The following is a 1,105,294-nucleotide window of genomic DNA, read 5'->3' on the forward strand; positions in this document are numbered from 1 at the left end:
TCTTTTCTTCTTGGATAGTGACCAGCAACATCTGCAGTGACAGTTGCTCCATCAGCTTGAGTGTTATGAGCAGACCAGTCCAGTAGCCCTGCAATGGATATGTAGCATGAATGAGAAATAAATGTTTGTATTTAAGCAATTGAGATGTGAGTGCGATTTGTTCCTGAAGAAGAACATAAACTAACTTGACTGGCTCTCAGCCTCAGTTGCACACTGGACTCACCAAAGGAGCTTTGAAAAGATGCCTATGTCTGTGTTTGGCTGCAAATCAGCTGGATTAGAATCCAAAGGTGTGAGTCCTGAATATTATTATTTTTGAAGTTGAATTTTAAAAATTCAACTATGGAATGACTAGAATGTAAGCTTCATGAGGGCAAGGATGTGGTGTTAATTACTGCTCTATACTTTCATGGCATACGCTAAATAAATATTTGTTAAATGAGTGAATCAACACTATCATGCCTAGTTTATTGAGTTTCCTACACTAGGATTTGTATCCTGCTTCCTATGTCACATACTCAAACCATACCCATTACCTGGGGTCGTCTTCTTAAAGAATGCTTGAGAAGAGGACCCCAGGTTGCTTTGTCTACCTTCCAGTACCTCGACTTCTGTATATGTGTCAGCCCACCTCTGTTTTGAGTCTGTCTGTTGTAACTCCTGAAACACTGATCATTAATATGTCCAAAGGTGTCCACAAAGGCCATTAGTCATTTCCTTAGCCCCATTGCCTATATCCTGCATGCTCCTGGCTTCTCTCTCTTCCCATAGACTCAGATCATACATTGTTTCTTAGTTATAATTCAAGGAACTTGCATAGTTATATTCTTGTCTTTAATACTCATTATTGTGATAATACTTTGTATTTCTTTAGTAGTCATTTTTATATAGTTATTTACATATCATTTAAAGCTTTCATAAAGCTATTATTCTGCTACATAAATGTGCATTACCAGTTAAAGATTCACAACAGACTTGAAATACCCTTGCTATTGAATTTCAGAACCATGTTCTTGGAATCTAAAAGAAAGCCATAGCAAAACTTGTTTATATTGCAGGCCAAATGAAAGAAAAGCTCTTTTACCCCATTTTTACTTCTTCCAACATCTTATTCATCTTGATTGATATTCCATTTATGATCATAGATATGAAAAGAGAAAATGATATTCATACTGTAATGATCTCCAAGGCCTAGCTGAGTACCTGCTCTTCCACCAAACCTTTCTCTAGGCTTCCCAAACCACAGTGATCTTTTTATTCTCTGAGCTCCAAAGAAATTCTGTGGACTGAACTAATCATCTTGGCACTTGGATTGTGTTTAATTGTGTGTCTGCTTGTGTGGATATTAAGTTCATTGAAAAATTATGAGTTATCTAGTAATTATTGTATATTCTCTGTAGTGCTTAACAGTGAAAGAGAGTTGATGTTCAATACATTTACTCAGTAAATACTTAAACAAGTATATTTATTCAAATATTATATATATGATCCTTGACTGAATAGGAAAATTTATATGTACACATATATATTATATATATAATTATATATATATAATTATATATGTATATAATTATATATATATAGTTATATATGTATATAATTTATTATATTAATCAAATGGAAATTTATGGTTTATATCAAGACCATAATTACAGTGAAATGATTCTAAATCTTGAAGCTCTTGTTATTTAATTCCTTAAAAAATTAAGAGTTTTTAAATTCAGACATCCATTGTGTTCTGTAGCATATCACCATCATTGTGGCTCTTGGCTATGACTTTTGAGCAATGCTTCCAGCAAGATAATGCCTGAAGTATCAAACATAATCAAATATTGACTAGTTGTACAACCCTGCTAAACACTGATAGAAAAAGCTGGAGGTGCAATTCTATTAGCAAATGGTTAGTGTAAATGAATTTTTTTTTTTTTGAGACAGACTCTTGCTCTGTCGCCCAGGTTGGAGCACAGTGGTGCGATCTCAGCTCACTGCTACCTCCGCCTCCCGGGTTCAAGCGATCCTCCTGCCTCAGCCTCCTGAGTAGCTGGGATTACAGGTGCATGCCACCATGCCCAGCTAATTTTTTTTTTTATTTTTAGTAGAGATGGGGTTTTGCCATGTTAGCCAGAATGGTCTTGACCTCCTGACCTCATGATCTGCCCGCCTTTGCCTCCCAAAGTGCTGGGATTACAGGCGTGAGCCACCATGCCTGGCCACTAATGAATTTTTCATCAGATATATAAATGCATAAATCTGGCACTCAGCCAATCATTTCTTTCATTCCAGTAAGGAATGAATGTATTTAAACCAATTGAGGGAATCTGTATATGATCATTGGTTTCAAGATCTTTCTTATAACCTTATTTTTAGCCATTTAATAATAGTGCTTGTATTTAATGAATTTTTTTATTTAAAGAATATTGTCTTTCTGAATCAATTACACGCTTCTTGTGAAGAAGAATGAAGTTGTCTTGGTCACCACCTGCAACAATGTTCATTAACTGTTCATTGACCTGATTACTTATTAAGTTGAATGAAATAATTGAATACAGTTAAATGTGCATGCAATATTGATTATATATTATTTATTATAAAATACAGTTTCATCAAATCAGGCTGGTTTTTCTTGTATTGTGGACTTCTTTAGCAGTCTGGTGAAATCTGTGGCCTCCTTCTCAGAATGATGTTTTTAGATGTATAAAATAAAATGCATAGAATTAGGAGGTATCAACTTCATGAATGCCTTGAATTCTGTCCATGGTACTCCTAGTCCATGATCTCCAAGTTATGAATCTTTGGGCTAGGGGCATGAAAGCCTTATAGAATGAGTAAATCACAATTGATAAACAACTCTTGTTACTATATGCACACATTCCGTGAAAAAATTCCATGTGTTTTACTTGTGATAAAAATCTTATAGTGGAATTAGCTTTTCTAAAAGTGTCAGCAATATTGTTGGTAACTTTGTGTTGTGAAATATACATTTTTTGACATAAGTAAATGAGAATATGAAGTATGAATGATTTGCATAGATTCTTGTGAGAAAAGGAAAATTTACCACATTTCTCTTTGAAGACACATTCAATTTTTCTATGTGTCACATACAAAATAAACAGAAAACATAAAGATGTATTAATAAACACTGATACGTGATTGATATTTTTATTGTATTGGGTTTGTATTTGTCTATGTGTTTAAATATTCCCTGCTAACTCAGTTGAATATATTGTCATGACGCAAACTAAAAACTGATAATAACCAGTTTTCCATGATTTTTAATTTGTTAGTCATTATTTATAGTAATCATCTATTAAGAGTATGTGGCATGATATACATATGGTGTGCGTATACATACATGCAGACACAAACACACACACACGTACACACTGGAGGCTGTGTTGCATAACAGAATGAAGTTGGGTTTGAAATCAGATGGATATGGTTTTGAATCCTGTCTCTTCCTCTTAGAACTTTTGTGACCTTAGGTGTCTCCTTTTCTCCCTTTCTTCCTCTTTTGCTTCATTCGGAAATATTCATACTGTGCTTAGCAAGGTATATGGGGATAAATAAACTGATGTGAAATCTGTGTCTCTAAGCCTCAGTCTTTTCATTTGTAAAACAGGGAGCATCATATCGACCTTATTGGATGCAGTACGAAATGGCTTTTCTAGAACATTTTGTTGTCTTTTGATTATGTTTACCCAGGAGAAGAGTTCAAGACATACTCACTCTACCCGATACTTGTATCTTTCTTACAGCAGTGAAGCTCACTTAGAACTCATGAGAATATGCAACTAGCAATGATTTAAAGTAATGAAGACTAAGATAAATAACACATATCAGAAATATAAGTCTAGATCAGTGTTTCCCTAATTTAAGAATAAATCACCTCAAGGACCACAAATTTCTGAGCCATATCCCTGGAATTTCTGATTCAGAAGTTCTAAGTGGGACCCAAGAATTTGCATTTCTAACAAGTTCCAGGTGATGCTGATATGCTTTTCCACACTGAAGATCACTGGTCAAGACTTCACCATACTACAAATGTAACGTAGCAGAAGATCTACTAGAGCTCAGAGCATCTTGCAGTTTGCTAGTGGGCCACAGAACGTCACTTGAGAGCTCCAATTTTAAATAAAAAAAGGAAGACAGGAAGAAAATACAGTACACAGAATAATGGCCCTCAAAAATGTCCATTTCCGAATCCCTGAAACCTATAAATATATTAGCTTACATGGCAATAGGGACTTTGCAGATGTGATAAAATTAAGGACCTGGAGATGGGGAGATCAACATGGATTATCTGGGTTGGCCTAATGCAATCATACAAGTTCTTATAAGGAAAAGAGGGAGGCAGGAGAGTCACAGACAGGGAAGGAGGTGTGATGACAGAAGCAGATAAGGAGAAGGAGATGTGACAATGGATACAGAGGTTGGAGTGATGCAAGGTAGGGGCAATGATCCAAGAGACGGAGGTGCCGTCCAGACACTGGAAAAGGCAAAGAAAATGGATGTTTCCTAGAGTCTCCAAAAGGAATGCAGCCCTGCCAACCCTTTATTTTAGCTCAATCAGACAAGTTTCTAACTTCTGATCCCCAAAACTGTAAGATCATAAAATTGTGTTGTTTTTAAGCCATGAAATTTGTGGTAATTCTTTATAGCAGTAATAGGAAACTAATATATCAAGTAAGGATAGGTAAGAGACAAATTAGCACCTTACTCAATTTACCCAAGCAAGAGATTATCAATGCTTCAGAATGCAATTATTTATCCTTTCCCTTAAGGAGGTTGGTTAAAACAGTTAAAAATGAATTTTCTAAGCTATTTAATGGGTCTGTAGATATGGTATCAGTCATTACTCTATTCAACAGCAACCCTCAATATCCTCATCACCCTTAATTCATCCACTGCTACACCAAGTCAGCTGACCCTAGACTGTTGGTTCAAATGTAGCCACATGAGTCTGAATGTAAAATCTGGTCTGGTCTGATTCACCTATAAGAACTTCAGGTGTGTTGGTCTTACTACTCTGAAACTGTGAAGATAAATAAAACCCAAATGTGCTGTGTGCACCCAGCCAAAGAAATTGCGTACACTTCTTTCTTAAGTTTAGAGACTTCTCTTACCCCTTCTCAAACATAGATTGTACAAATTGTCATGAAAGCTAAGGAAATATAAACACTCATACACACATATTTCTTAAAGAATGTCTCTCTAATCATCATTTGGCTCATCTTAATGCATCTGCATATCTGGACCAGTGCAATGCATATTTTCATAACTTTTGTATGGTACCTACATTCTTTATATTTACAAATGTTGGCAGGTATCTCCTTATTTTAGTAAATCCCAAATGAATTAGGACATTGCCTCAATACTAATGCATATTCCTCTCTCATATTTTGATGTTTCTGATATAATTATATATACAATCAATATGGTAGTCTATTTTTTCTTCTCAACAGCCATTATTAATCTGATGGTAATTTTTACAGTTCTTGGTGTGCTGGATAAGCACAAGTATAGGAGTATTATTGTTGTTGTTTGGCTTGGCAAAAATATTTATATTGAATTTTAAACATGCATTTTGAATTTCCTGTAAACATTTAGAATGCTAGGGATAATTAAGAAGGGTTAAAGTTACAGTTTACAAAATCCTTTCATAATAAAGCCACAGTTTACAAAATTTTTTCAAAATACTTTCAAAGTTTCATAGTTGAGCTTCATGACAAATCCATGTTGTGGAAATTATTGTCCTCATATAAAACTAAACTAATAAAATATATATGTGGATTTGATTATCAAAGAATACAGCTATTACCCATAGTGAAGACACACTTTCTAAATAGGCAAAAGCTTTCCCTGAGTCATGAAAGAGTTGGAGACGATCTGGAGGTCTTTATTTCAGGAGTCATTACTAATCTAGAATGACAAGCGTGCCTGCAGTCAAAAGCAGAAGTAGGAATCTGAGTGAGTTGCTTATGGAAACAAGATTTTTCTTTAGGGAGTGAGAATGCTGCTTGTAAAGCAGAAGTGATTATATATATATATATATATATATATATATACATACACACACACACACACACACACACACACACACACACACACATACATATGTAATTTCAAAAAATCCTGTATATTGATTCTGTAGGATTTTCTCTGTCAGGACTCATAAGAACAAATGACCTCATTGATTTTGCAAGTATGCAATCCTCACATGGTGTATAGCTGCACCAATGATTGAGAATAAATTAGAGTTATCTAAGTTCCTCAGGCTAAGCTTTGGTAGGAATAGAGTGGGGTTCATTGGTTTCAATGTTAAGATACTGAGGACATGACTTTTGAAGCCTCTAGCATTCAAGGGGATGTGATATGGTATAATGTTTTCTCCCACTCATTTGACATCAGCTGTCATTGTATTTATTCTAAGAATTAGGGTAAATCAATGTCATATATTTGTTTTATTACTACCTTTCAATGCATGAACAAGTATGAGTAATATATGCAAATTAATTTAATACTCCCTATTTTGTGTCCCTTTCTAATGCAGCAGAGAGAAGAGTTTTCATTTGGTATTGTAAGGAAGAGAAAGAAAATTCACTAAAATTAATAGGTAAGTTGGTGATACCATTAAGTTAGAGATAATGTTGATTTCACCATTAATTTACAATTTATTTGCAAACGTATTTCTAATGGAATAGCAATTTAGGTCAACAAATAATTTACATTCAATGAATGTTTGTTGAAAGAATGGTTATGACAAAAACATATAATTGGACTGTTCCTCATTGAAGATTTATTCATTTACATATGTTTATAATTGACATACAGTTGGCCTGAGGGGCTCATAAAGGCAAGATTTGTATATGTGATTTTGGAATTTTGGAAAATTATATTTTGCTTCACATATTTTCCCTTCAATGACTTTAGAATGATTTTCTCCTACTGCATGAATGACACTTCAAAAATGTTTCATTCCTTGCACCTGTGTTGATGTACAAGCCTCCTTTCATGAGATCTACATTTTCCTTCTATTTTCAGATTTTCTGTCTTTATTGGTAAGCCTATTACAGATCTGTTCTGACACAAAGATCTTCTTGTTTTTCCACTGTAATGTCAGCATCAACCCCTAACTCTTCATGTCCCTTTGTTGTCAGATTTTTGAGGACCATAATTAACTAGATGCATGCATTGTTGATGTTTACATGCAACAGATGGCTTAGCTGGAAGAGGTAGATAAATTTAGCTTCTGTTGGGCATGTATGACTAATATAGTAGAACAAAAAATATGTAGAAAAATGACTTGGATTCTTCTGTATTTTGAAACCTTTGTAAATTCAGCGTTGGGAAAGTATATCTTTTTATAAAACTGAAGTTCCTTGAAGGCAGAGGTCTGGCATATGTTTGCCTTGGTAAAGAACTGGCATGAGCAAAGGGAAGTTTATGGCTTTGGATGTTGGAGCAGAACCCTTGGCTAATCATAGTCACTCAGAGAAGAGGCAGGTGGCTGATCCTCAAGGACAAAACTATTTTTCATTGTATTTAGAATAGTGTTAAGTTCTCAATAAATAATTGCTGGTAGATAAATGAGTGAGTGAATGAATGCATGTATGGATAAATGCATGAATGGCTGCTAGGGATAATTAAGAAGGGTTAAAGTTACAGTTTACAAAATCCTTTCATAATAAAGCCACAGTTTACAAAATTTTTTCAAAATACTTTCAAAGTTTCATAGTTGAGCTTCACGACAAATCCATGTTGTGGAAATTATTGTCCTCATTTTACAGCTAAGAAAGCCAAGGTTAAGAAAGATACAGTGACTTGTCCAAAGTCGCTAGCTGGTAAATGGTGAAGGCATAATTTAACCAGAATTTCAGGCTCCAAGTTCTCTATTCCTTTGGTTATATACTGCCATGTCCTATTTTCCCTGCTCAAAGGGAACTTGGGTGTCTAGGAAGATAATGGAAGGATTTCTGGTGTGCTGGATATTTATAGAGCTACAGATTTCTTTGAGGCCCTAACGTAGATCTCCCTTTATTCATGGCTTACTAGAGAGACCCGATGATCCCTGCCCTTGGGGAACTACACCTGACCTCTTTGATAGCAACAGATTTCAACATTGAAGCCAGCAGCCATTTAAAATAATCACACTTGAATAGAGTCAGATAATGTGATATATTACTTTTCTACTTTTCCAAAAAGAAGCAAAACTGTTTTTTGAAACCCTAGAAATAAATTTAATATAAACCCTTAAATGCATGCCCATACACATTTTCAGAAGAATTCCTAAACTTTTGGGCCTGAGATTTTTCCTGAGTAGCTAATGCTAATAAATATAATGATTTCCCACACTCAGACTTGCTAATTTTTAAAATCTGTTTTTGAAGATTTCTTAACACACAGACTTTTGAAAACAAATAAATACAGGCCAATTCTGTGGTTCTCAAAACATAGTCCCCAGACCGGTAGTATATCGCCAGGGAGCTTGCTAGAAATACAAATGACTGGGTCCCACCCAAGGCCTGCTGAATCGGACACTCTGGGGGTGGAGTCCAGCAATTTGTGTTTTAACATACCATCCAGGAAATTCTGATTCTGATGCGTGCTGAGGTTTGGGAACCACTAAGGTATATTAAGAGTGCAAAGACCTATGCAAACACCTGCCTTCAAGTCCACTTTCTAGTCTGGAAAGCTGAGACTGATCTTAAGTTTCTGCATTATCTTTCCTGTGTATGTGTTTCCCATACCCAGAAGAGTAGCCAGCATGGAGTTGATACTGTGTGAATATCGGTTGAATGAATGAATAGTTGCATAGAGTGTTATTTATTTCAGACTTACGGTGGACCTATTAAAATGTGTTTAATTATTGTTCACCAGCTTCAAAATTTTAAATGTGTTTTGAATATAACACGAGCATAATTTAGTTAAGGAATTGATAGATATTAAAACTGGAAGTGAATTTTAAAAGATTTTGGAATGAACAAAGCGAGAAGAAAGTTGTCATCATAACATCCTGCAATCTACAGTTTGGCAAAAATGAGTATTCAATCCTTCTCAGTTTTCCACTCTCCTAAGTTTGTTTCTTGATTTAAAAACTTTAAGTTTTGCTTTTAAATGTTGACTTTCATGAATAACACAACCTGTAAGTTATATACGTGATAAAATGGATTATGAATGATCTAAGCATTCCAGAGCAGGTTATCAGGTCACATTTTGAAGTTTCCATCTACAGTTTTGTCCAGTGGAGCTCGCTGAGAGATAGATGACGGAAATGTTCTATTATCTGTGCTGTCCCATATAGTAGCCACTTACCACACGCGACCATTGAGTACTTGAAATGTAGCTAGTGCAAGTGAGGAAATAAGTTTTTTATTTTAATTAACTTAAATTTCAAATTAAATAGCCACATGTGACAAGTGGCTACCATATTGGACAGTGCTGTTCCAGAGGAATTTACAAATCTATTTGGGATGGTTTTGTATATAGTTCTTTCTGGAGGCAAGGTATAAAGTATTTTGGAACCCTATAACTTGAAGAAATGTATGACATTATCTGTCCACTCTCTGCTTTCTCCACGCCTTGACAAATAAGGACACTGGAACCTGGAAAAGTGAAATTGTTTGCCTGAGGTCATATAATTTGCCAGTGATAGGACAGTAACTAGAAACTAGGTTTTCTAATACGCAGACCAGTAGACAGAATTGACTTTTCAAAGTAAGTATTTAAAATATACAGAAAAGTAAAAAAGATAATTTAACAAACGTTCATACTCACTACCCAGTGTTAATCAAGGCCAACATTGATTTATTTGCATAGAGTAAAAGCCTTTTTGTGACCCAGCCCCATTCTCTTCTACTCCCTTCCCCATTTAGAAGTAGGTGTGATTAATACACTTTTAGTATGTGTATGTTTCTGTAAATAATTTATAGTGTTGCATATTTAAATTTTTTAAATAAATGGTATTAAGCTAGATGTGTCTGTGCAATTTTTTTCTCAGCAATATTTATCTCAATATTACTAATGTTGACACATATAACTCTAGTTTATTAAATTTAACTGCTTAATAGTATTTTATGGTATGTTTTATGCCACAATTTGTTTATCCAGTCTTGGAAAGTCTGGTTTTATCATTCTAAGATTTCTATTTCCCTTTTCACGATTTCTTTCTTTCTTTCTTTTTTGTAAAATTTTACTTTAAGTTCTGGGATACATGTGCAGAATGCGCAGGTTTGTTACATAGGTATACACGTGCCAAGGTGGTTTGCTGCACCCATCAACCCGTCATCTACATTAGGTATTTCTCCTAATGCTATCCCTCCCCTAGCCCCCCACCCCCCGACAGGCCCCGGTGTGTGATGTTCCCCTCCCTGTGTCCATGTGTTCTCATTGTTCAACTCCCACTTATGAGTGAGAACATGCGGTGTTTTGTTTTCTTTCCTGTGTTAGTTTGCTGAGAATGATGGTTTCCAGCTTCATCCGTGTCCCTGCAAAGGACATGAACTCATCCTTTTTTATGACTGCATAGCATTCCACAGTGTATATGTGCCACATTTTCTTAATCCAGTCTAACATTGATGGGCATTTGGGTTGGTTCCAAGTCTTTGCTATTGTGAATAGTGCTGCAATAAACATAGGTGTGCATGTGTCTTTATAGTAGAATGATTTATAATCCTTTGGCTGTATACCCAGTAATGGGATTGCTGGGTCAAATGGTGTTTCTGGTTCTAGATCCTTGAGGAATTACCACGCCATCTTCCACAATGGTTGAACTAGTTTACACTCCCACCAACAGCGTAAAAGCATTCCTACTTCTCCACATCCTCTCCGGCATCTGTTGTTTCATGACTTTTTAATGATCACCATTCTAACTGGTGTGAGATGGTATCTCATTGTGGTTTTGATTTGCATTTCTCTAATGACCAGCGATGATGAGCTTTTTTTCATATGGTTTGTTGGCCACATAAATGTCTTCTTTTGAGAAGTGTCTGTTCATATACGTCACCCACTTTTTGATGGGCTTGTTTGTTTTTTTCTTGCAAATTTGTTGAAGTTCCTTGTAGATTCTGGATATTAGCCCTTTGTCAGATGGATAGATTGCAAAATTTTTCTCCCATTCTGCAGGTTGCCTGTTCACTCTGATGACAGTTTCTTTTGCTGTGCAGAAGCTCTTTAGTTTAATTAGATCCTGTTTGTCAATTTTGGCTTTTGTTGCCATTGCTTTTGGTGTTTTAGTCATGAAGTCTTTGCCCATGCCTATGTCCTGAATGGTATTGCCTAGGTTTTCTTCTAGGGTTTTTATGGTTTTAGTTCTTACATTTAAGTCTTTAATCCATCTTGAGTTAATTTTTGTATAAGGTATAAGGAAGGGGTCCAATTTCCATTTTCTGCATATGGCTAGACAGTTTTCCCAACACTACATAGGCCCAGAAATACAGAAGATTGAAAGAGCAGCCAAACTGTCTTGGTAACATTACATGGATGACATTATTCAAATTGAATGGACTAAGGAATACATACTGTCTGTCTTAAGTAGGTAGATTGATACCTGAGTAAACAGAACTTGAAGATTAACTCTATATGAAGTGGGGGCCAGCCACTGAAGTATAGTTTTTGGAAACCATGTTGGTTGATGTCCAAAAACAATCCATGAATTTGTTCAAGAAAAACTGACAGACTAAAAGCCTCCAGGAAATCATATTTTGCACCACTTATGATAAACTTGTTTAGTATAGGTGTACTTTATACCTCACATAGGGATCTTGCTCAGACCATTGTACAACTTATCTTTAAGTACATCTAATTTGACCATCAACCTATCTTAGAAACTCTCTAGGCAGCTATGTAAGTCCACTTTTCTACTCAGATCATTCTTTATGCAGTATTTTTAAGAAAGTTGTCAGTGAATGATACTGATACAGACTGGAGCCTGAAGCAAAAAATGTGGCCATTAGAAAGTAGAACCTTTTGAGTTTTGTTCTTCATGTATGATTGAAACCACTACCTCATGTGCCCCATTTGAGAGATTTGTTAGTGGGTGTTATTGTACATTGAGCAAGTAATGAAGCAAGATCAGGTGTAATATGACTTGAGTTTTCTATCACACAAGGGTACCATATGTGAACACCAACAAAGTAGATATTACCCAAGGAATATCCATTTGTAAGTGAAAGTGGCCTATCAAAGGAATGCATAAACAAGGCATTAATGATTTCTCAGAGGCATAAGAAAAAACGTCCATTTGCTCTCCAGATGTGGCTGTCTCAGATACAAGAACTTTGCCCAGCACCTTGGCTTTCTTGGTGGCTTTGGTACACCCAGTGTCCCAAGGATGCCTGGGTGTGATTTGTGGACTTATCAGCTAAGTTTAAGACAGAAGGATTTGTGAGTTGTGGAAGCTCTACAACCCCCAAGAAAACTGCTTACATCTATGTGTGGAAAGGGACATTCTTCTCAGTAGTTGGAGTTACAGGCTGTGGTGCTTGCCCTGGAAATTAGTTCTCAAAATGCACCTTCTTACCTTTCGATTAATTCCCAGGCATGTGTCCATTTGGTGAAAGTGTGGACTGTTGCTTGGATGCAGGAAGCCTGATCAAGACTCAGGCTTAGAAAATATTATCAACCAATATCATAAGACGCACAACTTCTACTCATTCACCATGTGATGTGCATGGATAAGGAGCTTTTGAGGATGAAATCCAAAGGAATCAGCAAGCTGATCAGACATGTTCTGGCCAGGTTAGTACCAAACAATCTGGATAAAGTATGCAACAAAGCATGAGAATCCAACTTCAATTCAGGATCTGGCACCAAAACAACACCTACTGATTCCATCCCATGAGGCCAAGGAAACCTGGAGATGCTGGCTATATATCTAGTGGAGGGTGGAATCTCCTCTTCGGATAAGCAAAAATACCAGACTTGGTACCCTAACCTTCTTTCAAGGATACTGCTGGCCAAGGATGCAGTAGATACCTTTATAAAGAATAGTATTGACATCCTCATTTCCATAGCAAGTGGAAGCAACATACCAGAACTCTTATTTGGACTGTGTCTTATATTTCTATTCAGCAACCACATTCAGTGAGACAATGATGACACTTTCACAGGAAGAGTTATCCAGTAGTGAGAGGCTTCATGGGACTTCTGGTGGATGCAACCATGTGCCACATCAGTCACCAACATCAGGGACCATTGAGAAATGGCCTGGATTGTTAGAGAAGAGACTGAATAAAATAGGAGAACAAACCAGACTAACGTCCCAGTGGAGCATAGGCTAAGAAGGCAAATTTGGGCGCTAAATGTGGCATTTCCCCAGCCAGTACTTTCCATTTAAATAGAATGTTTTATTGTGAGGCAGAGGAGGGGTTGAGGATGCCCAGAGTCAGGATGGGATGGAAATGCATATCTCATTGACATATCCCTTCAAAATCTCCCTCTTCCTTCTTCTACCCAAATGTTTTATAACCCAGAGGTGGGTGATGGGCTAATGTCTGCTTAACCATTTTTGGTCAAGGTTTTGAGAAGATAGCTGAGAACCACGCTTTAAAATTTGGGGTACTGGGAATGTATTATTTTGTCTTTTGTACCCTCTGGCCAAAGTCTTATATTCTAAGATATATTGCTTTCAGTATCCTGTTTAAAGAAGGCTTCCAGGGATGTGTCTGATCCACAGCATCTTTACTCTCTACACTCTTTTTTTTTTTTTTTTGAGATGGAATCTTGCTCTGTTGTGCATGCTGAAGTGCAGTGACATGATCTTGGCTCATTACAACCTCCTCCTCCCAGGTTCAAGTGATTCTCCTGCCTCAGCCTCCTGAGTAGCTAGGACTAAAGCACTAGCATATCCACCTGTAGTGGGTATGCTAATCCTGGCTAATTTTTGTATTTTCAGTAGAGATGGGGATTCACCACATTGGCCAGTCTGGTCTCAAACTCCTGGCCTCAGATGATTTGCCTGCCTTGGTCTCCCAAAGTGCTGGGATTACAGGCATAAGCCACCGCACCCAGCCTACTGTCTATGCTCTTGTTAGGTAAGCGTTTATTATTTTACCCTTTAGAGTTTCTGCCATAGCTCTTACATGAAACACATGTAACTTTCAATATCATGTTCAGTGCAGACTTTTAGGTATGTGGCTGACTCACAGACTCATCACTAGCTGCACCCTTAATAGTAGGTATTATGGTAGTTTGATGGGGATAGCATTGAATCTATAAGTTACTTTGGGCAGTATGGCCAATTTCACGATATTGATTCTTCCTATCCATGAGCATGGAATGTTTTTCCATTTGTTTGTGTCCTCTCTTAATTCCTTGAGCAGTGGTTTGTAATTCTTCTTGAAGAGTTCCTTCACATCCCTTGTAAGTTGTATTCCTAGGTATTTTATTTTCTTTGTAGCAATTGTGAATGGGAGTTCACTCATGATTTGGCTCTCTGTTTGTCTATTATTGGAATATTATTGTCTATATAGGAATGCCTGTGATTTTTGCACATTGATTTTGTATCCTGAGACTTTGCTGAAGTTGCTTATCAGCTTAAGGAGATTTTGGGCTGAGACAATGGGATTTTCTAAATATGCAATTATGTCATCTGCAAACAGAGACAATTTGACTTCCTCTCTTCCTATTTGAATATCCTTTATTGCTTTCTCTTTCCTGATTGCCCTGGCCAGAACTTCCAACACTATGTTGAATAGGAGTGGTGAGAGAGGGCATCCTTTTCTTGTGCTGGTTTTCAAAGGGGCTGCTTCTAGTTTTTGCCCATTCGGTATGATATTGGCTGTGGGTTTGTCATAAATAGCTCTTATTATTTTCAGATACGTTCCATCAATTCCTAGTTTATTGAGAGTTTTTAGCATGAAGGGGTGTTGAATTTTATCAGAGGCCTTTTCTGCATCTATTGAGATAAGCATGTGGTTTTTGTCATTGGTTCTGTTTATGTGATGGCTTGCTTTTATTGATTTGCATATGTTGAACCAGCCTTGCATCCCAGGGATGAAGCCCACTTGATCGTGGTGGATAAGCTTTTTGATGTGCTGCTGGATTCAGTTTGCCAGTATTTTATTGAGGATTTTCACATTGATGTTCATCAGGGATATTGGCCTGAAATTTTCTTTTTTTGTTGTGTCTCTGCCAGATTTTGGTATCAGGATGATGCTGGCTTCATAAAATGAGTTAGGGAGGAGCCCCTCTTTTTCTATTGTTTGGAATCATTTCAGAAGGAATGGTACCAGCTCCTCTTTGTACCTCTGGTGGAATTCGGCTATGAACCCGTGTGGTCCTGGGCTTTTTTTGATTGGTAGGCTATTAATTACTGCCTCAATTTCAGGACTTGTTATTGGTCTATTCAGAGATTTGACTTCTTCCTGGTTTAGTCTTGAGAGGGTGTACGTGTCCAGGAATTTATCCATTTCTTCCAGATTTGCTAGTTTATTGGGGTAGAGGTGTTTATAGTATTCTCTGATGGTAGTTTGTATTTCTGTGAGATCAGTGGTGATCTCCCCTTTATCATTTTTTATTGTGTCTACTTGATTCTTCTCTCTTTTCTTCTTTATTAGTCTGGCTAGCGTTCTATGTATTTTGTTAATCTTTTCCAAAAACCAGCTCCTCGATTCATTGATATTTTTGAAGGGGTTTTCTTGTTTCTATCTCCTTCAGTTCTGCTCTGACCTTAGTTATTTCTTGTTTTCTGCTAGCTTTTGAATTTGTTTGTCTACTAGCTTTTGAATTTGTTTGCTCTTGCTTCTTTAGTTCTTTTAATTGTGATGTTAGGGTGTCGATTTTAGATCTTTCCCACTCTCTCCTGTGGGCATTTAGTGCTATAAATTTCCCTCTAAACACTGCTTTAGCTGTGTCCCAGAGATTCTGGTATGTTGTGTTTTTGTTCCCACTGGTTTCAAATGACTTATTTATTTGTGCCTTATTTTCCTTATTCACCCAGTAGTCATTCAGGGGTAGGTTGTTCCGTTTCCACGTAGTTGTGTGGTTTTGAGTGAGTTTCTTAATACTGAGTTCTAATTTGATTGCACTGTGGCCTGAGAGACTGTTTGTTATGATTTCCATTCTTTTGCATTTGCTGGGGAGTGTTTTACTTCCAATTATGTGGTCAATTTTAGAATAAGTGCAATGTAGTGCTGAGAAGAATATATATTCTGTTGATTTGGGGTGGAGAGTTCTGTAGATGTCTATTAGGTCTGCTTGGTCCAGAGCTGAGTTCAAGTCCTGAATATCCTTGTTAATTTTCTGTCTCATTGATCTGTCTAATATTGACAGTGGGCTGTTAAAGTCTCCCATTATTATTGTGTCAGAGTCTATGAATTATTTCATTTTTGGAGGAAAGGTTAAGTGAATAATTAACTGGTGGCATTCGAGTGCAAAATTATGGCCCCATAGCTTTGTTATTTGATGACTGACAGAATAAATGTGCTGCCAGACCAACTACTAAAGTCATTTTAATGACTTTGGATTGATAAAAATAATAACAGTATTTATAATAGCTGACATGTATTCAGTGATTACTAAGATATAGGCTATGTTCTAAGTGTTTTATTCATATCAATTTATCTAATTCTCACAGCAAGCCTATGTGGATTTTTTCTGTTTTTTTTTTACATATGAAGAGATAATAAATCATTTTCCTAATATACTAGTTTTCTGTTGCTGCTTAACAAATTACTACAAACTTAGCAGTTAAATGCAACACATTTTCTATCTCGTAGTTTCTGTGGGGCAGGAGATCTGGCATAGCTTAACTAGTTTCTCTGCTCAGGGTCTCAGAAGGCTGCAATCAAGGTGTTGGCCAGCTGCATTCTCATCTAGAGGCTCAACTAGGGAAAGATTCACCTCCAAGTTCACTAGTGTTGCTTGCCAAATTCATCATTTTGCAGTTGTAGGACTGAAGTTCACGTTTTACTTGCTGGCTGTTGCTTGGGGTCTGCTCTCAGCTCATAAAGGCCACCTGCAATGCCTTGTCATGTAGTCCTCCCACAACATGGCAGCTTATTTCTTCAAAGCTAGCAAGACAGCCTCTTCAGCTTGTGAAGATGGAGTCTTATATAATATAGCCTAAGGAACAGAGTGACATTCCATCAAGGTTGACACATTCCACTGGCCAGAAGCAGATCACAGGATCTATCCACACTCAAGGTGAGGGGATTACACAAGGGCATAACTAATTGGTGGTTACTTTAGGGTGTTTGCCACACCAGAGGACACAGCTAGTAAGTGTCTGAGCTAAGATTCAAATTGATATAGTCTACTTCCAGTATCTAGGCTGTTTACTCTTATGCCATGCTACTTGGAAAATATCGTTGCGATATGTGTAGCAATGATAACATCTGTAATGATTATTTACTGAGTCTCCATTTGCATATCTATTGCTGACAAATTGCTGTGTAACAAATGACTACAAAACTTGGAGGCATGCAATAATAAATATATTTCACATGTCTACTGTATTTATTTCAATCTAAGCTATGCTGTGTTTGATGATTATTCTGATCTCCGCTGACTCTACCATGAATCTGTGGATTGACTAGGGGTGACTTTATGTAGGTTGGGCTCAAGTAGGGTGACTTGGCTTTGTTCCAAGTGTTTCTTGTCCACTTTCTGGAACAGTTGGCTAGTCTGTGCCTGCTGTTTGCCTGGCAATAGCAAAAGCAAGAGAGAGGAAGCAGACAAACTCAAAGCCTCTTGAAATCTAGGCTTGGAACTTACACATTGTCATATCTACCTAATTCTTTTCACCCAAACTAGACACATGGCTGAGCCTGGATCCAATAGGTAGGAAAATAGACTTGGTCTCTTTAGAGAGAACTTCAGAGTCACCTGGGCAAAGGGCATGTATATAGAAGGAGGGTAGTGGAAAAATGATGTCATTAATGCAATCTACACACCTAGATATAATAAAAAATGTCTAGAAGATGCTGAATTTTGTGTAGTTGCTTAGGGTGGATGGATCCAGAAAAAGTATAAAAACACGTATTTATTATTTTTCAGTAGCAGTTGGCACACTGGTTTTCTAAGCAAACAGAAAATTTATTATTTAGGTAAGACTGTCTTTAGATGTGGAGCAACTCGTATCTGTCCTCAGACTGTATTTTGGTGCAAGAATTTTCTATCACTTCTTTGCATGCTATTTAACTTTTATCCTGGAAATTTCAATTTGCTAAATTAGATCTAACTGACTCCAGTTTCTAGGTCCTTATTGCCAACTGTGTACTGAAATTATATTAACTATTCTTATTTCCTAGTTCCAATAGCTAGAAGAGAGAGAGAAATGTTTGCTCATTACTTTCCATCTATCTCCCTGTAGTAGAGCAAATCTTTACAGCCAATAAACCTGAAGGGTTGAGCAATAAACTTTAGTGCTCAGACCTCTCATTTTATGGTCTTGTGGGTAATGCCACTGTCAAAGACCTTTGGACACTATTTTCTCTTTTTCCAAGTACCTGGGTTTAGAAAAATGTGATATTCAGCATCTGCTCACAGAAAGAAAAAAGTTTATCACCATCAAAATCTCTTGTCAATTTAACATTTAGCAATGTAAGGTGATCCTGAGGGTTGTACAATGTGAGTTTGAGGTTGAGCAAAGAAAACATATACAGAAAAATACCCTGATTATTGGAAAAAGAACTAAACCAGAATATCTGGTTTCTTTTGTAACTACCCATGTGGCTGGTTTGGGTGAAAAGAATTAGGTAGATATGACAATGTATAAGTATTTTACACCCAGCTGTGGATGTAAATAGCTATATGATTTTTGGCAAGTCACTCCTTTTTTCAAACCTCAGTTCCTTCAACTGTGAAAATAGCAGGTTAGAAATGAAGATCTCACTTGTTGACTGATGGGCACTTGGGCTGGTTCCATATTTTTTGCAATTGCGAATTGTGCTGCTATAAACACGCATGTGCCAGTATCTTTTTAGTATAATGATTTCCTTTTCTCTGGGTAGATACTCAATACTGGGATTACTGGATCAAATGGTAGTTCTACTTTCAGTTCTTTAAGGAATCTCCACAGAAATTGTGGTGCATATATATAGAATGGACTACTACTCAAACATAAAAAGGAATGAATTAATGGCATTTACAGCAACCTGGATGGAACTGGAAACTATTATTCTAAGTGAAATAACTCAGGAATGGAAAACCAAACATTGTGTGCTCTCACTCATAAGTAGGAGCTAAGCTATGAGGATGCAAAGACATAAGAATGATACAGTGGACTTTGGGGACTTGGGGAAAAGGGTGGGAGCGGGGTGAGGGATAAAAGACTACAAATTGGGTGCAGCGTATACTGTTGAGGTGATGCATGCACCAAAATCTCACCAATCACCACTAAAGAACTTATTCAGGTAACCAAATACCACCTGCTCCCCAAAAACCCAGGGAAATAAAAAAATTTTTAAAAAAGAAATAAAGATCTCAAAGTCCCTTCAAGGACTTAAAGATAAGCTAAATTATTTTCCTCATTTTTTCTGCTCCCCAAAATGACTTCTTATTTACCTACACATTAATATTATCTTGGAGTAACTCTCCTTTCTCTCCTCTGTGAAGACTCTCTTCCTTCCAACACATGTATATTACTGGGTTGTAAATTTGATTAATACTATAGACACAGGGTCAGCAAACTACAGCCCAGAGGCCAAATCCAGCAGCCATCTGCTTGTGTAAAGTTTGTTGGAACACAGCCATGCCCATTAATTTATGTACTAAATATGACTACTTTCATGCCACCATGGCAGAGTTGAATGGCTAGCTGTGACAGAGACTGGCCCACAAAGCCTAAAATATCTGACCCCTTACATGAAAAGATTGTGGATCCCTGGCATAGACAAAAAATTTGACGATGAGGGGAAAAAACACTATTATACAAGACCTTCTTCAGGATTATGCCAGTCCGTTTATTAGCAGTTGATTGGTTTAGTTGTATTATCCTTTTACTGGAATGGCCATTTAATTCATTATTTTTCATCTCTGTACAAAGATAAACATGATTACCAAGGGGTTGCTTTGAAGCCAGCAGCCTTTCCCTGATCTTGTCCAGCATCCCACCTCTATAGCACAAGGTAACTTTGGCATTCTTATTGAATATCTTTTCATCCCTATAGACATACAAGGGTCATGCTTTTTTTCTTAAACCTGAGGATTAACAGAAAGGCAACTAGAAATACATTAATTGACTGTACCAGTCAGAGACACCTATAAATCTGTGAAAGAGCTATGATTGAGAAACTTCCTATCTGCCTCAAATTACCCAGGAAGGCAGCTTGGATAATACATTATTACTTTTTGAGAGCAATAATGGGCCAGAGGTGTAGTTTGAGATGTGCATCTCATTTCATCCCTTCCCTGTGGCTGACGGATTCCCAGAAATTCTCCAGAGCAGCATACGCAATGGGGCATATTTTTCCATCCATGCTTCAGCTGACTGAGACAGGTGTTAGCCTTCATTGCCATGTCTCTCCCAACAACAGTGAGCATGTAGCTCTTTTCCCTCCTTGCCATGCCCTTCTGACTGTGAGTCTGAGATGCCAGAACATGATATGGACTGCTCTGACAAGCCCCTGTGCAGCCAATATCAGGACTGCAAATGTCTGATGGCTTTAGGCTTTAAACTTCAAACAGGAGCTTCAAAGCAAGGGTTTTGGGGCCATGAATCCACAAAAGGTGATGAGTAAATTTTAAGTATTATGAGTATTATGACTGTTGAACATTAAACATTATTTTTTATTTTTATTTTTTTAATTGAGATGGAGTCTTGCTCTGTCGCCCAGGCTGGAGTGCAGTGGTGCAATCTCGGCTCACTCCCTCCGCCTCCTGGGTTCACGCCATTCTCCTGCCTCAGCCTCCCGAGTAGCTGGGACTACAGGCGCCCACCACCATGCCCGGCTAATTTTTTGTATTTTTAGTAGAGACGGGGTTTCACCGTGTTAGCCAGGATGGTCTCGATCTCCTGACCTCATGATCCGCCTGCTTCGGCCTCCCAAAATGCTGGCATTACAGGCGTGAGCCACCACACCCAGCCTGAACATTATTTCCTTAAGGGGCAACTATGCCTTTAAGGCAACCTTAGAAGCTCATTGACTCAGGTTTCTAAGATAAATACCTATTAGAAAACCCCAGGCAGGGGCAGATCCTAATAACTTTAAAGAGTTCAGAATCTTGGGATAACTTTACCCTGAATTTGGCTTCATGAATTCACTAATTTAATGAGAAAACATCTTCAGAGAATACAGATCTTAATTAACTCTGGGCAGATATACTATATCTCTGGAAAACAGAAAATGATTTCAACCATCTTCCCAGCTTGACTGTAAACACCCAGAAGGCAGGGACCACACCATTCTTTTCCACAAACTTTCCTTCAGTGTATACCATGATTTCCAAAACATAGTAGTTCCTCAGTAAATACACTTAACTTTCACATATTGACTTTAAATTATACCCCCAAACCTCGCTTCAAAGTAAAAAGTCTTTAAATGAGAAAACATTTCCACTAATATTAATGTGAAAAACTATGCTGCATCCCATCCCAATTGGAGGAAGCAATTAATGTTTTACAAATAGTAGAATATTTCAACTGAACAATAAAAATAAGCTCTTATAAGTAACAAACGACAATCTGAAAGTTAACAAATACTGTTTGACATGAAATATAATAAAAATATATTACATTTGACTAGGAAGAAGATAAGTCTTGAGAGTGAGTTGGGGAGGTGGGCAGTGGAGAAGATACATGAGGTTGCTATGCTTTAGATGTTTGTCCCCTCCAAACCAGGTGTTAAAATTTGATTCCCAACATTGGATGCAGTGCCTAATGGGAGGTATTTGGGTCATGGGGGTAGATCTCTCATGAATAGATTAATGTCCTCTCTTGAGGATGAGTGAGTTATCACTCTATTAGTTCCTACAAGAGCTGGTAGTTAAAAAGACCCTGGCCCTTCCACCTCACTCTCTTGATTCCTTTCTTGGCATGTGATCTCTGCACAAACTGGCACCCCGTTGGAGTTCCCCCATGAGTGAAAGCAGCCTGAGGCCCTCATCAGATGCAGATACTCAATCTTGAACTTTCAAGACATCAGAATCATGAGCCAAATAAACCTTTCTTTCTTTACAAATTACTCAGTCCCAGGTATTCCCTTATAGCAACACAAAACAGACTAAGACGGAGGAAGTCATTCTTTATAAGTTGTATTTTTCTTTCTGCCTAGTTTTCTCCACTAATTTTTCAAACTTTTGGGAGGTCATGGTTATCTTGCACTCAAACCATCCTTAAAAATGTTACAGCGTAGAAAACCACCTAAAGGTCAAAATAAGGCTAATTTATGAAAGGAGTTTGAAACATGTGGAAATAACTCGTGCACCCAACAGATTGAAGGAAGGCCTGTGTGAACAAACAGGTTCCCCTACTGGGGGTATATATGCAAAGCAAAGCATTTGAGTTTATCTCAATAAGTTCCATATTGATTTTTATGATGAGGAAACAATTGTTTTGAGTAAATTGTGGAATGTGTATTTTTTCTGAAATGGAATGTTGATATATTATTTCTTTAGTGTATTTGCTTAGTGGGCTTTGGGGTGAAAAAGCAGTTACATGAAAGCAAAAAAACAAAACAGAGTTATCTAAAAAGTGGAATAACTTTCAAGAACCCTTACGAAGATTATTAACTGATTAACTGACAGTCACTATGTGAGGTAAGTCTGTATTTGATGATCGATTTAATCCTAATTCTGAACAAACCAGAAGCTCCAAATTGGTCTGAAACTTGAATGGCACTGACCTCTGTTGATGAACATGCATAGCTCTGTCAAAAACTCACTAACTTCACTTTTGCTGGAACAAAGCCTGAAACCAGTCGATCTGCTGCTTGAGGAGGGAAATGAGGGCACGGTAGGGAGAAGGGTTGGCTCCAAAGACCCCCACAGCCTAGTCTTTCTACCCTCAGGTCCCATCTGTCTACCCAGATGCCTTTCTCCTTACTTCCTTCCACTCCTGTGATTCATAGAATTTTTAGTTTTGAAAGCCTCAAAACAGTTTGAAAAAGCAACTTGAATTCTAAAACTTAGTTTAGATATCTTTAAGAAAATCGTTCTGTTGGTAAAAAAAATGTATTCAACTTTTGGATTAGAATTTGAAGGTAGATAGATACTCTTACAGGACTTTAACTCTATTTTTACCTTACATCATAGCTACTAGTTTCAGTATCTTTTCTCCCAAAGTAAATTCAACTCCTTGTGAGAGAAATCCTATTCTTTTTCATTGCACTATCTCCTATGCTTCACATTTATAAGGCATTAAGTGTCTCCTGAAAATATGAATACATAGATGTCACAAAGAGACTGAGAGAAGGCTGATTTTAAAGGTCTTTTACATATTAATACATAAACTCATGTACTTATATGCATGTTGATCTCCCAAAGAATCCAAGAAGTATGTAATCAGTACCCTAAATCATCTGGTTGAGGTGTGTGCTAAAATTAATGTCAGCTTTTAATTTTAATCATAGACCATTTTTCTGGTCTCATGACTGTAAGATACATTCCATGGCTGTGATTACTGGTACTCTAATGAAATGATTTTGCAATCTCTGCATTCACTTCTGTATATGTGTATTTGAAACTCTTTGTGGAATCTCATGTAGATATATTTGTTTTCAGGATCCCTTACCTTTACTTTGGGTGATGACAGCTCATCCTGGGATTCTAGCACTTCTGTCATCTGGAATTATTCTTTAACATAGTTTGTAATTAGCCTTTAGTTTCCAGTCTTTCTGTGGCATTGAAATAGACTCAATCATGTCCTTTGCTTCAACTCTTACCCACTTATTAGACTCCATCCTGTAACATTAGAACTGTGCATTAAATGTGGTAATATATAAAATTTTAGCAATCTGAAATTTGCAATATGCTAACCCAAGATCTGCATTCTTAAATGTTTCTTGAATGTTTGGAAGTTATAGGACGCATTTAACTTTCATGTTTGTTTTGTTTTTAAAAAGAAAAAGTTATTTTTGTCACACAAATAGTAATAGATTATATGAACAGACAAACCACGGAGAATCTGAAGTTATAACAAGAATCTTCAGGAAACAGAAAGATATATTGATATCTAAATAAAAACATAACATCCTTTGGTATTCAAAAGGAAGTTGGAATTCCAGAGTTTTTTTTCCTCTTCAAATGAGAGCTAATAAGAACTGATGACTGAGACAGGTGGTAAAATTAACTAGGCCAACCATCCAATCATACAAGCTGACACAAATCACTTGAATGTACTTTTCAGGCTCAAAACATGGGCTCTGAAACCCATCAAAATACATTTTACAGATGGTTTGACAGAATGTCATCATGTAGGATGCAAATAGTTTTCTACACTCTTTCAATACATATTTGGCTTTTGTTTTTTAATTTCATCCTAGATATTCTCTTAGCTTTTAACTCTACTAACAGGAGGTATAAAAATATATCTGTCTTATATATTCCACAGTAGTACCTGGAAAACACACATGCATGTGCGTACACACACACACACACACACACACACTTTTTCTCTTGTTAGAAAGCAGGTATATTAATGACATTGTGTTTTAAAGTATTTTAATATTGTAATGTTTTTATGAAAGATGTTAGGGAAGCTCTCTCTTGGGGCGAGGAGGGACATGAGAGAATATTGATTTTACCTTAACATTGCTGGGTCTGATCTAGGCCATTGTCCCCCTCGTAACTAGGGTATGATAGCATTCCTGATTGTTCCCATATACTACCGTGGAGAAGGTTAGGTGTTGACTCTGGAAGGATCAAAAATCCCATCTTATCTCATACTCGTTACAACTCAAATGTATTTGGGCTGCGTTAGGTACAGCCTGGTCAACTGTCCCACACTTAGGCAGGGTAATCCTCAAAAGATTAAGATTGGATTCCCGTGGGACTATGTGAGTAGAGTTCTCAACATACAGCATCCTTGGAGAGGGATATCCATATGCTCTTTTGCAGGGACTCATAAGACATTAAGGGACCTGCTTAAGGTTGCTCTGTCAGTAAGGAATGGAATTGGGACTCCAACCTAATGATTTAATCCACGATATTTTGCCTTTTCCATGACATTACACATGCCTGACAGCAGTGGTACACTGGTAGATGTTTAACAACTGGCTCTTCAAGAGAAAATAAAAATGCTCTGATTTGTAGTAAATCCTCTCATGATGGCCAACTTTAAACCACCAATATGGCATTATTGTACACAGAATTGGGATGCCCTGCAAAGTAACATACCATTATATGGTATTTCTACCATACAGATGCAATAGACACAAATAACTTCAAGAACATGGGTAATAGTAAAATAATTAGGAAGTGATGCTTTGAGTATTACCTTTGTTTTTGATAACTTACTTGGTGTTAAGTTTATATAACTTAATTTTTAATAATAGCTATGTTTAACCAGTGGCTTGCAAAATTTCTGAAAATTAAACAGTCAGTTCTTGTGAGCCAGTATGAGCCAGTTCCAGTATAGTATGGCCTGATATTTGCATGAAGACCAGGGATAATGAATATCAGCATTTTAAAGATTTCATGTTAAGACTACAACTTACTCACTATATCTTACTTATCTATTTCTGTGCCTGCAAGAGGAAAACTTAAACTATGAAAAAAAAGAAGAATGTAAGCTTCTTTGTGAAACTCTATGAAGGGAAAAATTTGGAAAACTGAGCCAGGTTTTGAAGCCAGGGCTGGAGAGAGAAACTAGGCAGAAACTGGGAGCTGCCCCAAAATTAGGAAAGAGGTTTAGAGCCTGAAGCAACAAGAAAGAAGGATTTGTGTTCCTGGACAGATTCCCAGAAGAATTTTTTCTCATTGCTGATCACCAATGTGTTTTTCCTAGACAACTCACAGATATATATATGCCATTTTAATTTTAGTGCTATAAATTGCTACAGGCCTATTAAAACTTCACTTCCTCTTTTCCCACTTCCCAAGATGACTCGGAATATTTAATTTCCACAATGTAAAATCTTTTTAGCTTCATTTTTGGATGACACCCAACTTATCTGTCTAGCATGCCACTCTTTCCTGATTCAAGTCCTGAATTTCCAAATGCCTGTAATAACATCTCCATCAGTATGGTCCTAAACCTCAGTTTGGTCTTTGGCCACAACAACCTCATCATCGTCTCCCCAAACAATCTGAGCCTGCCTAATTTTCTGGATTCTGTTGGTGGCCCTACTGTTCATCTAGTCTGAGTCATACTTGACTCTTTTCCTTCACCTCAGTGGCCAAGTCTGTCAATTGTATCATCAAAAGGCCTTCCTCATATGCTTCTTCCTTTCTATGGCAACTGCCCCACTCTAACTCTACATATTGGAATGTAAGAAAGCAAACACAATTTTATTGCAGGGATAACTGTATATTCTTTCTAATTTATAGCAAAGGGGAAAATTATTATAAACTCTAGAAATAAGGTGGCAAAATAGATTATGTCTTGATTCTAAAGGAACTTTACATGATTCATAGTGACAAAATACTTGTAACATATCCACAGTTAATAAGGATTATCAATATATCATGATAGTAAACTAACAGCTACTGAATCAGAGCTTGGCTCTAATATAGGATATTAATCTGAAATCTCCTAATAAGGTCTTACCTTACAATCAGACATTGCAATGATCTCCCCACTGGCTTTTTAGGTTCTGATTGCTCCAATATGCTCATTTTGGTTAGGTTTATCTTGCTCAAGTATCTACCTAAAATCTATTATTGCCTCCTGAATCTAGTCCAGATGCCTTTCCCTGGCTTCACAGTTTTACATTCCAGCTTTTTTTTTTCTGTGACTCCAATTCCTACTCTACACTAGTCAAACTCATTGTTTCCTGAGAAAGCCTTTCCCTTTTTCAACTCGCAAACTTTATGCATTCTGCTATTTCTATCTGGAGTTACCTTCTCTCAAATTATATCACATCTTTCCTGACCTCAGCTTTTCATAGAGATTCCATCCTTCCTCTCTGCAAACCTGTATTTGTTCTTTTTGTCATCAGCATCTTCTACCTTTTATGAGGGTCTTTTTGGGCAATTGTTTTATCCTTCCTGCTAGAAAAAGAAAACCGTGTCTTACATTTATTTTGTATATTTGCAGTGCTCAGAATAGAGGTATTTGATGACTTATTGAGATGGGTGGTCAGCTGGATTTTGGCAAGTTTCTTCCAGACTAACTTTGTTAGGGCTGTGAGGAAAAAAAAATGCTGTGGCATGTTGATCGTTGTGGGAAAAATCAACAATAACAATAATGCAACAATATTAATAGTTATCATTTGTAAGGGTCTGCTAAATTGTTGGATACTTTCTAGGTGATTTTATATATATAACCACCTAGAAATACACACACACACACACACACACTGATCCTTACTGCACGGCAAGGGATGCATTATATAAAGTAAACTGCACCTCAGTCAAGAAGATCCCACCTCTCTCTGCCTTCTGCCAACCCTTTCTACAAACTTTAAAAGTTTGCCCAAATTTTACACCTGCATATCACTTGGTTTCAAGGATGATACACTCTTGGTCTACTATTATGCAAGGTCTGAAACCCTCTAGTTGTGCCTAAAGTTGGTTCTTCCAGCTTGACCCTTTTCACATCCTCTTCATGGGTACATGTTACTGGTCTCAACTTTTTTATACTCAGAAATGTGATAAAAGATTAATGTTAAAGATCAAGAGATATGTAAATATCAAGTATAATAAAATCAAGCAATCTACATGTGAAAAATTCTACTGGAGTGAAGAACATGGATAAATGTCAGTAAATAAAATTCCAAAATGTAACACCAAAGAGTGCTCTTCAGAAGATTTTTTACTAGATGTACAGTTGGATCACAAGCTTCCGGGCTAGAATGAGGTGATTGGGGCTCAAATGACAGCATTCTCAGTGTTGGCTACTGAGCAGTATTATTGGACTTCTGCTCAGGGGTTTTGGAAGTCACGTAGAAGTTGGGATCTAAACTTTCTATTTATTTATGTGCATTTTACTTTATGAATGTTGTGATATAGGAGAAAAGAAGCCCTTAGGATTAGGCATGGTTTGATTCCTGTTTCCACCTCTTGCTAGCTGCGTATTCTAGGGCAAGTTACCTAGCCTCTCTGAACCTGAGTTTCTTCATCAATACAAAGAAGTTAACAATACCTACCTGATGGCACTGTTGCCAGAGTAATGAAATATATAACCATTGTCTATGGCTGTGTGACTCACTGTCTTAAAAAATCACCATTCAACAAAAACCATATGATTATTCCAGTAGGCACAGAAAAAGCTTTCATAAAATTCAACATTCTCTTGTGATTAAAAACTTTCAACAACAAGGCAGAAAAATAACATACCACAATATAATAAAGGCCATATATGACAAATCCACTGCCAACATCATACTGAACAGGGAAAAGTTGAAAGCCTTTCCTCTAATAACGGGAACAAGACAAAGATGCCAACTATCAACCACTCTTATTCAACATAGAACTGGAAGTCCTAGCCAGAACAATCAGATAAGAGAAATAAAGAAAAGGCATCCAAACTGGGAAAGAGGAAGACAAATTTTCCCTCTTTGCTGACAATATGATATTGTATCTAGAAAAAACTGAAGACTCCACCACAAAACTCTTACATGTGACAAGTAAATTCAGTAAAATTGTAGGATAAAAAAAAATCAATGTACAAAAAATAAATAGTGTTTGTATACACCAATAATGATCTAGTTGAGAAAGAATCAAGAAGGCAATCCCACTTACAATAGCTACAAACGAGAAAATACCCAGGAATAAATTTAACCAAGGAGGTGAAAGATCTCTGAAGGAAAATTACAAAACACCAATGAAAGAAGTTGAAGATGACACAAACAAATGGAAAAACATCCCATGCTGATCAGAAGAATTAACACTGTTAAAATGACCATATTGCCCAAAGCAATCTACAGATTCAATGCAATCTCTATCAAACTACAAACGTTATTCCTCACAGAATTAGAAAGCAATCCTAAAATTCATATGGAACAAAAAAAAGAGCCAGAATACCCAAAGCAACACTGAACAAAGAGAACGAGGCTGGAGACATCACGTTACTTGACTTCAAAATATATTACAAGGCTATAGTAAGCAAAACAGTATGGTATTGATGTAAAAGTAGACATACAGACCAATGGAACATAATAGAGAACCCATAAATAAAACCACATATTTACAGCTAACTAATTTTTGATGAAGCCAACGTGAACTTACATTGGGGAAAGGACATTCTCTTTAATAAATAGTGTTGGGAAAACAGGATATCCACATACAGAAGAATGAAACTGGACTCCTATCTCTCACCATATATAAAAATCAACTCAAAATGGGTTAAAAACTTAAACACAAGCCCTGAAACTATAAAAACACTAGAAGAAAATCTAGGGAAAACATTCCTGGACATTCGTCCAAGCAAAGAATTTATGACTAAGACCTCAAAAGCACTGGCAACAAAAGCAAAAATAGAAAAATGGGACTACATTAAACTATAGTATAGCAAAGAAGAAAATCAACAAAGTGAAGAGACAACCTATTGAATGGGAGAAAATATTTGTAAACTATTCATCTGACAGGTGACTAATATCCAGAATGTACAAGGAAATCAAACCAACAGGAACAAAACCAAAAAAATCCTATTTAAAAGTGGGCAAAGGACGTGAATAGAAATTTCTCAAAAGAAGATGTACAGATGACCAACAGGTATATGAAAAAATTCTCAACGTCACTAGTCATCAGAGAAATGCAAATCAAAACCACAATGATAGGTCATCTTATCTCAGAATGGCTATCATCAAAATGACAAAATGACAAATGCTGGCCAGAATGTGCAGAAAAGGCAAGTCTTATACATTGTTGGTGGGAATGTAAATTAGCATAGCCATTATGAAAAACAGTATGAAGTTTCCTCAAAAAACTAAAAATAGTACTGCTAGATGATCTAGCAATCCCCCTATTGGGTATTCATCCAAAGGAAAGGAAATCATTATATCAAAGAGATATCTGTACCCCCACGTTTACTGCAGCACTATTCCCAATAGCAAGAATGTAGCATCAACCTAAGTGTTCATCAATGGATGAATGGATAAAGAAAATGTGGTATATATACACAATTGGATACTATTTGGCCATAAAAAAGAACAAAATACTGTCATTTGCAGCAACATGGATGGAACTGGAGGTCATTATGTTAACTGAAATAAGCCAGGCACAAAAAGACAAATATTGCGTGTTCTAATTTATGTGAGAACTAACAAATTTGATCACATGGAAATAGAGTGGAGAGATAGATAACAGAAATTGGGAAGGGTGAGAGCAGGGGAGGGGAGGTATGAAGAGAACTGAGTTAAATTGTACAAACCTAGATAGAAGGAATAAATCCAATATTTGATAGCAGAGCCGAGTGTCTATACTTAACAAAAATGTAGTGTAGTCAGGTGATAGACACCCTAAATACCCTGACTTGATCACTACACATTTTATACAAGTAACAAAATTTCTCATGTACCTCATAAATTTGCACAAATAAGAAACACAAGTTAAAAATCATCGTTTATTATTATTCACAAGTCTAAGGTTAGTCAAGTAGTTCTACTGATTTGGACCAGGCTTGGCTGATGTTGACTGGACTCACTTGTGCATCTGCTATTGGCTGGCAGGTCAGCTGGGGCAGGCTTGTCTAGGATGGCCTAATTCACATGTCTGGTGGCTAGCCAGCTGTTGGTTGAGATAAGAGAGTTGGCCCAGTCACATGCTTCTTGCCATCCAGCATCCTAGCTTGAGCTTGTTTATATGGAGGTGGAATAGGATACCAAGAGGGCTAGCTAGAGCAAGTCAGAATGCCAGTCTAGGTTCAAGGGTGAGGGATATAGACTACATCTCTGTTTTGTTTGTTTGTTTGAGAATCCACTTTAATCAAAACCTTTTATTTATTTATTTGTTTTTAACTTTTAGGTTCAGGGTTGTAGGTTTGATGTATAGGTAAATTATATGTCACAAGAGTTTAGCATACAGATTATTTTGTCACCCAGGTAATAAGCATAGTACCCCATAGGTAGTTTTTAGATCTTCACCTTCCTCCCGCACTCTACCCTCAAGTACACCCCAGTGTCTTTTCCCTGCTTTGTGTTCACGTGTACTCAATGTTTAGCTTCCATTTATAAGTGAGAACATGTGGTATTTGGTTTTCTGTCCCTGTGTTAGTTTGCTCAGGATAATGGCCTCCAGCTTCACCCATGTTGTTGCAGAGGACATGATTTCATTATTTTTATGGCTGTGTAGTATTCCGTGGTGTATATGTACCACATTCTCTTTATCCAGTCTACCTTTGATGGGCATTTAGGTTGGTTCCATGTCTTTGGTATTGTAAATAGTGCTGTGATTAACATACACATGCATGTGTCTTTATGGTAGAATGATTTCTTTTCTATTGGGTATATACCCAATAATGGGATTGCTGGGTTGAGTGATAATTCTGCTTTAAGTTCTTTGAGAAATTGCCAAACTGCTTTCCACAATGGCTGAACTAATTTACAGTCCCACTAGCAGTGTATAAGCATTTGATACCAAAATGTAATAAAACACATTTAGCTATTTTCTTGTTTGCCATGGATATGTTTTTGATATTTGTGGTTAATTTTTTTTTCAGTGGCTTCTGGGGAACAAGTGGGTTTTTGTTACATGGATGAATGGTACACTGGTGAAGTCTGAGATTTTAGTGCACCCATCACCCGAGTAGTGTACGTTGTACCCAATATGTAGTATTTTTCTATCACTCACTCCCCTCCCAACATCCCCTCTTCTGCATCTCCAAAGTCCATTATATTTCTCCATATGCCTCCGCATACCCATAGCTTAGCTCCCACTTACAAATGAGAACATACACTATTTGATTTTCCATTATATTATATATATGCCAATATATATTCCATTATATAATATTGTATAAGCGAGTTACCTCACTCATAATAATGGCCACCAACTCCATCCAAGTTGCTGCAAAAAACGTTATTTTATTCCTTTTTATGGCTGAGAGTATTCCATGGTGTATATATACCACATTTTCTTTATCCACTCACGCTCATTGATTGATGGGCACTTAAGCTGGTTCCCTATCTTTGCAATTGTGAATCGTGCTGTGATAAATATATGTGTGCAGGTGTCTTGATGATATAATGACTTCTTTTCCTTTGGGTAGATGCCCAGTAGTGGGATTACTGGATCGAATGATAGATCTACTTTTAGTTCTTTGAGAAATATCCATACAGTTTTCCACAGAGGTTGTACTAATTTACCTTCCCACCAACAGTGTATAAGCATTCCCTTTTTACCACATCTGCACCAACATCAATTGTTTTCTGACTTTATAATAATGGCCATTGTGTCTGGGGTAAGGTGGTATCTCATGGTGGTTTTAATTTTTTATTTATCTGACCATTAGTAATGCTGAGCATTTTTTTGTATGTTTGTTGGCCATTTGTATATCTTCTTTTGAGAACTGTCTATTCATGTCATTTGCCCACTTTTTGATGAAATTATTTGGGTTTCTTCCTGCTGCTTTGTTTGAGTTCCTTGTAGGTTCTGGATATTAGTCCTTTGTTGATGCATAATTTGCAAATATTTTCTCCTATTCTATGGGTTGCATGTTTACTCTGATGATTATTTCCTTTGTTGTGTATAAGCTTTTGCATTTAATTAGGTCCCATTTATTTATTTTTGTTTTTGTTGTATTTGCTTTTGGGGTCTTAGTCACAAATTATTTTCCTAGGCCAATGTCCAGAATAGTTTTTTTCTAGGCTTTCTTCTAGAATTTTTATAGTTTCAAGTCTTAGCTTTAAGTCTTTAATACATCTTGAGTTGATTTTCATATATGGTGAGAGATAGGGATCCAGTTTCATTCTTCTACATGTGGCTTTCCAGTTTTCTCAGCACCATTTATTGAATAGTGTATCCTTTCCCAAATTTGTGTTTTTGTGTGCTTTGTCTAAGGTCAGTTGGTTGTAACTATTTGGATTTATTTCTGGATTCTCTATTCTGTTCCATTGGTTAGTGTGTCTACTTTTATACAAATACCATGCTGTTTTGGTTAGTATAGACTTGTAGTATAATTTCAAGTCAGGTAATGTGATGCCTCTAGATTTGTTCTTTTTTGCTCAGTATTGCTTTGGTTATTCTGGCTCTTCTTAAATTCCACATGAATTTTAGGATTTCTTTTCTAATTCTATGAAAAATTGTGTTGGTATTTTGATAGGGATTGCACTAAATCTGTAGATTTCTTTGAGCAGCATGGACATTTTCATGACATTGATTCTTTCAATCCATGAGTATGGGATATATTTCCATTTGTTTGTGTCATAGACTCCACTTCTTGATGGAAGGAACTACAGTCACATTGTAAAGGTGTATGGATACAGAAGGGGTGGAAAACTGTGGCTATTTTTGCAATCTATCCCATGACTGCCTTGAAAAATTGTTTATCAGTATTTTCTAAAACTGAGCACATGCATTCCCTTTGACCCAGCAACAGCATTGCTAGATATATACCAAAAAGATGCATTCCTATGTGATAAAAATATATAGTATGAAAAATACGCAGTATTTTTGTATCACTCACTCCCCTCCCAACATCCCCTCTTCTGAATCTCCAGAGTCCATTATATTTCTCCATATGCCATTCCCTTTGATCCATATTTGGGACTGTTCATAATAGTCCCAAATCGCAAACTACCCAAATGCCCATTAACGTCCCTATTTTGGACAGATAAATACATTGTAGTATTTTCACACAATGGAATACCATGTGCAATGAGAATGAACAATCTACAACTATGTCCAACAATATGGATGACTCTTACAAGCATAATAAAGAAACAGACACAGAGGAGTACATATTTTCTAAATTAATTTACATAAACGTTTAAAACAGGCAAAATAAACCTATTCTATTAGAAACCAGGATAGTGATTACCCTTGGGATGAAAGGGATTGGAAATGGTTACAAGGCCAAGGGAGGATTTCAAGGGGGCTGTTCATGTTCTGTTTCTTGATCTGGGCGCTTATTGCACAGACATGTTCAGTTTGTGGAAATTCATTGAGCTATACTCTCATTAGTTAAGCAATCTTCCATATGCATGTTTTATACCAATTAAAACATTTGTGAAATACAGCACATTTGAAAGTACTTATTCATAGCAGCCTCTCAAATATTTATCTTTCCCCTTCACATTCCCAAAGGAGAGTATATGTATACTAACAATTTCCATTGTTATAGTTGAGCAGGAAACAATGTATCCTTCATGTGAATAGGATACCCAAAGATAATTTAAAATGGACACCACATCAGCTAAAATCTTGTATTTTTAAAGTACCCAGCAGGCCTGAGACATGATTTTGGCATTCAAAGGACTGAATCTGGTATAACAGCTGGGTTGTATACCATCTGGACAGAGTGTCTCAGCTGTCTTTAATCTTTTTTTCCACCTGTTTAGATCAAAGAACTTAAGGTTATATCCAATTTTCAGGTCAATAGCTTTATCTTCATTACTTTTTCTTCACTCAGAAAAACCGATTGGAATGTAAAAAAGCAACCATAACTTTATTGTAAGGGTAACTGTGTATTCTCTCTAATTTATAGCAAAGGGGAAAGTTATTACAAACTCCGGAGATAAATAGTGAAACAGACCGATTATGTCTCAATTCTAAAGGAAATTTACATCATTCATAGTGACTAAATACTTGTAACATATCCACAGTTAAGAAGGATAACCAGTGTATTATGACAGTAAGCGAACAACTGCTAAATCAGAGCATGGCACTAATATAGTTTGTTAATCTATATAGGGCTGAGTTTTGCTGTGTTAAAAATTATTCTCCAAATTCAGAGGCATAAAGCAACGAAGGTTTGTTTCCTGTTTTTGCTGCATGTTGACTGAGAGTGAGCTGGGAATTTTGTTTAACCTTACCTTCAATCTCGGGCCAACTTCAATCTGGAAAGTTTTGTATCATCACGGTAGAGGGACAGAAAACATGGCAGACCACACACTCACTCTTAAAGTTTCCACCTGAAAGTGACACATGTAATTGCTGCTCATTTTTCACTGGCCAAAGCTAGTTGTGTGGCCACACCTAGCTTCAGGTGGGTAGTGTAGTTATATCTTACCATGTGTCCAGAAGAAGAGAGAGCCAGACTAATGATGAACAGCCTTAGTGACTACCATATATCGTCAATTTGCAGGTCTTAAAATAGCTTTATTTAGTTTTTGGTCATAAGGTATACCTTGATTCCTACCCTAGCTACCCTGAAGTATGTATTGATAATCACAAGAAAGCCTGAAAACTAGAACATAAATTAGTATAAATCTATCTCTGTATTATTTGTAAGACTTTAGAACTGGAAAAGACCTTCCATAACTATCTAGTTTAAGCCCCTTATATTAAAGTTAGAGAAATTGTAACTCATAGGTGATGTGCTTCAAGTCAAAGTGGTATTTATGATAAAACCAGAAATAAGTTCAATATTTTAAATTCAAAGTAACAGCCTTGTATGTAAATGAAAGAAACTGCATATTGTAATAGTGTCTCAAGCATCTATAATTTGGGGCAATATTCAGTCTTTGTTCACTCAGTAAATATTTGTTCAACACTTACAGGCACTGAATTAGATCCTGTAAAAAAATAAAAGATGAAATAGCTATAGAATCTTTACTCAAAGAGAGGCAGAGTCTGGTAGAATCAGCCAAGGAATGGGACACACACACACACACACACACACACACACACACACACACAGACAGAGAGAGAGAGAGAGAGAGAGAGAGAGAGAGACAGACAAAGGAAATAGCAAAGGAATCATTTTCCCCTCCACAAGATGAACTGTAAATGATAACTGATCAAGAGTTGATATGCAATGAAATCTAGAAATACTAGCTAGTATTGGTTGATTTCCTTCTGTGCACCAAGCACTGTGAAGACTTCGTAGTTCCACTTTACAGAGTGATTTAGAAAGCATTGACATTTTTATTATATCGATCTCCCATCCATTTTTAAGGGTTTTTTTTGCCATTGTATGGTATTTTCTAAATTTATCCAAAAGGGGCCTGAATATGCATCACTAAATTTATTCCCAGGCATCTTACAGCATTTTGTTTTTGAACAAAACATGTATATACATTCTCTAATTGATTACTGCTAATGTGTAGCAAATATGTTGATTTTGATATGATGTTTTTGTATCTAGCAATCTTGCTTAATTTCTATATTAGTTCTAATAACGGCTTGTTGATTATTCTGGATTTTTCAGAATGATCATATCATCTACAAATTAGAATCAGTTATCTCCTCCTTTCTAATTCTCACAGCTAATTTTTTTCCCCTTTTCTAATATTATTTCATTGGCTAGGACCCCGATCAAATGCTTAGTAACAGTGAGAACAGAGTTACTAGTTTTGTTCTTGACTTTAATGGATAATTAAGATTTCACCATGAAATATTATTTAATATAGGCTTTTTAGAAGATTATTTTTGATGTCAGTGAAGGTTCTCTTTTTTCAAATTTTTTAATAATTTTATCTTGGATGGGTGTTGAATTTTTTCAAGTGTTTTCTTTTTGTTTCTGTCCGGAGAGTCAAATGTTTTCTCTCACATAAGTTGCTTATGTGATTATTAGATCAGTGTACTTTTCTGTCATTTTATTAGTCTTGCATTCCCGAGTGTAAACAAACTCTACTAAAGTTGATGTATTAATTTTGAATGTCACTGTTGGATTTGATATATGGATATTTTATTTAGAACTCTTCTTTAAAAAAATCTATGTGCATCTGCATTTGTACTTTTTTTTTCTTGTGTTATCTTTGGTTTCAATGTCAAGTTAATATCAACTTTGTAAAATGAGTTTGACAGCTTTCTCTTCTTACTAGCATCTGAAGCACTCTCTCTCTCCCCTCCTCTCTCGACAGATAGATAGATAGATAGATAGATGGGATCTATTCTTTGAAAATTTTGTAAATTTGGCCTATAACAGTCATTTCACCTAACATCTATTAAGGTAAGAGGGATATTTTTAAACACTTAACTGATTTCTTCAATGGTTATTGTTTATCCAGGTTTTATATTTCTTCTTGAGTCAATTTTATTTAATGTAGTAGCCAAAGTAGACTAACTTCTGTGCCAACTAATTTTCCAATCCCAGTTGCTTAATACAATAAAAGTTTATTTTTCATGCACGTTACAGTCCAACGTGGGTAGGTATAATAGTATCAATGGGTTGAAGGTTATCTCTGTAACCATGATCACTCAGGGACTGAGAATTCTTTTATATTGTACCTTCATCTAGTTCCAGGCCCATGGATGATAAAGGAGTGTGACAATCATCTTTGGAAGAATTTTTTTTAATTATATTATTATTATACTTTAAGTTTTAGGGTACATGCGCACAATGTGCAGGTTAGTTACATATGTATACATGTGCCATGCTGGTGTGCTGCACCCATTAACTCATCATTTAGCATTAGGTATATCTCCTAAAGCTATCCCTCCCCCCTCCCCCCACCCCACAACAGTCCCCAGAGTGTGATGTTCCCCTTCCTGTGTCCATGTGTTCTCATTGTTCAATTCCCACCTATGAGTGAGAATATGCGGTGTTTGGTTTTTTGTTCTTGCGATAGTTTACTGAGAATGATGATTTCCAATTTCATCCATGTCCCTACAAAGGACATGAACTCATCCTTTTTTATGGCTGCATAGTATTCCATGGGGTATATGTGCCACATTTCTTAATCCAGTCTATCATTGTTGGACATTTGGGTTGGTTCCAAGTCTTTGCTATTGTGAATAGTGCCGCAATAAACATACGTGTGCATGTGTCTTTATAGCAGCATGATTTATAGTCCTTTGGGTATATACCCAGTAATGGGATGGCTGGGTCAAATGGTATTTCTAGTTCTAGATCCCTGAGGAATCGCCACACTGACTTCCACAATGGTTGAACTAGTTTACAGTCCCACCAACAGTGTAAAAGTGTTCCTATTTCTCCACATCCTCTCCAGCACCTGTTGTTTCCTGACTTTTGAATGATTGCCATTCTAACTGGTGTGAGATGGTATCTCATTGTGGTTTTGATTTGCATTTCTCTGATGGCCAGTGATGATGAGCATTTTTTCATGTGTTTTTTGGCTGCATAAATGTCTTTTTTTGAGAAGTGTCTGTTCATGTCCTTCACCCACTTTTTGATGGGGTTGTTTGTTTTTTTCTTGTAAATTTGTTTGAGTTCATTGTAGATTCTGGATATTAGCCCTTTGTCAGATGAGTAGGTTGTGAAAATTTTCTCCCATTTTGTAGGTTGCCTGTTCACTCTGATGGTAGTTTCTTTTGCTGTGCAGAAGCTCTTTAGTTTAATTAGATCCCATTTGTCAATTTTGGCTTTTGTTGCCATTGCTTTTGGTGTTTTAGACATGAAGTCCTTGCCCATGCCTATGTCCTGAATGGTAATGCCTAGGTTTTCTTCTAGGGTTTTTATGGTTTTAGGTCTAACGTTTAAGTCTTTAATCCATCTTGAATTAATTTTTGTATAAGGTGTAAGGAAGGGATCCAGTTTCAGCTTTCTACATATGGCTAGCCAGTTTTCCCAGCACCATTTATTAAACAGGGAATCCTTTCCCCGTTGCTCGTTTTTCTCAGGTTTGTCAAAGATCAGATAGTTGTAGATATGCGGCGTTATTTCTGAGGGCTCTGTTCTGTTCCATTGGTCAATATCTCTGTTTTGGTACCAGTACCATGCTGTTTTGGTTACTGTAGCCTTGTAGTATAGTTTGAAGTCAGGTAGTGTGATGCCTCCAGCTTTGTTCTTTTGGCTTAGGATTGACTTGGCGATGCGGGCTCTTTTTTGGTGCCATATGAACTTTCAAGTAGTTTTTTCCAATTCTGTGAAGAAAGTCATTGATAGCTTGATGGGGATGGCATTGAATCTATCAATTACCTTGGGCAGTATGGCCATTTTCACGATATTGATTCTTCCTACCCATGAGCATGGAATGTTCTTCCATTTCTTTGTATCCTCTTTTATTTCATTGAGCAGTGGTTTGTAGTTCTTCTTGAAGAGGTCCTTCACATCCCTTGTAAGTTGGATTCCTAGGTATTCTATTCTCTTTGAAGCAATTGTGAATGGGAGTTCACTCATGATTTGGCTCTCTGTTTGTCTGTTATTGGTGTATAAGAATGCTTGTGATTTTTTGTACATTGATTTTGTATCCTGAGACTTTGCTGAAGTTGCTTATCAGCTTAAGGAGATTTTGGGCTGAGACAATGGGGTTTTCTAGATATACAATCATGTCGTCTGCAAACAGGGACAATTTGACTTCTTCTTTTCCTAATTGAATACCCTTTATTTCCTTCTCCTGCCTAATTGCCCTGGACAGAACTTCCAACACTATGTTGAATAGCAGTGGTGAGAGAGGGCATCCCTGTCTTGTGCCAGTTTTCCAAGGGAATGCTTCCAGTTTTTGCCCATTCAGTATGATATTGGCTGTGGGTTTGTCATAGATAGCTCTTATTATTTTGAGATACATCCCATCAATACCTAATTTATTGAGTTTTTAGCATGAATGGTGGTTGAATTTTGTCAAAGGCCTTTTCTGCATCTATTGAGATAATCATGTGGTTTTTGTCTTTGGTTCTGTGTATATGCTGGATTACATTTATTGATTTGCGTATATTGAACCAGCCTTGCATCCCAGGGATGAAGCCCACTTGATCATGGTGGATAAGCTTTTTGATGTGCTGCTGGATTTGGTTTGCCAGTATTTTATTGAGGATTTTTGCATCAATGTTCATCAGGGATATTGGTCTAAAATTCTCTTTTTTGGTTGTGTCTCTGCCCGGCTTTGGTATCAGGATGATGCTGGCCTCATAAAATGAGTTAGGGAGGATTCCCTCTTTTTCTATTGATTGGAATAGTTCCAGAAGGAATGGTACCAGTTCCTCCTTGTACCTCTGGTAGAATTCAGCTGTGAATCCATCTGGTCCTGGACTCTTTTTGGTTGGTAAGCTATTGATTATTGCCACAATTTCTGAGCCTGTTATTGGTCTATTCAGAGATTCAACTTCTTCCTGGTTTAGTCTTGGGAGGCTGTATGTGTCGAGGAATTTATCCATTTCTTCTAGATTTTCTAGTTTATTTGCGTAGAGGTGTTTGTAGTATTCTCTGATGGTAGTTTGTATTTCTGTGGGATCAGTGGTGATATCCCCTTTATCATTTTTGATTGCATCTATTTGATTCTTCTCTCTTTCCTTCTTTATTAGTCTTGCTAGTGGTCTATCGATTTTGTTGATCTTTTCAAAAAACCAGCTCCTGGACTCATTAATTTTTTGAAGGGTTTTTTTGTGTCTCTATTTCCTTCAGTTTGGCTCTGATTTTAGTTATTTCTTGCCTTCTGCTAGCTTTTGAATGTGTTTGCTCTTGCTTTTCTAGTTCTTTTAATTGTGATGTTAGGGTGTCAATTTTGGATCTTTCCTGCTTTCTCTTGTGGGCATTTAGTGCTATAAATTTCCCTCTAGACACTGCTTTGAATGTGTCCCAGAGATTCTGGTATGTTCTGTTTTTGTTCTCGTTGGTTTCAAAGAACATCTTTATTTCTGCGTTCATTTCATTATGTACCCAGTAGTCATTCAGGAGCAGGTTGTTCAGTTTCCATGTAGTTGAGCGGTTTTGAGTGAGTTTCTTAATCCTGAGTTCTAGTTTGATTGCACTGTGGTCTGAGAGATAGTTTGTTATAATGTCTGATCTTTTACATCTGCTGAGGAGAGCTTTACTTCCAACTATGTGGTCAATTTTGGAAGAATTTTATGAGCCACTTCATTGACCAGATTAAATCACTGGTCACATCTAACTGCAAGAGAGTCTTGGAAATTGAGTCTAGTTGTGTGCCCAGGAAGAAGAGAAGAACACAGATATTGATAAGCACTAGCAGTCTGTTCTACAATAATTATATTTTTCTAGACAATTTCCATTACATCTACATTTATTGGCATGAATTCATTCATTGAGTTCTTTGATTTTTATAAATATCGTATTTTTGGTTATGTGATTATAATAGAATTTATTAGTATAGTCTCTATTTTTCAGTCTTGCTAGAGGCTTGTTTGTTCTGTCAATTTCTTTCATAAAACTAAGCTTTTGTTTGGTTGAATCTTTCTATTGTTTATTTTCTATTCTGAATTTCTACACTATCTTTGTTATTTTTGTTTCTGTTTTCCTGGGTTTACTCTATTGTTCATTTTCTAGTTTCCGAGGGTCTTTTGTTGATTTTGAATCCTCAGTGTTTCAAAAAGCTCTCTTTTTTTTCATAATTTCCATTACACTTTTTTTCTCATTTGTACCACTAGTAGTACTAAAGAAAGCTCCCAAACTTTCTCAACAGGGAGATATCCTTGCCTAACACAAGGAAGATAAACTGTGGAGCAACTTGTGCTAACAATAATAGCAAAAGGCCTATGATTCCCAAACAAACTTACTGTACCTTAATCCCAGGAATTTATCAGTGTGGATAGCAAAAACAGTAAAATTAAACCAGAAATTAAAAGTAACCCAAAGCACACAATCTTAATGACATCACACGTTTCCTTTACTATACTCAATAGGAGCATCACGCAAGACACTCATTTCTAAGCAGTTATTTCTTCTTGTTTACATGAACATCAAACATAAAATAACTGCATCTAAATTATACTTTAGTTTTTTTGTTTACAACTAGGTTGCGCATATAGCATGTCCACATTCACAGAAATTTAGAAGCACTGTTTAAATTGTTTTGCCAAAAGCACAAGATACAAAAACAACACATTCAAGAACAACTCTAGTTGTATAGAAATATACAATAAATGTGCTGAGTCATTACATAGAGAAGAAGGTAGGGCAGTTGAAAAATATAGCATAGAAATGGAATTAGTCTTGGGAGGGCTTCACGGAAGAGAGAATCTGGAGGACAAGAATGTGCATGTTGGCAAGGGGTATGTAGGAGTGAATAGTTGGAAGTTGGAGATGCTTTGTGAAAACTTTGGCAGTAGAGGCCATGATCTTACTCATATTTGCATTTATTCATAGTGGTCTTGGCTCTTAGAAGATGTTTTGAGTGTTAATGGTGTTTAATAAAAAAAATTTAGAACTGAGGAACGTAAAGCATCTGTGTGGTCAATTCTGAAATAATTTTTAAAGTTAACATATATGGTCAGAACTTTGACATCATAGAATTTTGAGAAGTTATACATGTTAGACCCGGAAAAGAATCTAGGAGTAGTAGAGTCCAGCCCCTTATTTCACAATTGAGGAAACTGAGGCTTCTAAATGCAAAATGTAGTTTTCATGGTACCTTAAATATACCAATTAAAATCAGTAGCTACTAATTAGTAGCTTTTAGACCTCTTGGGCCATTTTGTAGTTATGATAATTTTGTATAGATCCATATTTGATGTATATTTGGAAAGCCTACTCAAGGTTAGGGGTTGACAAATGATGGCCCACAAACCAGATCCAATTGGACGCATGTTTTTGTAAGTGAAGTTTTACTGGAACATGGGCCGTACCTGTACATTTTGTCTATGGCTGCTTTCACACTATGGCAACAGAGTTGAATAGTGACAGAAACCATATGCCCCATAAGGACTAAACTATTTGCTACCTGGTTATTTACAGAAAAGTTTGATGACCCCTGCTCTAGGGGGTTGTATTATCCAAGGTATCTTTTATTCTGCAGCATGTCAAGGGGTTTGTATTTTTGCTTTTCTAGAGTTAAAGTTAATTTTGACAATGATCATAATTTAAAGAGTGGTACCATGTGTTAATTTTGAGACTTAAGGGCACTGATGCAAAACTTAAGAGCTGCCAAATAAACTGTTAGCAAGAAAACATTCTTTCATGGATTGGGGCTTGCAGGTTTTCCTCCGGGTAAGAGAGATGGATGTTGGGAAATGGCCTGAACCAGTAAAAGTCATTATGAAAGTAATTCCCAGCGATCCTGTAACATTTAGAGTTCATTACCTCAAATGCTACATTGCCTCGGTACATCTTTAGATGCTGCTCATTCAGCCGATCACCCTTTTGAAAGGCAATGGAATTTGCCCTTCTTAACACAACTCTCAGCAGCTGGGGAAGTGGAGCTTGTTATGGGTGAGGGCTCGCTAGAAGCTTTACTTGCAATCCAGTGGCAGGAATGCTGCTTGGAGGAAAGGGGACAGAAAGCTCAAGACCACAGCCAGTTTAAAATGCAACCTCATTAGTAGCAATTAGCACTCATTCATGCCTGGGAGATTGTCCCCATAAAGCAGATCAAATCAATTACTGCCTGCCTCTTAGACAAAGGAGGCTATTGCAGATCACTATGGCTAGTTCTGATCTTTTGTGTCTGAGACTAGGAACAGATCTGATTATATTTTAAGACCTTCTCCCCAGAGGAGGGCTTCCCTCTTTTCCTTCCTTTGTGTGCACAAAGAAATATAGCTCCTGTCAAGAAAATGCCTGCTGGTGTCTTCAAGGTTTTGGTTGCAGAAGAATTGGGCAAATTTCAAGGATGCTGGAAACTTTGTGACTTTGTGAATGGATATGGGGACCTGGAGGGGTTTGCTCATAGTGAAACAGATTGAAGGAGAATGAGGTTCACACGTGATGTGGATGCTAATTCCTCTCATGACACATACAAACCAGCTCTAAAGAACATCAAAAAATTGATTGTGTTCCTGCTAACGGCTAAGCTAGTGACAGCGTTTTTGTCTTTTTAGGAGATGATGGAGAAGGGTCAGCTAAGGTGCTTTATGAGCTTCTTGGGAAAGAGAAATGTAAGCACTGGACAGGGCCCTGGTATGGATTCTTAACAGCTGGCAAATGTGCTTAACAGCTGGCACTTTCTGTCCTCCTGCACTGCCGGAGCCCAGAGAATAGTAGAGCACATTCCTTGGGAAAGAGCTAAAGATTTCTGCTTTTTATGCAGCATTTTGTGTCAATAACAGTTTGTGTAATTTTCACTTGGTGTTCACAATAAGATGCTCTCAGTTAATATTACTTTGCATTTATATGGTTCATTTTATCTCATACAAAACACACTTTACACATGCCAGGAGCTGCTTTTCTGGGGTATGACTATGTCCTGATACGATAAAGCTTCTCTTCGCCTGGCCTGTATCATCAACAAAGAGAATTCCCCAGGCCCCTCCACAGAGTGCCCCTCAGAGGCATCATTAGCTATAATAAGTGGGGTAGGTTACAGCATACGAGTAAACTCATGCACAGAGATACCCTGCAGTGTGGCTGGGGTTCTGCATCTGCTTCCTCAATCTCATCACACCAAGTACCCTCTAAAAAACATACTGTCCCAGGAAAAATTCCAGGGTTCTTGCTATGCTAACTGAGCTTTATAACAAGTCCCTCCTGGGCCAGGCTGCTGTCCCTAAGTGTCTTCAATACTAAAATCCATTGGCAAAAAGCTTAGGGTGGCATTTCTCAAAATATCTGAAACCACCTGCATGACAGTCACTAAGGGTGCTTGTTAAAAATGCAGATGACCAGGCTCTTCCACATCCCACTGAATTGGATTCTGAGGGTTGGGTATTTACATAATTTGTATATATATTAAAGTCTGAGAAGTGCTTGTTGATTTCCTAATGGCATGAAGTTTCACTTATGGGAAGTAATACTGGAGTATGTTTACATAATTTGTATATATATTAAAGTCTGAGAAGTGCTTGTTGATTTCCTAATGGCATGAAGTTTCACTTATGGGAAGTAATACTGGAGTATGAGACTTGATATGTGCTGTGTGTGATCCCCCAATTTATGGTTTGCTCATCAGTGTTTATTCCAGGTCTCTGCTATTAAGCCTGAACCTTTCTCTGATTCAACTTATTTTTGTTTGGTCAGTGTTCCCAGGATGGAAGAGTTGCTGGCCTAGGGCAGGGCTTGCGGCAGCCAAGAGAGCGTTATAGTTCTTCAGGCTATAGGGTCACCATAAGTCATATAGGTTTTCATGGGAAGAAGAACAGAAATTAAGACAGGCAAGGTATGGGGAACTGGGCTAGGAGTTGCATGCAGAATCCATTTGATTAAGTCAAGACACCAGCATTCAGAAGGTACTGATATGAAAATGACTCTGAGCTTTTCTTTTTTCTTTCTTTCTTTCTTTCTTTTTTTTTTTTTATTTTTTAGACAGAGTTTCACTCTTGTTGCCCAGGCTGGAGTGCAATAGCATGATCTCGGCTTACTGCAACCTCTGCCTCCTGGGTTCAAGCGATTCTCCTGCCTCAGCCTCCAGGTGGCTGGGATTACAGGCATGCACCACCATGCCTGGCTAATTTCGTATTTTTAGTAGAGATGGGGTTTTTCCATGTTGGTCAGGCTGGTGTCGAACTCCCGACGTCAGGTGATCCGCCCGCCTCAGCCTCCTAAAGTTCTGGGATTACAGGTGTGAGCCACCGCGCCCGGCCCGACTCTGAGCTTTTCAAAATGGCTCTCCAAATGAAGATTTTACAACTTGTATAGGGCTAGATGTACTTCATCAGTCACTTTTGCACAGGGCCCTGTGTTTGCCTTCACCACTCTCCTGTCAACACTCTGGGCAACTTTAATCCCTGCATTGTTACTTGTTTATCCCTGCAGCCTCTGATCCATTCACGTTTCACATACTCTGACTGTCCCACTATGTTCTAGGTATAGGGCTTTGAGTTGAGGGCTCACAGATGAAGAGACAGAGTTCCTGCACTTGAAGTACATAGAGAATAGATGAATATATGAGGATCCAAGAAAATTTGCAAGCTACTGCTTCATCTCTTTCACTTTCCTTCCATTACAGCCATTCTCAAGTGTATTCCCATTATGGATTTCATCGTCAATCAGAAAAGCCCCATATTCATGACCTTGAACCCACACCTTGTCTTCTGAGACCCCAATATCTTTATCAGCCGTATCTCTAAATTTCTCTCACTTATTCCCCACATTCATGCTAGCATTTGATTTCTTTCCCTTCTTTATTCTTCATGACAGATTTGGAACCAACTTGTCTTTTTACTTATTTTTAATCTGGGTGCACCCATTCAATGCTTCCTTCTTGAGCTTTAGAATTTCTTTTCTCCTTGAACTTATGTGGACTTTGTTGGGTCAATTCAAGCCCCTGGGTTACCATTTTTATTTTCTTTCTCCATTCATGTGCAGTGGTCTTTGGGATAGAGAAAGTCATGAAATAATGTTGATTGGAATTGTACTAAATCCATTTGATGTGGCTTCTGCTTGGCCCTTGCTGTGGCTCTACTGTTCTTTTATTTAAATCTCTTTTCTTGCTTTTGCAGACGTTATTCCAACCTCTCAAGGTCTCAGTATCATTCCTGTCTCTCTCAATATGAGTAGCCAAACTTGTCTCTTACATTCTGTAGAATACCCAGAACACTTAGCTGAACTTTCTAATTCTCCATCTTCCCAGTCAGTTTAGTCTTTTCACTGCTCCAAATTTACATTTTTAGTTAACTCACCTATTTTGTTTTAGGAACTCATCTCTGTCCTTCAAGGCAAACTCTTCTGTCTGGGTTCAATAGAAGAGAAAACTTCATAATCAAATGAATTTTGGAAGTCCAGTATAGCAAGTGTGTGGTGGTTTCAAAAAATTTCCACAAATTCTTTCAAATCCTCTCTTTAAGAGATGAGGCTTACTTCCCATCTCCATGAGTATGGGCTGACCTAGTGACTCACTTCTTACAAAGAGTAGATGATAGAAATGATGGTGCATGCTTTCTGAGATTAGGTCGTAAATGGCATTGAAACTTTCTCCTTGACTTCTTTCTTGGATCACTCACTGTGGAGAAAGCCAACTGCCATGTTGTAAGGACACTCAAGCAGCCTAATGGTAATATTTATCTCATTCTCATCTGGCTTGACTTATGTATGATCTTGAGCAAACTGAGGTTAGTTCGTCCTTCCAAATTCCACTGGATTGGCACAATCTTTTTTGAGTCTACTTCAGTCTGTGAAATAAAACCACCCCAAATCCAAAGTCCTTTCAAAGCTAAGGAGATAAATCTGTGTGGTGTTGGCAGAGTCTGAATTGAAGGGCAAGCAAATAGCAGCAAGGATTATAAATCCCTGCTTCTTACAACTATAAACCAATCTGTCCATAGTGAGAAAGCATTTAATAAAGGGTTTCATTGTACTAGAGGAAATGGAAAATTATACTCCATGAGCAAATGGTCTGCCAGCAACAGCCTGGAACCAGCAGCAAGGGTGCCTTTTAATGGTTTTTTAAAAAATCAATAACTTCAGACTTTTTAATTAAATTAGTATAAGTGGGAAGAACACTTAATTACAGCCTCTATTCCTTCATAAAATGTTCTCTGTGAAGAACTAGTAAAATCAGATTTGGATTCTTCCCAGTCAACATACATATATTTTTTTCATTGTGTTAGTGGGCTGATTTCTTGGTTTTTGGTTGCCCAGAAATAAAAGTAAGAATAAATGGGGGAAAAAGTAACAAAATAGAAGCCTACCTAAACAGCACTGGAGACATCATAAATCCCGACCTGGGCTTTATGGAAAGGATGAAAAAGAATCGAGATTTCAAACAGCAGACACAGCACATCCTGTTCCTATTATAAACAAGAGCAGGAGAGGATTGGCCAATGTCCAATTTTGAGAAGGTACCTAGAGATTTGTAATATATTGGTGAGAGCACTGGATGTTTTTAGGAATAAAATGCTAGCATGGTGCTTCTAAAAATATCCTTAATGCAATGGAATTTATGTCTTCAGTTACTCTATTTTAATTAAATTCTTTCCTCCACTTGTTTGCGCTGCTTCGTTTTTATTTTTCTTGTCCTCCTTCTGTCCTGGGGGCTCTTCCACATTAGCACAGACGGTGATGCTCAGTGGTACTGACAGGCTGCCAGGCCGATGCTGCTTGTCTCCCCAGGAGCCCAGCTTACACCAGCCCCTTGCTCTGATTCATGATCTGGAAAATTCTCTATGCCCAGGTATGACAGAATTCACCCTGCACAGACAGTGGCCACAGCTTAAAGACCCCTCACTTTTCCTATTCCCTGCCACCCATTTTCTGAAGCTACAGACCTGAAGGTAAACCAATATAAAAACCTTTGAACTTAAAAATAAAACAATATTTATGTGTTAGCAAAATCAATTTAAAAGTCACCTTGGCATACTATAGGCCGTGAAATAACTTACACGGTGGGAAGTTGTCCCTTTCTTTGATTGCTATGCAAAGTGATGTGACTCTGTGACGTGTGGTGTGAGAAGCCCAGGAAGCTAACTCAGGTTCAACATGCTCAGTAAGTAACTTTAGACACACTCTGGCAGTTTTATATAAAATGAAATAGTGTTGTAGATGAGCTGAAAAACATAAATTGAGTGTCTATCTGTCTATCTATAAAGCTGCAGCATCATCAGCCAGAAATAGCACATAGGACATGGCAGCTAACCCTCGCCACAACCTCAGCACTGTTCATTCCAGAAGATGTGCTTAATCTCACAAAAGGCAGGGCCGACTCTCTTGTCTCATTTTGCTATTTTAGGGCCAGTCTTCCCAGCCTAAAAGCCCATAAGAAGGCTCACAGGAAAGACACCAAGATGAGCAGATCACAAAATGAGTTCTAGAAAGAACACTCACAGAAATAAAGATTCTGGTTTGGAAAAGAGCAACCTCATAACACTATGAGGGCTTATTTTTCTCACCTCTAAAGTATAAAAGCAAAGTTGTTTGAGTGACAATAAAGGATTGGTGCATGCAATGGAGACCTCCTCTGAATGTGTCTACAGTTTGCAGCTGGGGGATGGTCCTGTTTGTCAGCAAAGCTCCTCTCTCAGCAAATGATCAGAAGAGGTCTGGCCTTGCCTGATACTTCCTTCTGTTTGCAACCTTCTGTAGCTCCCAGTTTCACCATATTGGGGTTGAGTTGGAATCAAGCCCTTGCTTTTGTATGTCTTTTGAAAGAATCATTATTTATAATAAAAAAGAGAATTTTTTGTGATAAGATTTGGGTTTTCTTTACTGGCACTTCTCTGTCAGTCTTTCTTAGAAGGTTCCCAGAGAGAAAGACCATACACCCCTTACTTGGTGACTTTCTCAAAGGGAATGATCTGGGTGAAAGGTCACTATTGTTATCTAATTGCAATTGATGTTTGTCAAAATCTGGATTAGACAGACTCCTGAAGGAGTGATATGCTAGAATTTCCCCGACTGAAATATTGGCAACTATCAATTACCATTGACCCAATGGAAAAGAAGGGGCTCAATTTCCCAGAGCACGGGCTAATGGAAGTCAGTCTAGTTGTGATGGCAGATTTCATTTTCTAGTTAAGAGAAGACAGCACACACTCAGGAACAAGATCATACTTGAAAAAGTCAGAGGAAGAAGAAAATATGAAATGTATGGGCACTTCCAAGAAATTGTACATGATAAAATTCAGAATATGCCATCTGATACAAATCTATTTTAGATGCCTTCTGTGCTTCTGTAGTAGGTAATTGGTTCTGGAGCCAACGTTGCCATTGCTAAAATGCATGCACTGCTCCTCTTCCCAGATCTTCACATCAAACACACACCCCTGAGAGCAGCAGTTAGGGTGACGAACTTTTCCTGGTCTGCCTAGGACTTTCCTGCTTCTAGCACTAGAAGTCGCACACTTCAGGAACCACCTCAGTTCCAGGACCCCTCTCAGTCCTGGGCAAACTGGGACGGTTGATCCCCCTGTTTGGCTGCACAATAGAGTCATCTGGGGAAATTTCAAAAATTGTGATGCTTAGGCCACACTCCAGACCAATGACACCAGAATCTCTGGAGGTGTGATTCACATGATTCCAATGTGGAGCCAAGGTTGAGAGCAGAAGCTGAGAACTCATGCAAACTTTCTATGCTGAAGCCAGAGCTTCCAAAGGCAAAATGACACAGCTATGCTTCTCTTTTGTATCCAATTTGTGATGAATAGTGCCTGCAGTTTAACCAGATTAACTTATCAGAAGCATTTCCTTTGTCCCCAAGATTGAAGACCATTTTGGATCACAAAGCCAGCCTTTGAAGCAACCCTTTTTGATTGTAAAAATGGGTAGCTCTCTAATGGCAAGCAAAATTTGTACAGAACTTTGGAATTACACCCTCCCTTCCTGGCCTTGTTTTGTTTTAGCTCACTGGGATAGGAGGTTAGAAGTGGCCATTTGGAGTTTCTCGTTTCAAGTGCTGGTCACCATTCATGGGGATCTCAGCAGCTTGCTATCTTCCCTTGTCTTTGGGGCTATCACCAGTGAAAGATGTCACTCGCCCCACTTGGGCTACTTCGTTTTTTAAAGGTCTGTTCACCTATACTTATTCTGAAAAATCTCTCAGAGAAGATGATGATATAATTTCCATTAATAGCAAGAAGACCAGGTGTATAGGTGTCCTCAGCAGCTCTATACCCCTTTCCTTTCTTGGTTTTTAGAATAACCAGATAGGTCCTTTAGGGATAAAAGTAATCTGAAAGACTCACTCATTCTGAAGGGCTAAGAAGCTCATGAGTTGATGTCCCCCAAAATTTGCATGTAGAAGGCAATGCTTTCCATTAATTTATACAGCAAATAGTTGAGTCCCTTTATGCCAGGCACTGTGCCAATGACTGTGAATATAATGGTGAACAAGGCATTGTATGGTCCCTGAAGTCATCGAAGTGGCATACTGATGGACCTTGTGTTATCAAAAAGGACTGAATCATCAGTCTTAGAATTTTAGGCGTTTGTAGAGAAATTTTTGGGTTACCTTGGAATTCTTTATGTTATGGTATATATAGGATACCAAATACTCTGTTGACAGAAAGCTTGGCCCTAGAAATTGGAGTGTTATTTATCTAAGTATATATATATATATACACACACACACATATATGTATATATATGTGTGTGTATATATATATGTGTGTGTGTATATATATATATACACACATCTATTTGAATATTATTTAATTTGTAGGCTACATACTTACTGAAATCTTATTACAAACTGGCTACTACTTAAACAGACATGATGAAATTACTTTTAAGACAAAAAACATCTAATTTTAAAAATTACTATCAATACGTTCAGCTCTCATTGCCTTATTTTTCTGTCACTTTAGTATTTAGTTGAGGCTGTAAGTAAAAGAATCATAGAGACTCCTGTCTATATTTGTCTTCACAGGAGCCTTAGGCATTGAACCTCTTTGACCCAAGAGATATTTGATAAGATTTTGAAGAAAACAAATCTTAGCAGTTACAGAAGGGGAAAAATAAGAGACAAAAATGAAGCCTCAGTGGAGTGGCATGGCATATCAAGGGCTGCTGCTCCAGCCAATTGAATTAATAATTTAAAGAATCCCTCATCTTTATCATTTAGTGGCATTATTTCTTGGAATTTCAAGACTCTCTCTGCTTGAAAAATTGCATAAATTGTATTTTTCCCTTTTTCTGTCCTGCATTGCTTATTTTCCTTAATCTTTGAGAAGATGAGGTTTTACTAAATACATTTTGTATGTTGTGCTTGGTTTTAACTCTCAGCATTAATGCTATTTGAAATGGTAGCACTTAAGATAGTTTATATTGTGTTAATAAGAATAAAATTATTAATAAAATAGAAATTATCTGGGAGTAGTGAAACAGTCCTCAGGCTGTTTTAGGACCTTTAACCTGGCTATCTATCTATCATCTATCAATCTAGTTTATTTATTTCAGCATACATACCTTTATGCGTAATATAACTGGGTGTTATGTAAAAATATGAGGGTTACAAAGATAAATAGTCTCCTTCTTTGGTCTTCATTTTATGTAGTTCAATCTTTTGTCTAATAATTACCATGTCTATTTTGGAAACAATAGCTTGAAGGCAGTTTCTAACAAATAAGACACACAATAGCAGGCAATGAAAACTCAAGTGCTCTCTACTAAACAAATGCATTGGTGCCTGGGACAGCTCTTATGAGTTCCTCTGGATAGTGTTGATGAATAAAATTATAATTACTAATTAGCTTCTCTGTGCAAGGTCCTTGCCAAGTGCAGTCAAGGGATGGACAAATAATATGCCTCTCTACTTCTAAAAGAGCCTAAGATACACTTGGAAACAAACTGGCAGTAGAAGAGAGAGACATGATTTCTACCACAGTTAGTAAGGAGAGTTTGAATGACACAGAGGGGTTGTATACAGGATCTTAGATGCTGAATAAGGAACTGATAGGTGCAGAAGAACTGGCAGGGTGTTCTAACTTGAGCATGTAGTTAGTTGCCATGGGAAAGCTTGAGAATCATAGCTTCCCCCAGGCTCTGTGACTAACATCATAATAAATGGCACCACACCACACTGTAATGACAGTCACCTGCTCTTCCTATGTCAGGGGTCAGTAGACTTTTGTAAAGGGCCAAAAAGTCAGTATTTCCAGCTTTGTGGGCCGTGCAGTCTATGCTTCAAATACTCAATTCTGCTGTTGTCATGAAAGCAGCCGTAGACAATACCTAAACAAATGGGCATGGCTGTGTGCCAATAAAATTTTATTTACAAAAACAGATGGCAAGTCAGATTTGGTCCATTGACTGTCATTTGCTAACTCCTTCTCTATTCTACAAATCCAGTGTTTAATTGTCCTTTTTCCTTTGTGCTCGATGGTGGTAAGAAAGTCATATTCTAAAAGAAGCATTGACTAAGAAATGAAAGCACACTAGTTCATATAAATCAGCTGAAAAGATGAATGTTAGAGAGCAAATCGTTAACCAAATAGAAGCTATAGATAGAGACATAATTGTCTCTAGTTCATTTGTCCTTTTTCTTGGTTCTAACTCCATAATAACAAACTCCAGTTTTTAGTTTATTTATTTATGAAATGACCTGTTACATTTTGGGTTCAGTAAGTTAGTAGAAGTTGTCTGATTTACCCATGTGTTGTCTGACCCTCATCTTTTGGAGATGACCAGGCTTGAGTGGGATGCTCCAAATTGTATTTTTGCAGCATTTACTATTGGAAACATGCAATGAATTTTTATTCATTAATTCTCAACAAGAATAAACAAGGCATTTCCTCAGAAATCACAATCCATATTAGGCACAGTGACAAAGTCCATTCTTTTATATAGTGCATAAATAAGGCATTATTAATGAATATGTAGGTAGATTATATTAGGCTGAGCATAATGTCTTCAAATTTAGCATTCCATTTCCCACACAACAGTTTGAATCTATCAATCTTTATGGAATATAGGGTTCCATGATAATTTATTATTCCTAAGCCCAATAACTTTCTCATACAGGAGATAGAAACCACACCAGTAATATTAACAGAGATAATTTAATATAAATAATATTCATAGGCATTAGAAAGCTAAATAGGAAAAAATGGAAACATTAAGATATCATGGAGGTAGCAACTGCAGGAAGCACTATCATCTTTACAGCTTGGAACGAAGGAAAAAAAATTGACATTAAAATGTAGAAGCTTAAAGGAAGGGGCCTCTCTGGGGGGGCGGCAATATTTGGCTTGTGCTGTTATCTCTAAACTCAAAGAAGAAACCCATGGAGCTGGGACCTAGACCTCTAAGAAAAGGACTTGGCCAGTGAGAGATGACATCTCTGAGGGTATGCTATGAGGCTGGTTCTGAGAGTGTCAGCAAGACTGCAAACTGGACTCAATTGCTGCCAGAATGAATTACCACTGCTAGGGCAAAGCAGCAAATAGGAAGAAGCAAATTGGGTCCTCCTCCAGGCTTCCAATGTTTTTCTAGCGTCCCCCTATTGGCAGAGTCTAATGAAGACCAGCTGGCCAAGCAGAAATGTGGTTTGCAGACTTCCAGCCCCAATATCACAAAGCTGACTATGGTCAGAGTGGGTTTGAAGCAGTGAGTCAAGGGCTTAACAACTGGTGCACCACATAAGAGCACGATTCTGCAAAGTTGCATGTAAATAAAATTTTATTAAATAGAATAAATTTTTTTTTAATCAACTGTAAGAATAATTTCAAGAGTTCCTTTATATTTCCGAAAAAAGCTGTAGATAATTGCTGAACATTTTAGGTTTTCAGTGTTTCTCCTTTCTTCAAATCACGGGTTGGTACTTTTTTTTTTTTTTTTTTTTGTAAAGGGCCAGATAGTAAATATTTTAGCTCTGTAGGCCATATGGTCTTTGTCACATCACTCAACTTAGCCACCACTAGTCAATCCTGTATTTGTCCCAACTACTCAATTCTGCCATTGTTGTGTGAAAGCCATCATAAACAATATGTATAGGCATGACCGTGTTCCAACAGTACTATATTTACAAAAACAATTGGGAGGTCAGATTGGGACCATGGGCCATAGTTTGCCAACCCTCACTCTAGTGCAGTGATTCTCAACCCTGGATTCACATTTAGATTAATCCTGGAAATCTTTAAAAATACTAATGCCAGCCGGGACACAGGGGCTCACACCTGTAATCCCAGCACTTTGGGAGGCCAAGGCAGGATGATCACTTGAGCCCAGGAGTTCAAGACCAGCCCGGGCAACATAGTGAGACCCTCGTCTCTACAAAAAATAAATAAATAAATAAAAATTAGCCGGGCATTGTTGCACATGCCTGTATTCCCAGCTACCCCAGAGGCTGAGGTAGGAGGATTGCTTGAGCCTGGGAGGCCAAGGCTGCAGTGAGCTATGATCACACCATTGCCCTCCAGCCAGGGTGAGAGAGTGAGATCCTGTCTCAAAAAAAAAAAAAAAAAAACATAAATACTAATGCCCAATTCCTACTTTCAGAGATTGTAAGTCAATTGGTTTAAAACAGGGCCCGGATATTAGTATGTTTTAAAGGTTCCATAAGCAATGTGAATGTGCAAGCAGAGTTGGGAGCCATTGCTTTAGACTCCCTCTAATCCCTTAATCAAGTAATCATCAATAATTCTTAAATGCACTAAGAGCATTCACGATTTGAAATAACCCAGAGGTTCTTTCATGAATTATTTCATGACAGTTTTTTTGGAAACCAGCAACATCATTTCCTCATTTATCTTTTATAAGTTTAGATATTCACATATCAATTTTTTAAAAGTAGGACTCAAATGTACATATACAAATAAGTCCCTTATGCATTTGTTGATTTGGTGGAACATGTTCTGTACCAAGACACTGTTGTCTTTTCATATTTGCATGTCAAGAATCTAGTATATGTGTAACACACAGTGATGGTCAACAAATACTTGTTGAAGGAATAAATGAACAAGGGAATGAAGAAGGAATTACTTAGAAATCTTAACCATCATTTATGTCAAGGCTTAAATGATGATTACTATAAGGCTACCATTGATAATTTGTCATGGATCGAATAAGTCTTTATTTTTGTACAAGGATTAATTTCTTTCAGCATACTGGTAAAAGCAAGTTATATGACACTCTTAAGTCAGGGAAGAACCCAGTGGTCATTTCATTTCCTTAGGCCACACTTGTAAAATTTTCACTGTTTTTATTTACAGTCACACATGTACAGTCCTCAGAAACTCAACAGTGTTTTTTGTATGGTGCTAGGTTTCCATGGCAATTGTGTTTACATTACTGTTATTAGTAGGGGGAAAAGGGGAGATAGAGACACTAACGATGGTAATGTTATTTCACTGTGTCTTACTGGACTGCTCCAGGAATGAGACTGATGGCTCAAGTATAATGGAGAACAGAAACTGTGACTGCAGCAGGGATTCCACCTGGATTTCATGATTGAAAAATCGGCACTGCCAAAGCTTTATAATCCAAGGCTTCCCTATTAGTTTACATTGAAAGTCTTAATGACCAACAAACTCCCCTCTTTTAGAAATTCTCGGCTGTTTAGCCTTACTTTTGAATAACAAGATTTTAGAAATATCTTGAAATGGTTTCGATATTTTAAAACTGAAATCAAAATAGCAAGAAACCATTGTGACTTCCTGTTGTATTTTCCCCACTGCAACGATTCAGTAGGTATTATCGGATCACAGAACAGCTGACAAATAACATGTCAATTTCTGTCAACACTGTATATTTTACACATGCATCACGTGCATACATTTGCACAGCCAAGTAAGGATTACTAGTAGCTAAAGACTTAAAAATTCTCCTGTGGATCTCCAGACCTCCAGTCTCTAGGCCAGTCCCGACTTCAGTTATAAATATCAAAGATACACCGTTGCTCGGCCGGGCACGCTGGCTCACGCCTGTAATCCCAGCACTTTGGGAGGCCGAGGTGGGCGGATCACGAGGTCAGGAGATCCAGACCACGGTGAAACCCCGTCTCTACTAAAAATACAAAAAATTAGCCAGGTGCGGTGGCAGATGCCTGTAGTCCCAGCTACTCAGGAGGCTGAGGCAGGAGAATGGCATGAACCCGGGAGGCGGAGCTTGCAGTGAGCCGAGATCGCGCCACTGCACTCCAGCCTGGGCGACAGAGCGAGACTCTGTCTCAAAAAAAAAAAAAAAAAAAAAAAAGATGTATCATTGCTCATCTGCTTGTAGGTTATCAGCCTTGATTAAATATTAGAAACACCTAGGGAGTTTGAAAAATCACTTATGACTGGAAGCCCCTCCTAGGTGATTTAATTTGTTGTAGGGTTGTCCTCCAATAATTATCCAAGCTGATTCCATTGTGTGGTCAATGTTGAAAGCTTTTACTTTATGTCCTGTGCTGATACTCTGGCTTTCTAATCCAAACCCATTTGCTTTTGTCCCTACTTCAAAGGTCTTTCTAGCACTGGCACCTTGCCTTGCATTAATACTGGAGACCTAACTTTGAGTGGTCTTGTGGGTGAGGTTGTTCACTTGATTGTTTACCTTCGTGCCATCTGCCTACAATTTGAATTTGGGCTCCTTGTGGAGTCTTTGCTGGACCAGCTTGTCAATATATACTCTACTTGACCACCAAGTGGTGCATGCCTGCCCGGGTGGCATCTGTTATTTTGTCTATTATCCCATATGTAGGCTATCACATTTTGCCTCCTAGCCTTTGCCTACCTTCCCAGAACCTTTTGCTCCACAGAGGGTAGGTCTCCTTCTAGGCACCTTCCTTTCTCAGCCTATTTCATTATGTTGCTGTTTCCTGGGCCGTGTCTGGTTGTGTTCAAAGATATGAAAAACCACAAATAATTTACATAAGCTCATATATTTTATGTAGAAAATGCTTTTGCTCAAATAACCCAGGCATTTATAAACGGTGTCAGAATTCTTAAGACTCTTTAAGTCACATGGTTTGAAAAGGAAGTAAAAGTTTTCTTAAAGATCTTTGGAAAGGAGAAAGGGAATTCACTTGAAAGAAATACAAGGCTCAATTCCAAAACCAAAGCTATCTTTAACTTCATAAAGAAATTTATTTTGTTGACACACTTCTTTTTCTTACTCTCCACTCCTGTAGCAGAAACAAAGCTCTCTGGTCACCAAACTGTCTTGTTTTCCTTTTCCTGGGCAGACAGGGAGACTCATTTCCTTGGCCTTTTCGTAGTTGAGACCACATAGCAGGGTCCTTCCCAGTGGGATACTGGTGGGAGCTATTGAAGCCATTCCCTAACCAAGTCCTTAAAAGCACCCATCTAGTCGCCTAGCTGCCCAGTCTTCTCTTTTCCTGCTGCCACACCCTTGGGAGCCATGTGTTCCAAATGGTGCAGCTACAAGATGGCAGAGTCTCCATCACCATGGAGAACATAGGATGGAGGCCAGTGTGGTTGGAGTTGAATACAGGGGTAGAGTTGTAGATTCTCCTGTAGATTCTTCTCCTTTGTAGGGAAGATCCTCATCGACTATCTCCATTGGATTTTTGATGTGAGGGAGAAATATACCTTGGTGAAACCATTGGAGTTTTTTGGTCACCGCAGAATAAGTTAGCTATCTAATCAACACATCTCATTTCTATTTTTAAAATATTTTGCTCCGAGATATAATTGCGAAAGCAATACAAAGTTTGATGTAGAACTACTTGATGAAGATAAGTGACCAAAACCTTTTACCATAGCAGGATTAAAGTATAATAAACTCTGAAATATTCCTATGATATTATTCTAGTTTATTATATTCATGTCTGTACAGGAAATGAGAAATTGAGCTATTTTATGTTATATATACATGCAGCAAATTCTTTTTTTTTTTTTTTTTTTTTTTTTTTTTGATGGGGTTTCGCTCTTGTTGCCCAGGCTGGAGTGCAATGGTGTGATCTCGGCTCACTGTAACCTCCGCCTCCCGAGTTCAAGTAATTCTCCTGCCTCAGCCTCCGGAGTAGCTGGGATTACAGGCATGCACCACCACGCCCAGCTAATTTTGTATTTTTAGTAGAGATGGGGTTTCTCCATGTTGGTCAGGCTGGTCTTGAACTCCGGACCTCAGGTGATCCACCCGCCTCAGCCTCCCAAAGTGCTGGGATTACAGCTGTGAGCCACCGCACCCAGCACAAATTCTTACAAACAAAAATCACGGAACAGAATCTAACTGTTTCATGTATGTTTTATATCTCTATAATGTTATAAGGTCCTGGGATGGAAATTATCACAATATTAATCACACCTTTCTCCTTGATACTTGTTTTCGCTTAGTTTCTAGAACACCACCTTCTTCTGATTTTCCTCCAATCTCAGCAGTCACTAATTCTTTTTTAAAATTATTTTTTATTTTACTTTAAGGTCTGGGATACAAGTGCAGAACGTGTAGGTTTGTTGTTGTAGGTAAACGTGTGCCATGGTGGTTTGCTGTACTTATCAACCCGTCATCTAGGTTTTAAGCCCTGCATGCATTAGCTATTTGTCTTAATGCTTTCCCTTCCCTTGCCCCCAACCCCCAACTGGCCCCAGTGTGTGTTGTTCCCCTCCCTGTGTCCGTGTGTTCTGATTGTTCAACTCCCACTTATGAGTGAGAACATGCAGTGTTTGGTTTTCTGCTGCTGTGTTAATTTGCTGAGAATGATGGCTTCCAGCTTCATCCATGTCCCTGCAAAGGATATGATCTCATTTCTTTTTATGGAACAGCCACTAATTCTAAGTCCCTTTTGCTGATTTCTTCTAATCTCCTTAAATTCTGAAGGTCTGGCCGCTCCAGGCCTCAGTCCTTGGACCTATTCTCTTTTCTACATAAAATCCTCACTTGATCTTATCATTTATTTTCAGGACTATAAATACCATGTATACATCAAGAACTCCAAATTCATATCTCCAGTTGTGATTCTCCCCTGAACTCCAGATTTGTATATCTAGCTGACTTCTTGACATCTCCATTTGGATGTCTAACAGGCACATCAAACTTAGCATAAGCAAAACTAAATTCATGATCTTTCTCCTGGAGACCTCTTCCTTCCACAGTCTTTCTTGTCTCAGTAATAGGCAATTCCATTTTTCCAGTTGCTTAGGCTGAAATTCTTGGAGTCAGTTTTGGCTCCTCTCTTTCATTTCATACATTCAATCTGTCAGCAAATTCAGAATCCAACTATGTATTTCCCCACTGCTTTCACAATGTTCTTTATTTGGATTATTGCCTTCTAACTGCACTACCACAATCTATTTTCAACACTGAAGCTAGAGTAATCTTGTTAAAATATAAAAGTCAGGTTATGCCATTCTTCTGTTTAAAACCTTCCATTGGCTGCCTATCATTCTCTTAATAAAGTCCAAGTCCTTATAATGACCTACAGAGCCGCACAAGATTGATCCTCCATGGTCTCCTTAACCTTCTTTTGCTCTCTCCTTGGATTCAAGTTCAACCACACCGGTCTCCATCCTATGCTTTTTTTTTTTTTTTTTTTTTTTTTTTTTTGAGACAGGGTCTTGCTCTATAACCTGAGCTGGAGGGTAGTAGCTAGTGGCATGATCATGGCTGACTGCAGCCTCAACCTCCTGGGCTCAAGCAATCCTCCCACCTCAGCCTCCCAAGTATCTGGGACTACAGGCATATGGCACACCATACCCAACTAGTTGTTTAATTATTTATTTATTTTTTTTAGAGATGGGGTCTCACTATGTTTCCCACAATGGTCTTGAACTCCTGGGCTCAAGTGATCTTCCTACCTTAGCCTCCCAAAGTGCTGGGATTACAGGCACAAACCGCCACACCCAGACTCCATCCTATTCTTTAAACAAACTAGGCATCCTCCCAACACAAGTCCTTGAGAAGAAAACCTTACTGTTTTCTCTGCCTGGAACACTCTTTTTCCCAGGTATCCACAGGCCTTCTCCTTCATCTCTTCTGGAAGTTTGCTTGAATGTTAACTTCACAGTGAAACTTCTTCTTACCAGCCCATTTAAAAATGTACTCCCCCAAACTCAGCCCTTCCCATCTTTCTTCCATTCTTTAAATTTCTTCATATTGCTCTTCACCATCTTACATGTCATACTTACTTGTTTACCATCTCTCTCTCTCTTCCACTAAAATATAAACTTTATGATTATTCATATTTTGTGTATTTTATTCACTGCTATATCACCAGCACCTAGAACAGTGCCTGGCACAAAGTAATTGATAAATAATTATCAAACAAATTAATGAGTGAAGAAAGAAATGAAGGAATGAATTTTACTACAGGATATAAGAGATATTGACCTTAAACTATTTCAGATGGATGCTTAAAATATTATCTCATGGTGGCCACCCATTCAGTGGATTACAGTTGAATCCTGTTACTGACTAACAGCATATATGCCAAGGTTTAACAGCCTTCATTGTGTGAGAGTTATTTCTATCTGACTTGCAGAGGTTTAAAGAGATTTCTGTTCCTTGCTCAGTAAAAGTGGATAAAACTAGTTAGAATGCATCATATGATTATATTATCCAGGGTCTAGTTAGAAATACAGAAACCATACTAGGTACTTCAACTGAAGAAACTTAATACAGGCAACTGACCACACAATCATTGGAGGGTAGAACGATCAAAAAGGGAAGATTGAGGCAATCCATGGATTATAACTATAAGAAGGAGCTGCTACTGCTGGGGTTGGGAGAATAAAATACAGAGAGGGATGATCAAAACTAAGAAGCTTGAAAAGTATCATATAACCCAATAATTCCACTTTTATGTACATACTCAAGAGAAATGAAAACATATGTCTACACAAAACTTGTGCACAAATGTTCATAGTAGAAGTATTCATAATATCCAAAAAAGTAGAAACAACTCAAATATCCATTAACTGACGAAAAAACAAAATTGGTATATCCATATGATGGAATACTACTCAGCCATGAAAAGGAATGATGTACTCATACATGTTACAACACAGATAAACCTTGAAAGCATCATGTAAAGTGAAAGAAGCCAGACACAAAAGCCAAAAATTGTATGGTTTTACTTATATGAAGTGTCTAAAATAGGCAATCAGTAGAGACATAAAAGCAGGTTAGTGGTTGCTTAGGGCTGGGGGAGAGGTGGAAAATGGGAAGTGACTACTGATTGGCACTGGATTTCTTTTGGGGATGGCAAAAATGTTCTAAAATTGGGTTGTGTTGACAGTTGGACAACTCTGGAGTATACTAAAAACCGCTAAATTGTTCACTTTAAATGGATGAATTTAGTATGTAAATTATAACTCAACAAAGCTGCTTAAAATAAAAGAATATTGGAAGAGGGGCTCTGTGGATCTAGGGTGCAGACCACTGATGAAGGGCCCAAACTGGCTACTTCTGGTACCTCTGAGGAGCCATGATAAAGCTAATTTGGGGAAGGAAAAAATGTTGGCAGCTGGAACCAACTGTACTGCTGGGATAAAGGGATATCGCTGTTAGGACGATACAGTGACAGCAAGTTAACAGGAGAAATTCTCTTTTCTTCCCCCTCTCCCCAAACTTTTAATCTCTGTCTAGCACCCCCTACCATCAGAACTTCTCAGGAAGCCAGATGGCAAAGGAGAAATATAGTTTGCTGAGTTCCAGTCTCAAAACAGAGTACAGAAGGGTGGGTTTGAGTTATTAATGGCCTAAAAATGTATAGGATACAGACCTGTGGCACCTCAGGGTCCATGCATACCTGTTTACACATATGTTAAATTACATTCAACCAAAGATTATTCTGCTTAATGATATACAGTTATCCTCTGCATAAACAAACATACTCTCATCTTCTCTTCAAAAAAGAGAAAGATGAAGTCTCAACAATCATAGTAGTCATCTCTGGTTGGCAGTTACTCTCTTTCTGGAGAAATTTTATTTTTCCCTTAGTTTGGTTACACTTGTACCTGAATCTTCTGTAAGCCATGCAATTTCTGAATCTAAAATTATTTCAAAGTATAACAAAGACTAAATTTTGAGGTTAACTACTACCACCAATACTTACATAAAATAAGATAAAATACTTAAATAATACTTATGTAAAAGAAGGGAAAAGAAGATAGAAAAATGGAGTTAATATTACACACACACACACACACACACACATAGAGGCATATATAGATACAAATGTACAAAACAGGAGGCAAGGAAGGAAATATAACTGAAGATTTCATTTCTATAACTGAAGGCCTGTAACTATTCACAGTGCCTTCATTGATATTTATAAATTTCTTCTTCCATTGGTTATTCTGTATTTCTTTTCCCTGAGACAGTTGGTTGCTATTATTTTACCTGGTTGGATGGTTCTACCTATTTTTTGTTTTGTTTCGTTTCTTGGTGAGGCGGGGCTTACTGTTAACTTTCACTGTCAAAAATAGAAAGTAACAGAGAGATCCTCAGAGAATCCTTTGGATTCCAGATGTAATCTACCCCGACCCTATTGAATAGAAGCAACTCAGTCTTCTCTTAGTAATCCAAATCAATCATCTCAATTAGGACAGGACTTTATCCTTCTTCGCCTTTGGAGTCAGGGGCATCAGGAGTCCAAAACAGCCAGTGCTAGTCTCAGCTTCCAATTCAGTGAAGCCATATCGTGTCCTCTGCTTGGAACCAAAGCCCCCAAAGGAGCAGAACCCCGTTAATTAGTTTAAATGCAGACATTCTGTGAGCAGGATATTAGGTGTGATGGTGAGAGGATTCACTTCCACTTTCATCCCTTTATTCTTGGGCCCAGGATTTCTGCCTATGGGAGCTAGATATGGATATTGCTTGCTGATTCAAAGTGTTTTTCTATCTCCTGTGAGATAGAGCTCAGTATTTTTATATTGTTTATCTCCCAACTGGACATAATTAAACCTTTAGTTGGGCTTTTCTTCCTCCTATAAGGTGATGCTTCTGGGTGATGGAGTATAAGGTAAAGTCAATGAATTCCACGGGTGTGCATTCATTGCCACACATTTTTTCCTGTGAACTGAGTTTTTGGTTAGAAGCAATGATCTGTGGGACATAGTGATGGTGAATAAAGCATTCTGTGTGTGCACAGATGGTGGTGCTGGAAGAAACATTATTGACAGGGAAGGCAAATCAATATCTTGAAGACCTGTCTACTCGTGAAGAGAAAACGCTACTCTGTTGGTGACAGACGGGATCGGTATAATTAACCTGCCTGCCACCAGGTTGCTGGCTGGTCTTCTGGGACAATGGTGCCATACTGGTGACTTAGTATTTGGTTTCTGCCATTAGTAGTTTAGGCACTCAGCAGTAGCAGTTGCTATTTCAGCTGTGGTGACAGACACGGCTAGCATACAGGAAAAGGAAAGTCCCCTTTTCCTGCCTGCTAATCTTCCTTTAGTGCTTCTATTGGCAAAACCAAATAGGAAGATAACTGTTAAGGGAGAAATGTAGTTTAACTGAAGCCATAGCTTCACAAAGCGGAATAAAGACTGGTGACTTTAGTTCCACAAGACAATAGCTTACTAACCGTCTGTACCTGGTAAGTATAATTCTCCTCTTTTGGGGCAGAAGAAACTGCATGAAGCTAGGCCTTTTACTTGAACTGAGAGTCATGAGGGCAAAACAGGACCAGCGTGGGCTTTGTTGTTAAATGTCCATCCCATCACAGAACAGTTATGTGTGAAATGGGGCAAATCACCCGATTCCTATGATCCTCTGTTTTTCTATCCATGAATGGTGAATAAAACCATCTCATACACCTGATGTGAAAATTACACGAAATACATGAGGTAACATCTGTCAAAGCACTTGTTACTGAATAAATATTGTTTCTTATCATCCAAATATTTCTAGTTTGAATCAATGATCACTGATTTGAGTTTGGAATGACTTATTACCTTTTAACAATGGTTCTCAATGGGGTTATTTTGACCCCCAGGAGACACTTGGAAATGTCTGGAGACATTTTTGGATGTCACAACTGGGTTGGGGATGTTAATGGCATCTAGAGCATAAAGGCTAGAGGTACTTCTAAATATCATACAATGCACAGCCCTCCCCCCCACCCAAACCCCAACAACAAATAGATAAAGCCCATATATTAATAGTGCCAAGGTTGAGAAGCCCTGTCTTATAATCAGGGCCAGTATGAGTACTTATACACTAAAGCTACTTTCTCAGATGGGAAGGCCAAAGGAAAATAACTTCAAAAGTGGTTGAACTGTGTTTACTGACTCCTTGACACATTGCCTTGGTTCAGCTCCTAGCCATGCCTCTCATATGGGTTCATATGGTGCTTTTAGATTATATTACAATAGCATAGCACAAGAGCACTTACAGAAGATAAATAGCTGCCAAACTGGCCCAGAGACCAGCCATCTTCCTTTCTAAATTTATAGCAGTCTGATCTTTTGTCTCACAGAGCAAGGAATGAGCCAGCCGCATATTCTCTTCCCCGGTTAAACACAGAGATATCTTAGACAGCTTCAGCAGCAGCAAGAGGTAAAACTTACTTAAGACAGTGTTCACTGAGTACCAGGCACTATGCTAAACACTTTGCATGCATTATCTCATTTAACTTTTCTTCAGAGGCTTAACTTTTTTTCTTTTCTTATATTCAGCCATCATATCAGATTGTATTGAAGTGGTAACTCTTTAAATGGTACTGCAGGGGCATTCAGAGGATGTGGGTATTAATGATTGAGAATGGTGAGTGCCATGCAAGTATTATGCTTTGTGTGTTCTCCTTCCTTGGAAAACAAACTATCTGAAGAGAGAAATTAATCATTGACTTTCTGTCATTCAGTTTGATGCATGTTGTCTATATATGACTGAATGAAAACCAATAGCAACATCTCAACTTTTCAGTTTAGGAAATTATTTTGCACTTGTCTTTTGGTCTTTATATTATAATAATCCAAAAGAAAATTACATCACAAGTCCTGCAGAGATATGGCCAAAGTCATTGTGATTGTCTGTATGATGAAGGACTTTTCCATAAATTTTGATCACTAAATATTTGACTTTGTTATTCCATAACAAAATACTATTTCTGAAAATGTGACTCTATAGGCTTCTACCTTAAGGAAAATAAAATGGAGAATCAAATTCTAGAGTAGCAATGCACACTCACATGCACTTGGATTTTCTTTAATTGTTCCCTATATTGAAGAAATGCTTATCCTATGCTCCAGAAAGCCCTGGCTTTAGAGTCAGACATATCTTTTATGACTTTGGGTAAGCTATATAATTTTTAAGAAACTCAATAAAATGGGGATAACAAGACCTACTTCACAGAGTCTTTAGGAGGATTATAGAAAAACAAAGGCAGCGTGTGTAGTATATAGTTGATGCTCTATAAATGCTATTTGTATTTTCCTTCTGTAGCATTAAAATGGCATTTCCAAGGGACTACAGTAAATACCATTATTAATAAGATATATCACTATCATGAGTCCTTTGATATGATGCGTTCTGCCAAAAATACATAACTTAACTTCAACTGTTAGAAACATCAGATAAACCCCAAATGGGCAGCATTTTACAAAGTATCCAATCAATGCTTTTCAAAAGTATTAACATCATTAAAGATGGAAAAACTAAAGAACTATTACACATGGAGGAGACGAGAGAGACATAACCACACACAAAGTGGGATTTTTGATAAGACATTGCAATAGAAAAAGGACATTAGGGAAAAAATTGGTGAAGCTTGAATAAATTTTTCCATTTAGTTAATAATATTCCAACATTAATTTCCTGTTCTTCATAATTGTGCTATTGTTGGGTAAGATGTAAACATTAGGAAGAGCAGGCGAGTTATATAAGGGAACTCTTTATACTATTTTCGCAACTTTTCTATTAGCCTAAAATTAGCTTAGAGTAAAAAAAGATCTAATAAGTTGTGAAAGATAAATACATGTATGCTTCCTGTTAGTTGTATTTCATTAATTCTCCCAAATAGTGAAACCAAGTTTCCAAAAAGCAATACTTTCCTTCTGTAGGGACTAAAACTCTCTTACTCACATAAACGTATACACATGCACATGTAACTGCAAGACAGTTTAGAAATATATATCAAATGCCTTAAAATATGCATACATTTTAACTGTGCTGTTCCAAATCTAGAAATTTATTCCAAGAATGGTTTTCTTGGAATAAATTTCAGTATTCTTTCCTAAGATGTTCAATATGTATTAGTTAAATACACAGAAATTTAGGCTGGGCGTGGTGGCTCACGCCTGAAATCCCAACGTTTTGGGTGGCCGAGGTGGGCAGATCACCTGAGGTCAGGAGTTCGAGACCAGCCTGGCTAACATGGTGAAACCCCATCTCTACTAAAAATACAAAAAATTAGCTGGGCTTGGTGGCGGGTGCCTGTAATCCCAGCTACTTGCGAGGCTGAGGCAGGAGAATTGCTTGAACCTGGGAGGCGGAGGTTGCAGTGAGCCGAGATTGCACTACTGAACTCCAGCCTGGGTGACAGAGTGAGACTTCATTTCAAAAAAATAAAAAATAAGAGTAAATACACAGAATTTTTTAAAATCCTAAAATTCATGCGGAGCCACAAAAATCCCTGAATAACCAAAGCAATCCTGAGCAAAAAGAATAAAGCTGGAAGCATCACACTACTTGACTTTAAAGTACATTACAATGCTATAGTGATCAAAACAGCATGGTACTTGCATAAAAACAGATACGTAGACCAATGGAAAAGGACAGAGAACCCAGAAATAAAGCCACATATTTAGAGCCAACTGATTTTCAACAAAGGTGCCAAGAGCATACACTGGGGAAAGGACAGTCTCTTCAATAAATGGTGCTGGGGAAACTGGATATTCACATGCAGAAGAATGAAACTAGGACCCTATATCTCACCGTATATAAAAATCACCTCAAAATAGACTAAAGACTTAAATATAAGACCAGAAACTATAAAATTACTGGCAGATAATGTGGTGAAACATTTTAGGACATTGGTCTGGGCAAAGATTTTGTGAATAATACTTCAAAAGCACAGGGAACAAATGCAAGTTGGATTATATCAAACTAAAAACATTCCACACAGCAAATGAAACACCACAGTGAAGCGACAATCTGTAGAACGGGAGAAAATATTTGTAAACTGTTCATCTGACAATGGATCAGTATCTAGAATGAACAAGGAACTCAAACAACTCAGTAACATTAAACAATCTGATTTTAAAATGGGTAAAAGGATCTGAATAGACATTTCTCAAAAGAAGACATACAAATGGCCAAGAACATGAAAAAATGCTCAACATTACTAATCATCAGGGAAATGCAAATCAAAACCACAATGATATATAATCTCACCCCAGTTAGAATGTCTATTATCAAAAAGACAAAAAAATAACAAATGCTGGCAAGGATGCAAAGAAAAGGCAACTGTTATACACCGTTCATGGGAATGTAAAGTAGCACAGCCAGTATGAAAACCAGTATGGATTTTCTTAAAAAAACTAAAAATAGAACTACCATATGATCCAGCAATCCCACTACTGGGTATGTATCCAAAGGAAAGAAAATCAGTAGATAGAAGAGATGTCTATACCCATACATTTATTGCAGTACTATTCCCTACAGCAAAGTTATGAAATCAACCTAAGTGTCCATCAGTTAATGAAAGGTTAAAGAAACTGTGGTATATATACACAATGGAATACTATTCAGCCATAAAAGGGAATGAGACACTGCCATTTGCAGCAACATAAATGAGCCTGGAGGACATTATGTTCAGTGAAATAAGCCAGGCACAGAAAGACAAATACCACATGTTCTCACTCATATTTGGGAGCTAAAAAAGTTTAGCTTGTAGAAGTAGAGTAAAATTGTGGTTGTCAGAGCCTGGGAAGGGTAGGAGGAGGGGAGGATAGGTAAAGGTCACTTAATAGATACAAAATTACAGCCAAATAGGAGGAATAAATTATGTTACATAGCACTAGGTGAATATGGTTAACAATGTATTGCGTATTTCCAAATAGCTAGAAAAGAGGTTTTGAATGTTCTCATTGCAAAGAAATACTAATTGTTTGAGGTGATGGATATGCAAATTAACATGATTTGATCAGTACACATTGTGTATATATCAAAATATCACTCCATACCCCATTAATATGTGCAATTATTACATGTCAACTAAATTTAAAATTTAAAGATATTGGCTAAATAATTGAATATTTTGAAGTTTCTCAATAAAGATGTCTTTCACAGGATAATTTTTCATAAAGGAAAGAAGAAACAGCCTAAATCTGTGCCAAACAAAAAAATTGAATTAAAAAAATGGAATAGCTTCAACTATTAAAAATGTTGATGTAGAGATTTATTGACATGGAAAGGTGCTCAGAATACACTGCTAATTGAAAAACATCAGGTTATGAAATCTCAGTTTTGTTAAAACTATATTCTTAAAAATATAAAAGGATCTATTCAAATGTTCTCACTGATTATCTCTGAATGATGGGATTTTGCATGCAGAAAGAACTATGTTAAGATTGAACTTTCAGGCGAGACAAGAAATTGCAATGGATAAGAGAGTTTAAAATGAGTCAGCTAAATCACCATAAGTGATTTGAAATGAAATGAGAACACAATCTTGTTCAAGGACTCCTGGACCCCTCAGCCATATCAAGGCTATAAAAAAGCATCAGAGACAGGACTTTGTAAAGGAGATTGCTGAAGAAATTTTATTGGAGAGAGCTGCTGCAGGGTTGTGGGTCCTCACTTCCTTTAGAGGTAGAGTGGGAAGGGGTTACCTTCTAACTCCATCCCAGTCAGGGGACCTTAAAGGAAAGCACTGATAGAGTTTGAAATGTGTTTCCTGCTGTTGGGAGATGTGGAGACTGGTGTCTGACTCTTGCCTGCGAAAGCTGCAGAGGAGTGAGGACTGAAGCCAGATTACTGCCCAGAAATGAAAACGAAGGTGAAGCAAGGGGTGAGAAACTGGGCTGTTTCCATAGCTAAGAGAGGGCTTCTGTATTTGGATAACCTGAATTTCCAGTTTGTGATGTAGCACATGCAAATAGGGGTGTTTCTTCTGGTCTCGATTTGGGCCACAAGAGATTGAGCAGCCACTTTGGGAGTGTTACGGGGCCTCTCCAATATGGTGGCTCAAGAGATCTGAGCAAAAAGAGGTTGGAGGTTTGCCACAAAATGCCCAGCATCTAAGGGAGAAATAAGATGTATCCTTTACTCAAAGGACTCAAGACACAGTGAACCAGCAGGGAAACACTGAAGAGGACTTTGCATGTCCCAGGAGATAGTTTGAAACATCTTTGAAGCTCAGTGAGTATAATGACTACTTAAGGTATTACAAGATTAAATATGAGCATTTTTCGCTTCTCCTCTCTCCCCACATCCACCTGTTTCTAAAGGAGTCACAGGTTTTAGTATGGCCCATGTGTGTTATAATAAGCATTTATCTACACTTGGTTTTAACCAAAAGGTGGAGAAGCAATAACGTGCATTTATCTAAAGAGTGACAATATACTAAAGCTCAAATTTAAAATCAGAATTGAGGCCCCAGATAGAAGCTTGGGTGTTCGAGTATTTGTTGTTTTCTTGTAAGTCACCTCAGGTTACATTAGTACTAAGGATAGTACGAATTAGGATGATCCCTTCAGGTAAGTGTGGACGTAGCATCCATTAGAGCAGTTAAGTTTCAGCAGGAATATATGACATGCTCTGAAATGGAGGCTAAAAGCGACTTGCACTTTTATTTCCTGACAATAGAATAAATATTAATTACAAAGGAGGTTCATATTCTACTGAGGAGATCTGAAAATATATGTATAAAGAATTCAAATACATGAATTAGTTAGTTTTTTTTTTTTCTCCCAAGACCATGCTCGCTAGAGAAGATTAGAGTATTGGAATTGAATTGCTAAAAAAAAGTTGCCTTTCTTTTGGAAAATGTGGAAAATCTTTTTTTGGGGCCATCCTTGTTTCTCTTCTCCTTTAATTCCCGTTTGACTCATTCTACTACATCTTGACTATGTCTCCATGATGATTATGCTCCAATCAGCATGACATTACTTCAACAGCTGTACTAATTTTCATTCATAGAACCCACTCCCACTGCTATTCCAAGCAGAGCATGCCCATGACTCTGGTGGAGCACTGATGTCTCCTGGGAAGATTCAATATACACTTCCTGTATCATGGGCTAACTCATTTGAATTGGTCTTTCATTTTTGTTGAGGAAGAAAATGACAACTGCTTTTTTTTTTGAGGGGAGCTAGGCATGCTCTTGCTTTAAATACTAGGAAATGCAATGCCTCTAACTTATTTCAATAAAGAGATGTAACATCATTGTACTATCTTCCGTCCCCACATGCAACTTGAAGCGTGTTCAGAGAGCAGGATACTGCTCAACTGACTGCTAGATTTACTGATGCTACCTTCATTCTATAGAAGGCAGTGACTGATGCCCGCTGCCTGCTGAATGCCTGTGCCAGAAACGCTGGCTTTATTACACCCTCTCAATATACATATGCCGGTTCCTATTGAGTTTTGTGCTTATCAAGTGTCATTGCATTTGCTTTTGCACCTGTTTATGCCACTTCTGTTTGTCATAGTAATTTCATAATTTAATAAAGAAAATTGCTTTATTAAGAAACTGAGCTGGGTACTTTGGAAGGAGTCTTGAAAAGACAAGTTGCTCAGTCATTGCTGTCAAAAAGTGTGGGAGAGGATCAGTTGAGGCCAGGAATTTGAGGCTGCAGTGAGATAGGTGACAGAGCACGACCTTGTCTGTAAAACTAAAAAAAAAAAAAAAAAAAAAAAAAGTGTGGTGGACACAACTATAAAACATTAAGGGGATTTGTAAAAACTAGAAACATTCTGCACCTTGAATAAATTTGCAAGCAGCTTCAAATTGTCACCCCACTTAAGACTAAACTAAACAAGAAACTTTAGTAAAAGTACTAAGCAAAACCATTTGAACTTTGGCAGACTTCTGCTAAAATAAAAAGTCATAGCCTCACAAGGAAAGAATGGGTAAGTGTATATACATTGATGTGCTGTTATTTAAAGTAGTTTATTAAAATGGGTATTATTTTTATAATTCCTTACTTTAAATGACTTTTTCAATTTAAGAACCAGCTTCCAGTCCTGAGTGAATTGAAGAGAACTTCCACCCTCTGACCTAGAGCAGGGATTAGCAAACAACAGCCTGGGGATCAAATCGAGCCCGTCCCCTGTTTTTGTATGACCCATGGGCAAAGAATATTTTTACATTTCTAAATATTTGAAAAACAATCAAAAGAATATTTTGAGATATATAAAAGTTATACAAAATTCAAATTTCTATGTCTATGAATAAAGTTTTATTGAAATACAGCCACGTCCATTCTTTTAAGTATTGCCTATGGTTGTTTTCAAAACTACAATAGCAGAGTGAGCAGTTGTGACAGAGATTATATGACCACAAAGACAAAAATATTTACTGTCTGGTGCTTTACAGAAAAAGAGTTTGCTGACCTCTGACCTACAGCATTATGGAGAACTTTCTTCCCTCCCTTCTATTTTCCTTCGGTTTGATGGTGGGAGGTGTTTAAGGTCACCTTCTCCCCTCCAGGTCAACTGGATAAATATTGCCTTCCTGTGGGCTAGGAGTCACATGAGGATGACATGCTTTTCTCAGCAATCAAACATTTTCTATGTCAGGACCAAGTGAAAAGAATCAAGAGTGACTTTTTAATGCACATTATTTACTCACAGGAAAGCTTTATTTAAGTATAGACAACTCTGAGTTCATCTTTTTTCTTCTGCTTCTTTTCGGGCCAGGTTGTCTCAAAGAACACAGCAATTCTTTTGCTTTGTTTCTATTCTGAAAGAATGATGTGGGTGAATGAGCTGGAGAAAAATGATTTTTTTTTTCCTGCTTGTGCATCTTGGTTTGATTTTCCTTTTGGAGTTGACAGATAATCCTCCTTTCTGATTTACTGGAAAATACTAGCATTCAGAGTTAGGTGTTGGACAGTCAAATATATGATATTAAAAAGGAGAAAACAATAAAAACCACATCCATTGCTGTTTTTTTTTTTTTGGCAGGACAGAGTCAGAGGCACAAAAGAGAAAATAGAGAGAATCTAGAATAGAATTGTAAATTTCTTCTTTGAGCCAAAGCCATACTTTATTGACTATTAGAAAGTGTTCCAGGGGACTTTTTATTGTTCCGTTGGAAGAGGACTAGGATAATATATGATAATTAGCTTCTGGTGTAACAAGGTGTTAACTAAAAGTTTTGACTGAGGAACCAAAGTACAACATGCACTGTCTGAAATCGGGTTCCTTAGAAATACAGCCCAAGACAGAGATTTTTACACGAGTAATTTGTTAAGAGAGTGCTTTCAGGAAAAGCCTGTAAGGGAGTGGAGAAAGTAAGATAGGGAAAGAGAGAGGCTAAACAAAAATGGTTTCAGGTGTAGTCTAGCCTCAGCTTGAAGCTTTGGGGAACTCTGGAGCATGAATGGCACCACAGAATCTGCCCACCATGAGGCAAGGAGGCAAGGCTTTTGTTCCTTCACATCAGACAGTCCTGACTCACCCTGGGCAGGGGAGTGAATTCCCAGGCACCTCCTAGCAAGGCCACTCCAATTGCCAAGGGCAATCCTCCAGAGATGGAGAAGGTTGCAGGTGACCGAACTATGCATTCACAGCAGCTGGTCAAGGGACCCTTGAGACCAATAACATCAGCAACGGGATTAGATTATAAATCAGGTTGTGAGGTAGACCATCACACAGCATTTGAAAAGAGTAAACAACTCTTAAACTTCTCAGACTCATCAAGGGGTTAAGGGTGTTAGAGCAAATCTTCACTTGTAGAAGAAAGCCAGAAAGACAGTGTCTCCTGTTGTGTTGTACAGCAGGTCAGACCCAGGGGAGGGAAATAAGAACCTTTAAATGAAGACTGAAGAGTTCATTATTATATGGGACTGGACACTCTGACTGGAGACTGTGTTTGGAGATTTAAAGTGACTGTAGACTTTGTACTACTTGAATGTAAACATCAAAGTAATTGCATTTCTGAATTCTAACCCATGGGCCGGGGAAAAGGTAGCCCGACCTGAGGGAATTTTAAGAGAGCAATGGGAGACAAAATGTACATGCTTTGTGATGGTATCCAGCTAGTTTTGCAGAGCAGCGTTCTCTCTCTACATAGAAGACAAATTATTCATGTACTTAAAATTTGTGGCCACTATTTCTAGACTTGATCAGAACTGTCAAATTCAAGGTGAACATTTTTTATGTGTATATTTTAAAATTTTTGCTCTGTAATCTGCTTTTTATTTTAAAACGTCAAACTTGAAAATGCATTTGTGGAGAGGAGTAGAGGGAAGAACTGAGACTGGCCCTCCTGGGTTGCTGATGGTTTTCCAGCTCCCAATTTTTATCTTCCTTGAACTCCGAGAGATCTACTAGTATCCTTCTAATACACTTTTGCTTACTTAGCTTGAAAGAACTTCTGTAACTTACCACCAAAATTTTTTAACTAAGGCTTGTTATATGGGAGTGTCTTAGAAGCAGTTATATAATTCCATGAATACTGTATGGAGGAAATGAAAAGGAGGAAGAGTTTAAGGACTTACCTTGAAGCTTTGTCTTCAGGGCAATCATAGTATTTTTACCTAATTTATCTTAACCTGTAGTACCTCTACGGATGAGTGGCTAATGGAAATTATGCAGGCCCTAAGGGTACACTTCCCAAGTCATCCCTGGGAGGTTAGCATTGTAAGACAGTGTCATTCTCCCCCATTTCACAGATGAGGAAGAAGAGACTCAGAAACTCAAGTAAATCGACCAAGATTATATAGTGGCCAAGTGGCAAGGTCTGGAAGCCTAGCCTGTCTGACTCAAATGACCTTCCTTGTTCCTTCAGTCCTCCTTCTCAGCATGCTGGAAAAACCCAGCTTTGGGGAGAAGTCACTTTCAATATGGCTGTTGTGTGCATCATGGAACAAAGCTTTTGTTTGGAAAGATTTGAGTCTTTGGAGGAAGGTTATTTGTTTCTGTTCATGTAATGCAGTTAGTCTGTTAAATGTAAGATGAGAATAAAATGTTTTTCTTTCTGTTCAGTCTATAAGCACACAGAGAACCAAGTCTACCAATGCTGACCCTACTGTGCATGGGGAAGCTCACCAGAAATAAAAACACTAATTTATTTCAGTCTAGTGATTACTTTGGCTCTTCCCTTCTCTCTTAGAGTAAGTTGCTAAGAATGTAACATTGTGTCCTGACTGGAGGTTTGTTATCATTTTGCTTAATTAAATAACATTCTCCAAGGCATAGGGTTGTAATTGTTTCCTCCCTTTCTTATGCCCATTAGTTCAAATCCTCACCTTTATTTATAAAACATGATAGATTTTTTCCCCCTCTTACTGCTGCTGCCACCATGGAAGATATTTCTTGTTCTTTGGTTTTCATCATATTAGAACAGATTCTCATTAAACTTTATGGCAATTACTTGTACAGCATTTTCAGGACTCATCTTTTCTCTTTAGCTGGCAAGATTCTTATCTTGGGCAATTTTCTCTGGAAGAGATTTTGATCATGTAATTTTAAAATTCCATAAAATGAAGAGGGAGAAAATTATTATTATAAAGTTTTTCTTTTTAAACCAAGCAGCTGGCTTCATTATCATTTTTCCCTTGAGTGTATGTTGATGTAAATAGTAAGGTTTTGCATTCAAGAAAGTAATAGTTTTATATACAAGGTTCATCAGAGAAATAAAGGATAATAGTATCACTATCATGGGCATATTCATCTATAAATCCATGAGTGAGGGTGGGGACCCCAAATCTGACCTATATAAGTGTTTTATTCCACTTGGGATGAATTTCTTTGAACAAATTAAAAATCAAAATCTTGGGGAATGAAATTTTATTTATTAAGTTTTATATAAAACAGAAGAGTTATTTTGTTCAAGGTAGAAGGTACAAAGATAATACCTAATAATAACAGTAAATATTTATGTGTCTGACCCTGTGCCCACTGTTTTATATGCACTATTCTAAAATCTCCATGATTCAGATATTATTGTTATGATCTCCTTTTTACAGTTGAGGTGACCAAAACTTGTAGATTGCTGAAAGCCCCATGCCTTTTAGTAGGCAGAATTGGGACTGCAACCTTTAACTGTCCAACCATTAGATCTTAACTACCTGTCTACCCAGATTTAGAGAGGGGATTCTAGGGAGCCAACAAAGTTGGGAACTAGAAACCTTCTCTATGGTGTTATCCAATTAGAGAATGAGCTGAAAGGGGGTTGCCAAAGAATCAGTTTGAGTTATTTTATTTGGGGAAGAGTCTAGAGATAGTAGTTATTTCATAAGGGGTAAGCACTCTAGGTTAAATTTTTCTAATCCAGGAATCTTTCACAAATAGTAACACCATGCATATTGCTACCTCAGGGCCTTTGCACTAGCTGTAACCTGTGCTTGAATGTTCTTCACTAAGATATCAACATGGCAGACTCCTTTACCTCCTGGAAGTCTGGTCAAATGTCAACTCCTCAATAATCCTAACCTGACCATTTAAAGATTGGAAACTCCTAAACTTAGAACTTCTAATCCCCCTTGCTTTGCTTTTTTTTTTTTCATAGCACTTAACACTTTTTAACACCCTTCTTAATTGACAACTATTATATCTATTGTTTACTGTTTTTCCCCACTATAATATAAGCATTCCAAGGGAAGGGATATTTGTCTGTTTTGTTCACTGATGGAACCCAAGGTCCTAGAAGTGTTCCTGGCACATAGTAGACACTCAATAAATTTAGTCTGATAAATAAATCGGAAAGATGCGTTCCCAGGAATTATAAAGAAGCAACTGGGAAATAGGGGAAGTCAAGCTTAGATCTTGACCTGAGAAGCTCAGAGCTTTCAAGAATGTCACAGCAAAAAGCCTTTCCTTGGTTGGATTCTTCACTACCCACGCACCACACCTGTAGAAACAAACATATACATTCCTTCCCTTGCAAGGCAAGGACATTAAGGTATATTAGAGGAAACAATTCATTTTGGAGAAATTGTATCTATGTTTCTCTGGGAAAATGAACATAAAAGTTGTCTTCTCTGCTCTATAACTTAATTGTAACATGCGTAGTTGCTCTGGTAATCCATGTTGGCCTGCACACCAAATGAACTAAGTGGGGAGAGATGGAGAACAAAGAACTAGAAATAGTGTTCTTATCAGGAAAGCACCATCACTGTGAATTCATTGGCTCTTCCAGAGCAAAGTGTAATTTCTTTCACTCTCCATAGCTCTGAATGACTCTTCCAGCCAATACCATTGATTGCACCTTAATGCACAATGTAGAGCATCTGATAAAGACATCTGGGAGCTAACTGGGTTATAAGAAGGTATTCAGAGTTTGAAAGCAAAGTAAACCCAAGAGCTTTGGCCAGCAGGTGGTGAAAGACAAATGAGAAAAAGGTTAGAAGGGAAACAGGGTTCATCATGTTAGTTTTCAAACCGGATTTTGAGATTAGCATTAACAGAAAGCAGATACCCCGGTGAAAATAGAGCACCACCTACAGCAGGTGCAAGAGCATCTGAAAAATCTTAATTGAAAGTTACCAGCAACAGGTTTTCAACCACTTAGAACGGGGATCAACAAACCGTAGCCTCTAGGCCAAATCTGGTTCGCCATATGTTTGTGTATGGTCCATGAGCTAAGAATGTTTTTAATATTTTTAACTGGTTAAATAACAAAAGAAGATTAATATTTTGTAACACATGAAAATTACATGAAATTCAGATTTTAGTGTCCATAAGTAAAGTTTTGCTGTAACACAGCTACACTCATTCATTCCTGTATTGTCTATGACTACTTTTGTGCTACATTAATACAGTTGACCCTTAAGGAACATAGGTTTGAACTGTTCTGGACCACCTATGTGCAGATTTTTTTTTCAACCAAATGCCAAATGAAAATATAGTATTCTTGGGATGTGAAACCCAGTTATATGGAGGGCCAACTTTTCATACAGGCAGGTTCTGCAGGGTCAACTGCAGGACTTGAGTAGGCATGGGTTTTGTATAGCTGGAGATCTAGACCCAATCCCTCATGGATTTTGAGGGATGACTGTAGAGTGGAGTATTCATGAGACCGTATGGGCCACAAAGTCTAAAATATTTAATAAAATAGTAATATCTGCCCTTTACCAAAAATGTTTACCTACTCCTGACTTAGAACTTAAGTTACTTTGCTGTTTTTGTAGTAGAGATGCAATATGGTTTCTTTCCTCCAGATAATTTTTTAAATAAAATAAATCTTACTATAATATATTTATACCATAATAACACAATACATCTTACATTTTTCTAATTTCACTGCTGCACAGCCTTGTTAAATGTCTCTCATCTTGAAAACAGCTCATCAGCTGGGAGCCACATATCTGGTGATGAATAATAAGCATTATTCATTAACTTAAGTAAGATTCCAATTTTATTGAGTTTTCCTTCAAATTGTTTTCAATTTAATAAAACTGAACTACACCTAATAGAGAATTAAATGTCTGCAGTTGCTGAAAAGTCAAAGCTGCTTTTTCTTCTAGACTTTCATTAGATTGTGCTGGAATATTTTTTAAGGCAGCAAGGGGTATATGTGCTATAAGACCTCTTTCAAATGAATTTAAACTTCTTGCATCATTACGGTGGGAGCAGAAGAAAGTGGTAATGAGGATGCAGCAATCAAAGGAGTTCAGCCTTGTTTGTGGCTGTAAGTACACCTGAATGTTTCCATCTCTACCAGCTTGTGAGGACAAATATGGTTCTATTAATATTGAGTACAAATATGGTTCTATTAATACTGGATTCCCCTTAGCTCCCAGCTTCCATGTGCTTATAAGGAAATGTCAGTGCCTTGCACATTTCCCCTCTCCAGGCACTTTGGGGGTCCTCAGGGATATCTTGCTGGTGCCCATTTATCAGGCTCAGTCTTGGCTTGCTGTGGCTTCCAGACAAATGGGGTCTCACAATGCACATGTCCTAAATCTCCTACGAGGGCTGTGCAGTGATGTTATTACACCAGGTGTAGCTGTCTCTGTCACCTCAGTGTTGCTAAGCTAGAGATTTGCTGTCCCTCTGGAACTTTCCATGACCGTGCCAGCCCTGACAGCCCTGCAGAGGTGTGTCATTGCTGCTCTCATGAGACAGATTTGCAGCTGCTGCTTCCAAAGGCTCATACCTGTGGAACACTTAATGTCAGTATCTAAGATGAAAAGGAGACTCAATCTGGGGCTGTCCCATAGCAAGCCTTCTTACAAACTAATGTGCCACAGGGTTTATGGAACCAGCATGTTCCACTCACACTCATGGCCCTTCCGCCTTTCCAGGTTCATCATACTACAAGTGTGGATGAGTTCCCCCAGAAAGCTAAAACTATTCTCTTCTCCCACCCTCAGGCCAAGTTCTTGAATCTGGCTGTTTGTTCTAGAGTTCATCCCTATCTTCATTTCCTGGAAACTGGTCAGCCCTCCCTGCAATCCAGCCTTCTCTTAAGCCTCTGCAGTGTGTTGAATTCATCTATCTATCTATCTATCTATCTATCTATCTATCTATCTATCTATCTCTCTATCTATCTAAACTCAAGTTGCAGTTAAGGTTAAGTATTCCTCCCTCCCACTTCCTAGTCCTCAAGTAAATATGAAAATACAAATGAATGAACATGGTGCACGTTGGGGGGTCCAGGGACACATTCTAGTTTCCATACTCTGGTATACAAAACTTTGAAAGCTGGCCCAGTCAGGGACCCACGTTACAGAAAATTAAAAGATTTTTTATGAATTGAAATCTTGATCATGGTCTACTATGAGTAAAATTATACATAATTTTTATAAAAGTCCTATATTTTAAGAAAATGATATGGATAATAGATGCCTTTATGATGCTTTTGATAGTTGTTTTCAAGTGGATGAAAATGATGTATTTAGTATGGTATTATTTTCATTCACTCATTGAAAAAATACTGGTTGTACATCTACTCAGTTTCAGGCACTGAGGATACTGGGAATACAAGAGGTCTCTGCCCAGATGGATCTCAAATTCCAGTGGGGGTAATGAACGAGTAAACAAATACATATATAATTTTCAGTTTAAGATTTTCATAAAGCAAATTAAAGCAGGGTAAAGGGATAGAGAGTGACAGCTGGAGAACGCTGTTATAAAGGTTGGAGAAGGAAGGCTTCAGTAAGGAACTAACTTTGGAGCCAAGACTTAAAGGAAGAAAAAAAAATGAGCCTTTTGCTGGCCTTAGAGAAGACATACAGAAGGAAAGTGTGTGAAAAGGCACTAGGAATAGGTTAGGAAAGAAGATGAATGGAGTTTCTAGGCCAGCACAGATGATCATTCCTTCAGGTCAACCTTCAATCTCAATCACACCCTCCTCCCTCTTTCCCTTTCAGAGAGTTTAAGCATGCTGCCTGAAACTAATCCAAGTGGTTCCTGCTACCCGACCCCCAGACACATACAAATAACCATTTATGAAGTTGTACTATGTTCCAGGTATTTGTACATAAGACAGTCACAATATTTAAAATGATTCTTTGGAGGTGGGCATTTCTATCCCCATTTTAGGGAAATCAAGTGACTTGTCCAAGACCACACAACTAGTAAGTAGCAAAATAGGGGGTTGAATTCAAGTATGTTGAGCTCCAAAGTCTGGGCTATTTCCACCATTTTACAAAGTTTTCAGTCTTGTCCTACCTCACCCTCTTTCCTCATATTACCTGTCTTCTACTAGATGTGTTCTGAGGCTTAAATAAAGACCCCTTTGACAGGAATAAGGAGGATGAGAAGAGAAGGCTTCTGAGGCAAGGAGCTGGGAAGGTTCCAGGCAGTTGTATTGATTCCACGAGTTTCTGGAAACCCCATTCCAGGCCCTAAGGGTGATCACATAGTGGGGAACCTTGCAGGAAGAAGCAAGGAAGGTCATCTGCCTCACTGGCCTCTTGGTATACTGGAGTTTGAGGGTCTGGAGAGTGGATATCTTATGTCCCACAAAGAAAATTTCTCTGGGGCAGGCAAGTTATGATGGAGTAGGGCCTGTGCAGTTGAATACCCTATAGACTTCCCACCTCTGCAGATCAGGTTCTTTATGACATTGATTCTATCATCCTCACTGCAGCACTTACAGGGGTCAATAGCTGAGAGTGTTCCATCTGCTGCAGTGAGTCCGCCAGGACCAGTGAATTCAGTGCCCTGAGCTTGGACCAGCAACTCTTCTACACAGGCAGAGGAGTGATCCTCCCACATAAAGTGTCATAGACATAGCAGGAGTAAGGGGCCTTTTCTTTCAGATTCTCAACAGGGAGATTTTATGGTTATGCAGGTCCAGACTCCTCAGGGATTGTGGTTGTTGGATAGAATCCAATATTCTCTTATGTGAATCCCCTTTAGGCCAATGGGCGGCACTTTCCCTATTACCTTCCTGAAAACAGGAATCCATTTTATGTTTGTGAAATACCAATCATGCTCTTGAAGTCTCTCATGTCTTCTGCCTCCATATGGGAATCCTAATTAGTTATGTACTCATTATTCAACGAATGTAATTGTTCACAAATCCAATTGTTTACTCATTACTCCTTTTATTCCCATGTCCTTTGGGCCATCCCATTTAACTATCTAGCACAGAGAATGTAATTCAACAGTTCTTATCATTTGCACAGGGATGTTCAGTACTATAGGGGAAAAAAAAATCACACATTTGTGAAGATGAATGCAAGGGTAAGGTAACTGCTATGATGAAACACTCCCAAATTTTAACAGCTTACCATAATAAAAATTAGTGTCTCATTCATACTAGAGAACAAAATGTATATTATCACTCAGATGACTCTCCTAGGAGTTTCCACTCCAAATGTTAACTCAGAAACCCAGGCTCCTGCTGTGTTGTGGCTCCTCCTTCTTCTAAGTCCTTGGAGTCATCTCTATTCAACCATTGAATGGAGAGAGAAAAGCCATATTTGTGAGGATTGTGGACGCAGAATCAGGAAATGTGGTTATATCCCTTCTGTATATTCTTTTTGGTCTACACACAATCATTTGGCTGCATTATAGGCTGGAAAATTCAGCCCAGCTGGCTACCCTATAGGAAAAGAAAGTGACTTGGTGTACAACTGGCCATCAACCATAAATCTGTGGTCTCCTAAGTCAACTGAGATGTTACCTTCCCAGCATTCTATGTTACCCTAGCCAGCTCTTTCTCTTACTTAAGTTATTTCCAGTCTTAGTGTTTCCCAAATTTCTGACACTACCATATTTCCCATTATTCTTTTTAAACTAAAATATTTCAGACTACGAAAAAAAGTCTTTTAGAAAATACTCAGAAAAAAGCAATAAAGATACAACAATAAAATAATAAAAACACAGTATAACAGTGACATAGCATTTACATTGTATTAAGTATTATAAGCAATCTAGCAATGATTTAAAGTATATGGGAGGATGTGCATAGGTTATTTGCAAACATTGTGCCATTTTCTATAAGGAACTTGAGCTTCCTCGGATTTTGGTATCTATGGAGATCTTAAAACCAGTCCCTCTCAGATACCAAGGAATGACTGTAATACAAAGACAAGGGAATATTTTCAGATATCTTTCCCTGATTCACCTTTCTTTCTTAGGAAATGATCTTGTCTCTTATTTAACAACAAATAAATAAATGAAAGCCCACCATATTGTAATACCCCAATGTTCTGCAAACAATAATACAAGTTTCCCACTTCCATCACCATTCCTCCTGTTTTCTGTTGCCACCAACAAGCAATGTCTCCCTTCTCCTTAGCCTACTCCCACCACTTGCTCTCTTTCTTCCCTATGATCAGAGACTTCACTCTTATCCCCTCTCTCTGTATATTCACTCTCTTCCTTCTATTTAACATTTAATTATCTTCAAGTCTCTTCCAACTTCCTACAAATACAAAAGCAAAACCCCATGGCTCTATTTGATCTCTTTTCTATCTGCAGGCTCACTTTCCCCTTCATAAAAACTCTTCGTGAAATGGCTGTCCACACTTACTGCCTCCATATCCTCACCTACCTCTTATACTTTAACCCACTGTAATTTGGAGTTCATCCCACTGCTCCAGGAAACCAATTCTATCCCAGGCTATTGTGACCATCAGCTCAAGTAAATGGCTGTTTCTCAGTTCTTATCCTCTTTGTATGCTCAGCACATTTGATCCCATAGACCTCCCTGTTCTTCTTGAAACACTGTCTTTCCATGGCTTTCATGAAACTGTGTTCTGCTTTTTCTCCTATCAATGTCCAGATCTTTTTCAGTATCCTTGTCTTCTATAACTCCATAAGTGACAATATTTCTTAATTGTTGTTTTCTAGATCATCTTCTCTTCTCCTTTTATATATTTTTCTTCAGTAACCTTATACACTTCTTTGGATTCTTCCTTTTCCCCCCAAATGTCATTTTCTACTGGATCTTTGTCAGCACCGAGCTCAAATCTCTCCTACAAAAACCAAACAAAAAAAATGAACAACACCATCCACAACAAAAAAATCTCTGTCCACCCTTGCTGTGCCATCCATCTCCTTTGCCATCCCTTCTCCTTAGCCAAATGTCTTGTTAATTGTCTATACATGTACCTCCACTTCTTTACCTGCCACTTTTTCCTCAGCCCATTCTACCATACTGGCTCCTGCTCTCATCACTTCAACATCCCTCTCATATCTCTGATTGTTCCATCTATGTTCCTTTCTGGGCTCATCTCAAATTATCTACTCTTTAAACATTGGGTTCTTAGAGGTTTGGTTCCAGGAATCCCTTTTTTTTCTATCAAGCTCTTCCTGCCCTTGGCTTCAGTTACTGTTTATATCCTGATGATATACAAGTTTATTAAATGTCCAGTAATATATCTTTTTTAGCCCCAAACTTGTATATCCAATTTCCCCCTCAGCTCTTCCACCTGGATATTTTAAATATTCTCCAATTCAATATTTGAAATTCTCATATTTTGTGTTTTTCTTTCTAAATCTGTGTTTAGTTCCTTGGTGTTTCCTCTTTCAATGAATGGAATTATTCATTGATTCAAATATGCAAACCAATCCCTCTTCCCAAATTATTCTCAATAATGTCTCATCCATTTCTCTTTCCCTCTAATCTGTCTTGTGGTCTTGTCAGTTTTGCCTTCCAAATATCTTCCAGATCTTCATATCTATAACACTCCTCTATATATAGCTCATAACAGTTTTCCTTCCCTTGCTGCGATCCCTCCAAAATGAGTCCCATGCGAGACTGACTTTAGAGACCTTTAAACTAGATGCACCATTCCTATCCCTATTCCTGGAACATTCTCTGTTTCTACCTCATCCCTCACTTATGACCTTGAAAACTTTCTCATAATCCTGATCTCAGCTTTAGCATCCTTTTTTTTTTCAGGGAATACTTCCTTGATTACTTAGACTGGATCAAATCTCTTTGTTACATACTCTTATGGCCTACTGCAATTTCTTTTGCAGTACTTAAGACAGTATATTTTTATTTGTGTGATTAGTTGACCAATGTTGCATTTTCTCCACCAAATTATACAGCCTGGTCTGTATTACTAACCGCCATATTCTTGGCATGTAGTACAACACATGACACATATCAGGTACTCAGTAAATGTTCAAGTACCAACTGTATGCTGTCAATTCCCAAAACTATCTCTGACCCAAGTCATTCTCCTAAGCTTCAGATCAGTATGACAAAAACTCTTTACAGGGCATCTTTTACTATATATCTCACTGGCATCTCAAACTTAAGAAATATCAGACCGTGCTTATCATCTCCTCCACCCCATCCAAATCTCATTTTCCTCTTGGGTTTCTGTCCTCTAAATCTTTCATTTGCCCAAATCAGACATCAACTATCACCTCTGGCCTTTTCTCCATCATATCTCACTTCTGATAAGGACCAAGTCCTACTCATTCTGTCTCCCAAAAATGTTTCCAATCTGTTCATTTCTACTCAACCTTATGGTCCCTAATATACTCTAGTTCAGGATATTATCATTGCTTACCTGGATGATAACAAAAGCTACATTACTGACCTTCCTCCTTCTGGCCTTGTGTTCCTCATAGACATTAACTTCCATAAACAGTAATCTGCCTAAAATACAAATCTGATCATACATCTACTTTAAAACCCTAGATAGTTCCCTATCATGTAATAAGACTTATAACTCTGAAGGATCCAGTTCTTGCTTGGCTCTCCATTATCACCTTTCATCCCTTCTTCCTTTATACTCTATTCTTCATTCATCTTAAACCACTTCATTTTATTGAATGTTCCCTGCTCTCTTATAGCTCCAGATCTTCTGCATTGTACTGCCGCATAACAAATCATTCCAAAGCTTAGTGTCTGTATTAGTCTGTTCTCATACTGCTATGAAGAAATACCCAAGACTGGGTAATCTATAAAGAAAAATAGGTTTAATGGACTCACAGTTCCACATGGCTGGGGAGGCCTCACAATCATGGTGGAAGGTGAAGGAGGAGCAAAAGCACGTCTTACGTGGTAGCAGGCAAGAGAATGTGTGCAGAGGAACAGCCCTTTATAAAACAATCAGATCTTGTAAGACTTATTCACTATCACAAGAACAGCATGGGAAAACATGTCCGCATGATTCAATTACCTCCCACCAGGTCCCTCCCACAACACATGGGGATTATGGGAACTACGATTCAAAATAAGATTTAGGCGGGGACATACCATCATGGAGTGGGATGGACAGTCAAACCATACCATCCCACTCCATGACCCCTCCCAAATCTCATGTCCTCACATTTGAAAACATAATAATGTCTTCCCAACAGTCCCCCAACATCTTAACTCATTCCATCATTAACGGCAAAGTCCAAGTCCAAAGTCTCATCTGAAATAAGGCAGGTCCCTTCCACCTATGAGCCTGTAAAATCAAAAGCAAGTTAGTTACTTCCTAGATACAATGGGGGTACAAGCATTGAATAAATTCACCCATTGCAAGTGGGAGAAATTGACCAAAACAAAGGGGCTACCAGCCCCGTCCAAGTCTGAAATACAATAGGGCAATCATTAAACCTTAAAGTTACAAGATGATCTTCTTTGACTCCATGTCTCACATCGAGGGCATGCTGATGCAAGGGGTGGGCTCCCATGGCCTTGGGCAGCTCCCCTCTGTGGCTTTGCAGGGTACAGCTCCCCTTCTGGCTGTTTTCTTGGGCTGGCATTAAGTGTCTGTGGTTTTTCAAGATGCATGGTGCACGCTGTCAGTGGGTCTACCATTCTGAGGTCTGGAGGACAGTGCCTCTCTTCTCACAGCTCCACTAGGCAGTGCCCCAGTGGGGACTCTGTGTGGGGGCTCCAACCCCACATTTTTCTTCTGCACTGCCCTAGCAGAGGTTCTCTGTGAGGGCTGTGCTCCTGCAGCTAACTTTTGTCTGGACATCCAGGTGTTTCCATACATCCTCTGAAATCTAGGTGGAGGTTCCCAAACCTCAATTCTCGATTTGTGCACCTGTAGGACCAACACCATGTGTAAACTGCCAAAGCTTGGGGCTTGCACCCTCTGAAGCAATGGCCTGAGCTGTACGTTGGCCTCTTTTAGCCATGGCTGGGATTCAGGGCACTAAGTCCTGAGCCTTTACAAAGCAACAAGGCCCTGGGCCTGGCCCACAAAACCATTTTTTCCTCCTAGGCCTCCCAGCTTGTGATGGGAGGGGCTGCCATGAAGACCTCTTGACATGCCCTGGAGATATTTTCCCCACTGTCTTGGCAATTATCATTTGGCTTATGCAAATTTATTTATGCAAATTTCTGCAGCCAGATTGAATTTCTCCTTAGAAAATGGATTTTTCTTTTCTATAGCATCATCAGGTTGCAAATTTTCTGAGCTTTTATGCTCTGCTTCCCTTTTAAACATAACTTACAATGCCAAACCATATCTTTGGAAAGAATAAAACTGAAGGCTTTTAAGAGCACCCAAGTCACGTCTTGAAGGCCTTGCTGTTTAGGAATTTCTTTTGCCAGATACCCTAAATCATCTCTCTCAAGTTCAAAGTTCCACAGATCTCTATGGCAGAGACAAAATGCCACCAGTCTCTTTGCTAAAGCATAGCAAGAATCACCTTTGCTCCAGTTCCCAAGAAGTTCATCATCTCCACCTGAGATCACCTCAGGCTGGACTTCATTCCACAAGTCTCTAGGAAGCTCCAAACTTTCCCACATCTTCTCGTTTTCTTCTGAGCCCTCCAAACAGAATCCTCTGTGTGTTACTGAGTACCAAAGTCGCTTCCATATTTTTGGGTATCTTAATAGCCATACCCTACTCTACCAGTACCAATTTACTGTATTAGTCCATTTTCTTACTGCTATGAAGAAATACCTGAGACTGGATAATTTATAAAGAAAAAGAGGTTTAATGGATTCACAGTTATGCATGGCTGGGGAGGCCTCACAATTGGGGCAGAAGGTGAAGGAAGAACAAAGGCATGTCTTACATGGTGGCAGGCAAGAGAGCGTGTGCAGGGAAACTGCCCTTTTTATAAAACCATCAGATCTCATGAGACTTATTCACTATCACGAGAACAGCATGGGAAAAACCCGCCCCCATGATTCAATTACCTCCCACTGGAGGTTTTAAATCCCCATGACACGTGGGAATTATAGGAACTACAATTCAAAATGAAATTTGGGTGGGGACACAGTCAAACAATATCAGTGTCTTATGATAACAATTATTTATTACTTCCTATAAACCTATGGGTCAGCTGAGAGATTCTGCTGATATGGGCCAGATTCATCCAATCTCCATTAGACTAGCCCATATACCTTTACTCAGTTGGCAGGCCATTTGGGGTCTGGCTGGTCTAGCATGGTCTAACATGGCCTCACTGGGCATGATATGGCTGTCCTCCACATGGTCTCTCATCCTGCAATAGGTAGGCCCTGGCTTATTTTCATGGTGGTGATAGAGTTCAAAGAAAGAGAGTGGAAGCGTGGAAAATCTCTTGATGCCTAAGCATGGAACTGACATAGGATCACTTCTGTAGCATTCTATAGGCCAGAGCAAATCAGAAAATCAGCCCAGGACCAAGGAATTGGAAAAGGACCCCACTGCTTTATGAAAGGAAATACAAATTCACATTGTAGAGGCATGGACACATAAATAGATGGAGAACTGGGACCTTTTGCAATCAGTTTACCATGCCATCTCTTATATTCCTTTTGTATAGAATATCTGTAGCCCAATCCTTTTTTTAAAATAATTGATAATCACCCTTCTGGTCTCAATTTAGATGTTACTTCTGGGCAATCTTAGACTCATCTCGTTATCTCCCCTTTGACTCTGTTCATTATAACACATACATTAAATACCTGACTACTTATCTTATTCTTCAATTCAAACAGGTCCTTGAAGACAGAGACTATGTCTTATTTGGGTATCTCCTAGAACAGTACCTGGCAACAACAGAGGCTCTTTTAAGGAAAATTTAAATTTAAAATTCATAATAAAAATCGATCAAGCAGGGGTTCAATAAGTAAGCATAAATCTAAAATGCACAATAAAATCAATCAATATCAATATATACTTCCCCTGTCACTTAAATCCCTGATTAAGGATAAAACAGCAGCAAATATCTCCACCAACTCTCTTTTCTCCATATGTTTTCCTCTCTTTTTTCTTCAGTAGAATCAAGGGAGAAAGATTTGAACTTTACTGTGTGATTCTATTCATATAGAGTGGTCATAAAAATGTAAATACAAGAATAATGGGCACAAATCTACCTTATTTTCTTAGTGGGGCAGAAGTATTTATTTCAAGCTCCTTTTTTACTACACTGTTCTCTACTCATCACCTATCTGATAAGAAGCATCTCATGGTTTTATCTATAAATTACTTTTTCCCAGGGCCCAGTAATTTTCATCACTAGTCTCATGTCTTCTACAAATCCTCGATGTCTCATGACGGAGCTAAATTTGGTATTCATGGTACAGTCTCTAGAGCAGTAAGGCACAAGATGACTCCAACTTCCCTCACTCGACTGGCTTCCTTTCTGCCATCTTATCACATTTATTTCCAAGATATTATTGACTTTTCTTAATCTCCTCTCTCATGTTTCAATTTACTTTCCTCTTACTTGCCATAGCTGCTTCCTTAACCACATCACACCTCACTCCATACAGATTCTTACCTTTCACTGTTTTCTGCTGTTAGGACATGGAAATTGACAATGTTCTAGTCATATTTCTTTTGCTCTTCCATCCGCATTTTTTTTATCTTGCAAATTATCATTATTTTAATTATTGGATTCAATAGGAGATGCTAATTTCCCATCCCCCTATAATTCATTTTAATAGCAAGTTGTGATGACATGGTCACTTTTCTCTTTCACATCTTTAAGCCCATCATTAAACCCTTTAAATCCAAGGCCAAACCCATGATATTAACATTTAAGGTGAATATCATCCTTTCCCAACATGTACCCACTTCTGTGGCTTCTATCATTGTCATTGTAACACATTTTCTTGACCTTTTTCAAACTTCCCCTGAAGTTAACTACCATTTATTACAAAAGAGGGAATTAGTAATGAGGATAAGCCATACAAAAAATATTCCTTGGAGACTCCTTATGAAGAATATTAGAGTTAGGCAACTAGGGCTGTGATTCAGCAAGATAACCCTTGGTTTCTCAAAGTGACAAGCTCTAAATGAACCCCAATTGCCAGACAGTAGCAGATTCAGTATGCATAAGTCATGACAAAGTAACCCTATTTACATTTTTGACAGGTTTCTGAGTCCAGGACTTCGGTGAGACATTTACAAAGCTTTTGGGGTAGGCTTGTGAACCATGTATGAGGAAGAATGTGGATGGAATGATCTTATGGCTGCATGAATATGTGGATGGCTAATCATTACTACACAAAGAACCTTGATTAATAGGGCTAACAAACTTTTTATATAAAGGACCAGGTAGTAAATATTTTAGGCTTTGTGGGTAGAACTACTCAAGTCTGCCATTATAACCCAAAAGCAGCCATAGACAATATATATAGGAATGAATTTAACAGTGTTCTAATATAATTTTATTTATAAAAATAGGCAGTGGGCTGGATTTGGCCCATGGGCCATAGTTTGTTGACCTTTGTCTTAGGGTCTAAGCTACCAGGGGATATGGCTATCTCATGTAACTTTTAGTCACCTGTACAGCATACAAATTCAAAACCTCCAAACTGCAACTTCATTGTTGTCTTTAATATCTGGAACCCACTGCACTGTGTTAGTGTTCACAACTGCTGACACACCTATGTTCACATGCAGAAACTAAATCACCATGGAGAAGTTTTCTTATATTCTAACTAGTATCATATATCCTCAGAGAGAGAAGAAGCATTGAGTCCTTTTACTACGGAAATCAGTGCAGATTAAGAATTAATGTACACATAGATGAGCTCATAAAAACATAAGAAAATAGCAGTTAATTAGAAATTAATGCTAAAATTCTTAGATTGAAGCAACTACATCACACTTGAATTGTTAATATAGCAATTAAGTTGGCCACCTATGAAGTACTTGTTAATAAATACTTCATGAAGACTTCTGTTAAAGGAGAGTACAGCAGGTTTGTTAAATCTAAGTTTATATGGTCTTGAAAAATGTACTCAATGTGTTCTTTTTGGAAGCTTTAGTCATGGTGGCTTCTTGAAAGAATTCTTGCTACAGATTAATTTCTTTTTTTATTTTTTATTTTTTTACCCTTTACCCAGTTTTTGCCAATGGTAACACCTTGTGAAACTATAGAATGACAGCACTCCCGGGATATTGGCATTGATATTACAAGATGCAGAATATGTAAATCAACACAACAATCAGTCATGTTACTCTTTCTAGCCACACACACTTCCCTCCCACCTCCACACCCTCGTTAACTTCTGGAAATCACTAATTTGTTCTTCATTTTGTTATTTTTTAAAGAATGTTACATATATGGAATTGTACAGCATATAACTTTCGATGGTTAGCTTTTTTTTACCAGCATAATTCTCCAGCAGTTCCTCTGGGTTGTTGGTGTATAAATAACTCATTCATTATGTTTTCCTAAATTATAATTTTTTGTATACATATGTAACAAACCTGCATGTTGTTCACAGGTACCCTAGAACTTAAAGTGTAATAAATAATAATAATAATAAAAAGATTAATTTCAAATATGTTTTCTTTTCTGAAACTAAGGCTCAATACAAAAAGATTCTCAAAATGTAGTTTGAGGAATAGCAGCATCAACATTATCAGGGAACTTGTTAGAAATGTCAGTTCTTATGCTTCATTCCAGACTTACTGAATCAGACACCCTAAGGTAAGGCCCAGAAATCTGTGTTTTAACAGCTTTTCCAGTTATTCTGATGCAGCTCAAGTTTGAGAATAACTGACTTACAACACTGAGGATTAATTGCAAGCAAGGTTCAGCTGTGTGTGTCCTAGATCGTGTGCATGGAATCTGCACATTGGAATTATATGGGGTGATTCATAAATACTGATGCCTGTATTCCATTCCAGAGACTTTGATTTAATTGTTCATGGGTTTGGCCTGGGATTTAAAATGTCTAGAAATTTCGCAGGTGATTCTAGCCTGCAGACAACATTTAGTAAACACTGCGGTAGAGGAAGCCATACTCCAACCGAAACATGGTAGGAAAAACCCTATGTTTGATGACATAGGAATGAACGTCTGCTTCTTAGTTCCCTTTCAGGTTACATTTAGCTCTATTTTGGTTGAAAAGTGGTTTGTTTGTTGTATTGGCCTTTGTAAAAATCTTAAGGTCTTAATAGTAACAGCTTAGATGTGCTCTTTGTGATACCGAAGAGCGATACATAATTGTATGGATACGTGTAATGTTTTGGCTACATTAAATGTAGATTCTTTACACACACACACACACACACACTTATCTGTTGTGCTGAAAGCCCACAGTGGCATGTGCACCATGCCGTTCGCATTAGTAGATGAAATCCTATAGATGTAAAGATGGTCCATTCTATATATTGAAAGATAAGGTTATGAAATGAAAAATAAAGAACGAAATGATAAACAAACACATCAACATCTTAAAGGATTTTGAAACTATACTAAAACAACTTGGGTCAAAGAAAAGAAAATCAGCAACTGTAGAACATCTAAAAATAATGATAATGTGAATTATCTACATGGGATATGGGTATTGTTTCCAGATAATAAGTCATTTATTAAACCAACAAAAATAAAATTAACAAATTTAGCAGTTAACTTAGGAAGTAAATAACAAGAAATATAAGCCCAAGGGAAGCAGAATAAATATATTACTTAAATAAAAAGACATGAATAAATAAAATTCAGAAAAAAATGTGTTTTCTTTAAACATTAGGAAAATATAGAAGAACCCCTAACTAGTCTAGTTATGAAAAAGATAAATCTCAGCAAACAAAATTAGGAATAATATAAGACCATCATATACACAGAGGAAATAGAAAAAAATTATAAAAATACTCTACATACTTCCATGGTAGCAATTTTTAAAACTTGGATAAAGTGAAAGGATTTCTAGGAATACATATTTAAAAATATATCCAGAAAGAAGCAGAAAACTTAAACAGACCAATAACTATAGAAGAAAAAAACGCTTTACAGGTACATTTTTCCGAGTCTTCAAATTTGAGATATTCCTAAACAATTAAGACAGTTCCAGGGAATAGAGAAAAAAAGGAACTTTTTTTTTGTTTTTTGTTTTGTTTTGTTTGTTTGTTTGTTTTTTATTATACTTTAAGTTCTAGGGTACATGTGCACAATGTGCAGGTTTGTTACATAGGTATACATGTGCTATGTTGGTTTGTTGCACCCATCAACTCGTCATTTACATTAGGTATTTCTCCTAATGCTATCCCTCCCCCAGTCCCCCACCTCCTGACAGGCCCCGGTGTGTGATGTTCCCCGCCCCATGTCCAAGCGTTCTCATTAGGAACGTTTTATTTTTTTACAAAGTCAGAAGCTAGAGTAATGCTGACAAGCATACCTGACTTTCAGAAAGATTTTCATTGACTGGGATGAGAAAGAGCAAAAGGGAGAGGAATGAGAGAGGGAGACAAACTGATGATTTCACAAGGACTTCACAAAATTGATCTTAGGAAAGGTAAATTTTATTGGCTCAAATGTGAGGCCGGGAAACATCCTTGAGCCTTCTGGAGCTTTCCATTATCCAGGGATGAATGGCCTCACAGAATTATTTCCCTGATTCTAAATCTCCATTGACTATATGTTTTAGTCCATTCTGCACTGCTATAACAGAATACCTGAGAGTGGATAATTTATAATCAATAGCAATTTGTTTGGCTCATGGTTGTAGAGGTTGGGAAGGCCAACATACTGAGGAAATGCATCTGATGAGGGCCTTCTTGCTGATCCATAACATGGTGGAAGGTATCATATAACACATGCACGAGAGAGAGAGAGAGAGAGAGAGAGAGAAGAAGAGAAGAGAAAGGAAGGGAACGGGGGGGCGAACTCATCCTTTTATCAGGAACACACTCCTGTGATAATGGTACTAGTTCCTTCATGATGGTAGAGCCCTCATGACCTGATCGCCTCTTAAAGATCCCACCTCTCAACACTGTTGCCAACACATAAACTTTGGGAGACACATCAAAACCATCACACTATATAACCATCAATTTAACTATAGATACTATAAAAGTAAATCAAACTATATTTGATGTGCCTAAAACAAAAAACACACATTCATATACTTATGTGTAATTTTCTTTTCAGTATCACAAGATTGTGTCAAGCCTTTTTCACACTGCAGAGTCAAAAAATTCCTGGGACTCACTGTCATGGGTGATGGGCTGCATTTCAAAATTTGAGCTGCTGAACCTGACTTCTCCACTAGCTTTAGGATGACAGTACGTTAGGAGGAATATCTAAGAAAACCAGGGCTGTACCTGTGTTTTTTATTTGGTAAACCATGGTGATATGGTTTGGCTGTGTCCCCACTCCAACCTCATCTTGAATTCCCACGTGTTGTGGGAGGGACCTGGTGGGATGTGATTAAATCATGGGGGCAGGTCTTTCCTGTGCTGTTCTTGTGATAGTGAATAGGTCTCACGAGATCTGATGGCTTTAGAAAGGGGAAGTTCCCTGCACAAGCTCTCTTTGCCTGCTGCCATCCACGTAAGATGTGACTTGCTCCCCCTTGCTTTCTGCCATGATTGTGAGGCCTCCCCAGCCATGTGGAACTGTAAGTTCAATAAACCTATTTCTTTTGTAAATTGCCCAGTCTTGGGTACCTCAGCCATAAGTCATGTTGATAGCCTATACTCTTGATATGATGTAATGGGAATGGCATCTCTGTGGTATTCCTCCCCAAAACTCATAACCCTTGTCTAATCATGAGCATGAACATGGACTAATACACCTAGTTTGATTTTTTGATCAAATCACGTATTGCTGGAAGAGATTCATCTTCCCTTGAAAGTCAGCCAGAGTCTTTGGACGAATGGCTTTTTGGTGCCTGGGTAATAGTCCCTTGTCATATGTGTGTTAACCACACCAACCAGTCCTGGATTTCAGAATCTTCTGGCCTTTTCCAAGATATCTGATTTATACTGCCTTTGATTGCATGTCTTGATATTTCACCAGAAATCTTATATTTGAACAATGACTTCTTTTTCCAATGCAGAATAAGAGTGGAATATTTTTAAAAACCATTTTAAAAGACAATTGCCAAAATCTTGGTTTGTATTACCATTCAAAAGGAACTAGGGCTCCTTGGTGAAATGATTGATTCTGGGCCTGTGGCTATAAATATACAAGGCATGCCTGGAGCATCTTGTAGTGACAGAAAGAAAGAAAATGCTCAAAACAATTTAAAAAACCCACAACTATTGGGGTATGTCAAGGGACATAAGAGTCAACTGAAAGACCCCCCCAGTGGACAAAGCTGGAAAATTTGAGCAATAAAATAAAGTAGTATAGGAGTATAACCCAGTACATAAAATAAATATCCAGGAGTCAATATATATATAAATAAATGATTAAATAACGAATTAATGACATAAATAGAGAAGAGATAAATCTACTGTGCTGACAAATTTCAAATAATTTATGTAGATACTCTTCCCTCATGGAGGTGGAGCATTACTCCCCACTTTTAATGTGTGGAATGTGCATAGTGACTTCGTTTCAAAGAGTACAGTACAAAAAAGGTGGAGTAAGTAACTTTATGGTGGAGACATCTGACAAACACTACCTCAGTCAGGTAATTAAGGTTAACCTCAGCCATAAGTCATGTTGATAGCCTGTACTCTTGATATGATGTGATGAGAATGGCATCTCTGTGGTATGCCTTCCCAAAACTCATAACGCTTGTCTCATCATGAGACAAACATCAGACAAATTCCAATAGAGGGTCATTCTACAAATAGCTGACCAGTCTTCCTTAAAACTGTCAAGATCATCAAAAACAATGAAAATCTGAGAAACTGTCAAAATCAAGAAGAATCTAAAAATATATGACAACTAAATATAATGTGGTATTCTGGATGGGATTCTGGAAAAGAAAAAAGAACATTAGGAAAACTAAGAAAATATGAATAAAATATTAACTTCAGTAATAATAATATATCAATATTCATTAATTAATTGTGACAAATATACCAAACCACTGCCAGATATTAATAATAGGGGAAACTTGGTCTGGAGTAGACAGAAACTTTGTATTATATTTACAACTTTTCTATAAATGTAAAATAATTTTAAAACAAAACATTTAAAAGAAAGAAATAAAAGATAAGAAAGTAAACATAAATTGAAATGTAATTGTGGGTAGCACTTTTAAAGCAAATATCTCAATGAAGGTGGCAATCAGATAAATAGATTTCTTTAATACATATCTACATTTAAATAGTAAGACAATAACAACTCAGTATTTTTTCTCTCTTCTAATATAAATTTTTAAAATGCATATTTCAGAAATATTAAAATCTGAAAAAGTCTAGTTAGAATATCAGATAATTGATTTATTTTAGTGCTTATGTTGAATTATAGTTTATAATAGAAAAACATCTATTTATATTGCCTCCAAAGCTGTGACCTCCTCAAGAGTAGAAATTAGTCTTATTTGTCTGTCTTCACAACACCCAGAAACAAACGTGCTTGACTGTGTTTGAAGTACGGTATGTGTGGTTGGATGCATGTTCAAATTAATTCATTGATTGATTAATAAGCGTTCAACTCTGTCAACCAGGGTGATTACAAAGATGGAGAGGGAGCACTAAAGGGAACAAACACACAAACTCACAAACACACAGTAGAAATTCTGCCTCAGCCAGCTATTTTCTCAGAGCCCTTTATTCATGTAAGTGGTTTTAGCTAGGTCTTATAGGTGTGTTGTTTAAGTTGAAGCATCCTGATGTCAAATTGACTATCATATGATTATTCTTTTGAGTGATTTTTTATTGACACATAATATTTTACATATTTATGGATTACATGCATAGAGTGTGCAAGTCAGATATTTTTGGTATCCATCAGCTTGAGTATGTATCATTTCTTTTTTTTAAATTTTTTTTATTATACTTTAAGTTCTAGGATACATGTGCACAACGTGCAGGTTTGTTACATATGTATACATGTGTCATGTTGGTGTGCTGTACCCATTAACTCATCATTTACATTAGGTATATCTCCTAATGCTATCCCTCCCCCCTCCCCCGACCCCACGACAGGCCCCGGTGTGTGATGTTCCCCTTCCTGTGTCCAAGTGTCCTCATTGTTCAATTCCCAACTATGAGTGAGAACATGTGGTGTTTGGTTTTTTGACCTTGCGATAGTTTTCTGAGAATGATGGTTTCCAGCTTCATCCATGTCCCTACAAAGGACGTGAACTCATCCTTTTTTATGGCTGCATAGTATTCCATGGTGTATATGTGCCACATTTTCTTAATCTAGTCTATCATTGATGGACATTTGGGTTGGTTCCAAGTCTTTGCTATCATCACCTTGAGTATGTATCATTTCTATGTGTTGGGAACAATTCAAAGTCCTCTCTTCTAGCTACTTTGAAATATAAAATACATCATTGTTAACTATAGTCACCCTACTCTGCTGTTGAACATTAGAACTTATGCCTTCTATCTAAATGTATGTTTGTACCCATTAACCAACTTCTCTACATCCTCCCTCCTCTCACATACCTTCCCTAGCCTCTGATATCTGTCATTCTACTCTCTGCCTCCATGAGATCAACTTTTTAGCTTCCATATATGAGTGAGAACATTTGATATTTATCTTTCTGTGCCTGGCCTATTTCACTTAACATAATAACCCCCAGTTCCATCCATGTTTTACAAATGACATGATTTCATTCCTTTTTATAGCTGAATAGTATTCCATGTGTGTATATACCACTTTTTCTTTATCCATTCATCCACTGATTGACACTTGATTCCACATCTTTGCTATTTTGAACCATGCTACAATAAACATGAAAGTGCACATATTCCTTTAATAAACTGATTTCTTTTCATTTTGATGAATACCACGTAGTAGCATTGTTGGGTCATATTGTAGTTTTATTTTTAGTTTGTTTTTTTGTTTTGTTTTGTTTTTTTGAGATGGAGTCTTGCACTGTCACCCAGGCTGGAGTGCAGTGGCGCGATCTCGACTCACTGCAAGCTCCGCCTCCTGGGTTCATGCCATTCTCCTGCCTCAGCCTCCCAAGTAGCTGGGACTACAGGCACCCACCACCATGCCCAGCTAATTTTTTTGTACTTTTAGTAGAGACAGGGTTTCACCATGTTAGCCAGGATGGTCTCGATCTCCTGACCTCGTGATCCGCCCCCCTCGGCCTCCCAAAGTGCTGGGATTACAGGCGTGAGCTACTGCACCCAGCCTCATTTTTAGTTTTTTGAGAAATCTTCATACTGTTTTTCCATGGTGTTTGTACTGATTTATATTTCCACCAACAGTGTGTAGGAGTTCTTTTTATCTGCATCCTCACTGAATTCTGTTATTTTTTGTCTTTTTAATAATAGCCATTCTCAGATAAGATGATATCTCATTGTGGTTTTGATTTGCAATTTCCTGATTATTAGTGATGTTGAGCATTTTTTCATATAACTGTTGGCCATTTGTGTGTCTTCTTTTGAGAAATGTCTATTCTTGTCCTTTGCCCACTTTTAAATAGAATAATTTGTTTTGTTCCTGTTGAGTTGAGTTACTTTTATAGTTTAGATATTAGTTGTTTGTCAGTTGAATAGTTTGCAAAAATGTTCTCTCATTCAACAGGTTGTCTCCTCACTTTGCTGATTGTTTCCTTTGCTGTGTAAAATCATTTTAGTTTAATATAGTCTCATTTGTGTATTTTAGTTTTTCTTGCCAGTGCTTTTGAGGTCTTAGCCATAAAATATTTGCTTAGACCAATGTCCTGAAGTATTTTTCCTGTAATTTTTTCTATTAATTTTATAGGTTTGGACCTCACATTTAAGTATTTAATCCATCTTGAGTTGGTTTTTTTATAGGGTGAGTGATAGGGGGCCTGTTTCATTCTTATGCATGTGGGTATCCAGTTTTCCCAGCGCCATTCATTGAAGAGGCTGTCCTTTCTCCAGCGTATGTTCTTGGCACCATTGTCAAAAATCAGTTGGCTGTAAGTATGTACATTTATTTTGGGGTTCTTTATTTTCTTCCATTGATCTATATATCTGCTTTTATACCAATACCATGCTGTCGTGGCCATGATAGCCTTTTAATATATTTTGAAGTTGGGTAGTGTGATGCTTCCAGCTTTGTCTTTTTTGCTCAGGATTGTTTTGCTTATTTGGGCTTTTTTTTTTCATTCCATACACGTTTTTGGAATTTTTTTCTATTTCTGTGAAAAATGATGTTGATATTTTAATGGAGATTGCATTGAATTTGTAGATTGCTTTAGGCAGTATGGTCATTTTAACAACATTATTTCTTCCTATCCATGAGCACAAAATGTTTTTCTATTTGTTTGTGTCCTCTTCAGTTTATTTCATCAGTGTTTTGTAGTTTTCCTTGTAGAAGCCTTTCACCTCCTTAGTTAAATGGGATTAACTTCTTGATTTCTTTCTCAGCTAATTCATTATTGGTGTATAGAAAATCTACTAATTTTTGTATGTTGATTTTGAATCCTGCAACTTCACTAAATTTATTTATCAGCTCTAAGAGTTTTTTGGTCAAATATTTAGGCCTTTCTAGATATAAGATTGTATCACCTGCAAAGAGGGACAATTTGACTTCTTTTCCAACTTGTATGCCTATTATTTCTTTCTCTTGCCTGAATACTCTGGCCAGGACTTCCAGTACTATGCTGAATAGGAGTGGTGAAAGTGGATACCTTTGTCTTGTTTTAGTTCTTAGAAGACAAAGCTTTAGCTTTTCCCCATTTAGTATGATGTTAGCTGTGGGTCTGTTGTATATAGACTTTATTTGTTTTGAGGCATGTTCCATCTATCACTACTTTGTTGAGAGTTTTTATCATGAAAGAATGTGAAATTTTATTGAATGCTTTTTCTATGTCTATTAAGCTACTTTCACCACTGTTATTCAACATAGTACTGGAAGTCCTAGTTACAGCAATCAGACAAAAGAAAGAAATATAAAGCATCCAAATTAGAAAAGAGGAAGTCAAATTATCCTTGTTTGAAGAAGATAAGATCTTAAGTTTAGAAAAACCTAAAGTCTACACCAAAAAAACTATTAGAACTGATAAACAAATTCAGTAAAGTTGCAGGATACAAAATCAACATACAAAAATCAATAATATTTCTATATGCCAATGTGAACAATCTGAAAAAGAAATCAAGAAAGCAATCCCATTTACAATAGCTACAAATAAAATAAAATGTCAATTAACTCAATCAAAGAAATGAAAGTTCTTTACAATAAAAACTGTAAAACATTGATGCAATAAATTGAAGAAGTCACAAAAATATGGAAAGATATACCATGGTCACGTATTAGAATAATCAATATTGTTAAAACATCCGTACTATCTAAATCAATCTACAGATTAAATGCAATCCCTATGAAAATACCAATGTCATTATTCACAGAAATAGAAAAAAAAATGCTAAAATGTATATGGAGCCAGAAAATACCCACAATGCCCAAAGCTACCCTAAGCAAAAAGAACAAAACTGGAGTAATCACATTACCAGACTTCAAATTATACTACAATGTTATAATAATCAAAACAGCATGGTACTGACATAAAAACAGACACATGGATCAGTGGAACAGAAAAAAGAATGCAGAGATAAAGCCATATATCTACAGTGAACTCATTTTGACAAAGTTCACAAGAACATATGTTGGGTAAAGGACAGTATCTTCAATAAATAGTGCTGGGAAAACTGGATATTTATATGCAAAGGGATGAAACTAGACCCCCTATCTCTGCCATATACAAAAACCAAACCAAAATTGATTAAAGGCTTAAATCTCAGGCCTCAATCTATGAAACTACTACTAGAAAACATTGGGGGAAATCTCTAGGACATTGGTTTGGGCAAATATTTCTTGAGTAATACCCCACAAGCACAAGCAACCAAAGAAAAAATGGACAAATGGGATCACATCAAATTAAAAAGCTTCTGCACAGCAGAGGAAACAATCAACAAAGTAAAAAGACAGCTCACAGAATGGGAGAAAATATTTGCAAAGTACTCATCAGACAAGGGATTAATAACCAGAATATATAAGAAGCTCAAACAACTCTATAGGAAAAAGTCTGATAACCCCATCAAAATGGGCAAAAGACCTTGACTAGACATTTCTCAAAAGAAGACATGCAAATGGCAAGCAGGCATATGAAAAGGTGCTCAACATCATTGATCATCAGTGAAATACAAATCAAAACTACAATAAGATATAATTTCACCCAAATTAAAATGGCTTTTATCCAAAAGTCAGGCAATAACAAATGCTGGTGAGGATGTGGAGAAAAGAGAACCCTGGTATACTATTAGTAGGAATGTAAATATTGCAACCACTCTGAAGAGCAGTTTGGAAGTTCCTCAAAAAATTAAAAATAAAGCTACCATATGATCCAGCAATCCCACTCCTGGAAATATACCCCAAAGGAAGGAAATCAGTATGTTGAAGAGATATCTGCACTCCCATGTTTGTTGCAGCACTGTTCACAATAGCCAAGATTTGGAAGCAACCTAAGTGTCCATCGACTGATCAATGGATCAAGAAAATGTGGTACATATACACAAGGGAGTAGTATTCATCCATAAAAAAGAACAAGATTCAGTCATTTGCAACAACATGGTTGGAACTGGAGATAACTATGTTAAGTGAAATAAGCCAGGCACAGAAAGACAAACATTGCATATTCTCACTTGTTTGTGGGATCTAAGAATCAAAACAGTTGAACTCATGGACATAGAGAGTAGAAGGATGGTTATCAGAGACTGGGAAGGATAGTGGAGGGGCTGGTGGGAAGGTGGGGATGGTTAGTGGGTATAAAAAAATAGAAAGAATGAATAAAACCTGCTATTTGATAGTACAGCAGGGTGACTATATAGTCAATAATAACTTAATTGTATGTTTTAACATAAAATAAAAGGAAATGCATTATAGAGTAGAGATTCTCAAACTTTAATATGGCTATGAATCATATTGATCTTACTAACATGCATATTTGGATTTTCTGAGATTCTGCACTGAAAATATTAGCTCCCAGTTGATGCTGATGTTACCAATCTGTGGACAATAGTATTAATATTCTATAAATTCTTACAGTACACGTGAATTCTGTACAGCTTCACTAGTTTCAAGGCAGCAGCATAGAATTATGGATCGAAGACTCTGAAGTCGCACAAATATGCTTCAAGTCTTAGCTCTGGGCTTCTCAATATGACCTTGGCCAAGGTTTTCTGTCCCAGCTTCAGTTTTCTTATTTATAAAATTGGGCAAAATGGTGCCAACTCTGGGATATTATTGTGGGGACTGAATGATATAACAAAAGCAGCGTACTTACCACAGTACCTGGCACATAACCCTCAAAAATGGTCAGCTTCATGTTATAACTGCAAATCAGCATTCTATGTGGGAACATGAAGAGTGTCATTATGGATGGCTCACTTGTGTCACAGCTAGACACTCAGATGGTCACTGCCAGTAGGCATTACTTCTGAGCTACAAGTGGTACAGAGATGTTGAGAAGAAATCAGGACAGACCTGACAGTTTAGGCACAAAGATGAAGTGGGCCTCTGTCAAACAGAAGAGCAAAAGCTAGGAAGAGGGGACTGGCATGGCTTTGTAGTGTCTTGCATGCCATTTTGCAAGTAAAGAAAGGCACATGACTCCCAGCTGCTCGCTGTTTTGCGGTCTGTGGGCTGTGTAACATAGGAAATGGGGAACAGAATCACTGCAGAAGCAGAATGTGCTTAGAGGTGGAAAATGTGGAAATGCAGAAGCAGAAGGGAACCCATCCTGTTACTACTCTTCTCTGTCCCCTTTGTGCTTAGTAACCACTCCCAAGAATGCACCCTTAAGACTCATGCTGGATGTAATCCTGGCAAGTGTATGATCAAAAAACCCCACAGTCCCCAGAGACAGCATTAAAAAGGACCCCGTGGCCTTAACATGTCTCCTTTGATTCCAAACAAAGAGCCATATCAACAGGAAACGCTATTGTTTTCTCTCAGTAGGGATGGCTGAAAGTAGCAGCTGTTGTATAAGCCAGCATGCCAACAAAGGGACACAGGGACACATCTTGGAGCTACGAAAGACAGGAAAACAGCAAATGGCATTAATTCTATTTCATCCAAGAGCAAGTGCAGATGGCCTGGAGAGGCAAGGTGACACTCTGGGCAGCAGAATGGAGATGGAGGGGTTGGGGAGAAAGCCATCTATCAAAAACATTGCACCCGTAAGTCCTTTGTGGCCTCCAATAAGAGCAAAGACATTGTCAGAGGAGGGGTAAAGCTAAAGCAGACCTGAGTAAAATGAGTTTGTTTTTAACTTGTGAAAGAAACTTGACATAGAGAAGGACACATTTTGCAAATTAGCTACAACAGCTCTCACAACACAAAGGCAGAAGGGAACATGAAATTTAGTTCAGCTGGTTATAACTCAGTCCCATTTGCTTTTTAACAAATTCCATTGAGATCAATGTTTTAATCATCTAAGAACAATGTGTGTGCTGCTGTCTTCAAATGAAATTTGTGTATACTTACAACTTATTCATTCATTCAACCAACCTCATTTCCAGCTTCCTTTACTGTTACATGTGGACAAAGAATGTGGTTCTTGCCAAAGGAACTTGAGCAGAAGGAATGTGCTCCAGGCCTGGCCCATAAAATCCTCCCTTGCAGTTCTGCTCTCTTCATTTGACTACAGAACAGAATATATTAGTAGGACCTTCTAGAAGTCTGAGCTATAAGACAGGAGACTGAGCCCTTAAATGGTTGAATGGAGAAAGCCCAAATGCCCACCTGACCCCATGGCCCCATTATATGTGTGAGAAATAAATATTTACTGTGTTAAGCCATTTAAACTGGAGTGCCGTGTGCTACAACAGCCAGTCTACCCAGATTAACATGTATGTATAATGCAATGGGAGCATAGAGGATGGACTACCTTAGTCTGCCTTAGTCCCAGGGAATATGGGAAGGCATTGCAGATGTGAAAACACTCAGCAAAGTAGAAGAAGGACTGCAAGTTTACCTACCAGACAAGGGCAGGAGAAAATTTTTGGATGAGGCAAAAGCAAAATCAAGGCTAAGAGCTCACTAACAGAGTGGGTTATTTGGGAAACCATGTTTCAGTATGGTTGGAGTCTTAAATGTTAGGGAGGACTGGAGGGGCATGTATACCATTTATTAGAACAGTGTGGGGAACTATGGCCTGTGGGCCAAATCTGGCCTACTGCTTGTTTTTGCACAGCTGGAAATTAATAATAGTTTTATACTTTTAAAAGGCTGAAAAAGATCAAAAGAAAAATATTTTGTGGCACATGAATATTATATGAAATTCAAATTTCACTGCCAGTAAATTAAGTTTTATTGGAATACAGCCATGTTCATTCATTTACATACTTTCTATGGCTGCTTTTGCACTACAATGGTAGAGATGAGTAGTTGTGGCAGAGACCTTATGGCCTACAAAGCCTAAATATTTACTATCTCTCTCTTTCCAAAAATGTTTGCCAACCTCTGCTTTAGAGCCCTAACTTTATCCCATGTGATAAACTCCATTATTATTCCCATTCTTCACTTCTTGAATCCGTACTCAGTCATGTGACTTTAAATTTCATACCACTGGGTGAAGTGTATTCTTCTGCTTCATTCATGTTGGGCTTGGCCATGCCACTTGTTTTGGTCAATGGAGTAAGGGAGAAAGTGATAGTGCACTGATTCCAAGCTTTTCCAATAAAAGAGATCACATGTTTTGCTTTTCCCATTTGTTTTTCTATCAATCTTATGAGAAGGACATGTCCTTCATATCATCAGAAAGAAAGGAATGTGGAGCAGAGCTACCGCAACTGAACTGCAGACCTAAAGTCTGAAGCAGAGCCACCTCAGCTAATTCTCAGACCTATTAGACTATTAATAGTTAATGCTTATTATATGCCAGTGAGCTTTGAAATTGTTTGTTAAGCAGCGATAGCTGAGTGACACATCATGTAGCTACTGAGGAGAGGAAATTACCAGATGCAAGTCCAGACACACTCCCTTATAACTAAATGTTAAAGAATATTAGCGAGTTAAAGTTGCCAAGACCTAATGCTAAAGGCATTTATATTAAGCATATAGAAGCCTAGTTTGAAAACAAAATTAGAGTGAACTCAGAAAGAAAATTCTTGGTTCTTTCTCCTTTTTCTGAAATCTGAATAAAGCCTCTGACATTCCCTCCCCAAAGTTAAGTGGTCCTATGTTCACATGGAAAGTTTCCTTTTCTTTCTTTTATTGTAGCTCATCTTTGTTTTGGCATACCTCTGCTATGTCTTCAATTTTTATGACCTTCAATAGCCCTCTATAGTAGGATATGCCTCTCTCCATAGTCTGACCTGTATAATTTGGAAGCTTGAGGATCTCTAATTCACCCATCCCAGGGAATTCCGGAATACAAATCATTTTATCAAATGTCTGAGAAAGGAGCTGAGGTAAAACACAAAAAATGTCCTTTTCAGGTTTCTTGGTTAAAGCCTGTGTGAGTTGTCATGGTGACTGGGGAAGGGATGGAGATCAGAGAAGAGATTAGAGAATATATTGTCATATTGGGACCTATAAAGACTTGTGAACATTTGCTTCTTGGAAATTAACTCAGGAAATTGCATCATTCACTGACGTGGTTCTCTGAATATCACAAGGTCAATAAAATCTCAACATTCTATGAACTGGGATGATTTCTTCTTTTTCTTATTCCAGAGTCTTAGAGTTCATGGCTAGGAGAAAAAGCATCCTGGGCATGGTAACATTAAAATGTAAACATTTGAAATGTGCGTATTCGTTTATTAAATTGAAGCCTCCCACTTCCCTCTTCCAGTTGCCACCCGTGTTCTCACCACCAAAATAAAACAAGTAAGAGAAGTAGACACACAAAGCCCCAGTAATTCTCAGAGCAATTAATCACAATCTCTGGGGGAGTGAGATACAGGCATCAATATCATTTGAAGTTCCTAGATTATTCCAATGTGCAGACAAGTTTAAGAACCACTGTTCTAAACCTCATTCTTGGTAAACTTGCATTCTGCACATTACAGGGGCACCAAGAGGCAAATAATCACCCCATTGTAAGAGGGTAGGGGCATTTAGTCCAAATTGGCAAGTGTATCCGTTAAGATATTTTCAGTTTCAAAGTAACAGAAAATCCAACTCAAACCTTTTCACATGACAAAAAATGTTTAGAGTCTCATATAAATGAAAAGTTCAATGGTAGTATTCTTTTTGTCTCTCTACGCTTCCACCCGTGGCATTATCGCTGGTGCTTCTAGGGGAGATTTCCATAAGCATCTGGTGCTATATGCTTTCCCTTCACGTTCAGCCCCAAGAGAGAAAGCTTTCTTTCCCTCAACTGCTAGACAATGTCTGGCCTATGCTTTGATTGAATCAATATAGGCTGTCCCATTTACATATTAACCAATTACTAGCCAACTAGCTAGGAAACTCTTTTTTACTCTTGACTTAGAGGTACATTACAACATATTTCTGAACCAGTTACTGGGACAAGCATTGGTTTAGGCCAATTAGGATTCACCACTAGAGCTGAGAGGCAGGATAATTCCACCCACAAAGCAGGCAACCCCATAATGGGATAGGAGTAGGTCCTGTTAGAAAGGGAGAAGTATGTAATAGCTACTGATTAGGCAATCAACAAATATCCAGGAAACAACAATGGAGATAAAGCAGAAGATACTTTAGATAATTTTGTGGTTCCTCATTAGTAGCAGAGTAGAACTGGATTCCTCCTAGGAAGAGAAGGTCCTTCATACTTTCTTTTCCCCAAGTCATGAGCCATGCAAACAAGATGATAAATATCACCAATGTCTGATCATTCTCAAAGTTTTGAATGTCTTCTGTCTTCTATACCATTCTAGAAAAGGAGGAGCAACCCAGGTGCTTTCTACCTAGTCATCCAGGATGTTCTAAGAAGTCAGGAACTCCTCATTCATGGGCTCAAAGGGGCAGATTCCACTTTCTAAACTTAAAAGAAATGGCTAGCTACTCTTTAGCCCATTAGGAAGACATCAAGTTGCTCTCTAAATGCACTCAGCAATTCCCAAGTCTCAATAGGAGAAGATAGCAGCTACTCTCATTGTTTGATTAGAGTCGCCCCCTGAAGAGTATGAAATTCAAAATCATGAGATATTAGTCTCTTGGTTGAGGTAGACACCAGTCAAAATGCCAATACTCTTTGAATTTATCAGGTAAATAATTAACATCTATTCATCCTTTAGCGTTAACTTGTAAATCAGAAAGTCAATCCAGGAGCCTCCTAAAGGGGTTAAAGAGGAGGTGGTGAAGGAGGGGTTTGGTAGGATACTGAAGACAACCTGTACCAAGAGAACAAAAATCTCCATCTTCACATCTTGGTCTATTTATAGTCTCTTTCTGATGAAATGATGTGTCAGATCCTCTGGTATGCTGTTCTTAGACTTTAATGTTCTACAAATCCCTGGGGGCTTTGTAAAAATTCAGAATCTGATTCAGCAGGTCAGGAGTCAGTTCTGAGATTCTGCTTTTCTAAGAAGCTCTGAGGTTATGCTGCTGCTGCTGTTTTGCAAATGACACTTTGAGTAGGAGTCCAGAATATACCACTGTGCTATAAAGATATTTTGAGCAAAAGACATTTGAGCTCCTGAAATCTCTTATCTGCCTAAAAGCAGAACCTCTTGAACTCAAAAGAACTCAATTTTCGTAAATACCCTCCTTGGGAGCAACAGGGAAGATTGACTCATCACCTGAGAGAAGTCAGCACCACACCTAAGCAGATATTGTCACAAAATTATATCTCCCATCTATTCTCCTAAAAGTCCATTTACCTTTCCTGAAAGTCATTTTCCTGTATATGCCCTTCTCCCCTCCCTTTTCCCTGTTAAAAGGAGGTAGTGTGGAGTTGGGTATGAGATGGTACATAAGCCCCAAATTACAAATGCCTCCTTGAGTCACATTTTTCTGTGGACTCCCATATGTACATATGTGAATAAAATCTGTCTTTTCTCTTGCTAATCTATTTCTTACCAGTTTAATTTGCAGACCCCCAGTCAAAAAAATCTAAGAAGGTGGAGAAATATTTTTAACTCCCTGGCAGTTTGGTGACAAAGATGGGATGGATGGTTGGGACTCTGCTGTCTCTGGAGACTACAGCTGAGATTTCGGGATCTCTGGCCAAGCTAGTGAAAGTAAACTTTTATGTTTATGTTAATTAACTTATTTTTAACCAGTCAGACTCCCTGATCTCTGCTTAGTGTTGGGTGGAATGAAGGTGGTAAGAGCCTCTTCTTGTCTTTTCTTTCTCAGTATAGATTGGAAGGAGAAAACACTTGAAAGAACTAGTTCTTTGGTTATTATGACTCTTGGGTGACTCAGTTTTGAGTATTTTCCCTCCCATTGGATAGTCATTTCTTTCCTGATTGTCTTGTTTTGTGTCCTGAGAGCTTGGTTTGGATCTAGTGAGAGTGTTCTCTCTCTGGTTTTCTTCCCTGTGGGTGTGGGAGGGCATAGGTTGTCAGGCCTGCACCTGCAGGTGACCAGCTGTCAGGTTGGGTGGCCATGAGAATTAGTAGTCAGTTGTGCAGATACATGGAAGTCTAGGCACTCCATTTGCTGCTGATGTTCTAGCGACCCATTGCCACCTTTCAGGGAGCTCATCTCTCTTTCCTTATTGCCTTGACTGCCTGTGGCAATGAGGGTTTTTGCTTTCTTTCTTTTTGACTATCTTTGGGAGTGAGTTTGGATCATAGGGACTGCATGTTCTTCAACTTCCTTGGGTACACCTCTTGCATCCATTGCTAAGCCATTTAAAAGGCTTATTGGTTTTGAGTTGAGAAAGGAGAAAAAACCTTTTATCCAAAAAACATGAGCCCATTTCAATTAGCAGGCCCAGAAAGGCATGTACAATGTAATAGCAGTCAAGTCTCACCACCCCTTGAGCTAAATAATCACTTCTTGAAGCCACTTGCTATGTAGACTCTAGAATGACTTCCACGAGCCATAAAATGCCATATGCCCTATAGTTCAACAATGTATAGCCAATCAGGAACTAATGGTATTTCTGTAAACCAATGAACATTTTTTGATAAAGAACTTTTGTAATTGCTCCCTCCTCAGATTCATCATTTTTTAATTTAAAAACTTGAGCCTCTCTTTTGTTCTCTGGAGTACTCCCCAAGGCAAGCTGGAAGTGTGTCCCAGGCTGTAGTCCTCCACATTTGTGTTTGAATAAACTCTGTTTAAACTGCATTCTGACCCTTTTGATTATTTTAGGTTGACAGAGCCATATGTCAAAAGACAAAATTGCAACAAATTTAGTTTAAAAATCTTTATTTGCTTTTATTTGTGATTCTAGACTTGGATAACACCTCATTCTATAAAACAGAATGAGTATTCTGATGAGCTGAGCAGAGGAGTTTGACTTTATAGGTAGAAAGCTGAAGAAAGCAGAAACTGTAACTGCAGGACCAGCCCAAACGGGGCTTATTGTATTGATAACAAAATGTCAAGTTACCTTGTAGGCATAACAGAGCTGAAAACTGCATGCCATGTAGCCCAGGTATATGCAATGACCTCTAACTGTGCCAGGAACCGATTAATCCTCCCCTAAGCACCAAGAATACTGAGACATGACAGGAACCTGAATGCCTAAACTCTTTCAGAAGTGAGGAGTACATTGGGCCAGAAAATCTGGGGCTAAAATCCTCAACACACCTTTCTGTAAATGGTCAAATTTAAAGCCCTTGGCCAGGCGTGGTGGCTCATGCCTGTAATCCCAGCACTTTGGGAGGCCGAGGCAGCTGGATCACTTGAGGTCAGGAGTTTCGAGACCAGCCTGGCCAACATGGCAAAATCCCGTCTCTACTAAAAATACAAAAATTAGCTGGATGTGGTGGCACGCACCTGAAGTCCCAGCTACTTGGAGGCTGAGGTAGGAGAATCCCTTGAACCTGGGAGCCAGAGGTTGCAGTCAGCCGAGATGGTCCCACTGCACTCCACCCTGGGTGACAGAGTGAAACTCCATCTCAAAACGAACAAAAAAAACCCCACAAAATTTAAAGCCCTCCAATTAGACTTGCCAAGACAACATTCCTAACTCCTTTCCCTTGCCCTCTGAACCCATAAATTTGCCCCAGACCCCAAACTGGAGAGACTGCTATTTCCTTCCTGACCAGTTTTGTAAATAAAGCCTTTCTTTTCTCAAAAGCCAATGCCACATAATATTGGCTTCTGTGAGCATCAAGAAACAAGCCCTTCTGCTTGATAATAAAACAGAGAACAAAAAACAGATTGGTCATTTCAAAGTTATTTTTCTTACAGGGTTAAAACAGCAAAGACTTCCTAAAGACTTCCTTATTAGGGTGACTCAGGTTGACTAGAATCTTTTGTGTTCAGGGGGGAAATCTATCCTGTTTCAAAGTTCACTTTGATTACATGGCACTTAGTGATACAGGAGATAGAAAGAAATTGCTTAGACAGATAGTAAGGGCAATAGAGTCCTTGTTGGAATTTCCCTTCTAACAAAAAGCAGCCCTGAAATCCTTTCTTTTCTAACAAAGACCAGCCTGAAAAATCGAGCTGCAGACATAGATAAGCAAGGTGGAAGCTTGCACGGGTGAATGTTGGCAGCTGTGTCAATAGAAAAGGGCTACCTGAGGGCCAGGAATGTTCAACATGGAGGCTCCATCTTCCCTTTTCTTTGTCACCACGTGTATAGTGTATAGCAAAGAACCAAGTAACATGGCACCAGCCAGGTAGAGAACTCATGTGCATAATAAAGGATTAGGGTGGGGGATGCCAGAAATTCGCACCCTATGCAAATGGAACACCTAGTCCTAACCAGTTTTTCATGCCTTATGCAGATAGCACACCTGGTCCAACCAATCTTTTGTGCCCTATGTAAATCAGACACTGCCTCCTCAAGCTCATCTATAAAACCCGCCGCATTTCACTGCAGAAGCAGAAGACCCACTCTGAGGAGCCCTTCTCTCTGCAGGAGAGAGGGTTTTCCTTTCTTTTGCCTGTTAAACCTCCACTTTTTATTTTATTTTTTATTTATTTTATTTTTTGAGACAGACTCTCACTTTGTTGCCAGGTTGGAGTGCAGTGGCGCGATCTTGGCTCACTGCAACCTCCACCTCCCGGGTTCAAGCGATTCCCCTGCCTCAGCCTCCTGAATAGCTGGGACTACAGGTGCGCACCACCACGCCCAGCTAATTTTTGTATGTTTAGTAGAGACGGGGTTTCACCATGTTGGCCAGGATGGTCTCAATCTCTTGACCTCATGATCCACCCACCTTGGCCTCCCAAAGTGTTGGGATTACAGGCATGAGCCACCATGCCCGGCCTAAACCTCCACTCTTAATCTCACTCCTTGTGTGTCTGTGTCCTTGATTTCCTCAATATGAGACAACAAACCTCAAGTATTACATGACGCCACTTCATTAGCACAGGTGACTCCATCCTGATTTGGTCTAGTCTGCTGGGGCCTAGTGCAGGAGGCTTGTCCAAAACAACGGCCTTCCATAAACTTTGTTTCACACATATAAAAGCTTCTTTGGTTTTGAGTCACATTTGAGAATAGGTACACCTTTAGAGACCCTAAATATTTGGACTCTTGCTTTAAAACAAAAAATCAATAGTGCCAGGAGTATTTTGTTTGTCCCAGCCAAAACCTGATGAGAAGATATTCGAAAGGATTTTCAGAGAGCTCTCACCCTAAAACAAATGTCCTGTTTTATTTTGCTGTAGAATACTCGCTTAATTTTCCTGGGTTACTAGGGTTGGAGGTTAACCCGAGGGAAATTAGGAAATGGAGGTTAACTTATAAATCAAATAAGACATTGAAATTCAATAAATGTTATGTTTATTAAAGTTTGAACATGACCAGCTGACACATTTCCTTCTGTCCCATTATCTGGCCGGACATGTCCATCCACAATGAAATTTCGGAGTTTGTCTTGTACCCTCTAAGCCGTGTTACACTGTTAAATTTTTTAATTTAGTAATGTGGAGTTCCTGAATGTTCCTTTTTACTAACTGGAGCCCTAAAGTTGAGAAAGAATAGCCAGCGGCTCAGTAAACTCTTTTACTAGGGTATCACATCCCCCCTTGGAATAAATGATCCATGCAATAAAAAGAAATGGACTGGGGGCATGGTGGATTGAGGTCAAGTACCTTACAGACTCCAGTGAAAGGAAAATGCATTGTAGAAACCTGAATTACCCCAAAAATTAACAGCAGGACTTCTAGTTTGCATAGCAAAATGGACATTCTGAATTAAACATTAACATCAAATTGATCCGGTGCTGGTGATGTAATATTCAAATAAATGAGTTTTAAATAAATCATGTTCTTCTTTAGAATGTTGCCTCCTTACTGCCACAGGCATTTTAGTCCAACTTGTCCTCTGTCTGGATCAAAAAGAACATTCGCATTTTTTAGATAGCACAACAGAGGCTTCAGATTTCTCCAAGGGCCATTTCTAACAATAAGCACAGTTTAGTGGCTTCCTCTTATTCAGAGACTATAATCTGAATTTGAATTGGATTTCAATAAAGCAGCATTTGGAATGCAAATAGGAAAGTAATTAGGGTAACAAAAAAGGGTGTAAAAGTATATGATTCTTTAAATGCATCCTAAAACCCTTTGGTTTCAGGACCACTCCCTCCTTCCCCAAGCTGGAGCCTGTGCAGAATAAGTTGTGCTAATACAGAAAGCAAGAAAGTGATTAGTTGTTTTTAAAAAATACATCAGTTCCTCTAATGTTCTCTCAAAATAGCATGCTGATAATGCACAGATCTTTGCAATTAAATGGAAGGATAAAAGCAATGCACACATATTCATTCTAGAGAAACTTTTCCTGGGTGAATTAGCTGTCTTAGTCAATAAGCGTGAAATGTGGTAACACCACCGGATAGTTCGCTGTGGGGTAGCTGATAACAGGATTCGGCCTTGCAATCTTCAAACACATAGAGAAGATGTGGTCTATTGTATTACTGTTCACAACTATTTACATATCTTTCTCCTCCATTGATTCTGGACTTGGCCAAATAACTTACTTTGGCCAATGGAATATGAGATAACTTGATGCAGACCAAGTTCAAGCAAAAGCTTTAAACATGATTGTGTGGTTCAGCTTGGCCTCTTTCTCTTTCTCTCTGCCAGAAAATGGGCAGATCCTACCTTATGTGCTCCTTAAGCTAGGGTACTAAAATGAGAAGACATGTGAGGCGAAGCAGAGCTGATCAGAGCTGAGCAATGCCACAATAGATGCAGCTGACCCCCAGTTAATTGGGAACTTCCAACATACAACCTGAGTGAGACACAATGTTTGTGGGTATGAGCCATTAAGCGCTTTGTGACTGTAACTACAAGCCAAACAATTTAACACAGAAATTGACGTATAGAAAAGGCATGGTGCCACTGATTTTTCAAATCATTGCTCATATTTGGCAATTATATTCAGGATTCTACCTTTGGGCTCACAGAGAGATGGAGAAAAATGCCTTTTTCATAATGCTGTAAATCGAGCCTCTTACATGACTTCTTTAACCCACTGGACATCTGTAATAAGAGGTTCTTGGATTGTGATATATATTATCCCAACTCTGAAAGTTCTGGAGACCTTTCTTAGGTTTGGGTTTTTTTTTTTTTTCCCCACATCAGGACATAAGTGCTTTTGAAGCTACTTGAAGAAAGAATGTCAGGAGAAGAATTACTGAGGAAAATTACTGTGTCTAATGTTTCTGGAATGTATTTACTGAGAAGAGCTACTTAAATAGAAAAACTTCGTTGTCTAACTCATGCTTGGAGCTAGTTGGCAGAACATAAGTGTTGTAGGAGCGAGATGTAGGAATGTGAAAAAGGGGCTAACGGGCTAACAACCTCAGGACAAATGCCACACAAAGGCAGCATGAAGACCTGTGAGATTTGCAGGATTGAATGAACCACTGGAAAAGTAATCACTGCCTTGAAAAGTAGTGCAATCTGTTTACATATTTGCAACTTCCATGATATGAGCTACAGTTTAAGTAAACTATTCCTCAGAAGTGCAAAGAAAATATAGCTTTACTTTTTGTCATTAATTTTTATTTAAACATATTTATGAATATACCATACATACATGTAATTTTTCCTATATGCATGACTGTGAATATAAACATATTTTTTAGGCCATAGTCAGCCAACTTTTTCTATAAAGGGTCAAAATATTTCCAGTTCTGCGGACCATAAGGTCTCTGTTGCAACTACTTAACTCTGCCATTGTAGTGCCAAAGTAGCTGTAGACAAACATAAATGAATGAGCATGGCTGTGTTTCAACAAAACTTTATTTGTAAAAACGGATGGTAGACTGGATTTGGCCTACAAGCGGCGGTTTTTCAGCACCTGTTTTATGTCTTATTTTCATTAGCTTTCACTGTTTACTTCTCCTCTCTCCCTCTCCTGCCCTTATAAGGGTCAGCTTCCTCTAATTCCACCCCACACACACAACCCATATTAATAGCATGTGTGTCCTTCCATATTTTTCTTCATAAAACAGCTTACATTTTCTTTCTAAAATTCATAAACCCTTGATCCACTGGGCAATAGGGAGATAAGAACTTAAGTTGTAAATGAATGATTTTTTATTACTTAGCGTAAAAAGAAATCCTAGTTACTGTAACAAATTCCCTAATCTTGGTAGCTTTACCTAATAAAATGTTTAGCTCTTATTTATATGAAGTATGATGTAGGTGTTTATGACTAGTGGGCAGCCTTCCTAGGGTGACTCAGAGATCCAGGCTTCCTTCAACTGTGGCTCTGTCATCGCTTGCATCTTCAGAGTCCTAGCCTCTCTTGGATCTTCTGCACCCCACTGATAGGTAAGGGAAGAGATAATGTAAAGGATCGCATGGCAGCTTTTTATGAGCCAGGGCTAGAAATGGAGTACACTTCTGTCCACATTCAATTAGTCATATGGCTACATGTAACTATTAGGGATGTGGGAAATGTATCCATGTTGTGTGCCCAGTGATACATTCCAAGCTCTTAATATAGATAGTTTGACAGACTGTTTTCCCTTCCAGTTTGACAAGTGGTTTGAACACTAGAATTCCACCCTCTCATGTAAGTCCTTCATGTCTTACCCATTCTTAAGAACCAGCTCAAATGTTACCTCTCTTCTATAGCCTTGCCACATGCTCCCCACAGAATTTATAGTTTTATTAATTCACTGCAGTATTAGCTTCTTCATCTTTAGTCCTCACAACCTTCACATATGTCTCTTTATTTTAGACCTGGTTACAATATTTTACATCATTTTGCTCAGCTTTTAAGTTCTAGCTCCATGCTGATCTGTGCACTTAGTGAGGTCATTGTTAACGATTTTGTTAAAGTAATTCGATCTTACCCAGTCCTAACATACTGGCTGGTACAAAGCCTGGGCTTTGGGGCCACCTCTTTTGGTTGAATTGCTGGCTGTTCTTTAAAAAATTGCTCATATTCTTTGTGCCTTAGTTTCCTAGACTATAAAATGGAGATAATTAAATGAGCACTTACCTCATAGGGTTGTAAAGATCAAATGAGATGATATTTGTAAAGTCTTAGAACAGTGCCTAAAGTATAGTAAGCCCTAAAGTAAGTGCTTAATAAAATAAATATTGGTAATAAATGTATTTTACCTAAGCAGATGAAGTCAGCCAGGATTCTGCCCTCTCTGGTAGTAAGTATTTCACTATGTGGACCTGATCTTGAGAGAAGGCTTTCCCAGCTGCATTGCTCCCACCTATGGCCACTGCTCAATTGTTTCCTGCAGATCTAGTTCTACATATGGTGTCAAGATAAGCTGCAGTGTCGTTGTCAAGCTTTCTAAAAGGCAAATGGCCTACAAACTAAATATCCTCTTAACTGAGTCTCACTTACTGAGAACAAATACAGTAAAAGACTAGTCCTGCATAGATAAGCTGATATACTCCATGCTGGTTGCCATAAGAAATGCTTCAGGTGATTAGATGTGTAAGAATTATTAAAATTTGGTGTGTGTGTGTGTGTGTGTGTGTGTATATATGTGTATGGAAAAGGAAGAAATCATATATGTGTACCCATGGAGGACATGTGACTGATTGTTCAGATGGCATAAATATTGATGCAAAGGCCAAGGCAATGGTAGAACTTAGTGCTAACAGGAAGGTAGAGAAGAGGGCTCAGAAACAGGAACAGTTCCTGTTGCATAAAGGCAAAAGGCATAAAATGGACACTCCATAATATAAAGCCTCTTCCTACATTACTTAACTACGTATCTCCCCCAACTAAATTCCCTACCTTCTAGTCAACAGAACATAGCCTGCCTTTGAATTTGCCCTCAACAGCCAGATAACTCATGGTCATGTGATTTAAACTGCAAATATATTTATCCTTTCTCACAATGAGATGTCAGAATTATGTGGTGAGTTTGAAATAAACTCACCCTCAGGCAAGAATTCATATTACTCTTCCAGAAATCTTTTATAATGATGTAATAAATGATCAATATTCTGATTTATTTGTAATAATATTAATTGTAGCCTTAAAGTAAATAAATAGAAAAGAAAACACTCAAATTAGGGAACATTCATATTATAGGATTTTATGTAGCCATATAATTCCTATTTTTAAAGCTCATTAAATGACAAAGAAATATATGATTATAATATATGTTGGGTTTTGTTATAAGGTTACAAAATGACTTGCATAATATAATCTTGATTTTATTGAAAATTATATATATCCATTGACACAAAGGTAAAAACTGAAAGGAAAAATATCAAAAAGTTAATATTATCTCTAGGTGTTATATTTACAGGTCACTTGCATTATCTTCTTACATTTGTTATGGTTTCTAAATGTTCTTAAATAAGCATATATTGCCTTTATATGCAGAAAAAAATACATTATAGCTAACATAATTTTGATTTTGACAAATCATGTCAAAACTATTAGGTTAGGAAATAGTGCTTTTGGGCAGCATTTCCCAGAGTGAGTTCCAGGATTCAGTTCCAAAGGATGCAGAGCTCATCAGAGCTACAGCAGCCACAGCCAACCCACAGTTAGTGACTTGTAAGGCGAACAGGAAATAAAGGTTTGTTCCTGTAAACCACTGTAAACTCAGGAGGTGCTTGTTACTACAAACAAAGGTAAGTCAGAAGACAACCTCAACAGTTCTGTGACCCTGTTAGTTCTGCTCTTTATTGTGAATTTTCTTTGAACACAATTTCTGTAATGTTAGACTGAAAGACTTTGAAGATTACCCTTCATTTCATTTTTCAGATGGTAAACTGAGGCTCAAAGAGGTAAAGTAGCCTAAAGATAGAATGATTTAATTACAAAACCAAGATTGGAGTTCTTTTTGTCTAGAGCTCCTTCACTAGTTTTTTAGTGGATGGGGTAACTGAGAAACTATTGGGAAGACCTTGTATGTTGGTGCCCAAAGCACTGCCCACCTAGATGCAGGTTTTTGTTTTTGTTTTTCATAGTATTGCCAAGCAGCCCAACTTCTGGTCTCCCTGATGTAGGTGACAGACCTGGAATCAGAAGCATGTCATGATGTCTAAACATAAATGTTTATGAAAAAAATTGGGGAACTTATTAAAAATCATTAAGTAACACCCAAACAAATGTTTATGGTTAGAAAGTCAAAATAATGTAAATATACCATTTCTATCCAAATTGATCTGTAGAATCAATGCAAGTTCAATAACTATCTTGACAGAGTTTTTAAAGAATTCAAAAATGTATATGGAAGAGAAAAGAGTCAGACTTGTCTATAAATTCATGAGGAAATGATAGGGCGGGCTTATTTGCTAAGGGAGATATCACTATATAATAAAGTCAAAGGTATAATAATTAGAACAATGAGGAATTCATGCAGAGATAGAAAAAAACAGACCAATGAAACAGGAGAGTCCAGAAAGAGATACAGAGACACCATTTCAAATCAGTGGAGAATGAATGAACTTCTTGATAAACAGTGCTCTGATAATTAATTATTCCATGAAAATGAATTTAGATCCTAATCACAGATCATCCAACAATCAGTTTTTATGTAGCTTTAAAACTTAACCAAAGAAAGCAAAATTTTGACATTTCTAGAAGAAAAGAGGTTAATATTTTTATGAGTTTTGAGTAGAAAAGAATTTTATAAACTATGCATACAAACTATTAATGAAATAAACAATTGATAAATGTGACTACATTAAAAATTGTTTTTAAAAACTTCTGGTCTTTACAATATGATATGAAGAAATTGAAAAAGTAAGCCATAAACTATGAGGAAATATTTGCAACTTACATGACCAACAGAATATTAGTATCCAAAATACAGTAAGAAATTAAAATCCATGTAAAAAATAGAAGCAAACCAAGGAAAAATGGCCAAAAACATTTATAGAAATAAGAAACCTCCATGACCAATAAACGTATGAAAACATGCTTGATGTCATTACATGTCAGAGAAATTTAAAGAAAAAAATACAATATGTCTCTTTATTCCACCAATGCTATTGACTGAATTGTGCCTCTTCCCTCCCAAATTGATATGTTGAAGCCCTAAATCTCAGTGTGATTGTATTTGAAGTAAGAAAGTAATTAAGGTTAAATTAATTCATAATGTTAGGATCCTAATCCAATAGGATTTGTTTCCTTACAAGAAGAGATATAAGAGAGCTGGCACTCTCTTTCACTCTGCCATGTTAGGACACAGCAAGAAGGTGGCCACCTGCCATCCAAGAAGAGAGCCCTCACTAGAACCTGACCATGCCAGCAGCTTGACCTCAGACTTGTAGCCTCCAGAATAGTGAGAAAATAAATTTTTGTTGTTTAAGCCACCTAGTCTATGATATTTTGTCATGGCAGCCCAAGGTAATTAAAACAACCAGATAGGCAAAAATTTTTAAGTCTGACAATACCAGGTGATGTGAATATGAGTCAAGGGAAAGCTTACACATTACTAGTGGAATTAAGAATCAGTACTTTGTTTTTTTAAGCTGTATATATTTAAGGTATGGAACATGATGTCTGATAGAAATATACATAATGAAATGATAAGTCAATACTTTAGAAAACAATTTGGCATTACTTATTTTAAAGATAGTCTAACCTGCAACCCAGATATTCTACTTTTTGCTATTATCCTAGAGAATTTCTTCCATCTGCACACAGGAAACATAAAAATGTGTTTTGCCACATTTTTGTAATAGAAAAAATACAAACAAAACCAAGAATGGCAAAAACAACAAAATAATACAAATGCCTAGTATGGGAGAATGGTTAAGAGGATTCTGGAATAATAATAGACTGGAACATTAACAAGAGTGAAAATGAACAACCTGCTACTAAATGAATCAACATGGATTAATCATAAAAACATAACATTGAATAAGAAAGCAAATTGTAGAATAATAGCTGTAATATGATACCAATTTTAAGAACTTCAAAACCCAGCTTAATTGACCATTTGCATTTTATAAATCCATGTGTATGTTCACATGTGCCACAAAATTTTAAAGAGAAACAACATAATAATACAAACACTAAATTTGGATAATGATTACCTTAGGAGAAAAAGGAAGTAAGGGTCAGGATGGTTTAAACAGAGGACTTCAAATTACGGGCAATGTTAAATTTCTCAGCTTGATAGTACACAAAAACTTATTCATATTTTATATGATACACATACTGCTTTGTATTCACTAAATATTTTTAAATAAATGACAAGATTATAATTATTGGGAAGTGTATACTGGTAATTAAATATGATTTTCTTAATTAACTGGTATGTGTTCTTAAGCTCTTCAGACCACACTGGAGGGATATAACTAAAGAAACAAGGTACATGACTCATGATAGAATTTGAATCCAGCTAATTGGAACTAATTGGTAAGAGGTACCCTGTGAATTGTCCAATTTTATCATTAAGTTCAGGGAATGAGAAACCACCATGAAAAATCAATGAAACAACATCTCAAAATGTACCTTGCCTGATTATGTAATAATTATGTTCAGCTTCAATTAATTATAACAAGTAGTGCTTACTGTACTGGTAGCATTAACTCATTACATTAAATTATTAGCAACAAAAATTAACTTGTGACCCAAAAGGGGAATGACTTTCTTGTGACATATTAGCATTTGAGAAAATGATTAATATGCCTTTTTTGAAGACACAGATACAAAGATTCCTTTTAAAAAACAGTTTCTATTAAGTGATTCTTACTCCCACATCAGTTAATATTATACAATATTAAATGTTATATGGCATAAGTATATTAACACTGGAGGGAAAAAAGGGATTAAGAATTTTTTTCAAAACTCAGCCTGGGCAACATTGCAAAACCCCGTCTCTACTAAAAATACAAAAATTAGCCGGGTGTGGTGGTGCATGCCTGTCATCCCACCTACTTGGGAGGCTGAGGAAGGAGAACTGCTTGAACCTGGGAGGCAGAGGTTGCAGTGAGTTGAGATAGCGCCACTGTGCTCTAGCATGGGTGACAGAGCAAGACCCAGTCTCAAAAAAGGAAAAAAAAAAAAGAATTTTGGAAAGAGAGGCAGCAGCCCCAGTCAGGGGCTTATAGATAAAACTCCCATCCCCCTGGGACAGAGCACCTGGGGAACGGGGCTGCTATGAGCGCAGCTTCAGCAGACTTAAACATTCCTGCCTGCCAGCAGATCTCCAAGCATAGCACTCGAGCTCTGCTAAGGGACAGACTGCCTCCTCAAGTGGGTCCCTGACTCCTGTGCCTCCTGACTGGGAGACAACTCCCAGCAGGGGTCGACAGAAACCTCATACAGAAGAGCTCCGGCTGGCATCTGGTGGGTGCCCCCTGGGACATAGTTTCCAGAGGAAGGAACAGGCAGCAATCCTTGCTGTTCTGCACCCTTCGCTGGTGATACCCAGGCAAATAGTGTCTGGAGTGGACTTCCAGCAAACACCAGCAGACCTGCAGCAGAGGGGCCTGACTATTAGAAGGAAAACTAACAAACAGAAAGGAATAGCATCAACATCAACAAAAAGGACGTCCACACAAAAACCCCATCCGAACGTCACCAACATCAAAGACTAAAGGTAGATAAATCCACAAAGATGAGGAAAAACCAGCACAAAAAGGCTGAAAATTCCAAAAACCAGAATGCCTCTTCTCCTCCAAAGGATCAATACTCCTCGCCAGCAAGGGAGCAAAACTGGATGGATAATGAGTTTGAACAGAAGTAGGATTCAGAAGGTGGGTAATAACAAACTCCTCCGAGCTAAAGAAGCATGTTCTAACCCAATGCAAGGAAGCTAAGAACCTTGAAAAAAGGTTAGAGGAATTGCTAACTAGAATAACCAGTTTAGAGAAAAACATAAATGATCTGATGGAGCTGAAAAACACAGCACAAGAACTTCATGAAGCATTCACAAGTATCAATAGCCAAATCGATGAAGCAGACGAAAGGATATCAGAGATTGAAGGTCAACTTAATGAAATAAAGTGTAAAGACAAGATCAAAGAAAAAAGAATGAAAAGAAATGAACAAAGCCCCCAAGAAATATGGGACTATGTGAAAAGACCAAATCTACATTTGATTGGTGTACCTGAAAGTGATGGGGAGAATAAAACCAAGTTGGAAAGCACTCTTCAGGATATTAAGCAGGAGAACTTCGCCAACCTAGCAAGACAGGCCAACATTCAAATTCAGGAAATACAGAGAACACCACAAAGATACTACTTGATAAGAGCAACCCCAAGACACAAGGTTGAAATGAAGGAAAACATGTTAAGGGCAACCAGAGAGAAAGGTCATGTTATCCACAAAGGGAAGCCCATCAGACTAACAGAGGATCTCTCTGCAGAAACCCTACAAGCCAGAAGATAGTAGGGGGCCAATATTCAACATTCTTAAAGAAAAGAATTTTCAACCCAGAATTTCATATCCAGCCAAACTAAGCTTCATAAATGAAGGAAAAATAAAATCCTTTACAGACAAGCAAGTGCTGAGAGATTTTGTCACCACCAGGCCTGCCTTACAAGAGCTCCTGAAGGAAGCACTAAATATGGAAAGGAACAACTGGTACCAGCCACTGCAAAAACATACCAAATTGTAAAGACCATCGACACTATGAAGAAACTGCATCAACTAATAGGCAAAATAATCAACTAGTATCATAATGACAGGATCAAATTCACACATAAAAATATTAACCTTAAATGTAAACAGGGTGAAGGCCCCAATTAAAAGACACAGACTGGCAAATTGGATAAAGAGTCAAAACCCATCAGTGTGCTGTATTCAGGAGACCTATCTCATGTGCAAAGACACACATAGGCTCAAAATGAAGGGATGGAGGAAGATTTACCGAGCAAATGGAAGGCAAAAAATAGCAGGGGTTGCAATCGTAGTCTCTGATAAAACAGACTTTAAACCAACAAAGATAAAAAAACACAAAGAAGGGCATTACATAATGGTAAAGTGATCAATGCAACAAGAAGAGCTAACTATTCTAAATATATATATATATATGCACCCAAAACGGGAGCACCTAGATTCATAAAGCAAGTTCTTAGAGACCTACAAAGAAACTCAGACTCCCACACAATAATAGTAGGAGACTTTAACACCCCACTGTGAACATTAGACAGATCAACAAGATAGAAAATTAACAAGGACATTCAGGACTTGAATTCAGCTCTGGACCAAGTGGACCTAATAGACATCTAAAGAACTCACCACCCCAAAACAACAGAATATACATTCTTCTCAGCACCACATCACACTTACTCTAAAACTGACCATATAATTGAAAGTAAAACACTCCTCAGCAAATGCAAAAGAATGGAAATCATAACAAACAGTCTCTCAGACCACAGTGCAATCAAATTAGAACTCAGGATTAAGAAACTCACTCAAAACTGCACAACTACAATGTACCAGAATCGCTGGGACACAGCTAAAGCAGTGTTTAGAGGGAAATTTATAGCACTAAATGCCCACAAGAGAAGGCAGGAAAGATCTAAAATTGACACCCTTACATCACAATTAAAAGAACTAGAGAAGCAAGAGCAAACAAATTCAAAAGGTAGCAGAAGACAAGAAATAACTAAGATCAGAGTAGAACTGAAGGAGATAGATACACAAGAAACCCTTAAAAAAAATCAGTGAATCCAGGAACTGGTTTTTGGAAAATATTACAAAATAGATAGACTGCTAACCAGATTAATAAAGAAGAAAAGAGAGAAGAATCAAACAGACACAATAAAAAATGATAAAGGGGAGATCACCACTGATCCCACAGAAATACAAACTACCATCAGAGAATACTATAAACACCTCCACACAAATAAACTAGAAAATCTAGAAGAAATGGATAAATTCCTGGAAACATACACCCTCTTAAGACTAAACCAGGGAGAAGTCAAATCTCTGAATACACCAATAACAAGTTCTGAAATTGAGGCAGTAATTAATAGCCTACCAACCAAAAAACGCCCAGGACCAGATGGATTCATGGCCGAATTCTACCAGAGGTACAAAGAGGAGCTGGTACCGTTCCTTCTGAATTGATTCCAAACAATATATAAAAAGGGACTCCTCCTTAACTCATTTGATGAGGTCAGCATCATCTTGATACCAAAACCTGGCAGAGACACAACAAAAAAAGACAATTTCAGGCCAATATCCCTGATGAACATCGTTTCAAAAATCCTCAGTGAAATACTGGTAAACTGAATCCAGCAGCACATCAAAAAGCTTATCCACCATGATCAAGTCAGCTTCATCCCTGGGATGCAATGCTGGTTCAACATATGCAAATCAATAAATGTAATCCATCACATAAACAGAACCAATGACAAAAACCACATGATTATCTCAATAGATGCAGAAAAGGCCTTCAATAAAATTCAACACCCCTTCATGCTAAAAACTGTCAATAAACTAGGTATTGATGGAACATCTCTCAAAATAATAAGAGCTATTTATGACAAACCCATAGCCAATATCATACTGAATGGGCAAAAGCTGGAAGCATTCCCTTTGAAAACTGCCAGAAGACAAGGATGCCCTCTCTCACCACTCCTATTCAACATAGTATTGGAAGTTCTGGCCAGGGCAATCAGGCAAGAGAAAGAAGTAACACATATTCAAATAGGAAGAGAGGAAGTCAAATTGTCTCTGTTTGCAGATGACATGACTGTGTATTTAGAAAACCCCATCATCTCAACCCAAAATCTCCTTAAGCTGATAAGCAACCTCAGCAAAGTCTCAGGATACAAAATCAATGTGCAAAAATCACAAGCATTCCTACACACCAATAATAGACCAACAGAGAGCCAAATCATGAGTGAACTCTCATTCACAATTGCTACAAAGAGAATAAAATACCTAGGAATACAACTTAAAAGGGATGTGAAGGACCTCTTCAAGGAGAACTAGAAACCACTGCTCAAGGAAATAAGAGAGAACACAAACAAATGGAAAAACATTCCATGCTCATGGATAGGAAGAATGAATATTGTGAAAATGGCCATACTGCCCAAAGTAATTTATAGATTCAATGCTATCCCCATCAAGCTACCATTGACTTTCTTCACAGAATTAGAAAAAAACTAAATTTCATATGGAACCAAAAAAGAGCCCGTATAGCCTAGACAATCCTAAGCAAAAAGAACAAAGCTGGAAGCATCACGCTACCTGACTTCAAACTATACTACAAGGCTACAGTAACCAAAACCGCATGGTACTGGTACCAAAACAGATAACTAGACCAATGGAACAGAACAGAACAGAGGCATCAGAAATAACACCATACATCTACAACCATCTGATCTTTGACAAACCTGACAAAAACAAGCAATGGGGAAAGGATTCCCTATTAAATAAATGGTGTTGGGAAAACTGGCTAGCTATTTGTAGAAAACTGAAACTGGACCCCTTCCTTACACCTTATACACAAATTAACTCAAGATGGATTAAAGACTTGAAAGTAAGACCTAAAACCCTTAAAACCCTGGAAGAAAACCTAGGCAATACCATTCAGGACATAGGCATGGGCAAAGACTTCATAACTAAAACACCAAAAGCAATGGCAACAAAAGCTAAAATTGACAAATGGGATCTAATTAAACTAAAGAGCTTCTGCACAGCAAAAGAACCTATTATCAGAGTGAACAGGCAACCTACAGAATGGGAGAAAATTTTTGCAATCTATTCATGTTACAAAGGGCCAATATCCAGAATCTACAAGGAACTTAAACAAATTTACAAGGCAAAAAAAAAACCCATCAAAAAGTGGGCAAAGGATATGAACAGATGCTTCTCAGAATATATTTATGCAGCCAAAAAACATATGAAAAAAACCTCATCATCACTGGTCATTAGAGAAATACAAATCAAAACCACAATGAGATACCATCTCATGCCAGTTAGAATGGTGATCATTAAAAAGTCAGGAAACATGCTGGAGAGGATGTGGAGAAATAGGAATGCTTTCACACTGTTGGTGGGAGTGTAAATTAGTTCAACTATTGTGGAAAACAGTGTGGTGATTCATTAAGGATCTAGAACCAGAAATACCATTTGACCCAGCAGTCCCATTACTGGGCATTTACCCAAAGGATAATAATCATTCTGCTATAAAGACACATGCACACGTATGTTTATTGTGGCACTATTCACAATAGCAAAGACTTGGAACCAACCCAAATGTCCATCAATGATAGACTGGATTAAGAAAATGTGGCACATATACACCATGGAATACTACGCAGCCATATAAAAGGATGAGCTCATGTCCTTTGCAGGGACATGGATGAAGCTGGCAACCATCATTCTCAGCAAACTAAAACAGGAACAGAAAACCAAACACCACATGTTCTCACTCATAAGTGGGAGTTGTACAATGAGAACACATGGACCCAAGGAGAGGAACATCACACACCGGGGCCTGTTGGGGGCTGGGGGGCTAGGGGAGGGATAGCATTAGGAGAAATACCTAATGTAGATGACGGGCTGATGGGTGCAGCAACCACCAGGACACTTGTATACCATACCTATGTAACAAACCTGCACATTCTGCACATGTATCCCCAAACTTAAAGTATAATAATAATAAAAAAAGAAAATGGAGTCCATATACACAGTGGAGTACTGTTCTGCCATAAAAAAGAATGAGATCCAGTCATTTGCAACAACGTGTGTGCAACTGGAGGTCATTATGTTAAGTGAAATAAGCCAGCTACAGAAAGGCAAGCTTCACATGTTGTCACTTATTTGTGCAAGCTAAAAATTAAAACAAATGAACTCATAGAAACAGGAGTAGAATGATGATTACCAGAGGCTGGAAAGGGTGGTGGGGTGATGGTACGGGGGAAGTGGAGATGGTTAATGGCTACAAAAAATAGAATGAGTAAGATCTAGTATTTGATAGCACAGCAGGGTGACTGTAGTCAATAATAATGTAATTGTACATTTAAAAATAACTGAATGAATATAATTGTTTGTGACACAGAGCATAAATGCTTGAGGGAGATGGCCACTCCATGTACCCTGATGTGATCATTACACATTGTATGCCTGTATCAAAATATCTTCTACACCTCATAAATATATGGACCTACTATGTACCCACAAAAATTTAAAATTTAATAATAAATAGGAAGTGTATATCTACATACTAGCAATGAACACTTGGACACCAAAAAAAAACACAGGTGTCAATCTAAGAAAACATATATTGAATTTTATATGCTGTAAACTATAAAATGCTAATGAAAGAGGTCAAAGTAGTTACTTACAAATGGAAAGATATACTCTATTCATGGACAGACAGGAAGACTCAGAATTGATAGAGATGTCAGTACTCCCCAAATGGATTTAAAAAACAAAAAAATTTTTTTCAATACTCCATACTGAACACATAACCTCCCTCACCTTAATGGAATCGCTATAAATGATTTTTTAAAAAATATAAATTAATAAATGCATGATCAAGCGTAAAAACAAAAAGGGAAAGCTTGGCAAACTAGAAACTCTGAGAAAGTTCTGAAAGATGGAAAACTCAGGCAATTTTATTGAAAAAGGAAACAATACATCCGAATGCTTGGAACTGAGGCCTATATCAAAAGGGGAAAACAATACTAAGAGCTTTTTATTTTCAGATGTCTTTGATACCTGGAGCAGAAAGGAGTTGGTACTGGCAGGGCAGTTAGTGAGGTCCAACAGCAAGATTAGTCAGTGTTATGCCTGCATATTTCTCACCCCCATGAACTGGGCCACACATTAGTAAGGGGAAGTATCTGTCAGTCTCTTGGCAGGATTAATGAGAATGGTAGCTTGAATAAAAGAATAAAATGGTGCCCCTGAGAGGAACAGGGAAACCAATCACGGAAGAAAAGCTGCTGAGGCTGAGTGCCTGGCAGTTCACCTATCCATCCTCCAGTCTTACTTAAAATGCATTGAAAATACTATCCAGTGCTTGTCAAGAGATTTGGATTACAAAGTTGAGTATACAAGCCCAAATTTCTGCAAATTGAATAAAAGCCAATTATGAATGGGAGATAACAAACCCAGTAAATGAAAGAATTTATACCCAAGAAAACATAATTAAAAGACCAAATAGGACAAGGTTTTAAAACTTAATTTGTGTCCTTAGAGAGTAAAAAAGGACTTGTACCTATGAAGAGAAAGAATGTTACCAAAAAGAAACAAACTGCAGGCCAGGCGCGGTGGCTCACGCCTGTAATCCTAGGACTTTGGGAGGCCGAGGCGGGCGGATCACAAGGTCAGGAGATCAAGACCATCCTGGCCAACATGGTGAAACCCCGTCTCTACTAAAAATACAAAAAATTAGACAGGTGTGGTGGCAGGCGCCTGTAGTCTCAGCTACTCGGGAGGCTGAGGCAGGAGAATGGCGTGAACCCGGGAGGCGGAGCTTGCAGTGAGCCGAGATCGCGCCACTGCACTCCAGCCTGGGCGACAGAGTGAGACTCCGCCTCAAAAAAAAAAAAAAAACAAACTGCAATCTTAGATATTAAAAGTAATGATTATAGAAAAAACTCCACAGAAGAGCTGCATAGCAGATCTAGATATTCATAAGTATTCATACATATTTCTAGAAGGAGGCATTAGAGATAATGGAAATATGATTCAGTATGTGAGGATTTTCCTATGGTAAATAAAGAATGGTCTACAGATTAAACGGCCCAACCAACTACTGAGCCAAAAAAAAAAAATTTGAATGATACTTTTCCCACCCTTGCAAATACACACGTGCACACATACATACATGTTTAGACATGACATACTGAATTTTCAGGACATCACTATTAAGGAGAAAAGCCTAGAAGATTGAGTGGGTATAAAATACATAAAAAAACAAAAATTATCTTGATAATTAGAATATGCATCAGAAACTGTGAATTCAAGATAGCTGAGCAGTATCTTCAAAGTTCAAAGAAAAGTCAATTTGACAGTAGAAATTTTCATCAAGTTAAAATATCAATCACATGTGACAACAATATTAATATTGTGACTCAGGAGTGCTACTGACAATGAATCCATTCTGAAACAATAGAAAATGTATTCTGGCAAGAAGAAAAATTAATACAGGAAGAGATAGTGGGGTCCAAGAAGCAATGCTGAGCAGGGCAATTACTAAGAATTCTTCAGTCAAAATAAGCATTAATTACGAGTTTCAAAAGTATAGTTCTTGCATCAAAGGACAGAGAGAGAAGATAAACCTGAACATTTTACTTTGTTAGGGGAAGGATATGTATACTTGTTTATTTTAGTTCAGAGTAGGGCAAATAAAATGTAAACCATCTAAAAATCCAGAAAGAAAGGAGGAGCTATATTTTTTAAAAAGCAAAAATTAAGACATAAGACATATAATAGATCGAAATAATTAGTATTGGAAATAAATGTATCTATAAAATAAAATCCAGATAAATAAACACATGAATAAATTATGTCAAGCAAATGCCACAAAATGAAAGGATTTGAAAAATGCTATAAAAACAAAAGGGTTCTGTTCAGTCAATGGCAGTATCACTTGTATCCAACTACTAATCCCATAGATAACAATGAAAAACTGGAAATATATATTTTAAAAAGTATTTCAAAGGCATGTAAAATTTTTAAAAAGTAGGAAGAAAGTAGACAGACGTTTACCCTTGAAAGGCAAATACTGCATTTGGTTACGTTTGCATTTATAAGACATTTTGCCTGAGGGCAGTCCTCAGTCTGTCCATTATTAGGCTGCTAAAACTCAAGCAGAAAAACCACAATCTCATCTGCTTGAGGAGTTTAAGGATGGAGTTTTGTACTACTTGACCAGTGGGAAACTGGGAGGGCTTATCCTAAAGAAGAAAGCCACAGAAGAGAGAGATGAAATCTGCATATAAGCTCTGTCCAAATACTGCATGTAAGTGAGATTCCAGGATTCCTAGGAACAGGCAATACCTGAGAGATTCAGCTGCTGCTCATTGACAGAAAGTGTTTTGAATTTGAGTCCAGCCCGCTAGAATAAAAGTGATCACTTTTCAAAGAAGGTGATATGATCCAGAATCTCTATAACATTTTTCCTAAATTTGGTGAAATATTTAAACCCATGCATCTAAGCTCAATGAACCCTAGAAAGAATAAATACAAAGAAAACCACACCCAGGCATATTATAGCCAAACTGCTGAAAACCAAAGATTAAAAAAAAAAGAGAATGTGGAAGACAGCCAGACAGAAAAGACACATTTAACACATTACAATAATTCAAGTAATGCCTGATCTCTCATTAGAAACATAGAAGACATAGAGTCGAAATCTTAAAGTGCTAAGAGAAGAAATAAATCAATGCAGAATTCTATTAAAAATCCATGAAAAAAATGAACCCTTCCTCCCTCCCTCCCTCCCACCAAAAGTCTTCTGCAAAGGTAGTGTTGGAAGCTTTAGGGATAAGAGGGGTAATCATATGGAGGAGTAGTGCCAGCTCAGAATGAGGTATCAGACTCTGAGTAAGTTAAGAAGGGTATTTGGGTGGGGGCAGAGGTTTTGATGGTAAGATTGGTTATATACTAGGGAATTGATCCTTTAAGTAAATATATTGAAGATAATTGGAGCTAGGTTTCTCACTGGTGGATAAAGGAGGTATTAATTCATAGGGAGAAATCTATAACGGACTTTATTGTAATGGATTGGAATTAAAGATATCAGTGTGAATTCAAATGTGCATAATCAATAGAAATAATCCCACCTAGTGCCTAGATCTTGACTTTTAAATACCATTCTCCAGTAAAATGAACAAGGACTCCTTGGAAAAAAGAAAAAAAAAAAAGCTTGATTCAAGGTCAGGAGCAGAAAATGCAAGTGTCCTCTAGCCTGAGACTGGTCTTTTCTTTGGTGAACTGACACCACACTAGGAAAGGAGCTTACCTGAGAATGTGTAACTTGCATTTCAGATGGTATCACGATTTAGAAAGCAAAATCTGGGTTCTTTCTGTTTGGGGCATTAAAAAAGTTGTTAATCAATCCTTTAACAATGTAAAAGTGCACACTGACAACGCTTGCTGGCTCTCAAAAGGCCCCAAATATATTAGTACACAGTGTGTATATTTTCCACACACACACATTTTCGCTTAATTATTATAAATATATGTTCAGATTCACCATACAACATTCCCTAGCCTACAAATATTATAGTCATGCTCTAAAAGAGCATTTCCTAAGCAGTTTGAAATTGCAAGGTACTAATATACAGTTGTCCCTCAGTACCAGTGGAGGATTGGTTCCAGGACCCTCTCGGGATACCAAAATCCAAGGATGCTCAAGTCCGTTATATAAAATGGTATAGTATTTGCATATAACCTACTCACATCCTCCATTATACTTTAAATAATCTTGATATTACTTATAATACCTGATACAATGTAAATGCTATGCAAATAGTTATACTGTATTGTTTAGGGAATAATGACAAGAAAAAGTCTATACATGTTGAGTCCAGATACAACCATGTTTTTTATTTCTGAATATTTTCATTCCATGGTTGGTTGTATCCACAGATGTAAAACCCACATAGACAGAGGCCCGATATTTATTGATGACATCATTCTTCTCCCCTGAAAATGTCATATGACTTTATATGTTAAAACTCACATGATTTTGTCAGTTCTTTATTTCTTCTCAAGATAAATGGAGGCATCCTGTGGTACTACAAAGCCAGGGTGGAAAGCACAAAAGAAGTTGCAAAAACTAAATCCTAGGGTGTATTCAGTTAGCAAGAAGAGAATAGAGTTGAACATTAAGCTTTGTCTTATCTCTTGGACATAGTGATAGGGTGGGAAGTACCAAACTCTCCCCAGGGGAGGCCCTTCTGATAGAGAAAACTAGAAACCTAAAGACCCAGATCTAAGCTAAATAAGAAGGAAGTGAACATGACCATATATCATAGACAAGAATAGGGGATAGGGGAGAGGGTGGCTCAGGATATTTTACTAAATGATTTGCATGCCACCTTGGCTGGCCTTTATTAAATGAGTCCAGCAGTCCATATGGCATTTATTACTTCTGGGACATCTTGAAAGTTCCACGTGGCCTTTGAAACATAAGCTATTCATCAATAATTGTATGCAGTGAGCTTGAATCATCTTTGGTACTGGAAAGTGCTGTTCTTGACCATCGTTCCATAAATAAAGCAGGTTGATAAGAATAGAAGAAAAAAGTGGAAATGAAGAGACAGATGAGAGAGAAGTGGGAGAGAACTAAGGTAGAGTACTGAGTGGTGAGGCAGGAGAGAAGCGGTGAAGTAGAGGAGAGTAAGGGTGAGACAACAAAGGAATGGCTGACATAGAAAAGGGGGCTGGATCATGAAGGGTATCTACATACCGGTTTTCCTCTCATTTCCCCTTAGAACAAGTTCCTGATGCACAAGTAGGTATTCCTTCAAGAAATGTGACGAGGGCTGACCAAAGAGGTGCCACGGTAGATACCTATATGGAGGTCAAGTAATACAAAGTCATGTATCTTCCTACTGCTGCCTTGGTGCTGATCCTAGCAATAGACAGAATCTCTGTCATTCACTGGATGTGTTATTTGGGCAAATCACTGCATCTCTGTGAATCTTAGTTTCTATATCTGTTTAAAATTTGAAAACAATAATGTTTGCTTGACCTATTTCATTGTTTGGATGTGTTCCCCTCCAAAATTCTTGTTAGAATTTAATCCCCATTGTGGGGGTATTAAGAGGTGGGGTCTTTTGGGAAGTGATTAAGTCATGAGGGCTCCGCCTTTGTGAATGGGAGTAACGCCCTTATAAAAGAGGTTTCAGAGAGGTGTCTGGCCCTTCCATTTTTTTCTGCCATGTGAAAATATAGTGTTCATCCCCGCTCTGGAGGACGCTGCAGCAAGGTGTAATCTTGGACGCTGAGAGTGAGTCTTCACCAGACACCACATCTGCGGATGCCCTGATCTTGGGAAGCCTTAACTGTGAGAAATAAGTGTCTATTATTTATAAATGACCCAGTCTGTAGTATTTTGTTATAGCAGCATGAATAGAATGAGACAAATGGGTACGCAAATAAATAAAATATGACAAAGCACTTGGCTACCTGTCAAGTTCTAGAAAACGAATTATTAGTTGATATTTTGTAGGATGTTTTTGGGGGTAAGATTGACATGCTTCCCAAGAACTCAGGAAGAATGTGTCTCTGTGAACATTAGTAAGATACACACACACACACACACACACACACACACACACACACGATGTGCAGGGATAAAGCTAGAGGTAAAACTGCATCTAAAATGTCAGATTGCAGACTTCCAACACACAGCTTCAATTACAGGGACCTGGGTGTACAAGGAGACTGAGTGGGAAAGTGAGTACAAATTAGGTAAAAGAAACCTAATCCACTGCCATTTAATCTGTTTGGAGAAAGGCTGTGAACATATGATTGTCATACTTGATCATAGTGCTTCTCAGACATTTATAAAATGAAATAAAATATAAAATATCAGAGAGTATTGTACATTGCAAGGGTGAGAAGTGTTTAGTCAAACTTTCCTTTGGGTTGCATGAGAGAAAAGGTGGTGTCTGTGTGTATGTGCATGCACCCCTGCACTTTTTTCTCTGTTTCAGCTGACTGTCATGGATCATAAAGTTTAGACAGACCCCTTGTTCTGATTCCCTGCTAGCCTGAAAACTTTCTGCCAATATTTTGTTTTTGCATGAAGCTTCCCTGTGAGGAGAGAATGCCCTGATCTCCTGATCTGCTGTAGCCAGTCCTCCGGTGGTATTTAACTTTATGTGTAAATTAGTCACAGTGGTACTTGCCTTTATGCATCAGTTTCAACGAACAGAGATGCTGTGAGTCTTCCTTTCAGATGGATCTACTTTCAGTGTAGAGAGTGAACATCTTATTTCTAAGCTGGGACTGGGGTGAATTCATCAACTGAAATGACACTGTGGGAAACCTTTTGGTGGCATACAGCCTTCCCTTGTGACCTCCAACCTTGGCCAGCACTTAGGGTGACCAATTTTCTCTAACAGGTCTAGGACTGAGAGGGGTTCCTGGGCCATGTGACAGTTAGTACTAAAACTGAGATAGTCTCAGGCAAACTACAATGAGTTGATCACCCTACCAGCCCCTTTATATTTGAACTACAGCAGAAAGTCTGGCACAGGTATCATGAAGAGGTAGTGATGTGAGGGGTAGGAGGAAAACTGAAACACTTATTGCCACAAATGGGCACAGAGAACAGAGGACTTAGCAGCCATCCAGGCAAAGGAGCAAGGTTCCCATGACCTACAAATCGCCAGCAAGATCCCCCACTTGAGATTAAATGCCTTCAGGGCCTTCAAGAGCTTCCCTTTCTCATTTTCCCAGCTATTCTGGAGCCTCTGACTATATGTCTGCCTAAGCACTGGTGCAAATAATTGGTTAACACAACCAACATACTGATACTGAGGCAAGCCTATATGAATTGAAGGTAAATTTCTCAGGTCAGTTTCATGAGCAAACTGCCGCCTTTAGTAGTCCCAAACTTGAAGCTCACCAGACATCTATTTTTGTAGTCGTCATGAAAGGTTGCTGACATTTGGTTGCATATTCACATTGTTGTGTCCTGTGGTTTGATTCCAGGGCTACCTTACCATTTTACTTGGAGGGTGCCACCCTGTAGGGTGTAACTCATTGAGGCAATTTTTTTGGCCGTGGGACAGGTACTCTACTAAGCGTCACAATATCTATGTTGTAGACCCCATTCTGTCTCTAACGTGCTTTTTTATTTTTTTGGCTGTTGGTGGTGGCATACAAATAGGATGCTTACTGGTTCTAAGAAACCAAGTCAGAGGAAAATATCATTTTATAAACAGGTTTATAAAATATTTCAAGTCCAAATGTTGGAGCAATAGTTTGCTGCAAACATTTGCTGTTTTGCCATCATTTCTTTTTTTATTGAGAAAAATGCATACAGTTGGATAAGACTGAAAAACTTACACAACCTCATAACCACAATCTAATCAAGATATAGGATATTTTCATGAATGATTGTAAAGGTGACAATCAGGGTTTTGTTTTTTTTGAACCATGCCTTTTTAAAAAAAATTAAACTTTTAATTTTGAAATAATTACATATTCACATTTGGTTTCCAGAAATAATACAGAAAATTTCCACATACCCTCTATATATGTTTCTCCCATGAGTAATATCTTTCAAAACTGTAGTACAGTATCACAACTAGGATATTGATATCGGCATAGTCAAGATACAGAACATCTTGATTACCACAAAAATTTATCTTGTTGCCCTTTGATAGAGACACCTACCTACCTCTCTCAAACCCTGGAACCACTAATCTGTTCTCTATTTCTATAATCATTTCAACAAAGTTGTTTAAATGAAATCATAGGGTATGTAGCATTTTGGGACTGGCTTTTTTCACTCAGCATAATTCCTTGGAAATCTGTTCACATTGTTGTGGTGCCCGTTATTCCTTCTTTTTATTTCTCAGTAGCAGTCCATCTAACCAGCTTTTTTTATCTTAGGCCAGTCGCTCTTCTCCCCTTGACTTTGATTTTCTCATCTGTAAAATGCAGAAGTTGGAGTGGATGACACTAAGATCTTTTTTATTGTAAAATTTTTATTTTACGAGCTCTCATCTCCTGTAAAGATTTTTTATAATTTTAAACCAAAATTTTTATAATTATAAAACACAACTTAATCTATTCTGTTATCCAATGTGCTCTCAGGCTAAATGCAGGAATAGCAAGCCTTGTAAGAGAGGAGGATAGGGCAGGACGTGAGAGGCTGGCCAGCATCAGGTGTGAGTTGAGCATCTGATTATGTTTTTCCTGGATTTTATATCTAGCAAATGACCATTGGGGCTAGCCATAGGTTTGAGTTATGGTGCCCTTTCCTTTCTCCCTTAGCATCAAAGTTAGCTTTATTGCCTGACTTGTATTACTTGATTTTTGGCCTAGACTGAAAATCTGGTGGGCAAATACAAGGTTGAGGTCATAACAAAAGAAAGCCCTCGAAACAATCTAAATTGTTAGAATTGTGTGACATTTGCCAGAAGCCATAAAAAAAAAAAGTGTACAGCTTTGCAAATCATGCTCCAGTTTAACAATTATTCATTCTGTGTGGGGTTCTGGCTGGCGCCATGGTGGAGGCATGAGGAGTGAAATATAAGCCCTAATGGACTGCCATGAATAATGGAGATCCATATTTACATTTGAGAAAAAGTGAAGCAGCACTAGGTTAATAATAACTATCTTTCCATCATCTCTGCCAGAAAAGTAGGGTCCTTCCCTACTATGCCTCCGAAACACTTATATATTCAGGGCAAATTGACTGCCTAATACCTCCTAGAGCCAGTCTCTGTAAGTTCTCTCTGGAACAAGGTCAGTCCATATACAACTCTGAGACCTGAGCCTGCATCTTAAGTTGTTCAGATGACCAAAAGAACTGGGTTCTGATAATTCTGTATCATTAATTATTTGTGCTTTCACTCTTAGCTTTTCAACATATACTTTTTTTTCCCCAGTTGCCTAAGACACCATATGTCATTTATTTTTCTTATGTCAATTTTCTCAGTTTTCAGATGAAAATATCTCAAGAGATTCCTGACTCTGGTTCTGCAACTCCCCAGGATGTCTCCAATTATCACAAGAGGTGTCACAACATTCTCCCAAACAAAATTCTAATTAATTCATTAATGAAAACAGGAGTTTTGGATATAGTAGGGCTAAAGGTGGGACTGAGTTGTCATAAAATCTACCAATGGGGAGCATTCGATTCCCAGAAGGTGAGGAGTTGCAGGGAATGTCTTTCCCCTAAAGCCATGACCCTCCTGTCTGCAGTGAATATGTGCCCTCTAAGAATGAGTGACAGCTATATAAGGAATAAGCTGCAAGAGATATTGAAGGAGCCCAACCAATTTGAAAATTAAACTAAACAGCTTAATTGGGGACAAGTGAGCTTTTAAAAGTGAAACAGCTCTGTGTATTCAAGTGACTTGGGCACTGTTTGGAATTATCCGTAGAAACAATATTAGAAGTAACTATTGGTTTCTTAGGAGACCAAAAATCCTCAGAAAATGAACTAATGGTATTACTGTGAATTCCAGAAAGCTGATGGGGCAGAAGTCCATGGTCTGCAGAGATGAGGTATGAGACAGGGAGATGTTCTTGTTTCAGAGCAGTGTTTAAAATGGTTGAAGCTTGTCTTTTGTGCTCTTTTATCTTTGCTTCCTTGTCTTTCTCTTTAGGTCTCTGTGTCTTAGTGAAACTCAGCCCATCTTCAGCAGCTTATTCAAATCTGTCATACCCCATCCCCCAAATACTTCATGTTCTACCAGTTTGCTAATATATAAGAAAAAAAAATAAACCTTTCCCCATTGTTTTCTGGCTATCCTGCCAGTCTTTAAGATTATACATATTTTTAAAATTACTGTTGCTTTCATTTTCTTTTTCTTTAATTTCAACTTTTATTTCAGTTACAGGGGGTACATGTACAAGTTTGTTACATAGGAATATTGCATGATGCTGAGGTTTGGGGTGCAGATCCCATTACTCAGATAGTGATCATAGTACCTGATAGGTAATTTTTTCAACCCATAGCTCCTTCCCTCCCTCCAGCCTCTAGTAGTCTGCAGTGTCTGTTGTTGTCAGGTTTGTGTCCATGTGTGCTCAATGTTTAGCTCCCACTTATCAGTCAAAACATGTGATATTTGGTTTTCTGCTCCTGTGTTAATTTGCTTAGGATTATGGCCTCCAACTGCAACCATGTTGCTGCAAAGGACATGATTTCATTCTTTTTTATGGTTGCATAGTATTCCGTGGTGTATATTACCACATTTTCTTTATCCAATCTACCATTGATTGGCATCTGGGTTGATTCCATGTTTTTGCTATTGTGAATAGTGCAATGGTGAACATACAAGTACATGGATCTTTTTTGTAGCATGATTTACTTTCCTTTGGGTATATATCCAGTAATTGGATTCCTAGGTCAAATGGTAGCTCTGTTTTAAGTTCTTTTAGAAATCTTTTGACTCCTTTCCACAGTGGCTGAACTAATTTAAATTTCCACCATCAGTGTATAAGCATTCCCTTTTCTCTGCAGCCTTGCCAGCATCTGTTGTTTTTAACTTTGATAATAGACATACTGACTGGTGTGAGATGGTATCTCATTTCGATTTTGATTTGCATTTATCTAATGATTCGTGATATTGAGCATATCTTCATATGTTTGTTGGCCACGTGTATGTCTTCTTGTGAGAGGTGTCTGTTCATGTCATTGGCTCATTTTTCAATGGGGTTATTTATTTTTTGCTTATTAAGTTCCCTATAGATTCTGGATATTAGGCCTTTGTCAGATGCATAGTTTGCGAATATCTTCTCCTGTTCTGTAGGTTGTCTGTTTACTCTATTGATAGTTTCTTTTGCTCTGCAGAAGCTCTCTCGTTTAATTAGGTCCCACTTGTCTATTTTTATTTTTGTTGCAATTGCTTTTGGGGACTTAGCCAAAAATTCCTTGCCAAGGCTGATGTCGAGAAGAGTATTTCCTAGCTTTCTCTTCCAAAAATGTCTACTTGGTATGTGACTAACATCTCAAATTCTACTTGTACAAAACTGGATTCCAGATACTTTTCCCGATACCTTCTCTTACCTCATCTCAGATAATAGCAACTCAATTGTTTCAGTTTCTCAGACCAAGAATCTTGGTATTATTGTTGACTCTTCTTTGTCTCACATCTCACATTTCATTCTTCAGCAAATCTAACCACCCTGACCTACAAACTACTTGTACTTTGGAAGAACCATCAGCATTTCCTATTAGAAACTAAGAAAATAACAATTTAAAATGAAAAAAATAAATAAAAACAAAATAATGCAATGTGAGGGCACAACCGAGGACTCTGTAATAGTATTATTTGATGCCTTTATGAAATCCCCATTGGCAGACATAAAACTGTGAAAGGCCATTTCGTGCCTTCATTAATAAATGTTGCAATTATGTTCTAAAAATACAGTCATGTTTACCAATTAATTGTAGTAGACAAGTCACAGGTTAGCATTCACTAAGCAATATGTTGCTGATTAAAACCAGAGCATTATTCACATATGGTGAAGTAAATCATCCTGTAGGTATTTATGGAGAAGAGCATATTTTAACTCTTAATTTGTTAAATTTGGCATCAGTGATTTTTAGAAGTTTTCTTCCCATGGCTTAACTTATACAGTCTGAAACCATAACAAGCACGAATTTACCAACACTGTATTTGGTCCTAAATATTCCCCACTCACAGATTTCCCCCACTTCTCAAGCTTATACCTTTTGTTTTATTCTATATAAGGAGCACGGGGGTGGGTTAATTACAGCTTTGCTTCTAACTGGCTGTGTGACCCTGGACAAACCCCTGTTCTTTCTGCTTCAATTCCCTCAATTGTAACGGGAGAACTACAATGATTCTCTCATTTCCTCCTTCACAACTGTGTCCTTCATCACAGATACATATAAACTCTCTCTCAGAGACAGACTCTCTCTGTCTCTTACTCATGCATAGATACAAGTATTTAAAATATTTTTTAGATTTGTATAAGAGTTGCAAGATAGTACAGAAGGTTGCTGTTTACTCTTCACTCAGCTTCCTCTAATGGTAACATCTCATATAACAATGGTACACTCATCAAAACTAAGAAATACTCATCTCATTTGAAATCACTGTTTTCTTTCACCTCCAGAATTTTGTCCATCTTATTCCTGCTGTATGGAATATTTCTCTACTTAGTGAAGTCATCCGTCTTTGCAGAGGAAGCCATCACAGACCACTTTAAGCCACTGGGCCTGCTTCTTCCTTTGCAGTCTCTGAGATCTCAACATCATGAGGTAGCTCACGTATTTATTGGACATTTTTTATTGTCATGCCTCCTCTTTCCTACAACATTGGAAGCTCCTAGCAAGAAAGAACTATACCTAGTAGTTCAGTGGTTCACAAATTGGTATGCACACCTACATTACCTGAGAATCATATATCTACACCCTGTGCTGGACCACGTAAATCAGGGTCTACTTTTTAAAGCCCTTCAGATGCTTTAATCTAGTGAGTTCAAATATCCTGTTCAGTGGAAGTCACTACCCTTCAGCATCTACTATAGCCTCTGTCCTGGGTCCTCATCTTGTGTTTTTCTTCCTCCTTCACTGTTGCCCATTGATGATCTCCATCTTTTGGTCTTAATCTCTCTAAGCTTCAGTGTGCTTACCTACAAAATAGGGATAAAATAGTACCTTCCTCATACTGCTGCTATAAGCATTATAATTCAGGCACATACCTTAATGTATGCCAAGTGTGTCTGTCCTATAATAGCCCTGAAAAATGTTATACTTGGTTTTAGGCAAGACATTTTACTACTTTGTTTCCCTATCTGAAGATGAGAAAACTGAATACTGTACTCTCTTGAAGGGCCACCACTCAATGATTCTATTAATACCATCAATGTCATTTATGCATTTATAAGAGATGATTCACTTAACCTAACCAACTCTGTCCCCACCTCTGTTGTCACACTTGTTAGATTATGAATCCCTCATACTCGGGTTTATCTTGTTCATCTTCAATTCCCCACAGAGTTTCAGACACAGCGGCTGGGATGACAGTGAGGAAAGAAGATGAAGAAATAACTTATATTGGTTGTCCAGTCTGCCCTATGAGGGCTTAATGGCTGTTATTTCATTTCATCCTCAATATAGATCTTTTAAGTAGATCTTATCACCAAGATTTACTGATGAAGAAACCGAGGCTAAGGTGGATATTTTGCTAAAATTCCCATAGGAATAAGGGAATCAGAATTTTATTCAAGTATTGAATTGATTCAAAATCCCCATTCTGTCTTCTTTCCCTTGCTGACTCACCAAAACAGTTCTCAACAAACAGGATTGAGTTGAATCAAGTTGAAAATGGAGGAGCTAAAAAAGAAAAACAAAAAAAGGAAGATTAAATACTTCTATAGGAATTATTTTTATCACTCAATCAAATACTTAGAGCAGACAGCACTAGAGCTCACCGTTATATGCCTTTCTCTTCTTCTTCCTGGGTGTACAACTAAACTCTATTTTCCCACCTCCCTTACCTTTCAATAGGGCCATGTAACTAAGCTGTGGCCAAAGGAATGTGATCAAAACTAATGTGTACCACTATTTGTGTGTTCACTCATAGCAAACTTGAAGAACGCTTGTGGGAGATGATGCAATCTCAAGATAAAAATATCCTGGGTTCCAGAATGAACAAATGGACCATAACTTCCCCATACACCCTCCATTCTCCTTGAGAAGTGAAAAACAGGATGAATTTATGGCTTTATTGGAGATCAAAACTATATGACCTATATTGAGGCTGTGACTGGGCATCAACCTCCTTAGATCTATGTTGTATCTAGCTTTCTGCTATTACTATACCCTCAATCTCATGAGTGCTTTTCTTGCCCCTTTTCCATTTGATTCTCACAATCCTAGGAGGTTTGCAGAATAAGAAATGTTAATCTTACTTTTCAGATGAAGAAACCAGAGGTCAGAGCTGTTACCTGAATTGCCCAATGTGACATAGTTAACAGGTTGGAACAATCTTGCTTGTCAAGTCTCTATATCCTTTAACTACCTGCTTTGCAACTTTGTAATGTGGCAATATGAGCTTCTATTCCCTTCAGTACAAAGTAAAGTTGTTCATCTTTGTGGTTTTATTCATACTGTTCTGACCCTAATGTCTTTGCTTTTACTTTTGGCCACTACCACTTCCCTGATATGAAAATTTCTCTCCCTCCTTCTGCAGGCATACACACTGACATACAGTTTTACCTGGTTACGGAAATGTAAAATGGTACAGCTGCTGTAGAAAACAGTTTGGCAGTTCTTCAAAATGTTAAACAGTTACCATATGACCCAACAACTCAACTCATAGATATATACTCAAAAAATTGAAAACATATGTTCACATAAAACTGTACACAAATGTTTATGGTAGCATTATTCATAATACCCAAACAATGGAAACAACTTAAATGTTCATCAACTGATGAATGGATAAACAAAATGTGGCATACCCTTATATGAAGTATCACTTAGCAATAAAATGGAGTGAAACACTGATACATGCTACAACATGGATGAGTCTTGAAGTACTATAATGAGTGAAAGAAGCCAGACACAAAAGGCCACATGTTGTGTAATTCCACTTATATGAAATGTCCAAAATAGACAAATCCATAGAGACGGAAAATAGCTTTGTGGTTGCCAGGAACTGGGGAGAGGGGAAATTGAGGAGTCACTGCTAATGGGTACGTAATTTCTTTTTGGAATGACGAAAATATTCTGGAGTTAGATGATGTTTAGTTAGATAATGATGATAGTTTTATAACCTTGTGAATATACTAAAAACCACTGACTTGTACACTTTATATTGGTGAATTTCATGGCATGTGAATTATATTGCAATTTTTTAAAAGGCAAAAAAGAATCTTGCCTGGCTAACACCTATTTGAAGTTTACTATTTCACACATGCATCAACTCCTTCAGGAAGTTTTTCTTCATACCTCCCTCATGTGCTCCCATAACATCTGTGAGATTGTTCCTACGTGTATTGTGATGACACATGTTTTTGCTTTGCTTCCTCTCAGATATTATGTAAGAATATAATATCTGAGCTCACCAATATATGCATTTCTCTTCTGTTGAGTTTGTTGACTCCTGTTTTGTGGCACATTTTGTTTAATTTTTGTAAATATTCCCTGCATACTAGAAAAACATACATGTTCCCTAGATGCCAAGTAAAGGGTTCTTTAGGACTATCCAATAAACAGTGTTGCTCAAAACTTCTACATTCTACATTTTTTCATTCTGCTTTATCTGTCAGTTATTGAGAAAATATATTAAAATATTCCATTGATTATGAAATTAAAAATTCACAGTAGTTTGAAGACACATTGTAACATCTATACAGGTGTTTCATTCTACTGAAGTTTCTTTTTAATACTATAAAATATTTCCCAAACCTAAAAATATTTATTTTCTTGGAGCTCCATTTTGATTAATATTGAATATAGCTATAATTTGCCTTGTTTGGTTAGTATTTGCCTTCTATATTTTTATTCCTCCACTATTTTTTCATATAAAGTAGACTTTAATATTCATATTGAGGTTTGGTTCCAAGATAGCCGAATAGGAACAGCTCCAGTCTACAGCTCCCAGCGTGAGCGACGCAGAAGATGGGTGCTTTCTGCATTTCCAACTGAGGAACGCAGCTCCTCACCAGCAACGGAACAAAGCTGGATGGAGAATGACTTTGACGAGCTGAGAGAAGAAGGCTTCAGACGATCAAACTTCTCCGAGCTAAAGGAGGAAGTTCGAACGCATCACAAAGAAGTTAAAAACCTTGAAAAAAGATTAGACTAATGGCTAACTAGAATAACCACTGCAGAGAAGTCCTTAAAGGACCTGATGGAGCTGAAAACCATGGCACAAGAACTACGTGATGAATGTACAAGCTTCAGTAGCTGATTCGATCAACTGGAAGAAAGGGTATCAGTGATTGAAGATCAAATGAATGAAATGAAGCTAGAAGAGAAGTTTAGAGAAAAAAGAATAAAAAGAAATGAACAAAGCCTCCAAGAAATATGGGACTATGTGAAAAGACCAAATCTACGTGTCTCATTGGTGTACCTGAAAGTGACGGGGAGAATGGAACCAAGTTGGAAAACACTCTGCAGGATATTATTCAGGAGAACTTCCCCAACCTAGCAAGGCAAGCCAACATTCAAATTCAGGAAATACAGAGAACGCCACAAAGATACTCCTCAAGAAGAGCAACTCCAAGAGACATAATTGTCAGATTCACCAAAGTTGAAATGAAGGAAAAAATGTTAAGGGCAGCCGGAGAGAAAGGTCGAGTTACCCACAAAGGGAAGCCCACCAGACTAACAGCTGATCTCTCAGCAGAAACTCTACAAGCCAGAAGAGAGTGGGGTCCAATATTCAACATTCTTAAAGAAAAGAATTTTCAACCCAGAATTTCATATCCAGCCAAACTAAGCTTCATAAGTGAAGGAGAAATAAAATACTTTACAGACAAGCAAATGCTGAGAGATTTTTTCACCACCAGGCCTGCCCTAAAAGAGCTCCTGAAGGAAGCACTAAACATGGAAAGGAATGACTTGTACCAGCCACTGCAAAAACATGTCAAATTGTAAAGACCATCGATGCTAGGAAGAAACTGCATCAACTAATGAGCAAAATAACCAGCTAGCATCATAATGACAGGATCAAATTCACACATAACAATATTAACCTTAAATGTAAATGGGCTAAATCCTCCAATTAAAAGACACAGACTGGCAAATTGGATAAAGAGTCAAGACCCATCAGTGTGCTGTATTCAGGAAACCCATCTCATGTGCAGAGACACACATAGGCTCAAAATAAAGGGATGGAGAAAGATCTACCAAGCAAATGGAAAACAAAAAAAGGAGTTGCAATCCTAGTCTCTGATAAAACAGACTTTAAACCAACAAAGATCAAAAGAGACAAAGAAGGCCATTACATAATGGTAAAGGGATCAATTCAACAAGAAGATCTAACTATCCTAAATATATATGCACCTGATATAGGAGCACCCAGATTCATAAAGCAAGTTCTTAGAGACCTACAAAGAGACTTAGACTCCCACACAATACTAATGAGAGACTTTAACACCCCACTGTCAACATTAGACAGATCAATGAGACAGAAAGTTACCAAGGATATCCAGGAACTGAACTCAGCTCTGCACCAAGCAGACCTAATAGACGTATACAGAATTCTCCACCCCAAATCAACAGAATAGACATTCTTCTCAGCGCCACACCACACTTATTCCAAAATTGACCACATAGTTGGAAGTAAAGCACTCCTCAGCAAATGTAAAAGAACAGCAATTATAACAAACTGTCTGTCAGATCATGGTGCAATGAAACTAGAACTCAGGATTAAGAAACTCACTTAAAACCACTCAACCACATGGAAACTAAACAATTTGCTTCTGAATGACTACTGGGTACATAACGAAATGAAGGCAGAAATAAAGATGTTCTTTGAAACCAACGAGAACAAAGACAGAACATACCAGAATCTCTGGGACACATTTAAAGCAGTGTGTAGAGGGAAATTTATAGCACTAAATGCCCACAAGAGAAAGTAGGAAAGATCTAAAATTGACACCCTAACATCACAATTAAAAGAACTAGAGAAGCAAGAGCAAACACATTCAAAAGCTAGCAGAAGGCAAGAAATAACTAAGATCAGAGCAGAACTGAAGGAGATAGAGTCATAAAAAACCCTTCAAAAAATCAATGAATCCAGGAGCTGGTTTTTTGAAAAGATCAACAAAATTGATAGACCGCTAGCAAGACTAATAAAGAAGAAAAGAGGGAAGAATCAAATAGACGCAATAAAAAATGATAAAGGGGATATCACCAACGATCCCACAGAAATACAAGCTACCATCAGAGAATACTATAAACACCTCTATGCAAATAAACTAGAAAATCTAGAAGAAATGGATAAATTCCTCGACACATTCACCCTCCCAAGACTAAACCAGGAAGAAGTTAAATCTCTGAATAGACCAATAACAGGCTCTGAAATTGAGGCAATAATTAATAGCTTACCAACCAAAAAAAGTCCAGGACCAGATGGATTCAGAGCTGAATTCTACCAGAGGTACAAGGAGGAGCTGATACCATTCCTTCTGAAACTATTCCCATTAACAGAAAAAGAGGGAATCCTCCCTAACTCATTTTATGAGGCCAGCATCATCCTGATACCAAAGCCTGGCAGAGACACAACAAAAAAAGAGAATTTTAGACCAATATCCCTGATGAACATTGATGCAAAAATCCTCAATAAAATACTGGCAAACTGAATCCAGCAGCACATCAAAAAGCTTATCCACCGTGATCAAGTGGGCTTCATCCCTGGGATGCAAGGCTGGTTCAATATACGCAAATCAATAAATGTAATCCATCATATAAACAGAACCAACGACAAAAACCACACGATTATCTCAATAGATGCAGAAAAGGCCTTTGACAAAATTCAACAGCCCTTCAAGCTAAAAACTCTCAATAAATTAGGTATTGATGGGACGTATCTCAAAATAATAAGAGCTAACTATGACAAAGCCACAGCCAATATCATACTGAATGGGCAAAAACTGGAAGCATTCCCTTTGAAAACTGGCACAAGACAGGGATGCCCTCTCTCACCACTCCTATTCAACATAGTGTTGGAAGTTCTGGCCAGGGCAATCAGGCAGGAGAAAGAAATAAAGGGTATTCAATTAGGAAAAGAGGAAGTCAAATTGTCCCTGTTTGCAGATGATATGATTGTATGTCTAGAAAACCCCATGGTCTCAGCCCAAAATCTCCTTAAGCTGATAAGCAACCTCAGCAAAGTCTCAGGATACAAAATCAATGTGCAAAAATCACAAGCATTCCTATACACCAATAACAGACAAACAGAGAGCCAAATCATGGGTGAGCTCCCATTCACAATTGCTTCAAAGAGAATAAAATACCTAGGAATCCAACTTACAAGGGATGCGAAGGACCTCTTCAAGGAGAACTACAAACCACTGCTCAATGAAATAAAAGAGGATACAAACAAATGGAAGAACATTCCATGCTCATGGATAGGAAGAATCAATATCGTGAAAATGGCCATACTGCCCAAGGTAATTTATAGATTCAGTGCTATCCCCATCAAGCTACCAATGACTTTCTTCACAGAATTGGAAAAAACTACTTTAAAGTTCATATGGAACCAAAAAAGAGCCCGCATTGCCAAGACAATCCTAAGCCAAAAGAACAAAGCTGGAGGCATCACGCTACCTGACTTCAAACTATACTACAAGGCTACAGTAACCAAAACAGCATGGTACTGGTACCAAAACAGAGTTATAGACCAATAGAACAGAACAGAGCCCTCAGAAATAATGCCGCACATCTATAACTATCTGTTGACAAACCTGACAAAAACAAGAAATGGGGAAAGGATTCCCTATTCAACAAATGGTTAGCCTAAACCTAGGCAATACCATTCAGGACATAGGCATGGGCAAGGACTCCATGACTAAAACACCAAAAGCAATGGCAACAAAAGCCAAAATTGACAAATGGGATTGAATTAAACTAAAGAGCTTCTGCACAGCAAAAGAAACTACCATCAGAGTGAACAGGCAACCTACAGAATGAGAGAAAATTTTTGCAGTCTACTCATCTGACAAAGGGTTAATATCCAGAATCTACAAAGAACTCAAACAAATTTACAAGATAAAAACAACCCCATCAACAAGTGGGCGAAGGATATGAACAGACACTTCTCAAAAGAAGACATTTATGCAGCCACCAGACACATGAAAAAATGCTCATCATCACTGGCCATCAGAGAAATGCAAATCAAAACCACAATGAGATACCATCTGACACCAGTTAGAATGGCGATCATTAAAAAGTAAGGAAACAATAGGTGCTGGAGAGGATGTGGAGAAATAGGAACACTTTTACACTGTTGGTGGGGCTGTAAACTAGTTCAACCATTGTGGAAGACAGTGTGGCGATTCCTCAGGGATCTAGAAGTAGAAATACCATTTGACCCAGCAATCCCATTACTGGGCATATACCAAAAGGATTATAAATCATTCTATGATAAAGACATATGCACATGTATATTTATTGCTGCACTATTCACAATAGCAAATACTTGGAACCAACCCAAATGCCCATCAATGATAGACTGGATTAAGAAAATGTGGCACATATACACCATGGAATACTATGCAGCCATAAAAAATGATGAGTTCATGTCCTTTGTAGGGACATGGATGAAGCTGGAAACCATCATTCTCAGCAAACTATCGCAAGGACAAAAAAGCAAACACCACATGTTCTCACTCATAGGTGGGGATTGAACAATGAGAACACTTGGACACAGGAAGGGGAACATCACACACCAGGGCCTGTTGTGGGGTGGGGTGAGGGGGAGGGATAGCATTAGGAGATATACCTAATGTAAATGACAAGTTAATGGGTGCAGCACACCAACATGGCACATGTATACATATGTAACAAAGCTGCATGTTGTGCACATGTACCCTAGAACTTAAAGTATAATAAAAATATATATGTATATAAAAAAATAAAAAGATAAAAAAATCTTTAAAAATCAAATTGGGCTAGTCTTAACATGTCAGTCAAATTTGAAAAGGTTCATTTTTATGGAAATAAACTATCAATCTACTAATAAATGGTAAAAAAAATTCAAATTGACATTCTCTGCCTTTAACTAGTCAATTTAGTCTTTTTACATTTTTGATGATTTCTGATTTATTTAGGTTTATTCAAACTATCTTATTTTGTGCTTTATGTTTTGCTTTTTTGTGCATATTTTTCTTTTTCTGTTTTTATTAAATTGTTTTGGTTCTTTATCTTCTAAATAATACAAGGGCTAAGACTACTTAAACTATATTCAGTCTTTTAATTTCCATTTTGCATATCATTTTCAGAATTTAGTACAACTTGCTTTTGATATTTCCCAAATTTTTCAATTGCAATTACTATTGTGTTAAAGCCAATATGTTTATATTTTTATATTCATACTTCCTGGCATCACTATTAATTTTTGTATCTCAGTTCTTGTATGTTCAATTTCCTCCTTATACAAACACATCTTAATATATATATATAATATACGTGTATATATATATACACACACATTATATATACACTTATATGTGTGTATATATATATATATATATATATTTTTTTTTTTTTTTGAGACAGAGTTTCACTTTTGTTGCCCAGGCTGGAGTGCATTGGTGCTATCTCGGCTCACTGCAACCTCTGCCTCCTGGGTTCAAGCGATTCTCCTGCCTCAGTCTCCCAAGTAGCTGGGATTACAGGCATGTGCCACCACCACGCCCAGCTAATTTTGTATTTTTGGTAGAGATGGGGTTTCTCCATATTGGTCAGGCTGGTCTCGAATTCACGACCTCAGGTGATCTGCCCACCTCAGCCTCCCGAAGTGCTGGAATTACAGGCATGAGCCACCGCGCCCGGCCACACTTTCTGGCTTCTGTGGGGTTGTAGCTCTATCTTCATTTCTGTCATCTGTCTTTCTTATGACCACACATACTTCCTTACACTATTTTTTTGTTTTTTTTTTTTTACAGAATGTCTAAATATTTTTAGGAAGATTTTTTTTTCTGCTACCTTAGTCTGTCATGTTGCTGGAACCAGAGGTTTGTAACAACTTCATAATTGCATTCCTTACAGCCAGTCTTGCAAATCTCAAATCTAGTTTTACAATTACAGCCAGAAAGATAGTTTTTAAATGCAAATGTCACTCCCCAACTTAAAAATATGTCATGGCCTGTAGGAAAAAGACCAAATCTTTGGCATGACTATAAGCTTTTCCTGTGATACGAATCATGCCTATATCTAAAGCCTTATCCCTTAGCAGTTACTGGCTATAAGGAACTGTTTTTCTGCAAATAAGTCATGTTTGCTCTCATCTCACAGCATTCATATAAGCTGTTCTTTCTGTATAACCCCTCCTTTCAACATTTGGAAACGTTTAACATTTCCAGTTCTTATTAAACCTTCTGATTTCTGCTTAAATGTTACTTCTTCCAAAGGCCTTCACTGGTCACCTGTGTATACCCTGTGTACACCTTTATAACATCCTCAATCTTGTAATTATCATTCAAGTCTGTCTTTCTGTCTTGGTGCTGAGCTTCATAAAAAGTGAGACTTTGTCTCTCTTGTTCACTATTTTTGCCCTAGCAATTAATCTAGTGCTTGGTATATACTAGGGGCTTAATAAATCCCTGTGAACAAATGCATGAACAAGTTATGCATTCCATTTGTGATTGGAGTTCACTGACCAGAGCTTTGTTTAATATCAGATTGCTGCTATAAGTTTTAAGAACAGAACAGCTCCTTAAGGAAAAGTCTCTTTTAAAACATAAATGATGGGTTGGGAGAATTCTGTTCCTTGAGAAGTGAAGATAAAAGTGAAGTAAAACCCCACATTCCTCTTCAATTCAGCCAAACAGGTCAGAAGGGAGAAAGACAGGCATGGTTTACAGGACATCAGTGCAGGCATAGCAATGAGAATTACTCATTCAATCAGTGAGAATGCTTGGGTAAGACAAAGGAATCTTTAAAAGTTGAGCAAGAATAATTTTCTATTTCTTCTGGATCTGTGACCTCCAGCAGGACTTAAAGTAGTGTTAGGACATGCTTCACGGTATTGCAAAAGAGCAGGCCGTCTTGTCATCAGGCACAGAGTAAACAAGGAATCACTGGACTATGAATCAATAATGCAATTTAGATTTTATAACAATTGTTCATAACCACACACTGCTATCCTTAAAACTATGTCAAGAATCAGGTGTTCATTGACTAGAAGACCAGAATCTGTAATTGTGTCTGATATGTTTTTATGACCACAAGGAACTTAATTCTATTATCTTTTAACTTTAACGTTAATCTTTCACTGCTTTTGCAGATAACGTTCTTTCATGCTAGTATTCACTTTTACTGCAGGATATAGCAGCAAGCCTTGTTTAAAATATTTTCTTCTATGTCATGATCCAGAATGAATAATTACTTTCAATATGTAAGTTGTCTTTGCTTGCTTTCTTTTATCCTCCTCTTCCTGTTTATTTATTTATTTATTTATCTATTTATTTATTGGTGGAGACAGAATGAGAGAAAGCATAGAGAATGAAGTGTTTTCTTTTCAGGGTCTACTAATTATTGTTTCCCCATCAAGTCCATCACAAAGATAAAAAACAAAGTCAGAAAGAATAATTGCAAGAGATAAAAATAAAACACAAACATTTCAAAAATGATTATTCTTATCTTCTAAAGGAAGCCCTGACATACTAGTTTTTGGTATAAAAATATGCCCGTTTACACAGCTCTCTGTAGATAGAGCCACTACTGCATGGGAAGTAGATGTCAGAGAATTTTAAAGTCTGTTAGCAGGAGGGAATAGATTATGAAAAGCAATTCCCAAGGCAGTGATGACGCTAAATATTCACCCTTCACTTCAAATAGCTCACCAAATATTGATTGAATTTTCTTAGTTAAATTTTCTACTTAGTGCCTGAATTATGATAATGAAGATTTAATTAGGTTATGAAAGCTATGTTTTAAGAATTCAAATTCCTTTGGGAGGATTAAGAAATCATTCTCACGTTAGTGTGAATTAGTTCAGACTGCTTTTAACTGAACTATTATCTCAACTTCACAGAGCTTTGATGGGGAAGGGGTGAAGCATTTGGGACAGCATGAAGACATGGATATTCTTAAGAAAGGGGAATAAACGGCAAAACAAAGTTCACAAAGGGAAATGAAAGAGTACTAAAAGTAAAGGCATTTTCTTCTTCCTTCTAACACCTAAACTGATCCAGCCTTCAGACACGTATTATTCATATTAGCGTCTAGCTAAATCATGGTTTATGTAGTCTTTTAGAACTGCCTAGATGAGCTAACTGCCATTTAAATATATATTATTAGAAAGATATTCTGAGATTCAAATCTTGATGTATAACTATACTTTTGACATTATAGGTTTTTCATATGTTGTTATGTACATCATTTTACATCAGTTTGGAATAAAAATTTTGAGACAACATACAATAAGATACCTAGATGCTATAAATATTATTAAAAATCTTAATATATTGACTTCTTGGCTTATTGGGAAGAAAAAACCTCTCTCCAGTACTTTTCCAGACTAATGCTTATTTTTGGAGAGTATGCTGTTAGAGTCTACTGACATTTATAAGAAAGAAAAAAAATCCTATATTTCTCAGTTTTTAAGTTGTCACCTATCAGACACATAGCCAGGAACAAAATATAAGTTATAAAAATGGCTCTGAATGACCACAGTATCAATATTTCTGCCCTTTGCTCATAGGAAAGCTACTCCGAGTAACCTCAACACTTATTTACTCTTACTTTACATACACTTCTAATAAGATGGATTTTCTGGCTTTCAAGTCCAAAATAGCTTGGAGGTAGTGAATTAAGGTTGGGGGTGGGGGTGGTATGGGAAGAGGTCCTTATTTAACCTCATAGAACTCTGTAAGTGGCATATTACTTTCAGAGAAATTATCTTTATTTTCCTTAAAATTATTTTTGAAGCTTACCTATCTTGAGTGAATTCTCTTTTGCAACCTCAGGGCTGAACACTTTATATGTTACTTAATTACATCTCGGTCAGTTCAATGAGTTAGAAATTACTGTCTGCATATTCTCTCCTACTTCCTCTCCCTGTATCCTCATAGAACTAAGTGGTAGGCTAGGGATATTTATTGCATCAGTGTAATATTTGAAGGGTAAGGCTATAGTTCAAATAACATCCAGGGTATCATTTTTGGAAAATTTTTATGTCATGATTGCTGCTAAGAGCATATATATAGGTATCACATATATATGTATCACATGTATGTATCACATGTATGTATCACATGTATGTATCATATGCATGCATCACATGTATGTATCATATGTATGCATCATATGTATGCATCATGTGTGTATCATATGTATGCATCATATGTGTGTATCATATATGTATGCATCATATGTGTATCATACATGTATGCATCATATGCATGTATCATATATGTATGCATCACATGTATGTAACATATATGTATGCATCATATATGTATCATATGTATCATATGTGTATCATATGTATGTATCATATATATCATATGTATGTATCATATATATCATATGTGTATATGTATGTATCATATACATGTATCATATATATGTATATGTATGTATCATATACATGTATCATATATATGTATATGTATGTATCATATATATGTATCATATATGTATCATATGTATGTATCATATGTATGTATCATATGTATGTATCATATGTATGTATCATATGTATGTATCATATGTATGTATCATATATGTATCATATATATCTCTCTCTCTCTCATGACACCTCCCCTGCACCAACCCCATGGCAGATGGCTTTGCCTCTCATAAGAGAGGGGTCCAGAACATGGGCAGATCTCCTCTCTGCCCCATAGTAGCAGCTAATCACCACCTTGTGCTTATGCAATTTGTTCTACCCTCAAACTTAGGCAGAACTCGCAAGCCTGCACCATGGATAAGTGGCTCTCTTGAGTTTCATAACCTCATATAAATTAATTAAGAGAAACAATGCCATAGAAAAATAGGGAAAATATATGAACAAGCAATTCTCAAAATAGGAAATATAAATGTTTTATATATATCGAATTTTCTCAAGTTTGCTGGTAATCAAGCAAATGCCAATTAAAATGTATTCACATTATTTGTGGTGAGGGTACACTGATGTTAGGAGTATACATTTGTATAAAAATTTGGAGATCAATTTGGCAATGCATATTAATGTAATACACATCTTATTGCTCAGACATTCTATTCCTAGGTCTAGATCCTGGAGAAACTCTCACACATGCACATACAAACACTAATACAATAGAAGGAATTTAATGATAGCAAAAATTAGAAAGAACCCAAATGTCAATCATGAAGAGAATGTTTCCGTTATTGCTTATCCATCCATCAGAAGAATCTACAGCAGTGGAAAAATCCACTACACCTATCCATGTGGATGAAAATCTACGTTTAATAGTAAATGAGGAAAGCAAGTTTCAGAAGTATATGAACAGTATACCACTTATATAAAATTTAAAACATTAGATAATATTCAAACAAATATACATAAATAAGAAAATCTAGAGAAATCCATCAAATCCTAGGCTATGTTTACCTATGGAAGGGGGTGTGAAGTTTCTTCAAGGAGACATCAAGTGGGGGCATGAATTTTTTGGGTATATATCATTTCCTAAGTTGGGTGAGATGTACATATGTGTTTGTTATATTATTTCAATACCTTTCATATAATTGAAATATTTCAAAATAAATTTAAAGCTTATAAAACATTGGTTACTGCTAAGTCACAAAAATTCACACATCAAAGCCAAAATTATCTTTAATGAATATCATCAAGATGACAAAAAAGTTGCATTTCACTAGCATTCAATTACTTGCTAACTTCAACTGATAAAGCTGAATTTCAAGAAATGGAAAATGCATACATTCAGACACAAAAGGGCACACATACACAGATACACAGATAGTCACCTGTACACTCAGGAGTAGATAAGGTCATACATTTTGTGTATGAAAAGCATGTACATTACTCTTTGAAAAATACTGTATATAGGTAGGCATCTTAATGGCTATTAAAAGTGACAATCAGCCCCAAGGAAGAGGACAAAATAATACATTAACCAGAAACAAAGGGTAAAAACTCAGGAGCATGGAGTCATTTAATGTAAGACCAAATGTTTATGATAATAACATTATTATAGTCACCACTTTTATTGTCAATAAATCTGTCCATTTGTTGCCCATCTTTCTATTCCCCTAACACTACATTTTAACCAATCAAGCAATGTTACATTCTTCACTTAATTACTTCTGGAAGCCAGACCATCAATATCATACCCTTCTTGTTCATGCAGATGCATTGATTATTCTTAAGTGAGCCGATAAAGAAGGGTGAGGAGAGAATTCTACACCTTAAACTTTCATCTCTCATCCCTTCTGTCCATGTGAGCAAGGAGAAATGGCTAAAAAAATGAATTCCACAGTCTTTTTACTGACCTCATCATAGGAAGAATCTATAGAAGCATTTTTCTATAGCAGAGGATTAAGTTATTTGTATAGATTGTTTTTTTCAAAGAGAAGTTTTTTTAGGGAACTAAAATAACTCACAATTTGTGCTTAAGATCATCAAGATTTCCTACTGTAGAAATTTCTTAGTTTTTTGCATGTCTGATATTACATCTTCTCTTACTCATATATAAACTTCTAGGTTCAGCCCACCAACTTTATGTAATTAGCCAGGTTAAATTCATTTAGTGTCAAGTTTTAGTTTCTTTTGACTTCTGGAGGCTGTGATTCTAGTTTTCAGCAGCAATGGGCCCTAGGATATCAGGTCTGGGAATAAAATTGTTTAGTTTTCATTGTCAATACTTGTCTTTTAGGTGGATATAATGAGTAAAGCTAGTGGTTGTGTCCACCCACACAGGGTCTTTCCAAGGAATACACGTCCTGTGGATCTTTGCCCTGAAATAAGGGAATAACTGGTTATAGTACCAGCTGAAGCCTTCGATTAACACCTCTACTTTATAATGTATCACTGACAAAACTGGTGATTGTAGGTTTTTATTTGCATGCTTGAGCTTTGTAAATAGCCCTTGAGAATACCATACTATTTAACGTATTTTGTTAGTGATAGCCTAGATATCAAAGAAAGAATCCCTGGGCAGAAGTAGGAGTGGATGAGAGAATAGTGCTAGTTTGAATTTTAATGAAAACAGCCAATAGAATGCAAGTTGATTTTATCCATTAATACCCAAAAAAGAAAACCCAAAAGATGCATGTGTAAAATTTTAACACATCTTTACACTGTTTGGAAATACCATGCATTCCTTTAGAGATAAATTAGACTCACACAAATTGGATAGTCAATAATTTTTGGAGAGAGAGGGCAGTGGGTCTATGGTTGTGTTTGAGGCTTAGCTGGAAGCTGTCCCTTTTTATAAGAAGGTGACGCAGAAGAAGGCTAAGTGAAGTGCTGTAGAAGACAGTCTTCCTTGTAGGCCATATATGATGCTACCTGAATGGGGAGCTGCTTGGCTGATGGATTGGTTATAGCTGGCCTCTGGTAGACTTGGGCAGCCTTTGGACTTCTGTAAATGTAATGCCTCCTTTATTCTGAAGCTGTTTTCCTGATGCTCTGGAAATTTCTACCTGTCCCCCTATTTATTAACAGTCCAAAATCTAGCCAACTCTTTACCTTTATTCAAACCATGATCAGGGTTGGTGAATGTTTTCCTTATTAACACTACACTTATCCTCTTAGTAAGGGTGACTACATTTTTTTTTTCATTTTGAAAGTTCCATAGGTAGGGTAAGACTTAATCATCTGGTCGTTGTAAAAGAGTAATAGAAAATCACCAATAAAATACTAATGACACATTCAGAGGGAAGGTAGGAGGGAAGAGAGTGAAGAGGGAGGGCGAGAAAGAAAGGCTATTGGTAATAGAAGAGCAAAAGTATGGACTCCAGTCCCTCTCTATCTTTCATCATTTGGAACATCATTACTATACATGTGAATATCATTTTATCAGAAAAAAATCTCTGTGGGTTTTTCTCTACCATGTGATTTTGACCACAGAGGTTTTCCATTTGCTTCTCAAATGGAAATATTCAAAGCATAGCTGTCCAAGACAATGCCTTATTGAATCCTATTTTAATAATGCCAATAAGATTTTTACCCAAAATGAAAGGTTCAGAGAAACAGCATTTCCTTGTCTGACAAGCCCAACTAAGCCCTCTACTCTCCTGCATGCTATTTATAGCCATGTTCCCTAAGGGCCCTGGTTCTTGAGCACTTTTTGGCTAGAGTTTTTCATATCCTCCCAGCCCACCTCTGATTTCAGCCCCAGCTGAATCAGATGGACAGTTCTATACAAGCCTAGTTACAACTGTGTTGATAATGCCCCACCCAAAATGCGGATTACATATCTTCCTGATTTTTATGAGGATATGACCTGACCCTGTGGTTGCCCATACGGCCCGTTGGTTCAGGAGAGTCAACATCCGAGGGGGCAACCTTTCTAACATAAGTGGACAATTCTTAGAGGCATTTATATGCTTCTCAGAAAATCCCAGTGAAATCAAGCTTCAATGCTTATAGCAGTAACTTGGGCAACTTATTGTTATATTGGTTTTCTTCTTTCCTTGTCCCACTCCCACTTCCTTGTTCTTGCTTTCTGGGATCATTTCCACACCCAAATCCTTGCTTCAGTCTTTTCTTGGGGAAAACCTAAAGTACAATAGGACCTTGAAAAAATGTGTATTATATGCAATGTAGTTCAAAGGCCTGCTATAGGAAAATTAATAAATGTTTTCAACCAAGCCTTTCCTGCAATTATCTACTGACATAACCATCGTTGGTAAAAACAAGATTGCTGATATTCTAGATTGCAATGTATAGTCTGTCTAATTCATCAGGAAACTCAAAAGGAGGCTAAGCTTGACCATATCTAGATAGAGGGTAATTATCTTCTTTTGGAAATACAATATGCAAAGTCCAAAGTCTTTAAAGCCCAGAGTAAGCAGGGAAGATTGTTTTCAAAAGACAGGAATGGGAACAATTGAAGACTTCAGGACCAAGAAACCACCCTCAGTGAAGTTTTGTCCTTGACATCCCGGCCTTCCATTGTATGCTCCTTTCATACTTCTCTTCTCAAGGCAGTTCCACCATTGTCTTCCTCACTTTTTCTACCATGGAGGAAAATGATCTAATAAAATAACTGAAAACAAATGCTTTAGTGAATCACCCTTTTTATGTTAGCCATAAATTTCAATAGATATTTATGTTTTCAGGCTTACATTTTTAAGAGATATTTCATTATTTAAAAAAAGACGCAAACCTGCTGCACTTATTTGTATGTGTTGCTACCATGCAGGGGTGGTAATATACTAATAATCTATTGCTTATGCTATCCTAGGACTTATACAAAATGAAGAGATTCTTCTTTCTTTCACAAAACATATAACTGACTGGTGACCACCTAAAAAAGCTAGTTAAAACTATGTTATTACAAGTTGAATTTTTAAAATATTGGTAGTGTTTAATTGAAAAGTACACATTCTTCTTTTCTTACTAAAATTTTTTGGTTTATATTTGTCCTTAATCTTACTGCCATATTTTACTGAGAGTTACTTTATAACCAACTCATCCAAAAATTCCAGGCCAACTTCGTGTCAAAAGCTTCCTAACATAATTTTGTATTATGTTAACATTAGGGGAAGCTGAGTGAAAGACATTTGGGAACTCTCTGTACTATCTTTGCAACTATTCTGTAAATCTAAAATTATTTCAAAACAAAGCATTCCTTTTGTGCATTGTTGTTTTTAAGGCTTCTTCAGCGATCTTCATTTGTCAAGGTCTTGACAATGGATTGAATGTTCTATCTGAACTTTATTACCTTACCTTTCTTCTCTCTTCCTTTCTGAGACAAAAGACATGAGCCAAAGATTATATAGTCAAGTAGGTGTACTTTTTATGTCAATAGTATGTATTCTTGTGAGAGGTTCCCTTTTCATTAAGAAGGGGAAAATGGCCACTCCTCTAAAACAGAGAGCATGAGATGGCTTGTACTCCTCAGTAGAAATCTAGCTGCTGCTTGAGATACGTGTACAATATTTTTTCTCTCCCCCTCATATTGAACAACAAGTTCAAACTGAAGATTAATAATCAGATATAACTTTTTTTATTATAAGGATTCTTTAGAACTGATTTCTTCAAAGCCTTTCATTGTTATCAGAAAAAAATAAGGAAAAAAATGTACTCAGAGTTTAGGCATAAGTGCAAATTAGTTCCAGCATTTGCTTTCCAATCATGTTTCCATTTTGTAAACAGAACTACTGAGAGTAAAATTTGGCATAAATGGGTGAATTTCAAGTTTTGTTAAAGTGATATCTAAATTCAGGTAACAGGATGGAGATCTTCTAGGCATTTGATATATACAATATTAATTACTACACGGGTAATATAAAAGCCTGGCTCTTGTACCAAAACGGGTCTGCAATTGGCCATTTTTCTTTCTTTTTTCCCCTTGGCATAGGCCTCTTATTAATCACATATATTATTCATTCAAGAGAAGGACCATTTTAGTACTGCCTTCCGAATATTATACAATGTGTTTCTAGGAAACATCAACATATATGGGATCTTGTTTTATAAAGCTTCATTTTGCACTAGGAATTTGAGGGCAGTTTGTTGTCAGAGTCTCTGTTTCTCTTTGGCTTAAAGGCTCAATGAACTATTCCTGGATAGTGTCCCCTTTGGTAGACTTTCCAGTAATATCTAAGTAAGAAGAGAAGATAATTCTCACTGCCTTCTGGAGTGCACTATGACTCATGTTATTGGGCAGACTAAAGGTGTTCTTGTAAAGCTTTTCTTAATTGAGCTCTCTTTTTTGGTACTCCTTCAGTAGCTTCTAGATTTTGGATTCCGTTAAGGTTTCTCTTCAACTTGAATTGCTTCTAGGTTCAAGGTTTGTGGTTTATTTCCTACCAACTTCTAGAGCACAGAGTGCATTGGCAAACGACCTTTTCGAGACCTTTCATCTCTTCTTTTCTCTTTTTTAGAGTTTGATTTTTTTAATTAACAGATAAAATTTTGTGTATTTATCATGTACAACATGATATTAAGTGGCGTCATCACAAAAATGACAATGTGTGATAATACATATGTTAATTAGTTATATTTAGTTATTCCACAATATATATATATATTCTTCTTTCGTCTCTGTATGGGGCTAATTTATTAACTGCTTAAGAATGCTGTTGAACCTTGGATCTGCCGATGCCACTGGGCAACTTATTGAGGTTTCTGTCCTCTATAAAAGTCACAACATAATTCTTATCTCTCAGAAATTTAACATAAAAATACATAAATACACATATATTAGAAATGTATTATATATATATTTCCCACATCACATGGCTGGTGCTCTATAATCTTCAGTTTTCTTGCCCTTCTGAATAGGCTCCTGCTTCTTTTAAAAAAAATCATTTTAGCTTAAAATTTTTTTAATTAAAAAATATTTTGGTTACATCATAGTTGTACATGTTTATGGGGTACATGTGATATTTTGATATAAGCATACAATGTGTAATGATCAAATCTGGATAACTGAGATATCTGTAACCTCAAATATTTATCATTTCTTTGTGTTAGAGACATTGCAAATCATCTCTTGTAGCCATTTTGAAATATACAACAATTCACTGTTAACTATAGTCACCCTACTGTGCTACCGAACATTAGATCTTATTCCTACTATCTAACTGTAGTAGTGGGGGCTCCTCTTGGTCCCTTGGTAGCTCCAGGCAGTGTCCCTGAAGAGCCCTTGAGCTTGACCCACTGTGTGGCAAATTTTTGCCCAGATGTCTCACTTTTAAGCAACAAATGCAAAAACCGTTTAGAGGACTAGTGGAGCAAGCCTAGATAATGCCAGGCAGTGTTTCTCCAAAGCTGATACTTCATCTGATATACCTGGAAAACTAGTCCTACAATTGCCCAAGGGAGTCTGCTAAGTAGGCAGCAACAGTTGTCATTTCCTCTGCAGTATTGAACTTTGTTACCAGAGGAACTTGGCAACAATCCGAATCCCATCTTCCAATGCTTCCCTTTAGGCCTCGGGTTACAAAGTTCAAAATGAGTCACAGATATTCTCTATTTACTCAAGACTAAAAGTCCAAATTAAGCCTAATAATGATGCTGGTTTGTTTGGCATAAAGACATTTTCTATTATGGGTCATGTAGTCTACGTTGTAGCTCTATCCAACCCTATCTGCCCTTCCTTTCATTGTTCTTTACTTGAATTCTATTCACCTTTCAAATTATAGCTTAAAATTTATCTGCTCCACCAAACCTCTCTAGATCACTTATCCCAGCCTGACATTATGTGTTCCTTCTCTGAATTGCTGTTGGTATAAACATGCATTAGCTTGTGACTGTCATCATCCTCTCAAAGGGCCACTTGAAATTATCATTGTTATTTAATGAGAAACATGTATACTGCTTATTTTCTCTTCAAAAGATGATGAACTCTTTGAGAGAATGCATTATGCTTTTTTGTGTTTGCCATAATGCCTACAACAAATATCTGAGTGAACGTGATGTTTTAATTTATATAATGGCTTCTTCAAATACCTGCACACCATCAACTCTAAAAGACTTCTGCCGCTGGAGAAGGTCAAGTGGATATGAATAATCAAACATTTGAATTTTTCAAAAATCATTTATATTGAATTTTAGAAGATATTACTGGAAGTTGCATTCTTTCTCTAATAAATGATTTATTTAGAAAATCGTAGACTATAGACTTAGACTATATTTTTCACAGCTTAGCTCAAACTAATACTGATTCACCTATATTCACTAAGTGCCTACAACAGAAGGCAGGAAGATGGGTCCCAGTCAAGGACCAGTTATAAGAAGCGTCTAGAGATCCTGATTTACTTGATAATCCATATGATATCAACAACCATATTGGTTTATATACTTACACATTGGCCATATTTCCCTTGTATTTCTCACTGACATCAATTGGTAGTGACTAAGAGTAGCACATAGCCTACATTCATATTCTGGCTCTCCGATTTTCTAGTGTAATAATGGACAAGGTACCTCGGTATACTTAAAGGTCCTTTTGAGCTAAATGGGTATAATGATAGCACATATTTCATGAGATTATTTGTATGAGAGTTAGATATGTAAAATTCTTAGCACAATGTCTGATATATAGTAAATTATCAAATGTTAGGGAATAAGCAAGTGCAAGTACACAAGAGAGGAAGAGAGTCATTGGAAGTTCTATTCTTTGTCTTTGTTCTAGAATCAAAAGTATAAAGAAAACCAGAAGAGGAGGAGTGGCCAAGTGTAAAGAGCACCCAAGCTATCTTCTCCTCTTGGAAAAGAATGAGGGGAAAGAAAAGCAGTGCAAAGCATGGGCAAGAGCAAGTCACATATGGATACAAAATTCCCAGGGGTAAGCCATTGCTTCAGGGAGGGAGCTGTCAGCTCTTGGAGGCTACATGTAAACTTTGTAGAGTGGCTCAACCAACAGGGAATGTTTGACTTCCAGAGGCTTCCAGAGGGTGGATTAAGTTGGTTCATAGACTAACTGATGACACCATTGAACTCCTGCTATGAGGCTGGGGCCAGCAACCCAAAGAACATTTAAGGGAACAAAGGTTTGGGTGGGGAGATGGGACACAGACACAAACAGACTCAATAGTAACTTGAGGTAAGAGGAATGTGAAAAGAAAGGAAGAAAGAATTCAAGCTATGATTTAAACAGTACAAAATCAGGGCTACAGGGAGAAGATATCACCAAGGTCACTGAGAGGAAGCTGCTTAGTAAAGGAATGATTTGAACTGGGCATTGAAGGTTGAGTAAGAGGTTAATTTAAGCATACCGTAGCAGTGTGTTATAGTAGAAGGAAACTTGCTCTAGTTTCAAATAGGCCTGGGATAGAAGCCAGGCTCCACCCCTCACCAGCTGCATTTCCTGAATAATACATACTTTTAAGACTATTATAGAGATATTTATTAAGTACCTAGTACAGTGTCTGACTTACAGTAGAGACCCAATATAGCTACTATTGGTAACAATAGAGTGTTGGAGTATTTTTTATAAGGATGTAGCCTTGAGCACTGGTCAGCACAGCTGTTTCACGTTTCTTCTGTGTCACTCTGGGTAGCAGTGGTAAATTTCTGCAGGAGTTTCAGTGCTCACCTCCCTGGAAATCCCATAGAGAAAGGACACAGACCTCATTCAGAGTATCCAGAGGCCCATGACAGAAGCAATTGAACAGGCTCGAACCAGTGGCTACAGCAAACTTGAAAGATAGTCAGTGTCTTTGGAAGGGCTGATCTATGTCAAATTATACATATGGGGCACTTTGCCTTCATTTTTCGCTCCTTATTCTCCTTCAATCCCTTTCTTCCTTCCTTTGTTCCAAGGTGCAATGTAGACCTCAAACTGGTTTGCCCTTCCTATGAATAGGTAAAGGCAACAGTCTGATCAGACTCCCAAACACCAATATTTAAGTGGTTTATTAATTAACTCCTCTCACAGATATTGGTATTTAAAATATTTCAAGCAATGGGCAATGTTCAATCTAAATCATGCATATCTGAGAGTAAGAATTTGGGTATCAGCAACCAGTAAATGGATGAGGTTGGGAGCAGGGTGGTTATAACCAGAGCTACTGAATTCATTTCATGTAGAGAAAAGCATGGTGGAAAGAAATGTTTGACATTTAGAATTGTGGGAACTACCTTAAAATTTCAACTCTGGTACTTTTTAGATACTGATTATTTTCAAGTAATTTTACTTGCCTATTCTCATTTTCTCAAATGAGTAATAGGAATAATAATCATTATCTTATACAGGATATAAGACAGTGAGACAAGCACTTCTTGAATTGAATGTGCATACAAACTACTTGGGCATCTTGTTAAAATACAGATTCTGATTTAAGAAGTATGGAGTGGGGCCAAAGGTTCTGAATTTCTAACAAGCTCTCAGGTGGTGACAATGCTGCTGGTCTGGGGACCACATTTTGAGTAGCAAGGGGCCATTAGATAATGTGATTAATGCACCCTTGGAGGGATCATTTATACCAGCCCTAGCCAGAGGGGAATTGCCCATCCCAGCAGTTGGAACTTCAGTTTCAGTAAGCCTTGCCACGGTGGGCTAAAATGCTCTGGGGTTCTAAAAAAACTTGAAAGGCTATCTAAGCCACAAGGACTGCCATTCCTAGACAAACCCTAGTGCTGTGCTGGGCTCAAGCCAGTGGACTTGGGGAGCACACAAACTACTGAGTCACCAGCCTGGGTGACTAAGGGAATGCTTGCATCACACCTCAACCTCAGGCAGTGCAGCTCACAGCTCCAAAAGTGACCTTCTCCTTCCACTTGAGGAGACGAGAGGGAAGAGTAAAGAGGACTTGGTCTTGCAACATAAATACCAGCTCAGTGATGTGAAGTTAAAATCGGGTACTGTGATTGCTCACCTGATTTTTGGTTCTTCTGAAGGTGCTTTCTTGTGTAGATAGTTGTTACACTTAGCGTTCCTGCAGGGAGGACAACTGATGGAGGTTTCTATTCCGCCGTCTTGCTCCCCCTCCCAACAGTATGCACTAATTTTGACTGACTTCTTTCACTCAACATACTTGTTTTGTGATTTATCCATGGTGTTATGTGTTTAGTGTTTTATTGCTGAGTCCCTTTTATGAGTATATCATAGTTTATTTATGAACCAATGAAAAACATTTTGGTTTATGTCAATTTTGGGCTATCACAAATAAAAGTCCCATGATAGTCTTTGTATAGACATGTATTTTTTTTATTGGATAAATATGTAGGAGTAGAATGGCCAGATCATATGGTAGGTTTCTGTTTAACTTGTTAAGAAATTGTGAAATTGCTCTCCATTCACATCCTTGCCAATACTTGGTATGTTCAGTCTTTGTTACTTTAGATCTTTGAATAAGTGCGTGGTAGTATTTCAGTGTGGTTTTAATTTTTGTGTCCTTGATGATCAATGATATTGAGCATCTGTTTATTGCTTAGTTGTTACCTGTATATCTTCTTTGATGAAGAGTCTGTTCAATCTTTTGCCCGTTTTATATTGGGATTTATGTTTACCTCTTACTGAGTTTGGGAGTTCTTTATATATTCTGGATAAAAGTATTTTATTGGAGAAATTATTTGTAAATATACAGCAAAAATTTCAGTAGATCTGGAGGTGAATAAGAACTAGACTCTGTTTATAGGAGCTGATAGGCCAATGAAGGGGTCAATACAATAAAACATAATCACTGAAGACTTTGGAGGCTGTATTAGTTCCTTCTCACAGTGCTATGAAGAAATACCCAAGACTGGGTAATTTATAAAGGAAAGAGGTTTGACTCACAGTTCCACGTAGCTGGGAAGACCTCAGGAAACTTACAATCATGGCAGAAGGAGAAGCAAATACGTCCTTCTTCACAAGGCAGCAGGAGAGAGAAGTGCCAAGCAAACGGGGAAAAGCCCCTTATAAAACCATGAGATCTTGTGAAAACCCACTCCAGTATCTTGAGAACAGCATGAGGGTAACCAACCCCATGATTCAACTACCTCCCATTTGGTCCCTTCCACAACACGTGGGGATTATGGGAACTGCAGTTCAAGATGAGATTTGGGTGGGGAAATAGCCAAACTATATCAGAAGCTATAATTAAGGCTCTTGTAGAGTGCCATGGGAGTATAAAGGAGAGTATAATAGATTTTTTTCTAGGAGAGTTTGGAAAGATTTCTCAGAGGAGGTGGCCTTAAAGCTTTGTTTTGAAGGGTGAAGAGTTGGGTAGGTGGAGAACCTCTGCTAAAAATTAAAAAAAAAAATTTATTCTGGGCAAGGAGAATCTGTGCAAAGGCAAGAAGGTGGATTTGGCAACCATGAGTTCTGAATGACCAAGGGGGAATGGGGGTTGGGAGTGGCAGGGACAATGAAAAGAGGTAATGAGAAGAAGGAAGGCTGAGTTTAGATTGTCAGATTATGGAGTGCTTAGTAGATCAGGCTTAAGAATCTGAGCTTCATCTTTAAAGCAATAGGGTTCTTGTTGAAGGGTTTTATGCAGCAGAACAAAATGGTCATATTTGCATTTTAAGAAAATGCCCTGCAGTGATGGCAAAGGATTAGAAGAAGATGAAAAATTCAGAAAAAAGGACAAGAACCCAAACAAAGTAGGAATAGTAGGGACAGAGAGAAGAAGGAGTAGATTCTCAAAACATTTAAGAGGAATACTAGATGTTGGTGAGTGTTTAGATATTAGAAATGAGGCATATGGTAGTATATAGGAAGGCTCCTAGATTTTAGTGGAGATAATGGGGTGATTTGGGACCACATCAGTCATGCCCAGGAATAGAAATAGGAGAGGTGGGTAGTATTATTAGTTTAGCTTGTATGATTCATTTATTTATTCAACACATTTTTACTGACTGTCCACTGGGAATATAGAGATCAAGACAGATACTGTGCTAGCCTTCGTGGAGTAAAAAGTTTAGCATGGAGGAGAGAAAATAAAATAATCTCATAAATATAAAATATAAAACAATGGGCTCTGAATTGCTTAAGGTAAAATAATAGGAGTTTGGATAGTGCACCAAGGTAGACCTAATGTAGTCTGAGTCTCAAGAAACACTATATTGAAGAAGTAAAGCTTAAGAGATCTGAAGAAAGTACACTGGCGAAGATGAAAGAAAAACATTTCAGATAGAATGAAGAAGACATGGTAAATATTGTAAGACATCCGGGTAGAAGTTTCCAATAGGCAGATGGAAATGTGCACCTAGAAACAAGGTCTCAGATGAAGAAGTAAAACTATGGCAGAGAATGAGAAACTTTGAGGGAGGGTTCGTAGGATGCGGAGAGAATAAGGCTGATGGTTCGCCTGTAGAATATCAATCTTTAAAGGACAGACAGAGAAGGAAAGCAAGTCAGCTAAAGAACAAGGAGGAACAGTCAAGCATCTAAGAAGAGAGGAAAGTAGGAAAGATGGAACCAAGGAAAAGGAAATACATGGCCACCAGTGCCCAATGTATTGTTATGACTGTTCTAGTTTGTTGAATTCCCTTCCCCTCACCATGAATAGAAATATTTGCATGGTGTTAACTAATTCTGTTGAGTGTCTTTTGCTAGGCTAAACTAGGTCCCTCCTTCATTAAGTCTCAAGGAAGGTATGCACATAAAGGAAAAATATATTTTATATTGATTCTATATGCTCTCGAAGAAATGTGTTTTGTCATCCCTCATCCCTGCCTGCCATTCTGAAGAGTGATTAGTTAATTTTGGATTTATGAAACCACTTTTCAGCATATTTTAAATGTAATCACTTTTCATATTCTGTGCTCCTTGTTCTGTGAAATGAGTCAGAATACTGTGACCATTTCTTCTCTTCTGGGAAGAAAAATCAAGACCCAAAAGAATCATAGAGTGTGGAATAATAGACATTGAAGTCTCTGAAGGTTGGGAGGGTGGGAGGAGCTGTGAAATTAGAAATTACATAATGGATAAAATGTACATTATTTGGGTCATGGTTACACTAAAAACCCAGACTTCAGCACTATGCAACATACCCATAACAAAACTGCACTTGTACCTTTAAAATTTATACAAAAAGGACGCCAGAGAAGGTCTTCCCACCCTGTAATAATGGCATGCAGATACACACCAACAGAAATGTTTGCTAAGGAGGCTTGCTGCAAGGCCCAAACTAACTACCCAAAGAAAATCCATGACCCGTCTCCCTGCCTCCCTGCTTCTATGGCTTGGTCCTTCAAAGACTGGCTTATCACCTTCTGCATAAAGTTAACTCCAATATTATAGTCCTCAACTCCTTGCCTGTCTGTAAAAACACCATCATTTCTTAAGAACCTGTTAGGTACCACACACTGCACTAAGCATTATAGAATAATCTAGTGTCTTGCTTAACTTCAAGCAATTGTGTAAGGTAGATTTATGACACCCATATAATAGAAGAGGCAGCTGAGGCTTAGAGATGCAAAGTTATTTGTCAGGTCTGTTGAAATCTAATATCTAAGCATCAAGTAGCACACAAATCATAGTAAGATCATTTTATTACTCAGGTTATGCCCAGTTATGCTGCAGTAACAAACCACCACCATCTCTTAACAGCAAATGTTTGTTTCTCACTCACACAGCATATATATTACAGGTCATTTCTGCTAAATGTCCCTTCATCCCATGACCCAGGCTATCAAAGCTACCACTGTTTTGGAAGTTGTTGGTTGGCACATGTATACATATGTAACAAACCTGCACGTTGTGCACATGTACCCTAGAACTTAAAGTATAATTTTAAAAAAGGAGCTCTGGAGGGTCTTGTACTAGCAATTAAATGCTTTGGCGTAGAAATGACAACATTGCTTCCATTCATGACACATTGGCCAGAGGTAGTCACTTGGCCGTATCTAACCACAAGCCATTCAGGAAATGCAATCTAACTTAGGATGCAGAAGGGAGAAGAGCCAAAAGCGAGATGCACTAATGATCACACAAAGTTAAAGAGGTTCTATGTATTATATTTCTGCATCCATTCCAGTGCCCTTCATTCTAGATTTTAACCCATAAGCACACTAAAACTATTGTGGAATCAAAACCACAATGAAATATTATTTTCATATCTATTAGGCCACAAGAGAAAAATAACAAGTATTGCCAGGATGTAAAGAAATTGGAATTTTCATACATTGCTGGTGGGAGTGTAAAATGGTGCAGCCACTTTGGAAAACAATTTGGCAGTTTTTCAAAATGATAAATATAGAGTTTCCATATGATTCAGCAATTCCACTCTTAGGTATATACCCACAAGAAATGAAAACATATGTCCACATACAAACTTGTACACAAATGTTTATAATCACATTATTTATAATAGTCAAAAATGGAAACAACCCAGTTGTCCATCAACTGATAAAAAGATAAATAAAATGTGGTGTATTTGTATATATAATGAAATATTACCCAGCAATAAAAATAAATAACTGATACATGCTACAACTTGCATGAACCTTGGAAACATTATGCTAAGTGAAGGAATCCAATCACAGAAGACCACATATTATGTGATTCCACTTACATGAAATGTCCAGAATTGGCTAATCCATAGACGCAGACAGGTTACTGGTTGCCCAGGGCTGGGGGTGTTGGGAGGAAATAGGAGTGACTGTTAATGTGTACAGTGTTTCTTTCTGAGGTGATAAAATAGTCTAAAATTATATTGTGATGGTGATTGCACAATCCTGCAAATATTGAATTGTATATTTTAAATGAGTGAATTGTACAGTAAGAAAATGTCTCCACGAAGTTTAAAAAAGTTATATTGCAGAATCCATCTTTAGGACATATTTTAATGGTTTTAAATGGAAGTAGCAGAAAAGCAGGATGCCTAAATCTCATCATTGTAATATTAGTTAGACTTGAATTTCTCCCATTTAGGCATCACACTGTTCTTTATCATTTTCTCCATCTTTTAGCACATGGCCATTGTCACAGAGTGACAGTGTTCCTTTTTTATTATTATACTTTAAGTTCTAGGGTACATGTGCACAACGTGCAGGTTTGTTACATATGTATACATGTGCCATGTTGGTGTGCTGCACCCATTAACTTGTCATTTACATTAGGCATATCTCCTAATGCTATCCCTCCCCCCTCCGCCCTCCCCACAACAGGCCCCGGTGTGTGATGTTCCCCTTCCTGTGTCCAAGTGTTCTCATTGTTTAATTCCCACCTATGAATGAGAACAAATGTCCCAATAGCAATGACCTCTAACACCTTAGTAGGAAGACATAGGCAGCATAAGGAAGCTATTGTTAAGAGTAAGAGCCTCTCTCATTTTGCTAAGCATATTTTTCTTTTGATAAAACATGTATGAATGTTGCTTTTTGAAATGCGTCTTATAATTTAATATCATTTTTCCTAGGCTTTTAGAAATTTTATATCCAAATTCAATGCTAAAACATCACACCTATATTAATTCCTATTGTGAGTGTGATGACAACTTTATTTCCTTGATCTTGATTTTTAAAATTCTATATTCTTCCTTTAAGTCTATCTCATATCACCTCTTACTCTCTCTAGCTTTATTTCAATCCTTTAGTTCTTCACTGTCTTCCCCCATTGTCCTTCTCCCTCATGCTCGTGATGGTTTCTACTATCCACCTTATCAGCTCCCAGAAGCCTGAAAGCTATTAAAGAAAAAAAAAAATCAGTGGTGCAGATTGGGGACTACTGATCCTGCTAGATTACTAACACCTACAGAGCTAGCCTATCTGAGGATCAATTCTCATATAATTACCCAGTCAGCTGTTCATTATTTTAATCCTCCTTTCTTCTCAAGCCATCAAATCCTACCCCTTCTCCCTCACTTTCAACAAATGTTCACACATACTATTTCTTATGCAAAACTGAAACCTTCAGGTGAAACTCCAACCTCCAGCCACATATCCTACAAACTGTCCATTCTATTGTAATGAAATAAATGCCCCTACAATTGGTGACCAATACCCCTATTTCTGCTCAAATGTCTTCATCTGATTTTTATTCTTTCTCTCGCTGTCCTCATTCTTCTTATCTCCATTGCTTATTTCTTATGAGAATTCAAATAGCTGAAGTCTCTTCCATCTTAAGGATATCTGTCCTTGACTTCAAGCATTTGTGCAGCCAGGGTCCTATCTCTCCAATCCCTTCCCAGGCAAGATTTTAAAAGACGTGTGTTTCCCAGTGTTTCATTTCCTTGCCTTTCCCTCAGTCTTCTGACTATTCAATTAGGTTCCTTTTTTCATCACTCTGGTGAACTGCATCACTCTGTCTGTACTAGTAATCTCCATGCCATTAGTCTGGTGAATTATTTTCAGTCCTTTTATTTTACTTGACCTTTTGGTTATATTTGACTCAGTTGATTACTTTTTCTCAAAAATTTATTTTCTCTTGAGCCCGGTGACCCCACATGTTCTTGCTTCTTGTTCTGCCAGTTGAGTCCTTCTCAGTCTCCTCTCTATACTTCTTTTCTTCCATTCATCCCTTTGTGTTGATGTTCCTTCTAACTCTGGCCTAGGCCTTATTTATTTTCATTCTAAATGATATACCTGGATGATCTTGTACCATATCATGTTCAAGAGCAAGCAATTTGGACCAAACAATTCCTGTTCATTTTTCAGTGTTTACTGTGAGATCACCCCTTAGGTCTAGGTCTTTATGTGTAAAGAAGCTCTGTTTCCTTGGAGGAATTTTTGGGAAGGAGGGAATCTTATTCCCGTATCTGGGAGTTTCTCATACTATCTCTTGATTTGTATAGTTATTTCTAAAGAGCTATATCTTCATATCATTTTCTACAAAATAAAATTTGTATCATTTAACTGGATTTGTTGGTGTCTTTCCATAGTTCATATTATAGCCCCATTATAACATTAATATCAATCAGTGTCAGAAGTATAATTGATATAAAGGCCTCAGATCCTAATGATCAAAGTTATTAGGGGAAGATATTGCAGCAAGGCATACTGATACCAAAAGAACTGGTTGATGGATTGACCATTCTTCACATCAGAATGAATACCTCTGTAGTGGGTAATAAAAAAGGAATTATTCCAAGAGAGAAGGTTTGCCCCTCTCTTAACTCTGAGTTTCTTGTCACTGTGGACTGAACATGAATTACAATCCCAAATTTTACCAAATTACAATTTCTTGGTTTCTTTCATTGGCTGTAGCCAAGGTCTTCAACTGACACTGAAACCATGACACTATGCTAGGATAGATCCATCAGGAATGGCAGCATCTGAAATAAGGAAAGTACGTCTCAACCAAGTGTTCTACAGACGGATGAAAGGCTATTTATTAGGCAAAATTAGGTTTAAGTGTGAGAAGGAAAGAAAGGAGTTTAGATGTGCTTATTCTCACTAACCCAGGGACACAGCTCTCAAAGGGGAAAAAAGGGAAGTCTTGTGATTATTTTAAGCTATATTAAATTTATTATGTATAGAAACTAATCTATGTTTTCTTTATTTTAACTCCTCTTCTGAAAAAGTGCTATGAACATGGAGCTCTTTGATTTGGGCATCCCAAAAACAGTTTTAATGGCATACAGAAGTTTGGGTCTCAGAAATAATTTTCCATGTGAACTAGACACATTCTAGGAGGAAAATAAAAATATTTAATTGACATATGAAACTTCCATTTAAGAAAACTTAATTTCTTTTTGAAAGTTATGCTTAAGAGATGCGCATGAACCCAGCGAAATACACTACTAAGAATGTCTAAGAAGTTGCAAAATATATTCGTGATTATGTCCAGAGTGGGCCATGGTTGCTAAGCATACTGATTTAAAATTGTCTCAAGACAATGAAACTAAAGTGTTAAATAACTGATATTTGCAGACACAACTTTGGGAAAAGATGAGCTAGGGACAGAGCCAACTAAGATAAAGAAGGAGACATTGGCACGAAGCCCAGATCATCTCAAACCTTGGAAAAAGACCAACTACTTTTTCCAGTCTGGAGCCTGTAGAATTTGACTTGAAACTCTAAGAAGTTGTATGGAGGGTGGGCAAGGGCTTCCTTCCACTCCCCTACTCTTTCGATGAAAGTGATTCAAAATTGGGAAGTTCCCCCAAGAGAAGGTTAGCTAAATGAGATTTTATTTTAAAATAGAAAGAAAAAGAAATCCTCTAGCTTCTTTCGTAAATTAAAAAACATCCTGAGAGAGAGAAGGAAGGACAAGCAGGGGGAAAGATAGCTCAAATAAGAAATTTTTGATCAAGTTGGATCCTACAAAGGGAAGATAGATTAAGCCCTTCTGCAAGATAGATTGAAGATGGGGACACCTGGCTTTAGCAGAGCAGCAGCCATTAGCAGAAATAATATCACAGGGCATCCATCAGTGAAACTATGTGGCTCTCAAGTATTGGTGTTGCCTCTACCTGAATGTAGATGCTAATTAAACATAGGATGAGAATCTCAACTGGACTACAAGCAAGTAAAATCCAAACCAATAAATTATTAGGGAGTATAAGGTTTGGACCACAAGAACTACCAAGTTGTTAAAAAATAAATTACTTGCTCCTAGCCCTTTCTAGTTCCAGGTGGAATCCCAACATGCAATAGGCCCCATTTAGGTTTGGCCAAAGCTATATCTAACATTTGATAATCTTATTATGCCCTGTTTACCAAGTTATATAAGAAGAAAGTGACTGATTATTTCCTGTCTGTAGTAGTTGTACATCTACACAGAATTAAATATTAGAGAGGCTAAATCCTTGCAAAATGTTGGATAACTGCATCAAAATATTCTATAGCTACTGTTATTATTATCATATTAATAAATTATTAATATCTGTTTTATGTGGAGATTAAAACTTCTGGGATAGGGCTGAAAATGTTGGAGAATTACTTGTATGGGGATTTTAGGATATGCAAATATAATGTGATTACAGAATTGCAAATGAAATGTGTTATAATCCAAATGTGCTGGTATCTTCTGATTTGGCCCTTGTGGAAGTCAAACAATTCATAGATATTTATTTGAGCTCTTGAGGTTAAGTTTTATAAGTGTCTCAGATTTCTTAGTATCAATTTGGTTATATTTTCTAACATTCTTAGTTTTTGAAAAGATAGACTGGCACAGGACTAAGTCATTTAAATATATTTTGTGTCAGCTCTTCATTGCCAGAATAATGCTTTATGACAAACAAACCCTTCAGTAGCATAAAACATCAAGTGTTTATTGTTCACACATCTAGAGTGGTTGGTTGAGGCATCTCTGCTGTTCTTGGCTGAGCTTATTAACGTGTGGATATTGCTCACTCTTGGTTGATCTTGGCTGAGTGTGGCTTGGGTAAGTGGGGCAACTCAAATATCTTACATGTGTCTTTTATCTTCCTGAGTATATTTTACGGCAGAGGAAGCAATACAAGGGAAAGAGCAGAAAAGTAAAAGGCCTCTGCAGAACCGCAGAAGTAGCATGCCATCACCTTCACCGCATTCTACTGGCTGGAGCATGTTGCAGTCAACACAGATAAAAGAGATGGGAAAATACAGTCTCTTTAGTGAGAGAAACTGCAAAGTCACATGGTAAAAGACATGGACACAAGGGAGGTTGCAGATGAAGAACTGGAAATAGAATCAATCATATATATGATTGATTCTCTTAATAGTATTAATAATATATATAATATGTAATAGTATTTTATTTAGATGTGTGTGTGTGTGTATGTATATATATATATATATATATATATATATATATATATATATATACACACACACATATGCCTTTAAAAAGTTGCAGTTTAACATTAAGATGCCCGTGATAAATAATAAGTTATGATGCTAGGACTCATAACAATAAAAAGTTAAAAAAGAGCTTTGGGAGAAACCCTTCAAAGTTTACAATTATCTGTATTGTCCCATTCCTTGACATTGCTGGCAGATTTATGGGAATCTTGCTGAAATATTGGGTAGCCTGTGTCTCTGCATTCCTTGGTGTTCCCTTGGAAGAATGTTGGGATTTCCTTTTCTCTTTCAGACAATTGGGTATTGACAGGTACAGACAAGGGAGATCATTCCGATCAAAGAGTGGCATTTTGTTTTTTCTGTAAAGGGCCAGACAGTAAACATTTTAGGCTTTGTAGGTCATGCAGCCTCTATCACAACCACTCTGGCATTATAGTGCCAAAGCAGCAATAGACAGTATACAAACAAATACACATGTTTGTGTTCCAATAAAATTGTATTTAAAAATCATAGAATTGGCTGGATTTTGCTAACAGGCAGTGGTTTGCTTACCTTTGATCTAAACTTTAACACGTTGCTGCCAATTCCATGATGCTTGAGCAAGAGGAAGAAAAAATAGACTTCTAAAAACGGAGCAATAATATAAATTGAGAGCATTGTTTGTTGTGACAAAATATGGCACGATACACCAGAAGGTACTGGAAGGAATACTTAAAATAGATTAATAAACATATTAGAGCAAAGTAAAAAAGGAACCTGAATACTTGGACTTTGGAGAAAAGGTACTTTTTCTGCCCCATGTCAGTGGTTTGAAGTTCCTATGTTACCTCCCTCTGCTTTGAGTTCTCTTGTGAAATAATACAATGTGCTATCTCTGGTACCCAGATGTTGATTTCTATGGGGAAAGAGAACTCAGAATAACCTGGAATTTCCTCTTGTGGAAAAGCAAGGATATATTTTTAAATTTCTGGAGATAATGGCCCTTAAAATGTTTCCTCTCAGCCGGATTGTGATAAATTAAACATCAAAAAGTAGGCAACACTAAGTTGGGACCAGTTGAGCCTGTGGAAGACATTAAATCCACATTGACACTCACGAAAGGAAAATAATAAATACACATCCAAGAGAATATTCCTACTGCCTATTAATTTTGATTAATTATTTGTATCAATTATCAGAACAGGAAGAAGGTGGGGAACAAATAACCCAAGTGATGAAGGAATATGGAACACTTTAGTTTGTTTGCTAGATACAGTACTTTCTTTGCGTAGTTTGAAAACAATTTAATGCATTTCATGTGAGCTACAAGTTAGCATATTCCCATTGGTCATTTCATCATCTCTCTCTCTCCGTGGATGTCTCAAATTTAAGTCCACAATTAAGTCATCAAATTTAGACACACACACACACATTTCTCTTCCAGTGTTTCATATTTCTGTAAAGGAACCACCATCTACCCAACTGAAATGGCCACGCTTTTCATCTTTTCATTCAATTGATTTTCAAATTCTGTGTAGTTTTCTGCTTATATGTCTCTCAAGTTTATCTTCTCTCCATGCACCTGACTATCCTGGTTCAGGAGATGATATTTTTTCTTTCTTTCTTTCTTTCTTTTTTTTTTTTTTTTTTTTTTGTGAATGGGGCATGTCGTGGCCTCCTAACTGGTCCGCTCCCTGGAGTTTTGATTCCCTCCAATACAGTTCATTCTCTAGTTACATAATCACAAATATGGTCACAGCACTCATTCTTTAAAACCCTTTTATGGTTCCTAAATCCCTTATGACAAAGGTCAGATGCCTTAACTCAACTCATGAAGCCTTCCGTGATCTGGCTACAGCCTTCCTGTTCTGCTTCTCATTTCCCCTTTGCCTTTTATACTTAGCCCTTCTGAGCTGTCTTGAATGCACTAGTGCCTCTATGACCTCACACTTACTGCTTTCTCCTCACACCCACGTCCCCACACCCATCTCCTCTCAACCCTCAACCCATTCACCTGCTCACTCCTGCACTCTTCTTCCATTTGGAGGGCATTTTCTGTCTTACTATTTTACACTATGGAACTCAAGAAGGTAGAGGCTGCTCCTGATTCACACACTGTTGTATTCCTAGTACCCAGCACCATTTCTGGCACATAGTAGATGCTCCATAAATAATTGTTGAATGAGTGAATTTGTACTTTAATTACTTGGATACGTATGTATTTGGCTGAAGACCTAAAGACTAAATGCATTTTAGAAAATTAAAAAGAATGTATAATTTGGAAAAATATACATCTTTGGCTAGACTATAATGTTATTAACATCAGAATCCATAATTTTCTTAATTACTTTTATATCTCCACAAACCCTTGCAGGATGCCGTGTGACAGATGAATTGTTTATTACCACAAATTCCCAAATTCCTAATTTAGTTTCTAATGAGCAATAACTCCACATTTATTTTTCTTTTTTTCTAAAAAACTTCTAACTTTGGAAGGTTGTATATATATCTGCTAATTTAGGACCAAAAACAATTCAATAGGGGTTTTCTTTAGTTTAAAAAGTTATATTTTTAAAAATTTACTATACGATGGGTTTTGTGAATATATCCAATCTTTTTTGTACTTGTTTCTCATCAGAAATGACCCTAAAAGACTGTTTTACACTTTGTAAGTTAAACCAAAAATGAAAGGTATGGTCTGACCAACACGTGGGAGATCAACTCTATTTTAACTATATGTTAAAGCTTAATGATAGGAAAGAAAATGCACTAAACTGGTTTTCAGAAAAGCCACATTCAAATCTGTCTCTGACACTTCTATGATGTTTAGCTACATGGCAAACTTTCAAAGTCCGAATCCCTAAAATGTAAGCTTAATGAGAGCAAAGATTTTGTCTGCTTATCTCCTGCAATAGTGCATTAATAACAGTTATTGCCAAACAAATATTTGTTTAATTAATAACTGAAACATTGGTCCATGTACTCCCTTTCAGTTTCAGATTGCTACAAAATGAGGTAATAGTACATTTCTGGCAATTTCAGCAAATTATTGGGATAGGAAAAAATGTATATTTGAAAAGCTTTAAATCTAGAGAGAACTACACACGTTTAAGATGTTATTCACAGCTTTGTGGTTTCCCTCTAATGTCTGTAATCTGAATACCCAATTTTACTGGATTATTCATCTCATCATAGCTGGGGTTTTGTGCACTATCATTGCAATATATGATTAGCATTATTTTATTATAAGTATATTACAAGTTTGAAATAAGATATGAGAGTAAAGATATTGCCAGTAACACTAATAATCTGAAAACAGTTTATGTTTAAGAAAAAAATAGTTTTGATATAGTGACAAATTAAGAATCTAGAGAGCATGGTTTCACATGGAATAATTTCAGAGGCAAAAAAGGACACATTTGTATAATTAACATTTATATAAAATTTTATAATTTTTAAACATTTCATATGCATGATCTCACTTAATTTTTGCAGTAGTCCTTTTGTATATAGACATTATTGTTTCATAAATGATGACATTGAGGAACAAAGAGAATAAATAAATTTTGCATATTCACACAACTGGCAAGTCACAGAACCTGACTTTAAACCTGGATTATCTGCCTCCAAATCCTTTGCCAATTATATTTTACCACTGTCAGGTTTTGGGACAAACTATAAAATTTCCTTTTTTTTTTTCTTTGAGATGGAATCTCGCTCTGTTGCCCAGGCTGGAGTGCAGTGGCACAATCTTGGCTCACTGCAACATCTGCCTCCCAGGTTCAAGCGATTCTCCCACCTCAGCCTCCCAAGTAGCTGGAATTACTAGCGTATGCCACCATGCATGGCTAATTTTCATATTTTTAGTAGAGATGGGGTTTCACCATGTTGGCCAGGCTGGTCTCGAATTCCTGACCTCAAGTGATCCGCCTGCCTCAGCCTCCCAAAGTGCTGGGATTACAGGTGTGAGCCACCATGCCTGGCCTGAAGTTACTTCTGACACCAACTGCAAGTTCTGGAAGTTCCCCAAGACCACTATCTAGTTTTGATAATTCACTAGCAGAACTCACGGAACTCACTGAAAGCTATTATACTCACGGTTATGGTTTGCCAAAGAGAAAGAATTCACATTAAAATCAGCCAAGCGAAGAAGTGCAGAGGGCAGAGTTCAGGAGTGTTCGAAACATAAAGCTTCCATTGTCCTCTCTCCATGGAGTAAGGACATGTTACTCTCCAGGTATCAGTATGCACAGAGTATTGCCAGCCAGGGAAGCTCACCCAAGCTTCAGTGTCCAGTCTCCGGGTCGTGGGTGGTTTTTACTGGGGCTCTATTTTGCAGGCATGGTTGATTGGGCGATTACCCACATGGTTGATCTTGGTCTCCAGGTCAACTGATACCACATGACCCAAAGCCCACAACTTAATTAACATTGTTGGTCTTTCTGGGATGGCTAGCCTCCACCTTAACACTATACAGGTGTGGCCAGACCCCACTCTAAATCACTTTATTAAACTATCCAGTATGATAGTCTAATAGATGATGAAACTGAGGCACAGAGAAGTTCAGTGACTTGCAATATCCTACAAGTTAGTTGTCTCAGGTTGATTCAAGGTTGTTGCAGTATGATTCAAGGTGACAGGAAAACAAAGACACTCCTATCAGGTGTAATATTACAAGCACCCAGAGATTACCTCCCAGAAACAAGACAAAGATCAGACCTTGTCTTTGGGCAAGGCCAAATTTGTTACTACACAACTATGTTGGGAAAATAGTTTGCATAAAATAGAAAGACATAGAAAATAAAGACAGCCGGTAAATGCACATGTACATACACATATGTCAGTACAGCTTGTTGGATTCAAAATCTGAACCTTGATTTGGTTTTGTTATAGCCTCCTCTGGCCAGAGGATCAAATGAACTGGGGAGTGTGAGAAGTCCCAGATGAAAGGGATTATATCATTGCCATGGTTCAGATATAGCCCTTGTAGCTTATAACAAGAGATACAACTGTGAGTGATAAAAGCACAGAGCCCATTGTTTAAGGAGGAAAGTCTGGTTGGTTTATGGGTTTTTTTTTTACAGGCTCTTAGTTGCTTTCAGTTTGAAAAATTGATATCCATTATCAGACTAGCAACAGTCAACTCCTGGGGCTTTTTGCTAAAATTGGTTTTGATACCTTAAAGAATATTGATGACATTTTAGAGTAGAACAGCCTAACAGATCCAAAATAAAAGCTTTCTAAAAAAGGCTTTATCCTTTAGTTTTATCAAGAGGCCAAAAAAGAAATAAAAAATGAGTTCTGCTATTAGACGTAAAGGCTCCAGTCATTTCTATTTATACAACTGCTCAACTTTATCTACCATAAAGTAAAATAGGAGGCAGCACCACATGTCTGAGTAAGCCTGGTGTGTGCATCCTAATTCCTTTTGGGTTATGAGTTGTTTTCCTTTGGTATAATTTTAAGCCATTGAATTAGGTGAGGACTGCCTCTGGTGTCCTACATACCAAAACTACCATCCCATGCTTTTTCCCCAACCCTCTACCCACAGAGATTCTCTTTCTGCCCCCCTTAAATTCTAAGACATCTTCTGTTAATTGGATTTATCTGAGAAGGAGAAAAATCTGTGATCAGAGCGGATTCGTTTCATGTGTTATTCCTCTTCTCAGGAGCATTTGCAATTAAAAGAATGTCATGGGGAAAATGTTTTCTAATTATATTTACCATAGTGGGTTTATTAGTGAGGATATGCAAAGCTCTGCTGTAGTAACAAACCTCCAGATTTCAGTGGTCTGGCATAGCATCGGCAAACACCTCATGCAGGGCACAATCTAATGTGGGCTAGGAGGCATCTTCTGCCTGCCTTTCTCCCAACTGCTGACTCAGAAATTAGTGACTTTTATTTTGCAGTCTGGCATCTTGAAGTTCTTTGCTTCTAAATGTGTCGACCTAAGAGTGAAAGAGGATTGAACAGGTAACCTGTTCTTAATTTCCTGGGATTAGAGGTGAACAACATTCCTATTCAAGTTGCATTGGTTAGGGTTAGTCACAAAGAGCATGGTAGCTGGGAAATGTGGAGAGCAAAATGAGATATGTTAGGGAGAGGGAAATTCAGAAATCCATAAAACCATGCCAGCAGAGAATTACCCTCTGCACCAAAAGATCAGCTCAAGATTGTGTTATGAGTTCAGCAAATCTCTACGGCACATTTATCGTGTGCCAAGAACTGTGCTAGGTGCTGGGCACACACAAAAGAAAATTGTGGTTATTACCCTGAAGAAAATCACAATGGAATGAGGGAGATTGACTGGTGAACGTCTATGATACAGTTTGACATTTACAATAACAGACATTGTATAAGTTACATTTGAATAATGTGTACCTCTTCAAGGCTGCTACATGAGAGTGTGAACCAGGAGAAGCTTTGCAAAGGAAGTGACGCCTCCCCAGATGTTAGGAGTTTTGCAGGCAGAGAAAGAGATCAAGAAAAGATCTGTGAGGAAGAACTAACAAGATCAAAACTGCACAAGCAACGAGAACATGCTGTGTTGAGGATGCTACAGTGGAATGCAGGAGCTTAATTTCAAGGTGAGTCATAGTAGAATGTGAGGCTGGAGAGCTGGGCTGGGGTCAGCTTCTGTAGATACCTCTTTTTAGCCACGCTGAAGTGCTTAGAGTCTTGTGGACAAAGGGAAACTGCTAAAGGGTTCTGAACAGAAGGAAAATCAGTGTCTAAGCTACTCTTGAAAGCTTAAAACTTCCTAACCTTTATTTAGCTTTCACCCTGAGCCAAAAGTGGAGCACTTCATATGCACAATTTTATTTCATCCTCCTAGAAACCTTAAGAAGTAGTATTATTATTATTGCCATTTAAGATGAGGAAACTTGAGGCACAGAGAAGATCAGTAATTTTCCCAAGGATACACAGCCAATATGTGAGGAAGCCATGATTAAAACCTAAGCAATATGATGCTGGAGTCAGATCCTTTTATCTAGACCATAGCTGTTCAATAGAAATATAATGTGAACTAATGTGAACCACTTAGAAAATTTAAATATTCTAGTACTCACATGAAAAAAATGTAAAAAAGAAACAAGCTAAATTAATTTTAACAGTTTAGAACAATACAGTCAAAATATTATTTCAGTTTGTAATCAATATAAAACACAATGAGATAGTTTACATTATTTTTTCATACAAGGTCTTTGAAATCTGGTATATTACACTTGCAGTACATCTCCATTCAGACTATCCACATTCCAAATATCCAAGTCTCATGTGGCTAGTGGCCATTGTATTGGACAGCACTAACCTAGAGAATTTACTTCTGTGGTTTCAGGGGAATTTAGCTGTAGGGTACTAAGGAGCCATAAAAGTAAATTCTGCTCCTGTTCGGGTGGTTCATTTCTGGTCACAAACACAGATTAAATAGCTTGATTTCAGATAATTTTCTGCTCCTAAAACTTGTTCTAAAGTCCTCTGTTCCTCCTCATGGCAGTATTCAGTAGTAATTACACCTCTCATCCTAAATTAGCACATCTGGCGTTTATAGGTGTCATGGTTCATTGTCACGACTATAAGTGACAGATGGACTATTCAAATTCCTCATGCAGAAGGGACCACAATATGTCCAGTATCTAGTAAATTTTCTCTACTGAGTTTTGATTCCCTCAGAGTGATGGTAGATATTATATACGCCCAGCGTGTTTTGAATGCCAATGCGGAAATCTTAGCAATTCCAATTAGGGTCAGCTTGTTGTACTCATGGGGGTAACATTAAACATGGATAACTGAGTTTTCCAAACACAGGATGACCCCACTGTTTGTTCTTCATAAATATACATGGTCCCTTAGCCTATTTAACTAAACTCCTATCTAAATATGGCCTGTGGGAAGGAAGAATTTATACAAAACCATCTAATAGTGTGTCCGAAGACCCTATACCCCCCCACACCAGACTTCATTGTGCCCATTATATACCTTTACTGAAAATCTATTCATCTGCCATTCTCATGCCAACCAGAATAACACACTGTATTTTGAAACACAAAACACATATGATAAGTTTATCTGTGAGAAAAAGTTGTGTTTTACGCTACCATGGAGTAAATTTTACCTCTTTTAAAATCTGCAATTTAATAAACCTTTTGGAGTTCCTATGACTAAAGAATTATCTTAGACTTTGTGAGATGGTGATGGACACACAAATAATTACATACTGTCTCTGACTACAAGTAGGCTAACACAGTGGCTAAAAGTTTGGATCCTAATCTAAGACAGATCTGAATTAGAGCTGCAATATCCTTGTTTGTTTGACTTTATGTGAGTTGTTTAAACTCTCTAAGCCTTTGGTTCTACATCTGTAAAATGGAGTTAATGATAGAACCTCTCTTGTAGGGTTGTTGTGAGAATTAGAAGTATGAAATATGGAAAGCACTCACCTTAGTAATTGGCAAAAAATAAGTGGCCAATAAGCATTCTTGTTCATTGTCTTTTTATTTTTCTTGCTCTTGTTATATTCTAGTGGGAAAGGCAGACTCAGATACCTATAATGAAAATTGTAGTGCAGCAAATGCTAATTGTGGTGCAAATCAATACTGGGAAGGTAGGAGAACTATTCATTCTCATTAGTGTCATAGATGTTTTCATGGAGATGGTGGCGTTGCCTAGGTCTTTGAAGCATGAGAAGGAAGAGAGGGGAAATAAGGAAAATTTGTGCAAAGTCATGGATAGTGGAAGTAAGGTCCACAGTTTAGAACTAACAACAGAAGACTGGTATGTTCGGCCACTGGAATTTGATTTGAAGAATAGTTTGACCCTTATGAACTTTGGACTAAGAAGTTTGGGACATTCTTAATAAATGGACAGCCATTTCTCATTTGTGAGAAGGGCAGTCACTATACAATGTGTGTTTATTAGAGAGATAACATTGAAGGCATTATACAAAACAAAATTGAGAAGCTGACAATCTGGGCAGTTTCAAAATATAGCTGGTATTTAAGACAGGTCATAAAAAATAAACTTATTGACTTTCAAATCTGACCTGACATTAGTACAAAGACATTCTTAACAAAAAAGAGACTATGTCTTCCCCTATCACCTTGTGTGTTCTCAAGACTTGAAGAATTTTAAAATAAATCTGGATAATATTGCCAACCCTAGTTAAGACAACAAATGAATTGAAGGTCTCTTAATTTCGGTGTCTAGCATAATCATAGAAATGGTATCCTCTGGTAAGAAAAAGCCTTGGCAGGGGGGGGGCTTTGAAAAATTACTGATGTTTATGTCCCACCCAAGTCTAATTACATCAGAATCTCTAGGTGTGAAAACCACTGATCTCTCTTAGGTGCTTTGTACAAATTTCGATATTTAATAGGTGGTGACTTATGATTCTGATACAAGGTGTTGCTCAAAGATTATCCAACTGTTTTATGTCTTCACTTCCCTCCCCTCCATGCATACTTCGTGGAGAAGTGATTTGTAAAGGAAAAGCTCACAATTCCAATGTCTCCCCTCATGGCATTCTTTTCTTTTCCTTGATGATAAGAGATCACCAGAAGCAGAGGAATATCAGCTTAATGTATTGCTTCTAAAATATTCTACCAAAGTACCAACTGTGGCCAAAAAAATATTCTGCTCTCAGAGAACTACAGCACATATTATTTTTTGAATTAAAACTTTTGTGAATACTACATTCACACAATATATTTATATTAGCTTAATTTAAAATAATATTATAAATTAAATTCCATGAAGTCAAATTAACATACTAGAAAAATATACCATGGTTTTCCTGTGGTTTTCCATATCCCTTTGTACTCTGCCCGAATATCTTTGAGAACACATATATAGCAGTTTAAGAAGCATGACTGTCAGAGGGAAGGTTTAATTTAAAATCATCAGACTTGAGATATAAACAGTTCTACTGTTAATTAGTTAAGTGGCCTTAGTAAATAACTTGACCTCTGTGGATGTTTGCACACACACCCACACACGTGTTAAATTAGATTTGGGAGTCTTTTTATACTAAAAACATTCAAGATGGAAATTTTGTATGGTCTTATAAAAGGCTGGAAGTTGGAGACCTGTATAGCCACTAAAAAGTTGAAACTAAGGAAAATCCCTGAATGAGAGTTGTGTGTGTGTGTCTGTGTGTCTTTTGTTTATTAATTCTTTGGGAATCCATCATGCAGTTATAAATTTACTCGAAGTTCGGATAGCTTATGTTTCTTCTCTAAGATCAATATTAAAACTTACATCTTTCTTTATTTGCTGGTTAGTTCCTTCTTGGAAAGGATGTAGTGAAAAATTTCCCTACATTGGTTTTCAGTTATCCATTGCTGCATAACAAACCATCCCAAAATAAGGTGGCTTTGAACAGCAATGACTTATTACTCCTCACAATTCTGTGGGTTGGCTGTTGTTCTCACCTGAGCTGACAGCAGTCAACTGGTGGCTGTGCTTGGATAGCTGGGCCTCTGTCTTCACATAGTCTTTCATGGCAGCTTCTCCATAGCAGGGTCTCGGGCTTCCAGGAGGGCAAACTCCAATGCACAACCACGTATCAAACCTCTGCTAGAATCATATCTGCTGGTGTTCTATTGGCCAAATCAAGGCACATGGGCAAATCCAGAGTCTATATGGAAGAGTATTACATAGGGCAAGACTTCTGCGAGATGTGATTCATTGCAGGCCATTATTTAACCATCCACCACAACCTCTTGTCCGTTTGATAAAGGTAGTAGATGACACTGTATAATTTGAGAAATGCTATGAAGACATCCTCTTTCATATATTCCCAGAAAAACTGCAATTAGAGTTTCCTTCCATTGGATTAAGGTGATGGTTCTCTACTAAAGTTCATTTCAAAGCTAGTCTGGTATTTTCTCAAAAGAAAAATAGATGTCTGGCTCCCTATGCAGAACAACCAAACCAAATCACTCCATAGTTGATTCCGACGTACACACCTGATTAAAACTGACTGGGTTACATATTACATTTCCAGGAATGATAAATTAACTTGTGAAGACCAAATCAGAAGTGTAACACCAATATCTGATGGTCAAAATCTCAGAGAATAAAACTCACTGAGAATTTCAGATTCCTCCTTTTTAAGTCCTGCAAAAGTAGCCTAGTTCCTAAGTCTGGAATGTGGGAAATTTTGCCAAGGATTGTTTTGTTCTTCAGTCTCTCAGTCCAAACTGAAGTAAATAGAGTTTCCTTCTAATATATTATTACAAAAAATAGACATCTAATATAAGGATTAATTATTCCTTTGCGTATTTTAGGTAAGTACCACTAGGTGCATAAAAACAGTTCCTCGTTGACATGGTTAGGTCTTACTCTTATTGAGGACAACTGACATAATAGATTAGCACATAACTTATTTAATGTGTTCATTTAAAACATAAAATATTTTAAGGGGATAAAACACACTAATGAAATACTCATTGGTGGCCAGGCACGGTGGCTCACACCTATAATTTCAGCACTTTGGGAGGCTGAGGCTGGTGGATCACCTGAAGTCAGGAGTTTGATACCAGCCAACATAGCAAAACCTTGTCTCTACTAAAAATAAAAAATTAGCTAGGTGTGGTGGCATGCACTTGTAATCCCAGCTACTCAGGGAGCTGAGGCACGAGAATCGCTTGAACCTGGGAGGCAGAGGTCGTAGTGAGCCGAGATCATGCCACTGCATTCCAGCCTGGGCAACAGAGGGAGACTCTGTCTCAAAGAAAGAAAGAAAATAAAAGAAATACTCATTGGTGATTAGGGGAAAGCAGTACCAAATTTAACACTAAACTTAACTATAATCTTGCTTAATTCAACTCCAGTTTGTCATCTGAAGTTGAATAAAGCAATTCACTATGAGCCTTTTCTTACAGTTAGGCTTTCCTCTGAGTTTTTGGAGCAGCACGTTGGCTTTCTCATCTCACTCTGCCAGCTGAGTATTCAGTATATACACTCTTGTGTATGCTCAAGGGAGAGGACTTGCTTGCCCTTCTAACTTCCTTACATTCTCTTTTCCATCTGGCAGGCAAAAAAATAACAGGCCTCATAGTGACTTTCCAAGTCTTAAGTTGAGAAAGTAATTTACTCAAACCACCTCTTCTTTTCTTCCAAAAAAGCTTGCATTGGTACACATAATTATTATAAATGCTAACTTCAATCAGATGCTTAAGATTATGCATTAACCACTCAAACAGGCACCTGGCTCTTTTGGAAACAGTCCTATTTTTTAAGGGCTACACCCACTTTTTATTTTTGGACACTGCTTTTGAAATTCATTTAAAAATAACTGTTTTCAAATGAGCAGGTAAAGACATCATTGAATGCACTGGGTGATGCCATTGGAGACAGGAAAATCTAAAGGCTTTTTGCATTTGCATGACTCAATCACCACACGTATCACGTACATGCATGTTGAGCAGAGAAATAACACTGATTTGATTCATAAGACTGGGCCTGTAATTCTAGCTCCATCATCAATTATTTGTGAAGCCTTGAGAATGTCGTTTCACCATGTAGGGTTTTATTTTATGCATGGTAAAAATAGGGTGGTGGTGTGCTAGTTTATTTCTAAAGTGATTGCCAGCTCTAATAGTCAACAATTCTAACCACATTGCACTTTTCTTGGTACTGATTTGATTCAGCCTCCTGTTTGAGGTCACAGATATTTTGATAACCTTCCCCACCAGTACCTGGGGTCTAAATTTCTTCGAGAAAATACTATACACACACAAAAGAAAGTACTACACAGATGTTTTAAGGAAATAAAGGGATTGGGGGCTATTCTTTGTAGCAGGAATTTTATGCCTAATGAACTAATAATTTGCAGTCTTTTCTTCTTGAAACCTAATCTGTGAACCTCTATGGGATTATATATTCTCCAGGAGCTTTCTTATAAGTTACCATGACTGGATGGTTCAGGGTACCACATACTGATTCATGAACAGACCAGGTAGGTTAGAAAATCATTAACAGTTGTATTATCTGAGGCAGGAGCAGACCTTTTACTATCCAGTAAAGTATTCTAAGTGCAGAATATTGGAACATCCCATCACTGAAAACATTGTTTAAAAATGTTCTGATACAGGGCGTCTCAAAATTTAACACACACAGACCACCTGGGGATCTTGTTAAAATGCAGGTTCTGATTCAGTACATTGGGGTTTGGGTCTGAGATTCTATTTTTAAAAATGTATTGTTTTTTAAATTGACAACTATCATTGTATGTATTTATGGGGTACAATATGATGTTTTGATGCATATCTATGCTGTATAATGGTCTAATCAAGGTATTTTGTGAATCCATCACCTTATGCATTTATAATTTATCTCATGAGTTTGTGTTGAGAACATTCAAATGACTCTCTTCTAGCTATTTTGTAATATACAATATTTTACAACTAACCATAGTCACCCTACTGTGCAACAGAACACCAGAATTTATTCCTCCTATCTAATTGTAACTTTGTACTGATTGACCAGCTTCTCCCCATCCTCCCATCCTCCCTTCCCTCTCCAATCTCTAGTAACCACTATTCTACTCTCTGCTTCTATAATATCAACTTAAAACAATTCCACATGACTGAGATCATGCAATATTTGTCTTTCTGTGCCTGGCCTCCAGGTTCATTTATGTTGTTGCAAATGATAGGATTTTATTCTTGTGGCTGAATAGTGTTCCATTTTGTATACAGACCACATTTTCTTTATCCAGTTGTCTGTTGTTGGACACTTAGATTGATTCCATATCTTGGCTGTTGTGAGTAGTGCTGCAATAAACATAGGAATGCAGATATCTCTCTGACATATTGATTTCATTTCCTTTGGATATGTACCCAGTAGTGGGATTGCTGGATATGGCAGTTCTATTTTTAATTTTTTGAGGAAACTCCATACTGTTTTCCGTAATGGCTATGCTAGTCTACACTCCTACCAAAAGTGTGCAGATTCCCCTTTCTCTATGTTTTTGCCAACACTTCTTTTCTTTTTGTCTTTTTGATAATAAGCACTCTAACTGAAGTGAAGTGGTAACTCATTGTGGTTTTGATTTGCATTTCCCTGATAATTAGTGATGTTGAGCATTTTTTCATATCCCACCTGTTGGACATTTGTATGGTCTTTTTTAAAGAAACGTCTATTAAGGCCTTTTGCCCATTTAAAAAGATCAGGTTACTTCTTGTTGTTGTTTTGCTCTTGAGTTGTTTAAGTTCCTTATGTGTTTTGCATATTAACCCTTGTCAAATATGTAGTTTGCAAATATTTTCTCTCATTTCATTCATTGTCTCTTCTCTCTGTTAATATTTTCGTTTGATAAGTAGTTGCTTTTTAGTTTAAGGTAATCCCATTTGTCTATTTTTGCTTTTGTTGCCTGTGCTTTTGAGGTCTTATTTCAAAAATCTTTGCCTAGCCCAGTATCACAATGCATTTTCCCTGTTTTCTCCTAGCAGTTTCATAGTTTGGGGTTTTCCATTTAAGTCTTTAATCTATTTTAAGTCGGATTTTGTGTATGGTGAGGGGTAGGGGTATAGTTTTTTCTTCTGCATGTGAATATCCAATTTTCCCAGTACCATTTATTGAAGAGACTGTCTTCTCTAACATGTGTTCTTGGCACCTTTGTCAAAAATCAGTTCGCTGTAGGTGTGTAAATTTATTTCTGGGTTGTCTTTTCTTTTCCATTAGTCTATGTGTCTGTTTTTATGCCAGTACCATGATGTTTTGGTTACTATAGCTTTGTAGTATATTTTGAAGTCAGGTAGTGTGATGCCTCCAGCTTTGTTCTTTTTGCTCAGGATTGCTTTGGCTATTTGAGGTCCCTTGTGGTTACATATGAATTTTAGAATTTTTTTTATTTCTATGAAGAATGTCATTGGTATTTTGACAGGGATTTCATTAGATGTGTAGATTACTCTGGATAACAGGACATTTTAAAAATAGTAGTTATTCCAATCCATGAGCACCAGATATCTTTTCATTTATTTGTGTCCCTAGCAAATTTTATCAAAGTTTTATAGTTTCAGTGCAGAGGTCTTTCACCTCCTTGATTAAGTTTATCCCTCAGTATCTTTTTTGTAGCTCCTATGAAAGGAATTATTTTCTTCATTTCTTTTTCAGATAGTTCACTATTAACATACGAAAACACTACTGATTTTGTATGTTCCTTTTGCATCTTGCGACTTTGCTAAATTTGTTTAATAGTTCTAGCAGATTTTGGTGGAATCTTTAGGGTTTTCTATATATAAGATTATGTCACTTGCAAATGAACAATTTGACTTCTTTACAATTTGGATGTCGTGTATTTCTTTCTCTCGCCTAACTGCTTCTAGAACTTCCAGTGCTTCGTTGAATGGAAGTGGTGACAGTGGGCATCCTTGTCTAGTTATTGATCTTAGAGAAAAAGCTTTCAGTATTTCCCCATTCAGTATGATGTTAGCTGTGTGTTTGTCACATGTGGCCTTTATCATTCTGAGGTTCATACCTTCCACACTTAATTTGTTGAGAGTTGTTAATCATGAAGTGATGTTGAATTTTCTCAAATGCTTTTTTCTGCATCTATTGAAATGATCATATAGTTCTTGTCTTTCTTTCTGTTAATGTGGTATCTCACATTTATTGATTCACGTATATTAAACTATACTTTCATCCGTAGAATAAATCTCACTTGAACACAGTGATCTGTTTAATATGTTGTTGTATTCAGTTTGCTAGCATTTTGTTGAGAATTTTTGCATCTATATTCACCAAAAATATTGGCTTGTAGTTTGTTGTTGTTTTGTCCTTGTCTGGTTTTGGAATCAGGGTAATTCTGGCTTTATAAAATGAATTTGGAAGTATTCCCTTCTCTTCAATTTTCTAGAATAGTTTGAGGAAAATTGGTGTTACTTCTTTTAATGTTTGTTAGAATTCAGCAATGAACCCATCAGGTCCTGGGCTTTCCTTTAATGAGATACTTTTTTCGTTACTGATTCAATTTTCTCACTTGCTGTATTCAGATTTTCTATTTCTTTATAATTTAATCTTAGCAGATTGCATGTGTCCAGGAATTAATCCATTTCTTGTATATTATCAAATTTGTTGGCATACTGCTGTTCACACAAAGTCTCTAGTGATCCTTTGTATTTCTGTGGTATTAGTTGCAATGTCTTCTTCTTCATCTCTGATTTTATTTATCACCACTAAACCAGCCTTACAGGAAATTCTTATGGGGGTGCTACACCTGGAAATAAAATGAAAACAGATGAAAGCATAAAACTGACCAGTAGAGGTAAATTCATAAATCAAACTCAGAATACTCCAGTGATGTGCTAGTGCTATGTAAATCTCTCAATCCTCTATTATGAAGGTTTGAAGTCCAAATGGTCAGAACAACAACAGCCACAATTAATATATAAGAAACACACAATAGATGAAGAAGTAAATTAAGGCAACAAAAATATAAATTGTGAGGGAGAGGGAAAAGTTAAGATAATTTTTATGTGACCAAAGTTAAGTCGCTATCAGCTTAGAATAGCCTATTATAGCTATGATGATAATGTGTAGTTATGTTAGCTCCATAGCAGCCACAAAGAAAGATATTACAGCAGATGCACAAATGAGAAAGAAAAAGAAAACAAAGCTCAGCACCACAGAAAACCCCCAAACCCAGAGATAAACAAGAGAGAAACAAAGAAACAAAGGGTCTATAAAACAACCAGAAAACAATAAACAAAATGGAAAGAGTAAGTTGCTGCCTATCAGTAATAATCTTGAATGTAAACAAGTTAAATTCTCCAATCCAAAAGACATAGAGTGACTGAATAAATTAAAACACAAGACCCAACTATATGCTGCCTACAAGAGGTCGGCCTAACTCTTAAAAACAAATATAGACTGAAAATGAAGGAATGGAAAAAGATATTCTATGAAAATAGAAACCAAAAATGAACAGGAGTAGCCATCTGTATATCAGATAAAATAGACTTTAAGTCAAAAAATGTAAAAAGATATAAAGAAGGTGATTATATAATGATAAAAGGATCAATTTAAAGAGAGGCTATAACAGTTGTAAATATATATATATTTTATATATATGCATCCAACACTGGGGGGACCCAGATATATAAATCAAATATTATCAGACCTAAAGGGAGTGATACTGCAATAAAATAATGATAGGGGACTTCTACACCCCACTTTCAACAATGGACAGGTCATTTGGGTCTGAGAATCTGCTAGTCACAGATAGTGCTTTGAGAAATGAGGCACTAAGGGATTGGATGAAAATGCCTGTGGATTTTATATTAATTATAATTCAGTTTGCCTAGTGTAAAGACAGATAGGCTGTACACCACTTTCAAAACATACTAACTGAGCGAACATGAGAAAGATCTCTTTCCAAATGGCACATCAATAGAATGGCATGTTTCAGCTTTAAATATTCATGACTTGTCTTTCTCTTGTTTCTTTCAAGTGTTTTGACATTTACTTAAGTAATTACTGTCACTATCAAATGGCAGCCCATATTTTTGTCCTTTGCAAATCCCCCATGTTATTATTCATGCCTTTGTTCCATTTCCACTCTTGGAAGCTGCTTTTATCAGGTTTGCCAGGTGGATTCCACACATATCTTGAATTAATCTACACAGCCCATCAGACTGTAGCCAACTTCATTTAATCAAGAAAAGCACAGAGGGAGACAGTAACAGGAAGGAGAGATTGGAAGCCTGATGACCACTACAAGGTACACTGATCAGACAAAACAAAAAAGCCACTTTCCACTCATGTCTGCTTATAACTGGCAATGCCAGAATCTTAATGTGTTTTGCTAAATCCATTGCAGAGTTGTCTTCCAAAGATACATATTGATGTGTTAGCTTCACAGTCTTTGTTTCCCAAAGGTATCTTTATTACCAAATATTTCAGAACTGACAAATTGTCTTCCTCTCTTTCTGTGAGTTCATTTGGGACTTGAGTTATGGGAGATGCTTAAAGGAAAAGGGAGGTATCATGTGTTTCTAATTGTGCTAAAATCTCTAAATATATTATTATAAGCCTGTTTAGAGTATTTAACACATAGTCAGTTATGCATGAATCTCCTATGAATGGCTGATTTTTCTTTTATTAAAGGAAAAAATCATTTTTAGATTAATAAGTGGTTCATTTTTCAATAAAAATTTTTTGGCTCTGCTCTACAAAAATAAATCCATCAAAACTCTCTCAGTAACGGCCACAAATATTTTGTATTTGTGCACTTTTAAAATAAAAGTTGAAGTCATTCTAAAGTCAATCAATTAGTCCTTAACCAAGGTTAAGTACAATTGGGTATTAGCATGCTACTGCATAACACACTGAGCTGCCAGAACAGAAAGTAATCAGCCAAGTTTTAAATGTTCTAGAGCCTTTGAATCAGGCAAAAACCAAATACTTTACTGTTAATTTTGCATGTAAAGAAACCCAGAAGGGGTTAACTTAATCCAAGATCTGAGAAAGTCAGATGGACAACATGGAAGCTGTCATTTTATGACATCTGTCACTATAGCAGCTAAATTTGGTGGGGCAGGCAAATTATATTGGGAAAATGGCCTTTTGACAATTTTTTTTAGTATTGATAATATACATTGTTTTTTCTTCCTTCAGGCATTATGCCTCCTTCCTTTCCCAAGAGACAAAAGAGCAATCCTTGTAGGTAGTTTTTAATAATGTAGCTCAATACTGTCAAGTCTGAATACTTCCATGCGGTAGGCTGTAGAACACTTCTCTTGTGTGTTGGGGGTGGGGGACGCGGGGGAGGGGGGTGTCTTTTGCAACCTGAATTTTCTGATTCTGCCAGGCCCTTTTGGAATCAGCAAGGTAGGATGTGTGATGTCAGCAACTGTGCCTGTTAGGGAGGAAGGGTTCTCTGTGGGGTATGCTGACGTCTCTCTAGGAAATGACTTCTGTGCTGAGCTCTGATTTCTCCCTTTGGGGCACAAATTCATCCTGACACACATCTGCAGAGCAAAAAAAAAAATCACAGTTTCATTTTCTCAGGAGTAACCTTTTCTGGCGGTCTCCAGGTCACTTCAGGTGACGTCTGACACCTGTGTATTGGTGAACATCAGAGAGCAAAAAGAGAACACAGGGCTACTGCTCGGGCTGCCCTTTGCTTGGCTCATTTCCATGCTTCTTTGGGAGTTAATATTTTGGGATCTTCTTTCCACAGAACTTCTCAACTCTTGAAATGCCTAGAACTGAATATGCTTACCTCATTTCATGTGATGGATGCTATTGAGAATTGCTTATATAGAATTAATCTTTCCTCTTGATTCAGATCATAATGCGAGATGTTTTATTTCTATTCCAAAGTGATCTCCATTTAATAAGGCTCCTAACATGAAATTTAGTGCCATCAGTCAGTCACATAATTAATAATCTGTGGAATATCATAATGTGCTGTTGTGATACTTGCTATTTGCAAAGGTCTTTAATGAAATACTGCAAGGGGCGTGGAGTGGGAAGTAAGAAGGTATTACCTCTTTGCTCTGTGATGCCTCTATTGGAGAAATTTATTTGAAAAAATGACCTTTTTAAAATTGCTCCCTAATATTAATTATAAATCTATATTAGAAAAGAAACTCATTCATTCTATATTCACTATTTATATCACTAGTAAGGGAAGCTTTGATCTTTTCTATCATAGATTGATGGCCTTATAAAATGAGTCTTAAGGTAGAAAGAAAAAAAATTTAGTGTTTGTTCAGTAAATGAAATAACATCTTTTGGTCCATCTCAAATGACTCCTTCCCCCACTGAAATGGGACTGGTAGCATCACTTCAGAATGGGAGGATTAAAATTTTATCATCTAATTGTCATTTATTTTCTTTATGGTCCTGTTTAAGAATGTTTTGCTTTCTCAAAAGTCATAAAAATTGTATCCTATGTTTTCTTCTTTTCTCTGCTTTACATTTATATCTACTATCTATCTGAAATTGATTTTTGTGGTTGGTGTGGGGGTAGCAGTCAAGATTCACTGTTTTATTAGTTGGATATTTAAATAATCCAAGACCATTTCTTGAAAAGATCACCTTGTCTCCCATGCCACTGCATAATCAATTTTATCAGAAATCATGTGACAGTATATGAGTGGTCTGTTTCTAGACTCTATTTTCTTCCATTGATCTATTTGTCTATTCTTGCACCAATACCACATAAACTTCATTGCTTTAACTTTATAATAAGTCTTGATATCTGACAACGTCCTCTAGCTCTTTGCTTCTTCAAGATTTCCATGGTTTTTCCTGGCCTTTGAATTTCCATATAAACTTTAGTAGCAGTTTGTGCATTTCCATAACGATTGAGATTGCATCAAATCTATAGACCAATTAGGAGAAAAATGGTATCTTTACAATATTGATTATTTGAACCCATGAATATAGTCTATGTGGAGGAGCAGGATTAAAGTTTAAAAAGACCTGGAATAAATTCTGCTTTCCCCCAAATTAAGCATTTAGTTGAGTGCCAGATATGCCCTACCAAACAAAATGTGAAGAAGGTGAGTATTGGCTTCGGTACCGCTCTGCATTTTTTTTTATCTTCTCTTCTCACTTTTATACCACTGGAAGTCCAGGAACTTCATCAATTTCTTTTGGGTGTCTGGGCATGTTCATTTCAACCAAACTCCCTATCACACCTCTCCAATTAAAACTCATGCATCACACAGTAATGCAATACAATATTGTGATGAGCTACTCATTTAAGAAATGTTAGTTATGTTTGGAATCGTACACACTGTATCAGGAAATATTTTTGATTGGTGTATCAGTAACTATGACCACGATACTGCTGCATAACAAACACAGAATCTCAGAGGCATACAACAATAGGGTCACAAGTCTGAATATCAGCTAAGGGATGGCTATCTAGGAGGACTTGGGTGGGGAGGCTCTGCTCTTTGTTTCTCTCATTTTCCTCCCAAGAGCAGTGAGCTAGTCAGAACGAGTTCTTTCCATAGGTTTGCAGAGGTGTAAGTGAGAAAGCCCTGTCTCTCAAGTGCTTTTCATGCCTTGTATCTCCTGACATTCCACTGTCTAATGCAAGCAAGTGGACAAACCCAGAATCAAGGGATGAGCAAGCATGTTCCACCCACAAAGTGAAAGAGGGGTGAGTGAATAATTTTTAACAATAACCTAATATACCATAGTTGAGCAATCTCACAAGTTCTTAAACCTATGAGCCTGCTAAATGTCAATGTATAATCAAATTCTATTTTAATGAAATAACAGACATTAGCAGATATCATTATGTTGCCCTAAGGATTCCTTTGTTTTAGATGTATCCAGCCTACATTTCATCAGTGACACATCTCTGTGCCCCACATGAATTCCTCACTCATCTGCGGGCTTAATTCTCCATCCCTTCAAGATTCAGCAAAAGTCTTTCCTCCTCTTGGAAGCCTCCCTAATGTCTTTTCCTGTCGAGTATTTTTCCAATGTCCGTCCTCTGGTGCCAACAGAAATCACACTGTGCATTAATCTATTAAAGCGCTTAATACATTGTGTTGAAAATATAATTTGTTTATCTGCCACACAAAGAATACTTTAACATATTTTCTGTCTCAACTGCCCCACCTATTCTTTTTACAGTGGGTCTGTAGGACAGGATTGATCTTTATCTCCTTATTCTAGGTACTTAACATTTTGTGGGTGATAATTCATGTTAAATGAGTAAATGAATGATTCCCGTGCACATGTAGTGAATGTATATTTCCTCAGAATGTGTTTTGTGTCTCCTAGAAAGAAGTAACATAACTGAGTCACAGTATTTGTTAAATTATATGTTTTTGGTCTATTTTGCTATTTTATGTATGCCTCAAACTCTGGTTGAGAGCTTCTCTTTTTTATTTAGATAAAAGAAATAGAAAAATTTAGAGACAAACATTACTTAAACATGAAGCACTGTTTTGATTTAAAATAAAAATTAATTGCCTTCTAAAATATCAAGTTCTGCTTAATTTTAGAAAAAGACTATTTTTATACCTATAATACTTATATCTTCTACCATTTTGGTTTCCTTGAAGTTGCCTATTGAGACTAATTTTAAAAATGGAAAACTTACACTGTCCCTGAACAGAAAATGTGTTCACATTTGAACTGCCTTTGAGAACCTCTGTAAGTAGCGGCCACACATATGTGCCTTCTCCAGCTGGTATCTGGTTATCCTTATATGAGGGTGTGCTTTCTCTCCTTCCTCCTAAAAATACCATTTCCTCCTCCTCCAGCACAAAGAAAAGTTCCTTTTGGTTCATTCATTGGCAAAAAAAGTCTCAATTCCAGAAGATAACAAGATTTAGGGTGGTTATGTGACAGTGATGTTTTAAACTCTAACTTTTTATTTCCTTTGAGTGATAGCTAAGTTGCTGGGCAGAAGGCAGAATTGAAGATTCTCAGTTACATTTATTCCATTTTCATGTACTTAAAACCTCAAGATTTAGTTTAAGAATTTCTTTAATGTACATTTTCAGTTAATTGATCCCTTTATAAATAATAATTTAATGTTTTTCTAAACAATGTGTGTTCATTATAGAAAATACAGACAATAGCAAAATAAAAGTAATAAAATTGAAATTATCCCTAATCTCAAAACTGTGTGCTCATTATGAAAATATAAACCATATAGTTAAATAAAAATAATATTTAAATTATCCAAAAACTCAATATTGAGATAAAACCACTATTAACATTCCCACCTCTCTCTCTCTATATATATATATGTACATATATATAGTATGCACATGCATTTTTTAACAAAAATATAAAAATATTGTACATGTTTCTTAACCTGCCATTTCACTTAATAATATATACTGAACGTTAATATTTCCCTAGTTCTTATTCTTCCACAATGTTATTTTAATGGCTAAATTATATTCCATTGTATGATTATATAATAGTTAATTTATCCAGTCCTCTCTTGGTGCATATTTAGATGGTTTCTAATTTCTTTCCTCATAAACATCATTTTAGCAAACGCCCCTGTAGCCATAGATTTTCAAAGCCCTGTGATCTTCCCACTCCCCTACACAACTTAGGATAAATTCCTATGAGTAGATTTGCTAGATCAAAAGATATGCAAAATACAAATTAAATCTTCTCATATGGATTGCCAAATGGCCTTTTCTGGATTTATTTTGATACTTGTATATTGCTTTTTAGTTAAAAGCAATGTGCCTCATGAGCTTATTCTGTCTTTTGTTTACTTCTTATGATCTCTGGGAATCCTGAGGGACATGGGATTTTATGAGCTGTGGTTGTGCTACAGGCTGACTGTGCAAGGAGAGCTGAATCCATGTCAGACACACACTGGTATCTGCCTTGCTGTGGTTCATCTTTACAGAGAAGCCCCTTGAGCCTTCACTGTGGCCCCTTGGGAAATGGCCAGACGAGAGTTTCAAATATCAAGTCAAATGTCATGCCAGCAATAGCAAATGGCCCATTGTTGGTGTTTCATCTTTGAAAAGCCTAGTTGAAGTACCTGCCAATGGCAGACTTCTTGTCCGTTCTTAAGAATTAGATTTTTCACTGACAGCATTTCACAAATGGCAATGTGCTCAAAATACTTGCTATATAGACACTGCTAAAAAGAAAACACTGTAGAGGTAAGGGAGGTGTCATGGTTACTGTCAATTTAAAAGGGAATATGAACACATTATGATCATGGCCATCTTTCAATTATTCTTCCTAGCATGGTGCATTGCTCAATGTAGGTATTCAGTAAACATTTGTTGAAAATTGGATGGAGAAGTAATGGATGGAATGTTGTCTGTGATTCTTGATGTGTAGAGATGTTTATGTATAGTTGTGGTACTTTAAACTCTAGTCATGGCCAGAGCACAGCTACCTTCTCTTTCAGTCTCACTTAAGTCTGCAAGAAGATCTGAGTAGAGTTAACATGTGAGTCAGAAAGGCTAAGACCAACCATTATTACAAATATCACAGTTCTGTCAATAGTTGTGAGTAAGGTGAGTGGGATGGCACAATTAGGTCTGGAAAGCTTGAATAATAATGATAGTAGTGATGACCCTAATTAATTCTAGAACTTTTGGTGTTTAATTTTTTTAGGGGATCAGATTAGCAACAAGTCTTGTGCAATGGGAAATGAGATCAGAAATCTTTTTGGAACCCTGCCTGATCTCTCTCTCTCTCTCTCTCTCTCTCTCTCTCCCTCTCTCTCTCTCTCACACACACACACATGCACACTCACACACACTACTTCTTTGATGCTTTGCAGAATACATTAATTATTTGGCATTTTAAGAAAATAATCTGTGTCATTATCTATTACTGCAAAACAAATAACCCCCAAATTTAGCACCTTAAAACACATTTATTATCTCACAGTTTCTGTGGATCAGGAATGCACATTTGGGTTAACTAGGCCCACTGTCTCCAGGTGTTTAACAAAGCCAGTGTGATTTCAAGGCTTAACTTAGAAGGATTTGCTTCCTAGCTCACTCATCAGGTTGTTGGGCCCATGTTGAGCTGATGGCTCAGTTCTTCACGGGCTTTTGGTCAGAGGCTGTTCTGAGGTCATTGCCATGTGGCCTCCCCATCAAAGCTGACTTTGTCAGATTGAGCACATGAAAAGACAAAAGAGAGAGAGTAGAGAGTACAAATAAAATGAAAGGAAGATACAATGTTTCGTAACCTAATCAAGGAAGTAATATCCATCACTTTTGCTGTATTCAATTTTTTAAAACAAATCACTGTAGTGAGCCAGGACACTCAAAATGAGTAGGTTATACATGGGCATGAATACCAGGGGTGGAGATCCTAGGGGCAATCTTAGAGGTCTGTCTGCCACAGAATCCATGAGGTGTGTGGGTATCTCTCTCTCTGTCTGTCTGTCTGTCTCTCTCTCATCTATCTGTATCTCATCTATCTATCAATCTCTATCTATCTATCTCCTCACCTACCTGCCAGATTATGGGAAATATCTGCAGCCTAGACTAGCTTTCTAGACTTTTATCTTTGCAAAACTTATTATTCATTTCTCTAAACATTTCCTTATCTTCTGTATGTTTAGCATCACATTGAGAAGGATGTTATGGCGTCATTACCAATAGGAACAACAACAAGACCAACAGACTTTTATTAGGAAATTTCTCTATGCAATGAACATGCAAGAACTGCAAGAATATTAAATTCATTCCATCCGTGTTTTCACATAATGAGCCTTTATTGTATATCCCCCATCTATTGTGTGCAAAGCATTTCAGAAATATAAAGATGAACATAAATTTCTTACTAAATATTTGTTTAACGTCATTAAAAAGGCCCAGAGCCGAAGCTCATGGGAAGATTCTAGATTGCTCAGCAAAGAGGAGGTGCTTCCCAGTTTGTTTCCACTATATAAGTCCTTCCCCCAATAACTTTGCATAGCAGTGCTGCTGGGCTGACCTCCACAGGTGGAGGAACCTTGAGGGTTAGGCTACACCAGTGGTTATCAAAATGTGGTGCTCGACCACCAATAGCAGCATCACCTGGAAACTCCTTAAAAATGCATATTCTCAGGCCTTACTCCAGACTCTCCAAATCAAAATTTCTAGGGGTAGAGCCTAGCAATCTGTTGTAAGAAGCCTTCAGGTGGGGAAAATGAAATAAGGTGGCCCATGAGACGCAGCTGGGAAATGCCTCGCTTACCAAGGGAAACCAAATATAAGGAACATGGCTGTGCTTTGGTCAAGGATCGGTCGAGGTAGGATGTTTATATTCTGCATGACTCAGCGAGTTTGTAGTGCAGTCATATAACTCCACTTGTTATCACAGCCATGTAGCCATAACATGGAAAGGCCATCCCTTGGACCTACGCCACTATTGTCTATAAAAGATATAATTGCCCCGCTAACACTTTACAGGCATGCTTGCACCCAGAGAGAGAGAGAGAGAGGGAGAGCGCGCGAGAGAGCAAGCGAGCCAGAACTGTCCGTCTTTGCAGATGGACAAGGGGAGCCAGGACACAGCTCAGCTCACTCGTGCCTAGAGAGAGAAAGAGTTAAGCTGCTGACCCTGAAGGAAGAGCCAGCCGTGCAGCTGTGTGTGGAAGCCACCGGCTCAAGCAGCTGAGACGAGGTGGACAGTGAGTGAGCTGCTGATGAGACAGCTACTGAATAAAACTACATTTCACCTGCCTACCCCGCCACCCCACCCGCCGAGTGTTCTTTCAGCTAATCTGCTCATCCACCCACTCCCTTCAGACCTCTGCGTGAGCTGGAACCTGACCCTGAGCAGGACATTTGGTGTACTTGTGAACCTGACACCAAAATATCGAGTAAACCATCACACTTCAAACAGATCTTTTGAGAGGAAATACTGAAAGTTGATAGAGAGGAGATGCAGACACCAAAATTGAAGAGGGAGGAAGCTGGGAAGCTTGCACAGCGCTGCCAAGTGCCAGGACTGGCTCCTGATCCTAAGGAAGAGGTAAGTGAAGGAACTCCAGGGAACCACCCTCCCACTGTGGACCTCTGGGATCCTAGCAAAAAGAGATCCCATGATTCACATAGACATTTGAGTTTGCAAGGGGAACTCCCCAGAGGAAGCAGAGCTTAAACCTGTGTGGAGTCCAGAAGGTGTCATAGTGCCAGATGCAGCTTCAGTAAAATGCAGCCATAGGCACCCATCCCCCAAGGCTCTCCATCTTGCTCTGAGTGGCTCTAGCCCTGCTGATGGCCAGGTGGGGAGAAAGCAGAGCTGTCATTCCCACATAACTAGGGTGCACCTGATCGATGTGCCCACTTGCCTGCCATCCCCTCCCAAGACCACCTGCCTGGGTCTCCCACAGGAGGGTGCCCACAGCACAACCTCCAATTCCCTGCCTGAATGTTTTGCCTGCAGCCTGGGAGCAGTTCAGCATCCCAGCCCCCATCCTGTCAGCACAGCCAGTGCTTGACCCAATGGGCCAGCAGACAAAACTGTGCGCCCCATCACAATACCCCAGGATTTGAGCACACTGTCCAGGGGTATCCAGCTGAGATCTGTGGCCTGAGCTGAAGTTGGGGAGGAGCCCCCAGTTTCAGAACACTGAGAAGAGTGTGGTATAGGCTCATGTGCTGGCACAGGAGCTAGCTATCCCTCCCTGCACAAGACCAGTCCAGGAAGGGTGTAGCCTGTCATCCAGCCACAGATTCTGCCTCAGGGAGCCCAGGTGTTCCAGGCGACAGTGCTCCCTAGAGGGAGCAGAAGGCTTGGGACAAGTCTAGCTTGTTGGGATTACTCCTGAGGCAGATGCCAGAGAGAGACCTAGTTAGGGGAGCGTGAGCTGTGTGGGCCACACAGATGTTTGCTGGGCTAAAAACCTCAGGCTGCAGGTGCCATACAAGTTGCACAGCCATGGCACAAGGGCCCCGCTTGGGGATCCTCCACCCTTGTCCCAGTGCATCACAAGACCACCCGCAGACATACTCCACAACCTGCTCTGACTTTGCCAAGCTCAGAGGACTAGTGGGTTATTGGAGGAGAGTTGCAGGCCTCCTGGTGACCTAACCTTCAGCTCAGACTGCCCCTGAGGGAGCAGGGAGTGCAGCCCGCCAACGCCCCACTTAGGGCTAAGGAAATGCAGGTGTGGCGCCAGTAATTGTAGGGGGCTCTGCCTAGGCCCAGGAATAGACCTGATGAGGGAGTCATCTCTTGCCCTCCCTAGATCACTGTTCTATATGCACTGAAATACAAAACAGATGCATGGATAAGTAAGCGTCCATCTGCTTTATATGTAAAGAGATGGCCCTTACTCTTAAGCGCCACTATTGAAAAGGGGCATATTACTTAAAAAGGGAACCCCATCAGGCTAACGGTGGGCTTCTCAGCAGAAACCTTACAAGCCAGAAGAGACTGTGGGCCTATTTTAGCATTCTGTTTTGTTTTGTTTTGTTTTTTGACACAGTCTCACTCCATCATCCATGCTGGAATGCAGTGGCATGGTCTTGACCCACTGCAACCTCCACCTCCTGAATTCAAGTGATCCTCCCACCTCACCTCAGCCACCTGAGTAGCTATAATTACAGGTGCACCCCACCACACACAGCTAATTTTTGTATTTTTAATAGAGATGAGGTTTTGCCATGTTGGACAGGCTAGTCTTGAACTCTAATTCACCTGCCTTGGCTGCCCAAAGTGCTAGGATTACAGGTGTGAGCCACCATGCCCAGTCCTATGTTAGCACTCTTAAAAAAAAAATTCCAACCAAAAATTTCATATCCTGCCAAACTTGGCTTCATAAATACAGGAAAATAATCTTTTCCACACAGGCAATCACTAAGGGAATTTGTTACCAGCCTTACAAGAGATTCTTAAGACAGTTCTAAACATGGAAACAAAAGAACATTTGCTGCCATAAAAACACATGAAAGCACATAGCCCACAGACCCTATAAAACAACTATACAATCAAGACTATAAAGCACCCAGCTAACAACAACATGATAGGGTCAAAACTTCACATGTCAATATTAACCTTGAATGTAAATGGTCTAAATGACCCCACTTAAAAGGCACAGAGTGGGCTGGGTGTGGTAGCTCATGCCTGTAATCTCACCACTTTGGGAGGCCGAGGTGGGTGGATTGCCTGAGCTCAGGAGTTTGAGACCAGCCTGGGCAACACGGTAAAAACCCATCTCTACTAAAATACAAAAAATTAGCCAAGCAAGGCAGTGTGCACCTGTAGTCCCAGCTACTCGGGAGGCTGAGGCAGGAGAATTGCTTGATTGCTTGAACCCAGGAGGCAGAGGTTGCAGTGAGCCAAGATCGTGATCACACCACTGCACTCCAGCCAGGACAACAGAGTGAGACTCTGTCTCCAAAAAAAAAAAAAAAAAAAAAAAAAAAAAAAAAAAAAGGTACAGAGTGGCAAGTTGGATTAAAAAACTGAGACCTAACTATATGCCATCTTCAAGAGGCCCGTCTCACAGGTAAGGACACCCATAGGCTCAAAGGAAAGGAGAAAGACCTATCATGCAAATGAAAAAAAGGGCAAGAGTCACTATTTTATATCAGATAAATCAGATGTTAAACCAACAACCATAAAAAAAGGACAAAGAAGGTCATTACATATTGATAAAGAGTTCAATTCAACAAGAAGATTTAACTATCCTAAATATATTTTCCCCCTTACATTTTTTTCTACAAAAAGAGGAAGAGCCCAGAGGAGATAAGTGAACATTAGTAATTTCATTTTACATAGATTTGGAATGTCATGATGGAAAGAGGGAAAACTAAATGACCGTTGGGTACTATGCTTACTACCTGGATGATGGGAGCATTCATGTCCCAAAACTCAGTATCACATAATATATCCACGTAAAAAACCTGCATATGCAACCCTTGAATCTAAAGTCAAAGCTGACATTTTTTTAAAAGAAGAAACCTTCCAGGTGATTCCATTTAAGAACCACTTACTCAAAATATCCCTTCCTCTATTTCACAGTCAACAGTTTTTTTTCTTTTATCCAACTTGTAGAAGTTTCTTGGATACAAATTTCAAGGTGGGCTTAGCCCCAAATTTCCCTAAAAGTTCTGACTTTAAAATGACCCTTTCTTTGATTGTCTTTATGCTGCCTGTTTCTTCTCTATCCATTTTCATTCTGCCTTCTACATAACCTACTGTACCACTGCACAGGTATTCTTGCCCTGGTCTTTTTGCTAAATAAAATTCAAGAAGCTAGCCATCTCAGGATGGGCACAGATGCACACATAATCAAAGCATGGACAGAATGATATGAGTCCTAGTAATGATCAAGGTGGAGATAAATGTTGGCAGAATCCAGGGGAAAGCTTATTTTGTTTCAGCTGGAATGGGGAAGGTGTTACAGAAGAGATAGCACTTGATCTGAGCTTTGAAGGATGAGAAGTATTTTAATAGACTGAGAAGTGGGGGGATTAGCGTTTTGACATATACCTGAAGTTAGGTGCAGAGTTTTGTGCTTAGTGATAAGAGTACGCAGGTACAGTGGCTGGAATTTTAGTTTTTCCCAACTTGCTGCATATTCTGTTTTAACCTGGATTCTTTCTAATCTGCACCACCTCCCTTTTAAAAAGCCTATTTTTCAGGTTTTCCTCTCCTCTCTCATCTCACAGATATTCTGAATTTGCTTCTGCCTGAGACTAGCACCTAGCAAACAAATGGGAGTAGACACATTCCTAGCAGATGGAGATAATTTGAGAGTTAGTAGCCTGAACAAGATCATATGAAAGCAATTTCACTTTGGTTCTAGTCCAATAAGTCAGCGTAGCAGGTTTATAATCTTATGGATCTGGGTGATGCGCAAAGGGGATTGGTTGGAAAAGAGAAAGAGAGTGGAGTGTTAAGAAAAGTTTTATATTTCCCAAAAAAGGGAAAGAGCCCAGAGGAGATAAATGAGCACTAGTGATCTTGTTTTAGATTTAGAATGTCATGATAAATTATAATGATTCTCAAACAGGGAAGATTTTGCCTCTTTGGGACATTTAGCAATGTGTGAAGACATGTTTGGTTGTAATAAAGGCAAGAAGGGGTGGAGGGTAGGGGATAGGGCATGCTACTGACATTTGGTAGGTAGAGGTCAGGGGTATGGCTAAACTTCCTACAATCACAGAATAGTCCTCCTTCCAACACCAGATAATTATTCAGTCCAAAATGTCAATAGGCTGATGTTGAGAATCCTGGATTAAAAGTACATTCAACATCTATTATGATAGATGGGCTAGTAAGAATAGTGACCCATCAAGTGCTGGCAAGGATGTGGAGAAACTGGATCCAATCACTCAGGTGCTGCTAGTGGCAATGTAAAATGATAATAGCTACTCAGGAAACCAGTTTGGCAGCTTTTTATAAAACTAAACCTGCAATTGCCGTATCACACAGCAGTTGCACTCTTGGGCATTGATTTATCCAAGGGAAATGGAAATGTAGGTTTTTTCAAAAGCCTGTGCACAAATATTCAAAGCACCTTTATTCATAATAACCCAAAACTGGAAGCAACACAGATGTCCTTCAATGGGCGAATGGTTAAGTAAATTATGGTACATCCGTACGATGGAATATTACTCAGCAATAAAAAGAATATACAATTGATATACACAACAACTTGGATGAATCTCCTGAGAATTATGCTGAGTGAAAGAGGCCAAACCCAAAAAATTACATATTACAAAATTCTATTTGTATAACATCTTGACATAAAATCATAGTAAAGAACAGATTAGTGGTTGCCAGGTGTTAAGCGGGGAGGGAGGATAGTAGAAAGGTGAGTTGGTTTTAAGAGGGCAACACTGTGGTGATGGAACTGTTCAGGATTATGACTGTAGTGATGGATACAAAAGCCTACCATTCTGATAAACTTGTATAGAACTAAACACACACACCCACCCACACACACACACCCACACACAAGAGTACAAGGAAACCAAGGGAAATCTGAACAAATTCAGTGGATTGTAGCTATGTCAGTAGTCTGGTTGAGATGTTGTACCATAGTTTGAAAGATGTTATTATGGAGTAAAACTGGGTAAAAGTACACAGGATCTCTTTCTGTGTTATTTCTTACAACTGCATGGGAATCTACAATTATCTCAAACTAAAAACTTTAAAAAAATGAATTCAGATCCACATAGTTTGAAAATAATAATGTTTGGATTGTACAACCTTTCAGTAAATTATATCCTTTTTATGCTTAAGTTCATTGTGATTTTTGTCTTCTTTTCTCAAATAAGGTGTAAGCCCTCAAGGTAAAAAAAAAAAAAAAAAAAAAAAAAAAGCATGTCCAACCTTACTGATAATTTCCTAATATCACTAGTTATAAAAATTATAGTGATCCCCTTCCCCTGTACCATTTTGGTTGCAAATGCCCCTGTCTGTCCCTCCTACCTACACATGCTTCACTAGGCTAAGTAAACATTGTCTGTTGCCATCAATACAAATATAGCACTTGAAATAAGTTCATCCTTTACTAGACTGTAACTTGTGTCCAATATGCTATGATTCTTAGAACTAAACAATGATATAAAAACCTCATTAGAGACTATAAATATGACTGACATTTAAACAAAATTGAAGTTTTAAAAATAGCTATCCCATTCCAAGTTTTATTTATTCAACATTTCTAATTAATATGTTTCTAATTAGAACTTGATGGACATCACCTATGTAAATGTCAGCCTAATGTGTTTGTTCTTCTGTTAATTTGCTAAATTAAGAATATATCTTTATTACCTTTAAGATGAACAGTGATTTGCCATCCCTGTTGCAGTGGTGCTAGTAGCTTTACCTCAAAATCAGCCACTATCATACCTCTGGTACTAATGAGAATTCAGAGAATGGCCTACCAAAGATATAAAACTTGCTTTGTAAAATGAAGGATATTGCTATTTCTGAAACCATAGAAGGTAGAAAGCAACAGGAGAAGATAAGGTTAGGTTTTTCAACTCTCTTCTGTTTGATTTATTTGACACATAGAAGATAATTATAGTCTACGTGTCAAGCCAAGATGGAACGAGTGTCAGCATGATTTCAGAAAACATCTGGAAAATCACATAGGACAATGATATTGTGTATCTATAAAATGTGAAAGAGAATTTCTCTTTATTCAGTGAGCAATATGGTAACTTACGAAATTATCTGACACATTTTTTTTTGAGGAAAAACTAAAGGCTAAAAATCAACTTATTTCACTAAAAGTGATATTTGTTTTAAATAATGATTTAGATAAATAAATAAGCATTTCTTGTTGCCCCAAAATATGTTGAAAAATAGTTTCATGGTGGGGATCATTGTCTTGTTCCTGTATTTAATGGACATGTCTATATTTTGCTATTTGGAAGAAGTTTGTTCTTGGTTCCTGATAAATATATTTACTCAAAGGCATAATTTTCTATTCACTACTTACAAATCATTTTATCATGAATTTGTGTTTAATTTTAGCAGATGAATCTGTTAAGATGATTATACGGGTTTTACTTTTTTAATTATGTAAATTGTTTTTTGATGTTGAATTATCCTTGAATTCTTTGTGTACCGTGTATATTCCTTTAAAATCCACTTTAATGTTCAATTTGCTAATGTTTGAGTTATATTCGTAAATGAAATTAGTCAACAGTTTTCTTTGAGGGAGAGGCATTGTCCTTATCTGATTTTCATATCAGAGTTAGGTTAGTCTCTCAGACATAAATTTGGACTTGTTTCCTTACCTTTGGAATGATTTAAATAGAATACACATGATTTTTATTTCCTAGACGATATGATAGCCCTAATCTGAAGAACTATCTGATCACAGTGGCCTTTGTGGGGGAAGAAAGAATCTTGAGAATTTCAAATTTTTTTCCATGGTTTATTAAGTTTTTTAACCCTACTTGGTCATATTTAATAATTTTTCTTTTTTATATTTTATTTTCTAATTGACACATAACATTTATACATATTCATGGGGTACATAGTGATGTTTGGATACATGTCATGTATGCTGATCATATCAGGGTAATTAGCATATCCATTATCTCCAACATTTATCAATTCTTTGTGTTAGGAACATCCAATGTCGTCCTTCTAGCTATCTGAAACTATAAAATATATTATCGTTAGCTATATTAGGTCTACAGTGCTACAGAACACTAGAACGCAGTCCTCCCATCTAGCTGTTTTGTATGTATCCTTCAACAAATCTCTCCCTATACCTCCCTTCTCCCTTTCCAGCCTCTGGTGTCCTCTGGTCTACTTTTTATTTCTGCGAGATCAACTTTTTTAAGCTTTTGCATATGAGTGAGGACATGTGGTATTTAACTTTCTTTTTCTGGCTTATTTCACTTAACATAATGTCCTCCAGTTATGTCCATGTTACTATGAATGACAAGATCTCTTTATTTTTCTGGCCGAATAATATTCCATCTTGTATATATGCCATATTTTCTTTATCCACTCATCTGTTGTCGGGCACATAGATTAATTCTATGTCTTGGCTATTGCGAATAGTGCTGCAATAAACATGGGAGGGCAGATGTCTCTATATTATACTAATTTCCTTTCATCTGGATATGTACCCAGTAGTGAGATTGCTGGATCTTATGGTAGTTTTATTTGTAGTTATTTCAGGAACTTCCATACTGTTCTCCATAGTGGCTGTACTAGTTTAACATTCCTATCAACTGTGTAAAAGGGTTCCTTTTTCTCCCCATCCTCACCAACATTTGTTATTTTGTGTCTTTTTGATATTAGCCATCCTAACTGGGATGAGATGATACTTCACGGTAGTTTTGTTTTGCGTTTTTCTGATGATTAGTGATGTTGAGCTTTTTTTTAAATTTTTTTTCAAATATTTCTTGGCCATTTGTATTTCTTCTTTTGAAAAATGTCTGTTAAGATCATTTTCCCACTTGTTTTAAAAATTATACTTTAAGTTCTGGGTTACATGTACAGAACATGTGGTTTTGTTACACAGGCATACATGTGCCATGGTGGTTTCTGCACCCATCAACCCATCACCTAAATTAGGTGTTTCTCCTAATGTTATCACTCCCCTCGCCCCCCACCCCCCACGGGCCCCAGTGTGTGATGTTCCCTTCCCTGTGTCCATGTGATCTCATTGTTCAACTCTCACTTATGAGTGAGAACATGCAGTGTTTGGTTTTCTGATCTTGTGATAGTTTGCTGAGAATGATGGTTTCCAGCTTCATCCATGTCCCTGTAAAGGATATGAACTCATCCTTTTTTATGGCTGCATAGTATTCCATGGTGTATATGTGCCACATTTTCTTAATCCAGTCTATCATTGATGGGCATTTGGGTTGGTTCCAAGTCTTTGCTATTGTGAATAGTGCAGCAATAAATATACATGTGCATATGTCTTTATCATAGAATGATTTATAATCCTTTTGGTATATGCCCAGTAATGGGATTGCTGGGTCAAATGGTATTTCTAGTTCTAGATCCTTGAGGAATCCCCACACTGTCTTCCACAATGGTTGAACTAATTTACACTCCAACCAACAGTGTAAAAGTGTTCCTAATTTTCCACAACCTCTCCAGCATCTGTTGTTTCTTGACTTTTTTTTTTTATTATTATACTTTAAGTTTTAGGGTACATGTGCACAATGTACAGGTTTGTTACACATATATACATGTGCCATATTGGTGTGCTTCACCCATTAACTCATCATTTAACATTAGGTATATCTCCTAATGCTATCCCTCCTCCTCCCCACCCCACAACAGGCCCCGGTGTGTGATGTTCCCCACTCTGTGTCCATGTGTTCTCATTGTTCAATTCCCACCTATGAGTGAGAACATGTGGTGTTTGGTTTTTTGTCCTTGTGACAGTTTGCTGAGAATGATGGTTTCCAGCTTCATCCATGTCCCTACAAAGGACATGAACTCATCCTTTTTTATGGCTGCATAGTATTCCATGGTGTATATGTGCCACATTTTCTTAATCCAGTCTGTCATTGTTGGACATTTGGGTTGGTTCCAAGTCTTTGCTATTGTGAATAGTGCCGCAATAAACATCCGTGTGCATGTGTCTTTATAGCAGCATGATTTATAGTCCTTTGGGTATATACCCAGTAATGGGATGGCTGGGTCAAATGGTATTTCTAGTTCTAGATCCCTGAGGAATTGCCACACTGACTTCCACAATGGTTGAACTAGTTTACAGTCCCACCAACAGTGTAAAAGTGTTCCTATTTCTCCACATCCTCTCTAGCACCTGTTGTTTCCTGACTTTTTTAATGATCGCCATCCTAACTGGTGTGAGATGGTATCTCACTGTGGTTTTGATTTGCATTTCTCTGATGGCCAGTGATGATGAGCAGTTTTTCATGTGTCTGTGGGCTGCATAAATGTCTTCTTTTGAGAAGTCTCTGTTCATATCCTTCGCCCACTTGTTGATGGGGTTGTTTGTTTTTTTCCTGTAAATTTCTTTGAGTTCTTTGTAGATTCTGGATATTAGCCCTTTGTCAGATGAGTAGATTGCAAAAATTTTCTCCCATTTTCTATGTTGCCTGTTCACTCTGATGGTAGTTTCTTTTGCTGTGCAGAAGCTCTTTAGTTTAATTAGATCCCATTTGTCAATTTTGACTTTTGTTGCCATTGCTTTTGGTGTTTTAGACATGAAGTCCCTGCCCATGCCTATGTCCTGAATGGTATTGCCTAGGTTTTCTTCTAGGGTTTTTATGGTTTTAGGTCTAACATTTAAGTCTTTAATCCATCTTGAATTAATTTTTGTATAAGGTGTAAGGAAGGGATCCAGTTTCAGCTTTCTGCATATGGCTAGCCGGTTTTCGTAGCACCATTTATTAAATAGGAAATCCTTTCCCCATTTCTTGTTTTTGTCAGGTTTGTCAAAGATCAGATAGTTGTAGATATGCAGCATTATTTCTGAGGGCTCTGTTCTGTTCCATTGGTCTATAACTCTGTTTTGGTACCAGTACCATGCTGTTTTGGTTACTGTAGCCTTGTGGTATACTTTGAAGTCAGGTAGCATGATGCCTCCAGCTTTGTTCTTTTGGCTTAGGATTGACTTGGCAATGAGGGCTCTTTTTTGGTTCCATATGAACTTTAAAGTAGTTTTTTCCAATTCTGTGAAGAAAGTCATTGGTAGCTTGATGGGGATGGCATTGAATCTATAAATTACCTTGGGCAGTATGGCCATTTTCATGATATTGATTCTTCCTACCCATGAGCATGGAATGTTCTTCCATTTGTTTGTATCCTCTTTTATTTCCTTGAGCAGTGGTTTGTAGTTCTCCTTGAAGAGGTCCTTCACATCCCCTGTAAGTTGGATTCCTAGGTATTTTATTCCCTTTGTAGCAATTGTGAATGGGAGTTCACCCATGATTTGGCTCTCTGTTTGTCTGTTATTGGTGTATAGGAATGCTTGTGATTTTTACACATTGATTTTGTATCCTGAGACTTTGCTGAGGTTGCTTATCAGCTTAAGGAGATTTTGGGCTGAGATGATGGGGTTTTCTTAATATACAATCATGTCATCTGCAAACAGAGACAATTTGACTTTCTCTCTTCCTGTTTGAATACCCTTTATTGCTTTCTCTTGCCTGACTGCCCTAGCAAGAACTTCCAATACTGTGTTGAATAGGAGTGGTGAGAGAGGGCATCCCTGTCTTGTGCCAGTTTTCAAAGGGAATGCTTCCAGTTTTTGCCCATTCAGTATGATATTGGCTGTGGGTTTTGTCATAAATAGCTCTTATTATTTTGAGATACATTCCATCAATACCTAGTTTATTGAGAGTTTTTAGCATGAAGGGCTGTTGAATTTTGTTGAAGGCCTTTTCTGCATCTATTGAGATAATCATGTGGTTTTTGTCGTTGGTTCTGTTTATGTGATGGATTACATTTATTGATTTGCGTATATTGAACCAGCCTTGTATCCTAGGGATGAAGCCGATTTGATTGTGGTGGATAAGATTTTTGATGTGCTACTGAATTCGGTTTGCCAGTGTTTTATTGAGGATTTTTGCATCAATGTTCATCAGGGATATTGGTCTAAAATTCTCCTTTTTTGTTGTGTCTGTTCCAGGCTTTGGTATCAGGATGATGCTGGCCACATAAAATGAGTTAGGGAGGATTCCCTCTTTTTCTATTGATCGGAATAATTTAGAAGGAATGGTACCAGCTCCTCTTTGTACCTCTGGTAGAATTTGGCTGTGCATCCGTCTGGTCCTGGGCTGTTTTGGTTGGTTGGCTATTAATTATTGCCTCAATTTCAGAACCTGTTATTGGTCTATTCAGGGATTCAACTTCTTCCTGGTTAATCTTGGGAGGGTGTATGTGTCCAGGAATTTATCCATTTCTTCTAGATTTTCTAGTTTATTTGCGTAGAGGTGTTTATGGTATTCTCTGATGGTAGTTTGTATTTCTGTGGGATCAGTGGTGATATCCCCTTTATCATTTTTTATTGTGTCTATTTGATTCTTCTCTTTTCCTCTTTATTAGTCTTGCTAGTTGTCTATCAATTTTGCTGATTTTTTCCAAAAACCAGCTCCTGGATTCATTGATTTTTTTTGAAGGGTTTTTTTGTGTCTCTATCTCCTTCAGTTCTGCTCTGATCTTAGTTATTTCTTGTCTTCCGCTAGCTTTTGAATTTGTTTGCTCTTGCTTCTCTAGTTCTTTTAATTGTGATGTTACAGTGTCAATTTTAGATCTCTCCTGCTTTATCGTGTGGGCATTTAGTGCTATAAATTTCCCTCTACACACTGCTTTAAATGTGTCCCAGAGATTCTGGTACATTGTGTATTTGTTCTCATTGTTTTCAAAGAATATATTTATTTCTGCCTTCATTTCATTATTTACCCAGTAGCCATTCAGGAGCAGGTTGTTCAGTTTCCATATAGTTGAGCGGTTTTGAGTGAGAATCCTCAGTTTAAATTTGATTACACTCTGGTCTGAAAGACAGTTGTGATTTCTGTTCTTTTACATTTGCTGAGGAGTGTTTTACTTCCAATTATGTGGTCAATTTTAGAATTAGTGTGATGTGGTGCTGAGAAGAATGTATATTCTGCTGATTTGAGGTGGAGAGTTCTGCAGATGTCTATTAGGTCTCCTTGGTCCAGAGCTGAGTTCACGTCCTGGATATCCTCTTAATTTTCTGTCTCGTTGATCTGTCTAATATTGATAGTGGGGTATTATAGTCTCCCGTTATTATTGTTTGGGAGTCTAAGTCTCTTTGTATGTCTCTAAGAACTTGCTTTATGAATCTGGGTGCTCCGGTATTGGGTGCATATATATTTAGGATAGTTAGCTCTTCTTGTTGAATTGATCCCTTTACCATTATGTAATGGCCTTTTTTGTCTCTTTTGATCTTTGTTGGTTTAAAGTCTGTTTTATCAGAGACCGGAATTGCAACCTCTGCTTTTTTGTGCTTTCCATTTACTTGGTAGATCTTCCTCCATCCTTTTATTTTGAGCCTATGTGTGTCCTTGCACGTGAGATGGATCTCCTGAATAGAGTACACTGATGGGTCTTGACTCTTTATCCAATGTGCCAGTCTGAGCCTTTTAATTGGAGCATTTAGCCCATTTACATTTAAGGTTAAAATTGTTACGTGTGAATTTGTTCCTGTCATTATGATGATAGATGGTTATTTTGCCTGTTAATTGATGCAGTTTCTTCATAGCGTTGATGGTCTTTACAATGTGGCATGTTTTTGCAGTGGCTGGTACTCTTGTTCCTTTCCATGTTTAGTGCTTCCTTCAGGAGCTCTTGTAAGGCAGGCCTGGTGGTGATAAAATCTCTTAGCATTTGCTTGTCTGTAACGGATTTTATTTCTCCTTTGCTTATGAAGCTTAGTTTGGCTGGATATGAAATTCTGGGTTGAAAATTTTTTTCTTTAAGAATGTTGAATATTGGCCCTCAGTCTCTTCTGGCTTGTAGGGTTTCTGCCGAGAGATCAGCTGTTAGTCTGATGGGCTTCCCTTTGTGGGTAACCTGACCTTTCTCTCTGGCTGCCCTTAACATTTTTTTTTCCTTCATTTCAACCTTGGTGAATGTGACAAGTGTCTTGGGGTTGCTCTTCTCGAGGAGTATCTTTGTGGTGTTCTCTGTATTTCCTGAATTTGAATGTTGGCCTGCCTTGCTAGGTTGGGGAAGTTCTCCTGGATAATATCCTGAAGAGTGTTTTCTAACTTGGTTCCATTCTCCCAGTCACTTTCACGTACACCAATCAAATGTAGATTTGGTCTTTTCACATAGTTCCATATTTCTTGGAGGCTTTGTTCATTTCTTTTCACTCTTTTTTCTCTAATCTTGTCTTCTCACTTTATTTCATTAATTTGATCTTCAGTCACTGATATCCTTTCTTCCACTTGATTGAATCAGCTGTTGAACTTTGTGTATGCTTCACGAAGTTCTCATACTGTGGTTTTCAGCTCCATCAGGTCATTTAAGGTCTTCTCTACGCTGTTCTAGTTAGCCATTCATTTAACCTTTTTTCAAGGTTGTTAGCTTCCTTGTGATGGGTTAGAACATGCTCCTTTAGCTCAGAGAAGTTTTTTATTACCGACTTTCTGAAGCCTACTTCTGTCAACTTGTCAAAGTCATTCTCTGTCCAGTTTTTTTTCCTTTGCTGGCAAGGAGTTGTGTTCCTTTGGAGGAGAAGAGGCATTCTGGTTTTTGGAATTTTCAGCCATTCTGCTCTGGTTTCTCCCCATCTTTGTGGTTTTATCTACCTTTGGTCTTTGATGTTGGTGACTTACTATTGGGGTTTTGGTGTGGATGTCCTTTTTGTTGATGTTGATGCTATTCCTTTCTGTTTGTTAGTTTTCCTTCTAGCAGACAGGCCCCTCAGCTGCAGGTCTGTTGGAGTTTGCTGGAGGTCCACTCCAGTCCCTGTTTGCCTAGGTATCACCAGTGAAGGCTGCAGAACAGCAAATGTTGCTGCCCAATACTTCCTCTGGAAACTTCATCCCAAAGGGGCATCTGCCTGTATGAGGTGTCTGTCGGCACCTACTGGGGGGTGTCTCCCAGTCAGGCTACACGGGGTCAGGGACCCACTTGAGGAGGTAGTCTGTTCGTTATCAAAGCTTGTATGCCATGCTGGGAGAACCACTGCTCTCTTCAGAGCTGTCAGGCCGGGATGTTTAAATCTGGAGAAGCTGTCTGCTGCTTTTTGTTCAGATATTCCCTGCCCCTAGAGGTGGACTCTAGAGAGGCAGTAGGCCTTGCTGAGCTGTGGTGGGCTCCACCCATCTTGAGCTACCCTGTAGCTTTGTTTACACTGTGAGCATAGAACCGCCTACTCAAGCCTCAGCAATGGTGGATGCCCCTCTCCCTGCCAAGCTCCTGTGTCCCAGGTCGATCTCAGACTGCTGCACTAGCAGTGAGCAAGGCTCTGTAGGTGTGGGACCCGCAGAGACAAGCACAGGAGGGGATCTCCTGTTCTGCCAGTTGTGAAGACCATGTGAAAAGTGCAGTAGTTGGGCAGAAGTGTACCACTCCTCTAGGTACAGTTACTCACAGCTTCCCTTGACTATGAAAGGGAAATCCCCTGACCCCTTGTGCTTCCCAGTGAGGCAATGCCCTGCCCTGCTTCGGCTCACCCTCTGTGGGCTGCACACACTGTCCAACCAGTCCCAGTGAGATGAACCAGGTACCTCAGTTGGAAATGCAGAAATCACCCGTCTTCTGCATCTATCTCACTGGGAGCTGTAGACCAGAGCTGTTCCTAATCTGCCACCTTGGAGGTGACTGTACCCATTTTCCCACTTTTAATCAGATTGTTTTGCTGTTGAGATGTTTGAGTTCTTTGTATATTATAGATATTAATTCCCCAGCAAATGGATAGTTTGCAAATATTTTCTCCAATTCTGTAGGTTTTCCTTTCACTCTGATGATTGTTTTCTTTGATGTGCAGCAGCTTTTTAGTTTGAGACAATTTATTTATTTTTGATTTTGTTGCCTGTGCTTTTGAGGTCTTATTCACAATATGTTTTCCCAGACCAATATCCTGGAGCATCTCTTCTATGTTTTTCACAGGAGTTTTATAGTTTTGGGTCTTACATTTAAGTCTTCACTGCATTTGGAGTTGATTTTTATATAAGGTGAGAGGTGGGGGTCTAGTTTTATTCTTCTGCATATGGATATCCAGTTTTCCCAGCACCATTTATTGAAGAGATTATCCTTTCCCCAATGAATATTCTTGGTGCCTTTTTTGAAAGTGAGTTGGCTGTAGAGAGATGGATGAATTTCAGGGTTCTCTATTCTGTTTCATGGGTCTATGTGTCTATTTTTTATTTAGTTATTTATTTTCGAGATGAAGTCTCGCTCTGTCACCCAGGCTGGAGTGCAGTGGTGCGATCTCGGCTCACTGCAACCTCCGCCTCCCAGGTTCACGCCATTGTCCTGCCTCAGCCTCCCAAGTAGCTGGGACTACAAGCGCCCGCCACCACGCCCAGCTAATTTTTTGTATTTTTAGTAGAGATGGGGTTTCACTGTGTTAGCCAGGATGGTCTCGATCTCCTGACCTTGTGATCTGCCCACCTCGGCCTCCCAAAGTGCTGGGATTACAGGCGTGAGCCACCGCGCCCAGCCTATGTGTCTGTTTTTATGACAGCACCATGTTGTTTTTGGTTGCTATAGCTTTGTAGTATGTTTGGAAATATGGTAGTGTATGCCCCCAGTTTTGTTCTTTTTTCCCAGAATTGCTTTGGCTATTTGAGGTCTTTTGTGGTTCCTTGTAAGTTTTAGGATTTTTTTCTATTTCTGTGAAGAATGTCATTAATTATGAAGAATTAATAGGAATTACATTGAATGTGTAGATTGCTTTGGGCAGTATGGTCATTTTAACAATATTACTTCTGATCCATGAGCATGAATGTCTATTTGTGTCCTCTTCAATTTCTTTCATCGGTGTTTTGTAGTTTTCCTTATAGAGGTATTTTTGTAGCTATTGTAAATGGGATTGGCTTCTTGATTTCTTTTTCAGCTAGTTCATTGGTCACATAGAGCAATGCTGCTGATTTTTGTATGTTGATTTTGTATACTGCAACTTTACTGAATTTGTTTATCAGTTCTAAGAGTTTTTGGGTAGAGTCTTTAGGTTTTCTTTACATGTAAGATTATATCATCTGCAAACAGAGACAGTTCAACTTCTTCTTTCCCAATTTGGATGCCCTTTATTTATATCTCTTGCTTAATTGCTCTGCTTAGGACTTCCAGTATTATAATGAAGCTATTGGCACGTAATTGTATTATTCTCTTGCATGTTTCTTAATGCCTTGGGCAAAGCATAATTTGAAAATGCTTATCTTCTTTCAGCTATTGTATCAAAAAATATCTGGATTTAGAGAGACTGATATTCTGTCCTAGGTGTGAGAAAAATTGGGTCTCAGTTTCTCAAGTGTCCTCTACTTTCAGAAATCCTTGCTCTAAACAAGGATTGGACAAGTTAGAATTGGCAGTTACCTGGATAGCATGCATGGAAGAAAACCAAAAGCTTTTTTGCCCCAAATTCTTTATCTTGTCTTGATCACAATAAGTAGGAATACTACCACTTCTTTAGATTAATACTTTGGAGACCCCAGGTAAAGTACAAATACGCTGTATGGGAGAGGTGTCACATTCTCCATTTTAACTTATTATAATTGTGTTTAGCCCTAACCAACCCATGAACACTTCTAGCTGGATGTATACCCATAGGTTTCAGATAAAAATGGGCTTACATACTTGTTCTTGAGAAATTTATCAATGCTTATTGTTTTATTCCAGACTTTATATTCTAGATTTTATTCTATGCTAGACAACCTACACCTAATTGCTCCTTCATATTGGCTTTCCTTTTGATTTATGGTGTTTCATCCTGGATTGTAACCTTTGATTAAATAAGGCAGAATCCCCAACTAAGGGCAGATTTGAGGATGCATTGATATCTACTGACCACAAATGAGCAGGTAAGCAATTAATTAGCAAGTAATAATGGCACAATCAGCATGCCTTCCAACAGCTTGGAAATTTAGTTGTTCCTTACTCTTGAACAACTAAATCTATTGTCTAAGATACAACTCCCTGGATTCTTGGCATTCATCTACCTCCCTGTTGTAAATCTAGAGGATGATTAGGACTACTTAACAGTAAACCTAATAAAACTAATAAGTTCATTTTTCCTAATTCTTTAAATTGGCCTGTAGAGACACCACTACATAGGGTATTTAGCTTAGAGGTAGCAGTCTGAAATTTAACCCAACATGGTTAACTCTCTTCATGCGTTGTCTCCATTGGCTCTAAGATTAAGCATAATAAATATTGATCCCTTTACCTCACAGGGATTTTTTTGTGGTGTAATGAGCTGCTTGTGTAAAGCTCCTTAGAGAATGCTACTGCTAAGATACAGCACTTCTAAATGCATGGAAAAGGAAATCAATAATGGCCTTATCAAATAAGATTAGTACAGAGTCACACATATCACCTCTTAGTATCCTGAGGAAAATCACACTTTTTTCCTGTTTACATCAAGAGAGCATTAAATACTTGATTCCCCTCTTCCCATTAGTCCCAATAAGATAGCTGCAAGGAAATTACAACGTAGAAATGCCTGGATAGACTAAAGCCATGGACTGATTACATCTCTGCTGTGCATGCTAATGCCTCATCCAGGATGGTTCCACATGGGGAAATGAAAGGGTTGCATTTATTCCATCCACACCCCTCAATAGCTCTGGATGATGCTGAACTGTGCTGCCCAGCTTCAGTTGTCAGTTCCTAGAAGGAAAGAAGGCTGCCTGTTAGCTTATTTGATATCTGAGTCAAATTGACTTCCTAAGTTATATGTGCTATATTTTGATGTTCCCTTTGAAACATTTCAGAAAGTCTTCATGTTTGTTTCTATTTCACAACATTTAAAAGCTCACATATCTAATATATTAGCTTTGGTGTATATTTTAGAACAAAAAAAAAGATGTTTGTGTTCAGAAGGGGTTAGCAAATAGATGCCTTTGTAACATATCCCAGGTCAATGTTTCCCTAACTTGAAAGTGCACACAAATCCCACAGGGATCGTGTTAAAATGCAGTCTGAGTAGTACGATGTGGGACCTGAGTAGTACTATGAGGTTCTGCATTTCTACACCACTCCCAAAGTAACGTCCACAGACCTCAACATGAGGAGGAAGGCTGTATTGTCATACCGAAATGCTAACTATTCTTTAAATGTCTTGGAATATTTTAAAAGGGAGAGAAAATAAGTGGGAAAAAGAAAGTAACAATACAATAAAGGGAATATGTGAAGGTCTGGATTTTCAGACAACATCTAAGTGGTGGTAAACAACAAATACTTTATTACCACCAGGAAAAACATTCCAAGTTAAAGGTAAAGTGATGTTATAGGCCTGCATGTCCGAACATTTAAACTATGTACAAGAGAATAAAACTAGTGGGAATAGCTGTAAAAGTTCTAAACATAGCTTCCATTCCAGTTCCCAGATGAGTAGTGATTTTTCACTCTCATTGTTCCCCAGGTAATGAGGAAAAAAACCTCCTGAAGTGTGATATAAATGGCCTTCAAGAGGCATTAGTGTGTAAGGACCGAAAAAACAGTTCTTTACTTCAAGTTTATTGCAGAGAGGAGCATTTCATATTAGCCAAAATGGGAATAGCAAATGGTGAGGCAGAATTTTGCTTCTTAAGTGGGTCAATAGATGGACTTTTCAGGTCTGTTCATAGTCATCCAAATGTTCTAAGGCATGAGGGTGCATCAATGTTAGGTTGACTTGAATATTAGAATGAGGTATCAAGAGAAATCTTCCCTGATCTGTTTCCTTGAGGTGAGGAAAGGACTACTGGATGAATGTAAAAGGAAAAATTGGCATCTCTTCATCTTTGAGTAAAAAATGTTGAATACTTGGGCATAATAAAAATGATCACCAGGCAGGGAGTTAGAATATTTGCATTTCAATGCCAAAGCTGCTATTATCTAGCTGTTGGATCTTGAGCAACAGCTCTGAGTAAGTTTCATTCTTTAGAGGACTGCTCTAGATTAACATTTTCCAGTGTGACGGGATGTTAAGAGTTTTGTGGAAAAATGTTGCCCATGGTTAAATGAGGTAGGCAGATAGTGGGTTAAATAGACTTCAACAGGTTTTATTAGTGGCAAGCTTCTTAGATCCTTTGGATGGAGCCTCTGAATGTGGATAGCAGGGCTTCCCAAACTTATTTGATGTGGAACGCTTGTTTACAAGGACTACCTCGTAAGATTAATGTTCTGTGGAACTTATATTGGGAAATGCAGACGATTTTTAAGGTTACTTCCAGTTTTAGCATAATGTTATCATACTACCAAAGTTAAATCAGGAATATATAGAAACCTACCTACATAAAAAACTTAAAAAACTAATATTGTCCTTTGGGTATATACCCAGTAATGGGATGACTGGGTCAAATGGTATTTCTAGTTCTAGATCCCTGAGGAATCGCCACACTGACTTCCACAATGGTTGAACTAGTTTACAGTTCCACCAACAGTGTAAAAGTGTTCCTATTTCTCCACATCCTCTCCAGCACCTGTTGTTTCCTAGTCAGGAATGATTGCCATTCTAACTGGTGTGAGATGGTATCTCATTGTGGCTTTGATTTGCATTTCTCTGATGGCCAGTGATGGTGAGCATTTTTTCATGTGTTTTTTGGCTGCATAAATGTCTTCTTTTGAGAAGTGTCTGTTCATGTCCTTCGCCCACTTTTTGATGGGGTTGTTTGTTTTTTTCTTGTAAATTTGTTTGAGTTCATTGTAGATTCTGGATATCAGCCCTTTGTCAGATGAGTAGGTTGCAAAAATTTTCTCCCATTCTGTAGGTTGCCTGTTCACTCTGATGATAGTTTCTTTTGCTGTGCAGAAGCTCTTTAGTTTAATTAGATCCCATTAGTCAATTTTGGCTTTTGTTGCCATTGCTTTTGGTGTTTTAGACATGAAGTCCTTGCCCATGCCTATGTCCTGAATGGTAATGCCTAGGTTTTCTTCTAGGGTTTTTATGGTTTTAGGTCTAACATTTAAGTCTTTAATCCATCTTGAATTAATTTTTGTATAACGTGTAAGGAAGGACTATAAATCATGCTGCTAATAAAGACACATGCACACGTGTGTTTATTGTGGCACTATTCACAATAGCAAAGACTTGGAACCAACCCAAATGTCCAACAATGATAGACTGGATTAAGAAAATGTGGCACATATACACCATGGAATACTATGCAGCCATAAAAAAGGATGAGTTCATGTCCTTTGTAGGGACATGGATGAAATTGGAAACCATCATTCTCAGTAAACTATCACAAGAACAAAAAACCAAACACCGCATATTCTCACTGATAGGTGGGAATTGAACAATGAGAATACATGGGCACAGGAAGGGGAACATCACACTCTGGGGACTGTTGTGGGGTGGGAGGAGGGGGGAGGGATAGCTTTAGGAGATATACGTAATGCTAAATGACGAGTTAATGGGTGCAGCACACCAGCATGGCACATGTATACATATGTAACCTGCACATTGTACACATGTACCCTAAAACTTAAAATATAGTAATAATTTAAAAAAAACAAAAAACTAATATTATTTTTAGTTTGTTGCTTTTTTAACTCAATGAAATCAGCTTTAAAAAGCAATGTTTTGATGTAATTTCAAAGTCAATGCACCTTATATAGAATTTGATTTGAAGAACACAGATAAGCACAAAAATTTGCAATGATTAAGAGAGTCATAACTATTAATATTTTCATAGAGATTTTTCCAAAAATTGAAGTATTTTCTGAATTAACTTTTTCATTTTCATCCTTAAGTCAAATTTTTATCTTCCATTTAGCAGGTTTCATGTTCTACTTTGTATATGGCAATGTCACTTTCACATTTGGCCCGTTTTCTTACGAGAACTTTCAAATACAAAAGTTTTCTAATACAAGGTGGAATATTGATAAAACATCATCAAAATGAAATAGTAATAGATGCAAGGTAGAAAAATTAGCTTCATAGTAATGGTCAGATACATAATTCTTAGTACAATATTCTAAGGCTGAATATTTATTATACCTGAATATTCCCTGACAGTGGCATCCAATTTATTTGTATATTTATTCCTTACCTTGATCCAAGCATAATTTATGATGATTATGTATCTTTAATTTGACTCTAGGAATTAAAACTCATTGGCTTTCAGATATTGAAAACCAATAGCATCTTAATATCTCTAAGGAGAGAGAGGAAAACCTTCATTTTATAGATTCATCACAACAGCAGAATTAATTCTAATATCTGAATAGTAGTCTTTATGTTGGGTGCTTTTATTGAAAAGGCTAGAACAAATTCTAGGAGGTTTTGTTTATAACTCTGCCTAGAAACATGAGGGATACACAAAATAACCTCTGGCATTGCCTTTCAAATTGTTATGAACTCTTCCATTAGAAAAACAAGTTATTCAAGGAAAAAATAATGTTTCTTTTTTCTTTTAAAATGAGTTGTTTCCCCTTCAAATTGTGCAGTCATTATTATCTGAGAAACCTACCTTATAAAGTGATATCACTGATATTTAAAGGACAAATCACAGGTTTTTGACTGCAGAGGCGTTTTATTGACTTTCTATGATTAAGGGATAAAGAGAAGATTGTGCAATTCCAGTCTTCCTTTGCCAGCTGCTGGTATTTTGATTGTAAATATCAAATTATATTTCCCTTTAGTGTTCTTCAAAAAAAAGCCCCAGCAAATATAAGAATTAGAGGTAGTAATAGTTCAGATGGTTTGCCATCAGCTGAGACCCCCCAAATGGCTTAAGGACAAATGATCAGGCTCTCATCCTAAGAACTTTTATTTTTAATAATTGATGCCAAGTATGTGTTGCTGCCACTATTCCCCACTTAATTACTTTTCTTTTTGATTAAACACATTAATGAGAAGAGACCTAATAAATCATGTGCAAAACAGTAAAGCACTTAATTAACATGTGTTTCCCTGATTGATGGTGATAGAAAACCATAACAGTGCTGAGTAGGCTCACAAGGGCACCTTCAACTGATATCTTAAACAAACATAAGACTGAGAGCACAACAGAGGAGCTCCATTCTCATTTAAGAACTAGCTGTGACAACTACAGGTCATGATGTGATTATAGTCCTCTTTTTTCTCTTTGACTCAAAGGATCTGTGCTCCCAGTTCACGGGCTGTAAACAGTATATGGGAAACATAAACCAGCAAATGCTGTGGTAGGCTATTACTACTAATAGCCAGTACTTATTGAGCAGGTACTCTGCTATGTGTTTTAAAAGATTGTCTTATTTAACTCTTCACCAATGCATGTAGCTAGTGATCATTACTATTATCATTTTAGAGAGGAAAAACTGATACATATAGATGGTCCAAGTTGCACAGCGAATAAGTGAGATAGCCCAATTTTGTCCCATAGTCTAATTTGATTCACTGGAAGATGGTTTTTCACATATTTTCAGCTAATTTGAAATTCTGTGTGAGAATCATTAACCACTACAGAAATCCCCAGAATCGGACAACCTGAGAACCAACAAGGGTTGAGGTAACTGGGTTTTATACATTATACCAAGAAAGAGTAGATTTCACAGTGTGATTAAAACAAAGCTACATCTTAATTTTGGTTGTGTGAGAATGGTGGACTGGGAGTGGAGGTTGGGGTTCTTTTTTGCTTCTTTACCTCATGTTCCAATTTTTTTGTGATGTGGTTTTGCTGCTTTTAAAGTGAGAAGCAATAGAAGCCAACGAATACATCCCTCCTCAATCTACCCCACTTAAGTGTGGACAGGTCCTGCCTCACCTAACGTAAATTTTTTCCCAGAATAGGTGACCAGATCAACTTCACTGTTCAAATAGGTTGCCTAGGCTTTTAAATCAGTTGTGGCCTCTGTAATCAAGTTTACTGATGGCTGAACACTGTCTCTCCTGAGCTATGGATACCTGGCTGGCCAGTGTAGCTGACAGACATGCACAAAGACTTTCATCATTCCCTGCTTCCAGATTCTTTTCAAGAGCATTGGGGATAGCAGTATGGAGAAACCTTGACAATCTCATATGGCATCTCTTTTTTTTTTCCAACTCTTAAGTTCAAAGGTACATATGCAGCATGTGTAGGTTTGTTACATAGGTAAATGTGTGCCATGGTGGTTGGCTGCACATATCATCCCATCATCTAGGTATTAAGCCCAGGATCCCTTAGCTATTCTTCCTGATGCTCTCACTCCTCCCACCTCCTTCCTGAACCTCTTTTAGGCCCCAGTGTGTGTTGTTCCCCAACCCCCATCGTGTTCATGTGTTCTCATCATTCAGCTCCCACTAATACGCGAGAACAGGAGGTATTTGGTTTTCCGTTCCTGTGTTAGTTTGCTGAGAATAATGGCTTCCAGCTCCTGTCGCATCTTTTTAATGAAGGGTTGCTAGGTATGTTTGGTCAAATAAGTAGGCATTGTTCTGAACTCACAGAGATTCAGATGAGGAAGGGAACTGATTCATTGTCTGTACCATCAAATCTCAAACGTTAGAACCTTCAGACCAGGTGCATTCTGTGTGTGTTAGGGAATGTTGGTGGGAATGCTAATATAAGTATCTCAGCTCTGGTGAATACTCATATACAAGAAGAGAGAGAGTAGAGTTCTGGCAGCTGAAGTGAAGTGAACTGGGGGATCCTAAGGGATGCTCATGACCCAGAGAAATTCCCTTGGACAGTGGAGCGAGGTAAGGAGCTTCAGATGTGTCTTAGAATCAGACAAAAAATGTTCTAAGACATGAAAGGACCCATGAAGAAATAAGAAAGGAGACTGTAAGAAAATTAGAGAGGAGATTGGGGGGAAAGTTGCGTGTACTAGTTTGATTCTTGTTTATTAACAATTGGAAGACTTTTTTTCCTTCCCCATGGGAACACATGTTTGACTTCATTATAAAATCAAGAGAAAGAAAAAATTCATATTACATATGTAGTGCAAAGTACTTGTGTGTAAAGGACATTCAGGATGTGGTTTAAAAAGAAAATCAAGTCACCCTCTAACAAATTGAGGTGCCTATAAATTTAGATTCCATTAGTGTAGTGGTTCTTAGGTTTTGGGAGAAGGTGGTGAGGACAAAGATCCTTTTAGGAGTCTGATGAAAACAATCCTTCTCCACAGATAAAAGTACATATATTCGTGCACATGAACTATTGCACTTAATTCTGGTGGTTTTGCATGCTATTTATGGCCTGTCCATGAATCCTGATAGAGGACATCAGCATTGCTGATTGCTCACTGTGTTACTCCAGGTTTCCTCCTTTCCCCTATAAGTGTGTAAAATGCTGCCATTCTGCTCTGGGCATCCATGTGTCTTTTCATCTTCTATGCACCCATCTCATCTTTCATTCAGTATTTGTTGGCTCCCACTTTAGAATAATAAGCAAGCCTGCTCAGGCTTCATTTCTGTACACAGTGGACTATGAAGGGATATGATCTTCCTTTTTCTGTGATCAATTGCAGGTATTTGTTTATATGAAAGGAAACTGTTTCAGATTTTAAAAGGAAAAATAAAATCTTTCCAAATTGAAGAAAATAGAGAGATTTTTCCCTTCATATTGGATGGTATGGTGAGAAGTGGAAAGGGGGGGGAAATTGACGTGAACTTATCTGGTTGTTTCCTGCTGTTCTATTACATAAGAACACATTTTCAGCGTGGTTTTGTACAGGGATCCAGATTGATAATGAGATTGAAGCAATACAGTAGGATATTCTAGTCTTAACATACATGCTTTGCTTAATAAAAATAGCCCATAATAATCCTTAGGCCTAAGTGGCTGTGTGTGTACAACTACCTTGATTACAGCAGCCAATCTGGAATTTTTGTCATGATGTACAATCCGTTATATATTGACTAGGTCTGATCTTATCATTAGACCATCCAATTTCCCGACTCACCGGGCTCTTCCCAAATTATTTCAATCTCTCATGTATGGTCAGATAATCAAAATCCAACCAGTCTTCCCAGCAGAGATTTATTGTTAGTTACCCTGCAGCTGCTACAGTTTAGTATGGCTTGGAATACTTTACGCCTCCAGCTGCTTTGTGTAATGGCGCAGCTTGTGTCCTTTCGGGCTTAGGGGGTTTGAGTAGGGGCTGAACTCTAACCAGAACTCACTGACTGTATCTTATCACTAGCTACTCAAACACCTCAAAATGTAGTGTCTTCAAGAAATGACCATTGCTTTTTCTCATGATTTTTATAGATTGGAAATCTGGGTTGGGCTCAGATGGGTGATTCTTCTGGGCTTGGTGGGCTTAGCTGACCTTGGCTGGCTTACTTTAATATCTATAGTCAGCTGGTGGGTGGGCTGAAGCTGGCTGGTTTAGGATGGCTTCAGCTGGGATGGCTGGGATGGCTGGCATGACTGGGGCCTCTCCCCTTATAGTTTCTCATCATCCATCTGGCTAACTTGCACAGTAACAAGGGTTATTGAGAGAAGAGGGAAAGCCCCAATGTATAAGTATTTTTCAAGTTTCTGCTTACATTATGTTTGTGAAGGTCCTACTGGCCAAATCAAATCTGAAGGACAGTCCAGAATTAGTGTGGGAAGGCAGTACCAAAGACTATGAATAGGAAACAAATATTTTTAGCCCTTGTTGCAATCTACCACACAAAATCATGGCACTGGTCTGAAGCTACATCAGTGTGGAGGAGTGGACACCTTTTTCTAGATGGCTCACCCATTATGTGTGTATTTTCATAATTCATTAGCCCAAAGTGGATACCTCTTTCTACCACTCACAGAGGCAACATATGTGCTAGCAGAGACTGATTGCACCAATATATGTTTTCTTTTACTAAATACATTGTAAGCAGCAGATAAAATCCCCAAGGATATTTTATCCTTTGTCCTTTTTGCAGACTTGCTAAATCAAGCAGGCGCAACAATAAAGACTGCTTCTTTACATTTTTAATGTTCCTTGAGGAAAGATTCATGTCTAATTCAACATTATAAACTCCACAACCTTTAGCATAGCATATAATTTGGGCTCAAAAATATTTAATCTAACTTATTAAATTTTTTGTTATTAACATCAGTTACCGGCTTGACCCTAGAAACATGTAGATCTACAAACCACCTGAATCAGGATCAGCTGGAGTGTTGTTAAAATGCAGATTGTGAAAATGAGGTCCCACCTCAGGTCTAGTGTACCAAAATCTCTGCTTGGGGCCTAGAAATTTATCTTCCACATACCCATGTACTTCTTATTTACATTAAAGTTTAAGAACCACTGCCTTAAAGAAGTGGCTTTTGCAACTTTCCTACCTCTATCCAAGTTAATAAATAATTTTTACATTTCAATCACGCACACAGACACACACACACACACACACACACACACACATATGTAAAGACAGATGACTTAAAAATGATTTTGAGGAGAAAATACCCTAAGTATAATAGATATTTTCTAATTAATTTTTAAAATGCTGATAAGTGGTTCAGGTATATTTCATAATCCAATGTGTCATAACCTGGATTTTGAAAAACACAGCTTTGGGGAATACGCTTATAGTACATTTATTTAAACATTTTTGTTTCTTCTATGGATACATGGCTAATATATATAATGCCTCTCCCCTAATGTGTAATAAATGCCTCTTAATATCCAGTCCCCTGTACCAGTGGCTTTCAGAATCACCTGGCACACTTGTTAAAGCACAAGTTTCTGAGACCTGCCCCTAGAGTTTCTGATTCAGTTACACTGGGATAAGGCCAAAAATTTGCATTTCCAACAAGTTCCTGGACTGATGCTGCTTCTCCAAGGACCACGCTTACAGTCCCACTGCTCTGTATATTTCAGTCTCCTTTATTTGATCCACAAACCTAAGGAAATCCTCAAGTTGCCAGACTGATTTTTATTGCTGATTTCTAACCATATTTACTCCATTTCCTGATTGTTTTATTACTGCCTTTCAGCTACATTTGCTTCGGCTGGCTTTCTACTCACTCAGACTTAGCTTGCATTGTGTAATGAACATATTGGATTCAGCTGGTGTTTCCCTAAAGCCTGCCAAGTGTACTCCAACCATTGTCTTACTGGCATGTTTCCTGACTATGCTAAAGCTGCTCTTTTGGTTCCTCCGTTTCTTCAGAATGTGGTAAGGTAGCTCAAGTCCCAGCCTAGCGGTGCTGTTTGTTCTGTAAAGTTAGATTATTGTCGTCTCAGACAGCAGATCAGTCCCTCACGGATGTCATTCTGATACTATTAATCATTTCTTCCTCCAAAGGTCTGCTAGGTCTCAACCTGACTCTACTGGCCTGGGGAAAAGAAATGTGTATTGTGCCTTATGCTATTTGGAAATTTACTACAAGCAGAGAGTAGAACATTCTTGGAAATTTTATGTGTAGTGAGAATTGGACAATGTAGCAAGTTGTTGTATTGGCTTCTTTCCTCCCAATGCATAAATGTGACTTTTGTTCTAGCCATTCTATTAGGTTTGTGCAAAAGTAATTGCTGTTTTTGCCGTTGAAAGTAACGGGAAAAACTGCAATTGCTTTTACAAGAACCTCATAGTTTGTCTTGGCTGTGAAGAAAGAGGAAGGAAGACACTGAGTTATGTCTAGACCTCCCTGAAAATTCTCTATTACTCTAGTTTAGAACAAACCAGCTTTAACTGTTTGTTGCAAGGGATAGGGGACTCATCCCTATACTGAGGACCCTGCATTCTGGAGGAATGGTAGGCAATCATCCTCTCTTGGTCATGGTAAGCTGATTAACCCCTTGAGTGCTTCCCAGGGAAAGATAATTTGAAAATCTTATATAATCATTTATTTTCTCTTTCTCTCCCACACTTGTGGCCAGAAGATTCCTAGGGCCAGAATGGTACTGCGGTGGTCATAGCAGTTGATACTAATAACTTCCTTTAAAATTTCCCAAGGTTCTTTATAAAAAAAAAAAAGTTTATTTAACCTTTCCACATAGTCATCTGGAAGCAAAATCATATGAGACATTTAGTTCAACAACATAAAATATATACATGTCAGATACTCATCAGAGAGCTTATTTTTGAATTGAGATGTAGCTTTGGCCAAAATCATGGTCAAGAAGGATTATACTTGCAAGAGACAGTCTAGGTTATCCACCAATAATTCTAGGATCTCATATATGGTAAGATAATAAAAATCTAACCACTCTCCCCAGCAGAGATATATTGTTGGTTACCTTGCAGCTGCTATAGTTTAGTCTGGCCTGGGATACTTTGCACCTCCAGTTGCCTTGTGTAACGGTGCAACTTGTGTCCTTTTGGGCTTATGGGACTTGAGTAGGAGCTGAACTCTAACCAGAACTCACTGGCTATATTTATTATCACTAACTGCCCAAACACCACACAATATAGTGGCTTCCATTTAAAGTAGCTTGTGTTAAGTCTTAGATCTCCCGAAAGTAATGCATTCAGATAATGTTATCTTGGCTGCAGTAGAATCCTTCTTTGGCACATCACCCCGCTCCCACCCCAATAGTAAGTCTTAGATCTCCCGAAAGTAATGCATTCAGATAATGTTATCTTGGCTGCAGTAGAATCCTTCTTTGGCACATCACCCCACTCCCACCCCAATAGTAAGAGGCATCCTCCTGGCAACGATTTTCTGTGATGTGGCCTAGGCTTCCCATGCACAGTTGATCAGCCAGACTTGAAGTTGTGACCTAAACTGGACAAAAAAGAGGAACTTCCTTGAAAATTTGGAATCGGAATTGCAATTCCAATTTCTACCAGGACTGCTAGCTTAAAAAGAGAAAAAATATATATATCCATGAGTGGTGATATGATACTGTTTTTCACTATGTGGATTGGAGAGCAGAGAAACCCAGAAGAGAGATACAGAAACTTAGATACAAAGAAAGAGAAGGAAATCAGGAAGACTTATAGAGGGATGCAGAGATGAAAAAATGGAGACAGTTCAGATGGTGTCTTAAGCACTTACTCTAATCCATTCCCAAGGCCTTTGGGATCCATGTTATTATATCTTAATAATAAATGGTCGCTTTTTGCTTATACTAATTGGGATCCACTTGAGTCCATTTCTGTTGTGTGCAGCCAAAGGAGTCGTAAGTAGAAGAATGTCTTCTCTGAACTACTGTCTGTACAAGCTATCTTTCAGCTTGTATCAGAATCCTCAAAACAAGATTTTGTATAGAGATATGGTTGAAGTAGTCCAATTCATTGTATTGCTAGCTAGATGAAAAGTCTTATACAGCCTTATATCCTATTTGTGTGGGTGTGTTTCTGTGTGCATACAATGTTACATTTTTATCTACCAAAATGTTTACCTTCTTGTAGTCATCTGACAAATGTTTAAATTGAGAACCTGCTATATGCAAAGTATTATAATAAGCCCTGGTTCTTAAAAAATGATGATTTCTTCTGTTGGTGATAGTTTTATAATCTATAATGTTTTCTTAATTATCCTGTTTGCCAGGAAGCTCTCAGCTAAATTTATTTGTCACTATGGTGATAATTTCATGTCATTTCATTATTTTCTTCCTGTTATACTTATAGCCTCACTTTCTTTATATGATTCCTCACCACAATTTCAATTCCCTTAAACTAGCCTGTGTTTAAATATCTATGCATTTTTACTTTAAGATGGCCCCAATATTTTGTGAGAAGGTGGGCACACATGAATACATTATTTGGAATTGGTTCTGATAAAATTTGACTCCATTTGGCATTTGGGTTGGTCCTTAGAATGGAGGTGATGTTAACTTAGGAGTCACAACAAGATATGGCCATATTTTCTGTCACATGGATGAAGGAGAAAATATCAGGAGAGGGAGGGAAGGAGAGAGAAAGATACAGAAAGAATGCCAGAATGAGAGAAGACAGAAGTAGGCATGCAGAGAAAAAAAAAAAAGGCAAGTGGAGAATGTAACACTGAACTGTGCTTTGAAACATTCACATTCATTCTTTAATTTATCCTCCAGAGATCTATTAGAAGAAAATATTCTGAGTGCTGAATATCAGAGACAGTTTGCTCTGTTTTCACAGCATTACTGGGGACCATCGGTAAAACCTTCTTTAATTGAGTCAGATTTAACATTGCAGAACCAGAATGGTTTTTATTTTTGGTTTGTTTCCAGACTAGTTTTCAATGGATCTTTTGGCTTTATTTTCTTTTTATCAACTTTTATTTTAGATTCAGTGGGTACAAATGCAGGTTTCTTACCTGGGTATGTGGCATGATGCTGAGATTGGGGGTACAGATAATCCCGTCATCCAGGTACTGAGGATAGCATCCAATGGTTAGTTTTTCAACCCTGGCTCCCCCTTCTCTCCAAGTAGTCCCAATTTCTATTGTTGCCATCTTTATGTCCATGAGTACCCAATGTTTACTTCCCATTTTTAAGTGAAAACGTGGTATTTGGTTTTCTATTCCTGTGTTCTCAGGATAATGGCCTCTAGCTGCATCTATGTTGCACAAAGGATGCAATTTCATTCTTTTATATGGCTGCATAGTATTCCATGGTGTATAGGTATCACATTCTCTTTATCCAGTCCACTATTGATGGGAACCTAGGTTGATTCCATATCTTTGCTGTTGTGAATAATGCTGTGATGAACATGTGAGTACACATGTCGTTTTGGTAGAAAGATTTATTTTCTTTTGGATATATACACAGTAATGGGATTACTGAGTCAAATGGTAGTTCTGTTTTAAGTTCTTTGAGCAATCTCCAAACTGCTTACTACAGTGGCTGAACTAATTTACGTTCCCACCAACAGTGTATGTGTTCCCTTTTCTCTGTACCCTCACCAATATCTGTTTTTAGATTTTTTAATAATAGCCACTCTGTTGTAAGATGATATTTCATTGTGGCTTTGATTTACATTTCTCTGATAATCAGTGATGTTGAGCATTTTTTCATGTTTGTCTGTGTATATGTCTTGTTTTGAGAAGTGTCTGATCATATCTTTGCCCATTTTTAATGGGGTTATTTGTTTTTTGTTTATTCAGTTGTTTAAGCTCCTTACAGATTCTGAATATTAGACCTTGGTCAGATGCATAGTTTGCAAATATTTCCTCCAATTCCTTAGGTTGTCTGTTTACTCTGTTGATAGTTTCTTTTGCTGTGCAGAAGCTCTTGAGTTTAATTAGGTCACACTTGTCAATTTTTGGTTTTGTTGCAATTGCTTTTGAGGACTTACTCATAAATTCTTTCCCAAGGCAGATGTCCAGAATGATGTTTCCTATGTTTTCTTCTAGGATTATTATAATTTGAGGTCTCACATTTAAGTCTTTCATCCATGTTGATTTTTTATATCTGGTGAAAGTAGGGGTCCTGTTTCATCCTTCTGCATATAGCGAGCCAGCTATCCCCAGCACCATTTATTGAATAGGGAGTCCTTTCTCCATTGTTTGTTTTTGTCGACTTTTTGAAGATCAGATGGCTGTAGGTGTGCAGCTTTATTTCTGTGTTCTCTATACTGTTCCATTGGTCTATGTGTCTGTTTTTGTACCAGTATCATGTTGTCTTGGTTACTATAGCCTTATAATATAGTTTGAAGTAGGGTAACGTGATATCTCCAGGTTTGCTCTTTTTGCTTAGGATTACTTTAGCTATTCGGGCTTTTTGTTTGGTTGGTTGGTTGGCTGGCTCCATATGAATTTTAGAGTCGTTTTTTTCTAATTCTGTGAAAAATGGCATTGGTAATTTGATAGTAATGTCTTCAATCTGTAGATTGCTTTGGGCAGTATGGCCATTTTAACGATAATGATTCTTTCAATCCATGAGCATTGAATGTTTTTCCATTTGTCTCATCTATGGTTTCATTTAGCAATGCTTTGTAGTTCTCTTTTTAGGGATGTTTCACCACCTTGGTTAGATATGTTCCTAGGTATTTCATTATTTGTGGCTATTATAAATGGGACTGCATTCTTGATTTGTCTCTCAGCTTGAATGTTGTTGGTGTGTAGAAATGCTACTGATTTCTGTACATTGATTTTGTATCCTGAAATTTTACTGAAGTCCTCACTTTAATTCGGATCTATGTTACTGGATTCCACATTTCATCTACTGGTCTAATTAATGCCTGGGTGGCCTCTCTCAGCCTCACTAAGCCTTTGGTATTCATTGCATATCCCAAAGCCAGAAGTAAGTCAGTATTAGGCCTGCATCTGATGGTATCTCACTGAGGTCAATAGCGAGTTATGGGATAGGGATGATCACTTGGGACTGGCAGCTGGCAAAGCAGAAAAGCTGGCAATTTAGAGTGAAAATCCAGCTGCCCATTCTCTTGAGCTCTTCGACATTTTAACAATGGATGTTTACTGGCAGGGAAACTGAGGCCTGTCCAGAAAGAATGAATGGAAGATAGAAAATCACCCAATCTTTATTACTAAAATTAGAGTTGTATTACTTATCTAAACTGGATATTCTAATAAGCCAATTATATGTTTATCTGGAGAAGTTTTCCTTCACTATGTGATTGTAAATGAGTTCCATAAGATCCATAAAAATACTCTTATTACTTCAGATCCTGAAGAGTGATGACAATGTATGGTAATACAAACAAAACACACATGTATGTGCATACACACTCCCTCTCGGTGGTGAAATTTTCTTCTGATTCAAGGAAGTTTAGTCATATTTATAAGTCCATATTTTAGCCCACTTTAACATCTAAGACTGCACTGTAAATACTGCTTTAGAAAGTTGAAAGAAAAGAAAACAATGTTTCTATTTTATAGAATTGAATACAATTAAAATGTTTATATATACACACAAAAGCAAGTAGGGCTAACCACTTGGTTTAATTATACATTCCAGATTTTTCAAAAATGTGCTTTAAATCCTAATTGGTGTTTTAAAATCTGACAGTTAACTTTCTATGATGATGAATGAAATTCTAGAATCTGAAGAAAACTTACCTGATATCTCATCATTAATTACAAATAACATATATGCCTGGTGAACACAATTAAAAATTAATTTTGGTAAGAATGCCAAAAGAATTATTTATTGGAATTCATTGTGTCTGGTTACATTAGACTCTATATTGGAAGTAGATGCGTATTTAGTATGCATAATGAATTAGGTGGGTTGTTCCATTTATACGCAACTATTACACGATTTCTTTCATCTCCAGGATGCTCTAATATGTTCATAGGATTGTTCAGAATCATGTTCTGCAAATTCAAATGCTTGAGCAATGCAGGAAGTGGAGGGTGGGAAAACTTTCACCAAAGCAAAAATCCTCTCACCCAACTTTAAGTCAACCCTGGTTATAGGGCAATTGATAAAATTTGTCTTTCAAATGTTCTTATAAGGTCTTACAGAGATGGCTAAGATAATGCATATAAAAGCTAGTAATGGACCCTAGAAGAGTTCATTGGTATATGAATATTTCTAATTACCAATATTATATTCATAAGTATAAAATATAGAACATCTCAGCCAGGGGCCCTAAAATTGAAGGTCCTAAAATTGAGCATGTCATCAGCAAAGATTTTTTTTAATCATTATCATAATTGTCACCGCCACCACCACCACCATCATCATCTTTGTTGTCATCATAGGGTATTTTTTATGTGCCAGGCATAAATTTAAGCAGTTCACTTTCCATATCTTATTTAATTCTCACACAGACCCTGTAAGTTAGATATTATTATTATTTTCCTTTTACAGGGGGAACAAATTCAGTCCTAGAGCAGCTGAATATATATCACTAGAGTCCAAATTATGCTGTCCATCCAGTTATTTGCTATTACAGAGTCAGCAATCCTAAATGTTCCTGACTTGGTATTCTTCTTAAAACATTAGAAGTTTAAAGCATGCAACAAACATTTGCTAGATTGAAAGGCAACCCTCTTCCAATACGAATCATGAAAAAGATACTTGAATGTAATTTAAAGGTCTTTTTACCATTATCTGACTAGTCAAGAAGGCGCCCAGTTATCAAATTTGCAGTGCACACACAGGCTACGGCATAAAATAGAAAGCTCTCTCTTGTCACGCACCCTTTGTTACTATGCCATACAGTTTTTCCACATGGACATCACAATGCTGGAACAATGCAGAAACTGAGATGCAGATTTTAGAGCAGGATGGCCTGAATTATTCTAGATCTTGACTGAACTACTTGCTACCTGTGTGACTTAGGCCTAACGTGACTATACCTCAATTTCCTTATTTACAAAATGGATATAAAAACAATATCCTACTTCATAGGGTTATAGTAAATATTAAATTTGATGCTACATGCAACACACTTAGAACTGTATGATAAATGTTAACTTGCATTATCTGACTACAGTATTCATCTCTTACAAGAAAACTGTCCTCTGAAGGCAATCATTGGCCATTTGCTGTCTCTAAAACCACTGGCTTCTAAATGACAATAAACTCCTTAAGAGCAGGTACCTGGCACAGCTACCTTTTTATTTGTTAGAACTCAATAATGTCTTATTGCATTTTTAAAAAGTGTGGATGATAAGTGTGATGGTTAATACTGAGTGTCAACTTGATTGGATTGAAGGATGCAAAGTACTGCTCCTGGGTGTGTCTGTGAGGGTGTTGCCAAAGGAGATTAACATTTGAGTCAATGGGCTGGGAAAGGCAGACCCACCTTTAATCTGGGTGAGCACTATCTAATCAGCTGCCAGTGTGGCTAGAATATAAGCAGGCAGAAAAATGTGAAAAGAGAGACTGGCCTAGCCTCCCAGCCTACATCTTTCTCCCATGCTGGGTACTTCCTGCCCTTGAACATCAGACTCCAAGTTCTTCAGTTTTGGAACTCAGACTGGTTCTCCTTGCTTCTCAGCCTGCAGACGGCCTATGTGGGACCTTGTGATCATGTGAGTTAATACTTAATAAACTCATATATATATTTCATATATACATATATCATTTGTATGTATATATATTCCATTAGTTCTGTCTGTCTAGAGAACCCTAATATGATAAGAAAAACATTTTCTTTTGTGCCTTGGTCTATCTTGCACTAATTTTACAAATTTCAAAAGTGGAGTCATGTTGATATAAAAATAGCTGCTATACTCAACTAATGATGCAAATGGAAAATGGTCTTCAAATTACTTTAAAGCATCTCCTAACACTTTGCATTCCTTGAGGAAGGGTTTTACTTCAACCTAGTCAATCTTTACTGCTGGTTAATGCTCTGGACTTTCTTTGCAATTTTCAAAAAACGCCAAGTCAAGAATACTTAAGGTTGTTGACCTTATGTTAGCAGTTAACCCAACTGGATGGAGAGTAGAATTTGGGCATAATTTCATGAATGCATAGGGATATGAATGATTTTACATAAAGAAGATGTGAGAGTAGCATAGAGGGGTGGAGTTCTTGGCAAAGTCTTTCGGTTAGACATTAATTATAAACCCAAAAAAGGAGCGAGCATGGCTTTTGTAACAACCAGAGAGATTAATTTGGTGTTGATAATGTTAATCTAAAAACCAAGTGCCTAATGGCTTCGCGGACTTAGATGTATAGAGGGACACTATGTCATGTTGGTGATGGGATCTGTCATCTCTGAAGGGCACATAGTTAATAAGGTCATATCAAGCCACCATCTTAAGGGCTGATGCAATTAAAATCACATTTGGAAAGCAGTTTATTGGTCGACAGCAGCAGAGAGAATAATGTTCATTTCGGTAAATACCTAAGCTTTCTTCCAAGGAGTTCAAATGTTCTACTTATACTCAGATAACACAGACATCTCAAATTTCTCTACTGTAAACATACACCCTTAAGCTCATGCTAAAATAGCACTTGGTCTTAAAAATGTTATCCTCTTGGAAACCACATGGTTACAGATACTTTTGTTTACTCTGATTATTTCCCAAGATGGGCATCCTTATTACTGCATGCCCGTTGCCCAAGAATCAAAGTTGTAAGCATCACTCTTTCACGTACCTTGTTCCATCTCCACTTCATTGTCAGGCAAGCATAACTCAGAATCATCACTTGAGTGTGAGGTTATCTCTAGGTTTACGAAGCTGCAGAATATGAAAGTCTGAACTAGGTTGCCCTTTATATCCATGCCCCCAGAGGGAGATAAAGGAACTATTTATTAAACATGTACATATAATATGTTCCCAACCTGTGCTAGGCACTATGTATGTGTGTGTACTTTACATGTATTCCATATAAACATATATGTATTCTATATGTATTTTGTTTATACTATGAAATCCATCCTTACAGTTGCTCGCCCCAAAACCTTGATGTGTCACTCTTTTTTCACTGTATATATGTATGGTGTACAACATGATGTTATGACAGACTTATACATAGTGAACTGGTTACTATAGTCAAGGAAATTAACATATCCATCATCTCATATAGTTACCCTTTTTCTTTGTGGTAAGAGCACCTAAAATCTACTCTCTTGGCAAGTTTTCAGCAAATATGATCAATTTTATCTTTATAATGTACCTGGTGTCTGACCACATGTCACCACCCCTACTGCCACCACTCTGGTCCCATCTGCCATCTTCTCTCATCTGGATTGTTGCATTGGCCTCGTAATTGGTCCCCTGCTTCCACAGCTGTCTATTCTCAACAAAGCTCCAGAGTGATACTTTAAAGACATAAGTCAGATCATGTAGCTCCTCTACTGAAAGCATTCCAGTGACTTCTATTTTACTCCATGATCTATCCCTATAGTGCCTTTCTGACATTGTCTCCTGCTCTTCTCCCTGCCCCATGGGACAGGATGTGGAACATTCTGAGTTTTACATAAATGGACGCACAGATTAGTTACTCTTTTGTGTCTGGCTCCTTTATTCCAACATTATAGTAATTAAGACACTGGTATTGTCTCAGGACTGAACAGACTAGTGGGAAAAAAGAGAAGGTCTGGAATTGTGCCCACATATACATGAAAAACATGAAAAGATACGTTAAAATATGAAAGGAAATGAGAGATACAAGAAAAGAGAGGGCCTGGAATTGTGCCTACATATACAAGAGTTGGTATGGAATTTGTATCCCCATCTTACACCATACACAAAAATCAATTACAGATAGATAAAAGAGTTAAAGGCAAAATAAAAACCTACAGAAGAAAGTATAGGAGAATAGCTCTACAACCTCTGGGTAGGGAGGCTTTCTTTTAAAAGATGACAAATACACAAATGAAGTAAATGTTAAATTTAAGTACAATAAAATTAAAAATTCCTGTTCAATAAATAGACCATAAAAAGTAAGAGACAAGCCACAAATAGGGAGAAGATATTTGCAGTACACACAACTGGCAAAAATTACTATCTAGAATATATAAAAATATCCCATAAATCAATTAATAAAAGTTAAGCGGGCACTTCAAAAGAAGAGATATATGAATGCAAAGATCCCTTATCCTATAAATAATCTGGGGATGCTAATTAGGCATACGATGAGATGACATTTTATGCCTACTTACCAGATAAACACAAATTTAAAAGTTTGTCAAATATAATTATTGCCAGAATATGGAGAATCAAAGAGTTCTTGAACTGTGAGTGAGTGTATAAAGTTAGTCCAACCACTCTAAAAATAATTTGACATTACCCTATAAAGTAAAAAATGTGTACTTCATCAAAGAATGCATACAGTATAATTCTATTTATAAAACATCCAAAAACATGTAAAATGAAATAAAATTTTGTTTAGGAATGCATACCAAAATACACAGCAAAATAAAGGAATGGTGGCAAACATAAAATTCAAGATACTAAGTACCTTTGGGGGTGGGGTGGCATATGAAGGGATCAGACAGAGACACTTGAAGAACTTCAGAGGTTTGGACAGTAGTCTCTTTCTTAAGCTGAGTTGGGGGGTACATGGATTATTCTTCTTTAAACTATATTATATACTAATTTATGCCTATGATATATTTAATAAAAAACCCAGCACTGATGAACAGTTCTAGAACTGCGTTGTCTAATATGGTAGTCAACAGACACATGCAGCTATTTAAATTATTTAAAATTAATTTAATTTTTCAGTCATACTATAATATTTAAAATGCTCAGTAACGATATGTGTGGCTGCTGGCTACCATATCAGACAGTGCAGATTATTGGGCAGCACTGTTCTAGGACATTCTTATCTCCCTAGAGTTAGATATTGTTTTTTGTCCACTTTTTAATAAAAGCCAGTAATTCATTGGTTTTCTGTAAAAAAAAAAAAAAAAAAAAAAAAAGTTTCCAAAATTCTGTTAGTAACAGCAGTAGGAGATGAAGCAAAGATTTACTTCCTATGGATTTCGTTGATCCTTTTAGTTAAAGGAAATGCCATTAACAAATTTGTTGGACTTCATATTTCAGCTCACTTAACTCATCAAGTGCCAGCATGAGCCTGATTATTCTTTGGCTTCAGAAAGTCAGAGATTATTTCCATGCATATATGTTCAGCTTCTATGCCAACAAGGTTGTGAGCAGAATTTAATCTGCTAAAAAAATTCATTGTATAAAGATTTCTAAAGCTACATGTCCTCCAAGGTAGGACATATAAGTGGGCCATGGTCTTGCAGAATAAAATCCATAAGTACTAGAGAGGAACGTCTTTGTCTCCCTCCCACCTACTTTCTAGGTCCTTTACCAAAGCAGGCATTGCTAATCTGAGTGGTTCAGATTCTAATACTCTAATGAGAATCTGACCTTGTGTGTTACAGGATCAAATACATGAGTGTCTTTCTCTATTTTTCTTGCCTCCATAGAGCAGAATCTGGCCTTGGACTCTGGTATCTTTTCCCTCTTTTCCATTGCACATGCACTTGGATGTTTAAAACCCTGCCCTCATATTCCTAATGCAGCTGCCATGAAGGTGGTAAAATTTTGAAAGTGGGGTTTTAGTTTTGGGGCAGAATGCATACTCCCCTCATCTCTTGAGTCTAAGCCATGGATTCCTGTCCAGTTGCCTAGAAAGCTGACATTGGAATTTCACGCACAGGCTCACTGAAAAGAAATAATGCCATTCTTCCCTTGCCATTGTCTATTGTGAGCACAGTGCCTTTGGAATTTCAAGGAGAACAGATGAGCTGAGCCAAGATAAAATTTAGGTGATACTTTATCCTTAGGCCAAACTTCCATATAATGGCACTTGAAGCCCCATTACCACACCCAAGAGATACTAGGTGGGGATTGATTCAGAGTTGAACAGGGAGTTAGAGAAGTAACAGTCTGCTCTTAGTTGTAGGATGGCCCTGCTAGGAGCTAACATCCCTCTTTAAACAGGTGTTTCCCTCACTTTATGAGTGGTCATTATTCCATAAATACTAGAGATGGTACAGCAGGAGACATCAAGTCACTTTCCATCCTCACCTAAGACATTTAGGATATGCCTAGCCATCCTGGCAATGTCGCATTTTAAAGCCACAAATGTTTGCATGGCCTGCAGTCCTGAATCCCTGAAGAGAAAAAGACATCTTTAAAAACGCCATTTTAATTGCTAAAATTTACTTCTAAAGGAGGCATATTTCATCTTATTGTTCTACTAATATAGTTTGTAGTATCAGAAACAACAAACACCCCAAAATTCATCACAAGTATTCATAGCTATAACAAGAACCATCATAAAATAATTTCCATTTACCAACCAAAGTAATTATAATTCCAACCTCAACAAAAAGCTCTCCTTTCTTATGTTTTACTAATAAGCCCAGGTTTGTTTTTTCCCCAATTATTTATTTCTTTATTATCCATTCATTTTTTTTGTGTGATATAATTCATTGCCTAAGTCACTGGTTTCAAGCCTGTGTATTGTGGACACTTAGGAATTATCAGTGCTGTACAAAAGATACATTTAACCCCTCTGTTTACCAAGTATTGGCTGCATACTGAATAAAAACAGATCTTCCTGTATATGGACTGCTATTTTCAAATGTCTGCAAGTGTTATGGTTAATATATGGTGGTTATTTCCTTTCTTTTTTGAAAAATTATACATGTACAAGATAATTTAAAATGGTTTTTGAATTGATAGTCATTTTTTGTCCTAGTACAAATATGTTATAATCAACTAATAACTTGAAACACAGGTAAAATTGTATGGTAATTTGGGAACTTTTCTGATGGTATAAAGGGGTCCTCAAACTCACAAATGTTAGGAAACCTTAATCTAAGTCATGCAGAATTGGGCCATCTCCTATTATTGTTGTGGGACTTTTCCTTAATTCAGCTAAAGATGGGGTCCTTGTCACATGGCCATGAAAATTTAGGCTCGCAGATGATTTGAAGAGTGAGAAAAATGGGATTTATTGGATAAAAAGGAAGAAAAGGGGAAACAGACTCTTAGCGAGGTGAGAGTTTATGCTTTCTGCTCATGGGCTTCCAGCCTTGCATACTGAATCCCAGGTACCACCCAGGACGAGGAGGGGACAGGCTTCTCCCCACAGAAAACGATGCAGACTTGTGTGGTTCCACTCCAGTGCACGCTCCTCCCAGTGTGCAGGTCGGTCAGAGGCTCTGCCAGGGAGCCCTTACCACCTGGCTGTCTCATTATGAACTAATGCCTGCAAATGGACGTTACAAATCCTTGAGCAACAAGGATTTGTCGCTTTGTCACTGCTGACCAGTAGACATTAGAATATTGCTGGAGCAGAACCTGGGACAGAATCTGGGTTGTTAACAATGGAAAATGAACAAAGTCCTTTTAAAACCAAATAAAAATCCATTGCTTATCTAAAGTGATTATTTTTTTTTCTTTTTTTTTTTTTTTGAAAACTCCCATAATAGTACAATGTCTTTCCAAACATGAGGAAATAATAGGACCTAGAGAGAGCATGACAAAAAGTCAAGGAATCCCAGGCATCTAGCCATTTAGTTTCTCACCCAAGCATTGTCTTGTCCTGATCTTGACTCCCTTACGTGTCCCTGGATAGAGACAGTGCCCAGCTAACCCATCAGTCAGTATCCTCTCCTTTCTAACAATCCTCCCTTCATCTCAGGCTACTCACCTGCCTGGGATTCAGCTGTAGGAAGATGGGTAGTCAGTTACAATTCCTCCAGGGGCTGCATGTACACTGTGTCAAATATCTTTGCAGTTCTGATTAAATAGCCAACATTATCTGTTCTTCAGTAAGCTGCAAGCGAAGTCAGTGGGCTTGGGGGAGGGTGTGGGAGGCAGAAGGGAAAGCTAAAACTGGTGATGCGGCTGGGCTCTAGTACCAAGATCAAGAGATAAGATGCAATGAGTAATTCACTTCTAGTGAGTTTTTTCATAGTCAAATTAATCGGAAAAACAGTTTAAAAATAGTACAATCTGATATGTATCTTTTGCTTAAAGTTTGAACAGCAGTAACAGACAATTCTCTAAAAAATAAATTCCTTCTGTAATACAAGCTCCTTTAGCTCGGTTCCATTCCACAGTTTGCACTTCAGATTTCAGTTTATCAGCTTGCAAAATTCATGTTTTTGGTAATAACTGGGAGGAGGAAAGGTGAATCAGAGAATCTTCATGGCTGGGTGAAACAAACAAACAATGAAAATCTTCTGTCATTGATGCTAAATCGGTGGTAGTGGCTTCCTGTGTAAGAAAACACACCTTGATAAGGGGTGGGAAGATTGAAGAGAAGTAGAAGGAGTGTATGGGGGGAAAACTTTATTGCCTTCTATCACCTACATGGGTTTTAATGGACATTTTGTAAGGCTATCTTATCATACTTCCAAATTGATATGACCAACTTCAGCACACAGCACACACTCTGCACATAAGAAGTACCCAATAAATATTTACTAAGAGCATCTGACCAATTCAAGATCAATTTAGAAGACTGCTTCTGTCTTTTCTTCAGTCTATCTCTATTTGAATTCAGCTCTCAGAATTCCTCTAACTAGGCTCAAGACTGAGATTATAGTCAGAATTACTATAAAATTTGCTCACATAGGCCTGCTATTATGGTCAGAAAATAATATATTTCTAGAGGGAAACTCACCAAACAGCTTTTTTTCCTGATGATTTTCAAATATTTTTTAAACATCAATAATAAACAATAAGCTTTTTCATTTAAAAATTATATTATTCTGTCCATTTGCTGTAAAATAGTTCAAAAATAGGATCATATTTTTACCTACACTTCATAATATTGTTTTGCCATCTATGATTGCAAAAGGAAGGCCACATACTCGCCTATAAACTGGCAGTTTTGTTCACTTCTATTACTAAAGTCACCTTAGTTCTTCCTTTCGTAGGTTGCCTGAAGAGTTTGGTTGTAAAAGAGTAATAGATTAACACTCAGTAGAAATTTGAAAACATTGGGAAAAAATCTCATTTCCTTTTCCCAGTCTTTTAATTTAGCTTTGTCATAAGTAAATGCAAATTCTAATCAGTGGTTCTTAAACTTCAGAATGCATAAGAATCCCTGGAAAAGCTTGTTAAGACACAGATTCCTGTACTTAGCCCCAGAGATATGATTTCGAAAATGTTGTCTGGGCATCAGGATTTCTAACAAGCTCCCAGGTGATGTGATGCTATGGGTATGCAGGGCACACTTGAGTAGCACTGTTCTAATGGACTGGCTGAGTTAATGGAGCCATTCAAAGCGCCTGACGTCCTCCTAGAGGATTGTAGTTGGGTCCAAATAATCCAGCCTAATAAGTGAGGATGGATGTCAAGACGTGGGTGTCCTCCAGAAATATTATGTTTTGAGACCAGCCCCAGTTTGGCAAACATGTCGTCATAGCTGATCATTATGACTCATGCCTACCAATTCAGTACAGTCTTTGTGCACTTTACAGAAGTATGTGCACTTTCAAAAAGCTTGTTTCCTTAGCTTGGGAAGTACTGGGTCAAATCAAACTTGAGGTCATTCTAGTAGAACTGTGAGAAAGAGAAAGAGCACCCAAACAGATCCTGTTGCTTTCTATGACAGCAGTTTAAAATACCATAGCCTGAGGAGAATGAGTGAACTCATCCATCCCCTTAGGAAGCAAAATGGATTTAAAAAAAAAAAAAAACAGGTGTAAACTGGATTTTCAATTAACTCAGACAACTTTTTTTGTCCACTTGAGTTTTGTAGGAGCTTAGCCTGCAGAACAGCAGGCTGTCAGGAAACTAGGAAACATGATTCAAAGGAGATGAGGTTTCCTTGATTGTCACTGAGATGCATTCCTATCATCTAGTCTCCTCATGCTCAGTCTCTGTGAGACTCTGCTTGAGGAATAGACTAAAATCCAATTCAAAAGGTATTGAGAACTTCTGGCTGACATGAAATACATACACTTTACCCTATCTTCCCACTAATTACAATTAAAAATTTTAGATATAATACATAAATTATCTGGAATACTAAATAAACACATAAAAGTATATTCAACCTCATTAATCATTAAGGAAATGTAAATTGAAACCATAATAAGATATTACTACATAATTACCAGAATAGCTTATTAAGCCTGACACTACCAAGTGCTGGTGAGGATGCAGAGCTACTGGAGATCTCATACATTACTGATGGGAATTCAAAATGGTATAGTCATTCTGGAAAACAAGTTTGCAGTTTCTTATAAAGTTAAAGATCAAATGAGAACCAAAATTTCTAAATGATTACCCTAGTGTCTTAGTTTGTTCCTGCTGCTATAACAAAATACCTGAGACTGGGTAATTTATAAAGAACAAGAATTTACGTCTCACAGTTCTGAAGTCTGGGAAGTCCAAGATCAAGGTGCTGGCAGGTCTGGTGTCTGCTAAGGGCTGATATCTGCTTTCAAAATGTGCCTTGTTGCTGTGTTCTCCAAAGGGGATGAATACTGTGTCCTCATATGGTAGAAGGGCAAAAGGGCCTAGCTATTTCCCTCAGGCCTTTTTACGAGGTCACTAATCCCATTCATGAGGACTCTGCTCTCATGACTTAATCCCCGCCTAAAGGCCCTACATCTAAATACTAACATGCTGGGTTTTAAGCTCTAATATATGAATTTTCGGAGGGACACATACATTCAAACCATATCACCTAGAAAAATGAAAACTATATTCACACAAAAAACCTGTACATGAATTTTAATAATAGCCTTAAAGTGGAAAAAAAATGTTTTTCTATCATGTTTTTTTAAATTTTATTATTATTATATTTTAAGTTTTTCAACAGGTGAATTAACAAATTGTGATACATCCATACAATGGAATACTATTCCATAATAAAAAAGGAATGAATTAAGGATATGTAAACAACATGAATGAACCTCAAATACTTATGTGAAATGAAAGAGGCTAGTCTAAAAAGGCTACATTCACAGACCTTTACACCAAAACAAATGTGAATTTTACTGTATGTAAATTTAAAAATAAAAACAGTGTCTGCTAAGGCTGAACATATATATATACACATATATACATATATATACACATATATATACATATATACACATATATATACACATATATACATATATACACATATATATACATATATACACATATATATACATATATACACATATATATACATATATACACATATATATACATATATACACATATATATACATATATACACATATATATACATATATACACATATATATACATATATACACATATATACATATATACACATATATATACATATATACACATATATATACACACACATATATATACATATATATACACACACACACATATATGTATATTCTAGAACCCCATCATTTTATTCCTTGGCTTATATCCAATAGAAATGCATATAATTATTCACTAAAGGATATACATGAAAATGTTTACAGTAATATTACTCATAATACTTTAAAAACTAACCAAATAACCACCAATAATAGGATGTATAAATAAAATATAGTATTTTCATACGATGTAACATACATGGGAATTAATGAACTGCAACTACACACAATAGTAAGACCTACTCTCACAAAAAAATGTTGCATTTAAGAAGCCAAACATGAAAGTGTACATACTAAATAATTTAACTTATATGAAGTTCAAAAGAAGGCAAAACTAATCTAAGGTCTTAGAAGTTGGGGTAGCATTTACCCTTGGCAGGCTAGTAGTGACTGGAAGGGAAAGATAAACCCTATTGAGGTGCTGGTAATATTCTGTTGTTTACCTAGGTGCTGTTCAAATGGGTGTGTTTGGTTTGTGAAAATTTATGAAGCTGTAATCTTTTGATTAGTACACTTGCTTTATGTGTGCTATATACTTCAGTATTATGTGGATATGAATAGATTTTTCTAACAAGAGCTTCCACAGATTTCATCTGTTTTGCAAAGGATTTTCTGCCTCAAAAATAATTGTAACCATTGAACTGGCGAAGAAAGAACAGACCTTGGATGGCATTAGGTTTGTGGGTTGATCACAAAACTGTTTTTTTTTTTCTGTCTTTTTCTAAGTTGAAAGAGTCTAAGTCCTATCCTATTTAAAGTGTTGGTGATCCTGTGATATTCCCCAATCCTAGCTATATTTCTAAGAAAGCTGTTCAGTGTTTACCTGAAACTGAGGTGTTTCCTATGACTAGGGACTTTCACTGGAAAACTGGGAAAGTCCTGGGAAAACTAGAATGGAAGTGGAAGAGACACTTGTCTTGCTCTTTTTAGAAAAGAGCAAATCGCCGAAGTCTCATGTCATTGGAGTTATTGGACTCTGGGAATCACCTGACTCCCGTAGAAGCACCTAAATGGGTTTTGCAGAAAAACTGGGTGGAATTTCCAGCAGTTCCAGTATTTGAAGAAAACTAGTGAGGGTCAGGACAGCATTTAAAAATTCCCAGATGTTCTGAGTATGAGGGCCGTCACAACACCTGGCCTTTAATCAGTCCTCTGTATGATGCATCCTTTCATCCTCCAAGTTGAGTACAGGGACTTGGTTTTCTGTGTCACTTCAGCCGGCTGCAATTTTAGCAGTGGCTTCAGGATGGACAAGTGATTGAATGAATGTCTTTCAGAGTCCTTGCTGGTAGATCAGATTGAGCCAAGGTAATCTTGTCACCATACAATGAGTTTCCTAATGCCCAGAGAAAAGGCATAAATGGCACATTAGCCCTTGAGAGTTTTCAATGTAATGTAGTTTCTCTTTCTAGGATTGTGGCTTTTGATGTTTTCCTCTTATATTAGGTGAAAACCACTTAAAACATATTCAGTATAAGACAATCAAAACCTGTCACATTAAAAAAATTCTCTAAACATCGCAGAAAACTATAATGCAGGCTAATGGACATTATGTTTTACTTTTTAACCTGGTTCTAAATCCCTTCAAATAGAAGACATCTTTTGTTAGTCGATATAGGGTTCTACTCTACCATCTAGAAAAGCAGCCATGATTAGTATGAGAGCTAGAAAGAAGGTGGAGTGGAGGGGAGAGAGAGAACTCTATCAATTACGTTGATTGAGCACGGGGTATATTTCTGAAATTTCTGACCCACCATATATATATGTCTGTGTGAGTGTGTGTGTATATATATACCCACTATATATGTGTATGTATGTACACATATATATATACATATTGCATATATATCCTTATACATATATACTTATATAAGGATATATATGAAAATATATCTATTACATATATATATATCCTCATTTAATCCTCCCAACAACCTTTGAGCATATTATTATCTGTTTTATAGATGAGAATCTAAGGTTGAGAGAAATTAAGTAATTTGCCTTATGTATGCACAGAAAGCATAAAAAGGATTTGAACCCAGTTCTTCTTGATGCCTAATGATACCTCAGGGACTTTATGACCACTCTGGGCCTGGGAAATAAAACAGTCCATTTTGCAAAGGAGTACTTGAGCTGGTGGTTTTCAGGATAGTTTTGTTTCAGATAATCCAAGAGAATTGTGGAAAAAAATTGTTCTAAGACAGAAGCTTGTGAGCTGACATTTCTAGCTAAGGAGAGTTCATTGTGTTTGGGGTGAAAGGGAGATGAAATATTTTAGCATGGGCGAAATGCAAAGTCTACATGGGGTAATGACAAGAAAAAAAGAATGCATAGATTGTAGGTGAGGGGAAGGAACTTGAATCCTAGGTAAGTGTGTTGGCTCAGATGAGCCCAGAATTCCATATTGACATAGAGGGACTGTTTCCCAAACAAAGCCATTTTTATATGCTGTTCATCAGACTATACACCAAGCTAATGGTCTTACCTTGTATCTTGAGTTCTTCTAGAATTGACAGTCATCTCTAAGAAAGATTAGCTGAATTAGTGCTGAGTAAATCCCCACATATGTGGGTTGATCTCAGATATGGTAACTCAGATTGTTTTTTAATACCATAATATGTTTTTCTCCATTTTCAATGCATTTATCACCACTTTCTGTCCTTGAGATAATTATATAAACACAATTAACTATAAGGCAAGTGGAAAGACTGTTATTACTGTAGTTGTCTTTAAATCTTGGAAATCAGTGATTTAGCTGACCCTGCTTTCCAACATGATCTTAATGCTAGCACTAAATTATTGTAAATCCAACATGTTTTCCAAGTGCTTTTATTCTGAAAGGTTCAAACTGTTTTCTAGATTCTTCATTAATCCTCACAATATGTGCAGGAGGTACTTGCTGTCAAACGTCAGGCCCATTTTACAGATGGAGGATTTAAGCAGTTTAATAAAAGACATGTCAGTCACATCCTCAAAGGAGTAAGGATCCAGCTCAACCGTGAACCTAGACCTGCTGGTTCCCCAGCTGTTGCTGTCTTTATTAAGGAATGTGGCTTCTCTTGGTTTCACTCTGGTGCTGGCCTTCAGCTGGTTACTAGGCAACTTAAGTGATCACAGCCTAGGTGGTTCAAAATACCAGAGCATCAAAGTCCTAGAAAAATGAAGCAAAATCTTTTCATTGTACACATGTTAAATTTAGTCTAATACCAAACCATTGTACCTGAGATTGGCCAGGAAAAAAACAAAAAAGCTTTGAAGGGCTACCAAACACCATGCGTCTGATATTTGGGTTAATTTTAGGCTGATAATTATTACATGTGTCTTAGAACACAGAAGAGGAAAAATAAAGTATAGGCTGCTTGCTCTACAGAGCTTAGAGCCCAAGACACTCAAATAAATAGTTGTATTACATGGAAAGATGATGTAAAGGGGTTGATGAGGGGTCAAGATAGAGAAGAGAAATTGTCTGATAACCAGGGCAACTTGATGTTAACTTCGGTGAGCTTTCATGATGATTTCAAAACGAGAAAGCAAAAGTGAAAGTAGAGGGAACAAATTTCCCCAGCTACTTATTTCTAAAGCTCAGAAAGGAATTTATCATGAGAGTAACAGGGAGAAAACAGCTCGGTGCAGTCTTTTATAATTCTCAGTGTGAGGATCCATGTGGGCTTGGTTATATGAAGTGGGTTTTCTCCTTGAAGACAGAGAAGGGTATAAAATGTGGTGGTCCTGGGCTTTGCAAACAATAGCTGAGTCACAAACCACAGCACAGTCCTTGGAGACATAGTGAGAGAGTGGCAGGCTGAGCCTCCACTTCCCATCCAGACACATGACATGTTGCTGGGAGCATTTTCACTTCGTTCTGTTTCATAAGGGGACATTTGAACCAGATTTTAAAAGGCAAAAGCTCAATTTTTCTTAGTTTTAAAAAATGTTGCCATTTATTTAAAAACCTGTGGGACAATTGGCCTCTAAGATGCACTTTGCCCCACCCCCTCCCATCTATCTCACAGCTAGGCAGACCAACTCAAAATGTGTCCCTTAAAAATCCTGTTTCCATGTGGCTCTGCTTAAGGAGGTACTTTAACCCAGAAATATCGTCCTGGCATAGAACAGACAGCAAGATGGATTATGCATCACAAGTAAAGTACCTGCCGTCACAATTACAACTCTAATATATAGTGAACACTGGCCAATAGCTTATGCTCTTTAAAGGAAGAGATGTTATTTTCATTTCTTCAGAGTTCTTGAGAATTCTTTAAAAAGTAAAGAAGTTATGGAAATATTGGAAGATAGTCATATCATACTGATTTGCAAATAATTCCATGGTTACCTAAAAAAACAAAAACAACTTAACAGGCTCAATTAAAAGAAAATTATGTGACTAGAAGTAAAATAATTTGGTAAGGTGCTGGTTACCAGGAAAAATATTTTAAAAACCAACTGATTTACTCATAGAAACCAGATAGAAATAGAAATGGAAAACACAACCATACCCCTCATTAACAATAAAATAAAAACTACAAATTACATAGAAACAATTTAACAAGGAAAGTGTAACATTTATTTAAAAGAGCTATAAATTTTATTAAAGGACATAAAATGAGATCTGAATAAATGTATTGACAAACTATACCCCTTGATAGAAAGTATTTTCCCCCCTAGGTCATTGACATTTTTATTTTTAAAATTTTTTATATATAATGTACATATTTTGAGGGCACACGAGGTAATTTAATATATTTGTATAATTTGTAAAGATCAAATCAGTGCAATTGGGATATCTGTCACCTTAAATACTTTTCTTTATGATAGAAAAAATTGAATTATTCTCTTCTAGTTATTTTTGAAACATATAATAGGTTATTATAAACTATAGCCGCCCTACTGATCCATCAAACACTAGGTCTCATTTATTACAACAAACTGTATATTTATACTCATTAATCAACCTCTCTTCATTTCCCCCCACCCCGTACCCTTCCCTGCCTCTGATAACCATCAATTTACTCTCTATCTTCATGAGATTCTCATTTTAAGCTCCCACGTGGGAAGGAGAATATGTGATATTTGTCTTTCTGAGCTTGGTTTATTTCACTTAACATAATGACCTCCAGTTCCATCTATGTTGCTGCAAATGACAGGATTTCATGCTTTTATGGCTGAATAATATTTCATTGTGAACACATACTACATTTTCTGTATCCATTCATCCATTAATAGATACTTAGGTAAATTCCATATCTTGGCTATTATGAATAATGCTGCAATAAACATAGGAGTGCAAATATCTCTTTGATACATTGATTTCCTTTCTTTTTGGGTATATACCCAGCAGTGGAATTGCTGAATTATATAGCAGTTCTATTTTTAGGTTTTTGAACTTCCATACGGTTTTCCATAGCGGCTGTACTAATTTGCATTTTCAACAACAGTGTACAAGTGTTTCCCTTTGTCCACATTCTCACCAGCATCTGTTATTTCCTGTCTTTTAACAGAAGCCATTTTAACTGCAGTGAGATGACATTTCATTGTGGTTTTGATTTGTAGTTCCCTGATTAATGATGTTGAGCATTTTTTTCATATACCCGTTGGCCATTTGTATGTCTTCTTTTAAGAAATACCTATTCATGGTATTTCTTAAAATACCTTGGAATCAACCTAGGCATCCATCGATGGTGGATTGGATAAAGAAAATGTGGTACATATACACCATGGGATACTACACACCCATAAAATAATGAAATAATGTCCTTTGCAGCAACATGGATGCAGCTGGAGGCCACTATCCTAAGCAAATTAATGTGGAAACAGAAAACCAAATTATCGCATGTTCTCAATTTTAAGTGAGAGTTAATCTTGGGTACATAAAGATGGGAACTATAGACACTGGGACTACAAAAGGCAGGAGGGAGGGAGAGAAGCAAGGGCTGAAAAACCTCCTTTTGGGTACTATGTTCATTATCTGTGTGACGGGATCAATAGAAACCCAACCTCAGCATCATGCAATGTAACCTTGTATGATAACAAAACTACGCCAATACCCCCAAATCTAAAGTAAAAATGGATTTTTTTTTAAAAAAATATTTATTCAGGTCTTTTGCCCATTTTTAATTGGATTATTTGTGGATTTTTTTTCTATTGATAGTTTGAGCTCCTTAAAGATTCCAGTTATTAATCCCTTGTCAGATAGTTTGCAAATATTTTCTCCCACTTTGTGTGTTTGTCTATTCACTTTGCTGTGCAGAAGCTTTAGTTTGATGTAATCCCATTTGTCTATTTTTGCTTCGGTTGCTTGTGCTTTTGCAGTCTTACACAAAATATTTTTATCCAGACTACCATCCAAAGCCCTAGAAATTCTGCTCTGTATTTTGGCCAAAGGAGACACCAAATCTGAGTGGCTGTTCAGCATCACCATGCTGTCTCTTTCTTTTTTTCTCAGCTAAGTCACTGTCTCTTTTTCAGCACTAGATGGCTGCCAGGTTTGCTGAGGCCCAGGTTTGCCTTGGTTCTAATACACAATTAGAGTGCCATCCAACCCAAATGGGAAAGTTCCAAAGGGGATATCCCAGTGGCATGGAAAGTCTTGCTAGAGGTTCATGCCTAGGGGACCTGAAACAAACCTGAAACAAACAAAACCCAGACTATAGCATGGTGATGCTAAACAGCCACGTTGGATGGTAGTCCTACCTCACCCCTTTGTCTCTGGCTATGCTCAGGGATATTTCTCCTTTCAGGTACTCTTGATGCTTCCTGTGGGTTGAGGTAGGGACAGGTCTCCTGACAGGGAATCCAAGATGGTGGGGAAGCTGGTTGTCCACCTTTGTCTTACTTTCACCAGTGTGGAAAACATGGGTCAGGGAAAAGTTTTCTGTGCATTTAGTGATGGACAGATTGCAGGGAAGGGTGTCACCGATGTACAAGTCCAATTCTCTTCCCATCTGCTCAGAGTTTTTTCACTTTCCTGTGGCCCCAGAAATGGTCTCATCCTCAGATTTTAATTATTAGACATTGCTGGTGATCATCTCGACACTGTATATGTTTTTGATTCTCTGTAGTGATGGGAGGAATGAAGCCAGCTTATATCTACACCACCATTTTGGAACTGGAAGTCCTCAGAAAGTCTTAATATAATAAAAATGTGATTTCTTTTCAAATAAATACATTTAATATCTTTCAATCAGAAACCCAACAAGGTTTCTTTATAAAATTGATAAAATGATTTTTCATAAGAAAACAAAGTATGCAAAAACTGCCAAGAATGTTTTTGAAAAAGTAGTAAAAAAAAGATTTATCCTACCTGCTATTAAAATTAAAGACTTCTGTATTCCAGAATCTCCCTCTCAGCATCTGTTTCTGCGGAACCCACCATGACACAGTAATTATCTATCACTCAACCATATTTTGATGGGAATGTCAAAATTTAATTTCAACACCGTTTTTTATTCAGATGAAGGAACATGAAAGGAAAGTGTATTTAAACTTTTTAAACCTACATATTGTGGCCAATTGGGTCTCAGGTGGGCTATGCATCCATAAAATAGTCCTCATGATCCATCTCCTATTGTCTTATGCCTTTTGTGCTTCGCTTTTTGAACTTTTGCTTTTGTGACCTGGTCCTCCTCCTTGACTGGATCGTTTGGCTTATGTTCCATCCAGTACAACCCCTCCCTGCTTTGCTTATACTTCTGTGATTTGGCACCCCTCCTTGTGCTTTGTTCTGGCTTGGCCACATTTATGCTCCACTTGGCTTTGGCTCAAGATCCAGCAACTTTTTTTCACTTGCTCTATCCTACGAGCAGTTCCAGAATTTCAAATTTATTCACAGCCTCATTCACAGCATACTGCTCTCCCTCTGAAGAAAAATATCTCAAGTGGATTATAGCAAGTGGCTATACTTAAGAAACTTGGAGGCTCTGGGCATGTTTTATTTATCAGCCAGGAATCGTAATTATAGTTGTATTAGTTTGCTCAAGCTGCCGTAGCAAAGTACCACAGTCTAGGTGGCTTAAGCAATAGAAATGTTTTTTTTCTGAAAGTTGTGGAAGCTAGAAGTCTGAGATCAAGGTGTAGTTGGGGTTGGTTTCTCCTGAGGTCTCTCCTCTTGGATTGCAGATGACCGTCTTCCTCCTATGTCTTTATACATCTTCCCTCTGCATGTGTCAGTGTCCTAATCTTTTCTTATAAGGATACCTGTCATATTGAACTAAGGCCCACTCCAATAACCTCATTTAGCCTTAAGTACTTTTTAAAAACCCTATCTCCAAATATAGTCACATTCTGAGGTACTGGGGTTGGAATGTCAACATATGAATTTGTGAGAACCCACAGTTGAGCCCACAACAGAAGTTTGGCTGCCTGGATCAAACATATATTCACTACTTTCTAACTAAGGGAATCTGAGCAAGTTCCTTCATTTCTTTTGGCCTCAGTTACCTTCTCCATTAAATGAAGTATTTGCCTCACAGAACTGTTGTGAAGACTAAATAAAAATGGATGTCCAAATGCCTGACTCATAGTTAGCACTCCATAAAGGTTAACTATTATTAGCATCTTTGACATTCCAGCACCAATACAGAATCCAATACAAATACACATAATACATATTGATATATGTAAAAATATGCAAATGTGAGATTTTTATTCAGTTGCTCATTTGCTTAACAGGTATTTATTATTTACTGTATACAGTCAATTCTTATGATTTGTGTTGGTTATGTTCTCTAAAGTCACTGTGAACACTGAATTATTTAATACCGAACCATTGCTCCTAGAAGAAACACAGGATTAGGTTCCTATAAGCCTCTAGCCACAATATTTTCAATAACTGATCAATATATAACTTTGTTTTATGTGTATTTCTGTTTCAAAACACTTTATCTAGTATATAGTCAATTCATTAACGTTGAACTCATGGCCAACAGCACATCACTCATACCTGAACAAAGCTTATCTAACATATGTGTTTTCTCTGTAATGCATATCATGGCGTTTTTGTACTTAGCAACATTAGACAGCACTCCAGCACTATGCTACATTTTAAACAGTGAAATTACCAAGAAGAAGCACAAAAATGCAAAAAAAAAAAAAAAAACCATGGCAGTAAATAGACTACAAAAGGACACTTGTTTAGAGTCTGAGAGCAGAAATAAGAAGGCAGAGTGTCACCTTGTTCAACCTCAGCTGGGAGCATGCATGCATATTGAGAGACTAAAATTTTTCATTGCTTAGCACATATCCATTAATGACCATGAAACTGCTGCTACTATTGATTTTGGGGGTTGCAAATAATTTTTGGCAAGTAAGTTAGTTCACAAATACAGAATCCTAGAGTAAGGAGAATCAACTGTATGTCAATCACTGTATTAGGTTCTAGGGCACACTACAGAACAAGGCAGTTTCTTTAGTGTTGCTTACTGTCTAGCAGAGGACAGAGCAGTAGGGTGGCAAAAGAGGGACTTAAAGAGTGACCTGCTGATTTAAGGAGTTTACAGAAATGTTCTGATTCTTTGAATCCTCTGGGGAGGAAGAAGATTCCAAGTATCTGCCTCCTGAAGGAGCTCTGCTGTCACTCCACTTTCTGATGATTAGTTTCTATTTCCAGAGGGTACCACAATTGGGGAAGACCCTAGTGAAGTTCAAACTGAGTTATGTAGTATGTCAGCATGTTTTTGTGTGTCCTCTGTCTCCTGGGAAATGCTTGCACTTGACTTGATATGGAAATAGCATTATCTCTTTTACTCAAATAGTCCCTGGCTGCAATACTTGCCCTCTTCAGCGTGTGTCGCTAACCTTTTGGTGCTCTCTTCAATGCCAACAGCCAGCATTCTTCAAGGTGAGGGCATGAGGGCAGTGAGCAGATCTCTGTTGGGGACTCATATGGACTTGTTCTACTCCGCACTCTGCCACTGAACTTTAATACAAGGATTCTGAATTTCCTCTGTGCATGAGAACCTCCAGGAGGGTTTTCAAAAACCAATAATGCCAAGCTCTATCCCTGACCAATCAGATCAGCTCTGAGGGTGGGGCCCAGGCGTCTTAAATTTAAATTATTTTTTAAAAATTCCCAGATAAATGTCATGTGCATCCAGAGTGGAGAACCACCACTTTGATTTATTTGTGTTTCAATTTACTCATTTATAGAAAAAGATGTTGGCATCTGATGAGTCCCAAGAAAATATGCTGTAAGCTACAATCCTAAATTCCATTTCAAAACTACCGGGACACTTCCTCCTCCAGTCTTTTTTTCTACTAATATAGCTACTATAAGAAATATGCTAATTAACAGATTTTCTTCCCCACAGTATGTTTACAACATCATTGATGTCTGTCTCCCTATTCACAAGTTTGGAAGAAAATAAAGTGATGTTTTTCCTTCCAAAGAAACAAAAACAAAAGAGGCAAAAATATAACTCAGTGTATACTGAATGGGAACAAAAACACTATGATCTTTCACATGATAGCTGAACTTAAATGTTCTGTGACATGAATTTCAATGCCATTTTCTGTCTCTAATCACATCCCTTGAGCACTGAGATCTGAGTGCCATCACTGTGGTTAGAAAGAGCAAAAGAGACACTGAGTTGAGCCAAACAGGATTTTTTTTGTTTTTGTTTTTGAAAAAGAACCTGTCTGGGATTCTGAAAAATAGTTCAGATCAAAATCTACGAAGTAAACCTAGAATAAATTTGAGTGGGCAGATGAGCAGAGCAAAGTCCACAAGGCTCTCCCCACAGGCCAAATGATGAGTGAAGTAACAGGGACACTTTGGCAGAGTTCTCATCAAATGAGAGACTAAAATCCCATGCTTGAGTAACTTAATAAAACCCTCTTTGAATTATATACAGCAAGTCTTCCTAAGGTAGAACAAAATTGTGAGAATAATTTAGATACTCTAATCAGCAGTGATCCAAAGAGATGCTAACTATTAATGAATGCAGTTTAAAAAATTATCTGGTACTAATCTGTTAGGTTGGGACACTCAGTTCATGAACCACATGGGGCATAAAATATATTGTTGATGTCCAGCAGCCAAGATATGATGTTTTTCAAGCCTGTTGGCAGTAAAGGGAAAAGATGATGGAAAGAAGCTCTGAGAAAAGTCTGAGTATGGGTCTAGGAACTTCTAGAATGTACCAGAAGCTGGGCAGTATTGATTGATTAGTAAGGTGTCAGCAGTTACTTCAATTCACATGAATGGGAAATGACACTCTGACGGTGACATATTCAAAGACTACACACAATCAGATCCCAGGGAGAAAAAATAAAGACTGGGTAGAGTGTGTTGTCCATGACACAGAGAAGTAAGCAGGTAGAATGTGTCTACACAGGCATGAATCAGAAGTGAGGTCAGGAAGCAGAAATTAGGAAGCCAAACTCAAATATTGAGTTCCAAAGGCTGAAGGATTCTATGAGTCAGAAATCTAAAGTGAGACAAACTTACCTAGAATTTCAGAAACAAATACAGAGCTGTTAGTAAGAAAAGATCTGGGAACTGGAGGCTTCCTGATAGGTAGACCAACCCTTCTGGTTTTTGTGGCACTTTCTTGGCTTTAGCACTGAAAGTCCTGTACCCAAAGACAGCCTCTCAGTCCTGGGAAAACAGAAACAGTTGATTATTCTGTTGTTATATAATCCTGAGCCAAGACTGAACATTTTCTGAGTAAGAGGAGGCCCATTCTAAGGAATACTATAAAGAGATACAGACAATTTGAGGGGAATGTCAGAGAATAAATAGGGAATCAAGAATGTACCTTATAGCTAACACATCTGGCCATGGGTTAGACATTGTTCTGAAAGTCCTTTTATTTCTTGGGATTTCATTTTCCATTTCCTTAGCTGCAAAATGAATACTTGGGATTAGGGCAATGACTTTAAATCTTTTTATTGTTCTCCTTTGAAAGCAGCAGAACATTTTTTTCAAATAAAACCTTACCCAGAAATGAATATAAAAACCAGATAAAGCAGAGTTGCTGGGTTGAAGCCAGGTTGGGAGACCTATAACCCTGACCACTTGGCTGTACACCCAATTCTGCCCCCAGACAGCCCCTGAGGCATCTGTGCTGGACCTATATGGCTCTGAAAAACACAGTTTTAAAACCATCAGCTGGATGATCTTCAAGTTCTCTCTGGGTCAGAAATCCCATGATGCCTTGGCCATCTGCAACATTACACCGATTTTTTCAGAAGTGAATTAACTGTCCCTGCCTCAATTATCTCTCCCTCCCTCTAGCACACACACTATCAGAATACAGTCAGGCAACCAGCTTGGTTGGGCTTTGCTTACTCTCAAAGTCAAACAATGCATAGAAAACATAATTAAATGATCATCTCTGGGTGGTATGAATATGGGTAATGGATTTCTTGTGGTTGCATAAAATGTGTGTGCCTATGTTTCTGTATTGTCTACAATCTGAATATATTTATTTACTTGATCTTATGCAAAACCCTGGAGCTTGGACAAGGTTTGGCCTCATCTACTTTATTTGATCTACTTACCTCCTCCTCCCCAGAGACTTTTTTTTCTTGGTTCCTCCTTTTTGCCTTGCATCCTTGCTTTCACAGTGCACGTTTTCAGTTTCTCCTACATCATTTTCCACCCTGCATTTGGACTCCCTTTGCCATGTTGGCTTCCAATGTGAGTTTCATAATTTAATTTCATAAATTAGTGTTTATGTCCCCTGTTCCTAGGGGACTGAACATGCCACACTGTTTCCAGTGGGTCTCCCTACAAGCTAATTCCTCGGCCAAAGACCTCTTTTCTCCTTGCAAATAGCTTAGTAATCATGCTGTACACACCTCTAAGACTTAAGGGATGATCCATTCCCACTTCATTAGGCCTCACAGGCTATGTATGCTTCCCTGTGAAAAGGATGTTCTAATAAAGAGGAGCCAAGTCCTTGAATTTGACAACCCTAGATGGTGCACCATTTGGTCTCCCAGAGGATGAAGACCCTCTAATTGAGCCTCAGATCTTGCCAAGGGATGTATCCCTCCCTTTGCTGGGTGTAATCAAACTCTATGGATAGATATTGATGACCATATCACCTTAAAAGGATCAGGACCAGAGAGGTACAGCAAGCCCCAGACACAGTACATTGGAAGGTGGTGGAAGAATCAGGAGACAGCTATTAATAAGAATATGTTTTGTTACCTTAGGAAGAAAGGACACTAAACAAAAGGAAAAATCTTTATTTGAGTAATTGCTCACAAGCTACACTCTACATTCCAGCAGTCAACCCAGTTTCAACCATTCTTTTCTTCAATTACCTAGTACCCGACTCATGCCCAACTAGATTTTCCTGGACTTTTGCTTCCGCATTAATTTGTGTCCTTGGACTATCAGATCTGACTCTTTGCAATGTCATTCTTCTGTCAATAATTCTGCATGTTTTGAACTATCCAACCTTGCTGCTCCTGATTCTTAAAAGATGGTAATGAATAGATTTAAGTTAGGATGAAATGTTCTACCACTGATTAATTTTATGAGTCTTTGCAAATTACCTAAACTCTCTAAATCTCACTTTTTTAGCCGTTAAGTGGGAAAGATTTGCCACATAAGATCGTTGTGAACGTTAAATTATATTTATCAAATGTTTGGCACGCTATCTGCCCCATAAACAGCGATCGTTATTTATATAAAACAGGACTACTGTAAATGTGGTTCATGGAGCAGTGATGCTTGTTTGTTACTGTCTGTGATGAAAAAGTACAGAAATTGAGAGTCAGCCCTTAGAAACTTTTAGATTGGAAAATTTTCTTTTTAAAAAACTGGTTCTTTCCTCACAGATACTTTGAGAAGCACCAATGTAGTTGAAACCTCAGTTGAGAAAATGTCCGACCACTTAAATATATCACTACGACTACGAAAGACATTCTTTTTTTTTTTTGGAGACAGAGTCTCACTCTGTCTCCCAGGCTGGAGTGCAGTGGCACAATCAGCTCACTGCAACCTCCGGCTCCTGGGTTTAAGCGATTCTCCTGCCTCATCCTCTCAAGTATCTGGGATTATAGGCACGCGCCACCACACCCAGCTAATTTTTGTATTTTTAGAAGAAAGGGGGTTTCACCATGTTGGCCAGGGTGGTCTTGAACTCCTGACCTCAAGTGATCCACCCGCCTCGGTCTCCCAAAGTGCTGGGATTACAGGTGTGAGCCACTGCGAGACATTCTTAAGGATACTCAATTACTTCTCCTTTTTTTGCTGCTGATTGTCTTCATGGTATTGTCAATCCTGGAAAGGCCTCCTGTCATACTATTACATTTGTGAAGGACCTCTTTCTCTTTTTTGCTCATCTGTTGGTGTCTGTTAAAGAAACACAAATTAACATTAACACTTGTTCAAAACATAGCTCAGAAAATCTGTTTCAAAAGCACACGGGATGCATTCGAAAGCCAACTGGCATTTCTGGTTTGTATTACTCATGCCATTTCTCAAAGCTGTCAGGGGATAATTAAAAGTCAGAGAGGAAAATTTAATTCTTTTCATGTTAAGGTATAGTGACTGTAGTAGAAAGAAAACGTTAACATTTTCATTGGCGGAGGGGAGGAGGGCTTGATTAAATCTAAAGAAAACAATCAATTCTAAATGTATGCTGTGGTCACTTTATCCATTAGCTTGAGGACAAGAGTGGCATTTGGAGCACAGACTTCAAGGCCAAGCCATTGGCACTGGGCCATTCCTGCAGCACACAGTCCTTATGGAGACATTTAATTAGTGCATTTTGCATGAGTGCCTATAGACACAGGAGGGACACTGTGCCATCTAGCACTTTTAGGGTCAATTGATGGCTGAAGAGAAGGCCAACCTGCAAAATCATGATAAATTGTTTGAGATTAGGGACTTCATATTACTTCCATTTTTAATACACTGCATGCCTAGAATAGGGCCTGGAACACAGTAGGCATTCAATAAAATATTTGTTGAATGAAAAAAATGAATTTCAAGGTCACCAATTATAGAATACCTCTAGAAACATGGTTTTGTCATTGGTTTGGTCCAGGATACCTGGTTCTGCTAAATGGTAGAACCAGGATTCAAACACAAAGCTGTCTAACTCCAGAGTTCATGCTCATCCTACTACAGCCTGCTGCAGAGATGACACCAGAAACAAATGTCATGCTTTTCACATTAGAGTGGCCCTAGGATATCTAATCTAGGCCACCCACTCCCCAGATTTCACTGAGGCTGTGGTACCCCTCACTTCTCTCACTCCTCTCTAAAAAGGAATGTATAGTGGCACTTCTTAAACTTACTACTAGGAAGATAAAGTTGGATGCTTTTACTGTGGGCAAGAAGTCTTCCATTTCTCTGTCTTCATCTATGGAATGTGTTCTGGCTTTGTCTTAAATAAGCTAAGCTAGCCCTTAGGGATACAAAAGTAGAGATTACTGTAATAGATTGAAGAATAAAGCCAAAGTGAAATTTGATTCTAAAAATGCATTCTAGTCTTATCTTTATCTTCCCTGTTCCAACAGCTTCATGTACTATATTACCCTTGAGCTTCCTTCACTTGAATATTTGTAATACAGTAACAGAACTAACAACAGTGTTTAGTTTAAGTAAACATGATAACATTTTCCAAGAAAACAGACCACCTTTCATTGATCAGCAAAAACAACCAAAAATTAGATGAGCTCTGTATTGTGCCCTGAGGTGTGGAAGACTCAGACTTTGTTATATTGAGGGAGAAAAGGACTTTCAGACTCATAAACTCAGAGTTCCTTGATTTGACATCAATAATCTAATGTAGTGGCTTCATAAAGTGGGGCTTACGGCTTAAAGTGTTGTAAAAATTGAGGCCAAGAGAAAAATAGGGATGAAGGCGTGGGTTAAAATGGAAAGAAATTAACGAAGGCTGGAAAGGAAGAGAAACAAATCAAGGAATAATGAATTAAAATTTCAAATCCAGCTCCTAACTAGTGTCTCTTCCTGGATTAGATGCTATGAGAAGTGTGAAGAATGAATTTCTTTGTCATCTTTTGATGAAATGTATCTTACACCTAAGTTAATAATTATACCTGAGTTTATAGTAAAGTGCAAAGGCATAATAGAGCAGAAAAAATGTGTGCTAGAGGTGATTCCATTTAGAAGAGGGGAAAGTAATGTTTGCTCACAGCTAGCAAAAATAGAAGGTGACAAATAGCAAAGTGAGTTAAAATCAGAGAGAAGAGTTTAAAGATTATCTCATAGGCAGTGGTAGGCTTATGTGGGAAAGGGTCCTGGCAGGAAACAAGATGGACTCAAATAGGGTAAATTAGAGAGGATTTACTAAAGGGACTATATATAAAAGTTTGTGGTTAAAATTAAGGAAAGAAAACTAGGGATGGTAAAACACCCAGGGACCAACAATAGCAGGGAGCTGTTACCGTCCTAGGTCTAAAAGCACAGGAGTAGAAAACCATCACTGAAAACTAGGAAGAGCTGTAGCGATAGAAGACAGTCATCTTTCAGGAACTGTGGCCTTCAACAGAAGAACAAAGCCACCACCAAATTTCTGCTGAGCTGGGAGGAAGCTGGTGAAATAAATACCCCAATTTGTCTTTCCTTCTCAACTCCTGCTGGTACCTTATATTGGCTGAGCTGAATTGTAAGCCAAATGTCAATGAAGCCTAATTTTTGCAGTCCATTAACATTGGCCCCCAGAGGTATAGGGCAGGATGAAAGGTGGAGAGGGAATCTGGAGGGACAAAGGGGGAAAACAGAGTGCTCAGGAATCATGGGCCCTTGGTGATGAAAAAATACCAGAAACAGAATAGACTGTGGGACATAACTGGAAAGTAGAGTGTACCATCCTGATGCAAGGAGCTGGAACTCCATGGTGAAGGGACATATTCCTGGGAAAAATGGGTCTATTCAACAAAACAGAATAAAAAAGTCTGAAGTCCACAGTCAGATTGTTTTTGATATCCTCATGGCACAAAATATGAATTACGGCATCATTTTATTTTAATACTTAAGTGGCTTCTGGAGACTCAAGAAAATGATTTGTCATCCATTGTTCATATCCCATTTCTCATTCTTATTAGTATCAATGCTACTTTGTAGACAAGACACTGAGAATTACATTCATCCCTCCTTTATAACACTTTGGGTTTTTTTTAATTTATTTTATTTTTTTATTATTATACTTTAAGTTTTAGGGTACATGTGCACAATGTGCAGGTTAGTTACATATGTATACATGTGCCATGCTGGTGTGCTGCACCCACTAACTCGTCATCTAGCATTAGGTATATCTCCCAATGCTATCCCTCCCCAGAGTGTAAATAAATAGAAAAGCTTATTTTCTAACTATATGATAAAAGCCTATACAACTGGATTTGTCTAGTATTTAGCAAAAACCTGATTTAGTTTTGTAATGTTATTTGGCCTTATCTTTAAGGCTTTCAAAACTCTAACAGAAATAGTTTTCCTTAAAAGGAGAAAGAGAAATGATTACTCACTTGTTTCAATCTCTTTAGTTGATTATGTTTTTGGTGTGCTAGCCAAGAAGCAGACACAATTCAATATTTTCCACAGACTTAGTCTTATATTTACATTAAATTATCTGAAGCCCCCTTTAAATTTTTTCTCTGACTAGAATACCTTTCCTTTCTATCAATAGAATTCTCCCCTTTATTCATATTTAGCAATTTATCTAAGTCATTTGTCATGACTGTTAAACATGCTTAGAATTACTAAAGTTAGTAACTTAAAAGTTGAATTAGATTTTCTCTCCAGAGGCTCATATGATAATTGCTCAGCTGAAAAATAATAGAATCTTGTTTTCTTCATTCACATATATTTTGCATGTACTATTCATCATCATTGAAAATGCATCTCTTTTTATCTATTTTCCTAAATTAATGTGAAAGTTGAAAACAAATTATAATCATCTCTTTAGAATTAAGGAGGTTATTACATAAATAGCCTCATGTGATTGTGATAATGAAAAGTATTTATTCAAGAATAACAACTTATATTTATTGGAGTCTTTGAAGTTTCTACAGCCCTACAATCCATGTCATTGCATCCTTGCTACAACCAGGATGGTCAAGAAGAAAAGTGGTATTATTTCCCATTCTACTAAACTGGGGCTCAGAGAGTTAATTTGTGTAAGACTGCATGGCTAGTAAGCAGAAGAGGTAGAACGTTAATATATATCTTCTGAATGTTCCAATTAATACCATGTGCCATAGCTGCACAGGCCTGTAAGAGGATAAGTGGGTTTATGAAAGATATACATGTTTTTTGAAAAGCACTGTTGATGGAGATTCCACCCATTTCTTTGCTAGTACAGCCATCAATCATTTGGCAAGAATTCCTACCATTTATGTATTTTAGAATTATGGCCCCTATATGGCTGTCCAGAAAGGAGATGGAGATATGCTGGTTTGTCATATTTTAGAAAATGAAGCTGATATCCCTTTATGATTAAAACCCTCAGCAAAACAAGCATAGAAGGGACATACCTTAAGGTAATAAAAGCCATCTATGACAAATCCACAGCCATCATAATACTGAATGGGGAAAAGTTGAAAGCATTTCCCCTGAAAACTAGAACAAGACAAAGATGCCCACTTTCACCACTTCTATTCAGCATAGTACTGGAATTCCTAGCCAGAGCAATCAGACAAGAGATAGAAATAAAGGGCATCCAAATCAGTAAACAGGAAGTCAAAGTGTCACTGTTTGCTGATGATATGATCATATACCTAGAAAACCCTGAAGACTTCTTCAAAAAACTCCTAGAACTGAAATATGAATTCAGCAAAGTTTCAGGATACAAAATTAATGTACACAAATCAGTAACTCTGCTATACACCAACAGTGAACAAGCTGAGAATCAAATCAGTAACTCAACCCTTTTTACAGTAGCTGCAAAAAAAGAAAAACTTAGGAATATACCTAACCAAGGAGGTGAAAGACCTCTACAAGGAAAACTACAAAACACTGCTGAAAGAAATCATAGATGACACAAACAAATGGAAACACATCCCATGTTCATGAATGGGTAGAATCAATATTGTGAAAATGACCATACTACCAAAAGCAATGTACACATTCAATGCAATTCCCATAAAAATACTACCATCATTCTCAGAACAGAACTAGAAAAAAAAATCCTAAAATTCATATGGAACCAAGAAAGAGCCTGCATAGTCAAAGAAAGACTAAGCCAAAAGAGCAGATCTAGAGGCATCACATTATGTGACTTCAAACTATACTATAAGGCCATAGTCACCAAAACAGTATGGCACTGGCCTAAAACTAGGCACATAGACCAATGCAACAGAATAGAGAACCCGGAAATAAAGCTAAATATAGCCAACTGATCTTCAACAAAGCAAATAAAAACATAAAGTGGGGGAAAGAACACCTGCCCTATTCAACAAATGGTGCTGGGATAATTGGCAAGCCACGTGTAGAAGAATGAAATTGGATCCTCATCTCTCAACTTATACGAAAATCAACTCAAGATGGATCAAAGACTTAAATCTAAGACCCGAAACCATAAAAACTCTAGAAGATAACATCAGAAAAACCCTTCTAGACATTGGCTTAGGCAAAGACTTCATGACCAAGAACCCAAAAGCAAATGCAACAAAAACAAAGATAAATAGATGGGACTTAATTAAACTAAAAAGCTTCTGCACAGCAAAATAATCAGCAGAGTAAACAGACAACCCACAGAGTGAGAGAAAATCTTTGCAATCTATACATCTGACAAAGGATTAATATTCAGAATGCACAAGGAACTAAAACAAATTAGCATGAAAAAAACCGAACAATCCCATCAAAAAGTGGGCTAAGAACATGAATAGACAATTCTCAAAAGAAGATATACAAATGACCAACAACCATATGAAAAAATGCTCAACATCACTAATGATCAGGGAAATTAAAATCAAAAACACAATGCAATACCACCTTACTCCTGCAAGAATGGCCATAATCAAAAAAAAATCAACAAATAATAGATGTTGGCATGGATGTGGTGAAAAGGGAACCCTTATACACTGCTGGTTGGAATTTAAACTGATACAACCACTATGGAAAACAGTGTGGAGGTTCCCTAAAGAACGAAAAGTAGAATTACCATTTGATCCAGCAATCCCCTTACTGGGCATCTACCCAGAGGAAAAAAAAGTTATTGTACAAAAAGGATACTTGCACATGCATGTTTATAGCAGCACAATTTGCAGTTTCAAAAATATGGAAGCTGCTCAAATGCCCATCAGTAAATGAGTGGATAAATTGTGGTATATATATACACCATGGAATACTACTCAGCACAAAATAATGGCATTTGCAGCAACCTGGATGGAGTTGGAGACCATTATTTTAAATGAATTAACTCAGGAATGGAAAACCAAACATCATATGTTCTCACTCATAAGTGGGAGCTAAGCTATGAGGATGCAAAGGCTTAAGAATAATACGGTGGACTTTGGGGACTCGGGGGAAAGGGTGGGAGGGGGTGAGGGCAAAAAAGACTACAAATTGGTACAGTATATACTGCTTGGGTGACGGGTGCACCAAATCTCAGAAATCACCACTAAAGAACCGATGTAACCAAACACCTCCTGTTCCCCAAAAAAACCTATGGAAATAAAAAATAAGTTTTTTTAAAAAAAGAAAAGAGAAAGAAACATTAAAGGCACAAAAAAAGAAAAAGGAAATGGAGCTTAAATTGCTGAAGACAACATTTAAATTGTCATTTAACATTCTCATATAAAGTAAAATAATTCCAGTATCTTGGACTCTGAGAACCTGTTTCTCTATTTGGCAACACCTTTTTGAAGTGGTAGAGAGTTTTGGAGTAGGATTAATACCAGGCAAGCCTTGGGTTAGGGAGAAAAGCCAGAGAAAGAAAGATTCTTTATTCTCCAGTTAAAAATGTTAATTCTGGTCAACAATTTTTTTTAGCATTTGAAAACTTCTCAGGAGGCCCCTTCAACTTTTTACTCCCTTTATTTTTCTCTTTGCTTGTCTTCATCTTCCTTGCTTTTTCTTTCCGCTTTATTCCAGTGTGGTGTCATAGTATAGTTTTAATCAGATTAATCTGTGTACAATCCTTGCCTTTCCTAATAAAATCTCATTTTTTTGCCTTAAAACCTATTAATATGCTATATACTGTTTATATTTACCCAATTGTATAACAATTTCTATGTTTACCACTTTTTTTTGCATCTTATACTTTCATTTTGAGAGCATTTTTCTTCTTCCTGAAATAGTCTTTTACTCTTATTTTATTTTTCTTTTATTCCCTTCCTCGAGTTCTAATGGTAGCAAGCATTTCAGTTTTGTCTGTTAAGTATATTTATTTCACTCTTGTTTTGTTTTTTAAAATAACTTTGCAGATATATAATCCTATGTTGGCAGTTACCTTCCCTGAGTATATGAAGTCATTTTACTGTCTTCTTGTCCTGTTATTATTGCTGATGATTCAGCCATTCAACTGTCACCTAGTAATTTTAAAAAATCTATTTCCAACTGATCTGAAGGTTTTTTCTTTGTCTTTAGCTTTTAAGTTTCATGTTCAGTACAATGTATTTAGGTGTGGATATTCAGAATTTTTCCTGAATTTCATTGGAATTCCTAATCCTGATGATCCCAGTTTTCTTAAATCAATTTTGAAAAATTTTAGCCATTGCCTCTTTAAAAATCAATTCTTCTGTTATTTCTTTGAATCACCCACTTGATACGTGTTAGATCTTATCTTTCTATCCCCGGTGTTTCTTAACTTCTCTTTGATGTTTCCAAATTATTTGTCTCTGTCTGCTATTTTCTGAATAGAACTTTTGGTCTATCTTCCAAGTCAATACTTATAAGTTAAATCTAATATTATTTTAAATAGTTAGACTTCTAAATGTTAATTATTATGCTTTTCATTTCTAGATATTCTATTTGGTTATTTTTGAGTCACTTGTTTCTTACTCATTCTTTGCCTTTGTAATTGTTAGACATATTTAATACATGTATTAAAAATTCTCCTGGCTCTTACTCATGAGGGCCTTGTTATGCCATGTGTCTTGTGATTTGTGTTTGCAAATCATATCCATTAGAACTTTAGCTGAAGAAAAACCTTGAGATGTGTGTTGAAATTTGTTTCCCCCAATTGAATTTTCATTGCTTCTATCAGAGATACTTGGGATCACCAACTTAAAATAACTTTAAATAAATTTTTTGTTTGAGGTGTTTGGATCATAGAGTTACTACTAATTATAGTCACAAACCTACATGATGTTTTCCCTTGTTCACAAACTCTCAGAGGCTTTTAAGTTCCATTTAGAGTCAAGTTTTGAATAGGCATGTTTCCTGCTATCCCTCCTTTTGTATAGCACACTTCATGGCTCATGTAGTAGAGGGTCTTCAAATAGATTATCCACCTTACCTTGGCTCTAGCGTTTCTCCATTATCCCCTCCCTCCCACACCAATATGCATTAAAACTAAAGTCATAGGTGTCTGGGATCAAAAGGTACTCTAAGCTAATCTGTCTTTAGCATTTAAATTTTACTCTAAATTTATGCTTTCTTGTTTTGGACCTCTGAGAATTTTTCTTCATGGCCAATTCACCTTTGTTTTTAAAAACATACATTTTATCCATAAAATTTCGATGTTCTGTAGTGAGAGGTTTTTCAATCTATTTAATCTTATTTCTTGCTTGAATTAGATGATGTCATAGAACTCTCCCTGCAAATATTAATACTGGCCATCCCTTTACCTAACTGTTGTAAATAATCTTCAGAGACAATGCCCCAGTGAACCGTACCTTCTGGAATTCACACCCTAGAGAAGTCTCCTCCTATGTTGAAACTGAGCCGGCCATACATAACTAGTAAAATGCAAGAAACTGTGACATTACATGACTCCCAAGGCTAGGTCATATGAAGCCTTGTAGCAGCATCTTCCTTGTTTTTTTGGAATGCTCACTGTTGGGATGTACCTTCTTATACCCAGGCACCATGGCATAAGGAGCCCAACCTCCAGAAAGAGGCCACATGTAGGTCCTCTTGTAACTGTCCCAGGTGAACTCCTATTCAGTATCCAACAGCCAGTACCAAATACCAGTCATATAAGCAAGCCATCTTGGAAGTTTGGTCCAGTTGAACCTTCAGATGATTCAAGCCTCAGCTTCCATGTAACAGCTAGAGAGATTCCAAACAAGAATCTCTGGATGAACCCACTCAATCTACTGGATCATGAAAGACATTAACAAATTATTGCTTTAAGCCAGTAAGTTTTTGGATAGTTTATTACACAACCATACATTACCAGATCAACAGTCAAGACTTTTTGAATTAGTAGCCCTTGTATCTCTTTGCAAATCTATAGTCTAACATGCTATGTTGATATTATAAGGCATTTTAATTTTCAAACTCTTAGAACAAGAGCACCTAATTTTTGCATCATAAATAATCTATGCACATCAATTAACAACTATGAGTATATGAAGATAGATAACTAATAGAGATACTATTTACTCTAGGTATTAATTATTTAAATATGTGCCATTTTAAAAACATTAGAAGATTGTATTAGTCCATTCTCATGCTGCTATAAAGAACTGCCCAAGACTGGGTAATTTATAAAGGAAAGAGGTTTAGTTGACTCACAGTTATGCATGGCTGGGGAAGCCTCAGGAAACTTACAATCATGGCAGAAGGGGAAGCAAACATGTCTTTCTTCACATGGTGGCAGAAGAGAGACTGAGTGCCAAGCAAAGAGGGGAAAGCCCCCTATAAAACCATCAGATCTTGTGAGAACTCACTATCATGAGTGAGCATGGGGTAATAACCACCTTCGTGATTGAATTACCTCCCACCGGGTGCCTCCCATGACATGTGGGGATTCTGGGAACTACCATTCAAGATGAGATTTGGGTGGGGACACAGCCAACCCATATCAAAGATCATATAAGAACACATCTTCATAATCTCAGTATTGAAAAATATTTCTATTCTAAGATAAAAACAGTAAAAACCATAAGGAAAAAGATGAATAAATGTTACCAAGATAAAAACAGTAAAAACCATAAGGGGAAAGATTAACAAATGTTACCAATAATATTTTATTTATAAAGTTTATAAATTTATTAATATTTGATTTATAAAATTTATAAAATTTATTTTAATAATATGATCAAGAAAGTGAAAAGCCACAAACCAGGAAATATTTGTAAGACATACAACTGGCAAAGCATTCTTATAAAATAGTCTTTATACATAGAGAAGACAAAGGAAACAATTGAACAGTTTTCAAAAAAATTAACAGGTATTTCACAGATGGAACACAGATGGTCAGTAAACATATTGAAATGGTACTGAACCCTTAGTAATCAGATAAATGTACACCAAAATCACAGTGAGATACTATTTAACATTGTCCAGGTTGGCAAAAATTAAAGTCTGAAGAGGCCAAGTGTTGGTAAAGATATAAAGTTATATCTTTTTTACTTAGTTATAACCTTTTTACATTATGGCAAGAGCATAAATTTTATAACACTTCAGGAAGCAACTTGGCATCCTCTAATAAAATGGAAGCTGTGCATATATTAGGACCCAATGGTTCCTCCTCTCAATATGCATGCTAGAGAAACTTTGCACATGTACAACAGAAGAAATGTATAAGAATATTATGCAGCATTATTATAGCAAAAACCACACAAAACTGGAAATGATCCAAAGCCCATCAGCAGTGAAACAGATAAAGAAATTGTGTAATGTTCAAAGGATGGAGAAATACAGCATGAAAAGGAATGAATCCTTGATATGTACAATTACATAATATTGACCTAAATCACAGAATACATTCTCATTCAATTTATGTACTGCCTAAAACATGAGAAATTAAACTGTGTGTGTGTGTGTGTGTGTGTGTGTGTGTGTGTGAAAATAAAATGCTAAGAAAATTTTTCAGTATGAAAGCTGACATAAGAGATCAGGTGGCCAGGTGCGGTGGCTCATGCCTGTAATCCCAGCACTTTGGGAGGCCAAGGTGGGCCGATCACGAGGTCAGGAGATCGAGACCATCCTGGCTAACACAGTGAAACCCCGTCTCTACTGAAAAAAAAAAAAAAATTAGCCAGGTGTGGTGGTGGGTGCCTGTAGTCCCAGCTACTTGGGAGGCTGAGGCAGGAGAATGGCGTGAACCCAGGAGGCGGAGCTTGAAGTGAGTCGAGATTGCGCCACTGCACTCCAGCCTGGGCAACAAAGCCAGATTCGGTCTCAAAAAAAAAAAAAAAAAAAGAGATCAGATAATAGATTACCGTTCAGTAGGATTCAGAAGTGTTGGTGATTTTTTGTGTCTTATGTTATCTGTGGCTACAAGGCAATTTATTTTATTATTATATATAATTTATATGTATTATACACATTTGTGTAAGTGTATAATATTTCATCATATGCCATTTTCAAAATGCAATGAATATTTCAATTAGCGGTGAAGTTAATCAAAAATGAAGCTTAAAAAGAAGTCTGAGAGATAAATCCCAATCCAAGAAATGAGTAATGGGAACAGATGTAAATATTCAGTTTCTCAAATGAGTATTTAAAAGTTAGAGGTGACATCCTCAGTCTACTTTATATAGGTTTCACACAGCTTTTTCACATTTCAACTATAGTCAGATCCCATTATTCTAATGTCATGTTTATCATGAAACCTTCCAAGGCAGCATGTACCTAGGAAGCTTACACACTGCCCAGGCCTATGGGTTACTTGGCAGCCCAGTGGCTATATTTTCATTCTGGTTTATATGTCAGGTTATTAGGTATTATAGAATTAGTATGTCACATTCCTGATTAATAACATATTTGAGGCTCTAACAAGATTAATTTTATAAACCTGCAAGGCTAAGAACCAGGATTTAGACTGTGAAGAATACATGGATGAATGCCACATTTTGAAACGTCTTGGGTATCAGTAAGCTGATCTCCCTAGATACTGTAACCTAGAGCCCCACTTTCATAATATTTATTTTCCTTATTTTCACATATAGATAGGTCTTAAGTCCCTACAAAGAAGAAATAATGCTTCACATTACTTTGCCTTATCTTCAAAGAAATAACAGTATTTTGCATAAAGTAAATGCCTAACTAATATTCGTTGACTGGTTGATCGGTATAGGACTGTTGGGTACACATGCACTAATGAGTTAGCATCTATATTATGCTTCAAAATAATAAAGTCATCATTGTCTATAATGAATGTAATTCCACATCAGCTACAAAATGCTAACTTACTTGCAAATATAAAAATATTGCTATTGTTCAACTTCAAATAATTCACTCTTTCCAAATTCAGCTTCTTTTCAGCATTCTCTGAATCCAAGGCAATCCAGAAGAGGCATTTTATGAAATGGGGGTTAGATACTCATGAAGTCGATAACAAAAGTTTCAAATGTGAGAACTCCCCAAAATACATTTTCAGCGAGGTTATCATGATAACGAAGGTGATGTCAAGGGATTTTTCACATCAGTGGCAGAACAAAACCTAGAAGATTCTAAGACAAGTGCTACTGCAAAAATCAATCTCATTGTTATTCATTATTATCATCTTTAGAATTGTAGTAAAGGAGAAATCTTTCTAATGCATCCAAGTGGAATTACATTTTATTTATTCTCCAAATTACTGTTTGTCCTGTTAATGTTTATGAAAAGAAACGCTGCGTTTCTCACATTAGCCAACAGGGAAGCAATCACTTGCCATGAATCATCACTGGAAATATAAATTGTTTCAAGCATTTGAAACATTTATGGCCTGTGAACATTGAACACTAATAAGCAGAACTCCAGTCCTAAAATAATTTTTCTGACTTCCAAACAATTTAATCCAGAAATGTTCTGGACAGACATCCAATTGCCTGCATGGAGCCTGGAAGAGCAGTGATTTCCCATTTAGTCTTCATGTCCTTGAAGCTTGCTTCTCTGCATGATGGGCATCTTTATGCCTTCTGCAAAATAAAAAGGAGAGAAGCAAGCTGGACTTTTGAAAATTAGAGAGAGTAAATGCAGAGTGACATCAGCTCTAAGTGTTCTTGCTCTATGGACATTGCTGGCCATTGAAAACAGCTTTAAATTCATCAGTACCAATGCTTGTAGCAGTCTGCACAAATCAACGTACAGAAACTATGCTTTGTTTTCGTCATTTTTTATTACTATTCTTCTAACAACTTATCTAATCCAACAGAGTGGGCTCTTTAATATGCCTTTGATTTCCAATATAACCAATGCAAGGAAATAAAGGACATATGGGCCAATCGCTGGCCATGAAAGTCAAGAGCCATTGTGGACTCTGCAGTGGTAGCTCAGAGGTTTCTCTTTGAGAGAGAGACTCTCTACCTGATCCCTGAGATATTTGTGATGCTTAATTTAAGGTGTCACCTTGACTGGATTAAGAAATACCTAGAGAATTGGTAAAGCATTATTTGTGGGTGTGTCTGTGAGGCAGGGTGTTTCCAGAGGAGATTGGCATATGAGTCAGTGGAGTGAGTGGGAAAAATCCATCCTCAATGTGGTGGGCACCATTCCATAGGCTGGGGTCCTGGATAGGACAAAAAGGCAGAGGAAAGGCAAATTCATTTCTCTCTCTCTCTCTCCCGAAGATAGGACACACTTCTCCTTTCATTGAACATCAGGGTTCCAGGCTCTCCATCCTTCGGACTCCAAGACTTGCATCAGTGCCCTCTCCCAGGTTCTTAGGCCTTTAATTTCAGATTGAGAATTACATCATTTGCTTCCTTGGTTCTGAGGTTTTTGGACATGGACTGAGCCATCCACCAGCATCAGGGTGTCCAGCTTGCAGATGGCCTGTCATAGGACTTAGTCTCCATAAGTGCATGAGCCATTACCCCAATAAATCTCTGTCATATATCTATACAGGCATACCTCAGAGATATTGTAGATTTGGTTCCAGACCATTGCAATAAAGTGAATATCATAATAAAGTGAGTCATACAAATTTTTTGGTTTCCCAGTGCATATAAAAGTTATGTTTAGTGTATTAAGGTGTGCAATATTATGTCTAAAAATAATGCACATACCTTAATTTAAAAAATACATTATTGCTAAAAAATGCTAACTATCATCTGAGCCTTCAGTGAATTGTAATCTTTTTTCTGGTAAAGAGTCTTGCCTCTATGTTGATGGCTGCTGACTAAACAGGGTAGTGGTTGCTGAAGGTTGGGTTGGCTGTGACAATTTCTTAAAATAAGACAATATTGAAGTTTGCCACATAGATCGACTCCTCTTTTCATGAAATATTTCTCTATAGGGTGCAATGATGTTTGATAACATTTTGCCCCCAGTAGAACTTCTTTCAAAATTGAAGTAAATCCTCTCAAACCCTGCTGCTGCTTTATCAACTAAGTTTATGGAATATCCTCAATCCTTTGTTGTCATTTCAACAGTGTTCACAGCATCTTCACCAGGAGTTGATTCTAACTCAAGAAACCACTTGCTTTGCTTATCCATAAGTAACAACTCCTCATACGTTTAAGTTTTATCATGGGTTTGCAGCAATTCAGTGACATCTTCAGGATCCACTTCTAATTCTAGTTCTCTTGCTATTTTCACCACATCTGCAGTTACTTCCTCCAGTGAAGTCTGGAACCCCTCTCAAAGTCATCCATGATGGTTGGCATCAACTTCTTCCAAACTCTTGTTGACATTTTGACATCCTCTCATGAATCACAAATGTTCTTAATGGTATCTAGAATGGTGAATCCTTTCCAGAAGGTTTTCGATTTACTTTGCCCAGCTCCATTAGAGGAATCACTGTCTATGGCAGCTATAGATTTACAAAATGTATTTCTTAAATAATAAGACTTGAAAGTCAAAATTATTCCTTGATCTGTGGACTGCAGAATGGATGTTGTGTTAGCAGGCATGAGAAAAACATTAATCTCCTTTCACATCGCCATCAGAGGTCTTGGGTGACCAGAACCCTTGGGTGCATTGTCAATGAGCAGTAATATTTTGAAAGGAATATTTTTTCAGAGCAGTAGGTCTCAAGAGTGGACCTAAATGTTCAGATTAGCTGTCATCCAGCCTTTGTTGTTCCATTTATAAAGCAGATGCACAGTAGAGTTTGCATACTTTTTAAGGACCCTAGGATTTTAAGAATGGTAAATGGGCATTGTTTTCAACTGAAAGTCACCAGCTGCATTACCTCCTAACGAAAGAGTCAACCTGTCCTTTGAAGCACTGAAGCCAGGCATTGACTTCTCTCTAGCTATGAAAGTCCTAGATGGCATCTACTTCCAATAGAAGGCTGTTTCATCTATATTGAAAATCTGTTGTTTACGCTAACCCCCTTCATCAGTGATCTTAGTCAGATCTTCTGAATAACTCGTTGTAGCTTCTACGTCAGGACTTACTCGAGCACGTTGCATTTTTATGTTATGGAGGTGGCTTCTTTACTGAAAACTCATGAACCAACCTCTGTCAGCTTCAAACTTTTCTTCTGCAGCTTCCTCACCTCTTGCAGCCTTATAGAATTGAAAAGAGTTGTTGGGGGCCTTGCTCTGGATTGGACTTTGGCTTAAGGGTATGTTGTGACTGCTTTGATCTCCAATCCAGGCCACTTGAGCTTTCTCCATATCAGCGATAACGCAGTTTCACTTTCTTAACATTTATGTGTTCCCAGAAGTAGCACTTTTATTTTTCTTCACGAACTTTTCCTTTGCATTCATGACTTGGCTGTCTGTGCAAGAGGCCTCACTTTTGGCCTATCTCAGCTTTCCATATGCTTTCCTCACTATGCCTAATCATTTCTAGCTTGATTTCAAGTGAGAGACATATGACTCTTCCTTTCACTTGAATACTTAAAGGCCATTGTAGGGTTATTAATTGTCCTAATTTCAATATTGTTGTATCTCAGGGAATAGGGAGGCCCCAAAAGAGGGAGAGAAATGAGAATGGCCAGTCAGTAGAGTAGTCGGAACACATACAACATTGATCGATTAAGTTTGCCATCCTATATGGGTGTGGTTCATGGTGCCCCCAAACAATTACAGTAGTAACATCAAGGATCACCATTCACAGGTCACCATAACAGATATAATAATGAAAAAGTTTGAAAGATTGTGAGAATGTTGTCATTTCAACAATGTTCATAACATCCTTAGCAGCTGTGGATTCCATATCAAGAAACCACTTTCTTTGCTTGTCCGTAAGAAGCAACTCGTCATCCATTCAAGTTTTATCATGAGATTGCAGCAATTCAGTCACAAAATGTGACACAAAGACACAAAGTGAGCACATGCTGTTGGAAAAATGGTGCCAACAGACTTGCTCAATGCAGGATTACCATAAATCTTCAATTTGTAAAAAATGCAGTATCTGTGAAGCACAATAAAGCAAAGTGCGATAAAACAAGGTATGCCTATATATACATATCCTATTGGTTCTGTCTCTCTGGAGAACTCTAATACAATATTATAGGTAGTTAAGAAATGGCAATCGTTAATATTGATATCACAAGCCATATGGCTTAGTAAATATCATAATGGCCATGCATCCTCATGCCAGAGGTCTTCTCATCTAGAAATCTATTTTAATCTATGGCCCTATAGTGAGAAGAGAGTCTATTTGAGACAAATAAATCTCTCCTAAAATTCAGGAGGTGCATTTTATCAAGGTGAAATTGTCTTTATTGTTCTCTGGGAAAGCATCTCTAACAATGAAAGATTTGGTAAAAACAACTTCTTGCCTTCTCTAATTTGCCTCAAACCTCTATTTGGTGGGTGTCTATTGTAAATTAATAGTCTTTTCTTAACTTCTTCATATTTTCAAGTGGAGGAAAGAATGTCTGTACTTGAGGAGGACATTTTTTCTGTAGGAAACCCATTCAGTAAAAGTCCTGACACAGGATATTGATATATTGGATATCTTTTGACTCTTTCTTTGAGGAAATTGACTCTGAGACTCTTAATGTGGGCATTCCATTCAACATATTTGTGTGTGTGTGTGTGTGTGTGTGTGTGTGTGTGTATCTTAATATAATAGTAACCAAAGTTTAATGGAATGGAATCACAAAAACATAATTATTAAAGTAGTTGTGGGCATATAGTAGGCTTTCAGTGACTTAAAAAATAACAGCAATCACACATAATGAGAAATAATTTTGTTGATGGGTAGTAAATATAAAAAGTATGACTGTCACTTAATCATGTAGACTTGAGAAAATTGATCAACTTACACGAACTATAGATTCCTCATTAAAATATATAGATATCAATTATTTTTCTGCCATATAATGTGGGTATTCTGAAAACTATAAAGCATTATGTATATGTTAGAGTTCTTAAGGTTTATCAGTATCAGTAAATGATACTGATGTTAAGAAAAGTGTTTTTGTTTTTTATATCTATTTTTTAAAGTTTAATATGTAGCATGATATAGACCAAATATTGTGTGTTGGTCCTTATGACATCATAGGATGGGTCACAATCTTTTCATTTCTCTTGTAAAAAGTGTACAGAATAAGGTTTCCACATACCTTAACCAGTTATAGTTTGGTAAGTTAGAGGCATAGGAGAATTAGACTTCAGTTTCCATTGCATTGCAAATAAAACCTTTTCAAAGCTCCTAAGTCTTACTGTCCTTGAAAGTGGAATTGTCCAATGAACAAAGTTAAAACATGAATTTTAACAGTAAGTAGATGAGATTAAATAAGTAAATGAGATTAAGACTCTAAAAACACATCCTCAGGTCTGATTTCACGTGATTTTCAAGAGTACTCTACATGGAAATATTTTATGTAACATATGTGTTTATGTAATTATGTAACACTTTATGTTATGTAAATTTTATATATTATGAGAATGACACTGAGAGGGATTAAATGACTTGTCCAGTCACATAACCAATGAGTATTAGAGGTAGAACTCGAATCAAGGATATTGAATTAATAATCTCTTACTTTGAATTTAATTTTATGCTTTAGCCTGCTGAGCCACTGAACTTGGTTTCCTTTCAAATAATCACAGATCTTAACTTGTTAATTCCCTAACAAGTAGTTTTTTGAAAGAACTATTTGTGAACTATACATATGTACTTATATTATTTTGTTTAAGCCACAAATTTCTGGTATATATTTAAAATTATATACTAGTTATCATCAATACCATTATGATGATTGTCATTATCATTGAATGTATGGGGATATAATGGTGGACCAAAACATGTACTGTCTCTGTCCATTGCAAAGCTTGCTACATGAGCAAACAGTCATACACATGTATACATACAATGATGACGAGCTCCTTGAGTCAGAGTTGGAGAGCACTATGAAGGCCTGTAATAGAGTTGTTAGAGTAATGCAGGTCAGGAAAGGCCTTCCAGAGATTTGAAAAATAGGCTGGTGTTAACCAGACAAAGATGGGGGACATGAATACTTCATGAACAATACGGTGAGCATTAGGGAGTAAGAAAAAAGACCAATATGGCTACAGGGGAAGAAATGAGATGATTAGTGGATGAGATGAGGAACAATGTAGGCATGGGCCAAACCATGTGGAACCTTTAGGTCATTGAGTAGTTTCCTTGTTCTACACAAATATCAATGGAGAACCATAGTATTAACCAGGGGCTTTGACATAATCAGATTCTGATTCTGAACAAATCACTCTGGTTTCAGCATACAGGATGAGGTAGTAGAAGACCAGCTGTTGGTTCAGGTAGATTAGTAAGAGGATGGCTGCAGCAGTACAGGCAAGAGATAAAGATATCTCAACTGGGGTCATGGCGGTTGAGATGGAGGGAAGTGAGAAGATTTAGGGGAAAAAAATCAATAGGGCTTGGTGAAGAACTAGATATAGTGGATGATGGAGATGATGCCTTGGCCTTTGGTTGGTAACAATGAAACAGACACAGTAGAATAGGAGTAGGAGTTGGAGGAATTATCAGAAGTTCGGTTTTGACATGAAGAGTTTAAGCAGCTTTTGAGACATACATTAGGAATTGTTTAGAAAGCAGTTGGATGTATAGGTCTGGGTAGAAATATACATTTCTGTGTCATGTACATAAAATGATAATGGAAATTATATTACCATAATATTTTCTAAGCGAGTGTACTGCAAGAAGAGGAGACAGCCTAGAATATAGCCTTTAGGAAATCCAACTTTTATAGGCCAGGTAGAGGAGGATATGCCTGCCAAGAAGACAGAATAGGAGGTAATCCAGGAGTGCACTGTGTCACAGGGTCAATAGAGGGAAGTGTTTCGAGGAGGAAGAAAAGGCCAATGACATTAGGTACCATGGAAATGTCAAGTAAGATGAGAACAGAAAAATGTCTTTTGGACTTAGTTACAAGAAATTCACTGGCAGACTTAGTGAGAGCTGTTTCTGTGGATTGATAGGGCTGGAATCCAAATTTAGGAGAGCTGAGAAATAAAATGAGTAGGCTAAACTAGATCCTCTCTAATGTCCCTTACAACTCTACAATAATATAATGCTGTGATTTCATGCTGCTGGCCTGAGTCTCCTTTGTCACAGATTTCCTTACTCATCCTATTCCTGGTTAATAACACAACTCTTGTTAAATGATTTGGCTGGGCGCGGTGGCTCACGCCTGTAATCCCAGCACTATGGGAGGCTGAGGTGGGTGAATTACAAGGTCAAGAGATCAAGACCATTCTGGCCAACATGGTGAAACCCTGTCTCTATTAAAAATACAAAAATTAGCTGGGTATGGTGGCACGTGATTGTAGTCCCAGCTACTCAGGAGGCTAAGACAGGAGAATCGCTTGAACCCGGGAGGTGGAGGTTGCAGTGAGCTGAGATGACGCCACTGTACTCCAGCCCGGTGACAGAGTGAGACTCCATCTCGGGAAAAAAAAAGAGAAATGATTTACAAAGACTATATTATTTTAAGCATCGTTACAACCTTACATTTGAGAGAAATAATTTTCTTCTATCTTTATACCTATATTTTCTTTTGGAAAGAATCTTGAACACAAAAAAATCTTATGCTATTTTTCCATGTAGAACCAATTGAAGAAATATTTCCAGGAATTGATTTTATATATTTTTTTGGGTCAGGACAGCAGGGATAAAATCAGATCTAGAGTTTCCATGTGGATGAATTTGGAAGTGAACAGATTTGAAGCTGCAGTCCAGGGATGTCTCACACTACACCATACTGTTTTTCTTTTAAATTGAATCATTTTCTCTAGGCTTTGAAAGTTAAGAAAACATATTTGAAGAATTGATTTTGTATGTAAATAGAATGCTTGGGCACTACTGCATTTCATCTAAAAAGAGATTCCTATATTTTCACTGTCTTACTGGGATAGAAATCTTATGAAAGGGCATATAGACTCTTGCTACTCAAAGTGTGATCTGTGGACAAGCAGCATCAACTTCAGCTAGGAACTTCTTAGAAATGCAGAATCTCAGGCCCCACCCCAGACCTACTGGATCATAATCTGCATTTCAATAAGATCCTCTGGTGATTTATATTAACATTAAAAGGTAAAAAGAACTTGCCATCTTTTTTCTCTGAATCTACTTCTTAAAAACATAGAATTCATTGTTACTCTACTATGATATTTAAACTGATCCAAAGTTAGTCATTTATGGAGTAAAAATTAATCATAATATTTTGTTTTAAAATTAAGACCTCCAGTAAAGCGCATAGGTGACTAACAAGGAATATTCCACAAAAAGTAGGTTACTCTCCTAGCTTATGGTAGGACATGCATTTTTCATTCCCCCTTCCCAGAAGCTGCTAATTATCCGCATTGGACTATCTACCCTTCCTCTTTTTTATTAATAATAATATTTGTAATTTTGATTTGAAATAGCAGGGTTACCCGTCAGACTTTTGTACAGATTTATGAACTTCCACTATTTTCAGTCCCTTTAGCCAATTTAGGAGAATAGCATATGCACTTTATTACATGACTGTTCCTAGTGATTAACATCTGGAATGGGCAGATGAACTAAACTCCCAGTTGCACTTTTCCTTGCTCCATTTCTAACATGGAGCCCTGCTCTAACCTTTAACCATGGCAAGTAAAGATTGCTACTGCCCCCTGCCGGCCCATTGTCTCATTTCCTTTTCTACAAATCTGTGACTTGTGGATGCCCAAGGATTTTGAGCCACTGAAGAAAGCTCAGTTGGAAGGGGCTTTCCCTAGTACAGAGGTAGAGAGATCCTTTGGGACTAGGCGGCTAAAATCAAATGAAAACATTAAAAAGGCAAGGAAGGCATAAAGGACTTCTAAATTAAATGATCGATCTTCATGAACCTTCTTCTGCACGCGGGCTTCTCTGTGCCAAGGAAATGTTCCCTTCTCTTCGGCACAGGACTCCTCTTTGCCTCCGGCTTGCACTGACAAAGAGTGAACTGTCCACACCCTTATTATAATTTCAGTACTCTGAATCCTGTCTCTGTTTCCCCCAATTTCGTTTTCCCACGATTAAACCTTATTCCCTTCCCTTTTCTGCTTCAAACTCCCGTCCCGCCCACCCACCGACAGCCTAGCATTTCCAGGAGCTCAGACCCCACTTCCCTCACCCTCTCCGTCTCCCGACCTCTGTTCTCCTCTTGCTGTCATCGTACCCCCTTCAGTACCCCCTCGTTGAACGGCCAGTCACTCTTTGCCTTCGAACAGCAGGCACGTCCCCTCTTGAATGCTTTTCCCCGACCCCCGCCCCAAGCAACTGAAAAAGGAAACATGCGCACTTCAGAGCTTGGAGCTGTCCGAGTGCTGAAATTTATAGGCTGGGTAAGATCACGTCTCCGTCTCATTCTATAGCCCTCATTCCAGCACAGGATCTCAGCAATTTTTCCCTCTTCCCCCCACCCACTCCAGCGCGCACAGTCCTTTCTTCTCTCATTTACAACTTCTTTTTAAAAGAAAACATTTTCTAGAAAAAGGGCTTTGCTAAACAGAAAAGATATAAAACAAAAGCCACAGCTATCTAGCATGGCATTGTCACCAACTCCCTTTGCATGGTGATGCGATTAAGGTAGCAGCATTTTTATTATTCAGGAAAAGCAGCTGGGGGATTCATCAGTTCTGAGGCTTTGTCTTTCTGGGTTAACTGATGGTCCCAAGCCTCGGTTTGACCTGACCATGATGCCCAGGACTGGCACTTTTTCTTTTTTCTCAGCAAACTGTACAAAACCAAATCTCTTTTTGATTTTCAAGGAAACTAGGTTCCTGCCAAATTTTGAATCTGGACAATAAATAGACACTTTGTCCTAGCATCTTTCTGGAATCATTTCGGGATATTTTCCACAAGCAACACAGAAACAGGAATGAACCGGCAGCTAGTGAACATTCTGACAGCCTTGTTTGCATTTTTCTTAGAGACAAACCACTTCAGGTAGGTGAAACGACTTTGCATGTTGATATTTAAATTGTTTAAAAGAGAATGTGTCATGTAATTGTTGTGTATTTATCTGTGCCCTGGACTATATTATTTTAATTTTATAGAGGAAAGTTAGATATCTTTTGTTCATTTAAAAAGCCTAATAATTGTGGGAGGGTGGTAAATTTTTCACAAAAGCAAGTTTTATGATGCATAGCCGCACTCTATGCAATTCAGCACACATTTTCACAGCCAACGTGATATTAAGGTAGTCTGATGAGTTGCATGCTCTTTACATTTCTATATAAGGGTAATTATTTTTCTGAAAGCAATTTAAAGAGATTATTGGGTGCAGTGTTTTTCATATAAGATGACTGTATTAATTTGGCAGGAGCATGCTCATTTTCGATAAAATATAAAAGATCCCTAATTCTCAGCCAACTTGGGACTTCTGTTATATTTCAGAAACTAGAAGCATACTATGAGGACTACAATTCAGGAATTTTCTTGAAATATCAAAAATTTCTTTTTACTACTATATTCTACTATTCAATCTGTTTGGAAATGGATTGCCTACCAAAATTTAGTTAATATGACATAATTGTATTTATGTACATATGAGAAGTGGAGCATGCATAATTTTAAAAAGTGAGAAATTACTATTTTCATGCTTGTATTTTCTACATGGTTTATGAATAGTTGTCAAATCAATTGATACCTCAAAATATCAAATCATTACCAGTAAGTGAAATAGTCATCTAATAACAGAGAGTGGAAGACTCAGCAGAGATAGGAGATGCTCTTACAACAAAGTATAGGACTCTAAATTTAATTTTCATTAAATTTTATGGCATTTTTTCACAGAACCAAGATAAATGGAACACATAGTAATAATGCTATGAATACTGGGAAAACCCACTATGTTCCTTTCAGGTTTACACCTCCTACTATGAATAAGAAAAAATATAGGCTGGTTTTTATTAGAATCATCATCATCATCATCATCATCATCCTCACCACCACCACCATCATAATCAAATAATACTTGATTAATCAGATGAATCTGCATATGAGAATGTGAGTATTTATGCATGCTCATATCAATTTTTAACTCCTACAAAATATTTATATCATCTTTGCACTTATTTTGAATACTCCTTCTTTGAAAAGCTGGCAAGAATGTGGTATTTTCTTAGCGATAGAATTAATAAGACACTATGTGTTAAACTATTGAAAACAAAGCTTATAAAATACATACTTTAGGGAAGAAATTTCAGTTAACCCCTATGTATTGTGAAATAATTAATTTTGCTACAAACCAAATATGCTATGTTTAATAAGCTCTTTATTACTTTTAACAGGAAAATGAAAATCTGAGAAATTTTTCACCAACTTTCAGTGTTTTGGTGATAAAAAGTCAAAATGATTTAGAAGTGTGTTTTCATTAATATTTTTTAGAGAGTCAACAATTTAAATGCTTATATATAAATAACTGATAAAATAATAGAAGTCATATACATGCTCATTGTTGACCTATTTTAAAAAGAAATGAAATGTCCAAATGAAGGTTCTCTTTTAGATATCACATTGAAAAATATTGATAGTTGATAGTTGGATTAGAATTAGCAGATGGGAAAAATAAGCAATGAAATAATAAGTTTGTTCTGCCCATCTTATTATATATTTCTTATAAAAGGTAGATGACTTATATTTAGGGCTGAAATGCTGAAACAATTTTTTTAAGTCAGATAGAAATGATTTTAAGACAATCACATGAATTTAAAAAAAAATCATCTCATTTCTCTGAATAGTTTTAACTATATATACATAAAATCTACAACCTAAAACTAAATACATTGTCTGTTCTCAAACATCTTATGGTTAAAGTTTGGAAACCTGGGTGACGCGACTCAGGATTTATAGTTCTCATAATTTAAAGTTAACTTTAGAACATGTACAAGTTCAGAAGTTGGCCAAAGAGTTTGGATTTTTCTAGTTTTCTTCATACTAACATATCAAATATCTTTACCAAAATGTAAAGTTAAAAATGCAGTGAGCATTAGCTCTCAAGGGATGCAAATGAAATTGTTGCTAAAAGAGTTAATGATGTGTTTAGGACGGCTTTCTGCAAAGACCATGACTCCAGGTCTGGAAAACAACCTTCACAGACCCTATCTCCTTCAGATTTCTTGGACAAGTTAATGGGAAGGACATCAGGATATGATGCAAGAATCAGGCCAAATTTTAAAGGTAGGTTCCACTTAAACTTACGTTAAGCCTTTGAGAAATCTTCTAGATGTTTGAATAGTTAACTGAAAAACATTTTCAGGGCTTTTAATTATAAAATGAAAATGACAAGTATAGTGTTCATTTTATTTTGGTATTCTTTTGCATTAGTTACTGATATTTTCATTTTACCTGTCACTTCCCACATTTGAAAACTTTCCTTGTTTGTGTTCTATTTCACAAATAAAACTAGTGTCATAAATTATGGCCACAGTCCTTATTTTTTCTTAAGTGGGAGTGTGGCTGAAAGTGAATACAAGAGCAAGTGATAGACTTGACTTGCTTGAATATCTACCAGGATGCATGCAAGATTCAGTGGTTACTCCAAAATATTTGGTTTGGATTTTAAATACCTACATCAAAGTAGAGTTTAAATCTCTATAAAATATGCCACTTTACATACTTTCAGGCCTCTTTAATTTTTAGACTTTGTAAGAAGAGGTTCTAATTTTTTGTTCCCTTTTGTTTAAGCATTCTCATTGTTTATTTGAAATTGTTTATTTGAAATCAACAAAGATCACAGAATTTTAAAGTGCACATGTCAAAGATGGTGGATACTTTGTTCAATTAGAAGCAAACCAATATTTTTTGTTTTTATTTGTTGAACATTACAAAAATATACTTAATAGTCTGCAGAAATGCTTTTTAAATATATTTAGTTTATTTTTATTCTGAATCAGAAAAAAAGAATAAGAATCAATTACTAATAACTGAATCATGTTGATGCTTTAATTTTTAAATACATAGTTTAAGTAATGTTGTCTTTTTCTTGTAATGAAATTTAACATAATGCATTGGGAAGTGTTTATAACATTTTTTAAAAGGAGAAACCTATAATGTTCTGGATATTATGTAGCAATTCATGCATTGCTTACTTTTGTTTATTAGCAATTTAATGGCACACTTTTCTTCAGTGTTGATTTTTATTATTGGCAAATATAAGCATGAAAACTAAATTTTAAATTCATTTCTTCTTTAAATGTTACACCTCTGAATATACCCAGGTATGGGCATATTTTATAAAGAAATATGTCAGAATTTTGGCAAAATAGTATTTTTTAAGTATCTCCAAGAGAGATAACTGAACTACATTCAGAGATAAATTTTTCTGAAAAAAAAAAAAAAGATGGTCATGTTCATCCCATTTCTTAATTTTGTGGTCATTGCTTTGGAAGTCAATATTTGAAATAAAATCTTGTGAGTAACAAACTGAGAACCAGCTTTCAATGGGACTGCTCATTCATATATTTATCCACTAAGTCATTGAACAACTTTTGAGTCTGTACTATCTGCAAAATACTAACTGTTGGGTGCTTTGTAAAATTGGGAGATGAAACAGTTTAGGTGCTTCTATCAAAAATTTTAGTGGAGGGAGGAGATGTTACATGAATACTTTTACTATTAGATGGAAATAGGAAAGTGCCATTAGGAAATATAGGTAAATTGCTACAGGATTCCAAGAAATGGAAAGATAATTTCCTATTAAGATATTAATGGAAAGCTTTATAGGGAAGGTCCAGAGATGGAAAATTGTTTCAAGTTTACAAGCATCTTGTTTCATAACTGTTATTCATTTCTTTCTAGAAATACTTTTTCAAAAGGGCAGGAAAGTACAAAGAGTAATAAAACACACCCATGTTGACATTGCTACTTTAAGTGACCACACAAGAATGAGCCATCATTTCCACATCCAATTTTTTCCTGGTTCTTCCGGGGATATCACCTTTGGGAAATGATATTTATCATGGTTCCAAAGGATAAATAAATGAGGAGAATGTCAGGTTCAGCAAAGTGTGGCCATGTTTTTTTTTTTATCTATCTACTACTTAAAAGTCTAAGTACAGGATATTTTAATGACTTATAAAAAAGAAATGGGGTGGATATCACAGAAGACTCTAACATTAGTGGGATTCATTGAGTTTTATCTCCCTCTCCCTTTAACTCTCCAATTCAATGAACACTGCTACCTTTTCATAAAATTTATTTACATAGACCATTTATATCAGATCAATTATCTGACATCTCCCAAAGTTCTCTTCATTTGGGGGAGCTTGATTATTCCTGGATTTAAAACACTGCCCATTATTTTAGACTACAATAATTTTTTCTTGATGTTCCCATGGAATTTTATATGTCTAATATGATCCTTCTACATATGTATATTTTATTGATCCACTCTCACACCACATCTGAGAGGGCAGGGAAGTACCTTATTTTATATATACATACATACATAAAATATTGGTAGTGTAGGGAAAATAAGTGATCCTTTTCTCCAGGATAAGGAAATTAGAACCAAGACAGAGAGGAAAAGGTAGATCAATTAATGAAGATTAGTGCTTCCAACTGGTTGTCGTAGTAGAATGTGAGGGTGGTAACTTTTGAGAGACCAGCCAGTAGTCATAGTGGCAAGCAAAGATGATCTTAGCTAAGGTGAAGAGAAGGAAAGAAAAGACAGAGAAAATAGGGAACTTGTAACAAGGAGGAGGCTTAGATAAACACTATAATACTTACCATAGTTGATTAGCAATGTATCAATGAGGAATTTAATATAGTCGGTAGAAATGAAGGGACATTAGGAAATGTGAATGCATATAGAATAGTAACGGTCTCCCTGTAAATGTGAAAAAGCAATTTTCTGTGATAACTATAAACGTGATAGTGATGATGATGTTGACAATTAAAATAACGGTGACTGTTAAGAAGATAGAAGGGCAAAATTTGACCACCAGAATAAAATCAAGAGCCAAATATGGGCCACTGAGGTAAACAGAATGGTTATTCTAGAATTCTTATTAAATATTAGCATATTTCTCTGTTTTCCTTGCTGCCCTGCATTGGCAAGGGAAAAAGAAATACATAAGTATAATTTTTCTTATTGGAAAGAATTTTTCCTGTATACTTTCAAGTCAGTAAAATATTGCATGTCTATTCCATATCCCTGATGGGCTTTGAAAGATGTCATAATGGGCATATATGTAAGAAGGAAAAATGGATGTAAGCTAGAAAAGATAACCACCAGAAATGATTCAGACTTAGACTCTGTAATTGAGAGACATTCTTAGAAACTATAGGGAAAAAATAGCTTTTCTGATGTGTTGAAGCACAAGTGTATAAACAAAGTCATGAGTCAGAGTTGTCAATTGAATTTTATCTATAAGATCCATAGAGACGTGTTTCAGATCTTGTTAAAACATACATTTAATGAAAATCCTCAATTCAGATAAAAACACAAGCTATATCCATTCACAATTACCTGGTTCTGAAACCATGGTAAATGTTGATTCTATATCAAGAGATGAACCTCTTTCCCCACTTAGGTGATTTGTCTCATTTTCAGTTGATTTATCATGGTGTTATTCCATCATCCTATCAGATATTCTTCTGTCAGTATTATTGTATCTTGAAAATGCACTTTAAACATTAGGCTTTTAATGAAATGTTCAAATCTGGGCAAAATGCATTAGTTCCGTTTCTTTCTTTTTGAAACAAAGCCTTTATCTATTTTAATGAAATTTTCTTTGAAAATAAAATCAACTTAGCGTTACATCCTAGTTTTCATCCCAATGTGAATAAATACATTTCACTGAAACATTCTTTTTGGGATAGAATCTAGAGTAGATAATGCCAGGAGATAATTATTCATTCCACTTCTTTGTGCCTGCCATGCACACTATTTTTTCCCACATCTAGAGACCTAAGTTGGAAAGTGTAATGTGTGACATTAAAACCTACATTTGCCTGAAATATGTTTTTCTGCAATTTCCAAGGAGCTAGCAGCTCAAGAGGTGTTTCAAGTATCATAGATCCACTTCCATGAAACCAGAGGTTTTCAGATTTTGCCCCTGGAAAATGATCATGTCTGTAGTCAAGTGGAGCTAAAGTTCAAATGTTGTGAATACCAACCCCTGTAGAAGGTGCTTGAGCACAAGCATCCAGCAGGGACACTTGGAAAGGGTGCTTCTTTAAGTTAGTGACAATGCAACCCCAGCATCGCCATTTCTTTGATCAGCCTGGTTGGCATCAGACATTACTATGGAACCTGAGAAAGAAGACCAAAATGCTTGCAAATATCAGAAGCATTGTGCCTGAGTGCAGAAAGTAGCAGAAGCCTACAGGCACCTGAAAAAGTAACTTCATGGCCATGCTGACATTGTGGTTTTATTAGGAAATACAGACAGTAATTGGTTCAATTATAAATCACCTTGGAAGTGATTATGGAATTATCTGGATTATCTGCTTGACAGTTACCTTCCTCACAGAAGAATTCATATTCTCCCTTAATTCTAGGTCTCCCTTAATTAATCAAGAGGCCTGAGGTAAATCACTCTTTAATGGCTGAGATGAAAAAAAGCCCTAATGGCACTAAGCCCACATTGAAAAATATGAGAGTCATTGTTAAAAAGTATACAGAAAAAAAGAGTTTTCAGGTGTCTACGAATGTCAAGTATGAGTCAGAGTTGTCAATTATAAAACTTTTAAAATGATAAGAATACAGCATATGATTTTTTGAGACATTATCTTTTAATTATGAAAGCAGTCATTTTAAAATGGCCTAGAACTAAGCCCAATTCCGAGACAGTTGACACTCCCATTAGGGCAATTACTCTTGGCTAAATACATAGGCTATAGTTATCAGTGGGAACCATTCATTGAAGAAATTAAAGGACAACTAAGGGAGAATAGAAAGAAGGAAAGGAAGAATAGATTTATTTTAGGACAAATTATTATAAAATTACCTTGCAAAGTACATGTAGCATGGGGGACTATGTATATATTAGTATGTCTATATATATGCACAAATGTTGTGTTTGTATATGCAATAGAATGTCCCTAAAAGATACACAAGAGAGTGGAAATATCAGGTGCTTCTGAAAAAGGTGACTGGATGCCAGGGAGATGGGTAGGAAGAAAAGTTACTTTTCTCTGCATGCTTCTTGAATGCTCATCATTACATGTATTTCCAATTCAAAAGGGTAATTAATTGTTAAGCACTTCTAGAGAGGTAAAGCTCAAGGGAGCGCCTCTCTTGGGTAGTATGGTCCATGGTGGCAGATTAGAGTCAGTGTCACTCTTACTTTAAGTGCAGTAACACGCACATGGCCTGATTTCAATAGTACCCAAGCCCTTGAAAGAAATCCCTTGTCCAATAACTATTCTAACCTAGCTTGCTATTATAATGGCTAAAATTACAGCACTGTTGCTTCTGTTCTTGGATTAAAGATTTTATTTTATATTAAAACTACTTGATGGAAATGACAGTAAGCCCAATTAGTATTTTACTCCATAATTTGAATGAGAGTATTTGGTTGTAGTCTGGCACTGGGGAAGAATATTGATGGTGCAAGGCATTATAAAACAAGGCATTATAAAACATTATCAATAAGGAAATAAAATATTGTTTCCTTATTGAAAGGAAAGGCTGGGAGTAACAAAGGGAAACATATATGATAGTTTCATTCAGAGACAATATTGATGAAGATTTTTGAACATCAAAAATCACTGGCTGTGTCACAATTTATTATACAAATGTGTTGGTTGGTGTTCATACAGCTTTTGTGTGCTGTATGAACACCAAACAATACATTTGTATATACTAGGCTCCTACTATGGACCCACAAGGTTTTTCAGGGATTTGAAGTGGCATCAAGAGGGCATCTACAGCATTCTAATGCACCCTGGTAAAGCATATTGCAATAAGTTTGTCAGCATGTCTTTTATTCCATGGTGACAGGGTAGTATAGTGGAAAGAGCTCTGAACTTGGATCCAGAAGACCTAGGTTCAAGTTCTGGTTCAGCCATTTTTGAGAAAAGATGTCTTCACCTATCTGTGCCTCAGGTTTTCTTCTGCCTTTACCTACCTCACTTGGGTTGTACTGAGGATCAAATGATATCATGAGCATGAATTATTTGTTTTCAACTGTTACTATTATACAGATAATTTGAGTTATTATTGCAATTCCACCATTTTTCTTTCATAGCCAACACTTACTGTGTATTGTGAAAACAGCTGCTTGATTTTCTAAATGGAAAGAAACAAGTTAGAGAAATTCGGGCATCTTAGATTCCTACCAGAGTAACCATAATGTAGAGGTCATAAGCCTCAGTTGGTTTTCCTTATATTAGTTCAGTGGTGAAATTTCCAACCTGAAACGGCTATTTCATATTCCTAAATATAAAACAATGAGGGAGCCATTTATGGGAAGGAATTATCTTTACCCATTCAAATCCCATCTCTGATTATTTTCTTGGGCTCATTTTAAAAAATAAACCAAGTAAGAGAAATAGAACAAATTTAACTTAGTCCTATAAAGGAGGACCTTAAATTTAACTGAAGATAATATGACTGCCATTTCTGATGTATTTTCTTGTCCAGTTACTATAGTTGCAAGGTTCACTGCACAATAGTACTGAGATGATTTCCTATTTTAGAATAAGTATTTAAAAGAGAGCATTTGGTCTCACAACATGGCAGGTTAAGCGTACCAGAAATGGAAGCCCATAATTTAGTCTTTGAGAAAGTACTGCATTGTTCCTTGGTTGATTCTGGGCGACCCCATATCCTTAATTTTCATTACTGAATGAACTTAAATATTTTATCCTTAGTTTATAGAGCTTGCTGGTCCTCCACGTCCTGAAGGATAATTCAGTCAATTTTGCTGATAATCTGAGACTTAAATGGCATCAATATTCAGGTCTCTTGGTGCTCAATGAATGGACAGTATAATGTGTTCAGTTGGGGCAGTTAGGTTTAGAGTGAGAAAAAAAATAAGTCATTAGTTTGTTCTTGATGGTGTTGGACATTTTTCTTGGTGTGTTGCTCAGACACTGTGGAACAGGGTCTTAAAAATGGAACTATGTTTGACGAAGCCTCAATAACAAGGTCTTTGGAAGCATTCTGGGCTCCCTTTGGAATTAACGCCTAGGATGCTGTCCTGACTGTTGCATGAAGCGTTTGCTCATTGATTTCTTTCCTGAGAGAGCTACTCTGCACACTTATGACTGACTACGGACACTTTCAGCCATGCAGAAGCCACTAAAGGGAGCATATGAGCAAAAGGCATAGGCCTCAAATGGATATTCTAATGTGTGCAGTACATGTAAGAACAAAGTCACCAGATTACTCACTTGGAGTCTAGTTTGGCCAGCCAACCAAAGTGGTTATGAGGTAAATACAAGAGAGAAGCTGGACCCTTTCTTTGACTCATGCTATGGTTTGTGTATCCACCATTCCATTATTAATATGATACACCAAAGAGTGGCTCTGTATACTCATCCAAAGGGCAAAATAAATTCTGGATTCAGTAAAAGTATGAAAAGTCCATAGGCAATTATCATTTGAGAAAAGGCATCTTCACCTATCTGTGAAGTATGTATATGACTGGATAAGTCTTGTTTTCTATTTTTTCTTTTTTTCTGATGAGGGTGGAACATATTTTCTTGTGGGGAAGAAAAGCCACACTTGCCTATGCACTGTCAAAGCAATAGAATAAATTTGTGGCAAGGGAGCATAAATGTAGGCACAAAGAATTACATGTAATGGTTTTACATCTTTATAGTTGAGTCTAAAAACACAGTTAATTTGTTAATTATTTTAATAAATAATTAGTGACTAGTCATCATGTGCCAGGTACCATTGTTAGGTGCTAAGTATAGAGTGGTAAATAGAAATTTAAGTTTTTAAATGTCAGTTCTTACTATTACTATCTCACTTAAATAAAAACTGGAATATAATTTGTAGGTTGAATGCTTATTATCCAGGATATTTGCAGGAAAGAGACCACACATTTCAATGGTGTGAGAGAAAAAAACAACCCTTAAAGGGAGAGTGTAGTATTCTGGGACTATCAACAGAACTGAAGAAGCAAGGGAGGGAGTGATTACCAGAACCTGGTGAAGGCAGCTATACAGAAGGGTCACCTAATGAAACCTGTGGAGGAATGTAGTCAATCTGTGCTATCCTAGCAGGAAGTAAGCCTGGGAATAAATATCCAGACCTTGCCCTCCTCCTGTTTTCCATTCTCCTGTGGAAGCCTTTCATTAGCCAGATTCAACTAACAGTCAGAGAGCAAGGGAGCCCATTGATACAAACCCTGAAGGACAGTTTCCTAGGGTACAGAGAATAGAAGAGAAGAGAGGGGTTGGGGTGGGGAAATGGAAGACAACCAGCACAAATGTCAACTTAAGAGCAAACTCACCCCTTACCATTCAGGTGGTTGAGCAGACATCTCCAACACTGATGACAAATTTAGTAAGCCTTCTTTGATCAGTCTGGAGACCATTTGGATATATTATCCCAACAGATAAGTGCTATCCCCAAAAGCAGAGAAGAGAGAGAAATATAGTGTAATGTGATTGTTCTGTCTCCTAAATAGAAAACAGGAAGAGGTGCAATAAATGGATTGGTGTATATGTGTGTGCGAGAGAAAGAGAAAGAAGGACAGAACTGGGGAGGGTGCAAGGTGGGGAGGAAAGGGAGGGGGCACTAGAAATAAAGGGAGAGAGACAGGAAGAGACGGGGGGAGAGACAGAGAGAAAGGAAAAAGAGAGCGAGGGACAGAGAGAGATGCAGAGGGAGAAAAAAAAAGAGAGATCTTCCTGTGGAGCATACGAAAATAATTAATACAGTTTCCTTTCTGTCTGATTTAATATATTTGCTAATATTAATGTGCTTGTCCCTACAGTAATTCCCTCCAGGCTCCCCAAGCTGGGATGTGTTGTGGGTTTGGATTTGAGCAGAAGATTTAATGCCAAGTCTCTCTGGGGAAGCATTTTTGAGATAAATTCTTTCCCTTCATGCTCTTCTGCTCTGCATAGACCTTGAGAAAGGGTGTTAGAAGAAAAGATTGGGTAAGGGGTTAAAAAGGCATGAAGACCAGGGGCAGAGTAGTGTGCATTTCCAGGAAATGGAGAGTTCTGGGAACAGTTGCTCATTTCCCACTTCTTGGCTGGTTTGATTATCACACTTGAAATACAGCTACTTATCTTGGCAATTCTCCTACGTTAGGAAAAGCCCAGGACTACTTTACCACACAATTTTTACTTCATTTTTAAACCAAACATACACAGAAGGTAATACAATGTATCTTCTTCTAATTTATTTGCATTTAAATACTTCAAGATGTTGATTTCTAATAACCACTTCATGACCAACAAGACAGTCAAGATTTCTTTGATCAGGCTTTCTATTAGAAAAAGCATTTTGCCCATTTCCCACCACCCAAATAAATGTATTCAGAAAACAAGGGATCCGTTTATTTATATTTGAATCTCAGAGTCTCTGAAAAGTGAATGAGGCACACATTTGGCAAACCAAACTTAAGTTAGATTATGTGATCCAGGAAAATTTATAAATATAATGTACGGTGCTCACAATGGATTTCTCATATTCTACTTTTTCCTTTGAATTAACTCTGGTTTATTACATAAGTTTGTATATAGTATGCCAAATCAAAGGATTTAGGATTTAATACTAAAACAAATTAGCAACCAACCAGATGTGTTTCTCAAGCCATGTTTTTCAGAAGACCTGATTCAAAGCCACCTGAGAGTCTGGTTAAAAAGGCAAATCCTGGGCCCCACACCTCTCCATCTACAGAATATATGGATGATGGGATCTTGGAGTATTCATTTTGTCAAGTTAAATCTATAAATTTGGAAAAGGAAAGGAGATTTTATTTCTTGTAAAGGGTTATAGTCTGCAAAGTGACCATCCTGCAGCCTGGGAAGCATGTCTTTGGACAAGACCAGAGACAGACACTTCAAAGGAGGAACGGTTGGGATAGGAGCTTTATGTTGAACAGGTTGGCTAAACATACATATTCAACAGGTTATAGAAGGTTACGAATATTCACAAAGGTGGTTCTGATGCATGTGTATAAAGCAAACATGCATGTAACATACAACCCATGTTCACTTTGAGGTGGAGACTTAACATTTAAATGTCTTACAATTAGGGCCTGTATGTCAAAAGGCCTTTTTAGGACACAGAGGCATGCAAGAGCGATCTCTTTAAACCAGCCAGAATCATCAGTCCATGGTTGGTGGTCTTCTTATTAGGAGAAAGTTACTGACATCAGTCTCTCGTCCGGTCAAAGCTGTAGTTATGGTTGATGGAACAGGGGATCAGTTAGCATCTGTGAACTGGATGAGTTGTAATTGTTTTAATATTGCTTATCTTGAGACCAGTCCTTATTTAACTGCTAGAGAAGAAAAAAAAAACCCTTGTGGCAATTAGAACATAGTTTATTCTTTAAGTGTAGGGGTGCATGACTTACCCCTTGCCTAGCATGGTTTTAGGTCCTGTATATAATTTCATATCTCATTGCCACAAAGAGTATGTTCTGTCAGTCTTATGATCTCTACTTTAACATTAGTGCTGGTCAGTTGTTGTGTCTAAACGCCAAAAGAGAGGAGGTATAATGAGTTGTGTCTAACCTCCTGTCCCACTGTGGCTGGGAACTCAATTTTAAGATTTTTCTGGAGTTCCCTTGGCTACAAGAGGGCCCATTCAGTCAGTAGGGGCTTAGGATTTTAAGTTTACAACTTTAACAAAGTCATTACTCCCTACAGGTTAAGACCTACAGGACTAGAATAAGACATTTTTGCCCTTATATCAGAAGGATGATACCTTCTTTATAGTATTTTTCCCAAGATCCTATGTGCCTATATTGTTTTACGAAATGAAGAGGGAAAATCCCACAAGAGAAAAAAATATCTAAATCGAGACTCATGAGGCCTGATTTTAACTCCAGTTTTGACAATTATGACCTGGAGCATGCCACTTAACCTCTTTGGGAGTCACTCTTGTCATCTGCAAAAAAAAAAAAAAAAAAAAAAAAAAAAAGGACTTAGAACAAGGTGTCTCTCTACTTCATTTCTAACTTTGATGGTCCCTGGTTCTAATAGTCTAAATTAATATCTTTGGGTATATCCTTTTGTAAATTGTTGACTCACCCAGAGAACTTGGATGCACCCAATCTTCCTAGATAATGTTTCCTTTCTTGGAAATTATTAATTCTGTCCAGCATTTTTAACAGTTGTCTCTACCTTATTTCAAGTCCCAGTATTTAATTCAGAATTGTTATTGCAGGGAAGACCCTGGAAACTTATGAGGAGATTACTGAAGAAATAAGCTATTACAATTTTTGCCTCGCTCTTGGTTTGGAGGTAGCAAATTCATGTACAAAGGCTGCTTCTGGGAAATGTAGCTACCAAGTTTCTTTAATTCAGCATCTGGCCAAAGATGTTTCCCAAAACTGTAGTCCATGAAATGTTCTCTAAGTTTTTGAATGTAAAATAAGTATAGGAAATTCTGCAAAACATCCTCTGAGAGAGACTTAATATCCATTAGCATATTAAAAAGTTGTGAGAAAATATGTAGTAAAAATAAATACACAAATAAATATTTTAAAAACTTTTTTTTACACAGGGGTTTGCTTGATATTCACTTGATCACAGATTCCTTATCATGAGTAACATCCTGGAGAACCAGTGTTTTATGGAATATTTTGGAAAATGTAGTTTTGGTAAAATCCAGAAACCTAAAGAAATTTTGCCATGAAAATAGATGATGGGGAACTTAAATATACATAAAATATAATAATTTTCCAGAAAGAGAATATTCATAAGAGTGAGAAGGGCCCGGCATTCAGTAAATGAGTCTTTCATTTTGATTCATGGTCAACATTAGCATTATGATGCCACAAGAGAATTACTCTACAAGTTAGAATATTATTGCAGTCTATTTTTCTCCTGCTTCATCTACATGAATAAATAAACAGTGGCATTTTGAAAAGCATAGAGAAAAGAAATTAGTCAATACATCAAAATACTTGGATCTAATAATCACCTACTGTTTTAGTCTTTATGATTTACAAAAGCTGACAAATATATACATTTAAACAAGTGACCTTTAACCTTGAATTAAGATATTTCTTCAGCAGTATATGACAAAGTTTCATACCTGTATGAAGAATTTTCTTTTGGATTGCTATCTTCTTTTTCAGGCAGCTTTCAAAAATGGGTAAATCTTGTAGTTGTGCAATTTCCACTCATTTGCTGAGAATATTTTTTCCATCACTTCCTTGCAATGAAATTTTAAAAATTTAAATCTATACCAAAAATGTCATTTAAAATTGAAATTATGCAATATTTATCTTAAATAACTTGTGCAGATTTAAGATTAACTTCCTATTTATTAGTATTAAATCATTCTAAGTTTCTCTGTTTAAAAATGATAATGTTTCACATACTTCAATATATAAATTCTAAGGAAAAACTATTGAAAATTGTTTGCAATGAAGATGGATGCAGAAAATGAAATGTCTTTGAAATATCACTAAATGTCTTGGGGAAAGGATGATTATATATAGATATTCTTAAATATAATATATACTTTTAAATTACTAGTTCCTCCTCCATGCTTTCTCTGAGAGTGTTTGTCAAGTAAGCAAGCATGATTTTTTTTCTTCCTTCTTCTCAATCCAGGCTCTTAGGAAGAGATAAATAACAGAGTAGGGGTAGGGAAATAGTGATGCCACCTCAGACTTAATCAATGGCTCCTGATTCATGTCATTTATTTTACACACTAGGTGAAAACACGTTGGTGATGGAGCCCCTACACATTCTATATCAAACTAATCCTTTATTTGAGACAAAGTATCCACAGTGATGACATTCGCATTGCTAGTATTCCACTGTACAGCCCACAGATAATGGGATACCAATTGTCTTAGTGCATTTTGTGTTGCTATGACAGAATACCACAGACTGGGTAATTTTGAAGATCCGAGATTTATTTCTTACAGTTCTGGAGGCTCAGGAGTCCAAGGCTGAGGAGTCTGCATCTGGCGAGGGTCTTCTTGCTGCATCATCCCACAGTAGAAAGCAGAAGGGCAAGAGGGCATAAGGAGGAAGGGGAAGGGGACTGAATTCATCCTTTTATCAGGAAGCCATTCCAGTGAGAACTAACCCACTCCTATGACAATGACATTAATCCATTCATGAGGGCACAGCCCTCATGACCTAATCATCTCTTAGAGGCATCACCTCTCAACATTATTGAATTGGGGATTAAATTTTCAACACATGAGCTTTGGGGGACACATTAAAACCACAGCACTGATTAAGTTTGTCTTTTGATTGAGGTTGGCAGTCTTAGATACACTGCATCTTGAAGAAGAACTGAATAAAGGTTAACTATAAAGAAGTTATTTGGGCATGCACACATTTGCTTACTTTGAGTTCAAATTTTGTTTTATATAGTCTGAGTGCCTGACTTAGATCCTTTGCTATCATTTGCTTCCAGGGTCACAGCTTCTCCATTTCCAAGGGACAGACGGTGTCATTAGATATTGGGGTATGAGAAGGTGGCTTTGCTGAATTATTAGTTATAGATGTCAAGGAATATGAACAAGAGGATAAGATTTTCTTTGGAATCCTGAGATTTGCTTTCCAAAGGAAGTATATACAGTGTCTTCCCAAAATATAAAAATTTAAGACATCATCCCTGTTTGAAAGGAAATGTTACATATGCCCAGGGTCGTGCCTTGTGAATAGGAAGCCCTGGCACTGAAAATTTCACTTTTTTCAGAGGCCTTTTTAAATAGATGAATGCCAGGCTACCTGTTCTCTCCAAAATCTAAGGTCACAGTTTGTTAATAAGGTTGCCATACTATTCAGTATTTATTTTATCTGAAATATTACCATTTCATTTCCTAGAATCCGTGCCCACTCTGTAACCAGTGGCATGCTTAACCTGATCTTTATCAAACTAATCCTATATTATCAGATGTATTTCTCTAGCTCTCCCAACATAAAAGGAATTATCCACAGTCTGGAATATGTGTTCCTTTTATTTCCCCCAAGTTTCTGACTCACGTTTGTTTATCATGCACATATGCCTCATTTAAGTGCATCCTTTCATCAAATATTCTGAGCAAATATTCCCACTTAAAACCCAGCAGGCGGCTTCCTGTTCCATAGATCTCCTGAATGCCAACAAAGTTTATAACACGCAGGGCTTTCCGCAGAGTGTATGAATTTGTGACTTGGGGCAAATATCCTAAACCCCATTAAAAAAAAGATTTCCTTGGCAAAAGAATACACTTATCTCAAGGAGAAAACTCCACCATTCTACTTGTCAACGAGCTCTGCAAATAGGATAATTACACACGTGGGATTTTTTTTTTTCTGCCTACAGTTGAAACTGGGTTTGCAAATGGCTCCTGGGTAAAAAGTATTCTATAGCACCTCCATCTCCCAGAATGAGTTCATTTAAGAGGTGCCAATGTATAGTTAACAGCACTGTAGTTTGGCTGAAGGAATCTTTGTGACGCTCAGTAAGAGTGGATTGACATGTGAAGCTTTCATGATTGAGTTATTCCTTCATCATGGGGCCTCTCTCATTCCCCCACAGATTGAAAAGAATATAATTATTACATAAAAATTTGGAGCCATGTGCTAACAATATGTGCCATAATAAACCATGCATACATAAAGTCTCAAATAAGCAGGTACCCTCTCAGTGTCTAACTTTTCATATAAATGCCAGAATAAATTATCTGCTTCAGTGATAGAGCAAAGCACTTGAGGGTATTAACAAAAAGTGTCCATCAGTGACATCATGTAATATGCTATATACATCACAGAATGACACCTTTAAAAAATATTATTGACTTTAGATGGGTGATGTGGCAGGTGCAAAGAAGGCAAAGAAATAAAAATGGCATAATAAATAGATCCTAAAGGAAAGCTAAGATCAAAAATAAACTCCTGTACTTTTTTTAGAAAATCCATAGTGCAGCTGCTCTGGGGTGCCTGATTGCCTATATCTTTATCTGAATGCACAGAAAAAGGAAGCTGAGCTGTCACCCAAGGGAGTGCAGAGCTCAAAATACTAGTATCCTTGATATTCTAGGTCTCTCATGACCCTTGAAACTCTCCTAGGCCTTCTCATCATTTTTGGATAAAGTGCATGCACTTGTACATGCCTCGCAAAGATCTCTGTGTTTAGGTTCTTTACTACATCTGTCTGAGGTTGAGTTTCCAAGAAGCAGACCCTGTGCAAAAGAGATTTATTAAGAATAAGCAATCAGGGGAGACATATAAGAGAGTGAGGAAATGAGACAAGGAAGTGGGAAAGCCAAGCATCTATATTGTCAATTTCAACATCTTCATTCCACATCTCAAGCCACACCTTCCCACTCTATGTTCCAGCCTCGATGCCCCATTTGCCATTCCTCAAACCTTTTATTTCTGGTGCTTGGCACTTGCATTTCTCTCTACCATCCCTGCCTTTCCAACAGCTTACTCTCTACTCAGACTTCAGGTTAATGTCATTTCCTCTAGAAAGCCTCTCTTAAACTACAAATCCCAACCTTTCCTACGTGCTCAGTCTAGAGTCTATCTTGTGATTAGTTGCTTCTCTATTTCTTTCCATCCTAGACTAGTTCAAGAAGGTTAGGATTGAGCTTATCTCATTCTACATTGTATCTCCAACATGTGACAGTAGGTAGGTTGTCAATAGACATTTATCAAGTAAATTTAAAAATTGATAATACTAATCCTTAATCTCAGAATCTGTACCAATGCAAACTTGAATATTAAGAACTGAACTAAAGTATTATTATCTGCTAATTATTGTGATTCACTTAAAATTCATGAAGTCCTTTCATATGTATCATCTCATTTGACTCCTCACTGCATTTTCTTGAATAGAAAACAGCCAGAATTTTATCATTCTTGTTATTTAGGGGAAGAAAAAGTTATCCTGCTGCCAAATAGGACTTGGACAAACACTACCTTTCCTTATATATAACCTAGGATGGAGGGGAGTGTAAGTCATTAGAAAATGACAACAGGGACACTCATTCCCCATCTGCAATACTTTATTGAATATATTTGTAACACAGCTGCTGCCCTTTCTACTACAGGTTGAATTGAATTTATCTTTGAAGCCCCAGGTTTTTGTGCACTTTCTGTTTATCTAGGAGCTTAATAAATATTTAATGTTGAGTAAGTGGATTTATTTACATGTAGACATGTATCACGCATTTATTATGCATAGGATACTGCGCTAAGTACAAAGTAGAGGGTGATTCAAAGGAGAATTGTTAACTTATCAGCATTCTAACCTGCAACTTTACTATCCCACCTTCTTCTACTTTACCACTATTTCAGTACCAATATCCCATTTATAAAAAGTTTTCTTTTCCATGCCTAATACCGAACATGGAAGGATAGTGACATCTAACTTATCCAAATAGAATCCCTGGCCTAAGGCACTCTCCTACTCAGTGTCTGCAGTGTTCAGTAAATAAAACCAAAGGCGCATAAATCATACATGTTGATAATATTGGATATACCTGAATTGCCAGGGAGTTCTGACTGCTAAAGTAATATCAGGTTCACTTCACGGTTATGGCCCATACTTCCTTCCAACCAGTGAGTCTGTGGTTGGGCATCTTCTGAAATTCTCCTCTTGAGCTTCATCTTCCAGCTTTACAAAAAAATTGAAGAGTAGTTCTCAAGTACAGGATTCTCCCAGATTATGAGGCAGTGAACCAAAAATCTTTACAAAAGACTAGAGGGGCTAACTAAGGTATCCGCTAATAGTGATGACCTTTATTTTTCTCTAGAGGGCTCTTGATACGGGAGAACTCAGTTCACTGAGGAGGAAAAAGAAGTAGCTCTAGGCTTTATAAAAGAGGAGGTACTTGAATTTGGTATTGAGAGCAAATAGGTGTTCAATGAATGAAAAGGGGAATTTCAGATAGAGAACTGTCCATGTCTGGACAGAACATTGCTAGTTTGGGGGATAATAAAAGATGAGTATATCTAGAGGAAGTGAAAGGGATAAACCATAGAAGATAAGCCTACAAATAAAGTTAGTTAAGGCCAGAATGTAAAGAAGATTATTGAAGCATAGATTTAACCACAGGTAACAGGAAGGCAATCAAGGTTTTTAAGCAGAAGAGGAGCATAATTACATATGATTTCTAAGAAGATAACTCAAGATACCTTTCAAAGGATGTACGAAAAAGGTAAGGGACCAGGGTTCCAGGACAATCATCCACAAAAGAGAGATGATGAAGGTTTGGGCTTAGGGAGTGGCAATGGGTTAGAAAACAGGGGCAAGATTCACAAGATAAACTTAAGGTAAAATTGCATCAGACAAGATGTAGCGGGTACAATAGAAGGAGTAATGTTTGACTCAAGGTTCCATTTTGAGCAACTGAGCAGACAGTGATTTTGTTTATCCATGTAAGGGACATACGAGGATATCTAATCTACAGTTGAAAATGTTAATCTGGAGCCAAGAACAGATACCAGAGCTATAAATGTAGGAATAGTAGTCATCATATAATGACAGTATTGCTAAGATCACCCAGTGAGAATGTGTAGAATAAATATAGAAGATGAATAAGAATAGGATTTCCATGAGCATGAACATTGAAAGAATAAGAGGAAGAGAAGGACTCCACAAGGGATACAGAGAAAGAGTGGTTAGAAAATCTGGAGGAGAACCAGAAAGAGATGCAGTCATTGATATTAAGGGAAGAGGGAGTTTTGCACATGAGGAAAGCAACCACGACAAGTGCAGCAGGAATGTTGAGTAGAAAGAACAAGAGAGGTCATTGGATTTGACCACTGGGACATTTTTGACCTTAGCAAGGCCAATTTCCCTAGAGTGGTGATACAAAAGCCCATACTGAGTTGGTAGAGTAAATGAGATTTGAGAAAGTGGGGAGAAGTAAGTCTGTAGATTTATCGTTTAAAAGATTGGTGCCAAAGAGAAAGAGAGGGATTGAATTACAGAATTTGAGGGAAAGGAGGTTTTTTTTTTTTTTAATGAAGATGAGAAGGGTACATTTGTAGAATAAAGGAAAGGGAGATTGAAAGTACGAGTGAGATAGAGGATAATTGATGGAGGAGAGTTCTGGAAGGAGCAGGAAGAATCAATCTCATAAGGAAGATGAAGAGATTACCTTTGCACTGAAGGAGGAATACCATTTCCTTACTCTGATAATAAGTTTTACAGGTGGAGGGGAAGGTAGTCAGATAAGTTCACATCCAATGATCTGTATTTTCTTGGTGAAGTAGTATTCTGTCATTTGCCATAGAAGGGCTGCTGCCACAAGCATGGGCTGGTCCTGGGCACAGTCACCATGAAGCTAAAAAAGAGCATCAGGCCCTTGATGCTTTGATACCTGCCATCTTTGCTGCCAGGACAGACCACAAAGATTCAAAAAGCATTTAAAAATTTTAAACACATCATGAAAACAGACTTTTCTAAAAAAAAAACTTATACTTCTCAGTTGGCTTATTGAGTAGGAAGATATTTTATGTATTTCAAACATATGTCCCAGAAGATCAAGCCAGAAGATATTATGCACAATTCTCAGACAAAAGATGAACAGAAGTAAAGGGACTTAGTGTCCAAGTTATCCATCAGCTCACTTTTTAGCCAGTGCTTTATTCCTCACTGCACCCATGCATATATTTCACACCATTTTCATTGTAGGAACTCAGAAATTGTTAATAATAACATTGTTGGTTTATATTAATGAGTCCTTACTATGTGTCAAGCATTTAAGCACTTTGCATATTAACTCATTTAATCCTTCCAATAACCTTACAGAGAAGGTTATTATCATCCCTATTTTACAGATAACAAAATAGAACAGAAATTGTATTTGGTTGCTTATGGTCATACAGCTAGTAAGAGTGCAGAAATGGCTTTTGATTCCAGGCCGTCTAGCATGAGTCTGCCCTCAGTACTATTAGTGGGATAGTAAAAACCTTAAAGATTTGTGTTGTTATACACCAAGCCTATAATCATTTCTTAAATACAGCCATGCTAGGGGCTTGTGAATCTGAAGGCGTGCCTAAGGATGTGTTTATTATTTAACTTTACATCCTCAGATTTGAGCACATTAATAATCCTCCATAAATATTTGATGAATAATCAAATGAATGAGCAAAGATGATTTCTCTCCAATCACCCAACAGCTTTCTGCTTGGGATGTATTGGAACTAGATTGTAGATCGTGGGGTGGAGGTGTGGTAGAGAACAGTTGGTGGCTAAGGAAAACAGAAGAGATACAGGGACTACTGCCTCCATGGGCTACACATTACATGACTTTGACTAACGGCATTTTGTAAACTTTTTTTTTACATCTTTGAGTGCAAATTTGTGATGTACTTAAACATATTTCAAGAAAATGCTATGATATACCAAAAACATGCCCTTTCATATGAGATTTTATCTAGTCCTATAGTTTGCTTCCAAATAGAGTTTTTCTCCGGACCCTAGGAATGTTTTCATTTAACAATCTCAAATCATTTGGGCATAGTGAGAGAAAACTGTAAGTCTGAGACATGAAGTCTATAATTTATTCTCTTTATTATTACTTTCCAACACACATGAGGAGCCCAAGCTTGCTCAGGGAATAGGAAAGGGAAAAGTTTGGGGGCTGCTTGCTGGGATGATGTTCCTTCAGAACTAAGGAGACTGCTCTCTGAAATAATTTACTTGTTCTTTTCTTAAGCAGAGGAAGTACTTGCTGCTTATGTACAAATTCAAGTTAACTTTGTAATAAGGTACAAATTAATTACAAATTATTTATGAGGGACATTTATGATGTGCCTAACGTATAGCAACTTTGAGAACTTATAGAAGCAGTGACAGGCAACGTTTGTCCTTTAGCAATGCATCATCTTCCTCAGCAAATGAAATAACAGACATAAAACAAGTCTGAGCAACAGAAGCCAACTCCTCTCTATACAATTGTACAGCTATATATGGAATTATGTCATGGAGATTAGAAGTTCTGAATAAGGGGAATTGATAATGGCCGAAGTGTAAGGAAGAGGTGGAAAATGAGGTGAAGACTTGGAGTATGGGTGGGGTATGCAAAGGCAATGTGTTCCTCATGATGTGCCCAACAACATATTAAGTGTGTCATATGCATTGTCTCATTTGTTCTCTACAAAATTGATAAGTACTACTGTTACCGATATCCTTTTTCCAAATCCAGAAGCTAATGTTCAGAATCCTTAGAGCTGGCAAGCTGTGAGAGACGGAGAAGCTGGTCAAATCTAGGCAGTCTGGTGCTGAGGCCCACATACTCAGCAACTGTACTACACCTTATGGTGGCCTAGGCAGGCTAATAGTGTCTGCCTTTGCAAATATACAGATCATATGACTGGAGATGAATGTTTTGAGAGGTACGCATCAACCCAAGCCAATACCCCAAAAGACTCTTAGTAGGATTCTTCCCCTTTGACCTGGCAGACCTTCTACCTCCATTGCCTGAGGGTAGGAGAATGAGGCCATTTCTCGTCAGAGGACTTGCTTTTCTACAGTACTGCTCTATTGTGTCTGGTACAACACACAAAATTAGAGACTCTTTAAAGTCTCAACAAACCTTGTCTCTAGCATGAAAAGATCATGGGTAAAAACCCTATTCTGTTTCATTAGCAACTCTCATGTCCTCAAATTATAACCCTCTCAAGGTCCCAAGGTGATGTCACTGTCTATTATCATAAGCACACAGGCAATGATGGTGTCTAGTAGGAGAATGACCTCCTCAATTTCAAGTGTGAACTCAACTATGATGAATGAGAGGAGGCCGTGTGGCTTCTTCAATCTTGGAGGGACAACCGTATTCGGCTCATTATCAGAGAGTGTCTCACATTGAGATGGAGGTAGAAATATGTAATATCAAAATCCAGACATAGAACAGTTTCTCCATCACCTTAAAACTGTCTAACAATACAAAATATGGTGGCCTTCAAATCAGAGAAAGGATATGCAATAAAGAGCAATTATGCAGATTCAGCCTTCAATTGCTGATTATACTTTGGCTAGTGATATATACTCACTATGAAATAGAGCCATATCTTCCCCCTCCTCTGCACATGAAGAGATGCATCAATCCCTTGCAAAGAACCTCTGCTCTCCTTTCCCTTTCTCTTTTTCTCATGCACAATTTGTTGCCTCCTCTGCCATGTTCCCTTAAACACTATTGTTATTATCAAATGACATTGTAATTAGTCTAATCCATGTCTTTCTGCCTTGATAGATTATGGCTTTTTTTTGATGCAAAGATTCAGTACATTTTGGTATTCCCAGGACCTTACAAGGCATCAGTGTCTGTGTCTTTCCCATATCCCCGGTCCCTTACCACATCAACCTGACTTCTACATGGTAGCAGCTGCATTTCTTTGTTGAGGGCATTCTCTGATCCAAGCCATTTTGCCCACCCTTGTGGCAGACCAGAACTAAAGGTGAATTAGTGTCTCCTGAGAGTACTCTCATCCAATGACTGATGGAAATCAATTTAACATACACCAGCTCCTTCTCCCCTTGGGCAGAATAGCTCTGAGGAGTCCTTCTATACTGGCTTCCAGAGTTGCTCATGGGACAAGGCTTCATTTGCCATCAGAAAATAATGGACTTATTAACACATCTTTTGTTGTTTGCCTAACCTGTCTTACTTCCCCACGTCTCATCCAGCATATTACTTACATCCCTAACAAATGACTTTCACCTAAATCCTTGACTCGAGGAGAACACAAACTACGTAAGCACCCAATATACAGAAGGACTTCAATAAATGTCCTTTTAATAAAATTGAATTACAAAGATGCATAGTGTAGCATGAGATAAAACATGGAAGTGCTATGCTACGTAAGTGCTGGGAGCCTATCAGTCAAATTTGAGCACTTGTAAACACAACAAGCACCATGATTTCAGGATTTCCCTTTGCAGTAGGAAGGCGGCTGTCCTAGTTGTTAGTAGAGAAGAGTACATTATCGGAAGCTCTGGCTTCTATTTTTAGACCTCTTGCTGACATAGAAAACCTGTTTCCTAACAGTACTGTAGTGACCTTCCCACCCTCAGAGAAATGGTGCAGAATGCCTAAGGAAGAAACAAGTCCCCATTTGTGGAAGCCACAGAGGAACAGAGGAGGGAAATGAGAGCTTAGGTACTATTCGTTGGCAGGCATGGTGCTTTAAGATCTCTTTTGACAGCTAAATAGAAAGTGCTGGGTTGCCTGGCAGTGCAGTGGCCTTGAACAGGATTTAGGTCTCCAAGCTGCTAAAGCTTGGCTCTGAGCCCAAGATGTCCAAAGAGCAATAATCTCTTTCTTTTTTAAAAACCTCACATGAAAAAATAATTTTCCAAAATAAGGTAAAATCATGACTCTTATACAGTTATATAATTAATACATGTTAAAGATTTTACTTAACTCATTAGTCAATGAGGGAACCAGGCAGATGGTATAATCAGTTCAAAAAAAACCTCAAAGAACAGACACATCTATAGATAAAAATATTGAAATAAATGTGCAAATGGAGGCAAAATTAGCCTCTTCCACAGTGGGGGAAGGAAGTCACTTGAACCTCTACAGGACAGAATTTCCATACCTATAAGCAAGGGATATTTTGTGTTACTATTAGTTATATAATTTGCAGAGTTGTAAAATAGCTCCCATAGAATCAGAGTCTGATAACACTGAAAGGTATGCTGTATGGACAATGTATAGTTTTTTACTGAAGCATAATTTTTCCCTACGCTCACGATCGTTAGATTTAATAATGCAATATTTCTCCAATAAGGGGGAATTAGACTTTTTCCTAGAGCTTACTTATACTTTTAAAATCCAGCTCATTTTCTTAACACTGTGTATAGGGATGAGAGTAATCAAATGCAGGGCAGAGATACTATGCTTGAGAAAAGCACATCTGATTGTTAAGAAAAAGATCTCAAGGTTTAGGAGGAAGATCCTTCCTTGATAGGGGAAGGAAAGAGATGGTAACAGAAAAGAAGTAGCTGATATTTCACATTTACATTATCTCATTCAGTTCTCCCAATGAACTTGAGAGTTAGGTGAAGATATTTCTCCTTTTATAAGATGAGGAAATGTGAGCCCAGAGTAATTAAGTAGCCTACATAGGGTCATACAAATAGTATATAGTAGAGCCAGGATTTAAACCCAGTCCTTTTAGCCCTGAAGTTTATGATTTTTTTCCATTATGCCATACTGTACTGGTAAAGGATGATGTTAGGAGGGAGGGCAACGGTTAAGAATTTCCTGATCCCCACCTCAAACAGGGCAGTTCAGCAGTGGTATCGAAGAAGCATGTAGCAGTGTTTCTCATTAGTGATTGTCATAATTTTCTCATTCTGTTGAGTGCTCTGGAGAGATAAACAGAATTGGCTTCTGATCTCATAGGCTTAGCTTAAACATTTGATTTAAATGAATTACTTTTTGAATGAATTACTTTTTGAAGCTGAAGAAATGAAGGCCGATTAACTGGGTTAAAATGCCTTAAAAGTTGTTCTGAATCAGATTTCCTGGGATGCCACTAAAAGTTCCTTACATAAAAATGGTTTATATTCTTATCAATAGCATTTATTGAACATTTACTGAATGCCTACTATGTGCTCAGTACTATATTAAGTGCCAAGGGAACACTACAGTGAATCAGATAAAATCCATGCCCTGTCCAGAGCAAACTAGAAAAGATTAGACACATATAAAAGTCGACCATAATACAATAAGATAAGGGTTATAGGGTTATAGGAATGCTAGGAAAGATGATATTCATATAGGGAGAATCATGCAAAATTTCATCAATTAGGTATCATTTGGCTTTGGAGGATAAGTTTTTAACTTGGAAACAATTGTGTATATGTGTGTGTATCCTATCAGCCAATTCCATTATCATAACTCCAAACATAGTATAGTTCCTTCTTAAAAATTATTAATGCAAAAAATTCTATTTCCAATTTGTCAGGGCCTAACAAGTTGGTGAACTTGTTATTCATTTCACAAAGTAGTAGAGGATTCAATTAACATGAGAGAAAGTCATCTTTAATTCTATTTTTGTTACTTCCTAAAAGGAAAGGATATGTCATTTAGGTTCATGAAAAATTCTCAGGTCTTTATATTTCAAAACTAATTCCAAATGGCATTCAAAATCATTTTCTTCTAAGGCTAAATGGCTCTTTATTTATTATTCACCCCAATCCCAAATAGCAAGAATCCCAGGTTTTCCAGCAATTCTTTGATGACATTTTATTATAGCATAAATAGAAATATATGTAAATTATTCTTACAAATTGTTCTCAACCTGAAGGTTCCATTTAGCCTCTGAGATCTTTAAAATAGGAAATGAAGCTTGTTACCGCAAGCAAAGTGTTCTGAATCTCCCAAAACAGAAACTGTTCACTTTAAGGTCACTATGATCCTGCAATGAACAAAAAAGCAGCAGTTCACTTGTATTAGAAAAGGCTTAGTAAAAATGCCCTCCCTGTGATGCTTGGTTGGGCAGACACGTTTTGTTTCATCTGACATTTCTTGCAGAGTGACTCAAGAGCTTTTCAGCAAATTGTTTCTGACTTGCCCTTAATGCCTGATTTTCTTTTATTTAGCACCACAATTTACCATCTACTTGTAGGTCATAAGTAGTAGAAGACCAAGTATATACTAGACACATAATGGGTACTCAATAAATATTTGTTGATTTAATAAGCGACTGAGGATTTGTAACATGAAAATACACAGAATTCAGCAAATGTCTGCAAATTCAATTTTCTGATTAACAAACTCAACAAACGAGTATAAGTTCTATTATACTGCCATGTCTTCACCTAAAGTATTTCTTTTTTTTTTTTTTTTTTTTTTTGAGACGAAGTCTCGCTCTGTCGCCCAGGCTGGAGTGCAGTGGGGCGATTTCGGCTCACTGCAAGCTCCGCCTCCCGGGTTCACGTCATTCTCCTGCCTCAGCCTCCTGAGTAGCTGGGACTACAGGCGCCCGCCACCACGCTCGGCTAATTTTTTGTATTTTTAGTAGAGATGGGGTTTCACCGTGTTAGCCAAGATGGTCTTGATCTCCTGACCTCGTGATCCGCCCGCCTCGGCCTCCCAAAGTGCTGGGATTACAGGCATAAGCCACCGTGCCCGGCCCACCTAAAGTATTTCTAAATATTTTTTAAAATCCACACTCTTTGCTGAAACATGTGAGACTTTCTCATAAGAAAGCCATATGACCAAGAAATATTTTAATATGATACTAGCATTTGTTTGGCGAAGCAGAAGAGTAAACTGAAGCTCATTTCATTATTACATAAAATGTGATCTTTGTTAAATAAACTTTCTACTCATCCTGCAATTTTACCTTCTTTTTATAATTTAGTGGTTATCAACTGGGGAGATTTTGTCTCACAGAGGACATTTGGCAATGTTTAGACACATTTCTGATTGTCACAACAGGGGGTGTGGGGGAAGTGGTGCTACTGGCATCTAGTGGGTAGAGGAGGGGGATGCTGCTACACACCCTGCAACGCACAGAACAACTCCTAACAAAAAAGAATGATTTAGTCCAAAATGCCAATAGTCCCAAGGTAGAGAAAGCCTATTTTAAATAAAGAAGCTGGCTGCAATAATCTCAAATTCATGATGGCTACATGGGTTTTCCAGACATGAAGAATGTTTATGCATAATTCCCAGAAACAAGAAAGGTGTAAAAGGTGGTTGGGTCCTGCCAAGAAGTCCTGTAAAGCTAAGAAGAAAAAACAAAACAAAACAAAGTTTACGGAGAAAAGAGAATGGAAATAGGATAAGATGGGCATTATTTCAGTAAAGATTGGCATAGAGGATATTGGAAGATCTAAGTTGTAGTCTCCAAGATTTCAGTTTATATTAAAATGGGTTTGACAATGTATTTCCTACACAGGCATATTTTTACAATCCAATGAATGCACAATAATGATAGTAATACTACTACCATTACTATAAATAACAGTAACTACGATCTATTAAGGAACCATTACATGCCTTCCATACATTGTTACTAATTATCACAATTACCATCAAAGTAAGCATCATTATTTCTATTCTGCAGAATTAACAGGCTCAGAGAATTTTTGGCAGCTGTTTAAAGTTGACAGGTGGTAATAATCAGAGTTAGTGTTAAAGATAAAACAGACTAGTAGCCACCATACTTCAAATATATCTTTAAGTAGTATGACCCAAATTCCAGGTTTTCTCAGGACTGCCCTGGTTTCTGCCTGATTTTCCTGTATAATTATTAATAGCACTCACTTTCTCTTAAAAGTGATCACTCTTTATGAGATGATGGATTCTCTCTTTTCTCTTTAAACTGGAGAAATTCACATCAGGCAAATATAGAAACTTGCTGGCATTCTCAAAGCCCTTTGACATGTATCTGAGCCATGTGTTTATTTGTCCATTTACTTATCCTTGTGTGGGAGCAGTTGACAACTGGTGGCCATTTGTGGGAAGGATTCACAGAAGATGCTATTTGGTTCTTGATATTTAAGCTACCTTAGGTGTTAATTAATTGCTTTGTCTAGAATTTTTTTTTTTCTGAGACAGAGTCTCACTCTGTTGTCCAGGTTGGGGTGCAGTGGCATGATCTCAGCTCACCGCAAACTCCACCTCCCAAGCTCAAGTGATTCTCCTGCCTCAGCTTCCCGAGTAGCTGGGATTACAGGTGCCCACCACCATGCCAGGCTAATTTTTGTATTTTTAGTAGAGACGGGGTTTCGCCATGTTGGCCAGGCTGGTCTCGAACTCCTGACTTCAGGTGATCTGCCCACCTCTGCCTCTCAAAGTGCTGGGATTACAGGCGTGAGCCACCACAACCCATCTGTATGGCAATTTTCTAATTTCTATCAACATGGCTTGTTCAAAGCAAATGGTTTGCTAGCTGTCTCATCAGGCTGTGGGAATCTGTAAACATCCAGCATGTTTACTTCTCTGAATGTTTTACCCTTTGCACAAACCTGGAATGTCAGCAAACAAGCTGAATGCAGTAAGACTGGTAAAACCATTTGCGTATGAGTTGAGCAGAAGAATCGATACATAATTTACGGTGAATTTTCAAGGAGATTAAAACAGCACAGTGGCAGTGGGTTAGATTGTGGGGCCATTTTTTTTTTTTTTTTTGAGATGGAGTCTTGCTCTGTCACCAGGCTGGAGTGCAGTGGCTGCAACCTCCACCCCACTGGGTTCAAGCAATTCTCCTGCCTCAGCCTCCCGAGTAGCTGGGACTACAGGCGCCCGCCACCACGCCTGGCTAATGTTTGTATTTTTTTAGTAGAGACGGAGTTTTGCCATGTTGACCAGGCTGGTCTCAAACTCCTGTCCTCAGGTGATCCACCCACCTTGGCCTCCCAAAGTGCTGGGATTATAGACATGAGCCACCGCACCCAGCTTTTTTTGTTTGTTTGTTTTTGTTTGAGATGGAGTTTCACTCTTGTAGCCCAGGCTGGATTGCAATGGCACGATCTCTACTCACAGCAACCTCCGCCTCGATTGTGGGGCCATTTCTAATTACAATCATGACATTTAAAAAATTTCTCTATTCTTTCAGATTAAATGACTTAAATTCTCCCTCATAAAGGGAGTGCCATGAAGAAAAGTCATTCCCTCTCCCTTGTGATCCTCCTATCCTCCAAGGCTCTCTTTTTCATGGGCATCAAAGCACCATGCAACGCAGGAAGCCATAATAAGAAACAGTGCTTACTCATGTTCAGATATCAAGGCTCTGACCCTTAACTCTACATCTTCCTGTTTCTTCTGTGTGCTTTATTTTCCCCCTTTGTCTATTAAGCTAATGGCAAGAATCTTTATGCTAGACAAAATCTTTTTATTCTAAAGGAAATTTAATTTCTGTGTATATCAAGCCCATATATTTAATATTCCATTCCCATCCAAGGGCCACACATTAAAACAATTGTGGTACTTGAAGACACATTAAATTATTTATGTGAAATTGCAAAGTGAAAATGCCACTTTCTTCTATTTGTGACAAGAGAGAAAAATAATATTATTTCCATCTTGGAACTCAAAGATTTCCCTCTGTTCTCAAGTAGGCTTTTACCTTAAAAGGACGCTGGGAAATAACTAAGGAGAACTAACAAATAGTGACTAATTGTCTGGGTGTTACACAGGATACCCTATTATTTCCCAATGTTTATTTTTAAATAGAATCCATCACAATGCTTTTCAAAAAATAATATTTGGCCAGGTGTGGTGGTTCATGCCTATAATCCCAGCACTTCAGGAGGCTGAGGTGGGAGGACTGCTTGAGCCCAGGAGTTCAAGACCAGCCTGGGCAACACGGTGAGACCCCCGTCTCTACAAACAATACAAATTTAAAAATTAGCTGGGCGTGGTGGTGCATACCTGTGGTCCTAGCTACTTGGGAGCCTGAGGTAAAAGAGCAAGGCTGCAGTGAGCTGTGATAGTGCCACTGCACTCTAGCCTGGGGGACAGAGAGAGACCCTGTCTCAAAAAAAAAAAAAGAAAAATAGTAACATTTATTGTTAACTTAGAAATCTGTGGTAAATACAAATATATATATATATATACATACACACCCACATAACATTAACAAGTGTTTTAAAATATAGTCATTATGAATAATAGAAAACATTTTTGTTATCTAGGTTTTGAATATGCAAAATACAGAAGTCTCATGTATGTTTATGAGCGATGTAAGTCATTATAATAACTGAGTCATATATATTAAGTATTTGTTGTCCATATTATCTGGCTTAGCCCTGTTTCACTTCCATACTACCTCCTAACGCTTGTGATAAATAGTGTTCTGATTCAGGCTTGATGGTTTTTCACCTGAGCCCACTCCAGTGCATCTGGCTCCGAGGCCATCATTTCCCATCCATTCTTTCTGCTATGACTTTGTTCATGCTACAGAGCACAATATCAAACTCATTATAGATAGTCCTACAGGCAGTCCCTATGCTCTTCCATGTCCATGGTCAGTCCTCATTTCATCTATGGAAAGACCATGGAATTTATAATAATTCCTGTTGTTCTCTAGCCTCCTAGTCTGATTAGGAGCAGGGCCAGGCAAAGTTGGCTTACAGACCGAATCTGGCCTGCCACCTGTTTTGTAAATAAAGTTTTACTGGAACACAGCCACACTCATTTATTTACATATTGTCTACAGCTATTTTCACTACAAAAGCAGAATTGAGTAGTTATGACAGAGGCCTTGTGGCCCACAAAGGCTAAACTATTTAATATCTGGCCCCTTAAAAAAATGATGTTGACTAGGGCACTGAGTTTTAAAGACAGCTCAGCCAGGAATTAATAAGTTTGTCAAATCCAGTTACAAATAGAGCTTTTCAATCACATCCATAAGTTATATCTGCAGACTAGAGAATCATAAATTTAGTCTTAAACTTATAGATAACTGGGAAAAGTTAAGCTGACTTTACTGATTTTCCTCTTCTATTGCCTCTCTATCCTAGGTGCCTACTCTGCAGCCCAAATAGAACATTTCTTCCTTGGCAGGAGCACAGAGTTTTATAATAGCCCTTTGATTGCCTTTAGTCCTTTTAATAGTTCTATTGTTATCATCTAACATATATATTGTTCAATAAGAATGTTTTAAGTGAATTAATAAATGAAAAAAATATGGATCAGCATTTTCAAAGCTATGTTTTGCAGAATGCTTGCTATCTTTGAAATGTGTTCCACGAAAAGGATGGTCTATCTAAAAAACAAAAAAAATCTATGGTCAAATAAGTTTGGGAAATAATGACACACACTACTTTTTTTCAGGAACACCATAGTTCACATAGGTGTATTAAAGTTTTGGAGAAAGGGAGGGTGACATCAACAAAACGGCACAGTAGACAGCTCAAGCTCTCAGAGTAGAAACTGTCAGAACCAATTTTGTCAGAACTCCAGAAAACAGTCAAAAGTTTACAGCAACCAAATGTCCACAAAATCAAGAAAAAGGTAACTTCGAAATGGTAGGAAAGTTTTGTGGTATTTCCACTTGCCCTTGTCCCATTCCCTCCCTGGTATGGCAGTAGTTTTGGTTTAAAATTGGTAGTAGCCTGCACTCCTAGTATGGGGCCCTGGTCCCTTGATCTGGAAGGAGTAGACCAAACCTTATTCACAAATTATTTTGTGTGTCTGTTCTAACCTTTCTGTAGGCTACCAGAAGGACAAATGCAAGGAGTTTATATTTGTTTTCTAGGGCTACCACAACAAAATACCACAGACTGAGTGGTTTAAACAACAGAAATGTACTTTCTCACAGTTCTGAAGGCCAGAAGTCCAAAATCCAGATGTTGACAGGTTTGCTTTCTTTTGAGACTTCTCTCCCTGGCTTGTAGATATCTGCCTTCTCACCGCATTTTCACATGGTCTTTCCTCTGTATAAACACATCCCTGGTGTCTCTTTTCTCCTTTTCTCATAAGGACACCAGTCATATCAGATTAGGGGCCAACCCTCACTTAAACTTAACTAACCCTTTATAGACCTTATCTCCAAATATGGTTACATTTTGAGGTACTGAGGGTTAAGGCATATGAATGTGGCGGGGGGGGGGGGCACAATTCAGCCTATGACAATGCTCATCTCTGTTTTTACCTAACTCAGGATGGAAAGGCAGTGAGTATTAATTAAAAAAATACTGCAAGTCAAACTAAAAATCTTAAAGGGCAAAATATTACAATTGAAATATACAATAGACCATCTAAAAGCTTGGAAGTAAAACCTAGAGAGAGTTTCTTAGGGAAATTAGGACATTCAAAATCGACCATGCATATGGCAAATTTAGAAAGCCACTGCATTTTCAGGGAAATATGTGTGCTCAGAAAAGACCCGAGCAAACCCTTAGCTTTCACCTTGGGCAAATCCCTAGATTCAGTTCAAGCCCAGCTAGTTGTTGAAGGGCTCTGGCATAGAGCCAATCTGCAAAGACTGGGAGAGTTATGTTTTGTTTGCTTGCTTGGTTGGTTGGTTGATTGGTTGCTTTGTATTTTGGCCCCAGATATTCAAGAAAATCTCTCATAAAATTCTAGTTGAACACAGGCTGAGAAACAAAGACTATAGTGACCACACATGAGAAGGAATATTACAGTCTTTGCAGAAATAGTTTTGGAAAGTCACTAAGCAAATGGCCTACTATACCCTTCAACAGTCAAAACATTCAGCAAATTCTAGGGAAGGTAGATAATTTTCAGTTACTACATTATGATAAATACACAGTTTTCAACAAAAATCACAATGCATAAAAAGTAACAAGAAAGTATTGGCCAATTCAAAGGAACAAAATAAATTGATAGAAATTATCCCTGAGGAAGTTCAGACACTGGGCTTACTAAACAAGGACTTTAAAACAACTGTCTTAAATATGCTCAAAGATCTAAAGGAAAACAAAGACAAAGAATGAAAGGAAATCAGGAATATTATGTAGGAATAAAATGAGAATATCAATAAAGAAATACAAATTATAAAAAAATTCTGTATCTGAAAGGTAAAACAGAAATTGAAAATTCACTAGGGCAGTTTAACAGTAGGTTTGAGCAGGAAGAAGAAAGAATCAGTTAATGAAGATAGGAAAACTGAAATTGTCAATTCTGAGGAGCAGAAAGAAAAAAGAATAAATGAAAGTAAACAGAGCCTAGGATACCAATGGGAACCCATCAAATAGACCAATATACACATTCTGGAAGTTCCAGAAGAATGAAGAGTGGAAAGAATATATGAATAAAAAAATTTTTGAGAAATAACGGTTTCCACATTTTATGAAATATATAAATTTACAAATCCAAGAAGCACAATAAGTTCCAAGTAGGGTAAACCCAACGAGATCCACACTGAGACATATTATAATCAAACTGTTGAAAGCCAAAAACAATGAGGACACTGTAATAACAGCAAGAGAAAAACAACTTATTACATACATGGGATCCCTAGTAAGACTATCAACTGGTTTCTCAGTGGAAACCTTAAGGGCCAGAAGACAATGGGATGATATATTTAAAGTGCTGAGAGAAAAAAAAAACTGTAACTGAAAGTTTATATCCAGCAGAACTGTCCTTAACAAATGAGGGAGAAATTAAGACATTACAAGACCAGCAAAAGCTGAGGGAGTTCATTACCACTTGGCCTACGAGAAATGATAAAGGGAGTCCTTCAAGCTGAAATAAAAGGATGCTAAACAGTAAGTAGAAGTCTTATGAATAAATAAAGATCTCCAGTAAAGGCAAATGTATGGGCAAATGTAAAAACACTATTATTGTATTTGGAGTTTATAACTGCACTTTTATCTCCTACAGGACTTGGAAAGACAAATGCATAAAAAATTATTAGTTGATTTTATTGTGCATTCAATAAAAAGATATAATCTGCAACAACAAAAACATAAAGGAGAGAGAATGGTGTTGTATAAGAGTGGAGCTATCATATGTTATTGAAGTTAAGTTGGTATCATTTCTGACTAGGTTGTTATAAATCTAGGTTGTTAAATGTAATTCCCATGGTAATCACAAAGAAAATATGTGAAAAGTTAACACAAAAGGAAATGAAAAGAAAATCCAAATGGTTCACTACAAAAAAAAATCAACTAAACATAAAAGAGGTCATAATAGAGGAAATGTAGGACATAAAAAGCTATGAGATATTCAAAAAACAAAATGATAGAAGTAAGTCCTTGCTTATCAGTAATTACTTTAAATGTAAATGGATTAAACACCCTAATCAAAAGACATATATTGGCAGAATGGATAAAACAAACCATGATTCAACTATATGCTATCTACAAGAGACTCACTTTAGTTTCAAAGTCACAAGTAGGCTAACAGCAGAAGAATTGAAAAAGATATTCCATGAAATAGTAACCAAAAGAAAGCTGAGATGGTATACTAATGTCAGACAAAATAGATTTTAAGTCAAAAATTGTTAAAAGAGACAAAGAATGACATTATATATGGAGAGAGATCTCTAAAGATGTTCTATTTATTATTAAAAATGGTGTGTTGAAGTCTCCAACTATTACTGTAGAAATGTTTATTTCTCTCATCATTTTTGTCAATATCTGCTTTATATATTTTGGAGCTCTGTTTGGTACATATGTGTTTAGAATTATTATATCTTAATGAGTTGACCATTTTATCAATATATAATATAATTGTTTTCAGGCCACTAAACAAGCCTCAGTAAGTTTTAAAGTATTAAAATAATAAAATGTGTCTTTTCCCACTATAGTGGGATGAAGCCAAAATCAATAACAGAAGAAAAACTGGAAAATTCAGAAATATTTGGAAATAATACCGTCTTAATAAATCAAAGAAGAAATCACAAGGGACATAAGAGATGAATGAAAACAAAAACACAACGTACCAAAACTTACGGGATACAGTGAAGGCAGTGCTTAGAGGAAAATGTATAATATAAATGCCTACACTTAAAAGAAGAACAATCGCAAATTAACATAAATTTACACCTTGAAGAACTAGAATAAGAAGAGCAAACTAAACCCAAAGTTATCAGAGAAAGTAAATAATAAAGATTAGAGGGGAGAAAGACAGAGAATAGAAAAAGAGTTGCAGAATAAACAAAACCAGAAGTTTGTTCTTTCAAATATCAGCCAAATTGATAAACATTTACCTAGACTGACAAAGAAAAAAAGAGGACTCAACCAAAATCAGAAATGAAAATGGAGTCATTGCTATTGACCTTACAGAAATAAAAAGAACTTTAAGAGAAGATTATGAATAATTTAGATAACCTAGATGAAATGAACAAATAAGTAAAAACACACAATTTACCTACACTGATTGAAGATGAAATTAAAAATCTCAACAAACATATAACAAGTAAAGAGATTGAATCAGCAATCAGAAACCTCACAACAAAGAAAAGTTCAAGACCAGATGGCTTCACTGGTGAATTCTAGCACACATTTTAAAGAAAAATTAACATGAATCTTCAAACTCTTCCAAGAAGTAGGCAAGGAGGAAACACTTGTTAACTCATTCTATGAGTCCAGCATTACTCTAATACCAAAGTCAGATAAAATCACCATAAGAAAAGAAAATCACAGACCAATATCCCTTTGTAGTGAGTGCTTGTAATTGTATGTTGTCTTGGCATCCATTTTATATGTAAGTTTAACTCTCTCATGCCAGAAACAGGGCTCAGTCACCCTTGACATATTCTCATATTCTTCTTCCCACCTGAATGGTAGCCAGAGGTAAAACTTAGAGGCATCTCTCCTGCCTAGCAGGGAGGACCCCCTGCTTTCCTGCTACGTCCTTTAAAGAGACCATTCAGACATTTGCCTGCGAACTTAAAGTGATCACCTCTCAGTTACAAAATGACCGCTTGAAACTATTACCTGCTCACTTTAAAACCACCAATTAAAGCCCCCCAGTGGGAAGCCTGTTTAGATAACACCCTAGACTGAATAAAAGCATTGGCCCATGGGTCCCTTCTCTCTCTCTCTCTGCCTGTGCACCCTGACCTCTACATGTGTGCAGTCTCTGGGCATGCTGTGTACCCTCCAGGGTACATAAGTAGTAAAAACTCTTAAACTTTCACGTTGTGGTTGTGTCATTAAAGCTGTTCTGGCAATCTGACCCCTGACAGTGAGGCAGCCCCAAAGTGTACAGATGTGGATTGCCTCTGCTGGTGCTCTTTTGTCCAAGTCTCTTAGCTGCTGGGGGACAGTAGTTAACAGCTAGATTGATAGAGTTTCATTCAAAACACCCTTATGAAGATGTATTTAAAAATCCTCGACAAAATATTAGCAAACCATATCCAACAGCACAGTAAAAGGATTACACACCATGACCAATTGAGATTTATTCCAGAAATGCAAAGATGGTTCAATATAAGAAAACAAATTAAAGTAATATACCACATTAATAGAATGAAGGAGAAAAACACACGATCACCTCAACTGATGCAGAAAAGGCATTTGGCAAAATTCCAACATCCTTTAATGATTTTTAAAAACACTCAGAAAACTAGAAATAGAAGAAAACTTCTTCAATATGATAAAGGGAATTTATTAAAACTCACAGTTAACAACATGATCCAACTATAGGCCATCTACAAGAGGCATACTGAAGGGTGAAAGATTGAAAGCTTTTCCTTCTAAGAATATCAGAAATAAGACAATACCTGCCTTCACCACTGCTATTTGGCATTGTATTGGAAGTTTTATCCAGAGCAATTAGACAAGAAAAATAAACGAAAGGCATCCAAACTTGAAAGGAGGAAGTATATCGTTACTCACAAATGACACAGTCCTATGTATAGAAAGCCCCAAAGAATCCAAAAGAAAATTACTAGAGTTAATAAATTCAGCGAAGTTGTAGCATACAAAATGAACACACAAAAATCAGTTGTTTCTGTACACCTGCAATAAACAATTTGACAAGAAAGTTAGAAAAAAAGCACCTCCATTTATAATAGTATGTAAAAGAATAAAATACCTAAAAATAAGTTAACCAAACATGTGAAAGTTTTGTACACTGAAAACTACAAAACATTGCTGAAAAAATCAAAGAAGACCTAAATAAATGGAAAGACATCCCTTATTAAGTCATGAGTAGGAAGACAATATTTTTAAGGTGTCAATACTACCCAAAGTTATCTACAGATTCAATGCAATCCCTATCAAAATTCCAACAGCCTTTTTTGGCAGAAGTGGAAAACTCAATCCTCAACTTCATATTAAATCGCAAGGGGCCCTGAATAGTCAAAATAACCTTGAAAATGAAGAACAAAGCGGAAGGACTCACAATTCCTAACTTCAAAACTTAATACAAAACCACATTATCAAAACAGTGTCATACTGGCATAAGGATAAATATGTTGACCGATAGAATAAAATTGATAGTTCAGAAATAAACCCACACACCTATGGCCAATTGATTTTGACAGGGTTGGCAAGTCCATTTAATGAGGAAAAACCAGTCTCCTCAAGAAATAGTGCTGGGACTCGGCCGGGCATGGTGGCTTATGCCTGTAATCCCAGCACTTTGGGAGGCCGAGTCGGGCAGATTACCTGAAGTCAGGAGTTCGAGACCAACCTGGCCAACATGGTGAAACCCCATCTCTACTAAAAATACAAAAATTAGCCGGGCGTGGTGGCACATGCCTGTAATCCCAGCTACTCGGGGGGCTGAGGGAAGAGAATTGCTTGAGCCTGGGAGGCGGAGGTTGCAGTGAGCCGAGATTGTGCCACTGCACTCCAGCCTGGCCAACAGAGCAAGACTCTGTCTCAAAAAAAAAAAAAAAAGGAAATAGTGCTGGCACAACTGAATTTCCACATGCAAAACAATGAAGTTGGACCTCTCTCATACCATATACAAAAATTATCTCAAAATGAATCAATTACCTACATGTAAGCATTAAAACCAAAAAGCTACTTTTTAAAATATAGGGGTAAACCTTCATTACCTTGGATTTGGCAATTGATCCTTGGATATGAAACCAAAGCATAAGAAACAAAAGAAAAAATAGGTAAATTAAACTATCAAAACTAAAGGCCAAGTGTGGTGGCTCATGCCTGTAATCCCAGCACTTTGGGAGGCCGAGGCAGGCAGATCCCTTGAGGTCAGGAGTTTCAGACCAGCCTGGCCAACATGGTAAAACCCTGCCCCTACTAAAAATACAAAAATTAGCCAGGCATGGTGGTGGGTACCTGTAATCCCAGCTACTCAGGAGGCTGAGGTAGGAGAATCACTTGAACCTGGGAGGCAGAGGTTGCAGTGAGCCAGGACTGTGCCACTGCACTCCAGCTTGGGTGAAAGAGTAAGAACCCATCTCAAAAAAAAACAAACAAACAAACAAAAAAAAAAAACCACAACCCTAAAAACTTTTATGCATCAAAGGACATTATGAAGAAAGTGAAAAAACAATAAAGAAAATATTTGTAAATCATGTCTGAGGGGGGGTTAATATCCAGAATATGTAAAGAACTACAATTCAATAAAATGACAAAATACCCAATTCAAAAATGGGTAAAGGGCTTGAAGAGATATTTATCCAAAGAAAATATACAAATAGCCAGTAAGTACATGAAAAGATGCTCAATGTCATTACTCATTAGGGGAATGCAAATCAAAACCATAATGATATACCATTTCACACCTCCTAAGATGGCAATAATTTTAAAAATGGAAAATAAGTGTTGACACAGATGTGGAGAAATTGGAACTCTCACACATTGCTTGTGACAAAACGGTGCAGATGCTGTGGTAAACAGTTTGGCAGTTCTTCAAAATGCTAAACGTGAAATTATCTTATGACCCAGCAATTCCACTTCTTAGTATATATCCAAAAGAATTAAAAGCAGGGACTCAAACCTACTTGTGTGTAAATATTCATTGCAGCGTTATTCATAATAGTCAAAAAGATGAGAACAATCTGAAGTGTTCATTAACAGATGAATAATGTTTTATATATATATACAATGGAATATTTTTCCACCATGAAAAGGAAAGAAATTCTGATACATGCTACAACATGGATGAACCTTGAAAATATTATGCTATAAAAGAAATCAGTCACAAAGGACAAATATTATATGGTTCCACTTACATTAAATATCCTAAATAGAGAAATTCATAGGGACATAAAGTAGATTAGAGGTTACCAGAAGTGGCAGGGAGGGGAAAGGAAAAGTAATCTCTTAATGGTTACAGAGTTGTTATTTGGTGTGATTGAAAAGTTTTGGAAACAGACTGGTAATGGCTGTACAATATTGTGAATGCAATTAATGCCACTGAATATAGTTTAAATATGTATTTATATAAAACAAATAACGTGTTATAATACATAATACACACACATATCTATATAAAACACCACGATTTAAAAACAATAAAATGCTTTGGGAAAATCTACATTAAAGAAACTACATAACTATTCAACAGTGCTTTCCAAACTTGTTTGACCTTGGAAGTTTTATAAATGGACTACAGTTAACATTTCCAAGGACATTTATGAAAGATAGAAACAAAGTACAAGTGATCATAATTTTGAAAGGGAGAAAGATGGTCTGCAGTAACAAGTCCCCCTTGTTAAAGTGCAGACTGCTTCAGCAGGGCTCAGATGGGGCCTGAGATTTGGCATTTCCGACAAACTCCTAGGTGATGCTGATGCTGCTGGTCCTCAGCCCACAGTTTGAGTAGCAGGGGATATAATAGTACTATATATGAAGAATAGCACTATTCTTCATGATCCTGTTCCCTACCATAGCCAATTTGATCAACTGATCTGAAAGCCAAGATGTTAATGGATAATAATCAATAATTTATTATGTCTCCAATGTAGCATAGTTATAATTTTACATGGGTTTCTAAGACAAATACCTTATTCCAAAGAAGATACTCTGAGAAAGTGATATATAGCAACAAAGAAGATCAATATGGGATGGGGATTGTCATACTTGGTGCTGGGGGCAGATGAGGTGGAATTATTTTTTCAAATACATTTAAAGTATGCCAGATCTATGTCTTACTTCCATTTATATTTGGATTGCATACTTGAATTATGGCCAGATCACTCTTTCTCATAAGAATAAGAGAAAAAGGAAAAATGAGAGCAAGAGAGAAAGGGAAGGGGGGAGCAGGAAGAAGAGGGAAGAAGGGAGATAGGAGACAAGGAAGGAACGAAGGATAGGAATGATAGTGCCATGAAAAACTAGATGTTTACATAATTCTTTTCAACAGTCAGATTCTCATTCAACTCATTTTTGAATACCATCACTTTGCTGATAAATCAATTAGATGGGGTTAACTAGTGTAAAATGTTTCCTTCTATAGTTTACAGAGCACATTCATTCACTGGTGATCACATCTAAGAACATGTCCCTGTCAATCAGAACACCTGAGCAGACTATTGTGCTAAATGCAGATGAAGGGTTGTGCTGACACATGCTAGGATAACTCCTAAAAGTGGGGAAAAAAACAGTTACCTACAATTCCACCCAAAGAACTTGCAGGTCAACTTCTATATTTAGGTAGCTTATATCACTAGGATAATTGTATTGGCCTCGGGCATTTTACCCCTGCAGTTAAGAAAAATATCCTTAAAGTTAGGCAATTTCTGCCTCTTATAAACTCTGCGACCTTGAGAAAATTAATGATCTTTATGCCTCAATTTTTCTTATCTGAGAAATGGAGGTAATGATAATTATTGAAGAATGAAATAATACATTCACTGGCACACAGCAAGGTTCAAATATATGTCAGTTCTTAGTATATGCGTGTGCTAATCCCTCATCAAAAAACTTTTTTTCTTTCTAAGGTTTCATATAGAAATGCAAATGAACCTTGAAGCAAAAAAAAAAATGCCCAAAATTGAAAAAGTCAGATGTAAAGGATTAAGAAAGGTACAAACCAATGTAAAATACCAGGGTTAGCAGGCCAGGAGGGCAACAGGATATTATGAAATGAGGGAAGTGCAACAAAATGGTTGAAAGTTTAGGTTTTTGGAATCAGAATGATGAGACATTGAGTCTCAGCTTTTCTAATTACTGTGATGGGACTTCAAGCAATTTAACCTCTCTAACACCATGTTTCCTCATCTGTAAACATTTACTAGAGCAATAAACAGATTCTTCTTTTGTGAGGATTACACTAGATAATTTTTATATGCACTTAGCACAGTGCAGCAATATATGGTAACTTAAAAATTATTTTGACTTCCAGCAACATACTCATAATGCCACTTATCAGGAAAGATAAAAACGAATATATAATGGTATGACCCAGCTTTCTAAATGCTTCCAAGCCAGTTGGGTAGGCTAGAGAAGCAGAAAATGTACAAGACAACCAAGGTTTAAATTTTCAAATTTATGCTTTTAAATGACATTTCTCTTTTTCCTGTTTATTTTTCCCATCATTCATTTTTCTATCTATCTTGCATATAAGAATTCAGGAAAGTTTTCCACCTTGAACTGGATGATCTCAAAGGAAATATTTCATTGTGGAGAGAAAGGGAAAAAGCAAACATATATAATTTCTTGTGACTTGCCTCTGCCTTGTCTAATTTATTTCTCATTAGCAGAAAAATGTTTGTTACAAAATAGAATTTTATAGCCAAGAAAGAGAAAGTATCTATTTTGCTTTGTTTTGAGTAATCGAAAAAGAAAAACGAAATCAAGCAGAGTAGAAAGTGACCATAGAGAAGAATTCATCATGGCAGATGCTGACATAAGAGGGGCCGGGACAAATTAAAAATAGTTGGAGCATTTCAAAGATGTCTACTGAAAATTGTTTTGGTAATATGGTGGTGCCTGTTATTCTGTGCCTACAAATATATATTTTTAAAATCACAATTACATTTCAAAAGGTAGACTTAAGGAGGGCTACAAGGGGCCCTCTCAAATGAATGAGTTAAAGAGGTGAAAGAAGAGAAAAACACATTGATAGTCCTGGTTTGCATCTATCAAAATTCATTAGTAATAAGTATCCAAACTATTTAAAATATAAATCCTGTTATACAGAAGTATGCATAAGAACACACTTCTACTTTCATTAGGAAAAGAGAGTTCTGAGGGGTATAAGGTGTTTTTCAAGGGTCACAGAACTCAGTACCTTTCTTTTCACATCCCCACTGCAGAAGATTACACAGACATGAGCAAACACATTAAAAACAATCACAATTACTGTTTCGTTAAAAATAGAAAAATTAGTTATGTTTCAAAGAATAACAACACATCTCTTTTACCACAACTCCTTGCTCCTTCTTTTACCAAAAGATTTTGCCTGGGGACTTAAATTAGCCATTGTGCCCCAAATTTCCTCATTTCTAGAACCCGACACGGACTTCTGAAGAGGTTTAAAAATGCAGTGTTTAAGTGCTGCCATAACTTGTGTTTTCACTGCCTTTGAGGGAGGCCTCAAGCCAAATTCCTCTTCTTTCAGATCCTACAGATTTGTTGGGTACTGAGCCAACTAGGGTGTTTCTTGCACTGGGCTGCTGATCCTTTGTTGCATGAAGACATACACATTTCTACAGGAGAAGGCAGCAAGTAAATAGATAGTTCATGGCAATATTAGCTCAGAAAGCATTAGGAGAAAATTCCACAAAGGCAATAAATATCTTCCCCAGCAAAATGTGAAGCAGAGAATCATCAGACAGTGATTTACCTACTGACAAAAGGTAAGAGAAAAAGAGAACTGCAGTCAGGCTAGTCACTGGATCTCTGGAGATAACAATGGACTCTTATTTTGTCCAAAGCACATCTAGGATGCAATAATCCTTGCTTTACACGATATTTACTAAGGTAACAATATGGACGTAAATTGACATTACTGTTTGTGTTTATGTCTTAAGTTAATTTTATTTGTTATATTTCTGTACATCATTTCTCATTGGTGGTCAGAGGATATAAAGAAGGAGTGGGGTAAATTCAGAGGTGTCAAGAAAATCAAAGTAACCTGCTGATTTAAAGAATGTCATACAAAAGGAGGTGGGTGTTTCTGACTCATCCATAACTCAAAATGCAGCTCCATTTTGACCTCATGACCAGGCTATTTCATCACTACGAGGCAACCGCTGTTGATGTCTACAATGTTGATGATCCTAAGGTCAAAAGTAAAAAAGCCACCACCCAAAAGGCTATTTTAATAGAAACTTATGACAATGAATCCAGTTCAATAGTTTTCAGCTTATATTTTCCAAATCCAAAACTCTTCAGGGTAAGTTGCCATTGCTTAACAGCCATTATCCAAAATACAAGTGGGAATGTTATCATTATGCACCTCTGGGTAAAACTTTTTTTTTGGCAATCTCACCATCATTTTAATTTTATTCAAATCTCTAGCCAATTGCACAGATGTTAATTGAGCTGTATTTTTGCTTCAATGTCTATTGCAATATTCTCATTGCATTCTGCAGGTCCTCCAGTAAACGTTACTTGCAATATTTTTATCAACAGTTTTGGATCAGTCACAGAAACGACCATGGTAAGTGCTGCAATGCCACTGGCAAGAGAAAGACACAACTCAATTATGCTGTGAACACAAACTGTCAAATTTTCTATTGTTCAACTTGCAGGGCCTCCTGTAAATGTTACCTGCAACATATTTATCAACAGCTTTGGGTCAATAGCAGAAACTACAATGGTGAGTGGGACTGAGCATTGAAGCCATCGTGTGAAGGAATGGGATGTGGGATTGAAGTGCACTGTGGCATATTTGTGAGACATTTACTGAGTGCCAATTTCCAACTTTGCTCACCTCTGAAAAGCAATAATTTATACTACTTTACTTTGTAAAGTCATTTGTCAAGTGTTCATTACTCAATATTCAGTAATCTTATATCCATCATGCCAGAGAAATTTTTAAAACATTTGATGTTTTAATGGTTTTCTGTAGAATTATCCACAATAAACATGATGCATAGTTATGGATATTTAAATAGGTGCATCTCCAATGCTTCAGAAGTACAAATTTCAAAGTTTGAGAGATGTAATAGTATAGCCAGTTTTTTACATGTAATGGAATTTTTAAGATAGTTGAGCCTCCCTTCGATGCCACATTCAAGATATATTCCAAAGGGCTGAACTTAGAAAAATACACACACACACAATTTTGTTGGCAAGAGAAAGTAATCCCAAGTCCGTAACAATTATACCATATGAATGCCTTTTCCAAAAAAAAAAAAAAAACCCATAAACTTAAAGCTAATTAGAAGCTCATTATACAGTATGAGTAAACATGTTTCATATATGTGAAAAAGATTTCAGATACTATAAAATCTACCAGTGCATTTTTTTTTTTTTTTGAGATGGAGTCTCTCTCTGTCACCCGGGCTGGAGTGCAGTGGCACGATCTCGGCTTACTGCAACCTCTGGCTCCCAGGTTCAAGCGATTCTTCCACCTCAGCCTCCTGAGTAGCTGGGATTACAGGTGCGCGCCACCATGCCCAGCTAACTTTTGTATTTTTGTAGAGACAGGGTTTCACTATCTTGGCCAGGCTGGTCTTGAACTCTTGACCTCAGGTGATCCACCTGCCTCGGCCTACCAAAGTGCTGGGATTACAGGCGTGAGCCACCACAGGATCTCACTCTTCTGCCCAGGTTGGAGTGCAGATCATGGCACACTGAAACTTCAAACTCCTGGGCTCAAACGATACTCCTGCCTCAGCCTCCCAAGTAGCTAGGACTACAGGTGCACACCACCACATCTGGTTAATTAAAAAAAAAATGTGGAGACAGGATCTCACTATATTGCCCAGGCTGGTCTCAAATTCCTGGCCTCGAGCAATCCTCCTGCCTCAGCCTCCCAAAGCACCAGCATTAAAGGCATTAACTACTACACCCGGGCTTCTACCAACACTCTTCATAAATGTCATGGTCATGTTACCTGTGACATAGCCTATTGGATCATTAGTCTTACCCCCACAGAGTTCTCGGCTACAGCATGGAGGTTGCATTTTGGGTGAGATATTTTCTTGGTCCCCATATTATTTACTTTAAGTCCTAAATCAATTGGCTGGGTCTAATTTGCATTACTATGTAAAGTTTACAACCATTCATTTGATAAAACCAAAATCAAGTGTAATTGAGTTTGACTAAGTATTATGGTGCCTGATGTCCTAAAAATAATAAGCATAATGCCATTGAGAAGTAAAAAAAAAAAAAAAAAAGGTTTCCTTGTTTATATGAATTTTCTCTTTTTGGCAACTAACATCATGTTTAATAAATTACTGTTCTTTGTGGTGTCCTTCATGTTAGGAAGAATTAATTTACCTTTACCACTTTTTTTCCACTGGCAAAATTAGACATAATTCAACTCCATTACCCATTTTGATATTCTTCTGAAACATTATTACCCAGAAATGAGACTTGTGAGGCTTTGACAGGATGTAGTGCATTTAAAAATTTACCTAAATAGGATAGTTTTGATAGGGCTATTAAATGACTCATAATAAAAGCTAAACATAGAAAGAGTATATCAACTCCCGGGTTGACATTCAGTTTCTGTCTCTCCCCTCTTGGCTTTATCGTAATAAGAGAGGGGGCAAAGCTTCCAGTAGCCCAAATCACTGTCACCAGCTTTACACGATGGCATTCAATGACAATATTTGCACGACCTAATGCTGATTGCATTAATTAGATTCCCATGTTCCTTTGATTAAATCTCCTCATTGCATCGTATTCTCAATCAAAAATGTAAATGTGCACCTTTTCAATGTTCATTAATGCAAAAAAAAGCTAAACATTTAAAGAGATTAAAATGGAAGCTATGGATATCCTTGTTTTCTGCTATCTTTAACAGCTACTGAAAGTTTAATAAATGGGCTGCTCAGGTACTTCCTGGCCACTTATTTAGTGACCTTTGTCATGCTTCCTGTCAGAAAATTTGGAAACTGTTGCTCAAGGGTAACATACACAGCCTGTCTATTCTGCTGTATAACACAGATTGAATTGCATGGTTAGAAGACTGATGTATATTGTGCTTCTTTTGTTTTACTTCTTAGCTTTGATATAATGACAAACTTCATTTGCTTTAAAAATATATTTTGTTTTATTCAATTTTGGCTTTGGTGCAAAACTACAGAAAATATTTTTTGGAACTCTATCATGCTTGTCGAAGAAGAAATCCTCAGGCCACCGAGGGTAGGGATTGGCAAACTTTTTCTGTAAAAGGCCAGACAGTATACTTAAGACTTTGAGAGCCAGATAGTCTCTGTCACAACTATGTGATTCTGCCCTTTTGGCATGAAAGCAGCCATAAACAATAGTAAGCAAATAATTGTGGTAGTGCACCAATAAAGCTTTACTTACAAAAACAGGCCAAGGCCCAAGTTAGCAAATAGGTGTGGTTGTGTACCAATAAAGTTTTATTTACAAAAACAGGCTGAGGCCAAATTTGGGCCACAGGCCGTAGGTTGCCAGCCCCAGATTTAGGGCATCAATATTTAAGTGGATGCATAATAAGAATGTGAGAATTGCTCCAACAAGAAAGGGCCTCATCTTCCAAGATAATTGAGGCCCTGCCTGGGACTCCACCTGGTACACCAGTCTTAATTAGCTCAGGCTGTGATAACAAAGGATTGATTGGTTGGCTTATAAACAACAGAAATTTATTTCTAACAGTTCTGGAGGCTGGAAGTGTGAGATCAGGGTACTAGCATGGTCAGGTTCTGATGAGAACTCTATTTGGGTTACAGACTGCTGACTTCCTCTGGTATTCTTGCATGGTAGAAAGAAAATTATCTGGGGCAGTAATCCCCTTCATGAGTGCTCTACCCTTACGACCTCATCACCACGCAAAGGCCCCGCTTATACCCTCCAATACTATCACATTGGAGGTTAGAATTTCAACATATGAATTTTGAGAGGACACAAACATTCAGTCCATTGCACACCCAAAGTGTCATCACAGCCCAAGCTTTCTTTACCATACCTCTAAGATTTTACCATCCATGAATTTACTGATAGTTTCACAAAATTTGACTCAGAAAAATTGGTCAAAAAAATTAAACAGAAACAGATTATTCCCTGAACTGTCTTTAGTTGTAGTCAGAATCCTTAGCTTTATGCACAGTGATGAGGTCATTGAGGACATTGATTGGTGCTATTTTCTGGGGTAATAGTTTTGATTTCTCTACATTTTCTGGAATAAATTATGTCAAAGAATGCCTCAGAATTTTGAGTTTCTAAACCTGTTGACTTTCCTCTCTTCCCTTACACTTCACTCTCACCCCATTATCCAAATAGCATTATTAAAAGTTTTAGTTTGGGGTATTTGTTCTCAAATCAAAGGCAATGATTATATATTTCAAGAAGTCAGGATGGCTTTCTTTGTTGCTATCCAGTCTGCCCTTCCTATGGTTAATGAAGTCCCACTAATTTATTGTAGGTGTTGCCTGCCCACAAAGTATAGGCCTGCTTACAGACCCAATACCAATTCTCACTCTGATATGTTAGTGTCAGAGATGTGTACTCACAGGACAACACATTTGTGTTACTCTAAGGAGTATTTTTATGTATCATTATTTTTATGGATATATTATTCAAAAATGCATTTTTGTTCATTAAGACACACAGAAATCTGTTAGTGTTCATTGCTAGTTGCCTCAGCATTAAGAGTATTCAGTGGAACAAATTTTGTGTGGTCCCAAAGACTTAGATGACTAATAAGGAGAAAATGATAAGATAGGTTATATTCTGTTTTTGAAATGTGAGTTTACCATTTTCTTTTATTTCTCTCTTTTCTTTAGTTTCTGACGGCAAGTGAATTTACAGGATGGGGAGTATATTTGCAACCCCTATTTCCTGATATAAAGGCATAGTTTGAGAATTTTAGTAATGTCAGTAAGGGTCAAGGGTGCTTTCATACCATCTGTATATAGCTTTCCCACAAGTTTGGGCCATCAGAAAATAGAGAAAAGATGCTCTCTTCCCAGCTTCCAAATGACTGCCTGGAAGGATGTAGGTAGATAGTGTGTGATTTGGACATATGGATGCTGGAACACTATCCATGCCACAGCAGTGGATCCTAGTCTGCTCCTTATTGAACAGATAGGAGGGTGAACTCAAAGTGTACAAAATGTGTCTGCTCAGAGAACATCTCCAGAATATAATTCTAGCTGCCTCAAATCCTTCCCCACAACAGACATTTCACATGCTTTGCTGGTTACTTCTGCAGAATGAAGAGTTGTTTTATCTCCAATCTGAAATCACATTCCTGAAGAACTCAGATTAAGAAGATAGACAGCCCCTTATTAGAATGCATGTTGTGCTATAACTGCTGAAATGAGACTATGGGTCCCCTTTCATTCTATAGCTGCGTAAACAAGTTATAAGAAGATGCTAACTTATCAGGGATAGCAGGTAGCTGCATTTCTTATTTCTGACTTCTTAAGGAAGAATCAAGAATCTATTACAAGCCTGACTTTTTTTTTTTTTAAATGGAGTCTCCCTCTGTTGCCCAGGCTGGAGTGCAGTGGTGCAATCTCCACTCACCGCAACCTGCGCCTCCTGGGTTCAAGCAATTCTCCCACTTCAGCCTCCTGAGTAGCTGGGTCTACAGGCATGCACCAGCACACCTGGCTAATTTTTGTATTTTTAGTAGAGACGGTGTTTCACCATGCTGGCCAGGCTGGTCTCGAACACCTGACCTCAGGTGATGCACCCACTTCAGCCTCCCAAAGTGCTGGGATTACAGGCATGAGCCACAGCACCTGGGCCAAGTCTGACATTTTTTAAACAAATATATAAGGTGACCTTGGTCTCTAAATTAGCAGTGCAATGGTAAAGCCTCAATTTATCATAAAGTAACTGCCCCCTATAACTTCAAACTCAAGGTTAGCTTTCCCATATTAAAGCTTGCACAGACTTGAGATTAGGCCTACTTTGGGCACTCTTCCCAAGAGCTACTGCCTCCAAAATGCTCTATGAACTTGATCATCAGGATGAATGTATTTGAAAATAAGTCATGGGAATTTGTATAGTTTAGTAAATAGGTAAAAAAGAAAAACAAAAACAAAAACTGTATTGAAGCTTTTTTCCATACACCCTAATCTTTACAACTTAATTATTTTTTTCCCTTTTGATCCTGGGGGAATTCGCCCAAACTTGCCATCCTGAAATGGTCTCCAGAGTAGAGTAACTCCCAGTAGAGTGACCAACTATCCCAATTTGCCTAAACTGAGGAAGTTCCCTGGATGTGAGCGTTTTGGGGCCAAAATTGGGAAGTTCTCAGGCAAACCAGGACAAGTTAGTCACCATTAGAGTAACGTAAACAATGACCAAAAATCCAGTTGCCAAATATGTGGAGATGGAGCAAGTAAGGGTAAAAAATGTAAAGGAAAGAGAGTAATAATGAATTAGTATATATCACGCTTGTGGTCACACGTAGCAATAGAGGATAACTACTAGCTCTGGAACCACAGACTGGCTTGGTTAGGGAATACTGTTGAAGCCTCAATCGGAGTCCAGATTATCAAGTGAAGTAGTACTTTCAGTGAACCTAAGGTCTTTGAGTAGAAGTCCCCAGGAGAGCAGTCACTGCCCCCAAGCTATTCATTAACAGAAGAAAATTCCCAGACCAAATGGGAATGCCAGGGGTGTACCTAAGTCTCCCACAGTGTTCTGATTGAGAACGTGAAACATCTCTGGATGAAGCATCAAGTTGGCTAGTGTAGATACAACACATTCAGAGAAAATGATAAGAATTTCAAAAGTAAGTAGCTGCAAGGAAAATATTTTGTCAACATGAAAGATCTTAATGTTTACGTTGATAAATTTTAAAATATTGCCCCATCATGTCATAGTTTTATAAGATTTTCACTACTCAAATTACGCAGTGGGTTTCCTTCTGCCCAGAGCATCTCAGCAGAAAGGGATCAGAGATCATGTGATTTCTGATTTGGAAAATAAATCAGTTTTATTTGACAATCTGCCATCACAGACTGATTTCTGTGTTCATTGTTTACCTTTTTCCGTAGCAAAATCAGCTTTAGTATTATTTCATCCCAAAATGAATAATTCGAACACTAAAAAATTCAACCAAGTCAACCTGTTTTATTGGTGTTCTGGTTTGGTTGAATCTTCCTTTTTCTTTCTCCCTTTTGTCCCCTCTCCTAGTAGAACTAAATGGTTTATTTTGACCAAGGTATACACAGTTTGGTTTACTCGGACACCAGAGCTGTATCAAATCAGGGAGAAGAATGAGAGAGAGATGCAAACAGAACTCCTGTGCCAGGGTAATCAGTAACACTTGTCCACGGCATTTCTGTAGGACTACCGAGTGAATATTTTTCTGAGACAACAGTGGAATGATTCACGGCTGGCGTACAGTGAGTACCCAGATGACTCCCTGGACTTGGACCCATCCATGCTAGACTCCATTTGGAAACCAGATTTGTTCTTTGCCAATGAGAAGGGTGCCAACTTCCACGATGTCACCACTGACAACAAATTGCTACGGATTTCGAAAAATGGCAAAGTGCTCTACAGTATCAGGTAAGCCTCCATTGGCTGCACATGTTCGCATCTCCATTTCTCCGCTAATGTACAGCTGCCTGATTCTGCAGGGTAGGATGTATATGAATATTTGACTTTTGTGGTTTCTTGTTTATCATTTGAATCTTAAAGTTGGTGGAGAGTGTCAGAAGTCCCTTTGGTCTCATAAATGTGATTCTCCATAACAAAAATGTATTTGGTAGGATGGTACATGGTTAATGGTGTTGTGTAATCACCTGCACAAATGTGTTCCTGATTGCTTCAGTAAAGGAAGTACAGGCTATTCCGTTCAATTGCCATTAAGCATAATATACAAAATCTCATTTCAATAATTCTGCCATTCTGTAACATTCAAGCATGCACACACACACACACACACACACACAAATTCAATAGCTCAGCATAGTCATTAACAACATACTTATAGCTGGATACATAGAAACCTGGTTCCAATGTCAGCGTTGCTTCTAAGTAAACACGTGACCTCGATCTCTTAACTTTTCTTGGACTTGGGCCTGGGACAGACAATTCCTGAGATCCATTTTTGCTTTTATATTCAAATATGATCTTCTCCAGAAGTGTTATCACTCTAGGCTCAAAATAATCTCCCCCTTTTCTGAACTCTAATAGCAGTTTCTTTTTTTTTCCATATATATTTTTTATTATACTTTAAGTTTTAGGGTACATGTGCACAATGTGCAGGTTAGTTACATATGTATACATGTGCCATGCTGGTGCGCTGCACCCACTAACTCGTCATCTAGCATTAGGTATATCTCCCGATGCTATCCCTCCCCCTCCCCCCACCCCACAACAGTCCCCAGAGTGTGATGTTCCCCTTCCTGTGTCCATGTGTTCTCGTTGTTTAATTCCCACCTATGAGTGAGAATATGCAGTGTTTGGTTTTTTCTTCTTGTGATAGTTTACTGAGAATGATGATTTCCAATTTCATCCATGTCCCTACAAAGGACGTGAACTCATCATTTTTTATGGCTGCATAGTATTCCATGGTGTATATGTGCCACATTTTCTTAATCCAGTCTATCATTGTTGGACATTTGGGTTGGTTCCAAGTCTTCGCTATCTAATAGCAGTTTATCTGTGACTCTGTAAGGCTCTTATTTTTTCCTGCCTTATTATTTTGGTTACTGCTGTTCATGAGTATAGCATAAAAACATGGATTTCTGGAATTAGACAAATCTAGAATCAAATCCAAGCTTTGCCACTTACTAAGTTATGTAATCTATAACCCTCAGTTACCTTAATTTTAAAACGGGAAACTCCATGTTTATCTCTGTATGTTCTTGTGTGAATGAGTAATGTAGTGGTCAGCAAATATTTTCTGTAAAGGGCCAGATATTATCTTAAATGTTGCAGACCAGATTGCCTCTGTTGCAACTACTCAACTCTATCATTATAGCTCAAAAGCAGCCATAGGTAATATGCAAACAATTGGACATGGCTGTGTCTCAATAAAATATTATTTACAAAAATAGATGGTGGACTGGATTTGGCCCTTTGGCTGTAGTTTGCCAACCCTTGATATAAGATATATTAAAAATACTTGCTGCAGTGCCTGACACAGAGTAAATGTTTGATAAATAAAATAATGGCTATCTGTATTTTAAAAACAGTTCTTTTTTTTTAATGCTCAACATCTCTAATCATTAGAAAAATGCAAATAAAAACCACAATGAGACACCATCTCACACCAGTCAGAATGGCTATTATTAAAAAGTCAAAAAATAACACACGCTGGTGAGGTCACAGAGAAAACGGAACACATATACACTGCTGGTAGGAATGTAAATTAGTTCAGCCATTGTGGAAAGCAGTTTGGCAATTTCTCAAACAACTCAAAGCAGAATTACCATTTGAACAGGCAATCCCATTATTGGATATATACCCAAAGGAATATAAATCATTCTACCATAAAGACGCATGCACGTGTATGTATGCTCATTGCAGCACTATTCACAATAGCAAAGACACAGAATCAACCTAAATGTCCATCAGTGGTAGACTAGATAAAGAAAATGTGGCGGCTGGGCGCCGTGGGTCACGCCTGTAATCCCAGCACTTTGGGAGGCCAAAATGGGTGGATCACGAGGTCAGGAGTTCAAGACCAGCCTGGCCAATATGGTGAAACCCCGTCTCTACTAAAAAATATAAAAAATTAGCTGGGCATGGTGGTACGTGCCTGTAGTCCCAACTACTCAGGAGGCTAAGGCAGGAGAATTGCTTGAACCTGGGAGGCGGAGGTTGCAGTGAGCCGAGATAGTGCCACTGCACTCCAGCCTGGGTGACAGAGTGAGACTCTGTCTCAACAAACAAAAACAAAAACAAAAAACAAAACAAAACAAAAACTGGCACTATACACCATGGAATACTACACAGACATAAAAAAGAATGAGATCATATCCTTTGCAGCAACATGGTTGGAACTGGAGGGTATTATCCTAAGTGAACTAACACAGGAACAGAAGAATACTGTTCAGTGAATAGTATAGAATAGTACAGTACTGTTCAATTGAACATGCAGTACAAACGCTGCATGTTCTTACTTATAAGTGGGAACTAAGCATTGAATATATATGGACACAAAGAAGGGAACAACAGACACTGGGGCCTACTTGAGGGTAGAGGGAAAGAGGAAGACGAGAATCAAAAAACTGCCTTATAGGGTACTATGCTTATTGCCTGGGTGGTGAAATAATCTGTACACCAAACCCCGATGACATGCAATTTACCTATACAAGAAACCTGCACATATATCCCTGAACCTAAAATCAGCATTTAGAAAAATTAATGTTCCTTTTCAGTAGTAAGCTCTTAGCTCTTTCAATTCAAGATATTTGGTTTTTGTCTTTTTTGTAACATCTACCAAAGGTCTAGGACAATGTACTGTATATGAGAGACAGTACATTGAATAAAGTATTGGCATTTAAAGGTCCTTAACAGAATGCCCCCTTTCGCTATATAAATTTATTACCAAAAAAGTAGACAGCTAGTCTCCTTGCAAATAATTTTTCCAAGTTTGCAGACTCACCATCATCACCTCATTTGACAACTCTATATATGATTTGGTTCTGTATTGTAAATTCCATTCTTATACCTAGTAATTTCACAGCCTGCTGATGGCTGGCAGCCCCAATGTCTTGTGGAATAAAAGAAGCTGCTCATTTGTAAAAAGTGGCAAAGTCACTGCTTGCACAGAAAACCAGGAAACTTCCCCCAATGACCATTCACTTTTAAGGAAACACAAAACATTCTCCATGGTGATGTGTTTGGTTGGTGTAAAATGCAGTACTGAGCACAACATAAATTGATCGGACCTGAGAAAATGGGACATATGTGGAGTGTGGTGCTAGGAAGGAGAGTTATAAAAAGCAGCACAGAGCATCAGCTGCCCCAGCTAATCCTCCAGGCCTTGGGTGGCATTTGCTCTAATGAATACCAGCCATCACACACTGCTGAAATAAAATCAGGTTGTTGTTGCTGTTGTTGCTTTCTTGCTGTTTTATGAAGGTCTTTACATTCTAGAATCATGAAGAATATGATGCTCCCAAGCCTAGACCCAGAGGCAATTCTTGTGTCTCTGGTTCCCAAGCATAGCACATTACAGGCCCTGAAATGCCCTAACAACTGTTTTGGATTAGGTGGGGATTGTCCTGTGGCAGGCTATTTTATACTTTTCTTTCATTGTGAGTATTTTCTGAAATGAAAATAAAAAACCTTGGTAAAGGAGAATTGGGGATATCATTTTAAGAAAATACAAGCTGTTGGGAGATTTGAACTGCAAGAATCTAATTATTTGCCTAGAAGGGCTTTTGATGAACCAGATACTGTACTGGGTCTAGAGATCCAGAACTAAGTAAGATGTGGTCTTTCCCTTGGAATGACTTCAGTCTAACAAGGCAGGTGGATGCATGATAAATTAAGGAATAGGAATAAATAGGAAACAAGGAAAACAAAAGTGGCTCTAATTTTGCAAATGAAGTATGTGATCAAAATATTGTCAGAATTTGGCAGTTGGCATCCACAGTCCTGTTTGTCAGTGGGCTCAATTTAACTAGAGGTCAAGGAGTAACTAATGCTAATATATGCCCAGCTGCAGGTTTGACTCAAATTTAAGGCCAAGGGGGGTACAGTTGTGTCCATGTCTTAAAGGTGTTGAAAAGTTCCTGCTGAAGTTCCATTAGAAAGTAATTTCCCTGCATACTCAGGTTTACAACACAAATACTCCCGGGAGAGGAAATCCACTGGCTTAAATCCATACTAAACTCTAAAGAGCTGATATAAAATTTATTTCTGAGGATGAACATACTGGATTCCTAAGAGGAGAAATGGGATAGAATGAAGAAAGGTTGGGAAAGATACAAGGAAGAGGCTAGAAGTACCAAATAAAAACCCTAAAGCTGTCTCCACATACATAGTAAATACTTAAGCAATTATTTAATTATGTAAGCATGTGGTCCACATTTTAAAAAGTAATGTTCTGTCTTGATACTCTGTATTTGCATTTTCCTGAAACCTAAAGCAAATATCAATTGCATTTAATCTGGGAAAAATTCCATGCTTTTCTTAGCTTTGTAGGTGTAGGGGTAGAATTAACTCTGTATGGACACCAAAGCCCAAGGTTTTGATGGTCAAACAAAACAAATATAGAAATCTACAGTCCACTGATTTCATAACAAGCAAGATCACCTTTCCTAATACTTCATATATCTGTATTCCAAAAGGTAGGGGTCTAAAAAAAAAGAGAAGGCAGTAGACCAGAACTCCGTTAAGTGTCATCCTTATGAACACTTGGGGTACCTTGACTAAAATTCAAACAAATCTTTTAAATAGGAAGGAAAGGCCTTATCTCAGTTTTAATAAACCTTTTATCCAGTGATGTAGGACACAATCTTTGTTGATGAAAAAGTACCAAATCCATTTCTGTCCATTTTTCTTTAATATTCATTCTCTAATGTTTTATCTTACTCTCTGTTTTTTCCTAAGTTGTTTCTTGACCTGCCCCATTAATTATAGATCATCTCTGACAAAAGTATACATTTTGATTTGTAAACCTTCTTCAGAGAAAGTCAATATCCAGAGAATAAAGATCAAGTACTGAGTAAGATGTGGTCCTTCATCTGGGATGGGGAAAGAGTCAAATTCTAAATTCAGAGAGAGTCAAATTCTAAATTCACATTACTTACAATGAATCCATACTTGAATCCATACTGAAATAGTGAGGTGAGTCTTGAAGGTTGTACATATTATTGTTTAAACAATATTTGTTGAATTTAATATTATGAGTTGGAATAAAGGTCAGGACATCATGGGATATGGTGGACAACATGAAAGAAAAAAGGAGAAGGTGAGCATTTTTGAAGAACAGCTCGTCTCACATGCCCACAGTATCTTTGCTGATATTGTCTTCTTTTTAAAAATCCCATTGCTTCTGAGAATTTAATCAGAAATATGACTTTTATAGAAGGATTTTTTTTTTTAAATTTGAAGTTACCTTGTAAAATATCTAATCCAACACCCTTGTTTTGTTGATAAGGACGTCACAATGGAGCTAGTAAGTAGGAAAGCTAGGACAAGAATCAGGGCTCTTAACTTCTGTTTCAGTGCTGTCATTTCCTACCCCCACATTAATTCCTCATTTACTTCAACCCAAGTCCAAAGACACAAACACACACAATTCATGTTGCAGCAAAGGGCATCATTTCATGCTTTTTTATGGCTGCGTAGTATTCTATGGTATATATGTACCACATTTTCTTTAATCTACCATTGATGGGCAGCTAGGCTGGTTCCATGTCTGCTATTGTGGATAGTGCTGTGATGAACATACAATTTCATGTGTCTTTTGTAGAACAATTTATTTTCTTTGGGGTACACACCTAGGAATGGGATTGCTGGGTCGAATAGTATCTCTGTTTTAAGTTATTTGAGAAGTCTCCAAACTACTTTCCACAGTGCCTGAACTAATTTACATTCCCACCAACAGTTTGTGTTTGCTTTTCTCTGCAGCCTTGTAGTATCTGTTGCTTTTTGACCTCTTGATAATAGCCATTCTGACTGGTGTGAGATGGTATCTCATTGTGGTTTTGATTTGCATTTCTCTAATGACCAGTGATGATGAACATTTTCTCCTATGTTTGTTGACCATGTGTATGTCTTCTTTTGAGAAGTGTCTGTTCATGTCCTTTGCCCATTTTTAATGGGGCTATTTGTTTTTTGCTTATTGATTGGCTTAAGTTCCCTATAGATTCCGGATATTAGGCTTTTATCAGATGCATAGTTTGTGAACATTTTCTTCTATTCTGTAACTTGTCTGTTTATTGATAATTTCTTTTGCTGTGAAGAAGCTCTTTGGTTTAATGAAGTCTCATTTGACAACTTTTGTTTTTGTTATAATTGCTTTTGGGGACTTGTCTAAAAATTATTTTCCAAGGCCAGTGTCAAGAATGGTGTTTCCTAGCTTCTGTCTAGGATTTTTTTTTTTCTTTTGAGACAACGTCTTACTCTGTCACCCAGGCTGGAGTGCAGTGGTGTGATCTTGGCTCACTGACAACTCCATTCCTGGGTTCAAGTGATTTTCTTGCCTCAGCCTGCCAAGTAGCTTGGATTATATGTGCATGCCACCATGCCCAACTAAGTTTTGTAGTTTTAGTAGAGACAGGGTTTCTCCATGTTGGCCAGGCTGGTCTCGAACTCCCGACCTCAAGTGATCTGCCCACCTCAGCCTCCCAAAGTGTTGGGATTACAGGCATGAGCCACTGTGCTCAGCCCTGTCTAGGATTTTTATAGTTTGAGGCCATACACTTAAATCTTTAATTCATCTAGATTTAATTTTTGTATATAGTAAAAGGTGGTAGTCCAGTTTCATTCTTCTGCATATGGCTAGCTAGTTGTTCCAGCACCATTTTTTGGGAAAAGGAGTCCTTTCCCCAGCTTGTTTTGTCAAAGATCAGCTGGTTGTGTGTGGCTTTATTTCTGGGTTCTCTATTCTGTTCCATTGGTCTATGTGTCTGTTTTTGTACCCGTACCATGTTGTTTTTATTACTGTAGGCTTATAGTACAGTTTGAACTTGGGTAGTGTGATGCCTCCAGCTTTGTTCTTTTTGCTTAGGATTGCTTTGGTTATCTGGGCTCTTTTTTGGTTCTGTATGAATTTTAGAATAGTTTTTTTTCTAATTGTGTGAAAAATGACATTGTTAGTTCGATAGGAATAGCAATGAATCTGTAAATTGCTTTGGGCAGTATGACTATTTTAATGATATTCTTCAAATGTATGAGCATGGGTTGTTTTTCCATTTAGTTGTGTCATCTCTGATTTCCTTCAGCAGTGTTTTGTAGTTCTTCTTGTAGAGATCTTTCTCCTCCTTGGTTAGCTGTATTCCTAAGTATTTCATTTTTTTTGTAGTTATTGCAAATGATATTGTGTTCTTAATTTTACTCTCAGCTGGAATGTTATTGGTGTATAGAAATGCTACTGATTTTTGTACATTGATTTTGTGTCCTAAAATTGTACTAAAGTCATTTATCAATTTAGGAGCCTTTTGGCTGAGTCTTTAGGGTTTTCTAGGTATAGAATCATATCATTAGCTAAGAGAAATAGTTTCAGTTCCTCTCTTCCTATTTAGATGCCTTTTATTTCTTTCTCTTGCCTGATTGCTCTGGCTAGGACTTCCAGTATTATGTTTAATAGGAGTGGTGACAGAGGACATCCTTGTCTTGTTCCAGTTCTCAAGGGGAATGCTTCCAGCTTTTGCCATCCAGTATAACGTTGACTGTGGGTTTGTCATAGATTGCTCTTATTATTTTGAGCGATGTTCCTTTGATTCCTAGTCTGTTGATGGTTGTTACCATGAAAGGATTTTGAATTTTATCAAAAGATTTTTCTGTGTCTATTGGGATGATCATATGGTTTTGCTTGAACCTTCCTCAAAATATATGCATATTTTGGCAGGGCGCGGTGGCTCACACCTGTAATCCCAGCACTTTCAGAGGCCGAGATGGGTGGATCACGAGGTCAGGAGATCGAGACCATCCTGGCCAACATGGTGAAACCCCATCTCTACTAAAAAAAAAAAAAAAAAGTACAAAAATTAGCCAGGCATGGTGTCGGGCGCCTGTAGTCCCAGCTACTCAGAAGGCTGAGACAGGAGAATCACTGGAACTCAGGAGGCGGAGGCTGCAGTGAGCAGAGATTGTGCCACTGCACTCCAGCCTGGGCAACAGAGTGAGACTCTATCTCAAAAAAAAAAAAATATATATATATATATGTATATATATACACATATATATATGTATGTGTGTATATATATATGTATATATATACACATATATATGTATGTGTGTATATATATATGTGTATATATATGTGTGTATATATGTGTGTATATATATATGTGTATATATATGTGTGTATATATGTGTATATATATGTGTGTATATATGTGTATATATATATGTGTATATATATGCATATTTTGTGCATTAGGTTATTTCAGCTATTTTTTGTTTAGAGGAAGAGGTCCTCATCTTTATTAAAGAAGCTATGACCCTCCAACTGTTAAGAGCTTGAGCTTTGTTTCCAGATTTACTGCATGCCTCCAGAATGGGTATGCCTAAAGGTGAAGTTATTAAGGAAATATTGTTTGCTTTCAGTGTGTTGTTAAACTGACCAGTTATCTGGGGGCCTCATACTACCGTCTAATAAACCATAAATAATTATAAAATTGCCCCTCAACAATAGCACCCCATATCACCAAAGCATCTGTTTACCTCATCATCAACCTTTATCTGACCTAAAACTTATTGGCACCTAAAACTTTATGGCATTGGAGGTGATTTGCTTGTTAATCCCTTTTGATTCTATTTGCAATTCTGGGTGTTGATAATTCAGTATTCTGCCTTCCCAGTAGTACTTGAGTTGTAATAGAGAACTCTTGGGGATTGACATGCTTTTCCCTCTGATGATAGATTACAGGCACCACTGAGAGTAGGTATAGTGCAGATTTCTAGACAGACATCCAACGGTGTTCCTCCAAACAATCTTGTCTAATGACCAACTCTACCCACATACATAAAAGGCTAGCTTTTCTCACATGGCCTCCCATCCTTGACTCATCCTATAGTCTGATGCAAGAACTTCAAAAGATTCTAACTTTAGTTATATATTTTTTTATGGCATAGGGAATAAGGACATTCTCTATTTAGATGTCAGAGCCAAAAATAAAATGTACAATGAACTGAGACCTGCCTTAAATGTTGCCAGTGGTGTTGCTTTGATTACCTTACTCTCAATTTTGATGAGACACATAAGCCTGTATTTTCTATTAGAAGGCAGCTATGAAAAACTATGATTTCTTTTCGCTGTGCATATTTGGACCATTATTTATCTTTATGTTCTATAATCCAGGCAAAATTACATTCTCATTTTCTAACTCTGTGTCCAAATCCTCATTAGTATTGTGACTTAAGTAATTAATGTCTGTAACATAAGCGTCCACATCAGAATTAAGCAGTCTTCAGAGAAGTGCTGGGAAATGCCATGGAAACCACAGTGATTCCATTCTTCCTAGAGGCGAGCAAGGTCGGGAGGGTGGGAAGCACTGGCATGCACATATGCTAGTGGATTCAGCAGGAGCTGTGGTGCGGAGGGGCTATTTTTGGAGAGGGGCTCTTTAAAAAGGTATAGCTGAGGGTAGAAATATGAAGGTCCAGGAAGTGTGTTGTATGTATGACAGACTCTCATAAAGTATGGAAAGCTTTGTTGAGCTCCTACTCAGGTTAGAAATACACAAACACTATGGGACCTAATATTGGTTCAGACACAACAGAGTAAGGATCTTGTATTAGTCAGGGTTCCCTAGAGGGACAGAACTACAAGTTACATATATTTATGAAAGGGAGTTTATTAAGGAGAACAGACTGACTCACACCATCACAAGGTAAAGTCCCATGATAGGCTGTCTGCAAGTTGAGGAACAAGGAAGCCAGTGGTGGATCAGTCTGAGTCCCAAAACCTCAAAAGTAGGGAAGCCGACAGTGCAGCCTTTAGCCTGTGGCCAAAGGCCCGAGAGACCCTGGCAAACCACTGGTGTGAGCCCAAGAGTCCAAAAGCTGAAGACTTGGAGTCTGATGTTCGAAGGCAGGAAACATCTAGCACAGGAGAAAGATGAAGACCGGAAGACTCAGCAAGTTGGCTCTTCCATCTTCTCCTGCCTGCTTTATTCTAGCCGTGCTGGCAGCTGATTAGATGATGTGCCTAGCCAGATTGAGGGTGGGTCTGCCTCTCCCAGTCCACTGACTCAAATGTTAATCTCTTTTGGCAACACCCTCATAGACATACCCAGGAACAATACTTTGCATCCTTCAATCCAATCAAGTTGACACTCAATATTAACCATTACAGATCTTATGCTTGTTTGGAGGAAAACAGAGACTTGATCAATGAAATACATGGCAGCCAGCATGACCACTTGTCCTTAACTGTTTACATGACTGGACTAGCAATAGCAACCAGTAGGTTTTCTTCCATTTAGAGGTAACCTTACATTTCATTAACATTCATCAGTTTGCTCTTCAGGCAATGGTACAAAGAACAGAATATTGAGAAGATGGCTCAGGGCATTGTGATCTCCACACTTCCTTTCATCATTTACTGTATCTCCCAGGATCATAGAACAGCCTTTCCAGCTCCATAAGTTTATCATTCTGGGTCTCAGTTTCTTCTATAAAATGAGACTGAACCAGACACTTAGACCAAGTGTGAGGCTCCTTCTAGCACTATTATAACTCAAAATAACGTCCCTCTCCTTCCCAAACCACAAAACACTTTCCTGATGAGTAAATAAGAGTGCATTCTTCATGTCCCTTAGGGCTTGAGTCAGCAGAGGAGATTCGGAATTTCAAGGTGCCTGTCTTAAACTACTTGGATCTTTGAACCCTTTTCTCTCGAATTAAATATACAACTCCTGAGAAGAGGAACCTGATTTTGGAGTAGGTTAGGGAGGTTTGGACTACCTATAATTTAAGAGGCAGCGTTAAAACATTCAACATGGCCGGGCACAGTGGCTCACACCTGCAATCTTAGCACTTGGGAGGCTGAGGAGGGTGTATCACTTTAGCTCAGGAGTTCAAGACAAGCCTGAGCAACATGGCAAAACCCCATCCCTACAAAAAATACAAAAAAACTAGCTGGGCTTGGTGGCATGTGTTTGTAGTCCCAGCTACTTAGGGGGCTGAGGCAGGAGGATAGCTTGAGCCCAGGAAGTCGAGGCTGTAGTGAGCCAAGATCATGCCACTGCACTCCAGCCTTGATGACAAAGTGAGACTCTGTCTCAAAAAAAGAAAAATTCAACATATAGTTTACACAATGACAAATACTCAGTATCAAGTGCCCTGAGAAACTTCCCAGTCATAAACTAGATCATTTGTACCCTCTGATTCAATCACTAGGAATATCTGTGAACTATTATTTTAGAATATGTTCATGAATCATAGGTTTATATACTTTTAGACAATTACACAAAGATGGTTGGCTGGGAAAATAATTGACTGAATATGTAGACTAAAGGAATCATGTGGTAGATTTGAGCCAGCAGAGTTGAAGAGCTAGTCTGCTATTATTACTCATCACCTGAACTTTCTCATGGCAGAAAGGCAAAGGAAAACCAGAGGTCCTGGTGAGGGTGCTCAACTTACATTAATGTGGGCTTCTACCTGGTCCACACTGCTGCTTTGAAAGGCTCCCCGGATGACATTAATACCAAAATAAACATGCATAATATCACCATGGCTCTTACGAAACATATGAATTACTTTAGTGCATTCTCACAGCACATAATCCAAAGGAAAAGGTACTTTATTTTAAAATGGAAAAAAAAATGTGTCCATCTGCGTATCTCAGCAGTCTCTCCAACAAGTTTCTTCTCGCTTGTGGCGTTTAAAATTACAAACCAACATCTGTATCAAAGAGGATATGATATTTATCATTGGACAGTCATTAAAAGATTATTAAGTACGTATATTAATACAATTATGTGAAGTTCCACATGAGACATACTCTCAGAGCAAAGCCATCTCATTTCTGATTGATTGGTTATTTCAAATGACAATAAAATAAAGGTTTTATTTGATGTTTCATTTTAGTATGGATATTTTGCTAAACTTGAGCAGTCAGATGAAGGATAGAAAGCAAAAAGTACGCTAGGGGATTAAAGACAAAATTCTATTGGGGTGGGACAAATGTCAGTTCTGAGGGTCAGGAATACTTGGATTCAAATCCATTTACTAAATGACCATAAAAAGTCATTTAACCTTTCTTTGACCTGCAGTTTTTCTCAGTTCCAGATTCACAATAAATGTTCAATGAATGTCTTAATTATCCCTGAGTTGGCTGTAGGATGAAAGGGAGGAAGTAAGGGCGACAACGCCCCTTACCTTCCTTAACACATACGTATGGACATACTTGTACCATTCAGGCTCCACTCACTTTCCACACTTAGTCCAAAGCAGATGGATACTCTCCTTGCCTTGAGTTTCCTCTTTTTGGGAGACATGTAGCTCATAACAGAGGTGACAGTTGCATCTACTTTCAGATAATAGTTTAGCTGATGCTGTCCCTCCCCTTTAGCTGCTTGTTAAAAGTAAACTGAGGAATTATGCTTGGTTTCAAAGTGTTACCCAGTCAAGGACGGACCATCCTATCAACTGACCAGAACTCCATTCTCTCTCCAACCTTTGCCACCAGAAACAGTGGTCAGTAAGTCTCCATCAGTTACCACAATGGAAGTCTTTTTAACGCAGCAAAATATCAGCCAGGTAACACAATTTTGCTCTCAGTTGTCAACAGGTACAAGGTTACTTTGGTTTTCTCAAAACGGTATCTGCAGTTCATAAGCATGCTTACACGTGTTCTCTTCCCCCTTTTTTTGAAAGTAAAATGAACTCAAAACATTTTAAAAATTGCTACACTGTACAGTAACTTTCTCCCTTTCTTCACCTCAATGCCACTATTAAATAGCTGTAATACTAGACGCATAGTAACAATGAAAAAGGCAGTTCTCATTATTTCAATGTGCAGGCTACATTTTACCTTCACCAATGTTTGGATATATAAATACTAGATGTGAAATGACTTTGAAATGTAAAATGTAACTAAGATGTGGGGGAGTATTGATTATTTAAATCTTTGGTAATTTGAGTTCCTTCCTCTGATGGTGTTCAATTTATCCCTCTTCTATTCAACACCTTCAAAACATTTTCATCCAGGAAATATCAAAGCATTTGGGAAAATTTTAGCTGCAGATTTATCAGTTGCTCTCCAAGTTGAATCCAATCCACATTTGGACTTAATTAACATGGGCCAACCATATGTGTGCACACTTTCTGAAAGGACCACACACAGATGGGAACAGATATTGTATTTTTGTCCTTCCCAGCTACTATTGCTCAATGCATATGGGTATTTTTTATGATGCCTTTATAATATTTGGTAAACATGAACCTTCCTACTCAGCCACTGGGATTTTAGTCAGGGGAGAGGAGAACAGCTAATGAGCCAAGCAGTGTTGCCATTTATCTCCTCTACATCCCAAGGTCAACAGGAAAAAAAAAAAAAAGAAAAAACAGCAAAAGTGCTTATTTGGAATTAATAGAGAGGAAAGACTCTAACCATACAGCTTAGAAACAACCTGGGATTTAGGTCCAGCCTTAGACAATATTGAAAAAATGATGTGTCTCTGGTGCCCAGCCACACTGTTCTGAGCCCTGTTTTTCATCTAGTTTCATCTTTCCCTTTGATTTTCTTAGTATGACAGTCTGCCCTTGGAGATATCAATAGGGAATCTGGGAATCTATCAATTTATTTACACAAAGAAGGAAATGAGTAACAGTACTTGAAACACATTTCTCTTCCTAGCTTTGCATCTTAATAGTCAAAGAAGCCTTTAGCTAAATGTGTATTTATTTATTATATATAGCAGCTAAGAGTTGGAAGGTGTTTGAGCAAGGATATATTGGGACCTTTGTGGAACTCCCAACAATTTATACACCATTAATTTTTCAAACTTTGATTAGGTGGAAAGTCTTCCCAGGTGCCAAGCTCAGGGCTGGAGTAGGCAGGACTCTCTCTGTGCGTTACATGATGTAAGTTCAAAGTAGCCATTTAATCACAGAGCTTTCAGAAATGGTAAGTTAAAAAATTTCATTCCTTGCCTGCCTAACCAGACTTGGACCAATTCCTTTTGTTTTCTGTGAATAAAGATCCTCATGTGGGTACCTCAAGTTCAATTCAGGAGCATCAAGGCATGCTTCTCTGATAGACCAAAAGGGCCCTCTAAGGATCCAGGTATGTAAGAATAGATAACCTGCTCTACCTGATCACTGTGCGTGCTTATCTGGGCCCCAAGGGAGTAATTAAAGGGCCTTTACTTGATTCTGTTCACGTGTGTCTGATTCACATCATCAAAAGGATTGTTTAAGTGGGAGAGTTGGAAACAACTTCGAAAAGTTCAATAATAAATTGAAACTATTAGGATATATATTCGCAATTCTGATATTAAGTTGTGATCTTCAAGAGACACACTGTCTTATTTTAAGTGTCTGGTGCCTGGTGCCTAATAAATATTTGCCAAAATATTGCTGAATGGATGTATAATACTAAGTTACAGCCCAGATGCAGTCCTGCTTAACACCAATCCCTCCACAATAGGACCTAGAGCTAGTCTTCCCATGTACTCTGTTCTTTATGACCAGTACTGTGAGATTTCCTAAAATTTTTGTTGTGGTTCATTCAATGCAGGTTGCAGCCACCTCCCTAACTTCTTTTGAAATTTCTTGGTGGCCTATTTTCCAGACATCAGAGACAGTAATCTGATATGCTGCCATCGCCCTGAGTAGAGTTCACTGCCTACTTTTGGCCTTTGCACACTGGCATGTGTTAAAAGGCATGATGGTCTTGGCTTCTTCTCTATCTTACCTAGAAACTGTCCTCCTACCCCTCTTAGCAGCTCTCCCAGTTTCCTAGCCATATCTACCATATTCTTGGTTGCCAGTGGACTGATTTTGGCTTCACTGCCCTGACTTAACCAGTATACCTCTCCAATGTGACTGAAGCCCATGATTAACACCCCCAACTTGTATCATTACCCCTAGTCCAATCACTTAGCAGCCTACTTGAGGCTAACTGTCCTACCCTAATGTCGAGAGGCTGAGGGAGGAGAATCGCTTGAACTTGGGAGGTGGAGGTTGCTGTGAGCCGAGATCATGCCACTGCACTCCAGCCTGGGTGACAGAGTGAGACTCTGTCTCAAAAAGAAAATAATAATAATAATAATATTTCCCAAAGGAGTGCTACTGTTACTGAAAAATTATAGACCTCTTTCTTAAAACCTTCTCCTTTTTGTCTATCACATTGACAGAAATCAAAGTCATCCCTCAGGATATGCTGAAGTAGTACTCCTTAAAGTGTGCTCCAGGAAACCAGCATTGGTGTAACCTGGGCTGCTTATCAAGAGGGCCTGATAATCTGCATTCTAACCAAGCCCATAAGACAATGCTTATGCCCACCAGAGACTGAAACCCACTATACTAAAAGATGTTTGATCAGACAACCAGCCTAGCGGTGTTTTTTATCCCAGTGATTTCCTAATCTTCCCTCCCTCTCTCCATGTGTGGGCTGTATTAATGATGCACTTTTAACTTGACTTCTAACTTGCCCCCAGGCTAATTTCACTTAAGGTCTAGGTGGGTTAAGATGACACTCTTGTTTGATACTTGATGCATCCTGTCAAATCTCCCTGACACTAGAATGTCACATGGTTCAGAAATTTCAAGGTACAACTGGGAGGAAAGATTCAACGGATCAACATGGTACAGGAAGGCCTTCCTTATGTTCTCAGTGAAAGAGTGAATAGTGTTCTAGGATGTTGGATGACAAAGCCCTATGGAAGCAATAAATGTCTCACCTATCTGCCCAGATTGCCAAGAAGTTCCTATTTTAAGAAGTGTTACTTGCACTTAAAGTTTTCATCATATTCAAGAGGGTAAATTTACCTATAAGAGGAAATCCTTCAAGCTGGTTGCCTTCACTTATAGTTTATAATCACAGAGATGTTGAGCAGGATGGGGATGTTTGCTGGGGGAGGCCCAGAGATTTAGTCAAGATCAAATAGCTCTTTATGGGTAAGCCAGGTCTATCACCCAGGTTTCTGGGTTGCCGGGAGAGGCTGGAGGAGTTTTTAAAACAACAAGCCATGAGAATTCTGGGTGTCTGAGGAAAAATGAAAGGGGTATCCCTGAGCAGGTACAAGGCAACTAAGGTGTCTATGACCAACTCTGCTGGCTTCATAGACAAAAGAGGATAATAAATTGGTAACAGATTATTTTCCTAAGGAGGAAATGTGAAATGTGACAGAGTGGGAAATAATAAAGGGAATTTGATGTCGGTTAAAGCTGTATTCAAATCTAACTTCGGTTGCTTACTGGTTTTATGACTTTGGGAACAAAGCTTAAACTCTGTGAGCTTCAATTTGCTTATCTCAAAAATGGAGGTAACACTGTCTGCCTTGTGTGATTATACTCAGTGATTATAAAATAATAAGAATGCTTGACCCACAGCAGGTGTTCTGAGAATTATGATTATTAATACTATTATCACCATCACTTTAATTTTTAGTTTGCCTAAGTATTTTCATCCTAAAGGAGCACCATAGGTTCCAGCCCCCAGATGTGTCCATGTGCCACTGAAAGTTTGTGGTGTACTGCATAAAGAGAGCTAAATGTGGTCCCAACAGAGGAACAGCAATACCCCCAAGACTCTCTTGTTCGTCCTGAAAGACACAGAAACATCCTCTTGTCCTTCCTCTCTGAACAAGAGAAACTATTGTAATCATTAGAATTAACTCTCCAAAAATAGCATGTTGTCAATCCTTGCTTTAGGGAAGCAGATCACTCATTAAAATTTGTATTTGTACCTGAAAATTCATCTTCTCTTCAAATGGTATTTTTCCCTCAAGAGTTTCACTGGGAATGAACTCCGAGTTCTAATTCTAAGTTCCTTATGAACCAATAGTTGCTTTATGAGTCAAGCAGCCTTCTGTCTGCCATAACATTGTAATGTTAAATGATTAATTTACATTCTTCTAGCAATGTGAAAATAGCCCCAGCCGTGGCCCTAACTAGTTGACCAAGGTTCCAGGACAAGTCAGCCAGGCTTCCTGGCATTCCTTTAACTTGATTTGTTTTATTTCTAGTGAGAATCTGCCAGCAACTTAGCGGAGGCACCAGGCAAGCTTTGACAGTCCTGTAATTTAGCAGCATCCTGTGGACTCTGATGACTGGCCTCGTCCCTTCTAAATCCTTTAACCTTTCCCATTTCCACAGAATAAAAGCCTGAAATTCTCACACAAATTTTAGGATACTGATTCATTAATTTGTTCAGTAAATATTTCTTGGATACCTACTCTGGTCTAAGCAGAGACAGGGGTTCAGCCTTCATAAATCTTGCATTGTAGTAGGGAAGAAAAATAAATAAAAAATATAAAAATTACAATATTTGATTTAACAACTGTAAAGGTAACTGAAATAGTTTACAGTGTCTGCATCTATCAGTCATTTAAATTTTAAGTGAGGTATAAACCCAAGAGATGGTTTTATGAGCAAGGTGAACTCAATAGGAAAGTAGTAAGAAAGGGAAAGGGCAGGAAAGGTGAGATTTTGGGAGACGGACTTTCTTTGCTTTGTTCTATTCTTTGCCTTTAAAATAGGAATGCTTGCTCAGCCTTCTTACTTTCAGTAAAGAAGCAGGGCCTCTGTGAAGGAACTTTACTTCTTCCCTTGTGCAAACAGGAGCAGGGGTGCCCTGAATGCACAGTGGAGGAACGGACAATAATGCTTCAGGAAATGAGTTATTTAACAAAAATCAAAAGGAAGAGGGGCAGCCTCAGCTCAATGCCTTCATGTGCAATGGCCTTAATATTTCAGATTATCGGGGAAGAGGACAAATCTGACATGCTGGTCAATGTCTGCCAGTGAGAAGTCTGAGTGTCCAGGCAAGTTTGGAAGACTACTGGCTTCCCGACTAAAATAGTTAATTCTGTGAGACCCACCCAAAGTGGGTGAAAAGCCAGAGCAAAGGAGATAAAAATTGTTCACATTTTAGTATATTGATAGACATATCAGCCTTATTTGGTGAAATTTCTGCATGTCTGTACAAAATAATATCAAGTTCTTTTTTTCCCCCAAACTCATATTTTAAAAATCATAAAATAGCCTTTTTAAATAGCAAATGGGGTGGCACTTTTGTAGATTCTTGTCTGGGAGCATAATGAAATATTCTAGGGTGATGGGAATGCTCTAAATCTGGATCTGAAAGCTTGTTAAATCGGTGGATACAGATGTAAAAAGTAATTGCACTGTATCTTAAGATTTGTGTTTTTTTTACTGTATTTAATGTACACTTCAGTAGAAAAAATGAAAAAGGAAAAAATAAGTAGAGGGAAAAACCTAGATCTTAGGCCTTTAGATGCATGGTAAACTGGATGTCATAAATGATGAGCTCTGAGGCTCAGGCAGGGACTTATTAGATCTTTACAATATCTTTCTATTTGCTCATGATTTAACAAACTGCGGAACTGTTATCTCTCCTCCTTACTATTGGCACCCATTGGGTTCCAATACAAAACCTATCTAGAAAGGAAATTAGAAAAACAAAGAAGAAAAAAAAACCCACTGAGTTCTCAGCTGAGACAAGATTCAGGGATAGGGTCATGCTTGTTAGGTATTTCTCTCAGTGGGGTCTCCCATGCTGTTAATAGTTTTGGCTCCCAAAATGCTGAGCCCCTCTAGGATAGTTAGATCTGCCACAAAGGCAGCAATAATTGTGTGTGAGACCTCTGCTTCCTGAAGAAATGTGAAAAGGTCATTTTGCAAAACAGTCAAATTCAGCAAACCTATGATTAGGAATATTAAAGTTGGGTTGTTTCCAATAACAAACCAATATATAGTTGAATTCTGTGACATTCTTAAAAGAACATGTTCTTTTAAGCTGTGTTCATCTTCATTATTATTATTTTTAATTTCTTTAAACTTTTCAAAACTATAATGAAATTTCCAGATTTTTTGGTTTTGATTCACTGAAACCAATTATCCATATGCCATCTAATTATTTTCATATAATGAATTTTTTTAATTTAAATTTTAATTTTTTGAATTGTAAATTGACAAATTATAGTTGTATATGTTTATGGGGCACAAAGTGATGTTATGATTTAAGAATAGAATGTGGAGTTATTAAATCAAGCAAATTAGCATATCCATTCCCTCAAATACTTATCATTTTTTTATGGTGAGAATACTTGAAATTTACTCTCTTAGCAATTCTGAAATATACAATGCATTATTATTTACTATTTTCACCATGCTATGCAATATATCTTCATGAAATAACAATTTATTCCTTCTGTCTAATTGAGGCTTTGTTTCCTTTTGCAGCACTATTCATAATAGCCAAGTTATGAATGAACATATTTTTGTATGATGAAAATATTTATTTCTTCTTTGAAAAATAGAAAAAAAATAGATTCTCATTATGGTAATAATAATTTTAAGCTCATGGATCCTTTTGAATTTTTTTCACCCTTAAAAAGGTGTCAGCTTTGTTGTTGTTGGTTTTTTTGTTGTTTGTTTGTTTACTTTTTTTTGGTTCTTATATTCTGTCCTTATTTCAAAGAGTTCATGGCATTAATCTACACAAAATTGTGTTTTAAAGTCTTTATGCTGGGAACCAAAAACTAAATATCTTTATATCTATAGCTATATCTGTAAATGAACTCCATAATTGACAACAATTTTTCCTGCCTAAAATGTTATTTTTAAGACAGTTGTTTAGAACTATACGCCACATTTTTTCCTTTAGAGACATGTTTGGGTTCTCAGAACAGCCCACGGAAGGTAGCTAATTTATTTAGCAATGAATGTGAAATGCTGTAGGTTTGTGGCAAATTTTTAATAATCATGATATGATTGTAATAGCAAAAAATTACTGAACGAAATGGAATTTTGTAATTTTACCTTTCAGTTATTGTTTGAAGAAAGGCACAGCTAATTACACAAAGATGGGAAAGCTGTTATGAATAGTTTTTATGGACATTTTCAAATAATTTATACTGCTCAATTCAGATAATGCAAGATAAAGAATAAAAACAAAATATGAATCATCCCACTAACCAAAAATATCTAATCTTAATATAACGGTGTGCTTATTTCCAAGATCTAAAACATGTTTTTACATTGCACTGTTTTATATCTTTCTTTTTCCAATCATTATATTTTAATAATTTTGATGATTGTCAGTGTGGATTCTTTGTCTAATCTGACTTCAAATCGCAACCCTTTCCTTTCTTTAAAATACATGTGCTAAATTTTGTTTTGTTTGCTTTTACTTGAATAGATTGTAAAAATGAAGCAGAGAAAGGAAAAATAAAGGAAGCAGGAAGGCAGAGCAAGAATGAGCATGACAGCAAAGGAGAGTTTAGGCAACAGTGTGAGAATTCGAGGGGTCTTTGGATATAAAAGGATTTTGAGATACGATGAACAGAATTTGAAGCAGTCAACTTTAGAAAAATACGGATTGTAGTATTAGGATCAAATGAGAATAAGCATCATCTTACCTACCTCATCATTTGGTTGATGACAAAACAAATGTTTAGCAAGTTTAAGGTCTTGTTTGGGGGAAGAGATAGTTTGAGGCAGTACCGGGAAGGGAACCAAGATTTACTAATTCTCAATCCTAATTTCCTTCCTTGAATCTTGGAGATACAGAAAAATGGGAGAGCAAGAGGTGTGCATCATTCCCTTAAGGATTAAAAAGGGAAATGGTGGAAATGAGATGGTAGCTCAATGAATATCCTGATATAGGGATCAGCCAGAGCTGACTGGAGTTCAAAAAAGTTAAGGAAAGAGGAAAGTGGAGCAGAGTAACCCTTTCTGGGTGCAGAGAGCTGAAGACTATGTACAAACCATTGTTTGTTTGTTTGTTTGTTTGTTTGTTTTGTAAGATAATGAGTAGTTTGTTTTTCCTTTTTTTTTTTCAATTTTTTTATTTCCATAGGTTTTTGGGAAAAAGGTGGCATTTGGTTACATGACTTAAGTTCTTTAGTGGTGACTTGTGAGATTCTGGTGCACCCATCACCCGAGCAGTATACACTGAACCCAATTTGTAGTCTTTTATCCCTCACCTCCTTCCCACCCTTTCCCCTTGAGTCCCCAAAGTCCATTGTGTCATTCTTATGCCTTTGCATCCTCATAGCTTAGCTCCCACTTATGAGTGAGAACATGTGATATTTGGTTTTCCATTCCTGAGTTACCTCACTTATAATAATGGTCTCCAGTCCCATCCAGGTTGCTGTGAATGCCATTAATTCATTCCTTTTTATGGCTGAGTAGTATTCTATCACATACATGTACCACAGTTTCGTTATCCACTTGTTGATTAATGGGCATTTGGGTTGGTTCCACATTTTTGCAACTGCGAATTGTACTGCTATAAACATGTGTGTGCAAGTATCTTTTTCATATAACTTCTTTTTCTCTGGGTAGATACCCAGTAGTGGGATTGCTGGAACAAATAATAGTTCTACTTTTCTTTCATTAAGGGATCTCCACATTGTTTTCCATAGTGGTTGTACTAGTTTACATTCCCTGTAGAAAGGTTCCCTTTTCACCACATCCATACCAACATCTATTTTTTTTTGACTTTTTTGATTATGGTCATTATTGCAGGAGTAAGGTGGTATCGCATTGTGGTTTTGATTTGCATTACCCTGATCATTAGTGATGTTGAGCATTTTTTCACATCTTTTTTCGCCATTTGTATATCTTCTTTTGAGAATTGTCTATTCATGTCCATAGCCCACTTTTTGATGGGATTGTTTCTTTTTTTCTTGCTAATTTGTTTGAGTTTATTGTAGATTCTGGATATTAGTCCTTTGTCAGATGTGTAGATTGTGAAGATTTTCTCCCACTCTGTGGGTTGTCTGTTTACTCTGCTGACTGTTCCTTTTGCCATGCAAAATAAACAAAAACATAAAGTAGGGGAAGGACACCCTATTCAACAAATGGTGCTGGGATAATTGGCAAGCCACATGTAGGAGAATGAAACTGGATCCTCATCTCTCGCCTTATACAAAAATCAATTCAAGATGGATCAAGGACTTAAATCTAAGACCTAAAACTATAAAAATTCTAGAAGATAACATTGGAAAAAACCCTTCTAGACACTGGCTTAGGCAAGGATTTCATGACCAAGAACCCAAAAACAAATGCAATAAAAGCAAAGATAATATGTGGGACTTAATGAAATAAACCATGATCTTTAAATGGGTTTTTCTAGCTCAAGAACTACTTGCTCCAGAATTATCAAAATTCTAGAATATATGCTACAATATATTGTTAACCCATACATGCAGTAAATGAGAAGACTTTGGAGTTAAGCATTTGCCCATTTGATGTAAGAAGAACTAGCACTTACCATGATCAGTTATACTTATTACATCATTTCTGTCCTTGAAGCAAAGTCCAAGGTGTAATTCTAAAATAGTATAAACTTTATATCTTTTGGACATTGGTGTGGGTAAGAGCCTATTGTTTTTGTTATGTTATATCTCAGTGGTCTTGTTTATTCTAGTACAAAGCTGAGAACAGCACCATTTTTGGGGAAGGAGGGAGAATCAGAGGCTGGAAGATGAAAAATAGAGAGTAAGAGGTTATGGTGAAATACTACAATATTTAAAAAAATGTATCAATGACTGTTCTTCATTTCAAAAACAAAAAGCACTGCCCTAAGTTGGAGCTTAGATTTCATTATTTGAATCAATGTCACTTTGCTTAATGCCAAGTGTATTTTGTTTGTTTCTCAACAACTGGACTTCATAGATTTAAAAATGGTTTTTAATTTTTTTTTTGTTTGCTAAGACTCACCTTGACCTTATCCTGTCCCATGGACTTGAAGAACTTTCCGATGGATGTCCAGACCTGTACAATGCAGCTGGAGAGCTGTAAGTCACCACTGTTGAAATGACTCCCTGCTTGTTTTAACCAATGACCTGGTTCTTTTAGTATGTCATTAAAGAGAAAGGACCCTTACAACTCATTCCCTATATACTGACCAACCCCCAACATCCAATGGAAAGACAAACCAAAGTGTGTGTGTGTGTGTGTGTGTGTGTGTGTGTGTGTCATACAAAATCTCATTATCAATACAGCATAGACAACCTTTCAAAGTAAAATGCCAAATAACTTGCCTTTCTCCCCCCTCCCAAAAAATAGCCTGATTTAGTAAGCTTTTCATTGAAATGAAAATGTCTCCTGAGAAAATTAAAATTATTAGTCATTAAATCTTTATAGTGAATCACTCTTTAATCAGAAAATTGAATTTCTTTCCATCTTATGCCCATATAGACCATCACCCCAAAAGGAATGCTGGAAGGAAGGGATAATTGCTTTGAGAACAAGACATAAGGACCTTGGACAGAGGAGGATGTAAGAATGAGGGGCATGAGATGAGATGGAATAAGATAGAATAAGAGGCATTTCTCTTAGATAAGCAGTGGATACACAAAAGCATGGTGAAGCAAGTAGAAAAAGGCCATCTACTTTGTCCCCTTTATGACCTAACCCTGATGCCACTAAAGTCTTTGACATGTGTCACCATAAGTTGCTGATGCCTCCAAAGTAACAGGATTTTCAGTTAAGAGATATGAATTTCTTTCTGGCTTGGTCTATCAGTTTCTCTGTTTGTAAAATGCAGAGAATAATAAGTGCCACTGACCTACATGGACGTTAGGAGATTTAATGAGGCATGGGCAAGGAAATACTTTTAACTTCTTGGTTTAGAAAAATAATATGTGTAAAAAGACTTATCTATTATTTAAAAAGAGGTAGTGACAGGGTTGGTTTCATTCTGATCATCTAAAATCACTATGGGTTTCCCTTGAAACATCCCAGAGAAATAAACAAAATGATGAAACCTCTTTATTTTAAGAAGTTGTCATAGATAAAATGAAAATTTCTGATTTAAAATAGGCCTTATGTATTCATTTTTTTCCTTATCGCTCCTTCTCTTGAGAAAAAAGCTGAGAAAAACATTTTCTTACATGATTCCTTCTTTCTGTTTTCTCTACTGCTCCAAAATCTCCCCTGACTCAACCCAACACTTTTATTTTTCTGTAAAACAGTAGCCGTAGCTACTGATCAACTGATGGAGCATCAGTTGATGCTCATCCAAGGCTTAGAAAATTTGAATTAGTAAATAAGCTCAGTCCTGGCATGAATAATGAAATCAAAGAAACATCATGTTTACCACTAACTTTGGATGTGAAGGGTGGGAATTATTATTTTTTTCCTTTTCTATCCCAATATTACTTTCTTCATCTCCACCTCTTTACCTCTGCTGTCTTCCCCATGCTGGGGCTTCAGGGTGACTGACAAGAACTTTTATTGTGGTGGCCAACGAGAAGCTCACCAGACAAGAACGTGGGGTATTTTGTGAGCTTAGAGTAGTATTTGCTGGAGGTTTCCAAGGTGTACTCACACAGATAGGGTTTGCCATTCTCTTTGTGGACCACCAATGCTTGTATAGGGCCTCTTTGTATCTCCTTGCTTTCCATGTTCTTATTATTTTTTTTTTTGGCTTTATGTTGAAAAGGTAGTCCAAAGAAACAGGAAAGTAGATTACAATTAAACTTGCCATTGATTTCTGGGTAGCTCTGGTGAGTCACTATCTTGCAGTAAATAAGAATAAGAATCCATAAACTTCAAAAAAAAACATGCTGAGGATTTTGGCCAGCCAAGACCTCACATAATATCCTCTGTCCTCATCACTCTTATTTGAAAAGTTCAAATATTACAAACAAAGGGAAAAGGTAGAGAAATGGTGCATGAAAGAAGAGTAGGCTTCATTTCTAGGGTAGAGAAAGATCCAGAAAAAATTGACAGATGATGACCTAGCTTGGAGACTAAGAGCTAACTTTGGATTACCAAACTGATAACAATTTTACTTTGGATGGTTCAAGTCATATAAAAATATGATCTTTCATAATAGGTAATCTGTTTTACTTCGTCTTAATAATTGTGATGAGTGGGCCCATTTAGCAAGACACTAGCACAAATGAATATTCTTAATTTGCATATTCCATAATTTCCTCTTAGATTACCTGCCAATAGTCTTCCCCATTTGCTAAAGTAGAAGGACTTTAACATAAGCTTTCTGAATGCAAAGCTAATAGACCCTAGGAGGAGGGCCAAGTCTGTAATGGGAATGTTTTTAGGCAGGCCCGTGATTAATTCATTCTCATTTAAAAAAAGAATGGTTTTCATTTAAAGTACTAAGACTGGCACTGTGGATTGGATTGTCTTATTGGATTGCTAAAGCCTCAGCTCTTGCAAGTAAAGACAATCTTCAAAGGATTTTTATGTTTGTTCACTTGTTTGTTCTTCAGAAAGAGTTAGTGAATAAAAAGGCAGAAATCAGTAGACTTTTTAGATTCCATTCTTTCATTACACAGAAAAAAAATCCATCCATAAGTAGCTTTCTGTCTTAAATTTCTTTGGCTCCAATGACACAGAGTTGTAGTGATGATTGCAGCTCTTTTATTAAGAATGCTCTTGAATTGACTGAGCATATGTCTGCTTTAGACAGTTTCTTTGTTTCTTTACATGGGTAGACTTTCAAGCTTTCTTGGAAAGCCATATTCAATTTTCACTATGATTTCTTTACCTCAGTTGGGTACACGATGAATGACCTGATATTTGAGTGGTTAAGTGATGGTCCAGTGCAAGTTGCTGAAGGATTGACCCTGCCCCAGTTTATTTTGAAAGAAGAGAAGGAACTTGGCTACTGTACAAAGCACTACAACACTGGTAAGTTTCTTTTTTTTTTTTTTTTTCAGCTGTTAAACACAAGTGAGCGCCATTTGCAGTTTGGAGTATATATCTCATTACTCTAATTGCTGCATATTTACCAGGCAAATAGACCTATGTGGCATGGACCCGATTTGGCTCAAAACTCCCTCAACAGATAAGATTCCTATACTCTCTGGAATAGGTCAGCAAACACAAGAGGTAATTTCTCCAGAACATAGAGAGAAGGAGAGAGGATTTAGGATCTTTTGCTGTTCCCTAGCTGACCATCTGTTGTCGAATGAGTCTGAAGAAAGATGTAGAAAACCTCATTAGTGGTGCAGAAAACATAAATTCTGGCTCCTTTCTGGCATCCGCTCTTGCCATTGGATGCTTAGGTGAATTTGCACCCACTGTCTTACTCCCTTAGTGCCTTAGTGGAAAAGAGGGAGAATAACACAGGTCTTTGTAAACCCAGAAATAGAGCTGTTGTGTTCTTCAGTCCTGGATAGCAATAGAAGTTTGCATGAAAGTCAGCTGGCAGGAATTCAGCTGGCTCTAAAGTCATGTGTTATCAGTAGTGCTGATAGACACATGGGGTTGGGGGGCAGGTGGTGAAGGAAGAACTTGAGGTGGTAGCAACAAATAGGCATCCGTTGTTTTCTGGAAGATTTTACCTGTCCAGAAAAGTTGATGGTTTTTCTTAAGAAAAACCATGGTGTTCAATACTATGCAAGCTGATCATGGAGAGACAATCAAGACATGATGGTTTGTCCAGTAACTGGTCTAGGTCCCTTGCTGAGGAAAACAGTTTATGCACACTTGTTCCAGCAGCCAACAGTGATACTTATGAAGTAACCAAAACCTGATTCCAAGGATGTTTTTTTTTCTGACCAAGAAGAATTCAACCCTGTATCTTGTAGTCTGTATGGACTAAGCAAAATTACCTTCTGGAGTTCTAACTCCAAGTCAATTAAGGAGAAAAAAAGTGGGAAGGGGTAGGAATATCTATCTCTTAAATGTTAAAAGTTTTAATACCTTTATATGAACTCCTTTTTACAGGTAAAGAAACACTGTACGTAGTTCCTAAGCATATGCTAAATGTCCTGAAGCAATTACCCAGAAGGCTAGGAAATTTTTATAATGACTAGATTATACACTGGCTTATACAAATGTACATTTTTCTCTTGCCATTAATAACACAATGATAAATACACAGTTCTTTAAATACTTTGTAGTTTTATGTAAACTGTACTACTTTGGAGGAAATGGCTTCAACTATTACACAGTGTATGTCATGTGTTACATATTATATGCTATATAGTATATGCTATTAATATATAATATACTATATATTACATATTATAACCCCCCAAAATTTGAATATTTTATTTCCACTGGTCATTTTCTGTCGGTCTTGTAAATTCTGAAGCTCTGTCTAAAACAATCAAGCTGCAGCAAGCACAGATTTTAAAAATTAAATATGCTTTATGGTTTTGGTCCAGTGACTCTTTAGATCACACATTCTCACGCTATTATTATCACTATTATTCCACAGTAATTATTTCTATTACTGGTTCAGTTGGAGAAGAGTTGAATTGGTTACGTAGGGTGAACATTTTGTGCAATCTTCCAAATCCATCTGCAGTAGTCTTTTTTTTTTTTTTTAAACAACGTGGGATGATGGAATTGGAAATATAAATTCAGGCTGGACTTTAAATGATCATTTCCTCCTTCTAGGAAAGTTTACCTGCATTGAGGTCAAGTTTCATCTGGAACGCCAAATGGGATATTATTTGATCCAGATGTACATCCCAAGCCTGCTTATAGTAATTTTGTCCTGGGTTTCCTTTTGGATAAATATGGATGCAGCCCCTGCCAGGGTCGCACTGGGCATCACCACAGTCTTAACGATGACCACCCAGAGTTCAGGCTCCAGGGCATCTCTGCCAAAGGTAAGAAATCTTGCTTGATAACAGATGACATGAAAGGTTCCCAAAGGTCTTGTGGGCTGGAGAGTTCTGTGAGGACAGAAATGTTGGCCACCCTATGACACTGTCATAGATATGAATGCAATAAGAGGACAAGAAGCTGAGTTTGAGAGAATCAGGGATCTGGGAACATGGGGAACCCTCAAAATCATATCATTTAGAGGAAAGGGAAATTAGTGTTGAGAGGGAAGAGAAATGAGTAGAGGCAGAAACATGGCTTAGAGACTCTGGGAAGCCCTTGTGTGCTTTTGATCTCGGTTGTTTATGAGACATGAAGCTTGCAAGAATTGGAGTAAGACTGATGCAATTTATGCCATATTTTCAAGTATTTATTGGTGAAACTATTGCAATTCATATGTTCAGTGAAGTCATTTATAGCAATAAAAATTTGAATTAGGCTCCTGGAAATCATAGAAGAGCCATATCAATAAATATATGTAAGAAATTAATGTACAATATTAGGGTACAGCAATCTGATATATGAAACATTGCTATGCCTTAATTTCCTTTAATGGCTGATATGCTACTATTTTTGAGTGACACAGTTACCCAGAGAAGGAACAGTAGAGTCATCTAAAATGGTGAAAATTCCTAGAAATGTGGCATGGTGACAGAGGAGTGTGGGATCGATATCAGGGACATATAGACAGTTTATAGCACCTCAAATAATAATCCATAAGTGGCTGTGTAATCTATTTTTATAAAAAGCAGGCCATCTGCATTTGTAAATATTGCTTAAGCAAGTAATGATGAATGTCCCACTTTTGAAATGCTCTAGCACCCCAGAAGTGTGCCTTTGTGTGCTTCCCCATTTCACTGAGTACACTGAGCCATTGGCTTCAATTTTCCAGAATATGAGTTCAATTTAGGATTCAGTGTACATTGTCTCATACCGGTTGAGCAGTCTCTCCAAAATGCATTTCCGGAAAATAATGAAGATGTAATTCCATATTTTTGCTGGCTTGAGTTTATGTTTGGTTGTGCTGAATTTGACATAATGAGAAATGTTAGATCATGTTCCACATTATCTCCCATGTCCAGAAGATAAGATGACATACGGAGGAGGTCTGTGGTTATAATAGAGGTGGGCTGAATACTGGAGAAATATTTATACAACTTATTAAGTCCCATGCCTCCAAAGATAAACATTAGGTTTTATATGGTCATAGAGAAAGGAATAGAGGTGTCTCTAATACTTTTTTATCTTCTAGAATAACAAATAGTATAATGTACCTGTATTATTTTTCTATTGGAATACAGATGTCAGAAATACTAACAGCTTTTTTAACCTGTATAATCAAAAATCAATTTTACCTAATAGCACTTTTAATCCACTCTGTGCCCCTCCCAAACAGGTTCATTTGCTTATTTCTTATTAGTCATTAGCTATTGCCATCACTGCATGCCATGGCATTAAACCTCAGGATGTACAAACATATATTTTACAATTTAATAGACAGCTAAAGTACTGGTGACAAATTGTAAGCATATATATGTCAAAATATAAGACATTTAGCCTCCAACTGCTCATTGCTGTGAAAAGAGTAGTCATTTATCTTCAAAATGGGTGTTTGAGTTTTTATAAATTTGTTATTCATTTTATAAAGCTGTTATGATTCTGCATCAATGGTCAAAACTATTGCTAAATAAATGTTCACTGATCAGGGATCTTTGTATGTAGAGGCAATGAGGAACTCAGATAAACCAAAAGAGAGTAAAATCAAAAATCATTTTTCACTTGGCTCTGAACTCATGGTGGTTATCCTTTTGCCACCATTAGGTTTATCTTCCTCTGTGTACTTTTCTTATGCTGTTATTAAACATGGTTGGCTTTCAACTGACCATGAGGAAACGTACCTTATGTGGATGATGGTGTGAAACACATGGGATAAAAAGTGAGTCATGGAAAATGAAGAATTGGTCATACAGTTACTTATACATGCACATGCATGTAAATACTCATTTTAATTTATAAACACTGCAATCCCTGACCAGATGCTCCACTGTGGTGATTGTACATTTACTTCAGGACCTCCTTCAATGCCCCGTACAGAGTACACATGCACATTACACTTTAAAAGTAAGATGTTCGTTATAGAAAAGACAGAAAACACAGAAAACATGATTAATGTTAACCAACCATTAAATAACTGTTGTTAAGACTTTGGTGTATTTTCTTTCAGTCTTTTTTCCATGTGCATTTATGGGCAAGCCCACGCACATGCACACACAGAAAATTGAGATCAAACTTTTACACCATCTTAGATATTTAGAGTTTTCTTTTTTGCTTTTGTAAGTATGATAATTATAAATACATTTGCATAAGAGTGTTTGTAGCCCACTGTGTTCTAGATAACATATATATAGTTTTTAATTTTTTAAAACTTTCAATGAGAAAAAAGAAAGTACTGAGCATGTTTAGAGTGAATGAGGGAAGATCTATGAGAAGATATTCGATGGGATATATGTTCTATGCAGGCAACAATTTTGTCTTGTTCATTCTGTTAACTTCAACACCTAGAACAGTATGTGGCTTAGACTAGATGACCAATAAATTCTCATCGAATGGATAAATTAATGATCAGCCATGTTCTCCCATGTGAGGCCATGTTGAAGATATTAGGTTGGTGCAAAAGTAATTGTGGCTTTTGTCATTAACAGTAATGGCAAATATCGCAATTACTTTTGTACCAACCTAGTAGATCAGACTTGAAGCAGAATCCATGCGTGAAAGTTACACAGAAAAGTATTTGAGTTTTAATGTACAGAAGAATCTCATAATAATATTACATGTACTATAAAGGACTGGAATTTCTCTAGAGTACGTCTCCCTTTCCAAAAATTCTCAAGCAGACTTTGTGAAGTTAAGAATATATGAACAAATTTACAAGAAAACAAACAACCCCATCAAAAAATGGGCAAAGGACAGAACAGACACTTCTCAAAAGGAGAGATTTATGCAACCAACAGACATATGAAAAAATGCCCATCATCACTGGTCATTAGAGAAATGCAAATCAAAACCACAATGAGATACCATCTCATGCCAGTTAGAATGGCGATCATTAAAAAGTCAGGAAACAACAGATGCTAGAGAGGTTGTGGAAAAATAGGAATGCTTTTACACTGTTGGTGGGAGAGTAAATTAGTTCAACCATTGTGGAAGACAGTGTGACAATTCCTCAAGGATCTAGAACTGGAAATATCATTTGACCCAGCGAACCCATTACTGGGCATATAACCAAAGGATTATAAATCATTCTATGATAAAGACACATGCACACGTATGTTTATTGTGGCACTATTCACAATAGCAAAGACTTGGAACCAACCCAAATGTCCGTCAATGATAGACTGGATTAAGAAAATGTGGTACATATACACCATGGAACACTATGCAGCCATGAAAAAGGATGAGTTCATATCCTTTGCAGGGACATGGATGAAGCTGGAAACCATCATTCTCAGCAAACTAACACAAGAACAGAAAACCAAACACTGCATGTTCTCACTCACAAGTGGGGGTTGAACAATGAGAATACATGGACACGGGGAGGGGAACATCACACACTGGGGCCTGTCGGAGGGTGGGGGGGCTAGGGGAGGGATAGCATTAGGAGAAATACCTAGTGTAGATGATGGGTTGATGGGTGCAGCAAACCACCATGGCATGTGTATATCTATGTAACACAACTGCACGTTCTGCACAGGTAACCCAGAACTTAAAGTATAATAATAAAAAAAAATGAACAAAGACATATTTTGAAACGTAGGCCTTGATCTAAATCTTAGAGCCTTTACTTCACTCAACCTCTCTAAGTTTGTTTCATTATTTATAAAATGAGAACATTATTATCTACCCCTTAAAAAAATTAAATGAGGATGAGATGAAGCAGTACTTATATAAATTGTTTAGCCCAGTTTTTCTACATCGTCGGTATTCATCTCATTCTGGTTATTTTTATTCTTACTGTTCCCTGTCCATAATGTAGTAGAAAAGACTGCTCCATGGCATGAGAGGTTATATTAGAAAATGCATAAAGGGCCTTATGAATAGAAGATGTCCTGTTCTTTGGATGGCTCACTATTCACTTATAGTTGTACTGTCAATGAGATTAACCAAAGTTTGTCATATGTATGTGTGTACAAGATACAATTAGTCCTCCATATCTGCAGGCTCTGCCTCTGCAGATTCAACAAACCATGGATCAAAAATATTTTTAAAAAACAAAGAAAGCAAAACAACAATAAAAATAATACAACTAAAATAACCAATACAGCATAACAACTATACAATATTTGCATTGTATTGGGTATTATAAGTAATCTAGAGATGATTTAAAGTATATGGGAGGATGTGCGTAGGTTATATGCAAATATTACTCCATTTCATATAAGGGACTTGAGCATCCACAGATTTTCGTATTTGCAAAGATCCTGGAACCAATCCCCTGTGGATACCAAGGGGGCAACTATGTATGTATGCACAAATACATATGTGTGTGTTTTTTTACAGATAGTTGATTAAATGGGTTCAGTTCCAGAGGGTCTGAATAAGATATGAGTCAATTTTTCCCCACTCACTACCATTAAATACCCTCACTTGGCTATGTCTTCTCTGCCCCTGGAGGATTCTATAGATTCTCAGTACTATATGCTATGCTATTAGACCTGGAATGTACAAACGTGTATTTTTCAATTTAATAGACAGCTAAAGTATCAGTGACAAACAGATATTTTAGGATAGTCTATTATCAGACTTTTAAAAAATTATCTAGTCTGAAACAAAACTTCAGTCTCATGTACAATTCAATGCTCTTTTCTTCCCTTGCCGCATGCTCAGGCCTGACTTGTGCCTTGGAAATGTACAGCGATGTGGAGCACTTTTTCTCTTCCTTCACAGTTCCTCCCCTGTATTTCCAACTTTTTTCCTCACTCATGTTGCTGACTTCACCATTGTTGAGGGCTGAGAGTAATGGGAAAGATGGAGGAAAGTCTCATGTGACCGAAGCTGTGGTATACTATTAGTGCCTTCTCTAATGGCAAGCCCCCAAATGCTGGATTTCTTGTGAGGTGAACTTGAGTTCTTTGGAGTTCCCAGGGCATCCAACATACTACACCGTTTCCAGATGAATAATGTATTCTCTAGGTGATGTCTTACCATCTCCTCTTAGCTATCACCTCCTAGCAGCATATCCCACACAACTTCTTACTCCTCAGGTCCCCTTCCTCAATAAGATAGCCCTCCTGGTTGATGTATTTTCCAGATGACTCACCTTTGGCTATCTTCCACACCATTTATTAGGCTCACTAAGAACTTGTGCATTATTGCCTTGCTAAATGATAGAAATGCAACTTAACCAACTGCTAATCTTTCTGCTTTCACCCTACTATCATGGGTATTCCAGCTAACCTACTGCCTTCAAAATTCACTCAGGTAAGAAATATTGGTGTTCACATTTTCATATAAAACCCAAATACTAAAGACAAATGAGAGATTCTCTTAAGAACTCTGATCCAGGGGCAACTTGTTGGAATTTCAGCAGCTTACCAAATATATGGAATATGGAAGAGATACCAGTCTCTTCTCTTACAGGGGTGGGTATAAACCACCTTCTATCCATCTTTAGGAGAACAGGGAGAATGCCACAGCACTGTCAACGTCCACAAATTCCATTACTTCAATTAATGTTTTCGAATGTCTGGTTTTCTGTAATAATACAGGGTGTTGGGTATAAGAGTCTCTAGACAGCATTTTCTGTCTTCTAGAAAGTACTGTATCTGGCATGTATATGTGCAGCGTCTCCCTTTAGTGTAAGGCTTTAGTAAAAATGCTGAGGCAATAAGAATATCCTGTTCCCATACTGTTACACATATAAATATACACTCTTAATTTTAGACTTTTATCCCTATGAGGGCAAGGACTTCATTGCTCTTGGAAATGTTCGTGTACCCACCCCTCAGCACAACACCTGGTTCACAGTAGGTGCTCAGTAAAGAGTAAATCAGTGAATAAATGAACAGTGTTGAAAATACTTGTAATCAAGGGGTATTCCCAGTATAATTCAATTGATGATTCATTCACCCATTTATTTATTCAACTAACACTTATTGAATGTTTTATCTGTGCCATGCATTCTTCTAGGGGTCAAAGATAAAACACAGCCCCTACCCTCAGGGGCTTGCAATCTGCTAGGCCAGAGATAGGCATTTGGAATGGTGATTATTTAACAATGTAGGATAAAAAGATATATGAAGTAGGATGCCTAACCTATTAAGTGGAGGAGGGAAGAATGGGTGGGTGAAGAAGGGAGAGAAGAGAGGGGGAAGGAGCAAAGGAAGTAGAGAGAGTAGGAGCAGACCTAGGAAAATGTCCTGAAGGAGGAAGCCTGAGCTGAATCTACGAGGCATATTAAGTAGGTGAAGTAGGAGGAGGTAAAGGGCATTCCAGGCAATGAGGACCTTCTACTCATAATATTTGGGCTACACTTTTAAAATAAGGCTTTCTAGAAAAAAATCTGGGCACATTTTAAACATGCTTCACACACTTTAAACACGTTTCAAGTAAGAAACTTGTGTTTATTGATTCCAAGTTAATTTCCTATCTTCCTGCCAACCAATACTTTTTGTGTTTTTGTTCTTGATTGTTTGTTTTTCAGAAGTTCAATCCCTTCTCTAAATACAGGAAAATCAAATACCAGCATGATATGTGTTTCATCGGTATCTTTCCCTTTGAAGCTATAAAATTGGTTTTTAAACATACATCTCTGCCAACCCCCAAGAAGCTATTGTGCTGGCAATACTTCTTTTAACCGTTTAGAGCATAAAGCCTCTAGTGGCAGACTAAAGGCCGCATGTTGTCTTTCCCACCCTCAGAAAAGTATGAGGATGAATTGAATGGAAGATGGAAGACTGAGACATCAGGCAGGCTTTGCACATGGCAAAATAAGATTAAACGATTATTTTCCTTTACTCCATGTTTGTTATCATAGCTAGATGATTTATAGCCACTCCTAAGTGTGTCTTGAGTCCTCATTTGTGGCTGAAGCCCAGAGACTATAGAAGTGAAAGCAAACACTGGGATAGCTAGAATGACCTAGGTGTGCAGACGACTCTGACAGGTCCAGAACTGTCTCTTTGAAGCAAGGATCCAGAGGCATTGTCTTTCGCCATTATTAACTGGGATGGCCTATTTCCTATATAAGGAAATTTCTCCTTACTTTTCAGCCATCTGGTCAACTAAGACCAGCTGGACCATTTCAAGCAGCTGACAAACCCAGGACATGCTTGGAATTTAAAACGAAAGAGGCCATACATAGTTTTGCCACATTTGGTCTTGCTTTATTCCCCCTACCAGAATGCTTCTAACTAGAGATTGCAGTAAGAGAACTATGAAAACAGTAAGACTGATACCTGTAGGAGTTTTTAAAGATTTGTTTGGATATCTGTTTTAGCTCTAAAAAATAAAGATGATTGCTCCTTGAATCAGGTATATCCCCAGCTAATTTAAATGACTTTCCTAGTATTTCTGAAAGAAGTTGGAAACAATTATCTTTTGTACATAATCAGGATCTTATGAAGTTCTTGGATAAAGATTAAAAAGTAAGAAAGCCAAGCAAATTGATCTGCAGGCCTGCTTGCTTTAGCCAGATGTCTGCATATGTAGGAGACTTCATAAACTTTCCCTCCCGACATTTCCCAAGCCACAGCAAATTGAAGAGTCGTTGATGTAGTGAGTGTGTGAAAAAAATATGCAAAGAGATGACACGTGAGAATTCTCTGGGGAGAGAGCTGAAGCACCATTGGTACTTTAGTTTAAGAATGTTGTTGGCAGCCTTTGCAGGGAAGCTGACGGTGAGAGAAGCTATCCAAGCTAGGCTTTTGCTCAAGTCCTGGTGAGGCTCGTAAGCCTTTGGGGATGGCATATGGAAATTCAGGATTATTTTGAACTCTTTCTCTTTCCATTTCACTAAAATGGGTAACTATGGGTCCAAATGGCTTGGGTTCTTATAAACACCACACAGTGAGGGAAAAAATGAACTATTGTGGAGCATGCAACACAGTGTCAGGCACTATGTTATAATACATGATCACATTACAGACAAGAAGAAACAGAACTTCTGTCCTTAAGAAGACATAAACATAAAATAGAAGATTATAATTCAGTGCAGTAAAGGCAGATTTTTTTACAAAATGGCTATAATAATTTCCCTCCCTGTGTCTACACCCTTGGGTAATAACTTCCTCTTACACTGACTGTAAACTTGACCATGTGACTTGTCCTGGTCAATCGGACAATGGCAAATGCAGCAAAACTAGAGGCTTAAAAACTGCTTGCATATTGAAGCTAGCTCTCTCCTGCTACTCTTGGGATGCTGTGACCACTACTATGTGACTAAGACCAGGCTAACCTGTTGGGTGATAAGAGACACATGGCCCAGTTATCTCAACCACCAGGTGAGGCCATGCAAACACATGAGGGTGTCCAGCCACTGCCATGTGGAACAGAGATGATCCATCCCAGATGAGCCCAGCCCAAATAGTTGAACCATAGAATGGTGAACAAATAAATAGCTGTCATTTTAAGCTACTACATCTTGGGGTATTTTGTTACACAGCAAAAGTTATGGCTGTTAAGAAGGATCCTTGATCTAGTCTGGAACTTCCTGGAAGAAGGGACATGAGGAAGCAGCACCTGAACTAAATTTTTTTGAAAATAGATGAAGTTTTTATTTGGACACAAATTCTTACCACCACCATGTTTTAAATAAAATGACTGATATTAACTTTAGTGTCCTTGGAACAAGTCTACAATAAGAATATAGGATAAGAATATAAGAATATCGCCATTTAGTCTGGTGATGTTCTTTCTAATTTTGAAACCACTCTTAAAATTTACCATTTCTTCCAGGAAGCTTTCTCAAATTCTTCGGAAAAGTTTCCTCATAGCTTTCCATAAGAAGAAGCCTCAATTAGGCAATTGTTATGTGCCTACCTCTCTTTATAAAATATCTCTCATGGCCCAGGAAGGAGCAGGATGCTGATGATAAACACACCAATTTGAGCACTCACTAACAATTGGGCAAGTTTCCATTTTTGTACATATCCTTATACTAAATATGCGCATTTCATGAGACAGAATTATGTGTTTGTATACATGCATGATAATGTAGTCATTTATGTAAAGGGTATTATGTTTATGAATTAAACATAGATATAGTATGGTAATGTTGTTTATGTAAAGGGCATTATGTTTATGAATTAAAATAAACATACATATAGCATAATAAGGAATATTAGAAAGCTTTCAGCTGATGCAGTAATTTTCTGTTGCTGTATAACAAACTTTGCTACTTAAAATACCCATTTATTAGCTTGTAATTCTGTAAGTCAAAAGCCTGGTTTAGCATGACTGGGTTCTCTGCCCAGGGTCTTATAAGGCTGAAATCAAAGTGTCAGCTGGGATGAGGTTTTCTTTGGAGGTTCTGAAGAAAAATATGTTTCCAAGATCATTTTTGTTGCTGGCAGAATTCAGCTCCTTGCAGCAGTAGAGATGAGGCCCCCGTTCCTTGCTGCTGGCTGTTAGCCAGGGGCTGCTCTTAGTTTCTAGAGGCTGTACACATTTCTTTACACGACTGTACACATTTCATTACACGTGGTGCCTTCCATTTTCAAGTCAGAAACAGCACATTAGTTCCTTCGTATATTTCAAATCTTTGACTTCCTCTATACCCAGATTTAAAGGGCTTGTTAATTAGATCGGACACACCTAATAATCTCTGTGTTTTAAGGTCAACTAATTTGGGATCTTAATTATATCTGTAAAACCCCTCCATAACAGTCTCTAGATCAGTGTTTGATGGAATAACTAGCAGGATTATGCACAGCCAGGACTGGAACTCTTGGGGTCTTGGGATTTAGAATTCTCCCTACCACACCTTTGTACTGGAATATTCTTTGGATAGCCTCCCTGATTCCATTTTGCCTTCTATATTGTATTTTCAACACAACAGCCAGAAAAGTCCTGTTTAGCACCTCCCTGTTGAACATCTTCCCGTAGCTCCCTGTTGAACATCTTCCCATAGCTCCCCATCCCACTCAGAGCAAAAGCCAGTGTCCTCACTATGGTGAACAATGTCATTCATAATCTATCCCCTATTTCCTCTTGATCTCATATCCCACTAACCTACCCCCTAGCTCACTGCTTCAGGCACACTGACCTTCTTGCTGTTTCCCAAATATAGAGGGCATCTGCTCTGGGCCCCTGCAATGATTGTTTTCTGTGACTGGAATGTTCTGCCCTCAGATAGCCACTTGACTACCTTCTCTACCTTCTCTAAATCCTTATTCAAATCTTATCTTCTCAGCAAAGCCTGGTCATTACCACTCTGACCTAGGCTCTCATCAATACCCTGACCTGATTCAACTTTCTAATTTTTTTTTGTTTCCCCACAGTACTTTATTACCTTATAGCAACACTATCATTTATATCAAACTCTATTATGGATTATGTTTATTGTATATTATCTGTTTCCCTTAGCTTGATTATAAGCTCCATGAAGGCAAGGTTCTTTATCTGGCTTGCTCCCTTCAATAGCATCTAGCTCACAGTATATGCTCAATAAATATTTGTTGATTGAATAATGAATGAACATCTACATCTCTAGAGTTGGGTCACTGAGAACTATCCATCTAACCTTTATCTAAGATATGAAAAGAATAAAAGGGAACCTACCTAGCCAGGGCCCCCCCATTTTTTTTTTGCTGGTTATTCTTTACCACAGAGAATCCGGCTGCATATAGTATGTTATTCTAATATAATAACATTTTATAAGTTTCACTTCTCTGATAGTATCAAGTAGTGTTACATTTCTTTTTCTTTGATATGTATTTCTTACAGAGTAATCTAATCAAAGATATAATAATAAAATAAAATAGTGGTTTAGATAAGAGGGCATCAAGACAGACTACTTTTTCCTCAGCTTTGCTTCCTCAGCACTGTCACAACTAATTTGGGGGTTTCTCGGTGTGCTGACGCAAGCCTCCATTGTCCCTTCTCGCTTCTCCAGTTTTTTAGGATGCAGGCTTATTCTCTGAATTCTGATAAAGGTGTCTAAAGATCTTCTCATCTGGACTCTATACAGCAGCTCTGGACCAAAGGTACAGCCCCACACTCTTCCACAGGAGCCCCAATGCCAGAAAATTAGCACCTTTTTCTTTATCTAGCAAGAACTGAGTAAGGTTTTATTTTCCTTGATCTTAAGGTGTCATTAAAGACTATCTGCGCATTTGAATCTAAGGATTGCTTTGAACTTCATCTAGGACTTAAGAGGCCATGAACTCCAATCTGAAACAAACTGCAAACTAAAGCAAACCATTTTCCATCCTTTATCACAAAATGGGGACTGGGACTCCAGTTTGCTTTCCAAAAATGACTATACCTTAAAGAAACTGGAATATCAAATATATTCCAGATTACACATGGATTGGTCTCATAAAATCTTAGACTTCTGCGTTAGTAGAGCATGGGGCCTCAGCAATCTTGTTAGAGATGAGAAAACTGATGTTGATGAAGATTAATCCACTTTTCAAGAGCCACTTGAAGTAGATGTCACTTCTTACATGAACCCCTTATGGTTTGCCGTTAGGTGTAAATGGCCTCTCTTCCTTACTTCCATGACGCTTTCTTGCTTCCATGCCACTTTCAATCATTGCATTCTGACATGGGACTTAGTGATCAGGGCCCATGTGTACTTGCTCTAACAAACTGTACTATAAATTCCTTTTGGAGAAGGCCATATGTTGTTCAACTTTGCATGACCCATATGACTTAAACAGAAGAGCCCGTAAGTAGTTATTGTGGAAGTACAGTAAAGAGACAGTGTTCAGTGGCTCCTGATTCTCTGTGATCAAGGTAAGAATTAGTATTGGAGTTTGTCTTAATAAGTAAGGGTCTCTAAAGCAGGGACCTCAAACTTTGCTACACATTAGAATCAGTTGAGGAGATTTCACAGGTTTCCCAGACCCTACCACAAATTAAACCAAACTATCTGGGCATAGGGTCCAGACATCAGCATTTTTTTTAAAAAACTAAAAGTTTGTTCTGATTATTTGTTCTGTTTTTTTTTTTTAACACTTTAAGTTCTAGGGTACATGTGCACAATGTGCAGGTTTGTTACACATTTATACATGTGCCATGTTGGTGTGCTGCACCCATTAACTCGTCATTTACATTAGGTATTTCTCCGAATGCTATCCCTCCCCCTGTCCCCCAGCCCCCGACAGGCCCCGGTGTGTGATGTTCCCCATCCTGTGTCCAAGTGTTCTCATTGTTCAATTCCCACCTATGAGTGAGAACATGTGGTGTTTGGTTTTCTTTCCTTACGATACTTTGCTCAGAATGATGGTTTCCAGCTTCATCCATGTCCCTACAAAGGAAATGAACTCATCCTTTTTTATGGCTGCATAGTATTCCATGGTGTATATGTGCCACATTTTCTTAATCCAGTCTATCATAGGTAGACATTTGGGTTGGTTGCAAGTCTTTGCTATTGTGAATAGTGCCGCAATAAACATACGTGTGCATGTGTCTTTATAGAAGCATGATTTACAATCCTTTGGGTATATACCCAGTAACGGGATGGCTGGGTCAAATGGTATTTCTAGTTCTAGATCCTTGAGGAGTCGCCACACTGTCTTCCACAATGGTTGAACTAATTTACAGTCTCAACAGCAGTGTAAAAGTGTTCCTATTTCTCCACATCCTCTCCAGCACCTGTTGTTTCCTGACTTTTTAATGATGGCCATTCTAACTGGTGTGAGATGGTATCTCATTGTGCTTTTGATTTGCATTTCTCTGATGGCCAGTGATGATGAGCATTTTTTCATGTGTCTGTTGGCTGCATAAATGTCTTCTTTTGAGAAGTGTCTGTTCATGTCCTTTGCCCACTTGTTGATGGGGTTGTTTTCTTCTTGTAAATTTTTTGAGTTCATTCTAGATTCTGGATATTAGCCCTTTGTCAGATGAGTAGATTGCAAAAATTTTCTCCCATTCTGCAGGTTGCCTGTTCACTCTGATGGTAATTTCTTTTGCTGTGCAGAAGCTCTTTAGTTTAATTAGATCCCATTGGTCAATTTTGGCTTTTGTTGCCATTGCTTTTGGTGTTGTAGACATGAAGTCCTTGCCCATGCCTATGTCCTAATGGTATTGCCTAGGTTTCCTTCTAGGGTCTTCATGGTTTTAGGTCTAACATTTAAGTCTTTAATCCATCTTGAATTAATTTTTGTATAAGGTGTAAGGAAGGGATCCAGTTTCAGCTTTCTACATATGGCTAGCAAGTTTTCTCAGCACCATTTATTAAATAGGGAATCATTTCCCCATTTCTTGTTCTCGTTAGGTTTGTCAAAGATCAAATGGTTATAGATGTGTGGTATTATTTCTGAGGGCTCTGTTCTGTTCCATTGGTCTATATATCTGTTTTAGTACCAGTACCATGCTGTTTTGGTTACTGTAGCCTTGTAGTATAGTTTGAAGTCAGGTAGCGTGATGCCTCCAGCTTTATTCTTTTTGCTTAGGACTGTCTTGGCAATGCAGGCTCTTTTTTGGTTCCATATGAACTTTAGTTGTTTCCAATTCTGTGAAGAAAGTCATTGGTAGCTTGAAGGGGATGGCATTGAATCTATAAATTATCTTGGGCAGTATGGCCATTTTCACAATATCGATTCTTCCTATCCATGAGCATGGAATGTTCTTCTATTTGTTTGTGTCCTCTTTTATTTCGTTGAGCAGTGGTTTGTAGTTCTCCTTGAACAGGTCCCTCACATCCCTGGTAAGTTGGATTCCTAGGCATTTCATTCTCTTTGAAGCAATTGTGAATTGGAGTTCACTCACGATTTTGCTCTCTGTCTGTTATTGGTGTATAGGAAAGCTTGTGATTTTTGCACGTTGATTTTGTATCCTGAGACTTTGCTGAAGTTGCTTATCAGCTTAAGGAGATTTTGGGCTGAGACCATGGGGTTTTCTATATATACAATCATGTCATCTGCAAACAGGGACAATTTGATTTCCTCTTTTCCTAATTGAATACCCTTTATTTCTTTCTCCTGCCTGATTGCCCTGGCCAGAACTTCCAACATTATGTTGAATAGGAGTGGTGAGAGAGGGCATCCCTGTCTTGTGCCAGTTTTCAAAGGGAATGCTTCCAGTTTTTGCCCATTCAGTATGATACTGGCTGTGGGTTTGTCATAGATAGCTCTTATTACTTTGAGATACGTCCCATCAATACCTACTTTATTGAGAGTTTTTAGCATGAAGGGCTGTTGAATTTTGTCAAAGGCCTTTTCTGCATCTATTGAGATAATCATGTGGTTTTTGTCATTGGTTCTGTTTATATGCTGGATTACATTTATTGATTTGCGTGTGTTGAACCAGCCTTGCATCCCAGGGATGAAGCCCACTTGATCATGGTGGATAAGCTTTTTGATGTGCTGCTGGATTCAGTTTGCCAGTATTTTATTGAGGATTTTTGCATCGCTGTTCATCAGGGATATTGGTCTAAAATTCTCTTTTTTTGTTGTGTCTCTGCCAGGCTTTGGTATCAGGATGATGCTGGCCTCATAAAATGAGTGAGAGAGGATTCCCTCTTTTTCTATTGATTGGAATAGTTTCAGAAGGAATGGTACCAGCTCCTCTTTGTACCTCTAGTAGAATCCGGCTGTGAATCCGTCTGGTCCTGGACTTTTTTTGGTTAGTAGGCTATCATTGCCTCGATTTCAGAGCCTGTTATTGGTCTATTCAGGGATTCAACTTCTTCCTGGTTTAGTCTTGGGAGGGTGTATGTGTTGAGTAATTTATCCATTTCTTCTAGATTTCCTAGTTTATTTGTGTAGAGGTGTTTATAGTATTCTCTGATGGTAGTTTGTATTTCTGTGGGATCAGTGGTGATATCCCCTTTATCATTTTTTATTGCATCTATTTGATTCTTCTCTCTTTTCTTCTTTATTATTCTTGCTAGTGGTCTGTTTTGTTGATCTTTTCAAAAAACCAGCTCCTGGATTCATTGGTTTTTTCGAAGGGGTATTTTGTGTCTCTGTCTCCTTCAGTTCTGCTCTGATCTTAAGTTATTTCTTGCCTTCTGCTAGCTTTTGAATGTGTTTGCTCTTGCTTCTCTAGTTCTTTTAATTGTGATGTTAGGTTGTCAATTTTAGATCTTTCCTGCTTTCTCTTGGGGCATTTAGTGCTATAAATTTCCCCACACACACTGCTTTAAATGTGTCCCAGAGATTCTGGTACGTTGTGTCTTTGTTCTCATTAGTTTCAAAGGACATCTTTATTTCTGCCTTCATTTCATTATTTACCCAGTAGTCATTCAGGAGCAGGTTCCTCAGTTTCCATGTAGTTGTGTGGTTCTGAGTGAGTTTCTTTATCCTGAGTTCTAATTTGATTGCACTGTGGTCTGAGAGATAGTTTGTAATGATTTCTGTTCTTTTACATTTGCTGAGGCGTGCTTACTTCTAACTATGTGGTGAATTTTGGAATAAGTGTGATGTGGTGCTGAGAAGAATGTATATTCTGCTGATTTGGGGTGGAGAGTTCTGTAGATGTCTATTAGGTCTGCTTGGTGCAGAGCTGAGTTCAAGTCCTGGATATCCTTGTTAACTTTCTTTCTCGTTGATCTGTCTAATGTTGACAGAGGGGTGTTAAAGTCTCCCATTATTATTGTATGGGAGTCTAAGTCTCTTTGTAGGTCTCTAAAGACTTGCTTTATGAATCTGGGTGCTCCTGTATTGGCTGCATGTATCTTTAGGATAGTTAGCTCTTGTTGAATTGATCCCTTTACCATTATGTAATGGCCTTCTTTGTCTCTTTTGATCTTTGTTGGTTGAAATTTTGTTTTATCAGAGACTAGGATTGCAACTCCTGCTTTTTTTTGTTTTCCATTTGCTTGGTAGATCTTCCTCTATCCCTTTATTTTGAGCCTATGTGTGTCTCTGCATGTGAGATGGGTCTCCTGAATACAGCACACTGATGGGTCTTGACTCTTTATCCAATTTGCCAGTCTGTGTCTTTTAATTGGCGCATTTAGCCCATTTACATTTAAGGTTAATATTGTTATGTGTGAATTTGATCCTGTCATTATGATGCTAGCTGGTTATTTTGCTCGTTAGTTGATGCAGTTTCTTCCTAGCATCGATGGTCTTTATAATTTGGCGTGTTTTTGCAGTGGCTGGTACTGGTTGTTCCTTTCCATGTTTAGTGCTTCCTTCAGGAGCTCTTGTAAGGCAGGCCTGGTGGTGACAAAATCTCAGCATTTGCTTGTCTGTAAAGTAGATTTTATTTCCCCTTCACTTATGAAGCTTAGTTTGGCTGGATATGAAATTCTGGGTTGAAAATTCTTTTCTTTAAGAATGTTGAATATTGTCCCCCACTGTCTTCTGGCTTGTAGAGTTTCTGCTGAGAGAACTGCCAGACATCAACATTTTTTAAAGCTGCTCAAGTGATTCTAATGTGTAGCCAGGGCTGAGAACTGTAACTCTAAATTTTACTGTTATGTGGGTGTTTTCACTATGTTTACTACGTGTCATTTAAAGTTCACATCTACCCAACGAAGTAGGTACTATTATTATCCCTACTTTATAGATGAGGATACTAAGGCACAGAAGGGTTAAATACCTTGCTCGAGGTGGTACAGAGCTAGACCTTAAACTAGAGCTAGAACTTGAACCCAGGCAGTCTGGCTCCAAGTTGGTGTGTTTAATCATTATGCCATACCACTTTTCATAGTGAACAATTATTGAGCTCCTTTTAGATGCCTTTCATTGTGCTAAACCCTTTACATAGATTATATCATGACATCCATATGAGGTAAGTAGTATTTTGCATCACCAATTTATATGTCGGGAAACTAAAACATAAGTAGCTTAAGCAATTTGCGGACAGTTACATTTGTAGCAAGTGAAGAACCCAAATTTAAATCAGTAGTCAATTCAAATCCTCTAAAAGGAAGAACTAAGAATTTTAAGTCCCATCACATTGTCCATACTATGCTAATTACAGGCGGTAGCCCTTATTTATGAAATAAGTTATTTTCTAGACTGTGAAATCCCTGTCTTTTGGCTATGCATACTGAATTCACTGTATATTACATGCAGTTCACATATTGTTTATCATTTTATTGAAGAGGCAATGCTTGCCTGATTGCCCTTTCTCTTTCATATTAGGAATACTTTATAATGGTTCCTGAGGCTTCCACTATGCACCCTGGATTTGTTGACAAGCACATTCCTCCTCAGCACACTTTCTCAGTTAAACTCAGTTGCTGTTTATTGCCTCTATCAGCTGTAGCCATTTTAACCACCATTTTCATCAATTCACAGCATGTGAGATTATGTTAAGAGCCCAACCAGGTATAAGACATTAACTGTCATTCAGTGGCAACTAAAAGGTTGAAGGAAAGCACATTGGATGATCATCGACAATAAAATGGTTAAAAAGATTGTAGCCTATTCATTCAATAAAATACTAGATGTAAATAAAAATGAAGGAACTGCAGTCACACATAACAAGAGATGAATCTCTCAAATCTAATGTTGGGGAAAAGTTACCAAGAACAAAAGAATATTCGCTGCATAATTTTATGCTTATTCAGTTGAAAAAGAGCAGGGAAAGTTAATCTATGGTACTCAAACCAGAATTATGATTGGATTTGGAAATTAGGGAAAGTAGCGATTGAGAGGGACCATGAAGAGCTAGGTTTTCAGGAGCAAGTCACGTTCTATCTCTTGACCTGGGTAGTGGTTACATGGTTATGTTCATTTTGTGGTGATTCATTAAACTATACACTTGTGATCTGGGTACTTCTCAATATTTAAAAAAATAAGTTAAAAACGGATTGCAACAATAATGAATACAAATAGAGAACACTCACATAATTTAGGAAGTTTCCTCTTTTTCCTTTTCCAGAATAAAAATAATACAAGCTGATATTTATTCACTCTATGTGCCAGACCTGCTTCTAAGTGCTTTTTATTCATATATTATTTAATCTTCTCAACCCTATAAGATAGATATTATTGGTCTTAGATAAGTAAATTGAGTCTAAACTTTACAACTAATAAGTGCCAAAGCCAGAATCCAAACTTCACTGGACCCTAAACCCTATTCCTTTTTCACTATGCTGCTCTCCTTCTCATTTTATAGTGACTAATATCCCTTCAACCTTTAAAATGTATGTCCTCCATGCCAGTTACAGCTTGTACGCTTCAGGGTTGATTGATGGGACTGGAGGGTTTTGGCAGCCTAGAGATTCTTTCCATATTTAAGTTCACAATTTTGAGTAATCACACTAAATCCTCCATCTAGTTCTGAATTCTCACTGGAACAGTCCCACCTTTTATCTTTAGCTTCCCATTGCTGTTTCCTACTCACTTCCTGAACAACTCTTTGGTATGGAAAGGGTTATTAAGAGCTTTCTGTCATTGGAGAGAATCTGAAGGTAGGTACAAGATATTAAACAGAAATTGGCACCTAATAATGTTTCTTGCCCTATGTAACCCTAAGTAAAAGAGTTCTTAAAAAATGAATTAATATTTTGTAATTGGCTCATATGGAAGACCGTTTTGTTTTACAATGAACTTTGTTAGTTCCAAACCGTATGTGTAGATTTCTCTTTTTGTGGGACTCTGTAGAAAGTATGCTGGACAAACACGGAAATAGCATTGATTATAGGATTAGTCTAATATAATTTCAACAGGCAAGAATTAGGTAATGGTCATAGACACAGCAGTCCAGACTTTCAAGTATAGTGAGGGTATTGTGGTTTGACAGCACCAAGATGTAAATTCATTTTGGGGTATACTAATGTCCAGGCATATTGGGGATTGCTTGTTGGGCCAGGCATAATGGGGATTACATGAGGACAAAGATGATTCTTTTACTCATTTATTTAGTTTTTAAAATATTTACAATATATTCTGAATTCTAAGACATACTTTTTCACGTTTTCACATTTCTGAGTTTGGGTTGCGTCTTAAAATTGAAGGCAAAATAGAATTTAATTAGAGATGTTTGCCTTAGTGGTATATAAAATAATGGTGCATCTTATGATTGCTGGCATCTTAGATTTAATGAACTACTATCCTAAGCTTCTAGAGCCAGCCACAGTGCTTGGCACTGGGCGTACAGAAGTGAGTAAAACAGACATGTTCTCAGCCCTCAGAGAGCTCACATCCCACTGTAGAGACAAATATTAAGCACAAATTAATAGATAATGCTTATTAAGAAGTAACTCTGGGTGTCATGAGAACATGTAAGAAGGAAACTGGTGCTTTTCCAGTTTTCCCAAGGAAGTGAAGGCTAAGTGGGATTTTAAGGCTTAATAATAGGTACCTATATAAAGGTGGCAGAGGACGACCCCAGAAAGGGAAACTGGTCTGTAGGATTTGAAGTTGGAATGAGCCAGTAAACTTCAGAGAATTAGAAAGAAAGACTGTGTGGCTGGAATGTAGAGGACAAAAGGGGAAATGGCAAACACGGAGGCACATAGGTCACACAGGACCTCATGGGCCCCAGCAGGAAGTTTGAGTTTCCTCATTATGGGGATGTAACATAATCCAATTAATTTGTTTAAAAGGGCTGCACTGATTACTGTGTAGAGTAAGATTTGAGAGGGGATAGGGTGGATGTAGGGAAACTAGTTGGGGAGCTACAGCTATAACAAGGGAGAGGTAGCTTAGGCGAGATACTGGCTGTCGGAATGAAGATAAATGAATGGATTCAAGATAAATATTGAAGGTAGAATTAATGGGACATAGCAATTGATTATATATAAGGAATTGGTGGAGACAGAAATGGGGCCAAAGCCAACTACTGAAGACACATCATAAGGGATGAAAAAATGAAGACCCATAGGCTTGACCGAAGGACAACACATCAGGGTTGGAAGGAATTGGGGCTTTGAGTACAACCTGGTGTCTTGTAACTCAGGCATGAATAATAGAGAAGGAAGGCTGTGAGGAACAGTGAAAAGCCTTCCCCATAAAGCACTGGGAGCACAAGAAGCACTGATGTGTAGCTTACTTACCAATTAGTGTCATTAGGTACCGAAGCATACTTCCCCATTTAGGGCTACTGTTGGAGCACAGTGTGATTCAGTAGTGCCCATCTGAACCAGAAAAGTAGTGGCAGAGTTCATTGCCTGTGGTTTTCATCAACAGGAAACAGTAACTGCAGCCCTACCTCTGTGACACCACCATAGGTTCATGACCATCAGCCTTTGGCAGAAAACACCACTCAGGGGTTTTTAAATTGAGATGTTTAGACCATTTTGATTTCCTATGACTGTTGATATGTTTAGGTTTAAACCTGCCATTTTGCTATTTGTCTTTCATTTGTCCCATTTGTTCTTTGTAACCTTTTCCTGCCTTCTTTTGGATATCGTATTTTTTAATGCATGTACCCTTGTTAGCCTATTGTCCGTAACTCTTTTTGTGTTTTTAAAATGCTTTAGGGTTTATAGTACATATATTTTACTTATCACAGTCTACCTTCAACTAATATTATATCCCTTCTCATATAGTATAAAAGCCCTACAAAGCAAACTTCTATTTCTTCTCCTCCAGCTTTTGTACAATTGTTGTCATATATTTTATTTCTTTATATATCATAAACCCCACAGTTCATTTTTATTATTTTTGTCTAAACAGTCAATTATCTTTTAAATTATTCCACTAATTTGAAAAATCTTCTGTATTCACCTTGGTAGTTACCATTTCCAATGTACTTCATTTCTTGGGTAGATACATAATTCCATCTGGTATCATTTTTCTTTTACCCATGGGAATTATTTTAACATTTTTTATAGTACAAGTTTGCAGGCTGTAAATTATTTCAGCTTTTATACGTCTGAAAAGTCTTTTATTTCATGTTTGTTTTAAAAAGATATTTTTATTGCTTATAAAATCCTAGATGGACCTTTTTTCCCCCTAATAAGTAGCTTAAAGATGTTTCTCTAATTGTCTTCACACTTGCACTGTTTCCAATTTAAAAATCTGCTGTCATCTTATATTTCTTCCTGTGTACATAATTTGTCTTTTTTCCTCTGGTAATTTTAACTATTTTCATTTTTATCTGGTTTTGAGCAATTTAATTATGATGTGGCTCAGTGTAATTTTCTTAATGTTTCTTGTGCTTGGAGTTCATCAAGCTTCTTAGATTTGCAGATTTATAGTTTTCATCAAATTTGGAAAAAATGTATCCATTAGTTTCTCAAATAATTTTTCTGTACCCTTTTCTGTATCCTCTCCTTCAAAGACTTAAATTACATGTACATCAGGCTATTTGACATTGTTATACAGCTTACTAAGCATCTGTTCTCTTTTTGGTCCTTTATTTTTCCTCTTAGTCCATTTGTGCTGCTATAACAAAATACCACAGACTGGGTAATTTACACAGAACAGAAATGTATTGCTCACAGTTATGAAGGCTGCAAAGTTCAAGATCATGGCATTGGCAGGTTTGTCGTCTGGTGAAGGTTCGGTCTCTGCTTTTTTTTTTTTTTTTAATACCTTAAGTTCTAGGGTACATGTGCACAACGTGTGGGCGGTCTCTGCTTTTAAGATAGTGCTTTGCACACTGTGTCCTCTGGAAGGGAGGAACACTGTGCCCTCACATGGCAGAATGCAGAATGGCAAAAGAGGATGAACTCCTTCCGTTAAGCCCCTTTATAAGGGCACCTAATTCCATTCATGAGGGTGGGGTCCTCATTACTCAATCACTTCCCAATACTGTTGCACTGGGAATTAAGTTTCAACATAAATTTTGGAGAGGACAAAACATTCAAATCATAGCACTCTGTTTCATTTTAGTTTTTACTGTCTTATTTTCAAATTCATTAACCTTTTCTTTTGCAATGTCTAATTTGCTATTAATCTCAATTCAGTATATTTTCCATCTCAGACATAGTACTCATCTCTAGAAATTTGATTTTGGTCTTTTTTATGTCTTCCATGTCTCTTGTTAACCTAGTCATTCTTTTATCTAGCTTTTTGAACATATAGAATGTAGTTATAGTAGGTTTTGATGTCCTTGTCTGCTAATTCTAATATCTGTGTCAATTCTGGGTTGGCTGCAATTGGTTTCTTTTTCTCTTAATCATGTGTGTTAATTTCTTGCTTCTTTGTATGCCTGGTAACTTTTTATTAGATTCCAGACATTGTGGTTTTTATCTTGTTGGGTGGTAGATATACATATAATTGAAACTTTCTGGGACAGTTACTTGGAACAATTTGATTTTTTTTTGTCTTGCTCTTAAGATTTTTTAGATAGGCAAGACCCTTTTGAGCACTCTATTTAATGCCTTATGAATGATCAACTTTTCCAATCTGGCTTATGGAAACAAGAACTGAGAACTGCAAGTTCTGTTTTCTCTAATTCTTTTGAAGATTCTTCCCCTAGCCTCAGTTACTCTTCTCACATGCATGCACTTATCAGTACTTTGCTGAGCGCTCCAGAGGAATCCTCTGCAGACCTCTGGAGTTCACACATACATATACACTCTATAGACAGAGAGAGGGAGAGAGTGTATGTGTGTGTATATATTGTCTTGTGTGTGTAGACATATATATGTCTATGTATATATAGACATATATGTATGTATAGACATATATGTATATAGACATATGTCTATGTCTATATATAGACATATGTCTATGTCTATATATAGACATATGTCTATGTCTATATATAGACATATGTCTATGTCTATATATAGACATATGTCTATGTCTATATATAGACATATGTCTATGTCTATATATAGACATATGTCTATGTCTATATATAGACATATGTCTATGTCTATATATAGACATATGTCTATGTCTATATATAGACATATGTCTATGTCTATATATAGACATATATATGTCTATGTCTATATATAGACATATATGTATATACAATGTATATGAAAACAATATATACAAGTGTCTTCACTCTGGTACTCTTCTCTGTGAACTTCACCTTCTGTGGACTCAACAGACCCTCAGATCCATGTTTTCAATTCTGGGAATTGGTTGGGCTCTGCTTAGATTCCTCCTCCTTGCATCATGACCTAGAAACTTTCTCTAGACAGTAAACTGGAACAATAGTAGGTCTAACCTCATTTGTTTCCTACCTTTCAGGGATCACTGCCCTTTTTTACTTGATGTCTTTTGCCTTAAAAACCATTTTCCAAATATATTTTAACCAAATTTTTTAGTTGATTCAGGATGGAGGGTAAATGTGGTCCCTGTTACTCCATCTTGATGTTAAGTGGAAATCACTGCCATGGTTTTGAATCCTTGATTTCTTTTTAAAATTTGACATGGAATGTGAATAAATTGAATGTGACAATGTAGATAATTGAAATAATTATCACAACTAGCATTAGCTTGTAAATGCTTAGTTCAGTTGTTCTAATCAATGAAGACTATTTATTAAATATATCATCCATGAACTCTAAGACTGAGAACAAATTTTTATAAAGGAATTAATAATTGTTATGTACAGTAATAAATATTAATATTCTAATAGAAATCAGTTTTGTTCTACAAAATGTTTCATCAAAAGGTTTGTTTCAAGGTAATATCGTTCAACATATTTAGGCTTATAATTGCTGATTCTTAACTCTTTTTAAATAATACACTGTAGACTGCTTTGGGGGGTAGGGGACCTTATCTCCCATCCAGCAACCTCTTTCTACATGTCAACGAACCATTTTTCTTAATGGTTCATACTTAACACCATGGATGCTGCCACTAAATCACATATTCACTTTAATTTGGTTTAAATCAATTTAATAAATATTCAAGGTACACATACTGTATTAGGTATTAAATAGGTCAAAAAGATAATAAGATAGTTTCTTCCCCAGGAGGAATTTATGATCTAGTACAAGAGTCAGCAAACATCATCTGCAAAGGACCAGATAGTAAATATTTTAGGCTTGCAAGCCATAAGGTCTCTGTCACAATTATTCAACTCTGCAGTTGTTACACAAAGACAGCCATAGACAACATGAAAACAAATGAGCATGGCTATGTTCCAATAAAACCCTGATCGAATGGAAAAAAGCAGAGAAACACAACATAGAACAATAGATATATCACAAAGATGACCAGAAACAAGTGTCATGGGATGTCAAAGAAGGGAGATTCATATCTTAATACTTGATTTGTAAATACAATGAATTGGCTAGGTGCAGCACCTCACGCCTATAATCCCAGCACTTTGGGAGGCTGAGTTGGGAGGATTGCTTGAGGCCAAGAGTTTGAGACCAGCCTGAGCAACATGATGAGACCCTGACTCCACAAAAAATAAAAAATTAACTGGGTGTGGTGGTGAACACCTGTAGTCTCAGCTACTTGAAAGGCTGAGGCAGGAGGATAGCTTGAGCCTAGTTTTTCAAGGTTATAGTAAGCTATGCTTGCACCACTGCACTGCAGCCTGAGTGACAGAGTGAGACTGTATCTCTAAAACGACAACAACAACACAACAACAACAAATGAATGATTTAAGAGAGGCAGTAATATCTAAGCTGATGTATTTAGACAGAATTACAAAAAGCAGGAATGACAGGGTGTATTAGTCCGTTTTCACACTGCTATAATAAAATACCCGAGACTGGGTAATTTATAAAGCAAAGAGTTTAATTGACTCATAGTTCTGCGTGGCTGGGGAGGCCTCAGGAGACTTACAATCATGATGGAAGGGGAAGCAAACACATCCTTCTTCACAAGGAAGCAGGAGAGAGAAGTACAGAGCAAAAGGGGAACAACCCCTTATAAAACCATATAGTGCATGAAAACTTACTTACTATCATGAGAACAGCATGGGGGAACTGCCCCCATGATCTAATTACCTTCCACAAGGTCCATCACCCAACACATGGGGATTACAATTCAGATTACAATTCAAGATGAGATTTTATTTTTATTTATTTAATTTTTTGAGATGGAGTCTCACTCTGTCGCCCAGGCTGGAGTGCAATAGTACAATCTTGGCTCACTGCAACCTCCGCCTCACTGGTTCAAGCGATTCTCATGCCTCAGCCTCCCAAGTAGCTGGGATTACAGGCACCCACCACCATGCCTGACTAATTTTTGTATTTTTAGTAGAGACAGGGTTTCACCATGTTGGCCAGGCTGGTCTCAAACACCTGACCTCAAGTGATCCACCTGCCTCGGCCTCCCAAATTGCTGGGATTACAGGCGTGAGCCACCACTCCTGGCCTCAAGATGAGATTTGAGTGAGGATATAGAGCCAGATCATATCACAGGAGAAAACCTGAAATAACTAACAGTGATGAGTAAGCACTGAAGATTTTGGGAAGAAGTACATAGTTCTGTTTGGCTGGTATGTTGATTATACTAAGGAGTGTAATAGAAAAATAAGGAAAATGTAAGGTCTTTGGATCAACCAAGGCAGAAATAATGTCTTCCTCTTGTAGACCTGCGAAGCTCCTGTCTTTGGTCTTTTATTTTATTCTGCCTTATATTATGGTTATTTTTGCACTTCTGTTTGTTCCTCTACTAGACAATCTTCACATTTAGGGCAGTGATTATATCCCATTCAACTTTGAATTCCCATTGTTTCTAGCACAGAGATAGAACCCAGCAGCAGAGCAAAAATATTGCATGGTTAGTAATGAAAACATCCACTTCAAGCCCAAACCATTTGGACTTATCAAATAGACATTGAGGTCCTACAGAAATGGTTTAAAGACTAGCCTACTGATAAGGAATGAAAATGTTCATTCCTTATATTAGCACCTTTATTTTTCAACAAGGGCTTTGGTTAGAGATCTTTCAACTTTATGTGCGTTAATTCCTTCATAATGTAGATTTGACCATATTAGCAGCCACTTGAAATACAACTTCTAAGTTGCAATTCTCCACAGTCTGTTTCGAGGAGAGAATCCATATGGAGAAGTACTGGGGTTTTAGTTTTTAATCAAAAGGTTAATTAAGTGAATTAATCTTTATGTTTGAATACATTTTGCATGGAATTTGGAATAATTTAAATGGGTTAAAATCAAATCACTATAATATTAAAATGAATACTAAAGCTTAGGAAATGAGTTAAAAGCTTACGCATTCTATTAATTATGTAGCAGCAGACAAAATTGTCTATGTCAAGTTTAACCTGAGAAGAGAGGAAAGCTGCTAATAAAGTATTCTCAAATCCTCCTGGAATCACTAGTATCGTCATAGAAATCATTTTGTAAAATGTATAATGTTTCACAAAGACACAGTTTCCAAGCAATTCTTGGAAAGAAAAACACCAAGCAGTTAGCATTTAAATAAATCTTTTGAATTGCAATGAGAGTAAATAACTGCAGAATTATAAATGAGCTGTCATGTCCACTGAGAAAATGAAGACAGCAAAAATGCAATCTGACCACACACATGTGGCTGAGGGAACAAGAGGCCCAGAATAATTTAATGAAGATTTTCTAGAGGCAAATAGTGCCACCATCCGTCATGAGGATCTGTTTCTATAATGCTTGTGTGTCTTTGAGACTACGTAGGTGGTAGCTTATGAGTAGTAATGTTCTTTTGTTAGTAAATGTCACCAAATAAGCAAATAAGAGAAACATGAAGGCCAAAAACTGTGTTACTATTCAGGAGAAAATGGACGGTTTAGCAACAATACAATGTAGACTTCAAAATATGAAAAATCAAGGAAATTTCTGTCATTGTCTTTAAGGGCCTCCAGAGAAGTATTAATTTGTTCTTTATGTGAATTTAATGAGGTCATGTGAAATGTATGTCTCATGTTATGTCTATTGAAAACAATTCCTAGGGAGAAATTTTGAGTACTGTATATTTCCTATCCCCAAATCATGGGGATCAAACATTGCAGTTTGAATTGAGAGCAAAGAGATGCTTCCCCTTGTGCCCTAATAGAATCACTGCTCCTGGTATTTCCTGGACCAACTGAGATTGGGTCAGATAAATATGATAGGGTATGTCCAAGAAACACAGGAGCCAACTGAACGAGTTCCCAGTGACCAAAGCTGGAACTATTTAAGCAACAAAATAAGTAAAGTAGTATTGAATTATTACCCACATCGTAAAACAAATATCCATAAGGTCATACTGATATAAATAAATGATTGCATAAAAATAATTGAGGTAGAAAAAACAAATCTCCCATGCAGAATTCCAAATAACTTATATAGATATATTCTGCCCTCAAGGAGGTAGAGCATAACTCCCTATTACTTAAATGTGGGCTGCCCATAATGACTTCCTCCCATAGGGTACAGTATGGAAAGTAGAAAAAAGAGTAACTTTACAGTAGAGAAACCTGACAAATATGACCTTAGTCAGGTGATCAAGGTCAGTATCAACAATAAGTCATATTGATTGTATATAACCTCGGCATGATGTGATGAGAAGGGCACTTTATCTCTGTGGTCTTCCTTCCAAAAACATATAATCCCAGTCTAATCATGAGGAACACATCAGACAGTTCCCAATGGAGGGATATTTTACAAAGTACCTGAGCGGTATTCAGCACTGTTAAGTTCATCAAAATTAAAGAAAGTCTGATAAAGTGTCACAGCTAAAGGGATCCTAAGGAGAGAATGATGACTAAATGTAACATGGTATCCTGGATGGAATCCTTGAACAACAGTAAGAAAAAAAGTTAGATAAAAACTAAGATATCAGTATTGATCTATTAGATGTGATAAATGTACCACACCATAGTAAGATGTTAACACTAGGGGAAACTAGGTGTGCGGTTTATGAAAACTGTATTATCTTTACAACTTTCTATAAATCTAAAACTATTCTAAAGTTTTTAAAGTTTATTTTAAAAACTGATAAATATTTGAAAGCAACTGAAATGTCTCAGAATCTAAGAATGGATGTGTGCTTAGGCATTCAAAATGGACTGGAGGGCTGGAAAAATCTGGAGGAATCCTCTTTCTCTGTCTCTGAATAAGAGACCTAATTTGTTCTATTCTCTCTCTCATTCTTCCTTGTCCCTTATCCACAAAAGGTACAAAGCCTGGCTATGGACAGTGCCAAGATATTCATGTTAAAAAAAATACTAGACACCTGGAGAGGAACTGCTCTTTCTTTTGACCCAATTCCAAATTCTCAGAGGAAAGGATCATTCACTTTGAGGCAGGAATTCCCTTCTGATTCCTATCATCTGTGATGGGGGTAGGGTCAGGGAAGGGACTCTGATTAGCCTAGCTTAGGTCCCTTGATCACCCTGGACAAATGAATTGCCATCAAGGGAGTAGAGTTACATGTATGTACCTGACTTCCCAGTGTATCACCCCTGTGGATGGTGGGGAACTATGGGGGAGGTGGAATGAGAAAGAAAAGGCGCTTCTCCCAGGATGAAAAGTGGTGGAAAGGACAGAACAGGTTCCACCCAATAAAGCTAAAGGAATAAAAATAAAGCATCTAAGTGAGGGAGGGAGTAGACTTAATATGAAACATAAATATTTAGCACTTCTGAAAATATGCAGGTCTAAAATCTTCTATCCACACTTATGAAATCTCCTAAGCTCTGAAAACCAAAAGGTTTCCCACAGCTCATTTGGCAGCAAAACTTGTTCTGAACTGATGGGAGGCTAATTATAGGCTTTGCATATCCCATTTAGTGTGAATATTCATACTGTTTTCCAAAGAAATATTAATGTGTTTGATTACAGGGTCTTCCCCAAGCCCCACTGGGAGTAAGGGGCATGTAATACATTGTATACGTCACAGTATTACCTTAATAAAATCTGAATAACTCTGAGTTACAGTGCATAATTGCTCTCACAGGTTTCATATAAGGGATACATTTATAATACTACACATAATCACATAAATAAATGTCCATTTTTATGTAGCTCTGAAAACAAGAACCACAAAAATAAAAACCATACAAGAAAACAAGAACCACAAAAATAAAAACCATACAAGAAAACAAACATGCTCTTTTTTTAAACCATGTGAAGAAGTCCTGGATATAAGCAAGGTTAATACTAGTATTACATTTTAGAAATAAAAGAGGGGTACTTAGAGAAGATTTTACTAGAGACAGGGTAGGTTCTGAGTACCAGGTCTCCTAACCAGTAATCCAATGTCTTTGAACTGCCACCCTGCATTTCAGATGAAAAAGGGTTATTGAATTGGCATTGTTAGCATGTAGGTAAAAGGGTAACAAAACAACTTAATAGGTGGCTTCTTTGATATTTGGAGAAGTATGAAAAGGAAGGTTTGCCAAGGATTTTTGGGGAGGGTGGTGGTGGGAGGATGGAGTAGAGTCGACTATATAGGAATCTGCACAATGTACTTTCAAAACCTATAATTATAACTTTTGCCATATCTTCAAAAAAACCTATTTTCATGGTATTTTTCCTTGCTTTTGCAACTAACAGCTTTCATGATCTTCTTTATTATTTATATGAAGGCCAAGTTTCAAATATTGTTTCTCATTCAAATAAACATGTGGCCATTTACTAATGAGGAATTTTATTTTGTTATTTTTACATTAATGGTAATAATGAAATATTATTTTTATCCTTCCATAAACCAATGATTTCCATTACTTTTGGGCTTGAGGACCTTCCTTTTAATATCAAAATATGCCATGTCTCCTAGATGAAAGTAATTTTATGTTTGGTATCAACTTCCTGAAAATATAATTGCAAACACAAAAAGCTACTATGAATTCAGGTACATTCACACCAGCACCTATATGCATTTGATAATTAGGAGCATATAAATAGAAAGTATAATATTTATTCTACTCACAATGTGTTGTGGAAATATGAATTCCTAGAAATGTCTAAATCTCCTTGTATTATAGTCCATTCTTGTTTTGACTAATTTAATAAAATTTACTAATATTAAAAGCCAAACAGAGTAAATGGAATTTAAAATATATATTTGATATATAATTCAAATACCATAATGTGCTTAGAATAATGCCTCTCACAAAGTAGGCACTCAATAAACACTTGTTGAGTGAATACCTAAATACTCAAATTCTTGGTGAGGCAGTCTTCTACAGTAGATAAAACATCCAGGGTTCATACTTCCTGGGATCTGAAACCTTTGTTGCTGGTAAATACCCTTGATCAAGCCAATTATTACACTTGCTACCTCTTAAGGCTGCCGTAAGGTCTTACATGATATATTCCGTAAGTAAAGTCTAATGTGGAATATTCAATAAAAGGTAATTATCTTTCTCTCTCTTCCTTCAAATTCCTGCTAATCTTCCTCAAGGAGTCACCCAAACTTCCTTCCCAGGAGACTCAATGGGAACCACTTCCCAGTGCTGAGAAATATGACACTGTAGAACTTATCCCTCACGAGGGCAGAGACCCATTGTGTACCCAGCACAGCAGACATCTTGGTATGAAGCAGGTGTTCAATATGTATTTGTTGAATGAATAACTAGAGGAAAATTAAGAATTTCCCAATGGAGGAAATCCTGTATCAGACAAGGAAATCCTTAACATTTAAATAGTTAAATTAGGCAACTTAACAGTCTTAGAGGAAAATTCCCTCCTGCACTGCAATTACTTACGTTTTTCTCTATTCAGTGACAATGCTTCCCTATTTTAGTGCCAGTGTGGGAACCCCAGGGACAACTGTCAAAACCAGCTCTTCAGTTCTGTGCCCTGTGCTTTCTACCCCTCAAACACTGCACATCATTAGCAATGCTGAGACTTGTGTTGCCTTTGTAAAATTTCTAAATTCTAACAAATGCCTGGAGACCCTACCAAAACAACTGAAACTGGTGTAAACTTGAGGAAAGTTTACTCTCATTTAAATAAATCCCTGTTTGTTCACTTGCTTTATTTGTTCTTTTTATCTTTACTGTGAATGTTTTCATATAGATATTTAAAAATTTTATTACTTGGCAGAATATTTGTAATGATACAAAGAACTGCTACACAGATGTTAAAAATATTCATAGTAAAAAGTTTTTAAATGATATATAGAACAAGTATATTTCATATGTGAATTTCACATATTTGGTGATCCAATTAGTATTCCCAATTGGAAGAATACCTTGCAACTCTGTTCCTATGCCATTGCATGGTTTCTCCTTCTTTGCATTGTCACAGTATAGTAATGCCCAACCCAAACCATGGCATGTGGATACACATTTTAAATTGATATAATTTTTAATGTTTGCTTTCCTTAAGGATTTGTGTTTATTTTTTTTTTTTAAAGCAAGTCTTAAACTTCCCACTACTTTGCCAAGAGATAGGCAATATACAACAGGCACTTTTAAGAAAGGAAACGTGCAATGCCTCACCATGTTTGCTTGGAAGATGCCTAACATTACGTGGTAAACTCATCACAAAAAAACGTAATCACTCACCAAATATATTGCTTGTACCATGAGCAAAGGAATATCATGCAAATGAAAAGAAAATAAAAAAGAGCTAAAATGTCCTGTTCTATCGCAAGTAAGACATTTCTCAGACACAAAGTCTTCTTTTCCTTTTTCTCAGAGTAAAACATATACATTAAAATGCATAAAATGCCCATGTACATTAAAACGCCATAAAATGTTAAGGGTACAATTCATAAATTTTTATATATGTATACATTTCAGATCAAGATATGGAATATTTCTAGTGTCCTAGGGGTAACTACTGTTCTGACTTGTTTAACTATTGTTACTTTTGCCTCTTACTGAACTTCATATAAATGGAATTTTGCAGTATGTATTCTTTTATAACTGGCTTCTTTCACAAAACTCAATCCCTGTGGGATGTATCTATGTTGTTTGTATAACTGTAATTTTTTCCCTTTTGTTGTCCATTCTCCTGTTGGTGGGCATCACTTCCAGGTTTTAGACTATTATGTATTAAATCTGCTATGAAAATTTGGTACATACTTTTGATGGACATATGCACACGTTTATCTTGAATATATATATATATATAGGAGTAGAGTCGCTGGGCTATAAGGTATTGACATGCTTGACTCCAGTGTGTATTGACAGTTTTCCCAGGTGGTTGACACAATTTACAGTCCCCTAGCAAAATATGAGAGTTCCAATTGCTCCACATCCATGTCAACACTCATTATTGTCAGGTTGCTACTTTTTTCATTGTAGCCATTCAGGTGATGTTTAGTGGTAGCTCATTGTGGTTTTAACTGGCATGTTCCTAATTACTAATGATACCAAGAAAACACCTTATCACATGCTCAGTAGCCATTTAGTTGTCTTCTTTTGTGAAGTGCTTGATCCAACTTTTTGCTCATTATTTTCTTACCCAAGCACAAGTCTGGATTTGAACTCTTTATCCAAGTACTCTATGTTGAGTTCTACATGATTTTAATAAGCCAGTCTAATTAAGTTTGTCATAGGTAATAATTTTTGCCTTTTTTGAAATTCTCTGTGGTGTTTTCAAAAGCAGTGGTTTTAAAAGGACCATTTTTTCAAGAGCAGCATTCTATATGGCAGGAATTCTGTCTTGCATATATTATCAGAAGTAAGATAAAATCCCACAGTTTAGTGGTTCAGATGAGATATTTGGGTTCAAGCCATACGAAATTAGTTTTATTTACATACCTCTGATACCTCATCTATAAAATGAGGATCATAATAGGACCTGCCTCATAATGTTGAGGAGATCATCGGAATAGACCTGCATGAAGCTCTTTGGGTGATGCCTAGTACATTGAAAGCCCTCATTAAGTTTGGCTATTGGTAACATTCTTGGGGTGTCATATTAGGCCCTCATTTTGTCCGTTAAGGTTAGAACATTATCCAACACACTGGGGAAACATTCATGTGTTGATCTGGACCACTCAGACATAAACTGGGTGGATTGGGTCTGAATCTCCAGGTCTAGCTGTGTGAAATGACCACTGAAATGATTACTGAAGCCTGTTGTAAATGTACTTTCTGGTCCATCTGGCTTTTCAGACCCACCATATGTCTAATGGCTCTGTTGGTATATGAGTTAGGAGGGCCCATGCCAAATTATACATATTCGTGACTGGTAAATTGTTCAGTCTGGCTCTAGGTAGAAACTAAAAGATTTAGGAGGAAAAGAGCAGCTCCCTTTACAGGCAGCCCAAGACACAGGAGCACTTTAATAAAATAGAAACTTAGGTTCCACAAGAATCATCTTGTAAAATCTGCAGTACACTCCTATAAAGGTTATATATTCCAGGGCATCCAAGTGGCCAGAGAAAGCAAGTCAAATGTGACAGGAGAGGAAATTGCCTAAATAAGAGAACCTCCTCTCTGCCAGTAACTTACAGGGGGCCATGGGGTTTTTCTCTCATTAAGTCCATCTGCCTGGGCTGGGTGCCTGGCAGTTCTTCTGCTAATGAGAATCTGCTCTTCCTAATACTGGAAGAAATAAGTCTTCATCTCTACCTCTTTGCATGTGCCAGTGGCATGTCAGAAACAATTTTTCTGTGCATTTCAAGGCACAGCTAAGTATGATTATTCAGTCACCCAGCTCCTTGGCCATTGGATGCAGAGGACAGAGAACAACGCTGCCTGCCTGTCCTTCTTCTGCTGAGTCATTGGATTTCAGAAGGGAATCACATCCTTTATCAATCTATGCCATCAAGATATTAGCTTCCCATAAATGCTTATGTGAAAATGTGCAATGATTTGCATCTGGTCATGATTTTTTTTTACAATACATCATGTTATAGCTATATTAATTTCTTACTATTATATATCCATATAGCATGTAACTGTTTTTATTTTGCTTAGTTTTTTTCAACTTTCTACTTCCTGAATTTTAAGAAATTGACACAGGAATTATTTGGCTCAAGGGAAAGATAGACTTTGAGTCCTTTTGCATATTCTTATTGATCTGGTATGGTAGGCAGATTTCTAAAAATCCCTTTTCCCGTCAAGATTACATGCCCTTTTCCCCTAGAACCAGTGAGCTGATAAGATATCATTTCCATGATTGCATCATGGTATATGGTACAGTTGACCCTAAAATAGGAAGATCATCTAGGTGGGCCAGATCTAATCAGACTATACCCTAAAAACAGAGATATTTCTGGCAGAAGAGAAAGTCAGAGAGATTTGAAGCATAAGAGAGATTCAGCTGTGGCTTGAAAATAGAGGTAACCACAGGAGAAGGAATGTTGGCAGCCTTAAGGGATTGAAAGAAGCCCCTGGATGACAGCGATCAGGGAAACAGGTATGTTAGTTGTGTAACTGCAAAGAACTAAATTCTGCCAATAATAGGAATAATAACCTTGGAAGAGGACTCCAAGCTCCAGGTGAAAACACAGCTGGTTGATGCATTGAATTCAGCATTGTGAGACACAAAACACTCAGACATGATGTGTCAGACTTCCAACCTACAGAAGTGAGCTGATACATGGGTGTTGCTTTACATCACTAAATTTGTGGTGATATGTTAGGCAGCAATAGAAAAGGAACATACCTGGTTTCTTCTCATTGCATTCTTTTAAATGGCTGACCAGTAGATGATAATTGGGTAGAAAAAATTAAATGGCCTGAGAAATACCCAGGGGTTAGCTTGGGTTATTTGAAATCATGGGGTTATTTTACTAGAAAGAGACTCCAATTGACACCATCATGCTCGTAATTATTGCAATATAATTGGGACAAGGAAGAAAGAACATCAAGTCTGCCAGTGCTATCATAAGAGTTCACCAGGTGCTGAGTTTGACAACCATTTTTCCTTCAAATTTGAATTATACCAGGAATGTTATTTGCTTTTTGAGCTCTCCTTTTATATTTGGTGTATAGAGTGCTTCCCCATTCCTGTAACAACATAGGCAAGGTTCAGTAGTGCCATGACAGCTCCATCAATGCAATGGGAACATGTTGACATTACATGTCTTTGTCACAAAATCCACTATTAAAACATACATAGCCTAGGTGTCACAAGGTGCTAGAAAAGTGGAAGGTGGGAAGTGGTGATTAAAAATATATTAAATGATTTCCAGAATTACATTACAGGAAACTATAATATATGGATCCAGAAATCCTGGAAGAGAAACAAGATGAAAGGATGGGTCCTGGGTGTGCCTAACACAGAGCTAAAATAAGAAACTGTTGAGAGAGAAGAATACACTTCTTTGTCCCAGCAGCTCCTGGGAAGAGATGTGTAGGCCCTCTACTCCGGTGTGGTCCACTCGCCTTGGGCTCTGCTTTCCATGATGTGCCACGAATCTTGCTGGATTTTCTCTGCACTCCTGACCTCCTTTGCCCTTCTTCTGTGGCCAGGAAAAGAGCCCTTTCAGTTCTCAGGATAAGATTTTTTTCAGAAAGATTTCCCCACAATAGTGCCCAAATAGTGCTGTTTTCCAAAGCACTCTCCTCAACAGAGGTCACATCTCTTGCTTTGTTGGATGAGTTTAGATAGACTAGTGGGATAGTCGAATGAAGAAATGCAGTAGTTTTTTTAGGAAGAGGGAAATTGAGGGTCATGGATTTTCATAAATGAAGGGGGCAATCTAGATATTTAGAAAATCCCTCTTTCAGAGACTATGCTAAGCTTTCTAAATATTATAATAGATATATTCTTTACAGAAAAAAGTGTGGTTTTCATGACCTGCTACTTCAAATGAGATAAGAACTATGGCATTCTCTACAGCCAAAATCTCAAAATAAAAAGCCCAAGGTGTCAAATCAGGGTGATTTATTTTATTATCCTTACTCACAGTGTTTCTTTTGCCTACCTAAGATTTTACAGAATGGATTTTATTGCTTTTTTTTTCAAATTAACATGCTTTTAAAAAAACTAGAAGGCTTGTTCTACCAAGCAATAATTTTATTCCCTACCTAAACGAGTGGTTCTAAATTATCTAAAGTATTACTCTGTCCTTAAACATTCTTGCTAGTCAAATGCTGATTTGAGGGAAAGACAAACTGAAGAAAATAATTCAGTTCAGTATCGGCTTTTCAGTTTGATAAAAGCAATTTCTTTCCTACTTGCTTATCTTCTACCTTTCTAGTGCTGAACTCTAGTACTAATCACAGCACTTTAATGGGTGTTGTAAATGCTGTTCACGGTTGGATCTCTGAAAACATAATACTTAAGCCTTCATTTTTAATGTGAAGAAGAATTTGGATGGTAGCACAAATAAAGTTGTGGCCTGCACAACTTTACTATATGGCCATTAATGAGAAATGTTGGTTTTAAAGAACTGATGTGACTTCCATGATCCATATTAATAGCATAGGCAGGTAAAGATGAACAGAAACTCCATGTTTGCTCTGTGCATGGTTTGATTCATTGACTTGGGTAGACAAATGATGATTGTAGGGTGGAGGGTATATATTTCCTTGATTTGAGCCACAAACCCTCTTTACATACAGATCAAAGTGTCTAATACATAGTCTTCCTTTCCTTATACTAGTAAAGGTGAGAATTTAGTTGATGCTTTCATTTTTCTCTTCTCCATTCCTTACGGCTGCACATGGTTCATATTTTTATTGGGTTCTACTTCCCAGTATCTTCCTCTGGGATGGATCATCTATTTATCAATAGAAAATGAGAAAATTATGGAGAAATGTCAGTAAACTCTATGTTCCCTCCTTTCCTCTGAGCTCATAATTAGACACCGTGCCCAAATATACGTGCAAATGGCAGAGCCATTTTTCAAAGCAAAATACTTTGAACATAGATCCAAACAAAACACAACTCTAAATTCATTATCTCACCTCTTTGCAATTAACCTAAAGGAAAAACCAGAGCAAGAACACACCACAGCTTTCGGTAGAGTCCACCTGGGGCTTGCTGGACTTGGTGCATCATTAGATAACTTGTTTTCCCACAGAGTGAGATAGATGTGCCTTGAACAATAATTAAAGGGCTTTCATCTGTTGGGTTAATTAAAACTGCCCATTTGTTTGCCTATTCCCATGCTTTGCTGTCTTCCTTGTACAATACCTCCATTGATCCTCTGTGAGCTGAGAAGTATCACAAATTTAGTCTACAAAAAAATAGCTCTTCTACCTTCCAACCTGACTGCATGAATACACCATTAAAGCCCTTCCTCTGAAAAAAGTGGAGACAGTTGGACAATGCTCCAGAAGACCACGATTAAGTAGTTAGGGAGGGGAATTACATTATCCTAAGAAATAAAAATAGCCAATTTAATTGCACGCCAATTATGTACCAAGCCCTGTTCTAAAAACGATTTCTACATATTATGTTATTTAATGCTTAACACAACCCCATATGGTGAAGACACTGCTATTATACATGAAGAAATTAAAGCCTACAGAGATTAATTGTCTAGACTTAGATTGCGTAGCCAGTAAGTGGCAGGGACAAGATGAGAACCTAGAGATTTATAATTCTGAAGCCATGTGCATTATGGCTCCATTCTAGGTTCCTTTAATTGGCACAAAATACTGTACTTGTATTGACTGCTTACTTGGTACTGGGCATTGTTTTGAATTCTTTACCTGATTAATATTTTAATTAACTAATTTAATCAAACAACAAATGAAGCAGGGACTGTTACTAGCCCATTTTATAGTTTCATAAACTGAGGTAAGAGAATCTCAGTAACTTGCTATCTTCAGAAAGGACATATGGCAGAACTAGAATTTGAATTCAGAAAATCTTGCTCCAAAGACTGCACTTTTAACTGCTACCTCTCCCTGTATCACTAAATAACTAATTTGAACCTTTCTTGTGATAGGAAGTCAGCAAAGTAAACTTAATTTGAGGAGCCAGTCTCAGTCTCATACCAGTCCAGTGGACTTGAAAGAGGATAACTGGGATGTGCAGGTAGACATACGATAGAGAAGACTTAGGGTGATGTAGTCCAGAGGTGGGAGTTTAACAAAGGTAGAGAGAATCAATTAGTGGAGAAAGGTATGTATGCCAGTGGCAATAATCTCACAGCTTTACCTAGGGAGGCACGATCCTTTAATTGTGTTAAAAATAAGAAGTGACTGTTTACTCTGGGCTTCCACTTTCCCTTCTTGCCGTATGTGTCCCAGGACCTTGTAAAAGACAGTGACAACCACCTTGGGGCAGGGCTTTACAACTGCAAAACCTGATTAAATCAGGCAAAATAGGTCAACATTCTGCCTTCACATTAGCTGTACAGAGCCTGACACGGGGAAGCATGAACAGATGTTGGGCAGTGCACAGAGGGATCCAAAAGCATCTAATTAAACACAGAGAAAAGTGCAGAAGGAACCAGGAGAGTTACAAGCTCAGGGCTCACCTTGGTACAGGGAGATTCAGGAGCCAAGAGCCATTGGAAGTAACACCAATGTGGGTGCCCCAGAACACATTTGTCCCAAACATTTGTCTTCAGCTGTGGGGCTGAGAGATGCATGAATTTAAGCTAAAGACTGATTTCAATCATGATTATGAGAGTTTGTATAACATGTTAAATTTACAAATGACTTTCCCATCCATTGTATTATTAATTTCCAGAGCAGCCTTCAAAGACAGGCAGGAGTAGATCTCCTTTACAAAGGAGGCAATTAAGGGTCCAAGCCCTACTACCAGTGCTTGGCAGTACCAGAGTCGGAATCCATTTCTTATAACTCCCAGTCTGTGTATACGTAAGGCTGAACAGGGCAATGTGGAGAAAGGGAAAACAGGAGACCAATGGGACCCTGCTAATAGAGGAAAACATGCTACAAGTCAGGAGAATGGGTATTAAGAGAAAAATGGTGAGAAGCTAAGGAAAAACACCATTTATTTTATTTAAGGTAAAGATGGATGGATATTTGTGGTTATGTAGATGAAGAAGCATTCACATTTATGTGGTCATTTATCTAGTCAGATCATGGGAAGGTACATAAAAGTGGTGGCTTTTGAGATGGCTATGATATTCTTAGGGAGAAATGAAGTAGAGAGGATTCCAAGGTGAAAGAGATAGCTTGGATGAATGTAAAAAAGTAGAAATTAAGGGCATAGATGAAGAAAAATGAATTGTCCACTTTAAGTGTTGCAATGGATATGTAAAAGGAAATAGTGAAAAACAAAGCTGGAAAGGTTGGAGGATAATATCATAGAATCCTTTAAATGCCAGGCTAAATAGTCTGATCTTAATTCATTAGGCTTTGAAAAGCCAACATTAGTTTACAACACGGAAGTAACACAATGTCTGCCTCATGAAATTCTTGTGAGATTTTAATGAAAAGTTGATGCAAAAATGCTTTGTAAAAATATTTAATAAATTAATATAATTGTATTCATTCGTTTATTTAACAAGTACTTATTGAGAGTCTGTTATTTATTAGGCATGGTCTAGGCATTTTACATAAACAAATAAGACTTATCACTATGCATTGAAGCTTACAGTTTAGTGGGGAAAATGAACATTTAAATAAATAATCATGTACTCTAAGGTAAGTGCACATATGATATTATGAAAATACAGAGGGTTTGATGAACTCTTCCTGGAAGAATCACATGGGAAATGATATTTGAAATAAATCTTGAATAAACATAGATCTAAATAAAGTAGCTAAAGTTATTAAATTCTAGAAGAAAACAGCAGGGAAAATCTCTGAGACATTGGGTTAGAGAAAGTCTTCTCAGATCACAAAAACACAAACCATTAAAAAAATGATAAAACAGACTTTATTAAAATTAAACTAACATTTAAGAAAATGCAAAAGCAAGCCATATACTTGGAGAAGATATTTGTAAGACACATAACTGAACAGAACGCTTATATCCGAAACACAAAAAAGAGCTCTTAAAAACAATGGGCCAAAAAATTTCAACAGACCCTGCCAAAGAAGGTATACAAATGGCCAGTTTAGCCTAATTTAACTTAAATTTAACAATTTAATGCTCAACATCATTAGTACTAGGTTAATGCAAAATAAAATCATGAGATATCATTATACACCTACTAGAATGGTTAAAGTTTAAAAGAATGATTAAATCTAATGTTGGTGAGAATGTGGAGCAACTGAAATCCTCATGCACTTCTGGTGGAAATGCAAAATGTTTAAAAATAATGTGGTAGCGAATTATAAAATTAAAAAAAATGGCTGGGCGCAGTGGCTCATGCCTGTAATCCCAGCACTTTGCAAGGCCGAGGCGGGCGAATCACAAGGTCAAGAGATCGAGACCATCCTGGCCAACACGGTGAAACCCTGTCTCTACTAAAAATACAAAAATTAGCTGGGCATGGTGGCACATGCCTGTAGTCCCAACTACTCGGGAGGCTGAGGCAGGAGAATCGCTTGAACCCAGGAGGCAGAGGTTGCAGTGAGCCGAGATCGCGCCACTGCACTCCAGCCTGATGACAGAGTGAGACTCCGTTTTTTTAAAAAAAAAAAAAAAATTAAAATATACTTACCATGTAACACAATGATCCTATTCCTAGGTATTTACCCAAGAGATATTAAAATATACATCTACACAGAGACTTGTATATGAATGTTCAGAGTAGTAATTTTTACAATATTCCCAAATACACAACCCAAATTCCATCAGTAGTAGGATGAGTATGAATACTGTAGTGTATCTATACTATGAACTTTAAGAGTATAAGGACTGGTGGTGATCATTAAATATATGTGTACCTATAGAACTAAAACTAAATTATGGCTATAAAGAAGAAAACATAGTAGATAATGGCTTCATGTTCTGACAATGCAGATACAATACATCTAGCAAGAATTAGAGACGGAGAAGAATAAACTCATGACCTTGTAATTTTAAAAAGTTAGGCCACTTTAAATTAATCGTATTTTTAATGTTGAGAGATTAAAATAACTTTTAAAGTAAATAAAGTCCAAGACGCAATACATGATATTTCTTCCTAATATTTAAGTTTTCTCTGACCTGCCTAATCTGACTCCAAATATTCCTAAGTCTTCTTCCCTACCTCTCATCAGGATACATGGATTTTTACTGCTTACTCTAAAAAACATGGAGTTTAAAAATGTTAAGCAGATATAAAATGATTTTCTAAAAGTTGATCATTAAAACACTTCATTGTTCTGAATTAGTTGACAACTATGAAATGATTGTTCAATGCAAAAATTCTAGGTAAGCCAAAAAACTACCAAGTTACAGATTCATATGACAAATAATATTCTAGCCCAGGTAGTATTGTGTTGCATACATTAAAGCTTAATAGGAATATTTTAGTTTCTGATTATCACAGGACTACTGAACTAATCATCTTCAATAATTAATAAAACATTGGTGCGAGGAAAACAAAATCTAAACACACCATAATTACTATAGGGAAATCTTTGATGAAATATTATAATATATAATAAATAACAATTTTGAAAGCTTTTTAAAACTGTGTTTTAATCATGTTTGCCTCCATTAAGCTGCTAAGTTAATTAAATAGGCAAACCAATTTGAGACAAGGAAATTGATTTTCTACATAGGACACTCTCAACAGAGTAGCAGACATAAGAAAACGATCAATTTTTCTTCATGGTGTGCAAATTAAGTTCTGTTCAGAAAAAAAAAACCAAAATCCCTGTTTCCTTGTTCTCTTCTGCTCTTTTGTTCTTTAGTGACATGTTAATCAAATAAATATGGCAGGAAGGGAAAATACATCTGAATATTCCCTGTACCTTTCACTTTCGGGAAGTCTCTTGTCTCAGACAGAGCTTCCAACCACTCCTTCCAGCCTCCTCTCTAACAAAGCCTGGGCACCCAGGCTTTCTACCCATTGAGAAATTCTAGCAGCAATCTATTTACCATGGACCAAAAAAAATGTAACTTGTGCATTGCAATTTTTAATTATAATAGTCTATTCCTTTGTCTTCCCTTTCATCACAATTTCCCCCATCTCCACACCTTTCCCAGGTGCACAAGGGTCTTACTTTCATTTGCATCCCAAAAGAGAAATCAGGAGGATCCACATTTGCCTGTATTTATAAGGCTAGAGAAAGCTTAACTGTGGCATCCCAAGCTTGAACTCTCTGACATGGGATTTTATTGTTTTAAGGACTTCATCAATGTCCACTTATAATCTGGAATAAGTGAATGGAGAGATCTTTGCTTTGATGCATAAAAATCAAAAAAATATCCCTTTGTGAATTCTGATGCTGAAAATGTGTTCTTGTTTGGAGGGTAGAAAAGGGGAATTTTCCTATGTCCTTTGCTTATTATGACATTAGTAAAGATCTCTATAGTCCAGAACATATATGTCAACAGTCCAACTATCATAGTGTAGTATTCGCTGTAGAGTGTGCCATCTCTGAGATAATTTTGTACAAACATGAATATATTTTTTACTCTTTTGTTGAATGTGAACCACACCAAGACATTTATCACTTGCAAAAGAACTTGTAGGGCTTCATGAGGGAAGAATTTTTGAATACATAAAATTCAAGCAGGAGCTTTAAATAATTCCAGAAAACTGTTTTCCCATACTTTGTAATTCCAAAGCTGGGGATAGGAAGCAGTGTAGTTTTTTTAGATGTAAATATCTGAGTTGTGAGAAATTTCAAAGTAAAATTGATATTACATTATTATATAATTATTATAATATACAGTCATGTACCACACAATGAGCTTTTTGGTCAACGATGAACCACATATACAATGGCGGTCCCATAAAAGCATAGTACTGTATTTTTACCATGTGTTTTCTATGTTTAGGTATGTTTAGATATACAAATAGTTACCATTTTGTTACAGTTGCCTACAGCATTCAGTAAAATAACATGCTGTACAAGTTTGTAGCCTAAGAACTATAAGATATGCCATATAGCCTAGACGTGTAGTAGGCTATACAGTCTAGGTTTCTGTAAGTACAATCTATAATGCTTGCACTTCAAAATTGCCTAACAACACATTTTGCAGAATGTATCCCCATTGTTAGGTGACATGTGATTGTATATAGCCTAATGCCATGTTATTATATCCAGATATCCCCCAGTAAAATCAGATCTATTATGAAATAAATGTTTGTGTCTCACCAAAATTTCTTGTTGAAACCCTAACCTCCAACGCGATGGTATTTGAAGATGGGGCCCTTTGGGAGGTAATTAGGTTGAGATGAGGTCATGAGACCAGGGCTCTCATGATGGAATTAGTGCCTTTGTAAGAAAAGACACCAGAAAGCTTACTTGCTCTCTTTCTCTCCCTCCCCATATGAGCACACAATGAGAAAGCAGCCATTCACAAGCCAGGAAGAGGACCCTCACCAGAACCTGACCGTGCTGGGACCTTGATCCCAGGCTTTCAGCTTCCCGAACTGTAAAAGAATAATTTTCTGTTGTTTAACACACAACCTATGGTGTTTAATTATGGCAGTCAGAGCTGACAAAGGCACTAACTTAGAACATATTCAACTAACTTTGCTTAGTGTGCTTTACCTAGACTGTCATCTAGCCACTGCTTTGCTTGTCTGAGCAGAAACTGAGTCAGGGGATTACCGGACATAAGTAAGGGCAGAAAATCATCCTGGTGTCCTTGACACAGCAGAATAACATTGTTTTTGTTGTCCCTCTGCATTTCTCTCCACATATATAGGCGTATCTCATTTTACTGAACTTTATTGCATTTCACAGCTATTGCATTTTCTACAAATTGAAGATTTATCGCAACCCTGCACCAAGCAAGTCTATAAGCACCCCTTTTCCCACAGCATGTGCTCACTTTTTCTCTGTGTCATATTTTAGTAATTCTCATAATATTTCAAACTTGTTCATTATTGTTATATCTGTTATGGTGATTTGTGATCAGTGATCTTTGATTTTACTATTATAATTTTTGGGGGGTACCAGGAACCATGCCCAGATAAGATGGTAACTTAATTAATCAATGTTGTGTGTGTTCTCACTTGTCTATGAACCAGCTGTCCCCCAGTCTCTCTCCCTCTCCTCAAGCTTCCCTATACCCTGAGACACAGCAATATTGAAATTAGGCCAATTAATAACCCTACAATGGTCTACACGTTTAAGTGAAAGGAAGAGTTGCACATCTCTCACTTTAAATCAAAAGCTAGAAATGATTAAGCTTAGTAAGGAACGTAAGTCAAAATTCAGAATAGGTTGAAAGCTAGGCCTCTTGTGCCAAACAGTCAAGATGTGAATACAAAGAAAAAGTTATTGAAAGAAATTAAAAGTGCTACTCCAGGGAACACCTAAATGAATATTTAGGTTCACTGTTGAGATCCACTGCTCAGAAAAAAAAAGATTCTTTTCAAAATATTACTGGTCATTGACAATGTACCTGGTCACCCAAGAGCTCTTATGGAGAGGTACAAGTAGATTAACATTTTTTTAATGCCTGCTAATACGACATCCATTCTGCAGCCAATGGATCAAACAGTATTTTCGACTTTCAATTCTTACTATTTTTTAAAAAATGAATTTCATAAGACTATAGCTACCATAGACAGTGATTCTTCCAATGGATCTGGGCAAAGTAAATTGAAAACCTTCTGGAAAGGATTTACCATTCTAGATGCCATTAAGAACATCTGTGATTCATGGAAGGAGGTCAAAATATCCACATTATCAGGAGTTTGGAAAAAGTTGATTCTAACCCTCATGGATGACTTTGAGGGGTCTGAGACTTCAGTGGAGGAATTCACTGCAGGTGTGGTGGAAATAGCAAGAAAACTAGAATTAGATGTGGAGCCTAAAGGTGTGACTGAATTGCTGCAATCTCATAGTAAAGTCTGAATAGATGAGGAGTTGATGAAGAAAGGAAGTGGTTTCTTAAGATGGAGTCTACATCCTGGTGAAGATACTGTGAACATTGTTGCAACAACAAAGGATTTAGAATATTCCATAAACTTAGTTGATAAAGCAGTGGCAGGAGTTGAGAGGATTGAATCCAATTTTGAAAGAAGTTCCACTGTGGGTAAAATGCTATCAAACAGCATCACATGATACAGAGAAATCTTTCGTAAAAGGAAGAGTGAATCAACACAGCAAACTACATGGTTGTCTTATTTAAAGAAATTGCCAGCTGGGCACAGTGGCTCATGCCTGTAATCCCAGCGAATTGGGAGGCTAAGTAGGGAGGATCACTTCAGGCCAGAAGTTTGAGACAAGCCTGGGCAGCATAGCAAGACTGCGTCTTTACAAAAAGTTTGAAAATAAGCCAGGCATGGTGGTGTGCCCCTATATTCCTAGCTACTGGAAAGACTGAGGCAGAAGGATTGCTTGAGCCCAGGAAGTCAAGGCTGCAGTGAACTATGATCGTACCACTGCACTCCACCCTGAGTGACAGAATGAGACCCTGTCTCTTAAAGAAACAAAACAAAACAAAAAACACTGAAATTACCACTGTCACCCAACCTTCAGCAACCACCACCCTAAGCAGTCAGCAGCCATCAATGTCAAGACAAGACCACACCACACCCTCTACCAGCAAAACATTACAACTCACTGAAGGCTCAGATGATTGTTAGTATTTTTTAGCCATAAAGTATTTTTAAATTAAGGTATGTACATTGTTTTTTAGACATAATGTTATTACATTGTGCTATGTTTTAGACATGCTATGTCTAAAATTTTAGACATTTTTAGACATAATGCTATTGCATATTGCTATTGCACACTTATTAGACTATAACTTTTATATGCACCAAGGTACCAAAAAGTTTGACTCACTTTTTTGCAATATTCACTTTATTGCAGTGGTGTGAACCAAACCCACAATATTTCTGAGGTATGCCTGTAGTTAGCATGTGGGCATGTTTTCTATCACTAATGCATTTTAATTCTCTGAAATCAGTATCCACCTCTAGTGAACTTACATTTAAACTCAGTGCCCTAAGCATGATGGATACTGAAATATTTTTGGTTGAAGGACATGGTAGCCTGGATTTTCAGAGTAGTTGTATTAGTCCATTTTCACACTGCTGATAAAGACATACCCGAGACTGGGTAATTTATAAAGAAAAAGAGGTTTAATGGACTCACAGTTCCACGTGGCTGGGGAGGCCTCACAATCATGGTAGTAGGTGAAAGGCACATCTTACATGGCAGCAGACAAGAGAAAGAATGAGAACCAAGAGAAAGGGGTTTCCCCTTATAAAACTATCAGATCTTGTGAGACTTATTCACTACCACGAGAACAGTATGGGGGAAACTGCCCCCATGATTCAATTATCTCCCACTGGGTCCCTCCCATAACATGTGGGAATTATGGGAGCTACAATTCAAGATGAGATTTGAGTGGGGACACAGCCAAACCATATCAACAGTATTCCAAAATGGAGGAGAGGGAGAGCTGTTTGGATTAGAAAATAATAATAATAAGCCAGGTGTAATATAGACACTGAGCAGAGACTGCTTGCACATGGGGACTTCTCTAAAGATGGAAGTAAGTGATTACTTGGGTAAATCCCAGAATCCTGAAATTTCATTCTGTAAATATGGAGAAGTTAGGTAAAAAACAAACTAGGTGAGATGGAGGCAAGCTAGGTTGTGTGGAGCATCTGTGGAGCACAGAGCTGGGTGTCTGCCAAGGTTCTCTATTATCTTTGCAGTGGTGGGTTCCTGTTCTCCCCACTGTACTCTGGGCGAGGTCACCTGAAACAGGCTTAACTTCATTTTTGTTCAGCCACTCCTGAATTACTTCCTTCTGTAGACTTGGAAAGGTTATGGCCAGATTATGTTCTCCATGTTAAATCTCTGTTATTCTTGATGAAAATAATCCAAACTGAGGGTTCCTGCACAAACTCCCCATCTGACTCTTTGATGTCCACTGTTCCCTAGAGAAATGTGAAGTTGGCTCCTGCAGCTGCACTTTTGGATTTGTTCCATTCTCAGAATAGGCCCAGAAGGATGTTTCTACAGCTTGGTACTTATTCTCAGCTCTTAGAATATTTTCTTAATTGCTTCCCTCCACATCCTCCCAGCACTTGTGAGCTATGCTTCCACTGGGCTTCGTTGCCTGCATTTGTACATTGTTGGTTTCCCATTTTTTTCCCAAATATGATGTAACCTCCCTATTAAGTATGGGGTCTTTGCCATGAGTCCATCTGTGTTGTAATGTGGCTCTCTGTACTTATTTCATAACTATGCAAATACTTTTTTTTCTAACCCAGGTCACTTACACTCTAGAACCTCCCCATTCAAAGTGTGATCCACAAACCAGCATAGGCATAACCTGGGAACTTACTGGAAATGTAGGATCTCAGTCCCTGTCCCAGACCTACTGCATCACAATCTGAAATTTAACAAGATCCTCAGGTGATTCAGGTGCATATTACAATTTGAAATACACTGGGCTACAGTGGTGGTTTTTGAAGCTGGTTGTACAGTAGTCACATGGAGAACTTCTAAAAAATATCAAAGTTGGGTCCCACTCCTAGGGATTCTAATTTAATTGATTTGAGGCAGGGCCCTAATATGGATATTATTTTCAAGTTTTATGTTTGTTCCATATTTACTTCATTTCACAGCTGAAACACACTTTCCTAGAATAAGCAATATTAGGTGAAATTTGTGCCCTTTTAGCTGTACATGTTGTATATTCTGTGTTAGACTAGAAGATCCTTGAAGGCCACTTCCACATTTTCTATGTTTTGTGAATCCTCCAAATCATCCTTGGTATGGTGTTAAGCGTATAATCATTGTTCAATGACATGTTCATGGTTGATGGGGTACTAAAGCAGGAGGGAGATGACTAGCATTTATGTCCTGGCCCTGTAAGCCATGACCTCTTTGACCCTGAGCAGATCACTTAAACCTCTCAGAAGTCAATGTTTTTGTTCAGTCAAATGTGAATGACTTCTAACTCTAGTAGTTATTCAGTCATTCATTCACATAATAAATGTGTATGAACATCTGTTCTTTTCCAGCTACTGTTCTAGGCACTGAGGAGATAGTGGTCAACAGCCAAGACAGAAAAAGCCTTTGTCCTCATAGAACTTATAATGGGAGATATAAATAACAAGCAAATAAATAAAAATATGAAGCAGGATAGAGGCATAGGTAGTAATAAGTGCTAAGAAGAAAAGTAGAGCACAGTTAAGTGTTGGAGCGCGGTAAATTGTTAGGTGACAGTGGGGAGAGTTTATTTAACTAGGTTATCAGAGAAGACCTTTCTGAAGAGGGGACATTTGAGCAGAGACTTGAATGGTGTAACAGGAAAGCTAGGCAAAGATCTGGGGGCAGGAAAGATCTTTCTAAGCAGACAGCCTCCAAGAATAAAAGTCCTGGGTCAGAAACAAGCTAATGATGGTCAAGCGCTAGACAAAGAGCAAGGGTGGTTGTAGTAGCATTCTTTGTGGATGTCTCTAGTCTATGACTTAAAGGATCCGTATTTAAGTCTTAAAAGTATCAAAGCTTTAGAGCACTTATGGGAAACATAAATCACCTGCAGGCATAAATGCCCAATATTGGGGCAGCACAAAAGTAACAGAAACCAAGAGTGTCATCATCATTGGCTCAACTTCTGTACTTTCCAATATAGTAATATTTTACTTTAGGATCAGCAGGATCGTGAGACCAAACACGTACAGAGATAATATTTACTTCTCTAGGCAGTGCCTTGAGTTCAGCAAATTTACTCCTGCTCTCTTGTGTGATGTAAAGGTCCATTTAGGCACTCTCCTGCTTCTGTCTCTTCCCCTTTGAGTGAACTGCTCAGAAAACAAGGATCAGCACAAAGAGCCAGCCCTCTGGGCATGGTGTCCTGGGTGTTGGGGCATGGCTCTGATTCCAAACTGTTTGAGTCTCTGGTTCCAGCCAAGGGGCTGAGTGGCATTAACTTTGTTGCTCTCTTGCTTCTTGAACCATTTTGTTTCAGATATCATGGTTTTATTTCTACAGTTCAGCTGCCAAAGTCCATGTAGGGTCCATAGATTTGTGTCCCAATTATAGAAACCTTAATTGCAAAATCTTGAAGTTAAAATATCAGCCCTCAAAGGAACAATGCTTGATGATGATGATTGGTGATGATGATGATTATGAGTAATGTAACCATAATGGGTCTCCTCTTTTTCACATGTCATTTGACTCTGGCAATGCACATTAAACATTTATAATACAACAACATTGACTTACACAAAATAACTTTAATTCCATTTCATCTCTCTTCTAATTACCTTATATGTGTTATCAAATTTGATCCCCCTTCTGTATTAGGCACTGTCTTCATTACCAGGAAACTGAGTCACATAGACATTAGGCAACTTGTCCAAAGTTATACACTTAACCAGGCCTCAAACCCCAGCATTTCTGATTCCAAAGCTTGAGTTCATGGTCATATTGCATATCTTCCTGAGAAATAACCACTTATTTTACAAAATTCGGCTCAAGAATCTACTCTCAATGAAACTTTCTCTTATCTGCCCCTCATCAGGTATACACACTATGACAAAGACTATATTATTATCATTTTCAGTTCTTATTCTGTGTCAAGCTCTGTGCTTGGTGTTGTGCGCTTGTGTAACCCTTATAAAGTTAGGCTGCCTCCTGGCCATGCAATAAAATGGTTTTATTCAAAGTCCTATACTGTAAAATTAAATTGTTTTAGTCTTTATTGCATTATCTTTAAAAAGTCCAGAAAGATAATAGTATTCATAACACAGAACAACACTTCTGATAATCTTTCTCTCCCTCTGTCCTCATCCTCCCTCATCATAAGCAATGCATGAGAGCTGTATCCAATCCCACTTCTTCCAAACTCTAAAAATCTTTCCTCAAAACTCATTCCAGGTTTGATTTTCTCCTCTGTCTCTTCCTCGTTTCCTTCTTTCCTCCTTTTTCTTTCCAAATCTAGTTTATTTTTTCTCTCTACAGTAGCTTTGTATCCTTTCCAGTGTAAATAAATCTACTGTGTCTTAAGCTTCTTCACATTGGCAGTTCTACACACCCAATGAGATGAAAGCTGAATCAACCAACCTCATCAAAGAGGCAGCCCTAGCAACAAAGGAACCTTAGAAGAAAAAAGAAAAGGCAATGGCCATTCATATGTTTATATTTTCCCCTTGTCATATACATATTCTTATCTATCATCACCACTCTTAAATGGCTTTAAATTTTTGCCATCTTAAGATGAAAAATTGAGGATCAGAGACGGTTATCTCTTACCCAAAGTGATAGGGTAAATGAATACAAATCCAGAATATGAACCTACTCTGAGTAAATAAAAGCCCCTGAGTTTAGCCAGACTAGTTATTGGATGTGTTGCCTAATCTCTTCACTCTGCCTTAAAGGCTCCAGTGTCCTCTATAGCAGGGGTCAGTGAGCTATGGCCCATGAGCCAAATCCAGCCCACTACCTGTTTTTGCAAATAAAGTTTTATTGGAACATAGTCACACTCATTCATTTACATACATCTATGGCTGCTTTTGCACTACAAAGGCAGAGTTGAGTAGTTCTGACAAAGGCTGTATTGCTCTCTTAACTTAAAATGCTTACTGTATGGCTTTTTACAAAAAGTTTGCTGACTCCAGCTCTAGAAGACCCTCATAGCACCTCTTACAGTTAACCAGAAACAGGCCAATTCACCAAAAATCTATTTGTAGATTATTTATGACATTTACCATACTATATTTACCAATCTAACAAAAATATATTTATTTGAACTACTTATAGGATTTAAAGCAATTTGTGTTGGGTGAAATTAACAGCTTTTGAATCATTCTGCAAAGGTTTCTTTGCTTGGTTCTTATGTTGTTTTCTTAATTAATATGTCAGTGATGCTCAGTTTCTCATTGCCCTTGCATCCTGCTGAGTTAGCTGGAGGGTTTGGGGTAGACAAAGGGGACCCTGAGTCTGGGGGAAGGCAGAGAGAAGAGACATTTTAGAGCACATCCTGGGCTGCCATCAAGAGGAGTGAACCTGGGAGAAAGAAGGAGAAAGGCCAAGCACAGGAAGATAGGAGACCCTGCAGCTGGGGGCGAGTATGACAGCCCAGAACTCTGGATTCTAGCTACTCACAATATTAATGAGTGAGTCCTACTATCCCATCCAATACTAATTTCTGTCAACCTACAAATAGTTTTAAAATAATTTGGTAATTTGATAAATTTGTTCAATATGACACGCAGATCATTCAGTGGATTTATCTGTTGCAAATTGGGTTCTGGCAAATCGTTTTAGTTAACAAGTTCATCAAGAAATGTTTATGGGGCATCTACTATGTGCCAAGTACCCTTGGGATTTACCAGTGAAAATTTAAAGACCTCTGTAATCTTCTTATAGGTTATATTCCATCAGGGGGAGACAGATAATAAGTAATATATACAACAAATAAGCAAATTATATGTCACTTTAGAAAGAGTTAAGTGCTGTTGGGGGGCAGGAAAGAATCAACAGTGTAATGAAGATTGAGACTACAAATGGAGGAATACAATTTTAAATAGTATGGTCAGGGTAGGCCTGATTGAGAAGATAATGTTTGAGCAAAGACTTGATGGAGTGAGGAGAAAGGCACATAGACGTCTGGGAAAGAACATTCCAGGCAGAGGAAACAGTCAGTGCAGAAACTCTACGGTGAAAGCAACAAAGAGGACAGTGTGTCTGGAGTAGAAAGTGAAGGGAGAATTAGAAAATGAGGTCAAAGTAATTATGGTGGATGGACCATGTAGGTCCTTGTTGACCACTGAAAGGATTCCAGCTTACATACTAGGTGAAATGTGGGCCATGGAGGTTTTTGGACAAAGAAGCTGCGTGGTATGACTTAGGTTTTAAAAAGGATACTGCAGCTGCTTTGTTGATTATAGACTCTGGGTGAACAAGGGAGGGAGCAAGGATACCAGTTAGGAGATTATTGAAGTTATCAAAGCGAGAGATGGAGATTGGGACCGGTGGCTAGCAGTGGAGAGATGAGAAAGGGTCAGATTTTGCTGCATGTACATTGAAGTAGAGCCAACAGAACCTCCTGATGGATTGGATATGGGATTTAAATGAAATAAAGTAGTTAAATGTTTTGCATAGTAACTAGAATGATGGAGTTAGCAGCCTACTTGACCATGAGAAAGACTGCAATTAGAACAGGTTAATGTAGACAGCTATGAGACATCAAAGTAGAGTCAGTGAATAGGCATTTGATATAGGAGTGTGAAGTTAATAGAAGGTTTTGGCTAAAGATACAAATTTCACTGATTGAAATACAGCTCCTGGCATTTCTTTGTTTCGTTTACTAGACTGTAAATTATTTGATGGCAAGAGCCTGTCTCATTCATTTATCTCCAGCCCTTAACATGGTGCCAGAAACATAATGAATAACACTGTGTTTTGCTGATGTTCAAAGATGCTACATGAATGAATGAATGAATGAATGAACAGACACATACTTTTATGACGCTAACTTATGCACTTTGAGACAAGAACATTTTCCTCCTGTGGAAGGAAAAAGACTTCAAGTTGTTTCATTTACCTCTAATGGTATTTAGAAAGCTTGCATGTTCAAGCAGGTATCATAGTAAAGGATCAAATATGGACTTTGAACTTGGCAGTGTGCTATCTTTTCCATCATTTAAGTTGTAGGAAGAGATAATACATATATTGACAGTCCAAGTTATTCTTGCTTTAAGAGGATGACTCATATTGATCAAAGAAGAGTTGTCAATTTCTAGACAAGCTGGATGATCAGAGTAACTAAAGTCTAAAGTAAAAGGTCAGGAATATTCATCCATCTGAGAAAAAAAATGTATAGCTGACAGACTAAGACAAGAGAAAAATAATAACTTCTAGGAAGTAGATAACTTTATTATAGCTTAATTTAAAAGTAGAAAATGGCTGGGTGTGGTGGCTCAGGCCTGTAATCCCAGCACTTTGGGAGGCCAAGGCAGGTGGATTGCCTGAGCTCAGGAGTTCGAAACCAGCCTGGGCAACAAGGCAAAACCCTGTCTCTACTAAAAATATGAACAATTAGCTGGGTGTGGTGGTAGGCGCCTGTAATCCTAGCTACTCGGGAGGCTGAGACAGGAGAATCGCTTGAACCTGGGAGGTGGAGGTTTCAGTGAGCCAAGATTGTGCCACTATACTCCAGCCTGGGTGACAGAGTGAGACTCTGTCTCAGAAAAAAAAAAAAAAAGTAGAAAACATTTGCCAATATCATCCACCGTCTAAGAATTAAGTATATTTTTGCAGATTACTAATAAATTTTTGAGGTTCATAATATCTCAAGCCTATGATGTATTCAAAGTAGCAACTCTGTCCAAATAAATATACTAATATAAATATTTTTATCAATTTTAATATCCAGCTCCTATTTAAGAAAGGGAATGGAATAGTTTGGTAGATAGAACTGATGTATCAGGACACCGAGATTTATTATTTTCCTGAATATTACCAAGTTTGTTACTATAATTCCTTCTGTTGAGTTGTGACAAATGAGAATAAATTATACATTTTCAGATCTCTGTTCCTTTGCAATTCATAAAGCAGAATAAAACACACACACACACTCTTACATATACACAGATACCTATTAATAAAAATTCATGATCAACAAGGCAGTTTTATTTAAAGGAGCAGATATAACTTGATTTCAGAGTTGCAGAAAGCTTGGCTCACATTTTTTTACATTAATTTCAGTATATATTACTGCACAGAAAGATGAGCAACACTATTTTCTTAAGCTAAGTCATTTTTAAAACTGTAATTTCAGATGTGAATGATGATATAAAGCAGAGAAATTATCCTGATAAGCATTCCAGGCTCCAAACAAAATATATATGAATGTTCAGGCTTTAAAGGTTTAGGCACACATGAGTTATAAAAATATTTATTTAATTTTCTGAACAAGAATAGATTTACATGAATGCTATATATGATTTGTTTTAAAGTCTTCCCTGACCACATATACTATGGGCACAGTACCTAAGTTTGCATCTCTGTCAACAGGCAAACAATTTATATATTTATTACCAACACATTACAGTTACAAAGTAAGTTAACTTATAAAAGGATTAAAACATAGGATACTGAACTTTTCTATGACAGAGCACGGAATGTCTTTTCATTTGTTCAAATCAACTTTTGTGTTCTTGCACATTTCCCGTTAAGTTTATTCATAAATATTTTATTATTTTTCTGTTGCTATTGTTATTTTTCATTATATTTTGTATGAATAAAAGTTATTAATTTCCATATATTAATTTTGTATTTTACTACTTTACTGAACTCTCTAAATATTTATACTAGTAGTAGTAGATTTTTCAGTTGGTTCTCTTGAGTTTTTCAGATAGACTGTCATATCATTCACAAGTAGCTACCATGTTACCATCTCCTTTCTAATTTGTATACCTTTAGTTATTTTTCCTAAGTGCCTTAATGTCTACCTTGAGTACAATGTTGCATAATAATGGTAATGTAGGTATCCCTGTCTTGTTCCTGGTACTAGTCATAATTCTATATTTCCCTATTAAACATAGTTTTGGCTTTTGTATATATATTTTCCCTGAATTAGTATTATTAAAGATTTTCATGAAGAATTTAGGTTGAATGTTGCAAAATCTGTTTAGCATATCAGTAGCTGATCATATAATTTTTGCATTAGATTCCAGGCGCAGATGGATTCATAGAAGACTTCTAGTATACCTTGAAAAAGTAGATGATGCTAATTTGTTTTGTCAATTCCAGAACCTAATGTATGAAAGAAAAACTTCTAAATCATAAAGCAAGCATAACAATGATGCCAAAATTACTAGAAAAGATTACACACACACACACACACACACACACACAAAATAACTGAAGACAAGTCTCACTTAGGAAAATGGATGTAAAAATGCTATGTAGCAAACAATTCAGCTAGAAATTTAAAAATAATAAGTTATGACCAAGTACGATTTATTTAATAATGCAACGATAATTTATTATAAGAAAATCTATTAGTAAAATATTTCATGTTAATTTATCTAAGGAGAAAAATCATATGGCTAAATGCTGAAAACTGTAGCCCTTGAAAAAATTTTTCTAGGGAAATGGGCTACTTAGATTTTTAAAAAATATCTCCTCAGTTTCAGTAAAGTATATTTTTCTACAAAACTGTCCATTACATCCTGATTTTCCAATGTATATGTATAAGTTAAACAAAGTAGTCTCTTACGAGTCTTTTAATAATTTTCTGTGTTCTTTCCCATTATTGTTTCTTATTTTATATAGCTATATTTTCTCTCTTTCTTGATTAGTCTAGCAGTTTAGTTTATTTAAAAAGCTAGTTCTTCATTGTATTTATTATTCAGCTAATATTCTTTTTTAACTCATTAACTCCTGCTTTTATCTTTATTAATTCCTTTATTCTATTTTTCCCTAGTTCATTTTGTTGTTTACTGATAAAAATATTAAATCTCATTCTGAGTATGTCTCTAGATAGGTCATATAAATTGTGGTACAAATTGCTTTATTACTATTTTTTAGACACTGTGCAATTTCAGCTTGTATTTCTTCTTTGGTTCAAGGACTAAGAAATTCATGCTTTCCCCAGAAAGCAAAATCTTTTTATTTCTTACATTTTGTTGTTTTATTTTTAGTTTTATCACATTATGGGAAAATATTTGCTATATTGTTTTTAATTTTTGAAGTTTATTGAGATTGTCTTTGCAGTCTAGTACATGGTTGATTTTTATGAATATTCTATGGGTACTTGCAAAGAAGGCATATTCTTTATTTACAGAATTCAGAAAATACCGGTTAGATTTTCCGTGTTGCTTATGTTACTTAGATCTTCCATTTGATCTCCCTTCAGCTGTCAGCTTACTAGAGATTTCCATAGATATTTTCTCAAACTTGCACAACCTGAGGCCAGATGATCTCCTTTTCTCTGCTTTTCTAGCACCTGTACTTCCTGCTACTTTAACAATTCTTGCATTGCATTATAATTTACTTGTCCATACATTCAAGGTCCTTGAAAACAGGACCTGACAGCTGTTAGCACATAGAATGACCTCAAAATCATTTGTTGAATGAATGGATGAGTATTTTATAACTTTCTCCCATTTAGAATTTCTCTTTAAAGAGAAGGCTGGAGGGGAGGGGTCAGGGAAGGAGACACTGGGAAGAAAATATTATAGATACATTGGAGGTGTCTGGCAAATGGAAAATCTTCCAAACAAGTTCTATAATTCTCAGTCAGACACTGGCAGCCTAACACGGTGGTACTCCGATATGGATCAGTAGCACGCCATCAGCCAATCTGCAACAGGAAAAATGGCAAATGGGCCAGTGTTCATCACCAGCATTACCTATTTCCCTAATTTTGTACCCTGCCTCTGAAGACACCACTAATATCATATTATTATTCTGGTTTCAATGTTTAGAAACTTCCTCAGTCCTTTTCTCCCTTTTGCAATGAAAATTCCAATTAGGCCAGTCTCAGTTGAGTAGAGTATTGGTTTTATTAAAGTAACTTGCAAGGAGTTGTGACTGACTCTATCGACTTAATTTTTCAGGGCATATTTTCATTGCCAAATGGGAGCCTGCTAATCTAAATACATCTTCTGAATAGCTCTTCCACTTTCATGCCTAATCATACTTTGTGAATGCATGGAATCAGCATAGTTTATTGGAGGCGGCCATATACAGTCTTGCCCTTTCCCTTTCGTTTCCTCATCTGAAAAATGATAAATTCCATTAGCTGATTTAGAAAGTTGTCTCAGCTCTGAAGTTCTGTCATTTAGCCTTTGTAAATTATTTTAAATAACCCCAATCACCACTGGAGAATTGCTGAGGGTAAGCAAGGCAAATATTGAATTCATAATAAATCCTCAAAGGGCAGATGGCATGGTGGAGGGGATGTATAGTCAGTCTTTGACCATCCACAGCACTGAGGTATGGCACAAATCATCTTAACAGTGGATAATACAGAAATAGGTTATCAATGATCAAAGACAAAGAATGGAGAAAGGCCTAAGAGATCATCTGGTCCATGTTCTTTCCATAGACATAAATCCCCTGGAAAAAGGTAGTGTAGGTTAATCAAATATTCTTATTAATTGTTAGGTGCAAGATACCAGGAAAACTAATGCTGAAAGAATTAGAGTAAAATAAAAGATATTCCAAGTGGTAAAACTAGAATGAGTATGTGATGTCACAGTGGAAATAAAGCTGGACCAAGAATCTAGCTCCAGGCTTGGTTTTTCTCTTAACTAGTTCTTTGAGACTGGGAAAATCTCTCAAGCTCTCTGACCTCAGTATTTGCACAAGTATTGTATGTAGAGATAGAATGAGTTACATATTAACTTTTTGAAAAATTAATTTATCCTGCACAAAATACATAATAATAATAATTGTTCACAGTGACAATGTGCTTCATGTGAGAGAAAATCAGGCAAAATTATACAAACTTGGTATTTTCATAATGTTACTCATTAATGAAAAGCCTTCATTATCACCACTATGAGTCATAACATTGGATAAAGCTCAACAAATGTTTATGGTAAAGATCAAATTCAATTATGCATTATAAAAGCATAAATGGATCTCTAGCATTTGAGAGACTATACAGTTGATATACAGTTTATCCAAAATTCCATGGAAATAATTTTGCCTGGCTTTCTGAAAATTAATAATTAATAGTTTTAGATGTAAAGGTAAAACTGAGCTGTTTCAAACGAAACAGTAATTTTAAAGCAAGAATTGTAGCAGGAAAGTTAGCCCCTCTCTGATAGCATTGATGTCAAGATACAGCAGTTTTCCCATATCTCTTAAGTGCTACTATCCAGGAAGAAGTCACACAAGAATGACTCCCACATTTAACTTTAATGAAGATCCTAAATTGGATGAAACTATTAATTAATCTAACTAATTTGCAGCACTCAAGGCATTGATTCTAATGGCCGGATAGAAGTATAAAAGGTAATTCCACCATGATGATGAGAGTTAACATGTTTGAGCATTTACAAGGTACCAGGCCCAGTTCTAAAGCACTACCTGCTTGTTATTTCACAGATATCTCAATACTTACAGCAAACCTATTAGGTGGGCTCCATTATTATCCTCATTTTTCAGCTGAGAAAACTGAAGCACAGAGTCATTAAGTATTGTGTCCAAACTGTACAGCTAGGAAGAGGCAAGACAGGATTTAGACCCTCAAAGTCCAATACTAGTGCTTACAGGGTTTATCACCACTCTAACTCAGCACTGATAGAGTGCAAGTCAATCATCTACTCTCTTGTATTTATTTACCTCTGTAAAACAGATTACACAAGGGCAGGAACCAAATGTTAATTATCTTTGTATACTTCTCAGCATTTCACACACAAGGAACAGTCTACAGTGATTTGTTGACTTACTGCTGAAAATATGCAATTCATTTTGGGGCCCCATATCTGTGTATACAATGACAAGTGGAAATTGAGATGAGAATTTATTTAAGTGATTCTATAATAAACCCTTACAATGAAATGTTTTAAGATATGAATTATCCAGTTTTACTTTTTATGATCATTAAAATTAGAGAAAATTTGTTGATTCAGACTATATTAGGTAATGATTAGCTTGAATTAAAATATAGGATTAAAGCAGGAATTCATAATACTTTTTTCTATAAAGAGATAAATAGATAACATTTTAGGCTTTCTGGGCTTCAAGTTCTCTGTTGCAGCTACTCAACTCTACCATTGTAAGTGGACACTAGAGAGCCATAGAGAATATGTAAATCAATGGGTATGGCTTTGTTCTAATTAAACTGTATTTGCAAAAGCAGGTAGCAGAACAGATTTAACTGATGGACAGTAGTTTGATGACTCCTGGACTTCAGCTTAGGTAAACTGATTTTGAATAGCTACTTTTATACATGTTCAAGCATGGAGCCTACTTGAATGAATAGATTAAAAATGAATATATTATGGTTTTTCTTCTCTTATACTGATTAATTATCCTCCCAGATACCTTGCTTATTATTTTTAAACTGAACTTTTCTCTTTAAATAGTAAAGAAAAAAAATCAAATTTTTCCAAATTCTGGATTCATGAGGCCCAAAATAAGCAACTTATCTCCCTTTTCTCATCCTTTTTATCTATATTTCTTTCTCTCTCCTCCACAACAAAGATAACATATATTAACTGTCAATTGCTGCATAACAAATTTCTGCCAGATTTTAGTGGCTTAAACAATATTTTAATCTTACAGTTTTTATGAGCATTTTTATCTTGTAGTTTCTATGGGTTAGGAATCCAGGCACAACTCAGCTGGAACCTCTCTTTCAGAGTCTCCCACAAGGCTGAAATCTCACATGATTTCATAGCCGAGGCTGTAGTCTCACATGAAGGCTCAACTAGAGAAGGATCTACTTCCAAAGCTCACTCATATAGTTGTTGGCAAGATTCAATTCCTCCTGTGCTGTCAGACTGAGGCCTCAGCTCTTCACTGGCTATTGGCTGAATGCTACCCTCAGTTCCTTGCTAGGTAGCCCTCTCCACAAAGGCAACATGAGAAGAGCCAGCAAGAGAGTGCCAGCACGAAAGAAAGTGCAAGCAAGATGGAAGGCAGTCTTTTATAACCTAATTGTGGAAGTAACATCCCATCAATTTTGACACATTGTATTTGTTAGAAACAAGTCAGTAGGTCAGCCCACAGTCAAGGGGAGAAGATTATCCAAGCACATGAATACCAAGAGACACGAATCATTGGGGCCCATTTTAGAAGGCTGCCTACCACACACTATTGTAATAAAACTAACTCTGCATTGGTCTTTTAGTGTAATGCTGTTTGTATTAGTCCATTTTCACACTGCTGATACAGACATACTGAAGACTGGGCAATTTACAAAAGAAAGAGGTTTAATTGACTTACAGTTCCATGTGGCAGGGGAGGCTTCACAGCCATGGCAGAAGATGAAAGGCACATCTTCCATGGCAGCAAACTAGAGAAGAGAGCTTGTGCAGGGAGACTCCCATTTTTAAAATCATCAGATGTCGTGAGACTTATTTACTATCATGAGAATAGCATGGGAAAGACCTGCCCCCATGATTCAATTACCTCCCACTGGGTCGCTCCCGCAACACGTGGAAATTCAAGATGAAATTTTTGGTGGGGAGACAGCCAAACCATATCATTCTGCCCCTAGCCCCTCTAAATCTCATGTCCTCACATTTCAAAACCAATCATACCTTCCCAACAGTCCCCCAAAGTCTTATTTCACCATTAACTCAAAAGTCCACAGTCCAAAGTCTCATCTGAGACAAGGCAAGTTCCTTCCACCTATGAGCCTGTAAAATCAAAAACAAGTTAGTTACTTCCTAGATACAATCGGGATACAGGCATTGGGCAAATACAGCCATTCCAAATGGGAAAAATTGGTCAAAACAAAGGGGCTACAGGCCCCATGCAAGTCCAAAATTCAGCAGGGCAGTCAAATCTTAAAAGCTCCAAAATGATCTCCTTTGACTCCATGTCTCACATCCAGGTGACTCTGATGCAAGAGATGGGTTCCCATGGTCTCAGGCAGCTTCTGCCCCTGTGGATTTGCAAGGTACAGCCTCCCTCCTGGCTATTTTCACAGGCTGGCGTTGAATGTCTGCAGCTTTTCCAGGTGTACAGTACAAGCTGTCAGTGGAGCTATCATTCTGGGGTCGGAAGGACGGTGGCCCTCTTCTCACAGGTGCACTAGGTGGTGTCTCAGTAGGGACTCTGTGTGGGGGCTCCCAACCCACATTTCACTTCTTCACTGCCCTAGCAGAGGTTCTCCATGAGAACATCAACCCTACAGCAAACTTCTGCTTGGGCATCCAGGTGTTTCTATACCTCTTCTGAAATCTAGGTTCCCAAACCTCAGCTCTTGACTTTTGTGTACTCACAGGTTCAACACCACGTGGAAGCTGCCAAGGCTTGAGGCTTGCACCCTCTGAAGCCACAGCCTGAGCTCTATGTTGGCCCCTTTCAGCCACAGCTGGAGTGGCTGGGATGCAGGTCACCAAGTCCCGAGGCTGCACGCTGCAAACAGCACAGGGACCCCAGGCCCAACCCATGAAACCACATTTTCCTCCTAGGCCTCTGGGCCTGTGATGGGAGGGGCTGCTGCAAAGGTCTCCAACATGCCCTGGAGACATTTTCTTCATTGTCTTGGTGATTAATATTTGGCTCCTCGTTACTTATGCAGATTTCTGCAGACAGCTTGAATTTCTCCTCAGAAAATGGGATTTACTTTTCTATTACATTGTCAGGCTGCAAATTTTCCAAACTTTTATGCTGTTTCCCTTTTGAAACTGAATGCCTTTAACAACACCGAAGTCACCTCTTGAATGCTTTGCTGCTTAGAAATTTCTTCTACAAGATACCCTAAATCATCTCTCTCAAGTTCAAAGTTCCACAAATCTCTAGGCCAGGGGCAAAATGCCGGCAGTCTCTTTGCTAAAACATAATAAGAGTCACCTTTGCTCTGGTTCCCAACAAGTTTCTTATCTCCACCTGAGACCACCTCAGCCTGGACCTTATTGTTCATATCACTATCGGCATTTTTGTCAAAGCCATTCAACAAGTCTCTAGGAAGTTCCAAACTTTCCTATATTTTCCTGTCTTCTGAGCCCTCCAAACTGTTCCAACCTTTGCCTGTTATCCAGTTCCAAAGTCACTTCCATATTTTTGGCTATCTTTTCAGCAACGCCCCACTCTATTGTACCAATTTACTGTATTAGTTTGTTTTCACACTGCTGATAAAGACATATCTAAGACTGGGCAATTTAGAAAAGAAAGAGGTTTAATGGACTTATAGTCCCACGTGGCTGGGGAGGCCTCACAATCATGGTGGAAGGCAAGGAGAAGCAAGTCACATCTTATGTGGATGGCAGCAGGCAAAAGAGAGCTTGTGCAGAGAAACTCTCATTTTTAAAACCACCAGATCTCGTGAGACTTATTCACTCTCATGACAACAGCACGGGAAAGACCTGCCCCCACGATTCAATTACCTCCCACCAGGTCCCTCCCATAACACATGGAAATTTAAGATAAGATTTGGGTGGGGACACAGCCAAACCATATCACTGTTAAAATCTTTAACTGATGTCCTGTCAACAGGAGTAATTTGTACTTTGGTAATATCCACATCCTTATAGGCTCAAAATGTAACTGTGATTCTGTCCTCCTAAGGAGCTCAGGGTGGGACAGATTATTTATATAACATTTCTGCAAATAAGGTGCTCTCATTATCTGACCCCAGGAGAGTTGGCATATGCTGAATGATTCTCACACAGTATTAGACAGGAAATACTAGTTTCTGTTTCAGCTCCATTATTCTAATTTTATAAATTTAAAACTAGCTGTGCAGAGCAAAAAGGGAAGTGATGGGTGTTAAATCATATGGGCAATATAGGTCCTAAATTGATTTGGTACTTACTGCTTGAAGAATGTTTTTTGATTCATGTCAACACTCCATTCTTACTGGTGATGGGCAAGCCAGCCAGGCATAGGATATTTGCTAGTAAGAAAAAAATTTTCAGGATGTGTTTCTTTGCTATCCTGGTTCTAAATGGCAATGATGTGGCAGGCATCATTTTTGTGATAGGCTCTCCTGATCTAATTTGGGGTTTGAGTCATTTGTTTCAGTAAACTGCAGACCCTGTGACAAGCATTTGGATGCAGTTTATTTGAAAGATGGTGACAAGAAAGACAAGAGAGAATGTGGAATGTAAATAGTGAAAAGAGAAAAGGCAAACAAGTGTATTATTGAGTTGGTTACCATGAGGGACAACTAGTGTTCAATTATGCTAGGGATCCTCCAAAAACTGTGTAGAATTCTCTTCAGACTTGCCCCAACAAGTACCAGGAAATCCAGGGTCTTTATCCACCAACCCCCATCCTTCCATGGTCGAGGACTGCCCCTGGTAGTGTTCTAGGCTTCCTTGCATGCATGTCAAGAAAGTTTCCAAGGTACCAGAGAAATCTCTTAGGCAGAAAAGCAGAGCTTGGGGTGAGTTGCTGAGGTTTTATGTGAGAATTGTCCATTGAATCTGCAAGTAAACTCAGTGTATCTGTTATGCACATAGTATTGCACATGCAATTGTTTTTCCTGAATTAGTACTATTTGCTTCTAAGCAAGGACTTCACTATTTTAGGCAAGTCTTGCCTGGCACATAGAGGCATTCAATGAATAGACATTATCAGATGATACTGAAAGTGCTAAGAATGCAGAGTAGAGGGCCTGAAGGCTGTTACTGGGACTCACAGCTCTGATCACCTTGAAATTGGGAACCCATACTGCTATTGACGTGGTTTCCTCTCTCATCACTTTTTATTTCCCTTGAGTCACAGAATCTTAGAATAGCAGAACCCTTAGAAATTATCAGCCTGATCCTTTTATATCCCAAGTGGGAGTGTGAGACCCCAAATCGTGAGATGATGTGCCCAAATTTGCAATGTGAGCCAGTGGCAAAGCTGAGGTCCACATTTTTGGCATCTTCTCATGGCTCTCTCCAACACAGCCTTGCTGCTTTCTCTTACTTTAGATAGTCATACTGGATTGATTTCCGCCAAGGGGCTGAGATTGATCTAAACTTTCTGAAGCAGATGTATGCAACTGATATGTTAGAAACTGAGGCACTCAATGAGCCCAACCAAAATATTTTCACACTTACACTTTATCTTTTAAGCATTCTGTACACTTCCATATTGAAAAATAATAATGCTATCTGATGGCATGGCCTTTTATTTCTTCAAAGAGCTTACACATCTACTTATGTCATTTTACTCAAGAGGCAGTAGGATTTCTTTTTAATCATTACAGACTCCTGTAGGCTAGTATCTATTGCAAATAGGTATTTAACTATTAGTGGGTGATTTGTGCTTCTGGTTTTTTTGTTAAGGAGAAAGGAATGGAGCTGACTTGTATCAAAATGCTGCTCAACTATAGGAAGTGGATATAGTAGAGACATAATCTTTGGTAATTTATAACTAACAAAAAGTGAGATCAACAGCCCAGCCAGAAGCTTTTGAACCACATTAATTACAAACCTTTGACTGACCTGTAGCTCCTTTTCTTGTTTTCTCCTCCCCACATGGAACCTGGAGCATGGTGGATGCCTGGAATTTTTCCATTTCAGTTTCACTTTGAATAGTATGAAACAGTAGGTAGCTGATTAACTTCAAGAGCTTTAGGTTAGAACACACTAGGCTTGAGCGCCCAGAGTCCCATGCCAAGAAGGGAAGGTGTCTGGCAAGTTGGCTCCTATCGAGACATCCTTGATGATCTGCGGCCTCCACTGTGAGCTCACATTAAAGTACAGAGCTGACACTAAATCAGTCCACAAGCCAGAGTCTGGGTGGGAAAGCTTCTCGGCTACCACTGACTCTACCATTCAATTGAAATTCATATTTCACACTATACTCTCATATGTTAAATACTCTATGGCCCTCCACTAAAGGAATCCCTGTTCTCATCCCCAGGATGTAGCATCACAGTGCTCAGAGAGTTCAGGTGCATTGGTGGAGAAGTTCAGCACCAGCAGGGGCCTCTTTGTATCCTGGAGTTATCACAAGATTCTGGGTATTTTGGGGAAATGATTTCTCCATCACTGCAAGTTGAACTGGGCTTCTAAGACTGCCTCTATTTTGTACTCCAGAATCACCCATTCCCTACATATCTTACCCACTGTTCATCTCAGGAGTACATCATCCATAATTGTTATGAGATGATGACGCATCTGCACATAGTCACTTAACACAGGTACACCCACTCACTCTGGTAAGGTTCAGAGTTTGAGAAATGGTCAGGGGTGAAAGGTTTGGCCACTGCTTCCTTCCTGATTTGGCTCCTCATCCCACTATAGGAGGCATAGGCAACTTGGAAATCACAAACCAACAAGCTCAGTCCAGGGAGTGGAGACCTGTCAGCTTTTCCATATTCCTCTACCCATCACTATAAACCTTACCGACCATTCCAAGGCCTTTCCAAATAACAGTTATTAAACTTCCCTCTTTTATTTCCTTGCTTGTAAGTATGAATTTTGAACCTGGGTTAGAGTAGGGAGTAAATGCACAAATAGTATACAAGTAGTCGAGGCACTAATTGCTGACTGAGAAAACAAATGAAGATTGCGGTTATCTGCCATCTATGAACACTTATCTTCACAGTATGTCCATAGCTGCAGTTGTGACAGTGCTACTGCTGTTTCTTGCTTGCCAGTCCCACTGCATGCACCTTCTCACCTCTTTTCCACATCAGATGTTGTCATCTGGTGTAAGCACAGTCTGTGAGTAATTCTTCTGACTCATCACCAGAGAGGGAGGTTCCCACAGGGGTCAGTGAGGCAGAAAAGCACAGAATTTGGAGTCAAGCCAGATTTAATGCAAATCGCAGCTCAACCATTCTTTTGCTGTGTGATCTTGGTAAAGTTAATGAGTGAACTCAGTTTCCTTATCCTTATAATGGAGATAACTCATAGAATGGTGGTGGTGTAAGCTTTTTGTTGATGATAGTGGTGGTGGTGATTTTGTTCTGTTTTCTTTTTGTAACAGCATATATCAGTCCCCATGATATACAGGAGTGCTCACTGCAATGAAGTTCCATTTATGTGAACTTAGATTATGTGAATTTAAAGCAAAGCAATATAAAAATACTAACAAAGTCTTAGTCCATGCACAAAACATGAAATACAAGATATTTTACTTTACATTATTCCTGTGGGGAAAACTGCCTTGAATTATGCATGTTTTGAATTATGCAATGTCTTCAGGGGCTCATCCCTTACAAGCCAATGTGTCTGAGAATCTACAATCTGCCAAATGAGTGTTAAGTTTTACATAAAGTATCTTATTCAATCTTTCAATGACCCCATGAAACTGGAATGTGTGGGCCCCTACTTTGATATGAAGAAATCAAGATTCAAAAAGGTTAAGTAATTTTTCCAAATTCATTGGTCATTCACCTAGGATTCAAATCCACGTTGGTCTAGCTTCAAAAATATTCATTATTTTTCCTTTTTTTTCTTTCTTCCATATCTTCATAGTCTCCCAGTTTTTCTCTTCCCTTTCTCTCTTTCTCCTTTCTCTCTCTCTCTCTCCCATGCACACACACACAAACACACACACTCTCTGACTACACAAACATTTATTAAGTGAAGCATCATCTCATCATCTCCCCAAAGCCCATTGTTGTCTTTCCAATACTGAGATCACCCAATTGGGTCTTTTCTTCATTGAGATTGTTTTTCCACCAGTGGGCAATTTGTTCCGAATCCCCACTTCCCCCTTATTCCTGCCCTTGTTAGATAATAAACATACATCACTTGTTTTGTCACTGAAGGTGCAGGCACAGGAAGTAGACTATGGCAGGAATCAATGTGCTTGTCTATCAGCCAAAAATGTAGTGACGTGGCAGACATAAGCACAGGGAAGAAGATGCTGCATTGCCCTACTTCCTCCAGATGCTAACCCTCCTTCACCTTGACTCTCTCAGATGCCTACATTTGCAGGAGGCTGAGACTTAGAGGTGCCTTTCTGCAGAGTGTCCCTATGGTGCCTCTAACAATGGATATCACCTGGTGTGGCTTGTGTATTCTAGGGCTGGCAGTTTTACTCTTCTTGTACCTCTCCACTCATGAAACTCACATGGATAGTAAGTTTTGGCAAGCTACTTTAAACAATTTTCTGACCACCATAATGGAGAGAAAAGTATTCATCTTTGGAAAGAATATCAACTCACTAGGCCTGTGTACCATCCAATGCCCAACAAACTAATTGGTCCCCAAAGGTCCATTTATAATTGGTTGGTTCCTGCAGATACCAGGCTTGGAGGCATTGACACTCAGTGTCTATGTCTGCAAACAGCACTTTAATAAGTAACTCTTTACTCAACTACTCAGTTTAGAACTCAACAATATTAGATATGGAGAGAAAATGGGGTGAGGGTGGTGACACTGGGATGGGCCAGGTAGTCAGTGCTGTCATCATCCATCTCTGCCAAGGAAATCTGATTTCCCCAGCATTAAATGGCAGGTGTGAGCTCCTTAATTAGGCAATAAAAATGGCAAGTTGGCAGTGAAACTATAAACATGAAATTGTACAGCACCATGAATCTTTGGCACCAGGATTAACTTGACTATATTTTTTTCTCGTGATACAGTTACTGAATATAGGTAAGAGATCAAACAGAAAAAGCAAAGCCAGAATTCTCATTCCCACCTCTGTTAATTACTAGCTATATAAAGTTTAGATATGCATTTAATAAACTAATTTCCCCCCAAAATGGGAATGGAAAGCATGATGGTATACTTTATAGCACTCAATAAAAGATAAGTTGATTGGAGCTACCAAAGCCTTCTATTTTATGTAATAGAAACACATCTCAGGCTACTGTGGCCAACAGGTATCTCTCATTTCAACAGCTGCATTAATCAAGGTTAATTACATATTTTCCACATATAAATTAGATAAAATGAAATTGTACCGTACAGAAGAAAAAACTTCTATTCTGCTTTACCAATAGTTTTCAGGCATAGTTTGAGAATAATTAAACATTTTTATTTGTATAAATGTAAGTGGCACAAGTGCAATTTTGTTACATGGATATATTGTGGAGAATAATTAAACATTGACTCAAGCAGGTGGATATGAGGAATCATTCCACTTAAAGAAGGAATATCTGAATATTTTGAGATTGCCCTATGAATTCCATTTTGTTTCTTTCTTTTCTATTACAAAACAACACTTGATCATAGTCATTTGTGATTTTTCTCCACTGTAGTGAACTGCTCTCTGTACACATTCATTAGCAATCCTCCTTGATTAGCTGCTGGAGGAATGTCGCAGTTCTCTGGGGTCAGCCTAGGGGCTGGGAATGTGGATATACTTTAGTTGGCACATTATCACATGGAAGTGCCTTGCCCATGAGGAATGGAGAGGGTATCCAAGCTGTAAGGACATTCAAGTAATCCTTGTACAATGGTGACTCATTCTTCTGTCCTGGGGATAAACATCATGTAGAAAATGTCCCAACCAATAACATCAACTGGCTTCATGGCACAGGAAACAGTATAGTCTCTGAACACAGACAAAACAAATTGTGGGGCTAAAGTAAATAAATTCATGACTTGATTTTCTACTTTGAAACTGAACTAATGATGTAATTCATGAAAATAATTGACTCAATAAAACTTGCCAAAGTTTTCAAAAATGCCAAGACAGTATTAAAAAGAATATTAATGGGAAACACCTCTAAGAAATGTCTATACAATGTGAAACAACTGAGCAACTAACCAAATTCCACCATCTCACTTATCTGTTCAAACAACAGATAAATGCTTATCTAGCACCATGAAACCCTAAACCACTTGACTGGTTCTACTTTCCCACCAGATATATTTGCAAACTACATAAGTTATAAAGTCATCTAAATAATAAGTATTCTCCTTTCCCTTAATGAAAATAAATCCAGAGTAATTTGGATATCAACAACTATCATCTCTAAAAGACCAAAACTACATTTTTCTTCTTTTTAGTTGTCTTTTTTTTTATAGCTTACCCTTTATATAAAGCAATAATTGTGAAAGGAATTTGAATTTATATAGCACTTGGAAAATTTGACAGTCAACAAAAACTTACAGGGACACTTACTGTATGCACAAAAACTTGTCCTTGGTGGCATGGATACAGAAGACATTACTGGATCTATATTCCCCCAAGTATCCTATACTTTAGTTGGGTGGATAAAACACATATGCATGAAGCGAAGACTAAACTGGATGATTCTATCTTTAAGTGCGTTACAAATTCTAAAGACGGGCAAGACGACCGTGGGCTAGAATAGGCAAAGAAATTATCACCTTGGGGATGGAATTTGGTCTACTCCTTGAAGAATTATCTGGAAATAAACAGATATAAAATGTGGGAAATGTTTCTATGCTGGGAGAAGAGTGTAGACCAGGGTTTTTCCACCTTATAACACTATTAACATTTGGGACTGGGTAATTATTTGTCATAAAGAGCTGTCCTTTGCATTGCTGGGTATTTAACAGCATCCCTGGCCTCAACACACTAGAAACCAGAGCAACTCTTTACTTCCCAGATGGAACAACCAAAAACATCTTCTGACACTGCTGAATGTTCTTCAGAGCAACATCACTTCTGGTTGAGAACCACTGGACTGGATATAGTTACCTCGGTTTTTTGTTTGTTTGTTTTTGTTTTTGCTTTCTCTCTCTCAGGGTTTTCCAACCTCAGAATTATTAGCGTTTTGACTGGATAAGTCTTTGTTTTGGATGCTGTCCTGTGCATAATAGGATGTTTAGAAGCATCCGTGACCTCAACTACTAGATGCCAATAGCACTGCTCCCTGGTTGTGACAATCAAAAATATCTCCAGACATTGCCAAATGTCCCCTGGAGTGAAAAGTCAACCTCATTTAGGAACTACTGCTGTAGACAAAGTCATCAGTGGGAATGGATTTGGCTTACTCAGGGCTAAGCAAAATTGTTTAAACAAAACACCAAGCTTGTGTTATGAAAGAGTGCAATAAGATTGATTAACTAGGGTAGACACATGCTGTGCGAGGCCTTGAATACCAGAGACTGCAATAGGCAGCCACAGTAATTCCTAAGCAGATGTGTTTCAAAATGAAATTGGTGTTTTAAATTTAATTTCACAGAAGCAAAAGACTAGGTGCCATGGGGAAGAACTGAATGCAGGGGGACTGGTTAGGAAGTTGTTATAATAACCAGGCATTAGGTGTTGATGGATAGGATTAAAGTGACATCTTTGGAATGGAGAGAGTAAAGAGTAAACCCAGGATTGCTTTACAGAGAGAAATGTTGAGTCTGTGCAATAGATTGAGTATTAGAGATGAAGACAATGGAGGGGGAAACAGTGGTAAAACCAGGTTGCTAGTGAGAAGAAAGATTTAAATGAGATGAATAAGAAGGAGGTGGCATTTAATATGTTTAATTTTGCAAATACTAACTAGCTATTTTAGTATTATCACAGAATGCTGCTGTGAGGTCAGGGCTGAGGGAATAATTTGAGAGCTTTGGAAACACAAAACCTTCATACCCTCAATGAATTTATCCACTCCTATAGCTTTCTTCTTATTCCTGTAGCTTGACAAAATAAAAATTTCCTTCTCACTCACATTAAAGTCTACTATGGGGTTGGTGGCCCTAGGTCTTTTGGGGATCCAGGCTTCTTCCATCTTATGGCACTGCCATCTTAAACAGGTGACATCTAAGGTGGCTGCAGAAGGTATAGTCTTAAGGGCCTCATGGAAGATTTTAGAGGTCCTAACATGTATAACTTCTGCCTACATTCCATGGAGGATCCAAAAGAAGTGGCAAATCCAGCTTACTGGTAGAGGAAATGAAATTTAGAAGAATATAGCCAGTCTCTGTTATAGTGCTCAACATACACACCACCACCACCACCACCACCACCACCCTGACACACAGAAATAAGAAGAAAGCTATAGGAGTGGATTAATTCATTGAGGATATGAAGATAGAGTGAAAACTGAGGAGGAGAGTTCAAGAAATGGAAATACCAAATGGAATAAGATGTCCCAAAGAGAGTAAGGAAGATCAGATGATTCAGAGATGTTGGAGAGCCTAGAAGAGAACCAACCTATATAGAGGTGAAAGTGCCAAGAAGACGGAAGGTAAATTTCCATAAGGAGGATAATGTCTACTTTGCTAAGACTCTTGCTTTCATCAGAGGCAAAGAGCATCATGATAATTGTTAAAAAAAAAAAAAAAAAGAAAAAGAAAGAAAGAAAGACACCTTATACATCTATACTCCACCTCAAAACCATCATTAGCTTATCTTTACAAATTTTTGAAACCCCAAACCTATCAGCTTGGCTTTCAATGCCTTCTTTTGCCAGCCCGGCCTAACTGTCCACCCCTCACCGTTAACTCCCAGGTGCCCAGCATATCCCGGTCACTGGGTTGCTCATTATTCGCAAGACCACCATACTCTCTCCCATCTTTATGGCTTTGATTTTACAGCTTCTTCTACCCGCCAAAGACCTGGCTCTCCTCAAGCCCTAAAACAAGTGCTACACCACCTCGGAATAAAGCCTTTACTGATTTTTCCATCGACATTAACCTCCCCGTATTCTACCGACTTTTTGTCCTTCCTTTGCTTTGTCATGTGGAACCATCTACTTTATATCACTTATATGTTCATGTGACTGTTTCCCTCAGTAGACCATGGGATTCTTAAGTGGTGAAGCAGGGCCACTAAGATGTACAACCCCAAGAAAAACAAGATAACACTAAAGTCTAGGTCAGAGGCTGGAAAATGTTTTCTGTAAAGAGCCATATGGTATTTTAGGCTTTGTGGCCATTTGGTTTCTGTCACAACTACTCAACTGTACCATTTTAGTTCAAAAGTATCCACAGACAATATGTAAATGAATGAATATGGCTGTCTTCAAATAAAACTTTATTTATAAAACAGGCAGTGGACTGAATTTGATCCATGGACTATAATATGCTGCTCCATGATCTATGTGAATGATACTTTCTGGAGCACAGCATGAGTGGGGTCCCCTGAAATATAATCTGGGAAGTCCTGGGGAGAATTAATATACTTCTTAGTCATCTTTGTATCTTTTACCCCATTTCCCACCAGCACCTAGTACGGCCTTCCATGTAGTATGCTCTCAATGTTTGTTTTTGTTTTTCTGAATTAAACATGCCTGAAAAGATACCAACTTAGTTAATCATAACAGCATTTTGAGAACTTCATTACCTTTTAAAACTATCTTGCAAGTTTGTAGTAAAGTAGTTCAAGAAGGAATCTTGTAAGCCCAAGAATCATAAAAATAATGTAACAGGGGAAGATGTGAGCTCAAAACATCTAAGGATTAGCAGCTGAAAGAAGAGAATCTGACATCAGAGCTGGGTAAAAGCAACAAAAAGGCATTTCAGTTCTGAGAAACCAGCACCAAGGAACATCACATCATATGTGATAGATGTCTCACAACACCCTCTAAATCCATGTGAATAATGCATTTAATGCCAGCACTTCAATGATGGAAAGATGTTCATGATTTGGAGGAAACTCTGAGAGCAACCAAAATGATTAAGAGACTGAAAGGACTCATTTATGAGCAGCTATAAAAGAAGCCAAATATGAGCTTGGTCTGCTGATTGCTAGAAGATGGGGAAAAGGTGTACAAATTACTGAATGCTGTAAACACCAGGAAGAGGAGGAATGATGGTCAGCTCTACTGGACTTAGCTCTTGGTAGGCACATATCTCGGGCATTAACACATTCCTCTCATTATTGGGTCTTAAAACATTTATGGGCCATCTGAATAATATATAACTGGAAATGCTGTGATTGGTAATGTTCTATTATTACAGGAAAATAGTATAACTTAATTATACTTTAAGTTCTAGGGTAAAGGTGCAAAACGTGGCGGGTTTGTTACATATGTATACATGTGCCATGTTGGTGTTTCAGAAGAGCAAATACAAGACAAACTATTAAGGAAGCAAATGTTCCAGGAATGTTAGGCGAGCTGAGAGAATAAAAACTCACTAATAGTACACTCTTAGAAGTATCAAATATATACAATCGTGGGTAACAGTATATCATTCATAACTGTTTAAATTAAAGCACAAAGATGCAAAAATAGCTAGATATTTCCTTCCTTTCCTTCCTTTCTTCCTTCCTTCCTTCTTTCATTCAATTCATTCATTCATTCAACCATCAGTCCATCCATCATAGATCCATCCACCATGTATTTATCTACCAATCCATCTATCCATCCCACATAACTACTGCCTATGCACTATTTGCTAGGTCCTGTGCTGGTGATACAAAGTAATACTGCACAGGGCCTAAACTAAAAATAAAAACAAAACAATAAACCTACAGTCTAAGAGTAGGGTCAGGGAATACTTTAAAATATAACTGGCTGGGCACAGTGGCTCATGCCTGTAATTCCAGCACTTTAGGAGGCTGAGATGGGCAAATCATTTGAGGTCAGCAGTTTGAGACCAGCCTGGGCAACATGGTGAAACCCTGTCTCTACTAAAAAATACAAAAGTTAGCCAGGTGTGGTGGCACATGCCTGTAATCCCAGTTACTCGGCAGGCTGAGGCAGGAGAATCATTTGATCCTGGGAGGCAGAGGTTGCAGTGAGCCGAGATCGTGCCACTGCACTCCAGCCTGGGCAACAGTGCGAGACACCATCTTAAAAAAAAAAAAATTTATATATATATATGTATATGTGTGTGTATATATATGTATATTTATGTGTGTATATATGTATTTATATATGTATGTGTGTGTATATATATATATAAATATATATAAAATTGTAAGTTGAGTGAGATGAGGGACATCTTCCATGTCAAAAGTGGGCTAAGAAGGAACAGATAAGTTCAATAGAGAGTGATAAGGGAACAAAGAAACGTGGCCCCTAACTCAGATGAGAGAAAGGGGAAAGGTCGGGATATTCCCAGGGGAACTGATATCTTGGCTAAGTCCTAAAGAATTCTGAGGCATCTATTAATCAGGAGTGGGAATAACCATCCCAGGTAGGAAGAATAATATGTTTAAAAGACTGGAGATAACAAAGTGCTAGATCATTTTATCACAACACATGTGGAACTGACACAAGTACTTCAGATCGTTTTAGACAAATAGTGTAAGGCAGGTGGTGATCTTAAAAATAATAATTAGAATATATTATGATTGTGGGTGAGTTTTATGTTCCTTATTAATTTTTGTCTCTTCCAAAATTTATCCATTAACAAAATCACACCCTTCTATGGCCAAATAATTGCAAACATTTATAAGGACTTATTCTGTGTTTGAAACTATTTTAAAATCTTTCTTTTTAATTATACTTTAAGTTCTAGGGTACATGTGTACAACGTGCGGGTTTGTTACATATGTATACATGTGCCATGTTGGTGTGCTGCACGCGATAACTCATCATTTACATTACGTATATCTCCTAATGCTTTCCTTCCCCCCTCCCCCCACCCCACGACAGGCCCCGGTGTGTGATGTTCCCCTTCCTGTGTCCAAGCGTTCTCATTGTTCAATTCCCACCTATGAGTGAGAATATGCGGTGTTTGATTTTTGTCCTTGCAATAGTTTGCTGAGAATGATGGTTTCCAGCTTCATCCATGTCCCTACAAAGGACATGAACTCATCCTTTTTTATGGCTGCATAGTATTCCATGGTGTATATATGCCACATTTTCCTAATCCAGTCTATCATTGATGGACATTTGAGTTGGTTCCAAGTCTTTGCTATTGTGAATAGTGCCGCAATAAACATACGTGTGCATCTGTCTTTATAGAAGCATGATTTATAATCCTTTGGGTATATACCCAGTAATGGGGTGGCTGGGTCAAATGGTATTTCTAGTTCTAGATCCTTGAGGAATCGCCACACTGTCCTCCACAATGGTTGAACTAATTTACAGTCTCACCAGCAGTGTAAAAGTGTTCCTATTTCTCCACATCCTCTCCAGCACCTGTTGTTTCCTGACTTTTTAATGATGGCCATTCTAACTGGTGTGAGATGGTATCTCATTGTGCTTTTGATTTGCATTTCTCTGATGGCCAGTGATGATGAGCATTTTTTCATATGTCTGTTGGCTGCATAAATGTCTTCTTTTGAGAAGTGTCTGTTCATGTCCTTTGCCCACTTGTTGATGGGGTTGTTTTTTTCTTGTAAATTTGTTTGAGTTCATTGTAGATTCTGGATATTAGCCCTTTGTCAGATGAGTAGATTGCAAAAATTTTCTCCCATTCTGTAGGTTGCCTGTTCACTCTGATGGTAGTTTCTTTTGCTGGGCAGAAGCTCTTTAGTTTAATTAGATCCCATTTGTCAATTTTGTCTTTTGTTGCCATTGCTTTTGGTGTTGTAGACATGAAGTCCTTGCCCATGCCTATGTCCTAATGGTATTGCCTAGGTTTCCTTCTAGGGTCTTTATGGTTTTAGGTCTAACATTTAAGTCTTTAATCCATCTTGAATTAATTTTTGTATAAGGTGTAAGGAAGGGATCCAGTTTCAGCTTTCTACATATGGCTAGCCAATTTTCCCAGCACCATTTATTAAATAGGGAATCCTATTTAATGCAGTGCACCAGCATGGCACATGTATACATATGTAACTAACCTGCACATTGTGCACACGTACCCTAAAACTTAAAGTATAATAATAAAAAAAAAGCAGAATCAGTAGGGCCATGGAGAATTCTTAGCTAAGAATTTTATTATGGGCCTATAATGTCTATGACATTAATTTCATGGGATTTTGCTACGTGAATGTACAGAATAGTAAAACTTGGGTTTCAAAAATAAAAAAATAAAAAATAAATGAATAAATAGGGAATCCTTTCCCCTTTTCTTGTTTTTGCCAGGTTTCTCAAAGATCAGATGGTTGTAGATGTGTGGTATTATTTCTGAGGGCTCTGTTCTGTTCCATTGGTCTAGATCTCTGTTTTGGTACCAGTACCATGCTGTTTTGGTTACTATAGCCTTGTAGTATAGTTCGAAGTCAGGTAGCATGATGCCTCCAGCTTTGTTCTTTTCGCTTAGGATTGACTTGGCGATGCAGGTTCTTTTTTGGTTCCATGCGAACTTTAAAGTAGTTTTTTCCAATTCTGTGAAGAAAGTCATTGGTAGCTTGATGGGGATGGCATTGAATCTATAAATTACCTTGGGCAGTATGGCCATTTTCAGGATATTGATTCTTCCTATCCATGAGCATGGAATGTTCTTCCATTTGTTTGGGTCCTCTTTTATTTCATTGAGCAGTGGTTTGTAGTTCTCCTTGAAGAGGTCTTTCACATCCCTTGTAAGTTGGATTCCTAGGTATTTTATTCTCTTTGAAGCAATTGTGAATGGGAGTTCACTCATGATTTGGCTCTCTGTTTGTCTGGTATTGGTGTATAAGAATGCTTGTGATTTTTGCACATTGATTTTGTATCCTGAGACTTTGCTGAAGTTGCTTATCAGCTTAAGGAGATTTTGGGCTGAGACCATGGGGTTTTCTAAAGATAAAATCATCTCATCTACAAACAGGGACAATTTGATTTCCTCTTTTCCTAATTGAATACCCTTTATTTCCTTCTCCTGCCTGATTGCCCTGGCCAGAACTTCCAACCCTATGTTGAATAGGAGTGGTGAGAGAGGGCATCCCTATCTTGTGCCAGTTTTCAAAGGGAATGCTTCCAGTTTTTGCCCATTCAGTATGATATTGGCTGTGGGTTTGTCATAGATAGCTCTTATTATTTTGAGATATGTCCCATCAACACCTAATTTATTGAGAGTTTTTAGCATGAAGGGCTGTTGAATTTTGTCAAAGGCCTTTTCTGCATCTATTGAGATAATCATGTGGTTTGTCTTTGGTTCTGTTTATACGCTGGATTACATTTATTGATTTGCGTATGTTGAACCAGCCTTGCATCCCAGGGATGAAGCCCACTTGATCATGGTGGATAAGCTTTTTGATGTGCTGCTGGATTCGGTTTGCCAGTATTTTATTGAGGATTTTTGCATCGCTGTTCATCAGGGATATTGGTCTAAAATTCTCTTTTTTTGTTGTGTCTCTGCCAGGCTTTGGTATCAGGATGATGCTGGCCTCATAAAATGACTTAGGGAGGATTCCCTCTTTTTCTATTGATGGCAATAGTTTCAGAAAGAGTGGTACCATCTCCTCCTTGTACCTCTGGTAGAATTCGGCTGTGAATCCATCTGGTCCTGGACTTTTTTTGGTTGGTAGGCTATTAATTATTGCCTCAATTTCAGAGCCTGTTATTGGTCTATTTAGGGATTCAACTTCTTCCTGGTTTTGTCTTGGGAGGGTGTATGTGTCCAGGAATTTAACCATTTCTTCTAGATTTTCTAGTTTACTTGCGTATAGGTGTTTATAGTATTCTCTGATGGTAGTTTGTATTTCTGTGGGATCGGTGGTGATATCCCCTTTGTCATTTTTTATTGTGTCTATTTGATTCTTCTCTCTTTTCTTCTTAGTCTTGCTGGTGGTCTATCAATTTTGTTGATCATTTCAAAAAACCAGCTCCTGGATTCACTGATTTTTCAAAGGGTTTTTTGTGTGTCTATCTCCTTCAGTTCTGCTCTGATCTCAGTTATTTCTTGCCTTATGCTAGCTTCTGAATGTGTTTGCTCTTGCTTCTCTAGTTCTTTTAATTCTGATGTTGGGTTGTCAATTTTAGATCTTTCCTGCTTTCTCTTGTGGCATTTAGTGCTATAAATTTCCCTCTACACACTGCTTTAAATGTGTCCCAGAGATTCTGGTATGTTGTGTCTTTGTTCTCATTGGTTTCAAAGAACATCTTTATTTCTGCCTTCATTTCGTTATGTACCCAGTAGTCATTCAGGAACAGGTTGTTCAGTTTCCATGTAGTTGTGTAGTTTTGAGTGAGTTTCTTAATCCTGAGTTCTAGTTTGATTGCACTGTGGTCTGAGAGACAGTTTGTAATGATTTCTGTTCTTTTACATTTGCTGAGGAGTGCTTTACTTCCAACTATGTGGAAGTAATTTTGGAATAAGTGTGATGTGGTGCTGAGAAGAATGTATAGTCTGCTGATTTGGGGTGGAGAGTTCTGTAGATGTCTATTAGGTCTGCTTGGTGCAGAGCTGAGTTCAATTCCTGGATATCCTTGTTAACTTTCTGTCTCGTTGACCTTTCTAATGTTGACAGTGGGGTGTTAAAGTCTCCCATTATTATTGTGTGGGAGTCTAAGTCTCTTTGTAGGTCTCTAAGGACTTGCTTTATGAATCTGGGTGCTCCTGTGTTGAGTGCATATAGCTTTAGGACACTTAGCTCTTCTTGTTGAATTGATCCCTTTACCATTATGTAATGGCCTTCTTTTTCTCTTCTGATCTTTGTTGGTTTAAAGTCTGTTTTATGAGAGACTAGGATTGCAAGTCCTGCCTTTTTTTTTCGTTTTCCATTTGCTTCGTAGATCTTCCTCCATCCCTTTATTTTGAGCCTATGTGTGTCTCTGCATGTGAGATGGGTCTCTTGAATACAGCACACTGATGGGTCTTGACTCTTTATCCAATTTGCCAGTCTGTGTCTTTTAATTGGAGCATTAAGCCCATTTACATTTAAGGTTAATATTGTTATGTGTGAATTTGATCCTGTCATTATGATGTTAGCTGGTTATTTTGCTCGTTAGTTGATGCAGTTTCTTCCTAGCGTCGATGGTCTTTGTTTTTGCAGTGGCTGGTACTAGTTGTTCCTTTCCATGTTTAGTGCTTCCTTCAGGAGCTCTTTTAGGGCAGGCCTGGTGGTGACAAAATCTCTCAGCATTTGCTTGTCTGTAAAGGATTTTATTTCTCCTTCACTTATGAAGCTTAGTTTGGCTGGATATGATATTCTGGGTTGAAAATTCTTTTCTTTAAGAATAGTGAATATTGTTCCCCACTCTCTTCTGGCTTGTAGAGTTTCTGCCAAGAGATCTGCTGTTAGTCTGATGGGCTTCCCTTTGTGGGTAACCCGACCTTTCTCTTTGGTTGCCCTTAACATTTTTTCCTTCATTTCAGCTTTGTTGAATCTGACAGTTATCTGTCTTGGCGTTGCTCTTCTCGAGGAGTATCTTTGTGGCATTCTCTGTATTTCCTGAATTTGAATGTTGGCCTGCCTTGCTAGGTTGGGGAAGTTTTCCTGTATAATATCCTGAAGAGTGTTTTCCAACTTGGTTCCATTATCCTCGTCACTTTCAGGTACACCAATCAGATGCAGATTTGGTCTTTTCACATAGTCTCATATTTCTTAGAGGCTTTGTTCATTTCTTTTTACTCTTTTTTCTCTAAGCTTCTCTTCTCGCTTCATTTCATTAATTTGATCTTGAATCACTGATACCCTTTCTTCCAGTTGATCGAATTGGCTACTGAAGCTTGTGCATGCGTCACGTAATTCTTGCGCCATGGTTTTCAGCTCTATCAGGTCATTCAAGGACTTCTCTACACTGTTTATTCTACTTAGCCATTCATTTAATCTTTTTTGAAGGTTTTTAGCTTCTTTGTGATGGGTTCGAACTTCCTCCTTTAACTTGGAGAAGTTTGATCATCTCAAGCCTCCTCTCAACTCGTCAAAGTCATTCTCCATCCAGCTTTGTTCCATTGCTGGCGAGGAGCTGCGTTCATTTGGAGGGGGAGAGGTGCTCTGATTTTTAGGATTTTCAGCTTTTCTGCTCTGTTTTTTCACCATCTTTGTGGTTTTATCTACCTTTGGTCTTTGATGATGGTGACGTACAGATGGGGTTTTGGTGTGGATGTCCTTTCTGTTTGTTAGTTTTCCTTCTAACAGTGAGGACCCTCAGCTGCAGGTCTGTTGGAGTTTGCTGGAGGTCCACTCCAGACCCTGTTTGCCTGGGTATCAGCAGCGGAGGCTGCAGAACAGCGAATATTGCTGAACAGCCAATGTTGCTGCCTGATCTTTCCTCTGGAAGCTTCATCTCAGCCATGTGAGGTGTCAATCTACCCCTACTCAGGGGTGCCTCCCAGTTAGGCTACTCGGGGGTCAGGGACCCACTTGAGGAGGCAGTGTGTCTGTTCTCAGATCTCAAACTCCATTCTGGGAGAACCACCACTCTCTTCAAAGCTGTCAGACAGGGACATTTAAGTCTACAGAGGTTTCTGCTGCCTTTTGTTTGGCTATGCCCTGCCCCCAGAGGTGGAGTCTACAGAGTCAGGCAGGCCTCCTTGAGCTGCTGTGGGCTCCACCCAGTTCGAGCTTCCAGGCTGCTTTGTTTACCTACTCAAGCCTCAGCAATGACAGGCGCCCATTCCCCAGCCTCGCTGCTGCCTTGCAGTTCAATCTCAGATTGCTGTGCTAGCAATGAGTGAGGCTCCATGGGTGTGGGACCCTCCGAGCCAGGCGCGGGATATAATCTCCTGGTGTGCTGCTTGCTAAGACTGTTGCAAAAGTGCAGTATTAGGGTGGGAGTGACCCAGTTTTCCAGGTGCCATCTGTCACCCCTTCCCTTGGCTAGGAAAGGGAATTCCCTGACCCCTTGCGCTTCCCGGGTGAGGCAATGCCTCGCCCTGCTTCGGCTCATGCTCGGTGGGCTGCACCCACTGTCCTGCCCCCACTGTCTGATGAGCCCCAGTGAGATGAACCCGGTACCTCAGTTGGAAATGCAGAAATCCCTCGTCTTCTGCATCGCTCAGGCTGGGAGCTGTAGACTGGAGCTGTTCCTATTCAGCCATCTTGGAACTACTTTCTGAAACTATTCTAAAATCTTTATGTATATTAAGTGATTTTATCCACTTAACAGCTCTATGAGGTAGGTACTATTATTGCTCCTATTTTAGAGATGAGGAATAGAGGCAGAGAGAGGTTAAATAACATAACTGAATTATACAGATAGTAGCAGAGCAGCATTTCTTAATTGGGGCATCTTACTCCAGAATCTCTGCTTTTATGTCCACTGTGCTCCTGCAAACCTTCTAATTCAAGAGCCTATTTTCACATCTTTACTTCTGTAACTTACCTAAAAGTTGATCCAACAAATAATCAGGGACACAGTCAAATATTTTGGGAGAAGAATGTTTATAGCAGCAAAACTTACAGTCATAAAATATTAGATAGAAAATAACCTATATGTCCTACAATGTAGAATGTTTAATCATGGTATAGAGCATTAGGCAAGCATTAGAAATTATGATCTAGAAGAAAAATAAGTAACATGGGAAATGCTCAGTATAAAGGTCAAAGGGAAATGCAAAGATACAAACTGTGATCCTAGCAATGTGTTGTTGTGTGTGTGTTCAGAAAGGAAATCCATTAGTCAGACTGAGTTCCAATTCCAATCTTGACTCTGTCATTTATTACTTTTGTTACCTTGGATAATAATTTCATCCCTCTTTACCCCAGTTTTCTCATCAGAAAATTGGGATGAGTTGTTGTAAGGGTTAAAAAATTCACACATGTAAAATGCTTAAAATACTGGCTGGCAAGCACTTGACAGCTATCAAAATATAGGAAACTCTATTTAAAAATTAGAACTGAATAGTACACATTCAGATGGTAGTTTAATAAGTATTCTTTGTAGTCTAGGATCCAATATTTTATAGCTTCCTCCAATTATTTTTCCCTTTTACACTTGAAAAAATAATTGTAAGTCGAGTGAGATGAGGGGCATTTTCCATTGCAAGCAAAAAGTATTTGCTTTCAGAATCTACTTTGTCAAATTATAAGACTTACTAAACACTTAAGCGAACACTGAAGGGTTATCAAAGTTTTCTTTTTAACCAGATACCTTCTCAAGGCTGTATTCCTGATATTTTACTTTGGTTGAATACTCTTTAACTGTGAGGATTTAAAACTATTTAGAACTGTGTTTTCATGTCAGTTAGGATCAGTAAGTTGAAGAAAATTACAGATTGGCTTTTGAAGAGCCTAAGGCTATATATAGTTTATTTCTCATCCATGTTTTGAAATTATCTTAATTATATTGATTTTTAAATGTCAATTTAAAAAATAGAAGTGAGCAGTTTTAATAATAGCACCCATCTATTTTGCCTCAAAGTTTTGTTTTTCTTTTCTAATTAAGAGAATAATTATTTTTAATTGATAAGTAAAAATTGTATATATTTATGGTGTATAACATGTTTCAATGTATGTACACATCATGGAATGTCTAAATTGAGCTACTTAACATATGCATTATTTCACATATTTATTTGTAGTGAGAACACTTAAAATCTGTCATTAAGGAAATTCTTGAAGTCATTGGAGCTGGTCTCAGGAATAAAGCTACTGGTTCAGGGGCATGTGACTTTCAGTGCTCTGCCCAGAATCTTCAAAGTAGAATCAATGGCTTAAGCACTTTCTTAAGAAAATGCTGGAAAATCATTGACCAAGGAAATTAGGTTATTTTGCTGCTCACACCATTAAGAATCTGGTTTCCTGGCAAGCTTTCATAGTCTTTCTTTCTCTCTCTCTCTGTGTGTGTGTGTGTGTGTCTCTCTCTCTCAGGTCTCCTATGTAAAAGCGATTGACATCTGGATGGCGGTGTGCCTTCTGTTTGTGTTTGCTGCCTTACTGGAATACGCAGCGGTGAACTTCGTCTCCAGGCAACACAAGGAGTTCCTGCGCCTCCGAAGAAGACAGAAGAGGCAGAATAAGGTATGATTGCCCCTCAGTTCAGACAATGTAGAGCTTGAGTTGGTTAGCTAGGCAATGTAATTCAGAAAACAGAAGAGCACACAATAAGCAAGAAGCCAAGGTTAATTTTTGTTCTGATTTGTCCTACTACACTGACTTAGTGCTCAGCTTAGGCCTTTAAAATTGGGGAGGATTGTCAGATTCAGCAAATAAAAATACATATCATGGAGTTAAACTGGAATTTCAGATAACAAGAAACAATTTTTAGTATAAGCACATACCAAATATTGCATGGGACATACTTATACTAAAAATTGTTTATCTGAAATTCGGAAGTAACTGGGCTCCCTTTATTTATCTGGCAACTCTAATTGGGGATATATACTTGATTTGACAAAGTTACTTTAAAATCCTGGTTCTTCTAAATATTGACAGTGTGTGTGTGTGCGCGCGTGCGTGCGTGTACATCACTGATCTGATTGACTTTTTTTCATCAATTGCTCTGGCTTTATGTAAATTATGCCACACCCATGTAGATTGCAACATGATAAATCCAGTGAGACTGGTCTCATTATCTCAACTTAAACTTTAGTGCAGAATTCTAAGCTTTACACTGTCCAGAGACTTCAGGTTTGAAATGCATAGCTCAAGATCTCCAGTTCTGTGGTTCCCAAACTTGCCTGCACATTAGAATCGCCTGGGGATATTTTAAAAATCCCAAGCCTTAGACACACCTTACACCAACTAAACCTCAATGTTAGCAGGGGCACCAGCCTCTGTATTTCTGCAGCTCCCCAGGCAATTCTGGTGTGCAGACATGCTTGGAAAGCACTGTTCTGGTTTATAACCCAATCTCATAGAGGCTATCAAAAGGCTTGCACCTGTTTTTCCATTTCAAACTCTGGGAGAGAAACATACCCTTTGATATGAAGAATGTTACCTCCTGTAACAATATTGCTTGAGAACTAAAGTTAACATTTTATGTACAGTAGAGAGAGAAAGATTTTTCAAAATCTGTTCCAGAAAATATTTGATAAATTAATCCTGCTGGTGAAGTAATAGTTATATGCTACTCTGTTGGAATGAAAACAAAAATATTTCACAGTCCCTATTAATGCTGCAAATACCTAGATGTAAAGCTGAATATTTGTTGTGAGACATTGCTTATATTGAGGAGTTTATGTGGGTATGAGCTCACTGAGTTCTGACTGCATCCACTGAAAGGTTTCCTGCACATACTCTGGGCTGGAAGAGATAAATCTATCCTGTTAGCTGCCCTGTCTCACTCTTCGCTACCTCTCAGGAACATTTTGTCCTGCCATAGATAAGGAAAACAAGTAAACAAGCACAAATATCCTCTTTGCTGTACATTACCTTTTAATGTTGTGCCTTTCTCAATTTTCTCCTCACTGCCTCCCTGTTGGTACTAACGTTTCTTTAATCACATTCACAGAAGTCCAGCACACAGCAGCAAAAGTTCAGGATCACTTGTGCCACCTAGAAAATATTCTTACATTATGATGGTATTTCAACACAAAACAGTACAGAGTTAAAAGAATTCATGCTGCAACTGTCTATTAGTCAGTGGATGGTTTAAGTCCTTCAACAACTTCTTTTACATATGGTAATACTGCTCAGGTTTCCCAAACTTACCTTATCATAATGAGACTCACCTAGGACCCTTGTGAAACATACTAATTCTCAGCAAAATTCCTTTCAGATGTTGATTTATAAAGTTGGGTGGAATACAAGAATCTGTACCCTTAATAAGCACTCTAGGTGATTCTTATGATGAGATAAATTTAAGAAACACTATCCTGGCTTACTGACTGCATACTCTCCTAGACCAAAGATGGAAAATGGGTTTCATTTTGCTTCCCAATTCTAAATAGTTGTTAGGGAATTTTTGAAATGCTGTGTGAAGGATTCTTAGACTGTACCTGGGCTCTGTGGGAATGAGATCTGTTATCAATTAGCAATGTCTGGCATTACATAATAACAGATATTAAAGACTAATTTTTAAAAAAGTATAACTAGCAAACAAGGGGGGGGGTGGATATGGAATAATAAAAAGACAAAATCAATCTAAAGCACCAGCATGGCACATGTATACATATGTAACTAACCTGCACATTGTGCACATGTACCCTAAAACTTAAAGTATAATAATAATAAAAAAAGAAGGAATGCAGAACAAGACAGACAAAGAGAAAGCAAATAGAGAAGTGGTAGATTAAACCCAAATATATTATAAATACAGTAAAGAAAAATAGAATAAATATCTCTATTAAAAGACAAACATTTTCAGATGAAATTTAAAAATAAAACTCAACTTTAGTCAGCCTCCAATAGGCACACCTATAATATAAAGATAGAGAAAGCTTCAAAGTAACTGTGGATAAAGATATCTCATGCAGACACTAACCAAATAAAGCCAGTTTAGCTCCATTAATATTAGATAAAGTAGACTTTAAGACCAAAATTATTACTAGAAATAGAGATATTTCATAATCAAAATGATCACTTCAATAGGGGGATGTGATTACTATAGATATGTATACAACGAATAACATGGCCTCAGAATACACCAAGTCTAAATTGACAGATATAAAGAAGAAATAGACAAACTCACACTCATAGTGAGGAATTTTAATATACCTCTCAGCAACTGATAGAAAAAAAGCAGACAGAAAGATCAGTAAGGATATAAAACATTTAACAACATAATTAACAAACTACACCCTCAAATGCAGTAAACATATACTTTTCAAGTCAGAAGAAACATTTTGGTATATTTATCATGAGTTGGACTATAACGCACCTCATAACAAATATCAAAACACTGAAATAATATTATCTGATTAAATAGAATTAGGCTAAAAATCAATGGTACAAAGATAACTAGAACATCTCTATAAATTGGGAAATAACCAAATACTTCTGAAATAATTCAGGAATCAAAAAGAATTCACATTGGAAGTTAGAAAATATTTTGAATTGAAAGATAAATTGTACATATCAAAATATATGAACTGAGCTAAAGCCATGCTTAGTGAAAAATGTATACTTCAAATGCATATTTTATAAAGATGGAAAGCTGAAAACTGATTATCTAAGAATCTATTTCATGGAGACAAAATGAAGAATAAGAAATTAAATCCAAAGAGTGTAGAAGGAGTGAAAAACTACGAAAAAAAACACAAAGAGCAAAAATTAATAAAATAAAAGAATGGTCCATTAAGTTTACTGATTATCTTGTCATGAATATTTTCAAATCAGCATTTGAGAAGAACCAGATTGCAGTAGTTTAAGGTAGGTGAGGATATGGAAAAAGCAAGTATAGATTACTTGAAAATTTAGCTCTCAAAGGGAGAGAGGGTAAAACAAATTTCTGCACAATCTCACTCCCTGTCATCATTAGACTACTCACAGGTTAAATATATATATTTATTCATTCAAAAGATGTTTATTGAGCACCTACTATGCTTAAACATGGGAAGCTGTGAATATAGTAGAGAATGAGAGGGACAAAGAAGTAGAAAATGAGGTTGAAAAATCGGTAATTTCAAGATTTATTTGCAGGCCAGTATAAAGGATTTTATTTTATTCTAAGTGATTGGAATCCACTAGTTAGTTTCAATATAGCAAATAGGCTATTGAGTGGATAGTTGTGGTGTCAACAGTAGCAGCAGATAAGTTAGGAGGCTATTGTAGAACTATAGGTGGAAATGTTGATGGCTTAGATTATGGTATTGGTCATGAGAATGAAGGAAAGTGGTTAGGTTCAGGATTCTTTCATTTGTTCCACAAAAATTTATTTACTTCTTACTATGTGCCAGGCACTGTGTAAATCCTTAGAATATGTTGCTTCACAGGACAGAAAAAAATGCAGCCTTTTGATGAAACTTACATTCTAGTGGTTATGCTTTGGAGGTAAAACCAATAGGTCATGCTGATGCATTTTATGTGAAGAGATGAGAAGATGAATTGAATATGACTCACAGATTTTTGGCTTAAGCAACTGGGTAAGTCGTGTTACTATTTATTAAGATGGGGACTATTGTGACAAGCACAGATTTGGAGTGGAACTTGAGTCACATTTTTATGCTCTTAAGTTCAGATGCCCATGAGACATCTCAATAGAGTTGGCAAGTAATTAGATAGAAATATATGTTCAAGAAAGGGATAAAATCTGGAAATGTATATTTGGCAGTGACCAGCAAACAGCTACTGTTTTAAATCCACAAAACTAAGTGAGATTACACATTGAGATAACAGAAACAAAAAAAAAAGCTCTGAGAATGGAGCATTCCATCATTTAGAAAGCCTATCTAGAACGGATTGGGCAGAAAAAGGAACAAAAGAAATGGTGGCAAACCTTAGATATCACTTGCAATTGCCTTTACTGTGCAGGGGAACATAGAAGATGGTATGGAATAAGATGTGTTCTCATGGGGGGATATATTTTTTCCAAAATGGAAGATAAAAGAATGCATTTGGCAAAGGAAAAGGGAGGTATTCACATTGCAGTGAAAGGAGGGCATAATTTCAAGAGCAAATGTCTTAAGAAGGTGAGAAAAAATAAAATTCAAAGCAAAGGGTCAGGGTTGGCATTACATGGAGACAACTATTTCATCCATTGTAATAATGACTTAAATTATTGCCAGTTCATAGATGAAGATACTAAAGCACAAAGAGGTTAAATAGCTTGCTCATTCTCATGAGCCAAGAAGTGGTGTAGTGGGTCTGAAGTGAGATACTGTGTTCCCAGAGTCTGTGTGCTTCACCATTGTACAAACAAAATGGGAGAATGACTATGGTTGCTAGTCAATTGGTATGTCCAATTATGATAGGATGTAGGAGCTCCTAACTAATAGCTCCTATCATGTCCATGAATTCTGAGGCTATCAGCTAACAGTATGGTGGAAAAAAGAAACATAGGTTTGAGGAAGAAGGATCAAGTATTAAATAGTAGTTTGGGAGGGTAAAAAAGCCATTGCTCCAAGAAGAGTAATGGGGCAGAATGCTGAGGCAGAGGCAGTGGGAGTGCCCATATGAGAACTGTGGTTATGACTTTAAAGTGTGAACAATCAGGAGGTATGTGTTTCCCCCCAGCAAGCTTCCAGGATCAGATTCAGGTACTGAGATAACAGGTACTTGGGTTTAACTACAATTGAAGTTTTGCCAAATGAGCAGGAAAGTGAGTGGAAGACAAAGAGAAGATGATAGAGGAGTTGAAAGAAGAGAATGTAGAAGGGAAGAAGGAAGGAAGAAAGAAACCAAGAAAGGAGAAGAAGGAAGGGAGGGAGAGTGGGAGGGAGGGAGAATGGGATGGAGGGAGGGACGAAAGTGAAGTTAAGGGAGGTTGCATGGCAGTAGTTGCAGTGATGAACCAGAAATTCTAAGGTGGATAGAGAGGGGAAAACATGGAAGAGACACTGTATTCAAGAGAGAGAAAGAGAGAGAGACTCAAAATTAAGATTTCACAGGAAGTAAAGACAAAGATAAGGTTATGATCATAAATAAGCATGTGTGACTAAGGTTGGGTTGAGAAAAAATTATTGACAGCAAGGCAGTCCAGGAACTGGAAGGCCGAGGATGGGGTCTATTATCCATATGAATATTGAAGATCCCCCAGAAAAGATGACATTGGTATGAGTGTTGGGTTGACAGGGAAATGGATGCTAAAGTCATCAACTAATAAAGGAGTACAACTAATAAAGGGTAACAGCACAGATAGGTAACAGCAGTGATAAGGAAAATCAGTAGTGAAGTCTAATGACCTGAACTTCAGAGACACCAAAGGATCTGGGTTTGAGGAAGGAGGAAAAAGATATGGTTTGGGCATTGCAGTGGGGAGCAAAAAGGATACCTTAGATTAAAAGATGTTTTAGAGATGCCAGTTGGCAGTTACAATCCCTGCTATGTTTATTGAGAAATGCAAGTTTGCATGTTTGACATGGAGATGTTCTTAAGTTTGTGTATGGCTATTCAGAACATAATGTTTTATTACCAAAGTTAAGTCTTGGGGGGAGTTGAAGAGCAAATCAAATCATGCTTAAGCTTTGCGGTCAAGTTTCCTAATTATCACCAATGATTGAATTTTGAAAAAATAGGCAAGAAATATTTCCAATTATTTGTCCCTTAGGAAAGGCAGCATTTTTCAGCTTTTTAAAAAAATCTGAACCATGGTTAGAAAAAAAAATGATAACAAGAGCTAACATTTATTGAGGGCTTACTATATGCCAGGTACTCTTCTAGATACTTTACATATAGCAATTCATTTAATCACCACTACAACTGTGTGAGTAATGCAATCATACAGCCACCTGGGAAAGTCTTGATTTAGGCCTATTTTTCCAATACCTTGTGTGATTTAGAATTTGTCCTGGATTACTCATTTTAAACAAAATGTTTTTTATTAATAGTTGCATTAAAATAAGTGGAAACGGGTTTGGTTGACCTCCACTTTATAGACCTGGATTCTGTCATAGGGTGATCCCCCGGTATAGGGGCATGCATGTGCAGTGAACGAGTTCTCACCTTAACACATGGTGAAATCGAAAAAATAATAATAATCACTACTATCCAGTCATCTTTTCTTCACATGTTCCAGATGCAGTGTCATAACTAACACTCCCTTTCCAGGATAGCTTGCGGGAGGGGAGCTTGCTTATAAAATGCAGTGCAATTGGACACCAGAGGCTGGGGACAGATGTTGCTCTCTATCAGTGATGGGTCACTGCTGCCCCTACTGGTCACTTGGGATACCAGCCTTGTTCTATGGCATGGCATGGCATGGCATGGCATGCAAAATCCATGAAGCCACCGGGCTATCACTTCGTAGGGTCAGTGGGAAACATGGAAAATCACAGGTTCTGTAAACATAAAACAAAAAGGAAAGAAAAACTGAGCAGTCTTGCTGTTGAGCATCTGAATGCTCATAATTGAGTGATTTTTTCATTTTTGTATGATATAAATCCGTTTTAACTACGTTTTATTGTTTGATAAAACTTTTTTTTACTTTGCAATAGTCAACATTATAGAGTTGTAATGTCTGTCAGTGCCACTTGCCATTATCAAAATTGTCCTTGTTTGGATTAAATTAAGTGAGTAAATTACCTAATAACAATGAAGATACTGTTCTTATCTCAATTTACAGATGAGGAAACTAATGCAAAAAGAAAATAGGGTGAGGCAAGGTGAAGCAAATAGGGTGAGGCAAGTGAGTCACACAAGTACAGGGTCAGATCCTGTTTTATTTTTTATTTAATGTTTTGTTCACCATGGATTTTTTTGTATTAATAATGATATTTGCAAACATTGCATTAAATATCATTTGAGTACTGGAGTTTTGGGTACCCCCTCAGATTTTGCCCCTGAGGCCTCACTTGTTTTCCCCTAGTTTGGGGCCCACCTAGTCATGAACTACTAAATTAATTTTCACAGAAATGCATTGTGGCCTGAGTTAATTTTTTTTAAATTATTTAAAAATGTTCAATATTTGGGCCGGGAGCGGTGGCTCACACTTGTAATCCCAGCACTTTGGGAGGCCGAGGTGGGTGGATCACCTGAGGGCAAGAGTTTGAGACCAGCCTGGCCAACATGTGAAACCCTGTCTCTACTAAAAATACAAAAATCAGCCAGGCATGGTGGCATGCACCTGTGGTCCCAGGAACTCATGAGGCTGAGGCAGGAGAATCGCTTGAACCCGGGAGGTGGAGACTGCAGTGAGCTGAGATCACGCCACTGTACTCCAGCCTGGGCGACAGAGTGAGACTCTATCTATCTCAAAAAAAAAAAAAAAAGTAAATATTCCCAAGGCAATATGTCATCTCTTTAATTTCCTACTGAGAAACTGACCTCTGAAATAACATACAGGTTGATATTTTAGAAGGTATAACAAAAAAAAAGAGCAGATCATCTCCCAAAAAGACAATGGCATTAAGCTTTATTCAGGGAAGGTATTTATTGAGAGAACACCTGAGATTACATTTGCATGCATGGGAAGAGTGTCTGGTATTTACTGAGCAATCAGGTTATCAAATGGGGTCACTTTCAAGGAGTGGCCGGGCAATGTGCAACTAGGTGTATTTGCTTTGATTATCTTTTCTAGGTTTTGTAAAGCGGCCACTGTCAATTTTATCAAAACAGAGTTTCTCAGAAACAATCACTCCCAGATCTTCCCTGACAGAACTGGCCAACCCCAGTCTATTAGAAGCTGATGCCCCAGGTCTATGCAATAAAACTCTATTTTAATGTTATCTCCTCTGCTCCAATAAGAAATATGTGCACCATGTGAAGTTATAACAACTTCTCTACAATGCAGCCTCACCTGCATTTATCTCCCACTTTCATTTTATATCTGGCTGCACCGTACCTTACTTCTGGCATTGTGCCTAATTTCAGATGTTTCCAGTTACCCAGATAGCCCTGACTTCTTTTTGTTCAGCTACTAAATAGAAATTGTGGCTGCTTGAGAACATGGTTATGGCATGTGGGCCACCTAATGACAAGTTGCCTTTTACTTATTTTTCTTCTATTTTGTTTTTAATTGACACATAATAGTTGTATATATTTATGGGGTACAATGTGAGGTTTTAAGGTTTTATACATTGTATTATGATCAAATCAGGATAATTACGGTATCAATCATATGAAACACTTATTTCTTCACCAAATCATCTCTTCTAGATATTTTGAAATATACAATACATTATCATTAACCATTTTCACCCAACTGTGCAATAGAAGACCAGAACTTATTCCTCCTATCTAACTGTAACATAGTACCCATTGACTAACTTCTCCTCATCTCTCCCTCCCCCTCCCCCTCATTTTCTCTAGGCACTGATAACCACTATTATACTCTCTACCCCCATGAGATCAAATTTTTTAGATTCCACATATGAGTGAGATCATGTCCTTTGCAGGGACATGGATGGAGCTGCAGGGCATTATCCTCAGCAAACTAATGTAAGAACAGAAAACCAAATACTACTCATTCTCACTTCTAAGTGGGAGCTAATGATGAGAACGCAGGGACACATAGAGGGGAACAACACACACTGGGGTCTTTTGGAGGGTGGAGGGTGGAAGGACAGAGAGGATCAGGTAAAACTAATGGGTACTAGGCTTAAGACCTGGGGTGATGAAATAATCTGTACAACAGACCCCCAGTTACAGACATGACCCTCAGTGTGGGATAGGTGAAATGTGAGAGATGGAGGTAGCGATGTCCATGAGGCAGTCCAGCACTCAGGAGAGAGGACTGGGTTGGACAGACATGCTGAGAAGTCATTAGGATATAGATGGAAGTTAAAGCTATGGAAGTGGATGAGATTACCCAGCAGGAGTGTACAGAGTGAGAAGAGAAGTGGAGGAGAAAGGTTGAGAAAGAGCAGGAAGGGGCAGGGAAGGAGCAGGAAGAGGAAATGGAAGGGGAAGGCAGTGTAAGGGAAGGCAGTGTAAGGCAAGGCAGAGGGCTGAGGGCAAACCCCTGTGAGCACCAGCATATCAGAGACAGGCAGGGGGAAAGGAGCCCATGAGAGAGACAGAGAAGGTCAGACGGCTATGTAATCACTCAGAGGCTAGAAAAAGAAACATATTCAGGAAGAAAATTCATAGTATCTAAAGATGTGGAGTTCACATAAAATAAAAGCTAAGAAGCAGCCATGGATTTTAGGAAGTCAGAGGACATTGGTAACCTCAACAACAGCAGGCTCAGTGGAGAGACAGAGGCAGACACAAGATTTTAGGCAGTATAGTAGTGAAGTGGACAGTGAGGAAGTGAGGACATTGAATGCAGCCATTTTATCCAAGAAAAAGAGACAGAAGTGGCTGAGGAGGCATATAGGCCATGGATTTTTTTGTTGGTTGGTTGGTTCTTTTGCTTTTTATTTAGTGTTTTTTTTAATGAGCAACTTGAGTACATTTAAATGCTGATGACAGAGTTGTTTATAGAGAGAATAATATTACTTACAGGAGTTTTGAGGAAAGGTGGGAGAGCATGCTTAGGTGGAGCCACTAGCCATACCCAGTAGAAGGTATTCCTTCTGATAACTGGGAGACGAAAGAAGGAATAAGAATAAGGACATGGCAAGTTTGTGGGTGGGTGGGTAGGCAGACAGGATTTTGAAGGAATCCCCACATGATGGCATCTGATTGTTTTCTGTGACACAGGAAACACATTCATTTTCAGAGAATAAAGAGGGAGGTGACAGAGTAGGAGGTGTGAGAACAGTGGGAAAACTTTGAAATGTTTGTGAATTGTGAAATACATCACCAGGAACCCACAGAAGTTTTCTCAAGCAGGCTTAGGGTCCATCGGACGTAGGGGAAATTGGATATGTAGGGGCATCAATGTGCTGGATTCGGTGAGGTTCTCCAGAGGAGCTCAGCAGCCTAGAATAACCAGATGGTGGGTTCCACAACTGATCCAGGCAGGACTGACTGAAATAAAAATGGGCAACCCCTGGTTCAAAAACAATTAAGAATTTCAAGATGGCAACGGCAGAGCATTAAACTAAGCCTAGCACCCCTCTGTGTATGGACCCTCTGTGTCTGCACAGGTTGCATGCTCGTGAAGCCAATCTTGGATCCAAGCTGAGGGTTTTGCCAGACAGGATGGATGAATGGATAAAAATATGAATCACGTGATGGTCCAAGCAGGGTAGAGAAATGGGGATATTGTAAAGAAGAGATGAGAATGAAAGGAGAATATTTTACACATAAGTGAAATAAATGTAAGCAATAAAATGTGGCAGTTAGCCCACTTATTTACTTCTTTATTTGCAATAAAACAGTTAACTCTAGCTTTTAATTTCAATGATTCTTTATATTTCTATAGTTACCAAATTTAGTTGAAGTTCTAGTTTTGCACAGACCTTCTTAAGGGAGTTTTGCTTTACAGATTTTTTGAAGGGAGTTCAATGTTTAAATGAGAAAGAAAACTTGTATCAACTGGTGTCCTTTTTGTGTTGTTTTGTTTACTGGGGTGGACAGGCTCAGACAAATATTTCAATGCAGAATGTTGTGTGCTGTGGGAAAGGTTTAAGTGCATGATTTAAAGTGATGACTGAGGACAAAGCATCTTCTCCACTTGGTAGTGCCAGGGAGTTGAGCCTTTGTCTGGGTCTTGACACAGGAGTAGAAATTTGCCAGGTCAAAAGGAAAATTAAGAGGATATCCAGGCTGAGGAAACAGTTATGCAGAGGTTCAGATGTTAGAAACGACATGATGCTTTCACTACATCATAAAGAGTTGAGTCAGGAAAGTGCTAAAGCATGGGGCCTAAAAGGAAGGAAGACTTCAGTTGCTCTTGAACTGGGAGCCACCAAAAGGCTTTATAAATGATAGAATACTACAATCAGATTGGAACTGTGGAAATATCACTCTGTATAGAAAGGATCAGATTGGAATAAGGCACAAGATCAGGAAAATGCTGCTTCAGCATTTCAACTTAAAAACACCCTTAATTTTATAAGTAGTCTACACTTCCCTGAAGCCCCTCCCTAGAGGCATAGATCATTATTACTATTTTAGTTTGCCTTTTTGTAATTTTGCTAGAACTAGCTTTCCAAATCTGGGATGTATATTATAAACTTACCAAAGCTTGTCTTAAGTGTGAATATAAAAGTGGCTTTCTGGTTTGAATTCTTTGCAGTAACACAGGTGTCTTATCATTGCTGTAACAAATCACTACAAACTTAATGGCTTAAAACAGGAAAAACTTATTATCTACACTTCTGTAGGTCCAAAATGGGCCTCACTAGGTTAAAATCAAGGTATTGGCAGGACTGCATTGCTTCTGGAGGGTTGTCACGGGGGTTCAAGGGATTGGGGGCCATTTCAAAGAAAAAGATATGACCACGCAGGCAGTAATACACAACAAAGTTTACTGGGTGGCACTTGGACAGGGTTGCGTGAAAAGGTGGCTCCTCACAGCATGAAATGATCCAGAGGCTTAGAGACAGGGGCCACCATACAGAGAGGAGAGGACAAGGGGACTCCCAGTGGGGAGGTGAATCAGAGGGGGCTCACCTGTCTAGGTGATGTTGCTCAGCTGCACAGTGGGGGAGCCTCTGGGTCAGAGAGCTTCAAAGAGCAGCAGTGCCATGGGGCCCTGTAAGTGCAAGGGCCAGCAGATGCTAGGCATGGTTTCGTGGGCTATGCAAAGCAGTCAGGGTCTAGATGGCTAAAAATCTGCTTGTTTAGGCTATTTTTAAAATAATGGAATGTGTAAAATTTGAGTTTGGTGCCAGCAAGCTTTGGAGATAACAGGTCTCAACCTATAGTGGGGAAATAAACAACCAAGGGGACAATACTCAGAGGCCATCTTTGGCTCATTTATATAACAGTGTTCTAGGGGAGAATCTGATTTCTTGACTTTTCCAACTTCTAGAGGCTACTTACATTCCTTGGCTCATAGTCCCCTTTCTCCAAAGGGGAAAGTTGTTCAAAGCCATAACATTGCATTTCTCTGACCCTTCTTCCATTGCCATGTCTACCTCTGACCACAGTTGAGAAAGGTTCTCCATTTCTAAGAGTCATGTGATTAAATTGTGAGCACCTAGATCATCTAGGGCCCTCTCCCCATCCTTAGTTTCTTAATCACATCTGCAAAGCCCCTCTGCTTTGTAGGATAACATATTCACAGGTTCCAAGGATTAGGACACAGACATCTTTGGTAGGCATTATCCTGCCTGCCACAAACAGCAATGGTTTCCACTCCAACTCTGAGAGCATCCGTTGGGCACTGTAGCATGCTCCACGCACACTCAGGGCAGTCCAGAAGTACCAGGAGGTGAATGCTACAGGAGTGGCCCTCAACCAATGAGAACTGGGAGTTGGTGGCCAAATACCAAGCTTCCTCAACCCTTGGTAAGTCAAGTCTCAGTCTCTCAGAGGTTTGAGCCCCATTTGGCAACCATGGTCACCCGCTGATTATTCACACATCCTTTATTGACTTTTCTCCTTTCCTTGTCCTACTTCCCCACTCCCTCACCACACTTCTATTGTTGCCTCCCAAGTAAACCTCTTGCATGCAATCCCTCATCTCAGGGTTGCTTTGGAGAGAACAAAAACAAACTAAGGTGCAATGCCTCCTAGGCCAAGGACCTCATGAGAATCACAACCCACTGAACCCCATCCTCGGCCTCCCCACTAAACACCAAACAGATTCTGGAGGACTTTTTGTGCCTAAAGGGTGGAAACAGAGGGAATCTAGGAGCAGCAAGTGTCAAACGATGGTTTATTGTACCTTACAGTTGGCATTGCTAAAATATTTCTGTGCTGCTGAGCTTCTAAAATAGGTTTCATAACACAATTCTATTGCTTTACGTCCCTGAAATCAAGCCTGTGCCTTCAGCTCTACTAGTGTTTCATAAAGGCTATGATGGCAGATACCTTGAACCTTCTTCTTTCACTATCTAGCTCTTAATTGGTGTAAGATTCTTTTTTTCCACTTTAAAATCCAGATCCTGCACAATGGCTTAAGATTCTTAATGGCAACTTGAGCTGTAGTTATTTCAGCATAACTGGACTCTCATGAAAAGATCGAGCTAAATGACAGAAAAGTCTGGTGCTTCCTTGGCATTACATCAGAGATGTGGGTTTGCCTAATCATAGTAGTAATTTGTCTCTATCACTGTTATTCTTGTTTTTAACAAGCTGATTTGGGGACAATATGCTTAAATGGAGTTATTTCCCACCTGATTGATGAGGCAGCAGCAGACGCGAGTATAACCGTTTATAAAATAAATGACCTTGGCTCTGTGCAGGAGTGGGTAAAAGGAAACGACCCCTGCCTTCTTAGTTTTCATTCTAAGCTGCTAGACAATCCTAGATTTCATTTCTTCAACAAATATTTTTTGAATGCTTGCCTTGTACAGTGTTTTGTTTTAGATAAGGGGCAGATAAAAAAAACTGCTTGAAACCTGTTTTCACAAAATTTTAGAGGTCAATATCAGAAAAAAAGTACAAAAATGTTCTAATATGGGGTAGAGAATTTTAAGAACCATAAAAGAGTTATAGTTGGAGCTGTGGCAATTCCCAGGAAGGGGGAGTATAGTGTACTTCCAGCTCTTAAGGAGGGAGGAGATTCTCAAGAAAGAAGCAGCATTTGTAAAGCTCATTTTATCTTAGAATGTTAACTGTAAGTTATTCTAAACTCATCTTGTTATTGTCAGTAAATGAAACAGAGATTAAATAATTAAATAGGTAATGAAAACTACATTCTTTAAGGTGGCATTTAATGCTCATTAGAAAGTAGCCTCATCCTGCCTTGCTGATACACATTTACGTCAGATGAACCTGGAGAGCTTCCCACTCCAAGACCTTCAAGAGGAAAGTGAGAGTCAGTGACACGGAAGCTTTGTTTGATCTAAGGCAATGGTTCTCAGCCAGGAGCTATTTTTCCCCACCCCAGGGGACATTTGGCAATGTATGGAGGCGTTTTTAGTTCTCACAACTTGGGGTTGGGGACTGTGTGTGTTGCTGAACTCTAATGAGTAGAGACCAGGGATGCTGCTAAACATCCTACAGTGCACAGGATGGTGCCCATAGCAAAGAATCATCTGACCCGAATATGGATAGCGTCAAGTTTGAAAAACCCTAATCTAAGGGACAGAAGCATGCTGTGCACACAGAGGACTGAGGTTTAGCCTCATGAGTGCAATCTGCTTATGAATAAAGATGTCACTCCTGTCAGGAGTAATTAATTAGAGCTAGTATAACCCAGTTGACAAAATAGTCAGAAAAACCTTTCATTAAGAATTTCCTCTTTTGTAAGTGAACTCTTTTACTCTACATAAAGTTCTTTTTATTTACATCATATAGCAAATCAGGGATCCAAAATATGGTTCTTCGTACTGGTAATGAACAGGGGCATGAATTTTGTTGGGTGTATGATTTAATTGCTTTTCAAAATGTTGACATGTTGACATGGGTGTAAAAACATCAGGAGATTAAGTTATTAAATGCCTCCACTTCATTCCACTCTATCTGCTGCTGCTAGGATTTGTTCAAGAGCAACAGAAGTCATATCAGAAATGAGCTCTGGTATTTTCTAGAAACAAGGTAACCCATTACAGCATGGTTCTCAATCCTGGTTACACACTAGAGACACCTGGGAGCTTTTTAAAATCTAAATGCCCAGACCCCACCTCAGACCATTAAATCAGAATATTTAGGTGTAGAGCCCAGACATCTTGGTTTTATAAGGCTTCCCAGGTGGTTGCAATGTGAAGCCAAGTTTGAGAACCTTGCTTCTTTAAATGTCATCTGTTGACCAGCAGCATCAGCATCACCTACAGCTTGCTAGAAATGCAGCCTCTCAGGCCCTACCCCAGACCTGTGGAATCAAAACATGCTTTATAACAGGATTCTCAGGAGATTCACTAGCACATTAAAGCTTGAGAAGTGCTGCTCTAGAATATATTGCAGAGAGTCCACTTTTAAATTGTATGCATGTTGCAATATGCACAGTCTAAAACAAGGCATACTATTAAGACATGGTAAAAAGCTCCAAAGCTTTAAATAGAATTATTTTCACTTGGTAAGAAATATTAAGTTTATTACTATGGCTGCTTGTGTTTTGCACTAAATTTTATTTATTTTTAATTGTGAAAGATTTCAATCATATAGAGTAATTTAACCCTATGTTGCTTGTTGTTTTGTTTCTCTCAAGAAGAGTAATCACTAAGTAGCCTAGGATTATCATTCTGGTATTAGGAGCCAAATGGGAACCCCATGAAAGACCTTTTCCTATAACTGAGAAGGTTCCTTCTCAGCTCTGTGTTCACATACACAAGGAGGAAATGATCTGAAATGGCATGTAACAGGATCCATGATAGAGTGAGGAGCTTCACCTTTGTTAACAAGATTGAACAGTGCACACATGCATTGTAGTAAAACAGTAATTCTAAATAGTCATACAACTTCATTCTGGAAAGCACAAAATGCTTCAAATTATGGTAGTTTGGCAGTGATATCTCCACAGGGAGTTTATAAGGTTTGCTGAATGTAGTACAGCCAATTCCTGACTGCCAGACCTGAGACGCCTTAATTCAACACAGAATCATTGAATGTTCTTTCACACTTCCTGTCTTTTAGGGCAGATTGATTAAAATAAAACTTACAAAAATACCTGTCTTAAAGTCAGCCTTCTTCATCCCAGCCAAGTACCCTATCCTGTCAATATGTTTCATTACAGCACCATTTCCTGGAATTACTGCCATTGAATTCCCGTCCTCTTAATAACATATACTTTTTCTCTCCAAGACATTCAAAAAAGAATATGAGAGAGAAGCATGACATAGTGACACATGCTTAGGGCCAGGAGTCCAGCTGGCTGAGTCTAAATCCTGGCTGGTGCTTTATTTGCTGGGTGATTAGAGTCATGGCCTAACCACTCTGGGTCTTAGTTTCTTCATCTGTAGAAAGAGTCTAATAAAGTCCTTTCTCATGGGCTGCTGTTAGGAGCAAGCAAGATTATGCACGTGAAGAACAGTGCCTTGCATACAGCCAATACTTATGAAGTATTTCCTTTCGCCTGCTTTTTGACATGAGAATTGACATGAGAATATTGCATGATACAGAGTTTGGAGCATGAATCCCTTCACCCTGGTAGTGAGCTTAGAACCTGATAGGTAGTTTTTTAACCCACCCCCCACCCCCCACCCTCTAAAAAAAACAAAAAACAACAACAACAAAGAAAATATCATGGTATATCCTGCTTTGTAAAAGTAAATACTACTTTGTGAAACTTTTGTTGCCATTAGATATATTAATGTGTGTGGAAGTGTGTGTATGTGTGTCCTGGTTAGTAATGGAAAATATGTTTTCCTACTTTGAGTGACAGCAAAAAAGGTGTGTGTGTGTGCACGCGCATGTGTTGCATGCACTGATGACAGTCTATTTTTTTCTAGCTTTAAGGTATAATTGACAATTAGAGATCATATATATTTAAGGTATACGACTTGATGATTTGATATATGTATACACTGTGAAATAATCACCATGATTAAACTAATTAACATGTCCATCATCTCACATTGTTACCAGTTTCTTTTTTTTCCTTCGTTTCTACCTTCTTTCCTTCCCTCCCTCCTTCTTTCTTTCATGAGAACACTAAAGATCTACCCCCTTAGCAAATTTCAAGTATACAATACAGTATTGTTAACTATAGTCACATTGTTGTACATTAGATCTCCAGAGCTTATTCATCTCGCAGAACTGAAACTTTGTATCCCTTGACCAACATCTTCCCCTTTCCCCTCACTCTATCCCTTGGCAACCACCATTCTATTCTCTGCTTCTGTGCGTTTGATTATTTTAGATTCCACATGTAAGTGAGAACCTGCAGTATTTCACAGCAAAAAGTTTTGAAGGCCAGTGCTCTCAGGGTGGATCAGGCCAGGTAAACAAATTCACCTGACCATCTCAGGCTTAAACCTTCTCACATACCCTCAAGAGGCAGTCACAGACACAGTAGGAGGGGTCATTTGGTTGCCATTGATGACAGGGACAGGAGGTATATGTTGCACTAACTATATTGCACCTCACTAAAACTTGCTAAGCCCTCGCTTTTGTTTGACCATCCCACACTCACACGCCACCTGAGTATTATGATGCCCATGACCCAGTGGGCTCATCACTCCGTGACCTGCCTTCAGAGTTCAAGCTGTGTCATCTTCAGCTGGACACAACATCTGCCCATTTATACAGCACACAGCTGGGGGAAAAGAGAGACATCAGGCCAGGCGCGGTGGCTCACGTCTGTAATTCCAGCACTTTGGGAGGCCGAGGTGGGTGGATGGCCTGGGGTCAGGAGTTTGAGACCAGCCTGACCAACATGGAGAAACCCCGTCTCTACTAAAAATACAAAATTAGCCGGGCACGGTGGCTCATGCCTGTAATCCCAGCTACTCGGGAAGCTGAGGCAGGAGAATCACTTGAACCTGGGAGGCGGAGGTTGCGGTGAGCCGAGATTGCGCCATTGCACTCTAGTCTGGGCAACAAGAGAGAAACTCCGTCTCCACACAAAAAGAAAAAAAGAGAGACAGAGACAACAAAAAGAAAAAAAGAGAGAGAGAGACAGCAACTCAGGAGTTAAGTCCATTTTCTATGAAAATATATCGTCTTAGAACCATATCAGGTTTTCCTTTTTGCCTCTGATTATAACTATTGTATTGACATCTTTGAAAACGAAAGGGAGAGCTGGGCCCAGTGGTGCATGCCTGTAATCCCCGCTACTTGAGTGGCTGAGATGGGAGGATCACGTAGGCCAGCAGTTCAAGGCTGCAGTGAGCTATGATCACGGCACTGCACTGCAGCCCGGACAACAGAGCAAGACCTTGTCTCATTAAAAAGGAGTAGGGAAGGGCTACAGACCCCCCATCATGTGCCAAATACTGTGTTACATACCTTCATGCACACTTTCTTAACTAGAAACTCAGCTGGTCAACAATTAGATCAACAGATACTGGCATTATTTTCCCATAGTGACCAATCTGTCTTCTGTGTTTACTTCAATCAATCTTCCCTCTGGGCCTATAGACAAGTTTTCTCTCTGAAATATTAAATCTGGTAACCGTAATAATGAAGCAGAGAAAAGGGGAACTCTTGGAAATGCACTACAGATACTCCACCAAACAAACTCTCATTTTATCCATAATTTTCCATTTTCTTTTTCCATTTTTTTCCAGCAAGAGTTGCGTATAAGAAGCTATAAGCGACAGTGAACAAACAAATGGTTGCAGGGAAAGCATAAGGGAGCTAGGACAGAGATGATCTGCAAAGCTAAATCATAAGCCAGAATAATGGAGCATAGACTGTGTTTCTGGTTCACTCTGCTGCTTTGATCTGCAGTCCAATGCTCTACCTCTGAGCTATACCCCCTCACTCTGCTGCTTTGAATGTCCTTGAGAGAAGCAATAGGAAAGTGCCTCCTGATGGTTTACAGTGTTCACCTGCTTCAGTAACTGCTAATTTTAAACCAGAACCTACAGTCCATATTCATTAAAGAAGAGCTAGCTTACTAACATCATTCAAATTCAGGAGATAAGATTGGCCAGAGAAAGCAGGTTTATAGTTTTTCACCTGGAGAAACACATTTGTTCTGCAGCTGTGGAAAGCAATGACATGATGGCCCACAGATGTCTCTCTCCTCAGGACACGCCTCACTGCCCCTCTGCTAGAAACCTCCTAACACTTCTCCAAGTCACACCTGGGCGATTTCATCATGAACCTAACCTGTCTCTTCTAAGTTGGTAGGAAGACATCGAGGGCCAGACCAAATACAGATCTGATCCTAGTGATTGAGTTCTCAGTTCTTGAGTTTACTGAGCCCCCTGCAGAAACAAACAACTCACCAAACTTCCACTGCAAACAGCATTGACTTTCATCCCTCTGAGCTACTTCCAGCAGAAATTGAGCAGTAAGAGGGAAGAGGGGAAAGAAAGCAGTGGCTATCTGAAAGCTTGATATCATTGCTTGAAGCATCTAGGCTATCAAAACAATATAAAGACAGGCCTCTGTGAACACCCTGTGTCAGCCTCTAAAAGGACATACATTCATTATTTACATAATGTGAGGTAACATGTTACTATATCAGGAGTTTTCTTATTCTATATTCTATATTTTATATATTCTATATTAGAGTCATCTTCAAAATTATAACAGCAGCAAAGGGACTTGTTGCCTAATTAAAACCCCTAAAAATGATGAAATAAAATATTATGTAAGTCAAAGATAATTGAAAGAGGAAAATATGCCCGAACTGAACTGTTGTTACGGTTGATTATATTAGAACAGGGTTTCTCAAAACTGGACTAGAAACTTCTGAGAGATTATGGAGGGCCATAGCAGGACATAGCTTATCAAATACATCTTTCCTGAACTTGGGTCAGCACCTTCAATGTGGTTTACCCTCTTAGACTTCTTAACTTAGCAGTTTTTACACACAGAGACTCCATAAATAGAAGAGATATAAATTTTCACCTAGTCCCCTAACCCATTCAACATTTCCAACAAATGGCTGAATACTTGACTATTTCTAGCAATGGTGAGTTCATTACCTTCCAAGGTGGTATGTTCCATGTTCAGTCAGAGTTGTTAAAAGTTCATCCTCATATAGAGTTGAATTCTGTCTCCCTGTAATATCAACCAATAGTCTCTGATTAGTTTCCTTGGAGCCATTAATACAAATATGAGTGAACTCAAAAGAGCCCTTCATTCTTTTGAAAATACTTGTCATATCAGCCAGGCTTATCTCTTCCCAAGGCCAGCCTTTTGTTGTTCCTTCTATTCTTGTTCCTTCTATGCTTCCTCATGTGTTGTCACTTTCAGGAACATTCACCACCCTGGGAGGGTTCCCTTGCCCCCAAACTTATTCTCAATCTGTCCTGTTTGTATCTCATAATCCTACCCCTTTTTCTACCCAGTGACCCAGGCACAACTGTTTATAAATTGGAATATCAATGAGATTCTCTCTTTCAAGAATTCAAACAGAGGTTCTGATACTCTAATTAGATGATAGTGAGGACTTAAGTTGAACAGTTTCACATAGAGCTGAGGCGGTGTGGCCTGATTGGAACATGCATGATTATGGGAACCTGGTAAGAGAAGAGCAGAAATTGGAGAGAGTATGAGCCCTGAGAAATTGAGAACACTCTCACTTCATGACTTGCTCATTGGAGCTCCTGGGCTAGATAGCCCTGTGTATACCATCATGCTAACATTTATTGAGCATACACTATATACCAGGCATGTAAACTTTTAATGTACATTTCTCTGAATCTTCTCAAAAAACCCTCTAAGGAAGGAGATATCATCTCTATTTTACTACAAAAGAGACTGAGGCACGTAGTTAAAGTGACTTACCCAGTTCCCACAATGGTTAGTGGCAGAGCCAAGATTTGAAACCAGAGTTTTTGCTCCAGAGCCCAGGCTTCTCACCTTTACAGGGCATTGCTTCCCTATCCTTGGAAACTTATGAGATTATCTTACAATAATTTGCTTATAATAATTCCTTAAAGACAGTCCCATTTATTTAAGCTACGAGTGAGTTTCTGTCCTTTGTAACAAATCTTCCGCGATTAAGATGCCAGATGGTTAAAAGATACCAACTAATGGCCAAATGGCAGAGGCAGTGCATTTTGTCATGTTATTATAGAAAAAAATGCCATCTAGCTTTCCTTCAATTGCCTTGGCATAACATTACCTTTTCCATAGTATCTGGTGGTCTGTTCCTTTGCCAGAGCAGGTATCACATTATATTATAGTCATTTGTCTGTATCAGGGTTTCCCAACCTTAGCACTGTTGAGATTTGATGCTCGATAATTCATGCTTTGTGGTGGGGCCTATCTTGTGCATTGCAGGATGTTCAGCAGTATCCTGGCCTCTATCCACTAGATGCCAGTAAAACACCTTCTCCCAGTTGTGACAACCAAAATGTCTCCAGACATTGCCAAATATCCCCTAGGGGGCAAAACTGACCCTAGTTGAGAATCACTCGTCTACATGTTCTAGATCCCCTCCACTAATCGCACACTGACTTCAAGTGCAGGATTTTGTCTTCTTTATCCTTGTTTCTGTCCAACGCTTGGTACATTAAGATAATCACTCTTAATTGAAAAAAAAAAAACTATAGTTACTTGCATTAAAATGGCGTTTTGTAGTTAAAAGTCTGGAGTAACTGTATACCTGTATCCATCTGGGTATAGTCATGAAGACAAAGACATTAAAAGTAGTACCAAAATCAAGGGTTTAATATAGAAATTAGGCTTTATATGAATGTGGGGGAGTAACTGGGGAGATTAAGGTCTAAAAGGCAATAGTCAAAGGATGGGACTTAACATGAAGTTCTGAGTAGAAAACCAAGTGTTCACAGAAAAATCTGAGAAGTCACCAGGTCTAGGCACCAAAGTAAGATCATAAAGTGGGAGTCCACAGAAAGGTCTAGCCACCGTGTCTAACAAAGCAGCCTCTTCTGAACCCAGTGATTCCCAAAAGTAATAGCCTCTGCTTCCTTTCTGCTTTCCAGATCTTCCAAGTTTCTCTTACTGAAAAATCCTAACCTGCAACCAATTCAGAAGAGAATTCTGGGAAATGTAGTTCTTCCCAGCGTTAGGCAGATGCCTAAGGAGTGGTGGTGCCAGATAAACAACAGATAATCCCATACAATAACCACTTTGGCACCAAGTGTGTGGATATATATAGAGAGAGAAGTTGAAGCACAATAAAGATCTAGAGAATTTGGCAGTCAGGATCATCCAAGTTAGTAAACAAGCAAATGCTTGATGTGATTTGTCACTGATGCTGTTATTATTGTTTTGAGTTTAGTAGTGGGTTCATCCCCTAATCACCTGACCCATCCAGTCTCAACATTCACCTTGCACCCTGAACAGATGGCAAATGATATTAATAATCAAACAGCTCATACTCCAGATGGAAGATGTTCACCTTCATGCTTCTTAGAATTTTGTGTGTCTTTCGAGCACTCTAGCTAGAGCAGAATTGACAGAAACTGCTGTGAAAGAATTTCCATATGCAAGGCATTGCTTCTCTTATGAGGAATTGAAATATCACAGCCATATTATCCATTTCTAAACTACTCTCTAAGGCTACAGATGACATTAAATGAAAACATTTCTGCTTGATAGATTTTGAACAGAAAGCCAAACAACTATTTTTAAACAATTACTTCTAGTCCATTTAAAATGTGGTGCTGTAGGTGAGGTATGATCCAAAGAAGAGTGAAATATATATTTCACTACAGAAAATTCTATTCAAAATATATATTGAAAAGACAAAGACTTCAGAGTTTGCATGGCCCACAGAGCCTAAAAAGTTGACTATCTAGCCCTTTACAGAAAATGTTTGCTGACTCCTGGGCTAGAGGGAGAACAGCAGGAGTTAAGGTCTGAGAGGTAAAGGGGATGTTACAAGGACTTATGAGGAGAACCACTGGAGAGTTTTCAGCTGAAGATGACCTGATTTGACTGGAAATTTAACAGAATCCATTTATTTGCTATGTTGAAAATAGACACTATTGTTGGGAGGACAGGTCTAGAAGCCAGCAGACCATGTAGATGACTACTGCAATAATTCTGGTGGGAATTATCCTGATGAGCCACCAAGGGGTGGCTCAGACCAGCAAGTAGTGTTGGAGATGGCAAGAAGTTATTAGGTTCTGGTTTGAAGCTTGAACTGATTCTATTTCCTGGTTTGAAGCTTGAACTGATTCTATTTCCTGATACTAGATATATTGCTTAGCCCCACATAGGTGTAGGGGAGGCTAGAATATGCAGACTTTCCACGTACACATTTATGACCAGCCAAAACAGGGGTTCTCAAGTAGGGTTGATTTACTCATCCAGGAGACACTTGGCAATGTCTTGAGACATTTTTGGTGTCACAGTTCAGGGGCGGGGTGCTACTGGCATCTAGTGGGTAAAGGCCATGTAGGCTGCTAAACATCCTGAAATGCAAAGCTCAGTTCCCAAGAACAAATAATTATCTAGCCCCAAGTATCAATATTCCTGCAGGTAAGCAACCTTGAACTAAAGAAAGATCCACCATTATGAGAAGAAATAAAGAATGGGTTTTGGTGGTAACTAGGAGTTGTATAGCCCAACTCAACTCCCTATGCCGCCACCCCAGCCATTTACAGGCTGTGGCAACATCAGTTCCAAGATTTCTGCTCATACCACAACTGAGTTCTGTTTGTTCTCCCCTGCCCATACATTTTCCCCACTACTGGGGGTGAAGTCTGTCATGAATAAGAGGCCCTACTGGCATTTTTAAATGCATGAGGCTTGTAAAAATAACATGTGTGATCAAGGCAATGAAGGTGATGTTGTATAATGATAGCTAAATGGTACAAAGCACCACAGTGCAGGTATTAATTTGTTTTAAGAGATTTATGAAGAGAATATTCCATTAATTAGAATTTTAAGACTTAAAAACAGATGTTTGGTAATTACTATAGATTTACAGGGATTTTGCTTTCCTTGCTAAACCCAAATGAATAGAATATGAGTTCAAATACCCTAATGTTATACAAATACTCCTTAGTCTTTTGCTATGGGTGTTAACTGATAAGATCAAAATTTATTTGGTAAAATATTTGAATATATCTAATATGTATTGACTTTTCATTTAACTAGCTTTATTATTTTGAATTGTAAACAGATACATAAATGAAAAAAAGTCTTTATATTCTAAAATTTTTGTCTATTCCATTTGTTTTCCTTGCAAATAAGTATGCACTTTCTTATAAGATTCTTAACAGGGTGAATCTAATTTTCACACTATGTGGCTGCTCACGAGCTTAATACTTGGCCAAAAAAATGGACGGTGTTTCAAAAATAGAATACCTCAGTTATTGAGTGACATTGTTAAGCTTAGGTTTGCCCTAATTTTATATAAATCCAGTATGCAAAAATAAGCCATACGGTAAATAAGCAAGGAAATGACTTTTCAAGTTACAAAATACTTTTTTCATATTACCATTCACTTAAGCCTTTACTTTATACATATATACATTCAATGTAGGAAGATTCAGCCAAGTATTATTCTAGGTACTGGGGATATCAAAATATGTCAGAACGGGCCCCTGCACTTGAAAGTTACACGAAAGAGGCAGACATGTAAATAGTTGAATTTAATATGATGCAGTAGATTCCATTATGGAGACATGTACTACAGGAGGTAAGGAGGAACCCATGGCTCAGGATCAGGGGTCAAGAAAAGGCATTCTGAATGGAATAATGGCAGAGTAGAATCTTAAAAGACTTGAAGGAGTTTACCAGGTAAAAAGAGGTGAGGATTATTCTATATAAAGGGAAGCAGTTTATAGTCAAAGGTCATGTAATCCTATGAGAGAAGTAGGTGTAAGGCAGGACATGGGGGTCCTTGAATGTCACACAAAGGAGCTTGGGAGTGGTCATTAAGGAGATGAGAAACTGTTGAAAAGTATTAAGTCTTGAAATGGAAGCAATGGTCCAACGGCATCTATTCCACTAAAGTAGAAGGCAGGGATAGCTCCATAATCTGCGTAGCACAGTGCAAAATTAAAATGTAGGTCCCTTGTTTAAAAATTATTATGAATGTCAACATGGCTATAGCAGAGCATTAAGCCAAGCACAGGACCCTTCTAAGCACTGGGCACTGTGTGACTGTATAGTATGCATACTCACGAAGCTGCCCCTGTCAGAAGGTCTCAGGGCAGGGGTTGAAAGAAGACAATAAAACCCTTATTTGCATGTGTCTACTCCCTGGTTGGGAAGAAAAATCTTAAATATATCAACCAGCTAGAGATTAGTCTCAAGGCAACATACTAGCCACATTATAGTCCTATACCCACAAATTCAGAAAATGGCCAAATGTCCTATCTCTTCATTTTAAAGATGAGGAAATTGAAGAACAAAAAAAAATTGAGGGACTGTCCCAACCTCACACATCTAGGTTATAGTAAAGATGTGAATTCAACCAAAGCCTTTCAGATTCTAGCCCAGTGATTTCCTCTGTTCCTCTGCAATATCCAGTCTATTTAAAGTGAGTAGAACAGGATGGAAGTTCTTTGAGGGGAAAGATTGATCCAGAGGCTGCAGAAAGGACTACAATTGGTAAAGAGAGAGTTATCTGCCAGGAGACAACTGCTGTCCTCTCCCTTCCCCCAGGGAGCACGACTTTTCTGTGTCCTTACTTAGAATTAAGAGGATCACTACAAACACAATTATTGAGTAATGATTAGGAACCAGGCAATGTACTCTAGAGAATAGGGCTACAGAGTTAATTTTGACATGCTCCCAGGAGCTCACCCCTCTGGTGAGCAAAGATAATAGTGGAAATCAGCTATCAAAATCCAGAGTCCTTGGGCATCTATCCTTTAATATGAATGGGAAGCAATATTAAAGAAAATAATAAAAAGAAAAATGGAAATTAATACCTAAAACCAATAGGTAACTAGAAAGTCTTTTTCAGAATAGGAGAATCATGGATGATTTGCACATCGCCTTGTATGTCTCAGCAGCGTTACCATCAATACCTTCACCAACTCTGGAGACTTCAGGCTAAACTGAACCCCAATAAACCTTTGTACATATCTCAAAAATATGCCTCCTATTATACTCTATTTCGTTATTTATGCCCCCTTCAAAAAAAGCAACAACAAATCTGAGGTGTCCAAAGTTTAGAAGTATATCTTAATTATGTGCTTCCAGAGCCAAGTCCAGTGCCTGCCCTATAATAGGAGCTTCTTTATTCAACATTACTGCCGATGGTCAGTAAATTGAATGGATTGACAGATGAGGTCAGTGTAACTGGGGGCACCCTCCAAGTGGAGGGCCTGGGTACAGAGAGAAGCTTTCAAGTGCATCAAGGTGAGAGAAGCAGGGTCAGCCACATCCAAGAGATACTTCTGCCATTTCACTCTTCTTTTATCCTTCTGCCAATTTCTTCACTTAAGAAAGTAACAAAAAAAAAAAAAAGTAGATATCAAGTCCTTTACCTAGGCTTAATTCTTATATATACTCCTACACACAGTTTTACCTCTCATTGATCATTTTAAATTGAAATAATTAAACTACCTTATAGGACACGGGCTCACTTTTCTAACCAGGTCAAGTTTTGATTGCATTCATTCACAATCTTTACCTGTGCATAAGCCTGCTCTAATATTTATTTGTAGAGATCATCTTTCTTTCTTAAGTTTATTTTGTCATAGAGTTGTATATAGTTATGAGTACATTCAACTCTGTGGAATGCAGATATTATAGAAAAGGTTAAGTATAAATCACTTTATATGGAGTACATCATGAATTAGGTGAGCTTGGATTTACTAGCAACTGGAAGATCCTTCTGTAAAGTAAAAAAAAAAAAACCCATCGGTCAATAAACAAGGATTTATCAATAATTTTTTGAGCACGCATTAGATTACTCAGTTATGAATCCAATTTCAAAGAAATCATCCACTGATTTATTGCTTTTATATGGTTCAGATACTTATTTTGAAAGGAAGCACACTTGTGTTTGGTTTTATAACAGAGGAGAGATAGGCTGATGAGTAAATGTGATTCTCTGAAATGGTACCCCTGAGAATGTCATCGGGTACGACATTGGTTTCCTGCTAATGTATCATTACTGAGATGAAGTCAAGATGTTTATTTTTCAAGCAGAAGTTACATTCTCTATCAATATGACATTACATTATAGTGCTGCTAGTTCTTCAGGGATATGATTGATGCCTATAGTAGGGTGGATATTGGAGCCTTAGGCAGTGATGCTGTATCTCAAGTGACTAAGATAAGATACAGGCAGCTCACTGCACAGAGAGCCACTAGCCAGTTTACCTAGCATGACTTACAGAGCAGTTTTCACCAACACTGTACTTAGACTGGCATTTTTAGTCCTACTTTTAAATTTGAAAAGCCAGCCAGTGGTCAATCAGGAACACATTCAATCCCATATATTTGTAATATTTATCTTACTTTATGCCAGGAATTCTAGGTTTAGATAACCAGCTATTGAAAGTGTAATATTTGGCACAATGATGACTCAAATAGCCTGTTCCAGTTACCGTGCTGAATAAACCACTTCAAACTTATTGGCACAAAACAACCATCTTACTATGCTCAGGAATTTGTAAAAGGCAGAGTAGGAATGACTTGTCTCTACTACATGATGTCTGACATATTAGCTCGGACGATTCAAAGACACATGGTTATTTGACAGCTAGGAGTTAGTCATCTGTAGACTTGTTTGTTCACATGTCTGGTGCCTAGGCTAGGAAAACTCTAAGACTAAGACTGCTCATCAGAGTGCCTACACATAGTCTTTCCATGTGGCTTGACTTCCTCACAGCATGGCAGCCTCAGGGTAGTTGGATTTTTTATATGGTGTCCCAAGACTCCAGGCCCAAGTGCACCAGTGAACATGGCAGGGCTGCATTGCCTTTTATGAACTAACATTGGAAGTCGTACAGTGTCATCTTCACTGCATTCTATTACTTACAAGCAAACATAAGCCTGCCCAGATTCAAAGGGAGGGGACATAGACCCCTAACTCTCAGTAGGAAGAGCTTCAAAGTCACAATGAAGAAACCATGTGAATGGGACATATTGTTGTGGCCATCTTTGACATATACATTTTGCCACAGTCCACCCTCTTCCCACAACAATTCACATCCCTCCCACGTGCAAAATATGCTCACTCCCTTTTCCAAGACCACCAATATTAAATGCACACCTACAGGAATAGTAAAATAGAAAGCTGTTTTTTGTTATTGGTGTTGTATTTTATTTTCTGGGTAAGGGGAAATAATTAATGACCTATAAAAGACTTCAATAGGTGAAACATTGATTACAGGTATTGAACTAAAATGCAGCTCAACCTGAAGAATAGGAGAAGATACTTTCAAACTCTTCATCCAATAAGGGATCAATATCAAAAATATACAAGGAGCTCAAACAACTCAACAGCAAAAAATCCAAATAATCCAATTTAAAAATGGAAAGAGTATCTGAATAGACATTTCTCAAAAGAAGACATACAAATGACCAACAGGTATATGAAAGAATGCTGAACATCACTAGTCATCAGAGAAAAGCAAATCAAAATCACAATGAGATATCATCTCACCCCAGTTAGAATAGCTATTATCAAAAAGACAAAAAATAACAAATGCTAGCAAAAATACAGAAGAAAGGGAACTCTTATATACTGTTGGTGGGAATGTACATTAATACAGCCATTATGGAAAACAGTATAGCTCAAAAGGCTAAAAATAGAAATACCATATAATCCAGCAATCCCAATACTGGCTCTATATCCAAAGGAAAGGAAAACAGTATGTTAAAGAGATATCTGCACTCCCATATTTACTGCAGCACTATTTACAAAAGACAAGACATAAAATCAACATACATATCCATCAACAGATAAATGGATAAAGAAAATGTAGTGTTCATACATAACGGAGTACTATTCAGTCTTAAAAAAATCAAATCGTGTCATTTATAGTATGGATGAGTCTGGAGGACATTATGTTAAGGGAAATAAGTCAGGCAGAAAAAGAGAAATACTACAATTTCTCATTTTTGGGAGCTGAAAAAGTAGATCTCATAGAGGTAGAGGGTAGAATAGTGGTTACTAGAGGAAGAGAAGGGTAGAAAGGAGTGAGGAATAGGGACAGTTTGATTAACAGATACAGAAGTACAGCTACATAAGAAGAACAAGTTTCAGTATTCTATAGCACTACAGTAAACAATAATTTATTGTATTTTTTTCAAAGAGCTAGAAGAGAGGATTTTGAATGTTATCAACACAACAAAGTGATTAAGTTTTGAGGTGATTTATATACTAATTAACTTGATTTGATCATTACACATTGTACACGTGTATTGAAATACCACCCTTACCTCATAAACATGTACAATTATGTGTCCATTAAAATATATTTAAAAATTTAAATGTAGCTCAAAACTCAGGATCTCATCATTTAAGTCAAATGAAGCATCTCAGGTTAAGCATTTTGGGTACAGTTAAAAATGAAAACCTGGGAACTAAAGAGACAAGGTATCTGCTCCACTTACTCAACAGACAATATGGAGATATACAGAGGATAACTGTTATAGACTCTTCCATTCAAAAATAGGGGGAACAAGAGGCACAGAGCAGTCACTAGTTAACAGGAATTCTGAGACCTAGAAAGGTCCATGTTGGAAGATCCCTGTTTGGGGGATATATTCCTTGGTTGTCCTCTCTAGTTTTTGGGTCTGCTCTCTGGACTCTTATTCTGCTATTTGAAACATCTTTCTTTTTCTATAAGAAGGGGCACTTGTTTGCCACTGAGTAACCTTTTTAGTCTATTTATTGTCTTTAAAAGATTAGGAGTCTAAAGACCTCCTTTCATTTTATACTATCTTTGTTGTTTTCAGTCCAAACATACAATTCCTTAAAAACTGTTGGGGGCAGGGCTGGGCATGTTGGCTCATGTCTGTCATTCCAGCATTTTGGGAGACCAAGATAGGAGGATTGCTTGAGTCCAGGAGTTTGGGACCAGCCTGGACAATATAGTGAGACCCCCACCTCTACAAAAAAATTAGCCAGACATGGTGGCACATGACCCGTCCACCTTGGGAGGCTAAGGCAGGAGGATCACTTGAGTCTGGGTAGTCAAGGCTGCAGTGAGCTGTGATCATGGCACTGCACTTCCAGCCTTGGTGACAGAGTGTGACCCTGTCTCAAAAAAAAAAATACTGTTGGGGCTTATATATAAATTTATAATCCACTTCATTAGACAAAAGCTATACTCACAAATATTTTCAAGATAAACCCTGTTTTAGTTAGACAGGAGGATTACATTTTAGAGATGCATTGCATAGCATGGTGACTATAGTTAATAATAATGTACATTTCAAAATTGCTAAAAGAATAGATTTTAAGTGTTCTCACCACAAAAAAATGATTAGTATGTGAAGTAATGGATATGTTAATTACCTTGAGTTAATCATTCCACAACAAAACACTACATTATACTCCATAAATATATACAATTATTATTTGTCAATTATAAGCCCTTGTCATCTTAGGCTCCCTGTGAGTATGCTGTGTGGCCCAACACCCTTAATATTCGTAGAAGCTTATTGTTTAGAGGAGACAATCTGTAAGGCATGTTCTTATGATCCTTATAAGACCTATTGCCTGTCTGAAAGAGCTTATCAGGTACTGCTTTAGATATTTCTCAGGTTTTAACAAAGAATCGTACAGTCCCACCCTGTATATGATTTTTTCCCCTGAGGCCTGTTCTGATTTGAGGACCCTTCGCAGGCTGAAAAGACTTATTCTGGATCCTTTACATTTCCTCCAACTTCTACTTGGACACTTAATGGCCTGTTCTTCAGTTCTTTGTCCTCTCTCTGTTTGGTATCAGCAGCTAAAAGCCAAGCAGTATCCTCAGTGCTCTATCTGGAAATCTCCTTAGGTAGATGATGAGGTTTATTAAGTATATTTTCTATTTTCCATGTTACCACAGGAAACAATGTTGGTAAACTTTTCCCCATCCTCCAGCTTTCCACAGCAATTGCCTTTCTTTCCTCCTAGCCTTCCAACAACCTCCTTGAGGGCCTTCCAGCTTCTGCCTGCTGCCTGGTCCCAAAGATAATGCCACAACATTTCAGTTTTTGATACAGCATCAATTATCTGTGTAGCTATCTATTACTGCATAATAAATCATCCAACATCTTAGTGGCTTAAAACGATAACAAGCAGTTCATTATCTCTCACACTTTCTGTGTGTTAAGAATTTGGGAAGATCTCAGCTAGGCAGTTGTGGTTCGGGGTCTCTCCTCTTGGTGCAGTCAGACAGTAGCTGGGGCTGGAACAGCTGGGAGTTGGCCAGGCATCATTCTTTCTTCATGTACTCACAGGGCTTTTCCATGTGATTTCTCCACATGGGCTACTTTGAGTTCTTCATAGCATGGTGGTCTCAGGGCAGTCAGACAGTTGACATGGTGGCTCATGGTTCCAAGCACACCAGGATTGGAGCTTCATCACTTTTTATGACCTAGACTTAGAAGTTACTTAGTGTCACTTCCACCAAATTCTGTTGATTAGGAGCAAGTCACAAGCCCACTTAGACTCAAGTGGAGGGGATACAGACCCCATGTCTCAATGGAAAGAGTGTCAATGATAATACTGTTAAGAAAAAAGCATATGGGATGGGAGATATTGTTGTGGCTATCTTTGGCAAACACAATATAATACAGTCTGTGACTTCTATATGACATATGGAAGCATGCAGAGGAGAAGTGGGAACTGCTTCTCTTCTCTTTGCCTTGCCAACATGCCACTATGCTATCCACAGACCAGTTTGAGAGGGCCCTGCAGAATGAGTGTAGGGGATCCCACCAGCTGACCTAAACCATGGCTACTCCATAAAGCTTCCTTTGGAATACTTAGCTGACATGCAGAATGATACTTATAATTTCATTTTATCCTCAGCATCAGAGCAAAGATTTATTTTGAATCCAAAATTATTTACAAGTATTGCCTTATCTGGGTAAAACTTGAAAAGTATTTAAAAGAATAATTTTAACTGTATTGGCTAATGGCTGATTTTAGCATAAGTCACCTTCAGTATTTTTTGTCTTGTAAACAGTTTGGAGTTGAAAAGACTGCCAGTCATGCATTAAAATATAACCAAGTGTATGCCTCCAGCTGAGATCTCTCTGAGTTACAGACTGTCCACTGCAATCAATCACCTACCCCATGTATCTATTCGAATGTCTCAAGTGCACCTCAGTCGTATTATTTTCCCCAAACTTAATGTGATCCTCTTTTGGTGTCTTCTTTCTCATTGAATGGCATTAATATCCATCTAGTGGTTTAAGCTGGAGGTTAACCTTGACAATTTCCAATCCATCTCTTAGACCTGTTGATTGCCCCTCTATGTCTCCAGTTGGCACATTGCTCTCTACCTATACCACCACCCATTAAATCCAAATCATTATCATCTCTCATCTGGACCATTGCTGTAGCTTTGTAACTTCTTGGATTCACTTTTGCGTTCCTCTAGGCAGTCATCCACATGGCAACCAAAGTGATTTATTTCAATATGCTGATCTGGTTATGTCATGCAATCTCCATTAAAAGCCAGTTATGGCTCCCCTTGGTTCTCAAAATAAAGCTTCATCAGACACTGGTTTACAGGGCCCTATATGATGTAGCCCCTGGTTCATTTCTGAAACATTGTCTCACTCCACACTCCCCCTGTATGCCAGGCCTCAGTTGCATCCCTCAATTGCAGCAAACCCTCCTATCTCAGACATTGCCAAACCCTGCCTTCACCTCTTTAATGCCTCTCATTTTTTAAATCTCTAATGAAATATCACTTCCTAGGGGAAAAGCTTCTCTTATCTGTCAGATTAGACCAGGACCCCATTTAGTAAGCTCTCATAGCATCTTATAATTTTCCTTCAGAGCCCTTATCATAGTTAGTAATTATGTATTCATGTGATGACTTTATTGTTTCCCTTCATCTCAAGGTTGCAAACTCCTTGAAGGCAAGAATCAAATCTATCTTGCTCTCCACTGGATCCCCGGCACATAGCACAGTGCCTGGCATCTCTGCAAGCCTTTTCCAACCACTCAATCTAAAACACTCCCTTCTATGCCACTTGCCTAAGTCTCTTACCTTAATTGTTTATTTTTTTCCAAAGCACCCATCATTATCTGTGTGTGTCTTGTGTGTATATGCATTCGTATATGTATATGTGTGTATATGTATAAATATGTTTGTGTGTGTGTATAATTTGTTTACTTGTTACTGTTTCCCCCTCTAGAATGTAAATTCCAAAAAATCAGAGACTTTTGTATTCTTGTTCATTGCTGTAACTCTACCACGTACCTGGCACATAATAGGTACTCAATAAATATTTGTTAAAAATGTGAGAAATAAGCCAGGCATGGTGGCTCACACCTGTAATCCCAGCACTTTGGGAGGCCGAAGTGGGTGCATCACCGGAAGTCAGGAGTTTGAGACCAGCCTGGCCAAAATGGTAAAACCCCGTCTCTACTAAAAATACAAAAACTAGCTGGACATGGTGGTGGGCACCTGTAATCCCAGCTACTCAGGAGGCTGAAGCAGGAGAATCACTTGAACCCAGGAGGCAGAGGTTGCAGTGAGATGAGATCACACCACTGCACTCCAACCTGGGTGACAAAAGCAAAACTCTGTCTCAAAAAAAAAAACAAAAAACAAAAAACAAAAAACAAAAAGAAGAATGGCAGTTGCTCAATAAATAAATCCTGGAAGTTTCTTCTTTAAAAATCAATGATAAAAATATGCTGCACTGAGAAAGAGATAATACATTGACATGTTTTACTTTTGGAAAAATTGCCTTTCACAATCTGCCCAAAATGACACTTTGACAGTTTTAATTCATTTCAGCACATGTCATTAAGCAACAAGGGGCTATATTTGGTTTAGTTTATTTCAACTTTGTTGTTCTGCAAAGCTCAGTCAGATTCTTCATTCATAATCTTGAATGGAAGCCATTTGGGATTTGATAATGGAAGCCATTTGGGATTTGATAGGGGCAAAAACATACACAAATCAAACCCAGAGACTTTGGAATCAGTTTTAGAATCAGACAGACCTGGATTTGAATCTCAGCTTCAACATTTATTAGCACTGTAACTATAGGAAGCCACATAACTTTTCTTGGCCTCAGTTTCCCCAAGAAATATGTGACTTGAAGGATCAATTCAGTAACAGGACTGACCATGGTTTTAAGTGAATGGTACAGACTCTTAATAAATGCTATCCATTTATTATTCATGTCTATTCCCAAAGTACCCGTGATACAAAGGAGGAAACTGAAGCCCTAACAGTTGAAGAAAATTTCCCAAGGCCATTCCTCTTATATCCAGGTCTGTGATTAAGCATCATTCAACCATCATTTGCTTGGGAGATTTTTTCAGTGAAAACCCACTGTATTTGGACACATATTGCTTCCTAAGACAGACTGGAGAGTCCATTATGTCCCTGCATTGAGTGAGACTCACTACAACCTTCAGTTCCAACTGAGAAATTTCCTGTCCCAACAGAAAGGAGGCTCAGTCCAATAAAAAAATCTGGGTGAGAAATGCGATGGAAAGATTTTTAGGAGTCCTTTTACTTCCTCCTTTCTCAAGAATAAAAGAAAAATAACAAATATAGACTCTGCTAAAATCTTTTCATCTGTAAGTGCCATGTTCTTTAATTATATTGAAATCATTTGCTTATGACAAACAATTCACTACAATGCAACTCCAGTGAGCTTTAGGTCAATTTCCCATCTAGACAAGAATTATTCTAAACACAGGAATGAGCAAATTTTACAATAAGTAAAACTGATGCATAAAATACATAAAATTAGATAATAAATTTCAAGCAAATTGCACAGTGCCATGGCAGTGCTTTATACAGCAGACGGGATTAAGGAGATCTTATCAAAGTGCGATATAAAAATTGCATGTGTTGAAACCTTGACTGGATGATTCATTTTCTCTGAGAATTTAACTAATCAGTGAATAACAAAAGAGGGTCAGCTAGAAGTGCTCATTGCTCAGTTACTAAAGATGGAAGATGATGGATAATTAATTGAGTTTCTGGCTAATCAGAAGAAATGGAGAATATATGCCTAAAATTAATTATTTCCTTACTGGAAGGACCTAACTGAGTCTACCTGTAAATATGCTCAACTCAGCTGTGGCTACAGATTGTTCTTTATTTTAGTTTCAGTTTATCCATGACTCAAGCTCATTTCATATAGGAATCTTGTCATATTACCATAACATTTTATTCTGAACCTGCTCGAAAGGCAATTAGTCATTTATTATAACACAAAAAAATTCAAATTGGTTGCAGTTATGTTTTCAGAATCAAAACCATCTCCTTTGATGTGAATACCATAAAATTCTATATTTAAAAGGCATTGAATGCATCATAATGGTAAATAAGAAGACCCTTAAACTAGCATTCATACCTCCTGCACATAAAACCTTAAATGGATAATTTTCACTCACAACAGGTTTATTTTTGTTGCAGAGAATTTTAAAGAATTGATTAAATTAGCTATAACTATGCTCAGAAGCATAATTTGAAATAGTGTTGAATGAATGAGGAAAGTATTTTCAAGCATAGGGAAAACCCTCTTAAAATTCCCTTTTGTTCATTATTCAGCAAACATTTATTAAGCCCCCACAGTTTGCATGACGATGTACAATATAATGAGATTCTAACCTGACATCCTTCTATTGTAGCTCTGTTAATTGAATGAGTTAATCTTTTTAGCTGTCCATTTCACACTATGTGATGAAAGACTACAGAAATTAAATGAATGAGTCAGTCTGAAAAGACACGTGGACATGTATATTTAAGTTCCCTTTTGTGTGCTAAAAATAGTTTACTACCTACATACCCTTTCTATTTCTTTAGGGGCTTCAGAATTTAAAAGAACATTATCTTACTGAGGCAGTGAACTATATGCTTAATCATGAGTTTCTAAAGGTTTATAGAGGTGAGAGCTGTAATTTGCAAGATTCTGCAGATATGCAAAGGAAAAAAACAGCACAGTAAATTTGAGCAGATAAGGAGAAAGGTATTTTGAGGGGTTGTTTCTTTTTGAATAGTAACTTTAGACTTAAAAATATAGAATAGGTTGTACATTTTAGAGATGGACATCGGAACTCATCTAGACCAGTGGTTTCCAACATTTTACATTAGAGTCACTGGATCTTTAAAAAAAATAGACCCTAAGTTCTCATCCCCAGAGACTGGTCTAGAAAGGGCTGGGAGGGGAGGCAGGCATACATGTATTTGTAAAAGTTCCCCAGCAGCCAGAGCTGAAACCCACAGATCCCAGCTCAGCCTTGACATTATTGGCATGAGGTCCCTGAGGCTTTGAAAGAATAAGTAGCTTGCCTAAGGTCAACACAGCTTATAAGCCTTGGAGCAGGCACAGAACAGAAATATCCAAATTCCCAGAGCGGATCTCTCTTTACTAAACCAACTGGCATCATTTCTACTTCACACTGGTTGAGATCTAATTACCAATTAGTAGTAGTTGGGAAGTCCAAGACTGCCTATAACAAGTCCCCTCCTCCTAATGACCTGTATGTGCTTCCTTTTCTTGCTAAGCACTGAGTAAGTCTTCAGATAGTTATGAGGACACTGATGACACTGTAATAATTAATATATCCAGTTATTCCACATTTTGAAAGGCTTCACTTATTTAAAACTTTTGCATCCATAAAATATTCATATTTTTAAGGCAAAGAAAACAGATTTAATATTTGAATCTGAGTCCCACTTTAAGTCTTCATTATCGAGTTTATATAGCTGAGCACATGGAAGTACTCCGATGTTAGGCTGGATTTTGTTTGCTGACTTCCTTATATGATAATACCTTTAGTTTGGCTCCTTCCGCCAGATTCTGAAAGTTCCATGCAGATAGAGCCCTTGTCCAACTTCATCAATTGTCTCCCAGCACCTAGTACAATGCTTGTCACAGAGGCAACACTCAACAATTAATGGTTGAATTAAAAATCCTTTATTATATTTTGTTAAGAAATGAGACAGAGTGCCTTTAGCCAACTTGTGTAGGATAATCCCATATAAATAAAAGTATGGAAAGATGGCTTTATAAAGTAGTCGTTTTATAGTTACTTTTTAAAGACCTTTGGTCTGATTTTTGTGATATAATGGTCTGATTAAAGGTTACAACTAGGCCGAGGCAGGAAAATCACGTGAGCCCAGGAGTTCAAGACCAGCCTTAGCAACATAGTGGGACCCCGTCTCTACAAAAAGTTAAACAAAAAATTAGCTGGGCATGGTGGCTCATACCTGTAGTCCCAGCTACTCAGGGGTCTGAGGCGGGAGGATCACTTGAGCCCAGGAGGTTGAGACTGCAGTGAGCCGTGATCATGCCAGTTCACCCCAGCCTGGGCAACAGAGTGAGACTGTCTCAAAAAATAATAATAATAAAGGTTATAATTAATTTTTTTATTGGAAGCACTAGGTGCATTCATTAATAAAACCTACTAATGCATCAAGCAAATGAGGTTTCTGTTTTCCCACCTGATTTTCCTAGAGATCAAATTTACCTGGCGAAGGATGACATGGAATATTTGGCAATTATTCACACTTGCTATCTCTCCAGCTCAAATTCCAAGTCATTGCCAGGTTGCAATGGAATGTTCAGCCATGTTTAGGGCTGGCTTCACCAGAGATACTGTATCACAATGGGCAATGTCGATAAATCAAAAGCCTCAAGGACTGTGTTGAACTCGTCTTCATTTTCAGGCTGCATGTATCTCCCACAAAGGGAGGTGGCACCTGGGTACTACACTAATTTAGCTAAATGAGCCACATAGAAGCAAATCTGTTCTGCCTTGCAGGTTCTGCAGCTTCCCCTCAGAGCACGTATACTATAATCTAATCTACCTATTCTGAAGTCCTTGCACCACTCTTTAAACTGTTACCTGCTCTTTCACTCCCCATTTTGCACATGATGAAGTGTAATTAACTGAAATAGCTCTTCTCACCTTCCCTACCTCTCCAGGGATCTGCTGTTGAACTTACAAAACTCATTTAAGTACACAAGGTACAAATTGTCCTTGTTGTACCATTTGAGTTTTACTTAGGTTGTCATTCATATTATAAGTCCTTCATTTAGTATACCTTTTATATGTGGATGAAGACACTACTGACATTCAGTAAGCATTAATGAAATAAAATTAATACCAAGTTTCCTTGTCTTTTGGGAAACATAACCATTATTATTATCTGGCAAGATAAAGAGTTTAGTGCCTCTGGTGACTCAGAGGAGTTGCATGTTATTGTGGAAGGCAGTGATCTAGTTACAGAAGAAGATAATTCAATTGATGGCTGTTTACAGCTAAGTCATTTCAATCCCAGCTTTTCAACCCCACCTTTTCAACCCCACTGTTTGACCCCCTCCTTTGACCCAAACACATACCCAGATCCCATACATTTTTCTCTAAGGCTATTTGTCCTTTACACCAAGGAATAAATACAATTTTTCAGACTTTTATCTAATTTATGTAGAAATAATCATACAAATATCACTGACATCAGCTAAAATGACACATTTAAATATGGTAGAAATGATTCACCAGCCAAATAATCAATGTTAAAAATCAACACGGGAAAAATTAAATTATTAATGAATATTCAATCTCTGCTATATAAATGAGATGAACTAGAGGGCTGGAGGGGAACAGGTATATATATAAGGGGCTCACCTTAGATGTAACATCAACATTAAACCTAATGTTAATGGGGGAATTGCGCTGTGAATGAACCACAATACTATAGGTTCCTTAGGGCCAGGCACACAGCACAGGCTCAGTAAATGTTTTCTGAATGAATCAATGAATGAATGAATGGTCCTCTTCATAGACTTACAGTGTAACACTGGGATTTGGAGAACTGCTTTAAAATCTCTATTCATATCTAGGGATTAATAAACTAGATTTTGGGAAAGTCAGTACTGAATATAATGTAGGTGTTTCTGTTTGTTAATTAATTAAAATGACCACAAAGTCATTATTCTTACCCTTAATTTCTCAGTCTGAAAAGTTAATGAACTGTATCTGTTCCATGAATAATTGAGTTGAACTTGAAAGAGAACTCGCTATTCCAAAAGCCTCCCACACCACCAGTTAACTGTGATTTATCCTTTTACTTCTAAAGAATTTTAAGCATCTTCCATCTAACTTGACTGACAACCAATCTGTGCTTCCTCTGTCTTTATTCTGTCAGGAAGAAGACGTTACTCGTGAAAGTCGTTTTAATTTTAGCGGTTATGGGATGGGTCACTGCCTCCAAGTGAAAGATGGAACAGCTGTCAAGGCCACACCTGCCAACCCACTCCCACAACCGCCAAAAGATGCAGATGCTATCAAGAAGAAGTTTGTGGACCGGGCAAAAAGGATTGACACGATATCTCGAGCTGCCTTCCCATTGGCCTTCCTCATTTTCAACATCTTTTACTGGATTACATACAAGATCATTCGGCATGAAGATGTCCACAAGAAATAGATGTGCCCTACAGACCCTGGGACCTTCTTGCCTCAGTGTTGTGCTTGTAAATACACAGTGAAATTGTCTTTATATCACTTTGACAGAGCAGAAGATTGAGGGAGGGGGGAGGGAGGGTCATGGGGGTGGGTTTCCTGGCACCTACATGAAAAAAAGACAAGTTATATGGGTGATGAAGAAAACTGCACAAAATTAAGGGGTTGCAGAATCACGGGAGCATAATAATTCCCTTCCATGATCTTTAGCATTGTTCTTTCAGTCAGACATGATATGCGGGATCAAGTTCTTAAGGGCTGTTTGCCTTTTGGTCCCTTTGGTTTGGTTTGGCTTTGACTAATTCTGGTACTGAAAAGTTAGCTACACACACACACACACACACACACAAACTTCAAAAATGCTTAACCATCTGACCATAGTGACTAGCCTACAGTGAGTCAAGGACCAAACTTTTTCAGGAAAATGCTGCCTCGTTTTTAAAACAAGCCTCCTAAGCTATGTTCTTTACAATGTCTGTAATTAGTGTTTCACTTGAGAAAGCCTTTTGTGGGTCGTAAATTATTTCTACTTATCCAGTAAATAACAATGACAAAATAAACACCAATGACAGAAAACTTTCTACTTTACTGTCCATATAGGTGTGCATTTTAATATTTTTCTTTCCAAGATAAAATTTTGAAACTTAAATTGTGTATTGTGTAATTAATTTGATAGTGTACCCTCTTAATAAATGCCCACTTTATTTTATATCCAAGTTAGTGCACTATATATATATTTTTGCTTTGGCTATATTTACACGTGACTTTAATCGCCCAACTGTGACTAGTCATTGCAGCTACTCAGCTACAGTATTTATGGAGATGGTGTGTCCTGAACAGTGTAGCTCAGGTCAGCTTGAACTTTCCATTTCTGCTCTCATTGTAGGTGTAACTACTAGTCCTAATGTCAACTGACCCATGATTTCTACTGTCAGTCAATATAAGTGAACATTGTTTTAAATATCCTTAACTAACTTAAAGAATTTTAAAATTGTACTGTGATTTTCATAACCCGTTGCCTTTTTGGTACCAGAGCTACATGGTTTGAATTCTGGCTACATGTTTTAAGTAAGAAAAAAAAAGACGTATTTTTGCTTACTCAGATAAAAGACAACCTGTAAAAATATAATAATTAAATTTTACATGTGCTGTACAAGGGGTTATTTTAAAAAGCATTTGTTCAATTTCAATAAAGCTAAGTGTGCCGCAAACTTCTCTAGAGGCTTTCGTTTTCATTTTTGAATTAAAATGTAGATATTTACTTTATCTCATTTTTTTATTTGAAAATTTTTCTTATTATACTTTAAGTTCTGGGATACATTTGCAGAACGTGCAGGTTTGTTACATAGGTATACACGTGCCATGGTGGTTTTCTGCACCCATCAACCCATCATCTACACTAGGCATTTCTCCTAACGCTATCCTTCCCCTAGCCCCCGACCCCCCCGACAGGCCCTGGTGTGTGATGTTCCCCTCCCTGACTCCATGTGTTCTCATTGTTCGACTCCCACTTATGAGTGAGAACATGCGGTGTTTGTTTTTCTGTTCCTGTGTTACTTTGCTGAGAATGGTGGTTTCCAGCTTCATCCATATCCCTGCAAAGGACATGAACTCATCCTTTTTTATGGCTGCATAGTATTCCATGGTGTATATGTGCCACATTTTCTTTATCCAGTCTATCATTGATGGGCATTTGGGTTAGTTCCAAGTCTTGGCTATTGTAAATAGTGCTGCAATAAATATATGTGTGCATGTATCTTTATAGCAGAATGATTTATAATCCTTTGGGTATATACCAGTAATGGGATGGCTGGGTCAAATGGTATTTCTGGTTCTAGATCCTTGAGGAATTGCCACACTGACTTCCACAATGGTTGAACTAATTTACACTCCCACCAACAATGTAAAAGCATTCCTTTCTCTCCACATCTTCTCCAGCACCTGTTGTTTCCTGACTTTTTAATGATCGCTATTTTAACTGGTGTGAGATGGTATCCCATTGTGATTTTGATCTGCATTTCTCTAATGACCAGTGATGATGAGCTTTTTTTCATGTTTGTTGACCACATAAATATCTTCTTTTGAGAAGTGTCTGTTCATATCCTTTGCCCACTTTTTGATGGGGTTGATTTTTTCTTGTAAATTTGTTTAAGTTATTTGTAGATTCTGGATATTAGCCCTTTGTCAGATGGCTAGATTGCAAAAATTTTCTCCCATTCTGTAGGTTGCCTGTTGATTCTGATGATATTTTCTTTTGCTGTGCAGAAGCTCTTTAGTTTAATTAGATCCCGTTTGTCAATTTTGGCTTTTGTTGCCATTGCTTTTGGTGTTTTAGTCATGAAGTCTTTGCCCATGCCTATGTCCTGAATGGTATCGCCTAGATTTTCTTCTAGGGCTTTTATGGTTTTAGGTCTTACGTTTAAGTCTTTAATCCATCTTAATTTTTTTATAAGGTGTAAAGAAGGGGTCCAGTTTCAGTTTTCTGCAAGTGGCTAGCCAGTTTTCCCAACACCAATTATTAAGTAGAGAATCCTTTCCCCATTTCTTGTTTTTGGCAGGTTTGTCAAAGATCAGATGGTTGTAGATGTGTGGTATTATTTCTGAGGGCTCTATTCTGTTCCATTGGTCTAGATCTCTGTTTTGGTACCAGTACCATGCTGTTATGGTTACTGTAGCCTTGTAGTATAGTTTGAAGTCAGGTAGCATGATGCCTCCAGCTTTGTTCTTTTTGCTTAGGATTGTCTTGGCTATATGGGCTCTTTTTTGGTTCCATATGAAATTTAAAGTAGCTTTTTCTAATTCTGTGAAGAAAGTCATTGGTAGCTTGATGGATAGTACTGAATCTATGAATTACTTTGGGCAGTATGGCCATTTTCATGATATTGACTCTTTCAATCAATGAGCATGGAATGTTTTTCCATTTGTGTCCTCTCTCATTTCCTTGAGCAGTGGTTTGTAGTTCTCCTTGAAGAGGTCCTTCACATCCCTTGTAAGTTGGATTCCTAGGTATCTTGTTCTCTTTGTAGCAATTGTCAATGGGAGTTAATTCATCATTTGACTCTCTGTTTATCTATTATTGATGTATAGGAATGCTTGTGATTTTTGCACATTGATTTTGTATCCTGAGATTTTGCTGAAGTTGCTTATCAGCATAAGGAGATTTTGGGCTGAGACAGTGGGGTTTTCTAAATACACAATCATGTCATCTGCAAACAGAGACAATTTGACTTCCTCTCTTCCTGTTTGAATACCCGTTATTTCTTTCTCTTGCCTGATTGCCTTGGCCAGAACTTCCAATACTATGTTGAATAGGACCCATGGTTTTATTTTTTAATTAAACATTTTAACATGTTTATTTTGAGAAATGAGTATAAAGTATTTTAATATTCTTTTATGTATATCTACTGTATTTCAAAAAAATGTTTAAAATAAATACCAGAAGGCAATAATTTGCCTGAAGACCTGTCTCATCAAAAAGAGAAACTGAAATTTTAACCAAACAATTTTACCTTTAGAGCACGTGTCCTGTTAAAGTAAATGGAGACCAGGCCTGAAGAATCCTTGGGAAGACAAAGCCAGTTAGTCCTCATAAATGACCTTAACCTTGCTTGATTTGCAAACATAAACAAAAGTTAACTTGGACTATTTCTTATAAATGCCTATGTTAGAGAAACAAAATGAAACTTAAGGGTAACCATTCAGAAGCCACCAATTAACTTATATAACTTTACAATTTGGTATGTTTTTGCAGTGACTGGTACTGGTTTTTCCTTTCCCTATTTAGTGCTTCCTTCAGGAGCTCTGGTAAGGCAGGCCTGGTGGTGACAAAATCTCTCAGCATTTGCTTGTCTGTAAAGGATTTTATTTCTCCTTCACTTATGAAGCTTAGTTTGGCTGGATACGAAATTCTGGGTTGAAAATTCTTTTCTTTAAGCATGCTGAATATTGGCCCCCACTCTCTTCTGGTTTGTAGGGTTTCTTTAGAGAGATCCACTGTTAGTCTGATGGGCTTCCCTTTGTGGGTAACCCAACCTTTCTCTCTGGCTGCCCTTAACATTTTTTCCTTCATTTCAACCTTGGTGAATCTGATGATTATGTGTCTTGGGGTTGCTCTTCTCGAGGAGTATCTTTGTGGTGTTCTCTGTATTTCCTGAATTTGAATGTTGGCCTGTCATGCTAGATTGGGGAAGCTCTCCTGGATGATATCCTGAAGAGTGTTTTCCAACTTGGTTCCATTCTCCCCATCAATTTCAGGTACACCAATCAAACGTAGATTTGGTGTTTTCACATAGTCCCATATTTCTTGGAGGCTTTGTTCGGTTTTTTTTTTTTTTGCATTCTTTTTTCTCTAATCTTTTTGACACCCTTTATTTCATTAAGTTGATCTTCAATCTCTGATATCCTTTCTTCTACTTGATCGCTTTGGCTATTGATGCTTGTGTATACTTCACGAAGTTCTCATGCTGTGTTTTTCAGCTCCATCAGGTCATTTATGTTCTTCTCTAAACTGGTTATTCTAGTTAGCAATTCCTCTAACCTTTTTTTCAAGGCTCTTAGCTTCCTTGCATTGGGTTAGAACATGCTCCTTTAGCTCAGAGGAGTTTGTTATTACCCGCCTTCTGAAGCCTACTTCTGTCAATTCATCAAACTCATTCTCTCTCCAGTTTTGTTCCCTTGCTGGCAAGGAGTTGTGATCCTTTGGCAGAGAAGAGGCATTCTGTTTTTCGGAATTTTCAGCCTTTTTGCACTGTTTTTTCCTCATCTTCATGGATTTATCTACCTTTGGTCTTTGATGTTGGTGTCCTTCGGATGGGGTTTCTGTGTGGATGTCCTTTTTGTTGATGTTGATGCTATTCCTTTTTGTTTGTTAGTCGTCCTTCTAACAGTCAGGACCCTCTGCTGCAGGTCTGCTGGAGTTTCCTGGAGGTCCACTCCAGACCCTGTTTGCCTGGGTATCACCAGCAGAGGCTGCAGAACAGCAAAGACTGCTGCCTGTTCCTTCCTCTGGAAGCTTCGTCCCAGAGGGGCACCTGCCAGATGCCAGCCGGAGCTCTCCTGCATGAGGTGTCTGTTGACCCCTGCTGGGAGGTATCTCCCAGTCAGGAGGCACGGAGGTCAGGGAACCACTTGAGGAGGCAGTCTGTCGCTTAGCAGAGCTAGAGTGCTGTGCTGGGAGATCTGCTGCTCTCTTCAGAGCTGGCAGGCAGGAAGATTTAAGTCTGCTGAAGCTGTGCCCATAGCCGCCCCTTCTCCCAGGCGCTGTGTCCCAGGGAGATGGGAGTTTTATCTATAAGCCCCTGACTGAGGCTGCTGCCTTTCTTTCAGAGATCCCCTGCCCAGAGAGGAGGAATCTAGAGAGGCAGTCTGGCTAGAGCGGCTTGGCTGAGATGCGGTGGGCTCCACCCAGTTCAAACTTCCCTGTGACTTTGTTTACACTGTGAGGGGAAAACCGCCTACTCAAGGCCTCAGTAATGGCGGACACCCCTCCCCACATCAAGCTCGAGCATCCCAGGTCAACTTCAGACTGCTGTGCTGGCATTGAGAATTTCAAGCTGGTGGATCTTAGCATGCTGGGCTCCATGGGGGTGGGATCTGCTGAGCTAGACCACTTGGCTCCCTGGCTTCAGCCCCCTTTCCAGTGGAGTGAACTATTCTGTCTTGCTGGCATTCCAGGCACCACTGGGGTATGAAAAAAAAAACTCCTACAGCTAGCTTGGTGTCTGCCCAAATGGCCGCCCAGTTTAGTGCTTGAAACCCAGGGCCCTGGTGGTGTAGGCATCCAAGGGAATCTCCTGGTCTGTGGGTTGTGAAGACCATGGGAAAAGCATAGTGTCTGGGCTGAAATGCACCATTCCTCACAGCACAGTCCCTCGCAGCTTCCGTTGACTAGGGGAGGGAGTTCCCCGACCCCTTGTGCTTCCCAGGTGAGGCAACGCCCCACCCTGCTTTGGCTCACCCTCCGTGGGCTGCACCCACTGTCTAACCAGTCCCAGTGAGATGAGCCGGGTACCTCAGTTGGAAATGCAGAAATCACCCACCTTCTATGTTGGTCTCGCTGGGAGCTGCAGACTGGAGCTGTTCCTATTCGGCCATCTTCCAAAATGTAGATTATTTAAATGACAATGATAACTTGGATTTTTGTATCTGGTTTTCCTCATAAGCTTGAAGCAGTTGTACAGCTATTATATTATTGATGCATTAATATCTCCATGAAGAAAGAAAAAATATGTTTTTCTCGTTGTAGAAATAGAGAAATGGAAGTATTAGTGGCCATTGTGAGGCCAGGCATGGTGGCTTATGCCTGTAATCCCAGCACTTTGGGAAGCCAAGGCAGGTGGATCACAAGGTCAACAGATCAAGACCATCCTGGCCAACATGGTGAAATCCCGTCTCTACCGAAAATACAAAAAAATTAGCTGGGCGTGGTGGCACACTCCTGTAGTCCCAGCTACTCAGGAGGCTGAGGCAAGAGAATTGCTTGAACCCAGGAGGTGGAGGTTTCAGTGAGCCGAGATCTTACCACTGCACTCCAGCCTGGCAACAGAGCAAAACTCCAACAACAACAAAAAAAAAGCCAAGAGCACTGAGGAACCATAAAATCTTAAGGTGAAACGAAACTTAAGTTACCAACCCATTCAGCTACCCATCCTAACTTTGTCAACAACGGAGTTCCAAGATGAAAGAAAAATTATGAGAGCCCCTGTGAAGTAGAGGTAATTCGTGTTGACTCCTGTAGATTTTCCTTAACCAAAGATATTAATCAGTATTCTGAGGAAGATATGGATTCATAAGACAATGTTTACGGCCTTTTAAACCTATTCAAATATTGAATAATTTTCATATAGAGGAATATTGCAGAGTGGTTAGAAGCCACCACTTTTAACTTTACAAGAGCTTTTAGCTACCACCTTTAACCACTTTGGAGATAGGGAGACTAGCTGAGCCACTATCAACAGTGTGACCTTGGATAAATTACCTGACTTTTCTGAATAGTTGTTTCATAAAGTTTCAAGAGAACTGACTGGAAGTAATGCAGCTAAAGCCATTAGCATGATGCCTAACACATATTAAATTCTCAATAACTAAAAGATAATAAAATAATTATTGTTATGAATAGCATTGGTTATCCATTGGGCAAGAAGCTTCACAACGTCTAGCCTTGTCAAGTTCAATGACATGCTTTTTGCATCATTTTTAAAATACTGTTTCTGTCTTATTGGTCATTCCTTTCCAGACAAATAAGGTGAAGTGTTTATTCTCAATTCCTTTCCTTTCTCTGCAAAACAGTAAAATTGAGGCTAACATGCCTCCCAAAGATGGGCCTAACCCCATAAGTATCCCAGGAAGAACCCCAATGCAGCATATGGCAGAGTGGGTAGGCACTTTAGGGAGAAAATCCTAAGACAATTGATTATGTTTAATCAATGTGTGTGCCATATAATTTTGGAAGGAGGTACAGTCCCCCCATTAGAAAATTGAGAAGAGATTCACACCAAAATATATCTGCCAGCCACTAAAGTAGGCAAAGGCATCTTGGATGGCAAGAGGACTTCTTGACTTTTCTCTGATTCTAGACTACATTCAGTGAAATAAACTCTTAAATGCACCAATGTGGGTTATATAAATAAGATGAAATCTCAGAGAAAATATTTTGAGTACCACATATGCTGGTGAAACAGATTAATTCCCTTATAACGTTACTGGGGATTTTATTTTGGACATTTTTCTTTTGTGATAGTATTTCAGGGAAAATAGTTCAAAAGTACAATTATGGCTCTGAGGAAGAGACCTTCTTACCTGTTTTCATTAGATTGGAAGCTTTTGGGAGAAAGTGGCTATGTTTCCACTGGTTATCCACAACGCCTGCCAAAGCTCAAATTCCCAAGGGATATTATTACTATCGCTAGAAAAACATTGGTGAAGGAGGATATGCTGTGCCTACTGAAAAAGTCACATAAGTTTTCCCCAACCCAGAAATTACAGAAGGTAACTAACTACTGCCATCATTTTTTCAGATAATGGATTACTGGAGGATTTGTCTTTTAAACATTTTTCAATTCCTACCACTTGGTTTTAAAAACACATAGGGATGACTTAAGGCTTGAGACTCTTTATGGCATTCTCAAATAACTTGGCCCTAAACCGATGCTACAAACCAGACTGGCTGTAGATTTTTAAAAATCCTTCCAAGCAGCGCTAGCTTTAAGCTCCTCATCTATGCCACTGAACAGGACTGCCAAATTCTAAAAGCGAAATTTCCAATAAAGATTAAATGAATATCATTTTACATTTCACTTACTCCATTAATATCAAATAAGAAGGTTCTAACCAAAACACAGCACAAAATTCCATATCATATGATTCACAGCTTTGGAAAATAAAAAAATCTATTCAGAATATTTTTAGGGTTTATGCATTTCCTACTTTAAGCCTAAAGCCAATTTGTGGGATGAATCTAAACCATATGTCTGTCAGAAATTCTTTTTTAATCTTTCAACCTCTGCTTTAAACCTTTTCTTATTTTCACCAATTTAGGGTTTTTTAAGTATAATTTGAATGATTCAAGCAATATATTTTTTCATAGATTACAAAGTAGAAGAATTAAAGATAACACTATAACCTCATATGTACATAGTGTTTTCAAAATATCAACATGTTTAATGCCTATGACAGCATTTGATCCTAACAACAATCCAAGGTGCCCAGATCACAAAGAGTCAATATACACCCTTTGATCAACAGATAAACAGAAGCTCCATGAATTAAACTCCTTGCCCAAGATCACCTATCATATTAGAGTTTGAACATCCAGCACAATTTGTTTCTTAACTCCTCAGACTATATACACTTTCACTATATCCACACTAAGAAAAGAAAAACCTGGAAAGTAAAAGGTCATGGTACCACTGATCCATGCTCATGAATGACGAAATAAATGTCAAAAGAGAGCCCACAATATTTCTGTTGAAAATGCTTAAGAGAAATCCTTTAAAATTGTGCATACAGCATTAATAACATCTTCAGAGTCAAGATTTTGTGTGATTGAATGGCCCAAAAGATACAGGGGTTGAAAAAAAGACCAACAAAATTCCATTTCAAAGGCGTTTATTTTCATTTTTGAAGGAGGGAAAATGACGTTTGCTTTGTTACACATGCTCCCACATGAGAAAAGAGGCACTATTTCTACTCTGGGTGCAAATGCAGTTTAAAAATAACAAGTAATATATAGTTTCCCAAGATGATGGAAGTGTGTATTAGATGTTTTTAGACTATGAGCTAGCATTTAGAAAGGACATTATCACTTTGGCACAAATGATTCATAAGCAGGTAAATGTAGCTTCAAAGAGGAGTGCAAAGCTCTAGGGTGCTCTCTGTGAAGTGTGTACCACACTGGCCCTCCTGCAGTAGAGCCCAGGGCTGCTCATGGAACAGACAATTTGGTCAGTCCTCATACACACTGAAGTCTCATTAGTAGCTCCAGATCCTCAAAAATGATGAAACCAAGGGCAAGGAGACCCTTCACGTGCAAGGATCAGGACTAACCAAGAGTTCATCAAATTCAATGAATAATCATTTCTTATACTATTTCTGCTTCTTGAGGAGAAATATTTAGGGGCAGGGTAGTAGGGAAGGGAGAAGAGATAAAAGGAAGACAACAGCCAGAAAGGTGTTTTTTAGACACAAACCAGATAATGTCACTGTTTTAATCTTCAATGCCTCCCCATATTACTCAGAGAACAAGCCAGAGTCCTCACTTTGGCCACATGATCTAACTACATGATCTCCCATCATGCTCGGCCATACCTTCTCCCTCCAAGCATAGTGGCCACCTTACCAGTGCTTAAACATGCCAAGCACAATTCCACCACAGGTCCTTTGCACTAGCCAATTCCTCTACCTGGCACCCTCTTTTCCAATACTAGGAGGTTGGCAAAAGTTTTCTTTAAACAGCCAGGTAGTAAATGACTTAGGCTTCACAAGCCATACCATCTCTGCTACAACTACTCAGCTCTGCTATTGTACCCAGTTAGATAAAAATCACTGTCAAAACTTAAGTAGGTTTTGAGTCTATAACAATGAAGGAACTGCACTAGATAAACATTTTCTAAAGTGTGTTCTGAAAAACCCTACTATATATCCTTAAGGGTATGGGACATTAGCAATCCTATCTGGATTGAGTCACTGTAGTTTCAATGACTTTTATCAGATGGCATGGGTATTCTAAATGTGGGCTCTCTAAGAGGTACCCCAGAGGATCTCCTGCATTCTGAACATATTTCTCCTTACCCTCACTATGTACTAGTAACTCACTTTCCTCTGAATAGTCAGAATAAATCGCCCCAGCTAGTACAGCAACCCCCTTCTTTGCCTACTGACTCCCTGGCACAAGAAGCACCAAGTGCCAGGTAGCAGTATCAGTTCAATGAAATCACTGTTTTGTCATCTGAATGAAGCAGAGGCAGAGATTCCAGGAAAGGTTTTACACTTGAGGTTTTCTATCAAATACTCTTAACTCACAGTATTCAAAAGGATAAAATCATGACTCTTAGGCAAATATAAAATTAGCACAAGTCCGAAATTTAGCTTATTAATTGATGAAAAAACAGTAAAATGTTCCAGACCAAAGAGCATTTAAGAAGCGAGGTATTTACAAGCAATGTTAGGATAAGTTTCCTGGGTTAGATTTTTTTAAAAACGGGTTAATGTCCAACAGAGTTCATAAACAGTAACCTTTATGGTTATCTGTTCTTTGGACAGAAATTATTTGAGTTTCTATTAGATAAAATTCTACTAGTTCATCTCTGCCTCTACTTATGGGTGAAATAGCCTAGAAAATACCATGCCATGCCCAGCACTACACTAAAAGGGCATCTGTAATCTTTTTTGCCTAATTCCAAGTTTCTTAAGGACAAGTGCAATTCAAACGTAATGCCTAACTATCATCTGAATATCAATATCATACCTCAACAGGACCAACACCCAGAGAGTTAAAGTGACATGGCCCATATTACTTAGCATGTTAATGTGCCTTTGAGCTCAAAACCAAAGTCCCCTGAATTCTATCCTGATTCCTTTCTAACCATTCCCATGAGCCTTTTTCCATATATTCTAGGTAGAGAAAGTTTAAAAGGGCAGTTCCTCTCCTTTAAGTTATTCTACTTCCACGTGATTATTTGCCCATTCTTCCGGAAGGTAAGTGTCATAGTTCTAAAGGCACAGTTTGTGAAGTCACATTTGCATTTAAATTATCCCTCTGTCTTTTGTTTGCTGAGTGTCCTTGAGCAAAGCTTTAATGCCCTGGGACAGAAGATAGTGTAAAATATAATAGTATATACCTTGTACAATTGCAGGTGAGGTTTAAATTGATTAGTACCTGCACTTAGTGGGTACTAAATAAATACTAGTTCTCATTTCCCTTCCTACCCACCGTTAATTAATAATGTTTTACTTCACTAATGATGCCATTCAGAACCTATTGCCTATAAATGAAGTCTATTCCTTTGTGGTCTACTATAACTACCGTAATTTTAAATCATTGCCTAAACATCAAAAAGGCTGGTTGGAAGTGAAGAGACCATATCTAGAGACAGTCTGGACAAACTTCTTTAGCAAACGGTGACAACAAGGTTTTTACTGTTTCATTTTGACCTACTACAGAAAGGTAAACATTTTCCTAATTGAAATGTTAAAAAGGCTTATGTTGGCATAAGCAGGGCTTTTGCTATATATAACTAATATTGATGTAGCGCCAGTACAGTTTATAAATTGCTTTAACATAAATTCTGCCAAATCATCCTGTGAACACAGGGATGGCGGCCTTGGGCCAGTTTCTCTCAAAGCCTCACTTTATTCTGTAAAATGGAGAAGAATAATGGTTTCCCATCAGAGAGACTAGCACGGAGTAGGCGAGTAGGCCTTCAGTGCATAATAACCATCATCAAAACCATAAGTAGCAACACCACCACCACCATCATCATAACCTTACGGATAAGCAAACTGAAACACAGGGAGGTTAAGTAACTTGCCTAGGGCACACAGCTCATAAATGTCACAGCCAAGATTCAAACCCAGGCAATCTTGCCACAGAATCCATACTCTTAATCACCACATCATATTGCTTCAATGAAATAAATTATTATGATGGAAAAAATGCTATATTACCCTCCCCTCTTCATCAGTTATACTCCCCTCCAGGGCTTCTATGTAACATTTTGTGTATTTCTTTTTTTTTTTTGTAGCTCTTGTCATATCATTTTTAATTATTCATTTCCTTACCCATTTCCCCTACCAGCCTATGAGCTTTTGAGGTCACTGTATTAGTTTCCTAGGGCTGCAGGAATTTATTCTCTCACAATTCTGAAAGCTAGAAGTATGAAATCAAGGTGTCAGCAGGGCCATGTTCCCTCCAAAGTCTCTGGAAAAGAACTCTTCCTTGCCTTTTCCTAGCTTCTGGTGATTCGGGTAATCCTTTGCATTCCTTGGCTTGCAGTTGCATCACTCCAACTTCTGCCTCTGCCTTTACATGGTCATATTCTCTCTGTATGTCTGTCTCTAAAACTCCCTCTCCTTATAAAAACACCTTAGAGGGCCCATGTTAATCCAGCATGACCTCATTTTAGCTCAACTAATTATATCTGCAAAGATCCTATTTCCAAGTAAGGTCACATTCTGAGGTTCTAGGTGAACATGAATTTCGGGTACACACTATTCAACCAAGTATAGGCACCAACTGTGTCTAATATTTTTATAGATTCCCTGGCCCTAGTGTAAAATACATACAGATTAAGCCAGAGATAGCTTGGTGACTGAGCATGCAGGTGCTGGAGTAAAATTCCCTGGGAAAAAAAACATTCTTTCTGCCTCTACCAACTGTGAGCCTTTAAGCGATGGTTCCAAATGCTCTACGCCTTGGAGTCCTAATGTTTAAAATATACCTATTTCACAGGGTTCTAATGAGACTGAACTTAGTTAATTCAGAACAAGTGCTTAGAACAATAACTAGTCCATAAGAAGTACTCAACAAAGATTATTTTTAGACAGCAAACACAATATTTTTAAATGAAATAATGCAAGCAAGGAGTTCCAGAAAGCACTAAAACAGCCTATATTCAGCTGTTAATATTATAAAATATTCTCACATCAACCCTTTCTCTGTGTGTAGTATTTTTAGAGCATCAATGAACATTCAATTTAAAAGAGAGAATGGCTGTAGGAGGGAAGGAGATGAAAAGGAAAAGGCTTGCCTTCCCTTCCCCCTCAGGGGAAAAAATTAAAAAGAGCCATGGAGAAGCAGTATAATTTCTAAGAGACCATGCCAGGAAAATGGAATTGCTTTTCTGAAAATAGAAGATTAATACCTGGAGGGTCTAAAATGTAATTATGGTATTGATCTCAGGAAAGCCTTGGATGGATCTTTTCTTTCCTCTTGTGGTCTCAGTTATCATTAAAATGGGCTCACATGTCAGGGTTGGCAGACTACAAAGTACCTGCACAGAACACATCAAGGCAGGCAAAAAGGTCCTCTTAGTGGGTTCTGGGAGGTATCTCAAGGTAACTTTTAATGTATGTCAGCATGGTTCACTCATTAATTTTCTCAATGGCTTTGGTAACAGATTTAATAAGCTGTTAATGAAGTAGCAAGGCAAAACTAAGAGCTACTGTGTCCTAGTTCCATCCATCCTGTGGTGTGGCTGCAGGAACAGGAAGACCCCAAACCTCAGGATTGAAATGAATTAAAGCTGATTTTACATCTTTCCTCTCTAGCTCCATTAAGGAAATGAATTTTTTAAAAATTCCAGATATACTTCCCCCTGTTAAAAGATAAACTTAGGCACATTAAAATTTTAAAGAGTTTATTTGAGCAGACAGTGATTCATGAATCAGGCAGCACCAAACTACAAGTGGTTTGGGCTCCACTGACACAGGGCAAGAAGAAAACTTTTGTAAACAAAAGTTTGGAAGCAAAACAAAGAAAACATTTGATGGGTTAAGGTAGAAGAATAGCCTTAGAGTCCCTAGTTTGAAATTAGTTGGTTGTTTCTTATTATTTAAGCTTAAGTTTCATTTCCTAGGATACAACCATTTGCTCTGACTTGGGTTTTGGTTTGCTTATGCAGGAATCCAGGGTGCTGGAGCCACCTCAGTCTAATGCCCTCTCAATTAATTATTTTAACACTCCTCAGTTCCCTTCCCTTCCAACCAGTTCAGAATCCTGCAACCAACACCTTCCCCTCCTTGGTTGGACAAACACATAACCCAGTGTTTTACTGGGAGGCTCTGGCTACCTCCAAAATGAATAAAAGTCTTGAGACTGATGACTGGAAACTCTGGAATTTTTTTTTTTTTTTTTTTTTTTTTGAGACAGAGTTTCACTCTGTCGCCCAGGCTGGAGTGCAGTGGCATGATCTTGGCTCACTGCAAGCTCCACCTCCCGGGTTAACACCATTCTCCTGCCTCAGCCTCCCACGTAGCTGGGACTACAGGCGCCCACCACCATGACCAGCTAATTTTTTCTATTTTTTAGTAGAGACAAGGTTTCACCGTGTTAGCCAGGATGGTCTCGATCTCCTGACCTTGTGATCTGCCCACCTTGGCCTCCCAAAGTGCTGGGATTACAGGCGTGAGCCACCGCGCCCAGCCAAAACTCTGGATTTTTAAAGAAACAGCCCTAACAACAACTTGTCATTAATATATTAGGGGCCCTTTGGGGCAGTTAAGGGGAGCAAGATGAAGATGTGTCTGAGAACTTTTGGAGATCTCTGATTTTATAATTATAGTTTCACTAAATCATTCAGTCAAAACTTTTAGCATTCCACATCCTTCTTCAGAGAAACTATGCCAGCTGCAGATAGTTTCAAATGATTGAATCTTGTCATTCTAGAATGAGAATGAGAAATTAGGCTGGAGAGAAAAGCAGGGATGAAAATATGAAGTCACATGCCTGTTTTAGGATCTTGGGATTTATCTTGTAAGCAGTGGGATGCCATTACAAGATTTTAAGAGTGATTTTGCATTTCAGCACATAATTCTGACTACAAAGTATAGAAGAGATCAGAAGGGGATGAAAGGATAAAAGAAGAATGAAAGGATAAATGTAATTATGGTATTGATTTCAGGAAAGCCTTGGATGGATCTAAGTGATCTCTAAAGTTTTGAAATTAAATATTCCTGTTGAAACGTGACAAGATCCATCTACTGATGAACATCATTTGAACAAAGGAGAATTTCCAGCCTAGACAAAGACAGAAACAAAGCGGACCCTAGAAACTTGAATAAAAACTTTACCAGTGAAAATTTGTCAAAAATCATGGTACTACCAGCTGAATATTCAGCAACATTCCACTTCCAGTTACAATCAGGAGTTAAGCAAAGTATGCAAAATGGTAAGGCTGTATCACTTTGTGGTTAAGTACATTTGAGACCTATGTTTGAGTATCAAATGTGCCACTTTCTCTTCCTTTTTGTTCCTGTTCCTTTGATGTGTTGCTTCATCTCTCAAATTCTCCCATCTGTAATGGGAACAAGGATAGCAGCACCAAATTTACGATGGGCCATTGTGAGATCCATGCATGTAAAGAATTGGAACATTACATGGTTTGTGATGAGGGTCATTTCTACCCAACTCAGTGGTTTCTTTACCTGTGGAGAGAGCTCACTAGGGTATTCTTTCTGGCCTCTGTCAGCCCCTCCACAGAAAGAATGACCGGATCTGACTAGGGAGTTTGAAGGTGTTTTTCTGCCCCACTCCTCTTTCTTTTTTCTTGGGAGATGCCTACCCTCCAAAATGGTATGTTGTGCTCTGGTCTTGCCTTATGTTTTCAACATAATGGGAATGTTTTCTGCGGAGAAAAATGTTTTCAATATTTCCCTCCAGGGAAAGCTTACAGTTCTCCAACATGATCTATGACTCAACAGGTAAGTCTAACTAATTCTAGAGTGCAGAATTTTCAAGCCTGTTTGTCCACAGATATAAATCACATTTTCCAATATAAGCACTATTTGCAACAAAATTGACACAGGTATACCACACAGAATTTGTCCTTGGTTAATGTTTTCTCAGGAGAATGCCTCTTGGTTTTTAAAAACTAAACTTTACCTAAGTACTTCTCAGTGGAATGAGGGTTGCATTTAAAAAAACTACATTTATGCCTTTAAAAATCAATACAACATTTTTAACAAAAGAATGTGTGAAAAACATCCAGAAGTTTCACTCCAAATACAACTGGCATTTAGAATGAATCAAGTTTAGATGAATCAGAAGTACACATAGCTATTTTAAAGTGCTCCAAGTATCAACAGAGGGGATTTGTGGCTAGGATGTTCCTAGCACTAAGAAAAATATCACTGCAGACAAAGCAACTGTTTGTCAATAGCCGTATTAATTTCGGTTGGTTTGGTACCAAGGAAACAATGTTTTAAGCATTTATCTCATGATATGACAGTTTCTTCTTCATGCGTGGACATTTTAATGTGTTTTAGTTGGTTGGGGGTTTGGGGTTGATTTGTAATGCACAATAATTTTCCCTATTTAAAAAAATTGGAAAAGGGCTCCTTTAGTATTTTCATATAGAACAACTGATTTCATTAACACAAAACCAATGTCAAGCTAGAGGTGTCTGCATTTTGGGCCTTTCATCTGCCTTACCTGTTTGTCTTATTTTTCAACTGGTTAACAACCCAATGAAAAAAGGAGATGGCTATTTGCTGGCCCCAGCTAATAACTAGAATGCAGCAAGTGTGACAGGGTGTCACCTCCAAGATCAGGTTACAAAAGACTTTGACATCTGTCTTGCCCTCTCTGTGGCTTTTATTGCTTGCTTACTCAGAAGAAGCAAGCTACTATGTAGTGAATGGCCCTACAGAGAGGTCTACATAGCAAGGAACTGAGGGAGGCCTCTGGCCAATATCCAGCAAGCAACTGAGGCCTTCAGTCCAGTAACCTGTGAAAAACTGAATCCTGCCAACAGCCATATTCTCCACCAATTGAACCTTGAGGTGACTGCAGTCCTGGACAGCACTTTGATTGTGGCCTTGTGAGAGACTCTGAGACAGGGGACCCAGCTAAGCCATGCACAGATTCCTGACCCACAGCAACTGTGCAGTAATAAATGTTTGTTGTATTAAAGCCACTAAACTCTAAGGCAATTTGTATGCAGTAATAGCTAACTAATACACTCAGTAAATGTATGCTGATAACAACGACAACAATGCATGATTTAATTATTCCCTGAAGAGTTCACACGATTTGGATACTTAGATACTTCCTTCTTGGAAATAGACCATGACTTTCTGAACATTGTCTGGTATTTGTGGAAAACTAAATAGGGGACTTGCCAAAAACTAGGTTGGATCCCATCACTTTAAATCAAGGCCAAATTTAGAGCATCACTATCCGGAAAGGAACTTTGATGTCACTAGCCAAATCCCATCATTTTACAGAAATGGAAACTAAGGCTCAGAAGAGCTAAGTGACTTGCCCAGGACCATGGCAGTGTCATTTTAGAACCAAGGGCTCCTGACTCCTACACTAAGGCTCTTCCACAACATCTCTTGATAGTGTATAGAAGACAGGAAGATCAGAAAGGCTGGAGAACCCTGAATGTAGAAAGTATGACTTAAGCAGGGCTTGAAACAGTGGGTAGGGTTAGGGAAGGCATTTCACATAAGGAGTCTATATGACAGAAAGAACAGTGATGGGACTGTGTCTCATGTGAGGGGTACCAAAAATCAAAATCTCCATGATTCAGTCAGTCATCCTGAAGCTCATATGAAAAGCAAGGATGAAGAGGCCTTGGAGCGAAATGGCACCTACAAGGAGCAGGGTAAGGAAGACAAATTTTGGTAGACAAACAAACCAAGGAACATTTGTGTGAGACTTTATGGCAGGAAGCAGAACGAATGTGGAAATAAGATAAATGGGTGGGCAGGAAATGTGGCAGGCATCAGAATTTGGGAAACTTTATAGTTTCATAGTCTTGAAGCAGAAGGAAAGAAAGAGGAAAGGCTCACACTTGTAGATGTAGGGCTCAGATGTGTGCTTAGAGTATGCCAAAACCCTTACCTGGATCTTGTGGCAGGATCCTCCCTTATATGACCATATTGGCTGCCAGATATTGTTATGTAGTGTTTAATCTATATAGATGTACACTACAGCCGTGTGGTAGGCTAATAAAGCTTTGGAAATTGATACATAAAATTCGTATACAAAAACCCACCTTTAAATAAATTATTGAAAAAGTAATAATTTATTTGAATTACTGATTCCTCATACCCAGGCTGAGGAATCCCAAATGTAACATCTTATCATAATTGGTTTAGCAAATCCAGTGATAATTCTCTGATTCTTGACACAGACACTAGCACGTCAGAGAGGAGCCAAAAGGGCAATGAACTGGAGCCACAAGTCTGGATTCTAGTCTAGTGTGACTTAACCCCTCTGCATTTCATATATTGGTAATTCAACTGCCCAATAAATATAATAATAGCTGCCTGTCCTATGTCACAAAGCTTCTGTGAAGGTTGAAGTTTGAAAAGTGTTAAAGGGCTGTACAAATGCTTGGCTACACAGAAAAAGAGATTCCACTAAGTTTTCCATTGCAGCCATGAAAAGACCCTTTTTCAGTGTGTAATGGCTTCCTTTACAAAGAGCAAAGAGTTTCAAAGGATAAAATAACATAAAAATTGCATCACATTGTCACAGAACATACAATAAATAATGGGGCTGAAGACGATTCACAAAGATAATCAGATTGAGGCTCTGTGAAGCAGAGCATTCAATTCCTATGATTCTCAAATATGTTTTCCAGGTTTCAGCCATGGAAGAAGTTCCAGCATCCAAATCATTTAGGCAGGGAGAAATGGTGGGATGAGTGTGGGGACTTCCCTGGTGTATTAGTTAAGGTAATGCTAGCTGCTTTAACAGATAAGCCCACAAACTCAGAGGCTTAACACAACAGACGTCTGTCATTCACTCAAAGCAACGGATTGGCAGGTAGCTTTTCTCTCTTCTAAGCAGTAATTTGGGATCCAGACTCCCTCAATGGCTCCACCATCACCATGGGCTCAAAGTCTACTGCCGAATCCTCTGTATCTGTTTGGTGTACAGGAAAAGATAAAGAGAAGGAGGAACACCTGTTTTCAGCTACCTATACTTGGAGATGACATACATCACTTCCACTCATATTCCTGTGGTGAGAACTTTTTATACATTCTGCTAGGCACAAGGGTGGTAGAAAATGTTGTTCCTGGTTTGCCAGGAACAACTCAACACTATGAAAGGGGAGCCCAAGTCTCTGGGGGACAGGAAACCACTATGCCTCACTTGGGAACAGAAAGAACACAGATGTCTACTGTTTTGTATCCTTGCCTCTTGCCAGCATTTCTAGGGAACACACACATCAAAGGTTTTTATAGCTAGAAGTGTTACCAATAAAACAAATAGCTTTGCTCAGAAAGCTGCTGACATTTATCCTTAAATCATATGAAAATAGGCCTTCATAGTTCTAAACCAGAGATCAGAAGCTAATGGGAAGACATTATTTAAAAAAAAAAAAAAAAAGGCACTGAAGTCAAGCCAGGCTAGGTTCTAATCCCTGCTCCAGCCCAAGCAATGAGAGACCTTGCATAATTTATTTAACCTTTCCAAACTTCAATGTCTTCAGCAGCATACCCTCAATAAGAAGATTACTGTAATGACATGGCAAGTGCTTGGCTCATAAAAGGCACTTGTAAAATAGCGCCCTCATGGCATCTCCTGAAGTTGAGCACATACATCTCCCATAGCCCAGCAACTCACTCCCAGGTATATAGCCAACAAATACGTATATTTGCCAAAAGTTAAGTATCAGAATGTTCAGAGCAGCACTGTTCAAATAGCTAAAAAGCAGAAATATACTCATGCTCACCAAGTGTACAATGGATAAACAGACTGTGGTATATCTTACACACAATGCTACACAGCATGAAAATGAACAAACTGTAGCTACGTGCACCAATATGGATGAATCTCACAAGCATATATTGAGCAGAAGATACAACAGAATGCCTACCGTGTGATTCCATTTATATAAAGTTCCAAACAGACAAAATTAATCTGCACCGTTAGAGAGAGAATGATTGATCGTTACCCTTGGAGGGAGATATTTCAAGGGAATAGACATGAACATGGCTTGTGGGATGCAGGTAATGTTCTCTTTTTGGACGGGGGTGTTAGTTACTGGGTACACTCAGTTTGTAAAAATTCACTAAGTTATATACTTACATCAATAAAAAGTGTTTAAAAATAATGTCTTTCCCCTGAGAGACCCCCAAAGGGCTTAAATATTGCTCACAAGTACCACAGCCTTTGGAAGGGGATAAAAGGGTAAAAGGAGCAAGAAGGGAGAAATGTGAAAATAAGCCATAAAGAGGGAGGAGAGGGTGAGGACACACAATAAGACTGCAGGGTATCAACAGCCAGAGATATCTACCACTTCTCTAAATCATGCCATTTCTTTTATATCTAAACCCTGACAATTACAAAAGGGTCCAGGTCACTTTTTTCACAGTACCCTGGCATGCTTATTTGGGCTAAGTTTTAGCACTGCTGAAAATACAAGTCTTCCCTATGGGCAATCCACTACATGTCTTCCAGATTATAATGTGTCTTTCTGTTCCATATGTCACCCTGTCATTTCTGTCATTGTGATTCTTTTTTCCTTTGTCATTTTGGTATGCTGGGGGAGTTAGGTTGTGTCTGTGTATGTTTGTGTTTTGTAAGGGTAGGGAGTCATCCTAACCAATGCCAGTCCTTGCAATTTATATATTACCCTAATCACCAATAAGACTTTCAATATCATAATCATGTAAAAATCATTATCTGCTAATATCACCTCCAGATAGCCTGGTTTCCACAGGGGTAACTACAGGTAATAACTCAAGCTTATGCTCATATGCTTCTACATATTGAACAAGGCACCCATAAATACTTGTCATGTGGAGTTATCCCATAATAACAAAAGGCCACTAAGATTACAACACTAGCAATCATTGATCAACACATTTGGCTTCCTTTTATAAGTGATTGTATAAATGTTAACATCAAAGGGAAGTTTAAGAGGTTACCTTTCCATTTAGTCTAAGATAAAATTAAGGCCAAGAGACTTGAATAACTTGTTTTAAGACATATAGTATGACCAAGAAAAAGAAATCCAGATTTTTCTCTTCCCTATTTAGCATCCTTTCCCTACCCCATACCTTTAAAGGACTTCTGTTTCTCTTCACATGTAGTTGACATGAAATGAATATGATTCCAACATTCTCCATTTCCCATTTCAATCATAAGTCCCCAGGTCTGATGTCTACATAAATGAGTATCTTGGCTTTTGCCTAAAACAAATGTACTGAGATAATATTGTTAGGAAATTTCTAGAGGAAGCTGTATCAATTATGTCTTTATTTCCTCAATTGTCAAGGTTTTTCTTTTTACTTTTTTTGAAACATTTTTTAAAGTTAAAAAATACAAGAATAGTACAAATAACTCCCATAAAACTTTACCCAGACTGCTCAATTTTTACATTTTGCCACAGCTGCTTTATAATTCTCTCCTCCTCCCTCCTTCCTTCTTCTCTGTCTCTGGCTCTCTTTCTCTCTCTCTCTCTGACACACACACACACACACACACACACACACACACACACACATTAGTTTTTCTCTATTGAGAGATTACATAAATCATGCCACTTTACCTCATAATACTTTAGTGTACATTTCCTAAGAATATGATATTTTCATATATAACCACAATACAATTATAAAATTTGAGAAAATTAATATTGCCACCATATTTTTATCTTTTCTACAGTTCACATTGCAATTCTGTTAATCATCCCAACAATGTCCTTTAAAGCATTACCTCCACTCAATCCAAGATCCAATCCAGTATGACATTTTATATTTTCTTTTCAAGCCTCTTTACTCTCCTCCAATATGGAAAAGTTATTTGGTCTTCCTTTTCTTTAATGATACTGACATTTTGGAAAAATGCAAGCCATTATTTTTACAATAGAATTATTTATCTAGGTTATACGACTTATCTATTGCTATGTCATAAACCATCCCAAAAGTCTGTGGCTTAAAACAAAAATTTATTAGAACAAATACTTCTCATCTCTCACTATTCCGTGGTTCAGCTAGATGCTTCTTCTGGTTGAGCCAGGTTGGCTAAAGCTGGGTGGTCTAGGATGACCTCATTCGCATGTCTGGCAGTTGGCTGAATATCAGCTTGGGTGACAAGGATGACTTAGCCATGTGTCTCTCAGCAGCCTAATTCAGGCTCATTCACATGGTAGTGATTACCGAGTTCCCAAGCTCAGGAAGAGAGTAAGCCCCAATGAACAAAGACCTCCCAAGCCTTCACTTGCATCATGTTTGTTAATGTCCTGTTCGCCAAAGGAAATCACAAGGCCAGCCTAGGGTCAGTGTGGCAGAGCACTTCCCTAGACCATAGATAGAAGTAGAATGATCTGTGGCCATTTTTATAATCTACCACAGCAGGCAAAAGCCAGAAATAAAATATTTTTTCAAGAAAGAAAGAATATGCTATTAGAAAGAATATGCACAGGCTCTGAGCACAGTTTGGGGAGCTGGCAGAAGTTTACACAGCTGCATTGCTCCAGAGAAGCCAATGTTTGCCCCCTCCCCCTCCATGACCCAAGCTGCTGCAACATGGTGCCATCTTGTAACCAGATGCATTGTGAGAGTGTGTCCTGCTCCAGGATCTGGTAGCCAATGCATCTCCCCATCCCTGTGGCTTTACAGCCATGACACCATACACACATACAATAGTTCCCCAGCTGAACTGCTGCAGTTAAACTCAGAGAAGTAAAAGGAGACATTACAATTGAAGACATAAAAACATCATAGGGGAGACTACTATGAACTATATGCCAACAAATTGAAAAGTCTAGAAAAAATTGATAAACTATAAACACACAACCTACCAATATTGAAGCACAAAGAAATAGAAATCCTGGACAGACCAATAACAAGTAACGAGACTGAATGATGGCCACAGTGCTATATTCTACCAAACGTATTTTTAAAAGCAATAAATGTTACTTTTAAGATGAAAATCTATTACAAAAACATAATTCTAAGCTGGTTGATTAACAGTAACTCACAGAAATGTATATATGTTACCCTGATATTTGATATTGTAAGGACTCATGCCCTTAACAAAAATATGGAGCTAAATTGCTGTGAATAGGGTTGATGGGCAATATCAAACACACACAAAATGAGAGGGGCTGACTCAATCTCAGAATAACAGTCATTGGAGGAGAATCCCTATTCCATTTTTCTGAGATTTTTAGTTTTTTTAATGTTTATTTAAGGTTCAGGGGTACACATGCAGGTTTTTAATATAGTCTACCAAACACCTAAAGAAGAAATAATGTCAATTATTTTCAAACGATGCAAAAAAAAAAAAAATTAAGAAGAGGGAATTCTTGCAAACTCATTCTCTGAAACCAGCATTACCCTGTTACGAAAACCAGAAAAGAATGCACAACAACAATAAAAACTACAGGCCAAACTCCCTGATGAATATAGATGCAAAAATCCTCAACAAAATACTAGCAAACCAAATTCAATAGCACATTAAAAAGATCATTCATGTGGTTTAACGTATACAAACCAGTAAATGTGACATATCACATTAACAGAATCAAAGACAAAAACCATATAATCATTTCATTAGATAAAGAAAAAAGCATTTGATAAAATTCAATGTCCCTTCATGATACCAAATTAGGTATACAAGGAATGTACTTCAACGTAATAAAGGCCACATGTGACAAACCCACAGCTAGCATCATACCAAATGGGAAATAGTTGAAAGCTTTTTCTCTAAGATCTAGAATAAGACAAAAGTGTTCATTTTCACCACTTCCAATCAACATAGTACAGGGATCATAGAACAATTATGCAAGAGAAAGAAAATAATACAAATTGAAAAGGAGGCCATCAGCTTGTCTCTGTTTGTACATAACATGATCTTATATATGTAAAAAAAATCCCTAAAACTCCACACACATAAAAACTGTTAAAACTAATGAAGAAATTCAGTAAAGTTGCAGGATATAAAACCAACATACGAAAGTCAGTAATATTTCTACATACCAGTACCAAACTTAATGGAAAAGAAACCAAGAAAGCAATCCCACTTACAATAGCTACAATAAAAATAAGATACACGGGAATAAATTTCATCAAAGACATGAAAAACTTTCTACAAGGAAAACTATAAAATATTGATGAAAGAAATTGAAGAGGATACATATAAACAGAAAGCTACGCCTATGTTCATGAATTAGAATAATTAATATCATTAAAGTGACCATACTACCCATAGTGATCTATGGATTCAATGCAATCCCTATCAAAAAACCAATGACATTATTCACAGAAATAGAAAAAAAAATCCTAAAATTCATATAGAACCACAAAAGACCCTGAATAGCCAAAGCAATTTTGACCAAAAAGAACAAAGCTAAAAGCATCACACTCTGTAATTTCAAAATATATTACAGAGCTATAGCAACAAAAAGAGCATGGTACTGGCATAAAAACAGACATACAGACCAATGGAACAGAAAAGAAAACTCAGAATATAAAAGAGAACAGAATAGAGAAATAAATTTGCATACTTACAGCCAACTGATTTTCAGTAAAAGTGCAAAGAACACATATCAGAGAAAGGACAGTCTCTTCAATAAATGGCACTGGGAAAACTGAATGTCCACATGCAGAAAAACGAAACTAGACCCTTACCTACAGCCACATACAAAAATCAACCCAAAATGGACTAAAGACATAAAAGACCTGAAATAATAACACTAGAAAAAGAAAACTTAGGGGAAATGTATCATGACACTGGTCTGGGCAAAGGCTTTTTGGATAAGACCTGATAAGCATGGGTAACAAAAGCAAAAATAGACAAACAGGATTACATCAAACTAAAAAGCATCTCCACAGCAAAGATAATGCTCAATAAAATGAAGAGACAACTGATAGGAGAAAGTATTTGCAAACTATGTACCTGACAAGGGGTTAATATTCAGGATATATAAGCAACTCAACTCAATAGAAAAATAACAATAACAAAACCAAATAATTTAGATTTTGAAATGGGCAAAAGACCTCAATACATGTTGGAGGCCGCACAAATGTTTATGATTAGGCACAACTGAAGCCTGTCAGTAACAATATGAACCTGTGATCAATTAAGCAGCTGACCGGTCATTACCTCCTCCTCCTTGCTCTTGTTATCCAATAAATATGAAGGGCTGAGAAGCTCGGGCGGCGGTCTTTGCTCACTAGAAGCAGGGAGCTTTTCTCTTCTCTCCATGTTGCCTTTCCTCAAAACAGTTTCTTTTGTTTTATATTATCATTTCTACGTTTGTCCCTTCATTCAGTCATAATGACGGTCTCAAGCAGTAACAGTAGTAACTGCTGTAATGACGGTCTCAAGCAGTAACAGTAGTAACTGCTGTAATGACGGTCTCAAGTAGTGACAATAGTAACTGTCATAGTGATGGTCTCAAGTAGTAGCTGTGGCAGTCAGCCACAAATATACATTTCTCCAAAGATAACACAAAAACGGCCAACAGGGATATGAATAAATGCTTAACATCACTAATCTTCATGGAAATGCAAATGAAAACCATACTGAGGTATCTCCTCACTCCAATTAGAATAGCTATTATTAAAAAGACAAAGTAATTAATGCTAGTGTGGATGTAGAGAGGGGAACTCTTATACACTATCGTGGGAATGTAAATTAGTATAGCCATTATGAAAAATGTATAAAAGTTGTCTAAAAAATTAAAAATAGAACTACCATATGATCAGCAATCCCACTACTGGATCTACATCCCACAGAATGGAAATCATGTCAAAGTGCTACCTGCATTTCCATGTTCCAGCATGATTTACAATAGGTAAGATATGGGATCAGTCTAAATGCCCATCAACAGTTGAATGGGAGGATTAACTTACAGCTGTCACTCGGATGGACAGAGCAGTGTGTGGAGACTCACATCATGAACTTTTGCTCCAAGAACTACCACAGGAAAGTTATCTGGAAAGCCAAGAGACTCCACAGACCCTTTGAAGGAAGTGGATTGCTGCTACAAGCCCCTGAAGACAGCCAAAAAACTGTGAGTGCTCTAAGAATGAAAGGGAGATCATCTGCCCCCAAACACAGACCCTCACTAGGGAACCTGGAGGTCCAGATCACGGGAAAAGGATCTTAACTTACCTGGAGCTGAGAAGAATTTAGAGAGCCGAACAAAGTACGGGGTAGAAGCAGCAAAAAGAGCCCTGTGGGCTCTCTCAGTCCCCAGGAAAGCCATTTCTGTCTCACGCGGATCCTTGGGGAGGGGTGCCAGAGAAACTGGGAAGACCACAGGGAGAAGAAAACTTCCAGCTGAACTTTGTAACACTTTTGACTGAATGCAAAGTTTCCTGGACAGAACCTGGGGGAGAGGGCAAATCGGGAGTGCAGACACAGCACAGAAGCCACAGCAGGCAGGCGGCAGACGGAGAGGCATGAAACCTGAAAGCCCTACTTGCTTTCTCAGCTGGGAGGCTGGTAGCCTGGGGCAAGTTCTCAGCTCTGCTCATCCACTGACTGGAAATAAACTAGGTGCTGTTGGGGAGGCACGGTGGAAGTGAGACCAGCCTTTTGGGCTGCTTGGGAGCCAGGTGAGGCCTATAACTGCCAGCTTTCCCCCATTTCCGTGGTACAGCTTTCCCACTGCCTTGCATGACGCAGCAGAGGCACCCACAGTGCCCCTGGGAACATAACTCCATTGGCCTGAGAACCACACCCCATCCCCCACAGCAGCCACAGCAAGCCCTGCCCAAAGAGACGCTGAGCTCAGACAAGCCTAACCTTTCCCCCTCTTAATGGTCTTTCTCTACCTGTGCTGACAGCAGAAGACAAAGGACATATTCTTTTGGGAGCTCTAGGGCTCCACCCACCGCCTCATCCTCCCTATACTACCACAGCTGATGCTCTCTTGAAAGCAACACCTCCTGGCTGGAGGCCAACCAACAAAAAACTTGCGCAATAAACAAAACTACAACCAAGGACCCTCACAGAGTCCACATCACTCCCCTGCCACCTCCACCAGAGCAAGTGCTTGTATCCACAGCTGAGAGACCTAAAGACAGTTCACATCAGAGGACTCAGTGCAGATACTCCCCAGTACCGACCTGGAGCCTGGTAGCTCTGCTGGGTAGCTAGATCCAAAAGAGAAATATCAATTACTGCAGTTCAGCTCTCAGAAAGTCATATTCCTAGGGGAAAGGGGAGAGCACCATATCAAGGGAGCACCCTGTGGAGGACAAAATAATCTGAACAACAGCCCTTGAGCCCCAGATCTTCCCTCTGACATAGTCTACCCAAATGAGAAGGAAGCAGAGACAATTCTGGTAATATGACAAAACAAAGTTCTTTAGCACCCCCAGAAGATCATACTAGCTCACCAGCAATAGATCTAAACCAAGACAAAATCTCTGAATTGCCAGAAAAAGAATTCAGAAGATTGATTATTAAGCTAATCAAGGAGGCACCAGAGAAATGTGAAGTCCATCTTAAATAAAAAAAAAAATACAAGATATGAAGGGAAAAATCTTCAGTAAAATAGCATAAATAAAAAACAATCACAACTTCCGGAAACAAAGAACACACTTAGAGAAATGCAAAATACACTGAAAAGTCTCAGCAACAGAATCAAACAAGTAGAAGAAATAACTTCCCAGCTTGAAGACAAGGCTTTCAAATTAACTCAATCCAACAAAGACAAAGAAAAAAGAATTTTAAAAACTGAACAAAGTCTCCAAGAAGTTTAGGATTATGTTAAATGACCAAACCTAAGAATAATTGGAGTTCCTGAGGGAGAAGAGAAATGTAAAAGTTTGGAAAACATATTTGAGGGAATAATCGAGGAAAACTTCCCTGGTCTTGCTAGAGATCTAGACATTCAAATACAAGAAGCTCAAAGAACACCTGGGAAATGTATCGCAAGAAGATCATCACCTAGGTACATAGTCATTAAGTTATCTAAAGTCAAAATGAAGGAAAGAATCTTAACAGCTGTGAGGTAAAAGCATCAGGTAACCTATAAAGGAAAACCTATCAGATTAACAGCATATTTCTCAGCAGAAACCCTACTAACTAGAAGGGATTGGGGTTTGATCTTTAGCGTTTTTAAACAAAATAATTATCAGCCAAGAATTTTGTATCCAGTGAAACTAAGCTTCATAAACAAAGGAAAGATACAGTCTTTAATGCTGAAAGAATTCACCACTACCAAGCCAGCACTATAAGAACTGCTAAAAGGAGCTCTAAATCTTGAAAGAAACCCTTGAAATACACCAAAATAGAACCTCCTTAAAGCATAAATCTCACAGGACCTATAAAACAAAAACACAATGAAAAAAAAAAAGTATTCAGGCAACAAATAGCATGATGAATGGAATAGTACCTCACATCTCAATAGTAACATTGACTACAAATGGCCTCATATTCAGCCAAACTAAGCTTCATAAGCCAAGGAGAAATAAAATCCTTTACAGACAAGCAATGGCTGAGAGATTTTGTCACCACCAGGCCTGCCTTGCAAGAGCTCCTGAAGGAAGTACTAAACATGGAAAGGAACAACCGGTACCAGCCACTGTAAAAACATACCAAATTGTAAAGACCATCGACACTATGAAGAAACTGCATCAACTAACAGACAAAATAACCAGCTAACATCAAAATGACAGGATCAAATTCACACATAACAATATTAACCTTAAAGAAAGAAAATGTGGTAAATATACACAATGGAATACTATTCAGCCATAAAAATCAATGAAATCTTGACATTTGCAACAACATGGATAAACCTAGGACATTATGCTAAATGGAATAAACCAGGCACAGAAAGACAAATACCCCATGATCTCACTCATATGTGGAATCTAAAAACATTGATCTCATAGAAGTAGAGAGTAGAATAGTGGTTACCAGAGGCTTGGAGGGTAGTGGGGAAAGGATGATTAGGAGAGACAGGTCAACAGGTTCAAAGTCATAGTTAGGAGAAATAAGTTCTGGCATTCTAGTGCGCAGTAGAGTGACTATGATTAACACTATTGTATATTTCAAAATTGCTTAAGAAATGATAAATGTATGAGGTGATGGATATGCTAAACGCACTGATTTGATCATTATACAATGTATACACATGTCAAAATATCACACAGTACTCCAGAAATATATACAATACTATTTGTCAATTTAAAACCAATTTTTAAAAAACAAAAAAGCCAGCCAGGTGCGGTGGCTCATGCCTGTAATCTCAGCACTTTGGGAGGCCGAGGTGGGCAGATCACTTGAGGTCAGGAGTTCGAGACCACCCTGGCCAATATGGTGAAACCCCGTCTCTACTAAAAATACAAAAACATTAGCTGGGCGTGGTGGCGTGAGCTTGTAATTCCTGCTACTCAGGAGGCTGAGGCAGGAGAATCGCTTGAACCTGGGAGGCCGAGGTTGCAGTGAGCCAAGATTGCACTGCTGCACTCCAGCCTGGGTGACAGGGTGAGTCTCTGTCTCAAAAACAAAACAACAACAACAACAACAACAACAAAACCACTGAATTATATACTTTAAAATGATAAATCTTGTGTAAATTTTACCTCAACAAAAAAATACAAATTAAAACTATAAATAGAACAAAAACGTAGGTCAGTTCTCTTAAGGAAAGATTGAATTTTATCCCTATAGAGGTAATTTTTAAAGGTTTATTTTATTTTTATTTTTTATTTTGTAGAGATAGGATATTACCATGTTGCCCAGGCTGATCTCAAATTCCTAGGCTCAAGCAATCCTCCCGCCTTGGCCTCCCAAAGTGCTGGGATTACAGGCATGAGCTACCATGCCCCACCTAAAAGATTTTTAAGATTAACATAAAAGTTTAATATTTGAGAAAGAGTCTGGATATTTTTAAGACAAATTGGACAAGGGGAATACTGGCAGGGAGGTCAGTTGCAAACGATTCCAGAGGTGATGAGTTTTAATTAAGGCAGGGGGGTAGAGAAAAGAGGATGGCATAAGATAGAATCTCCAAACAGAATGTACAGCATTTCATGATTGGGCATAGGATTGAAAGATTACAAAGGACTGGGAACATAGCGCTGGTAGAAGTAGATGGCAGTGTTACCCAAATTGAGTGATGCACCAGGAACAGGTTTGAGGGGAGTCCTAATCCTTGAGCACCTGCAGATCAGGGAAGGGTGCAGACAATGGATTAGCAGTATGATTGCGATATCTGGGCAAAGGCTAAACTTTTAGAACACTAAGAAACGATTGCTTCTTTGACCAGCCCCAAGGAAAGTGGGTCCATTCAGCCCACAAGTATCATCACTTTCCAGAAAAGTGATCATAATTTTGATAGAATAGACAACAGTCTCAGAGACTCTAAGGCTCTAAGGGTGATCCCTGAATGTGGTTGTAGGCATAAGTGGGAAAAAAATACTGCCTTCTCAATGTATAAAAATATAGTAGAGTAGGGAGAATGAAAATGGAGGTTAGGTGGAGTCCATCTTAGTGCATTTCTGCTGCTATAATGAAATACCACAGATTGGGCCATTTATAAAGAACAGAAATTTATTTTCTCACAGTTCTAGAGGCTAAGAAGTCCAAGATCAAGGTGCCAGTAGGTTCACTGTCTGCTAAGGGCCTGTTCCCTTCTTCCAAGAGGGCACCTTGTTGCTGCATCCTCACATGGTGGAAGGCAGATGGGCAAAACGGAAGAATGCTATGTCGTCACATGGCAGAAGAGATGGGAGGAAATAAACCCACTCCCTCAAGCCTGTTGGTAAGGGACCTAATCGCATCCATGAGGGTGCTGCCCTTATGACTTAATCATCTCTTAAAGGCCCCAACTCTTTTTATTTGATTTTATTTTTTGTAGAGACAGGGTCTCCCTATGTTTCCCAGGCTGGTCTAAGAATCCTGGGCTCAAGCAATCCTCACACCTCGGCCTCCCACAGTGTTGAGATTACAAGCATAAGCCACTGTACCCGGCCAGGCCCCAACTCTTAATGCTACTACCTTGGCAACTACATTTTAATATATGAATTTTCAGGGACACGGTCAGACCACTGTGGCCCTCGTGCTTCTCCTGTTTTCTTTACAGTTTTCTTTATGTTTAAAGAAAACAGGCGTACAGCTACAACAGGTGTGCATGATAGCCAACAAAAGCAAGCCACCGAATCTACCAACCTCCACATTTCTCCCAAGGGAAATGACAACTAAGTCCTCTGGCTGATCCAGGAAAAGACAACAATTAAATGCAAGGTCCTTTACTTCAGAAACCAACATCAACACCAGACTCAATAAACCTTCAGAAGATCAAATCTTTTTGTGGTTCACAACTACTATAATAGCAGCCAACTCTTCTCCCTGTATCAGGCTCGCCTCCTTCCAATTCATTTTCCAAAATGTAACCAGGTAGATATATTTTAAATGAATTTTGATATTTCATTTTATTTACTTTAACCCTTCAATAACTTATCAGGATAAAGTCCAGATTCTACTGTGGCTTGTGGGGCAGTGAGTAATCTAGTACTGACCTACCTTTTCAACCTCTATTTTTAGACTACTGTCTCCTCTGAATATTTGTACTTCAGAGAGTGATCTAAACTGAGCTTGGAAAGGTAGGCTGGTGCTAGATTGCTTATCCCTCCATTAGCTATTTTAGATTGCCCCCTCTTTGATTACAAAAATCCAATGCCTTGATCCTATGACCCACTTCCACTCCTAAATATCTACTCAAAATATGCTGTTGTTCACCACAGTAATGTACAAGGATGTTCACAGCAACACTATACATAATAGTCCCAAATGGGAAACAATCCAGATCACTCACAATAACATAAATAAATGTGGTATCTTCTAAAAAGGGAATACTATACAGCCATGAAATAAAAGTAGATATGGTCATATGCAACCATATGAATGAATCTCACAAACTTAGCATCGCGGGGGAAAAGCAGGTACAGAGGAAATCATAGTATATTGTTCCAAGTACATAAAGTACAAAGATAGTCAAAACTAAACTATGGTGTTGCAAATCAGGGCAGGGTTACCATTGCAGAGAAGCACGGTGGGTCACAAGGGAGCTTCTAGGAAGCTTATAACTCTGCTTCTTGATCTGTATAGTTACATGGGTGTTTGCTTTGTAAAAATTTGTCAAGCTGCACAGTTAAAATTTATGCAGCATTCTGTTAAGTCATATCACGATAGTTTACACTTTAAAAAATTATCTCCCTTCTTACTCAGCATCCACTTTTGCCTAGCTAATGCTTGCTCCTACAACTTTCAGTATCACTTCTTCCAGAAGTTCTTTTCTAAACTCTTAGACTATTTTAGCTCATCATGCTGTGTGTTCAAAGTTCCCCGTTGTTCTCCTATCTTAACAACTCTTCATATTTAATTACAAATAGTTGTTGAATCAAGTTTTGCAAATTGGCTTTATATATCTTTTCAGGCACATTGTGAAAGTGCACAACTTTTAATAGAGGGCATGCGAAGGGAGTAAGATTTAATAATACTCCCCGAGGGTAGACTATCAGCCCTGGTGCAGTGCAAAAGATAGAAGGGTAAACTAGTTATCTATTGCTGTGTAACAAATTACTACAAATTTAGCAGCTTTATACAGCACATATTTATCATCTCATAGTTTCTGTGTTTCATAAATCCAGGCACAGATTAGCTGGGTCCTCTGTTTTGGGGTCTCCCAAGGCTGCAATTAAGGTGTCACTTGGGCTGCATTTCTTTTAGGAGTCTCAGGGTCTTAGGCTCACATGGTTGTGGTTGTTGGTCTACCTTTCCATACTGTTCCTTGCAGCTGTACGACTGAGATCCCTGCTTTCTTGCTTGCTGCCAGCTGAGGGCCATTCTCTGCTCGTAGAGTCTGCTCATATTCCGTCTCACAGGCCCTCTCACAGGCTTCTCAACATGGTAGCTTCTTCAAGGCCAGCAAGGGAGTGTCTGTTGCTCTAGTCAGCTAAAAGGGACTTATGTAACAGAATTAATTATGAAAATGACATCCTACCATCTCTGCCCTATAAGTTAACCTAATCAAGGGATAAATATCTCATCACCTTTTTCACATTCTATTGGCTAGAATAAGACATGTGAGAAGCAAGAAGCAAATCCAAGGCTCTGTCCACATTCAAGGGGAGGATATTATACAAGGGCATAACTCATTTGGGGTTCTCTTAGAATTCTGCCAACCACAAAAACAGTAAAAAAAATCCCACAACATAGATGTGGGAGCCAACCTCCATGATGGCACCTAATGATCATACCTTTGTATAATCCCCTCTCACACTGTATCATGTTTGGTTTATGTGACCAATAAAGTATGGCAGAAGTAATGGCATGTGACTTCTGAGGCTAGATCATAAAAGACAATGCAATGTTCACCTATTTGTCACTAGTTCTCAGGAAGGCTAGCTACCATGCCATGAGGACTTTTCAACAGCCCTTTGGAGCGCCCCATGTGGCAAGGAACTCAGACCAACTGCCAATGCCAATAAGGTTGCCAGATAAAAAACAGAATGCCAGTTAAATTTGTATTTCAGATAAACAATGAGTAATCGTTTAGCATAAGTATGTCTCAAATATTGCATGGGACATACTTATATTACAAAATTTTTCATTGTCTATCTGAAATTCAAATTTAACTCGGCATCCTGAGTTTTGATTTTGTGTATGTTTCCCATAATTTGGTAACCCTACCTGCCAGGGGCCATGAGACTGACCAAGCTTCCTTAAGCCCTGCTTCAGTCAAATCATCTGACCTGCAACTGCAGCTGACATTTTAATTGCAACTTTAGGAGAGACCCTAAATCACAGCCTCCTATGGAAGCTGCTCCCAAATTCCTGCTCCACCCAGAGAGTGAAATAATACATACTTATTATTTAAGGCCACTTGTTTAGGGAGTAATCTGTTACACAGTAAGAGAGGACTAATAAAATATGTAACTGTCTACCCCATTATCTTGGCCAGCCAGCTTGTCTTTTTTATGAGATACAATCATCAAGAACAGTTCCACCATTAAAGGAGCAAACTCCGTTCTCCAGTTGAAGAGTAAGAAGATAGCTCAGAAATGACAGTTAAGTTGGTCATTTATTAATGAAATGCCTCAGCATCTATTTAATCAAATTAAATCTGTCAAACAGGACTTCTTGTTAGGGAAGTCAGAAGGCATTTTTTGTTGTTCATACTTACTGAAGTTGGCAACAGCAGCTTCAACATAACAAAGCCTGACAGCTTGATTCAGCCTAAAAATGCTGATGACAGGCAAGTGATGTCTGCTGTAAATAGAAGGTCCCACAGTTCCTCAAGCAAACATGAAAATGGCAAATGCATATTACACAACTGAGAGATTAGGCAGTGTCCACTCTGCCGCTGGAGAAATGAAAAGACGTTTAAAAATGATTTACACATTATTAAACATGTAGCTGGAGAGAAGAAAGGAAAAATGGGTAACCAAAGGATCTCAAGAGTAGTGGTCCTTAAATGGGGGCTGTTTCTCCCCCCTCTCCCAGGGGACACTTAGCAACTTACAAAAACATTTTTGGTTGTCAGCACTAGGGGCAGGTATTACTGGCAGCTATTGGGTTGACACCACGGATGCTGCTAAACATCCTACACTGCCCCCACATCAAATAATTATCCAGCCCAAAATGTCATCAGTGCCAAGGTTGAGAAACCCTGCTTAAGAGAGGTATAAACACACTATTTGTTATACTGACAAAACAGATTGCTGTAATTCTCTGGTATTCAGGAAATTTCTACTATGAAAATATTTAGTTCATTGATCTAGTCTATGGCTCTTTGATTTATTCATTCTACATTCATATATTCATACATTTGTTTGTTCATTCAACAAAATTTTATTGAGTGCTTCAGAGTGCCAGGTGTTTTGGGAAAAACTAACATGCATAAGAAATTCATTCATTCAGCTATTAAATAAGTTAGTAAGTACCCGGAAGTAATGAGGGATGAATCAAATATGTGTTCTTCCTTCAAAACAATACAAAATTTAAAGTTAATAGTAAAGTGAAGCAAAATCCTACTGACTCAATGAAGCTTTGTATTAATATAATTCTAATAATGGGTAACTTTCTTAAGGCAAACATTTGAAGAGCAGTTGTCACTGTAGGCTAGTTGAAGAATACATCATTAGGCCAATGTATAAAACTACCTGGATATATGTGTTTTCATTAACTCATCTTTATTTTTCTTTTTTTTTTAAATTTTCTTCAACTTACAAGTCCAGGGGTACATGTGCAGGATTTGCAGGTTTGTTATATAGGTAAACATGTGCCATGGTGGTTTGCTGCACATATCATCCCATCACCTAGGTATTAAGCCCAGCATTCATTAGCTATTTTTCCTGATGTTCTCCCTCCCCCACTCCCCACCCAATCAGGCCCTAATGTGTGTTGTTCCCCATCCTCATGTGTCCACGTGTTCTTGTCATTCAACTCCCACTTATAAGTGAGAACATGCAGTGTTTGGATTTCTGTTCCTACATTAGTTTTCTGAGGATAATGGCTTCCAACTCCATCCATGTCCCTGCAAAGGACATGATCTTGTTCCTTTTTATGGCTGCATACCCCACGGTGTATACATACCACATTTTCTTTATCTAGTTTCCTTGATGGGCATTTGGGTTGATGCCATGTCTTTGCTGTTGAGAATAGTGCTGCAATGAACATACATGTGCATGTATCTTTATAATACAGTGATATATATTCCTTTGTGTCCACGCCCAGTAATGGGATTGCTGGGTCTAAGGGTATTTCTGCCTCTAGGTCTTTGATGAATCACCATACTGTCTTCCATAATGGTTGAATTAATTTACACTCCCACCAACAGTGTAAAAGCATTCCTTTCTCTCCACAACCTTGTCAGCATCTGTTGTTTTTTGACTTCTTAATAATAGCCTTTCTGACTGGTGTGAGATAGTATCTCATTGTGGTTTTGATTTTTCATTTCTCTAATGATCAGTGACATTGAGCTTTTATTAATATGTTTGTTGGCCCCATGTACGTTTTCTTTTGAGCAGTATCTATTCATATCCTTTGTCCACTTTTTATTGTTTTTTTTTCTTGCAAATTTGTTTAAGTTCTTTGTAGACTCTGGATATTAGACCTTTGTCAGATGGAGAGATTGCAAAAATTTTCTCCCACTCTGTAGGTTGTCTGTTTACTCTCTTGATAGTTTCTTTTGCTGTGCAGAAGCTCTTCAGTTTAATTAGATCCCATTTGTCAATTTTTGCTTTTGTTGCTATTGCTTTGGGCAATTTCGTCATGAAATCTTTGCCTGTGCCTATGTCCTGAATGGTATTGCCTAGATTTTCTTCCAGGAATTTTATAGTTTTGGATTTTACATTTAAATCTTTAATCCATCTTGAGTTAATTTTTGTATATGGTGCAAGGAAGGAGTCCAGTTTCAGTTTTCTGCATATGGCTAGCCAGCACTCCCAGCACCATTTATTAGACAGTCCTTTCCCTATTGCTTGTTTTTGTCCGTTTTGTTGAAGATCAGATGGTTGTAGGTGTGCAGTCTTATTTCTGAGTTCTCTATTCTGTTCCATTGGTCTATATGTCTGTTCTTATACCAGTACCATGCTGTTTTGGTTACTGTAGGCTTGTATAGTTTGAAGTTGGGTAGTGTGATGCCTCCAGATTTGTTCTTGGCTATTTGGGCTCTTTTTTGGTTCCATATTAATTTTAAAGTAGTTTTTTCTAATTCTGTGAAGAATGTCAGTGGTAGTTTAATGGGAATTGCATTGAATCTATAAATTACTTTGGGCAGTATAACCATTTTCATTATATTGATTTTTCCTATCCATGAGCATGGAATGTTTCTCCATTTGTTTGTGTCCTCTCTGATTTCTTTGAGCACTGGTTTGTAGTCTTCCTTGAGGAGGTCTTTCACTTCCCTTGTTAGCTGTATTCATAGGTATTTTATTCTTTTTGTAGCAATTGTGAATGGGCGTTCATTCATGATTTGGCTCTCTGCTTGCCTGTTGTTGGTGTATAAGACTGTTGGCAATTTTTGCACATTGATTTTATATCTTGAGACTTTGCTGAAGTTGCTTAACAGCTTAAGAAGCTTTTGATTTGAGACAATGGGGTTTTCTAAATATAAAATCATGTCATCTGCAAATAAAGATAATTTGACTTCTTCTCTTCCTATTTTAATATGCTTTATTTCTTTCTCTTGCCTGATTGCCCTGGCCAGAACTTCTAATATGATGTTGAATAGGAGTGGTGAGAGAGGGCATCCTTGTTTTGTGCCGGTTCTCAAGGGGAATGCTTCCAGATTTTGCCCATTCAGTATGATATTGGCTGTGGGTTTGTTATATATGGCTCTTATTATTTTGAGTTATCTTCCTTCAATACCTAGTTTATTGAGTTTTTAACATGAAGGGATGTTGAATTTTATCAAAGGCCTTTTCTGCATCTATTGAGATAGTCATGTGGTTTTTGGCATGACTGTTATTAATCTGTTTTTAATCTGTTTATGTGATTAATCATTTATTTATTTGCATATGTTGAATCAACATTGCATCCCAGGGATGAAGCCAACTAGATCATGGTGGATAAACTTTTTGACCTGCTGCTGGACTCAGTTTGCCAGTGTTTTATTGAGGATTTTTGCACTGATGTTCATCAAGGATATTGGCCTGAAGTTTTCTTTTTTTGTTGTTGTATCTCTTCCAGGATTTGGTATCAGGATGATGCTGGCCTCACAGAGTGAGTTAGGGAGGAGTCCCTCCTTTTCAATCTATTGGAGTAGTTTCAATAGAAATGGTACCAGATCTCCTTTGTACTTCTTGTAGATTTCAGCTGTGAATCCGCCTGGTCCTGGGCTTTTTTTGCTTGGTAGGCTATTTATCACCGCCTCAATTTCAGAACTCGTTATTGGTCTATTCAGAGATTCAATTTCTTTCTGGTTCAGTCTTGGAAGGGTTATGTGTTCAGGAATTTATTTATTCTAGATTTTCTAGTTTATGTGCATAAAGGTGTTTGTCATGTTCTCTGATTGTTATTTGTATTTCTGTGGGGTCATTGGTGATATCTTCCTTATCATTTCTGATTGTGTTTATTTGAGTCTTCTCTCTTTTCTTCCATATTAGTCTAGCTAGTGGTCCATCTGTTTTATTAATTTTTTCAGAAAATCAGCTCCTGGATTCGTTGATTTTTGAAGGGTTTTAGTGTCTCTATCTCCTTCAGTTCAGCTCTAATCTTGGTTATTCCTTGTCTTCTGCTAGTTTTGGGGTTTGTTTGCTCTTGGTTCTCTAGTTCTTTTAGTTGAGATATTAGGTTAACTTGAGATCTTTCTAGCTTTTTGATGTGAGCATTTAGTGCTACAAATTTTCTTCTTAACACTCCTTTAGCTGCATCCCAAAGATTGTGATATGTTGTCTCTTTGTTCTTATTTGTTTCAAAGAACTTCTTGATTTCTGCGTTAATTTCATTGTTTACCCAAGAGTCATTCAGGAGCAGGTTGTTCAATTCCCATGTAGTTGTGTCGTTTTGAGTAAAGTTCTTAATCTTGAGTATGTTGTGAACTGAGACTGTGTGTTATGATTTCAGTTCTTTTGCATTTGCTAAGGAGTGTTTTACTTCTGATTATGTGATCAATTTTAGAGTAAGTGCCATGTGGGCAATGAGAAGAATGTATATTCTGTTGAATTTGGGTGGAAAGTTCTGTAGATATCTATCAAGACCACTTGATGCAGACCTGAGTTCAGGTCCTGAATATCTTTGTTAATATTCTGCCTTGATGATCTGTCTAATATTGTCAGTGGGGTGTTAAAGTCTCCCACTATTATTGTGTGGGAGTCTAAGTCTCTTTGTAGGTCTTTAATCACTTGCTTTATGAATCTGGGTGCTCTTATATTGGATGCATATATATTTAGGATAGTTAGCTCTTCTTGTTGAATTCAACCCTTTACCATTATGCCCTTCTTTGTCTTTTTTGATCTTTGTTGGTTTAAAGTATGTTTTGTCAGAAACTAGGACTGCAACCCCTGCTTTTTTTCTGTTTTTCATTTGCTTGGTAAATTTTCCTCCACCCTTTATTTTGAGCCTATGTGTGTCTTTGCACGAGATGGGTCTCTTGAAGACAGCACACTGATGGGTCTTGGCTCTTTATCCAGCTTGCCATTCTGTGCATTTTATTTGGGGCATTTAGTCGTTTTACATTTAAAGTTAGTATTGTTATGTGTGAATTTGATCCTGTCATTGTGATGCTAGCTGGTTATTTTGAAGACTTGTTTATGTGATAGATTCATAGTGTCACTGGTCTGTGTACTTCAGTGTGTTTTTGTAGTGACTGATAATGGTTTTTCCTTTCCATATTTAGAGATTCCTTCAGGAGCTCTTCAAGGCAAGCCTGGTGGTGATGAATTCCCTAAACATTTGCTTGTCTGAAAAGGATCTTATTTCTCCTTTGCTTATGAAGCTTAGTTTGGCCAGATACGAAATTTTGGGTTGGAAATTCTTTCCTTTAAGAATGTTGAATATTGGCCCCCAATCTCTTCTGGCTTGTAGGGTTTCTGCTGAGAGGTCCGCTGTTAGTCTGATGGGTTTCCCTTTGTAAGTGATCTGGCTTTTCTCTCTGGCTGCCCTTAACATTTTTTCTTTCATTTTGACCAAGGAGAATCTGATGATTATGTTTCTTGGGGTTATTCTCATGGAGTATCTTAGTGGGGTTCTCTGCATTTCCTGAATTTGACTGTTGCCTGTCTTGTTAGGTTAGGGAGGTTCTCCTGCATGATATCCTGAAGTATGTTTTCCAACTTGGTTCCACTATCCCTGTCTCTCTCAGGTACCCCAATCAGTCGTAGGTTCGGTCTCTTTACATAATCCCACATTTCTAGGAGGTTTTGTTCATTCCTTTTTGTTCTTTTATCTCTTTTCTTGTCTGCCTGTCTTATTTCAGACAGAGCATCTTCAAGCTCTGAGATTCTTTCCTCTGCTTGGTCTATTCTGCTATGGATACTTATGATTGCATTGTAAAGCTCTCCCGACATATTTTTCAGCTCCATCAGGTCGGTTATGTTCCTCTCCAAACTGGCTATTCTGGCTATCAGCTCCTGTACTGTTTTATCATGATTCATCGCTTCTTTACATTGGGTTACAACATGCTCCTTTAGCTCAGTGTAGTTTGTTATTACCCACTTTCTGAAGCCTGCTTCTGTCAAGTCAGCCATTTCAGCCTCACCCCAGTTTTGTGCCATTGCTGGAGAGGTGTTGCAGTGATTTGGAATAGAAGAGGCAATCTGGCTTTTTGAGTTTTTGGTGTTTTTATGTTGATTCTTTCTCATCTTTGTGGGGTTATCTACCTTCAATCTTTGAGGTCACTGACCTTTGAATGAGTTTTTTGTGAGGTATTTTTTGTTGTTGATGTTGTTGTTGTTGTTGTTTTCTGTTTGTTTGTGTTTAACAGTTATGCCATTCTACTGTAGGGCTGCTGCAGTTTTCTGGGGTCTGCTCTAGACTCCAGTTGCCTCAGTTTCTCCTGTACCTGGAGGTATCACCAGTGAAGGCTTCAAAACAGCAAAGATGGCAGCCAGCTCCTTCCTGTAGAAGCTCCATCCCAGGGGGATACTGACCTGTTGCTGGCCCCCACACACCTGTAGGAGGTGGCTGGAGACCCTCATTGAGAAGTCTCAGTAAGTCAGGAGGAATGGGATCAAGGACCTACCCAAAGAAGCAGACTGGCTGCAGATGTGCTGTGTTGGGGGCTGGAGGGGTTGGGGGGCCTTCCTTGTCCAGACCACCTGTATTCTCCAAAGCTAGCAGACTGAAACAGTTGAGTTGACTGAACTGCAGAGATGGTGGCCGCTCTCTCCCTGGGAGCTCCATCCCAGGGAGATATCAAAGCTCTGTCTATAGAACCCTGGCTGGAATGGCTGAAGCCCCCACAGGGAACTCCTGCCCAGTGAGGAGGAATGGATTGGGGTCCTGCTTAAAGAAGCAGTCTGGCTACAATCTGGCAAGGCAGCTATGCTTCATTGTTGGGGACCCTTCCTTATCTGGATTGTCTGTGTTCTCCACAGCCAGCAGGCTGGAGTGGCTGAGTCGACTGAGTTGCATAGGTGGCAGCCGCCCCTCCTCCCAGGAACTCGAACCCATCTCAGGCAGACTCCAACCAGCTGCTGTTGGACGGCTGGGATTCCAAGCCAGTGGGTCTTAACTTGTGAGGTTCCATGGAAGTGGGGCATGCAGAATGATGCTGCCTGGCTCCCTGGATTCAGTCCCCTTCCTAGTGATATGTACAAATGGATTTCCTGCCTTGCAGGGGATCCCAGGGCCAGCGTATATAAAACTCCTGGATCTCGGTGTGTGCCTGAGCAGCTGCTCTGCCAAGACTCCACATAGCTCTGTGTACCAGACCCAAGGGCCTGGTGGCCTGGGCTCAGGAGTGGATCTCCTGATTCAAGGGTTGCAAAGAATCATGGGAGAAGCATGGTTTCCCAGGCAGAGTCGCACAGTCACTCACTGCTTCCCTTGGCTAGGGGTGGGAGTTCCTTTGGCTCCATGCTGCTCCCGGGTGGGTCATGGCCACACCCCTTCCCCCACCACCACCCCACTTGCTTTCCTTTGTTTTTCATGGGTTGAGCTGTTTGCCCAGTCAGTTCCAATGCAAGAACCTGGATATCTCAGTTGAAGGTGCTGAATTCACTCGCCCCTTTTCATTCCTCCCCATGAGTGCCACAGACTGCAGATGCTTCTAATCAGCCATCTTGGATCCCAATCTATTTTTCTTTAATTTAGTACCGCATATAGTAATTTATAAGGAGATTTTTAAAAGGTGTTTGTGAACAACAGCAATTAAGTGAAAGCTAAAACTTTAGTGATGATTGAAGAGCTGGCTCTAGGATGCATGCATGCCTTGCACAAAAATGCAGCTGAAAAGAAAGCCTAAAGAAATATTTCACGGCAGCAGTGGCAGGGGTCTGTGAGAGCTCTGAACATACCTCTTGTGAATAGTAAGGTGTCATAATATTACTATGGGAATCAGAAAATGGGAGGATTTAGGAGATTTAGAACAGGTTTCAAAGGCAAGCAAGGCAAAGGTATAGTCATAAAGCAGTTTAGCTGACATGCAGGATGCTGGAAGAAAAAGGAGAGAGAAATACAGGTACAGAGGCCATGACTGCATTTTAGAGGATGCTCAATGCTCAATGAGATTCTCACATCTAAACAAAGGCATGGAGGAGGGGAGGAAAGGAATACTGAACCTTTATATTGTTAAGTATTCCTTTAATAAAACTATCTTTAGCAGAATGGGATTGCTTGGCTCTTGTAAACAGCAAGAGTGGGACTCTAGTGAGAGATACCTGAAGCAGGAGATATATATCACCAGGGCACTCTGTATGTGTCCACTTTCTTCTTTCCTGGTACCTTCTCCATGAAGTGAAACCATCTTTGCTCACAACCTCACATCTCTATGCCCATTGAGGTTCCCTCTCAAAGAAGTCCCAGGGAAGAGTCTTAATTTGTCTGGCCTGATACACAGATCCATTAGGTGAACCAGATACAACGGTGTGGTGAGGTTCTATATTTCACAGGACCCACCCAAATCATATAATTAGACTGAGAAAGGAGCAACTGCCTCAAAGAAGGAGAGCAAATAAAGATCTGACAAAATAATAAATGCCTACTACTTAAATGTCCAAAAACAGCATAATAAATTCGAGTATGAAAAATATTAAGTAGCTATTAAAAATTTAAATTATTGTTTTATAAATTTAATGAGATCCCAATGAGTGCCAATCATTTTTGTCTAGAACCAGTCATTCTAATTGAAAAGTTAAATGACAAAATATACAAGAATAGCTAGGCAAAAGACTGAAGAATAACAAAAGTAATGAAGAATGACAAGTGCTACTAGATATTAAAACATATTTATAATGTCAAAATTATTTTAAAATATGGAGCTGATACACAACCAGAAACGCCAATGCAACTGAATAGTCCAGAAATATAAAATAGAAATCCATATGAGGATTTAGCATATGATAGAAGGGGGCATCTCAAACCTATTTGGTAAAGTTGGGCTTTTTAATCAATGGCATAGGGACAACTGGGTAGCCTTCTGGAAAAAGAAAAGTTGGCTACATACTTCACAGTGTGCACCAACATCAACTCCAAATGGATCAATTTTAAAGGTAAAACTTTGAAATCTTAAAAGTACTAAAGAAAGGAAAATGAATAAATTTCCTAGAAGTAGAAAAAACTTTCCTATGATTTATGTGAAGTATATAACTCAGAGAAAAAGTACAAATGTTTTAATAGTCATTGTCTTTCCTATCTTTTCACAGGTAACAAAGGGTCAGATTCTGAAAGCCCTGGCCATGTCTCTTTATTGTCCGTAAACGATAACATTTCTTTTTGAGGCTCCCTTCTATTTCTACTCTGTTATTTTTATTTATTTATTTATTTATTTTGAGATGGAGTCTTGCTCTGTCGCCCAGGCTAGCGTGCAGTGGTACAATCTCGGCTCACTGCAAGCTCCGCCTCCCGGGTTCCTGCCATTCTCCCGCCTCAGCCTCCCAAGTAGCTGGGACTATAGGCGCCTGCCACAACGCCCGGCTAATTTTTTGTATTCTTAGTAGAGACGGGGTTTCACTGTGTTAGCCAGGAGGGTCTCGATCTCCTGACCTCATGATCTGCCCGCCTCGGCCTTCCAAAGTGCTGGGATTACAGGTGTGAGCCACCACACCCGGCCTCCACTCTGTTATTTCTATTTCTCTAATCCTTTTTTTTTTTTTTTTTTTTTCACTTTGGTACCGTCATTCTGACTTTCTATTTCTCCTTCCTTCTGGGGGATCCTTCCTTTGACTTGCCAGCTCCCATCTTCGCGCTTCTATACTTGAAGACTTTCTTGCTGCTGATCGTATCCCTGCCTGCCTTCCTCTATCTTTCAATACAATTGATACTTGGCCAGGCATTGTGGGACAAAAGAACTCAGAAGAACTAGCTGAGCCAGGAGAAGGTGTTGCGAAGACAGCCAGGACTCCTGTAGCTGCTGGGAAGCAGTAAGGGAAGGAGGATAGCTATTCGAGACTAGCTCGGCCGGCTAGGCAAGGGTGCAAGCTGTAGCCAAATCCTAAACTGTGGAAATCACTTTTCATAGCCCAGTGGAGTCTCAGCTTGAGCTTATGCTGTGTCACCAAGGAGAACTGAGGCTGTCTGGGCCTCTCTGTGGGCTCAGTGCCAGAAATCTGTTTTGCTTATTTGTTTGAGCATTTAAGGGTTCTCCTGAGACAGAACAATACAAAACAAAACAAAACAAAACAAAATCCTGCACAACAAGCTTGATCCAGATATAGTGATCAGAGGATTGGGGCTATTTTGAGTACAGCATCGAGTCAGTTATTTAGAGTTATCTCCCTACCCAGCATTCACAATTGGACAAGTGTGTCCAATACTTATGGAGGGTCCTTGGTCACATTCATAAGAGCTCTGTAAGGCACTGGGGCATAAGCAGCTGCTATGCAGAGGATGACAGAGAAAAGGGAAATTCTTCACCCACTCCATACCAAGTCCTCAAGAAAGAACAGCAGTGCCCAGTGGACAGGTCATCAATACCTACAAACTCACAGGGACAAGTCAGAGCCTGAGCCCAACAGGCCTGATGGAAAGAAAAATTCATGATTTGTTTATGGGCATGTCTGATATGCCCTGATAGCTCTCGAAACCACTGGGGTGGGGGTGGGGGAAGGGGAGGAGGAGAGCCCTGCAATGGCAGGAATGGTGGAAATAAAGAAAAAAGAGGTTTCCTCTGAGAAGCTATACATCATCAGCTTGGGTGTGGTATTTTTTCAGAGTGCTTTTTGTTTCATCAGCAATGATAAAGCAAGTAGTTCAGACTGATTTGGGTCTCTGATCCTAGGGAAAATGCCCACCCGCTTCAGGTTGTTCAAAAATACCTGTTGGACATTTGGCCAGGATGGTTGGGAGGGCTGTTGGGGAAAGAGCAACAGTTCAAATCTTGGCTCTGTCAGAAATGAGCAATGAGACTTGAAATTTGTGCCCGAACCTCTCTGGGCCTCCGTTTTTTCTTCGTAAAATAAAGAGGTTGTGCTATATCAGCAATTTGCAAATAGTATTGAATAGAGCACTCCAGTCTAGGGAGTGCCTGGGCTGAGAAAAGGGGACTGTGAAGGCTGGCTGAGATGGCCCTAGGCCCCCAGCCCCACCTCTCCAAGAGCAACAGCATACATGTCAGTTTCACATATTGCAGCTACTTAGTTGTTTTTATTTGAGGGAAAAACTTGACTGCTAAAATAAACTTGGACAACCACTTAACCAAAATAGTAATTCAAAGGAAACACCACAGTAGAGCTATGAGGACTAATGGGTACTATTAGCAAGAGAGAGGAGTGTTTATCTTGCAGGTGTGCCATTCTGAACTTCCTAAGGATTCTGGGCAAAATGGAACTCACTAATGCAAGAAATGAAGACATGCCATCTGGGCCACGTTGGGTGGGTTCGTAAGGCAGTCGAGGTGTTGAAGCTAGAGAGAAGGGTTGGAAGATAAAGTAGAAAGAGGAATCAAGGAAAGAGGATTACTGGGTACTCATGTGAAATGAGCTCAAAGTAACTGGAGGGTGCCTAGAGGGGAACAGTGGGGCAACACTGGCCTCATCTACTGGTCTCCACAGGCATTCCTGCTTTATCACATGTAAGAATGCGTTGTTTCTGAAGCCTTGCCAGGCATTGCTGGGTCTAAAAGCAGGTTAACAAAATAAAACCAATCATTACAATACTGAAATACTTAAAGGTTTATAAACTCAACTCCTAAAGATTCAAAAGCCTCTCTTAAATGAAGGTCTGCCGGTAGTGTAAATTAGCTGATTTTTCACAGGGGTCTACCTATTAGGACACCTGCTGAGAGTTATCGCTCAGTTGGCAGTTACTTATCATCACTTCAGGAGAGATTGAAAATAGCATATTATTTTTCTAGGATGGGAAAGTAATGTTATTCTACCAGTTCAAATTCCTGAGATTACAATTTGCATTACTCAATATTTTTTTAAATTCTATCTGCTCCAAATAGATAAATATTCAGTGCTGAAAATGGAATTCAGGGGATAATTACTGGATTCATATAAAGCTGCAATTATAGTAATTTGATGATTTCAATTACTCTGGCTTTCTCTTTGACAAGGACGACTGAAACACAGTAAAATTAGAACCCATAGGTCATATAAAGGTAAGATCACTGGACAGCATTTTGTATGGAAATATTCACTCCTAAATATGACTCATTAGCATCACAGTAACAAAATGTTGCAAAGCTTTCCTTCTACAAAGAAGATTGGCACATCCTGTCTTACCCAATAACATTCATTCTACTCCTCCTGTCCCCAACAAAATGTAACAGGAAACAATCAATCACTACCCGATATCATGATCTTTCAATGACTGCTTCCCAAATGCTGGAGTGAGCAAAGCAGTATGAATTCAAATCATGGCTCCTTTGGAGACTTGTTGTAAGATATATGTGAGTTCTCTGGATCTCTAAGACCTACATGTTGCTTGCAGCATGGCCCTCCAAATTCTTATATTTGGAATGTGAGGTTACTCCCTGCCTTCCTCCTCAATGTTCAGAACAAAACAATAGCCAATAATAAGAAAGAAAATAAAAATGAAAAACCCACCATGTATGAAAAATTCTATTATTTAAAGAGGGAAAGGGAGGACATTTTCTAGCATTTAACAGGTGCTGCTGTTAACCTACTTACATGGTTTCTGAGGTTGAAATAAACTCTGCACAGCTCCTGGAGATTTCTTTAATCCAGTGATTCTCAACAAAGAGTGATTTTGCTTCTTGGGGACATTTTGTTTCAATGTCTGATGATATTTCTGGTTGTCTTAACTTGAGAAAGTGCTACTAGGATGTAGTGGGTATAGGTCAAGGATGCTGCTAAACATCCTGCAGTGCACAGGACAGCCATTCATGATAAAGGATGATCCAGTCCAAAATGTCACTAATGCTGAGGTTCAGAATTCCCACCTAACCCAACTGAGACATCATGCATCATTTGTCAATGGTGCTTAACTGTACTAAAATAGAGAAGCTCATAAATCATTCCATTGTGTCATATAATAGAGATTAATCCTAGATGATGGCCAGAAGAGCAAGAGGTTGCCAAAGACTGGCAAAGTGAGGCAATTTCAGATTTAACATATGTGGAAGACCTATTGTGTGCCAGCTTCCCAGGTAACCCCTTCAACTCGATGAATAATTCTCTGAAGTAGGCAGAACTATGCTCATTTAAAGAAGCACAATCTAAGACTATGAGTTTAGTCATATGTTCAAGGTCTCTCAGCTAGGTAGTAAGACAGAGTTCAATCCCAGACCATTTTCCTTTCAACAGAATTTGGAAATGGAAGGTGGTACATAACACATGCCAAGCATATGCTAGAGGAAATCATGTGATAGAAATTGAGATTTCTTTTACCACTTCTGTATGTCCTTCCCGTGGCTTCTGCTTAAAATGGTCTATAACCTGTGACTTTGTTCAGAAGATACCACTGAAAGCCACTTTGGTCCTATGCATGGGGCAAAGCACATGATGCCTGGGATTCTACTTGCCCCTGAGCAGTCCTTCACCAATAACTCAGGACTTTGAGAGTATAAAAGTCCGACTCCTGTTCCTCAAGGTAAGACAAAGGCTGAGAAGTAACTTACACTCCAGAGTTCCTCTGCATGATCAGGTTGAAATACCCAAGCAAGACAAAAATCACACTCTTCCCTGTCCTGTTTCCCTAACTCCTTCACCATTTTCTCCTGAGAGCACTTCTTTAAGAAATCACTTGCACACAAATTCTTATCTCTGGGCCTGTTTCTGGGGAACCCAATCCAACACATAAGAAGAGATATCTTGCGGGGCCAGGGAGGTTGGGGTGCTTCTCAGAGTAAGAGGACATTTAACTGGGCTTTGGTGGGTGCTATGGTTTGAATGTACCCCTTCAAAATTCTGGTATTGCCAATGTGACAGTATTAAGAGGTGGGATCTTTAAGAGATTATTAAGCCATGAGGGCTCCTCCCTCATGACTGGGATTAAGGTCGTCATAAAAGAGGCTTCAAGCAGTAGTGTTTGTCTCTTGCCTTTCTACCTTCCACCATGCCCACCATTTGAGGACACAGCAAGAAGGCCCTCAGCAGACACCAAATGCCAGTGCCTTAATCTTGGAATTCCCAGCCCCTCCAGAACTGTGAAAAATAAATTTCTGTTCTTTATAAATTACCCAGTCTCAGGTATTTTGTTGTAGCAGCACAGAATGGACTAAAACATTGCGATAATAATCAGAAGATAGAGAAGGAAGTGAGGACTAGATGATAGTGGAAGATAAGGTCTGAGAGATGGGCTGTACCCAGAATGAGTCAAACTAATGTATTTGGATATATCCTGTGAGCAATGGAAAACTATTAACAATTTTTCAGTAAGAGAGAACATTCCACATGAAACAGAATTGCTACATTAATAAACCTTAGTTGATACTAAACATAATTTATTGGACATTTTCCAAGTGTGTTACTAGGTAATGGGGAACCTGAAAGTACAGCAAAATGTAATAAAAGAAAATGAAAAATTCTTAGGTGTTGATTACTTTCTCTGTACAAAGAGGCTTTGTGCTCCAGAAATACATGAATAGACCAAATTACTTTGAACTATGATTATAGCCAAACCATAAAAAGGAAACTTGTGTTCCTGAAGCCTGGGACCACTTATTTTACAAAATGCAACACTTACCTCTATAAGAAGCTAATTTTCTAACATGAAACAGGAAAACTACTCGGTATGTCAGAAAAAGTGTGGTGTGGTCGTTTTTTATTTGTTTATTATTAAATATTCCCTACTATGTGTCAAACGCTGAATAGGTTATTTAAAAGGAAATATTAAAGTCGAATATTGAAATCACTTTCTGAGTTTTTAATCTCTCTTTTCTGTACATATAAACAGAAGTTACCTACAACATTAAATCTTTGAGATCTAAAAAGCAAGTTATAAATGACAGTCAAGTAGAAACTCTGTTAAACTTTTTAAATGACTATCTAAAACATTCTGAAAGAAATTATTTTGATGTGAATAACATAGAAGGTTAGAGTTCAGTCTATACTTGATTAACAATGTTACAATTCAATTTTAATGTAACACTTATTGCCTAGATCGGGGTCAGCAGATTTTACCGTAAAGAGCAAGATGGTAATTATTTTAGGCTTTGCAAGCCAGATGGTTTCTGTTGCAATTACTCAACCCTGCATTGCGGTACAAAAGCAGCCATAGATATTACACAAATAATGGGTATGTCTGTGTCCCAATAAAACTTTATGGACACTGAAGTTTGATTTTCATATAATTCTCATGTGTCACAAAATATTCTTGTTTTTTTTTGTTTTTTTTTCCAACCATTAAAAAAATGTAAAAACCATTGCTAGTTCACAAGCAGGCTGTATAAAAACAGGTAATGGACGAATTTGGCCCAAGAAATTGGTGTCCCAATTTTTTCCCCAAAGCAGGGCTGAGGCAAGGGCTTGGGTACAGACAGTTTATTTGGAGGCAGCCCCAGGAAGCAAGAGTGAGGTAACATGGAGAGAGAAAAGGAAAGAAAGAGATATCAAGAAAGAGAAAAAAACCAACAAAGTATGTGTTGCTGAGTTGGTTACTGCAGGCAGTTGGGCTCTATCCCACTAGAGACTCTCTGAGAAACTGGTAGCATATGCTGTAGGCTGAGCGTGGTGGCTCATGCCTGTAATCCCAAAACTTTGGGAGGCTCAGGTGGGCGGATCACTTGAGGTCAGGAGTTCGAGACCAGCCTGACCAACATGATGTAACACCATGTCTATTAAAAATACAAAAATTAGCCAAGTGTGGTGGTGGACGCCTGTAATCCCAGCTAGCTACTTGGGAGGCTGAGGAACGAGAATCACTTGAACCCAGGAGGCAGAGGTTGCAGTGAGCCGAGATCACACCACTCTACTCCAGCCTGGGTGATGGAATGAGAGTCTGTCTCAAAAAATAAATAAATAATAAAATAAATATTTCTTTTAAAAAAATAAAAGATGAATGTGCTTTAGAAATGCCTCTCTGAAGGATGAGAGGCAGAAGGCTAGAGTCATTATCTACTGAATACAGTCCCTTCACTTCAGGTTCCCCCACCTGTGGGTCATTAAACCTCCCTCTGCCTTGGCAAAAGCCCCCAGGCAAAAAAGTAAAGAGGTGGTTCAAGAACTCAAGAAGAGATACTGCTGGCCAGCTTGGGAACTTTCTACCAGAGCAGCATCCACCATCACAAGTGGGCCATGGGGATATGGCACAAGGAACAAAAAGTGTTTGCTACAGAGGGTAATACCATTTATTTCTGTAATATTCTATTTCTCTGGGAGCCTAAAATCACAGATTTGAGGAGATTAATATTCTAAAAGCAAGGTCACTCACAAGCTATAAAGTTAAAAACTCAGAAGAAAGCCAATATCCTAGGGGCCTTATCCAACTGGCCACACACCCAGAAAGAAATGTTGGTCATGGATTGGAAAGCAAACTCCTGAAATCAAAACTTACAACTGCAAGTCTAAGTGGACCAATTTAGAATGTTTGTGAGCAGTTACTAAGTGTAGGTGAGTCTGTAGCTTTTTAGATAAGGTCACCAGCAGTGAAGAGGGCACTGTTCATGCAACAAAGGATGAGTCCTAACAACTCTTTCTGGAAGAAAGGGCATTAAGATAGACTCTTAGCCTGAGGTCTTAATCCATCACTCAGAAGAAAATGAGGAGAAATATCACTGTTTGTAATCAAGTTGGACAGGGGGACATTCAAAGATGGGGCAGAGCCCACCAGGAAAGGAACTCACTGTCAGTGGGAGCTAGCACAAAAACCCAAAGGGAGGCAGAGTCAATATCTGTTGTTTTGTCTGCGGGATTTATTTACCTTTCTGGTAAAATGAAACTCATCAAGCCCTTAGGTATCCTCTTAGGACATCGTATCAACTAATAGTGGACAATGTTCAGCAGATGTTTCTGACTAGACCTCACCCCTCATTTTAACACGAGACTCTGACCATTGTCAGTATATCTTACTTTTCTGGCCACAGTGATTGGTTCAGGAATAATTTGTGACCCAGTCAGAACTATTAAGAGGTGATTAGTCTTTTTCTAGGGCTTCTTGGAGACAGGACAGTGTCCTTTCTTCCTAGGCCTAAATCCGAGAGGATATGAGGTATATTAAGGCTAGAGCCAGCACCTGAAGCTCAAATTGAAAGCCACAGGGAAGAAGGCAGAGCCAGGAGATGGTAAGAAGCTAGACTCAGAATCCAGCCATATTTATCTGGCCAAGATAGTATGGCACATGCTTCTCAGACATTAATGTGCATACAGACCACCTTGGGCTCTTGATTAGTCGGGGGGTCTTCTTAAAATGCAGATTCTTATTCTAGCAGGTCTAGAATGGAGCCTGAGATGCTGCATTTCTAACAGTCTCCTAAGGGGATGACCATGCTGCTGGTTTGCAGGCCATATTCCGAGTAGCAAGGAAGGAAAATGCACCGAACCTTATGTCCATAATCTGATACAGGAACCCAGCAGTTCAAATTAGGCAGGGCTGAAACAGCTAATTAAGTTGGATGGCTGCTCCTGATTGGCAGTGTGAAACCTAAAGCCTGGAGAACAAAAATCTCATATATCTAAATTTTCACCTCAAGGCACAGATTAAAATCAAAGATTTTCTATAACCATGCTTTAAAAAATATTTTATCCCTTATAGCAAAAAGAATGAAATATCCAAAAATCTAACTCAGACTTTGAATCTGATCGAATCCAAGTTTGCTTGCTGAATCAGAGTATCAGTTGAATTCATAGCCCTGCTAGGTCTTTGATGTGAGCAAAGGCAGTGACCTGGAAAGAGTACAATCCCAGCAGTTTAAATGGAAATATCTGAAACACTCTGAGGAGTCCCCTAAATCCCCAACCTCCCAATGAAGCACTTCCCACAGCCTTCTGGGCCTGCAGAGCAGTTCTCCTATCCTTGCTTAAAGAAACTGTTACTTCCTGGCCTGATTATGCTGCCTTGCAGAACAAAGTAATTTGTACCCCACCAGTTATTGTCGCTCAGTCAATAACCATAATCAGATTCTAGCATGCCTGGAAAGGGTTTGAGTGTGGAATCAAACTAGGGAAGAGAAGGCTTATACAATGGAGGCCTTAAGATAGAAAATTGGGGATATTTCTGGGAACAGATCTTAAGGATGTTGAACCCAAAAGGTAAGAATATATAAAAAGAATGGAATTCACAATAAAACAACACATATTTCAATATGAAAAGGCTCAAGCCTGACTACAAGAAAAGACAGGAGTGTTTGGATGCTTGCCCCATTACCTTGAATGCAACAGCTATAAATGCCAAGGAATGCAAATGTGCCTTGTTAGCAATACATGTCTGTATTAATTATTCGTTTCCCATTGTTGCTGTAACAAATTACTACAAACTCAGTGGCTTTTTAAAACAATGCAAGGCCAGGCGCGGTGGCTCATGCCTGTAATCCCAGCACTTTGGGAGGCCGAGGCAGGCGGATCACCTGAGGTCAGGAGCTCGAGACCAGCCTAGCCAACATGGTGAAACCCCATCTCTACTAAAAATACAAAAATTAGCTGGGCATGGTGGTGGGCGCCTGTAGTCTCAGTTACTTGGGAGGCTGAGACAGGAGAATCGCTTGAACCTGGAAGGCGGAGGTTGCGGTGAGCAGAGATTGCGCCATTGCCCTCCAGCCTGGGCAACAAGAGCGAAACTCTGTCTCAAAAAAGAAAAAAATATATCAAATGTATTCTCCTACATTTCTGGAGGTCAGAAGTCTGACACAGGTCTCACTGGGCTACAGTCAAGGTGTTGGCAGGGCAGAGCAGAGCTGCATTCCTTTCTGGAGGTCCTAGAGGATAATTCATTCCCTTGCCTTTTCCAGCTTCCAGAGGCCACCTGGATTCCTCGGCTCATGACTCCTTCCCTTCTCCCATCTCCAAAACCAGCAATCGTATCACCCCAACCTCTGCTTCTGTCCTCTCATCTTCTTCTCTGAATTTCCTGCCTCCTTCTTAGTAAGATCTTTGTGCTGGTGAGGTTGCAGAGAAATAGGAACACTTTTACACTGTTGGTGAGTATGTAAATTAGTTCAACCATTGTGGAAAATGGTGTGGTGATTACTCAAAGATTTAGAACTAGAAATACCATTTGACCCAGAAATCCCATTACTGGGTATGTACCCAAAGGTATATAAATCATTCTACCATAAAGACACATGCACGCATATGTTCACTGCAGCACTATTCACAATAGCAAAGACATGGAAGCAACCCAAATGCCATCAATGACAGACTGGATAAAGAAAATGTGGTACATATATACCATGGAATACTATGCAGCCATATAAAGAAACAAGATCATGTCCTTTGCAGGGAAATGAATGGAGCTGGAAGTCACTTATCCTTAGCAAATTAACACAGGAACAGAAAACCAAACAGCACATGTTCTCACTTATAAGTGGGAGCTTAACAATGAGAACACATGGACACAGGGAGGGGAACAACACACACTGGGGCCTACTGTGGGGTGGGGCAAAGGATAAGGAGAGCATTAGGAAGAATAGCTCATGCATGCTGGGTTTAATACCTAGGTGATGGGTTGTAAGTGCAGCACACCACCATGGCACACGTTTACCTATGTAACAAACCTGTGCATCCTGCATATGTACCCCAGAACTTAGAATAAGAATAAAAAGAATCTTGTGATAACAGTGGGCCCACCTAGATAATCCAGGAAAACCTTTCCATCTCCAGATTGTTAATCACATCTAGAAAGTCCCTTTTGCCGGGTAAGGTAACATATGCACAGGTTCTTGGGATTAGGAATATAATTAACACTGGGTTTTCTAGCCTTACAGTATATCCATGCTAGAGTGCCCATTTCTTTGAGCTTTCTGACCTCTTCTTACACCACCTGCTATGGCAATTCTGCCATTTTTACTTGACTTGGTGCAGGTAACTGCTTTCTCCAAGCTTCCATGAGCCAACCTAATTGTGTATCAGCATACTCTCCTTGCATTCTTACCGAGTGTTAAATCCTGCATCAGAGGAGGATGCACCTAAGTCAATACACTCCCGTTGATCCAACTTTTGCTCTTTCCTTGATCCAGTGTCCTCAAAATCCAGTAGCACAATCCTCTTCTGGTTCCCAACAGCAGCATATGTTGACCAGATCTGGCAGCAACTTTGGGGTATAGTCCCCCTTTCTCTTGGGAGGCCAGCACTTCCCTGGCAGGCTTATATTGTGATGGGACCCTCGTTTATCTGGCTGCAGGAGATGAAAGCTTCCCATCACAGTTCTAACAATCACAGGACTACAGTACGCCAGATGCTGTCTGACCTTTACCTCCCCCAAGTGATGGGGTCCTGATTGCTGGCAAGCTGGTGGGTGATTCCATTTTAGAGCGTGCTTTCTCAGACCACTCCGGGTACCAAACCTCATGGCTACGGGAGTGCTCTTGGAAATGCCTAGAAAAGTCTGAGTAAACAGTTGAGCAGAGAGAGAAGTTAACTGCAGAGAGAAGTTAACTGCAATGTCTTCACCACCATGGCCTCAGCTGAGCCCAGGTGAAGCACTCTGGAGCTCAGATGGTCCTTTCAGTTGTCCTGCCTTGAAGCAAGGGGGCTGGGCCTTTATACTCCTACATCAACTAGTCAAAGGCTGTGGCTTTCTCTGGGGAAATCAGGTGTGATGCACCAGGCAGGTAGCTCTCTTCAGCCAAAGGGAATTCCCAAAGAGGAACTCTGCTGAGAGCTGTCAGCCAGCAGCACCCAGCAGCAGATGGGGGAGGAGGGGAGATAATCGCTTCAGTCCTAAATGAAAACCTGGATGATTCACAGCATCATCTATTATAAGGGCAATGGTTAAAAGTTGAAAAAAGCCTTGTCTCAGCACCTTAAATATGCTGAGAGGACTCTTCCTGACCCCTAGATGAGGACTGTGGCATAGTGGACCCATTATCTAAAAGTGGTGGGGGTCTGACACTTCTCTTTATCATTGCTTGCCAAGAATGGAACCTGACATATGAATGAACGCCCCAAAAGGAAATAAAACGTTTTTAACCCTCTATTTGTGCTAATGCCTATCCTTTCAGTGTCTCTTTGGCCTGCATGACAAGGGAAGGAAGCTGAGGAAAAGTGCACTTAAAAGAAAATTTTCCATGTCTGCAATAAGAAAGTGAGGAGAAGGAGCCTCATAATTAGTAGGCAAGAAGCAGATTGGGGTAAAATTGTCCAAGAGGTAGCAAAATCATCTCTATCAGGCCTCCATTAATGTTGAGAAGTTCAATACCACCTGAGAACACTATGGTATCAGCCTTGCTCTGGCTGCCACCTCCGTAGTACCAATGTCTCCAGGTTTATGACATAACACCAGAAGAATCTGTCTATAATCCAATAATAATATATTTCATAGACCATGGATTTAGAGCTCAGTGAGTCAAACGAAGTGAAATGTCAGAATGCAAAAACTTTCCAGTGAAGAAAATGGGTCAAAGGCAAAATGAAGACCATGACTCTGAGAAAAGTTAATTTTTATATGGCCTCAATCACTACATGGTGAATTTCTTTAGAGAACAAGCCTCACTTAGGGTAGGGGGTTGCTGAGGGGGAGCCAGAGAAATAGACATGAAGAAGTGAGAGGGAGGAAAATTTCCATTTTCTTCATTGATTAAAGTCTGTCATCAATGCCCCTTGGGATTCATTCAATTCTTGCCATCCTTATGAAAAGTCATTTAAAACATATATGAAACAAAAAGAACAAAGAAAAAAAAGCACATATAAGTGAAATAAGCCAGGCACAGAAAGACAACTACCACACGATCTCACTTATACATGGAATCTTAAGTCGAACTCATACAGAGTAGAATGGTAGTTGCCAGGGGATGAGGGTGGGGGTGTGGAAAAAGGGTCAAAGGGTTCCAATTTTCAGTTAGAAGGAATACCATTTAGTGATCTATTGCACAATATGATGACCAGAATTAATGTATCGTATATTTCAAAATTACTAGAAAAGAAGACTTTAAATGTTTTCACCACAAAAAATAAGTAGGTAAAGTTTTGGATATGTTAATTAGCTCGATTTAATCTTTCTATAACGTATAAATAGATCAAAACATCACATTGTCCCCCCTAAATATTTACAATTATTATTTGTCAATTTAAATAAATAAATAAAGGCAAACCTAAATCTATAAATTAAAAATAAAAAAGTTAATTTGTTAGTTTTTTATGAACCTAGTATAAACAACAGAAAGGAACAATGAAACAGATGTGACTTAAATGAGGGAACTAAGGAGAAAACCAGAAGACAAGACAAAAATAGTAATAATAATAAATAACTCTAATTTTTAAAAATAGAATATATATATATATATACATATATGATTATAAAACTGAGATCCAGTGAGAAAAGTAATAGAAACAGACTTGTTAAGAGAGGTATGACTAAATAAAACTTCAACCTTTTTAGGTAAAAGCTACAGTTAAAAATTAGCAAAAAGAAAAGGAGAAATCTGGCTAGACTGTGTCAGAGGAAAATGCTAGGACAAGTCCCGGGGCTGGAGCTGCATTCTACTCAGGCAGCTGTGGAAATGTGCCCGAGAGGGACTGAGATTCCAGGAAGCCTGTATTGTGACCAGGCTGGAAAGCAGACACTATATGAAGTATTTTAATGGAAAGGATTTAATGCAGAGAATCGAACTGTTTGTTGCCAGAGAACTGAAAAGAAAAACAGGAGAAACTGACGCAGTTACCCACTACTACATAAGAGGTTAAGGTTATTGGAATCTAAAGGTTTAGAGGAGCCCTGTGGAATACGGACTCAGACATCCAAGGTAGGGGCACTGCCCAGCCTGGTCCTGGTATCTCTGAGGGATACAACGACGCTAGTTCTGGGAATGTAGCAATACTGGAACCAACTGCAACCATCAGGGTGAAGAACCATTGCTGTCCTGATACTGACTGATGGGACCAGAGTTGGACAGAAAGGAGCAGGTCCCTTCTCCTCCTTCTAACGTTGACATCTCTCTCTAGTGTTCCCTATAGGCAGAGCCTAACACAGCATCAGCTGGCAAAGGTTTGCAAAATCCCAGCCTCAGCATGATAAAGCACAGTGCTGTCCACTCTGGTTGCCACTAGCCACAAGTAGCTATTTGACTTTCAATTTAAACACATGGAAATTGAATAAAACAAAAAATTTAGTTCCTCAGTTGCATTAGCCACATTTGAAGGGCTCAAGAGCCACATGTGGCCAGTGGCTACCATATTAGAAAGCACAGCTGTAGGGAATAGAGTGGCCCTAATCACATAAGAAGGAACTCAGATCATCTTGGAAATTTTCACCTTCTATGTTGTATCTGCAGACCCAGGGAAACCATCCCTACCCCAGCAAAGGTGATCTTTCTTCAAACAAATAACAGTATCATGTCATTAAAAAAGAACTTTTCTTCAATATGATGATGGTAGTGATGGTGGCAATATTTATTTCAGTATGTACATTTAGAGTCACGTCCTATCCTATGTAAAACACTTTGATTTCATTATTTTATTTAATACCACAACACTATAAGCTCAGTACTTTTTCTTATCCCATCTTACTGATGTAAAACCTGAAAATTAGAGTGGGTAAGGAACTTGTCAAAGCCAAACAGTGAACTCTACTGCCCTTGACTTAACTGCTGGGGTATATTGTCTCAGGTTGTCAAAGGGACCCCATGCTTTCACAAGGAAGAGATTTTATTTGCTTGCCATTATTCAGTAGAATGTTATTTTCTCAGAAAGAATAAATTGGACAAAGAAAGCCAACAATTAGGCCGGTACGGTGGCTCACACCTGTAATCCCAGCACTTTGAGGGGCCAAGGCAGGAGGACTGCTTAAGACTAGGAGTTTAAGACCAGCCTGGCAACATAGCAAGACCTCCCTCTACAAAAAATAATAAAAATAATAATAAATTAAGAAAAGCCAACAATTAATGACACTGAATAATATAAGAATTATAACAATGAAAGTAATTTCAGTTTAATAAAATTGACTCCCAACAGACAACCCAGCAGGGAGGAATAAGGGTTGTCTTTCTGCTTTTATGATGAATCGTCATGCTCCCTCACACTCAGTGTTTGGAAATGGCTTGGCTTAAGTCCTTCACTTTTCAGTTTACGATGTTTGCAAGATGACTGCTTATTACATGAGTGATGATTAGAGTTCCTTGTGCCATTTTCTGTAGCATTGACACTGCAGTTATTTATGTCATGCTAATCAGAGGCAACATGGTGAAGACATGGTAGGGTCAATCATTAGTCTTGTGATACTGGAATAGTTACTAAATTCCTCTAAGCCTCAGTTTCCTTACATTGTAGGGATATCACGAGGATTAGATTAGATCAAGAATATATGTAAACAATCTAAAACATTCTTTGACAGGTAGAATTGTGCTATTATTAATGCATATTAAGTGACAAGCTAATAGATGGAATAGGAGACAGAAACAATTATTTCTTATAAGAATGTATGCATTCCTCTGTTCACTCAACAAATGCTTACTGAATGTCTGTTATGTGGCAGGTACTATTCTAGGTTCTTGGGATATACCAGTGAATACAGCAGACCAAAATCCCTGCCATTATGGAGCTAACATTGTATCTATTTAGGACTCATTCTATGAAAGACATAACCTCATTTGTCAAAAATATAAACGGGAATCTTCCCTGTCCTTAAGAAATTTATATTCCATTACCTTAAAAGCTTGTAAAACACCCTCTGAAAGGAACAACAAATATTTCATTGTTAACTAATGAAATATTCCTGGCAACAGGAATTAAGTGTGTGGTAGGAAAAATGCTAATTTAGAGATCAGAGAATCTAGGTTCTAGCCACATCTCTGTGTTTAACGTCTTGTAATATCAATTTATACTCTCTGAGCTTCAGTTTTCTCACCTGCCAATATGGGAGTAGAATCTCAACAGCATTTTCAGTGATAGTTATATTTTTTATATGTCTACTATAATCATGCTAGCAAGACAGGTTAAATTTATGGAGACTAGAAAAATATACTTTCTCATATTTCATATCATAACTTCAGGTACTACTATCATGTTGAGATGCAGTCTTATGGGCGATCACATAGTTGTCCTACTGAATTGAGATGCAACCTTATGGAGGGAGGATCACTTAGTTTTCCTGCTGAAAAACAAAGGCAGACTGTTTAGAGTGTTGCAAAAGCAGAGTCTGAAACAAGGAAATAATCCCACAAGAGTGTTGGTCATTTGATTGAGTAGGGATCCCAAGAAGTTGTACTAAGAGAAAAGGACCAGTGAGATAGAGGAGAAAGCCAAAATTGGGATGGTTAGTGGGGTGGGGGTTGTAGCAATTAGGACTCAGTCGCACCAGGACTTCTGAGAAAAGACAGAATACCTCCTAGAATTGCCCAACCAAAGGAGAAGAGGCTAGTACATTCTCCACTGGATCCCATCCCTGATTAATTGAGGTTTATCCCCCAAAATGCCAACAACCTCACTTTCTAAGGCCAACTGGTCCCCACAGCTTTAGCTTTGAGAAGACCATGAGAAAAAAAAAAGCAAGGCGTGAATTTAAGGTATGACACTGTTATGTGTTGAAGTATGTCTCCTCAAACTTCATATGTTGAAACTTAATCCTATCTCAGAATGTGACCATATTTGAAAACAGGGTCTTTACAGAAGTAATCAAGTTAAAAATGAGGTCATTATGGTTGGTCCTAATCCAATATGACTGGTGTCCTTATAAAAGAGGAAAATTTGGATGCACGCATGTACACAAGGAGAACGTCATGTGAAGATTGGAGTTATGCTGCCGCAACCCAAGGAACTAGAAATTGGGAGAGAGGACTAGAACAGACCCTTCCCTAGCACCTCTGGAGGGAGTGCAGGCTGCTGACACCTTGATCTTGGATGTCCAGCTTCCAGACTGGTGATGATAAATTGCTGTTGAGTAAGTCACTCGGTTTGTGGTACTTTGTAACAATAGCTCTAGCAAACTAATACAGACACTGCTGTGTGAAATCTGAGCATGGGAAAAACTGAGCAACACAGCTATGGCTGATATTACAGGCAGGCAAGGGAGGTGACACTGACACAAGCACTAAAGACATCTGCTACAGAGCTCATAGACTGTGGACATACTGAGGTGACAGATTAGCCTCTTGTTTCTCAGTTCTCCCTAAAGAAAGGGAATGCAAATGGAATACAAATGCAATGGCTAGAACTATAACCTACACTGTCATAGGGTTTGTTCTATATGTTCATTATATTTGAAGCAATGATAAACCCTCCTATTCTTCTCTCAGTTGTTAATATACCTTTTCTTCCCAAGGCAGCCATTAAGATCCCATGTCCTTTTTTATATGAAGCAATTACATTTGTTAACACATTTGAAAGGGGGACATTTTAACAGCTTGATCTCCAGAACAGCCTCCATTTCTTTTAGGGTGAGAATGACAAAAACAAAAAGATGGATGACAACTGTGTCATACCTAAAAATCTTACATTTATATTCATAATCTTTTACATTGGAAAAGCTTTAAAAATTATAATGAATTCACTAAAAATGTATAATAGAACTGCCAAGAACATCGGGAGCATTAGTTTTTGCCTGAAATTTAAGATTCTTTAACTGGGTCAGGAATATCTTGCTAAGAGCACTCCTCTCAGACACTGTCATTTTGTACTTTCCTTCCAAAAACATCAATCTCAAAAGAGATATGTGCACAAATTAATGAGAGGATTTTTTTCAAGATGCTGAATAAATTTGATCTGAAAAAAGAGCAAGGCTCTCCATTGACGCCTTTCTCATGCCCTACTTTGGTTAGAACCTGACTTTCCCTCCCCACCTGGCTGAGCTGTCCCTCCTCGAAGTGAAGCAATTTCCTGGTATGAATATAGATGTTAAACCCTGCTGGCCAAGTGGAAGCAGAGGCAGTGTTTCAAAATCAATGCACCATTAAAAAAAATCAATATATTCAATTCAAAAATTCAATATATTGTCTTATTTTAAAAGGAGTCAAGAATTAAAAACACAAAAAGTAGGTTGGAAGTAACCTAGATATTTTGTCTTAAATAATATTTTCACTTATAATACTGTAAATTTAAAAAGAAAATGTGCCATATTTATATTGTAGGAGAAGAAATGTAAAGAGCTGCCTTTTTCTAACACACTTTCTCATGTATATAGAAATACATTCTAAAATACATTGTAAGACAATTTTTTTCTTCCCCTTCACAAAATTTCCAAAGTAGAAGGCAACCGAAGGCATTAGTTGTATTTCACAGTAGAGAAGTTACCATCATTCTTTAGAGGAGATTTTATTATGATATCTGACTTATTTCTTTATATATTCTCCTTATCATGTTTTCAATTTATAGTTTTTTACTATCCCAGGCCAAATATAAAATAAAATTAGAGGAATTTGTAGCTAATTCTACATTTCCAAATGAATTATTCAATTACAAGTTTCATTGGTGTTTTAGTGGGTTATGACTTAATCAATTCATCTTCCATATTTACCTAATGGAATTTATCTTTATTTCAATAAGCCAAGCAATTGAATTTTTTGAAGGAAATAAATCAATGTATGTTTCTTAACATGTAAAATTTCTCACTGATATGTAAAAAATTTAAGTCTTTAAATTTAGATTAAAAACCCATAATATATTGAGCCATAAAAAGGGATGAAGTATTGACACATGCTGTAACATGAATGAACACTGAAAACATTATGCTAAGTGAAAGAAGCCAATTATAAAAGACCAGATATTGTATGGTTCCATTAATATGAAATGTCTAGAGTTAGCAAACGTGTAGTAGATTGGCAGCTGCTTAGCAGTATAAGCTAAAGGGTATAGGGTTTCTTTAGGGGCAATGAAAATGTTCTAAAATTGGTTGTAGTAATGGCTGCACAACTCTGTGAATATACTTAAAACCATAGAATTGTATACTCTAAATGGGTGAACTGTATGGTATGTGAATTATATCTCAACAAAGCTGTTACGAAAAAAAGATCAAATTTTCAAAATCCAATAGCAATATTTTCTGTGTCAGTGAGCAAGAAATTCAATTAATCTCTAACTCTGTAATGTCTTAAGCTGTTCATTCACTAAACAGAAATCAAATACTGAGTTAACACGCGTAGAGAGAGGACAAGGATGAAACTCCCATCTTGAGTTGAACACAGAAGCCAGGCAAAGTGGAGTGTGATTTTTCTTTTTTAAAGTAGTGCTATATAAAATATGCTTTGCAATTATAGAGGAAGAGGTGGTAACTTGTATTTCAGGGAGTCAGGAGTCAGAAGGGGCATGGAAGAAACAATATTTGGGTTGAAGAAGGAGATGGAGTGGGAAGTATGGAAGGGCAGGAGATGAGAGGACAGCAGTTATTTATGGGTAATGAGGTTACAACGTGAGTTTAGGCCAGAACATGGAAGATTTCATATGCCCTGCTAAATTTGCTCTTATTTGTTTGTCTGGTTTTTTGTTTGTTTGTTTGTTTTTTGTAGGCTCTAGGACACTGTTACAAATGTGTCTTGTATGTAAGCAGATACTTACATACTTTTACATACAGCTAGGTAATGGTCCAGGTTGAAGAGTCAAAGACAGCCCCAGCCAAGGCAGTAGATGTGGGGAGGAGAGCTTTGATTTTTAACGTATCTTAGAGGCAGAATCAACAGAGTTTGTTAACTGACAGATCCTGGGGATGAAGACTGAAGGAAAGAATGATGAAAGATGGAAGATGATGCAAAAGTTTTTATGTTGGGTGGCTGTGATGTTGCTATTAAACTAAAGAACACCAGAGGGGAAAGGATGAAAGGTAAAATAATGAGTTGAGTCACTATGTTGAAAATGAGATGCCTTTGAGATATGCAGTTGGAATCATGGGTTTGAATGTAAAGGGAAAATTGGAGCTACATATATTTTGGAAGTCATCATGAATATGGAAGACAATTAAACTGCCAACATAATAAATGTTTTTCAAAATTATTTCATTTAATGTCCATGGCAACTCTGAGCTGTACATTATTTTTACTGATGAAGACCCTGAGAGATTCTGGGAGATTAAGTAACTTTCCAGAAGCCACATAGCTAGTGAGCTGCAGAGCCAGGATTCAACTAACTCTCACTAAATGTGAAGCCTATGCTTTTCCCTCTGTGTCTTGCTGATCTTTTCTAAGTCACACAGTCATTGCAGTAGGTGGGCTCATCCAGAAAAAGTCTGTAGAGTGGGGAGAGAATAGGCACAATATTGGGTGTGATGGAAAAATCCAATGTAGCTTGTTTGTAGTTTATATTCCAAAAGGGGAAGGTAATAAAAGGTGCGACTGAGAAGGACCATAGCCACTCTGCTATAGTGATTCTTTCACCTGACAATAGCTGTTACTTGGCTTCCCAGAAAACATTTCATTAGGCTCTTTGAGTGAACATGCCTTTTTGACTCTACAGAATAAAGAGAATTGGGAAGTCAAGAACACTTAGGCAGCAATAACAGAAAGGGTGTCCTGGATTGCCAGCTTTTCAATTTCAACACAGTGCTTTAAAGGCTGTCAAGTGGTCATTAGGTAGCCAAATTGGTAGCTGACCACCAGTCAGATACATCTCTCTTTTAAATCTAGTACATTTGTTTGATCCTTCTACTACATCTCTGGAGAAAAGGCTTTAATTTTCATCTTAGTTTTTCATTTCAACGAAACGAAATACAAATTTTGGGGTAGACACTAGCAAAGAGTAACTCTATATTCCATTAAATGTTGCAATGTTTTCAAAATTAATGCATTCACTCATATATTTAATGCACTTTCATTGACAATACACTGCCCTTGCCTTCTAGAAGACTACAGTTTAGCTGCAGAGAGAAGCCAGTCTTTAATGGTCTTAAATCATGAGTAGTTTTAATGAGAAGCAGCCAGAAGAGAGGAAAAGGGTGAAGATGCAGACCAGCCCTTGAGGAGAGAGGGTGTGATGCACAGCACAGGTGAAAAGATTCACCTATGAAAAGGGGACATGACTCTTCAAATGTAACAGCTAGAGGAGAAGAAAGATTGCGTGCAAATGCAATTGGATGACAAGACAATTGAGAGAATTTCTGTTTAATGACTTCTATTATTTTTCCTGTGAAATTTTCTTCTGAAAATCAAGGGGAAAGTTTCAAACAAGCAGAGATATTTAGAACAATATTATGTCCCAAACACAAAGATGTCTACACCATAAACACAACAGAACAGAATTACCGGAGCTGGAAAGGCAATTCTGAGTGCACAGAAGAAAGAGACATCAATGCAATATGATCCAGCCATACAGCCTGCTGATAGAGGGTTTGATGGAACATGAGTATGAAACTGGAAAATATTAAGGAGTAAAAAAGAGGTAGCACTACAGATCTGTTGCTTCAGCTAGACATTTGATAGGTGCCTTATAATACAAATAAGTGGTTAAGATCCCTTTGAGTGCCTAAAAGGCAGATATTTCATGATTTTTATTGACAGAAGACTAAGGCCATGGTCCTTAAGCTTGGCTACATGTTGGAATCACCTATGGTTGTAGTAACCTATGGCTGTGTAACCAATTGCCACAAAACTTGGTAGCTTAAAACAATGAGCACTTACTGTCTCACATACTTTCTGTGGGTCAGGAATTTAGAAGTAGCTTAGCTGGGAGTTCTGGCTCAGCATCTCTTGCACATTGGCAATCAAGATGTCAGTTCAGGCTTTAGTCATCTGAAGGCTTGACTGGGGTTTCCAATGTGGCTGTTGGTAGAAAGCTGTATTAGTCAGAGTTCTCCAGAAAAACAGAACCAATAGGATATATGTGTATGTGTGTGTATATATATATATATATATATATAGACACACACACACACACACACACACACACACACACAGGATATACATATATCCTATTGGTTGGTTTTATATATTTTTTCCTATTGATTCTATATATATAACATATATAATAGATTATATATATAACATAATATATATAACATATATAATAGATTATATATATAACATATAATATATATAACATATATAATAGATTATATATATAACATATATAATATATAACATATATAATAGATTATATATAACATATATAATATATAACACATATAACATATAACATATATATTATATATGTTATATATAATAAATTATATGTTATATATTATATATTATATATGTTACATATTATATATTATATATGTTACATATTATATATATTATATATATTGCTGGAAAGGCAATTCTAAGTGCATATATATATACACACACACACACACACGTCTATATACACGCACATATATACAGAGAGAGAGAGAGAGATTTATTATAAGGAACTGGCTCATTTACATGATTATCGAAGCTGAGTAGTCCCAAGATCTGCAGTCAGCAAGCTGGAGATCCAGGAGAGCCAATGATATAGTTCCAGTCCAAGTCTGAAGACCTGAGAACCAGGAGAGCTGGTGGTGTTGATTCCAGTCCAAAAGCTGGCAGTTGGAGTTCTAAGGCCAGAAAAGACCAATGTTTCACTTCAAGTAGTCAGGCAGAAGTAGTTCCATCTTACTCAGCCTTTTTGTTCTGTTTAGGTCTTCAATCAATCAGATGAGGCCCACCCACATTAGGAGGGCAATCTGCTTTACTCAGCCTACTGATTCAAATGTTAATCTCATCTGAAAATACTCTCACATACACACAGAGAATAATGTATGACCAAATATCTGGCCTAGTCAAGTTGACACATAAAATTAACCATCACAAAGACCTCAATTCCTTGCTGGCTGTTAGCAGGAGGCCTCAGATCTTTGCAAGGTAGGACTCTTCCTAGGGCTGCTTGAGTGTCCTCATGGCAGGTTGGCTGGCTTTCCCCAAAACATGTGATCTAAAAAAAAAAACCAAATAGAAGTCTCAATATGTTTTGCGACCAAGTTTTGGAAATCACACACAGTCACTAACATATTCTCATGTTAGAAACAAGTCACTAGGCTGAGCACATGGCTCACGCCTGTAATCCCAACACTTTGGGAGGCTGAAGTGGGTGGATCACCTGATATCAGGAGTTCGAGACCAGCCTGGCCAACATGATGAAACCCCATCTCTACTAAAAATATAAAAATTAGCCAGGTGTGGTGGTGTGCACCTGTGGTCCCAGCTACTCGGGAGGCTGAGACAGGAGAATTGCTTGAACCTGGGAGGAGGAGGTTGCAGTGAGCCAAGACCGTACCCCTGTACTCCAGCCTGGGTAACAGAGTGAGATTCCATTAAAAAAAAAAAAAAGAGAGAGAGAGAAAGAAATAAGTCATTAAATCTAACCCACTCTCAAGGAGGGGGGAGTTAAGTTTTGCTTTTTGAAGAAAGGAATATCAAAGAATTTGTGGATATATTTTAAAACCACATCTCGGGAGCTTTAAAAAAATACTTATACTGGCTACCACCCCTAGCCTTTTCAACTTGGTATGCGATGAGTAAAAGATCCCTAGGTGATTCTAATGGGTAGCCAAGTGTTTCCTCTATCATATGCATCCACTCTTGTGTCTCTTATAACTCTAAGACCTTAGCAAGCAAGCACACAGCCCTGTGATGGGCAATTTGTCAGCCTTAATGTTATACCATATCATGCAAGCGGGTGTGAAAACTTCCTATGATAAAAAACTCAGTATCATTAAAGAACTTTATAAAATTCAAAATGCTTTTCTTTCCTGTTTTGTTTTTGTTTTCTTGTTTTTGTTTTTTTTTTTTTTTTTTGAGACGGAGACTCACTCTGTTGCTCAGGCTGGAATGCGGTGGCGTGATCTTGGTGGCGCGATCTTGGCTCACTGCAAGCTCCGCCTCCCAGGTTCATGCCATTCTCTTGCCTCAGCCTCCCAAGTAGCTGGGACTACAGGCACCTGCCACCACACCTGGCTAATTTTTTGTATTTTTAGTAGAGACGGGGTTTCACTGTGTTAGCCAGGATGATCTCGATCTCCTGACATCGTGATCCACCCGCCTCGGCCTCCCAAAGTGCTGGGATTACAGGCATGAGCCACCGTGCCCAGCCTTCAAAATGCTTTTCTTAACACAAAGAAATAAGCAATATGTTTTACAGAGAGGTATGATACCCAAAAGGAGAGTATTTAATACACTGCATTTTCAAAATCATATGTAGTCTAAAACAAAGATATAAAATAAAACAAATACAAAAGACTTCTGGCTAAGTATGAAGTCAAAAACTTATAAATAAAAGCATAAATCATGAATATTTTGAGCCTATAAAGGATCAGATGCTTGATAATTCATGACAGAACGTGATCAAGTCTGACTTTGGGAGTGTGATGGTTAGGGTTTTCTTGTCAACTTGGCTAGGCTATAGTAACCAGTTATTTAACCAAACACCAATTTAGATACTGATGTAAAGGTATTTTGTAGCTATGCTTAAGAGAATAGAAAATTCCAGGCAGCAGTTTCACATGACAAAAAGGAAACTGGTGAAATTGCTGCATAAGCTAAGGGCCAATAAGATCCTAAAAAACAGGATGTGGACCATACTGGCTGGACTGACTGGACCGAATATGGCACTAGAATTGACCTAGGTTTCACCCAGAACCTCATTATATGCTCATTAACATACTAAGCCACATACCTGCCAGCACCATGACTGTTCCAGGAACACTCATATTTGGTGCAAAAACGGGTGGCACCACAGTTCTGAGAAATCTTAACGTTTTTCCAGAAATGTTCATGATTATTCCACCCCGTGGTTAAAGAAACCCATAAAGATAGAAACCCCAAACACTGTTGGTGCAACTCACTCTCTTGAGTACTCACACTCCCCTTTCTTGAGTGTGTACTTTTGCTTTGCAAAAAATCTCCACACTTTCACTATTTTCTCACTTATCTTTAAACTCCTTCTCGCAAAGTTGTCAAGGGCCCAGACACCGGCCAGGGTTGAGGTCCTACCAGTGTTTGGGGACCTCCTCTAGCCCACCAGTATCATTAAGATATACAGATATACATGTATAGATACAGATCTGTATGTATTCTATTAGTTCTGTTTCACTGGCAAACCCTGACTGATACAGATCTTGGTATTGGGAAGTGAGGTGCTGCTGTAACAAATATCTAAAAATGTGGAAGTGGCTTTGGAATTGAGTAATGAGTAGAAGCTGAAAGAATTTTGAAGAGCTTGATAGAAAAAGCCTAGATTGCCTTGAAGAGATGGTTGATGGTAATATAGACGTTAAAGGTGACAGGGTTCAGAGGGAAGTGAGGAGCACAGTAGAGAAAGCTTCTATCAAATCAGAATACATATATCATCATGAACAGAATACTAGTAGAAATATAAATGTTAAAGGTACTTCTGATAAGACCTCAGACAGAAAATGTTGTTGGACACTGGAGGAAAGGTGATCTTTATTATAAAGTGGCAGAGAATGTGGCTGAATTGTATTCTAGTGTTTTTTGGGAAATAGAATTTGTAAGTAATGAACTTGGATATCTAACTGAGGAGATTTCCAAGTAAAGTATGGGAAGTGTTGTCTAGTTTCTCCTTGCTGCTTATAGCAAGACTCTAGAAGAAAGAGATAAATTGAGGAGAGAATTGTTATGTAAAAAGGAACCAGAACTTGACGATCTGGAAAATCCTCAGTCTATTCAGATAACAGCAAAATGTGAGAGAGTATGCTCTGGAAAGAACATCAAGGGTGTGACTAGACAACCATTTGGTAAAGAGATCATGGATCCAATCAACCATCTCAGCAGCAGCCATGGATATTGATAGGGGTATCCAGGAAGGATCTATGAAGAACACTTATGTCTAATGGCTCAGAACCCTGTGAGTTTCATGGAAGGCCGACAAACTGTTGAAAATTTTAGACCAGTAGAAACACTGTTAAACTGAGAGGGACAGACAGGAGAATGCCATGTGAAGACAGCAACACACAGAATGTCATGTGAAGACAGAGGCAGAGATTGGAATGATGCATCTACAAGCCAAGGAAAGCCAAAAATTGCCAGCAACCGCCACAAGTTAGGAAGACACAAGAAAAAATCCTCTAGAGCTTTGAGAGAGAGAGAGAGAGAGAGAGAGAGAGAGAGAGAGAGAGAGAGAGAATGGCTTTACCAGTACCATGACTTTAGACTTCTAGCTTCCAGAAATGCGAGAGACTAAATTTCTATTGTTTTAAACCACCCAGTTTGTGGTACTTTGTTACAGCAACCCTAGGAAACTAATACAGGAGGTATCAAAAACACATATTGACTAGCTGAAGTTTCCTCTTGTATGGAACCCACATGTATTCTGTACCTGCTTGGGGAACAGCAGATAAACATTTTAATAAACATTAGACTACATTAATTAAATAATTTAATTGCATGATTTCATTTAAAACTTGGCTTAAGATATTTTGAAAGTTATAGTACTTGTCATTTTGGTCTGTTTGCATCTTCCTTGATCTCCAATTTCCTCATTTCCCCTCTGGCATGATTGCAAAAATACAATATTTTTGTATGTGAAATCCAATGAAATAAACAACAGTGTTCTTTTGACAAACACCACTGCTCATTAGTAATTTAAATTCTGCTTGGGCTTTGTTTACATGCTGAGCTGATAATTGTCAGTCATTTTGATATGCACAGTGAACGACCAGAGCAGTAGAAATTACCAAAGCAGAAGCAGAAGCAGAAGCAGAAGCACCACATTGATTAGATTGACCATGGGCGTGGCTGCTGGAAGCATTCTCAAATGGTGGTGCCATGGCATTGGCTTCCAAATCCCTGTGACCTAAGTAGCTGGGACCTAACCGTCATCAATGGTTCCAGTCTCTGAGTTCATGTTCTGTTAATCAGGCAACTTTTTTCAGCTCTTGGAAGAGTCAGGATTTGGCTACATTGCACTCTTCTTTCAGGTCTTTAAAATGCAAGGAATTCTATTCATCAGCTGATACTGATCTCACCAACCATTAATCACTTCCTCCCACAAACAGTTGTTTCTTGTTAGGGCCTCTGGGGATGTGGCCCATCTTCAGCCACATACAACCAAGCACCTGAGTGAAAGGAAGGCCGCTTAGACAACAGGATTCCTCAAACCAGAGGTCATTACCCATTGGTGAGTTGTGAAATCATTTGATGGGTTATAAACAGATTTTTCTTAAAAAACAAAATAGAATAGGATAGATTAAATGGAATAGAAAATGTCAGAATGTGTGTCATGTAGTAAAGTGTTTCATAAACTTTTTTCCATTTATTGATTTTATCGCGTGTGTGTGCATGTGTGTGTGTGTACTGGGTCATGACAAAATCATATATCCTTCTGGGGATCGTGTTTTTCAAAGTTTGAAAAACACAGCTCTAGGGCATGATCATTAGCTCAAAATTCCCTTCAGTTTAAAAATGACCACTGGCCCCTTATACAGTTCATGTAGCCACCCTTCTACTTATTCTTATTAACACCATGTCCTCAGGCCATGAGGACTGAGGACTGCCAGAAACAATGAATTTCAAAGACTCCAGTCCCGAGAAAACATAAACAAATGGGCGAAATGGACAATAAGAAGCGCTCTGTGACTTAGTCTCCTTTAAGAGCCTTATGATTTCCTTGAAACCTTGGGACTGTGGTCACATGATTTATCTTCCTCCCTTTGCTGTAGCAAGTTTAGATACTAAAGATACATGAATCATGGCTCCTTATGGTGCTCCCTGATGGACTGTGAAGATAAACATTACAGATAATATCATTCGAGGCAATGTTTTAAGTGGTGTTGAGGGTGGGGTTAAGGAAAACAAGGTAGGCTGCTACCAAGGATAAGATGTTCTTAAAAGACAACTAGGAGTTTGCCAGTCAGACAAGGGGGAGGAAGGGCACTTCAGGTAGAGAAAAAAATATATATGCAGGGTACATGAAATGAATGCCAACTCCATAAAACTTGGTGTATTATAGGATGGCATGGCATCATATGATGCAGCTGAAATGTTGGATCACACAGCAGAATGGTGGACCATGGGTAAAGAGGGAAGGCAGAGACTAAATTACAGAGGGAAAGCCTTGGAAGCTATATTAAAGAGTTCAGACATTATCCTGTAGTTATGGGAAACCACTGAGGGGTCTAAACTTCTAATAAAGTAATCAGATTTGCAATATAGAAAGATCATTTTCTAAGGACAGCTGAGTCAATTGCTGGGAGCAGGGGTGGTAAGCTGACTGGAGGCAGGAAAATTCAGTGGGACACTATTAGTGCCACAGATCAGATGAGATATGGTGGGGACCTAAGGAAAGTGCTGGGAAAGCAAAGGAAGGAATGAAAATAAGAGATTTTTAGAGATGAAAATTTTAAAAATTGAAAATTGGTGAAGAAGCCAAAGTCTTGGATAACCCCCGATGCTTCTTGATTGAGTGGTTGGATGGGTGGTGGACAGGAATATGGGAAGAGAAATAACATATGAGGACAGATGAGTTCAGTTTGGCCCAGATTGAATTAATGTGCCTATAGGATGTCCAGGTGAATGAGGATGTTGGACACTTGGATCTGGCATTCCCTTTCTTTTGTTTTGTAAGCTGAAGTGCAATCAAACAATCCAAGAAATGCACAGGCCTTCAGTCAATAAATTCTTTCCTTTAAAGTCATCAGGCTATGATTTCTACCATGTTCTTTTGAAATGAATTTCAGACAGAGAAAGTGTCAATATGCATGGAATACAAGACATTCTGAAAAAATTAGAGCACAAATGCTGGTATCTTCAGATCTTAGGTAGGGCTAAAACTTGAACAAATTCTTGTCATTCCAGTATATGACAATGAAGTTTCATTATGAGAGCCAAGATGTTTGCATGGGTGGAGAAGAGTTATCCAGGTCAAACTGTGGTCCTGATCTCACAAATTTGTCTCTAACTCCAAGAAACCAACCAGTTTGTATACACAAAAAGAACTGGTTATGAACAATCCAGGCTCAAGTTCTCCCAAAGTGAATGATTTTTATTACTAGGGACAAGGTGTATAGATCAACCAGGGATTTCAAGACCTGTATGTTGATTAGCCACAGGCATGTACTGTGCTGGGGCAAAGCAGAGATGCTACTTGGATTTCAGCCATAAACTTGGCATCAGCAACTGCTATTGCAGAATAAGGCTTCAGTTTAATCTATTATCTTAAAAAAACTCAGGAATTCCTTTGCCACTCAGTATTTTTAAATGATCACCATGTGTTTCTTCACCAATGAAGAAATTACATTTCGAAATGCCTTTTGAAGGGAAATTACCTAATAACAGCTCCTTGGGTGTGTATGTCTGCGTGTGGAAGGGGAGGGAGATTAAGGAGGAGAAGAAACTCCTGCCAACTTTTTTCTTTCTTTTTTTTCTGGTTGGGGGAGGAGCATCACGTAGACATCAGAAACGTTAAAATGAGGAAAATTACCAACAAATTTACAAGAAAAAAACACACAACCCCATCAAAAAGTGGGCAAAGGATATGAACAGACACTTCTCAAAAGAAGACATTTATGCAGCCAAAAGACACATGAAAAAATGCTCATCATCACTGGCCATCAGAGAAATGCAAATCAAAACCACAATGAGATACCATCTCACACCAGTTAGAATGGCAATCATTAAAAAGTCAGGAAACAACAGGTGCTAGAGAGGATGTGGAGAAATAGGAACACTTTTACACTGTTGGTGGGACTGTAAACTAGTTCAACCATTGTGGAAGTCAGTGTGGCGATTCCTCAGGGATCTAGAACTAGAAATACCATTTGACCCAGCCATTCCATTACTGGGTATATACCCAAAGGATTATAAACCATGTTGCTATAAAGACACATGCACACGTATGTTTATTGCAGCACTATTCACAATAGCAAAGACTTGGAACCAAGCCAAATGTCCAACAATGATAGACTGGATTAAGAAAACGTGGCACATATATACCATGGAATACTATGCAGCCATAAAAAAGGATGAGTTCATGTCCTTTGTAGGGACATGGATGAAATTGGAAACCATCATTCTCAGCAAACTATCGCAAGGACAGAAAACCAAACACCGCATGTTCTCACTCATAGGTGGGAATTGAACAATGAGAACACATGGACACAGGAAGGGGAACATCACACACCGGGGCCTGTTGTGGGGTGAGGGGAGCAGGGAGGGATAGCATTTGGAGATATACCTAATGTTAAATGACGAGTTACTGGGTGCAGCACACCAACATGGCACATGTATACATATGTAACTAACCTGCACGTTGTGCACATGTACCCTAAAACTTAAAGTATAATAAAAAAATAAAAATAAAAATAAAAAAAGTTAAAAAAATGAGGAAAATTAAAGTGACAGAAGTGAAAAGTTAGTACATCTTCTATCTTCAAATGCCATGCTTGTTTTCTACCCACAGCAGACAGACATAATAAAGATATAATTGTGCTGATATGGATTATATTTCATCCTCTTCCAAATTCATTACCTGAATCCCTTCGTAGATTCTTAAAGACCTAACCTGCCTCTGCCAATTTTCACAGGCTGCCTTGTACAAATACAGCAAATTCCATAAGCTAAGGCCTGCTTCTCAGCTCTACCACTTAACAGAACTAAGAAATCAAAGACTGTAGTTTGGCAAATGAACTAAACTTTTGTTTCCCTAATCTACACCTCCAGTCCTGATACCACCCAAGCTCCAGTCCTGATTTTTCAGTGGCTTTTGGATATGTCCCCTGTACGTCACTCTGTCACCTCAAACTCCACATGCCTCAATTGTATTTATCATCTCCTCCTTCTCATGCTACTAGACACCACCACTTCTCCCTGAGCCCACCATTCCTGACTTCTCCTGATCTCCAAAAAAAGTGGGTGCATGAGTCACACTCATAGGCTACATGATCACTCCTAAACACCAATATTTTACCTCTTAATTCATGTTTGTGCTTTAGTGATGTCACGAACCTCAAGAACATTCAAAACCAAGTGTGTTAAAGCTGTGGGTGCCAGTGTCTGAGGGTCCACAGCTTGCTACTCAATATATTTAAGATAGTGTCACACTGGCACCTGAAACTAACCACAGGAATAACTGAATCCATGGGCCTCTCCACCTCCACCACAAACTGTTCCTGATTCCTTGCTCCCTTATCATGGAGAACACACCATCACCCCCGCTAAACTGCTCAAGCCAGCTTCATTCTCTCGCTGACTTATTGGTCCATCTGGCTGCCAACCCCCATCAGTCCCACCTTCTGAAGAACTCTCAAACCCATTAGGGATGACCCAGCTCTGCCTCAGCACAGGCATTTTGTATTTCCTTCTGGACTAAAAGTCTTATAACTATTCTCCTAGACTCCATTCTGCCCCTCTGACTGTGGTTAGAGTGATCTTTCTAGAATGCAGTTTTGAGCACGATGTTCTGCATCTTCCATCTTTCAACAACTTCCTTCTGCCCACAAGATACTTACCAAGATCCTCCATTACATGGCCCGTTCTGACTGCTCTAATCCCATTCACTGCAGCTCAACAACATTTCTGTACTCACAAGCTACTCCTGCCCACAAGGATGTCTAGTCCTTCTTATCCTTCTCGAATGCCTTGATACTTTATATTGCTTCCCCTTGTTCTAAAAATTGGTGAGTAGGAGTCCCATGTCTAACAATGTGATTGTGTTACAGAAAATGCTAATCTGAAAACACAGGTTTCCAAAGGGTATATACCCAGAATAGAATGAGTTAAAGACTGGGTTAGGCAAATTGTAGTACATACAAGTAAGAGTAAGGGGAATTATGAGTTTCAAAGGAGGGAAGTGAGAAAAGTTTGATAGAGAGGGAGTGAGGACCCTGAGAAAGGAGGGAAGAGGATAAGTGAGACAAGTGTGAAAATGAAAGAGAGCCCAGTACTGTGATGAGATGCTGTGGCCTGAGAAGAGAGACATGCATTGAGAATTTCCCAGGGATGAGGATGGCCAAAAGATTCTAGAGAACTCGAGTGCCTTTGATTCCATTTTACATGGCTCGTCTTCACTGTTCTGAGTTGTGAGCCTCTCTATTACTCCTAAACCTTCTATAAAAATCTGTTCCAATGGCACTTTGCGTTTGTGCAGAGTAGTGTCCAAGTCAGAGGTGATGCAGGTGTACCAAGAGCAGAGCTGGTGTAGGGAGAAGACAGTAGCCACCATCATCTAAGTGGTGACAGGGAAGCAGGCCACAGTGTAGACTGACCACAGGAAAGTGAGATGCACACAGCTAAACAGACATGTTAGCCAGGGTGTTAGATTTTCTACAACCTGAGGGATTGTGTCTCAGGGAAGTTTATTTAACAACAGAGGAAAAGGAGACTCAATTCCTGTAAGGCTTAAAAAATTAGGAATTTCCAGTTATAGTTATAGCCCATATAAGAAAGTCACAGAATTGCTATGAAGTAAATAAATACTTCTGAAAAAGTGAATATACAATGATAAATACATAAAATATAAATTAAAATGGATATACTTATTGAAAAGTATTGGTAAAATCATGTCAGACTTGAGAAAAGAATTAACTTCACAAGATGACTAATGATTATTTAAAAACTGGAATTTATTTTCCAGATCCTTAATTTACAAAAAAGGTATATTGTTTCCAATGGCTCAGATAAATAATGACATGGTTTGATTCAAACTAGGAGAAAGAGAGAGAGGGAAGTGTGTGGAAGAAAAGGGAGAGGTTTATTATCATTGTCCTAGAATTTTCACAAACTCTAAGCTAGAAATTCAGGAAACTAAATCAAATTTCCATTATATCTTACATAATAGAATTTATATAATAGGCAGGTAAAAGTCATCAAGCTTGAGATGTCACAATTCAGGACATATTTTAATGCCAACAGAAATCATTTCAGACATAAAGTGTATTTCCAAAGCCTAAAAAAAATTCTTTCACACACAGCCCCAACAACTATATGTGAGAACATTTGGTACTTACTGCAGAGTCACCAGAGTTTTATGGAGGCTAACATTTCTCTTGGACTTCTATGCTAAACAGAATTTAAGAAAGCAGTGTGAAGGAATATGTATGAGAGATAATATATCATGATTGCTAAAGCAGAAGCTATATCTCTGAAATTTGGGAGTTCAAGGATTCCTGAAGAGTTGCTAATTAATTTTGATGTATTACGATAAGTTAGGATATGCTGCAGTTATAACCCCAAAGTTCTCAGTGGTGCAGCATAACAAGATTATTTATTACTCATACAATGTCTTCAGTAGATGTGGGAAACTGGGCAGGACTACTACTCTCCATGATGCTTAGATTCTATGGCTTTTCCATATCAACACACACTCCCATCATTAGTTGCTTTTTAAACACATTAATCTGCAACTCACATTGTGGTTACATGACTATACTAACTGTAACAAAGCCTGTACAAACGAAGAAAACAAAATAAAAGATCAATGAATCAAAAAGTTGGTTTTTTGAAAAGTTAAATAAAATTGAGAAACCTTTAGCCAGTCTAAGAAAAAAAAGAGACAACATACAAATAAATAAAATCCGAAATGAAAAAGGATACATTACAACTGATAGTACAGAAATTCAAAGGATCATTAATGGCTACTATGAGCAACCATATGCCAAAAACAAAAAGAGGAAAATCTGGAAAAAATGAACAAATTCCTAGACACATACAACCTACCAAGATGGAACCAGGAAGAAATCCAAAACTTGAACAGATCAATAAAGTAACAATATCAAAGCTGTAATAAAAAGTCTCCCAGTAAAGAAAGCCCAAGACCCAGTGGCTTCACTGCTAAATTCTACCAAACATTTAAAGGAGAGCTAATCAATCCTACTAGAACTTTTCCAAAAAAGAGAGGAGGAGGAAATACTTCCAAACTCATTCTGCAAGGCCAGTATCACCCTGATACCAAAACCAGAAAAAGACACATCAAGAAAGAAAACTGCAAGCCAATATTGTTAATAAATATTGATGCAAAAATCCTCAACAAAATACTAACAAACGAAATTCAACAGTACATTAAAAAAAATCATTCGTGATGACCAAGTGGGATTTATCCCTGGGATGTTAGGATGGTTCAGCATATGCAGATCAATCAATGTGATACATCATATCAACAGAATGAAGAAGAAAAACCATAGGATCATTTCAATTGATGCTAAAAAAGCATTTGATAAAATTCAACATCCTGTCGTGATAAAACTCCTTAAAAAACTGGGTATAGAAGGAACACACCTCAACATAATAAAAGCCATATTTGACAGACCCACACCTAGTATCATACTGAATGGGGAAAAACTGAAAGCCTTTCCTCTAAGATGTGTAACATGACAAGGATGTCCACTTTCACCATTGTTATTCAACATAGTACTGGAAGTCCTGGCTAGAGCAATCAGACAAGATAAAGAAACAAAGGGCATCCACATTAGAAAGGAAGAAGTCAAATTATCCTTGTTTGCTGATGATATGATCTTATATTTGGAAATACCTAAAGACTCCACCAGAAAACTCTTAGAAGTGATAAACAAATTCAGTAAAGTAGTGGGATACAAAATCAACAAAAATCAGTAGCATTTCTATATGCCAACAGTGAACAATCTGAAAAAGAAATAAAGTAATCCCATTTACAATAGCTACAAATAAAATTAAATACCAAGGAGTTAACCAAAAAAATGAAAACCATAAAACACTGAAGAAATAAATTGAAGAGGACACCAAAAAATGGAAAAATATTCCATGTTCATGGGTTGGAAGAATTAATATTGTTAAAGTATCCATACTACCCACAGCAATCTATAGATTCAATGCAAACCCTATCAATACCAACAACATTCTTCAAAGAAATAGAAAAAACAATATGAGGGAGCTAGCAGCCAAGACGGCCGAATAGGAACAGCTCCGGTCTACAGCTCCCAGCGTGAGCTACACAGAAGATGGGTGATTTCTGCATTTCCATCTGAGGAACTGGGTTCATCTCACTAGGGAGTGCCAGACAGTGGGTGCGGGACAGTGGGTGCAGCGCACTGTGCGCGAGCCGAAGCAGGGCGAGGCACTGCCTCACTCGGGAAGCGCAAGGGGTCAGGGAGTTCCCTTTCCTAGTCAAAGAAAGGGGTGACAGATGGCACCTGGAAAATCGGGTCACTCCCACCCTAATACTGTGCTTTTCCAACGGGCTTAAAAAACAGCGCACCAGGAGATTATATCCTGCACCTGTCTCGGAGGGTCCTACGCCCACGGAGTCTCGCTGAATGCTAGCACAGCAGTCTGAGATCAAACTGCAAGGCGGCAGCCAGGCTGGGGAAGGGGCACCCGCCATTGCCCAGGCTTGCTTAGGTAAACAAAGCAGCCGGGAAGCTCGAACCGGGTGGAGCCCACCACAGCTCAAGGAGGCCTGCCTGCCTCTGCAGGCTCCACCTCTGGGGGCAGGGCACAGACAAACAAAAAGACAGCAGTAACCCCTGCAGACTTAAATGTCCCTGTCTGACAGCTTTGAAGAGAGCAGTGGTTCTCCCAGCACGCAGCTGGAGATCTGAGAACGGGCAGACTGCCTCCTCAAGTGGGTCACTGACCCCTGACCCCCAAGCAGCCTAAATGGGAGGCACCCACCACTAGAGGCAGACTGACACCTCACACGGCCGGGTACCCCTCTGAGACAAACATTCCAGAGAAACGATCAGACAGCAGCATTCGCGGTTCTGCAGCCTCCGCTGCTGATACCCAGGCAAACGGTCTGGAGTGGACCTCTAGCAAACTCCAACAGACGTGCAGCTGAGGGTCCTGTCTGTTAGAAGGAAAACTAACAAACAGAAAGGACATCCACACCAAAAACCCATCTGTACATCACCATCATCAAAGACCAAAAGTAGATAAAACCACAAAGATGGGGAAAAAACAGAGCAGAAAAACTGGAAACTCTAAAAAGCAGAGCGCCTCTCCTCCTCCAAAGGAACGCAGTTCCTCACCAGCAACGGAACAAAGCTGGATGGAGAATGACTTTGACGAGTTGAGAGAAGAAGGCTTCAGACAATCAAACTACTCTGAGCTACAGGAGAAAATTCAAACCAAAGGCAAAGAAGTTAAAAACTTTGAAAAAAATTTAGACAAATGTATAGCTAGAATAACCAATACAGAGAAGTGCTTAAAGGAGCTGATGGAGCTGAAAGCCAAGGCTCGAGAACTACGCGAAGAATGCAGAAGCCTCAGGACTTGACACAATCAACTGGAAGAAAGGGTATCAGTGATGGAAGATGAAATGAATGAAACGAAGTGAGAAGGGAAGTTTATAGAAAAAAGAATAAAAAGAAATGAACAAAGCCTCCAAGAAATATGGGACTATGTGAAAAGACCAAATCTACGTCTGATTGGTGTACCTGAAAGTGACGGGGAGAATGGAACCAAGTTGGAAAACACTCTACAGGATATTATCCAGGAGAACTTCCCCAATCTAGCAAGGCAGACCAACATTCAGATTCAGCAAATACAGAGAACGCCACAAAGATACTCCTTGAGAAGAGCAACTCCAAGACACATAATTGTCAGATTCACCAAAGTAGAAATGAAGGAAAAAATGTTAAGGGCAGCCAGAGAGAAAGGTCGGGTTACCCTCAAAGGGAAGCCCATCAGACTAACAGCAGATCTCTCAGCAGAAACTCTACAAGCCAGAAAAGAGTGGGGGCCAATATTCAACATTCTTTTTTTTTTTTTTTATTATACTTTAAGTTTTAGGGTACATGTGCACATTGTGCAGGTCAGTTACATATGTATACATGTGCCATGCTGGTGCGCTGCACCCACTAATTCGTCATCTAGCATTAGGTATATCTCCCAATGCTATCCCTCCCGCCTCCCCCCACCCCACAACAGTCCCCAGAGTGTGATATTCCCCTTCCTGTGTCCATGTGATCTCATTGTTCAATTCCCACCTATGAGTGAGAATATGCGGTGTTTCGTTTTTTGTTCTTGCGATAGTTTACTGAGAATGATGGTTTCCAATTTCATCCATGTCCCTACAAAGGACATGAACTCATCATTTTTTATGGCTGCATAGTATTCCATGGTGAATCCAGGAGCTGGTTTTTTGAAAGGATCAACAAAATTGATAGACTGCTAGCAAGACTAATAAAGAAAAAAAGAGAGAAGAATCAAATAGACACAATAAAAAACAATAAAGGGGATATCACCACCGATCCCACAGAAATACAAACTACCATCAGAGAATACTACAAACACCTCTACGCAAATAAACTAGAAAATCTAGAAGAAATGGATACATTCCTCGACACATACACTCTCCCAAGAATAAACCAGGAAGAAGTTGAATCTCTGAATAGACCAATAACAGGAGCTGAAATTGGGGCAATAATCAAAAGTTTACCAACCAAAAAGAGTCCAGGACCAGATGGATTCACAGCTGAATTCTACCAGAGGTACAAGGAGGAACTGGTACCACTCCTTCTGAAACTATTCCAATCAACAGAAAAAGAGGGAATCCTCCCTAACTCATTTTATGAGGCCAGCATCATTCTGATACCAAAGCCGGGCAGAGACACAACCAAAAAAGAGAATTTTAGACCAATATCCTTGATGAACATTGATGCAAAAATCCTCAATAAAATACTGGCAAACCGAATCCAGCAGCACATCAAAAAGCTTATCCACCATGATCAAGTGGGCTTCATCCCTGGGATGCAAGGCTGGTTCAATATACGCAAATCAATAAATGTAATCCAGCATATAAACAGAGCCAAAGACAAAAACCACATGATTATCTCAATAGATGCAGAAAAAGCCTTTGACAAAATTCAACAACCCTTCATGCTAAAAACTCTCAATAAATTAGGTATTGATGGGACGTATTTCAAAATAATAAGAGCTATCTATGACAAACTCACAGCCAATATCATACTGAATGGGCAAAAACTGGAAGCATTCCCTTTGAAAACTGGCACAAGACAGGGATGCCCTCTCTCACCGCTCCTATTCAACATAGTGTTGGAAGTTCTGGCCAGGGAAATCAGGCAGGAGAAGGAAATAAAGGGTATTCAATTAGGAAAAGAGGAAGTCAAATTGTCCCTGTTTGCAGACGACATGATTGTTTATCTAGAAAACCCCATTGTCTCAGCCCAAAATCTCCTTAAGCTGATAAGCAACTTCAGCAAAGTCTCAGGATACAAAATCAATGTACAAAAATCACAAGCATTCTTATACACCAACAACAGACAAACAGAGAGCCAAATCATGAGTGAACTCCCATTCACAATTGCTTCAAAGAGAATAAAATACCTAGGAATCCAACTTACAAGGGATGTGAAGGACCTCTTCAAGGAGAACTACAAACCACTGCTCAAGGAAATAAAAGAGGATACAAACAAATGGAAGAACATTCCATGCTCATGGGTAGGAAGAATCAATATCATGAAAATGGCCATACTGCCCAAGGTAATTGATAGATTCAATGCCATCCCCATCAAGCTACCAATGACTTTCTTCACAGAATTGGAAAAAACTACTTTAAAGTTCATATGGAACCAAAAAAGAGCCCGCATTGCCAAGTCAATCCTAAGCCAAAAGAACAAAGCTGGAGGCATCACACTACCTGACTTCAAACTATACTACAAGGCTACAGTAACAAAAACAGCATGGTACTGGTACCAAAACAGAGATATAGATCAATGGAACAGAACAGAGCCCTCAGAAATAACGCCGCATACCTACAACTATCTGATCTTTGACAAACCTGAGAAAAACAAGCAATGGGGAAAGGATTCCCTATTTAATAAATGGTGCTGGGAAAACTGGCTAGCCATATGTAGAAAGCTGAAACTGGATCCCTTCCTGACACCTTATACAAAAATCAATTCAAGATGGATTAAAGACTTAAACGTTAGACCTAAAACCATAAAAACCCTAGAAGAAAACCTAGGCATTACCATTCAGGACATAGGCGTGGGCAAGGACTTCATGTCGAAAACACCAAAAGCAATGGCAACAAAAGACAAAATTGACAAATGGGATCTCATTAAACTAAAGAGCTTCTGCACAGCAAAAGAAACTACCATCAGAGTGAACAGGCAACCTACAACATGGGAGAAAATTTTTGCAACCTACTCATCTGACAAAGGGCTAATATCCAGAATCTACAATGAACACAAACAAATTTACAAGAAAAAAACAAACAACCCCATCAAAAAGTGGGCGAAGGATATGAACAGGCACTTCTCAAAAGAACACATTTATGCAGCCAAAAAACACATGAAAAAGTGCTCATCATCACTGGCCATCAGAGAAATGCAAATCAAAACCACTATGAGATATCATCTCACACCACTTAGAATGGCAATCATTAAAAAGTCAGGAAACAACAGGTGCTGGAGAGGATGTGGAGAAATAGGAACACTTTTACACTGTTGGTGGGACTGTAAACTAGTTCAACCATTGTGGAAGTCAGTGTGGCGATTCCTCAGGGATCTAGAACTAGAAATACCATTTGACCCAGCCATCCCATTACTGGGTATATACCCAAAGGACTATAAATCATGCTGCTATAAAGACACATGCACACGTATGTTTATTGCGGCATTATTCACAATAGCAAAGACTTGGAACCAACCCAAATGTCCAACAATGATAGACTGGATCAACATTCTTAAAGAAAGGAATTTTCAACCCAGAATTTCATATCCAGCCAAAGTAAGCTTCATAAGTGAAGGAGAAATAAAATACTTTACAGACAAGCAAATGCTGAGAGAGTCTGTCACCACCAGGCCTGCCCTAAAAGAGCTCCTGAAGGAAGCACTAAACATGGAAAGGAACAACCAGTACCAGCCCCTGAGAAAACATGCCAAATTGTAAAGACCATCGAGGCTAGGAAGAAACTGCATCAACTAACGAGCAAAATAACCAGCTAACATCATAATGACAGGATCAAATTCACACATAACAATATTAACTTTAAATGTAAATGCACTAAATGCTCCAATTAAAAGACACAGACTGGCAAATTGGATAAAGAGTCAAGACCCATCAGTGTGCTGTATTCAGGAAACCCATCTCACGTGCAGAGACACACATAGGCTCAAAATAAAAGGATGGAGGAAGATCTACCAAGCAAATGGAAAACAAAAAAAGGCAGGCGTTGCAATCCTAGTCTCTTATAAAACAGACTTTAAACCAACAAAGATCAAAAGAGACAAAGAAGAGCATTACATAATGGTAAAGGGATCAATTCAACAAGAAGAGCTGACTATCCTAAATATATATACACCCAATACAGGAGCACCCACATTCATAAAGCAAGTCCTGAGTGACCTACAAAGAGACTTAGACTCCCATATAATAATGGGAGACTTTAACACTTCACTGTCAACATTAGACAGATCAATGAGACAGAAAGTTAACAAGGATACCCAGGAATTGAACTCAGCTCTGCACCAAGCGGACCTAATAGATATCTACAGAACTCTCCACCCCAAATCAACAGAATATACATTCTTTTCAGCACCACACCACACCTATTCCAAAATTGACCACATACTTGAAGTAAAGCTCTCCTCAGCAAATGTAAAAGAACAGAAATTATAACAAACTGTCTCTTAGACCATGGTGCAATCAAACTAGAACTCAGGATTAAGAAACTCACTCCAAACCGCTCAACTACATGGAAACTGAACAACCTGCTCCTGAATGACTACTGGGTACATAACAAAATGAAGGCAGAAATAAAGATGTTCTTTGAAACCAGCGAGAACAAAGACACAACATACCAGAATCTCTGGGACACATTCAAAGCAGTGTCTAGAGGGAAATTTATAGCACTAAATGCCCACAAGAGAAAGCAGGAAAGATCCAAAATTGACACCCTAACATCAAAAGTAAAAGAACTAGAAAAGCAAGAGCAAACACATTCAAAAGCTAGCAGAAGGCAAGAAATAACTAAAATCAGAGCAGACCTGAAGGAAATAGAGACACAAAAAACCCTTCAAAAAATCAATGAATCCAGGAGCTGGTTTTTTGAAAGGATCAACAAAATTGATAGACTGCTAGCAAGACTAACAAAGAAGAAAAGAGAGAAGAATCAAATAGACGCAATAAAAAATGATAAAGGGGATATCACCACTGATCGACAGAAATACAAACTACCATCAGAGAATACTACAAACACCTCTACGCAAATAAACTAGAAAATCTAGAAGAAATGGATAAATTCCTTGACACATAGACCCTCCCAAGACTAAACCAGGAAGAAGTTGAATCTCTGAATAGACCAATAACAGGCTCTGAAATTGGGGCAATAATCAATAGCTTACCAACCAAAAAGAGTCCAGGACCAGAAGGATTCACAGCCGAATTCTACCAGAGGTACAAGGAGGAACTGGTACCACTCCTTCTGAAACTATTCCAATCAACAGAAAAAGAGGGAATCCTCCCTAACTCATTTTATGAGGCCAGCATCATCCTGATACCAAAGCCTGGCAGAGATACAACCAAAAAAGAGAATTTTAGACCAATATCCTTGATGAACATTGATGCAAAAATCCTCAATACAATACTGGCAAACTGAATCCAGCAGCACATCAAAAAGCTTATCCACCACGATCAAGTGGGCTTCATCCCTGGGATGCAAGGCTGGTTCAATATACGCAAATCAATAAATGTAATCCAGCATATAAACAGAACCAAAGACAAAAACCACATGATTATCTCAATAGATGCAGAAAAGGCCTTTGACAAAATTCAACAACCCTTCATGCTAAAAACTCTCAATAAATTAGGTATTGATGGGACATATCTCAAAATAATAAGAGCTATCAATGACAAACCAACAGCCAATATTATACTGAATGGGCAAAAACTGGAAGCATTCCCTTTGAAAACTGGCACAAGACAGGGATGCCCTCTCTCACCACTCCTATTCAACATAGTGTTGGAAGTTCTGGCCAGGGCAATCAGGCAGGAGAAGGAAATAAAGGGTATTCAATTAGGAAAAGAAGAAGTCAAATTGTCCCTATTTGCAGATGACATGACTGTATATCTAGAAAACCCCATCGTCTCAGCCCAAAATCTCCTTAAGCTGATAAGCAACTTCAGCAAAGTCTCAGGATACAAAATCAATGTACAAAAATCACAAGCATTCTTATACAACAATAACAGACAAACAGAGAGCCAAATCATGAGTGAACTCCCATTCACAATTGCTTCAGAGAGAATAAAATACCTACGAATCCAACTTACAAGGGATGTGAAAGACCTCTTCAAGGAGAACTACAAACCACTGCTCAATGAAATAAAAGAGGATACAAACAAATGGAAGAACATTCCATGCTCATGGGTAGGAAGAATCAATATCGTGAAAATGGCCATACTGCCCAAGGTAATTGATAGATTCAATGCCATCCCCATCAAGCTACCAATGACTTTCTTCACAGAATTGGAAAAAACTACTTTAAAGTTCATATGGAACCAAAAGAGAGCCTGCATCGCCAAGTCAATCCTAAGCAAAAAGAACAAAGCTGGAGGCATCATGCTACCTGACTTCAAACTATACTACAAGGCTACAGTAACCAAAACAGCACGGTACTGGTACCAAAACAGAGATATAGATCAATGGAACAGAACAGAGCCCTCAGAAATAACGCCGCATATCTACAACTATCTGATCTTTGACAAACCTGAGAAAAACATGAAATGGGGAAAGGATTCCCTATTTAATAAATGGTGCTGGGAAAACTGGCTAGCCATATGTAGAAAGCTGAAACTGGATCCCTTCCTGACACCTTATACAAAAATCAATTCAAGATGGATTAAAGACTTAAACGTTAGACCTAAAACCATAAAAACCCTAGAAGAAAACCTAGGCATTACCATTCAGGACATAGGCGTGGGCAAGGACTTCATGTCGAAAACACCAAAAGCAATGGCAACAAAAGACAAAATTGACAAATGGGATCTAATTAAACTAAACAGCTTCTGCACAGCAAAAGAAACTACCATCAGAGTGAACAGGCAACCTACAAAATGGGAGAAAATTTTCGCAACCTACTCATCTGACAAAGGGCTAATATCCAGAATCTACAATGAACTCAAACAAATTTACAAGAAAAGAACAAACAACCCCATCAAAAAGTGGGCGAAGGACATGAACAGGCACTTCTCAGAAGAAGACATTTCTGCAGCCAAAAAACACATGAAAAAATGCTCACCATCACTGGCCATCAGAGAAATGCAAATCAAAACCACAATGAGATACCATCTCATACCAGTTAGAATGGCAATCATTAAAAAGTCAGGAAACAACAGGTGCTGGAGAGGATGTGGAGAAATAGGAACACTTTTACACTGTTGGTGGGACTGTAAACTAGTTCAACCATTGTGGAAGTCAGTGTGGCGATTCCTCAGGGATCTAGAACTAGAAATACCATTTGACCCAGCCATCCCATTACTGGGTATATACCCAAAGGACTATAAATCATGCTGCTATAAAGACACATGCACACGTATGTTTATTGTGGCATTATTCACAATAGCAAAGACTTGGAACCAACCCAAATGTCCAACAATGATAGACTGGATTAAGAAAATGTGGCACATATACACCATGGAATACTATGCAGCCATAAAAAATGATGAGTTCATGTGCTTTGTAGGGACATGGATGAAATTGGAAATCATCATTCTCAGTAAACTATCGCAAGGACAAAAAACCAAACACCGCATATTCTCACTCATAGGTGGGAACTGAACAATGAGAACACATGGACACAGGAAGGGGAACATCACACTCTGGGGATTGTTGTGGGGTGAGGGGAGAGGGGAGGGATAGCATTAGGAGATATACCTAATGCTAAATAACGAGTTAATGGGTACAGCACACCAGCATGGCACATGTATACATATGTAACTAACCTGCACATTGTGCACATGTACCCTAAAACTTAAAGTATAATAATAATAAAATAAAATTCAAAAAAAAAGAAAAAACAATATGAAAGTTTATATGGCACCACAAAAGACCCAGAATAGCCAAAGCTATCCTGAGTAAAAAGAATAAAGCTGGAGGAATCACATTACCTGCCTTCAAATTATATACTACAGAGCTATAGTAAGCAAAACATCATGGTACTGGCATAAAAACAGATACACAGACCAACGGAACAGAATAGAGAACACAGAAACAAATCCACACACCTACAGTGAACTCATTTTTGAAACGATGACCTGAATATGCAATGGGGGAAAGACAGTCTCTTCAATAAATGGTGCTGGGAAAACTAGATATCCATATGCAGAAGAATGAAACTAGACCCTTATCTCTCACCATATACAAAAATAAAATAAAAATGGATTAAAAACTTAAATCTAACACCTCAAACTCTGAAACTACTGCAAGGAAACATTGGAGAAAGTCTTGAGGACACTGGTCTGGGCAAAAATTTCTTGAGCAATACCCTGCGAGCACAGGCAACCAAAACAACAATGTACAAATGGGACCACATCTAGTTAAAAAGCTTCTACATATAATTGGAAATTATCATTCTCAGTAAACTATCGCAATAACAAAAAACCAAACGCCGCATATTCTCACTCATAGGTGGGAATTGAACAATGAGAACACATGGACACAGGAAGGGGAACATCACATTCTGGGGACTGTTGTGGGGTGGGGGGAGGGGGGAGGGATAGCATTGGGAGATATACCTAATGCTAGATGACGAGTTAGTGGATGCAGCGCACCAGCATGCCACATGTATACATATGTAACTAATCTGCACATTGTGCACATGTACCCTAAAACTTAAAGTATAATAATAAAAAAAAAGCTTCTACATAGCAAAGGAAACAATCAACAAAGTGAAAAGACAACCCACAGATTGGGAGAAAATATCTGCAAACTACCCATCTGACAAGGGATTGATAACCAGAATATATAAAGAGCTCAAATAACTCCATAGGGGAAAAAAATCTAATAATCCCATCAAAAAATAGACAAAAGATCTGAATCGACATTTCTCAAAAAAAGACACACAAATGACAAACAGCCATATGAAAAGGTGCTCAACATCATTGATCATCAGAGAAATGCAAATCAAAACTACAATTTTTTGGAACCAACCCAAATGTCCAACAATGATAGACTGGATTAAGAAAATGTGGCACATATACACCATGGAATACTATGGGAGGCCAAGGCGGGTGGATCACCTGAGGTCAGGAGTTTGACACCAGCCTGGCCAACATGGCAAAACCCTGTCTCTACTCAAAATACACAAAATTAGCTGAGTGTGGTGGGGGGCGCCTGTAATCCCAGCTATTCAGGAGGTTGAGGCAGAAGAATCGCTTGAAACAGGGAGGCAGAGGTTGCAGTGATCTGAGACTGTGCCACTGCACTCCAACCTGGGCAAGAAGAGTGAAACTCCATCTCAAAAAAAAAACTACAATGAGATATCATCTTAACCCAGTTAAAATGGCTTATATCCAAAGGACAGGCAATAACAAATGCTGGCAAGGATGTGGAGAAAAGGGAGCCCTTGTACACTTTTGGTGAGAATGTAAATTAGTATAACCACTATGGAGAATAGTTTGAAGGTTCCTCAAAAAAACTAAAAAGAGACCCACTATATGATCCAGTCATCCCACTGCTGGATATATATCCAAAAGAAAGGAAGTTAGTATATCAAAGAGATAGCTACACTCCCATGTTTGTTGCAGCACTATTCACAATAGCCAAGATTCAGAAGCGACCTAAGTGTCTATCAACAGACGAATGGATAAAGGATAAAGAAAATGTGGTACATACACACAATGGAACACTATTCAGCCATAAAAAAAGAATGAGACCCTGTCATTTGCAACAACATGAATCGAACTGGAGCTCATTATGTTAAGTGAAATAAGTCAGGCACAGAAAGACAAACATTATATGTTCTCACTTATTTGTGGGATCTAAAAATCAAAACAATTGAACTTACAGAGATAGAGAGTAGAAGGTGTTACTGGAGGCTGGGAAGGATATTAGGGGGATTGGGGGTAGGTGGGGATGGTTAAAGGGTACAAAAAAATAGAAAGAATGAATAAGACCTACTATTTGATAGCACAACAGGGTGGCTATAGTCAATAATAATTGTATATTTTTAAATAACTGAAAGAGTATAATTGGACTGTAACACAACATTCTCCATGATGTGATTATTAGGTATTATATGCTTGTATCAAAACATCTCATATACTCCATAAATATATAGATCTACAATGAACTCACAAAAATTAAAAATTTAAAAATTTTTAAAAATTTTTGAAAAGCATGTACATTCAAAGAAAAGCTCATTTTTTCTTTCTCTTCTTTTTCTATCTTTTTTTTTTTTTTTTTTGACACAGGGTCTTACTATGTTGCACAGGCTCAACTCAAACTCCTGGGCTCAAGTGATTCTCCCACCTTGGCCTTCAAAAGTGCTGGGATTACAGGTGTGAGCCACCTCGCGCAGCCTAAGAAAAATTAATTTAGAGTTGATTTTTGTACATGGTGTGAGATACAGGTCCAATTTCATTCTTCTACTTGTGGATATCTCATTTTCCCAATACCATTTATTGAAGATTGTCCTTTCTCCATTATGTGTTCTTGGCAAAGTTATGCATTGTATATTTCAAAATTGCTAAAAGAGTAGATTTTAAATGTTTTCACCATAAAAAATAAGTATGTGAATAGAGATTTAATTGGCCTAATGTAATCATTCCACATTGTAAATATATATATCAAAGTATCACATTGTACCCCATAAATATATACTTATTATCTGTCAATAAAAAATAAAATTTCACAGCCATAAAAAAGAAATCATATCCTTTGCAGCAACATGGATACAGCTGGATGCCATTATCCTATGCAAATTAACCCAGGAACAGAAAACCAAATACCGCATATTCTCTCTTATAAGTGGGAGCTAAACACTGAGTACTCACAGACATAAAGACAATGACAATAGAAACTAGGGACTATTATAGTGGAGAGGGAGGCAGAGGGGGCAAGGGTCCAAAAACTACCTACTGGGTACTATTCTCAGTATCTGGGTGATGAGGTCCTTCATACCTCAAACAACACACCCTTGTAACAAACCTGCATATGTACCCTCTGAATATAAAATAAAAATTGAAAAAAATGTGTTTAAGAGAATTGAATAAAATGTACAAATAAAATAATAAGAAAAGAATTCGATGAACACAGATGCAAAAATTTTCAACAAAATACTAGCAAACCAAATCCAACAGCACATCAAAAAGATAATATACGATGATCAAGTGGCTTTTATTCCAAGGATGCAAGGATAATTCAACATGTGCAAATCAATTAAATGTGATTCACCACATAAACAGAATTAAAAACAAAAACCATATGATCATCTCAATGGATGCAGAAGAAGCACCTGACAAAATTCAGCAACCCTTCATGATAAGAACCCTCAAAAACTAGGCATAGAAGGAACACACATCAAAATAATAAAAGCCATATACAATAAACCCACAACCAATATGATACCGAATGGGAAAAAGTTGAAAGCATTCCCCCTAAGAACTTGAATAAGACAAGAATGCCCACTTTCACCACTAGTACTAGAAGTCCTAGCCAAAGCAATCAGGCAAAAGGAATAAATAAAAGGTATCCAAAGTGGAAAAGAGGAAGTCAAATTATCTCTGTTTACTAATAATATGATTTTATATCTAGAAAACCCTAAAGACGGCTCCAAAAGACTATTAGATTTCACACATTCACTAAAGTGTCAGGATACAAAATCAACATATAAAAATCAGTAGCATTTCTATACACCAATAACATTCAAGCTGAGAACAAAATAAAGAATTCAATCCCATTTATAATAGCCAGATACACAAAAATAAAGTACTTAGGAACACATCTAACCAAGGAGGTAAAAGATCTCTACAAGGAGAACTACAAAGCACTGATGAAAGAAATGGCTGATGATGCAAACAAATGGAAAAACATCCCATATTCATGGATTGGAAGAATCAATATCATTTAAATGACCATACTGCCCAAAGCAATCTACAGATTCAATGCAATTCCTATCAAAATTCCATCATTTTTCACAGAATAGAAAAAAATCCTAAAATTCATATGGAACTAAAAAGAGCCCAAATAGCCAAAGCAATCTTAAGCAAAATGAAAAAAGCTGGAGGCATCACATTACCTGACCTCAAATTATCCTACAAGGATACAGTAACCAAAACAGCATGGTACTAGCATAAAAACAGACACACTCATTAATGGAGCAGAAGAGAAAACACAGAAATAAAACCACATACCCTCATCCAACTGATCTTTAACAAAGTCAAGAAAAACATACAATAGGGAAAAGACTCCCTCTTCAATAAATGGTGCTCGGAAAATTAAATTACCATATGCAGAAGAATGAACCTGGATGCCTATCTCTCACCATATGCAAAAATTAATTCAAGATGGATTAAAGACTTAATGTAAGACCTGAAATTCTAAAAATACTAGAAGAAAACCTAGGAAAAACTCTTCTGGACATGAGTATAGGCAAAGAATTCATCACGAAGACCTCAAAAGCAAATATAACAAATAGGACTTCACTAAGAAGCCCTAAAAACCTTCTGCACAGTGAAGACGGGTGATTTCTGCATTTCCAACTGAGGTACCTGGTTCATCTCACTGGGACTAGTCGGACAGTGGGCACAGCCCATGGAGGGTGAACCAAAGCAGGGCAGGGCATCGTCTCACCCAGGAAGTGCCAGGGGTCAGGGAATTTCCCTTTTCAAGCCAAGGGAAGCTGTGACACACTGTACCAGGAAAATCGGGACACTGCCACCTACATATTACGCTTTTCCTACGGTCTTAGCAAACGAAACACCAGGAGATTATATCCTGTGCATGGCTCAGCAGGTCCCACGCCCACAGAGCCTTGCTCACTGCTAGCGCAGCAGTCTGAGATTGAACTGCAAGGCAGCAAGCCTGGCTGGGGGAGGGGCATCCACCATTACTGACGCTTGAGTAGGTAAACAAAGCATCCAGGAAGCTCAAACTGGGTGGAGCCCACCTCAGCTCAAGGAGGCCTGCCTGCCTCTGTAGACTCCACCTCTCGGGGCAGGGCATAGCTGAACAAAAGGCAGCAGAAACTTCTGCAGACTTAAATGTCCCTGTCTGGCAGCTCTGAAGAGAGCAGTGGTTCTCCCAGCACAGTGTTTGAGCTCTGAGAACAGACAGACTGCCTCCTCAAGTGGGTCCCTGACCCCCGTGTAGCCTAACTTGGAGACACCTCCCAGTAGGGGCCAACTGAAACCTCATACAGCCAGGTGCCCCTCTGAGACGAAGCCTCCAGAGGAAGGATCAGGCAGCAATATTTGCTGTTCTGCAATATTTGCTGTTCTGTAGCCTCCGCTGATGATACCCAGGCAAACAGGGTCTGGAGTGGACCTCTAGCAAACTCCAACAAACCTGCAGCTGACTGTTAGAAGAACAACTGACTGTTAGAAGAACAACTAACAAACAGAAAGGAATAGCATCAACATCGACAAAAAGGATATCCACACCAAAACCCCATCCATAGGTCAAAGACCAAAGGTAGATAAAACCACAAAGATGGGGAGAAACCAGAGCAGAAAAGCTGAAAATTCTAGAAACCAGAGTGCCCCTTCTCCTCTAAAGGATCACAGCTCCTCACCAGCAACAGAACAAAGCTGGACAGAGAATGACTTTCATGAGTTGACAGAAGTAGGCTTCAGAAAGTCAGTAATAAACTTCTCCCAGGTAAAGCAGGATGTTCAAACCCATTGCAAGGAAGCTAAAAACCTTGAAAAAAGATTAGACGAATGGGAAACTAGAATAAACAGTGTAGAGAAGACCTTAAACGACCTGATGGAGCTGAAAACCATGGCACGAGAACTATGTGACGTATGCACAAGCTTCAGTAGCAGATTCAATCAAGTGGAAGAAAGTGTATAAGTGATTGAAGATCAAATGAATGAACTGAAGCAAGAAGAGAAGTTTAGAGAAAAAAGAGTACAAAGAAATGAACAAACCCTCCAAGAAATATGGGACGGTGTTTCTACGTTTGATTGGTGTACCAGAAAGTGATGGGGAGAATGGAACCAAGCTGGAAAACACTCTTCAGGATATTTTCCAGGAGAACTTCCCCAACCTAGCAAGGCAGGCCAACATTATTCAGGAAATACAGAGAACACCACAAAGATACTCCTTGAGAAGAGCAACCCCAAGACACATAATTGTCAGATTCACCAAGGTTGAAATGAAGGAAAAAATCTTCAGGGCCGCCAGAGAGAAAGGTCAGGTTACCCACAAAGGGAAGCCCATCAGACTAACAGCGGATATATCGCCATAAAACTCTACAAGTCAGAAGAGAGTGGGGGCCACTATTCAACATTCTTAAAGAAAAGAATTTTCAACCCAGAATTTCATTTCCAGCCAAACTAAGCTTCATAAGTAAAGCAGAAATAAAATCCTTTACAGACAAGCAAATGCTGAGAGAGTCTGTCACCACCAGGCCTACCTTACAAGAGCTCCTGAAGGAAGCACTAAACATGGAAAGGAACAACCAGTACCAGCCCCTGAGAAAACATGCCAAATTGTAAAGACCATCAATGCTAGAAAGAAACTGCATCAATCAACAGGGAACATAACCAGCTAACATCATAATGACAAGATCAAATTCACACATAACAATATTAACCTTAAATGTAAATGGGCTAAATGCCCCAATTAAAAGACAAAGACTGGCAAATTGGATAAAGAGTCAAGACCCATCAGTGTGCTGTATTCAGGAAACCCATCTCACGTGCAGAGACACACATAGGCTCAAAATAAAGGGATAGAGGAAGATCTAACAAGCAAATGGAAAACAAAAAAAGGCAGGCGTTGCAATCCTAGTATCTGATAAAACAGACTTTGAACCAGCAAAGATCAAAAGAGACAAAGAAGAGCATTACATAATGGTAAAGGGCTCAATTCAACAAGAAGAGCTAACTGTCCTAAATATCTATGCATCCAATACAGGAGCACCCAGATTCATAAAGCAAGTCCTTAGAGACCTACAAAGAGACTTAGACTCCCACACAATAATAATGGGAGACTTTAACACCCCACCGTCAATATTAGACAGATCAACGAAACAGAAGGTTAACAAGGATATCCAGGACTTGACCTCAGCTCTATACCAAGCAGACCTAATAGACATCTACAGAACTCTCCACTCCAAATCAACAGAATATACATTCTTCTCAGCACTATCTCGCATTTATTCCAAAACGGACCCATAGTTGCAAGTAAAGCACTCCTCAGCAAATGTAAAAGGACACAAATCATTACAAACTGTCCCTCAGACCACAGTGCAATCAAATTACAACTCAGGATTAAGAAAGTCACTCAAAACCGCACAACTACATGGAAACTGAACAACCTGCTCCTGAATGACTACTGGGTACATAACAAAATGAAGGCAGAAATAAAGATGTTCTTTGAAACCAATGAGAACAAAGACACAACATACCAGAATCTCTGGGACACATTCAAAGCAGTGTGTAGAGGGAAATTTATAGCACTAAATGCCCACAAGAGAAAGCAGGAAAGATCTAAAATCGACACCCTAACATTACAATTAAAAGAACTAGAGAAGCAAGAGCAAACACAGTCAAGCAAGAAATAACTAAGATCAGAGCAGAACTGAAGGAGATAGAAACACAAAAAACCCTTCAAAAAATCAATGAATCCAGGAGCTGGTTTTTTGAAAAGATCAACAAAATTGATAGACCGCTAGCAAGACTAATAAAGAAGAAAAGAGAGAAGAATCAAATAGATGCAATAAAAAAATGATAAAGGGGATATCACCACCGATCCCACAGAAATACAAACTACCATCAGAGAAAACTATAAACACCTCTACGCAAATAAACTAGAAAATCTAAAAGAAATGGATAACTTCCTGGACACATACACCCTCCCAAGACTAAACCAGGAAGAAGTTGAATCTCTAAATAGACCAATAACAGGCTCTGAAATTGAGGCAATAATTAATAGCCTACCAACCAAAAAAAGTCCAGGACCAGACGGATTCACAGCCGAATTCTACCAGAGGTACAAAGAGGAGCTGGTACCATTCCTTCTGAAACTATTCCAATGAATAGAAAAAGAGGGAATCCTCTATACCTCATTTTATGATGCCAGCATCATCCTGACACCAAAGCCTGGAAGAGACACAACAAAAAAAGAGAATTTTAGACCAATATCCTTGATGAACATTGATGCAAAACTCCTCAACAAAATACTGGCAAACCAAATCCAGCCGCACATCAAAAAGCTTATCCACCACAAACAAGTCGGCTTCATCCCTGGGATGCAAGGCTGGTTCAACATACGAAAATCAATAAATGTAATCCAGCATATAAACAGAACCAAAGACAAAAACCACATGATTATCTCAATCGATGCAGAAGAGGCCTTCAACAAAATTCAAAAGCCCTTCATGCTAAAAACTCTCAATAAACTAGGTATTGATGGAATGTATCTCAAAATAATAAGAGCTATTTATGACAAACCCACAGTCAGTATCATACTGAATGGGCAAAAACTGGAAGCATTCCCTTTGAAAACTGGCACAAGACAGGGATGCCCTCTCTCACCACTCCTATTCAACATAGTGTTGGAAGTTCTGGCCAGGGCAATCAGGCAGGAGAAAGAAATAAAGGGTATTCGATTAGGAAAAGAGGAAGTCAAATTGTCTCTGTTTGCAGATGACATGATTGTATATTTAGAAAACCCCATGGTCTCAGCCCAAAATCTCAAGCTGATAAGCAACTTCAGCAAAGTCTCAGGATACAAAATCAATGTGCAAAAATCACAAGCAGTCCTATACACCAATAACAGACAAACAGAGAGCCAAATCATGAGTGAACTCCCCCATTCACAGTTGCTACAAAGAGAATAAAACACTTAGGAATCCAACTTACAAGGGATGGGAAGGACCTCTTCAAGGAGAGCTACAAACCACTGCTCAACGAAATAAAAGAGGACACAAAAAAATGGAAGAACATTCCATGCTCATGGGTAGGAAGAATCAATATCCTGAAAATGGCCATACTGCCCAAGGTAATTTATAGATTCAATGCCATCCCCATCAAGCTACCAATGACTTTCTTCACAGAACTGGAAAAAACTACTTTAAAGTTCATATGGAACCAAAAAAGAGCCCACATTGCCAACACAATCCTAAGCCAAAAGAACAAAGCTGGAGGCATCACGCTACCTGACTTCAAACTATACCACAAGGCTACAGTAACCAAAACAGCATGGTACTGGTACCAAAACAGAGATATAGACCAATGGAACAGAACAGAAGCCTCAGAAATAACATCACACATCTACAACCATCTGATTTTGACAAATCTGACAAAAACAAGAAATGGGGAAAAGATTCCCTATTTAATAAATGGTGCTGGGAAAACTGGCTAGCCATATGTAGAAAGCTGAAACTGGATCCCTTCCTTACACCTTATACAAAAATTAATTCAAGATGGATTAAAGACTTAAATTTTAGACCTAAAACCATAAAAACCCTAGAAGAAAACCTAGGCAATACCATTCAGGACACAGGCATGGGCAAGGACTTCATGACTAAAACACCAAAAGCAATGACAACAAAAGCCAAAATTGACAAATGGGATCTAATTAAACTAAAGAGCTTCTGCACAGCAAAAGAAACTACCATCAGAGTGAACAGGCAACCTACAGAATGGGAGAAAATTTCTGCAATCTACTCATCTAACAAAGGGCTAATATCCAGAATCTACAAAGAACTCAAACAAATTTACAAGAAAAAATCAAACAACCCCATCAAAAAGTGGGCAAAGGATATGAACAGACACTTTTCAAAAGAAAACATTTATGCAGCCAACAGACACATGAAAAAATGCTCATCATCACTGGTCATCAGAGAAATGCAAATCAAAACCACAATGAGATACCATCTCATACCAGTTAGAATGGTGATCATTAAAAAATCAGGAAACAAAGGTGCTGCAGAGGATGTGGAGAAATAGGAACGCTTTTACACTGTTGGTGGGACTGCAAACTAGTTCAACCATTGTGGAAGACAGTGTGGCGATTCCTCAGGGATCTAGAACTAGAAATACCATTTGACCCAGCCATCCCATTACTGGGTATATACCCAAAGGATTATAAATCACGCTACTATAAAGACACATGCACACACATGATTATTGCGGCACTATTCATAATAGGAAAGACTTGGAACCAACCCAAATGTCCATCAGTGATAGACTAGATTAAGAAAATGTGGCACATATATACTATGGAATACCATGCAGTCATAAAAGAGGATGAGTTCATGTCCTTTGTAAGGACATGGATGAAGCTGGAAACCATCATTCTCAGCAAACTATCACAAGGACAGAAAACCAAACACTGCATGTTCTCACTCATAGATCGGAATTGAACAATGAGAACAGTTGGACACAGGGCAGGGAACACCACACACCGGGGCCTGTCTTGGGGTGGGGGGCAGGGGGAGGGATAGCATTAGGAGAAATACCTAATGTAAATGACGAGTTAATGGGTGCAGCAAGCCAACACGGCACATGTATACATATGTAACAAACCTGCACGTTGTGCACATGCACCCTAGAACTTAAAGTATAATTTAAAAAAAAAGTGGGAGGGAAGAATCCCAAATAAAAACAGATGCCATAAAAGGTAAAAAAAGAAAAGAAAAGAAAAGCTTTTACACAGCAAAATAAATAATCAACAAACTGAACAGATTGATTAGCTCAATATTGCTAATCATCAGATAAATGCAAATTAAAACCACCAGCCAGAATGGCTATTATTTAAAAAGTCACAAAATAACAGATGTTGGTGAGAATGTGAAGAAAAGGGAACACTTATACACTGTTAGTGGGAAGGTACATTAGTACAACCTCTATGGAAAACAGTATGGAGATTTCTCAACTAAAAATAGAAGTACAATTCGATCCAGCAAACCCACTACTGAGTGTCTACCCAAAGGAAAAGCAATCATTTTATCAAAAAGATACCCACAGACATGTTTATCACAGCACTGTTCACCATAGCAAAGATATGGAATCAACCTGTCTAAGAACAGATGACTGGATAAAGAAAATATGGTACATATATACCATGGAATACTACTCAGACATAAAAAAGAATGAAATAATGTCTTTTGCAGCAACATAGATGGAACTGGAGGCCATTATCTTAAGTGAAATAACTCAGAAACAGAAAGCCAAATACTTCAGGTTTTCATTTGTAAGTGGGAGCTAAATAATGTGTACATATGGACATAAAGTGTAGAATAACAGACATTGGAGACTACAAGAGGTGGGAGGTTGGGAGGTGAGCGAGGGATGAGAAATTACTTAATGTATACAATGTACACTATTTGGGTGATGGCTATACTAAGAGCCCAGACTTCACCAGTAGGCAATATATCCATGTATCAAAACTGCATTTGTATCCTCTAAATTTATGTAAATAAAAAAGAATTGAACAAATAAAATGTACAAATATAAAATAAAACAAAATAATTTTAAAAAGAGGATCAGAAATCTTGGCAAATATTAGTAATGTCTACTACAGATACATAGATTATTTTTAAATTTTACTTGTAGGCAAAGAAGGAAAAGTAAAATAAATTGTTATATAGTAAAAATAAAATTAAAATGTTTCCAAGTATTTTCAAGTATCAGAAGTTTTTTCGCACCTCCCTCCCACTTGTTTCTTGTTTCAGTCTCTTGTGACCAAGGAAAAAAGAAATAAAAAATAGACTTCAAACACTTTATTTTAATCCAAGCCATGTCATTAATGGGGGAATGAGAGCTTTATTTAACCTATCATAGGGTTTCTCAACCTCGACATTATTGACATTTTGAGCTGGATCATTCTTGGGCACTGTCCTGTGCATTGCAGGATGTGTTAGCAGCCTTTCTGGCCTCTACCCACCAGATTCCACTCCAGTTGTGAAAAGCAAAAGTGTCTTCAGACATTATCAAATGCTCCTGGCAGAGTGACAACATTAATCCTGATTGAGAACCACTTTTCTAAGTTTCCTTTGACCAGTAAATCATCTAAAAGGATGAAGATGATCTAAAACATCAACTGGCCCATATAGAGGTGGAGTAGACCAAAGATGAAAGAAACACCTTCTCCTAGATCTACCACTTATTTCCCCTGTGACTTTGGGCAAGTTTCTGAACCACTCTTTACCTTATCTATAAAATGAGAATAATGTTACCTAGCTCACAAGCTTATTGTAAGAATTAAATGAGACACTACCTACTATTTTCTCTCTGTTTTGGGAAACTTCCTATTATATGCCCAGTTCCTATACAGACACAGGGAGTCTATTTCTGAACTTCCTGTTCTCTTCTATTTGTGTCTCTGCATATTTCTGTGAGAATTCCCCACTGTTTTTATTAACCATTATTATTATTAGCCCTCTATTATCCACAGGTGACTTGTCTGAGAAACTCGGCCATTTGGAAAGAGGCTGGAAACTGAGAAGTGAAGAAAAAGGCATGTAGAAGCCCTGCACTAAAGGTCAGATACATTTCTCACCATAAAGCCCCCCAAGGTTATTAAGATGGTTTATAAATTATTTCCTCCTCTGCCCCTACATCCTCTTGTGCCTCGCATACAGGTATAGACACCCAATAAATGATTGCTGAGAAACAAAATGACCAATTTCAGACATAAGGCAAACAAGATTATCATTATCAGGCTTCTCCTCATCACCAAAGAAGTCCCAAATTAGGTAGGATAGGGATAGTGAAGGTGTTAATACAATCAGAACTAGTGTCAAGATGTCAGTAGTAAGAAGTAACAGGTCTGACATTAAAAGAGTAAATTAAAGGGCAGACATTAATTTAAAAATAAAAACTACATGCTCTGGAGAGTAAGCAGCCATAAACACCACAATAACCCCCTAGCTCCATTACATTGTCAGCGCATAATAACTAACATTCCTAATAATGACTCTGACATTTTGAAAAAAATGCTAATTTCTGTTCAGCATGTTCCATTTAAAAAAAATTCAGGGTAGTGTATAAGGCATTTGAAAAAGATTTCCATCACAGACTTGTAAAATATGTGATTTGCAATGCACTTTAGGGATTACCTAATCTAACTGTTTTCTAGATGAAGAAAGTCAGTTCCGGAAAGATGAAGTGCACTTGCCCAAGGTCAGGCACCAGAGAGACAGAAATGGAATAAAGGCCTTAGTTTGCCAACTCCACGGCAACTGCTTTTTCCACTGCTGCACATCTGCACAAACATAAATATATATTTTAAATTTATTACGAGTACCAAATTTAATATTTGGCAACTCAACAGGGATAGACTTCAAATATTTGGAATTTCCCTCACTGAGCTATTAATAAACCGGTCCTCATTGAGCCTTTGTATTGCTCAAAAAAATTAGATCTGATGGGTGGGTGTCAAAGGAGTGAGAAAGCATAATGCTTGACTCAGGTGAATTTTTAGAAGGGAGGGTAAGATTCACATGTAAGAAGTCAGAGCTATGGAAAGCAGTAGGAAGAGTGGTGCCCTGGGAATGGAGGGATAGGAAATGGCAACCCATGACTGCTGGTCAAAGAAGGTACGGGGTGGGGTGGGGCAGATCTCTTGGGCTGGACCCAGAAGCATATCTGAGTTGGACCCAGAAGCATATGTAGGCCTTATTTAAAAAAAAAAAAAAAAAAAGAGAGACTCTAGATGTGAAGAACATTAGAAAACACTGGCGGGGGGTTGGGTGGAAGCCTGGATCATATGTTCCAAAACATTCATTCAAACAAACGATTTAATAAGCATGAGTTACTTATGAAGACTGGGGGGGATGTTATAGAAAATATTAAAAATTGAGGCTTCCCTGGAAAATCTAAGTTGAAGGGATGAGAGAATAAGGAAAATGGTCCAAACTGCTCTAGAAGGGCACTATCTGGTAGAAATGTAATGCATGCCACACATATAAAGTTTTCTAATAAACCCATTAAAAAAGCAAAAAGCAACAGTTGACATTTACTTTAATATTTTAACTAACTCAGTACATCCAAAATGCTATTATTTCAATATGCAATTGATATTCAAAAATTATGGAGATGTTTTACATTATTTTACTCATACGAAGTCTTTGAAATATAATGTGCATGTCACACTTAAGCATATCTCAATTTGGGTACTAAATTTTCAACAGAAGCACTTGGTCTGAACTTAGATATGGTAAAATTTGCAACTGAAAAAGTGAATTCACATACTCAAGTTGTTCCAAACACACTTAAAAGTTTTCCAATAATTGCATCAAATATCAAAAAATCATCTTCCATTAATATTCAAATCCACACCGACAAAACTGCTTCCGTTTTTTAAATTTAAATGCCAACTAACTAATAGTAATTCAAAGTTCAGTTCCCCAGCCCCCCTGGACAAATTTCAAGAGTTGAGTCATACAGGTGGCTAGTGGTTATGCATTAGGCAGCTCAGGTCTAGAAGATGGGTTCCAGGGGTGGAGCAGGGTTGTCGCATGACATAAGGCCCTTGGAACATAGACCCAGAATGCACAGAGGTAGACTCTTTATATGAGCTAGTCCACAAAACAGAGCCACTCTATATTATCCAACACTTGGAGAGCATCAAGATAAAAATAGATTTCTAGAGAGGTTAATATGCAGCAGAACTGAGAAAAAAAAAACAGGGAAGCCAATGAACAGTTTATTGTCATAAATAAAATGTGAAGTAATGAGGACTCAAACTGGAGCTGAGAAGGAGAAACGCAGGGGAGCCAAGGATCTGAGAGGCAATTGGATGGAAGAACCGACAAGACTGAAGAAGAGATAGGATACAGAAAAACAGCCCCCAGCTAAAGACCTCAGAGGAACCTGGTTTTTGTTTGATTGGTTGTTTGGGTTTTGTTTTTGTGTTTGTTTATTCTCTATTCTCTTTTCTACACATATTTTATAGGAAAAATTATATAACCAAAGGAGTGAAGTACTGTGAAGATCTGTTTCAAGGAAACCACTGCAAAGAGCACCCCACTCAATGTCTGCCTGAATAGGCAATCTATTACACAGCAATGACAAAGTTCTGCCATTTTGGATGTCAAAATATTTCTGTTTCATTTATTTGCCTTACGACTACCCTGTTCAGGCCACGTCTTTTACCCGGATTGTTGCAGTAGCATCCTAACACTGCCTGCTTAGTATTGCTCCACCCCAACCCATTCTCCAAATTGTAGCCGGAGTACTCTCTCCAAACACAAATCAGATCATGTCACTTCCTTGTTTAAAACAAGTCAGAGGCTTCCCATTGTCCCCCAAGTGAACCCATTAACATGATTTTGCAAGACCTTCATGATGCAGCCTTTCCTTCCTTCTCCAGCCTTACATTTCACCATCCCCTGCCTTTCTCACCACTCAACTAACCTACCCATCCCTCTTCCCTAGTCCTATCCTCCTGATTGGTTCTCTCTTCCTGGAAAACACTAATCTCTCTTTCTCTATCTCCATCCCTCTGTCTCTGCCTATGTCTCTCTTCTTCCTCCTTCCCCTTCTCTCTCCAACTCTCACTTCCCAGCCTTTTCCCTTCTTGTTCCTCTGCCTGAAATAATCTGTTCTTTACCAGTATGCTTCCTACTTCCTTATGTTACAGTTGAAACCCATGTCATTGCTTTGGTGATACCCCAAGACTGGGTTAGAGTCATGTCTTATATACTCCCACAACTACTGAACTTTATTGTATTGTAATATCCATTGTATTGGTATTATAATTGTCCATGTCATTTGTTCTTTTTTGTTTTCCAACTAGAAGATAAGCTCATTAAGGACAAGGACTTTGTAAGAGTTTAGCTGATAGGAAACACAGAATAAAAATGGGTTACATAAATAAATAGAATGTAATACAATTTAATATCAAAAGTAACTCTGACTTACTAAATGCAGAGTAGTGGCAATAAATAATTTTGTTAGGGCATCAATCCAATTAGACCTAAATTTTACCTTCTTAAAGTTTAAATCTAAAAAAGATAACTGAGAAAGATAGATAGCAATGATCTCAGCTGTCCAGATCTTTATAAAAAATTGTATTTTTGTTATTAAAATGCATTTTATTATAGTTATAGATGTTAACATGAGGAAAGCTGGGGGAATGGTATACAGGAACTCTATGCTATTTTTGCAACTCATTGAAAGCAAATCCAAAATGATCCCAAGTTTAAAAGCTTTTTAAAATGATTTTAGATGCATTCTCTCCTTCTTAGGTATGTAATACCCTTCAAAAAAGGAATTTCATGAAAATGTGAGGGCAAGAGAATGAAAATCTGAATGTTTTCCAAAATAAATATTGATCATGGGTCTCAGATATATATTCTAAATGCCTAAAATATTCTCTTCATTGCATTACTAGACATGTTATGATGAGTCTGGTCTATACAACTTTTTTTTTTTGCTATAAAGATAAAAGTAAATATACAAAATTAAGATTGTTTTGCCATAAACTGCTTTGGTTCTCAAAAATGCTTTGATTCTCAAAATTCCATAATGCCTACAATGGCTAAAATACTATTCTTAGTTAAGAAACTGCCATATCAATTTAGTTGAAACACACTATAATTGTATCACAGTTCAGTAGTAGATTATGTGTCTCAATTACAGAAAACCCTTAAGAGAGAAAAATCATATGAAAAGTGAAGCCCCATGCTGAGGGTATAAGTCATAAAAGCCAGTTAAGCAGGGAAAAGAGTCTATCTAATTTCATGTTTTAATTATATTTTAAAATATTTGTTCAGAAAATGCCATCCTCTAACAAATTAACCCTCAGTCATACAGCTGACAAATAGTTAAGACATATGACATGACATAGACCCTAACAGAGTAAGACAAAACATTCAGTATAATTTATGACATATATAACCTAGTTATTTAAACAGATGATTATTCTGGTTCTCTTTTAGTCTGCTACAAATTCACAAGGGGCTTTTCTTATCATCTGGGGAGTCCTGTTAAGCCCCCAGAACTGAAACCAATGGGCATCAAGTGTGTATTCATTCTAAAGTCAGCTGCTAACTTAGTGAGAGGTTGCCAGACTGGTTCAGTAACCACTACCTACCCTGAACTTATTTAGGAGAGACCCAGAGAGACAGAAAAATGAGGAGAGGTGATTTCTCAAAGTGAGAAGAAATGAGCGCATCCTGGCATTTTGTTTTCTTCCTCACAGGGACATTCTCTCCTCCTTCAAGCCAGGTCAAGGGGACAGCAAGAAAATCCTTTGAAGAGACGGGAGAAATCCTTGTCAGAAGGGAAGAAGAGCACCTCACTCTGCAGTTGGTGCTTGCTGAGCTGCACATATTCACAGGTTTGCCCTGTCTCACCAGACTAGAGTGCAAGAGGATTCTTAGGAAGACCTGATAGCAATCATAGACCTTTAAGGAGCGCCAAGACTAGTGCCAGACTGTCCTTTGGAGAGGTCTGAGAGCTGCCCCCTGAGAGCTGGGAGAGAAGGAAGCAGTGCAAGCAACTGTACTTCCTGAGATTCAGGGGCATAAGGGTGACAGGTTTCTCTGTAGGCCAAATAGATGCTGTGGGAGGTAGGTAGCCAACTCTGCTTGATTGCCTGATCCTCCACTGATGCCGTGGGGGAAAATGGAACAGGGCTGGGGTAGCCTTCACATTATCACTGTAAGGGATTAAACACTTGAATGTTAATTTCATTTTGGCTTGTGGTCTTAATCAACTGCCCTCACAACTGGCAGCTCAGCTCTCTCTAGCTTGCCTGAGCTCCTGACAGAAACTGAGGCCAATGGAGGTTAAAGAACTGGCCTAGTATTCCTAACTAGTAAGTGGTGCATCCTAGATTTGAACACTGCCCATTTTCTAAAAAGTAGTCCTTACTTTCTAAGAATAATATACATGATTAGCGAAGAGTAATTAAACCCACAAGATTGAGCTCTTTCAAGCAGAGTTCACAAAATGGTCAACTTCAGCAGAAGACTTGTTACTCATTGCAAATAATACAAAGGGTTCCGGTATTAATTTCCAATCTGACCTCTCCTGAAGCCACGTATGTGGTTAAGGGAAATAACTTTCTTCTGGTTCTACAAACCCTAGAAAATTCCTATTAACTTTATTTCTAGATTTGCTTCCCTCTAATGGTTCTGAAAAATGTTCGTTGCTCTTTTTACCTGAAAAGAATTCTCTCACTAATCTGAACCATGTTAGTTTTTTATTTTGAACATGGGAATCACATTATATTTGGTGTTAACTTTATACCTGATATATTCAGTAGTTTCAGACATATAGCCTGAAAAATGATTCTACTCTGCAGATTAATATCGCTATGCTAGTTTGCTTTGGGTTAATGTTTGCGTACTATATTTTTGCCTACCCTTTTACTTTTTTTTTTTTTTTTGAGACGAGTTTCGCTCTTGTTGCCCAGGCTGGAGTGCAGTGGCACGATCTTGGCTCACTGCAACCTCAGCCTTCCAGTTTCAAGCGATTCTCCTACCTCAGCCTCCCGAGTAGCTGGGATTACAGGCATGCACCACCACACCCAGCTAATTTTTTGTATTTTTAGTAGAGATGGGGCTTCACCATGCTGGGCAGGATGGTCTCAATCCCTTGACCTCGTGATCCGCCCGCCCCAGCCTCCCAAAGTGCTGGGATTGCAGGCGTGAGCCACTGTGCCCAGCTACCCTTTTACTTTTTACCTTTCTGTATCTTACTCTTTAAAGTATGTCTGTTGAATGCAGCACAGACACATGAAGAAATGCACAAATAAAACCAACAAATTGTTTCTTTTACCTGGAATGGTCAGTCCCTTTTCATTTAATGTAATTACTGATATAGGTGAACTTACACTGGCCATCTTACTATTTGTTTTCTATTTGGCCTATCTAGTTCCTTATTTCCTCTTTACTTGCCTTCTTTTCAACTAATTATATTTTTTCTACTTTTTCCTTACATTGATGTTTTGTTAATAATTATTTGTTAAGGTAAATTTACTAAAACAAAATGCACAGATTTTTAAGATATAGTTTGATAATTTTTGACAAATGTACACATTTGGGTAACCACCACCCCAATCAAGATATAGAACATTTCTATCATTCCAGAAAGTTTCCATGACCCCTTCTAGTTAACACCTCCCCCAGTCACATATTTGTTTTAGAACTTCATATAAATGGATGTCATGCTGGACCCCTACACACTCCAATAAGGAGAGCACCAGGTTTGAGAGGCCAAAGAAGAGACCCAGAGCTAGCAAATGAGCCATAGGGTTTTTTGAGGCGAACTTACATACAGGGTGGTCCAGTGGCAGCAGACTGGACAGGAGAACTGCCACTGCCTACAGAAAGCATGCAGTTTATATAGTGTTTTCACTTAACACCCTCCTCCTAACAACCCTTGCCCGAAAACCTTCATTTAATCCAAAATAAAGGGTTTCAATTCCTTGTGCACCCACTTTCCACAGGACAGGGGCTGGAGGCTTAGATGTTCCTCATAGATAAGAAATGAATCTTTGGGTTGGCCACACTGGGACCTCCAAACACACATTTGGGTTTATCTGCCATACAGAGCCATTCTTGGGGTATGCTTAACTTATTGCTGTCAGGTGCATCTATCATACACAAGTATGTCTACCATACAATGGAAACATAAAGTATTTACTCTTTTACGGTTTTTTTTACACATTATGTTTATGAGATTAATCCATGTCTTTGTTCTATTTCTAACTAGTATTCCATGGCAGGAATATAAATTCCACAACTTATTTATTCTGCTATTAAAGGACATTTAGGTTGTTTCCTTCAGAGGCTATTACATATAAAACTATCACAAACATTAGTGTACAGGTGTTTCTGTGGACAAATATTTTCATTTATTTTAAGCAACTACTTAGGAGTGCTAAGTCACAGAGGTTTCTATTAACTTCTGGTGTTTGACTTACAGATCACAAAACACATATTTGGCTTATCACGTCATAATACCAATTATTTTTTCATTTTCCTGATACTTCTAGAACGTAGTAACTTAAAATCTATTTGCTGTCCTAAATTCTTTTCGAGTGTTGTTATGCATTTTAGTTCTGCAAATAAAGTCAAGACATGGCAATTATTGTCTTGTACAGAAATTATTTATATTTACATACTACATGTATTTTCATGTGTTGTTCATTACCTCCTGCATTTCCATGTTCTGTCCAAATATTTCTTGTAGAGGAGGACTGCTGGAAAGGAATTCCCTTGGTCTTTGTCTGAAAATGTCTTTATCGTTTCCTTATTTTTGAAGCAAATTTTTGCTAGGCATAGAATTCTAGGCTATTTTTTATAAGCAGTTTTAAAGATATTAATACCACTGCATTTGGGATTTGTTTCCGACAAGACATCAGCTGTCAGTTACATTGTTGCTTCTTTGAAGGCAATCTTCTCCAACCACTTTAAGATCTTCTCAATGACTTTGCCTTTGTTTATCTGATTTTCCATGAAGTGTGTGTGCTTTCTTCTTTTTTTTTCCTACTTGGGGTTTTGTCAACTTGAGTCTCTGGGTTGATGTCGTTCATCAGTTTTAAACAAATTATCGGTTATTACCTTTTCAAATAATGCTTTAGCCTTATTCTCTTTCTCCTTTTCCTCTGGGGCTTCAATTGTGTGTATGTCTCACATGTCTATTATATGTTAGTCTTTTTCCCACTTTGTTTTCCCTCTCTGTGTTTCTGTTTAAGTATTTTATATTGATCTATATCTCAGTTTACTAATTCTGGATTCTGCTATGTGCCCTCTCCAGCTAAACTCATTCATTGTTTTTAATTTCAGATATTGCATTTGTTAGTTCCAAACTTTCTGATTCTTATTAACATTCCAATTGTTTTCAATTTTCCATCCTTTCATCTTTTGTCCTCTCCTCTATTTTGAACATATCATTTAACATATTATAATTATCTGCTAACATTAATATCTGTCATATCTGTGGATCTGCATTTTTCTCTTGATTTTCATTGTCTTTCATCTTTATGTATCTAGATATTATTATATTGTGTGTCAGGCACTGTATATAGAAGAACCATAGATGTTCCAGATAATTTTATCTTCCACCAGAGAGGATTTCCCTTTTACTCCATTAGGCAATAAGAGTGAGTGGTTAATCAACTCAATCCAATCAGAATTTGTGCTTAATCAGAAATATCCTGCAAGTTTAGTAAGATTCAAGCTATCTCTGGTATGTTCATCTTCCTAAATCCTGAAGGCTATACATTGCCTTAGCCCTGGAAGTTAACAGAGGCAGTTCTGTCCTTCAAAAGTTTTCAGCTTAGCTCTTTAGCCTCCTACTTCATTCAGTTTCAAAACTTGGCAAATGTCTTGAAAGGGAAACCAGCCATGTTTTAAGTAGAGCTCCTCCCTGGCAGCACTGTACAATTTAAAGAAATTTCAATCTGCCTTTTAGAAGTTTTGGGGCTAGCTCTCCCATTTCTTGTGTAACCACAGAACTATGAAAATATTCCAAGATGAAAATTGTTTGTGCATTTAAGGCTCCTCAATATTTTAATCTGTCATGACAGCACCATACAGCTGCTAAAAGGTTGCTGACTTCTTTCCCCAAGCAGAAGCCCTTTCCTTGGACTAAGCCTGTTTCACAGCCTGTCCCTAGAGAAACAAAGAGTGTACCGTGATTAAGTTACTTTGGAATAATTCTCCCTTTTCTGTAATTTTAGCTCATCTAGACCTTATTTCCACAGCTCTCCATTGCCTTTAAGATGATTTCTGTAATGTATCCAGTTTTGTCTAGTGGGAGAGTATGCCTGCAGCAACCTATTTTATTTCACTCTTAAGTGAAAGTCATTTTTTCAATGTAATTTTAATCTGCATTTCACTTGAGTGAAGTTGCACATGTTAAGAGTTCACTTGCATTTCTTTGTCTGTTAACTATTTTTAAGTTTCCTTGCCGCTTTTTTTATTGACTCTTTTCATTTTCAAGACATTTTCTCTGTATTATCGAGATTAGTTCTCTGAGACAGGAGTCACAAATAATGTTTTTCCAGTGTGTATCTTGTCTTTTGACTTATGTTGTTGTTTTCTAATTGAAGATGTTTTGACTTTTTGTATGTGACTGAATTTCATGGCTTCTGACTTTTGTGACATAGATTGATGAGTCTTCCCTACTCTAAGTTAGTAAGAAAATTATCCCTTGCTTTCATCTAATATTTTTGTTTCTCTTTTTTACATTTGAAATTTTGTTCTATTTCAAATTGATCATGCTGATAGGCACATCCTTTCCTTTCTCCCCAGATGGCTACTTAGATTTCCTAAGATCATCTTTTCCTCACTAAAGTGGAATGTCATCATTATCATATGCTAAATTCTCATGTGTATCTGATCGTATTTCTGAACTTTCTATTCTATTGTAGCAGGTGTCTATTTGCACACTAGAAACAAACTTTTATTGATATTATATATTTTAATATCCAGCACAGTGGATCTCTATTCCCCACATGCTTTTCTTTTTCAGAGTTTTCATAGCTTTTCTGGCTTGCAAATTTTTCCACAGAATTTTAGAATCAGCTTGATTTGTGCCTTAGACAGCTTATTGGTATTTTTATCAGGAGTGGGTTAAATCTGTAAACTAACATAGAGAGAATTGACAGTGACGTTTAGTTTTCCTATCCAAGAATATGATATATATTACTATTTTAAAGCCATTTTTTGAAATCTTTTAGTATTATTTAAATGGCTTTTTTCATTCAGATCTTACACATTTCTTGTGATTAGTACATTTTAGTTGTTAATGTAATTATATTTGCTTTCTTATATAGTCTCATTTTGAAGACAATAGATTGGAATGAACTTTTCAATACCTGAAAATGAGATTGCTCTTCAGTACCTAAAAGTACCAAAGAAGCCACAGTGATGAACCAGAATTACTATCTGAGGGTAAAGAACGAAGGCTGCTCTCATTGAGGTCAGCCCATTTAATACAAACTGTTTTCACAAAGTGGGATAGATTTATTGAAGGAATTCAAACTATTCTTCCAAAATCCTCTATATAATTAATCCAAAATAAAAACCTGTGAGTACTCCTTGACTACTCCTGCTCCTTCCACTGACCATCTCATGGTTTTTAACTAATGATGAGCACCAAAATCACACTTGTAGCTTTAAAAAATACATATAGCTAGGCCTTACTCTTGATGATTCTAGTTCAGATATAAAGCAAGTCTAGGAATACCTCCAAGACATTTTGGGTTCAGTTCTAAACCACCAAAACAAAACAAATATTTCAATAAAGTGAGCCACATATTTTTTTGGTTTCCCAGTACATATGAAAGTTATGTTTAATGTTTAAATTATACTTTAGTCTACTAAGTGTATAACAGCATTATGTCTAAAAACCATAATATATATATACATTAATTTAAAAATTCTTTATTCCTAAAAAAGGCTAACCATCACCTGGGCCTTCAGCGAGTTGTAATTTTTTTTGCTAGTCAAGGATCTTGCCGTGATGTTGATGGCTGTTGACTGATCAGGGTGGTGGTTGCTGAATGTTGAGGTGGCTGTGGCAATTTCTTAAAATAAGACAACAATGAAGTTTGCCATGTTGAATGGCTCTTCCTTTCAGGAAAGATTTCTCTGTAGCATGTAATGCCATTTCATTGCATTTTACCCACAGTAGAACTTCCTTCAAAATTGGAGTCAATCCTCTCAACCCCTGCTGCTGCTTTATCAACTAAGTTTATGTACTAAGTCCTTTGCTGTCATTTCCATAATGTTTACAGCACCTTCACCAAGAGTAGATTCCATCTCAAGAAATTACTTGCTTTGCTTATCCATAAGAAACAACCCCTCATCCATTCAAGGTTGATCATGAGATTGCAGCAATTCAGTCACATCTTCAGGCTTCACTTCTAGTGCTAGTTCTTTTGCTATTTCCACCACATCTGCAGTTACTTCCTCCACCAAGTCTTCAATCCCTTAAAGTCATCCATGAGGGCTGGAGTCAACTTTTCCCAAACTCCTGTTAAAGTTTATTTTTTTGTTGTTGTTGTTGAGACAGTCTCTGTCACCCAGACTGGAAGTGCAGTGGAGCAATCACAGCTCACTGCAGCCCTGTCCTCCCAGGCTCAAGAGATCCTCCCACCTCAGCCTCTCGAGTAGCTGGGACCACAGATGTGCACCATCTTACCTGCCTATTTTTATATTTTGTAGATACAGGGTCTCCCTATGTTGCCCAGGCTGGTCTCAAACTCCTGGACCCAAGGTATTCCTCCTGCCCTGGCCTCCCAAAGTGTTGGGATTACAGGTGTGAGCTACCATACCCAGCTGAATGTTGACATTTTGACCTCCTCCCATGAATCACAAATGTTCTTAATGGCATCTAGAATGTTGAATTCTTTCCAGATAATTTTCAATTTACTTTACCCAGATGCATCAGAGGAATCATTATCTATGGCAGCTATAGCCTTACAAGATGTATTTGGGTGTCCAGGAACATTGTCAATGAGCAGTAATATTTTGCCAGAAATCTTTTTGTTCTGAGCAGTAGATCTCAACAGTGGGCTTAAAATATTCAATAAACCATGTTGTAAGAAGATGTGCTGTCACCCAGGCTTGTGGATTCATTTACAGAGCACAGGAAGAATAGATTTAACATAATTCTTAACGGTCCTAGGATTTTCAGAATGGTAAATAAGCATTGTCTTTATGTCATCAGCTACATTACTCCCTACCAAGAGAGTCAGCCTGTCCTTTGAAGTTTTGAAGCCAGGCATTGACTTCTCTCTAGCTATGAACATCCTAGATAACATCTTCTTCCTGTAGAAGACTGTTTTGTTTACATTAAAAATCTGATGTTTAGTATAGCTACCTTTATTTGTGACCTTAGATCTTCCGGATAACTTGCTGCAGCTTCTATATCAGTACTTGCTGCTTCACCTCACACTTTTGTGTTATAGAGACGGTTTCTTTCCTTAAACATCATGAACCAACCTTTTCTATCTTCCAGCTTTTCTTCCAATTCCCTCACCTCTCTCAGCTCTCACAGAATTGAAGAGAGTTAGAGAGTGCTCTGGATTAGGCTTTGGCTTAAGGGAATACTGTAATAGAAGAATGTTGATCTATCCAAATCACTCAAGCATTCTCCATACCAAAGATAAGGACGTCTTGCTTTCTTAGTATGTTCACTGAAGTAGCACTTTTAATTTCAAGAATGTTTCCCTTGCGTTCATGGGTTGGCTAACTGTTGCAAGAAGCCTAGCTTTTAGCTTATCTTGGCTTCCAACTGCCTTCCTCACTAAGCTTAATCATTTCCAGCTTCTGATTTCAAGTGAGAGACATGCAACTCTTCCTTTCACCTGAATACTCAAGAGGCCACTGTAGGCCTCACTTCAATATTGTTGTGTGTCAGGGAATAGGAATGTCTGATGAGAGGGAGAGAAACAGGGTAACGGCCGGTAGGTAGAGTAGTCAGAACACACACGTTGATCAATTAAGCCATCTTATATGGGTGTGGTTTGTGGCACCCCAGAACAATCACAATAGTAGTGTCAAAGATCACTGATCACAGATCACCATAACAGACGTACTAATAATGAACAAGTTTGAAATATTGCAGGAATTACCAAAATATGACACAGAGACACAACATGAGCACCTTATGTCAGAAAAATGGTGCTGGTAGACTTGTCTGATGCAGGGTTGTGGAGCTTTCAATTTGTAAAAAATGTAATATATGTGAAGCACAAAAAAACAAGGTATGCCAGTTATATACATGTCTTTGTGTACAGGTACATACACACATATTTAGCTCCAGTGATTCTGGTTCCCCACCCTTTAAGAATCATTAATAAAAGAAAAACTAAGTCCAACTGACAATATATCCTAAATATCTCTGCAATACACTTCATCCTTACCTTTGCAAATTTAAATCAATACTTCATCACCTCACATCTAGACCACTCTAGCAATACCCTCATTCCAGAATCTACTTTGCCTCTTACTGTCCTGCCTCCAAACAGCTGACATGGTCACCTATGTAAAAAAGCTGACCATGCCATGTGCCGACATAAATTCCTTCAAGATTCCCCATGTGCGGTGCCTAAATATTGATCCACTGACGGATGCCCATCCATACCTTTCCACTAGTGTGTTGCACAATGAGACTGAGAAAAATAAAGACAATGTGATTTTTCCATGAAACCAAATGTATTCACTTTAAATTATCTGTATTCTATGATTACACATTTAGTATCACTATATTCTTTGTTTTATGAAATCATGGTGGCAGGGGTAGCATTTTTTAATGTCCTGACCTGGCAAAACAAAAAGGTTGTGAACTTTATGTTAGTCTCCACAGTGTTTAAAATGACACTTGCCAATGTGATCAAAAATTCTGGGAACCACTGACTGCAGAATGAAGTACAAGTTCCTTAATGAACCCTCATCTCTGACACAAAGACTAGCCCCTTACTTTCTTAAAACTGTAATACATTTCATTCATTCATGTTTTCTTGAAAAAATTACACTAATATTAGTTTACCACCCACTATGTGCAAAGCATTATGTTAGATGGGATACAAAGATGATCAAGACAGAAAATGGGCTCTGCCTAAAAGGAAGTTAGAGTACTAGGGGTTTTACATTTTGGAGTCAACAAGCCATGATTTCAAATTGGTGTTAACTATATGACCTGTCTATAATTATTATTAACTATTAAATTATACCTGTGAACACTGCAAAGAAATGAATCAAGAGCTGAGAGGTGAGAAATGAATGGGTATAAAACTAGGTGAATGGGAAAGTAGGATTGAAAAGAAAGCAGTATAAGAAATGGAAACTGCCTGTCCAGAGTTTGAGGTAGGAGGCAAATCGCTGGTGCTTGAACTGAAAGGATGTCAGAGACTACAGCCCACAGAGATGGGGAGCGGAATCTTAGCTAGACTCATGAGGTAGGATAGATGACACCATACCTTGCTTGCCACATAGGGAATTTGATCTTCATTCTAAAAGTAATGGGAAGTCATTGAATGAACACTGAAACAGTGGAAAGATGATGAATAGTTTTTCAGCAGTGGATGATCAGACTTGTGCTTTGACAAGACAACTGTGGCAGCAGTCTGTAGAACAAAACTGGAAGGAAGCAAGAGTAAAAACAAGGAGACAAGTTGGGAAGCTGCTGAAGTAGTCCAGGTTAGAAATAATGGTAGCATGAAATAGGGAGTAGCAACGAAGATGAGGAAAACTCAAAAAAAATTAAAAGATATTTAGGAGAACAGACTGACCACTAACAATCATGTTTACAGTCCCCTGGAAACATCATGGTGTTTCATTTTTTGTTGCCTTTAGAATGACCTACCCTCCTTCTTCCAACATACTTGATTTTCTAATTTCTAAAAGTAATGAATGTTGTACTAGTTTCCTAGGGCTACTGTAATAAAATACCAAAAACTGGGTGGCTTAAAACAACAGAAATTTATTGTTCCTCAGTTCTGGAGGCTAAAAGTCTGAAATCAAGGTGTTGGCAGAGCCAGGCTCCCTCTGAAACCTTTCTTACCTCTTCCTACCTTCTGGTGATTTGCAGGCAATATTTGGCTTGCAGCTACATAACTCCAGCCCCTGCCTTGTCATGAGCATTTTCCCTGTGTCTCTGTATTATGTGGCCATCTTCTTAAAAGGACACCATGAGTCACTGGAATGCAGCCCACCCTCCTCCAGTATGACCTTATCTCAACCACATCTGCAACAACCCTATTTCTAAACAAGGCCACATTCTGAAGTACCAGGAGTTAGAACCTCAGCATATCTTTTTGGGGGGACATAATTCAACCCATAAATAAATGCCTACACAAAAAACTGTAGTAGTAGCAAACAGTAAAATGTGAAGTCTCCCTCTCTATCTTCAAGCCTAAGCCAATTAATACAGGGTATTCGACTGGCCATAGATATTAGTTCAGGATTGAATATGTGAATGAATGTGGGGCAGTAAGACATGAGGGAAGATTTTCCTTTGGAAAAGAAGGTTCCTCACTCTTCCATAAAGCTCTCTTCTGGGTGGAGTGGTGTGCAGATGTGTAACCTGGAAGTGTTTCAGCCCTTCCATAACATGTGGGGGGCCAACTTTAGGAGGAAGCTGACAATCTCCTTAATATCCTGCTAAGCTGCTGAATCAAACTGACTCAAGCTTGAATGCTTTCCACTGGTTACAACAACCATTATATGTCTTTCATGTGTAAATTTGTTTTGAGTTGGGTTTTCTTTTAGTGTAAGTCTTAATGAATAAAGGATATTAGGCATTGTACAATCATCATCTTCCCATTGCTTCTGCGTTCAGAGTAATTTCTCATTTAGGAATTAAAGAAAACATATCCTTCCTTCCACAATGATTATTTACATAAGGCATGAACAATAACCTAAATGGTAAAATGTAAAAAAATAAAAAGATTATATCTTTTCATTTTCCTTTCATCACCAAAGATGCTGGAACACAGATAATGCAGGGAAATACTTTTGTACAAAATTTCTATCAATGAAAGCACAACACCAGCAAAGATGGATTACCTTGTATTTATCCACTGAAAGAACACATCGGATGGTGAGGACTTTTTGGAATGACAACAAAGCTCTATTTGAATACTTGAATTTTCCCCAAAACAAAAGCCCTGACTTTGATGAGGGTTACTTATTACCTTGAGTCTCAAAGTGTGGCCCATGAACCAGCAGAATCTGCATCGACTGAGAGCTTGTTAGAAATGCAGTCTCAGGCCCCACCCTAGACTTACCGAATCACAAAGTAGAGTTCAACAAGATCTCCAGGTGATAGTATGTATGTTAAAGTTTGAGAAGCACTAGCATATTACATTGTTAAGACAATGATGCTACTAAAAATGAAAAATCTGTGAAGCCCTGCGCCCTGAAATGGTCAAGCTGATTGTACAGCAGTGGCTCTTAACCCTGGCTGTACATTAGAATCACCTGGGGAGGCTGGGCATGGGGGTTCACACCTGCAATCTCAGCTAAAATCCCAACTTTGGGAGGCCAAAGTGGGCGCATTGCCTGAGCCCAGGAGTTCCAGACCAGCCTGGGCAGCATGGTGAAACCCCATCTCTTAAAAAAAAATAAAAATAAAAACCACTATTTATATATGTACACACAAAAATTAGCTGGGTGTGGTGGTGGGCACATGTGGTTCCAGCTACTCGGGGGTGCTGAGGTGGGAGGATCACTTGTGCCTGGGAGGTAGAGGCTGCAGTGAGCTGAGATTGTGCCAGTGCACTCCAGCCTGGGAAACAGAGTGAGACCCTGTCTCAAACAAAAACAAAAACAACAACAACAAAAATCACCTGGGGAGCTTTTAAACTGATGCCAAGGCTCAAGGCAAAACCCCCCTAAACTACATGGATCAAAATCTTTCTTTGAGGTGGGGCTTAAGATCAGAAAAACATTTTAAGAAGCCCTTGGGTGATTCTTTTTTTTTATTATTAAAATACTGAGTTTTATTTCACATGTATATTTCTGTCTCCCCACCATTTCCATGTCTGACCACCGCTACTACTATGTCATATCATAACATTCCATACATACTTAAAACCAAGAAAGGGTGGAGTTCCATCTTTAAAAACTAAACAGACATGTTGGACAACACATTCTTCGCAATGGAACCTGGACAACATTTATCAAACACGGAAGGGACAGTTCTCACTCTGCATTATAAAAAGGACAGCCAGATATCAACTGTTATGGAAATGAAATAAGATGGAAAATTTTTAATAAATTGTTTAAACTATTTTCTTAAAGAGATTTCCTCCACTGCCAGAGATCTTGAATAGCCTCCTGGTCAGTCACCCAGAAGCAATTCTTCACATAACTGATGAACTTGGCTTCCACTTTGGGAAGAGAACCACCTTTTTCTATGCTTGCTTGCATTTTTGCTTTAACGTCTTCTACAGAACTAGGTCCCTTTGGTGTTTTAGGAGTTTTTTCCTGTTTTTTGAAGGATTCTTGTCCTTTTGATCTTGGTGTTGATGATGGTTTTGAGTCTTTTCCATTCTGATTTGACTTGTGTGCATTTTTGGCTGTAGTACCTTGTATAGATTTCTTCACTGGTGCTTTTTCTTCAGTTTCCTTATCATCAAAATCATCATCATCATCATCTTCATCAGCAGCAAGTTTTACCTTTTTCTGTGGAAACTTGCTACCACTTCCAGGGACCAACTGCTTTCCAGATATACTTAAGAGTTTCACATTCTCCTCCTCTTCATCTTCTGACTCTGCATCTTCCTCCACAGCTACTAAGTGCTGTCCACTAATATGCACTGGCCCTGAATCACACTTCAACTGTAAGAGCGCTGTTGGTGTTATTTCAAAGCCCCCAAGGGAAAGCTTTGGCTGTACAGACATTTTCAAAGTTGCCAGTGTTACTTTAATTGGACTGCCTTTGTAATTCATTGCCTCTTCTTCAACAATGTGCAGTTCAACCTTTGCACCAGTCCCTAAACTGACCGTTCTTAAAGATAACTGGTGCTCATTTTCATCATTATCCACCTTAAAGTGATCATCTTTATTGGCCTTTAGTTCACAACTGAAAAGATAGTTCTGGGGCCTCAGGGGGCTCATGTCCATGTCCATTGAATCTTCCATCAGGTGGCTACATGCACTTAGGTGGGAGAGAAGGTGGACAGAGATAAACGACCCCAGCTCAAGAGAACAGCCGCGCAGGACAGAATCACACCTGGGCGGGTGATTCTTATATACAACTGTGGCTGAGAATTATTAGTGCAGAGCAGCAGTTCTCAAACTTGAGTGTGTATCAGAATAACCTAGAGGGCTTGTTAAGATACAGATTACCATGCCCAACTCTCAATTTCTGATTTAGCAGGTTTCGGGTAGGGCCCAAGAATTAGCATTTCTAATAAATTCTCAGATGTTACTGATGCTGTTCCTCCAGGACCACACTTTGAGAACCACTGATGTAGAGAAAAAAAAGTGACTGAACTGGAAACTCAAAAGGCTGCCCAGGGTCTCTCAAAGGCAAAATAATTCATTACCTCACACCCGTTAGGATGGCCACTATCAAAAGAACAGAAAATAACAAGTGTTAGGAAGGATGCAGAGAAATTGGAATCCTTGTACACTGTTGGTGGGAATGTAAAATAGTGCAGTTATTATTAAAAATAGTACAGAGGTTTCTCAAAAAATTGAAAATAAAATTACCATATGATCTAGCAATCTCACTTGTGTATATATCCAAAAGAACTGAAAATAGGATCTCAAAGAATTATTTGCACACCCACGTTTATTGCAGTATTATTCACAACAGCCAAGAAGTGGAAGCAACCTAGATGTCTAACAGATGGACAGATAAACAAAATGTGATATATGTATACAATGGAATACTATGCAGCTTTAAACAGAAGGAAATAGTGTCACAAGCTATGACACGAATGAACCTCAAGGACATTATGCTAAGTAAAATAAGCCAGGTACAAAAATATAAATACTCTATGATTCCATTCACATGAAGTATCTAAAGTAGTCAAAATCATAGAAAGTAGAAAGGTGGTTGCCAAGAGCTGGTGGAAGAGAGAGAGAGGAAATTAACGCTCAATGGGTATAGAGTTTCAGTTTTGCAAGATGAAAAAGTTCTAGAGATCTGCTATACAACAACATGAATATATTTAACACTATTGAACTATATGCTTAAAAATTGTTAGGATGATAAATGTAATGTTTTTTCAACTACAACAAATAAATAGGGCAAAATAATTGAGGTAATCGATTTTTAAAAGTTATTTGCTTTAATGTACATGCATATGTTATTTAAATTTTTACAACAAATCTTATTTCTAAAAAGCTTTAAATATAATTATTTTACGGTTCCCCAATAAAATAAACCAATTTTTCAACCAAGAAATACTTCAAAATCATGATTTAAATATTTTAGACCCCTTTTTGCTATTCAAAGTGCTTTGGTTTGAACTTTTTTCTCTGTGTAGACATTTTTCTCTGAGATTCTCTCTGAATGATGAGGTAAAACACCATTATATTAAAATACCACTTTAATCTTACAACCGCCCCAACATGAAATCCTTAGCTTTTGTCAGAACCCCAAAGAGTCCTTTTATCCAAAATTAAGAACTCCTGCTCTCAGAGGGTATCCCTACTGGGTATAGTGCCCTATAAGGGTGTTCCCATGGAACTTCAGTAAAACTTTGTATTAATTACCTCAATGTCACCTACAACTCTCTGCCACTGTCTCTTCCATTAAGACTGCAAGCTTTCTGAAAACCAACAAGAGTCTTAAATTTATCTGGCACCTAGATGTGCATGAGAATGTGTTCAATGAAACCTCTATAGACACATGATTGAATAAAAGATCTCTATATTCCCTTCTCCTTTGTACACTATTGATAATTTGCAAGAGGTGAAATGTTTTCTATAGGCATATCATTTGGAATGATTAGATCAGGCAAAAGGTACAAATAGAAAACAGAATTCTACCTCCTTTTCTTCTCAAGTGCTGTAGAACTCATAGAGAATAAAGATGTAAGTTTTCCTGGCTAGACACCTTGCACCTTTCCCTGGAATCCCAAGCCCTCAACCGCAGTGATCACCAGCCACTGACAAACACTTCAGAGATTCTCAGGGCCTACACATGTCTCAAAGAGAAACTACATAAAGGGCTATTTAGAGAACTGACACTTTCATTTTAAAAGTCCCTAAAACATGAACCAGCAATGGTAATGCAATAATTCTGGAGACTGGTGGTTCTAACAAAGACAACTGAGAGGAAATAGGGAACAGACACACAGGTATTTAGACATAATTGGAGGGAAGTAGTCAAGAGATAAAACTCAGCTGGGGCCATCAACCAACTCTAATAACTTGCTCATTACAGGATTTAGGATGATGTGGCCCACATTCTCCCTGACAATTCAATTATATTAACAGATTTATACTTTTATAGAATTGTGTATTACGTGCAACTTTTCCTTTTCAACAATAAATGCATTTTGGTAATATAAAACTGTCAAGACATTATAGTGTTTTATTACAAACTGACTTTATACACAGAATAGCATAATGGTGAAAGAGCAAAGGTTCTGTAGCTGGACTGGATGATTAGAATCCTGGCTCTGTTCCTTACCCCTTACCAGCTATGTGACTTTGGATATATTATTTAACCTGTCTCAGTCTCAGTTTCTTTATCGATAAACAGAGTTAGTTAATAGTATACATCTTATAACATCATTGCCTAATATAACTTTCTGTGATTTTGGAAATGTTCTCTGCAGTGATCAAATGGTAGCCACTAGCCTTATGTGACTACTGAACAGCTTAAATGTGACTAGGATCAACTAAGGAACTGAATGTATAACCTTATTCTATTTTAATTGATTTAAACATAAATAGTCCTATATGACTCATAGCTACCATCCTGGGAAGCACAGTTTTATAGGGTTGTAAGGATCACACGGGCTACCATTCAGATCAGTGTCTGGCACACAATAATCAATAAATATTCACTATTTATATTATCCACCATGCCATAGAAAATTGGTATGCAAGTGTGGGCTATAATTTTAACACTTTTCCTAAATCTTGTGGATAATTCTTTTTCCTACTATTTATATTTATTGGCTAATTCCCCTTCCAGCTGGCACTGGCTTCAGGAAACACCTGACTAGCCTGCACACCAAGCCCTATCCACCATTCCTGGGCATAACACATGTGCTGCATGTTGAGTTTTTCTTAAGATTTTGCAGACTATTAAGAACACATTTGGTCCTGGTCTCCTTCAGATTCTACCACCACCAACACCCCCGACCCCCATCACACCCCCAATGTTTTTACTACTTTTACCAGAATCTTTCAAGTATTAAAGCATATTGATTTCCTATTGGGATAATTTGTAAGATGATTTGATTATTGTACTTGACATAACCAAATTACTCAGTCATTCTAAATCTTAAAACATCTCATCAGGCTTACAAAAAAACCTACTAAAATTATCATCACCTTGTTTTTTAATGAGGTTAGAATGAAGTTAGAAAGTTTGTCTTTTGATTCCTAGTATATACTAAAAGGCAACCACTCATGTTTTAGTACATATGTTATCATTGAAAAGGTTATAAGCTCTAATTAATAACGTGCATCTCTTTTTATATAGCAATACTATTGTATTTCCTAAAAAGTCCCATGACATTAAATCAGTTGTTTCTAGCAGAAAGATTCCTAGAACAATACAAATTGATAAAGATTTCCTTCTCTTCCTACTGGAGAGGATATAGCTGAGAATATGAGAATGGCTGTCAGGAGAAATGAGAACTGAGGCTGGGCACAGTGGCTCATGCCTGTAATCCCAGCACTTTGGGAGGAGGTCGAGGAGGGCGGATCACCTGAGGTCAGGAGTTCAAGATGAGCCTGGCCAACATGGTGAAACCCCATCTCTACTAAAAATACAAAACTTAGGAGGCCATGGTGACATGCACCTGTAGTCCCGGCTACTTGGGAAGCTAAGGCAGGAGAATCACTTGAACCCAGAAAGCGGAGGCTGCAGAGCTGAGATCACGCCACTGCACTCTAGCCTGGGCAACAGAGTCAGACCCTGCCTCAAAAACAAAAACAAAAACAACAACAACAACAAAAAAAAAAAACGGAAAGAAAGAAATGAGAACTGAAAGTCTGAATTCAGGTATCTAAGAAACACACTAGACAGATATGGCCCTTACATTTATAATTTTATATTCTAAAATATGAAATATTGAGAAACAAGTTAAATAATCTGACATATCCCTCTACCCAATGAGGATGGCATAATAAATCAACTGGCCTCATGTAATACCAGAGAGAAGCTAAGGAATAAAGAAAAGAAGATAAAAAAATAATTAAAGCATCTATTTTCAGGTATATACTACTATCAAGTGTATAATAAATTGAATTATAAACTCAAAAAGGAAAAAAAGCAAGCCACTGCCCAGAAATAAAACGGGCATATGGGGGTGGTGAGTGGATGGTTCTTTACTACTCTTTTAAAGGTAAAAGCATCCTATTTTGTAATAAACTGTTTCTATCCTGGGATTCCCCTTGCTTTATTCTCTGGCATTCTTTTTCCCATTTTTAACAGTTAGAAACAATTTTAACTACAAGTAAGGGAAACCTTGAGTTCTGTTACAAGGGATTTTTTTTTTTTTTTTGAGACAGAGTCTCACTCTGTCACCCAGGCTGGAGTGCAGTGCAGTGGCGCGATCTCGGCTCACTGCAACCGCCGCCTCCAGGGTTCAAGCGATTCTCCTGCCTTAGCCTCCCAAGTAGCTGGGACTACAGGCATGTGCCACCACACCTGGCTAATTTTTAATTTTTAGTACAGACAAGGTTTCACCATGTTGGCCAGGCTGGTCTCGAACTCCTGACCTCAGGTGATCGGCCCACCTCAGCCTCCCCCAGAGTGCTGGGATTACAGGCGTGAGCCACTGCTCCCGGCCAAGGAATTTTTTTTTTAGTAATTGGCAGTCTAGGAAAAGGGTGAGATTTAGATTTGATTCTGAGGTACAACAATAAAAAAATTTGCATTCCACTGTGTCAATTTCATTCTAAGGCTTGATTGCCTTGTGATTATAAGGTAACTCTCAACTTTTTAAATAAGGGCCACCTACTTCCAGCCTGACAGTCTTTTCCTCACCAAAGAACCAAGCCCTTCCCCTCAGCCTGATTAGACCCAATTTAGGTCTTGTGTCCACCCCAGACCAATAACAGCTGCCAGGGAAAGGCCTTGCACTAACTGGCTTAGATTAGTCAGGACTAACCTCTGGAACTAGGGATGAGATTCACCTCCCCAATCACATGAACTATGGGAAAGGAAGTTCCCTGGACAAAACGAGAGTTTCAGTAAGAAAAAAAGTGAAATAGATGTGGAAAAGGTAATCGATAGACTGCACTTCTTTCTCACTCCTGACTGACCTGCTATCTAGTGTTAAATATTTTGACTGATTACTAATAGCATGCTTTACTGACCATAGCACTGCTTGTACATTTAGTGGTAAGTGGCTGCTGCTGTGGGGAAATGAATAATTTAAGTTAAGGATGCTAAAGAAACTTTCTAGCTGAACCTAAGGCCATTATGAGCCAGAGTTATGCACACAGGTACTGTTGTCCAGCATAGTTGCTCACAGGTGTAGCAAAGCAAAAAATCTGAATAGTCAAAGCATGGTAGGTGTCTGATTTACTGCCCTTACTAAAGTTCAGGACCTGAATAGTATGACACCCTACTGAATAAAAAGGCAAGGCAGGATCATTGAAATAAGGCCCTAGAAAGTGACCAGACCACTAGCATTGCAAGGATATTCATCATAGTAGGATCTTACAGGACAGGGCTATTTTGTTGAGGCAGTAAAGCAATGCAAGTAACCAATATAGAAAGTCCAAAAATGGAAAACAACAAACCCTTGAAGAATTAAGAATAGTGTTTATGTATCAGTATTCTTTCCATTGCACCACACTGTCTTTAGCAGAAGCCTAAAATTCTTCAGATGGCTTACACATGAAAGATCTTTCACTCCCAAATTCTTAGAACGGAAAGTAACATCTTTGTAATTTAGAAGACAAGGAAGAAAATGGAATCCTCTCAATTTCTGATATTGTCCAAGTTTTAGGCAAAAAGGAAAAAGAAAGAAAGGAAAAAGAAAGCAAAGTTTTACACAGGTTTCTAGCCAAGAGAGTTGAAGTTTTTGTTTCTACTGGGGAGAGCAGGTAGAGATGTATGTTAATAACACCTTTTCCTTTCTAACACTAGAAACAATTGAGTAGTCAATTCTACATGGTATAAAGAGATGCTCTGAGGACAATAGGAGAGTCAACTGTGTACTATTAGAATTCTTGAAGGGTCTACAGTTTTTGAAATAATTTGCAACAAGAGTACAGGATCAAGGTGTTTTCATGCATCTCCTCAGCTACATTCCAAAACAAAATTCATTTTCAATTTGGCAGAGTGGATTTGGGAGGACTGTGTTTTTGAGGGGAGTCTCAGAGTCGTGACCAGGGCAGTGGTCAATAACATATGCTTGTAGATGCAAAGACACAACTGAATCATGAAAGTGGCAACAGTGTCATTTCTTCAACTTCGGCTTTTCTAGTTTGTAGTAAGTTAAAAAAAATACTGGAGTACAAAATTCACTTGTAAGTTATTTGGCATATCTGTATCTTTTGGTTGCATTGATAATTTAAAAATAAGCAATATGCTATCTTTAGTATCTTAACTTCCCTACACATAAACTATTACAATTAAATCCTGTTTAGTTTTTTTTTTCCTAAGCAACTCTACTAAGATGACTGTTTAGTTTTTTCACCATCTCTACTTTACAATTTACTTCCTGTATTTTATATTTGGTTGTTCTTTCAGAATATGTCACGGGCAGTTTCAACAGATAGCACATGACACATATTCTTTCCAGATTTCTACAATTAATCCTGAATTTATTCCATTTCCATATGCAGAAAGTCTGAAATATTTTCCATTGACATTTCATAGGGATAGAGCTGTAGAGTTCTATCTCAATTTGCAATGGATTACTAGGAAAGGAGGTCCCTTATTATATGGACCATCATAAAAACCAAGACAAGAAACTAATAACCTATATTCTCTAAAAACCATGTGCATCACAAGATCATTAGGTATAAGCATTTCTAAGGCATGAGAGAATTAGCACTTCACAGCCACAAGCATGAGATGCCACATTCTATAATCATCTTTATTTCTCTCAACTGAGATGGAAACCTGCACCTCACTTAAGGATTTTAGAGCAAAAAGGATCACGAACATTTATTTTGGCCCATATCCTTTTGCGTCTTTTTCTTTCTCCTGACGTTCTCTTATTAATCCAGCATTCTTATTTTTCAAAGAAAAGACTAGCTTGAATTTTTATCCCTTTGAAATGTATCTCACTGGACCCCTTATAAATCACTTCTTAACTGAAGTGAATTTTCATTTATTTTTAAATTTCTCAGTCCCTAAGGAGTGCCATATTATGTTACTTCAGTTAGAATTTTAAATTTTAATTTTGCCTAGAGTTGGAATTTCAGATAGCTTAAAAGCGTTTTCATTTTTTTTTTTTAAACAGTGGCCTGTAAGGTATACTTAGCCTTTTGAAAGAGAGATGCTTTTCTGAAAAATGCCTTACAATTTTCACATTCTTATAGACTTACATAATTTCAGGGCAGCTTTGTAACAACATTCAAATTGACAAGGGTTTCAAAACCTTTCATTTTAATGGTCTCGCCCAGACAATCTGCCACTTAAATTTCTGTAGGAGAAATACTGATATTTACAGAAACTTGTGGATCCTGACAACCTCGCTTAATTTATCTATTTGAAGTTGATTTTTACATGCTAGGTTTTACTAAGCAGAAAGCAAGAAAAAAATGAAGTTTTTAAAAGATTTAGACCAAAATACTATTATGCCATTTCGGTCTTAAGTAACTCTAAGACAGGATTTCTCAACCTCTGCATTACTGACATTTTGGGCTGGATAATTCTTTGTTGTAGGGGGCTGTCTTGTGCATAGTAGGATGTTTAGCAGCATCTCTGGTCTCCTCTATCCACTAGACGCCCATAGCACCCCTGCCTCACCCCTTCCTGACCCCACAACTTCTGACAACCAAAAAAAAATATCTCCAGACATAGCCAAATGCCCCTTAGGGGTAGAGGAGAGGGAGATAAAATGGCCCTAGTTGAGAACCACTGCTGTTTATTTTGTGCATCATCAAAACTAAAGTTTCTACTACAGTAAGCCTCGGTGTTTATTTTTACAAAGGAGGCATATAGCAAGTAGAACCAAAATCTTATATGGTGGTGAAAACATATTTTAAAATATGATCAAATTGAAATTATAATTATAAATTACTCAGTTTCTGTGCAGCAAAGTCTGATTTCAACTGAACCTCAGCTACTTTCAAAGTTATTTCTCTGTAAAGGGCACCACTCACTTTTAGGTTCGTTTGCAATATTTTCTTCTTTTCTCTCTGAAGTTCTTTTCTGTAGGGATGGATATTTTCCCTTCTGTCTGATAAAGCAGCCGCGACGACACTACTCTTTCCTTTGCTCACTTCACACCTCTGCATAAAATTGCTTTCATGTTTAGCTATGGCAGAAGAAAGAGAACTAAGGGTGACTAGTTCCTTCTCCAAAGTAAATGCCATATTATCAATTAGGAAATTCTCACTTCCTGATTTTAGATTTTTGAGGAAACAGTTTATAGGGAGAATTCTGATGAGATTATGAAGGCACTGGAACATAACTGTTTGATTCCTAAAATAAAAAAACAAACAAAATATTACAAAAATTAGGACAGCACAAAGCAGTCATGTACAATATACTGCAGTAATCAATTAATATTCATTTATAAACACCATAATGATAAACAGAACCAATTATGTACGTGAGCATTGATAAAATTCAGACTATAGGAATCAAATATACATATCCCATATCGAGTCAGTTAATATTAATCAGTTTGTTTCCAATTAAAATTTTTTTTGCTGAGTAATAAGGTCAATATAATATTTTTTAAAATTTTACTGTGGAGGAGAGGTAACGGGAAATCTCAAAATAATTGCTAGGCACTAAAAAAAGCCAAAAACAAATATAAAATTAAAACAGAGATCTTCAGTTTCTAAATGAAGCCGATGCGTCCATTCATGCTAGGCCATGGCTCTGTATTATTGCCATGGCAATAATACAAAACACATGCGGATCGCTGTTGAACCACACATTGATCACACTCATACACACTCACTTCTCTGGACTGATTACAATTTAATATGCATTACCTGGAATAGATTATTAAAATCCCTTCAAATGGTGTTCTCTGTTTCCAAGTGAAGAGTGTCCCATAGAAACTTCCCGGCCTTTCACAAAAGTACACTTCTGGAAATTCTTTGATTATTTCACATTTCATATGTTCTAAGAGCCACACCTTCACTGAATTCAGGGCATAGCCGGGTGATGTGATTTGAAAACAAGATTTGTGGAATGCTGCAAGAAGTGCAAAAAGATCTTCCATGTGCTCTACAAAAAAAGTCACAAGCTCTATCATTAAACTCTGCCCATTATCAGATAAACAGAATTCTTAAAATTTTCTAATTCAATTAAATATATAATCTAAAAGTGCCAACAAAATTACCTATAGGTTTCTTCTTTGGAAATGTCAGTAGGTACTTCCCAGTTGAAAGATCTTCTAGACTTAAAAAAACTCTGCCACACACAACATAACGATCTTTAGGACAGTTACCACTTTCTCTCTCCATAATTTGTAGCAGTACAGTGCAACAAAATTTACTGAATGCTAAAAGTGGTGAAAGAGATGTTACAGCAGTAATTATCTGTACACACTCTTTCTTAGATGGGTGTTCACAAACAAAGCTTTCCTCTTTCTTGCTATCAGGGGTCAACTTGACCCTTTTTGCTTCCAATCCTATTTCACATGGCATCAAGTATGGTGCTGGGAAAGGATTTGTACTCAACTTAATCACTCTATTTTGACACTTCAGAAGCCGAAATCTGGAGTCATGGGCTTGATCCATTAACAATGATAAAGTCACATCATTCAGGGACCTGTAAAAAACCCAGACTTTGGTTTAATCTAAAAGCTCATTCTTTAAAATCAAATTGATGATTAAATGTCATACAAACAACAGTAAAAAATGTTTATTCTTTCCTTTCCTAGAAAACATCATTTCAAATGTAAAATATATCAAAAAGTTAAGAGTAAAAGCCAAACACATTTTTAAAGGTCCTGTGATAGCACTTCTCAAAAGGCAAGCAAAAACACTGTAACTATGCTAGGTTTTAGGAAAGTAAAATTTTTAAGATAGAGGAATGGTATTAGGAATGACAGTAAGAGAAATTAAAGTAAGACAAAAATTTTTTTAAGATAAAAGAATGGCAAAATAATGCCAGGATTTTATCTTTCAGGTTGGTCTTTTTTTTCCTCCTCTTTTTAAACAAGAAAAAACCTACTCATTATTTTTTAAGAGTTTATTTTGGTGATACGTTAGAATGCAAACAGCTCTAAACTAAAAATTGTATTTTTTGTTCCTCTAAATGACTTGAATAAAATCTGCTTTTTCAGTCAGAATATTGTTCATCCCTCAGCAATTCTTTCCATATCTACATTTATAATAATTTACAAATATATACAGGCTTACTGTAGTACATTCCAGCATTGTCAAAGTTTATCAAGTAAAACAGGTAAGAATGGTGACATGACCAAAGAAAGAACTTGAATGTAGAAATTTAATACTGAAAACTCCTTTAATACAGGAATTTGACCATATGTCTAATGAGTTACACTAAAGATTTAAAAAGAACTCAAAAATCTTAATTTGCACTAATTGAACTATTGTTTTGTTGGGAATGCTGTTTTATGAACACTACATATATACTGTACAGTAATTACGTAGTAGGTGCAATAGAGAATTGGGATTATCAATAGGGGAGAAAGAAGATACAGAAAGAAGAAGATACATCATGATGTTAAGTAAAAACCTTGAAGTTTTTACATCATGGTGATAAGTAAAAACCTGAAGTCCTTAATCTGAATTGGAAGTATCAGCATGGACTTACAGCATATTTTATCTCTAAATAAACCAAAACCACAACAGACCAAACTAACAAAACACATATTTCCTACCTCTGCTTACTAAAAAGGACCAGAAACAACAACCCACTGAGGATAAATAAGCACCTCTTGCACTCAAATTCTGATTTCTAAATTACAAATTATACTTGAGGGTCTAACTAAATAATTGATGAGAAGAGGTTTCTCTTTATAGAAGTATTCCAGCTAATAAATAAAGAAGCAGTAATAGAATTAGAATACCACCATGTTATAAAATCTAATGAAACAATGGAACTAAGTAATGAGCATCAATAGCTGCTAATATCACAAAATGAAACTGATCACACTTTACATACCTCCCAGTGGAAGAAAGCAATACTATTAAGTACTCTGTTAACAAAAATTCAGGCATTATTCTGACCCAGTCTCTAGATCTAACCATCAATTTAGAGGAAATACAGGAGACAGAGAAACATGTTAAGCAATATCACAGGAAGTAATCAGCAAAATCCAGTCTATAGAACTTCACAGGGTAAACTGCCTGGCTTCTATAAAATATACTTTGCATGAAAAAAAAAAGACAGAAAAAGGATACCTACAGATTACAAAGGACTTAGAGATAACAGTCAAGTCCAATTTATAGTCCTTATCTGGCTCACGATTTGAAAAAATATTTTTAAATTCAGAAATGGGAAATTTGACCATTTACTGGGGGAATCACTGATAATTTTTGGGGGGTAATTATATAAGTTCTTATTTTTTAGATACATACACTGGAATTGTTACAGATGAAATAATATAATGCCTCTGAGTGCTTCAAAATAATCTGGGGGATGGGGGTGAGGAGTGCATGGAGGTATAGATGAAACAAGATTAGCAATGAGTTGATAATTACTGGAGCAGAGTGATGGGCAGAAGGGTTCACCACACTATTCTCCTAGTATGTTTCAAATGTTCTATATATAAAAACATTTTTAAGTAATTCTATTTAGCATATGAAAAAAGACAAGACAGAAAATAGAGAATAAAAAATTACCAGGCAGATCTAAAAAAGGAAGAATAAAATTTATGATAATACAAATAATAATAAAACTTAGAAACTCAATGACTGGATTAAATAGCTGACTAGAAAGAACTGAAGATAAAATTAGTGAAAAGAATATAGATCAGAAGAAATTATCCAGGTGAATAGAAAATATGAAAGAGATGTTGAGACATAGAGTATGGAATGAGAAGATCTAACAGAGGACTAACTGAAGTTCCAGAAGGAGACAGATACTAGAGAAAGTAAGGAAGCATCAGTATTTTGAGAATTAAGAACTAAGAATTTTTTGAATTGCCAGAAGAAAACAAAACAGTTTGAGGAAGCTCAACAATCTAAAGGAGGAAAAAAAAAAAAGAAATCTGCACTTAATCATGTCATTGTCAAATATTTAGAAAAAGAATAACAGAATACATCCAAATAAAGTAAAAGGAAATAATAAGGGATCAGAAATGAACAGGGAATACACAATTGAAGATCAACAAAAAATTTAATTATTTGAAAAGATCTAATAAAATGGATGAAACTCTGGCAAGATCAAGGAAAAAGAAGACACAAGATTTGGAATAAAAAGACACTGACAAACACTAACAACACAGTGATAAATATCTAAAGAGGATCTTAGGAACAACTTATGCTAATAAATGTAATAATTAATAGAAAAATATAAGCAAAATGTATTCAAGAATAAATAAAAATGTGAATAATCCTGTAACTATTAAAGAAATTGAATCAGTAGTTAAAAGTCACCTCACAAAGAAAATGCCAGATTTCTACTGCATTCCAGGTGACTACAACCAAATATCAAAGAGTAGGTAATTGTAGGGAGACCCCCTGAAACTATTGCTACAGAATAAAAGATGAAATGCTCCTGATTATTGTAAATACAAAATTGCATGCAGGATTGCATAAAGACAATGCCAGGTTGGACTGCCAGAACGAGCCAACAGCGCGTGATGTGCTTCCCCCTGCAGAGAGCCTATGAATGGACGTGCAGTCAGGGAGGTTTCACATCACCAAGATTCCTATCCCAGAAAAGCAGATGTTCATAGCTCTGGGAATGGAATGCGACCCTTGTGGATAGCCTATAAATGGATGCACAGGGGGCGCCTGTCCATATGGATAAGATAGGGCTATAAACACCCTCATCTTGCCACGGCTCTTCTAGGCCTCTTTAGGGTTAAGGCATACTCCCTTCTGAGAATTTCTGGTCTAACCGGTTGTCTAGCTTCACGTCCTGTTTCCATGGATTGTTAGTAACCAGCTTTTGTTGCAATTGTTACTGCTGATTAATATCTTGCTAATCATAGGTTATAGAAAGATTGTGTTTCTGTTTTAAGGCTCTGTTAGAAATTACTGACACACACACTATATTGTAAATTCTTATCTCTGTATACTGTACTTCTACATACAAAAATGTACTGTACTTCTACATACAAATGTTATGTTAAAGAATTACTTCATCCCCACGTGACAATCTCACCTCATAATCAAACGACCCTAAATCCCTCACTAACCTACCCCCGCCCTCACTAACCTTAATAATAAATGCTGGTATATCCAGTGCATTGTTGGCACTGTGGGACCAGAAAGCAGTGACCCCCCGGACCCAGCTTTCACTATCTTGTGTGTGTCTGTTATTTCTCAACCTGCCGATCTGCCTAGGAACAAAGAGAGAGCCCCGTTGCATTGCAGGCTGCTGGCCAGATCCCGCAACAGGTAATTCCAAATTTACACAAACTGCTCCAGAGAACAGGAAAAAAGGAAATATTCCTCAATTCATTTATAAACTAGTATAGCCTTGATACTAAAATCAGGCAAGTATCATTCAAGAAAATTTCAAGCCAATTTCACTCATGAATTTAGATGCAAATATTCTTGACCAAAGGATAGCAAACCAAATCCAGTGACAAACTGTTTATCACAAGAATGCAAGACTGATTTTATAAGACAAAATTGATTAATATAGAGTACCACATTAAAGAAGAGAGAAGAAAAACCCAGATGATCAACCAGCCCAAAACAGCTTAGAAATTCACTGAAACAAAACAATAAATCCATATCTCAAACCCACTAGATAAGTAGTCTGGCTCCCTTACTGTGTTAAGCTGCTCAAATATACTGCCATCACCTATTACAAGGCACTACCTGGTTTCTCTGCGTACCTGTGGTTCAAATTCAATGTAGTTACTGTAATGCCTGTATTTAGCACGTTTTGGCTAAAAAGCTCTTTGTTAGACTGCAGATATAGATGGTATGCAAAATACTTCTCTATCCATGATTTCAACATCCCAAAAGAGAATATCGTCTGTTATCAGAGGGAGAGATACTTTATTATTTAACTAAATTTTTACCTATTCACTTTGGTCAATAGTCTCTAAGTATCCCTAATACCTCTAAATATTTTGATTAGAAAGTTCTGTATGCTGTTTGATTATCTTCACCGTGAGACTATAGCATCTTAATTTCATAAACCTCATCCTCTTCATATTATTAACTCAATGCATTTGTGTAAAAGAGATACTTCTAGAGCTGTGCTGGCCAAGAGAGTAGCTATTAGATACATGTGGCTATTAAGCACTAGAAATGTGGCTAGTTGGAATTGTGATGTGTTATACATGTAAAATACACACCAAATTTTTAAAACTTTGTATGAAACAATAAATGCAAAGTATCTTATTAATAATTTTTATACTAATTACATGTTAAAATAATGTTTTGGATATATTGGGTTAAATAAAACGTATCATTAAAATGGCCAGGCATGGTGGCTCATGCCTGTAGTCCCAGCATTTTGGGAGGCCAAGATGGGTGGATCACTTGAGGTCAGGAGTTTGAGACCAACCTGGTCAACACGGCAAAACTCGGCGTCTACTAAAAATACAAAAACTAGCTGGGCATGATGGTGCGTACCTGTAATCCCAGCCACTGGGGACGCTGAGGCATAAGAATTGCTTGATCCCAGGAGGTGGAGGTTGCAGTGAGCCGAGATCATCCCACTGCACTCCATCCTGGGCAACACAGTGAGACTCTGTCTCAAAAAAAACAGTAATAATAATTTCTCTTGCTTCTATTTACATTTTTAAATATGGCCTCTGGAACATTTAAAATTGCATGTGGCTTACATTAATTTCTATTGGACAGTACTGTTCTGGAGCATCAAGACAGTGTTATCATGTTGGAATTTACTTACAGCTTCAAAGAAGATGTAGTTTTCACTCCAACAACCAAGATATCATCTATTACACGATACCATATCTTCTCTACTAGCTGTTCTGAATCTTGAAAATTGTCTGATAACTTTTCATCTAAGATATGGACAGAATTTTCTTCTTCACCACAAAGAGGAACAAGACATTCCTTATAAAAAAAAAAGTTTAAATAACTGATTATAAAATATGTACCATCTGTAGCAAAACTAAAAAAAAAAAAAAAGTTAAGTGTGCTTTTGGCTAGGGCTTATGGCCCAAACATTTAAAAACAAATAACATATCATATTATAGATTATACACAGTTTACTAAAATGAAATGTATAAAATATATAAAATTCCCTATCTATTCAGATCAAGAGGCATGGCATGACTGGGGTATGGCAAGATGGGGTATCCAACAAAGAGCCAAAAGGGAGGTAAACCTGAAGTCCATTTTGAAAAAAAAAAAGTCTGATAATATGTACCCCAGTTATACTGAAAATAATCCAGTCTGTATTTTATCAGTGACTTGCACTAAGCCTATAACTGTAAACTTTTGTATGAAGAAAACTGATTAAACTATCTTTAGACTACTTATAGCTTATTGCTAAAATTTTATTCTTAAAGTCCAAGCCATATTCATTTCCACACACATGTGGATATATAACATTCGAAAGAGTAGTAATAAGAATAATAGTAACGATAATAATAATATACAACATCTATTGAGTGTTTACTTTATGCCAGGCACTGTTCCAAATGCCATTTGTGTATCAATTCATTTAACCCACACAATAACCCTAGTGCCCTAGGTCTGTGGTATTATCATCTACATTTTACAGATTAGAAAAATGAGGTACAGGGAAGTTATGTAACTTGCCCAGGGTCACACAGTTAGCAAGTAGCAAGGCTGGGATTTGAACTGAAGCCAACTGGTTCCAGAGCCCATGCTCTTCCTTAACTATTACCCTATACTGCCTCTCTATGTGGTAATTACTAAAGAAAGATAGAGGCATTCACTCAATAGGAGACTAAATATGTTCCCAGGAATCTGACACTACTGCCAGTAGCTGCGAGTTCTGAAGCAGGCTATTCATCTGAAACCTGGGGAAATTTTTACTACCTGCCAGGTTTGCTTTTAAAACTAACAATGTAAAGAGCCAAAAATGGGGCCTTGCACATAGTGGTTTCAATATATTAATTTCTAAACAACCCTTCCCCTTTCTAAAATTGGCAAAATCATTGAGGTGAGGAAAGGAAATGGTGAAACAATTTTAACAATGACTTTCATGAGGTTTCCCAGGAAATTAGAACAGTAATATAGAAATGCAACACAATGTTTTTTTGTTACATTTTATTACATTAACAAGATCATATTTTGGACCCAAACCCTTACATGGCTAAGACTGAAATACAAACACAAAGCATAGCCCATGACAAGAATGGTCAATCCAGAAGGAAGTCAGAGCTAGGCACTACAGTGACTTGAGGGAATAAAATGCAACATTAGTTCAGCTCTTACTGATTTACTTATAGTGTTGCTATGCTGTGCCTTTCTCTGTATGAAATTAATGTGCATAAATATTATTTTTATGAAGTTTCAGCAGTTTTTGCTAACTTCCTACATTAATGTACTGACATAAGTTACCACATAAGAGACCCGAGGAGGTTCTTTTTTTTTTTTTGAGACGGAGTTTCGCTCTTGTCACCCAGGCTGGAGTACAATGGCGCGATCTCAGCTCACTGCAACCTCCGCCTCCCAGGTTCAAGTTATTCTCCTACCTCAGCCTCCCAAGTAGCTGGGATTACAGGCACGAGCCACCATGCCCAGCTAATTTTTGTATTTTTAGTAGAGACAGGGTCTCACCATGTTGGCCAGGACTGTCTCAATCTCTTGACCTCGTGATCCGACCGTCTCGGCCTCCCAAAGTGCTGGGATTACAGGCGTGAGCCACCACGCCCGGCCCTGAGGAGGATCTTATGATGATCAGCCACGAGGAAAAAGAGAGTAAAATTATAAAAAGCAGAGAGAAGGACTAAAAAAACCCATAGCAGTGTAGGAACATTCGCTAGAGGAAAAAATAACCTTAGAAACAAACAATCCAACAGACTAAAAGAACAATCATTATCCTAATAATACAATTACCAATTGTATTATTGGTACCAATTGTATTATTGTACAATTGGTGTACATCACCAATACAAAGTTAAATAATACTCAGTATATTCTATTTAAAAAGTCAGTAAATACATAATTCACTTATGAGTAATTTCTATCCAAACAATACAAATAAAAAAGTTTAATGGTTAAATCTGTAAACAAAAGGACTTGTTCCCCAAGGTTCCTGATAACTGAAATTTTAATATGCTACAGAATTACCTATAAATCGATAAAATATTGGCTCCTTAATCAAATATTTTTCAATGTCATAAAAGTCCACCATTATAACCTCTGCTACTTTTCTTCTTGATCCACTGAGCAGCATTTTCTAATATATTCTAATATTCCAATTTAAATAACTTTTCAATAGCTTATAGATTTTCAATTCATAAAATGATAAAATAGTCACATGATTACTTTTACCTCCTCTGCACTTGACGTATTATCATCTTTTCCTTGAACTAGGTTTATTAAAGCTTTGTAAGATTTTGAAATAATTTTTTCCTTAAGCAACAGATGCTGCCGTAATTCCCGAAAAGAAGAAAAACAAACCTGTAAAGTAGAAAGAAAAATAGTGGCAAGAAACATGATTTCAAATGAAACCAGACATACCAATAATTCAGGAAATACTTTCTCCAAATGTGCTTATCAATTCATTTTTCTATAGAAAATAAAATACTTCTCAGAGCAAAACTGTTTTGTTTATAGATTTTAAGTCTCTAAGTTTAAAAAATGTATCTTCTTTCAAAGGAAAATATAAAAAATAACTGCAACATAGAGCTTATGTATCAAATTGAGAGAGTGGCAATATATTAGCATGTTTCACTAGTGAGTTATTAAGTAACTTCGAATCAATGTAAATAAAAATCAAGGCCTACAAATACACTCACCCCACACAAAATAACTTTTTCTTTTTGAAATAGTTTCTGCTTCAAAAACAAGGCATCCACATAAGCAAAGACATCATAATGAATAGAAAATATCACTTTTAATCAGATACTGCTCGAAATTTTCTGTTCATGTAACCTTTATAGCAAAATTTTTAAATAAAATTAAAATTGTAACAGCCCCCAAACTATGTTTATTTTTGTGCTAATAAACTCAGTGCTAGAGTCTACTGAAAACTACTGAAAAAAATAACAATTTGGCTCTGAACTGGGCATACAGCAATCCATTCCTTTTATGATACCAGATAACTAGATTTCAGCACTAAGGATGAAACATTCACAGAATATAGTTTGCTACTGAAAATTTAAAGAGTCATGTCATTGAACTGATAGAAGTTGTTTCATTTCAGGTGGATATCTGAGGCTGTTTAAGTATTCATCTGGCTTTTAATAAAACATATTTTTCTAGATTTATGCAATAAAATGCATCATTATTTGGGATTCTTTTCTTTTAAATTACATTTCAAAGCAAGTAAATTCTTTTTCTTTTAATCAACAAATAGAAACTGGAGAGTGAAGACTGAATTATTCCTATGTGTTACCTTATTGCACAAAGTATGTAAAGTGTCTAGCTAATATTTTAAAACTTCTTATGTTGACCTAGTTCTGTGGGATGCACATGATTCACACTCCATCACTCAGTAATTTGTGACAGGGGGAGACAGATGTACCCATCAAAGGTATGTAGCCACAACTGAGCTACTGGAGGGGTGGGGAGTAGAAGAAAAAACTATGTGGGCAGATTGAAATGCACCCTCGAAAACTGTCAGTGTTCACTCTTCCTTCCTCCTTAACATGCCCCTTACTCCAGGACAATATAGTGATTGAGTAGAGTAGTTAAATAATCTTGGCTGTGAAGTTTTGCTATAAAACTACAAAAATAAATTAGACACATAGTAAGAAATTTAAACAATGTGAAAGTACACCTCACCTTCTCTTCCTAGATGCCCAATTCCATTTGCAAAACCAATAGATTGTGTACCTTCCCAGAACTTTTCCATGTGCATATTAAGGAATGCTTTTTCCTTTGCACAAACAAAAACCCACCCAAAACCAAATACAGGAGCATATCATACTGCACGACACTGAACCTTGCTTTTTTGTTCATTATTGTGATCTCTATCATACGTGCAGAAGAATGCACAGTACAAAATAACATTTTACAGACTAATAATGAAGCCGACACCCATGTAATTCCACCCAAATCAAAAAGTAGCATTCCAGGAGCTGCCCAGGGGCCCTCCACAATCATAATTGCCCTTTCTCCCCTGGAGTCAATACTACCCTGACCTTTTAAGATAATTTCCTTGCCTGTCTTCAAATTTTACAACCTTTGTATGAATTCTTAAGGAGTATTTTAAGTTTTTTGTGTGTTTTGCTTCTGAACCTTTTATAAATGGAATCACTCTGCATGTATCAGGCTTTAGAGTTGTCCATGTTATCACTAGTAGCTGTAGTTCATTCCTTCCGTTGCTTTACAGTATTCCATCATATGACTACCCACGATTTACTTCTCCACTCTCCAATTGATGGGTATTTGGGTTATGCTCAGTTGTGCAGTGTTATAAACAATGCTGCTATGAACATCTGTGTACATGTGTACAAGACTCTCTAAGGTCCTGGTCTCCCCATCTCCCCTTCCAGTAACTGATTAGAATACAAATTTCAGGGGAGAAAGAACAGTGAAATGGACTCTAGTTCTAGCTCTGCAAGTCACGTAACCTTTCTGGCTATTTGTTACGTCATGTGCAAAATGGTGCAAAGGTAGGCTTGTTCATCTCTAAAAGGCCTTCCAGCATTTAGAACTTTATTATCTACATTGAAAGCTACTGTTAAAATGTGGATACTTGAAACAAAATGGATATTCAACTATCTCTTATCCACCACCTCCATTCCTCCCTTCCTTCCCTTAATGTTGTTTAAAGCCTTTCATATTTTCCCTGTCTCTGTGCTACATTCTGGATAATTTTTCTCATATATTCGGGGTCACTAATTTCCTCTGTATCTCTTTCATCTCTTTTAAAGTCATCTATTGAGTTTTTTATTTCAGTGTGTTTTTGCTTGAAAGAGATGCTGTTTGGTTATTTTCTGTGAATAATTATTCACGATGCCTTTTTTCTTTATGTGCTTAGTTATTCTGTAGACAGCTCATTTTCTTTGAAAAATTACTTGTGAGATTTATGAGGGCTAGGATGAATGTGTGTTTCCAGACAGGATTTTCTGTTTGTTTTGTCAGATGCCTGGGGCACCACCAATTTAAGTTCAATACACGTGCTCCCAGGGCAAAAGTAGCATCAGTGTTCTGCTTATCTCTCTGGGTTCCAGCCTTGAAAGTTTGATTTGATAATTTATTCTTATAGTGTCAGCTTTTTGAAGCTTCTAAGAATGTTTTTAAAGGAGACTTCATCTATCATTTTCAGTTTTAATCAGGAGAGTTGGTCCTGCTTCATAAATTAAGCCTTTCATAAAGTCATGCTTTCATAAATTAAAGTACTTTGGCATCATTTCTAAATCAGTATAAAAATATACATTATTCTTTTTGACAGCTACATAGTATTCCATAGTTCAGGCACATCACAATTTACTTATCATACTCCTAATGATGTATGTTTAGATTTGGACCAATATTGTAGTTTATAAATACTACATAAACATTCTTATAAAATCATCTTCATCCTTAGAAGAGATTTCTAGAAGTGAAACTGCAAGAGTAAAAAGACATAAGTAATTCATATTTTAGCAACTATAATAACTTTTCCTCTGAGAAGGTTGGGTCACTACACATTCACAAAAATACTACAGAAGAATGTACATTTATATTAAGAAAATTAATATTTTGTCATGTATTACAATTTCTTTTTTCACAATTTGTCTTATTACTTTTACTTTGCTCAGGGTACAAAAAATTTTGAATAGATCAATGTCTTCATCCATGGTTCTGTCTGTTATGATGTTTATCTATTGTTCAAATTCATGTCTAATATGTGTTCAATAAGCATTTATTAAAGTGAACTCACTCTAATAATGAAATAGTTGCAAAATAATTTTAAAACAACCTGCAAAGTATAAATATTTACCACCTGGCCCTTTCCAGAAAAACTTTTCCAACCCTAGACAAAGAAGTTCAATAACACAGCAAGAAAAGAGACAAATCCAAAAGAGAGGATACAACTAGCGTGGCCTCCTCTTTAGCATAATTTTTAAAAGGGGGAAAGGGGAATTATTCTAGATAAAAAGACCAATAAGAGATATAATCAAATGCGAGTAAAAACTTTGATAGATTGGATCCTGGAAAAAAAAGTTATAAAAACATTTTTGTGATAACTAAATATATTTGAATATGGACAAGATAGCAAATAAGATTAAGGGATCATTAACAATTTTCTAACTTTGATAATGGTATTATAGTTGCATGAGGAGAATATCCTTATTTTTAGGAGATTCCTGCTGAAATACCTATGAGTGAAATATAACATCTGCAACTTTTAAATGGTTCTACAAAAATATATACACACATACACACACAAACACAAACACGAGGCCAATAAGATTTTTAAAAGTAATAAGAATTGAATGTATTGGGAATACAGAGATAATCACTGTATTCCTGGAATGTTTCTGTATATTTGAAAATGCTATAAACAAAAAAGGCAGCTTACAAAAGAACATACATCTTATAATCACATTTCTATGTAATGCGTATATTCATTTAAAAATCTGCAAGAATATACAGGCCAGTGTTAAAATTGGTTAGTGCAAAGTAGTGGAATCACAGACAATCATTAGGTTTTTTTTATTTTGTTTTGTTTTGACATTTCTTTGCAAAGCCTCAGTATTTTACAGGGAATGTTCATTACCTTGGTACATTTGGGGGAAAAAAAAACTCTTTTGTGGAGCTTTTTATGGAAAATATGAGAGTAAACTGTTCATGTCTGGAATGCATTATGATTTATCATATTCACTGCTACTCTAAAAAGATACCGTGGTATACTGATCCCAGAAAGAATGTGTTTTCAAAAGTGAGCTGCTTCTATTTTCTCTCATGAGGCTTATTAAATCTATATAGTCTTACTACAAAAAAGGTATGTTTAGATGATACCTTTATAAGTAGTATCATAATATTTGTACAGAGGTGCCAAAAAGATAAAGATCCTTTGAAATACCATTTTTACCCAAGCACCAAGTTGCTTATACTTTAAGGACCTTTCTTTCAATGTTCTTTCCTTCATTTAGAATAACACTAATCGAAAAGCAAAAGAAGCAAACAGACACTAACTTTCAGTCCTGTTTCTAGAGGTGGAACCACCAGGTAACGATTCTCTTGTTTGTCTTCAAATAAGTCATCTTCATTGCAATCCGATGGTTCACTCTAATAAATAAATAAATAAATAAATACACTAAGACTGAAATTTTGCAACAATTGAAAATTCACAAAACTAACAAAATACAATTAAAGTATATCCAGTCAGAACAGTTTCCCTAGTGTGTATAAAATACCACTATTTTATAAAAGGCAAACTATAGGCCAGATGCAGTGGCTCACGCCTGTAATCCCAGCACTTTGGGAGGCCAAGGTGGGCAGATCACCTGAGGTCAGGAGTTCAAGACCAGCCTGCCCAACATGGTGAAACCCTGTCTCTACTAAAAACACAAAAAATTAGCCAGGCATAGTGGCATGCACCTGTAATCCCAGCTACTTGGGAGGCTGAGGCAGGAGAATCGTTTGAACCCAGGGGGTGGAGGTTGCAGTGAGCCGACATTGCACCACTGCACTCCAGCCTGGGCATGACAGAGCAAGACTCTGTCTCCAAAAAAAAAAATAAATAAACAAAGGCAAACTATATATTTTCCCCATCATCTTCTTGTAACTAGAAAAAAATTATTATGATTCCTACTACTACCACCTAACATTTATATACTGCTTTACAAAGTATCAGCTGGTTAGCTTTCTTTTTAAAGAGTAAACATTTTTCCATTTATTTAAGAGACAGTGTCTTGCTCTGACACCCAGGTTGAAGTGCAACATAATAATCATAGCTCACTGCAGCCTTGAATTCCTGGGCTCTCATTAGCTTTTTAAAAAATCCTAAAATCCCATAACTGGAGAAAATTAAAATTATGCTAATTTTACAAATGAAAAAACTGAGGCTTAGAGAGATTTTGTATTGATCTGAAACTTCAGGGGCATAATTTCCCTTATGTCCAATATCTCAAGATATTGTGAGCTGTTACTTCCTTTACTAAAGCAATTTTGCTTCATTTTATTCCTTATTTAATCCAATATTATATTTATTGGTATAAAATGTGATTTTCAGAAGCAAAAATAAAGTTAATTTATAGTACTGCTGTCACTTAAGTGATCACCAAATGTACTACAATTCAAATTTATATCAAAAGCATGGTCAATTTGTATAACATTTGTTGAAAGGAGATTCAATGTATATATTTAAAAGATTCAATCCATATATTTTTAAAGTTCAAAATTTTAAGTATAAAACCACCAATATTTAAATGATAGGTCAAAGCTTTTGAGCACTTAAATTTTCTAAAATGGTTCTTAAAATACCATATAATAAGTAAATAGAACTTACCGAATAGTTTATTTTTCCAAGATCCGTTATTTTAAATGAAGTCAGGCAGTCTGAGTTCAAGGAGTCCTTAAAAAGTAGGAGTACTTGTTCAGTTCCACTTCCAATAAAGTCATCTATCAGTACTAAGCTAAGTTTTTCCCATTTAGCAGCAACCTAAAAGAAAGGGAGCATTATAGGAGGAATAGACAAGAAAAAATCGAATGTGAAATAAATTAAGTCCTTTTGTTTCATGTAGTTGTAATTTGTAAAACTCAATCTTATAAATGAGTAATGAAAATAGTAAAAACTAAAATAAAATAAAGATATTAGGGGATGAGGAAATATAAGAGTTATAAAAACTTTATAAATAGCAAGGTACTTAGATTTAATATTTTATTCAGGTTTGTCCAGGGACTGTCACATTCTTGATTTCTATATCAAAATTTTATTGTAATCTATTTATAAGTTCTAACACTTTTCATGACTAACCTTTGGAAATTCTAACATTTATCATGAGTCAAACTCTAGTGAAGATTCTTTCTCTCACACAGCTAATTTAAGGATGACCTTCATTCCCATTAAGTCTTAGTGTATATGTATTTATGATCAGACAAATTACCCAAGGAATTCAGTTGCATTCTGTTGCATACCTGACAGTTGCAGTACTGTCAGGTAACCAGACAGTACTAGTAGACACCTTAAGAGCTCTTAATGGAAAATAACCTATAATAGAGTCAAGATGAGCTTAAAACCTTAAACCCTGATGTGGGTGTGGAGGGGAATACAGCTAGTATCGGGTACACAGGTGAGGGGTCCTAAAAGTGGGACAGCCAGAACCATCCTAGCCTCACGGAATGATTTGGTCAGTTTATATCAGAACCTGAGACCTCAAGTTTAAAACAGAGGACAACTTCTTAATGGTACATATAGCTGAAAGCCTCAAGATTGGTCCCAGGGTAAACTAACACCATGAGGATCAAATCCCCCTTTTCCCTGAGACAAAAAATCTAAAACCCCTTCTCAGAATTCCAGGAGCACAGATACATCATCTAGATGATACAGGAAGGTAGCTCACATTAGAGCAAGAATGAAAGTAAGGCTCTTCAACCCACATTCCCAAATATGAATCTTCCCCTATAAGGCTAATTGCCAAAGTTGATTCTTCACTTGTGCAGAGAGACAGCTTTTCTGTAAACCCATATCCTCCCTTTCTCCCACCAGTATCATGGAGTATAATGGACTATGGGAAAAGACATTAGTAATAATAATGTGTTTGCCAGGCAAACAGCACAGAACTATGTATGCATGCATGTGTGCACACACATATTTGCAATCTATAGCTCTAGAATAGTGCCATCCAATAGAAAGGTAAGTGAGCCCCAAATATAAGGCATATAATTTTAAATTTTCTGGTAGCAGTAAAAAGATGAAATTTTAATATATCTAACACAATATATCTAAAATATTGTCATTTCAATTCAATGTAATCATTAAAAGATTGAGAGATGTTACCATTTCTATTCATCTTTAAAATTTGATGGTTGACATTTACAACATGTTTTAATTCAGACTAGCCACATTTCAAAAGTTGAATAACTACATCTGGATAGTAGCTACCATATTAGACAGCACAGCACCAGAACACATTAACCTCTATCAACAACACACCAATAGCTATGCTTCAGGTATACTTGACAATGACCTCAATTTTATTGACAGATGGATTTTTTTTTTTGAGACAGGGTCCCATTCCGTTGCCCTGGCTGGAGTGCAGTGGCACAATTACAGCTCACTACAGCCTTGAACTCCTGGGCTCTAACAATCTTCCCACCTCAGCCTCCCAAGTAGCCGGGACTACAGGCATATGGCACCACGCCCAGCTAATTTTTTAATTTTTTGTACAGATGGGGGTCTCACTATGTTGCCCAGGCCGGTCTCAAACTCTAGGCCTCAAGCAATTCTCCTACCTTGGCCTCCCAAAGCACTGGGATTACAAACGTGGGCCACTACACCCGGCCAATGACCTCAATTTTGAAATGCCTGCCACATAGATTCTTGTCAAAACTTGCAGAGACAATTCCTACCCAAGAGAGAAAGCCTAAGAAGAAAAAAGCTAATCATGTACTCCTTTAGATTCAGCTCTGTTTCAAGTCCTATTACCACATTAAACATCATACCTCGGGCTTTTATGAAGTGTTGATCTGGGAAAACACTAACCTTATTTTCACTATTTACTCTAATTTATGCTTGTTTGTATTTTACCTATCTTTGTAAGCTGGCTTAACTCCTTCTTGGAATGAGGTAATAAAAGGATAGATGGATGGATGGATCCATAGCCAACCCAAAGGAAAACTGCTTCTATTGCTTTCTATTTTTGGGGAAAACTGCTATCAAAGACCCACCTTATTTAATAAGGTGTTCACCTTATTACTCAAAACCTTTTACAAAATACCACAAACAGTAAATTCTTCTCAGAACTTAATGTTAGAAAAAAATCTTTTCCCTTGTAGTATGTTCCCTTCAGTTGTAAAACCCATCATATTTACTTTTTTGCCTTAACTGTTAAAACTAAAGGTAATTGTTCAAGTGTAGTTACTTCTCTTAACCTGGGTTTTTGGCATAATTATTTCTACTCCCACTTTATTTCTAGATTCTTAGCTCTTATTTCTGTTTTTTTAAATTAATTTTTTTTTTTGCAGACAGATCTTGCTCTGTCAACCAGCTGGAGTGCAGCGGGGCGATCTCAGCTCACTGTAACCTCCACCTCCCAGGTTCAAGCCATTCTCATGCCTCAGCCTCCTGAGTAGCTGGGACTACAGGCATGCGCCATGTTGGCCAAGCTGCTCTTGAACTCCTGGCTTCAAGTGATCTGCCTGCCTCGGCAGTCTGAAATGCTGGGATTACAGGCATGAGCCATTGTGCCCAGCCTTATTTCTGTTTTTAAAGTAACTGAATATTTTACCCTAAACCAATATTTCCCTTTTTTTTTTTTTAAGAAGTTGAGTATAAATGTAACACCAAGATAGAAGCAGGACCTGAATACGCCCAAAGTGGCAGGGTTAGAGGCAACTTTGAAGCACTTACTTGTAGATATCAGGGTGAATTCCAGAGCTTTTAAAACAGGGCATTTGAGAGCAGGTTAGAAGTATAGAATTCCTGAAGAAGCAACTTAGCGGGTAAGTCAGTAGGGACTTAGGTAAGTAACGTGTGGAAAAGATAGTGGTCCATTGTAGAGAGAGTGCACTAGAATACAACTTCAGGTCAGGGAAGCAGCAATTATAGGTCCACCTACAGGGAATGATGCAGTCTCCTGCCTTGGGTAACATGTTAGTGGCAAAGCTTTACAGGGTCCAAGCAGGGGACCCACTTCAAGAGAGTGAGGATTGCAATTAATGACACATAAAGGAATTGTTTTTTCCTTATCTAGGTGAATAGGGGATCTTGAGTAAGTGTAAGTAACTGATGACAGCCCTGGCTTTTGTCTAACAGTAATATAACAGAGTAATAGCTACTACTTACTGAGTTCCTCCTATGTGTCAAGCTCTGTGCAAGACACTTTACAATGTCATTTGACTTAATTCTCCCCTCTCAGAGTCAGAATGATCCCAAATTTCACAAAGGAGGAAAATGAGTTCACAAGAATTACATTCCTTAAGGTAACACTGGTAAGTGGCTCAGTTGGGATTCAAACCCAGGGTATGTGTGTTCTTTCTATTATATTACCTTGACTACAGTAAAACACTATAGGGTATACCAGATGTTTTTCCCCTACCATTTCTTTAAAGGAAAAGAGAATAGAAAAAGACAATTCCAAGTAACTTTCAAATAAATGTATAATGTGCTTTTAAAAGATTGCTTTCAAGATAAAATAGGATAGCTTTCAAATTATTTTCCTTTTGCATTCTCTATGTATTATAGAGGATACATATGTATTACAGAAATTCAAAATAATCCCTATTAATATAAAAGTACTTGGTAAGGCAAAGCCTGATTCATAATTCCAACTTGACATTCCTCCCCCCACACAAACAACGATTCACATTTAAAAATGAATTTCAAACTTTCTAAAACATTTAACAATATTCCACATAGAGGTGATAATATAATGATAAAAATTTTCATTGAGCTTCTAATTAAATGGACAGGGCACACAAAATAAGGCAATATCTGCTTTTCTCTCCTAAGTAGCACAAAAACTAAAAGTTGTATAGTGTACTACTTTTGGAAGAGACATTTCTAACTAGTAATGATGATTTGTCTTAATTCATAAACACTTCAAATCACATAACTGAATACATTTTAAACCAGGAGGATGCAACATTACCCAAAAATACAGAGTCAGAGAAATATTATTGGTGGAGACACCCAGTTACAAAACTCTAATTTCCTATTGGTTTTCTGTGCCTTTTTACCTGTTACTTAACACTCAATACCAGTGAATATTTTAGAACAATTTCCAAACTTAAAAAAGTGAATACTTGCTCAAAGGTCAGTTCTGCATTTCAAAATATAACATAATAAAAATCTCTGAGTAAGTTTTTAGAAAAAGTAATGCTTACCACTTGTCTATGGAGAACAATTATTTGTCTCTCCAGATTTCAAGGAATTTCTCTATATTTCACTTTCAGAAATGAATCAGAGACAACAAGTAAATTTAAATAGATAATTATAAATGTTTAAAAAGTTGGCCGGGCATGGTGACTCACGCTTGTAATCCCAGCACTTTGGGAGGCCGAGGCAGGCGGACCACTTGAAGCCAGGAGTTTGAAACCAGCCTGGCCAACATGGTAAAACCCCATCTCTACTAAAAATATAAAAATTAGCCAGGTGTGGTAGCACATGCCTGTAATCCCAGCTACTCGGGAGGCTGAGGCAGGAGAACCGCTTGAACCTGGGAGGCAGAAGCTGCAGTGAGCCGAGATCACGCCACTGCACTCCAACCTGGATGACAAAGCGAGACTCTGTCTCAAAAAAAATAAAAAATAAAAATAAAAAGATGAAAAACTGATTTGAATTTTCCAGGAAGGCTTATCTATCTAGTCAAATCACTAATAATCTTATTGTAACTGAAAATGTACATCTACTATCATATTAATAAAAATTAGAAAGTTATAATAGAAAAATAAATACATAATTCTAGTTACATATGTATTTACACATTTCCAAACAACTCAAAGGCTTTATGACTCAAAATGGCAAGACAAAAAAAACACCATCAGGTTGTACTCAGATAACCTTAAGAAAAAAGAACAATGTAATATATATCATTTCAAGTACAGAACTGAAAATTGACTTAGACAATAAGACTCCAGAATGAACTCTATGAAGTATACAAATGTTTAAAAGGTCTGAGACCACCAACTGAATTATTATCACAATAAGTGTTGTACCTGAAAGCTCTCTTTCCATACAGCACAAGCATTATTGGATATAAAGGATACAACGAAAAAGAGGTTTCCTCCACCTGAATCCATAAGTTGAACTGCACAAGGATCTCCAAATGGAAGCTGGCACACATTTTTAGGAGTTCCATTCTGAAATGAAATCAGCTGATTCTTTCGAGTAAGGGCAATGAGAGATATTCTTAACTGGTTTTTGATGATCTCAGTTGCACAAATATGTACATAAGTCACCACACTGCTGTAAGCAGGAGGAATAATGTATATATCACTTAATACTTCTTGACTTTCAAGAGAATATACACAAAATTTGGTATTCCAAATCGCATAATCTGATTTTGAAGGCTCTTGAGTACATTCTTCCTCAGATAAACAACATTCCTTTAGTCCCAATAAAACCATACCTAAATTTTCAATCTCCCCTGCCCACTGAATAGAGGAAAAGTTACCTGACACACTAACAACTTTGCCAGTTTGAGAAGAGATAAAGAAGAATGCTTTTACATGCCTCCATAAAATTAAAGGGCCATTAAGGACCCTTAGGCCATCCTTCATCTCATAGCCTAGTTTAAAACTCAAACGCATTTCAAATTTATTAGTACTGTGAAGGATTAGTAAAAAATATTCAAAAACATTATTCTTTTTATTTTTTTCTATCACAATGTAAGGGAGGTTAATTCCAGTTCTGAAATCTGACACACAGTTGCAACACATGATTTTTAAATGACAGTTTTCTTCCTTTATGGTAAAAAATCCAGTGGACTTCTGAACAAATACTTTTGTTCCTCTGTCAAATACCATTCTTCTGACATGTAATATGGGTGTTTTTGTAGGCTCTTTATCTGCAAAATTTCCTTTAGACAACTGGAAAACAAGGACTTCCCCATTATAACACAAGAGCCTTTCTTGTTCGTTAGATGACATTGCTTGTTTGCTAGTCATTCCACAATATCAAGTCTTTGTGCTGATCTAATTTTCAAATGCAAATTGATTCCAGTTGATGTTTCTAAACCTAAAAAAGAAATGAGGAAAAACTGCCATGAAGTAGGAAGGGTTGAAAAGAAAACACGTTTCTGTTAGAGAACTACAACATAGGTAACTACACATTTTATTAAGTAAACATTTTAAGCTTTTTATACTATTTTGACAATATCATACTTATAAAAAAATTCTAAATATTATTTCTGTAGACGCTTTAAAAAAGTTTGCTAAGAATTCAAATAACCATATCAAAAAAGATAACTGAATGTGTTAACGGCATATATTTAAAGCTTTAGATGCTCTATTAAAAGTGACTTCAGATATTTGTTCTGGCTCAGAAAATTGCTTAAGGGTTATACTTCTCTGTTTCAAACCTAACAACTCTAATGTGGTTTCCCACTCTCTGCCTTAGCCCCTTTAGAATGACAATTCAATTAGTGGTTTACTTGTCTTGCAACTCACTCTCCCCAAATACATTGATTTTCAATTATACTTCTCCCACAGCCCAGGCAATTGGGCTTCTGCTTTCTAGAGACAGGAGCCTATACAGGCTCTAAGACAAAAAAGAAACCCCAGGAATAAAAATAGGAGATGCTGTAACAAGGCTTTAAAAAATCTCCATAGGATTAATAAAAATAAATCTTAGTTTACAAAGGCAATGCATTTGTATGCATTTGTATGACCCAACAAAGTCACTATTCTTATTCAAATTAGAAAAAATAGAGGATTAACATAATTTATTACAATGAACACAAGAATTAAATAATATCAATCATTCAAGCTTATTATATGGCAGGTACAACACATGCATTATTTAATTCTAATAACTATTGTCTTAAAATAAGTACCCTTATTATTCTACCTTTTAAGCAAGAAAGTCTTATTTTAAAGAAGATAAGAAAATTTTCCAAGGTTACAACACTAATCCACAGTTAACAGAAATCAGCAATGGTGCTAGTTTGGAAAAGGGGCCTTCTGACTCTGGAGTCTACACTTTTAACTACCACTCTGTCCTGGCATGCATTCCCTTATTCTGAACAAACTCATCGTAAGAAAGGCAACTTGAGAGAATTAGTAAAATAAAGGACAAAAGAATATCCTCAATATTGAACACATGTATAAAAAAAGTTGTTGATATCTCTTTATTCAGTCTTCTATAAACTGCATACAAGAAATCCTAGCCAAAGCAATTAGGCAAGAGAAAAAAATAAAAGACATCCAAATTGGAAAGGAGAATGTAAAACTGTCCTTGTTTGCAGATGCCATAATCTTATACAGAGAAAACCCTAAAGACTCCACCAAAAAACTGTTAGAATTAATAAATTCAGTAAAGTCACAGGATACAAAATCAACATACAAAAATCAGCAGCATTTCTATTTGCTAAAAAGCAAACTATCTGAAAAAGAAATCAAGAAAACAATTCCATTTACAAAAGCTACAAAAAAAAATAAGATAACTAGAAATAAAGTTAACCAAAAAGGTCAATGATCTCTACAATGAAAACTATAATATACTGATGAAAAAAATTAAGATGACACAAAATAATGGAAAGATCCCATGCTCATGGATTGGTAGAATTAATACTGTTAAAATGGCCATACTACCCAAAGCAATCTATAGACTTAGTGCAATGTCTAGCAAAATATCAATGACATTCTTCACAGAAATAGAAAAAACAATCCTGAAATTCATATGGGACCACAAAAGACCCCTAATAGCCAAAGCAATACTGAGCAAAAAGAATGAACCTAAAAGCATCATACTACCTGACTTCAAAATATACTATAAAGCTACAGTAACTGAAACAGCATGGTACTGACATAAAAACAGACACATGGACAAATGGAACACAATGGAGAGGCTATAAATAAATTCATGCACCAACAACCAACTAATTTTTGACAAAGGTGCCAAGAACCACACATTGGGGAAAGGACAGTCTGTTCAATAAATGGTGGTGCTGGGAAACTGGATATCCATATGCAGAGACCAGACTCCTACCTCTCACCATATAAAAAATCAACTCAAAATGGATTAAAGGCTTAAATATAAACCTGAAATTATTACACTACCAGAACAAAACATAGGGGAAACATTTTATGACACTGGGCTGGGCAAGGATTTTTTTAAATAAGATCTCAAAAGCACAGTCAACAAAAGCAAAAAGAGACAAATGAGATTACATCAAATTGAAAAGCTTTTGCCCAGCCAAAAAAAAAAAAAAAAAGTAAAGAGACAACCTGCAAAATGTAAGAAAACATTTGCAAACTATACATCTGACAGGGGATTAATATCAGAATATATAAAGAACAGCAATATCCCAATATTTTAAACGGACAAAATAACTTAATAGACATATCTCAAAAGAAGACACACAAATGGTCAAAAGGTACACACAAAAAAAATGCTCAATATCACTAATCATCAGGGAGACACAAATCAAAACCACAATGAGATACCACCTAATTTCAGTTTGAATGGCTACTATTAAAAAGACAAAGGATAACAAAGGTTGGCAAGCACGTGGAGAAAAAGGAACACTTACACACTGCTGGTAGGAAGGTAAATTAGTATAGCCACTATGGAAAACAGTATGGAAGTTCCTCAAAAAACTAAAAATAGTACTACCATATGATCCAGAATCCCACTACTGGGTCTATATCCAAAGGAATGAAATCAATGTCAAAGAGATGTCTGCACCCCCATGTTTATTCAGCACTATTTACAATAGCCAAAATATGGAATCAACCCAAGTGTCCAACAATGAATCAATGGATTAAAAAATTTGGTGTATATACCAATTTTTGGTGCATAGCGTGGAATACTATTAATACAGCCACAAAATTAAATGAAATCCTGTCATTTGTAACAACATGGATGGACTTGGAAGACATCATGTTAAGTGAAATAAGCCAATCACAAAAAGGCAAATACCGCATGATCTCACTAATATCTGGAATCTAAAATTTTTTTTAAGAGTTGCTATCATAGAAGCAGAGAGTAGAATACTGGTTATCAGAGACTGGGGAAAGGAGAGAGGATGGGACGATGGGGAGGGGTTGCTCAAAGGGTACAAAGCTACAATTAGATAGGAGGAATATGTTCTAGTGTCCTATTGCACAGTAGGGTAAAGATAGTTAACACTAAAGTGTAATTTATTATTTATTACAAAATAACTAGATGTTTTTGAATGTTCTTACCAGGAAGAAAGGATACATTCATGAGGGAAGGATACACTAAATACTCTGACTTGACCATTATACAATATATGTATGTATCAAAACATCAAATTGTACTCTCTAGAAATATACAATTACAATGTGTCAATAAAAACAGGTAAATAAGAAAAAAAGAAGTCATTGGCTTACTGGTTTGTTGTTAGGCAATTAACAGAAAGATCTGGGACAATACGCATCACAAAGTAGTTTCAGCTTCATCAGTAAAGAAGATACGGTAGGTAAATCAAAGGTGTGGCTTGTACTTATGAAACTATGGTTTAGAGAAAATAAACATATTAGTTATATTCCATCAAAATGTATGAATAATAATGTATTTACCAAAGGTCCCATGTCAGGTTTCCTAGATTTCTAGAAAGGAAAAGCATGAAAATTACACATTCTGAGGTAAAGCTCTAAGAATTCATCATCTTTTACTACCTATTCAAAGTTTTTCAGATTTCTTAATATCAAAAACAAAAATCACCTCTGTATGAATTTTATTATTTTAATGTTAAATATCACAACTAATGTTTAATCAGTACAATGCTCTGGTTCACTTACCAATAACTTAAGTGTGATAGGAGTAAGGAAAATCTGATTATAAAATGGTCAGAATTTATGAAAGTTAGGCTCCTTACAATCTGTTCTTTAAATGTCATCATCAAGTTCCCTAAGTTAGAAACATCTATCTTCCAACTCTCTGTTCCAGTTGCCACTACTATAGTTCAGGCTGTGATCTCTCAGGCTGAGGTAAAAGCTTTTTAATTAGTCTTCCTTAATCTAATCTATCTTCCCTCCAATATATCAACTCATTTATGCTATTTAATACATCAGTTAATTGTTCTAAAACACACACTTGATCCTGTCACTGTCCACCCCCTAATCCAAAAGCTTACATGCCCCTTGCCTTTCTCAATAGACCTGTGATTCTTGAATTACTACCTGGAAAAATAGATGCTAAACACTGTGAATTGAACATATGTATGGTGTAGAGAAGAACAGCTTGCAAATCATTGCTATGAAGCTTAGCATGGCATTCAAAACTCTGTTGTATAATCCTAATTCGACCTGCTTTCAATACGATCTCCAGGCAGAAAGCAAACTTATTCTCATGAACTTAAACTGATCTAGAAACATAAATGACTATTTATGACTATTGAGTGAAAAGTTTTTGCAAGACTTATTGAATTTACATATATGTGCATATCCACTATATTTTATACTGATGCAACATGTTTTCAATCTCATTTGTTTTTAATGTTTGCTATTTATTATATCTAAGTAATACTCAATCATTAAAATTTAATTCATTGCTAAAATGAATTTTAACTTTTTTCCCAGCTTTATTGAGGTGTAACTGCTAAGACAGTAGATATTAAGTATTGCTGCTGCAACATCTATTTTTAAAGTTCTTGGTATATGTTTATAAAACCTGCAGGCCATGAAATAACTGGCATTTAAAAAAAAATAGAAACATATCTGGAAACAAATCAAACTAAGGTTCAATTTACAGGTTCTTAGTCCAATTATAAGCAACCCCTCACTATTTTAAACTCTGCTTATCAGGGCCCCAGGTTTACTATTCTAGCCTATGGGGTATTTCACTTTTTACTTATTAACATTATAACAGTGGCTGCAGAAGATACAGAAGTAACTAGGGGTGGCGGTGCGGGGCAGGGTGGCGGGGCGGGGCGTGGAGACCAGAAAGTAGATTTTTTATAAAATACTACATAATTAATTTGAGCTTTTCCTGTTCTATATTACCATACATCAAAGTTGACTGTATCTATTTTATACATAAAATTAAAACAGATGTGTGTGTATACTAGAAAAATGATAATATATACAAGCATATGCTAACATAAAAATAGTAGGCTGGCAATAAAATTATCATCCTCATCTACTCTTTACTGCCCCCCTCTTAATAAATATGTTGTTCATTCTTTTTAAATGCTCATAAATCATTTTGGCCCTATAAATGTGACAATTCTTTAAATAAACTATCAGTGTGGTTCCAGATTATCCTAGAAGAGCAGATGACGTCCAAAAAGTCTAAGAAACCATATTAACTGTGACCAAGAGAAAGTATCCTTGGGAAAAAAGTAGAATTAAGACACTCAACTAAAATGGCACCTAATAATACTGAACATAATTTTATGAAGATAATAATGATAGATGTTGTTTTTCCAAGACATATGACATTGTTAACCAAAGTAAATTAACTTTCCTACAAAATAGGGCCACTGTTAAAAGTTTTTTTCTCCCTACATAAGTTATTTATTGGGTCCTATACAAAATTGATCTCACCTTTTTCAACATTATCTAATATGCCTGAAATGTGAGTAAATGTGGGAGAATCGTGATCAACTAAACTAGAGAATTTGGGAAGATTACGCTAAAGAAGATTTTTATGTCGTATTAAGGACTTATAAATTTCTCATATAAGTAATGATAACCCACTGAAAGACTTCAAAAACAGAAATCACAGGACTGTACTTTTGAGTTATGAAGATCCTGGTGACAGTGTTAAAGATGTGAGTGAGATCAGACTGGAAAAAGAGCTAACAATTAGAAGAAAATTATGAGTACTTAAATAAAAGGGAGAGATGACTCTGAAGGTAATTTGGCAGTCAACTGAAATGCATATACCCAGTAGTTTCATTTGTAGATATAAACCCAGAGACATAATCCCACATATGAATGAATACATTGCTCTAGAAGCTCACTGTGCTGATATTTGCAATATAAAAAAAGTAAAAACCTCAATGAACACCAATAGGGGAATGAGTATAGATGGACTATCAAACAAGAGTTAAAAGGAATGAATTAGATCTATCTATCTATATATATGTGTGTGTGTATATATATATATATATAATCATGGTTAAATTTCAAAAATAAAATGAATTAAAAATTAAGTTGCAGACAAATGTACACTGCAGTATATTATTTATGTAAAACAAATAAAACAGCATTATATATGTTCTATTTACCTACAATGACTACAGTCCCTGAGTGCTTTCTCAAGAAATAGTGCTATGTACTATTTTTTTTTTTTTCCTGAAGAAACAGTGCCAGGTACTGCTCTAAGCACTTTGGATTAACTCGTTTCTTCCTCAAAACATCCTTATGACATAGGCACTGTTACTATCCCATTTTATAGATGGAGAAACTGAGGCATGGAGTTTCAGGATCTTCTCAAAGGCTTGCAGATAAGAAGTGACAGAGCCAGGATTCAAACCCAGGCAGTATGATCCAAAATAAAAAATGTAAAACTGTAAACATTTCATGCCAAATTCTGAATGCTGTTGATTCTGGACAAGGAAGTGTCCAGGATAGGTGAGTAGAGGTAGAAGGAGACTTTAGTTATATCTGAAATATCTTTTAAGGATGTAGTCAAACAACGTTTAAACAATGTGTTCATTTTTTCCCATAAAAAAATGTAAATATATTTAAAAGTCTAGGACAAAAGATGCTAACATGCCATTCTGTCATGGATGACTACGGTTGATGGAAATATGGGGGACTATTCTTACAACTTGTTTGTAGTTTTCAGTATCTTTCAACTTTAAAAAAGGCAATATTGTATGCGCAACTATTTTCTTTCAATTGTTTTTAACTGACGAATAAAATTTGTTCCAGTCCCTTTAAATCTAAATCTTTCTCAACCTTGACACTATTGACATTTTGCGCTGGATAACTGTTGTGAATTTTCATGTACACTGGAGGATGTTTGGCAGCGTCCCTGGTCTCTATCCACTAGTAGCCATCTCTTTTGCCCCCGGCCCCCAGCAGTGGTCACTAAAAATGTCTCCAGAGGTTGCCAAAGGTCCCCTGGGTGGTAAAACCGCCCCCCCACACACACACCCCACCCCCCCGGCTGAACACAACTACCTTAATAAGCCGAAACACGCTTTTATCATTTAACTTTATATAATTATTTGAGATTAAAGATTTCAGAGATATTTTGCTCATTAAGCATCTCACACTCCAAGTTGGAAGGATACTGAAGGGATGAAAAAAACTTCAAGCGAATGTAGCACTTAAAATCCAATTATCATTGCAAGGAATGACAGACCCAGGTCTCGGGATGCCCGCTCCCTTCCCTCTCTCCCGCAATGCGGGGACAAGTGGAGGAAATCCAGCCCCATCGCCCTCTCTGCGAAGTCCTGGGAAGGGAAGACTCGCCAGCCCCATCCTACCTCAACGCAGCGGCAACATACCGGAGGCCCTACGCGGATACAGTATCCATCTGCTCCAAACCTCCCGCCAGCGCGCTGCATCCTGGGAGGCCGGGCGGAGGCTGCGTCGAACGCAGAGGAGGCGGAGCCTAGAAGCCAGCCAGGAGAGGTTGCCAAGGGAGGCTGAGGAGGCGGGGCCCTGGGGAGTGTTGTGAAAGCAGAGAGCCCGCGAGCTCTCTAGGGCGGAGCTCCGCGGGGGAAGCGCCGGCGATCTCGCGGCTGGCGGGGGCGGGACCGCAGTGCGGGGGATGTCGCGGGGCGAGGCCAGACGAGAATCGAATGGGACCTAGGCTGAGGGCCTGGTCCCGCCTCCAGACCCAGGCGTCCGCATTGGATTGGGCAGTGCGGCGGCGCTTCTGTCCGCCTTCCGGTGTCACGCGACCGCCTCCCCCTCCCACCCTTCTCTGTCTACCTCTGGGCGGGACTGCCGGGTGATGAGATACTCGGTCGGCGACGGTAGAACGGGCGACGGCGACAACCGCAATCACATCCACGACCGTGATCATGGCAGAGGTGAGGAGCCTATTGCACCGCCGCTGGCCGCCCGGACCCGGAAGCCGCCTCTGAGGCCCGGGGACCGAGCGCCCGTGTGCAGGTGGGCTGGGTTGAGGGTAAGCGGGTTGATGCAAGTAGTATCTAAGGTCCCATCGTGTCTCCCATCCAGAATCACGCCCAGAATAAAGCCAAGCTCATCTCTGAGACCCGGAGGAGGTTCGAAGCTGAGTATGTGACAGGTGGGTACTCTGTTCCAGGTATTAAGAAAGGTGTGCAGTGAGCATCCCCAACTTTGCTGGAGTGTTTGTGAGTGTATTTGTGGGAGGTGTTAGGGACCCTTTCGACCCTCACAGGAATGATGCTGGGCACGTCTCAAAGGTTTTCCTCTCAATGACAAGCCGTGTGCACTGCTTCAAATGGTCAAGTGGTGTGTCCCATGCTCCCTTTAAAGGGTTAATGTAAGTTGGAAATCGGTTAAGTTTTTAGCATGCCCTCGTGTTTATGGAACTTGCAGGATACTTGTTAGGCCCACAACACGGGTGACATTGTCCAGTCCACGGTTCCACTGCTGGCCTTTCACCAGCAACACTAGCGAAAATGTACCTGGAAACTGCCATAATACTATTGATGTGTACTTAATTGGGTATACAAATTCCTTGGATATTTTGTTTGATTTGGCTTTCATACAACCCAGCATGCTACCCACAAAATAGGCCCTCCAATGCTGGAACAAGTTCTTATCCCAAACTGTATCTTGCAAAGTAGCTATGAGTCCAGAATTGATTTATTGGTTGAACATTCTGTGTCCACATGTCACAGATACTTGAGTTGTCAGGTACTTAACTGAATATTTAATACTTGTACAGTAATTTTGTAAAACATACGGAATAACTTATTGTAAATATGGAATTAAATAAGGATTTATATGTTGCCTACCTTAAGATTGATTGTAATCCTAACCCTGCCACTAAATAGCTTACTTGTCTATTCTGAGCCCGTTTTCATATCTGTGAAGTGCAAATAATAAAGTTAGTAGGATTAAATTTTTTAAAAAAAATATATCAAACCATCTAGCATGTCTTAAAATATAGTAGACTCTCAGTGAATATTTTGCCTCAGTTGTCATTTTGGTTACTGTGAAAGGAGTTAAGCTTCTACATCTTGACTAGTACTCAGCAGAGGTTCCCTGCAACTTTAAACCATCCTAGATTATACATCAGTTGATGACATAGAACAAATATGGAAATCGGTTTCAAATACTTGTCAGTAAATCTTTTCATACCTCCTTGCCAATTTTCTTCACACCCCAAACTTTGTTCCAGAGAGTTGCAAAAGCACTTGATTCACTTTTCACCCAGACTTCCCATTTCTAATAATATAGCTGGTTCCAATAAAGAGATCCTTCTTCAATTGCTTTCTATAGAAATGTAACTATTATAGCTGTTAATACATGGTTTATAATATTTTAAGAAGTAACTCAGAATTCGACCTAATGAGCTAGTAACACCCCAATAGTCATTTATTTATGCCCAAGGGAGGAAGCAGAATACAGGCAGAAATTAGGCAATAAACAAGATCTTAAAGGTCATCTTGGGGCAACCTCCTCATTTTTAAAATGAAGAAAGTGAGGTCTAGAGAGATTAAGAGATTTGCTCAAAATCCCTGATGTTATTGGCGAGGCCAGGACTAGTGCTCATGTCTTCTGATTTTCACTACAGTAATCTTTTGGCAATACCATGATGTCAAGTTAGATCATGTCACTCTCCAGCTTGAAACCCTTCAGTGCCTTTCCATCTGCGTTTAGAATAAAATCCCAATTCTTTATGGTGGCCTGTAATTCAAGGCCATGTGTGATCTGGCTCTTGCCAGCCCCCACCCGCCATCCTCATCTGTTACTACTCTGCTTGCTTAGTGCAGATTTGACCACCGTTCAAAGTTAAGATATGTGTTATATGTTGCAACCCAGGACAAACGTGCACACTCACATAACTGAAGCAAAATTTCATTAAAGAATACTTCTGAAAACATGTGACTCTCGATGTATTTTTTTCTATTTGACTTCCTTTTAAAAAATGCAATTACCCACAAACTTAACATCACAATTTAAAATGTGACCCCCAGTTGAAAAACCACGACTAGCCACACTGCCTTGTGTTCCTCAAACAGAATGGGGCTGTTTCAATTTCGGACTTTTCCACTTCTCTTTGCCTGGGAAGATTTTACCCAGGTATTGCGCATGGCTTGGTCCTTTTTTCTCTTCAGTGTTTAAATGTATCCGAGAGGCCTTCACTGATTATTAAATGTCTCCGTCTTGTTTATTTTCTCTGCTTTACAGCCCTTATCGTAATCTGTAATTATCTTGTTCATTGGTTTGTGTGTTTTTCATTTCCTCCAGTAGAATGTACATGGGTTCTGTAGCAGCCTATAGACATTGAGAGCAGAGGCCTTGTGTGTCTTACTCACCTTTGTATGCCCAGCACAGTTCTCAATATGTACTGACTGAATGAATATAGCAATACTTAAATATATACATAAGAAGATTGGTCCAATTTTAAAGATTTGCATGGAAAAAGAAAATAGAAGCCTTTGAAGACCTTCTTACCTTAAGGTTTCAGTTGTTTCCTGGAATATGACAACAGATAAAGGTAGAATTGGAAAGTGATAATAAAAGGGGTGTTTTGTTTGTTTAATTTGCCTGTGTTTTCCCCTTAGAATTTGCTTTTAGAAATTAACTCAGGTGTTTAGAATATCCACTTTCCTTCTTTTTCTTTCACCCTTTCTATTGTCATTAACAATATTTTGTTTCAGAAGAGGCTTAAGGCAGACTTAAGCAAAGTTGATGTTTTTCCTAAAGGAAAATATTTATTTTCTGCAAGTGTGTCACTTCAAGCACAAACTGTATTCCAGAAATGCTTTTGGAGTTAGGTTCTTAGGAATCCCAAGCACATTTTTGTGTCCATAGAAACTAAGTTACCATTATGTATAGATTTTTAGCTGGCAAAAAGAATGAAATATTAGCCCCTAATTATGGTATTTTTTTCCTTATTGTTTCTGAGAAATTCCATGCTGAATCTCAAATGAGAAACGTTTCCCATTCTTTCTTCCTCTTTCTCATGCCCAAGGAAAGAGACTAATCTCTTGTGACAATAATTTATTAAGTTCCTTGAGCACTCATTATATGCCTAATTCTGGGAAGCAGTGTATCAGTATTAGAGAAAGAGCGGAGGAAGGGTAGAGCCCCTTCTCAAACTACTACAACCTAGTAGAGGCATTAAAACAGAGATAGCTATTAAAATTAAGGCAAATTGTATTAAGGGTAATGGTGCTGAAATATTTTCTGTAAAAGTCAAAGAGAGAAATAACATCTGGCTGGGGTGACTAGTTTAGCACAGAGTTAGAAAAAAATTCATTAAAAAGGTGGTGTTTCTCATGAACTTTGGAAGATGGTAGAACTCAGCCAGGTAGAGAAGGTGATCCAGGCAGATTGAATAGTCTGAACTGAGGCACTGAGGTCAAAAGGTATGGGGCATGTTCGGAAGCCATAGGAAGTCTACTTTGATAACCTTAAGGAGGGTAAGCACACATGGCTAAATACAGTGGGAATATAGTGTAGAGAGCCTTGGGCACCAGAGTCATGTGTTTGTACTTTAGTTAATATGGAGAGCCATTGAGAGGTTTGTGTGTTTTGTAATTAGGTTTGTTGTCTGGCTTTACAAGTATATGAATTCATTTAAATTAATTTGGGTCATACCAAAAATATCTGAAGAAACCCCCATAAACTTACCATTCAGAGATAGGTGTCATAACAGTGGATACATTGTTTACAGTCTTTTTTCTTTTTTTTCGAGACGGAGTTTCGCTCTTGTTGCCCAGGCTGGAGTGCAATGGCGTGATCTTGGCTCACCGCAACCTCTGCCTCCCGGGTTCAAGCGATTGTCCTACCTCAGCCTCCTGAGTAGCTGGGATTACAGGCATGTGCCACTATGCCCAGCTAATTTTGTATTTTTAGTAGAGATGCGGTTTCTCCATTTTGGTCAGGCTAGTTTCGAACTCCTGACCTCAGGTGATCGCCTGCCTCGGCCTCCCAAAGTGCTGGGATTACAGGCGTGAGCCACCACGCCCGGCCTACAGTCTTTTTTCTATACACTTAAGAAAACAAAGTTAGAAGACTATTCTGGGTTGGGCGCGGTGGCTCACGCCTGTAATCCCAGCACTTTGGGAGGCCGAGGCGGGTGGATTATGAGGTCAGGAGATCAAGACCATCCTGGCGAACACGGTGAAACCCCGTCTCTGCTAAAAATACAAAAAAAAAAAAATTAGCTGGGTGTGGTGGTGGGTGCCTGTAGTCCCAGCTACTCGGGAGGCTGAGGCAGGAGAATGGCGTGAACCCAGGAGGTGGAGCTTGCAGTGAGCAGAGATCACACCACTGCACTCCAGCCTGGGCAACAGAGCGAGACTCCATCTCAAAAAAAAAAAAAAATTCTGTATATAATTTTGTGTGTTATAAAATACATTTTTATTGACATGATTTTATTTCTCCGTATTTATGAAGTAAGCAACATTGTATATTGCCATTTAATGTTTGGTTCTATAAATAAAAGATAGTTTTCTTATCTTTTGTCTTAGATAGTCCCTTTGTGGACATTCAGATTCTTTCCAGTTTCATTTAATACAGTTTTTTGTGCAGTAGTTGAGATTATTTCCTTAAGATTCATGTTCAGAAATTGAATTATTGGTTTTAAGAGTGTTTATATTTTTCAGGCCTTTGCTCATATGTGCTAAACTTCCTCCATGGAAGTTGCACCAATATTCATTCCTGCCGGCTTGTAGGAGAGTGTTAGTCTTACCACACCCTTACTCATATTTAGCGTTGTTATTTCTTAACTGATGGTTGTTTTAGTTTGCTTTTGATTGCTAATAAGGGTAAATTATTTTCATGCATTTACATCCATTTGTAGTTTAAACATTTTTTTATTAGTATGACTTTTAATATTGGTCTGGGCTTTTCTTGTTTATGTCACTTTTACTTTTTTTCAGTTTTTGAATATATTCAAAATTACCCATTCCTTTGTGGTTTCTTCTATGGCTATTAAGTTAATAGGCTGGTGCGAAAGTAATTGTGGGTTTTGCCATTAAAAGTGACTTTCTAGTCTTTTAATTTTTGTTTTGTTTTGGTTTACTATTTTTTTTTCTTCTTTTTTTATTATACTTTAAGTTCTAGGGTACATGTGCACAACGTGCAGGTTTGTTACATATGTATACATGCGCCATGTTGGTGTGCCAACGGTTTACTATTTTTTAATTTTGAGTTTTGGAATTCTGTTTATGTACAAAATGTATAAAACGTGAATAAAATAAACACTCATGTGCTCACTACTCAGCCAAAGAACTAGAGCCTCCCAGTACCTTAGAAGCCTCCTGTATATACCCATGCCTGCTATTCAGGGAACAGTTTTCTGCATTTGGTGTTACTCATTCTCTTAACTTCTCATTAAATTTACAAACTATGACATATTCCTCACCAATACTTCATTAGGTTTTGCCTCTTTTTGAACTTTATATTAAAGCTGAATATATTTTTTCATGATTTGCTTCTGTTGCTCAAAATTCAGTTATATTCTCAGATATGACTAGTTTATTCCTTTTTATGGCTGTGTAGTAGTTCATAGAATAAATATACCAATTAATGGGTTTGGGGTTGTTTCTAGGTTTTTGTATCATGTACAGTATAGCTATGAACGTCCTTATACATGTCTGGTGCACACGTGCAAGAATTTGTCTTGGGCAGTGGTTCTCAAAGTTAGTTCAAGAACTGGGGTTCCTTGAGACGTTGCAAGGAGTTTGAGAGGTTAAAACTATTTTCATAATACTAAACTACCATTTTCCTTTTTCACCTTCATCCTCTCACAAGCATATGGTGGCATTTTCCAGAGGCTGGGTGGCATGTGATGATGACATTGTTCTGATGGCTGATAGACTGTGTGCTTTATGTTCTTCATGTCTAATTCTTTTTCTCAATTTTCATACCTAATACAGTAACTAGCAATAAATATAATCCATATCAACAAAGAAACTTTTGGGGGGTCCGCAATTATTTTTAAGAGTGTAAAAGGTGTCCTGAGACCAAAACGTTTGAGAACTGCTGCTCTAGGGTTTGTTTCCACCAGTAAAATGAGTAGGTGGTAGAATAGGCACATTGTTTCACGTTCAACTTCAGTAGGTAATGCTGAACTGTTTCCCAAAGTGATTGTACCAGTTTTCATTTTAACCAGCAGTATTTGGGCATCCTTGTTTTTCTACATCCTAAAAATAGGCACTGTAACTTAAAAAAAAAAATTGCCCATCTGATGGGCATGTTGGGAGATCTCATTGTGGTTTTAATGCCTTTGAATACCAGTGAGATTGAGCTTTTTTTTTTTCATACCTTTATGGGACCTTTGGTTTCTGCTTCTGTGAAAATTACTCCTTCCAACTCTTCTTGGCCCTTATTTCTTCCATGTAAACTTCAGAATCAGCTTATCATGTTTCTGCAGAACAAAACAAAAACCACTTTTGTTGGGATTTCAGTGGTATTATGTTAAATCAGAATATAATTTCATGGAAGTTGACATTATCATGGTTGAGTCTTTTTATCCAAGAACCTGGTATATATTTGTATCTGCTAAAGTCTTCCTTGTTGAAAGATTTATCATTTTCCTTATAGTGGTTAACACAGTCTTTTGTTATATTTCTTCCCAAATACTGTATGTGTTTTATTTTTCTTGTTGTTATTTAAATGGTATGTCTTAATATATATTTTCTAAATGATGGTTGCTGGTTTATGGGAAATATATATGACTTTTTTCCATTAATATTGAATTTACTCTTATAAATTCTGATAATTTACCTGGGATTTTTTTATGTACATAATAACCACCTTGAAATATTGATTGTTTTCTTTCTAACTTTCCAATTCTTAAATCTTTCAATACTTTTCCTTTACTACATTGGCTGGAACTTTTAGAACACTGTTGAATAGAACCAGTGATAATAGCCTACTTATCTTATTCCTGATGATAGAAAGATAGCTCTGAACATGTCACCATTAAGTATGATCTTTGTATGTACGCTTTATCAAAGTGAAGACATTTTCTTCCACTTTTGGTTTGCTAGTTTGGGTTTTTTGTTTGTTTTGTTTAGTTCCTATCATGATTGATGATTGAGTTTTACCAAATGCAGTTTCTTCATCTGTTGCACACATTTATTGTATTTGATGACATTTTGATTGGGTTTTTCTCCTTTACTGTGTTAATATGGTAGATTACATTGGTTAGGTTTTTAAAATAAATTGCTAAATTCTGTTTACTAATAGTTTAAGAATTTTACATTTGTATTCTTGAATTGGCCTATAATTTTCCTTTCTAGTGTTTTTCTTGTGCAATATTGACATCAAGATTATCTAAGCTTCAGAGTGAGTGTTACCTCTTTTCTATTCCCTATAAGATATGTTCATTGTTTAGCACAACCTAATTCCCCAAATTCACCACTCCCCCAATTTTTTATTGTTGTTTTATATATCAGTGTTTGTTTACCTACCATATATTTACTACTATTTTGATTTACCCTTTCTTCCTGAGTTTCAGATCTTGTATCCTGGGTCATTATTTTTTCATCTAAAGTATAAACTTTAGATTTCTCCTGGTGGGATCTGTTGGTAGTAAACTTTCTTGGTCTTGAAAATAGCTTTATTTTGTCCTTTTTTTTTTTAATTAAGCAATTAGCTTTGAGGAATGCCTTCATTTTGTTAGGCTGAAGGAGACAAAGTGGTTAGAGAAGTAGGAGAACCAGGAAACTTTATTACTGTAGATAACAAAAAAAGGAGAATTTCAAGGACAGGAAGATAAGCAGTAAATGGAAGAAACTCCTGTAGGGTAAAGGGAACATATAACAGGGATTGTCCTTATTGATTACTCTTTCTTGAAAGGAAAATGACATTTAAAATGTAACTATACTACTGGAGAGTTTGCCTATGTGTCTAGACTATGAACCACTCAGGCTCCACTCATCTTTGCATCTGCAATTCCTGGCTCTTTTAGGCTAGCATGTGGCAGGTGATCAGAGATTAGTGCTCATAGGTAATGAGTTATTATTATTTCCAAGTGAGGAATCCTTTAAAAGATTGATAAATAAACAGACACACTTGGATTTGCTTAAATTCTACTCCATCATTAACATTCTCAAGATCAACCTTTTTAAAGTTGTCATCATCAGAATAAGAGGAAAAGATCTTAAGAGGTTATCAGATGAATGGATAAAGAAAATGTGGTATATATACAACTATAAAAAATGATGAGTTCATGTCCTTTGTAGGGACATGGATGAAGCTGGAAACCATCATTGTGAGCAAACTATGGCAAGGACAAAAAACCAAACACCGCATGTTCTCACTCATAGGTGGGAATTGAACAATGAGAACACTTGGACACCGGGTGGGGAACATCACACACCAGGGCCTGGCATGGGGTGGGGGAAGGGGAGAGGGATAGCATTAGGAGATACACCTAATGTAAATGACGAGTGAATGGGTGCAGCATAATAAAAAAAAAAAAGAAAGAAAATGTGGTATATATATACAGTGGAATACTATTCAGCCTTTTAAAAAGAAGGAAAGCCTATCATTTGTAGCAATTTGGGTGAACTTGGAGGACATGTTAAGTGAAATAAGTGAAATAAACCAGGCCCAGAAAGACAAATACCACATGATCTCACATAAATGTTAATGTTTTAGATTTTTAACATTGAACTCACGCAAGTAGTGAATAGAACGTCAGTTACCAGGGGCTGGAGGGTTGAGGGTTGAGGCAGGAGATTCAAGAGATATGAGTCAAAGGAAACAAAATTTCAGTCAGACAGGAGGAATAAGTTCCAGAGATACATTGTACAACATGGAGACTATAGTAAATACAATGTATTACATACTTGAAAATTGCTGAGAGTGTAGATTTTAAGTGTTCTCAGTACAAAAATAAGTATGTGAAGTAATGCATGTCAGTTAGCTTGATTTTGCTATTCCACAGTATATAAACATCATGTTGTATACCATAAATATAATTTTTGTCAATTAAATTAATTTTTTTAAAAGTTACCAATTTTTGTCCTTATTATGTATCTAAAAATATCAAGACTGCTTTGGAGAATATCAGATTGTAACTTCACATTGGAGACCAAATTTGGTAAACCTATTTATTTTTTAATGTTTCTTTTCAGTAATGACTTTTTGCAATGCCTGGCGAATATTCTTCGTTTTTTTTTTTTTCTTGTTTTTTTTCTTTACTCATCTCTTTAAGTTGTTTATACCTGTTCTTCATATATCCTCATTCTGAATGGTTAGGGAAATGTGCAGCTCTAAAGAATCTGTTACTAGGTGCTGGGCGCTGTGGCTCACGCCTGGAATCCCAGCACTTTGGGAGGCCAAGGCGGGTGGATCACAAGGTCAGAAGTTCAAGACCAGCCTGGCCAAGATGGTGAAACCCCATCTCTACTAAAAATACAAAAATTAGCCGGTCGTGGTGGCGGGTGCCTGTAATCCCAGCAACTCGGGAGGCTGAGGCAGAGGATTGCTTGAACCTGGGAGGCGGAGGTTGCAGTGAGCCGAGATCGTGCCACTGAACTCCAGCCTGGGCAACAGAGTGAGACTCCATCTCGAAAAAAAAAAGAGTCTGTTACTAGAATACTGTCATTTCTAAGATGTCAGTTTGTTTTTAGTCATTGTCATTTGGAAAGCTTGCATGAGAGGAGTGGTCTGTTTACCAAATCTACTGTGTGCTCTTGATAGTAGTACTCTATCATATGAATGTTTTTCATTACTGAAAATTTACCCTCTAACAAGAATTTTGGTTTGATAAGATCTCTAGGAGATTGAGTAGTGCTCACAGAAATTCCTAAAGGATTTTTTCTTCCTGTAGCCATTTTGCAAGGAATAGGAGGACAAAAATTTGCTACATTTCAATCAAAACTAGTTTAAGCTGAACTTGTAGTGACTATAAAGATTTGGCATATATGTGTAGAATTTTTTTTGATATTAGATACTAGTACTTACTAGCTGGGCCATGATTTGCAGAAGCTTTTCTTTACCCATTATACTGCTATATATTCACAACTGACATAGGACATTCATAGACTATTTTAAAGTTTTTCTACAAGTACTTACTCTATACCCAGATCATTGGAGGAAGAAAACAGATAAAAATGTGTAAGGAAAAGTAAAAGGCATGAGAAACACAATATACATTTAATCAAACTTCCAGAAGGAAAAAAAAAGAGTGCTATTAGAAGAAATAATCATTGACAGTTACCCAGAATTTATAAAAGATATCAAATCCTCAGACTAAAGAACCATAAGAAAATCTGAGCATCATAGAGAAAAAGAAATTAATCTCAACGCTTATTTTAGTGAAACCAAAAAACACCAAGGACAGAGAAAATCTAACAACCCAAAGAGAAATGACACATCCACAAAGAAACAAAAATCAGACTGATACTTGATTTCTCATCAGTAACAGTATTGCCAGGAAACAGTGAAATAATTTTCTGAAAGTGCTGAGGGAAATAACTGCTCACTTAGAACATTTATTCAAAAGTGAAGGTAAAACTTTTTAGGCATGCAAAGATTGACCATTGCTGGAAAAAAAAAAAAAAACTACTCGTCTACTTCACTAATAAGTAAATAGTACACCAAAGGAAGCAGAGGGATGCAAGAAGTAATGAAAAGCAAAGAAATGGGTAGGCAAATCAGTAAATAAAAAATCTAACTGTGGATAGTAAGAAAAAACAAATAATAATAAGAGTAGAAGAAATGGAGGTAAAGTATTACAAGGAATTTTCAGAATGAGGATAGAGATACTAACTGCAGATTTTGTTGTTTTCAATGTGAATACTTAAAATAAGGGTAATCATTGAAAGATAGAAATAAAATGTTTGACTTCCACACCAGTGGAGGAATGAAAAGGGGAATGGAGGAAAAGTCCTCTCCAGGAAGAAGCAGAAAAGGAGAAAAAAAGCAGCTTGGTTACCAGAAAACACAGAGGAAGACAGCAGAAATAATTCCAACTTTATCAATAGTTACTATAAATATAAACTGATTTCTACATATTAGATATCAGATTAGATTTTTAAAGATCTTAACTGAATGCAGTCTAAAAGAGACTAACCTAAAATAATGTAGAAAGGTTGAAAATAGATGGAAAAAGATATACAAAACAAATATTAACCAAAAGTAATGTTGTTTCAGCAGTACTTTAGGTAAAATGTTACTTAGGGTGAAAGACATTAATACATATAAAAAGGGATACTATTTGTGATAAAAGGAACCGTAAAAGGGTATAACACCTAGGAACTAACAACATAAAAAACTACCTAACCATATAACATTAAAATACTCAAAGCAAAAAGCACCCAGAATCATAAGGGGAACTCAAGAAATCTACAAACATGTTGAATGATTTTAACAACCCTCTTTCAGAAATAGAACTAGCAGGCAAGAAATATTTAAGATTTAGAAGATTTTAACACTACAATGAGCAAATTTGATTATAGATATATATGTATGTGTGTACATATATGAGTATATAGACTCTCCTGCCCAGCTAGTACAGGATATATACTTTTTGAATATATGTTTGTACTTTCAGAGCTTTTGCAAACATTCACCACATACTAAGTCATAAAGGGGGTCCCAGAAAATTCCAAAGAAGCTATATCATACAGACCATGCCCATACATTATTAAGCAACTACATCAGAAGTCACAATAATAGGTACTTAGAAACATGTCATATGATAGGAAACTAGAATAACACACCTCTAAATAATCCATGGATTACCAACTTCTCAGCAATGTGTGTAATTCTTCTGCTAAATAACCCGTGGGTTAAAGAGGACATCACAATGGAAATTCCGGAGTACTTAAGTTAAGTGTATCTTCTAAAAACCTACAGCAAATGTGATGTTTAATTGGGGAACTTTAGAATAATTCCTATAAAGTCAGGAAAAAGACAATGATTTCTGCTATTATTTCAATAACTCTACATTATATAGGATAACTTAGTTATGAATGTGGCAGGAAAATATGAGGTATAAAGTTTGCCAATCTTGTCATAGGCTTATGATAACAACACAAAATCCTCTAAACTGCCTAATCTAGCAAAGAAATGTAAGGCTTTTATGGGAAGATCAAGGGTAACTTCAGCTTTATGACATTCTAGTCCTTTTATTAAAAAAAAAACTGAAGCGAATAACTTAATATTTGTTAATTTTGGGTTACAGCTACATAAATATTTGTTAACATTATTTTCCATTCTATAGTTTTTTAACTTTTCAAAAGGGAAGGAAATAAAACAGTTTATTAGTGAAGTTCTGGGTCCTCAATGAACTCAAGATCTACTAGGGGATAGACTTGTACATGGCTAATCATTCAGTAACAAAGATTTAGCATGTACTTACTGTGTATTGGGCAGAGTTGGAGGGAGCAGGGTGTGACTTTTCAAAGTCCCTGACCTCATGGAGCTTAGTAGAGGAGACAGCATCAGTCCCACTCCTCTCATGCCATCCCCTATTTGAGGAGCTCCTCTCAAAATGACTGACTCTTACTATTATCCTATTAGTTTTGATGAAATTGGCTTTACATTCTCCCATTTGACCACAATGAGCCAAGGGAATGATTGTAGATAGTGTGCTTATGCCAAGACCTTGAGGCAGAGTCTGTAATATACAGGAATAGACCAAGGTCCATTATATCTAACTAACCTGGATAACTGGCTGGTGACTGATGAGGACCTGGAGAACAGTTTTGAAAGTTTAGCTTTGTTTGTTCAAGTGTACTAAGGAATCCAGCTCTTGAAGGATAAGAACTGAAGCAGAAAGCACCTCCCCTTTTTACAGTAGACCAGAGATCAGCAAAGTCTTGTTTTTGTATGACCCTTGAGCCAAGCCTTTTAAAGGGTTGTTACATACACACACACACACACACACACACACACACACGCACACACACGAGAGAGAGAGAGAGAGAAATCAGCAACAGAGAATATAATAAGAATATAATATGGCCCTCAGAGTCTTAGATATTTGCCATCTGGGCCTATACAGAATAAGTTTGCCAGCTCCTGCGGTAGAACAACAGTTCTCAAAGTGTGGTCCCTGACCAGCAGCATCAGCAGTATGTAGGAACTGGTTACAAATACCAATTGTCAGATCCCACCCAGAATTAGACAGTCTAGGGGTGGGGCCCAGTAATTTCAGTTTTAATAAGCCTTCCTAATCATTCTGATATGTGCTGAAGTTGAAGAATCACTGCTATAGACCAATGGCTTAATCCCATTATAAAAGATCACCTGTCTCTCAGTCTCACCAGTTTCACAAGAAAGTGGAGATTCAGAATAGGTTGTGGCCAACTAGCAGAGAATAATCTTGAAGGAATATTTTGTTCTTTTGTCTTGATCACACCCATTACTGACATTTACGCAGTCCAGCTAATAGAAATAGTCCATCCAATACGAATGCTCTCTTAATGCCCCAGAAGGACTTTCAGTGGATCTATGCTCAGAGTCATGGAGAAATAAGAGATCCTAAGATGTTTTGAACTACTATAATGATCTAGAGTTATATGTTTGCTGCTTTGGAACATTAACTGTTCTCTAGTTTTCATTATTAGAATACTTTATATTTTTTCAACCTTTATCTGAAATTTAGGCACATTTGTAACAACAATGTACTTCCAAGATTTTCCTTACTGGTTAACTAATAGGTAAATTTAAATTTAGTCTTCTTTTCATAGTTAGCATTCTATCGTATGTTGATGGAAAGTCATTTGTATAGTGTTTAAGTTTTTCAGTGTTCTTGATCTTTCTGAGACTGTAGGTAGACAGACCTCATTTTCATTTTACAGAGAAGAATAGAAAGCCTAGAGTGACTTGCTTAGCTTCACTATACATAGTGGCATGGGTCTTCCAAGTCCATCATTCTACTCTATATCCTGAATGTGGCCAGAAATTTTCTCACATTGTTAGCCTTAAAACACAGTTTCAGACCTGTTGGTAACATCACTGGCCAACAAATGCAAGAGAAAAAAAGAAAAGTTAATAATAAAGTTTGCTATTTTACAAGTAAGAGCTATAGTTTATTTATCTTACAACACAATTTTTAAAAAATATTATTTTTTTATTTAAAAAATTGTGAGAGAGAAACAGTGAGTGGGAGACAACACACATATGCATGTGTATGGAGAGACATGAAAAGCTGAGACAGGTCATCTTTACCTTGGAACATTTAATACTGTGTGTTCCTAGAGACATATCACCATTGTCATGTATCTTTAGTTCTTTCTCTCCCAAATTACGGACTTTACAATTTGTTTGGTGTCTATTTACACTTGTATAAATAGAAGAACAATTTACAAAGCAAAATTCATATTAGAACAAATAAATAGTAGAAAGGGCCAATGAACCATAGAGTGCTGATAGTTCATTAAGAAGGTTTCTTCATGAAGGATTGGCTGAAATTAGCTATTTTAAAGAAATACAGAGATGAGGCTTAAAAATCCACCACTTGGAATTACTGTTGTTTTTGATGTGGTTTTCACTGGTATTATGAGACAAGGTATCATTTGTGTATGAGGACAAGTATTGGGAGAATATATATATACACACACACACACGCACACACACACATCTTTTTATAAAATTGAACCCTTCTGATATGGTTTGGCTCTCTCCCCACCCAAATCTCATCTTGAATTATAACTCCCACAATTCCCATGTGTTGTGGGAGAAACCTGGTGGGAGGTGATTGAATTATGGGGGCAGGTCTTTCCTGCGCTGTTCTCATGATAGTGAATGAGTCTCACGAGATCTGGTGGTTTTAAAAATGGGAGTTTCCCTGCACAACCTCTCTCTTTGCTTGCCACCATCCATGTAAGACATGAATTGCTCCTCCTTGCCTTCTGCCATGATTGTGAGGCCTCCCTAGCCATGTGGAACTGTAAGTCCATTAAACCTCTTTTTCTTTCCAGTCTCAGGTATGTCTTTATCAGCAGCCATTATGAAAACAGACTAACACAGTAAATATATATATATATCCTATTAGTTCTGTCCCTCTATAGAACCCTGAATAATACACCTTCTCACCCTCATCTCTACATTTTAATTGTTGATAGGTAAAGTTTTTCAAAAAAATGTCCTAGGGGTGTGTGTGTGTGTGTGTGTGTGTGTGTGTGTGTGTGTGTTTGTGTGCATGCATGTGTGTTTTTATATCTTTAGATAACCTTTTGGGTGTACATCTTTAGCATCTTTCTGTAACATCTTGTCTTAGTCCATTTTGTGATGCTGTAACAAAATACCTGAAATTTCATCAGTCTTAGTCCGTTTGTCTTGCTATAAAGGAATACCTGAGGCTGAGTGATTTATAAAGAACAGAACAGGGTAATTTATGAAGAACAGAAATTTATTTTCTCAGTTTTGGAGGCTGGGAAGTCTCCGATCAAGGTGCCAGTACTTGATGTCTAGTAAGGGCCTTCTTGCTGTGTCCTCCTGTGACAGCAAGTGGAAGGGCAAGAGGAGGACACTGCCACATGAAGCCTCTTTTATAAGGGCCATAATGCCATTCATGAGGGAGGAACCCTTATGGCCTAATCACCTCTTAAAGGCCCTACTCTTAATCCTGTCACATTGGCAACACCTGAATTTAGGAGAGGCTTGCTTCAAACCATAGCACATCTGAACTTACCCAAGGACTGGTTTTCTGAAATTTCCAATCGCTTGAGGGCTCAGTTGTCTGAGGGCTGTGTGTGAAAGCAACAAATTGTGTTGATAAAAGCACAATTATTTATCACCCTTGGCCTTGTGCTTCCAGGCTATGTTTTTCTTACCTTCAATGCTCAGTTTATTCTGTTTCTTTCTCTGCCTCTTGTATCTTTACCTCCCTCACCTTTCTTTTCTCTGTGTCTCATTCTGTCTCTCCCCCTCTCTTCCCCCTCAACCCTCTCCTCTGTCCCATTGTCCTCTGTCCTCTTCTGCCTCTACTTTTCTCCTGCGTCTCTCCCCCAACCCCCGTGTGCCTAGCTGTCAAATCTTTCTCTTCTCTTTTCTTTCGCCTACTCTGATTTCATTTCTAATTGTCTAGGGGTAAATGGTCAACAACTAGCATGTTATATGTAAGAACATTAATAAAAATCATTTTAATATAAATGGGGATTTCTAATTTCAAAGATCAACATTGCTGAAAGCTATCAAAGAGCCGTGGGCTTTAAATTTCTTAGTAATGGACATTCATTTGTTTATGGTATTCCCTAGTGATGGTACTAGCAGTGGTGGTAAAAATGACGACAACAATAGTGTTTTATTCTTCTTAATATGGCTAATATTTACTGAGTTTTTACCACTTGCCATATATTGTTCTAAGTAATTGGTTTTTAGAATATATCTGGGGATCCTAGGGGATGCCCAATACTTTCAGAAAGCTATGAGGTCAAAACTATTTTCATAATAATGCTAAGATATCATTTGCCTTTTTCACTTTCTTTACATTTGCACTGATTACACAGAAGCAATGGTGTGTAATCAGTACTGGCTGCTTCGCCCAAATCAAGGCAGGTAGTCATTGTAGTCCTCATTGTCAGCACTCTTAGTTTAAAAAAAAAAAGACAATTTCATTTTAGAAAGTCCCTGATGAAACAGTAAATTGTATTAAGTTTTGACCCTTGAGTACATGTCCTTTCAATGTTCTGTGTGACAAAATCGGGAAGTGTGCATAAAACACTTCTGCATGCTAAGTAGGTTTGAGTTGCCAGCTGAATTAGTCACCTGTTTCATAGGCCACCCTTTCTACTTGAAAAAAATTGTAAAAAATGTGCTTTGAATACTGATGAATTTTCAAATAGCAGAGCTAAACAACAATCTCTAAGATTACCTACCACAGAACCACTCATTTTATAGATTAGAAAAATACAACCCAGCTATTAAAAGCCATATCCAAAGCAGCACTCTTACAAATGCATGATTTATGGCCTCTTCTTATATTTTATAGTGCTTTAAATTGCCACTAAATTTAGTGCTTTAAATATATAAAATTAGTGCTTTAAATATATACTTTTTCATCCGATCCTCACACAGCATTGTGAGTATATAAAACAGCTTAAAGATAAGGAAATTGAGACTCAAAGAAGACAATTCTCTGAATGCAGTCTATATTTTCCTGGCCTTTCAGCTGTTATCTCTGAGGGCCTGAAATAAGGCAGTGCAAATCAAGAAGAGATAGGATCCATAAAACCTGGCAACTAACTAGATGCAGAAGAAAAGGAAATGAAGGAGCCAGGGAATTTCCTGAAGTTGTTTTGCTTTGTTTTGTTTTCTTTAGTTTTTTGTATGAACCTTAGGAGGGTATGACAACTGAGAAAAAAATGAGAAGGAATAGATTCCATCAACAGATGTTTATGGAAGGCCTTTTCATTGGCACTACTGTAATCTGCTTTGGAGGATGCTCAGATGTATAGACTATCTGTCTACTGTCTATTTGGGAAATATGTCTTCCGTGCTAGTAACTGTATTTCAAGGTAAAAGTGGTAAGCACCTTAAGAAAAGCTTAGTTCAAGTTCCATAAAAGTAATTGCTTTTGCACCAACCTAATACTTCTGGACTCAGGGAAAATTTTATGGAAAAGGGAGCATTTGAAAGGAGACTTGCAGAATGGTAGCATTTGGATGTGCAGAGACAAGGAAAGTTCAGTTACAGAATAATAAAGCAGGGCAAGGAAGGAGGAATGTCTGCTATACAAGTTAGTGGGAATATAGTATGTGTGTGAGCAACTGATGAGAAATTATTGTTATTAGAAATAATTATTCCAAGAAATTATTGAAAATGTGTTGGCCAGAGTCTGAAAATAGTAAATACTGTAATATGGCATACATGATCAGTTTTCCATCGGTACTTAGTTAATTTTTTTTTTACTGTTTTTTATTGTTGTTGTTTTTTCTTTTTTTTGTCTTTATTTTTGTATTTAATTTTTTTTATTTATTTTTTTTTTAGACAGAGTCTCACTCTGTCACCAGGCTGGAGTGCAGTGGCACAATCTCAGCTCACTGCAACCTCCACCTCCTGGGTTCAAGCGATTCTCTTGCCTCAGCCACCCGGGTAGCTGGGACTACAGGGTGCGCCACCATGCCCAGCTAATTTTTGTATTTTTAGTAGAGACGGGGTTTCTCCATGTTGCCCAGGATGGTCTCAAATTCCTGACCTCAGGTGATCCGCCCGCCTCAGCCTCCCAAAGTGCTGGGATTACAGGCATGAGCCACCACACCCAGCCTACTTAATTTTTTTTTAATGACACTTGCCAAACAAATGTCTTTTTAAAGCACAACTTAGTTATTTCTTTACATATGAAATTTCTTCATTTTTCATTGACTTAAGAATTTCTAGTTCAGATAACATAATTAATCTTCCCAGATGTTGGTGTATAGTTTTAGAGAGGGCTGTACCAAATACTTTACTCTGGTGTAATTTTTAACATCTGTAGTGGCTTACTTAAACCTGCAGTCTTTAGATAACGTATTCTCCTCACACTTGGGAATTCCATCAGTCTTAGTCCATTTGTGTTGCTATAAAGGAATACCTGAGGCTGAGTGATTTATAAAGAAAAGAGGTTTATTTGGCCCATGGTTCTGCAGGCTATACAAGAAGTATGGTGTCAGTATCTGCTTCTGATCAGGACCTCAGGAAGATTCCACTCATGATGTAAGATGAAGGAAAGCAGGCATCACATGGTGAGAGAGAAAAGGCAAGAGAGAAAGGAGGAGGTGCCAGGCTCTTTTCAACAATCAGTTCGTGCGGGAACTAAGAGCAAGAATTCAGTCGCTGTCATGAGAATGACACCAAACCACTCTTGAGGAGTCCTCCCCATGACCCAAACACCTCCCACCAGACCGCACCTCCAACACTGGGCATCAGATTTCAACAAGAGACTTGGGGGAACCAGGCAAACCATATCCAAACAATAGCACCATCAATCTTTTAAATGGCACTTTTATCTGAACTACATCCCTGAGTCTATCCTCAAATAGCTTAACTTTGTCTTGGAAGTCTTTCTTCTCCTTTGCCATTAGTGGTTATTTTTCACTGCAGAATTAATCTGACTTGGATGTTTATTACTGTTTTTTCCCTAGATAAGTCAGATAAATATGATGCACGTGATGTTGAAAGGCTACAACAAGATGATAACTGGGTTGAAAGTTACTTATCTTGGAGACATAATATTGTAGATGAAACACTGAAGATGCTCGATGAGAGTTTTCAGTGGAGGAAGGAAATTTCTGTCAATGGTAAGCTGTTCAATTTAACCTTGACTGTAATATATACTGTATAAATGGTATTGTTTTACATTTATCTAATCATGTATTTGCACATATTCCTAGCAGTCATCATAAACACCAGAATATAATTATTTATAAAGACCCAGTAATATTTTCAAAGGAACAGCTTATAAGTCTTTTAAGTGGGATCATTCATAAGGAAATCAGATCACCAGAGAGCAGAATCACACTCAGATTCTTCATTCACAGCAGAGTTTCCTAATCTGTGTTTAATTCAGTACCATTAAGCAATAGCAAGACGGTATCTTTGCTACTAGGCCTAGAAATAAGGAGATACTGTCCATTTTTCTCAGTTGTCGCCTATGCCTTTCTCTATCCCCACAGTTCCTTGTGCTAATAGGTTAATAGGTACGCCATATAGAATTGTTAAATGAGTGAGAGTCACCCCAAAAATACAAGCTTATCCCCAAGGAAGCCTATCACAGTCTTCTCTTTATATTGTTTTTATTTTTGTGGGTACATAGTAGATGTACATATTTTGGGGTGCATGCAGCCTTAACTTCTTAATTTCTAAGTCTGCTACTAGATAGAATGTTTTTCCAAAAATGGGAGTTTCAAGTCTTGGAGTTTTATAATGGTCTTCAAGTATATGAAGACCTGTTAGTTCTCTCCACCAAAAAATTGAACAAGAAGAAACTGGCATAACTTCTGTTTTCAGTTAGGCATAAAGCAGAATTTTCTGTCCTTGAGGATTATAACCTCTGAAGTGACTTCAATCTGAAGACTTAACACAAAATAGTCAACAATAAATCCAGAGCAGATACTCTCCTCACTCTTCATGCTTGCAGAAGGAATCCCTGAAAGGGGGATTAGTAAAAAATAATGTGATTGGAAATTTAACAAATGTAGGTAATTTCAACAGTGAAGCATTTATTAACCAAAGAAAGAAATATAAATCTGATATTTTTAAACGATTTAAGTACTGAATAAATATTTAAACTCAACAATGTTTGTTTTCTTACACAGAATTGCTATTTTCTGGTGAAAAATAGCAGAGATATGGTAAAAGGGGATGGGGAAAGATAAATCTTTGAAAGGTCTTAAGGTACTGCTGGTGAATGAAACAAAAGCATTGGCATTTGCTGCCTTGCTATGTTGGTCCTTAGCCTCCCCAAAAACTGGAGAGGCACTCTGTTTGTTCCTCCTGCTGAAGTTCAAGTTCTCACATTTTTTGTTTTCTTTTCTTATCTTCTCTTTTCTTTCTTTCTGTATTTTATTTTGAGGCAGGGTCTTGCTCTGTCACCCAGGCTGGAATGCAGTGTTGTGATCATAGCTCACTGCAGCCTTCAATGCCTGGGCTCAGGTGAGCCTCCCACCTCAGCCTGCTGAGTAGCTGGGACGACAGGCATGTGCTACCATGCCTGGCTAATTTTTATTTATTGATTGATTTTTTTTTTTTTTGAGATGGAGTCTCGCTCTGTCGCCCAGGCTGGAGTGCATGGCGTGATCTCGGCTCACTACAAGCTCAGCCTCCTGAGTGCACGCCATTCTCCTGCCTCAGCCTCCCAAGTAGCTGGGACTACAGGCGCCCACCACCAAGCCTGGCTAATTTTTTATATTTTTAGCAGAGACAGGGTTTCACTGTGTTAGCCAGGATGGTCTCGATCTCCTGACCTCGTGATCTGCCCTCCTCAGCCTCCCAAAGTTCTGGGGTTACAGGCGTGAGCCACCGCACCCGGCCTAATTTTTATATTTTTATCTTTGTAGAGAGGTTGTCTCACTGTGTTGCCCAGGCTGGTCTCGAACTCCTGGCCTCAAATGATACTCCCGTGTTGGCCTCCCAAAGTGCTGGGATTACATGAGTCACCATGCCTGGACATTTTTCTTGAAGTATTTTCCACTTTCCTAAAGGTTTTTAAATGCATTAAAGTCTACTAGATAACAAACTTCATATTAGACTGGTGCAAAAGTAATTGCAGCATTTGCCATTATGTTTAACTGCAAATACCACAGTTACTTTTGCATGAACCTAATAGAAAAATACCATTTTACTCAAGAAACCGAAGTGATATTTTTCTACTAATTCTGAGGCTGCAATGTGGATATTTACTAGAATGTTCTCTTGAAACTCTGACAGTGATATTTGTTTGCAAGTCATTATGTGAAACAATCAAAATGTGGAAATGTATCCACATAAATAATGACCTGTCAAGGGAAATGGAGTTTGTCCATTTTGGTCCCCTGTGTCATTATTTAGTTTGTTTGCTTGGTAGGAAGCACCACCTTGTATTGCCAGAGATTTTCTTTTTGAATGTTTGGGTACATTATATCATTTTTAAAGATCAGAACTACTACATGACATGATCTTTACATTATGAGTTTTATTTTTAAACCCCTAAATTACAACTACTGATCAAAGCTTACCACTTTTTAGACCTTAATGAATCCTCCATTCCCAGATGGTTATTGGAAATTGGTGTTATTTATCTCCATGGTTATGACAAAGAAGGTAACAAATTGTGTAAGTATATTTAATTTATGTTCTGGCTTTTCAAGATTTTGAGATTGAGATATCTATGTCAACTGAATTAAGAATTGGCAGAACTTTCTCCATCTGTAGCACTCCTCAAGTCTTCTGCAATGAGGGATTGGCAGGACCATTTTTACAGAGTGTTAGATACTTAGTAGCTGTGCATACTGTTTGCATTATAATAAAGTAGGCAATAAAGGCAAAAAATAAATGCTGCATCCTACAGCATAAACAAAGTTATTTAATTCAGAGTCATTATCTTCTTTCTAATCTGACTGTGATATTAAAACTCATCTCAGTATTTTTATGGAGAATTTTTTTGACAGTCGCTAAAGGTTGCTAAATAGGCCTTTTCCTTTTCGAGTCTCCCATAATCTCACTCTAGCTTTTTCTGAAATGTGTATTATAATGAAAGGAACAGTAACAATCATCTCTTTTGTTCCAATGACTCCCCTGTTATACCTCTCTCCCACTTGCCCCAAATCCAGCCTGGTTTTATATCAGGGATGCAACTTGGCAGGCATGTTCAAGCCCCATACTGAACAGATGTCCTGCACTCATCTTCACTCCTCCATAGCATGTGGTCCGTCTCTGAGCAATACTCTTTTTGCATTTTCCTCTTACTGCCACCTCCTCCTTTTCAACCTTTTTTTCTCATTTTTCTTCTTCCACCTGTCCGTTAAAGGTGTTTCCCAGGCTTTATTCCTTTCTTGCTTCTTTTACTTTACAGCTGATACAGTCTCCTTGGGTGATCAATCACGAGCATCTTGGCAGCTTTAGCTACCTCCCCCGGCACAGTATTGACCCCACACCATCCCCAGGCCACATGCACATACCTAGCTACCCACTGACTGCCCCCTCCTGACTGTCAGCAGCCTTTAGCACAACACACTACTGAACATCCATGCCTGTCCACTTGCTCACTTTCTGTATTGCCCACCTCAGGCCCACTCATTGGCTCTTCCTCTAATATAGCTTCAATTTGACCTTTTTTCCATTCTCACCAGCTACTTCCTCAATTCAGTTTCTAACTACTACACCTTTGCCCCAGTCCCTTCCCAGGTCATAACCTGGTGGGTTTCCTTCTCTGCCTCCTCCAGTCTGCCCTCTGTGCTATTGCCCAAAAGGTGTTCTAAAATAGGAAAATGAAAGTGCCCTAGAGTTTCATTCACAGTCCTTCAAGTCCAGTTCTTTCTTATTTAGCTTCTCCTCTCACCACTCATCACATTTCATCTTAGCTACCACCACCTGAACAGTTTACCGTGCTCCACACACACGCACGGCACTGGCTCATGCCTCCATCGCCCTGTGTCAGTATCTTTCCTCTGGACGGAACATTTTTTCCAGTGCTCGACAAAAGCAATGACTTTCTTTTTTGTTAAGCACAACGCAGAGCACATTTAGATTATTATCAAATAGTGTTTGTTCACCTGTATTTTCTTTTCCCTCTTACAAGTGAAATTTGTTTATTTCCTAAGGGAAACAGTCTATCTCTCTGCTACTCTTCAATTTAAGGCACCCAAGTGCAACAGTTTCTCATTGAAAATAAGAAAGAGATGTTTTTGATCTGAGAAATAAAATGAATTGTAAATGAAAAATGTCAAGGGAAAGGCAATATATATGTATAATAATATTATAATGCCATAAGTCTTGTTCTTATTTTTATCTTCTGCTTAAAGTCTGGATCAGGGTGAAGTATCATGTAAAAGACCAGAAAACCATATTGGACAAAAAGAAGCTCATAGCATTCTGGTTGGAACGTTATGCTAAGAGGGAAAATGGGAAACCTGTAACAGTGATGTTTGACCTGTCAGAAACTGGAATAAATAGCATTGTAAGCATTTTTCATTCATTCCAAATCAGTGTTTATCATGGCTTCCTCCCTTTCTCCTGTCCTTGCTGCCAACCACATATTGCTGTAAAATTGAGGTAACTAACTTATATTAGGGATTTATTTTTTCGCCTTGCAGTGTGAGTGTAGTCAAACATGGAATAGGGTTTGCAGAGAATTAAATTTGTTTCTGTATTTGGCGTTGAAACTGTCGATTTCCTAGAAATGTTCCTTGTCTGAGACACAGGATGGAGAGGTAGCATGTCGAGGCTGGCAAGGTATGAATCGATGTGATAACTGTGAACTTTGATATCAAAGCTAATATCCTATAGCACCTGCCCCGGTGTGTGCCACATAGTAATATATTCAGGAAATATCAAGTAAGGTAATATACCATCTCGAATTTGTTATATTCATACCATGTTTTACAGTTGCAAGATGTTCACATGAGTTTTGCACATATAACACTTTGTGATTGTATTGAGTGTTTTTGTTTGCTTGTTTGGATTTGTTTTCTATCTGTTTGATTTGGTTAGCTTTGGAAACCAGTTTTCTTCAGGTGATTTTGCCAAGCTTGAAAAATAAGTAAAACCTACCTGTCTTTAATTTGGGTCGTTGTGACCTTAGTGATACCTACAAACCCTTCAGCAGCAATTGAGGTCACTTGGCACATTTATTCTAACTACTGTCTCTTATATTTAATCTGTGGCTGATTCTGATAGCAGTAATGTCGTATTCACAAACGTGCTCAGGGCAGTGTTGAAATCTTTTTGGAATTCCATTTGGCAAATTACGTTAAGAACCTTAAAGTGTTTGTATTTACATTCTTTGCCTGGTAACCAACTTCTGGAAATCTATTCTAAAGAAATAATCCTGAGTACAGAAAAAGCATCATACATCAAAGTATTTTCCCAGTGTCATTTAAAGTAATGAAAAATTAGAAAAAAATATAAATGTTCAACATGATGAAATGGCAAATTATAGTATATCTAGTTGATGGAGTATACATATAGCTATGTAAAATGGTGTTTTTAAGGAATTTATAGTAATATTGGAGAGAACACTTTTTTCTGAGATGAAAAAAGCTGTATGATTATACATACTATAATATGTATGTATTCTATACCATGGTGATACATAGCCCAACAAAGGAAACTGTAGACGTAACAAACACAAAACAAGCTAGAGAGAACTGCTAACAAGAGCTTTCTTGCAGTGGTAGGACCACAAATTTTTTTCATGTTTCTATTTCTCTTTTTGTTTTTCAAGGATCCGATGCCCTGGAGTTTTCCAACCTAGTTTCCATGTCAGTGGTTTTAAATTAGAGAAAGTAAATTATTTTATATCCAAAATCAAAATCAATTTGCCTAGATAAATAAATATTCCATAAAAATAAATCATGATTCTTTTGTCCTTTGGATATGATAGTTTCCTAATTATTAACCCAGAATCATGAAGAATAAATGTTAATATTTTTGTTGCCAAGTATAAGGACAGAGAATTGACTTGAACTGTTTTATTTTTTCAAGCTACTTATATCTCACCATCTTTAATTTGTAAATAAGGTGTATTTGCACTACTAAGTATTTAAGTCATTATTGTTTTAAAATACTTGAATCTTACTGAATAATTTATTTTCATAAATGACCCTTTCATGAGTCACAAAGAATTTAAGTGAGCTTATAAACATGTCACAAAGAATTTAGGTGAGCTTATAAATTTCAAGGCAAAAAATGAGAAAATCATTTGTTAGAGTTGGGACACCAGTTTGGCTCTAAGCTTTCAGCTGCCTGCCTGAAAGAAATGCAATCATTTAAAATTATTCAGCGGCCATCCTTCACAACCAGTGTCTTAGAAGTATATCCATTCCTAATACTTGAACTAGAAAGTCTTTCATGGGTCCTCAAAAGGACATTTTACAAGATAATAACAGCCTCGAAAACATCCTTATAGAATGCTGAGCAATAGGGTTGATGGAGCTATTTCTTGTAGTCCCCATTAATAGAATACACCAGTGACATCTTATCATATCCACTTGAATTAGCAGTAACTCACGATTTTACGAAGAAGGATATTCAATTAAATAAATGATAGAAACAAGAATGTTATTCCAAGACTATTTAGACAAAGTCTCTGGGGGCCATAAATTCTAGACTAGGTAACCAAATTTTTATATAACTGGTTCTTTTCAGCTATTTTCTTTGACTGTTACTTAACTGCCAATTATGAAAACTCCATGCACAGTGGCTATAATGATTAGTTACAAAGGTATTATTATATATATATACACACAAAGGTATTTTATATATATATATATTATATATACACACACACACACACACACACACACACACACACACACACAAAGGTATTATTATATATATACCCGTAACAAATACTTAAGATAGTTAAGGATGCTTACTTTTAGTTTACTGCAATTAAAGATGCTGCAACTAACATTCCAGGGATGAATTTATAGACACTTATCTCTAGGAAAACCCACCTTTCCAGTAATTGTGATGGATTTCAGTTTACTTGGTTGTATCTTTCATCCCACAGTCTTTATAAGATGGCCAATCAGAATTAGTGAATCAGTATGTGGCCATAGAGTGAAATGACCCATGGAAATAATAACCTTAATGACCTAATTTCCTGTTGCTGTGCTCAAAGCAGTAGAACCAACCAGATAGCTATGTTTGTAGTCTCCCAGAAATCAGAATCAGTGAACAACACTGGAATATAAACTAAAAAACTAATTCTAGGTCTCTAAATAAAATGAAAAAAGCCAGAAATGGAGTAGATACAGCAGGCCAATGTGATTAGATTAAGTATTGTGTTTAAAAAAAGGTTGATAAAATATATTTTATTGACACTATTATGTGGTGTAAAAATTAGGATTAAAAAGCAAATATATGAGAATTTACATACATGTGTATTATTATCCCAAGTAGTCTGATTATAAACTGTATACTTGTTTCAATAATTCTTTAGTTATTCAACAGATTTTTAGAATTTCTCTATGGAGATTGCTTTTAGATCCATTTTATGCCCTGTTGCCTTAGTAGCCTGAAGTGTGTAACTAGTTTGAGGTAATGTGAATAATTTTAAAACATCACTCAGCATCTGGTTTCTTCAAGTCAGTTTTAGGGCTGATTATTATAAATAGCTTAATGACCTAAAACCTTAATCCTTGAGAATATAGGTATTTACATATCAGCTTACTTTTTAAAGAATTTAATAATTGTCTCATTTGTATTTAATAATTTATCACCTTTAGAAATGTGCGATTTTAAGTTCTCTAATGTGGACAGTCTTAAAGATTTAATCTTTATTTTAGGACATGGACTTTGTACGCTTTATCATCAACTGCTTTAAGGTTTATTACCCTAAATACCTCTGTAAGTAACTTACTCCTTTATAAAAAATATAACATATTGAAACTGTAGACAATGTCTGAGAATTGTGGAGCCTTATGTTATTATAGACTTTCATACCTGAAACTTTGTTTTCTGATGAAGAATTTTAAATATGTTCATAGACATTATTCTAACACATACAGAGGAAAGTTTTTCATAAGTATTCATTGTCCTTCACAGTTAATTTTAAGAGTTTAAGTTCTAAACCATATATATGGCATCCTATAACACACACACCCACTCACACACATAGGTACATAAAAGCATACATTTATTTCAAAATTATCTCATTTTTACTAATATTTCAATTTAGAAATTCATTTCAAATAGTATTTATTATATGAAACTTCCTGCATACAAGAACAGATAAGCAGTATTGATAAAGTACACTATATAATAAGCAATATTGATATATAAAGTACACTGTTACCAACTGCTACTTAAAAATTGTCATTAAGAAAATACTTGACTAGAAGGTACTACATTTGAATCTGGCATTTGGAGTTTGTTTGTTTTTTATTGTGACTATTCCATTAATTACCTGAATGAAGAACTCCTAAACCTTATATAGTCCATTTTTCACTTGTTGAATTTGTATGATGGGTTCCCCCTAGGGAAGCCGAGATGCCAACTCACATAAACAGTCAAGTATATTTAACCCCAATGGTTTAAAAGTGAAAAGACAGCAGAGAGGCAACAGGGACGTCAGAAAATGGGAATTTACAGATCTGCCTGAGCGTACTCCTAGAAGACAGCAAATTGGGTCTTTTGGGACTTGTGACTCAAGTGACTTTAGCATAAAATCCCTAAATTATCTTAATTTGGCATATTAATTTTATTGTTAATGTGAAGTGAGGAATAGACAAAAAGCATAATGGATATCAAGAGTCAGTGCCACCCCTAGCTCTATACTCTCATCTTTTCAGAGAGAGTATTCATGAATATTTTTAGGTAAAAAGAATGATCAATAGTGTCCAGTTTGGGGAACCTGTACTATCTTCAATTCCTTATGGATTTTTCCTGTATCTGGCATGTACCCTGATTCCTTAAGGGCTCCAGAGCAGTGCCAGTCATTGGTCAGTAGGGAATCACTACCCCATAGTTTTAGTTTGTTGCTCTTATGGACAAAATGAAAAAATATCCACTTGATCATTGAAATATTTCAAGGAGTTTGTGAAGAGCCACTTATCAATAGTATAAATATTATTATTACTTTGTAAAATACATCTGAGATTCTTTTGAGAGAACTATTAAAAAGTTAATAGATCTATATAAAGATGAGTTGTAATACTATTCATCTTAACTAGAGATTTTATATATATATATATATACACACACACATATATATATATATTCTACCTACATAATATAGTTTTGCAGACATTGAATTTCGTGGAATCTTAATTGATTATGCTTCAAAATCTGTCATGAAGAATAACTATTATATCTTAAAATCTTGAGTCCACATTATTTTAAGCATATCCCAGATGAAGACTGAGGTATTAAGCACCAGGGTGCCTCTTTACAGATGCCTTTTTCCTTATATGTACTTTACTTGTCCTACATTAATGCAACAACTCTAAGAGGTTCTCTGCTCAGAGAAGAGTGAAATTACATTTTGATTCCTCTGGAATAGAGGAATGAATTGAATCTCAAAAATCTTCTTTGCAGTTTCTGGTTCTTTCTCACAGTTGTCTCCGTTGTTAATAGGGCTGTTTAGTATCTTCAACTCAGTGTGTAAATAATACTTATGTATACTTTGGAATTATTAGCTTCCTGGAGCTCATGATATAAAGTAGAAATAATTTTTGTTTCTGAAAACGTAGTGATGTATTAAAAGGGGAGGGGGCAACTGTGAGACTGGTTTAACAATAGAATCTCTAGAAAATTATAATTGAAACCATAAATTAGACCTGGAAATGATTTTAAAGTTCAGTGGCTTCAGCACTACTTTGACATGCCACATGCAAAGACTCCATTTATCCACTTAACTGTTTTCTTTTGTACCTCCCTGCAAACAACAAAAGCAGTGAGTGACAAAAGAATAGGCTGTTTACCAGAGGACAGTGACAGTGCACTATTGGTTTCCCACAAGTCTTCCTCCTGGGCTGGCACCTCACCATTGTGACATGCTAGTTCAGTTCCAGCACCACATGGAATACTATTCATGATACTATACACTTCACTGAATTAGAGCTCAGACAACAAGCTCAGTTTTTACTTAAATTTAGATGACCAGTTTTTTCTAGGCCGGTATGAGTGATATTATTATAGAGGTACTGATTCACATTCAATGAATTTTTTTTCATCTTTCAGCAAAAATAGTGATCTTTGATATGCCTTGGTTAATGAATGGTGAGTATATTTATACTTTCTTAAAACAAAATGTCTAATTTCCTTTACTTTGCCGATTTAGCCATATTTCTACAATTGTTTAAAATAATGTTTATTATTGTCCTTTGCATGCTCTCTTAAGAGACTGGAGCTAGAACACTCAAAGGCTATTCCTAAGCAAACAGGGCTAAAATTTTATACCCAGGATCTGGGGGCACCCATTAGTCTTCTTTAAAAACAGCCTTGCTAGGCATGGTGTTGCACAGCTATAGTCCTAGCTACTCAGGAGGCTGAGGCAGGAGGATCACTTGAGCCCATGAGTTTGAGGCCAGCCTGGGCAACATAATGATACCCATCTCTTAAAAAAAAATTAACAACAGCCTCAAATATTCAACCATTAAGGTAATACTCTAGTCAGAAGCCTCAATTTGTCATGCACAGATAAGGTATGTCACAGAACACAGGCCTTGTCTAGGTTTCTCATGGGCTTCAGGTGTTGAGAAAGAAGGTGGAATCAGTCTGAAACTCACCCCAAATCACTGTAGTGACGTGACCCTTTTGACAGTCATGATATATTTTTTGGTAAAATTTTTTTTAAAAAGCCATTGATTGATAAACTGTCTTGACCAACTTTAAAATTACTGTAAATTGAATGTTATTTTCAGAATGTACATTCTCATTTGTGTTTGCAAAAGTCAGTTGTTACGTAGAAAGCAATAGAGAAAATCAACAAATCCAAAATTTGGTTCTTTGGAAAATGCAACACAATTGACAAACCTTTAGCTAATGAAGAAAAGGAAAGACTCAAAGTATTAAAATCTGTAATGAAAGAAGGGACATTACTATTGACCTTAAAGAAATAAAAAGGACTATAGGGAGATACTGTGAATGATTATATGCAAAGAAATTAGATAACCTACATGAAGTGAACAAATTCTTAGAAAGACACAAACTACTGAAACTAATTCAAGAAGAATCAGAATAGAAATATAAAAAAGGAAGTTGAATTAGTAATCAAAAAAAACTTCCCACGAAGAAAAGCCCAGGCCCAGATGGCTTCACTGGTAAATTATGTGAAATATTTAAAGAAGAATCAACATGAATCCTTCACAAATTCTTCCAAGAAATAGAAGAAGAGGGAATACTTTCCAACTTATTTTATGAGGCAAGTATAACCATAATACCAAACATCACAGGAAAAGAAAACTACAGACTGGTATTCCTTATGAAAATAGATGCAACAGCCCTCAACGAAGTACTAGCAAATTGAATCCAGCAGCATATAAAAAGGATTATACACCATGACCAAGTGGGCTCAACATATGAAAATCAACTAATGTAATCTACCATATTAATATAATGAAGGGGAAAATTATGTGATCATCTCAAGAGACACAGAAAAAGCATTTGACAAAATCTAGTACTCTCTCATGATAAAAGTACTCAACAAACTAGCAACGTAAGGTGCAAAGAGTTGAAACAACTACCAAGTTAGACCACAGTAGTCCACACAAGACCACCCCCATTTCTGACACAAACTGCAAGTTCAGGAGGTGCTCAAAATTGCCCTTAGGTTTGATAATTCTAGTGAAGGACTCTGAGAACTCACTGAAAACTATTATACTCACAATTATGGTTTATTACAGGGAAAGAATTTAGATTAAGGTCAACCACGGAAAGTAAGGTGTAGGGCGGAGTCCAAGGAAGTACCAAATGTTGAGCATATTACTTCACTGGCATCAATGTGTGGCAATGTGCATGGAGTATGTCAACCTGGGAAGCTCACCCAAGCCTCAGTGTTCAGAGTTTTTTTTTTTTTTTTTTTTTTGAGACGGAGTCTTGCTTTGTCGCCCAGGCTGGAGTGCAGTGGCACAATCTCGGCTCACTGCAAGCTCCACCTCCCGGGTTCACGCCATTCTCCTGCCTCAGCCTCCCTAGTAGCTGGGACTACAGGCGCCCACTACCACGCCCGGCTAATTTTTTGTATTTTTAGTAGAGACGGTGTTTCACCGTGTTAGCCAGGATGGTCTCGATCTCCTGACCTCGTGATCCGCCCGCCTCGGCCTCCCAAAGTGCTGGGATTACAGGCGTGAGCCACCGCGCCCGGCCCAGAGTTTTTATTGGAACTCCATTACGTAAGCATGATTGATTGCCCATGTGGTTGATCTTAGTCTTCAGTCTCCCCCAAGGTCTACTGATACTGTGTAACCCAAACCCCTACCCTGAATCACACTGTTGGTCTTTCTTCTATGGCCAGTTCCTACCCTAAGTCATATTGTCCCATTGTCACTTAAGGCCCCCAGACAAACAAAGACAATCCTATCAGGCATGAAGATTACCTCTCAGAAGCTGAGGGCAAAGTGCAGATCTCTCTTTGGGTAAGGCTAATCCTTCACAGAAAAGAACTTCCTCCACCTGTTTATAAAGGGCATATATGAAAAACCTGAATCTATGAAAACCCACAGCTAACATCTTACTTAGCAGGGAAAGAATGGATGTTTCCCCCTAAGATCAGGAACAAGACAACACTGTCTGCTCTTACCACTTCTATTAATAAAAGAAGTTCAAGACAAGGACACTGAAAATTACAAAACCCCATTTTAGTAAATTCAAGCCTTACATGAATAAAAAGACATGTTGTTCATGGATTGGAAGACTTAATACAGTCTTTCTTCAGTATCCATGGAGGACTGGTTCCAGAACCCCTCCCCCACCACCACCACAGACTCCAAAATCCTTGGATGTTCAAGTCCCTCATATAAAATGGTATAGTATTTGCATGTAACTGACACACGTCTTCCTGTATACCTTTTTTTTTTTTTTTTTTTTGAGATGAGTCTCATTCTGTCACCTAGGCTGGAGTACATTAGCACAATCTCAGCTCACTGCATCCTCTGCCTCCCAGGTTCAAACAATTCTCCTGCCTCAGCCTCCCAAGTAGCTGGGACTATAGGCACCTACCACCACACCTGGCTAATTTTTATATTTTTAGTAGACACAAGGTTTCACCACATTCGCCAGGCTGGTCTAGTCTTGAACCTCAAGTGATCTGCCTGCCCCGCCCTCCCAAAGTGCTAGGATTACAGGCATAAGTCATCATACCTGGCCCCTCCTATATACTTTAAATCATCTTTAGATTATTTATAATACCTAACACAGTGTGAGTGCTATATAGTTGTTCTACTCTATTGTTTCTTATTTATATTTTTGTCGTATTGGTTTTATTTACTTTTTAATATTTTCAGTTGTGGTTGGTCAATCAAAAATCCATGGATGTGAAACCTGTGGATATGGAGGGCCGACTGTATTGTTAAGAGGTCAACACTTCCCAAATTGATCTACTGATTCAGTGCAGTCCCTATCAAAAGCCCAGCTGCCTTTTTTGCAGAAATGGATATGTTTGTCCCAAAATTCATATGAAAATGCAAGAAACCAAGAGTAGTCAAATCTTGAAATAGAAACACAGAGTTGGAGGACTTAACACTTCCTGATTTCAAAATTTACTACAAAGCTACAGCAATCAAGACATTGGGCATGTATGGGCATAAGGATAAACGTATAGATCAGTGAAATCGAATTGAGGGTCCAGATATAAACCCTAATGTTTATTATGGTCAGTTGATTTTTTTTTACAATGGTGCCAAGACTATTCAGTAGAGAAATAAGGCTTTTTAAATAAAAGGTGCTAGGACAACTGGGTATCCACATTCAAAGGAATGAAGTTGGACCCCACCTTACATCATATATAAAAATTAATTCAAAATGAATCAGAGACCTAAATTGTAAGAGCTAAATCTCTTAGAAGAAACACAGGATTAAATCCTTGTGCTTGGATTGGGCAATGGTTTCTTAGATATGACAACAAAAGCACAAGCAACAAAATAAACAAACAGATAGCATTGGACTGCATTAAAATTGAAAACTTGTGCCTTCAAGGACACTACCAAGTAGGTGAAAAGACAGTTCTCAGAATGGAAGAAATCATTTACAAACCATACATTTTATAAGGGACTTATTCTAGAATATATAAAGAACTCTTACAATGCAATGTTTAAAAGACAAGTGGCTGCGCATGGTGACTCGTGCCTGTAATCCTAGCACTTTGGGAGACCGAGGTGGGCAGATCACCTGAGGTCAGAAGTTGGAGACCAACCTGGCTAACATGGTAAAACCCCGTCTCTACTAAAAATAGAAAATTAGCCAAGCATGGTGGCACATGCCTGTAATCCCAGCTACTTGGGAAGCTGAGGCAGGAGAATCGCTTGAACCCAGGAGGCAGAGGTTGCAATGAGCCAAGATTGCGCCATTGCTCTCCAACCTGGGCAACAAGAGTGAAACTCTGTCTCAAAAAACAAACAAACAAACAACCCAATTAAACGAGTGAAATATTTGAATAGATGTTTTCTAAAGAAGATAAACAAATGCGCAATAAGCACATAAAGAGATGCTGAGCATCAGTAGTCATTAGAGAAATGCAAGTCAAAACCAAGTGAGGTGTGATTTCACACCTACTAGGGTGGCTAGAATCAAAAAGACATAATAACAGGTATTGGCAAGGATATGGAGACATTGGAAGCCTCATACACTGCTGGTGAGAATGTTAAGGTGGTCCAGCCACATCAGAAAACAGTTCGGTAGCTAAACATAGAATTACCATATGACCCAGAATTCCACTCCTTAGTATATGCCCAAGAGAAGTGACAACATATGTCTACAGAAAAACTTGTACACAAATGTTCATGGCAGCATTATTCATAATAACAAAAAGTGGAAACAGCCTAAATATTCATCAGTTGCTGAATGGAAAAGCAAATATTGCATATCTAAAAAATGGACAATTATTCAGTCATTAAAAGGAATTAAGTACTGATACATGCTACATTATGAATGAAACTTGAAAATGTGCCAAGTGAACAAAGCCAGTAGAAAAAGCCATGTTGTATGGTTTCATTTATATAAAATGTCCAAAATAAGCAAATCCATGAAGACAGAAAATAGATTAGTAGTTGCTAAGGACTTGGAGAAGGAGACCTAAAGAGAGATTGCTATATGAAGGTTCTTTTTGATGTGATGAAAATGTTCTAGATTAGATTGTGGTGGTGGTGGTGGTTGCACAATTCTGTGAATATACTAAAAACCATTGACTTGTATAAAGGGATTTTATGGCATGTAAATTATATCTCAATAAAGTTATGAAAAATCAGATTTATCAAATTAAAGTAGCATAGTTTCAAACATGTCAACTCACATTTTAAATTGAAATTAATGAAAATTTAAATGTTATGTAAAAAACTTACAGTTAGCTAAAATAAAAAGATACTTCTCCGAACCATTTAATGTTTATCATACTGTTCTTATTTTCTGTTTTTTTAATTGACAGTTTTGCAAATTTAATGCAGTATTTCTCTTTTAATTTCTTAAAAATGTACTTAGATTGTCACAGTGAAAATGAGGTTTAAAAATTAAGCATAAATACGAAATGACATGACAGAACAAGATTGTAATTACCAAACAGCTGTGTTTGATAACAGAACAGTGCAGTTCGTGCCACTGCACTCCAGCCTGGGTGACAGAGTGAGACTCTGTCTCAAAAAAAATTTAAAAACCAGTTTATTTTTGAGATTTTGTAAGTTTCCCACAATTATATAAACTGCAAGGCCTGGGAGAGAGGCAGAGAAGTGTAGGGTTAGAAAGGAAGGCTGGATCCAGCTCACACTCATAATAAGAAGGGCTATTTCTTTCTTTTCTGACTCGCTGTTTGAGAAGGTTTTTCAGATAGAGAGTTTATGAGAACCATAAGGTAAATGACTCTTTCCATACTATTGTGCAGTTATTTCCTGAATCATATTGCTGTTTGATTCAGTGTCTGGAAATCTAAATAGTTGGGATCATTGATGGATTTGTTCAGAGGCCAAAACCCTGACAAGTTTATTAATGAACATCAGGGTAATTTAATCTTCCTGAATCTTCATGGAACATTTGAAACCCATAAGGGAGAGCCACAATGTAAACGCCTACAGAAATTAGAGAATGTTAATTAAGTACATCACGTAAAGATAAATATTAACAGATTATAGCCCAAACTGATTTCAGAAGACCTGGGTTAGCATTTATGGTAAATTAATTGAGACTAGGAATGATGAGAATTTTAATGAAGTGACTGGTTTTTCTTCAGCTGCTTTCAAAATTGTGAAAACCTGGCTTGGTCCAGAAGCAGTGAGCTTGTTGAAGTTTACAAGCAAAAATGAAGTCCAGGACTATGTCAGTGTAGAATACCTGCCTCCCCACATGGGTGGAACTGTAAGTATTTGAAACGTGTTTATAAAACAATACTGGATAATGGCACATTAGGCTGTATACTTTCCTCAAGGGAAAAAGAAAAGTAGTACCATAATATGCAAAGAAATATCACAGGTACCCCCAAAATAACAAGTAGTGTTACACACATTTTTAAAGTTTTAAAGTTAATTTTTTATTTTTTAATAGGTAATATATTTATGTGGTTCTGAACTGAAGAGTATTCAGAAGAATAATGAGAAATAAGTCTTCAGTAAAAATATCACCTCCTACTTCTGTTTCCAACCACCATATTCCCTCCCCAGCTGAATTTCTTGTATTGATTTGCAGGGATATGTATTACCCATATAAACAAGTATAGTATATAATTTTTCCTCCCTCTCATCTCTTCTAAAGTTAGTGTATTTATGTGCTAGTGTGCATCCTGCTTTTCTCTTCACAGTATGTCTTATTCCAAATCAATATGTAGCAGGCTCTCATACTCATTTATGGCTGCATAGTATTCTACTATCTAGACATAAGTTAGTGAATTTCCTCTTGATGTGTCTTTAGTGTGCTTCCAATTGTTTGCTGTTCAACAGTCTTTTTAGTTAAAAAGATACTATTAAGCATATACTATCCAGATTTTTTTGAGCTGATTTTTACTAATAAAAAAACTGTACAACTTATGGACTTGGTACGCTTTGGGTTAACTTCATAATGTTTCACTTATTTGATTTTTTTGCAATCTATTTTTTATACTGCCTGCCTGGCAAAATTGTATTCAATCAGAACTAGCAAGAGGAATAGTTTCGATATGTCCTTCTGTTTATTGTCTTTGATTAGAAAAGACCTGAACAAATATTTTTAATTTGAAGTCTGCTTCTTTCTTATTCTAAGGCTTTATATTTCACATTTTCACCTAGAAAAACCAAATACACTTCATTTCAGGTGCTATGCTTGATTTAAAATGTGATTTTATTTATTTTTAATAATTTGCTCATAAAATTGTTATATCTTAAATAATTATAATTAATATAATTCATAACATTTTAAATAATGTTCATTTTATGTATAGAAACGGTTATTTTATTTCCCCTCTCTGTCCTTAGTGATATGTTTCTTCAGAATTACAGTCAAAATTATAGTAGGACTACTATTTTTTAACATTAATTTTTAAGTATTTTTTTCAAAAAGTAATACATATACATGATTTTTTAATAAAGTAAATGGAATACCAGAGATTGAAAAGTATAACAGTACGATGAAAACTACATCTGCCTTCCCAGGTCCATGCCCACTGCCACTCCCTAAAGGCAGTCACCATCAAGTTTTCTATCCCTCTGGAGTTATCTATTACAGTTTTTTTACACAATGGTCACATACCATATATATTGTCCATTTGTACTTTTTTCACATCTTTTATTTTGCAGGTTACACCATATTGATTCACAGAGGTCTATCTCATTTTTAAACCAAAATATTCCACTGTATGGACGGATATAACATAATTGATGTAATCACTCCTCTTTTAAAGGGCTGCACTGATAGTTGTATTCTAATTTTTTGCCATTACTAGTTTTGCTGCAGTGAATATCCTTGTAATAATTCTTAATATATGTGTGCAGCGAGAATGCATACAGAATAAACTCCTAGAAAAAAATCTGAGTGTAGTTTTTAATTTAGATAGCTGTTGCCAAATTTCCTCTAAAGAGATTGTGCCCATTTACCAATAATGTGTGAGAATTCTTGAGCCACCTCCTTGCCAGCATCGCATATTCTCATTTTTGTAATCATTGCCAGTCTCAGGTAAAAAATAATTCACTGTCATTTTAATTTGCATTTCTTTAATTATAAGTGATGTTGAAAACTTTCTTATGATTCAAAAGATAATTTTCATTCTTTTTCAGTGTATTCTGTATCCCTCTTCTGTATTGTTACAGAACTTATATAGTTCTTTAAAAATACACACACACACACACACACACACACACACACACACACAAACAAACAACATATACATTTAAAGCTTTTATCCATCTGAAATTCTTTTTGGTGTAGAGAGCGAGCTAAAGATCTAAGGTGATTCTGTATAGATGGCTAGCCAATTGTCCCACACCACTTATTGCTCTTTTTCTTTCTGGTTTGAAATGCTTCCTTTATTTTAAATTTCATGATCTAATTAAGTCTGTTTTCTTGGCCAAAGTAATGAATTGTAAATCTACTAAGAGAGTTATTTCTCTACCCACCATTTAGTAGGCTCATGTGAAATTATTTTCTTGTAGGATCCTTTCAAGTATAGCTATCCACCACTAGTAGATGATGACTTCCAGACCCCATTGTGTGAGAATGGGCCTATTACCAGTGAGGATGAAACTTCAAGTAAAGAAGACATAGAAAGTGATGGCAAAGAAACATTGGAAACAATTTCTAATGAAGAACAAACACCTCTTCTTAAAAAGGTAACTTTATAAATAAAATGAAACTGAATCACAAGATGTGGTCTATCCCCAATTCTGACACTAGCCAGCTGTGTGATTTTGGGTAATTCACTTAACCTGCTACCCTTCCACATTTTTGTGTGTAAAAAGAAACAGGAAGGATGGGATTAGCTGACCAGAAGCACCACTTTAGTGTATTTAAGTCTGATTCCAGGCCAGGGCCTGTGTCTTATACCTGTAATCCTAGCACTTTCTGAGGCTGAGGTGGAAGGATCGCTTGAGCACCGGAGTTTGAGACCATCCCGAGCAACATAGGGAGGCCCTATCTCTACAAAAAATAAAAAATTAGCCAGACGTGATAGTGCACGCCTGTCATCCCAGCTACTCTGGAGGCTGAGTTGGGAAGATCGCTTGAGCCCAGGAGGTCGAGGCTGTACTGAGCCATGATTGTGCCACTGCACTCTGACCTGGGTGACAGAGTGAGACTTTGTCTCAAAATAAAATAAAGGCTGATTCCATGCTTTTGTATAAAGACTAGCAAAACACATCTAGAAGTAATCGTTTTATCTAAAATTTTTTTATTTGTCTAAAAGTAGTTAATTTAAAACTTTGATTTAGTTCCTTTCTCTAATTTTTAAAAGAGCACTTAGTAGTTGTCACTCTTTTTACAAGTAATCAGGAACTTGATAGATGGATAAATACAATGTTACAATTTAGAAAAATTTAAAGACTTAAGGGAAGGACCATATTGTATTTTCTAGAGTAACCTATGTATAATAGTAGGCACTAAAATAGATGTTAATGGTCATATTAATCTATGCTAAATAGTTATCCTTTTTTTTTTGTCTTTAGATTAACCCAACCGAATCTACTTCCAAAGCAGAAGAAACTGAAAAAGTTGATTCAAAAATGAAAGCTTTCAAGAAACCATTGAGTGTATTTAAAGGCCCCTTACTACACATCAGGTAATCATCAAAGATTTTATTAGCTATAATTTTATAACGTATCTTGATCACCTTGAGGGAGCCACAAAATTAAGAAAACTTCTATTTGGTTTTTGAAACTGTAGAAATATAAAACCAAGAGTTATCTGAAGACTTAACATTGGTTTCCAGACGTAGTGCATATTTTTAGCTACCTTGCTTTCTTCTATTATGTTGAGTGTCTTTAAAGGGTTCTCATCACACATCAGATAATAAAACTAAATATTTATATATTAATAAATCTGAATGGCATGTATTTTCCTCACATTACTGATACTATTAGACTTGCCCAAGTTTGGGAATGCCAGAAATGACACTAAAGTAAGGATTTGTTGATTTTACTTTCCAGAAGCCAAAGATGAACTGGAAAAATAGGTTTGTGACTAAAGCCAAACTTCAGGACATCTCTATTTTTCTGCTAGGTTATTTGATTCAAAAGATTCCAGGTTGTTTCTTTCAGCATTGTATAAAGACCTTTTTCTCACTGATGATGTTTTTGGTTGGTAAATATATTTTGCCTTATGTTACATTGCTACACCAACTTTATGAACTCATGTAGCATTTTCTGTCCCTTTACTTGAAACCTTTCTGTATAGCTATGTTTTATGTATATCTCTTATGAACAATATAGCCAGACTTTTAAAAAATCTAATCTGACATTCTCTAATTGATAGTATTAGCTTGTTTACATATATTTTGATTACTGTTATATTTGGATTTATCTCCGCCATCTATATGTATGAAAGACAGCAAGCAAGAGAGACATAGATGCGCATGCATTTTCTGTTTTTCATGGTTTTTCTTTCCCATTTTCCCCCTTTGGAGTTTATCTTTTTTGTTTGTTTACTTGTTCCCATTTTTCTCCCTACTTATTTGGAAGTTACACATTCTGTTTTCACTGTAAACCTGTCACATCATAGGTCCTTGCCTGTAATTGTAGAGGTATGACAGGAAAAGCAGGCTAGGGAGAAAGCCAGACAGCTTTTCAACTGCACATCAGGCTCTGCTCCTCCCGTCCTCCGCCACCGGTGAAGTCCCAGAGCTGCTCCTACACAGACACAAGGACCTAACCAACCTCTGTCTTCCTGGAGCTGCTCACAGTTGTTGTGCTGGTTACTAAGAACAATGAGATCCATAACCTTGTGGTTTTCTATGACTTACTTAAGATTGGGCTCTAGAAGAAAGCCAGCAACCATGCAAATTTACCACCTTGTCCAAAACTAGGCAAAGCCCTTCTGGGAGAGCTCGTTCTTAAAAACATGTGTTAGTTAGATTAAAAAACACTCCCAAGGCACAGACATTCCTCATATAAAATTAACCTATTTAAAGATGTATCTCAAAATCAACGGCTTGCTGAAAATTCACTTTAGTTTAATTATTCACCTTTTTATATAAAACAAAAACACTATTCTTCCCATTGTTTTGAGCCACCTGATACAATTTGGCTAATGTAACTAAACTACAGAAACTGCTTGAATCTTTAAAATTTTTTTTTAGGTCATAGGCATTACAATGGAAAGTAATAGTAAAATTTAAATATTGAAGCTCACTGATTTTACTATTTGATTAGTTCTTCCTACAGCTCCCATCCCAAACTTACTTTTATGTTTACTTTTCTCCTTCCCTATTACTTAGAAAAGCTGCTATATAGTAAGAAATTATTCTGTTAAATACATTCCTAATCATCTTTCTTTTTAAGTTATGCTCTTTTCTGTTGGTGTATAGAAATATGCCTCATTCTAATTATTTGTGATTAGGTAAAGTTGAAGCAGCAATATCTTCTTTGCTTTATTATCTATAACCTTCCAAATAGTTTAAATAAGCGCCCCTTAAGATAGTGCTGATTATAGGATTAATCAGAGCCTTCATAACTCTCTCTTCTGTTCTTCCTGGTTTGCTTTTGATCTTGGGGAAAACCGTAGGACTTTTTAAATAGTGTGCATTGAATCAGTAAGATTAAAATACAAAATTGTATTAGGTAATTGTTTTGTAAGTCTTTTTTGGTGAAATGTCTTTATACAAATGAGCATAAGATATTAACTAAATATTTTTCTTCAAGCTAATGATTAGATTGTCATTTATTCTGATTATTACAAATGTCTTATGTTTTTGTCACTCCCTAGCCCAGCAGAAGAACTGTACTTTGGAAGTGCAGAATCCGGAGAGAAGAAAACCTTAATAGTGTTGACAAACGTGACTAAAAATATAGTGGCATTTAAGGTAAATATCTCAAAGATACAATAAATTATGTTTGAGAATTTGACATGGGAAGTGATTTTAGACATATTCTAATTGAAAGATTGAAAATTTTGAACTTGTACAGTGTTTTTATTTATGACAATTTTTAGGCATGTTGTACTACCTTCTGGTTCTAACCAAGTCGCATAGCTTTATCAAAAAATTTTCCCTGAGGTCTGTATCTGAATCTTTTACGTGCAGTAATAGGTTAATGTCTAAGTTAATGCAAGGGTTTAATGTTTGTTGTAAATAACAACCCAAGAAAAATTACTCTTTACTATGTGAATAATTTAATTTATAATAACAGTGAAACATAAAACTATTAAATTGATAGTGCATTTTCCCCAAGTGTGGTATATTCTGGAGTGTAGTTTATATCGGATATTAACCTGATACTGAGCATTAAGTGTAACAAGACTAAGTCCGTCACTACCCCGTATTGTAGGTTTTCCTGCCTTAAATCTTCTATTTAATTTAGATGTAACTACCAGGATGTTCCTGATGTGCTTTGATTATCTACTGTTTTTTAATTTCTGAACACCATTGTATTAATAACATGCAATCTAATGTGCATTCTGTTTTTGTGAATTTATGTCATTAAATTCAGGCAATTAACAGGATAAATATTTAACAGATGGATTGTTTTATTTAAGAGGGAGTCTGAATGACAATTTGACTTATATATGAGTATGTTTTTAGATAGGTCGAGATGCTTTTTTCCTGTTAGTGGGGAAAAAATACCTTCTATGCATAACCGTCAATGTTACTTTGTAAACTCTTTGTTCATTGATTATTCACTGCTAATTTTTTTTTTTAGGGAGATATACCTAATGTTAAATGACGAGTTAATGGGTACAGCACACCAACGTGGCACATGTATACATATGTAACAAACCTGCACGTTGTGCACATGTACCCTAAAACTTAAAGTATAATAAAAATAAATAAAAATAAAAATAAAAATAAATTTTTTTAAAGTCATTCTTAAGCCATTTCCCCCCAAAAAAGCATAAAGGTTGTTATGTGACTACTGTGTTTATAAATAGGTGAGAACAACAGCTCCAGAAAAATACAGAGTCAAGCCAAGCAATAGCAGCTGTGACCCGGGTGCATCAGTGGATATAGTTGTGTCTCCCCATGGGGGTGAGTTGTCACTTAGTAGCCACAGCAGGTGTTGGGTGTGGTGGGGGTAAGGGGACCTGGACCTTGGCTCTGAGTCAGCAGAGATGTCAGGCTAGAATCTAGAAATTAGCAGAGTATCACGAGTCACCTCACCTCGCTGTAGACATCTTTTTTCCCACATGTGAAATGGGGTGGTCAAAGAGGTCTCTAAAGCCCTTTCCAGCATTAAAATGTAATTGTTTCTAACAAGTAAAATTGTTTAAACTGACACCAATTGAAATTGAATTTCAAAAGAGAAATTCCTCACTTTTAGAACTTTTTCCTTTTTAAAGATATTTCCATTTTCTTCTTTTTCCTTAATGTTGAGTTCCAGAATAATGCTTTAAACCACATGCATATCCAACCGCTTTGAAGGTTCCTGTTTATATGCTGAATTACCCTTTTGGAATGCAGGTTTAACAGTCTCTGCCCAAGACCGTTTTCTGATAATGGCTGCAGAAATGGAACAGTCATCTGGCACAGGCCCAGCAGAATTAACTCAGTTTTGGAAAGAAGTTCCCAGAAACAAAGTGATGGAACATAGGTAAGCTTTTTCCTCACATTCTTCTCAAATGTAGTGGGAAGAATCAGAAAGAGAAAAGTGCCTCCATGGACCAGGTGGCCTCCCTTTCTTCTTGCATCTGCTGGGTGCCCTGCAAGGCTCTGGGGATGCCCAGATGAAAGGGACCTGGTGTTGCTCAAGGAGGTCACTGATAGCAGAAACTCATTTGCTGGCCAGTGCAAGAGTCTGGATCTGTCCAGATCACAAACACAGATTGTCTCAGCAGTTCTCCCTGTAGGAACGCTTACCTTACATACTAGAATGTTTTTTGCAGCATTGTTTGTAATAGTGAAAAACTGGAAAGAAAGAATCTAAATCGTAACCAGTAAAGCAATAGTGAGATACATTTGAGTATATCCACACTAAAGTGTGCTGCAACCATTCAAAAAGGTACAGCAAGTCTATTTGTTCTGACATGGAAAGACATCTGTGATATATTTTAGAAAACAAATCTAGTGAGAAAAATTGATTATGGACATTATCCTATTTAAGAGGGGGAAAAACTTGCATATATAGATATATACATGTATGTGCATGTATATAGATATATCAGGTTGTGACAAATTTCTTGAAAAGATATGTAGAAAAGGAGAATAGAAGAGGCTGTATTGTAGTTTTGCTTTTTTTAAATTGGAATTATGGTTTATTGGAGTGTTCACATTTTTCCCCCCAGGGGACATTTGTCAATGTCTGGAGACACTTTTGGTTGTCACAACTGGGGGATGGGGTACAGTGGGCATCTAATGGGGGCAGCATAGGGATGCTGCTAAACCACTAGCAGTACACGGGACAGCCCCATCCCCCAAAAATCATCTGGCCCCAAATGCCCATAGTGTCGAGGTGGAGAAATCCTGCTTTATAGGGTAGTTAAGGATGGCCACTCCAATGACATTAGAGTAGGCCCTGAAGGAAATGAGAGAGCAAGCCACATAGATAACTGGACAGAGACCTTTCCAGACAGAACAACAAATGCAAAAGGAGTGTGCTTGGCCTTTGGGAGGAACAAGGAAGTCACTGTCTCTTGACTCCAGTAAGGGAGGAGCACGGTGAGAGATGGGGACAGAGATAGTAGGATATCAGATCATCCCTATGGTGAAGACTTCTGAGTGAGAGGAAAAACTATTAGTTGGCACTAAGCAGAGCCATTAGGTGATCCGGGCTTATTTTTTTAAAGGATTCTTCTGGGTACTGTGTAGAAACTAGACGGTGGGCAGTGATACCAAGTTCACACTAAAGTGGAATTTGCTGTATGCCGGCACTGTTCTAGATGCTTTAGACATATTGATTCATTCAGTCATGAAGACAGCCCTGTGAGGGAGAAAGGCATTTTTCCTACTTTATAGAGGAGAAGCTGGGAAACCTGATAATGGCTATGGTTGAATGAAACCTTCAGGGCCGGGCGCAGTGGCTCACACCTGTAATCCCAACACTTTGAGAGGCTGAGGTGGGAGGACTGCTTGAGCCCAGGAGTCCAAGACCACCCTTGGCAACATAGGGAAACTTTCTCTCTACAAAAAATCAAAAGCTTAGCTGATAGATCATGAAAATAGATTATGAACAGTGAAATTCCTGAGAAGGCTGAAAGTGCGGGGAACCAAAGCAGGGGAGATTAGCCTTAGTCTGGAGGAGGGAGAAGCAGATGGAAGTCAGCAGCCTGCCTTGTTTTTACGTGTAATATTTAAATTTTCAAATTGTATTACAGGAGGGCCTACTTTCTGTTTTTATCAAGAGTTTTTCTTTTGTTCAAAGACACTGGTTATGGGAATATTTTGAAAGGGTAAGAAACACTGGTATAAAAGGTGTTGCAGATTAATTTGAAGTTCTTACGAAACAGTCCCTCAAAATGAAGGGTTATTTTTGGTTTTGTTATGTTCAAGTTGCTTTGTTTTCTTTGTTTTTTGCTTTACCAATTACTGATGGCTTGCTTTTCTATAACCGTGAGAGGAGATCACTGTTCTCCTGCAGAAAGTGGGAGGGAGGCTTGGTGGTGGGGTACTGAAGCTCAAGGAAAGTACCTTTCTCCTATCTAGAAAGGGTGATTTCCTTCAAATCATAAGATATTTGGATGAATTCTACTGAATACCATATAAACACTTTCATTTGAATTTTACCAAATGGTATCTGCAATATGTTGTGTTCCTTATACATGCATTAATTAACGAAGCTGGAAGATACATATACACAGAGCAACTGTCTTAGGTGAACCTGGGGAAGAGGAATGAGGACTTTTACCTCTGTTACATAGACTTCTGTGTATAACTGTTTTCATTTTATATTTTACTTTTATAAGAAAATTGATTAACTTTTTAAGAAGTTATGTTTTCTTTGGATTTTAATAGGTTAAGATGCCATACTGTTGAAAGCAGTAAACCAAACACTCTTACGTTAAAAGACAATGCTTTCAACATGTCAGATAAAACCAGTGAAGATATATGTCTACAAGTAAGTATACTTTCTTCCTACCCAAACAAAGTTGTTAATGCTGATCAACATTAGAAATCCCTTTTTTTCTCACGGACATAAAGAAAAACATTTGGCATAGACATGACAGAAATACTGTCTTCTTTGTGAAGAGATGCCAAATCAGAAATGGTAAGCAGGCCAAGTGTGGTGCTGCCTGTAATCCCAGCACTTTGGGAGGCCGAGGCAGGAGGATCACTTGAGCCCAGGAGTTTGAGGCCAGTCTGGGCAATATAGCGAGACCCCGTCTGTACAAAAAAATTAAAAATGAGCCAGTTGTGGTGGCACACATCTATAGTCCCAGCTGAGGCAGGATGATTGCTTGACCTTGGGAGGTCAAGGCTGCAGTGAACCATGATCATGCCACTGCACTCCAGCCTGGGCAACAGAACAAGACCATTTCTTAATAAAAAAAGAAAAGAAATGGTGTAAGCAGTGAGTTATTTTTGGAGATCTACTAACCATTTGAAAGCTCTGGCCATTTTTAGCAAAGCACAAGGTACTTTGGGGAGTATCAAATAATTCAGTCTTGCAGAAAAAAGTACCAATTAGTGCATTTAAATTTGAAAGAGACAGAGGGGCTCTCTGAGTAGCTGAAGGCTGCTTAAGGGTTTCTGTACCTCTATGAACTGACTGCTCTGCTCCTGTCTCAACTAGAAATTTAGACCTCTCAAAATGAGAATAAGCATAGACATATCTGTCCACCAAACAAATCTAATGTCCTGTTGCACTTCCACCTCCTTCCACCAGCCTTACAGAGTAGTGGGCCCCATCCTTTCAGTGTTTGGATTTCTAGTATTCCTGTTTGTCATGCCCATGATTAATGGCTGTTTTATTGATATCAATCTTTCATGCCCTCTTCCCTCTTCAGCTCAGTCGTTTACTAGAAAGCAATAGGAAGCTTGAAGACCAAGTTCAGCGTTGTATCTGGTTCCAGCAGCTGCTGCTTTCCTTAACAATGCTCTTGCTTGCTTTTGTCACCTCTTTCTTCTATTTATTGTACAGTTAAAGAAGTGGTGCCGGGTAGGAACCACGGTTCCTTCGTCCATTAGTTGGAAAAAGTAACAGACCTAAAACTCTACCAGGCTACTAAAAACATTGCACATCTGTGCTTCCTAAAAGGAAATATGCAGCACGTGGAGGGGAACACATACATGTCTTGAAAATAAACTGCTAGAATAAAGAAATGCTGGAGAAATTGATTATAAGAGACTATAGCTATTTAGTAAAGTAAGTAAAGGCATATCCATTGTGTAAATTAATAGTTTAAATATAATTTATTTTTTCCTTTTGATCTGAATACTTTTAAAGCTTAAGTTTTATCGTGTAAATACATTAGCTAAACTGAAAAGTATAAGTAACATGCTTTGTTGCAGCCAAAAAATGTAATCTGCTTTTTTATGACAGAATTATTATAGCTGAGCTGACTTACTAGCTTTTCTATACTATGTATATAGAAGAACATGTATATTGAGAAAGAAAACATACTTATACAGAGGAATTTATGTAATCATGACTTTGTAATTTTGAGAATTCCTCCCAGTGATGGTCAGTATTCTTTTGGAATGTAAACCGATTTAATGCCAAACCACCTTAACTTTTGTTTCTCAGTGTTCCTTAACAGCCTGCCTTTTATTAATCTCAGGCTTTTTTATGAACACTCTCATTTCAGTAGAATTTGGAAAACTAAGCGTGGTTGGAATTTCTTTGAATTCTGTTAGTAATGCCCAAAAGAAAAGTCTCAAGCAGTCCCCCTATCCAGTCATTTTTATGGAGTTTCATGTTGTCCACTATAGCTGGACACTGAACCTTTTGCCTAATTTATTATAAAGGCCTGACCCTCTATTGTCCCATCTTCACCCCCATTCCAGAGCAGAGGAGTCTCTGTGGACCATGAATTGCACTGTCTCCCTCCTCATTTCTAAATGAAAGGTGTTAGATATAAATTTTTTTGAAAGGTTAGTTGTTTGAGATGCTAAGCAGGATAATAAATTTAGATTTTAAAATGTTCCCTGTAAAAGTCAGCCCATGACAAGGAAATTTACAAAATACTAGAGTATCTAGAAGGGTGAAAACAAAAAAAAATAAAACAAAAAGAAACACAGACGCCCAGCTGTCAGCTCTCCATTTAAAGAATGAAAAATGTAACTCATGATGATCTGTGAAACCTTCAAACTAGGACCAATTGACTTACTTGATATTCTGCCTTTGATATGGTAGTACCCACCCGGTATTCCTAAAATCCTAAAAAGATACACCTTGCAGTAGCAGAGGCAATGAAATGAGTTTGTTTTCTCATTAATATGACCAGTTTGGGTCTATGTTGGTTCACATGTACATCTACTTTATATGAAAGAAAAAACAGTCTGCCTGTAAAATGTTGAGTTTCGATTGAGCCATGTTTGGAGATTTTATTACTATTCTGAAGGGTAGTGTTGTTGGCTTTCATCTTCAAGAAGTTGATTCCAAAATTGAGTTATGAAGAATGATATAACAGTTCCTTCAAAATTGGCCTAGGAAATAAAACCTTAAAAGGACACTGGTGTGCTACTTTGTCTTAATTTGGGCTTTTCTGTTTCAGTTTGCCACCTCCAGCTGTGAAATGGACTGCAGTCCACCCTAAGTACTGTGCACAGTATCTCCCTGTGTGTGTGCACAGTGGCTTCCCCTTACATGGTAGATTTTTGGCCTTAATATAATCTAATCCCAAAGTAGTTGTGTATGTTTTCTGTTCCTTGGCAAACAAATGAAGAAACAATTAGCCAAGATTGAAAATGTATTGTCCTAACGGTGTCCCTTTAATGTTTCATATGAAAAATTATGTTGACCCACTAAAATATCCTTGCTCAATGTCTGGTCAGTTGAATTTAATAACATATCTTGTTAATGTTTGTGTGTCTATTAAATGTGACTAAGCAGGATTACTCAAAATTAACTATAAAATCAAAGGCATCTAAACGTTTGTACTTGTCTTGATTAATCATGTATTTACACTTGATTTTTTTCTGTCTTCATTTGTTTTTATTTAATCATAATTGCATGATTATTTTTGGTACTCTAATCAGTAATTTTATTTTTAATCATGTCATTACCTATTCATGACCAAATTACCAAGGAACCAACATTTAGATTTAGATATTTGTTTTCACTTAGGAATGGAAATTAATAGATTTTCCATGAAAGCATTAGTGAAATATCATTACCTTGATCTGCAAGTAGCCTAAAAATGCGATTGCTGGTAAACCTGGCCTCAAATTTCATACTACCATAACTGTTTTTATATATTGCCACTAATTTTGACTGGATTTAATAGCACTTTATTGTACAACTACAAAAAAAAATATATTCCTAGAATTGTTGCCAGTGTAATTTCTCTAATGTTCTGGTGCTTTTCATATATTTTCAGTATTTTTATTACTATATTGGTATTTTCTTTGTATAAATTGATTAAAAGAACATGTTTTCTATTTTAATATGTTTTAGAAAAATAATTACATTTATGAAATAAATATCATCAGGAAAAAAACCTCTGGTCTCTAATTGATAAAGCATCTTAAAGAAAATCAATATTCAACCTCACTCTGACCTTTTAAAGATCATAGTAATTTCTTTTGGATCTGCTTTGCATTTTTATAAGGACAGTGCTGCAGGCCTCCAAAGATACAATTCAATGTCAGGTTAGCCTGTCCTTTAGTGTGTCCTGTTTCTCCTCGTCCCCATGTCGGGTGTAGCTGCTCTTCAGTGTAGTTCTTCGTTTTCCCCAGACATAGCATTGGACCCACTGTCATGCTTACAGCTCATTGTGGAGCCTGTTGCTGGAGCTGCAATGAGTCAGAATTGCCACGTAGTTTCCCCAGTCCTAGTATCCACACATAGTTCTCTCTGACAGCAGCAAGCAGGAGGCAGGCTAACAAGAAGTCTGCCCAACTGCCAGACACAACAGGGAAGATGATAGCAGTGTGGCACTGATCATTCTGAAATCAGACAACATGCTCAGGACCTGGGACCTGGGGGGTGTTGCAGAGGGGCAGCAGGGAAGCCCAGGATGGTGATGTTAGAGGTTCTCAGGGTTGTTGATGTCTGGTCTGTCACCACTGAAATATACAACCTCCCAAATGGCAGCTACCTCTTCATAAAAATAGCATGAATGGGACAGGTCCCTCTTCTACACTGAAAAATATGTGGAGATAACAAAATCTGGTGGTTAAAGAGTCCCAACCCTCTGATAAATTCAAAATAGAGCCACAAAGAATGTTAACCTGCCAACAAACACCATACCGACCCGGGATGTGACAGGGTGGTCTCCGTCCCTAAAGGGCACAATTTTCTAGGAGACTAGAGCTCCTGTCAGGAAAATCTCCAGCTAGGTAGGAAAGGATTGGTGACTTTACAACAGTCTTCAGCTCTTTCTCCCCTAAATGTTTACCATCAACTCTAGGTTCCCTGACATCAGAACAATATGGGCCCTCAAAAGCATAGGGCTCCCCCTCTCTCCCTGGCCCAAAGAGACACACTAGAAATCTTCTGTTCCAACTGAAACAATGGTTGTTGGGAGTGAGGGCTCTGAGGTAAGACTACCTGTGTGACTTGCGAAAGTTAGCCAGTTTCAGCCTGCTTCCCTAAGTGATAATCATAGTACTACTCCACAGGTTAGGTGTGAGAATGAGAGGAAATAATGCATTTAAAGCATGCATGGAGTCTAGCCTTGCTTTGTTAATATATTGCCTCCACCTCCTTGTCAATTCTCTAAACTTTTTCCTGTTTTTTATCCACTCTTGCATTCTTGGCACCTCAGTAAAATTATCAAATCAGTTCTTTCACAGCTGCATCTTAATTTGTCCTTATGTTGAATAAAAATTATCTCCCTGTAATGTCCAAAGAGTCTCATACCTTCCTTATTCCCCACTCATGTTGCCTGCCATGAAGAGTGAGACCAATCTCTTCCACGTGTTAAAATATTTGAAGACGACTGGTTTAACTGACAAGAAGACAGAGAAATATCTCCCTGACCCATAGGGACAAGATTTGTGCACATTTTCAAGTCTTCCTAGAGGGAAAATTTGAGTGGTCCTTGAAACCAGCAGTTTTCCCATGCTTATCTTGAGCAGTCTTAAGACAAAACATACTTGTCATAACACGCAAATATGGTTGAGCAGCTTGAGTCAGATACCAAATAATTTTTTGGTCATAAGTGGAATACATCATAACATCTTGTCTTTTATAGATAAGGAAACCAAGGGTCCAGGAAGTAATTTTTTCCCAAAGTAACATGACTAGTTGGTGTCAGAACAAAGAGTTTAATCTTTCAAGTCCAGTGCTGTCGTAACTGCCCAGAGCTGCCACATTTGAGTAGTAGGTTAAAATGCTGAACAGGTAGGGCTGAGAACTTTACTTTCATCAACAGTATGAGAAGAAAAAAGAATGAAGATAAAATACTTGAGAAGCAGAGGTGACAAAGTAAAATAGCCACTCAGGACCCTTGGCTGGAAGTTTTTTGGTATTCTAACCTATAGACAGACTGCATTAGTCCATTCTCACACTGCTATAAAGAACTACCTAAGACTGGGTAATTTATAAAGAAAGGTTTAATTGGCTTACGGTTCTGCAGGCTACACAGGAAGCATGGCTGGGGAAGCCTCAGGAAACTTACAATCATGGGAGAAGACAAAGCAGAAGCAGGCATGTCTTACGTGGCTGGTGCAGGAGGAAGAGAAAGAAGGGGGAGGGGCTACACGCTTTTTAAAAAACCAAATCTCACGAGAACTCACTATCACAAGAACAGCAAGGGGGAAATCCACCCCCACAATCCAGTCGCCTCCCACCAGGCCCCTCCTCCAACATTCCCCAATTTGGCATGAGATTTGGGTGGGGATGCAAATTCAAACCATATCACAGACCTTATTTTCAAAAAGGTTTTAAACATACAGGTTAACATATGTTTGCTTTGTGGAGTGGTTTGATGTGCAGCATCAACCTTCAGGGAGGTTTATTCATCTCTCTGTAGAAGGGCATATAGTAGGGTGTGTTGCCACCAGTTGTCTCAGGAGCCATAATCTAGTAGCTTGAACAGGTCTTGTATTTAATAAAATCAGAGCACATATGTTAGTTTTCTATTGCCATATAAAAAATTTCCACAAGCTTAGCAGCTTAAAACAGCACAAATTTATTACCATCTCACAGTGTCTGTGGGTTGCAGTGGTACAGCATGGCTGGGTTCTCTGCTCAGGGGCTCGGTAGTCTGAAATCAAGATGTCAGCTGACTGCATCCTCCCTGGAGGCTCCACTCGGTAAAGATGCACTTTCAAGTGCCTTCAAGTTGTTGGCACAATTCATTTCCTTGTGACTATAGGACTGAGGTTGTCAGTTTGCTAGCAAAAGGGACTACTCTCAGATCCTAGAGGCCCCTCCCAGGTCTTTGCAGCTCCCCACCCCTATAGGCAGTTTACAGCATGGCTGTTGCTACCTCCAATCTTCCCTCAGAAAGGGCCGAGTTCCTTTTAAGGGCTCACCTGATTAAGTCAAGCCCACCCAGGACAATATCCCTTGGGATCAACTCTAAGGTAGTTTATTCAGAACCTTAATTATATCTGCAAAATTCTTCTTAATCATGGGAGTGATACCCCATCACATTCACAAGCAACACCCCACCCCCGTACTCAAGGAGAGATGCTTGGTGTGTGTTGGGTGGGACCTGCAAACTCATCCAATTCAGTCCCCCAGGAAACAGGGTTGAAAAGCTGAACTCAACCTTAAGCAGTGTGATTGACAGCTTTGAATTCACAGATGTTCCACATCTGAAAGGAAATAGACTAGAACTTCTTTATTAGGCACCAAATGGCGGGTGTTGAGACAACATATCTCTATCTTAGTTGGCTTTCTCTAGTCTCGCAGCTTCAGTTCACACAAGTATTCAAACTTTTATAAGTAAATTGTTAGAGGAAAGTATGACACCACTATTTTAAACATTTATTCAATCATAAAAAGCACTTAAGAAAGATTCTCACAATGAGTTAATTTGCTAGGACAAAGGGTACTTCCAGTAATTGTGTTCTTTTATAAATGAAGCTCTAGTGAAAGCAATTAGCTTTTTTAACTTTCCCTTTTCTTTCAGAATAATCCATTTGCTTCAGTTAATTTGAGTTAGTTTTCTTAGACATAAATATGCTCCGTGGATGTAAGTAAATAAGAAGGTTAAAACTATTTAAAAAAAAAAAAAGGAAACAATTCTTACAGAAACCTGCATCATGATATCCAACATTTATACTGTCCAATTTACTTTGGATTAAATTCTAGTGCCTTGAATTCTATTATACCAGAAAGTCCTCTGCACATTTTCAGGTTGTTCTGGAGCTATGTGTACATGTATATGTGTTTAAAAATCTCACTGATTTCTTGGTTCATTTTGGAAATCATGTACATATGTGTGTATTCTTAATAAGTTTCTGAATATAAGAAATTTCCAAAACTCCTAATATTATGCCTGACCCTTTCATTGCTGAATCTGAGACTATAACAAACCAAGAAGCCAATCATTTCTGTTTCTCAACCCAGTACCTATTTATCTTTTTTGCATCAAGTTTTCACTCTAATACTATCATACAGATTCGTTCAGTAGAACTTATGAAATTTGCCCTGAACTGCCTTCGCCCACTACCATGCAAATATGGTTGAACAACTTGAATCAAATACCAAATAACTGTTTTCAGTCATAAACTAAATGTCAAAAATGTGTTTTGGGTACTTTTCCAATATTCTAGATTCTGTGACTCCAGCTACTTCCTTTTAGTGGGGGTGCAGAGGAAGGAAGCTATTATTAGAAGCAATAACAATAGTATAACACAGTCCAGAAGAATTTAATTTTTTAAAATGTGACTGAACTGGTAAGTTACTAAAAAGGATAAGTGAAAGGAAATTGACGTAAAAAGCAAAGCTTCCTTGCAAATCCTGTATTTACTGCTCTGGGATTTCTTAAAACTGCTTAAGAACTTAGACATTAAAGGTGGAGGTGCATCTTACAGAGGAGCTATATTCTAAAGTCAGTGCTTAGGATAGAATTGAGTATAGTTAGAACTGTTCTTTAAAAATCATTAGGAAGGTGTCAGCTGGGTTCGGTGGCTCATGCCTGTAATCCCAGCACTTTGGGAGGCCGAAGTGGATGGATCACCTGAGGTAGGGAGTTAGAGACCAGCCTGACCAACATGGAGAAACCCCATCTCTACTAAAAATACAAAATTAGCTGGGCATGGTGGCGCATGCCTGTATTTCCAGCTACTCGGGAGGCTGAGGAGGAGAATGCTTGAACCCAGGAGGCAGAGGTTGCCTTGAGCCAAGATCGTGCCTTTGCACTCCAGCCTGGACAACAAGAGTGAAACTCCGTCTCAAAAAAAAAAAAAAATCATTAGGAAGGTGCCACAACAGAAATGGCCATAATAACTCATATCTTGGTGAATTAAACATTCATTTTTAACACCAGGTAAAGTATTTGGTTTACTTTTTATTATTTTGCCAGGAGGAGGGGTCATGTAGTCTAATAAATATATGTACTGTGTCTTTAAAACTAGAATCACCATCAGCAAGATTCTCCTGCTTTAAGAAGCACAAGAGAATTGAGAATGAATGAAAGAAAAACATTTTTATTTACCATTCTACATGTGTGGAGTGGAACAGACCTTCTTCATTCTAAGAGTTAAGATATAAGTGAGGTCGCTCACATAGTCAGGGCCAAAATCCGAACTGAAATCTGATCTTCCTCTTAGACAAACCTCTAAAAAGGGCCCTCAGGACATTTCCACTTGCATCCCTCTCCTTGTGGTCGCACTCCAGTCTATTGTTTACATCCATCACTCTGGCAAAACAGTACAGTGTACTTGCTATGGCCCAGCAATGACCTCGTTGTTGCTTCTTCCAATGGATCCGCTTCGACTTGAGTCTGAAGTGAGTTCTTGCAGCAGCGTTTGACTATATCAACCACAAGTTTTGTGAGACAACAAACTCCTGCTTTTTTCTCCCAGTGATATTCTTCAGTTTCCTTTACTGGCTCATCTTCCTTCGCCAAGTCTTTAAGATGTTGAAGTCAGAACTGAACTCTCTTTCCTCGCTCCCCTTTAAGTTAACTCCTCCAGACCCATGGCTGCAATTACCAACAATAAGCCATTAACCCTTGTATATTTCTAACGCAGACTTCCCATTTTAAGTCTAGACGCACATACCCAGTATCAACTCAGCATTTCCAGGTATCCATCAGAAAATGTCAAAACCAACCTATAGCCTTGTCTTCCATCCTCATCTCAATGGATGGTAGGCTAGGCTAGGCTCCACCCATGTGACAAGTACTCTATTATGCTATGTGCTGGGGACTAGATGGTGAATACTTCATGGAATGTATAGTCTAATGGGGGGTGAGGCATTAATAAAAGTTTTACGAATTTTTAAATACAAGCTGTAATGAGTTTCATGAAGAAAACATGGTGGTGTCATGGGAGAATCTAATAAGGGGACCTCCATCCATTTACACCAGCTAGAAACTGAACTCCATCCTTGACACCACAGAGCCCACCCCTTGCCAATTCTCCCTCTTCATTGCCACCCTCGCTTCAATCCACAGCTCTGTCACTTGGACTCCTGCAACAATCTCATGTGGTCTCTGGGCATCTTCTACAATCCTTTCTCCATACTGATTCAGGAATATTTAGGGCCTATTGAAACTGCACATCCAGTCATATCTCTCCCCTGATTAAAAGCTTCGAGTTGCTTTCATGGCTTTTAAACAATGATTAAACTTCCTAACTTGTCCTACAAAGTCCTGAATCATGAGCGGTTGCCTGCTTTCTGGCCTCATTCCCCTTGCTCCCTCTTCATTGTTCAATCCCATTCTCTGCTTGGAATTCTTCATCTCAGCCTTTCACCTTTACCGCTTCAGGATTGCTCTCAGCTCATCATTTGCTCAGAGAATGAATCCCTCATCCCAGGAATGTAGGTAGTCAGGTCCCCTTATCAGATGCTCCCATGATGCCACCATGTTTTCTTCATAACACTCATTATAGCTTGCATTTAAAAACGTGTACAATTTTTATAATGCCTCATTCCCAATTAGACTATAAACTCCATGAAGTATTCACCGTCTAGTCCCCAACACATAGCACAATACCGTACTTGCCACATGGGTGGAGCCTATCTGATGAAAATATTCCCGAACTTATAAAAAATAGACTATTTTTAAGTTCTAGGCTAGCCTTCCTTTTCTTCATTTCCAGCTTTTTGCCTCATGTACATCAATCAACTGACATTCATCAAGCACAGCTTTAGGCAAAGCATATAACTTGGTGCTCTAGGAGGAAAAGCATGTATAAGAGACAGTGGCTGTTCTCAAAGAATCTGGAATAGCTGGTCTGCAGCTCTAATGGGAATTATAGGTCAGTAGAGCCCTTGTCTCTCCAAGACTTGCAGAAACATTTCTTCTGTCATGGACTCACTACAGCAGGATAGTGTTTGGACTCACCCAAATGTTTAATGAACAGGGAGCTTCCCCCAGCTTTTCTTACCCTCTACTCACATCACAGCAGGGACAACTATGCCCCATTAATATCATGCTAGAGCAGTTTTTCAGGCGCTGTTTTCTATCTCTGTAGGCCTGCATTTTCTCAAGTAGGTCCCTTAGAATACTAATTCCATAGTTTACACTGGGCCAAAAAGTTTCCCTTGCCATGTAATTTTGAGAAACATTGCGTTAAACAAAATTAAAGTTTTCCCCCATAGAATTTCTCAGAATCTTTAGTGTACTAATATGTATGACAAATCTCTGAGAATATTATGTATTTCCCAAATTTATAAAATCATGGAATCTGCTTTTCAAGCACTACGTTTTGGGACTAAATATCCGGAGAATACATTGTGTTGGGGGTTTTAACACAGAGTTGAAGGGTCCCTGTGTGCCTGTAAGCCCAATCTGCAACAGAAATGTAAAACAGAGCTGAAGGTGATGGTCAAAGTTAAAATTCCACAACACTGGTAAATAAAGGAGAGGAGATTTACTGCTAAAGCCCAGGATAGATCTTTGTATTCTCATTTTCTTAATTCCATTTGTAAAATTAATTGGATGTGACAGCATGTGTATTTTAACTAAAAGCTGCATGTAGTCCTGAAGATCTTTCTGTGGATTTGCATTTCTATGTCCTATTTTGCCCGCTACAGCAATTCATAGTTTAGTCAGGGCCAGACTGCACACATCTGACTCTCTCTTCCTTCTTATACCTATATGGACTAATTTTTGTCTGTCATCTTTCTGTGGATTGGTTAAATATGTGAAACGTGTTTGAGACTCTCTGGGATGGAAGTTCATCATGACAACCAGCCATTATTGCTCTCTGCTCGCTGCTCAGCAGGACTTCAGCCAACCCACACATAGCTTGGGGCGCAAGCTCCTGGCAGTTAGGCAGTTATTACCTGCAGGACACACACTTGCCTTTGGCTTTCATTGACTTAGGGGCAAATCCAAGTAGACCTCAGGGGCATTATGAGGTTCCTATGCATTTAGGGGAATTCATTATAGATCCTAAATGTAAGTATGGAGATAATACTTGCTTAAAGCTAATGGTATTTTGTAAGTATTGTCAGACTTGGATTTAACTGCACGTAATTCTTTCATCTCAGCCTGCTTCTCTGTGGATGTTAATGGCATTTCCTTTTTGAGTCTTCTTTTCCATATTGCTGTTTCTCTGAAGACAGAAATTCTGCTGAGTTCTTCACCTTCATTCCAGTAGTATTTTCTTCTTCACTACATCTTTGAATTTCAATTGGTAGCAGAGTTTTAGCTAATTGTACCCATTAACCCTTTCATTTCATGGCTTAAAATCAATATACATTTTTATTAAAGGGTCCAGAAAAAAAAAGGCAACTCTGAGCTTCCTATATCCAAACACATTTTATTTACCACAGGAACATCTTTCTGCTACTTCTTGAATCTAATGTTCTTTGACTAGATTATACAGGAAATTTCTGAGTTCCTTTTCTTGCCCGTGGGACTCATTAGCCAATATTGTATTTTCCTGACCTCCAGTAAATAGCATGTGTAACAGTATTACACTGTTTGCTAGGCAGTCCCAAAGCAGACACGCTTGAATCAAAGGGACTGAAAGTTCAAAGTTCTATGGTTTCAGAAAAAGTAGGAATAAAAATGTGCCTTGTGTCCCCTTAGCAATAAGCTTGGAAAAGCCCATCAATTATAATGGAGATATAGAGCCATCAAAGAAATACCACTTCTTAAGCAGGGCCAGGTAACCTTAGAGAAAGATCAATAAGAAGTCCTTGGACCTTTGCCAAGAGTGTTTTCGAAGGAATCATTGAAAAAGGAGCCAGAGTCTGATTTAAGAAGGGCTGGGATAGGGCTGTAGATTCTGCATTTCTAACAAACACCTAGGTTATGCTGATGCCAAAGTGCCTAGACCACACTTTGAGTAACAAGCCTTTAGAAATTTTAGAAAAGACACATCTCAGGACTCATCCCAGATGAATCAGAATCTACATGTTCACAAGATCACAGGTTCCCAAGTGATTCATATGCACGTTAAAGTTTGAAAAACATTCATCAAAAAGACTCCCACCTTTTATTCAAAAGTCTTTTTTTCTCTCTCTTTTTTTGAGACAGGGTCTGTCTCGCTCTGTCTCCCAGGCTGGAGTGTGGTGATCTTGGCTCACTGCAACCTCTGCCTTCTAGGCTCAAGCCATCCTCCCACCTCAGCCTCCCAAGTAGCTGGGACTGCAGGTGTGCGCCACCATGCCCACCTAATTTGTGTATTTTTGGTAGAGACAGGGTTTTGCCATGTTGCCCAGGCTGGTCTTGAACTCCTGGGCTCAAGCAATCCTGCCACCTCAGCCTCCAAAAGTGCTAAGATTACAGGTGTGAGCCATTGCACCTAACCTAAAAGTCTTTTTTTTTTCTAAATGCCTTCTCATTTTATTTGACTGTTAAACATTTTCTAGGCTGCAACAGCTCTGGTTAAAACTGTTATGATCTTTTGTGGGTTTTGCTAGCCAAGTAGTTTACGGCCATTTATAAGCGGGCTGTGTTATGTATGTATATTCTTTAAAATGAATTAAATATTTATTGAGTCTTTTCTAGGTGCTGTGTACTGTGCTGGACATTGTTACAAAGAGGGATAAGATGTGCTGTCTGTTCTCAGGGAATCACAGCTATAGGGTGAAATGATCCTAGCCCAGATTTAACATAGGATATCTCTAAGTGTCATAAGGTGGGAAGTGGAGAGACACTATTTCCACAAAAGGAGCTATTTTTGTCATGAAACATCATCATTTTGTACCATGATGACTAAAGATGACATTTTCCAGCTGGCCATGCTCCAGAAATTCACAGATTCTAGGTGTGTTTACTGTAAATAAGCCTAGACAAACCTTGACAAAAGCATTCTATAGATAAGGACTCCCATTTGCAAATACCATCAGGAAGTCCAATTAGCAAATTCACAAGGACAAGTGACCTGGTCATTTCTCTCTGGTGTGTCTCCCTGGGTGAGAAAGGCTGGATTGCAGATCAGCTGTTAACTCTTTCCTTCTCACTTGCATAGATATGTCACGTGGGGAGCTAGCTGATGAAGTACACTATTTAGAGGGTGGACTCTTGGTGATGGGGGAAGAACAAGAGAAACAAATTTCTAAGTTTCTGTGGAAAACAGCTTACCGTAGTCTAACAAAACACACCCTGTAAATGTAGCATCCGAAAGAAGATAGGCATGCAATAAACATTCATCAAATACACAAAAATGCAAATCTTCTATAGGGCAAACAGCTTAGAACACGAATTGACTCACAACACACCCCTGCATCGTCTTGAAGACATTAATGATTAACCCACTTTCACACTGGTGGGATTAATCCTGTGTGGGATTAATCTAGCACAGTAAAAAAATGCAGGGTATTCCCTGACCTCCAATTGGCTGAGTCCGGTTGTTAGAACTGCTGGTGTGATCACTGGTAATAAATGGCTTTATGTTTATTCTCACTTTAAAAAGCCACTTTGACATTCAGCTTTGCAAAATGAATTCAGACGTTTAATGCTCCATTGAGAATTAGTGGATTTGTTTCATGTTCAAAACCCATGAACAAAACAGAGCTTATTCTAGAAACCAATTATTCAACATTCTGAAGCTCTCCAGAGCACCAGAGCGCATATAAAAGAAATACCTTGGCCAAGCATGGCGGCTCATGCCTGTAAACCCAGCATTTCGGGAGGTTGAGGCAGGTGGACTGCTTAAGCCCCGGAGTTCGAGACCACACTGGGCAACATGGTCAAACTCTGTCTCTACAACAAATACAAAAAAATTAACCAGGCATGATGGCACATGCCTGTAGTCCCAGCTACTTGGGAGGCTGAGGTGGGAGGATCACCTAAGCCCAGGGAGGTCGAAGCTGCAGTGAGCCATGATCACACCACTGCACAACAACCTAGGCAACAGAGTGAGACCCTGTCTTAAGAAAAAAAATAAAAGAGAGAGAGAGAGAGATACCTGAATAGGTACCATTTAGAACTTTTTAAGAAAATACCTGAACAGGTACTGTTTGTTTTTTGTTTCTTTTTTTTTTTTTTTTGAGATAGAGTTTCACTCTTGTCACCCAGGCTGGAGTGCAATGGCGCAATCTCGGCTCACTGCAACCTCCGCCTCCTGGGTTCAAGCGATTCTCCTGCCTCAGCCTCCTGAGTAGCTGGGATTATAGGTACCCACCACCACACCCAGCTAATTTTTGTATTTTTAGTACAGATGGGGCTTCACCATTTTGGTCAGGCTGGTCTTGAACTCCTGACCTCAGGTGATCCACCCACCTCGTCCTCCCAAAGTACTGGGATTACAGGTGTGAGCCATTGCACCCAGCCTCTGTTTACACACTACCACATAGGATGGTCCTTGGAAACAGAAAATACCACCCAAACTCTCTCTTGGCAATCACCCTTATTAAGTGAGTGTGTTTCATTTTGGAGCTAATTAAATGAATTTTGCTTTGCTGGATCTGTGAAATCACTCAATTTCTTGTTTAGCTCCTTTAGATAAACCATAACTAGGCTGGGCGTGGTGGCTCACACCTGTAATCCCAGCACTTTGGGAGGCCAAGGCGGGCAGATCACCTGAGGTCAGGAGTTGAAGAGTAGCCTGACCAATATGGTGAAACCCTGTCCCTACCAAAAATACAAAAAAAAATTAGCTGGGTGTGGTGGCACGTGCCTATAGTCCCAGCTACTCAGGAGGCTGAGGCAGGAGAATCACTTGAACCTAGGAGGCGGAGGTTACGGTGAGCAGAGATGGCGCCACTGCACTCCAGCCTGGGCGACAGAGCGAGACTCTGTCTCAAAACAAACAAACAAAAGCCATAACACTACTAACTTGTCTCTTTCTCTTTTTTAATTTTTTTGACAGATTTATTGAGATATAGTTCATATAGCATAAAATTCACTATTTAAAGTTTATAGTTGAGTGGTTTTCAATATATTACAGAGTTTTGCAACCATCACTGCAATCTAATCTTAGGCCATTTCAATTTTCCTCTATTAAAAAAGGATTTCCTAAACTAGGGCTAGCTACCAAGTGTTCCCAGCGTGGAAGAAACAGGCAAGACCTTTAGATTATGATTAGGTCCAAAGAAATGTCACAGGAAGGCAGATGGGAAAGAAGAGTTGTTTTGTGTGGTACAGCAACCCTGCCTGCCACTCACAAGGAGAGAATAAAAGGGCAAGTTTGCATCTATAAATAGATTCTAGAAATAGCCACTGAATGAAAGCAGCAACTCTCTTGGAAGAGCTTTGCTGCCAACACAAAGATTAGATTCCTAGTTCCCAAATGAGGTAAGTGTTGGGTTGTACTGCGAAAGGCCTCTTGACTCAAAAAGTCCTTTGAGTAGATGGTGGGGCAGCAGGATATTATGTTATGGATTTACCTCTCCAATTAGAAAATATAGGGCTTGTGAAATGCACACACACCTGTGCAAATCCAAGCACCTCCCATAAATCTTCAGAATGGTTTTGTACCCAAAATAATGCAAACAAAGATCACATAATTTAAAAAAAGTGACAGAATTTAAGTGAAGAAAGCAGTATATATAACTATTGGAAAGTATAATTTAAAAGAAAATGCTTAATCTTTCCAGAAAGGAAAAAAATGAAAAGAAAATACAGTGAATTAACAGCAATTGTATCTAATGGTAGAGGATAGATTTTTTCCCAAATTTTCTGTCTTATCCCATTGTTTAATAAGCTCATGATACTACTATACTTTTTATAACTAAAACTTTTAATAAAGATATAAAACAAAAACAAATTGTGAAACATTAGTGGTATAATTTTTTGATACTTTAAAAATATTTTTTAGCCAACATCAAAAAGCAAAATTAAAAAATGAATTGTCACTGAGTATAAACAGATATGATAAATGCATTTCTAGCACAGGGTCTTACAGGTCATAAACATTCCATGTTTCTATGTTCATTTTCTTCACCTTTAAAATGGACACTAGTCCTCTTTCAATTTTTATTCATCAAAGCTAAGAGCGCAAAACCTGAATAATTTTTTTTGTTTGGTTAATGAACTATAAGTGATCAATCTCAAGTCTCATAAGAACCCTTTCATGGAAACCTGATTTGCTAGACAGTGATCTGGACACTGCTGAGGATTTCAGAAATACTCTGCCTGCTCCAGCCAGAGCTCCAAACTGTGCCTCTAATCCTCCATACCCCCAAATCGCTCACACTTTCTACGTCCTCGATGTCTCCTGAAAGTGTCTGTTTCCTCCAACACTACTTGCTGCTTCTCTAGAGCAGGAGTTGGCAATGTTTTTCTGTAAAGGGCCAGATAGTAAATATTTTAAACTTTGCAGACCATACAGTCTCTGCTGCAACAACTCAACTCTGCTGCTGTATAGCAAGACGGGCCACGGATAATACACAAATACATGGACATGATTGTATTGTAACAAAATTTTGTTTACAAAAACAGGCAGTGGACTGGATATAGTTTATAGTTCACAGTTTGCCATTCCTGGCCCTAGAGTGTTCCACTACCTCATTGTTGATCTACCTGGCTCCAGTCTTCTTTCCTTACAACCTACTCTCCACCCTAGTTAGAATGATATTCCTGAAATGTAAACCTGATTATGGCAGTCTTTCAGAGAGATATGGATACCAAATGTACATTCTCTTCTATTTGCTTTGTCACAGAGTTCTGATTTTTTGTCAGAGAATATACAGTACATGGCAGTCCAGGAAAAAAATAATAATACACAACCTAGCCTCCTTCATAACAAGGTATAAATATGTAACAAGACCTGGTCAGGAATATATAAATTGAAGTATGATGTGAGATTTGAAGACAGGCCCCTTTAAAATTAGGAAGCAGTGCTGGGTGTGATGGCTCACGCCTGTAATCCCAACACTTTAGGAAGCCGAGGTGGGAGGATCATTTGAGGCCACGAGTTCAAGACCAGTGAGATCCTGTCTCCACAAAAAAATAAAAAAATAAGATAAAATTAGGAACTGGAGTATTGACTTGGAGTGCAGATGTGAAGATGTGATGGGTAGAATTTCAGCAACTATCATGGTCAGTGCGATCTCTGTTCACTGCAGCCTCCGCCTCCCAGTTTCAAGCGATTCTCCCACCTCAGCCTCCAGAGTAGCTGAGACTACAGGAGCACGCCACCATGCCCGGCTAATTTTTGTGTTTTTAGTAGAGATGGGGTTTCACCATATTGGCTAGGCTGGTCTCAAACTCCTGACCTCAAGTGATCCACCTGCCTCGGCCTCTCAAAGTGCTGTGATTACAGGCAGGAGCCACCGTGCCCGGCCCCCTGAATTATTTCTACAGCCTCGGCTCATGCTCCTTCCCTTCCTACTCTCAGCTTCAGCCATATTTTATTTTCAGTTCCTTGGAGGGGTGATGACTAATCTGCTGACCATCTCCCACGCAGCACCCTCTGCCTGAAATGCTCTCAGTCTTTCCTGCTTCTCCTCCTGGATTGTTACTCCTCTTGTCTCTGCTGAGGTGTCATTCCCTCCAGGAAGGTTTCCTGAATGGCAGTACCTTCCCTCATAAGTGGAGTTTCTTTCTCACTGATGTTTGGATCCCCGGGGCCTAGCCCAATGTCTGATACTCAGTGGGTTGTAGAACAAATATGCACTGAATTCATTAATTAATCAATGAATCAAAGAAATGATGTACTATCTACAAGTCAAATGCTGTATCTCAGCTGGAGTCTTCATAGCCAGCTTTCCTGGGATAACAGCTATAAATTAACATGCTTTTCTAAAGTCATTTACTCCTTTTAAAAATTAAATAGAGGTTGCCAACAAAACTACTAAAGCTAACTTAAATAATATAACTTAAAGATGACAAAACCCTGAATAACATGTAAGAAATACAGACTTTAGAACAATTTCTTACTATGCTGCAAGTATTTCTTAATTGAATGCATTTTTTTCTCTGATTTCCTCCAGATTAGTGACACTGAGTACCAGGCTGGTTCATTATTCATTACTTGCTCATTTAAGTATAGAAGTTGAGAGTACTTGGAAATATTGTCACCTTTACAGAGTAAATGAATTATATTTCAATCTGATAATAAAAAATGTTTTTGTATTTTTTGTCCTTTTGTTACTTTATTTTTAAGTAAGTAAATGTTAGTGTGTTTTAAAGATGTATGGGTTCACGATAAATAGGAAATTGTTTTAAAAACTGGTTTTCCCTACCAATAATTTGGGAAGCACTGTGTAAATGTTTTAATCTGGGTTAGATCATCTAAAGCTGTGGTTCTCAATCAGGGGAGTTTTGTTTCCCAGAAGACATTTGGCAATGTCTGGAGACATTTTTGGTTGTCACGACTGGCATAGGGGGAATAATACTGGCATCTGGTGTGGGTAGAGACCAGGGATGCTGCTAAACATCCTACAATGCACTGGAACAGCCTCCACAGCAAAGAATGTTCGGGTCTCAAATGTCAACAGTGCTGAGGTTGAGAATCCCTGATCTAAAGATTTATCTAAACTCAGAACCTAAGCCAGTTTAGGGCCAAAGACCGACCCACCCTCCCTCCCACCTTCCCTTTCTCTCTTCCTCCCTTTCATTCATCTTTCCATCCTTCCCCTCTCTCTTTCTTTCCTTCTTTCTTTTCTTTTTTCTTTTCTTTCTTCTTTCTTTTCTTTCTTGTTCATTCTTCTTTCCTCTTCTCAGCTGATAACTTGCTTCTTCCCATCAGAACGACAAACAGAAAAATTACATGCTCACATGCTTACACAGTTAGATTTGATAAAAACTTTCTGCTCTTTTTTGAGTCAAAGAGACATTCTTCTTCCTCTTGACACCCTCAGATTCTTCATGGCAGAGCAAAAAGACAAGCACAGTATGATTATTTTGCAGTAGGAGGGTCTCATGACTCTTTTCTCCTATGACCAGTTTTTCTGACAGCCAGTTTTTTTTTTTTTTTTTTAATTTCTCAGGCTCTTATTTAGAACATGTGTTAGCATGAATTTGAAAGCAATGCTGAGATGTTCCCATTACAAAATCTTCTCTATTCACCCTTCTGGCAACCATCTCAATTAAAATTATTTTCCTGTTGGACTTGAATTTACTGTTCAAGCTTCTTGGAAAATATTTTTTTCAAATACATATAAACAGGCCCTAACAAGTTTTGCTAAACAAAAACATGAAATGATTTATCTATTGCTGTTTATGCTTATTTGCATTCTCATTGCTACTAGAAATCATTTAATTTCACTTTTCATTCAATGACCTGATCTGTTTTCCTCATGTTGGCAGAAGAACATTTATGTCATCAATGCTATTTCTAGTTTACTGGCCCCAAAATTAAAATGGTGAATCAGAATGGGACCAAACAGAGGGAGGTACTTTCCAGTGCCTCACAAGACAGCCTCAAATTGTGGTCTCTAAACTAGCAGTGTCAGCTGGGTGCGGTGGCTCACGCCGGTAGTCCCAGCACTTTTGGAGGCCAAGGCGGGCTGATCACTTGAGGTCAGGAGTTCGAGACCAACCTGACCAACATGGTGAAACCCCATCTCTACTAAAAATACAAAAAATTAGCTGGGTGTGGTGGCACGCCCCTGTAATCCCAGCTACTCAGGAGGCTGAGGCAGGAGAATCGCTTGAACCTGAGAGGCAGAGGTTGCAGTGAGCCGAGATCATGCCACTGCACTCCAGCCTGGGAAAGAGTGAGACTCCGTCTCAAAAATAAAATAAATAAAATAAAATAAAATAAAATAAAATAAAATAAATTAGCAGCATCAGCATCACCTAGAAACATAGCAATGCAGATTCTCAGATCCTACCTTAGACCTACACTCTAAGGGTGGGGCCCTGCGATCTATTCAATATATTTCTTAAAACTATCCTGATTATTCTGATACAATAGGTTTGAGGACCACTGGCCTATACTCATGATTTCCAACCCTGGTTGCACATTAAAGACCACTTTGGGAGTTTTACTTTATTTTCATTGTTTTTTGTTGTTTTGTTTGTTTTGAGACAGGGTCTCGCTCTGTCACCCAGGCTGGCACAGGCACAACTGTGACTCACTGCAGCCTCGATCCCCTGGGCTCAATCAATCCTCCCACCTCAGCCTACTTAGTAACTAGGACCACAGGTGTACGCCATCATGCCCAGCTAATTTTTAAATTTTTTATAGAGAGAGGGTCTCACGATGTTGCCCAGGCTGGTCTCAAACTCCTGGGCTCAAGCAAATCTTCCCACCTCAGCCTCCCAAATCGCTGGGATTACAGGTGTGAGCCACCATGCCCAGCCCACCTTGGGGGTTTTAAAAGCCCAGAGGCCCATGCTACATGCCAGACTAATTAGATTGTTTAAGGGTGAGACAGAAGAATTTTTTGAAGCTCCCCAGGTAATTCTGTGTAGCCAAGGTTCAGAACCAGTGGGTTATCCCAGGGTTCCTTAACTGCAGAAGGCTGTTCTAGCACTGCAGGGGTTTAGCAGTGTCCCTGGCCTCTACCTACTAGAAGCCAATAGAACTAACTCCCCCAACCCCCACCGCCATTGTCATCCAGACTCTGTAGACATTGTCAAAGGTCCTTGGGGGCAAAATTCCAAAATTCCCCCATCAACTGCTGAGGCCTCCCTCCTCCCCCTCCCACTGTGGCTGAGAACCACTGGGTTAGAGTTCATTGTTTTCTTTCTAAGAGAGATCATTGACCTACCCAAATCAGAATCATCTCAGCTCAGGGCTTATTAGCAGGGCACATTCTAAAGCCCCACCCAGATCTGAATCAGAATCCTCCAGGAGATCCGGATGCTTGTTAGAATCTATAATTCTCAAGTGGTTTAAAGTTAGAGAATCACTGAGTTGAGTATTCCTTCTTAAGGGCAGATTGATTTTGGTACTTAAAAAAGCAAAATATGTCCGTTTGGGATCCTGTTATTTATCACAGGTAGAAGGGAATTGATTTATGCTTCTTCCAAAGATTCTAGCTTAGTCAGACAGTCTCACTTAAGTTTAGACATCTCTCTGATGTGCAGTGAGATAAAGCAAAGCTATAAAATTTGAATCCAGTGATGTTTTGTGTAAATGACTATTTCAGCACCAACATAACATTTTATTCAGAGATTCTTGACCATAAAGGATATTCATTGTTTCGGTCTGTACATCTTGAAAATCACAGATCACAGAATCAGATGAGTTTGCTACATTGATTCCAATTTACTTAAGAGTGTGAGCAACACCGATGATCTTTTTTTTTTTTAACTATTTTGGTCTTTGGTTTCCATTATAGACGCTATCAATCCTCTATGAATTTTTTAAACTTTTTTGGAGAGCTTCTTGGCCATGTCCCAAGCATGTCTCCACTTACTGGTTACTTTTGCTCTGTACATTGTCTGTGCATATATACAACACACTTCCCAGTTCAATCAAAGTTTGCCATGCCTCAAACCCCCTACCGGTAATGTCACTTGGAATCATGCATTCATTCACTATTCAGGGATGACTATAATAATGAATAGATGCTTTTAGAGGAGCTCTGGCAAAAATCTAAGAAATCTCTGACAAAGGGTCATTTTTCTGCCTTGGGAAATTAGCAAAGTTTTCATACATGAGGAGGCATTTGAACTGGCCTTGGAGGATGAGCAGGCCTTAGAGGATGAGCAGGAATTCACCAAGCAGAATATAGAGGACTGTTTCAGAAGATAAATTTTATATCAAAGATTCAAAGATTAGATAAGAATCTGTCCTATTTCTGTATCTCAAAGAGTTTATAGTACCAAGGCCTGAAACGAAGGGTACTGTAACTGTAAGAGGTCTGTTGCTGGATGCACACAGCAAATCAATACACCAAGGCACCAGGTTGTAGCAGAGAAAAAGGTTTAATCATAGGGACAATGAACAGGAAGATAGGAGGAAACTCAAAATCCATCTCTCCAAGGAGTCTGGGGCTAGGGGCTTTAAGGGTTTTGGAGTGGGCCAGAGTGTGGAGATAGTTGATTGCTTGAAAAGTGCAGGGTGAAGTTGTGGGACAGGGAGATGAAGAAGCTGTGTTCTCACACTGATTGGGTTCCTCTGCAGGGGACTTCATATTGGTTGGTACCAGCTGTTTCACCGGAATTCAGGATCTGCTGAAACAATTCTTAAACAGAAGCCTTGTGATTTATAATGTCAGAGATCCCATTGATAGGAACAATGGGGCTGGAAATGGTCAGGATCTGGTGTTACGTGACTTGTGGTTACAAGGAAGTGGCACCAAGTGCAGCCTGAGGAATGCTTAATGATTACTCTATTTCTGTCCAGATTTCTTGGGAACCGTGTGAAAATGGCTTCGGTGCTGTTTTATCAATGACCAAAGAATATCACAGGCACTTTTAGACAATATAATTTCCCCCCAGAGAGGAAAACAAGTTGGAGAGCTTGGCATTCTATAATATTAGTCTTTAATATTAAAGAAATATTATTAGTCATATAAAATTTCAAATTTGGCCAGAAAGAAGAAAAAAGGAAAAAACAAAGAAGTAAACTTCCATGCATGCATCAGAAATTCATTTCATTGTGGTACAGTGATTCTCAACTGGAGATCATTTTGACTCCCAAAGGCACATGTGGCAATATCTGAAGACATTTTTGGTTGCCACATCTGGGGTGAGAGTGTGATTACTGGAGACCAGAGATGATGCTAAACATCCTACAAGGCACAGGACAGCCCCTCACAACAAAGAATAAAAATTGTTAAAAACTTTAAAATCCAAAATATCAATAGTGCTGATGTTGAGAAACTGTTCTAGTCCATGCTGTAGACATGGCTAAAGGTACATTTATTTAAACTGGCATGCTTTATTTTGTGGAATGGAAATCAGTGTTGTTCAGCTCTTTGTTCCTTAGACAGTTTAAATGATGACATATAAGATTTACCTTCTCCCACCCTTACTGCTGCACAGTTTCGTCTATAAACAAGGCTCTCATGAATTTAGAACACTGTGCAAACTCATGCGAATTTAACAACTTTAGTTGAGGAAAAATAAGATAAGAATCAAAGCATGAGGGAAGACATCATGGCTCCAAGGCTGTGGGCCCATCACTGTCAGCCCAACATAAATATTTATGGCAGCACATTCCACTATGAATGTATTTGTCTAGAAAAGAGTTGTTTCATCCCGCTTTAAGCAGAAGCAAGGTTTTCTAAATACAGCCTGTATTATTTGAAATGAATAGTCCTATAGTTGTACCAGGAAGAAACAGTACAGGAATTTAATATTCAGTCAACAAACATGCAAAGAATGGGGGTGGGAAACAAGACTGCCTTTGTCTAAAACTATACTGCCAATTTGGTAGGCACTAAGTAAATGTAGCTATTAAGCACTTGAAATGTAGCGAGTCCAAATTGAGACGTCCTGAAAATGTAAAATACGTACTACATTTTGAAGACTTAGTCCAGAGAAAAGGATACAAAATGTCTCATTAATAATTTGCATATTGACTACAAGTTAAAATGATATTTTGGACGTATTGGGTTAAATAAAATATTGTATTAAAAATAATTTAAACTTTAAAAGATTTTTAATGAGGTTGCTAGAAATTTTTAAATTTTTATGTGACTTGTTTTATTTATTTATTTATTTATTTATTTATTTAGAGACAGGATCTTGCTCTATCACCCAAGCTGGAGTACAGTGGCACCATCTCGGCTCACTGTAGCCTCCACCACCCGGGCTCAAATGATCCTCCCACCTCAGCCTCCCAAGAAGCTGGGACTACAGGTGTGTGCCACCATGCCCGGCTAATTTGCTTTTTTAAATTTTTATAGAGACAGGGTCTTACTATGTTGCCCAGGCTAATCTGGAACTCCTGAGCTCAAGCGATCCTCCTGCCTCGGCCTCCCAAAATGCTGGGATTACAGGTATGAGCCACCACATCCAGCCTAGTTTTACATTTCTATTAGACAGTGCTGGTTTAAAAGCACAGATTTCTGTTGTTCTTTTTAAAGCTTATTGAGATGGTCATGAAGGCCTTAGAGTTGAGATGTCTAATTTCAATCACCATGCTACTGGTTCTCAGCCTTGGCTGCTTGGAGAGATTTTAAAAGATATTGATGCTTCAATATCCACAGGCAAAGAAAGAAAAAAATAAAAAGACCCTAGACTGAAACCCTACATCTTATACAAAAATTAACTCAGTGTATAGATTTAAATGTAAAACGTAAAGCTATAAAACTTCTATAGGAAAATATAGAGGAAGATCCTCAGAGTCTAAGGCTAGGCAACACGTTCTTTGGCTTCATTAAAAAGCACAGTCTATAAAAGGAAAAGTAAGTTGGACTTAATCAAAATCACAAACTTCTGCTCTGTGTTAGTCCATGTAATGAGAGTGAAAAGACAAGATACAACCTGGGAGAACACATTTGTAAACCCACGTCTCATGAAGTATGGAGAAGATCTAGACAGCTCCCAAACTCAACAGTACAAATACAAATAATTGAATTAGAATATGGGGAAAAGATATGAACATATATCTGACCAAAGAGGATATATAGACGGCAAATAAGCACATGAAAAGATGTTCAACAACATTAGCCATTAGGAAAATGCAAATTAAAACCAATGCATAAGAGTCTACAACAATCTCAGTATAAATTTCAATTTTAAAAAGTATGAACACCACCCCCATTCAACTTCTTTCACCCACCAGACTCTGCTTTAAATGGCTTGGAGTGTGACCTGGGCAGTGAGAGTGTAAAATCTCCCCTATGTGATTTTAATGTGCAGCCAAGGTTAAGAACAATTCTCCTAGGATAAAGAGTATAGCTTAATAGAATTTTTTAAAATAGAGCCTGAAGCCAGGTGAGGAAAAATGCTGATGTGGAGTTTCCTGATTGAGAGTTATCTTCACACTCAGTCTCCAAATAACAGAATGAATGCAGCTCGTTCTCAGGATGGTTTATGTTGCAGCTACAGATCTAGCTATTTCTAGCCACCACAAAGAACAGGAGTTGGGCAAATTGACCAGGTGGATATAATTATTAGTGATGCTTTTCTGTGTCCTCTTTTTTCTCCATTAACTTCTCTTTCCAACTACTAGTTTTCAAATTTGTTGTCTGCACATTGGACTCACCTGGGGTGCTTATAAAATGTTGATATCTGGGTCTTGCCCTGGAGATTCTTATTTTATTGCTGTGGAGTGTGGCTTAGGCATCAGGACTTATAGAAAATCTCCCAGAGGATTCTAAATATACAGAATTTACAGGACCCCTGTTTCAGGCCACTGGGTCTCAATCCTGCCTGCAAGTTGGAATTAACTGGGAGAGATTTTCAACATCCTGATGTCTGACATCCAATGATTCTGATTTAATTGTTCTGGGATATGGCCAGGTCATAGGGATTTTTTAAGGTCCCCAAGTACTTCCAACATGCAGTCAAGGTTGAAAACCACCAGTTTAGGCATTTATCCTCCATTATCTTCAAAAGAGCTATCATCTGTGTTCTTGCACACTGATGATTGAACGCTTCAATAGGGAGGAGAACACTTTATAGGTTGGGGGAGGGGGGAAGACCCAGTTTGGTCTCTTCAATTTTGCTAACTACTTTATTTAATTAATTAATTAATTTAGAGATGGAATCTCACTCTTGTCACCCAGGTTGGAGTGCAGTGGCGCGATCTTGGCTCACTGCAACCTCCGCCTCCTGGGTTCAAGCAATTCTCCTGCCTTAGCCTCCCAAGTAGCTGGGACTACAGGTGCCTACCACCACACCAGGCTAATTTTTGTAGTTTTGGTAGAGACAGGGTTTCACAACGTTGGCCAGGCTTGTCTTGAACTCCTGATCTCAAGTGATCCACTCGCCTTAGCCTCCCAAAGTGCTGGGATTACAGGCATGAGCCACCACACCCGGCCTTACTTTATTTATTTTTATTTTTATTTATTTTTTGAGACATGGTCTCACTCTGCTGTCCAGGCTAAAGTGGTGCAATCACTGCTCACTGGAGCCTCGACCTCCTGGGTTCAAGCCATCCTCCCACTTCAGCCTCCCAAGTAACTGGGACTACAGGCATGCACCACCATGCCAAGCAAATTTAAAAAATAATTTTATAGAGATGGGGTCTCACTGTGTTGCCCAGGCTGGTCTTGAACTTCTGGGCTTAAGTGATCCTCCCACCTTGGCCTCCCAAAGTGATAAGATTATTGGCATGAGGCACCATGCCTGGTTGACTACTGTTTCTATTTGTAAGGCTGGGAAACAATTTTCACTTAGCCTTATTACCAGTGCACCGCATAATATCCCCTTTCCCTTACAAATGGATTTGTCTACTTTGAGCCCACAACCACCCATCCAACTGCCATGAAACTGCTCATGTTGAGGATCAGAAAACAATATCCCAAAGTATGGCACTTGGACATACTGAGTATTGTTTGTGTGTGTGTGTGGAGAACAGGGTCTCATTATATTGCCCAGGCAGGTCTCCAACTCCTAGGCTCAAGCTATCCTCCCATCTCTCCCTCCCTAAGAGCTGGGACTACAGTATGTCCATGCCTGACGGACATACTGAGTACTTTGAACAAAAGAAGCAGCTTCAGAACCAACATTTCTCTGAACTTTTCCTGCCTTTGTTTCTCAGCCTTCTGCCTCTCCCTAAGTACAGGGAGGGGCTTTCTCTGAAGGTACCTTATCTGACGAAGGGAAGTTCCTCCAGAAGGAATGCAATGGTTTTGAGCCCCCTCCCTAGAATCTCATCAAATGGGGAAGAGTAACTCTCTAGAAAGAAAACTACAGTTGATACCACCAGAACCCCAATGAACTCTGTCTCAGGATATTGTCTGTTCATCGGACCCATTCATCTCCTCTAAAAATTACTTACACTTAAAATTGCCTACATTCCCCACTTCCCTCTCCTTTATGAAGAAGGGTATATAAGCTTTAAATCTCATTGGGTTATTGGGTACTCACTTTCCTGTGATGCCCTTGTACATGTAATAACCTTATATGACTTTCTCCTGTCAATCTATTGTCGGCGCATTTTCATAGACTCAAATTAATCAAACCTCCAGAGGGCACAGGAGAAGTTCCCTTTGCCCCTGCACCCAAGCCAGTGATTCTCAAATTTTGCTGCACATTAAAATCTCCTGGAGATCTTTAAAAAACACCAGTGTCTGGGCCCTAACCCCAGAAAGCCTGATGTAAATTGTCTGGGGTGCAATCTGGGAATTGAGATTTTTAAGTCTCTAAAGAGTCTAATGTTTAGCTAAGTTTGAAAATCACTGGTCAATGTGATATTTTATTTAGTGAGGCAAAACTGACTTTTGTACCAAAGATCCTAACAAAACAGTCAACAAGAAGTAGGCCCGTAGAATGTCTTATGTTCAAGCTAAGGACTCACTACAACACGGTGCAACAGAGAATGTTCGTAGATGCATCGTTACTTGGAACACCATATTCCTAATCTGAATCACCCCTACACATTGCAGCTAAGACACTGACAGTGCATCAGAGAGTCTCCTGTGTAAACTATGCAGAGTTCATGAACACGCCAAGTCTCCAGATGTGCTGAAGGGAAACTAGCTCTTCTGCAAAACAGTAACTCTCAACTCATCAACCCTCTACCTCCTAGTGGGCCAACATCAAATGCAAATTAAAGATAAACTAATTTAAGTACTAACTGCCTCTACCTCATCTCCTGAGGGAGTTGGTGTTTGTGATCACACCTCCAAAGTGGTATGCCACCTGCAGACTGCCATTTTCATCTGATGTGCATAATTGCACAGCCTCATTTTGAATATATCTGCTTGCATTCATTTCCAGATTCCATAATAGTGGAAGATATTATCCCATGTTAAAATATTATTTTCATCCCCATTCAGCAGGCACTTTCAGTTTCAAGATGAGCATCTGAGAGGAATCACCACCCCTGGGAGCAATCTTCAGGGAGACTTGAAAGAGAAAAGAAATTTAAATAGACATTGTAAGAGAGAATCATATGCTTTATGCTATGATTAAAAGTCCAACCTCTTACTGAAAGGGATAAGTGCCAGAAGATGAGTCGTACAGGCAAGAGGAGTGGGATGTATACAGCAAGGAAGAGTGTGTAGCAGGGGCCCTAAGAACCATGGCTAAAGGCAGGCAAACATGTGGATTGAAAGCTTGTGGTCCCCAATTTTCCTGAGCTGAGCATTCTGGAAGCAAGCTTTTAAACATCTAGGAGACACTGTGATGGTTTTTCCCAGCTGAGCCCACTGGAAGCTCTTTCCACATGCAGACGATGATGTGAAGTCAGAATATAAATAAGGGTTAGAATGAGCATTGGTATTTCTAAATTTCCCATTGATTTTATAAATATATATAAAAATATATGAATATATATATATATATATATATATATATATATTTTCTACATAAGGGGTAGTCTGTCCTGGGGTAAACAGTTTACTAAATCAGGGAGCAGAATGACTCTCTATTAGGTTCAGCTAAAAAGTTCAGAGTTTCTGCCTGCAAAGCTGTGTAACCAGGTCATGGCCAGAAACAGAGACGAGAAGCAAATGCATTTTTCATTATACACACTGGCTTTTCCTGACTATCTGTGTTTCAAATTCTAGCAAAATTAAACATCTATACAAATGGGCCAGGAGCAGTGGCTCACACCTGTAATCCTAGCACTTTGGGAGGTCAAGGCAGGTGGATCTCTTGAGGTCAGGAGTTTAAGACCAGCCTGGCCAACATGGTGAAACCCTATCTCTACTAAAAATACAAAAATCAGCCAGACATGGTGGCAGGTGCTTGTAATCCCAGCTACTCAGGATGCCGAGGCAGGAGAACAGCTTGAACCTGGGAGGAGGAGGTTGCAGTGAGCCGAGATCATGCCACTGCACTCCAGCCTGGGTGACAAAGCGAGACTGTGTCAAAAAAAAAAAAAATCTATACAAATGATTCTCACACTTCAGCATGCATCAGAATCACCTGGATGGCCTGTTAAAACACACCTGGTCTGTTTTGTGTTCTGTAGGTCCAGGGTGGGATCTGAGAATTTGCATCTCCAACAAGTCCCCAGGAGATGCTGATGTTGATCCAGGGACCACAATCTGAGGGCCACTACTGTGAGGATAATTTACAGGTATTTTGTTAAATTTTAAGGATGATTTACACATGACTCTGGGGACTTATACCCAAGTATCTTTTTAAAAAATTTTTATTTTATTATTATTATTTAAAAAATATATTTGGATCGCCAGTAAGTCAAGTTAGCATGGGATTTGAAGTCACATGGAAGATGCTGACTTTGTATGCCCATGATGTGGCCATGTGATGGGAACTTCTGATTTCACATACAAAGCAGTAGCTGACTACTAAACAAGGAAAACAATGTATAAAAAAACACATGGGGGCATCAATGGAAATACCAAACTCCAAATGCAGAAAGCAGAATGAGTGGGTGGGTGGGGGAGACTGGGAAGACAAAGAAATGTTGTTTTGTGGATGAGATGCTCATCTTTTACATGAAGGACAGACTAGTCCTGAAGAACTAAGCAGGAAGGTTTTGGTTATTTATTTACAAATTTCATGATTATTAATGTCCACAGGGTTGTGCTGAGTCACACATGTGAAAGAATTTTCTAGTTGGGAAGTTTGTGATGTTGAAATATGGTGTGAATGGAGATGAAGTTTATCTTCTTTGAAGATTTAAATTTGGGACTTTGCCATTATTTACTCATCAGCCAGAGCTGGTTTTAGGTAGATTCTCCTTGATGCAGAAGGATGGATTTAATGATCTCTCAAGTTCCACTTCTTCTTTATGCAAAGAAGATATGTAAAGAAAAATTAGTGCTTCAATGGGAAACTATGTGTTGTCTATAGCTCACCTTTCCCCATTATTTTATTCTGATTCTATGAAAGCTATTTTACAACTCTGTAAGCTATAGATAACCAATAGCAAAACAATTTTTGGTTATATGCACGCAAATTTTGTTTCTTGGAGGTTCAATCAACTTCCTTCTTCCACTGAGGCAAAAGCTGGTTTTGGTTTTATGTACAATACTGTAATACGGTTCTGATACTAACCACCTGGAGTTAGTGCAGACTCCACAGGTTAAGGGCACAGTCCTCAACAAGACTTCCCTCTCTACAGATGCCAGCTGCAAATTTGGCAGAGACACTTTTATCATTTGAGAAATTTCGAGGATTTAGAAGCTCCTTTCCAGGAAATGATGAGGACAAAAGCCAGTCCAATTTTTTTGTTATATAATGATCTACATTTGCACATTTAGTTTGATATTGATCTACAACTGTGTCTATTTTTTGGATTTTTTTTTTTTTTTTCCTGAGACAGAGTCTCGCTCTGTCACCCAGGCTGGAGTGCAGTGGTGCAATCTCGGCTCACTGCAAGCTCTGCCTCCCAGGTTCACGCCATTCTTCTGCCTCAGCCTCCCGAGTAGCTGGGACCACAGGTGCCCACCACCACGCCCGGCTAATTTTTTTTTTTTTTTTTTTAGTAGAGATGGGGTTTCACCGTGTTAGGCAGGATGGTCTCAATCTCCTGACCTCATGATCCACCTGCCTCAGCCTCCCAAAGTACTGGGATTACAGGCATGAGCCACCACGCCCGGCCTGGATATTTCTTTTAACTGGTTATAACATCTGCTTGGTTCTTTTGAGTCTTTTAACTCTTAGGTATGTTAGGGCTCAGGACGCATCACCCCAAAATATTTCTCTTTGGGCTCTTGATTATTAGCTGGTTATTTTGAGAAATTGCAGACACAGGAGTAGCTCTGAGAAGCTGTACCTTTGTAAAAGAAATTTACATCTTCCGGGAAATTTTCATCAATAAAGTTATCTGTCTCAGGAAGAGAGCTGCTCCAGAGAGACCCTTACCCTCATAAGAAGGCAATCTTTAGTTACCATATATTTCCTCTTCTCACCCTCCCGTAACTTGTCTCCACCACCCCCAGAAGCCCCAAGCCTTTCTTTCTTTGTGTAGCTCAGGATGCCATAGAAGCTTCAATCATCTAGCCCTTCTTAGACTTTCATATTTTGTGGGACTCTCACAGATACATACATAATTAAATATGGTTTTCTCCTGTTAATCTGTCTCACGTCAATTTAATTTGTAGCCCAGCCAAAGAACTTAGAAGGGGGAAGGAAGCAATTTTCCACTCCCCTATAGGTATCTGTAGCAGGAGGTATATCAGAAATTATTTTAGACCATCCGCTTATTTTGTAGTTAAGAACCCAGTGCCCAGAGAGGTTAAGTGAAGTGACCTTGGGCCTCACAGCCGGGAAGAACTAACCTGGGATTGGAACTTCTGCTTCCAGATTCAGACTCTATCTGAATTGTATACACCACATAGACAGACCCTTTATTCTCCCTGCCCTTCTTCACAGGTGCTTGGCTCTCTGAAGAGAAGACCATCCAAGCACTTATTTATCCTAATTAGGAACTCCCTGCTTTTTCTGTATGACTCTTCCATTAGATCATGAACCTCTTAGGGGTAAGTATGGTGCCCTGTCCCGCTTTGCATCTGTGGTACCTAAGACAATTCTGGCATGTGAAGTGATCAATAGAAAACTGTTTATAGAATGAAGGAATACACAAATGGATAATAACAAGTAATGATAGTTATATGCCATAAATTCCTTTCCTTTAATTATTACATGTAAATCTTATAGCAGTTCCACAGATTAGTTACTACTGTTATTACTGCTACTTTATAGATAAGGAAACTGAGGCTCACAGAGGTCGGAAAAACTTGCCCAAAGTCACAGACAGAAGGTGGCAAAACTTGGTGGGTTATTTTCCCCTTGAACTCTTAACCAGCATTTCTCAAACTTGAATATATATCAGAATCACCTAAAGGACTTGTTAAAAACCTGGGGTGAGACATAAAATTTGCATTTCTAGCAAGTTCTCAGGGGATAATGATGATGCTGGCTCAGGGTCCACAGATAAATCACTGCCCTAGGCTCTGATTTGGTTTGGTTAACTTACCGTGAATAAAATCAACAACACAGGGCAGTACAACATAAGAATAAATGCAAGCCACGTTTTTAATACTGAGGGCAATCTTCTTGTGCATTTTTCATTTTTACCAAGCAGTCATGAGCAACCCAGGTTTACTCTTTCATTGTTTATTAAGCATAGGACAGGATTGGGAAAGTGCGAAATTAAATAAACGGATGTCCTCTAGCATTTTTTAGGATGTTTTCTGAGTGGAAAAAATGCCAGTAATCTATTTCTATACAGAATTAAAAACTGAAATACGTGGTTGTTTCCAAATCAGAGAATTCTATCAATTTTGTGTTCTGAGAAAATGATGCAGAGGAATGGAAGAAAAAACTCATTTGAAACTCCTTTTGTCTTTTTTTGCTTTTTGAGACAGAGTCTCACTCTGTCACCCAGGCTGGAGTGCAGTGGCGTGATCCCGGCTCACTGCAACCTCCGCCTCCTGGGTTCAAGCGATTCTCCTGCCTCAGCCTCCTGAGGAGCTAGGATTACAGGCGTGAGCCACTGCCCCCAGCCTGAAACTTCTTTTTTCTATCTACGCCTATGCCAACGAGGGAGAAGGTGGTAATTTACCTGTAGCGGTCTTTAGGGTAAACATACAGGCATTGTTCATTAGCCCAGGCCTTTTGCAAGAGTATAGCTCCCAGCGGCGACATCATGGTCAGCAGCTCTGCTAACCAAGGTCCATAAAATACTCCTGGTCTTTCTCAGTTTAAGGTGAATTGATCTGGACTGTCAGATTAGATATCAAACAAATACTACAAGAGTCCTTTAAACAAGTGTCCACAATGATCAAGGAGAAAACTTTAGTGAGAAAGTGGGCCATTTAAAGCAGTGGTTCTCAAATTTAACTGCAAAATAGCATCATCTGGGGAGCTCTTATTAATTCCAATGCCCAGGCAATAACCCAGGCCAATTACAACAGAATCTCCTCAGGTGGACCCAAACATTGGCATTTTTTGAAGCTTCCCTGGTGATTCCAATGTGCAGCCAAGTTTGAGAATCAGTATTCCAGGCCGACGCAGTGGCTTACATCTATAATCCCAGTGCTTTGGGAGGTCAAGTCAGGAGGATAGCTTGAGCTCAGGAGTTTGAGACCAGCCTGAGCAACATAGTGAGACTCCCCAACCTCCGCCCACCCCGCCACTACCATCTGTACAAAAAACAAAATTATCTGGGCGGGGGTGGCATGCACTTCTAGTCCCAGCTCAAGGAAGGCTAAGATGGGAGGATCACTTGAGCCCAGGAGGCTGAGGCTGCAGTGATCTATGATTATGCCACTGTACTCCAGCCTGCATGACTGTGACCTGTTTCTTAAAAAAAAAAAAAAAAAAAAGAAGAAGAATCAGTATTCCACAGAAGCACTTCTGAAATTTCAAATTGTACAGGATTTCCCTGAAGATCATGCAGACTCTGATTCAGTAGATCTGGCCTGGGGTAGGGCCTGAGATTTTGTATGTCTAATACTCTCCCAGATGGTGCTGACACTAGAATGTATCTCAAGTGTAAGAAAACCAGCTAAAATGACTGACAAAGTTGTGCTGTATTGAAGGCAAAGACCTCCTACTGCTGAGACTTGCCTACTTCTGCTTGCCAGTAGTCTTAGTAAGCACCAGAAAATGTCAGGAGAATGTCTGATATTCAGTTCCCATTGATAGTGTTAATATCCTGTTTCTGGTGAGGAGTTAAAGAAGCTCCAGAAACAGAGCTGAAATCCTAATTTCTCTTATGTAGTATCACTGCATGATATGCCCCAGAGTTTCCTAGAATAGCATATTGTGCCCCTTTAGATAGGCTGTTGAATTAAATGAATGCTTAGAAACCCTATGTTTACCATTGTGCAGTAAAATCAGTTTTCAGGGGACAGGATATCTTTCCATGTAATTTGCACCAGGCTAAGCCTTGCGAATGATTTTCCAAGTAATCAGGCATTTCCCCTCCTTCCATGTCTTAGTTTTTTTTTCTGTTGCTATAACAGAATATCACAGACTAGGTAATTTGTACAGAAAAGAAACTTATCTCTTACAGTTCTGGAGGCTGGGAAGTCCAATATCAAAGTGCTGTTATCTGGTGAATGCCTTCTTGCTATGTCATAACATGGTAGAGGGCATCACATCTCAAGAAGGCAAGAGTCTGCCAGTTCTGGCCTCTCTTCCTCTGCTTTTTTTTTTTTTTTTCCGAGACAGGTTCTCACTTTGTCACCCAGGCTAGAGTGCAGTGGTGTGATCGTGGCTCACTGCAGCTTCAACCTCCCCAGGTTCAAGCAATCCTCCCACCCCAGCCTCCTGAGTGGCTGGGACCACAGGTGCACACCACCATGCCTGGCCAATTTTTAATTTTTTTTGTAAAGACAGGGTATTGCTCTGTTGCCCAGGCTGGTCTCAAACTCCTAGTCACAAGTGATCTTCCCACCTTGGCCTCCAAAAGTGCTGGTATTACAGGTATGTACCATAATGTCTGGCATCTCTTCTTTTTATAAAGCCACCAGACCCATCATGGGGGCTTCCCTGATGACTTTATCTAATCCTAACTACCTCCCAAAGACCCCTCCTCCAAATATCATCAAAATATTAATCTGGAGATTATATTTCCAACACATGAAATTTGGGGGACACATTCAAACCATAGCCTTCTACCACTATAATTCTATGAAATATATGATTTGCTTTGAGCATATATTATTCAATGACATCCCCTTCTTTTTTCCTAAGCTAGCTGTTCACCAAATCCTATCATCATTTTCCTAACTAATCTACTTATTCCAACCTCCATGTGACTGGATTTTAGCCAATGGAATGTGAGTAGAAATGATGTGTGCAGACTTGGTCCATAAAAATCTCTCCTTGCGTGAACTTCCAAACACTTTCCTCTGTGCCAACTTGATGAAAATGAACTCATCAACTTGGAAGCCATGTGTTGAAGATGTCAGACCCATAAGGTGGAAGGGGAGTACACTAGTCCATTTTCACGCTGCTGATAAAGACACACCTGAGCCTGGGCAATTTACAAAAGAAAGAGGTGTAAGGGAATTACAGTTCCATGTGGCTGGGGAGGCCTCACAATCATGGTGGAAGGTAAAAGACACTTCTCACATAGTGGCAGACAAGAGAAGAGAGCTTATGTAGGGAAACTCCCATTTTTAAAACCACCAGATCTCATGAGACTTATTCACTATCATGAAAACAGCATGGGAAAGACCTACTCCCATGACTGAATTATCTCTCACTGGGTCCCTCCCACAACACATGGGAATTATGGGAGCTATAAGATGAAATTTGGTGGGGGCACAGAGCCAAACCATATCATTGTGCCTCTGGCCCCTCCCAAATCTCAGGTCTTCACATTTCAAAACCAATCATGCCTTCCCAACAGTCCCCCAAAGTCTTAACTCATTTCAGCATTAACTCAAAAGTCCACAGTCCAAAGTCTCATCTGAGACTAGGCAAGCCCCTTCTGCCTATGAGTCTGTAAAACCAAAGCAAGTTAATTACTTCCTAGGTACAATGGGGGTACAGGCATTGGGTAAATACAGCAGTTCCAAATGGGAGAAATTGGCCAAAACAAAGGGGCTATAGGCCCCATGCAAGTCCAAAATCCAGCAGGGCAGTCAAATCTTAAAGTTCCAAAATGATCTCCTTTGATTCCATGTGTCAAATCCATAGCATGCTGATGCAAGAGGTGGGTTCCCACAGTCTCAGGCAGCTCTGCATCTGTGGCTTTGCAGGGTACAGTCTCCATCCCAGCTGCTTTCATGGGCTGGCATTGAGTGTCTGCAGCTTTTCCAGGTGCACAGTGCAGTCTGTTGGTGGATCTACCATTCTAGGGTCTGAAAGATGGTGGCCCTCTTCCCACAGCTCCACTAGGCAGTGCCACAGTAGGGATTCTCTGTGGGAGCTCTGACCCCACATTTCCCTTCCACACTGCCCTAGCAGAGGTTCTCCAGGAGAGCCCCACCCCTGCAGAAAACTTCTGCCTGGACATCCAGGCATTTTCATACATCCTCTGAAATCTAGGTGGAGGTTCCCAAACCCCAATTCTTGACTTCTGTGTGCTGGCAGGCTCAACATCACATGGAAGATGCCAAGGCTTGAGGCTTGTACCCTCTGAAGCCACAGCCAGAACTCTACATTGGCTCCTTTCAGCCATGGCTGGAGCAGCTGGGATGCAGGACAAGTCCCTAGGCTACACACAGCAGAAGGACACAGGGCCCAGACCACGGAACCACTTTTTCCTCCTAGGCCTCTGGGCCTGTAACAGGAGGGGCTGCCATGAAAACCTCTGACATGCTGTGGAGACATTTTCCCCATTGTCTTGGAGATTAACATTCGGCTGCTTGTTGCTTATGCAAATTTCTGCAGCTGGCTTGGATTTCTCCTCAGAAAATGGGATTTTCTTTTCCACTGCATTGTCCAGCTGCAAATTTTCCAAACTTTTATGCTCTGCTTCCCTTATAAAACTGAATGCCTTTAACAGCACCAAAGTTCCCTCTTGAATGCTTTGCTGCTTAGAAATTTCTTCCATCAGATACCCTAAATCATCTCTCTCAAAGTTCCACAAATCTCTAGGGCAGGTGCAAAATGCCACCAGTCTCTTTGCTAAAACATAACAAGAGTCACCTTTGCTCTAGTTCCCAACAAGTTTCTCATCTCCATCTGAGACCACCTCAGCCTGGATTTAATTGTCTATATTATCATCAGCCTTTTGGTCAAGTCATTCAACAAGTCTCTAGGAAGTTCCAAATTTTCCCACATTTTCCTGTCTTCTTCTGAGGCCTCCACACTGTTCCAACCTCTGCCTGTTACTCAGTTCCAAAGTTGCTTCCATATTTTCAGGTATCTCTTCAGCAATGCCCCACTCTACCAGTACCAATTTACTGTATTAGTCTGTTTTCATGCTGCTGATAAAGACATACACGAGACTGGGCAATTTACAAAAAAAGAGATGTTTAATAGACTTACAGTTCCACGTGGCTGGGGAGGCCTCATAATCATGGCAGAAGGTGAAAGGTACATCTCACATGGCAGCAGACAAGACAAGAGAGCTTGTGCAGGGAAACTCCCATTTTTTAAACCATCAGATCTCATGAGACTTATTCACTATCACGAGAACAGCACAGGAAAGACCCGCCCCCATGATTCAATTATCTCCCACCAGGTCCTCCCACAACAGGTGGGAATTATGGGAGCTACAAGATGAGATGGGTGGGGACACAGAGCCAAACCATATAAGGGAGCTTCCTGCCAATTGGGAGTACCCCACTTTGACTTTACTTGATGCAGAAATATACTTCTTTTGTGTCTAAGCCATTGTGTTTCTTTTTGTTGTTTGTTACAGCAGCTATCAATATTTTAACAAATATGTCTCCCAATTATCACAACTCCACCCACCATGGAGAAGCAGAATGTTGGGGTAGGTGAAGAGAACCACGAGTTATTAAGGACACACTGTGCCAGCATCTCATCCTGGAAAGCAAGGAGTTTGTTGGAGGAGATTAAAATATTCTCTTCCTAATGAATCTCTCTCTTTCCATGGCTCTGTGCTGCTAGACTGTTGCCATGAGGCTTGGGAACGTTTCTCTACTAACAGAATAGATAGTGGGAGCTAATTAAGGAGCAAAGAGTTGCTGGTTGCTGGGGTATGCTTCCTGTCTTTGTTTTAAGAACAAAAAGGATGAAAAGACAGGTTCACACATTGCCCAAGTGACCTCATCAAAGAAAGAAACAAGGAACGGACAATAGTGATAATGAGGAGAAGGAGGAGGAGGAGGACTAACAATATTAAGTGTTCAACATATGCCACCACTTTGATGAAGTTTTACACGCATTACCTCATTTATTCTTCGGAACAATTCTATTAGTCAGCACTATTAATATCCTCATTTTACAATGACAAAAACCAAAGCTCAGAAAAATTAACTTGACCATGCTGTAAGTAACAGAGCCAAGATGCAAAACCTAGGCAGTATGCCTCCAGATCTTATGACCACATTCACTGTACTGTGCTGCTTCAGGGTCTGGAAGAGGAGACCACCAGTGAAAGGTATGCATGTGTCTGTAGTTTGTGCGTTCTTTCTCAGGAATGAAACTAGCTGAATAGAGTAGGGATCTGGCAGAATCAGGGATTCCTAACCCCTGGGGAATCTTGAAAACATGTGTCATGGTTATAAGAAGCAACTCTCAGCTAGCTCACACCTGGCAAACTACATGGTCAATTTTTCACCATTACTCCTGGCTGAAACCCAAAGTAACACATTTAAACATAACCTCATGTGAACCTAAAATAAATGAATGAACGACTAAATTCATCAAAAGTCCCAGTTTCTTCTTTACCAATTTTTTTCTTTCTTTCTTTCTTTTTTTTTGAGACAGGGTCTCACTCTGTCACCCAGGCTGGAGTGCAGTGGTGTGATCACAGCTCACTTCAGCCTCAATCGATCTCCTGCTTCAGCCTCCTGAGTAGGTAGCACCACAGGCATGAACCACCACACTCAGCTAATTTTTTTTTTTTATTTTTAGTAGAGAGGAGATCTCATCATGTTGCCCAGGTTGGTCTCAAACTTCTGGGCTCAAGTGATCCGCCCGCCTCAGCCTCCAAAGTGCTGGGATTACAGGCGTGAAACACCGCACCTGGCCTATACCTATTTCTATACTCTTACAACTTACCTGTATCCTCATAATTTTTGAATTTTATAATCTTAAAAATATTTCATTGTAAAGGCAAAAATTATACGTAATATATATTTCAGGATAAGAAAGTGCATATCTGTGTACTCACCACTCAGCTGAAGATAGCATTCTAAGATCTTTGAAATGCCCTGTGTACTCCTCTCCAGTCTCATATTTCTCTATTCCTCTACCCCCAGAAAGTATTCAGAATTACGTGTTAATCATTCCCTTGCTTGCTTTATTGCCTTACTCCAGGGATTCTCAAAAGGAAGACTACTGACATTTTGGATGGGATAATTCTTTGTTGTGGGGGACTGTCCTGTGCTGTTATGGGTTAAATTGTGTCTCTCCAAAAGATATGCTGAATTCCTAAATCCCAATACTTCAAAATGTACCCTATATGGAAATAGGGTCATTGTAGACATAATCAGTAAAGATGAGGTCATACTGGAGCAGGGCGGGCTCTTAATGCAATGTGACTGGTGTGGTATAACTCTACATGAATGGAATAATACTACATGTGTTCTTTTGTGACTTGCTATTTTTTCATCAGCGTTATATTTTTGAGATTTTAGCCAAGTTGCCATATGTAACAGTAATGCAGTGATTTCTAGGCATGTTATCAGTATGCCTAGTTCCCTTCTCTTTTTTCTATCCAGGAAAAAAGGTGGAGGCAGGTAAGTTTTCTGTCTTCTTTGCATTATAGGTTTATTTCTTGTTTATCCTAACCCTGCAGGTGAAGCTCTTCAGGATCCTAGTTTTATGGATGATCCTGAAGATCTTCCGTATCTCCTATTAAGCTCTTCACCTTAGTTTTCCCTAGGCTTTATTCTCTGTTCCCCTGATCCCATGCAACCTCTAAAATAGAACTTGAGGATCATCAGATATCCTCATTGTGAAAGCCAGATTGAGCCCTCCTCATTTCCTGAGATTCCCACTTCCCATTGCCAGCCTGGCAGTATATTTTTAAAACTCATTTTTCCAGGACTGTTATCAGGATTATTAAAACTGAAGGAGTGTGCTTTTATTCTTCCAGGAAAGAAGAGAAACAGTTTTTTGAGAATAAACTGAGCAGGCTTGTAAACCTTAAGAAATATTATAGTTGAACCCTATAATATCTCAAAAAAAATAGTATTTGTTAACTGTCAGCCATCATCTTTCACAACACACAGAGAAAGAGGTCTTGAGAAGTCTATATAAGCTTGCCCCTCCAGCATTTCCCTTGCCCACTACATTCCATGTCAGTCACTGTCTTAGTCTCTACTGCTGCTACAACAAAATACTTTGGACTGGGTAATTTGCAAACAACAGAAATTTGTTGCTCACAATTCTGGAGAATGGGAAGTCCAAGATCAAGGTGTAGTCAGATTAGGTGTCTGGTGTGGGACTGTTTCTTCTAGATGGTACCCTCTTCCTGTGTTCTAACATGGTAGAAGAGGCAAACAGCTCCCTCACACCTCACACTACAGATCATTCATGAGGGATCTGCACTTACGATTTAATCACCTCCTAAGAACCCTACCTCTTAAAATGATCACATTAATGATTATGTTTCAATATATGGATTTTCAGGGGGACACACTCAGACCATAGCAGTTACTAAACTGAATAATTCCATCATTAAACGCATATCTATGCCTGAGGCTAGTTCCAGAAGAATTACCTTTTGCATGGTGTAGAAAATCAGAAACATTGAGGTTAGAAGCATCATCTGCATTCTTAGGCTGAATTTAAACAGGTCACATGCACCCTCTGCATTCTGTTGAGATTTTGCAGGCCATTCCATAATTTCTGGGTCCAGTAATTTTTCTGTAGATATTTTACTACAATGACTCAAAGATTTCCCTTGTAAAAGCCCCACAACAGTGCCAGAAGCCAGCTTTGAGGTATCTCTTCTCATCAACAGATTAAAGCCAAAGTGAGAGGCAAACTTTTATGCAAAATGAATAAAACAAAACCAGGTTAGGTAGGAAAGGGTGATTACAAATGTTTTGACATAGTCCGAGCTGGTAGCTCACACTCCAATGTCTATTCCACTGGTTTACATGCCTTTCTGTGAGATGTCATTTCCTTTTAATTTTTTTTTTTTTTTTTTTGAGACGGAGTTTCGCTCTTGTTGCCCAGGCTGGAGTGCAGTGGTGTGATCTCGGCTCACTGCAACTTCTGCCTCCTGGGTTCAAGCGATTCTCCTGCCTCAGCCTCCAGAGTAGCTGGGATTACAGGCATGCACCACCGCGCCCAGCTAATTTTGTATTTTTAGTAGAGATGGGGTTTCTCCATGTTGGTCAGGCTGGTCTCGAACTCCTGACCTCAGGTGATCTTGGCCTCCCAAAGTGCTGGGATTACAGGTGTGAGCCACCATGCCTGGCCTTAAATTTTTATTTTAAAATTATTATTATTATTTTTTTAAAGGTTCAACCTCAAAATTTTTACTTGTTATGGGTACATAGTAGGTATATATATTTATGGGTTTTAAAATTTTAATTTATTTTTTTCTTTTTCAATTTTTTTTTTTTCTTTTAGAGACAGAGTCTTGCTCTGTCACTCAGGCTGGAGTACAGAGTTGTGATCACACCCCATTGCAGTCTTGACCTTCTGGGTTCAAGCGATTCTCCCACCACAGCCTCCCCAGTAGCTGGGACGACAGGCATGTGCTATCATGCCTGGCTAATTTTCTTATTTTTTGTAGAGACAGGGTCTGGCTATGTTGCCCACTGGTCTCAAACTCATGGCCTCAAGTGATCCTCCCACCTCAACCTTCCAAAGCTCTGGGATTACACTCATGAGCCCCCATGGCTGGCCCATGCCAGCTTCTTAACAAACACCAAGTATCTGGCCTGGGATTCTCAGGAATCTCTTTTGTGGTTGATTTGACCTCATGGGTCCTCACATACAATATCAAGTTGAATTGAATTTTATGTTTAACTCCTTTCTTGGAGGTTCCCCTCTCTCCCTCATGCATCAGCAAGTGAGCAGGTGATGGACATTTTGGTACTGCCAGGAGCATTTCTCCTGACTTAATCAGGTGCAAAGTGCCACTAAGTTTCTGTGGCTCATGTCACCCTTCAACTGACTGCTTTCAACAGATGTTGGCAAGAGGCAGACATCATGATAGAATCACACACCCTAATAACTCTCTCCAAAGCTGCACTCATTGGCCACCAAGAACAAGAAAAGCAAGACTCTATCCCATGGAAAATCTGTTATGATAGACAGCTGGACCCTTAGAACAAAACTGGTTCTTCATTAAAGTTGGAGTGGGAAAGATATTACTGGCAAAAGTTGAGCAAGGTTTATAACAAAGTACAGGTAAAATTATGCCATTCTTCTGCATAAAACCATCCAATGACTTCCTATAGCACACTTAATAAATCCCTTGGCAGGCCCTTCATGGTACATCACATACCAGGCCACCATCCACTTCCCCAATATCAGGCCTTTCCCTGATTTCTTCATTCAGTTTTTTGGGGACAATCTTGGCTTCCTTGCTAAGATTGTTCCTGTATCATACTTGTATTTTATGGTCCTTCTCCCTGAAATTCTCTCCTCCCAGGGGATGCCTCCTTCCTCATACTTCAGTCCTCTGACCACCATTGATTCACAGAAAGGCCTTCCTAGATTACCCCTTCTCAAATGCTCCCACTCCTGATATCTTAATCTCTCTACACTTTTACCCTGCTTTATTGTCTTCAGAGAACTTAACCCTACCTAAAATCACATTATTTATTTTAACCTGATTACAGTCTGTTTTCTCCACAAGAATATATGGTGGGGCCTTGTTGATCTTGTTTACCTCTGTATCCCAAGCATCTCTCAGGGTATGGCACATAGTACATGTTCAATAAATATTTGCTGAATAGTAAATAGATGTGAATAGTGAAATATATATATATATATATACACACACACATATATATACATATATATACATATATATACATATATATACACACACACATATATATATACATATATATACGTATACTAGACAGCATGTGCTATTATTTAACAATTTCAACCCATTTTCTTCCTCCACACACAGGGACCACAGGAAGTTTGTCTAACAATTTAAGAGGTCCAGTGTTATAATATGTGAATAAGATGGTGTTAATGTTAGAACACAGCTAATTTTTTTTTTTTTTTTTTTTTTTGAGACGGACTTTCACTCTTTTTGCCCAGGCTGGAGTGCAATGGTATGATCTCGGCTCTCTGCAACCTCCGTCTCCCAGCTTCAAGCGATTCTCCTGCCTCAGCCTCCCTAGTAGCTGGGATTACAGGCATGCACCACCATGCCTGGCTAATTTTGTATTTTTTTAGTAAAGATAGGGTTTCTCCATGATGGCCAGGCTGGTCTTGAACTCCCGACCTCAGGTGATCTGCCCACCTCAGCCTCCCAAAGTGCTGGGATTACAGGCGTAAGTCACCACGCCCAGCCAAAACACAGCTAATTTTTAAGCAATGGCTCTATTACCTTTTTTTTTTTTTTTTTTTTTTTTTTTTTGTGAGACAAGGTTTCATTCCTGTCACCCAGGCTGGAGTGCAGTGGCGGGCTTTCAACTCAATACAACCTCTGCCTCCCAGGCTCAAGAAATCCTCCTGCATCAGCCTCCCAAGTAATGGGGACTACAGGCATGCGCCACTCCCCCAGCTAATTTTTGTATTTTTAGTAGAGACAGCCGGTCGGGGGCGGGGGGGATGTTTCGCCATGTTGCCCAGGCTAGTCTCCGACTCCTCCCCTCCAGTGATCTGCCTGCCTCAGCTTCCCAAAGTGTTGAAATTACAGGCATGAGCCACCGCGCCCAGCTCTATTAGCTTTTAATCATGATCAAGTCTCTTTCATATGGAAAAAAATAAAAAATTCCTTTGATTCCATTTCTATCTCACGTTCACTCCTAGAAACTGCCCCCTTTTCCGTTTCCTTTAAACTAAACTTTGTGTCTGAACTTCTTTCATCATTTACTCATTTCCCAGCACCACTTTTGCCAACACAACTCTCAATAATGCCATCAGGAACTCCATCCCACAGAAACTTTTCTGCTTCTATCCCTTCCCTGTGGAATACAAAAGAAGCGCCACTATATGGAAGCCTAGACTAACGGTGCCCAATTTCGACTCATTGTGCACTGATCTAACTAGAAAATAAAGGGAAATTTGAGTACCCACCTACTGTTATATGTTCGGTTATGTATTTATTTTTAAATTATATGCTTATAGTATAGTTTAATATAGTATGTACATTACAAATAAAAGCAAATTTGCAAATTAATATGAAAAAGGTGAAGAAAAATAGATATTAAATGTCTTGCTAATTAGGATGCTTCATATTTTAATTCACTAATATCTTAAACATGATAGACGCTTAACAAGTTCCATTCTTAATCATACTGTATGAAAACCCTTATTTCAGGTAATCTTGATGATTTTAAATTTTTCTTAGCTGATTTTTCATCAGCTTTGACTGATTTTCATTACTCATGTGACTGATGTAAATCTTATTTTCTCTCTGATGCTTGCATTATTAGTATTATCTTATTAATATTATTGTTTACTGGTATCTTTCAAAGCCACTTATACATTTCAGAGATTTAAGTCAGTTACCACTAGATAATACAATCTGTAGACAGACATTTGCAGAGGCCATCTGTCATCATACACTGATAGCAAAAAAATGAAACTAGAGGCACCACTGACCATTCCTCCTCATTGTGGGATTCCAGTACTCTCTCCAGATGTCTCATGGACAGGACAGATGGAAGGAATGAGGGGGCCAGTGTAAGCCCTTATGTGACATACTGGAAAATCCTGTTTCCCTTCCCTTTTTTTTTTTAGAGAACAATAATCTTAAATAGAAGTTTGAATTTTCCCCCTGAACTATGATCTTGAGAAGTGTGTACTCTAATTTGCAAACCTGTAGTCTAAACCAGGGGTAGGCAAACTTTGTAAAGGGCCAGAAAATAACTATTTTCAGCTTTGTGAACCATGCTCTCTTTGTTGCAACTACTCAGCTCTGCTGTTGTAGGGCAGAAACAGCCATAGCCAATACATGAATAAACAAGCACTGTGGTATAATAAGAAATAGATTTGGTCTCTGTCTCCAGTTCCTGCCACAGAGCTCATAAAATCCTTGGAATTTCCTGAGTAATAGGAGTGTCTTTTGTGAGTCATAAAGAGCCCCTTTTAATCAGACCTGAGTTTACGCTAATGAGGTGACTTAGGGTGGGGTCCCTAGATATCCTCAAGATGGGGCTGGTTGGTCACCAGAAAAATCAACTGATTGGAAATTTTACCCCAGCCACAGACTTCCGGGAAGGTGAGGAGGGAGCTGGAGATTAAGCTCTATAAAAACTCTTGAAAAAAGAGATTTGATGAATGTCAGGATTGGTGAACACATCAGGGTACTGGGAGGTTGGTGTACCCAGAGAGGGCACAGAAGCTCCACGTGCCCCCTACCCCATAACTTGCCCTGTGCATCTCTTCCATCTGGCTCTTCCTGATTTGTATCCTTTATACTAAACTGGTAAACATTAAGTGAAGTGCTTTTTTTTGAGTTCTTTGAGCCACCCTTGCAAATTATCAAACCTGAGGAGTGGGCCGTGGGAATCCTCAATTTATAGCTGGTCGTCCAGAAGTGTGGATGGTTGGACTTGTGACTGGCATTTGAGGTGGGCATAGTCTTATGGGACTGAGCCCTTAACTTGTGGGATTTGACACTATCTCCAGGTAGTGTCAGAATTGAGTTGAATTGTAGGACATCTAGCTGGTGTCCAGAGAATTGCAGAATTATTTGGTGTGGGAAAAAATCCACATATTTGGGGTCAGAAGGGTTGTGTGAGTGTAGAGAAACAGTGTTTTCCCACAAGCATAGCTGTTGTTCCAACATTGCTTTATTTACAAAAGTGGGTGACAACCAATGTGGCCAATAGCTGTAGTTTGCCCATCTCTTGGTAAGAACAGCAAAAACCCAGATTCTCACAGGGGGAATTTGACACAGAAGAGCCTTGCTCCCAATAATGAAAGAAATAGTACAAGATGACAAATGCTTTTAGGTTCAGAGAATTCTAAATGTTGCTAAGGGTTAGGAAAGCAGGTGCAGGCTTCCAGCTCATTAAATCAAAGCTTTGGAAAGTAAACCACCAGGTCTCAAGATTAGAAAGATTTTCATGGTGTGCATTAGGTTGAACTAGAAGAAAGTGCTGATATTTGACCATTATTGACAAGCAAAAATGGCAGCTTCATATGACTGAACTTATATATTTGCAGAAATAATACTAATGGTTAGGTTTAATTGAGTGCTTACTATATTTTTGACATTGGACCAATATTTTGCTTGCATTCTTTTACTTATTTCTTATATCAAATCTGTAAGGTCACTATTATTATTTGCACTTTCCCAATAAGGAAATCAATAGCTGTTTACATACCCTGCCCAGAATCTCACAGCTAGAAAATGCTGGAATAGAAAATACTGTAACTGGACTTAGGCTTATTGAATCAAAAGTCCTTCCTCTTAGCCATCAAAAGTTTTCATGTTTAAAAACAATTTTTTTTTTGTAGAGATGGACGTCTTGCTATGTTGTCCAGGCTGGTCTTGAACTCCTGACCTCCAGCAATCCTCCCACCTTGGGCTCCCAAAGTGCTGGTGAGCCACTGCTCACAGACATGAGCCACTGCACCTGGCCTGAAAGTAATCACTTTGGAAAAGTGAGGTTATGAGTGAAGAAGAAAAAGGGCACAGTATTATTTTGATGCACTATTATACAAATGAGCCAAATATGACCTCTGTATAATATGACCTCTGTATAATGGCCCCTATGTTGACCTCTGTATAATATGACCTTTGTATAATGGCCCCAAATATGACCTCTGTATAATGGCCCCTATGTTGCTTACTTCTTCACAGAGTGCTGAGAGGCTACAAGTGCCAAACTCAAATTCTTATGCATCCAGTTATTTTAAGTATAGCTCTCCACAAGCATATTTTATAGCATATTTTATATCAACTTATATATCTCCATGGTTTTATTTTTATATTTTTATGCAGGAGAATAACTTTATTACAATGATTATTTGCTTTTTTTAAGTTTTTTTAAAATTATACGTTAAATTCTGGGATACACGTGCAGAACATGCAGGTTTGTTACATAGGTATACACGTGCCATGGTGGTTTGCTGCACCCATCAACCCATCATCTACATTAGGTATTTATCCTAATGCTATCCCTCCTCTCACCCCCCACCCCGACAGGTTCCAGTGTGTGCTGTTCCCCTCCCTGTGTCCATGTGTTCTCATTGTTCAACTCCCACTTATGAGTGAGAACATGCAGTGTTTGGTTTTCTGTTCCTGTGTTACTTTGCTGAGAATGACGGTTTCCAGCTTCATCCATTTCCCTGAAAAGGACATGAACTCATCCTTTTTTGTGGCTGCACAGTATTCCATGGTGTATATGTACCACATTTTCTTTATCCAGTCTATCATTGGTGGACATATGGGTTGGTTCCAAGTCTTTGCTATTGTGAACAGTGCTGCAATAAACATACATGGTCATATGTCTTTATAGTAGAATGATTTATAATCCTTTGGGTATATACCAGTAACGGGATTGCTGGGTCAAATGGTATTTCTGGTTCTAGATCCTTGAGGAATCGCCACACTGTCTTCCACAATGGTTGAACTAATTTACACTTCCACCAACAGTGTAAAAGCATTCCTATTTCTCCACATCCTCTCTAGCATCTGTTGTTTCCTGAGTTTTTAATGAGCGCCATTCTAACTGGCATGAGATGGTAACTCTTTGCGGTTTTGATTTGCATTTCTCTAATGACCAGTGATGATGAGGTTTTTTTTCATATTTTTGTTGGCTGCATAAATGTCTTTTTTTTTTTTTTTTTTTGAGACAGAGTCTTGCACTGTTGCCCGGGCTGGAGCTCAGTGGCATGATCTTGGCTCACTGCAACCTCCACCTCCCAGGTTCAAGTGATTCTCCTTGCCTCAGCCTCCCAAGTAGCTGGGATTACAGGTGCCTGCCACCACGCCCGGATTTTTTTTTGTATTTTTAGTAGAGACAGGGTTTCACTATGTTGGCCAGGCTGGACTCGAACTCCTGACCCTGTGATCCACCTGTCTCAGCCTCCAAAAGTGCTGGGATTACAGGTGTGAGCCACCACGCCCAGCCATAAATGTCTTCTTTTGAGAAGAAGACATTCATAACCTTCACCCGCTTTTTGATGGGTTTTTTTTTCTTGTAAATTTGCTTAAGTTCTTTGTAGATTCTAGATATTAGCCCTTTGTCAGATGGATAGATTGCAAAAATTTTCTCCCATCCTGTCGGCTGCCTGTTCACTCTGATGATAGTTTCTTTTGCTGTGCAGAAGCTCTGTAGTTTATTTATATCCCATTTGTCAATTTTGGCTTTTCTTGGCATTGCTTTTGGTGTTTTAGACATGAAGTCTTTGCCTATGCCTATGTCCTGAATGGTATTGCCTAGGTTTTCTTCCAGGGTTTTTATGGTTTTAGATCTTACGTTTGAGTCCTTAATCCATCTTGAGTTAATTTTTGTATAAGGTGTAAGGAAGGGGTTCAGTTTCAGTTTTCTGCATATGGCTAGCCAGTTTTCCCAGCACCATTTATTAAATAGGGAATCCTTTCCCCATTTCTTGTTTTTGTCAGGTTTGTCAAAGACCAGATGGTTGTAGATGTGTGGTATTATTTCTGAGGGCTCTGTTCTGTTCCATTGGTCTCTATCTCTGTTTTGGTACCAGTACCATGCTGTTTTGGTTACTGTAAACTTGTACTATAGTTTGAAGTCAGGTAGCATGATGCCTCCAGCTTTGTTCTTTTGGCTTAGGATTGTCTTGGCTATACGGGCTGTTTTTTGGTTCCTTATGAAGTTTAAAGCAGTTTTTTTTCTAATTCTACGAAGAAAGTCAATGGCAGCTTGATGGGCATAGCATTGAATCTGTGAATTACTTTGGGCAATATGGCCATTTTCACAATATGGATTCTTCCTATCCATGAGAATGGAATGTTTTTCCATTTGTTTGTGTCTTCTCTTATTTCCTTGAGCAGTGGTTTGTAGTTCTCCTTGAAGAGGTCCTTCACATACCTTGTAAGTTGGATTCCTAGGTATTTTATTCTCTTTGCAGCAATTGTCAATGGGAGTTTGCTCATGATTTGGCTCTCTGTTTGTCTGTTATTGGTTTATAGGAATGCTTGTGATTTTTGCACACTGATTTTGTATCCTGAGACTTTGCTGAAGTTGCTTATCAGCTTAAGGAGATTTTGGGCTGAGATGATGGGGTTTTCTAAATATACAATCATGTCATCTGCAAACAGAGACAATTTGACTTCCTCTCTTCCTATTTAAATACCCTTTATTTCTTTCTCTTGCCTGATTGCCCTGGCCAGAACTTCCAATACTATGTTGAATAGGATCCATGGTTTTTTTTTTAATTAAACATTTTAACATGTTTATTTTGAGAAATCAGTATAAAATGTTTTAATATTCTTTTATGTATATCTACTGTATTTCAAAAAAAATGTTTAAAATAAATACCAGAAGACAGTAATTTGCCTGAAGACCTGTCTCATCAAAAAGAGAAACTGAAATTTTAACCAAGTAATTTGAGTTTTAGTGCATGTGCCCTGTTAAAGTACATAGAGACTGGGCCTGAAGAATCCTTGGGAAGACAAAGCCAGTTAGACCTCATAAATGACCTTAACTTGCTTGATTTGCAAACATAAGCAAACGTTAACTTGGACTATTTCTTATAAATGCCTATATTAGAGAAAAAAATGAAATTTAAGGCTAACCAATCAGAAGCCATAAATTAACTTATATAACTAGGGACTTTCCTGCAGGATACACAAATAAGGCAACTCCATAACTGTACCCAATCAAATATTCTCCTTGCTTTACTTTCTTATTCATCTTATGAAGGCCTCCCCTTGCATTCCCTCTGCAGAACCTTTGAACCACTTCCAATTTGAAGCTGTCCAAATCATGAATTGCTGTTTGTTCAAGTAAACCGTTTAAAATTTTTACTGTGCCCAAGTTTACCTTTTGACAGCTCTTAATCTTTATACTTGTATCTTTTTTTAAATTTTTTTTATTATACTTTAAGTTCTAGGGTACATGTGCAAAACATGCAGGTTTGTTACATATGTATACATGTGCCATGTTGGTGTGCTGCACTCATTAACTTGTCATTTACATTAGGTTTATCTCCTAATGCTATCCCTCCTCTCTCCCCCACGACAGGCCCTGGTGTGTGATGTTCCCCTTCCTGTGTCCAAATGTTCTCATTGTTCAATTCCCACCTATGAGTGGGATCACATGCAGTGTTTGGTTTTCTGTCCTTGTGATAGTTTGCTCAGAATGATGGTTTCCAGCTTCATCCATGTCTCTACAAAGGACATGAACTCATCCTTTTTTATGGCTGCATAGTATTCCATGGTGTATATGTGCCACATTTTCTTAATCCAGTCTATCATTGATGGACATTTGGGTTGGCTCCAAGTCTTTGCTATTGTGAATAGTGCCACAATAAACATATGTGTGCATGTGTCTTTATAGTAGCATGATTTATAATCCTTTGGGTATATACCCAGTGATGGGATGGCTGGGTCAAATGGTATTTCTAGTTCTAGATCCTTGAGGAATCGCCACACTGTCTTCCACAATGGTTGAACTAGTTTGCAGTCCCACCAACAGTGTAAAAGTATTCCTATTTCTCCACATCCTCTCCAGCACCTGTTGTTTCCTGACTTTTTAATGATCGCCATCCTAACTGGTGTGAGATGGTATCTCATTGTGGTTTTGATTTGCATTTCTCTGATGGCCAGAGATGATGAGCATTTTTTCATGTGTCTGTGGGCTGCATAAATGTGTTCTTTTGAGAAGTGTCTGTTCATATCCTTTGCCCACTTTTTGATGGGGTTGTTTGATTTTTTCCTGTACATTTGTTTAAGTTCTCTGTAGATTCTGGATATTAGCCCTTTGTCAGATGGGTAGACTGCAAAAATTTTCTCCCATTCCGCAGGTTGCCTATTCACTCTGATGGTAGTTTCTTTTTCTGTACAAAAGCTCTGTAGTTTAATTAGATCCCCTTTGTCAATTTTGTCTTTTGTTGCCATTGCTTTTGGTGTTTTAGACATGAAGTCCTTGCCCATGCCTATGTCCTGAATGGTATTGCCTAGGTTTTCTTCTAGGGTTTTTATGGTTTTAGGTCTAACATTTAAGTCTTTAATCCATCTTGAATTAATTTTTGTATAAGGTGTAAGGAAGGAATCCAGTTTCAGCTTTCTACACATGGCTAGCCAGTTTTCCCAGCACCATTTATTAAATAGGGAATCCTTTCCCCATTTCTTGTTTTTGTCAGGTTTGTCAAAGACCAGATGGTTGTAGATGTGTGGTATTATTTCTGAGGGCTCTGTTCTGTTCCATTGATCTATATCTCTGTTTTGGTACCAGTACCATGCTGTTTTGGTTACTGTAGCCTTGTAGTATAGTTTGAAGTCAGGTAGCATGATGCTTCCAGCTTTGTTCTTTTGGCTTAGGATTGTCTTGGCAATGTGGGCTCTCTTTTGGTTCCATATGAACTTTAAAGTAGTTTTTTCCAATTCTGTGAAGAAAGTTATTGGTAGCTTGATGGGGATGGCATTGAATCTATAAATTACCTTGGGCAGTATGGCCATTTTCAGGATATTGATTCTTCCTATCCATGAGCATGGAATGTTCTTCCATTTGTTTGGGTCCTCTTTTATTTCATTGAGCAGTGGTTTGTAGTTCTCCTTGAAGAGGTCTTTCACATCCCTTGTAAGTTGGATTCCTAGGTATTTTATTCTCTTTGAAGCAATTGTGAATGGGAGTTCACTCATGATCTGGCTCTCTGTTTGTCTGTTATTGGTGTATAAGAATGCTTGTGATTTTTGCACATTGATTTTGTATCCTGAGACTTTGCTGAAGTTGCTTATCAGCTTAAGGAGATTTTGGGCTGAGACCATGGGGTTTTCTAAATATACAATCATGTCATCTGCAAACAGAGACAATTTGACTTCCTCTTTTCCTAATCGAATACCCTTTATTTCTTTCTCCTGCCTGATTGCCCTGGCCAGAACTTCCAACACTATGTTGAATAGGAGTGATGAGAGAGGGCATCCCTGTCTTGTGCCAATTTTCAAAGGGAATGCTTCCAGTTTTTGCCCATTCAGGATGATATTAGCTGTGGGTTTGTATTTTGAGATATGTCCCATCAATACCTAGTTTATTGAGAGTTTTTAGCATGAAGGGCTGTTGAATTTTATCAAAGGCCTTTTCTGCATCTATTGAGATAATCATGTGGTTTTTGTCTTTGGTTCTGTTTATATGATGGATTACGTTTATTGATTTGCATACATTGAACCAGCCTTGCATCCCAGGGATGAAGCCCACTTGATCGTGGTGGATAAGCTTTTTGATGTGCGGCTGGATTCGGTTTGCCAGTATTTTATTGAGGATTTTTGAATCAATGTTCATCAGGGATATTGGTCTAAAATTCTCTTTTTTTATTGTGTCTCTGCCAGGCTTTGGTGTCAAGATGATGCTGGCCTCATAAAATGAGTGAGGGAGGATTCCCTCTTTTTCTATTGATTGGAATAGTTTCAGAAGGAACGGTACCAGCTCCTCTTTGTACCTCTGGTAGAATTCGGCTTTGAATTCATCTGGTCCTGAACTTTTTTTGGTTGTAGGCTATTAATTATTGCCTCGATTTCAGAGCCTGTTATTGGTCTATTCAGAGATTCAACTTCTTCCCGGTTTAGTCTTGGGAGGGTGTATGTGTCGAGGAATTTATCCATTTCTTCTAGATTTTCTACTTTATTTGCATAGAGGTCTTTACAGTTTTCTCTGATGGTAGTTGGTATTTCTGTGGGATCAGTGGTGATATCCCCTTTATCATTTTTTATTGCATCTATTTGATTCTTCTCTCTTTTCTTCTTTATTAGTCTTGCTAGTGGTCTATCAATATTGTTGATCTTTTCAAAAAACCAGCTCCTGCATTCCTTGATTTTTTTAAGGGTTTTTTGTGTCTCTATCGCCTTCAGTTCTGCTCTGATCTTAGTTATTTCTTGCCTTCTGCTAGCTTTTGAATGTGTTTGCTCTTGCTTCTCTAGTTCTTTTAATTGCGATGTTAGGGTGTCAATTTTAGATCTTTCCTGCTTTCTCTTGTGGGCATTTAGTGCTATAAATTTCCCTCTACACACTGCTTTAAATGTGTCCCAGAGATTCTGATATGTTGTGTCTTTGTTCTTATTGGTTTCAAAGAACATCTTTATTTCTGCCACATTTTCGTTATGTACCCAGTAGTTATTCAGGAGCAGGTTGTTCAGTTTCCATATAGTTGAGCGGTTTTGAGTGAGTTTCTTAATCCTGAGTTCTAGTTTAATTGCACTGTGGTCTGAGAGACAGTTTGTTATGATTTCTGTTCTTTTACATCTGCTGAGGAGTGCTTACTTCCAACTATGCAGTGAATTTTGGAATAAGTGCGATGTGGTGCTGAGAAGAATGTATATTCTGTTGATTTGGGGTGGAGAGTTCTGTAGATGTCTATTAGGCTCGCTTGGTGCAGAGCTGAATTCAATTCCTGGGTATCCTTGTTAACTTTCTGTCTTGTTGATCTGTCTAATGTTGACAGTGGGGTGTTAAAGTCTCCCATTATTATTGTGTGGGAGTGTAAGTCTCTTTGTAGGTCTCTAAGATCTTGCTTTATGAATCTGGGTGCTCCTGTATTGGGTGAATAGATATTTAGGATAGTTAGCTCTTCTTGTTGAATTGATCCCTTTACCATTATGTAATGGCCTTCTTTGTCTCTTTTGATCTTTGTTGGTTCAAAATCTGTTTTATCAGAGACTAGGATTGCAACCTCTGCTTTTTTGTGTTGTTTTGTTTTCCATTTGCTTGGTAGATCTTCCTCTATCCCTTTATTTTGAGCCTATGTGTGTCTCTGCACGTGAGATGGGTCTTCTGAATACAACACATTGATGGGTCTTGACTCTTTATCCAACTTGCCAGTCTTTTAATTGGAGCACTTAGCCCATTTACATTTAAGGTTATTACTGTTATGTGTGAATTTGATACTGTCATTATGATGTTAGCTGGTTATTTTGCTCATTAGTTGATGCAGTTTCTTCCTAGCATCAATGGTCTTTACAATTTGGCATGTTTTTGCAGGGGCTGGTACCGGTTGTTCCTTTCCATGTTTAGTGCTTCCTTCAGGAGCTCTTGTAAGGCAGGCCTGGTGGTGACAAAATCTCTCAGCATTTCCTTTTCTGTAAAGGATTTTATTTCTCCTTTACTTATGAAGCTTAGTTTGGCTGGAAATGAAATTCTGGGTTGAAAATTCTTTTCTTTAAGAATGTTGAATATTGGCCCCCACTCTCTTCTGGCTTGTAGAGTTTCTGCCAAGACATCCACTTTTAGTCTGATAGGCTTCCCTTTGTGGGTAACCCGACCTTTCCCTCTGGCTGCCCTTAACATTTTTTCCTTCATTTCAGCTTTGGTGAATCTGACAATTATGTGTCTTGGAGTTGCTCTTCTCGAGGAGCAGCTTTGTGGCGTTCTCTGTATTTCCTGAATTTGAATGTTGGCCTGCCTTGCTAGGTTGGGGAAGTTTTCCCGGATAATATCCTGAAGCGTGTTTTCCAACTTGGTTCCATTATCCCCATCACTTTCAGGTACACCAATCAGACGTAGATTTGGTCTTTTCACATATTCCCATATTTCTTGGAGGCTTTGTTCATTTCTTTTTACTCTTTTTTCTCTAAACATCTCTACTCGCTTCATTTCATTCATTTGATCTTCAATCACTGATTCCCTTTCTCCCAGTTGATCAAATCAGCTACTGAAGCTTGTGCATGCGTCATGTAGTTCTCATGCCATGGTTTTCAGCTCCATCTGGTCATTTAAGGTCTTCTCTACGCTGTTTATTCTAGTTAGCCATTCATCTAATCTTTTTTCAAGTTTTAACTTCTTTGTGATGGGTTCAAACATCCTCCTTTAGCTCTGAGAAGTTCGTTATTACTGATCGTCTGAAGCCTTCTTCTCTCAACTCGTCAAAGTCATTCTCCGTCCACCTTTGTTCCATTGCTGGCGAGGAGCTGCGTTCCTTTGGAGGAGAAGAGGTGCTCTGAATTTTAGAATTTTCAGCTTTTCTGCTCTGGTTTCTCCCCATCTTTGTGGTTTTATCTACCTTTGGCCTTTGATGATGGTGACGTACAGATGGGGTTTTGGTGTGGATGTCCTTTCTGTTTGTTAGTTTTCCTTCTAACAGTGAGGACCCTCAGCTGCAGGTCTGTTGGATTTTGTTGGAGGTCCACTCCAGACCCTGTTTGCCTGGGTATCACCAGTGGAGGCTGCAGAATAACGAATATTGCAGAACGGCAAATGTTGCTGCCTGATCCTTCCTCTGGAAGCTTCGTTTCAGAGGGGCACCCAGCCTTATGAGGTGTCAGTTGGCCCCTACTGGGAGGTGCCTCCCAGTCAGGCTACTTGGGGTTCAGGGACCCACTTGAGGAGGCAGTCTGTCTGTTCTCAGATCTCAAACTCCATGCTGGGGGAAGCACTACTCTCTTCAAAGCTGTCAGACAGGGACGTTTAAGTCTGCAGAAGTTTCTGCTGCCTTTTGTTCAGCTATGACTCGCCCCTTGAGGTGGAGTCTACAGAGGCAGGCAGGCCTGCTTGAGTTGCAGTGGGCTCCACCCAGTTCGAGCTTCCTGGTGGCTTTGTTTAACTATTCAGGTCTCAGCAATGGCGGACGCCCCTCCCCAAGCCTTGCTGCCACCTTGCAGTTCGATCTCAGACTGCTGTGCTAGCATTCAGTGAGGCTCTGTGGGCATGGGACCCTCCGAGCCAGGCACGGGATATAATCTCCTGGTGTGCCGTTTGCTAAGACCATTGGAAAAGTGCAGTATTAGGGTGGGAGTGTCCTGATTTTCCAGGTACCGTTTGTCACAGCTTCCCTTGGCTAGGAATTCCCCGGCCCCTTGTGCTTCCCGGGTAAGGCGATGCCCCGCCCTGGTTCAGCTCACGCTCTGTGGGCTGCACCCACTGTTCGACAAGCCCGAGTGAGATGAACCCGGTACCTCAGTTGGAAATGCAGAAATCACCTGTCTTCTGTGTTGCTCATATTGGGAGCTGTAGACTGGAGCTGTTCCTATTCGGCCATCTTGGAACCTCTACTTGTAACTTATGGGAAGTTTTACCCTTTTTAAAAAAGATGTGGACACTTCCAGGTAGGCTTTTCTCTGCTCTTTCATAAAGGAGACCTTGATATTTGCCTTTAATGGTCAGTGTTGTAGATGAGTTAATTTACCATGAAATATTTAATTTTGCTTTGTTATTTAAAAATTCTTCTGCTTAAATTAATAATATTCTATTACCTTTTTCACCTGATATTTTATAAATGCTATAGGAAGAATGTATTTGGGTCACTGCATTTTATTTTCGAGATAGAAAAAACTTATCATATTTAAACTTAGAATAGTAATGTAAATTCACCATAGATTTTTTCTCACTCTTAGTTAAGTCATTTTTTAATAGATTGCCTATGTCCTATTAGAATTTGGCCCCATACAGTAGTAGTATATATATTCCAGCTCCAAGAGGAAATATAGATTATACTGCCTAGCATCCAGTTTCATATGGTTGATGAATGAGTCCCGTCAAATTCTACACTTTTCAAATAGTCTCTATACATTTTCTGTCATGCTGAAATTGTATGAGGACATATTTAAATGCATTATAAAATTTGTTCTCTGAAAAGAATGAGAAATAAATATTATGATGCTTTAGAGCTAAAGTAGTGTTGGAAAAAGTTACTAAAGCCCTTCAGATATTAGCTTTGCAGGTCTTCATATTGAGGATGATGAACCTTTGATTTTAAAGACAAATTGTGATAAAAGAATCCTATACTGCTTTAAAACTGATGGCGCCTATCAAAGCATTGAGCATTTACATTTTGTAAAATACCCATGAGGGCAGCTTAGGACCTAACTAGTAAAGAAGGAGGTTCTGTATTTCGTAAACTTCCTCCAGGATAATTTCAAATGATGCCATTGCGATATGAATATTTGAAGCCTTTGGTGCCATTCTGTTCCAAGTGTGTTCTAAAGCAAGCAGAAACCCTCCAAAAGGATCAGAAGAAATACTCTTCTGTATTAGAATTATTTATCTTTAGAGATAGTTGCCAGAAATTGCTTTCTATAGCTAACTACTAATTTTTTTTCAGTCTTGCAAGTTTTTAGCCTGATGAGTTGCAAAATGATCAGAAATTTAAAACTTATTGATATTTGAGTTGTGTTTTCATTTATGTGACTATCCTTTTGCAATTTTTTATATAGCCACAGAAGACAGGGTTCCATATGAAACCAAACCCTCTAGAGGACTAATATTATTCTCAGATTAATGAATGCTTCCTCTTTTGATAAAGCCCCCAAAGAGGAAAAATAGAAAGAATGTTTGCAAAGATAAAGGATCATTGAAACTATATTGAAATGGATTTTATAAGCCTTACATAAAAGACTATTTAAAGATTTATCTCTTCTAGATTTTTAGTGAGAGTATAGGTATGCAATATTTTAGAGAAAATAAAATATTCTGGTTAGTCAAAGTTCTGATTCCTAGAACTTTAACAAGACATAGAATATCTTAATTTAAGGAATCAGGATTCAGGAAGATAATAATAATGCTGTTTTTTTTTCAAACCACAAATGGTCGATAAATAATGCTGTTTTTAAATGGAGTCTAATAAGAAATATCATTGAGTTTTTTATGTGCTAATCACTTTAGAGTGTTTGTGTAATAATCATTCTAGTATGCTAATCATTATCTGTTTTAATTCAATATTACACATATTGTAAACTTGGTTCTGTAGAAAAGTATAATTTAACTTGCCTTTGTACTTGTGAAAAATAAGATGGACTAATTGATAGAAATTTACAAGTCATAAAATGGTTGCTAAGTAAACTTATTACATGAAATGAAAAAAGAAGGGAAAATGCTGACAATAGAGCTGCATAGAAATTAAAATAACAGATATATTAAAATTGAATAGATTTTAGTGAATTACTTTAATCTTTTTTCAGTTTTCCAGGTAGCCGGTCACTATGAGCCAACAAGGAAATTGAGACCATAAAGTGCACACAGATAAAATGTACACGTAAGTGCTTCCAGTTTCTCATGAGGGTGAACTGGATAATTAAAATCAACCTTCCTATTGAATATATAAAAACCTTTTTCAAATTAATAACAAAAAGACAGACAATGCAAAGGAAAAATGGGAAAACCACCTGAACAGGCACATCCCAATAGAGGAAATAGTAGCATATGGAAAAATGCTCAACTTCATTGGTAATTAGGTAAATGCAAATTAAAACCACAATGTACTGGCACTACATACCCACTGGAGTGGCAAAAATAAAACATCTGATAATACACATGTATGAGTACGGTGAACATTTTTTAAATATATAGCATTGCCAAGTATTTCTTTCAGACTGAGTTAGTTTCTTTTTATTGTCTTGGTAATCTCTTCCAGAGTTAACTACTCTGTTGTAGGTGAGGAAATGTATAAGGCTCCACTTAAAATGTTGGCATTGATATTAGCATGGTCTTTTCCTTTACTGCAGTTCAGAATTAAAACTTTTTGTTTTTTTTTAGATTCTAGTCCCAAAAGTAGTTTCCACTGTACAAGTTACCTGATAACAGTCTTATACTTTCTAGTAGTGGCTTACAACCAGGCTCTAGCTTCTCCAGGAACATTACAGAATAGATTTAGTTTAAATATGTATTAAACTAGGAGGCATTCTGTCAAATGAGTTTAAATGCATTTTATTTTTAGACAACTGACATTTTTTTTTCTTAAAAACAATGCCTCTACTCCAAGTAAATCACAGTCACAATAAATGAGATGCTCAAGATGATATCAGTCCTAGTGTTGTGTGGATGACAAGCAGCAGCCAGTTATGATGACAGGCAATTGATCCAAAGTAACTGCCAAATTTGTTAATACTTTTCCGTTTCTAAACCATCCTTAAAGAAGACCATATATAGATCATACTATTCTCATGGTAGTCCAATAGAGCCACCATACCATTAGTATTCATGTTTTCACCAATGAAGAATTGGTAGTTTTTGAAATTAGCAAAGATGTGCTTGATTTGTTCTGCAGGCCCTGTCATAAAAGCTTTTACTCTTTCTGGTTTCTGTTCTTCCAGTCTGCCTTTAATTGATTTCATGTAATGTTTGATGTACTTCTTGTAGGATTCTTTTGTGAAGCTGGTTTCCTACAAGTGATGGTTCATGACAATATCAACACCAGTGATGACTGTGCTTTTGGTACCTTCACCCTTGAGGCCTTCAGTGGAAGCATTTCCACCAGTGAGTCATCAATGTTACCCTCTGTCTTATCAACTATTTTTCCCTCTACCTCCAAGCACAGCTGGTCCATGATCTTTCATATTTTGTAAATGTCAGAGAACATCTCATTGTGTCTGATGAGGTCCCAGTAGATAATCATAATGGTGGCTGAAGGGAGACTGTGCTAGCTTAGCAGGAGCCTGGAGCTCAGAGCAAGTGTACTGCAGCCACAGTGGCATTCAAGAGAGGGAATGAGGGAGTGGGCAGAAAAGTGGCATTGCCAATTATTAACAAGGATGTGAAGCAATGAGAACTCTCATGTACTGTTGATGGGAATATGCATTGTAAAATCACTTTTGAATAATGTCTGATAGTACATCTGAACATGTGTATAGTCTATGACCTAGCAATTCCATTTATAGGTGTTTGTGTCTCACATAAATGCATGCTTACATGCACCAGGAAACATGCATTAGAATGTTCATAATAACATAGTTAATAGAAGCTCCACACAGGAACAACTCAATAGTAGAAATGATAAAAAAAAATAGGGGTAGGTTTATATCATGGTATACTATACAGGAAGCAATGAATAAACTACATAGATGGATAGCTCTTAAACACAAAAGACTGAGCTAAAGAAGCTAGGCTAATACTATATGATCCCACTGACACATATTTTTAAAATAGGCCACATTAAACAATTATTAGCAGCATGAAAGCCAACATAGTGGTCATCATAGGGGGTAGGCTAGTATTATGGTCAGAAAGAGACAGGTGGAGGGCTTCTATGGGGAAGATGCCATTCTATTGTTTTGGCATGGAGGAAGACACATTGGTGTTTTTTAATAGTTTGTTAAACTACACGTTTATGTTTTATGACCATTTTGTATGTTCTATCACAAGATGATACATTATAGAAACTTACCTCACTGATATTTCAGAAAGACGAGTTTATTCATGCCATAAATATTTAATGGGTGCTGTCTTAGTTCATTTTGTGTTGCTATAAAGAAATACCTGAGACTAGGTAATTTATAAAGAAAAGAGGTTCACTTAGCTCACGGTTCTCCTGGTTGGAAAGTTCAAGATTGGGCACCTGCATCTGGCAAGGGCCTCAAGATGTTTCCACTCATGGTGGAAGGTGAAGGAGAGCTGTTATGTGCAGAGAGCACATGGCAAGAAAGGAAGCAAGAGAGAGAGAGCAGGAAGGTGCCAGGCTCTTTTTAACAACCAGCTCTTGTGGAAGCAAATAGAGTGACAACTCACTCAACCCTGAGGAAGGACATTAATCTGTTTATGAGGAATCTACCCCCATGATCCAAAACCTCCCATTAGGCCCCAACTTCAACATTAGGGATCAAATTTCAACCTGAGATTTGAAGGGTCCAAACATCAAAAGCATAGCAGACGCCTAGTGTACCTGGGCCTCTGTTAGAGATAGCTTATTTCAAACCAGCTGAGCCAAAATAGAACAAAGGTAGACTAAGGGAGTTTTACTTCTTTTGTTTAGTTAGAGTTATCAACAAGGAGTATGATTGGAAAATGCTCTAGTTAACGATGAAAGGAACAAAAAAGTAGGTGACTGAATAGGGTCAAAAGACTACAAATGGTCCCAGAAGCCTTTAACATCTGGGAGGGACTTTATTCACTAATGAATTTTCTTTTCAGTTTTGAGCTCTATCCTCAAGCTTGCTTGAAAATTACTTGACTTTTTTCTCCAATTCTTTGTACTTTTTTTCCACATCACCTGTAAGATGTTTCTATTAATTTCCTTAAACTACTGACCAAGCATTTGCTATTTGGAGAAAAATAAAAGAAATCAAATTCAATCATTTTGAAAGCCCCTGACTAAGTGTTGGAGCCTACGGGGTAAACACAAAAATCAAACTTGAGAACTTTTGACCTTCCTCTCACTGATGTGTGTTGAAAGCAATTATGTGAATTTGTATTTCTGGCCTGGAAAAAGGAAGAAAAACAATAACAACAAAAACACTTGTCTAAAACTAAATTTTCTGCAAACAGCTTACTGTGCCATTTTTGACAGCTTCCTCTACTACTATAATTTATAACTTTGGATATGACAAGAGATGTTTTTTAGCAAAGTTTGCAACTCTTGAGTTAAGAAGTTTAGAAGTTGACTCCTGAACAAGGCAGTAGGTCTTTAGTCAAAATGTACTGCTACATCAACCAGTATACTGGCTAGAAGAATACAGTATTATAATGAATCACAATTTGCTAAAATTTTATTGTGAGTGGCATAGAAGACTAAGTTAAAATGCAAATCCCTGAATTAAAGCAAGCAAATGTGTGTTTTACCACTGCAGCTAGGTAAGAGTGGGCAGCCAAGAAACTTGGAATAGATTTAATTGTCATAAAGACTATGAATAAAGTATGACGGCTGAGATGAAAGTACTCTTATCTCTGTTAAAATACCTTGCTATATGCTGTTTAAGTACCTTTTAAAAGCATGCCCTGGGAAGCTTAGATAGTAACTTCAAATCTTTTCAGAAAGGCACATCTACTATTCGCACTAAGTGTGTGAATCAACTATGGTTGCTAAGAGACCAGAACTTTAAATTAGTTCTACTTTCAAAGGGCAGGGTTAGGAGAAAGAAATCACTTTCTCCTAATTGGGAAAAGGAGGTGTGCAATTTAATGCTAAACAGTAAAGGGTGTCACTATTCCATCTTATGGTTTGTTTGTATGTTGCTGGAAATCATTTAGAAATACATGCCCACTAATGCCTGGTGAAACATTTTGCACCAAAAAAATGTTAATTAAGAAAAACTGATGTCTGTTCTTTGATTAAAATATATGCAGAGAGTTAAGAGTATTTTTTTTCTAGCAAGATGGAGAAACTTCCAACATGTCAATCTCATAGTTGTCCTGTTTCAATTCAGTGACCCTCACTTCCCCATCTACTTAAGCGTTCTATGATTCTTGTCACTTTTAAAAACATACCACTGCCTGAAACTTTTCTACCTCTAAAATTTTGGATTCTGAAGTTCCTCTTTCAGTTCACAACTTCCTATGAAATGATTCTTTCATTCTCTTACTTTATGACAAGACATGATGGAGAGTGACAGAGTCGTCAAATTTTGACTCTTAGGTTGTCTGCCTTTAGCACTTGAGAAGATTGTAGAGGAAATCTACTAAGTGATAATGGAAACACTACATACCAAAACCTATGTAATACAGTGAAAGCAGTATAAAAGGGAAGTTGATAGCTATAAGTTCTTATATAAGAAAGTAAAAAAACTTCAAATAAACAACATAATAATGCATCTTCAAGAACTAGAAAAGCAAGGACAAATGACACTCAAAGTTAGTAGAAGAAAAGAAATAATAAAGATCAGAGCAGAAATAAATAAAATTGAAACAAAACACTACAAAAGATTAATTAAAAGTTTTTTTGAAAAGATAAACAAATTTTACAAACCTTTAGCCAGACTAAGAAAAAAGAGAAAAGACTCAAATAAATAAAATCAGAGATGAAAGAGGAGACATTACAACCAATACAGCAGACATTCAAGTGATCATTAGAGGCCACTACAAGGAAGTATATGCCAATAAATTGGAAAATTTAGGCTACATGGATAAATTCCCAGACACGTACAACCCACTGAAATTGAACTATGAAGAAATACAAAACCTGAACAGACTGATAACAAGTAATGCAACTGAAGCCATACTAGAGTATCCCAGCAAAGAAATGCCCAGGAACCTATGGCTTCACTGCTGAATTTTACCAAACATTCAAGGAACTAACACCAATCCAACTCAAACTATTCAAAAAAATAGAAGAGGAGAGAATACTTCCAAAAGTGTTCTATGAGGCCAGTATTACCCTGATACCGAAACCAAAGACATATTCAAAAAAGAAAACTACAAGCCAATATCCCCGATGAATACTGATGCAAAAATCCTCAACAAAATACTAGCAAACCAAATTCAACAACATGTTAAAAAGATCATTCATCATGACTAAGTAGGATTTATCCCAGGGATGCAAGGATGGTTCCATGTTTGCAAATCAGTCAATGTGATACATCATATCAAAAGAATAAAAGACAAAAAATATATGATCATTTCAATTGATGCTGAAAAAGCATCTGATAAAATTCAACATCCTTTCATGATAAAAACTCTTAAAAATCTGCGTATAGAAGGAACATACATCAACATAATAAAAGCCATATATGACAGACCCACAGCTAGTATCATACTGAATAGGGAAAAACTGAAAGCCTTTCCTCTAAGATGCAGAACATGACAAGAACGCCCATTTTCACCAGTTATTCAACATGATACTGGAATTCCTAGCTAGAGCCATCAGACAAGAGAAAGAAAGAAAGGGCATCCACATTGGAAAGGAAGAAGTCAAATTATCCTTGTTTTCTGATGATATCATTTTATATTTGGAAAAACCTAAAGACTCCACCAAAAAGCTATTAGAACTGATAAACAAATTCAGTAAAGTTGCAGGGTACAAAAATCACTATACAAAAATCAGTAGCATTTCTATATGTCAACAGCGAACAATCTGAAAAAGAAATAAAAATGAATCCCATTTAAAATAGCTACAAATAAAATTAAATACCTATGAATTAAATTAACTAAAGAAGTTTAAGATCTCTACAATGAAAACTACAAATCACTGATGAAAGAAATTGAAGAAAACACAAGAAATGGAAATATATTCCATGTTTATGGATTGGAAGCACCAACACTGTTAACATGTCCATACTACCCAAAGCAATCTATAGATTCAATGCAATCCCTATCAAAATACAATGATATTCTTTGAAGAAACAGAAAAAAAATCCTAACATTTATACAGAACCATAAAAGACCCAGAATAGCCAAAGCTATCTTGAGCAAAAAGAACAAAGCTTGAGAAATCACATTAGCTGACTTCGAGTTATATTGCAGAGCTATAGTAACCAAAACAGCATGACACTGGCATAAAAATAGACACATAGACCAATGAAACAGAATAGAGAACCTAGAAACAAATATATATGTCCACAGTGAACTCATTTTGAGAAAAGTGCCACGAACATACAATGGGGAAAGGACAGTCTCTTCAATAAGTGGTGCTGGAAAAACTGGATATCCATATGCAGAAGAAAGAAGCTAGACCCCTATCTCTTACCATATACCAAAATCAAATCAAAATAGATTAAAGATTTAAATCTAAGACCTCAAGCTATGCAACTACTAAATAAAACATTGGGGAAACTCTCCAGGATATTGGTCTAGGCAGAGATTTCTTGAGTAATATCCCACAAGCACAGGTAACTAAAGCAAAGATGGACAAATGGGATCACATCAAGTTAAAAAACTTCTGCACCGCAAAGGAAACAGTCAACAAAGTGAAGAGAAAACTCACAAAATGGGAGAAAATATTTGCAAACTGACAAGAGATTAATAGCCAGAATATATAAGGAGCTCAAACAACTCTACAGGAAAAAAAAATCTGATAATCTAATTTCAAAATGGGCCAAATATCTGAATAGATATTTCTCAAAAGAAGACATGCAAATGGCAAACAGGTATATGAAAAGGTGGTCAACATCAATGATCATCAGAGAAATGCAAATCAAAACTACAATGAGATATCATCTCATCCCAGTTAAAATGCCTTTTATCTAAAAGACAAGCAATAACAAATGCTGGTGAGGATGTGAAGAAAAGGGAACCCTCATATACTGTTGGTGGGAATTTAAATTAATACAACCACTATGGAGAACAGTTTGGAGGTTCCTAAAAAAACTAAAAATAGAACTAGATCATAAAAATATGACCCAGCAATCCTACTACTGGGTATACATACAAAAGAAAGGAAATCAGTATATCAAAGAGATATTTGCATTCCCATGTTTATTGCAGCACTATTTACAGTAGTCAAGATTTAGAAGCAACCTGTGTCCATCAACAGACAAATGGATAAAGAAAATGTACCTATACACAATGGAGTGCTATTCACCTATTAAAAAAAAGAGTGAGGGCCAGGTGCGGTGACTCACACCTGTAATCCTAGCACTTTGGGAGGCCGAGGCGGGTGGATCATGAGGTCAGGAGATTGAGACTATCCTGGCTAACATGCTGAAACTCCATCTCTACTAAAATACAACAAATTAGCTGGGCGTGGTGGTGCACGCCTGTAGCTACTTGGGAGGTTGAGGCAGGGGAATCGCTTGAATCCGGGAGGTGGAAGTTGCAGTGATCTGAGATTGCGCCACTGCACTCCAGCCTGGTGACAGAGCAAGACTCCATCTCAAAATAAATAAATAAATAAATAAATAAATAAATAAATGAGTGAGATCCTGTCATTGACAACAACATGGATGGAACTGGAAGACACTATGTTAAGTGAAATAAGCCAGGCACAGAAAGACAGACTGCACCTTCTCACTTATTGATGGGAGCTGAAAATTTAAAAGCATTGAACTCATGGAGATAGAGCATAAGATGATGGTTACCAGAGGCTGGGAAGGGTACTGGGTGGGTGGGTGAGGAAGGTGAGGATGGTTAATGTGTATAAAAAATAGTTAGAAAGAATGAATAAGATCTAGTATTTGGTAGCACAACAGAGTGACTGTAGTCAGTAATAATTTAATCATACATTTAAACATAACTAAAAGAGTATATTGGATTTTTTGTAACACAAGGGATAAATGTGGTGATGGATACCCCATTTACTCTGATATAATTATTACACACTGTATGCCTTTATCCAAATATCTCATGTTCCCCATAAATATCTACACTTATGTACCCAGAAAAATAAAAAACAAAAAGAGTGTCCAGGAGGGCATAGTATACATAAATCAAAGAAAGAGAGTATTTTCAGAAAGAGAGAGGACAATAATGTCCAAGGTAGGTGGGGAAATGTCAGGAGTCTGAGAAGTTCACTGGACTTAGCAACATGAAGGTCACCAATGACCTTGGTAAAAGCACTTTTGAACGTGTGGAACATGTTGAATCAGAAAGCAAAGTGTGAGATAAAAGTGAAGAGGAGGAAATGTTAAGTATCGAGCATTCTTTTGAAAAATTTGGGTAAGAAGAGAGAGAAGAAAAACGGGGCAACAATTTGATGCAAAAATTGGATAGAGTGAGAAATTTTTAATTGGGCAGGGCATAAGTAAGCTTGAATGCTAAATGAAGAGAAATCTGGAATCCTTATAATGGGGCAGACTTGAGGCTTAGGGCGGAAGGGATATTTTGCCATTGTAAATTTGGTTTATAAATTTTGTGATGGGCAGTCAGTTAATTTCCTGTCCAATAATTTATTTCTTTATCTCTCTCTCTCTCTTTTTTTTTTTTGACAGAGTCTTTCTCTGTTGCCCAGGCTGAAGTGCAGTGGCACCAGCTCACTGCAACCTCCGCCTCCTGGGTTCAAGCAATTCTACCACCTCAGCTTCCCAAGTAGCTGGGATTACAGGCGTGTGCCACCACACCTGGCTAATTTTTGTATTTGTAGTAGAGACGGGGTTTTGCCATGTTGGCCAGGCTGGTCTCCAACCCCTGACCTCAAGAGATCTGACCGCCTCGGCCTCCCAAAGTTCTGGGACTACAAGCATGAGCCACCGTGCCCAGCCTCATTCAATACTTTTTATTTCCTCTTTGAAATTAAAGGAAAAATTATCTGCTGGGTGTGTGGTGGAGACAGAGAGCTCACCTGACTGAATATTATGCTTTAGGTGTAGTTGAAGCAGGGCTCTGGCTTCATTTTTTGGTCATTCTCTCAGGGCTTCCCTTCAACAGTCAGCATTCTTCCCAGACAGGCTTTCTCCATGGTGGCAAAATGGTAATAGAAGTTCCAGGCTTCAAATCACAAACAAACTCCCATTCACAATTGCCACAAAAAAATAAAATACATAGGAATACAGCTAACAAGGAAGATGAAAGATCTCTACAAGGAGAACTACAAACCACTGCTCAAAGAAATCAGAGATGACACAAACAAATAGAAAAACATTTCATGCTCATGGATAGGAAGAATCAATATCGTTAAAATGGCCATACTGCACAAAGCAATTTGCTTTTCCTGTTAAACTACCATTGATGCTCTTCAGAGAACTAGTGAAAACTATTTTAAAATTCATATGGAACCAAAAAAGAGACCAAATAGCCAAGGCAATCCTAAGCAAAAAGAAAAAAGCTGGAGGCATCACGCTACATGACTTCAAATTATTCTACAGGGTTACAGTAGCCAAAACAGCATGGTACTGGTACAAGAACAAGACACACAGGCCAATGGACAGAATAGAAAACCCAGAAATAAGACTGCTCACCTACAACTATCTGATCTTCAACAAACCTGACAAAAACAAGCAATGGGGAAAGAATTCTCTATTCAATAAATGGTGCTGGAATAACTGGCTAGCCATATGCAGAAAATTGAAACTGGACCCCTTCCTTACACCATATACAAAAATTAACTCAAGATGTATTAACGACTTAAGTGTAAAACCACAAACTGTAAAAACCCCGGAAGACAACCTAGGCAATACCATTCAGGACTTAGGCATGGGCAAAGATTTCATGGTGAAGATGCCAAAAGCAACTGCAACAAAATCAAAAATTGATAAAGTGGATCTAGTTAAACTAAAGAGCTTCTGCACAGCAAAAGAAACTATCATCAGAGTGAACAAACAACCTACAGAATGGGAGAAAATGTTTGCAAACTATATACCTGACAAAGGCCTAATATCCAGCATCTATAAGGAACTTAAATTTACAAGAAAAATCCGTATTAAAAAAGTGGGCAAAGGACATGACCAGACACTTCTTAAAAGACATACATGCGGTTAACAATCATATTTAAAAAAGCTCAACATCACTGATCATTAGAGAAATGCAAATAAAAACCACAGTGAGATACCATCTCACTCCAGTCAGAATGGCTATTACTAAAAAGTCAAAAAATAACAGATGCTGGCGTGGTTGTGAAGAAAGAACACTTATGCACTGTTGGTGGGTGTGTAAATTAGTTCAACCATTGTGGAAGACAATGTGGTGATTCCTCAGAGACCTAAAGGCAGAAATACCATTCCACTCAGCAATCTCATTACTAGGTATATATCCAAAGGAATATAAATGTTCTAATATAAAGACACATGCACACATATGTTCATTGCAGCACTATTTACAATAGCAAAGACATGGAATCAACCTAAATCCCCATCAATTATAGAACGGACAAAGGGAATGTGGTACATATACACCATGGAATACTATGAAGCCATAAAAAAGAATGAGATCATGTCCTTTGCAGGGACATGGATGGAGTTGGAGGCCATTATCCTTAGCAAACTAACGCAGAAACAGAAAACCAAATACTGTATGTTCACACTTAAAAGTAAAGTAAAAGCAAATGAGCTAAATGATGAGAACACATGGACACACAGGGGAGAACAACACACACTATCAGTAGGTGGAGGATGGGAAGAGGGAGAGGCTCAGGAAAAATAACAGATACTAGGCTTAGTATCTGGGTGATTAAATAATCTGTACAACAAACCTCCATGACACGTTTACCTATGCAACAAATCTGCACATCTTGCACATGTACCCCTGAACTTAAAATAAAAGTTAAGAAAGAAAAGTTCAAGGCTTCACATTTGTATACCATGGGGTCCATATGAGAAAGAGTTTGTGTTTCAGAGTTTCCAGGAAAACACCGAGATTTATTCAGGTTTAACAGGCATAGGTCATGCACCTACCCATAAACAGATAACATGGCCAGAAAGATGAAATGTTCTGGCTGGTTTGTTCTAATTCATATGTTTGACCCACGCGTCTTGGAGAACAGTAAATGCTACTAAAACCCATGGATTTCCAACGGAAATATGAGATTGTTTGAAAGGTAGAAAGAGAAATAGATTGCGAGAAGGAAAAAAGAAATGTCCACTACAAAGAATAAAGAAGGGATCCTGGAATCCTCTTTCTCTATAGAGAGAAGAAAAATAAAACAACAACAATGGGATAACTGTAAAGGAATGAAAATTAGGCCAGCATAAGATTTACAAAATTTAATTTCTGTAATAGATGTATCGTTCTTAAGGATACGTAACTCTTCTTGAGTAGGCTTTGTAAGTTTCTGTTTTTCAAGAGATTTGCCCCTCTCATTTGTGTTATAGAATTTATCGGCACAAAGTTGTTTATAATATTCCCTTATTATCATTTTAATCTCTGTAGGCTACATAGTAATGTCATCTTTCATTCCTGATATTAGTAATTTATGTCTTCTCTCTTTTTTTCTGATTAGTGTGGTTAGAGGTTTATAATGTTATCAAGGAACTAGCCTTTGGCATTTGTTTTCTGTTGTATATTTCATTATTTTCTGCTTATCTTTACTATTTCCTTTTTTCCATTTGTTTTGGGATTATTTGCTCTTCTTTTATTAGCTAGCTCTCAAGGAACTAGCTTTTGGAATTTCTGTTTTCTGTTGTATATTTCATTGTTTTCTGCTTATCTTTATTATTTCCTTTCTTCTGCTTATATTGGGATTATTTGCTCTTCTTTTATTAGTTTAAGGTAGAAGCTGAGATTTTTCTTCTTTTCCAATATAAGTGCTTAGTGCTAAAAATTTCCCCTTAAGTATTTTCTTAGCACATCCCACAAATATTGGTGTTTTGTGCTTTCATTTTCATTTTGTTCCAAATATCTTCTTAAGGATTTCTTCTTTGACCTATGGGTTGTTTAGAAGTGTGTTATTTAGTGTTATGAGTTGAATTGTATTCCTCCTCCCAAAAGATGTTGAAATTCTAACCTCCAGCATTAATGTGACCTTATTTGGAAACAGAGCTTTTACAGATAATCACATTAAATTAGGTCATTAAGGTGGGTCCTACTTCAATATGACTGGTGTCCTTATAATATTCTTATAAAAAAGGCAAATTTGGACACAGACACACACCTACACAGAGAATTCCATATGAATATTGGAGTTATGTTTCCATAGGCCAAGGAATGCAAACCACTAGAAACTAGGATAGAGGCATAGGACAGATTCTGCCTCACAGCTCTCAAAAGGAACCAAGCCTATTAACACCTTGATTTTGGACTTCCAGCCTCCAGAACTGTGAGACAATAAATTTCTGTTGTCTAAGCCACCCATTTTCTGGTATTTTGTAACAGCAGCTCTAGCAAATTAATAAATTTAGTTTCCAAATATTTGGAGAATTTTCCAGATATCTTTCTTTACTTACTTCTCATTTAATTCCATTGTGGTCAGATGACATGCTTTGTACAATTTAAATCCTTTTAAATCTATTGTTGCTTGTTTTATGGCCCAGAATATAATCTATCTTGGTAAATGTTTCATGTGCATTTTTTTGCTGTTGTTTGATGGTTTGTTCTTTAAATATCAATTAGGTCAAATTGGTTGATCATGTTGCTTATGTCTTCTCTATCCTTGTGAATTTTCTGTCTTGTTCTATCAATTATTGAGAGAGAAATATTGAAATCTATTACTGTAACTGTGGGTATTTATTTTTTCTTGGAGTTCTATCAATTTCTGCTTCATATATCTTGAAGCTCTGTTTTAGGTCTACAGTCATTTAGAACCATGATGTTCTCTTGATTCATTTATCCCTTTATCATGTGAAATTGGCCTGCTTATACATGATAATATGCTTTTCTCTGAAATCTACTTTGTCTGATATTAATATAGGCACTTCAGATTTATTTTGATTAGTGTTATTATGATATATCTTTTTCATTCTTCTACAGGTATTTTTTTCTTTTTTTTTTTTGAGGGACTGATTCAGAAAGAAACTTCTAAAGATACTTTTGACTTTTGTGTATTTTTATATTCAAAGTGAGTTTCTGGATGACATGGTAGCTCTGTTTTTGATGTTTTTGAGGAATTCTCTTACTGTTTTCCAGAATGGTGGTACCCATTTACATGCCCACCAAAAGTGTACAAGAGTTCCCTTTTCTCCACATCTTCACCAACACTTGTTATCTATTGTCTTTTTTGTAATAGTCATCCTAATAGGTGTGAGATCGAAAAATGTTAAACTTGTAGAAGAAGAGAGTAGAACAGTGGTTGCCAGGGGCTGAGGAGTAGGGAAAATGGGAAGATTTTGGTCAAAGGGTACAAATTTTCAGGTATAAGAGGAATAAGTTCTGGGAATCTAATGTACAGCATGGCAATTATAGTTAATAATACTGTATTGTATATTTGAAATTTGCTAAGAGAATAGATCTTAAGTGTCCTCACCTCCCCTCCCCATCTACACACCGGTAACTATTTGAAGTAATGGATGTGTTAATTAGATTGTGGTAATTATTTCACAATGTATACATATGTCAAATAATCACATTGTATACCCAAATATATACATTCTTTATCGGTTATACTTCAATAAAACTGGGAAATATTTTTTTAAATTGAGTTTCTTGTAGACAGTATATAGTTAGGTCTTGATTTTTTATTCAATCTGACAATTTCTGTTTTTTAACTGGAATGTTTACACCATTTACATGTAATGTGATTATTTTTATGGTAAAGATTAAATGTATTTGTTTTATATTTGTTTCATTTGTTTTCTGTTGCCATTTTCCCCTTTTCAGGAGCAAAATATTGTTATCTTACATAAAGGTTGAAATTCAAACTAAAGAGTATCTTAGTTCTGATGGAGCAAAAATAGAAATATAAATACATTATTTGAAGTTACAAAAGTAACCAAGAGAAAAACTTAGAATAATAACTATCAAACATTGGATATAGTATATGGGAGATAGGTGGAGGATAGTATATAATGAGCTAATTCTCATATTTCATAGAAGATGTTTATAAAAATTATCTTAATAAGTCAAGAATACTATTTAGAATTACAAAGATCATCATTAGAAGAACTGAAAATAGAAACAAAGAATCCCATTACGGAGTAGCACTGGATGCTTATATGGGATCATTCTTTTTATAAGTTCTCTTGTACTCTTTGCCCTTTTAATATATAAATGGTTTAGCTCAATACCTTTTAAATGAAAAATAGACATTGTAGAGAGTAGGAGGGTTAATGGACTAAGAAATATTAGTGAAAATTTCAGATAATATTAAGGGCCTTTCTTAAAATTCTTCTTTTCTACAAAAATAGGAAGGAATCCCACCTTGGGAAGCAGAGGTAGAAGGTATAATCTGAGTGTTCTCTTGAATGAACTTTCCTAAATTGACAAAAGAAGTACCATCTAACAGAAGGATTCTCAGAATCATCCATGGATCCCAGAATAATTTCCATCAATATTTTAGCTGGAATAAACAGGTGCTCTGGTAAAACCAGGTGATATTAAACCATAGCAAGGATACCAATGAGTTTAGATCCCACTGCCAGATTCCTGGAACCCCTGTCCCAGCTAAATGCACAGGCTTGCACTGAATGATTCATTAACCATGCAGTAATGCAATTCATCTTTTTGAATTCACATATTTCTTTATGCTGGAAGGGAGTACCTTATTTGTTTTTCTATTCTTAATTATAACTGTGTGTCCTATTTATATACATGTGATTTGTATTGCTTCGTAAGATTTATATGCTATGCTTAATTAAATTTTTTCTCTTACTTTTACAGCCCTACTCTTCCAATTATTCCCATTATCCCACCACCAGTCAGTGTACTTTTTCCATGAGAAGCTTTGCTATTTTAGATTATAAAACACCACTATCTACCTGGTCAAGGTGTAGTCCTGATACAGGTTAAAGACATATACAGAAATAACTAGATCAGTGTCCATGCAAATCTAAATCTTAAAAACAAACAGAAATTTCATTATGTTACCAGTCTCTGCATTATTTGTCTCAATAGATTTCAACTTTACTCTTGCCTCGTCTCTTTCACTTTATGGGTATCTGAGTAGTATATAAGGTAACCATAGTTACTGGAATAAAACTCCTTTCATGTGTGAAGGCAGAAGCTGTATATGTTTGAAGTGTTATTCATACCTCTATATTTTAAGATTGTTTAACAAATTGGACTTGTCTCTACCTTTCTGCTTCACATGAATTTCGTCATTATTTGAAAGGCATGTACTTCATCTGAAATACCTGCTGGTTCAATATTTGTAACACTTCCTTAATATCATATATAGAGGAAATTCTCCTCCTGCCTTATTGCCTGATGTTTTCCCCTCCATGGAACTCATTTCCAAGTAAATAGCCTAAGAAGTGGTTTTATGAGCATTAAACAAGTAATTCTTTGGTACATTAATTTTGAAAGCGTGGGATGACAACAAGTATGGAGAAAGAACAAATCTCAAGGTTGACATTTCTATTCTAGGGAAAAGAAGGCATCTGTAGATTCTCTAAAGCAGGAAAACACATTCATTTAATAATAATATAAATAAAAATATAAAGATTATTGAATGTCAGTATATTATGCAAAGGACATAAATGTTCTCATTTTTAAACAACAGCCTCATAAAGATTTTATCATCACAATTAAACATCTCAACTAATAAATCCCACAGGCTACAGCCTGAGTCTAAAAATCATCCCACTCCCCAACATTACATCACTTACTGCCCTGATTTTTAAAAATAGTTACTAAATACCAATCTAAAAACTGATTTTTTAATTAAAGATTTTTAAATAGAGATTGGGTCTTTCTATGTTGCTCAGGCTGATCTCAAACTCCTGGCTTCAAGTAATCCTCCCATCTCAGCCTCCCAAAGTGCTGAGATTACAGGCGTGAGCCACTATGACTAGCGTACTAAATATCAATTTTTATATGAGGTATCTTATAGGGCACTAGAATTTAAAAAAAAAACTTAGTTCTGAGAGATTTGATCTATTATCTCACTATATTATAGTAGAATTTTGCCCTACAATGATTTGGTTTTATTTTCCTCTTTCTGAAATCTGGGTAGAAATTGTAAAAAATGACCACTATTGGTCTTGATCTTGTTTATCTCCTATTCTCATTCTAAACTACTCAATTTGGTTTGTCGTCATTTTGATGGAGGTGGTATATCTAAGAATAATCAGTTAATATGTAGTACTTGGTAAAGCAGTGATTATTGACAAGTTGGCAGGATTTTGCCTTACTACAATCCTCTTTTTCCAGTAGGTTGAGGCAGGGACTGACCTCTCCTGCTAGATAACCGAAGGTGGTAGGAAAGCTGGCTGTCCACTACAACACCACTTTTCCAGGTTAGTAACAATGAGTTTGGGGAAAATTTTCCACACACTTGGTGCTTGAAAGTTTGGAGGAAGTGTGTTGTAGATAAAAAGTGTAATTATTTTACCAGCTGCATGGAGTTTTTAAAATATTTCTCTGTGGCTCCAGGAACTTTCCCATCCTCATATTTGAGTTTTGGGATATTGCTGGTGATGCTCTCAGTGCTGTGTATTTGTTTTTGATCTTCTGTTGAGGGGAGTAAAGAAAGCTTACTTCTACATCATCATTTTGGTGACTTCATTATACAATTCTCTCTTTTTAAGAATTCAAGGAAACATGAAATAATAGTGTCCCAGCTCTTCCTAAACTAACTGAGTAAACTTAAGTGTAATCTCAATTTCCTCACTTACAAAAGATAGATAACAAAACCAAACTTATTGGGTTTTGTGAGACTCTGGGGAGAACACATGGGTAAGAGAACTTTGGAAATTAAAATGCCCTTCATAAATGTCTGTTGTTATAATTGCTGCTAAATTTGGAAATGCATTTCCTCAATTTTATTGTTTTATTTGATCATTTCTTTGTATCGCTATGGATGCATGCCTATTTGTTTCATACTTTGGATTATAATTCGATACTACTTTATTTATTTTGTTGCTCAAGTTGTTTCTGCTTTGGCCACTGGGAACATGTTCAGATTGGCTTCTGAATTTCCAAGAATTTCACTGTGCTTTGGAAAAAGAAAAAAATATATGTGGTTGGTGGTACCTGCAAATAGAGGGAAAGCACTGGGCTGGGAACCAGGAGCCCTCAGTTCTAGTCCCAGTTCTGAACCAACCAACTTTATGACTTTGAGCCAATCACTTAACCTTTCTGAACCCAAATAGTTAATGCACTGTAGCTTAGTAGTTATGTGCAAGACATAAAGCCAACCACCTCTGCTCATAGGCAGGTTTTTCTTCATATTAGCTATGCTAACTTGGGCAAATCAATTAACCTCTCTGTGCCTCAGTATCCTCCTCTAGAAAGTGGGATAAAATAGTAACTACCTCATAGAGTTGTTGTAAGGATTATTTGAGTTATATGATACTATACCTAATCTATTATGGACTGTGCCCAGCAGATTGCGAGTATTGAATGATATGGTAAAATAAGGACAATAAAATCTGTGCTACTTTACATCTGGGGGCACTGTGACATATGGGAAAGAGTTTGAAGAAGAATGGAATACTCCATCAAAGTATCGTTGCTGTTATAATGATGAGTAATAAACAATAACACAGTATTCTATGCCTACATTTCATTTTTCTTCAGATTGCACCCCCTTCCCTTTTTTTTAAACTATTAACTAAACTGCAGACTTTATTTGGATTTCACCAATTTTTTCACTAAAGCTCTTTTTGTATTCCAGAGTCCTATTCATTCTATCATATTGCATTTAGTTTTCATGTTTCATAGGATTTCTGGTCTGTGACATTTTCTCAGACTTTCCCTGATCTTGTTAGTTTTGAAGACAACTGCTCAGGTATTATGTAAAATCATCCTCAATTTGGGTTTGTCTGATGTTTTCTCATGATTTGTAGCGGAGATATAGATTTTAGAGAAAGAAAACCATAGGGGAAGTAGCTTTCACACCACATCACATCACATCAGGGGATACATGATATCTACATGACTTATCATTGGTAATGTTAACCTTAATAATGTGGATAGGGTGCTGTCTGCCAGGTTTTCTCCACTATAAAGTTACTACTTTGATTCCCTAAAACTACTTCATACTAGGGATAGAGGGGAATTAAACTCCACCTCCTGGAAGGAGATATCTAAATATTATATCAATATGGATGCATGACTATTTATTTTATAATTTGGGTTATAATCCAATACTACTTTATTTTTTTACTCAAATTTTTCCAGTTTTGGTCACTGGGAGCATGTTCAGGTTGGCTCCTGTGTTTCTTTGTCATATCCTTATCCTTTTGTTTTCTGAGTACTTCCTTGCTTTCTGGCACTATACAATGCTCCAGGCTCATCTTGTCTCATCCTGTCTTCCCTGCTGTAGCCCTAGAATAAGTAATTTCTCCATGAGGCCCTTGTGTCTTTAATGTAAAATGGTAGATTTCTGACTGTTAACATGGTGGGAACAATATGGGAGCTGAGGTCTGGGTTTGATTCTTGACTCCCCGCACATAGCAACTGTGTAGCTGGAGACAAGTTCCCTCATTGTATAATAACATGGGGATAAGGAAATAGGGCACCTCATAACACTTAGCACAGTGCCTGGCACACAAGGAGCAGCAAATAAATTTCAGCATCTTAATGAATAATTAGCTTAGAACTCTGTCAAAAAGGCCTTAGAAATGTATTTCTTTGACACTGCTTGCCACATTTGTCATTCTCTTCTTTTTAGCCTCAGAAATCTCTTTGCCAGAATGAATTCTAGCCTCCTCGGGACATTCGCTTTTGCAATTAATCCCCTCTTTTTTTCTTCATAATGTTTTTTCTTTTCTCCTATCAAAGGTTAACATATATTTTCTGTGCCATTCACTGACTCTTTCCTCTGACTGTTGTCCAATTGTCTCATTTTTCTCTTTGCTATGCTTTTAGAAAGAGGTGCATAAATCAGCTGTCTCAGTTATTACTTTTTAAGATTTTACTACAACTAATACATTAATTATTATAAGACATGTAGTATAAGTATTCATTATAAATAAATGAATACTATTTAAATTTTTCTAATAGCTACCAAAAAATCTTATTTTGATCTTTTCTATTCTGGTAAAAATATGCTCTTGAAGGTATCAATGGCATCTTTAACCACCAAATGCAATAGCTACTTTTGTGTTCTCTATGGACATTTGTTACTACTCATTTCGGTACTCTTATATTTTTTCATGCTCAGAGACCATGTGTGGTAGATTAGATTATTGTTTAGCAAATATTCACCTCCCCTGCCCCCTACCCTACTTCTATATGAGAAATAGTATTCTCCTCATCTCCTTATTGATGTTGGACTTGGCCAATGATGAGTAGGCAGAAGTGACAGAGAATTAGTTCAAAGGCTAAACCTTAAGAGATATTTAGTGCTTCCCTCCACACCTCTGGGAATCTCTAATGCCTGCCATGAGGAAAATGTGGCCACATAGCTACTGTCCCTGAGCTGGGGAGTGAGGCCTGTGTTACAGAGCTACTCCAGCCACTCTGCAGCTACTCAGATCTACAGCCTGAAACAGAGTGGCCCTGGAAACTGTACACCCTTGATTGTGGGATTTGAAGATTGGCTCAATTGATGGGCCTTCCAACTTAGAGCATCTGTGTCTTTTTGAACAAGAGCTTTTTATTGCCATGGGAGTCCAACCTGCCTATGCTGATGCAAGCCAGAAATGCTGGGAAATTTACATCCCTGAGAGTAACCCTAAACCAATGACTGACAGAGATTTCTATATAATATTCAGTTCCCTTACCCCTTGGGCAGGATAATTCTAAGACACACATTCTATACTGGCTGTTGTAGATTCCCAGTAAATTGAGGTCTAACTTCCCTAAGGGTAACTTGATTGCTAATTCACTATTAAAGCTGTCTTCCCTTCACTGTCGGTCTTCCCTACTCCTTTTCTGGCATTTCTTATTTAAGAGCTTGCTTGTGGGGAACCATAATAGTATAGCAAATGGATTTGATTCATCCTGATGCAATGCTACCCAAGATAGCTTCCCATCATTCCAGGTATCCCCAAGAACAAAAATCTCTAGCAGCTGAGGGGAAGTTAGAAAGGACTGTTACTGAAACTCTCAGCCTCTTCAGAGTTGTGGACAGAAGAAAAAAACCCCTGAAGTACCCCATCTCCAAAAGCTTATACCCTCAAACCCTCACTCCACCAGAAATCCAGCATTTGGCTCATTTGGATGGCGGCCATATGGGTATCAACAATGAGACAGTGTTAGCCAGCAACACTATGATAGCCAAAGCGGATGAAAATAACCACTTTAAATAAAGAGGCACTTGTTTTTTCCCCTATCTCTCCTCTATGCCTCTGTCAGTAGTCCTAGAAGTGGAATTTTAAAAAACCATGTCTCACAGCTGATTAAGCTCCCCTCCAATAGCTTAAGTTGTCTCAGTTTAAGCTTGTTTTGGGGGCAGTGACAAGGTAAGTTATAAATCGAATCTGAGATTAAAGCTTTAACCTGGACTGCTCTTGAAGTAACTGAAAGCCACCAGAAATTAATGGCATCTTTCAGGATATCCATTAAGTGATTCACTATTTGCCAGGGAAGAGAGATATGACAGCACATGGTTGAAAGTAGTGATGGGAGAAAGAATAAATCGAGTCATATTTATACTCTTCTCAGTAAACCAGTTATGGAAGTGACTTCAGAGATGAATAAAACTCAAGTGCTTGTGTTAGAATGGTTCTAACCTCAAGAAAAAAATGTTTGGCAGAAGCTTATCTAATAATATTGAAGCATAAATCCAGCTCATGTCTCCCCATACACTGTCCCAGAGTGAAAGTCAAAATGCTTATCTGTGAGGATGCTCACCATTACATTGGAAATTTCTCTGATGAAAGCGCTGTGCCAAGGAAAACTGTTTGTGGTATAGAGAAACAGTTACTACAAAATCCTCAATATTTTATTGTTGAATTATTTCAACTCTTGAAGGTCAAGAACAAAATCCTCTTGGAAAAACAAGATGAGAGAGTGTCTGTATAGCTGTTCAGAGTTCCTAACCCCATGTAATCATATTAAGTCAAGAGAGCTTAGAATTACAGGGTTTAGTTGATTTAACGTTCCCACTGTCCTTAGAAGGAGAGAGGTATAATGGAGGGATTGAAGGGGATAGACTTACCATATTCTACAGTGTGAGAGTTTCACAAAGGTCTTTCACAAAATAAGATAGTTTTTGGAAAACAAAAAGAACCGTAGGAGAGAAAGTGCTTCCAAAAGGATATTAGTCATACTGACATACAGCATAAAATGTTTTACAGCTGGAAAAGACCTTAACATGATCTAATCTAACCATCTATATTTTACACATCTAGAAGCATCAGCTCTTGATTCCAAGCCTATCACTTTTATTATCCACTGCACTGTTATTTCAGAAAAAAACACATTTTTAGAATTGCAGCCTTATGATCAGGGTAACCAGCAACCCTCTGCCTTTAGGTCATTAGGAAAAATTAGGACAATAACATGGGTATAGATGGATCTGTTTCTTTTGCACAACCAGATTGCATGGACATTTCATCTACTAAAGATAGAAAATATCACATTGCTTTATAGATCACACTCTATAACAATCTTTATACTACCTGAAGGAAGAAGAAAGTGAGGGTTTTAAAGAAATGGCTTATTGTTGTATCTTCTGGATATGTAGAGGATGGAGGTAGATACTTTCTAGAATCCTTGAGAGAAGAGGTAATGGAAGTATTTAGACTGGGGTTTGTCTCAATTTTTAAATCTATGTATGTGCCCATGTATCTTTTGTGTGTGTGTGTGTGTGTGTGTGTGTGTGTGTGTCTGCCTAATTTCATTTTTTTTATTATTATACTTTAAGTTTTAGGGTACATGTGCACAATGTGCAGGTTAGTCACATATGTATACATGTGACATGCTGGTGTGCTGCACCCACTAACTCGTCATCTAGCATTAGGTATATCTCCCAGTGCTATCCCTCCCCCCTCCCCCCACCCCACAACAGTCCCCAGAGTGTGATGTTCCCCTTCCTGTGTCCATGTGTTCTCATTGTTCAATTCCCACCTATGAGTGAGAATATGCGGTGTTTGGTTTTTTGTTCTTGCAATAGTTTACTGAGAATGATGATTTCCAATTTCATCCATGTCCCTACAAAGGACATGAACAAAGCTGGAGGCATCACGCTACCTGACTTCAAACTATACTACAAGGCTACAGTAACCAAAACAGCATGGTACTGGTACCAAAACAGAGATATAGATCAATGGAACAGAACAGAGCCCTCAGAAATAACACCGCGTATCTACACCTATCTGATCTTTGACAAACCTGAGAAAAACAAGCAATGGGGAAAGGATTCCCTATTTAATAAATGGTGCTGGGAAAACTGGCTAGCCATATGTAGAAAGCTGAAATTGGATTCCTTCCTTACACCTTATACAAAAATTAATTCAAGATGGATTAAAGACTTAAATGTTAGACCTAAAACCATAAAAACCCTAGAAGAAAACGTGGGCACTCCATTCAGGACATAGGCATGGGCAAGGACTTCATGTCTAAAACACCAAAAGCAATGGCAACAAAAGACAAAATTGACAAATGGGATCTAATTAAACTAAAGAGCTTCTGCACAGCAAAAGAAACTACCATCAGAGTGAACAGGCAACCTACAAAATGGGAGAAAATTTTCGCAACTTACTCATCTGACAAAGGGCTAATATCCAGAATCTACAATGAACTCAAACAAATTTACAAGAAAAAAACAAACAACCCCATCAAAAAGTGGGCGAAGGACATGAACAGACACTTCTCAAAAGAAGACATTTATGCAGCCAAAAAACACATGAAAAAATGCTCACCATCACTGGCCATCAGAGAAATGCAAATCAAAACCACAATGAGATATCATCTCACACCAGTTAGAATGGCAATCATTAAAAAGTCAGGAAACAACAGGTGCTGGAGAGGATGTGGAGAAATAGGAACACTTTTACACTGTTGGTGGGACTGTAAACTAGTTCAACCATTGTGGAAGTCAGTGTGGTGATTCCTCAGGGATCTAGAACTAGAAACACCATTTGACCCAGCCATCCCATTACTGGGTATATACCCAAAGGACTATAAATCATGCTGCTATAAAGACACATGCACACGTATGTTTATTGCGTCACTATTCACAATAGCAAAGACTTGGAACCAACCCAAATGTCCAACAAGGATAGACTGGATTAAGAAAATGTGGCACATATACACCATGGAAGACTATGCAGCCATGTATCATTTTTTATCTGTTTCCCTGTAGTGATATTAGCAAGCTGTCCTTAAATTAGGATGCATTCTGAGCTTGCCTCTAGATAAAACAAGTATAAATTAATAGATATTTTTAAATCACACAAAACTCAAGAAAAAAATAATAATCAAAATATGTTTAGCCACAGAGCTGTATTTTGGGAGAGTATAAATAATAGAAATCTTCAAAATGGAAAATGTAATAAAAGGTAAAAAAAGAAAAAGAAAATAGGTGGAACAAGGTCATAGATCCCACAGAAATAAAAGAGGGGAATAGGAGGGAAGGCAGTCAGGGATTGAAAAATCCTCTTGGGGTCTTAGCCATCAGAAGGTGATGCTTGGAGGATGTCTGGTTCTTCTCTCTGAAGCCTCCAAATGCTTTGCCTCTTTTTGGTGATGCTCATCCCTTATTTTAAAATTCTGGCCCTATTTTCAAAGCCTTATTTATTGGCTTTGAAATAAGAGCATATTTCTTATTTTATGACACTTACTGGAGAATGTGCACCTCAGTGAATGATAGTCTCTTTTTCTCCAGCCTTTGGATTTTGTAAGCATGCCCAGAAGCTCATGTGTGAGGTTGCTGGCTAATAAATATGATAAACACCATTTTTCCATTTTCAAAATCAGGCATATTGATTACACAAATCTTTAAAAGTATTTTTGATGGGCAAAACTGTTTCCAAGTAAAATTAGTCATTATTCTGCAGCCCCTTTTTATGGACACAGAAAATACATCAAGCCCTGTGGGGATACAGAGTGTGAGACACAGACTTTCAGCTGCTTTGCAAAGCAACCTGATTTTGCAGGAATTTGAAGTTTAAGAGAAAGCTATCTTTAGAAGCACTGGAAAGCTAAAGAATATTTTACATTCAGACATGGCTCAAGAAAAAAAGTGAAAATCATTATGGTATTTAAAATTCTCATTTATTGTAGAGGAATCTAAACCAGAATTTTCTAAATAATATACATGCCTCTCAAATTGAGAAGTTATTTCCCACCTGCTAAAAGAGTAACTGGAAATTGTGTAAGAAGTATAAGTTTTAAAGTGGTTATGTAAATATACTCAAGATCAAGAATAGTTGCATCTGGGAAATAAGAACATTATGAATAAGGGATGTTCACACTGTTATCACAAACAAACTAAGTACAGTAAAATTCTAAGAAAGGGGCATTAACATATACACTCTCAAGAGTAAATCAGCCAGAGTGAAAAAATAAAAAATTGGAGAACAATCTTTGGCACAATTTCTCCCCATTGAAATAGCCCAGAACTGAATGAGATCTTTGAGGAAAAGGAGATGGCCCTCAAAGGAAATGTGAATTTATCACTGTTACTTGCAGATGATATTTTTATGTCAGTTTCCATATCATACATTCTCACTGTTGCTATATCGGACACTGGATGACACACTGGAACTCACAGGGTATATGAGCCTTTAGGAGAAAGCTGAAGTGAAAATGATGAATAGTTGATGACCTTTTGCAATTGCAGGTGGCATAAATTACATTATTTTTAGGAAGGCACAGAAATGTTGTGGAATATGTTTTATCTGTCAAAAATCTTTCAGTTAAAAGTCACAAGAACCCAACTCAAAATAATTTAAGAAGATAAACCCCCAAATAAACAGAAGGTACAGTAGGTGAGGTTATGAAGAAGTTAGGGTTGTATTTAATGAAATCCAGGACTTCAAGTGTTGTCATCTATATTCTGTATATTTCTCAATCTCTTGAAAGCTCTTTACATGTATAGGCCAAGATGACACCAGAAAGTTGAGACTCATGTCGTGTTAGCTTAGTAATCATCTCAGGAATGAGAAGTAGTTTTCCCCATCATCTAAGAAGGATACTGATTAATCTGGCTCAGAATAATATGCTCATGCCTGAATTAATAATTCATCCAGGGGGATGAGAGACTCTGATTGGACAGAGCTTCCAGTTATATATTTAATCCCACATTCTTAAATATAAGCAGACACCAAGTATTACCAGGCATCTGAGGAAAGCATATAATAAACAATATTGATACTAAAAACAACCTACCAGAAGAAAAGCAAGTTAGACTGGATTAAGAAAATGTGGCACATATACACCATGGAATACTATGCAGCCATAAAAAATGATGAGTTCGGAGGGGGAGGAGCCAAGATGGCCGAATAGGAACAGCTCCGGTCTACAGCTCCCAGCGTGAGCGACGCAGAAGACGGGTGATTTCTGCATTTCCATCTGAGGTACCGGGTTCATCTCACTAGGGAGTGCCAGACAGTGGGCGCAGGTCAGTGGGTGCGTGCACCGTGCGCAAGCCGAAGCAGGGCGAGGCATTGCCTCACCTGGGAAGTGCAAGGGGTCAGGGAGTTCCCTTTCCGAGTCAAAGAAAGGGGTGACGGACGCACCTGGAAAATCGGGTCACTCCCACCCGAATATTGCGCTTTTCAGACCGGCTTAAAAAACGGCGCACCACGAGACTATATCCCACACCTGACTCGGAGGGTCCTACGCCCACGGAATCTCGCTGATTGCTAGCACAGCAGTCTGAGATCAAACTGCAAGGCGGCAGCGAGGCTGGGGGAGGGGCGCCCGCCATTGCCCAGGCTTGCTTAGGTAAACAAAGCAGCCAGGAAGCTCGAACTGGGTGGAGCCCACCACAGCTCAAGGAGGCTTGCCTGCCTCTGTAGGCTCCACCTCTGGGGGCAGGGCACAGACAAACAAAAAGACAGCAGTAACCTCTGCAGACTTAAATGTCCCTGTCTGACAGCTTTGAAGAGAGCAGTGGTTCTCCCAGCACACAGCTGGAGATCTGAGAACGGGCAGACTGCCTCCTCAAGTGGGTCCCTGACCCCTGACCCCCAAACAGCCTAACTGGGAGGCACCCCCCAGCAGGAGCACACTGACACCTCACACGGCAGGGTATTCCAACAGACCTGCAGCTGAGGGTCCTGTCTGTTAGAAGGAAAACTAACAAACAGAAAGGACATCCACACCGAAAACCCATCTGTACATCACCATCATCAAAGACCAAAAGTAGATAAAACCACAAAGATGGGGAAAAAACAGAACAGAAAAACTGGAAACTCTAAAACGCAGAGCACCTCTCCTCCTCCAAACGAACACAGTTCCTCACCAGCAACGGAACAAAGCTGGATGGAGAATGATTTTGACGAGCTGAGAGAAGAAGGCTTCAGACGATCAAATTACTCTGAGCTACGGGAGGACATTCAAACCAAAGGCAAAGAAGTTGAAAACTTTGAAAAAAATTTAGACGAATGTATAACTAGAATAACCAATACAGAGAAGTGCTTAAAGGAGCTGATGGAGCTGAAAACCAAGACTCGAGAACTACGTGAAGAATGCAGAAGCCTCAGGAGCCGATGCGATCAACTGGAAGAAAGGGTATCAGCAATGGAAGATGAAATGAATGAAATGAAGCGAGAAGGGAAGTCTAGAGAAAAAAGAATAAAAAGAAATGAGCAAAGCCTCCAAGAAATATGGGACTATGTGAAAAGACCAAATCTACGTCTGATTGGTGTACCTGAAAGTGATGCGGAGAATGGAACCAAGTTGGAAAACACTCTGCAGGATATTATCCAGGAGAACTTCCCCAATCTAGCAAGGCAGGCCAACATTCAGATTCAGGAAATACAGAGAACGCCACAAAGATACTCCTCAAGAAGAGCAACTCCAAGACACATAATTGTCAGATTCACCAAAGTTGAAATGAAGGAAAAAATGTTAAGGGCAGCCAGAGAGAAAGGTCGGGTTACCCTCAAAGGGAAGCCCATCAGACTAACAGCGGATTTCTCGGCAGAAACCCTACAAGCCAGAAGAGAGTGGGGGCCAATATTCAACATTCTTAAAGAAAAGAATTTTCAACCCAGAATTTCATATCCAGCCAAACTAAGCTTCATAAGTGAAGGAGGAATAAAATACTTTACAGACAAGCAAATGCTGAGAGATTTTGTCACCACCAGGCCTGCCCTAAAAGAGCTCCTGAAGGAAGCGCTAAACATGGAAAGGAACAACCGGTACCAGCTGCTGCAAAATCATGCCAAAATGTAAAGACCATCGAGACTAGGAAGAAACTGCATCAACTAATGAGCAAAATCACCAGCTAACATCATAATGACAGGATCAAATTCACACATAACAATATTGACTTTAAATGTAAATGGACTAAATTCTCCAATTAAAAGACACAGACTGGCAAATTGGATAAAGAGTCAAGACCCATCAGTGTGCTGTATTCAGGAAACCCATCTCATGTGCAGAGACACACATAGGCTCAAAATAAAAGGATGGAGGAAGATCTACCAAGCAAATGGAAAACAAAAAAAGGCAGGGGTTGCAATCCTAGTCTCTGATAAAACAGACTTTAAACCAACAAAGATCAAAAGAGACAAAGAAGGCCATTACATAATGGTAAAGGGATCAATTCAACAAGAGGAGCTAACTATCCTAAATATATATGCACCCAATACAGGAGCACCCAGATTCATAAAGCAAGTCCTGAGTGACCTACAAAGAGACTTAGACTCCCACACATTAATAATGGGAGACTTTAACACCCCACTGTCAACATTAGACAGATCAACGAGACAGAAAGTCAACAAGGATACCCAGGAATTGAACTCAGCTCTGCACCAAGCAGACCTAATAGACATCTACAGAACTCTCCACCCCAAATCAACAGAATATACATTTTTTTCAGCACCACACCACACCTATTCCAAAATTGACCACATACTTGGAAGTAAAGCTCTCCTCAGCAAATGTAAAAGAACAGAAATTATAACAAACTATCTCTCAGACCACAGTGCAATCAAACTAGAACTCAGGATTAAAAATCTCACTCAAAGCCGCTCAACTACATGGAAACTGAACAACCTGCTCCTGAATGACTACTGGGTACATAACGAAATGAAGGCAGAAATAAAGATGTTCTTTGAAACCAACGAGAACAAAGACACAACATACCAGAATCTCTGGGATGCATTCAAAGCAGTGTGTAGAGGGAAATTTATAGCACTAAATGCCCACAAGAGAAAGCAGGAAAGATCCAAAATTGACACCCTAACATCACAATTAAAAGAACTAGAAAAGCAAGAGCAAACACATTCAAAAGCTAGCAGAAGGCAAGAAATAACTAAAATCAGAGCAGAACTGAAGGAAATAGAGACACAAAAAACCCTTCAAAAAATCAATGAATCCAGGAGCTGGTTTTTTGAAAGGATCAACAAAATTGATAGACCGCTAGCAAGACTAATAAAGAAAAAAAGAGAGAAGAATCAAATAGACACAATAAAAAATGATAAAGGGGATATCACCACCGATCCCACAGAAATACAAACTACCATCAGAGAATACTACAAACACCTCTACGCAAATAAACTAGAAAATCTAGAAGAAATGGATACATTCCTCGACACATACACTCTCCCAAGACTAAACCAGGAAGAAGTTGAATCTCTGAATAGACCAATAACAGGAGCTGAAATTGTGGCAATAATCACTAGTTTACCAACCAAAAAGAGTCCAGGACCAGATGGATTCACAGCCGAATTCTACCAGAGGTACAAGGAGGAACTGGTACCATTGCTTCTGAAACTATTCCAATCAATAGAAAAAGAGGGAATCCTCCCTAACTCATTTTATGAGGCCAGCATCATTCTGATACCAAAGCCGGGCAGAGACACAACCAAAAAAGAGAATTTTAGACCAATATCCTTGATGAACATTGATGCAAAAATCCTCAATAAAATACTGGCAAACCGAATCCAGCAGCACATCAAAAAGCTTATCCACCATGATCAAGTGGGCTTCATCCCTGGGATGCAAGGCTGGTTCAATATACGCAAATCAATAAATGTAATCCAGCATATAAACAGAGCCAAAGACAAAAACCACATGATTATCTCAATAGATGCAGAAAAAGCCTTTGACAAAATTCAACAACCCTTCATGCTAAAAACTCTCAATAAATTAGGTATTGATGGGACATATTTCAAAATAATAAGAGGTATCTATGACAAACCCACAGCCAATATCATACTGAATGGGCAAAAACTGGAAGCATTCCCTTTGAAAATTGGCACAAGACAGGGATGCCCTCTCTCACCGCTCCTATTCAACATAGTGTTGGAAGTTCTGGCCAGGGCAATCAGGCAGGAGAAGGAAATAAAGGGTATTCAATTAGGAAAAGAGGAAGTCAAATTGTCCCTGTTTGCAGACGACATGATTGTTTATCTAGAAAACCCCATTGTCTCAGCCCAAAATCTCCTTAAGCTGATAAGCAACTTCAGCAAAGTCTCAGGATACAAAATCAATGTACAAAAATCACAAGCATTCTTATACACCAACAACAGACAAACAGAGAGCCAAATCATGAGTGAACTCCCATTCACAATTGCTTCAAAGAGAATAAAATACCTAGGAATCCAACTTACAAGGGATGTGAAGGACCTCTTCAAGGAGAACTACAAACCACTGCTCAAGGAAATAAAAGAGGATACAAACAAATGGAAGAACATTCCATGCTCATGGGTAGGAAGAATCAATATCGTGAAAATGGCCATACTGCCCAAGGTAATTTACAGATTCAATGCCATCCCCATCAAGCTACCAATGACTTTCTTCACAGAATTGGAAAAAACTACTTTAAAGTTCATATGGAACCAAAAAAGAGCCCGCATTGCCAAGTCAATCCTAAGCCAAAAGAACAAAGCTGGAGGCATCACACTACCTGACTTCAAACTATACTACAAGGCTACAGTAACCAAAACAGCATGGTACTGGTACCAAAACAGAGATATAGATCAATGGAACAGAATAGAGCCCTCAGAAATAACGCCGCATACCTACAACTATCTGATCTTTGACAAACCTGAGAGAAACAAGCAATGGGGAAAGGATTCCCTATTTAATAAATGGTGCTGGGAAAACTGGCTAGCCATATGTAGAAAGCTGAAACTGGATCCCTTCCTTACACCTTATACAAAAATCAATTCAAGATGGATTAAAGATTTAAACGTTAGACCTAAAACCATAAAAACCCTAGAAGAAAACCTAGGCATTACCATTCAGGACATAGGCGTGGGCAAGGACTTCATGTCCAAAACACCAAAAGCAATGGCAACAAAAGACAAAATTGACAAATGGGATCTAATTAAACTAAAGAGCTTCTGTACAGCAAAAGAAACTACCGTCAGAGTGAACAGGCAACCTACAACATGGGAGAAAATTTTCACAACCTACTCATCTGACAAAGGGCTAATATCCAGAATCTACAATGAACTCAAACAAATTTACAAGAAAAAAACAAACAACCCCATCAAAAAGTGGGCAAAGGATATGAACAGACACTTCTCAAAAGAAGACATTTATGCAGCCAAAAAACACATGAAAAAATGCTCATCATCACTGGCCATCAGAGAAATGCAAATCAAAACCACTATGAGATATCATCTCACACCACTTAGAATGGCAATCATTAAAAAGTCAGGAAACAACAGGTGCTGGAGAGGATGTGGAGAAATAGGAACACTTTTACACTGTTGGTGGGACTGTAAACTAGTTCAACCATTGTGGAAGTCAGTGTGGCGATTCCTCAGGGATCTAGAACTAGAAATACCATTTGACCCAGCCATCCCATTACTGGGTATATACCCAAAGGACTATAAATCATGCTGCTATAAAGACACATGCACACGTATGTTTATTGCGGCATTATTCACAATAGCAAAGACTTGGAACCAACCCAAATGTCCAACAAGGATAGACTGGATTAAGAAAATGTGGCACATATACACCATGGAATACTATGCAGCCATAAAAAATGATGAGTTCATGTCCTTTGTAGGGACATGGATGAAATTGGAAACCATCATTCTCAGTAAACTATCGCAAGAACAAAAAACCAAACACCGCATATTCTCACTCATAGGTGGGAATTGAACAATGAGATCACATGGACACAGGAAGGGGAATATCACACTCTGGGGACTGTTGTGGGGTGGGGGGACGGGGGAGGGATAGCATTGGGAGATATACCACCAGCATGGCACATGTATACATATGTAACTAACCTGCACAATGTGCACATGTACCCTAAAACTTAAAGTATAATAAAAAATAAAAAAATAAAAAAAAAAAAAGGAACATTCAGAAGATAAATACACCCTTAAAAATTAAAAAAATTATAACATGAATGAAAACCTCAATAATTGTATTGAGGGATAGATTTCAAGAACTCTTCCAGGAAGTAACTTTTTTAAAAAGAGATATAAAAATAAGACAGCAAAGAAAACTAAAGGACCAGCCCAGCAGGTCCACAATCCAAATTACAGGAGTTGTAAAAAGACAGAAAAGAACAGAGAGGCAAAAATCACCAATAAAACAATTCAAGAAAGTGTTCAGAATCATAGGATATGTGTTTCCAAATTGGAAAAAAATCTCTCACAGAGCAAATAGGAAAATAGATTAAATAAACATACGAGGACTCTTCAACAAGAAATTCAGGATTATGGGTATAAAAAGATCCTATATACAAATACAAATTGATGGAGGGAGGGAGAGACGGAGGGAGAGAGGGAGAGAGAATGAGCATGTCACATACTAATAATCAGGAATTAAAATAATTTAACACTTCTCAATAGCATTACTGTAAGCTAGAAGACAATGGAATAATGCTTTAAAAATGATTTCCAAGGAGTGACATCAGCAAAATGGCAGAGTAGTTGTTATCTGGACTCACTCTCCTCCACAGAATCACAACTAGCAAGATTATCCAGAAGCAAGATTACCACCCGAAGTATCTCAGAACTTAGGAGTGAGACTGTGATGGTCCCTTGAACTGCAGAACTGAGAAGAACCATGATCAGATGGTAAGGAGAATGATTCTGTTTGACTATGATGTCCTTCCCCCAAGCAAGCACAGCATTACACATGGAGAATTCCCCTGGACTCATGATTTCAATAGTGGAAAAAGTGAGTTGAAGGTAGACTTTTGGCTTCCCCAACATTCTGAGACTATATGCAGGAGGCTCACTTCTGTTTCATTCCACAGAAAGTACTGTGAATGCCAGCATGGCTAAGCCATCTGAGGTCAGCTAGAGACAAAGAATAGGGGTGGGGTTCACAGTGGCCAGTGCAGGACTCTGGTTGCTCTTCATTATGGCCAGGACAAGCACCATACTAGAGAGGCCACTCAGCAGTGCCATACAGCAGGAGGCATGGTCCATGAGGCTCTTGGGCTCAAGCCCCTAGACAGCTTTTACCAGTATCTCAGGTATCCTCCTTGAGTCTTCCCTCAGCAGTTTCAGGTAAGGCATTATGCCAGCCTCAGAGTCCTCATGTGACTTTCAGTGAACCTGGGCTTAAGGCACTCTCTGGTGCTGAAACAACTGCAGCTGTCATGGGCCTAAGGACTGATAGTCAGTCTGCTCAGAATTTCTGGACATACCTAATGTAGAAGGATGGTCACAAAGCCAAACTGTGACAACTAAAATAAATACCTAATCTTTTAAGATACGGACATCAGTGCATGAGTGAAAGAATCAAGAATACTCAGGGAAATATAACCTCAGTAAGCAGACAAAGTAAGATGCCAGTGATTGGCCCCAAAGAGATGAAGCTGAATGATCTCCCAAACAAATAATTCAAAATAGCTGTTTTTAAAAAGCTCAGCAAAGTTCAAGAAAATACAGAGAAACAATTCAGAATTTTATTAGAGACATTTAACAGAGAGATTGAAATAATAAAAACCCCAGAAGTCCTGAAGGTGAAAAATACAATGAAAGAAATGAAAAACGCAATAGAGACTATCAATGCAGAATTGATTGAGCAGAAGAAAGAATCAGTGTACTATTAAGACAGGCTATTTGAAAACCTATAGTTAGAAAAGAAAATAGCAAAAAGAATAGAAAGGAACAAAGAAAGCTTATGTGATTTGTGAGACAGCATCAGACGAACAAATATTCAGGTCATTGGAATTCAAAAGGGGGTAGAGAATAACAAAGGGGCAGGAAGCATATTTAAAGAAATAATAGCAAAAAAATTTCAAACCTGGAGAAATATATAAATATCCAGGTACAGGAAGGTCAAAAGTCATCAATCAGATTCAATCCAAATAAAAGTACTACAGAACATATTATAATTGAATGGTGAAAAATCAAGACAAAGAAAGGATTCTGAAAGCAGAAAGAAAAAAGAAGCAAGTAACATATAAGGGAATTCTAACACACCTAGCAACAGCCTTCTCAGCAGAAGCTTATAGGCAAGGAGGGAGTGGGACGATATATTCAAAGTGCTATAGGAAAGAAATTGTCAACCAAGGAAACTGTACACAGCAAAGCTATCCTTCCAAAATGAAGGAAAGATAACTACTTTCCTTGATGAACAAAAGCTGAGAGAATTCATTACCACCAGACCAGTTTTACAAGAAATAACGGGAGTTTCTCAAATTCAAAGAAAAGGATATTAAAACAGCTAAAGGTATAAAAGTCATTGGTAAAAGTAAGTACACAGTCAAACTCAGAATACTCTAATAATATACCAGTGGTTATAAATCACTTATATTTTTAGTATGAAGATAAAAAAACTATTAAAAATAATAACTATAATAATTTATTAAAGGAAAGGCAATAAAATATGTAAATTGTGACACCAAAAATTCAAAATATAGTAATGGGAAGTAGAGTTAAAGCATAGAGTTTTTTGTTTGTTTGTTTGTGATCAGTTAGGCAGTTATCAGTTTAAAATAAGCTCTTATAAGATGTTTTATGTAGGCCTAATTTAGGTAGCCACAAAACAAAAACCTGTGAAAGATACACTAAAAATAAAAATCAAGGAATCAAAATATACTGCTAGAGAAAAATCACTCAACCACAAAAGAAGACAGTAATAGAGGAAGAAAGGAAGAAAGGATCTAGAAAACAACTAGAGAACAAGTAACAAAATGGCAATAGTAAGACCTTACCTATCAGTAATTACCTTGAATGTAAATGGGTTAATTTCTCCAATTAAAAGACACAGAGTGGCCAAATGGATTAAAAAAAAAAAAAGACCCAGCTGTGTGCCGCCTACAGAAGACTCACTTCACCTGTAAGATAACACATAGGCTGAAAGTGAAGGGATGGAAAGAGATACACCATGCCAGCAGAAACCAAAAGAGAGCAGAATTAATTATACTTATAGCAGATAAAATAGACTTTCAAGTCAAAAATTTAAAAAGAGACAAAAAATGTCACAATATAATGAGAAAGGGGTTGATTCAGTGCAAGGATATCACAATTGCAATTATATATGCACCAAATATTGAAACACTTAAATATATAAAGCAAATAATAGATATCAAGGGAGAGATAAGACTGCAATACAAAAGTAGTAGGGGACATCAACATCCTAGTTGCAGCAAAAAATCCACAAAGAAACATCAGATTTGCACAGCAAAGGAAATAATCAACAGAGTGAAGATACAACCTACAGAATGGGAGAAAATATTTGCAAACTATATATCTGATAAGGGATTAATATTTAAAATATATAAAGAACCCAAACAAATATACACTGTTGATGAGAATGTAAATTATTACAGCCATTATGGAAAACAGCATGGAGGTTTCTCAAAAAATTAAAAATAAAACTACCATATGATTCAGCTATCCCACTACTGGGTATATAGCCAAAGGAAATGAGATCAGTAATATCAAAGAGATATCTCCATTCTCATGTTTATTGCAGCACTATCACAATATCCAAGATATGAAATCAACCTGTGTTCCTCAGTGGATGAATGGACAAGGAAAACGTGCTATATATACATAGTGGAATAATGTGCAGCCATTAAAAAGGATGAAATCCTGTCATTTGCAGCAACATGAGTAAGCTTGAAGAACATGTTAAATGAAACAAGCCAGGCACAGAATAACAAATACCACACGATCCCACACATATGTGGAATCTAAAAAATTTCAACCTCAGAACTAGATAGTAGAAACGGTAGTTACCAGAGGCTGGGATGATTGGAAAGGGAAGGATGATAAAATCTTGATCAAAGGACACATAATTATAGTTAGATAGGATAAGTAAATTTCAAGAGTGCTATTATACAGCAAGGTGATTATAGTTAAGAATGACATATTATAGTCTTAAAAATGTAAGAAATAGATGTTATGTGATCTTACCACAAAATAGATATCTAAATGAAGTAGTGCATTTGTTAATTAGCTGAAGTTAACCATCTCACAGTGCATATATACTTCAAAACATCTTGTTGTACACAAAAACATACAGTGTCATTTGTCAATTTAAAAAACATTTTAAAAATGATTTTAAAACCTAGAATTCTACACGCAACCAAATTATCAGTCAACTGGGGAGACAAAAAGTTCTCCCAAACTTATCTACCATTTTATAATCTTTATTGGGAAGCTATGCAAAGTATGCTTTACAGTGAAGAAGTCCCCTAATGCAGGACTCAGGAGAACCAGCATAATAGTGAGGGAAAGATATTCTTCAGCATGCCAGTAGTGCAGCAGGCACAGAGGCAGCTCATCCAGAGTAGCACTTATCAGAAAGTACTGGGAGAGGTTTTACAAGAAAAATGGACATCACAGAGCACCTGATGTGGCTGAGGCTCTTGAGAAGAGATTCAGGCAGTTGCCAGAATGCATGGAAATTAAGTAATGTTTAATGCTAAGTATGTGGCAAACTAGCATTCCTATGCAATAAATGAGGCAATTATCAATCACAAGAGGATAAAAAATTTATGAAAGGAAAAGTAATCATATTTTACTACAAACTCACTCATAAGTAGTATTTACATAGCCATAATAAGGTAAACAATAATAGTCTAACTAGAATTAAGATATAAGAATATTGAGAAAAGGGGAGAATGGTGACTGCTCATTTGCCACTGTGGGAAGTCAATTAATAATGCCTAAGATAAAATATCAAGAAGTAGCAATTATTGAAACAAATGCGTTATTTGGAGAAACAGAATAGTTACATAAAAATAAATCAGCTATAAGAGGAGAAAATGGTTTTCACTGGAAGCAGTAAATGATATGGTGGCCATCTGGTTTTATATAAATTTGTAAAAACATTATATGTGTGTAATATTGGCATTATAACTTTACACATAAAAATATAACTTTGATTAAAAAATAAAAAAACAAATTCTGCATTCTATCTAGTTCATTCTCTATTTTTAGAAATCCTAGGCTCCAGATCTCTTTGGGATTAATAGCTTTCATGTCAATAATTAGCTAAAAGAAGGTGACAGCAAATAGATTTTTTTTGAGATGTAAATTTGGTAAGAGTGACATAGATTCAAGAAAGACTGAATAAAGCATTTTGACAGGAAAAGAAATAATTTTATGCTACAGCCCATTTATTTACACTAACACTAAGACTTTTATTTATTTATTCATTTATTTGTTACTCTTATTATTATTTTGAGACAGAGTCTCGCTTTGTCGCCCAGGCTGGAGTGCAGTGGCGCTATCTCGGCTCACTGCCAGCTCCGCCTCCCGGGTTCACGCCATTCTCCTGCCTCAGCCTCCTGAGTAGCTGGGACTACAGGCGCCCACCACCACACCCGGCTAATTTTTTTGTATTTGTAGTAGAGACGGGGTTTCACTGTGTTAACCAGGATGGTCTCGATTTCCTGACCTCGTGATCCGCCTTCCTTGGCCTCCCAAAGTGCTGGGATTACAGGCGTGAGCCACTGCACCCGGCCGACTTTTATTTTTTTAAAAAACAATATTCCATAGTAGGTAAATACTGAAAGACTATTGTACTTTTTTTCTCTTGGAGACAATCAATAAAATTATATTATGGCAATTATCTAATAAGTTTTATACTTTTATGAAATATACAATCAGAACAATGTCTTCTACAATTCATATGTACTCAATAATGAAATATTCCTTTCTCTAGCCAAATTCATTCTCAGAATCAACTCACTTTTATCAGGATTATCAAAATCTGTGAAATTAAAAAGAAGCCATCTATCTTATCATAGAAACAAAAATAAAATAGCTTTCTAGTCAGCTATACACCAATTATAGCCCTCAAATTGCTCACAGTCTCATATTGGCTACAGAAACAGAAATGTAAGCAGATAAAATATAAATAGACAATTATAAGACAACACGGCCAGGGGCCAAATGGGGGTGTGTGAGCAAAATAGAGGGTGTTTCTAACTTCCTGAGTGTGGGGGTGGGGTATTTCAGGCAGAAACCCCCCTTCTGAAAGATCAGGAGGCTGGAAACCATGAAGCATGAGCTGCTGGTAGCTCCTGGCTCAGTATACAAATGGACACCTCTATAAGGAGATCCAATGCAAAGTAAATGTCAGATCATGAGGAGGCCATTCAATATTGAGGGGACACATTCAATAGAGTGCAGAGGGAGAAGGTGGTCCTGGGAGATGAAAACTGAACAAAAACAGTTGAGGTACAGGCTTGCGAATCAAGTTTAGAAGATAAGAAAATTGGGCAGAAGAGTGGGTCTAGGAGAAACATCTAGAGAAAGTAGGGAGTTATTCAGGACTCAGAGGTTTCTAAACAGGACTCCTGCTAGGATCAGGTCTGAGCTGCAAGCAAAAGCATTAAGTAGGTCATTTACTATATTATGCCTGCCCCTGAGTTTTTGTTTGTTTGTATGTTTGTTTGTTTGTTTGTTTTAACCATGACAGGGTCTCACTCCTATCACCCAGGATGGAATGCAGTGGTGTAATCTCAGCCACTGCAGCCTTGACATCCTGGGCTCAGGTGATCCTCCCACTTCAGCCTCCCAAGTAGCTGGGACTATAGGCATGCACCACTACACTCAGCTAATTTTTTGTATGTTTGGTAGAGATGGGATTTCACCATGTTGCCCAGGCTGGTCTTGAATTCCTAGCCTCAAGCAATCTGCCCACCTCAACCTCCCAAAGTTCTGGGATTGCAGGCGTGAGCCACTGCTCCTGGCTTCTCACTGTTTTTAAAAAATTTATTTTAGTATTTCCCTTCCACCATGTGAAGACACAGCTAGATGATGCCATCTTTGAAGCAGAGAGTGAGTTCTCACCAGAAGACTGGTGGTACCTTGATTTGTGGACTTCCCAGCCTCCAAAACTGTGAGCAATAAATTTCTGTTGTTTATATATTTTAAAAATTATTTTATTTTTAATTTTGGTGTAAAACAAAATATAAAAGTTATCCTTTAGACCATTTTAAGTGTACAGTTTGGTAGGGTTAACTATATTTACATTATTGCAAAATAGATCTCTGGAACCTTTTCATCTTGCAAAACTGACACTCTATACTCATCTTGTTCTCTTCTTAGATTTTCTCCATGTTGGGAGAACCACCAGATAAAGAACTAGCATCTCCCAGTTGAGTCCTCCCACTTGAAGGCATTTAGAACCCCAAGCCAGACACTTTGAAGTTCTAAGTGTTGGGATTTTCTAATATCTCTTAGTGCATTGGAGTAGAACTGTCAAGTTTATTTCTTTTGCTATTAGCACTTCAGAAAATATCTGCAAGGGGCTGCATGAATCACCATCTGGTTTGAAAGAAGATCAATATAGCTTAGTGTTCTCAATAAAATAAAAACAGGGAGCCAATTTAATTATTATGCTTCTGTTGAGCTTTCTATCCCCAAAGCTAATAACTTTTCTGTAAGGATCCCCACCTTGATTACAGCCCATGTTATATAAAATTTAGAATTCAATAATGTTGCATCCGACTTCTGGGAGTCGGCTTGGTAAACACATTTTTATTAGCTAAAAGTTCTGGTGAAGGCAGAAGCTCTGACAAAAGCAAGAGAGCAAGTGAGCAGGCAAGTAAACAAGTGAGAAAAGAAAGAAGGAAGGAAGGGAGAAAGGCAGGGAGGGGAGAGAGAAGAAGAGAAAAAACAACTAGACGCTGTTGTAGAGAGTTTTAAAGAATTTCTTTCAATACAAACAACTTTTCCCACAAATTAAAATGAGAAGTGTCCATTATAGCACAAGTCAGCTTTACTCCACTCTGTCTCAGATATTGTGGCTGCATCTCTGACAAATGTATTTAAACTACTGGAGCTTCTGAGTAAATCTAGTATGCTGGCTGTGATCTCAGTCAGCTTTATTTTGTCTATCATCTTTGATACCATTTCTCCAGACCCTCTCTATGAGTCGTTAAGTAGGTGAGGGAAAGAGAAGTAATTATGGGAGGTGACAGTACCCTCTAGCATTTCCCCTAAAAACTGGTGTCTCAGATATTAGGGAAAGTCTGAAAAGCAGATTCTGAGATGGGGATTAGCACATAGGAACTCTATTGGGATATGGTCTTGGAATCAACATCTGTGAGGGAAGGGAACGAATCAGGCTGGGTGGAAGAAGCTGGGCCTCAGACAGTCACAAGAGGATCCCAGGGTGGTCACCCTAGGATCTCTGGAGCTGGGATGGCTTTGCATAGATATCCTGAATTGCAACTAGGAATATCTTTATGCCCCTGCATCAACCATTCATTGGATAGGGGATGTCCCCCTGCTACCCCAGGAAACATAACCTCGGATGAAGTGATTCTCCTCGGCCAAGAACAACTTCTGGAGGGAGACTCAGCTGTGATCTGTCAGTCATTAATTTTTTTAGCAGCTAGGGGAATGAGTTCTTTAGTCTGCATGAGGGGGAATTAATTTTGCTATAAGTTACAATCTGGGGTCTCAGGAATTCCCTGCATCTTGATGAGCCCAAGTGTGGGCCAGTTAGTCCCCGCAGAGCAATCATTTTAGATTTTAGAACCAAAATCCCAAGACAAAATGGCCCCTCACCCAACAACTGCTGCCAAATTCTTGGCACTTGGGGAAATTTTGGCCAACCATCTGTCTGTTTGAGGAACTGTTCTAATCCTTTGACAAGAGTACATTGTCATTCAGATGGCATGAACCCTAGTGGCTCTATACTCATCTTTCCCCGTTCATTTCATCCACTTTGGGGAGGAGCCCTAACCAGGTCAAGGACACACAATGAGTATTGGGAGGACAATAGCCATTCCTGCCTACTAAGGCAAGTATAACCCACTATATGCCAGAAGGAAGTGCTCAGGAGTCAGCCAGGCTACGTTCTCATCTATCCCTGACCTTGTGGGCAAGTTATTAATGCCTCTGAGCTTCATTTGCCACAAATGGGACCAATAGTGCCTACTTTTTAAGGTTTTTGTGAACATTAAGTGAAATTTAGGTAGATAGATATATAGACAGACAGACAAAGATACATTTGTTGAAAGGTAATATATCTTAATGGTTCAAAATTTACATTTTCTTGGTTTATATTTACGGCTCCACTGTTTACTAGCTATATGTCACATGTCTCTGGGATAATTATAGCATCTCTATACCTTCGTTTCCTTACCTATAAAACAAGTCATAGTGAGGATCAAATGAAATAATATATTTAAATTACTATTACTAGTGCTTAACACACAGATAACTACTCAGTATATGTTAACTGTTGTTATTCAGAGTTCTAGCACATAGCAAGTGTTCAATAAATTGTCCATCATTAAGATGGAGGTACAATTACTTCAACTAGTGATGAAATCATGATAGAGGGCTTTCTCCTTCCAGTGATTCTTCTCTTTTCATTTTTAAGTGGGGCATTTTGGGTGGTGAAAAACTTGGGAGATGTCTTCACTACAGAAGAACTGAGAGGGGCTGGAGTAGTATTTAGGTAAGAACAATGGGGATTCTGACTGCTTGGGGATGGCTGTGTCATGGCCCAGGGGTTCTAAAAGTGTGGTTCCAAGATCAACATTATCATCACCTGGGAACTTGTTAAAAATGTAAATTCTTGGGTTGCACCCCAGACCTACTGAATTAGAAACTCTGAAGCTAGGGCTTAGCAATCTGTTTTAACAAGTCCTGTTTTAACAAGTGATCCTGATATATGCTCAAGTTTGAGAACTGATATCCTAGGCCTTGGAAAAGATATGAAGGGGGTTTTAAATGTTTTGTGTGAGATGGGGAATGGTACCTTTGGAGATACGTGACAAAAATAAGCAAATTCCCTCAAAAGATGTTCATAAATGAACATCAATCCTTGGAGGTGGCCGTCCTTGAACAAGCAGTGAGAGAGGGCCAGAGCCGTCTCACTGTATGTCACATTATTATGTGTTGGGGCATCTCAGCTACTCTGTTTGCTTGGCCCATGGTAGGTGTTTGATAAATAGTTACTGAGCTAAGGAGCAAGGACAGATATGCAGAAGACACAAGTCCTCAATGTTTTCCATTACCTAAGCCACACAGTCACATCTTCATGCAAATTCTGGAGTAATCAATCGGTCATGTGTGGGCCTCCCTACTGCACACCTGTGTACCTCTAGTGGATAAAGACTTAGTATAGATTTCTGTTTCCTTGGATTCCCAGGGTGGGTACCATATCTGGCTCTGCATAGCTATTGAATTGGGCAGTCACACAATTTCTTTCAGGCCAGGAATATAACCATCCATCATCTAAACTAACCATGAAGCCAGCCCTCATTCCCATATTCAAACTTCTAACATATTAGAGATTTATGGAATCAGGAGAAAACCCATCAAAGAATCCCCCTCCTTCCAAAGGTTTTGATGTTCAGTGTATCTCATTGCTATTAATCACATACAACTTGGAATCTTGCTGTAATCATACACATGAAAATTGTGATAGTTGAGAAAAAGTTGAAACGTTTGTTTCTGTATTTTTGTTTTAAGATATGAAAGCATATGGGAGTCCTGTTGGGCACAAATGGCTCTATATTTTCTAAATCTCTCTAAAACAAAATGTGTAAGTCAGAATTTTCTGCTCTAAATTCCATATGGCTTTAATTAATTCACAGAGTGAGTAAATGTATTTTCCATGTAATGAAAAAGGCTTTTGGCAGTAGGACCACTTACTCTGCACTAGTTAATGGAGCATTAAGAATAACACAGAGAAATATTAATTATATTTGAAAAGATGGCTAGCTTTAAAGTTAGGCTATTAGCCGCTTATAGCATCTCTCACAGAAATAATACAACATACTCAAAGAGAACTCTTGTCCTACTATTAATACTATCATATTCACAAATTAATAAGTCACGACATTCTCTAAAATATCTCTAATTCTCTAAAAATAAACAAATAGCCCTATAATATCCTACTCCTGACCAATGCCATCTTTCCATTTAAAGTATCTATCTTATAATTTCAAACACGAGATTTTACCAGTTGTTGTGTTTGCTCTGAGCAAAACAAATAAAGTAGGAATATTAGGATTCCTGGTCACAAGATTTGTAGGAAATATTATTGTTTGTTCTTAAAAAAGAGAGGGAAACAGTACATTCCCCTAACAACAAAGGTGTCAAATGGCTTAAAGGCAGCTTCCTTAAAAAGTACTGTCTTAAGAGACTTCTTTCATATACTTTTGATCCATATCCATATAGTGAGGGTACTACACATAACACCAAGGTTATTTCATTCCTCAATTTATAAAGATTGGCTTTCACACTGAACACATGGAACAGTGATGAATACTACTTCTTTTAGAGCAGATGGGAACATCCTGGCAGTCAGAAGCTGTATTTGGCAAAGTATGTGAGAAGAGTTTTTGAGGCATGAGATAGTGTTGGGTGCATTCCAAGATAGTGCACACCAACCCGTTGAGGTAAAAGAGATGTATCCGTTTGCTAGGGATGCTATAACAAAGTACCACAGATTTGGTGGCTTAAACAACATAAATTTATTTTTTCACAGTTCTGAAGGCCAGAAGTCCAAGATGAAGATGTTAGCAGCGCTGTTTTTTTCTGAGGCCTCTCATTTAGGCTTGCAGATGGCTGTTTTCTCTATGTGTCTGTGTCTGTGTGTCATCCCTCAGCCTGTGTTTTCTATGTCCTAATCTTCTCTTAAGAAAGTGCTGCTTGAGTCCAGGAGTTCAAGGCCAGCCTGAGCAACATGGTGAACCCCCATCTCTACAAAAAATATAAAAATTAGCTGGGCGTGGTGGTGCGCTCCTATAGTCTCAGCTACTCAGGAGGCTGAGGCAGGAGGATCACTTGAGCCTGGAAGGTTGAGGGTGCACTGCAGTGACGAGTGATGGCACCACTACACTCCAGCCTGGGTGACAGAGTGAGACCCTGTCAAAAAAAAAAAAAAAAAAAAGAGTACCAGTCAGTCATATCAAGTAATGACTGAATGACCCCATTTTAACTTAATTACCTCTTTAAAGACGCTATCTTCTAATACAGTCATATTCTGAGGTACTGGAGGTTAAGGCTTCATGAATTGGGGAGAGGGGCACAATTCAGCCCATAACAGAAGAAAATAAGATTCCTTTAGTTTTGGGATTATAACTTTTCTTCATTCACTCATTCAATGCAGTTATTCATTTATTGAACAAATTACTGTGAATCTCAGCTGTAATAATTGTAATTTAAGACAGATATGTAGTGTGATGAAAACTTATATTAGGATTTAACCTGGTCACATAGGTGAATGAAAACATCCCTAAGGAAGTAGCAATTCATCTAAGATCTGAAAAATTAGTAAGTATGGAACAAATGAAGGGGGAAAGGAAGTGTTTTAAGAAGAGAAAACAGTATATACAAGGACCCCATGTTAAGGACTATGTATGAAGGAGCACAAGAAAAGTCACTATGGCCAGACCAGGGAGATGAAGGGAAAGTCTAGGACAAGATGAGGCTAAAGAAACAGGTAGAGGCCAGATGGGCACAATCTTGTGGGGGTAGATTAAGGATCTCGTGTCTACTTGATGAGTAATGAAAAGTCTTTAAAGTGTTTTAAATCTGAAGATGGGGATGAGGGTGGAAATAATTATACCACTTTGACTGTACTGTTGATAATGAATCACAGACAGTGGTACAGGGCAAGTGGGCAAGCAAGTTAGGAGGTGTTTGCAGAGGTTCAGAAGATGGTAAGAGACAGAAGTCAATGGTTTCAAAAATATTTAGGTGGTAAAATCAAAAGGATTGAATTAATGATGGATTAGACATGTTGTGGGATGATGATGAAAAAGAGGGATGAATTGAGAATGATTACTAGGTTTCAGCTTTTCAAAGCTGAATGGATACTGTTAACTTCCCAGAAATAGAAACGAATAGGATGGTACAGGGTGTTGGTGGAAAAATCGTATTTTCTTTTGGATCATGTTGAGTTTGAGATGCCTTTAAGATATTGAAGAGACATAAACTAGAAAATTAGATATGCAAATCTGGAATGCAGACCAAAGGTTTGAGCTGAAGATATGAATGTGTGACTCATTTCCTTATGAGTGGTAACTGAAAATGAAGAAGTAGATGAAATCAGAGAAAATTTAGAGTAAGAAGAGTAGTTGCAGAATCAAGCCTTGAGGAACTTCAACATTGATGAGCCTGCAAGGTAAACTAGGCAGAAATAGGCAGAGAGGTAAAAGGAAAACCAATGGTATACAGTGTCAAGGTGTCAAGAGCATGTTTCAAAAAGGTGGATGCAATTAATTTGTGTAATGTTGCTTAGAGACCAAGTAAGGGTTGAAAATTCCCTTTGCATTCATTGACATGGAGATTTTCTGTGATGTGCTGGAACAGAACCCATGTGGGAGTGGTTGGAGAGTGATGAGAGGAGATGAAATGGAAGTGGATATGTTGGATATGTCTTAGGTTGAGCTCCTCCAAAAGCAGATCCTAGGACAAGAATTTGAGTTGAAGTGGGTTTTTGGGGAAAGGCAATCCTAGGAAGCAAGAGAAAGTGAAAAGGGAAGGGAAGGGAAAGGAAGGAAGAGAGTAAAGGGTGAGGTACTGAGCAGATTGTTGCTGTGGTTAACTGAGATTCAGCCCTGCTGGGGACCTCTGGGACACAATGTAGAACACACCTCAGAGTTAGGCTTGTCCTCACTCAGGGACTAAGACATGCATATTTATCCTCCAGCTCCCACCCATCATTGGCTGAGGGATATTCCCAAGGGCACAAATTCCCATAACCCTCTGGAGTGCCTTGCACTAGACTGGAGAGAAGTCCCCAGGTAGGGTGTCCTGGCTGCTTAAAGTATTTTTTTAATGGCAAAAATTGCAATTACTTTTGCATCAACCTAATAAGATGCCACTGGACTGTACTGGAAGCTGAGTGCTTAGAGGAGTTGGGTGAGGCACTGACTTCATCTGCCTTCAAATAGCATAGATAACTCAGGACATTTGGAGATGAGTACAAGGAAGATTTGAAGTTGGCTAGATTAAGATGTAAGGTTAGGAGTGATTATTTTGTTGTTTTAAAGGGTGACATTTAAAAGCCTATGGGAAGGAAATAAATGAGAGTGAGAGGATGAGCATATAAGTTTTAAAAAGGATAATCAATTTGACAAACTGACTACTCATATTTGGGGCCATTGTTGATAGATATGTCAACTTCTGCACTTTATGTTTTCTTCACTCCCACACGATCTGTAATCATGATTATTACCTATATGTATTAGCTGGCAAAAATTTAACAAGTAATATAAAAATTATTACATGCATCAAATGATTTATTGTATAGTTTTTAATCTAAAACAACATGCTGAGAAGCTAAGCAGGAAAGACTAAAGGATGAGGCATGCTTGGCTTCTTTAGGCAGTATTTAATTAATACTGATATGGAAGAATTTCATTTTCAAATGGGAGTAACAGATCAACATATTCCCTCACAATGCTACATATATTCTTCTAGGTGATTGAGATATATTAAAAGATGATGTAAGCTGAATTTTTAGATCAGTGTTTTCAATTTACGATGAATTATTTAGTTTCACTATTGAGTTTGTCCTCTGCCAAAATACCTTATGTCAGAGCCAGCAAAAGCTTTTAGTCTCTGCTTATTTGCATTCCATTTCTTAAATTTAGCATATATCCAGCCAAATAAAAAATGTATTTGGCGATTTGCAGCAGCTCTGAATACTTGCTGATCTTAGACATTATAATACATCATTTTATGGAACAATCATCAAAGTTTATCCAGTAAAGTTTATCTTAGATTTTGATTTTTGTATTTTCATTTCCATCCATCATTTATTCATTAATTTTAATAAGTATTGATTGAATGCCAGTCAATATGATGTGTATTTAAGATATAATAATGAGTCATAAAAATACAATAAATAATTCAGGTATGTTTATATGAATGTAGTTCAGCATTCATCCATTCACTTCTTCATTTGTTATGTCTTTTTTAGGTGACGCGAGTCACAGAAAACCCAACTAACATGAAGACATTTACTATTTGTTACATGAAGTCTGTTGGTAGGTGATCCAGGACTAGCTCCACAGTGTAATGATGTCATCAAGGAGCATGCCTTTACCTTCCCTGTTTATATTGGCCCAGCTCTAAATATAACATCCTCAAGACAATATCCAAAGCAGGAAGTGGAGGGATGAGCGAAAAGCATTTTCTTTATATAGATTCGAAATTTTGCTTCCCCAGAAGCTCCCCTACAGACTTTCCATTCCATTTCTTTTGTCACACTGAGTCACACACTCATCCCTCAACATATCGCTGACCAAAAGAGAATAGGATTGCTTTTATGGTTTAGATCCATCACGGTTTACCCCCAAGTTATGGACTCAATTTTACCAAAGTAAAATTAGGGTTTTGATCGGTATGAAAAAGAGGGAATTGTCTTGAGTAGGCAGTCCTAGATGTCTATCACAGACCTATTCTCATAACTTTTTTTCTAAACACGATAGTCAATATTTATTGAATACATTCTAAACACACACAAGCACACACACAATACACATGAGGTTTTATGAAGAGATTGCTGCTGTGGTTGCTATGGATATTGCCTGTTGTTACTAGCCAACGAATAGAACTGTGCCCTCTTCATTATTTAGACTGCCCTCTTGAGAATAGTCATGTTGTAGATTCCACTGTACAATGTTTTCATCACCTAATAATCAGTACAATTCAGCCAAGTATCTAGAACTCAAGGGCTATTTGACCACAGGATTAGGAATCTTTGTCTATAAAATGTATTCAAAACAACTACACAATACCATTATGTGGCATGAAGAGAGCTAAAAATCCCTTTTTCTCTGCAGTCTCTGACCCTTTCAGAAATTGTATAGAGTCACCACCTCATTGCATCCTTTCTTGTTTCCATGATTATCATAGTGCTTACACATTTAATTCTCTAATCGCCTTCATTCATTTTAGTTTGTTCCCCAATCATTTCTTCCTTTGCTCCTCCTTGCATCTTTCTCATCTTTCGTCAACCATCTCAGAGTTCCATTTTGTGCCCTGTATCTTTTGGCATTTGTTATTCACCAACTTCTAATCTGTCAAAAAATAGTAAATACAAACACCTACATACATGCTTAATGCAAGGTGACTCATGTTTATGACAGGAATGAAGAGGATTTATATCAATGGAGAAAAGCACCCAGTTTAGTAACATGTGCCCGGCAATTAGACTGCCCAGCTTTTGATCCCCTCCCTATCACTTATGAGGAATCTCGGGAAAGTTTCTTAACTTCTCTGGGCCTCAGATTCTTTATTTGGAAAACAGGAAAAATAACAGTACCAACCACATGAGGCGGGTATGAGATTAAATAATATAAAAGCACAACACAATCTCTGGTGCATATTAAGTTCTCAATTAATCCTAATTATTATTATTATGTCTGCAGATAGGAGTGCGTGAGAATTAATGAGGCCTTTTTTTGATATTGTCTTATTTTGTCCACATAGAATGAATCCATATATTACTTTTGCAAAAAATAAGTAAAGATAAAGATGAGTGGATTTTTAAGTTTTTTAAAATCTGGAGAGTTGGGTTTAAAATAAATAAGTAAATAAATGGCATTCCTATGAGTAGACTGCACTTGAATAGTAACCTGGTTATCTTCCATAACCTCAATATTTCCCATATGTTCTATGTAATCAGCATTACCTCTACTCTTATTTGAGGTGTGAATACCTGTAGTCTTTGACTGCTGTTAGCTTATGATTTGAAATAAAGTCAGATCTCTTATAGGAATTTCAGTAACGAGTGTATTCTTAGATAAGTACAATAAAATCTGAACAGTCCTGAGAACTTGATAACATTGAGTTTTTACTACAAAAGGATGTTCATTTTTGGATCCAGACTCCCAGGACTATCATTAACCCAGAATATCTTACACATTTTTTAAATCACTTATGCTTACAACAAAGCCAATTATAAAATCATGAACTTTGCTAAGCTTTCCAGACTCTAGGATTCCTCCATGTGGCAATTATAAACAAGACATTGCCTAGATGCCTGGGGTCCTACAACAGTCATCCAGGTCTCCTTATATCTTAGTCCTGTGGTTCTCTTGGAAGATCACATAGTGATGAACTAAGAGAGCAAGATGACTTTCAATTGAATTGCTCTTCTATCATTCACATCTCCACTCACATATTATCTTCTATAGAGATGCCTTGGACTATAAGCAATAGACAAACTAACTCAAATGGATTAAATAACAAGGGAATGTATTTATGTCACATAATAAGAAGTCTGGAGGTAGTGTGGCTCCAGAGTACACCAATTAAGTGATTCAGAGATTTCTGGGACTAAAATTTTTTTCTATCTTTTTGCTTTTCCATCTTCAGTCTTCCCTCTCATAGTTGCAAGAAGCCTCTAGCTTCACTCCAAGTGAAGCTCCAAGCATCACCCCTCAAACATCTAAAGGCTGAAGGAGACAATATATTCTCCTCATATCTTTGTGTAAAATGGGGGACAATAGTTCCAGAAGTCTCCAGCCAACTTTCCCTTGAATCTCATTGACCAAGATTGCCTCGCTGTCCCAGTCCTAAACCAATCACTGGCAAGAGAGATAGAACCACCACAATAGGCTCAAACCAGTTAAGATTTAACCCTTGAGGTGCAGATGGGCCTGCCTTTCACTAAAGCATATGGACACTTGCTTTAGAGGGAAACCAATATTCATCAAGCAAAGAAAGGAGTGGTAAGGCTCTTGTGGAGCAATGAGCAGTGCTATGTAGACTTTCCATGACCAACCTAAATTTCACCCCACATCCTCAATTTCTTCCTCACTATCTTGCTCTTTTTTTCCTTTATAGTTCTTATCCCTTTTAAAACTGTATTATTTGCTCCTTGTTTATTTTCTTCCCCCATCACTGTAATGTAAGATCTGTGTGGGAAGACAGTTTGTCTGAAGGTGCTCAATAAATATTTGCTGAATGAATGAATGGTGTTGTCCAACAAAAGCTTCCCAAAATGGTCTTTGTAGGGATAAATTCCAGAAAAAGTGGGATAGTGGCAAGGAGGGAAGAATTAAAACAGGCAGGGTGTGACACAGACTAAGATAGAATCACAGTTGCTTTTCAGTTTATTGTCTTACCTTCAGGCAATTCTATATCTAAATTCAGCTTCGCAGCTTTAGGGAGGCTTCAGCTTTAATCAAACCATCCTGGATATGCTTTGTGGAATGTAACCTGATAGAAACCTGACTAATTGTTGTTATTGTGGTTCTACCCAGAACAAAGCTTATCTTTTCTTTGCTAGTGAACACTCAAATTACTTTGGTCTTTTGGTCCACATCCTTGGACAAATATGGATGCTGATAACACATCATATTTTCATTTCTTGGATTTACTACTACTGTAGAAAGTGACTGTTTTGTCTCTTGCTGAGAATTTCCACAAATAATACACCAAAGCATGTTAACCACAGATTGAGTACATAAACAGTAAGGAGACTATAGAAGATTCCTCAATCCTGGGATTTACTTTACAATAAAGATAGAGACATGATAGTTCACACCTACCAAATGTAATGACTGCAATTCCTAGAAAATAAAAGAGAAAAAATGAACATTAGCTGGGTACAGTGGCTCACTCCTGTAATCCCAGCACTTCGGGAGGCCAGGGCAGGAGGATTTCTTGCAGCAAAAAGTTTCAGACAAGTGTAGGCAGGAAAGTGACATCCCATTCATATATATATATATGAATATATATATAATCGTATAATATATATTATATATTCATATAATATAAATATAATATATGATATAATATATAATATACATTAATATAATATATATAACATATTATATATGATATAATATATATATATATATACATATCCTACTCAAGCACCATTGGATCTGCTGGGCCATATTCTTGGGATAGGAAGAATGAAGCTCAGAAACACTTAATTTGAAATTTTAGCCGGGCACAGTGGCTCAAACCTGTAATTCCAGCATTTTGGGAGGCCAAGGCAGGTGGATCACGAGGTCAGGAGATCGAGACCATTCTGGCTAACACGGCGAAACCCCATCTCTATTAAATATGATATTATAATATATTATATATAATAATATATGTTATAACATATTATATATAATAATAATACATATATTATATTAACATATAATATATTATAATAATATATATTATATTAACATATAATATATATTATAATAATATATATTATATTAACATATTATATATTATAATAATATATATTGTATTAACATATAATAATATATTATAATAATATATATTATATTAATATACAATAATATATTATAATTATATATTATATTATTATATATTATAATTGATTATATAAATATATATTTTTAATATATCTATATATATTTATATACATTATATATTATATATAATTATATTACTTATATAAATATAATATACTATATAATATATAGTATATATAATATGCTATTATATATTATATATAATATCTTATATAGTACTACATAATATATCTTATTTATAATATATATTATATATTATATATCATATATAATACATTTCTATATTATATATAATATATAATACATTTCTATATTATATATCATATATAATATATTTCTATATTATATATATTTATTATATATATATTATATGTTATATATTATATATTATATATGTTATATATTATATATTATATATTTATATGTTATATATTATATATATTATATGTGTTTTTTGGCTGCATAAATGTCTTCTTTTGAGAAGTGTCTGTTCATGTCCTTCACCCACTTTTTGATGGGGTTGTTTGTTTTTTTCTTGTAAATTTGTTTGAGTTCATTGTAGATTCTGGATATTAGCCCTTTGTCAGATGAGTAGATTGCAAAAATTTTCTCCCATGTTGTAGGTTGCCTGTTCACTCTGATGGTAGTTTCTTTTGCTGTGCAGAAGCTCTTTAGTTTAATTAGATCCCATTAGTCAATTTTGGCTTTTGTTGCCATTGCTTTTGGTGTTTTAGACATGAAGTCCTTGCCCATGCCTATGTCCTGAATGGTAATGCCTAGGTTTTCTTCTAGGGTTTTTATGGTTTTAGGTCTAACATTTAAGTCTTTAATCCATCTTGAATTGATTTTTGTATAAGGTGTAAGGAAGGGATCCAGTTTCAGCTTTCTACATATGGCTAGCCAGTTTTCCCAGCACCGTTTATTAAATAGGGAATCCTTTCCCCATTGCTTGTTTCTCTCAGGTTTGTCAAAGATCAGATAGTTGTAGATATGTGGCGTTATTTCTGAGGGCTCTGTTCTGTTCCATTGATCTATATCTCTGTTTTGGTACCAGTACCGTGTTGTTTTGGTTACTGTAGCCTTGTAGTATAGTTTGAAGTCAGGTAGTGTGATGCCTCCAGCTTTGTTCTTTTGGCTTAGGATTGACTTGGCGATGCGGGCTCTTTTTTGGTTCCATATGAACTTTAAAGTAGTTTTTTCCAATTCTATGAGGAAAGTCATTGGTAGCTTGATGGGGATGGCACTGAATCTGTAAATTACCTTGGGCAGTTGCTGAGAGTTTTTTTAAAAATAAAAATTATGAATGGAAAAGAAAAAATTACCTCATAAATTTCCCAAAGCTATCATACAATCACCCGTAAAATAAAAATATCCCATTTGTTCCCATACCACAGTATGTTCTATATAATCTCTGTTAAAAAAAAAAAAATCTTGGCCAGGCACTGTGGCTCACACCTGTAATCCCAGCACTTTGGGAGGCCAAAGTGGGTGGATCACTTGAGCCCAGGAGTTTGAGACCAGCCTGGGCAACAATGGTGAAACCCCATCTCTACCAAAAAAATGCAAAAATTAGCTGGGCATGGTGGCATGTGCCTGTAGTCCCAGCTACTTGAAGACTGAGGTGGGAGGATTGATTGAGCCCTGGAGGTCAATGCTGCAGTGAGCCACCCGTAGTGCCACTGCACTCCAGCCTAGGGGACAGAGTGAGACTGTCTCAAAAAGAAAACCTTAATATGTCTATTGTTGGTGAATTCATTATTACATTGTATTAGTCAGAATATTTGGGCTAATACAGTGAAAGAAACATGACCCAAATAATCCAAGGCAAAGAAAACAAAAGAATAACTTTAGTGGTTTGGTTTGCATAATAATCATGAAGTCTTAAGGTAAAATTAACTTAAGGCTCATCTACATCCAGGGTCTCAAATGATGCCACCAGGTCTCCCTCTTCCTCTCTCCCTTCTGTCCGTCCTCCTGTCTTTTTCCCTATGTCTTGACTGTTAACCATGTTCAACCACATAGCTTGTGATTCAAACTCTTGTGTAAGTATCTATTTGGGCCTTAGCCCAATCACTATTGGGAGAAATATAAGATATCATGATTGACAAGTTGTCTGAGTCTGTTCAAGCTGCTATAACAAAATACCTTAGATTAGGTAGCTTACAGGCTACAGAAATTTCTTTCTCACAGTTCTGGAGGCTCGAAAGTCCAAGATCAAGGTACCAGCAGATTCAGTGTCTGGTGAGGGCTGGTTCTTCATAGACAGCACCTTCTCACTGTGTCCTCATATGGTGGAAGGAGCAAGGCAGTTCTCTGGGGTCTCTTTTATAAGGAAGCCCATTTTAAAATCCCTTTCATGAGGGGCCTACCCTCATGACCTGATTACCTCCCAAAGGCCCTACCTCCTAATACCATCACCTTGGTGATTAGGATTCAACATATGAATTTGGGGGAGGACACAAACATTCAGACCAAAGCACAAGGCCTGGGTCAAATGCCCACTCTTGCAGCCCAGATGATATTCTAGGGTTGTCAGTTCCATCAGAATCAAGTGTGCTGTGGGAGTGACAGGTCCCAAAAGAAAGAGTTGTGCCAGGCATAAAAAGCAATGACATCCAATGCTTTCCCATGAGTAAGGCTTCTGGTAATGCCTTCCCTTTCAAGTAACAAAACTTTGTACTTTTAATTTTTATAAAAGTACTTATATAAATGCATAAAAATCTCATTTTATGCTTTTTTGCTTTCCTTACTTTTTCCTCCCTCCTTCTGACCTTCTCTGTTCATTTCACATTTTTGTCCCCATAGATAACTAATGTTAACAATGTAATATATATAATTGTTGTATTTTTTTCTTTATGCTCATGTAATCATAACAAACATACATATGCATATTATATATACACAGATATGTGATCCATAAATTACAATAAATTTTGCCCACTAAGGGACATCTGGCAATGTCTGTAGATATTTTTGTTTTCACAACTGAGGGGGTGCTACCAGCATGTAGTGGGTAGAGGCCAGGGATGCTGTTCAACATCCTACAGTGCACAGGACAGTTCCCTACAACAAAGAATTATCCAGCCCAAAATGGCAACAGTATAGAGTTTAAGAAACTTTGATATGTGCACATACATATAAGTTTTGGTCATTGTTTATAAAATTGAGATCATATTAAACCCACAAATTGAAATCGTATTAAACCCACCTTTCTGGATCTTGTTTCTCTCACTCAACACTACCTTATTAAAATAATTAAAAAGAATTTGGTATAGCATGAGTCAACTGCATAATGGTTGCTTAATATTTCATCATATGATTGTAATCTATTTAACCATTCACTGTGGAAAAAACACACAACCCCATCAAAAAGTGGGCAAAGGACATGAACAGACACTTCTCAAAAGAAGACATTTATGCAGCCAAAAAACACATGAAAAAATGCTCACCATCACTGGCCATCAGAGAAATGCAAATCAAAACCACAATGAGATACCATCTCACACCAGTTAGAATGGCAATCATTAAAAAGTCAGGAAACAACAGGTGCTGGAGAGGATGTGGAGAAATAGGAACACTTTTACACTGTTGGTGGGACTGTAAACTAGTTCAACCATTGTGGAAGTCAGTGTGGCGATTCCTCAGGGATCTAGAATTAGAAATACCATTTGACCCAGCCATCCCATTACTGGGTATATACCCAAAGGACTATAAATCATGCAGCTATAAAGACACATGCACACGTATGTTTATTGCGGCATTATTCACAATAGCAAAGACTTGGAACCAACCCAAATGTCCAACAAGGATAGACTGGATTAAGAAAATGTGGCACATATACACCATGGAATACTATGCAGCCATAAAAAATGATGAGTTCATGTCCTTTGTAGGGACATGGATGAAATTGGAAATCATCATTCTCAGTAGACTATCACAAGAACAAAAAACCAAACACCGCATATTCTCACTCATAGGTGGGAATTGAACAATGAGAACACATGGACACAGGAAGGGGAACATCACACTCTGGGGACTGTTGTGGGGTGGGTGGAGGGGGGAGGGATGGCATTGGGAGATATACCTAATGCTAGATGACGAGTTAGTGGGTGCAGCACACCAGCATGGCACATGTATACATATGTAACTAACCTGCACATTGTGCACATGTACCCTAAAACTTAAAGTATAATAATAATAAATAAATAAAATAATAAAAAAAAGAGCCAGGCAAGGTGGTGCACACTTGTAGTCCCAGCTACTTGGAAGGCTGCGACAGAGAATTGCTTGAGCCTAGGAGTTCAAGACCAATCTAGACAAACACAGCAAGACCTCCAGATAAGGTAAACTTCCTGGTTTTTAAAAATTCTGTGAGTTGAGTTCTGCTTCCTCAGAGGGGAATTCTAAGTATCTGCACTTTGTATCTGATTTATTTACTTTATTTTTTTGAGACAGAGACTCTGTCTCCCAGGCTGGAGTGCAGTAGCACGATCTTGGCTCACTGCAACCTCCACCTCCTAGGCTCAAGCAATCCTCCCACCTCAGGAGGGAGCTGGGACTACAGGTGCCTGCCACAACACCTGGCTAATTTTATATGTTTTTGTAGAGACAGGATTTCATCATGTTGCCCAGGCTGGTCTTGAATTCCTGGGTTCAAGCAATCCGCCAGCCTCAGCCACTGTGCCTGGCCTGTGTCTGATTTATAATACAACATACGATTGATTTTAAAGCTCTTTTTTGTGATTTGTTGTAATTTGGGACCACAATAATTTTTTTTCCAACCCCTTCTTCAGACATACATAATAAAATTTCTAAAGAAGCAGTATTAGTATTATAAAAAAAAAAAAGCTCTCAGCAAACTAGGATTTTTAAAAAATAATTTCAACTCTTGGCCGGGCGCGGTGGCTCACGCCTGTAATCCCAGCACTTTGGGAGGCCAAGGCGGGTGGATCACAAGGTCAGGAGATCGAGACCATCCTGGCTAACACGGTGAAACCCCATCTCCACTAAAAATACAAAAAAATTAGCCGGGCGTGATGGCGGGCGCCGGTAGTCCCAGCTAATCTGGAGGCTGAGGCAGGAGAATGGCGTGAACCCAGGAGGCAGAGCTTGCAGTGAGCCGAGACGGCGCCACTGCACTCCAGCCTGGGAGACAGAGCAAGACTCCATCTCAAAATAAATAAATAAATAAATAAATAAATAAATAAATAAATAAAATAAAAATAAATAATAATAATAATTTCAACTCTTATTTAAGATTCAGAGGGTACCTGTGCAAGTTTGTTACATGGGTATACTGAGTGATGCTGATGTTTATTGTACAATTGATCATGTCACCGAAGTAGTGAGCACAGGACTCAATAGGTAAGTTTGTCGACTCTTTTCCCCCTCTCTCCCCCTCTATTAGTCACTAGTGTCTATTGTTGCCATCTCTATGTTCTTGTGTACCCAATGTTTAGCTCCCACTTACAAATGAGAACATGCAAGATTTGGTTTTCTGTTCCTGCATTAATTCACTTAGGATGATGGCTCCAGCAGCATCCATGTTGCTACAAAGGATATGATTTTACTCTTTTTTCATGGCTGTGTAGTATTCCATGGTCCATATGTATAAAAGGTAAATTTCTAGTGGAGTTCTTATGAGTTAATAAAAATGATTTTGTAGGGATCGATCTAGGTTAGGGGAACAGCTTGCTTTTCATAACTAATGAAGCATCCCAAGGAAGGCTGGCACAGTGTTTTGGTTATGTTTTCTGTGCTGTGGTGGCCAGCAGCTTCACACAGATGCAACCTGACCGAGTCTTGCCACAAGCCATGCCTCTTCCTGTGCTGATGCTTCTGTGACAGCACAGCATAAGCCACTCAGACAAGTCCATTTGCCCCTCGTGCACATACAACCAGGAAGTGTGTATAGGAATGAGAATACCCATAGATTCATCTTTGGCCAGTGGGGTTGGCAACTGAAGGATAAAGGTTCTCTCGTTGGTGCTCTAGACCGACAGTTCTGAGATGCATCTCATAAGTCTCCTGGGAGGGTCCTAGGTAATCAAGTGCAAGTAATCTATAGTGGAAGCTGACTCAATAAAATATTTTTGCATTGGCTTTTTATTTTTCCATGATCTCCTCATCCTCCCTCACATACACACATGCTAGTCTTTCTCTCCCATGTCTCTGGATCAGGTCTTGTTATGGTCTGAATGTGTGTATCCTCCTAAAATTCATATGTTGAAATCCTAATCCCCAGTATGGTAGTATTAGGAGATGGGGACTTTGGAAGGTAATTGGGTTATGAAACCAGAGTCCCCATGAAGGGGATTAGTGCCCTTATAAAAGAGGCCCCAGAGAGACCCTTACGCTTCTGCCATGTGAGCACACAAGAAGAAGCTGGCTGTCTACAACCCAGAAGACATCCCTTACCAGAACTTGACCATGCTGGCACCATGATCTCAGATTTCCAGCCTCAAGATCTATGAGAAATAAATTTCCATTGTTTATAAGCCATCCAGTCTACAGCAATTTGTTATAGCAGCCTGACTGGAGAAAGACAGGTCTGAAGTAAACCCTCTGCACACAAGCTTTTTCCTTAGGCTTTACTTTTGGAAAATCCCAGGCTAAGATATACAGATACATGGACATTCTCTAATATCATTCTGTCATATCCCCAGACCATCTTTACACACCCTGCCCCCAAATAGTTTGACAGTATTTCATTATCACTGAACAGAAAAAAAAAATCCATAGTATCACTTTTACTTTGACCTCTAAGAGTAGAGGAATTAACTAGAAAGGGCAAAAGAGGTACCTTTTGTAGAATTAGAGGTAAGGTCTTTGCCTATGGCACTGAGATTAACTGAGTGATACAATATTCTCTTGCATGACTGCATTTCCAGCAGAATGGTTTGTTCAAAAGGAAAATGCAAGTTCTGATAGGGAGCCTGGGGAAAGGCCTACAGGAAACTTGAAAGCTTGCTCATGAGGAAATATGGTATGAGCACATTACTCTATTGATTTTTACTAAATATAAGGAATCTTCCAACAGCTAGATTTACTTTGACTGATACATTTGGAAATGAAATGCATGCTCCCCAGAAACTCCCTTCCCCTATCCTGAAACTGGTGTCTAAGGCCAACCTGATAAAATCTTCCTTCTCATCTGAATAGCATGATTTCAGTCAAACACTAACTGTCAATGATGGGGCTATGACTCAGTATAGGAGATGTGTTACAGAAAGAGAAAGGGAAATTTTAAGATCCACTTTTGCCTTCTTTGGGGTTCCTGTTGAGTTTGTTTATTCTCTAGACTCAATAAGGCAACCTCTGTACAGGAAGGTTGTAGTGTGAGGACAGATGGAGAATGGTAGGCAACAATATCCTTTTCCTTCCTTCCCTTTCTTCTTTAGTCCTATATACAGATGTATATGCTGGGAATGAGGATAGAGGGAGACTAACTGGCCAGCTCTGAATTTCCTAGATCCAACAGAAGCTGCCAGATGAACTCAGAACTCCCTGGCCTTGCTGGAGAAAATTGCAATAGGTTTGTCTCATTATAACCTAGTCTCAAGATGGTACAAGTCTACAGATATCTTTCACCTGTATATATTTAATTTTTCCTGGATATTACAGAGTAGGTTTTGGTGCCTGCACAACATACCAGTAAGGGTAAGTATCAACAGTACTTTTCATTTCAAAGAAATCAAAATAGTGTTGCTTTTTGGTTTCGTTTCTAATCTCAAATCACCATTCCATGGACATTGTAGTAGAGTCTGTAAAAGCTTGAGTTTCTCTATTTTCCTATTTTATCATTTCAGATCAGGTAAAAGTGTAAAATACTAAATGGATATAATGTATAGATTGGCTAGACTTAGAAGAGTTCATACAAGGATATGAGGAATTTAAATCTCAAAAATGCATTTTAGCATAGCCCTCCTTAAGGAATATATTGATGTAGCAACGTTAATAGCAAGTACAGCTTTCTTTTTGATTATGTGTTTGGTTTCTAAGAAAAAAACGGATGGAAAAATGGTAAATCTATATTTGATTCATGTATCATAAGTAAATTTATTTCCTCTGAAAGGGAGATGGGATAATTTGGAGGAAATAATTCTGAAAATTTTCTATTAAAACAGCATGGTGTATCTCTCTTCGTATATAAAATTATCTGAAGAAAACGTATTAAATTTAAAGGAAATAAGATAATGCTACTACAAATTTTCCTGGAAAAATATAAATGCAATCAACAAAGTCAAAACTATTTTTTTCTATATTTTGCAAACCATCTGTAGGTAGGAAAATAAATTGTCCTGCTTAGAGCTGACTGAAACCATGATTAAAATGAGCAAAAATTACAAATATACTATGTGTTTGTACAGCTAATTTGGCTCTGCCTAAAAATTTAATTGAGAAATTGAATACAGATCCTGAAGCTAAATATTTGCATATGAATGCAAAATCTCACACAAATTAGCTTGTGAAAGAAATGCCACCATTTTAATGTCCAAAAAATTCATAGTAATGAGAAGCATTATCATGGAATAATCCCCTTAATTCAAAATAGAGAGCAATCCTTTCCCAAGTGATTTCAAAGCTTCTGCCACCTGCTGGGATTCTGAAGGATTCACCATAAAAGGGTATTGGAGGCACCTAAATATTTCCAACAGAGATATTGGTGAGCAGAGAGCAAACAGAGAGAAAGAAGCAAAGACTGATGTATTTTTAATAGATTCAAATAGCTACTGAGAGAATGCACCCAATACTGGTTATCCAGCTTTGGAAGTCCTACTCATTTTCAGAGTACCTGCCATTTTCCCAATGATCCCAGGTCATGTCAGTAAGAGTCACTCGCTTCCTTGCCTATAACCCCCACGGTGCCAACTTTTAGGACCACTTAATGAGGCTTGTGAGTTTACACAAACCATGCCAGGCAGATTTTGTGATGGGGATGGAAGCTGGGGCCTGGCACTAAACCTGACTGGCCAAAAGAGTGATAGACTGGGCTGTTAGAAGAGGTATGGCTACAGGGTATGGATAGCATTCAAGGGTATAGTGACCTATGCTTAGGTTCAGGCAAGTGCTTACTCTCAGGAACCAAGGGAGGTAATCCCTGTCCTTTCTGGGAGATGAAGTTTTTCATGGGTGACCCTGGCTCTCGCTCCTTGGAAGACCCAAAGGGCAAGTGTTTACTCTCAGGAACCAAGGGAGGTAATCCCTGTCCTTTCTGGGAGATGAAGTTTTTCATGGGTGACCCTGGCTCTCGCTCCTTGGAAGACCCAATGGGCAAGTGTCTGGGAGCTTGTCCATAGGCAGCTGGTGCCTCATCCAGTGATAGGACAGTTGATTTAGTGAGTGTATTAGTCCATTATCTATTGCTTATAAAAGAACACCTGAGGCCGGGCATGGTGGCTCATGCCATGTAACCCCAGCACTTTAGGAGGCCGAGGCAGGTGGATCACCTGAGGTCAGGAATTCAAGACCAGCCTGACAAACATGGTGAAACCCTGTCTTTACTAAAAATACAAAAATTAGCTGAGCATGGTGGTGTGTGCCCGTAATCCCAGCTACTTGGGAGGCTGAGGCAGGAGAATCTTTTGAACCCAGGAGGCAGAAGATGTAGTGAGCCGAGATCGTGCTAATGCACTCCAGCCTAGGCGACAGAATGAGACTTGTCTCAAAAAAAAAAAAAAGAACACCTGAAACTGGGTGATTTATAAAGAAAAGGACTTTATTTTTCACAGTTATAGAGATTGGGAAGTCCAAGGTTGACAGGCCAAATCTGGTGAGGGCCTTCTTGCTGATAGAGACTCTGCAAAGTTCTGAGGTGGTACAGGGCATCACATGGCAAGGAAGCTTAGCCTGCTAGCTCAGGTCTCCCTTCCTCTTCTTACAAAGCTACCAGTCCAACTCCCATAAGAACCCATTAATATATCAACCCGTTAATCCATTAATTTATTAATCAATGGGTGGATTAATCCATTCCTGAGGTCAGAGTCCTCATGATTCAATCACCTCTTAAAAACCTTGCCTCTCAATACCACCACATTGAGGATTAAGATTCAAAATGAGTTTTGGAGGGGACAAACATTCAAACTCTAGCAGTAAGTATTGTGAAGGAGGACAAAAATAGGCTCTGGATTTTCAAGAAGAGCTAGGAACCAGACAGACTAGTGGAAGAGGAATTACAAATGGAGAGGAAAGCAAAGCAGAAGCACAACACTACTTCTGGGGAACAGAGAAGCTAGGGCAAAGGAAGAACTCTGGCTGGGTACCCAGTTGCCAGGAATTAGATATAAATGGGGAGGATGAGTGACCTGCCACAGAGAGAACACAGGAATCCAGTGGTCTGCACTCATCAGATAACATCACAGACCTCACAGTGGCAATGGAGGAACCTTCAGGGACCACATTCCAGTTCAGCCTCATAAGTCAGGTGCCTATGTATTTCCTGTCTAAACCAGGATTGCTCTGGGAAGTGGAACAGGGATGTTTAATTCACAGACTAGTGCAAAAAACTGTCAGGGATGTGGGGAAGACAGGCAGTGCATCCCTACACTTCATTTCTACCCCGTGTTAAAGCTTTTCACATGTCTCATTCAGAGGATGGTTAGTTCTTGGAGAGTAGGAGGAGGACCTCTGTCTAATTCATGTGTGCATCTTCCACAGCATCTACTGTGGTAGGTACTATATGCACAGTAGGGAGACCTCAAAAGATATTTACAGTGGCAGATTTAATTTTGAGTGGAGTTACACAGATTCTTTTGTATCAGCCAACCAGTTGGGATCACAGGCATTAAGAATGAGAGGCAGGAAAAAGGGGGAGGAATACATCTAGAAGCTTTGGAGAAGCACCTCATTCCACCCAATGGAGCACTTATGAGACCATTCATCTTACCACCCATTGGAGTCACTTGGGTCTACCACCTCCCAGGGTCTAAGAGTACTATTCTTATGTGAACAACCACTGCACAGCAATGGCAACTAACACATATTTCTTATGTCAACACAGTTGACACTGTGCCAAGCTCTGGGGCTACATAAGTGAAAAAGACAATAAGATTCTGTCTTTGAGGAGCTTAATTTAATGGAGGGAATAATCACAAAAATAATTGATGACGGTTGTGAAAAGGGCTATAAGAAAAAAATGAAGGTCATATGGAAATACGTAAATAGGGCTTTTTCTGAAGCTGTGGGTGGTTGCTCAGCCCAAACAAGGAACAGTTCATAAGTGCTGAGAAGTACTTTGGGAAGCCAAGACAGGTGGATTGCTTGAGCTCAGGAATTCGAGACCAGCCTGGGCAATGTGGTGAAACCCTATCCCTACAAACAAACAAACAACAACAACAAAAAATTAGCTGGGTGTGCTGGCACATGCCTGTAGTCCCAGCTACTTGGAGGGCTGAGGTGGGAGGATTGCTTGAGCCCAGGAGGCCAAGGCTGCAGTGAGCTGAGATCATGCCACTGCACTGCACTCCAGCCTGAGTGACAGAGTGAGAGACCCTGTCTCACAAAAAAAAAAAAGAGGCGCTGAGAAGTTAAATTCCCCAAGGGCAATCTTCTGGAAGAAGGCACTAGCCTCACCTTCCACAGAAAAGACAATTCTGAGTCGTATTCTATGTGGTTTCTCAGAGGGTCAGTTTTAGGATTGCTAGGATTGAGCCTTAGTTACTTAATAGTGGTCTTTAATGACTCATTAACATGCTCTTTTTTAGATTCTCTTTCCTTTATGTCCCACTGCTTGCTATGATTGGAATACTTATGTTCCCATAAAATTCATATGTTGAAATCCTAATCCCCAGATGATGATATTAGGAGGTGGGGCCTTTAGGAGGTGATTGGGTCATAAGAGTGGAGCCCTCATGAATGGGATTAGTGTCCTCATAAAAGAGGCCTGAGAGAGCTTCCTTGCCCATTCCACCATGTGAGGGTACACTGGTGAGAACACATCTATGAAGGAAGAAGGCCCTCACCAGACATCGAACCTGTGGCACCTTTTATCTTGGACTTCCCAGACTCCAGAACTGAGAAATACATTTCTATTGTTTGTAAGCCACTCAGTCTGTGGTCATTTGCTATAGCAATCTGAATGGACTAGAACACTGCTCATTTTCTTCCCTCTGCCCCCTGGGATAAAGCTGTCAGATAAAATATAGGACATTCAGTTAAATGTCTAAAAATATCTCTCAAATGGTATATACTTACAATAAAAAAGTATTCATTGTTTATCTGTAAAGAAAACTGGGCATTCCGGATTTTTATTTGCTAAATCTAGAAAGCCTAACAGTGAAAAACTTCCCAAATAAATTACCCTTCTCTCAAGTCCTTGTTTGGGACTCTGTTTTCAGGGAAATATAAACTAAGATGAGAATTGCCATCCAAAAAAAGGTCAGCGGAAGAAACAGGGTAACCAGGAAGGAAGGTGGAAGCACAAATGAGTGATGTCTGAAAAGAAAATGGAAACTGTTTTAGAAAAGCATTCTCATCATTTGCCAGGAATTGTCAACTGATGCCAGGTACTGCCAAAGTGCTAAGGTCTTTTTATTGATTATCTCATTTTCTCTCACACAACCCTATAAGGTAGGTAATATTCTTACTTTCCTCTTCAGATGAGAGAGCCAAAGTTTACAGAGGTTAATTAACTTGGTGCAAGCCACGTAGTTGTACAGGAGGGAAAAACCATTCTGGTCCTCCAAATCTAAGTCTGTCTCTCTCTGTTGTGCTCATGCTTGACCCCAAAGCCTTTATTAAGGTCTGATCCTTTCAGCCTTTAGCACTTTACTTACAGTACTAGGCACTTAACTCAGGGGAATATGGAGGCAACATGACTTGCAATTAAGAATAGCCACATACCACATGCTATTTGAAAAGAGGCCATGTTTTTTGTTTCTTTATGTACTTATTTTAAGACTCACTGGGGCCAGGCGAGGTGGCTTACGCTTGTATTCTCAGCACTTTGGGAGGCTGAGGTGGGTGGATCACCTGAGGTCAGGAGTTCGAGACCAGTCTGGCCAACATGGTGAAACCACATCTCTACTAAAAATATAAAAATTAGCTGGCCATGGTGGCGGGCGCCTGCAATCCCAGCTACGCAGGAGGCTGAGGTGGGAGAATCGCTTGAATCCAGGAGGCAGAAGTTGCAGTGAGCTGATATCACACCACTGCACTCGAGCCTGGACAACAGAGTGAGACTCTGTCTCAAAAAAAAAAAAAAAAAAAAAAAAAGGCTTCATTGGAAAATTTCAAATATATGCAAAAGTAGAGAAAATGGCATAAGCCCCATATCACTATCACTCAACTTCAAAAATTGTCAGAATTCTGTCATTCTTGTTTCATCTCTACCCTTTCTAAAATATTTTAAAACAAATCCTAGTCAACATATTATTTCACATGTACATATTTCTGCAACTTGTAAATGTTACCTTATATGAGAAAAGGTCTTTGCAGATGTGATTAAGTTAAAGACCTTAAGACAGGGTTATTATCCTGGATTATCCAGATGGGCCCTAAAAGCAATCACGAGTTTCCTTATAAAAGGGAGGCAAAGGTAGATTTGACACAGAAAGTGACGTGACAATGGAAGCAGAGAGATTTGAAGATGCCACACTGTTGGACTTCAAGATGGAGGAAGTGGACCATGAGGCAAGGTATACAGCTTTAGAAGCTGGAAAAAGCAAGAAAACAGATTATCCCTGTATTAGTCCATTCCCATGCTGCTGATAAAGACATACCCAAGACCGGGTAATTTATAAAGGAAAGAGGTTTAATTGACTCACAGTTCAGCAGAACTGGGGAGGCCTCAGAAAACTTACAATCATGGTGGAAGGGGAGGCAAATACATCCCTCTTCACATGGCAGCAACAAGAAATGCAGAGAGAAGTGGGGGAAAGCCCCTTATAAAACCATCAGATCTCATGAGAACTAACTCACTATCACAAGAACAGAATGGAGGTAACCACCCCCATGATTCAATTACCTCCCACTGGGTCCCTCCTACAACACATGGGGATTATAAGAACTACAGTTCAAGATGAGATTTGGGTGGGACATAGCCAGGCCATATCAATCCTGTAGAGCCTCCAGAAGGAGTGTGGTCCTGCTGACATCTTGGTTTCAGCCAAGTGAAACTGATTTCAGATCAGGTAATTCTAGAACATTTTCATCACCCCAAAAGGAAAACTCACAATCTTTATTTTATTTTTAATTTTTGTCAAATATACAATGCAAGGCTTAATCATGGAAGTCTAGTTTGTATTTCTGTCCCTTCCATCCTTTTTCTCTTTTTTCTCCTTTTTAAAAGTTTTTGTTTAACCTTTAATTGTTTTTACTATTATAAACAAATATGTGTAGATAATCTTTCTTTTTTTTTCTTTTTGAGACAGAGTCTTGCTCTGTCACCCAGGCTAGAGTGCAGTGGCGCGATCTCGGCTCACTGCAACCTCTGCCTCCCGGGAAGTGATTCTCTTGCCTCAGCCTCCTGAGTAGTTGGAATTACAGGTGACCACCACTGCATCTGACTAATTTTTGTATTTTTAATAGAGACGGGGTTTCACCATCTTGGCCAAGCTGGTCTCGAACTCCTAACCTCGTGATCCACCCATCTCAGCCTCCCAAAGTGCTGGGATTATAGGCATGAGCCACCGAGCCTGGTCCCCATAGATAATCTTATTTTCTTAGTTGGTTAGTAGAACAGTATATGTACTTTTTATACCTTGTTTTTTTCCACTTGATAATATGTCCTGGAAATGACTGCAAAGCAATATTTACAGACATCTCACAATTCTTTTCAGAGCTGCACTATTCTCTGTTGTGTGGGTGTACCTTAGTCTATTCAATCAGTCTCCTAATTATGGACATTTGGGTGTTTCTAGTCTTTTGCCATTATGAATAGAGCTGCAATGAATAGTCTTGTGCATATGTCTTTTCATATTTTTGCTAGTGTATACATGACATAAATTATTGGAATTAGGATTGCTGAGGAAAATAGGACTAGTTAAAAAACATAAAACTAGCATGGCTATCAAAGTTAATTTTTTCATATACACACTCAATTTCCTTTTGCGATCTTACAGAAAGGAGGCTGTTTATGGACAAATAATCAATATCTAAATAGACAGCATTTTAATACCAGTTTAAAAATAACAGGCAAATCTGGGTTCACATTATTTTCTGTCAAAACAAGGTCATATTCATTAGAATGATGCTGGCTTACTCCAAGAATGGCCTATAACATAGGCTATGAGTATTGAAGGACATTGTAGATTCAGTTTGACTTGGTGGTTTTTTTTTTTCTTTTTTTTTTTTCTGGAAAAGACAGAATGTCCTGGAATGAAGGGTCAATCTTACATTCTAATAGCATTTTTATCATCCCCATAAGTAGCACTTAAATAAAATATGAGCTTTCTTCATTTCTGATCTATTCTTATGGACACTCAACTTGCTAGCCTGCCTCTTCACACTATTTCTTTTCCAGAAATGGAAAACATCTCATTCCTTTAAAACTCTCAGATTCACAGCAACGGAAGACACTGTGATGACAATAAAAGTACAAAATCATGTATTATTCAGGTGACATTCAAAGGGACACTCCAGAAAAAATAATTCTACCAGCCCACAAATTAGTGGAACAAATTCACCTTTGAGCAACATGCATATTTAGTAGTTTCTCTGTGAACATTTTATTCTTATTCTTCACCTTTATTAGCAATAGCTGGGAGCTCTTTCAAATAACATTGTTAATTCTTATACTCGCCCCATAAAGGTTTGGTAGGTGAAAATTATAATACTGAAATATTCCAAATGGAGACAAATGCCCACTATGTCTACCACTCAAGACAGATTAGATTTCAACTTCTTTGTAATGATTAAGACTCAATGCCAAATCTTACAAAAGAAGAAAAAAAAATCCTTTCACCTTTATGTTTTCTTCACATATCCCCACAAGGCTGATATTTCAATGCCTAATAGCTTTCTGTATTATCCTAGGCAAAGGTAGTGAGTGATTAACCATCTTTTTAACATTTAAGTGCTGATAGAATGTAAGAAGTCATCTTCAGTATAACTGTTTTTTTAATTCATTTTTATGCCAACACTTTGCCCTGAATTATTTTATTCAAAGCATGCTAACTAGAAGGCATGAAGTTCTGTGATTTAAAAAGGGCTTGGAGTCTGACCAACAAAGGCAGAATTTAACTCTATTAATACATATGAGTCCCTGCCAAATTACCCAAACTCTCTGCCATTTCATAAATCAAAGGTAATAATGCCTACCTCACAAAATCGAATGATATAACTCAAGATTGAGTTACATAAATGAATGTAAAAGTCCCAACTCTAGGCATCATCACACTTGGTAAGCACTCAATGTATAAGAATATATCATAGTGTTATTAATATTAGTAATATGAAGACCTGAGAGTTATAGTAGTTTAAAGAACTTGGTTATTCCCCGCTGCTGTGCAGTGAAAAATAAACCTTACCCAAAGAGAGGACTGGCCTTTGTTCTTGGCTATTAGGAGGTAATCTCTAGGCCCTTGGAATGTCATACTCGATAAGAATGTCTTTATCTGAGAACCTTGGTCACAGATAGTTTAATGATGGGGCCATATGACATCAGTTCTACCTCTGGAGGAGCACAAAAACAAAAGGTCATCCATATGGGCAATATGTGATCAAGCCCCAATAAAAATTCTGGACACCAAAGCTTAAGTGAGCTTCCCTGGTTGGTAAGATTTCCATACATATTGTCACCATGGATACAAGCAAAGTAATGCTATTCATGACTCCATAGGGAGAGGACAATGAAAGCTCTGCATTTGGTACTTTTTCTGATTTTTGCCCTATGTGCTTCCTCCTTTGGCTGAATTTAATCTGTTTCTTTTCCTTGCGGTAAACCATAATCATGAGTTCAGCAGCTTTTGGTGAGTTCTGAGTCATTCTAGCAAATTATTGAATGTGAAAGTGGTTTTTGGATCCCGCGGAATTTGTCATTAGTGTCAGAAGTGAGGGTAGTTGTGTGTGGACTGTGCTCCCTCTAACTTCAATTGGGTAAACTTCTGAATTTTAATTGTGCACTTACAAATTATATGCTTAAAATCTCTGAAACTTGGTCTCCTTGTGGGTACAATGGTGACACTGGTCTGGAGGACCGGTGATGTGCCTTTGCCCTACATTGTATACTCTGCCCTTTGCATAATATGTCTAGTTCCTTAAGCTATGGCCAAACCAATTCTTTCCCATGGCATCAACAGAGCCAGCCACCATATGATCCAGTCATTTAACTTTTCTTTTCTATAAAAATATAACTCTTTAAAAGAAAATTAGTATACATTCCTAATGTACTATAATAACTTCTATTTGAAAAACAGGTACATACAAGTTAAGAAGCTTCTTGATTACTCTTCTGATATTACTTACCCCATTCAGACTTCTTACCTGAGAAGACTTTTTTCTTGTCTTCCATTTTAGAATATCAAAATCCTAGGATTTGGCCTCTCCAAAGTTTCCAGAAGGCTAACTTTGCATACAGTGCTCATACTTTATCTCACTCAGAAACGCTTCCATCAAAAATTTTGACCTCAACAAGGGATCTTTCTGAGGTAAGATGTTCATTTTTCTCTTTCTATTTCCAATTAATTATGAAACTGGGCCTAACATACTTATCTACAAAATACCTTCTTTTTCTCCACATAGAATTTTTTTTTTCTAATTCTCTAATGAAAGGCTATACTTGGCTTTCTATATTTTAATACCTTGGTCTCTGTTAAGAAACAAGTAACATCTTCACATCAAAATGAATCTAATTAACCCAGAATTCTCTAAGGGGAGGAGGGTGCTACATGCACCACTTTTCACACTCTTGGAATAAAAACCAAGACACTAAGAGTGAGTAGTTTACACTGGGTCCACATATCCGTAAGTACCCATACCTGCAGGGATTGCTGGAGTGAATGAAAATGCTAACTGGATTCACTGTGTATGACGCTTTATTGTGGATAATACTCTATTGAAAATGGTATACAGTTTACTAAGTACACATACATACCCCAAATTAAAACAGAGGTTTGCACATGGGCCACACATTAGAATCACCTGGGGAGTTTCTAAACAACATGGAGGCTGGGACCCCTTCTCCCAAAGATCCTGTTTGCATTGACCTGGGTTGGGGCCCAGCCTTAGGCATTTATTCACGCTCCCAGGATAAGTGCAGCTAGTGGTAAAAATCATTGCTGTAAAGCACATACAGTGCGTTTGAAGTCAGTTTCTGTCTCCTAAACTAAGAACTTTGTGAGGGCTTATTTCATAGAGCTAAGACCAGGCAAAAGCTAGTCTGAATATTTTTTCCATGCATCTATTCACTGAAAGTTCTTAAGCTTCTCCTTATTGACCCTTGAAATCATTGACCAAGACACCTCTGCATCTCTGAGCTGTGCACTTGCATCTGAATTCTCTGAGCACTTGTGTTCATGACCATGGTGGCTAAGGGTCTCTAAGCACACCACAAATGGAAAGATTTTTAAAGCTTCTTTCAGGGAGAGGCATCTTCCTCTTGAAGTCAGAAAAGAAAACAGATCTCATGTTAGTCTTCACCATTCATATTTATACATAAAACAATTCAAATCCTTCCCCATCACAAGCTTGAAACATTAATGTTTAATCTCTTCTTCTCCAAAATATGGAACTTTCTTGTACTCTACATCAGAAAAATTGTTGGGGAGAAAGTGGGGGTGTTGTCAGAGGCTGATCCTTGTGTGCATATAAAAAAGTTCATCTTCTTCCAATTAAGAAAATGTTTCCTTAGCAACCATGCACCTAGATTACTCATTCCTCCTACTTTGAAGTTTGTATTTGTCTTCAGTCTTTCCTCTCTCCATTAAAACAAAATCCATTCTTCTTCACATTAAGTAGTCATGACTTGATTTCCACGTGTAGAATTTCTCATCCCAAACCCTGAAGAAGTCTAAAGTTTGATGATCCAACTCTTTGTACTTGACATTTGTGTGCTGTCTTCGCTAATTCATTGAGTGATGGAGACTCTGTGGTCCCTATTTGTTTGCTGCTTCTGACCGCTGCATTTGGGTTTCACCTCTATTAATCCTTGGTTTTCCCAAGGGACTTTGCTTTCTCTGTCCTTCTGGCTCTTGGTGTACAGGGCTGTTTCTGTCAGAAAATTATGCTCCTGCCATGGTCTCCCAGAACCCAAGGTGAACCCTATCGCTTGGCTGCCATCATAGAACAGACAGCCTTCCATTCCAGGGTTGGAACTGGGAAAGAGATTGCAACCAGTGAGAAGACATTTCCTCTGCTACTTCACATCCGTAGACGTTTATGTGAAGCTGACATCACCCCAGCTCCAGAGGTGGTCGTGAGACTCAGGACCAAGCCAGACAGCCCAAAGAGTAAAGTGGTTTGTATTTGGGAAAGGGGCAAGACTACCCAGGTTTTACTCTCTGCTTTACCACTTATTAGCTCTGGGACATCATCTTTATATGTCTCACTTCCTTCTTCAGTAAAATAGACACAATAATAATGCCTATCGCATGGGAGAAATGCTTAGAACCATGTTTGCCACACATTAAGTGCTTGATAAATAGTTTTCTTTTTTTCCCCCACCCAGGGACATGCCCAGTGCTTTATTCAGAGATGAGCTAAAGACCAAGTTGAGCCAGTGAGAATGAGAAATCAGACTTCTATGAAGGCTTTTGGAGAAGACTCTGTCTCTCTTTCCCGCTGACCTTAAATCAGGAAAATGTAGGTCTGAAGCCTACATTTTGGCCTCCTATGGGAGCCTGAGCATAAAGCCAACATAAAGAACAGATCAAAAAGACATCAAAGTAACAGCTGCTGGTGACAGGCCTCCTGCTCCTGGGCTTACCAGTTAGCTGAGCCTGAAGCCAAATTGATCCTTACACTTTTCATTTGCTTGTGACAGTTTAATCCCTTTTTGGTTCTAACCCAGTTGGAATTGGACTTTCTGTCACTTGCAATCAGAAGATCCTAACTGATTCAGGAGTCAAAGATAAAATGTCTTTGGAGCTGATAGCTAAACATTTTCCAGGATTCCTCGACCTGCATTACCAAAGTAATTACTTGTATCGTATGTAAAATCTGGTCCATTCACTACTTCCCACAGCTGGCGAGTACAAGCGGGAAGGGAATTGTATCAATACAACAGGAAATCAAACTCAATTTTGGATGACTTGAAAAAAGTCTGTTTACAAAGAGATTATTATTTTTATTTTTTTATTTATTTTATTTTATTATTATTATACTTTAAGTTTTAGGGTACATGTGCACAATGTGCAGGTTAGTTACATATGTATACATGTGCCATGCTGGTGTGCTGCACCCATTAACTTGCCATTTAGCATTAGGTATATCTCCTAATGCTATCCCTCCCCCCTCCACCCACCCCACAACAGTCCCCAGAGTGTGATGTTCCCCTTCCTGTGTCCATGTGTTCTCATTGTTCGATTCCCACCTATGAGTGAGAACATGTGGTGTTTCGTTTTTTTGTCCTTGCAATAGTTTACTGAGAATGATGATTTCCAATTTCATCCATGTCCCTACAAAGGACATGAACTCATCATTTTTTATGGCTGCATAGTATTCCATGGTGTATATGTGCCACATTTTCTTAATCCAGTCTATCCTTGTTGGACATTTGGGTTGGTTCCAAGTCTTTGCTATTGTGAATAGTGCCACAATAAAGAGATTATTTACAAAGCTATGGAGAACATATCACAGGACTGGGTGCAGGGAAGCTGTTTCTATTCCTAAGCCTACAGGGATAAGGTGAGATTGAGATTCCAGAAAACTGGAAAAAGAAAACCATTTAGAAAAACCCACCTATGAAAAAAACATTGACCTTCAACAGGAATCCTGGAAGTATCAGAAGAAATAAGAGGTGGGGGAACCATCCTGCTAGGGCTCCTCATCGGCTAAATTGGAAGGGAGATGACAAAGTGCAACATCAAGAAAGGTGCAGGATAGATCTGGAGAGGCAACGGGAAGATCCAGCCCAAGGACTTGAATGGAACTGTGCTGCTTCTGACTCCCTCCATAATCCCCCAAATTTTAATTTCTACCATATTTGATTCTATAAAATTTTCTGATGAATTCATTGAAAGAGCCAATATTTGGGGCCTACAAAGAATCCAGCACAGTATGTTTTCAACTAACCATACTCTGGAAGACAATGATAAATTTGAAGCTGTCCACAGAAAAACAGTGATCATAAAAATAACTTCAGTAAATGGAAAATTTTTTCACTGTAAATTCATTATAAGGGGACTAAATAAAATATTGTATATATGCTAAATTGAATATCATGTAGCCATTCAAAGGATTGGGCTGGATTTATGTATTGATGAGGCTAGGTCTTAAGTATGTTATTATGTGTGAAAGCTAGGTACATAACAATGTATACAGTATGGTATTTTGGGGGGTAAAAACAAGGAATTAAAAAGAATTCTATAAATTGTCACTCTATATTTGAAGTTTTTACTACATACAAGTATTACCATTTTCCAAAAATGAAAAAAAATGAGCAAACTTTTAAAAAACTAAAGACGGACAAGAATCGATTGTAAGTCATTTAAAGATAATTTCTAGATCAGTGATTCTCAAATATAAATGTGTATACAAATTACCAGGGGATCTTGCTAAAATTCAGGTTCTGATTCAGTAGGTCTGAGATGGGGCCTGAGATGTTGCATTTCTAACAAGCTTCTAAGTGATGCTAATGCAATGGATCACACTTCCAAGAATTAGACTCTAGACCAAGCATCAGCAAACTTACTGAGTAAGGAATCAGATAGTAGGCCAGGTGCAGTGGTTCACGCCTGTAATCCTAGCACTTTGGTGGGCCAAGGCAGGTGGATCATCTGAGGTCAGGAGTTCAAAACCAGCCTGGCCAACATGGCACAACCCCGTATCTACTAAAAATACAAAAATTAGCTGGGTGTGGTGGCACGTGCCTGTAATCCCAGCTACTCTGGAGGCTGAGGCAGGAGAATCGCTTGAACCCAGGAAGTGGAGGTTGCAGTCAGCTGAGATTGCGCCACTGCACTCCAGCCTGGGTGGGTGACAGAGCAAGACTCCATCAAAAAAAAAAAAAGAAATCAGATAGTAAATACGTTAGGCTTTGCAGGCTGTATGGTATCTGCCACAACTTTGCCCTTGAAGCACAAAAGCAGACACAGATAACGTGTAAACAAATGGGTTGCAGGCTTGATTTGGTCCACTGCCAGTAGTTTGTTGAACTCTGTTCTAAACAATTAAAAATAGCAATAATGAGTATTTGTTGTGTGCCAGGTCCTCTAAAAAGTACTTGTTATGGATTGAATTGTGTCCCTTCAACCCCCAATATATGTTGAAATCCTAACTCTGATACCTGTGAATGTGACCTTATTTAGAAATACGGTCTATGTAGATGTAATCAGGTTGAGATTAAGGGTGGAACCTAATCAAATATGACTGGTATCCTTATCAAAACAGGAAAATTTGGACACAAACACAGAGGAAAGATGGCAATGTGAAGACTTAGGCAGAGATTGGAGTTATTTTACCACAAGCCAAGGAATTCCTGAGGCAACCAGAAGGTGGAAGAAGCAAGGAAGGATCCTCCCCTAGAGGATTCAGAGAGAACATAGCCCTATCAACACCTTCATTTTGGACTTCTGAGCTCCAGAACTGTGAGAGAATAAATTTCCTTTGTTTTAAGCCACCTAATTGGTGGTGCTTTGTTATGGTAGCCCTAGGAAATTGATACAGTACTTAACATAAATTTTTTAATTTAAGGCTTACAACTACCCTATAAGTCATATACAACTATCATTGTTAGAGTAGGTAGATAGGCGGATAAGAGCAGGGCAGGATAGGACCCCAAATAATGTCAGGTGACCGTCAGGTGATTGTCAGGTAGCTGGTGACAGGGAGGGGAAATTTTCCTAAAAAACAGGAGACATCTTGAGCTTGTGGGCAACAACTTCTTGGTGGCTCATACCTGTAATCCCAGCACTTTGGGAGGCCGAGGTGGGCAGGTCACGAGGTCAGCAGTTTGAGATCAGCCTGGCCAACATGGGGAAACCCCATCTCTACGAAAAATACAAAAATTAGCCGGGTGTGGTGGCGAGTGCCTGTATTCCCAGCTACTCCGGAGGCTGAGGCAGGAGAACTGCGTAAAAAAAAAAAAAAAAAAAAAAAAACCCAAGGAATGCCAGGTGCGATGGCTCATGCCTGTAATTCCAGCACTTCGGGAGGCCGAGGTGGGCAGATCACGAGGTCAGGAGATCAAGACCATCCTGGCTAACACGGTGAAATCCCGTCTCTACTAAAAATACAAAAAATTAGCCCCGTGTGGTGGCGGGTGCCTGTAGTCCCAGCTACTCGGGAGGCTGAGGCAGGAGAATGGTGTGAACCTGGGAGGTGGAGCTTGCAGTGAGCCGAGATCGCGCCACTGCACTCCAGCCTGGATGACAGAGCAAGACTCTGTCTCGGGAAAAAAAAAACAAAAACAAAAACAAACAAACAAAAATCCCAATAAGAACTTAAAATGGCAGAGTTTGACCTTTCTCTGGGAACATTTCCAGGCATGCACAGTTAAGGGTCACTCATAGTAAAGGGCAAAATGGTGGAGTTTGACCTGCATATGACCTTCCACTGGGGGCACTAGATCAGTAAGAGAAAATTGCCCTAAGAGGGCATGTGTATAACTTCTACCACCAAAGGGTGCATGCGGTCCCTCCCAGATACTGGCAAGACCCTGCGCATGGAGCAATTAACCAAGAGCCTGACCAGGGAGACATGAGAGGAAGAGACTGGTATTAAAAAAGGAAATAGTACATCTATAAGAGCCCTGAGCCAATGATCAGGCAAGGCACTCAAATCTTTCGATTTGCCCACCTGGTCCCTATCAAGTATACTTTACTTTGCTTCAATAAACTCCCATTTCTGCCTTAAATCTACTTCTGTCTCTTGGCTGAATTCTTTCTCCCAAGAAGATAAGGATCGAGGACTGTGGTGCCCACTTGAACATGCTGCTGGTAACATTATCTCTATTTTAAAGATGAAGAAAACTGAGGCTTAAGGAAGCTGATTTACTCTCTCAAAGACAGGACTACAATTTGAATCTTCTTCGATTCAACAAAGACCACCATTTATCATTTCATTATGTGAGGCATTATTATGGAAAATAAAAGCTGAATGAGATAATAGTGCCTGCCCTTGAGGGCTTCCAGTGACACTCTGACATAGGTCAAAGAGATAGCATGAACTGATTCAGAAAAGGTAGTGGCTTTTCCATGGTCATAGTTACTAGAGTATTATATTTAAGAAGGACTAGAACTCAGGTTTCCTAACTACTACTCTACTTATCTTTACCCTGCTTTTCAAACATAAAGGAGATACTGATCCTCTTTTTCTTCAAGATTCCTGAAGCATCCCTTCATTTTATTATTGTACATGTATTTATATTTCTGTGTTTATGTATTTATATTATACATAAACAAAAACTTAGATCAATTAAATTCCCTCCCCTACTATGGAAGAATGACTGTTAGGTAGTGTTAAGTAGATCAGAAACAACTGCTTTTCTTCAATGTTTTTGATCAGTTTAAAAATTTTCAGAGGTATAGATTTTACCTTTCTTGCATTGAACAGCCCACTTGCCATTCTTCAACACTGCAATATCTAATATAATGTGAGCACATAGGTAATTTGAAAATGTCTAGTAGCCACATTTTAAAAATGTTTAAAAATGGGTGAAATCAATTTAAATGATAATATCCAAAATATTATAATTTCAACATGTAGTCTACAAAAACAAATATTACTGAGACATTTTATATTATTTTTTCTTACTCCATTTTCAAAATCTGGTGTGTATTTTGCATTTATAGCACATCTCATTTCAAATTAGCCACTTTGCAAGTACTTGATACCCACATGTGATTGGTGGCTACCTAATTAGACAACATAGCTTCAGCAAGTCCTCTGGGTGTACATATCAAGATTCACCATCCCAAATCTGAACATATCTCATCACCTTGCTCAATACTTCGTGGGTCAAAACCACCATTCTCTCTTCCCTGGATTATTTGGAGCACCTCATAATTGGTCTCCTGATTGGATAATTTATAGTGAACAGAAATTTATTTCTTACAGTTCTGGAGGCTGGGAAATCTAAGATTGAGGGGCTGGCATCTTGTGAGGGCCTTCTTGCTGTGTCATCCCATGGCAGAAGGTGGAAGAACAAGAAAGGGCAGAGATTGAACTTGTAGCCTCAAGCCTTTTTATAATCAGCATTAATCCATTTGTGAGGATGGAGCCCCCAAGACCTAAATACCCCTCATTAGGCTCCACCTCTCAATACTATTGCATTGGAGATTAAATTTCCAACATATGCTTTTTGGGGGAGACATTCACACTATAGCACTCTCCCTCAAATGTTCTCCATTCTCTTCTTCCTCTGTTTCTCAAAAAAAGCTAAGGTTATTCTTCAAGGTGTTTGTACTTACTTATGTTAAAGAACAATTTTCAAAAAATATAATGACTCTCATACAGGTATTAAATGAGCATGTGTTAAACATTTTATTTAACTCATTAACAATGAGAGAACCAGTAAGATGTCACAGCCAATTCAAAAGTGAATCCAACAGGCACATTTAGAGATAATGGATATTGAGAGAATTTGTAAATGGAGGCAAAATCAGTCTTTTTCTCATTGGGGGAGGGAAGTTAATTAAACCCCCATAGAAAAACTTTATTACATCTCTACAGACCAACATTATTTTGCATTTCTGTCACTTATATACCACTTAACAGAATTGTGCAATAACTCAAAGGTAAAGTAAGGCATAGAGCCCCATAAAATCAGAATCAAATAACCCAGAAGGGTTTGTTTTAAATCGGTTCCCCTTGGCACTATTGACATTATGAGCTGTATGTATAATTCTTGATTGTAGAGGGGAACTGTCCTGTATGTTGGAGGACGTTGAGAGGCATCCCTGACCTCTACCCACAAGATGCCAATGACACCCCCCACCCAACAGTTTTGACAACCAAAAATATCTCCAGATATCACCAGGTGTCACCTGGAGGACATAACCACCCTCAGTTAGGAGTCATTGCTCTAAACAATATAGTTTTCTATTGAAGTACATTTTTTCCCACTCTTATTTCTCTATCTGAAATGTTCCTCTCCCATATCATTTCATGGCTCCCTCACTTTATTCAAGCCTTTGCTCAAATGTCATCTCTCTCAAGAAACTTCTCTCATCACCATGTCTGAAATAGAACCCATTACCCAAACTGTCCTCTGCTTTATTCTTCCACACAGCACATTTCTTTCTCTTAAGTGTTGTTGTTTATTGCCTGGCTTCCCCTCTCTAGAACTTAAGTTCTCTGAGGTCATACACTTGTTGAATTAATGAATCAATTAATACATGAACTGAGAGAACAAAAACAAATGTACAAAATAATTAAAAGTATAAAAACATAGGTGTCATTGACATTGGATTTTCCCTCCTTTTTGCTGAAATAGCCACTTGAAACATGAATAAGAAGTGAACTTCCATGGTGTCAGTTCTTTTGAGTCGGGCCCTCCTTTCCTTCCATGTAACTTGTGAAGATTATTGAAGCAAAAATTTCTTAAACAAATTAATCTGAACACCAAAGTTTATTACTCATTAATGAGGAAACTAGCAGATGGAGAATGCCAGTTTGAAATAAAAGCCTTTAGGAGGAACAGACATAGGCTCTATATGAGGGGCTGATTTTGCACAGCTTGGTTGGTAAGTTATGGCTCTGGTTTCTTTCATATGGTGCTTATCTTATCATAGCCCCAAAGTGGTTATTTCTTTACCAAGTGGCATGGGTTAATATTTTTGGGACAGGATCTTCAGAACCATTTTCCATATTTGCTAAACATGAGCCATTAATCAGAAATAACAGGTAATAAGTGTTATATATCGAGATGTAAACAACACACCAACTATCTGTGGCTATCACTTAGATGTAGCAAGTAACAAGGTTTAATCCCCCGACAAAGAGGCAATTAGTAAATGGAACCAAACAGTAGCCAGCAAATGTCAACCAATATAGACATAGGTCCTGCTTCTCTTCCAAGCAGCTATTAGCAGATTTCTTTAGCAATCAAAGACATTGAACACCCAGTTTGCTTAAATCTTTTTGGAGAAAAACCTTTTCTCTTAGGATTCATTAAATTTTCCAACCACACATCTCCCTCCCTGAACTACTGTGACACCTGTTCATACTGCACACTGGGATGTAATTGGCCTTTATTCTGGTGTAATTGATGATCTATGTTATTAAGTCTGTCTCTGTTTTGCCTCATTAGTAGTGGGACAATTGAAATCGACACTAAGACAGAGGCAAGATTAAGTCATTAGTGGTGCCTCCTCTTTTTACTAACTCAAAGCTAGTTAGTTTGCCCCTCTGTGCAAACTTCATTTATCTTTGAAATGGGGATGACAATGGAACTTGCTTGATTGGATTGTGACAACTACTAAAATAAAATGATAACTCTAAACAGTAAGAGCTCAACATATTTCTTAAAGGTGATTATCCTGCTAATCCATATTATGTCTGAATTAATTATAAAATCACCACCAAAAGATAAGTTTAATAAACTGCTATGAAGGACTTACCTCCTCTGAAAGCCCAATATCAGAACTCCAAACATCTAAAATCCCCTACTTGAGAAATACCGTTCTTTACCAAAATGCCATGCCATGGATGTAGTGCTGAGAAGTAAACATAAACAGGAAAATGCTATAATTGCAACATTTTTAATGGAAAGGTGGAGTTACAAATTTAATAGCACATTTCCAAGACTCCTTTAATGAGGAGAATGACTGCCCCTGAATAGTACTGCTCAGACATTTTTAGGTACACTTCCTATGTACTGCAGCTGATACAGCAGTGCTTATGCTCTGCTCATGATACTACTGCCTAGCAGTGACCATTCTCCCAGAACATGCCACAAATCTTGATAGCCGTGTCCCCAAAAGACTTTCCTCAGAGAGATCAGGCTTCCCTCAGAGAACACAAAACACTATTTTGCCTTGTGACGGGAGCCTGATATGGTTTAGCTCTGTATCCCCACCCAAATCTCACCTTGAATTGTAATAATCCCCACATGTCAAGGATGGGACCAGGTGGAGATAATTGAATCATGAGGGCGGTTTCCCCCATGCTGTTCTCATGATAGTGAGTGAGTTCTCATGTGATCTAATGGTTTTATAGGGGCTTCCCCCTTCTCTTGGTACTTCTCTCTCCTGGTGCCATGTGAAGAAGGACGTGTTTGCTTTCCCTTCTGCCATGATTGTAAGTTTCCTGAGGTCTCCCCAGCCAGGCAGAACTGTGAGTCAGCCCTGACCCATGCTAAGCAATTGAATTAAATTTTAACAGACACTTTTGAAATGGTCTAACTTTATCTAGATGTTTTATGTTACATATTAAGTAACTTCTTTCCTTTATAAATTACCCACTCCCAGGAAGTTTTTTTATAGCAGTGTGAGAATGGACTAATACAATGCCCAAGGGCCTGAGGATACCAGGAACAACAGCTGCCTTCATCTAAAGTAGAGTTAGGTCAAATTCTAACCCACCTTCACCTCTCCTTCCTTTGGCACCCCCATCATCCTTGCTCCCATTGTGCCTCCTTTGGCATCAGAGTGACCCTCCACCATCACTGGCTCTGAATGAATAGCCTTTGGTCCTACCTTCCAGCTACCTGGTCTCACAGGCAATGCCAGCTAAGTCCCAGAAATGTTGGCTGCTAACAGGTTAGGCATTTGCTCTGACTCATGGCATTTGCATTTTCATTGGTAATTTTTGAAGGCAGCCCAGAAGTGTTAGACTGAAGACTCTGAACTAAGAAGATCTTGCTTTAGAAATGATCTTTCCTGAGCCTCAGTTTCTCTAATCCCTAAAAAAGGTAACCCATAAATATATACACCTATTATGTACCCACAAAAATGAAAAATTATAAAAAAGGGGAATATACTGCTCTCACAGGCTTGTTGAGAAAATTAAATGGGGTTAAAGGTGATAAAATAAATAAAATAAGAAAACACACCACAGATGACCATGTGACACAAATTGAGGAGTATGATGAACACAGATCTTTACACCCAAGGACCAGAAAATTGAAAAGAAAAAAAGAATGTTTGGCTAGAAATCTCTAAACTAGTGGTTCTCAAAATTGATCATCAGCATCCCTTAGATCACCAGGCCCTACTCCTGAGTTTCTGATTCAGCAGAGTTTGGGTGGAGCCTGAGAGTCAGCATTACTCACACAGTCCAGGTGCTGCTGAGGTTGCCCATCTGCAGATTACCCTTTAAGAAGCCCTGGTCTACTACAGAATGGGAGAAAATTTTCGCCATCTACCCATCTGACAAAGGGCTAATATCCAGAATCTACAAAGAACTTAAACAAATTTACAAGAAAAAAACAACCCCATCAAAAAATGGGCAAAGGATATGAACAGACTTCTCAAAAGAAGACATTTATGCAGCCAACAGACACACGAAAAAATGCTCATCATCACTGGCCACCAGAGAAATGCAAATCAAAACCACAATACCTAACTGTGAGATACCATCTCACACCAGTTAGAATGGCGATCATTAAAAAGTCAGGAAATGATAGATGCTAGAGAGGATGTGGAGAAATAGGAATGCTTTTACACTGTTGGTGGGACTGTAAACTAGTTCAACCATTGTGGAAGACAATGTGGCAATTCCTCAAGGATCTAGAACTAGAAATACCATTTGACCCAGCCATCCCATTACTGGGTATATACCCAAAGGATTATAAATCATGCTACTATAAAGACACATGCACACGTATGTTTATTGTGGCACTATTCACAATAGCAAAAAATTGGAACCAACCCAAATGTCCATCAATGATAGACTGGATTAAGGAAATGTGGCACATATACACCAACCATGGAATACTATGCAGCCATGAAAAAGGATGAGTTCATGTCCTTTGCAGGGACATGGATGAAGCTGGAAACCATCATTCTGAGCAAACTATCACAAGGACAGAAAACCAAACACTGCATGTTCTCACTTACAGGTGGGAATTGAACAATGAGAACACTTGGACACAGGATGGGGATCATCACACACAGGGGCCTATTGTGGGGTAGGGGGCAGGGGGAGGGATAGCATTAGGAGAAATACCTAATATAAATGATGAGTTAATGGGTACAGCAAACATGGCACATGTATACCTATGTAACAAACCTGCATGTTGTGCACATGTACCCTAGAACTTAAAGTATAATAATAAAAAAATTTTTAAAAAGAAGCCCTGGTCTAAATTAGTGAGTCTCCATCCTGACTGTACATATCCTTGGAATTGTTTGGGAGTTTGAACATTACTTATGCCTAAGTTCCCCTCCTCAGAGTTTGGGATTTAAGTAGTCTGGGGTGCAGCCTGAACATCAGGATTATTATAATCTATTATGCATCCAAAATTGAGAATCACTGCTCTCTACCAAGAAGCAGCATGAACTAATTAGTTGATTTTATTGTTACACCATATTCCTGCTAGGCTAGGCCGGCTTTTTCTGCGCATTCAGTACACCCACTCCTTAAAATCTTCTGATATCTTAGGACAGTGAACTGAATGATGGGCCACCCTAGACCAAAGGGAGAACAAGCAGTTGGACCTACTTATGACACCTACCTAGGTGGCACCTAGCTAGGTACAGTCACAGCTTAAAATGGCACCAAGTGAATTTTAAGTTCTGGGTATAGGTTTTTCCACCCTAAGAATATGTGAAAATCATCTGAGAAACTTTTTTTTTTTTGAGGCAAGTTCTTACTATGTTGCCCAGGCTGATCTCAAACTTCTGAGCTCAAGCCAACCCTCCCGTCTCAGTCTCCCAAGTACCTGAGACTATGGGTGCATGCCATTGAGCCCACCATCTGAGAGAATTTTAAGAAAGCCTGATTGATTGATGTGTAACCCACCACCCCAAAGCCAAGGTTTTTAACCTTGGCCATCTGTTGGAATCACCTGGGAACTTAAAAAAAAATTACTGGGGTTCCAGCCCCAGAGATTCTGATACAATTAGTCTGGGTGTGGCTGGGGCATGGGAACTTGTAAAACCTCCCCAGGGGATTCTAATGTGCAGCCAAGGTTAAGAATGTCTGGTCCAAGACAGGACTCTTCATTACGTATTCACAAGACTCTTCATGAGGTATTTACAACTCCTCTAGGTTTTTCAAACCCGCCAGGGATTCTAAAGTACAGGCAGGGCTGAGAACCATTGCTTTAAGTGGGAAGCCAACAAAAAACAACAAAATGGCTGTTACAATACTGTTATTATTTTTTAAAGTGCATATTTGCATAGGAAAAAGACTGAAATTATATGCTCCAAAATATGAATAGAATTCTTTTTGAGAGATGGGGTTACAAGTCATTTTTTATTTATGCTTTTCTTGATTTTCTGAAAATTTCTACAATGATTCCTAAAATCAGTGAGAAAAAAAATCCCATAAAAATTGCTTTGTATTCAATACTAGATTATCATAGTGGAAAAATATGTCACCTTATTTTGTCCAAAGTAATGAATCTGTAAGCATACAACTTCATCCATATATCGAATTAAACTCTATAAGCTGATGTCTGTTATTTGATAGAGGAGGCTGGGTTTGTCATCTTTGTCTTTATTAGACCCTAAGAGTTTATTATGTTGATTGTATCCTTCTTCTGCGGTGATTCTTTTAAAAATATTACTTGAAGGCATCCTCAGCCACTTACTGTTAAGGGACTTTGTGACATGACATAAATGTGTGCGTCTTCCAAAGACAGACATTTGCCTCTGAGATCCAGCAGAAGTCACTTCCCAGAAGAGCTCAGTTAATGCAGGGATTTCACAAATGACATTTCCTTTATGTCAACACAACCTCCAGCTTCATTTTCTGAAAGGTAATCTAAGCTCTAAACTGAAAGTGGTCAGTGCTGTGAGACTGACTTCAATAAAGATTTGTTTACCGTTTAACGTTAAAGGAGTTTGACAGGATAGATTTAAATTGTAGCATTTTTCCCCCCACTATTACAAAAACTACTCAATAGGGCTCTCTCGCTCTCTTGCTCTCGCTCTCGCTCTCTCTCTATATATATATCTCCAGATAGTACAAAGTTTGGATATTTGATTGTTCTAGATAGGTGGAAAATTAATTTACTTAGTCCTATAAACTTTTTTCCCTTCCATCCTCTTTTATCAAAAAGAATTGGTCACGAACAGTTGTATACCTTCCATTTTGTACTTAAACTGTATTTAAAAGGAATTAAATGTGCTTGCTCTTACCCCAGGGGTTCACAAATGTTGGCAAACTTTTAAGGAGGTGTTTTTGTTGTTGTTTTGGTTCTTAATATGTAACACAAAAACATCTATATAAAGTTAGGCCATTTCAAAAGTATCTGTTAAAATGTAATTCAATTGCTTATCAAGGGTCAGTGACTGTGCCAGTCTGAGACAACTCACAGATCACTGAGACACATCCCTACTTTCAAGGAATTTACAAATTGCAGGGGAGATGTGTATGTTTACACATCACTAAAATTGCAAATCATTAAATTAGAAACCCAAGCAGACCACCATATACAAACAAAATGCTATGTAAACACAGAAAAAAAAATGGAGAAAATAATGTAAGCCAGAGAGAAACACTGAGCTGCATGGATATGGCTGGCAGCTCTAGAGCTACACCTAAAGGAAAGATTGGATTTCAGCAGTCAAAAATGGGAAGAAGGGGTGGAAAGTCATCTCAGTTAGACTGAACAAGGGAAGGAATGGATTACGGATAGAAAAGCTCATGGAATGTTCAGACTTAAGTAGGTAGTTGGATGGAGCTTGTATCTAGAGGCATGGGAGGTCTCAGGCCACCTTGTGGGTGGGCTTCAGAAGTGAGGTGGGAAGTTTGAGTGTTAACCTGCAGGCATTGCAGAGCTGCTAAGGGCTTGTTCACAGACAGGGTGTGACTGAACTTCAGCTGCAGATGTGCTCTGGCAGGAGGCAGGGAGACCCAATAGGAACCTGCTGTAGCAAATGAGTGTGAGGTAATAAGGCCCTGGTGATAAGGGCCTGGGCAGGGCAACCTAGGTACAGAATGGCAGACAGAAGCAACCTTGGGGAGGAAGATACTCCTCCAGACCTGCAGGCTGAGCAGATAGATGAGGGGCCAGAAGGAGAAGAGGTGTGTATGATGACTGAGGTTTTGTACCTGGGCATCTTGGGGATGGAGACACCAGTAACTAGAGGAGAAGGAAGTAGGTTTGGGGCAGGAAAACAAAGCCACTGAACTCAGTATTTGATAAGCTATTGGCAATGTTGAACTTAACCTTACCCGTGTGACCCTGGGAAATAGTGCCAGTTACAGAAACGCCCCCACTCCTTTGTGTTTCAGAAACTGGCTTACTGCAAATAACTATCTTTCCCCATATGACTTAGGTAAGGGCCATGGGTGTCTCCTTGTTTACCTGTGAGAAGGCCAGACACAGACCCTGTACATTCCCATTCTTTGTCTCATACATGATTAGCTGAACTGCTTGTTCCACTGATCAATCAAAACCAGAGGCTTGTTAAGCAAGCTTCGGTCCAACTTCTTTCTCACCCCTGGTCCTGAAACTTTGGCTCATTTTCAGTTTGAGCCACAAAATGAGTGAATGAATAAATAAATAAATAAATAAGAAAAAGAAAAACCCTTTTTGCCTAAGCCTTGAGACACTTGCAGACCTTATGGCCAGAGCAGAGCATCCTCCCTATTACAATAGTCCCTTTTTCTGCCTTGCAATAACCCTTTTGAATAAAGCCTATCCTTACTAAGTCTGAATTTGTTTTTTATTTGACACTATCAAATTGTAACCTCAGACTGCTGGCCTCTCAACTGTCGTTTGCATCAGCTTTGTCTACTAGTAGTTCTACTTCAGGGCTCTACTTGGCCACCAAAGTGCTGTTGATGAGGAAAATATTTGTGTTTTTCCTCTGGATTTGCATATTCTATTCACTTTCCCAGTTCTCCTTCTAGACAGCTCTAATCTCTGAGCAGGCAATACTTTCTCAGTATTGTCCATCGGATCATACCCTTCCAGCTAAATTCACTTGCTCAATCTATAAGGCCAAACTCAAAGTCATACACATAGGCTACATAGGATGCATGATTCTGCAGATATCTATCCAATAGAAATAGAATTCAAGAAACAGGTGCAAGCTACATATGTAATTTTAAATTTCCTAGTAGCCACATTAAAGAAAGAAAACAGAAAGAAGTAAAAATAATTTTAATAACATATTTTATTCAACCCAATATATCTAGATTATCAATATAAAATCAATAAATTCTTGAAATATTTTACATTCTTTTTTTTCACACTAACTACTCAGAATCCAGTGTATATTTTACACATATAGCCCATCTCAATTTGGGCTAGTAACTATTGTGTTTGACAGTACTGCTATAGATTATGATGTGTGATTTGCATCCATATTGGTCAGAGACTAGCCAACATGCAGAAACCACTCAAGCATTTCAACAGAGGGATTTTAATGCAGGGAATAGGTTATACAGATGTTGAGAGAGCAGAAGCCAAACATATAATAGTGGGGCAACTCATGGATTAACAATGGTAGGAAGCCACCCATAGGCTGGAAGCACAGAGGAAGGAGGTGGCTTATGAGTGCTCAGGAGCTGGGCTCAGCTGCTGGAAACTGAAGCCTTAGTAGATCTGTTTAGAAGAATCCATGACTATGGATGACACATGACTATTGCCAGAAAAGCAAGGTGAGGAGGGAAGGGAGAAATACCTTGGCTTCTCCCTCCAGCCCTTCAATCTCCCATCAGTGCCTCCTATTGACCAAATCCAGTTTGGAAACCATCTGACATGTGACAGACTGGGAAATGCAGTCTGTGGAGTTCAACACCTTTTGATACAGGGAAGAGTAGGAAGAGGCCAAAGAATAGATCTGAGGGCAAACAACAGACCAGCACAGCATTCTCTTATTGCTTACATCTCCCTGCTAGTTATTTTAAACAGATAAGGGCAAATACCTAAGGAGCTGTTAACTAGTGTTAAATTTCTGATTGCCACACACTTGCTAGATGATTTGAAATTTGTTAATAATTTTTATAATAATACTTTTGCCATCAATTTCTTGTGAGGATTAAATAAAGAGAATCTGGCCCAGATGTGGTATTCATTATTATTATTATAAATTAGCAAGTCAAGGAATTCTAGGCAGCTGGATATTAGCAAGTCCCACATCATGACTACAGAGGTAGGCAGCAAGACAGGGAGGGAGCTAGTAAAAATAGGCAGCAAGTCAGTGTTTCAACCCAATGGGCCAGTTTCCAGCTTCATTTCTTACAAAAAAGTTATGTTTTGCTATCTAGTTAAGGCAAAAGACTTTGAGTAAGCCATTTAACCTCTCTATCTGAAATGCTAATGCCACCTTCCTAATCGATTATATAATCTGCTTGTCAAGTTAAGATAGATCTATCTATTTACATGTCTTTGAAACACTGGCACCCTCTACAGATGAATGGCACCACCTTTGATTCTACCCTAAAGACTGAGAAAAATACTTTAAAGATCAAGCTTAGCCCAGACATGTTATCAATTTATCTTTATCTTTCTCCTTCATAAGTACACTCCGATAAAGAGAGACTATATTGTGATGAGCTCTTCAATCTTAAGTAAAGAAAACCTTAAATACAAAATGTCTTAAGTCGGGTTTCCTAGGAGCAGAACCTAAGACAGAAATGCTTGTGAATGTCATTTATTGAGTAAGTGTTCTCAAGACAAGGGAAGTAAGGGAAGCAGGATGGACTGGAGGAGAAAGCTAAACAAGGATGTGATGGAGATTAAGGTCTGCTTAATCTCAATGAGGAGCACTCATTGAGATTACAAATTTATTTTCATGTTGAGGTAAGTGGGCCAACCATTTGTACACCTGTGTGTGTCAGTCACTGGCCTCTGACTAGTGCCAGGGTTTGAGCATAACCTTCCTGGCCAGATGGCCATTCTTTGGAAGACAATGCTCAGGAGAAGAAAGTCGCTTTGGAAGACAAGCAACCAACACTCACAGCAGCTGGGGATTGGGTGAGCCCATTGGTAAAGGGGGTCTGGGTGGGGCACCAATAGAATCCACTCCTCAAAACATCATCATATATTCTAATTTTCTTCCATTTTTTTGGTCCCCGAAGTCCACATAACCCTTTGTTTTGACCCTTCCTTTCCCCTGACACTTAAAAAAACCCACCATGAAGTCTTCAATTTTTATTCCACGAAGCAAAAAGGAACTATCTCTATTAATCAACTATTTAATAATATAATATTGATAGCAGCAGGGAGACAGACTCTGGATTAAAACTTAGCATTTGATGGAAATTTTCCTCTCCGCATGCATTTTATCCCGTTTGGTTCACAGTTCCTCGTTGTCAACTATTTGCTCTGTATCCTACAAGGGATATTTCTGTATATCTTTGGGTCAGATTTTTCAACTTGAAAATTTTCACAATGAAGAAGAAATAATTGGATCAGCTATATAGATATAATGCAGAAATAGTAATCACAAGCTTCTCATTTTAGCTTAGGTTCTGCAGCAGTCTATGAGCTATATGTCATAGACCATATGCAATCTGTATGGGTACAATCCCAGGGCAGCAAAAGTAGGGGGAAAAAGGAAGTAAACCAGGACATGAGAAAAGGCAAGAAGAGTGAAGTGTCACCAGGGCTGTGCTGCAGTTGTCACCAGAGCCAATTGTGTGTATCTCTTTCCAAATCCATGTCCAGTGACATCACCTTGATTGTTTAAAATTGGCCATGGTGGAAATATTTATGCCATGGAAATTGGCAAATACTACAAATCAGGGCTTTACTTTTGTCTAGAGAGTCAGTTTTTAAACACTTTCCAAGCATAGCACTGGATATTACCAAGCTGGCCACAGCTTCACAAGAAAATGCAGCTGGTCTGTTCACTGGACAGACTTAATGGAGCAGTCTACCGGTGATGAGGAAGGGAGAAAAGGTTATTTGTTAGCTTCCCCATAATGCCTGTCCCACAGAGCATTAACTTTCCGAGGTCCCATACCCCAAGGTACAGCCCTCAGCTGAGTTCTGAAGTTGTGTGACAAGTCAGGGCTTGTGAGTTCAGTCTGTTTGGACACTGAAGCTGCTCAACGTTTGTGTGATAAGCCCATTCCAGAGCAGTACCCTTACTGTGAATGAGACTGAGGTATTGGGAGATGAAGCAAACAGGAGAGCAGTGGGCCTCTCAATGAAGCACTTCACCAAGGATCAGCAAGGCATAAGAGGCCAAAAGAACGTAAGGAGGTTAATAAATTGGGTGGGATAGATCACCTTTTACTGAGGAATATATTTTAGACAAGAATCTTCACCGAACTTTATGCTGTCTTCAAATAATGCAAAAATAGATTATCAAAATTCTGCTTGGTTTAGAGAAAGCAGCAGTAGGGGATTCTAAATGTTGAATGACCTTATGAAAATTGGATATGTCATATATCACTTCTGGCTTCCCATCTATCTTTTGTTTGACACACACCTGATAGTGCTTACATTTTAACATTAGCATATCCTAATTAATTGTCAAATACCAACAATTGTAATTCAGGGTTGGCTAAACAATGCAAATAAATTACTTATTCATCTGGAAAGGTCAGCCTAATTATAATAGATAAAGGATTGTACTGTCTCATGTCCCTAGTTAATGTCAGGTACCTGACATTCCACACGTTCAATAAAAATGCGTTAACTCTACCATGTGCCAGACATGCAAGAAATACTAAGAAAATTAGTCCAAGCCTTTACCCTTGAGGAATTCACAATCCCAATGGTGGGAGAGAAAGACATGTAAATAAATCGACTTAATGCAGAGAGATAAGGAGAAGGCATATGCTAATTTGGTGACATATTTTCTCAAATGAGATGGCAAAGCAATGCTTAATGCTCTATACAGAACATGAAATTTATTCTTGTAGGAAGGTATTATGATTGCTTAGCAATTTTGGAAATGGCATTCTCATCCATTTCTTGCAGGGCCTGTACTGCACAGGGAAACACTAGAGCTCAGATGCTGAAGTGCACTCTGGAGCCAACCACATTTCATAGAGTCTGATTGCATATGCAAACAGAACCATTTATTTTGTGCCAAAAACAAGCACTTTCCATGTGTGCACTCAGATTCCTCATAGGCCCCCATGTGTAGGTACTATTATCATTCCTATTTTACAGATGAGGAAACTAAACTTTAAGAAAGAAATGTATGGAAGGTCACATAGTAAGTGGCACAGTGAATATTTGAACGCAGATCATGTTACTCTGAAGTCCACGTGGTCTGGAGTTCAGCTGCCTATTAGTGAACTCTTATTGATCTGTGATGAGATAAGAAGCTTGTGCCACCATGTAAATCAACTATGTCAGTAAGCACATTATTTAATTCATCTAACTTTTTTTGATATGAAGATCTTCTTGATAAGGTAAGCAGTGCGTTGATTTACATTCTGATGCAAGCTTCTTATCTTGTCATGAATCAGCACTTTGCATAGTATTATAAGACTCCTAGAAAAACAGCATCTTAGATTACTGTAGAGCTTTTCTTCTTTCATATTTATGGAAGAAGAGTATTAAAGTGCACTTGTCTTGAGACAGAAGTAACTCAGAGGACCTCAGCTGCCACTGTAGGGAGTCTGTTCCAAATTTCCATACCTGCTAGTCTTGTTTATTTTTCTTCCTGCCTCTGAAGGAAATACACATTTTAGAGGGAATTGCCAACCTTAAAATTGGCCTGGGGAGTTTTTTTGTAATGGTATTATTGGCCAAGCTCCTGAATACTTTATCACTATGATCCACCTTCCTGGCTGCTTCAGTGCCCAGGACAACAGAGGTGGTCTGGACCAGCTCTCCCTCTCTGTTGGCACCTGCTAGCATCCATTCCTATACTCAGGAGGTTAATTTTTCCTTTCCTCACATGATTTTCTGCCCTCAATTAAGAAGACATATTTCTAAACCTACACCTACTCTGTGATCCAGTAATTCCAAGAGAAATGAGTGTAAATGCCCAGGAAAGACACATATAAGAAGGTTTATAACAACTTTATTAATAATAGCCCCAAACAGGAAACAACCCAAATGTCCATTAACTGGAGAATGGATATATAAGTGGTGGTATTTTAAACACATGCGTACAATGGACTAATATACAGCAGTTATAAAGAACAAATTACTGATACGTACACAACATGGATGAATCTCACAGACATAATTAATGCAAGAAGGCATACACAGAATACATACTGTATGATTCTGTTTATATAAAGTTAAAGAATAGGCAAACTGGTCTGTAGTGACAGAAGTTAGAACAGTGGTTACTTTTGGGATGTGTATGTATGGTGGGTACAGATTGGTAGGAACCAAAAAAGAGCCTTCTGGAGGGCTAGAAATGTTCTATATCTTGATCCAAAAACTTCGATGAAAAGAAACCTTTTTAAAAAAGTACCCATGGAGAATAAATATTTAAAGGATTTTTGAGTTCAGTTAAACTCAAAATGTACACATCAATTGATTCAGCAATTCTGCTTCTCGAAATTTCTCCTAAATAGCCATGATTGTGCACAAAGATACAACATCAACATATTCGCAGAGCCCTGTTTATAAATGGAAAAAATTGGAAATAACCTAAATTTTCCACAATAGGGGCTTGGTTAAGGTAATTATAATATGGTCATATAATGAACTACTAGAAAGAAATACAAGTTGAAATTGTAGAGAATATTCAGTGTCATGAAAAATGTTAGCAATATCATGTTGAGTGAAAAGTGGTAGGATCAATCCACTGTTCAAGGAAATAAGAGAAGACACAAACAAATGGAAAAACATTCCATGCTCATGGATAGGAAAAATCAATATCATGAAAATGGCCATAGTGCCCAAAGTAATTTATAGATTCAATGCTATTTCCACTAAACTACCATTGACATTCTTCACAGAATTAGAAAAAATTTTAAAATTCATCTGGAACCAAAAAAGAGCCCATATAGCCAAGACAATACTAAGCAAAAAGAATAAAGCTGGAGGCATCACACTACCAGACTTCAAACTATATTACAAGGCCACAGTAACCAAAACAGCATGGTACTGGTACAAAAACAGACACATAGACCAATAGAACAGAATAGAGATCTCAGAAATAAGACCACATATCTACAATGATCTGACCTTCAACAAACGTGACAAAAACAAGCATTGAGGAAAGGATTACCTATTTAATAAATGGTGCTGGGAAAACTGGCTAGCCATATGCAGAAAATTGAAACTGGACCCCTTCCTTACACCTTATACAAAAATTAATGCAAGATGGATTAAAGACTTAAATGTAAAACCCAAAACTATAAAAACCCTAGAAGAAAATCTAGGTAATACATTTAGTACATAGGCATGGGCAAATATTTCATGACGAAAACACCAAAAGCAATTGCAACAAAAGCAAAAATTGACAAATGGGATCTGATTAAACTAAAGAGCTTCTGTGCAGCAAAATAAACTGTCATCAGGGTGAAGAGACCATCTACCTAAAGAGTGGGAGAAAAATTTTGAAATCTATCCATCTGATGGAAGTCTAATATCCAGAATCTACAAGGAACTTAAATTTATAAGAAAAAAAACCATTAAAAAGTAGGCAAAGGACATAAACAGACACTTCTCAAAAGAAGACATTTATGCAGCCAACAAACATATGAAAAAAGCTCAACATCAGAGAAATGCACAACAAAACCACAATGAGATACCATCTCATGCCAGTCAGAATGTTGATTATTAAAAAGTCAAGAAACAACAGATGCTGGCAAGGCTGTGGAGAAATAGGAATGCTTTTACACTGTTGGTGAGTATGTAAATTAGTTCAACCATTGTGGAAGACAGTGTGGCAATTCCTCAAAGACATAGAACCAGAAATACCATTTGATTACCCAAAATAATATAAATCATTATATTATAAAGATACATGTACACGTATGTTCATTGCAGTACTATTCACAATAGCAAAGACATAAAATCAACCCAAATGCCCCCTGTCAGGGGGGTAGGGGGAGGGGGAGCATCAGGATAAATAGCTAATGCATACTGGGCTTAATACCAAGGCAATGGGTTGATAGATGCAGTAAACCACCATGGCACACGTTTACCTATGTAACAAACCTGCACATCCTACACATGTATCCTCGAACTTAAAATTAAATTTTAAAAAGAAGGAAAAAAAAACCTTTGATAATGAGGTAAGAATATGCGGAAATCTTTTTGAACTTTCAAAAAAAAGTTGGACAAATACAAGGAACATATTCTTAATTACTTATGTGAGAAAAAAGAGAATACTAAATATAGTTAAAATTTACAAGTATTTATTTATGTGGTTGATAAAAGTCCTTGAAAAATACAGATCTGTTTTCCTTTTCTGATGATAAGTTCATGTGCAGATACTGATTGCCATGAATGACCGATTCCCAAATGAAAAGGACCAGATAATTGTGTTTGTTCTCTTCTATTTGCCTGTTTTCGTTTTTGTTTTGTCCAGTAGGAACTTGGTTCTTCATGTTTTTCAAAACAAAATGTAAAAAATGAAACAGATTACAAATATGGAAACTAGAAGGAAAAGAAACTAAAAAGAAAAAAAAAAAGATAGAAAACACTGCCACCTGAGGCTCCAGAGGTGCAAATTTGAGGATGAGAAAGATGCTAAAAGATCTCAATAAAAATCCAAATTCAATGATTTGCTGTTGGATTATCACGTGACCCAATAGCTTTTCCCATTCTACTGCCAAGTAGGATACCTGTCTTCTAATAAGGACACTAAAATATTTCTCTGCTCTTAGAAGTTCATAATAAATCATTATCAAACCACCCATTTCCGTTTAGATGACTCCTACCTTAAAATGATGAACTGCTATATAGAGCAAATGCTGACATTTTGGAAGATGAGTGTTTTATTTACTTGGTGCTCCCTTATCTTTATCTATTGTGTGGAGATTTAAATAACTGTGACACTTGTAGTCATTAATTCTCTTAGAATCAAGTTTTTCTTAAGAAACTCTGCTGTGTTTTGGAGAAAACATCACTCAGTATTTGGTCTGCCACTCAAAGCCAAGCTGGCTCAAAGCTTATCATCTCCTACCCCTCAGCTACACAGGGCCAAAGGACTTGGAGCAGGGCCTGTTGGCCCAAATCCAGTTGAAAGAAAATATGCCTCACCTCACTCAAAAAAGTTAAGTAACCCCAGCTCATCTTTGATTCTTTCCAGCCTTTCTTATTTCCTACTCTTTTACTCCTTCCTCCCACACAATGGCCTCCTAATCTTTCACTCATTCCTGCCATTCAAACAAGAAAGGTTCTAAAATCATATGTTTATTGTTGACCAATTATGTTTCAGAATAAACAAGATTTCATCAGGCTAAAAAAAAAAAAGAAGGAAAGAAAAGTGGTAGGTTGCAAAGTGGCATGTAAAATATACATCTAGTTTTACTTTAAAAGTTTGCACATACACATACATTGTACACATATAAAATTTAAAGTGCATGTTATGAATATATATTTATATTGTCTACAGAAAAACTGGAAGTAGATCTGTCTGCATGTTAAACTCAGGGGTTATAGTATGCATCATGATTTATTTTAATCTTTGGGCTTTTTGAATTTTTCACATATTTTCAACAATGAACATTTGTTACTTATGTTATCAGAAAAACATTAAAAATAAGGTCTGTAGGCGTCTAGCAATGTGAAAATGTAAATGAGGTTATTAGACAAAAACAAATTGCATTATTATTTGTGACAAAATATAAATTCATCAGCCAAATTTCAAATGGTTGAATTAAACCACTCTGAAACCAGTGATTATATCCTGACTGACCTCACAGTAGAATATCTTCACCAGTTTTTAATAATAATAAATATATAGCCTGGTGTCAGTAACTTTCCACTATAGGAACCTTGTGCTGAACCAAACACATACTTGAAAAACATCCATGATCCTCCAGTTGCCATCACTTAGTAAACTTCTTGATGGAGTAAAAAAAAATGATCACAACTCAGTTTTAAACCAGGATTTTTTTCTTTTGTCATTTTTACCTCAAATAAGTTGTCAATTACATTGAAGGGAAATTTCACTGCTCTGAAGTTGCACAAAACAGAGGTTTGCTGGTATCAGGAGTTAGGAGTCTGTATTGTCAATTCCTTCCATTCATCACTGAATGCTTACACACCTTAAGAGAGATACCTTTTTTTCTTTTAAGAAAAAAAAATGGGTATAGGGATATCAGCTCTAGCAACATCAAGTTCCCTGACAGTGTATTTTAACAACTCCAACTTAATTTTCATTGATGCCACAGCATCCTGAAGTTATCAGATAAAACCATGCGTACGTGCTTTGTTACAAAACCCCTATGAGGGATAGCTGTAGGCAGTTGAAATTTTTTCCAGTGGGAGAAAATTAACTATGGTAACTATTTTTATCTAGTAACATTATAATTTCATGTTGGCTAAAGCTGCCTATAGCTTTATTGGTAATAGTCAGCTATTAAGGGAATCGTTGAGAATACTCTTTTAGAAGCCCCAATCTCTGTTCTTCCTTTGCCCTCTAAGTAGTCATTAAAAGAAAATTACACAGGCATAGTAAACCAGTTAAAATTTTTCAGAGCTTTTTGAGCCATTGCTTTAGCTGCTGGTGGGTGATTTGTTTTAATGTATGTCACCTTTTCTTTTTAATTTTACAAAACACTTTCTAGACTGTACACACCCAAAAAAATCCATAACATTGTGATCATTATACTATATTGTGTACTCTACCCTTTAAAGAAAAAATAGACCAAGGATCTCCTAGCTAGCTGCTGTTGTTCCCCCCCCCCCCCCACTCAAAGCCTCTGGGTTGGGCTTTGGGGTGATAAGTGTGGGGGCCGAACTTGATAATTCAAACTATCTGGGCTGGAGACAATGAGAAGGAATGTGTGGAGGCTACTACTGGCTATCCTACCCTCCCCATGCAGGTCTGTGGAGTGTGTGTGTGTGTGTGTGTGTGTGTGTGCATGCGCATATTGTGCATGTTTATGTGTTGGTGAGAATGGGGTGGGGGGACAATGATAAAGGTCTACCAGAAAAGGCTTTGAGATCAATTGGCAGATTGTGATGATTATACTAGAAACTCTGGTCTACCAAAAAATATCTAAATCGGGGGCCAGCAAACATTGTCTGAGAAGAGCTATGTATTAGTTTCCTAGGGCCGTTATTAACAAACGACCACAAACGTGGTGGTTTAAAACAACAGAAATTTATTTTCCCACAGTTCTGGAGACCATTAAGTCAAAAATCAAATTCAAACTGCTAGAAAATTTTAATTGAACAACATTAAGTTAATATATGATGTAACTTTGTTGAAACATACATCTTATTTGTAAAGATGCACTCAGATGTTTTGTAGTATGCTATTGTTCAACATGATTTTATTTTACTTTATTTTAAAGATAGTGGGCCTTGACTTGAGTCCTAGTCATTATCATTAATGCTAAGTTTCCTTTTTCACAACAAATGTGTTTACAATAATCAGTTCTGTACCATTTTAAGCTAATTAATAGTAAAAAACAAAATACAGTTATGTAAAAAGGCAACTTAACAATTACTTATTGCATATTTACTGTTAATAGTTACTGAAAATAAATCCTTTGTTGAGTACAAAAAATGAGATAATCACATCCCAACTGACCATAGGGCAACAATGGTGATTATCATTAGGATACCTTTTGAGTTTGTTCTACCTGTGCTAGAGAGAGCCATGCAAGGACTCAAGTCTCCCGAGGATTTTCTAATAACTCTGCTGGAAAACATTTTCATGGACACACACTCTGACATTACTGGGTAAAAACATACCATTTTTGCCTTAAGTCCTCTTTGGTACATTTCTCTTTAGCCCATGACAATTAAAGTAGTATATTACTAATCTTTACTACGATAATTTGATTATATCAAACAACTTTCAACTTACTAAATAAATTACAAAGCAAGTCTTATTCCATGAAAGTGTTATACATGTAAATTATAACTGCAAGAGATAAGTTCTGGCCTTTTCACTGTTAAACAAGAGCACAGTGTGGTCAGAAGATGGGTCCCATTTTGATGTAGGAATTCCAACCTGGAAACAGATCTGCTTATCAGCCAGCATGTTAGGAGTTAAATATAGTCACTTCTAGTACCAGTGTGATTAGGGACACAAATGCAAATACGGACTGGGCTCATTTATAATGTAATCATACAGATCAGTGGTCAGTAAATATTTTCTATAAGGGGCCAGAGAATAAATATTTTCCACTTGGTGGGCAAAAGTGTGTCTGTTGCAACTACTCAATTCTGAAAACGTAGTGCAAACACAGTCACACACAATATGTGTATGAATGAATGAGTGTGATTGTGTTCTAATAAAACTTTGTTTACAAAACCAACCACATCCAGGATTTGGCCCATGGCCTGTAATTTACTAACCCTGGTATAGGTGATACAGAATGCATTTATATTGCTTTTACAGATGATACTAGAATTGAAAACACACAAATGATTATTAGGGACCCCAGAGAATATATCTCTGCTAAAGAATTTACTTAATTTTAATATAGTATTTCAAAGTTTCCAATAGTGCTGTGAATAAACTCTGTAATTTTTTTTGTTAATTACCACATTTTATAACTGGTTTTGGCTAGTTTAAAGCAAAGCTATTGATTGGTGTATGTTAATCTTACATCTAGCTTACTTACTGAACTCTAATGTTATATTAGGGTTTGAGTTGATTGAATTGGCCTTTCTAGGTGAATAATGATATAAACTATGAATTATGACAGTTTCTTATATTCATACATCTTATTTATTTTTTCTTGTCTAAATGCACTGGCTAGGACCCCCAGAATAATGTTGATTGAGCAGTGAAAACAACCAAACTTATCTTGCTCCTTTTCTTGTTGTGTTTTGCTTAGGTTTTTTCCCATTGTAAGTGACTTTATTACACTTTTCAAAAATTCTTTCACTTCTGCTTTTGATATGAAGCAGGCATAAGAGGCCCACATTTGTTACACGTCCGGCCTTTGGATTCGAGCCCTAACGCCAGTGACCGTGGCTTATTAAAAATACTGGCACTGAACTACTTAATTTGCTGAAGGGCATATAGAACTTTTAGGCTAAACATAAAATATGAAAAACTCGTTTTTATACAAATCACTAGCAAGGGGTTTGGGGTTTGGCTCAAATAAATCATTAGGGACCATTAGATGATGAGTCAATCAGCATGGCCATCCAGAGTGGTCACCTTCTGGGTTCTCAGTCAGACAGTACTTTAATTTCACAACCAACCCACATTGTAGATGGGGTTTCTTCTTCAAACTTAAGTGCCAATTATTAAAGTATTGTTATCCAGCTCCAAACTTGCCCTTCTGTTTCCTGCTCTGTGATGCTAGGGCTTGAACTCTGCACCACACATTTCTACTTTGCCAGCTGCTCCCTCTTTGGCTCTGTCCGTAGGGGTCGCCAGAAGCTGATCGTTAGTCCAGATAAGGGAGAGAGCCTTGGTTTTTCCTGTCCACTTACTGTTTGCTTCCCATGGGCTTCCCGTTGGATTCCTGTTTCATATTGCCATCAACCCAGCCTCACATCTTTACTCTGGCAGTGGCCAGGCCTTCCTTTAACAGCACCTGAAGTCAATTTTCACTTTTTCAACACATTCAGAGTCAGCCTTATTTTGCTCCACCACCACCCTGAGACACCAGCAACCACCAGGCAGTGTGCCTTTCTCAGGGCTCGGAGTTCTAACTCCATGGGCCCCTTCTCTCCCAGACTTCTAAAATGGTACAATCCTAACCTCTTCTCTTTGTTCCCTCAGAGATAATAGCTGCTTCCCGCAACTACAGTACCTTAGCGTTTTCTCTTTTAACCTTTTCAGTTGTGTAGTTAACACTATACCTAGTTAACAATTCTTCATATTAAGTTCTCTCTGTTAAAATTACTGGTGTGATTTCTGTCTCTTGATTGATGCTTATCTACAGAAAAAGACTTCCTAACGGGTTGTGTGGATTCCTGTTAGCTCTGATGCAAGCAGGCTTTTCCTAACATTGCCCCTCTTTTTGAGGATCCTTTTACTTTTTTGAGAACAAAAGGCTATAGCTGAGGATTACAAGTTACCCATGATTAAGATACATACATACATATATATATACACACACATATATATTTATATATACAGGCGGTTCTTGGCTTACTATTTTTTGACTTTATAATGGTGAGAAAGTAATAGACATTCAGTAGAAACCATACCTTTAATTTTGAATTTTGATCTTTTCCCTGGCTCACAATAAGTGGTAGGATTCGTTCTTGCAATGTTGGGCAGTTCCCAGTCAGCCATGTGATCACAAGGATAAACAACCATGAGATTGTCAACACTTTATTATAAAATAAGCTTTGTGTTAGATGATTTTGTCCAAACATAGGCTACTGTAAGTGTTATGGGATATAACCCCATCATAAATCGAGGAGTATCTGTATATACATACATATCTTCTTTTTAAAAATTAGTTTCACTTATACCAGGTTCTTTCTATTGCTTTTACGACTTTTCTGCCTTCTAGAGACCTGAAACTCATGATATTTTATGATGTGCCACTTTTAACAGCAATTGGAAACCAAAACCAGTTTGGGGGCCAAAAATTATCAGTATTTAGAGTATGAAACTCAAAGACCACGTTCACCGAAGTAAGTTTTGTCCACCAGAGAATGTTATTTGAGGAGAGAGGCAAAAATGAAGATTTGGGACAGAACACATTATATTAATGATGAAGAAGGCAAAATGTGGGAAGTGAAAGATTTCTTTTACTCTGTGGAAGAGATCTTATATATATCATTGTCAACATATCTAATAATATATTTAACCTCTGTGTGAAAAAGAAATTATTTTTCTCCCATGGGATCAAGAGTGTGGAGAAGTCATTGAAAACTTTTTAATTATGGTGGGTGAGAGTGAAGCATCACCACCTTGGTGTCTGTTCCTAACTTGCCTCAGGCACCAAAGCACAGGATGAAATTTGAAAGTAATAAACTTAACAGTTCTAAATACTTGGCATTGACAGCAGTCAATACATATAATAAGTTTACATTTGTGTAGGAAGCCCAGCATACATTTAAGCTGATGATGGAAGGGGAATTCCCTTTCCCTGTTCACTGACATAACATCTGACCCTATCAACCTGGTATCTCCTAATTTTCAATGTCATAAAGCCTTTAGATGTAAAGGTGGGAGGACTTAGAAAATCAAACAACCTATCCCACCTCCATGAACTGAAGTAAATAACACAATTTAATTTGTATTTGTTAGTTAGTGGTTCACTCAATTCAACAAGCCTTCTAGACAGATAGACATATATATAGATATGTGTGTGTGTACAAAATTTCTGTCTTCTGTCTTTCTGTCCATTCATCAATCCATCCATCTATCCATCCCAGACAATGAGCTAGGCACTGAAGAGCCAAGAAACAAACAAAAAAACTGGTAGCTGTCCTTATCCCTTTGTCCCCTTCCTCACATTTTGCATGTAGTTTCAGGAATAAGAGAGAGAGTAAATTCTGAATGGAAACACAAATATTTTACACAAAGTGTTTCAGAGCATTCTATTTCCTGTTTTAAGAGCCACTGTTTAAAGTTCAGGTGAAAGAACAAAAAGGACTTGATTCGCTTTCAAACTTCATGATGTTCCACCCCTCAAAACCTTTAGCTCATGCTTTTAATTGTGCCTAGAATAATCTTCTATGAACCACTTATTTGCCTGGCTAACAGTTATTCATGTCCCAAGATTCTGTCCGCCCTGAGTCCCTCTCCTGTGCTGCAATGGTCCTCTCTTATAGCACATTTCACCTAATATTAGAATCATTATTTAAGTGTTCTTTCTCTACCTGTAGATCAAGGCAACAACCTTGTCTGACTTGATTTTATGTCTCCTGTGCTTCTCTCAACACTTGGCACATAATAGGTGCCCAATATATATTTGCTGTTTGGAACAAGCTTGCTGGCAAGTTGGAGATCAAGACATGCAAACATGAGAATGTCATCAGAATTTTCTGCCTGTTCTTCTGTTTTATATACATGTGCCCTCTTTCCTTATCTGGATTTAAAAGTACTTGAGTGGCAGAGCCTACATGTAATATTTGATGTACTCAATTTCTTCCTTCTGTGTCTCTTGCCAGTATCTAGAAAGACACTGAACAAATTTGTGGGCTGCATTTTTTAAATGAGACCACCTGGTTGTAAATGTTTTCTTTTCCCAATCGTATCCAAAGTTGAATACTTTTATTGCCTTAAAGCAAATACCTTTCATTGTATAACGAAACAGACTGTTCAAGGCTCTTTCTCACTCAGTGGTCCAAGCCTTTATTCATACTCAGTTTTGAATTTCAACAGGTTCCCAGAAACAACTGCCAATGTTCCCTCCTGGGATATAGCAATCCTTCAGTGCGGTTTGAAACTGCCAACGTGTGCGTGGAGCAGGCTCTTTAGTGTTGAAAAAGTTAGAAATAGAAATGCAATGAGCTGAGTTCAATCAACATTTCTAACTTTTATGTATAATAATGAGTTCATAAGAACTTATATAGTTCCTTTGGCTGCAGGTGGTTTTTCTCCTACATTTTCTTCTCTCAAATTAGCATCACCAGCCAGTACTTTCACAGAAGAGGAAAGGGATAGAAATCCAGCAGCCAGAACAGAATAAATAAGAGCAAGGAGTGTCTCAAGGGGGAAAGTGGAAACATGGTTACTCAGTGGCCTCCTTTCTGCTTGTTAACAGGCTATACAGCAAGCAGGTGGCATAGTCTCGCAGGAAACATTTATTGTCAGATGCTCATCTACAAATTCAAGGCAAACCATTTCTACCCCTACTTATATCCCAGAGGGTAGGAAGCAGGTGTAACACACAGCTTTGAATACCAGTGTAGGTCATATAAATTTAATGTATAGTAAAACTGCTTAGAAATAGATTTGGCTATTCTACTCGTATTAGCCTGTTCTCACGCTGCTATGAAGAAATACCCGAGATTGGGTAATTTATAAAGGAAAGAGGTTTAATTGACTCACAGTTCCACATGGCTGGGGAGGCCTCAGGAAACTTACAACCACGGCAGAAGGCACCACCTCACAGGGCGGCAGGGAAGAGAATGAGAGCAGAGGGAAAGGGGGAAGCCTCTTATAAAACCATCAGATCTCGTGAGAACTCACTCACTATCACAAGAACAGTATGAGGGAAACCACCCCCCATAATTCAATTATTTCCACCTGGTCCTGCTGTTGACATGTGGGGATTATTACAATTCAAGATGAGATTTTGGGTGGGGACACAGCCAAACAATATCACTACTCCTCTGCTACTGGTGTAAAGAAGATAATAAGAATGTAATGCTTAAGAAAAATATTTTGGAGATTTATAAGAACATAGTAGCTTTATTTTGTCTTGAAATATCAAGCATTTTTCAAACATACAGTTAAAGTATAGAAAATCGTATACTCTTATAACTACACCAAGATTAAACAAGTAGAATGTTGTACTTTTTTCCTGTCTCTACTTTTACTAAAGTGTTACAGATACAGCTGTAACCACTTGATCTCTTCCCTCTCCTCCTGAAGTTGATATGGTTTGTTTTATGTATGTTTTTAACTTTAACCACATAAGCATAAATCCATAGGTAAATTACATTATTGTTTGTGTGTTTTTAACTTCTTATATAAATGATATAGTGATACATATTGTGTGCCTTGCTTCTTCAACATTTTGTTCTGTAATGTATGCAGACCTAGTTCATGCATCTTCACTATTTACAAGATCTATTTTCTGAATATTACAGTTATCCATTATTTCATGGAGGGAGGATTAAATTAATGTTCCACTAAATTATCTTGTGTTTGTTTTATTGTACACATGTGTACAAGTTTTTAGAAATGAAATTACCCAATGTGTATGTTTATCTGAATCTTTATTAACTATTGCAAAAATGTTGCCCAAAGTAAATAAACCAGTTTATAGTCTATCATTAAAGCCTTTGAATTCCTGTTTATGTTCAACTCTTGCCAACATTTGATGTTTTCAGATTTAATTTTTGCCAACCTGAGACTGGCAGAATGATATTTCATTATTGTTTGCATTTGCATTTCTCTGATCATAATTTTCCATATGGTTTATTAGCCACTGTGAATTTTGTTTCTCTGGGTTATCTATTAATGTGATGTGGTTGGGCTCTGTGTCCCCACCCAAATATCATCTTGAATTGTACTCCCATAATACCCATGTGTTGTGGGAGGGACCCAGTGGGAGATAATTTGAATCATGGGGGCGGCTTCCCCCATACTACTCTCATGGTAGTAAATAAATCTCATGAGATCCGATGGTTTTATCAGGGATTTCTGCTTTTGCATCTTCCTCATTTCCTCTTGCTGCCGCCATGTAAGAAGTGACTTTTGCCTCCTGCCATGATTCTGAGGTCTCCCCAGCCATGTGGAACTGTAAGTCCAATTAAACCCTCTTTTTCTTCCCACTCTTTGGTATGTCTTTATCAGCAGCATGAAAATGGACTAATACATCATGTTTTGCCCATGTTTCTTTTAGGTTCTTTGCATTTTAGGCAAAACTTGCCTGTAAAACAATCTGGGCCTGGTGTTCATTTTGTAAATAGATTTTAGATTATTGATTCTATTTCTTTAGTAGTTACGTTTTCTTTTATTAAGTCAGTTTTATAACATAAATGTTATATAAGAAATGAATCACTTTTTCAAAGTTTTCATTTTCCCCTGAATTTGAATGGTATTTTTTAGCTGAATATAAAATTATCAATGACAGTTAATTTCTCTAATTATTTTGAAGATATTATTCCAATGTTACTTGGTCTATATTACTGCTGTTGCAAAGTCAACTGTCTGTCTTATTATTGGTATTATGAATAACCTGGCTTTTCTTTTTGACTGCTTCTAAAATGTTCTGTTTGTTTCTTTGTCTGCAGTTTCACTAGATATGTGTAGATACGGGTTTATTTTATTCTGGATTCACTAGATATGTCTGGATATGGGTTTATTCTACTCAAGACATGTCATATTTTTTAAATTTTGGGAATTATGTCTGTAATCCATTATGAAAAGTTCTCAGCTATTATTCTGCATATATTGCCTCTCTGCCAATCTCTCAATGTCTCTTAACCCCTCTTTCATATTTTACATCTCTTCATCTCTCCATGAAATTATATTTGGTTATTTTTCAAATATCTGTTCTTCTTTCATAGTATCTTGTTCTTTTTCTAATTTTTATTGCTTCTTTAGTTTTTAATTATGTTAAATATATATTTTTATACTGTCCAATAAATTGTTTTAGTATTGACATTCTTTGAGTTCTAATTATCCTATTTGTTAGGTCTGTGAACTCCTGGCTCATGGTAGGTTTTGTCCTCAATTTTTATCATTAATATTCACTTTTAAAATTATCAATAGTATATCAGTCAAATTTTGGGCAGGAAGAAGATGCTTCATCAAATAGAGTAATTGTGGAGAGTTTAACACAAAATTATTTATAAAGGTATGCCCAGGGCTAAGAGCAGCCGAAAGATGGTAAAACATGGAGCTATTGCTATCCCTAAGCCTGAATGGCACAGGGAGGGAGTGATTACCAGACCCATAACTGAAAGAAAGGGTAGCCTGACAAGACACATGCCTTACTAGAGGAAAGCAGACACTGCCAACCAGTGGCCCTGCATGGATGTAGCTAAGGGAACAAATATCATGATCTTGCTATTCTTCTGTCCCTCAATCTCCTGCATTACCTCCCACTAGCTGAACCCAGTGAGAAGACAGGAAACCCAGGTGACGCAGTAGATAGAGGTTAGTCTGTTGGGGGAAAAGCAGGGTAAAGAAGGATGCAGAGCAAACCTGGAGGGATAATTGGAAAACATTTAACACCATCGTAAACTCATGTTCAGGGGTGGCTTATCTGTTGGAAACCCCTGTTGCTTGGGAGGAGGGCATACCCATCCAGAGCAATTTTATATTTGCTCCTTGCAGATATCTTAACACTATCACTGGCCTAGACTCAAGTTCTGTGTTAATTTTTCAGCTCAGACATTCCTGATCCCAAACAGTTTAAATTCTAACTGTTAATCATGTAAGACATAGACCCATAATTATAGAACGGAAAGGGAGACATTTCTGTTTCTACCCAAAACCCATTCATGAGTAGAGAAGTTTCTTTGTTGCCATATGCTAATGGGTGGAACTTTTCAACTCTTGGCCTATATATGCAACTCTTTGAGAACCTTGACTTTATGCAAGAATTTTTTTTGGGAGGGGTGTGGGTACAGAGTCTCGCTCTGTTGCCAGGCTGGAGTGCAGTGGCACAATCTCTACTCACTGCAACCTCTGCCTCCCAGGTTCAAGCAATTCTCCTGCCTCAGCCTCCCGAGTAGCTGGGACTACAGACGCGTGCCACCATGCCCAGCTAATTTTTGTACTTTTAGTAGAGACAGGGTTTCACCATGTTGGCCAGGATGGTCTCAATCTCTTGACCTCGTGATCCACCCACGTCGGCCTCCCAAAGTGCTGGGATTACAGACATGAGCCACCACGTGCAGCTGAATTTTGGCTTTTATTGCCTACCTTTCATAAATTGAAGACCTGTCTCCAGTTCCTGCATGCATGGTAAAACCCAAACTCCTCGCTTACCAAGACTGAAAACCTCCTTAACCACCAGCCAGTAAGATGCTTACCACTCTGGCTATAATTCCCGTAATAAGGATACAGGGAAGCATATGAGATCAATTTGTGTTATTTTCATCTATATAACATATTAGGCACTACTAACATTTTGTATAAACATTAACACTGGCATGCTCATTCAATCATATGTCACATGATCATAGCCAGCCCATTAGATATCCTGAAGGACAAAGGGAATATCAAAATGTGGAGGGATTGATCTTTTATTCAGCATTGGCACATTGTGATTTACTGCAATTTATGTACTACCAGATGTCATCAAGTTTCCTTTTATAAAAACAAAAGCTTTAAACTGTAGAATCTTTATAAAGCTTTGTAATAAAAGTGTAACATTCTGTTTTTACTGTAGAATTTTCTGGTTATCTTGTGGCAAAGTACTGAAAATCATTATCAACTTCACGATTTATAATGTATTTTTCTTTCATAAGAAAGTTAGTGTCCTAGTTTTCTGGCAAAGAGTGGCAGTTTTGCTTTAACAACAGGGTGGCTGCTAATAGTTGGCTACTTAGCAGATTTAAACAAAATTAACGCACCAATGTGTCTCTTCAAAGTACATATTAACATTTTAGCAAAGTGTGCAAAAGTAACTGATTTACCAAAGAGATATTTTATGTAGAAAGCATTTTCAAATAAATGTGTGGAAAAATTTCCAGCATTATGTAACTTTATTACCCCAAATGATATATCACTTATAAAAAATATTATCATAAACATGTATAGAAAGCATTGACATTAAATATTTTTAAAATGAAAAAGTCTTTAAAATGCAAATGTTTACTGGCTTTTGAACCCATTGAAATATATTTAAAAGCAAAAGTTTCAAAAATTGGCAAGAACAACTGATTTGTATTATGGAAAATGGAATTAGTAACCAAATTTCAACAAAAATTTTGGCATAAGTGATGAGTGATATTTTTAAAAGTGAAGTTCAGGAATCAGCAGCAGTGGACAACGAAAAAAGTGATGAGTGATATTTTTCAAAGTGAAGTTCAGGAATCAGCAGCAGTGGACAATGAACCCCTTCTTATAAAGTATAGTAATGGCTTTTAGAGTGCAGAAGCTGGTGCTATCACTCTCTGCAGTTGGAGATGTAAGAGGCATATTTTCATGGTTGCCACACTAGTACACGAAACAAGCCTGTCATGTTCTCTGCTAGGTCCAGGGCCACCAAGACAAGTGAAATCATCCCTGCCTTTCATCCAATTGTAAATAAGTTTGCCAGCGCCAGCATGCCTCAGCATCTTTGATACCTACATCTCATCCCACCTACCCATAGTTGCTGAATGTCGAGAGATATCTGCACTCCAAACAGCCTATGAACAGGCTGAGGGCACATGTTATTGGTCTCTTATTCTCTGGAGAGAAATGGAAGGCTGAAAAGAGGAAAGAAAAAATGCAATTTCACAGATACTTTATTCAGGTAAATTTTTTCAAATGCTTTTCTCTTCCTTGTACTTCATTAAGCGCTTGGTCTACAACCAAGTTTGATTTGGAAAATGAGAGGCCCGTATGTTCATACAGGTAAAGTTTAAAAAAAAAATACTCTCGTATAGCATATTGGACTGTTTCTCCAAATCCTTGACCAAACATGATGCTAGAAATGAAGAAGTCACCTCTAGTAGAGTGCTTCTGCTAGGAAAATGTTCTGTTTGGTGCCACATCCCAAGGCTGAATTTTTATTATATTGTATCCCACAGGCTATGCTCTAATTGGCTCCCATGCAAATTTCCTAGCTCTAACTTCATTTTGTTGATTAATGATTCCAACTTCCAATTTAATAATCCAATGTGCTGATATGGGACTTAAGAGACATACACAATAGAAAGTCTTGAAAATGTTTGGCATTAATGATGTGCTAAAGTAGTGATTTCCCTTTTATGAAATTAGAAGATACTTCTTAATAAGTATATTGGATTTCCTAATACACAACATCTACTCTACCCTCTCCACCATTTTATAAAAGTATTTTGTGACATCTATTTTATTTTGAAAAGTAAATTTATTTCAAATTTATATTTGTAACAATTGCTTAGTTCTTAAGATAATCAAAGATAAATGAAGGTATGTAAAAGCAAGGGCCTAAATTAAAGGACAAGTACACTTATGTTGCTTTCTTTTGTCAGGTATAGCATAGTCTTGGGCTAACTCCATACTATATCATTAACCTAGTAGTATAACTCTATACTACTATACTGACCCAAAGAGGCCCCATATATTAGTTAATATAATGGTACCTGCTAAAACAAATAAATTTTTGAACTCTCAAAGGCACAAAACTTAGACATTTATTTTTAAATCATGTACAGTCCACTTGATGTCCAAAAGGAAACCTAGGACAGCAGTATAATGATTAAACATGTGGTTTTCATAAAGATATCTCTGGGTTCAAAAACCTCAGTTCTACTAATAACTGTATAGCCTTTGGCATGCCATTTAACCTTCCTGTATCACAGATTGGCAGAGATTCAAGAGAAAAAAACCTAAATTTAATGTGGGAACCAGGAACAGGAAAAGAACATTAGTGGGGAAACTGGAGAAAGTCACAAAAGACCTGTAGGTTAGTGATATGGTATGGCTCTGTGTGCATCTTGAATTGTACTCCCATAATTCCCACGTGTTGTGGGAGGGACCCAGTGGGAGATAATTTGAATTACGGGGGCTGTTTACCCCATGCTGTTCTCATGGTAGTGAATAAGTTTCATGAGATCAGATGGTTTTATCAGGGGTTTCCGCTTTTGCATCTTCCTCATTTTCTCTTGCCGCTGCCATGTAAGAAGTGCCTTTTGCCTCCTGCCATGATTCTGAGGCCTCCCCAGCCATGTGGAACTGTAAGTCTAATTAAACCCTCTTTTTCTTCCCAGTCTGGGGTATGTCTTTACCAGCAGTTTAAAAATGGACGAATACAGTAAATTGATACCAGTAGAGTGGGGCGTTGCTGAAAAGATACCAAAAAATGTGGAAGTGATGTTGGAACTGGGTAACAGGCAGAGGTTGGAACAGTTTGGAGGGCTCAGAAGAAGACAGGAAAATGTGGGAAAGTTTGGAACTTCCTAGAGACTTGTTGAATGGCTTTGACCAAAAGCCTAATAGGGATATGGACAATAAGGTCCAGGCTGAGGTGGTCTCAGATGGAGATGAGGAACTTGTTGGGAACTGGAGCAAAGGTGACTCTTGTTATGTTTTAGCAAATAGACTGGTGGCATTTTGCACTAGCCCTAGAGATTTCTGGAACTTTGAACTTGAGAAAGATTATTTAGGGTATTTGGTGGAAGAAATTTCTGAGCAGCAAAGCATTCAGGAGGTGACTTGGATGCTATTAAAAGCGTTCAGTTTTAAAAGGGAAACAGCAAAAAAGTTTGGAAAATTTGCAGCCTGATAATGCAGTAGAAAAGAAAACCCCATTTTCTGAGGAGAAATTCGAGCTGTCTGCAGAAATTTGCATAAGTAATGAGGAGCCAAATGTTAATCCCCAAGAAAATGGGAAAAATTTTTCCAGGGCATGTCAGAGGTCTTCACCTCTGACAGGGCAGCCCCTCCCATTACAGGCCTGGAGGCCTAGGAGAAAATGGTTTTGTGGGCCAGGCCCAGGTTCCCCGTGCTGTGTGCAGCCTAGGGACTTGGAGCCCTGCATCCCAGCTGCTCCAGCTTTGGCTGAAAGGGGCCAACATAGACCTTGGGTTGTGGCTTCAGAGGGTGCAAGCCTCAAGCCTTGGCAACTTCCATGTGGTGTCGAGCCTGTAAGAGCACGGAAGTCAAGAATTGAGGTTTGGGAACCTCTGCCCAGATTTCAGAAGATGTACGGAAACGCCTGGATGCTGGGGCAGAAGTTTGCTGCAGGGGCAGGGCACCCATGGAGAACCTCTGCTAGGGCAGTGTGGTAGGGAAATGTGGGGTGGGAGCCTCCACACAGAGTCCCTACTGGGGCACCACCTAGTGGAGCTGTAAGAAGAGGGCCACCGTCCTCCAGACCCCAGAATGGTAGATTCACCAATAGCCTGCACAGTGCACCTGGAAAAGCCGCAGACACTCAACGCCAGCCCGTGAAAGTAGCTGGGAGAGAGGCTGTACCCTGCAAAGCCACAGGGGCGGACCTTCCCAAGACCATGGGAACCCACCTCTTGCCTCACTGTGACCCAGATGCAAGACATAGCCTCAAATGAGATCATTCTGGAGCTTTAAGATATGACTGCCCTGTTGGATTTTGGACTTGCATGGGGCCGGTAGCCCCTTTGTTTTGTCCAATTTCTCACATTTGGAATGGCTGTATTTACCCAATCCCTGTATCCCCATTGAATCTAGGAAGTAACTAACTTGCTTTTGATTTTACACGCTCATAGGTGGAAGGAACTTGCCTTGTCTCAGATAATACTTTGGACTATGGACTTTTGAGTTAATGCTGAAATGAGTTAAGACTTTGGGAGCCTGTTGGGAAGGCATGATTGGTTTTGAAATGTGAGGACATGAGATTTGGAGGGGACACGGGCAGAATGATATGGTTTGGCTCTGTTTCCCCACCCAAATATCATCTTGAATTTTACCCCCATTATTCCCACATGTTATGGGAGGGACCTGGTGGGAGATAATTTGAATCATGGGGGCAGTTTCCTACATGCTGTTCTTATGGTAGTGAATAAGTCTCATGAGATCTGATGGTTTTATCAGAGGATTCTGCTTTTGTATCTTCCTCATTTCCTCTTGCCACCACCATGTAAGAAGTGCTTTTCACCTCCAGCCATGATTCTGAGGCCTCCCCAGCCATGTGGAACTGTAGGTCCAATTAAACCTCTTTTTCTTCCCAGTCTCAGGCATGTCTTTACCAGCAGCATGAAAACGAACTAATACGATTAGTTAATAGCTTTGTATCAATGTTAATTTCCTGGTTTTGATAACTGTACCATGGCTATGCAAATATAATCATTAGAGGAAACTGAGCGAAGGTTTCTATACTATTCTATACTGAGAGAAACTCTCTATAGTATTTTAGGAATTCTTCTCTAAGTCTAAAATTATTTAAAGGTAAAAAGTTAAGAAAATTAAAATACCTGTTTGTGAAGCAGCATTTTATCTGACATTGGTATTGTAACCTTGTAGCTATGTTGTGGGGATGGTATCTAACCCATAACTGCCATTTAAGTCTAATTATCCATTAGTTCACAACAAGCAGTCCCAGTTAATCTGGCAGTTCCAAGCTTTGCAGCTTTTATACTCAGACATGGAAAGATCATCAGAATGAATGCAAGAAGGGTGGGCAGTAGAAAATTTGAGAAGAGATGATGGGTAACTTTTGTTCCCTCACAATCCCCCTCCTGAGAGAGGGTACACAGGACACTTAGTTTCTTTCATGGCAGGGATTAGATTTTGTCTTAGTTCATTCATGGCTGCTATAATAAAATATCTTAGATTGGGTTATTTATCAATGCATTACAGAAATTTATTTCCACAGTTTTGGAGGCTGGGAAGTCAGAAATCAAGGCACTGGCAGATTTAGTGTCTGGCGAGGGCTTCTCTCTGATTCCAAGATGGTGCTTGGAAAGTTGCCATGTCCTCATATGGCAGAAGAGATGGAAACACCAGACATCTCTCTGAAGACTCTTTTATAAGGGCATTAATTCCACTCACAAGGGTAGAATCCTTATGATTTAATCACTTCTCAAAAGGCCCCACCACTTAATACCATCGCTTAGGATTTAAGTTCCAACATGAATTTTAGAGGGACACATACATTCAAATCCTAGCAGATTTAAACTCGATGTTATCATCATTTACCACAGCAACAGCAAAAACAAATGAAAAAAAAACTCCCTATGGAGACATTTTGAAAAGGCACCTCCATGTTCATAGTTAAAGCTACTTGACATGGCTGATGATTTGTATAGCCCTTTTTCCCCCTTCTCCTTTTGTGGTATCTGCCTTGCATGTTGTGAATACCTGGGCTCTAGAGCACCACATGAGTTTCTCTGGTGCCATTGTTGTGTGGCTTTTGGCAGAGCAATATGAAGGAAGAGGCAGAAGGAAGTAATTGGTTTATCTGATGTCTTAACAGAGAGACAGATCTATTTTCTGTCTCTGTTGTCCACGTGAGATCTCCAAAATGTATAGTTTTGGTGTGAGATTCACCAGACAGCATATTAAAGACTCCAGGGAGAGTAGAATTTATCAGCACAAAATGAACTGACATGAAAGGGTGAGTAGAGAAAGGAAGGATGCAGTTAGAATGCAAAGCCAGGCCGGGACATAACTGCTTCTCTAGATCTCAGTGGTTTTTCTTTCTTTTCTGACACTGGAAAATAAAGGGAGTGTTTCCTGTGTAGGCTGTTTCCACTTGGACTGAATGGTGCTTTCCAACTCTAGGAATTGCCTTGAGATTGGTTATTTGGGTCATTATGTGTGCCTCCCATCTAGAAAACGGGAATGGCAAGAGGACATACTTGGTAGGCCTGTGGGAGAGGTAAATGAATTCACACCTATAAAGAAATTAGAATAGTGCCAGTCACCTTGTAACTCTCAATCAGCTATTTTTGTTCATAATGCTGATACTATTATTGCTATCAGAGCACTATGTGGGGAGGGAGCTTTTCAAGTAGAAAGAATACAGGTTTTGCAGTCAAAACACGTGCGTCTGAATACTAATTCCACCACTCACTAGTTGAGTGATTTTGGTGAAACTAAACCTCAGTGGTCCTAACTGTAAAGGGATAAGAGGATCTTACTTCAGAGACATCAATAAGGTTTATGTGAGAAAAAAAAGACAGATTATAATGCTCATTATAAGGTAACCATTGTTTTTATTAACATTAAATTAGTGACCAGCAGAACTTAGTTATGTTCTGAGTGTGGTCACCTCAAAGGCCACATTTTTGGCCATAGGTCCTTTTCTGTGATGAATGAGTAGATGGCCTTAGACATACCCTGGAATGTTGCAAGTGAAAGGACCTTGAAAATCGTCTGCTTTCCTTGTTTTAAATATCTTAAGCATATTGCTGTTGGGCAGCAAGCCACACCCAAACTTCACTTAGGTTATCCTTCTAACTCAAGCTTGTGCGATTAGGCTGAATCCAAGCAAGCAAGGACTGGCAAGGTGGTTGAAGTCATTTGGGATAACAGTAATAAGATTTGCCCAGCTGTGTTTGTTTATACAACCTAATCACTCTTATTTAGAGATTGCTATCTGACAGCTTTGAAGAGCACACATGAATGAAAAGTGGAATTAGTACTTTGAACTGGAAGCAAAGATTAGGGCTCTTCTTGTATGATTTTACGCCGGGGTTGGAAAACTACAGCCTCGATGGCCAAATTTGAACCATCTCCTATTTTTGTGAATGAAGCTCTGTTGGAATGCCGTCATGCTTATTTGTTTATATATTGCCTGTGACTGCTTTCACACTGTAACACAGTTGTTGAGTAATTGCAGCAGAGAGCGTATGGTCTACAAGGCCTAAAATGTTTACTATCTGGCCCTTTGTAGAAAGGGTGTGGACCCTTGGCCTATGTAGTCTCAGTCCACAAACCAATGTAGTAGATGATGGCATTGTACACAGCACTTGCTCATGTAGGTATCATATAAGAAAATGTGGATACCGGGCTTAGAGAATTTAGCATAAAAATCATAATTCTTGGGGGTGGAGCCAAGATGGCCAAATAGGAACAGCTCCCAGTGTGAGCGACGCAGAAGATGGGTGATTTCTGCATTTCCAACTGAGGTACCTAGTTCATCTCACTGGGGAGTGCTGCACAGTGGGTGCAGGACAGTAGGTGCAGCACACCATGCATGAGCTGAAGCAGGGCGAGGCATCACCTCACCCAGCAAGCACAAGGGGTCAGGGAATTCCCTTTCCTAGTCAAAGAAAGGGGTGACAGATGGCACCTGGAAAATCGGGTCACTCCCACCCTAATGCTGTGCTTTTCCAACGGGCTTAACAAATGGCACACCAGGAGATTATATCCCGCACATGGCTCAGAGGGTCCTATGCCCACGGAGCCTTGCTCATTGCTAGCACAGCAGTCTGAGATCAAACTGCAAGGCGGCAGCGAGGCTGGGGGAGGGGCGCACGCCATTGCCCAGGCTTGAGTAGGTAAACAAAGCAGCCAGGGAGCTCGAACTGGGTGGAGCCCACCACAGCTCAAGCAGGCCTGCCTGCCTGCCTCTGTAGGCTCCACCTCTGGGGGCAGGGCACAGACAAACAAAAGACAGCAATAACCTCTGCAGACTTAAATGTCCCTATCTGACAGCTTTGAAGAGAGTAGTGGTTCTCCCAGCATGCAGCTTGAGATCTGAGAACAGGCAGACTGCCTCCTCAAGTGGGTCCCTGACCCCCGAGTAGCCTAACTGGGAGGCACCCCTGAGTAGGGGTAGATTGACACCTCACATGGCCGGGTACCCCTCTGAGATGAAGCTTCCAGAGGAAAGATCAGGCAGCAACATTGGCTGTTCAGCAATATTCGCTGTTCTGCAGCCTCTGCTGCTGATACCCAGGCAAACAGGGTCTGGAGTGGACCTCCAGCAAACTCCAACAGACCTGCAGCTGAGGGTCCTGACTGTTAGAAGGAAAACTAACAAACAGAAAGGACATCCACACCAAAACCCCATCTGTACATCACCATCATCAAAGACCAAAGGTAGATAAAACGACAAAAATGGGGAAAAAACAGAGCAGAAAAACTGGAAACTCTAAAAATCAGAGCACCTCTCCTCGTCCAAAGGAATGCAGCTCCTCACCAGCAACAGAATAAAGCTGGACGGAGAATGACTTTGACGAGTTGAGAGAAGAAGGCTTCAGAAGATCAAAGTACTCTGAGCTAAAGGAGGAAGTTTGAACCAATGACAAAGAAGTTAAAACTTTGGAAAAAAATTAGACGAATGGGTAACTAGAATAACCAATGCAGAGAAGTCCTTAAAGGACCTGATGGAGCTGAAAACCACGACACGAGAACTACGTGACGAATGCACAAGCCTCAGTAACCAATGCGATCAACTGGAAGAAAGGGTATCAGTGATGGAAGACGAAATGAATGAAATGAAGTGTGAAGAGAAGTTTAGAGAAAAAAGAATAAAAAGAAATGAACAAAGCCTTCAAGAAATATGGGACTATGTGAAAAGACCAAATCTGCATCTGATTGGTGTACCTGAAAGTGACGGGGAGAATGGAACCAAGTTGGAAAACACTCTGCAGGATATTATCCAGGAGAACTTCCCCAATCTAGCAAGGCAGACCAACATTCAAATTCAGGAAATACAGAGAACGCCACAAATATACTCCTCGAGAAGAGCAACTCCAACACACATAATTGTCAGATTCACCAAAGTTGAAATGAAGGAAAAAATATTAAGGGCAGCCAGAGGGAAAGGTCGGGTTACCCACAAAGGGAAGCCCATCAGACTAACAGCGGATCTCTCGGCAGAAACCCTACAAGCCAGAAGAGAGTGGGGGCCAATATTCAACATTCTTAAAGAAAAGAATTTTCAACCCAGAATTTCATATCCAGCCAAACTAAGCTTCATAAGTGAAGGAGAAATAAAATACTTTACAGACAAGCAAATGCTGAGAGATTTTGTCACCACCAGGCCTGCCCTAAAAGAGCTCCTGAAGGAAGCGCTAAACATGGAAAGGAACAACTTGTACCAGCCACTGCAAAAACATGCCAAATTGTAAAGACCATCAAGGCTAGGAAGAAACTGCATCAACTAACGAGCGAAATAAGCAGCTAACATCATAATGACAGGATCAAATTCACACATAACAATGCTAATCTTAAATGTAAATGCGCTAAATGCTCCAATTAAAAGGCACAGACTGGCAAATTGGATAAAGAGTCAAGACCCATCAGTGTGCTGTATTCAGGAAACCCATCTCATGTGCAGAGACACACATAAGCTCAAAATAAATGGATGGAGGAAGATCTACCAAGCAAATGGAAAACAAAAAAAGGCAGGGGTTGCAATCCTAGTCTCGGATAAAACAGACTTTAAACCAACAAAGATCAAAAGAGACAAAGAATGCCATTACATAATGGTAAAGGGATCAATTCAACAAGAAGAACTAACTATCCTAAATATATATGCACCCAATACAGGAGCACACAGATTCATAAAGCAAGTCCTTAGAGACCTACAAAGAGACTTAGACTCCCACACAATAATAATGGGAGACTTTAACACCCCACTGTCAACATTAGACAGATCAATGAGACAGAAAGTTAACAAGGATATCCAGGAATTGAACTCAGCTCTGCACCAAGCAGACCTAATACGCATCTACAGAACTCTCCACCCCAAAACAACAGAATATACATTCTTTTCAGCACCATACCACACCTATTCCAAAATTGACCACATAGTTGGAAGTAAAGCACTCCTCAGCAAATGTAAAAGAACAGAAATTACAACAAACTGTCTCTCAGACCACAGTGCAATCAAATTAGAACTCAGAATTAAGAAACTCACTCCAAACCACTCAACTACATGGAAACTGAACAACCTGCTCCTGAATGACTACTGGGTACATAACAAAATGAAGGCAGAAATAAAGATGTTCTTTGAAACCAATGAGAACAAAGACACAACATACCAGAATCTCTGGGACACATTCAAAGCAGTGTCTAGAGGGAAATTTATAGCACTAAATGCCCACAAGAGAAAGCAGGAAAGATCTAAAATTGACACCCTAACATCACAATTAAAAGAACTAGAGAAGCAAGAGCAAACACATTCAAAAGCTAGCAGAAGGCAAGAAATAACTAAGATCAGAGCAGAACCGAAGGAAATAGAGACACAAAAATCCCTTCAAAAAATCAATGAATACAGGAGCTGGTTTTCTGAAAAGATCAAAAAAATTGATAGACCACTAGCAAGACTAATAAAGAAGAAAAGAGAGAAGAATCAAATAGATGCAATAAAAAATGACAAAGGGGATACTCACCACCGATCCCACAGAAATACAAACTACCATCAGAGAATACTATAAACACCTCTATGCAAATAAACTAGAAAATCTAGAAGAAATGGATAAATTCCTCGACACATACACCCTCCCAAGGCTAAACCGGGAAGAAGTTGAATCTCTGAATAGACCAATAACAGGCTCTGAAATTGAGGCAATAATTAATAGCTTACCAACCAAAAAACGTCCAGGACCAGATGGATTTACAGCCGAATTCTACCAGAGGTACAAGGAGGAGCTGGTACCATTCCTTCTGAAACTATTCCAATCAATAGAAAAAGAGGGAATCCTCCCTCACTCATTTTATGAGGCCAGCATCATCCTGATACCAAAGCCTGGCAGAGACACAACAAAAAAAGAGAATTTTAGACCAATATCCTTGATGAACATTGATGCAAAAATCCTCAATAAAATACTGGCAAACCAAATCCAGCAACACATCAAAAAGCTTATCCACCATGATCAAGTGGGCTTCATCCCTGGGATGCAAGGCTGGTTCAACATATGCAAATCAATAAATGTAATCCAGCATATAAACAGAACCAAAGACAAAAACCACATGATTATCTCAATAGATGCAGAAAAGGCCTTTGACAAAATTCAACAGCCCTTCATGCTAAAAACTCTCAATAAATTAGGTATTGATGGGACATATCTCAAAATAATAAGAGCTATCTATGACAAACCTACAGCCAATATCATACTGAATGGACAAAAACTGGAAGCATTCCCTTTGAAAACTGGCACAAGACAAGGATGCCCTCTCTCACCACTCCTATTCAACATAGTGTTGGAAGTTCTGGCCAGGGCAATTAGGCAGGAGAAGGAAATAAAGGACATTCAATTAGGAAAAGAGGAAGTCAAATTGTCCCTGTTTGCAGATGACGTGATTGTATATCTAGAAAACCCCATCGTCTCAGCCCAAAATCTCCTTATGCTGATAAGCAACTTCAGCAAAGTCTCAGGATACAAAATCAATGTGCAAAAATCACAAGCATTCTTATACACCAATAACAGACAAACAGAGAGCCAAATCATGAGTGAACTCCCATTCACAATTGCTTCAAAGAGAATAAAATACCTAGGAATCCAACTTACAAGGGATGTGAAAGACCTCTTCAAGGAGAACTACAAACCACTGCTCAATGAAATAAAAGAGGACACAAAGAAATGGAAGAACATTCCATGCTCATGAGTAGGAAGAATCAATATCATGAAAATGGCCATACTGCCCAAGGTAATTTATAGATTCAATGCCATCCCCATCAAGCTACCAATGACTTTCTTCACAGAATTGGAAAAAACTACTTTAAAGTTCATATGGAACCAAAAAACAGTCCGCATTGCCAAGTCAATCCTAAGCCAAAAGAACAAAGCTGGAGGCATCACGCTACCTGACTTCAAACTATACTACAAGGCTACAGTAACCAAAACAACACGGTACTGGTACCAAAACAGAGATATAGACCAATTGAACAGAACAGAGCCCTCAGAAATAATGCTGCATATCTACAACTATCTGATCTTTGACAAACCTGAGAAAAACAAGCAATGGGGAAAGGATTCCCTATTTAATAAATGGTGCTGAGAAAACTGGCTAGCCATATGTAGAAAGCTGAAACTGGATCCCTTCCTGACACCTTATACAAAAATTAATTCAAGATGGATTAAAGACTTAAATGTTAGACCTAAAACCATAAAAACCCTAGAAGAAAACCTAGGCAATACCATTCAGGACATAGGCATGGGCAAGGACTTCATGTCTAAAACACCAAAAGCAATGGCAACAAAAGACAAAATTGACAAATGAGATCTAATTAAACTAAAGAGCTTCTGCACAGCAAAAGAAACTACCATCAGAGTGAAAAGGCAACCTACAGAATGGGAGAAAACTTTTGCAACCTACTCATCTGACAAAGGGCTAATATCCAGAATCTACAATGAACTCAAACAAATTTACAAGAAAAAAACAAACAACCCCATCAAAAAGTGGGCAAAGGATATGAAGAGACACTTCTCAAAAGAAGACATTTATGCAGCCAAAAAACACATGAAAAAATGCTTATCATCACTGGCCATCAGAGAAATGCAAATCAAAACCACAATGAGATACCATCTCACACCAGTTAGAATGGCGATCATTAAAAAGTCAGGAAACAACAGGTGCTGGAGAGGATGTGGAGAAATAGGAACACTTTTACACTGTTGGTGGGACTGTAAACTAGTTCAACCATCGTGGAAGTCGATGTGGCAATTCCTCAGGGATCTAGAACTAGAAATACCATTTGACCCAGCCATCCACTTACTGGGTATATACCCAAAGGATTATAAATCATGCTGCTATAAAGACACATGCACACGTAGGTTTGTTGCGGCACTATTCACAACAGCAAAGACTTGGAACCAACCCAAATGTCCAACAAGAATAGACTGGATTAAGAAAATGTGGCACATATACACCATGGAATACTATGCAGCCATAAAAAATGATGAGTTCATGTCCTTTGTAGGGACATGGATGAAGCTGGAAACCATCATGCTCAGCAAACTATCACAAGAACAAAAAACCAAACACTGCATGTTCTCACTCATAGGTGGGAATTGAACAATGAGAACACATGGACACAGGAAGGGGAACATCACACACTGGTGCCTGTTGTGGGGTGGGGGGAGGGGGGAGGGATAGCATTAGGAGATATACCTAATGCTAAATGGCAAGTTAATGGGTGCAGCACACCAACATGGCACATGTATACATATGTAACAAACCTGCACGTTGTGCACATGTACCGTAAAACGTAAAGTATAAAAATAATAAAATAAAATTTAAAAAAAAATCAAGGACTATACAAAAAAATCATAATTCTCAACACTTCTTAAAGAATGAATGTCACTTGGTAATTTTTTCCCTAAGATCCACGCAATAAAAAGAAAATATTAAATGCCTCTAATATGCCTTTCCATTTTTATTATCAAAGAAATGTTATGAAGGCAAAATAAATATTTTTGAAATATTTCACACTCCTTGGAAAAAAGATACTATAAAAAAGCAAAGAGAAGTAGGTAAATAGGCCACATGTCATATGCTTCAAAGTAAGATGTCTAATGTCAGTAAAGTTATTTTCTCATAATTCTCTTTGTTATTGAACTTCAAAAAACAATGGAAACTTAAAAGCATAATGGGATAGAGTAAACTCCTGGAAACCACCATGTCAGGAGAAACAGAGTAGATGTTACTTTCACTGTTAGCATCCCCCTACTCAAATGTATACAGAACTTAAAAAAAATGATTATCATCATCAATTTATCTACGAAAAAGGTAGTTAAATAAAACAACATAATCTCATAAAGCTTTATAAAATGACATCCAAATCATTAGTCTTTCTCAGATAAGCTCTGACTTAGGTGTGAATTTGAGAGCATAGAAACATATTTTTAGCCCTGGAAAGGTGGTCATCATTTTCTCGCCTGATCATGTCGAATCCATCTGGTTTGTGTGACCTGTAGAAAAGCTTTGGTTGTCACTTAGATTGTAAAATGCTGCATTTTATTCTTCAAACTTATTCATATATTAAATTTCCCAATAAGCTGAGAGTCTTAGACAAAAAGAAGAATTTAAACTTACCATCTAGTGTTGTGGCTGAAAATTGGGCTCTGGAGTCAGGCAGGAAGCCCCGGACCACATACAAGGTTTTACGAAGCCAAAGGCCTTAAGACTCAATATCTTCATCTGTAAAATGGGTATAAAATAGTACTGTCTCATATCGTTTTTGTGAGGGTTAAATGAGACAAGGCATAAGAAGTGCTTAGAAAAGTACCTGGACAGAGGAGGTGCTCAATACTTTTAACTATTTAATTAAGCATTATCTTTAGCATCATTTTACAGGGTGACCATTAATACCATGGCCATATTTATAGTAGGAAAAGGTGGAGGAGTGTTTGTGTGTGTGTGTGTGAGTGTGTGCATGTGCATGAAGTGCGGGGGGTCCTCTCTCTAAACAATTCCTCTAATTTTGTTTAATTTTATTGGATTTCTCAGTATTGACTGCACATTGGAATCACTGAGGAGCTTTATATATCCTGATGCCTAGGTCACACCCCAGACAAATTCAGTCGAAATCTGTGAGTGTGGGGGCTGAGGTATCAGATTTTTAAAAGTTCCCAGGTGATCCCATTGTGCAGCCAAGATTCAGAACCACTGATCTAAGGCAACCTTTCTCCTGGAAAGTTAGAGCAATGCTGACATTACAATAACGGCTCTGAACTAAGATACAAAATAGAATCCAACACCTCCGTCTTCCCACAAATCGCCTAAAAGAATATATTTTATTTTTAAATCCTGGTTTGCTTCTGAATTTCCTGTCATTGAATGGCCCCACAAAGGTCATGCTAAATTTCTTTTTCTTCCTCATTTCTCATATATACTGAGGTTCCAAGTCCCAGTGAATTACTGAATTACACTTCTTGGAATCTCCGAAATCCACCTCTCCATCTCCATTACTTCAGCTTCACTCAAGGTTCAGACTGTTATCTTTTCTGTCTCAGACTGATATGATTATCCTACAATTCATCTCCATGTCCCTGGTGTCTCCCTCTTCAACTTCTCTGCCTGGTTTATGTTCCCCAGAAGCGGATCTAGAGACAAAAATTCAAGGATAAATAGTTCATTATGGAGGTGAAATCAGGAAATACTGGTAGGACAGCGGTTTTAAACCTGGAGGGGTAGGGAGTAATTTATTCCCCCAGAGGCATTTGGAAATATCTGGACATGTTTTTGGTCGTTACAACTTTGACAGATGGGTGGTGATACTGGCATCTAATGCATAGAGACCAGGGATGTTGCTAAACATTCTACAGTGCACAGGACAGCACCCCCTACCACATCAATCTTGCACAATGAAGTATTATCTAGCACTAGATGTCAATAGTGTCCATGTTGAGAAATAGTATAGTATAGAAGTAGGAAAATGAGACAGAGAAAAGAAAGAATCCAAGTAAAGGTACATTGTCAAGTTAGTTAGCACTGTGGGCAACTGCAGTTAAGTCTTGCTTGGAAACTCTAGGAGCCCGTATAGACCACATACTCCAGAATTATCTCACCCAAGGGGTGTGGGATGTTTATCCACCAACCCCTGCAAGTCACTGGTGACTACTGCAGCAGTCAGAGTGTTGGTTGCTTAATTCTTCCATACTGCTAGTTTGCTGCACACTGGTGCAGAGAAAGAATAGGATTTCTTCAGCCAAAAAAGGCCATTGGGCAGTTTATTGGAAGTCTACAATAATAAAGTCCAAAGGGATATGAGTGGGGCAGCATCTACCACAACGCCTTCACATATATGCCAGAGGAATAATTCTAGAAGCTTAATCAGAATGTTCTTTCTGATTAAGAATGAACAGAATGTTGCTTTTACATAATCTTTAAGATAAAGCTAAATTCTTTAAGATGCTGTACCAGAACCTTCATGATTTAGCCTGTCCATCTCATTGGCCCTGAATCCTCTGTATCAAACAGAATTGGATTTTATAACTCTAGGCTGTACATCTGACTTATTTCTAGAATGGTGATTCTCAATTTGGATGCACATTGGAATTACCTAGGGTACTTTAAGAAATACTGATCCTGGGGTTCCACCCAGAGATTCCAACATAATTGACCTTAGGCATGTCCTCGACACTGACATTCTTTACAGCTCCTCTGGTTATTCTGAGGTACAGCCAAAGATGAGAAAGAACATACTAGAATGTTTTTCCTAGGGACAGGACTGTGTCATTCATCTTTGTATTTTCCCCATGACCTTCCACAGAGTGAATCCCATAACAGATACTCAACAGATCTTTATTAAATTAATGTAATAAAAAGAGTGAGAGAAGCAAGGCTTGTGTGAAGAGAGCAAAACTTAGAATCAACATTGGTTGAGCATCTCCTATGAGCTAATATTAATTAGCACTTTACATGCTTTAGTGCTTTTATTCATCACAGCAATATTGTGTTGGTTCTGCTGGGTTTTTTTGTTTTTTTGTTTTTTTGTTTTTTCAGAAAAGGAAGATCTGCTGTATTTAGGTTTGTTTTGCTGTGTTTTCTCAGAGTAGAAAGCTGATATTCAGAAGTTAACTCATCCAAGGTCACAGAGCAGAGATGTAACTCAAAACTTGACCTGCCCAACTTCAAAGACCAGGCCCTTTTCAAAACATGATCCTTTCTCAAATAGGAAATGGGAAGTGGGAACCCCATAAGAGCTTGATTTCTTTCTTATTTCACAGCTATGAAAGGTATGTATGCCCAGCAGATTCCTGGAAACAGCAGAGAAGTTGAAACTTTACTGACACTCCATGTACTCAAAGACAGAGATTGTACATTGAACATTAGTGCCATGGTACTCAATGAAAAATTAAAAACCACCATCTCCAACAGGAACTAATTTGGCATTACTGTAGGATCTTCAGTGTGACCCAAGTCTTCTTGAGCAATTGCTATCTTAACGGGTTAGGCCATGGCAAATGTAGGGATGACCGACTAAGAAAGAGGGAGGGCCAATTGCTTTGTGGCTTCAAGCCTGCAAATCAGAAATAATACAAATAAAAGTGTCACCAACCAGAAACAAAATTACAATGATAAGTAGGCTATAGAGTGTGCCTAAATAAACAGGTGATGTTTGCCTTTCAAAACTTTGATAATCTAAATTAAAAACATGATAGTGACTATTATGCCTCTAGCTCTTCCCATTCCAGAAAAAGATGTTGAGGAAAAAAGTTACAAATCCACACACATGCAATTAAAAAATGGAAGATTTCCATCAGTTTTAACATTAACTTTTTCCCCATTACATCCACAAAAGAAGGAATATTAATGGACAGGATATGAGTAGAATGATTCAAGTAAAAAAATATAAACTCGAAGTGTATTCAGTGAGTTACTAATTTCCAGCTACTGTTCAATACACTTTGTGAAGAAGGCAAACAATGACAGTGTGCTTCCTTTGGTTTTATAGACTTGCGTATTGTGATGATGTACAAATAGAGACTTTGAACAATATAAACACATCCTGGCTATTAACTGTAATACTAGAAATCACTGCTATGCCTTTTAAAGACAAAAATTTCTCCCCGCTCATACTGCTAAGGTTCTCCTCCTACAAAGTCTGGGAAACCAAGACTTGACAAATCTGACACTGACCCAGAAATGCTACATTCCATCTCTAAATTTCTGTCTCTTGATTTTCTGACAACCTTTCGATGATGTGTGAAGTATCAAATCTGAAATGTATGGTGGATTTCACAAATGCAGTGATTCTCTCAATTTGGCCCACTTTCAGAGGAATATATCTATACCTGAGAGCTGCAAGAGAACTTGATCTGTATTTGTAATTCAATAATGTTGTGTTTCAGAAGGAAGACAAATATAAAGTTTTGTGTTACTATGATACTGTCATTATATCGATGAAATGAGAAATGTGATTTTAAAAATGCTAACATGTGACCAAGAAAATGGTAACTCTTGGGTCGATACATAACAATATGTACCATTTCAGCATTAATTTGTCCATCAGAAAATCCTCATGTCTAAGGTTAATTGCCATGTGCTTGCTGGCCTACCATGTGTTTTGAAATTCAAAGTCTTTCTGGCATAGCCATCAATAAATGTTGGATTCCTGAATTAGTCTTTAATTGAAAACCAAACTCCATCCATGTCTCTAGTTATGCCTATATATGGCACCAAAATCAAAAGACCAAAACGCTATGAAGAAGCAGTCAAGTCTCTTCCAGCACAAGAGAAACACAGAGAACATTTATCGTAACAGATATGAATAAATTCCCTGCTCAACTGTCTTGGATAAGCAGGCCAAAACTTATTTTACTCTCCAATATGAAAATATCTATTATTAGGAAGTATTTTTTCTATTTTCTCAATATGTATTTTAAATTATTTTTTGTTGAGAAGATAGATGATAGATAGATAGATAGATAGATAGATAGATAGATAGATAGATAGATAGATTTGCAGTAATAATACCAATCAGTCATAAAGTTTAAAAGAATACGGGTCAGGCATGGTGGCTCACGCCTGTAATCCCAGCACTTTGGGAGGCCAAGGCAGGCAGATCACAAAGTCAGGAGTTCAAGACCAGCCTGGCCAATATGGTGAAACCCCGTCTCTACTAAAAATATGAAAATTAGCCAGGCATGGTGGCAGGTGCCTGTAGTCCCAGCTACTCGGGAGGCTGAGGCAGGAGAATGGCTTGAACCCAGGAGGTGGAGGTTGCAGTCAGCCAAGATCATGCCACTGCACTCCAGCCTGGGTGATAGAGTGAGACTCCATCAAAAAAAGAAAGAAAGAAAGAAAGAAAGAAAGAAAGAAAGAAAGAAAGAAAGAAAGAAAGAAAGAAAGAAAGAAAGAAAGAAAGAAAGAAAGAAAGAAAGAAAGAAGGAAAGAAAGAAAGAAAGAAAGAAAGAAAGAAAGAGAGAGAAAGAAAGAAAGAGAAAGAAAAAGAAAGAAAGAAAGAGAAAGAAAGAAAAGAAAGAAAGAAAGAGGAAAGGAAGAAAGAAAGAAAGAAGAAAGAAAAGAAAGAAAGAGAAAGAAAAAGAAAGAAAGAAGAAAGAAAGAAAGAAAGAGAAAGAAAGAAAAAGAAAGAAAGAAAGGAAAAGAAAAGAAAAGAAAAAAGAATACTCAATCTATAGGAGAAAGAGTTTTTTGTTTTGTTTTGTTTTGTTTGAGACAGAGTCTCACTCTGTCACCCAGGCTGGGGTGCAGTGGTGCGATCTCAGCTCACTGCAACCTCCACATCCCGGGTTCAAGCAATTCTCCTGCCTCAGCCTCCCGAGTAGCTGGGACTACAGGTGCACACCACCATGCTCGGCTAATTTTTGTATTTTTTTTAGTAGAGATGGGGTTTCACCATGTTGGCCAGGCTGGACTCGAACTCTTGACCTCATGATCCGCCCACCTCAGCCTCCCAAAGTGCTGGGATTACAGGTGTGAGCCACCACACCTGGTGAGAAAGACTTTTGAATCACATTTTTGGAAAGTGAATTTTATAAGGAAATGTGAGTATGAATTCAACAATCACTTTTTTCGTTTGTGACATGATTTGAATAGAAAAACTTATGATTCTGGCTCAATATAATCTATAGGAAGGAAAACAGAACATTCAAAGTTGATCATTTGGGAATACTCATAATCAATGAAAAAGGGAAATATAGAATCAGCAAGGCATTCAGAAAAAGAAATTGAGAAGCAATGCAGATATGCTTTTGGGTCACACTACCTACCTGGGAGTTTTGTGAAGAGGACAGGGCTTCTTTTTTTTTTTAAGTTTTTTTTCTTTTATTATTATACTTTAAGTTTTAGGGTACATGTGCACATTGTGCAGGTTAGTTACATATGTATACATGTGCCATGCTGGTGCGCTGCACCCACTATCTCGTCATCTAACATTAGGTATATCTCCCAATGCTATCCCTCCCCCCTCCCCCCACCCCACAACAGTCCCCAGAGTGTGATGTTCCCCTTCCTGTGTCCATGTGATCTCATTGTTCAGTTCCCACCTATGAGTGAGAATACGCGGTGTTTGATTTTTTGTTCTTGCGATAGTTTACTGAGAATGATGATTCTCAAGGACCCACATCGTCTCACTCCTTGCTTTCTCTTCAACTCTTGTTCTCTCCCTTAACTGGCAAATCTTTATCTTGTCGGCTTGGGAGTAAACCTAGCTCTGTCTTACCACAATTCATTTTTTGTCTGTGCTTTGGGTTCTCTCTGCACCGAAGCTTATGAAACTCATATTTTTTTCTGCCCCTTCTCTCTCCCTGACCCACCCCATGGTAACATCCTCTTTCTATATGACATAGCCCAGATGATCTAGAAGGCCAAAGAGGATAAGGAATACGCATTTTTTAAAAAGGGAAGAGGCTTGGAGTGCCAAGCACAATTGCCTCTGCTAACTCCCACCCATGGACATCTGTCCATAGCTTCATCCTGACCCCATGCAAAATCTGTGAGATTCACTGGACACCAGTGCTCTCTCTCTGGCTATGTACTTGGTAGTGGGAAAAAGTCTTCCCCTGTAAAAGTGTATGGATGTATTTATTTATTGCTCTTTGCTGAGGTATAACACATGTACAGTAAGCTGTGTAAAGTATACAAAAGGGTACCATTCAAAGGAGTTTTACAAGTGTGTACACCTGTGTAACCACCCAGATCAAGATCTAGAACATTTCTAGCACCCCAGGAGGCTCCTTCATGCCTCCTCCTTGTCAATGGCCCACTCCCCCACCCTCACTCCATAACAATAACTGCTCTTCTAATTTCCATCACCATCAGTTTTTGTTTTTTTTTTTTTTTGAGACGGAGTTTCACTCTTGTTGCCCAGGCTGGAGTGCAATGGCACGATCTCGGCTCACCGCAACCTCCACTTCCCAGGTTCAGGCGATTCTCCTGCCTCAGCCTCCTGAGTAGCTGAGATTACGGGCATGTGCCACCACGCCTGGCTAATTTTTGTATTTTTAGTAGAGACGCGGTTTCTCCATGTTGGTCAGGCTGGTCTCGAACTCCTGACCTCAGGTGATCCGCCTGTCTCAATCTCCCAAAGTACTAGGATTACAGGCGTGAGCCACCACAACCCGCCAGTTATTTTTAATTCTTTATCATGTACAACATGCACCCTCTGTGTCTGGCTTCCTTCATTCACCAAAATATGTGGGAGAGTTATCCCTTGTGCTGCATATATCAGCAGTTTTCTTTTCATTGCTGTAGAGTATTCCATTGTATGAATATGCCACACTTTAGTTTCCTTTCTACTATTGATGGACATTTGGGTGTTCCAAGTTGGGGCTGCTATGAATAAACATGCTATAAACTTTTTTGGTCATGTCTGTTGATGGACATAAATTCTCATTTCTCTTACATGTAAACCTAGGAGTGTAGTATTGCTGGGTCATAGGGTAGGCATTTGTTTAGAGTTAGTGGACACTAAACATCTCCCTTTTGAGAAGTTCAGATATACTTTGTAGCAATGGGTTAAATATCTTTATAAACCTGAGTCATTTGACTTCATAATGTGATTGCTGACAGCAAAAACTTCGATAATTACCTAGAAAATCACTGAATAGAAGCTAGGCAGAAATACCATACATGTTTCTCCCAGAAAGTAAGCTCTGTTTATTTTCAGCTAATCGTATGCATCTATAGGTTTAACCCCACAGAGAAAAATTAGAATCTTAAGCACTGGGGATTTTATCCTCCCCAAATTGCAGCCAAATTATGCAGTGTACCAAGCTTATGAACAAGTCTCATCTACTTGCCAGTTCACCAAGACATTTAATTAGCTCTTTCTATTCTCATTGCCCCATTCCTTCTGGATATACATAAGTAATAAAATAAATAAATTAAACATTCTTTAATATTCATTTTGCAAAAGTGTCATTCAGCCTGCAATTAAGTGAGTGATTATATATAAGGCTGGCCAGTTTATACATATTTAAAACTTCCCCCCAAATCAATCATGTTTTTGTAACATGGAGTACAGATATGCTTACACTGCTGTCCTGTTTACATATGTTTTTAGGTCTCTGTAATTCTATGTTGGATTGTGGAAGGAAGGAAGGAAGGAAGGAAGGAAGGAAGGAAGGAAGGAAGGAAGGAAGGAAGGAAGGAAGGAAGATTTATAGAAGAAAAAAGGAAGAAACCATTTTTCTAGGTAGTAATTACACACATTCCATTTCAGGCTGCCTCCACCCTCTTTCTACCAATAGATTTTGGCACATTGTGACCAGAATAGCCTCCCTATGAGTTCTAAAAATATCTCTAGATGGATATTGTTTAACTCAAAATACAGAAGCAACAGATCAATGGATGAAAGAAATACTTAAATTCTTAACTAAACAAAATACTTAAATTCTAAATATCCACCCAGGGAAAAGTAAGAAAACATTTCTAGGTAGAGGAGGTATACATTTTTGCTGGATCACACTATTTAGTAGGTGAGGAAATGCAGAGGCTGATAGAAATAAGGGTTTCATAGAGGAGAAGCTTCACAACATTGGTCTGGGCAAGGATTTTTTTTTTCCAATATGACCACAAACGCACAGGCAACAGAAGCAAAAATAGACAAATGGGATGGCATCAAACTGTAAAGTGTCTGCACAGCAAAGGAATCAATTGGAAACCATCATTCTCAGCACTCTAACACAGGAACAGAAAACTGAACACCGCATGTTCTCACTCATAAGTGGGAATTGAACAATGAGAACACATGGACACAGGGAGGGGAACATCACATACCGGGGGCCTGTTGGGGGTGGGGGGGGCTAGGGAAGGGATAGCATTAGGAGAAATATCTAACGTAGATGACAGGTTGATGGGTGCAGCAAACCGCCATGGCACATGTATACCCATGTAACAAACCTGCACATTCTGCGCATGTATCCCAGAACTTAAAGTATAATAATAATAATAATAAAAAGAGACAACCCACAGAATGGAAGAAAATATTTACAAATCATACATTTAATAAAGAATCAATATTCAAAATATATGAGGAACTCAACTCAATAGCAAGGAAACAAATAGCTTTATTTAAAATGGGCAAAGGACCTGAACAGACATTTCTAAAAGGAAGGCATAAAAATGGCCAACAGGCACATGAAAAAATGCTCAGCATCACTACTCATTGGGGAAATGCAAATTAAAACCACAATGCGATATCATCTCACACCTGTTAGAATGGCTTTTATCAAAAAGATGAAATATAAGTGTTGGTGAGGGTTAGGAGAAAAGGGAACCCTTGCATACTGTTGGCGGGAATGTAAGTTAATACAGCCATTATGTAAAATGGTGCAGAGATTTCTCAAAAAACTAAAAATAAAACTACCATATGATCCAGTATCCCACCTCTGGGTATCTATCAAAAGGAATTGATATCAGTGTGCTGAAGAGGTATCTGCATTCCCATGTTCATAGCATTATTCACAATAGCCAAGATGTGAAATCAACCTAGGCATTCCTCATCAAATGAATGGATAAAGAAAATGTGGTAAAAATGCACAATGGAATACTGTTCAGCCTTAAAAAGGGGAACAATACTGTTATTTGCAACAACATGGATGAATCTAGAGGACATTATGCTAAATGAAATAAACCAGGCACAGAAAGACAAATCCCTTATAATCTCACTTACATGTGGAATCTAAAAAAGTTGAACTCACAGAGCTAGACTCCGTCTCATACAAAAAAAAGAAAGAAATAGAAAGTAGAATGATGGTTACAGAGGCTGGAGGGGTCAGGAGGAAGGGAAAGGGCAGTTGTGTAATCAAAGGCACAAAGTTTCAGAAAGACAGGAGGAATAAGTTTTGAGATCTATTGCATGGCAGGGTGATCATAGCCAATAATAATATATTGTATATTTCAAAATAAGAGAGTAAAGTTCAAATGTCTCACCATAAAAATGATAGGTAAATGATGTGATGGATATGCTAATTAGCTTGATTTAATTATTCCACATTGTATACACATATCAAAACAACACATTGTACAGATATAACAAATTATGTTAAACAGATGACAACTTTGATCACAAAGAAAAGAAACAAATAAAAACCTTTAATTTACCCTTTAATTCTACCTCTTACATTTTTACTTTTTATTGTCACAATTTATATCTTTTTACATCGCTTTCTCTTAACAGGTTTCTGCTATTATTATTTTGATGGATTTCTAATCTAATCATATATATGTGTATATATTTGTCATCTAATCATTTATATATATGATGTGTAATCCACTCATCATTTAGGGTATTAGAGTAATTCTAAATTTGTTTGTGTACTTTTAGCTGAGTTTGACACCTTTGAATATCTTTTTGCATGTTAGTGTCCTTTTCTTCCAGTGAAAGAACTCCCCCGATAATTCAACAGAGGTTCTTTTCTATTTCCTTAAGTGTCAGAGGGTCTTAGAAATAAAGGGAAAAAGTAAAAAAGAGAGAAATTTTAAAGCAGGGTTTCTGGGGGAGACATCACATGTCAGCAGGTTCCGTGATGCCCCCTGAGCCGTAAAACCAGCAAGTTTTTATTAGCGGTTTTCAAAGGGAAGGGACTGTATGAATAGGGTGTGGGTCACAGAGATCACATGCTTCAAGGGCAACAAAAGATCACAAGGCAGAAGGTCAGGGCGAGATCACAAGGTCAGGGCGAAACTAGAATTGCTAACGAAGGTCCATGCCCCACTGGGCACACATTGTCATTGATAAACATCTTAACAGGGTTCGAGAGCAGAGAACCAGTCTGACTGGAATTCACCAGGCTGGAATTTCCTAATCCTAGCAAGCCTGGGGGCGCTGCAGGAGGCCAGGGCATGTTTCATCCCTTATCTGCAACTGCATAAGGCAGACTCCCCAGAGCACCCATTCTAGAGGACACCCCCACCCCCCAACCCCAGGAATGCATTCTTTTCCCAGGGCTGTTAATTATTAATATTCCTTACTGGGGAAAGAATTCAGCAATATTTCTCTTACCCATTTTCGGTAATAAGAGAAATATGGCTCTGTCCTGCCCGGCCCACAGGCAGCCAGACTTTAAGGTTATCTCCCTTGTTCCCTGAAAATCACTGTTATCCTGTTCTTAAGGTGCCCAGATTTCATATTGTTCAAACACACATGCTTTAGGAACAATTTGTGCAGTTAACACAATCATCACAGGGTCCTGAGGCGGCATACATCCTCAGCTTACGAAGATGACAGAATTAAGAGATTAAAGTAAAGACAGGCATAGGAAATTATAAGAGTATTGATGGGGGAAGTGATAAATATCCATGAAATCTTCACAATTTATGTTCTTCTGTCACGGCTTCAGCAGGTCCCTCCGTTCAGGGTCCCTGACTTCCCGCAACACCTTTAGCATTTCTTGTAAGGCTGGTCTAGTGATGAATTCCCTCACCTTTTGTTTGTCTGAGAAAGACTATCTTTCCTTCATGTTTGATGGAAAGCTTTGCTGGGTAAGTATTCTTGGATGACAGTTTTTTTTTCTTCAGCACTTTGAATATGTTATCCCACTCCCTCCTGGGCTGCATATTTCTGCTGAGACTACTGTTGGCTGATGAATTGGAGCTCCTTATAGGTTATTTGCTTCTTTTCTCTTGCTGCTTTTAGGATCCTCTCTTTGTCATTGACCTTTGAAAGTTTGAATATTGTAATGCCTTGGGTTAGTCTTGTTTGACTTGAATCTTCTTTGGATCTCTAACCTTCCTGTGCCTGAGTATTTTTACTTTTCTCTATATTTGGAAAGTTTTCATTTACTGGTTTTTTAAAAAAAGATATCTTTTGCTTGTTCTCAAGTCCCTCTTGAATGCCAATAATTCTTAGATTTGCTCCTTTCAGGTTTTTATCTACATCTTGTAGGTGTTCTTCATTCCTTTTTATTCTTTTTTCTTTTTTTATCTTCTGACTGTATATTTTCAAATATCTTCTCTTTGAACTCACTGATTCTTTCTTCTGTTACATTTTGCTGTTGAGAGCCTGTAATACATTTTTCAGTTTAGCAAATGTACTTCTAAAATCCAGGATTTTTGTTTGATTTTTAAAAATTATTTCAATCTCTTTGTTACATTTTTTCTGATAAATTTCAGATGCTTTTTGATGTTATCTTGGAGTTCACTGAGTTTCCTTAGAACTTCTAGTTTGAATTCTGGATCTAAGAGCTCACACATTGCCCTCTTGTTAGGATCAGTCACTGGCCCCTTGCTTTGTTCATCTGGGGAGGGCATGGTTCCCTGTTTGCCACTGTTTCCTGTGGATGTATGTTTATGTTTTCATATTGAAAGATTAGTTATTTTTTCTAGTATTTGCTGTCTGGCTTGTTTTATTCTTTCTTGGGTATGTTTGCTTAGAGGTTCCTTGCAATATGCCTGTTGAGTCCTCTTAATCTTAATGCCTCCTTTTTGGCACTAGATGGTGCCTTACACCATGGCTTGCCTCAGCTCTCCCACATGTAGGGAGTTCTGCCCATCTCTGATTGAAGTGGGTGTCCCAAAGGATACCCCAGCTGTGTGGGAAGCCTAGCTAGAGGTTCATATCCATAAGGCCCACAGAACATGCTTCCTACAGTATGATGCTGCTGACCAGCCACTCTGATTTGATATCTCCTTTGGCTGAGATAAAACACAGGGTTTTATAGGCTGTGTTTGCTAGTTAAGCCTCCCCTCTGTGTCTCTAGGTGCTCTCAGAAGTTTTTCTCCATACAGGCACTCATGATGCTTCCTGTGGTTTGAGGCAGGGATGGTTTTCTCGCAAAAGAAACTAAGATGGTGGGGAAGCTGGATGTATGCCTATATCTTACTTTTTTCTGTGTAGAAACTGTGACTCCAGAAGGGATTTTTTGCAGCAGTGCCTGGCAGGTTTGGGGAGGGACATTGAGAAGTCTATTTCTTTTAACATATGCTCAAAGTTTTACACTTCTCTGTGGTTCCAGGGATTGCCTTAGCCTCAAAATTGAGTTCTGGAATATTACTGGTGATAATCTTGTTGTCAGATATTGTTTTTGGTTTTCTATGTGAGAGAGTGAAGCTATATTGGTTCTTCTCTCCCATTTTGGTCAAATGTTTCCTGTGTTTTTACAAATTGAAGGTTTGTGGCCACTCTGCATTGAGCAAGTCTATCAGCACCATTTTTCTAATGGCATGGGATCATTTCATGTCTCTGTGTTACATTTTGATAATTCTCACAATATTTCAAACTTTTTCATTGTTATTGTCTCTGTTATGGTGAACTGTGATCAGTGATCTTTGAAGTTACTATTGTAAATGTTTTGGGGTACCATAAGCCACACCTATAGAAGACAGTGAACTTAATCAATGTTTCGTGTGTGTTCTAACTGCTACACTGATAAGCCATTCCATTTCTCCCCCTCTCCTCAGGTCTTCCTGTTCCCTGAGACACAACAATATTGAAATTTGGACAGTTAATAAGCCTATGATGACCTCTAAGTTTTCAAGGGAAAGGAAGAGTCACATGTCTATCACTTTAAATCGACAGCTAAAATGGATTAAGCTTCATGAGAAAGGCACGTTGAAAGCCAAGATAGATAGACCAAAAGCTAAACCTCTTGCACCAGTTAACCAAGTTGTGAATGCAAAGGAAAAAATCTTGAAGGAAATTAAAAGTGCTACCTAAATGAACACATGAGTAATAAGAAAGTGAAACAAACTTATTGCTGATATGGAGAAAGTTTGGGCAGTCTGGATAGAAGATCAAATCAGTGACAACATTCACTTAAGCCAAAGCCTAATCCAGAGTGAGGCCCAAACTCTCTTTAATTCTGTGAAGACTAAGAGAGGTGAGGAAGCTGAAGAAGACTAGTTAGAGGCTAGTAAAAGTTGGTTCATGACATTTAAAGAAAGAAACCATCTCCTTAACATAAAAGTAGAAGATGAAGCAGCAAATGCCAATGAAGAAGCTGCAGCAAGTTATCCAGAATATCTAGCAAAGGTAATTGATGAAGGTGACTACACTAAACAACAGATTTTCAGTGTATATGAAACAGCTTTATATTGGGAAAAGATGCCGTCCAGGACTTTCACAGCTAGGGAGGAAAAGTCAGTGCCTGTGCCTGCTTTCAAAGATTCAAAGGACAGGCTGACTTTCTTCTTAGGGGCTAATATAACTGGTGACTTTAAGTTGAAGTCAATGCTGATTTATCATTCAGAAAATCTCAGGGCTTTTAAGAATTATGCTAAATCTACTCAGTCTGTGCTCTAGAAATGGAACAACAAAGCCTGGATGACAGTACATCTGTTTACAGCATGGTTTACTGAATATTTAAAAATTCAAAATATTACTGTTCATTAATAATGTATCTGGTCTCCCAAGAGCTCTGACGGAGATGTACAAGGAGGTTAATGTTGTTTTCATGGCTGCTGCCACAACACCCATTCTGCAGCCCATCAATCAAGAAGTAATTTTGACTTTGAAGTCTTACTATTTAAGAAATACATTTTGTAAGTCTATGGCTGCCATATATAATGATTCCCCTGATAGAACTGAGCAAAATAAATTGAAAACTTTCTAGAAAGGATTCACTATTCTAGATGCCATTAAAAACATTCATGATCCATGGGAGGAGGTCAAACTTCCAGGAGTTTAGAAGAAGTTTATTCCAACCTCATGGATGACTTTAAGGGGTTCAAGACTTCAGTGGAAGAAGTAACTGCAGGTGTGGTGGGAATAGCAAGAAAACTAGAAATTAGAAGTGGATCCTGAAGATGTGACTGAATTCCTGCTTTCTCATGATAAAACTTTAAAGGATGAGGAGTTACTTCTTATGGATGAGCAAATAAAGTGGTTTCTTGAGATGGAATCTATCTCTGCTGAAGATGCTGTGAACATCGTGGGAATGAAAACAAAGGATTTAGAATAGTATATCAACATAGTTGATAAAGCAGCGGCAGGGGTTGAAAGGACTGAATCCAATGTCAAAAGAAGTTCCACTGTGGGTAAAATGCTATCAAACAGCATCACATGCTACAGAGAAATCTTTCATGAAAGGAAGAGCCAATTAATATGGCAAACTTCATTGTTGTCTTATTTTAAGAAATTGTTACAGCCAGCTCAACCTTCAGCAACCACCACCCTGATCAGTCAGCAGCCATCAACATTTAGGCAAGACCCTCCTCCAGCAAAAAGATTATGATTCACTGAATATTCAGATGATTGTTAGCATTTTTTTAGCAGTAAATTATTTTTAAATTCAAGTATGTACATTATTTTTAGCATAATGCTATTGAACACTTAATGGAAAAATTGTAGTGTAAACATAACTTTTATATGCACTAGGAAACCAAACATTTAATGTGACTTGCTTTATTGTGAAAATTGCTTTATTGTGGTGGTCTGGATTTGAACCCACAATATCTCCGAGGTATGACTATATGTGTATAATTTTGTTTTGTTTTTTGTTTTTGCATTTTTTTGCATGGTTAGGATTAGAGTGAAGTGATTGAGGCCCTAATTTTCTCAGACAAAAAATTCATAGGGATGCCAAAAGTTCAGTCATCAAAATAAATATTTTAATGCAATATTTTTTAAAAATCTAATTTAATGCAAAAATTCGTAATGAAAACTATTAATATTTTAAATAGAGACAGGCTGTTGTTTTTTGTTTTATAATCTGTAATATTAGGCAAATATGTTTTTAGAGCCTTGGAAGCTAGAAATAGTGTCCCTCTCCAGAACAGGTGGCAGATGTGTTTGCTACTCAGTATAATAAAGATAATGTCTCCATCTGGAGCAAAGATCAGGGAGGTTTGCTTGCAGCCATTTATAAAATACTTTGATTTTCTAATATTAAGGTCCCTCAGCTGTGACTTAGGTGTGTGACATCTATTTGGGTCTCTCTGTGTTGCCTTTGTGGGATTTGGGGGTCAAGGAAAACTGACACAAGCATGAACTCATGCTTTGTGCTGTACTGGGAGTAATAAAGGTCTTTGTCTCTAACACGGGGACTTACTGTCCTCTGACTGCATCCGTGAAATCCACACTAACTTGCCAGGTTTCTAGTAGGGTAGAAATTATAAATCTTTCACAATTCTTAACAGGAATGTTTTTTTTTCTCCCATTTTGGGAAAAAGGAATAGTCTGTGTAAAGATCTGCAGCTCTAAGAGAAGTAAAAGCTTGGGTCAACTGAAAGACAACGTGCACAGAAGGGAATACCTAGAATAATGTAGCAAAGGGACTGTGGCTGGAGCTTGAAGAGCCTTTTGTGCCGTGTAAATGATTTGGACTTTGGACCATAGGCTTCATGCAGTCAGTGGAATGTTTTAAATAAAAATATAATAGTTTCATATTTGTTTATTAGAAAGACCACTCTGACAGAGTGGAGTATTGACTGGAGTCAAGAACAACCACTAGGAGGCTGCTGAAATAGTAATAAAAATAATAATATAGTAGTTAGAATTGCTAACATGTATTGGTCCTTGAGTTCCAGACACTGTATTAGGTTCCTCAGCCAGGTTTATATTCTTCATTCCCGTGAGAAAAGAAGTTATTATCTATATTTTATATATTAGGGGAATGAAGTGGAGAGAAGTAAGTTAATTTGTATAACTAAATGGCAGAATGAAGGTTGGGACTCGAGCTCTCTGACTCCAGACCCCAGGTTCTTAACCACTATGTAAGTATGGTTTTCATTACATGTACTCCACTTTTGCCATTTAAATTCCTATGTTGGGATCTTATGTCCAATATGGACTATAGGCTCTTTGTGTCAGATTGAATGTTTACTTCTATGTGTATTTATCCTGAAATTTCTAGTTATCTTTGGTCACACTATCCTTCAAATACATTATAGTTATTTTATCTCCTTCAAGTATATTATCTTGTCATTGATCGGGTTAAATTCCCATAGTTTTATTCTTGTTCACATCAACTCACACTCTGTAGATCTGTTTGTGTAATTTTACTGTCTTTCCCAGTGTGGGAAACTTTCTAATTGAGTAACAGTGGAGAATTTAATGAGCCTGCTTTTTCTCTTCCAGTCCATTAATGAAGACTTAAAATGTCCTTTGTTTTTGTGCCATCACGTGTTACAAATTAATGCAATCATCAGAATGCTAAGAGATTCTATTTTTATTAAGCAATGTAAATAGAAAATGCTAATTATGCATGTCTGTGAAACATTATTGAACTTAATAATGCATTGATTATCTCATATAGATTCTTTTATCAATAAATAATATAGATAATCCCTATATAATCTGAAATTTCTAATAGAATACATAAGTGAAAATTGGAAAATAATTTCAAATTCAGTCCATTCATTTGTCAGCTAATTATGATTTAAATAAATATTTGTTATTTTTCATACAAGAAGTTTTCATGATAGAGGACGACAGTAAGAAAATGGGAGGAAAAGGCAAATTAGATGTAAATATTCAAATCTTCACGGTGGAAAATATCAAACTATTATATAAATACATAGCTTCGTTCTCTACTTTATGGTCGGAACCATGGGCTATTAGTTTATTTGGTAAATTTGACTATTTGATGTCTATTTAATGTCTATAGTAACTATTGTTTTGGTAACAGCTTTAGTGACATACAATTCACATGCCATACAATTCACCCCTTTAAAGTGTGCAATTCGGTAGTTTTTTAGTATATTCACAGAGTTGTGCAACCATCACCACAATCAATTTTAAACATTTTGACCACCTCAAAGAGAAACCCTGTGCCCTTTAATTGTCACCTCATCCCCTTTAACAATCCCCACATCCCCTACAGCTCAAGGCAACTGCTACTTTCTGACTCTGTAAATTTACCTATTCTGGACATTTCATATAAATGAAATCATATAACATGTCATATTTTGTGACTGGCTTCTTTCACTTAACGCAATGTTTTCAAGGTTCATCCACATTGCAGCCTGTGTCAGTACCTCATTCCTTTTTACAGTTTCATTACATGAATGTGCTACCTTTCATTTATCCACTAATCAATTGATAAACATTTGGATTGTTTACACTTTTGGCTATAATGAATAATGTTGTTATGAACACTCATGTACAAGTTTTAATGTGGACACATGTTTTTCTTTCTCTTGAGTGTGTACCTAAGATTGAGATAGCTGGGTCAAATGAAAACCTTATGTTTAACCTTTTGAGGAAATGCCAGACTGTCTTCCAAAATGATTGCACCATTTTACATTCCCTCCAAAACTGTTATAAGAGTTCCATTTTTTCCCATATCCTCGCCAACACTTGTTACTATCTCACTTTTAAATTATACCTGTCCTAGTGGGTGTGAAGTGGTATCTAGCTGTTGCTTTGATTTCCATGTCTCTGATGACTAAACTCAACTGATTGGATGAGGCCCATGCACATTAGGAAGGGGAATCTTCTTTACTTAGTCTACCAATTTAAATGTTAATCTCACCTAAAAACACCCTAACAAAAATACCCAGAATCATGTTTGACCAAATATCTGGGTACCCCATGGCCCAGTCAAGTTGACACATAAAATTAACTATCATAGGACTCTTTCCACAGATCTTTTTCCTTTGCCACACAGACAGGACTAGTGTCTCAAAAGTGCACATTATTGGTGTACTGAATTTGCCTTATACCAGCTCATGAGGGACAATTGTTAAAATTTCAGGAATTGACAGCCAATTGTTAAACATAGCCTATATTAAAAATTAAATTATATAAACTTACAATTAAATGAATTATTTTAAAAGCAAAGGTAGTACTCAAATCGTTCTAATTATTTTACTGGATTATATGATTATGCTCTTGAGATCAATTATATCTATTTTATCTGTATGGTGGAAATACCATATAATGGTATGCTACTATATATACTCTTTCTTAATTTTGCATTCAATTACGCTACATTGGTAACTTAAAACTTGACATGGTGGGAGTATTTATACCATAGGAATCAACAAATGCTACAAATTAAACCTTTAAAGGTTTTTTTTTCCTGGAAAACTTGTGTTTCATTGTTCATAAGCACATACAAATAATCTCCACTATCTATTTAATAAAGTTGTATTTTTATTTTACAAATATTAATCCATTTTAATCTTCATAGTGACCTCATGGGACAAGTACTATTGCTAGTCCCATTTTTCTGAAGTACAGAGAAGTTAGGTGACTTGCCCAAGGTCACACAGCTAAGTAGGTAAGCAGTTTGGTTCCAGGGTCCATGTTCTTAATCACTGTGCATGAAGCCTTTTCTTTTCTGAAAACACTACATATTCTAGGGAACTATATATTCATCCACATTAGAGCTTGAACTGTTTTCTTTGTCTTCAGCCTCCTTAATGTGTCCACCCCTGGTCTCAGGCCCACTCTAGTAGCTGGCCTGAATCTATGGAGTCCAATGCCCAGAACCAGGGGTGGCCACTTGGGTACTTTGTGCAGCGGGATTCCCCTCACCACCTCCCTCTTCCCCTTGTCACTTTTTCTCTCACCTCATGATGCCTGTCTAGTTTGCTAACATTGCTACTTTCAAATAACTTTCACTTACTAATACTGTAATCCTGCATACATATTTTAAAACTGTCCAAATCTTAGTTTCTCCATATATCAATTGGGGCTCATAATTGAGTAATAACATGTATGCAAAACCCTTGCTCTGTATCAAACACATGTGAGTTGAATTTAAGTGATCTCACCTTCACACATTCTCCCCTTTTTGGCTTGTGCTGCAGGAATCTATCATGCCATCTTCATCCTGCCTAGGATGCTTTCTTCAGTCACTGGGAAAGTGATGGATGCAGGCTTCTGGGCAGGATTTCTTGGGGAGTAATCATTCCTGCTAAGACACAGAATTGCTGGATGGGTCTGCGCGATCAACGGCAAGTGTCTCCCCCAGTGGGAATTCAATCCATTTTGGCTGCTTTAATGGAGCTCCTGGGGCTTAGACACTATTGAAAGGCAATTACTGACTTTCAGCTGTTTTAGCTCTATGAGTTCATTGCTAGCCCCCTCCCTTATTCCCAGCTCTCCAAATCTGCTCTGTCGCAAGTCAGCCTCTTCCTTTCTCTTAGTGGCAAAGACTGACTGTGGATCTTTCAAGGCTGCAATGTTCGTTTTTCTCATTGTGGATTTTTACTTCTGATTCAATGTCCCCTACCCCATTAGCCACATACACGACTACTTCCTTGTTCTCTGCTCAGTTGAAACTTGTTAGCCCAGAAAAACAGAAATTTTGTAATAACTGGAATTAGGTATTCAGAATGAGCTCCATCAAACACAGCAGGACTCAAGCCCCTCATTCTTTTACAGCAGGTTCAGCAACGTTTTCTGTAAAGGCAAATACTGTGGTAAATATTTTAGGCTCTGCAGGCCACATGGTCTCTGCGTCAACTACTCCACTTTGCTGTTTTAGCTTGAAAGCAGCCACAGACAAAATGTAAACAAATGGTTATGGTTGGCTTTCAATAAAACTGTATTTATGGATGCTGAAATCTGAATTGCATATAATTTTCACATGCCACAAATATTCTTCTTTTAATTTTTCTTTCAGCCATTTAAAAATATAAAACCATTCTTAGCTCATGGGTTATACAAAAATGGGCTGCAGGCCAGATGTGGCCCATGGTCCCTAGTTTGCTAAGCTCTGCTTTGTAGGAAATATCTTGTGAAACTGGAATCTGGGGGTTTAACATAACCTTCCCATAGACCCAAGCATGAAGATTTAATACCTGTGTCTGAGTCAATCTTTCCAGGTGAACTAACTTGTTGGATAGCATCAGTTTTTTGGCAAATACCTCTTTTCAGTCATTTTAAGCATCTGAAAAGCAGAGCAGGCATTTTTACGAAATTAATGTTAATCAGTTAGTTATTCCCCCCCCCCAAAAAAAAACTAACTAACTCGTCGGCCACTGCCAAGCTTCTGTCTTGTATTAGGTTCCCTAGAAGGCAAGCTTCAGACAGAATTTTGGATGTTTGTGGTTTATTGAAGTGAAGAAGTGCTCTCGGGAGAAAAGGGGTATATATTCAAAAGAAAACAAACCTTTCTACCAAAAAGACATATACACTTTCATGTTAAATGCAGCACTATTCACAATAGCAGAGACATGGAATCAACTTAGGTGCCCATCAATGGTGGATTGGATCAAGAAAATGTGGTAAATATACACCATGGAATACTAGACAGCCATAAAAAAAGAACAAAATCATATCCTTTGTAGCAACATGGATGCAGCCGGAGGCCATTATCCTAAGTGAATTAACGCAGGAACAGAAAACCAAATACCCCATGTTCTCACCTGTAAGTGGGAGCTAAACACTGAGTACTCATGGATATAAAGATGGCAACAATAGAAACTGGGGACTATTAGAGTGGGGTGGGAGGGGTACAAGGGTTTAAAAACTATCTGTTGGGTACTCTGGTCAGTACCTAAGTGACAAGATCAATCATACCTCAAAGCTCAGCATCACGTAATATGCCCAAAAACAAACCTGCACATGCACCTGAATCTAAAATAAAAGTTGAAAATAATAATTTCCATAATAATATAATAATAATAATTTTTGTTGTTTATTGATGAGTAGTATCCCATCATATGGACCGTGGTTTAATTATTTACTTGTTGAAAGATGTTTGTTCTGTGTCCAGTGTTTTGGGTATTATTAATAATGCTGCCACAAATATTCATTACAGGTTTTGTGTGAACATAGCCATTTCTCTGAGCTAATGCTCAATGTAGCCCCTTCTAAGGTATAAAAATCTCTCTAACTATGTGGCAAAGCACTCTAGAATTGCAGGGTTGAATGGGCTCTTAGAAGTCACCTAGTCCAACTCCAAGCCATTAGCCTTAAAATAAAAGTTTTTAAGCTTTTCTGTGAGAGCTTATACGAGTGCCCAGAGGTATCAGAGTGAAGCTGAAAACTTTAACAGGCAACATTCATCTAGAGAGTTCATATTTCTGAAACCTGGAACAGTCAATCAAGTTCCTTTTAGGGTAAATAAAAGAGTCTCACTTTAAATGAGCTGAAGCAAAGTTTTAAAGCACATACAGTACTTGGAATCCCAGCAGCAGGAAACAGACACCCTGACCTGAAGAACAAAGGTAGTTTCCCTTTTGTCTCTGTTTCTCTCCCACTATATGATAGCATATGGTCTCTCAGGACATCTTCTCCCTGCTCATGTATTTTACTCTCTTTTTCTTTCCTCAACTATCTTTGTTTCTTTGTGCTCAGTGTCACCCCTCCACAGACCCTGGATTTCCATGCCCTCAGTTTAAGCCAGACACAGAGGATTTCTATCCTTTTCTGAATCCTGATTCTTATTTTTTTTTCACAAGAGCACAAATCCACTTTTATTTATTTACTTTTCATTAGTTTAAATCCTTGAGGGATACAGCATCACACGGATTTTGTGTCCAATGGCCTTAGCAGGAGGATTGCTTTGGAATTTGGAACAAACCATGCCACCGTTTCCATGGGCCTGAATTACCTTTCCCCAGATTATTATGGCTTTGTTTGGTTTACCACCAGGAGTCACTGTGTTGTTCTTCCCTTTGTATACATAAGCACATTTCTTGCCCAAATAGAATTCAGTTTCATCTCAGGCATAAACACCTTCAATTTTAAGAAGAAATGTATGCTCCCTTTGGTTCTAGAGACCCCACTTACAGACAGCAAAATGACCTTGGACCATAGCCTTCCAGACATCTTTGCCTTTTAGAAGTCCTGTTCCCAACAGGTCTCCACAGGCTGCAAGATGGTGGAAGGAATCTGATACTTAATTTCTAGGACAGAAAATATGGTTGCCCTAGCTTGGTACATATGTTGTCCTCTAACAGTCAGCAGTGACCAGTTGCTTGGAGTGACAATGAGGCACTTATCACAGAGAACTGATATGGCTGTCACTTTTGTGGGTGAATATTCATGGGCAGGTCAAATCCACAACTAGTAGTCTATTCAAAGCCTTATGTTAATTGTGTAGTTACATGGCATTTTGTTAAAATATAATATTTTCTCCCTTAGAGGATTTAGGGGTTGAATCTCAAGTTGAAATGAAGTGTTTGTGTTACATCTTAAAATGATGAAATCCACATAGATACATTCCACTTACATTATTCTCAAAATCTACCTTTACCCAAGTCAGGCCTTTTGGAGGGTCCAACAACAAAGCAAAACAAGGTGAGAACAGCGCCACATTCTGTCCCACCCCTATACAGAATCAGTGCCAACCACCTTTGGTCCACACATTATCGGACATCTTTGGATGAGGACAGGGTACTTCAGTTTTGAGTACACTTTTCTTGCAACTTGTAAAGCAAGAAATAGAGCTGGAGAAAGGCATCTAGAAACATTTGCTTTCGATTGACTAAGCTTTTATCTATATATGAATTCCTCAAATAAATAGATATAATAATGTAAATATATACAAATGTTTATATATATACAGTATTGTCCTGAAGACTAAATGAGATGACACATGTAAAACACTTAGAACAATGCCTGGCACTAAGTAACATGTCAAATGTTAGCTATCATGTGGCAACATCTTAGCACCATCAGCAGTTGAGGTTCTCAAGAAGTGAACTGGATCAAACTTTGAAGTGGCCAGTAATGAACGACACTGACTGCTACTGCAGTGCTGTAAGCTTTGGTTGTAGGTAGAAATGATCTTATTGAAGATGTGATGGGCTTCCATGTATGTGGATATATTTAGCAGATATATTTAACGACCAGACATAGGCTCTTTTTATGCTGTAAAAATAAGATGTAGAAATTTAGAATTGACTGTAAATTCAATCTCCAAAATAAAATCAAATTAATTTAAGTAAAAATTCCTTTTGTTTCCCAGGCCCTTTCATTTTCCTTCTATATATATACACATTTTTAGAGAGACTTGCCAATTTTTAAAATTTGATCTGTTGGCATGTGTTCTTATTCATTCTAATATGCAGGCTGTATTTTGTCCCTAATTTACATGTTCTGACAAGAGAAATGTATGTCTGAATTGGGGGGATGAGTAATTTTAATCTGATGGCACATTGGGGAAGAAGACATTGTATGTGAGTGATATTTTTTCAGAGTGTAATTATCAGTGTTACTCTAAGGCAGAAATGAAAAAAATCAATCTTTTTTCCACAAGTAAATGGAAATAGATTTTAGTTGTATTAATGGGAATCAGGTTAAAGCCTTTTGTTTATAGGTGTATGTATTGTTAGTTAAAATTGAGTTTTTCTTTTCAGTGTTTGCTATTCGGGGAGCTCTGTAATTGCTCAATTATATCCCAAAGGTAGTGTCTCAGTAGACTTCTTTCTGATTGAATACTCTTAAGAAATTCAGTGCTGACTTTTTAAAATAAAGGCTCTGAATTGTTCTCTTGTCTTTTTCAGTTATTCAAAATAATTACATGGTTTCATCATTGTTGTGGTTATACTACAATTTCTGGGATAATAAACAAATACTAAAACAAACAAAAAATGAAAAAATAAGATCCCAAAGTGGTGGGAAAAATCTACTTAACTCGTAAGTCCACAGGAGGGCTATACTAGGATTTGTCAGAAAAAAGGGCATAATCCCTCTCCTCTTCAACTAACCTGGGAATCTGAAAAATGTGAGGAGAGTGTAAAGTTAGAGTTATGAAGCCCTGAAATAATGTCTCAGAATAGTGAAAAAAGTATGGTAGATGGTGTCAGTTGGCACACAGGAGCCATCTCAGCCTCTTCTCCTTTGCCACTTTTTTGTGAAAGAGGTAAAAGAAATAAATACTAATATTCCTGGTCTCTCCTATAACTACGGTTGTCCATGTGACACAATTCCAGTCAGCCAGATGGATGAAGAAGTCTGCCAGGAGCTTCTGCAAAAGGTCTCTCTTACTTACAGAGGGATAAATATGTGAGGAGTACTCTCTAGTACAGCTCCTTTACTCTTCTTTCTGACTTGAATGTGGAAATGTGATGTTCTGCTGCTTGGAACTGAAGCAGCCATGTTGTGACCATAAGGCAGTAACCTAAAGCAGAAAAACCTACAGGCTGACGATGACAGAATAGAACGATAGAAAGATCCTGAATTTTTGAAGGCTTCATCGAGCCATCACACCAAACATGGAACCACCAGTTTTCTTGTTGTGTAAAATAATGGAATTTATTTATTATTTAAACCACTGGTAGCCGTGAATTCTCTAACTGTAGCCAAAAACACTCCTAGCCAATACAAAAAGAGTAGAACTAATATCCTATAACATGCTATCCCTGGTTATATACAGATACCAGGAGATCACAGTAGTGCCTTTCAATCCATTGTGCATAAAGATAAATAAGAAGAAACAACCTTATTGGTTTATAAAAAGTAGGAAAGGATGCAGTATGCTCCATAGAGACTCTGATGGGCTACTGAAAACGAGTAGTAATCACAAAACATATTGGAAGCAGCATTAGTATGATGGTTGTAGCAGATTGTATTATTGGCCTCAAATCTCCACCCTTCTCTGTAGCCACACATTTTGCCATGTGTGTCTGTAGTAACTCTCACCTCCTTTCTTACCCCTTGACGTCAGGCTTGGCCATAAGCCTTGCTTTGGCCAATGAGTATAATTGGTCATAACATTAAGTGGGGACTTGAAATGCACTTGCATAGTGCATCTTGCCTTCTTAACCTTCTACCATCACCATAAGAACATATCTTGACTACTCTGCTGATTCCAGCCGGGGAAGCTCTGCCGAGGCCAGCCCAGATCAGCTAACCCACAGATATGCAAGAAATAAACAGTTCTTTGTTGTTTGGCACTGGGTTTTTTTTTTTGTGATTATTCATTACACAGAATTCATACAGCAATATATAACTGAAACTGGTTAAGAGACTCTAGGACCAGACTGATGGGTTTTGACTTCCTGCTCTGTACGGTGTGAGTGGGCAAGGTAAGATTGGAAATGTCAACCTAATACTGAAGCCCTTGCTGTTAATCATTATTCTATACTATCTCTGCCAAGTACACTCTGGTAGAAATGTATAGAAAGGTGATGTTCAAATCTTGGGCCCCATAAGAGCAGTTGTTCATATTTAGTGGAGATTTCTGGAAGGAGGGCATCTTAACTGTGAACTCCAGAAAAAGAGCTATCCAAAAACACAAATAAATTATATATTTATTGCACACTGACTTTTTTCTTAAAATGGACATGTTAGTTTTCAAGTTTGACAAAGTAATGATATGTCAAAAGGTGATGGTGAATGAATATCAGGGAATACCTGCATACAGAAATGTGGCATATACAAAAAGTTGTGAGTAAGTTGGAGGATAGCTCCTGAGACTTGATCAAATCCACTGCAGGAGGGACTTCACATCTGATTTCACAGTCCGGTGTATCACAGGTGGGTGAAGGGACCCTAGGGTAGGAGCTCTAAGCCAACTACAGGTGCTGAACATACCTTCCATCCGGTATGCTTCACTCTCAACAGTACAAACATCTGTGTATCCAGGTCCTTATTTATCCTAAACCAAGTTAGTGATTTGATTGATTGACATGTGTGTGAGTCTTACCATCAGTGTGTCTCTAATATAACTGTAAATCCACTTCAGAATTTTTTTTTACAGATACATGCTTGCAAAGACAAATGTAGGAGGATTTTCACTGCAGCTTGATTTTCAAAGCTCATCAGTGAGGAAATGGTTACATAATTAATGTATAGCCTGGCATATCCAAGGAATGAATACAAACCAGCCATTTAAAGGAATGGGATAAGGCGGACCTATATGTATTGACGGACAACAAATGCAAGACACATTGCTAAAGGTGAAAAAAAGCCAAATGGATGTAAAATAGCTTGTAACATATGTTTTCACTTATGTCAAACAAAGGAATAAACTCACCTTCATATATAGTCACAGATTTATAAATACACATAGGTGTCCCTAGAGAAATGTATCTTTTTACTTCTTATAATTAATCTAATCTTCCTCTTGATCTCTCACCTGAATGAATAATGGAGAGAAACTTAATCCTACTAATTAATCATATCTTACTCATACAGAAATATTTTGCTTTAAATTTTTGTTTTGAATTTATAAGTTCACAGGAAATTGCCAAAAATATACAGGTAGGTCCCATGTACCCTCACTCAGCTTCTCCCAATAGTAACATCTGGCAAAACCATAGGACATCAAAAGCAGGAAAGTGACATTGATATAATATAGACTTTATTAATATTTCACTTTTTTCATGCATTTATTTGAGTTTGTGTGTGTGCGTGTAGTTCTGTGCAATTTGATCACATGTGTACCTTCATGTAACCACCACCACAATCAAAATACAGAACTGTTCCATCACCACAAGGCTCCTTTCTGTTACTCCCTTATAAGCTATACCTGTTCCCTTCCCTCCAGTCTTAACTCCTGGCACCACTAATCTGTTCTCTATCTCAATAATTTGTTATTTCAAGAATAACAAATATATGTATGTAAAATGTTTTTATTTATATAAATTGAATCGTATAATCTTTTCAGATTGGCTTTTTTACTCATCATAATTTCCTTCAGGTTCATCCAAGTTGTTATGCATATTAATAGCTTTCCTTTTTATTGCTGGATAACATTCCATGGTATGGATGTACCGGCCAGTGGTGATAGTAACCTTGTTCACTGGTCATTGCTTGCCCTGCTGGCATTTGCTAAAGTTTGCAGCTGGTGATTTTTGTGGTCTCAGGGCTGGGGGTGTCCTCTCAGCTGAATTTGCCTGTTTGGTTCTCCTGATCACTGTATAATCCCAAGAAGTGTGGCTGCAATACCCATCCAATAGCTAGTGCTGTTGTTATGCCATGAAACCATTCACTACTGGGTCACTGATTTCCCCTATAGCAACATTCTCGGTGGACTTACCTACAGATAACACCAGCTACTTTGTGTGTCCTCCTTACAACCCCGGGACTGTTAGAACTTCTTGCCTTCCATGACACAGAAGAGACAGGAGTCACTGGACACTAACTCAGTGCAGAATTAGAAACTCACTGATTTCTTTCTGCCTTACCATGCCACAACACTTGTTTTTCTTTTAGTTGGTCAGCCATGTTGATGCAGGAACACTGTGAGATGTGATATCTCCCAAGAATCCCAAATGGGAAGAAGAAAAAAGCCCCTGTGTTTTTAGATCCCTCCTCAGTCCTTCTACTACCAGCACTACGACTGATACTCTGGATTTGGCACAGGGCAGGGGAGCCATAATACCTGTGTCTGACTGTCTGCCTTTCTTCTCCTGCACATAATTCTCCAATGCTGGTGAAGTGGGCCACATGTTCCTCTTCACTTTGGGTGGGACTTCCTCTATATTAATCCTCTTCCTTCCCAAAGGAACATTAATTTTATTCATTTCTAAGGATTCTTATAGTTTCTTTTGTAGTGCTGGGTATTAAAAAAGTTCAGCTCAGAGAATAGAGAAAGAAAATATGAGGAAGAGGAAATGGCTAGAGCCCAGTGTATTCATGTGATAACTGAAGGAACCATTCAGAAAGACCAAAAGGACAATCTGAAAAAAATTGTAAGATTAAAGCAGGAGGTATAGGAAGTATAAAAGGGCAACTGAGGCCATTTTCCCCCCATTGATTAAAGAAGATACCATAGTTAACTATTTTGTACACTGAGTCAACATTTGTAGGGTTCATATCATGACATGTGGCTGTGATATGAGGTGGGGGAGTATCTGAGGGATAGATTGAAAGATGTAATGCTGTCAGCCTGTGCCAAAACAGCCCTAAGGATGAATTCAACACTAACAGTCCCCAACACTCATCAGACCACTTAGCTACACTTGAAAAGCAAAGAAAAGAAGAATAGTCTAACCTAGGAAATTTCTACTTAAATCATCCTACAAATACTGATCACCTACTATATGGCAGGCATCATGCTAGGCACAAATGATAAAGTTATTAGCAAAGACAGAACTCATGATCTCTCCTCTACAAACTATGATGTTTTCATAGTTTGTCAAAGATAGTCAAAGATATTAAAATATTTCAGATCAATTATGCATCCTTTTATAAAGAAAGAAGCTCAACTCAGGTTACATCCTCGTGTTAATTTTTAAGTCCTATTTATTATAGGGAAATATTCAAACTCTACTGTCAGGTTTCATCATATTTCTCTAAAAAGGCTTTTTTTAATAAAAAAACCCACACTATGTCATTAATGATTCTCTTATAATTTTTATTAGCTGCATAAGATTCTGGTGAATACACATAACACTTAATTCTTCCTATTGGGTATCTAGGGTATTTTAAATTTTCAGATAAAACTAAAAACCCCACATAGTCCACCTTTAGCATTATATGGGTAAATATTTGAGCATATTACTAATTGTTTCCCTAGGAAAAAGTTTTAGAAATTGAATTGTTAGGTCAATGGATATAAATACGTTTAACAAGTTTCCCACACATAAAGATTGCATTAATTCTCAATACCACAAAGCAGTGTATTAGAGTGTCTGTTTTTCCACATTGTCCTCATCACTGAGAATTACTGACCCTTTCAATCCTTCCTAATTTGGTGGGTGAAAAATAGTATCTTGCTATAAAAGCAGTTTGCATTTTTAAAAATTTAGCAAGTGTAAACTTTAAAAATATATTTGTAGGTACATCATTTCAGTGAATTTCTTATTCATTTGTTTTCATTGAAATTTTTGTGTACCTTATACATTAATACTATTCACTATTTTTTTGAGACAGGGTCTTGCTGTCTTGCTCTGTTGTCCAGGCTGGAGTTTAGTGTGCAATCGTGGCTCACTGTAGCCTCAACCTCCTGGGCTCAAGCAATTCTCCTGCCTCAGCCTCCTGGGTAGCTGGGACTACAGGTGTGTACCAGCACACCCAGCTAATTTTTTAATTAATACTATTAATTCATCTATTATACATATTGCAAATTTGTTTCTTAATTGATTAAATGCTTTTAAAATTATGTTTTTTAGTGTTTTTTGACAAAGGTTTTTTTATGCTTTGTTTTACTTTGTGAAGTCAAATAAATCTATTTTTTTCATTTATACTTTGTCTTTATTGTCATAGAAATGCAACAGAACCTGTAAATTTTGTTTATGGTTTGTCTAGATTAGCAAAGTGGAACTTCTCATTTAATCAATATAAACAAAATGAAGAAAAATAAAATGTACTACATGTATCTTAAATGTTATACGCATTCTATTTTCTTATTCTCTAATACATTTAACTCTTATACTTCAGAGTGTGCTATGATTAGGCCTATTTTTACAGAGGAGAAAACAGGCTAGGGGAAAATATGTATCCATTTTATAGGATGCGGAAATGAATTTGCTATTTTATGTTATCTTAGAAATTTACATTTGTTTCTTAATTTTGATGGCACTTTCTTAGTCATATTTATTTGATAATATAGATTTGATCAAGGATCTGACCCCAATTGTAAAGTTACCTATTGGAACAAAACTGGCTTCCTGGGCTTTTAGAGGAGCTGAAGAACAGAAGAACAGAATCTCCCCAGTCCCAGAAAGGTTACCTCAGTTTCCAACACGAATGCACATTCTCAGGGATAGGTAGCAAAACTCCAGGTATCTCTAATTGCAACATCAATTTTTTTTCCACTGAGATGGAGAGAACAAGGTTTAAATGCATTTCCTCTATGAAGTCAGGACAAGATAACATTCTACGGAAAGCCCAGAAGAAAACATCTGGTACTTCAGTTTTCAAAACCTTGTGTTCTGTTGATTTCATCCATAATGAATTATCTGGAAGCAAAGTGCCTACATTAGCAAAGAAGCTGATATTTATAATATGTGACACAGACTTTTCACCCTCAGTATTTCTAGGATACCAGAGTCTCTGTCAACAGCAAAATAATCAACAGGTGTTTACAAAGCTGCTCAGTGTGAAAAGTGCGCTAATGAGGAAAGCTGCTAAGTGTCAAAATGGCAAGTACAAGGAAGGCGTGTGTTCTCAGGAAAAAAAAAAAAAAACGCCTTTGGAATTTCCTGGAGTGAGCTTACATTTTGGGCCCAAGGTGTATCTGTGCCCAAGTCTCAGAATTCTAGTTTCATAGAATCTTGGGGTCAGCAAATCCCTTAAAAGTAATTGAAGCAGATTAATGGCTGCTTGGCACTTGGCCTGGGTAGCTGGAGTTGACTGAAAATGGGCATAAAAATATTTGGGTGGTGATGAAAATGTTCTAAAACTGAATTGTGATGATAGTCTCACAACTCTATAATAAATTTACTAAAAATCATAGAATTGTACAATTTAAATGGCTGAATTTTATGGTATATAAATTATACCTCAATAAAGCTATTTTTAAGGAGTAATTCAGTCCAACCCCTCCACCAATACTTGCATCTTCTCTTATTTGTTTTATTTTGAATTGACAAATGATAATTGTATACATTTATGGGATATAATATGATATTTTGATATATGTTTACCATGTGGAATGATTAAATCAGGCTAATCAACAAATCTGTCACTTTACATACTTATTTTTTGTGGTGAAAAATTTAAAATCTACTCTTAGCAATTTTGAAATATATAATGCATTATTATTATTTATTATAGTCACGATTTTTAATATATTAATACTACAGTTCTTTGCAATAGATTAAAGCTTATCCCTTCTGTTTAACTGAAATTTTGTAGCCTTTGATCAACATCTACCCTTTCCCCAATCATCCCCCTCCCCCAGACTCTAGTAACTATCATTCTACTCTCTACTTCAATGAGTTCAACTTTTTTAGTTTCCACATATAAATGAGATCATTCAGTATTTGTCTTTCTGTGCCTACTTTATTTCCCTTAACGTATGTCCTCCAGGATCATCCACTATGTTAGGCCATTCTCGCATTGCTATAAAGAAATACGTAAGGCTGGGTAATTTATAAAGAAAAGAGGTTTAATTGGCTCAGAGTTCTGCAGGCTATCCAGGAAGTATGATGCCAGCATGTGCTCAGCTTCTAGGGAGGTCTCAGGGAGCTTTTACTCATGGCAGAAGGTGAAGTGGGAGCAGGCATCTCACATGGTTATTGCAGGAGAAAGAGAGAGAGGGTGAGGGCAGGTGCTGCACACTTTTTACAACCAGATCATGTGTGAACTCAGAACAAGAGCTCACTTATCACCAAGGGGACGATGCCAAGCCATTCATGAGGGATCCGTCTCCATGATCCAAACACCTTTCTTTCACCAGGCCCCACCTCCAACATTGGGGACCACATTTCAACATGAGATTTGGAGGGGACACATATTCAAACCATATCATCCACATTATCATAAATGACAGGATTTCTCCTTAAGGCTGAATAGTAATCCATTGTGTACATATACCACATTTTCTTTGTCCATTCATCTGATGATGGACACTCACATTGGTTCCAAATATTGGCTGTTGTAAATAATGCTACAGTGAACATGGGAGTGCAGAAATCTCTTTGACATACTGATTCCAATTCCTTTGATATATACTCAGAAGTAGGATTACTGGGTCATACATTAGTTATATTTTCAGTTTTCTGAGAAACTTCCACACTATTTCCATAATGGCTGTATTAATAATGTACATTCCCACCAACAGTGCACAAGTGTTCCTTTTTTGACACATGCCCCCCAACCCTTGTTAACTTTCATCTTTTTGATAATGTCCTCTTATGTCAGCTGCCCCATGATAACCCTTCTGGCTTCCTCTGTAGCCAGAACTTGCTTTGCCAATGTGCTCCACAAGGGGGAAAATGTTGGATAACTATCTCTCCCTATACACAGTTCCCAACAATGAGGGATGGAAGTTGATGTACAATAATATTTCCAAATTCTTCAACAGTTGAGAAAATAAATGGAAATATTTAGGAATTCTCGGGAATTTCCCAGATTATAAATTACTCTTTAAATACTTTAGTGTTCTTTATATTCTTTACTTACTATTACAGATATCTAAAAAATATTTAATGAATAATATATGTTACATTTAGTAGTATTTACAAAGAACTGTGGACTCTAGTGAACATTCAAAGACTGGAAATGCCAATGAGTATTATTGGATATTATTTGAATAATGCAACATTCAGACCTCTTAACAAGGCTAACCACAGTACCCAGAATCGCATATTGAAATTGCCAATGTAGTGACTTATTTTGCTTCTAAAACTTGTTATTCTAATGTACATCTGATTTCACAGTCTGGTATATCACAGTTGAGTGAAGGGACCCTAGGGTAGGAGCTCTAAGCCAACTACAGGTGCTGAACATACCTTCCATCCAGTATGCTTCACAAGGTATAGTTATGGATATAAACTTATGAATATTTATTTTATTTTCCAGAATGACTCACTGTTAGCAACAGACAGAACCACGAACACACTACACTTAACATGGCAACAGATACAAGCAAGACTGACCAACTATATTGTGACGACTTCTCTGCTGCGTACTCCTGTCTCTGTTGCTAGAAAGGCTGACCTTAACCTTTTACTACATGTGTGAGTTTTTGCTTATACTTTTGCCCTTGCTTTTGACTCAACATTAGTGTATTCTTTTGAAACCATGATCTGTAGGTTGAGAGTTGTTTTAATTGCTACAGGAGAATTATAATATTATTCCCCATTTCCCCAATTTGTCAATGGATTTATCTCAGGATTCAGAATTCAGAAAAGCACGTAAGTTTCTTGAGAAGTTCAGGGGAAGAAATTTCACATGGAAGCATTAATAACAGTGGTTCTCAAAGTGTGGCCCCTGGACCAGCAGCATCAGCATCACCAGCAAATTTGTTAGAAATGCAAATTATCAAACCCCACCTGAGACCTACCGAATGATAAACACTGTGGACAGGGCCCACCAATCTGTTTGCACAAGCTTTCTGGGGATTCTGATACAAGCTAAAGTTTGAGGAACACTGCTATATAGATACCCTAGCTTTCTCACCTCTCAGGATGGATAACACTGAAAAATATGTTCTACACTTACTTAGAGTTTCCCTCTCCAACTGAGACCCAGTTTTCTCTGGTGCTAACTGCCTTGGCAAAACACTCTTTATTAGTTACCTTCTCTTTCCTTTTACTTCTCTACAGGTGTTTCCTTGGATCACCCCCAAAGTAAACTACTTGCACTGGAATCCTTGCCTCAGGGTTGGCTTCTGGGAAAACCCAAGTAAAAATACCTTTTTATAGCCTAAAAAGACAGGAGGAGGAATAGCAGAAAGAGGGTTCTGGTGTTGGGAAACCCTGGATCAGATTTCAACCCGCCACTTACCAGATGTATGACTTTGACTCAATTTCAGACCTTCTTTGAACCTGAGTTTCCTCCTGTTGCCTGTCTATCTTGCAGAGATGTTGGGAGAATAGGTGATAAGAAAGGCCCTGAGGTGCTCAGCAAGTTATCATGAGTATCAATAGACCTGATTAAAGGCAGTATAGCCATAGTTTGAATAGTTACAGGTCTGGGCAGGTCTAGGTTATAAAATTTCTCAATAGCCTCTCTTATTGCTTATGATTGTAGTCAAGGTAGGCCAAACCATACGGCAGTAATAAACTAACACTAAAATCTCAGAACTCTATTGTAACAAAGGTTTGTCATCACAATCTAGTGATGGTTGGAGAGACTCATTTCATGGACTTTCATCAGAGGGAAAGAGACTGAGTAGGAGATTACATAGCAAGTTTTATATCCAGGCCAGGAAGTAATATTCATTCTTATGCCTACATCCCATTAGCTAGAGCCCAGTCAGATGGCCTCAGCTACAAGGCTGGGAAATGTAGTTTTCCTTTATGCCTAGAAAGAAGAAAAATGAAACAGGTGTTGGTTAAGAGAGCATTTTCTCGGCCATAGCTCATACACCTAATACTGGAAAATGATTTTTTAAAAATGTTTTGGCCCAATAAGATACCTTGTCTTTCCATTTTATTTGTATATGGTCTGCCCAAATGCCGCACTGACACATGTCCCAATGGCATTCAATGTAAGAATGTTCTTTCAGTCAATAACAATGTATCTGTCACTATAAGCTTGGTGTGTGGTCTCTGCTCCTTTTCATCCTGGAATATGTAATCTACTCCAGCTCAGCCTTCATTGACTGATTCTTCTGGTGGTGGTTCAGGGTACACAACCACCCATACTCCTTTCCTAGCTGCCTCCACCCTGCTGAGTGTCTCATTTTTTCCTCTCGCACCTGGAGTTACTTTGCTGCTGTTGGTATTGATTAGTCATATTGTTATTTCAAAATTGAAAATTGATTCCACTTCTATGCATATGCCCAGCAGAAATGTGTATATATATATATACACCAAAAATGTCTCTTAGCATGTTCATATAACACTACTTGTAATCAACAAAAACCAGAAACTATGCAAATGCCCATCAGTAGTAGAATGGAGATATTGTGAGCTATTCACACAATGGAATACTATATAGAAAAGAATAAATGATCTACAACTATGTGCAACAATATGGATGAATCTCACCAACACAATGTTAAACAAAAGAAGTCAGAAACAATAAAGAATATATTTTGTGATTTCATTTATACAAAGTTCAAAAACATACAAAGTCTATGGTATAAAAAGTCAGTAGAGGGGTTACCTTGGGTAGTCAGTTGAAAGGGGAACAAGGTGGGGCTGCTGGATGCTGGTAATATTCTGTTATCTTTATCTGGGTGCCAGTTACATGAAAGTTTGTTATAATTTGTTTTCAGCTGTACACTTAGGATTTGTGCAGTGTTATGTATGTATGCCATGCTTTAGTAATTTTGAAAAAAAACTCAACATATATGTTACATTGCCTAAAATTTTTCTTCATAAATCCTCACTGTTCTTAAGTGCATGTGCTATTTATATGCAAGGACTTAGCTTTATTCATCTTCTTCTCCCAAGAACATAGTAGATGCCTAATTAATTTTCATAAAATTGTTCTATTCTGAGTGGGTTAGCCCATCATAGCTCATTACCAAAAAATCAATTGTATTCAGTTTTATTTAATTCAAAGTCTAATTTTTGTTGCTGTTGATGATGATGATAATATCATAATAATATCATAATAATAGCTGAGTTAGTTGAGTGCTGGCTTAATGGCAGAAACTGAACTTAATACTTAAAAATTGTATAAGTTGTATTTTTATTCCCATTTTACAGATAAGGAAACTGAGACACACAAATTCTCAGCTATAGGCCCAAGGTACATGAAAAGCAAGGTGAATCAGATTCCAGAACTCCTTCTTTTAATCACTACCTATATTAGTTTATATTGTTATATAACAAATTACAAGAATCTTAGCAGCATGAAATAACATACATTTACTATCCCACATTTTCCATGGGTCAGGAGTCCAGGCATGGCCTACATGAGTCCTCTCTTTGGGGTCTTAAAAGGTTGCAATCAGCCTGGTGTTAGCCATACTACATTTCTATTTGGAGGTTCAAATAGGAAATAATCCATTTCCAAGCTCCTTCAGGAAAGGCTCATTTCCTTGTGGTTGCAGGATTGAGGTCTTGAGGTCTCCATTTTCTGGCTGGCTATCAGGGACCACTCTTAGCTTCTCAAAGTTGCCCTCAAGTCCTTGCTACATGTCCCTTTTTGTGAGCCTTCTCACAATATGGCAGCATACTTCTACAAGGCCAGCAGGAGAAACTCTCTGACCTCTAGACCAGGGGTCCCCAACCTCAGGCCATGGACAAGTACTAATCTGTGGCCTGTTAGGAACTGAGCCACACAGAAGGAGGTGGGTGGCAGGCGAGTGAGCATTACCACCTGAGCTCCGCTTCCTGTCAGATCAGTGATGGCATTAGATTATCATAGGAATGAGAACCCTCTTGTGAACTGTGCCTGCGAGGGATCTAGGTTGCGTGCTCCATATGAGACTCTAACTAATGCCTGATGATCTGAGGTGGAACAGTTTCATCCCAAAAATGCCCCCACCCCCCTGTCTGTGGAAAAAAATTGTCTTCCGTGAAATTGATCCCTGGTGCCAAAAAGGTAGGGGACTGATGCTCTAGACCCTTTTTTAAAGGGCTCAACTAATTTGTTCAGGCCCACCCAAGATCATCTCTCTTTTAATTAACTCAAAGTTAACTGAGCAGTGACCTCATCGTATTTACATTTGCAACATCTCTTTACCTTTACCATATAATGTAAGCTAATCATGGGAGTGATATTTCACCATATTCCAGGTCCTGCCTACAATCAAGAGGGAGGAAATTACACAGGACATGTACACCGAGAGGACAGGAATCTTGCAGCCATTTTAGAATTCTGTGTACCACACTATTCTATTTAAGTACAAGTGTGTTGGATATTAGGAAAGATGATGTTAGAATATCCAATATTAATTCATCCTGATCTTACTTGCCATAGGGAGAGTTTGGGTGATGGGGCCACAGATGCTTAGAGGGAGGCTGTGTTCTGGAATGATGGTGCATTGCTCATGTGGACCTGCCATGTCCATAGTGTAGCAGAGGAAACATTGGTGAAAATGCGAAAGAACTAGGTTATAGTGGTATTTGCTCTTAAGTTTTCCCCACCTTCTTTAACATCTCCCACTTCTCAGGAATAATGCACAATTTCATTCAGCTGCCCAGGTCAGAAACCTGGGATTGGTTTTAGAATCATTTTGGAATCAATGCAATTGATGTCATGCTCTATATCACTCAGTGCTGCAGCTGAGGAAGATGATTCCTGGCTGGCTGGCAACCTCCTTCCTTAAGCACCTGCATCTCAGTTCTATGAACACTTTTTCGGACAGTACAGGTGCTTGCGTAGCCACAGATGCCTAACACTGATGCCCACAGGAGCCAATGGTCTCAGGGGGAACCCCTCTACAGAAGAAGAGAGCCAGTGAATAAATGGCCCTGCCTTCTCATCCTCTTACAGAACAATTGTGAAGTGTGTACCACACAGTTCCTCAGAAGGTCCCAATGGTATTGAGTCCCAGTTGCCCCCAGCAGTAACGTGACCTGTAGTTCACTCTTTATTGGCTTTTCTTTCTTCCCAGTCTCACATCCCCACCTTCCTTGCTTGTACTTTCTGGGGCCACCTCCCAGATAACCACCAGCACCCAAGCCTTTGTCTGCTTTGGGGTTTAGGGGATAAACTGAGACACTCTTTCTCTCCCATATGCTTCCCATTTCATTAATACCCAACCTCCTAAATACACGCTGCATCACTAACAACTTTCTTATAATTTATGTTAGCACTGTTTATTGCTAAGATGAATGCACTAAACTTTTGATCTCCCTTTCTCTCAGCCACTTGTATCCATCCTTCCTTGGCTGTCAGCATCCTTTTTCTAAAATGCAAAATTTATCTTGTCAGTCTCCTGACTCACAATTCTGAAAGGGATTTTCTTATCTAGTAGATAAAGAAAACTCCTTAGAGAAAAATACAAAGTAATTCATTCATTTATTCAATGAGCAGTTATTGAGTGTGTCTTATGTGTCAGGCATTCTGCTAAATGCTGCTGATGAACATGGCAGAGAGGGTCTTTCCATCACAGAGCCCAGAGTTTCAGAAGACAGACATTAAACTACCACTCACATAGGTAAATATATAAGTACCTGGTAAAAAGTGATTTGAAGGAAAAGTATGCACCCTAGAGCTGCACAGTCTAATATGTAGCCACTGGCCATATATGACTATTTAAACTTAAATCCATTAAAATTAAAAATTCAGTTCTACAGTCTCACTAGCCACATTTCAAGTGCTCATTAGTCACATGTGGTATATCATATAGTGATATATCCATGGTATATTAGATCAGTATATATATATATATATATATATAACTTTTCCATAATCACAGAAACTTCTATTGAACAATGCTGCTGAAGTCCTATCTAGAAGGAAGGCTTCATTAAGACGTAGAGGTGGGGGGACCTGCAAGTCAAGTCAGAAGCAGACTCTGCAAGGAAAGGAAATTAGAGTTAAGTATTAAGGAATTATAGGAATTGGCTAGGTTTGGGGGACTGGCCAATTCCTACAACTGGGGAGAAAAGGCAGTAAGAATCCTGGAGAACCCACAGAACAGATGAAGCCTAATGATTGAGGAGTAGAGTGGATACATATACAAAGGCTGAAAAGCAAGGTAGCAGCCAGGTAGGGAGGGTCTATGCAGGTCATACCAAGGATTTTGAACTTTTTCCTAAGAGCAACATGAAGACAGTTTCCTAATATTAAAGCATGGCCAGGTTCCTAGTTTTAAAAGGCCACTCAATCTTTGTGCTTTTATACAGGAAGGAGAAAAGACTATAAAGGTTCTTTTTCAACATATTTTAACCATAATATTATGTTTTTGAAATCTGTCAATAAATACAGATCTAGTTTATTTGTTTTAACTGCAACAAAGTATCCATTGTATGGACAAACTACAGTTTGTGTACATTTTAAAACATACAAAGCAATACATTATATTAAGGATCTATACATGGAGGCAAAAGCAAATAAGCATTTATAGGAATGATATATACCACCTTCAGGGAAAAGAGGGAGGAAAAAAGGATGGGAGGAGGGGAAAGAGATTGAGTTCTATTTGTACTGTTTTCCTTCTTTTAAAAGAGGTCTGAAGAAAGAAATGGAAAATATTCATCTCTGTAAAATCTATAAAAAACCTAATGTTTATCTCTGTAAAAAAGTGGTAAGTGATAGTTTTTGGAGTTACATAAGTGTATGTTAACTTTTTCTCTATTAAGTAGTTCGTAGTAATTTAACAAATTAAAGACAGACTTGGGATAAGAGTGACCCTGGGACAACTAGTGAAGAAGAGTACTGCAATGGCTCAAGCCGTTGCAAGAATTGATGGGTGCATGAATCAGGATGCTTAAGACAGAGATGGAGAGAAAGAGGTGGATTCAAAAAGTAGAATCAACAAAACATGATGATCAATTGAGTGTAAGAGGGTAGGAAGGAAGGAGATACCAAGAATGAATCTCAAGTTTGTGGGATGAGAACTAAACAAATAGCAATGCCATAGCTTTAGGCTCACAATATTGGAGGAGTTGCAGAATGGTAAGGGGTGGCAAGAAAGATCAATATTCCATTTCAGAAATGCAACATTTCTAGCTGGGCACTGTGGGGCAAACCTGTAGCCCCAGCTACTCAGGAGGTGGAGCCTAGGAGTTTGAGGCCAGCCTGGGCAACACAGTGAGACCCCATCTAAAAAAAATTGAAATATGAGGTTTCTTATACTTCTGTCATTGATATGACAGATGGCAGATGGCAACATGAATTTGGATCTTAGCAGAAAGGTCTGAGCTAGAGATATAAATGTGGGATAATAGGTTGTATTAAGTTTGCATGAAATAACCTATGGAAAAAACATGAGGTAAAAAATATTAAAATATTAAAAATATTATGGGTAGTTGAACTGGTACAGAACTGCATTTCCTCCACCATGACTCTAGCCATAGTAACTTCAAACGTGGGCTAAGGACATGAATAGACAATTTTCAAAAGAAGATACACAAATGGCCAACAAACATATGAAAAAATGCTCAACATCACTAATGATCAGGGAAATGCAAATCAAAACCACAATGCAATACCATCTTACTCCTTCAAGAATGACCATCATAAAAAAAACAAAAAAACATGCCAGGCGCAGTGGCTCACGCCTGTAATCCCAGCACTTTGGGAGACCAAGGCGGGCGGATCACGAGGTCAGGAGATCGGGACCATCCTGGCTAATATGATAAAACCCCGTCTCTACTAAAAATACAAAAAATTAGTCGGGCATGGTAGCGGGCGCCTGTAGTCCCAGCTACTCGGCAGGCTGAGGCAGGAGAATGGCGTGAACCTAGGAGGCGGAGCTTGCAGTGAGCCGAGATCTCACCACTGCACTCCAGCCTGGGCGACAGAGCAAGACTCCATCTCAAAAAAAAAAAAAAATTCAAAAAGCAGTAGATGTTGGCATGGATGCAGTGAACAGAGAACACTTCTACACTGCTGGTGAAAATGTAAACTAGTACAACTACTATGGAAAACAGTGTAGAGATTCCTTAAAGAACTAAAAGAAGATCTACCATTTGATCCAGCAGTCCCACTACTGGGTATCTACCCAGAAGAAAAGAAGTCATTATATCAAAAAGATACTTGCACACACATGTTTATAGCAGCACACTTCACAATTGCAAAAACATGGAACCAACCCAAACGCCCATCAATCAACAAGTGGATAAAGAAACTGTGATGTGTGTGTGTATATATATATGATGGAATACTATTCAGCCATAAAAAGGAATGAATTAATGGCATTTGCAGTGACCTGGATGACATTGGAGACTGTTATTCTAAGTGAAGTAACTCAGGAATGGACAAGCAAACATCTTATGTTCTCACTCACAAATAGGAGCTAACCTATGAGTATGCAAAGGCATAAGAATGACACAGTGGACTTTGGAGACTCAGGGGGAAAGGGTGGGAAGGAAGCGAGGGATTAAAGACTACAAATAGGGTGCAGTGTACACTGCTTGGGTGATGGGTGCACCAAAATCTCACAAATCACCACTGAAGAACTTACTCATGTGACCAGACACCACCTGTTCCCCCATAACCTATGGAAATTAAAAAATTAAACACACACACACACACACACACACACACACACACACACACACACAATGAGATACCACCTTATCCCAGTCAGAATGGCCATTGTTAAAAAGTCACAGAACAATAGATGTTGGTGTGGATGTGGTGAAAAGAAACGCTTATACACTGTTGGTGGGAATGTCATTTAGTACAATCTCCATGGAAAACAGTATGAAGATGTTTCAAGGAACTAAAAGTAGATTTACAATTTGATCCAGCAATCCCACTACTGGGTATCCACCCAGTGGAAAATAAGTCATTATGTAAAAAAGATACCTGCACTCATATGTTTATTGCTACATAATTCATAATTGCAAAGATACAGAATCAACCTAAGTGCCCATCAACTGCTGAGTGGATAAAGAAAATGTGGGATATACAGATATATATATCACTCAGCCATAAAAAAGAACAAAGTAGTGTCTTTTGCAGCAACTTGTATAGAACCGGAGGCCATTATCCTAAGCAAAGTAACTAAGGAACAGAAAACCTAATACTGCGTGTTCTCACATACAAGTAGGAGCTAAGCTGTGGATACAGAGGGGCATATAGAGTAGCATAGTCGACACTGGAGGCTGAGAAAGTGGGTGAGTGGGAGGGGGATGAGGGAGGTAAAATTAACTATTGGGTACAATGTACACTATTTGGGTGACAAGTACACTAAAAGTCCAGACTTCACCACTATACAATTTATTAATGTAACCAAAAACCACGTGTACTCCTAAACCTATTGAAATAATAAATGAATGAATGAGTAAAAGAAAGTAGTCTTATTTTAATGATGGAGTATCTGGAGCACAGAGACTGACTAACCTCATTTAAAAAAAATAAGTGCTCAATAAAATGACATCATCATCGTAATATTTTTATTGCAATTCTAATTTCATTAGTAGAAAATATCTACTTAATATACCCCAGACCATTCATACACACAAGAGATAGGTCTAGATGGGATGCCAAGTGCAACAATACAAGTGTTACTTTCTTAAGCTTCAAAAGTAAAAGGTTTTGGTCATTTAATATTTAAATATCAAACTACTCACATTTTGCAGCTGAAGTATTCTAATCCTGAAATAAGCAATGAGCTTCATTCTGGAATAAGAAGAAAATATATGAGAAATCTCTTACAAAAATAGCAATTCTACTGCTAAGAGAAAAAAAAACATACTCTTGTTGCCAGTTGGTTTGCTGATAAGATGAAGTAGTTGAAAGAATGGTGGTTAAAGTTGCTAGTTGCTTTATCCGAATGATGCTGAAACACTCTGCATCCCTTGCTCTACAGCATTAGGACTCCCTTGTCATGGATGTTAAATGACCCACACAACAGGAATTGCACTTTTGAATGTAGCATTTGTATTGCCTGAGATAAAAGATGGGAGGCAACTGTGAATGGCTAAAAACTCTAAGCTATTATTAATATTAACAAGCCAATGTCAGGACGTGCACATAAACCTTTCCATTTTACTTGATTTTCACAAAAATCAGAACATTACATTTATTTTGCATATTTATTTAGGTTAAAATTATCTTTTGTTCACCTGTTGATCTATGAAGAAAACAATACCCACACATTGTATCTCTGATTTTAAAGGTCCATAGATAATCTTATGGGGTAAGTGTCATCAAATTAATGAGCAATTTCTTTTTTTGAGATGGATTCTCACTCTGTCACCCAGGCTGGAATGCGGTGGCATGATCTTGGCTCACTGCAACCTCCGCCTCTTGCATTCAAGCGATTCTCTTGCCTCAGCCTCCTGAGTGGCTAGGACTACAGGCACACAATACCATGCCCGACTAATTTTTGTATTTTTAGTAGAGATGGGGTTTCACCATGTTAGCCAGGCTGGTCTTGAACTCCTGACCTCAAGTGATCCACCTGCCTTGGTCTCCCAAAGTGCTGGGATTACAGGCATGAGCCACCCTGCCCGGCCAAATGAGCAAATTTTTAAATAAGTTAGTTATTTCCTTTTCTAGAGCTCAAATTAATCTTCCACTGTCATTTTACAGCTTCCTATTTATCACAATTTTTATGGATAAAAACTTTCTCTGTCTTCCCTTAAAGATACTATAAAGATTTGTATGACCCCCACCCCCAATCTCTACCAGAGAGGGCCTTCAACACACATTCATCTGGGCTTTCAAGTAGGTGTCTTCGGCTGTGTTCTCCAACAAATGAACCCTGAGACAAGTAAGATATTGGGGAGGCAATCTCTAGAAGCACTGGTAGGGGAGAGGAGAAGGAAAACAGGAAAAGGAAAGGGGAGATCACTGGATAGATTGCTGCTATGAGCAGCTGGATATCACTCCAGCTTGAGACCTCTGGCGACGATCTAGAACATGTCTCTGAACCTGAGGGGCACAGAAATTAGCATATTCCTCATGTTAGTCATTGGCTGAGGGTGTTCCTTGAGGCTTAATTGCTTGGCACACATGGCCTGTCCAGTGCATGAACAAGTCTGCTTCCAAAGACAGAGTCCAGTATTTGCAGTAGAAAACCTTTGAGAGTTGTATTTGTTTCCAATGACTACAAACTTAGTTGCTTAAAACAACATAGATTTATTATCTTATAATCTTTTGAGAGCAGCAGTTTAAAATGTGTTAGTAGGGCTGCATTCCTTCTGGAAACTTTAGGGGACAATTGGTTTCCTTGACTTTCCCAGCTTCTGCAAGCCACCTAGATTCCTTTCCTCATGGCCCTTCTTTCATTTTTAAAGCTCTATCTCTTTCTCTGATTCTGACCTTCCTGCCTTCCTATTACAAGGATCCTTGTGACTGCATTGGGCCTACCCAGATAATCCAAGATAATCTCCCCATCTTAAAATCATTAACTTAATAATGTCTACAAAGTCCTATTTTTCATATAAGGCACCATATGCACAAGTTCTGATGATTTGGACATGAATATCTTTGAAGGCCAATTGTTCTGTACCTACCACAGGGGATACAACAATCTTTTTTTTTAATTTTTTTATTTTTTTGAGACGGAGTCTCGCTCTGTCACCTAGTGTCACCCAGGCTGGAGTGCAGTGGCGCGATCTCTGCTCGCTGCAAGCTCCGCCTCCCGGATTCACGCCATTCTCCTGCCTCAGCCTCCTGAGTAGCTGGGACTACAGGCGCCCACCACCACGCCCCGCTAATTTTTTGTATTTTTAGTAGAGACGGGGTTTCACCGTGTTAGCCAGGATGGTCTCGATCTCCTGACCTCGTGATCTGCCCACCTCGGCCTCCCAAAGTGCTGGGATTACAGGCGTGAGCCACTGTGCCCGGCCGATACAACAATCTTGAATGGCCAGGGGATATGTGGGACTCCAACGGGTTTCCTTCCAAAGATAGCCATTGGGGGATAAATGTGATTAGTTGGTCTTTGAATTCTTTATAGAAGGCAAAAGTAGGTGCTGCATAAATGACTGTTACTTTTATTCAATTAATAAAGACTGGCATTCTCCAGGTGTCCTGTAATGTTGAAAACCCCTAATACACATAATATCAAGGGGGATATCTGGTTGTCATTTTAGCATTAGACTTAACATGTTTTGAGGCCCAGGATCACAGAGGAAAACAGAAAGCTAGAATTTCTATTTCATGTCAGTTTTATGGGGAAACAAAAAGCCTCAAGACAATCACATCTTTTTTTTAGGGGCCCATCTAATTTCAAGAAGTTTCATAGAAAAGCAAAAAAAAAAAAAAATGTTTTCCTGGGGAACATTGCTGTTCTGATTATGTAAACAAAAACAGCAAGCATCCACACAAGTGTCGAGAAATACAGGGAGATGAAAGTCAGAGTAAAGATTTTGCCTGCCATGATGGCCTCCTGCAAGATGAGCCAATAGCTTCAAAATCTGGAAATCTTAACTCTTGCTGAAAAGAATAAAGATGAATAAGCAGGAGGGGAGGAAACTGCAGCGGTCACCAACAAAAAGGGATAGCTATCCTTGCTGTTCTCTCTTTCCCTCTTTTCAAAAGGGGCTTTGAGAAAATTCTTTCCATATTCTTTTTATGGTTCTAGAATAATATATTGAGTACTCTATTTCTGGAATAATTTATCTAGTGCTTCATATAAATGCAAGTCTTATGCTAGGTGTGTAAATTCGGAGGTGGGCAAGAATTGGGCTCTATTCTCAAGCTGATCAGTCCAGTTTGAGTAGATAAAGTTAAACAATTTCAGAACATTGTGATACTTCCTATTTGTGGAAAGTTGAATTATTTATCCCTAGTTTCTCACTCAACTGAAGTAGCATTATATACTCACACTCTTACTTCCCTGACCTCTTGACATTGGGTTTGGCCATGTGACTTGTTTTGGACAATTGGATGTTAGTGGCTATAATACAACCAGAGGCTTGAAATGTGTTTGCTCTATTGAGTTTGTCCTTTTGCAGTCTGGTGCATTGCCACAAGAAGAATGTGCCCCACATAGTTACTGTTTCTTGATCCTGGGTATCTGAATGGGACATGTGGGGTTCACCCATGCTCTGGGTATCCACTGGTCCAGGGAAGATACGACACATGTCAAACAAAACTGGATTCAACCTAGAGCCTAGATCTTGAGATCTGGAACCTAAAGCCTGGAACCTGGAGCCTGGATACCAGCCTAGCCCAGTCTAGTTGCACCCAAACCACAGAATTGTGAGCACTAGAACAAATGACTGTTGCTTAAAGGTATTGACTTTTGGGGTGGTTTGGTATGAAGCATTATTGTGATACACTATTATAGAAGCTGGGGATGGGGAACCCAGAAGGTGGAAGAAGGGAAAACTAGCAATCAGTACTTAGAGAAATCAAAATGGTAGCTGAGAAACAAAACGAAACACACAAAAATAGGAGAAAACATAAGAATCTTCCCATGGTAGTGCCCTCCCTTCCTTAAATAACAGAGCGCCAAATGAAGTCTTCCAAGAACTGGGTCATCCTGGAGATTGAAGACATAAAAGATGAGATGTGGTCCTGATCTCTGCCCCATGGGACCTCTCAGTGAGACCTCCTCTCTTCCAGCTCTGCTCTGGGTCTCAAAAGGCCTTTTATAGAAATGAATTGGAAAGGAATCACAACCTAAAAAGCTCCACTTAGGCCGGGCATGGTGGCTTATGCCTGTAATCCCAGCACTTTGGGAGGCCAAGGTGGGGTGGATCACCTGAGGTCAGGAGTTCGAGACCAGCCTGGCTCACTTGGAGAAACCCTGTCTCTACTAAAAATGCAAAAATTAGCCAGGTGTGGTGGCAAGCACCTGTAATCCCAGCCTCTTGGGAGGCTGAGGCAGGAGAATCACTTGAACCTCAGAGGCGGAGGTTGCAGTGAGACAACATCATGCCACTGCACTCCAGCCTGGGCAACAAGAGGGAAATTCCATCTCAAAAAATAAAAATAAATAAATAAAAAGCTCCACTTAAAGAAGCCAAATGGCAGAGCTTTTTTTTTTATCGTTTAGTACCTGTATGTGATAATCTTCTCCTTGTGAAATTTGAAAAAATGACTCTAAATGACAAAACTAGTTTGCTACAGCAATACAAGTCCCAGTGTTAGGCACAGATACGGGATCATATTAATACGTTTTTGCTGCAATGAAAGCTTTTCAGTCACTGTAGTTCTCAGTAGCCTCATTTTAAAATGTGGAAACTAAGCTGGCAACCACTAACAGAGAAAATGCTGTAGTCTTCTGACTGGATGTAATTTCAAAAAAATCTGGAAATCTTTTTCCAAAAGCCCCTTAAATCATAGTATATAGGGGCCTATCATCCTTGTATAGTTTTTCTACTGATTAGATTTCTATATTTCAGTGAGACAAGTATATAAAAATACATCCCAGGTAATACTTTTGAAATACTCATCTCTGTCAAACCCACATTGCAAATACATTAAAAAATGAGTAAAGATGTCTATGCTAAGGTCTACATGGAAATATGAGGATGGGAGAATACATGTGTATTCAAGTGAATGTATATGCTAGGATCTCTGAAATATTGTTTCTGTCTTGAGTTGATTCCTTTCAAGCTTGAGTTACAGTTTGTGTGTATGTGCGATGCCCCTGAATTACTAGCTTGTATCATCTGAGCACAAGGTAGAGATTAAGAAGATGTCTTCTACACTTCCCCATGCACGCATACACACACGCAACTGGAAGGAAGTCAAAAAAGAGAGTGCTCCCAAAGGTCAGCGCAGTCAGCCCTGAAGAGGGAGGTCTCCTCCCTCACTACCTAACTATTCTGCATTTTCTGCTTTATCCTTCCCACTTTCACCTCCAAGCCCTGCACCAGGGTCTGCAAGTTTATCAAGTGAATCACACCCCAGAAGCCCTGTCAAGGCTTGCCCTTTCTTATCAAGCCTCCTAGCTCAGACTTTGAAAGATGCATAGTACACACGGGTGGAGAAAAGGTCATTTTGGAAAGGGTTTTAATCAAATACACCACACCAGTCACCTAGAGCCAAGTTGTTTTATGTGGGTGATTACACAACCACTCTTCAGTTCTTTCTGTTTCTCTTTCTTTCAGTAACTTCTTTGTGGCTCCAATTGAGATCTTCAGAGTGAGCGAGCCTTCACTATTTAATCTAGCAGCTGACCACAAACCATGTCACAGGCAGAAAAACAGAAGCATGAGGACTAACTCATCCTGAATTAATGAAAACTCTTGGAGGAAAGGGTTCTTGGTGTGTGTGTGTTTTTTTTTTAAAGATCTTACAAGGAAAGCAAAACTTCAAATCAAAAGACAGCTGTTGTCAGCTATGAAGGCAGCACTGGCAAAGTTCAGGAGACTAGCTGAACTCATTTTAAGCAATTCAATATAAAGGTGACTCCTTTCTGCCCTTTCTCACTTGGTTTCCCTCCTTCTGAATGAAAGTGTCCCTACTGTGACAGGTGAGGACAGAGCTCTTGAGTTGAAATATCTGCAAATGGTCTGTGTGTCCTTGGATAATTGTTTTGGCAAACATGGGACCACATCTTTGTACGGTATAAGTTCATAAAGACCTGTTTCAACATAAGCAAATAGAAGCCAAAATACAAGGAACGCATTGTATGCGCAGGGTTTGTATCACTGGAAGGTCAGACCATGAAGAGGTGGATTTGGTCTTTAGTTGCTGACTCCCACCCCAACACCAGCCCCATTCCCCAGCCTTCTCTAGGAAGCCAGCTACCTACCACACTCTCCCCATTCTTGCTCTCAGTAATTTCTCCCCATTTTTAAAAAAACATAAATCTATACAATTTGTCCTTAATTGAAATGCGCCAGAGTCTCCCCCCTCACTGCCTTCTTATTCTGCATTTTCTTCTTTTGGTTTCCCACTTCCAACTCTCACTTAAAACAATCCTGGTAGTGGCGAGGTATAGTAGAACATCTGTTCCGAAGCCTCAATCTGAATCTCATCTCGCCACCTAGTGGCCATGTAACCCTTGGCAACACACCTTCGGAATTGCACTTTTTCGGTTGAAGTGCGGTGATAAACAATTTTGCAAAGAGGAGTATTTTATAATAAAGTGAAATAATACATGTGGAATTGTTTTGAAAATTATCTATTACTAATGTGAAGTTATGATAACTAGTAAGTCCCCTTTTTATTGGGAGTTTGGGTTGGGATTTTCTCTTACTTGAAAATATAAGCACCACAAACACAGCTTCTAATTGATATTCTGTTTAATCTTCTGCCCCTTCCACCCCTTCATTCCATCTTCTGCCATCCAGGACTTAACTCAGATCAAGATTAACTCAGATCAAGATTCAGGAACAGAGCTAAGTCCTTAAGTGGGAAAGTCAAACCAGGAATTTGACTAACACGAAGAATTGGGAAGAACCACCTGGTGGCACTGAACCTCGTAGTAAATCCAAAGAAAAGGTAACTTTAAAGGATTCTGGAAGATGAAGCAACAGGCTGAGACAACGGGAATGGGAAAGAAAGTCTCAAACAGAGCTTTGCAGTGTGTCTGAGATCAGCCCCAAAGACCTTGTTTTCTTAAGGACATCTGACTGAAATGTATTTGGACTCAGCTGTGGAAGTTCTGCAGAAGCAAGAAAAAAAATGGTCTTTTTACTGAAGAAAAAGTACAATTCCGTAATCTTGTTCTGAATATGTTTTCTATCCTGAGATTCCTTGCCCATCAGGGAAATAGATTCTTGTACTTTGAACAGCTGGCTGAGAATGGAATAGAAATTTTGTATAAAGCTGAGGCTCTGAGGAGACCTCAGGGATAGAGTTATATCCCCAAGGCTGTAGCTTTTATCAGTTTTTATCTCTTGTCTGGTGGTTACGGATGCAACTAGCTATGAATACAAAAGGCTTCTGTTTGGACTTACTCCTGGCATTTTCTCATAGAAGAATTTTCCCCCCAAAATAATGGCGATAGTGCTGACCACTCAAAAAGTCAGAATCTATCCACTTCTGGCCCTAACCATTCAATCACAAGTCAAAGGGGCATGCATCTGAAGATCTCCTCATATCACTCATACCAAATGTTCCTTGATAATTTGGCACATGATCATTTTGGCCAAGTGAGTGGACTTGATTTTAAGGACACCAACACTACTGCCTGTTTCCATAGCCACGTACAAAGTGGCCCTGGTCTTCATGCAGTTATAAGCACTTTGAAGTCATCTAGGCATTTCTCTTCCAGTGGGCTAGTAGTCAGGAATTAATTTGGCTTGTGGTCCATATGTTGGGAATATGTAGTTAGGAGTTAAATTTTATTGTGATCAGGGGACCGTAGCAAGTCATGTGCAAAAGAATTGAATTGTCTATCTTTCTTGGACAGAAGTAGAAATGTTTTTAGGTAAAAATATGATTATGATTTATTTGGATACAAATTTCATTCTTTCTCTCTCTCTCTCTCACCAAGATATCCCGTTTAGTGTTCTAGCAATAATTGTAGTGTGTAAGCTCCCCCCAAACATGTGAGCTGACGGACTCTAAATCTCTCAAAAGTATTAACTTATTGATCCTTAAACATCCACATCCCATGCTAATTTTAATTTGGTGTTATTTTAAATTAGCAATAAATTGACATATCTTTATACATATATATGCACAAAAAGGACAAATAGTATAACCAAATCAGCTAGTATTTTGCAGGCAATTTGTCTTGAGGCTGATGTTGGGATTAAGTTATAGCCAAATCAAGTAAAGATAAGAAGTACCAACCATCCAACCAATCTGCTCATCTCCTTTACATAGTAAAGTAGCCTCAGGCCATCCAGGCATTAATTCAATAAATCTAGTGTCCCACACTAGAGGGGAGAGAATAGTGACCATTCTCAAGAAAGGTACAGCCAAGCTGACAGCCTAAAGTGTGCCTCATCCGTAAAGTGGGGATAATACAACCTGCTTTAAGGTGTGATGTGAAGGTAAAATAAAACAATATGAAATGTGACTAAATGAAATAATATGAATAAATAAAATAATGTGAAATATAAAAAATACTGTGAAATCTCATAAGTTATTAAACTTAACAAGCTTAACACTTAACAAGTGTTAGGCATCATTCCTGCCTGTGGGTGATGTTATGAAGAAATTTGGCTAGTGTTCCAGAATGGATTACAGATGGTGAGGTTAGAAACTTATTCTTGGCAATGAGAATCTCCATTCGACTTGTTCTTGTGAAGCTGTGATAGCTATATTAGAAGTCAGTAGGTTAACATTATTTATACTAAAGGTAGTTGAGCTAGATGTAAATGATTAGATGTAAAACTGACAAACAGACCAAAAAGGAACTAGAAAAGTACTAGAAGAGAACATAGGTGTATTTTTAATCATCTGGGGGTGGAGAAAGCACTTCTAAATATGACACAAACTCTAGGGAGAAATATTTGAATAACGATAAATTTGCTTCTTTCAAATGTAACACTTCCACATATCCAAAAATTGTAAATGCTAAAATACAAATGGCAAACTAGGAAAAAATATTTGTTAACACATATAAGAGACAAAGTTCTTTCAAATCACAATGATAAAGATAACTAACTCAATAGATAAATTATCAAGGATGTGAACAATTCACAAAAGAAAAAAACTAAAGCCCAATAAACATTTGAAAATACGGTTAAACTCACTAGCAATTAATAAATTTCAAACAACAATAAAGAAGTAGACATCCATATACCAAAAAGTTTGGCAAAGCTTAAATAAATTAATAATATCCAATGGAGGTTATGAGTGGTTTCCAAGAATATGGTTTCATCTTCACATATTCTTGGAAAAAATATAAATTCATATAACCTTTTATAGTTCAAGTTGGCAATGTATATAACCTCTCAGTGGTATAATCTTTTACCAAGAAATTATTCTTCTAGGCATTTATCCTAAAGTAATATTTGGAATGATACACAAACATGTAGATTCTTGTGTATTCACTGCTACTGTAGTAGATAGAATTGGGAATACTCCAAATGTCCACTAATAGAGATTTTGTTAAGTAAATTGTGGCACATCTATTTCCAGGGTTTCTCAACCTCAGCAATGCTGACACTCGTTTGTGAGGGCTGTCCTCTGCAGTGTAGGATGCTGAGCAACATCCCTGGCCCTCACTCATCAGTACCTTCTGCCCAGTTGTAACAACCAAAAATATCTCCAGAAGTTACCAACTGCCCCCTAGCGGGCAAAATCCCCGTCCCCACAACCCCAGCCCCTGGCCGCCGTAAATTAGGAATCACTAATTTAAGTGAATATGATTCAGTCTTTAAAAAGAAGGTATCAGAGCCACACATATTGGCATGGAAAGATAAGCATGTCATATTGTGAAATTACATAAGTGATTGCTGCATATTGTGTACCGTATAATCTGGTTTGCATAAATAAAAATAATTTTGCATAATTATCTCTAGGGAAAAATCAGAGAGTCCTGGTAAATCATTGGTCAGCAGCGATGATCCTAAGCCTCTAATCATGGACATGGAGGAATGTCTGTGTTTGATGTGAACGCATCAGATATTCTTTGATTCTCAGGTTCTCTCCTCTCTACACAAGGGCATTCAAATGGGCAAGGATTCATGAGGGAGACATTCAAAACATTACAGAGAATAATTTCATGAAAATATTCTACTTTTCAAAGGGATCTAACTTTGGCTTTAAGGCCATTGTTTTTAAGCTTTTGCAAAATAGATTCATAATGATTTCTAGAAGAATTTTTGTAAGTGTGAAATTCCTTTTTCAGAACCCATCAACTGATATTTAGTTCACCCCTCACCCCTGCCTTTTCTCCAGTCCTCTGGGCTTTTTTTCTGCTGTATTTACTTAGTATTTCTCTTTGTTGCAATTCATTTACTTTTGCACTGACCTTTCTTTAAAACAAAGAAAATGCAACCTTGGAACCTCGGAAAGACAAGCCATTTAAAACATGAAGGTCTCTAGTGCTTTTCTCAGGTGCTGATATCTATCTTGTAGACTACAGAGGAGAATAATTTTCCAGCCTTTCATTGTTTAAAAATAGGCAATGGTGATCAGAGGTTTTGGAATTTAAAATGTCTACAGCTCAGAGAGGGATGGAGGTTGGGAAGCAAATATGAGTTGTCCTGCCTTATCTATCTTTAAATGAAAATAGAGAGGGTGACCACATTAGCTGTTGAATTCTCTAGGTCTTCAGTGTCAAATAAAATAATTTATTTGATTGAGAGATTTCTTTAACAGGAGGCCCCGTCTGTGATAGAAAGAACAAAATTAACTGTTATGCTTCATTTGTTTTCATTATCTACAAAACAGCATGTCTCTAAGATCAAACAGATTTCATTCTTTTCTTCTTAATGCAGCTTTGGCAAGTGTCTCTGAGGAGAGAAAAATCTACTTTCTCTTGCAGGCCAAAGAGCCTGTAGGAAATAAGGTAAGGGGTGCACTGGATTAGGGATTTTTAAACACAAATTAGATAGCATGATCATATTTAAAGGATAAATTGTTCAATAGACATCACACAAACTTCTAGAAATGTCAAATGTAGAAAAGGCGTTCCTGGAAATGATGAAAGAATTAGGTTATTGGAAAGAGAAAGATTAGATGAAAACTAATTATGTGCAAACAAGGAAACCTATATTCTGTTGCGTTGAATGCTCTTTGTATAAGCAATTGAGAATTAGCTTCAGAGTTTTTTCTTCCAGTGGGCTCTATTATTTCATACCAGAAGCAACTTTAAATAATTCAAAAGTGAGTTAGAAGGTAACACACACATAGCAGATTTTTACTAAGAGTAGCTACCTTAAATAATAACCAGCCCTGGAGGGTCTCACTTGGCACCATGGCTGAAAGACCACCTGTATACCAAAAAAGTTTCCAAATCTTTACCTCCACCTCAGCCTCACCTCTGAACTCTAGGCTTCTGTATCTCAGAAACTCCTCAACATTTCCTCTTGGATATTTTTGTAGGCGTCTCAAACAACATGCATAAAACTTGCCCTTTGACTTCCATTGCACAGCTGTTGTCCCCAGTGTCCCCATCTTAGTAAACGGCCGCACCATTTTTTTAGTGACTCGAAATCAACCTCGACTCCTCTCCTTCTCTCTTGCCCCCAAGCAGTTACTTCATCAGCAAAATCCCATCAGCGCTAGTTTCAAACGACACCTGAATCCAATCCTTTCTCACCACCTCCCCACTACCACGATCAGCTTTCTCACCTGAAGATCTACAATGGCTTTCAAATGATGTTTTTGCCTCCACTCTTGTTTCCCATAGTTCTTCTACCCCTAGAGGTCAAGGAAATAAATTTAATGCATGTCAAATTCAGACATTTCCTTTCTCAAAATATTTCAAGGGCGTTATATCAATAGAAAAAAAGGCCGGGCGCGGTGGTTCACTCCTGTAATCCCAGCACTTTCGGAGGCCGAGGCGGGCGGATCACGAGGTCAGGATATCAAGACCATCGTGGCTAACACGGTGAAACCCCGTCTCTACTAAAAATACAAAAAATTAGCCGGGCGGGGTGGCGGGCGCCTGTAGTCCCAGCTACTCAGGAGGCTGAGGCAGGAGAATGGCGTGAACCCAGGGGGCGGAGCTTGCAGCGAGCCGAGATAGCGCCACTGCACTCCAGCCTGGGAGACGGAGCGAGACTCCGTCTCAAAAAAAAAAAAGAAAAAAATCCCAAGTTTTTACCATGGCCCATAAGACTGACTAATTCAGCCCATGGCTACTTCTGTAATTTCATCTACTTCATGTCTCCCTTTTTTGCTACACTCCAGTCACACTGCTGCCTTGCTGTTCCTCTAAACTTCCAAGCACCTCCCTGCCTCAAGGCCTTTCCATTGGCAGGTCCCTCTGCAGGAAATGCTCTTCCATCAGTGAACCCCATGGCTCTCACCCTCACTTCATTCAAGTCTCTGTTCAGTGTCATCTCCCCAGAGCAGCTGGTCTTGGCCATTCTCTCTGAAAGAGCAGTCCTACCACTTTTTGCCCCTTCTCTGTTTTATTTTTCTTCACGTCACTTAATATATTTGTCATTATGCATCTATTTGTTTATTAACCTCACATCAACCTTTTTTCTGGATTGTCTGTTGGTAGTCAGAACCATTCCCCCCTCACCTTAATCTGCGCTTTTCACAGGGGCTGGGGACCTGGAAACTACATTCTTCTGAGTCTCTTGCCTACTGTATTCCACTCCAGGTTCTGATAATGAGAATCAATGAGATTTAGAAGGCAAGAGCAAAGTAGAACCATCATTCCTTCTTGGTGATGGCAGGCAGAATCACAGCACAGATGAGGTTTTGCAGCAGCTTCCTGCAATTCCTGACCTGGTCAGCACTGGCAACATCCTCAATCCATGAAACCTAGTGACAAGACAGGGATCTAGTGTGCGTCTTCTCTGGCTCCTCCCACCTTTCTAATTGTTTTGTAATACTCAATCCTTGCATTAAATTCCTTGAATACCTAGAGTGGTTTCTGCTTTCCTTTCAGAATCCTAATACACTGCCTCAGTAAAATGTAATAACTTTGAGGGAAGCTACTTTATCTTTTTCACTGTCAAATCCTTTCCCTTCTCAACCTGGCTCTGTGACCCTGGAGAGTCTGTGCTCTCTTGCCAACTGGTTTCCACTGAGTACAGCCAAAGTAAGGCACTGCAGAAACATCAAAAAGTGGGAGATACTTCTTATTTCCTTCCCACTTTTCAGTGTCAATAATAAGATTGAAGTTTTCATGGCAGAGGAATGTTCTTCTCTTTTTAAGTATATTTTTCTTCACCATTATTTCTGATCATTCTTTCTTACGTTTCTAGTAAATGGGTATGCGTAGCCTCTTTTTTTTTTTCTGTTTCGCTTATTTTTCCTCTCAAAATGTCCATCTTTTTTTTCTTTTAAACTTTCTCTTCCAGGAAAAGTCCACAATTTTGTCTTCTAAATTACACATTTTCTTTTTAGTCATGTCCAATGTCAAGAGAAATTCTAATAAGTACTTTAAATGATTAGTTATATTTTTAAATATAACTTTTAAAACTATACATATTTGATGTATACAACTTGATGAGTTTGAACATATACATATGCCTGTGCTTATGAAACCATCACCACAGTCAAGATACTAGACATATTCATCACCTCCAAAAGTTGCCTTGTTTCCCCATTCCCTTTTTTTGCCGGCGGTAAGAGCACTTAACTTGAGCTCTACCCTCTTAGATTTTTAACTGTATAGCACAGTATAGTTAACTCTAGGCACAAGGTTGTATAACAGTTCTCCAGAACATATTCATCTTGCATAACTGAAACTTTATGCCTATTGAACAACAACTTCCCATTTCCCTCTACCCCACCCTTTGACAACCACTAATATACTCTCTGCTTCTATGAGTTTAACTGTTTTAGAGATTTCATATAAATGGTGTTATGCAGTATTTGTTCTTCTGTGACTGGCTTATTTCACTTAGCATAATGTTCTCAACATGGATAATGTTCATGTTGAGGATAATGGATAATTATTCATGTTGTCACATATGGCAGGATTTACTTATATTTTAAGGCTAAATAGTATCCCACTGTATGTGTGTGTGTGTGTGTGTGTGTGTGTATGTATATATATATCACATTTTCTTTACCCATTCATCCATCAATGGATATTTAGGTTGTTTCCATATCTCGGCTACTGCGAATTATGCTGCAATGAACGTGGGAGTGCAGATATTTTTTTGAGGTCCAGATTTCAGTTCTTTTAAACCTATACCCAGAAGGAGGGTTACAGTTATTTCTAATTACCAAGATCTTGTTTGCTGATAGAATTTTTTATTTAAGCTGTATGTTCTGTTTATGACTGCAATATTTGTTTTAACTTCCTGAGATTATTAATCAGACTTTCAGTTCCTCTTCATTTCGTATATACATACATTCATACTTAATCCTGTAGGTTCATTGCTGTGCTGATTTGCTTTGGAGCCCATCTTTCATGCTGTTGGTGATTCTTGGCTGCCCATTCCTGCCTAGAAACAACAATATAAATTGATGAATATTGATACCTAGTGACAGTTTCTTCAGCAACAGAAGATCACTGCTCCCCTGGCATTCTCCACCCCCACCCCACACTCCCTCCCGCATTTCACCTATGAGTAAGAAGGCAGGCTTCCTGTTGTGCCTTGATTTCACCCTTTGTGTGGTGTGTGAGTGGGAAATGGAAAGTGACTTCTCATGAAAGATGTATAGCTGGAGGACAGGAGTCTGAAGATGTCTCTCAACCGAGGAAATAGCAAGTTTCTCTGGAGTTGAGTTCTTGAAGGATTTTCACCTCCACCAGAGACAACTTCTCTTTTCTTTACCATGTTAATTGTGGCCACAAGTTCCCTGGACTCTTGTTTCCCCTCTGGCCCTATTGACCATACTAGGAACTCCCAGCAGACACCCACAGTGGTAGTCCCTCTGTAGTCACCCAGCCGCTCCATCAGACACCAAGTAATCTTCTGTCTGTCCCTCTGCAGCCTTAATCTTTCCTGTGAAATCCTTTCTACTCACTTCTCTGCAGTCTCCTCACCTGCTTGGTGGGTTTGAGGGTTTTCCCCTCTGCTTTTTCCATTAGTACAATTCAATTTTTTAAACTCCCAGATATGCCTCAAAAGGTATGATCTGATGGTGACACCAAAGCCTTTTTCCAGAGTTTCCATGAATTTACTATAATTCTTACAATTCTCCAACACATCAATAGAGTTTTCAAGTACAGAAAAGGGTGAAGTTTGTCCTCTTGACACAGAAGTAACCAATTAGTATTTTGCAGACTGTTCTCTTTCATAGGATAGATAAAGTAAATTATTATTTCTTACACCTATAGAATCATGGTAAGGATGTCCCCAAAAACATTTATTTAGTATATTCTCCTTGTTCATTTATTTCTTCATCATTTTTCCCTCTATATGAAAGGTTCAAGATCTTCTATAACACTTTAATTCTAAAGTTCTTTTTGCTACAAAGAGACAATCATCTCATTAGATTAATAAACAATGTGTACAACTCTAATAATATTTTTCTATTAATCTTTAGCAAGGCATGAAATTTAATCTCTTCAGTATAATAAACTTATGGAATTGATTAGTTCTGACCATGGGACTACATAACAAGGCCTATACTTCTATAAGACATTCTGTGTAGAGAGTTTCATATTAATTTCTGAAGTATTTGGGTTAATGGTATTTCATTAAGGAACGCTTAACAAATGCATAGTGTTCACTTTCACAGAGGGACTTAATGGAAACTTAATGGATTTATTCTATTACTTTGCTCATTTAAAAATGTTCTTTAGTTGGATATTACTATTAATGGACTTATTACACACATACATACATTTCAAGGGGTCCCTCCAATTATTCAGAATTTAAGCATTAAAATTTATCAAATCCAATGGGAAAAGCAAAGATGGAAACAGTTACATATTTATATAAGCAACTTTGAATTTAAGATTCATATTACACATAAGTAGCTGAGCTCTAATAAGGAAGTTCCTCATATATATTTGTAAGTGAAAAACTGATCACTCATTCTAATTTTTCTTTTTTATACACAAAATTAATTATTCATTCATTTATTAAACAAACATTTGTTTGGTCCTAATAATGTGTGAGCTACTGTGATAAAAAATGAAGGAAGATTTTCAGATCGAATGAAAGAAGAAATAAACAGTTAAATCAATAGCTACACTAGAATATTTTATGTGCTAAAATAAAACTAAGAACAGGATGCCAAGGAGCAAAGAAGGGAAACTCATCCAACTCGAATGAGAAGGAAGGCAAAGGAATTCCAGAGAAGGTGACATTTGAGTTGAGTCTTAAAATTTGGCTTGATGCTAACCAGGCACACAAGAGCAGGAAGGATGCCATAGGCAAAGGAATACTGAAACATGCAACAATGTGTGTTTCAAGAGGTCATAGTGCACAGTGGCATATTGTCGTAACTTGAATTAACATAATGGCAATGAGCATGAAGAGAAGAGGATGAATTAAAGAGCTATTTCAGATAGCTTGATGTGCCTTGGATGATTGATCATATGCAGAATGGATTGTTGGAAAAGTCTAGGGCATTTACCAGATTTGTGACTTGAGCAACAACAGCCTGTGTGCTGGTGCCATCTGCCATTGTAGGGAATACAGGAGTAAAAGTGGGCTTGTCGAGGGGTGGAAAAAGTACCATCTTGGACATAATTTTAGGAGATTAAAAAATCCAGATGTTCCAGACAGCTGGATATTTGACACAGAAAGAGATTTGAACTGACTATAGAGTTGTGATTATTCAGGTTTTCCGTCAGGATATGTCCTTATTACATCTATGAAACCAAATTGTCAGATAGGTAAAAATTTATTTTTGCCATTGGGGAAAAAAACTATTTTCAAAATTAGTGTCTGGTATCCTCATCTGCCATAAAACATGCAGAGCTAGTGTTTAATTAAAGCTTGATCACCAGGGAACATCCCTAAATTAAGATCTACATGGTTCTGTTGAGGAGTAGACATTCCTGAAACATTGAGGGTATGGAAGAGGATTTACTTGGCATTGGTATGACTGGAGAATTAGTTCTGGCAAAGAGGTCAACAGATGACCAGAAAATTGAGGGTTCTAAAGCAAGTGATATGTATGAATGTTCATAGCAGCATTATTTATAATAGCCAAAAACTGGAAACAACACAAATGTCTATCAACTGATGAATACATAAATAGAATGAGGTATATCCACACAATGGAATGTAATTCAGCAGTAAAAATGAATAAAGTAGTGATACATGCTACAACATGGATGAAACGAAAACATTATGCTAAGAGAAGGAAGCCAGTATGGTATGATTCAATTTACACGAAATGTCCAGAACAGGCAAATCTATAGAGACAGAAGATAGATTATGAAAAGTAGATTAGTGGTTGCCTAGGGCTGGTGGGGAATGGAGGAGTTTGGAGGGAAATGGAGGACAGTTGCTAAAGGGTGTTGGGTTTCTTTGGGGAGTAATGGACTGTTCTAAAATTGATTGCGGTATTGATTATACAACTCTGTGAATGTACTAAAAAAGTATTGGATTCTATGCTTTAAATGGGTGAGTTGTATGGTGTGTGAATAGTATTTCAATAAAGTTGTTACAACAAAAGAGTTTTATAGTCTTATTTCACAAATGAATATTTCAGTAGCTATTTATTCAGTGCCTACCAAAAAAAGCAAATACTATTCATATGATGGATTATTAAGGGGAAAAAACAAGTTGCAGAGTAATGAGTATCTTAGAAACCTATTTTATAAAAATAAACGTCAAGGAAAGCATTATATGTGTGTATTTACATTTGTGTAAGCATGTGAGATTTATGGAAGAATAAATACATTGCTTTCAAAAACAGAAATAGGGGAAGAAAGTGGACTATTAGCTTTTTAAAACATGTCTGCATATTTTTCTGTTCTTAAGATGATCAGGTTATATTTTTATATTTTAAAAAGTGCAAAAATGTGTTAAAAAATAAAACCAAATGTGACTCCAGGTTTTGAGCCTCCATATAGGGGCAACATTCCTCTCTTACAGGTGTCCTTCATTAAGTGCCCACTCCGGCCCTCGGCCCAAGCTAGAGCAACTAATTCCAGTCCAACCCAACCCTGAATCCATGGATAGAAGACTCATCCATGCTTAGAAATGGATAGAGAGAGAGAAAGGAAATAACAGTAATAATAATAAAAGCAATGATAGGGTATTTGGGGATATTTTTAATGCTTTTTAAATTTTTATTTTTAATTGGCAAATAATACTTTTTGATGAGCACCTACTCTATGCCTGAAACTTTATATCCATCATCTAATTTATATCCTCATAACAAACTGAGGAGATAGGTAATCTTATCTCCGCTAAACATACAGAGATTGTCAGACTTGGGGAAGTTAGGTAATTCACCCAAGGTCACAGAGCTGTGAAATTAGAAAGAAGTATGTGGCTGCCTGGCTCTTCTCCAAATCTCAATAAGCTTTGTGTGTTAAAGGGCATTGAATCCACGATCATATTTAGAGTAGAGGGGCAAGCCGCCCCTCAAAAAAAGATACTGGATCGACTTACATGGGGTAATAATGTCCCTTATCAATAAGATAAAGTCCTAGTCAAAACCAAGAAGGAAGAAACTTGGTAGAAACTCAGTGTTTCAATCTCAGCCAACATGGAAGAATATAGAGTAGAAATATAAAAAACCAAGAGGAACAATGAAGTCTGGGAAGTAGCCTTGAGTTCATGAGTATTTGGGGAAACAGGAAGTTAATCTTTTTTTTATTATACTTTAAGTTTTAGGGTACAAATCTTAAAGGGACTGTAACTTTGGGAGCTTTCTGAACACCTCAGACTTTTCTCTGAGGATAATGAGATTCAGGCCATTTTGCAGTAAAAGCAATTTCCATGAAAGGAATGTACAAAAGCCATAGTCATGACTGGAGTACCAGTAAAGTGATTTAATTCTACGCCCTACCACATAGAAGCAAAATTCCAATACAGAGCATGTAGTGAAGTTCCAGCTAGTCCAAGATATGGCTGTGTCTCCTGGGCCACAGGCCCTTCAGAGATAGGCTGGAACTAGCTTGTACCAATTTGCATAGAACTGATTGTGCACATCTCCCAACCCCATGTTCAGTGATATCACATTTGTAGTTTGTAATCATGCATGCTGGAAACATTGATACCATGAAAACTGGCAAGTGATCCAAATCAGGGCTTTTTCCTAAAGACTGACTCTAGTTATTAACATGGATGGAAAGTGGTGAGAGAGTTTTGAGCACCTGGGAGTGGAGACGGGAGGGATGAAAAGATAAGGAAGATGATATGATATCCATTCCTCAACCTGATTTGAGCAAGGGGATCTGAATCAAATAGAGGGGGCTTTACACAGCAGGAACATTGGGACATAAGCAGTACTATCTGGGTATCCAAGTTGTGACTTAGAGCAGGGCGGGAGCATTCTGTCACGTGTTTGTTCATTTTGTAGAAGATGGCTTCAGAAGTGCAATGAGGTCTGAAGGAAACAAGTCCTATATAGCATCTTGAGGGTTTCCTTTCCCATCTTTGGGAATACTTCTGACAGCACCAGTGATAATGTCAGTGGCCTGGTTGCATTTCTTCAAAGTTGCAACCAAAGACTGAGGAGGGCTCATTCATGAGACGGTGTGAGATACTCCTTGTGGACTCTCAGAAATAACCAAAGTTGACTTTGAGGGAAAGGCTGGAGGTCTGGTGTCAGCAGATAGGGACTATGATCCAGCTATATTTGGGCATTAATAATAATGTTACCTCATTTCTACCCCTGCTTGTAAGACCTGGGGAATTTTGGGTTATGGTTCTATTGTATGCCCCTTGAGATTTGGTTCAGATTGTGCCTCGCTGGAGCCCACAGATTTGGTTCACAGTTGGTTGTGTGATAGGCAGACTTCTAAGATGGTCACTGGTGATTCCCACTTTCTGGTGTTCACACCCCTGTATACTTCCTTCCTGATAAGAGGCTCACGCCTGTAATCCCAGTGCTTTGGGAGGCCGAGGCGGGCAGATCACCTGAGGTCAGCAGTTTGAGACCAGACTGGCCAACATGGCGAAACCCCATCTATACTAAAAATATAAAAATTCGCCGGGCATGATGGTGTGCACCTGTAATCCCAGCTACTTGGGAGGCTGAGGCAGGAGAATCGCTTGAACCCAGGAAGCAGAGGTTGCAGTGAGCTGAGATCGTGCCACTGCACTCCAGCCTGGGCAACAAGAGCGAGACTCCATCTCAAAATAAATAAATAAATAAATAAATAAATGAAATGAAAATAATAAATAAAATAAAAAATAAAAAGTGGGCAGAAAACAGTGACTAGAATATGGAAAAGGATGAGATGTCACCTCAGCAGGCTTTCTTTATTGCCTTCTTAGCTTGCACACTTTGATAAAGTAACTTGCCATGTTGGAAAAGCCCACAGTTTAAGGAACCGAGGGAAGCCTCAGGCCAACAGCCAGCAGGGAACTGATGCCTCAGTCCAACCGCCCTTGAAGAACTGAATCCTGACAACAACCATGTGAGTGAGCTTGGATGCAGATCCTTTTCTAGTTGAGCTTCAGGTAAGAAAAAATCATAGCCTTGATTGGCACCTTAATTACAGGGTTGTAAGAGTCCCAAAACCAGAGGACCCATATACCTAAGCTATGCCTAAATTCATGACCGCATAAACCATGTGTTATTTCAAGCTGCTAAGTTTTGGGGTAAGGTGTTATGCAGCAGTAGATAAGGAATACAGGCTGGGATGGAGGCCACAGACGTTTGTGCATTCTGTTTCAGATGGACACTAACATTCAATCATAAATCTTACTGCAAAAAAAGGATAGTTAAAAGATGGCAGGCTATTAAGAAAATAATACCCAGGAGTGTAAAGAGATACAGTGACAAACAGACTTTGGAAAGTCAGGGAAACCTAATTTCAAATTCTAGTTGTCAAGCACAAGGTAAGGCCAAGGCCTGGCAGATTTGACCAGTAAAGAAACATGAATCCTTTTTAGATTCAGGCAATTTATTACATAGACACTGAAAGGAACAATAGCCAAAGATGTCAGCTCCCCATGGCCTCTACTGAGAGAAACAGTGAAATAAAAGGGATTCAATGACTGCAACACGAATGATTGGACATTTTCATGTCTATAGACAAGAATCCTTTTGCATTGCTGTCAGTTATCTACAAGTGAGAGTCATAACTGAACTCCCACAGAATCAAAATAGATAAAGGGGAAAGGCATGTAGGTTACCACTGAAGTACAAATTTTTCCTTGCATCACTATGCCAAGTGCTATGAGGATATTAACTCATTCAAAATTCTCAACAATCATGTAAGAATGGTAATATTATTATCAGCATTTTTAAAAGAAGAAACCTAAGCCACTCAGAAATTAAACAGCCAATCAAAGTCACACAAAGTGAGTGGCAGAGCCAGGCTTTAAACTGGGTCTATTATCTTAGTCACCATGCTCTTCTGCCTTTCCGTGGTAAGCCAATTAACTTGATTGGACAAAGGTCCTAAGAAAGGAACTATTGAAAAAGGGAAGCTCCCAACTATTAAGGTTAAGAGCTCTAGAGAACTGAGAAGGGATGAAATTCAGATGCTCACATTGTTCTTCATCTTCCAGAAGCTGCTAGGCTTGTTGTCCTCTATGAGGCAGAAAAGAAACTAAAAGCAAAACAAAATAAAACTTGTTTAAGGGGCAGTGTTTTATTCCCTGTGTAGACAAGAAAACCGAGATACACAACGGGTGCTGTTCCCTACATGCTGGCAAGTTGTGAACAGCCCAACAAACTTCTAAGAAGAACCTTTGTCATGTGGTAGTCACATTTCCTCTTAGGACAACCAAGGGGGCTTCCTCAGTGGCAGGTACTTATGAGCTTCTGTTGCTGCCGTTAAGGCTCATTTACTTTCAATCTTAGAGACAGGAAACACTGGAAACCTCAACTTAGCACAGATACACCTTCTCTCCCTAAAGAGTGCTTCTCAGTAGAGACCAGGGGACATTTGGCAATGTCTGGGGATTTTCGGTTGTCACAACTGGAAGGGGGCATGCTACTGGCATTTAACGGGTTGAGGCCAGGGATGTTGCTAAACATCCTACAGTGCACAGGACAGCTCCCATCACAACAAAGATGGTTAGGAAACCCTGCCCTGTAGGCAGCAGTGTCCTGAATCACTGACTCAGACACCACTCAGAACGTCTCCAGGGAAAGAAGTGCATAGGGGAGGAGGGGACAGGTTGATGAGTAAAAGCAAGCATCACTGGCATCATCCTTTAGTGAAATGAGTTCTTCAAAACAGTCAAGATGAATCAATGGAGTCCTGAATTAGTTTCTATCTTAAATTATTGAATTTACGTATCTCCTAGAAAAATCAGACATCTGGCTCATGGCTGGAGCCAGTAACTGAGAATCATGCCATACAATTTAGAGTCTAAGCAACCTTTCTTCCCATGCCTGCAACATTCTCAATCAACAAATAGGATCATCAGACACTTTGCAAAATATCCAGACATCCATTTTTCTGGTTTCCAAATAGACACAGAAATATGGAAAACCTGAACTGCTTCATTATTCAGCAGCAAAATTGATTTACTGAGAGCCCACAAGCATAACCACTTTAACTTAACAGGTGCATTAGTATAATTTGAACGGCATAAGAGCAAAGCCAAAAAAGCCATTCAGTCATTGACAGATACAAACAATCCCAAGAAATTAAGGAATAACAGCCTCCCCAGAATAAAACTCAAACATACATTTAAGAAATAAGATAGGCCGGGCGCGGTGGCTCACGCCTGTAATCCCAGCACTTTGGGAGGCTAAGGCGGACGGATCACGAGGTCAGGAGATCGAGACCATCCTGGCTAACAATGTGAAACCCCGTCTCTACTAAAAACACAAAAATTAGCCGGGCGTGGTGGTGGGCGCCTGTAGTCCCAGTTACTCGGGAGACTGAGGCAGGAGAACGGAGTGAACCCGGGAGGTGGAGCTTGCAGTGAGCCGAGATTGTGCCACTGCACTCCAGCCTGGGCAACAGAGCGAGACTCTGTCTCAAAAAATAAAATAAAATAAAATAAAATAAAATAAAATAGTCCTACCAACAAAAGACCCTTCTGTACCAATATAGAAGAGACAGGGAACACAATTTTTTAGAGTAAGCCGTACCAGATTTACTTGCATGTAAGGTAGCTCAAAAGTACCTACAGCATCTTGACAGAATTTAATCCAAGTTTCTACAGTGAGGCAGAAGAAAGAATAATTCAATCTTGTCTTATCTCCTTGAGAGATAAATTGATTTACCTTGCAATAGTTTCCTGTACACTTCATGAGACAGTTAATTTTGGAGGTATATGTTTATGTTACCAAGGAACAGAAGGCCTCAAACCTTTCATTGTAAAGTAAAAAGGTTGGCCCACTCATTGGCCCTATTATGTTTACAAGGAAACACTCTAAGAGGAGGGTGGGGAAGCAGCCGTCCCTTCATCCCTCAAAGAAAATTTTATCATTTTATCCTTATGTGTACAGAAAAATGACAAATGAATAAGTATATGTTTAGCCCCAACTAAGTACTAGGCATTTAGAGTACAGTCAATTCTCATTACTTACAGTAGTTAATGTTCTATAAAGTCACCATGAACACTGAATGAGCAAATACAGAACCATTGCTCCTAAGGGAAATACTGGATTGGGTTTCTGTAGCATCTGGTTACATTTTCATCAACTGATTAATACATTAGCTTGTTTCGTGTATTTCTGTTTAAAGACATTTTGCTTAATACATATTGTTGATTAACTACCTTGACTGATGGCCAGAAGCACTATCACTCACGCCTGAATGAATCTTATCTAACACACCTATTTTCTCCATAAAACGTATTACAGCATTTTTGCACTTAAGAACAGTAGACAGCACTTCAGCACTATACTTGGGAGCCATTTCAAAAAGCAAAATCACCGAAAAATATAGCATTGAATAGACTAAAAAAAAAGACATGGGAGATATTAACCTGGCCTTAGTTTAGGAGAATGGAAAATATTTAGTATTAGTGAATATCTGATGCCTATATTTTGAATGAATCTTCTTATAAAAGCATCGGTAGTTGAAAGTAAACTGGGGCTAAAAAAGATGACACATGAAAGGAAATAAATTCAAAATAATTTTTAATGTTCTTCAGATATTCTTGTCTGACACTTGGTTGAGGATCAGTTACAGTTTTTTAATGTAAACTCCATAACTTAAAGAGTAAGAGGTTTCCATAAATACCTAATCCAGACCTTTAAGAATGTTTCGAAGCAACTTCAGTGAAAAATATAATCAATACTTTCAGAAGGAACTGAATAAACCTTATTTTTCCAAATGTTGCTGTTTCCAACTAGATCACTATCTAGAAATTCCAATTTTAAAAAGCAAAGATTTAAGAAAAGTGGTCTTATTCCTGAATTCTTAATGAAATCTACTTTTTTCAGGAGTGGGAATATTAGTGAGATATTATTAAAGTTTGTAGGGTTAAGTATCACGTAAGGGTTTTACCATAATACGTAGTGGCTTTTCTTAGGTACTATCCTTTGAGGAAGTGCTATAATTGAGGTCACAATAAAACAAAGGGCTTTTGGATTTTTTTTTTTTTTTTAGAATAAAGCAACTAAGCCAGCTTCAATGAGTCCCAAGGAGCTATCATGTTTTTGTTTAAATACCTGCCTGTGAGCTACTTAAGTACATTTTTAAAAGTTGTAATCAATAGACAGAGAATGTTTCCTTTTGTCAAAGCCAGCTTGTAAAACTGCAAGTAACATAGACTGGTTGGTCAGAAGACAAATTGCATGAAGCTCTAACTCTGGTTTATTAGGGCTAAATCTTACTTGTGAATCAACCATGGTGGTAGAGCAACATTTTGTTCCTAATTGGTGTCTGATAACTATGGCAAAATGAATTAATGAATGGATGAGTGCATCGACAATGCCGGGGGGATGGGGAGGCAACAAATAACAATCTCAACAGTCTCACCAATTTCAACCAATAGGAATGTGTCACTAGAGTCACTGCTTCCTTTTTTGAGTTTGTCCTTTTCAAAAAAATTCAACAATTTTACCTCTTCATTTTTCTTGTATTGCAGTTGTATTGTATCCTTTCTTAAGTAGATATACCAATAAGCTAGATTCATTTTTATCTGGGTGAAGGATAACTATAAGGGGAGTGTTAAGAATGGAGCCAGGAAATGTTAAACTTCCTTCCTGCAGTTGAAGTGAAAATCTGTGTTGCCAAGTTATCTTAACAAAGTTCATCATGCGTTTAGTAACTATGATATGTCATTAAATGCTAGGATATTCTCCCATTGTACCAATGTTTGCTATACCTGCATAGAATGACACCATTGCCTTATTTCTACAGGGATACAGGCACTCAGGAGAAGAGTTTAAGACAACTCCTTTTTATGAGCCTTTAATCTGCCATAAATCTAATTATAAGACTTAAACCTCATCTTAAAATTTTTCCTATTTCTAAAAAGCTTTTTAGCCATGGTGGATAAAGTACCTTGTGCTTTTCCAATTTGATGGTTAACAATTGAATGGAACTATGAAAGCCAGGAGAATATTATCACTGCTACCACCCATTGATTCGGCAAACATTTGCTAGGCTCCTTGCATGTGATGGGCTGTGAACTGGTTGCTGGGGTTACAGAAGAATAAGCTATGAGCCCTACTCATAAGCACTTTTGGTCTAGTAATCATAAACATCTGTGTAAACAAATAGCTCTATGAAAAAAGCATAAACTGTAATAAATACATGTATAATGTATGTACAGAGGGACCCAAAAAAGGCCATCATCAATTCTGCCTAGAAGGTTGAGGAAAGGCTTCAGAGAAGAGATGCAGTTGAACCAAGCCTTGAGTAATGAGTTGTACCAAAGTAGTTAGACCCCTTACAGTGAAGTAGTATTCTTCAAACTTGAGTGATGTAATGATAGAAAAAAAAATGGTTTGGCCTCTCAGAGTTGACACACAGCATTTTTTATTCTAATGATATTTTGAAATGTACATACATTAAACTGAATATACAATCCTTATGCTTTTATTCTATTATAAAATCAAAACAAATTTACAAGTTAAATATGATCAAAGTTACAATGCCAATGGAATCCAAATTGGCTACATTTTATTTAATGCAATGGATGATGTTGTTTTCCTGAAACTAAATTGCTGATGTTGCATCTTCCTTTCTCTGGCTTATCAAACTAGTATGTGCAAAGTAATATCCTCAAAAATAAAATAACGTGAAAGAAGTTGTTTTATTCCGTGAGGAAAAACTGTAGTTGTTTTCCCTGGAAGAAACCACTATTTCTAATTTTGTTTCTCTGATAGGTACTTCTATATTTCTCAATAAATTGCTCATACTGATATTTTAATTTATTTATCAACCTTAAGCAATTTTTATTGATTTCTTGATTTTTAGATGTAGACTTAACCGACTTAACTACTACTCACTTCCCCTCAATATTTCACCAAAGATAGTGAGAAGAGTGGTCACCTTTGTAACTTAAACAGCATTTTAAACCTCTATGCCTGGGACTATCAAATATAGACTCTTTCTCTTTTCTCCCCATTTTGTTAGACAAGGATACTATTGTCCCATCCTTCCTTCCATGTCTCCTCCTTCCCTTTCATCTTCCAACATCCTGGAAATAGTCAAATATGTCTTTCTTTTGCATAACATTTATATCCTGACTTGTAAGGACACTTAAGTTGCTTGTGATTTATTTATATATTAATTCTAAAAGTTAAAAACATATAAGATTTGTTAACGTTCATTTAACCAAATATTGTTTATTCTAGAACCAAATGATATTCTCTGAGAGCAGACAGCTAGAGGCTGACTATCGAAATTCTAGCTCTGCCTGTATTATCTGTGTAACCCTGGATGAGCAACCTCATTCTGCCTCTGTTACTTCATCTGGAAAATAGGGGAAAATAATTTTAGCTACCTGATAGGGTTCCTATGAATATTTAAGTGATTAGTATGTGTAAAATATATAATGCCTACACATAGTAACTTCTCAATAAATATTAGGTTTTATTATAATACATTTGCTTCCTATGGCTTTCAGAGGAGAATGTTTCTAGGGTTAGGTTTGAATAGATTGTCTTCTTTTATGTACTATACTAATGGCCTTTTCTTTATATAATCACCAAACTGTTCCTGTTGTCTTTTCTGCTGATTCCCCTTATATATGGACATTTGCTTCTTAGACCCTCCATCTTCCGGTGTGTGTCCTCTCTCCTCCAACTGGGCTGAATGTTCACTAAGTCCACTCAGCTTTGTTATGCTCAGATTTATTTCTCTGTCCCATCACCTTGGAGCTTCTTTTTAATTTTGTTTTCTCTTAGATACTCTATTTTCTCTATCTGTTGTCTATCTACTGGCTCATTTTATCCTTTTTAAAAAATAAATACATCTTCAAGTAACTTCCCCCCAGAATATGCATTGGTGTCAAACTTTCTTGCATATCTAAAGTCTTCATTCTGCCCTCATACTGCTTTGTTGTTTTCTCTATTTGTGAAATTTTAGATTAAAGACATTTTCTATCAGAATTTTGAAATTCCTGTTTTTAACAGCTTTTAGTGAAGTGACCATGCATCCCAGTTTACCGGTGGTAGTTCCAGTTTACAACTGTTATCCCAAGACCGATCCAGATAAAATGTCCTGGTTTGGGCAATAAATTAATTACATGATCCCTGTAGTGTATAGCATTTGGTGTTACTGATGTAAAGAAGGATGGTGGTTTAATTCTTGTGCTATTCCAAGCAACTTGTATTTGCCTTTGAGAGTGTTTAGACTTTTCTATTTATTCTTGGTGTTCTGGAAAATATCATAAAATATGTAGGGTTTTTTTTTATTATGTTGGCTGCTTGGTTTTCTCTTACACTCTGAAGGTATTTTCTGGTTCAATCTACAGAAAATTGTCTTCCCTAACTCTTTTGAACACCTTCTTCTTGGAATTTTTCTTTATTTTCACTTTCTTTAATTCCTAAGTTTCAACTTAGGTGCTACTTACCAAAACAGGAAATACAAAAAGAGGAATAGATGTATTGAGAGAATCGACTTTAGACAAATGATTTGCCTATGGGACATGTAAGGAGAGACCAAAATGAAATGTTCTCTACTTAGAAAAGATGTCCTCTCCCTTTATCTACAACTCTTTAAGAAATGAGAGTACGTCTTACTCATAGTTTTGTTGATTAAAAAAAAATTCACTTTGGAAATTATTTGGGAAAGGTTTATTAATCAAAAATCCTTGAGTCAAAATATGATTTCTTTATTATGCCAAAGGTTTCAGTGCAGGTTAACATGTTCCAATCCCTATAATAATCTGATAACCTGATAGACAGGGAAGGATTAATGCTGATTCTAATGGCACAAAACTGGCAGTCTCATGAAAAGAACTAAATAAGATATTTGAAAAGGATGTTGCTTTTGTCCTTTTTCTTTCTTTCGCTAGTTTTTTCCTTCTTAATCACATTACCAAAACATTTCAGCCCTCACATTTCAGAGTAAGTTGCAAGACTTGGAGTATGGTACAAAAACACTCCAACAACAGAAGATATTTCCAGTTGATTATGCTACTTGAAAAAGTGAAGAGGCTGAGAATATGAAATATTAAACTGCCTCTCCTGAAACTCTTCTGGAATTCTGTGGCCACCACTGCACAAAATGTTCCCTTATAGTATAGCAAATTGGAGCCTTAGGGATGCCAGTTGTTGTTCCGTTCATTTAAGCATTTAGGCCACAGGCATTTTAAGAGGGCTCCTAAGGTATTTTCGTTAGTTCCTTCCCACCGTCATTTCTTTGGCATGGTTGATATGGTTTGGCTCTGTGTCTCCACCCAAATCTTATCTGAAATTGTAATCCCCACATGTCAAGGGAGGCACCTGGTGAGAGGTGATTGGATCATGGGTGTGGATTTCCCTCATGCTGCTCTGGTGATAGTGAGTTCTCATGACATCTGATGATTTAAAAGTGTGTGGCTTTCTTCTCTCTCTCTTTCTCTCTCCCTCTCTTGTTTTGCCATGGTAAGACATACTTGCTTCCCCTTCGCCTTCCACCATGAATGTAAGTTTCCTGAGGCTTCCCCAGCGATGCAGAACTGTGAGTCAATTAAACCTCTTTTCTTTATAAATTACCGAGTCTTAGGTAGTTCTTTATAGCAGTGTGAAAATGAACTAATACAATGGTGTTGGCAGATATACATGTTAAAGTATTTAAGCAGTCTCCAATCTGGCAAAGGAATCTATGGGCATTGGGAGGCCCTAAAGAATGAACTGATCCAAGAGATTGTTGAGACTTAGGAGTGGGATACTGATAACAGAAAATCATTTATCTTGCATGAAACAGAACTGCTGAGACACAAAAGAGATTTAGAAATCAAAATGGTACCTGAAGAAATATGATTTCCTTTTTGTGATTGAAAGACATCTTATCATACACCCCAAATTATCAGGAATGTTATCAACACTGATGAATTGCCTAGACACCCCCCAGCTGTTGGGAGTGCTATCGGCTGTCAGCCCTCACTGGGGACTATCTCAGCTAAATCTAGCTGACTAAATCAAGCCCATGCATTTTTTTCCAGGGCAATCTCATTCAATGATAATTGACCCAGGATGCATAAAGACTCAGACCCTGGGCTTATCCCTGGACAATTTTGAAGGGACATCCGGCTCCAAAGTTCCTGTGGATTGCTAATGGGACTACATTCCAGCTCAACTTCTCCCTAGCCCAATCCTGCTTCCTTCTATAGGTGTTGGAAGGTATCCAAACACTCCCTAATAAATACCTCAGACTTTAACTTCAAGTTCCATTCTATACCATCTCCAAGTTTGCTTCTCAGGCAACCCAACTTATAACAAAGGTGAAGAGCTTAAAGTGCAAGTGCTTTGCCAAAAGGCATAATTATACCTCCAAGTCTATGGGAGCAGCCTCTTTATGTTTGCACAGTGTTTCAAAGTTTATATCTCATTGGAGTTTTTGGTCCACTCTGTGAGTTGAGGACAATTTTATCTCCAATTTAAAGATCAGAAATTTGAGTTGCAGAAAAGTTCCATGACCCGTAGTACCTGGCTCAATTTACTAAATCATTGGTAGAATCCTAATAATGATGGTGTAGAGTGGCCTTAAGTTTGGGTACTGCTAAACTTGACTGTTACTTCCTGTATGAGTTCCACTGCCACCAAAACAAATTACCACAAATCTAGTGGCTTACAAGAACACAAATTTATTATCTTACAGTTCTGTAGGTCAGAAGTCCTTGAAGGCTTAACTGGTTTCTCAGCTTCATGTTTAACAGGCCCAAAATCAAGCTGTTGGCTGGCTGAGCTCTTATTAAAAGGCTCTGGGAAATACCAGTTTCCAGAGTTATTCAAGTTTTCACGTCCTTGTGATTGTAGGACTGAGGTTCCCATTTCCTTTCTTGCTATCAACCAGGGTTTTTGCTCCTAGAGGCTGCCCATGTTCCTTCTTATTCTATGTGGCCCCCTCCTCCAGCATAAGCCAGTCAAGTTCTTTTTATGGCTCAAATCTTTCCAATTTTGTTTCTGTTGCATCTCTCTGAAGGCCTAATCTGCGTTTCTCTTTTGTTTCATCTCTCTTCTAACTTCAGCTGGAGAAAATTCATTGCCTGTAAGGTCTTCTGTGATTAGACTGAACCCATCTGAGTAATCTAGTTTCCTCTCCATGTTTTACGGTCCAGTATCCAAAATTACATTGACAAAGTCCCTTCAGGTTAATACCTAGATTAGTGTTTGATTGAATAATCAGGGGATGGGAATCTTAGGAGGCCATCTTTGGAATTCTGCCAACCATATTTCGGGACTTGTGTATCTAAAGCAGATGGCAGCCCCAGGGCCCAGGAAGCAGGTTGTGTCTGATACATTTGAGCTTGCTAAATTTGGCCACTGCTTCTCAGAGGCAGCGGCCACTGCTTCTCAGAGGCAGCCACCTCTGAAATAAGGCACTGTGAAAAACCAACAAAATTGCACAGCATTCTTTACACTCAGCCCCCATCTCCTTGAGATGTACCACTGTACAGTGTAAATATCGCTGATAGTTCTTTATGGGCAGGGTTTCCCAAATGTTCCTAATGATAGCATGCAACTGTTTCCCAGGGCTCTCCTCTAGATCCTTATTCAGTGTATCTGGGATGGAGACCCCAAAATTCATATTTTTTGAAGTACCTTCATGTCACCTTGTCCTAAGGGAAGATGGTGATACACTGTCATAAGACTAAAGCCCTTTCCTGACACAAGGCTCTTGCATTTACTATTCCCTCTGTCTGGGTTACAACTGCCCTTACACTTTGCAGGTCCAACTCCTTCTCATCCTTCATGTCTCAGTTTTTGTGTTCTCTTCTCAAAATGATGTTCCCTGACCACCTTATCTACTTGAGATTGTTCTGTTCCTAATTATATTTCAGCCCCCAACCATTTTCATTTCCTGAACAATGCTGATCATAATCTGCACATATTTTGTTAAGGCATTTACTTGTTTCTTATCTATCTCCTAAACTAGCAGGCAATATTGACCAAGGCAAGGATCCTTTTATATTAGGCTCAACAAGTGTTCATTGAATGAATAAGTGAATGGAAAAATTGCAGAAAACTTATGAGCATGACACCACACTCCAATAAAAGCTAAAGTCCGCCAGGGCAAAAACATTCCCTAGGAACTCATCTATTGATTTCTCCATTTTCCTGATGAAAATATGTGAAAAAATAAAATATTTTTGTCCAGTTTGAATAAATAAACTTTTTGGAGGTGGATGCAATAGCAAGTCAACTCAGAAAAGATTTGTGTAGTGCTAGTATTTCAAATATTAAGGAAAACAGAAACCAATTTGTTTCGTGAGCACTTATTGCTATCTACCCATATCATAGTCCTCTGCTAAAATCTGTACCCAAATGTATATAGACTGTCACCTAAACATTAGTGAATAACCTAAACTTTAGGTTAAAAAACTACTTCAAGTGCTTCTCTCTTGGTTACTGTAAGTGCTGGGTCTAAGTCCTACACTTTTAGGAGCAAAAGCTTCCATGAAGCAAATTTTGCTTCAGGATTTATTTATGTGTGAGTAAGCAAGGGGAGTACCTCTCCCTTCCTTCACCAGCCCTTATATCTTTGCTCCATCTTTCTTTGCCCTTCTCTGTGCCCTAGGAGGCTGATCTCTATGGGCTTCATCAATTAACCCCCTATACCTCTGGCTTCTGGTTGCATTCAACTAACGGGAGGTATACCTGGAGAGCAATCAGAGCACAGGAAACTTTTTAAAAGATCAAGGTAATTATTCCCCTGGCTGTCTCCCAGCTCCATACTATTCTTCTGTGATCACATTTCCTGTCAGTGGCCCCTCTTCTATGGTTGCAGCTATCACTGTGCCTGGTAGCTCTGTTCCCTCCCTTGTCTCATCACAGCTAAGGGTGCTAACATCTTCCTGATGTTGTTACATTCTGGTGCCCCAACATCCTTTAATGGTTCCATTAAGTCTACCCATACTTCTAAATAATTCCTTCAGTAAAAATATCTCTTCAAAACTCCCGGCTCAGTGTACTGTTTTCTGCTTGACTTCTGACCTCTATGCTCATTTTCCTTGGCCCAATTTCCCATTTCATTTGTGTGGTTACAAGACCAGAGAAGCTAGGAGGGCATTTCTAGGCTATTGTCTTCTTCTGCCTACTATTTACAACCATCCAGGATGCTAGGCAAATGTCTTCCACCAGTCTTTTTTCTGTCTCCATATTTCTGATATTTTTTTAAAAACCGAGAAAGACAGAATAAAAATTGTTCACAACAGGACAAGGATTTTCTTTTCGGCTTAATAGAAATTAGAGCTTAGAGTTTAAAGCTAATTTAAATTTCTTTAAATGAGGAAGCTTACCTTGACTATTTATATTTGCAAGCTTAATTGTTCAGCTTTGGAGCATTTTCAATAATTTTTGAGTGATAATAAATTATTTGAGTGGCCTCTTTTATTTATAAAGTGCTTCATTTGGCTGTATTTCAAGAAATGCAACTTGGCAAATGATACTTGTTATATAAATGGTTCAGAAAAGAAACAAATAAAGAGCTGATAAGGTATCCATTTTTGAATCACTGTAAATGGGTCTTAGCACTTGAACAACGTTCATCAACTGAGTATTTACCATTGTGCCTAATTGCAAAGAGGCTACTTTCTACAATTGGGTTGTAACATACCCTATGCCTATTAATGCAACTGAAATTTTATACAGATAAATGAGGTATTATGTGGAAAATTCTTTGGATATTAGGTGAAAAGGAGATACCAGTAAGGTGAAAACACTGGACCTGGATCTATCCTTAGCTGTGACACATTCTAGAAATAAAATTTTCAACAAGCTACTTTACCAATTCATGCTTCAGGTTTTAGTAATAAAAAATTCTTGCTTCATAAATAATAAGTTAGTTTGTGTTTCCTCCAAAGCAGAGCCTGAGACAGGGACTAGAGTGCAGGTGATTTATTTGAGAGGTAGTCCCAGAAAGTAGAAATAAGAAAGCAGGGTAAATGAGTCAGGGAAGCAGAAAAATATAATTAAAAACTGCATGAATAAGCTTGTTACCACCGTGGGTAACTTGAACTCAAACTTATTGGGAACTCTCTGAGCATCCATGTAGAATGTTTCTCAGAATTGTTCCTCTGAAAGAGGGGGGAGAATGGCTAGAGCACTTATCCAGAGACTCTCCACTTGAAGGTTGCCACCACTGGATGTTAACTCCTAGCACCTCCAACTGTGCTTGTCCAGAGGTTAAGAGGGCCTCTAGGGCCCTAGGGCAGAAAAGAAAAGCAATGCTCTCTGTCCTTGAGGTTGAATACATTTATGGTGCAGGGAACTGTCCACCGCAGAGATGCTAAAACCAGAGAGAGGTGATAAGGGGGAAAAATGCACCTGTTGCAGGAAATATGCTTTAATTGCTTTTTGTTCAGGGCTTAAACTAAGGAAGTTGTGGTGGGGAAGGGGATGGAGGAGAGTTTCAAAAAGGATTTGTGGTAGAAATACCAAAGTTCATGACTAATCAAATGGAAAAGTCTGGAATGAACTTGATACTTCTAGCATGGAAGGCTGGATAGATAATTGAGTTAATCACTGAGGTAGTAAATATGGTGCCAGGACAGTTTTGTTGAAAGAAAACAAAGAGATCACTGTTAGACAAAACTTGGTTCAGAATAAAAACTTTGTCCACTTTCTGGTCTCCCTGATGTTCAGAGAGCCAATTCTCTCCCATCACAATGTTATTCCAGAATTCTCTAATTCCTTGTGGTAACAGGATTCTCAACTTAGGCCAGTAAATGGGCAGCCAGTTGAGCTACCTTTCCACAGCAAAGTAGGTTGTAAAATGAACCAATGAAGATTTTTCACAGTGGGTGATATTGGGCTTGGGAGTATTTAGTCCTCTTCGTGTCTGATGTGGCCTTCACATGCAGGGATAACAATGTAGCCCTCCTGGTCTCTCCATATGAGAATGACTTACCTGTTTGGTATGAGATAACAAAATGAGCTTGCATAATCCTTCTCCTTTCTCCTCTTCCTAGTCTGCCTGCAGAGGGTATAAGTTTTTTATTTCTCTTGTCTATACCCTTGTATCAGAGACCTATGGTTTTCAGGAATGCAATGAATTGGTACATTAAGTCTGATTTATTGTAGAGATATGCGTTAAGAAGCCCATGTGTCCACAAATACAAGCCACATTCTCCAATATCCTAAATATTGGTTTTCCCTGTGGCTCTAAATCCCAAGTGGCAAAGAGGGATGCTATTAGGGCTTCTTGAACCTCCACAAATGAAGGCTATTCAACTAGAAAGAACCACCAGAATCTTACCCATAAACTGCAGCTCACTCCAGAAAGGCATTGGAGATAAACAGAGAGACTTAATAATTGCTTAGGAATAGGGAGAGTTTTTAAAATGAGACCAGTAAAAGAGGGTACATTTCCAAGAATTTAACAAAGACGTAGCCAGAAATCTAGACACTGACCCCAGGTGACCAGACATACAGTTGTTTATGTAATTAGAGTACACAGGAGGAATACACTGGAATATTGGAAATATGAGGGGATAGAAAAAAAGACTGCTGTTTGGAACAGAATGTCTTTATAGGACATCTATTTCACTAAAAGGGACAGCATTTTCTGGCTATTTCTCTTTCAGGGTCAGACAGCCAATTTTCCCTGTTACCAAGCATTTTAGCAGAATTATTATTTCTTTGTGCTTGAAAGGGCCTTAGAAAATTAATCCAGCTCCCTTATTTTTCTGTCCCCTCTAAACCTAGGTACACAGAGTTTTTCATAAAGGGCCAGGTATTAAATATTTTGGGCGCCACAGGGTCTTCTTCACAACTCAGCTCTGCCATTGTAGCAGTGAAAACAGCCATGAACAATACATAAGCAAATGGCCATGGCTGTGTGCCAAGAAAACTCAATTTGCAAAAATATGCAATGGGCCATATTTGACCTGCAGGCTGTAGTTTGCCAACATGTGCTCTATACCAGTGTTACTTAAAATATGGCCTGAATACCAGTGCCCATTCAAAACAAATGTTTATTGTAAGTCCACAATGAGATAGGTACAGAAGTTGACAGTAAACATGTAGAAACTTGCATCACAATTTGACATTACTGATATCTAAACACATAATTTTAAGTAATATATTCTTATTATATTTACCAAAAGTATCAGTTGATGATGAATTGGAAATAAAACACCTGGTCCTTCACCCATACAGTTTGAGAAGCAAGACTAAATTCCATTCTCATCCTCATTTTCCAGACGGGGAAGCAGATTCAGAGAACAGAGCTGTTCAGTGTCATCCAGTCAGTTAGAGGCAGAGCCAGAATTTGAACCCAGGTTTTCCAATTCCAAGTTCAGTGATGTTCCATCATAAGGTACAAATGTCATAGGCTATGTTAATGACTTCATGCCTTATAACCTTCCTGCGTGGCCGCAGCTATAGCCTTGAGCCCTTAAGTGTGCTCAGAAAGTTAGATGATCATATACCAAGTGATTTTCTGCCAAGGTGAAGAATAGAACCCTTCGGCTTCTGAACTCCTAACCCTGTGTCTGGTGTTATCTGGGTCCAGATTGTTGCTCCAAGCCAGTCTGCCCTTTCCCAATTATGTATTTACGATTCTGCAACTTTCAGGCTAAATAGATATGAGAAAGTACAAAGAAAAATTAATTTCAGTATCCCTTTTCATTTCCTCCCATGGAAAATTGCTGCATTATGAGATGAGCCCTATAGCTCTCAATGAAATAAAAAGCACATTCTCCCAAATATTCTGCCTTTCCTTCTATTCCCTACCATCTGCCCAAAAGATTTGTAACCCTCACTTACATAGAAAAAAAAAGATCTACTTATATACCCAAAGACAGTTCAGCTAGCTATTCAAAATGCAGTGAGTAATGTGGGACAAATGCAATGTCAGTGGAAGATAGAGCAGCTGACATCATTTGTAGAGGGCTCTTAAAAACCTACAAGTCTAAACGATGCCAAAAATTCATCAAACGTGTCCACAAGATTAGCATAAAAAATGGTTACTTAAAAATGAATGAAAAGTATTGATTCAGAAATGAAAAAGAAGATTCCGGATAACGTAATTCAGTCTGTGAGATAAAATGGCCACACCATGGTAGGTCAAGGATCAGTTTTAGACACAACTGCTTGAATTTTATTTAGGGAACATTTTAATGCTTAGCAGTCTCAATTTCAGATTCCACTGATTTGGCACCATTGGTAAATGATTTAGGATTCTGGCCAGAGTTTGCCTGCTCTGGATAAATGCTGCATAGATTTGAGACAATTACTATTGGACATTTATTGTGGATTTGATTCATACTAACAGACATTTCTAATTCTACATCATTTTTCTCTTTTCCTTAAATAGAGCCCTAAAGAGTCTTTGCTAGATGAAATGACAAGCTACTTTATTTTGTTTCTAAATATCTGCATGAAACAAAAAGCACTTAATTTTAAAATGTCTTATAATTCTGATGCTCCATAATTCTGACGGGCCTTTTCTTTTAATTAATCTAGTGCTGACTAGGATTTTCAGAATCACTTCATTGTTGATATGTCTAGGGCAATGAAGACATTCAGGTTTACATGTACTCAAAAATGTTCACCAAGAGGAAATGAAAAAAAAGTGCAACTGCTATGGAAAACAGTATGGTAGTTCCTAAAAAAAAAATAGAATTATGGTATAACCCAGCAATCTCACTTCTGGGGAGATATCCAAACTAATTGAAAACAGAACTCAAAGAAATATTTTCATATTCATATTTATTGCAGTATTACAAAAACCAAGAGGGTGGAAGCAACCCAAATGTCCATCAATGGATGAATGGAAAAAGAAATCATGGTGTATACTTACAATGGAATATTGTTCAGCCTCAAAAAAGAAGAAAATTCCTTCACATGCTACTTCATGGATGAACTTTGAAGACATTATGCTAAGTGACATAAGTCAGTCACAAAAAGACAAATACTGTTTGATTCCACTTATATAAGATATGGAATATAGTCAAACTCACAGAAACAGAAAATAGAGTGGTGGTTTTCTGGGACTGGGAAGAAAGGGAAAGGGGTAGTTGTTGTTCAATGGGAATAATTTCAATTTTCCAAGATGAAAAAGTTCTAGAGATCTATCACACACCAATGTGAATATACTTAACACTACTGAACTGTACACTTAAAAATAATTAAGATGATACATTTTGTGTTTTCTACCACAATTTAAAAAATAAATTAATTTTAGAAAATACTCACCAAGCCTCTACATATCCCATCATGGAGGCTTAGGAGGTAGTGCTGTAGTGGGAAAACAACCTAGACTGTGGCATTAATAGACCAAGGTTCAAATCCAGCCCTGTCATTGTGTCAGGCAAGGTAAAGTACTTTTCTAAGCTTCAACTCCCTCATCTATGATATATTTATCTTGTAAGACCATTGATCAGATTAGAAGTAAACATGAATATAAGGCTTCTAGCATACTCAAAAACTGATGGCTACAATGATGATAGTGAGGATGGTGAACATGATGATGATGATGATGGTGACAACTTGTTGCAAGTTGCTACAGGAGAAATAAAAATCAAAAATAATTCTCAGCCTTAAAGGCCTTTTAGTGTTTGGGGTTTTTTTTCTATTTGTTTCTATCTAGCAGATAGGGAAAACCCCCCAGGATTTTTTTTTTTTTTTTAGGATGCTGTGGGGAGCCAGTGACAAACTTATTCCTTTGTTTTATAATGGAGTAATTTTCAATGATGAGCCCACAACCTTCTATTCCAAACTCTTTATTTCCCGGGAGCAAAATAACCTTCTCAAATCATGACCTGAGCCTAGTTGCCACTGAGTTTTGAAGACACTGCCTATGAACGAGACAGTCTGTGTTTAAAAGCCAGGAGTAAACCACTCCACAAAACACTTTGCCCATTCTTTCCTTGGATAAATTCATTTCTGCTCATATACGTTAGTTGTCATGCAGCCTGTGTGATTTATAGTTTATAGTCACAGATTATGCCATGCATCATAGTTACTCTAGCATTTGTCTGCCCTATGGATTATTTTTAGGGCCTTCCTTTTGAAATTTTTATCTTAAGAAAAGCCTGTCATGGATCATCATGGTTTTGGCTGCAGAGAATTTTTAATAAAGTATACTGGGTTACCTTATGAGTAAGAAGAAAACTAAAAGGGCCAGATAGCTAAAGAGTGGTGGGTTTTTGTTTTGTTTTGCCTTAGGTGATCAATAAAAACAAATAAAGTTCTTAAACAAGTTTCAGATTTTGATTATCTAGGCCAGGGGCTGGCAAATTGTTTCTGTAAAGAGCCAAATAGTAAATATTTCAGGCTTTGCAGGCCACACTGTTTCTGTTCAGCTCCACTACTGGAGCACAAAAGCAGCCATAGACAATATATAAATAAATTAGTGTGACTATATTTATGGATACTGAAATGTGTTCCAATAAAGTTGCACTTATGGATACGAAAATGTGAATTTCATATAATTTTCCATTGTCATTAAATATTTTTCTTTGGATTTTTTCCAACCATCTATAAATACAAAAAATCATTCCTAGCTTGTAGGCTGCACAAACATAGGCCGCAGGCCAAATTTGACATTCATGCTAGAGTTTGCTGAGCCCTAATCTAGGTAAATTGTTCTTTGGAATATTGTCAGTACCAAGAAGTGTCCTAAACATCCACAAAATAAAGTCCAAACATCACAAATAGCATGCCAAGGCTTTCATTATCTGAACTGAATCTTTTCTCCTGTTACCATGCTCCAATCATCCTCTATCCAGGTGTATCCAGTTTTTCATCATTCCCAGGACTGTCATACCACCATGCATTTTCCTCTCTTTTCCTCTACCATTTCTACATGGTAAAAACCAACTCATGCCTTAAGGTACAGCTCCGCTGCTAAGTTCTTCATGAAAAAATTCCTTTATGCACTCCTTCCCCTCATTGGAACTAATTTTTAATGTCTTTCTGGTTCGCAGCCCTTTATGTATATCTCACCTGTGAGATGTATATTGTCATGTATCCTTATGATATTTTAAAATCTATTTTCTAATTAGGTGGTCATCTCCTTGAGGAGAGAAGATGTGTCTCATTAACAGCTGTGTATTCTTCAAAAGTCAATTCTCAACTCAATGCCTTGTACGTAACAAGTGTTCAATAAATATTTGTTAATGAGTATATTTATTAATGTATGCAGACATATAATCAGAAATATGCTCACTAACCCAAATCTACCCTCATTCCCCTTGAGCCCTTGTGGGAAGGGAATGAGGAAGAGCTTTCCTCTGAAAAGGAGACAATTCCTGAAGAGCTACCAAACATTTTGAACTACTTGCAATCTGAGCCCTTATTCATGCTGGCGGCAAGTGGGCACAGCTTTCATGACTCCTAAGATGAGAGTCATATCACAAGGGAGCACTTCAGATAATCTTAGCAAGGCTACAGCTTTAAGCAAGCTTAGAAATTACCTAATTCCAGTAGTCCTTGTAAAATTAGAAGGTAGAGTTCAGAGAAATTACAGAACCTGCTGAAACCCCCAGAGAGTCAAGACTGGGACACAGAAGCTCTGAGCCAGAGCTGGTTCAACTACACTTTGTTGAATATATATTTGCATTCCTTTGGGGTGAATACTTAGAAGTAGAATTTCTGGATCCAAAGTAGGTGTGTGTTTAACTTTATAAGAAAAGTATACTGTTTTCCCAAGTAGTTGTACCGTTTCACATTTCTACCAGTAAGAGAAAATTGATTCATTTCTTCCACATCTTTATCAACAGCTATTCTGATGTATCTGTGGAGTATTTCATTGTGCTTTTAATTTGCATTTTCCTGATGACTAACGGTGAAAATATTTTTACGGGCTTATTGACCACTCATATAGCATCCTCAGTGAAGTGTCTGTTCCAGTCTTTTGCCTAGTTTTTACTGAGCTTTGTGTCTTTTTTATTGAGCTATAGGAGTTCTGGAGATTGTCACACTTTAAAAGGAGTTTGCAAGTAGTTTTTAGAATATTTGACCAGAATAAATGTATTTTGCTGCACAGTATTTCATTACTGCCTTATCCATATAAACAATTTATACTCCTCATTATATTTCTAAGTAGTGACACAATATATATTTTTTCATTCAGTAAACTGACACGTACTTTCAACTTGCAGCTGAAACACTTTGTTTCTGCCACAGATTGCCACAAAAGCCACAATATTCCAATCTAATATATACAAATAGATGTGGAGTATATTGAATTTCTCATACTGTCATCAGCCCTGTTGACCAAAAGCTATTTGTTTCACAAAGCCCTTCTTGGGTAGATGGGCCAATGTTGATGTTCACGGATTTTGCTGTTCCAAATTAAATGAACCAACCAACAAGCCTTTATTGAGTGCTCTAAGTCATCTCTGTAAGGTAGTTCATGCACTACATATTAAATTCCAGTTCACAAATCCAATTCCTCTTTTTTTGCCCTAAGTTTTATTTGCTTTCTTTTGAAAGCCTGTATTGAGTCTTTTCATCATTTTTAGCAGCCAGATATCCAATGGGGAAAACAAATTATTTCACTGAAACTTTACGTCATCGTAATTCCAGTACAAGTAACAATAATAATAACACTAATAAAACCTAAACTTTTCATAATAATTCATAGTATGTACATAAAATTCAATTATACCTGATGACTACTACATAGAATACAAATTACCTTTCTGTTACACTGATAAGGAACTAGTTTAAAGAAGTAAAGAAACTCATTTGAAGTCATTTAGTTGTTGACCAGTAAGGAGAAAATCCGAACTCTTGTCTCATAAAAAGGCTCACTGACCTTTCCACATTGTAAGGAATGTTTTCCAAAGATGAAGAGTCTGTTCCAAAATTAGACATGATATAGCAAATGTAATTCCTGCTAAATGCTGTTAAATATCAGATAGCCTAAAAATTTAGTTCCTTTTTCAGCCAATATAAAAATATTTTATTGACAAATTCTAATTATTTAAAAAGATAACTCAAAGAATCAGAACAGCACAAAGAAGAAATCAATAATAAGTTGAAGCCACATCACAGTTAAGGTGTTTGAAAACTTTGAACATCTTTTCAAATTGCTGCCCTCCTCAATTTCCCCTTCATTTTCCTTCTCATGGTCTACATGCACACACTCACATGCACATGCACACACACACACACACACACACACACACACATACACGAAATTGTTGGGATCATATGCCTATATATCTTTATTGCCAAGTGCCCTGCACCAGCCATATCAGAGATTCAGGACCATACCTCACACATGCTGGGAAGTACTATTCCACTCCAACATCCCCATTACATGGCCAACCTGCTGCCTCCACACTCACTAAGTAGTATTGTGAACTGGATCATGGCTCTTCAGGGCAATGCTATCCTTGCCAGGTGACTGCTACTTCTTTCCCACCCTGAACTTTTCAGAAGGGAACACTAATATCCTATCACCCTGCTTATCCCAAGTAAAGTATATACCGTCTTCCATATCTCATGTCAGTATAACAAAAACCAGGCTATGCCTTTTATGAGACTTTGTTGTAAAGCTGGCGATAATAGAAAAAAGTGAAAAACAGAATAGTTTGATAGCAGTGCCCAAATAAAGACCCATCTTCAGGGTCCCTGAGGAGGTGAGTTTTCAGCTTTGCTCCCAGCCAGCCTTTACAGGAAAGCTTATCTCCTACCACTAGAAGCTCAGGGGCTTCTTCATGTATCACTCCGATCCTAGGTTTCAGATAGAGAAGAATTCTTTCCTCCACTATAATGGCAACCCAATCAATCCTCATTTCATACACCAAATTAACCTCTTTTCAGTCTGATCAAGAGGGAGAATGACATATTTTCTAGGTGCAAACACTTACTCAACTGCAAAGATATGATCCAATCTTATGACCTCAACATAGGTAAGATGACATCTATTAATGGAAAACTTTATTAGTTATTGAACGTGAGAATATGATTGCATCTACTGATTGACCTAGGGCTCATTAGACTTTTAAGCAACCAATCCCAAACCTATTTGAAGCCAGCTTCCTGACATCAGTGCCAACCAGAGAACTATACTCATGACTTGCCTTATTTGGTGAACTTCCTCTTTTTTGCCCTGTGTCTCACCTTTTAAATTTCTGCTCAGGGAGATGTGCTGAACTCACACATGAATGACATAGCTCTCCTTTTATAGGCAAACAACAAATTCAGTTACAGAGTTACTTTGATTTTTTTTAATCATTTATCACCTAAGTTCAATTCCCAGAGTTCCCATTATTCAGTCTTAAGTAAAACCTTGTAGAAGAACAAAAAAATTCAGCAGAGCTCACTTCTGGCTTGCTTCACCAGTCTTCTCAGCTGAGTTCCTTCTAGTGCTTTTGTACTTGGGATTAAAAATTACACACACACACACACACACACAGAGAGAGAGAGAGAGAGAGAGAGAGAGAGAGAGAGATGCTCCTCAACTTACAATGGGGTTACACTCCCAATAAATACATTGTAAGTTGAAAATATTATAAATCAAAAATGCATTTAAGACAACCTGATGAACATCATAGCTTAGAATGGCCTGCCTTAAACATGCCCAGAACACTCACATTAGCCTCCAATTGAGCAAAGTTATCTAACACAAAGCCTATTTTAAAACAAAGTGTTAAATAGTTTATGTAATTTATTGAATACTGTACTAAAAGAGAAAAATGGAATGGTTGTATGGCCACTCGAGGTGAATTTTCTACAGAATACATATCACTTTTGTACAATCATAAGGTCAAAATATCGTAAGTTGAAGCATCATATGTCAGGGACCATCTATATACACATACATACACACACAGACACATGGCTAAATATATGTTATATGTTAAATATAAAAACATGTTCTTTACTTAAATGGAATCATACTAAAGTACTGATTTTTTTGCTCAATAATATGAATATCTTTCCATAACAATAGCTATAGATCTCCACTATCCTTTCTAAAGTCTAAATAATTCTCTATTGCATTTATCTGCCATAATATCTTTAACCAGTTCTGACTGATGAACATCAAGGCTGTATATATCAGGCTGCCTTTGGCCAGAAGTGACAAAACCAAATTCCAATTAATTTATGCACAAAGGAGAATTTGTTGAGCAATATAATTGAAAATTTTGTTGATAGATCAGGAATGACTGGATCCTCAGACTATAAACTGTCAACAAGGATTGATTTCTACCCATCTCTCACTTCTACTCATCTCCACTTCTCATTTTCTGAATTTATTATCTCTCTATGTTGCTGGAGAAGCAGTGCCAATATACTGAATCTTAGGAAGATTATGATTGGCTTACATTGGGTTATATGCTGGCCTATAAAGTAATCACTGTGGTCAGAATAGATTACTTTGACTGATTACTGTGAGTCTTCTCACGGATGTGGGAGAAAAGGCTGGAGAGCGATGATAGACAGTCTTTCTAGAATCTTATGGCATGAGAGAAGGGATTTCCTCAAGGTAAGATCAGAGTGTATTTATCAGATGAAGATAAAATAAATATACCAAAAGCTGTTGAGGAAATCAGTAGAAAACTATAGCTAAATCTCTTCAAATACTGATATGAGAATGTTAAATAAAATATCTTCAAAAAATCCACCAGCATGTGAAGAAATAGGACACTTTAACCAGTTTCATTCAGTTAAAAAATTGAGTTTTTTAAATGTTTGGTATTAACAATTATAAGTTATAACTACCATGTTGACACATTGAAGAAGAAAAAGACTTATCATTAGGACCAGAAAGAAGAAGAAGAAGAATGAGAAAAGGGTACTGGCCTCCCACCTACCTAAGTTAGTTCCCTTTTGAAAAACTTTCCTGGAAACCTAACCCAGTAATTACTGCTTACCTTTCATTGAGGCTCCTTCATCCTCAAGGGATGCTGAAAAATACAGTTTATTTAAAAGTCTGGGCACACTGATGCTCCCAACAATAAAGGGATCTGTTACTGAGAAAGACAGGAAAAATGGGCAAGGAGAAGTGGCTGCTAAACTCTAAATAGACTTAATTTATTTGTATGTGCTGGACCTATCAGAGACAGAGAGATGTATGATACATTCTACCACTATTATTCTATTTCTTGCAAAACTTTAAAAAAAATACTGCTTGATGTTGTGTTAACTGTGATATAGTGGCTTCTAATTTTTTTTTTTTTTTTTTTTTTTTTTTTGTTAGACGGAGTCTCACTCTGTTGCCAGGCTGGAATGCAGTGGAGTGATCTCACTTCACTGCAACCTCTGCCTCCCGGGTTTAAGCGATTCTCCTGCCTCAGCCTCCTGAGTAGCTGGGACTACAGGCGCCTGCCACCATGCCTGGCTAACTTTTGTATTTTTAGTAGAGACGGGGTTTCACCATGTTGGCCAGGATGGTCTTGATCTCTTTTTTTCTTTTTTTTTTTGAGACGGAGTCTCGCTCTGTCACCCAGCCTGGAGTGCAGTGGCACGATCTCGGCTCACTGCAAGCTCTGCCTCCCGGGTTCACGCCATTCTCCTGCCTCAGCCTCCCGAGTAGCTGGGACTACAGGCGCCCACCACCACGCTCGGCTAATTTTTTTTTGTATTTTTAGTAGAGACGGTGTTTCACCATGTTAGCCAGGATGGTCTCGATCTCCTGACCTCGTGATCCACCCACCTCGGCCTCCCAAAGTGCTGGGATTATGGGCGTGAGCCACAGCGCCCTGCCCGGCTTCTGATATTTATATCTTTGCTGTGTATTTCACACTTTATTGTTTTAAAGTGATCTTTTTGTCTTAGTCAATGATTTTAAATTTCTAATTAAGCCCTTGTTTGATTTTAATTTCCATTTGCCTAATATATTTCCCATATTCTTTTATTTTTATTCATTCTGATTCCTTTTGTGTAAATTTTCTCTTATATTCCACATATATTTGTATTCATTATACCTTTTTCTTGTACACAGCATACTTCTTGTTTTTAAATACTCAGTTTTGTTTTTTAATAAATATATTATTTTAAATTTAATAATAAAGTTAATATATTGGATTATGAATAACCTTTCATGATGTTTATTTTTAAGTGCTTCCTTGACATTTCTTTATTTTTTTAATGTTTATTTCAATAGCTTTTTGGGTACAAGTGTTTTTCTGCTACATGGATGAATTATATACTGGTGAATTCTGAGATTTTAGTGCACCCGTCACCCAAGTAGTGTACATGGTACCTAACATATAGTTCTTTTTATCCCTAGTCCCCCTTTCCGAGCCTCCAGTGTCCATTACATTACTCATAGCTTAGCTCCCACTTACAAGTGAAACATGCGGTTTTTGGTTTTCCACTCCTGTATTACTTCACTTAGAAGAATGGCCTCCAGCTTCATCCAGGTTGCTGCAAAAAAACATCATTTAGTTTCTTTTTATGGCTGAGTAGTATTTCATGGTGTATATATACCACATTTTCTCTATCTACTCATTAGTTGATGGGCACTGAGCATCTTTGCAATATGGAAATTGTCCTGCTATAAACATACATGTGCAAGTGTCTTTTTCATATAATGACTCCTTTTCCTTTGGGTAGATACCCAAGAGTGGAATAGCTGGATTGAATGGTAGATCTACTTTTTAATTCTTTAAGGAATCTCCATACTCCAATCTTTCCATAGAGATTGCATTAATTTATATTCCCACTGGCAGTACATAAGCATTCTCTTTTCCCCACATCTATGCCAACATCTATTGTTTTTTGACTTTTCATTAGTGGTTATTCTTGCAGGAGTAAGGTGGTATCTCACTGTGGTTTTAATTATTTAAATGCTCAACACAATGAGCAATTGAACAAACGTTCATTGTGTTGAGCATTTTTTCATGTGTTTGTTAACCATTTGTATATCTTCTTTTGAGAAATGTTTATTCATGTTCTTTGCCCCCTTTTTGATGAGATTATTTGTTTTTGTTTTTTCCTTGCTGATTTGTTTAAGTTCCTTGTAGATTCTGGAAACTACAGTACAGTCCTTTGCTGGATGCATAGTTTGCAAATATTTTCTCCCATTCTGTGGGTTATCTGTTTACTTTTATTATTCTTTTGCTGTGCAGAAGCTTTTTAGTTTAATTAGGTTCCATTCATTTATTTTTTGTTTCTGTTGCATTTGCTTTTGGGGTCTTAGTCATAAAGCCTTTGCCTAGGTCGATGTCTAGAAGAGTTTTTCCAACATTGTCTTCTAGACATTTTATGGTTTCAGGTCTTATATTTAAGTCTTTGATCCACCCTGAGTTGATTTTTTTATTAGGTTGGTGCAAAAGTAATTGTGGTTTTTGCCATTTGAAAGTAATACATAGTGAGAGATATGAATCCAGTTTCATTCTTCTACATGTGGCTTGTCAGTTTTCCCAGCACCATTTATTAAATAGGATGTCCATTCCCCAGTGTACGTTTTTGTATGCTTTGTCAAAGATCAGTTGGCTGTACATATTTGACTTTATTTCTGGGTTCTCTATTCTTTTCCATTTTCACAGTATTGATTCTACCCATCCATGAGCACTGGATGTGTTTACGTTTGTTTGTGTTGTTTATGATTTCTTTCAGTAGTGTTTTGTGTTTTCCTTGTAGAGGTCTTTCAACAACTGTGTTAGGTATATTCCTAAGTATTTTAGTATTTTTGCAGCTATTTTTATGTTGATATTTTGATGAGAATTGCATTGAATCTGTAGATTGCTTTGGGCAGTATGGTCATTTTCACAATATTGATTCTTCCAACCAAGGAGCATGGGATGTGTTTCCATTTGTTTGTGTCATCTATTATTTCTTTCAGCAGTGTTTTATAGCTCCCCTTGTAGAGATCTTTTACCTCCTTGGCTAAGTATATTCCTAGGTATTTCTTTTTTTTTTTTTTTTTTTTTGCAGCTGTTGTAAAGGGGATTGAGTTCTTGGTTTTATTCTCAGCTTGGTCGTTGCTGATGTATGTAGCAGTGCTGCTGATTTGTGTACATTGACTTTGTAACCTGAGACTTTATTGAATTTGTTTATCAAATCTAGGAGTCTTTTGGAGGAGTCTTTAGGATTTTCAAGATATATGATCATATCATCTGCAAACAGAGATAATTTGCCTTCCTCTTTTCCAATTTGGATACCCTTTATTTCTTTCTCTTGCCTAACTGATCTGGCTAGGACTTCCTTGACATTTTCTTTTTTTTCCTTTTTTATATCATCATTGTTGTCTTTGTCATCTCCCAGCTTCATTCTGGTAAATTTATAGTTATGTATTTTACTTTAAATTATAATTTTGATAAACACATTTTATCTCTTTAAAATATATGTATTAATTTCAAAAATCTAAAATGGCACAATATCTACTAACAACTTCATGGGAGATGAGAGAAAATTCCTACTCCCCTCACTTCTCAGTTTTATTTTGTTTTGATTTTTGTCTGCTTTTGTGATTTTTGACCCAATTACTTATAGTAAAAGTGTTTGTTTATATCATTGTGTCAGGTAAGATTAGATTCACCTGCCAGCTAGAGATGCTCACATAATGGCTCAAACAAACAATGCTTGTCATTTTTGTTAAAGCCCACTTGCACCTCAGCCCTGCCCTAGTCGGATCCTCAAAACTTCCATCCGTCACCTCCAGTAACCCTGTGTGAGCTTCACATGCAGAAAAGTTGTTAGCTCCCAAGACTTCTCTCAACTTTGACTAGCTTTATTGTTCCTGATCATTATTTTCCAGAGACTTGGTAAAAAGGTGTCCATATATTTCTATAGGAATTTTAATGTTTTATTGATTACTTTCTTTAGTCTTTTCCACCTTCACTCTTCAAAGGTAAAGTACATCCAAATTGCATGTTCCAAGAACACCTTCAGTAGTTCAGTCTATAATCTAAAGAGAAAAAGCAAGGCAATCAATTTTCAACAGCATCTTTTCTCATTCTCTGCCAGAGCCAGAGGCACATTACCATGAAAACTGTGTTGTCTTTATGAAAACAAAATGTGTGTTCCATCAATGGACACAAGGGAGAATCTAATTAGCTTGCACTAGAAAACAACTATGTTTAATCTTCCTGGATAAAATTATATGAAGTAAACTCAATCAGTTCAGATTTACTCAGCAGGCTCCTTGTGAAGTTTTAATCTCATAAGAAGTTTGTTCTTGCTTATCTTTATTCAGAAAGTTTCCCACTGTAGACAGGATTGACTTGGGAGATGAAATCCTATGCCTCGAAAAGGAACGATATTAAAAAATATTTCATGACTCTTCAGGCATGAGAACTGACTAATCAGGATGAATGTCTACTGTAAATAATGTGTCCAGCCACGTGGGTGTGCAGAAGCTGAAAACAAGTTCTGCCTATGAGAAGCCTTGTCTCATAGGACAAGACACATCCAGGGGCCTCTCTACCTCCTTTCGATTTTATTGAGATCTTGTGATTCTCCTTCCAGTTGGTACTCTACTATCAGTTTCAAAACCCTTAAGCATATTTAAAGAAAATGACCTAGAATTTGTGGAGAAGAAATTAAAAGGGGTGAAATTACAGGCAATATTTTCAGGCAAGTATCTGAATTCAATAATTATCTATAAATATATAATTACTCTAAAGGTTTACCCAAAGGCCAATACCTAGAGCCTGGAGAACTGACTGAAAATTCAAGGAATAGAAGTTCTGGACAGAGGTCCACAGTGAAGGTTAACTATTGGAGGGTTGGCTAAGAACTTAAGAACTCACGTTCATAAAAATAACTGGTTTCCTCCATAATTAAAAAAATTTTAATTGCATAGTGTCAAAAAAGAAGAAAACTTCTAAAATTTGAAAACAAATGAACCTAATTCGATATCAAATTGGTAATATAACCAGAGAAAATAATTATTTCAAGTCTTTAAAACACAGTCCTTTGACTTTGCATCCTTAGGCGTACATTATAAGGAAAAAAGAAATGCAAAGAAATCTTAAACATCATTCAGCAGTTTTTTGCTTAGTGGTAATACTGCATTGTTATCTTGAAACTATTTTTGTATATTAAAGTAAGTGTATTATATAGCCCAAGATTATTCAGTATAAAAGAACTAAAGGTGTAAAACTAAATAAGTAGAAATTCTGTAATGTTAAATTTAAACTGGAAAAATCGATATACTCATTGTGTGTGTGTATGTGTGTGTGTGTGTGTGTGTGTGTGTGTGTGTGTCTTCTAAGGCTATCTTCTGATAACATCTGGAAATAATGACATGTCAAAAGCTATGATCCCTAAATGCTATAAACTATTGAAGAGAAGCAGGGCTATTTAGAGAAACTGCTATTTTTAAGCATAGGATATGGGAAATGCAAGGTGAACTTCAGACAGCCTGTTGAGCCAGAAAGCAAGGAAGCACTCAAATATTAATGGGATTTAGTCAGGAGAGCATGGAAGCTAGCTTGAAGGGGCTCCCATTGACCAAATTTGAGGCCATTTAAGAATCCAAAAGAAATAATGAGGCTGTATATTTTTGAAGAATTCAAATTAATTTTCATATTATTCCAACTAAAATTAGTTGGAAAGTTCATACACCTTCACTGCAATACATGAAAACGGTATGTCTTCCAAAAAATGGCTATCACTGATTGAAATACATTAACTATATTAAAATCCATGTGTCTGTAAGAAGGAAACAAGAAAACACTCTTTTGCCATCTTTGCAGAAGATTATGACACCTATTACTTACCCTGGAATTTGTATTGAAGAAACAGAAACATTTATCTTGGTTTGCTATTGGAATCATATTTGAGTAACCAAATTAACATAGCTAATGAGAAAGCTCTTTCTCAAACTAGAATGACAGCTGACAAGTGTAGAATAAATGATTAAATTAGAAAGCCATCAATTGGTAGCCTCTCACGTAGCCCTTCATTCAGACAAGGATTATCCACAGATGTTAAAACCACTAGGTAAACTGATGATGGGGAATTGAATAATCACATGTTATTAGAGAATCACCTCAGATATTACAAACTGTTTGCCAGAAGGGCAATGTAACTTAACAAGGGAGGGATCCGGTTGTTACCAACTTAGCCCAGTGATCAGTTATCATTTTTTAATAAGAATGGGACAATCAGAACTTATGAGGTGATGTCATAGGAAATACACACAATGACTTACTGAAGTTCCTTCCAATATGTGTTTAATGTTAATTATATCAAGCCTAAAGATTTGACTTCCAGTTTACAGGAAACATAGGGGATAGAGAAACAAGTAAAATGACACCAAGAGGTAACAACTGAACAAGTCTAGGAAGTGGAACTATTATGTGAAGCAGTTGGGCTCCACTGATCACCAAAAGTGTTAGGAAAACACCAACAATCTTTGCACGGTGTAGGCTAGAACTTATAGGCAGAAGCTTCCACACTAGGATGTGTGCAGAGCAGAAGGCATTATGTATGATATTATAAAAGAGGGAATTCTTTTCATGATTGGCTTTACAAGTAGGAGGAGCCTGGGAATTGTGGGCTCAGGAAAGTGACAGACAAGCAGTGTGGGTAGTTGAAAACATCTGCTGACAGAGCCTGGCAGCCTTGTGGAAAGTTAAGGCTATGTGCAGTACCTCCCGCTAGGAGGAAGGAGAGCCACCAGTCTCAGCTAGCAGGAAACCTGGAGAGAACCAAGTGTCATTCCATTTGGTGGAATCCATTCTACTTATCTCCTTCTGGTGATGCTCCCCTATGGGGACTTTTGGCCTGGTTTCTTCAGCAGGTCAATGGGATGAAAAAAATGTTTTTAGATTAAGAGTTTTAAGGGAGACAACAATCACATGGAATGGATGCTTCTTGATAGGATCCTGGTTTGGCAATTGTAGAAATTTGAACATGAATTGAGTTATATATGACATTAGGGAATTATTGTTAATTTTGTTAGATTTATAAAGATATTATGATCATATAAAGACTCATTATTTTATCAGAGATGCATACTTAGGTATTTAGGGGATGAGATGTTATAATGTCTGTAAGTTACTTTAAAATACTTCAGACAAAATAGATGAAGAAAATATGGGAAAATCTACGTGGTGGATTTCCATTATGTTTCTATTTTTCTGTTTATTTGAAAAGTTGTGCACGCTCTCTCTATATATATATGTAACATATACATATATTCTAATAAATGTTTCATGGATTAAATCAAGCCTGAAGATTTAATTATATATTTAATTAAAATATTCAATAAAATATTTTAAATAAATTATATATAAATAAATATAAAAGAATGTGTTTTCTGTATTATCATTTTCTACCAAGTACTAAATGATTTGCAAGCAAGCTGAAAACTTTAATTAAAATAATTAGGTTGTCAGTAGAAGTCTAAGCAGGACTAAATTAATAAATGTGCTAACTGGATGGCCCTGCTGAGAACCTTAGCTTATTTGGATTTAACTGTGGCATACGTTATTTCTAACAGCAAATTTAATATTTGTATAGCACTTTGTTTTTGTACCATTGTTTTCAAACATTAGCAGAATTTTGAAAAGTAAATATTGCTTCCACTTTAAGCTCCCTATTCCCTCCCCAGAAAAAAAACCGTTATCAATTATATGCAGATTCATCGTTTGCCTTCTATATTCATAATTATCTACCTTGCTTTTTTGTTTTGTTTACTTTTTAAATGTTTATCATAACTTTTAAAAGTTTCAGTTATTAATTTTAGTTTTGACCTTTATTAGGGAACATTTCAAACACTCAAAAGGTAAATAATAGTTTAACAAAGCCCCAAAAAAGCCTCAGTTAATGAAGTACCCATTATCCAGCTACAGTAATCTTTTGCGCAGGGCCCACCTTGTCTCATCTATACTCCTTTTCCTTCTCACAATTCATCAAGTATTAATCTTTATAATTCATAGATAGTTATTAAACAAATCCCAAACACTATATCATTTCACTCAGAATGCTCCATTATGCTGCTTTGGAATAAAATAGTTCTTCTTTTCATACCCTTAACATCATTATCAAGCCTAACAAAATAAAATAACTATTTAGTATTATGGAAATATCCAGTCAGTGTTCAAATTTCCCTTAATGGTTCATAAATGGACTTTCAAAGTTGGTTTGCTATAAGGAATCAAACAAGGTCCGTGTATTGCATTTGGTTGAAATGTTTCTTAGTCCTATTTAATCAATATGCTGTTTAGTTAGTAATGTGTCTTAGAGATCATTCTAATAACCTAGTTTTTAATTAGCTGCCTAGTAAGCCATTGCACAGGTGTTCCATCATGTATTTTGTCAGTCCCCAGTGGTGGATGGTTAAACTTTTCTCAGCCTCTTACTGTTATAAACTGTGCTATGCAGTAAATAGTCTCAAACATGTGGCTCTGTACATGCTTGAGATGCAAGAATACACATAAGACAAATCCCTATACAAGGCATCATTCAGTTAAATGGCATTTGCAATTTTGACAAAAATTGATAAATTGTCTACCAAAGAGATTGCCCCAAGGCTACACCTGTTACCGCTTACCCGTACCCACACCAACAATGGGTATTATAGAACTTTGTGATGATATGATAGGTGAAAAATGGTAACTAATGTTTTATTTTCATTTTCTTAACTGGGAGCAAGACAGATTATCCCTTTGTTTATAAAATATTTGTACTTTATTCTCTATGAACTCTTTGTGACCTTTGACTATTTTTCTATTGGATTGTTTGTCTTTTCGTGTAGATTTCATGACCAATATATTTAGTAGGGAAATTAGTTAGTTTTATATGTGTTGCAAATTTTTTTCTTGTTTTACTGTTTGCCTTTTAATTTATTTGTGGTTTTATGCACTGGATTTTTTCTACATAAATTACATGCTCTCCTTTATCCACTTCAAGGTGATAAAATTTCTTTCGTGATTTCTTTACATACAGGGCACTGGAATGTTCAAAGCCCTCTGCATATGTTATTTTATTTGTAACAAAAGAGAGTGACAAGAGTTGGCTAAGTGATTCCACTCACATCTTCTAACTTCACTTTGAGCACTTGCCTGGTAAACATTAATAAATATGCAAGCATGGAATCCCCCCTAAATTCATCCCAGAAATATTCTACCAGGAATGCACACTTTAATCAAATAATTATTAGAAATACTGGATAACTTCCTGGATGGTCTCTATTTTCCATTATTACCTTTAGTGATGTGATTGAGAGTAACTGAAGAGGATGGTGAGTAATGCTATTTTTTCCTGAATATTATTAATAGAATTTCCAGTAGTGGTTAATTGAGTAAGGTATTGAGTGAAATTGGTGACCTAAAAAGTCCTTCTGCAACAAAAGCAAAAACAGTTTTCAGTGGAAGAAGTCTGAAGTCAGGTTGAGTTAGCCCCTTACTGCATAATACTGGATAATACTGGATAATAGCTCCTTTTGTTGGAAAATAGTGCTGAGAAAAAATAAGAAGTCAGTCAGAAGTTAAATGAGTTGCCCAAGGTCACACAGAAAGTAAGTGGTGGAGCCAGGATTTATATCTAAGTTTCCAAGTTTGCACTCTAGCCATCATTCTGTGTTTTCTCAAAAGAATAATCCAGAAACCAGAGAAGATATTAGTGTGAGGCAATTACTCGTTGAAAGTAAATTTTGGGTGTTACTGGTCCTCATTTATCTTGCAAGACAATCGTTTCTGCTTCTAATGAAATTACTTTGCTTATACAACCCATGAAGCATTTGTCTTGTAAAAACATGCTATGTGTAGCATGTACACCCTCCTGCCCGCAGTTGTCAAGGGGGTCACACTAAGCCATATCAAAAGAAATTCAGTAGTTAGTTGTTACCTATGAATATTGATTTTGTATGTACATGTGTGCATATATATAAGAATAAAGTAAGTAAAATTGCCACATAAATTAAGTAAAATTGCCCCCTTTTTACTGTGAAGATATCAAATCATTTGATTAGGGAGAAGTTTCCATTATTAAATATGAAACCCAGAGCCTGAGCAGAGCCAAGGAAATAAAACACAGATTTTTCTTTTAAAAGCAAAATTGGGACAAGGTACAAATAAAAGGAATTCTACAAACCCAAAAAGTGTATGTATCTCGACCCAGTGAAATCTTATGGGTATACTGTAATTATTACAACTTTAATTGAACATTCTTCATGTGTTAGGTGTTAGATTAAGGCCTTATTTGGATTATCCCATTTCATCCTCATAATAATTTTTGAATTACATACTATCAATTTCCCCGTTTTACAGATGAGAACACTAAATAAGGCTCAGAGGTCAGGGTGGATCTATAATTCAGAGTTACAGCTATGCAACATTGACTGTCTAATTGCCCACAGTTACTATGTGCTGAAATGATCTGCTAGAGTTTAAGGACCCAGCTTTGTCAATATGGCACCAGCTTATCCTCCAATCTATGGTATGACTCAGCTAGAGAAGGCTTAAAGAAGGAATTTTACTTGAGCTAAGTCTTATAAATCAGAGGATAAGAAAGATCTCAGTTAGCAGAGAAAAGAAGGAAAGGCCATCCAAAGAAAGAAAACTAACATATTGGGAATCATGAATATTAATATTTGATAAGCAGCTTATGCATTAACTTTAAAGATGTTATGCCACTGGCTTCTTTTTAAGAGTAATGGCCCTAGACACTCTGTTTCATCCATAACAAATCTAATCAGTTACCAGCTTGCCAAGAAACTGCTAAAATCACCTTCTTCCCTGAGACTCAAATTCCAGACATGTTAAGACATGGGGTGCTAGGAATGGTTTAAGACAGAGATAATAAAATGTAAAACTGAGTCCCATTTTGAACTTTTCAAGTCAAAGCAATGAGAGCCTTCACACAGAATCTACAATAAATGCAACCTGAAAGTTGAAATGAATTTAGCATGTTAATGTTCTTCATGATGTGATCAGTCTTATCAATTACAGCTACAGCAGCCCTGAGCAGTTTGTGAACAATTGCCAATAAAAATACTAAAATAAGCTCTGCACAAGATGGGAGTATCATGACATCTGTTTTCAAAATTACTCTGCTGTAATTGTTGAATCTCATTATAGTTGGTAAAAATTGTATTCTTTCACCTGGGATAAGTGCCTGTGATTTTAAATAGCATCACTTCAGAAATGACGATTGTGAATCCATGCTAATTACATCGCTGTACTGTACTTGCCAAAAAGAGAGGATTCTTACCAGTGATTTGTACCACTTTGGGTGTTCATGACTGTGGGCAGCAATGAACCTCACATCAAACTGACTTTGGCAGGGAAGTAATGTAATAACACATGGGACACGAAGTCCAGAAGTAGTGTGAGCTTCAGGGATTCAGCTGTGCCATCAAGGACTTGAGTTCTTTCTGTTTCTCCCATCTGAGGCTTTGAAACTTGTAAAAAATAAAAAAGAAAGAAATAGCTTCTTCTCAAGCCTATAGGGTTGAATTCATCCTAAGGCATGCTCCCCTTGTAGTTGTAGGACAGCTGCAGGTAGGAATCTATACCTACCCCATCCGCCTTCAGTTATGTCTCTCGAGTGAGAGGGAGGCTTTTCATGGGTCTCTCCTAAGACTGGTGAAGCTTCCTTCCCACACACCCCAAGCAAGTCTCTCCCGGCCTGTCTTTGGTCCAAACTAGCTTAGGCCTGCCCAGCCCTGAAATAATTACTGGCAAGAAAGATGGAATTTTCATGACTGTCTTAGAGGCTAAGTGGTTGGGGTAGACTCGATTCTGGAGAGTTAGCCACAATACTCATCACACTATAATTTTTAGTTCAATATTAAATATTCTCAGAGCATCAAGGAAGCCCTCTTTGAAAAACTGAGGTAATCCCAGGAAGTACGATTTAATTTAGTAGACAGTCAGCCTCCTTTGATGCATCACAAGCCATCAACACTAGAAGTGGGAGTACCTACCATTCCATCATTTTCAGTGGTCCCAAAGGATTTTGTGACAAAATAGGCCATGTTCTGAGAAGCAGCCCCTAAAGAAAACTTCCCTAGGTAGGTAGGTTTTCTGATCTCTCTCTCTCTCTCTCCCTACCTCTTTCTCTCTCTCTCTTTTCCTCCTCCACCCTTGGCTTGAAATTTGCAAAAAGAAAGGAGTAGTGTCTTCTTAAAACTAGGCTCCACAAGTTCACGAGCTTTCTTTCCACACTGGTATAAAGCAACATCCTCATCTTTTACCTTTGCCAGCATGGTTCAGTATTCACTCTGCTCAGGTACATGACTAGATTTTATAATAAAATTTGGAAACATTCCGGTTTAAAATAGCTGCTTTTTTGTCGGTTGCTGTATAGTTAAACTAATTCACATAGAGTCCTGATTTGAGCCAAGATTATATATTTGTAAGGCAGTACATCTCCCACTTTAATGTGCATACAAATGACCATAATTTAGTTAAAGTGCATACAGTAAATCCTCAGAAAGAATAATGTTAATGTCAGCAAGAGCAAGGATATCTCTAGAAGGACATGGTGAGATGATGGCATACTGGAACGAAGGTGGGAAGAGCAAAATAAACCTACTAAGGAAGTTGTGCTGAAATTTTGTATTGTATTTCTACAGAAAATGGAGGACCAAATGGAGATATTGGATCTGCTTTCTGTTGTCCACATGACTCAGGTCAACCTACTATTTTTCCCACATAAGCCTCCAGATGTAACAGATGAATTCAAGCATCCAAGTTTCTTTGGCTTATTCCTCCCTTGCATTTCCCAATCCTACACTCATATTAAGCAGTGTACTGACTCACAATACTGCAATTTGACAATGCTATATGCAGAATCCTGTGATCAGTTTTCCAGTAAGCCATCTGGCCTCAATTCTCTACAGTGGTCCACTTATTTGTGTATGTTCCTACCAAGCTCTGGAGTCCCGATGATAAATGATACCTATCTGTTCCTTTACCTTCTTTTGTGACATTCTCAGTCACATACCTGACCTAAGCTTGAGAGACCCTACAAGAGTAGGTTTGCACAACAGAACCAGAAAGGATACCTCTCTCCAATATCTTCTCAAGTGCATCTTCTCCATTCTCTCTTTCAGGCACACACACACACACACACACACACACACACACACACACACACACACAATTTGTAAAATCTAGAGGGAATCTCTATTACTTCAAAGCCCCTTGCTGGAGCATACTCCAGAACTGTGTGAGTTAATCTCTTCTTCCACATTTTAGACATGTGTTAGGGAGAATGATAGGCAGAGAATGATTTCATTAGTCTCACCTAGTTAAGTGCTTCTTCCAAAATAAGCATAAGCATTTCCTCTTAAGCATTGCTGAAAACCATTCATCCAGTTTCTGCTTAGACTCTGCTGAGACAGCCCGTTCCATCGTTGGGTTTTTGCTTGTTTGTTTGTTTGTTTGTTCGTTTTGAACAGCTATTTGAGAAGTTCTATAGTCTTAGCTGAGAGCTGGCATCACTGTATCACTTCCTTACTTTGGCTCTACCTCTGTATTTTTCCTTTTCTCTTCCACTTGGAAATCTTTCAAAAAGTTAAAGACAGCTACCACTTCCCCTAATGTTTCTCATTTCCCTGTGAAACACGACTGGGTCATTTAATGATTCCACATTTAACATGACTACCACATTTTATTATCTTAGTAATCCTCATCTGTTCCTTGTTTATGAATACCCATCTTGAAATTCCTTGCCCAAGACATTATCCAATAAAGTTTAAACATTGGGACAAGTCTCTATAGAACACTGTACTAAATATTGACCCAGAATAAAAATCATTTGTTTGTTTGCTTATTTTCTTGCTTGTTTAAGTGGCCAATGAACAATACAGACTTTTATGCTGCTTGTGTCAACTAAAAAACATCTAGGGCTTCTTTAAAAAACAAAAACAAAAACAAAACAAGAACCAGCTCTTTCTCATCCCAGAAGGTAGTTGATATAGTACAAAAAGCATGGTATTTAGAATAAAAAAGCATGCATTCACGTTCGGACTTTTGCTGCTTACTGACCTTGGTCAAGTCATTTTGTCTTTTCTGGGACTCCATTCTTTTCACCTGGAAAACAGGATTGTTCAGAAGATATGCCTTACCTAACTGATAGGAGTCTTTGGAAAATCAATTGGGATAATACATGTCAAAGAATTTTCTTGATTGAAAAACGTGATACAAATTTGAGTAATGCTCAGTTATGCCACGTTTGTATAATCCAGTGCTAATTTCATTCCTGAAGAAACTTGTCAGAAGTAATGCATCAAGGTATTTCCTGAGTTTCTGAAGTGGAGTTGATGAGTTTTGAACATCAGTTTTTTTGTTTTTCTTTCTTTTTTTTCTTTTCTGAGATGGAGTCTCGCTCTGTCACCCAGGCTGGACTGCAGTGGCGCGATCTCTGCTCGCTGCAAGCTCCGCCTCGCCAGTTCACACCATTCTCCTGCCTCAGCCTCTTGAGTAGCTGGGACTACAGGCGCCCACCACCACGCCCGGCTAATTTTTTGCATTTTTTAGTAGAAACGGGGTTTCACCGTGTTAGCCACGATGGTCTTGATCTCCTGACCTCGTGATCCGCCCGCCTCGGCCTCCCAAAGTGCTGGGATTACAGGCGTGAGCCACCGCGCCCGGCTGTTTTGAACATAACTTTTAACCTAGGGTTTATTCTAAACCAATCTCAACATGCTCACTTTCTTTTCCATGCCCATCGTTTGGGTTTTATACTTGTATTTTTAAAAATTTTAAGGCAAAAAGAGAAAGAAAAATATAAGAAACACCTATGCACCAGCCAACAAAAAAGGGGGAAAGTATTTCATGCATTATTTTTATTTTTGTGTTTTGACATTGTAGTCAGTAGAATATTAATGATGTAGTTGAAATCTCCTTCATCTTTTCTAGTTCCATCTCCCACACTTTCCATAGTCAACTGCCAGCACAGAGGGGTATGCAACCTCCTGCCTATGTTTCATATTTTACTACAAAAATAGACATCCATGAACATTTAATGGTGCTTTTTTCCTTTTTTTATTATTATTATACTTTAAGTTTTAGGATACATGTGCACAACGTGCAGGTTTGTTACATATGTATACATGTGCCATGTTGGTGTGCTGCACCCATTAACTCGTCATTTAGCATTAGGTATATCTCCTAATGCTATCCCTCCCCCCTCCCCCAACCCCACAACAGTCCCCGGTGTGTGACATTCCCCTTCCTGTGTCCATGTGTTCTCATTGTTCAATTCCCACCTATGAGTGAGAACGTGCGGTGTGTTCTCATTGTTCAATTGCCACCTATGACTGAGAACATGTGGTGTTTGGTTTTATGTGTTTAAAGTTATATCAATGTTATTATACTGTGTGTATCTGACTGCGAATTGCTCTAATACTCAACAGTGTGTTTTGAAGGTCAGCCTGTATTGAAACATATATTTTACGTTTATTCATTCTTTTTGTTTTTCTAACTCTGTCATCCAGGCTGGAGTACACTGGTGTGATCATAGCTCACTGCAGCCTCTGACTCCTGAGCTCAGGCAATCCTCCCACCTCAGCCTCCTGAGCAGCTGGGACTACAGGTGTACACCACCACACTCAGCTAATTTTTTTTATTTTATTTTTTGTAGAAACAAGATCTTGCTGTGTTGCCCAGGCTGGTCTTGAACTCCTGAGCTCAAGAGATCCTCCTGCCTTGGGCTCACAAGGTGCTAGGATTACAGGTGTGAGCCACTGTGCCTGGTCTATTTACATTTATTCATTATAACCAATGCATTTAATCTATACACTTAGAATAACGTATTTATAAATTCCTCTGTTAGCCAATAATCAGGGTTTCCCCCAGTCGTTTTGTAATTATAGATGATGCTGCAATGCACATTGTTCTAGAGCTCTCCTGGTGAACCTGTGCCATATTTTTCTCAAGGATTTATCCTTCAAAGCAAAATCATGGCGCTCCAGGCCATACACATTTTTAACAATAATACATTTTTCATATTTCTAGCCAAAATTCAGCAGTAAGAAAAGTTATTCTCATATCACATCTTTCCAACATTTTGCATTGTCAGATATTTTTATGACTATCAGTTTGATGAGTTTGAAATAGTGTCTCATTTTAATTTCTGAGTTTCAGTTTGTTTTTGTATAGTTGTTGGCATGTCTATTTCCTATTCTGCAAATTGCCTGTTCCTATTTGTACTATTTTCCTAATGCTGCTGCAACAAATCACCACAAACTTAGTGGCTTAAAACAGCACAATTGTATTATCTTACAGTTCTGGAGATCAAAAGTCAAAAATGGGTCTCACTGGGTTAAAATCAAGGTGTTGGCAGAGCTGCCCTTCTCCTGGAGACTCTAGAGTTGGGGGAAATCTGTTTCCTTGCTGATCTGTGCATTGGAGGATGTTTGGCAGCATCTCTGGCTTCTACCGCCTAGAGCCAGTAGCAAACCCCCTAGTTGTGACAACCACAAACGTCTTTAGGAGCAAAATCACCACTGGTTGAGCTTTATACTGTAAATCACACTCTTTTGCCTCCTATGATACTAGCTGAAGGTTCTATCAGTGATAAAGCTGGATGTACCAACAGGAAAGAAAGATTCCCTGTCCTCTGGAAGTTAGAGTCATATCAGTAAGTTAGACAGGTAAATATAAGACTTCAAATCTTAGCAAAAAAAGATGAGCGGCCTAAAAGGCATAAAGGCAACAACAAAAAATAAAACAAATATGAAGTTTATATTCTAGATTATTTTATATTTGAGAACACGAATGTGAATATTTCCAGTTATAGTATGCTTTGAAATCAGACTTCTGCCTTTATTTTCTAGGTTATATATCAATGAATATTGTCTCAATATGTCACATATACAATTGAAGTGAAAACTTCTTTTCCATCTTAGTCTATTTTCATTTTACATTAAGAAGAAATCATAATCACTTGTGATGTGTAGTGGACAAATTTCACCATGAACCAGAAAATTAACTGAGAAAATAATTATGATCTGAACAACAATGTCCATGTAATTTTAAGATCTTTCCATAATATCCAAAAGCCTCAAGCTTTCATTTGCTTTACATTATTAAATTGTTCTGAAGACCCAGGACACGTGCAGTTAGAATTTTGACTTTTTGTCAGTTTATTCTTTCCACACTTGAGTGGAACCAAAGGACCTAGATTGAGATGCTGTATTAGTCCATTTTCATACTGCTGTGAAGAAATAACTGAGACTGGGTAATTTATGAAGAAAAAGAAGTTTAATGGACTCACAGTTTCACATGGCTGGGGAGGCCTCATCATCATGGTGAAAGATGAAGCAGGAACAAAGGTACGTCTCTCTGCAGGCAAGAGAGCATGTGCAGGGGAACTCCCCTTTATAAAACCATCAGATCTTGTGAGACTTATTCACTGTCACAAGAACAGCATGGGAAAAACCTGCCCCCATGATTCAATTACCTCCCACTGGGTCCCTCCCACAACATGTGAGGATTATGGGAGCTACAATTCAAGATGAGATTTAGGTGGGGACACATCATTCCACACCTGGCCCCTCCCACAACATGTGAGGATTATGGGAGCTACAATTCAAGATGAGATTTAGGTGGGGACACATCATTCCACACCTGGCCCCTCCCAAATCTCATGTCCTCACATTTCAAAACCAATCATGCCTTCCCAACAGTCCCCCAAAGTCTTAACTCATTTCAGCATTAACTCTAAAGTCCACAGTCTAAAGTCTCATCTGAGACAAGGCAAGTCCCTTCCACCAATGAGCCAGTAAAATCAAAAGTAAGTTAGTTACTTCCTAGATACAATGAGGGCACAGGCATTGGGTAAAAACAACCATTCCAAATGGGAGAAATTGGTCCAAACGAAGGAGTTCAAGGCCCCATGCGAGTCTGAAATCCAGCAGGGCAGTCAAATCTTAAACCTCCAAAGTGATCTCCTTTGACCCTATGTCTCACATCCAGGTCATGCTGATGCAAGAGGTGGGTTCCCATGGTCTTGTGCAGCTCCACCCTTGTGACTTTTCAGGGTACAGCCCCCCTCCTGGCTGCTTTCATGGGCTGGTATTGTCTGTGGCTTTTCCAGGTGCACAGTGCAAGCTGTCAATCGATCTACCACTCTGGGTTCTGGAGGATGGTGGCCCTCTTCTCACAGCTCCACTAGGTAGTGCCCCAGTGGGGAGTCTGTGTGGGGGCTCCAACCCCACATTTCGCTTCTGCACTCCCCTAGCAGAGGTTCTCCATGAGGGCTCCACCCCCACAGCAAACTTTAGCCTAGACATCCAGGTATTTCCATACATCCTCTAAAATCTAAGCAGAGGTTCTCAAACCTCAATTCTTGACATCTGTGCACCTGCAGGCCCAACACCACGTGTAAGCTGCTAAGGCTTGGGGCTTGCACCCTCTGAAGCAACTGCTTGAGCTATATCTTGGACCCTTTTAGCCACAGCTGGCAGGCAGGGAGGTAGGGCACCAAGTCTCGATACTGCACAAAGAAGCAAGGCCCTGGGCCCAGCCCACAAAATCGTTTTTTCCTCCTAGGTTTCTGGGCCTGTGATTCACTTAAGGGGGTCTGCCAAAAGCTCCAAACAGCATCCCTGTCTGCCACTGACACCTCAAGCCCCATTGGGTCTGCTGGGTCATATGGCCCAAGTGGCAGAGCAGCTTGCATAGCAGCCTGGACCTGTTGCAGAGCCTTCTCCTGTTCTGGGCCCCACTCAAAACTGGCAGCCTTTCAGGTCACTCAATAAATGGGCCAGAGTAACATACCCAAGTGAGGAATGTGTTGCCTCCAAAATCCAAATAGGCCCACTAGGTGTTGTGCCTCTTTCTTGGTTGTAGGAGGGGCCAAATGCAGCAACCTATCCTTCAATTTAGAAGGAATATCTCGACAGGCCCCACACCACTGGACCCCTAGAAATTTTACCAATGTAAAAGGTCCCTGACTTTTGTCAGATTTATTTCCCATCCCCTGGAACACAAGTGCCTCACCAATAAGTCCAGTGTGTTTGCTACTTCTCGCTTACTGGATCCAATCAGCATAATGTCATCAATGTAATGGAGCAGTGTGATATCTTGTGGAAGGGAAAAGTGATCAAGATCTTATGAGACTTATTCAATATCACAAGAACAGAATGGAAAAACCCTGCCCCCCATGATTCAATTACCTCCCACTAGATCCCTGCCATGACACGTGGGGATTATGGGAGCTACAATTCAAGATGAAATTTAGGTGGGGACACAGCCAAACCATATCAGATGTTAAGATAAATCTTCCATTTTTTTGGTCAAGCTGATCTAACGTTTTATTATTGTAAAATGTATCCAGATAAGCCATGCACTGCTCACAAACTCTTGCCATTTCTATAAATCTCAAAAATATGAATCACCCCTGAGGAGTAAGGGAGGCAGAGCCCCAGTTGGAGTGACAGGGTGAGACATTGTGAGTTATCTTGAACATTCCTAGAAGCAATTGAGAGCTAGAAGAAGAGAGCTGGGAAGAGTCACCTGCCTTGGCTTATGGACGAAGCCTGAAGTTCCAGCTCCTCTAGTTTTCCACTCCTGAGAATGAGGGAGGAAACCCATGGAAAGACATGGATCCCAGACTGTTCAGTTTAGCTGCATGCACAAGCCTGTTGAGGGAAGGGAGCCCAGACTGCAAATAGAGCCAGATGTGCCTTCTCTGAGGATCAGAGAGGCTCTTATGTTGGGGAGGAGGTGAGGGAGTGGTGGAAAAGCAGAATCTCTGCAGAGAGTTGCTTGGTTTTCCAATTTACAAAGTGTGGAGGAGACTTTAGAAAATGTTGGCTCCAGAGTTAGAATTTAAATGTATTGAACTGGCAGAAACTATAACTCTCACAAGGCCAATTTATAGCATCTACTCAGAGCAATAATGTTAATATCTGTTAAATATTAATAATGACTGATTTTGCCAAGGTCTTCTGCCCAAGTTTCATTGCCTGATGACACTATCCATTTTTCAAAGCCCACAGAGATAGTTAAGATACAAAGTGTTTAATGTTTCAAGAGAGCTACATGTAGAGGGCAGGAAGAAAAGAGACTACGATGCATTAGAGAAGATTGAAATAATAGTTCACCATGGAGGGACCATAGGGGTAGTGGGAATAGGTGAGTCTTGATAAGGGAGCACAGGCCAGATTTGAAGGGCTATAATTGCCCTGGAGGAGGCTGCTTGGTCTAAAGGGGATGGAGAGTCCCTGAAGAGATGAGGGTGGAAGTGTGGACAAGAGTGACCTGATCAGATTTGGTCCTTAGAATCATCATTATGGCAGCAAGTGGATTGACCAGTCAGAAGGTGGGAAACCAGGTGAGACATTATGGCGGGTGGGGTAGAGGGTTGAGGTTAAATGAATGGATTCAGGAGCTCTCTGCAGAAGAAAGAAGAGAAAGGACTTAGACAGATGCTGTCCCTTCCTGACAGCACTTGCCTGCAGGACTTCAGGCCAATGTGCTTCCAGGAACCCCAGTTACCCTTCTACTGTCATGTCTCCTGCATTCAGCTTTAACCATGGGTAGAAGCACAGAATGGGAATCAGAATCCCCAGTTTTTAATTCCATTTTTTCTACTCATAGGCTCTGATATCTGGGGTAAATTGCTTAACTTTTCTACTGAACCTCTGTTCCTGTGTCTATAAAATGGGAATTTATTTTTACCTTACACCGTAAAACTGGTTTGAGACTCATATATGATAATGCTATAAAATTGATACAAAAGAATACATAATTGTGTTGTACTATTATGCCTCTATGTCTAGCTCTTATCTCTGCCAATCTACACACACACACACACACACACACACACACATACACACAGAGAGAGATGAGAAACACGCATACACAGATACATTATATGGATGGGAACAGCTTCTTGACATAAGAGAAAATGATGTGAAGTGAAAGCCCAGGTCCTAAATTTGTATCTAACTATATCTATGACTATAAGCAAATCATATGCCCTTGAGCTTTCAATTAATAATAATAGCTAAAATTTACTCTGTAGAATTAATTAAAACTAATATTTTCTAAAAAGAAAAAAAGCTTTAACTGCTTTGCATTTTAACTTATTTAATCCACACAACAACCCTATAAGGTAGATACTGTTATTATTCTTCCAATTTTATAAATGAGGACACTGAAGCAGAGAAATTAAATAGTGTGCTAAAGCCTACACAGCTAATAAGTGATGGAGCTGGGATCCTACCATAAGCAGTCTGTTTCAAGAGCTCACGCCCTTAACCACTATGCATCACTTCTAGATATAGGAAGATTATTTGCAGATAGGTGTTTCATTCTTGTTTAAACAATGGATTATTTGTATTCTCCATTTTCATATTTAGCTCTCTTTGGTAATTTGCTAACATTTAGATTTATCTTATTAATTTCCTTGGAATAATCTTCCCATCAGTATTTCAGGCTAGGCAAACTCTACAAAGACACGCTATGAGTCTTCCCTCACTATTTCAAATTACTTGACACTTGGTGACTTCAGCTATTTCTCTAGGAAGCCAAGTTTCTCATTTCATATCCCAGTAATTCTCTGAATGAAAGTAATTTCTAAATCCACCCTCTCAATTTCCTTTACCACTTGTTTGTGGTCACCAGTTTTATTTGGCCCTTTCTGCATGTTCTTAAACATAATCACACATGACCTCATCCAGCAGCCTTTCATTCTGGTAAGCCACAGCATTTCTCATTCCCTGCCCTAATATCTAAAGGTAAATAGAAAAAGCAAACTCAACTTTAATGAGGATTTTTTCAATGGATATTTAGTTTTTTATATTCTGTCATGTGCATAAAATGCATATAATACATTGAATTTAGAGTTTTTCTCATGCTTTTCTAAAAATAGATCTTGAGTCTCTCTCTCTATCTACACACACACACACACACACACACACACACACACTACATCTTTTAAATTCTTTCACCCTCATCAGGGACCAGTAAAAGATTTTCTAAAACTCAACAAATACCTTTGACATTTCACCCAAGTATTCACTCATAGCTTCAGCAACGATCAAAACCATAGGATAACATATTCAGAAGTCTTCCCTTGTGCTGGGGTGGAGCTCTGTACCCATGTATAAACAGCCTATCTTCTACTTGGGCATAGTCAAGAAAAGTAATAACTGGTTAAAATCTGCCCAACAGTCATTTCACAAACTGTTTCTATAGTATTTAGTCCAATAGTTCACAACGTGGGGTAATTTGGCACCCCAGGGAACATTCACATTATCTGGTGGCATTTTTGACAGTTACTGTTGTTTATGTGTGGAGGGTGTTATTGGCATGTAGTGGGTATAGGCCCAAGTTGCTGCTAAACATCTAACAATGCACAGGACAACCCCTCACAGAACAAAGAATTATCCAGCCCAAAATATCAACAGGTCTCTACTTGAGAAGCTCTTACAACCTCTGTCAACCTTTAACACAGTTTACACTTTTGCACAGTTCAATGTCCTAAAATGTGTTCTCCTAACAATTATGTAACATTTTAGCCTGCAGACAACTTTAGTGCAACTGAAATTCCCATCATAAGTTATTCATTCCGGAAATAAAGGCATGGATACTATCAGGTTATAAAGGCAAATCAGGCCCCAAACCTAAAGTAACCAGCAAAATCAGCAATCCACAGCCCATTTTTGACTGTTTCTAAAATTCTTTATTTTAAAAAACAAACAAGCCAACCTAAATAAACAAGCCAATTTTCTTCTTGTAATTTCATTTCCTGTTGTCAGAATTTCAAGTTTCTAAGAGTTAGTGTCATCTGATCTCACTTTCGGCTTGATTTTGTTTTCCTGTGAAATGATATGTCATATCAGCCCTCTTGAGTTTCTAAATAAGAGAATCTAATATTCTGACATATGACATAGCAAAAACTACGCCTCCAGATGAAATCTAAATCTGAATAATCAGAAAGAGGCTACGCTGGAAAGGGTTATGTCTTTTCAGTTCTCATACAGAAAGATACCCCTTATTCTTATCCACCTCACTTCCACAATGAGTTACACTTGGAAGAAAATTGCATCCTCTTAGTTACTGACAGCGATAGCTTTCTAAACCCAGTCTAATGGCCCTCCTTTGCTTGGCCTGGTGTCACCAAGGACCGTTGGCTCACTCCAAAATCAATCCTCTTGGCTACTCTCTTATTTTCATTATGAAGAACCCTTCAACCCCTCTCTGGGATGATATCCAGGAGCCACTTTGCCTAAACAAAGTCATTGATTTTAATGGAACAAATTTGTATTGTATGGCACCCTGACGAAGATGGAAAAATGCTAGGACTCATTTGTCCCAAATTTTATCCCTAATTATAATAACAACTCTGCAAACAAAGAGATCTTTCAAAAAAGTAAATTATATCATGCCACTCCCAAGCTAAACTCTCTTCCATAGCTTTCCATTACTATTAGGATACATTTTCAAATCTGCTGTACAGTCTATAAGACTGTCTTCTAATCCCTGCCTTTCTCACCAATCTTAATGCACTCCCTCTCCATTGAATTCTGTTCTTTCCTTTCCCAGATCGCATTAAGTCCTCTTGCCTCTTCCTAGAAAGCTCATCCTCCTCACACATGACATCTTCCTTTGCTTAGCTAACTTCTTCTCATCTTTCAGATCTTGATTTTAATTCGTTTCCTCAAAAGAGTCTTTTCTGCCTTGCATCACATCTGCTAAAATTTTACTGATACATGGCCAAGGCCAAAACCAAAAGGTGAGAATATATACTACGATAAGGCCAGTGCGAGAATATGGATATAGGGAGGGAGGAGGAATTGGGACCACATTTCTCCTCCATGTGTATATAGGTGATAGGCATCTAAAAGTGCTCATCTGGACATAGTCAACTCATGTATAGAGTTGGATGGTTATCACTTTCAGCTTCCCCCTGTAAGCATGTCTTTTCTTTTTAGACAGAGTCTCGCTCTGTCCCCAGGCTGAAGTGCACTGGTACGACCTTGGCTCACCGCAACCTCCACCTCACCTCCTGGGTTCAAACAATTCTCCTGCCTCAGCCTCCCAAGTAGCTGGGACAGGCGTGCACCACCATGCCTGGCTAATTTTTTTTTTTTTTTTTTTTTTTTTTTTGCTTTTTTAGTAGAGATGGGGTTTCACCATGTTGGCCAGGATGGTCTCGATCTCTTGACCTCATGATCCGCCCGCCTTGGCCTCCCAAAGTGCTGGGATTACAGGCATGAGCCACCACGCCTGGCCTTGTAAGCATGTATTTTACCCGAAGCCCATCACACCCCCACAACAGCTTAGAAATATCTGGTGAGGTTCTTTCCTCCAAAAACCTCAACAGCTTAGTCTTTCTCTGAAATTCCAATGAAAGTCAATCTAATGGAGTAATTAAATACAGGAGGCTGGAGACAGGTCCAAAAGCCCTTCTGAACAAGAAAGTAGCTGTGTGCCTGAGAAAGTTAGAAACAGTCCTATTGAAGTCAACCCTGATATTCTCAACTGACCATAAGTAAAGCTTACAAAAAATGAACTATGTTTCCATAAGGCCACCTTATGACCATGTCTTGGAGAAGGCTAATTCCATAACCACAAAAATGATTTAAAACCCCTCTCTTCTCATCACCATAAGTGACTGCCACTTCTTTACCAATGACCATTCAAGCCTTGCTTTAATCTTCCTGCCTTCTAGATTAAGATTACTAAGATATTCAGTCACCAAATTGTCTTGTTCTATCTTCTTGTTAACAGAGAATCTAGAAGAGGTCTTGATTCCTTAAATTCCTCTTGGAAGATTTATCACAAGTCTAAACCCTCTAAGGAGGGCCTTCCAGATCTGGAGTTCTTCTGGGGGATGGTATCCCTTAAGGCACCAAGCTCAATAAACCTAATTTGTTTGAGTAAAGATGTGTTCTTGGGGGTGTTTGGTCAGCGGGCTTCAACTTATTCCCTTTAGTACTCATTCCTATTCAAAGAGTTAAGTGCTCTGACATAGACCTGGTTTAAGACACACTGAATTACAAGCACAGCTCAATAGCAGAAAGGAGCCTTAAATGATATCGCCAAGTGAATGTAGGATTTAGCCAGACTAGGCAATGTGCTAGCTACTAGACAGGTGCAGGAAGCAGTCACTGATAAAGCACCATGTTTCTCTTCTATAAATTCTGAATTGAATAGTCAGTAATGTATTCAGAGTGCCTGAATTTATTCTCCCATTAGTGCCTAGACTTCCAACAAGATAAAGTTAGGTTCTGTAGGATAAAATGTTTTCCCCCTGTACTAGCTCCTTATCAGACTCAAACCTGCACAGAGTAAGCAAAATCAGTTCTCACAGGGACTTAGAGACCCATTCTTCAGAGATAGTGTGGCCTGAATTCCTGGTTCATTTACCTTCACATTTTTTTTCAGTGAGTATTTTATACTCTTTTTATATAACATTGCTTTCATTTGCATTCATTGAAGAGTGGAAATGAATAGTGAATTCTCTCTTCCACCAATTTTTCCAGATGCCATCAAAACCATACACTATCATATTACTAGAAGACACATGCACACAGTTGCAGAAACATCATTAATCATAGTATTATCAGTAATTTCATATATTTTCTTGAAATAAATTATTATTTGAAAACAATAGATGTATATTCAGTATCAACCTGAATACAAAATTAAAAATGTTAAATCCTATTGAAATATTTCCCCAGGTATTCAACCATAATAGCTGTAGAAGCAGTAACCTACTTTTTCAGCATATTCTGAGTTCTCCAGTTCTATAAATGAAGATAACTTTTTTATTCAAATGAGGAAGAAAACGGGTAAGTACTCTGTGAATATTGATTACACTTTTATGAATGTTACCATAGAGGCCTGAGCTCCTGTCTGCTCACTTGGTTTTTCTTTCTTCTTTACTTAATTAAAAAGAAAAGTATACAAATGTTGTAAACATTAGGGCTGTTTGTAAATTCTCCTCCTTCTGGGCATTGAGTCTGTTTGTATTTCTCCACCCTCTTGAACTCAAGGTGGCCATGACACTCGCAAAAGCAAAAATGGACATGTATTAATTCCTTCCAAAAGAAAGATTTAAATTGCCACTGAGACCTCCTATCATTTCATTCTTCTCACCACAATGACTAGTGAGACTCCTGATAGTATAGGCTTTGTCAGCCTGGGTCCTAGAATGATGAGACATAGAACAGAACCTCCCCCATGCCCTAGCCAACTTGTGATGAATATGTGTAATGTGAGAAGGAAATAAGCCTTCATTAAGTCAGAGATATTTTTCAGGGAAGTTGGTTATCACAACTTAACCTAAGCCATAACAAAAGTGGGCATGTTTATTATTAAAAATGTTTTACAAACAAAAGCATATAGAACTGCATTGGCCAACAGAGTAGCCACTAGTTTTCTGTGGCTATTTAAAATAAAAAACAAGTAAAATTAAAGATTCGTCCTCTTAGTCGCACTAGCCATATTTCAGGTGCTCAACATCCACATGTCACTAGTGGCTACTGAACTGAACAGCACGAATATAGAACACTTCCTTCCTGGTTCATCACAGAAAGTTCTATTGGACAGCCCTGAAGAGTTAAACAGCAAAGTACCCAAATCACTACCCATACCCCTTCACGAACCCCTCCCTAAAGGTCATCACTCCTTACAAATGGTTATGTACCATTCCAGTCCTTCATTTATGCTATATTACTTTTTCTGTGGTTTTGTGTTACAAATATAATTATAGTCATACATCACTTAGCAACAGGGATACATTCTGAGAAATGTGTCATTAGGTGATTTTGTCCTTGTGTGAACATCACAGAGTGTACTTACACAAATGTAGACGGTACAGCCTACTATACACCTAGGGTATATGATAGAGCCTATTTATTTTAGACTAACCTGCACGGTATGTTCCTTTACTGAATCCTGTAGTCAATTGTAACATAATATAAGCATTAATCTAATTCTTTGCCCATGTTTCACTTTTTCTCTGCGTTGACATGATACATAATATGTATTGTGTTGTGGTTTTTCTTTTCTATTTAAATAACAATAAAGTCTGGATATTATTTTATGTAATTTATGTTCTCCTAAATTCTCTTTAGTGCTTTCATAATTTTGATTTTACATATAGCTCTTAAATCCAATTGAAATGCATTGTTTAGTAAATAAATAAATAAATTTTTGCTTGCTTGTTTGTTTATTTGTTTGAGACAAGGTCTCACTTTGTCACCCAGGCAGGAGTGCAGTGGCATGATCTCGGCTCACTGCAGCCTTCTTCTCCTGGGTTCAAGCAATCTTGCCACCTCAGTCCCCCAAGTAGCTGGCACTACAGGCACACACCACCACGCCTGGCTGATTTTTGTATTTTTAGTAGAGACGGGGTTTCGCCATGTTGGCCAAGCTGGTCTTAAACTCCTGAGCTCAAGCAATCCACCTGCCTCGGCCTCCCAAAGTGCTAAGATTACAGGCATGAACCACTGCGCCTGGCCCATAAATAATTTAAATAAATATATTAAAATAACATTGTGTGAGTTAGGAATTTAACATATTGATTTCTCCATGTAGATGGCAAATTTTGTTAATTTCGTTTTCTGACTAGTTCACCTTTTCCAGGTAAATTTAGATATCTACCAGTTATAAATAAACACGCCTCAGTTCCTGAATTCCCTTTTCTGTTCTATTAATCCATCTCTGTTTGTTTTAAGTATTATCAATTTTGTTTGAAGTCCTGTAGCTTTACATAGTATAAAATATTTTGTTTCTAATATGGCAAGTTATCTTCAATATTCCTTTTAAAAACTCTCTTGACTCTTTTTTTATACATTTTTTACTCTATATGAATTATGGGGTTTGATTGTCAACTTCCTTTTAAAAGTTCATGTGGGAATTTTGATTTGGAAATTGCTGAACTTATAAATGAATTTGGCAAAGCTTACATCTCTACAACATTGAGTTTTATCACAGAAGCATGACATAACTTCATTTTCAGATATTATTTAATATCATTCAGGAAAGATTTCTCTTTAAATTTTTTTCATCTAAGTCTTACAAATCGTATTAGGGTTAGTCCTGGTTTTACTTTTTTAAGTGGTTTTGTTGTTGTTGTTGTTGTTGTTGTTGTTGTTTTTGTTTTTTTTTAGGTTTTTTGTTTGTTTGTTTTTGTTTTTTTTTTTTGTTTTTTTGCCAGTGTCTCCCTCTGTCCCCCAGGCTGGAGTGCAATGGCGCCTTCTCTACTCACTGCAACCTCTGCCTCCCAGGTTCAAGCGATTCTCCTGCCTCAGCCTTCCGAGTAGCTGGGATTACAGGCACACGCCACCATGCTTGGCTAATTTTTGTATTTTTAGCAGAGATGGGGTTTCACCATGTTGGTCAGGCTGGTCTCGAACTCCTGATCTCGTGATCCGCCCACCTGGGCCTCCCAAAGTTCTGGGATTACAGGCATGAGCCACTGCCCTTGGCCTTAAGTGTATTCTTTATTGTTACTTGTATTATGAGTATAATCTTTTAAAAATTTCATTTTCAAGTTGTTGATAGTACAAGAAGACTGTTAATGTTTGTGTTTTTATAGCTTCTTAATTATATGAACATTCTTCATAATTTCAATCATTTCCAGAGAAATCTATTGGATTTTCAAAGCAGCTAATCAGTATTATCTTCAGGCAAAGATATTTTTCTCCTTTCTTTCTGTATTTATGCCTCTCGTGTCTTTTCCCTATCTTCCTGCTTTGGCAATTTTGACATTTTGTATCCTCCCCGGATTTGATAAAAATGCTTCTTACATTTCTCTAAAAAGTACGGAGGAATCAGTTTTACATTTAATTATCAAGTGATTTCTTTTTAGCATGCATGAGATGATTATTGAGTTTGACTTCTTTAATGTGTTGCTATCATAAGTAACACTTATCAATGTCCGAATTCTAAACACCCTTGCATTACTTGGATAAGCCCTACTTAATCATTTTGCGATGCTGATATAATACACTTCTGGATTTCAAATGCCAAATTTACTTAGGACTTCTGCATACAAGCTTATATGTTAGGTTGGCCAATTGTGTGTGTGTGTGTGTGTGTGTGTGTGTCTGTGTGTGTGTGTGTGTGATAGTTTTCTGATTTTTCTATCAGTGTAATACTAGCCTCAAAAAGTGAGTCTGGTAGCTTTTCATGCTTTTATATGCTCTGCAATAGTTTACAAAGCATGGAAGCTAATTAGCTAACTGAACCTAAAGGTTTTGGAAAAAATGCTCAAAAAATGGCACCTGAGTGTAGACTATTTCTGGGTATAGACCTTTGAATATCATTTTAATTTATTCTGCTGATTATTATTGTGTTTCTTTTTTCTTTTTCTTTTTGTTTTTTCTTTTTTTTTTTTTTTTTGAGATGGAGTCTTGCTCTGTTGCCAGGCTGGAGTGCAGTGGCGCGATCTCGGCTCACTGCAACCTCTGCCTCCCAGGTTCAAGCGATTCTCCTGCCTCAGCCTCCCAAGTAGCTGGGACTACAGGCACGTGCCACCATGCCCAGCTAATTTTTGTATTTTTTTTAGTTGAGATGGGGTTTCACCATGTTGGCCAGAATGGTCTCAATCTCTTGACCTCGTGATCCACCACCTCGGCCTCCCAAAGTGCTGGAATTACAGACATGAGCCACAGCGCCCAGCCTATTGTATTTCATTTTGACACATCTTCTTGAGTCAAATTTGGGAATTCATATATTCTAAAAACTCTTTAATTTCATCTAAATTTTAAAATGTGTTAATACAAAGTTGTATATTGAATCTTCTCGTGATGGAAATTTCCTTTGTATCTCATATTATATCCTGTTTTTAAATCTTTAAAATTATTTATGTCCTCTTAATTTTTCTTAACATCAGACTTGTGAAAGGATAGACTATTGGGGGGTATTTTAAAATACTGAGGATTATGTTCTATTGATCAACTCTATATTTTATAGAACAATATCATTAATATCTACTTTATCTTTATAATTTATTATTTCTACTTCATTTAGGTTTTTTCCATTGTTCTTTTATTGAGTTTTGGATTTCAATGCTAATTTCATCCTCTCTGCTTCTCTAAGAAATGTATTTATAACTGTATATTTTTCTTCAAGCCTTTCTATGGCCACACCCTGCATGCTTTGTGTTTTTTGCAGGGCCTTCGTTGACCTTGAGTGACCTTATAATTTGCTTTGTTTTCTTCTTCATCACAAGAATAATTTTGGTTACTTTGGTTTTTATTTTGTCATTAATTTCTAATTTTGTTGCATTGTGATAAGAAAATATGGCCTGTGATTTCTGTTTTGGAGAATTCGTTGTCATGCATGTTTGGAAAGAATATTATCTGCGGTTTGTTGGTTATGAAAATATATAAAGTTAAGCTTCATAAATGTGTAATTAGAAGCTCTACATACCAATGCTTTTGTATTTTTGATATCAGTTTCTGAGAAATTGTATTAAATTTTCTAAATATGTTTTGGGATTTGTCTATTACTCTGTATTTCCATGAGTTTTGCCTTTGTACATTTCAAAGATCTGTTGTTCACAGCTGTCAAATCATCTTAAAGAAATGTATCTATTGTCAATGTGAACTATTTTTCTCTTTCACAACTATTGACCTTCACTTTTATTTTAATAATATTAATATTCCTGCCCTTTATTTCTTTTGTCCTTTTTCTTTCATTTTAGCATTTTATTATACATCTTTTCAATCCTTTCCTTTTTCACTTTTCCATTATTTTATTTTACAGTTATTTCTTGTAAACAGCAAACAGCTGGAGTTTTAATTTGTTTAGCCGATCTGAGTTTTTTCTTTTTTCAAAGGTGTACTTAAAGCACCCACATTTAATATGATTATTAATATTCTTAAATTTATTCTTACCATCTTAGTTCATTCTTTCTATTTACAAGGACTTCTTTTGGTTTTCTCTTTTTACTTCCTTGCCTACTGTTCTGTTGATTGACTATTTTTTGTTCCATTTAACTTTCCTATAGTAATCTAGAACTAATCATCATTTTCTATTGTACTAGTTGATACTATTATATTTTTAACAAAATTATATTTTAAATGATAATATTTACTGTATTCAAAGTTAATCAGTATCTAAATCCTCTTCCTGAACAAGACAGAGCTCACACTTCTCTCCTTTTCTCTTTTTTGGCTTCCATGTAACACTTAGGATTTTAGAACCAAAACTGTACTATTATTATTATTTCTCTTTTGCATCTATAATCATGTACAACAATTAATAACTTAATAACTTTTTCTGGAGTTTTGTTTACTACTGCTATTCTTAATCCACCTTTCTCTCTCCCTCTCTCTCTCTCTCTCCTTACATTTTTATTCTCTTGGCACCCTTCTTTACATAATCATTTCAAAGAGACTCCAGGAGTCTCTGCATATCCAAGAATACCTTTATTTTTCTTTGCACTTCAATGATAGTTTGCTAGGTTTGCTAGTTTATGGAAACCAAAATTCAAAGTCATTTCCCGCCTGTTTTTGAAAATATGTGGCAAGAGAGCAAGTAAGAAAAAAAATTAATGTTTATCCAGTGCAGGCCATGCTGCCAGCAGCTTTCCATACGCTCATTCCTTTACCATCATAACCCTGAAGTGTAGGTATTCGTTTGCCCATTTTACATAAATGGAAACAAGCTCAGAAAGTGTTTTTCTGCCAGAATTATACAACAAGTGAATGGCATAGATACTTTCAAGCCAATATTGTTGTACCTCAAAGCTCATGCTCAAATTCTAGAGCAAGAGCACTGTCTTCCAAAAGAAATAGAATGTGAGCCACATATGTAATTTCACATTTTCTAGTAGTCACATTTTAAAAAGCAAAAGTAAACAGGTAAAATTAATTTTCATAACATATTTTATTTAGCCATATATATCAAAAATATTATCATGTTGATATGTAATCAGTATTGAAAAATTATCAAAAAGATATTTGGCTTTTTCTTCCTACTAGGTCTTTGAAATCAGCATTCCTTTTTATTCTTACAGCACATCTCAATTTGGACTGGCCACATTTCAAGTGCCCCATAGCCATGTGGGGCTAGTAGCCACTGTACTGGGCGGCCCAGCAGTATGCCATGCTACTTTTGAAAGCAAACACTTTCCAACAATGTTAGGAAAGGTCTGTGTGGCTGATTTTTTCAATCCCTGTTTGACATGAGGAAGTCTGGCTCTTCCTGGAAATAATTTTATGGCTATTTTGTACTAATTGCAGATACACAATTAATTCCCCCTTGGTCCTCATCCTCATTATTTAGCACAGCCTCTCCTCCTGGTCTATGCAGCCAAAAGTCAGAAGCACCTTCTTGAAGCCAACTGTTAATCTATTCAAAAGGCGGATTAAACATTTCCCCCATTTGATGCCAGCTGCATATATATTTCTATACACGCCTGAGTTCCTTTTTCAGGCAAATATCTGGCCTCAGTTGAGACAGGGCTTTTTATCGCTCCTGGGACAGCACTGCGGCTGGGGCCAGCATCTGATAGCTTTTCTTTATTCAACCCCCAGGAGTATTAAGAGAAGGAAATACACACAAACAGGAATTTATTTTAGCTCTCTGAAGCATCCACCATTTCAGGCTCTCTTTTGCCAGCATTTCCACCAAATTAATCTCCCAGGCCCCTCACAGAAGCTCTCTAGCTCCCTAGAGCCTTACAACTCCAGAAGTATCAACAACTTAGAGACTGGAGTTTTAAATAATAAAGGATGCCCTCCCTCAAATGGCGCATCTAACAGGTTGACAGGCCAGGACAGTGAAGACTGAAGGAAGCTCCAACTTGCAGCTTGACTTACAAGACAAACAGCAGAGAATAGCAGTTAAAAGGCCAGCCAGAAACTTGTGAGATCAATATATCGCAGCTCTGTCTTACTTAAGAGTCGTATGATCTGGGGCAAGGCATCTAATCTCTCTGCCCCTTATTTCCCTCATCAAAAAAAGGGGAGGGCTCATAATATCTACTCCCTGGGTCTGTTGGGAAGATTAAAGGATATTATGTGTATAAAGATTCATTATAGCCCCTCCCACAAAAGTTAGCTGGAAAAAAATTGTTTTTAAATTGTTGATACTGAAGCTCTTCAGGCTTAGGTTCAGACACCAGCTCTACTGTTTACTAGGTTTGAGACCTTGGACATGTTTCTTGCTTCTTTAAGATTCAGTTTCCTTGACTCTAACCTGGTTGCGTCAAGGTCTTGGTCTCACGAAGTTGTTGTTAGAATTGAATAAGGCAACATATGTAAAGTACTTTGTATGGTATGAACTACATATTGAGTGCTCCATAAATCATAGCCCTTGTTATAATTACTTGATATGACATCACAATGACAATATTTCTATTATAATGTTTTTAAAAAATGAAGATTTATTCTAGTTGACATTCCTGGAGAACTGCTCACCCAAAACACTGGCACAATGCAGACTCTTAAAGATACAATGTCAATGACTAACTGTCCAATCAACTTTATTGGACATTTGGACTTATGGGCAATTTGTTTATTTTGAAGGAAACTTATTAGAACATTGACAGAGGACATGCAAAACCTTTAAATCAGCCTGATCAAGAAGGTGCAGATAGTGCAACATCTGCATGCAGTCAAGTAGCAGCAGTCAGGTAGCCTGCTGGAGTTGTTAGTCCACCTGATATGTTATCTTCATGTTCTCCATCCTCATGCCCCAATATTTATCTCTTATCACTTCTAGTCTCTAAGTGGCATCTACTCTTATTACTCAAGTTGCTTTTCATCCTGACCCCTTAGCTATCAATGTTAACTTAACCCCTTCTCTGCTCTTTGCCTGACCCTGGTTGGCCATTAGCACCATCAGGGCCCTGGGTAGATTACAAAATGATACTCACTGTAACAAAGCAAAGGAGGTGGCCTTATTACCTGGGCATAAGGAAAGCAAGATAAAGAGGCTGCAGCATCAGATAAATCTCATCTCTTTGGCTTAAATTAAATTTTGTGCAGCAAATAAGAAAAAGCTGAAGTGTGGCAACTGATTTAAAATTTGTCTACATGGTGTTCTCTGTTTTCTGTTGCCCCAAGAATCTCAAATAAAGTCAGTGCCATTAGCCATGAAAATGCCTCTAGCAGAGGAGCAGCTTGTAAGCGGACGGTGACAGCAGGATGTACATAAAATGCCTGATGAAAGGCAAGCTCCTCAAAACAGAGGACTTCCCCTGGGAAATTAGGGCTGGCAAGCTCAGGAGCACACTCCATATGCCTCATCTACCATCATCAGCCCCAGCCACCTGTGACAAAATGTCACCACCTTCTAATACGCCTCAGGGCCAGGCTTTTCTCTGCTATTTGCTTTTTCTCTGATGTCTCCCCACTTATAATTTCATTTTTGCTTTCTCTTCCCCTGCTCCTTGTTCATTTAATTATTCATTTGATAAACATATCCTTACCTTTGTGCAAGATCAGGTTCTCTCCATTTCTCAAAATACCCTTCCTGGTCCAGTTGAATCAAATCATGCAGGCTAATGTTTAAAATGCATATTCCTATGCTTCTTCCCAGCTCTATTTAATGGTACTGTCTCATGGGCAGATCTCAGGGACTTGAATTTGTTACACATCCTCTGGTAGTATTGTGGTACACTGGTGGGTGTGTAAACCATTCACATGGAACTCCCTAGTCATGGAATTCCCTTCTGTTTTGTCTACCTTTCTCCTATAGCAGAATTCCCTCAAAGCATCAATTCCTATGAAACATCCAGTCCCTCATACCATCTGTTAGACAAGCTAACACTTGCTACTTTAACAGATACACCTCCAAATTTTGTGGCCTAACATAGTAATGGTTTATTTCTTACATAAAGTTTCAGTGCAGTGTAAGCAGTATGCAACTTTTCTCAAAGTGGTAATTCAGGGCCCAGATTTCTTTAATCTTGTGGCTGCACTGTCTTCAGTGTGTAGTTCCCAAAGTGTCCTCCACAGGGTGTACTCCTATCTAAACTTCCAGATGAGGAAGAATATGGAGGAACACAGTGGAGGTTTTCATGAGCCAGGGCTAGATGTGGCCATTCCTACTTCTGTCTGCATTCCACTGGTCACACACAGTCACGTGACCTCAATGAACCTCAAGGAATGCTTGGAAGTAGTGTAGCCATGTTCCCAGAGAGCAGAGGTTTTGAAGAGAAGTTGTTCAGTCTATAACACATACAGCTCATTCAAAAAAAAATGTCTTTTCAGCACCAGCTGATAGTGACCATAAGCCCGCAAACTGGAAGGAGCTATCCCAAGACTTAAAAACTTCACTAAAATGGGTTGCAACTGCTGATGTTGGCATGATCCTTGCCACAGAACAGAAACAAACTGATCTATGTTCTCTCTACCACAAACCCCTGCAGGCCACTGGGACCATGCTGGGCCCTAATGGTGAGCTATAGGCTCAGGACTAGAAATCTCAGGTGTCCTCCAAGTGGCTTAAAAAATTGTGGTAGTTGGAAATCCAACCATAGTTAATCCATATGCTAGGACACAATATTCTCAACAGAAAGGAGCATTCAGGTGAGGTCTGGTCACCAACAGAGTGTACATAGAAGAGTCTGTTACAATGATATGGATCCTGTAGCAAACCCAAAGCCCAGAACTTTGAAGGCTGTGATAAAATGGCCAGGTAGAGTAACCCAGAAGAGTCAAAAGTCATTATCTCAATCCCTTCACTCTGGGGCTGTAAAAAGACTAGCAGAGAAGTGAAATCTTGCAACTCAATGGTATAAAAAAGGGAAGTAGACCTGCCCTAGGTGACTCTGTTGTGAGATGGGCAGTTGGTAACAAGGAGAAAGGCACCAGGGGGCTGTTGTTTGATGACATGACAAACTGGAACCGTCTGGGAGGAGTCTGTTTATATTTTCACTGGACTCAAAAAGATGCTATAGCTCCATTTTGGCAAGAAACAAGGAATAAATGGGCTTTATTTAAACTGCAGCTGCAGACCACATGTGTACAGATTAACAAACCAGGCTCCACAGCAACACTTTGGCCAGAAATGCAGAAACAGCAAAATATAATCAAATCCCCAGCCACACTCAAATCAGCCTAGCCAGCTACTTAATTTTTTGGTCAATCTCTGGTTCAAGACCTAATAGTACTTGGTCTTAGAGATGTATAAGACAAAGGAAGTGTCCCTGCACCCACCTCTATAATAATACCTTACAATTGAAAAGAGTCTACTGTTTATATAGCACTTTCATTTTATTTAACGGGGTAGTTGTAAGAACAAAATAAGAAAAAGTGTGAAGTTTTATCTTATTAATCATCTTTATCATCACCAGCATCAGAGTCATCCACAACAATGTCTTCATTTCACACGTACGTTGATCCTTGATCATCTTTGCTGGAAATGTCCCCTTTTATTCTTCACTTCACCCTGGACTTTCAAAATCATACTATGTTTCAAGTTTTATAACAAATTTCCTGATCCCTTCAACCAAATTATCTTTCATGGGGCTTTTGATATCATAGGGTTACCTACTTATTTCTTTGTGAACATCTTTAATTCCTCTTTTGGAATAAAATAGTGATGGTTGAATAAATGGATGGATGTCTGAATGGGTAAGTAGGTGGATGGATGAGCAGATTAATGGACAGTAGATGGATGGATGAATGAATAGATGGGATGTATGGGTAGAAGAGACAGAGCTATAGAAAGGTAGAAAGATCAGTAGTATAAAATTACAGTTAAATATTTGGGCTATGGAGCAACGCTGAGTTCAAATTTCAGTTCTGCCACTTATTTGCTATGTGAACTTGGCCAACTTACTCAACTAGTCCTTAGTTTCTACATCTGTGTAATGGGGCAGTATCCTCTTTTAGGGTTATGATTAGGATTAGATGAATTAATTCATGTAAAGTACTTAAAACAGTGTTTGGCGTGGTAAGCACTCAATAGACATTAGCTTATTTTATTTTATTTTTGAGATGGAGTCTTGCCCTGTCACCCAGGCTGGAGTACAATGTTGCGATCTCAGCTCACTGCAACCTCCGCCTCCCAGGTTCAAGCAATTCTCCTGCCTCAGCCTCCAAAGTAGCTGGGATTACAGGCCTGTGCCACCACGCCCAGTTGATTTATTATTATTATTATTATTATTATGAGACAGAGTTTCACTCTTGTTGCCCAGGCTGGAGTGCAATGGTGCCTTCTCAACTCACTGCAACCTCTGCCTCCCCAGTTCAAGTGATTCTCCTGCCTCAGCTTCCCGAGTAGCTGGGATAACAGGCTTGCACCACCATGCCCAGCTAATTTTTGTATTTTTAGTACAGACACGGTTTCACCATGTTGGACAGACTGGTGTCGAACTCCTGACCTCGTGATCCACCTGCCTCGGCCTCCCAAAGTGCTGGGATTACAGGCGTGAGCCGCCACGCCTGGCTGCTTCTTTTATTTTAATTAGTAAATAAATAGTGAGTTTAAAAGAAAACCCACATACTGTTTTTTCCTATCCACCCCTCTGTAAGCATTGTGAGGATTCGCTCATACTTTGTGTGAACTTTCAAACATACCCACTAGGCTATGAGTCCCTTGAAACAGGGCTATGTTCTGTTCATCTTTGTATAGCCAACATGTTGTTTTATAAAAAGAAGGAATTTAATCAATGTTTATTGAAAATTTGAATGAATGAATAAATGACTACTTGTTAGATTTAACTTATAGCTAACAAAGAGTGCTAAAAATAAATTAAAATTTCCACCATTATCACTTCTCTTCACTTTCCTTCCTTAGGAATAATACTAAAAATTAAATACCCTAGGGAATATGTGGTATTTGTGGGAACTTACCCCTTTTATTCCATGAACTATTAGAACCGGTTAATATTAACTAGGAATTAATAATCTTATTCTACTTTGGGAAAGTAGACTTTCTCTGAAAGATAAGATGAAGCACCCTGGGAGGGGCATTTTAGGAGTAGGGACACTTGGAACTGGTGCTGTTTCCCATGAAGTGTCATTGCAGGGTCAGCGTTTGCAGAATGAAGAATTCTGAAGCCAAGACCTAGTACCAACTACTCCTGTCTCTTGTCTTGTGGAAAAGCATGAGCTCCTTTACTGGTCAGTGGGCAGATGCTCAAATGGCCTCTGAAGTTACTCACTACACCCTTCCATTTGGACAATGAACCATGTTGCTAAAAGATGAAACCTGGATATCTGGCTTAATTAGGATGAAGTTCAGGTGAAGCTATCAAGAGTCAGAATGAGATGTCTCAATTGGATTACCCCAAAATAAGAGCCTGAGACAGCTTGAGAGGTGATACCAGAAAACAATGAAAGAGTGAGTGAAAAAAAGTAGGAAAGGGAAGGAGGAAAAGCCCATCTCAGGATGCATTATTGAAGTCACAACTGTACTAAATGGGAGCTTCATTCCACCGGAGAAGCAGAAAAAAAAAAAAATGATCACCCTCAAGATGGGAGGTTGAAGTATTTCCACATTAGCTCCCTTCCCCCATTGTGGGGTAGTTACTGGGGGTACCTCCCTCGTATTTTTGGTCTGTGCTCATATGAAGGCCTAGTGAGCTTCTAGGGTGTCAGAAGAAACCTTGAAGCAGCACGCAGAAAGGTGTGTGCTTGAGTTGGGGCCTTGTAAGTGCAAGCTGGCTCTAGATTTGCAAGGAACAGTCCACCTCAGCAGCAGCTGAAATCTGAGGTAGGCCAAGGAGGTATTAGGGGTGTGATGCAGGTACTAGGGGCATCTTCCTTAAGGATCAGCCAAGAGCTTCCCTTCTCCTGAACTTCATCACTGGTTTCTTCTTGAGATAATGGCCATCTCCACTTCCTCACCTACCATTTTTTCTCAATACACCATGATCAAATTTCAAATCAATGAAGCTGAGTTGCTGTTGATTATCATATTGATGATAGCCAAATCATATGGTCACTTCTCAGTTCTTATGTTTTAGAGTTGTTGGTATACAAGTGGCATTTACATCACAGGGCTGGATAAGACTACATGGAGGAGAGAGAGACAGAAAGAGAGGGAGAGAACTGAGCCCTTCAAAATTATAAAATCAGGCACATGAATAAAATCATCAAAACATCCTTCAGTTTGTTGTTCCCTTCTCATGCTGCATATACTCTCTGGGAATTCTCAACCAAACTCATGACTTTTCCTATCATCTACTGCCAGGCCTTCTTGACGTCCAGTGCCAAATCACCATCTGACTGCTAATATCTCAGAAACTTTCTATTCTACATATCCAAAGGACTACTAATTATCCCTCCCCAATCCACCAATGCAAAAGAAACTCCTTCTCCCATAAGCCCATTCTGATTTATAGAATCAGCATCTAGACAGGAACTTGAGTCAGAAACTCGGGTGTCATCCTAGTCTACTTCATCTCCTTCTTAATCGATGTCCAGTCTCCACTGGCATGCTTATTCTACCTCTTTAACATTTCCTCCTTCACATCCATCCCCTCTGCTCCACCCCAATGTTACAGGCTTGGATCAGGACCTCATCAATTTTCAGTAGAATTAATGCCATCATCTCCTAACTAGACTTTCTCCCTCCAGTTTTATTCATTCCTTCTTATCTACCAAGTATCCCACTGCTGAAATAATGTTTATGCAACACAAATCAGATCACTGTACACTTCTTTCCGTTGTTCTCTAGAAAGTCAGGTGCAAATTTCTAGGCATGCCATGGCCACTCAAGTGATCACTATCCTACTATCTCATTCAACAGCATCATAAAAAACAGCCTGAGTTGGACTTCATTCAACATACAGTAAGTTTCTGAATAAAGAAGATGAGAAGGAAAAGTGAAAGTTAAATTAGGCATCTGATGGATTATCAAGAAGTTGTTATGAACAGCTTTATCACCTTATTAAGCTGCAAAGAATTCATTACTTTCTTATAATGATGCATTTAAAAAATGCAATGTTTATGAAGCAGACATAGCACCCACTGTAACAGTCCGGTGTATGAAAGTCAACGCTAAGGTATTAACCCAGTTCACAGTTTAAGGAGAATATCACTTGTGGGTGCACATATGCATTTGTTTATGCATCTTTCTCCCCTACTAGACTGAGAATTGTTTGCCTGGGGGAGGGGTCTTATTTATTCCTACATTCCTATTGCCAGCATAGTATGATAGGCATTCTAATAATGCTGCTTGGTGAATAGGAATTTTTGCCACATTTTTCTCATGTTGTATCACATAAAAGCCATCCAAGTAAGTCCAAACATGGTAGCTATTCAGTAAGGTTTTTGATGAAGAGATCAGAAGGATCTTGTTTACAATTAGAGTCAACCCAGTTCTGATGACCATTTGACAGCCCAAAATTTCAGAGACAACTGTGCTAAGATGCTTCATAAATGGATCATGTCAGTACTAATATAAACAATTGGTGCTCTTAAATGAGGAGAAATTGTTTGAATTACAGTGATTGCCTCATTCCTGTGAATTCCCTCAGCAGCAACACAATCTGTTCACCCGAAAGAGGCTTTTGAAAAGCATCCCACATTGCAAGGCAATGCTTGATACGATGAATATAAATTCACTCTGAAACATCTGTTAAGGTACAGCTTCTACAAGGCAGAAATGATTTCTTTAAGGGTAGTGAATTACATGGAAGTACTTCTCTGTTATCCACATATTGTCTGACATTTGAAAACCTCCTGGTTTCCTCAAACAGTATGCAGCAACAATAAAGGAAAGGGGAGAGGTAGACCAGGGTTAGCATTTACTGAGTGCCAGATATTGGTGTGCACAGCTGTTATTTCATTAGTGCTTAAATGCATTATGCCTTTTAATCCTCGTGATAACTAATTGTAATTTCTTGAATGTGCTCTTCTCTTTCTTGCCTCTGTCATTTGACATACCTTTTGTATCCTCTTCTCCTTCTAGTAAAATGTTGCTGGTCCTTTAAGACACAGATCAGGTGTGCTTATTTCACATTGCGTGCCTGTATCAAAACATCTCATGTATCCCATAAATATATACACCTACTATGTACCCACAAACATTAAAAAATAAAATAATAATATAAATTTTAAAAAGACACAGATTGGGTGCCATCTATTCCAACAACCCATCTCCAGTTCCCTCCAAACACCTTGTCTGTGCTCCCTCTGCATCCTGTCTATACCTCTTGTATTGCAATGCACACTGTATCAAATGTCTGTTTCTCTTTGTAGAATAGGAAATTCTTGAAAATAGGGTCAATATACCTCTGGCAACTAAAACAGGAACTCTTCCTGAGTTTGGGCCTGGAAATGTGTATCAAGTGAATACATGTATCTGCTCTGTGTGTTAGCCAGAAATTACTTGTTCCCTTTCACAGTATTTGCATGCCATGATGTTTAATTTTATGTGTCAACTTGATTGGATCATAGGATACCCAGATATTTAGAAAAATATTATTTTCACTATGTTTGTGAGGGTGTTTCTGGATGATATTAACATTTTAATTGGTAGACTGAGTGAAGCAGATTGCCCTCCTTAGTGTGGGTAGGCGTCATCCAATCAGTTGAAGGCCTGAATAGAATAACAGGCTGAATAAGTGGGAACTTCTCCTGCCTGACTACCTTAGAGCTAGGACATCATTTTTCCCATGCCTTTAGACTTGAACTGAACCATCAGTACTTCCTGGGTCTTGAGCCTGCTGGTTGTCAGACTAGGACTATGCCACCAATTCTCCTGGATCTCTAGCTTGCTGACTGCAGATCTTGAAACTTTTCAGCCTCCACAATCATATGAGCCAATTTCTTATGACAAATCTGTCTGTCAATTAACCTATCATCAAACTATCTACCTATCAATCATCTATCTACCAGTCTATACATCCATCCTATTTGTTCTGTTTCTCAGGAGAACCCTGATTAATACACGTGCCTTTTATTGGAGTGCAGTATGTAAGTTTGCCCTCAACATTTTACCAAAATAATAGACTTTAAATAAGGATCACTGGCTTAAGGATTCTGCCTCAAATATTGGGTGAATAATGCAATTTAAAAAGCTTTATATACAGAATGTCAAACAATTGGCTACCATGGAAACATACTCTTTATATGACTCAAGCATTTGGACTCATATAGTATTTTACTCCAACAAACAGGAAAACAGAAGCTTTCATCCCATTCTCCAGTAAACCTGAAGAGCTTTAAAACTACTATATTTTAAACTGCTACCTTCCCGATCTGTCAAGGAAGCATTATCTGATAGATTTATGAACTGCCATGTAACCCAGAATTCTTAATTTGTGTAGTAAATTGTACTTTTCATCTCACAGCACCACACAGTACACAATTCCGTTTCACTGCATCAGTTCCCATGAGAAGTCAGATAACACAGTCACTACATGCATGTTAATAAGGTTTCCACAGTTGATTCTTCTTTCCTCCTTCATTCACCTGCAAGGACTTATGGAGGGCTCCAATTCCTTGACTTTTAAACCTTCACTGTTTTATATCCATCAGCTTGATACAGGCTGGCATCTCTTGGGAGACAACAGAATGTTCATCATCAAGATCTCCCTTCTCTTGAAATGATTTTCATCTTGACATTCAATGTAATCTGTTTCCTTCATTTTCCTAACATCTCTCAAAATACCTCTGCTTTGTTACCTGAACTGGATCTCGTTATCTTCCCCTCACCTATTAACCATCAACATTTGCAAGTCAAATTTAATTCTTAGACTTTTTCTCTCAATAAAATCAGATAACATATGTATATTAATCAGGATTTGGCCATAAAAACAGAAACCACTCTAGGTATTTTGAGCAAGAAGAAATTTGTCATAGGGAATTAGAGACTTACACAACTTCTGGGAGGGTTGGAGGAGAGAAAATCAGGGAAATTCATCAAAAAGCACAGGAGTCGCAGGAATTGCCACCAATGGCCTCAGAAGCATGCAGTGCTGAAATAGGCAAATTTCAGGGGTCCATTGCAGCCCCTGTCACCTGCCTCCAACCACCACTGGAAAATAATAGCCTTTTAAATTGTGCCCTCGTCAACAGAATGAAACTGGAACCCTGATGACAAGGCACTTAGGAGATGTATTATAGTTTCTATTCATTCAGTACCCGTAGTACAGGGGAGATCTTAAAAGAGCTGGGATGTTACTCAGTGTCCACAGAGGGACTGTGGTAGAGTATGTGAACATGCTCAGTAAAACTCTAATGTGCCAAGATTGCAGAGCCAGCACTGGTTATGACAAGATCCAAACAAAAGCATTTGGCAGTAGCAATGAGGCATGAACGAGTGAGTGGAAAGCGTAGGACGGGGAAGGAGGGAAAGCCCATCTCAGGATGCATTATTGAAGTCACTGTTGTACTGAATGGGTGCTCCATTCCACCAGAGAAGCAGAAAAAATGGCCACCCTCGAGATGGGAGGTTGAAGTATTTCTACATTGGTTCCTTTCCCCTATTTTGGGGGTATTTCTAGGGGTTCTTCCCTCATATTTCTGATCTGTGCTCATACAAGGGCCTAGCAAATTTCTGAGATGTCAGAAGAGACCCTGAAGCAGCATGCAGAAAGGTGTGTGCTTGAGGTGGGGCCTTGTAAGTGCAAGCTGAGTCTAGATTTGCAAGGAACTGTCCACCTCAGCAGCAGCTGAAATCAGAGGTAGGCCAAGCAGGTGTGATGCAGGTATTAGGGGCATTTTCCTCAAGAATCAGCCAAGAGCTTCCCTTCACCTGAACTTCACCACTGGTTTCTTCTTGAGATAATGGCCATCTTCACTTCCTCACCTACCATTTTTTTCTCAACCCAAAATGATCAAATTTCAAACTCAAGCCGAGTTGCTGTTTGATTATGATATTGATGATAGCTAAATCAGATGGTCACTTCTCTGTTATTATGTTTGAGAGTCCTTGATGTACAGGTGGCATTTACATCATGGGACTGGATAAGACTACCTAGGGATTTCTGGATTATAAAATATGTGGTGCAAGAGTGAGCCATATTGCGTAAGTGAACAGAGGCAGGGGACACCCTAGGCAGTGATTAAGAGATCCTCTAAATGTCCATCTGAATCCCAATATCTGTTCTTCCAACCTACAAAAATATGACATTTGGAAGCCATTCCTTTGTGTCTTGAGAATTTTCTATTTTCCAGAACCTGCAATTTGCTAGGAAATATCCTGGGTTTTCATTAACAAATGTCAGAGCAGAAGTAATTAGCAGCGGACAGACCACAACATAGTCAGACAAATGGGCCATGGATTCTATGTAGGTAAAAGGCACCACCAGAGGTGATTAAGGATGCCACTCATTACAAGTTTGTCCTACTTCTCAATCCACTGTAGGTCCTGTCTGAATACTATTCCCATATCCCACAACTCTGTGAGTCATGCTTCTTTATTTCTCTCGCATTCATTTTCATTGTCCCTCCATGGCTTTTCCTTTGCATAGGGAAAGACAGAGCAACTCTAACCTTGACTGTAGGTCAGGGTTAGAGTGTTGTTTGAAAACTCTTTTATCACCCAGCCAGTCCATGACATGAGTTAGGACTCATTCAAGTTCCTTATTTAAATAGGAGCTAAAAATAATATTAATTAGGAGGAGGAGGGCATATATTAGTATATACAATATACTATGATTGAAATGTAATAAGTGAATATTAATTGATAACATATTGACATTTTAGTGTAAGATTAATTAAACACAGGAGCTCCAAATGTGGGTGGATGCTTTTCCAGGTGTCGCAGAGCTTTGCTGTAAACCTTCACTGATCTTGGCTGCCCCTTTTGTATCCACAAGGAAGATGAAATCAGGAAAGAAACGAGTCATTTCCATGAAACAATCTGAAATGCAGAGCAGAGTCGTGTTTGAAAATGTGTCAGAAGAGACAAAATGGTATGCCTTTTCCTCTGTTCTCTACCTGGACACTTCGGCTCCTCCCTAAAGACCCTCATCTCTGTGAACCTGACACTCCTGTGCAGTTATGTGCACCATCCTTTACAGTGGAGCTTCTCATTCTTAGCACTACTCACGTTCTCGGCCAGATCATTATTGTCATGGGCTATCCTGTACATCGTAGGATGTTTAGCAGCATCCCTGGCCTCTATGCAGTAGATGCCAGAAGCACCTTCCAGTTGTAACAACTGAAAGTATCCCCAGATATTGTCAAATGTCCCCTAGGAAGGGGCCGAATAGCCCCCAGATGAAGACCACTGCAGACTCAAGAATTCAGTGAGCCCAAGAGAACCCTAGACGATTCCACTGTATTGTACAGAGTGGAAAAAGGGCTGCTTGGTTAAATGTTGGTTGTAAGCATTGAATTTAGACCATTGTCAGATGTGGTTAGAGCCCAAATTAACAACTAAAACAGAACTATGGGTCTTATATTTCTCAGCACAGGGGGCACAATCGAGCAGGTTCTTTTCCTTTATTTAAGTAGGGCCTTTGGGCAAATGCACTTCTGAATAGCCAATCACTAAACACATTTCTCTAGGTACCTGAGAGGAAAAAATCAGCACTGGTATGAGTTCTGTGCTGTGTTCACACATCTCCTTAAGCTTTCATTTTACTCTCAGCAATGACAAGCCAATTCCAGTCCATTTGTGACCTGCTAATGGGGTGCATTTTCTTATTTATCTGCTTTCACATTGTTCAGGGCCTCTTTGGGAACACTCCCTGATTGCTCTCCAATCATTTCCTACCCCTTTTGAGAACATTAGGTATGAATTCAAGCTTGTCAAATCTTATATGATATATTCCATTCAGGAGCTAATACTTCATCAACCTTACCTGGCACTGGAAAATTCAATTTCTCAAGATACCAGCTGTTATCCTGGAGACCTTGCATATATGTTTGCAACAGCTAATAGAAACTCAGGGTTTTTTTTCTGGCTGGTAAAGTTCTATGAATTGTATGCAAAGTATACCTTAATAAATCTTTAAAAATAAATGAAAAGAATAAATTTATGGTATAAGTGCTTCTTTGTCATCACCCTAAATAACAACAAATAAAATAACAATACAATATATATGCAGATTATAGGACTTTTTAAAGGCATTTTTGTGTGAAGGCTGTTGTTTAGCTTCAAAAAGAACATTAAACTGTGGAGTCGTCTTTGATAAGGTTAGAGGCATATTATAATGAATATCCAGTCAACATCAATTTTTTGTTTTAAGGGTTGCAAATGTTGAAAAGGCCATCCATGGAGACACATTGTTCCAAATGGAATTAAAACTTCCATAGCTCAGTTTACAAGGTGAAGATAATCTCTCAGAGACATCAGGATGCTCCAGACATTTTTGTGTTAAACTCCAGTTGTGAAAACATTCAACTTCATCATTTGATCTGGAGACAGGAAAACCATGATCATGTGCAATCTAGTAGCAGGTTAATAACCACAGTAATTTCAAAGAAATCATGACCATAAAAGATGATTTCAGAATATTTGCAACAACTATAATCTGATGCAAAAGTCTCTGTGAGGCCAGGCGTTGTAGCTCACCCGTGTAATCCCAGCACTTTGGGAAGCCAAGAGGGGAGTATTGCTTGAGCCTGGGAATTCAAGACCAGCCTGGGCAACATAGCAAGACCTTGTCTCTACTAACAAATAAAATAAAATAAAATAAAATAAATGCTGGGTATGGTGGCATGCACCTGTACTCCCAGCTACTGGGGAGGCTGAGGAAGGAAGATCACTTGAGCTTGGGAGTTCAAGCCTGCAGTGAGTTATGATCACACCATTGCGCTCCAGCCTGAGTGACAAAGCAAGACTCTATTTTGAATTAAAAAAAAAAAACTCTGTGATATTTATGGATGACAGAGGTACAGGTACTACTAATACTATTCCAGTTGCCTGCATTCCTAATGAAGAGAGATGTTCAATTTCAGTTGGAGTTTAATAAAAACTAGATTTTTTAAATTTAAATTTACAGGACTCCTGAATTCTATCCATAGACTCCCAGGTTAAGAACCACAGATCTAATGAACTGACATACTCCATTGCAATATGAAGGGAAAAAGCAAGGCAGAATTTTAAAACATTTGGAAGACAATGTAATTCAGATTTCCACCCAGCATCTGTTCCTTACAACTTTGAGATCATCTGTTTCCCCATCATTCATTCAGTCTTGATCTCAGAGACTGGGCCCCTGCTTTTCTCTGAATACGGTCCTGCCTCGGGGACTTTGTGCTTACTGATCTTCCTGCCTGAAAGAAAAAAAAAAAAACAAAGTTTCGTTTAACTTTCTGTATAGCTGTCTTTGTCACCGCCTTGAGATTTTGACCTGCTATTTAGAATTGCAATTTAGAATTTAGAATTGCTACTTGGAATTGCAATCTGTGCTGTGAGAGTTAATTGCAGCACTTATAGAATTGGCCTAAGTTATTCTGTTGAAATAAGAAATGCACCTGTATCTATACGGCACTGATCCCTGGCCAAGGCATGAAACCCATTGGTTAATAGTGTTGCTGTGTAACCATGGGTATGAGGAGTTTGGGGAGGTTTGTACCAGCTTGTCAGCATTGTTTATTGATAACCATGAGATTGGTGATCTGCACCTGGTCAGGGTGAGCCCCCCAGCCCCCACCGCCCAGAGGTCTCTGCTGCTAAGGCTGGTTACACAGCAGGAGTATGTATATGTAGCCAGCAAAATAAATATATATTTTTAAAAATCTCCAGTCAGTAATCCCAGTACTTTGGGAGGCCGAGGCGGGTGGATCACAAGGTCAGGAGTTCGAGAGCAGCCTGGCCAACATAGTGAAACCCCGTCTCTACTAAAAATACAAAAATTAGCCAGACATGGCGGCGCATGCCTGTAGTCCCAGCTACTTGGGAGGCTGAGGCAGGAGAATCACTTGAACCCGAGAGGTGGAGGTTGCAGTGAGCCGAGACCGCGCCACTGCACCCCAGCTTGGGTGACAGAGCAAGACATCGCCTCAAAAAAGAAAAAAAAATATTCAGTCAAAACTCCATTTTGGGTTTCCAGGTTCAAGGAGATACTGGCTGCTGATCAGAAAGCAAGAGTGCATCCTACCAGGGCCCTTATGGAGGGAAGACAGTCCTACTCTTGATCTCTCCAATCCCTTGTTACCATGTAGCCCTTGGCTGTGATGTATAGCCTTACATTAATGCTCTTTCTCAATTGTATACTTTTCCTGTAATAAACTCCAGATATTTAAGCATTGTCATTTAGGGTCCTGTGAGTATTTTTTAGCAATCAAGTGCTGTTTAACTGCCACCATCATTAGTGCACAATCCCTACCCCCAACTCTTCCTCCTCCTTGATGCTGAGTTACTTGTCTCCATGGCACCTATCACCATCTGACATATTATATTTTTTACTTACTTATTTTGTTTATCATATTACATATGTATTTGTTACTTTGCTTATTATTTTTATTATCATCTCACTGGGAGACTCCATGACAGCAGGGTTTCTGGCTTAATTTTTTTTTTTTTACTGCAGTATCTTCATTGTCTGTACTATAGCAAATATTTGATGAATAAATGAATGAATTAAACAAAAATGCAGTCAAAAAATCGCTTTGAGTTCAAGGCTGTTTTGGCCCAGCTCTGAGGCTGAAAATCAATACACAGAAGCTTAGAAAGATGGACAATGATAGAACGTGTGTTCACCTGCTGATTATACTCAAGTCAGTTATGATAAGGAACAGAGATGTTAACTGATGGTCAGCTGCAATAGGAATTGATGCACCTAATCTACACTGACTCAAGACCAAAAAGTGATGCCCATGAAGGGCTGCAAGTGGCTAAGAGCTTCTCTTTCTGACAGCTATTTCAGCCTCTGAAGGTAATCAGAGTCACCCAGGTATGGTATCTCTTTCAGGTTCTCTAATACTTTCAGAAGAGTTTTTTTTTTTTTTTTCAGGGACTTTGCCTGAGGGCTGGGAGCACAGAATGACTGGCAACTGGCAAGCACCACAGGGGTTTTCAGTCAGGGACACTAGCAGTGAGTTTTGGGGATCTTAAACTTTGATGGTAAGCTGCTTCGATGGACCACTGATACAGAGATTTGGCTTCTTATCACTGAAAACATTACTCTGTCGAAGCCTCCATTTGGACTGATGGTCTGGAAAATACAGTTTAACTTTGAGTGCTACCCTGTTGAATAATAACCAAGTCCTTCTTTGCTCTAGAGTAATGATTTCCTAAGATTTATCTGTATCAGAGTAATCTGAGGAGTTTTTTTTAAATATAGAGTCTGCCCTTCCTCTCCACTCCCTACCCTGATTGGGATTCTAAATCATCAAGTCTGTGGCCTGGGGAATCAGTATTTTTCCAATTTCTGTGTGTGATTTTACAGTTTGAGAGCAACTGCCTTGAATTGTATTAAAAAGATTAGTGAATTCAAAAGTGATTAGTGATTCCAATGATCAAATTATATTCATTTTTTGAAATGGGAAAATCCCATTTCCAATGTGAAACTGTGTCCGGAATTGATGGGTTCTTGGTCTCACGGACTTCAAGAATGAAGCCGCGGACCCTCGCCGTGAGTGTTACAGGTGGCGCGTCTGGAGTCTGTCACTTCTGATGTTCAGATGTGTTCGGAGTTTCTTCCTTCTGGTGGGTTCGTGGTCTCGCTGGCTCAGGAGTGAAGCTGCAGACCTTCGCGGTGAGTGTTACAGCTCTTAAGGCAGCGCGTCTGGAGTTGTTCGTTCCTGCCGGTGGGCTCGTGGTCTCGCTGGGCTCAGGAGTGAAGCTGCAGCTCTTCGCGGTGAGTGTTACAGCTCATACAAGCAGCGTTGACCCAAAGAGTGAGCAGTAGCAAGATTTATCACAAAGAGCGAAAAAACCAAGCTTCCACAGTGTGCAAGGGTACCCGAGCGGGTTGCCAGTGCTGGTTCAGGCAGCCTGCTTTTATTCTCTTATCTGGCCCCACCCACATCCTGCTGATTGGTAGAGCCGAGTGGCCTGTTTTGTCAGGGCGCTGATTGGTGCGTTTACAATCCCAGAGCTAGATACAAAGGTTCTCCACGTCCCCATCAGATTAGTTAGATACAGAGTTTCGACACACAGGTTCTCCAAGGCCCCACCAGAGCAGCTAAATACAGAGTGTCGATTGGTGCATTCACAAACCTTGAGCTAAACACAGGGTGCTGATTGGTGTGTTTACAAACCTTGAGCTAGATACAGAGTGCCAATTGGTATATTTACAATCCTTGAGCTAGACATAAAGGTTCTCCACGTCCTCACCAGAGCAGCTAGATACAGAGGGTCGACTGGTGCACTCACAAACCTTGAGCTAAACACAGGGTGCTGATTGGTGTATTTACAATCCCTGAGCTAGATATAAAGACTCTCCACGTCCCCACCAGACTCAGGAGCCCAGCTGGCTTCACCTAGTGGATCCTGCACCAGGGCTGCAGGTGGAGCTGCCTGCCAGTCCTGCGCCGTGTGCTCGCATTCCTCAGCCCTTGGGTGGTCAATGGGACTGGGCGCCGTGGAGCAGGGGGTGGTTCTCGTTGGGGATGCTCGGGCCGCACAGGAGCCCATGGAGTGGGTGGGAGGCTCAGGTATGGCAGGCTGCAGGTCCCGAGCCCTGCCCCACGGGAAGGCAGCTAAGGCTTGGTGAGAAATCGAGTGCAGCGCCAGTGGGCTGGCACTGCTGGGGGACCCAGTACACCCTCCGCAGCCACTGGCTCGGGTGCTAAACCCCTCATTGCCCGGGGCCAGCAGGTCTGGCTGGCTGCTCCGAGTGCAGGGCCCGCCAAGCCCACCCCCACCCGGAACTCCAGCTGGCCCGCAAGCGCCGCATGCAGCCCCAGTTCCCGCTCGCGCCTCTCCCTCCACACCTCCCTGCAAGCTGAGGGAGTGGGCTCCAGCCTTGGCCAGCCCAGAAAGGGGCTCCCACAGTGCAGCGGCGGGCCGAAGGGCTCCTCAAGTGCCACCAAAGTGGGAGCCCAGGCAGAGGAGGCGCGGAGAGCGAGCGAGGGCTGTGAGGACTGCCAGCGCGCTGTCACCTCTCAAAAGCAGTGAAATCCTTTCAGAGGCAACAGTTTGCTCCAGGTTTCCTGAGCTTGCTAACATCTTGTTTCTGTCTTCCAATCAGTGTTATATTGTTTAAACTCCCAGAGGGAGAGTAGAGAAGATGAAAAGCAAAATACACAATGCTATAGGTCTTGAACTCCTGGACTGAAGCGAACCTCCTGCCTCAGCCTCCAAAAGTGCTGGGATTACAGGCGTGAGCCATGGCACCTGGCCACACAATGCTACAGGTTTGCTGTTGAGTTGGTTGGGAAGAAGCTGCTGGCTGGTTGTTATTCATAAGCTGTTGGGAAGGAAGGGAAGGGGACAGGTGGTAAATAATTTTCCCAAAAGTAAAATAGCCAGTAATTGGAAGAGTTGGGTATAGAAGCAAGATCTTTCCACTAACATGCCACACCCCACCCCAATACCAACTTCTTTCTACAATTCTGTACTGTCACAATAAGAAACTGAAATAGTAGTCAGTCACACACAATTTACCTAGAGTGGCCAAATGAAGCCTCATCAAATTAAACAGCTTGGAGTTTGTGACCAGCCTGGCCAACATGGTGAAACCCCATCTCTACTAAAAATTCAAAAATTAGCTGGGTCTGGTGGCATGCTCCTGTAATCCCAGCTACTCGGGAGGCTGAGGCAGGAGAATCGCTTGAACCTGGGAGGCAGAGGTTGCAGTGAGCCAAGATCGCGCCATTGCACTCCAGCCTGGGGACAGCACGAGACTCCGTCTCAATAAATAAATAAATAAACAAGTTTGTCCTTCACTTGTGTTTAAGCCATAAAAGTGAGGCACACCTTTGTGTGAGGGACATCATCAAAACATCTCCCTTAGCTCTCCCCACAAGCTGGCATTCTTCTGAAGCAGTTAACAAAAGCCAGCCTCATTGTACATAGTCTAACTGTCCCCAGAAGGCAGTCATGACTGGAGTCAGTGGTATTGGCTCTTAAAACCTGGAAGTGCAAATTTGTTTCCAAATTTTGCATTCGGTTATGTCATGTTGGTAGCTTGCAATTGGCCATGGTAGGCATTTCTACACCACAGAAACTGGCAAACACTACAAACCAAGTGCTTGTAATTTTTTACTGGGGATTTGGATGTTAAACATTTTACCAGCACATCACTACTCAATGACTAGTGTCCATGACAAAATGTCATTATGTTGCCTCTGGTGGTCAGGTAAAGTATGTGACGAAGTGCTTTCTATATTGAAAGCAGCCATATATCATATATTGTTCTGTTATTCTCATTGGGGGAAACAAGCGTCCTAACTGATTTCTGAGTCATTCTTCTTGTGACTAACAAACTAATTCAGAGAAGCTTATTATTCCATGACTCTCCACTTAAAGAGGGACCTTTGCCCTCTATGACAAGCCTAAGAAGATGAAAGTTACAGAAAAAGCTGTTTGTTTTAATGACTTCTTTTAGCACAGTACAGTTGGAAGTCTCACATCAAACCAAAGTTTTTCTCTCAAAGTAGCTGTCTCCAGTCCTGACCTAGAGTGGAAATCACATGAGACACAGAAATTCACAGCTCAAGGAGAATTATCTGCCAGCATCACTGAGCAACCAATTTAGCATCACTGCCACTGGTGAGGATCCATAGTAGAACAGCTGCCTTCAATCCACAGATTATTGAGCTAAAGACAGAGAATTGCTTATTCATTAATCAGAGTGAACAATGTCATCATTGACCAGGCAAGGGAAAGAGTATATTTAAAGCCTTGGAAACTGACAAATCGAGATTTCCACTGGTCAAAGTCTTTCCAAATCCCTGGTGTAGTGTCTTCCCTGTAGCTGGTACTGGCACACGTTTGGTTCTTCCTCTTGTCTGCTGCTAAATCCCCAGAGTACAGAGTACATTTTCACTAAACCCAACTAACATAGGCAGCGATTGGATCAGAAGAGCTTATTAATGAACTGAAGGGCACAACAGGGACTGCTTACATCACTAACTGTTGGTAGCTAGGGGCTGTGCAGGAAACTTTTTTTAATTTTTTTTTTATCACCAGCAGTTAGGTCCAGAATATAACTGATAACAGCCACATTTGAATTACATTCCTACAAACACCACAGTTAATGTCAGTTCTGGAAAATGCAGGGAGGAAAACCACCAAGGTGATGCTCTAGTTAATAAAAATATTCCAAGGAAACCATTTTCATCTCAAATGATTACTCTTAGCTTTGTCTGAGAGAATACCTAGACTATCCTTGGGTGGCAAATGACTCCAGCGACCCTTGCTATTTGGGTGTCAGTCCTTTCCATTAAGACTAGAAAAGTAGCCTGTAATCCCAGCACTTTGGGAGGCCAAGGCGGGCGAATGACGAGGTCAGGAGATCGAGACCATCCTGGCTAACACGGTGAAACCCCATCTCTACTAAAAATACAAAAAATTAGCCAGCTGTGGTGGCGGGCGCCTGTAGTCCCAGCTACTCAGGAGGCTGAGGCAGGAGAATGGCGTGAACCCGGGAGGCGGAGCTTGCAGTGAGCCGAGATTGCACCACTGCACTCCAGCCTGGGTGACAGAGCGAGACTCCATCTCAAAAAAAAAAAAGACTAGAAAAGTATATCTGTTACAGACTGTATAGCATCAGCCCTCCATATTCATGGGTTCTGCATCCAGAGATTTCAAAAATATTGAAAAAAAAACAATTAAAACGTAACAACTAAAAATACAGTATAATAACTATTTATATAGTATTTATATTGTATTCAGTATTTTAAGTAATCTAGAGATGATTTAAAGTACATGGGAGGATGTGCCTAGGTTATATGAAAATCCTGTATCATTTTATGTCAGGGACTTGAGCATCTGTGGATTTTAGTATCCAACAGTGATCCTGGAACCAATTCCCCAAGGATACTGGAAGAGGACTGTACCTGTTGGCTCTGTTTCAGTTAGGTTCCTGCCAGCAATGGTCTTCCAACGAGTAAAGGCTGATTTGCATCTATGCTGCTCTCTCCATATTCTTTTCTCCTTATGACAAGCGGCATGAAGGACTGCTGGCCTGGGGAACACATCTTATCTGAATTCCTGGAAGAGACAAGCCAATAGACCCACTTATGACCAAGAACTGGACACTCACATGCTCTTAGTAATCATTAGATTCTAACGAATAGAATCTACTCAAGTTAGGTTAAGTAAAAGGATAAAGATCTCATGGAAGAGGAAGCTGTATAGGTTCCAGGAAAAGCAGGAATGAAGAAGATAGTTTCAGGAAGTTTAACAATACACATACATGCATACTTACTCTGGTGTCCTACCACTTATCTGACTCAGTTGTCCATTCTCTGAGTCTTTGTATTGCTTGATTCAAATTTTCCAAAGAAGAAACATCAGTGACCACTGATAAGCATACAGATTGACTACCCTGAGAGTGCAGTCTATCCCTGTCTCATTAGACAGTGGGCAAAGCAATGTAGGACGGTTTCATATTCTCAGGACTAACAACAGGGAACAAGGTAAGATTGAATAGGAAATCAGTCATGGAAGACATATCCACTAGCACCTTTACTCAGTACCATAACAAACCAAAGAATAGTGCCATAGTCTGCAGTTTACTTTTTAAATGAATGGTGCTCTGGATCTGCACATTATGAAATTTACCTCTAAATCAATCACATAAGCTGGCTTAGGCTCAAAAGAAAAAATATATACGTACATAAAGGTAAAACAAGCAGCCATTCTATCATTTCAGCCATCCAATGAATAGATTGACCATGAAAAAAATCAACTGAGCCAAAATGTTTGATCTGATGATCTAGAGCAGAAGGAGCAGAAGGATTTGACATTCGTGTGGCAATAAAAATTATTGTTATATTAATTGTGCTTACTTCTCATTGTGAGGTTAATGTTTTGCTCTTCATTGCTAATTATAGATCAGGGTCAGAAAACTTCTTCTGTAAAGGACCAGATAGTAAATAATTTAAGTTATTCAGGCCTTCTGCTCTCTGTGACAACCTCTCAACTCTTCTGACATGCTGAAGCAGCCATAGACAATATGTAAATTAATGGATGTAGCCAATTGCCAATAAAGTTTTATTTACAAAAACAGGTGGCAAGATGGATTCCGTCTGCTAACCATTGTTTGTCAACCTCTGTTTTAGATCATTTCTTGTTCTTCTCTGTCAAACATCTAGGTTTTTTTTACATACATACCATCAGAGGACACAACCCCCCACTCCTCCTTGTTGTGGTCATCAAGAAATGTCTGGTTATTACCGGGAGGCGGAGGTTGCAATGAGCCGAGATCGCGCCACCGCACTCCAACCTGGGCGATAGAGCATGACTCCGTCTCAAAAAAAAGAAAAGAAAAGAAAAGAAAAGAAACGTCAGGTTATTAGATCCAACTATATTGTTGCAAATGACAGGATCTCAGTTTTTTATGGCTGAATAGTACTCCATTGTGCGTATGTACCACATTTTCTTTATTCATTCATCTGTTGATGGACACTTAAGTTGCTTCCAAATATTGGCTATTATGAATGGTGCTGCAATATACATGGGAGTGCAGATATCTCTTCTATATCCTGATTTCTTTTCTTTTGGGTTATATACCTCAGAAAGAGATTGTTGGATCATATAGTAGCTCTATTTTTAGTTTTTTGGGAAACCTCCAAACTGTTCTCCATAGTGGTTACACTAATTTACATTCCTACCAGCAGTGTATGAGGGTTCCCTTTTCTCCACATCCTTGCCAGAAATTGTTATTGTCTGTCTTTTGGATAAAAGCCATTTCTATCTTCCTTTTAATCGTTGATGCTTGTCATTGTTCTTGACAACTTTTCCACTCATAGCGAAGACAATTCACCCTGCATCCTAGCGTCTCTGTCCCTTGAAGTCTTCACTTCCAATGATCTTCTCATCTACATCACTTAATCCACCCACTTTCTCTTAGAGTCTGCCATCTCCAATAACCAAACTACCTGTAAAATCTTGATTTCGAGCCTCTCACTAACCATCAAGCCCTCTCTCTCTCTCTAATTCACTCACTCTAGTACCCCAGACACCAACAGTTCTTTGACTCACTGAGACTGCTAGAACCTCCAGTCCATTGACCCTATCACTTTTTCACCATCCACCAGCCCTGCCCTCGCAAGTCCTCCTATCCCTCCTTGCGCAGTTTAGACAGCAGTCATACTCTTGGATACTCCCCTTAACTCCATTGTTCCTCTTTCCCGGTTCTTTACCCAAGCTACAGCTGTACCTGAGCACTAAATATGGCTGGAGGAAAACAAGCATGACTACGGTGCTCAAGTGGGCACTCAACATACCTAACAAGCCTACCATGTTTATCTAGTAACGTTAACTTTCCCACTCTTGGAGACAATTACTTTACATCTTTCTTATTCTCCAACCTCCAAAGTCACCTCCCTATAATCACTTTTTCTGTTTTGTTGGCAAATAGAAATTATCCAAGCTTGTATTTCCCTGGGCTCAGGAACATTTATGCTGCAGAGTTGAAGGTTATGGTTCCCCACAGGCAGGTGCCTTCTGTGATGAGTGCCCACTTTCTTGGCTTGCATCTCTGAAACTCACTGAGGGAATTATGCTAGATTTTCCCAGGATTAGAAGACAGAGAGCACTTGGAGACCTAAGGTAGAGTTTGCTAACATGGAGAGACTTTAATTCTCCAAAACTAAAGGGGATCTGGGGTTTGGGAATGGGTCCCAGAAGCTGGTGCTCATGTCCTCTTCCCACATAACAGCTTGTGTTGGAGAGGTGGCACAGCATTAAGAGGGAGTGGCTACAGGGTCTCTGTAGGAAGGCTGGGTCTCAGGCACTAGGGCTCCCAGCCCCAGCCTGAGCATTATGTTACATGGTTGCCTCGGAGTCTCCTGCCTCCAAAGAACCACATGGGCCTAGACTACAAACATCATTAGCGGCCACCTGGACCTAAGACCAAAGGGCCCTTCTTGTATGTTCTGGGCAACACAAACCCGTGATATCTCTGCTTAACCCTTCAATGGAGCCCATATTGTGACTAATGTTGAATTTCCAGCCAGGCTGATGGTGGTTAAGGATCAATTAAATTCTCTTTAGAGAATTAAAAAGGACATTCTTTAAACCTTATGTTGAAAAGTAAAATGCAGACCCGCTACATTTGATTCTGTACAATGCAACTCAGAGGAATAAATTTCTACCACTGGCTTTCTGAAGCACATCCTTAAGCGAAATGCACAAAATGTGAATTGAATGAAAATCAAGGTGATACTATACTATCCCCAGTTTTCATGGTCATAGCTCAACATTTACAATGTAAATACTTAGGCTGCCAAGTATGATACAACAGAGGTGTCTTCTTGAATGAATGACACATCAACACTTAGAATATCACATTAAAATTCCCACACAGACCTGTAGAACCATCTGATTTTTACTGTACTAAAAAAAACCCAAGCTTTTCAAAAGGGCATTGAAAGTTAGAAAATCTCATATCTTCAGGAATGAGCAAAGAGGCCTTGGGTGGGAAAGGAAGTGAGCAGAAATCAATTTTACTTGCTTCGGTCTCACAGTGGATTTTGCAAAGTAAAGGGTAGAAAATCAATCTTGTCAAATCAGTGAGAATTTATACACTTGAAGGAGTCGAAAGGTCTTGGAGGGTATATTAGGTAGTAACACATTCTTCTCCTTTATCACATCATAGAGGCGATAGCATGAAGATTGAACCCTTTTCTGTACTGAGAGGACCCTGCCAAGGATTTTGGCCTTGTTTCTCATCCAGAAGAGCCCAAGGCAGAACCAATCCTGAGACTGACTTCCTTAGTTCCCCAGTCCAAACACCCTGAAGGGAAGGATGGAAGCAAGACATAGGAAGCCCTAGCTGTTTCTGTTCTTTACTCACAAAAACAAACAAACAAACAAACAAAACCTCCAGGTTACATCTAACAGAAAGCCCCCCTACCCTGCCTCTGAAAGTGAACGCCTCTGGAATTTGCAGGCACCTCAGCCATATGATAAGATTGGTCTGTGGTCATGAAGTAAGTCTATTTCACAATGAGTAGGAGCTGGTCACTCCCAGTGACACCACCGTGGAATGAGACAAGAAACCAGAGTGTGGGAGGTGGGCCTTGAACAGAAGGGAGGCTCGTTTTCTCTCTGGGCTTCGCTCTCCAGGATGTGGAGGAAACATCACAGATAAGTGAAGTCAGGAGAGGTAAGGCACCAATGTCCTCTATCCCAGGGATGTTGGCCAAAAGCTAGGCCAGGAGGTGAACCTGTAGCAAACTCAGCTTCCCTCTTTGTTTCCACAAACTTTAATGAAGCCTCTTGTAAAACATCTGCTTACTTGGAACTTTCTTGCTTAGATTTATAGAAAAGTCATGAAGGCCAGCAGAAGAGAGAACAGCACTCCCCCACCACACCACACCCGCTAGGTGAGCACGCCAGTGGCCCTGTACTTAGTGAGAAGGCCCCAAAGGGAAGAGTCAAGGCTGAGAAGTCCCACTTCCTGGCCCCACCTGGACTTTTCATTCATCACACTGCCAAACTTGATGATCTAGGCTTGATGTGATTAAAGGAAACTGACAGAAGCGTATGACCTTGGGGAAGTTGCTTGACCTCTCTAAGCCCCAGTTTCCGTAGCTGTAAAATGGATATAATAACAGCACCTATATAATAGAATTATTATAAGTATTATATGAGTTGATGTTTGTGAAATTCTTAGGGCCATGCCTGGCATGGAGTAAGCACTGTATGCATGTTGGATGGAATAAAAATAATCATTATGCAGGGCAGGTGGGGGGGGGGCGCAAAAAAAAAAAGAAATAATCATGGCCGGGCGCAGTGGCTCACGCCTGTAATCCCAGCAGTTTGGGAGGCCGAGGCGCACGAATCATCTGAGGTCAGAAGTTCGAGACCAGCCTGGCCAACATGGTGAAACCCCGTCTCTACTAAAAGTACAAAAATTAGCCAGGCGTGGTGGCCTGCGCCTGTAGTCCCAGCTACTTGGGAGGCTGAGGCAGGAGAATTGCTCGAACCCGGGAGGCAGAGGTTGCAGTGAGCTGAGCTGGCGCCAATGCACTCCAGCCTGGGTGACAGAGCGAGATGCTGTGTCGAAAAAAAAAAAAGAAGAATCATAATTATGGTATTATGTATTGTACTTCAGATAAATCAACACAGAACTGATGGCTATTAGGTATTAACAGGTTTGGTGGGCAGAACTCTAAGATGCCCCCAAGATTCTAAGCCTCTGGTGTACATACTTCTTTTGCCAGTTATTCAATCAAACACTATCCTAGGTGGTGCTTTGAAGTGATTTTGAAGATACAATTAAGGTCCCAAATTACAGGGTGGGCCTGTCCTAATCAGGTGAGCCCTTTAGAAGCAGAGCTCTTGCCGCCAGCCAGCTGGTCACAAGGTAGGAAATCAGGGAGGTGCACTGCACCTGGCCTGGAAGAAAGTGCACATCGACATCAAGAATATCCTGTGGAAAGGGCCACATGTCAAAAAACTGTCGGTGGTCTTCAGACGATGAGAGCAATCTCGGCTGACAACTAGCAGGAAAAGAGAGACCTCAGCCTACAATTGCAAGGAACTGAATTCTGCCAACAACCAATGAGTTCAGAAGACCTCTGAGCCCCAGATGAAAACCATTGCCCTAGCCAACACCTTGATTGCAGCCATGTGAGACCCCCAAAGCCGAGAATGCAGCCACCCCATCCCTGAAATTCTGACCTACAGAAATTACGAGATAATCAATTGGTGTTATTTTAAGCCACTTAAGTTTGTGATCATTTGTTACATGCAATAGAAAACTATTACAGAGGAAAGAAAAGAAATACACAATTAGGAAATAAGCAGCCAATTTTGTCCAAAGCCCAGGAAGCTTCTCCTCCACCCTCCCACGTTACAGGGAAAGACTTTGTCACTAAGTCATTCCAAAATAATACCAGTTCAGAAAAAAGTTCATTTGCCATGTTAGGTTTGGTCTTATGGGAAGGGGTCGTCATTCTGTGCTCACCAGCATCACTGGCAGAACAAGGCTGACCCATTTGCCTCAGGAGGCAGCAAGTTTGGGACCTCCCAGGCTGGTTCATGTGATAAGGGAAAGGGCTGTGTGATGTCCAGGCCTAAACCTGGCACAGCCTCCCGGTATCACACTGGGACCTCTGACCTACAGACTGGGCTCCACCTCCTTTCCCAGACCTACCAGGAAATTAAGCAGGGTGTTTTTAGGACCCAGTGACCAGTACTCTGGGATTCATTGAAGAAAAGAGAAGGTGGAGTGTGTACTGATTAACAGCCCTGGCTTCTGCATTAAACTCCGGCTTCACCACCTACTGACTTTGTTAAGTTCCTTAACCCCTCTGCATCCCCATCCATAAAATCGGGATAAGAACTGTGAGCGTTTGAGGGAAGGTTTATAAATCACTAATGCATCATGCCTAGCTTTCAGCAAGCCATCTAGAATGGGAGCTATTATTCAGTTGGTTTTGATGCTGGCTTGGTCTGAGGCTGAAGCCCTAATGCTGGGCTTTTATCATATTATGAAGGCTGAAACCTCATGCTCCAGAGTAGACAGCTGAGCACATCTTAGACCCTCATTTCTGAGCCCCTAATGTCTGCTTAATGGCTGGCCACTGCGACCTGGTACACGGAGTATCAGCCCATGTCAATTAGCCCCATTATAAACCCTGAAGAAATAAGCCATCCTTTCCTGGTCCCTTCCTCTTGCCTTCCTCTTTCATTGTAACATGAATTGTGCTAGCAATGGGCACCAAGTAGCCAGCATGTGTACTGAATAAAAGCAAGGAATATGTAGTACAATGACAATGAGATTGGTTGACAATAAATATGTGTCGTTTGCAATCTAAAAACAGACAAAATGATCATTTAAAAAAGATGGGTTCATGAGTTTATGTCCATCATTCATAAAGGTAAGGTCTATTCAATGCCACTTAACCAGCTTTGATGATAGAATTTATGAGGTTGTACCAGGTTGGAATGATAAAGCACTCAAAGGTATATGCCACTTATAAATATAACCACATCTAGACTCATAACAGATTATTTAAATATAATATTCTTTTTGAGCATGGCTAAGTGAGGTCATTTGAAATTTTCCTAAATTACTATGAGTGAAGTGGTAACGGTATTTTTCCCATCTGTAGGGATGACCATCTATTATATGGACTTGCAAATTGATTAACTGCCTGGACTATCTAAGAAGAAAAAAATGCTGTTCTAATAATTGTTACAGTTCTGGGTTAAACTCAGTGGATTTGACTGAGGGAAGATTAACATAAGCAAGGGTCTGATACATTTTATATGAGAAACCATGCTATTTTCTAAACTGGTGCTTTCAGAAAGAAAACCATAGCAAAATGTCTACAGCTCCTCACCCCTTAGCGGATGACTCTGACCAGAGCGTAACATCCAAGAAATCAAGTATCTTTACCTGTCACGTTCCTTACCGCCCTGGTGCCTAGAATAGTGCCTGATAAAGACATGGGAATTCATCACATATTTTCTAAGTAAATGAACTAAATGAATTACCTAGTGGCAGGATGTTGATGTTAATTAACTGCGAAAATCCTAAGCAGTACATGTAAATATGATCACATCAATTTTTTTAAAAGTAGGAGGTAAAGTTCTGTTAAAAAGAAGTAGAAGAGGTAACGTTCTGTAAAGTCACATTTGAATTATTGTGTACATAGGAAAAGAAGGAAACCCGGTGTCAGTGGAATCTATCACTACAAAGTTTTCATTCTTGAATGGAAATTTCCAGAGCTTATGTTGTAAACCACTTTATGATGGGTCATTTATGAGGAGCAAACCTTTCGCTTAAGTGACTATGTGACAACAGTGCCATCTGCTGGGGAACTAGCTGTGCATTTTAGACTAATATTCTGGAGTCTTTCATATAGCAAATTAAAAATTACAGAAAAATTATATTGGAAATAGATTTAGAGATCATCTAGACCATATGTAATCTTACAGGTAATGATTTGACTTAAGGAGTTACAATTTTCTTTCGATTGATGCAATGGAGCCCCAAATTCACCTCTCAGAGAGATAACTGAAACTACAGCCATCATTACTAAATTATACCAGTGTTCCTGTAAATCTGAAACTGAAAGGCAGTTAAAAATCCATTCATCGAGCCTCCAAAGAGCACTGTCCAATAGAAATCTGTTCAATGGGGCAATGGAACTTTCTTCTGCAATAATCTGTACCTGCACTGTTCAATACAGTAGCCACTAGCCATTTGTGCATATTTTATACCTGAAATGTGGCTAATGACACTGAGAAACTGGATTTTTAATTTTACCTAATTTTAATTAATTTACACTTCTAAATAGGCACATGGCTACAGCAGGGTTTCTCAACCTGGGCACTACAGTATTAAGTTTGGACTGGAAAGTTCCTTGTGGTGGGGCTGTCCTGTACATTGTAAGAGGCTTTGCAGCATTCCAGACCTCTACCCACTACATGCCTGTAGCACCCCTCCTCAGTTGTGACAAACAAAATGTCTCCAGTTATTGTTAAACATCACTGGGTAACAAAATTAACCCCAGTGGAGAACCACTGAACTAGTTGCTACTGTATTAAGCAGCAAGATTCTAGAATATGCTTAATATGTATAGTGTTTTGGTTGAAAAAAAGAACTGGCCCTCACACTATGCTAGGACAGTAGTGGTTTTGTCTTAAGAACAGGGAAGCTTAAAACAAATTAGACAAACCAAGAAATATGTTTCTTTATTTTCATTCCCATATAGCAGAGATGGAACAAGGACAGTGATGCTGGAAAATCCTGCCTCGATCAAGTCATCACATAAGTTAATGTCAGAAAACCTGTATTTGAATTTGACTCCTCTATCCTTACTCTGGAAAATTGGACATCTTGACCCAGTTGCTGTGAGGGCTAAATTAGATGATGCAGAAAGTGCTTGGCATGCAGTAGATATGCAAAACAATAACTTATGACACTCTCCAAGCAGGGAAAAAAGTCTTCATGCCTTCTAACTAATAACACAAACGTATGCAGTGTGTTTCAACCCTGGCTTGAGTTTAACAAATACAAATTGAATAGAAAAAATTAGTCAAACTCCATAAATAAGTTTATAACAAATACAAATCTAATCGAATAAACTAGTCAAACTCTATAAATCCAACTTGATTTTAAAATTCTAGTGGCTACAACACTCAATAATGTTTTCACATCGTTTGTGAATCCATTCCCTAGATGCATTTAAAGATGTAGGAGAAACTGTTTCAGATCCTCTGGGAGGACGAGTTTGGTTATCTTATGATGCTGCTGGATTCCAAAGCACTTCCGAATTCTAAGGCGGCATAACTGCATCAAAGAAGGGGGCCCTGGAGAAAGATCATAAGACAAGTCATACAATGGTGCTATTTGATCTAAGACTTCTTTTTTTAAAAAAAAAAAAAGCATCCAAGATAGAACATTGTTATAAGGAAATAATATTGAACGATTTAAGACCATTTTCTGGGGTTTTCTTGTAGAAGGCATTTTTAGGCTATGTTCTCTCTTTTCCGGTAGCTAATTGAAATAAGCTTGCTCGGTTTTTAATTTAGAACAGAGTGAAAGAAATTTAAAGCTTAGCCTCACTAATGGAGGCTTAAATAAGATAACTTGGGAATTACACAGCTATACAAAAATTCCAATAATACAAATAAAATTTATGTTTAATGGTGTTCTTTTATCTTTAAAAATAAGGGCATATTTCTAGATGCAAACATTTTTATTTTATAACTTGAGCAAATTAAGGTACTCAAAAATAATGAGCTCACAGTGAATCCTAAGAGTATGTGAAGTCATGTTTGTTTTTACATCTTGTATTCAGAGCTATTCCAATGCTTCAATTCACAGGTGAAAAGTGAACTAGCTAGCACAAAGCTTGCTTAGGGAACACCCAACAGTTTACATTTTAGGACAGTGGTTCACAACTGGGAGGAGGCTCAGGGAAGGAAAGGAGGAGGAGATCATTTTGCTTCTCAGGGGACATTTGGCAGTGTCTGGAGACATTTTTGGTTGCCAAAACTTGAGGAAGGGTGCTACTGGCATCTAATGGGAGAGGCCAAGGATGCTTCTAAGCATCCCAGAGTACACAGGACAGCCCCCAACTGATTCAAAATGTCAATAGCGTCAAGGTTGAGAAACTCTGTTACAGGGCAAAAGGATGGGGAATGATTTTCCCCGCCCCCCTACCCCTGTTCTTGCATCAAATTGTAATGGGAATCTTATTTTGGTTATTTTTTAAAAAGCAAAACTATATACCCTCAAGAACTCCATAAAGTTGTAGCCCTCAATCCAGGTAGCACTTCAGACTCACCTGGGGTGGGGGTACATTCAACTACATGGACGCTGAGTCCCCCCAACCAGGGATGTTGCTTCAATTATTGTTGGGTGAAGCCCAAGCATCTGGATTTTCTAAAGGCATGTGCCCGAGGTCATCTGAGTGTGCGGTCAGGGTTGAGAATACAGCCAAAAGGATACTGTGGTCTCTATTTTCCTATAGCAATACCACCAACTACAGGATCAACCGAGTTAACTTATCTCTCAAGGTGATGCAGAACAAGGAGAGATGGAACTCGACACATATACAATCAAAAAAATACTTGCAGTATTTTAAACCAGGCCCTAACAGAAGGGCCCTGTTGGAGTAAGGCACCTGCGAGATGATGCCCAGTATACTCAAAGCATTTAAAAATGAACGGCTTCCCAGTGTTCTCAAGGCACATATTAACGAGCAGCAAAAAGCACACTGTGGGGAAACTGAACCTAATCTAACCTCACTAAGGAATGTTGAAACACGTGACTGATCATCTGTGCTAGAAACGCTGTCAGAGGCAACCGTAGGAGGTACTGATAAAGCATTACAAATAACAAGATCTCAGAGCAGGCCTGATAGAGAATTAAGAAAAGCGGGATGTCACAGGAAACTCAGTGTATTAATAACTACTGATGCCAACTGAATGCTGCTGTTTACTACAAGTAAGACAATGTAAAACAACTGTAGCTTCAAGTCCATAGACACAGAGCTGAAAACCCACTACAGATTTGCAGTCACTTGCTGGCACCTGCAAATATTCAAGGGGTTTGCTTTGCTCGGTAATAAAACCAGCTAATTGTATATTTATGAATTGGCATATTCCTTTGGGCCTTGATTTCTTTTTTCCCCCAGCAACAACCATTGATGTTTTGTTTTTTGTTTTTTGAGACTGAGTCTCACTCTGTCACCCAGGCTGGAGTGCAGTGGTGTGATCTCGGCTCACTGCAAGCTCCACTTCCCAGGTTCACACCATTCTCCTGCCTCAGCCTCCCGAGTACCTGGGACTACAGGCGCCTGCCGCCACGCCCGGCTAATTTTTTTTTGTATTTTTGGAAGAGACGGGGTTTCACCACGTTAGCCAGGATGGTCTCGGTCTCCTGACCTCATGATCCGCCCACCTTGGCCTCCCAAAGTGTGGAGATTACAGGCGTGATCCACCGTGCCCGGCCAGCAACAACCATTGATGTTTTAAAGCCAAAGTGCACTGGGTGAGGGGGGATGGGGGCTGCGGTCGTGCTGGGCTGACAGTCATTTCTAGGTTTTAATTGAGCAAACACTGCTTTAGATGCTTATCAAGGGTGAGGTGGTAATATTCTTAAAATCTTTTCCCTTTTCTCAGAAAACGGGAAAATCTTACCTTTCCTAACACCCACGCAAAGCCCAATTCAGAACATGGTTGGGTTTTACCAACATTCTCCTGTTGCCATACCATTGAAAGAGGACAGTAATTGAATAAATTCCCTTCCCCAGGAAACAGAGAAATAGGTGGACTGAAGCAAATGAATTTAGGGGCACCCAGAGACAGAAACTGCTGTGAGCAATCCACAGGTCTAGTTTTCTGCACTTTCCTGACCCCATTTCCTGTGGGCTCAGAGCCCTCTGAGAGGTGACTACACCAAAACCCCAAAATTGACTCATGGAGGCAAAACAAGTGGTGATTCTCTCCAGCAGCAAATGACACCTCATAAACTAGTGGGACCATAGGCCACACTGTCACCATGCAAAACATAAATTCAAAATTAAAGTAATTACTGTCTCTAGGAATGGCTCTGGGAAATAAAGCAGAAGGGAAAAGCCAGGGGAGGCAATTTGAGAATGCTATGAGGTTGTTTGATGGAGGAGGGGACATATACATCCTACATTAACGTATGCCCTACGTTATGACTGAGGGGGACCTGAGGCACTTTTGCCTCTGTGAACCCCTTTCTCAATGAAAACAATTAAAAATTCTATTTCACAACTGTTGGTATAAAGATGATTACAATCCATGTTGTTCTATTCATTTTTTATTCTGATTGTTTAAAAATTAAGATATTTTTATAGGCCTTGTAGACATAGAACTTTTTCAAAACAAGTAATTATTAAAATGCAGATAGAACTGCTCCATGATTATCCCACTGCTTAACTGTAAGGGGCCTCTACTGGACTGTTCCTTGTGCCTGGAGTCAATCTTTTCTGCCTGACCAGCACTGCTCAGGAGCATAGGCCTTGTTTGTCATGCCCCCAGGCAGGGACTTGACTGCAAGTACCCTGGGGCAGTGAGAGTAGGAGGAAGAAGGATTCCTTAGCCCACTTTACAGTTCTGCCCAAAGCCAACCTTACTGCTCATCATGTGGGGAGAAAATAACTAGATAACATCAGAATCCTTCTGGTAGGAAGGCCTGCTTCAAAGTCCCAGAATCCCTAAGACTTCAGAGTCCACACTCTGGTAAGAAAAGAAGTACTGAGCTGGTTGCTCAACTGCCTCTGAGCCCATGAAGATTACAAGAGGTGGCTCCCCAACTTGAGGTGTCTTTGTTCCCCAGCCCAGCCCAGGCCTCAAAGCCCTACTTCCATACACACTGCTCAACCACAATATTTCGTTGTTCGAGTTGGGAGTCTCAGTTCTTACTTATAGAGAAGTGTGGACTTATCATTGGTTAATTTATAATAGTAAATATCTTTGGATTGGTGTGAACCCTAAACTCTTAAACAGCTGCATTTTAAGCCCAGAAACGAAGTGTCCAGTAGTCTGGCCCATCTGTGGTTCAACAAGATATCCTGGGGCCTCTTACAACCCCAAAGAGGACTCTGCTGCCTCATTATAAAGCATGTTTTAAATAAATGTAATACTAAAATTTTGAAACAGTATCTTAATTTTTGAAAAACTGGCCTACCCCATAATGAATATTAGATCATCCCAAAAACCTGTATCCAATATGCTAAATAGCAGGACGGTTATTTACTGTACTGTGACCAGTACTGTATCTCATTGAATATTGAATTATCTCAACTTCCCAGATTTGGTGATGTCAGAGAATGATCTTTTTATAGGAATGGGAGTCAGAAATTGCCAAATACCTGCCTTCTACTAGAGCCTCAAGGGATGTCAACAGATTAGGGCTTAGGTTTTGGCAAAGAAGCACCTTCTCTCTCCAAGAAGAGCTGGGCCAAGGGGCTCCCTGGAGACACCAGCTCCACAGGACGTTTGCCTTCAGCATTCTTGGCCTGGGTGTCCGCTCCAAAATCCATGAGCAGGCAGGCCAGCTCTTCACTGGCTGTCCTGGCCACTGCATGAAGTGGGGAATCCTGACCTTTCCCTTGGTTCACGTCCGCTCCTAAACAGTCACAAGAACAAAAAAGAGTCAGCAAGGAGCAGAATCCAACCATCGGGGCTTTTCAAAGCCCCGAGCCCCAAAATTTCCTAACAAGAGGGGATCCATATTGAGCACAGCAATCCTGGAAAAATGGGAGATGATTTGATTCCATTTAATAATGTGGGGAAAATCCCACCTGATAATGTTATTGAATGTACAGCATGAGGAATATAGCATAGAAAGTTAAAAATTTGCCTTTCAGCACTGTACATAGATAGGCATGATGCATATAAGAAAAATCCTAGTGACATAAAAGCTCCACATTATTATTAATGGAACCTAAGTATTAGCCAGTATAGTCTGACGGAGAGGCTAGATGGTGAAATCCAGCCTACACCAAGCAGCCAAACTCACCTGGTGTGCAGCTGCCACAGGGTGTAAAACCGGACACTTGGGACTGGTCATTTGGACTTTGAAAAGCAACCAACCAACCCCTGGATTGGACTGGCCAATCCCAAGATCACAGGGAAGGTGGCAAAGTTCTCCCTTTCAGGAATAAGGTGGATTTCTAGGACTGTCCCCACCCAATTCCACTCTTACACTCTTAACAAATCCCCACCCCAGCCCAGAGCCTAGCTTTCACTGTGACATGTGGGAACATGTGGCTTTGCCTGAGCTGCCATCCCTCTGGTAAAATGAAAATCTATGTCCACTCAACAAATGTTAACTGATCTGGTCTTGTATTGTTCTTGACTTTGTGAGGGATATCAAACATGGCCCTTTCCAGGCTAGAGGCTTAAAATCTGCCCAGAGTGGCAGAGGTGGGGTGGGCAGTGGGGGAGAGACAGAGATTGCATCTCTTAATTCATAGCAATGCCTGCCAGATGAGTAGGAGGCAATAAGGACTGTAACAACATTCATTGGGAAACAGATTACTGAAGCCTTAAAGAATAAATAGGACTCAGATAATTAAAGAGGTGATGAAATGGTGTTCCAGGTGTTGAGAAGGGGGCTGGACAACAGCAGGGAGGTGAAAAGAAATAAGGGTACATAGGCCTTTTCAAGGAAAATATAATATTTGCAATGGGGCAAGTTCAATATCTAATCAAAGAGAACTGGTTAAGGTCCCAAATAGGAAGATTCAACACTAATCCAACAGCTTTGCAAGTTATGCAGGGCTTAATAATGTGACTGGCCAAATGGAGGGAGACAGAGGAAAGGGAGGAGAAACTAATAATCATTGAGGACCACCCTGAGAAGAGGCATCATCATCATCATCATCATCCTCCTCCTCCTCCTCCTCCTCCTCATCCTCGTTACAAATGAGAGAACTACAGTTCAAACAGTGTGAAATAATTCCCCAAGGGAACACAGTCAATATGAACCCTGACCTTGTCCAGCTCCATTGCCCACACTAATTTCTCTCCTACAGCAGTAAGATGTTTAAAATACATTTAATTTACTTTTCGTTTTCTTTTCTTGTTTTGGTTTGCTTTTTGCTTTACCTGACTCCAGAAGCTTCTTGACACAGGCTCTCTGTTGGTTTTCACAAGCCAAATAGAGTGGAGTGCCCAGGTGGCTGATCTTATGGTCAATGTTGCCCCCATAAGCTATAAGAGAGTTGACACACTCCACGTGGCCTGCAGACCAAAGCAGGAAGAAAAACAGTTACAATACAAGTTCCCTTAGCTAGAAAGACATTGCCATCCCCATTTTGCATTAAATTTGGCAGCAGCTTATCCAGGGGACCAAAAGCTATTTCCTTTCATTAGAATCAGGAGTGATTTTATTTTATTTCATTTTATTTTATTTTAGAGACAGAGTCTCGCTCTGTCCCCCAGGCTGGAGTGCAGTGGCGCAATCTCGGCTTACTGCAAGCTCCGCCTCCCGGGTTCATGCCATTCTCCTGCCTCAGCCTCCGAGTAGCTGGTACTACAGGCGCCCGCCACCACGCCCTGCTAACTTTTTTGTATTTTTAGTAGAGATGGGGTTTCACCGTGTTAGCCAGGATGGTCTCAATCTCCTGACCTCGTGGTCCGCCCGCCTCAGCCTCCCAAAGTGCTGGGATTACAGGCGTGAGACCAGGCCCGGCCAAATCAGGAGTGATTTTAACCACTGCTATCAGTTAATGGTTTGACCATAGGATGCAATCTGCAACTACGGGTGAAACTCCATTTGAGTTTACTAGCCACGGTAACCAACCAGCAACTATCCACCTTTTTCAATTGTCTGTGGCTTTGTAGTTTGTCTAAGTACAGAAATTGAAGTGAGAGCTGGGGAAAGATATGGAGGAACAGGACCTGAAGGTGGAACTGAAGAATAAAGGGCACAGTCACAGTGTGGGCCACGGGACAGGGAAGGAAACTTACAACCTCTCCAAAGGCAGGCCCGGGAGAAACAGGCCACAGCGGGTATAGGCAAGGCTTAGAAGAAACTGCCAAATCCAACATGAGCAGGGCCCAATCTGAAAAACTAGGTGAAAGCTGAATCACACTTCCTTGGTCCAGGATGTCATATTTTTGACATTGCTCCTCTACGTTTCTCTTGCTGTATTTTAGTTCTATGTATGCAGCGAATATGATGAGTTAAGATGTTCTCAATAAATAATATTAATGCTTTGGGAGATCATTATGAGTGGGTTGGTCCAGTCAAATGGGAAGCCATTCTATGAAAGCCACTGGAGAAATAGAAAGCCCTCTGACAAGGTATGGTCATTACGATGATGATAAATATTGGAGAAAATAAAAACTTGTGATTTTATGAGCTAAGACTATCAGAAAAATAATGGCTTTAATGAAAAGAATTATCCCAAACTGTATGCAACATCAAATACTTTCAAAAATTGAAAGCTTATTTCATTTGGCAAACTTAAGTGTCACTGAGACAATGTTCTTTAAGGCCCTGAAATAGAAGAATATAATTTGTTTTATGAAATAACTTGATTTCTATAAGGTCACGGGTATAACAACGGATTCCACAAATATTGATGGATAGTCTACTATGTGCCAAGCCCTGTTTCAGTAATATAGCAGTGAAAAACATTCAAAATGCTCTAAAAGGGAGGCACTCAAACTTACTGTGTACCAGAAAGCAGCTGGAGGGCTTATTAAACAAAATACAGATGGCTGAGCCCCATCCCCAGTTACTGATTGAATGGGGCTAGAGTGAGGCCGAAGAATCTGCATTTGCAGGCCAGGTCATGCTGATGCTTCCAGTCCTGGGACTCCATTTTGAGAACTACTGCTCTAAAATATATCTCCTTTTCTTTCTTTCTTTCAGCAGTAAGATGTCCCTTGAAGGAGTGGGTAGAAAAAAAAAATTCTCAACAGATTTACCTCTCCTAGCAGCTTCATGGATGGGGGATGCCAGATCACTCTCAGGTTGAACGCTGGCTCCGTGCTGCAGAAGCAAATTCACACAATCCCGGCTGCCGCTGACACAAGCATTAAACAGTGGAGTGTGCCAGTCTGCTGTCACACCATTCACCTGGTAAAAGAAGCTCCAGAATGAAGACAGGAAGGGGGATGTTTTGGGTTCAAATGTGGGGTCCACCACTCTGAAGATGTTATTTAACATCTCTGAGCATTAAATTCTTCAGCTATAAAATGGAGAAATAACTACCAAATTCCACAGGTTTTTGTGAAAAATGGAATTAGGGAGTGGCTATAAAGCATCGAAAATGTTACTCAATGTTCTATCTCCTCCATGCCCTCCCCAGGAACATGAACTTTGAAACTAGTTAGGATAATTTCAGTCGCTTACAAACTAATCCCTATTTTAAACTTCTTTCCTAGACCCATCCCACACCAATTCAATTTCTTAACAGGTGCAAGAAGATTACTCTTGCTGCTGTGAGGAAATTGTTGAAATTATTAGCTGTATAATTTAGTATATTCTTAAAGTATAATTTAGAAAACTTTAAAAAACTTGACTTTCATACAAATATAGAATTAACACATACCCAAGATTTTATTCAACTCATTCATTAATGAGGGAACCAGTAAGATGGTAAGGCTGGCTCAAAAAAACATTTGGCCAGGCGCAGTGGCTCACGCCTATAATCCCAGCACTTTGGGAGGCCGAGGCAGGCGGATTGCCTGAGCTCAGGAGTTCGAGACCAGCCTGCGCAACATGGTGAAACCCAGTCTCTATTAAGATACAAAAAATTAGCCCGGCATGGCAATATGTGCCTGTAGTCCCAGCTACTCGGGAGGCTGAGGCAGGACAATTACTTGAACCCGGGAGGCAGAGGTTGCAGTGAACCGAGATCACGCCACTGCACTCCAGCCTGGGCGACAGAGTGAGACTCCGTCTCAAAAAAAGAAAGAAAAAAGAAAAACGTATATAGTCAATGGACTGCTGAAATATATTTGCTAATAGATACAAAACTCCGCCGGGCACGGTGGCTCACACCTGTAATCCCAGTACTTTGGGAGACCAAGGTGGGCGGGTCACCTGAGGTCGGAAGTTCGAGACCAACCTGGGCAACATGATAACATGATGAAACCCCATCTCTACTAAAAATACAAAAATGAGCCAAGTGTGGTGGTGCGTGCCTATAATCCCAGCTACTCAGGAGGCTGAGGCAGGAGTATCACTCTAACCCAGGAGGCGGAGGTTGCAGGGAGCTGAGTTCATGCCACTGTACTCCAGCCTGGGCGACAGAGCGAGACTCCATCTCAAAAATTAAAAAAATGAAAACATAAAAACTGGTTAATGTCCTATAGGGCCATAAAACTATAATCTTTGAGGCTATCTTTTCTAATGTTGGAAATCAGACAGAAATTTCAAAGTTAATGTCTAACTTCACAGTGTTTGGGCTATAATTAAATAGTGAATAGAAAAGCCAAGTGCGGACACATTCTTGTGTATCATTAAATGATTATCTGGTGAATCTTTTAAGCAATGATATTGTGAAGACAACGAATTCATTCTCAAACTCTACTTCCAAGCAGGGCCAGGACTAGAGTGAGGCATAAAAGTTGCCCAGGGTAAAAAATTTAAGGACATATTCATTTTTGGAGTCACACAAATAGTGCAGGACCCTGAGAGCGAGCACTTCTTTCAAGTTTGTACCCTAGGTGTCTCTTGCTTCACCTTGACACGTTCCCTGTTTCCAAGTTTTGAATGTTTTCTTAACCCAAATATAAATCTGGCAATGCACTCACCTCTGGCTCTTTACTGATCTCAGGACAAAGCCCATTCTTTTTTTGGCATGGACAAGGTTGCTTATGTTCTGAACCCTCTCACCTACTCTACTGTCCTGCCGTAAGGAATGACTTCAAGATATAAAAATTGCTCACTATCATTTCTGGGACTTTGCATTTGCTGTTGCCAGAAGATAGCAAGCCCATAATTTTCCCCAACCCACCATTCAGTTGCCTAACACAAAACAGGTCCATTTTTGCTGCTCTTGCAATCCCTGCTACCATGTGAACAAGTCCAGGTTGCCAGCTAAAGGATGAATGACCACATAGATTTTCTGTCTCCTCAGACATCCTAGCCATCCCAGGCAAATGTGTGCTTTCCACAATATTTCATTACCTTCCGGCCATAACAATGAAGACAGAAGTCTAATAACTATTTATTAGTAGTGTATGATAAAGAAAATGATATAGACTGTAAGCGTGACTAAAAATTTAGTATTTCATCCATCTATCACTAAAGCAAACAAGCCTGATGAACATAATTTTCTTGAAAAACAACTGTCTTCATATTTCAAATCAGTCTAATCAAAAGTGCTGGAAGTTATTCAGAAGGGATATACATAGTCATTTTTCATTCTTGGTTTCTAAGATGTTGTTTCAGCTGCCCTTACCTGAGCTCCATGCTTTAATAAAATATTTACACAAGAGGGATGACCTCCAAGACAGGCTTCATGGAGTGGGGAAACATGATCTGCCGTGATGATGTTCACAGGCCACCCCTGAAGGAGGGGAAACAGTCAGAGTAAGGGGTGCAAAGCAACAGTGCCCTGGGGCTGTTTTTCAGCCACCATTCCAGTACTATGACAAAGCTGACCTGGCTCAAAGTCAGATCTTACACTAAGGTGTTTATATTGACTTTAAAAAAAAAATTGCCACACTACTGGTGGGAGTGTGGTATGGTATAACCACTCAGGAAAACAGTTTGACTGTATTTATTAGAGCTGACAATGCATATGCCTATGACTCAGCAATTTGACTCTTAGGTATATATACATCTAGATAAATATACAAGAATATTCACAACAGCATTGGTCATAATAGTCAAAAACTGCAAACAAACCAAATGTCCATCAACAATGGACTGAATTAATTAACTTTGGTATAATCTTTCAGCAGAAAGATTACACCCAACAAATTATAATGGCAAGCACTACAAGGGTGATGCTTGCAAAAATAATGTTGAGCAAAAGAAGCAAAATCCAAAAGCATACACACTGAATGATTACATCAATTTAAAGTTCAAAATTAGGCAAAACTACCCCATATTGTTTCAGAAGACATAATATATAGAGTAAAACCATAAAGAAAACAAGCAAATCGGGATAATGGTTACTCCTGTGGAAGAGGGACAGGATTGTGTTCTAGAAAGCACAATAAGGGGAGGGATGGGTGAGTCTTTGGAGGAGCCAGCATTGTGCTATTTTTCCATTTCCTGACCTGGGGAGGCAGTCACATGGCAATATTCTCATCATCATCACTTTTTATTCAACTGCACACGTGTTTAAGTTCCTTTATGCTTATGAAATTTCTCAATTTTTTTAAAGTCAGCGTGGCCCAAATTGCTAAGTTTTAACAAGCAATTATTAAGTTTTAACATATTCACAAGTGGCTCTACCTTGTGAGACAATTAAAAGGAAGTTTTCAAACTGCGAGGGAAAAGAGACTGCTGCATGTACCTTTTAGGAAGCCTAAATGTACTTTCTTATTTTAGGAAATTGAAATGTACCTACTAACTAATATAATTGCTCTTTAAACATAAGTATTTAGTAACACACAGGATTTAATAATATTTGTAATAAAAATATCAGTTTCACCCAATTTTTTTTCTCAAAAAAACCTTCCTTTTCCTGACATTTAATTGTTTTTCTTAGATTTCCTAGCTCTATCATAGTTTTGACAAGGGGGTCAACAAACAGTAGCCTACAGAGTCAAATCTAGCCTACACCTGCTTCTGTAGCTAGGAATGGTTTCTACATTTTTAATGGTTTAAAAGAAATCAAAGGAATATTTTGTGACACATGACAATTTTATGAAATTCAAATTTCAGCATCCATAAGCAAAGTTTTATCAGAACACAGCCATGCCCATTCATTTACATATTGTCTACAACTGCTTTTCTGCTAAACAGCAGAGTTAGGTACTTCCAACAGAGACTGCATGGTTCGCAAAGCCTAAGATTCTTTTTTTTTTTTTTTTTTTTTTTTTTTTTTGAGACGATGTCTTGCTCTGTCGCCCAGGCTGGAGTGCAGTGGCGCGATCTCGGGTCACTGCAAGCTCCACCTCCTGGGTTCACGCCATTCTCCTGCCTCAGCCTCCCAGCCTAAAATATTTACTATCTGGTCCTTTACTGAAAAAAATTTGCCAACTCTTGGCCGGGTGCGGTGGCTCACGCCTGTAATCCCAGCACTTTGGGAGGCCGAGGCGGGCGGATCACGAGGTCAGGAAATGGAGACCATCCTGGCTAACACGGTGAAACCCCGTCTCTACTAAAAATACAAAAAATTAGCCAGGCGAGGTGGCGGGCGCCTGTAGTCCCAGCTACTCGAGAGGCTGAGGCAGGAGAATGGCGTGAACCCGGGAGGCGGAGCTTGCAGTGAGCCGAGATCACGCCACTGCACTCCAGCCTGGGCGACAGAGCAAGACTCCGTCTCAAATAAAAAAAAAAGAAAAAAATTTGCCAACTCTTGTCGTGATCAAAGAAAAGAATATGTCATTTCTTAGTTTACTATTCATACCTAAGACTTAAATGTCCAATTGGCAGGAGAAAATATCTTATTTTCTCACAGTCATCACACTTATAGAAAGTAGCTTTGTCAATGCCACAAGAGGGCTATGATTGTCACATGAAGCAAAAATCACGCAAGTGTATCAGACACAAGTTGGGGGAAGGCAGGCCGAGGTACAGAACTTGGGCAAAAGGCAACCATAAAAACAACCAATAGGAAAATGTGCATACTCCTCCAGGCACAACTGCCGTTGTAAAACCGGCATTTAGACCAGGCACGGCGGCTCATGCCTATAATCCCAGCACTTTGGGAGGCTAAGGCTGATGGATTATCTGAGGTCAGCAGTTTGAGACCAGCCTGACCAACATGGTGAAACCTCGTCTCTACTAAAAATATAAAATTAGCGGGGCGTGGTGGCACATGCCTGTAGTCCCAGCTACTCGGGAGGCTGAGGCAGAATTGCTTCAACCCAAGAGGCGGAGGTTGCAGTGAGCCGAGATCGCGCCACTGCACTCCAGATGGCAACAAGAGCGAAACTCCATCTCAAAAAAAAAAAAATAATAATAATAATAATAATAATAAAACCAGCATTTAGGTGTTTATACATAAATCCAGGTAAATGAAATACAACAACACAGCTATTCGTAACACAAACAAAAAGTTTTCACCACATATTCACATTGCAGAGAGGTTCCTTCTGTAAAGTTAGAAACTCATTTATAGTTCATCATCAAGCTACAGTTCTACCTTAAATTAATTGTGATTTGTCTAAATTATTAACAAGTCTGAGTCATATAAAATCATAAGGTAATTAACCCATTACTTCACAGTGTTCAGTCCACAGTCAGTTCTTAGTTTTTAAAAAAAAACATTGAATGGCTTAACTTTAATATATCTATTTTCAGTCGTCAACTACTCTTAGTTGACAAAATGTACTTCTCTTGAGCCTTGACTTTGGATGTGGTCATGTGACTTGACCAGTGGGATGTTAGCAGATGTGACATGAACAGATTGGAAGTATTCTTGCATGGTTGGGCTTGTCCTGCTGTGCTCCAGCGTTTTGCCAAGAGAAAATAATTCCTCAGGTAGCCAGTGGTCCAAGCAGGATGAAAGAGATGTGCAGCAGGGCTACACCCAACCCACAGCTGGGAGCCAAGCCCAGCCAAGCCCAGCCTAGATGAACTGACACAAACACACATCAGCAAGAAATAATGGTTACTGTATCATGTCACTGAGTTTTGGGATGGTTTGTTACTGAGTTATGGGGTGGACTGACCTAGGTAGGTATTAGAATGCTCATTTTATGAAAGCAGAAACTGGGGCTCTAAAAAGACATCTTACACAAATAATGTGATAGAACTTGGAGATATGGTTCTGGCTGATGTTTCATAAACACATAAATACTGAATGTAAATGAGTATCTGTCCAATTTAAGAAGTGATATATAAAGGCTGCAGTGATCATTTTTCATGCTATCAAAATAGGGTAAATTTCTAATTTTATCTGAGAAGTAGCCTAACTTCTTTTAGCTAGAATTAGTGTTATAATCTATTTATAATAGACTGCTGCTACCAAAAATGGCTTAAGATAGTGGCTTAGGATAGTATGAAATTTTTCTTTAGAAATTATTTTCTTATAGGAGGACTTCTTACTCTAGGTAGGTCTATGAAATTGGATTTTTTAAAGCACATTTATTCTCACTCGGCTCTATCTGAAATTTAGCATATCCTTCAGTTCAGAATGCAGACAACAAACCACAGTAGTAATAGTATTATGTAAAGTTATCTCCAATAGAAATTACAGATATTTTCTATTGTATTACAATTGTTGTAGACATCTAAAATATCTCAAAATCTATACTCATCCTATTTAGACATTATGGTAGTTACTAGAATCACCACTAGGTCTTCTATTTAATGAATTAATTTAAAAGTCCCTATGTTATTATGTCACACATTTGTTTTAATATTTTGATAGGTTTCTTCTGTATTGTATTTTCAAAAAGCTACCTGGCTGATGAGGTTCCTCAGAGACAGCTGATGTCCGTGGATTGCAGCTTCATGCATAGGAGACCAATCAGACACAGCATCTGTATGGAAAGAGGGGAATGGGTTATATCCTGCTAATGCACTTAGACCCAGAGGCTTATCCTTGCCCATCAATAAGAGCCTAACAGGCCCTGGATGGAGGGAGACATTGGATTCACTCAACCAAAATTCCCATCAGGAATTCAGCATTTCTCTTCTTTATTAATATTTTTTGTGCACAGTTTATTTGAAATGTCTGGATAGCTTGGGAAAGAACTACAGCCAGTCCTCAAACTGAGGACAAAAGAGGTGGATTGGGATGACAGATTACTCTATTTCTATTTACACACTGGTTTCAAAGGCAAATGGCCCATTTAGTTAAGCGAGAGCTTCACTAATTACCAACATTAGTGTGTTAAGCTGTAGCTGCCAGTCTAGTTTCCTGCATGAAATACAGACTTTGGCATCTCAGCAAACAGTGTTCTGTATTAATAGTAGTAATCATGTAATTACATACACCATTAGGTTTGGAATCAAATCTAAACAGAACCATATCTATTTATAGATTATCTCCTGTCCTAATATTAAGCACAAATCAGTGTTCAGTCTCACCTTGAAACAGGGACATTATTTACCCTCAAAGGCAGCATGCCAAGGTGGTTAAAGAAAGCTCTTAATTCAGACCCGCTTCACCTTTTCTGACCTGTGGGTCCCGGGAAAGGCCCAGTGCCGCAGTTTCCTTCTCTGTAAAGTTACAAGTTGAGCATCCCTAATATATAATATACAGGTTGAGCATCCTTAACCCAAAACTCCCAAATCCAAAATGCTCCAAAATCCAAAGCTTCTTGAGTACTAACATGATGCCACAAGTGGAAAATTCCACATCTGACATGTGATGGGTTGCAGTCAAAACGTTGTTTCATGCACAAACTTATTTAAAATATTATATAAAATTACCTCAGGTTATGTGTGTAAGGTGTATATAAAACATAAATGAATTTCGTGTTTAGACTTGAGTACCATCCACAAGATAAGTCATTATGTATATGCAAATATTCCAACATCTGAAAAAATTGGAAACACTTCTGGTCCCAAGGATTTCAGAGACGGGATGCTCAACCTGTACTTACCATGGCTCAACACATACTAGCTACTATTATTATCCTGCCCTAACACTAAACAGAGAGTCTTGATTACACCTCATCATCATTGCTATTTAAAATAGCAAATTTACACCAGGCGTGGTGGCTCACACCTGCAATCCCAGCACTTTGAGAGGCCGAGGTGGGCAGATCACCTGAGGTCAGGAGTTCGAGACCAGCCTTGCAACATGGTGAAACACCATCTCTAGTAAAAATGTAAAAATTAGCTGGGTGTGGTGGCTCACGCCTATAATCCCAGCTAGTCGGGAGGCTGAGGCAGGAGAATCGGTTGAACCCGGGAGGCGGAGGTTGCAGTGAGCCGAGATCATGCCACTGCACTCCAGCCTGGGCGACACAGTGAGACTCTGTCTCAAAAAAATAAAATAAAATAGCAAATTTATTCTACAACCACATAGAAGGAAACAAATTCTTAGGAAAGAGGCCTGAAAACCCAATCCCAACCCATTAAATGCTTTCCTCTCTCTTAATTGAATATAACTGAATGAGGCATAGATCTGATTTTTTCTCATCTCAAGCTTCATCTGATTTCCAGTAGAAATGTGAGGGAGGCGTGCCTGAACCTGCTTCAGCTCCAGCTCCACCTGCTTCGCCAAACACACTACATACAAACAAGGTAGAAAGGTCTGGTGCCAGTTATGCCTTGCACGGAGGCTAATAGCTCCTAAAAACTGAGAAGACCTGGAGAAGGAGGATACTTAACTATCTATACCTTGCAAACTGAAAGGCTATGAAGTATCCTTTGTACTTAACACATGTTGGCTTAACACTTTGTACTTAACACATGAGGCCCGTCTGTCTGCCACCTGAAGCCATCAGTGCCCTGGAAAATCTGTATTAGTAAGCAAATAACCATTCTTCCAGATGGATTCATTAAGCATTTAGTATATAAAAGGAAGACAAATGAGCCCACCTACATACCGCCCATTCAATGCTTTCCTTCTGGGGTCACTAAAGGTGCTTGAGACAAGGTACATCTTAAGTGAAATGGCTTTTCGTACCGTCAAAACCTCACGCTTAATAGATACTCAATGTCCTCACGGCATTCTCTGAGGCTCCTAATTATTTCTGGAATAATACTGCTGATTCTAGGGCTTGGAAGCTAAAATTCGGACTGCAGACATGGAAAGATTGATCTCCAAATTAGAATTAAAAGGACAACTAATTCCACCCTGTTGGTGCTGATAATGCCAAATACCATTCACACAAAATCTTGAATGAGAACAAAGAGCCACAAATTGAGAAAGGTTTTGAAAATCAGTTTTCAATAGATTTGCAAATGTATCCTGATGGATCACCATATGTATGATGATTAATCCACTTTTTTTTCCAAGTGCTCAGCTGCTAAGAAATACAGCTGCCACATTCCCCAACCTCTCTTAAAGCTCCCTAAGATTATTATTGTCGACAGCCTAAACAGTCCAGGCAGGTAAATTGGGTCCTAATTTGTAACTGTTCAGATTTCATAAAAATGACGCACTTATCAAGTGTAGCCACACATGGTCTTACTTTCTGCTCATTCATCATGGGACCATTACTCTTTCTATTTAGGGCAAATAAAGAAGTACGTACTTCTCCAAGAGAATAACAAAGGCTATGTGAGTTTGCACCTCTGCAGAATGTAGTGTTTACAGAGCAGAGACAGCTTGTGTCTTTGAGAAGTACAGAGTGTTGTCCTGGTACACGTAGTGAGGGGCTGACAATGTGAATATCTCTAGCTAGCTAGCTAGCAAGCAGCTGTATTGAGATATAATTCACATACCATACAATACACCCATTTAATGTGTACAATTCAGCAGTTTTCAGTATATTCAGAGCTATGCAACCAACACCACAATCAATTTTAGAACATTTTCATCACCCCAAAAAGAAACTCTGTGCCCATTAGCAGTCACTCCACAGTTCTACTTCCCTCAGCCCCTGGCAGCCATGGATCTACTTTCTGTCTCTATGGATTTGCCTATTCTGGACATTTCATATAAATGAAACCATACAGTATGTGGTACTTTGCAACTGGCTTCTTTTATTTAGCATAATGTTTCAAAGTTTCATCCATATTTTAGCATGCATCAGTACTTCATTCCTTTTTTTTTTTTTTTGGCCAAATAATTCCATTGTATGGATAAGCCACATTTTATGTATTCATTCATCAGTTGATAAAAATTTGTATCATTTCTACTTCTTGGCTATTATTAATAATGCTGCTATAAACATTCATATACAAGTTTTTGAGCAGATATATGTTTTCAATTCTCCTGAATATGCACCTAAAAGAATTGCTGTATGATATGGTAACACAATGTTTATTTTGAGACTATTTTCCAAAGTGGCTGCCCTACTGTATGTTCCCATCAGCAGTATATGAGGCTTTCCCTTCTAACATAAAGTCATTTCAGTTCAGGGTTTGTTAAGCCTGTCACAGTATGCCTATGCTCCTGCCCAGAAGAAAAACGTGAGTCCCTGTAAAACCAAAATCCATCTCAAATTTATACAAGGACTTTGACCTCAGCAGGTCTCAGAACAAATGAGTGATTATGTGAAAATTTACAGTAGTGACAATTAATAATTTAACATTTTTCTTTGTGTGTAATGTTCTGTTTGTTTTTTGAGACGGAGTCTCATTCTGTCACCCAGGCTGGAGTACAGTGGGGCAATCTTGGCTCACTGCAACCTCCGCCTCCTGGGTTCAAGTGGTTCTCCTGCCTCAGCCTCTCAAGTAACTGGGACTACAGGTGCACACCATCACACTCAGCTAATTTTTGTAATTTTAGTAGAGACAGGATTTCACCATGTTGGCCAGGCTGGTCTCCAACTCCTGACCTCAAGTGATTCATGCGCCTCATCCTCCCAAAGTGCTGGGATTATAGGCATGAGCCACTGCACCTGGCCTAGTTTAACATTTTTCTAACATTCAGAGAGCATAGATTGCGTGTACGTGTGTATGTATTAGCAAACACCATAATTTGCAACACGGATTAGTCCACACACACTCTCTTTTACTCTGGAAAACACTGAAAAGATAGCTGAGTGAGACATATCTCTTTAGGGATCCAAACGAGTGTCTGTCTGGTGGGCCTGGGAAATGCTTCTTTCTTCATGGTTTTCCAGAGCCCACACCCCAAGCAGGCAATGAGCTGTAGGCTCAACACATGCCCAGTTAAACCCAAAAGCAGTTGCCCTTGCTTTCCTGCTAACTGGCAGCTGAAAAGGGCAGAAAACAAGCAGGAAAGGGGACCTATTTTCCTGCCAGAACATGGACAATGCTCATAGTAGGAGACTATCTAAAATTCATGAAGGGGAGATTCAAGGTCACGACATGCTTTTCCACTGACCCCACCCAAGTCTTTGATACTCAAGGGTCATTAACTGTACGTAACACATTATCCAAGTCCTTGGCATATATTAAGGACTCTTTCCCAACACTGGTTCAGCCATGGTCTATTGGTTTTACTGCCAAAAAAATACATGTCAAATGAGGTCATTGGCAATGCCATGGATCCGGTACTATGGCTCATGCGTAAAATGGGGCAGGGAGCTCTTGTAATGAAACCACTCCACAAGTCCTCCAAGTAGTGCCATTAAACTTATCTTCCTTTTAAATTGTACCCTCATCAAACCTGGAGCACATTAGGGAGGCTGCCATTTCATTTTTATTGTAATTTGTGGAACATTTTTTTATTTCCATTATTTCAAAAGAGATTTAAGATGCACTAATTGGTATATTCTGAAAATAGCTATTACTGATGTTCTGAGAACCCCAGTGAATGCTGGGCAGTAGCATAAATCTACTCATCCTGAGAAACGTTTTGCAAAGTCAAGGAGACAAAAAAGAAGTTGGGTTGCTCTGAGGGGACAGGAGTATTTGCCTTCAGTCTTCAGGACACAATAAGTGTGGATTCAGTGGCATGAACCAACCTGCCAGAACCTGGAAAGGATCTGGGTGCTGTATTCACAATTATTGTGGACCTTGGTTTGATCACAGGACAAACAGAAAGAGGAGAAAAAGAAACAAGAGGCTTACAGTCAGAAACAAACAGAAAGGCCCACTGAGGCAACTCTTGGGCAAGTCAGGCCTGTCCACTGCAGTTCTTTCTCCAGTTCCATCATCCAGCCTCTTCTCTCCTCTTTCTTCTCTCTCTTCTCTCTGTCCTCTTTCCTGTCTCCCTCTCTCAATATAAAGCTGCCTTCTCCAAAGGGCCCTCACATTATCACCCATTCTGTCTCAACAGGCAGGTTTTCCCCCAGAAAACTCACCCCTCCTGAGGTGCCCCAATATCTAAAAATTCACCATAAGACAATAAAATTGTTTTCTTTCAATACCTGTTCTAGCTTGTCTTCTGTTTAAATGTGAATACTCTCTACAGGGTGGGCTCAATTTTCCAAGGATAGAAATATCTCTACAGTTGTCAGTCTTCAGGCAAAACCCCAAAAGATAGACACTAACAAACACTGGGAACAGTGATTACCTGCCTGGTGGAATTATGGGTGGTTAGTTTATCCTTCAATGTATTTTCCTAAGTTTCTATGAGTAGGTATAAATTAGCCTCCTAGGGATACCATAACAAAACACCACAAACTGGGTGGCTTAAAACAACAGAAATTTGTTGTCGCCGAGTCCTAGAGGCTAGCAGTTGGCTAGAAGTCTGAAATCAAGGTGTGGACAGGGCCATACTCTATCCAAAGGCTCTAGGGAAAAATCCCTCCTTGCCTCTTCTAGCTTCTGGCAGTGGCCATCAGTCCTTGGTGTTCCTTGGTTTCTAGATGCTTCACTCCTATCTCTGCCTCTGTTGTCACATAGCATTCTCCATGTGTCTCCTTCTCCTTTTCTTACAGGGACTCTGGTCATGTTGGATTAAGGTCCATCCTACCCTACTTATGACCTCATCTTAACTAATAAGGTCACATTCTGAGGCACAGGGGGTTAAGAATTTAACCATATATATTTTCAGGGTACACAACTTAACTCGTAACAAGCTACTTTCAGGAAAAAATTAAGACATTCTTTCCCTGCTCCTTGGACAGGAGAGTCTAACATGAAACAAATCTCTATAAAGAGTTGGTTGCCCATTTTTATAGCCTTTCCTCCCTGCCTACCCCCAGGGAAGTGGGCAGAAAAACGCCTGCAGGTGGAGGTGGGAGCAGCAAGATGATCCACACCTGGGCCCTATTTTCCCCTCTAACTTGGCCTTCTGCAAAGGGACAAGCTTCACCTGAGCTGAGTTTCTTGGCACAGCTATTTGAAAACAGCATTCTGAGTGTTCCGCATTCCACACTTCACCAAGGTTAAGACCTCAGAAGCATAAACAAAAGCAACCAACTACAATTGAGGTTTTACCCAAGGGGCAGGACTGATGCAAAGCAGACGGAGAATGACTCCACTTGAGTAGGGAGAGGTGGAAAGTCTAGGAGGGCTTCATGGGGGCAATGGCTCAGTTGGGTGTAGAAGGTGAGTAGCAATTTGCCAGTCAGATTCACAACAGGAGGTAAGAGACCAGAAGTATCCAGGCACCTACCCTTGTGACTTCTACTTCTTTGAAAACTTCTCTTCCCTTAGTACCTGTGTAATTACAACATCCAGAATCTCTTTCTGCTTCTCTGTCCAACTTACTGGTCCTACTTCATCAACTGGAGGCCTGTCCCAGGGTTCCATCCTTGGTTGACTCTCAGCTCTTGGCCATTGGACAATTTCTCCCTTCCCTAGGTTTCAACCACAGCCCCTCTGTAGAACATTCTGAGGTCTCTGGCTTCTAACCTGTGATCGTTCCTAAGTCTCAGTCCCATGTCATCATACTGTGCACTGGGCATCATTGTTTAGCACTATCATGTCCAAAACAGAACTCTGTATCCTCCCCTCCTCATCCTGCATCCAAGGCAACTTCCTTTCCAACTTCCCTCTTATCTAGCTTATCTGACATTACTTTGGGCTTCAGAACATTATAATTTTGCCTGCCTTCTGTTAGTTCCAACATTTAATCAAGCAGCATACGCTGATTTATCTTTCCTTTGAAATCATCGCCCTTTCTCTGTCATTTCCAAAGTTCGATCCAAATGTAAGTTTCATGGTTGGATTAGTGCAGTGGTTTTCAAAGTATGGTCCCTGACCAGTACCATCCATGTCACCTGGCAGTTTGTTATGAATGCAGATTCCCAGGCCCCCACCCCAGGCCTACCACTTCATCAAAAGCTGCATCATCTGCATTTTTTTTTTTGAGACAGAGTCTCGCTCTGTTGCCCAGGCTGGAGTACAGTAGCATGATCTCAGCTCACTGCAACCTCCGCCCTCCCAAGTTCAAGCAATTCTCCTGCCTCAGCCTCTTAAGTAGCTGGGACTACAGGCATGTGCCAACACACCCAGCTAATTATTTTTTTTTTTTTTTTGAGACAGAGTTTCGCTCTTGTTGCCCAGGTTGGAGTGCAGTGGTGTGATCTCGGCTCACCACAACCTCTGCCTCCCGGGTTCAAGCGACTTTCCTGCCTCAGCCTCCCGGGTAGCTGGGATTACAGGCGTGCACCACCATGCCCGGCTAATTTTGTATTTTTAGTAAAGACTGGGTTTCTCCATGTTGGTCAGGCTGGTCTGGAACTCCCAACCTCAGGTGATCCGCCTGCCTCGGCCTCCCAAAGTGCTGGGATTACAGGTGTGAGGCACTGCACCCAGTCAAATTTTTGTATTTTTAGTAGAGATGGGGTTTCACCATGTTGGATAGGCTGGTCTCCAACCCCTGACCTGAAGTGATCCGCCCACCTCAGCCTCCCAGAGTGCTGGGATTACAGACGTGAGCCACCATGCCCAGCCAGAAGCTGCATTATCTGTATTTTAATAAGCTCTCCAGGTGATGTAGAGGCACATGAGAATTTGAGAACCACTGGATGAATGCAACAGTCTCCCACGATTCCAACACAATCTATCCCAGCTGTGGCTACCATGTTAATTGACCTACAGCCTTATTACCAGGTCTCTGCTCTAGAACCACCAATGGCTCTCAATTCCCTGCCTCATGAAGCCTGACCTCCTCCACTTAGCTCTTCAAGCTTTATCTGCCACTCCATCTCTTCAAACTTGTTTTCACTAGACTCCCTAAGACATTCACATTTTGCACTCTAGCTGTAACAACTTGTTCACTTTACAAGCACCATGCCTTTGAGTATAACACCTGCCCACTCCCACTCACCCACCCTGACCCCACCAGGGTTGTATTAGGAACTTTAGAAACCCTAAACAGTTGGCTCACGCCTGTAATCCCAGCACCTTGGGAGGCCAAGGCAGGCGGATTACGAGGTCAGGAGATTGAGATCATCCTGGCTAACATGGTGAAACCCTGTCTCTACTAAAAATACAAAAAATTAGCCGGGCGTGGTGGCGGGCGCCTGTATTCCCAGCTACTCAGGAGGCTGAGGCACGAGAATGGCGTGAACCCGGGAGGCGGAGCTTGCAGTGAGCCAAGATCGTGCCACTGTACTCCAGCCTGGGCGACAGCGAGACTCCGTCTCAAAAAAAAAAAAAAAAAAAAAGAAAAGAAAAAGAAACCCTAACAGTGAAAAGTGGCTGGTGCCTCTCTCCCATGTGGAAACAAAAATAAATACAATACTTAGCTATAAAATAACGGTGCAGAAGTCAACCAAATTACCGATTCTTTCCCATAATGATTGGTTTGCTGTTTTAAAAATATATTTATCGGCCGGGCACGGTGGCTCACACCTGTAATCCTAGCACTTTGGGAGGCCGAGGCGGGCAGACTTCCCTGAGTTCAGGAGTTGGAGACCAGCCTGGGGCAACGTGGTGAAACCCCGTCTCTACTAAAATACAAAAAAAAACACCCCAAAAAATTAGCCAGGCGTGTGCCTGCAGTCCCACCTAGTCCCTGCCTCTCCCTCCTGAGGCAGAATTGCTTGAACCCAGGAGGCCGAGGTTGCAGTGAGCCGAGATGGTGCCACTGCACTCCAGCCTGGTAACAGGGCGAAACTTCGTCTAAAAAAAAAAAAAAATATATATATATATATATATATATATATATAATTATATATATAATTCCTTGTAAAAAGTGGCTGGGCGTGGTGGCTCACGCCTGTAATCTCAGCACTTTGGGAGGCCAAGACGGGCGGATCACGAGGTCAGGAGATCGAGACCATCCTGGCTAACACGGTGAAACCCCGTCTCTACTAAAAATACAAAAAATTAGCCGGGTGTGGTGGTGGGCGCCTGTAGTCCCAGCTACTCAGGAGGCTGAGGCACGAGAATGGCGTGAACCCGAGAGGCGGAGCTTGCAGTGAACCGAGATCCTGCCACTGCACTCCAGCCTGGGCGACAGAGCGAGACACTGTCTCAAAAATAAAAAAGAAAAAAGAAAAGAAAAAGAAACCCTGAACAGTGAATAGTGGCTGGTGCCTCTCTCCCATGTGGAAACAAAAATAAATACAGTACTTAGCTATAAAACAACGGTGTAGAAGTCAACCAAAATACCGATTCTTTCCCATAATGATTGGTTTGCTACTTTAAAAATATATTTATCGGCCGGGCACGGTGGCTCACACCTGTAATCCTAGCACTTTGGGAGGCCGAGGCGGGCAGACTTCCCTGAGCTCAAGAGTTGGAGACCAGCCTGGGCAACATGGTGAAACCCCGTCTCTACTAAAAAAAAAAAAAAAAAAAAAAAAAAAATTAGCCAGGCGTGTGCCTGTAGTCCCACCTAGTCCCTGCCTCTCCCTCCTGAGGCAGAATTGCTTTAACCCAGGAGGCCGAGGTTGCAGTGAGCCGAGATGGTGCCACTGCACTCCAGCCTGGTAACAGAGTGAGACTCCGTTTAAAAAAAAAGAATGCATATATAAATATATATAAAAATATATATAAATATATATAAATATAAAAATATATATAAATATATAAAAATACATAAAATATATAAATATATATATAAATATATTTAAAATTCCTTGTAAAAAGTGGCTGGGCATGGTGGCTCACACCTGTAATCCCAGCACTTTGGGAGGCCAAAGGAGGCCGATCACTTGAGGTCAGGAGTTCAAGACCAGCCTGGCCAACATGGTGAAACCCCGTCTCTACTAAAAATACAAAAATCAGCTGGGTGTGGTGGCGGACGCTTGTAATCCCAGCTACTCAGGAGGCTGAGGCAGGAGAGTCGCTTGAACACGGGAAGGTGGAGTTTGCAGTGAGCTGAGATTGCTCCGCTGCATTCCAGCCTGGGTGACAGAGTGAAACTCCACTTCGAAAAAAAAAAAAAGAAAGAAAGAAATTCTTTGTGAAAAGTGATTTTTGGTGCCACTCTTGCTTTCCTAGTTCTCCAAACTCATGCTCAATACATCTGCTGATTAATCCAGTTCTGCCTTTGTGGATCTAAATCCCACTCACCATTGAGTACTCTGCTCATTTTATAAGTGAAATTGGATAAATGAATGAATGAATGAGCAGGCTAGTCTACTCAGTCAAAGGGAAGGCGTTTTGTGTTTTATTTCTTCGATTTTTACCTTTTTGGTACCTGTATAGTAGATTAATAAACCCTGACTGACGGCCGGGCGTGGTGGCTCACGCCTGTAATCCCAGCACTTTGGGAGGCCCAGGCGGGCAGATCACCTGAGGTCAGGAGTTCTAGACCAGCCTGCCTGGCCAACGTGGTGAAACCCCGTCTCTACTAAAAATACAAAAACTAGCCGGGTTGGTGGCGGGCGCCTACAAACCCAGCCACTCGGGAGGCTGAGGCAGGAGAATCACTTGAACCCGGGAGGCGGAGGTTGCAGTGAGCGGAGATCTCGCCATTGCACTCCAGCCCAGGCGACAGAATGAGACTCCGTCTCAAAAAAACAAAACAAAACAAAAAACCCTCACTGACTTCAGGGTCCCTGTTTATTGCCCCTTTGATCAACAGGTGCTGTGGACAGTATACCAGGTATATATTTTTTTCTTTTTTCTTTTTTTTTTGATACGGAGTCTCACTCTGTCGCCAGGCTGGAGTGCTGTGGCGAGATCTCGGTGCACTGCAACCTCCGCCTCCCGGGTTCAAGTGATTCTCCTGCCTCAGCCTCCCGAGTAGCTGGGATTACAGGCACGTGCCATCACACCCAGCTAATTTTTGTATTTTAGGTAGCGATGGAGTTTCATCATGTTGGCCAGGATGATATCCTGACCTCGTGATCTGCCCGCCTCGGCCTCCCAAAGTGCTGGGATTACAGGCGTAAACCACCGCGCCCCGCCTATATATACAGGCCTGAACCCAGGAGGCGGAGGTTGCAGTGAGTCGAGATCGCGCCACTGCACTCCAGCCTGGGCAACAGAGCAAGACTCCGTCTCAAAGAGAAAAAAAATTAATAAATAATAAATACAGCAATTCAGCAGGGCTGCTGCAACACCAGCTTTCCCAGCTCTGGGTGCTGGGGCTTGTCTCCGTCACAAGCCCCCAAGGATCTCAACAGGGTGAACAACAGTTGCAGAAAGTGAGCTGTTGCCTTCACCCTCACCCTGCTCCCTTTGCTCTCCGAAAGTTACGAACTTTGAGTTTTCTTCCTGATAAACTCCAAGGCTTCCTCACTGATTGGTCTCAGTTTGGGAAAGGACGTGACATCAGCAACTTTGCAGACTTGGGGCTGGAGAGTTAACCAGTATATTACCAGCCAATATACTATTATTTATAAGAACCTGTGTGCAAATGCCTAAACCCATTTTTCAGAATCCTTTCAGCCAGCAGGCACCTGCTGAATGCTCACCAAAGTGTGTATTTGTGGGATTCTGTACATTAGCACAGACACCACTTGACAGATGAGAACAATACCTGTAAGATGATTCTCCAATGTTTTAAGTAAAACAAAGTCTCTTTTGTCTCTTTTGAAAGTGACTCAATCAGTGCTCAATGTTTGAACATCATTTATAAACCCTGCCCCACCTAAATGCCAAACACCTAAGACTTACAAATTAAAAAGTTTTAGCATTAAAAATGTTCCTATTTATAAGTAACTTTCAAACCTCCAATTTAATAAATAATGCATTTGACCCACAAAGAATGATTCCTGGGAGCTGAAATTTTCACTGGAGAATAATTTGTGACAATTGAATTTGTCTTGTCTGTAGGATTCTGCAGAAAGAAGTATACACATTTTTGAACAGCTGTGTAAAGAATATATACCAGTGAGCTGTGGACATCTGCCCAGTAACAGCCCCATGGACACCTCACACAGAGCCACTGAAACTGCCCAACCCTCCTCTCCTAAGCACATTAGCCAACCTCCCCAGGGCTGATTCCACTGCCCCTATGACTCACCGCCCATCAATGGGTTTGAAAGAAGCCTGATGCCAGGAAAGTCCCTTGGCCCCGCGGGCTTGCTCCCATCCATGCCCCCTTGTTTGCCATCCATGATGCTCTCTCCTAAGCGAGCAAGCTCTGCGCTCCACTTCAGTTGCTCAGCAAAGTCCAAACTCCATGCTCCCCCTGCTCCTGAAAAATTCCAGTTCTGTGGCTGGCTGAGCTGCACACGTTCTGGTCAAATGGTCTGCAGCAAAGCACAGAACAGGCAGGGTAATCTGAGTGCTACCTGTGATCAGAGAGGCACGCGCTCGTGTACACACACACACACACACACACACGTTTTACCTAACTGGCTGGAGGCCCGCCAGAGGCCACAAGAACCCTCCAGCCCTAAGTCTGCGAAGTTGCTGATGTCACGTCCTTTCCCAAACTGAGACCAATCAGTGAGGAAGCCTTGGAGTTTATCAGGAAGGAAACTCAGTTTGTAACTTTTGAGAGTGAAGGGAGCAGGGTGGGGGTGAAGGAAACAGCTCACTTTCTGCAACTGTTGTTCACCCTGCTGAGATCCGTTTGTTACATGGTAGCTTGTTATGGAGACAAGCCCGAGCACCCAGAGCTGAGAAAGCTGGTTTTGCAGCAGCCCTGCTGAATTGCTTGCACAGTAACATGCACAGCACGCCCTGGCCATCTGTACATGTGCTTTCAATTGTGCTGTGAGTTTCTTATGGGAAAATGTGTCTATATGTTACAAAAAATGTACCCTTGGAAAGAACCGTTTGTTCCTTTCAGCTGCAAGAATTTCACTAAATGTCCTACCTCACCCCTCCTCCACTCATTTTAACTTCTAAATAAATAATGAACGGTTGCAATTGGAAAAATGGATTGCTAGGTGGCCTGAGATGTGGAAGAGACCTGCTATCTTTTCATTGTGAATTACTAAAATTTATTTTGTTAACGTTTTGCTGTTTTTGCTTATACAAAACATTGGGGGCCGGGCGCGGTGGCTCATGCCTGTAATCCCAGCACTTTGGGAGGCCAAGGCGGGCGGATCACGAGGTCAGGAGTTTGAGACCAGCCTGACTAACATAGTGAAACCCCGTCTCTACTAAAAATACAAAAAAATTAGCTGGGCCTGGTGGCAGGCGCCTGTAATCCCAGCTACTCGGGATGCTGAGGCAGGAGAATCGCTTGAACCCAGGAGGCAGAGGTTGCAGTGAGCCGAGATCATGCCACTGCACTCTAGCCCAGGTGACAGTGCAAGACTCCACCTCAAAAAAAAAAAAAAAACATTTGGATGTTCTGTGTCCATGTCTTTTCAGATAAACCCAGTTGCCTCACACCCCTGGGTGCTACTTCAGGCTGACAGGCACCTCTAGACTCCCACCATTCCTCTCTTCCAGGTAGAAGAGGATTTTTCATCCCCATGGGGGAAGGCTCTGAGTTAAGTCTCAAGCATAGACTGGCTGTGAAGTGATTGCAGATTTGTCTTAATGCCAAAGATGAGGCCTAGATGTTTTAGATTTACGGAGTGTCAGTTAAAACATTTGGTGGCTGTTATTAACAGTTTGAGGGGTGTAATTCACGTTTTTAAAGGCGTTTATATGCATACACATGTATGCACATTTATCAATTTACATTTTCCACATAAATGTACCTATATTATTCTTTTTTTTGAGACAGGGTCTCACTTTGTCACCTGGACTCGAGTGCCATGGTGTCATATCGGCTCACTGCAACTTTCACCTCCCAAGCTCAAGCAATTCTCCTGCCTCAGCCTCCTGAGTAGCTGGGATTACAGGAGCGCACCACTGTGCCCAGCTAATTTTAGTATTTTTAGTAGAAACAGGGTTTCACCATGTTGGCCAGGCTGGCCTCGAACTCCTGATCTCACGTGATCCCCCTTCCTTGGCCTCCCAAAGTGCTAGGATTACAGGCGTGAGCCACCGCACCCGGCCCCTATATTATTCTATTATTCTATGCTTTTTACACTTATTTTGTCTGGGAGAGCTTTCCATATCAGTTTTTATAGCTATGCTCCTGTCTTTATTCACTGTTGCATAGCATTCCATATTGTGCCAGAAGTATTTAATTATGCTCCTAATGATGCAAGCAGAATGTCATTATTTCTGTTAGTACTATGAAAGGACTAAAGTTCATATTTTTGTACATGTGGCTTTGTGCACATAGGCAAATATTTCTAGAGGACAGATTCCTAAGAGTGGAAATGTTAAGTCAAAGGCATACTTATGCACATGTAATAAATTGTATAAAACTGAAGACACACACAGGAATGAGTACAAGTAAAACCAGGGAATTGAATAAGATCAGTAGATTGTATGAATGTTGATTTCCCGGTTACAATATTGTACTATAGTTTTGCAAAAAGTCACCACTGAGGGAAACTGGGCAAAGTGCACTGGAGATCTCTATGTGATTTCTTACAACTGCATGTGAATCTGTAATGATCTCAATACAAATTGCACTTTTTGAAAAGAGGCTGCTCATTTAAAATTTGGATAAACACTACTAAACTTCCCTCTATCTCTATTTGCAGAATTAACTGAGAAGGCCATAAGCATACAAATTCTTTACCACTCCATCAGGAAAGATCTGAAGAATGATACATTTGTTTGGCAGAGAGTGAGGAATTGATTCCCAACACAGACTGGATGAGGAGTTGAACAGAAGGGCACAATGGGGAAACTGGATACTATTTCCTTTCCTTCCCAGTAAAATCTTTGTACTACAGCTTCTTTATTTACTTTTAATTAAATTGCAAGTAGATAAGCCTTTTCCATATTCAAAATTAAGTTCCAAAATGACAATAAAGAAGATTTCCAGGTTGTTTCCCTAGTACCTGGGAGGGAATTAATTCATCAGCCTTTAATCTTCTCATTTTATTTATGATGTTGATCAACACTAGTGAATAGGAGGATTGGAGATGAATTTTTAAACTGTTTAACAATAGTTATTTACAAGGGGAGTTCATGCATTTGTGGATTTGTATGAGGATAAAGTTGAATCACATGTGTATGAGCTTTGATTATGGAAAAATTGGTTGGCTTACCAACAGCCATAAGAGAAAAGCAATCTTACCAACTTCTAGTCAGCCTTGGTGTGTGTCAGTGTGTGTGTCTGGATGTTCAGTGAAATTGGCACAGGATAGATTAGAAAACAGAATGATCGTTGCCTGCAGCAGATGATAAGGCCACAGTCATTCCTCACCAGGAGCAGTGTTCACACTAGCCAGGGCCTCTGCCCCACCCCTCACTTAGATGTCCAAGGCACACCTCAGGTATGGTTTAAGAGACTCTTTCCTCCCCAATGTAGCCGGCTCAAGTCCAGCTGCTAAGAGGCTGAAAACTCAAGAAGCGAGAGGTATGGTGAAAGGAAATCAACTTTATCTAAATGCTGCTGAGAGGTGAAGCCAGCTGGAATTCCTGGGTGGAGTGGGGACTTGGAGAACTTTTGTGTCTAGCTAAAGAATTGTAAAAGGACCAATCAGCACTCCATAAAAACACACCAATCAGCGCTCTGTGTCTAGCTAAAGGATTGTAAACGCACCAATCAGCAAGCTGTAAAAACGCACCAATCAGTGCTCTGTGTCTAGCTAAAGGATTGTAAGCACACCAATCAGTATTCTGTAAAAATGCACCAATCAGCACTCTGTGTCTAGCTAAAGGATTGTAAATGCACCAATCAGCACTCTGTAAAATGGACCAATCTGCAGGATGTGGGCGGGGACAAATAAGGGAATAAAAGCTGGCCACCCCCCAGCCAGCAGCAGCAACCCGCTTGGGTCACCTTCCACGTTGTGGAAGCTTTGTTCTTTCACTCTCCAGAATAAATCTTGCTGCTGCTCACTCTTTGGGTGTGTGCCACCTTTAAGAGCTGTAACACTCACCACGAAGGTCCATGGTTTCATTCTTGAAGTCAGCAAGACCAAGAACCCACTGGAAGGAACGAACTCCGGACACGTTACCAGTTGGAGAATGGCCTGCCTTTGAAAGACCGTTCCAACTTTTTGGGCTGAGTGAAGGGGTTTATGCAGGAAAAAGGTGTGGGAAAATGTGGGAATATCAAGGGAGGGAAGAGCTCTGTGTATCTCTTTCCCATGGCTATCTTTACTAATCGCCGGCCCGGAAGTCTAGTTTGTGTCATCCTCACTTCTGCCCGGTAGTGGTGGGCTAACTGTTCATAACTCCCCCAAGCAGGAGGATTCTGCTGCTGGGACTCTGTGCCTTTTTTTTTTTTGCTTAAAAATTGCCCCCTGGAATTTCTAAGCAAGCATATAATTAGATAAGTGAGCACTGTTCACAAAAGTGCCTGGTGGAAAAGAGAGAAACAAAGAGTTTCAAAGTATGTTTCAACGCTGAAAGCAAGAAAGAAAAAAAAAGGTTTTAAAATGCATTTTGAGGCGGGGATGCTCAGTTACACTGAGACCTTGGGGGAGCCTTCAAAGTCACTTCCAATCAGTCAAAGTTGGTCCAGGAGCTGAAGCTTCTTCTTATTTCAGCTGGCAATTTTTCTAGCACAAAACCTTTAACACCTAAAAGGTATACATCTGCTCTGACAACGTGGAATACTCTGCTTCTACTGCTTTAGAGAGAAGTCAGTCAGTCCTACTCCGCCAAGCAGTACAATAAGACTCAAATAAGAGTGTGTTTTTTAAAAAATTTGGCATTATGCAGTATTCTTGAGGAAACAATCAGGCGGATCAAAATTGAGAGATAATCACATAACAATGGGACTGGACTCTTCAAAAATGCCAATGGCATGAAAGTCAAAAGCGGGGACAGGAAGTTTTCTAGATTAAAGGAGAATAAAGAGACTTGATAACTACGTTCGATGCATGATCCTCAAAGAGATCCTGAATGGTGGAACATGACAGAAAAGATATCATTAATGCCACAAGTGTGAGAACTTAAATCTGGATATACAGGATAGTTGTAGTGCATCAGTGTCAGACCTCCTGTGTGTGATCACTACACCACAGTTCCACAGGAGAATCTCTGTGTTCTTAGGAGATGCACACTGAACTGCTCTGTGCTGAACCATATGGGAGCAAGAGGCCAAAAGGGAAATGTATGCCTTTATGCATATTTTGCACCAAGTATAAAAAGTTAATGTAAGCTGCACAGTCAAAACACGAGTATGTATAAAGCCTGCGTTGCCCAATCTGTTTGCATGGCATTGTCACTCCTCAAAAACCCAGCAGCCACATATCCCAGAACCAGAGGCTGATTGGAAACACTATTCTCATTGTACAATAATGCAGGGACATAAACAACAAGAGCCTGTCTTTATTTAAAACTTTGTTATTTTGGCTATCATGGGCTTTTTGCCTTAACATTGACTTTTCAAAACAGTGCACTAAAATATGCACATCAATGACTTTTTGTTGCCCTCTTAAATTTTTTGCCTCATTCACCTAATCCTGATCCTAGCCCTGGTGAAGGATCATGATGCCCACAACTTACAAATCGTTCATTTTTTTAATATATGGATATGTATTAATCATATATGAGTTTACATATATGGGTGTGTGTGCACATGTGCATTTATATATGTACATATGTGTATACATTTGTATATGCATATGTATGTGTATACATGCCTGTATATGTATATGTGTGTATATATGCATGTACATGTATATACATACATGTACTTGTATATATGTGTGTGTGCATACACACATACATAGAGAAGCAAATGTAGCAAAATGCTAACAATTGGTGAATTGAGGTGATGGGCATACAGATATTCACTGTTTTATTGAAAATTTTTTGTAAGCTGGAAACTTCAAGATATAACAACGGTGGGAGAAGAAAAATTAATAAATGGAAATTAAGACCTGGTGTACATTTGTTTACAAGCAAATTTGTTAAAATAAGAAGCTACTATTTCAAGTATGATCTGTGTATTTGTCCTGGTACAGGCTCTGCTAAGGGAAGGAGATGATGTATTCCATATGCAAATGGAATATATCCATGCAAGTGCAGCCCCTGTCAGTGATAATGCAATGGGTAAAAACGTGAAGTCCTGCAGTGTGGAGAGCATCCTCCCCGACAAGTTGTGGTTATTCAGCGATTCATCCCTCACCATGGCAGCTTCAGGCGATGTCTCTGAAGTGTCAGCTATTCTCTTTGCGTTCAATTCATAAAATCTTCTCAGCAATGAGCATTGTTACTGAAAAAAGATTCATGTACAAACCTCATGTTTATTTGACAAAGCAATATTAGAAATAAAAGACAGGAGAATTACTTTGGGAGAAACAGTTCCTTAATCAAATGTGAACCAAAATTAGAGACGTTGGATTACATACCTAAACATTTAAATAATTTAAGGAATTTAGAAGGTGTTGAGACTTAAATCTTCAAGTGACATAGCAAGCTTATTTTTTATTTTTTATTTTTACTTTTTGAGACGTAGTCGCGTTCTGTTGCCCAGGCTGGAGTGCAGTGGTGCGATCTTGGCTCACTGCAAGCTCCGCCTCCCGAGTTCACGCCATTCTCCTGCCTCAGCCTCCCGAGTAGCTGGGACTACAGGTGCCCACCAACACGCCTGGCTAATTTTTTGTATTTTTTACTAGAGACGGGGTTTCACCGTGTTAGCCAGGATGGTCTCGATCTCCTGACCTCGTGATCTGCCCGCCGTAGCCTCCCAAAGTGCTGGGATTACAGGCGTGAGCCACCGCGCCCGGCCTATTTTTTTTAAATAAAAGGTAAAGGTAGATGATGGACTGATACAGTCATATAAATAATAGCTAGCTAAATAGATGGTAAATACATATATGTCTACATAGACATAGTCAGATGGTTTATGGATAGGCAATATTGGGTATTTGGTTATGAAAATATTCATTCCTTAAAATGATTCATTGTGTATATATTTTAAATTATTTTAAACTATTATTTTAAATAGTTTTTATATGTAAACCACACTTCTGGAAATCTAAGAAATACTTCAAATATTTTTGAAGATTTATTTTAAAATGAGGTTGACATCAATGTATCTATAATAGCAAGAAACTAGAAATAATTTAAGTATCTAACAATATGGAAATACTGAAGGAATATGATATATTTTAAAAGGTTGTCCCAAAGGGTTTGAAACAGAAAATTATTACAATATGGTTTATGGGAAAAGCCGGAATCATAGATACTTTTATAATAGGATATCTATGTTAAATCAGGCAAAGGAATAAAAAATATGATGCACTGAAAATACTGAAAAATCTTAACAGTAAAAGTTAACTAATAAATATTATATACATATGTGAGTAGTTAGTTATTCTAAAATTCAGTCACCCTGCCAGGGACCTTGCCTAATCAGCTTATCTAAAATAGTAAGCCTCTTTCATCACTCTTTAATCTGCTTTATTTTTCTTTTTATCACTTCCTGATATGATATTATATTTGTATTGTTTATTCCCTGTTGTCCTAACACATGAGTTTTTTGGAAGCAAACAGCATGTCTGTCTTTCACAATGTTCTACAGTGTCTGGCACATAGTAGATGCCGAGTAAAAAATGTATTAAAGGTATTAATTGAGAAGCTATCTTAGGGCACTTCAAACATGACTGAAATTGTAAAAATATACTGTTTTGGGAAAAAAACATCCCATATAGTGTAAAAAGTGAAATAATCTGTATTAGTATCTAAGAACCCCAAACCGCAGGCAAAATGGAAACCGAAGGGTTAATTTGATCAGGTCTGTCCGCCCTGCTTGCTTTCGGTGGCTTGCTTTTTGTTATTTCTTTTCTTTTTTCATGAAGCTGAAGGCTACAGTAGTTGAATGCCACCCTGCTGAACTCTGAAACTTAACCTTCACTGGCTACTTTATAAATAACATTCACAGTTCACCACAGTAATGATTGCTTCAGTTGTTTTTCAGGAACTTGGGCCAGCTCCTGTCCAGTTCAAACCAGTTAAGGCCACTGGCTCTTCAACTAGGCCTCCACAAGTGCCTGAGAAATGGCCTTCTGAATGTCAGAAGACCAAAAATGCCACCCTCAGATCATGCTAATGCCACTATTTTGGGTTTATATGTCCTATGTAATGTCATGAACCCTGGCTATGCTTGCACAGAATAAACCTGTTACTTTTTTCCCCACTGTCAATTACTTTTCCCCATGCCTTAGACCACCCCACTTCCCTAACCCATAAATATAGCTAAGGCTTATCTTTGGGAAGGTGGATTTGAGCGCTGTTCTCCTGCTTTCTTGCTTGGCACCCTTGTGAATAAATCTTTTCTCTTTTGCAAAACCCGTGTCACAGTGATTGGTTTACTGCATGCAAGCAGAACAAACCTGGATCTAAAGTTGGTAACAAAATAATGTCATAAAAACCAGATGATTAGTCTGATGGTCTAAATATAGCTTAATGGATTAGGCCTTAAAAGGAACTTAAAGATTACCTCTTGTCTAATACTTTCATTCATAAATTGTAAGACATCGGCACCACTCTAGGATTCAGGGACCTGGACAATCAGATGGATTCTGGTGAATGGTTGTTCAGGATTTGAGTGCCACCTCCTCCCCCAACACAAATACAGTCCTACCAGTGTTGGGAGGTCCATATAAATGATTTGTGGCATCCATGGTCTGCAGTTGCAGTGGGCAGTGGAACACTTCCCTGGGGTCACAGACTGGTTGAATGTCCTAGAGCCTCCCGGGGCTTAACACAGTACTCAGACATTCAGCAAGATCCCAGATGACAAAAAAAAAAAAAAAAATGCACTCGCGAGAACACTTTGAAGGAAAGCCTCCAATTCCTAAACGTTCTATGATAGGAAGAGACTGTCCGTTCTTTCCTCTTTGATCGTTCCATGGCTAATGATGGCTCAAATGGCTCCTCATCCTGTTTCAAATCCATCCTTTCTTTCAATCAATTTTCCATCTTTAACATTCTTATGACTATTTATTTGTATGTTATTTGATAAGTTTACTATTCATTCCCTTTGCTAATATTTCTATTCATGAACCTATATTATTCTTATTGATTTGTAAATGAACTCTTTATATGTTGAAATGCAGATATCAGCTGAGATCATTCTGCCCTTCAATATTTGGGGCACATTGAATTGTACCTCCTTTCATGGCCATTGGACTTACGCTGTACCTTCCTCAAGATTTGTGAAAATTGACTTTCCTAAGGTTTGCAAACACTCTTCAGTTTTTCTTGTCACATCTCTCATAGAAGGAGAATTTGATCCCACCTGAAACAGGTAAGTTTACATATTGTTTTGCCACCACGTCATGCAATACATATATTATAGCATGCAGAGCCAGATAAATAATCTAGGTTCTTTCCTTAATATCTTCTAAAAAATGCACAAGGTATCATATACATTTTAGACTTTACTGAAGGTTTGGGTAATATTTACATCCTTGTTCACCAAAATTCTCCACTGGGAAAAGGAGAAAGCTAAGGGTGGGATCTGACAGTCTCCTTTGCCCTAGAATATTGACTTTTGATCTGCTATAAATGTCACATACAGTTTTCCTCTATTTTGGTTTGCCATTTCATTTTATATATGGCATTTTTTGCAACATAATTTTTGATGTATTCCAGTTTATCGGTATTTTCCTTTAACCTTTCTGCCTTTGATATATTTCAAAAATGCTTTCCCTTTCATGTATATTCATGTAATTTTCTTATAGTATTTTTATAGCATTATTTAATTTTTTAAACTTTTTTTTAAAAACAAGATTTGTTTTGGAAATATGATGTAAGATCAAAATGTAACCTTTTCCCCCCAGATAATTAACTAATTAAGATTATTAGATATTCCAAAATTGTAAAAATCAGAAAATGATCTAGAGTACTGTTAATAGAAATGTAATGTGAGCCACACATGTAATGTAAAATGTTATTATAGTCACACTAAAAAAGTAAAAAGAAAGCCAGTGAAATTAATTTTAATAATATATTCTATTTAACCTAATATATTCAAAAGATTATTTCATTGTGTGATCAGCAAAAAAGTTTTTTCATTTAATTTTATTTGGTATGTAATAACTGTATATATTTATGGGGTACAGAGTGATATTTTAATACCTAGAAGTAATCAAATCAGGGTGATTAGCATATCCATCACCTCAAACATTTATCATTTCTGCTATGAACATTCAAAATCTTCTCTTCTAGCTTTTCAAAAATACATAATAAATTATTGTTAACCACATTTACCCTACAGTGCTATGAAACACTAGAAATTATTTCTTCTATCCAATTATAATTTTGTATCCATGAACCAACATTGCCCTATTGTCCCCTCCCCACTACCCTTCCCAGCCTCTAATAAGCATAATTCTACTCTCTGTTTCTGTGAGCTCAATTTTTTTAGCTTCCACATGTAAGCAAGAACATATGGTGTTTATCTTTCTGTGCGTGACTTACTTAACATAATGTCCTCTAGGCCCATCCATGTTGCTGCAAATGACAGAATTTCCTTCTTTTTTAAGGCTGAATAGTATTTCATTTTGTATATATACCACATTTTCTTTATCCATTGATCTGTTGACAGACATTTAAGTTGATTTCATATCTTGCTCTTCTGAATAGAGCTACAATAAACATGGAGGTGCAACTACCTCTTCCATACATTGATTTCCTTTCTTTTTGATAAATATCCAGTAATGGGATTGCTGGATCATACTTGACAACAACAAAACAAATAATCTGATTTTAAAATGGGCAAAGGATCTGAATAGACATTTCTCCAAAAAAAAAAAAAATACAAATGGCCAACAGGTATATGAAAGAATGCTCGACATCACTAATCATCAGGAAAATGCAAATCAAAACCACAATGAGGTATCATCTTACCCCAGTTAGAATGGCTATCCAAAAAATGGAAAATAACAAATGCTGGTGCAGATGTGGAGAAAAGGGAATTCTTATACACTATTGGTGGGAATGTAAATTACTACAACCACTATGGAAAACAGTATGGAAGTTTTCAAAAAATTAAAAATACAACATCAAAAGCTATTAATATTTCAAAACAAAAAAATAAAAAATAAAACAAAAAAAGAAGAGGCAGGTGGGCCAGTTGAGGTCAGGAGTTTGAGACCAGCCTGGCCAACATGGTAAAATCCCGTCTCTACTAAAAATACCGAAAATTAGCCGGGCATAGTGGCAGATGCCTGCAATCCCAGCTACTCCAGAAGCTGAGGCAGGAGAATCGCTTGAACCTGGGAGGCAGAGGTTGCAGTGAGCCGAGATCGTGCCATTGCACTCAAGCCTGGGTGACAAAAGCAAAACTTCGTCTCAAAAAAGAAAAGAAAAAAGTTCATGTATTTCATATTCTTTTTTTTACTCAATCATTAAAATGTAATATGTATTTTACACGTGCAACACATCTTAATTCAGCCTAGCCACAATTCCTGTGCTCATTAGCCATATGTGGCTAGTAGCTACTGTATTGAATAGCACAGGCTTAGAGGTTGCAATGAGCCAAGGTCATACCATTGCACTCGAGCCTGGATGACAAAAGTGAAACTCCGTCTAAAAAAGAAAACAAAACAAAGTTCATAATATTTCATATTCTTTTTTTACTCAGTCACTAAAATGTAATATGTATTTTACACTTACAACACATCTTAATTCAGCCTATCCACAATTCCTGTGCTCATTAGCCATATGTAGCTAGTAGCTACTGTATTGAATAGCACAGGCTTAGAGAAGGGTTTCTCATTCTTGGCACTGTTGACATTTTGTACCTGATAATTCTTTTTTTTGTTTGTTTTTCTTTCTTTCTTTTTTTTTTTTTTTTTGTTTTTTGTTTTGAGACGGAGTCTCGCTCTGTCACCCAGGCTGGAGTGCAGTGGCGTGATCTTGGCTCACTGCAATCTCCGCCTCCCGGGTTCAAGTGATTCTCCTGCCTCAGCCTCCCAAGTAGCTGGGACTATAGGCACCTGCCACCACGCCTGGCTAACTTTTGTATTTTTAGTAGAGACAGGGTTTCACCATATTGGCCAGGCGGTTCTCGAACTCCTGACATTGAGATCTGCCTGCCTCGGCCTCCCAAAATGCTGGGATTACAGGCATGAGCCACCATGCCCAGCCAGATCTGATAATTCTTTGTTGCTGGCTCCTGTGCACTGTAGGGTGATTAGCTGCATCCCTGATCTCCACCGTCTAGATGACAGTAGCAATTCTCCCCCAGTTGTTGCAACTAAACATGTCTGCAGACATTGACAAATGTCTCAGTGGGAGTGGGGCAAAATTGTCTCCAGTTGAGAGCCAAAGGTCTAGAAAAATTGGGGGAAAAAAATACATGTGTGAAATGAGTCTTAGGATGATCTGAGAGGGAATTTTCATTTTAGAACTGAATACTGAACCATGACAGTAATACTTATAATAATTAAAAGTCTATCCAGTTCCCATGTTCTAAATTCACAAAAAAGAGAAAGAGTAGAGGAAGAGGAGGGGTGACAGAAGGAGAGAGAAATGAGAAGAAGGAGAAGACAGAAAACGAGAAGCCTCTTTTTATATACCTTTGTGCTTATTTTGGGCCCCTATCCACAGAAAAAAATATTGACCCAGCATTGAGCCCACTTTGGTGGCTGGCATCAGTATGTAATTATTTCAAAAACCCTGAGCATCTTGACTTTGAAAATAAGCCAGTGCTTGGGTTGCAACATGCCTCAGACAATGCCTGTGGGTTCAGGTTGTTGGGGACACCCAGTGTTCTCAATCCTAGAACTGCTTACTTCAAATAACAGCATTTAATATCAGAAGCAATAAGCAATAGATGCCAACCTCTGGGTGCACTGATCTCTTCCAAAGTCTCTCTTATCAACCAGGACTGCAGTAACTGGAAGCCTCAGTTAACTACAATGTTTCTGAAGTCCTTAACTTTATATATGTATATATAAAGTCTATATAAATATATATAACTTTATATATAAAGAACTTTGAAAACATATATATAAGCTTTATACATATATTAAGGACTTTGAAAACTTATATAAGAACTATATATATTAAGGACTTTGAAAACATTAAATATATGAGTGCATGTGTGTGTGTGTGTGTGTGTGTATATATATATACAAAAAAAATTATACCAGATTTATTCAAGGAAAGAAAGAAAAAAAGTGGGGAAGGGCTGAAGGAAGGAACTAAATCAAGAACATATCTTGGAATACCTAACATTTGTTATAATCTTATCCACCTGAATTTATATGTGTCTGTACAATATTCAGAATGTTGACTTTTAGGTACAAGATCCCGAATCATCAAAAAATAGCCTATTGTTTTCACTCTACTTCACAGTTTTTTTAAGTTTCTTAACAACAAGAGCTAAAAGCTAAACGGTTTCTACTTGCCCCTTGGTTAATGAGAACATTAAACTAACCAGGAGTTTCCACTCCTCAAGTGTTCTAGCTCATGGGGGATTTACTTCGACTGAGCTCATTTAAAGATACTAAGAGTCTAAGCTGTTGAGCTTCTACATTAGGTACTCTAGGTACAGCAGACAACAATCTGTGTCATTCCAAGTATCTTCCCAGGAACACTTAGGACTATTGGTATAGGAGGAATCGTTCGAGTGGCTCTGGCAGATTTAGCTTGTGGATGGCTTGATGACATGCTCGACCGAGACACTTCCGGACACACAGGCGGCAGAGCTGGGAAAGAGCAGGTGGGCCTGAGAGAGAAATAAAAATGGTGTTAACTTCATAGTGGTGGGAGGTGGGGTGGAAGGGGGAAATCAGAGAACTGGAAGAGGCGGAAATTTTCTAAAAGCAGAAGAGAAGCTGGATCTGTATAGGAACTATAGAATGAGGTAGCAGACACTAAATACAGACAGCAGATCCTGATTTGCCCCTCTGGAAGGGATGCATTTCTTTAAGTTAATCTTCCAATGGTACTTGGATTACCAATGTTGAAGAATGAAGCTAACCAGAGGCAAGTTAGGAATGAGGTGTGGGGTCTAAAGGGAATGTATCTCATTCATGTATTGAATGTGCCAATGAAAGTGATACACGGGGCCGGGCACGGTGGCTCACGCCTGTAATCCCAGCACTTTGGGAGGCTACGGCGGGTGGATCACGAGGTCAGGAGATGGAGACCATCCTGGCTAACATGGTGAAACCCCATCTCTACCAAAAATACAAAAAATTAGCCGGGTGTGATGGCATGCGCCTATAGTCCCAGCTACTCGGGAGGCTGAGGAAGGAGAATGGTGTGAACCCGGGAGGCGGAGCTTGCAGTGAGCCGAGATCGGGCCACTGCACTCCAGCCTGGGCGACAGAGCGAGACTCCGCCTCAAAAAAAAAAAAAAAAAAAGAAAGAAAGAAAGTAATACACTGGCCAAGGAGAAAATGCAAATGGAAGGACTGAACACGCAGGACTCCAAGACACAGCCATAGAACAGAGGGACAATATGGAAAGGGTGTCAGCGGGAAGTTCCACCTGCGTGGTGACAGAGGCAGTGTTAGGAGATGTGCCAGGGGCCAGATATTCAGCCCTCAAAGTACTCCTGGACCTACCGGCTCTAGCTGCCCATGAGGTGGTGCTGGCTGGGTCTCAACTTAAATCTGAAGAGGCCCTTTATTCTTGCAAGGATTCCAGCTCAATAGATATCTGCAAGAAGGACTCAAGTCAGACCCTATTGTTCCCTGAAACTGAGTCTCATGGACCCTCAAGGAGTCTCACAGAATCATCATGCCCATGGCTTTGAATGGCTCTGAATCCTTAAGGAAAATCACCTGATGAGAGTCCAGAATATGGTTGAATAGGATGAATGAGCTTTTGGCTGCAATACTAGTTGCACAGTCATTATTTCCTAACCTGAGGGTATCAGTAAAGATCTCTTCAAGAAAACCTAATTACTGGTCTACACAAAGTTTTCCTTTTCAAAAAAATCCACTGTAACAGCATCTCACACCCCATGAAAAATGATGGACTGCATATGCGAACAGCCAGGTTAACATTTGGCTTCACATTGCCAAGGAGCATCCATGAGATAGAAAGCTACCTGGAGGACCAAACAATCGATCTTAGTTAAAATCTTGGGAAGCAAGAATAGAAAACTTCTTTACCTGTTGTCCTACTTAACCTCCTCTGCAAAATGGTAATGTAGACAAATTGTCCAGTGCCTAGAGACACTGACAGGAGAGTGAACTCTGATGTAGTTGGTATTTAATCTTTCTTTTCTTTTTTTTTTTTTTTTTTGACGGAATCTCACTCTGTCGCCCAGGCTGAAATGCAGTGATGCAATCTCAGCTCACTGCAACCTCTGCCTCCCGGATTTAGGCAGTTCTCTGCCTCAGCCTCCCGGGTAGGTGGGATTACAGGCGGGTGCCACCACACCCAGCTAATTTTTGTATTTTTAGTAGAGATGGGGTTTCACCATCTTAGCCAGGCTGGTCTTGAACTCCTGACCTCGTGATCTACCCGCCTGGGCCTCCCAAAGTTCTGGGATTACAGGTGTGAGCCACCGCGCCCAGCCAGTATTAATCTTTCTAGAGCAAGTGGCTATATTTATGAAGACAAAGGACAGAGGAGCTAGGCCCTGACCAGGATATCCAGGTCTACAAATCCTAGTCCTAGAAACATTTTTGATGGAAGAAAATAGGAAATGTGAAAACTTCTATAAACTATAGTCTCTGCTTACAGTTGGAAAGTACCTGGTATTTCCAAGCTCGGATCTGCTAAGAAAGATCATAATTCTTCTGGTGAAGATTCAAATAAAAGAACAATGATTAATGATCTAGACTATTGAAAATAATCCTGGCCAGGCGCGGTGGCTCACGCCTGAAATCCCTGCACTTTGGGAGGCTGAGGTGGATGGACCACCTGAGGTCAGGAGTTCGAGACCAGCCTAGCCAACATGATGAAACCCCATCTCTACTAAAAATACAAAAAATTAGCTGGGCGTGGTGGCGCGCGCCTGTAATCGCAGCTACTCAGGAGGCTGAAGCAGGAGAATTGCTTGAACCCGGGAGGCAGAGGTTGCAGTGAGCCGAGATCACGCCACTGCACTCCAGCCTGGGCAACAAGAGCAAAACTCCATCTAAAATAATAATAATAATAATAACAATAATAATAATCTAGACCAGTGGTACGCAAAGTGTGGTCCTCAGACCAGCACCATCAACATCACGTGGGAGCCTGCTAGACATGCAGAGTCACAGGTCCCATCCTAGACCTCCTGAATGAGAATCTGTATTTTAAGGAAATCCTCAAGTGAACTGATATGCATGTTAAATCTTAAGAAGCACTGATTTAGAAAGACTATTCCTAAAATGGTTAAAACCAAGCATTCTACTTGGAAGGTATATATGATGGAGTGGTTTCACAAAATGGAACTGGTGAGTGAAATAAGACCCTCCTCACTGAATGTTTCAAAAGATTCAGGGTTGGGACCTTATGACATTAAGAGTGCACATTCTGATGGCCAGGTGCAGTGGCTCACACTTGTAATCCCAGCACTTTGAAAGGCTGAGGCGGGCGGATCACAATGTCAAGAGATCGAGACCATCCTGGCTAACATGGTGAAACCCCGTCTCTACTAAAAATACAAAAATTAGCTGGGTGTGGTGGTGCACGCCTGTAGTCCCAGCTACTCAGGAGGCTGAGGCAGAAAAATCGCTTGAACCCGGGAGGCAGAGGTTGCAGTGAGCCGAGATCGCACCACTGCACTCCAGCCTGGAGACAGAGTGAGACTCCATCTCAAAAAAAAAAAAAAAAAAGAAAGTGCACATTCTGGGGTCAGATGGCTCAGAATCCTACCTAATTCTATTATGTAGTTAGCTGTGTGACCTTGTCAATGCTTTTCTTTTCCCATTTGTACCTGGCATAGTAACCAGCTACTACAATATAAAGTTCCCACTGCTCTGAAGTTTTAAAAATTCAGTGAAATTGATCTATGTTTCAAATTTAGCCCAGTGCCTGGCACACGTAAAGCTGAATAATTATAATTATCTTTAATATTCTTCAAGCACACAATCAATATAGGCTCAGAAAATATTTTATTTTCTTACTGTATAGACATAAGAGGTTCTCTTCTGAATTGGTTCTCTTCTGAATTTCAGATGCTCGCCTTACCTCTTCTGGCATCAGTAGTTGCTCTTAATGCTCATGGTGGAAACGGGAATGAAGCAATGAAGAATGCAGACCCACCTACTCCCTGATCTGGAGAACAGGCAAACAACCTCACCATTTAGTCGGGTTTCTGAAATACTCTGTGTCCTCCCCTACAGACTCTGACTCAAGTCTTTTGAATTTGCCATCAGATTGTCTCCCAATATTACAAAGCAGAGTTTTGGTTTGCTCAATCATACGCTTATGCCAGGACAGAAATGGAAATTCAAGATTTTCGGGGTATAAACAAGGTTTTCTGGTTTTCTTTCTTTTGAGACGGAGTCTCGCTCTGTCACCCAGGCTGGAATGCAGTGGTGTGATCTCTGCTTATTGCAACCTCCGCCTCCCAGATTCAAGCGATTCTCCTGCCTCAGCCTCCCAAGTAGCTGGAACTACAGGCGCCAGCCACCACACCCGGCTAATTTCTGTATTTTTAGTAGAGACAGGATTTCACCATGCTGGCCAGGCTGGTCTCAAACTCCTGACCTTGTGATCCACCCGCCTCAGCCTCCCAAAGTGCTGGGATTACAGGCGTAAGCCACCACGCCCGGCCGGTTTTCTGGTTATTTTCTTGTTATGTAAAATACAAAGCAACACTCTGGTTATATGTAAATGCCCTTTGGTTGTTAGTGAATATACACAGCATATAAAATCCCAGAAGACAGGTCAGTGATGGCAGGGCCTATCACCTCCCACAATGCCACCTTCAATTAAAAAGAGAAAAGAAAAAGGAAAAAATGCTACAGATGAGACAGGAAGGGGAGAGAATGTGCTTATGGAAGAGGAATGGGTACCCAGCCCTTGGTTACCTTCACGGAGCAAGAGCGCCTGCTCCACGCTGCTTTTTGGAGCCGCCAGATCAAGCGCACTTTTGCCCTGAGCATTTCTACGCTTCAGGTTAGCTCCATAGTCGGTTAGCAGGTGGATGACCTCCACATTGGACTGCCTCGCTGCAGCATGGAGTGGGGTGTCCAGCCACTGGCCATGGTCGACACTGGCTCCTTAACAAAACAGATGGCCACAATTCAACACTAAATGTAATGTAAAGCACAATGAGCTTCAAATATAGTCATTGCATATAAAGACATTTTAAGTACCGTGACATACTTGACAAATGTTTGAAAATATGCAACTTAAGCCTAGAACCTCAGCAATGCCTACTAAGACTACTTGAAATTCTTTGGTGAGAAAAGTGAATTTAGATATTTTTAGTCATTTTAAATACTTGCTTTCCCATACAAACTGTGTGGCATACAAAATAAAGTATTTGAGGCTCCTGTTACATAGTTATTATGTTTTGGGACAAAAGATAAAGCTAAGTTTATTTAGTATTTATATTATTTGGGGCTCAAAAAATGATTTCTGAACTTACTATAGAGAATAGTAAATGATGGGAAATAAAAAAGACAAAAACTTCCTTAAGATAAAAATTCACAACTAAAGGTTTTTACTAAATCTCCACCTTTATGTCAGGGGCTAAGTTTGTTGAATCTTTAACCAAAGAATAGTTTCAAGATATTTCATTTTTCCGGCCGGGCACAGTGGCTCACACCTGTAATCCCAGCACTTTGGGAGACTGAGGAGGGTGGATCACGTGAGGTCAGGAGTTCGAGACCAGCCTGGCCAACATGGTAAAATCCTGTCTCTACTAAAAATACAATAAATTAGCCGGGTGTAGTGGTGTGCATCTATAATCCCAGCTACTCCGGAGGCTAGGGCAGGAGAATCGCTTGAACCCTGGAGGTGGAGGTTGCAGTGAGCTGAGGTCACGCCACTGCACTCCAACCTGGGCAATAAGAGCGAAACTTCGTCTCAAAAAAAAAAAAAAGATATTTCATTTTTCCACGGACTCTCGGTTTCTGTATATGCCTTTTAGAATTGCTTTTAAAATGACTAGATACTGTAGCAGGATAGATATAAACTAGCCCGTAGCAAATGTCTGTTGTTTTTACTGTCCAGCATCTTCCTGGCAAGCATACCTAGATTTCCCAAAGGGAAACCACCCTCTTGTTAGTTTCAGTTCTTGTGTTTCCAGTGAAGCCTAATAAATGCAGAGTAGGCTGAAATCTAGGCCTAAACTAATCAATATATTGTATTCCCTTGGCCCCCATGAGGGGTTCAAAGATGGGCATGTGACTTAAAAAGAGTCAATGCTCTTTCTTGCTGCATATGGATAAGGAGGGCTGTAAGCCCAGGTATTGCTGGCAGCTATCTTGTGACAACCAGGGAGAAAAATACCAGGTAAATGGAGTTAACATCAAAGGAAGCAGGACTGAGAAATACAGACACTCATTTCTCTAGAGAAGTTTTGTTTTTAGCATTCAAACATAAAATGCTAACCGAATATTTTTCAACGATGACAAGAACTTCATCTTTGAAGCTGTAGAAAATCAACAAAGTTAACAGGTTTCTTCATGAAAATAATTTTGGAAATTACCTAATTCTAGAAGTTTCTTCACACAGTCTACCCTCTGGTAGGTGCAGGCCACATATAGGGGAGTTCCGAGCTGAGGCACCTCATGGTCAATGTTAACATTATTTGCCAGCAGGATCTCCATGCACTCTCTGTGACCTGGTGGAACACAAGATACCCTCACTCAAGTAAGGGACATATTAAATATTAACAGAATTATAGGATTGCTTATCTGAAATAGGCTTTAGAAATAACCTAGGTTGGCCGGGTGTGGTGGCTCACGCCTGTAATCTCAGCTTTTTGGGAGGCTGAGACAGGCGGATTCCCTGAGGTCAGGAGTTCGAGACCAGCCTGGCCAACATGGTGAAACCCCATCTCTACTAAAAATACAAAAATTAGCTGGGCATGGTGGCACACACCCATAATCCCAGCTACTCGGGAAGCTGAGGCAGGAGAATCGCTTGAACCGGGGAGGTGGAGGTTACAGTGAGCCGAGATAGCACCACTGCACTCCAGCCTGGCCGACAAAGCGAGACTCTGTCTCAAAATAAATAAATTAATTAATTAATTAAATAACCTAGATCTCTTTTTATAGCAGAAAAACATTTTTGTGTTTGTTTTTGGAAATCTTAGGTAGAAACCACCAAAATAATACCAATAAAAAGAGGAGCATGCTCATGCTTCCCCACTCCAGCTCCTCTTTACAGCCCAAGTTAACTTTAACTAAACAAAGGGCTCCAAGTAGCACAGTTGAAATCACTCTCCAGAATGATGCCACCATTTTACAAATGGAAGTGACAAGACCCAGAGGGACAAACGACTAGGCCTATTATTACTCTGAAAAGCTAGTGCTCAAACCCAAGAGAACCCTGTCCCCTCTCCATTACAAATCTCTCATTCTCTTCTTTATCCATGCATGTGAGATTGGATATATGGCCTGCAACATTACTTTGGTTAGTCTGAAAAATACCTATGAGAAAGAATAAAGAAGTCTTAAGTATAGAATATATTTAAATACACTTTCATATTCAGTGGCTAACAACAACTATGTAAGCAAGCATTCTCTTTTGAGAGTTTGCCCAATAAATAGATAGACATGATAAATTTGCAACCTGTGAATGCTTTGTTCAGGAGAGAGTGCTTCTGAGGTATTGATGGGAGCTTGCAAAGAGTTAGTTCTCTTTGAAGATTTAAATATCTCCCTAAAAAATCACGTCATTACTAATTAATTTAGCCAACCTATTTTTTGTAGATAACATAAAAGTAAGCTTCATTTTAGACCTACCTGATTTATCACAAATTCTAAATTAAGTATAAATATGCATTAAAATGTACAAATCAGGACTGTCAATTCAAACTATTTGTTCACATAATTAAATATTATACCTGAATTACAGCATCAATATGTCAAGGTATTGACTCAAACTATGACTCAGCTTGTTCATAGAGGTTTAGAGCTATAAGAATCCAGAAATAATATCTAGTAAGTCCCTAAAACTACTTGGAAAATACAGGGTATTTAATACATATTTTTGAACAATTCTTGTCTTTTTTTTGAAGAACAAGAAACAGCCTAGTTTGAGTTAAATTTAAATATTCTCAGAAAGTTTTAAAAATGAATACAGAAAAGTTAAATAGCTAGCACTAATACAAGTGTATAAAATAATGAATTTGCTAATCATGCTTACATTCTGTGGATATTTATCCTTAACATGCTTTTACAATACAGAAAAATATACAGAGACACACAAATTATGTGTTTATTATGAGCATATATATGTTTTATAGGCACATAGATACCAAAAGCTCCAAATATAATCAGTCAAGCACTGCATACTTAATTAATTCAAACCATTCCCAGTACTTATCAATTTTTAAACATTTGTATGGAAATACAAATAATATTAATTTTTACTTCAAAAATTTACTTCAAATCAATATTAAATTTTTAGTAAAGGCTTTTTGTAATACCAACACTTTGGAAGGCTGAGGTGGGTGAATCACCTGAGGTCAGGAGTTTGAGACCAGCCTGGCCAACATGATGAAACCCTGTCTTTACTAAAAAATACAAAAATTAGCTGGGCACTGTGACAGGTGCCTGTAATCTCAGCTACTTGGGAGGCTGAGGTGGGAGAATTGCTTGAACCCAGGAGGTGGAGGTTGCAGTGAGCCGAGATTGTGCCATTGCATTCCAGCCTGTGAGACAGAGCAAGACTCTGTCTCAAAAAATAAAAAAAATAAATAAAAAAAATAAAAAAATTTAAAAAAAAAAGACTTATATGGCTGAGCATGGTGGCTCATGCCTGTAATACCAGCACTTTGGGAGGCCGAGTCAGGTGGATCACCTGAGGTCGAGTTCGAGACCAGAGTGGCCAACATGGTGAAACCCCATCTCTACTAAAAATACAAAAATTAGCCAATTGTGGTGGCGGGCACCTGTAATCCCAGCTACGTGGGAGGCCGAGGCAGGAGAATCGCTTGAACCCAGGAGCCAGAGGTTGCAATGAGCAGAAATCATGCCACTGCACTCCAGCCTGGGCAACAGCACGAGACTCTGTCGGAAAAAAAAAAAAAAGAAAGAAAGAAAGACATTTATATCATTTCCAAAGTAGTTCATTACTCTACAACTTAAAGGACTTACATGATGTTTGGGAAATGACTAACATCAGCTATTAATTAATAAATATGTATTAAATACATTTAGAACATAAAATACATAGATAAATTTAGAACTGGGTCTTTTGCATCATTTAAAGTAATCCACTGGAAAAAATTGGCAAGTGACATGTTTAATAACCTGGAACAAATCTTTCACTTTTGCTTTTTGAAATAAAATATTTCATCTCCAGTTACACCAGCAAAGATCACTATTCTAGAGTGTTTTAACTTCACCATTGTATTTCTGATCTCAGTATAAGAGAACAACTCCCTCACTTGCTATCATCAAAATGTTGCTCTTTGGGTGTGACCTTTGACAAATGGCCTTCTCCTTTCAGTGGCATCTTCTCGGTTCAGGTCTAGTCTGTACATACAGTCTTTAAATTCCTTAAATTTACTATTTTCCTTCACTTGGAAATTAACTGACAACACAGGAGTCTAGAGTCAGCTTCAAGATTACCAATGCTATACTTTGGAAAGTTGCAGCCTTTTCTTTTCAATAACTATGACCTTGAAGTCATCAGCCCATCTAGATTGTGTAACTTACTATGAACAGTTATATTTACTATTCCATTAGAGATAGTATCAGCCTTGGCTTTCAGATACTTTCATAGTTTATTTTAGGTTAGTGGTTGGTATTTTATGGGCTTTAGAGGATAAGCTATTCTTGCCTACTAAGGACAGAGACATAAGCATAGTACAATTCAGGGAAGTCAGAACTACTGCCTTGGCTGTACCAGCTGCCACCAAAACACCAGCAAAGAGGATCTGGAAGGGCCTGCCAATAGACCATCCCCAGGAAATGGGAAATTGTAGTCAGGAAAGCATTCCGAAGTTATAAGTAGGGCTATTTTGTGCCACACTGGTATTTCCTGAAGATTTAGGCAAATTGAAGTTACTGCTGTGGGATTTCTAGGCTACACATATTCTAATGGTGAGGAAGATCAGGGTCACCCTTGAATGACTAACACTAGACCATTGATTCATACAGATTGGAGTGAGCCCACCAAAGTTTCACATGCATTGTGGTGGCTCATTTACCTCTCTTCACTGCCTCATGGATGGGTGAGGCCAGGTGCACCTCGAACTGGGCCTTGGCTCCGAACTCCAGCAGCACATTGACACATGCAGCACTGCCGCTGCAGCAAGCATTGAAGAGGGGTGTGGCTCCGTGAACTGTCACTCCATTGACCTAATGATGGGCAAAGAGAGACCCAGAGGATTTGTTATTTCATTCTCACCATCTCCAAGTATGTCTTCCTATGTATTTACCTAGAGGAATTCCCCATGCTGGTGAATAAGTGAGGGAACTCCACATCTTTACAGTATTATGAAACCTCATGAAATTATTGGGTGGATCGAGCGAGTTACTATATGTTAAACCCTTAAAACATTACATGTCACCCAGTAAGCACTCAATAAGCATTTGCAACAACAATTATTTCCATTTTCCATTTTCCATTAATATGACTCCCCTCTGAATCATGAACAAACATGGCAGGCTGTGGTCCCAAAATCCATGCTTACAAAATCCTTGGCAATTCTCCACAGATTTACTGTCTTTCTTGCCACAACTTCCTCTCTGGTCTACTATAATCCATGCAAATTACACATGCCAGCTGTTACTTCTAGAGATGGCATGACCAAGCCAAAGGGACATAGAAAATAGCCATCAACATTTTCTTAATCCAGTCTATCATTGTTGGACATTTGGGTTGGTTCCACAGGAAGGGGAACATCACACACCGGGGACTGTTGTGGGGTGGGGGGAGGGGGGAGGGATAGCATTAGGACGTAAATGACGAGTTAATGGGTGCAGCACACCAACATGGCACATGTATACATATGTAACAAACCTGCACGTTGTGCACATGTACTCTAAAACTTAAAGTATAATAAAAAATAAAAATAAAAATAAATAAATAAAATAAAAAGATTAAATAAAAAAAAAGAAAAGAAAATAGCCATCAACATGGTGTCTGCAACCATCTTTGGTACCTTGTAGGGATGTGGGAAGCACATGAGAACCAGCAGGGCTGGGAGACATCTTTGTGTATCAGCAATAGATTGGAAAGAACATCGGGAACCGCAGGAGTGGTAGGGAGCCTCTGATGCCATTGAAATATAGGACAGTCAAGTTTGTGATGTGAAACAATTTTGCTTCAACAACTAAGGATGCATGCTTGTGATAATCAGGATTCTAAATGTCCTTGCTTTGGACACAAAAAAAGACTTGTTTCCAGAGTTGCAATATAACCCGTGAAACAGGGTCTTGCTCTGCTATCCAGGCTGGAGTGCAGTGTCATGATCATAGCTCACTACAGCCTCGAATTCCTAGGCTCAAATGATCCTCCTGCCTCAGCCTCCTGAGCAGCTGGGACTACAGGCGTGCACCACCATGACCCACTAATGTAGAAAAATTATTTGTAGACAGGGTCTAGCTATCTTGCCCAGGCTGGTCTCAAACTCCTGGGTTCAAATGATCCTCCTGCCTCAGCCTGCCAAAGGGCAGGGATTACAGGTGTAAGCCACCACACTCAGCCTAACCCCCATTAAATTGGAAAGTTAAAGATAATATGCTAAGATGGCAGAGACAGACAAGGTCGGGGAAAATGCGTGTAAATTTATATTGCTAGGGGTTTCTATATTTTTACTAAAAAATATTTGGTAGGACTAGTTTGATTTGTGTTTTACTAAGTTTCATCCTCACCCTCAGTCTAGGAAGTTGTCTTCTTATGCGATTTCCTATAAATTTCTCTCTTAGTTCACGTCAACAAACATTTATTGAGCATCTACTAGGTGCTAATGTTTTGGAAACAATGATAAGACAATTGCCTCTCCTTGAGTGGGCTGAACAATCGCCTCTCCTTGAGTAGGCTGAATTCCATTAGGGAAGACAAATACAAAAAGAATTTTTTTTAATTTTTTTATTTTTTAGATGGAGTCTTGCTCTGTTGCCAGGCTGGAGTGCAGTGGTGTGATCTCGGCTCACTGCAACCTCCGCCTCCTGGGTTCAAGAGATTCTGCTGCCTTAGGCTCCCAAGAAGCTGGGACTACAGGCGCGTGCCACCATGCCTAGCTAGTTTTTGTATTTTTAGTAGAGACGGGGTTTCACCATGTTGGCCAGGATGGTCTTGATCTCTTGATCTCGTGATCCACCTGCCTCAGCCTCCCAAAGTGCTGGGACTACAGGCGTGAGCCACTGTGCCTGGCCAAAAAGAAATCATTTTGAAAATATAATAAATAATTTAGATGACTATGGGAGTAGGACAAAGGAGAGGATAGACTTGGGAAAAACTTAGAAAGTAAAATTAGCAGGAGTTTTTAATTAATTAGATAGGGAGATGAAAGAAATAAGATGACTCTTAGGTTTGCAGCTTGGGAAACCAAGAGGATGTTTCTTTCACCAGGCCTCTGAAACTAGGAACCCAAGATGAGGAGCAGGTCCCAGAGGGAAGAACATGATAAGCTCAGTTACAAATGCACTGAGTTTGAGGTATTCATGGGACTGCCAATTATGGGGGACTTTCTACTGATGGACCAACTTTCTCTTATTTCGTTTCTCATTCTGATTTAAATGTTAAATGGTGTGCTACAGTATTTATTGGCTGTTTCTTTATAAAATTGACAAAGACAAGGAAACATGTCTTATTCTTCTCTTTGTGCCCAATAAAACCTCCTCTCTGACCTGATATTGTCAGCAGTCTGCCTGTGACTCCAGTCATCTAGCTTGAAAGGAAATGGCTCTCACACAGCCTTCCTTCATCATTACCCATGAGCTGACTAAGTGGTAACTTAGAGAAGCACTACCTAATGAAAATGCACGACCACTTGGCAGGGCACGGTGGCTCATGCCTGTAATCCCAGCACTTTGGGAGGCCAAGGCGGGTGGATCACCTGAGGTCAGGAGTCTGAAACCAGCATCGCTGGTTTCACTAAAAATACAAAAATTACTGCACTAAAAATACAAAAATTAGCTGGACGTGGTGGCGGGCACCTGTAATCCCAGTTACTCAGGAGGCTGAGGCAGGGGAATCGTTCGAATCTGGGAAGTGGAGGTTGCAGTGAGCTGAGATTGTGCCACTGCACTCCAGCTTGGGCAACAGTGTTAGTGAGACTCTGTCTAAAAATAAAAAGATGTAAAAAAAACGAAAAAAGAAAATGCACGACCACAATGGCATCAGGAAAATTAGTTTTCACAAGGAAGACTTTTATATTCAGTTCTACATGTAGAAACCCAATTTCCATATAAAATGTTTTAAATTGTCATTAAGCACTTAAAAACATTGCAGCTCATAAAGTAAATAATGCAAGGACTGAGTTAAACAACAAAATTAGAAACAAAGAACATCCGGCAACTAAACACAGAATATTTTTAGAAGTTGTGATTTTATGATTCTATTCTGATATCTGTATTATATATTGCACCTCAGTCACCCTTTGAAAAAAGTTTGGAGATAAATTTAAAATAAGATAAAGTTCAATTCTGTAGGTTTCCCCAAATGTATTATTTATTAAAATCTCGTTCATTTTGATAATTTTGCTCAATAAAAATAGTTGTTCATTTAAGGTGTTGAATTAAGAGTGTTTTCTATTGTTCTTTAAAATCTTGTTATTAAGCCTCATACAGTGTTAGTGGGATTATAAATTAGTACAACCATTATGGGGAACAGTTTGGAGGTTCATCAGAAAACTAAAAACAGAGATGCCATATGATCCAACAATCTTACTGCTGGGTATATACCCAGAAGAAAGGAAAACAGTATATCCAAGAGATATCTGCACTCCCATGTCTGATGCAGCACTGTTCACAATTGCAAAGACCTGAAAGCAACCCAAGTGTCCACCAACAGATGAATGCATAAAGAAAACATGGTACAAGGCCGGGCGCGGTGGCTCACGCCTGTAATCCCAGCACTTTGGGAGGCCGAGGCAGGCGGATCACAAGGTCAGGAGATCGAGACCATCCTGGCTAACACAGTGAAACTCTGTCTCTACTAAAAATACAAAAATTAGCCGGGCGTGGCAGCGTGTGCCTGTAGTCCCAGCTGCTGGGGAGGCTGAGGCAGGAGAATGGCGTGAACCCCGGCAGAGCTTGCAGTGAGCGGAGATTGTGCCACTGCACTCCAGCCTGGGCGACAGAGTGAGACTCCGTCTCAAAAACAAAACAAAACAAAAAAAAAAACATGGTACAATAAAGATTTCTTAAGGTCAGCAATACAGTTTTAAAAGGTTCCTGTGAGTTGCCATGTCTGAATATTTACACACAGGGGGGTAAGCTGAAGAGAGAGGAGTAGCCTAAATGATAGAATACGGACATGGATAGAACCAGCCCAGCCCTTACCCACAGTGGGTAAGCCATCTGGAAGGTAAACTATCATTAAACATTAACAGATGCATCTGGCCAGTCAGACCCAAGTGGGCAGAGGCAGTACTCACGTGTGCACCATTTTCCAATAAGGCTTTGGCACAGGCCACGTGACCTCCAAGGCATGCCTCGTGGAGAGAAGACACCCGGTTAATTGTCACGAGGTTCACATTGACACCCTATAATTTAGAAAGAAGAGAGTTTATTTATTTTTTACAGACTGGGGTCTCACTATGTTGCCCAGGCTGGTCTCAAACTCCTGGCCTCAAGTGATCTTCCTGCCTCAGCATCCTGAGTAGCTGGGATTTCAAGTGCAAGCCACCAAGCCCAGCAGAAGAGAGTGAAATATTGCATTAGTGATAGCAATGAAAGCAATGTTGTTTCACATGTTTCTGACATTTTCACAGTCTGTGGGTGTAATATTAGCACCATAGAGAGAGAAGTAGAAGTTACGATCAGGGGAGCCTAAAGACAGCATGAGAGCCTCACATTCATTTATCCAAAAGAATGTTAATTCTGCATTCTGGAGCAGGTAATGTACTAGGACCTGGGTCTTCAAAACTTATGACATGGGTCTGTCTTCTCCCAGAGCCTACTGGGGAGGCAGAAATGAAAGACAAAAGAGCAAGAATATTGCTATGCTGGAAGCATGTTTAAAATTAGTTTCGGAGCACAGGATATCCTTGAATCTGGCTTGGGAAGTAAGAAAAACCTTGCAAATGAGGTAGTATTTAGCTAAGACTTGAAGCATAAAATGTTTCAAGCTGTGAAGACCAAGAAAGAGTATGCCATTAGGAGAGAATAGAAACTGCAACTTCAGGAAGCAACAGGAAGTTATTTCCTGTTGCTTCCTGTTGCTTCCTGTGGCAGGGCCACAGTTGGATTTCTGGAACAGAAAGAACCCACAGAAAGTAGAAGCAGGAGATGGGAGGAGACAAAGGAGGACAGTAAGCTGGAGCTAGGTCATGAAAGGCCTTGATTTCCAAACAAGGAGGGCATGTCTTAGAGGAAATGGAGCACCTATGAAGTCTGCTAGGCTGCGGAGGGTCTGGAGCTAATAGATTAGCCTTTTTCGAAGCCTACTGGTAGCAGCATGGAGGGTTGACTGCAGGAGTAGGGATGTAAGACCAAAGCAAGGACAGCCACAGAGATGTCACTATGAGTCTAGGAACAGGCTGGCATGGGCCTGCTGTGGCTGTGAATAACAGTAGGTATGAGGTATAGATGATGGAGTGCAGACAAGTTCAGGAGGTCGAGCTGGATCTGGAACAAAACAATAACTCCCAGGCTTAAGAGTAAGTAGACTGTGCTCCTAGGATTCATGTGCTGTGGAGTAGCAGCACTGCTTCAGCCATGACTCCACTGTGTGCAGAGGTCTCTGAAGTCCTAGAGTCCGGGGCCAGCGGACTTCTCCTAACCTTCATTTCCTCACCCAGGTATGAGTGCCTCCACCCCGTCCTAACACATTCTCCCTCCCCATACTACCATGTGTCCCCTCCCTTGTCCTGGACTCCATGTGACAGATGACAAGGTCAGCCTAGCTGCTGGACAACTCTGACTTCATAACCTGATTTTAACAACTTGGCTCTTACCATTTCCCTCCCTCTGATGATCACTTTCTATCTGCAAAAGTGTTGACAAAAACAGTCAAACTCTGTAAAATATTTGAAGAGATTTATTCTGAGCCAAATATAAGTGACCAATGGCCTGTGACAAGCTCTCAGGAGATCCAGAGAACATGTGCCCAGGGTAGTCAGGGCACAGCCTAGTTTTATACATTTTAGGGAGACATGAGACATCAATCAAATACATGTAAAATGGACATTTGTTTGGCCTGGGAAGGTTGGACAACTCAAAGTGGGGGCCTGGGGCTCCAGATTATAGACAGATTGAAAATTTTTCTGATTGGCAATTGGTTGAAAGAGTTATTATCAATAGAAATGTCTGTCTGGGTTACAATAAGGGGTTGTGGAGACAAAAGTTTTATCATGTGGATGAAGCCTCCAGGTAGCAGGCTTCAGAGAGAATAGATTGTAAATGTTTCTTATCAGACTTAAGGTCTGTGTGGATGTTAAATTCTGGTCATCTTTTCCTGAGTTCCAAAAGGGAGGAGGGTATAATGAGGCATGTTCAACCCCCCTTTCCTGTCATGGCCTGAACCAGTTTTTCAGGTTAGTTTTGGAATGCCCTGGCTGAGAGGAGGGGTACATTCAGATGGTTGGAGGGGGGGTGCTTAGAATTTTATTTTTGATTTATAAAAGGAATTAGGTCCCTGGTCTGTCCTTCCCAGCTGAGTCCTGCTTTTGATCCTCTGCCTTGTAACTGACCAACTGAAAGCTTCCAAAACCCAATGCCATGACCCTGAACCCCAAACTCCTACTTACACGGCCACCATCTCCTGCCAGATCTCTGGCTACATCCTTGCTGTGGCCAGCAGCTGTGATTTCCCAGAATTGTCCCTTCATCATAAGGCCTCTTTTTGACTCCTGAATTCTGTCTATTTTCATGTCCTGAATATGACATCATTACTCTAGATCTGTGCTACATATTTCAAACTGGGCATCTAATAAGAGTTAGAAAAAGTCTTTCCATTTTGCTTTTCCTTTTGAGAAAATAAGAAAAAACAGACTAGTCCACAAGGTGGCAGAAGTGTGCTAGAAAAAACTGTTACGGTGCAAAATCTCAGAATCCCTGAAATTGTAGAAATGTAATGCTGGAAAGGCCTGAAAGATCATCTAGAGTAGATCACCTCAATTGTGCATGAGAAAATGGAGGAGTAGAATGTTCAAATACTTTTTAAGACTGGTTGTCAGTGACAGCCAGCAGTGTAACCAAGAGCTCCTGAATCTTGGTTTAATGTTTTACTCACATTTACTCACATTAGCTTAATGTTTTACTCATATCGGTTTAATGTTTTACTCACATCGATCATATTATCTAAATGTAAAATAAAGTTTATGAAAGTAGACAAATACATTTTTTAACAGTGTATAAGAGTAAAGATGTAGGGGTGTAAAAGAAAAAGTTGAACTTTTGTATAAAAAATACCCCCTTACACATTTAATCATATTATTGAAGCTAATATGCTTATTAAGTATAGTTAGTGCAATGTGGGATCCTGGAACAGAAATAGGACACGAGAGGAAAAACTGGTGAAATCACAATAGTGTGCAGTTTAGTGAGTGGTATTGTATCAATGTTAACTTCGTATTTTTGACTAATGTACCACAGCTATATAAGATGTCAATATTAAAGGAAGTTGGGTGAAGCGTACAGTGTATATGGGAACTCTCTGTATCCTTTTCAATTCTTCTTTAAAATTATACAAAATTTTTAAAAGCCTATTAAAAATATACCAATGAAAGTATTGAGGTGGGAGACTGAGAGAGAAGAGGTGGGTGTAAGACGTTTCATTGTGCACCTTTTTAATTTTATTTATTTACTTATTTTATTGAGACAGAGTTTCACTCTTTCACCCAGGCTGGAGTGAAGTGACACGATCTCGGTTCACCGCAACCTCCACCCCGCCAGGTTCAAACGATTTTCCTGCCTCAGCCTCCCAAGTAGCTGGGATTATAGGCGCCCACCACCACGCCTGGCTAATTTTTGTACTTTTAGTACAGACGGGGTTTCACCATGTTGCCCAGGCTGGTCTCGAACTCCTGACGACCTCATGTGATCCACCCACCTCGGCCTCCTAAAGTGCTAGGATTACAGGCGTGAGCCACCACATCCGGCCAGTCCACCTTTTTAAATAATTGTAATTTTTGAACTATGTGAATATATTACATATTAAAAATCATCAAATCACATCAAATTTAAAGTACTTAAAAATAAATAAGCAAGTGATAAAATCAGGTACAAAGTTCATTTGATCATTGCTGGCAGTGCTGATTTCCATTTACCTCTACTTTTTAAGAAGTAACACAACTCATAAAGGAGAAATCAAAAAACAAATAAATGAAAAATACACACACATGCACACACACACAGAGAGAGAGAGACAGAGAGAGAGAAAGAAAGAAAAAGAGAGAGAGAGCAGTGCACCCAGCGGTTTAAATTCAAAGTAGCAAGAAAGCCAGATGATTGCCTAGTTGTGGAAGAAAGACATGATGGCTTACCTCCTCTGTATAAATGTAGACCCTAAAACATACAAAGCAAATGGAGCCTGCACACTTTCATTCATTCATTTCACAAATACTTACCAGGCCCCTACTCATTTTTCAAGGTGCTGGGGATGTAGTCATAAATATAAATAAAGTAGCCTTCATAACTAAGACTTCAAGATTTACCCATTGTCAACCTATTTTAATGCTTGTTCTTAAAATAGTGTATCATTGGGATAGGCAGCCTCTAAGATAGCACCCAGTAATCCTGGAATCCAGGCATTGCCTTCCTTGTATAATCCCTGCCCCTTGAGTGTGGGCTGGACTTGTTGACTCACACCTAATGAGTAGAATATGGCAGAAGTGACAGAATGTCACTTCGGAGATGAGGTTATAAGACAACTGTGACTTCCTTCTTAGGTACCTCTTGCACTCTCTCTGAGAGAAGCCAGCTGCCATCTCATGACACAGCCCTGTGGAGAGGCTCATGTGGCAAGGAATTGAGGTTTCCCAACAACCACGTGAGTGAGTTTGAAAGCAGATCCTGCCCCCCTTGAGCCATGAGACGACTGCAGCCCTGGCTGACACGTGGCAGCCTGTGAGTGACCCAGAGCCAGAATCACCTAGCTAAGCTGCTCCCTGGCCCACAGAAACCATGAAAATCCAAGTTTCTGTTGTTTTCAGCCATTATGCTTTGAGGTCATTTTTTAGGCAGCAATAGCTGACTAACTTAGCTTCAGGACTGCTGGTGCTAATGCATGCTGGAAGAGCATGAGGTGAGTTAGTGCAACAAACATTTGAGAGCATTCTCTATCATTCCTCGTAGGGAAACTTCTTATGAGGTAAAGGAAGGCCCAGAGGAAAAGGAGGGAACTGGGCTGAAAATGAAGGAGCTCTCCAGGAAAGGAGAGGCAGGAGGAGGAGAGGCAGTGAGGTATGAGAGGACATACATGCCTCGAATGGCAATGGTGGGACCTGGATAGGGTGAGCCACACCTCTGCTACAGCCAAAGCTAATAAAGAATGATGTGTAATTATAGCATAAGCATGAAGGATCAAGTCTTCAGTTCACTTACTTGTGCAATTAAAGTTTTAAGGGCCAGTAAGCGCCCCTGAGCTGCAGCTTCATGAAGTGGGGATCGATCAGCCCAGCAATCTGAAACACAAATCAAGCTCAAAGTCAAGGCCTGGAGACTTCTTCCTGCAACTTGTCCATGCTGCCCACCCACTGTGAGAGGAGGTTTGGGGGAAGAGGAGGGAAGAGGAGGGAAGCAGGTATCATGCATCAGGCTCTCTCGTCAGCCACTTTCAGGGAGACAAGCTACTGAATGTTAAAGTCCTTTACGGTTTGGTGGTGCGTGCCAAGAGAAGGAACAGTCAGTCTCTCTGGCTTTTGGGAGGCAATTTTAATAAGCAATAGATTTAGTTAAAAAATATAGTGCCCAGTGCTTGAATCCGATAGCTCTATGTAAGGCAAAATGAAGGGCCAAGAAAGTCAATGAGCTTCCACATTTTTATCCTTCCCCTGCCTTCCACCTTCATCCACACCCCAAAGACTCAACAGCCTGTGTATTATGAAGGAGACTCTAAGGCAGGGGTGTCCAATCTTTTGGTTTCCCTGGGCCACATTGGAAGGAGTATTGTCTTGGGCCACACATGAAATATACTAACACTAACAATATCTGATGAGCTAAAAAATAAAAATCACAAAAAAATCTCGTAAGTTTTATGAAAATTTATGAATTTGTGTTGGGCCACATTCACAGCCATCCTGGGCCACGAGTTGGACAAGCTTGCTCTGAGGGATCAGTGAAAATGTTTTTTTCCCCAAATTCCCTAGGTAATTTTATCTGCTTCATTTGATAATGAAGACATATCTATTATACTGCAGAATGTCATTTTTCAGACAATTTAATCTCCCAAAAGTTTTTCCCTAAAAGCTTTGTTGTGGGCAGCTTAGTGTGATGACTGAGCATGGGCCAGTGGAGCCAGACTGCTAGGGTTCAAGTCCTACCTTGATCACTTTCTCTGCCAAATTCAGGAAGTTACCAAAATTATTTGAACCCCAGTTTCCTTACTGGTAAAATGGAAATATAATAATCTGATATTTGTCAAGTGCATTGGTCTCTAAGTAGGCCAATCAAATACAACCACGATGTTAAGTGCTCTGGACATTGTATGATTAATAAGTAGGCACAGTAGAGCAGTGCCATAAGGAACAGCCTTAGAGCCGCCTTCCAGACATATTTTTCTTATAATTGCTTATCTGCAAACAAGACTAACTAGTTTAAATGAGCATTTGAGAAGTAACCCCCCATTAAACCTGCCAAAGGGCAATCAATTGTTTTGGAAGAAAACCTACTCCAGTTTGCAAAATGTAGGACTTTTTCACGTTATGGTTGTGCTTTTCATGCACTGAATAGAATGTAATATAATTTGGATTTAACACAAAGGCTCCTCAGCCTCTTGTGGGTGATCCTGATGGTGTTTAAAACTCAGGTTTCCATACCTATAAACTTGGTGAAACGAAAATCCCAGCAAAAATGGAATTGTGTGAATTTGAAATAACTGAAGGCCTTAAGGAAAGAAAGCATTTTTCCAGTGGATGAGAATCAGGGTTAGAAACATTTCAATAAGCCCTCCTCCTACACTGAAACTCAATGTATGAACTTCTCTCACCCTTTGGGTTCTGAAAATGGGGGAAACTTGAATGCACTTTACGAGGTTGGATTGATATTGGAGCAATTAGCATGAAAATGTGATTTTCAATATATCTAGATATAAAAGTAAATTTAAATGTAAAACATAGATGTGCGTATATACGTATTTTTTTTTAGCATGGTGCACTGAGAAAACCTGAACCTGGACTCCTTAGAGAAATGTTGATCCCAGGTCTGGGCCAGGTAAAACACAAGATGGGCCTTAAACATCTTCCAAGAAAGTAAGAAAGTGCTGGCCAGGCTCACGCCTGTAATCCCAGCACTTTGGGAAGCTGAGGCGGGCAGATCACGAGGTTAGGAGTTCGAGACCAGCCTGGCCAGCATGGTGAAACCCTGTCTCTGATAAAAATACAAAAATTAGGGTGTGGTGGCACACGCCTGTAGTGCCAGCTACTCAGGAGGCTGAGGCAGAAGAATCGCTTGAACCCGGGAGGCAGAGGTTGCAGTGAGCCAAGATTATGCCACTGTACTCTGGCCTGGGTGACAAAAAGACACAGATGCTGGCTTGATGGGGCTTCCATTGGCCAAATATGGGAAAACCTGATTATCAAAATAAACAATAAGAGATTATATCTTATCAAATAAAATGGTAATCTAGAAGTCCTCACTGATATAAATGAATATATAAAGACAGAGAAGAGAAAGTGCTTCCTTATAATAAAATCCCAACTTAGAAATTGAAGAAATAATAGAATCAGCTTCAACTCATCTCCCTGCAAAATAATGACTAACTAGAAAAGGAACAGGGATAACTTTATAGAACAGAATTGTAGACATCACTTTGCCCAAGTGATCAAAGTTAACATCAGCAAAGTTAACACCAGTGATGGAACAGATTGTCATCTGATGGAATGCGATGAGCAACATCATGTGCCATAAGAAGAAACATAATGAGAAGAACACACCACCGCTTCTGTGATATTTCTGCCCAAAATGCATAACCAAAATCTGATAAGGAGGAAACTGTGCACCAACCCAAACTGAGGGGACATTTTACAAAATAATTGGAGAGACTGAGGAACAGTTCCAGATTGAAAGGGATGACGAAACGCGCTATCTAAAGGCAAGACACCTGATCCTTTTGCTATGAAGGACATTATTAGGACAGTCGGCTAAACATGAATGGAGTCTCTGGGTGAAGAGAAGCAGGAATTTTTTGTACTGTTCTTGTAACTTTTCTGTCGGCTGAAATTATTTGCAAACATTTTAACAAGAAAAAAAAAGATTAGATAGATAGATAGATAGATAGATAGATAGATAGATAGATAGATAGATAGATAGAATCACTGGTGATCCCATACTCCTGATATGAATGTGTATTGCTTTTTATAATAACAAAGAAAAACAGATAAAAAATTTTCCAAAGAAAATAATTATATGCAATAGACATCATCAATTTTATGTTTTTTGACTTTTATCTTAAGTTCAGGGGTACATGTGCAGGATGTGCAGGTTTGTTCCATAGGTCAACTTGTGCCATGGGGGTTTGTTTTACAGAGTATTTCATCGCCCAGGTATTAAGCCGAGTATCCTTTAGTTATTTTTCCTGATCGTCTCCCTCCTCCTACCCTCCACCCTCCAATAGGCCCCAGTGTATGTTGTTCCCCTCTATGTGTCCATGTGTTCTCATCATTTAGCTCCACTTATAAGTGAGAACATGTGGCATTTGGTTTTCTGTTCCTGTTAGTTTTCTAAGGATAATGGCCTCCAGCTCCATCCATGTCTCTGCAAAGGACATGATCTCATTCTTTTTTATGACTACATAGTATTGCATAATGTATATGTACATTTTCTTTACCCAGTCTGTCATTGATGGGCATTTGGGTTGAGTCCATGTCTTTGTTATTGTGATTAGTGCTGTAATGAACATATGCATGTATGTGTCCTTATAACAGAACAATTCATATGCCTTTAGGTATATACCCAGTAATGGGATTGCTGAGTCGAATGGTATTTCAAAAACAGATAAAAATTTTTAACATGAGCATATATTGCATTTGTATTTACCCTTGTCTTTAGTTGGTTGAAAGCTGACAAGTAGAATATTTTAAAATCTCTTTGAGGCCGGGTGCAATGGCTCACGCTGTAATCCCAGCACTTTGGGAGGCTGAGGCAGGTGGATCACCTGAGGTCAGGAGTTTGAAACCAGCCTGGCCAACATGAAACACCGTCTCTACTAAAAATATAAAAATTAGCCCGGCACGGTGGTAGGCGCCTGTAATCCCAGCTACTTGGGAGGCTGAGGCAGGAGAATCACTTGAACCCGGGAGGTGGAGGCTGCAGTGAGCCAAGATCGCTCCATTGCACTCCAGCTTGGGTGACACAGTGACACTTTGTCTCAAAAAACAACAACAACAACTCTTTGGATATTTATAATTTGCATAAACTGGAAATAATGAGACAATGTATGCATATAATTACCAATTAGTGAGGCTTTTCCTCTAATACATCTGCATCTCATTCAATATGAAATGTACTTCAGACATGTTACGCTCTTGCCTAGTTGCTCTTGGAAGTGAATGCATGCACTGGGGTTGGTAGGACAGTCTTTACCCATGGCTGCCAGCTCGGCACCCTGACCAATGGAAGAGGCAAACCCATAACTGTGGCTTTGTCATTTCATTGTTCTGACAATAACCAGTCAACCTGAGTCACTCGAAGGTACTGTAAGTATTCCATTTAAAAATAAAAACAGGATTTAAGTGGCAACTTGCAATTAAAAGAGTTAACATAGGTTATCAACACGAATGTTTTCATTATTTCTAAAACTTGTCTCCAGGTGGGCTGTGGTGATCCTCATTTTCTAGTAACTTTCCGTTACTTATCAGTCCCATTAGACTCAACTCATATACACAACATGGATAAATCTCACAAACCTAATGTTGAGTGAAAGAAGCCAGACACAAAAGAACATGTACCGTGTGATTTGGTTTCTATAAAGCAGCAGTCCCCAACCTTTTTGCCACCAAGGACTGGTTTCATGGAAGACAATTTTTCCATAGATGAGGGTGGTCAGGGGATGGTTTCAGGATGACACTGTGCCACCTCAGATCATCAGGCATTAGATTCTCATAAAGAGAGTGTAATCTAGGTCCCTTGCATGTGCAGTTCACAATAGGGCTCACACTCCTATGAGAATCTAATGCCACCACTGATCTGACAGAAGGCGGAGCTCAAGCAGTAATGTCCCTCACCTGCCGCTCACCTCCTGCTGTATGGCCCAGTTCCTAACAGGCCATGGACTGGTACTGGTCTGCAGCCTGGGGGTTGGAGACCCCTGCTATAAAGTACACAAGGAAGGGAAACTTGCCTTGGGTGTTAGGAGTCAAAAGCACCCCGAGGAGGGGTGAGGACTGTTTGCAAGAGGGCATGGTGGGGGCCATGCTGATAATATGCAATTTCTTGCTCTTAGGTGCTGGTTCCTGACTGTGTTCACTTTGTAAAAATTCATGCAGTTGTTCACTTAGGATTTGTGCATGTCTCTGTATTTACATCATACTTTCATGAAGAGTTTCTAAAGTAACACAGACTAGCCCTCTTTCTAACTGTAATCTCTGATCCTCTTCACAGCTCCTGGCCTTTTCCCACTCCCAGGGCAGGGTATGGCCTTCTCCAGCCCACCCAGCAGCTGGAGACAGAAGGGCAGCATGTTCTTCACATGCTTCCCACCTCCTTCTTCTAGGGTCCAACCCTTTAGTGCCTTGGGAGTGGGGAGAAACAAGAGGGACAGGAAAGGGAAATGGGATGGGAAGTGTTAACTGGAAGAGGAGGCTGGTCCTGCTTGATCAGTCTCAACTTCAGGCCTCACTCCAGGTCTGTGGCATGCCCTTCACACTGGGGCTTACACCCATGCACCTTTTCTACCCATTGGCATTTGGCCACCTCTCCTAGTGTCTGTCATCACTGCAGCATCCTCTGATGTCCCCAACTCCGATGCTGTGCCTCTGAGATCAAGGTTAACAAGCCTGTGGTGCCATCTTTCATTCCACCAAGAAAGAGGGAATGGGGGTTGTCCTGGGCTTCTCCCTCACCACATCGCTGTTTTCCAAGTCTCTTCCTCATATTCATCTGGCATGGGGGGTTCAGCAAGTTGTCTCTCTAAGCAGATTTCCAACTTGAGAGTGAAATTCCAGGCTCCCCTCCTTTTGAATGCCCCTTATCTAAACTTGTATTGCTCCCAGAGTACCCATCCCATAGCTTCCAGTGAAGGGGGGAAAAGCCTTGCTTTGCTGAATGGTAACACCCCAAAATGCATGACAACCACTGCTCCACATGAAGCTGTCTCATGGCTAGGAAGTATCAGAAATAGGACTGAAACCCTAGTTATGGGGACTTTAGAACACACCTTGTTCTGGTTTTAAGAACTGTTGGTTTTTAATTTCTCCTTATTCTCGTGGTAGATTGACTTGTCTTGGGTTGCTCTGACATCCACCTCCTCTCTATAAATCAGGGGTCCCTAACCCCTGGGCCATTCCATGGCCTGTTAGGAACCGGGCTGCACAGCAGGAGGTGAGCAGCAGGTGAGCAAGTGAAGCTTCTTCTGTATTTTTCTTTTTTGAGATGGAGTCTCGCTCTGTCCCCTAGGCTGGAGTGCAGTGGTGCAATCTCGGCTTACTGCAACCTCTGCCTCCCAGGTTCAAGAGATTCTCCGGCCTCAGCCTCCCCAGTAGCTGGGACTACAGACACACATCACCACTCCCAGCTAATTTTAGTATTTTTAGTAGAGATGGGATTTCGCCATGTTGCCCAGGCTGGTCTTGAACTCCTGACCTCAAGTGATCCACTTGCCTCGGCCTCCCAAAATGCTGGCATTACAGGCGTGAGCCACTGTACCCGGATGCTTCTTCTGTATTTACAGCCACTCCCCATTGCTTGCATTACCTCCTGAGCTCTGCCTCCTGTCAGATCATCAGTGGCACTAGATTCTTATAAGAGTGTGAACTGCACATACAAGGGATCTAGGATGGGTGCTCCTTATGAGTCTAATGCCTGATGATCTGTCACTGTCTCCCATCACCCCTAGATGGGACCATCTAGTTGCAGGAAAACAAGCTCAGGGCTCCCACAGATTCTACATTATGGTGAGTTGTATAATTATTTAATTATATATTACGATGTAATAATAATACAAATAAAGTGCACAATAAATGTAATGCACAAGAATCATCCCAAAACCATCCCCCCACACCCTGGTCCATGGAAAAATTGTCTTCCATGAAACAGGTCCCTGGTGCCAAAAAGGTTGGGGACCACTGCTATAAATGGTGTGAAATAAACCAATTGTACCACCCTAAAAGTAGAAATCCAGGGCTGGGTGCGGTGGCTCACGCCTGTAATCCCAGCACTTTGGGAGGCTGAGGCGGGTGGATCACGAGGTCAGGAGATCGACACCATCCTGGCTAACATGGTGAAACCCCGTCTCTACTAAATGTACAAAAAAAATTAGCCAGGCGTGGTGGCGGGCGCCTGTAGTCCCAGCTACTTGGGAGGCTGAGGCAGGAGAATGGTGTGAACCCGAGAGACGGAGCTCGCAGTGAGCCGAGATTGCGCCACTGCACTCCAGCCTGGGCGACAGAGCGAGACTCCGTCTCAAAAAAAAAAAAAAAAAAAAAAAAGTAGAAATCCTTTTTGTTTCCCAACTGGAAACGAAGTAACTCTCAAGAAAGTAGCCTTTCTAGTTCCATCATTTCCCAGAACTTGCTTCAAAGGACCTTCAAGGGTTTTCACACAGAACCCTTTTCCAGAAACTGCCACAGTGGGGTCTCCTGCTTTTCTATCCTTGTTCCCAACAGTCTCTTACTCTTACCATTCTCATTTTGCAAATTGGAGCTAATTGTGAGAAATTGAGGATAAAAGTTACTTGGCAGCTTGGGAGTTTTTCCATTCCCTTCAGGAAGTATGCAACTGAGCTCTCCAAATAAATGAATGCTTAAGTAGGACTCAATCATTCTCTTCTAAGGCAATCTATTTTTAGTTTTTTGGCAGATCGCCCGTGTCACAGGGCTGCAAACACATTATGAAGATAGTTTACTCTACAAATATGTTTGCTTATTCCTGATGAGGTGTACGGAAAATGTTCAAGTACTTTTTCATTTCCCCCTTTGAATTTTTCTCAGAATGTGATTTGTATCTCAGACTGTTTGAATGACAACTTCACAACAACTTCTAAAACTGTATATATTTCAATAACATTGGTTCAGATGGAGTACAGCTAAGTTCCAACCATTTGAGATAAAAAATGATTAAACTGTTTTTGTAATTTTTACTCTAATTTCAACAAATATTTCAGATTACTGTTTTTTTATTTAAAAAGATGACCCAACGGCCGGGCGCGGTGGCTCATGCCTGTAATCCCAGCACTTTGGGAGGCCGAGGCAGGTGGATAACCTAAGGTCAGGAGTTCGAGACCAGCCTGGCCAACATGGTGAAACCCTGTCTCTACTAAAAATACAAAAATTAGCCAGTGTGGTGGCGGGCGCCTGTACTCCCAGCTACTCAGGAGGCTGAGGCAGGAGAATCACTTGAACCCAGGAGGCAGAGGTTGCAGTGAGCTGAGATCACATCACTGCACTCCAGCTTGGGCAATAAGAGCGAAACTCCAACTCAAAAAATAAAAAATAAAATCATATGAAACAACATCTTCTGTAGCATTTATTAAGGAAAAGAAAATTCATAAGGAATTTTAATTTTGAACCAAAATACAGGCAAGAGCCTAGCAGAATTAATGGTATTTTATGTGAAACAAAGGTAACTGGGAAAATAGAATATATTTCCTGAGATATCTAAAATATTGTAATAAAACTGAGTTAAAATAAATATTCTCCAGAATGTCCAGTCCTAGAGAGGAGATGAGACACAGTGAGCTGTGTTAGACACAATTAACTATGTTGCAGTATATTAGAAAGAAGGCTCCTTTGAACTCTTAAGGGCGGGAGAGCTGAGCTAAAGGAGACTGGTGGAAGGTAGAGCCTCTGCCAAGGACTGGTTGTCCCAACCTAGGAAAAGCCAGCAGGCACCTGATATGCAACTTAGAGGATGGTTAGGCCAATGTTTGTGGAGACAACCAGCAAAACTAAATAAGAGCAGAAGGCTAGGTCGAGGTTTGGGCAAGAATGAAACTAAGGCGATCCTACTGGAATGGAAAAGACAGGAAAAAGGATTCAGAATGCTGAGTTAGGCAGAGGCATAGCTGTCAAATCACGGTCAGTCCATCAACAAGTGATTTTAAGCATAAAACTTAGAATAGGACTGATCTTTTAGACACAGCTTAAAATAGCCCTTTTTTTTTTTTTTTGAAAGAGGGCACTACAGTTCTACAACGTCTTATCTGCACTTGTCAAGTTCCTCCAATTCTGAAAACCAAGCTTTACCCCAAATTTGATGCAAACTTGTTTAGCAGCAAAGCATGGCCAGGACTCAGATTAAGCAATTTATTATTTGTTTTATATTTCCACCTAGTGTGAATACCTATATGTTCACTATAGAAAGATCAAAATGTTTGACTGTGGGAGGCAGCTCCAGGCCCCACCAGAAGTGCTGTGCAATAGACAGTATGCACATTGTATGATCTTTCTAACATTCAAAAGCTATTGAATTCTGAAACATGGCTGGCTGAAGAGTTATGAATAACAGATGATCAATCTGTATCTACACTATATTTTCTTTCTTGATGACCAAGTCACAGTACCAAACATAGCTTAATACAAATTAGCAAAGCTTGAAAAATCATACAATACATCTCTCCTGAGGAAGTGCCTGCAGAAATATCTATGGACTGAAGGTGGGATCCAGTGATCCATCTGGTGCTCTAGGCATAACACCAAAGGCCAAGGACAATGTATTAAACTTTAAAAAAGAAAAAAATATACATATAATAGACAAAATAAACAAAGAAGCTTAAAAACCAAAACTAATAACAGTCAACCATGGCTTAATTCAACTATGATGAGCGATCAGCAAATGTAATAGTTTAAGCCACAAAGACATATAAAATAATGTATTCCAGACTATGAAATCCACCCCCACCTGCCCACTGCGCAAAAAAAAAAAAAAAAAAAAAAAAACTTTCCAAAAGGTTTTACAGCACAAAGAATGATATTTAATGAGGCATGTGGTGTTAAATGCAGCTTCCAAAAAAAAAAAAAAGAGTGCTCTGGACCTACAAAAGTCTAACCTGTGTGCTGGCTAGGTTTTTCCTGCCCTTCCTTGCTTTTGACATTGCTGACAATAGTTTACAGGAATAGCATATGCTAGCAGACTCAAGAAACTTAACCTTGGGCTGGGACTTTTGTAAGTCAATTAGCTAATTTACTGATTAAATGTCATATATTTTCCCAATAAACATTTGTCTGGCCAGTGCAAAAGTGACCAAAAGCAAAGGTGATTTCTAGTTTGAGTTTGATTTCTGGTTTGAGTTTAACACTTTCACAAAATTTTGTTCTTGATTTTTAATACGCCTAACTTTAAATATATTGTTATGGGATAATTTAGGAATTAGAGAGACTGAGGGGTTGAGGAGGATTTATTGTTTAGGTGTATTGGCCTAGTTGCATTAATATTTAAAGGACTGGGTTTTGAATAAAGAGTTGTTATTTTTTAAGTATTTTGTGGGGCGGGGGAAGATTTGTAATAATATAGTATCTGACTGTTAACAGTGGTATCAAAAGAAAAAACACAGAACCATGTGAAAAATACTGGTCCAGGCATGTTACTGCCTACATTCTTATAGAAAGACTTAGTTAGCGGCTGGGCACAGGTGCTCACACCTATAATCCCAGCACTTTGGGAGGGCAAGGTGGGCGGATCACTTGAGGTCAGGAGTTCGAGACCAGCCTGGCCAACATAGCGAAACCCCATCTCTACTAAAAATACAAAAATTAGCCGGGCGTGGTGGCGTGTGCCTATAATCCCAGCTTCTCAGGAGGCTGAGGCACGAGAATTGTTTGAACCCCAGAGGAGGAGGTTGCACTGAGCCAAGATCGTGCCACTGAACTCCAGCCTGGGTGACAGAGCAAGAATCCATCTCAAAACAAACAAAAAACCAGAAAGTCTTATTTACCAAATCTTGGTAAATTTGGGGGTGGGGGGATTCATGTATAGGTATACACACACACACACATATACACATATATATGAAAGAAATAAAACTGGGAAATTAACATGCACCATTCCCTGCCTCTTTAACAATAATTGAAAAATGTTTTTGACCTTAGAATACTATGCTACTTGCAAATTAAACTATTTTAAGAGATTGAACAAGTAAAGATATTTGCACTACAGAATGAATGAACCGTATTTAAGAGATTTGTATTCCAGCTCCAGATTAAATTCAAACCATGCTTACATGGGTTTTGACTATAAGGAGGTTTTGTACCTTTTTTAAGAGTGCACTTGAGGCCGGGCGCTGTGGCTCACGCCTGTAATCCCAGCACTTTGCGAGGCCAAGGCAGGCGGATCACGAGGTCAGGAGTTCAAGACCAGCCTGGCCAACATGGTGAAACCCTGTCTCTACTAAAAATACAAAAAAATTAGCTTGGCATGGTGGCGTGTGCCTGTAATCCCAGCTACTCAGGAGGCTAAGACAGGAGAATTGCTTGAACCGGGACCTGGGAGGCGGAGGTTGCAGTGAGCCGAGATGGTGCCACTGCACTCCAGCCTGGGCTACGGAGCGAGACTCCATCTCAAAAAAAAAAAAAAAAAAAGAGTGCACTTAATTAAAGACCACAAAGACAGAAATAATGCGCAGGTGCAACAGGAGAAAACATTTTTAACATGTTCTTGCCAATATTGACTTTGTTGGACTTCATCTAATTTAGACCAGAAGAATGATTTATCTATGAGAACACCAAAACTATTACTGAAAATTTTAGAAAGCCCTTGCCCAAATTGACAAATTAAATTAGAAGATAATTTTTCAGATCATGCTTAACTTGAAACTTATCAGAAGCATTACTTTTTTTTTTTTTTTTGTAACTAGTCAAAGTAACATACCTCCCTGAAATGTGTGACAAATATAATCCCCAAAAGAAATCTCTTTCCATGGTCCGGACCTTCTGATACTTTCTGAAACTTCACAATTCTTCTCATTTTCCCCAGTTAATTGAAGCATTCTGATGCTTCGTCCTTGGAGGTCTTATTTCTTTAGATAAGACTGCTGTTGTCTAGTGTCTTCTGAGTTGTCTAGTGTATTGGAATCACATAAGACTATTTTGAGAGAGAATCCTGGATGCAAATTGAAACGGATACTAGATAAAGAATGATGTAATCCTGGAACCCCTGCAAACACTAAAAATACACGGGGAAATTCTGAACTCTGTTTATGAATAAATACTCCTCTATTAAGTGACAATCCCAGCAGTGACAGGGATATCTGACTCATTTACTTTTGTAGCATCTCACTACAATTTAAGTAAATCATTTCTTGAAAGAAATGGACACTATTCTCTACAAACCATGAGAATTTAAAATGTTTTGCCCAAATCTTGGCATTTCATGTTAGAATAAACTTTGTTTGGAGTGCTTTGCATGCTACCATATAAAATGGGTTTAGTGAAGAGCTTTTCCTGACAGTGACAAGTGGTTAATCAATTCCAGTTGCAAATGACAGCAAAAAAAATACACATAGCTTGCCACGTTTGCTGCTTTAATTATAATTTATTAGTCATTCTATTTCCTGAGAGAATTTAGTCTGGTTAGAATGCCCTTCATTGTTAAAGTTTGCTTTAAAATATTAAAGAAAATAATTATATACAAGTAATTACTTTGGCTAGTAGAAATGAAGTTTCTCAAAATACTCTTGGTAAGCCACTACCTATTTACTTCTTAAATAACAACTGCTACAAGATCTACGAACTTGCAAAAAATAAAGCTGAAAATCCTCCACAAATTGATGCAGCCAACAGCATTTGCTACTTTAAGTGACAATTTTTCAAACTACCCACTTAAAATCAAAGTATAAATATAATCTGCCTTCCAGAAATACTAGTCATATGAATTATCTAGGAGGGATTTTCTTTAAATATTAGGAACAAATTCATGTACTTTTACCTGAAATTCCACCATAGATCTCTTCTGCTATCCTAGCCGCTTCTTTTCTATTTCCTTTGACGATATAGAAATGGGTTAGGAGAGCCAAAAAAACTTTAATTAAAAGCTTAAAGAAAAAAAAGGTAGCAAACATTGTAATAAAAATGTTTTTAAAGCCATAGAAAACAGGACCATCTTCCATTTTGGCTTATGCTCTGTATAGGGTCCTAGGACTGTAAAATTTCACTGAGTTATAATTGGTATCATATGACATCTATTTTAAACCTTCTAGCACTCAGTGCTCCTGTTACCGAGAACTCTGTAGGTTCTAATCTAACTGATTTGGCAACTGCATGTGCTGACTCCACAGCAGTGTTAAATAAACTAAAGAAACTTCCTTCTAACCAGAAACATCCAATAGTTCTAGAACTACATAACTCAGTACTATCTAACAAATAAGATTCATATCCAAACATTTTATATTCCTAAACCCCTATTTTTCCTATTTTATGTTAGAAAGCAGGGTTGGAAAGATAGAAACTTCTCGGCTTCCACAGAAACAAAGCAAGTTATTTGACATACAAAAAAAGTGCAAATATGCTGTATGTTCTAAGTGGGAAATGCTACTCCCTGGAGCATTTCATTTTCGCTTAATTCTGAAGTTTATAGAGGATTAAATCCAAATCTAAAATATGACCAGTTAAAAAAGACCATTTACCTGGCCGGGCGCGGTGGTTGACTCCTCTAATCCCAGCACTTTGGGAAGCTGAAGCAGGCGGATCACCTGAGGTCAGGAGTTTGCGACCAGCCTGGCCAACATGGCGAAACCCCCGTCTCTACTAAAAGTACAAAAATTAGCTGGGCGTGGTGGCAGGTGCCTGTAATCCCAGCTACTCAGGAGGCTGAGGCAGGAGAATTGCTTGAACCTGGGAGGTGGAGGTTGCAGTGAGCCGAGATCGCGCCACTGCACTCCAGCCTGGGTGACAAGAGCAAGATTCCGTCTCAAAAAAAAAAAAAAAAAAAAGACAATTTACCCTAAAGCTGTATGTATGTATGTATGCATGTATGCATGTATGCATGTATTTAGTTTTAAGATGGAGTCTTACTCTGTTGCCCAGGCTGGAGTGCAATGGTGCGATCGCGGCTCACTGCAACCTCTGCCTCCTGGGTTCAAGCGATTCTCCTGCCTCAGCCTCCCAAGAAGCTGGGATTACAGGCATGCATCACCACGCCTGGATAATTTTCGTATTTTTAGTAGAGACGAGGTTTCGCCATGTTGGCCAGGCTGGTCTCGAACCCCAGACCTCAGGTGATCCACTCACCTTGGCCTCCCAAAGTGCTAAGATTACAGGTGTGAGCCACTGCACCCGGCCAAGCCTGTATTTAATAAAAGGCCTATCTTGGATGCCTCTCCAAGTAAGTGTCACACTAGAAGCATCAGACTACTCGCCATGGTAGTTCCATCTGGGACAAGGTCCCATGGCAAGGTTCGCTCCTGATCATTCACTTGCATTTCAAGCATTGGTAAAGGTGGTGCCCATTTCTGAAAAATGTGGGCTATCCTTGATCATGGAAGAGTCATAGTGAAATGGACAAAAGAGATGCCCTAGGTTCTGGATGAAGTACCCAAATATTTCATGAATCAACCTTCTCTAGTTGGGCAATTTTCTCTTATCAGCTGGCCAACACAAGTGAAATGGGTTTATTTTTAGTTTTCCTCATCACTCTAGGTCTCTGCCTTCATTCTTGGCTATGTTCGATTTTGTAAATTTTAAAAATCAATTGAAAAGACAAGCCGAAATATAGTTATACAAGTGGCCTAATAAATCTTAACAAATAATTTATGCAAAAATATGGGAATTTCTCCTAGCATGCAGGCAAATTCGAATGACTGCCTGGTTAAGAACTGTTTCACTACATTAAAAAGCTGACATGTAAGAATACAACCTTGAGTCACAACATACAGCTCATCGATTTCAGTGTATCGGAGCACTATAAAGACCTTGAGTCGTCTTAACTCTCAAGGAACAGACATTAACATAAGATTTACTTTACTGAGCTTATATTACCTGGTAGAATGCCAGTGTATGAAAATACATGAATACAACTCTTTTAGTCCTTTTCATTTATCTTTCTTCAATTATACTCTAAGTAGGCAATCATTTAGTCATGTCAGACCAGTGATGTATATTGTTCTATAACATTATTCAATCTTGTTTTGGTCTTTTCATTTAAAACATGGCTGTCCTATGTTTTACACGCCAAAAAAGTTGGCCATGAAAAGCTCAACTTTATTAAGGTTCAAATGGGTGTCTATACTATTTCTGAGAGACCATCTTTTTTTTTTTTTTTTGTGACGGAGTCTCGCTTTGACTCCTAGGCTGGAGTGCAGTGGCGCAATCCCGGCTCACTGCAAGCTCCGCCTCCGGGGTTCACGCCATTCTCCTGCCTCAGCCTCCCAAGTAGCTGGGACTACAGGCGCCCGCCACCATGCCCAGCTAATTTTTTGTATTTTTAGTAGACACGGGGTTTCACCGTGTTAGCCAGGATGGTCTCGATCTCCTGACCTCGTGATCCGCCCGCCTCAGCCTACCAAAGTGCTGGGATTACAGGCGTGAGCCACCATGCCCGGCAAGACCATCTTTACTATATTTGAACATTACATTTGTGATGGGCATAAAAGGCTACTGGTATATAAGGACAGTTGATTCATGCTATCTTTCACAGATGAAATCATCAACAGCACCAAGGTTTCTCAGCCTCAGCACTATTGACATTTTGGGACAGATACATCTGTTGTGGGGGATGGCCCAGAGCATCGTGGAATGCTTAGCAGCAACCCTGACCTCTACTCACTTGATGCCAATGCCCCACCCCATCTAGTAGTAACAACCAGACATTGCCAGATGTCCCCTGGGAAACAAAACTGTCCCCCCAAACCCTAGTTGAGAACCACTGAGCCATACCCAAATAGAAATGATAAAGGATAAAAATCAGTTCCCCCAAGTACTATAGGCTACAAATCAAATTCTACATAGAACTTTTTCATAATTTTATATTAAAAAATCCAGCCACAGGATGATACAATTTAACATCTAGCCACATCCATTTGGGAATGCAGATATGGATAAAGAGGCTTTAAAATTACTTCACAAAAGTAAACACAGACCTATACTACCCTGACTTTGCCAAAAATAAGTTTTGGCATAAATCAAAACATAAACATAGGTGACTGCTTTCCACTGCTTCCCACAAAAGGAGTGGGAGAAACTAAATCAGGGATGTCCAATCTTTTGGCTTCCCTGGGCCACATTGGAAGAATTGTCTTGGGCCACACATAAAATACACTAACAGCAGATCATGAGATCAGGAGTTCGAGACCAGCCCGGCCAAAATGGTGAAACCCCATCTCTACTAAAATATACTAAAGTTAGCCAGTGTGGTGGTGGGCGCCTGTAATCCCAGCTACTCAGGAGGTTGAGGCGGGAGAATCATTTGAACCCGGGAGGCGGAGGTTGCAGTGAGCCAAGATCGTGCCACTGCACTCCAGCCTGGGCAACAAGAGCGAAACTCCGTCTCAAAAATATATAAATAAATAAATGAAAATACACTAATAGCTGATGAGCTAAAAAAAAAAAAAAAGAAAAGAAAAAAGAAAGAAAATCACAAGTCTCATAATGTTTTAAGAAAGTTTACGAATTTGTGTTGGGCAAAGTAGAAAGCATAATTATGTAGCTCACATACACAGTATAGTTTGTAGATATTTTCCTTGTCTCACGTGATAATGCTAGGGCAGTGAAAAACAAGGGCTTATTTGGGTAAGGAAACAAAGGCACAATTGAACTCGCTATTCCATGAGTGAGAGAGAGAAGATATTCTAGAAACAAAAAATGACAGAGTAATTCATCGCCCAAAGGGTATTTCTTGTTTTACTAATAGACCAAGCAACACATCCAAATTGCACTGAAAAAGAATGTGTCGGGGGCAGGGATAGCCTGTTCCACTAGTAAATAATAGTCTGTTCATAAAATAAGACAAACTCAGAAAATTATCAAAATGTCATTCTGGTCTTTATTTTTGGACATGTAGCATGTTTTAACAAATCAGTTTTTCATAGGCAACCTTTTGAAACATCAAAAGAAATGCAATATATTTTTCACAAATTTCTCATCACTGTAAATTCACTTTAAAATCAACTAAGTAGCAGGGTAGAGCAATGTGTTTCCACATACCGACCAGTGCAACACTGACAGTTACAATTAAGGTATCCAGAAAGGTTGAAAATTAAGATTTACGTGAAACAAATTTACTTCCATTTGTTAAAAAAAAAAAAAGAAAAATAATAATTTGCAAATCACATGTTTTACAGGCAAAGGCAACTAACTTTAGATCTTATTTCCATCTCAAATAAATGACAGTTTAAGAATTAAATGACAATTTTAAAAAATTAAGCAAAAATATAAGGAAAAAATGGTGGCGTGCCTCTAAAACCTGTTGAATAGAATAATGGCCAAATATTACAGTTTCTCACTTTCCTATGAATACTGGCACTGTTTATTTCATGTTTATATGTGAGTTTCTATGCATAAAAATCCCAATAAGACTGAATAGTTTAAAGATCAGTCCATTTTTCTCCAACAAAACCCCTAACTTCTAGATTTTAAAAATTGCACTCTTGCTTTTGCATTTTAGTACAAACAAAACACAAATATATTTCTTTTATATCAGTGCAACCAGTTAATACGCATGTTATTTTTCAAAAAGTAATACATTTTGTGAATGTTGTCATTTTTAAAAATCCTATACAGAATCACAACACTGTCAGAATCTATGTAGTGCACCCACAAGTGCCTCATTGTTTTGAATTCACAGTCCTTTTCTCACAAAAACCTTAAGAGTTCAAAGAATTCATAATACACACCATGTGGATAATTTGGGGTTAAAAAACCCATGGCTCTGGGCAACAACAATTACAGTTAATAACATCCACCCACAAAGACTGTTTCTAACATTTTCAACTTAGTTTGCTATAAATAAAACATTCTGAAGTAAAGCCTTTTGCACACTGACAATACTTATCAGACATCAGCGAGGCCACAGTGAAGGGGAGTGACTTACATTAAAAGGACAGGGTAGCAGCTGGTTTTGGGATGGCACACCTCATACATTCTGCTCAGAAAACACGAAGGCATTTATAGAAAACTCAATTATGCACTGAAAAATGTGGAGGGTTTCTCTGCACTATCAACAGTGATATCGGTCCCCAGTATTTAAAAAGCAAAAAATATCTTCACAAACACAACTGAAGATGGAGGCTCTACCTAGGAGAATGCATACAACAGGAACAAAGTACTAGTAGTGTGTTGGTGATTTTTTTCCTGGCATTAACTGGCATGAGCATTTTTGGCATGTTGGATATTGATCTCGTATCGACCACAATTACGATGAAGTAAGCCATTTGAATGGTAAACAAAGAGTGAATGCACCCCTGGTCCTTAATGGCGGGAAGCATCTAGTTCAACATTCTACACAGAGCAGGGGTTCAAAATGTGCTGGTAACTGATGGACTATCTTACTCAAGGAACCTGTTAATTATATGTAACACCTACTGAGTGAACCTAATAAATGTTCAAAGACATAATTTAGATTCCTAATAAATGTATATGAACGTGATATAAAACAGTTCATATAATTGTTGTAGTTCCCCTAAAGAAAACTTGTAAACATCTGGTGAGTGTCTAATGGTGTAACATTAAAAACTGGCCAAAAAATGCCCAGAAAACGTTTGGCCCTTCAGCACCCAAAGCTCTCAAAATATAATGTTAAAACATCTCTGCTACAGGGATTTCAGTAGTCTGAAAAATTTCATACCTGAGTGGCTTAAATGTTCTCTCCTAAATTTTAAATAAGTGCAAGAAGTTTCTACACTCAGGAATTGCATAATTTTTTATCTTTCCTCAACAGAAAATACTGAATGATATAGAGGTAGCATAACTTACTAAATTAACTCTAAAAAAACAAAAACCCCCCAAAAGCAAGGTTATTTTCCATAGTCTTTATAGAACTATTACAAATGTTTAAAATCTTACAATCTAGGCTTCCTTCTACCTGGTTTCGGATATCTCATTATTCTCACCCCCTCTTTTACTGTGAGAATAGTTATTAGTCCAGGCACCCCGTGGCCCAGTGGCATCTATTGCAACATCAATGATAGAATCTGGAGTCATCCATCTCAAGAAAATGAGGAAGAGGAAGTTGAGAACTGCCAACAAAGCAAAGATGTAGCCTGTTACTGGGCCGCAGTGAGAAATAAGTCTGTCCAGTCGTTTGTCCATTGGCAACACAGCTTCCACTGATACCCGGTCATATACCTGGAGGGAGAGAAGCCAAGTGTGAGCACTTTCACCCATCACCCCATCACCTGTCCCATGATAAACAATGACCCGATCCTGCAGGAACATTTTATAAACAAATGCAAACAAAAGTTGCTTGTGTTTTGTTGTTGTTGTCATAGTAATGATATCCTTAATGAACTTAATCACGATAATTATTGCCATTTGATTCAAAACTTATTGGGTACTTATTCTGGGCAAGACACCGGGCTAGAGGCTGTGTGATACAAAGAATAAGCCACAGTTCCTCTCCCCTAGGGAGTCACCATCAATTTTAGCCAACTACTAGAATTCCAAAGTCCCGCAAAGTCTGAACAGCTTTTGGGGTCACCACTGTAGGGTCAATATTTAATTCAGCAGTGACTTCAGCAGTACTGAAGCAGGATTTGCCTTTGAAGATTCCTTGACTAAGCTGAGATGCTCTCACCGGCATCTGGCAGACATCAACCACAAGCAGAGAGCTACAATCTAGCATACTTCTGGAAACACAGAGGCTCCTCTTTCAACAGCCACATGAGGCTGTACATGTTGCTGAGCATGGATGGTGAGGACATACAGAAGCATTTCATGGATTTCAAATAAAAGAAGATAAAGAGATGGGGGAAATTTCAGTACATAGCATAGGTCAAATGCTGGCAAATGAAATAACGTTTTTTGCTGAGCAAGTAGGTGGCTTGCTTTTTAAAACACTGCTAAGTACTAAGCTCTAAAATATCAAAAAACAAAGATCTTTAAACATACTAATGTCAGTAGATAGTATAGGTCAAACATTGGCAAATGAAATAACGTTTTTTGCTGAGAACTTGAAGTAGGTGGCTTGCTTTTTAAAACACTGCTAAGTACTAAGCTCTAAAATATCAAAAAACAAAGATCTTTAAACATACTTGTTCAGAACACATCAAATGGGCCAACATTCATATTTTGTAATTTGAGTATTACTTGTGCTTAGTCTCATATATTAGACCTTTAAACCGTCTCCTTTTGAACTCAAGAAAGTTATAACATGCAGTGCATGTTGTACAGGTCAACAGCCCTTGAAAGGTACGGCATGTTTTCATCGAGCTCTTTTACCCTGAGGACATTCTGAATACAAACATTTTAATCAGAATTATGTTGAGAATTATGCTGAGACTGGTGAATTGCAATTGAAAAAGTATGTTTACAGCATGAACTCCAAATTAATTTCATGATCGATTTCCTAAATAGCACAGTTAAACTAAGAAGGACGAGTTGAAATGAATTAAAATGTCATAGGGTTAAAAGAGTAACTACAAACTGACTTTTTTGTCCAGCTTTATTTCAGGTCATTAATCTACTTATAGTTTTAAGTGATAAAATAACAATTTACTACTATGAAGAGAATGTTAGCGATGACAATCCATTATAGGCAAGGATTTACTTTTTTCTAAAAGTGTATTATAAATCACCATAGAATTAAAAAAAATACAGATGCTGTACTATTACTTTAACTAAAAGAAAAATGTGGTTACCAAAAAAATCCCAATTAGCCCCTTTACTATATGCTGACAAACCGTCACCACAGTTCTTTCCCTGTTAACTTATTACCTACAGTGGCTCAGGCTTCTGGGGTTTATACGATGTCAATCAAGAAGGTCAAGTCACAACTTAACAGTGCCGTGGTTCTCAAAGGGAGTGGAGATCAGGATGGTATCATCAAAATAACCTGTCTGACCAAATATCCCTGCCAATTATACCCCCAATTCTATCTCTGCTCCTAAAGGATAACATTGGAATCTAGGGAGTGGTTGGGGAGGCAGGGGGACATCAAGATGGAGTAGAGAGAGTCTGAAAAGGCTGCCCGGGGACTCTGACATGTACTCCCAACAGGTAAGCACTAGACTCCAACTTTCCATGTTTCATATGGGGGAGATAGTACAAGACTTGTAGAAGGTCAGAATGTCTCAAAATGCTTCAGTCAAAAATGTTTGACTGTCGCAAACATCTCATGTTTCAAAGGAAAATGTATAAGACAATTTTTAGAGATAAGTTTTTAGAACTTCCATTCAAATATGAGTTCATCTTATATACTGGAATTCATCATTCAAACCAAGTAAGAAAGCCTTACAGTAAATAGCTATTCTCCTCAGCTCCAACTTGCTATCTACTCTAGGCTAAAAACTCATTGCTCCACTGAATATCACGTTGGTAGCATTACTCTAAACTACTACCTTCTCCATGTTCCACCTGGTTATCTTTCTGGTTCACAATTTCTACATACTAAGAAGCTGAGTTGTTTCTGTTCAGCTTGTTACATGGTAATAAGAGGCATGAGGCAGAGAACATCATGAAAAGGACGTAAAGGATGAAACTGAGAATAAAAGCAGTCCCTAATTCAAATTCAGGAACCATTTCCCACAACTGTAATCTCCTACCTAAGGGTGTTAATCTATTTCCTATACCTGTCCTTTTGGAAATTCTCTGTTGCTGCTTTTTATTTGTGATTTTTCCCATGTTTGTCACGTACATTTTGAATTCTAACTTACTATGTTCTCAATCAGCCCAAAGATGCAAAAATCCTTTTCCTGGAGAAACTCACAGTAGTTAGCAAAAGGGCTACAAGAGGTTTAGGAAGTAGCCTGAATTAAATATTCACAAGTTATAAAGTTGCTGCAATCAGCAAAACCATGCATTTCCTAATAGAGATGTTTGCTTTAGAATTATCAACAGCTTCAAGAAAATATCTAAGAGTAGATTTAATACTCGTCTTGTCTCTACTCATTGTGACTTTTAGAAAATTTTGTAACTTCTTTATGCCCAGTTTAATGAGGGGGCTAGACTGTATTACTGCTATTTTCAAATGTCAAATGCAATAATTTGACCAGACACTTAGCCCGGTGTGTGTACCAAAATCTGTTTCTTTTCATCTGGAAGAGATTTCATCAACTTAAGCAATAGAACAGAAATGGTAAACATCTATGTAAGAAAAAGCAAATGTGTACGTGAAACATCAAGTAAGAGTTCAGACACAATCTTTTCTCAGCATGTGACATACCTTTTCAGTTCTTTCCGCAACATTCCTCCAGGTGTAGAAAGTCTTTACTATGTTATGGACGTTTTCTGGAGCTGGCAATGTCCCTGACTTCAGTTGGAAAATAGCCTTTTCCAATCCTTCACACAAAGATTTTACTGAAGGCTCACATAAAATAATAAGGTTTTCTGGAAGCACCTCAGGAATTCCACCAACTCTGGTACTTACAACCTTAAAAAGAAAGAAAGAACACATACTCCACCATAATCATACCTCAGGAAGATCAACAAAACCAGTTAAAACATTATTATGGAATGTGTCTCATTATTTTTCAAAATACACAGAAATCCCAACCATGAATGCCCTCAAAGCTTTTTACCTGTAAACCACAACTGGCTGCTTCCACGATTGCCATGCAGAATGCTTCAGTAAGGGAGGTATTCAGAAAAATATGTCCTTGAACTAAGACATTTCTAACATCCTTGTGTTCTAAAGCTCCCAAAAGACGCACCCTGATTTTTTAAATGAGAGGGGAAGAAAGAAGGGAGTGAAAACTCATGCTACAAAAGAAATTTAATTTATAAACCAAGTCTGCTATTTATATTACACTTAAATTCTTATTGCTGCTAATGTTCTCCACCTCAAAAGATTAGTATCACCAAACACTGATCTAATAGAAACAGCCTTATAAAGCAGTTGGGTTAAAACTCATACAGCGAACATTATTTCTAACTTTTGTTACATATATCAAACTTTATCTTCTCCAAAACTAGTCTGTATGTAATAATATTAATAAACTTTGATAATTTAATGTTAAAGTGCCATTTGTAAACAGGAAAATGGCCTTTTTATTAAAATTGATGCTTTACACGTACATGCCTTGTGTTGTGTAAGTTATTGAGGAAGAGACTTGTCCAAATCTGTATGTGCAGAGCAATTTACATGATTTGAGCCCTATTACTTAAATCACTACACAGTATGGCCTGGAAATCTACAAACGCTTCCAGTTAAAGCAGCTGTTTTTTGTGCCTTTCATGGTGCCTCCAACAATGGCCCCCCAAAGTCAAATAATACTGGGCTAATGGAAAAAATAAAATTGTGAATTAACTAGGTTTCCTATTTATATAAAAATTTTGAAAACAGTCCTTGCATTAGATTTATATCAATTATATGTATATCAATTACATGCAGGAGAAGCAACACACCTAAGGTACGCATGCAGTTAAAACCAAATAGAGATAATTGACATCCTCTCCCTCAAGACAACACGAAATTCATCAATACCTGTCATGCAGCTGGTATCTTTCCCGAACTTCTTCCAAAATGATTCTCTTTGGTCCCTCTCCTCCAATTATGAAATTTAAATCTGGATATTTCTGACAGAGTTCAGGTATTATGCCACTAAGCAAATCGATCCCTGAAAATATAAAGTTGAATGTTGGAGATATTAATATTTAAACTTAAAAAATTTCACCAGAACTACTGAGAATCCACTCATTTTGAAAAGTATTAGCTATGCACTCCATAAAGGAGAGAAACTCTCTTAAACATTTTCCAGGAGTGGAATTGTTTGCAAACTGGCAGTGGTCCCCCCAAAAGTTACAATTCTTGAAGACGTAGACCTTGACATGCATTACCTTCCACACACCCAAAATATGGACTATTCTGTTTCATCTCAACAGACTATTCTTTAAGTTATTCACTTGTGTTTATACATTGCGTACTTCTAAAAAAGGTACATTTAAGGTGGCTAAGGTTTGAGTTCGTTTTCTCCAGAGCAGGCAGCTGATTGGAGATCTGGGTCTTTTCCCAGCTTTTTTTTTTTTTTTACCAGCAAGCCCATTGATCGTGGGGAAGTTTCATGATCTATAAAATAAAGATACCTATGTACCTAAAGTCTCTTTCAGCTATAAAATTCTATCAGTCTGTGATCCCACTTACTGCCACAGGAAAAGGCAAAGCAACGAAATCTAACTGCTGCCTCCACTTTGTTTAAAATGTGGCTGGTACAGAGAATTTTGCAGTGAACACTACATTATCGCAAAATTTAAGTTCAAACCAGCTATAGCCCACTTTCCTGGAATGAGAGTAAATGAAGGCAGCAGGGCATCAACTGTTAGATCACTACAGTCCATAGAACAAAAGGATGCATCTTGGCTCCTTTTTTCTCCAAAATGATTTTCTTATAATATATAAACACAATCTCAGGTAATAGAAAACAATAAAGTAAATTATGCCCTATTAGTCTGAAAAAGTGAGTGGCTATCCAAAGTCCCAACAATGTCAACACTATTTAAGAATCTAGTTCATTAACAATTACAAAACGTACATATTCAAAAGAGTAGGCAGGGCGTGGTGGCTCACGCCTGTAATCCCAGCATTTTGGGAGGCCGAGGCAGGCGGATCACAAGGTCAGGAAATTGAGACCATCCTGGCTAACACGGTGAAACTCCGTCTCTACTAAAAATACAAAAAATTAGCCGGGCATGGTGGCGGGCGCCTGTAGTCCCAGCTACGCGGGAGGCTGAGGCAGGAGAATGGCGTGAACCCGGGAGGTGGAGTTTGCAGTGAGCCGAGATTGCGCCACTGCACTCCAGCCTGGGAGACAGAGCGAGACTCCGTCTCAAAAAAAAAAAAAAAAAGTAAAAGTAAATATAAAATAATCCACCTGGAGCTAAGTTTATTAATTTTAAAAATGCACACACACATAAGAATTGTATTTCTTAATCTTCCACCCCAAATAGGCAGATCAGTTATAAAATAGATGACAGGAGAAATGACATATATATATAGGGTCATTTTTATTAAATAATACAAAGTAGAATTCATTAAGTAAACTCTGCTAGTACTTTCAAACTATTATTGTATGTATCAAAAATTCCCACGCGGCTTTTCTGAATATGAAGGCTTCTCATTAAAATCATAGCTATCTTTGTTTCATGTCTACTAACAAATCACTCAATTGGATTTCTAGATAAACCAGAAGGTAGTTTAATGACTTTTAACATTTAGTCTCCTACAATTCCTTCAATCCATTTTCTTCCTCACCCTTTTCTTTCTCATACAAGGTTAAGAGCCCATTCTTCAAACAAACAAAAAACAACATAGAGCAATAGTCATAAATGATAATAGCTAACAGTAACAGAGTGCTTGCTATGACAGGCAATATACTTTAAATTCATTATGTCATTTAATCCTGACAACTATCTCATAAAAAATGGAACTGATTACTATTACCAATGATCTATATTCTTATTCTAAGAATAAGGGCTTTTCCCCACCACTATAAAAAAATTTATTCTGGAGCCTCTAAGAAGGGTATAACGCAATGGAACCTAGAGATTTTCGACTGCCATGTGAACACAAAACAGACAATGAAAATCTCTGATTCAAACTGCTTTTAAAGCTCAGTCTAACAATATTTTTAAGAACCTTCTGATCTACACCTAGGATATGAGTGGCTGGGCATGGGTGGAGGAAGAGAACTTAGCTCAAGAAAAGCTGAACTCGTGTGTCATCTCTGTTACTTACTGTGTAACCTGGGTGAGTTACTTACCCTCTCTGAGACTCAATTTCATGTAGATAACATCTACCCTACAGTTGTTGGGAGGGTCAAATGAGGTACTGTACCACGAACAGGCTTTATCAACTGCAGAATACAAATGTAGGTTGTCATTACCACTACAGAAGGAAGCAGGCGAGCGTGCCTACACATGCAGAGTGCTGGTAAATCCTGACTGAGAGCAAAACAGGCTTGGAAGAGGAGGCTCAGGAAAAAGACAGCCAAAAAGCCTGGATAAGGAAAACTTTGATTTATCCTCTCTCTCACTTAAGACATTCCAGTGGGACTTTGATATCTGGTCCAATAAACTCCTGAGGAAATTAATTTGTTAATAAGGAATGGACCATTAATACAACTACTCACTTTTGGGCTACAGGCATGGCTGTTCCTTTTCAGAATGTTACTTTCTGCAGGGTGCCTGGCATCTGGAGAGGGTTCGATAAATAACTGTTCAATTACTGAATTGAGTACAGGAAAGGCCATACCATCACTCCATTGGTGGTTAGCTCAGCTGGTTAAAATACCACATTAGGGAAGTAAAGGTAACAGGTTTAATCTTTGCATGGGTAGTTAATTTTGCTGATCCTTGATCACACATGTGTCATACTTTCTCAGCTAGCCATCTCAAGAAGATATGCTATTTGGTTAAAAAATAAATTAGGTACAATTCCTAAGTTACAAAAAAACACATCACTAATGTCCCAGGAGGAATTCAGAATACAGAATGCCAGTCGGTTCACATGTTCCTGATTAAAGAATGAAAGCATGTCATTGCCTTCAAACCAGAAAATGAAGTTCAGGCCGAGTTTCCTTGCCAACCTCCACTTAAATGGACTGCTGGGTCAATCAAGGTTCTCCATTCCAAACATAAACTGACCAAGGCCCACATCTAGATTTTAGGCCACTCCCTAGCACACTGGCACACCACTGAATTCAGTGCTTGTCAAGAATCAGTTGTTTGTTCACACATCTGTTTGATGTCAGTTGTACTTGTTATCGTCGTGTTGAGTAATTTAATTATCATATAAACTGACAAAAAGAGTATCCACAAAAACTAAGCTGAACAGTTTGAAAAATCCAATAAAGGAATGTCACAGAAAAAAGTTCTTGGCAGATAAGGGGTGTCCTAAACTACTGTATAAAATTGAAAACAAATTAAAACTCCTGAAGCATATCAGTTCATACTCCTTTAAGTTCTGACCCCACCCAAAAGAAACTCAAAGTAGCAATGGTAGATTATGTTTTATGAAGGAGGGTGTACAAGATGCAGCTGAAACCAGTGGCCCAGCACTCAAAGCCTGCAATCCTACATCAAACTACGGGCAACTCAGTGTGTATTAATATTTTGAGTTTAATTCAAATATTAACTATTTAAGGGGGTATGTATTTATGTATTTTTTTTAATGATTCCCTACTATAAATGACACTTTTGATTAGTGGACAGGTTTTCAAATAGCACTCAGAAGACACTGTTTTTTATAACCAGACTGTGTCAGACTTTTAGTAAACAAGCCTCCACACATTCAACTGCAGTGTCCATTAAGTGCTGTAGAGGTACAAAAAACAGCCTCCTTGGCCAGGTGCAGCGGCTCACACCTGTTAATCCCAGCATTTTGGGAGGCCGGGGCAGGTGGATCACGAGGTCAGGAGTTTGAGACCAGCCTGGCCAACATAGTGAAACCTTGTCTCTACTAAAAATACAAAAAATTAGCTGGGCTTGGTGGTGGGCGCCTGTAATCCCAGCTACTTGGGAGGCTGAGGCAGGAGAATCGCTTGAACCTGGGAGGCAGAGGTTGCAGTGAGCTGAGATCACGTCACTGCACTCCAGCCTGGGGGGTGACAGCGCGAGACTCCGTCTCAAAAAAAAAAAAAAACCCAAAAACCTCCTCGATAATAGTGGACAGTTACAAACTAGGCTAATAGTTTATAGGAACTATCACTGAACCCTTGCGAGGTTCCCAATGTTGCTTACATTACACAAATGAAAAAACTGAGACTTAGAGATGTTAAGCAACTTGTCCTCGATCATACAGCAGGACAGACCCATCATCTGATCCCAGGACATCTAATCCCCTTTTCTTCATCACTTACCTGCCAATATGTTACTAATGTCTTATACATGATGAAATGAAACAAGCAAGCTATAATACAGTAACGTGCAGAGCAAGCCCACTGATTTTCAGTATATGTACGTACACATAAAAAAGACAGGAAAGCTATAAATCAAAATACTCATTAGGGTATCTCTGAATAATACAGTTACAGCTGATTTTAGTTTTCATCTTTGTGCTTTTCCTAGTTTCCAAAATATCTGCAATGAAAAGACATTACTTTGGCAATCAGAAGAAAAAAGCCATCTGTGAGCTCTGCCCTTTACTTCTTTTTTTTTTCTTTAGAGACGGAGTCTCGTTCTGTCGCCCAGGCTGGAGTGCAGTGGCACGATCTCGGCTCACTGCAAGCTCCGCCTCCCGGGTTCACGCCATTCTCCTGCCTCAGCCTCCGGAGTAGCTGGGACTACAGGAGCCTGCCACCATGCCCAGCTAATTTTTTGTATTTTTAGTTGAGACAGGGTTTCACCATGTTAGCCAGGATGGTCTCAACCTCCTGACCCCGTGATCTGCCTGCCTCAGCCTCCCAAAGTGCTGAGATTACAGGTGTGAGCCACCGTACACGGCCTGCCCTTTACTTCTTTACCACATGTGCAGGGCTGTTTTAATTTTTAAAAAGACCTGAAATGTAACAGCATGAGGTTATTCTTATTTTTAGTAACCATTAAAACATCAAAGGTTGAGGGACAGCATTCACCACCATCCTGAAAAATCTCTCTTCTTGGATATATAAACCAATATTAGAACTTTCTTTGCTATAATTTATAGCATTATAAAACCATAAAACAAAATGAAAAGCCAAACAATCATTATATACAAGTATTCAACAGCTTTCTATAGGGAAAAAAGTCTACAATGCAATTATAGCTATCATTTCATTACCTTTTCTGTAAACAAGTCTGCTGACAACAACAATAGTTATACTATCATGCCTTCTAAATGGGTCTGGAGTGAAGTCAGTAGGATCTACAGCATTAGGAATGACGGACACTATTTCAGGATTCAGTGCTGCTCTTAGTACAGTATTTTCCTTACTAGTATAAGACACACAAATGATGTGGTTTGTATCACAAAGAGACACGGTTAGAAGCTTGTTTGTAAGCACCGAGCTGACATCAGCAAATCCAAAAAGGGAATGGTCCGTGAAGACTGTCTGAAGCCCCATTGTCTTGGCGTGGAAGAGAGCATCATGGGCCATAGCAGAAAAAGAACTATGTGAATGGATTATCGTGACTCTCTCCCGAACAAATATGTACCTGAGCAATGGCAGACTGTGAAAGAGGGTCGTGGCTGTAGACTGGTTGTACATGACTTTCAGAGGCAAGTAATAGACTTTGAGGCCATTGGTGAGATAACGGATGCCTTTTCGATTTCCATAAGCATGGGTGACAATTATAACCTTATGCCCTCTTTCAATCAGGCACTGAGAGAGCTGGTAAATGTGGCTTTCCACGCCTCCCATATTTGGGTAGAAAAAGTCAGATACCATGCATATATTATGGGTATGGGTTCTACATGTGTAAAGACTTCCAGGGCTAACCCGAGAGAGTGTAGCTGAGGCACGGTGGCCATTCCCAGCTCCTCCTCTACAGGCCATGCTGAGACGGTTTAGACATCAGTTCTTAGAGCAACCCAGTTAAGAGATGTGTCCTCTATTACCTGAAAAAGAGTAAAACAGGATCTCAGCTCAGAAACAAAACACATTCCATATTACAAATCCAGATATAGATACTGTTTTAATGTTAATGTAAATTTGTTAGCTTTCCCCAGAATTAAAAATAAAGCATATCACCAATTTACTCATTTGACGTTTACTTGCTTGGCATTTACATACAACTAGGTTCTACCATGTCTTAATTTTGCCCTAAAAATACTGCTACATGTAACTTTAAATAGTAAGTTTGTTACACCACAGCATATCATGGTTTACCATGTTAACAAACCAGTCTCTTCCAATAATTAAGTATATATACACGCATACATACACACGTTTATATATTTCCCCTTTACTCTTATACTTTACCAGCTTCTATTAATACTTATTAAATGGCCACTATACATCAGCTACTACATGCTAAGACTCTTCTATATCTTATTGCAGCCTCACCAAAACTCCATGAGTTATCAACTCCATCTTATAAATGGAAAGTCTAAAGCTTAAAGGGGTTAAGAAATTTGTTCAGTTATTCAGTGCTTAGAGGTAACACAATGTAGCAGTCTGATTCATTAGTGGTCATGTCTTCTGGTATTTATGCCTTTCTATAGTATAGTCCCTTCCCGTTGCATTTGGACCTGGTTTAGCCCATAGAAGGTAGTGAAAGTGATGTGCAAATTTTTGGCCTCGGCCTAAAAAAGGTGTGGTGGTTTCCAAGGTGTGGTGGTTTTCACTTGTGCACTCTTAGATATCCTAAGCCAACGTGTAAGAAATCCATCTACTGTGCTAGAGGGGCAAGGGAAGAGACAATATGGAGAAGGAAGAGCTCTGAGACTACATGGAAAGAGCCAGAGGCCCAGCCATCCAGCCAACTTACCAGCTAAATGCAGCCTCCTAGTGACCACTGGCAAGACCAAGAGAACCACCCAGCTGAGCCTAGCTCACTGCAGTATCATGAAACATACCAAAATGGCTATTGTTTTACATCGTCTTGGGGTGGTTTGGTAAAAAATAACAGACAACTAAAACAGGCCAGGATCCAAACTCGGTTATACTGGTCCACTGCCTGTTTTTGTAAAGTTTTATAGGCTCATAGGTGTGCCCATTCATTTATGTGAATGGCTACTTTTGTGCTACAAGAGCAGAGTAGCTACAACAGAGACCATATGACCCACAGAGCTGAAAATATTTACCATCTGGTCCTCTACAAAAGTTTGCCAACCCCTGCTCTATAGCTTAGCCACTGATTCAATTACTCTCAAAGTTTTGCTAGCATTACCTTTGTGGTTTACACTAAAACACACCCGGAGCTCGAACTATCTTTTTGAGAGCACCTTTTTCAAATGTCACCAGAGCACATGCTGCACACATGTTCTCCTTCCTTATTCAAAGAGGGTGATTATTTAGGCCAGGTGCGGTGGCTCACGCCTGTAATCCTAGCACTTTGGGAGGCTGAGGTGGGTGGATCACCTGAGGTCAGGAGTTCAAGACCAGCCTGGCCAACATGAAGAAACCTCATCTCTATTAAAAATACAAAAATTAGATGGGCGTGGTGGTGCCTGCCTGTGGTCCTAGCTACTCGGGAGGCTGAGGCAGGAGAACTGCTTGAACCCGGGAGTCCAAAGTTGCAGTAAGCCGAGATCGCGCTGCTGCACTCCAGCCAGGGTGACACAGCGAGACTCCATCTCAAAAAAACAAAACAAAACAAAAACAAAAAACAGAAACACAAAAACCAAACAGGGTGATTACGTAACTGCTCCCTTCACTTTTTAAACTTTTCTATCAGTTATGCAGGCCTTTCAAACTCAATGAGTGTCCCTCCCTTCAGTGAGGTGTCTAAAGATAAAGGCTAAACTAGAGATGGGCTGTATCTGGGACCATTTTCTCAATTTAAAGTGTGAAATGTTTATCTCAGGGGTCCCCTAAAGCTTTATTAATGTGAAATGCCCACTCAATATTTAGTACTATTGTACATTCTTAGACACCTAAAGCTAAAAAGAATCTTGGATATCTAGTCAAAATCTTCCTCAGCTTTACAAATGAGATTTCCAAGGCTCCAAAAAACAAACAACTATACAATGAGAAGCCATCCTAAAGCTCTGAGTTTCCGGTTTCATCTGCAAACTCAGAAAATGCCAATTAACTGTATGTGCAAAGGCTTAACTGTCTAGTCTCTCCAACAAATTCATCTACTTTTTTTTTTTTTTTTTTGAGACGGAGTCTCACTCTGTTGCCCAGGCTAGTGTGCAGTGGAGCGATCTCGTCTCACTGCAGCCTCTGCCTCCCGAGTTCAAGCGATTCTCCCACTTCAGCCTCCTGAATAGCTGGAATTACAGGCGCACACTACGACGCCCAGCTAATTTTTGTATTTTTAGTAGAGACGGGGTTTCATCATGTTGGCCAGGCTGGTCTCGAACCCCTGACCTCAGGTGATCCGCCAGCCTCGGCCTCCCAAAGTGCTGGGATTACAGGTGTGGGCTACCGTGCCCGGCCTCATCTACATTTTAAATATACTCTCAGAAAGACCCCAGAAGTGTTTGTTGACCTGAGTTTACTAATTAAGATTCAATATTACCAAATATTGAAATTCCCCAAGTTTGTACTTTTAGGTGGCTTAACTAACATTTTCTTACTGTGGTCACCTAAACCCGAACTTCCAGTTCTACCAGTTTTAAAAGATGAACGATAGCAAAAACAGTGAGTAATGAACCAAATGATATCATTTAAAATTTTGTCATTAGCCTGCAACGTTCTGTGAGGAGTCTGCCCACTTCCGCCAGGTTTTCAGTCCAAACATCTTTGACATAAAAGTTCAATATGCTGCACAATCGCAGAATCTTAGCTCTTAAAGCCGAAATGAGGCTTGGAGCTCTAGTGAATACCTCTCTCGTTTTACAAATGAGAACCCAGACAAGTTGAGTGATTTGTCCAAGGTTCCCACCCAGCCACTTAAAGTGGCAAAGACATTACCGTAAAATTCTCGACCACGACCAACGAGCCCCGGGCAATCATTAGCAGTAGAGGTTCCTGAAGAACCTTAGGGAGACCTGGCAGGAGTTGTGGGTCAAGAGACTGGTACTTCCACCGACAATTCCTGGGCACTGTCTGAGCTTCATTCCCTGATTCCCTGAGAAGTCGCTGGGGAAACGCTCGGGCCAAGGAGGGGATACCCCTGCTCAGACAGCGACCCCGCTGGGTTCATGGCGGGGATGGCCAGGCCCAAAGAGAGAAAGAAAACAACCAAAGAGTGGACGTTGGTCTCAGGGCCGGGGTTCCGGAGACCCCAGTCCCTCGACCCACCCGCCTGAGCCAAGGAACCCAGCGCGTCCGCCCTAAACGCACCCTCAGCCCCAACCTACTCTGGAGACCCTCCGACCCAACTTCCGGGCTTCGAACCGGGTCGGTTTCACCCCCTCCACCACCCGCCACGATCCCACGCGCGCAGAACAGCCCAATCCGAAAGCGGCCCAGAACGCTGGAGAGGGGCGGCGCGACGCGCACTCACCGGTGAGTTCCATGGCCGCCAGTGTCCGGACCTCCCGCGGCTGCAGCCGGAGTCCCGCCCTGCTGTCCCGCAGCACCAATCTAGGGCATCCGCGCCAAAGGGCCGCGCCCCCGAGGCAGCCAATCACAAAGAGGCGCTGAGGTCACGTCCGAGAGCGACGCTCTGTCGTCCCCACCCTTAAGCGCGAGATGTAACGACAGCGCGCGCCTGCGCCCGTCTCCTAGAAGCGGCCGACGGTAGGGTGGGTGCTCACCCTGGTTTCCTGGTTACAGCGTCTCTATTCCGGACGCCAGTTCTCTGCGCGCTTGCTTCTGATTGGAGAGACTTTTTGTTTGTAATCAGCTGTGCCACGGCAAAACCGTGCCGGTTCTTACCGCTCTGGGACGTTTGCCAGATAAATAAAAATACACAAAAAGTCAAAACAGTTGAAACTATGAAGTTTTAATTTCAGATAAAGCACAAATGATGTTTAATACAAGCATGTACCAAATATTGGGGACTTCACTACACATTCGTTTTTTATCTGACATGTAAATTTAACTAGACGTCTTGTTATTTATATGGCAACTCTACACTCTGAGGGAAACATACGAGATCTGATCTGAAATATCAACTCCCACTCGAACTGGTTCAACTAGTTACGATGGTGCTTGACTAGGAAGCTAAAGAATCAGTGAGAGTGATGTGATGGTCATCCATGCGTCACAGCTGGTACTTGGAATCCCCCATCCCTGCCATACGTGCGTTTTCGAGAACAAATTCCTTTCTGAGTACTATCACCGCCACCATTACTGGCACCCATTTTATTAAGCCTAGTGTAAGCCTATTCATCCCTGAAAATGTCTGCTCCTTTCTGATGCTTTCCCCAAGCCTCCAGAGAATGAAATACTCTCACTTTTTAATTTTAATAGTACTTTGGCCACATGCTGGCCAAAGTATAACATTTATCAGATGTTATTCAAGTTGTTTGCCTGATTGCATTCTCCCTCCTCACCCTGATCCTTGATTACTTGTCTCTTGAGATCTCACATGGACTTCTTTCTGAAAACGGAAATTGTATCTGCTTGTTAAATGTCTGCCTTCCCTGCCAGATAGTAAACTGAGGCAGGATCTGTTCTTGGTAATGGATGTTGAGGAAGTTTTAGTTTAATACATGAATTTCTTTACCCAATGTCAGCACACTCCCTGACACATATTAGATGCTCACAATAAAATGTATTGAAAGTATTTCATGGAGTGTACCTTATACAAATTACAGTGCAATAACATCATTGAAAGGGCATTTTAGTTGTGAGATTTGAAGCGAATTAATGAGTTGATGAGTAAGACTAGAGTAGCAATCGATACTTTGCCCTGTGTTAATATTGATGAAGCATTGGAGAATTACAGTGATGAAGACTCAAGGACACTTAATTAAGCTTTATAATTTGTAGTTGGTTTCACAGATAACAGCGACATTACCAGATAGGTACAGCATTTGGCCTCCTTTTCATTTTTGTAATAGGTTTTAAGACAAAGAGTGGGGGTAGAAATCCTGGAAGGTATAAATGAGGGTTAAGCCTCATTTATTGAGCCCCTGGTTTGCCCCTGCCATAGTTCTGATCACAGTACACGTTTGAAATTCCACCATGAATCTTTTTTCAAAATATAACAAATATTTCTTATTTTTATCATCAAACATTTACTGGATGTCTGCTCTGTAAAAGGCCTTGTGGGGAATACAAGAAATATTAAGTATAGTCCCTGTGTTTCAACAGCTTTTTATTTTTTCTAGCTTTTCCTATACATGTTATCAATAGTCAAAAGAAATCCACCTTTCTTAAAAGGTTCTTTGTGTTTCAAATATAGAATAGGCTGACCTTTATAAATAGATATTAATAGAGGCACACTGTTGCTGAGTCTCTGTGGGGGAGGGCGTTGAGTAGCCGGCAGGCTGTTCCAACAAAGTCTGAAAACATTGAACATTTATTTAAAGCTCCAGCTTCTGTCCTAGGTACTGAGCATTAAAAGATAAATAAATCATGATTCCGACTCCCAAGGGTTCATAATCTCACCTGGGTACATGACTTCATTTATAGTCAGTTAAGTAAAGGTCTCCATTTAAGGCTATATTCTAAAAAGTCAAAAGAAATTTGTAGTAGCAAGATTAAGATATACATCTGGAGATGATTCTAATCATGGTGTCCTGCCTTAATGTATGGTCTCAAGGTATGTCTTGAGAGAATTTTCTCCGGAACCACTAAAATTAGACTAAGATACTTACATGCATTATATTCTGATTGCACTTAATAAAATATGAGGGCAATTGGTACCAGTTTTAGTATTAAACGACCTGAGATGATGAAGATGTAAAATAAATGTAGATATCATCTTCCCTTGAAATTCAGTTTTTGCAACTTCATATGTAAATTAGCTCTTTGGGATAATCTTGGAGTGGGAAGGCAACAAATATGTCTTGAGAGCCTACTATCTGTGTACAAAGCACGATGCAGAGAAAACCTGGCATGAGCTTTACTTGCAAGGAAACAATACGGAGTTAAGGCATATGTAAATATCTACGATAAAAGCAGGAAGTGATAAATGCCATAAGAGAAATATAAGAAAAATATTGGGAGTTCAAAGGGAAAGAGTATTTCTAACTGCCAGCATTTAGCTAGAAGAATAAGTAGATGGTGTCATGCAACTCTTGGGAACAGGATAATTCCAAGAACAACATGAATGAGGTACAGACAGGTGCTGTCCAGCAAACACTGCTTTGTAATCACAAAGGAAAAGAGAAGGGAAAGTGGGCAGACAGAAGAAGAGTGGCATTTTCAATGAAGGTTAGAGCAAACTGGTAGAAGATATTACTAAGGAAAATGGGCTTGATGTTAAGGTGGACTTCCAGCCAAGATCACATTTTCAATTAGTATTTTGAGACTCCTAACTACTGATTCTGCTTCAAATATAACAATAAGTGATACAATATAAATGAGAAAATTTAATGTTTTACCTGTGATTTAAACAAGAAGATAAACATTTCCGTGTATCAGAAACAGAACCAATATGCAAAATGGTGATCAGGAACAAAGCCACATAGGTCCTGGATTCTGCATGTGGCAGCAGGAAGATGTGAACCAGGGTTCAGCCCCTGTAGAATAATAGACTAACAGGGTTCCATGTGTGGCTTGATACAGGAACCAGTTTTGTGAGAGACTGTTACAATGGTGACCTTCAGTAAACCAGTATTCCATATTGGCAGCCTTGTCTAATCCTCTCCCACATTGGCTCTGGGTTTGGGCATGTGACTGGAATGGCCAAATGAGATGCCACAGATGCTTAATAAGTGTTTATTTACTGGGATGCATCTTGTTGGAACCTTTCCTCTTGAAAGCCAATGACCATGCTGTGAAGCTCAGACAAGATATTGGATAATGGCAAGCCACATGGAGAGAAGCCCTGAAGAATGAGAGGTCATCTTCGGCATTCCAGCAGTAAGTGAGTTCCCAATTTAATATAACCACTGGAGTGACTTCAGCCTATACTATGTGGAAAGAACCACTTAGCTGATCCTAACTAACCCACAGAATTATGAGAAATAATACATCGTTATTGTCTCAAAACATTAAGTTTTTGGGTGATTTGTTACATAGCAATAGATAACCAAGCCTCGTTGCTTAACCATCTCCCCTACTTGTGAATAGACATTGAAAGAATTTTTTGCCAACAGTCTGAGGATATAACTTTGCTAACAGAACTGAGCCAAGCAACATAATTTGCAATTTTCCACTATCACTGCTAGTCTGGGGGATATAAGCACACACACACACACACACACACACACGGGGAGAGGAGAGAGTGAGAGTGAGAGTGAGAGCGAGAGAGAGAGAGAGCTCTCAAGATTGGTTTATAAACCAAAATTCAAAAACAATGGAAGATATATAATGTTAAGAAAGGCAACACACAAATGTAACAAGGGAAGAAGAATTTACTCTAGATGCAATTCAAATAATTTTTGAAATGACATTTTTAAAAGAATAAGAATTTGGAAATAAAAACATGCAGAAATT

The 1,105,294-nt window shown here is 38.3% G+C and overlaps 7 protein-coding genes, 1 long non-coding RNA gene and 2 pseudogenes across 16 annotated transcripts; 2 read left to right on the top strand and 8 right to left on the bottom strand.

The window, feature by feature from the left end:
• Nucleotides 1–160,061: 160,061 nt before the first annotated feature.
• Nucleotides 160,062–481,087, top strand: GLRA2 (glycine receptor alpha 2). 4 transcript variants are annotated; one of them, XM_063703004.1, is made up of 11 exons: nt 160,062–160,214; nt 178,395–178,591; nt 279,181–279,358; nt 281,460–281,593; nt 323,360–323,427; nt 330,214–330,437; nt 353,421–353,503; nt 356,229–356,366; nt 358,086–358,300; nt 440,100–440,249; nt 479,564–481,081. In XM_063703004.1, the coding sequence occupies exons 3-11, from the start codon at nt 279,291–279,293 to the stop codon at nt 479,840–479,842; spliced, it is 1,359 nt and encodes a 452-aa protein (XP_063559074.1). In that variant the 5' UTR covers nt 160,062–160,214; nt 178,395–178,591; nt 279,181–279,290; the 3' UTR covers nt 479,843–481,081. The 4 variants fall into 4 exon arrangements, with proteins under 4 accessions (XP_063559074.1, XP_004063875.1, XP_004063876.1 ...); XM_004063827.4 differs by lacking the exons at nt 160,062–160,214; nt 178,395–178,591 and having other exon boundaries at nt 278,792–279,358; XM_004063828.4 differs by lacking the exons at nt 160,062–160,214; nt 178,395–178,591; nt 323,360–323,427 and adding an exon at nt 323,519–323,586 and having other exon boundaries at nt 278,792–279,358.
• FANCB (FA complementation group B) lies at nt 437,617–635,502 on the bottom strand. Its single transcript, XM_063703003.1, has 15 exons — nt 635,422–635,502; nt 631,370–631,490; nt 627,011–628,031; nt 621,642–621,794; nt 620,327–620,419; nt 615,527–615,655; nt 612,945–613,111; nt 607,273–607,703; nt 606,920–607,157; nt 606,077–606,398; nt 545,875–545,991; nt 545,463–545,614; nt 544,719–544,859; nt 460,307–460,382; nt 437,617–441,725 (listed from the first exon to the last, which is right to left on the bottom strand). Exons 3-13 carry the CDS (start codon nt 627,959–627,961, stop codon nt 544,826–544,828), a joined length of 2,787 nt encoding a protein of 928 aa, XP_063559073.1. The 5' UTR covers nt 627,962–628,031; nt 631,370–631,490; nt 635,422–635,502; the 3' UTR covers nt 437,617–441,725; nt 460,307–460,382; nt 544,719–544,825.
• Nucleotides 596,508–598,033, bottom strand: LOC101134365 (nucleophosmin-like). The gene has a single exon (XM_019019045.3). It carries the CDS (start codon nt 597,734–597,736, stop codon nt 596,888–596,890), a length of 849 nt encoding a protein of 282 aa, XP_018874590.2. The 5' UTR covers nt 597,737–598,033; the 3' UTR covers nt 596,508–596,887.
• A 32-nt stretch (nt 635,503–635,534) lies between the features above and the next one.
• On the top strand, nt 635,535–684,480 carry MOSPD2 (motile sperm domain containing 2). Of its 2 annotated transcripts, none has more exons than XM_004063831.4 (15): nt 635,535–635,973; nt 636,125–636,194; nt 655,144–655,299; nt 657,725–657,811; nt 659,500–659,654; nt 662,989–663,049; nt 665,384–665,422; nt 671,577–671,701; nt 673,963–674,139; nt 674,971–675,083; nt 677,225–677,321; nt 678,386–678,482; nt 678,915–679,044; nt 681,402–681,504; nt 682,394–684,480. In XM_004063831.4, exons 1-15 carry the CDS (start codon nt 635,965–635,967, stop codon nt 682,529–682,531), a joined length of 1,557 nt encoding a protein of 518 aa, XP_004063879.1. In that variant the 5' UTR covers nt 635,535–635,964; the 3' UTR covers nt 682,532–684,480. The 2 variants fall into 2 exon arrangements, with proteins under 2 accessions (XP_004063879.1, XP_055233030.1); XM_055377055.2 differs by having other exon boundaries at nt 635,598–635,973; nt 684,104–684,480.
• A 56,220-nt stretch (nt 684,481–740,700) lies between these two features.
• On the bottom strand, nt 740,701–741,214 carry LOC101135080 (translationally-controlled tumor protein-like; annotated as a pseudogene).
• Nucleotides 741,215–881,276: 140,062 nt separating this feature from the next.
• LOC101135445 (large ribosomal subunit protein eL33-like) lies at nt 881,277–881,608 on the bottom strand (annotated as a pseudogene).
• A 110,179-nt stretch (nt 881,609–991,787) lies between these two features.
• LOC129530100 (uncharacterized) lies at nt 991,788–1,001,276 on the bottom strand. 2 transcript variants are annotated; one of them, XR_010132608.1, is made up of 3 exons: nt 1,000,837–1,001,276; nt 999,558–999,711; nt 991,788–992,882 (listed from the first exon to the last, which is right to left on the bottom strand). It is a non-coding gene; the product is annotated as an uncharacterized lncRNA (long non-coding RNA). The 2 variants fall into 2 exon arrangements; XR_008675642.2 differs by lacking the exon at nt 991,788–992,882 and adding an exon at nt 994,564–996,964.
• A 7,076-nt stretch (nt 1,001,277–1,008,352) lies between these two features.
• On the bottom strand, nt 1,008,353–1,036,082 carry ASB9 (ankyrin repeat and SOCS box containing 9). 3 transcript variants are annotated; one of them, XM_019018827.4, is made up of 8 exons: nt 1,035,990–1,036,082; nt 1,035,660–1,035,888; nt 1,023,215–1,023,294; nt 1,019,091–1,019,198; nt 1,016,608–1,016,758; nt 1,014,778–1,014,912; nt 1,013,102–1,013,293; nt 1,008,353–1,008,996 (listed from the first exon to the last, which is right to left on the bottom strand). In XM_019018827.4, exons 2-8 carry the CDS (start codon nt 1,035,751–1,035,753, stop codon nt 1,008,872–1,008,874), a joined length of 885 nt encoding a protein of 294 aa, XP_018874372.1. In that variant the 5' UTR covers nt 1,035,754–1,035,888; nt 1,035,990–1,036,082; the 3' UTR covers nt 1,008,353–1,008,871. The 3 variants fall into 3 exon arrangements, with proteins under 3 accessions (XP_018874372.1, XP_063559382.1, XP_063559381.1); XM_063703312.1 differs by having other exon boundaries at nt 1,008,860–1,008,996; nt 1,013,041–1,013,293; nt 1,035,990–1,036,080; XM_063703311.1 differs by having other exon boundaries at nt 1,008,861–1,008,996; nt 1,013,037–1,013,293; nt 1,035,990–1,036,080.
• Nucleotides 1,036,083–1,048,734: 12,652 nt separating this feature from the next.
• On the bottom strand, nt 1,048,735–1,081,237 carry ASB11 (ankyrin repeat and SOCS box containing 11). Its single transcript, XM_019019091.3, has 7 exons — nt 1,081,057–1,081,237; nt 1,068,367–1,068,446; nt 1,063,257–1,063,364; nt 1,058,859–1,059,009; nt 1,055,184–1,055,318; nt 1,053,556–1,053,747; nt 1,048,735–1,049,306 (listed from the first exon to the last, which is right to left on the bottom strand). Exons 1-7 carry the CDS (start codon nt 1,081,235–1,081,237, stop codon nt 1,049,182–1,049,184), a joined length of 972 nt encoding a protein of 323 aa, XP_018874636.1. The 3' UTR covers nt 1,048,735–1,049,181.
• Nucleotides 1,081,238–1,085,083: 3,846 nt separating this feature from the next.
• PIGA (phosphatidylinositol glycan anchor biosynthesis class A) lies at nt 1,085,084–1,101,329 on the bottom strand. 2 transcript variants are annotated; one of them, XM_004063838.3, is made up of 6 exons: nt 1,101,246–1,101,314; nt 1,096,969–1,097,745; nt 1,091,701–1,091,833; nt 1,090,796–1,090,928; nt 1,090,441–1,090,647; nt 1,085,084–1,087,406 (listed from the first exon to the last, which is right to left on the bottom strand). In XM_004063838.3, exons 2-6 carry the CDS (start codon nt 1,097,681–1,097,683, stop codon nt 1,087,140–1,087,142), a joined length of 1,455 nt encoding a protein of 484 aa, XP_004063886.1. In that variant the 5' UTR covers nt 1,097,684–1,097,745; nt 1,101,246–1,101,314; the 3' UTR covers nt 1,085,084–1,087,139. The 2 variants fall into 2 exon arrangements, with proteins under 2 accessions (XP_004063886.1, XP_063559332.1); XM_063703262.1 differs by lacking the exon at nt 1,096,969–1,097,745 and having other exon boundaries at nt 1,101,246–1,101,329.
• Between the last annotated feature and the right edge of the window lie 3,965 nt (nt 1,101,330–1,105,294).

This window comes from Gorilla gorilla, chromosome X, assembly GCF_029281585.2.
Source record: "Gorilla gorilla gorilla isolate KB3781 chromosome X, NHGRI_mGorGor1-v2.1_pri, whole genome shotgun sequence".
In the NCBI taxonomy this organism is placed as follows: domain Eukaryota; kingdom Metazoa; phylum Chordata; class Mammalia; order Primates; family Hominidae; genus Gorilla; species Gorilla gorilla.

Excerpts from the sequence above, each read along its gene's own strand:
- GLRA2 (XM_063703004.1), top strand. The coding sequence starts at position 279,291 with ATGAACCGGCAGCTAGTGAACATTCTGACAGCCTTGTTTGCATTTTTC. Across the intron at positions 281,594-323,359 it reads AATCAGGCCAAATTTTAAAG|GTCCTCCAGTAAACGTTACT; the intron begins GTAGGTTCCACT and ends TGCATTCTGCAG. Across the intron at positions 323,428-330,213 it reads CAGTCACAGAAACGACCATG|GACTACCGAGTGAATATTTT; the intron begins GTAAGTGCTGCA and ends GCATTTCTGTAG.
- LOC101134365 (XM_019019045.3), bottom strand. The coding sequence starts at position 597,736 with ATGGAAGATTCAATGGACATGGACATGAGCCCCCTGAGGCCCCAGAAC.
- FANCB (XM_063703003.1), bottom strand. The coding sequence starts at position 627,961 with ATGACTAGCAAACAAGCAATGTCATCTAACGAACAAGAAAGGCTCTTG. Across the intron at positions 607,158-607,272 it reads TCCAAAGAAGAAACCTATAG|AGCACATGGAAGATCTTTTT; the intron begins GTAATTTTGTTG and ends CTTTTTTTGTAG. Across the intron at positions 545,992-606,076 it reads TATTGCAAACGAACCTAAAA|ATCACATGTTTTGGGGAAAG; the intron begins GTGAGTGGTGCC and ends TTTTTTTTTTAG.
- MOSPD2 (XM_004063831.4), top strand. Across the intron at positions 675,084-677,224 it reads GGCCCCTTACTACACATCAG|CCCAGCAGAAGAACTGTACT; the intron begins GTAATCATCAAA and ends GTCACTCCCTAG. Across the intron at positions 677,322-678,385 it reads AAAATATAGTGGCATTTAAG|GTGAGAACAACAGCTCCAGA; the intron begins GTAAATATCTCA and ends GTTTATAAATAG.
- ASB9 (XM_019018827.4), bottom strand. The coding sequence starts at position 1,035,753 with ATGGATGGCAAACAAGGGGGCATGGATGGGAGCAAGCCCGCGGGGCCA. Across the intron at positions 1,016,759-1,019,090 it reads TATTAAAGCATGGAGCTCAG|GTGAATGGTGTGACAGCAGA; the intron begins GTAAGGGCAGCT and ends TTCTTTTACCAG. Across the intron at positions 1,014,913-1,016,607 it reads CCATGAAGCTGCTAGGAGAG|GCCACGTGGAGTGTGTCAAC; the intron begins GTAAATCTGTTG and ends TTTGGTCTGCAG.
- ASB11 (XM_019019091.3), bottom strand. The coding sequence starts at position 1,081,237 with ATGGAAGATGGTCCTGTTTTCTATGGCTTTAAAAACATTTTTATTACA. Across the intron at positions 1,068,447-1,081,056 it reads GATCTATGGTGGAATTTCAG|ATTGCTGGGCTGATCGATCC; the intron begins GTAAAAGTACAT and ends TTTGTGTTTCAG. Across the intron at positions 1,053,748-1,055,183 it reads GAAGAAACTTCTAGAATTAG|GAGCCAGTGTCGACCATGGC; the intron begins GTAATTTCCAAA and ends TGTTTTGTTAAG.
- PIGA (XM_004063838.3), bottom strand. The coding sequence starts at position 1,097,683 with ATGGCCTGTAGAGGAGGAGCTGGGAATGGCCACCGTGCCTCAGCTACA. Across the intron at positions 1,091,834-1,096,968 it reads CAGACTTGTTTACAGAAAAG|GGATCGATTTGCTTAGTGGC; the intron begins GTAATGAAATGA and ends TTATATTTTCAG. Across the intron at positions 1,090,648-1,090,795 it reads CAGCCAGTTGTGGTTTACAG|GTTGTAAGTACCAGAGTTGG; the intron begins GTAAAAAGCTTT and ends TTTCTTTTTAAG.